The sequence below is a fragment of the Bos mutus genome, chromosome 7 (genome assembly GCF_027580195.1).
Source record: "Bos mutus isolate GX-2022 chromosome 7, NWIPB_WYAK_1.1, whole genome shotgun sequence".
NCBI classification, from domain to species: Eukaryota; Metazoa; Chordata; class Mammalia; order Artiodactyla; family Bovidae; genus Bos; species Bos mutus.
In genome coordinates this window covers 20936667-22090099 of record NC_091623.1, presented here as the reverse complement: position 1 = coordinate 22090099, position 1153433 = coordinate 20936667, and the positions used below count along the sequence as shown (strand labels likewise).

Sequence of the window (1153433 nt, the reverse complement as noted above, 5' to 3'; positions counted from 1 at the left end):
TCTTATGTGGTTGTCTGGAAAAACTTCCCATAAGAGTCTACAATCTTACAACGGAAAACTGCTTAAAGATAATACTCCATTATCAATTTATCACATATCAGTAAATATTTATTGAGTGTTTATCATGTGCCAGGCACTGTGCTAAGTGCTGGAGATATAAAAATTACTAACACTTGAGCACTAGATAAGACATGAAGTGTGCCCTTGAGAGGCCTGGAGCACTGCAGAAGAGATAATTAATGTACAAACTATATAAAAAATTGTTAAGGAATAGTGTTTTTATAAGGTGTTGTGTACAAAGAAGAGAAATACATATTCCAAGCAGGCGGAGGAGAGGATGGTGACAGGAGCCTTCTTGGAGGAGGAACGGATAAATAAGCCCGCTGACTTGCTTGCAGTACGGCCTAGTAACTAAGCATGGGTTCAAATCCTAGCATCATCTTTTACCAGCTGTATAAGTTTGGACAACTTACTTTATCATCCCAACCTTGTTTCCTTATCAAATGGATGTAATAGTATTTACCTCATCGGGCTGTTAGGAGGACCAAATAAGAGTAGAAAGCACTTAAGATGTACTTGTATTCTGGTTGTCATAATCTCTTTCTCACACCCCACTCAGCATACAGCCTGGGGGTTTCTAGACTTCTTGGCCAATGTACTCATGTCCCACACACCTATCAAAGAAAAACCTACTCCATCGTCACCCGTCTTCTGGTGTCAGCCAGGCTTTCCAGTCTCCTGAAAAGCTGGCCTGACTTGCGGTCATTACCAGACATACCTGTACCACGTTCATTCTTTGAACATGAGTCTGACCGCTGACGCATCTCTGGACTACCTGTCCACCACCACTTTCCTCTCCTTCACTGTTCCCCATATTCACCAGGGGACACATCTCGTGGCCTTCACCCCCACACTGCTCTCTGGTGGGTATTTCTTACCAGTGTTTTGGAAATTTTTATGCATTTCACTTTATCAGCTTTGCCCTCTTAACTATTAGCCACCATGTCTCCAAGCCAGTAGCCAATATTTATTTCATTTGGAGTTATCATTATTGCAGAGACAGAAAAAAAAAAATGTGATTTGAAGGCAAAATCATCAAGGTTTGTGAGGCTGAGGAATGCTAGTGCTAGAAAAAGAGTAACAGCTGGGCCTTTTGTTCTTTCCTACATTATTCTCTTTAGGATCATAACTCTTTTTTACAATCCAGGCTAATAATCTCCCACTGGCCACGCATCTATCAAGTGACTTTTTCTAAAAGATTTTCTCCTCTATTTGCAGAAAGACCTATGGGAGCAGCAGGGCTCAATTCAATTCTTCTTACACATTCACCTTTTTGAGACCTTTTACCAAATTTCACCAAAAAAAATTCAAATGATAGCAGGAAATAATAATAATAAATAACAAATTAAAGTTAAAAGACATTTTCCTATTCAAGTGATTCATGGAAGAAATAAAGTGTTCCTTATTCTAAGAGTGCAAAACATATGATGAGGTATTATAACTATTGAGCAAAAGGCTATCTGGCAGCTTCCCAAGTGGTGCAGTGGTAAAGAACCCGCCTGCCAATGCAGGAGACATGAGAGATGCGGGTTCAATCCCTGGGGTGGGAAGAGTCCCTGGAGAAAAAAATGACAACCTGCTCCAATATTCTTGTCTAGAAATTTTCACAAAAAGAGGAATCTGGTGGGCTACAGTCCATGGTATCACAAAGAGCCAGACACGACTGAGCACACACAATCACACAAAAGGGTATCCACTCTAGCTTCCCAATTTTGTTTTTAACCTATACCTTACAAAATTGTTGTGGCTTTATCAAAGCATTACTATTAGCATACTTTCTAAAGACCAAGACAGACTATATTAATTTGTAAATTAGCTAGAATTTAATTCTGTTCCTCGCTTTGGATACTTCACTCCTGGCATCTTTACAACAACGTGTATCCACCATGCCAACAAAATCCTTCATGTACGTTTCAAAGTCCAAAATATTTTTTTAATCAGATATCCTGCAGCAAAATAATCAGAAATTCTTAAATGACCACAAAATGTTACAAGTTGAGTCAGAAAATTATAGTCGCCTCATGTTTCCACTGAAATGTACTAATTTAAGAAGTTTATCCATGAACTAAAAAAGCCATTTAGGTTACAAAAACGAATATAACGCTAATTGCTGATGATCCACATATGAATTTACTAGGTCATAGATTGAATGTGTAATTTTAAGGTTTAGCTATCACCTAAACTGTTTCCTGACCCTGAAATAAAAAGTCACTTGAAATTCTTAAAATTCTGGAGACAGTGAGTGCTCAGGAAACTTCTAAACTTAAATCGCCCCTTCTCCTCACAGCTTTTCACACTGAATACGTCCTTCATCACAACTATTTCTTCAATGTGGTAGCAAGTAAAATTCCTCAACAACAGAAATGACAGTAACATGAAAACCGAGCTGATTATAGATGGGTGAGGAGCAAGAATTCTCTCTTATAGCTTTTAAATTATGATAATAATAATTAACAGTAAATAAAACAGAAGGCAAACCTTTGGAAAATGCTTCCATTAAACAGTATTGAGAAGATAGTGGCAGTAAGTAACAAGTTTGGGTTTTTTTTTTAATCGTTCATAATGATCCTCTACATTAAAAGAAAAATATATAGATAACTAGAAAGGGAAAATACTTCAAGTAAGATACTGAATATGAAATCCTAGTTGGCCCAATATGAATTTGATGTAAAAAAATGGAGAACTGGTTCCTTTCAGTTAATACTTTGCCACTAAAACTCAACATCGATCAGAAAATATTAGTTATTATAATTAGAATTCTTTTATCCTCATTACATAATGATGTGCCTGGTCAAAAATCATAAAATAGTTCAGAAAAGAAATTTACCATTTCTGATCCTTCTTCTAGGTCTGATGCCACATGAGCCTGGATGAATAAACTTTTTCAACTCATCTAATTTAGCAAGCAAGCAGACTATACTCTTGGAGCCACTAATCAAATAAATCTGTTGTCAAAATATTCTACTGGACTCAACAACAAAAATACAACCTGATTTAAAAAATGGGCAGAGGATCTAAATAGATATTTTTCCAAAGAAGACATACAGATGGCCAACAGTCAGATGAAAAGATGTTCAACAACACTATCAAGAAATGCAAACAAAAACCACAATGAGGTATCACCTCACACCCGTCAGTATGGCTATTATCAAAGAGACACAAAATAACAAATGTTATAGAGGACACAGAGCAAAGGGAAACCTCACACACTATGGTGGAACTCTAAACTGGTGCAGCCACAGTGGAAAACAGGAGCGAGATTCCTCAAAAAAACTAAGAATAGGACTACTGTATGACTCAGCTATTCTACTTCTGGGTAGCTACTTGAAGAACCACTAACTTGAAAACATACGTGTACCCTGATGTTCACTGCAGCATTGTTTATAATAGCCAAAATATGAATACAACCTAAGTGTCCATAGATGGATGAATGGATGAAGGTGTGTTATACATACAAAGTGTATAATTAGCTAAATGAGAATGAATTCAGCCATCTGCAATGACAGAGAATATCATGTTCCCCATCTGAACGAACCTGGAGAATATTACACTAAATGAAATGTGTGCTGAGCGTGCTCAGCCGTGTCCGACTCTTTGTGACCCCATGCACTGGAGCCCACCGGGCCCCTCTGTCCTTGGGATTCTCTAGGCAAGAATACTGGAGTGGGCTGCCATTTCTTTCTCCAGGGGATCTTCCCAACCCAAGGAGCAAACCTGCATCTCCTGCAAGTCTCCTGCATTAGCAGGAAGGTTCTTTACCACTGAGCCACCTGGGAAGTCAAGTGAAATAAGTCAAACGAAGAAAGAGAAATATCTTACAGTTTTACTCATATGTGGAGCATAAAACAAAAAAACAAGTGAACAAAAAAATTAAACAAAAATAAACTCAGACACAAAGATCAGATCTGATCTTACCAAAGGGGAAGGGAGTTGGAGGGTGGGTAAGAAAAGGGAAGGGAATGGTGATGAATGGTAACTAGACTTGTGGTGCAAATTATTTTGTAGTGTGCAAACATGTTGAATTACAATGCTGTATACCTAACACTTGGAGAAGGAAAGTGCAACCCACTCCAGTACTCTTGCCTGGAAAATCCCATGGACAGAGAAGCCTGGTAGGCTACAATCTGTGGGGTCGCAAAGAGTCGGACACAACTGAGCAACTTCACTTTCTTTCTTTATTTTCTTTCCATACCTAACACTTATGTTCCTTCTTTTTAAAGTTTAAAAATTGTGCTTGATAAGCAGCACTGTAATTGCTTAACTGGTAATGTTTTTTTTTTCGATGTACAGCTAGATGGAAATGTACCAAAATGGTAACAGTGGCATCTCTGGGTGAATAGAATACTTATGAATGATTTTACATTAAATCAAAAATAAGATTAAATGGCATTCACATAATACATATCACACTATTTCTTAATGATGGCAAACAGAAACCAAATTTGGTACTGAACTTTATCACAAAATCCACAAGACATCAAAACATTTATTAAGTAAAAAGAATGTATTAAACATACCATATAATATAAAAAGCAAGTCTTACTCATTTTGCTAATACTACGTATAGCAAATCTTACCTCTAATCTCCACATCAAAGTCAAATTTGTTGCAGCCTGAAGATGTTAAAGTTAAGCCACAGCTGCAAAATCTTGAAATGCAGAGTTAAGACTCAAAAAACAAACAAACAAAATCTCCCTTAGTTCTACAGCACTGAAGCCTGTCAGGTGTTAGTTAAAATAAGGAGTAAGCATGGAAGGAGTAAGCATGGACTTCCTATTTCTCCTTAAGAAACAGGTTCTGACGGCTGATACAGTTTTTCTTACAACCACAACACAAGACTTTCGGTTGAGATGCCTTGCTTTTAATGATACTCAGCATTTTCATATTATACATGGAAAACTCCAGACTCTGCAGTAATTTTGACATATGGCCTCAATATTATATCTTAAAAGCAACTGTCATTTGTCTATTATTGACAGAGTTGTTGAGCTTGAGTTTCAAACTTTACATAGTAAGGTGGAATAGCCAAGGAATTTAAAATCCAAGAAGGGACTTCGCTGGTGGTCCAGTGGTTAAGACTCCATGCTTCCAATGCAGGGCACATGGGTTCAATCCCTGGTCAGGGAACTAAGATCCCATATGCCATGAAGCCAGGCAAAAAAAAAAAAAAAAAAAAAAAAATCAAGAAACAAATACCATAAGAAGAGATTCCTATACAATTTCTGAAGAATCTATAAAAAGGGGAGGAGGAACTGGTTATTCTGCCTAGTCAGAATTTTATTCAGCTGTTCCGAGTGAATCTAGTAGAGGGGTTAGAGGAAGAGAAAGAAGGCAACACAGCAGTGGGATGTCTTTCTGGGCCCAGAAAAGCCGCCTGTAACTCTATTTTGGCAACAGTGAGACAAGTTAACAATGCGAACAGAAGATGTACTTGACAGGAGTATAGAGAGTTAGAAGAGTAGATGGCATATGAGATGTTGGCAGGGGTGCAGTAGGAAAGAGTCTTGATGGTAAAGATGAATAGCTTAAATGTAACACAAAATACAATTAGGGCCCAGTGCAGCAAGTCCAGAAGCCTGAGACAATGGCTACAGGACAACATTTCAAGCTGTCCAAAGGGTAGATATTGAGATAAGGGGTCTTAAAAGGGGGAGGTTATAAGTCAGGAGGCAAAACATTTAAAACTTGGTCCAAGTGTTTTCACAGAAATGAAAACACAAGCAGGGATTAAGAGGTGCCAGTGGTGTTCATTTGTTGTTTGTTCCCGATGGTTTTATAGCTTGAATACACAGGAGGAGGAAAACAAAACGCAAAAAGTAAACTCAAGCTTAGGTGGTTAAGAAATAATCACATGACTGAATCCACAGAGAAGAGTGGTTATAATTAGGGTAAGTGAGTAGGATCTTGAGTCAAAGTGATAGGAATTTCTTGGCAACTTGTCAGTTACTAAAGTGTTTAGGAAGACATTGTAAAAAGAAAACAGAGAGAAGTAGAAAAATAATGACGAGAATGATTTATAATATCCTAAAAGCTTCAGACAGAAGGAATCATGTAATATAATGACAGGATTGAATCATTTAATGGGCTAAAAAATTTTCCCAAAATACAAGTAAATCTCTTCAGAATTCTTTTTGGTTAAATGGAATTCTAGTTGTCTTAAACAGCTGACTTATTTTTTCAGAAATAAGTTATACTCCATCTTACTAAAGAGATTTTAGTAAAGAGTAAAGAGGTTTTAGTAAAGGAGAAATTTAACTAAAAAATTCTGAAGAATTCAACCATTGCTCACTGGCCCTTAATAATTTAAAATAACTTTGGTAGTAAAGGCCTCACCATAAACGTCACTTTTAAATCCATGCCCGAAGTCACCTGAACACTAGATATATAGTTTGACCTTACTGCTAAGCTAACACAAATTCACCACTTTCACCACTAGGTGGCAAGAAAAACCCAAATAGCACCAGTTATCAAGGGCAGTACAAGATCCCAAGTATTTGAACAGCTAGAAAAGCCACCAGGTGTCATCCAAGAGGGAAAAAAGACTATTCCCACTCACCACCACTGAAATACACCAATTCATAGTTTTAAGCAAAACCATCTAAGCTCCATCAGAGATAAATGTCCAGCCCATTAACTGTCAAAATAGTTTGCATATTTATATTCCATGTAAGCAATTTATATAATGCTCTTGACTCCAAAATACTGCCTTTCAACTAAAGGCAACAAATAATACTTAGTTTCTGGATTTTAAAAAAAAAACAGCAAGACTAATGAGCTCAACGGGTCATGATTTAGAATTTCATCCTATCTGAATACACTGCACAAAATAATTTAAAGCAGTTTACACACAGTCAAAAATCTTCCAAAGAATATTTGGTTATGTATACATAATTTGAGATTCATATTCTTTTCTCCCCATTTCTCTCTTACAGGTAATTTCATTGATTCCATACAATCTAGATGATTTTATGCTGTTAAACCTTGCTTCCCAGTGTGATACAGGAAAGCACTCCAATTTGTTAGCAAAACATTCTCAATAAAGAGACAAATGTACTTGTCCTTAAGATAGATGTATTATGTGAATTATTATGTTGAACTGTCCAAAGCTGAAAATCAAAATTAAACCTTCACAGAATTAAGTCCTAGTTATATAACAAATCATTCTTTTTTAAAAACCATCCTCTGGGCTTCACTAACTTCTAACAATGATTTTTCAATGCTGCTGTAAACATTATGTCAGCTAAAACACTATGTCATGCTGCTTTTATAAGGTGGTACATTTTTAGGCCAAATCCTATTCTTAACCCTCTGGACACAGGAGTTACAATCATGTCATACCCTGCAAATCTAGCTGTAGGTGGTGTCTCAAAAAAAGGATGGCTTCTTCCTTCAAGGAAGTAGTCAAACCTTTTTTCCCCTGGTGTCATCAAGCAAACATCTTGGTTGTTTTTCATTGCTATCGAATTAAGAGATGGAAGAGAAAGCAGTGGAGGAGAAAGCAAAATATAATGATTAAATTATAGATGCTTCTTTTCCTTGCTCCTTATTGCAATCTCTTAAGGTCTCGACTGGGTCATTTCCACCCTGCCTACAAGGCACTGGTCTTTAAAAAAAAAAAAAAAAACCCAAGCCAAGAATGCTCTTGTCTACTGAACATTATCTCTTCTCTGGTTTTTATTACATTTTCTTTTGAAATTCGTTAAGATTATGCTCAGCGACCAGCCCTTGCCCAACCGGTTTCTCCCCTTCCCCCATCTCTCTACACACATCACTTTTTCCTCCTCCCATCCAGGCAAGTGGGCAAAACCCTGCAGGGCCGGGAACGCACGCTTCGGGCCGGTCACTCAGCAGTTTTATCCTTACTGGCCTTGGCAAACAGCTCCCCCCCAAAACCTTGTTCCCCTGTGGCCCCCTCGGCCATCATCTTTCTACTAGAGTGTGCTCAATTAGGGACTCCGGCTAGCACATCGAGAGTTTACGGTAGCCTGCCTACCAATAGGAGGCCACAATGCAGAGAAGTCTGGTTCAGCCTCCCGGCAGCCCCAGTGTCGTCCTCCCGTGGCTTACACCTACTGTACCCGCGAGCGAGCAAACGAGCCAGGGAGCGAGCCGGGCGCGGGAGGGGGCGCGCTGGGAGGGCCGACAGCAGCCGCGGCGTGCGCATGCGCACCGGGGTTGTTTTTCACAAAGCTCCTCTTAAAGTGAGCTGGCAGCTTCCAGCCGCCCGTCTTTGTAAGGAGACCACTGAGACTCGCAGAAGCGCGGAGCAGCCAGCAGCCTCTGTGCTGCCCCGACTTTTTAAGAAATCTCAATGAACTATTTGTAAAGAAGCGCTGATCTGCCTGCAAGCTTTTTGCACGGCAAAGACATCGATCAGTGTTAAGTGAGGATCACATCATATATGTGATCTTGACTTTTTTGTCTTACATTATATTTTTTATAGATTTTGTTATAAACATGGTGCTGGGAAAGGTAAAGAGTTTGACAATAAGCTTTGACTGTCTTAATGACAGCAATGTCCCTGTGTATTCTAGTGGGGATACAGTCTCAGGAAGGGTGAATTTAGAAGTTACGGGGAAATCAGAGTAAAATCTCTTAAAATTCATGCAAGAGGACATGCGAAAGTACGCTGGACCGAATCGAGAAACGCCGGCTCCAATACTGCCTACACACAGAATTACACTGAAGAAGTAGAATATTTCAACCATAAAGACATCTTAATTGGACACGAAAGAGGTAAGTTGTTTTTTGTTTTTTTTTTTAACATTGGTAAGAAATTATTAGACCTTTCTTTGCAAAGTACCTTTTCAATTTTTCTGAGTTAATGTAATCCTGCTCCTAGCATAACATATAGCAGTTTGATAAAGGTTAGCAAAGTTAGAAGATTTGGATTCTCCTTGACATTCATCGTGTGTTAAGCCGTAACGCATGCAGGCATCTGCAAAGTGACTGCAAACTGCACTTATTCAACTACCTCTATACCCGGCTTGGTTTGTGCCATACGCATTTGGAATCCATTTCAACCTTACATATAAATTATGCTTAAAACCGATTCAGTAATTTTACTTTTATATTTTCAAATGAATTGCTAAAGGCTGCAGTCCAATATTAGATTTTTCCCTTATACGCTGCAACCTGACATCTTAAAAACTAAGCTTCAATGAATAACACTTTAAAGTGGGTTAATAGGTGTATTTCATTTTTTAATATTGACACGCAAAAGACTTTTAGAGAATTGACCGTAGTTCTTTGATAAAGGGTTTCTGTGGCTTATTTTGACATATGGTATCAACACCCCACGTGTTTTTTCCCTATTCTTTCCAATTCCTTCAGAAATTTACATCAGGCGTTCTCTATTTTAAAGGACAGCACCAATCATGACGATGTGTTAAAAATCAGTTTTAGAAGCCATTTAGGGTCAGAAATTTTCTTTTCCGAGCATCATGCCGAACTTTGGAACGTGGATTCATTGAAACCCCTGCCAGTCAAATGGAATTGAAAAGTATTCGGCTCATTGGATTTGATTTTTGGTTAGAAAAGGAAGATAAAGGGTTGTCAAAGGGAAAGGGGGTCCTGAGATTTCCAATCTATTGTTTAAATGGTTACATTGTGGAAATATAGGAGACTCTAAGCTTGTTTTTCTAAGTTTCCACCCTTTGTTAGAAGCGGTTCAATCCTGTTTCGGACCAGTTCTGGGGGGTGGTGAGGAGGGGCGCTTGTTCTGCTCTCAGCAGATTGGTTACACGCGTCAGGTGGTGGCGATGACTTAATTCCTAGCCCAAGAAGAATATAATGTGAAAACTGGTTATGTAATTTTGTGCTTCTCCTTTTTAATGCAGTATTTAGTTCGAATGTTGAAATTTTTTAAAAAATAGAGCACGTTTTTAACTTTTTTTTAATTGAAAAATACACACCCATGAGGAAGTGCTAATTGAACTAAGGCCAAGTGTGGAAACGTAGGGTGCTTTGAATTACAGCATGAATGCATTTTTAAAGTATTAAGATGAAATTAGTCTTTTAATTGCGTTTTCAGTTACACACAGATCATTTGCATCCTGAAATAATTTCTAGTTAATCTCTCCAAGCACTTACAGTCGTAAGAAATGGAACTGCCTAATGACAGTCCTGGTATTGGCTGAACAGGACGCCCAGGAGTTTGTATTTGATCCTTCCTTGACTGGTAGCTTTTTTTAAGATGGGTTAGAAGAAACAGGTTTTTAAGGAGTTGTGGTGTGCAGTGGGGTAAAAGTAGAATAATAATACGACTTACGGGGACAAACACAAATTTCAAATGCTTGCACCACGGTTTCATAGTAAAGAACACTATGTTGCACCCCTCGGGACACCCCTCAACCCCTGCAAGCATGGACGAGCTCTTCGGCTTGGAAGAGTTTCAATGACTTTAGAACTGGGACCTCTCAAACTAGCCTGGTAACTGAGGCCCCGCCCCGGGCGGCCGGCGATAGGCGGAGCCGGGTTTGTTAGCCTGTTGCTAAGGCGATGCCAGGCTCTGATTGGATTGGGCGCAGGCGGGTGGGGAGAGAAGGCTCGCCGGCTGGGGCGAGGCTTGGAACCGGCGTGCGCCGGTAAAGGTCCCTCCTGAGCAGCCGCTGCCCCCGCCCCTTCTCGAGTCCCTGCCCGGGCTTCTGGAAGCGCACGGGGCTCCTGTCACATAACGTTCTCCCCCGCTCACCTCACCCCTCTTGCAGACCTGGAAAGGGACGAATTCAGGTTTCAACAGAGAGGAGAGGCAAGCCTTCCAGGTGCCAGGTGGCCCTGGGCGCAACTTTTTAGCTGACAGTTCTCTCACGGGGGAAGTTGAGTGGGCCGGGTTAGCCAGACCCCCTTTTCCAGGTTTCTCAGGTGGATGTTGTTAGGAAGCTCCTTTGAACGCTCGTCCCCCCTCGCAGCTGAAACAAAAGCATGTTGCCTGGTCTCTGCAGTCACCAGACGGGCTACCTTGATTTGCCCTGAGGGGAGAGCGAGCCCCCAAGGCTGCGGGACGGGGAAAGTGACACGAACATCGAAGGGAGGGTTTGGTAGGAGCCTTGGCAAGTATTCCCTGTCACCACCACCCCCGCCATTGTTCCCCCCACCACCGGGCTTTTGCGTCCCTTCGCTGCCTCCGCCCCCATTTCCTTTGCCGCAAATGTAAAGGTGTCAGGGTGGCCCGAGCCAGATCGAACCGGTCACCGGCTGGGGCGTGTAAAGCGGAAGCGCTGCGGCGCGCTGGCCCCGCCCCCGTCTCCCCCGGCCGCCAGCAGGCTAGGCTGCGCGAGCGCGAGCGCGAGCGCCGCGCGACATATGCCGTATGTATAGCGGGGCGCGCGGGCAGCGGCGGCGCGCGGGCGGGCCGGCTGGGATCTGCTCGCGCCGGTTTAGGCCGGTCCTCTCCTGCTCCGGTCTAGTTCTTGATTGACAGCCCAGCACTTGTTTACCACGGCGGGGCCGCCGCCGCCGCTCGCCTCAATGAGACTGCTGAGCTGGCACAAAAAGGGAGCGAGAAGGGAAGAAAAGGAGAGACAGGGAGGCAAACTTTGGCCGTCTTCAGGAGGGAGCGGTTTTAAATGGCCCCCAACTCATCAGCCGGCTTTCAGGGCCGAAATCCCGGAGAGAGAATTTGCGGGGGGATACTGGTGACAGAAGACTGAGTCGTGATGGTTATTGAATAAAAGGTATCCACATATAGGCACCTTTTTCCCCCCCTCTGAGGGAAGCATGTTTTTTGTGTGTATTTATTACTTTTTTGAGGGAAAGTTAAATGATAATAGCCGTTTCTGATAGCCTCCTAGTTAATGATAAAGGTTTCTACACCGAGGAAACTGCGTTAATAGACATTTATGTAATTAAATTACCTAGTTAGAACGCTTCAGAAAAGCATGTTAAGAATCCAGAACCCCTCCCATATTTCCCTGTGGTGTTTTTTTTTTTTTTTTTTTTTGGTTTTGTTGTTTTTTTTTTTGAGATATTTTGAAAAAGAACCTATTTGATCAAAAGAAATTGGATATAAAATCAAAGGTCATCCTGTTTTTTTCTAGCATTTCTAGCATTTTTCTAGCATCTTCATTTTTCAAGGATGTGTGACCTGTGTTTTCCCGTGAAGCAGGCACATTTTAAGGTACATCTTATATATATGCGAATTTTTAGCTATGAGACTGAGGTCATAATTTTAGGTTCAGTAAGAATTTTTATTTTTGACTATGAAACCGACGTTAAAATCACTGTTCCTTTTTTTTTTTTTTTTTTAAACTCCCAACATCTACTTGGCAGTTTTCTAATCATTTGAGTTTTCACATTCACATTTTCCATATAAAAACACATTTTTTTTTAAAGGTTTACGTGAATAGTTTTCATTTTATATATAGGCTTATTAGGATAAATTTAAGTAAATGGTTGAAGACAAAGGTAACATCTTAGTATGAGACTTGAGGTCTGAGTCTTTTAGCCTGTAGGATGTTAGCTGTAAATGCTTTGCAGTTTAGGTTGTTTTCCATTAAAAAATCACCTATGGGGTATAAATATTAATTATCCCCATTCTACAGATGAACCAGCTGAAGACAGGAGTTTTATTTTACCCAGAGGAAGTGATGGAAGTTGGAATTAGAATTCAGATCTCTCACACTCCAAAGTTTGTGGCCTTACTTAACTATGTGAGCATCTTTAAAGTTCTGACATCATGAAGAGAGTGTGAAGGTTTATTAATAAATTTTTTGTTTTCTGTTTTAGATGATGATAATTCCGAAGAAGGCTTCAACACTATTCATTCAGGAAGGCATGAATATGCATTCAGCTTCGAGCTTCCACAGACGTAAGTATTTTGTTAACAGGCGTTTTTCATAAACATACTTTCTTTTAAAATGAAACATTGTATATTTAAATATTTTTAGTTTTAAAAAAACCCTTTTCATTACTGAAACTTGCTAGAGGAAAACAATATACTAAAAAAAAAGAAGCTATTTTTTAATCTGGAGTGGCAAAATTATAGAAAGCAAACCTCAATATTCCGTCTCAGGATTTGTATGGTGTTTAAAAGTATTTCATTTAAAGTGAATGAATTGGAAGGTGCTAGTCAAATAGTAAGCACTTAATAGTTCACCATCAGCATTAGCTGAAAAAAGAACATATCAAGTCTGTCATTTAGTAGTTTATAAAAAGTAAGTGTTCTGTCCTTTCTACTGACACTTAGCAACAGCAGTAAGCTAAGAACGTCAAAAAAATTAGGAATATCCTAACTTTAGAAGTAATGTGTGTTTATGATATGAATTCATTAGCTTCTGTGCAAGGAGCTATTGAGAATGTCACACAAGAAATATTGTGATCTAGACTTAAAAGAAAATGTCAATCAGATATCTTAATGTAAGGCCTGGAATATAGGATGAAAGGAAGAAGGAAAGTAAAATATACATAATGTAATAATAAGGTATTAGAGGAAATTATACAAAAACAGTTTTAAAATAATGCCTTAACATATTAAAGTGGTACTTGTAATGTTTGATTCTGAAAGATAAACTTGAATTACAGAAGATTTTGTCAAGTGCCAAATGTACATAATTCTGTGTGTTCTTTAATTCTAGTACTTATTATATGTGGATAGAGTTCATAAGGAGTATTTTTCAGAGTATCATATTGCTGAAGAACATTTTTAATACAATACCCTAATTACTAAGAGAAATATTTTAAGTTCGTAAATACAATAGGGCTAATACAATTGGGCCTGAATATTTTCAAAGGATGAAGGTGATTTAATATAAATATATATTTTAATTCTTTCAATAAGCCACAGTCATTTAAAATAAACTGTAGAAGTCTTGCATAGATCCTGCATTTTATTTCTCTGTGCTATATAAATTAATGCAGAAGTCTAAAATGTAAAACAAAAAGTAAACACCACTACTCCTCAAAAAAACTAGCACTCTACCTTGTAAATAAATGAAGCTTGTGCATTTGTCTGATGAAATATGAAAAGGAGACTAAATTAACTAAAATAAAATCTTCCACAAGTAATAAAATCCGAGAGTTGAGAAGAATTCTCATTCTTTTGACACAGGTCAACGGAAGAAATCCTTTTTCTTTTTAAGTCTATAATGTAGTTAGAAAACATGGCCAAAAAGAGTTAGAATATAAGTAAATTAGGAAATGGAAAGCATTTTTTTTAAGAGATCAGTGGACTTAATGAAATGTAAAAAGCTTTTGAAGCCATGATGACTATTCCAGACCTTTTCTGGATCTTAATTAGTTGCTATAATAGGAAATAGTAATTTTTAGCTAATGAAAAATGGAGCATCATAGGGAGTTTGGTCTGAATGTTTAACCAGAGTCTAGAATTTCTCAAGAGAAATAGTTAAACAATTCTTAATTTTATTTTTAAACTAAAGTCTTGACCTTTTCAAAAACTGTTCATTTCCAGACTTTGATAATTTTGCCACCAGCATTAAAAGTAGCCTCTTCTTAGTTTAAAGCAATTGTATTCTTCTGGCTTTTTTTAACCAAATTTCTGCAATATTTGACAATTATCTATTTTATTATTTGGAAGGTGCCCCCCCCCCCCAGTGACTTATCCCTTTGGAAATATAAATTACACCTTCGATACCTCACTGGTGTATAAACATATAATATATTAACACTTCTATGCTGATCTGCTGTATAATTAATTAAAAAGAGGTGTAAGATTAATATATGATCTTTATATTCTGCACAGACCACTTGCTACCTCATTCGAAGGCCGACATGGCAGTGTGCGCTATTGGGTGAAAGCCGAATTGCACAGGCCTTGGCTTCTACCAGTAAAATTAAAGAAGGAATTTACAGTCTTTGAGCATATAGATATCAACACTCCTTCATTACTGGTAAGAATTGACTGAATTCTTCATTCTCTGTTTTTGGCATATAAATACCAAAGAATAATCACCTACTCTATGTATTCTTTACAATTTATAAATAGTAACTTTATTTTTAAATTACGTAAATATTTTCCAAACTACAGTGAAGAGCAATACTAATTAATGCAGAATATGCTCATATTTTCTGATATTGTAATAACTTGAAGTAAATATTTAAAATAAGACCAATATTTGGTATGAAATATCTCTTAACTCAGAAGATAACAACAGTAACAAAAATAAATCTGTTCCCTGGATACTTTTAGTGGAAAAGGAACAGTAATATCAATTATTACTACAACAATATCACTTAACTTGAAAATATTATAATGTAAAATTTGTACTGCATTGCATTACTCCAATATAGGGATAGTTGTCAAATCATGGGGAGATTATTATTTTCATGAAAAAATTTAAATTCTGTTTTAAAGAAAATCTTTTTTAATTGCATTTTTTCACAAGTTTCAAATTCGAATTCAAAAACTTTACTTGGTTTAAACAAATAATAACATCTTTACACAAATAAGAATCAGTCTTAAAAATGAATTTTCTTTTTTTTACATTCTGGGTTTTACATTTCTCAAAGAAAGATGTTATCATTTGAGATTATAACCAAGTTGCTTTCCAAACTGCCTTTTTTTTTTTAAGGCAGTTTAAATAGAATGTGGAAAGGGTTTTTTTGTTTTTTTTTTTAAGTTGGCTTTTAATTACTGTATGTAGTGTGTGCTAAAACTGTTTATGAAATATGTTAAGCCCTTTTTTCTTTAATTGAATGGAAACTTGTATAAAGACAGAAATACCAGTATAAATCAAAAGCTGTCAGTTGGTGGAAAAGTATATTTGCTACAGAACAGCAACACTGCTTTTAATGTAAAATTATTTAGGAATTGAGGATTATATTTTAAAAATTTTATTCCTGTCTCAATTCATACCTTGATTTTTTTCTCTAAATTTATATCTTACAGTCACCCCAAGCAGGCACAAAAGAAAAGACTCTCTGTTGCTGGTTCTGTACCTCAGGCCCCATATCCTTAAGTGCCAAGATCGAAAGGAAGGGCTATACGCCAGGTACGTATGAGGTGGACTCCCACCAAGACTGATCTTTCTTCATTTAACTTCTGTGCATGAATTTACATTTTTTTCTACTAAATGCAAAGATGGTACAGTATTCTTTGGTAAACTGTCGTAAATTGTGCTTATCCAGTTTTCTTTTGTGAATTGGAATGTAGTCTTGTTTTTTAAATAGCTACTGTCAGTGTGTAGTTGATTTTTAAAAGTTACTTGCTGCTCTTAGGGTGGCTTCTTAATCCGTATGATTCATTGAACTTTCAAACTTTAGTCCAAGAATCTACATTTGTTTGGGGGTTGGTTGGTTGTTTTTTAACAGTAGATATATATATATATATATTTTTTTTTTTTTTTTTCCTGTAGGTGAATCAATTCAGATATTTGCTGAGATTGAGAACTGCTCTTCCCGAATGGTGGTGCCAAAGGCAGCCATTTACCAAACACAGGCCTTCTATGCCAAAGGGAAAATGAAGGAAGTCAAACAGCTTGTGGCTAACTTGCGTGGGGAATCCTTATCATCTGGAAAGACAGAGACGTGGAATGGCAAGTTGCTGAAAATTCCACCAGTCTCTCCCTCCATCCTTGACTGTAGTATAATCCGTGTGGAATATTCACTAATGGTACGTACAGATTTAAGGGTTTCGAGTGGATGTTTTCTGAAGTTTTAATGTCATAAGGGTATCATTTTTGTCTTGTATCTAGAATATTATTTTTTTTCCATATATGATAGATATAGTTACATGTAATTCTTTATATAACTTGGACTATAGTTACTCGTTTTACCTGAGGTCAGTGTACCATATAACAGTGTACATAATGGAGAAATTTTTCAAGTATATCATTAAAAAATGAAGTAGATGAGGACCTCAGACAATAGATTGGGTTATTTCTTCTTAAAAAAGAAATAGTGCTTGGGATTCTAAACCTAACATTTCTTTTTATTGTCTAGGTATATGTGGATATTCCTGGAGCTATGGATTTATTTCTTAATTTGCCACTTGTCATTGGTACCATTCCTCTACATCCATTTGGAAGCAGAACCTCAAGTGTAAGCAGTCAGTGTAGCATGAACATGAACTGGCTTGGTTTATCCCTACCTGAAAGACCTGAAGGTAATAATTTGATAATGCGTATCTAAGCTTAATCTGGTATTTGCAAGAAAATAATTTTGCTTCTGATATTTTATGATTAGATAAAATTTGTCTGTATTGAAGAATGGGGTGTGCCCCTAATGTTAGATTTAAAATGTATATTTCCCTAGTTTTAATCACAAGACAGATTATTATTATTTTACTTTGACATTCATTTTTAATACCTTCTATTCTGTGTATTTTGACATGCATAAGAACATGCTGTTCGAATTGCGTGTATCTTTTTCCTTCAGCACCACCCAGCTATGCAGAAGTGGTAACAGAGGAACAAAGACGGAACAATCTTGCACCAGGGAGTGCTTGTGATGACTTTGAGAGAGCACTTCAAGGACCACTGTTTGCATATATTCAAGAGTTTCGTTTCTTGCCTCCACCCCTTTATTCAGAGGTAAGCATCACACCCTCAAGTACAAAATGGGCTGACTCTTACTAAGCAATATTGCAGAGTTTCTGAAAATACAGTTAGGTTTTGATTATCATGGTAAGAGAGAAATAAATAATTTTGAACAACAGATTAAAAGTTAGATTGTCAATACTTAATACAAAGTCTGACCCAGCATTGGACTGGTCTCTTATATTATTGGCTAAATAAAGATAATGATCTAACCTAATGCTTGTAACATGCCAGTTAAAGGAATAAATATTTTAAAGCATCTGTAGAACTGGCATTTGCAACCATTGATTAGATAGCTAGAATTTATCTTACTCGTCATCCTTTTTAATTTTTGTATTTCCGCATTCTCAGTGATAGGGGAAAATAACATTTGCAGTAACGTACTTAAACAGCATTCCTACACGGTTAGATTATTTTTATTCGTCTCAAGTAACTAAGCACTTATATGAATAAAACATGGCCCTTATTTGGGAGAAGTGTACAGACTGGTGAGGAAAAAAACTAAGAAGCAAAATATTACATAACAACGTGATAGGAATGCACAGTTCATTTGAGGAGCAGCTTATTGGGTCTTGAGGCTTCCCTAAGAAGGTGATTGTTAAGCTGATTCTTAAAGAGTAAATTTTCTCAAAATATAGAATATTCCAGGCGGGAAGAAAAATAGGAGTTGGGGAGAAATCCAGCAATTTCAGGATACTTCAGAATGTATACATATGCATATATGTAATATGCATTGTAAGAGATTTTAGAATTGGCCTTGATAACTATATTACCAGATAACTTTTTAAATCACTGGAATCAGCTTTTGTTTTTTTGTTGCTATAGTTTAGACAGCTATTTTGCAGTGAAATACTACTCCCAAGAAAGATACAAGAGGATTGTTTCACTCTTCTACAAGTTGTTTTTATTTTTTTCCCCTTAATTCCGTGACTAGAATAGTCAATTTTCATTTGGATGTGATTAATATGAAATCCACTGTATTCATTGATTATAGGATGTTCCAAAATCTGTTCTGTTCTCTGCAAATTCTTTTTTGCACATAGTTTTTTTGTCTCACTATTTCAGTTCATGAAATTTTTCATTAGATGCTAAAAGTATCCTCCCACTTGTTAGAAATACTTTCACTACATTTTTATTTTGACATTTCTGTCTTGGTTATTAAGTTCCTCATTTGTGATTTGATCTGAGGCATCTTAGTTGTACAACAGGCATTTTTAAAGAATGGCAATCTTAAGTATCCACTTTTAAGCAATTTGTCATAAAATTCTACCTTCTTTTAAAATGAAGTAAAGCTAATTAAAAGAATATAAAACTTTTAAAAGGCTAAATTGGTTCAGGATGTGATTTAATTGTTTAACATCTAGTCATATTGGGGATGGGGGGATTCTTGATTGTATTAAAGCTATTTTGAATTTTTTTTTTCTTTAAAGGATAGTCATTAAAAAGAAAGAAAAGTTGTTAAGTGCATATGAATGTCACTACAGAAAGAGGCAAAATCGGCTATCTATGGAGCATTTGAGTTCATCATTCTTATTTCTTGATACACACTATATTTATTCCTAGGCTCTCTCTGGGGCTTTAGGCTCATGAGCTATCACCTCAAGTAAACACCAAGAACATTGTTTACACAACTACATTCTTCCCAAAGCCTAGGGAAAACATCAGTTGACTTTTTGGTAATAGGATGAAATGGAAACTGTAGGAGAAAATCATCTCTATGAAAATGTTGGCCATTATATATTTAAGTCTTAAGTTCTATTAAGTGCTGAATAAAGCTCCTGTTATCTGATAAAATATTACCCTTAGCTTTTGTTAAATAAAACTATCCTGGCATACCTCTACAAATATAATTGTTAATCTAGTAATTGAATAGCAAGTCCTTCATAAATGATACTAATCCTTTCTTCCCCATACAAGGCCTTTATGTTCATTCTGATTACAGCATTCAAAATATTAGCCTGTTTGCTACATTCTTACTAAATGCTATCAGTTAACTTTGGTTTTGAGGTTTTTGTTTCTGTTTTTTTCCCTTTCTAGATTGATCCAAATCCTGATCAGCCAGCTGATGATAGACCATCTTGCCCCTCTCGCTGAAGGAATACTTGGTTAAATCAAGTTGACGTGGGTTCTGAACTGTATCTCTTCCCTTCCCGGCTGAGGACAGAGAAGTATCTTGGAAACATGTTTTCAGAGGAAGTGGAATAGCTTTTGCCCAGAAAAATGGCAAACATGAAACAACCAGTGATCACGCTTTAGAAGCCTACAGCAACATTCTGGGACTGCTCCAACATGCTTGAAGATCTAAGCTTTTCTCCTTTAAAACTGGCACATACTAAGAGCAGTCTTCTTAGCCTATGGTCATACGTGTCAAGACACCACGTTGTAAAGAGGGATGATTTCCTTCTTTTGATTTGAAAATTTGCACATGCTCAATGCTTACATTGTGCGGTTCAATGTCACTACAGCTTTTTTTTTTTCCATTTATGCCAGACTCTTGATACTCTTTTAAAACTTGTTTGTGGTGAGCACAACAAGGAACAAAAGAAAGCTTTGAAAGAAACTTTAACATGAAAAAAAATGCACTGACATTTTTTTTTTTATTTAATATAGCCTGGACTTTACCTGCGTATGCACATGCTCAGAATTGTCCTACTAGGCTGACCATGTATCACCTCTTCAGCTTGGATCCTATTGTGGATTTATTTACAAACATCAAATGCCTTCAAGCCAATCCTTCTTGCTGTATGTTTGCAGCCTACTGTGGTAGATAAGCAACAGATATGTGGGAAAAGAGATAAGAGGAGGAAGCTAATAGACTTTGTCAAGATTGTATACCTTCTTGGTTTCTTTTAAGAATTTGTTGCCTTTCTACTATTACAGCAAAGCAGCATTTTGTTATTGACTGCCTAAAATCACTTAATCTCAGGTGAACGCATCACTTGCCAAACTGTTGGAATGCTATTTGTGTTTTGTTGCACTGTTGAGTTATTTTTTGTTTGTTTGGTTGGCTTTTTGGAGAGGGAAATTTGGAAAAGGGACATACACAAAAGTGATAACCCACCCGCATTCCCTTTTTATCATTACATATAAGAAGAAGCTAGCAGAGCTGAGAATGGAGTCAAGAAAGGCAGTATGGCAGGCACCAGCAAAGAGTTAAGGGCTGTTGCTCTTACAAATTATTGTTATTTTTTATTATTATTTTAAAAGTATGGAAGTTTTCCGGTCACTGGAAAGGAGGAGAAAGTGCATTTATTTTTATACAGAGTTACTTAATTACCTCCAAAACACATATGTTGGAAATCATTTTTGCTGGTGCAGGGTATTTTCATGAGCAGGAATATGGATGTTCAGATTATGAGAGAGCTCATTTTATACATTTCCTGTCCTGCTCAAGCTTCACAGCTTGAAAGCCCCAGTATATTATAAAAGTATAGAATGTAAAAATTAGAAATACTAGAATATTTGTTGGAATCGTTATTTTTTTTGTTTTTGTTTTTTTAAACAAAAGTATGTTTTTCCATAACCTAAAGAAGATTTTGCTAAATGAGAGAAATCATTCACTTTGAGTATATATAGTTATGAAGAATGATCACATCACTAAATTACAACTTGTGTGAAAGATAATTTACAGTTGGCTCATAAATATACCAGCATTCATTAAGACCCTTAAAACTGCATTTTCCAAGGTACCAAGTGTACTGAATGTCTTTATTTTAGAAGGATTTCAGCTCTGATTTTTTTTTTTTTTTTTTTTTAATGAAAATCAGCATCTCTGATGTTGCAGCATATGTGTGAAATGGGTCTTATATCTATCCTGCCATTTAATCCCACAGTTAATAAAGTGGCTGAAAATAATAGTAACTCTGGCTTGGTGCTTGACCTGGTTAAATACTGTCTTAAAGCTTCATACAAAACAAATAGGCTTTTCCATAAGTGGCCTTTAAGAAAACATGGAAGACAATTCATGTTTGAAAAATGCTGACAGGGTGAAGAAAGCCCATGTAAAAATGAATCGCGTTTTAAGTGATTCGGTTAAAGGGTTTGGGCTCCCGTAGCAAACTAATACTAGATAATAAGGAAATGGGGGTGAATATTTTTTTATTGTTGTTAAATCATTTTGTGAATGTCCCCCTCAAAAGAAGCTAATGGAATATTTGGCATAAAGGGCATTTGGTGGTTTTTGTTGGGGGGGGGGTTGTCAGAAAATCCCTTTTCTTTTCTCTCTTCTTATGTCTAACTGACTAGGGAACAATTGTTGATATGCATAGCATTGGAATACTTATCACCATATACTCTTATAAATAACACTTGAGGAAGGAATGACCAATATTCTAATAATTGGCACTGGGTCACAAAATGTGATACAATTTTAAATATATAAAACTTTATCAAATAAAGTTTTATTTTCCCCATTATTCCTTTACTTTCTTACTTAGAGGCATTACTCTTTTCTAAATATTGGTCAATTCTTGATATAAGATATGAGCTTCACAGGTGTATTCCAGTATTCAAAGATAGATTCCTGATTTTTCAATTAGGAAAAGTAAAATCCAAAATGTTAGCAAAACGAAGTGCAATATTAAATGTTTGCTTTATAGATTATATTCTATGGCTGTTTGTAATTCCCTTTTTTTCTTCTCTTTTATTTGGTGCTGAATATGTCCTTGTAGGCTGTTTTAAGAAAACAACATGTGGGAAATGATTTAATTTTTCCTATTGCTCTTCCTTGTGGAAAATAAAAGTGTTTCTTTTTTTTTTTTTTTTCTTTTTTATAAAATTGTTTGGAGATTTATTTGAATTTTAATCATTTCAGTAACTCATCATACATGCAAACACTATTAAGACTACAATTAGGGAGTTCCCTGGTGGTCTAGTGGTTAGAATCAGGCCCTTTCAGTGCCGTGGCGCAGGTTCAACCCTAGTTGAAGAACTGAGACCCTGCAAGCCCCAAAAAGTAAAAAAAAAAACAAAACTTATTTTAAGCCTTGCTGGATAAGAATTGTTTCTAGATCTCTACTAGTGGAGAGGAATTTTTTAATATAAATTATCATTGTTTTACTTAATTCATTAAGTGATAGATGCTTTTTTTTTTTTTTTTTTTTAGTTTAGAAGTTCAGTATGTTTCCATGTTATAATATGAACCAGACTGAACCAGGTATGTTTTCACTTCTCAGGTACTAACTCTGATGGGTCCCAAGTTTCTAGTATTTCAAGAGCACATAAATTTAGAAATTGTATTAATCTAAAAATAATTTTTCTAAATTTTAAAACCTTTTTTTCCTCAAAGAATGTCTGGATTTTATAGTGGTTTGTAACATTAAGTAACATTTGGAATCACACTTAGAAGTTACCTTCTTACAGTGTTTATATACTCATGGATGAGCTGTCAAGTTGTACATTACTATATGATTCTCCCCTATTCTCAAATGTATATACACATGGAAGAAGTGTGCTACAAAGTGACATTAAGAGACAGACATTTGTAATCGATTTTATAGCAATACACTATCCTTGTTAAGTAAAACCAATCTGCACAATATCTTAATACAATAAGGAAGTAAAAATGACTAGGAGAGGAATCATGAGAAGGGAACATCTATGTTCTGGGTTCTTTGACTTTAGATAAAACTGAACAAGATGTGTGAATTTTGATTTCTTCATCTACAGTGGAACAGTATGCAGTTATAATACAACTTTAGATAAATGATGCTCTGTCAGTTGCTGAAATGTTGGAAATTAACCTTGTTACTTCTAAATTTGCATTTGAGTACTTCTAGTTCAGTACATGTCTCAAGTTATATAAAAGTGAGTTACTTGGGTCTGATTTTTCCTTGTATCACCTCAGTTCAGTTCAGTTCAGTTGCTCAGTTGTGTCCAACTCTCTGCAACCCCATGGACTACAGCACGCCAGGCCTCCCTTTCCATCACCAACTCCGGAGTTTACTCAAACTCAGATCCATTGAGTTGGTGATACCATCCAACCATCTCATCCTCTGTCGTCCTCTTCTCCCACCTTCAATCTTTCCCAACATTAGGGTCTTTTCCGATGAGTCAGTTCTTTGCATCAGGTGGCCAAAGTATTAAGAGTTTCAGCTTACTTAGCAAATTCCCTGTGTCGTTAATTTATTGAATAGTCAACATTGGTATACTTATCAGGACTTTTGATTGTAACAGGGAAAACTCAGCTTTTTTTTTTACTTAAGTAAAATATGTTAAATAGTAATTCCAGGGATAAACTGTATTAAGCACATTTGGATCCAGAAATCCAAATACTATAAGGATACACTTATCTCCGTTCACTCCCTTTTTTTGTATTAGCATTAGTCTTTCTTACCAGACTAGTTGTCTCATGTTAGATGGGTCAGGAAAGATGACCTCAGCTTTTATAGCTCACAGAAGAAATGTTACCTTAAGCCCCCAAGACATTTGTTAGAGAAAATCCTAGTTGGCCAGTACCTTGGTCGTGTTTCATGCTACTTAGAATGGATTTCCCAATAGAATTTGGTTTCCAGAAGAGAGAAAAGTGAAAGTCGTTCAGTCGTGTCCGACTCTTTGCAACCCCGAAGACAATACAGTCCATGGAATTCTCCAGGCCAGAATACAGGAGTGAGTAGCCATTCCCTTCTCCAGGGGATCTTCCCAACCCAGGGATCGAACCCAGGTCTCTACCGCATTGCAGGCGGATTCTTAACCAGCTGAGCCACAGGGGAAGATCACTATATTTTTACTGTTCAAGTGTTGTCCAAACCAGCAGTAATGGCATCATCTGAGAAGAGGACGATATCAAGATCTATCTCAGAATATTGACCCAAAACACCTGTTGACATGATTCCCAGGTGATTTGTAAGTACAACAAAGTTTGAGAAACTGCAGCACACCAAACAAAAGTATAAAATGGAAGCAATAGGCAAATTTGTTCTCATGAATACCAAGGTGTAATTGAGTTGAGGGTTTGGGGCACTTAGTGAAAAATAAACTTGCCATTTCAAATCTCACAAGAGTATTCATGGCTTGATATTTTTGAAAGATCTTTGTCACTACTGAGATGCTAGCAGTTACTATAGCTTCAGAACCCTCAGGTCTACAATCAGCAATTTTCAAAACTTCCATGACTGATTTTGCCTTTTCATGATATCAAATCAATACAGAGGGGAAATAACATTTTTCATGTCATGAGAAAAAAAAAACTATTGATAAATTTGACTTTGACTTTTGAGGATTGTAAGTCTGCAATCGGAGAAGGCAATGACACCCCATTCCAGTACTCTTGCCTGGAAAATCCCATGGGTGGAGCAGCCTGATAGGCTGCAGTCCATGGGGTTGCTAAGAGTCAGACATGACTGAGAGACTTCACTTTTCACTTTTTACTTTCCTGCATTGGAGAAGGAAATGGCAACCCACTCCAGTGTTCTTGCCTGGAGAATCCCAGGGACAGGGGATCCTGGTGGGCTGCCGTCTATGGGGTCACACAGAGTCAGGCACGACTGAATTGACTTAGCAGCAGCAGCAGCAGTCTCTGATCTTAACAATAAAAAAAACATTTTTAGGAAAACAACCAGAAGATGTTAAGCCCATGCACCACAACTATTGAGCCTGGGTTCTAGAGCCCACAAGCCACAGCTCCTGAAGCCTGCACACTCTAGAGCCCATGCACTGCAACAAGAGAAGCCACTGCAAGAGAGCAGCCACTGCTCGCCGCAACTAGAGAAAAGCCCGCACAGCGATGAAGGCCCCCTACAGCCAAAATAAATTTTTTAAAAATAAGAAAATGTGTTGCCTAATCAAGAAAATTATTTGAAAAAATAACTGATAAATCATAGCTATCAACGGGAAATGGATTTTTGCTAGTTCTGAAATAAAACAATGAGAACATCATTTTGTATAACTTAGAGGTCTGTTTCCCAGTTACATATGAGTCTTACCAGTGAACAGAAGAATGTGAAAGATTAAAATATACTCTCCTAATTTTTAACCCTATAAGATGGTGTTAATTTTGCCAACTCATAGATCCAACGGTAATGATACAGATCAGATCAGATCAGTCGCTCAGTCGTGTCCAACTCTTTGCGAAATAGTGAAAGTCAAAGTTATTACTCTGTTACTGTTTTAGATGATATGAATTTTTGCCAAAAGCTATCTGATCCTTATTGAATATAGGAATTCGGATTTATTAAGTCATTTTTGTTAAATGAGTTAATAGCTTACACAATAATATAAATGCAAAGAAACAAATGTTAGAATGAGCCAGTTTCTGCTCTTTTTCTTTTTTTTTTTTTAGAAAATCAGCATCTCCATCTTCTAGTGCAAGGCCCACTTTGATAATCTAGACATTTTGACAGGTCTGAATCCCACAAAGTGTACCCAAGATGTTTAGACTAATTAGGAAAATAATAGGAAACTCAAATTCAGCACGTGGATCATGCAAACAAACAGTATGCTGGCAGCCTATAAAAGCATACCCAGAACCTACAACAATAAAATCACACAGGCTGTTCTCCAAATCGTCAATTCCAAAATTACAATAGCAGCGTTGGTGGTGTAGTGGTACACATAGCTGCCTTCCAAAATTACAAAAAGCAGAGAAGAAAATGTTCCCTCCCCTTCACTGTTTTTCCTTCCCTTTGGAAAAACCAATTCTACAAAACCCTAGAGAAGAAATAGCCATGGGAGTACATGCTGTGTAGGGAAGCCGTAGACAAATGCCTCAGACTGCTGAGCTTTTATGAGTCCTTGGGCAGACTGATCCGGAAAAGCCAAATAAATTGCCGTGTTACACTGCCAAGTGTATTCATTTCCTATAGCTGCCTTAACAAAGTACCACAAACCAGGAGGCTTAAAACAACCAAAATTTATTCACTCACAGTTCTGGAGGCTAGAAGTAAAAATGATGGCAGGGCCATGTTTCATCTGAAGCCCGAAGAAGAAATTCTTTTCTCTCTTCTTCTTGCTTCTGATAGTAGGAGGCAGTCTTCGCACTTCATTGGCTTTCAGATGCCTCACTGGAGTGTCTGCCACTGTTATCTCATGGCCATCATCTTCCTGTGTGTCTCTCTGCCTTCGTATGGCATTCTCTCTGACTCTCTCTTCTCGTTAGGACACAGTCATATCAGATTAAGGACCCACCCTACCCCAGTTTCTGTTGGTCACTCAGTCGTGTCTGACTCTGTGAGCCCATGGACTGTAGCCTGCCAGATTCCTCTGTCCATGGAATATTCCAGGTCAATATTCCAAGAATATTGGAGCAGGGTGCCATTTCCTTCTCCAGGGGATCTTGCCAACCCAGGGATCGAACCTGGGTCTCCCTCATCGCAGGCATATTCTTTACCATCTGAGCCGCCCGGGAAGCCTTGCCAACAAAGGTCCGTATAGTCAAAGCTATGATTTTTCTAGTAGTCATATACAGATGTGAGAGTTGGACCGTAAAGAAGGCTGAGCACCCAGGAATTGATGCTTTCTAATTGTGGTGCTGAAGAAAACACTTCAGAGCCCCTTGGACTGCAAGGAGATCAAACCAATTAATCCTAAAGGAAATCAACCCTGAATATTCACTGGAAGGACTGATGCTGAAGCTAAAGCTCCAATACGTTGGTCACCTAATGCGAAGAGCAGACTCATTGGAAAAGACCCTGATGCTGAGAAAGATTGAGGGTAAGAGAATGGGGCAACAGAGGACGAGATGGTTGGATGGCGGCACCAACTCAATGGACATGAGTTTGAGCAAACTCTGGGAGATAGGAAGGACAGGGAAGCTAGTCCATGGGGTCGAAAACAGTTGGACACGACTTAGGGACTGAAGAACGACAACTACTCCAGTTTGCCCTTATTATACTATTACATCTATAATAACCCTTTTCCAAATAAGCTCACTTTCTGAGATGTTGGGGATCAGGTCTTTAGCATATCTTTTTAGGAGACAAAATTCAACCCATAACACCTTCCTTCATGCCAAAAATGAAACCATCATAACAATACAGCATTTATAAAGGAAAAGCTCCCACTTTGAGGGGGGCCTGTTGAGAGGCTGTGGTAGGCAAGAACTCATCTGGGAGGTAAGAAACCTAAATTCTGGTCCACAGACACTAAGAAGGCGAATGAACTTGGACAAGTCATTTGAGTTTTCTGGCACCCCCATTTTCTGTTTCCTCATTTAAGAAACAGAAGTCTTTGGGGACACTTCCAACAATACCTTTCTACTTGGGTTACCTGATATAATGGAGTGAAAATACCTTGTGTTCAGACTCTAGGGTTTCTAAGATTTCATATTATTACAAAAATTATAATTTCCCTACACTTACACCAATACTGTAGCTTTTAAAACTTATACAATTGAATTTCACCCTCAAAACCAGTTTGTAGTAGTATGTGGCTCATTGTGTGTGCACGTTCAGTTATTCGGTCACGTCTGACTCTTTGCTACCCTATGGACCGTATTTCACCAGGCTCTTCTGTTCATGGGATTCTCCAGGCAAGAACACTGGAGTGGATTGTCACGCCCTCCAGGGGATCTTCCCTGGAGCAATGAAGAGTGGCAGAAGAAGCTTTGGTACTTTGAAGCCTTGCTCATCTGCCACTCACCTCCTGCACCCCACTTTCTGATAGGCCACAGACTGGAACCTCAGCTTCTTCATTCTTCAACAGTAAAAGTGAAACTTCCAGGACTTTTGCAGTTTCTTGTAGACAAACCTCTTTCTTACCCAGTGGGTAGGAACTCAGGTGTGACCTTGCTCTCAGAGTACCACATACTGAAACTATGTGATTTGACATGAGTTTGACTATTAATGGATTAGCCTTTCTTAAAGTAACTAGAATCTTCTCAATTCTAGCACAAAAATTGGTGTTTTTACCTACTATTGAGCAATTTTAATACATTTTCCTAATGCTCTGAGGTATCATTTTTAAAATTTTAGTATATGACTATTAAATGAGAAATATATTCGGTTTCGTAAGATTTATGAGAGCAAACATTAATTTATAGAAAGAGCCACTGAATCTGAGTTGGTATAAGAGTCAGAATAGAGTAAAACTTCTTCTGGAGATTTGGCTAGTACTCAGGAGCAGCTGCTTCTGAGCCATGGTAAAGATGGTAAAGAATCTGCTTGCAATGCAGGAAACCAGGCTTCGATGCCTGGGTCAGGAAGATTCCCATGGAGAAGGGAATGGAAACCCACTCTGGTATTCTTGACTGGAGAATTCCATGCACAGAGGCAGGCTACAGTCCATAAGGTTACAAAGAGCTGGACATGACTGAAGTGACTTAGCATGCACACACACGGGAGCAGCTGCAAGGTCACCTGCCTGCTTATTTAGGGTGAAGACACTGGTGACCCTGGCTTCCATCAAAGGAGGGATGGAGATAGATGATAAGTCAAAACATCCCTTCAAAGGGAAACTGAGTATGTCTCTGTTCATCATAAGGTAGTTTACTTCAAAGATAATCTTCAATTTAGTGCTAACACTAGATTCTTTCAAGAGGAAAAAGTACACCTGGGATACTTCCATCTGGGGCAATGCTGCTACGGCACAAAGTAGAAAAACCTGGAAAAATGCAGGATAAAGTTTGAGCTACAATTCCCCCTTATTACACAGTGAAATTTCCTTCTAAAATACCCTTCGCTCGGTGCTAATGTAACACAACATAATAGAGTTTTGTTACCTTAGGGCATTATCTACGCCACTCTATGCCTCTTTGACAGTTAGCTTTCCTGATTCAATAAAGAAGAAGAAAATTGCTCCAATTTGAGGAAAATCTATTAACTCGTTTCGTTCTCTAAGGTACTATTCTTCCGTATGCTGAAGAACTAGCTTACAAAATAACATTACAGAAATTGAAATGCTCTGACCAGGTAGAACCCGGAATATACATTCCTAAACTAAGGGAAAGATTGTGTGTCCGTCTGCCTTCATCTTTGTCCTAAGCCCATGTGGAATGATTTGTGAAGCGTAGAAATGGTACACGTGTGCTTTTCTTTGGCCTGTCTTTTGAATACCAACCTCTGAAGCTCCTACAATGTGTCAGGCACCCTGCAAGGTCTCTTTATGTGCATTATCTTATTCATCCTTATAGCCACTTTCAAAGATAGTTATTACATGTCGTCGTTTTTAGTTGGGGAAACTGTTTTCAAGAAAGTTTGATCAAGGGCCTCCCTGGTGGCTCAGTGGTAAAGAATCCACCTGCCCAATGCAGGAGACATGATCCGATTCCTGGTCCAAGAAGATTCCACGGAGCTACTAGGCCTGTGCACTAGAGCCCAGTATTTTAGATACTGAGTATTTCAACTACTGAGCCGGTGCCGTAGAGCCCAGGAGTCGCAACTAGTGAGCCCATGTGCCCTGGAGCCTGTGCTCTGCATCAAGAGAAGCCACCACACTGAGAAGCCGTGCACCGCAAATAGAGAGTAGCACCCCCTCACCACAACTAGAGAACGCCAACGCATAGCAACAAAGACCCGGCACAGCCAAAAATAGAGAAATAAAAATTATTTTTAAAAGAAAGAGAGCCAGGAAGAAAATTTTGAGCAACTGTCTCAAACCACACACCTATCCCATTAAAGATCTGTGACTCACCTCCAGGATTGTATATATTTAAAGCCCTGGCATTTTGCTGTAATGCTGCACATATTATTAATGAACCCTTTATCTGAATCGAGGCTTTGTCTTCAGAAAGCCCCTAGTTAGCATAAAATTCATTCATCCTCACTAGGACCCCTCAAGAACTAGACACTATGGTGCTAAACATTGCAAGTGGAAGGCGGAAACGCTTGGGTGCAGTTGTAGGCAGCCCTGAGCTCCGAGGTGACAAGCAGGAAGTTTCAGGGCAGACTACTCCATGTTGCCTTCACCGAGGGAGTCAGAGCCCAGCTGTCAGCAGCAGCTGCTGGTACAGGAGAAAGGTCAGTGAGAGCGGAACTGCCACGGGGAGAGGCCACGGCGGGCCCAGGAGACGGGACCTGATTCCAAGGGGAAAACTAGGTCATAGCACAGCGCCTCTGTGCTCTTCTCTCCCAGGCTCCCTGCCTGCTGGGAATGTCTCAGTGAATGTACCTGGACTAGTCTGATAGTCAGATGACTCCTTTGAAAACTGAACTAATTAATCCCTTCATGTGATGGGAGAACCATTTTAGCTAATCATTTCTTCAGTGTGTGCATGTGTGCGTGTGTGTGTGTGTGAGTCGCTCAGTCGTGTCCAACTCTTTGCGACCCCACAAACTGTAGCCCTCCAGGCTTCTCTGTCCATCGAGCTCTCCAGGCAAGAATATTGGAGTGCATTGTCATTCCCTTCTTCAGAGGATCTTCACGACCCAGGGATCGAACCCTGGTCTTCATCACAGGCAGATCCTTTACCGTCTGAGCCACAGGATTGAGTAATAAATAATGCTCACAGCACTCAGTTCAGTGGAGGTGGGAAAGCTCATTGACTTCAAAATCTTCCCTGATGCCCACGAGGCATTTTGGATTTGAAACTTCTAAAATTTACTCATTCAGTCTTTGTCAAACAACAAATATTCATTATATGTGGCACTAAGTACTGTGTGTGCCCTGAGAAAAATCAGAACTAAACCCATTAAAATTTCAATAGCCTTATACCACTAGGCCATTTGCTGTTGCTAGATCCTTCAGAGAGTGAGTAATGGCTAATAGTCCTTTGCTTTCCATACATCTCTCTACATATTTTTGCAAAGAAATCTTTCATTTCTCTAGCTTCAGTTATCAATTCTATGATAGTGATTCAAATAGCCATTATCTTTGATCCTACTTTTCCCCATCTCTTTGTTCTTATTCCCAAGATGTTATGTATATTTTACTCAGTAAAATCTTCAGTTCCTAAAAATCTGTATTTCTAAAATGAACTCATCTTTCCTCATGTACCTAACCCGCCCCCACCCTCAATATGCTATGCTAAGTCACTTCAGTCGTGTCCGACTCTCCATAGACCGTCTAGGCAGCCCACCAGGCTCCCCCGTCCCTGGGATTCTCCAGGCAAGAACACTGGAGTGGGTTGCCATTTCCTTCTCAATGTATGAAAGTGAGAAGTGAAAGTGAAGTCGCTCAGTCGTATCCGACTCTTAGCGACCCCATGGATTGCAGCCTAACAGGCTCCTCCGTCCATGGGATTTTCCAGGCAAGAGCACTGGAGTGGGGTGCCATTGCCCTTTATCTGGAAGTTCTGGTCTCTGTTAAAAAGAATTGCTCTCCTCACCCATTGACTCCATGCCTCAGTTACTGAGGTTTTCTCCATGTGAGTAAGGTATGAAGTTTCCTCGGTCTTCTCGTAAGATCTCCAGGGTCCCTGTCCCTGTTCTTCCACTCCGGTTGCTACCCTCCTCGTCTAGGTTTTCATCCTCTCACCCAATGCTTACTTCTTTCCACCCATTTTAAAATCCCATTTTCCCCCATTTTCATTTCTTGATCATTCCAAGCCCTCATGGGTCCCTGATACTCTGGAGTACCCTCAGCATTTATTCTAGTTTATGATATCCTGGTCTTACCTCCCCAGTGAGTATTTTATCCCACCCAACCCTACTCTCAACCTTCATAATGCCTGATCCAGCCTGTTCCAGGACAGATGCTCAAAAAATACTAGGCAATAGTTAACATTTAGACACTGCTATGTACTGAATGCGCCCTGCCCTCTCCAATTCTTATGTTGAAGCAGTAATACCCAAGTCATTTATCTGAAGACAGGGTCTTCAGAAGGGAATTAAAGGTAAACAAGGTCTTAAGGGTAGGGCCCTGTTCTGATAGGACTAAGGCCTTATTAGGATGAGAGATCTCTTCCTGTGTCTCTCCCTTTCTCTCTCTTCCCCCTACCTCCTTCTCTCTCTGTGCCAATGTGAAGAAACAGCAAAAAGGCAGTCTTCTGCAAACCCAGAAGAAAGCTCTCACCAGAAGCCAGCCATGCTAGTACCCTGATCTTGGACTTCCCAACATCTAGAACTGTGAGAAAATTAAATTCTGTTGCTTAAGTCAGCCAGTCTATCTTATTTTGTTACTCCACACCTCTTAGCCATGAGGTATGAAGTGGTGCTAGTGGTAATGAGCCCACCTGTCAAGGCAGGAGACACAAGAGATACAGCTTCAATCCCTGGGTTGGGAAGATCCCCTGGAGAAGGGCATGGCAACCCAATCCAGTATTCTTGCCTGGAAAATCCCAAGGATAGAGGAGCTTGGCAGGTTACAGTCCATAGGATCTCAATAAGTCAGACACGAATGAGGCAACTTAGCAAGCACATGAATGGGCTTAATAAAGACAAAGCCTTGGTTAGCTTGGTCTTGTTTCCTTGACCACAGCGAATCCTTCAAGGATACATAAATGATTCGATGCTGACCAGATGGATATAAGAAGAATTTTGTGGGAATTTCTGGGGAAATTCCTTGCTCTCAACAAAGAGTTGTCAAGACAGATATTCTCTCAACATTAATTTGTTGTGTGTGGAATTGCTTCAGCTGTTTATTTGCTGTGTAGAAAGGCAGGCTAAAAAGGAAGCAGACTCATAGAGGGGCAGAGCTGAGAGAGAGAGGCGAAATAGAGAGGGAACTTTGATCAGATGACACCTGAAGCCTGACCGCTTGAACTTTTTGGTTTTATGAGTTGGTAAATTTCCTTCATAGGCAGTGTGAGCCTGGCCTTCAAATACTTGCAACCAGAAACATCTTTCTTACAGAAAGGAGAGCTAAGCCCATTACAATGAAGAAACTGTTATTCACAGGAGAAAATTCAGACCTTCTCCTTTTGTATTTTATGAATTGTTATATGACCCAATTCATCCCCCAAATGCTTTGTAGGAACATCTGTCCCCAACCCTCCAACACTGTTTCTCTGTAAGTGCTGGCCCATCCCACAGCCTGAGGCATTTCACTCTGAGTACATTAAATAGAAATTACATAAATTTGTCCTCAAAGAACAAACTAAAGTCTCTGATCAAATAAACAGAACTGAATGAACAATTGAAGAAGCAAAGCAAGGGCATGTATTAGAAGTGATCTTAGGTGGCCTTCAGCAACCTGAAGCAGGATTTCTATTCCCAGCCAGAGAGACTGAGGTCAGGCTGCAGTGGTGAGTGCGCTGAATCCTGGCCACTTGACCACCAGGGACCAGTATCCAGCAACAAGGCCCTCGTGTGTCAGCTGTGTGGAAATGAATTTCTACATAGAGATGGAAAGTAGTGAAGTAAGTAAAGCGTTTATTAGGAAGAAAAAGAGCACAGTAGGTGTGGGTAGACACACGGGCTCAGAGAGCGGCGCCCTTGCGGTAGTCTGAATTACTTTTATGGAGCATTTCTTCTGATAATTTCTTCACCAATTATCCTGCTTTGTTGATTCTGAGTCCATGTTTGGTTTGTCTCAGGATCCTCCCTGTGTACACACACATCTCTTAGCCAAGATGGATTCTAGTGAAAAGGACTATGGGTAGGATGACATCACCTACTATGAGGTGACAGCCCTTCTCATTTGACCTCCAAGAAACCCTTCTGCGCACCTGTAGTCAGGAAGGTCTTCTTGACCTCAAGAATGAGGAATATGTAGTCTTTTATCTCTTATCTGGGCAGGGCTGCACTCTTCTCCTTCTTGCTATTTTTGGAGTATTTGTCCACAGGGAAGAAACTTCAGCTGTTCAGCCTGGGGCCCATCTACCTCCTGCCTCAGGAGGACCAAAATTCCAATGAGAAGAATTAAGGAAATAATTGTAAAAACCACCGAAAAAAGCCGGGGTCTCATTTTCTTAGCAGTCGAATGAGAGTCAACAGCATAAAAACAACTGCAAACACAGGAGATCCAGAATCGTGTCTTTCTGTCATGGTTGTGATAATACACTCTTAACTAAACTCTCTTGCTGATTCAGGGGTCAGAAGCCTAATTTTTAAAAAGTCATTTTCAGTGGGCAACTCCACAGAACATCTAATGACTGCAGATTAAGATCTATGAAGGAAAGCTTAAAGCCGGAATAATGCAGTGCAGATAATACAAAATCAAAGGCCACCAGTGTCCAGGCAGGTACCACACATGAGTCAGTTGTGAATGGCGGGGCATGGAGAGGACTGAGGATTAGTCTGCTCTGTTCAAAGTGCACAGGGGCTACTCAGTTTCACAGATGTGTTGCTCTTAGAAATATCATCCTTGTGCTGTCAGATTGTCAAAAATTTTTCAAGAGAACCTGAAAATGTATGTATATGGAGTGTGGGCATGTGTGTGTGTAAAATGAACCAGTCAAAAAAAAAAAAAAAAAAATCAGTGTTCAGTCCAAAAGAAGGAAAGAAGGGTGAGGGAAGGAAAAAAGAAAGTCAGTGAGCCATTTTTCCCACTCATCCTTTAGACAAGTCATCTTCAAGGAGCCTGAGGAGCAGACCATCTGAATCATCATTTTCAAACTACACTCATGTCTCCTCTCCCCCATCTGCGAGACTAGCCCTCACAGATGTTATTAGGCAGAAAATGGGCAGTGCCAGAACAGGGCTCCTTTTTTAAAAAATTTATTTATTTGGCTGCATGTGGCTCAGCTGCTAAAGAATCCGCCCGCCTGCAATGCTGGAGACCTACGTTCAATTCCTGGGTTGGGAAGATCCCCTGGAGAAGGGAAAGTCTACCCACTCCAGGATTCTGTTCTGGCCTGGAGAATTCCATGGACTGTATAGTCCATGGGGTCACAAAGAGTCAGACAGGACTGAGCAACTTTCACTTTCATGGGTCTCAGTGGCAGTTCATGGGGTCTTGTTATGGTGTGTGATCTTTGCTCCAGCTGTGGTGCCTGGGCTCCATGTGTGTGAGCTCCGTTGTTGCAGCCTGCAGCATGTGGGATCTTAGTTTCCTGACCAGGGATCAAACTTGTGTCCATTGGAAGTTTGAATCCATTGGAAGGTAGATTCCTAACCACCAAACTTGACCAAACTTGAATCCACTGGAAGGTGGATTCTTAACCACCGGACCACAAGGGAAGTCCCTAGAACAAAGTTTCTTGACCTCCAAACAGTAAATGAGAGTCACCTGGGGGTCCTGTGAAATTGCAGAGACTGACTCTAAGGTCTAGATGGGTCTAGGGTTCAGCCTGAGATTCACATTTCTAAGGAGATCTCGGATGTTGCAAAACGACTGGTTTTGAGTAGCAAGATTTTATAGAGTAGGTTTTTCAATTTTTTTTTGACAGCAAGTTAAAATAAGAAATACATATAACTTGGCAACCTAGAACATATGCAGAGCAGACATATAATTGAAACACAGACAAAAGTTATTTTATGGCGTGTACCCTAACATTTTTATTCGATTCCACTGTTTTATTCTATCCTTCTGTGTGTGTGTGTGTTTTAAAATATTGGTCATCACTTATCAAAGAATTTTTTTGACCCCCTAATAGGTAATGTTATAAAGCTTGAAAAACACTTCCATTAAATTTATGTTCAAATCCCTTCTATTACATTTTTAAAAATGTATCTCTCCATCTCTTCAAAGGACAGAACAAGACAAGAAAATGCTATAAAGGTTGCTGGAGTAACCTAGATCCAAGGAGAAGACAGAAATAGTTAACAGGGGTTGAACTCTTCTTTTTTTTAAGACTATGGCTAAGCACATGCACTGCCGGACCAGACTGCAGGATTCTAAACCTGGTGAAGCCACTTACAACCTGTGAAACCTGGGCAAATTATTCAACCTCTTTGTGCCCAGTTTCCACATCTGTAAAACAGAGATAACAATAATACAAATGCCTCGTGGGCTTTTGTAAGAATTGCTATATATAAAAAGCTGTATATGTATGTGCTTTATAGATGCATATATATGTGTGTGCGTGTGCTTAGCTGCTCAGTCGTGTCCAACTCTTTGTGACCCCATGTATTGTAGCTCACCAGGCTCCTTTGTCCATGGGGATTCTCCAGGCAAGAATACTGGAGTGGATTGCCATGTCCTTCTTCATATATATGTGCCACACACACCAAGCATCACAGAAGTGTTCATCATTGCCATCATCATTACTAAGTACTTTACAGGAGTCATATCATTTAGCTTTCTAAAAATCCCATGGGATAATACAGCATTACTGTTGAGTGGTCCAGTTTACAGGCATTCCCACTTACTTCTGTGTCGACAGAATTCCTATCTACTCAGGGCATCCATCCCTTACAAGTGATTCCAGAATGAATTCTAGTTGGGAAGGTGATCACAAGAAACCTCTTCTCTTGCCAGTGATGGGTTAAGAAAGAGAACATGATTCAGCTCTCACCAATGAGCCGTGAGGCATCTGGGAAATGTTTCCTTTCCCTTAAAGTAAAACAGAAGAAAGAAACATCCTATCTTCTTGTCTTCAGTGTTACTGTGTCTAGATGTGACACCAGAAACAGCAGCATTCATTTGACACCCACGAGGGAAGCCACAGAGAACAAAGTGAAAGGCGAGCACATGGACCCGTGTACATATGTTTATCATCACCACTGTGGATGGGGAGGGTGAGAGATGCAGCAAGTGTAGGAAATTTCCAAAAGTCATACTAGGAAGCCACCTATTCTTTATCCACTATGCCACTGTAGCCTCATTTTTTTTTCTTACATAATTATTTTCTTTAAACATCCTGAAAATATGAATTGATACGTATGGAAAAGATTTCCGGAATCAGTTGTCCATCTCAAAATCATTAAGATTTATTACTTTCCAATTATTCCCTTCCTATTACATGTCTATGGATTAGTTCCTCTCTAACTGGGCTGTCGATTTCATAATTATTCTGATAAACAACCTTAACCCAAGGTGTTATTGACTACTCATAGATTAACATATCCCTGTTTTCAGGCTGCTTATGTTTTTAACACACGTCTTCCCTAAAAGACTGTAAATACTTTGGAATTTCTGATGCTCTAGCAGGGGAAAGGTGACCACTTTGATCCCTAAAAATAACACTCTCAAAGAGCTACCTTGAAATCTGAGTCTGATATTTCTCTTCCAAAACCTAGCAGGCATAATATTCTTCATGGCTACCTCTCTTATTATTGCAAGTGGACATGGAAATACCTAAATAAAAAAGCATTACAGAGGCATGATGTTTAAAATTTACCAAGTCATTTTACAAATTCAGAACCACCTCATTTGTTTTTTTAAAATCAGTATTTTAAGAAACTCACTTTTATTTCACATTTTAGCAGCTTTGAAATTAGATAGTATTTTGCAATTTTTGTTAGTCAAGCAGGGAACAGGATGCAGTTGTACAGACTTTTACTTATTTCTGATGGCAAGACTGGAAAATTCCAAACCCATGTCATTTCAGACCCACTCGAGTTGTGCTTATCGTACGGAAACTTCCTGTTGATACCTTTTGGTAAGATGAAAAAAGCTACAGCATAAAATCTTGTAAATAGATGTCAGAAGCTTGAGGGGAAGTTCATAATAACCATAACATATTCTTTTTAAAAATGCTGCTTCCACATCCACAGGCACTGATAAATCTGATTCAAAAGTGAATCCAAAAACCTGATACCAAAGAAATGTTAGGAATATCTTACCTAATTATCTCCATTTCCCTTTTTCTGTATACATGAGTAACATTTGACAAAAGTTTATATTTAAATCAAAAAGAACTCTTTCAACTACAAAAATAATTAATAATTCTAAACGATAAAAGGATTTGTTGGTTTACTTGGCATCATTTTTTTTTCTTTTTTAATGTTACCTGAAATTATGATGCATCTTCCCATCAATGACATCTTGAATTCTAAGAATATGATTTTATTCATAGAAGAGCAAACAGAATCAGAAAGGCTAAATGATTTACACATGCATACATACATATACACACATGCACACAGTTCCCACAGGACTAGAGGACAGGTCTTTTCTCTGCACTGCAATATTTTGCCTCTGCTTTGGTGAGCATCTTCTCATGAACCAGAGTTTTTAAGGCTTCCTGTAATCCCAGGATTCAATTTCGAGACAGTATTTGACACCTGTGGAATGTTCTATGTATTTTTTCTCTAAGACCCAGTGCCTATGAAATGTAAAATGACATAGCAAAGACCTTGCTTCCTTTTAATGAGCATCACTATGAAGGAAGAACTTGATTGTCCCGGTTGTAGGCAGGGACTGCAGTCGTGTGAGACACAGATGGTATGTGTTAAGGGGAAAGTCACATTGTACACAGGTTCTGCGGCTATCACGTGTATGGTACTTCAGAGCATATCAGCCCCTGGAGAAAGTGACAAGCTTTTGCTAGGTTGATGCACAAAACACATAATGCAAAGTATTCTGATGATCTCTAGGTTAAGTTTCAGAGTTTAGCTTCAAGGGTCAAGGGTGTCAAAGAGTGATCAAAATCTTCCCAAATTTTAGGAACTTCCCTGGTGGTCCAGTGGGTAAGACTCCAAGCTCCCAGTGCAGGAGCCTGGGTTTAATCCCTGGTCCAGGAACTAGAATGCACATGCCTCTGCTAAGAGTTCACTTGAAAGTGTAAGTTTCACAGTCGTGTCCGACTCTGTGATCCCATGGACTGTAGCCTGCCCGGCTCCTCTATCCATGGAATTCTCCAGGCAAGAGTACTGCAGTGGGTTGCCATTTCCTTCTCCAGGGGATCTTCCCGACCCAGGGATCGAACCTGGGTCTCCTGCATTGATTGCAGGCAGACTCTTTACCAACTTGGCCACTAGGGAAACCCAGGAGTTCACATGCTGCAACTCAAAATTCCACATGCCGAAATGAAGACTGGAGATCTCACATGCCATAACTAAGACTTGGCACAACTGATTAAGTAAATACTTTAAAACAATAAGTGTTGCTTAGCTGCTAAGTCGTGTCCAATTCTTTTTTTTGAGACCAATGGACTGTAGCCTGCTAGGCTTCCCTGTCCATGGGATTTCCCAGGCAAGAATACTGGAGTGGGTTGCCATTTCCTTCACCAGGGGATCTTCTGGCCCAGGGATCAAACCTGTCTCCTGCGTCTCCTACACTGCAGGTGGATTCTTTACTGCTAAGCCACCAGGGAAGCCCCAACATATTAAAAAAAAAAATTCCAAATTTTAAAATCTGAAAGTGCCTACAGGGAATTCTAGCTTGATTCCACAGCTTTTGTAAGCTTAGATTCAAATAAGCCCCTGCTGGACTGAAAGTAAATATTTCTTTGAAAGAAAAATATACCCTGAAGAGAAGCTAAAAACCATAAAGGAGCTCCTGGACTGTTTGATGGTGCTGAAGCGCGTGGGGTTTAAGAAAGAGCTCTATCTATGATTACACTTTGTAATCTATATTCAGAATGCGATGTTTTAAATTAAAAACAATAAATCTTTCTAAACTCCAGTTAGCTGCCAATAATGATTTGGAAACTGAAACACAAATCAATCATTTGAATAGATCTATGGAAGGGAAAGGACAAAATCCAAAAGAGTTTTTCCTGCCAGGAGGCCTTTAAGAGTGGTCTGCCACATGGACAGTTTTTTGGCTGTGCTGACTTGGGGGGAGGATGAGGTAGGGGACAGGGAGAAAGGAGAACTTTTTGTACTATAAAAATCCTGGCAGATCAACTCTCAGTCAGGCCAGTGATATTAAAATCCTTACACTAATTGAATGTTACCATTGTTAAAGCAAGTTATGAGCTGTTTTAAAAAACAAATTTCGGGCTAGATTTTTTTTTTCCCCCAATGCAATCTCAACAGCTAATCAAATTTAGAGATTTTCAGATAGCAAGTAATCTATTCAATACAACTTTTTGCCAGTCCTCAATTAGAAAGTGTTAGGTGGAATCTCCAATGCCCTTACGCCTGAATTGTTTTTCATGTGAACCTGAAATATCTAGACCCTGTGTTCAAGAAGAGGAAATCATCATCAGCGAAAATTCTTCTAAACTACTCCTACGCCTGTGTTTGCAAAGTTCCTGCTTCCTCTTAAGGAAATGTTACGTAATCAGGAGCACGACTCAGTCATTCCTGGACATTACCTCAGAGGTGAAAGAAGAAGACCTAGAGAACTACTTTCCTAAAAAATTCAGGCAAAATTTTTTGTTGTTGATTTTTCTCCTACAGTAATAGAATGCATATAGAAATGTTAGTTTGAAAAACAAAGCATAAAATATAATAATGAACAAAACTCCCCTTCTAAACCACTTTCTTTTTTTTCTTATTACTTGCACACAAACTGAAATTTTGTTGTGGAATACTTCCAAAAGCATTCAGTCTTGCTGTGACTTCATCTCAATTATTTTCAGAGAAGCCAGTTTGGAAATTTGTAGCATTTCTGGGATAATTTCCAATAAATACATGTCTACGTTCATACATATGGACCAGTGATTTGCAACAGGGACAATTATGGCTCCTCCTACCCCCAACCCTTACCCAACCCCAGGGGAAATTTGGCGAAGTCGAGATTCATTTTTGGTTGTCCTAACTGGGCGAGAGGAAAGGATGCTACCAGAAACTAGTGGGCAGAGGTCAAAGAAGTTCCTAAACATCCTATGATGCAGAGAATTGTACCCACCCCCCACAGAATCAGTCCATCCCAAATATTGAGAGTGCTAAGACTGAGTAACTTTGATATAAATGCATTTTTGTCCCCCTCTATTTGAAATGTGCAATGTGACACAGGGCTCTTGGAACAGAATTTAGTGCACAGGGCTAAAAATAACTTAACACTTACCATTTCTGCCATAGGCAATGCCTGCACCTTAGACCATTGTAAAACAGGAGGGAAGAGGGCAGGGTGCAACCTTTTTTCAATTGGAGGATAATTGCTTTACAATGTTGTGTTGGTTTCTACCATACAACAATGCAAATCAGTCATACATATATATATATCCCTTCTCTCTTTTGCCTCCCTCCCCAAACCATCCCATCCCTCTAGGTCATAACAAGGGCACAACCTTTAAAAGAATAATACAGCCCAACAACACCACATGAACTGATTAGAACCAGATAGGTCCAAGATGGCAGAGAGCTGACATCCACTAGACCTTGAGAGTGCATCATGAGAAACACTGGGATGGATGAAGCACAAGCTGGAATCAAGATTGCCAGGAGAAATATCAATAACTTCAGATATGCAGATGACACCACCCTTATGGCAGAAAGTGAAGGAGAGCTAAAGAGCCTCTTGATGAAAGTAAAGAGGAGAGTGAAAAAGTTGGCTTAAAGCTCAACATTCAGAAAACTAAGATCATGGCATCCAGTCCCATCACTTCGTGGCAAATAGATGGGGAAACAACAGAAACTGTGAGAGACTTTATCTTTTGGGGCTCCAAAATCACTGTAGATGGTGACCACAGCCATGAAATTAAAAGACACTTACTCCTTGGAAGGAAGGTTATGACCAACCTAGACAGCATATTAAAAAACAAAGACATTACTTTGCCAACAAAGGTCCGTCTAGTCAAGACTATGGTTTTTCCAGTAGTCATGTATGGATGTGAGAGTTGGAGTATAAAGAAAGCTGAGCGCTGAAGAATTGATGCTTTTGAACTGTGGTGTTGGAGAAGGCTCTTGAGAGTCCTTGGACTGCAAAGTGATCCAACCAGTCCATCCTAAAGGAGATCAGTCCTGAGTGTTCATTGAAAGGAATGATGCTGAAGCTGAAACTCCAATACTTTGGCCACCTGATGCAGAGAGCTGACTCATTTGAAAAGACCCTGATGCTGGGAACGATTGAGGGCAGGAGGAGAAGGGGGTGACAGAGGATGAGATGATTGGATGGCATCACCGACTCAGAGGACATGAGTTTGGGTGGACTCCAGGAGTTGGTGATGGACAGGGAGGCCTGGTGTGCTGCAGTCCATGGGGTTGCAAAGAGTCAGACACGACTGAGTGACTGAACTGAACTGAACTGAGACCTTGAGCCTCAGTATACACTCATTGTAACACATCAGCAAGCTAAATGACACACCCATGGGCACCATGACTGTTCCAAGGCCAATCATAAAGGTCAAAAAGTGGACAGTGGCCCAATTCTGGGAAATCCCCATTCCTTCCTCAAAATAGCTGGAATATTCCTCCCACTCATTAGACTATAAAATTACCCACCCCTATAAAAACTAACAACCCTGAACCCTGGGGCCTCTCTCACCTCTGAGCTGGCCCACACTCTGACTGTGGAGTGTGTTTCTCTCTAACTAAACCTACTTCTTACCTATCGCTGTCTCTCATTGAATCCTTGCTGCAATGAGACACCAAGAGCCTGAGCTTCATTAATTCCTGAGACCAGGTGTGATCTCAGTTAAAAGACCATGGGTTCAAGTCCAGATCTGAGTTACACAGTTACAATTCCACCATACAGTCTTGTGTGGACTACTCCCATAGCCTCCCCTCAGGTCTCCCTTTTTCTACTTCTGTTCCTCTATTCCAGACTTCTCTGGAGCAGCCAGAATGGCCTAAATGATGGCAGGTTCCCTTGTTGTGGACCCCACTAAGGTCAATGTCCTTTGAGACCTGTGGGAGCTCCCCTCCCCGCTTCAAGCCACTTTGGGCTATATCACCAGTTCATTCCTGTCACTTTGATCCCTTGCACCTCAGAGCCTTCCAATTTTGCACCCACCCCTCCTTCTTCATTCCTTATCTTTCAGATCTAATCTCAGTTTCAGGAAGTCCTCCCCCGTTCATCTTCACTAGATAAATACACTCTCATGTACATGAGTACTAAGTTGCTTTAATCACGATCAACTCTTTTCAAGTTGCCAGAGCCCACCAGGCTCCTCTGTCCATGGGATTCTTCAGGCAAGAATACGGCAGTGAGTTGCCATGCCCTCCTCCAGGGAATCTTCCCGACCCAGGGATCAAACCTGCATCTCTCATGGCTCCTGCCTTGGCAGGTGGATTCTTCACCACTAACGCCGCCTGATCCTATAGGTTTTTTTTTTTTTTCTTAATACTCTGCATAATTTGCATAATGTGCTGTGCTTAGTCGCTCAATCTTGTCTGACTCTCTGCAACCCCATGGACTGTAGCCCACCAGGCTCCTCTGTCTATGGGGATTCTCTAGACAAGAATACTAGAGTGGGTTGCAATTCCCTCCTCCAGGGGATCTTCCCAACCCAGGGATTGAACCCAGGTCTCCCACATTGCAGGCAGATTCTTTACCATCTGAGCCACCAGGGAAGCCCAGATTGCATTATACACTCATGTAAATTAGCTCTCCTAGTTGACCATAAGTTTGTGAATGCACTGTTAGTTGTTCAGTTGTGTCCAATTCTTTACAACCCCATGGACTGTAGCCCTCTAAGTTCCTCTGTCCATGGGATTCTCTAGGCAAGAATACTGGAATGGACTACCATTTCCTTTTCCCAGGGATCTTCCAAATCCAGGGATCAAGCCCAGGTCTTCTGCATCGCAGGTGGACTCTTCACCATCTGAGCCACCAGGGAAGCCCCTGTGAATGTAGAGCCACTAGCTAATTTGCCCACTGTTTCTTCTCCAAGGTCCAGCATGATGTCTGATATAGTAGCTCAATTATGTTACTGAATGAGTGAATCCCAGGTTTTGCCTTCTAGGAGTTAACACAACTGATGGTGATTGGAAGAAATGTCTGTTTAACAACATACTCTCATGCCTTGCTGTGGAAGGGGAAACACTGACAAGCATAGCTTAAATGGGAAAAAAATAGAAGAGAAGAGACTTAGGGCCTCCAAAATATGTTCAGGAGACACAGAAATTCTCTATGACAGGGAATAACTGCCAGCTTTTCAGAGAGTTCTAGGAATGATTTTGAAGTTGTTTCTCTTCTGTACCAATCTGCAACCATTAATCAATATGAATTCCAGTAAAAACTTTGTACTCCCAACTTTTTAAGAGTAGTTCTCTGTGAAATGGGAGTAATCCAAGTTCCCAAACGTTGGAAACACAATGAAAAAAAAGACATCAGAGAGGGGAGAAGCCTGAGATCTCAACAGATAACAGTCAGTTGAGTAGAGTGATGAGAAAGCTGCACCCCTTGAGGACTCCTGAAGATATGGAGATAGATGCTGGGGTTTCCCCATATTTATATAAAAGGCTTGAGTCCATCTTACTTTAAAATTAGAGGTCTAGTTGCTTCCAAGCAGGTGTCACTGGACACTGGCATCTGTGTTACAAAACAATGTGGAATGAATAAAGGAAGGGTTAAGCTAGATAATATCTAAGATTTCTTTTTCAAACATTTCCTCTCTTTATTCTTTGTAATGTGAAAGCTGAAGCACGAATCTGAGAATAACTGCTTTTGATTTTAGGATTTGAATGTGTGTACATTTTCTCTGGCGTGTCCAAGTATTATTTCTTTTGTTCCCTGACTTTTCATCTCACAAACTGGCAAATGGAAATCATACTTACCCTTTATTCTGAAGTTCCCAGAAAGGTTTACAACTTCCTAACTAAAAGTCACCAAGTGACTCATTATGGAAAGAAATGGGAAAAACCAACTCTAATGAAGTGTGGGAAAAAGAGATGCAATGTCTTCACAGCTAGTATTTAATTCTGCTTTAAAGTGTTTTCATATATTAATTCACTGAATCGCATCAACTCTTTCAGGAAGGTACTATCATTATCCTTATTTCACAGAAAAAATATTTGAGGCCCTAGAAATTAAGTAACTTGCTTCTGGTCACATAGCTAGTAAGTGATGAGCCAAGATTAGAACCTAGGCAGTCAGCCTCCAGAGGTTACACACTCAACCCAGTGTGCATTCACGCCTCAGTGTGAAGAAGTGCACACTGATAGGTGGGCTTTTGAATATGGTACATAGCTAGGCGAAACACAAGATAACATCTCAGTTAATCCCACCCCTGCCCTTCGGACTTCCCTGGTGGCTCAGACAGTAAAGCGTCTGCCTACAATGCGGGAGACCCAGGTTCGATCCCTGGGTCGGGAAGATCCCCCGGAGAAGGAAATGGCACCCCACTCCAGTATTCTTGCCTGGAAAATCCCATAGACAGGGGAGCCTGGTGGGCTACAGTCCATGGGGTCCCAAAGAGTTGGACACGACTGAGTGACTTCCCTTTCTTTCTTTCTGTCCTTCGTTTGCTCAATCCAGAGAAACATCCTTGAATTCTGTCTTTCTCTTATATCCCACATTTGATTTTCCAGGAAACTTCAAAATATACCAGGACTGCAACTGTTTTCCATCATCTTCACTACTACCATCCTGGTCTAAATCACCATCATCTCCCCATTGGATTATTGCACCAATTTTCCAAATATTTCCTAGGCCTGCCCTCCAACAGGGACTTCCCAGGTGGCTCAGTGGTAAAGAATCCACCTGCCTATGCAGGGGACAATGTAGGAGATGCCAGTTCAGTCCCTGGGTCAGGAAGATCCCCCAGAGAAGGAAATGCAACACACTCCAGTATTCTTGCCTGGAGAATCCCATGGACAGAGGAGCCTGGGGACTATATTCTACAGGGTCGCGAAGAATCAGACATGACTGAGCACCCAAGGAATATTAGAACTCTATTGCTGATTTTTGGCTCTACTAGCCCTTGTAGCCAGCAATACGAGAGTCTTTCAGGAAAATCATAGAAGCTCTCTCACTGTGCCCTGTACTGAGAACTTAAAACTATTAGCTTGTTATTTGTGCTCACACAGAACGCATACATGCCCTCTAACAAGTTACTCTGGATGCAGTAGTCAAGAGTGTGATCCTTTAATACCAAAAGTCAGATCAAGTCACTTTTCTGTTCGTGACCATTCAGTGGCTTCCTATTTTATTCAGAGTGAAAGCCAAGATTGTGACAATGACCAGTAAGGCCCCTCCTTCCTCTTTATGATGACCTCATTCCCACCCACGCACGCATGCAGCCAGCCACACCGGACTACCTGCATTTCTTGTCCTCAAATACCCCCACACCAGCTCTCTGCCTTAGGGCTGCAGCACTGGCCAGTCCCTCTGCCTGAAATTCTGCATGGTCATCTTCCCCAGTTCCTGCAAGTCTTTATTCAAGTGACAGGCCTATCCTGAAAGCTCTGTTTAGAATTACACACTGCTAGGGTATCCCGTGGATGTCCAGTGGTTAGGACTCACCATTTTCACTGCTGGGGCCTGGGTTCAATCACTGGTTGGGGAACTAAGATCCCACAAACTGTATGGCAAAAAAAAAAAAATATATATATATATATATACACACACACACACATAAGTGAACCCCACTGCTTTCTCCCCTTCGCCCCTCTTACCCATGGCACTTACCATGTACTACTTATTCATTGTTTGTCTTTATCAGAGTTTAAACTTGTCAACCCTAATATATCATAAATACCACACAGGTTTGGTGAATGAGAGAATGAAAGAGTAAGTGGTCACAGTGACCCTAAGGAATGAGTACAGCTGGTTTTTAAAGTCAAGAAATTGTCTATAGACACACGTGAAACGTGTTACTATTGGGTGCATCAGGGTTTTGGTATGCAGACCTAAGTGTTTGAAATTCTCGGGGCCTAAATTTTTTTGCACGAATCAGCAACCTTAAAATATAAATTTAGAAGCAATGAATATTATGGCATTAAACATGTAATTCCACATTCCAACAATATATCTGAATACCTTCTTTTCATTCATCATGTAGGCTCCTAAAAGGAATGTGAACAGTTGTAAAAAACAACTATATGCAAGAAAAAAAAGTTTTTTTCCGAACCTTTCACCCTCCCTGTCTCTCCAGCACATCCTTGTCAGTTTCCCTCTCCCAGAGAATCTCTCCGTTCACACATTATATCCCTGGGATGGTCCACAGGAACATATACAGGTGAGTGGCGACAGCTCGGACAGCAGGTGTCACAGCTCTTCCGACTGGACACCCCTCCCATCAGCACCCAGCCCGATCCAGGATGTCTGCATCTGGATTCCTGGGACTCCTGCTATTCCTACTAATTTACATTCCCGAGAGATGGGCCTGGGCATTTGCATTTTAGCTTGATTCTAGGGTGATTCGTAAATCCCATGGATGTTTAAGAACCATTGTTCTGGTCCAGACTTTTCCTGATCTTTCTCCCAGGTACAAACTTGCCCTCCCTTAGTCTCACTTCCTTGTGCCCGAGTCTCTGTCAAGACTAATCTTCTAAGAGATGATTAGGCAATAATCATGCCCACGATTTTAGTGTGTTAGTTCCCAAGCTCTCCTTTCCATAATTGCATTCAACAACACCTTGACGCAAACTAGTAACCAATGCCAGGGACTATGCATACTCAAAAGCTCAGAAAGGGAGAGAATTTATGACATCTCTCCAATTCAATGCAATTCTTGCTTTCTAATGTTCTGTCCTGGTGTGAGTTTGAAGGGTGTGAGTTTGGTGAGAGTTTGAGTTTCCAGAATGTCTTTCCACTTAAGTCATATATTTGGAAATAAAAACTATTTTCTTATACACCATGCTTATGTTTTATTTATCCAGCTACCAGACTGACCTAGACAAAACCAGGAGGATCCTATTTAGAATGACATAAATTAAATTTAGCCTTGATCCTTAAAATTTGCTGGTTACTGATATTTTAAGAGTAAAATTATTCTGAGAATCCAAAAGTCTTGTTTGTGTAAAAGTCCACTAAATAGCAGATACTTTTAAAGCCACACTCCAATAGATTTATGCCACCAGACTTCCCTGGTGGCTCAGATGGTAAAGAATCTGCCTGCAATGAGGAAGACCTGGGTCCCCTGTCAATGGGATTTTCCAGGCAAGACTACTGGAGCGGGTTGCTGATTTCTTCTCCAGGGGATCTTCGAAACCCAGGAATCAAGACTGTGTCTCCTGTATTGCAGGCGGCTTCTTTCCCACTGAACCACCGGGGAAACCCAAATAGTGTAATAGAGAAAAAGAAAGATAGAGAGATAGAAAAGATAGTGAGATAGAAAAAAAGAAAACAAAACAGGGTCACGTGGGCAGAATGACTGAGCTAGAAGTGAGGGACTCGCTGAGTGGGTGATATTTGAACCAAAACCTGAATGATGATGGGAATGATGATGTAAAAATCAGAGGACCCTCTGCCTCTGCCGACCCTCTACCCAGAAGTGATTCATTTTCCTTTCACATGGCCTCCACAGACTTCAAGTGGGCTGAGAAGCAAAATGAAAGTGAAGTCGCTCAGTCGTGTCCAACTCCTTGTGACCCCGTGGACCAAAGCCCACCAGGCTCCTCTGTCCATGGGATTCTCCAGGCTAGAGTACTGGAGTGGGGGGCCATTTCCTTCTCCAATGCATGAAAGTACTGAGGGTGGCTTAAAATATCAGAAGGACCATTGTTCCAGGCAGAGGGAGAAGCAAGTGGTCGGCACATTAAAGGAACAGGGAAGAGGCCAGAGTGTAGCTGGGAGCAGTCGGGGAGAAACAGTGCAGTGGACGTGAGGGTGCAGCCAGGGCAGGCCAAGCAGGGGCTCTGGCTGCGTGCTCTAAGTGCAGCGGGATGCGTTCGGTTTTCAGAAGAGTCAGGTAACCCGACTTAAATTTGTAAATTATCTCTTTGGCTGTTGGGTGCAGAATAGATTAAGATCAGGAAGGATGTGGAGTATAAAGGTGGGCAGACAGGCTGTAGTAGTCTGGGTGAGAGAGGATGGTTAACTAGTCCTGGAGGAAAGGAAAATGAAAGGTGGATCTTTCATGTAGAATAGGGCTTCGTGGGAGATTGGATGTGAGGACGTGGAACATACAGAACTCCCCTCCCGGTAAATAGAACTGGGTATTTGTTTTCCTTTCCTTCCTCACTTTCATCCATAAACGTGAGGATGCTAGGATATAAGCTATACTGTGTTCTGCACTGCAGAAGTTTTATGAACTGTATAAAATAACGTATACGAGACCAATTTTTAAAAGAACTTATTATTACTGAAAGATGAGATTGATTTTTTTACTTGAAAATTGACTTACTAGACCTGGTCAAGCCAATATTCATCTTTTAAAAAATAGTCATCTACTAAAAAAAAAATAGAGGCTATTCTTGAGTTTGCATTTTAAAACAGATCTTATAATTCAGGGTGCACAACTACAGAATCTGAACTTGTATTGAAAGTTTTCTAGAAGTTAGTTTAGGACTGCCTGATGTGGTTCCAGTATGAGTACAGCATTTGAATTTTATACACCTCTGTGCATGCTCACTCAGTTGTGTCCGACTCTTTGCAAATTCATAGACTGTAGCCATCTAGGCTCCTCCATCCATGGGATTCTTCAGGCAAGAATAATGGAGAGGGTTGCCATTTCCTCCTCCAAGGGATCCTCCCAACCCAGGGATCAAATGTGCGCCTTCTGCATCTCCTGCATTTGTAGGCAGATTCCTTGCCACTGAGCCACCTGGGAAACCTCTTCATTTGTTGTCAATGCTAATCACATGCTACAAATGCAGATTCCTAATCACTATAACCATTGGTGACTTTGTCAGTTCAGTTCAGTTCAGTCGCTCAGTCGTGTCCGACTCTTTGCAACCCCATGAACTGCAGCACGCCAGGCCTCCCTGTCCATCACCAACTCCCGGAGTTCACTCAGACTCATGTCCATCGAGTCGGTGATGCCATCCAGCCATCTCATCCTCTGTTGTCCCCTTCTCCTCCTGCCCCCAATCCCTCCCAGCATCAGAGTCTTTTCCAGTGAGTCAACTCTTCACATCAGGTGGCCAAAGTACTGGAGTTTCAGCTTTAGCATCATTCCTTCCAAAAAAATCCCAGGGCTGATCTCCTTCAGAATGGACTGGTTGGATCTCCTTGCAGTCCAAGGGACTCTCAAGAGTCTTCTCCAACACCACACTTCAAAAGCATCAATTCTTTGGCACTCAGCCTTCTTCACAGTCCAACTCTCACATCCATACATGACCACAGGAAAAGCCATAGCCTTGACTAGATGAACCTTTGTTGGCAAAGTAATGTCTCTGCTTTTGAATATGCTATCTAGGTTGGTCATAACTTTCCTTCCAAGGAGTAAGCGTCTTTTAATTTCATGACTGCAGTCACCATCTGCAGTGATTTTGGAGCCCAGAAAAATAAAGTCTGACACTGTTTCCCCATCTATTTCCCATGAAGTAATGGGACTGGATGCCATGATCTTCGTTTCTGAATGTTGAGCTTTAAGCCAACTTTTTCACTCTCCACTTTCACTTTCATCAAGAGGCTTTTGAGTTCCTCTTCACTTTCTGCCATAAGGGTGGTGTCATCTGCATATCTGAAGTTATTGATATTTCTCCTGGCAATCTTGATTCCAGCTTGTGTTTCTTCCAGTCCAGCATTTCTCATGATGTACTCTGCATAGAAGTTAAATAAACAGGGTGACATTATACAGCCTTGACGAACTCCTTTTCCTATTTGGAACCAGTCTGTTGTTCCATGTCCAGTTCTAACTGTTGCTTCCTGACCTGCATATAGGTTTCTCAAGAAGCAGGTCAGGTGCTCTGGTATTCCCATCTCTTTCAGAATTTTCCACAGTTTATTGTGATCCACACAGTCAAAGGCTTTGGCATAGTCAATAAAGCAGAAATAGATGCTTTTCTGGAACTCTCTTGCTTTTTCCATGATCCAGTGGATGCTGGCAATTTGATCTCTGGTTCCTCTGCCTTTTCTAAAACCAGCTTGAACATCTGGAAGTTCACGGTTCACGTATTGCTGAAGCCTGGCTTGGAGAATTTTGAGCATTATTTTACTGGTGTGTGAGATGAATGCAATTGTGCAGTAGTTTGAACATTCTTTGGCATTGCCTTTCTTGGGATTGGAATGAAAACTGACCTTTTCCAGTCCTGTGGCCACTGCTGAGTTTTCCAAATTTGCTGGCATATTGAGTGCAGCATTTTCACGGCATCATCTTTCAGGATTTGGAATAGCTCAACTGAAATTCCATCACCTCCACTAGCTTTGTTCATAGTGATGCTCTCTAAGGCCCACTTGACTTCACATTCCAGGATGTCTGGCTCTAGGTCAGTGATCACACCATCGTGATTATCTTGGTTGTGAAGATCTTTTTTGTATGGTTCTTCTGTGTATTCTTGCCACCTCTTCTTAATATCTTCTGCTTCTGTTAGGTCCATACCATTTCTGTCTTTTATTGAGCCCATCTTTTTGCATGAAATGTTCCCTTGGTATCTCTAATTTTCTTGAAAAGATCTCTAGTCTTTCCCATTCTGTTGTTTTCCTGTATTTCTTTGCATTGATTGCTGAGGAAAGCTTTCTTATCTCTTCTTGCTGTTCTTTGCAACTCTGCATTCAGATGCTTATATCTTTCCTTTTCTCCTTTGCTTTTCGCTTCTCTTCTTTTCACAGCTATTTGTAAGGCCTCCTCAGACAGCCATTTTGCTTTTTTGCATTTCTTTTCCATGGGGATGGTCTTGATCCCTGTCTCCTGTACAATGTCACAAACCTCCGTCCATAGTTCATCAGGCACTCTATCTATCAGATCTAGTCCCTTAAATCTATTTCTCACTTCCACTGTATAATCATAAGGGATTTGTAGTTGCACTTAAAGAGCAACATTCCTAACCTTTTAATAGAAATTCTAACTCCAGTCTCCTAACATTTTACATTCTCTATTCCTAAAGGGCATTTTTAAAGCACTCACATCTTTTCATGAATGGAGATGTAGGCAAAAATGAAATTTAAGCATTAGCTCTTCAGATATATTAAGGTTTACATTTGTGTTATGTTCCAGACACGGTTGAGGTGCCAGAGTGGGTTGTTTGTTGTGTGAGCCACCAATATGTGAGACTAGACTGAAGTAGAGACATGGAACTGTCTGTTGATTTTGTTCTGTAATGTGAGCAGATGTGCTTAAAATGCAACAGATGCTGAGTCACATCTTCCATGAGGCTGAACACCAGGGTGAAGCAGCTGTGTGGTGTGGTCAGAAGACAAGGCTCAAGATAAGTGGCTGCTTGCAAAATTTTTATCTCTTTTTCCATATTTTAAAAGAATCTGCCTGCAATGCAGGAGACCCAGTTTCGATCCCTGAGTCAGGAAGATCCCCTGGAGAAGGAAATAGCAATCCACTCCAGTACTGTTGCCTGAAGAATTCCATGGACAGAGGAGCCTAGAGGGCTATAGTCCACAGGGTTGTAGCCCAGAGAAGTTGGACACAAGCAACACTTTCACTAAAACGGAATTCTCAGTCCCAGCTCTATCTGGTACACGTGCATTTTTCTGAAGCACATTATACACAACTTTTGTAGATGTGGAAACCCTCCCAGAAAGCTTGAGCAGCCTCAGTCTGCTCTGGAGACTTGCAAACCTGTCTTAACCTTTGCTTGCGAAAGCTGAGAGAGCCTGTCTGGTTCTGTGTGTGAGCAGGAGTCATTCAGCTGGAGTGACAGGTGACTCCCACCTGCGGTTGCCTAGCCGGTACAGAGGAAACTATATTACTTTCAATAAGGGCGCCCGGGGGAGAAACTTTTTTTAATTTAATATAGTGAGGATCTAAGGGGATTTACCAAGATGAAAGATACAGTGGAGAGAAGAGAAATGGAACGCCAACATCAGTGAGGACAGGAACATTAGGGAAAGGGGACATTCCAAGTTTTGAGGGTTTTGTTTTGGTTTGAGAAGTGATTTTGTAACTTTTGGCTGCGGGCAGCGTGGGGATTTTGTATCTTCCTCTTTTTTGGATTTGGAATGTGTCTTTCCATGAGGTAAGGAAGAGTTACTGTAAATGTGTACGTCTATTTCTCCTCTTTCTGCTAAGAGAATTGCTGTTAAACATGCTGCTGCTGCTCCCTTATTTTGCACCAAGTAAATGTTTAAATATTTTAAAATAAACATGTTTCAGCTGACTGCTGGGTGAGATTCATTACAGCCAGGAGGAACTCAGGGGAACTGTTCAAGGAGATCTGGTTAATATCACCATGATTTATGCCTGTGGTGGAAATTACACTAATATTTACACGAAGGGCATGGTTTGGAGGCAATGGCAAGGCCGGATTGAAGTGGGAATTTGCACAGTCAATGTCCACTAATGAAAATAGCTACAGTTCAGTGCTCTTTGCAAAAGCATAATTAGGCCCTTCAAATGACTTGTTATTTTCACATTTTTACTCTTAAGCTGCAAAACTTTTTCTTGCCATCCTGTGTCTGCACTGAGATTATTCCTTTGCAAAAATAATTAAGCAAGATAATATTAGGCTATAAGATAACTTCTAAAAAATGTATTTTGGCTATTCTTTGATAAGCTTTACCAATGGAAAAAAAAATCATGATTTCCTTGATTAATTATATACATTTTTAAATGACCTTTGAGTTTTCTTTATAGTGTCTGAGTAGCATTGTAGAACTGCATGTCTTGGCACTCTGAACACCTGAATGAGTTCCACATAGGTGGAGAAGAAACTTCAGGCCAAAAATTACACTGAAAATACAGTTCTGCTAAAGTCCTTGTGGGTTTCCTCATTTAAGTGATGAGTGAGCCAGTGGGAAATCTCTGACACTGAGTTTGCCAGGTTTCAGACTTTTTCTTTATTCTTGCTTTCCAAGTTCAATGGTTTTCTAATTTGTTCCAAAAGTAGAACGTTCTGTAAGTCAAGGTGCTCTTTATGTCATGTGATAAAATACAGATATAGTTATTCTGATTCAGTACAATAAGTCTGACCTATCTGTGTCTATCTAGAGACAGATTTCTATATAGGTACATAAAAGTTATGCATTTATTTTACTCATCTTTCAAGGTTATTCAATGTTGGTGTAGTCTTAAACAGCATTCTCTCGATCATATATTTATAGATAAAACATGGCTGGATCTTGGTTTCCAGTTAGGGCCGCTTCCACCTTTTCCTGTTAGTCCTTGTTTGTTACTTGTTCACTCACTTTTGTACCTAGCAAATAAGATGCAATAGCTGATGTTTTAAAGAAAAATTTATGAGAGAAAAATCAAAAATTTTAAAGATTGTATTCACTTATTTGAGATTTTTTTCTGAGGTGGGAAAATATCATTATTTGATTTTAGCACTGAAGACATTAATCCAGCTCATAGTCCAGCAATAATAGATGTGAGCATAGCTTGAGAATTGTTCCTCTAATTTTATGTTGAGAATGGGTTACATCTAATTGCTGCTGAGAAGAGAGAGACTATTATTAATATGAGTCAAAGTTAACTGAAAGGTAGCTGTGGGTAACTTCTTCTTTTTTTTTAATCTTTAACTACCCACTATGTGCCAGGCACTGATTTAAACTCTTTATGTGTATGAATATTTTTAATCTTCAAAACTCTAAGAAACCTATAATATTCTCTTATTTATTAATACATTTTACTAAGTGCCTGGCACTATTCTATGTCTCAGGGGTAAGACATGAACAAAACAAAGTCCCTACTCTACTACAACTTATAATTTTCATCAAGGGTACAACTCTGTGTTTAAATCTCTGCTTCACCTCTCATAATCTCTGTGCCTGAACTGCTTTATCTGTAAAATGCAGGTGATAATAGTTCCTACCTTAGAGGCTGATATGAAATGATATGGTATGATATTAATCAGTTAATAGTTGCCAAGCCTTTGACTGTCTGGATCACAACAAACTGTGGAAAATTCTTGAAGAGATGGGAATACCAGACAACCTGACCTGCCTCTTGAGAAATGTGTATGCAGGTCAGGAAGCAACAGTTAGAACTGGACATGGAACAACAGACTGGTTCCAAATAGGGAAAGGAACATGTCAAAGCTGTATATTGTCACCCTGCTTATTTAACTTATATGCAGAGTACATCATGGGAAATGCTGGGCTGGATGAAGCACAAGTTGGAATCAAGTTTGCTAGGAGAAATATCAATAACCTCAGATATGCAGATGACACCACCCTTATGGCAGAAAGCAAATAAGAACTAAAGAGCCTCTTGATGAAAGTGAAAGAGGAGAGTGAAAAAGTTGGCTTAAAGCTCAACATTCAGAAAACTATGATTGTGGTATCCAGTCCCATCACTTCATGGGAAATAGATGGGGAAACAAAGGAAACAGTGAGAGATTTTATCTTTTGGGGGGCTCCAAAATCACTGCAGATGGTGACTGCAGCCATGAAATTAAAAGACTCTTAACTCCTTGGAAGAAAATCTATGACCAACCTAGACAGCATATTAAAAAGCAGAGACGTTACTTTGCCAACAAAGGTCCATCTAGTCAAACTATGGTTTCTCTAGTAGTCATGTATGGATGTGAGAGTTGGACTATAAAGAAAGCTGAACGCTGAAGAATGGATGCTTTTGAACTGAGGTGTTGGATAAGACTATTGAGAGTCCCTTGGACTGCAAGGAGATCCAACCAGTCCATCCTAAAGGAGATCAGTCCTGAATATTCATTAGAAAGACTGATGTTGAAGCTGAAACTCCAATACTTTGGCCACCTGATGTTAAGAACTGACTCATTTGAAAAGACCCTGATGCTGGGAAAGATTGAAGGTGGAGGAAAATAGGACAAGTTGGTGATGGACAGGGAGGCCTGGCGTGCTGCAGTCCATGGGGTGGCAAAGAGTCAGACGTGACTCGGCACACAAGTACGTACGCGGGCACAAAGTAGCAGCCTGCCTATCGTGGCAGATAGAGAAAGACTAGAAGTAGATGTGGGTGGTTCATTTTATACAAGTGGGTGGGAAAAGATTCAGTGTGACAGGGACGTTTGAACAGATACCTGATAGAAGTGAGAGCCTGGATCACATAGCCATCTAGGGAAGGGTCTGGGTGGAAGGAACAGCAGAGGACAGAGGAGGGGCTGTGCATGGTTTTACAGCCATGTTCAAAGAACAGCAAGGAAGCCCACACAACCAAGAAAGGGAGCATGGTGGTGAAACCATGTAACTCCGATGGGGACTTGAACCTACAGTCTTAGAACTGAGATCACACACGTGGTCTCAGGACTTAATGAGGCTCAGGTTCTTGATGTCCCATCGCAGAAAGAATTTAGTGAGAAACAAAGTGATAGGAAAGAAGTGGATTTATTTAAAGAGAAATTCACTCTACAGACAGAGTGCAGTCCAGCTTAGAAGGTAAGGCTAGCCTCAAAATACAGCATGCTTAGTTTTCATGGGCAGGGTAATTTCATAGGCTCATGAGTTGGAGGCTTACTCCAACTATTTTGGGGGAAGGGGTGGGGATTTCCAGCAATCAGGCCACCACAGCCCCATTTGGTCTTTGATGGTTGGCCTCAGAACTACCGTGGTGCTTGCTGATGTGCTACAATGAGAGCACACTGAGGCTCAAGGTCTAGTGGAAGTTGACTTGTCCGCAACCTTGGACCTATTTGGTTCTAGTCAGTTTATGTCATATCCTTGGGCTGAGTCATTCTTTTAAAGTCTGTGCCCTATCCCCTCCCTTCTGTTTTAGTAGGAGATGAGGACAGAAGGAAGCAAGGATTCCAAGTGAGGAAGAGCTTTTAGACTATGATGAGAACCTTCTGTCTTAATTAGAACTTGATTCTGAATAAAGAGAAAGGCCCAATAACCTACACCCCTCTTCTCCACCAGGTTTTAAATAATTGATGAAATAAAGCAAAGGATTTTTTTTTTAAATCTGATTCTTTTTCTTCCCCTTTCCAATGTATCCCAAGGAGCAGAACAGTATCTGGCGTCCCCGGTGGCTCAGATGATAAAGCATCTCCTACAATGCAGGAGACCCAGGTTCAATCCCTGGGTCAGAAAGATCTCTTGGAGAATGAAATGGCACCCCACTCCAGTATTCTTGCCTGGAAAATCCCATGGACGGAGAAGCCTGATAGGCTACAGTCCATGGGGTCGCAAAGGGTCGGACATGACTGAGTGACTTCACTTTTTAAACTTTTAAGGGTCTCAAAAAACATTTGATGAGTGAATAAAGGAAAAAAATCTATGTTTAGATAAAGACAGAAACCAACACATCAGCTTTATTACTGATAGAGGTACAGCTGTTAGATGCTGCCTTGGGTTAGTTGGCCAAGCTGACTTGCCAATATTGAATCCCAGAGTTAGGCAGAAAGAACCAGTGATCAGTACATCAAATGGGGAGGAAGCAACCTAAGGAAGAGACACGTGATGACAGAGCAGAGCAGAGCACCTGACCGGATCAAGTACCATGCCTGGTCTACCATTCCACTCTTAGCAGATAAGTCAATCTATCTTCCCAGGAGCTGAGTGTCTACCGATAGAAGCTAGGAATGTACTTAGTAATAGTTCTTCCTAATGGAAATCAGGAGAGGGAAAAAAGTAGATCCCTCTAATGACTGAGATAAATACACATTCAAGGATCTGGAACAGGGACAGACATTTTCTGATTTATATTTTTGAATGTTCCTTCTGTTTGCCACTCCAATCTGAAACAGGAGGGCAGGTGGAAGGGTTCAGCTCAGTTCAGTCAATCAGTGGTATCAGACTCTTTTCAACCCCATGAATTGCAGCACGCCAGGCCTCCCTGTCCATCACCAACTCCCGGAGTTCACTCAGACTCATGTCCATCGAGTCGGTGATGCCATCCAGCCATCCTCATCCTCTGACATCCCCTTCTCCTCCTGCCCCCAATCCCTCCCAGCATCAGAGTCTTTTCCAATGAGTCAACTCTTCGCATCAGGTGGCCAAAGTATTGGAGTTTCAGCTTTAGCATCAGTCCTTCCAAAGAACACCCAGGACTGATGTCCTTTAGAATGGACTGGTTGGATCTCCTTGCAGTCCAAGGGACTCTCAAGAGTCTTCTCCAACACCACAATTCAAAACCATCAGTTCTTCAGCAATCAGCTTTCTTCCAACTCTCACATCCATACATGACCACAGGAAAAACCATAGCCTTGACTAGACAGACCTTTGTTGGCAAAGTAATGCCTCTGCTTTTGAATATGCTATCTAGGTTGGTCATAACTTTCCTTCCAAAGACTAAGCGTCTTTTAATTTCATGGCTGCAGTCACCTTCTGCAGTGATTTTGGAGCCCCCAAAAAATAAAGTCTGACACTGTTTCCCCTGTTTCCCCATCTATTTCCCATGAAGTGATGGGAACGGATGCCATGATCTTCGTTTTCTGAATGTTGAGCTGTAAGCCAACTTTTTCACTCTCCTCTTTCACCTTCATCAAGAGGCTTTTTAGTTCCTCTTCACTTTCTGCCATAAAGGTGGTGTCATCTGCATATCTGAAGTTATTGATATTTCTCCTGGAAATCTTGATTCCAGCTTGTGCTTCTTCCAGCCCAGCGTTTCTCATCATGTACTCTGCATAGAAGTTAAATAAACAGGGTGACAATATACAGCCTTGACGAACTCCTTTTCCTATTTGGAACCAGTCCGTTGTTCCACGTCCAGTTCTAACTGTTGCTTCCTGACCTGCATATAGGTTTCTCAAGAAGCAGGTCAGGTGCTCTGGTATTCCCATCTCTTTCAGAATTTTCCACAGTTTATTGTGATCCACACAGTCAAAGGCTTTGGCATAGTCAATAAAGCAGAAATAGATGCTTTTCTGGAACTCTCTTGCTTTTTCCATAATCCAGTGGATGCTGGCAATTTGATCTCTGGTTCCTCTGCCTTTTCTAAAACCAGCTTGAACATCTGGAAGTTTATGGTTCACGTATTGCTGAAGCCTGGCTTGGAGAATTTTAAGCATTACTTTACTAGCGTGTGAGATGAATGCAATTGTGTGGTAGTTTGAGCCTTCTTTGGCAATGCCTTTCTTTGGGATTGGAATGAAAACTGACCTTTTCCAGTCCTGTGGCCACTGCTGAGTTTTCCAAATTTGCTGGCATTTTGAGTGCCCCACTTCCACAGCATCATCTTTCAGGATTTGAAATAGCTCCACTGGAATTCTATCACCTCCACTAGCTTTGTTCGTAGTGATGCTTTCTAAGGCCCACTTGACTTCACATTCCAGGATGTCTGGCTCTAGGTGAGTGATCACACCATCATGATTATCTTGGTTGTGAAGATCTTTTTTGTACAGTTCTTCTGTGTATTCTTGCCACCTCTTCTTGATATCTTCTGCTTCTGTTAGGTCCATACCATTTCTGTCCTTTATCGAGCCCATCTTTGCATGAAATGTTCCCTTGGTATCTCTGATTTTCTTGAAGAGATCTCTAGTCTTTCCCATTCTGTTGTTTTCCTCTATTTCTTTGCATTGATCGCTGAGGAAGGCTTTCTTATCTCTCCTTGCTATTCTTTGCAACTCTGCATTCAGATGCTTATATCTTTCCTTTTCTCCTCTGCTTTTCGCTTCTCTTCTTTTCACAGCTATTTGTAAGGCCTCCCCAGACAGCCTTTTTTGCTTTTTTTTTTTTTTTTTTTTTTTTTTTTTTGCATTTCTTTTTCTTGGGGATGGTCTTGATGCCTGTCTCCTGTACAATGTCATTAAGCTCCATCCATAGTTCACCATGCACTCTGTCCATCAGATCTAGTCCCTTAAATCTATTTCTCACTTCCACTGTATAGTCATAAAGTATTTCATTTAGGTCATACCTAAATGGTCTAGTGGTTTTCTCCATTTTCTTCAATTTCAGTCTGAATTTGGCAATAAAGAGTTCATGATCCTAGCTACAGTCAGCTCCTGTTCTTTTTTTGCTGACTATATAGAGCTTCTCCATTTTGGCTGCAAAGAATATAATCAATCTGATTTCGGTGTCTACCATCTGGTGATGTCCATGTGTAGAGCCTTCTCTTGTGTTGTTGAAAGAGAGTGTTTGCTATGACCAGTACGTTCTCTTCGCAGGACTCTATTAACATTTGCCCTGCTTTATTCTGTACTCCAAGGCCAAATTTGCCTGTTACCCCAGGTGTTTCTTGACTTCCTACTTTTGCATTCCAGTCCCCTATAATGAAAAGGACACATACTTTGGGTGTTAGTTCTAAAAGGTCTTGTAGGTCTTCATAGAACTGTTCAACTTTAGCTTCTTCAGCATTACTGGTTGGGGCATAGACTTGGATTACTGTGATATTGAATGGTTTGCCTTGGAAACGAACAGAGATCATTCTGTCGTTTTTGAGATTGCATCCAAGTACTGCATTTTGGACTCTTTTGTTGACCATGATGGCTACTCCATTTCTTCTGAGGGATTCCTGCCCACAGTAGTAGATATAATGGTCATTTGAGTTAAATTTATCCATTCCAGTCCATTTTAGTTTGCTGCTTCCTAGAATGTTGACGTTCACTCTTGTCATCTCCTGTTTGACCACTTCCAATTTGCCTTGATTCATGGACTAACATTCCAGGTTCCTATGCAATATTTCTCTTTGCAGCATCAGACCTTGCTTCTATCACCAGTCACGTCCACAACTGTGTATCGTTTTTGCCATTGCTCCATCCCTTCATCCTTTCTGGAGTTATTTCTCCACTGATCTCCAGTAGCATATTGGGCATCTACCGACCTGGGCATTACTGACTCAATGGATGTGAGTCTGAGTGAACTCCGGGAGTTGGTGATGGACAGGGAGCCCTGGCGTGCTGCAATTCATGGGGTTGCAAAGAGTCAGACACGACTGAGTGACTGAACTGAACTGAACTGACCAACCTGGGAGTTCCTCTTTCAGTATCATATCATTTTGCTTTTTCATACTGTTCATGGGGTTCTCAAGGCAAGAATACTGAAGTGGTTTGCCATTCCCTTCTCCAGTGGACCACATTCTGTCAGACCTCTCCACCATGACCCGTCCATCTTGGGTGGCCCCACACGGCATGCCTTAGTTTCATTGAGTTAGACAAGGCTGTTGTCGGTGTGATTAGATTGACTAGGCAGAAGGGTACAACCTTTAAAAGAATGACATGGCCTGAGGACATGACATGAACTGATTAGAACCAAATAGGTCCAAGATATCAGACGGTTGACTTCCACTAGAACCTAAGCCTCAGTTCAGTTCAGTTCAGTCGCTCAGTCGTGTCTGACTCTTTGGGATCCCATGAACTGCATCACGCCAGGCCTCCCTGTCCATCACCAACTCCTGGAGTCCACCCAAACCCAAAACTGTAATTCCTAGGACCATCCTGGGGCCTTCTACGGTTTCTTCAATTATCTCTAGACTGTTGCAGATATTTCCACACAAGAGAATGACTTTTAAGCCACTTTAATTAATAGAGCAAACTTATATACACATCATATAGACTTTTTATGAAAAAGAAGGAAAAGGAATATTTTAAGTCAAATCACCAAGCGTGGTTGCAATCGCAAAATTTTTGGTAACTACTAACCCACAGAATAAAACCCTACATTTCTGAGCACTCTGAATCTTCTCACTTTGAACTACTGGCTGTATAAACCTCTGATTGCTACTGCCTACGTATGCTGAACAAAAGTGCATAGTATTTTCAGTAATTTCAATAATATACAGATGCATGTGTATGTATGATGAAGCAAAAACTGAAAAAATAAAACCCAAATTGCTAAGATTATAGGTAATTTTTAATTTTCCATTTATACTTGTACACATTCAAAGTTTTCTGAATTAATCAAGAGTTAGTTTTAGAAACAATTTCTATTTTGATTCTCATCCTTAGACTGGGCTTACTCAGCCATCTATCTATAATAGTGATTCCCTCCACCCCCATCCCACCCTACTTTCACACAAATGCATACACAGAATGCTTTACTCTTCTTCATAGCATATAGCACAGTTTGAAGTTATATTATTTGTTTCTTGTTCAATCCCATCAATAAAATTTAAGCTCTCTGAGACAAGGTCCTTGTCTGCCTTGTTTATTCTTCCAGTGCCTAGAATCAAGACTGGCCACGAGGAGGAGGTTCAATAAATTCTATTAATTCACACACACACACACACACACACACTTATTTTAAAGGTATTTGTCATCAGTTCAGTTCAGTTCAGTCACTCAAGTCATGCCCGACTCTTTGTGACCCCATGGACTGCAGCATACCAGGCCTCCCTTTCGATCACCAAATCCTGGAGTTTACCCAAGCTCACGTCCATTGAGTCGGTGATGCCATCCAATCATCTCATCCTCTGTCATCCCCTTCTCCTCCTGCCCCCAATCCCTCCCAGCATCAGGGTCTTTTCCAATGAGTCAGCTCTTCGCATCAGGTGGCCAAACTATTGGAGTTTCAGCCTCAGCATCAGTCCTTCCAGTGAGCACTCAAGACTGATCTTCTTTAGGATTGACTGGTTGGATCTCCTTGCAGTCCAAGGACTCTCAAGAGTCTTCTCCAATACCACAGTTCAAAAGCATCCATTCTTTGGTGCTCAGCTTTCTGTATAATCCAACTCTCACATCCATACATGACCACTGGAAAAACCATTGCCTTGACTAGACGGCCCTTTGTTGACAAAGTAATGTCTCTGCTTTTTAATATGCTGTCTAGGTTGGTCATAACTTTCCTTCCAAAGAGTAAGGGTCTTTTAATTTCATGGCTACAGACACCATCTTCAGTGATTTTGGAGTCCCCCAAGATAAAGTCAGCCAGTTTCCACTGTTTCCCCATCTATTTGCCATGAAGTGATGGGACTGGGTGTCGTGATCTTAGTTTTCTGAATGTTGAGCTTTATGCCAACTTTTTCACTCTCCTCGTTCACCTTCATCAAGATGCTCTTTGGTTCCTCTTCACTTTCTGCCATAAGGGTGGTGTCATCTGCATATCTGAGGTTATTGAGATTTCTCCCGACAATCTTGATTCCAGCTTGTGCTTCTTCCAGCCCAGTGCTTCTCATGATGTACTCTGCATATAAGTTAAATAATCAGGGTGACAATATACAGCCTTGACGTATTCCTTTTCTATTTGGAACCAGTCTATTGTTCCATGCCCATGGTGATTCCAAAAAAATCTACACCACTTGTCAAAGTATGTGAAAAATGGAAGTGAAAGTGACAGCCACTCGGTTGTATCCAGCTCTTTGCCACCCCATGCACTATACAGACCATGGAATTCTCCAGGCCAGAATACTGGAGTATAACCTTTCCCTGTCGAAGGATACATTGACTCAAATTTTCTAAGGGGAAATTTTACCATATATTAAAGAATAAACTTAAGAAAAATCATGACTCTTGATCCAGAAACTCCACTTGTAGGGGTTAATAGAAGATTCATATATTTACAAAAGTGTCTTTGCACCATTCCTGTAATAGGATGAAACATAAGGAGGTTTGGTTAAATATATTATGAAAAAGTCATGGAATAATAAATCATTATAGCAATTAAATTGCTATAGAAAGAGATGTATTATATATTATTAAATTTTAAAAGTAGATAACAGACTAGCATATTCAACCTAATCCCTTATATATGGAAAAACTTCTGAGGACTCCAGAATACTAACTGTGGTTATTTCTAGGCTGTGAGATTATAGATGTCTCAGAGTTTCTTCTATATGCTTATCTACACATTTTTAAATGTCTACAATAAAATTTTGAAACAAAGTATTGCTTTATTTTCTTTCATTTTTCAATACTGTTGAAAAATTATTATAAGGAATTCAAAATGGATTTCCTAAGGGCTTGTACCTACAACATATCTCAAACTAGAAAAATGAAATTTTCAAGTGAATTAAAATCAGAAAAATGTCTGAATGTATTTTCTTTCTCAATTTTTGTTATCCAGTATTTATTTCAAGTGGAAAAACATTTCTCTCTGGGTTCCAAAAAGGATATTTGTAGAATCACCACCATCTGCCAACAGAAATTATAATTGCAAACAATAACTAGGCTGACGCTGAAAACCCTAGAGGGTAAATACTAAAGCCACAATTCACCATGATCCTTGAGCGCAGTCTGTGGAGGTTAGTGGAGATGGCCTCTGTCAAATTCAAGTCAAATAAATGGTAGCAGGCACATAGGGCTTCCCTGGTGGCTCAGATGGTAAAGAATCTGCCTGCAATGCAGGAGACCCGGGTTTGATCCCTGGGTTAGGAAGATCCCCTGGAGAAGGAAATAACTACCCACTGCAGTATTCTTGCCTGGAGAATCCTCATGGACAGAGGAGCCTGGTGGGCTGCCGTTCATGGGGTTGCAAAGAGTCGGACACGACTGAGGAAATGTCACAACAGTAAGCACGCTGCCTACGCTGAACCCACAGAACTAAGCCCCGAGAATCAGAGCGTGTGATGCAAAGTGCTTGCTGACCAGTGACTGTACTGATGTAGCCAAGACCATTCTCGCCAGGAAGGCTGTTTTGTGAGTGCTGGAAGGATGGTGTTTTAGAAGTGAAGAGTGGGTCTGTGGATAGTGTGTTACTTCTTTAATCTAAGCCAGGGGCTGCAAAAATGTGATTTGAAAGTTGACTCAGTACTGCAGGTATTTGAAACACTTAGCCGGCTTTAAAAAAAAAAGTTTGAAATCTTATTTAGCTGTTTTCAGGGATAGCACTTTGCAGCTAGCCCAACTCACGAGTTTAATTTATGGGCTCCTATAGGTATAGTTTTTGATCCTTATATCTGAGCTATTCTTGGATCCCTACTGGAAAGGCGACCAGCATTTGTCAAACAAAAAATCCAGAGAAACTGCTCTTTAATTGCCAATATGCAAGTGTCATGCTCTTACATTTTATTTATTTATTTTAGATGTTTTAGGACTTTAATGTCCTTCATATGTTCAACATAAAAAACTGACAATGGGTGAATAACAGGGGAAAAGAGTCTTCAGCAAAGATCTTCCCAAACTCACAGCATCACTGGCCAAACACCATAAAGAAATAGTCATGTGAACAAAGGAAAGAAGAGTTTAACAGAGATTTTTAGTTTAACAGCATAACTGAAAAACAAGGAAACAACCAACCAACCTTTCTTCTACCCACTGAGAGGAATGGAAAAGTGAACCAGGGAGCTTCCAACCCTTGTGAAGTAGCTTTAAAAAGGAAGGGGTAGGGGAGGAACACAGCCGTTGAAATCGTAACACTTCAATGGTTACGGATCCTATCAAATTCTCAAAGTCTGAACATACACCCACATGGACTGTATTATTAGAAAACATAAGTGCATGGAGATATAAACTATTTAGTGTTAAAAACAGACCTTGTTAGATAAACATACAGTATGTCACTTTCATCTCTTTATGAGAATAAGGAAAGATTTCCAGTTTGCCTTTTAGTCTGAACTCCTGAACACTCACCGCATGGATGGTGGTGACCTGAATTAATAGCTGCAGAACCCCAGGAGACCCCTTCACTGCTGTCATCTTGCAAAGGATCAAAATTCAGCACCCAGAGGACCCCACCCCACTCTCCATGCTGTTTGTTTCTAAAAATAATAACCTGCCAATTTGCATAATTAAAGCCACAGGCAGCTTTGAATATGAGATCTAAGCAGAAAGAGTAGCAGTAAAGACAGTATTAGTATGAGTTTTCAGAAAAAAGAGAGGGAAGATTTTTTTAAAGGCTTCCAGTTAAAGTCAGAATTAAGTCCCAACAGTTTGGCAGAGCTGCGGATGTGTCGCTGTTTTTCTCTAAAAAAGAAGAATCTACCATATCACTCGAGAAAATGCCATATTTGTTAATATTTTTGTAACCATTCCCAAGTGACTTTCAGCTTCGTTCATTGTTCAAGGGCAGAGTATATACTGGTCAGGATGCGCTCATAGCTGGTGCATCTCCAAAAAATTGGAGATTAAAATGCTCTTACATTTTAATAATGCTAACTTCCACAATTCTCAGGAAATAACTACTAGGTAGGACTTTGCTGGTGGCTCAGGCAGTAAAGAATCTGCCTGCAATGCAGGATACCAGGGTTCAGTCTCTGGGTCAGGAAGATTCCCTGGAGAAGAGAATGGCAACCCCCTCCAGTATTCTTGCCTAGAGAATTCCATGGACAGAGGAGCCTGGCGGGCTACAGTCCATGGGGTCACAAAGAGTCAGACACGACTAAGCGACTAACACTAGGATTTCCTCCCAGGCCTCTTTCTTAAAGCTTTGTCCTGCTCCTGTTTACCGGCCAGGGACAAAAACAAAGCTAAAAAAGTAGCAAGCCAGTGTAAAAGGAGGTGGGTCTAGGGGGTTGGGAATCAGGAGGAGACCAGGTTCTGCAGGACCCTAATTGCCAGGAGATGGAATTTTGTCTTTATCCTGAAGATAATCAGTGGTTTTTGATAAGGAGATAGAATAAAAATTTGAAAGCAGCCTCTAAATTTCAGAAATGGAATCCGTTCTTGAGAGTTGATTTCAAATAAGAATCTCCACACTTGGAGCACGAGGTCTGGCCTGTCAAGCAATTTCTGTCAGTTTCCAGATTAGTGACGGGTGACTTGGCACCGGGGCTGCTGGGCTGGCAAGAAAGGAGCTCTCGTGTGTCATATCAGGGACCGCCACAGGCACCCGGGGCCACGTGACTTGTCACTTACAGGAGGACACAGCCCGAGACTGTTCCATCCGCCGGCTGCTGAGTCATCCTACTCTGGGAGCTATTTAAACAGAAGTCTCCAGGAGACACACAGTCAACACTGCACTCAGACAATGCCCAGACCTGCGGAAACCATGTCCAGCTTGGACTGCCCACGACACGTGCAAAAACGGTTTCCATCCTCTTCCCAATTTTAGCACTCTAGGGGGTTAAGACTTCTGCCTCCTTTCCTCCAAATGGGTCTCTTCAGCCAATAATCCAGGGGCCCCTTGGCCCCAGAGGCCACCAATTCCTGTTTCAAAGTTTCCTCACGGCCTTTCTAGTACAGTATTTCTGTCAAATCAGCAAACATGGGTTGAGCGCTGGTGATGGGTGAGGCACTGACCTCCAGGTAATGTTGTTGGTTAAAGGATAAATGAGACACGTTCCTTGCCTTTAGAGGCTAAGAGTCTAGTGGGAGAGACTCTTCCAGGCAACTACAATTTACAAAGTGACGGCTCCAAGACAGGTAAGTACAAGGTGATGTTTTGAACCTTAATTTGGGGTGGGGAGGATGTGTGTGCCTGCTCAGTCACTAAGTCGTGTTCTGACTCTTTGGGACCCCATGGACGGCAGCCTGCCAGGCTCCCCCGTCCATGGGAAGTGGTAACTACTCTTCTCTAAAAGCTGTCACCCTCAGTGTGTGGCCGTCTGGGAGGAACTGAAGGGATGTGGGAGGCATCAAAGGGATTTGGGAGGATGGGCGTTTCAGAAGGGCTTTGCAAATCAGACAGTACGCTTGCATTTCCACCTGTCTGCCAGCCGTCGCCCGGTTTGACCTGGCCCCGCCGGCTGCTCTGTCTGGCTGTGAGTTCTGTTGATGGTTCTTCTCCCTGCCCACTCTCTAGGTGCTCCCTCCAGCGTGTCAGATGAGGACTCTCTTCACATTTGGCTGTCATCTATCAGCCACGGCTGTCCTGGCCAGAAGCGCTGGATTTGGCTTTCAAGCCCGCTTCCTGGCTTGTCTATCTCCACCACTCCATTAAGGATACCATTTGATATCACATGTGCTGCGAGCGCTGTTGATGAGAGTACTAAAGTTGCTGGACCTGAGTGACGTCTTTGGGAAGGATGAGACAATGTGCCCATCTGGTTGTTGTGTCCAAATGCCGTACTTACCTTCCAACGGAAAGGTACAGTAAATAAAGGGAAAGGGCAGGACCTTATTTGAAACATTAGATATGAGCTAGGAGCTATCCGAGACGCTATGCAAAAGCTTTTTTTAGTTCTCACAGTAATAGTGTCTGTATATTAGAACCCTATTTTACAGTTTGAGGAAGCTATGGCCCAGAGAGGTTAAGGGATGTATCCAAGGTTACACAGCTCTACAATTTTTTTGTTGAGCATGAATCTGAACACAAGTCTATGTGACTTTGACTCTTATATTCTTTAACCTCCTGGAATAATTCACAGAAAGATCCGTGGAATATTAATACGGTAATAAGATTTCTGATTCCAGTCTGATGATCAGTCTTCTCCGAGTGATATAGGTACATGATGTATAGTACAAGTATCTGAATCTTTGCAACATGAAACCTGTCAGAACAACTTGGAGTAGAAGGAAGCAAGGAACACATAGTAAACTCTAATTCATCAGGTGAAAATATGGATCAATAAATTCCGTTTACAGAACTATTGAAGAACGAAAGACCCACGGGGAAAAAGATGAGGGGGGAAATCTGTTTTTACGACTTGTTGATATCTACTGCGTTTTTCCTTAAGCCCCAGAACAATTTACAGCATTGCCAGCAGCATTCAGTACATTCAGAACAGGATCACTTCACCCGCAGCTGAACGAGGGCCATGCTTGGGACAGCTCTGAGACGAGCCTTCCAGCAGACATGCCAGGGAGTAAGCCAGGGTCAGTGAGCGAAGAGAAGAGTAGGGCCATTTAAAGCAACACAGTTTATGTAAGTGTGATCTAATTGCTTCCACTGGAAATGGGTCAGATTTGAGTCAAGAGGACCATAGGCCTTAATGACCCCAGTGAAATCACATTATGGCTTTTCTTTCCATCTCCTCAGAGAATACAGCCCTCTGATGAAATCGAGATGCTTGGACTCATTATAATCTACCGGGTTTCCCACTCCCTTCTTGCTTTTTCTTAGTTGACTTGCTTTTTATCTTTTTCATTTCAGTTAAACCCATTAAACTCAACAGGATATATCAGACGACAGACAAGAATAAATGGACTATGGGGAATAGGGGAAAGTATGGGATAAAGAAATAGGTCTTTTTCTCCTGTCAGAGCCATGATTCAGTTCTGACTCAAAAGGAAGTGTGCCACCTACTGAATCACGGAAACCACTTCCTGTAGCTGTTTGGTTTATTCTGGAAGGGCAGCAGGCCAAGAACTACCCTGCCCTGACCCTGACTGACTCTCCGGAGCCAAGGCGTTCACAGCTTGAGGTGGTTTGGCCTCAGACTCTGAGAACATATTAAATGACAAGTGTTTCGTATCCTAGCAAGGAGTCTTCAGCAACATGAAAACGAGCATGGGCTATTTGCAAACCAAGTGTATCATTACTCAACCTCCATATCCTTACTGTTTCACAAGTTAAGTGCTCTGGATGACCACTCTCAGGATCTGAATGCAGACTGGTTCTGTGTTTCCTAAGGGCAACTTGGGCAGCCTGTAGCGTGGCATTTCCCCAGATGAAGTGGCAAGAGTACCCTTCCATCAGTGCAGCAACACTAGATTTGTACTCATTCATTCAATGTGTTCTGGAGCACGTGTTCAGGGCTACAGACCGTGCTGGGGTAGGAGTAGAGGATACAGGGGCAAACAAGACCTTCCAGCTCCTGACCTTATGACACTGACATTTTATGCTTTATGGAAATTATACTCTCCCTCTAGAGGCAGGGGCTGTGCTTTGTAAACCATGAAAAGGAACATCAACTAAAGGAAAACTGTATTCCTCTCTACCCACAGAACGTTTCTGACACCAAGATGTGTGGGTTTTTCCACACCAAGAAATTCTCCAGTTCTTGGCAAACACTGAGTATCCTACAGTTCAACTCAATTCTGTCTGGAGTTACAGTCCAGAACCCTCAGATTAAGGGCTCAGTCCCATAAGAGGAGCCCCAACTTCAGACACCAAGTACTAGTTGTCACCTGTATGTCTGACTAACTGGCTGTACGGAGCATTTCCATGATCCCCTCCTCAGGTTTGATAATTTGCCAGAATGGCTTACAGAACTCAGAAAGAACACTTACGCTTACTGGTTTATTATAAAGGGTACCACTCAGGAATAGCCAGATGGGAGAGTGACATGGGGCAAGGTTTGGGGATGGAGGGGTGAGCAATGGAGCTTCCATATCCTCTCTGGACACATCCCTTCCTTAGTACCCTGATTTGTTCACAACCTAGTAGCTTTCCACAGTTTAGGATATTTATGGAGATTCCATTATGTAGTTATGATTGACTAAATCATTGATGTATGGTGACTGAGTCCATTTCCAGTCCCTTGACCCTCTCTAGACGTCAGGGAATGGGGTTAAAAGTTCCAACCCTCTAATCATATGGTTGTATCCACTGGTAATCAGCCCCCACCCTGCAAGAGTTACCTGTGTCTCAACTCAAGTATGGTTGAAAGGAGCTTACTGTGAATCGCAAAAGATGTTCCTAGCACCACTATCACTTAGGAAACTCCAAGAGTTTTAAGTGCTCTGGGCCAGAAACTAGGCAGGAAAACCAAAATAAATATTTCTTCTTCTTTTTTGGGGGGGTCAGGGGGACTGTACCACGTGGCACTCAGAAACTTAGTTCCTCAACCAGGGATGGAACCCCTAACCCCTGCTGTAGAAACAAGAAATCTTAACCATTGGACTATAGGGAAGTTCCTATATTTCTTATTATATCACAACATCTAGCATTGGGCCTTGCATGAAGCAGGGCCCTCAATACTTGTTTGTTGAGAACATATTTGAAAGAAGGAAGAATGAATAAAAGAAAGAAGGAGGGGAGGAGGGGGAAAATCTATTACTTTTTGTTGTATTTGGAAGTAAAGATGAAAGCATTAATTTTTTTTTCTTCTATAATGAGAATTTCAAATAGACTACAGATTCCTGATCCACTATAGGTGGATCTGGAAAGTCTCCTGTGACTGAAGACACTTGTGGGCTCTTAACCAGGAAAGTTCTGGAATCAAGAAGGCCCATTCTGAGATCAGGTCAACACTGTAAGCCCTGAGAACCCCCTCCGAGACTGAAAGGCTCTTTGTTCTCCTCCTTGGAATGGGCCATAATCCCTAAAGACAGAGAATCTATTATTCCTGTGATGGTCCATGCCCAACAGGTGTATCAAAGAACGGTTGCAAATCTGTGTTACATTAAGCAAACAATTTACCCACTTCATAAAAGAGTTGTGAGAATTCAGTGCAATTATGTCTAGAATGGTGCCTGACCCACAGAAGGCTCCTCGTAAATAGAAGGCATCACAACTGCAACTTTTCTTACTATCATTGCCATCAATTTTCCCACGACTATTACTTGTGCTGTGTGCTCTAACGCTCAGTCGTGTCTGACTCTTTTGCAACCCCATGGACTGTAGCCTGCCAGGCTCCTCTGTCCATGGGATTTCCCAGGCCAGAATATTGGAGTGGGTTACCATTTCTCCTCCAGGGGCTCTTACTGACCTAGGGATCAAATCCGTGTCTCTTGCCTTTCCTGCATTGGCAGGTGGATTCTTTACCACTAAGCCACCTGGGAAGCCCACTACTATTACTTAGGTTGCCTGTATAAAGCCAACAATTTTTCCAAGTATGACCAGTAGTCTTCTGTTTAATCATAGAAGTCTATGGTTCAGAGTGTCTCATCTTTTCTAGACCCATATTCTTTTCTGAAAAATCTAAAAACCCAATATTGACCTCCCAGTTGAAAATCCTAGTCAAGAAGATGTTGTCTAGGTTACTTAGAATGCTTAATTTATGAGAGCAATATTTTTTCCCAAACATAAAGTTATATCACTGAATGTTTTTTTAAATGATATGTAACTCAAATATAAGTAGTGTTCAGAGATAAACAGGCATATTAAAAATTTTAAGAATTTATTTGAACAAGTGACATTCACTCAGTCATGTCCGACTCTTTGTTGACCCCATGTACTGCACAGTCCATGAAATTCTCCAGGCCAGAATAACGGAGTGGGTAGCCTTTGCCTTCTCCAGGGGATCTTCCCAACCCAGGAATCAAGCCAGGGTCTCCTGCATTGCAGGTGGATTCTTCACCAACTGAGCTACCAGGGAAGCCCTAAAGATGAGACTAAACGGAGCAGCATCAAACCAGAAGTGGTTAGGAGTACTCCGCCAATAAGGAGGCAGGGAAAGACTTCTACAGAAAAGAGGTGCAAGACAGCAAGGAAATTATTGGCTATAGATTAAGTTTTTGCATTATTTGAAAAAGCCTGGTTGGCTGTTTGTGACTGGGTGTCCTTAGGTTTTGATTTCTTAACCTTGAGGCATTTACAGGCTTATGTTTTTGTTTACTTACTAAGATGCTAAGGCATTAGAACCACCTCAGATTAATGGCCTCCTGATTTAATTAAGCAAGTTGTTTTGCCCCTGCCCCAAGGTCTACTTCCTACACAGTTAGCTCAGATGGTGAAGAATCTGGTTGCAATGCAGGTGACCTGGGTTCGATCTCTGGGTCGGGAAGATCCCTTGGAGAGGGGCATGACTACCCACTTCATTATTCTTGCCTGGAGAATCTCATGGACAGAGGAGCCTGGCAGACTACCATCCATGTGGTTGCAAAGAGTTGGACACAACTGATCAACTAATTAAAAAAAAAAAGAAAAGGACATTTTTTTTTAAGAAGCAAAAGAGGAGAAGGAAAGATACAAGTGGGGATAAAAGACCCCCACCAAAAATACTGAAGAGCAATGAAAGTTTTATCAGAGTTTTCTTAAGGACTGCTGAGGCATTTGTACTGTACCTCACACCACAAAGATAACAAACGTCTTGTTGAAACCTTGACCATTTTCACTCAGGGTTTCTCTTTCTGTAGAAATCCCAACATCTCCCTTCATGCAGATTCTTCCTTACCTAGGTGACACTTTTCCTCCCCTGTTTCCTCCACAGCACCTCAGAGAGTGCCCCCCCCCCCCCGCTTTCACAAAGATCAATTTAACCTCTCTGCCCCCCTATCACGTCATCTGGGTCAACAAAGGTCAGGAAATTAGATCCTGGTTCGTTGTTCAGTCGCTCAGTCATGTCCGACTCTTTGCGGCCCCATGAACTGCAGCAAGCTTTCCCCAAATGAGACATTATAGTCGCCAACAATATTAAAGCAATTACAGCAAGCAAATAAATTACTTCACAAAAGAGTCTCAGAAGCCCAGCAACAATTTAAGCCCTCTTTTGCATGTACAGTTTTGATACTGGTTTTGTTCGCTCACTGATGTATCCCAAGTGCCTATAAGAATAACTGGCATAAATATGTATTGAATAAATTAGTTTGAGACCTAACATTTCAAGTGAAACAAAATACCATTAGATTATCTTTTCTATTTTTTTCTCTTTAATAGTGTGTGTGAGACAAGTTGTCACACATGTATCCATAGGAAAGAATACAAGTTTCTGTCACTAATATTTTATTATGTCACTTTAGGTCAAATATTACAAAAGATTATATTGAACTTTTGACCAACCTATCTACTTTTTCCCATTGGAATATTGGCCCAACTAAGAAATAACATCAAGGAAAAATTATTTTTTGGCAGAAAAATGTCCTCTCTAAATTCTTATGTGTTTTGTTTTGATTTTTCCTTAGTGACTGGAGGTCAGTTTCAATCCACTAAAGCACAGATTCCAAATTTTCAATCTGGTTTTCTTGAGTACAGACCATGTGCCAAGAATGAGGCAATGACACAACATTACTACCAAGACAGACACATAGACCCCGAGTCCAAGGCATGTTCCAGTGACTTGTAAGCTTCTCCCTACTCAAGTTTACTCCCCAAATCACACTTTTTAGTTTCAAATGGATCTATTCTCCCTCTCTGTAGCCAATTCTTGTGAAATGTTTTGTCTAATGCACTGGTCAGGGTGTTCCAGACCCTAAAAGATATCATAATGGGGGACTTCCCTGGTGGGCCAGTGGTTAAGACTTTGTGCTTCAGATGCAAGGGGTGGAGGTTCAGTCCCTGGGTTGGGGAACTAAGACCCCACGTGCTGCCTGGAATGGCCAAAACCATAAAAATATTTAAAAAAGAGATAGACCATGTGTCCTCTATGGATCCTTTCTTGCTTCCTTTGAAAACTTGGATTTTAATATGCTTGTAAGTGAATCAGTGACTATAAGTGTAATTATCAAAGAAATAATACTTTTGTTTTAGCCCAGTAAAAAAAGGAGCTAAGTATTTTTGGCAACCCCCGAAGAATCCCATGTTATTACATATGTGATGTTGAAGAAAAGCAGTGCCCCAAAGGAACGGTGGCATGCCCGACAACCAAAGGGACAGACATCCACCACAGTAATATAAGCACCAGGCTTGGATGAGACCCATCTCTGCTATAAGACCGGGGACAATTCACTTAATATGAACCTTCACTTCTGTTATGACTCAAGTATTGCTATACTTATGCGCTTATTTTGTAACTCTACTTAGTAAAGTTAACTGTGTCTGTTTTTCCATGAGTCTTCAATACTCAGAATAATCTTTTCCTATTATAGCCACATTTTCTATCATTGACAGAGATATTCACCTGGTTATTTTGGTTTCTCTAATCCTGCTGTTGAGAACACCTCCAAGGGAGCTTTCGGTCAGGAGCTGACTATGGCATTTAAGGTCACGTGCTCTTGGTAGAGAGGGAGAATTTGAAAGGAAACCAACATCAAACCACCTATAATATATATTTTAAAAAATTTGGACCTAGTTACTTCCCTGATAATGATATTTAATTCATATTTGGTATATCCTTAATACTGCAAGCTTTTTTCTTTTTTTAATGCATCACCTCATTTAATTCTTATAGTAATCCATTGAAATCAGGTATCAGGGTGTTTGGGGCTTCCCTGGTGGCTCACTGACAAAGAATCCAACTGCCAATAAGGGAGACCCAGGTTCAATCCCTGGGTTGGAAATCCCCTGGAGAATGAAACAGCAACCCACTCCAGTATTCTTGCCTGGGAAATCCCATGGAAAGAGGAGCTTGGAGGGCTACAGTCCATGGCATCACAAAAGAGTTGGGCCTGACTTAGCAACTAAATAACAACAATCAGGGTGTTTGACTATAAGTGATAGGGAAAAAACAAAAAATGAACTTTGACTGACAAACAATAAGGGCATTTGTTGGCTCACGTGGCTGGTAGTCTAGAGAGAGGGTAGCTTCAGGTTTGGTTTATGGATCCAGTGGCTTTACGTCGTCACCAGATCCGAGGTTCTGTCTCTGTCCTGACATCCAGGGGTGGATCCCTCCAAACACCAATTCCCCTCTGTAGGATGGCCATCAACAGGAAATCTGCTTCCATATTTATATCTAGCAGAGGGGAGTGAGTGTCCCCACATGCAATGAAAAAAATGAAAAAACTGCCCTCTCCTCTTCACGATCTGCCCAACTTGTCAGCTGCTTAGCTCTGAAACAGAAAGTGTTGGGAATAACAGTCAGGGGAAGGAGGAATATTATGGCATAATTGACTCAGCTTCCTGAATCTATCCTGGTCAACCTGGATGAATTAGAATATATTCCTGGAGCTGGGGCAGTTTTCTGAACCACGCTGCCTATTACACAGTGAAAGAGGAATGGAGCAAATCTGGGGTGGGGGGCAGGGCAACTACAACGTGCATTACAGGTAAAATACTGCTGTTTCCTAATTTACAGATGAGAAAACAGGCATAGAAGAGGAAAGAGAAGCAATGCCCAAGATCATAATTGAATCTTAAAAGTCTATCTCTACCGTAACAAATTATCTTTCATGTATATTTCTTGGAAGATTATGATATATAGGAAGAATTAAGGGAAAAACAGGGCTTCCCAGGTGGCACTAGTGTTAAAGAACCTGCGTGCTAATGCATGAGATGTAAGAGACGTAAGTTTGACCCCTGGGTTGGGAAGATTCCTCTGGAGGAGGGCATGGCAACCCACTCCAGTAGTCTTGCCTGGAGAATCCCATGGACAAAGGAGCCTGGTGGGCTACAGTCCATAGTGTTGACAGAGTCGGACACGACTGAAGCCACTTAGCACACATGCAAGGGAAAGCCCAAAGCACTAGGCGTCAAAAGATGAGATTACAGTATTTCCCCTGCCCAATTACTTGCTGTATAACTTCTGTGAAAATGAGAATTATAAAACCTCCTTACTGAAGTAGGAGCAAATATTCAAATAGAAACCTTTCAGAAGAGTGGCATTACTTGGGAACTTGTTTGAAGCACAAATCCTCTGCCCTACCCCAGAACCACTTAATCAGAAGTTCTGAGGCTGGAGTCCAGCGATAAATACTTCATTAATAACAAGCCCTCCAGGTGATTTTGATGGTTGCTAAAATTTGAGAACTGCTGGTCACACACCTTGCTTGGTGCCTAAGTTTTATTTGTTGTTAACTGTTCTAAAGACATTGAGTATATTGACTTCTATCTCTAAGAGTTTACAATTTAGGGAAAGACAGAGTTCTTTATCAGGTTCTTTAATATAGGACTGTACTGTTTGATAAATGCTCCAATACAGGTGTAATTTGCTTTGAAAGCTTATAAAGGGTTGAATCTATTTCTAACAAGATGAATCGCAAAAGGCTTTATAGAACAGGCAAAAAACAGATAGGGGAGCATAGCTAGGAACTAAAAGCAGCAGGGATATTTAAATTTTCAGTGGTTACAACAAAGTTATATCTAAAAAGTTAAAATACAGTTGACCCTTGAACGATGTGACGGTTGGCAATGCTGGCCCTCTGCACAAAAATTCGAGTATAACTTACACCTATGCCCCTAGAAACTAGGCCCCACGTCCTCAGATTCAACCAGCCCAGAACTGTCTAGTAGTATAGTATTTACTATTGGAAAAATTTACATATAAGTGATTCCTCACATTTCAAACCTGTGCTGTTCAAGGGTCGACTGTGTAACAATACGAACTAATATATTAGAGGCTTCACATATATAGAAATAAAAACCTATCGGAAGTCAGAAGATGAGGATTTTAGTCCTGAGGTTATTACACTTACCAGCTGGCCCTTAACATTGTTACTTAGTTGCTAAGTCATGTCTGACTCTTTGTGGCCCCATGGGCTATATACCCATCCAAGTTCCTCCATCCATGGGATTTCCCAGGCAAGAATACTGGAGTGGGTTGCCATTCCCTTCTCCAGGGGATCTTCCCAACTCAGTCATTGAACCCACATCTCCTGCATTAGCAGGCAGATTCTTTATCACTGAGCCACCAGGGAAGCCTGGCTGTCAATGTGCTGTTTCATAAAATAGAAAAGAGGTTGGACCCCCACCCCTATCCCGTTCTTAACCGGGAAGTTAAAGTAGAGATAGGGCATGTGTAGATTTAAAGATTCCACAAGGAAGTGTAGACACACTCTGGTTAAGAAGCCCCAGACTCAGTGGTCTCTAATTGGTGACCATGTAAAGAATTCTTAAAGAAAAACTAAATATATTAAGAAAGAAGCATGTAAATATCATTAAAAATCTATAAGCCAGATTCTTCTTTTTGTGGTTGTTGTTCCTTAACATCTCTGTAAGTCCTTAGGACCTAAACACTCAATCGATCAAAGGGATACATCTGTATTATGTACAACTAAAGAGTCTCCTTCCCTGCATGGATCACAAAGTCCTTGGCAACCACTTCCATACCAGACTAGTGAGAATTGTTGTTTTCATTTTCCAGATGGATAAACAGAGGATAAAAGCCTTGTTATGTGTCACACATTTCAGTCACCAAATGAAACACAATGGATGTCAGTCTTCTCGTCCCTTCAACAATAAAGAGCTTTTAAGCTTTTGCAGTCAACAAGAACTTCTGGAAAGATTACACTGGCTGGAAAGTCATATATATGGATGATATCCCCAAATAGGAGAAAAATGAAATTAAAGCTGAGTGTCTAAGCTCACTGACTCTCAGCAGGAAAGACAGAAGAAGGGCAAAGTTTTAGCAAAGAAAGGTTTGAAAGAAAATAAATATAGCTGATTATCAAGTGCTGTTTTTACTCAGTAAAACAAGGGCAAAATTACTCTTCTTTAAGTAGTAATTCTTATCTCTTGATTGAGTCACTCATCCATTCAGTAAATACCTGTTGATTGCCTTTTATGTACCAAGTACTCATCTCTGTATTAGAAATGCAACAATGACCAAAAGCAGATACTAATAATGTATAATGCAGTACGTACTAATACTATATTAATGAATAGTAATAGCTTGCTGAATAAAATGTTGCAACCCAGTATGAACTAACATTCTCTCTGGGGGCTTCCCAGGTGGGCACAATGGTAAAGAATCTGCCTGCCAATGCAAGAGACCTGGGTTCAATCCCTGAATTGCACAGGTGCCCTAGGGGAGGAAATGGCAACCCACTCCAGTATTCTTGTCTGGAAAATTTCATGGACAAAGGAGCCTGGCACACTACAGTTCATGGGGTCACAAGAAACTGGAGATGACTGAGTGGCTGAACACCTACACACTCACCCAACTCTTCTAACTGTACTTCTTTATTTCCTACTCAAATACTGGAAGAGATGTGTAAAACAAAAGAAAAGCTGCCTGGATATTGTTTAAACACAAAACAACAGTGTTCTTTCAACTGTGCTTGAGATGGAATAAAACACAAGCACATCTGACATTAACTTTCAATGGCAAATTCATTCTATATATGTTTTTTAAGAGTAAATGCTTTGGGGGCTTTAAAAAACATCTCTTCATCTTTTCAAATGTCAATTTACTCACACTGATGATGCTCTCAGAGGTTAGCAAATCTTTTGAGATAGAAAGTAGGAATAAAGTGATGCAATATTTCTGAGTGTCATGTGATTTCACAATTCCTTTTTCCGTGTGTTTGGATTTCCAAAAAGGAACATGTCAACAAGCTCATGAACTGAAGCTTACAATGACAGAAACAAAACCGTAGAGTTTCCAATATATGAATATAGGTAATCATGTTCTTTGATGGGATGCTGGCTGGCATTAATGTTTGATCTCCTAAGAAACATTAATTTTTCTCTGACAAATTTGCTAGCTTGCTTCATCTGAACACATGAACTGTAAACAATGCCTAATAAGAAAACTTTCTGTTTTCTCCAAGGTCAAAGTTGAAGCAAGTAGAGAGAATTGTTTTTCTTCAGTTCAGTTCAGTTCAGTCACTCAGTCGTGTCTGATTCTTTGCGACCCCATGTATCGCAGCACACCAGGCCTCCCTGTTCATCACCAACTCCCGGAGTTCACTCAAACTCGTGTCTATCGTGTCGGTGATGCCATCCAGCCATCTCATCCTCTGTCGTCCCCTTCTCCTCCTGCCCCCAATCCCTCCCAGCATCAGAATCTTTTCCAATGAGTCAACTCTTTGCATGAGGTGGCAGAAGTATTTGAGTTTCAGCTTTAGCATCATTCCTTCCACAGAACACCTAGGACAGATCTCCTTTAGAATGGACTGGTTGGATCTCCTTGCAGTCCAAGGGACTCTCAAGAGTCTTCTCCAACACCACAGTTCAAAAGCATCAATTCTTCGGCCTTATTTGACATTATTCATTATTCTTGTAGTCAGTATTCTCATAAAGATTTCAAACCTCTTACTGTTAGCACAAAAATGCAGTAAATTTCCAGAGCTAAAATGTAAACTGATGAAATTGGAAATGTATAAAAAGATGGTTATTAACATCTTCCATTCCCAGATATAAAGTGTGAACTTTGTGCTCTCATTGTTAAGACAAAGTCAATGTAACTGTAAACAAGAAAACATATTCTTGTTGCCTCATATTCTACTACTCTAAGCACCTATGAGAATTTTTTCTGGTACTTAAGCCATTAACCTACTTATGCTTTCAAAGTTTCTGTGTGTTTTTTTCAATATTTGTTGAGCATTTCTGGTATGATATAGATGGCTCAGAGGAGCCTGGCACGCTCCAGTCCACGGGGTGGCAAAGAGTTAGACGTGACTGAGTGACTCTCTCTCATAGATGGCCCAGTGATAATAGAGAAATGAGGAAGAAAGAAAAAAAATTAAAGTTTTGCAATGGCATTAAGAATAGCAGCAATAAAACATAATTGCTTGGAAATCACAGCCTTGGAGGCAGGTTGGTTAAATAAAATGCGTCATATTTGGTTTGGAGTCAAGAGATGATTGGAATTTATCTCTATTGAACATTTATTTGGCAAAATTTAGCCAAAGTTTCATGACTCAATATTCAAAATAAAGCGAAAAGAACGTGAAGATGTGAATTAATTTTTAAAAGTAAAATTGTCAATTAAATATAAAGTGGCACAAAAAGATTATATGGAAATGAAATGCAAATTAAGTGTTTTATTGCCAGATTCAGAAGCAAGGCTTTGAGAAACTGTCATTATTATAATTGCAGAATTCTTCACTGCATATTCTTTCAATATTTTTAGATGTTCTCATCTTTACTACACCACATTGTGCTAATGGGTACCACAACCTGTTGGTTTAGTTTATTCACATCACGGTCCACTTTCCCAAGGAGATTAAGAATTATCCTCCCATACGGTTGTGACCTGATCACAGCAGTTTAAGTCCCGTGCATTTAACACTTCTGCATAAAAAGAAACACCACCATACTAGAATTGCGATGATGATACAATGAATCACATCAGTAGCAAGTTACATGAAGTTTTAAACTTGTTAGAGCAGATATGGTAGTAAAAATAAAATTTCACCTCCCCTAAAACTCTTCTAGTCCCCAAGGCCATGACTTTAAAATAAATGCTGCATGAATTCCTTCCACATCTTGCTAGTGTAAAGAGTATTAATACACCTCGCAAAATGTGTAACTCATTAGCAGGTAGTAAGTCAAGCAAAGGAAGCACTCTGGCTGGATGAGTGATTGGTCAGCAAGGCCTGAATCATGGGAGGTTGGTCTCTGGTATATCCTCTTGGTCAAGAAAGTGGGAGGCAGTGGTCCAGTGAGCCAGGAATTGCCTGGCAGCATCAACATCCTGGCTATTGCTCAGAGTAGGTTGCATTTTTTGGCTTTTGCTCTTGAACCAAAAGTTCAAGTATGAAAAGCAGGACTGAAGCCTCTTCTCAGCTAGAGCCAGGATACCCCCAGTTCAGCCAGAAGTTAGTTTAAGGGTGGAGTGGCCCAGCATTCCAGGAGTGGCACATGTCAGCCGGAGGTGTGCCAGGGCTGTGTCCCAACTGCAGAGCTGGGCTTGCCACACATCCTTCACTTGGTTAAAATACTGAATTTCTGGGCAACTGGGCAGAGATGCTGTTGATTCAGAGTCAAGATGCACGCTGAGTCTATGTCTCACCCTTGGGAGGCATGTATGAGAGAAGAGTCAGGCTGTAGCCTGTAGATTTCAGCCCACCTCTCCATCATGTACCTGAAAGCTGCTCCTGGACCCTTTTGTTTTCTCATTCTTCAGAGTAAAGCACTCATGTTCCCCGCCTTGCTCCTTTTGTAAAACCAAAGGCTTCTACAACAGTGGTTCCTGGAGCTGACTCTGCAGCTGAAGGAAGGAAACACCTCTCCACCACTCCTTCTGGCATGACTTGTTCCCTTTCAATGCTGGCATTGATGTTCTTGTTCATAAAATGTAAATATATATATATATATATATATATTTTAAAACTACAATGTAGACTGTACTTGCTATGCTAAGTCGCTTCAGTCGTGTCCGACTCTGTGTGACCCCATAGACGGCAGCCCATCAGGCTCCCCCATCCCTGGGATTCTCCAGGCAAGAACACTGGAGTGGGTTGCCATTTCCTTCTCCAATGCATGACAGTGAAAAGTGAAAGTGAAGTTGCTCAGTCATGTCCAACCCTCAGCGACCCCATGGACTGCAGTCTACCAGGCTCCTCTGTCCATGGGATTTTCCAGGCAAGAGTACTGGAGTGGGGTGCCATTGCCTTCTCCAGGAAAAAAATCAGAATAGCATAGAGTTGTATAAATCGAAGGTAGAAGTCCATATTATTACCCTCTGTACCCACCCCACCCCCGCCTTGGTGCTTTTCTGGAGAAAATGTGTGTGTGTGTGTGTGTGTGTGTGTGCATGCATGTGCTAAGTCGCTTCAGTCGGGTCCAACTCTTTGCGACCCTATGGACCATATCCAGCCAGGCTCCTTTGTCCATGGGATTCTCCAGGGAAGAATATTAGAGTGGGTTGCCATGCCCTCCTCCAGGGGTCTTCCTGAACCAGGGATCAAATCCACCTCTCTCGTGTCTCTTGCATTGGCAGGTGAGTTCCTTACCACTAGCACCACCTAGGAAGCCCAAATATATATACACACACACATTTACACGTCTCTATGAGTTTGTGCTTTTGGGGGGTTTATTTTTACAAAAAGGGGCTCTCAGTGTTCTCTTCATCTGCCCCAGGTTCTGGGGCAGCAGGTGGAGGAGATGCTGGGGCAGTGTGCCTCCCTCCTCTCCTTCTCGGCTCGCCCCTGCATGATTCTGTGACCTCATGACAGAGGACAGCCCTCTGGTGTGGCATCCAGGATGCATCATGCAGCGGAGGCGTGGCCTCTGGCACAAAGAGCATCTGGTTTTCAAAGACGAGTCATGAAGCCAAGAGTCGGGTACTTGGGTTTCAGGGCCCAGCTTAGGCCAGCACCAGACTGACTTTAACCAGCCAGGAGGGGCCATGCTAATGAATTCATGATATGTGATTCAGCTGAAAATATCAACGATATGAATGCAATGAAATTGGAATGAACCTTCCCAGTGGCTAAAATTTTATGGCTCACTTTTGCACAGCTCTTAGCACAAAAGGCAATTAGAATATATGTGCAAAGTGGCAGCCTGATTAGTTCACAGGCACAGACACACACACACAAATATAGTGCTTTTCACACATCTTAATTGCTTTTCTGCTAAGGAAAGAGAAACTGCAAATCATGAAACTGTGGCATCCTTCATTTTATTAGCAGGTAATATATCCTGAAGACTATTGAAAAATGACAAAAAGATACACATTTACAGGGCAAGTTGAGGTTAAGACACTGCTGATGTTAAGACACTTAACCTAGAAGACAATTATAAAGTATGACTGTTCACACACACAATATACATATTTCTGTACAGAAATTTTATGAGTTACTATTAGAGATAATGTTTAAGGTTCTTATTTTTTGCATTTCTCTTGCTTTCCCACATCAACCTGTAGGTTAGGGGGAAAATATTGCCTCAGAAAGATCAAAGATAGAAAAAAAAAGAGAAGAGTACCAAAGTAAATTACTCAGTAGCTTTGCTGAATGCTCAGATAGAAAGAATTATCTTGAAAGCCCATATTTACAAAAGAATAAAGGATGTTTTAAGTTCCATAAGACTTGGAGCCCGAGGGAGCCAGAGCCCCAGGGAGCTTCAGTGTAAGGCAGGAAGTGGATAAAATGGCTAGTGTCCTTATCATTAAGATAGGAGATACACGCTTCTCCAGCTTGAAGTGGTGAGAAATTCAAAGGGAGACCTGGTTAGCACCTGAGTCCCTGAGAGGGCGCAGTAGAAGCCCCATAAAGACTTAGGAAGACTAGAGATGGAAAATGTGGGAAATCTTGCCTGTTTGTTGAGTATGCCCAGAGGAAGCTCCAGACATTTCAGAGAAATGTCATGTCCAGCAGGACAACAGAGCATAGTGGATGAGAGAGGATCTGAGCAGTCAGAACGGAGGGGAGTCTCATCCCACACAGGGCACGAGGGGACCCACCAGACTCCCCAGTTCTCAAGAGTACAGGGGTGGCTGACAATAGCCAGGGGGCCCAAAGGAGCCTGGGTTCTGATGAAGAGGATATAGAATTCTGGTCATGACACCTGCAGTACATGGATTGTGAGCATCAGCAGTGGAGACTGGAGGGACAGAGCAGATTGGGTTCTATGCCCACCAAGGCTGCAGGGACGGAGGACGATGGAAGACCAAGGACCACATTCTTACCAGATGTCAAGGTGATATACATGCTTTACTCTCCTCTTTTCAATATCTCACCTCCAGAAAAGGAGAGGGGAAAGAGAGAAAGAGTAATCCTGAGTTAAGTGAGAATTACTCAAAAGAAAATGAGTTTTGAACTACCAAAATGCAGTTTTTCACTGGCAGTGGAAGTAGGGCTAGGCTAAGATTAGTAATAGAGAAACAAAACTGCATGCTGTCATCATGACTGTTAGCCTCCAGCTCTAAGCCTCCCTCTTCTTCAAGGGAACCAGGTAGGCTGTACAGAAGCATTATCTTTGTCTTACAGGAAACCACCAGAAACGAAAAACAAGAATCCACCAGAAGCGGTTGAATCAAGAAGGCTCAAGATGGCAGAAGCTTTGACCTCCAGTGGACCTTGGCTTTATAATAGACTCATTGTAATGCGTTAGCATGCCACAAAACACACCCAGTAGTGCCATGACAGTTAACAATTGTCTTGGCAACAGACGAAAGAACCCTGCAAGGACTGATGGAGTCGTGAATATTTCTCTCTCTCTTTACTCAATTCCCTCCCTTTTACCTTGACCTTCTTGTATATATGGTGTCTTGGCCCGAGTGGGTTTGAAAGTTGACTTGCAAACTAAGTTCTTCTTTCTCCATTCTCTGGCCATTGAATAAAGCTTGTACTGTTTCAGTCTCAGCAACAGTTTCCTTATTGGCTGTATGTATCCAAACAGAAAAAGAATCGTCCTTGCCAAGACATGAGGCTCTTGTTGGGCTAGGGCCCAAGTGGGGGTCTATATAACCAATTTTGTAACAATGCTATACCGGAGTCTTTGTCTGGAATTACATGCCCAATGGAATACATAAGCTCAGTCATAATATCATAGATTCTAGTGGCAAAAAATAGCTGGATAACCTTGGGCAAATTTTTTTTATACAAGATTCTGCTTCAGTTAAACTAAGAATAAAAGTATCTTGTAGCCTTATTGTGAGGATTAAATGAGATACAGGTGTTACCCTAAGACCTGGCATATGGTAAGCCCTTACTAACTAACCCACACCAGTACTCTTGCCTGAAAAATCCCACGGATAGAGGTGGCAGGCTACAGTCCAGGGGGTCACAAAGAGTTGAACGTGACTGAGTGCACGTGCACACACACACACACGCCTTTAGTAAACGTTACTTATCATGATTGTGACAATAATTATCATTGTGCATTTGTTCATTCTGAGTCTGAACTTTTAATTCAGTTCAGTTCAGAAGCTCAGTTGTGTCTGACTCTTTGCCACCCCATGGACTGCAGAACTTTTAATTGGTAGGATTTAATTACCTATTGTACACATAGCATTGCACATCCAGCTACCAAGATTGTAAATGCTAATGAAACAGAAGGGAAGGGGAAAGAACACAATCTTTAAAAGAATGACATAGCCCAAGGACATGACATGATCGGATCAGAACCAGATAGGTCAAAGACAGCAGACAGTCAACTTCCACTTGACTCTGAGCCTCAGTATCTGCTTATTGCAACACATCAGCAAGCTAAATGACATCCCCACAGGCACTAAGACAGTTCCAAGGTCAACCATAAAGGTCAAAAAGTGGGCAGTGGCCCAATTCCTAGAAATCCCCACCCCATCCCCCAAACGGCTGGAATTCTCCTCTCACTCATGAGCTCATGAAATTACCCATCCTTACAAAAACTGACAAATCTCTACGGTGGGGCCACTTTCTCCTTTTGAGATGGCCCACAATGGCGTGGAGCATGTTTCCCCCAGTGCCTCTCACCTTCTGAGATGGCCCATACTCTGTGGAGTGTGTATCTCTCGAAATAAATCCATTTCTTACCTATCACTTTGTCTCACACTGAATTCTCTCTGCAACGAGACATCAAGACCCTGAGCTGCATGAAGTCCTGAGGCTAGACACGATCTCAATTAAAAGACTGGGGGGTGAAGTCCCAATCTGGGTTACCTGGTTTTACTAAGAGCTGAAGGGGACATTCGTGCACAGGTCCTTAGAGACGGTATTTAAGGTGTACCCCCTCTTACATGTTTGTTTATGTTTATTTTTAATTCTGAGAGCTTGTTCTGAGGGAGAGATACGTACCTCTAGATTTGGCAAAATTTGAGGTAAGATTCCTTTGGATAAAGGAATAAAAGTAAGACAGAAATCTAAATTTTAAATGAGGAAAGTTTGTTTCCAGTTTCCCACCCCACCCCCACCCCCTATCTCTTAGGTGGAAGTATGGCGGGTGGCCCAAAGTTTCCACATTTGGTTTCCTCTCTGCCTAACTCATCAGAGGCACAGTGTCCTTGAGCTAATCCTGGCACACACTCTAGAACACCGCTTTATGCTTGGCATCCTGAAAACTCCTTTAGGAGATTCAGTCATGGACTGGTTTTATTAATGTATTGCCCTCATATAGTAACCAGTATTTACAACATTTTTGATATGGCAGCCATATCCATGTCTCTAGGGGCCTCCTTGTGATTTGAGAAATTTCACCAGACAAAGCATTCAAGATGTCTCTTTTTCAAGAGTGGGTGGGCAATCCCAGTTCCAACCCCTAAGGCTATCAAAATACAAAGGCTGTGGAAACTGCTGTGTCCCCAGATTTGATTCCTGGGTCCGGAAGATCCCCTGGAGAAGGGCAGGGCAACCCACTCCAGTATTCTTGTCTGGAGAATTCCATGGACAGAGGAGCTGGCAGGCTACAGTCCATGGGGTCACAAAGAGTCAGACACGACTGAGCCACTAACACACACACACACACACACACACACACCCCCACGCACACAGGTAATAAAACAATAGCCACAGGGGCTAATAGTCAGTATCTGGCAGAAAAGGCACCATAAAGTCTTTGCTTGATCTCTGGGTGGCCTCAAGGCTTTCAATCTCTTGACTCAGTTAGTTTATTTACAAAAGGGGGATAATGATTCTGTGGCAGTTTGCCTCAAAGGGGTATTATGTAAAACAAAAGATTGTACTTTTGAAGGACAAAGCACTATGCAAATGCTGTGATTATCATTAACCAGCATTGGTTAATGGTGAGTCAGTTTGTTTACTACAGCCATTCCCTGAATTAATGTAAAGTGTGGCATTTTCACTGTGGGCCTCTAGATTTCATTCAAGATAGAGAACTCAATTGAGCCTCTGAGTATCTCTCCTAGCTTCTGAAACAAAGCAAAACTGACTTATTCCATTAGATGGAAGGTTCTGTCCTACAAAGTGTGAAGTTTAGAGGCAAAGACTTGGCCATATGAAAGCAGGCCATATGAAATGCAAGTGGCCAAATGTCAGTTGAATTAGGCCTGCCCTCCACTCACAGATCTTTTTTCATCTGATTATACTGTTGAAAAGAAAAATTATACAGATCAACATTTGGCCAGCCCTTTAAAAAGCAAAGCTATGCTTTCTTACAATCATTAATAAGAATAAATGTTCCTTGGCATCTACATATGTTATTCAAGCTACCCTGAAGTCCCTGCCTTCTTTAGACCTCATCTAGAAATACTGGTGAATCATTCTTTAGTCATACAAATACATATGTTGTGTACAATTGTGGGAAAAACACACACGAAGTTGCAAATGATCATTCTTAACCCTAAGGGCAACTCTCTGATGTTTGAAGACACAAAAGAGCCTGTTTTTTTCACTATTACTCAAGTTTCCTCAGGGTCTGTCAAATTGCTGAGGAGACTCAAAACAAGCCCTGATCTACTGGGACAAACGCCAGCTTTATGCTTTGGTCTGGCTGTGGAAAATCCCAGGGTTTTCTCTAGGAATATTTGGGTTGGGACATGTGATTAGATCACCACCATCATCATCTTTCTAGTGTAGGTCCGTCCCTTCAAAATTGTTTCTTTCTCACACTGGGCTCTCCGAAAGGCCTTCATCACCATTTCATTGCTGTTCTAACTGAATTCAGATCTGAGAGACCAGAAGGTCTAAGATGCTGAGTGGTTTCCAGGCCTGCCTGTCTTCACAGAACACCCAGCAAGGTCATTTCAGGGGCCTTACTCAAGGGACAGAAGTGGTCAAGGATAGATCTGCTAGGCCCTAGACTTCCTCTCTTGACTTTGTTTCCTAAAGTAGATTACAAACTCCTGCAGTTGGGGGTCCATGCTATTCTTTTGTATATTTCATGAGCTACACCCTGAGAGACCCTCCTGAGAAAAAGTGGGTTCTGGGGTGAGTCACATCAAAATTTGATCTCAGGGCAAAAAACCACATTTATTATTCCTTGAAGATAGAGATGACATGCTCTATGTCATTCCTAGACAATGTGATTAAGAAAGAACACACTTTACTTTTCTCAATAAACTGCACACAGAGGCTGGTTCCTACACTTTAGTGACAGCTGCTACCTCTCACACTCCAGGTTCCCACAGTTACTTACTAGAATCTACCAGGTACCTGCTTTTTCATCGATTTTGACTTAGAACTTGTGAACATAGAGGTATTTTGTAAACTAGAGGAGAAACTCATTTATTCCACAAATACAATCAACTAAGTTCATTGTTGAATTATATTCAATGGCATTGACTATAATACCAGTAATAGGCTAAAACAACCCCCATTCTGAATATTTGTTGATAAAATTGATACTTTAAGTATGTTATAAAGGAAAGAGAGCTGGTGCTGGAATTCAGGGCTGCTTCTACCAATCTCTAGATGTGAAGAAGTTCTGAGTGAAATATCTAACTTTTCTCAGACCCTGTAAAAATGTAGAGTGTAGAAAAGAGGCAGAATAGCATTAGGATGATGACCTCAGCCTTTGCAGCTGGACAGGCCTGGATTCCAATTCAATTCTATTCTACCGCTTATTAGCTAAGTACTCTTGGGCAAGTTACCTAAACTTTCTATTTCTTTGCTTTCTGATCGGTGAAAATGCAAATAGTGCCACCTCACCTCACAAAATTGCTTTTACAAGAATTAAATAAAAGCAAGTCTATAGTGATTACTTGGGCTTTTCTGGTGACACAGATGGTAAAGAATCTGCCTGTAATGCAGGAGACTCAAGTTCAATCCCTGGGTTGGGAAGATCCCCTGGAGAATACAATGGCTATCCACTCCAGTATTCTTGCCTGGAGAATTCCATGGACAGGGGAGCCTGGTGGGCTACAGTCTGTGGGGTCGCAAAGAGTTGGACCTGACTAAGCAACTCTTAGAGTGCCTACTTCAGTATCTGGCTCATAAAAATAGATAGTAAACTGTGGTTAAAAAAAAAAAAAATCCTGAAAGAACTTTTGAGATCTCAAGGTGTAAACTCCTACAGTTTTTAAATGAGAATTAGAGGTCCAGAAGTAAAAGATCCCACTTAAGGTGACTGAGATCACGTTTGTGAAATAAATTCCCAAATGTTCTATGAGCTCTATGATCTGGAAGAGTACTATCACTTTGTGAACTAATCTATTTACTAAATAAGTGGACTATTAGACTTGGTGGTCACCAAGTTTTCATCCACATAAAAATGCCAGTGATTCATTGCTATTGAGCCCCGCCTATGTTCGGAACACATTGCTGATATTGTGGGTGCTATAACAGGCATATGAGAATCTGTCTCTGATCTTAAGAGGGTTAAAGTTTAGTTGGAGAGACATTTATATAGCATTTATGAGACACTGGTACAGCCACTTGACAAGGCCAAATTTCAAGGGTCAAGCAGATTGGACACAGACAGTGAGATCCCTTTGATTTGGGTGTCATAGAGAAAATAGACCTTTACCTGTGCATAAATACTGAGCTGGATTTGAGTACACAAATTCAAAGAGGAGAGGAGAGGAGAGGGGAGGGTAGTATGCACCTTGCACTTCTGTGCCTGGATAAAAGTACAGAGGAAGAGATAAATGCCATTAAGCATGCGGCATTCGTTTAAGCACTTTTTAGTCATCCCTTAAGCAGAACTGACTTCTCTCAGTGTGAACTCTTATTTTCATAAGTGGCAGTAGGGGTGTTCACAAGTGTGTATGTGTGTACATGTGAGCACACATGTCAGAACTCTTGACTTTAAATTTTAGCAGGAAAACAACACCAAGACCTGGTGAATCCCCAAAGGCTCTGCACCCAGAAAAGAGCTCATCTATGATTCCTCTTACTCTTGATTCGCTCCAGTCCATCAGCTCCTTCTGGCTCTTCTTCCTCTAGCATATATCTCAGTTTCCTCCCCTTTTATTTCCACTGCCCCAATATTAGCGTTCATTATCCACTGTTGCACAGATGCTAAAGGCACCCTCTTTCATTCCTGACCCTACAATGCATTTGCCACAGGGTAGTCTTCTGACCATGTAAATCACACCATGGAACCCTCTGCTGAAAACCTTTCAACAGTTGTCAATCATACTGAGCATATAATCCAGATGGTTTACTCTGGCCTTCAAGTCTATGCAGAATCTGGCGTCTCAAAACTAATGTTGTGTTACTCATCCCCTCAATTGCTGTTCTTTGAACAAAGTGCTTCCAGACTCAAGGTCTTCATGTTCCCCGTGCTCTCTGCCTGAGCTTTACTCCTCCTGTTTTACGTAAACTTCTTACCCTTCAAGTGAAGTGAAAGTGAAAATCGCTCAGTTGTGTCTGACTCTTTGAGACCCCGTGGACTATAGAATTCTCCAGGCCAGAATACTGGAATGGGTAGCCTCCCCCTTCTCCAGGGGATCTTCCCAACCCAGGGATCAAACCCAAGTCTCCCACATTGCACATGGATTCTTTACCAGCTAAGCCACCAGGGAAGCCCAAGAATACTGGAGTGGGCAGCCTATCCCTTCTCTAGCAGATCTTCCTGACCCAGGAATCAAACTGGGGTCTCCTGCATTGCAGGTGGATTCTTTACCAACTGAGCTATCAGGGAAGCCCTTACTTTAGGGGCTCCAGCTTAAATATCACCTCCTCTGAGAGGTCTTTTTAATTTAACTATATAAACAATTTCTTTCTGGGATTCTAAATGGCAGCCTATGAATTGTCCTTATTTTTTTTTTTTTGACAACTTTTGATACTTTCTCAATTAGTTAGTTTCTTAGCTTTTAAAATGTTTGTTCTTCTTACCAGAATATAACTTCTACAATTAGGTCTTGTCTGTCAGGTTCATTTTTCAGTCTCCAGGATCTAATGCTGAAGACTGCAGAGAATATTGAATAGATAAGCAAAAGGAAGTAAATGGAAAGCCATTATAACAAGTAACTATCATTAAATGTAATTGCTTTCATGCCCATGTTCACCTCCTGATTTGGTAAATGTAGGACTGCAATCATGTACAAAGCAGTTGCTTTATTTGAGGGTAATTCTAAAAGAAATATTTATTTTATTATTTCAAGAGAATGACTGTTACATCTTATGAGTAGGGGGCTCAGAACTGTTTGGAGTGGTTGATGGGAGACTGGCTGTTAACCTTCATTAATAGCTAAGCTCATTACTTTACACTTGGAAAGAACCAAGTTTCTGTCTCTGTAAAATAATGAATTATCTTATATCATGGGGGTTGATCTATAGTTTAAAGGGAAAATTTTATATTCTCTTTGCCTAGTGACTGCCATACTATTCTGCCAAGCTGTTCTCTCTGAGGACAGAAGAAAAGGGCTCTTGCTTGGCTATTTTGCATCACCTTTGCGGCCAACTGATGATTGTAGTCATTCTCTTTTAGCTTTCCTCTCATAACCAAAGAACACTAAACACTCACCCAGCTGTTTTACAATCTTACCCAAATATCTTGCGAAAGATCACTGAGTCAATGCGTTTGTGATGTATATTTCAAAGATTTATTAGTCCAATGAGCTGGACAAAATACTGCCTCTTTGTGATCTAATCCACAGGTTAATCAAGTTCAATAATAATGACAATAGGATACAAACATTCATCTACAGGAGTTTTTTTTTTTTTTTTTGTGTCTTTTAAATGTGGCTAGCAATGTGCAAAACCATTTTTAAGCATCATCTCTTTCAATCTTGTCTAACAAGCCTATGAAATAGTAATTTTAACTTCCATTTCACAGAGGACGGAACTAAGATATAGTGAAGCTAAGTATGTAGCCCAAGTTCACGCTGTTAAAAAGTGAACTTGGGTTTCAAACAATTCCATAAATGCCAAGGCAGTATCAATGTTGACAAGATAATAAGAAAGAATCAGAATAATATACATGTTTTTAAACATCAAATGATATACAGATGATCCCTTAACCTACAATGGTTTGAATTGATCATTTTTTGACTTTACAGTGATGGGAAAGTGATACACATTCAGTAGAAATGGTACTCTGAATTTTGATCTTTTTCCAAGCACATGAGCTATGAGGTGTACACTCCAGAGGCAGTGAGCAGCAGCCCCCCCATTAGCCACATGAGCACAAGGGTGATACAACTTACACAACTTACACAGTGTATTTACACTCTCTTGTTCTTTGCCATCCATATTCAATACATTACATGAGAGAGTCAATATTTTATTATACAGTAGACTTTGTGTTAGATGATTTTGCCCAACTATAGGCTAATCTAAGTGTTCTGAGCATGTTTAAGACAGGTTGCTCAGTCACTTCAGTCGTGTCCAACTCTTGACTCTTCAGTCGTGACTCTGTGGACTGTAGCCTGCCAGGGCTCCTCTGTCAGTGGGATGCTCCAGGCAAGAATACTAGAGTGGGTTGCCATGACCTCCAGGGGATCTCCCCGAGCCAGGGATTGAACCCACATCTCTTTACATTTCCAGCATTGGCAGGTGGGTTCTTTACCACCAGCACCACTTGGGAAATCTGTAAGGTAGGTTAGGCTGAGCTATGATGTTCAGTAGGTTAGAAAGAGTAAATGCATTTTTGATTTATATATTATACTTACAATAGGTGTTTTGGGACACAAACTCATTATAAGTTGAAGGAGACCTATATAAACTTAGTTAAGTTTTTAGATATTTTATATGAGAATAATTTAACTTTTTTTTTTTTTACGTCTAGCATATATCTCTGGCTCTGAATAGTTTATTAGATTCCATTTCTGGTCCATACGACCCATTTTGCTTTTCTGGGCTCTTATCATTTCTCATATTTTCATATTTCCTTATTTTTTTTTCAGTTTGGTAGCTTTTTCCTACTTTTAAAAAACTGAACAGTCATGCTTCTCTGTAAACTTGGTGAGTCAGTTCAACCTCTAATTACTTCAGTCTCCTTCCTTGCAGGAAAGGCTGTCAAAATACAAGAACACTCGAATGTTTTGCATCATCTCACACGCACATAGGGGATAAGGAGGGATATAATTCTCCTGAAGAAGCAAAACAACTGGCAACAGCTGGCACAACAACTTCTAAAGACCCAGTCTGACCCTGTTTGGAAATCATCAGCCTCAAACAGCCCCTAAATAATAATTACCCCATCTGCACCAGGACCATCTCCTTGACTAGCTACACTTAATGACGTAATACCTGCTATCTACTTTCAGCACTGATGCCATCATGGCCATATTTTCTAAGACCAACAAAATATCATCCATACGGACAGGGGAATATCCTACGTCACACACAGACATGCTTCCCCCATTCTCTGGTAACACCGTATCAAATCACTAACAAACACGTCTCCAGTCTTCAAAATAATTTAGTTATTAGAAAGGTGATTGGACAAACCGGTAAAGATTTTTTTTTCCCCACCAACAAAAAAGCAAATCAGAACAGAGTTAGTCTTTTTCTCCAGTTTACCCAGCCTTCAGAGCTCTAACTGCAGTCCCATCATAATTTTAGACTCCAAAGCAGTGTGAGCATCGGATGCATAATTTTCAACACATGTTTTATTAATCCATTCTTCCTGTGCTTCATTTAAAATACTGGAAACTATAAAAAGATAAGCGTGTTACTCCCCTGCCAGGAAAAAGAAAAAAAAAACTAACCAGAAAATACGAAAAAAAAAAAAAAAAACCCAGAGCAACTGGAATCTCGGTCTTGAGGAAACACATGGGATTGAAGCATCCGCCGGAGCTCTGTCACCGACTGTCATCTGTGACTCCAGCGCTGAAGCCTCCAGGCCGGAGCGAGGAGGCTGTGCGTGCAAGCTGGTGAGTATGTGACCGCGGGGGTCCAGGGCGGGAACGGGGTGGGGCGGGGGGGCCAGCGGCGCGGGGAGGGTCTTCCAGGAAGATCCGAGCGCACCGGGGCCCACGCCTGCGCATTCGGCCGGGACGCCCGGCCCGCACGTAGCGCCTGGCGTGACTCAGCGCTGACTCACCGCGGCCGCTGCCGGGTGGCTTTCCCGGTCCGCGCGCTCCGCCCGCACGGCTTCCCTCCCCGCCCCCCCGCCCCCCGACGCCTGCTCCCCAGTCCCTTCCTGCGCAGATCAGGCTCGGCGCTTGCAACAGAGCAGGGCGGATTTTATAGCTTTTGAATCCCGAACAAGCAGGGAATTAACTGGCTTTGTTTTCTTTGACTTTGAAGGGCTCCATAAGTCCACTGGTGAAATTCTTCCAAAAGCTTGTTGGAACAAATCCCGAACGGCGTCCGTCCACGGTGACTTAGAGATGACCTCCACTCAGATTTTTGCTTCGGTCGTACCGAGCTCGCATCTTCTTTTGGCCCATGTGTGGGCAGGTTATCATTTCAGTGTGTGAGACCTTGGCACACACCCATAACTGGGGTGACGCAGATCAGGTTGGGACTTGGCAGTTTGGACCTTGAGTGGCTTTACTGTAAAAGCCAGAGAACGCTTCATAAAGACGTCCGTATCTGCCATCTCGCTTCCTGATTAGATGCCACGTTCATTTTCAGTCTGTCAGTACCCTTTGGGAGGTCCTGGGATCCATTTACGTTGCTAATAGCCGGATTCTTGAGCGGTCATGCTGGTTTCCTCCTCTCTGAGGTTCAGCGCAGAGAGGAATACCGACACAGTATTTCTTCAGGTGTAGCCCACAGGCCATCTGCATGGAGGGTGCCTGGCGATATTTGGTCAAAAGGCAGATTCTTAGACCTCACTCTAGACTGCAAACTCAGAGTGTCCTGGGTTAGGGTCTGGAAATCAGCCCGTAAAGGATTCTGATGTACTCTTAGATTTGTAAACTGCTATGGAGTCGCACAGAGTCGGACACGACTGAAGCGACTTAGCAGCAGCAGGTAGAGGATGAGGCTATGAGATATTATTCTGTCAAGACCAGGAGAAATCTTTCTACTCAAGAACACACTGCTCTAAAGTCGATATTGAAGTTCTAATGCCAGGCAATCCTATATCTAAAATTAGTTTTATATATAGTGTTATGTTTGTTTTAACAGATTTTTTTTTCTTTTTAATTGGAAATTCGGGTTTAGAATAAAACGAAGTACCTATTGAGTGCTGCTGCTGCTGCTAAGTCGCTTCAGTCGTGTCCGACTCTGTGTGACCCCAGAGACGGCTGCCCACCAGGCTCCCCAGTCCCTGGAATTCTCCAGGCAAGAACACTGGAGTGGGTTGCCATTTCCTTCTCCAATGCATGAAAGTGAAAAGTCAAAGTGAAGTCGCTCAGTCGTGTCTGACTCTTAGCGACCCCATGGACTGCAGCCTACCAGGCTCCTCCACCCATGGGATTTTCCAGGCAAGAGTACTGGAGTGGGGTGCCATCGCCTTCTCCGACCTATTGAGTACATTTTGTTATTTCAGACCAGTATTTCCCAAACCTGACTTTGCATCAGAATTACCCATAAGGCATTAGAAGATTCTAATCCCTGGGCCAGACCCTAGGCCTAAAGAACCATTATCGGAAGGACAGTGCAGTTTCAAGAACAGGCAATTGGCAAAGCTCTGCAAGTTAGTCTCTGTACCTTTGCAAAAGGGCACTCTTCCCCAATACAATAAGTAGTTAAGTGTTAGTCTCTCAGTCATGTCCAACTCTGTAACCTGAAGACTGTAGCCTGCCAGGCTTGTCTGTCCATGGAATTCTCCAGGCAAGAATACTGGAATGGGTTGCCATTCCCTTCTCCAGGGGATCTTCCCAACCCAGGGATCGAACCCATGTCTCCCACATTGCAGGCCGATTCTACCTTCTGAGCCACCAGAAGTGAAGTGAAATGAAGTCCATCAGTCGTGTCTGACTCATTCAGACCCCATGGACTGTAGCCAATCAGTCTCCTCCATCCATGAGATTTTCCAGGCGAGGGTACTGGAGTAGGTTGCCATTTCCTTCTCCACTAAGCCACCAGAGCAGCCCCCAAATACAATAAAAATGTCATTAACTGCAGGGTGGTTGGCCTGTGTTCACTGTGGTGCTTACTCATCTCTCAGGCTGTACTGTTTGCTTTTGAAATCACCATTAAAAAAATAAAGTTAAAAGTGACCACATAAAATATCAGCTTCTTATTGTATTGATAAATTCACTTATTCAGAAAGCAAGTTTGAAATCTTTGTATTCCAGATCTTTTGAGGGGAGTGGATGGGGAGGATGGCAGATGATTGAAGAATAATCTGGAAGTTTATTTTGAAATTTTTCTTACTTTCTTTCTTTGAATATTTTATTTACTCATTTTATTTTTGTCTCACTGAATAAGTTTTTTCATTTCATCCCTGTTAGTATTGTGTCCAAAAGCCTAGATCTGACCCACACCCGAAAGAAACATCTCCTTGGTGACTGTACACATATAGCCTTACTTCTTCAAGCGTGGTCTCTGGACTAGCAGCATGCATATCACCTGGAAACTTGTAAGAAATGCAGATTCTCAGGTCCCATCCAGAACTCTGAATCAAAATCAATACTTTAGTAAGATCCCCAAGTGATTTGTTTGTATATTAAAATTTGGGCAGTGCTATCTTATATTAATGGGAAGAGTTATACTCTGGGGTTGCTGGAGGAAAAGAGAAGAAATTCAGTAGGGTAAATTTGTTTCTTTGGGCTGCTGTAACAAAGTACCACAAACTAAGTGGTTTATAACAAATTTATTCTTCCACAGTTCTGGAGGCAAGAAGTCAAAATCAAGGTGTCAGCAAGGCCATGTTTTCCCTGAGACTAAGTAGAACTCTTTTCAGCTTCTTGTGATAGACATGGATCTTTGGTGTTTGTTAGTTATAGCTGCATCATTCCTATCTTTGCCCCTATCATCACATGGCCTTCTTCCTGTGTGTCTCTTGTTTTTACAGGTCTTCTTATAAGGGCTTCCCTGGTAGCTCAGCTGGTAAAGAATCCGCCTGCAATGCAGGAGACCCCAGTTCAATTCCTGAGTTGGGAAGATCCACTGGAGAAGGGATAGGCTACCCACTCCGGTATTCTTGGGCTTCCCTGGTGGCTCAGCTGGTAATGAATCTGCCTGCAGTACAGGAGACCTGGGTTCGATCCCTGGGTTGGGAAGATCCCCTGAAGAAGGGAAAGGCTACTCACTCCAATATTCTGGCCTGGAGAATTCCATGGACTGTATAGTCCCTGTGGTCTTGTCTCTGCATTTCTTCTTTTTTAGTATATGTGCTGCCGAAGCGAGCACTACATTTCTTCTTATAAGGACATCAGTGATTATTGGATGATGGCCCATCCTAATGAACTCAGGCTAAATTGATTACATCTACAGGATTTTCCAAACAAGATCATATAGACAGATACCAGGGGTTATAGCTTCATCATCTCTCTTTGGGGGGCACAATTCAATCCATAATAGGTAGATATGGAAATCCCATTTTCAATATGTCTTTAATGCTAGAGACATGGGTTTGATCCCTAGGTTGGGAAGATCCCCTGGAGAAGGGAGTGGTTTCAATATATAGAAATGTATTATGTGAAAAATAACATTAAACATAAGTATTATAAAATAATCTGATCATATTTTATAAAATAATTATAAACTATTCTCTCCTATTGGCTATTATTTCACCCTTTTGTCTTGTATTCTCTTAGCTGGATAATGAACTCTTTCCAAAACCAGATTTCTTTGCAACCCTTTTTTACACGATGCTGAGTTCATAGTAAGAGCTTAGTAGTTATTAAGTATGACAATTAAGTTATAATATACTATTAGACAAATGTAGAAAATCTCACATGTTTTAATCAACTGGTGGTACAGGGTCAGAGAAAATTCTACCACAAAGATGAGCTTGACCATAAAAATTAAGCCCTAAAATAAAGGAAAAAAGTACTTACAACTGAAACCATCTTAGGACCAGGGCAAGAAAGTGAAGGGAATCCTTATAACCTCAAGAAAGGATAAGAATAGGATCAGAGAGCCAGCTCCAACACAGTAATGTCTTTTTAAAAACCTTTGACAGTTTGTAGTGGGCGGCTGATTTTGTTTGCTCAGCATGCATTTTCCCCCATTCCTCTGAGCAAGTTCTCATTCTCTCCAGCACTTCTGTGCAGGACTGCCAACCACAGGGTTTCCCTTCCCCCCTCCTCCCAAGGCTAAAACACGTGACTGTTTACTTTTTGTCCTCACATGTAAATCTGGGTGAGTCTCAAAAATGCAGAAAGCGGTGGAAGGTGAGTCATGTCAGTGGTCATTTCAGACACCAACCAGGTGTTTCTGTTTGTTCGTTTCACCGTTGAGAATTCCAGAGTAACCCCAGTTACAGTCTTCTCAAGTCCCAATTATTTAACTCTTCTTTTTTTCCTAAGAGCTACCCAGTATCCTTCCAAATTTTAATTTATTTAAAAATGTAAGAGTTCAATGTTTATTTTTAACTTATTCTTTTTAGATCATTATTTTCTACTATCTTCTTATAATTTATCGTTAATTATTTTTTATGGGGCCATGAGTTAGGCCCAGTTGGTTTCTATTGCTTCCAGCCAAAGGAACGAAACTACTAGGAAAATATTGATGGGGAGGACGCATATTGCCTACAGCCACCCTACAAGGACAACCTGAAATAGTAGTTTGCATTCACAGTGAACAAAATACGTACTCTTGAGGACTTCCCCGGTGTACAGTGGACAGGAATCCACCTGCCAGAGCAGGGGGATATGTGTTTAATCCCTGGTCTGGGAAGATTCCACATGCCACAGAGCAACTAAGCCCACGCACCACAACTCCTGAGCCCACACTCTAGAACCTGTGCTCCACAACAGAAGAAGCCCTTACGCAGCAATGAAAAGGAGCCCCCTGCTCACCGCAACTAGACAAAGTCCACACACAGTAACAAAATCCCAGCACAGCCAAAAATAAATAAGTAAAATAAAGAGTAAAACTCTTAAAAAAAAAAAAAAAGAAGTATGGGTAATAGCAACTATGTGACTAAAGATAAAAGACGAGCTTAAAAAAGTATGTACTCTTGAAATGTAGTGAAGTTCTTTTCAGCTTTCTTCAATTGATTTTTTTCAGCTATCATTATTGCCCTGTGTTTCAAGCTGAGTCATTCTTCCCTTCGGAACCATCCAAATTGCCAAGGGGTACAAAAGAGAGAATCACTCTTGTCATACTCCTAGACACCAATAATCTTCTTTATGTTGCCTCCAATGGCTCATTGTGGTTTTCATGATACTTGCAGTATTAAAGGGATTAAAGAAGAGTACTCCAAAGTTTCTAATTAGAGCTGTTTACCAGCGGGCTGATCAACAAAATAGAAACAGTGTCTCTGTTATGCCAGATTAAATGTGATCTTTTCTTTGCAAGCAAAGATTAGCCTAAAGCCTTCATATTGGTCAACACTAAGTGTGTGTCTTTTTGAGTTCTACTGATAAAATTTAATTTAAATGAGGTACACAGCTTCTCAGAATCCTTATTTTCTACTCTCAACCGTCTCTCTCCATCACATGCTTGTATTAGTTGTTGCATAGTGGATATGGAGGCTGCAGAACTAGTATTTATATGCACAAAAAGCACAATCTACTCACTTTAAACAATTCAACAAAGGTAAATTTAAAACATATATAGAGCATTCTAAAACTAAATGTGAGTGATCTGGTAGAAAGTTCCCGGTTCCCTTTTAATCAAGTGTCCCGATTTCACAAAATACAAAAGAGCAAAATTCAAACATATAGTACTTCTTATACTTACTACATCTGAACACAGATGTAAAGGGGGAGGAAAAAAAAAAGCAACTACAACCCGCAACAGTATCCACAGCTCTTTATAAGTCGTATATCCTTACTAAAATATTGCTATTCACACAGTTCAATTTCTATTAATAGGACAGCCTGATGACTCATTTTGTACACTGAAAATCTAATGAGGATTTTTAGATTTGTAACACCCTGTGATGACCATTAGTAGCTCCTTCATATTAAAACACATTTTGGGGGAAAATAGTTCTATGAAAATATTAATTTTTTTCTCTTTTTAAATATTAAGGTATAATTTACATGCAGTAATTTTTAGCCTTTTTAGTGCATTTTTCTGTGAGATTTGATGAATGCATACAGACACACAGCCACCATCACAATCAAAACAGAACAATTCCATTATTCCTCAAAGTCCCTTCAAGCTCATTTATAAAGTCAAGTCCTACCTTCCCCCTAGCCTCTGGTAATCACTGATCTGTTTTCTCTACACACAGTTTTTCCTCTTCCCGAATGCCATATAAATATCATCAAACAGTATGTAGCCTTTTGAACTTGGCCTCTTTCATTTAGTATAATGTATTTAAGATTTACCATTTTCTTGCATGTATCATTAGTTTGTTCCTTTTTATTGCAATAATATTCCATTGTATGGATGTACCATAGTTGGTTTATCCAATTATTAATATTTAACTGATCATTAATTATTTTGTAAAAGAGGATGGCTTCATGACTATGAAATTATGCATTTATCAAGAAGAGGAAAAAATAAGGTATATTCCATTTGTGCCTTGAATTGTGTAATTACTTTAGATTTATTTGACTATATACTAGGTGTATCTATTTTAAAAAATACATTTTTCACGTAACTGAAAAAAGTATACATATTTGTTCAACCCTGTGGATGTACATTTGAAGCGTGTGCTATGATTTGAAAGGTTTTCTCTACCTAGAATGGGAATAGATCACATCTGATTATTATTGCTGATAACATTAGATAACATTTTGCTTAACCTTCTGAGGGTAAGTGCTCTATGAAGACCCTATTCAACCCAGACCTCTGAAATGGCTCCCTTCCCATTGAAACCCTGTTAATCTTTTACCACGTGGAAGCAACAGGTGGGTTAGTAAATAGCCAATAGAAAGACAATTCTTGTCCTTCAGGATTGGTGCCAGTGGAAAGCAGTGACCTGAAATACAGATCTCAGGCCTGACATGATGAAAGTCTAATGCCACAGCTGTCGTCTCTCACAACTGTCACTCATCATGTTTTAATTTCACAGTTTTGATTTAATCTTTTCTAAATATGGCAGGCACTAGATAAATACAGAACAAGATAACAAGAGTTCTCAGCAAAGGAGCTAGGTTGGTATTAGCACTATCCCCCTTTCACCACCTGCCCAACCTTTTGGATTTTATTCTTCGTGACATTGCATCTCCAGGACACTGCTTTTCATGTTCTTAAGGACCAGAGCTTCAGTACTAGCTCAGAAGCTTAACAGGAATCATAGCTTTGATTTCGTGGTGACTTCTTCACCTTTCTTATCATGCTAACCAGATGCTTTTACCAGCCATTTTAAGTTGTAACACATAGTGGAACTGTATTTGAAAAAATGAATCAAAACTTTCAATGATGTACCCTCAGATTCTCCTCTCTTCTAAGCTATATAATTAAAAACACTGTTTTCAGCCATAGATACAATTCTTTTTCTTATAAAGCCTCCTTTAAAAAATAAATCCTGTATTGAGTTAGAGTTTACATACAATAAAATGCACCCATTCTAACTGTACAATCTTGACAAATATATATATATACTTGAGTAAGCCATCACTGGGCTTCCCGGATGATTCAGTGATCAAGAATCTGCCTGCAGTGCTGGAGACACAGGAGTCATGGGTTTGATCCCTGGGTCAGAAAGATCCCCTGGAGGAGGAAATGGACTCCAGTATTCTTGCCTGGAGAATTCCATGGACAGAGGAGCCTAATGGGCTACAGTCCATGGGGTCGCAAAGAGCTGGACAGTACTGAGCACATAGGCACTCAAACCATAGCTACAAGATAAAAGCATCTCCCCACTCAAAGTCTTGCTAACACACTTTTCAGTCAGTCCTATGTCTACGCCCAATCTCAGGCAATTGTTCTGCATTCTAACATGATGGATTAGTCTTACTTTTGGCATAATTTCCTACAAACAGCATGTATTCATTTGGGTCTGGTTTTTCACTTAGCATAAACTTAGTGGGGATCCGTCAATGTTGTTGCATGTGTCTGCAACGTGTTCTTTCGTTTCCCCTCGGAGTAGTATTCCATTTTATGGATATACCACCATTTGTTTATGCACTCGCCTGCTGAGGGACATTTGGGTTGTATCCATTTGAGAGATGTCGTGAGTAAAGCCGCTATAGACATTTGTGTATAAAGAAATACATGGTTATTTGTAGAAGATGGTCAGAAAATGCTTGCTAGGCATTTGAGCAAAGACCTGAAGGAAGTGAAGGAGAATACCATGAAAATATCTCAGGGAACAGTATTCAGAAGGCAAAGAGAACATCATGTGCAAAAGAACTTGATGTGTTTGAGGAATATCAAGGAAACCAAGGGGGCTGCAATGCGATGAGAGAGGAAAATAGGAAATGAGGTCAGAAAAGTATAAAGTCCAGCTCACGTAGAGTTTTTAGGCTAATGAACTTTGGAAAGAATGAAATCGGAAATTATTAGAGGATTTTGAACATTAAAAGGAGACAGTGTGTCATATTTTAGAAGAAATCACTCTAATATTGGACATAAATTATAGGAGGCAAGCCTTGATGTAGGTATATCAGTTAGGTGTGCTTAGTCGCTCAGTCGTGTCCGACTCTTGTGACCCCATAGACTGTAGCACTGCTAGGCTCCTCCACCCAATGGATTCTCCAGGCAAGAATACTGCAGTGGGTTGCCATTTCCTTCTCCAGGGGATCTTCCCGACCCAGGAAGTGAACCTGGGTCTCCTGCATTGCAGGCAGACTCTTTACTGATTGGACTATGAGGGAAGCCCACATTGGTTAGGAGGTTACTACAATTGCCCAGATGGGAGACTGGACCAGAATGTTAACAGTGAAGCTGAAGAGAAGTGGTGGGATTCTGGACGTGTTCTGAAGGCAGAGCTGACAGTGTAACCAATGGATTGAAAGTATTCTGTAAAGAGGAGTCAAACTTATTGATTTAATTCCAAGCTTACACTTCCTCTAAGTATAGGGGGAAATCCGTTTCAAGAAGAAAAAGGGAGAAAACAATCACACAGTTTTTATCCTTAAAAACTCAGAAACTAAGTTGAAAGTCATTGTCACTGGCAAATCCAGACTATGTTAATCACCCCAAATATTTTCAATCTAAATAGCTCATGGTGTCTACCTACAGTAAAATTCAGTGTTATGAAAAAATGTAATATATAGATTACATGTTGATTTGTCAATGCTTTAGAATCCTGAGTATATAAAAATACTTCACTCAAAGTTTGGAAAATAACTAATGAGAGAGTAAAATGAAAATCATAGCAATCCTATAAAATGAGCAACAATTAGTCTTACTACTCTATAGGTTATAAGTTAAAAGTCAAGATAAATATATGACCCTTTGGATCAAATCTAATGAATCAGAGACTAGGATCAGTCTACTGATTCAAATTGTAGTGCAGATAATACTTTTGATCATTGCTGACTCCTCCTCAGGGCTATTTTTTCTGTCTGCTTTAATGATGGATATTAAATATCAATACCTTTAATACCTATGACATATATCCAGAAACCTCAATAGATAATTATAAGAAGATCCTATATGATGTTACCATATTTAGTAAGATCCAACAGTGGACTGGTTGTTCAAAATTGGGAAAGGAATATGTCAAGGCTGCATATCGTCACCCTGCTTATTTAACTTATATGCAGAGTACATCATGCAAAATGCTGGGCTGGTTTAAGCACAAGCTGGAATCAAGATTGCTGGGAGAAATGTCAATAACCTCAGATATGCAGATGACACCACCCTAATGGCAGAAAGTGAAGAGGAACTAAAGAGCCTCTTGATGAAGGTGAAAGAGGAGAGTGAAAAAATTGGCTTAAAACTTAACATTCAAAAAACAAAGATAATAGCATATAGTCCCATCACTTCATGGCAAATAGATGGGGGAAAAAATGGAAACAGTGACAGATTTCTCTTCTTGGTCTCCAAAATCACTGTGGACGATGACTACAGCCATGAAATTAGAAGATGCTTCTTGGAATAAAAGCTATGACAAACTTAGACAGCCAGAGACATCAGCTTGCCGACAAAGGTTCCTATAGTCAAAACTATGGCTTTTCCAGTAGTCATGTGAGATTTGAACCATAAAAAAGGCTGAGCACCGAAGAATTGATGCTTTTGAACTCTGGTGCTGGAGAACACTCTTAAGAGTCCCTTGGACAGCATGGAGATCAAACCAGTCAATTCTAAAGAAAATCAACCCTGGATAGTCATTGGAAGGACTGCTGCTGAAGCTCCAATATTTTGGCCACCTGATGCGAAGAACTGACTCATTAGAAAAGACCTTGATGGTTGGAAAGTTTGAGGGCAGGAGGAGAAGTGGGTGACAGAGGATGAGATGGTTGGATGGCATCACTGACTCAATGGACATGAGTTTGAGCAAGCTCTGGGAGTTGGTGATGGACAGGGAAGCCTGGTGTGCTGCAGTCCATGAGGTCACAAAGAATCAGACACGACTGAGCGACTGAACAACAACAAACCAAATGATAGATCAGTAAAGTATAAAAACTTTGTACAAACCAATTTCTAAGAAAACTATGATCTGTATCAGTTCCCCTAAGTATTTTGAAACATCTAGTGCTACTATAATTGTGTAGATTTATTTTGCAATGGCAAAATCTGTCCAAATGTGTGTGTGTTGCAGGGGAATGAAGGGGATGTTTAGAAATCCACACAGAAGGAATATTTGCAAACACATTTAAACAAAGCAGAGTTAGAAACTGTAATTTTTACTTCTCTGATGCTGAGCATACATTTCTCCTAAAATAAAAAATAAAGATTTAAAAAGAGAGGGCTGTAGAATTTATCTGTACCAAGGCAATTTTATTCTGTTATAAATAATTTGCATATGTCTAGAGCTGGCACCAGTAATTAGGCCATAATGGTAACTTGTCACTCTTAAACACAACAGCTGTGTGTATTTGGAAAGATTAAGTATAAGTAGATTGTTCAGTAATTCTGGAAGCCTTGTTTACCAAAGCAAAGATGGCTGACAAGATTCTTACTGTTGACTTAATATGATGTAAACATATTTTATTAAATAGTTAAGACTAAATAGCTTAAAATTTTATAAAGAAAGCTTTTTACCTAATTTTGGGAAAAATTAAAGGAGCATATTTCTTTCTAAGGCTGAATTTCAACCTTCTTTATAATATCTAATAATTTGCCACATAAGTTTGATACCTGATCATTTTTTTTTCTTTAATCAACCATGACTCCTTACATCTATACACACAGATGTACTTTAGTATTAAAATGCATTTTCTTTATTATTCCTTGAAACTATTCATGAGGTGGTATTTCCATTTCACAGACAGAGGTATAATTATTTAAATGTGGTGCAATCATCTAAAAGTTACATGAACAGTAGAATGAGTACCAGAACATGATTAATTAATTTTAGATTTGAAGATCAGTGAGGCCCTGAATCAGATATCCCTGATTCTGAGCTGTTCTTTTGGCAAAGAAGTTTGCTGTTTGCTGATGGAGAGAGTACAAATGCACATTTTATACCGGTATATATTGAAAGTGTAGTAAGTTGTTAATGGAAAGGATCTTCTTTTCCAAATAAAATGCAGGCCTCTAAATACAAGCAAAATTGGGGTTCATTTAATTTTGGAACATCAGAATAGGCAGAATAAGTAAAATAATAAATGAAATAATAAACAAAGACTCTTACTGACTTTTCTAACTTTTGAGCTGATTGAACTCCAAGTTCATTTTGCTAAACAACTTTGGAAGACTTAGCCAACCAGTAGAAATGTGAATTATAGCTCTTCCTCAATGAAGTAACAAATTGACATTGCCCAGGCAGTAAATTTCAATAGAGTTCATTTAAAATTGGAAAAGATAAGCCCATTCGGAAACTGCTGTTAATTAGTCAGCCAACAAGGGCATTGAACATCTATTTTATGTCCATCAGTGGTTTAGGGTGATGAAGAAATATGAGAGATAAAATGAATAGTCTTTACCTTGTAAGGATTTATAATCTAGTTCTTAGTGACAAATTTTGCTTCAGATTAGATAAAAACTTTATGTATTTCTTGATATCCTTCTTGGAGTCCATGGGGTCGCAGAGTGGGACATGACTGAGTAAGTGAACTGACTGATACCCTTCTTTAGAGAACCAAATTTTGTCAGAATCACAGGACTCTTTTGGACAATACCATGGAGTAAATAAACAGTTTTGAAAATGTTTCCTTTAAATGAGGTCCTTATTTTACGAAGAAGTCCTGACCAGCCAGGTGACCTCTGGGCTTCTTCACTCTCAGAAAGGAAAAAATAATACTGGTTCTGCTTCCTGGTGCGGACAAGGAACACATGAGATAATGTGCAATGTACACCAAGCACTCCAGTGTCCTTTATAAACAGATTCTGAAAGCATCAAAGAGGCAAGCATTTAAACTAAGCAATTAAATTTTAGAAAAACAGCTTAAAAATAAAATTTGACTAATTATACAATCTTGTTGGACATTCTGCTCAGTCATCTCACCTAATCACTACATAGTCCAAACTGTTTCCTCTTGGTGTTCTTTAGAAAGAAAAAAATAATCATCATCATTTTTGGTACTAAATTTTTGGTAAAAATTACCTAGAGACTGCTGAGGTTTTGATTTTTCATATGTAATCCTGACTCATGGTCACTATACTGAATATCAGTTGCACTTCAATGATCATTTATTGTGCAAGTTTGAGGTACAATTCACTGTGCTAGACATGGAAAGAAACACAAAAACATTCATCTGTATTTGATATCCAGATGCTTAACATCCACCAGAGATAATCCCATAAGTTCTGTGAAGTTGAATGTATACTAAGATGTACCTGGTAGCTGTGCTTTACAATATGCTACTGTCAAAATAAATGATTAATGTTATTTTTGTTTTTATCATTAAAAATAGAATGGGGAATGAAGGGAAAATACAGTTTTAAGAGCTTGCTTATTGTTTATATGCCATAAGAAATATAGATGTATATGTAAATATATATACATACAAGTATTTTGATGAAAATAGATTTGAAAATATTATCTTCTGTTAGTGAAACAATCTCCTATCGAATTCAAAATATAGAGGAAATTATGTACAGAATAAATCAGTTTTAGGATCTAGAAAATTAGAGGGGAACTTTTTCTGAGTCAATTTAAGAAATGCATGAACTGTTGTAAAAGCCAAAAAATTTGTGAGACCAAATAAGAGTGTCCATGATTTGCTTAAATCTAAACCACTTAAATGCTATCTACCTTTGGATATTTTATATAAACCTAATACCTATAGCTTTAGGGTGCTTGCTGTAATAGTTAAAATAATGAAAAATTGAGTTTAGACCTCTAGATAAAGGATCAAATATATGTACTTGTGTTTGCTTCCTTTTATAATATCATCAAAATGACAGTGATTTAAAAAGAAGAACTAATCCATAACGACAAAGAGGATAGAAGAGGAGTTAACACAAAAAAATTCTAGAAACTGAGAAGCAGACTGAAAGTGGTAACTGCCTATTAAGACTTTAGAAAGGAACTTTAGGCAAAGTCAAGAAGCAATTAATTTACATTTCAGAATTCCCCAGGGCTCAAAATTGTTGACATTAGGTGCTTTTGAAATGTGTTAATTGCGAGGCTATAAACAAGAGAATGAGTTGAGTGTCTATGGGATGCATTTGGACACTTCTCTGTCACAGAGCTTCCTCCCTACTCTCTAGAATGGGCAACCTGTGCCTCCCCAACCAGTACAGAAGATCGCAAGTTTATTCTACAGAGGATTTTTGAAAAGGAGAACACCAGGCAAAATCGAAGCTACTGGTACCTTGCTTAAAACAGTAGAATTAAGTGAATGTTAAGATATGAAATTCTAAGAACAACCATCTTATCTTCTCACCCTTGGTTCCTAGAACACTAGCTTCCAAACCTCTACCTCCCAGGCCTAGGAATGGAAAAATCATCTTTGGGGAATCTGACCAGCTTCGAGATCCTGACAAGCAGGGTTCCTTCAATGACATGGGCTACCCAAACCACCCACCCAGAGGTGCTCAGAGCCTGCCCTCAGCCTTCTAGTCCCTGCACTCTTAGAAAACCAAAATTCATTCAGTATCTAAGGGGAGCCTCTGTGTGAAAGACAAAGATGGAAACAATCAGACAAAAGCAGCATTGAAGAGATGAACGCAGGCAAGGGAAGGAAATAAAAACACTGTCTTTGTATCCCAGATCGACAAGACAGAGTGCAGTAGCCATAAAGTTAGAACAGGGTGACTGTCTGTCTATCATCTATAAGGAGAACAAAAAAGAGCTCATAAAAATTCAAATTATAAGAGTATAATTTTAAAAAAAGTAAAGGATCAAAAGATAAAGAGATAAGTTGAGAACATCTTTCTGAAAGCAGAGCAAAAAGACAATGAGAGGGTAAGAAGGAAGGAAAGGTTTTGGAATCAGAGGACTGTGGACCATCTAGGAAGTCCATCATCAGAATAACAGGAATTTAAGAAATAGAGATAACAGAAAATGAATGGAAGAAAATAATCAAATAGGGAAATCATGAACATTTTGCAGAACTGAAAGATGTGAATACTCCCATTAAAATGGACTACTGAGACTGCCCTGGGGGTCCAGTGTTTAAGAATCCACCCTGCAATGCAGGAGACACGGGTTGATCCCTGGTCAGTGAAGTAAGATCCCACATGCCATGGACAGATAACCCTCCTTGCTGTAACTACTGAAGCCTGCTTGATTTAGAGCCTATACTCGGCAACTGTTCAGTCTGCACACCACAACTAGAGAATCGGTGTGCCTCAATCAAAGATCCCGCATGACACAGTGAAGATTCTGGGAGCGGCAACTAAGACCCAATGCAGCCAAATAAATAAATACTTAAAAAAAAAAAAAAAAAGACTACCAAGTACACACAAGAAGGATTTCTAAATCTTCCACTCTCTCTGTTTTTTTTGCCATATTTCAGAATCATGTGTTTATATTGCTGCTTTTTAATTTGGCAGCTTTAAGTATTATCAATTGACTTCCTTATGTGGTAGGTTTAGTATTGTTTCACCATTATCTGGTTCGTCTCTCTTTCTTCTCATCCTCGCATCCAACTAATATAATTATATTGCAATATTCATTATTTACATTATCATGAGTATGTTAAAGTCATTCACAGCAGATCCCTGTAGCATTTTATAATTTTTTTCTTCTTTCCTTCATAATCTTTTGTTTCCCTTAGAGTTGGTCTTTGTCTTGTTTCTTCATTTGTGAAATTAGAAGTTTGTGATTTGATCTGTTTCAGATACAGAGATTCAAATGTTGGGAGATTGGAATTGACACTTATACACTATTGATACACTATCGACAGGTATACACTATTGATAACTAATGAGAACTTACTGTATAGGATGGGAAAGTCTATGCAGTGCTTTGTGGTGACCTAAATGGAAAGGAAATCCAAAAAACAGGAGTTGTATCTATACATATATGTACACTTTGCTGTACAGTAGAAACTAATGTAAAGCAACTATATTCCAATAAAAAAATTACATTACTCCTTTGATCTGCTCTGTTTTATTCAGAGTTACTTTCATTCTAAGGCAGGCAATCCCAGGAGGCAGCTCTGAGGTTTTCCCAGGTGGTACAGTGGTAAAGAATCCTCCTGCCAAAGTAGGAGATGAGAGAGACGCAGGTTTGATCCCTAGGTCAGGAAGATTACCTGGAGTAGGAAAGGGTAACCCTCTCCAGTATTCTTGCCTGGAAAATTCCTTGGAGAGAGGAGCCTGGCAGGCCATACAGTCCATGGAGGTGCAAAGAGTCAGACTCGGCTGAGCGCACGCGTCGCACACACACACACACACACACACACAAGCAGCTCTGAACTTACATCCTCATGGTTTAGAAACTTCAGCAGATAAAGAGAATCTTTTTCTCAATAGCTCCAGCGAGGGAACCAATCTCTTGCCCAAGAGGATGGGCTATTCTTTTTGTTCTCTTGAGTCATGACTTAGGCCTGGGTGGTGTCAGTTTTATCTGAGTCTTATAGATTGAGAATGAGTGAAGTCTGGGCAGACAAAAAAATGATAATAGGCTTCGAAAAATTTTTAATGCATTTTGTGTTTGCATCTTTAACTACAGTATAGCTCAAACTCAAATAAGTCCTATGATTGCACAGGTTAGAAAGGACAAGAGTTCATTTAATCTTGTCCTCTGATGTAATCAGGATCATAACCAAATTATTCCAGATTTAGCACCAAAATTCACTAATGTTGAACTCTATAATTGATGCCTTCAGGTTGATATACTATATACGTTTTCAAGTTTAAACAACATTATAATTTTAGAGTTAATTCGGGAATGCTTTACTGACAGTCAAAGGGCAGAAATTATAAGTTAAAATTAAGACAACATGAACTCATGACAAATTTTAATACTACCAATGTGTTTATATGAAGTTTACTTGATCTTTTAAATGCTGCATTTAATATTATTTTTGATCAGTCTTGTGATCTTTTCAACCTGTTATGAGCAACCACTGGCTAGGAAATTTAGTATTTAAGCTACCCTACTTTTTTAAGACTTCAGCCAAACCATACTTGTTTGGTAGAAATAATTATGATTTTGGTTTGGACTGCAAGGAAATCAAACCAGTCAATCCTAAAGTAAATCAATCCTGAATATTCATTGGAAGGACTGATGCTGAAGCTGAAGCTACAATACTTTGGCCATCTGATGAAGAATTGACTCATTGAAAAAGACCTGACTCATTGTCAGAAAAAGACCTGATTCACTGAAAAAGAACAAACTCATTGAAAAAGACCCTGATCCTGGGAAAGATTAAAGGCGGGAGGAGAAGGGGATGACAGTGGATGAGATGGTAGGATGGAATCACCAACTCAATGGACATGAGTTTGAGCAAACTCCAGGAGCTGGTGATGGACAGGAAAGCCTGGTGTGCTGCAGTCCATGGGATCGCAAAGAGTCGGACACAACTGAGCAACTGAACTGAACTGAACTGGTTTCCAAGGAGACAAGGCCATCTTCATTCATTTTGTCCTTTTTGGTAATATATTTTTTAGCAAACCAAAAGTTCTTAGCTGTCCTTCAACTACCTTGCACTGTAAGAAGGGTTGAGAGTATTCATTGGGGGAAAAACTCAAAACTCCATGCCAACAAAATTCTTTCAAAACTAATGAACAGCTCTGTATTTCTGACACCCTTTTAGTACTGTTGTACACTGATCTTTAGTGTTGTCATATTTATATTCATTTTAGGATAACTTTATTGTCTCTCTGCAATGTGACTATGTTTACATCTAGCCTTGAAGTAAAAATGTTCATTATGCATTTATGTAACAGTATTAGAGAACTATGATGACCACTTTTTTTAAATGACAATACAACTCTGCCATTTGTAAATAATGATAATAAATAATAGCTAACATGAATCCTCAGAAAACCTCTATAAACCAGACGCTATTATCAATATACTAATGAGGATACTGGAAAAGAAGATAGAAACTTACTAAGAAACTTACTACCAAGTGGTTAGAGCCCAGCTCATCCATACAAGGTAGTCAACTCTAAGAACATAATGACAGCACTGGATGGATCATGACAGCCTTCCTGTTTCTAGTGTAGAATATCAGAAGAAGAAAGGCATCAACATGCAGTTTGAATTAGCATATGTAAAAAGCCAAGAGATCTTTAAGTTGACAGATAGGATTATGTTGTGGTTTGTACGTGGAATAGACTATTCACTGAGTCCATTTGCTTGGGATTCATAAGGTCCTCAGCAGATAAAATAAAAATGACAAAGATAAGGTAATAAAGATCAGAGCCTACCATGAGGAAGTCTTTTTATAATCTTGGACAGAGAGAATGTTCTTTTAGTGAGCTATTACTCATTCTCTCTTTTTCCATATTATCTCCATTCCAAACCTTTATTCTTTAAATAAATTAAAAAATCTATTTTATCATAATATATATTAAATATACAAGAAAGTACAGAGAATAACATAACCAACATCCATGTACCCAGCATTTGACTCCATCGAATTCTAACATTTTGTTCTAATATTAACATTAGTTGCTAATTTTTAAAAATTATTCCTTTTGACAATGTGCTAGATTAGTTTAAATAGTATATAGAACTCACCTGTATGACTTAAAGTGTAATGTGTACTCTCCAGCAAGCCTAAAAGAAAAACATTACTCCTGTCTTAGAAACTCCTGTGTTTCCCTTCCCAATGTTGCTAGTTTGACAGAGTATAGAATTCTAGGTTGGAAAAAATTTTACCTCAGGATTTTGAAGGCACTATTTCACTACCGTCTGGCTTCCAGTGTTGCTTTTCAGACACCTGATGCCACTCTGATTCTTTATCCTTTGTAACCTGCTTTTCACCCTCTGTGGAAGCTCTTTGTCTGCAGAAATTTCACAACCGTGTCTCGGTGTGGGTTTATTTTTATCCATGTGCTGAGCACTCAGTGAGCCCTTTCATTCTGAAAATTCATGAGCTCCTGCTCTATAAAATGTTATTGGATTAATTTTTTGATGATTATCTATTCTTAATTTGAACTTTGAATGTGATGGGCTGGTGTTCGAACTTTTAACAATTTTCTCTCATTTTTAAATAAATCACTTTGCCTTTTTGCTGTACTTTCTGGGACATTCATTGTCTTAATTCTGTCTTTAAGTCCTTCTAATTTCTATCATGTCTATAATTTCCAGTGGCTTCTATGAGATAAAAGAAATGTATATATATTAGTCTTTGCCCCTTGTTCCTGGCACAGAACTCCTAGAACCCTTGTAATTTTCTAAATGATTAAAGCATGTTTTGTTCTATGTGGTGACACTGGGAAAGACAAAGCCACGGTTGGAAGCTTAGAGCTTTCAGCCCTGTCCCCTTACTTCTCTAGAGAGGGCAAAGAGGCTGAAAATGGAGTTAATTGATCATGCCTATGTAAAGAAGAGCTTCCCTTGTGGCTCAGATGGTGAAGAGTCTGCCTGCAATGCAGGAGACCTGGGTTCGATCCCTGGGTTGGGAATATCCCCTGGAGAAGGAAATGGCAATCCACTCCAGTATTCTTGCCTGGAAAATCCCATGGATGGAAGAGCCTGGAAGGTACAGTCCGTGGGGTCACAAAGAGTCGGATACGACTGAGTGACTTCACTTACACTTTCATGTAAAGAAGCCTCCATAGAAATCCCAGTAGTATGGGTTCAGAGAACTTCCAAGTTGGTGAACAAATCCACACCGGGAGGGTAGTGTACCCCGACTCCTATGGGGACAGATGGTTCCACTCTCAGACACTCCAAGCCCTCCCGCTGTGTACGTCTTCATATGGCTGTTCATCTGCATCCTTTATCATATCCTTTCATATATGGTAAACAGAAGTAAGTGTTCCCCTGAGTTCTGTGAGCTGCTCTAGTGAAATAATCAAGCCTGAAAAGGGGATCACGGGAACTTCTATTTTGTAGCCAAACTGGACAGAAGTAACCTAGGGACCTACTACTTGTGATTGACAGATGAAGAGGGGTGGGGCAATCTTGTGGAACTGAGTTTTTAACCTGTGGCATCTGACACTATCTCCAGGCAGTATGAAGTTAAACTATAGGACACCCAGTTGAAGTCATGGAGAGTTGCCTGATGTAGAGGAAAACCTCCACATGTTTGGTGATCAGAATATCAAAAGTGAGTATTCTCTGTGAGTAGTAAAGGAGAGACACAGGAGAGAAAAAAACAGGGTGGTTTTTCTTATACAGTTCCTTTTCCTCATCTGTTCTTTTACTAAAGACTCAGATTCTTTTATGGCTACACCATCTTATTTATCTATCTTTTTAACAACTGTAAAATATTTTCCTCCTCTTTGTGTGATCTCTGTTTTCTTGGAAATGCTCTTTTCTGTTTTGTTGGCTTGGGTGACTCTCATATTCTTCAGTATCTCATAGTGATCCTTGGCCTCTCACTCTCATTTAAGGATGGGGCATTAACAATATGTTCTGAGTTCCGTTTTCATGTCTGGGGCTTATTGACTGCGAGCTTATTTTAAAATGTTTTGTCTAAACCATTTTATTAGGGAATCCCTGTCATCTTGCCTATTGTTTTTTTTTTTTTTTTTTTTTAATGAGACCTGGAAGATTCCCCAGAAGAGATTCTTCCTTTCTCCTTCCTTGCCTTTGAAACCTGACTGCTAATGTTTCAGAGTCAGGAGGCTGGTGGGGGTTGATGGTATCTCAGCAGCCAGTTTGTAAACATTTCATTTAATCCTTCTGTTTTCAGGGTGGTAGCCAGTTCTGCCCTCAGCTGTGCCCTGAGCCCTCCAGTCAAGAAAAACACTGTTCTAGTCTCTCTAGGGAATAAACCTCCAGAGTTCTGCTAGAGCAAGAAGAGCAGTCCTCTGGCTGTAAGGCTCTGGGTGACTAGGTCCTTCTTTTTTAGGCCCAACTTGACTCCCACTTCCAAAATGATGAGATCTTAGCAATGTTGAGAATACTAGTAACTTTGAGGGATATATACTCGGTTGCTCTTTTTGCTTTCTCTACTGTCGTTTTGGGGGATTCCCTTGTAGCTCAGACAGTAAAGAAATCACCTGCCAATGCAAGAGACCCTGGTTCTATCCCTGAGTCGGAAAGATTCCCTGGAGAAGGGAATGGCAACACACTCCAGTATTCTTGCCTGGAAAATTCCATGGGCAGCAGACCCTGGCAGGCTACAGTCCATGGGGTTGCAAGAGCTGGACACAACTGAGCATGTATAGATGACAATGGCTGTCATTTTAGAGTAGGAAGCTTCTTGAGTTCTGCTAAATGCATCTGGTTTTCAGAGTCCTATTTAGACTTCCCATTCTCTTTTGTTCTTGGTGCAATTGTTCTTTTCTGCAGTTTAACTATGAGTTTAGATCATGGCATCCGGTCCCATCACTTCGTGGGAAATAGATGGGGAAACAGTGGAAACAGTGTCAGACTTTATTTTTCTGGGCTCCAAAATCACTACAGATGGTGACTGAAGCCATGAAATTAAAAGACGCTTACTCCTTGGAAGCAAAGTTATGACCAACCTAGAGAGCATATTCAAAAGCAGAGACATTACTTTGCCAACAAAGGTTCGTCTAGTCAAGGCTATGGTTTTTCCTGTGGTCATGTATGGATGTGAGAGTTGGACTGTGAAGAAGGCTGAGCGCCTAAGAATTGATGCTTTTGAACTGTGGTGTTGGAGAAGACTCTTGAGAGTCCCTTGGACTGCAAGGAGATCCAACGAGTCCATTCTAAAGGAGATCAGCCCTGGGATTTCTTTGGAAGGAATGATGCTAAAGCTGAAACTCCGGTACTTTGGCCACCTCATGCGAAGAGTTAACTCACTGGAAAAGACTCTGATGCTGGGAAAGATTGGGGGCAGGAGGAGAAGGGGACGACAGAGGATGAGATGGCTGGATGGCATCACTGACTCGATGGACATGAGTCTGAGTGAACTCTGGGAGTTGGTGATGGACAGGGAGGCCTGGTGTGCTGCGATTCACAGGGTCGCAAAGAGTAGGACACGACTGAGCGACTGATCTGATCTGATTTGATCTTAGGTGTGGATTTCATTCATCTTGCTTGGGGTTCCTTATGTTCCTGAATGTAAAGATTTGTATCTTTTCTCAATCCTAGAGTATTCTCCTTTACATTTTAAAAACTTATTTTCTACTAGCAATTGTACACACAGCTGTGCACAATTCTGGACATTTTTTTTCCTTTTGGACAATTTCTTAAGTAATCATCTTGCACACTAATTCACCTTTCAGCTATGTGTATAAACACTTTCAACTGAATGCAGAATTTCAAACTTTAATTATTATATATTTTATTTTTAGAATCTATTAGTTCTTTTAAAAATAATTATCTTAAATGCTTTAAACAAGCTTATTATCTTATATTCTGTAGCTATAATTTTAGCATCTTTGCAATTTTGGTGTGGTGATATCTCCTGTGGTGATATCATTTTGTTTTCTTCTTGTTTCTTCTGTTCAGAGTGGCCTTTTGTGTTATATGTTTTGAGATTTTTCATGTTGTGTTCCTGTTCCTTGGAAATGTATCTGTGAGAACTCTTTGAAACCTGGATTTAAGAACCATACACTTTGTTCTATCACTGCTTCCTGGGAACATTGCCGACCTAGGATTGCTTTGATGTAATTTTTTTTTTAAGTATCATGGTATTTTAAATTTTTAATGTGGACCATTTTTAAAGTCTTTATTGAATTTTTTACAATATTTCTTCTGTTTTATGCTTTGTTTTTTTGGCCATGAGGCATGTGGGATCTTAGCTCCCTGATCAGGAATCAAACCCTCACCCCCTGCATTGGAATGTGGAGTCTTAACCACTGGACCACCGGGGAAGTCCCTGATGTAAAATTTTAAGCTGGGCACTTTGAGCAACACTGAGTAGCAATTCTGACCTGAATTCAGATTGGGGGCTAGCTTGAGGTTAAATACTGTCAAGAAAGAATTCCCACCCTCATCCAGAGTTAAGATCAAGAGAAGCAAGTTTCTTTACTATTTCCCTTTTTCTTAATTGTCCTACTGAGGGGAAAAAAATGAACTTTGTTGGCCCTGGGCGAGGGTCTCAGATAAGAATTTCTGTATGAATGTTTCCTATCACTTGTAATAAGTCATTAAATCTGAAGCTCTAGGCTCCTTAGAATCAGTAATGCACTGCCCTCCCCGCCCCAACCCCCACCACTCCTGCCGAGAGCTGAGGAAATCAGCAAGCTTTTTGTTCTGTGTCATAGCCCTGTTCCATGGTTCATATTATTTCAAATCGGATCACATGAGTTATAAGGGAAGAAGAGATGATCTCTAACCTTAACAAGCTTTATCTCAAAAAGAGATTAAAAAAAAACCCCACACATCTAAATGCATTCACAAATATACAAAGAACTTACATTTAAATTTAAATATATGAGTGTTATTAAGCATAAAGGAGGGAAAGATAGAGCTGACTTGCAGGGAAGGAAACCTGTGACGTGAACTGAACATACAGAGGCAACTGTGGCTGTGCACGCAGCCGGGCTGTCCTCATTTACCCCTCTGTTGCATGCTGACAAAACATTCAACTTCCTCTGTTTGGCAGCTGGAACAATTTTAGCAGTCTTGGAGTCCAGACATGCACACATTTAGATCCTCAATTCTGCTTCTGATTGACAGTCCCTAAAATGGCAGTCTCTGGAAGTCTGGTCATTTATGAGTCTAATGTCTCATCAGAAAGAATTGAAAAGCAAAGCATATATTGGTCCTTCTTTCCAGCCAGTGTTATTTAACTGCATTCTTCCACCACAGAGCCTTGAGATTTATGGTGCTAAGCACGGACTTTGCTGTTAACTCTAACGTTGATTTCTTTTTCAGTGACCTCAAATGGTGAGGAACATCATCCCCATCTTTGGAGGCCTCGTGCTGGAGTTAGCTACTTGTAGTGAAACAGTTTTGTCTATTAAGAGCTGAATTATTAGAGGAAAGAAGGCATCTATTTTTTTTGTTTGTTTTTTTTCCTTCTTTTGTCTGATACAACTTAGTAGAGTAGACCAAGTTTGTAGGGGTGGATCTCTCGACCACTGTACTCGACATGCCCCGTAAAACCACTCAATATCTCTCCTTATTCTTCTTTCCAGCACACTTTTCCACCTCTCATTCCAATTCTAGTGTGTGTATATAACGTGATAAGCGGGGTCCATAATTTTCATGAAAATGCAAAAAAACCAAGTGTAACTAAGACATATATGGAGAACAAGGTAGGAAGAATTCTACTAGACATCACACACACAAAAATGCAGTGTAAGAAGGGAAACTTTGAATCATCAACAATTAAGAAAGTAAAAGGAAAAAAGCATTCAAAGGAAATTTCATGTCTCCATAAAATTTGGGGGAAGACTCCAGTAATAGGTTCAAAAATAAATGTTGTTTCCAACAAGTGTCATAAAATGCTTTGAATTTTTAGTTAAAAACAATCTACACTTGAGTTCTAACTCATCACACATCACCAGTGTGTACATGTGTAAAATGGGGATACAAATTCTAGAATCACAGGAGCAGACATTTTTTAAATGAAAAGTATTATTATTAAGTTCAGTTTCCTTTGAGATAAGATCAATAAGAGTTTTAAACTGGTGATTTTGATGCAAAAATTTTAGGGAAACATTTAAATTTTGGAGGGGTGATAGGCCAATAAAATTAAATTTTAAAATGTTTCCATTTTCAGAATATTTTTACATGTGTAGATGGAAATTATCAAATGAATTAATGGGTCTAAAAATATAATGTAAAGCAAAAATACTATGTTTTGGTCCATTTCCAATTCATAGTTCAAGTAATTAACAGTTGAAATAAAAATATCGCATATATTTCTAATAAGTGTGATATTGCCTAACAAATATTTTCTGAACAGTTTCTTCAGTGCCAGCTCACTACTTGAAACATTCTAGATACATATTTTGCTTGTGTTTTCATGCTACCTATCAATGATGCTTGTTCAAAGGTCATTGTCAACTATCTACTCTCTCTCAGGCATGTAGAAAGAAAGTGAAAGTGAAAGTGAAGTCGCTCAGTCGCTCAGTCGTGTCCAACTCTTAGCGACCCCATGGACTGCAGCCCACCAGGCTCCTCCGTGCATGGGATTTTCCAGGCAAGAGGACTGGAGTGGGTGCTAGAAAGAAACTGCAAGTGGAAGATCATGCATATCTGTGCAGTGACAAAACATTTGTTTGTTTGTATGATATCATGTGTAATTTCAAGCATGAAGTGGAACTTAATGTACTGTGTAATATTTTGTAAGTTTAAAATATTGCTATTTCTCAACTCAGCTTTCAAAATTTTAAAATACTTTTAATTGGGGACTTCGTATAATATTTCAAAACAGCTCATTTTGAGTTATCTTCAAGAAAAACACACTCTTCTCCTTCAACAATGAAAGTAACCAACCATCATTATAATTAAATATTCCTATGTTTATAATACTTCTGATGTTAATCATGCACTGGCCAGCTGATGGTGAACTGGCTAGTATTTCTATGTGAGGATGCCAAGGACAAAATTTCATAAAGTCTTTACCTCTCAGTGAAAAATAATAGTTCTTTTAATCAATTAAGAATGTATAGGGGGATAGAATATTATTTTTAACCAATTAAGAATGTATTATAGGATAGGAATTTGTAATTTAAATAAACCTATAGTTCTTTCTTTGGAGGTATAAAATTTTCATTAATAATAATTATTATTGATATGAAACAAGACTGTACCTGGGGCAGTTGTCTATAAACTAGATTCCAGATCCAAATATCTTATGCCCAGTCTTCTCAACTACAATCCCCAAAACTGCCTGAAACAGTTAAAGTTTTCACAGGTCAAATTCTGTGTACCTTTCAGTGGAATGTAAAGAGGTAAGTCATGTCAATGGTGCGCCAGAACTGGTGCAAACTGACTCTTGAGAACCAATGTGTGTTTTCCAACCCCACATTCAGCGACATCATACTGATAGTTCAAGATCAGCCCTGGTAGAAGAATTATGGGCTTCCCAGGTGACTCAGTGGTAAAGAACCCACCTGCCAATGCAGGAGACATGGGTTTGACCCCTGGATTGAGAAGATTCCCTAAAGAAGCAAGTGGCCACCCACTCCAGTATTCTTGCCTGGAGAATCCCATGGACAGAGGAGCCTGGTGGGCTACAGTCCATGGGGTTGTGAGGGCCACAAAGAATCGGACATAGCTGAGCAACTAAACACCACCACCAACTGGAAGAGTTATACCACAGAAATGGAAAACACTGTAAATTTGTTCTTCTTACCTTGGAAAGTCAGCTGTTAAACACTGATCAGCATATCACTATTTAGGAGGAAAACAAGAGAAGGAAACATGGATGTGGTTTCAGTTGTAGGAAGGCAATGAAATTTGTAAGTTGGGTTTAGAATGACTAGTCAGATTTAGAATTGGAAAATATTATTCAAAATGTCGTGTCCTTGAAGAGTATTTTCAGTGTTTGTGAGATCAATGAGTTTGGAAAATTAGGAAACAGCTACTGGGAATTTTAAATTATGGGAAGTTCTGAGCAATCTAGTATGTTTGTAAAAGAGATGTGTAATGTAATTAAATGAATATCTTATCAAGCACCTTGGCTCTGGTCTGCTCCAGGTTATCCTGATGTCAAGCAAGAATTGCCTTCCCTAGAACCTCAGCCAAACCTGATATAGAAGACCAAAGTTCCTCAAATGTAGGGTTCAGGTTGGTGTATACTGGAAAGCAAATGAATACACATTGGCAGGGGCCAGGTAATTATATTCTTCACTTGGTAGAGCCAACAAAAGTCAGCTTTCACTTCAGAGCAATGAAAACAAAGTTCTAAGATGTTATAATTTGACCACAGTCGAGTGTCACAGTGGAAATTTACAAAGAAAACCTCATTCTTACTGTTATCATAGCACAATTTCAGTATGTAATTTGATTGATTATATGTAAAAGATAGAACCAGTTGTTTTGAATATAATATGAACCCATAGGATATCCTAGCTATTATAGACATTTATAAGTAATAAACAAGTATATATTCAAGTCTGTGAAACCACTGTGATAACGAGATAGGTAGGCTTATTCTTATAATAATCACCTTTCTATTATTCTTGTAATAATTGCCATTCTATTATTAATCAACATGCCATTATCTCCTTTCTTGGATTATTTTTTCTCCATGCACTTATCACACTACATATTTTTTTGACTGTTCTTATCCTATCTATTTCCAGCCACTACAATGTGCAAGCCTATGTAGGTAAGGATTTTTTCAGCTTGCTTATTACTTTATTGCCACCACTATGTTCTTTCACCACCTGGCACATGATAAAGAATGAATATATGCTGAATAAGTAGATGAATTAACACAAAGATTAGTGAGGAAGTTCCAATGACTAAAAACTTTCAGGATTCTATTCTATTTGAGATTTCACAGTAACCATAAAAATCAGAAACAGAGAAGATACACAGACAAACCCAGCATAAAAATGTTGCTCACTTGTACCTAGGCTACTAAACACTGAAAGTATGTTTCAGCTATCATGTCTTAGCTTAGTATAAATAGCTAAGAAAATATCTTGCAAGCATTTTAGCTGATAAGACCATTTTCCAGAGAGAACAAACTCAAGTCATCCTTAAAACCCCAGAGATCAGATACTTTTCAACAATGAAATAAAATAGGGTGATTTTCCTTCCTTATGATGGAGAGCTATATTCTCATTGAGAGCTTTTTTAAAAATAATATTTCAAGGTGTTCTCAGGGAAATTTATTCCCACATAGATATGCTGTCATGCTGTCATCTTCAACAACGTTTCCTATTATGGTATTAGGGTGTTGGAGAAGACTCTTGAGAGTAACTTCGACTGCAAGGAGATCAAACCAGTCAATCTTAAAGGAAATAAACCCTGAATATTCATTGGAAGGACTGATGCTGAAGCTGGAACTCCAATACTTTGGCTACTGATGTGAGAACTGAATCATTAGAAAACACCTTGATGAGGGGAAAGTTTGACAGCAGGAGGAGAAGGAGGCGACAGAGGTTGAGATGGTTAAATAGCATCACCAACTCAATGGACATAAATTTGAGCAAAATCCAGGAGATGTGAACAGGGAAGCCTGGAGTGCTACAGTCCATGGGGTCACGAACAGTCGGATATGACTGAGACTGAACAACAACAACTATTGTATTTTAAAAGAAATGTGAAAAATCTTTTTAGATCCATTGTAGAAACAGATTAAGAAAAAACTGATAACTAATTAGCAGACATAGGGATAGTGGGAAGATAGCCAATCCAGATGAATTTAGACTATTCAAATTTGCAAGATATGTAAATCCATTAGAAAATAGCCTATTTTTTCATTTCCCTTTGATTATATAAAGCTGGTAGTCAAAAAAGCCATACTTCTATTTTTTATGTGATATTTAAAAAATTATCTGTGTTTGTAGGATGGAAATTGATGTATTGTTGACAAAAAGTGTCCATCTGTTGGCTGATAATGGGTTCCTTTCTGGGCAATTACTTTGTCATCCCTAACATCTAGCATGGGTCTGAGACCATAATCAGTTCTCAATAAATATTTATGGAATGAACATTGTATAACTGATTTAATAATGAAGTATCTTTGCAACTGGGTCTATAGCTTTGAATTCAGAGCTAGCCCAGATACTTTTGTCCTTGAAACCCATTTTATGCACTCATCTCCCTTTATTCTTTGCTTGCCCTATGACAGAAGTGTAGAATCTGGAGCCAACAAAGGGAACAGAAATGTACAAAATAGCATTTTTCATACAAGAGTCCGTGTGACCTTTAAGAAGAGTCCAAGCTCCATTGGCTGAAAAGTTTTCTGTGGGCAAAGCATTTTCCCAAGGTCACGAGAGTTCAAAGAACACAGCAAACTTTGAGGAACATGCCAATGAATTTTGTAAAAGTTGTTTGTGTGTGTGTGCGAAGACACAGGGCTTGGCTGGTCATTCTGATCTCCAGATGGTCACAGGATGCAGCCAGTAATGACCATAAAACATCCTGAAACATTATTAGTTTAATCAAGCAACATAGTCTCATTTGTTTGCTTGTAAAAGAGAATCTGTCAGAAACGTTGACTCTCTTCTCCATCATTCCCACCACCACCCCTGCCTAAGTGACCATTGTTTTTCCTCTGGATTACTGTAATGACTTACTGATTACCTCTTTAATAATCTTGCTTCCTTGAAATCTATTCACACCCTAGCTGTGGAGATCATTTTAAAACCTAATTTTTGGATCCTGTCACTTCTAGCCTTAGAAAATGTTTTGCTTCCCATTGTAGTCAGGATAGAATGCAGGTCTTTACCATAACCTATGAGACCCTGCTTGATTAGGACCCTAAGTTCTTCAGTTGTTTCTCCTGCCACGATCCCTTTAACTCCAGCCACACAGAATTCTTGTGGTTCTTCCTTGTCTTAAGGCTTTCCCCTGTGCTGGAATCTGCTTCTCATTCACAGTTAAGTGCTGCAGGTACTATTCTCGACATCTCTTTAAGGATTAGGAGGCAGTAGTTACTTTTACTGCACCAGGTTGGTAATGCTTCATGACAGGGGTGATGTTCAAACTTGAAGATGAGTAAGCTCTCCTAGTCAGACATGTGGGACAAAAGTGTAATTTCAGCAGAGGTAACAGAATAAATACAAATAGAGATGGCAAGGAACCATTTGACATAGAACTAGCACTGGCATTTGTTAAAATAAGGAAAACGGACACAGGATGAAATTTTGTTAGCTAGGGGATCTCTACTTTGGATGTGTTGAGCCTGATTTGTCTGGGACTACAGGATAGATAAGAGACTAAGCAACTGGATGGGCTGCCCAGGTGGCGCTAGTGGTAAAGAACCTGCCTGCCGATGCAGAATGAGAGACATGGGTTTGATCCCTGGGTCAGGAAGACCCCTTGGAGGAGGGCATGGCAACCCACTCCAGCATTCTTGCTTGGAGAATACCATGGACAGAGGAGACTGGAGGGCTACAGTTTATAGTGTCTCAAAGAGTCAGATACCACTGACATCACTGACTTAGCATGCTCAAAGGCAACTGGATATATGGGGAGAATATAGAATGGATACATAAAAGGCAGGGAGGGGGTATGTAGATCTATGAGGTATCAGCACATACAATTTCCTAGGAGAATTTGTGGAGAAATATAGAAAAGAAATGCCAACATTTAAATAGTAGATACCAGTAAGGAAGATAAAGAAGAAGTGGTCAGAGAAATTGTCTCTGGACACAAGAGATGTGAGGGTTTCCAGAAGGAAGTGGTCCAACTTCTACCACAGAAACATAGAAGATAATTTTATTAAGATGAGGACTGAAAGGACCCAGGGGTTTCAAAATAGGTAAGTCTTTGATGAGTTTCACCAAGGCGGTGTTAGAAACTGAGCCACAAGGAAAATAGCCAGAGATGGTGACTGAAGCCATGAAATTAAAAGACACTTACTCCTTGGAAGAAAAGTTATGACCAACCCAGATAGCATATTGAAAAGCAGAGACATTACTTTGCCAACAAAGGTCCATCTAGTTAAGGCTATGGTTTTTTCAGTGGTCATGTATGGATGTGACAGTTGGACTGTGAAGAAGGCTGAGCACTGAAGAATTGATGCTTTTGAACTGTGGTGTTGGAGAAGACTCTTGAGAGTCCCTTGGACTGCAAGGAGATCCAACCAGTCCATTCTGAAGGAGATCAGCCCTGGGATTTCTTTGAAAGGAATGATGCTAAAGCTGAAACTCCAGTACTTTGGCCACCTCATGCGAAGAGTTGACTCATTGGAAAAGACTCTGATGCTGGGAGGGATTGGGGGCAGGAGGAGAAGGGGATGACAGAGGATGAGATGGCTGGATGGCATCACTGACTCGATGGACGTGAGTTTGAGTGAACTCCGGGAGTTGGTAATGGACAGGGAGGCCTGGCGTGCTGCGATTCATGGGGTCGCAAAGAGTCGGACACGACTGAGCGACTGAACTGAACTGAAGGAAGAATTGGGATATACTGAGGTGGAGACAAAGCAGAGACAGACTCACAGACATAGAAAACAACTTAACGGTTATCAGAAAGGAAATGGGTGAGTGCAGGGGTAAATTAGGAGTTTGGGGTTAACAGATACACTACTAAATATAAAAGAAATAAACAAGGGCCTACTGTATACCACAGGAAACTACTATATTCAGTATCTTGTAAAACCCTATAATGGAGAAGAATCTGAAAAAGAATATATGTTTATATGTATATATAGATAACTGAATTATATATATTATATATAACTGAATTATATAATGTAATTATGTATGTAATATATATAATTCAATTAAAATTATATAATGTATATAATTCAGTTATATATAAATATAATTCAGTTGTGTATTTATATATATATATATAACTGAATCACTTTACTGAACACATGAAACTAACACAACATTGTAAATCAACTATGAAAAGTGAAAGTGTTAATTGCTCAGTCGTGTCTGACTCTTTGCAACCCAATGGACTGTAGCCCACCAGGCTCCTCTGTCCATGAAATTCTCCAGGCAAGAACACTGGAGCAGGTTGCCATTCCCTTCTCCAGGGGATCTTCCTGACCCAGGGATCAAATCTGGGTCTCCTGTCTTGCAGGCAGATTCTTTACCATCTCAACCACTAGGGAAGCCAACTGTACTTCAACTTAGAAAAAGAGAGAAATGTAGGCAGAGACTGAAGACCATTCTTTTGCAGAGCTAGGCTGTGAAGGGTAGAGGAACAGGGTGGCCAACTGTGAGTAGATGTAAAGTTGAGGAAAGTGTTTCAATTATACATTTTATAATAGTAGGATTAAGTTTGTTTAACAGGGGAAAGGAGGATAATATTAAAATAAGTTTTTGAGGATATAAGGGCTTCCCTGGTAGCTCAGCTGCCTGCAATGCAAGAGACCCCAGTTCAATTTCTGGGTTGGGAAGATCCCCTGGAGAAGGGATAGGCTACCCACTCCACTGTTCTTGGGCTTCCCTGGTGGCTCAGGTGGTAAAGAATCCACCTGCAGTGTGGGAGACCTGGGTTCAATCCCTGGGTTAGGAAGATCCTCTGGAGAAGGGAAAGACTACCCACTCCAATATTCTGGCCTGGAGAATTCCATGGACTGTCACAAAGAGTCAGACACGGTTGAGCAACTTTCACTTTTGAGGAAATAATTTATGAAACAAAATATTGCAAGAGAGAGTAGGGGATCTACTTTTGAATTAAGAAGAATTACCTTTTAGTGCAGGAGCAAACTCTTGAGATGGGGAAAAAAATGTGTCATGGGCCCCTTACACATCTGTTTGTTGCTGTTCTCAGTGGGGTAAGAGATGTGGCCTCTGCTAAGGGGATGTGAAAGTAGCAACTTGATCTCATTAACTTTGTGGATATATCTGATGGTGCTAAACCATAATGGTTTTCTATGCTCATGGCTCTAAGGACTTGACCCACACATAAAATAACATATTCAAGGCTGAGACATTGCTGCAAATTTGTGCATATGGCCTCGTCTAGTCTCTCTTGAACCAGAGACAGGGATGCAAGACCAGAGGAGGAGGTTCCAAGACCAAGGATGTGAAAATAGCTGAGACAGTAGGAGAGATCCTCTCTGAATGTGAACATCAGACTGTTAACAGCAATGGATTCTTCTTTGGTGCGGGCTTGACACCACCTTCTTCTTGCCATTAGAGTGCATTTAGGAATCACTACAATTCCAGGCTTTGTCTCACAGTGCTTGATTGTACTCAAATTTGAGCTTTTAAATGTTTTCAACAATTGCTTAATTTTGAGAAAAATGAGAAGTTGAGGGGTGATGTATGGAATTTTCTTTCATCAAAATAAATATGCATTCTCATTAGGAAATAAAAAGCAAAACACTTTAATATATATATTTATCCAGTGGCATCACCAACTTAATGAACATCAGTTTGAGCCAACTCTGGGAGATAGTGAAGGACAGGGAAGCCTGGCATGACCCCCTGCAGTCCATGGGGTCACAAAGAGTTGAACACGATTTAGCGACTGAACAACAACAAATCCAGTGTTTTCAGCATATGTCGGACAGTTACATTTGGTTTAAATCAATAGATTACAGCTGTGAATGATTCTTTCCTTCATGTAATTGTGAACACAGTGATCTAGTTTTTACTGGTACTAAAGTTTTCTCCAGTGTAATATGATTTTCTATGCTCAGGGTTTGTGCTTTTGCCTTTTGGTTTTCTTGCCTCTAACTTTTACATTTGCCAGCGTTACGCAGCTGAGGTAACAGCATCTGGACACCAAGTAAGCACTGAATAAAGACCTACTGATTCACTGACCCACATCCTGTGAAGATGCTTCATTCACAGGGTCAAATCAGGAAACTGATGTTGCCAACTTAAACCTGTCTTCCTGGTTGCTTCAAGCCACCCTTCTTGCCTAAGCAGGGAATGTGAGCAAACTGCCCTGCCGCCTGCTCATAGAGTCAGCGCTGCTGCCGCAGGGAGCAGAGGCAGGAGAATTTACAAAAGTACAGAAATGTCTAACTGGGATTTTCTTTGTCTCCAGTGGCTAATCTTTATTACATTGTCAACCTAAAGGTATCACAGATACATGCCATTTGGGTTTTTCCCTTTTTCTTTCTTCTTCTTTTTTTTTTCTTTTTTACTATAGCTTCATCCTCAAAAAAAAAAAAAAAAAAAATTCTTAGGATGAGATGAGTGGGTTAAAGCATTTCATGCAAAGATGGACACAATAAAGGACAGAAACGATATGGACTTAACAGAAGTAGAAGATATTAAGAGGAGGTGGCAAAAATGCACAGAAGAACTGTACAAAAAACATCTTCATGACCCAGGTCACCATGATGATTATGGCTCTAGGTGATTATTCGCCTAGAGCCAGGCATCCTGGAGTGTGAAGTCAAGTGGGCCTTTGAAAGCATCACTATGAACAAAGCTAGTGGAAGTGATGGAATTCCAGCTGAGCTATTTCAAATCCTAAAAGATGATGCTTTGAAAGTGCTGCACGCAATATGCTAGCAAATTTGGAAAACTTAGCAGTGGCCACAGGACTGGAAAAGGTCAGATTTCATTCCAATCTCAAAAAAGGGCAATACCAAAGAATGTTCAAACTACCACACAACTGCAGTCATTTCAGATGCTAGAAAGGTAATGTTCAAAATTCTCCAAGTCAGGCTTTAACAGTATGTGAACCATGAACTTCCAGATGTTCAAGCTGGTTTCAGAAAAGGCAGAGGAACCAGAGATAAAATTGCCAACATCTGTTGGATCATAGGAAAAGCAAGAGAGCTCCAGAAAAACATATACTTCTGCTTCATTGACTAAACTAAAGTTTTTGACTGTGTTCAGTTCAGTTCAGTCACTCAGTCATGTCCAACTCTGTGACCCCATGGACTGCAGCACACCAGGCCTCCCTGTCCATCACCAAGCTCGGAGCTTACTCAAACCCATGTCCATCGAGTCAGTGATTCCATCCAACCACCTCATCCTCTGTCGTCCCCTTCTCCTCCTGCCCTCAATCTTTCCCAGCATCAGGGTGTTTTTCAAGTGAGTCAGTTCTTCACATCAGGTGGCCTAAGTATTGGAGTTTCAGCATCAACATCAGTCCTCCCAATGAATATTCAGGACTGATTTCCTTTAGGATAGACTGGTTGGATCTCCTTGAAGTCCAAGGGACTCTCAAGAGTCTTCTCCAACACCACAGTCCAAAAGCATCAATTCTTCAGCACTCAGCTGTCTTTATAGCCTAACTCTCACATCCATACATGACTACTAGAAAACCAAAGCTTTAACTAGATGGACTTTTATTGGCAAAGTAATGTCTCTGATTTTTAATATACTGTCTAGGTTGGCCATAGCTTTTCTTCCAAGGAGTAAGCGTCTTTTAATTTCATGGCTGCAGTCACCATCTGCCATGATTTTGGACTCCCCTGCCCCAATAAAGTCTCTCACTGTTTCCATTGTTTCCCCATCTATTTGCCATTAAGTGATGGGACTGGATGCCATGATCTTAGTTTTCTGAATGTTGAGTTTTAAGCCAACTCTTTCACTCTCTTTCACCTTCATCAAGAAGCTCTTTACTTCTTCTTCACTTTCTGCCATAAGGGTGGTGTCATCTGCATATCTGAGGTTATTGATATTTCTTCCGGCAATCTTGATACCAGCTTGTGCTTCATCCAGCCTGGCATTTCACATGATGTACTCTGCATAGAAGTTAAATAAGCAGGGTGACAATATACAGGCTTTGTTGTGACTCTGTGGGTCACAAAAAACTTTGGAAAATTCTTCAAGAGATGGGAATACCAGACCACCTGACCTGCCTCCTGAGATATCTGTATGCAGGTCAAGAAGCAAAAGTTAGAAACAGACATGGGAAAAGGGACTGGCTCAAAATTGAGAAAGGAGTGTGTCAAGGCTATATATTGTCACTCTGTCCCATCACTTCATGCAAATAGATGGGAAAATAATGGAAACAGTAAGAGACTTTATTTTCTTGGGCTCCAAAATCACTGCAGATGGTGACTGCAGCCATAAAATTAAAAGACGCAACCTAGACAGCATATTAAAAGCAGAGACATTACTTTGCTCACAAAGTACGTATAGTCAAAGCTATGGTTTTTCCAGTAGTCATGTATGGATGTGAGAGTTGGACCATAAAGAAGGCTGAACGCTGAAGAATTGATGCTTTTGAGCTGTGTTGTTGGAAAAGACTCTTGAGAGGTCCTTGAACTTCAAGGAGATCCAACCAGTCCATCCTAAAGGAAATCAATCCTGAATATTCACTGGAAGGACTGATGCTGAAGATGAAACTCCAGTACTTTGATCACCTAATGTGAAGAGCTGACTCATTAGAAAAGACCTTGATTGAATGATTGAAGGCAGGAGGGGAAGGGGACGACAGAGGACAAAATGGTTGGACAGCATCACTAATTCAATGGACACGAGTTTGAGCAAGCTCCGGGAGATGGGAAGCCGCGCATACTACAGTCTATGGGGTCGCAAAGAGTTGGACATGACTGAACAACAAGAACAACAAAAGGATATTCATTGTAGCAATGTTTGATTTCTAAAGTGTGGGAGCAACAAAATTAATGTCAGCTGGAGAACTTGTATTCTAAAATATGGGATGTAATATGTATTAAGAGTTACAGACCACATTTCTGAAATATATATACATTCTTTTTTATATTCTTTTCTATTATGGCTTACCATAGGCTATTGAATATAGTTCCCTGTGCTATATAGTAGGACCCTGTCGCTTATCCATTCTATATATGAGAGTTTGCATCGGCTAATCCAAAGCTCCCAATCCACCCCGTCCTGACCTCCCCTTCACTGGCAACCATGAGTCTGTTCTCTACGTCTGTGAGTCTGTTTCCGTTTCATAACTAAGTTAATTCACTGAACAGCGATTTTAATTGTCCCTTAAGAAGCATTTCTAAGGTGTTTCTATCATAAGTCGTACGCTGAGGGCTTTTCCTTCCTATGTATTTCTGGTGAAGTCATGCTGTGCATTACTCTGCAGTGTTATATTTTTAGCACAATTCTTGACTTAAAATGTTATTGATTTTTCCTAGAAAGCTTTTACTACTCAGTTTAATATGTAGTTTTAAAAACTTTGTCTGCTGTTTCAGACAAAGAAACTTTGTCTGTTCTTTGTTTTAAAACTTTGTGCAAAAGTTGTTTTTGAATCATGCATGGCTTTTTAAAACCAATATCTGGAAGGCTAGAATTTTCAACAGGAATATGCACATTCCTATAATATAATAGTATACAAGACAGGCTAGACTCTTGCCCTGATGGAGTTTATCTTCCAGTGGGAAAGATACTTTAGAAAAACAAGTAAAATGATGAACATACAATTTTAGGTGGAGATTAGCATTATTAAGAAGAATAGAAGAGTGAGAGGATAAAGTGATAGGGCAATATTAATTCTTCTAATCCACTAACATGGGGTATCTTTCCATTTGTGTCTTCTTCAATTTCTTTGGAGAAGGCAATGGCACCCCACTCCAGTACTCTTGCCTGGAAAACCCCATGGACGGAAGAGCCTGGTAGGCTGCAGTCCATGGTGTCGCTAAGAGTCGGACACGACTGAGCGACCATCAGAATCTTATAGTTTTTAGTGTACAGATTTTTTTCCCTCCTTGGTTAAACTTATTCATAATTATTTATTTGTTTATTTTTTGGTAAATGCTATCATAAATGGGATTGTTTGATTTCATTTTTGGATACTTAATTGTTAGTGATATGTCTTTTTATAAAGACACTAAGCACATTAGAATAGGGCCTCCATCCTTCTGACTTCATTTAAATTTAATTATTTTTTAGAGGTTCTGAGCGTCTGTCTGCAATGCAGGAGACCCAGGTTCAATCCCTGGGTCAGGAAGATCCCCTGGAGAAGGAAATGGCAACCCACTCCAGTACTCTTGCCTGGAAAATTCCATGGAGGGAGGAGCCTGGTAGGCTACAGTCCATGGGGTAGCAAAGAGTCGGACACGACTGAGCGACTTCACCTTATTGACCGTGTAAGGTTTTAGCATATGAACATGGAGGCGGGGATACAAATATTCAGTCCATAACAGGAATGATATGATCCGACTTAACTTTTTAAAATATATTGGCTGCTGTGTGCTGAATGACCACTTGGGGAAAAGAGTGAAAACAGAGGGCCTAGTTGTAAATCTAATACAGTGGTTCAGGTAAGAAATGGTAAAGGCTTTGAATAGAATGACAGTGGTAGAAACTGAGACAATATGTAGATTCAGATTATACTTTGAAAGCAAAACTATGGAAACTTGTTGGATGTGGGTGGATAAAAGAATGACAAGAAACAAGGGGAAAAAAGACTATGGTTGGGGCCTGAGCATGAGGGAGCATGGTGGCATCGTACTCTAAGATAAAGAGGACTAGGAGAGGAAAGGCAGAAAAAACGAGTTATATTTTAAACACATTAAGATTAAGGTGCCTATTGGACAGTCATTTGGTGACTTGGAATAAACAGATGAAGACTCAATTTGTGTCATGTTGACTCATAACCAACTTGCATAAACGTATCTATTTTAGGAAGGTTACTTATTACTTAGTTATAAGCTCTTGACATTAACTGTTGTTGAATTAAGCAGTTATAATAACATATTGCAGAGAAGGCAATGGCACCCCACTCCAGTCCTCTTGCCTGGAAAATCCCATGGATGGAGGAGCCTGGTAGGCTGCAGTCCATGGGGTCTCGAAGAGTCGAACATGACTGAGCGACTTCACTTTCACTTTTCACTTTCATGCATTGGAGACAGAAATGGCAGCCCACTCCAGTGTTCTTGCCTGGAGAATCCCAGGGATGGGGGAGCCTGGTGGGCTGCCGTCTATGGGGTTGCACAGAGTCGGACACAACTGAAATGACTTAGCAGTAGCAGTTAGCAGTAATAACATATTGAGTACCTCATAGGATTATTGGGAGAGCTGAAGAACCAGAATTTGGCATAATTACTCAAGGAAATCTCCCCCCAAAACCCCAAACCAGAACTGGCCCTGGGAAGAAAACTGCTAAATATATTTCAGGATGATAATGCCCCCAGCTGGGCTTGAGCTACTCTCTGGAGACTAACCAGCCTCCTGGTGGCCTGTTTTTATTGAACTCCTTCCAAAATGAAGTACACATCTGGGAATAAATGATTAGATGATTATTTTATGCTTGTATTTGTTTTTCCTGTCCTTTCTGCCAGAATCCCCATTCACAGATTTATTATGTGTATTCTCCACCATGAAACACCATACGACAGAACTCCCAATCAAGAAATTTATGGTGAAAGGAGAAAGTGGACTAGAGCTTATGGAATTATTTTATCGTGTATTCCCATTATAACGCAGCAGCTGATCTTACAGAATTTTGGAACAATACCTGAAATAGTTCTTACACTAGCTTGGAAGTTGGGGTGCTAGTATGTTACATTTGGTATGTGCTCTGAACCAGTAAACATTTATGGTACTGATGCTTCCACAGCCAGAATACAGGGACTCTGGTAAGTAAGGGGCACCCTCCCACATATTCACCTAACGGCTCCCTCACCAAAGTTTTATATCCTATTCCAAGCCCTTTAGGCTCCCTGGGTTTAGGAGTCTTAGTATGCTGGGGGTGGGTGATGTTGCTGCCTTGGAATCAAGTAAAGATTGACTAGATTAATGGAATTGGAGGCTGAGAGTGCCACTTTTCTGATTCTGATTCTGAAACCACAGGATGAGTAGTTACAAAGAGGATTATGGAGTGACAGAAATGATTGATTGCAGCTGTAATGGGGAAAGAGTGCTGCTCTCCCACAATGGGGTCAACAAGGGGTTGATGGAAACCCAGTGATCTTCCGAGGTGCTTTTCAAGACTGCCGTTTGCAGAGTAAAAGTTAAAGGCAATCCACGACAACCCAATATAGGAAAGATAGTCAAGGGGTCCCTTTTCTCAGGGATGAACTCATAGGTAAATTTTTGGCTAAGGGCAAAAGAACCATGAAATTGTTAACAGAGGAGGCAAGTCAATAACACAAATACAGGCTTCCCAGGTGGCTCACTGGTAAAGAGTCTGCCTGCCACTGCAGGGGACACAGGTTCAAATCCCTGGTCTGGGAAGATCCCACGTACTGTGCAGCAACAAGCCCACGCATCACAACCCTAGAGCCTGTGCTTTAGAGCCTGGGAGCCACAACTACTGAAGCCCACATGCCCCAGAGCCAGCGCTCCCCAAAGGAGCAGCCTCCCCAATGAGAAGCCCACAACTGGAGAGTGGCCTCCACTTACTGCAACTAGAGAAAAGCCCATGCAGCAACAAAGACCCAGCACAGCCAAAAGGAACAAAATTACTTTTTGAAAAAAAAAGACTGTTATTTAAAACAACAACAATTCAAATATAGCACCAAAAGTAAGTTGCAGAAATAAGGATTGTATCTACTCATATAGTCTTTCGGGTGTGTTTATATATTTTATCAAGTTTTCCTACATTTTCCTCCATTTCTCCAGTGATTTATGTAGTGTATTTTTCTGGTGGTTAACTTAAATATTAGTAGATAATTTATAGAATATTGAGACAAGACCATGGCACAACTCCAGAAGAACTGGACATCTTCCAGAAAGCCTGGATTTCAATCTGGATAAGACTTCAGCTCATTCCCTTTATATGGGGAAAAATAGTTACTTTAGGATAAATGCAAGAGAAGTGTGTAAATTGATGCTGGGCTGTCAAAGGTTTGACTTATACAGGAAATTTATGATTCATTTTGGCTACATAGCAACCAAGCCCCTTTCTATATTTGGGGAATTCTCTGCTTTGGTGTAGTAGAGTGGGCAAAGAGATTCTATTGTTTTAGAAGCTGATAATGCTAGGTGCTTAGTGTGCCTGTGTGCTCAGTTGCTAAGTCGTGTCAGACTTTTTGTGACCCTATGGACTGTAGCCCGCCAGGTTCCTCTGTCCATGGGGTTCTCCAGGCAAAAATACTGGATTGGGTGGCCACTTCTTTCTCTAGGGGATCTTTCCAACCCAGGGATCAAAACCATGTCTCCTGTGTCTCTGGCATTGGCTGGCAGACTTTTTTTTTTTTTAATTGAAGAATAATTGCTTTACAGAATTTTGTTGTTTTCTGCCGAACATCACCATAAATCAGCCACAGGTATACATATGTCCCCTCCCTCTTGAACCTCCCTCCCATCTCCCTTCCCCACCCCATCAATCTAGATGGTTACAGAGCCCCTGTTTGAGTTCCCTGAGCCATACAGCAAATTCCCATTGGCTAGCTATTCTACATATGGTAATGTAAGTTTTTCCATGTTACTCTCTCTATACATCTCACCCTCTCCTTTCCCTTCCGCCTCCCCCACCACGTCCATTAAGTCTGTTCTTTACTATTGAGCCACCTGCGAAGCTCAGACACTTAACACTTTCCCTTAAAGATGGAACAGTTTCTTGAGACTTAAAGTCATAGCTGGACTTTGACCAAGTACTTAGTGATGCAAGAAACTTTTTTTCTGTGTATTTGTGATCATGACAATGACAGCAATTATTTCCTTATAAAAACAAGACAGAGACTTAGTTTAGAGCTTTCCTTTGGCTTCTTAACCTGAAATTGGGCTCCCTCACCCTCCCAGCGTGCCTGTAAACTAGTCATTTCAATAAATTCCTTTTCTACTTAACTCTAGCTGGAATTGTTAGAAATCAAGAATCCCAACTAATACAGCATCTGTTGAGGTGGTTTCCAACAATTTTGTCAACCTTATGAATCACTTTTTAAAAATACCTTCAAAATGATCCCTTTAAAAAAATCTGTTTTTAAAAGAAACAGACCTCTTATTTTGAAGTATTTTAATATTAAGCAAAATGTATTTGTTAAGTCTGTGCAACTTTAGCTCAGATAAAATTATACCATTCATCAATTTAAGAATTCTAAAAATAAGATATATGCTTCAGCACTACTTTTAGATTGAGGATCACTAGGTTGAGATAATGTGCACACTGCAATAAAACCTCATTAATTCAAATTACACAGGAGGAAGGACTTTCTAGGTCAATGTAAAAATACCAATTTTTAAAAGCAATGAAGTTTTATAATTTCTAAGTACTTACAGTAAGTAATGACATCTAAATACCAACAAAGCATTACTAGAGATGTTAGAAAGCTACAAGAAATTATGAAAAATCTGCCAAGCTAGATTTATAGAATACATAATCATACAATCAAGTTTTGTTGAGTGGTACCTGTATTTTTCAGGATTCTTTCTGATTCAAATAATAAAAATGCAATTCAACTGGCTAAAATTTAAAAAAGGAATGTGTTTGGCAAACAGAACTGAAAGATCCAGTTAGTCTGGCTTCAGGAATTGCTGGCTACAGGGGCTAAAAATCATCAGGACTCAGTCTGATGCAGACTGAGTGCAGTCTGCACTCAGTTGGGCAACAACTGAGTGGGCAACACTTTCCTTTGTATTCGTTTCATTCCTGGGCAAGCCCTCTCCTACTGCTTGAAAGACGGCTGTCAGAAGTTCTGGGCCTACATCTTTTTCTCTCGGCAAAAAATAATTCTTTTTACCCAACAGTTTCTTAAAAAGTCCTAGGACTATCACAGACTTACCCAGCATATGATCCATGTGCCATTCTTGGCCAAGAGTCTGAAGGACGCTGAATGCCTGTATCAGGAGGACATTCCCATCGCTAGAACCCGAAAATGACTGTGGCTCTGTCAAATCTAAAACCTCGCAGAAGTGAACAAGTGGTTCAACACAGAATGCTACTACCAGAAGAAGAGTGGGATGCTGGCCAGGCGGAGGACCATTTCACAACTGTTTCACTAGGGGACCTTGGATTCTAAGCATCACCAGGAGCATCAGGCTCCTCTCTAACGTCACTGATTGTGACTCACCTTCCACTTGTACACGCCTTCTGTTGACACATTTTTTCTCTCACTTGGCAATCTATTTTGCTGCCAGTAAGTGATAAAGTTCTTCCTTATATTGAATTAAGGTTTGCTTCCTTGGATTTTAAAAACACCAATCTCTCTACGCTCTGCTCTTTGGAGTATAGCATTTGCCCCTTCCTACTTTAAAATGATGTCCTTGCAATTGAAAGATGTCAGATATGATGCAAACCATGCTTGCCACCCAGCGTTGTTTCCTCAGCCATTCCTCACATGACACATTTTCTACAACCTTCATTGCCTTGGACACTTTTCCTCAAGACGTTTCCTCATTTGTCAACGTTTCTTTCACTAGGGTATCATAAAAATGTGCTTCTATAAAAGAATACATGGGGGTGGATAAATAAAACAAGAGCACAAGTGTACACCATGAAATACAGATTTTTTGTTCACTGTGGCCCATCTATCTGCAAACAGTCCAAAAGGGTGAAGATACCAATCCTTGCATTTAGACGTAAAGTGGAGGCAAGAGGCCACTTTATGCTTCATCCTGAATCGGGTGACCACAGTCTACACTCCCTATGCCCCCTGCACTAGTGTAATTCTGAACCACTACCTATTACTGAAAGTGAAAGTGAAGTCGCTCAGTCGCGTCCGACTCTTTGAGACCTCATGGACTGTAGCCTGCCAGGCTCCTCCATCCATGGGATTTCCCAGGCAAGAGTACCAGAGTGGGTTGCCATTTCCTTCTCCAGGGGATCTTCCCAACCCAGGGATCGAACCCAGGTCTCCCGCATTGCAGGCAGACTCTTTACCCTCTGAGCCACCAGGGAAGCCCATCTGTTAGTGATGTGACTGGTTATTCCACAGGTGCACTAGGCTGTGAACTACCTGAGGGACTAGGATTTATCTGCCCTTGTATTCTCAGAGCTTATCTCCATTCCAGGATATAGTGGATATTTAAATACACGCTTATTGAACAAAGGGATGGGTAATTCTAATCATATTGTTTTTAGCTTAAACACAAAACTTTGCATTTGTCCTTAAAAATACACATATAACTGGCAGATGCATGCTTTAAAACAAGTGATCTGTTTAAGTCTTAAAAATAATCCTTTATGTATTTTTCAAAATAGCCCAAATATCTCATAGACAAGGGCCTCCCTGGTGCCTCAGACAGTAAAGAAACTGCTTGCAATGCAGGAGACCTGGGTTCGATCCCTGGGTTGGGAAGATCCCCTGGAGAAGGAAATGGCCACCCCCTCCAATATTCTTGCCTGGAGAATTCTATGGACAGAGAAGCCTGGTGGGCTACAGACAGTGAACAATGGCCAAATAAATGAAATTTAATTAGTAAAAACTTAACTAGTAGATGATCCATGTGCCCAGGACAGAGTTTCACAGATAGTAAATATTACATAAATATTGCTGGAATCAAGACTAACTTAAAGGATACTTAATTATCACACGTATAGATTATGATGGTTAAGTAAAAATTGCAAAAGTGAATTCGGTAGATTTGGTCTTAGATATCTATGAGCTTAGTTTCAAACAGACAGTGCAGAAGGATAGAAGTGGCAAAGCACTGGTTAAGTAAAATGCCTAGAGAAAGTAGCAATATAGACTTTCAGAATTGTTATTCAAAAAGATGAGAGAGACCACTTACTCTAATCTACTCTTTTGCAAAGGAGAAAAACCTGATCACAAAAAACCAAATGTCTTGTTCAAGGCCACATTGTTAGTTTCTAGCAGAAACAGATAAAGAATGCAGGTTTTAAGCTGGAAAAGTACAGGGTTTTTACTTTTGTTTAATGGGGCCTCTGTGTTGATGGAGTTAAACAGAAATACTTTAGAAATCTCTATTATTTTGTTTTTAAGGAAGGGATGTTGATCAGCTGGTTGATATTTCAATACACTTACTTTCGTGTGTAGCTGTGGGAGCATTCTAAATATAAAGTGACCACACTCCAATCGTGAGGTTTCCCTATAGTACTTGCAGAGGGAATGCTGATTGAGTGAGCTATATGTAAGGCGCCCAGATAATTTATCACCCAGATGGAAACATTTCGAAGAGAGGGTGCTATTAATAATTATGCTTAAACAATAGGCATAAACCCAGACTGTCAGGGTAAACCAGGATGTATTGTCACCACAGACAAATGTGTACTTGTTTCATAGTTCATTGCTTTCTATTAGGGAGCTGTGGACAAGAATTCGGATAATGGAAGTTGGGAGTAGGGGCCTGTATTTGCTTTTTATTAAGAATATACGTTAAATAAAAAATGAGTTTCCAGATTTGGGTTTAGTCCAAGCACATTACACATTTGCAATATCATCTGGAAGTATCAAGGTTACTAAACTGTAGATGAATCAGGTCTTGAATAGGTTGGGAAAAGTACAAGCTGTTTTGAGACACCTTAACCTCTCTCTAATATCATTACTAATCATGAAAGCAATGCAACTGTTTTTATTTTGTCTTTGACTTGGGTCACATTCCATTGCAGGATGATGTAAGTTTTAACCAAGCATGGAATAGTAATGAGCAATTTGGGAGATCCAGTTCTAAAACCTTGCCTTTGGTCACACACAGCTAGCGCTTAGAATCTAAAATCACGGAACCTTTTGATTTGCAAGGTTAATCGTACACCTGTTTACTTCTGGCATATTTTCTAAGAGGTTAAACTGTAAAAGCAAATGGTTGACTTGTCCAAAAAAAAAAAAAAAAGCCTATGAGTCTTCTAGTATTTTTCCTAGCTCGTTGAAATGTACAAGCTTGGCCTGCATATCTCTCCTCTACAAACAGCTGAGGGCTCTTGACTTTTGCTTGTAGCCAGTAGTTTCCAGCTTGGCTAAACATTAGAATCATTTGGAAGGCTTTTTAGAAATCCTGAGACAAAGGCCACACCTCAGACCAATTAAATGATCAACTCTGGTAACAGAACCCAGATATCAGTATTTTTAAAACCCTAGATAATTCCAGTGTGCAGGCAAAGTTGAGAAACACTACTGCACACCCAGCTCCATCTTCAGCTCTGGAATCATCTCAGGGATTGTTAGAAAAGTGCTGGTCCAGTGCTCTGAGGAGTCTGGAGAAGTCAACTCAGGTTAAAAAGCTAGGACTTGTTATAGTAACTGATCTCCTAGAGCTGCAGGTGGAAGTAAGAAAAAGAGGGATAACTAGCGTTAGACTTTGGTGGGCTTTATTTTTAAACCTGGGATTAGATACTTAAATCAGCTGTAAGGCTTTGGACATGTTAGTCTCACTGAGCCTCAGTTTCCTCATCTGTAAAATGGACCAATAACACCTATTGCTGACCTGCTGTGATCACTTGCCTTGCTAATGAAACCAAACTTCCTCTCTTGTTTACCCTAGCTTTGGAAGCTTCTATTCCTAAAATATCTAGAGTCCTGTCTTGATCATCTGATATTCTAGGACTTAGCCTCTGCCTTCTTTGTCTGGATGCCTTCTCAATGGCTATCTCTCCTGGATATCAGCTTGATGTTGGGAGTTTGCTTACTGCTGACAGATCATCCTGATCTTATTTTTTCTTGCATCTGTACATTTGTGTGCTGCCCTTTCTAGATTTATTGTTTCTGGGCTCCTGTCACTCAACCACTGGCATATTCCAGAACTTCTTTCTGGATATCACTGACATTTGTTACCTCCAAGTACACACGTGTCGGGCATCAAGATCTACCAGTCTGACTAGACTTCTTAGTACCTCTAATTAGGCTGTCACCCCTATATTTGCAGAGCATTTATCAAATCAAATCACTTTGGCTCTGTGCTCATAACTTACAGAATAGTGGCGGAAGATGGACCACAGAAGGTGTAGTACAGCGGCAGGGACACGTGTCGGCCTTCATCACCCTATATCCTCTTTTCTCATCAAAGCTTAACACGTTTACATTTGCCTATATCACAAAATAAGATCATTGTTTAAAAATTATTTTAATTTTGGGGGAAGGAGAATGGCAAGGAAAATGGTTACTGGCTGTGTTATGTTGGTTTCTCGTGCTTTGCACTATACAATTGGGATGATTTAAATTAACTTTGACAAGTTTTGATAATTTTTCAAAGTTCATTTCCCACTCCTTGGCATGTTCAAGCACACGCTCAGTTCTATTTCAGGATCATCTTTGTGAATCTAAAGTGAACTCCATACTTTTCCTTAGAAACCATTTAGTGTGCTGTGTGGATGAGGTATCCTTTGTCTCTGTAAAAACCAATCTGGCTTAGTCTGTCAATTTCTATAAAGACTGTACAGGTGTGTGCGTGCAAACAGGTTTCGAAGAGAAAAGGAATTTGATGGCCTTTCCAGCAATCTACATTGTGGAGCAATCAGTGAGAATGTTACCCAGGCTACCCTTTGACTCTTCCCTTGACTATGCTTATCAGTCCTAACTCCCCTCTGTGTCTTCCTAACTGTATTTCTTTGTGTTTCCTGTGGCTGTCTGCAACTTTATATCATCTACCAGAGGAATGAAACTGACTGATTCTACCAGAAGCAACGGAGAAGTGATACATGGCTCACAGGAGTGATGGTGAAAACCATGATGATGACTGCTGTTTTTATCTTAAAGCATTTCACCAGGCCTTCCCTGTGGCTCAGACAGTAAAGAAACTGCTTGCAATGCAGGAGACCTGGGTTCAATCCCTGGATTGGGAAGATCCCCTGCAGAAGGAAACAGCAAACCCCTCCAGTATTATTGCCTGGAGAATTCTATGGACAGAGGAGCCTGGTAGGCTACAGTCCTTGGGGTCCCAAAGAGTCGGACACAACTGAAGGACTAACACTTTCACTTTAGCATTTTAGAGAATTCAGAAGTTATTGGCTGCCCCCAGATCACTCTACTCACTACCACTCAACCAGTTTATTTTGTAGTGATCAGGGCTGGTTTAGCAAAAATTAAAACGGAGGAAATGGTTAGGTTCAGTGAATCTGTCTCCACTACTGTGTCTAGGCTCGTCCTGCTGGTTTCCTGGGGTGCCCTCTGCTGGGCTCCAACCAGAGTTCTAATGCATGGCAATAGCCCATGAAACTCATGCCTCAACCTTCACTAGAAACTTGCCATTTTATATCATATGTCATCAGAATCCTAATATTTGTTTTCCAAGCTGACAATTAATGCAGGTAAATCAACCCATGTCAGTGAGTAATGTATTTTAATGTATAAATGGGAAAAAACCCCAACACCTCTCCCAGCTTATTTAATTAGACATTTTCACAGTGACCTCGTGGAGATAACACTTCTACTTAGAGTCTAATTCATTGGTGATTAATGGTGGGAATGGAGGCCAGGAATATGAAGAAGGCTATATTCTGAGAAATCAAAGGGGAAACTATTTTCCAACAGGTCAGACCTTATGGCTCCTCTCAAAGACTGTGTGGGCAGCTGTGTACTCTAGCTATCTGTATGGTGGTACAGATTACCCCACGGGGGTAATTTTCACTTTGCTAGCTGGAAAAGAATGAACAACATCGTTTACCTCTATATTTTTACGAAGAGTACCTTGAACTCTTTTAGAGGGTATTATCTAAATCCTAATGATAGGTAAGTGCATGGCATTGTGGGGTGGATCAGTTTGTCCATAAAGATGTGTGTAGGGCGTGTGTTCATTGGCATGACCTCTGCTGGCCTGTGTTCTTTCTTGTCTACTGAGATCAGTTGGGCAATCCTTGTCTGTAAGCACATTTCCCAAGAACTGGTTAGAGCCAGTCTTCATAAGAGGAACCTATTATGAAACCAGCTCCAGAGGATATTTACTCTGTTGAAGATCAGCTGAAAGATACACTTGCTTGAAAATGAAATTGCTTTCTCCTGGGTCCCTCCTAGCCCCTTGAAAATCAGAGACCCTTGGGGCTCAGATAGCATTAGAGAAGGGAGATGACAGCTAGACCTGATCTGCTTTTTAAAACTTTCTCACTACTTAAGCTGTTATTTTCATAGCTGTTGAATGCATGTTTCATGAAGATCAGCTAAATCCATAAAATACTATCAAGTTAATAATGTGCCTGAGGTTGGGAACTTGGAAAACATAGCTCACATTTTTTGAAGGCTCACCTTTTTTCTTAAAGTTTAATGTGAAATGTGTATCCTTGTCTTTAACTTGGGTTCGATCCCTGGATTGGGAAGATCCCCTAGAGAAGGGAAAGTCCACCCACTCCAGTATTATGGCCTAGAGAATTCCATGGACTCTGTAGTCCATGGGTTTGCAAAGAGTAATCTATCCATGTTTAAGACAAAAATAACATGAAGGTTGCGTTCTAGATAAGTTATTAAATCTTTAGCTAAATATTCCAGTAAGAAGCATCATCCTTAACTTGTGGCTTCTGATCTGAAACTGTGTATCCCCAGGGTTATATGTATTCAAATCTGAGAAGCATAAACTCAGAAGAATCTTGAGGGAGAGGATCTTATCAGGGAAGAATGGGTATTAATGACCAATCTGCTGGTAAGGAGGGTTAGCCTGAGTTCTGCTGTGGATGACATTCACAGGGGAACAGTGGCTTTTGATGATAAGATATGGTGCACAGTTGTAATGAGACAGGGATGTTAAAAGTATCTAGATTATCTAGTATCTAGAAGAGACCATAAACTCAAAATAGAGAGTCATAAAGATGGATGGGGAAGAGGCAGGAAAGTGATTAAACCAGTGTGCATTTCCTAGGTTCCTTATAGATTTATACTGATTGCAGATGCATGAAGTGAACAAAATGGTAAAGATGAAAATTCTCCATATTAATTTTTGCATGATAGCATCTGAAATATTACAGTATTAAGTTTTCATATTTAAAGTATTAAAGGATTTTACTTTTAAAATACCATATGCTTTGGTATATGGCACTGATATATTTAAAACACATATTTTTAATATTTAAATATTAAACACATATTTTTAATATTTAAAACACATATCACTAGTCTTTTCCATTTATTATGTGTAATATATTTATTCTAGAAGCTAATTTCCCTGAATATTCACTGGAAGAACTGATGCTGAAGCTGAAGCTCCAATACTTTGGCCACCTGATGTGAAGAGTTGATTCACTGGAAAGACCCTGATGCTGGGAAAGACTGAAGGCAGGAGGAGAAGGGAACCACAGAGGATTAGATGGTTGGAAGGCATCACCAACTCAGTGTCCATGATTTTGAGCAAATGCTGGGAGATAGTGAAGGACAGGGAAGCTTGGAGGGCCGCAGTCCGTGGGGTCACAGAGAGTTGGACACGACTTAGAGACTGAACAATTCAACAGAAATTTTGTCTATAGGTTATTTGAAACTCAGCATGATTTCCAATACAAATAATCTTATCAACAGTGAGCTTTTCATGCCAGTTCCCGAAGTGTATTTAGCAATAGGGTATCTGGAATAGGTAAGGACCTGACTGTCTGCATTATTTTTTTTAAACACACTTTGATGCAAGTGATCTGAACAAACTGATACAAGTATGAGAAACACTATTATAAGAGGTTGAAGACCCCTGTGATAAGGGCAGGAGATTTAGGACAATCTTGTCCTGAAAGAGCCCAGGACAAGATTGAAAAGGAGTGTAGAAATAAAAGGACTGCTTTCTCTGCTGTCACATCCAACATGAGTAGTTACTTTTGCAATTAAGGGAAAACTGATGGGACCATGGGTAGATACTTGATCTAAGGTAGGTAAACCAGATACTTGAGAGTTTGCATATGGGGACAGTTGTACAAGTTAATGCCTGTTGGTTACTTGAAATGGAGAGATTTCCAGGGGCTACAGGGAGTCAGTCATATCAAGGGAATGGACCAGCAGTGAGCCAGCATACACAGAATGAGAAACACCCACAGAGAAAGGGAAGAAGAGACGAGGAACCATACATTATAGTGGGGAAGGAGAGGAGAAAAAGTAGATGAGATAGAGAGAAAGAGCAAAAATAAAAACAGAGGGAAGGTTTTCCCTGGAGCCTGTCAATTTGTTCTGTCAATTAGATGCCAGTCCCTCCCAGTGGTCTATGTTTTCTGTGAAATGTCTTTTTTGTCCTTCCAATCAATTCCTCTTTTTCCCTTAAGCTAATTTAAATGTACTCCTGATGACAGGACAACGAAGCATTTGAGAGAAGAGAAGCTACGATGAGATGTATCTTTTTCTCTCTGCTGCCTCCTCTGTCCCATCTTCTTTTCTCCTTTCCTCTTTCTCCAACTCCTTGATGCTTCTGAGGCTCTTTCTTTTCTACTATTAATATCCTTCTCTTCTCCCATTTAAAGAGGAAGAGGGCCTTCTTTCCTTTGACCACTTCTGTTCTCCAAGTCTTGACCGTTTCTGCCCTGAGTAGAAACAGCCGGGATGCAAAGGAAAAGAACAGAGGGCCATTCCTAGGACCACTTGGGCACAGAAAAGAATGTAACTACTTATACTAAAATAAAATATGTGGAGTATATTTATTTAAAATAACCCCTTTGTTAAGTACACTGAACTTAAGAAGCAGCTTCAGGCTGGCTTTATAGTATTTACATGCAGCAAGTAAAAATGCTTATTACTGTCTTTGAAATTTAAACTTTTGTGATGTTTTACTTGATGAAATACTTCTATGGCTCAGTCAGCTTCAGCCACACTAAGTGGCCTTTAAAAATTAGACAATCTTCATTGAACTGAGAGAAAAAGAATTGCAGATGAGGAATAAAGGTCTAGATTTGTTATTAACTTGAAATATAATAGGTCATACATAAGATTTATGATTTTACATCCTAAAAAATCCTCACTATGCTGCGAGGGAGGGCTGAGTTAAAAATGCTCCAATTTTGGCTTGGGTTATTTTTATGAACCTTTAGGCTGAGTTGTAAACTCACCTGATCAAGGCAGACAACATATTTGCCTTAAAAGGGCCTTTGGCGGGTCTCCCTCCCTGCTTTTGTGTGAGAAGGGGAGAAACGTAGCTTAATGTGAGCTGACAAAAAGACAACTTCAATTCTATCTCAGTTCTGCGGCTCACTGGTTAGAGGAGTGAGAATAAGTCACAGCTTCTCCGGGTCTTAGTTTTCTCATTTTATAAAGTGTGAAATCCTTTCTGCAAACAAAGCTACAATAGGTGCTTTATGAAGATGATGAAAGTAGACTGCCCCAGGTCCGGTTGGGATGGGGTTGGGTTGACAAGGCTAGAATCACTTCCTCCTGACTCCCTACCTAATGCCCCACCACTCTACCCAAGCCCCCCCCAGTCTATGCCACCCTCAAGCCCCACCCCCCAGCTGCCTCCACACCTTGGAATGCCCATGAACTTTGAGGGTTTTGCTGAGAAACCCTGGAAATTCCTCAGACCTGATAATCTCACAATTGCTTCAAGTTCATTAATTCTACAATTCTATAAAGTCTTTAAGAAACACTCTACTGAAGAAGAGAAAAATATATCTTTTGCTCCACTTTGTGCTTGCCCAGAGAATGTAGGAAATCAGATTTTTATTGAAGCTGCCATTTTAATTGGTAGACATCACTTCATATATGTGTTTGTTGAAAAGATCCCTCATGTACTTGCATTTAGATGGAACTTTAGGGGAATAGAATGTATTCATAAAAAAACAATTGACATTGACTTTCCAGTCAAAGCAAAGTACCCTACCTTGGTTTACAATATGTCTCTTCTAAGAACTCAGTATCAGTTGTTGGGAAGGTAAAAAAAAAACTTATTTTTGGCCATAGAATTATTTTATTTGTACTTTATTTGTAAAAATTTTCTGTGATAATTCAAAATTATAAAATTTGAATAAGGGCTAAACTCATATTTTCCTACACTGACTAGAACTTTTCTTCTGATATATGTGAATTAAATACAAGCTACTCATCCATTATCAGAAATAATTCATGGTACTACATGAAAAAAGGAGTGTTTTATATCAGTTCTTCAGTCTGTTTTACACCTCTTTGACCAGTTTGAAATTTGTATCAGGCTTGCAATGGACATTTAGAGGTGTGATTAGTTCTGTTTCAAAGGAAGAATGTGATTTGGGAAGGTTAATTCTTAATGTTGTTGCTGTAATTCTTAATATTGTTGCTAATTTTTTAATATCGCTGTGGTGCACGTGGTGTCAGATTTGCTTCCTATCTCATCATCCCTCTTCAGCTAGTAAGGTCTTTGGGAATCTGAATTTGCTCTTTAACAGAAAAGAGTCTAATCCAGGTTAGGAGATTCTTCTTAAGTGTTATGTCAAGGTAAAGATAAACTGGGAGGCTAACCCATCTGAACTTCAGAAATACTACTGGTATTGGTTGGACTATGTCCTTCAAAAATTCATAGGCTGAAGTCCTAACCCCTAGTATCTCAGAGTGTGACTTTATTGGGAAATAGGTCTTTGTTTGCAGATGTAGTTAGTTAAGATGAGGTGATACGGCAGTAGGGTGGGTCCTAATCCAATATGACCGGTGTCCCTATTAAAAGGGGAAATGTGGACAAAAGCACGCAGGGAGAATGTGTGCTAAGATGCAGGCAGAGATCAGGGAGCTGTAGCGGAGGCCAAAGAATGCCCAAGAATGCCAGCAGATCTCCAGAACCGGAGAAGAGGCACGGAAGAGATTCTCTCCCAGCCTTCAGAAAGAACTGTAACCAGACTATTGCCCCAGAATCAGACTCCTGGCCCTCCTGAATAAAGACCAATTACTCTTATCTTAGTTTCAAGAGGAAGCTGCAAAGAGAAGAACAAGACTTGGTTAGAACTAACTAGGCCCAAGATGGAGGAAGATTTGACTTCCAGAAGAACTTGAGCCTCATTAGACGCTCATTGTATTATATTAGCACACTGAATGACACACCCACCAATGCCGTGCCAGCTAATGGTTGCCAAGACAACAACTAGAAAAGCTCAGACAAGGACTGAAAAGGAGAGCTGCATCAGTTCCAGGTCCACACCACATCACTGATGTCATGAATATTCCTCCCACTCTTTCCAATTCTTTTACTTAGACCCTCCTATGTATTTGGTATCTCCACCTGAACTGGATTGAGAAGTTGATTTGCAGTGAGCTGGGATCCCGATTCTTGGTTATTGAATAAAGCTTTGTGCTCTTTATTAGAATAAAGACCAAACTCTTCTCATAGATGCTGCCTACCCCCTCTAGCATAGCAGATTCCAGTTCTGGTTTTCTCTGGGTCTCCGAGCAAAGAGATTTTTTTGCTTGAAATATACCCTACTCTGCACTCTCCTGCCTCACCTTTATTGGTTAATTCCAGGTCATGCCTCAGAGTTTTGCTCAGTGAACCTTCACTTCATTTAAAGCCTTTCTCTGATCCTCCCAAACCAAGACAGTCTCTGTGATTTTATTCTATCAATTTTCTGTACTCTTTGCCAGCATGTCACGATTTCAATTAAACAAATGATTAAGGATTTCATTGTTTCATATGTCTCTCCTGCTTTAACTTAAACTCCACGACAGGAGGGCCTGCTTCTATGTTGTTCTCTATAATATGACCTAAACCAAGCATGGTGTCTTCCATAGGTGATTAAAACTAGGTTACATGAATGATCTAGATTTTCGTGACAGTAGAGTTCATACTAATTTCTCTCCACTTCATTCCTTACATTCCACCCCCTAAACATTTTAAGAGTAATATCAGCCTGTTACAAGTTTCCTTTTAGCCTTTCTTACGAATCCCAGGGACGGGAAGCCTGGTGGGCTGCCATCTATGGGTCGCACAGCGTCGGACACGACTGAAGCGACCTAGCAGCAGCAGCAGCATAATGACTATACAAAATCCTGGCATGTTTCAATCCATGGGGTTGCAAAGAGGAGCACACGACTTAGTGACTGAACAACAAAACCAACCTAATGCCTATATAAAGAAGGTTGAGTCCACATTTGCTGAAAAAAATGTTATCACTTCTGTAATTTGAAAGAAATATTTAGAGCAATATACTCCACATACTTCTAATTGTTGGAGGGACCTATTTGATTATTGGGGTATAATTACTTTACGGTGTTGTCTAAGTTTCTTCTGTACAGCTAAGTGAATTAGCCGAATGTACACATATATCCCCTCCTCCTTGAGCCTCTCTCTCAGCCTTCCCCATCCCTCTAGGGCATCACAGAGCACTGAGCTGAGCCCCCGTGCTATACAGCAGCTTGCCACTAGCTAGCTATTTCACACATCAGGGACCTACTATTTTAAACTCTTGTTTAAAATTATGAGCGAATATCAGTTGAAATACACGAGTAAAGTTAATTATTTAGGTTTCTCTCTGGCTAGTGGTTGATACAACTGATTTTACTTTTATCTGAAGCAAGTGTAGCAACAGAAATTTAATTTCTGGCTGTAACAGAAATATTAATTTTTGCACTATAAGCAAATTAGGTGTGTGTGTGACTAGCTTCGCAATCTAGCACAGCTAATTTACTAAGGAGTTCCCTTGCCTATATAGTCCTTATTTTATCAATTCAGACATAAGGTTTGAAGTCTTTAAAACTATAGACAATGGAAGCAAGACTTCTATAGGAGCAAAAGCTAAATGACTGAAAAGTTAGCTTTGGATTTAAATAAATCATTCTCAGTGTTTAACAATAACAATGCAGAAGACATTCTTCAGCATATAAATAACCCATTTTCTCATTGTAATTGCTTTTTCCTTGTGAAAGCAAAATCAAGTAACCTCTGTCATGTGAGACTATTTGCTATTCAGCATTCTTGGGGATTGTTTCATGCTAAATCATTGGCCCACAAATCAGCATCAGCAGTCAGATTAGTACAGCATTTTTTAATACACATGATCGTCAGTGAATAAGATGGTCAACAAAGATCCAGGCCCTGAATTTAAAACTTTATATCCATCATCTAACTTTAATCTCAAACCAACTGTTAGCAACGCAGTAGGTTATTTCATTGTTGTTGAGTCGCTTGCTGCTGCTAAGTCGCTTCAGTCCTGTCTGACTCTGTGCGACCCCATAGACGGCAGCCCACCAGGCTCCCCCATTCCTGGGATTCTCCAGGCAAAAACACTGCAGTGGGTTGCCATTTCCTTCTCCAATGCATGGAAGTGAAAAGTGAAAGTGAAGTCGCTTAGTCGTGTCCGACTCTTAGCGACTCCATGGACTGTAGCCCACCAGGCTCCTCTGTCCATGGGATTTCCCAGGCAAGAATACTGGAGTGGGTTGCCACGTCCTTCTCCAGGGGATCTTCCTGACCCAGGGATTGAACCCACATCTCCTGCATTGGCAGGTGGATTCTTTTACCACTGAGCCATCAGGGAAGCCAGGGTTATTTTATTATACACTCATTATTCCCATTTCCTGAAGCTTGGAGAGATTAAGCAACTTTCCCAGTGTCACACATTTATGTTAGAGTCAGGAAGCAAACTCAGTTTATTATATTTGATTCCAAAGCCCCAATTTTTAACCATTATGTTCTAGTGCTTATATTTTAAAAAGCCCTATATCACCTAGTGTTCAAATACATAGGACTTATATCCATTATACTGATGAATTCAATTTTACACTTATTCAGGTTCATCTCAGGTGCCCTTGGCCTGCAGCAGCTTAAAGCAGGGTTTTGGTTTCCTGCCAGAGACTGAGATCCGGCTGCGGCATTGAGGGCACTGAATCCTGGCCACGAAACTACCTGGGACCAGTGGCCAGTGACAAGGCCCTGGACGGTCAGCTGTGTGGAAAGGCATTTCCACATAGAGATGGAAAGCAGTGAAGCAAGTGTAGTGTTTATTAGGAGGAAAACAGTACCTGTGGCTAGACACACAGGTGGGCCCAGAGGGTCGTGTCCTTGTGGTAGTTTGAATCATTTTTATGCGGCATTTCTTCCGGGTTTCCTGCAGCCAATCATCTTGCTTTGCCCAGTTCTGAGTCCATATCTGATATTTCTCAGGGTACCCCCCGATGTGTGCATGCTCATCTCTTAGCCAAGATGGATTCTAGCAAAGAGGTCTGTCTCTGAGTAGGCTGACATCATTTACCATGAGGTGACAGCCCCTCTCTTTGGACCTCCAAGGAACCTTTCTGTGCATGCGTAGTCAGGAAGTTCTCCTTGATCTCGAGAATGAGGAATATGTGGTCTTTTATCTCTTATCTGGGCAGGGCCCAGCCTCCTCTATCATCCTGCTTTTATGGAGTTTCTGTCCACAGGGGAGAAACTGTTCAGCCTGGGGCCCACTGATCTGTCTCAGGATTACGCTGTTTGTTCCAGATCTGGGAGAAGAACTCAGATGTCCTGATTTCCATCCCAATTATTCCCCAGTTATATTATGATACTTCCAGTTATAGAGCTTATTCACATACATTTTAGTTGTGACATAGACTAAAGCAATATTACGGGCTCCATGATTAAAGAGGTTGTTGTTTAGTCGCTAAGTTGTGCCCAACTCTTGCAGCCCCATGAACTGTAACCCGCCAGGCTCCTCTGTCCATTGGATTTCCCAGGCAAGAAAACTAGAGTAAGTTGCCATTTCCTTCTCCAGGGGATCTTCCCAACCCAGGGATCTAAGCCAGGTCTCTTGCATTGGCAGGTGGATTCTTTACCATTGAGCCACCAGGGAAGCTCCAAAGAGGTTACATACAACAGAAATTAAAAAAAAAAAAAAATCCTTAATTAGTTGGACATCTTTGTCTTATATGTTTAACTGTCATTCACATGGTTAACACCCTGACCATGATCTTAAAAAAGACATCTTCTTGGACTAAGATCTAATCCTCCAAACTTTAAATCAACTAAAATATCAGCACTCTCTTCATTCCCCGTGCTCCCATCTCTCATGCCAGAGACAGAACTGCTAGTGAGAAGAAAATCACACAAAAATTCTACCCTAGTTCATTACGCCTAACTTTTTTGCTATTTATTGCACACAGTAGAAGCAAGGAGAAAAAATAATTATTATATAGCAACAAAAGAGTGAATTCCTATTGCAGATTTCATTCATCTGAAGAGTTATTTTTTTCCTACAATTAAAAAAAAAAAAAAGATGAGTATGTCCCTGCCTGGCATTTCCAAAGATCCATAGGTCATGAAGGTCATGATGTATACCTGAGATTTATGATTTTCCTTTTAGCAAATCTTACATCACATGAACATTTTAAAAAAATTACCAATGATATTACTTCTTATTAGAAATCCTAATTATACCTCCCGAAAGCCTTCAACAACCAACAAACAAAGCTTGGTGGTATAGAATGATTAATTATAATATTTGAACTACTGTTATTAGACTTTGATAACTTTTAGGAACATGATGAATTTTTTTCTTGGGCTATTTTATTCCATGAAGAACAGTCCAGAACTCTTCCTTTTTTTCACAGATATCTATTTTCTGATTACTTTAGTAATCTCTCCTGGTTCTTCTCTGAATCTTTCCAGACTCTCCATGAGCTTCTACTTATGGATTACTGTACTAGTGAGCTCAGGGCTGAGAACTGGAAGCTCTATTACCTTCCATTCACTCATCCAACTCCTATTGTCAGGCTTATGCTAGGCACTGACAAGAGACATGGAAAGCGGTGTCTAACTCAAGCAGAGCCTGGATGACTGTTACCCAAGTCACCCAGTCCTTCTAATTAGGTGTGGCTGTGTGCGGGAGCCCCGTGGCCTGTGGGTGCTAGTCATGTGTGACACTAGCGGGCCTGACCCATAACACTTCCTTCCCCTTTCTCAAAGTAAACAGGTATTGAAACTGGCCGAGCCACAAGATAGAACTTAAGACCCCGACTTCTGCTTGGAGTAGAGCCACCCTTGACAATTAGCAACATCTGTTTTGGACTTCTTATGAGCAAGAAATAAATGTCTATTGCATTAAACTACTTAGATGTAGGTGTTTATCTCCTACAACAGCTTTCTGTTGTTCGGTCACTAAGTTGTGTCCAGCTCTTTGCGACCCCATGGATTGCAGTACACCAGGCTTTTCTGTCCTTCTCTGTCTCCCGGAGTTTGTTCAAACTCATGTCCATTGAGTTGGTGATGCCAACTAACCATCTCATCCTCTGTGGTCCCCTTCTCCTCCTGCCCTCAATCATTCCCAGCATCAGGGGCTTTTCCACGGAGTCAGGTCTTTGCATCAGGTGGCCAAAGTACTGGAGCTTCAGCTTTAGCATCAGTCCTTCCGATGAACATTTAGGATTGTTTTCCTTAGGATTGACTGGTTTGATCTCCTTGCTACAATATTTCTACAATAGCTAGCAGTTCCCTAATTAATACATGGCATCCCAAACCAAACAGGATGGTAGATTTAAAAACCACCATATTTATGACAACAGTAATACATGAGGATAGATCAAATAATTTGCTTGATATGTGTGAGGGTTGATACTGGCATCGACTGTCAAAAGATAAGGTCTAGAACAGACCTCCTGCAGTGTCATCTCCAGTTGTTTAGATGCAGATTATTTTTTCTCACTTAAGCATGAAATAAAGCAAGGGAGATTGTCCAGCATGAGCTGAAAGAAAGGAGGGCCAAGTGTAGAGGTTTAGGAGCCACTTACATTTCAATTCCCAACTAAATCAAAGGAGAAACTAAGGGAGGAAGAGGAAGGCAACTCTGATGCAAGCCTCTACGTGCCACGTAGTGCTCATGGCAAACACTTGAAATGCTACAAGAAGGACCAGAGGCTTCCATACCTAAGACAAAAGCCCTTGGAGACCTTTAGGGGGAAAGTGTAGTAGAATGGAAGAAAGTCAGATTACAGTGACTGAGAGGGAAATAAAGATGTGGAAGCATGAAATGTTAGTGTTCTGTCTGGAAATTTTGCAAAATGCCTGCAGACTGAAAGAAATGTATAACCGAGGAAAGATTCTCTTAGGAAGAAGAAACATTTGAAAACATCTGTATGAATGAGGGGTGGTTGCCACAAAGGCAACAACACTGAAGATGAAAAAGTCTGGGGATAAGGGGCAAACTCTTAAATGAGCCGGGAGATAATGTGAGGCCTCTCTTTCCATTGCTCAGAATCATTTTGGTAGCTCCTAGCACTTTGGCTCTGAGACGAAACCATTTCTCATGGAGGATTCCATAGAGACAGTCCCTTCTGCACTAACCATTCTGTAATCTTCAGAGCCAGTGGGACCACCGGCATAAAACTGAGAGGAGACATCACCAAAGAGAGAGCCGTAAACTCAATGTACACATTAAACATTGATTTACTGGATATACCTGTCTCATCTGAAAAGAAACACTATATCAGAAGTTTGAAGCTAAGGGAGTTTAGTGAAGAGAAATTAATTTTGAAAGGATAGTTTTAGAGGCCAAATAGCACAGTGATGTTTTTTCTGTTGATGTTTTATTGTTTCAGTTTTCTTTAATTCTCTCAAATCCCAAAGGATGGGTATATGAGGTACAAACCAAGTGCCCTGGATTTGCCTTTTTATCTTGTGAATTAATGGTGGAGAAAAGAAGCCATTTCTCATGGGAAAAACAATTAGATTTTAGATAATCTATGGATACATATTGCCTCGTTCCTACTTTTCAACTGTTTTTCAAAGAATTTTTTACTCTAGTCCATCATTTAAAGAAAATAAAATATTTTATATTTCAATGCCACTAATTTTGTGTCATTTCAGTCAAATCAATAAAAAATTTTTCCTTTTTGTTTCTACTTCTCTATGCTTCTAATAAGTTACTGCTTTTTATCTGCTTTACTAACGTAGACAATAAGATAGTTTCATTCTAGTTTTGAGTGCTTCATAGAACAAGAACTGACAAGGGATCAAGAGTCAGAAAAGTCAAGTTGGAGACCTAGCTCTATCTTACACTAAATGTGCAGAGCTTCCCTGTCTGTACCATAGGAAGAATAAATGTCCTTACTGGACAATTGTGAGATATCTGTGAAAAGGGTCCATACAAATACAAGCTAACTTGGACTTCTAAGAGACCAGTGGGATAATGCCCTTAACCAACATGAAATAACCTCATTTCTACAGATAATGTCTATTTCATTAGGTAAACAGCAAAAATCACCCAGCAAAGTGAAGTGAGCTTTAAGAAAACTTCCTTTGAAGTTCATCACAGGGATTGTTGCTATCTGGGCAAATAAAAGGAAAGTGAGATTTGAACAGTCTCTATCTTTCGGAGTGAAATGTTGATACCAGTGAGCTAGTCACATGATCCAGATACCATCAGGGACCCTGGGGAATGCAGAAAGCATGTGGATATTTATGAGCCCTATAATCTCTAGCCCAAACATCGATTTTTTTTTAAATCTAAGCTGAGAAAAATCTTAGCAATTTTCTCAGTGTAGCAGTTTCATCTTCATAGGTTTCTTGAGCAAAAGCTGTGGAGATTGCTTCCTTGCTTTGAGTACTGTAAATAGTCAAATGGACTATTTGACTGCAATGAACACTGAGGTGAGTGTATCTTTTTAAATTATAGTTTTCTCCAGATATATACCTAGGCATGGGATTGCTGGGTCATATATTAGCTCTTTAGTTTATAAGGACTCTCCATACCATTCCTTATAGTGGCTATTCCAATTTATATTCCCACCAGCAGTGTAGGAAACCTAGATGTCCACTGATAGATGACTGCATGAAGAAGATGTGGTACACCATATGTACACAACAGAATATCACTGAGCCATAAAAAAGAATGAAATAATGCCATTTGTAGTAACAGGGATGGACCTAGAGATTATCATACTAAGTGAAATAAGCCAAAGACAAATATCATATGATATCACTTATATGTGGAATTTAAACAAAACAGAAACAGACCCACACACATAGAAAGCAAATTTATGCTTACCAAAGGGGAAAGGGTGGAGGAGGGATAAATCAGAAGTTTGGGATTAATATTTATATACTACTATATGCAAAATAACCAACAGGACCTACTACATAGCACAGAGGACTATACTTAGTGCTTTGTAATAACCTAGAAGGGAAAGCATCTGAAAAAGAATACCTGTATTTAGCTGGATCACTGTGCTACGCACCTGAAGCTAATACACCTTTGTAAATTAACCATGCTGCTGCTCCTAAGTCGCTTCAGTCGTGTCCGACTCTTTGCGACCCCATAGACGGCAGCCCACCAGGCTCCCCCGTCCCTGGGATTCTCCAGGCAAAAACACTGGAGTGGGTTGCCATTGCCTTCTCCGAAATTAACATACTTCAGTTTAAAAACCACCACTCAAAAATAAAAGCTACAGGAAATAATAGACACAGTAGGGTGGGGTACAGTCATGGGTGATGACTGTGTGAATCACATCTGGAGCTCTGCATTTTAGGGTTCCTTGGGGTTCTGTGGAGATGGCACTAAGAGAGCAAAGGCTGGGGTAGAACCCTAGATTTGGTGCCAGGATTGGCTTCTCAGCTCTCCTGAACCCATGATCAATTAGCCCATGAATCTAAGCTGCAGGTTTGACAGTCCCTCATTCTGAAGGTCAAAGGATTGTTTGATGAAGCCCTGGGAAAGTGACTAGATATCAGTTGTCATTCATTTCATAATTGTAGGGGTAGGACAATTTTCTTCATTAATCTGAATTGAGAAAGAATTTTTTCTCAGATAATTCTTTCTCTGAACTGAGAAAGAACTGGACAGATTCAAATATTTGACCAAAAATGAGATCCTTTTTTCAGGCCTCTCTGCTCCTCAGAAGGAAAAACAGATATGGAATGACCTACTGTGAAACAGGTATCCGAGGAAGAGTCTAGAATAATAACATATCTAGGCCTCACTCCAAAATCACTGCAGGTGGTGACTGCAGCCATGAAATTAAAAGATGCTTGCTCCTTGGAAGAAAAGCTATGACAAACCTAGACAGCATATTAAAAAGCAGAGACATTACTTTGCCAACAAAAGTTTGTCTAGTTAAAGCTATGGTTTTTCCTGTAGTGATGAATGGATGTGAGAGCTGGACTGTAAAGAAAGCTGAGCACTGAATAATTGTTGCTTTTGAACTCTGGTGTTGGAGAAGACTCTTGAGAGTCCCTTGGACTACAAGGAGATCCAAGCAGTCCATCCTAAAGGAAATCAGTCCTGAATATTTATTGGAAGGACTGATACTGAAGCTAAAACTCCAATATTTTGGCCACCTGATGGCAAGAACTGACTCATTTGAAAAGACCCTGAAGCTGAGAAAGATTGAAGGCGGGAAGAGAAGGGGATGACAGAGGATGAGATGGTTGGATGGCATCACCGACTCAATGGACATGAATTTGGGTAAACTCCAGGAGTTGGTGATGGACAGGAGGCCTCGCGTGCTACAGTCCATGGGGTCACAAAGAGTCAGACATGACTGAGCGACTGAACTGATGCTTCATGGAAGCCTCACTACAGCCTGTTGCCAAAGTAGGGCCACAAAATTAGACAGGAGAAATCAGCCTACCTGCAATTTTGCTTTATTGGGAGATTTAAATACTTTGATTTGATTTTCAGTTGGATTTAAATCACTCTGTTACACAGTCCGGCACTGGGACAGGCAGCTGGCACATATCTGTCCAATCACTCTCCAGGCAGAAATAATCTTCACGATATTACCTCTCACTCACAGCAGGTGTCTCTGAGGAGTTCCAGCACTGAATTCCATTTAGCAGGTAGAAACACAACCCTTTCATGCACTCAGTGCATTGAGAAACAATTCAAATGTAACCATGATGATAGTAATCGTTTTATGACATGGCTATTACATTATCTCCATTGTTGCAATGGCGTTTCATTGGCTACCACTCATCAATAGACTTGTGCGGTTCACAGGGATCTAATAAATTGTGGCAGATGGAGTTCTGAGTCTCCTCTGGAGAGCTGATTAATCCTACAACCTGTAGAACTGTTCTCTTTACATTTAAAGGTTTGGCCTTTTTCAGAGACAGAAAATGAATGTGACAAGGAGATGGATAGAAGGCGAACAGTTGCCAGAGCTGAGACGCTCCTCTTTTGTCCATACTCTTCGGGAGATGGATCTTATTCCAAACCATAGTAATTTCTTTCCCATGCTAGGCACACCCACTGCTTTTGTTTACACTGGAAATGAGAACTCTGCACAGTACACTGATGAGCTAACGTCAGTAAGTGGACATTCCTGGACCCTCCCTCTCATCCAAACTTAATTACCCTCATCAGATCATTTCTCCCTTTCTGGTTAGTCCTATCAGACTACCCAGGCTGCCATAACAAATACCATAGACTGGTTGGCTTAAACAACAGGAGTTTCTTTTCTCACAGCTCTAGAGGCTGAAGTCTGAGGTCAGAGTACCAGCATGACCAGGGTTGCACGCGAGGGCCCTCGCCCTGCCTTGTGAATGGTTGCCTTCTGGCTGTGTCTTCACAGGACAGAGGGAGAGACACAAAGCAAGCTCTCTGGTGTCTATTCTTCTGAGGCATCTAATTCCTAATTCTCTTAAGAGCCCCACCCTCATGATCTCATCCAAACCTAGTTCAGTTCAGTTGCCCAGTTGTGTCCGACTCTTTGCGACCCCATGAATCACAGCACGCCAGGCCTCCTTGTCCATCACCAACTCCCGGAGTTCACTCAAACTCACATCCATCGAGTCGGTGATGCCATCCAGCCATCTCATCCTCTGTCGTCCCCTTCTCTTCCTGCCCCCAATCTTTCCCAGCATCAGGGTCTTTTCCAATGAGTCAACTCTTAGCATGAGATGGCCAAAGTACTGGAGTTTTAGCTTCAGCATCAGTCCTTCCAATGAATACCCAGGACTGATGTCCTTTAGAATGGACTGGTTGGATCTTCTTGCAGTCCAAGGTACTCTCAAGAGTCTTCTCCAACACCACAGGTCAAAAGCATCAATTCTTCAGTGCTCAGCTTTCTTTATAGACCAACTCTCACATCCATACATGACCACAGGAAAAACCATAGCCTTGACTAGATGGACCTTTGTTGGCAAAGTAATGTCTCTGCTTTTCAATATGCTATCTAGGTTGGTCATAACTTTCCTTCCAAGGAGTAAGCGTCTTTTAATTTCATGGCTGCAATCACCATCTGCAGTGATTTTGGAGCCCCCCAAAAATAAAATCTGACACTGTTTCCACTGTTTCCCCATCTATTTGCCATGAAGTGATGGGACCAGATGCCATGATCTTAGTTTTCTGAATGTTGAGCTTTAACCCAACTTTTTCACTCTCCTCTTTCACTTTCATCAAGAGGCTTTTTAGTTCCTCTTCACTTTCTGCCATAAGGATGGTGTCATCTGCATATCTGAGGTTATTGATATTTCTCCTGGCAATCTTGATTCCAGCCTGTGCTTCTTCCAGCCCAGCGTTTCTCATGATGTACTCTGCATAGAAGTTAAATAAGCAGGGTGACAATATATAGTCTTGACGTACTCCTTTTCCTATTTGGAACCAGTCTGTTGTTCCTTGTCCAGTTCTAACTGTTGCTTCCTGATCTGCATATAGGTTTCTCAAGAGGCAGGTCAGATGGTCTGGTATTCCCATCTCTTTCAGAATTTTCCACAGTCTATTGTGATCCACACAGTCAAAGGCTTTGGCATAGTCAATAAAGCAGAAATAGATGTTTTTCTGGAACTCTCTTGCTTTTTCCATGATCCAGCGGATGTTGGCAATTTGATCTCTGGTTCCTCTGCCTTTTCTAAAACCAGCTTGAACATCTGGAAGTTCACGGTTCACATATTGCTGAAGCCTGGCTTGGAGAATTTTGAGCATTACTTTACTAGCGTGTGAGATGAGTGCAATTGTGTGGTAGTTTGGGCCTTCTTTGGCGTTGCCTTTCTTGGGATTGGAATGAAAATTGACCTTTTCCAGTCCTGTGGTCACTGCTGAGTTTTCCAAATTTGCTGGCATATTGAGTGCAGCACTTTCACAGCATCATCTTCCAGGATTTGAAATAGATCCACTGGAATTCCATCACCTCCACTAGCTTTGTTTGTCATGATGCTTTCTAAGGCCCACTTGACTTCACATTCCAGGATGTCTGGCTCTAGGTGAGTGATCACACCATCATGATTATCTTGGTTGTAAAGATCTTTTTTGTACAGTTCTTCTGTGTATCCTTGCCACCTCTCCTTAATATCTTCTGCTTCTGTTAGGTCCATACCTAATTACCACCCAAAGGTCCATCACCAAATACCATCAGACTCGGGGTTAGGGCTTCAACATACTGATTCTGGGCAAGACACAACTCAACTCAAATCACTAATATAATACACGAGTAGGAGGGCTCTACCTGTTTTCTAATGAATCTCCCAGTTCCTTACCAGACCCTATAATCTATCCTCAGAGATCTATTTTTGAAAAATACAAATTGGATAACATCACTCCACCGTTCAAAAATCCTCCAGTGACATCCAACCATGTTTAGAAACCAATGTTCCATGGACTACAAATTTCCGTAGATTCAGACCCTCTTCCTTCTTGCATTTCCTTGTTGTTCAGCTCACAGGCCACACCAAGTCTTTTATCACTCCTCTGCTGCTGCTAAGTCGCTTCAGTCGTGTCCGACTCTGTGCAACCCCATAGACGGCAGCCCACCAGGCTCCCCGTCCCTGGGATTCTCCAGGCAAGAGTTCTGGAGTGGGTTGCCATTTCCTTCTCCAATGCATGAAAGGGAAAAGTGAAAGTGAAGTCGCTCAGTCGTGCCCGACTCTTAGCGACCCCATGGACTGGAGCCCACCAGGCTCCTCTGTCCATGGGATTTTCCAGGCAAGAGTACTGGAGTGGGGTGCCATTGCCTTCTCCATATCACTCCTCATACCCATGCAAAGAGCTGACTCATTGGTAAAGACCCTGATGCTGGGAAAGATTGAAGGCAGGAGGAGAAGGGGATGACAGAGGATGAGATGGTTGGATGGCATCACTGACTCAATGGACATGAGTCTGAGTGAACTCCAGGAGTTTCTAATGGACAGGGAGGCCTGGCGTGCTGCAGTTCATGGGGTCGCAAAGCGTCAGACACAACTGAGCGACTGAACTGAACTGAACCGATGCACATTGACTCGCTTCTCCTTCAGGGATCCACAATTGCTGACTACCTGGTCTGGAGCCCACTTTTCTAGCTCTTTGCATGGCTTGTTTCCTATCTTCATCTTTCCCTTCTTAATTGTCACCTTGAGGCACTCCTCTTGCTCTAATTCTCTCTGACTGTATATTCTGGTTAATGTAAGCACTGTGCCTTGAGAGGACTTCGTATATGAAACTTTGTTTTTGTTTTGTTTCTCTTTATAGTCTCAGTGACTAGAATAGTGCCTGGCATGTGGTAGGTACTAAGCATTTACGACAAAACCTAAGTTAAATACGATGTACATGCCAATAGCTTGCACATACACTGTCCCACTTGACTATTTCATAGACATCTCAGATTACAAGTTTCCAAATTGATTAATCTATCCCGTGAAACCTAAGTCTTCACCCATGTTCCCTGAATAGAAAGGCTCAAGCAACATCTGGAAGTCACCTTTCATTTCCCTTCTCCCTCTGCTCCTTACATCCAGTCGATAAGCAATCATCTTATTTGAGCTCTAAAATGTATCATGAATGTATCCTCTTTGCTCCATTTCTACCACTGTTATTCTTGTCCAAGGTTTTCCCTAGTGGCTCAGATGGTAAAGAATCCACCTGCAATGCGGGAGACCTGGGTTCTATCCCTGGGTTGGGAAGATGCCCTGGAGAAGGGAACAGCTACCCACTCCAGTACTCTTGCCTGGAGAATTCCATGGACAGAGGAGCCTGGCAGGCTATAGTCTGTGGGGTCACAGAGTCAGACATGACTGAGTGACTAAGCACAGCACATATCCTTGTCCAAAAATGCCATCACCTCTGGCCTGGAACACAGCATCTGACAACAGATCTTCCACTTTCATTCTCGGCACATCTTTCCAATTATATTCTAAGCAGTAGCCTGAGTGATGCTGGGTATTTCATAGCAGCAGTGAATGGGTATTTGGTTCAATTACGTGCTACTCTGTTGGCCTTGAAGATGAATAAACTCAACATGAGTTTTGTCTCCCTTGGAGATTAAAAATGAAAATCTGTTCATGTAACCACCTTATAAAAGTGTTTAAAGATTTGTTCCCATTTGCCCTTTGAATAAAGGGCAATATCCTTACCCAGCCACCAGGCCCTCTGTGGTCTGGCTCTGCTACTTTGACAGTTTCAGCTTGTATAACTCTCCTCCAGCCTCTCTGGGTTCTGGTTGCAACAGTCTCACAGCCCTTTGAAACTGCCACTGGCCTCTCCCTTCAGAGTTTTCACATAGGATCTTCTCTGCCTAGGAAAAATTCACTCTCATCTTCGAGGAACCACTGCTTCTTTTAGGCCTTGACTAAATGGCACTCTTCAAAGATGCCTCCCATGAAACAGCTCATCACAACTGATTCTCCCTAATGTACTCTCTTCGCAGCACTTACATTTAGCTTTATCATGGTTGATAATACAGATTTATTTGTAGCTGCCCAAGAGCTGCTTCTGCCATGAGATAGATGGTAAGCTCTATGAATTCAGAAGTCATGGAAACATGTTAAAAATAACAGACCTCATCTGCTGTATCCTCAAGGGTTGAGCTGAATATTAGGTATACAGTGGGCATTCATTATTTATTGTTATAGCCAAAATAAGTGAAACACTCTCCCCAACCCCAAAAAGTACCCAATGGACTTTTACCTCTGGTCTCTTGGATGGCTTAAAATAAAGTTCAATAACAGATTACTACAAATATACAATATACCAAGTAACAGAGAAGGGAGGGGTGTTTCAATCATGACTTATATTGAAATTGCTTCCTTTTCTATTCAAGAACAAAAGTTTCCTGTAAACAGTATGAAAGAATCATGTTTTCTGTTAAGGAACTTACTTGCATTGAGTAATTATTTGTCATCAATTGTTAATTTGCAAAGCACACCTTTCAGATCTATTCCTTATAGTGATAAACTGCCAATTTATTAAGGGAGGCATTGGGATTTCACTATCGGAGTGAAATGATGCTACAAAAGTATGAACACATGTGTCTTCTACCCAGTGATTCAGTTCTTCGCCAGCACTACTTTGCCATATGTAACAGGGCTTTGACATAGACTTTTAAAGTCCAAAATACAATTTTGTTTTAACAACAACAATTATTATTACTACAACCACAAAAGCCCGCACGTCTAAATGCAGGTGTTTTTAATCAAAACAATATGAAGTAGCCAACCATAATAGGAGATATTCTGGGACCAAGTTTCAAGCGATTGGTTAGGACAGATTGCATCAAGTTGAGAGTCAGAACCAAGAGGATATCTCAATCTGGGTAGACAATGTACACAGGGATCATGGGCTAATAATGATTTTATATACTTAAATGATTAAAAAACACACTAGAAAATAATTTGTGATATGTAAAATTAGTATGAAATACAAATTTCACACAATGATGTCCATTCATTTGCATGTTATCAATGTCTTTCACACTATAAAAGCAAGGTTAAATAGTTGCAACATAAATTTTTAGAACTGAGCAGAACATAGTAGATCACGTTATAATTAGACAGTATTTCTAACATTATTTCTGATTGTGACCCACTTAGGATTGCTACCCATAGTTTGAGAAATATTTGTTTGAATTTGTTTTCGCTATCCTGGTTGCATAATAAAGCACCTAGGAAGTTCTTTAAAACTACTTGCTCCCCACCTCCAGACTAATCAAATCAAAATCTCTGGGCATCCGGCTATTGGTCTCAAAAACAAGAGCAGACACCCAGCCCTCTCAGGGTGATAGAATTAAGAAGCCCAAGTTGAGAAAGAATCCCCTTGCTACTACAAGCTTGCTCTTCAGAACAGCAGGCTCAGCTCTTGGGAGTTTGTCGGAAAGGCAGACGCTCAGGCCCCGACCTGGACCTACTGAATCAGATTCTACTTTTTTTTTACAAGATGCTCAGATAATTTACATGCACACTAAAGTGTCAGAGGCACTGATCCAAACCCAGGGAAAGTCTGATTAAGTGCTGCAGCATTAGGTTGTATTCTCCTCATTGTTATGGAAAGGAAAATGAACATATCTGTTTCCGGCTAGTATTGGATTTGGACGAGCAAGGGCAAAATGTACAACGGCAAAGAGTAAGATGGTATCCAGAAAGAAAAGTTACTTCATGGCTGGGAGCTTCTACCTGTAGGCAGCCATCCAACTTCAAAACAGGGGAACTGGGAGCTGGATTCCAAGAACATAACAGGAGTAACTCTGATGTATCAAACCGACCAGACATCTCAACGGGGCCCAAGTGTGTCTAACCTGCCCTGCTCTCTCCTGCAGCTGCAAGGGGGCCCATGACACAGCTTTCTCTGATCTCAACCTCTGCACCTGGGCCAGAACCAGACTGATTTCTAGGAACCAGAGTATCAGCTATTTGATCAGAAACATCCATGTTTTAGAAGCCAAGTTCCCTGGTGCATTTCATCCCAGTGAGATCAAAGGCCCAGTTTGAATTCTCTCCGGTTGCTGAATCTGAGGCTTCCCAGGGACACAGTGAGTCACAGAGGAGCCACGGAGGGGTGAGGTCTCCAGCAACCTACACAAACTCCTTGGCAACTGGAACCTTGGACGGAAAGTTTTCCCTCTGTAATTTCCTTGGGCCTCTTCTACAGTTTAAACTATTTGTGTTCTCACAGCATTTCCAAATGCTGGTTTTACCCTCCACTGACCTGAGCGATTCTGCTTGGTGCTGTTGTTAACTTTTTAAGTGCTGATAGGAGACAACATTCAGTTTGGATTTTTGCTTTGTTTTTTTTGTTGTTGTTGTTCTGGATGGACGGAGAAGGTGTGAGGGGAGCTGTTGGATTTAGAAGCAGGCATTGATAGACACTCAGTCAAATAATACTAGATCTAGACATGAGTATTAGAAGCCATCTTTTTCCCCCTTAATAACTCCCTTCCAAAACAATATACAAAAGATAAGAAAACAAATAAAAACCAGATCTAATTTAAAATGACCACATCTGAACCTCTCTGGAGAAGTTTACACAACTTCCCTCGGATGTTTTCGCTCTCAGTCCCACTGGTCAGAGTGTACAATTCCCAGGGCAGTGGTTCTCAAAGTGCCAGGAGAACCCACTTCGCCTCAGAACTTCACAGAAATATCCGGTCTTGGTCTTCATCCCAGACCTGCTGCCTCCAAAGTTCTGGGGCCCCGGGCCAGCCCTCCAGGCGATTCGAGACATCCTAAAGTTGGGGGATCTCTGTTCTAAGGAACAACTGAATTCACATCAGCTATCATTTAAACTGGTCTCAAATATAGGTTGAACTTTCTGGAAACACGATTTACTAATCCCCACTGCCTTTGGAGAAAAAGTTGAACTTATGGAAGGCAATTCTGATTCTAAGCGTACACAGATTAAGATCAACATTTTATGGTCCCCAAAGCACTTTTCCAATAAGAGCTTAAAAAGTTATATAAACATGGCCAAACCTTGTTAATCCTCAGAGTCACCTCCTGCGTCGGTCATATTTGTTGAAGATGATGTACTCCAACGGACATGAATCTGTCGCAAGGAAGAGAACAATCTGCTCTCATTTTGCAGTTGAATTTTAACTCCAGTCAATCAACTAGGTAAATTAATTTGGCAAGGATTAAAATACTTCCAAACAAGGAGGAGTTCATCTGTCAAGATTCAGTTAGCAGAAAGAAACCTGTTCCCCCAAATAGTGCTTTAAAAGTCAAAAGGCAAGAAGCGAGCCTGCAAACACATGCAGAGATACAGTCAGTGCCCAAGTTATGTTTGCCCAGTGAACCACAAAATATGGCCTAGCACGAACTTCTGAAAAAGGAAAGACTGAAAGTTGCTGCCCAGTCCTTTGGGACAGCAGTATTTCCTAAAGGACAGTAAGCCCAACATCGATATAGGCTCTAAGCAGAAATATCTTGAGATTACACTTAGGTGTACAAAGGGCTGCTGAACAACAGCAAAGGGATTAGAGGCAAATGATTTCCCATTTAGAAAGCTTTAAGAAATGAAGGCTAAATTTTGAGTAATATTTTAAAGAAAACAAACTGCAGGGGTTAGTGGAAAAGCAGGAAAAGTAAATTCCAAGTGGAGAGCATTTATTTCTTCTTAAATTTGCATACCAAGCATTCATTCACCAGTCTGTCATTTGTTCATTCCTTCTTGCACCCTCTTCACACTTTGAGCTCTCCTGGGACTGAAAAATCGTCACCAGTGGTAAGTATTCTAACTTATTATTGATCATCAAAGAAACACAAAAGGTTTGGTTGATTTTACAAGTTATTTAAGTTCTTAAGAGCCTGATATTTCAGCAACAAAGTTATAATATGTCCTTTATATGGTCCCTTTTCTTTTTATTGGAGGATAATTGTTGGTTTCTATCATACAATAACACGAACCAGTCATAACTAGGTATATATCTCCTTCTCTCTTGAGCTTCCCTTCTATGACTCTTGTTAGACATCCTGTATGTCCTACCAAAATATTTCTTTTCTTAGTGAGGTGGAACACTGTAGAGAAATCCAGCAAACATTCATTTGGGTATTTTGTTTGCCTTTGCAAACCATATCAATGTATCACATTTGTTGATTCTAGATATCCTTTAATTCAAAAATGTTCAAAGAGGAGCTATTCCCTCACCCAACAAAACCTCTATTCTTTTGCCAGTGTTGACCAGTTTATCAGTGTTGATGAATCACTATTAATCAAGAGAGTCATATCTAGTGCCTTCTTTACAACCTGGCAAACCCACAAAAGCATCACAATCCTATTGTTTCTCCCTTTGTAACATCTTCCTGACCTCCCAACCCCTTCCCTTTGCTTCATCCTCTTGTGTCTGGACTACTGCAGGAGTTAGTTACATCCTTTTCCTGCTTTCAGTGTTTTATTCTAGTCAATCTAGTCTGTATTGGAGAAGGCAATGGCACCCCACTCCAGTACCTTTGCCTGGAAAATCCCATGGACAGAGGAGCCTGGTGGGCTGCAGTCCATTTGGTCACTAAGAGTCGGACATGACTGAGCGACTTCACTTTTTCACTTTCATGCATTGGAGAAGGAAATGGCAACCCACTCCAGTGTTCCTGCCTGGAGGATCCCAGGGACAGGGGAGCCTGGTGGGCTGCCTTCTATGGGGTCATACAGAGTTGGGCACGACTGAAGCGACTTAGTAGCAGCAGCAGCAGCAGACATTTGGCTCATCTCCACCTTTTTATAGTTAGATGAACTTGCACAAGTTATTTCAATACAAATAGATCTTGTTTTTTTCACCTGGAAAGTGGGCATTATAAAAGTATCTACTTTACATAAATTGCTTGGAAAATTCAGTGATATAATCAACATGAACTACTTGGCGCTCAGTTCAAAGCAAGCACTGTGTAAATGTTATCTTACTCATCGCCCAATCTTTCTAAAGCATATTTTATCACTCAAATAATCCAGAATAGCTTCCCAATGCCAACACATTAAATTTTAGAATGTTCATAAATACCTGATCATTTTATTGGAAACAGGTATTTTGGAAATCCCTTAGAATAGTGTCCTTACCTTGAGTGACTATATCAGCTACTGCAAAAGTGGCAACTAATATTTGGATGCTAATACAGGGGAGAAAATGGGTAAATTAAAAATGCCTTGGGACTTTCCTGGTGGCCCAGTGGCTATGACTCTCTGCTGCCAATGAAGGGGGGCCTGGTTTGATCCCTGGTCAGAGAACTAGATCCCACATGCTACAACAAAGGACTCTCAATGCTGCAACTAAGATCTGGATCAGTCATGTTAAATAAATAGATTAAAAAAACCCCTCATAATCCAAACTGGAGGATCCAAGCGCAGGAATCCTCTTCATTCCTTGCAGATGCCATTTGATTTTTGTCCCTAACTAGCCGTTGGTTAACCCCCCAGCCCACCCTAGCTTTCACATCCTTCACCACAACCTTGTGATTGTTCTTTGGTGCTTTTTTTGATTCCAAAGAATTTGAGAAAGCTTACACAAATGTGTACAGCAGGAGAAAAATACATAGCACCCTGTTAAATAAAATTAAAATTTGAAAATGTAGCCAAAGGAGCCCTCTTAAAATCTAGAATATTCGAACTGATATTCCCCGTGTGTTTGTCCGACCTAGGCCTAAAAGAACACATGTATCTATCTGTCTACCAATTAACCTTCATTTTTGTCTCTGTATTTCTATATCTATGTCAATATATAAATTAGGCAGGCAAGTGACTGCTGGGGTACAGGCTGGACAATTAGTCCATATCATTTGATATTGGCCAGTAAATTGCTGATATAGTCAGGTACTCAAAGTTCTTCCCAAAGGTGAGTCCATTGCTCTACTAAAACCTGGAGAATTTTAGGGGAAAACTGACACTTTCCTTCCAAAATAAACTTTGAAGTTGTTCAAAACTAAAAGTCTTTGAAGAAATGTTGAAATCGTGGGAAAGACTGTAGGTATTTTAAAATAATCTTCTGAAGGGTTCACAGAAACTTAGATATGTGGGAAATCTACAGCTCGGTTTCAGAGAAGCAGATTATACAATGAAGTTCAGAACAGATTAGCTGAGATTTAGCCTATAAGATTAGTTTTCAGGAAAGTAGAACAAATCCACTTCTCAGTATAAATAAGAAAGTGAAGATCCTTGCCACGCTCTAATGTAATAAAAACATTATGAGAAACAGAGAAAAGCTGTTTTAAATATTCACTGATGGTTGGGTTGACCACATGTCCTATTTTAAAGCCCAGGACATTCCAGGTTTATATGTGGTGTCCTGCTGTGACTGTTAGTAGCAGTCCCTCTTGATCTTAAGTGTCATCCTTTATTTAATATTTATTTTTATTTATTTACTTTTAAAATCTATTTGGCTGTGCCAGGCCTTCCCTGTGGCCTGTGAACTCAGTTCTCTGACCAGGGATCGAACCCAGGCCCCCTGCATTGGGAGCACGGAGTCTTAGCCACTGGACCACAGGGAAGTCCCTGAAGTGTCTTGCTTCAAATGATAAATTTTACATTCACTCCATAAAAGTAAATGTTTTATATTACTTATATTATTATACATTTTATATGTTTACTTATTTGCCTGATTAGCAGAGTTCAGATTGAAGTATCTCCATGGGCTGGAAACAAACCAGTTTACCTTTCAAAATGGGTGTTGCTTCTAGGAGTTGTGGGAGCTTCCCAACCTTGTTTAAATATAATGATATTTCTGTGTGGATCTGGAAATTGCAGAGACCCAGTAGGAATTCACATTTTGTTCTTTCATTGATAAAACACTTCTAAATGACCTCTGGGAAGGGCTAGGATTGCTGGCAGAAGTGTAGGGCTGCTGGGAACAGAAAGCTAAGTAGCAGGAAGGATTAAGGGGAGTGCAATAATCTCATACCAATGCCCTTCACAGATCCTTGAGACATCAGTATATTGAAAGGTCACAAGCTCACTGTGAAGATTAATTAAACCCTTGGTTAATTCTCTAAATCCAGTTTCCCAGTTTTCCATAAAAAGTCTTTCCGAGTCCTTGTCACCCGAGGACCTCTCCCATTCATGAGCTATCTAGAAAATCAGTAGAGACTTCTGCAAGGCTACAGGGAGAGGCCTCACACCCAGCCAGTGGAGTCCAATATTTCAGTGGAATACTGCTGACTTGCATATATGCAGGAACTACCCATAGCTCTTTACACAAATGTCTTCAGAGAGAGTTCTAGTTTGTGCCACCAAGTCCTGTCTGTGTTTCATGAACCTGCATCAGAAAACTATTAACGTGGACCATAAAGGTAGGATTTGTTTAAAATCAAAGTCTCAAGCTATTTTGAGGGAATAGCATCCTTGCTTTAATCTCAAGCTTCATACACTTCAACGAATAAAATGTGTAAGTGATTACATGAGATGACATGTGAGAATACTCCTTGTAAAGAGGTTACACAAGTGGAAGACGTTATGGCTCAGATATCACAGGTCTGAGGCTCCCCAGTGCCTTGGGATGCTTGGCCCCCAGCGTTGAGAGCTAAACTGCAGCCACACCCGGGGAGGTGATGTTTAGCCTCCTGCTCTCTGAGTAAGTGGGTGGGAGGTGGGGCAGATTTTGCTGCAGGCTCTTGTCTTCACTTCGACCTCCTCGGCAAGCTTGTTTCATCAGTTAGGTGAGTGAGCAGACCACTTCTGAGGACAGGGATGGGGGAGGGCATGAGTAAATCCTTGCTCTGTTGACCTGGCTTCACCTCAACTTGGCTTGTATTTGTTTTCTCTTATGTGAGTTCAACATTTATGCTTCTAAAATTGAACTCTTGCTCCTGAAGCCCAGAGAAGCAAGTGACAGAGAAAAGAAAGAAGAAAAAAAAAAAAACACCCATGCCCACTACTCCCCACCCCCGCAAAAAAAAAAGAAAAGGCAGAAAAATTAAGGTGGAACAGAAAGAAAGCTAGAAGAGGCTGGGAAGAAGGCTGAGGTGGAAATCATTCTTGATTAAAGATTTCAATTATTCTGGGTTTGTTTCCTCTTCTGTAACACAGGAATAATCAAGCAATGGGCTTTTAGAAAAGTTGGGAGGATTCAGCAAGATTAAGTATAGGAAGCCCATGAAGTAGTGTCCAGAACATTCCTAGCAATCAATAATTATTATATTAAATGGTTATAAGAAGGGAATTGGAACATAAGGAATAATTTTTAAAAATCGCCTATGTACCAATCTATCTTTAGCTAAAAATAGCTCCCTAAAAAAAAGCAAATCATAATCCCTACTCTTGCTGAAATGTGTGGTAGAGAAGATGTGCCTTCTGGCCACAATTCCTGGTGCCCAGAACCCAAATATAAAGTGAGTATGTACAGATTTTCTTCCTCTGGATCCCAGTTATGAACCTATGGTTCTTGTGTGTGTGGCCATAGGTCTTTTACCACCCTTGGTTTACGTTTCAATAAAAATGACATGATTCATCGAATAACTCAGGGCCTTTTGCAATGGAAATAATTAGAAAGTAGCCAGAGATGCCTCATGGGTTACATCTGATCTCACTGAAGAGTCACGCCCTGAGTCCCAAGGGCTTTGGGGTGCCAAGCCTGAACAGCTGCCACCTGGGTTCTGGATTCAGCTGGTTTGATTTTGGATGGTGTAAGAGGCCACAGAAAAAAGATAGATCATAAAAGGCCTTAACAAATCCTTTTCAATTATAGGTGTGGTGTTTTCAAAATAACTCTGCTTTCAGTGAGCTCAGCTCCACCCAGAGGAGGGAGGTCTGTAGCCAGTCAAAGAGAAATGACTTTGTAAAAGCTCTGCATATAGAAACACGGAAGAAGGAAGCTGATGCCTCTATCTTTACCCTCAGGTGCAGTCTTCATATGAAGCAGGCAATTATATGTTGAGCCAGCAAACCCCAAGAAATGTATCCTAGGCATACTAGGTCCTCCCTTAGGATGGATCTCTGAGGGGGTCCTCTCTGGTCTCTTGAATCCTGTTCCTACTCCAGTGAAGGGAAATGCTGTGTATTTAGTTATAATCTTAGTTACAATCTAGCAACAGAAGCAGATGCAAGTGGTATCCCAGGCATCCTCTTAATTAAAGAAAGAGTTACCAAATGGGAATATGTTTTTCATATGTCTAAATAGCTAAAGACACACCATGTGGCAGGAAGTGGTGAAATACCTATTCTCTTGCCCTGTACTGTCTCTTGAACCTCCTTCGTTACTACATGCATACCCTTGTATAGGTCGTTTGGGAGGGACCTGCTATCAAGTCAGAGGATCATTATGGAAGGGAATAAATCATGGAAAATTGGAGCTGAAAAAGACTTCCAAAATTACTACCGGGTTGAGTGGTTCTCATTGCCACCTGTGTATTAGAATCATCAGAGGAATTATACAAAACTGCCAATACCAAGCCCTTCTCCAAGAGACTCTGATTTAATTGTTCTGGGTTAGAGTCTGAGCTCAATAATGAATTTAAAAGGAAAGGATAAATATATTACCAAGTGTATAAGTAATCAATACATTTGATTAAATAGCATACATAGAAACTAAACAACTTTTCTAGAAAGTTGAAACAGAAGCAAGTATTTTGAGCTATGATTTTGGTTTACTCCTTTTGGTCTTCTGAGAACTCAATTTATAATGGGCGTGGGGGGAGGGTTGCTCCTCGCCACCACCAATTCTCTGGGGATGTGAGCAGTGTCCTACAAATCAACTCAATTTTGACATTTTATCTACCCAGAGATAGTACCAAATTCCACACAGTCAGTCCCACAAGACTGTGTCCCACCCGACCCAACCCTAGGCTCCATTCAGACACTACAGCAACGCCAGGCTGTCGCCTATGGTTCAGACCAGCTGGCTACCCACTGGAGGTTCCAGTGATCCCCTCTTTCCTTGGGTAAAAAAACTTGATAGAGTGGCTCACAGAATGCAGAGAAACATTTTACTTACTGGATCACAGGTTTACTGTTAAAGGATATAACACAGGAACAGCCAAATGGGGAGACTCCCAGTGCTGGCCTGGGAGAGGGAGCAGAGCTCTGCACTCTCCCCCTGACTACTCCCTGTGTCCAGCAACCGGGAGCTCTGCGAATCTTCTCCTTTTGGTTTTTTAAGGAAGCTTAATTACAAGGCAAGATTGACTAAGTCATTGGCCATTAGCGAATGACTCAACCTATAGGCTCCCTCCCTTCCCTGTCTTAGGTAGGGGATGGGGATGGGCAGGGGGCTCGTCACCCAATTAACTTAACAGAAACCACCTTTGTTACTCTCGCCACTAAAGGAACTCTATGCCAGAAACGGGAGGAAGACCCAAAACATATTTCTTATTGTAAATCATAATACCTCCTCCACCTCACTTTGGTGAATTGTACAATGCAATCAATCAAAAAATAAAAATTGAGTACTGGCTCAAACAAAGGCAATGGCACCCCACCTCAGTACTCTTGCCTGGGAAATCCCAGGGGCAGAGGAGCCTGATAGGCTGCTGTCCATGGGGTTGTGAAGAGTCGGACACGACTGAGCAACTTCACTCTTACTCTTCACTTTCATGTATTGGAGAAGGAAATGGCAACCCACTCCAGTGTTCTTGCCTGGAGAATCCCAGGGACGGGGGAGCCTGGTGGGCTGCCGTCTATGGGGTCGCACAGAGTTGGACACGACTGAAGCGACTTCGCAGCAGCAGCAGCAGCACTGGCTCAAAGGTTAACTCAGAAGATGTCACTGAAAAATCAATGGCAGCTTTAAAAACACGTTCACAAGCTCTATGATAGTCCTTCTGAAACAGGAGGGAAGCGGGTAGGGCACGACTTTTAAAAGAATGACATAGTCACTGGACACAACATAAGCGGATTAGAACCAAATGGGTCCAAGATGGCAGACGAGTTGACTTCCACTTGACCCTCATTGTAGCACATCTATGTTAACTGCTCAGTTGTGTCTGACTCTTTGTGACCCCATGAGTTGTAACTGGCCATGGAACTCTCCAGGCAAGAAAACTGGAGTGGGTAGCGTTCCTTCCTCCAGGAAATTTTCCTGGCAGGTATTGAACCTTGGTCTCCTGCGTTGCAGACAGATTCTTTACCGTCTGAGCCAGATGGGCACCATTGTAACACATCAGTAAGCTAAATGACACATCCACAAGCTCCATGACAGTTCCAGGGCCAACATAAAGGTGAAAAAGGAGGCAGTGGCCCAACTCCTGGAAGGAAATCACTTCCCCTTCCCCCAAATAGCTGGAATCCTCCCACTCACTAGCTTATGATACTACCAATCCCTATAAGAACTGACACCACCATACCCTGGGGCTTCTTTCCTTCTGCGCTGGCCCACACTCAGTCTGTGGAGTGTGTTTCTCTCTAAATAAATCCACTTCTTACCTACCACTTTCTCACTGAATTCTTTCTATGATGAGACTTCATGAACCTGAACCTCATTAGGTCCTGAGACCAGGTGTAATCTCAGTTAAAAGGCTGCGTTGGGTTCATAGCCTGATCTGAGTTACAGGGTTTCATTTCCTTTGTGAGGTGGAGCCTAATTTCCCTCTCCTTGAGGATGGATTTAATAAATTGCTTCTAACCAAAAGTATAAAGCAGAAGTTGTGGTGTGTGACTTTGGAGATGAAAGTCATAAAAAGGCCCCGTGGTGCTCTCTCCCTCTCGTGAGAGCACATCTTTCACTGTAGGGAGAACAGTTGAAATGGGTCAGGACACTCGGCACCCCTGAGAAGCCCACATGTTGATGAACTGAGGCCTCTGCCCGCAGTCATCTGAGGAAGCCATTTTGGAAGTGGAGCCTCTAATGGTGGTCAGCCTATCAGCTGACTCCTCATGAAGGTGCAGCCCTGGCTGACAGCTTGACTGAAACCCCTTGAGATCTCTTGAGCCAGAAGCTCCTAGCTAAGCTGTTCCCGGATTGCTGACAGAAATTGTGTGAGATAATAAATACGTTTTGTTTCAAGATGCTAAGTTTTTTTGTGTGTGTAATTTGTCATGCTTCAGTTGATAAAATAACTGAAGGGGCTTCAAATACAGATTCAGGAAACTTAACCTGAATCTGCCAGAAATGCAGGAGATGTGGGTTTGATCCCTGGGTTGGGAAGATTCCAGTGTTCTTTCCTGGGAAATCCCATGGACAGAAGAGCCTGGTGGGCTACAGTCCATGGGGTCGAGCGAGTCCATGGCTGAGCGAGTTTCACTTTCAAGCTTACTTTTCCAGGCTTTAACACTTACAGTGTTCTTGCTGTTGTTTATTACCGTATATCGTGTTTTCCTTGAACTGTACCAGCAGTGGACTTTAAATCCCCATTTGTATGAAATGACCCAGCCCCTACCAAAGCTGACTGAATCAGAGGTCCAACCTTGATTCAAACTAGAATAACCTGAGATTCATTTGTAAGAATTAAGAATTGGGACCGGATTGAAGTATTCTCTTAAATGGAGGATAGGTTGGTACATGATGTCAGCCACATTTTCTTCCATATCTACCTGCCAAGCACAGAAATCTCACCTAAAGGGAGGGAGAGAAGTAGAGAAGACAGCTTCATACCATGACCTGTAATTTTGTAATAAATTGTCAATTTCCTCATATCATGGAAGCTGGTTACACGTGGATCTTTCTGCAACCAAAAGGACCTGTCACACTATTCATGTCACAATTTTATAATTTAGATAAACATTAAAAATGATGCAAACTTTGTCTATTGCTATTATAATAAGGTTTTCATAGCAAAGCATCTATTCTCTTGCACTTTAAATGATTTTCTTTTTCCTAAATTGAATAACTTCCCAGAGAAATGGCACAAGTGAAAGAATTTATAAACAACATCTGTCTAGCTCATGTTATTGGTTATTTGTGTAAAAATTTGTCTTATTACTCACACAAGATTATTTTTTTACCCTTTAGAAAAGAATAATCTATGATTTCCTGTAAGTAAAAGAGCCAGGGAAATTTTTTTATTTTGATCTAAGTTGTTTCTTCACTTTTAATTATAGCTACTATTATCTCATTCAGTCAAGAAAAGCCTGACTTTGTAAAGATTTAGAATAATTTAGATTAAAAAAAAGTTTCAACAGCAACAATTTGTTGTTGTTTAGTTGCTAAATTGTGTCTCTCTCTGTGAATCCAGGGACTGCAGCTTACCAGGCTTCCTTGCCCTTCACTATCTCCTGGAGTTTGCTCAAACTCATGTTCATTGAGTAGGTGATGCCATCCAACCATCTTATCCTCTTTCACCCTCTTCTCCTACTGCCCTCAATCTTTCCCAGCATCAGGGTCTTTTCCAATGAGTCAGCTGTTCACATCAGGTGGCCAAATTATTGGAGCTTCAGCTTCAGCATCAGTCCTACCAATGACTATTCCAGGTTGATTTCCTTTAGGATTGACTGGGTTGATGCCCTTGCTGTCCAAGGGACTCTCAAGAGTCTTCTCCAGCACCAACAGAAAGTCAATTTAAATCAGAAGAATTGTTATACTCCCGTAAGTCACTGAAGACATACAGATGAAGAAATTAATAAGATAAACCTGAACAAAGTTTGAAAAACTGTAACATGCTCTAGAAAGAAAATGTAACATTATTATAATTAAGTCAAATAGGAACTTTTAAATTTTACTGTATATGATTAATTTGACGGCTACAGGCAAAAGGCTAAGAAATCTCACAGTATTGCCCTCTATTTATTTTCCTGGCAGTGTTTGGATGGTTTTGAATTCCAGAATTGCTGTGAGGTCTTTTCATTATTATTTTTTTTTCTTTTGTTTCCGGCGAAGAAAAATATCTGGTTTTGTAGTGACGTCTGCTGTAAGAGATTGTTTTTCAGAATATTTCGACTCATCTTTGGGTCACTGACCTCAGGTCTGAAAACTGCAAGATATTTCCTCATGCAGCTTGTTCTTTGGAGCACTTGTCTTTCATAACTCTAGTTTCTACCCCCAGGCATTCTATTCTGGCACTAAGGATTTACCTTTTCATCTCAGGGGATTTTGAAAGCGTGTAAACTTGTATCACAGTATCAAGCATTATTGTGTGCGTCTTTTATGAAAACCTCCAAGTTCTTATTTCAGCTCCTTTCTTTTCTAGAATTTTCATCATAGCCATTTTTATTGCTTCTTACTCTTATTAATAGTTTCCTATGGTGGCTGGTGATTCTATTGACTTATTTCTCCTTTATTTTTTCATTGCTTGCAAACATTGAAGGGATCAACACAACTGAGGCAAGGATATCAGCTTTGAAAATGTTTGCTTCTTCCCTGGAACTTGAAATACAGTGGGAAGGGTTGGCAGGGAGTAACTTACTGGAACTGTGCAAAGAAAAGCTCTGGGTGAGTCAAAATTATACTGCCGGAGAGTGAAGACAGAGAGGGCAACATGGTGGCTGGGATGGTAAGAGGAGGGTGTACATAAAACACATGCCTGAAATAAGGGTTGGTCACCTAAGATGTTCAGTTCAGTTCAGTCGCTCAGTCGTGTCCAATTCTTTGCGACCCCATGAACCGCAGCATGCCAGGTCTCCTTGTCCATCACCAACTCCTGGAGTTTCCCCAAACCCATGTCCATCGAGTCGGTGATGCCATCCAACCGTCTCATCCTCTGTCGTCCCCTTCTCCTCCTGCCCCCAATCTTTCCCAGCATCAGGGTCTTTTCAAATGAGTCAGCTCTTCGCATCCAGTGGCCAAAGTATTGGAGTTTCAGCTTCAACATCAGTCCTTCCAATGAACACCCAGGACCAATCTGTACATGGAAAAAATGGAGAGGCTCTCTGTGTGGTACAGGCTCTTGGTACTTACCTACATGTGCTCCTTCACAGTGCTCCAGTTCAAGTATTTCCTGGCCCCTCTTGTATCAGTCATGTGACTGAGCTCTGGCCAATGAACTTCTAGTGCTGACCATGGTATATTTCAAGTAGATTTCCACTCTCTTTTTTCCCAGGCCACTCTGCTAAAAATGAAGGATTCCAAGGGTCTGAAATATGCAACCACAGGAGAGAAGGAACTGGAACTCCTGAGTCATTGTTTGGAGGGGAGGTATATTAGATTTTGCAAAACAAGAAATAAAGTACGTCACTGGAAGTTGCTATTTGTTTTTTACAGCAGCTAGCATCAGTTATCCCGACTAACATAGTATCTCTTTGGTTATGATATTGTCTTTGATATTGGTACAGTAAGAGAATAAAAGAAGGAATAAAGAAGCAGGAAAAATATTACCCAGAGAGAGAAGACTCAGAGTATTCTCTGCAGAGAGTACGGAGAGACTCCTCTGAGAGAATACCCAACTCAAGGAGGTGGGTGGGATGAAGGGCAGAAAACAGATGGCATTTGGGCATGGAGGGCCTCTAGAGATAGAAAACATTCTGTGGATGTATTGATCTAACTTCAGAACTGAGCAGGACACCTCTCAATGGACCTTAATTTGTGTCAAAGTAGACTGATATATTTTTAATAACTGTAATTAAAGGAATATCTATTTCATACAACTGTAAATGAAGCACAATACATTAAGTGTGTTTAAAAATACAAGACAGGAAAAAAAATCAAAGTGCTATAAAGTTCTTAAATACAAAAATTTTTCAAAAATGCTGAGGTTTGCTACATGAATTTCAAAATAGGAGAGGCCAGAAGCTCTGAGCTTGCTGGGTGGAAGGTGCTGGAGGATGAGAACTGTATGTAGAGAATGTTTGGATTGTGTGCAATTAAATATGAAGCATGCTGAGCCTGGGAGCCCAGAGAATGTGGCTGGAGAGGACCAGCTTTTCCTTTTGCTTTTTAGTAAATACAGTGACTTAAAAGTCAGTTTCTATGCAACAAAAGAAATATTTAGTGATCAGATTTGGAACAGTTATTTGAAGTTTCCAAACGTCTGAAGTGTAAAAAATTAGAACTAACATTTCCTTTGAAATATAGCAGTTTTTTTTTTTTTTTTTTCTGAAACAGAGAAGAAATCCAAACATCTGAAATAACACCCCAAATGTTCACTCTTTGGTGATTAACTACCAAATATATGTCATTACCTTTAAAGTATGCTGACATTGTGGCACCCACTGATTGTGATAAAAGCACTCCTTTGTTCTGTCACAGACCTCTCCTGCAGCTTGGGGCTTTCCTTTTCTTTTCCCCCTTCTTTTCCACACCAGAATTCGAGATTTCCTTAGCCTGAGTGGGCAGTCTAAGAGTTTCTTTTTGTTGTTGTTGTCCTTTTTTAAAAACTTTAAAATTTTGTTTTGGAGTATAACCAATTAACAAATAATGTTGTGATAGTTTGAGGTGAACAGAGAAGGGACTCAGCCATGCATACACTTGTATTCATTCTCCCCAAACTCCCCTCCCATCCAGGCTGCCACATAACATTGAGCAGAGTTCCTGTGCTATATAGTGGGATCTTGTTGGTTATTCGCTTTGAATAAAGCAGTCTGTACATGTCCATCCCAAACTCCCTAACTATCCCTTCCTTCCTGAGTCTCTTTCTGTTTTGTTAGTAAGTTCATTTGTATCATTTCAAGATTCCACATATAAGGGATGTCATATGATATTTCTCTTTCTCTGTCTGACTTAGGAAGTCTGAGAGTTTCTGATTAGAGATCCCCAAGGCTCTAGTGCCCATGGCTCCAGTGGTCTGCGGCTCATGGAGGTCTCTGTGAGTCAATTACTGTGATCATCTAATAACATCTATGGTGGTTTAGTCGCTAAGTCGTGTCCAACCCTTTGCAACCCCATAGACTGTAGCCTGCCAGGCTTCTCTATCCATGGGATTTTCCAGGCAAGAATAGAGAATGGAATACCATTTCCTTCTCCAGGGGATCTTCTTGACCCAGGAATTGAACCCAGGTCTTCTGCATTGCAAGCAGATTCTTTACCAACTGAGCTATGAGAGAAGAATCTATGAGGCAGATTATAAAAGCATGTCATTTCCCCCAAGGAACAGGGTGTTTGGGGCCCTTAAACTCTAAAAATCTCACCACCCAGAGGTAGCGGTGGGTGTGGAAGAGAGAAGGAGGTACAGCACGGGAGAGTTTTAGGGCAGTGAAAATACTGTGTATGATTTAATAGTGATGTATTACATCATTACCTATTTATCCAAACCCAGAGAATTACAACATCAAGAGTGAACCCTAAGGTAAATTCTGGATATTGGATGATTATGATGTGTCAGTGTAGGTTCATCAGTCTTAACAAATGTACCATTTTGGGGGATGTTGATAATGGTGGAGGCGATGCAAGCGTCAGGGCAGATGGTATATGGGAAATCTCTGTTCTTGCCTCTCAATTTTACTGTGAACCTAAAACTGCTCTTAAAGTTGTCTTTAAAAAGATCTCACTAGCTATAATTGTTTCACTAGAAATTGAGCAAAAAAAAAAAATTAAAAAAATGTGGCATCTTTTTAAACACCACCTGTGCTAAATTCAGGGCTGAAATAATTTCCAAAAAGCTATATATTTTTTTTTTGATTTCAAAGATGTTCTTTGTAGAAAACTTGAAAAATTCACAAAAACCAAAGAATATCTCTGAATACTATTAACTTGTTATATACATATATGTGTGCATTTATGTGTCTGTGAAGAGGTGTGTAAAAATATACTACTATTGTAAATGTAATATGTCAATGTATATGTTATATATTTACATACATATAATATATAAATATAATTTCATATTTATATATTTTCCTATTGAGGAATTTTATTGTATATAACTTTGTCAGCTATACACTTTAGAACAGTTTTCTTAAAAACATTAATGAATGTTTTTAAGACACTCTAAAAATAATCTCTTAAGTGACTTCACAAGAGTTTTCTTGCAATACTTATGTCATTCTCCCCAAAATTTGTACCATAGAAGGGCATGTATACTGTGTAAATTTCTTTTATTTTTTATTTATTAAAAAAATTTTATTATTATTATTTTTTACTTTACAATATTGTATTGGTTTTCCCATACATCAACATGCTTCTGCCACGGGTGTACATGTGTTCCCCATCCTGAACCCTCCTGTAAATTTCTAATCTTACCACTGTTAACACTTTTCTTTAAAACAAATGATAGTCCCTGCTATGAAACGAAGTTTTAGAGTTATTAGGGAAGACTGTGAACTACAAGTCACCAACATCACCAAAAGGAAGCTTATAAACCTTTCTTTACGTGGACTTCTTCACATGCTGTGAGCATACGTACTGCCATGGTGGTCACTGCAGAGGCCGGATTTTTGAAAGTTGACCTATTGGGAAATGAATAGTTTGTGCCATTGTCTATGATTCTTTTACAGTCCTTGAAGGGTCAGTTATTGCCTGAGGGGAGTCAGGGGTCTCTGTTTTTTCCCGTAATGAAAGTGATAAACGATAAACCATTTTAGTGGCTTCTTATTTCACTGGAAACCTTGGCAGTGTCAAAATCTATTTATAAAGAATGCTCACATAAGTCACTTGTAAGTATGTGATGACACGCTGAGCTTAATTTTTACTTTGCCTTGAAGCAGGCAGAGTGTGAGCAATTCCCCACGATGCTTCTCATGACAGCTTAGTCCTAAAAGAGAAAGCAACTGTTGTGGATTCCAAGAGCCATATAGGGCCTTGGTTTCTACAGATTGTACCACATGACAACTGGAATTGAGCTGATGAAATGTATGAAATTTATTATATGTCTGACGGGCATTTTTCCAGTCACAGGTCTTGGTCTTCAGAAACTTTGCTCCAGAGAAGGTGTGGACGCAGAGAGCAGTACAAATCACTGAAGTTAAAAGGCTTGTCATCTTTAGAGAGTTTCTAGTTTGTGGTCTCAGTTATTTATTGTGATCTAAATCCTGCAAAGACTGGTTGTCCTCCAAGGAGAGCAAATATCAAATAGTTTAAATGCCTGAAAGTGAAGGAATCTTTTCATTCCAAATGGACAACCTTGTATTGAATAGTATTTGAGCAAAATACAAAATCCTCTGAATTTTGCCTGTAAACCTCTATTGGTTGGATGAGATAGGAGTATATAATCTCAGGTATGGAACCATGAAAGCAAGAAAAGTATGCAGTTGTTATGTTTTAATAGAGAATATAAACTACTCTCTGTTGAAATAAAGCAGCATCTGAGTTTACTTACATGGATCACGGCATGCTAAATTCAGTATTTTCAGAAAATGTTCAGTTCAGTTCAGTTCAGTCACTCAGTCGTGTCTGACTCTTTGCCACCCCATGAATCGCAGCACACCGGGCCTCCCTGTCTATCACCAACTCCCAGAGTTCACTCAGACTCACGTCCATCGAGTTGGTGATGCCATCCAGCCATCTCATCCTCTGTAGTCCCCTTCTCCTCCTGCCCCCAATCCCTCCCAGCATCAGGGTCTTTTCCAATGAGTCAACTCTTCACATGAGGTGGCCAAAGTACTAGAGTTTTAGCTTTAGCATCATTCCTTCCAAAGAAATCCCAGGGCTGATCTCCTTCAGAATGGACTGGTTGGATCTCCTTGCAGTCCTAAGGACTCTCAAGAGTCTTCTCCAACACCACAGTTCAAAAGCATCAATTCTTTGGCGCTCAGCTTTCTTCATAGTCCAACTCTCACATCCATACATGACCACTGGAAAAACCATAGCCTTGACCAGATGGACCTTTGTTGGCAAAGTAATGTCTCTGCTTTTGAATATGCTATCTAGGTTGGTCATAACTTTCCTTCCAAGGAGTAAGCATCTTTTAATTTCATGGCTGCAGTCACCATCTGCAGTGATTTTGTTGGGTGTTTGCAAAGAAAACTTTTCAGAATAATCATTTAGTGAATAATTCTGTTTCTTAGTAAGACCACCTTTAAGTAAAATAGGCAAACATTAGTTTAGAGTTGTACCATTTTCCAACTTTTTAGTAAATCTTTTGTGCTCCAAGTTTGTCCAGTATTTTACAATGCTTGAATTTGTATTGCAAAAGAAATAAAATCTATCTCACCTTTAAAGCATGTTCAGTTCTTGATTTATTTCTAATAACTGCATCCACTTGTGACACGTGAAAAAACACAGTCCTCCACCTGACTGAGTTTCATTCCTTTTGTTGTTTGGTCTTAAAGTTTTCATCCATTCCTTTTACGGTTTGCTTCATTATGAAATTCCAGTATATTGTTATATACATTTTTCTTTAGTTGTATAGAATTGGTTGTATTAGACATCAAATTGCCAACATCCGCTGGATCATGGAAAAAGCAAGAGAGTTCCAGAAAAACATCTATTTCTGCTTTATTGACTATGCCAAAGCCTTTGACTGTGTGGATCACAATAAACTGTGGAAAATTCTGAAAGAGATGGGAATACCAGACCACCTGACCTGCCTCTTGAGAAATTTGTATGCAGGTCAGGAAGCAATAGTTAGAACTGGACATGGAACAACAGACTGGTTCCAAATAGGAAAAGGAGTACGTCAAGGCTGTATATTGTCACTCTGTTTATTTAACTTATATGCAGAGTACATCATGAGAAACATTGGACTGGAAGAAACACAAGCTGGAATCAAGATTGTGGGAGAAATATCAATAACCTCAGATATGCAGATGACACTACCCTTATGGCAGAAAGTGAAGAGGAACTAAAAAGCGTCTTGATGAAAGTGAAAGTGGAGAGTGAAAAAGTTGGCTTAAAGCTCAACATTCAGAAAACGAAGATCATGGCATCCGGTCCCATCACTTCATGGGAAATAGATGGGGAAACAGTGGAAACAGTGTCAGACTTTATTTTTCTGGGCTCCAAAATCACTGCAGATGGTGACTGCAGCCATGAAATTAAAAGACGCTTACTCCTTGGAAGGAAAGTTATGACCAACCTAGATGGCATATTGAAAAGCAGAGACATTACTTTGCCAACAAAGGTCCGTCTAGTCAAGGCTATGGTTTTTCCTGTGGTCAAGTATGGATTTGAGAGTTGGACTGTGAAGAAGGCTGAGTGCCAAAGAATTGATGCTTTTGAACTGTGGTGTTGGAGAAGACTCTTGAGAGTCCCTTGGACTGCAAGGAGATCCAACCAGTCCATTCTGAAAGAGATCAGCCCTGGGATTTCTTTGGAAGGAATGATGCTAAAGCTGAAGCTCCAGTACTTTGGCCATCTCATGCGAAGAGTTGACTCATTGGAAAAGACTCTGATGCTGGGAGGGATTGGGGGCAAGAGGAGAAGGGGACGACAGAGGATGAGATGGCTGGATGGCATCACTGACTTGATGGATGTGAGTCTGAGTGAACTCCGGGAGTTGGTGATGGACAGGGAGGCCTGGCGTGCTGCGATTCATGGGGTCGCAAAGAGTTGGACATGACTGAGTGACTGATCTGATCTGATTTGTATAAGTTCCTTTCATATCCAGGGAAGTAATTTTCTTAAAGGATTTCCTAGTCCTTGACAAGCAGAGAGTCTTCTAGTGTGAATGTCATAAGGGAACTGATCATTGTGTAAATAAAGTATTCTTAAACTTTAAACTATTAAACTCTTAAACTATTCTTAAACCATTAGCAATTTTTTATATTTGGTAACTCAACCCTTAACAACTACATCTTACTAAGTTTTTTACGTTTTGTACATATATGTGTGCGTGTGTGAGAGAGAGAAAGGAGAAGCCAAAGATGAAGAAGAGGAAGGAGGAGAAAGGGAGGGGAGGGCAGTGTCACAAAACCTCCTCCTTTGCTGAGGAGAGAGCCAAAAGGTTCATCCCATCTTCCCTCTTATCTATACCTGTGTTTGTAGTTATTGGTGTTTAGTTGCTCAGTTTTGTCTGGCTCTTCTGATCCCATGGACTGCAGCCCACCAGGCTCCTCTGTCCATGGGATTTTCTAGGCAAGGTTACAGGGGTGGGTTGCCATTTCCTTCTCCAGGGCATCTTTCAACCCAGGGATCAAACCCACATGTCTGCATTTCAAGCAGATTCTTTACCACTGAGCCACCAGGAAAGCCCCTGTCTACATCTTATACCAAAATAATTCACCCACAAACAGAGAGGAAAAAAAAAAAACAACTTTCCTGTCTTTGCCAAAACCACAAATTGCAAGGAGAACACTTGCAGTTGAGTGTCTTTCTACCTTATCTACGTTGAAACCACGCTTACTTGGTTGATGATAATACCAGAAGGGAGAAAATATCAACTGCTTCCCGTTTCCCTGAAGACAGTAGCGGAGCAGGTATTTGTTAAATAGAAGTTTTTAAAAATCCAGTGTTGATTATATAACCTGTGTTTCAACACTCATTGGGGAGGAGATAGATGGGAATTGTGTGAGGAAAAAAAATTATCTGGTATTTCCAGCTACAAAGCGGAAGTGACGTGAGTGAGAAGAATATGCTGACCATGTGGGTCTGTTACTTGTTGGGGATCAGCATTCAGAAACCTTTCTGGCTCTGAACATCCCCAACCGCAGGAGGCCCAAATGCAGGTGCTGGCCTGGGGGCGGTGGAGGTGAGAGATTCTCACTGTGGACTGCGGAGCTCCAACCTCAATCTGTTCTCTGTGGACAGAGGACTTGCCGTGAAGTGAGGGTTACTACGACTGAATATTCTAACAGGGCTTCTAATTCAGCGGCTATTCCAATCTCAGGGTCAACATCTCTGTGTTAGGCAGCAACTGCAACAGTTTAGAGCTGCTATCAGCCTTAAACAAACCCTGATGATAAGATAAAAACACCAAGAGAAACCTACTGTTTACTGCTCCGTCCTCCCTGTCTGGCCCTGTCTAGTCTCTGATCCATGCCTTGTCACCTGAGCCCTTTAGACCACCTCCAGCAGCTGAATTATTATCATCTGGGGACTGAGGCCCTAGGAGAACTGACTGAACATCACACATCTCCACTTTTTGCCTGTTTCTCTTGTAATGAATGAGCAGGTAGATGCGCTTCATCTTAATACAAGCCAAACTTTGATCAGAATCCTTATTTCTATTTTGCTTTTTTAAATTGAAGTATAGTTGATTTACAATGTTGTGCCAACCTCTGCTGTGCAGCAAAGTGACTCAGTTATATACATTTACACATTCTTTTTTATATTATTTTCCACTGAATATAGTTCCCTGCGCTATACATTGGGACTTAATCCTTCAGAATCCTTATTTATAATCAAACTTTCTCACAGTGTGAAAAATGTGATATACTTTATGTACCTTATTTTAATATAAATTTTTAGAGATTCTTTCTCATATAAAATAAGCATGCCTGTATGAGGAAAAGGGGAAATGGTCAATAGGAAGACAAAGGGTAAAGATCCAAAACCTTCCCTACTATGTGAGCAGTCTTACATGGTAAGACAGAAAGGGAGATTTTGTAGAATTAAACAAATGTGTTTTCTCTCTTTCAAAATGGTTTAGGGAGATGGGAGGGAGTTTCAAACAGGAGGGAATATATGTATACCTATGGCTGATTCATGTTGAGGTTTGACTGAAAGCAGCAAAATTCTGTAAAGCAATTATCCTTCAATAAAAAATAAACTAATTTAAGAAATAGTTTTATACTGTTCTAGTTGATAGAGTTTTAAAATACTTGGACTGATCTGTTCCTCTTTCTGTTCATCCTTCCAATCTGGCAATCCTGCTGTATATTCTATAGCATCTACACAGGCAAACTGTGATTTTTGAGCAATTTATCAATTATTTTTGGCTGACTCTAAAATGTTTATTTAAAAAATTTGTTGCTTTTTCAAACATATTTTTGGTCCTTTGCCAGAAAGAAAGTCTCTTCTCCACAGTTCAGTCTTTATCTTGGAGAATAACAGGAAACAATGACTTTTGATCCATAATCTTTTGGGTTGTCTTGAGAAATCACAAAACGGTTGGATATGGGAGGTCTTGACTCTTGTCCGTAATTAGTTCCTAACAGCACGGAGTAGAGACATCACTCAGGTATGAAGATGATAGTGTGTTCGGAGCTTGAACACTAACAATTAATCTAATAGACAATGACTTCTTAGCTTCAGAGTACAATTAGTCTTATTCCCTTGGCTCACTAAGATTAGAAATTATACGTTATCTAGGTTTGAGTGTTACAATGAAGACTGTTATTTCAAATATATTTAGTATCGGCATAATGAATCAGCCATGAAATGACACATACATACTTCTTTGACTTCCTACTGTGGAACCAGATAAGCATGAGAAAGACTGCAGATTATAACCCTTTGGTTACAAAATATTCATGCATATGCAATTTCCCACACAAAGCCCTTATGACGAGCAGGTCATGGAATAATAATGAGATGTGAGGAGTAAATATCACCTCTTGTTGTCTATTTACCTTTGGCTTGGCCTCCTTCTTGCCCAGTAATCCTTAAAAAAAACACAACTATCTAGTTTGAAACTTATATAGACTACTGCCAAAATGAAAATAACAAGTTTTTCACAGGTCTTCGGTGGTTTTCAAGACTCCATAGATGACTAGGAAGCAGAATGAATTACATATATATAATTCAACGAATTATAGCTTTGGAAATGAAAGCTGCTGCTAATGTGGAGATGATACGGCATCTGGTTTGTGCAATAATTGCCATTGATTTGGATTCTTAAAGGCAAAACATCTGTAACTAAAATCATAAAAGATCAACAAAGATTATGCTCTAATTAGCTATCCTAGTAGGATAGAGATATTTTTTTGGGGGGTGGACAAATACTTATTGGTCATCAATTTTGTTCCAGACATTGTGCTAGGTGCTCAGGAAACCAAAACAAAAGACATAGTTCTTACTCTTCAGGAGCTTATGGTCACATGTGGGTTTCTTTTTGGGGGTTCTGCAGATGTCATTAGGGGCTCTGTGAGAGGTGAACTAGGAGTTCCAGAAGAGACTGGAAAACATTAAGAAAATTGTTTGAACTTCCTTCTCCATGCAATGCTAACATTTGTAGTGGAGAACAGGGACCAAACAATCTTGTTAACAATTTAAAATATTGTTTTATTTTATTGGGGTAAGGACACTGAACATGTGTTCTACCCTTCTGACAAAATTTTAAATGTATATGACAGTGTTGTTGCCTGTAAATACAATACTGAAGAGTAGATCTCTAGAACTTACTCATCTTGTTAACTGAAGCTTTATGTCCACGGACGAGAAACTCCCCACTTCTCCCTGCCTTCAGCCCCAGGCAACCACCATTCCACATTTTGATTCTATGAATATGACTATTTTAGATACCTTATAAGTGGAATCATGCAGAATTTGTTTTTCTGTCACTGGATTATTTTCACCTATCAAGAAAGTGAAAAGGCAACCAGTGGAATGGGAGAAAATATCTATAAACCACAAATCTGGTAAGAAATTAATCTTTATATGAAACTTCTATAACTCAACAGGAAAATAACTAATTACCTAATTTAAAAATGGGCCAAGGACTTAAAAATACATTTCTCTAAAGAAGATACACAAACGGCCAACAGGTATATGCAAAACGCTCAATGTCACTAGTCGTCAGGAAAATGCAAATCAAGACCACAATGAAATATTACCTGTAAGGATGGCTAACATGAAAAACACAAAAAACAACAATGCTGGTGACTGTTGGTGGGAATGCAGAGTAGCACAGCTGCTGTGGAAAAAAGTATGGAGGCTCCTCAAAAAACTTAAAAATAATCCAGCAATCTCACTGCTGGGTATTTATGAAAAAGGACTGAAATCAGTGTCTTGAAGATACCACCCTCTCATGTTCATTGCAGCATTATCCATAATAGCCAAGACATGGAAACAACCCAAATGTCCATCAAGAGATGAACAGATAAAGAACATGTGGTGTACACAAACAATGACATACCATTCAGCCTTAAAAGAAGAAGGAAATTCTGCAATACATGACCACATGGATGAACCCTTAGGATACAGATGATCGTTTAAAAGAAGAAACCACTCATTTACTACATACTACCAGTGTGCTTTGTTCGTAGTGATGCTTCCTAAGGCCCACTTGACTTCACATTCCAGGATGTCTGGCTCTAGGTGAGTGATCACACCATCGTGAATATCTTGGTCGTGAAGATCTTATTTTGTACAGTTCTTCTGTGTATTCTTGTCACCTCTTCTTAATATCTTCTGCTTCTGTTAGGTCCATACCATTTCTGTCCTTTATCGAGTCCATCTTTGCATGAAATGTTCCCTTGGTATCTCTCATTTTCTTGAAGAGATCTCTAGTCTTTCCCATTCTGTTGTTTTCCTCTATTTCTTTGCATTGATCACTGAGGAAGGCTTTCTTATCTCTTCTTGCTATTCTTTGGAATTCTGCATTCAGATGCTTATATCTTTCCTTTTCTCCTTTGCTTTTCACTTCTCTTCTTTTCACAGCTATTTGTAAGGCTATGGTTTTTCCAGTGGTCACGTATGGATGTGAGAATTGGACTGTGAAGAAAGCTGAGCGACGAAGAATTGATGCTTTTGAACTGTGGTGTTGGAAAAGACTCTTGAGAGTCCCTTGGACTGCAAGGAAATCCAACCAGTCCATTCTGAAGGAGATCAGTCCTGGGTGTTCTTTGGAGGGAATGATGCTAAAGCTGAAGCTCCAGTACTTTGGCCACCTCATGCGAAGAGTTGACTCACTGGAAAAGACTCTGATGCTGGGAGGGATTGGGGGCAGGAAGAAAAGGGGACGACAGAGGATGAGATGGCTGGATGGCATCACCGACTCGATGGACGTGAGTTTGAGTGAACTCTGGGAGTTGGTGATGGACAGGGAGGCCTGGCGTGCTGCGATTCATGGGGTCGCAAAGAGTCGGACACGACTGAGCGACTGAACTGAACTGAACTGAACCAGTGTGCTATTAGATAGGATAGAACTTTAGGGAAACGTAAAGTCCCTGGTGGTTCTTGAGTACCTTTCTACTTTGTTTTTGTGTTCTAACCTCATGCATGTTTTTTATTACATGATTACTACTTCCCTCCTGTAACGTGGCAAAAGTTTTCAAAATGACTTTGCTGAGTGAACAGACTATGGGTATATACTCTGGGGCAGGATGATCAACATTGTCACATGCTTCATGAATCAGCTTTTAAAAGTATCTCTTTATCGTGTATTGTAAAGTGTAATAAAAACTGTTATTATCAAGATTTTCCTTGCTTTTTTCTCAGTTCAGTTCAGTTGCTCAGTTGTGTTCGACTCTTTGCAACCCCATGGCCTGTAGCACACCAGGCCTCCCTGTCCATCACCAACACCCAGAGTTTACCCAAACTCATGTCTATCGACTTGGTGATGCCATCCAGCCATCTCATCCTCTGTCGTCCCCTTCTCCCACCTTCAATCTCTCCCAGCATCAGGGTCTTTTCCAATGAGTCAGTTCTTCAAATCAGGTGGCCAAAGTATTGGAGTTTCAGCTTCAGCATCAGTCCTTCCAATGAATATTCAGGACTGATTTCCTTTAGGATGGACTGGTTGGATCGCCAAGAGACTTTCAAGAGTCTTTTCCAACACTCCGGTTCAAAAGCAGCAATTCTTCATGCTCAGAAGCTTTGACTTCTCAGAACTCTTTTACTCTTTTTTTCAATCTCTCTTTCACTTCCTTCCTTTCTCTGTTTTTCTTTCTTGTGAGTATGTATACACCCTTACCTTTGAAATTATTGTTTTTGTCACTAAGTCGTGTCTCTTTTGTGACCTCATGGACTGTAGCCCACTAGGCTCCTCTGTCCATGGGATTTCCCAGGCAAGAATACTGGAGTGGATTGCCATTTCCTTCTCCAGGGGATCTTCTTGACCCAGGGATTAGAACCACTTCTCCTGCATTTCAGGCAGATTCTTTACCACTGAGTCACCAGGGAAGACTTACCTTTGAAATAAATATAATCAAATAAGGTAATGTTGAAATTATTTGCATTGTCTTTCCCCTTCATTCTTGTTATAAAACATTCCTGAATTTAAAAAACATATTAAGTTTATGACTTTGTTCATAAGACTTCTAAAACTCATCACAGTAAAAAGCATAGCTTACTTTGTTGGATCCCTGGGTTGGGAAGATCCCCTGGAGGAGGGAAAAGCTACCCATTCCAGTATTCTGGCTTGGAGAATTCCAGGGACTATATAGTCCATGGGGTCTCAGAGTCGGACATGACTGAATGACTTTCACTTCACTCACCTTGTTGGAATCGTTTTATCTGTTAGAAAACAATGAGTACTTATCTTTCTCATTTCATGCTCTGAAACTGCTAGCGATTTCCTTGAGCTGAGTCTCTTCTAGGGGTTGAGCTCTAACCTCGGGGCTCATGGCACAGCCTAAGTTGTTGGGTCCCAATGCTGAGACTCTGGAGGGGTAGGCTGGGAACTGAAATGAAGCATCCCATAGTACTCCTGCTGACTTACTTAAAAAAGCAAAAAGCACAACATGAGCCTTCTGAGTATCTTACCTGGGGCAAAGGGAGGACTGTAGCCCAGGAGACAGCATTTCAGATAGCTCTGAGAAACTGCTCCAAAGATGCAGGGAGGGAGCATAATGTGATTTTGGTGAAGGGAGAACACATGCAATCAAGTACATATTTTCTGCAGAAAGTTTCTGCTAGTCACTTGGAGCAGCTGTCACCAGGAAGGATTTTAGTACTTTTCTAGATATGAGGAGATATAAGAATTGGGCTCATAAAATCAGCTCCTGAAAATATCTTATCTGAGGACCTGCTTTGCCAGTTTTTCCTGGAGCACAGAGTGCCTCATTTCTGCTCTCCACCCTGAACTCCTTTCAAGGGGTGTGAAAATCAGCAGCTACAGCAGCATATGATTTAATCCTTGTAGAGGGAGATGGCAAGTGCCCATGGAAAGTGCCAATTTGTAGCTGACACTCCCAAGGACCATGACAACAGTGTTTGATAACTGCATCCCACTGTTATAGATGATGGGAAACAAGGTTAATCTCTATTTGCTTCTTTTCCTGAAACCATGTAAGTTTCTTAAGTAAAAGATTTAAATTTAGGCAGTTGCTAAACTTTTCAGGTTGATGTGAACACAGACCACAATAGAAATAATGTTTCCCCCAGCTCAGGACTATTATTTCTTAAACATACTGCACATGTATTCATCATATGAGCTAGGCAGTATGGATTACAGTTTAATTAAGCATCTGGGGTATTCTAAATTTTTGCAAAGTTGAGTTTGGTTTTCTATTATAGTGTTGAAATTATTTTAATAAGAGAAAAGTTTGGGTAGGTGAGATGTATTGAATAATAACATCAAAGTACCAACTAAGTCTTATAAAAATCACTCACCTTTATTTTACTAATTGGGCAATGAAACTAGAAGTGATTCAAGGTTATGGAAGAGTTCTGAGCCTCTGTCGCTTGGTCCATTCTTTAAAGGTTACAGGCAATGTGGTCCTCTGACTTACATCCTCCTAGAGAAGTCCTGGTGGAGAAGGAAATGGCAACCCACTCCAGCGTTCTTGCCTGGAGAATCCCAGGGACAGCAGAGCCTGTTGGGCTGCCGTCTATGGGGTCGCACAAGTCGGACACGACTGAAGCGACTTAGCAGCAGCAGCAGAGCAGTCCTGGAGAGCTGGGTCTTGCCATTAACAAAAAACACATGAAGCACAGGATTTCCCTCGTTGCTTTCTCTGTTCCCAATTAAGGTCAGGCTGCCTAGAGGTGATCCATTCTGCCACCCAGCTGCTTTGAAAATTCAACATTCTCTTCTCTGATTGAGATCTACCCTCAAACAGATCTACCCGGGGCATTTAAGGCTAAATTCAGAGTGGATTTTAAGTGCTGGTAAACACAAGACCAAGTGTTTGGGAGCTAGGTTCCTGAATGGCATTTTTTTTTTCCAGTCACAGCCCCATTACATGTTTAAACTTCTCTGGTCAGATTTAGGAACCATGGAAAGTACTAATTAAACCCTAAAACACCTCAAGAGACCAAAAACCAACTCGAAGATCCAGTTCCAGGGTGAAATGCTTTCTGTGTTTTGCTTACTAAGATTCTCATTTGCCTGTTCTCCCCTCTCAGTTGAATTCTGCTGGCTCTATTGCTACTCCATATCTCAAGTGCATACCTGTTGGCTGCTGCTGCGGCTGTTTGGTCATTAAGTTGTGTCCAACTCTGTGTAACCCCATGAACTGTAGCCTGCCAGGCTTCTCCATCCATGGGATTTCCCAGGCAAGAACACTGGAGTGGGTTGTCATTTCTTTCTCCAGGGGATCTTCCTGACCCAGGGACTGAGCCTGTGTCTTCTGCTTGGCGGGTGGATTCCTTACCCACTAAGCCCCCTGGGAAGCCCCATACCTGTTTGCACTTGCATCCAAATTAGGAAAATCCTATTTAAAAAAAAAATTCTAAAAAAACTTGAGAAAGAACTAAAGCAACAAGAAACACAAATTTTAAATAATCACAAAAATGCAGAAGCAGAGACATTTCCCAAAGAAATTAAATTGGATGTCTACTGACAGAGGGAAGAAATATCAAGGCGATGGGGTGAATACAGAGTTTCTGAGGGTGATAAAAATGTTTTGTAAGTAAAGGTAATGAATATTCAACATTGTGAGGATAATTAATATCACTGAATTTAAAAATGGCTAAAATGGCAAATTTTGGTGTTACACATATTTTACAACAATTAAAAGAAAAACACCAATGAGAACTGTGTAACACTGGGAACTCTATTCAATGCTCTGTCATGACCTAAATGGGAAAGAAATCTAAAGAAGGGGGAATACATGTATACATATAACTGATTCTCTCTGTTGTACAGCAGAAATTAACATGGTAAAGGAACTATACTCCAACAAAAATGAAAAACCCCAACAATATCATATAGTCAAATACCACTGAATTGTACATTTTAAATGGGTGAGTTGTACTGAATGTGAATATCTTAATAATTATAATAATCTATCTTAATAATTATGTTTTTAAAATGTCATGGAGGAGTAACAAACCTGGAAAAGAAAGATCACAAAGTGTTACACTTCTAGTTTTTGAATTTTCAAGATTATGATTTGATTTGCTTCCTCCTATGTCCTTCCCTGGCTGATGTCCCATTTTATTCTACATTGAGAGGAAACTGAATGGCAAAACATTGCCGTTGTTGGAATACGAAGCTTATTTGTTTTAGCACTGTAGCTTCTCAAAATCATGCCTTTCCTTTTAATATTTAAAGAATCATGCTGATCAGTGGCAGGAGGTTCTGCTGATTCTTTAGTGAGATGGCATTTTGGATAACAATAGAAACTCAGCGAGCTGAAGTAAGAAAGCTGTCCCTGATTGATAGTGGTTTTGGCCAGATTTTTCCAAATTCTGACAAGTAGAAATGAAAACAGATATTGACAGTTGCCTTTGTTATTCATCATGGTGGAGTTATAATCCTTTTAGGAGCTTTAAAAATGCTGACAATAAGCTAACTTCACCTTAAGTGACAAATAAGAATCGAATTATCTGCCAAAAAATGTTACAGTAATTATGACTCATGGATTCTACACCATGAAATCTCACATTTCTACAATCATCATCTAAGCGTTAAATTCATTAAAGCCTTAACATTTTTAAAATGGTTATTACCCATTTCAAAATTTTCATGCTAAATTTTTACTTTATAACCAATTTCATCAACTGCTTCTACCCTATTTTGGAAGACACTACAGTGCAATGCTGTAGATTGAGAGAGACAACAAATTCATTTGTCTTTTAATGTATATTTCAATTGTATTACCACCATTTCTAAACTTCCTAAAAAGGATTGTGACTCTGCCAATAATGTTTTTGTTCTTTACGCTGTTTGATTTTGTTCAAAACAATATAATATGAGATGGAAGTAGGGGAGTACCAACAGGGAGAAGAAAGGAGAGTCATTTTATAATTCATCAAGATCAATACCGCCACCTCAGGCTTTATAAAAAATAAAGCCATTTTTTCACGGTGATAATAGAACAGTTGAGTGATTTAATTATGGTTTTAAGGGAAATTATTAACAACAAAATTTCCCTTAGGTGGGTTTTTTTTTTCTCAATTTTTTCTTAAAATGACTACTGATTTTTCCCCAAATACTTGAGAATTCAAAAATAAAAGGCCAAAAAGTCTTTCTTAGAACAAACTTGTTCTGTCCTTAAAGGATTCTTCTGGAACTATAGTCAATGAAATCATCTTGAACACAATAGTGTTTGTTCTAGGACAGACTTTCTGATTTCTCATTCCAAGACAAAGACTGAAAAATCCAAACCAAGAAATAACTTCTCCCAAACAACTCTGCACTGTTTGGATGATCCTCTTCTTAGCTGTGTTAAAATGCTTGGGGAAGTTATTTTTAACTGGGAACAGAACATTCATTCTGGAAGATGTTCAGTTCCCTAATTTTATAATGAGCAGAAATAAATACTTTTGATGAAAGACTATGTAAACTACAGTAGTCCATCAATACTCGGGTGCAAAATCAGCAGACAATGCATTTTACGGTTTTTAGGAATGAAGGTGAAGCCTTAAATCTGGATCACTTGTATCAGTGTGGGAAGAAACAGGGTGGTGGACACTGCTAGACAGAATATGCTTCTCTGCTTGGGCACAATATTTTCTCATAAACAACAAGCTTGGGTGATGCCAAATGGATTCTATGGTTTTTATTGATTGTTATTACTTTTATTAAACAATGTTAGCATTATTAAAAAACAACAAATACTCTTGGAATATGTACATTCTATTAACGGATATAAATCAATCCTATTAACTGATAGAAATCGATCCAGGCTTTCACTGTAAGCAGTTAATTTTCAGGGTGCACAAAGGTAAGTAATTTATATTCCGAACACAACAATCACTTCTGGCTTCATCATCCAGTACAATTCACAGAATCCTATTATAGAACATTTTAGCACAGAGCCAATACAAATATGAAAGTACCCTCGTTCTAATGATTACTGAGGTGCTAGAGGTGGGTGTCGGCGATGGGGATCCTTCTGAGTTCCACGATCTGGGAGTCAGTCAAGGTGCCTCCCTCCTGGCTGCCTTGTCCGGATTCATTATCACTGACACTGAGACCAGCACCTGCAGCAGAAAAAGAATAAACACGAAACTCCTACCTATTAGTCCAGCAAATTAACAGTCAAGTTCCATTAAGTCATCACACGTCTATTTCCACTCTCTTAGTAAAGAGCTATACACTTAGAATACATATTATTGACACCTAACAACTATTAAACTGTATTTTAAATTCCTTTTGGTAGTTTCTGTTAAGTATAGATTAATTTCTAAAGACATGGATTTGTGTTCTCAATCTTTTTTTCCTGTTTCTACATGGTTGACAGGCATAACTTACTCCGAAGAACACCATTTCTTAATTGGGGGTTTATTAAAGTACAAAAGAAATCAGGCAAGTTAATTAGAACTTTTCAGTGCGGGGGGGGGGGTAGGATTTGCTGTTAGAAAACATATATCCTCCAACCCTACATCTACTGAACCTGGTAGGTCCCTCAGCCGACCCTCGGTGAGGGCAGGGACCTGAGAAAACCGTGCATTAACACATGGTATAGTATCAGCGCCCAGAAGACACTGGCTCTGAATGACTCAGATCTGATCCCAAGATAAGAATAATTATGTAACACAGTGCCAAAATCAGATCTGCACAGGAATCCCACAAAGCTAGCTGTTGATTGCAGATAGCACCCAGAATCTTTGTATTGAGGAAGTGCCACTATTTACTACTTTTTTCCCAACTCGGAATGATTCAGAAAACCTGACACAAGCCTAGACTAACACCTTGCTGTTTTCTTCTGAAATGTGTAAACACACAAACTCTCTCTCTCTCTTACACACACACACACACACACACACACACAGACACAATAGGGATATGGTCACAGGGTGTGCTGTTGGCTGAATCATCAGAGATTACAGCTCCCAGCCCCACCCCCTCTGCTGGGCACAAGACTGCCAACAAGAAAGAAAGTGAAAAGCCAGCTGCCCGGGCAGCTCATACTTCCCTTTCTACCTGGGGGGTAGGAAAGGCAGTTTTGCAGGGCTGGTAGCTATGGGAAGACAGTGGATTAGCTTCTTCTCAACCTATTTGGAGATGGAAGCAGGAGCCTGCTAAGGTTCTCCTTCTAGCCAAACCCTCCCTTTTTGGGTCTCTGTCCTTCCCACCCTCTCTCTCTTAAAGGCTGCTGTTGAAACCCCACTGCCTGGCTTTGGTTCTGTGACACCACACTGGCCCATCTTATCCTGTGGACCCTTTTCAAAGCTCTTCTGCTTTCTTTCGCATCTCCTCCTGCTGTCTGACCTCTGGAGGGCTTGTCTTCAGCCCAGCTTCAAGGCTGATCCATCTGACTCTGGCCTAAATGTCTCACTAGAGCCACTGGTCACTTCCTTTCCGCACCATGTCATTAATCAGCACTTCTGCCTAGAAGGCTCTTTCCCCGCCCCTCAACCCTTCTGCTTGGGTGCTTTCACTCTTCCTATAAGTGTCAACTCAGGGGGCATCTCCTGTGCTACCCGTGACAGCATGTTGATTCTCTTTAAAAATTCCTAGCTCTTCCATTGGAATATGTCCCCCAGGTCACAGGACAGCGCCCAGCCACTGCGCGTAATCAGTAAATGTTTGTTGAGTATAGTAATAAATTGTGCTCTGCATCTTAGTTCTTGAAAATGCCTCTTTAATTTTTATCACCAGTTCATCAGAATGTCCTGCTGATCCATTCTGCATTCCACTGCCTTCTCAAGAACAAACATTAGTTCCTATTGTAAACTGCAAGCCTGGAACTTGCTGCATTGTCTTTCAAGATACTAACCCGGCTGGACTTTACCAAATAGACATATTCTAGTCTTTTGCTGCTGTTGTTATCAGCCTTCTTGAATCCCTTATGGTGTTTGGCCCTACGTTTTAAGTAATATTTGAATTTGCCACACTGTCTTTGAAGGACAAAGGGCCCATGTTTCTCTGCCAGGGAAGCAGAGGAACTGCCCAACTTATAACAGAAGAACCTCCCACTGGATCAGTGACACACTGGCATTTTATAAAGTGGTGACTGAGGCCCTGAGGCCTATAGCAGCTTGATCTGAGTAACTCAAGGGTTCAGTTGCCCAATATGGGATTAACTCCAGAGAAACAGAAAGGACCTCAGCATTAGTACCAGGGGAAAGTGGGGCTTAATGTAACAATCGAGCACCAGCTCCCTCTGATTTCAAAGGTGGCCTGCTCTAAATGTCATTGTGTCTGCTCAGTCACATTCAGCTCTTTGTGACTCCATGGACTGCAGTTCACCAGGCTCGAATCCAGCTCTTTGCGACCCCATGGACTGCAGTTCACCAGGCTCCTCTGTCCGTTGGATTTTTCCAGCAAGAACACTGGAGTGGGTTGCCATTTTCTGCCCAGGGGATCTTCCCGACCCAGGGATCGAACCTGCGTCTCCCCACTGCAGGTGGATTCTTCACCGCCGAGTCACCTAGGAAGCCCCTCTAAATGACACTAGGAATGTATAAGCATCTGCCCAGCATGGCGACAAAGCATGCTAGAAAGAAGTTTGTGAACTGAGACCCTGCTGAGCAGACTGTGAGGGTGGGGGTACACAGGGCTGAGAGGCTGAACGTGGCTGGAGCTATACAAGTGACTGGCTGTTGCCTCCTTGTCCAGTAGCGTGGAGCCCTGAACCATGTCAGCAAGTTCTCGATGCAGCCTTCCCTGAGTCACCACATCTGTGTGAGCCACCTCATCTTTCAGGTTCCTCTCAGCTGACGTAAATGCACAATACCCAAATCCTGATCCCTCGCCGAGACTCAAGACAGAACACATTCTCCACACGAGTATAACATGGCAGAACTGGGAACACAGCCCAGGTTTCTTGTCTCTGTAATTCATTCAGTGGTCTAGGAAGGTATTTGGCAATAGGCATCCTGATATTCTGAAAAGCATTTTCGTGCTTAAATTTTAAGCTAAAAATTTATGAAAAATCCAGTAAGTGTGATGATAGTTAACTCTCCCTCTTGGTAGACTGAACAGGAGATGTCAAAGGAACTACAAGGAACAAGTCAAATTTATCCAGAGTCCCTGCTCGACATTTCAACATACTTTAGAAAGCATGACAGTAGTCCTGTTTTATAGACACAGAGATTGAGTGGGGATCAGAGCTGTTCACTGAGTGGCCCACGTTACATAGCAGGGAAATTCTAGAATGAAGATATACAACTGGACTTATTTTGTAAAATTTTACTTTGTTTTTGGCCATATCATGCTGCTTGTGGGATCTTAGTTCTCTGACAAGGGACTGAATCCAGGTCCATGGCAGTGAAAACCCCTGACCACTGGACTGCCAGGGAATTCTCTATTAAAAAAAAAAAAAATTATCCATTTATTTGGCTATGCTGGATCTGAGTTGTGTCATGTGAGATTTTCAATCTTTGTTGCAGTATGTGGGATCTAGTCCCCTGACCAGGGATTGAAGGTGGGCTCCCTGCATGAGAAGTACAGAGTCTTAAGTCAGTGGGCCAGCAGGGAAGTCCCTCCACCTGGACTTCTGACACCAAACGTAGGGTGTTGTCTTTTAATACATCCTATGGTCTCTCATACTGAAAAGCAGAGACATTACTTTGTCAACAAAGGTCCGTCTAGTCAAGGCTATGGTTTTTCCAGTGGTCATGTGTGGATGTGAGAGTTGGACTATAAAGAAAGCTGAGCACCGAAGAATTGACGCTTTTGAACTGTGGTGTTGGAGAAGACTCTTGAGAGTCCCTTGGACTGCAAGGAGATCCAACCAGTCCATCCTAAAGGAGATCAGTCCTGGGTGTTCATTGGAAGGACTGATGTTGAAACTGAAATTCCAATACTCTGGCCACCTCATGCGAAGAGCTGACTCATTGGAAAAGACTCTGATGCTGGGAGGGATTGGGGGCAGGAGGAGAAGGGGACGACAGAGGATGAGATGGCTGGATGGCATCACCGACTTGATGGACATGAGTTTGGGTGAACTCCAGGAGTTGGTGATGGACAAGGAGGCCTGGTGTGCTGTGGTTCATGGGGGTCTCAAAGAGTCAGACATGACTGAGGGGCTGAACTGAACTAATGGTCTCTTATGGGGTCAGCTCTAACTGTGTGACTTCTTTGTCCCCCAGGTTTCACGTGTTCACACATCTGTTTATAGAATACATTTCAAACTACTTGGCAGATATTCAGGCACCAACCTACCTCACTGTTTTCAAGAGTTATGAGTCAGCAAACACTCAGGTGTTACAGAACACATTATAAACATTTAAAACTGTTTTTAAGCATAATAACAAATAATTTATACCACATACTGAATTTCAATTCTGCCAGACACTACAGTAGACTCTTCTCATAGACAATTTCTAAACTTCATGAAAACTAACAATGAGAACCCTTATGTGATAAACGAGGATATTTGGCAAAACTAATAACAATTTGTAAAGTTTAAAAATAAAATAAAATTAAAAATAATTAAAAAAAATAATAAACAAGGAAACTGAAAGGTTGAGCTCCCTACTGAAAGCCATACAGACAGAAGACTGAAGAGCTAGGATCTCAACACAAACGTCTCTGAACTCAAAGCCCATTCTTATTTTCTATGACCTTTTGAAATGTGGCAGTGATACAAAGGTCGCACTCCTTCGATTGGCTTCTGAAGCAAAGAAATCAAAATCTTTTCAAATTCTACTTTTCCACTTTGATCTCCATCTAACTTTGCTCAGTACACTGGAGTGCCTAAGTTCTTGGAGTTAAATAAGTCATTGTAGTTTTATGTGATGCCTCTGAAAGAGAAATTTATTAATGGGTTCTTTGAGGAGTTCATGAATTTGGACCTTGATTCTGAATGTTTTCATTTGTGTTCAAGGACTTGGTATTTATTTTCTTCTGACTGAAAAAGAAATCATTTAAAGGTTTCCAGTAAGGAAACGTCTACCTGACATTAGTGTCACTGGTCTGAGGTAAAAGAAGGAAGTTAATGGACTAAGGAAGATGGGGAGTCAGATTAGTCCCTCTGGGAGAAACCCCAGTGAAAAAACACCCTGTTTCAAAGCCGAACACACTCGTGTCTCATTTGCTTGTGAAGAGCCTGATGGATTTCTTTTTCCTTCTTCTTTATTTTGGTTGTGCAGTGTGGCATGCTGGGACCTTAGTTCCCCAAGCAGGGATCAAACGTGTACCCACTACAGTGGAAACTTGGCGTCTTATCCACTAGCCTGCCAGGCCCGAGGCTGATGTATTTAGAGAACAACTAATTGAAAGATGCTATGTCCTCTTTCTAGAGTGAAATGTGAATTTCTCATACAGGGACAAATAATTTATTTAAAAAATGAAAATGGTCAATTGTGTTTTCTTTTTCTTTGTGTTCTTTTTTAAAAAATAAATTCAATATGGTTAAAATTCAAATGGAAAAACAAATCCATGACTGCTTTGGGGGCCAGGGCTTGTATTTTATACCAAATGAATTTCAAACATAAAATATATTAAATTAGGATAAAATTCTGTGTTGTGAGTAGAATGGCTATACAAGTTAAAAGAGAAAAGAGAATGGTGTGAAATCTCCAGCTGTAAAGGAAAAGATTGCTTGTATATATTTGAAATAAAATGAATAACAGTGGGCATCAAATTGCTCTGGTACTTAAACCCTTAAACCCTAAAATTTATAACAATAGAAATAATATTGTTTGATACTATTTAAACTCATGATGACACCTTTAGATGCTTATTTAGATATATGCAAACAGTAACACAGTTTTTCAAAGTTGTTTAGGGGTTCTAATGAGAAAGACTTGGAAGATCCACTGTTTCCAGTTTGACTTTGAGTGGCCCACAGTTAAGGTCAAGGTTTACAAACTCAAACATCACAGTTGCAAGGGAGGCTCGCATGAATCAGTGACACAGGGCTGGTGGGCACTGGACAAACTGAAGAGCTCACGTCCTACTGAAAGAGCAGCCATTACTCAGCTCCAATCAAGCGATGATTTTAAGCACTTTATTGGTAGATTTTTTTTTTTTTAATGAAGAAATTCTGGATTTTTATGGGATATCTCTACATTTTAAAATTTTGGCTCCTAAAAATGTTAAAAGTGCAATGAGGTTCAAATAAAACTCCCGGTTAAGCCAAACCTGGCCTGTGTGTCAACTGTGAATTCCACTGTGGACTGCCCCTTTGATTTGACCACATTCTACGATGGAAAGTATCTATGGGGTAGGACCTGGTTATTATAGTACCTCGTCTAAAAACAGAGGGAGCCAGTGTGAGAGACTGCTATTTTGGTCTTTTTAAGCATTTACTTCCTAAAAGAGTTTTGTGAACTCTAAGGAATGCTAAACTCAGTCTATAAGTAAGCAAGTCATTCCATGCATTCCTCAACGGAATGCATTTAATACTTGTTATATATATAGGACCCAGATCTAATTTAATTATGTTGTAGGAATTCATTTCATGCTTCCAGTGTCATAACAGCAGCTGTCTGCATTGCAATGCCGGGGACATAATCTACCCTGAGAATTATTTGTAACCTGAACGCCCCCTTTCAGTCCTAACTCGGATGAGCATTTTACACACTTGCCCCTTCCTCCTTCATGGAACTCTCTTCTCTCTAGTTCTCGTGCTGACCTTGCTACAGTGTCCTCTGTAGGCCCCTCTTCTATTCACTCTTAAGCATAAGTATTATCTTGGATGTTCTTGTTTCCTTTCCTTTCTCCTCATGTCTTGCATTCTTCCCTCTCTGTTTCCTTCCTAACCTCTTTCCATCTCATCTCTTAGCTTCCACTCTTCCAGAGTAAACTCATTTCTCCCCATAGTTTCACATGTAACTCCGCATGATGCCATTCAAGATCATCACCTCCAACCTTGATCTCTCACCAAAGATCCCAACTTGAATATATAAGAGCCACCAGGCTGAATGATCAAATGATCCAAGTCTGAACTCACCAGGGTCCCCTTGAGAGCAAATAAACGAGCGAATTCTCTATGTAAGATTCCCCAGTCTCCTAGGTGAGAATCATGAGTCTTTGATGACTGTCATCTCCGTGTTGCCTCAGCATTCCCCTTGTCCTTTTTCTTGCCACCTCCCAGATTTGAGGTTTAAATCATGTTTCTTGGGGCCATGGGAATTACCTCTCAATTTTTCTGATTTTGCTTCTAAATTTATTCTTCAGACTTCCCTAAGAGTTACTTTGCCTCAAAACCAGTGGGAACATGTCGTTCTCCTCCTCAAAAACCTCTGTGGCTTACTGAGTTCTATAAAAACCCCACCCCTTAGCGTGGCATCTGAAGAGAATTTTCTATCATGCAGAGTGTCAGTAAGTGTTCGCTTCCCCAGATGAATCTGTCGCTAACCGTGTTCCGGAAGCCACAGGTGAATGAAGTGGGTTTCTTTAGGACTTTTTAGACCTGCTAAAATGCTCAACTGAATACTGAATCTCTGCAGTTTCCCAAGTATATCTGGTCAGGGGACCTTTTCACTGAGCATGTCTGTGAATATCCCAAACAGGGTGCCAGCTGAAACCCAGCTGAGGAACTACAGTGATTTATCAACAAAGCAGGTAAACTACTTTCCAGGCTTTTCTCCTGCTGCCTGACTTCGCTCACCCCACTGCCCATCCCCTGCAGCCCTGAGCTTTGGCTAATTCTGTTCCCTCAGCCTGTAATGCCTTTCCTCTATGCTTTACTTACATAAACTCTACATATTCTTCAAGACATAATGGATCAGATTTTTAAAAAAATTTCCTTGAATCCTCAATAATTAATAATAACTCTTTCCACTACTTATCTTACTCTTAATGTCATGTTTGTGTGAATGTCTATTCCGCCAAGCAAACTCTTAAATTTCACCTTTCTTTCTTTTCTTCCTCCCTCCCTCCCTCCTTCTCTTTCTTTTTTTCTCTCTCTCATTCATTCATTTTCCAACAACATCTACAAAAGCTTTACCAACTGCCAAGCACTGATCTGAACACAGGAATATATATAATAGAATGTACTTTCGAATAACTGTTTCAATAAATTCATCTGAGCACAGACATATCTTCTTGAATGTTTGTACATCTGGAAATGTGAAAGTTCACTGAACTTTTGGTAGCAGTGACAGATCAACATTTTTCTGAGGAAAAAAAAAAGAAAAGAAAGAAGATGCATATTTGATTGGAAAACAGCTCTCCATGGGGGTCACAGACTGGTGAAGCTGAATATATAGGAAGATCCAATGAAATACTATATATGATGGCACTTTAAAAACTGTAGAACTGTACGAGAGACACGTTATGTTGCCTTTGAAAGTTTCTGCCTCAAAGCTACTCCATAAGAAATTCTCTTTGGCAGGTCAGAGGCAGAACTCTCTCAGGCAGGTTGCTACCAGATTCTTACAGTGCTGAATTTATCTCAATTGGTGTTCTATCCAGCAAGATTTCAGTGCACAGATATTTACATCGAGTTAAAATATGCCTTTTTCTTAGAAGCAAATTGTCAATTATTTTTAGGTTGTCTCATATTTGGTGCCAAGAACAAAATATCCTAGAATTCGGCTGGGATTAGGAATGGGTCATGGGAATTGGAATGCGCTAAGGGTGACATTGTACTTCTGAAACTTCATGGGAAGAAGATATAAATCATAGCAGAGCAAGAGTGCTTCCTTCTAATGGGTCTGTGGGTTCACATACCAGTTTTTAATGCAAATATCAAGTCATCAAACTCCTGGGACTCCTCATCGGCTATTAGTGACCCCTGGCCATATCCTCCAGAGGAAGGGAACGTGGCGCCAGTTTTGTGGGCTTGGCTTTAAGTCAGGGCTGGCCTGACTGGCTTGCTGGAAGGATGCTCTCTCCCAGTCAGGTGGCACCTTTGGGATGGGAAGAAAAGGAAACCATAATATGAGTACATAGATATTTATCCTGAAATCTATCTGAGCTATTTATCTCTATACCTCATTACAAAGACCAAGAGCAGGGGAAGTTGAACTGTTTATAGACGTAAGACATTTAATTTTACCTGTTCCTCAGAAAAGTGCGTCTTTTCATGACACACTCTCGCCTGGTGACACTAAACAATTTCTCTATGAGAATTACTTGTAGATTTCTATGCTGTAATGTGTGGAGAAGGAGAAGTATCTTTTAACCCAATCCATACATTAATTGTTTTTCACAGAATATGTGCAAAAAAAAAAAAAAAAAAATGGTTAAAAGTATAAGACCTAGAAAAGAGCTCTCCTAATCTTTAAGATAAAACATAGAATTTTAAATACAGTAGCTATCTACGAGGATATACTTAATTGAAAAGAAAAGCTCTTTGATAGAATTCTAAAGTCCTCCTTTTTAAAATTTAAATGATGAAAAAGAGAGTTTTATCTTGAAGTGAGTAAATATATTTGCTTCCTTTTTGGTTACTGCTTAAAAAAAAAAAAATCCCTTAATCCTTCCTTTCCTAATGCTTTCCCTTCTCTGCCTGGCTTTTCAGAATGTGTCCGCCAGTCCCTCGCTGACAGCTGGAGCAGGGCCAATTCCAAGCTTCTGAGGAATGCAGGGCGCACTTGAGGGCACGGCTTTGTGCTACACCCGCCACGGACATTCAAGTAGCGGCCCAGGCCAGGAACTGAACCGCCACAACTGCCGCCTCCCAATACAAGGCGCTCTGAGGGACTACAGGATGCCTCGCAACTGGGGAGAGGGATCTGAGGGAGGGACAAGTCAGTCTGAGAGAAGAGGAAACCTTAAAACATTTCCTGAAGCAGCAGAACATCTGGACTAGCACTCTTCAGGACAGTGATGGTGCAGTATGGTTTGGTGGAGCCCTGTGAGGCTACAAACATTTTATACCTTTACTCTCCATTATGATGGCTACTGAGCAGTTGGACGTGGCCAGGGTGGTGGATGAATTGAATTTTTACTGTTACTTAAATTTGGCTAGTTTAAATTTAAGCAGTCACACGTGGTTAATAGCTAGTGTATTGTACAGTTCAGATCTAGACAGATCTAAACTGGGTAACCAATCAAAGAGACAAAAAAACTTGTTTTAAAGATTTACTCCTGCACTGCTGATCCTGGCAATATTTGTTTCTATGGTTATCAGCTGTGATGTGAAAATAATTCAGTTTTAAGAACTTCTGGGATATAGAAATGGTACTAGGTTGCTAAACATTTAAGGGTACTAAACATATATGCCAGTCTTTAAATATGATACTTTATTTGTGATCACTTAATTTTCACCTAACATGAATAAAATTGCTTTCAAAATTTAACATGAAAGACAACAAAACATATCACTGAACAGGCAGATTATCTATTTATCTATCCACCTATTACCTGTTTTCTTTTCAGATATATGCACTTTGATTTCTTGATTTTTTTCAGGACACAAACACAAATACTGTTTCCCTTGGCTCTTTAATATAGAGACACTGATATAAGCTCTGTGAGGAATGGTAGGCAGGCTTATCTTAGGCACTGCAGGAATTGTCAGGGTAACCCTCCTGACCGTGTCTTCCTGGACAAATAACTTCAGGTACGTTTTAAAATACGAGCAGTGGTGCCAGTGCTGTGGCTGACACTATTGATGGGTTGGTGGCAACGTGATTTAGACATAGGAACCCAAAACGACATGGTCAGGACCAGTGGGAGGTTTGTTTGTTTGCTGGGATTGAATGGTGAATTGGGATGGGCAAAGGAAGAGAGCCGTGAAAATATTTTCATGCGGGAACCGTATTTGAAACACCATTTCTGAAGCAGATTTAGTCACTGCAAGGACAGAGGAGCCCGGCGGGCTGCAGTCCATGGGGTCACAAAGAGTCGGACACAACTGAGTGACTACACACAAAGGTCAAATTAGGAAGCTTCTGGAAAAAGAAATGACAAATTACATGCTGACTTCCCAGTACAAACCACTGGTGAGCAGAGCTCACAGAGCACAGAGGAAGAAGAATTAGATAACAGACACGGTACGGCAGTAAGCACAGCAAATATCAGAGATCAGAGAATGTCAGTAGGAAAAGGATCTGAAAGTTACATGGCACCTTTTAACTCGTACTCTATAAAATGGAAAGGCTGCGTATGAGACAGACAGACAGACAGACGGAGCAGGAGAAAGGGCAAGGAGAGGCACCTCCTCCATAGCACTGATAAGATTCTGGGTGGACTTGCTGATCTCGCCCCCAGCAGCAGGCATTCCACTCCCGGGGGTGAAGAAGGCGGTGCTAGGTCCTGGGTGCCCATTCATTTCCACTGTGTAGCTGGCCTTCATGGGGCAGCACGTCTGGTTGTGTAGAATGAAATAGACCACAAAAACGTAAAGTCCCTGCAAAAGAAGAGAACACTAGCATGTTAAAGGGAAGCCTGCGACCGTAGCTAAAGAATAAACATGATTGAAGCACAGCTGCCTTTCTACAAGTATTCTCCAAATTCTCCTCAAAGCTGGGAATGACAAAACGTGTTTGAAGCAGGAGGCCGTTGCAAATTTTGAATGGCACAAAGGTTCTTCAATGTCATTTGAGAAAACTGCCTTCTCGCTAATAAGTCATTTTTTTCTTAGTTAAAACATCAGAACTCTGAAATCTAGCTCTACTAATACCTGAATACAGACCTGCAGAGAAATGTGTCTGTCTGATTCACTATGTACCTTTTGTTTTACAGGGCAATCTCTTGCCTTTGAAAAAATTACTGTTTTTTTTCTTCCCACACCTATTGCACTCTCTTCTTTAATTTTTTTCTCAGCAAAATGGTGAGTAATGCTCCAGCCACCTTAGAGACTGAGGCAAGGGCAGGACTAATTAAGCCTTCTGCTTTTGCTGATCTATCTCACCTACTTATCTCAGTTGGAAATAAAATCACTGCATAGGGATTCAGTATGGATTGCTTAATACCTAGCATGCTTCTCAGCGAACATTACATGAGGACGACAAAGCTATTTCATGCCTTCTTAAACATCTGCTGCCCCTTTAAATTCTTTTGCAATCTAGTCAAACTCGACAATTGCTCTGCTTCCGTCACAGGGAGAAACTCACATTTTGCAATTGTGTTCCAGACATTGCCTACACTGGCTTTCCTTCATGATTTCTACAAGGGGTCTACTGTATACTTCTAATCATGCTTCTATAAAGCTTGGTAATTTTGACCTTTACACTCAGCCAATAAAATATGTTAAATTGTGCCTTTTGTGTCTATTAATACTGATGTTTAAGTTTGGGAAGCAAATAAGAATCTCCTTAGTTACTAAAATTCTTATATTAATCCATAAAAATGAAAGTAAGACACACAGCCTGTTAAAGAAAAAAAGGAATTAATGTCAAAACTTCATAAAACACAAGTTAAGTATGGTCAGTTTTGAGGTCTGCATTCTCCCATGGCCCCTAATATTTCTGACAGTGTGGAAGCAGGAAAGCAAACAATATTGTGGACTTAAGGCTTGTACCTGCTGGAATAAATAGTAAAAAGTCTATTAGAAAATCCTCAAGGCACAAGAATCACAGCTAACTTTTAATGGAAAATGAAATTAGAGGACAGTCTGAAAGACAGGAATACTAACATTTGATCTCTGTTGCCATTTCTGGAATATTGTTATAAATTAGGATTTTCTCCTCTTTGTACTGAAATAACCCCATCCTGAGTTGGCATCCAGTCTATATAATTAACAACTCTGTTTTGAAATCAGTGGTTTATCTGCTAAAATATTTTAAAATGCAATTACTCTAACCATAATGCAAAATTAGTAACTGAAACATTAATTTCCTTTTGAATTGGGCTTGCTTTGGTTTTTTGGAAACAACATTAATATTCTAAATTACGTAGGGTAAGCGAATTAGCTTCACGTGCAAATGATGTCATGCACATTAGCAGAAACAAATCTTCCTGAAAACACACACGTCCAGCATTTTTCTTGTACAAGTAATTTTTCACATGGGTATGACTTAACTATATTGGCCACAGCAATAGACAAAACAGGAAAAAAATTAAACTGTCAGCCTTGAGAATTGTGAGAATGTCACTGATTTATTTCAGGATTTCTCTAAGTGTGACTAAGTGATGGGGTAAAAGCTAGATTGGAAAAAAAAATGTCCTAAAAATTCATCTCCAAGGACCCATTTGTTAAAACAGCACATTCTCTCTTGTTTGTTTTTATATCAAGCCTTTTGTGCTTCAGAGGAGGAACTATCTGCTGAAAATAACTTGCATGTGAAAACTGCATATGCTGTTTTGTTTTTTTTTTTCTTAAAAGCGTATTTACATATACAGTAAATACTCTGAACCTTTTAGATGTGTATCAGGAAATATAAACACTGTTAAAATGGAAAGAAAAGAATGTTTAAATGCAGATTGTATGACATTTGCCTGTGTCCAGTTCAGGCTGGGCAAATATAGAAAAAGGACTTTCATTATCCAAAGTACTCAGCTGTGGAGGTTTCTGACCTCAGAGTAAAAACAAGTCCCTATTTCAAAAGCTGTATGTTAAATCTCAGGTTGTCCTTTGAATGTGTGTGTGTGTGTGTGTGTGTATGCGCGCGCGCGCGTGCTCAGCCACTCAGTCATGTCTGACTCTTTGCGACCCCATGGACTGCAGCCTCCCAGGCTCCTCTGTCCATGGGATTCTCCAGGCAAGAATCCTGGAGTGGGGTGCCATTTCCTACTCCAGGGGATCTTCCCAATCCAGGGATTGAACCCACGTCTCCTGCATTCCCTGCACTGGCAGCAGATTCCTCACCCCTCTGCTGTATGGCGCTCTGTAAAAGAATTTTATAGAGCATCTAGAATCCCAGTTACTCAATCCAATGTGTTGACTTACCCCTATGTGCACTGCCAGGCAATGAGACGCAAGGATAGAACAGTTGGCTCCTACTCCAAGTTGCTAACGAAGACAATATCCTACTAAATGATAGATTAACTGTTTCTGAAGCAGGATATATATAATTCATCTGTCCTTCCTAGTCTTTATTTAGTGAAAGCTTACAGAGAAGGAGATTCTTTCTGTGTATTGCTGTTTTGATTATTTTACTGGATTTCCTACTACAATGATGAAAAAAATGCTTTCAAAAAATCTTTAGTTGGATTACATCTGGATTGGCCAGCTCGGAATTTATTTTGATGCAGGAATTTAAACTTACTAGCAAGTGCTCAGTGAGACACAAAGGAGACCATAATGATCTGAAGCAGCAGTCCCCAACCTTTCTGGCACCACGGACCAGTTTTGTGGAAGACAATTTTTCCACAGACTGGGGCCGGGGGGATGATTCAAGTGAATTACATTTAATGTGCTTTCATTCCTATTATTATTACATCAGCTCCACCTTCAATCATTAGGCATTAGATCCTGAAGGTTACCCCTGCTCTAAAGGAGTTAATAAACACTCTTAACATCATCAGGGAGCAAATAAGTACAGGAGATTTTGGCTGCTTATCTCAGCAATTTATGTCAGTTCCACACAAGATGGGAAAGAATCAACATTGCCATTTAACAAATTCACCCAAGAAGCAGTGGCAGAGAAGTGGGGAAACAGGAAGTTGACTAAGCTGCTTGTCTCTGAAGGAAGTGAAGTCTCAGGGTTTCATACTGATTTGAAAACCTCATCTAAGTGTCCCCTCTGAGGCCTAAGATGCAGCCCTCAGCTAAGAACAGTTAAGCTTTTAAAAGCTTGTAAAAAGATCTCAGAGGAGGGTTTCCCTGGTGGCTCTGCTGCTGCTGCTGCTAAGTTGCTTCAGTCGTGTCCGACTCTGTGCAACCCCATAGACAGCAGCCCACTAGGCTCCTCTGTCCCTGGGATTCTCCAGGCAAGAACACTGGAGTGGGTTGCCATTTCCTTCTCCAATGCATAAAAGTGAAAAGTGAAAGTGAAGTTGCTCAGTTGTGTCTGACTCTTCATGACCCCATGGACTGCAGCCTACCAGGCTCCTCCATCCATGGGATTTTCCAGGCAAGAGTACTGGAGTGGGGTGCCATCACCTTCTCTGCCCTGGTGGCTCAGTGGTAAAGAAAAGGCAGGAGACACAGGTTCGATCCCTGATCCAGGAAGATCCCACATGTTGCTCCCCCATGGTGCAGAGCATCTAAGTCTGTGTGCCACAACTGCTGAGACTGTGCTCCAGAGCCCAGGAGACACAACTACTGAAGCCCTAGAGCCTGTGCTCCACAAGAAGAGAAGCCACCGCGCTGGGAAGCCCATGTACCACAACTACAGAAAAGCCCGCACAGCAACAAAGACCCAGCACAGCCAAAAATAAACAAATAAATGGGGGAAAACAAAGATCTCAGGAGGGTCACACCAGGTATCAAGCCATAACTAAAGGCACACTGTCTTAGTCAGCAGTCCTTTTTGTCTCTGCCTTTCTCATCCCATAATTTCTTCAGGTTACAAAAAAAAGTGGTTAGATGGCCAAGAGGCATGTGAAAAGATGCTCAACATTGCTCATTATTGGAGAAATGCAAGTCAAACCTACAATGAGGTACCACCTAACACCGGCCACAATGGCATCATCAAAAAAAATCTATAAACAATAATTGCTGGAGAGGGTGTGGAGAAAAGGGAACCCTCTAACACTGTTGGTGAGAATGTAAATTGTGGAGACCAGTATGGAGGTTGCTTAAAAAGCTAAAAATAGAACTGCCATATGACCCAGCATCCACTACTGGGCGTGTACCCTGAGAACAGCAGAACTCAAAATAGACACATGTATCCCAGTCTTCACTGTAACACTATTTACAATAGCCAGGACATGAAAGCAGCCTAGGTGTCCGTTGACAGATGAATGGTAAGGAAGATGTGGTACGTACATACAATGGAATATTACTCAGCCATACAAAGGAACAAAATCAAGTCAGTTGAAGTGATGTGGATGAAACTAGAGCCTGTCATAGAGAGTGAAGTAAGTAAGAAAGAGAAAACCAAATGTTGTAGACTCACACATATGTGCAGAATCTAGAAAAATGGTACTGATGAGCCTATTTGCAGGGTAGGAATGGAGATGCAGGCATAGGGAACAGACTTTCGGACACAGCATTTTGGGGAAGGAGAGGGTGGGATGCATTGAGAGAGTAGCATTGAGATATACATACTGCAAAGAGTGAAATATTAATAGATGGCGGGAAGCTGCTGTGGATAGCACAGGGAGCTCAGCTCTGTTCTCTGTGATGGCCTAGAGGGGTGGAATAGGAAGGTGGGAGGGAGGATCAACAGGGAGAGTACACATGTATATATGTGACTGATGCACGATGTGATACAGCAGAAACTAACACAACATTGTAAAGCAACTGTATTCCAATAAAAAAAGCAAAGAAAATCAACTACAGTAAACGAACCAACCCACTTAACAGCTGCCCAAGCTCATGCCTTTAACTTTATTTGTCTCTAAATAATGTGACACATAAGTTCGTTATTTTGTCTGCGTTCTGAGTGCTGGCCTGCACGCACAGCCAGTTGGAGTGAGTGCGACAAACCCCATGCTATATCCTCCGCCTGTGAGAATGGACACACCCGCACAGCAAGAGCTCTCAGCAGTCCTGAGCTAAATGTGTCCAGCATCCTGACATATTGATTCCATGTGGCCTCTATTTCTAATATTTATTTTAGTTTCTGGCAAAAGGCTATTATATATGATAAAAATATACCAGTGACAGTACCTGCTGCTGCTAAGTCGCTTCAGTCGTGTCCGACTCGGTGTGACCCCATAGACGGCAGCCCACTAGGCTCCCCGTCCTGGGATTCTCCAGGCAAGAACACTGGAGTGGGTTGCCATTTCCTTCTCCAATGCATGAAAGTGAAAAGTGAAAGTCAAGTCACTCAGTCGTGTCCGACTCTAGCGACCCCATGGACTGCAGCCTACCAGGCTCCTCCATCCATAGGATTTTCCAGGCAAGAGTACTGAAGTGGGGTGCCATTGCCTTCTCTGTGACAGTACCTAGCAAGCCATTAAAACACAAAGAACTGACTCATATTAAAAAACAGGGCTTTTCTGGTTGGCTCATATGGTAAAGACTCCTCTTGCAATATTAAATTATTGTTTATATTAATTTTATAATATAAAACACATATTTTATATTAAAATGTAAATTTTATGAATATGTGTTTTATATTAAAATATAAATTTAAATTATAGCACTTAAATATTTGAGGAATAAAAAGCTGGACACCTATAGGCAATGAAAGATTGGACTTCTAGACACCACAGATCTCATGGATGCCATGAGAGCTGAACAACTGAGCTATCAGTAGCTGGAACTGATTATGGATGAGGCATATCATGACTCAGAGAATTTGAAAATACAGGAAGAGGTTTGGCTAATATAAAATTCCAGTGGATTAAGATGAAAAAAAAAACCGATTAAAGGAATAAAAGAAGCTAATCGGTAAGAAAAATACTCAAGAATTGGTAATTACTATCCATGAAAAAGGGAATTCAATGAACGTAACTGAAGATGAATGAAAATATATAATATTAACACAAGAAAAGGTTCCTGGAAAAAAACCAAAAACTTTAATCCACAGATTGAAAGTATTAACTATAATACCATATACCAGGGAAATTTTGATATAGATTCCTTGATACCACATCATAGCCTTATTAGGTGTTAAACTTTAAGAGATTCCAAAAGAAAACAAGCCAGTCTGTTAATAAATGGTAAATTTTAGGCTGCCTTCAGATGTCTTTATATCAACTTTTAGTGTTAAAAGATAATGGAGCAATATTTATTTAGTTCTGTGGGAGAAAGAATATTATATTCAGCCAATATAGCATTTGAAATTATCAAACATAAAGACAATGCTGGGAATGCAGCATTCATAAATTTTCTTGAGTAAAAAACTTAAAAACCAAACTACATGATAATAAAATATAACTAATAAAGAGAGGAACTGTCCATACCAATGAAAAAACAGAATTCAGTAATGATGATGGCAAAAGGATCATGTAAAAGGTACTACCATCTATGCATTTAGATACTGGAATTATCTTACAATTATGAGAATTAAATTTATAGATTCAAACGTAAATGTTAAGCCTAGACAAAGTAAAACATAAAATATTAACCCCGTATATATATATATATAAACCCCTATATATATGTGTGTGTATGTGTATATATATATACATATACATGCATATATACACACGTGTGTATATATACTCATACATATATATACACGTGTGTGTGTATATATATACACACACACACACCTAATGTTCGGAAGAGTGAAATGGGAGGAGACCTGAGTATTGATGATTTCATCATCTTTTATAGTATGTAGTCAAGTTGATACTATAAAATTGAAATACCTAGGTTATAAAAAACAGTGATTCCAATCCTTTACTGTATTTATAATTTCTTAAGAGACACCTTTTATATTTCTTGTGATTATTAGAATATATTTTGTGGAAGAGAAGCACTTTTTTTGATATTTAACAGTTATTTCTCTTCCATTTTAGCTTTTCTCAAGACAAATTCAAATAAATTGAAATTAAATTTTGTATATTACAGAAACTATAATATGGTCACATATTTAAAACATTTATAAGTAGGCATCCAATCATATTTAGTATGTCTAGAAAGATATCTGAAATGATGTTCACATATGAACATCACTTTTTTATTTTAAATGTGATTTTTACTTTAAAATAGTCAACAGTCTGTGACAAAATGACATATAATACATAAAGTAGGAATGATTTGTTAAATAAACCTTTATATGTAATGACTTACTTGCTCTTTCCAGTGTTCTCCATTAATTTTCATAGAATTAGATTTCTCTCCCATCATTTCCCTTTCCCTTCAGTCTGTATAACTTCTTTTTAGCATTTCCCGATGCTCAGATTTTTTGGAAATAAATTCTTTCAGCTTTTGCCTGAAAGTGTTTTTATTGTACCTTGCTATTAGAGGGATATTGTCACTGCATATAGATTTGCAGGTTAACAGGTTTTGTTTGTTTGTTACAGGACTTTAAAGGGGTCATTCCATTGTCTTCTGGTTTCCAGTTTCTGATGAGAATAGTATTAACTTCTATTATGATTTTCTTGAATACAATGTTTCCTGCACTTCCCCAAGCTGCCCTCCTGATCTGCTATTCAGATTTTCAAGAATTTGACTATGATATGCCTAAGGATACTTTTCTTTGCTTGGGGTTCTCTAAGCAATTTGGATTTGGGTTTGTGCTAATAAACTTGGAAAATTCCTGGACATCATAATAGTCACTTAATATTTATGAAGATTACTTATGGATGAAGTTTGAAGTGACTTTAAAAGTTTTTAATCTTTATATTTTTATTATTTGTTTCAATTCCTATAATAAATCTTTATAATTTTTCTAAAAATAATGATTAAAAAAATAGTCTAAGCAAATTTGTCAATATATTAGTAGTGATCAAGTTTTTTTAACAGTATCTTTTATTTTTATCTTTATGTAGATAAAGAGTATATAGACACAAGGACCATTTATTAATACTGCTTTTTTTTTTCTGTTTTTAAAACTCTGAAGCACAATAATATTAAAATAATAGGAATAATGGTTTTGGAGACCTAAGGAAAATGTACAATTTCAAAATCTCCAGGTATATGTTAATTCTGTTATGAAAAATAGTTAAGAAATAGGTGGTCTAATCAAAACCACCTATCTTTTGGATAGCCTAAGAAAGAACACAGAACAATGCAGCATAAAGAACTTAGAAGAATGAAATCTTCAATAAAATTAGGCTATATTTTTTCAACTCAAAAATTACAAATTTGGGATTATAAAAAAAGAGTATCTTTGATTCAATGGTAACCTCCTAGAAAGCAAGACATTATGTCCAGTTAGTTCACTGATGCAATTTTTAGTTCATAGGTTCTCGGCACCCAGAAGGAGCTTAAGAAATATTTGTTAAATAAGAGATTCTGGCTTTTAATTTTCATTAGTGACAGAGAGTAGGATGGGGTGGGGACAGGCAGGTGTTGGTTCGAGTCCTCTCATTTTCTCACTATAGTTAGGTAATTTGGGAGTTGCTCAATAAAAATTCACTTTGGCTCAGTCTTTGTGTTTCTCACATTACATGTGCCAAGACTCTTGCAGGAGAATGAACACCCACTGATGGCTGGTCTCTGCTCTTCTGGGTCTGTGCCCCTCTGGTGGTGGGCTTGCTTGGCCGTGAACCTCCAGGTGACTTCCTGGCTGTGTCTGGCTTCTCTGCGGGGCCTGAGTTTGCATATTGCTGCTGCCTTTTCCTGTGACTGCTTCTCCTTAGAGGGCTTCACAGCTTCTGCTTTTGCTCTCCACTTGGCAGACACCCCTGTGAAGTCTCCGTGGTTTCTTGCTTCTGGCGTCACACAGAGCTGCTGACCTACTGCTGTTTTGTATCACCACGTGACTTAGCAGCAGAGACAACGGATTTCGTACCAACGACAGAATTGAAAAGACCAATACTGTATTTATGCATCTGTACATTTTCTTCAGGTGTGAGAAAACTAGGAATTTCATCTTTCATTGATTCACATTTTTTTAACAGCTCTTTTTCGCAATTTAACTTGCTTTTGTTAATTTTCTTATTTACAATTAGATTCTTCAATCTGACGTGTGTATTAAATATACAGAGAAAAGGAAAATAAGTGAGTTATCTTGATGGCCACCAGCTCTCAGTGCAATTGAAACATTTAGATGCTTTGGGAACAACTATCACCCAAATGCTCCTAAAAATATTTGGATGGGACAGTAATTACCTAGTGTTCACCATGGGTTATATCAAGTTCTTCTAAAATTCCTTACTAATTTAAGGGCTGCTATTCAGAACAAGGAGAAGGCAATGGCACCCCACTCCAGTACTCTTGCCTGGAAAATCCCATGGACGGAAGAGCCTGGAAGGCTGCAGTCCATGGGGTCGCTGAGGGTCGGACACCACTGAGCGACTTCACTTTCACTTTTCACTTACATGCGTTGGAGAAGGAAATGGTAACCCACTCCAGTGTTCTCGCCTGGAGAATCCCAGGGACGGGGGAGCCTGGTGGGCTGCCGTCTATGAGGTCGCACAGAGTCGGACATGACTGAAGCAACTTACCAGCAGCAGCAGCATTCAGAACAAAGAGAGTCAATGGAAGTTCAGTTAGCTTAGTCTGCTGGCTTCAGAGATGTTTGTAACTATATTATCTGGGTAGCATGGCTTCACTTTCAAGGTTGAGGCTTAGACCGATGTCTATTCTAAATTTTGTAAATTCTAGGAGCAATAACTGTTTGTTTTTTTTTTTTAACCAGAAATATCCAGATTATAGATAAGATACCTTTTGTTTTATACAACTAAAGTTTCTATCTGCAATTTAAGAACCCTTTTTTCTGTATGTCACTTATGGGCAGGAGAAACATCTGGTCAGTCTTTTTTGGGATGGATACTCATGAATCAGAAGACAATTATTCAGTTATGCCTCAGCAATTTCATCTCCAGATGGCATGGTCCCTGTCCTTCAGTTTTTCCTCTTGAACCTTGTCCTACATGACTTTATCGCAGAGACTCTCAATGTTCTTTATGCTTCTGTTAAGTTTCAAAGCATGGCATGCTAATCAGTTGTGATACTACTTATCAGGAGCAGGACTATTTCTGACGAGATAGAAGGGACTGAAAATTAAAGTTGTTTTTTTCTGTAAAGTTACAATAACACAAACCCCTGACCCCACCAACACCCTGCTATGAGAGTTCCCAGATAAGAACATGTTCAGAAGGACATACTGAGTTGGGTGGCAGGACTGAGAACAGACAAGGCTGAAAGTGATTGTAAGAGAACTGAGATGGAACTAAAGAGTGGAGGAGAGGCCTAGAATCTGAGGGTAATTTTTAAAGGTTTTAATAGAAAGTGGAGAAGAGATTCCAGTTGGATTAAGCTTTGAACATGAAAAATAGTTTTAACTGAAATTACAAAAATTACCAAACTTTACCATGACTATTTAAACACTGTTATATTTACTAGAACCTTAAAACATAGTTTGAAATTATTTTTGGTTTACTTTGAGAAATCTCTGCCATAGGGAACTGGAAATACCCAGAATCTGTAGACTAAAATACTATTATTATTAATAATAATAAAAATGACAATAATAAAATAGTTAAAGTGAGTGAGTTGTTTCCTTGCCTCTGGGGTGGTTTTTCTATGCAGAACAGATTATGCAAAAGTTTACTATTATTAATAGTCTTGTCTAATAGTAAAGTCTGTAGCAAGTTCAGCAAAATCAGTACATTTGTACACTTAGAGCAAATCACACACATGGCAAATCACCAAGATGAACACTTTAAATATCTTACTATTTTATTTGTCAATTATACCTAAACAAAGCTGAAAAAAGCCTATAGTAACAAATAGGACAAATCACTGATACGTATAACAACATGAATGAATCTCAAAATCAGCACGCTGGATAAAAACGTCAGTCATAAAGAAGTGCCCACTGTATGAGTCTATTTATACAAAATTCTAGAAACCACAAATTACTATACAGTGACAGAAAGCAGATCAGTGGCTCCCTGGCTATTGGAGCAAAGGGAAGGATGGTCTGCAGAGCGGCCTGGGGAATCTTTGGGGGGAGATGGAAATGTTCTCTGTCTTGACTGTGGTTTCACAAGTGTGTAACCACCTGGTTTTTTAAAGGCTGAAGAACAAAATAGGGTTTTGATTTTGCTGTTTTAATAAAGTGAACGCTTATCTTTAAAACCAAGGGGTCAACAAACTTTTCCTGAAGGCAGTCACATAGTAAATATTTTCGACTTAGGAGGGCATATGGTCTCTGCCGAAACTACACTGAAATTTGTCTCATACAATTTTCCCAGGTCATAAAATATTATTCTCCTTTCTATTTTTCCTAACATTTATAAATGAAAAAGCCATCCTTAACACTATAAGAGGACTTCCCTGGTGGCACAGTGGATAAGAATTTGCCTGCCAATGCAGAGGATACAAATTCAATCCCTGATTTGGGGAGATTCCACATGCCATGCAGCAACTAAGTCTGTGTGCCAAAACTACTGAGCCAGCTCTGGAGCCTGGAAGCTGAACTACTGAAGCCCGAATGTTCTAGAGCCTGTGCTCTGCAACAAGAGGAACCACTTCAATGAAAAGCCTGAGCACTGCAATGAAGAGTAATCCCTATTTGCCGCAGTCATGACCAACCTAGACAGCATATTAAAAAGCAGAGACAGTACTTTGCCAACAAAGATCTGTCTAGTCAAAGCTATGGTTTTTCCAGTAGTCATGTATGGATGTGAGAGCTGGACTATAAAGAAAGCTGAGTGCCAAAGAACTGATGCTTTTGAACTGTGGTGTTGGAGAAGACTCTTGAGAGTCCCTTGGACTGCAAGGAGATCCAAGCAGTCCATCCTAAAGGAAATCAGTCCTGAATATTCATTGGAAGGACTGATGTTGAAGCTGAAACCCAATACTTTGGCCACCTTATATGAAGAACTGACTCATTGGAAAAGACCCTGATGCTGGGAAAGGTTGAAGGCGGGAGGAGAAAGGGACGACAGAGGTTGAGATGGTTGGATGGCATCACCGACTCAATGGATGAGTTTGGGTAAACTCCGGGAGTTGGTGATGGACCGGCAGGTGTGGTGTGCTGCAGTCCATGGGGTGAAAAGAGTTGGACACGACTGAGCGACTGAACTGAACTGAGAGAAAGCCCACGCGGCAATGGACAACTAGCACAGCCAAGAATTAAAAACAAACAAAAAACACGGTAAGAACTTCTCAACACAGTTTTTGGTCAGAATCCTTTAAATCGCCTTTTCAACAGTCCTCCAAAATTTAGCATTCAGGTATTTGTTAATAACTCTATGGGTTCATTTTAATTGTTTGGACAGTGATAGGTGACCAAAGAACAGGGCTGATGATGACGAAAAGGGAAAATTGACTTAGAGCCCATAAAAGTAAGAGAAAAAAGAGAAGGGATCATTCTGCTGTGGAAACTAAATGAAATATCATCCACGTTGATGTGAAAATAAGTATGATCATTGTAAGTACTAGACAGGAGGTCAGGAAAAAGTTAGAGAGAAAGAGACTTAAGTGCAGAAATAGCTGTGCACTGTTGAAAGCTGAAGCCATTATGGGTGTATGATTTTTTTAAGGAAGACACTGACTGTAGAGGAAAATGCTGAGTGCTCAGGACTCAGCACAGCTGCAGGACACGAACAAGAAGAATCATTTAAGGAACTACCAACTGGTCAGGCAGGTCAGATGAGAGGACAGCCACACGGACTACACTGGGAACCCCAAGACAAGACTCAGCTCCAGGAGGGCGAGAGGTCCACATCACTATAAGCGGATGTTAAGAAGACGTGAAAAGAGCCATTTTTTCACTGCAGATGCAACAATTATCTGGGAAAAACACAAGCAGATCACTCCCTATCCTAAGAGGACTTGTCCCTTGATAGCACTATGTATTATATATTTCAGTCTATTGTCATCCCATCTAGAGAGCAGTAAGAAGAGATTTAAATACCTAATACACAAGGTTGTCAAGAAAAAGGGTACCCTGAGGTTAGGGAATGATCTGACTCATTACATGAGATCAGCCAGTTTAACTACATGCTGACACTGGATGGGAGTTTTCTTCCCTCCACTTCACCCACTTCATTCATTATTATTCTCATTCAGAGCAAAAGACTGCAGAGCACAGAGTTTAATACCTTTAAACTATGCACTTCAGGCGTTCCATCTGAAGATACTGAATGAATGTTGACAATTTCACATTTGCTACAATGGATGTTTCTTCCTGCCAATTTTAGGTCACCTCTGATACTGAGGTCCCTTTGGGAGATGCCCAATTTTTGTACTTTTGACTTATTCCTGTCCCACAGGTTGCTGAAGGCAGCCAGCCAGCCAATGACTCATAACTACTGGGCTTCAACATCTTTTATGCTGCTTTTGAAAGGAAAAAAAAAAATCTAGTAAGCTTTGAAGAAATTATGCATTTCATCATAACATGGTTAGTCAAACAGCAAAGATGATCTAAATGGCCTTGTTTTAGAAATATTTTTGCATGAGTCAATTCCAAAATAAGGACACAGTCCATGTAGACTTTTATAGAAATGTGGAACTCAACATCTTATGATCCACTGTACTGGAAACAGGTATAAATTTTGCACTGAGGAGATAGAGATTTATCACAATTGGCAAGACTGGCAAATTCTGAGATATCTCACCAGCAGATAAAAACTCCAAGTTACTACACTTCTGGGAATCTTTACATTTACAGATTTGAGTTAATACAACATGTAAACAGAAATTAATAATTCCAGATATTAAGAACTAGCTATCATATTGTTGTTGTTTTGTTATTCAGTTGCTAAGTTGTGTCTGACTCTTTGTGACCCCATGTACTGTAGCCTGCCTGGCTCCTCTGTCCATGGGATTTTCTAGGCAAGAATACTGGAGTGGGTTGCCATTTCCTTCTCCAGGGGATCTTCCTGGACCAGGGATTGAACTCAAGGCCTCTGCATGGGCAGACGGATTTTCTACCACTGAGCCACCAGGGAAGCCCATATTACATATTATCAAAATATTGTTACTATTTTCAAATACTCTTTTCTGATGATTACTGAGCTACTTAGTAGGGAGAAATCATTTTGTACCTTTTTGTTGCGATTTTCTAGAAACAAGGATACTAAGATATCTCCAGTAATGCTCTATAGAAAAGCTAATTTACTAACAAACTTCTAAAATGTATGGATATTTTAGTTTTAAAGAGCAATAATTTAAAGCAGCCCATTCATTGTTAATATTTATTGCAGAAGGGGGAAAAGGAAATAAAACACAGAGAAGCCACTCCTCATCCCCAAATCTTAACACTCAGAAATCACCACTCTATCTTGGATATAAACTTTCTTAAAACTACAATTTCTAGAGAGGGTTTATTTTTCCCCAACCCGTTAATTATGTAAGGACATGTTTCCATATGTAAGCATTTTGTTGGGAAAAAGAGCTGAAGGTTGGATTTACAGTTGGGCAATAGTTGAAGAAACTTTAGATCTTGGTTTGCCTGGGACAGCCCTGGTTTGTTAAAAATTCCTGGTTTTGCCTGTTGTCTCAGCATTTTTATCAACATCACCCCCCTTACGTTAGGGCTCAAGAAGGATCCGGGCTTCCCTGGTGGCTCAATGACAAAGAATCTGCCTCTAGTGTGAGAGATCCCAGTTTGATCCCTGGGTCAGGAAGATCCCCTGGAGAAGGGAACGGCAACCCACTCCAGTATTCTTGCTTGGAGAATCCCATGGACAGAGGAGCCTGGTGGGCTACATACAGTCCATGGAGTCACAAAGAGTCGGACACAACTGAGTGACTAACACACACAAGGACCCAGCACTGAGAAATAAATCCTGACTGAATCAGCAGAGCTATTGAGCATATCTTAAATCTTAATAAAAATCCAGATTCTAACCAGCCCTCTTTCTGTAAGGATGGTTTTCTGCAGTTTAAATTCTCTCCTAACCACCTTTGATTCATTCATTAAGTTCATATGTCATAGCTGAATGCCCACCAAGAAGTGCACTTAGGTTCCACGCAGGCAGTGGACAGACAGGCTTGAGTGCTTCCTCCAGCATTTCAGGCCCAGTCTTGTGGTTCAATGCTTGGAGCTCCACCAGGAGTTCCTCTGCTTCCTAAATCTCAGAACATTGCTTGAAGGGGAAATAAGTGAAGTGAAAGATGGGTCCAGTGATTGGCTTTACCTAAATTGGGATAGTCTTCCAAATATTTTAACCTTTCTTCAACAATATAAGGTTGTATACTATTCTTTGAAAAGTTTTTGAGTATCTAGTACATGGAAAATTCTGTGGGTCATAAAATAAGATAAAGCTGGGGTATCTATTTCAAAGATCTTACCCTAGAGTGAAAAATATGAGGCATCTAAATAAAATTAAGTCCTGTGGCTTAAAGTACCTCCTAAGATGCAGGTCCACACTCCCAAAATCTTTCATAACAGAAATTTTCAACTCTGCAATAGTTGGTGTGTTTCACATATGGGCATATATTATCTCTTGTGATGAAAGTCAAAGGAAAGAAGATTAAATTTCACATGTTGATTCCATAGTCAAAATTTCAGAACACAATTATATATAATGGTTCAGTTCAGTTCAGTTCAGTCGCTCAGTTGTGTCTGACTCTTTGTGACCCCGTGAATTACAGCACGCCAGGCCTCCCTGTCTATCACCAACTCCCGGAGTTCACTCAGACTCACGTCCATCGAGTAAGTGATGCCATCCAGCCATCTCATCCTCTGTCGTCCCCTTCTCCTCCTGCCCTCAATCCCTCCCAGCATCAGAGTCTTTTCCAATGAGTCAACTCTTCGCATGAGGTGGCCAAAGTACTGGAATTTCAGCTTTAGCATCATTCCTTCCAAAGAGATCCCAGGGCTGATCTCCTTCAGAATGGGCTGGTTGGATCTCCTTGCAGTCAAAGGGACTCTCAAGAGTCTTCTCCAACACCACAGTTCAAAAGCATCAATTCTTTGGCGCTCAGCTTTCTTCACAGTCCAACTCTCACATCCATACATGACCACAGGAAAAACCATAGCCTTGGCTAGATGGACCTTGACTAGACGGACCTCAGCAATCAATGCAAAGAAATAGAGGAAAACAACAGAATGGGAAAGACTAGAGATTTCTTCAAGAAAATTAGAGATACCAAGGGAACATTTCATGCAAAGATGGGCTCGATAAAGGACAGAAATGGTATGGACCTAACAGAAGCAGATGATATTAAGAAGAGGTGGCAAGAATACACAGAAGAACTGTACAAAAAAGATCTTCACGACCCAGATAATCACGATGGTATGATCACTGACCTAGAGCCAGATATCCTGGAATGTGAAGTCAAGTGGGCCTTAGAAAGCATCACTACGAACAAAGCTAGTGGAGGTGATGGAATTCCAGTTAAGTTATTTCAAATCCTGAAAGATGATGCTGTGAAGGTGGGGCACTCAATATGCCAGCAAATTTGGAAAACTCAGCAGTGGCCACAGGACTGGAAAAGGTCAGTTTTCATTCCAATCCCAAAGAAAGGCAATGCCAACGAATGCTCAAACTACTGCACAATTGCACTCATCTCACATTATACTGGTAGTAACATATAAATTTTCTAGTTGGTGCCTCTTTGAATAACCATGTCGTCAAGTCAATTAATTATTTTCCTTTTCTTTTTTTTAAAGAACACTTTAAATAGAGCATTTCTTTTCCTTAGACCAAAACAAATATAAAAATCAGGAAAATGGGTATTATATTGTTTTATATTTGGAGCCTAAGAACACTTTAAAAGCAGAGATATTACTTTGCTGACAAAGGTCCATCTAGTCAAAGCTATGGCTTTTCCAGTAGTCATGTATGGATGTGAGAGTTGGACCACAAAGAAAGCTGAGTGCAGAAGAATTGATGCTTTTGAATTGTGGTGTTGGAGAAGACTCTAGAGAGTCCCTTGGACTGCAAGGAGATCCAACCAGTCCATCCTAAAGGAAATCAGCCCTGAGTATTTATTGAAAGGACTGATGCTGAAACTCCAATACTTTGGCCACCTGATGCGAAGAACTGACTCATTAGAAAATACCCTGATGCTGGGAAAGATTGAAGGCAGGAGGAGATGGGGATGACAGAGGATAAGATGGTTGGATGGCATCATTGACTTGATGGACATGAGTTTGAGTGAACTCCAGGAGTTGTTGATGGACAGGGAAGCCTGGTGTGCTGCAGTCCATGGGGTCAGAGTCAGAAATGACTGAGCGGCTGAGCTGAAGAACACTATTTATTATCTTCTGTTCTTTTAGGAACTACTCAATTCTTAAGATTGATAATTTAACAAAAAATCTACATAAGGATTTCATTCTATCCCTAAACTTAATTTTCTTGACTGGCTATAACCATTCTCTTGTAGAGAATGAAATTTACAGTCATATATCTTGGAATTGAATATGCAACTGGTAGTATTAGTATAATAAGTACATACTAATTAGTATAGTTAGTATGATAAAGTGCTTTGCTACTTGCTAAATACTGTTATATTGAGCTATATTTATATGCACCCCAGTTGCTTCATCTATAAAATGGGAACCAATACCTGTGACCTCAATGGATTATAAGGCTCTGATAAAACAAATGCAAGGTGCTTTTGCAAACTGTAAACGTGCTTCATAAATATAAGGAGACACTGTTTTTATGCTAAAAGGGTTTGCAGAAAGCTAGTCTCATCCTTAACCTGGTTGGCTTCTTTCTTTGCACAGCACATTCCTACCAGTTGAGGTAGCCTGCCACAAAGTCATGTTCCGAGAAATAATGTAACACTATTAAGCCAAGCAGGATCTTGGTGGTTGAATATTTACCATGGCTAAGAACCACTTCTTTCCCAGAATTGGTAAAGAACACAAACCAAGGTGCTGTTCTGCCTTAGTGTGATTACAAACACAAGTCTTAACCAGTTTTCTTAAGACCTGAGCATCAGTTTTTTTTTTTTTTTTTTTGCTGATATGATTTATTCTGCATCGAGTCATTTCACAAAAGGGAGGTGTCACTGCTTCAATGGTTCCCAGTACCTTCAGAAGAGAGAATACAACTTGTAACTTGGCTAATAATAAAGCTTTTTGTGGTTTGGTCCTGAATGTCACCACTCCCTGCCTCAGACTCCATGCTCCAGGCAAAATGAACCACCAGGCACTTTCAGTTCCTCCAAATGAGCTGTGCTTTTTCTCAGCTTTGCCCTGTGGACCTGCTGTTCCTTCTCCCCTAGGCTGGCTGGCCCTTCTCTTTAAGTATAAGCTTCCTCCAGGGCACTGAGATGTTTCTGCAGCTACCCTTCCGCTTCATCCTGGGTTAGGTAACCCAACACCCTGTCCCTGAGCCCTAGACTCCCCCCTTTTATAGCATTTATTATGCTCTATGCTCACGGCCAGTTTTCTAGCTGGTGTCCTATATCACACTGCAGACGGTCAACTTCTCAAAATCAAGACAACTGGATTTTTTCACTGCCATAAGCCCAGCACAGCACCCTGTGAAGACCAAGTTCTTCATAAATATTTGTTGAGTGGATGAAGGAATATATAAAGTTTTCCCCAAATCTGTATCATCTGGGGCCTTGAAAAGTAAGGGCAAGAAGAATCAGGATCCCACTATGAACAGCACTGATGTCTTAAGAGCTTACTCTTAACTAAGAAATGGGTATAGCTGTACCATCTGTGCCATTTTTTAAAATACACCTCACCAGAAATTCTAGAAGACAAAATGGGGTGCTCTCTTTGGCAGCTGCTCCTGTGACTCAGATCCCAAGTAAGTAAGGGTAGGAGGGAATGTAATCACAAATTTTTATAGGTTATTAAGTTGCAACAAAAACCACCTATAGTGGGAGGGGATGAAATGCTTGTTATGGGAAAGGCAATAAAAACTGAACCCTCTGTGTACATGTTTAAAGCCCTTGGGTATATATGTGAAAGCATGCTACATTTTTACTATTCTATTGGTTTAAAACATTTTAATTTAAGTATATGAAGCAACAACTATGTCTAAGAAGAAAATTTGCTAAAATTAAGGAATAAACTCCAAACACCAAATTTTGTACATATGCAAATCTTTCAATGCAGAAAGTAGTTTCTACTTTGACTTTAATTTCTCCATCAAATCAGAATGAGAGTCTTTCTGGGTAGAGTATTCTTGGTTGTAGACTCTTCCCTTTCATCACTTTAAATATATTATGCCATTCCTTTCTGGCTTAGAGTTTCTGTTGAAAAATCAGCTGATAGCCTGATGAGAGGTACCTTGTATGTTATCTGTCATTTTTCCCTTGTTGCTTTCAATGTTTTATCTTTGTCATTAATTTTTGTCAGTTTGATTGCTTTGTGTCTTGGTGTGTTCCTCCTTGGGTTTATCCTGCCTGGGACTATGCACTTCCTGGATTTGGTTGACTATTTTCTTTTCCACGTAAGGGAAGTTTTTAGCTATTATTTCTTCAAATATTTTCTCGGTTCCTTTCTCTCTTCTCCTTCTGGGACCCCTATAATGTGAATGTTGGCGCATTTAATGTTGTCCCAGGGGTCTCTTAGGCTGTCTTCATTCCCCACCCCCCATCTTTTTTCTATATTTCGTTTTGCAGCAGTGAGTTCCACCATTCTGTCTTCCAGGTCACTTATCTGTTCTTCCGCCTCAGTTATTCTGCTCTTCATTCCTCTAGAGTACTGTTGGTCTGTTTCTTTGTTCTTTAGTTCTTCTAGGTCTTTGGTAAACATTTCTTGCCTCTTCTCCATTCTTTTTCTGAGATCCTGGGTCATCTTCACTATCATTATTTTGAATTCTATTTTTTTCTGGAAGGTTGCCCACCTCCACTTCATTTAGTTGTTTTTCTGAGGTTTTATCTTGTCCCTTCATCTGGGACATAACCCTCTGCCTTTTCATCTTGATTAACTTTCTCTGATGCGGTTTTCATTCTGCCTATAGGATTTTCGTTCTTGCTTTTTCTGTCTGCCCTCTGGTGGATGAGGCTAAGAGGCTTGTGTAAGCTTGCTGATGGGAGGGATTGGTGGTGGGAAAAAATTGGGTCTTGCTCTGGTGCACAGGGCCAGGCTCAGTAAAACTTTAACTCAATTGTTGGCTGATGGGTGAGGCTGTGCTCCTTCCCTGTTAATTGTTGGGCCTGAGGCAACCCAGCCCTGGAGTCTATAGGCTCTATAGTAGGGCTCATGGTAACCTCCAAGAGGGTTCACACCGAGGGGGCACCTCCCAGGACTTCTGCTCCAGTGTCCCCATCTCTACAGTGAGCCACTGCCGATCCAGGCTGTCTCAGGAGACCCTCCAGCACCAGCAAGCAGGTCTCGTTCAGTCTCGCTCCTTGCCCCTGGGTCCTGGTGTGTGCAAGATTTTGTTTGTACCTTCCGAGTCTCTGTTTCTCCCAGTCCTGCAAAAGTTCTGTAATCAAATCTCATGGTCCTCAAAGTCAGATTCCCTGGGGATTCCTAGTCCTTTTGCTGGATTCCCAGGCTGGGAAGCCTGACGTGGGACTCAGAACCTTCACAACAGTGGGAGCACTTCTTTAGTATTATTGTTTCCCAGTTTGTGGGCTGCCTATCTGGCAGTTTGGAGAAGGCAATGGCACCCCACTGCAGTACTCTTGCCTAGAAAATCCATGAATGGAGGAGCCTGGTAGGCTGCAGTCTGCGGGGTCGCTAAGAGTCAGACACGACTGAGCGACTTCACTTTCACTTTTCTCTTTTATGCATTGGAGAAGGAAATGGCAACCCACTCCAGTATTCTTGCCTGGAGAATCCCAGGGACGGCAGAGCCTGGTGGGCTGCCGTCTATGGGGCCGCACAGAGTCGGACACAACTGAAGCGACTTAGCTTATCCGGCAGTTATGGGATTTGATTTATCACGATTGCGTCCCTCCTACTGTCTCGTTTGCGGCTTTTCCTTTGTCTTCGGACGTGGGGTGTCTTTCTTTGGTGGGTTCCAGCATCCTCCTGTTGGTGGCTGTTCAACAGCTACTTCCAGTTTTGGTGTTCTCACCAGAGTGCATGTCCTACTCTGCCAGTCTGTACCTTGACTTTAAATTTTACCACCCTTATAAGAGAAGGCGTATTTTACATTACTCTAAGCTAGCCTGTAATTTTCAGAACAGATGAATATGTGGGGAATTCCCTGGTGGTCCAGTGGTTAGGACTCAGAGATTCCACTGCAGCGGGCCCACGTTCAATCCCTGGTTGGGGAACTAAGATCTCACAAACCATGTGGCATGGCCAAAAAAAAATCTTATAAGCAAATGAAAATGTGTGATTTATAAGACAAATAAATGAAACCTCATATTCTCTGAAAAGAATAATCTAAAAAATATTAGAGAAAACTCTCAGTTTGTATAAGAAATGTTTGCACAGTTAATAAAAATAATCTAGAAATATTTACTTACACGTTATTGGTGAAAAATAGTGAATTTATGTATTCTATCACATGGCAAAAGGATGACTGAGATCCTTTGTTTCATTTGTCAATAATAACAAAATCTGGACCCCAAGAAACATCAGACCATTCATTGCATGTTACATGGGGTAAAACAGATTGCTTTATGCTTGCCTATTTTTTTTTCCCCCTCAGGAATTTTGGACACATATCTCTGTAGGGTACATATTATTTCCTCGTTCCTACATAATTTTTGCACAGATGTGAAATACTGGTGAATCCAATCATAGCAAGTGATGATAGAATTCACAGGAAGGGAACAGCTATTGGTGGTCTTTTCCACTTTATTAAACCTTCACTATAGAAGGCTGAAGCAGTGGCTTCCTGAGCATTTATCTTTTGTTTTTAAAAAAGTGGTAGCTACATTTTAAGGAATGGAGCAAGGACCTTCCTGGTGCTGCAAGCAGAGTTACTGCCTATGATACTGTGATTTATATTAAGAAATACATATTCAGTCTTCACTCCCATTCTGGCACAGAGTTCTTAAAACTCTTGGAGATGTGTTTAGTGAGGAAAGGAATAATAGTAAAGGTGCTTGTGGTTAGGTAAATGAGGTGACGTTTGGAAAGCACCAGGATGGGGGTGAGATACAGTGGCCCCACTTTCGGTCCCACCTCCTGACCTCCGGGGAGGGGAGAGAAGCTGCTGGCTGAATCAATTGCTAATGACCGGTGATTTCAACAACCATGCCTATGTAGTGAAGTTTCCATAAAAACCCAAAAGGACCTGGTTGGCAGACTTTCTAGGTTGGCGAACACACTGAGATTCAAGGAGAGTGATGGACCTGGAGGAGGGGTGGATCTTCTCCCCCTTTCCCATACCTTGCTCTTGCATCTCTTCCATCTGGCTACCCCTGATATCCTTTTATAATAAACCAATAATCTTGTAAGCAAATGCATCTTTGAGTTTTGCTCTGCAATTAATTGAACTGAGGAGGGGTCCTGGGAATCCCAGATTTGTAGTCAGTTAGAAGCACAGGTAACAACCTGAGCTTGCAACTGACATCTGAAGTTGGAGGCAGGTGCTGAGATGGGCAGACTTATAAGATTGAACATTTAACCTGAGGAATCTCATGTAATCTCCAGATAGACAGTGTCAGAATTGCGGTAGGATATCCACCTGGTGTCCTGAGAATTGCTAGTTGGTTCTAAGTGGAAAACACTCCCTTCCCGCCACACACATTGGAATCTGGCCTCAGAAGACCCATTACTGCCTAACTGACAACAAGTATGTATCTTTAATAAGCTGTATGGTGGAGCTGACCTCTGCCCAAGAACCTGATACAATAAGTGCTGGATTAAAAATATACTTATTTACTATATTAGCAAATCAGACAAGGTTAGTGGGATTCCCTGAAGTGCAAATACAAGAATCAGCATGCAAAAGAGGAAAGGCAATTTCTACCTCACTGCATTTCTGTATGTGCCACGGACTGTATTAGGAGCTTTGCAAACACTGTCATTAAAATCTTTGAACAACTCTATGAAGCCTTCCTTCAGACGGATTTGGGAATCTCTTCAAGTACACAGTTTTCCACCTAGCCTCAGGAACCTAGGTGTGAAGTGGCTAGAAGCAGAACAGCTTGTGCTTCCCTTACCTTGGAGCGGTGGAATAATTGGAGGTGATGGTAAAGTCCAGATGGCACCAGGTGGGCTGCAGAGCACCAAGAGCTGCCTAGGATGGATCATCTACACACACTGCGGTCCCCAGGAGGGGGACCACCTTGGATGACCTTCTCTCTCCTCCTCCTCATTCCCAGTCCAATCCGTTACCAATCCATTACCAAGTCCAGTCAATTTGACCTCCAAAATATTTCTTGAACCTTGGACTTCTTTCCAAATCCATTGCTTATACGCTAGCCAAAGTTACCACAACTTCACACCTTCATCATGGCAAGAAACTCCGTATCACCCTGCCCCTACTGTCTTCCCCTCCTGTCCTACAATAATTAATTCTTTTCAGTGGTCATGTATGGATGTGAGAGTTGGACTGTGAAGAAAGCTGAGTGACGAAGAATTGATGCTTTTGAACTGTGGTGTTAGAGAAGACTCTTGAGAGTCCCTTGCACTGCAAGGAGATTCAACCAGCCCATTCTGAAGGAGATCAGCCCTGGGATCTCTTTGGAAGGAATGATGCTAAAGCTGAAACTCCAGTACTTTGGCCACCTCATGCGAAGAGTTGACTCATTGGAAAAGACTCTGATGCTGGGAGGGATTGGGGGCAGGAGGAGAAGGGGATGACAGAGGATGAGATGGCTGGATGGCATCACCGACACGATGGACGTGAGTCTGAGTGAACTCCGGGAGTTGGTGATGGACAGGGAGGCCTGGCGTGCTGCGATTCATGGGGTCACAAAGAGTCGGACACGACTGAGCGACTGAACTGAACTGATAATACGAAGTGTCACTTCACTCCTTACAACCCTTTAAGGCTTACCACTCTTTTTAAGACAAAGGCCCCAATCCTGCTATGTTTTATAAGTATGACATGGACTATCCACTTTTCTAAGCTCACTTGTCACCACTCAGCTTGCACTTTTCAAATTCAGCTATATTAGTCTGATTTCAAGGCCTTTGCATGGTCATCTTTTCAAGGGCTTCTCTTGTAGCTCAGTTGGTAAAGAATCTGTCTACAGTGCAGAAGACCTGGGTTCGATTCCTGGGTTGGGAAGATCCCCTGGAGAAGGAAATAGCAACCCACTCCAGTATTCTTGCCTTGAGAATCCCATGGACAGAGGAGCCTGGCAGGCTACAGTCCATGGGGTCACAAGAGTCAGACACGACTTAGTGACTAAATCAATCATGAATGTATATCATAAGGTATGATGGCCAGGCCCAATTCTAATAGCCACTTACTTATACTGCTGCTCCCTCCAGAAAACTCTTCCAAAATGCATAATCCCCTCTGGGCTTACTGGTACCACTTACGCCAACATCTGACCTCTCTTCCTCAGGAATCCCCCAAATTTAGATAACTTTCTTCTGTTTATGCCCCTCCTTTTTTTTAAAATAGCACCCTGCAGTATTCTCTTGTAGAACTTATCCAATTTTTAACAAGGTCTGTGTTATTGTCTTATTAAAATATGCCTCCCACAGTAGCAGCAGCCTCTGTGATTCTTCACGTTTGGCTTGGGACCATTTTTGTCGTGCTCAGAACCTGACGCAGTGACCTACATAATAAATGTCTCTGAGTGAATAAATGATGAGGGAGGGTGCCTGTTGAAATCTTTTCACTTATAACCTAAAATATGACTTGGAAATGTGTTACTTATGAAGGTAACAAGAAGACTCAAATTTATCAGAAACTCTAGAGAATCTTTTAATTAAAGACACACTGATCTACAGTGTAGTTAAAATAAATTTAGCAGTGTGTTCTATGAAGACAAAACATTTGGAAAACCAATGACAAAGGATCATTTAGGAAGTCAGAGACAGACAAGAATCTGTCAGAGATTCTCCATCGTTAACCAGTGACCCAGGCACTTTATTTCTTGATGTCCTCTTCCATCTTTAAATTTAGAAATTGATTGGTCTCTCCAACCAAAGTGGAGACAAGGTGCTTCATCAGATGATTTCAGCTTAATGGAAATATCATTTTTGAGTATTTGTTTCCAGCTTAATTTATGGTCACTAAAGAATCTGAACCATCTCTTGGCCCAACTGCTAACTATTCATTTCACTCTAAAATCAGGGGGACAGCAGGGGCTGTGAAAAGTACACAGATCTCTACCCAGGAGACCTGGATTCCAGTCTCAGCTGCATCTCTACGTAGTGCCGAAAACCTAGGGTCCCCGTTTCTCACGTGCAAAATCAAGGTGAGCTGTAGACTGGATTTTATATGAATGTTCCTAGAATGAAAGTTTGATTTTTTTTTCTGTAGTTGCAGAGCATAACATAGTTACAGATATTTTGTGTTCTCTTAAAGCCTATCACAAAGAAGGTTAACTCTACAAATTTACTTTCTGTAGACAAGTGGTCTATCTCCCAGCCGCACACAAATCTCACTGTAAATTAATACATCATAAATACTTAATAGTGAATGAGCTTTCTGGAGCTTTGTTAAGTGTCAGTTTTTGAGCCTGCAAAGTTAAGTATCAAACTTTGATCTATAGTGCCCCCAAAGATAAAAACAGTTTTTACAATACATTCAATGGAGAAGGGCCTGAAATCCACTCCAGTATTCTTACCTGGAGAATCCCGTGGACAGAGGAGCCTAGCAGGCTATAGTCCATAGGGTCGCAAACAGTCAGACATGACTGAAGTGACTTGAGCACAATATATTCGATAGTTGAGAAAAAGCAAATAGTTCCACCTCCTACACATCATAAAGATACTACTGAATCCAACCGCAGCAAGTGATGACAGAATTCACAGGAAGGGAAGAATTATACCTTCTTTCTAAAGTGCTTTCTCATTTAGCCTGGCTCATGGCCTGCGTAAGTGAGAGTGGTAACAGGGGAAAATTAAGAAATAGATCTCTAATAGTGATTTTTGTTCTTCTTGTTACAGAGAGCTGAATTTTACGTGTCAGAGAAGACAGAACATCTCTAGTAAATGTTAACTGTATTTGTTTATAAATAAAGGAGATGAATTTTAGGGTTAGTTCTAACTCATAAATTAAATAGCAAAATATTCTATACATGCATACATCTGTCCAAATAATTGGGATCTTAAAACACCCACAACAGTTTGCATCAATTTCTTAGTCCAGAGAAAATTAAATATTTTAAACTCAGGATTTTTCTATTTTAGGCTGATTACTGTTTTTCTTCATCTATACTATAACTTTTGGTTTTCATTACAGAAGTCTCATTTTATTTTTTTAACATTAAAGAATCCTTGCCTCCTTGTTTTTATAATAATTCTCTAGGAACAGAAATTTTATTTCCCAATAAATCCTCTCAGATTTGCCCAAAGTTGATTATTCAGTTTCTAAGTCCTGGGAACACAGGATAGACCATTCTGACATCGGTGGGTTCCTTATCAATTCACTTCAAGAACAGCAGAGTGGATCTCCTTGTCTTTACTAGCTTTTTTCCCCAGAGTGTGTATGTGTGGGGGTTGTAGGGGGAGTCGTGTAGAGAGTCGTTTAAATTTAGGATACACCAGTATAAGTCAACATGTTGGAAAGGTACAGTAAACCTTTCATTATTCTAAGCATTCATTCAAGTATTCATTCATTCATGGATCCAATCATTTATTCAATATTTACTGGGCATAGGCATTGTTAAGAGTTTGGAACAAAGAGTTAAGACACGTAACACTTATTTTCAAGTGGCCACCAGGTGAGTGATAGGAAAACAAAAGTAAATGATATTATAGCAGATGAATCAGGAAAATAATCATATTGCAGGAACTCAAAGGAAAGACATCAAAAAGTGGTTGGGGGTAAGAAGATAAGATCCCTTGTAAGAGCTGACTTCTAAGTGAGTTTTTAAAAACAGGAAGCCACGTGGCAGGCAGGAGAAAGTATGAAAGGGCAGCACAAGTAGGTACCCAAGAGGACCAGACAACATGTCCACGCTCTAACAACCCACTGGTTGCTGGAGAAGGGCAGTGACGCTTCGGATATCAGAATCGAATCTTCATGCAACACATTATTTTTACTCTACAACTAAAGAGAATCACAGATGGTTACTAAATGGACCTTACTGTTCCTAATGAGAACCTCCAAAACCCCCAAATGACTCCTGTTGATTGTTCAAAATTGTAGTACCAAGAAGTGTGATTAGATTTTACATTCTTGGGTTGGTCAAAAAGTTTGCTCGTGGTTTTCCCATAAGATGTTACAGGAAAATCCAAACAAATTTCTTGGCCAACCCAAAACATTGTAGAGTTCTGCTTTAGGGGGTGGGGCTGAGGAACTCCGAACACTTTAAAGCTAATACACTTCCAGTGAGTGCAAGAATCAGAGTGACTTTAGTGAAGTGAAATGAAAGTCGTTCAGTCGTGTCCGACTTTTTGCGACCCCATGGACTATACAGTCCATGGAATTCGCCAGGCCAGAATGCTGGAGTGGGCAGCCTTTCCCTTCTCCAGGGGATCTTCCCAACCCAAGGATCGAACCCAGGTCTCCTGCATTGCAGGCGGATTCTTTACCAGCTGAGCCACAAGGGAAGCCCCTTAAAGAGTGACTTTAAGAAAGGCTTGATAAAGTTGTTCAGGTGGTGAATCAACAGCAAGACAGTCTGCTGATTTTGAAAACAATCCAGACTTGTATTACGAAAACAGAAAAAAAACTTGAAATGGTTCTGGCAAGGGCTGGAGTCAACCTATTAAGTTAGCTTCCTAATTTCTTACCCAGGATTCAAACTGTCAGTAAGTCTTGCTTTGGCTTTGTCTACTAGGCAACTACACGGACTATTTATCCAGCTGAGGACTTTTCTAAGCTATAAACTGTTAAGCAGTCCCTTTTGTAATACGTCAAATGTCTAATAAGATTATTATTAGTTAACAAAGTCTCAAATGCTTTATAGGATGCCTACAGAGTAAGTTCAAAGGGTAATAATAGCCCCGATTGGGGATGGGCTTCCCTACTGATGATGGCTGGCTCATCTCTGGCCTGAGGGAGTTTAGAAAAACAGTCAAACCATAATAGCTACAGGAAAGTGCAAAAGGGTACTCTGTCCAGGTTATTGGGAGGTCTAAGGAGGTGACCCCATGTATTACTCGGTTACTGTATTTCTGGAAATAAGTGAAAATAATCTACAAGATGGACACATGACTCTTCTGTAAGGTTGGATGACTCCCTTCACATGGTGGAAAACCAAAATCTTGGTGACATGAAAAAAAGATATAGTAATATTAGTATATTTCTTGTTGCCCTCATGAGAGACACAACTGTTCAAATACCAGGCATTTCTCCTGATGCTTCTGCGCACCTTCCCTACAAAAGTGGCCCATAAACACAGAGCCAAGTCCCATAACAAATCCTGTTTCCAGTTCAATGCTGCAAACATAGATTAAGTCACATCTTGGAATTCTTCCACCGAGAAAACTTACAAGAAGCGAAGCAACTTTTTAAAGCCTAGCAAAATAAACATTTGCTCCATGACTTACTGAATTTGGCACGTGGAAAATATGCACTTCCAGTAAACTGAGTGAGTTAGCTGAGGCGCCGACTTCACCTTCCTGGTTCCTTAAGGCCACCCGACTGCCCTGGAAAGCTATCCTTCCTTTTTCCCCTGACCCCGCCACGAAGTCGATGATTTGCAGCAAACCATGTAACCTTCAGCTATTAAAATAGCTCTTAAGTGGAACAATGCTGCTGGCTATCACACACGTCTTTGGGCCAATGCATGATAATTAAATATGTTCTTTTAATATAAACGTTTTGGTAGTACATGCTGGAAAACTATGAAGCATGTAAATAATTTGAAAAGGTCAGCTTGGGATGAGGTGCTAAAAGTTGTGAGTCATTTCAAGAGACTCCCCTAAATTGAGGAGGTCTGTGGGAGAGAAGTGGAGACATTGGAAATTTCAAATAAGAGATTTAGCTCGACAAGAATTTACCGAGGACCTTCCGCCAGCCTTGTAAGTAAGCATCCCGGCAGTTCAAAAGAAGAGTGGGTCTTCGGGGAACTGGAAGGGAAAGAGCCCCAGGTGGTGGAGGATATGCCAAGAGAGTGCGAATACAGAATACTATGTCGGGGCTGGCATCAGGAGATTACAGTAAACTCGTGAGGTACAGAAGGTTTCAGGGAAGTGGGACATTTAGTGCTGGATCCTTAAGAAAGGTAAGATTTGGGGAGAAAATTTAAAGGGGAACATGCTTACATGTGAACATAGTAGGGTGGTGGGAGGCAAGGAGATGGGAGTGAAATAAAACTCCTCTGTATTGTAAAAGCCATAACTGCTGTATTTGTTCATTCTAGCCAATATGCCCTAGCAATAGTGCTTTCCATGTTTCGGTGACCTGGTTACCAGGAAAAGCTTTAGCACAAAATGCATTTACTCAAAATAAATCTGGAGACTTATTTAAGGCCATGCAACTCTTCTCTTCCTCTCTCTCTCTTTTTTTTTTAAATAGTAAAACTACCCTTTATTGAGTGTTCACTTATGTGCCAAATGCTGGGCTAAGCACTTTATGTGCGCTATTTCATTTATGGGGACTTTGGGATGGCATTGAACCTGGAATTCAAACTTGGGCCTGATTCCAAATCCCCAACTCTTCACTGTAATTTATCAGGACTAGTGTTGCTTGACGTGGAACTCTGCTCAATGTTACGTGGCAGCCTGGATGGGAGGTGAGTTTGGGGGAGAATGGATACATATCTATGTACGGCTGAGTCCCTTAGCTGTTCACCTGAAACTAACACAACACTGAAATCGGCTGTACACCAACACAAAACAAGAAGTTTTTAAAAAACTTTTTTGAAAAAGAGTAGTGTTGCCTGACTCTCTCTGGACCTTGGGGATTTTCAATGCATTCAGGTTTCCCCATCTCCTAATGCTGTGTTGTGATGCTCCAAAATTACAGCTTCCAAGGTATCTTCTAACTACACTCCTGATCCATGTAGAGAGCATGGTAAAGCCCGCTTTGGGGGCCTACAGTGTTACATAACAGGACCTACTCAGAGTGAACGATAGGCGCTTTTAAAGGCCAGTGTTTACATATCATGTCAGCAGCCCATAGTTTAAAATGCCTGGGAAGTAACACACTCAGGGAGCATCAAGGGTCACTCCTCTCTCCTCGCATAGATTCAGGGGAGGCGTGTCTTGAGAGTGAACACCTGAACAGGAAGTACAGAGAAAAGCAGTGCTGTGACACTCCTTCCTCGACTCTGTTGGTTTTATCTACAAAGTCTTGTTCACTCTGAGGTCTGCATTGCCACAACAAAGAGGCTGAAACTCCACATCTCTGAGGGACTGTCCTGGTTGCAGACACTTGCAAACTTCCCATTCGAATAGAAAGTTAATTTTAATATAAAACAATGAAAATATCCCTTTTGATGTTCATTTATCCAAACTCATACAAACTCAAATATAAGAGAGTATTATGGAAAACTTTGGAGTCAAATTTTTTTATGTATTTCCCCTGAACTAAAACCAGTCCATCTAAAATTGTTTTTTCTCACTGACTGTCAGGAATGCTGAAGTTTGTAATGAACAGATTTTTTTTTTTTTGGAGGAAAACTCCATTTTGCTTTTGTTCCTCTGTCATCTTTTCTATCCTTAAGTTAACCTCAGGCATCTGCTGCTGCTGCTGCTGCTAAGTCGCTTCAGTCGTGTCCGACTCTGTGCGACCTCATGGACTGCAGCCCACCAGGCTCCTCCGTCCATGGGATTTTCCAGGCAAGAGTACTGGAGTGGGTTGTCATTGCCTTCTCCTTCAGGCGTCTGCACTAGAGGAGAAAACGTTTTCTAAACAGCCACGGTAAAGTCACCCCTGAAACTTCTTCAATCTCCAGATCTAGTTATTTTTGTCGTAGTTTGGCTCACAGAGCACCTACCTTGTTAAGTGATGTGAAGCAAATAAGTTTAAACTTTCTTTTGATGCAGAAGGACTAGACTGGCCTAAAGTGAAATTCAAACTTTACACTGAGAACCTAATATGAACCCCACTTACCTGGGAGAGAAAAACAAGACACACATCTTTAAAAATTAATTTTGTGGTGCTTTTCGATGGATGAACTCAAAATAAATGCACCAGAAAATAAATGTGATGGGAAATTTTAGGATAAAGGCCAAAAAAATACATCAAAAGAGCTAGTCTAAGAGACATTCAGTTTGCAATGCTAATAATATAATGGAACTCACTGATGGCTACTCAAAAAATACAGCTAAAATCTTCTACTTTTTAAATTTTAAAAAATAGACAAGGAAGTAAAAGCAAATGAAGCTTGACCTTCCTTGGTTTCCTTTTAGAGGTAGTCATCGCTTGCCTTCTCAGTGGGCTTCCATGACCACTTATTTAAAACTGCAGCCCACTGACCTGCCCCTCATTCTCCTGAACTTGCACTTATCACCTTCTATTAGGCTACAGAATTTCCTTATTATGTTTATTTGCAATACATACTCCCCCTACCCGCCATTGCCCAATGTAGGAGCCTCAGGGTTAGATCCCTGGGTTGGGGAAATCCCCTGAAGGAGGAGGATTTTCTTTTCGCATTTCTTTTCTTTTCTTGCATTTCCACCCAAACGCAAGTTTCTCAAGGGCAGGCATTTTGGTCTGTTATGTTCATTGGTTTATCTTAAGTACATATAATAGTTTCTGAAACAGCGGAAATTAATTAATCAATCAATTAACATTAAGCATCTTCCAGTGCTAACTATAGAAAGTTCACAGCTAAGGAACAGAGAAGCAATTACAGACCAATTCACAAATGAAATAAAATTTGTAAAATGGGAGTGAATAACAGTAACAAAAGATGAGCATTTATTGAATGCTTACTATGTACTACCACTCTGAAATGCTTTACATATATATTGCCTCATGCAATCCTCACAACAGCACTGTGAGATCTGTATCATTACCATGCTCACCTTACAGATGAGGAAACTGAGGCACATGGGTATGTTAAGTGCTCAGTTGCTTCAGTTGTATCCAACTCTGTGACCCCATGGACTGGAGTCTGCCAGGCTCCTCTGTCCATGGGATTCCCCAGGCAAGAATATTGGAGCAGGTTGCCATTTCCTCCTTCCAGGGATTTTCCCAACCCAGGTATCTAACCCATTTCTCCTGTGGCTCCTGCATTGGCAGGTGGATTCTTTACCACTGAGCTACTTGAGGAGCTTGGTATGTTAAGTAACTCGTCTTAAATCATAGAACTAGCAAATGGCAAGCCAGGATTAGAACCCAAGAAGTGTGGTGAAGAGCTTGTGCTTGCTATTTGCATACCCTGGAAGGTGGATAACAGAAGTGAATGGGTTTTACTATATTCACTTTCTCTCCAGAAGTAGGAGAAATGGAAGGTCTGGATGGTCCCTTTTTAAGATTTCAATATCCTGGCAAGAGGCACAGCTGAGATTAGCACCTTGAGACTGTCATGGGGGATTAAGTGACACTGCTGCTGCTAAGTCACTTCAGTCGTGTCCGACTCTATGCGACCCCATAGACGACACTGAGCCCCACTCAAAAACAATTAAGGGGTAGGGTAAGTGAGTCAAGAGAAGGAAAATGACATAGGAAGCTGAGTGGGGAGTTACTAAAGATACACTTTTACATACAAGCTGGAACCAAGATTGCCGGGAGAAATATCAATAACCTCAGACACGCACATGATACCATTCTAATGGCATAAAGTGAAGAGAAACTTAAGAGCCTCTCACTGAGGGTGAAAGAGGAGATTGAAAAAGGTGGCTTAAAACTCAACATTCAAAAAACTAAGATCATGGCATCTGGTCCCATCACTTTATGGCAAATAGGAGAAAAAATGGAAGCAGTGACAGATTTTATTTTCTTGGGCTCCAAAATCACTGCAGTTGGTGACTACAGCCACAAAATTAAAAGATGCTTGCTCCCTGGAAGGAAAGCTGTGACAAACCAAGATAGCATATTAAAAAGCGGAGACATCACTTTGCCAACAAAGGTCTGTATACTCAAAGTTATCAGTTTTCCTGTAGTCATGTGATGTCTTCATGGATGTGAGAGTTGGACCATAAAGAAAGCTGAGTGCTGAAGAGTTGATGCCTTTGAATTGTGGTGCTGGAGAAGACTCTTGAGAGACCCTTGGACTGCAAGGAGATCAAACCAGTCCATCCTAAAGGAAATCAACTCTGAACATTCGCTGGAAGGACTGATGCTGAAGCTGAAGCTTCAATACTTTGGCCACCTGATGGGAAGAACTGACTCACTGGAAAAGACCCTGATGCTGAGAAAGATTGAGGGCAAGAGAAGGGGGCGACAGAGGACAAGACGGTTGGATGGTATCACTGACTCAATGGACATGAGTTTGCGCAAACTCCTGGAGATAGTGAAGGACAGGCAAGCCTGGCATGCTGTAGTCCCTGGGGTCGCAAAGAGTTGGACGTGACTTAGCAGCTGAACAACAACGACAATCTTGAAAATGCTACTGGTAGGTGTTCTGTCACTGACAGAAATGATCATTTCCTGACCTGCATTTTGCCAGACTACTTTCAGCTGTTAGAAGAGGTAACTCAATGGAGATTCATGGTTTCTCACTGTTAAATAATGCTATTTTATTATTTTCACTTTTCTTTTTTTTCCCAAGAAGAGGTATGAGGTGGTAATGCACCATGACCAGATCAAACAGTGCTAATAAATAACAATAGTTATTTGGAACTAACCTAGAACAAACTGTGCTTTCTCCCTTTCTGGCCCTGCGTGCATATGCTCGGTTGTATATCATCAGTTATAAACAGGAGACGGCGTCTCTGCTTGAGGAGCAAGGCCCTGGTTAGCATTTGGAAAATGCCTATGAAATATTTCAGTAAAGAGAATTTTATTTCCACAACTCTATTCTGTTCAGGACCATCGAAGCGTAGAAAAACATAAGGGAACAATTATGACACCTGACCTATGCAACATAATATATATTCCACATATGTGTGCAACACGGAGTAATCATCAACAACTTTCCTTGTCAAACCAGTTTTCTCCTTGCCTTTTCACTGAAAGGCCCAGAAAGAAGAGGAAAGGCACACAAAGTCATTAACTTTATTGCAATCTAGTCTCTCTTGTTTCAGAGCCAGGAAAACATTTCTTGATTTAATTTTACTGGTAAATAAAACACTTCTGAAGTTCAATAACAAGTGAATGGTCCAAGTTTCATTCTTTCCCCGCTCTTTCAGCCATACTGACCTTTATAGAAGCAAAAGAACAACATTTGACATTTCGTGGAAAATAAAGAAACATAGTTTAGCAATTTCTAACCAATGGCCGCACGCTACAGCTTTAGAGTTGCTCAACTCTTTCCAGACACAAATGTCTCACAAGCATGCTTCATATTCTTTTCAAATAACAAGTAAATAAACACAATTTTAATTAGATGAGCCTGTCTCACATATTTGGCTGATGTCATCCTTGCCTCTCTGGGGGGGAAAGAAATCAATTTAAAAAAAAAGAAAGAAAAAACACAAGATACAGATGACATGGTCTCAAAAGCTGAGCTGCATTTTTTTGCAGTGCAATTCCATAAAGCCGAAACTGCAGGTCCTGACTCGGTTAATCAGATTGCTTGCCCAACTCACACACCATAAAGAAGAAATACAACCGTGAACCCTGGGGCGGGGGGTGGGGGGGTGCTGACATATCTTTTGCCTTGCTCCATGTCATCTGCTCACAGGCCCTATTCCTCCGCATGGAACAAAAAATCATCTCATCTCCACCCCAGCCACAGGACGAACTGGCACTGCGTCTACTTTTGGTGAAAATTTCCAAGAGCCTGGAGAATTGATGGGCATACTCAAGGAACTCGGAGAGAAGGTGCACAGAGCATTTCCCACGGGGACTGAACTTTTCTTTTGATTTTTCACAGCTTGTTTTTAGTTCCACTTGGGGAACAGGGATAAGGACCATTCCCCACGCTCCCTATCCGCTGACTGCTTTCTCTCTTCTGTCTCCCGGAGCATCTCGTTCGCTTCTGCACGAACACGCAGGTTGCCACGCGCAGCCGAGGAGGTTCTGACCTGACTTGCCAGGCATGTGCTTTCCTCCATCGAGCACAGCTAACTGGATCTCCGCCTGCTCTCAGGCTGTCGATCAGAGCAAGGCTGAAGCCCGTTTTGGAGTCATCCAGAACATCCCGAAGGGCCAGCCTCTCTCCTCCTCCCCTCTTGGACGCGCCACGGACTGGAGGTCACTTGAGGGGATGGCTCATCCTGGCGGCCACCCTGGGAGTTGGGGTTCGTTCCAGACTATGTTCAGAAAAGGGGTCCAAGAACTCTTAAAACGGCTGATTTTTTTTTTAATGTTTGGTATTAAAAAAAAAATGTGTCAGTGACAGCAAAGCTGGAAAAGATTTTCTTGCACCCAATCCACATGTACGATGACAGAAGACCCCCTTCAGGGAGGGCCCACCTGCTAGATAAGCAGGGGGCAGGGGGGTGCCCACATTGGCAGCTTGAGCACTGCCTGCCAACAGGCTGTGATTGGCCTGTGCGCTATTTAAAAGTTGTCTTTTAATGGTTGCCAACATTAACACATCAGGAGCTTTCACATAAAAATCTGCTTTCAGGCTTCTCTAGAAAAATCAGAAGACCTGGCTGACACTGGCTCTACTTCCCGTCTAGCAAATGCTGAACTGGAGCCACGCAGCTGCTGCCCCTTTAGACAAGGGCCTCCTGACCAACAGCCTGTGCTCGTAGCCCCTGGCACTCAGGGGGAGTCTGCAGCTGCTGGTGAGGGCACCCCAAGTATTGAGAAGAGAGCCTGGTAGAAGCACTAGGCTGGCAATTTGCCTGATACCTCCTCTAACCATTTCCATCTCTGTTTTTTCCTGCCTCCAGAGCTGCCCTGAAATAGAATGAATACTTACTGGTAAGAATCATCTTCCTTTGCCAAAGGGGCAGAAGTTCAAGAAAGGCCCAGATACCACCACTTGCTGATGGCCTTCTGTCTCTGAATCCAACTGCTTGAGTAGGGAGAGAACTTGGTGAGGAAGAGAGATAACTCATAATTGAGCCAACTATTTGTCACTAAAACATTGTAACGTCATGCCAAGGGAGAGAGTCCTAGCGGTGTGTATGTGTGTGTGGTTTTATGCCTTCACGCGGGCCCCAAATTAGAATGTAAAGTTGACCAATATAAGGCATGATGTCTGAAGTCAAGTTCAGAGCAACTCAAATATTTTCTTTGCTTCAACCTGAAACTATGGAGATTACACTGAGACTCTGTATTCAGGACACTTGCCAACTCTCCGCCTTAGAAAACAGCAGAGGCTGGCTTCTGGTGACGCACAGCATGCAATCCACTGCAGGGCTAGGTGAAAAGTTGGTAGCACAGAGGCAGAAGACCATTCGGGGTGATTTTCAAAGTGCTTCGGGGCCCGCAGCTGCGAGACGCCGCTGCCTGCACAGCAGTGGGGCAGCTACATTTCTCTCTTTCACGCAGCTCTAAAAACATAAGCAATCAACTCTGGGCTGGCTTCAGGAATCCAGTTCCTGCCTCAGATTCCTCACAGCACCTGCCTTTATGAACTGCGCCTAGGAATGTGCCCTGGCTTTCTGAAAATCGCACATATCTGGAGGTTTTCGTCTTTCATTTTACCCTTTCTGAACTGGGAAATTCACCGTGTCTCCTAAAACAAACCAAAAAAACACCCCGCGGGCCACAACCAGGTGGATTTCGCCAGGCAGAGGGGGGTCCTTGCGAGCAGCAGGCTTGCTGTCTCAGACGATAGCACATACAGTTATCTTGAGGACTACTGACGGAACCCTGAAGGTGTGAGAATTATCAAGACAGGCAAAAAACAACAGGGTGCAATTGACAACAGATGTTGAGAGGGAAAGAAAAACGATAACAGATTCCAGCTGATGGAACAGACAGAGATAGGAAGAGGGAAAAAAAGAACGGCCAGGGGTCTCAGACGGATACAGTGTCAGGTTCCAGGGAACCCTTCCATCAGGTTCCAGGTGACCATTCTCTGCCTTAAGGCTGTGACAGAGCTCTTTCACCGCAGGGCCCCTTCGTGCAGTGTCCGACACTGCGAGTGCTTTCTGGATTCCATTCAGCAAGTTCTCAGCACCGTAGCAGGGGCTGTGATCATCAGACGCACGGAGGACTCATAAATCATGGCCCCTGCTCTCAAGCTTACACTCTGGGTCACAATTTTATTTGATGCATTTACGATGCATTCTTTATTTATAGTAAATTCCTTTCACACTGCTCAGAGCGCACTCCGAGTCAGTGACAGTGGGAAGAACAAGAATACGTGTGATGACGGTTCTGCATTCCGGCAGAACAAACACCCCGGTGACTGTCCTTGAATCTGTCTTTTAGACGGAATGCAAAAGAACCGAATGAAATATTTACGGTGATTAAGGTATTTAACAACACCTCAAATACTGGACGTTTTTACAAGGTTTTTTTTTTTTTTTTAAAGTTCTTGAAACTGTTCTAGGATCTCATAATAATGTGGTGAAAAGACTTGGCTCATGTCACCTCCCTATCCCCACCCCAGGGCCTTTTCCATGCTTTCTTTTTCCTCTCCTACACAAGTGCCAGCCAGACGAAGATGACCATGCTCTTTCCTGTCTTTATGCCTTTGTCCCTCCCTTTCTTCATTCCAAAGAACTAGAAGAGACTTTCTCCTCTTCCAAACTCATTCGAATCTGGAATCTTGTGCAGCCCAGCCATAGGCGACATTTTTCACAAAGTCATCTCTGCCTTCTCTAGACCTTTCAATGAATTTCTCTAATTATTACTATTGTTGCTAAGAGTAACTACAAATAGGGTTATATCACAACCATCACCATCAAAGTAACAGTAACTAATATTTCTGAGCTGCTTTCTGCTCCACAGACTTGGTCATGCTTCATATTTATTATTCATATTACTCAGTCCCAAGGTGGGTACTATTATCATCCCCATTTTTCAGAGAGAGGAGGAGAGATTGGGACTTAGAGAAGTGAAGTACATTTCCCAATGACAGATAGGAAGTGATAAAGAGTATTCTGGTCAGTATCATCAGTTTAGCATCTAACTATGAATATCTTTGTCTCTTGAGTTGCTATTTACTACACAGTCATCAAACTATTTTAAAAGTACTGTTTGGGGAAGGGGCTTTAGTGAGTAGCCAAAGTAGAGTTTCAAATACAAAAAGTACTCTTCTGTTAGTCCTGGGACTGCTCTTTGGGGTTCTGGGAGACGTATGAGATATCTGTGATTCAGTGAGGAGGAGTGTGGAGGGCACCTGTGAGAGAAGAAAGAACAGTAACGGCCCACAAGAGCACCAGGATGCCATCTGGGACCAGTGGCCGTTTGCTGGAAATCCAGGTTCACGTCCCAGACCACGCCCTCACTAGTCTATTACTCTAGAGCTCATCTTTTTCTCTGAGGTCCCCATTTTCCACCTTGAAACCAAAGAATAGCAGAAAACACCTGTACTCACATAAGTTATAGAAAGGATATATGGCAAAACCAGTTGTCTCCAACTTTTCTGGCTCCTCACACAGAGCAATATTCATGTTTATAAAGTTTTGGAAAAGAATCATAAAGTTTCAGAGCTAGGCAAGATTTTGTCTGATTTTGTTTTCTAGATGAAGAAATCCCAGCCTCATGACTTCGTCAGTGTCATACAATTAGTTACTCACGTATCTGTGCTCCCTCATTCTTAGTTCAAAGCTCTTCTCGTGGGTCATCAGTACCCATAAGTGCAACCTATTTGATATGCAATTCCATATATATCTATTTGTATTTGGGCTATATAGTCATACATTTGCAATTGATTTCTTTCTATGATGGTGTTCTTCAAAGACTATTTTGGCTCCAAGTGAAAATAAAGAGGAAAATGAGAAATTTTAGAAAGTAAGTTTAGTGACTTCGCAACTCAACCTCCCCAGCCTTGGCTTCTTCATCCATGAGGTGAAGTAGTTGACTCAATATTTACTAAAGTCAATGAGATCCTGGTAGAATGAGAAATCTACTTTTGGTGCCCAAGCTGTCACAGGGAAAGGAGCAAAAAAAGGCAACATAATTGATAGGAGATAATAATTCAGAGAAGCAGAAAACAAAAGGGCAAGTGACCACCATAAACAGAAGAGAATTATAAGTAGTGTGGGTACAGTAGAGTGAAGGGCAGAATCCGTCAAAATTCTGGATGTATAGAATGAGAGGGAGAGGTCTGCAGAAGAAGAGCAATGAGTAAAAGGAAGCACAAGCTAGAATGAACCCTACAGACGTGAGGGGGTTACAGTGGCAGCCATGGAAAATACTTGGAACATTCACAGGGGCAGGCAGCGTGGGGACACAGCTAGATCTCCAGCACGGCAGAACTAGCCTTTCCCCTCAGGTCAGTAAAGCGAGGCAGGAGAAAAGAACCCACTGAGCATCAAGGTCGGGGTTGCATAGGACTTTGTTAATTCACACCGATTAAAGCAGCCCTTCGGTGATTCAAACAAAGCCAGATTTCAAACAGACTTTATATTTGGTTTCTATTCACTTCTGCATTAAAAATGTGTGTTTCAGGCTTGACAGAGAAGAGCACATGATGAAATTACGTATCAAGGACTAGCAAAATGTGGTTTTGTTTTGGTAGAGATGACCTTTCTGTTTCTCTGACTCTACTTTTCCTAATAAAATGTTTGATTTATATGGTTTAAAGGCATAAAAAAAACAAACACTGTGGACTCCGTCCAAGGACGAAAGTACTCAATTATAGTGTACTAAGAGAAACCTACCAGTTACAAAACACTGTGGCTTTGATCATTTATACATAAATAACATACTGAAGCACAGAAGAAGAAGATGAACTAAGAATTTTACAAGTACATCTTATTAAAGCAACAAGAACTGGGGCGATAAACACGGCAAGTACAGAAAATGCAGCAATGATTCAAAGGTACGAATGCTTTAAGACAACTCTTGCGTTGGGAATTCACATCTATGTCATTCTGTGTTATTAATTTTTCTGATAATTTAATTTTGAAGTGGATTTCATGGGTATACAACAGAATGGAAAAGGGTCTCTAGCATAGACTCTGTAGTCAGCTCCTGTAGTCAATAGGAACCTGGCACTCTTTGCTTGTAGAGTATTATTCCATACTGAAGAATGTACACATATAAGGTCATATCGGCACTGATGAGAGACGTCAAACACTTTATATGAAACCAGTATGTATTTAGAAACAAAAAATATATACTTGGATATTTCCTTAAAATACTGAGACTAGTTTTGTTGTTGTTCAGTCTCTAAGTCGACACTTTGTGACCCCATGGACTGCAACACGCCAGGCTTCCTTGTCCTTCACTATCTCCCAGAGTTTGCTCAAACTCATGTCCATTGAGTTGGTGATGCTATCTAACCATCTCATCCTCTGGTGGCCCCTTCTCCTACCTTCAATCTTTCCCAGCATCAGGTTCTTTTCCAATGAGTCGGCTCTTTGCATCAGGTGGCCAAAGTATTGGAGCTTCAGCTTCAGTATCAGTCCTTCCAATGAATATTCAGGGGTGATTTCCTTCAGGACTGACTGGTTTGATCTCCTTGGAGTCCAAGTGACTCTCAGTTTGGAAGCAACCAAATTTGGAAATGGACAAAATTCAAATAGATGTGAAAAACTTTTGCAGAGTTTTTCCCTACAATGCCTACTTACTTAGCTTCTTTGGAAGAAAGAAACCTTAAAATACGATGAATGAGGTTGTCTGAATAAAAGTAAAGCAAAAGGCTATGACAAAGTTAAGCTTCTCAAAAATATCTCACAGGAATGTGATATTGAAAAGCACCTACAGAGATGACTCCTTTTCTAAAATTTGTTTCAAGCATGAATATTTCTAAAAAGATCCTGGGAAATAGAACATGATTATCGATAGGAAAATTATTATGAACAAATTTTTTACTAATACATATTATTATAAGAAAATTAAAAAGAAGCAGATTCCTCACAGACTCAGAGACACCTAACTTTCACACTTGGGATGAGCAGTGTGAAGGGAGGCATCTCTGTAAACCTCCTTTTTATTTTTATAGTGATTCTTTATGAAAAGTGGATACCTTAAAGGCATATAACCTATAATTCAGTAATATTTACAACCGTGATAAAATTTATTTAATAAGACTATACCCCCTCCAACTCATTGTAATAACTCTGATTACCCTGTTAATTCTGCTAGATTATAAAAGGGAAAATATCTGCGGGTTTTCTAATTTAAAAAACAGGTAAATGTATTCAATTTTATTTTGCTTATCACTCATTAAAAAAGAAGAAAAAATTCCTTTGAAAAACTCCCTTTTAGTAAATGATCAGGTCACTAATACAGCTCTAGTAATTAGGTTATACAGATGCAGTAATCTTTTTTCCCTGCATTCTTCTATTTAAGATTCTCTAACTCTTGCTAGTGCTGGGGATGAAGGTGGGCATTCAGTGATGAAACAAGAAATCTGCAGTACAAAGAGCTATGACCACGCCAGCAGACAAAGAGGCTGCCCTTACCCTCAAAGAGAAGAGAAAGCAAATAAGCAAAAGAGAGACAATGATTTCTCAAGCACTGAATCCCTGACTTTGTTTTAAGAAGTCCCAAAGCACACCCGGGACAACTGCTCCTCAGACTGAACACAGCCAGTGAATCCAAAGTGTCCTTTCCTTTCCATCACTTCAGATGGGCTGTCTGTCCCTAGCTAGTGCTAAATTTTCTGTCTTTGTCTTCACAGCAAATATCACATAAGGGGAGAAAAACAAAGCCAGAGACTTACCACGTTTTCCTAGAAAAATGGTAACTGTACTGTGCTTTTGCTGCCATGTTTAAACTTCATCGATATTCACTGAAAAGTAATGTGTGTTAGGGATTTCAGAAAACAGTGGAGTTCAGGGATGAGAATGTTACCAGAGATTTGGGACGCCCACTTCATCTGTCCTGTTTAGTTCAATACAGCTCTTGGGTCTCCTTTGGGGCACCTTCCGAGATGCTTGGACGCTGGGCAATGCAATCCAATGCTTGATTTCTTCTAGCCCTGTCTTAGTCTCTAACTGTGTCTCATGTGTAAGTTCTTCCTACCCAGTAAGGTCTATATGGGCTTCTCAGATGGCTCAAGTGGTAAAGAATCTGCCTTCCAATGCAGAAGATGCAGCTTTGACCCCTGGGTCGGGAAGATCCCCTGGAGGAGGAAATGGCAACTCACTCCAGTATTCTTTCCTGGAAAATCGGATGGATGGAGGAGCCTGGTGGGCCACAGTTCATGGGGTCTCAAAGAGCCAGACACAGCTGAGTGACTGAGCACAGCACACATGCACCCAAGGTCTATATGACATTTAAAAATGACAGACCAGGCTACTGGTCCAGGTGGAAGGCAGTTAAATTGCAGCAGTAGTTAAGAGCAGGGGCTTTAGAGAGTGGTGGGGACAATGAGATAGGAAGAGAAAGCTAGAGAGCCACAGACATGCCACCAACTTCACATGTGATTTTAGAGTTTTTTCTGCATTTGAGGGCTGGAATCATGTATTTTATTTCTGTTTCAATTTTCTCAGTGCTTACAAACGTCTTAAGCAAGCCAGAGGAACTTGACTTGCTAACCTGACTTGATGCTCAAGGTCACTTTTATTTAGACTGGTTAAATTACACAACTAGGGCAATGAAGGATGGCAGATAACTTGTGGGCAGCATATTCACTGTGGAACCTTCTGTCTGATCTGGACTCACTCTACTGTATGGTACTGCCACCCTACAGACCCCAGTGAAGATTTTCAATTAAGCCAAAAAGAGACTGTTCTTTGGGAGACTGTGACTTTATAGTGAACGCCAATGTTAAAATAGATGAACATTTGTGGAAATGCATTAAGTTTTATAAGTGAAAGATAACAAAACAATAATTTATGTGTTAATTATGTTTACCGATTCATTTTAATTCATGCTGCGTCTTTATGCATTTTAATTTAGCAAAATTTTGAATTCAACAAGCGTTTGTTGAATAGCTGCTATAAGCACAGCCTTCTGCTAAGGTGCTGTGGAATAAGTAAATAATAAGAGGTTCCACAGTATTCCATCACATGGGGGAACTGATAAGCTACTAGGTATGTAAGAACTAAATGAAATAAATACAATTCCATATAATAAGCTTATATGATAAATAAATTATAAATAAATAATAAATGACTTAATAAATATCAGTCATATTGTTGTGATTTTCATTATATTTATTTTATATTTATATATTTATATTATATTATATATTGAGCCCAGAGGCATGGAGACATATGGCCTAACACATACATATACAAACACATTCTAGATAGATTGTTTTTTGAAGGGATGATTTAAAAATTTCAGTGTTACGATACTCGCTTAAACAATAAGGTAACATACATGTAATCCACCATATCACCACTTTATGATGAGAGTTCCTAAGACTGACAGAGTCTGAAGTGTTGTCCTAAAATGTCAGTTATGTTCAAGAGGGAGGGGATATATGTATACTTATAGCTGATTCACATTGTTGTACAGCAGAAACCAACACAACATTGTAAAGCAATTACCTTCGGATTAGAAATTTTTAAAAAATGTTAGTTATGGAACAAAGGATGGGATTTCCCAGGCAAGAGTACTGGAGTGGGGTGCCATTGCTTTCTCCGATAACTAATAGACTGTACGTTTATATCAGACTTATATAGTATCTATACACTAGGGTCTTGTAGCCAATAAGATCATTGAGATGATAACTTAGGGAATGTGGCCTGTGACATCATCAGGGTTCTGAACAGACTAATAATCAGCAATCACAGAAACACTGCTAACTGATTTCAGTGATATACTATGAGGGTCTGAAGCTCATGGTTTGCCTTTGTATGAAAATAATCTTAAATTCATATGCAATCATGGTGTCACATGAGGGAAAGGAGAAAGGCAGTTAATGTTACCAAACAACTATTGTGTACTAAAAATTACTAAAAATTGTAAAGTATATTGTTTTTGGTTGACGTCCACAGATGCCTTATAAAGTAAATCATAGTATTCCCGTTTTGGAAAATTAAATAACTTGTCTAAGCTACAGATTTGTAGGATCGTATCTGTATTTCAAAATATTTTCAGCTCACTATTTCATGCTATTTCTCAAGCTAAAGAGAATGTTATTTAAAATATTTGCAGAGGAAAACAGCAACACAGAATTGATCTATTCTGAAGGATGAAGAAAGGAGGACTTCATGGATCCATCTAAAGTATTTTTTAAAATTTTAGTTTATATTTGAATTCATGCCATTAAATCATTTTGTCAGTAGGATTTTCACAGGCATTTTTTTAAATCCCCATTCTGAGAAGGCAGACCTGTTTCCGAGAGCAGTAACCTTTTGGAACTTGAGGCTTTAGCTGCTCCTCAGTGTTTCCGTGTTGATTGTCTGTTTGTCCTATCAGTTTAATTTTGTGAAATAGGTGTAAGGTGACTCCATAGCCAGAATATCATCTCTGAATCTGTTTTCAATAGATGGATTATAAATTCTAAGATCTTAATCAGTGCTTATTTTATAAAAAATACTACATATATGTGTGTGTTTGTGTGTGTACATATACTGATGATATACAAGACAAAAAACACACCTCATCAGTTGACCTTAATGCTTATTCAGGCTTCCTCATTGATGTTCTCAGGAGCAGCAGCCCAGTGCATATGTTTTAAGAGATATCCATTAGATATGTGATGAACTGCAGTGACTTTAAATATCTTCATTTATTAATGTGAATTCTGTTTATGTTAAACATTTATTAGAAATTTGGTGAGATGAATTTGAGACTTGTTCCTGGCTCTAGTAGAATTTATATCTGATGAGCTCTCATTGAGCACAGTTCTACGAGCTGGAGAATGCACTTTCAGATACATAACCACAATAACAAAACAACAACAAATAGAGTATCAAAACAGCAGGAGGGGGGCATCCAAACAGCTAGTATTCGAGGGACCAAGATCCTAGAGAAAAGCAAAACCGACTGAGTGGGGAGCATTTCTTTTTTTTCTTCAGGGAATTTTCCAATGCAAAATGAGATGCCCAGAGGCCAAACAGAAAGTTGTAGCCTGGAACTTGCTGCCATGTGACTAGGTTGCGGAGACAAAAAATAGAGTTCAAATCTACTAAAGCACCCAGGACTTGAGGGGCCAAGACTCCCGAGAAAAAGGGAATGGGAAAGGCATTTGCCACAGCTGAAGCTGCCTGCGTGTTGGCTGAAAGGCTAAGAAACTACGTAGAAAGTAGCTGCTCAGATGCTCACAAACCAAGCAGAGAATCTAGCAGTTTCATAGTCCCAGGGAATGAAACAATGGTGTCCCGAGACTGCTGAGCAGGAGTTCCAGGAAACATGATCGGCTTTCAGCTGAGTCACTTTGGTACCCTGAACAAACTTTGAGCGTGCCCCAAGAGAGGGCGAAGACCATAAGTGGATTAACCATCGCAATGCCTGAAACCCACAGTGCCTGGACCAAAGAGGTGATTGGCCTATATTCCACTTGGCTTCCAAAAGAAAAATTAAACCCTCTTTAGAGAAGGAAATTAAATTTTGTATACAGGAGTTGCACATGACTGCCACCTATGAGAGTTTACCTGCCAAAACTTTCGTTTGGCCCACGCAATATTTGCTTTTCTCATCTGCATGCTTTGGGGAGGAGGCTGTACTGTTGGATTCTTCTACAGTCCCCACCAATCCTTGGAGTCTCACAATAAACCTGTCTGCCCACATAAGTGACTTATTTGAAACCTGAGGCGTGTCCTACATATTTAAAAGCAGACGAACGATGACAACAGATCTATGTTGTAAGCCAAGCACTGTGAGTGTGATCACAAAGGACTGCAGGAGGGGAATACCTATGAGGGGATGAGACCTTTCGTGGGGTGAGCCACTGGCTGAAGAGGGGATTTAAAGACTGAGCTGTGGCAGACACAGAGAACAGGCTTGGGGGAGTGGGAGGTGAGGGAGGAATTGAGACGGAGTTGGGGATTAGCAGACCCAAACTAGCGTATATACAAAGATAAACAACAGTCTAGCACAGAGAGCTACATTCAATATCCTGTGATAAACCACGATGGAAAAGAAGATTTAAAAAGAATACAACTGAACCCCTTTGCTGTACAGCAGAAATTAACACAACTCTGTAAATCAACTAAGCTTCAATTAACAAAAAAGACTGCGCTTACAAAACTTCCTCTCTGGCCTCTCGTTGATTTCATACAGCTTCTGAGACAAACATTTCTTTTTGTTCATTTATTCACTTGCGGGACTTTGTAAAACATCATGTAGTTTACCAATTTCACATATATATAAATTTATATAATACTTAGGACAAAACTGAGGGTGAGAATCAGCATCTCCCTTTGGAAAGTATTAGCTAACTAAAGCTCAGAGACGCCAAGTCTTTTGGCAGACACTTAATTGTATTTTCTTTCTACTATGACTTCTCTGGTGGCTCAGACGGTAAAGTGTCTGCCTACAATGAGGGAGACCCGGGTTCAACCCCTGGGTCAGGAAGATCTCCCGGAGAAGGAAATGGAAACCCACTCCAGTATTCTTGCCTGGAAAATTCCATGGACAGAGAAGTCTGGTAGGCTACAGTCCATGGGGTCACAAAGAGTTGGACCCGACTGAGAGACTTCACTTTCACTTTTTTCTTTCTACTACACCTGACAGCTTAATATGAAAGAATGTTATCATAAAATATGCATGTATTTATAAAAAGATGTATTCTCCCCACCCCAATATCTGAGTAATATGTGAGATAAAAACAGAATTTTAGACCCTGGAAAAATGATAAATTAACACCAAGGCAAAGAGTCTGAATGATTGGGGAAAAACTGGCCCGAACGTTCATTGTTTGCTCCTCAAACTCTTTTAACAAGGGGTGGTATGTATCTTGCTTACTTTAATTCCTATAGGTTTGATATTTCGGAATCAGAGCATGCTAGGTCTTTTTGCAGGTAAAGTAAAGACCCACAGAGCCCAAGAAGCCACAGTTAAAACTGCAAAAAATGTGGTCATAGAGGGCACAGGAAAAACTTAGAAATGAAAAAACCACCAAGTAAAAAACTCAGATAGGACTGGGGCAGGAGAAATAGGGGTACCTGCTTTGCAAGGATGGAACCAGTTATCAAAAGGTAGTCTATTCAATCCCATCATGTCTAAACCTGTATTTGTAGAAGACATTCACTCACAGATCAGATCCTGACACTTTTTATTTAGCGAACCCAGCACAAAAAAAGTAAAAATCCTGCAGTCTGTCTTAAGGGCCCTGCTTGGCCAATCAACAAGTTAATGAAAAGGTAATGCTGTTGTTCACTGTCAAATGGAGTAAGAAGTGTATTGCATGAAAGCCCAAGGATATTAATATTTCGCCAGCCCAGATGCTACTGAACAGAGTGGCATGACCCAGTCAGGACAATTCAAATGTATCTCCTTGTCTTAGCTTCTGTATATTTATTTGTAAAGTTATAGAAATGTTCTGGGATGTTCTGAAGAGCACACGAGGCATTCATTAGTTTCTGAATTTCACTCTCCAAAACAAGTGTAGTTAATTTTTTTCCACTGAACTTGACATGGTTCTGGGACAAATCAGTGATACAGTCCCAACCTCCCCTGGCTTCTACATGTTTATTCCAGGGCTTTCTGGGAGGACTGCTTTTCCACTCTTCATGAATAGTTCATGTGCTAGTCTCCAATGGAAACAAAGTGACATTTCTTATTACTGCTGACTGTTGGAAAGCAATCGCAAAGGGAGTGCCTTGAAACAATTAGTCCTCTGTAACTGATTATTTAACAATGTGTATTTCCCAAGAGCTGTTTATCCGCAAAAGGAAGCAGCCAAGACTAAATATGTACTGGATCTAAGCAGACACCTGCACTGAAGCTCTCTGGATGCTAAATGGGAATTGTGAGAAGAAAATTAACAGAGGATTATTAATGTTCTTTTCTATTCCATTTGCAAAGAACTCTGTACCTTTTCGTGTGAAAGGAAACATATTCCATTTCTTGTGATACCTCAAGGACTACTTTTATTGGGAAAATCTCTTCATGAAAGATGGCTTTAGTTTTTAAAGCTGAACTTCAACATAAAACAACAAGCAGTAGATAGAAAGCAAGGAAGGAAGGGGCTTCCCTGGTGGCTCAGACAGTGAAGAATTTGCCTGCAATGCAGGAGACCTGGATTCAATTCCTAGGTCAGGAAGATCCCCTGGAGAAGGGAATGGCAACCCACTCCAGCATTCTTGCCTGGAGAATCCCATGGACAGAGGAGCCAGGCAGGCTGCAGTCCATGGGGTTTCAAAGAGTCAGACACAACTGAGCAACTAACACAGAGACACACAAGAAAAGAATAGAGGAAAGAAGGCAGACAGAAAGGGAAGGAATGGAGGAGGGAGGGAAAGAAAAGGGAGAAAAAGAAAAGAAACACTATTTTTCAGTAGAAGGAAAATGTTTTATGTGTTCAAGGCACTCGAGTGGCCACCAAAGAACAATTATCTTTTCTAAAATGTATGAGAAACGGTTCCCACCTCTGAGAACTAGGCACTTATTTCCCTAGCCATTTAGCTGTTTAAGATGTGGGACTAGGAATGAAAATGATTTTAACCAGCTGACCTTAAATTTGAATACAGGCTATATATTTTTAGCTACAAATTCCATGTTGTAACTGCCTTCTCTGAAATAGGGAATGACTCAAAAACTGCCAGGGAGCATCTCGAGACCAGATGCTCGCATAAACGAACAAGTTTAAGTCAGTTACAGAGAGACAGTCAAGTAAGGCTCTGAAGAATGTGGTCTCATAACTCACATACTGAGAAGTGTCATATCCCCATGCTATGTAAAGTTCTGCTCCCTTGCCAACTTATGCATTCCAAGAAGAATGCATTTCAGCTTTTGGAAAGGTTCTTCTCCGTATATGAATCAGCTCCCAAAACTTATTTTTCACCATCTCCAAGAAGCTCATGCCTCTTTACTGCTGGCTACCCTCATTATCTTACTCAGGATTCCCTGATAAGAAGATTATCAGTCGGTGAAATTTTGACTGTGTAAATGGGAGAGCCCTAGAGAAGCCTGGAATATACGCTGTGTTTAAGTTTGAAGCTGAGTGGTTCAGGTTAAAAATAGAAATGTATTTTAGGACACAGTTATTCTAGGTGCGATGCAAACAATGTTTAGAGTGCGGCATAGGTACCAACTCCTCAGATTGTAGGACGAGCGCTGGAGCAGTTGCTGGAGGCTCTCTGTCTAGCCAAGCATGAGCCTTTCAGCTGGCAGGTCCCCTGGAACACTTGCAGGGGGTTTAGACAGTAGCTGTTTCAACAGTATAATGATTGATAGGGTTCTACTAGTGATACAGCAGAGTATCAAACTTAGTAATTACTTCCTTTAATGGTTTACACAAATGTGGATATAGCTTGGACTAAACATTTTAAGAAAGTTGTCACCTATAACTTTCAGCACAATTCTACTTAGAAATGATAAGCTCTACCAGAAAAGCTTCCCTGATAGCTCAGCTGGTTAAGAATCTGCCTACAGTGCAGGGGACCCCAGTTCAATTCCTGGGTTGGGAAGATCTGCTGGAGAAGGGAAAGGCTACCCACTCCAGTATTCTGGTCTGGAGAATTCCATGGGCTGCATAGTCCAGGGGGTCGAAAAGAGCTGGACATGACTGAGCAACTGAATGCAAATCAAAACTACAATGAAGTATCACCTCACACTGGTTTGAATGGCCATCATCAAGCAATCGACAAACAACAAGTGCTGGAGAGGGTTTGGAGAAAGGGAACCCTCTTGCACTGCTGCTGCTACTGCGCCACTTTAGTCGTGTCCGACTCTGTGCGACCCCATAGACGGCAGCCCACCAGGCTCCCTGTCCCTGGGATTCTCCAGGCAAGAACACTGGAATGGGCTGCCATTTCCCTCTCCAATGCATGAAAGTGAAAAGTGAAAGAGAAGTCACTCAGTTGTGTCAGCGACCCCATGGACTGCAGCCTACCAGGCTCCTCCGTCCATGGGATTTTCTAGGCAAAAGTACTGGAGTGGGGTGCCACTGCCCTCTCCGTCTTGCATTGCTAGTGGGAACATAACTTGATACAGCCACTATGAAGACGGTATGAAGATTCCTTAAAAAACTAGGAATAAAACTACCATCAGTTCAGTTCAGTTCAGTCACTCAGTCGTGTCCGACTCTTTGTGACCCCATGAATTGCAGCACGCCAGGCCTCCCTGTCCATCACCAACTCCCAGAGTTTACCCAAACTCATGTCCATTGAGTTGGTGATGCCATCCAACCATCTCATCCTCTGTCATCCCCTTCTCCTCCTGCCCCCAATCCCTCCCAGCATCAGGGTCTTTTCCAATGAGTCAACACTTCACATGAGGTGGCCAAAGTATTGGAGTTTCAGCTTCAGCATCAGTCCTTCCAATGAACACCCAGGACTGACCTCCTTTAGGATCACTGGATCATCCACTGATCACTGGAAAAACCGTAGCCTTGACTAGATGGACCTTTGTTGGCAAAGTAATGTCTCTGATTTTGAATATGCTATCTAGATTGGTCATAACATTCCTTCTAAGGAGTAAGCATCTTTTAATTTCATGGCTGCAGTCACCATCTGCAGTGATTTTGGAGCCCCCCAAAAATAAAGTCTGACACTGTTTCCACTGTTTCCCCATCTATTTCCCATACGATCCAGCAATACCACTTCTAGGCATATACCCCAAGGAAACCAAAACGGAAAAAGATATATGTACTCCAATGTTCATTGCATCAGTATTTACAATAGCTAGGACATGGAAGCAACCTAGATGCCCATTGACAGACGGATGTATAAAGAAGCTATGGTACATATACACAATGAAATACTACTCATCCATAAAAAGGAACACATCTGAGTCGGTTCTAATGAGGTGGATGAACCTAGAGCATATTATACAGAGTGAAGTCAGTCAGAAAGAGAAAAAGAAATATCATATAGTAACGCATATATATGGAATCTAGAAAGATGGTGCTGATGAACCTATTGCAGGGCAGCAGTGGAGATGTAGATGTAGAGAACAGACTGATGGACAAGGGCTGGGGAGAGGAAGGAGAGGGTGAGATATATGGAGAGAGCGGCACGGGAGCATACACACTAACATATGTAAAACAGCCCATGGGAATTTGCTGTACAACTCAGGGAACTCAAACTGGGCTTCTGTAACAACCTAGAGGTGGGGGAGGGTGGGAGGTGGGAGGGAGGTTCAAGAGGCTGGGGACATATGTCTACCTATGGCTAATTCAAGTTGATGTATGACAGAAAGCATACCAATATTGTAAAGCAATCACCAATCAACTAAACATAAATATAATTATATAAAAAGAAATCATAAGCTCAATTTTTAGCTTTTAAAAATATAAATTACCAAATTAATGGATAAGAGAACCAAGAAAAATATTAAATACAGTCCTTTATAACTTTCTGTGGACAATGGAGACACACTTGGTTTACAATGGATCCTAAGGATATTCGTAATATACCAGTGTCACGCTGACTACGTTTTCTAATAGTCTGACAGCAGCTGTACTTGGCCTTGTCTGAACTTACATCACTGAACAAGAAAATATAGAAATAGGCTTAGTGGACATGTGTTACTTTGGTCTCCTAGCCCTGTTACCATTCTATTGGTAAGAGACTCTTTTCTTCTGGTGGGAATTCCATTGCATGTGGTTTTCGTGAGAGCAACACATCTTTCCACCGTTAGCATCTGCTCATGACTCAGGCATGGCCAGAGGACCTGTCACCCTATGATTGATTTTCAGATAATCAGTGACCTAGGGTGAGGGTAATTTAAGTCTTTCGTAGTGTATTCCCTGCTTTATTCCCTGAAAATCAGGATGTGTTCACCTTACATTCACACATCAAGCACATCATAGGGAAGTGGAAAAAAAAACCAGATACCATAAACATTCTGACATGCTAACAAGAAACCCCAAAATTACAAAAAAAATCCTAGGGAATAAACTTAGAGGACATTTCCCCCTTCATTCTCTATGCTCTGCTCACTCTTGATACTCAACAGTTTAATTTTTTTTTTTATCAAGAAGATGTAAATAACACACACATATAAAATTTAAAAATGAATTAAAGATAAGCTCTTGGGGAAAAAATGTCTTAGAGTTTAAGGAAAAACAATAAAAATAACAGTTGACATATTTAGAATAACTTTTTTAATATGATTTTTGCATTGACATCCATCACTCTTTAGAAAGTATTTCATATACATTTTCTTAAAATGCTCAAACAGAAGTTTGGAAGTTCAACCCTGAATCTTGAGAAAGTGATCGGGAAATTTCTGATAATATTTCAAGTAATCAGGTTTTCTTTTTAAAATTGTATCCAATAACATACATCAAAAATCAGATTATAGAAATATACCTCCATCCGTCAGTTTCAGAGCACCTGAATATAATAAACCAGATAAGCTGACATAATAAACTGGATTAAGCTGACATAATACACTGGATTAAAAAGTGAGGCAGTAATAACCTCTGAGCAAAATATAAAAGCCAAGTGTAAGATACATAATATACTTCTGTGGTCACAGGTGTTGACAAAAGCCAATAAGAAAATACGAAGTTCAGTAAAAAAAAAAAAAAAAAAAATTGTTAAGTTTTCATGGAATACATTTACTACTATATAGCCATATACCATGCAAATGCCCAAGGTGAAGACATGAGATAGTTAATACATTAAATGAACCTTAATAAACCCTAGAGAAACCATGTTTTCCAGGTGTTTCTTCACAGGTGCTCATTTTAGCTCTGACTCAGCACTGGTACTAGGAATGTGCCAAAGCTCCAGATACCCAGCATCAGTGATACAAAGTCATAGCTTCAGTGGTGCCACAGAGATGGAAGGAAGCTCATTAAACAGGCGTTTGAAATATTTTTAGTTATTGCTTATACTTAGCTTGTTTTCAGTTCCTCAAAGAAAGAAACCATAACAATTCCTTTTATATCTTCTCATGAAATACAGTTCAATGCTCAACCATCCTCCTTTACTACCAAACCTCCACCCTCCATAACAGCTTAATAAACCTTTTCCTTGTGTGTGTTGCTGGAGAGGTTACAATGGCTACCATTTTCATCTCAGGGCATAATTTATGTAATTAACTGCTGAATTACAATCAGGTGTCCAACCTGAATCCCACCAAGTTCTAGACAGTCATGCCTTGACCATCTTCCAACTCACCATAGTTTGCTATTTACATCCTGCCTAGAACCTGCTCCTTACCTTTTACTATTTTTACCTCAAGCTTTTAAGCCATTCCTCTCAACAAACGTCCTTGCTGTTTGCCTTTCACAGATAAGAGAGAGCGATGGATACAAACTCCAGCTTTTCACAATTTCAGCTCCATAATAGTTTCTCGGGTACGCCTGTGCTTCCTTCTTTCCTGAGCCTCGGAGAAAGAAACCCGTCTGCGCCTCCCTCAGACAGACCATGTATCTCTTCTGTTCTCCCTGCCCTGTCCGTGATCTTGCCAAGGCAATGAGTCTTTCCTCTGGTTTTCAGTAGTTTTTTCACAAGAAAACCAAACTCCCAAATGTCCTTTGCACCAGCCAACCTTCCTTCCTAAGCTATTGCTTTCTCCATTAAACGTCTTGAATAACACAAACAAACAAAAAAACCCTGCTGCTACTGCTGCTGCTGCTAAGTTGCTTCAGTCGTGTCCGACTCTGTGGGACCCCATAGACGGCAGCCCATCAGGCTCCCCTGTCCCTGGGATTCTTCAGGCAAGAACACTGGAGTGGGTTGCCATTTCCTTCTCCAATGCATGAAAGTGAAAAGTCAAAGTGAAGTCGCTCAGTCATGTCTGACTCTTAGTGACCCCATGGACTGTAGCCCACCAGGCTCCTCCATCCATGGGATTTTCCAGGCGAGAATACTGGAGTGGGGTGCCATTGCCTTCTACGGGAGAACTAGCTAGTTTCTGCTATTTCTCCAAAGACACCTGATGCCCTTTATACTGAAATTTGGTTGAGGAGGCACTTAGAGGACAGAAGGGAGCCGCAACTAAAACCCTGTTCTTTATGTATGAGGTACTGTGTGCTTTACACACATTATGCTATTTAATTCAATCACACTGTAATCTTGAATGGTCTTTATTCTCTTTTCATAGATGAAGAAAGTAGAACTGGGTAAATACCTGTGACTCAGCTGAAGTCAACCAGATAGCAGGCTGTGGAGTTGCAGTCACACTTACTTGAACCAGTGGTTCTCAAACTGCTTTCCAGAGTAGTTTCCAGCTGCGTCCGCATTACCCAGAACTTTCAGAAATGCAGATTCTCAGGCCTCACCCTGACCTACGGTATCAGAAATGCTGGGTGTGGGGCCTACCATCTGTGTCTTAATAAGTCCTTTGTTTGCCTCTGCTGACATTCCAGTTCGGGGACCAGGGCACTGGAGCACGCTGCCCTCTTCTTATCCTATTTCACTTCTCTGCTAACTGGACAGAGTTAGGGGTCTTCTTTTGAAGCTTTCTTTTCTTCCAAAAGTTCCAAACCACTGTATCTTGATTCTATTTCATTAGCCTGCTTACTAAAACATTGGTTAGTTTTACCAAAGTCTCCCAAATCTCACCAACTCTACTGCATATTCCCCAGGACTTTCTCCTGATGTAATTTCCATGTTGACCAAAGGAGTCAGTGCCCAGCCACGTACCTGAGTGAAGATCTCTAGGAGACGTGGCTCTCTAACACCTGGTGCATGCTAAGTCACTTCAGTCGTGTCTGACTCTGTGTGACCCTATGGACTGCAGCCTGCCAGGCTCCTCTGTCCATGGGATTCTCCAGGCAAGAATACTGGAGTGGGTTGCCATGCCCTCCTCCAGAGAATCTCCCCGATCCAAGGATCGAACTTGGGTCTCTTACGTCTCCTCTGTTGGCAGGTGGGTTCTTTATCATTGGCACCACCTGGGGAGCCCCCAACTCCTACATTTAAGTGGCGAAACCAAATTGCATCAATGTTTATCTCTATAATGTTCTCAAAGCTGTCGCCTATCTCTATTCTCAGGCTCACTCCCGAACAGTATAGGCTGGAATATGACAACAGCTTTCCTGCCTGGAGCGCTCTGCTTTCCAACACCCTTCTAAACATTTCCAGCTATCCTTCTAAAGAGTAGGTATGAGCATGTCATTCCTATCCCAAATTTTTAAAAATGCCCCAAATTTAAAAAACAAAAAACTCAACTTTGACGGTTTCCCTTTACCTAAAGGCTGAAGTTTATCATCCCATTCTGAGCATGGAAACATGGCAATTAAGACAACCCAGCCTTCTGTCTCCTCTCCCACCACAACTTTTCTAGCTGCATAAACTTTCTTCCTTCCCCACATGTAGGCAAGACTAACCACGTTTCCATTCTGCAGCCTAGTCTAATACTGTACTCTCTGCCTGAAATACCCAACTATGTCTCCTTGTCACTTATGGGACTTCCCTATAGCTCAGATGGTAAAGAATCCGCCTGCAATGCAGAAGACCCAGGTTCAATCCCTGGGTTGGGAACATCCCCTGGAGAAGAAATGGCAACCCACTCCAGTATTCTTGCCTGGAGAATCCCATGGACAGAGGGGCCTCACGGGCTACAGTCCAAGGGGTTGCAAAGAGTCAGACACGATTAAGTGCCTGACACACAAAGGTGACACTAACTAGAGCGGGTAAAATGAATGAGATACATCGAGTATAATTAGATCACAGGCCTCATCCAAAGAGGGTAACGTCTACTCAGGACTTGAAAATTGCTGCCATACAAATACTGCCATTAAAGAAAAGCCAGACATTCAGGTTTTGATGTGAAATTTTAAAATTGAGAAAACATTAAAAAAAATTTTTTTTAAACCCTGTCCTGTGTACCATTGTGTGTTCACCAAACAAAACACATCTGTAGGCTGTCAGTGTAGACTTTGGTATTAGTTCTGTTAGGCCCAGGGATTCAAAGGTGACCAAGACAGGGCCTCTGACCTGAGTGGCTAATCTCTGGGGATCAGCTCAAACACTAGCCCAGGCAGGAGTAAACAAGTCCTCCACTCTGCTCTCATAACACTGTGTTTACACGGCACCTGCCACAGTATACCCTTACAGCTGATTGTTTGCTTACTCCCTGAATCATCAGACCCTAGAGGAGCAGGGCTGTCATCTTCGTCCTCGTAATGGCAGCACTGGCATCACTGTGCCAGTACTGGGTACTCGATTATAACTCTATTGAGAGTTGTCTGTATGTCAACTTGTATCAACCTGATTCCGAATGGTTAAGCTACTTTGTATTTTTCCCCTCCCTAAATTGATATTCTGATCTGATTAGGCACCGCCTTGTTAAATATGATCTCATTAATGAACCTGTCTCAGAAAAGGCAAACTTAAATATGGTTTGAGTCATACTTCAGTTGTGTGTTATAATCCTAATACTTTCTCTACAGAGGTTTTTTTATAAGATGGTGATCCAAACAAGGGCTGTTTAGAGAAATCCTTGATAAATTCGAGACTGCTTTAGTCTACAGGCAAAGCTTTTTACTTTGGAAAATAAGAAAAAAAAATGAGTTCATTTGTTCCATTTGCTAATTTCAGGGTGCAACTTTTTTTCCATTTAACAAAAGCACAAAAAAGTCAGTTTTAATTTTTGTTAGTTATATAATTCCTAGTTATGCTATCCAAACATGTTCACAAAGCTAACTTAAGCTAGGCATTGCCAGACTTGGAGGATGTCAATCATTTTCAGTGAACCAAAACACCAAGTATCAGACTTAATAGGGAACTGCTTGACCATCATTGTTATTTCACTCTCAGCTGATCTAATTTTTAGACACAAACCCAGTCCAAATATATGCATGTGCCCTAGATAGCTGCCATCTGTAAAGTTTATAAACATCAATCCCGCTGAAAAAGAAACATGTTTTTGTAGTTACTTAGGTGTTGTCAAAATGAAGGAGGGTAAAAAGATTTTATGTCTTTCTATTTGTATAACCAGCAAGTTAGACGGAGAAGGCAATGGCAACCCACTCCAGTGTTCTTTCCTGGAGAATCCCAGGGACGGGGGAGCCTGGTGGGCTGCTGTCTATGGGGTCGCACAGAGTCAGATACAACTGAAGTGACTTAGCAGCAGCAGCAAGTTAGAAGCCCGGCCATATTTAAGGTGTTAAAAAAGTTTAACACAATCTTTACCACTTTGATCTAACACTCTGCATGATGTTTTGTGCATATGAATTCACCTCTGTGTGGATGCTTGATTCCTGGATGTTGAAACTCCACGCCTTGTGTTCACTAGGACACGTGTGTGCTGTAACCCAACCGTGAGGCTTACCTGCAGGCTGTTGAAAATGACGAACAGAACCAACATCCAGAAGAGTCTGTAAGCCATGTGCAGGCCTCCCCAAAGCCATGTCATCGAAATCAGGGCAAAGAGATACAAAACCAGTGGAATTTCTAGACACCATAAAAGAAAAAGAATTTTTGAACTTGAGAATACTCCATAATCATACACATACACAAAATTATTTTTAGCTCCTTCCTGGAGATAACCCTCTGTGCCCAAGTACCTGTTTTGCAAGAACAACCTTGGAAATCCCATTCTTAGGGATTCCAGAGAAGAGGAGGGAACATTGCTGAGTCTACATTCCTTCTGTTCTCTCTCTGCCCTCCAAGGCTGGAGAAGGATGAGACCTGTTCCTCTCCTAGACTACCACCTGCTGGCCTGTTCAGGAAGCGCCGGAGACGCACTCACATTTCGATCCCGGGAAAGGCCCGGTATATAAACCTGCTCACAAGCGCTCTCCATCAGAAAATGGCAGGCAGCAGCGTGCTTCCAAAATTACAGCAGCCTAGTCTAACGTTTTGAAACATTAATGAACTTGTTTGTATGTAATGGAAACATATGTATTCATCTCTTTTTTTCTGACTGAGTGGACACCAAGCTTTATAGCTGTGGTTCAGAGCAAAGATGAAGTGACTGATTCACTACTGTCAAGAGTAAGTTTATTCTACCATTATTTTATCATGAAATTTGTTTTGACAGTTCCCCGAACAGATTTCTTACGAGCCAAAGGACTTCATTACCCTTTCTACTTTATCTCTGATATTTGGGATTTAGAATAATAATCTTAAAAGGGGAGATAATAATATGTAAATGGCAAGCCATATAAGATATGGAAAGTGAATCAGATCTTCTTCTTGTTTAGTCATTAAGTCACGTCCAACTGCTCTGTGACCCCATGGACTACAGCCCACCAGGCTCCTCTGTCCATGGGATTTTCTAGGCAAGAATGCTGGAGTGGGTTGCTACTTCCTTCTCCAGGGGATCTTCCCGACCCAGGAATCGAAACTACACCTCCTGCTTGGCAGGCAGATTCTTTACCACTGACCTTACCTGGGAAGTCTATCTTGTAGAGCATCCTTAAATTTGAATTTGATATTTTCTCATGATTTAGATTATAAACTTAGCCAGAAATCACAGAAGTGATGCTGGGTTCTTTTTACAGCATTCCATTGGTTTCCACAATAATTCAATTTGTCCCGTTATTTAGGCTGTTCGTTTTGGCCACTTGATTAAGGTAGTGCCAGCACGAGTCCTCCACTATAGAGTTAGTCCTTTTTCCTTTGTAATTAGTAGGTATCTTGTATGGCATCACTTAGGAACTAGGTACATATTCTTTCACTTATCAAACATTTGATTTATTCATTTATTTTTATCATATAGATTCATAGATTCTCAATGTAATGGGTTATGGTATACTTTGTTGCTTAATTGCTAAGTCATGTCCGACTTTTGAGACTCCTTGGATTGTAGCCCTTATACTACTACCTGTTTATTTTGATGTTCAAATTGTCCTAAGTCTGATTCATGGGAGCCCCTTCAAGATGGTTTCTGTGACTTCTGTCAGGTCATCGTTCTGGGAGCATTTCCTTGCTTCTGACCCAACAAGGCATTTCAAGTTCATCTCATACTTCCCCTGCCACAGTCCTGGTTCCTTTTAGTAGAAGGGTGTTTAGAAACCAAGGTCCGGGGCTGCGTATAGTCTTTGGTGTTGGATTGCTGCTGTTCCTAAGTCCTCTCAGAGCTAGAGCATACATGTCTGTGCGTGTGCATGCACGCGCGTGTACACACACACACATCCCTATATCTATATCTATCTCTGTATAATGAAAAACATCTTTTTATACCAATACTTTCAATTCCAATCCAGTGCCACAAGGTTAACTGTAATTTTCTCTTTCTCTGTATTTTAATTTCCTTCTCTGTTGGTAAGCAACGTACTTCTCGTTATTCCTAAAATATTTACCTATTTGATCAGCTCGAGTTGATTGCAACCAATCTCCCACTGCTGTCATCCGTCCCTGGCACAGATGGCCCCCCCAAACCCACTCAGGGTCTCATGAGCCTTGTGAGTACACCCCACTGTTCACATGGATGCCCCCTCACGATGATGGGGCTGGGACCCTCCACCCTGGGCACCTTCCAGTGGGTGCATACCTTGCTCTGTACAGACTAATGGCATTAGGACAGAATAGTTCCAGAAGAGAGAAGAAAAAGCAGGGAAGAAGGAACATGAGCATTTCTTTTTTTTTTTTTTTTTTGAGGAGACCATGATGACATCTTGTGAGATATTCTTTTCACGGAAAAAATGTCAATTGTCTATTACCACTACACAGAGCAAATAATAATATAATGCAACATAATTTACAGATGAATAGTCCTTTTGTCATTAATGCCTTACCATAGGACAGGAGTGAATATATTAAGGTTTATTTAGCCTTTTTTTAAAAAAATTTATTTTTGCTTAATGAAGTCATACAATTTGATAAAGCCCAGAAGACTCATTTGTGCTTCTGACAAGATACCCTAATATTTAGGAAACTGCCTAAGCTGTCCTTATAAAAGTTTTCAAAGGTTAGGTATTAGTCTGGCAATTGCCTGCTTTGCTCTCACTGTGCAACTACAAGATTCTATTTCTGGCTCGGTGCGCAGTACAAAAGGACGTGCATATTTTGCATGAACAGCGACAAACCAAATTGTCAAAATCTGGCCTGCATGTTTGTGTGAGGGCCGAGAGCCAGACGAGCGCTGTGTGCTGATAAAGCTCATTGCACAAGCCAAAAGAGCATACCAGGGCTGGCGAGAAACACCCAGAGCTCATGTTTTTCTGGAACTCTGCAGAAAAGTGTGGTAGCTTGGCACTCCGGATCAGAAACCGCACGGAAAGAAAGCCAGTCGTAAATAACTCAGCATACTGAACAGAAGACCCTTGCCTGCTTTTCCGGCAGTGCAACAATGATTCAGACCTGATTTCAGATGGAAGAAACATATCCAGAGGGAAATCTGGATTCTGTGGGCCTGAAGGTTATAAAACTCTGAAAAGTTTCTTTAAGAAATAAAAATTTCCAAAGCATAGTTAGATAGAAGATCTTGGAAGGGGCCAATGAAAGTTAAAAGGCCCTAAAATGTATGCTTCATTGGCTTTATGGTTAACCTAAAGGAGGTACCTTTCACCTTTCTGGGGTCAAGAGGAGTGTGTTGTGTTAGTTGCTCAGCTGTGTCTGACTCTTTGTGATCCCATGGACCACAGCCCACCAGGCTCCTCTGTCCATGGGATTCTCCACACAAGAATACTGGAGTGGATTGCCATTTCCTTCTCCAGGGGTCTTCCTGACCCGGGAATCGAACCTGTGTCTCCTGCATTAGTAGGAGGGTTCTTTACCACACGCGCCACCTGGGAAACCCATGGGGTCAAGAGTAACAGTGATCAAAAGAAGGGGTGTGAGAGTGGGAGACGGTAATGAAAGTGGGGGGACACGCTTCCTTCTGTTCAAAAGCTCCTATGAAATCCACTGGGCAAACTGAAAATGAATGCTCTTTTAATGAACAGCGTTTAGTTACATATTTCCTAAGCTGATACTTCACATTTGGTGAAAGGCTAGTAACTTTTCTGTTGGCTGTGTAAGCCCTGCTTACTGATGTAGCCATTTATAAGAGGCAATGTTAACAAGTTACATTTAGGAGTGAATTCCTTAACAGAAAACAGAATCATTCCAATGTTCTCAATAAAAGGAAACCCTTAAAACACAGTTCGGGGCCCATGGAATAATGGTATCTGGATTAAGACTGTTTAGACTCCCCTGGTGGTCCAGAGGCTTCCAATGCAGGGGGCGAGGTTCGATCCCTGGTCAGGGATCTAGCTTCCATATGCTGCAACTAAGAGATCATGCCACAACTGAAGATCCTGCATGCTGCAATTAAAGATCCTACAAGCTGCAGCGAAGACAGAAGATCCCCCATGGCACAACCGAGACCTGGCACAGCCAATAATAAACAAAGAAACAAACGTTTTTCTGTAAAAAGACAGTGCTACCCAGAACATACAAACACCCTTACAACTCAACAGAAACCAAAAAACCCAATTCCAAAATGGGCAATGGATTTAAAGAGATGTTTCTCCCCAAAAGATAAACAAATGGCCACTGAGCACAGGCAAAGATGATCAACATCACTAGTCACTAAGGAAAAGCAAATTAAACCCACAATAAGGTACTATGAATACCCACCAAGATGGCTCTTGTCAATATTATGAACACTACAAGTGTTGGCAAGGATGTGGAGCCATTGGAACCCTGGTGCCTTGGTGGTAAGAATGAAATATGGTGCAGCTGCTGTGGAAAATGGTTTGGTGGTACTTCAAAATGTTAAAAATACAATTACTATATAGCCTAGAAATTTCACTCCTAGGTATATGCTCAAAATAACTGAAAACAAGGACTCAGAGATTTGTACATCAGTATTCATGGCAGCACCACTCATACTATCCTAAAGGTGGAGACAACCCAAAAGTCCCTCAACAGGTGAACAGAAAAACAAAACGTGGTATGTACATGCAATGAAATATTGCTCAGCCTTAAAAAGGGGTGAAATTCTGATGTATGCTACAACGTGAATGAGCCATGAAAACATGTTAAGTAAAATGAGTCAGACACAAAAGTACAAATACTGTAAGATTCCACGTACACGAAGTGCCTAGAACAGGCAAATTCAGAGACAAAGCATAGAATAGAGGTTACCGGGAGCTGGGGTGGGGTGGGGGTGAGGGGATGAGGGTGTTATTGCTTAATGGGTACAGAGTTTATGTTTGGGATGATGAAAAGTTCTGAAAATAGACGGTGGTAATGGTTGCACAGCACTGTGAATGCACTTATTACTGCTGAACTGTACACTTAGAATGGTGAATTTTAAGTTATGCATATTTTACTACTATTTTTTTAAAGCTATACTATTAATAAAAAAAGACAAGCTTGTGTCAAGATAAAGTTCCACAATGAGGGAGAAAAAAAAACAAATCCTTGAAATACTTACATTAGCAAGAATCACTAATGTGAAAAACAAAGCCATCTGAAAAGATTTTAGTGAAAGAAGTTACTGGTGGAAAGTAAAAAAAACAAACAGAAAAATTCAGCCAGTGCATTTGTCATTTAGTATTACTATCATTAGAAAAGTCTACTTATGGGAGTTAGTAGCTTCCACTGAGAATACACAAAATCTCTTTATTTTTTAGTGTAAAATATGACTTCAATGAATTTCATTGCCATTTTTAAAGAAAGTATGGTGCTGAATTATCTCTTTTCTCTGTAATTGCAGCCTTGGCTTTATTGCTATGCACCAGTGGCAATTATGGCTTTATTATGGAAATCACACCTCATTTACATGAAGCTGAAAATTTATTCTGTGTTTACAATCTTCTAAAGTACTTGCTTTAATTTTACCTCACTGACCTTCTGAGTCTAACAATTTGGATGTGCTACTAAAACAAACTCATCAATGTAAAACAAGGAAGACAACTGTGAAATAATGTGGATTTAAGATATTTATGGGTCTCTTTCTAACAATAAGCACGCATCATTTTTAAATTAGAAAAAGAGGTAATTGAAAAGAAGGCATCAAAAGGTCTTATTTCTAAAAGATGGGCCTTTATTCTGAAATGAACAGATACTTGAAGGCCAAGACATTTCATTGATCTGATCCATTCCCTGGTGAGAAAATATTAAATGTGCTCTTGAGTTTTCTTAACAAGGGTTAAGACACAATGTACTGTCACCCACCAGTGTTTTTAGCAAATAAACCTAATGTCATAGAAGATAACAGGGCACATTCTTCACAAAGCTGGCAAGTCAGCATTAGGATACTGTGGGTGGAACAGACAACAACAGACTTACAGATCGGATTTGTAAACTGTTCAAAGAAACGCTCCCTACTTCATTTGGGTAGTTTGTATTCCTAATCTTTGGTCACTTAGTCCTATACTTGGTTCTATTTTAGAACTTCCTTGGTACTTCAACACATTCCCAGAAGAGCTCTTGAGAACCCACCTGGACAACAGGGAATCCACTCTAAGCCCCCTGGCCATAGTCCCCAGACACAGCGGCACAGGTTTGTTGCAGCAGGCTAGACTCTGTGTATGTCAACTCAGTGACGTGCCCGGTTCTTCACTTTTGCCATCCTGACCAAATTCATCATCTCCAGTGAAATATGAAGATCACTCAGATTGGAGGGCTGCTTTTACTGTGCACACTCACATGCAAACTATCACTCAAAAGCTTCTGATGAACCTTTATTGAAAATGAACCTTTCCATGTCTTCTATTCCCCTGTCCCCTTTGATATTTCCTAGTCTCTCCTACCCTATTCTAGTCCATTCCAATCCATCCCATCCCATCCCATCCCACTTCACTCTAAAATACTGCAAGGAGACTCACCAGTGTATTGTGACCCACAACGTGTAAATCTTTGCTCTAAAAGATAGTTCAAGAAGCTAGTAGGCTATCTTAGACATCAAGCAGGCACAGTAGACATAATTATCATGGGACGCCTACTGCTATCATGTTCTGATATGCATTTACCCTGACCTTTTCTGGGATGTGAAGGAGGCAAGCCTAATTTGGAGGGATCTGCACAGGTAATATATTGACTCTGCAGGCAGAAAGTCAATACTGGCCTACAGCATATTTCCCAGGTATAAGAGAAATGTGAGAAAATTCTCAAAGGAGTCTCAAGTTTGCTGGGAACCTAAACAGCGGTACTTTGTCAAATGGGTGACTTTGGGCTCTCCTGGACGTGAGAAGACAGTTGACTGTCAGGCCTACTTTGAAGGTGATTTATTGGGATTGAAAAAAAATGGTACAAGCCTAGAATTATGGTCTCGCCTTGCAAAAGCTATATATAATTTTCAATTTGCAGGCTATAATTTTGAATCTAAGGAGAATAATCAAGTTAGATGAGACATACCCACATGGACCTTGCATGCACTGTTATTAGAGTAATTCCATTTGAACCATGTACTTCAAAGTTGCCAGATAATATTCTACTCGGGGGGTGGGGGGCAGTTGTCAAATAGGTCTGTGATTCTTAAGGAAAAGGTGAAATGAACTGTTTTTTTCCTTGTGAGAAAAATGTCTTGCAACTATGGGAAGGAGAAATATCATTTGGTTTCACAGTCAACATAGCAACATTCTACACACTTCATAAATGTTTCATAAAATGACATTATGACCAACGTTTTTAGAAGATCAGAGTTCTAAAACAAACAAGATGTCAGCCAACCAACAATCGAAGACTGGCTTAACCTACTTTTCTAACTACATTACCAGTTACTTAGCCGTGAAGGAGTTCAAAACAGTCATCTCCAGGCATGCTCAGGCACCTAAGAGCAATTTCCAACACACTTGGCTTTCATAATACAATGAAAATGTACAATGCATCTTTCAACCTCTACATTTATATTTTAAATCTTACTAGATGGTCTCATAATTTGAGGAAATTAGGTTACTGTGTATTTGGCCATGACTAGTGAAAAAGTTGGCTTAAAGCTCAACATTCAGAAAACTAAGATCATGGCATCTGGTCCCATCACTTCATGGGAAATAGATGGGTAAACAGTGGACACAGTGTCAGATTGTATTTTGGGGGGCTCCAAAATCACTGTACATGGTGATTGCAGCCATGAAATTAAAAGACGCTTACTCCCTGGAAGGAAAGTTATGACCAACCTAGATAGCATATTCAAAAGCAGAGACATTACTTTGTCAACAAAGGTCTGTCTAGTCAAGGCTATGGTTTTTCCAGTGGTTACGTATGGATGTGAGAGTTGGACTGTAAAGAAAGCTGAGCACCGAAGAATTGATGCTTTTGAGTTGCGGTGTTGGAGAAGACTCTTGAGAGTCCCTTGGACTATAAGGAGATCCAACCAGTCCATTGTAAAGGAAATCAGTCCTAAGTGTTCATTGGAAGGACTGATGCTAAAGCTGAAACTCCAATACTTTGGCCACCTCATGCGAAGAGTTGACTCATTAGAAAAGACTCTGACGCTGGGAGGGATTGGGGGCAGGAGGAGAAGGGGACGACAGAGGATGAGACGGTTGGATGGCATCACCGACTTGATGGACATGAGTTTGAGTGAACTCTGGGAGTTGGTGACGGACAGGGAGGCCTAGGTGCTGCGATTTATGGGGTCGCAGAGAGTCGGACACGACTGAGCGACTGATCTGAACTGAGGCAGTTATGTTTAAAGATAATTTGATAGTACATCACAGGGCCATCATTACAATTTAATAGGCTCTAATTCAACACTGAAGTCTTGAGTCAATTCTGAGACAGTCTCAGAAAAATTAACACTAAAAATCAGTCTATGTGTTCAAGAAAATATTTTTACAGTGTGTTAAATATGTCAGTTCCCAGAACTGTTTCCTAGTAGAGACCCTTGATCTGAATAAATGCCAGCTGATCTCAATGCTTATATTTCCTTTCTTTAATTTGGGTCTCTAGCCCTCACACTACAAAACTGTAACATTGAGTAAAATGTTTATTCTATTTCCTTTGCCACGTCACTATTCTAAAAAGTCCACTTGAATGAAATCTTTTGGTTCCTGTCAGTGTGATTCACAGCATCTCTTCTTCCAAAAGATATTCTGGTATCAGATTATCAGGGCATAGTCTGATCTTAAAAATATAGCTATGTATTTCTCAAAAGCTTTGGGGATATTATTTACTGTCTGTTGTTAAATAACTATACCTGTAAATATAGAAAACTAATACCAAACCCACAAGGAGAGCTGTTTTCAAGAATATATGATAACAGCCCATAAAGTGGTGTAATACCTGTGTTATATAAAGGCTTATCATTGTCTATTTAAACAATGGCACAGTACCCACAGGTGTGCCAGGAATGTCTATGCAGATGAAAATGAACTAATATTGTATTGCTTATTCATACTAACAACCTTGGATCAAGCCCTTACAGGAAAAAGAAAGAGAAACCATTGTGCTTAGAAAGAAAGGCAATCTGCTGGGTGAATGGCCATGTGTATGATCTAGGGAGAAGGAGGCTGTCCCCCAAAAACCATCTACATTGACAGTATTTATATGTTGGTGGCCAAAGTAATCTTACCAATGTGACTTGGATCTAATAACAAACTTTAAAATTTTTTTTCTGTATTTGTCAATGTTATGCTGCTACTGCTGCTAAGTTGCTTCTGTCGTGTCCGACTCTGTGCGACCCCATAGACGGCAGCCCACCATGCTCCCCCATCCTTGGGATTTTCCAGGCAAGAATACTGGAGTGGGGTGCCATTGTAGATCTAAAAATGTGTAAGATTTTAATTTTAACTCTTTCTCCTCTTTCATGTGGAAATTAACATTGTTAATGGTTAGACGGTTTCAGCTATTACTATTTCAGGTGTCAGCTATTAGTAGTAAATAGAAGGTAGATATTAGAGCTTATTTTCATCTCAGGCTAACAACTATGTTTCCACTTTTTTCTTCCCTTTTTCTTTCCTTCTTTCCTCCCTCTCTCCTTCCCTTCCTTCCTTTCCAAGCCTCCGACATGGAGCTACTCACTTATTATTATTCATAGTAGTAGTATTACTGTTACTATTCAATTCCATCTTTAATAGGTTAGACAGATCCTTCTACATTTTTCATTTGTTTCTCTCTTTTTTCTTCAAATCAAGTGAAGTTTATTGTGTTACAAAGTCTGTGAGCCACATTTGAAAAAAAAAACCTTTTTTCATGGTGGCATATAACCATAGATTGTGTTTACTTGCAAAGACTCTGGCATTAGCGGGGAGAATGCTGGAGAAAGGAAAATCACCCTACTTCTTCGAAATCATCTAATTAAATGTGTAAGTATCAACAATTGCTCATTTCAATTACTTGTTGATTTACAACCACATCGATTTACACTGTCTTATGAAACTGTACAATAGAGCTTCAAATTGTTCAACATTTTTAGTGTTTCCTATGACCCAATTTCTACTTCTTTCTTGAAGCTGATGCATTCTAATTATAAATCATATCATTTTGCTTTCCTGAAGGTAATTTATACTAAATTTTATAATTTCCTTCTGTCAAATTCAATTAAAAGAAAAGATATGTTTTGAACAAGGGCCCTGAGCCAAATAAATTTTTTTAAAAAGCATGTACTGAAGTTGACTGAATGGGATTTATTCTAAAAGAGGCAGAATAGTAGAGAGGTTATGAGCATGGACTCTGGGGCCAGATTACTTGAGGTCCATTTACTAGCTGTGTGACCTTGGTGAGTTACTTGACTGCTCTGATGCACAATTTCCTCATCTGTACAAGAAAGATAACATCAGTACTTCCTAAATATGCTTTATTAAATCCAGCGAGGATTTAATGATTGAAATGCAAAATACTTAGAACAGTTTTATATAAACTTTGGCGATTGCTTATTATTCAAAAAATATAGATATACATATATATTTAAGATTCAAAAGTGTATTAGATAAAATGTGACAGGTAAAAGGATGAATTACATATGGATCTTCTTTCAAATGTGTGTATGTATATGTGTGTATATATATATATATGTGTGTATATATATATATATATATAGGCTTCCTGGTGGCTCAGATGGTAAGGAATCCACCTGCAATGCAGGAGACCCGGGTTCAACCCCTGGGTTGGGAAGATATATTGGAGAAGCAAATAGCTACCCCCTCCAGTATTCTTGTCTGGAGAACTCCATGGTTGGGGGGAATACACACACACACACACACATACACACACTATAATAAAAGGTAGAAGATAAATATTAGAAGAAAGGGATCAAGTTACATAAAAATTCAGGGAAAGCAGCAGTTACTTCCCATAGATGGTATCAGAAAGGTTTTTGTGAGGAAGAAGGAATTTCACCTGGAATTTAAAGATGAGCTATGTCTGAACATGTGGATTTTGAGCTTAAGGTAGGAAAGAAAGGCAAAAAGGCAAGTGCAGAAATTAGTGTAAAATATCCCTTCTGACTTTCATGACAGGTCCGGGAAGGGTACTAGTGAGAAGAATGAGGTCATGAGGGGATTGTTCGGACCAGCTTAAGCAACAGAAAGATTTTACAGGAAATGGAGAGGCATTTAAGATTTCTGAGAAGACGAGTGCCCAATCAGAAGAGAAATTTCCTTAATCTCACGGGAAAGTAAACAGATTGGTAGACAGAAAGCTGGAGGCAGGGATACCAGCCAGGAAATCACGGCAGTGGTCCAAGTGAGACATGATGAAGACCTGGGGCAAGAACATGGTGAAGGAGTGACTCCCACGATAGAAACAAGGAGATGGACACAAAGATATGGTAAAGAATCTAAAGGTGAAGTACCCCCAAATCAGAAAACAAGGAGGAACTTTAAAAATCATACAGCTATTGGGACTTCATCCCTGGAGACTCCAATACATTGAGGCTGTAAAGAGACTCATCAAACCATAATTAGTGAAAGAGCGATTTTGATGATCAGTTTTGACAACTACTGACCTGAAAGTCTACAGCTATCAAGTAAAACAAAAATTATACTGGCTTCAAAATTAGGAAAATGAGAAAAGGATTAAGAGGAAGAATAGAAGGAACAGGGAGAAACAATAACAGAGATCAGAGAAACTGGGGCAGGCAAGTCGTGGACAAGTTTTGTACTTCTGAGAACAATCTATTATTCCCGGGAAGAGGACAGAAAAGAAGGTGAGAAAACAAGTTGAGCTCAAGTGGATAGATTTGAAAATTACCACTGTGATGTGAAAAAGGCAGAGGCAATCCCTGAAAAACACATCTATTCCAGAGTTATGAGTCACATGAAAAATGAGTCATGGCCTGGGATTTACAGGAAAATAAAAAAGAAGAGTATTATGAAAACCAAGGGAGGGAGACTATTCAAGGAAGGGAAGTTACCAGTACAACTTATGCAGAAGAGTTTTTAAGGACAAGAACATGAGAGGTCAGCAGACGTGGTGCTCAACATTATGGGTGATGAATCAAAGAGAACAGCAAGGCAGAGAACAGAAGGTGATGAGTACAGAGAGTTTGCGTGGACTCCTCTTCAAGAAGTCAGCTGGTGAAGAAGAGAGGCAGGGAGGTAACTTGATAAAGCAGCAGGATAATGAGCATGTTCTTTTAAGCACGAACAGTGATGCAGGTTTTTAGATGGAGGGGAAAGACATAGAATAGGGAGGTATTTAAGATGCAAGGCAACTGTGGAAAATTTAATGAAAACAAGTTCCCAAAGAAGAAAATTGCATGGCAATTGTTTTGCATGGCAATAATTCATTCTTTGGTAAGAATGAATTATTTACTTCCTTACCTAAATGGGAGGAAAAGTGGCAAAGAAGGGAGAAAAACAGAAAGCAGTGTTCAGATAAAGTAAGTAAGAGAACATCAGGTTGTTTTCCTATCTTATATAGAGAGTGAGAATAGAAGGTGTTAAGCACAAGACTTATGGGCAATCTGTTTCCTAAAGATTACCTAAGAATCAAGTAAAGATAATCCAAAGGCTCACTGAGAAGCAGAGATGGCTCAGTTAAGGTTACTCAGAATAAATCAGTATCTATTGCAGAGTAGCACTAATTGGCTGGGAAAAAGAGAAGTATGTGACATAGGCTAGAATGGTGAATGCTGAAATTGCTTAAGAAGAGAGTCATGTTGGTGAGGACATCAAGGGAGCTATTGAAAATATCCTAAAGGGAGGTCGCAGTGAAGATAAAGACCAGTAGGAGTGAGAAACTGGGAGAGGCGGGCAGAGGGAGGTGTGAAGAGGGAGAAGGGGACCCAGGAAGGGAGGCCAGCTTGAGAAATGGTAATCACAGTAATATGAATAGGTTAAGGATGATGCAAGCAAAAGAACACAAAATTAAAAATAGGAAAAATCATTAAACAGGGACATAATGACTTTGAAGTTCAAGATGGACCACAAATACTTTTGATATCCTACTAGTTGGAAGGAGTAGCCTCTTGCAACTGGCTGTAGGAAAGTAATTTGTTTATGAGAGTGCCATTTTGGTTATGATCAGACAAGTCAAAAAGTAATTTTATAAAAGGTTCAGATCAAGTTTGTTACTGCCTTCCGGCCCAATGAAATTCAAACTTCACCTTTGATATGGTGAAGAAAACAACTTTTATAAAAATGTCCTTTTTCTCCATTCAACGTTTTGAGTTTTATAATGCATTAACTATTAAATATAGTGCTGTGATCATAGATATTGTGCCAGCTATACACTTCTAAAGAAATTTATGATACAACTGTAAATTCCCCAGATTGCTTGTCCCCACTCCCTATTTCCCTAGTCCCAACAACTCTATTTTCCTTTATTTCTGGATGTCCTCTTTAATACTGTACCAGTTGATTAAAGTGTGATCAAGCAACTGTTTAGTGACTATGTATTTTTTAAAGAATTGCACAGACACTGAATCATAAATTGAAAGTAGCCCAAGAATACTGGAGCGGGTAGCCTATCCTGTCTCCAGAGGATCTTCCCAATCTAGGAATCGAACTGGGGTCTCCTGCCTTGCAGGTGGATTCTTTACCAACTGAGCTATCAGGGAAGCCCTCTCTAAGTAACAAGACTGGCAAAAATGAATAAATGAAAAAAGTTTCAAATAATGAATGGAATTTACATGTTAGATGTAGATTAATAAATGTGATTTACACCTTACTTGGAGTTTCCCTGATTAGAGAGAACCATGGAATATCACAAGATTTCCATGTTGATACCAACTGAGGTGCCTCACAGACTAGGTTAGAGGGGAATAGTGTTTTCAATGGCATAGATTTTCTAAGATAAAATAGCCTTAAAAAATTCATTTTTTTTACTCTTCAGTAGAGTTTTAACATATTCTTTGGCAATAGTCTGAATACAAATTTGAGAGAGATATTTAAAAAAATCAGAAATTGTATGTTCATCAACCAAAAGTTGAATGAAAGATTTCAGTCACCCATTAAAGAAATGAATGTGCTCTTAGATCAAAGCAATAAACATGAATAACTGTTTCATGTAGCTTTCAAAAGAGTAGAAAGTAATGCTTCACTGGTAATTTCCCCAAGATAACTAAAGAAGGATTTGAGGCGGGGGGAAGTCCTTTGAAAGAGTGGAGTATGCCAGGAAAATTAAAATGCAAACTTTTAATTAACTTGGAAAAAAACTGCCAAGGAAATATATGGAAAAACTCGGCCTATATATAAAAATTACAAACAACTGGGAAAGTTTCACTGACCCTCTGGGTCAAGCTGAGGCACGGCAATGGTATGCCTATGTCAATAACAGATGAAGGGCAAAGAATGTGCAAGGCTTATGAGCAGCAATGCCACTGTGATGGTCCTAGACAACGGCTTTAAATGTGGACCATGACCATATCTTGCACTGACATTCTGCTGAAGCCTATTCATGATGGGTATCAAGAAATTATTTTCAATTGCATTCCTTCTCCTGCCCAATCACCATGAATGATGAACTCAGCAAGTGAGACTGAATCCAGTTCCACTATTTGAGTCCAGACTTGGCAGACATTATGTCCTTTTTAGACAATAGCACTAATTCAAAATGGCTGTGCCTATGGAGACTTTATGCATGAAAGCAGAATTTTCCTTTTATCCTACAGTCTCAGGACTGCTATTGAATGAATGAATGATGCCATCAATTTAACCTTTTAAAGGTTCCATGTGGAAAGGGGACAGACAAGAACCAAGAAATATCAGTCTTAAGAGAGCTGTGAGATGATATAAGCTACGTGCTATGAACTGAATTAAGTCTCTGTAAAATTCATTTGTTGAAACCCCAACCCTCAATATGATGGTATTTGGAAATAGGGACATAAAGAGTTAATTAAGTCATGAGAGTAGAGTCCTCACAATGGGATTCGTGCCCTTACAAGGAGAGACGTGAGCGAACTCTTTCCCTTTCTCTTTCCTTCTCTCCCCCAAGTAAGAACATAGCAAGAGAATGGTCATCTGCAGGCCAGGAAGAGGGCTCTAGTTAGGAACCAAATTGGCCAGCACCCAGACTGTGGGACTTCTCAACCTCTGTAACTGTGAAGTATAAATAGCTACTGTTTAAACCACCCAGTCTATGGCATTTTGTTATGACAACTCGAGTCAATTAATATACACCAGGCATAAAGATGAAGAAAGGAAGAGAGGCACATATTTGAAAGATATATAGGAATGATCCAGGACAAAATATTATGCACCAGTTACATACTGAAAGAGCTGTTATGCTGATAAAAATACCAATGCATACTGCATGCTTACTATGTTACAGAGTATACTAAAGACTTAATATGAATTAACATCTAATGCTTGAAACAGCTCTATAAAGTTAAATATTATTATTATGCCTGCACTATATATGTGAATAGTGAGGAAAACTAGGCACATTTCAGTACCTTAAAGAGACAAGGCAGTCTTTCTTGGAAATTAGAAGATGAAGAAACAATTTGCTAGCCTGAATCACTTCAAATTCTTTCTGGGGCATGGAGCCTAACAATTCCTTTTATGGAATCAGAGCTCTCTACGTCTAATTTAACATTTACGTGTCATTTTTCTCCATGAAAGATTTGACGACAAAATGGCGAACGGTGAAGCACTGGGGAAGAGAGCTCTGGAGACTTTAGGAGTCACTTGTGGTTTTAACCCCAACTGCACAATTCAACAGCTTTGCAAATCTGGACACCTCTCTAAGCCTCGCATTTGTTTCATTTTCTTGTCTCACTATAGGACTAGATATACGTGCTTCACAGGATTCTTGTGAAAACTGAGATAATATACACAAAATGCTTAGCACAGGGTGCTGGTATATCAGCAATTAGTAGCTGTTACGATGATCATGATGATACCACCAGGGCTAAAGTCCACCCATAGCTGCCACTTACATGCAGTCCAGCCTTTTATTCTCTCCCAATCCTACTACATCCATGCTCTCCCACTGTCCACCTTGAAAATAAACTGAAGCTTTAGTACTGAAATAGCCTAAACAGAGACCCACCCTTGTCCTCATCAGTTTTAAACAGAGACTAGGTAAAAGGCAGTCCCTGAGGTATAAACATTTGGGAAACTCGAGTTTTGGAAAGACCCAGCTCTGCCACAAATTACTAGTCCCTTTTCTTCTTTGGTTACATGTGGAAATCAGGAGTTCAAACAGAAATGTAAGCTTTCTCGCGACTCTTTGATTTTATTTTTTACTTTTTATCTCAATGTTCTAAGCCTTAGGAAACTAATTCCTGATGTTAAAGTTCTTGGAGATTTTAATGAGCAATATCAAGTCCCCAGTAAATAACAATAATGAAAAAAAAAAACAAATACACATTGAACAACTACATATCGTCTTTCAGGTTCAAAGATTCTGATTTGAATCTTTGAAGACTGAGGTCACAGATATAAATCTAAGCAGGGGATGAGCATCCAAAATGTTTCTTTAAATATTTTGGATTTCCCCCAGCATTACTGATAAAATGTAGGGAGACTAAACTGCTCACAAAGATTTTTTTTAAAGCTCAAGTGGAAGAGATTGTTAATTGTGCAGCGAGGAGTTCTGGGGTTTTCCTTTGGTCCCTAGGTATTGTTTTTTATTTTCTTTTCAGCAATGGAACTGGGAGTAGACTGCAAACAAGCAGTTTTCTGCCAAGGACATGTGAAACCTGTAATATTGGTCATTCTGGATCTGATTTAAGTATGTACTATTACTAGGTAAGATTACTTTTACTTTGCTTCACTGGAAACCTCAATTTTGGTTTAGGAAAAAAAGCATATTGTGTTTTTCATTTGTATTTATAAACCATGTAAAACTTAAAATGACAATGATATACTCAGAATTTTGCAATATGTGTTTGAAACGACAAGCAATAAAAATTAAAATAAAACAATGCAATAAAATAAAAATGACAATAAAATTTAAAATGACAATGACATACTTAGAATTCTGATGTGCAAAAAATCAGGACGCCAGAACCACAGTGTTTCAGCTATTGATTGCTACATAAGAAACTTGGTGGCTTAAAATATTTTACAATCTAGGCTGGGCAGTTTTCTGTTCTGTGTGGTGTCTACTTGGGCTGGATCCGACAAGAAGGCTTCTTCACTCCTATGTCTGGAATCAGAGCTGGGATGCTTGAAACAACAGCGGGCTGATGTGTTAGTTGCTCAGTCATGTCAGATTCTTTGTGACCCCATGGACTGTATCTCCCAGGTGCCTCTGTCCATGGGGATTCTCCAGGCAAGAATACTGGAGTGGGTTGCCATGCTCTTCTCCAGGGGGTCTTCCCCACCCAGGGATCGAACCCAGGTCTCCCACGTTGCAAGTGGATTCTTTACGGTTTGAGCTACCTGGGAAGCCTGGAGGCAGGTTATATATGCCTATTCATGTGGTCACTCCACACAATTAGCTTGGAGATGCTAATATCATGGTCATCTCAGAGTAATCAGACTTCTTATATTGTGGCTGGCTTCCAAAAGAACGGAAACTGATACAGTCATGCCTGTCCTCCTAAACGCTTGACCCATTATGGGGCAGTATCACTTCCATCAGATTATCTTGGTCTAAGCAAGTCTGAGACCCAGGTTTGATCCCCGGGCTTGAGAAGATCCCCGGAGAAGAAAATGGCAACCCACTCCAATATTCTTGCCTGGAGAATTCCACGGACAGAAGAGCATGGTGGGCTATAGCCCACGGGGTTGCAAAGAGTCAGGCACAACTTATCAACTGACACTTTCACTTCCTAAGCAAGTCCAAAAAGTTAAAGGGAGGGGAAACAGACTCCACCGCTTTATGTGGGGAGTAGGACACACATCAAGGGAGGGAAATAACTGATGGTGGCCATCTTTGGAGAACATGGCACAGTGCATATTGCATTTACTAAGAGCTATCTGGTTCCAAATAGGAAAAGGAGTACGTCAAGGCTGTATATTGTCACCCTGCTTATTTAACTTATATGCAGAGTACATCATGAGAAATGCTGAGCTGGATGAAGCACAAGCTGGAATCAAGATTGCCAGGAGAAATATCAATAACCTCAGATATGCAGATGACACCACCCTTACGGGAGAAAGTGAAGAACTAAAGAGCCTCTCAATGAAAGTGAAAAGAGGAGAGTGAAAATGTTGGCTTAAAGCTCAACATTCAGAAAACTAAGATCATGGCATCCGGTCCCATCACTTCATGGCAAATAGATGGGGAAACAGTGGCTGATTTTATTTTCTGGGGCTCCCAAATCACTGCAGATGGTGATTGAAGCCACGAAATTAAAAGATGCTTACTCCTTGGAAGGAAAGTTATGACCAACCTAGATAGCATATTAAAAAGCAGAGACATTACTTTGCCAATAAAGGTCCATCTAGTCAAGGCTATGGTTTTTCAAGTAGTCATGTATGGATGTGAGAATTGGACTATAAAGAAAGCTGAGCGCCGAAAAATTGATGCTTTTGAACTGTGGTGTTGGAGAAGACTCTTGAGAGTCTCTTGGACTGCAAGGAGATCCAACCAGTCCATCCTAAAGGAGATCAGTCCTGAGTGTTCCTTGGAGGGACTGATGTTGAAGCTGGATCTCCAATACTTTAGCCACCTGATGCAAAGATCTGACTCATTTGAAAAGACCCTGATGACAGAGGATGAGATGGTTGGATGGCATCACCGATTCAATGGACATGAGTTTGGGTAAGCTCCGGGAGTTGGTGATGGACAGGGAAGCCTGGCATGCTGCGGTCCATGGGGTCGCAAAGAGTCAGACACGACTGATCGGCTGAACTGAACTGATTTCCTCTTCTTTTTCCTTTGGCTTTTAATGAGTTTCCTTGGTCTCTTTTAGAAATATCTTAAGATGCTAGGAGAAGACAAGTCACTCATTCTCAGGATATAAGGGATGATACTTCATAATATTATAATTGGCTTTCGGTGATTTTTGTAATAGCAATGGAATCTTGATTTCCATTAGTATTAGTAAATATAAAGAAATGGAACCTGAGAAGAAATGGAAGCATTCATTTTCAAATATATTACCAAGCAGAGAAGTGGCCATTATTGCACCAGGAGATTCCAACTGCCTCAGATTCATGTTATACATAGCCAGCTGGATCAAGCCACCTTTACATTTTTACATATACTGAAACATATGTGTGGGATTTTTATAAGAAAGGGATTTGTAATCATCTACTTCCTCTTTTCATTCAAATTAATTTTCCTTCCTGGTCCATGAATCATAAGAACTGGCTGATGAATCAGAAAAAGTCAGTAAATTCTATTGAGCCTAAAAGGAGAGACAAGCTTATCATTGCCAGAGATCAAAACCAAAGCCTAAAATTACAGGCTTTGTTTAAAAGGCTGTTTGAGACATTGAAATTGAGTTCAGGGAACATACCTTTATCTTGACTCATTCTCACTGCGCACTTAGTTCACTGAAGGAGGGGGCGGCCAGTGAATTTCATTAGGAGCCATCGACTTTTTAAAATCTGTTACTTAGCAGTCGAGCAACCAATGGGGCACAGAAGGAAGACAGACTGACATCACTGTTCCAGCCACACTCAGAAAGGGAGGGACTGACAGAGGCCATCTCTGGAGACTATAGCAGAGACTGTATTTTATTTACAAGCAGCTCTTCCTCTGCTCTCCATTTCCTCTGGATTTCAGTGGAAATTTGAACTCTGAAATTAAGGGATGTCAGGAGCAAAATAGTCACTAAAAAAAAAAAAGAGAGTATAATGGGGTTGATACTGGGCAGACATAACCAACACACAAGTGTTGCTGAAAAATTGCTCCTATTGTCAGGCACATCCAATCTGCACAAGAGTACTTAGCTGGGAAAACAGTTCTGTGGAAATATGGAAGAGGCCAGGTCCCACAAAATACCTGATGCAAGCTCTTAAGTTATTCAAACAGGCCTGATGCTGGTATTAACTCATCGCATTTGTTTACCAAACCTAAATCTCTAAGATATATATGTAATCATAATGATCCCAGTTAGGAAAAAATGAAAAACAGCTTAGCTATAAGGAAACTATAAACTGACCTTTCCTTCTCATAATGCATTTCACTCACTGCTAAAAGTAATTTGTAAATAAGCAAAAAAAAAAAAAAACTCTTTACAAGGTTTGATCAAAAATGCTTAAAACCTAGCTTTTTGAAACATCAGGAAACTGTGCTTCTATAAGAAAAGGAGATTTACTTTCAACTCTTTTTTTTACTGTTGTTTTGGCCACACCATGCAGCATAGGTGATCATGATCTCCCAACCAGGAAGAGAACACGTTCTCCTGTAGCGGAAGCATGGAGTCTTAAACACTGGACTGCCAGGGAAGTCCCGACTTTCAACTCTTGATTTATTATTTGAGAATGTATTTCTCATAATACTATCTCATATGGTTGACACTTGAACAATGCGCAGGTTAGGATGCCACACCCCTCGGAGTCAAAAATCCCCATATAACTTTATAGTTGTGTACATAATAATATGTATACTTCCTGCTTTTGAGGATTCAACCAACAGCAGGTGGTATAGTACTGTCAAAAGTAAAACTGCAAGTCACTCAGTTGTGTCCAACTCTTTAGGCTTCCCTGGTGGCTCAGACGGTAAAGACTCTGTCTGCCATGTGCGAAGCCCAGGTTCAATCCCTGAGTCTGGAGGATCCCCTGGAGAAAGGCATGGCAACCCACTCCAGTGTTCTTGCCTGGAGAATCCTATGGACAGAGGTCGCCATGCCCTTTTCCAGGGGACCTTCTGGACTCAGGGACTGAACCTGGGTCTCCTGCATTGCAGGCAGATTCTTTACCATCTGAGCCACCAGGGAAGCCTATAGTACAGATCAGATCAGATCATAAAATTTATATAATATATATTTAATATTTAATCTTTAAATAAATTTAAATATTAGATCAGATCAGTCACTCAGTCGTGTCCGACTCTTTGTGACCCCATGAATTGCAGCACACCAGGCCTCCCTGTCCATCACCAACTCCCAGACTTCACTCAGACTCAGGTCCATTGAGTCAGTGATGCCATCCAGCCATCTCATCCTCTGTCGTCCCCTTCTCCTCCTGCCCCCAATCCCTCCCAGCATCAGAGTCTTTTCCAATGAGTCAACTCTTCACATGAGGTGGCCAAAGTACTGGAGTTTCAGCTTTAGTATCATTCCTTCCAAAGAAATCCCAGGGCTGATCTCCTTCAGGATGGACTGGTTGGATCTCCTTGCAGTCCAAGGGACTTTCAAGAGTCTTCTCCAACACCACACTTCAAAAGCATCAATTCTTCGGCACTCAGCCTTCTTCACAGTCCAACTCTCACATCCATACATGACCACAGGAAAAACCATAGCCTTGGCTAGACGGACCTTTGTTGGCAAAGTAATGTTTCTGCTTTTGAATATGCTATCTAGGTTCGTCATAACTTTCCTTCCAAGGAGTAAGCGTCTTTTAATTTCATGGCTGCAGTCACCATCTGTAGTGATTTTGGAGCCCAGAAAAATAAAGTCTGACACTGTTTCCACTGTTTCCCCATCTATTTCCCATGAAGTGGTGGGACCGGATGCCATGATCTTCGTTTTCTGAATGTTGAGCTTTAAGCCAACTTTTTCACTCTCCACTTTCACTTTCATCAAGAGGCTTTTTAGTTCCTCTTCACTTTCTGCCATAAGGGTGGTGTCATCTGCATATCTGAGGTTATTGATATTTCTCCAGGTAATCTTGATTCCAGCTTGTGTTTCTTCCAGTCCAGCGTTTCTCATGATGTACTCTACATATAAGTTAAATAAACAGGGTGACAATATACAGCCTTGACGAACTCCTTTCCCTATTTGGAACCAGTCTGTTGTTCCACGTCCAGTTCTAACTGTTGCTTCCTGACCTGCATACAAATTTCTCAAGAGGCAGATCAGGTGGTCTGGTATTCCCATCTCTTTCAGAATTTTCCACAGTTTGTTGTGATCCACACAGTCAAAGGCTTTGGCATAGTCAATAAAGCAGAAATAGATGTTTTTCTGGAACTCTCTTGCTTTTTCGATGGCCCAGCAGATGTTGGCAATTTGATCTCTGGTTCCTCTGCCTTTTCTAAAACCAGCTTGAACATCAGGAAGTTCACGGTTCACATTTTGCTGAAGCCTGGCTTGGAGAATTTTAAGCATTACTTTACTAGCGTGTGAGATGAGTGCGATTGTGTGGGAGTTGGAGCATTCTTTGGCATTGCCTTTCTTTGAGATTGGAATGAAAACTGACCTCTTCCAGTCCTGTGGCCACTGCTGAGTTTTCCAAATTTGCTGTAGTACATAGCTACTGAAAAACATTTGCGTGTAAGTGGATCTGAACAGTTCAAATTCGTGCTCTCAAGGGTTAACTGCAATATCTGAAAATGCTCATCCAATTTAAAAATGCAGGGCAAAATAAAGCTAAACCATAAACCATCTCAGCTGCATTAGGAAAAAGGGTCACTTTTGCATGCTTGGAATTGTAGAGAAATAGGCTGGACCTGCTTGAGACTACAGTCTTCCCTCTATCCATGGGGGATTAGTTCTAGAACTCTGTAGAAAATTTAAATTCAAGGATGCTCAAGTCCTTTATATAAAATGGTGTAGTATTTGCATATAACCTACACACATCCTCTGGAATACTTAAAATAATCTCTAGATTACTGATAATACGCTGTAAACACAATGTAAATGCTACGTAAATAGTTGCCAGCGTGTGACAAACTAGTTTTGCGTTTTGGGACTTTCTGAAATTTTATTTTCCCAAATATTTCCTGATCCATAGTTGGTTGAATCTTCAAATACAGAAGTCAGTGATACAGAGGGATGACTACAATCAGAACTGCCCCCCTTCTTGGGTATAAAGTGTACACAGGGTGTGCATGAATCTCATAGGGAAGAAGAGAAGAGGCTTGGGACCAGCTTGTGCTGCTTTGAAACTTCAGTTTTTGGAGAACTTGGCAGCCTCTGCATCCAGTGTGGCCTCCAAGCTCCCGAATGGGGTTTGTGCCAATTATTCTAACAGTAAGGAATATGCGAGGCAAAGAAAAGGTATTTACTATCCAGGTTTTCAAAAATACACATGAGAACTTTACTAACATACTAGACTTTTTAGCATTCTTCCACCTCCCTCTGCTTTTTTTGTAAACAATGGATATTTATGTGTAGTTGTGTTATTTTTTTCTTCAATTCTAGAAAATTTTCAACAACTACCTCTTCAAATCTTTTTCTCCATTCCCTGTATTCTTTTCTTCTGGCCATGTATTCTCCTACTTCTTAGCTCTGTTTTCCTATTTTCTCTTTTTTTGCAGGTTTCACTGATGAATTTCTCAATCTTAGTTTCAGATTCTAATTAATTCCCTCTTTTCTGTGTCTCATCTGTATCTTATCTCAAATATTAAGATATTTAAAATTTTCAACTACTAGTATTTTCATTGCCAAGATTTTTGAGACTTTTTTCATTTTCATGTTGGTCTGTATTTTTATTTTGTTTATATCTATTTTTGCTTCTTATGTTTAAGGGCTTTGAGTGGATATATCTGCCTTTATGTCAAGGATGAATGGTCAAACATTTTCTATACAGGGCCAGATATTAAATATGCTAGATTTTTCAGGTCACATGGCTTTTATTTAACTACATATACTCAACTCTGTATTGTGAAAGCAGTCAAGAATATATGTAAAAAAATGGGTGTGGATGGGTGTCAAAAAAACCCTTTATTTACAAAACAGATCACTCGAGCTATTTTGGAAAACAGTTTTGTAGTTCCTCAAAATGTTAAACATAGTTATCATATGATGCAGAGATTCCAATTCGAGGTATATATGCCCAAGAGAAATGAAAACATATATTAATAAAAAATCTTGTACATGAATGTCCATAGGAACCTTCATAATAGCGAAAAGGTGAAAACAACCCAAATGTCCGTCAACTGAGAAACAGATAAGCAAAAATGTAGTGTGTTCATCCAGTGCAATATCATTTGGCAACAAAAAGAACTAAGTACTGATACACGCTATACCACAGATAAACTAGGAAACCACTCTGCTAAGTGAAAGAAGCCAGATCTGAACGACCACCTATTCTATGATCCCCTTATAAGACATGTGCACAACAGACAAATCTCCAGAGACAAAAAGCTGATTAATGGTTACCTAGGGCCCAGGGAGGAAAAGGCAATGGCACCCCAATCCAGTACTCTTGCCTGGCAAATCCCATGGATGGAGGAGCCTGGTGGGCTGCACTCCATGAGGTCGCTAAGAGTCGGACACGACTGAGCGACTTCACTTTCACTTTTCACTTTCATGCATTGGAGAAGGAAATGGCAACCCACTCCAGTGTTCTTGCCTGGAGAATCCCAGGGACGGGGGAGCCTGGTGGGCTGCCGTCTATGGGGTCACACAGAGTTGGACATGACTGAAGCGACTTAGTAGCAGCAGCAGCAGGGCCCAGGGAAGTGGAGAATGGGGAGTGACTGCTAACACGTATGGGTTTTTTTAAGGGATGATGAAAAAATTATAAAATTAGATTATGGTGATAGTTACACAACTCTATAATAAATACCAATTAACTCTACAGTTTAAATAGATGAACTTTATGACAAGTAAACTATATCTCAATGAAGCTGTGAAAAAAGAAATAGATAAAATGAGAAAACAGGTTAGTGGTTGGTAGGGTCATAGTTTGCTGATTCCTGCTTTATCTTTTTGAAGAGTTGAACATAATTACTAAAGTTATGTATAGTTTATCTTTATATATTTTTCTGGATCATATTTATCTTTTTGATTGGTGATTTGAAGGGCTGTCTTCACCAGTTTTCCTCCAGTGTTTGGATCTTTGACGTTGCAGCCAGTCGAGTAGAAAGCATGTGCTTCTTTGCTCATTCTCTCTCTCCCCTAGTCTCTGTCTTCCTCTCTGGCTACCTCTTTCTGTCTAATAGTTTTATGGTGGCCTCCATTTAACCTTCCTGTCCAAAGAAGGCTAATTTGATATCCTGGGTCTTCTACCCCCAAAATGACATATAAATATGGCAGATAAAACTGTGAACTCTAGAGAGTCTGGCCCAGGAACCTGACAAGATTCTTCCTCTGCTTTCTCCTTGGGCTCCCAGACCCCTAAGCCAAAGCCCACACTACAGCGGCGGGCCTTTCGCAGACACCTTTCCTGCAGGCGCTGCTGCTCCAGTCTACCTGCCCTGGGTGAGACCTCTAAATCCCAGCTTACCACCACAGCAGTTGAGACACTTCTGCATTCACAGGCTTGTGGACCCAGAAAACATCAGGCCCTTGGCTGCAGCCCAGCTTATATTCTACTTTGTATTTCTGATCCCCATTTCATCTTCTTCTTAATTTTTTCTTGTTATATCTTGTCATTAACTGCGATGCATTTGGAACAGCAAAATGGGCAAAACATGAATTTACAGTCCCATCTTGACAATATTTTTCAGGTCAAGGCAATGGAATTTTAGCAAACAGATTCAAAGAGATTATCAAATGGCCCTGAGTAGACAGATTTTTTTTTTTTTTCTTGACATTTTGAATTTGAGCTAAGTGGAAATACTCAAGTGGAGGAAAATTAAAGGAGGCTTCAAATAAAATCTAAAGTATCAAGTCAGAGGTCAAGGCTGAACACATAGTTTTGAGAATCATAGAAGGAAAAAATAATAGTCCTAATAATAAATTTCAAAGGGGTATCTACAAACAGATCAATGAGATAGATTCCATAATTTCTGCTTTGGATGATATGACAGATTTCTCTTCTTCTTAATGCTATATTTGGGCTTCCTTGGTGGCTCAGATGGTAAAGCATCTGCCTGCAATGCGGGAGACCTGGGTTCGATTCCTGGGTCAGGAAGGTCCCCTGGCGAAGGAAATGGCAATCCACTCCAGCACTCTTGCCTGGAAAATCCCACGGACAGAGGAGCTTATGTTTGTAGATACCCCTTTGAATAAATTTCAAAGGGGTATCTACAAACAGATCAATGAGATAGATTCCATAATTTCTACTTTGGATGATATGACAGATTTCTCTTCTTCTTAATGCTATATTTAGCTTGTGGGTGCATTCCTATAATTATAAGATTTCATGGCACATTGATGATTATTATTCAGTCAACAAATACTAATTATGCTCCTGCTATCCACTAAGCACTCCACAAGGCTCTGGTGATGCAAAGGTGAATAATAAATGGTCCTTGCCCTTGAGGAATCCATAATTTATTAAGGAAATCAGCCACACACACCAAAACAAGTCACCATTCCATTCTGAAGTAAGTGTTAAGGGCTCTAATGGCCGTAGGGGCAAAATGCTTTAAAATCATAGAAGGATGAGTAATTCTCATTTGGTGTGGTAAAGACATTAATTTCACAGTCTTCACGGAAGAAGTAGCATACTGGGAGCTTCTACAGTTTCCAAGTGAGCAGTATCTTGGAAGGAGTCAACTTGGGATTGTTTAGCACACATTTTTTACTTAGATTATGCATTTATTGAGGATGGCTTTGGGGAGCTAAGATAGATTAAGGGAGCATAGTAAGTCCCTTACACCTTTCTCTCTTCTACATTTTCTCTCATTACTTACTAAACACGTGAGTTTTTTTTTTTTTTAATCAACCAATGATGAGGAGTTCATAGAGGGCATCTTCATGAGCAAAGATGACAGATCAGGTAACTTCAAGAATGAGGAAAACTGAATCAATGACATGGTCAGAACATAGGCTGAGTGGTAACTAACTTGAGGGTGATAAGACAGCCCGGGGTGGATGCATAGAGACTCTAGTGTTATAAAGAGCCTGGACTTTCTTTTGGGCAATAAAGATGAATGATTGTAAAGCTAGAGAGTGAGGGGAGCCACTTGACATTGTTGAAATACAGACATCTGAGAAAACGAAACGGACAAGAACTGGAACTAGTGACTAATTAGGAAAACACTGTTTAAGAGTCCAAGTGAGATAATGACTGTTAGGTTGAATGGGAACAGGGAAATCAGAACTGCCATAATTGTTTTTTTATTTGAAAAGCTATAATAAGAGCAATGCTTCTATTAATATATTTCATTGTAAGAGAGGTTTCACCAGTTGAGATACAAGTGTTCTGGGGATTTTATGTTCAATGCTTGAGAGCTGTTTTTTAGAGAATTGGACCATTGTTTATCTACTGTGTCCATGGATCATATCCAACAGGCACAGGGGTGATTCACGAATGAAAAAGACGAACTCATTAGGTTAGGCCTTTATGATGTCATCACTACTGAAACACTGGCACTTCTATATAGTATACAGAACAAAATAAATCTTGTTATTAGGGAGAAACAAACTTTGCCTTCAAAAGAGAATATGTATTTTAACAGAATTAATCTCAAGTTGAATAAAAGCACAGCTTCTGGATAAATTCTATGTCCCATGAAAAAGTACAATTTCTACATTGAACATTGCTTTTCTAATGGAAGAATCTAAATTTAATCATAACCTTAAGTGCTATTTTTGCCCACATAATAATGGCACGCTAAATCAGAGAGAAGAGGGAAGAATTGGCTAGGTACAGCTATCCTACAAACTACCCCATAAGTTAATATAAAAGAGTCCTTTCTCTTTATACTACAAGGAAAATCTTTTTGCATCGTCCCTGACATAGTTTAGGAACTAGAGGCTTTTATTATGTTAGAATGAATTTTTTTATTATCATATAAGAGACAGTATCTATTGAGCCTCTAATAATGTATTAGACACTATTCTAAGTGATTTCATGGATGGTATCTTGCTTAAACTCTGGACAGCACTTAACATGTGAAGAACTTCTCTCATTCCTTTGGCTTTAGATTTGCAAAAGCTTAGAAAAGACTTGGGCTTCCTTGGTGGCTCAGATGGTAAAGCGTCTGCCTGCAATGCTGGAGGCCTGGGTTCAATCCCTGGGTCAGGAAAATCCCCTGGAGAAGGAAATGGCAACCCACTCCAGTATTCTTGCCTGGAAAATTCCATGGACGGAGGAGCCTGGTGGGCTACAGTCCATGGGGTCGCAAAGAGTTGGACACGACTGAGCAACTGACTTATCTGTAACTGATCTTATAGAAAAGACAAGTCTTCCTCTTGGCCCAAGAGGGATTCCTCCACTCCCCAGCTCATTAGATTCTCAATATTCCAGTCACTCAAACCATTTTAGACTGAGTTTTCTTATGTAGGTATTTGGTTATCGTTCCTTAAAAACATTCCTAAGAGACTCTAATCTAACGATAGAAAAAGAATCAGATCATAAAAACCGGTGTTAAGTATGATTCAAAGGGAAAAAATGAGCTGGTAGTGAAAGCCAATTTGAGCTGGAAAGACTTGCACTCTTAAGTAACCAGACATGTGTAGCCACTTATGAAGCTGTCTGGTCACATATGTTTTTAAACATCTGTCTGCACAATCAGAACTCCACATGCAAAATACAGCACTCACAAGCATTAGGAAGGTTTGTTTGTGATAAAGTCTCAGAGTCTGCAAGAAATGAACAGATTTCACAGGTTGAACCCAGGTTGTTACTGCTTGAGTTGAAAAAATGCTTGGAGAAGCAGCTCCCAAAGGTTCTGAGTCATTTACTTGAATACTAATATCTTAGGGACAAAACTGGCACCAGCAATGAAACCTGCAGAGCCCTAAAGAGAGAGAGATTGCAAGGAAGGCCCAAGGAGCAGGAGAAATCAGAGAACTGTAACTTTTGGCTTCAGAGGTGAAAGCTGAGTCTAACCTCCTTCCTGTTCTCGATAAAGAGACCATTCAGTAACCTTTTCCCACCGTTAAAAGTGCCCAGCTCCAAAGTGCGAATATGGTTTCCTACAAACCTGCAGCATTTGTCCTTCCTCTGAAGACATCGTCGTATGCTTTCCACTGTGGCTTCACCTGGTAGGCGTGGATGAACACCACGAACACCACCACGAGGCACATTAACGGGACGAGAGCTGCAGTGAACAGAGCTGCGTAGATGTTTGGGATGAAACACCTGGAAGAGACCAGAGAAGAGATAACTCGGCTTCAACACCCACATTTCTAAATGCACGGTGCACTACAACACTTTATACTCGCTCTTTGTATCTCAGGGCTGGCAACAGCAGCTTTTTGGTTTGCCAAATTGGGGTTCTGTTTGAGTAGCGGCTACATGACTAAATCTAGCCCACTGCTTCACAAAGTGGGTTCCATGGAACATGCATAACCTGAGGTGCTCAGAAAACCTCAAAAAAGGTTATGGCCAAGTAAGTTTGAGAAATTGGGGGAGTGGAAGGGAGATTCAAGAGGGCGGGGATATATGGATACATACAGCTGATTCATGTCATTGTACAGCAGAAACTAAAACATTGTAAAGCAATATACTCCAATAATAAAATAAAAAACTATCAAAAAAGATTCTACTCCATTTATAGTTGTTATAAAATATTGGCAATATTCCCTGTAGCTTATTTTATACCTAATAGTTCCCACTTTAGTCCCCTATCCCTATATTGCCTTTCCCCCTTTCTTCTCCCCACTGGTAATCACTAGTTTGAAGAAGGTATTGTTTAAAGGCAAATTTGAGGATTCCCAGGGCTCAACTCTGTCATTTCCACAATTTTGTTTTCTGAGTGAATGACAGTTTTGTCATTCCTAAGCTGTACATTTCCCCAGAGCCATTCATTCTCTTGAAAATGATGACAATTTTCCATCTAGAAGCTATACTACATAATTGTATCTATTATTCATGGAGTTTATTTAGGTCAATGAGGTTTAAGGTAAACTTAACATTACATATTTTGGTAACACTGAAATACCATAGAAAATGGTTTTAGAGATGTAATTGGAAGTTTTTACCCATGCACCAAAAAAGTTTTGTTTATATGAAATCTGTCACACATACACACAAAAAAACAAAACTCAAAATGGAGAGTGGTTAGAAAGGTTCTCAATATCTAAAATTGTGCTTCAGAGGTATTCTTATAGAGGACACACTTCCTACAACTTATATGACAATAATACTTTACAAGGAATTTCAAGAGTAGGCAATGTCTTTTTTCAAAAAATTTCCCCAACTTCTCCATTTCTTGATACATAACACCTGCAAACCTAGATTATTATATAGTTAAAAAAAAAAAAGGATGCTGAAAACTCAAGCAATGCTGTAAAAACTCAAGGATGCTGTAAACTTTTACTTACAAGAAAACCTCAAAATCCAAAATACAGGTAATGAGAGGGAACATCCATTCTCACAACTTGGGAAATTAGCCCCTTGATTTTTATGTTTAAAAAGAGATACATTATGAAAGACTTTACCCAGATATTACTTCTAATTAACAAGATCTGCTAAATGTATTCCTTAAGTAAACAAGACACATTTCAAGAGATATTTTAACACACATTCTGCATCTGCAAAGAGATGTCAAAATGATGAATTTTCTGTCTTTTCAGAATTTAATTTGGACAGCATAAAGCCTAAAATTTTCCCTGTACACTCATTTGTATAAGACCTGCATCTTCCAGGTAAAAGGCACATGATTAAACAAAATAGGCAAACATTAATGGCTTTGATCTTGAATATATTTCTGCACTAAAAATAGTAGTCATGTGGGCTCCTCACTTTCATGTACACTGGCTTTAAATGATTTCTTATTGTTTTCATCTGAATTATGGCTTCACTGCTACAGACTGGCTTAAGGCAGCTTAGACAAATGCAGACACTGACAAAGGAAGTCACAGAGGCTTCAGTGCTTTCTTTTTATCTTGAGAAATGTCATCACAATTCACTTTCAGGCTGTAAAATGGGGATAATTGCTGAATCTACTGTGAGCTGCTTTGGGATGATAAACATCTTGTACAGAGTGCTACGGTATACAGGTTGGGCTCTCCAACACCTACCCTTTCTGGTGGCGGGCCATGTTGGCATCTCATCTGTCGGTGTGAAGGATGTTCCTGAAAACTTTCCTTTACCTTAGAGGAAAACCTTGGGAAGAAGAACTCCAGGGAAGTGCGTTACCACCCTGGCCCAAAAGTAAATTGCGCCAAGTGAACTCTGAGCGGTTAGCAGGAAGCAGGCATGCCTGTGCTGTCTCTGGGGAGAGAGGGGGAGCTTTCTAAGTGTCCTAGCTCATCACAGTCTCCCGGGCAATTCTCCCTGCTTGCACAGTGACATGGCCGTGCGGGACCATTCTCTCAGAGAAAGGGGCAGGAAAATGACCCAGTCCTGAAGCGACCCTCTTCCCCTCTGTTTCTTCAGAGCCCCACAGGTTGTGACTGCTCGTTAGTACCAGGCTCCTGAGAGGGCCCTAAGTCTGCCCTCCACACACGCAGCATGGGGCCAGGTCATGAACAAGGAGGGCTGTGGCCCCCGGTGTCTCTCAGTTGGCAACCCCTTCTGCCTGCCTCTTCACCTCAGGCCCTACAGTCCCACAGGGGTCTCCCTCACTCAATCCTGTCCACTCCTGTGACTCCAATCCCCATCTCCCTCCAACAAAATGTCTCTGCCTTGTGTAGTCTCTCTCTGAGGGATGAGGGGCTCAGACAACCCTGTTGAAACACGAACATTGGAGACAGGGCTGAAAGGGTAACCCACAGGCGGAGACAGCAGTCAGGGCACCCACTCAGGTGACTGGGGTCACGGAATGCAGGGGGAGCTGGCTACGTCATTCCACATTCTCTCTCACATACTTAACGCTTTCTTGTTTTAAATTCCCCCTCAACTTTTCCTTGAAGGCAAATATGTATTTTCATTTTCTGATCAATCTTGTCTGACTGGACTTTCAACCGATGTAGAATAAAACTTGTGACACACTCTTAAAAGTGAGTGAATGAAAGTCGCTCAGTCGTGTCCGACTCTTTGCGACCCCATAGACTCTGCAGTCCATGGAATTCTCCAGGCCAGAATACTGGAATGGGTAGCTTTTTCCCTTCTCCAGGGGATCTTCCCAACCCAGGGATGGAACCCAGGTCTCCCGCATTGCAGGCGGATTCTTTACCAGCTGGGCCACAAGGAAAGCCCCCAAACTTAAAAGTTCCCAAGATAAATGAACTATTGAAAGAAAAGTGGGAGTTAGTTGTTCGGTCGTGTCTGATTCTTAGTGACCCCACAGACTGTAACCTGCCGGGCTTCTCTGTCTATAGGATTCTCCATGCAAGAATACTGGAGTGGGTAGCCATTTCCTCCTCCAGGGGATCTTCCCAACCCAGAGATATAGCCCTGGTCTCCTGCATTGCAGGCAGATTCTTTAGCCACCAGGGAAGCCCAAGTGAACTATATCCTACTCTTAAAAGAAAAAAAAAGCCTCATTGATCAGAACTTTCTTTAGGCCAACTGAAGAAGATACGCAGTCCATCCAGGTAGTCTGAAGATTTGATCGCATGAAAGTGATGTGGGGAGTTGGGAAACTGTGACTATCACGTTCAGAATGGTTTCTGAAGTAAGGCTGGGAACACATTCTTGGAAAAACAATGGAAGAAATAAGCAGGCTGAATGCTATGCATACACAGGGCTGTGGAAGCGGCTGAGTAACGTGCTGGCAACTTACTGCTTCAAGGACAGCTCTGGCAGTTACCAGAAAATGAGACAAAGGCCATGTGGATTTGCTTTCTTAAAAAGGATGAGCAAAGTTTTTCCTTCTAATTACCAGCTCAACCGGCTTCAAAGCATTCTGGTGGCCCTGCTCTCTTCTGGTGTTAAATATTTCCTTTGGGTTCTGGTAATCCCATGACTAACTTCTCGTTGTTGTTCCCTTTTAAAGTTTCACGGGTAAATTTTTTTCTTATTATAACCCACAGACAATCCGACTTTATTTCAAAATCCTGCCAGGACTTCATCCTTTTCTCTATTTTCAGCCAGATGAAATGAGTGGATATTGTTTCATTACCTTCAGATTTTCCCCTTCAAGTCCACCCTGGAGCATTCACAACGCCTTATGTCACTTTCTCATTTACTTAAGATCATTACCTCCCGTAGGTAGCTCTTTATACTTACTTGAGTGTTTCCACTTGCATTACTCAACTTGATTTAAATAAATTATGTGGGCGGCACGAGGTATTTCAGGGTTGTTTTTTTTTTAATTCTTGTGTGAAATCAGCATGAGGAGGAGCTCAGAAGCCAAGAGTCCAGGAGAGACAAAGGCTTCACTTACAACTGCTGTAAATATTGGAAGGAATGCTGGGAACTCCCTGTACATGAGTCTGTGATTTGAGTCCATTTTAATTATATTTTCGAGAACAAGCTGACCTTGGCACACTGGAGGACTTGAAGCGATCCAGGCAGCTGACACATGGGTTACATCTGGGTTACATAGGTAATGAAAAAGGAACTAGGTAATGAAAGAATAATAAATGTATGTTCCTAGGTCTTCTTTGTAAGTGCTTCTCCTCAACAAGACAACGATAATAGTTATGATTCACAGGCTCATGTGCCAACCTTCCCCAGGAAGGGAGATTTCTTCAGTGATGGCACCTAGGTCACGGTTACATTGCCACTCCAACCAGCCTTTCCTTTTCCACATGGACAATCATGGTGATGCCCTTCTTTATAAGGGAAAAAAAAGAGATGGTCTGCCAATTTTATTCTAGAAATTTTAAAATGCATGATGAATCAAGAAATCTTCCTTTATCACCAATTGTTTTCTGCTTTGTGCAGAAAGTACAATACATCGGTTTACTGGCCCTCTGAGTTGAAAAATACAGATGTTATTCATTACGTAGATGTTTATCATTTATAACTAATATCTAAGCCAATACTTATGCGTTCAGTAGTCCTTTCCTTGCCTGCTCAATTTACTTCCTTTCCAAAAATGATATTATCAAACATACACTAGTAATTCACCTGTGAATTTATGTATGTATATATGTGTGTGTGCATATATTTTTGTGTATGTGTGTATTTTCTGTCCCATCCAAAATGGTTGGAGAGGTTTAGGGAGACCCTGTTAAGCACATTAATTTTTTCTCACGAATACATTTATGAAGACATTGGAGTGAAAAGAACAATTTAACTGGCTGCAAGGTACAAAAATAAAGTCTTCTTTCTGTCCTTCTGCTATAGTGCATACAGTTGAGTTCTAAAATTCACTTTCCTTTAACTTTAAATTCCAAACAAGGATGATATTAAGACTAAATTGTAGGTAAGCCCTACAAAGTGAAATCTCTTATTAGGATAATGTATGGACTTAGAGAAGAAGAGGAAGAACAAAGTATTTTCCTAAGCTGAGTTAGCAGGATAAAATAATCTTAAATACTACTACTACTGTTTCTACTTCTACTACCACTACTAACAGTATTAGCAGTGATCATGTACCCTGTTCCAGGCATGAAACTCAATCCTTACACGGCTCATTACACATTAACACCACAACAGTCACATTAGCCTCATTGTACACATGAAGATGACATAAAAAATATTTGAGGTCAAGTGCTAGTAGCATAAATAGGCTCATTCTGCCACCCCCGTAATTCTAAAATTATTCCACATTTCCAGCAAAGACACAGTAGAGTTAGCAGAAAAGATGCCAGTGTTTTCCATGAAGACTGGGATTGTAATTTTAAAAATATTTTTCCTAGTCCTCTGCATAATCAGACCCTTAAGAAATTTTCACCGATTTCACTGATTTTTAGCAGTGTTTGAAAACCACCCACTTAAAAAAAAGTAGGCATAGAAAGGCCTGCATTTCCTGTGTGTTCAGTTTAATCATAATCCAAGCAACTTCTGAATATCTCTCACATTCCAGGGACAGTGCTGGTCATGGAAAGACAGATAAAGATGCCTAAAACATGGTCCGTTCCATCAAGAAGATCATAGTTGAATAAATGATTCTAGTCTTTGACTCAAAGTACTGTTATTTCATCAGCATCATCCATACTACCTGGGAGTCTGTTAGAGATGCAGATTCTCACACCCCACAATATAGCTCCTGAAACTACACTTTAACAAGATCCCCGGGTGCTTCATGCGCACGCTGAAAGCTGGAGAAGCTCTCTTCTAGCACACTCCTGGGGCATAAAGTAGCTTAATGGAATTAATGAATTCACTGATCTTTACTTCTCTTTGGCCGTGAAGCCAAGGGACTATGTAACCCCAAGGAGAATCAGGCCCAGAGATTTTGCTGCACTAGGTGGTCATAGCAGCCTGAAGAACCAGAGAGAGAAAAACAGTAGGAAAAGGGACAGAGAACTGACTCAAATGCATTCTTTTCATGGCTGAGTAGTATTCCATGGTCTGTATTTACCGTAGCTTCTTTGTACAGTCATCTGTCAGTGGACATCTAGGTTGCCTCCATGTTCCAGCTATTGTAAACAGTGCTGCAACAAACATGATGCATATATATGGAATCCAGAAAGATGGTTCTGATGAATTTATGTTCAGGGCAGCAACAGAGAAACAGACATAGAGAACAGACCTATGGACATGGGGGGAGCTGAGGAGGGAGCGGGTGAGATGTATGGAGAAAGTAACATGGAAATTTACAATAGCATATGTAAAATAGCTAGCCAATGGGAATTTGCTGTGTGACTCAGGGAACTCAAACAGGAGCTCTGTGACAATCCAGAAGGGTGGGTTAGGGAGGGAGAGGGGAGGGAAGTTGCGGGGGGAGGGGACATGGGTATACCTATGGCTGATTCTTGTTGATGTTTGACAGAAAACCACAAAATTCTGTAAAGCAATTATTCTGCAATTAAAAAAAATAAAGTGGCCAAAAAAAAAAAAAAAAAAAAAAAAAAGGGATACAGAAGCAGAAATCTGTCATATTTAGAAGCCTGGGAATTAGCTTCTACCATATTTCGAAAGCTGGGATTAGCAACCCAAGCATTCTCATTACAGGAAAAGAGAGACAGACAGCAAATAAAGTGAGAGAAACACAACAGATCTGCTGTCGGTGGAAAGAAACAAGAAGGGGAGTGCTGCGTTGCGATAGGTGTTGGGGGAGGTAAACACTCAACCCTGTTGCCTCCAAACACCCTTGAAGGAATAAGGATTCTGGCAGCTGTAAGAGCAACAGACATGCTCTGTAACTGCCCACACTGCTCACGGGTTCTGAAAGAGGTGCTCCCGTGTGCCCTATGACTCCATCCTCACACCACAGCCACAGATCACTCAAGTACAGGTGAATAACTCTGAGATGGATACCTGGCCCAAAGACAGCCATTCTGGCATGCCCACGACTTGTAACTTGGTGACTCTGCTCTAACACTCAGCTAAGCCAATCAGCTTTCTCCTCTTGAGCATGTGACATGGACAACTGCCAGGTAGTAGTGGGTATTAGGGAGAAGGAAATGGCAACCCACTCCGGTGTTCTTGCCTGGAGAATCCCAGGGACAGAGGAGTTTGGTGGGCTGCCGTCTATGGGGTTGCACAGAGTCGGACACGACTGAAGCGACTTAGCAGCAGCAACAGCAGTGGGTGCTAGAGCCATTATATGTTCATGGCAAAGAGCCATGCTGGAGTAAGCACACAATGCACATACGGAATAAAGGATGAGAAATTGAGGGGTGGTGGCTGGGAGGAGCGTTGAGATGCTCGCCACAACAAGAACTGAGGGACGTGGTCCCTGAGAGATGAAGAGTGAGGTCTGTTTTTCAGCATTCTGATTCCAGGTCCTCTGAGGTCTACATAGACCTCATTTCCTGCTTTTGAATGTCTGTGAGAATGCCTGTGGGGTACACACACTTCTATAACCCCACTCCTTTTAATTAAAGTAGTATTAGTGGGGTTTTACATGCAACTATAATGGCCATAGTTAAAAAAAAAAAAGCTAGTTAGTGAAAATGAGAGAAAGTGAATGCACAGCTATTCTTTAAAACTATGTTGCTCTTGAAGACACACTAGGGTATCACTGCCACGTCTACCAGTTTTAGAGCTCAAATCTACCACGCTGTTAGCATTGTCATCTAATTCTATGCACTGACAAGGGACCAAAGAATGAGAATTAGTCTCACCTTTTAGTACCTAAAACTTGTCCTATGCTTATATTACTTGAAATGACTGAGCAAAGAAAAATGAAGACATATTGGAGCACTCCTATCTCATTTACTTCAAAAGGAACAGATATCTTGATTCACTGAGTATTAAACTGTCTTAAATTTTGAAGTAGTCAGACATATTATAAATGCAGTCTTGTACTGTACATAATTAGCTTCTGATGAATGAGACACCTGCCCCCACCCCAGCTCATTTAAAACTCAAAATATTAACAAGTTAGATTTGATGAAAAACAGTCTGAAAATCATCATACCCCCAAATGACCTGCCCCCCACCCCAAGGAAGAAACTCAAATCTGAGCAGTCTGTTCCCTGAACAACTTGGTGAAACTGTTGAAATATGTCTAGTGGTCAGTGCTTGCCAACTGTACTCCAGGTAGGTTCCAGTGAATCAAGCTCTTTCAGAATTTAATCAGAATAAGGTCAGGCTGACTTGCTCTTTTTTGCATGTACTAATAATGCTCTATGTTCTCATAAAACAAAATTGTTTGGTACTAGAAACATCATTGCCCTAGAACCTTCAAAGGTGTCCCATCTTTATTCCTTGCTAACCAAGCCTCTGAATGAATGGCTAAAAAAGTTTTTTTCCCCTTAACTAATCCTATCACTTTCCTGTATCTTAAAATAGAAAAATCATAAAGTTTTTAAGTTCATAAAAAATAAATGTACAGAGGTGACCATAGGAATACAAGATTAAAGTCCAAAAAATATTAGTCTTTTTGCACCACACCCCATCTTCATTTAGGGCTTCCAGGTGGCACCAGTGGTAAAGAACCGGCTTGCCAATAAAAGAGACATAAGAGATGCAGGTTTGATTCCTGGGTTGGGAAGATCCCCTGGAGGAGGGCATGACAACCCACTGTAGTATTCTTGCCTGGAGAATCCCATGGACAGAGGAGCCTGGCAGGCTGCCAACCATGGGATCGCAAGGGTCGGACATGACTAAGCAACTGAACACACAGACATACAACTGAACAATGGCCAAATTACATTGTCCTGAAGATTAGGTCCACAGATTTTTCTGCCTTTATGTGAAAGTCGCAAGTACTCCAAGAAAAAAATGTCCAGCACCTTCCCTATAGGAGTGAATGCTCAGTTAAAGCCCATCTTTTATTATCTATACTCTTGCTAATATTCACAGCACATTTTAATCAGTAATGTTCCTAAATGCTGACTTAAAATCACTAAGAAATTGTTAATCAAAGTTAGTCAGACCCTCTTTAAAACACACTATACACTTCCTTGTGCTTTCTGCAAAATTTTAATTCTGAAAACAACAGAGGTAACATTTAACTACTGAGTAAACAAAGATAATGTAAATAGATGAGGTGATATGTTAATTATTTCAAGGTCATGTCAAGTTGTAGATAACAAAGTTCTCTCTCAACTCCAATACTCTATTGCTGAGTCCAATTCAATTTGATGTGCTGAATTTTTATTGAAGAAATTTTTAAGGATGTTGGTCTTCAGAGTATTGCGTTAGCATATCAAAGAAGTCTTATAAGATATCTTGGTTCAGTCGCTAAGTCGTGTCCGATTCTTTGCGATCCCATGAACGGCGGTACACCAGGCTTCCCTGTCCTTCACTATCTCCCCTGAATTTGCTCTAACTCATGTCCATTGAGTCGGTGATGCGACCCAACTATCTCATCCTCTGTCACCCACTTCTCCTCTTGCCCTCAATCTTTCCCTGCATCGAGGTCTTTTCCAATGAGTTGGCTATTTGCATCAGGTGGCCAGAGTACTGGGGCTTCAGCTTCAGTGTCAGTCCTTCCGATCAATATTCAGGACTGATGTCCTTTAGGATGGACTGGTTTGATCTCCTTGCAGTCAAGGGACTCTCAAGAGTCTTCTCCAGCATCAAAGTTTGAAAGCATCAATTCTTTAGCACTCAGCCTTCTTCATGGCCCAACTCTCATATTCATACATGGCTACTGGAAAAACCGTAGATTTAACTATATGGACCTTTGTCAGCAAAGTGATATCTCTGCTTTTTAATATACTGTCTAGGTTTGTCATAGTTTCCTTCCAATGAGCAAGCATCTTTTAATTTCATGGCTGTAGTCACTGTCTGCAGCAATTTTGGAGACCAAGAGAATAAAATCTGTCGCTGTGTCCATTTTTTCCCCTTCTCTTTGCCATGAAGTGATGGACCAGATGCCGTGATCTTCATTTGTTCAATGCTGAGTTTTCAGTCAGCTTTTTTGCTGTTCTCTTTCACCTTCAAGAGGCTCTATTTCTTCTTCGCTTTCTGCCATAAGGGTGGTGTCATCTGCCTATCTGCGGTTGTTGAGATTTCTCCTGGCAATCTTGACTCCAGCTTGTGATTCATCCAGTCTGGCATTTCACATGATATATTCTGCATATAAGTTAAATAAGCAAGGTGACAATATATAGCCTTGACGTACTCCTTTCCCAATTTCCCATTTTTTCTATGTCTGGTTCTAACTGTTACTTCTTGACCTGCTTACAGGTTTCTCAGGAGGCAGGTAAGGTAGTCTGGTATTCCCATCTCTTGAAGAATTTTCCACAGTTTGTTGTGATCCACACAGTCAGAGGCTTTCATGAAGTCAATGAAGCAGATGTTTCTGGAATTCCCTTGCTTTTTCTATGATCCAACAGATGTTGGCAATTTGATCTATGGTTCCTCTGCCTTTTCTAAATCCAGCTTGTACATCTGGAAGTTCTCAGTTCGCGTACTGTTGAAGCCTAGCTCGAAGGATTTTGAGCATTACCTTACTGGCATGTGAAATAAGTGCAATTGTGTAGTAGTTTGAACATTCTTTGGCACTGCCCTTCTTTGGGATTGGAATGAAAGTGACCTTTTCCAGTCCTGTGGCCATTGCTGAGTTTTCCAAATTTGCTGGCATATTGAGTGCAGCACTTTAACAGCATCATCTTTTAGGATATGAAATGGCTCAGCTGGAATTCCATCACCTCCATTAGCTTTGTTTGTAGTTATGCTTCCTAAGGTCCACTTGACTTTGCACTCCAGGATGTCTGGCTCCAGGTGACTGACCACACCATTAACGTGACCTGGGTGATTAAGACCTTTTTTGTACAGTTCTTCTGTATATTCTTGCCACCTCTTCTTAATCTCTTGTGCTTCTGTTAGGTCCTTGCCGCTTCTGTCCTTTATTGAGCCTATCTTTGCACAAAATTGGAGAAGGAAATCGCAACCCACTCCAGTACTCTTGCCTGGAAAATCCCATGGACAGAGGAGCCTGGTAGGCCACAGTCCGGAGGTTGCAAAGTGTCGGACGAGACTGAGTGATTTCATTTCACTTTACACAAAATGTTCCCTTGGTATATCCAATGTTCTTGAAGAGATCTCTAGTCTTTCCCATTCTATTGTTTTCCTCTATTTCTTTGCATTTATCACTGAAGAAGGCTTTCTTATCTCTCCTTGCTATTCTTTGGAACTCTGCATTCAGTTGGGTATAAGATATCTAAATACCCTTAATATGTACATACTAGGCAGTTGTTAAAGCTTGTCTATGACACTACAATTAATGAGTATTTATTGAGTATTTTTATATGTTCTGCAATACTATAGTTTCACCTGGAAACTTAGCAAATGTAAAAGACATAACTTCTTCCCGGAAGAGTCTTGGAGCAAGAAAATATAATATAACAATGAGCGAATGTGATAAAATTCCATAATATACTGCCAACCTGTGAGAGATATCTAATAAATGCTTAAAGGGTTAAGAAATACAGGACAAAATACCTGGAGAAAACAAGACAGAGTTCATGCACCAATTTCAGAAAAGGAAAGTAAAACTGGAAGCAAATGGAGACTAAAGTTCCAGCCATGCTATGGGGAATCCCCAGCTTTGATGGGAAATGACACATTTCACTTGCTTTGAAGTTTTGAAACCTTCAGGATTAGCTCACATGGGTGTAGAAGCAACATTTGAAAGTCCCAAGTAGGAAAGTCCTAACCTAGATACCAGATATATAGATATAAAATGGTTTCCTTTATGATTTATGTAAATAATTTTCTCAAAAGAAACTGATCTTGCTACTGACAATTTACATGTAGGGAGATGGACAGAGTGGGTAAAAGTCTCTTTATTGGAACAGGATAATATTGCTTACAAAAAAAGAAAAAAAAAAAGACTGTACTGTTAAGAATGAAGGCATGAAGGCTCTGGAACCAGACTGTCTGAGTCAATCCTTGGTATCCCTTTTACTAACTCTGTGACCTGGGCCAGTATTGAGCTTCTCCATACTTCAGTTTCCTAAAAAATAAAATGGAGTGAACAATAGCAACTGCTTCGTAAGAGTGGAATGAGAACTGAATGTAAATCTCTTGGATCAGAGCCTGGCACAGTGTAGGTACTCAGTAAAGATATCTATGATGATTATCATCATCTATTACTAAGCCCCAAATCCTCTTATGTCTACACAAGACTTAACCTGTGTCTGAATAAAAAAATACAGGTTAGAAGGAAGGATGAACATCTAGCACCATTTTTATCTGGTAGGGAAAAGTCAAATAGTATGAATTTAAAGACAGAGAAGTCTTTAAATTGGGGTAGTGACGGAAGACTTCATGGAACAGGTGGGGTTTGATAGCAGCTTCTTTCCCTCCAGAATTCCTCGCCAATCAGCAGATACTGAGTGTGATTTAGTCATGCAAAGAAGATGATCTGCCTGTGTCCACAGAGAATCTGTGAGGGGGGGAGGAGGAGTTTCCCTTCGCAGCTTTCCCCCATGACTCATCTGTGTTTCTGCAAAACCAGTTGAGGAAACTTGGTTCCAACTTGAAAAGTCAAGGTAATTAAGGGTCATTCAAAAAGAGGTAGGTAATCCTCAAGGAGGTCCAACAAACGTTACGGCACCGCACGGGCTGACGAGCAGGCCTGGCCCAGAAGTGTCAGCAGCAGGGGAAGAGTGGGGTTCATGGCTTCTCTAGGCATTTGAGCAGATGCTTTCTTACCTGCTGTCTTCCTGTTCTCCCCTGACCCTCCTGCTGCCAAGGAAGAGGCACAAGGTGTCGGAGGGGAAAGGCCAATTAGCTGATGGGTGTTCTAGAACAGGGAGAGATTCAAGCCTCTGGAAAGTCCGCACTCTGGATGGGCTGACTGCTGGAGGGCTCCCAATATTGATTATCAGAAAGCAAGGCATTGTGAATGTCCCATCAACCCGAGCTGCCCACCAGAAAGAGAACTGTCATTTCCTCCTTTCACGAAGACATTTTTTCTTTGTAGACTCTTCAAACTAGAAAGAATAGTAAAGGTCATTCTGCCTTCCCTCTAGCTTTGTGGGTGAAGAACCCAGGACCTAAAGGCTTCTGAGGCCTGCCCAGAACCTGACTACCTGAGCTCCTAAGTCAAGTGTTCCAAATGAGGGTCTGAAGCATAAGTCAGACTCAAGAAAATAACCCAGGGGCTTCCCTGGTGGTCCAGCAGTCAAGAGTTCAACTTCCAACGTGATCCCTGGTCAGGGAGCTAAGACCCCACAGGCCTTGTGGCCAAAAAACCGAAACATAAAACAGAAGCATGATTGTGACAAATTCAATAAATACTTCAAAAAAAAAAATGATCCACATTAAAAAAAAAAAAAAAAAAACCCGAAAGTTTTCAGGGGCATATTTGGCTAATAATCTAAAAATTCCTTTTATGGAAAGGTTCCCAGTGTTTTATTTCACTTTGGATATGAATTCCTAGGAGCTAGGGGACTACTAAATAAACAACAGAATGAAACAATAAACATGCATATTTCTGAATATAATACTCAATAGTAATGACCCAAGAACATTAGACCTTACTTAGCTCTTTCATGAAAGTCTTTAATGATACCACATATTATATTTTTGCAAAATACAAAAATTCACACAGAAGAGCAAATTTCATTTAGTCAGAGAGACGACAAAGATATAAAGAAAGGGCTGTGGATCCAAGACGGCACACCATCATTCATAAACTCCCCTCCCACTGAGGTCCTTCTCACCCTTTAAAAAAAATTGGCTTCAGTTGAATTAATACTTTATCTGAAGGAATTTATTTTTGACAACAGGATGTTCCTGTTATTTTCTAGCCCTGTAATTTCAACAACAGGATTTCAGGGCAGTGAGATGAAATGGGAACCGCAGAGCAATATTCATCTCTGAGCACAATCACGAATGTGTGAGAAAAGCACAAACAGTCCAAAATCCTATCTCAAAACAGCTAAGGCTATCTTCTTCATGAATTTTCTGAGTTTCTTTTAATTAAAAAAATGTCATGATCTAACATGCAGTAATTTTTTTTTTTTGCTAAAGTTCTTAACATTTTAATTGTAGCCAAACTTCTTACATGTAGAGCTGAGCCAGCCAAAGTCTTCCAAAACTTCCCTTTCTGATGGCACACTAGTGTGCTCTTTATTTTGCTGTCTTTCTTCAAATGAAAGTTCCATGTGCTACAAAATGGAAATCATTTTAAAAACTTGCTGAAAAGGCAAGTGTGTGATATGCATGCTGACTGGGAAGGTATCACTGTACTTCTGTGACAAAATCTTACCAAGCAAGTGTCAAGACTGTTTTCATAATTCATTTGAAAGCCTATTACTCAGGTGTGTTGAGAGGAGTCAGGAGATATCATCTCTAAATCAAATACTTGCTTGAAGATTCTGCTGCCTGTTATCACCAAGAACAGAGACTAATCCAACTGGGTTTGATTTTGGGTGAAAATGCATCAGCACACACTCCCGTCTGGGACATTCTCAATGGAAGACAGGAAGAAGATGATGATTTCACAACAGGGAGTAAGAAAGTGAAGCGCTTACAGATGTGGACTCTGAATCAGATGGGCCTGGCTTTGAACCTTGACACTGCTACTCATGGCTATGTGACTATGGGCAGGGAAGTTACCTCTCTGAGCTTCAGTATCCTTGCTTATAAAATATGAATAAAAATCTTATTATTTTTCTTAAATGTGTAGTGAGAATTAGATTAACATGATTCAAGTGTTTAGCACAATGCCTAGCATGTGGTAAAGACTCAATAAAGGACAGTTGTTATTTACTTTAGCATGTGAATTGGTCTAACTACTTTGCTGAAACACTGTAATGTAAACTTGTGAATAGAAATTATATGTGGCATTTAACTGTATTCAGATTCTATTTCATATACTTGGCTAATAGCATTGATTTTTTTGTAACATCAAGCTCATCCACAAAGTCATCACCACCTCTAATCTAGTGTCCAATACCATTTCTCAGAAGAGCAAGCATTTCCTTTAACACCCACAGCAGGGACTTGAATCAAAACATTAAAAAATAGTGCTACCATGTAACCCAGCAACAATTTCACTTCTGAGTATTTATCCCAAGAAAATGAAAACAGCAATTCAAAAAGATATATGCACCCTAATGTTCACCACAGCATTATCTACAGTAGGTAAGACATGGAAGCGACCTAAGTGTCTATTGACAGATGAATGGATAAAGAAGATATGGGTGTGTGTGTATGTGTGTGTGTGTATAAGGGTTTCCCTGGTGGCTTAGACAGTAAAGAATCTATCTACAATGCATGAGACCTGGGTTTGATCCCTGAGAGGGGAAGATCCCTTGGAGAAGCGAACGACTACTCATTCTAGTATTCTTGCCTGGAGAATTCCATGGACAGAGGAGCCTGGCAGATTACGGTCTGTGGGGTTTAAAGAGTCACACATGAAGGAGCGACTAACACTCTCACTTTACACACACACACACACACACACACATACATATTCACAAAGAAATATTACTCAACTATAAAAAGAAAGAAATCTTGCCATTTATGACAACATGAATGGACTTAGAGGGTATTATGTTAAGAGAAATAAGACAGAGAAAGATAAACACCATATGATTTCACTCATACAGAGAATCTAAAAAACAAAACAAATGAACAATCATAATAAAACAGAAACAGACTCGTAGATATGAAGAACAAACTCATAGCTGGCAGGAAGAGGGAATGTGCAGGTGAAGTAAGGGAAGGGAATTAAGAGGTTAACAACTCCAGTTGTAAAATAAATAAGTCAAGGATAGGAAATGTACAGCATAGGAAATATAATCAATAGTACTGTAATAATTTTGTATGGTGGCAGATGGTTATCAGAGTTATTGTGGTGATCATTTTGTAATGTATAAAAACATCAAGTCACTATGCAGTATTCCTGAAACTCATATAATAGTGTACGTCGATTATATTTCAATAAAAAATGTTAAGGCTCTGGGTTGACATTAATCACTGAAAGCTAAGAAAGACATATAATCTTTAAAAATATATGTTTAAATCTTCATTAGGTTTTGCCAAGGTAACCTAAAAGTGTGTACACTAAATCCTAGATTTCAAGCCACAAAAAGGCGTGCTGTGATGAAGTCTTCATGTTGAGATGCCCTTTGCCTAACTGCTCTGGGATGTTTCCCTACGATTGCTGTGTTTGAAGGGTAAGGGGACGTACGGCATCACAGTGGTTTCCTTCACTCTGACTAAGCGTTATTTTCACAGCTATGTTACTTGTCCTTGGAAGACGTTTTCTTTGGCAGTTGAGGCAGCATTGTTAAAGGTTCCATCATGTTATTTCAGTACTGGGGTAATAGTAAATACCATCCTTGGGGTGCTTTTCCCCCTACTTTCCTCTTCAGCAAACAGATACTGGACTCTATTTATGCTTCTTTATTATTTCTATAAAATACTAAAGCTTAACTAATGTTCCTAAAAGGGTTTTAAGTAGTTATATGATCTATGTAAGATAAAATAAAAATGAGGTAAATAAAAAATAAATTAAGACTGCATCAGGAGTGGGGTAGCAAAGTGCTCATTGCTAAAAATAGGCTATGCATTAATTCCAGTGTGCTTTTTCTAGCAGGTGTTTCAGAGGCAGGCACACACTCCTACACACACACATATATAGTAGTTCAAGGGAAGTACAACTCTTTCTAATACAAGAGCAACACGGTTACTGTGTCATACAATGGACAATGCTCTGGATCTTACTTTCATGGGAAATTCAGTTTGACTTTTACACGGCCGCTATTCATTCATTTAACATGCATCTACCAAGTTAGAACTACGTGCGTGCTATTTGCCATTCATCAGCAATGAATAATACATGCCTCTTGACCTGGAGAAGATCAGAGTCCACAGAGGAGGTGAGGCTCGTGCCAAATCTTAGTGCAATGTGTTAAGTGTGATAGCACAGCCACCTGGAGTGTGGGGAGAGCTCAAAGGAAGCCATGGGTTATTGTGTGCAGGGGAGCTGGAGGGGGTAACCACATTTGCCAAGAAAGAAACGAGGTGAGAATCGAGAAGGACATTTGTTACTTAAGTGACCCGATAGGAAAATGATTTGGACAGTCTTGGGTGGGCCATACTCTCTTTCCTGGAAAACGGCAAAGAAAAGGCAATGCTCAAAAAATTTCTCAGCTCTGTTTCCTGTTGCTTCAGGAATCATCTGGCTCTTAAAGAGGAAGTATGGTCTGAGATTTTCAGGAAGATAACAGAATTATGATTAATCTTTGTTCCTCTGGGGCTATAAAGCTTTCAAGGCCAAGGATGTGTGTATATACCCTGATTCTGGGTATATGACTTCAGGCAAGGACCATAATCAATAACCATGTAGAATTAAAATCCAGGTTTGATTGGTCCAAAGACACACAGATTATGTATTTTGCTAATTTTAGAAAGAAGGCCCAGAGTAAAACAGAGACCTGTCATTTTAAAACCCCTCTAATATAGTCTGCACGATGGATAATTTTGGAGGAAGTTTCAAGAGAGCTGCCATATAAGAATTTTAAAAGAACAATCAGACAATCCAGTTACCACGGATGCCCTCAGAAAGGAAAGTTACTAAACCAATGCTCTCATCTCAGGACCATTCAACCCAATGAACACGACCAGATGTGATCTATAAGATCAAAACCAAGTGAAAGGCACTTGGTGAGTGGATTAAAAGTATAATTTTTAATTATACTTTTAAATACCACTCCTTGAAAAATTCTACTTTCTTTAGTTAGCTAAAGTAGCAAACTGAAGAACACTGAAGAAGCAAGATTTCTGGAAGAAGAAGAGCCTTTGAGGCTGTTTTCCGCTCATATCTTTTCAATGTAAATTTGTCCTTTCTTGATACATAAAAATTCTTCCTAAACTATAACTGGAATCTGACATAGACATTTTTAACAAGACACATGATATTTACAACACTAGGTCTAAAAGCTAGATTCTCCTGTAATCCAAGAGCTGGGTCGCCGTCAGCATGTAGCTATCTTGTAAAGAAACACAGCAGAGCTTCTCCTATTTCAATGCTTTCCACAAAAACAGAGCACAAAACACTGCAATCCATCTAATAAGTGCTATTACAGTGCCATTTTGGAAAGTTAGATTCTAAGATGCATCTTCCTGAGGAGAATGGATCAAGAAAATAAAGAGGCTATCAGGCTATCAAACACGCTAATATCAGATATCTTGTTCTTTGTAACTCCTTTCTTTAATCTTTGCAAAATCTCACTGCAGACTTCCTGATGTTCATATTTGTATTTGCTTAGAGTTCCAAGTGGAGCACTTTGATACTAACTTAAAAAGAAGGAAAAGCAAAGTCAGAAAGTTCCTTTTATAGTTTAGGTATAATCTTTATCAAATGATCAGTGCCAAGATACTAAATAGTTCTCAGTCTATGGTTTGGTAAAATGTTTAGGCTATCATTACATCTTTTATACAAGAAGCCTTATAAGCCAAACAAATAGCCAATTGCTAATGGAAATTACAATGATTTCTCAACATTCATTCATTATAAAAATAAGGATGCTGAATATAATTTTCAGAAGTCAAATTTATTTAAAACACGGATTTAGTCAGTACCTCCCAGTTAAAGGGTTGATACTCTCATATCTAAGTCAGGCTTGGCATTTATGGGTTCCATATGGGTCCTTTCAGGGCTTTTAGATTCCATCTCCTGTTCTAGGTGTTGTATTCGGTACTTTTGCAGACAATTTTTAGTTTAATCCTCAAGACAAATCCGTAAGACATTGTTTTCTCCATTCCTTCACTTAAAGAATATTTACCAAACACCTGTTAAACGCAAGAGACTGTTCAAGGCTCCAGGGCTGGAGCAGTGAAAAACTACCATCACAGAAAGGTCCTGCCCTCCTGGGGCTTACTTTCTAGTGAATACTGCTTTTTCTTAATTCTTTGTAATCTAAACTTGTCCCATACTAAATTATTAGGAAGAAATTAAAAAGTAAAAACTTCCTCTTAGACCACAATTGGAATCTGATATGGAGGCCTGAGAGAAAAGAAAATATTTTAAAAACCCACATTCAAATAAATAGATATTACATCTGATGGTGATAATTGCCATGATGGAAAATAAAACAGGATAAAGTCACTATGAAGTTCTGGGAATTGCTAATGTTATATCAAGGAGTCAGAGAGATATATCTTAACTGAGATATGAGATCTTTTGATAAACAAATAAGTGAACCAGACTAGTGATCAGTGAACTAGAACTAGTCTCTTTCAAACAACAGGAAAAGATGGTAACTGACTGACGGTGTTCTTACCAACACCTTGTTGTCCCTAACAAATTAATGCTAAGTCTTGAAATGGCAGAATATCACCCAATGAATACCTTACTCTACTGGAAAAAAAAATCCTATCACATTATTTCTAAAACATAAAGGTCCTCATTGTCACCAAATGCACACAAATAGGTATGGTGAATTATTTTTCTAATTCTTTATCAGCAGGATCTGGAGGAGGACACCTAGAATTCTCCCTGGAAGGGCAGAACGTGACCCACATTAGTAAAATAATTGCAATGAGTAGCTGATAAGTCAATGGATTTATATGAAGTATTTCTAGACCTCAGACACTGTATTGTTTCTCTCACAGTTTTTTCCTTTTCCCTAAAGCATTCTCTCTTCAAAAATGATCAAAGGACACTGGTGATTCAAACCTTAAATTTGTCTGAGGGTGACATTTTTTTCTGTCCTGTAAGAATTCAATTCATTTGATTATGGTCATCCTTAAATCCGAGTATTTGCCTGAACACAAGCTATCCAGTAAATACACTGAGTAATATTTATTACCAGTGTGCATTAATATGTAGGGTAACAAGTGTCCATGTGTGGCCATTTGATGTAGTATGCATGTATTTAATTAATTTACTTCATTTTAGAGTACTTGTGATTATTTTGTGCTTTTGGGAGTTTTGATAGAGACATCCATATATCTACAGAAATGAACTCTAATATAAATTTCCTTTCATTACAATGTCTTCATTTACTCAGTTACCAAATAGTTGCTGAGTAAGTAAAGAGGAACTAAAAAGCCTCTTGATGAAAGTGAAAGTGGAGAGTGAAAAAGTGGGCTTAAAGCTCAACATTCAGAAAACAAAGATCATGGCATCCGGTCCCATCACTTCATGGCAAATAGATGGGGAAACAGTGGAAACAGTGTCAGACTTTATTTTTGGGGGCTCCAAAATCACTGCAGATGGTGACTGCAGCCATGAAATTAAAAGATGCTTACTCCTTGGAAGGAAAGTTATGACCAACCTAGACAGCATATTCCAAAGCAGAGACATTACTTTGCCAACAAAGGTCCGTCTAGTCAAGGCTATGGCTTTTCCTGTGGTCATGTATGGATGTGAGAGTTGGACTGTGAAGAAAGCTGAGCGCCGAAGAATTGATACTTTTGAACTGTGGTGTTGGAGAAGACTCTTGAGAGTCCCTTGGATTGCAAGGAGATCCAACCAGTCCATTCTGAAGGAGATCAGCCCTGGGATTTCTTTGGAAGGAATGATGCTGAAGCTGAAACTCCAGTACTTTGGCCACCTCATGAGAAGGGTTGACTCATTGGAAAAGACTCTGATGCTGGGAGGGATTGGGGGCAGGAGGAGAAGGGGATGACAGAGGATGAGATGGCTGGATGGCATCACCGACTCAACGGACGTGAGTCTGAGTGAACTCCCAGAGTTGGGGATGGACAGGGAGGCCTGGCGTGCTGCGATTCGTGGGGTCGCAAAGAGTCTGACACGACTGAGCGACTAAACTGAACTGAACCTACTATATATTATATACCACATCCATTCCAGACTCAAGCAATATAGAATTACACAAAATCCTTCCTGAGATTATGTCATTTTTTAAAGAAACAAAGAGTCAGAAAGATGAAATAAATATAAAATATAATACTGGGTGGTGATCAGGGCTCTAATAAATAAAGCAGTAAATAAAGAGTGAAAAAGATGGTCAGGAAAGGCTTCTCTGAAGTGCGATATTTGAAGTAAAAGAGCATGCCATATGAACATCCGAAAGAAGAACATTCAGCCAGAAGGAACATCAAGCAAAGGTTTTGAGACAGGAACAGCCATAAAAATATGTAACACATAAAGTGTTATTTACTAAATGCTAGGTACTCATCTCAGTAAGAGAAGGGTAGAATGAGTGGAATAACATTTAATTCTCACAACAGTCTTAAGAGTAAGTGCTAGTATTATCATCTCCATTTACAAGATAGAGGAATCAAGGCACAGAAAAGTTAAATAACTTGTTCCAGGTTAAACACCAGGAGGAGGCAGATTCAGTGTTTCAACCCAAACAGTTTGCTTTGGCTCCAGTGGCCCTTCTCTAACCACTGCACAACACTCCCTCTCCAAACAATGGGGCTGTGGGGGATGGGTATTGAGTGAAGCCTCCTTAAACAGTTGTAGCAAGAATTTCCAGAGCTTCAAAGAGTACTGCCATCAAGATGTAAGATATTGGTTTTAATTTATAAAATTAAGATTTGTCAGCTTGAACCAACATAATACTTAATGTAACTATATCTGGAACAGAAATGCCTCTAGAAGAAGAATAACACAGATGGAATTTTGTCCAGGCTATAGACAACTCTACTGTATTAAGAATCGACAACACTCCACAGGTTTGCTTCTTTGATTACATCTGAAATAATGAAGCAGAGATGGGACTTTAGTGCTTCTTCTCAAAAGAGTTACATCTGGTTTTCCCAGATGGCAAACAGGAAATTGCAGATAAACACTGGACTCTGGATAAAGTAACCATAGAAGGCCCCAGACCTTTGCTGACTACAGATTAATAAAAATGCTTGGGGGTTACCATTGGTTCAAACTATAGCTTGTTTGTTCTCTTGGGAAGGGAAAAAAACCCAGAAATCAAGTTTTAAGGATCTCAATAAAGAGTTGGAGCAAAACAGTGAATGCTTTCAGTACTAGGAATGCCATGTAAAAGGAAAGAAACACACGTGGCCTTCTAGGGTGCTTCCCATTCATGGGTCTAGAAGCAGAAATTTAACGCCTGACATACATAACTTTAGAAATGGAAATAGGACAGAGATTGTTCGCTAATGTGTAGGGTCTTATTTTTAAAAGTCTGCTTTTCCAACACTGACATTTTATTCATATTAAATTATCCTGATTTAACAGATAGTTCTCGACAGTGTGATTGGCAAAAACCCAAAATGTATCATGCTGAAGTAGTATAACATTTGTTTTAACGTCCAAGGTGGTAGACATGTCTTACGATGTCCAAAGGCACAGCTCTGGCCCAACTGTGGATGAAATAAAACAGTTTACTTTGTGGCTGTAAGAAAGCTGTTAATTTTTTGACATACCAACTGGACTGTAATGCTTATTAGAATCCATTATCACTTACGGTAACTCCCAACACCATGATTACTGAATTGCATATTATTCAAAATAAAAGTGATTGTCTACAGCAAAAGCATGATCTTTTCATGATGCATCAACTACTCAATTGATTTTAGAAAAGGTAAGATAAGAGTTTAAGGAGATCTTCCAACTAAATGAGCAAGTCTTCCTGGGCCAATGGTGTTTGGACTGGAGTAATCAGATTGAAGGAAACCAGTAAAACTGACGAAGAACCTCAATATTGCTGCTGCTGCTAAGTCGCTTCAGTCGTGTTCGACTCCGTGCGACCCCATAGACGGCAGCCCATCAGGCTCCCCCGTCCCTGGGATTCTCCAGGCAAGAACACTGGAGTGGGTTGCCATTTCCTTCTCCAATGCATGAAAGTGAAAAGTGAAACTGAAGTCGCTCAGTTGTGTCCAACTCTTAGCGACCCCATGGACTGCAGCCCACCAGGCTCCTCCATCCATGGGATTTGCCAGGCAAGAGTACTGGAGTGGGGTGCCATTGCCTTCTCCAACCTCAAGATTAAATGCAGTTAAATAACTTCCTCTTTTCTCTATCCTTAAAACTACCTCCTAATGGATAGTTAAGTTTTTAAATACCCAATTCTCAAATCTAAGACATACCTTATACATAGAGAGAAAGGAAAACATACTGAACCTGTATTTATCTGCCTGTATGGAATTTGTTTTCAGAACATTGTGAAAAAAGGAAATTATAAATCAATGAAATCTCATGATGGTATTAAGGCAGAGATTAACCAATTGAAACAATATTTCAGCTAAGATACAGCCTGTGAAAACTTTTTTCTGGCTGTGAAAACTATCTTCTCAGCAGGTTCTAGTCCAAGTTCAACTACATTGGGAAGGTCATTTAACACAGGCTTCAATCTCATTATCGTGTAAATAATGAGATGACCAGAGAACTTTCTTCAGTTTCTTTTCAGAACCCAAATTCTACCATTCAATTTCATTTTAACCTGGGTTCAATATACAGTCTACTTATAAAGGTGCTATGAACATTTGCTTTTAATTAGTATAATTTATGATGTTAACAAACTCCATCTTTCATAATTACTGTTACAAGGAACTCTTAGTTGATGACACTAATAGAAGGAGACAATGGGCCAGATGATCCAAGATTGCAGATAACTGGAAATTATATCAGTTTTACACTGTCATTAATCTTTTACTTGGATTAATAGCATACCCAGCCTCTATTCATTGAGAACACAATAGCTAGAAAATTGGCAGGCTAGAAGTCTGCTGTGTATGATGACAACACCAGCAAAAATAAAATATTTTTTTGTGGATCCACAAAACAGATTCCATACACAGATAATTAAGAACTGAGTTTATCATACATCTGGCATTAATACACATTTATGCAGCAAATATTTTAGGGTCTACTATGTTCCAGCCCCTAAGATGCAAAATTGCACAACATGTGACTTGCCCTCATGAAGCCTGTACTCATTTACCTCTTTACTCTGATTCTGAGCAGCACAGGCGCTCCAGCAGTCAAACATACAAGAAAGAACTCTGTTTTAAAAGATTTCAAATAAATAAATAAAAGATTTCAGACAGGCTTTTAATGCATTCCAATGCGTATTAACTACCAGCTGAAGATTTCTCTATCTCAAATCCAAATATTTCATGCTTCTTCTTAAACTTCTTTTATTCAGTTTTATCTTGAGTACAGATGCAGAAAGAGTAATTTTTTTCTCAATTAGAACCACAGATATATAAAAGTATTCCATTTCTCTTTTATTATTGCAATAATTTTATACCTTTTATCTATCTCAAAAGGTTTTATATTGCATAGACAAAGCCATACTGATTGATATTTAAATTTCATTTTCTACCCATCACGCATCTTTGTAGAACTCTTCTGAATCTTTTCCAATTTGTTTTCAGTCTATTTTTTTAGTTGAAGAGTACTAGCTTGGATATAAGCATCTTGTTTAAGGGTAGTAAAATGGTAAGACTAAATCACTATTTCTATACTCTACACATAGTTTTTATTCATCTTCCTATTTTCTTGATTTTAAAACTTTGGCACCTACTGATTCACAAGCAACACAGTATAGTCTTTTCAACCTTTTATTTATATTATGAAGATATTAAGAAGAGGTGGCAAGAATATACAGAAGAACTATACAAAAAAAGATCTTCATGACCCAGATAATCACCTAGAGCCAGATATCCTGGAATGTGAAGTCAAGTGGGCCTTAGGAAGCATCACTACAAACAAAGCTAGTGGAGGTGATGGAATTCCAGTTGAGCTATTTCAAATCCTAAAAGATGATGCTGTGAAAGTGCTACACTCAATATGCCAGCAAATTTGTAAAACTCAGCAGTGGCCACAGGACTGGAAAAGGTCAGTTTTCATTCCAATCCCAAAGAAAGGCAATGCCAAAGAATGCTCAAACTACCGCACAATTGCACTCATCTCACACGCTAGTAAAGTAATGCTCAAAACTCTCCAAGTCAGGCGTCAACAGTATGTGAACTGTGAACTTCCAGATGTTCAAGCTGAATTTAGAAAAGGCAGAGGAACCAGAGACCAAATTGCCAACATCCGTTGGACCATCGAAAAAGCAAGAGAGTTCCAGAAAAACATCTATTTCTGCTTTACTGACTATGCCAAAGCCTTTCACTATGTGGATCACAACAAACTGTGGAAAATTCTGAAAGAGATGGGAATACCAGACCACTTGACCTGCCTCTTGAGAAACCTGTATGCAGGTCAGGAATCAATAGTTAGAACTGGACATGGAACAACAGACTGGTTCCAAATAGGAAAAGGAGTACGTCAAGGCTGTATATTGTCACCCTGCTTATTTAACTTCTATGAGGAGTACATCATGAAAAATGCTGGACTGGAGGAAGCACAAGCTGGAATCAAGATTGCTGGAAGAAATATCAAGAATTTCAGATATGCAGATGACACCACGCTTATGGCAGAAAGTGAAGAAGAACTGAAAAACCTCTTAATGAAAGTGAAACAGAAGAGTGAAAAAGTTGGCTTAAAACTCAACATTCAGAAAACTAAGATCATGGCATCTGGTCCCATCATTTCATGGCAAATAGATCAGAAAACAGTGGAAACAGCGACAGACTTTATTTTGGGGGGCTCCAAAATCCCTGCAGATGGTGATTGCAGCCATGAAATTAAAAGATGCTTGCTCCTTTGAAGAAAAGTTATGGCCAACCTAGACAGCATATTAAAAGCAGAGACATTACTTTGCCAACAAAGGTCCGTCTAGTCAAAGCTCTGGTTTTTCCAGTAGTCATGTATGGATGTGAGAGTTGGACTATAAAGAAAGCTGAGCACAGAAGAATTGATGCTTTTGAACTGTGGTCTTGGAGAAGACTCTTGAGAGTCCCTTGGACTGCAAAGAGATCCAACCAGTCCATCCTAAAGGAAATCACTCCTGAATATTCATTGGAAGGACTGATGCTGAAGCTGAAAGTCCAATACTTTGGCCACCTGATGCAAAGAACTGACTCACTGGAAAAGACCCTGATGCTGGGAAAGATTGAAAGTGGGAGGAGAAGGGGATGACAGAGGATGAGATAGTTCGATGGCATCACCGACTCAATGGACATGAGTTTGAGTGAACTCCGGGAATTGGTGATGGACAGGGAGGCCTGGCGTATCCATGGGGTTGCAGAGTCGGACACGACTGAGCAACTGCACTGAACTGATTTATATTTTGCACAATTACCTCTTCATCTTACATCCACTGCCTTGTTTTAATCTTTCAGGTCTGTAATTCTGCTTTTGCCTTATTGAAGTTATTCAATTCAAGCGATGTTTCTGCACTTTCCTAATTTTCCTTCCTGAAATGACATATTGTTAGTTTGCATGCCCATCCATCACCTCTATCCTGGTGTTCTGGGATCACATTCCCCTTTTCTTGTGGAGAGCAGATTACCTAAAATTGTAGTTAAACTGACTAAGGCAAACAGGTGACTTGAGTTGGACAATCACTACTTCATTCTCTGGCCACAAAGAATGGTTCAGAGACAGATATGTGATTCAGAGTGTTCCCTGTCTTCATGGTGGGAAAGCAATACACTTTTCTATTGGGAAACCAGAAGGACCACACAGGCTAGGAAGTGCCAGTGGCCTCTTTTCCTGTCTCATGGAGAAAGACTGCCAATAATGAAAGTAACAAAGGAATCCAGAGGTGAGTCAGGGAGTAAGACAGAATCCTGATGAAATCTGTATTCAGAGCTGCCTGAAGCCTACTCTGCTCCAAAGGATGTTACATACATGAGGCATATATTTTCTTAGGCAAGCTTGAGTTGGGGTCCTAAATCCTAAAAAATTATTTACACATTATGAACATCAGGCTCAATACATATTTGATATAACTGCATATCAATTATATATTCAGTCTGTGAGCTGTAAGGCAGTATGAGAAAAGGACATAAGCCTCAGAATTAACAAACTAGGAAATCAGGGAGCGTTAACGATGGCATTATACCCTAACTTAAATTGTAGAAGTTTGGAAGGGATTACTCAAACTGGTAGGAAAATGTGAGGCATAATTTTACACCAACTGATAGCATAAGGATATTCATTCTTCAATGAATCCAAGCAAACAAAAACAAAAACAAAACAAAAACGAATACTATATATTGAGGTTAGGAGGCATATGTAACATCTCAATTCCCTACAGCTCATCTTTCATCTGCACCGAAGTCAGTTCTTAGAGCCCTGGAGAGAATCAGGTTCCTTATGTATATATATCTAAAATGCTTGCTGTCATTGAAACAGAAGTGAATTTCTGAGATAAATCCTCAAGAGGCTAGTTAAGTCTTTCTAGGCACTCTGCCTGTGCAGTTGCCCATGCCAGAAATCTGAGAATCATCCATGATTTTATTTTTCTCTTTCTAAATCAAATCAATCACTTGGGTTTCACAACTGTACTTCGTAAGTATTTCTTGAATCCATTCATTTCTTTTCATCTACATTGCCACTGTCTACAGACCAGATCACTATCGCCTCCTGCCTGGCTTACAGAAATAAGCCTTCAGCTCCACTGTCTGCAGTCATCTAGTCCCCTACAACATGTTCCTTTCACAACATGGTAGGGAAGGGGAGGCTTTTTAAAAATGCAAATAATGGCACTCTCTCTTAACCCTTCAGTGATTGACTTAGTGTCACTTGGATCAAGTCCAAACTCCAATCTAGCCCCTGCTTATTTTACTGTGATTTAATAACCTTGGAGTTCTTGTGGTTCATCAAATAACCTAGGCTTCCCTCATCCAGCATGATCTTCCTTCCATCCAGAAGACTGTATTCCCTACTCTTAACCTGATGATTCTTACTACTCTGCTAGGCCTTGTTTTCATCTGTTACTTCCTCAGGGACACATTCTTTGACATCACGAACTAGACCATGTACCCCCATAGTATATAATTTCATAATTTATTTTTCTTTGGTGGAATCTATCCAAATTGCAATGAGTCAATTTATGGCCTATCTGTTTAAAACCTGGAAGCTTCCTGAAAGCATATGCTCTAGGTATCTTGTTCCCTTCAAATTCCTCCTATTACAGTGAAGAGATCACTGATTAACTATCCATATAACTTTACTCCCCTTCCCCCAGTGAACATATGATAATACCTTTCTCTCTGACTGGGAGATAGTTCTCCATGGGTCTCTCTCTGGATGGCTTGCAGAGGCACTGTCAGTTTCTGTCCTGGACTATCTTTTGAAGAATGTATGGACAGCTTTGGAAAGAAAAGATAATGCTTCCCTCAGGAGCAGAAGGCAGATTTAGTTACTGTCTTGTATAATAAATATTTGTCCTTCCTGTGCAAAGATCAGACAGGTTTGCCTGCAGCCTGTTATAAAACAATTGGGGTTTCCTAACACTGCAGCCATGAAATTAAAAGATGCTTACTCCTTGGAAGGAAAGTTATGACCAACCTAGATAGCACATTCAAAAGCAGAGACATTACTTTGACAACAAAGGTTCGTCTAGTCAAGGCTATGGTTTTTCCTGTGGTTGTGTATGGATGTGAGAGTTGGACTGTGAAGAAGGCTGAGCGCCGAAGAATTGATGCTTTTGAACTGTGGTGTTGGAGAAGACTCTTGAGAGTCCCTTGGATTGCAAGGAGATCCAACCAGTCCATTCTAAAGGAGATCAGCCCTGGGATTTCTTTGGAAGGAATGATGCTGAAGCTGAAACTCCAGTACTTTGGCCACCTCATGTGAAGAGTTGACTCATTGGAAAAGAGTCTGATGCTGGGAGGGATTGGGGGCAGGAGGAGAAGGGGACGACAGAGGATGAGATGGTTGGATGGCATCACCGACTCAATGGATGTGAGTCTGAGTGAACTCTGGGAGTTGATGATGGACAGGGAGGCCTGGCGTGCTGCGATTCATGGGGTCGCAAAGAGTCGGACATGACTGAGTGACTGAACTGAACTGAACCTTATGGATCTTCAGCTGGGATGCAAATCCATTCTGGGCACAGCATCGAGCTAGGATGCCCTGCATTGTCCCGGGCATCTAGGGGTAGCAGGCAGGGCAAGGGGACCTGATGGTATAAAGAGCTGAGCTGCTGTATGTGTCAGGAGTGTCAAAGTTGTCATGTCTTGATCCAGAATTCTCATATCTGCCAATACCCACGAACTGTGGCAGGCTATAATTTATCAGCAAGCAAGGAGGGTAAACTTTTAGATCTTGAATTTCTGACCACAGGAGATCATCTATTTTTTGTAATCCTTAACATTAAAAAAAATTTAAAAACTTTTCAGGGCATCTGATTATACTACAAACTCTTTAAGCCATAATTTTTTTTTACTGAAGTATGGCTGATTTAGAATACCATGTTGATTTCAGGTATACAGCATAGTGATTCAGTATTTTTGCAAATTATACTCCATTATAGGTTATTACAAGATAATGGGTATAATTTCCTGTGCTATACAATATATCCTCTCTTGTTGATTATCTATTTTATGTATAGTAGTTTATTAAGCCCATACCCCTAATTTGTCCTTCCCTCCCCCACATCTGTTTCTATATCTGTGAATCTGTTCCTGTTTTGCATATAAATTTATATGTACTATTCTTTAGATTCCACCTATAAGTAATATCATATAGTATTCATTTTTCTCTGCCTGACTTATTTCACTAAGCGTAATATTCCCTAGGTCCATCCACATTCTGCAAAGGGCAGTATTTCATTCTTCTTTATGCCTCAGTAACATCTGTGGTAAATGTATAGACCACATTTTCTTAATCCAATCATCTGGTGACAGGTGCTTGGGTTGCTTTCATGTCCTGGCTATTGTAAATAGTGCTGCTATGAACACTGGGGTGTATGTATCTTTTTGAATTAGTGTTTCTGTTTTTTCTAGATATATACCTAGGAGTCGGGGATACCCAGGATTCGGTGGACATGAGTTTGAGTAAACTCCGGGAGTTGGTGATGGACAGGGAGGCCTGGCGTGCTGCAGTCCATGGGGTCGCAAAGAGTCAAACACAACTGAGCTACTGAACTGAACTGATATCCAGTAGAATTGCTGGATCATACAGTAGTTCTATGTTTAGTTTTTTAAGGCGCTGCTATACTGCTTTCCATAGCGATTGGACCAAATTACATTTTTACCAACAGTGTAGGAAGGTTACCTTTTCTCTACGGCTTCTCCAGCATCTGCTGTTTATAGACTTCTTGATAACAGCCATTCTGTGAGGTGATATCTCACTGGGGTTTTGATTTGCATTCTCTAGTAATTAGCAGTGTTGAGCATCTTTTCATGTGCTTGTCAGCCATCTGTATGTTGTTTTTGGAGAGGTGTCTATTTAGAACTGCCCATTTTTCCATTGGGTTGTTTGTTTTTTTGTTGCTGAGCTGTATGGCTATCTGTATATTTTGGAAACTAAACCCTTGTCAGTTGTATCAGTTGCAGATATCTTCTCCCATTCCATAGGTTGTCTTCTCATTTTGTTGATGGCTTCCTTTGATGTGCAAAAGCTTTTAAGTTTAATTAGATTCCATTTATTTTTTGCTTTTTATTTTATTTTTTTGCCTTAGGAGACTGATCTAAGAAAATATTTAAGCCTTGAATTCTTAAGCTGAGGTACCAGGATGGGCTTCATGAGAACAGTGAATCCAATATATCAGCATTACTGTTTTAACATAGCTCTTGAAAAGAATAAATTGCTTTTGTCATATTTCCCAAAAGGCCAGAAAAATATAAAGAATCATTTAAGGGTGTATGTCTTACCTCTTTATGAATATTTTAGATTTATTTAAGTTATATTAAGGACTTCCCATGCGGCACTAGTGGTAAAGAACTCCACTGCCAATGTGGGAGACTTAAAGAGATGCAAGTTTGATCCCTAGATGGGGAAGATCCTCTGAAGAAGGAAATGGCAACCCAATCCAGTATTCTTTCCTGGAGAATCCCATGGACAGAGAGGAGCCTGGTGGGCTACAGACCATGGGGTCTCAAAGAGTCAGACATGACTGAAGCCACTTAGCATGCATGCATGATACATTAGAATAAGGTGAAAAAACAGCAATCTATTCATGAAGTATATGCATATATTTATTTTTATTTATTTACTTTTGGCTGTGCTGGGTTCATTGCTTTGTGTGGACTCTCTCTAGCTGAGGCAAGTAGGGGCTACTCTTTGCTGTGGTGCATGGGCTGCCCATTGTGGTGGCTTCTCTTGCAGCAGAGCCCAGCTAGCACTTGCAGCATGGGAGCTCACCAGTTGTGACATGTGGGCTCCAGGGTGTGCAGGCTTCAGTAGTCGTGCAATGTGGGCTAGGTAGTTGCTGCTTGTGGGCTATAGAGTGTAGGCTCAGTGTTTGTGGTGCATGAGCCCAGCTGCTCTAGCGCATGCGGAATCTTCCCGGACCAGGGATTGAACCTGTGTCTCCTGACTGGCAGGCAGGTTCTTATTCTCTAAGCCACCAGGGAAGGCCCATTAAGTATATTTTAAACATCAGATACCTGTGATACTTAATCTAATTCCCAACTGGTCAACCTCTTTCTTTACATCATATTTTTGTTCTTAACGACTTAAAATAAAGGATGTGGTGTGAATGTGTGAATCTGAGCTAATGTGGTGCCTGGCATTGTTCTAAGAGCTTTACGTGTATTAACTTGTATGTTACAGCATCCATATGAAGCAGGTCCTATTATTATTAGATGTTACAGATGAGAAAATTGAAGAGCAAGGAAGTTAAATCCCTTATCCAAAGTCACATAGCTAGAAAGTGATTGAAGATTTGAAACCAGACTGGAAAATATATGAATTAGAGACACAGATGTAAAGAAGAGACTTTTGGACTCTAGGGGAGAAGGCGAGGGTGGGATGATTTGAGAGAATAGCACTGAAACATGTATATTACCATATGTGAAATAGATCGGCAGTCTAGGTTCAGTGCCTTAGACAGGGTGCACAGGGCCGGTGCACTGGGATGACCCTGAGGGATGGGATGGGGAGGGAGGTGAAGAGGGGGGATCAGGATGGGGGACACATGTACACCCATGGCTGATTCATGTCAACGTATGGCAAAAACCACTACAATATTATAAAGTAATTAGCCTCCAATTAAAATAAATAAATTAATTTAAAGAAAAAAGAAACCCCCCCAAATAAATAAATAAATATGGCCTTACACATAAGCTATGTTGGCTTTTCAATTTGATTAAAAATTTGGGATCTTTTTGGATTCTTTTTGCTGTTACGTATTAGCCTATGTGTGCTACTTGATTTAGCTAAGTTGGGCTAGATAATTATATAACTAAAAAGATAATAGCTAACCAGTCACATTCTTCAAAAATACATTCTTATAAATTTTATTACTTGACAAAATCAAAGTTAATTGAAGCATTTCAGAAAACTGAGGCTAAACAAAAATGATTCTAAAACATATGTTGGGGAAGAAAAAAATCTGATATTAAAATCTGATAAACAGAATTTTTCTTATGGGTCTAATTTGGTGAGCAAAACTTAATAGGCCACTGGGAGGTAAATGCATGGGATTCAAGAGAAGGAAAAGGTGAGACCAAGCGAAGGTTGATTTGCTCTTCAAAGAAAGTGAGAAAAAATTGGTTCCTTTCCAGGGGGAGCCAACGAGGGAGGTAGTAAAAGCTTAGGACACAAAAGAGGGTACATGAAAGAGAAGACATGACAAGCTAAATGATGGGAGAATCAAGCTAGAAGATAGAGCCACTGAGAAAGTCTCTATGTTAGAGAAGACAGGAGAGGAACTAAAAAGAGGGATGTCAAGCCAGGTGTTCATTACACTGGTTTATCACTTTACCCTCACTTATGCTTGTAGAATTTGACAGGGTACAAAAAAGCAAGAAGTCTATGTTTCCTCTGTCTTTATTGATAAGAGAATGGGAGAAGAAAATTCACGAAAGACGCTAGATGCAGAGTAGAGTCGGGGAGTACAAGAAATGCAGGAATCCAAACCAAGCGTTCATGGAGATACAGGTGAGAACACTAGACTCCCCACGTTTCCTGTGACGGGGGATCAGACCGAGCTCTCAAAACCATAAAATGGAAGGTGACCCCGAGAGGAGGGAGTACTTGATAAATAAAAATTCTAAAAGGATCCTTTTTCTAAAACAAAACAGATCAATTGACATTAATAATGGCACCCCTCCTGAATCTCTCTTCAGATGTTCAGAAAACCCTGCTGCAGTGCTGTCATCTACGAGTTTTTGTGCTATTCTTCCATGAGTTTCATGTTAGATTTTAACCTGCTTAAAGTTTGCATCCAGGTCTTACTGGATTGAAATGTAACGTGTTTTGTATTTATTTATTTTAAAGGTTATTACTTTATTATTTATTTTTTTGGCCATAAGGCATGTGGGATCTTAGTTCCCTGACTTGGGATCGAACCCTCACCCCCTGAGGTGGAAGTGCAGAATCTTAACCACTAGACCACCAGGGAAGCCCCTGTGTTTTGTATTTAGACTGGCCTTGACTCACTTTCACAAGTCTCAGAAAACTGTGTGGGTAACCTCCTAACCTACCCTGGTCTCAGTCTTTCAGCTACAGTTTGGAAGATTTAGAAAAAGCAATCATTGTTTCCACATTCTTATAAGTACTCAACCACACCTTAACTTAAAAGTTTAAAAATTTTATATCCACATATAAGATCAAGCTGTCAAAAAATAGCAGTTGGTTGAGAATTTCTATGGAGTGAATTTCATTTCTCTTATATAAATATTAAATTATTTGGTGACCTGAAAGAAGAAAAAAATAAACTTTAAATGAACAATGTATTTGAATAAGGCAACAGAAATATGAAACAATGTCACTAATATTGTGAATATCAATATAAACCAAAAATGTGGAGGTGGACCTCAAATCAATACAGTTGAGTATACTGAATTCCCCTTTGCTCAAAATAAACTACTTAAAAAATGAACAAGAATAATAAAAATGTAAATGTACAGTCTAACTCAACATATAAAACAACAAATCCTTAAATGTCAAAAAGAAAGCCTCACATTGGCCAATGGAGGCTGCGGTCTTGTGACTCAGAGCAATTAGAACCAGGGAGATCTGAGTTTAATGCCTGTTTAGAGGTGGCAGGGCTGTGCCTGCAAGTTATAGAACTGAGTTCTATGAAGAAATCTAGGAGCCATGAATGGCTGCCAAGATCATGAAAGGGAATCAAAGAAATCATTGCTCACTGCCCTGAAGAAGTGAAAAATAGGTGCTAGCTGGAAATCTGAACTCTAACCTCTACCTTATGCAGATGTGACATCCACATTCAAACATTTGGATAATCAGGAACCTCAAGCTGAGAAATTAAAATAAAACTGGTTTGGAACCTGTTAACCATATAGGACTCAATAAAGAGCAAAAAAAATTCCTATAGAAAGCAACCTGTGTCTAGTCAAACTTAAAAAATCATAGACCATACAAGGAAATGAAGGTCCTTAATTCATTCAAGAAAATGTTAAAGACATTATTAACTTTAAAAAATGTGCTGAGTAGATATATAAAAACTACACAAACTTGGAGGCAAAAAATTGAATTGCTTAATTAAAACCAATGAAAGAATAGCAAAAAGAAAAGCTAAACAGAAAGCTCAGGTCCATAGAAAATGCAAAATTAGTAGAAATAACTCAAAGTTTACAAACAAATTGGGAAAGGAGAATTTCAAGGCTACACATTGTCACCTAGCTTATTTAACTTATATGCAAAGTACATCATGCAGAATGCCAGACTGGATAAAGCACAAGCTGGAATCAAGATTGCCAGAAATATCAACAACCTCAGACATGTAGATGATACCACCTTAATGGCAGAAAGCAAAGAGGAACTAAAGAGCCTCTTGATGAAGGTGAAAGAAGAGAGTGAAAAAGCTGGCTTAAAACTCAACATTCAAAAAACTAAGATCACAGCATCTGGTCCCATCACTTCATGACAATAGATGGGGGGAGGGGAAAGTAGAAACAGTGGCAGATTTTATTTTCTTGGGCTCCAAAATCACTGTGGATGGTGAATGAAGCCATGAAATTAAAACACACTTGCTCCTTAGGAAAAAAAAAAAAACTATGACAAACCTAGACAGCATATTAAAAAGCAGAGACATTACTTTGCCAACAGAGGTCCAGTGGTCATGTATGGATATGTGAGCTGGACCATAAAGAAGGCTGAATACAGAAGAATGATGTTTTCAAACTGTGGTACTGGAGAAGACTCTTGAGAGTCCCTTGGACAGCAAGGAGATCAAACCTGAAATCCTAAAGGAAATCAACCCTGAATATTCATTGGAAGCACAGATACTGAAGCTGAAGCTCCAATACTTTGGCCACCTGATGCAAAGAGCAGACTCACTCACTGGAAAAGACTCTGATGCTGAGAAAGATTGAGTGCAGGAGGAGAAGGGGGCAACAGAGGATGAGATGGCATCACCAACTCAATGGACATGAGTTTGAGCAAACTTAGGGACACCGTGAAGGACAGGGAAGCCTGGTGTGCTGCAGTTCATGGGGTCGCAAAGAGTCAGGCATGTCTTAATGACTGAGCAACAACAACAGCAAATGTATTAAACCCACTAGCTAATAAAGCTTAGATTTGACTTAACCAAATCCATATAATACCCATAAAGTGAAAATAGAGGTCAGGAAATGCCACAGCAAAACAGAAAGCTAGGATAGTAATACTAATACAAAACCCAATAGAAGAGAAACCCTATAAGCACTGATAGAGACAAAAAGATATCCTATTTAATGATAAAAGAACAATTCTCCCTGGAAGAGATAATAATTTGAAATCTATGTGCACTTAGCAAGACAGCCTTGAAATAACATATCACTAACACTGATATAACGGAGAAGGCAATGGCAACCCACTCCAGTACTCTTGCCTGGAAAATCCCATGGACGAAGGAGCCTGGTAGGCTGCAGTCCATGGGGTCGCTAAGAGTCGGACACGACTGAGCGACTTCACTTTCACTTTTCACTTTCATGCATTGGAGAAAGAAATGGCAACCCACTCCAGTGTTCTTGCCTGGAGAATCCTAGGGATGGTGGGGCCTGCTGGGCTTCCGTCTATGGGGTCACAGAGAGTCGGAAATGACTGAAGCGACTTAGCAGCAGCAGCAACACTGATATAAAGTCAACAAATCCACAATTTATTTGGGAAATTTCTTTTTTTTTTTTTGCAGAAACTGATAGATCAAATTGACAAAAACAGAAAATTAGAAAAACAGTGAAAGAACAAACGATATAATTAAGGGATTTGATCATATACAATGTTTAATTATAATTAGTAGGACAAAATAGTTAAGGTGGCTAGTTACTCAACTCAAGAAAGTAGAAGACTATAATAAAGATACCAGCCAAAACTGCTGAAAAAGAAATGAATAACCAAAATAGCAGAGAGATGATTCACCTCTGCATTCCCACTGCTCTGCTACCACCTTGGGCTAAGCAGCCATTACCTCTTGCCTCTATTATGGCAATAACCTCTTAACTTCACCCTGCTTCCTTCACATTTGTAATCATATCCTGCCATTCCCTCCATCACTGTCTCAACATAAACCCAGAGTGATTACACTTCCCTCTTTCCCTGATTCCTTTTCTCTTTCTCTCACTCACTCTACTTGGGCCACATGGGTTGCTCTGCAATCTCTTAATCCTGGGGATGCTCTTGCCTTAGAGCTTTTGCCCTGGCTGTTCCTCCTTCTGCCAGGAATTTCTCCCCAGATACTCGCATAGCTAACTACCCCACCCCTTTTCTTCTCAGTGACATCTCCCCTATTCACCTTCTTTAAAAGTGCAACCCACATGCCCCCTCAAACCCAGGCATGTCTGACTCTTTGTGACCCCATGAACTGCAGCACGCCAGGCCTCCCTGTCCATCACCAATTCCCGGAGTCCACCCAAACCCATGTCTATCGAGTCTGTGATGCCATCCAACCATCTCATCCTCTGTCATCCCCTTCTTCTCCTGCCCTGAATCTTTCCCAGCAGCAGGGTCTTTTATAATGAGCCAACTCTTCGCATGAGGTGGCTAAATTACTGGAGTTTCAGCTTCAACATCAGTCCTTCCAATGAACATCCAGGGCTGATCTCCTTTAGGATGGACTGGTTGGATCGCCCTACAGTCCAAGGGACTCTCAAGAGTCTTTTCTAACACCACAGTTCAAAAGCATCAATTCTTTGGTGCTCAGCTTTTTTCACAGTCCAACTCTCACATCCATATATGACCACTGGAAAAACCATAGCCTTGACTAGACGGACCTTTGTCGGCTAAGTAACATCTCTGCTTTTTAATGTGCTATCTAGGTTGGTCATAACTTTCCTTCCAAGGAGTAAGTGTCTTTTAATTTCATGGCTGCAATCACCATATAAATATTATTACAAAACAGAAACTTCTCTACCTCATTTCTTGATACTACCATAACTTGGATATCAAAAGGTCAGAAATATATGAAAAGAATCATAATAAACCAGTCCTGCTCATGGAGATAAATGCAAAAAAATCTAAATTAAATATTAATAATTTGAATCCAAGAGTGGACCAAAACAAAGTAGGGTTTATCCAAGGATTTCAAAGACAGCTTCATAAAAGGATATCCATAAATATAATCTTATCACTCACAGATTATAGGAGAAATACTATCCAGCAATGTGAAAATCATGGTCTTAGTATGCGGAGAAGGCAGTGGCACGCCACTCCAGTACTCTTGCCTGGAAAATCCCATGGATGGAGGAGCCTGGTGGACCGCAGTCCATGGGGTAAGCAAAAGGAACAGAAGAAAGAGTCTACTCACAAGTGCTGGGGAATTTTAGTATAAAAGAAATAAATGGGGGAAGAATCAATTGCCTAATAAGTGGTGTTGAGACAATTGGTGGTTATTTTTTGAAAAAAACCCTACTTGACACAACTCACAAAAATACATTCCTGATAAATACCTAAAAGTAAAAAATAAAACTTCAAATATCTTAGGAGACAATGTAAGAGATTATTCATGGTATCAGAAGACATTTTTTCTTAAATAAAGTAAAAAATATAAGTGCTAAAGGAAAACAGTGTTTAATAGACCACACCAACTTGAATATTCATTAGCTACACGGAATTAAAAAGACAAGGGACAAAAGATAAGCAGATATTTGCAACATATTTATTGGACAAGTTGCTATTATCATGAAAAAAGTCATTTAAATGCCTACAAATCAATAACTAAAGGACAAACCATCTACTGGAAGAATGGGCAATTATTTGAAAGGACCAGTTACCAAGCATCGGTAGAGCTGCGGGGATATGCTCCTAGATGTCTAGTGGGGTATAAATGGCTGCAGTCAACTTCAAGAGCAACTTGTCCCTTCCTCTTTAATATTTGAGATGTGCCTTCATGTACTTCTAGTTCTAAATCCCAGAGAAATTTTTATTTTCTGCACATGCATATTTTGCATACACATTAGATTCACTGAACCACTATTTATAACAACAAAAAATCAGGGAAACTCCACATGTCTACCTGTTGATAGCTATCAAGTTGGAAAGATAAATCACATTCTATTCACATCGTGGCATATAGGAGAACAGTTTAAATAGGTGAACCAAAGGCATATGGACCATGTTGGAAAAGCCTCTAAAACATTACATTGATTAAACAAGCAAATGGCAGAAGGATAGGTTCCTTTAAATAAATTAATATTCTATTTAGTTCATGAAGAGTATAGAAACATGGGTAGAAAGGATACACAGTAACCTTCATAATACAGAGGATAGAAAGAGAAGTTGAACTGTACCTGTGGAGTATGTCTTTTAAAAAGAAAACTAAGAAAAAGAGTCTACTGTTTTCACTTGTTGGATTTTGGTTCAGTCATGTTCAATAAGTCTGGTAAGTCTGGGACAGGCTGTATTCAAAGGGGCTGGTCCTTGATGGTAGAGATGCCTTAACACTGGGGCAGTGCAAGGCATCACCAGAAGATTAGGGTGTTTCTAGTGTGTTAGCCTCATGGGCTTCCGTCCATGAGGTCACACAGAGTCAGACACGACTGAAGCAACTTAGGAGCAGCAGTGTGTTAGGTAAGTGCAGTCATGTGTAAAAGGGTCTTATTCCTGGGAGAATCAGTTTAGGGGCAGGATGCAAGCTGGATCAGACAAACAAAGTACAAAATAAATAGGATATCAAAATCAATCTTAAGAATATCAAAGTCAGCTTAAACTCTCTTGAAAATATAGTCAAAAGTAAATAAGCAAGCAAGCAAAAAGGAATGGTGAAGCAGGCCTCAGTAAGTATAATTTTCTGGCACAAACCAGGCCTGTCACCCAGGCCAGCCTTGTCTCTGTTTAGAACTCTAGGTTCTTTGAGGTCAGGTCTATCTAGGTTTATGTAGATAACTGGGTTTGAGGGTAAAGAGGAGGTATTTTGGTAGGCATCCTTCCCTACATCATGATCCAGGCAGCCTCAAAACAGATTCAGAAGCAAGGATATATAATTCTATTCTTTGCTCATAAATCTGTCTTTCTAGTCTTTTTATAAGAAATAAAAGCAGAGAAAAGTTGAAATCCAGCCATCCATTGGTTTAAAGAATTCAAAAGAAAACAAACCATGGGCCTGAATAACAAGTGGTCTCCAGTGTTCTCTAGTACCCAAAGCCTGTTATTTAACAAATCCTGATTTAGAAAACAAATTCCACTCACAACAAAAGACAGTCTGCTCGCCTGGTAAGGCTTAGAAGCCAGCAGGCTCTTTAAAAAGTTCATTGTAAGATTCAGTATTTACACCACCACCAACATTGTCAATAAATTAGACTCACTATTGTACAACACAGGAAAAGAGCAATGTTCCTTGTTTATCTTTGGCTGCTGTTTACTTTTAGCTCTGCTGTGGGAAAGAGAACTCAAACAATGCTAAGCTTTTCCTTAATGAGATCCTGATTAGACAGTCTGGACCAAGGTATAAAGCGCAGTATATACCAAAGCAGTAGAAGGAAATGAAAATCTCAGTCACCCCCTCCCCTGCCAGCACCACCATCAAGTCAATCCAGTTTATCCTCAGCGCAGAGCTGAGCCTTCTAACTTCAGTGACCTCCCTGTTTTCACTCACTGCCTGTCCCAACTGACCCAATAATGTGCTTGATGCCCTTTCTCACGCTGTTCCTGTATCTTTCCATATTCTGGGCTGGCCTTGCCCTGTTGCCAAACAAGGAATCACACACTGTATCTCACTTCTCAGCACCACACCAACGCAGGCATTGTAAAGAATGTGAGAGTTCATCTGTATGTTTTTACCCTGGGACCTGCGATGAGATTTAGGAGCCCAGGAACACCATTGAATTTATACCTGCACATTTCTCAAGAGAGAAGAGTTCTGGGTTTTCATTAGATTACCAAGAGGCTAGCAACCATGACTTAGTCCATTAATTATTTTATGGATTGGATAATGAATAACAGAGATTGTTCCTTTCCTCCAGTTAGGCAGCTCGTTAATGGCAGAGAGAGGATTGGTTTAGAGTCCTGTGGACTTTTGGTCCTATCTTCATTACACTAGAAGAACTGAGGTTCAATTGTCTTTATGAAAGAAAACATTCATTCTTACTGATAGATGAGGCATTTGACCGAGGCTTTCGGTATTCCCATCTCTCACCTGCCAGGTCTTTTTGACATGCCTCTAAAACCCACTCACAGCACAGATGGCTATGTCACCTATGAGTTCAGGAATGTTCACGTTCAGAGTGCTATTAAATCTCCCTAAGAGCTTCAACACTGAACAAATTCCTCCTATTCACTGAAATCCAAGGAGGCAGCACTCCAAAGTCATCCCTAGTTAATGGCATAAACGTATTTTCCTACTGCTCCTCAATAGAGATTTAATCTTGACATTTTCCATTTTCAAAACTTGTGTTCCAACCTAGAGGAAGGGAATTGTACCAAGATAGAAAATATGTATTATGTAATAATTAAATTGCAGGATTCTTAAATAGTTGGGTTAATGTTTCCCAAGTGACATATTGGTGGTCAAATGATCTTTGACTGCTTTATTTTTAAATGGCATTGTTCTATGCCCTGCTCCAATGAAACAGCTTATATTTCATTTGCTGATATCATACCAATTCCACTTTAAAGCATTTGCAAACATTTAATCCTGTCTGGGAGAAGTTTATACATGAAATGGGAAAAGGTGACAAAGACGAGGTCTTAACCATGGAGGATGTCGTAGAAGCCCCAGTGAAACTGAATTCCAGGTGTCTCCATACATGGGACTTTCTAGAAGTTGCTGCATTTTTCAAAAAAACATTTTTTAAATTTCTTAAATGTTTTCTTTACTGCTTTGAATGTAGCTTTTCAAAATTGCTGTATTTTTATAGCATTCTATTTTTTTTTTGTTTGTTTTACTGGGCTTCCCTGATGGCTCAGTGGTAAAGAACCCACCTGCCAATGCAGGAGACCCAGGTTCAGCCTCTGCATCAGGAAGACGCCCTGGAGAAGGAAATGGCAACCCATTCCAGTCTTCCTGCCTGGGAAATCCCATGGACGGAGAAGCCTGGTGGGCTACAGTCCATGGGGCTGCAAAGAATTGGACACACTTGTCAACTAAATGAAAATAATCTGGTCTGTAAGTCACAGAAGTTTCCTAAAGGCTAACACAATGGCAGGCTCGGGGTTTAAAGCACTGACCTCGGAGCAAGTCTGCATCCCAGCTAACCCGCTTGAGAGCTAGGTGACTTGTACAAGTTTTACACCATTCCTTTGTGCCTCAGTTTTCTCATTTCTAAAACGGAAATGACATTAGTACATACTTCATAGCAGCACTTTACCTTAAGTACTCAGAAAGTATATTATTATTATTAGGTGGCCCTTTCTGGGTAATCATCTCATCAATATAATATGCCCAGTTCTTCAAATTTATCACCTCTGTCTTGCTGAGAATTGAGGTGCTTTCATGTGTCAAAGCTCACCCACTGAGCTTTTCTACATACTAGGCCTTATTTTCATTTATTTATTTATTTTTGACCAGTATATCCAGAGTTCCTGGGCCAACCACAGTGGAATTACAGCACTAAAACAGTGTTGTTTCCCTTCCCTGTTTGGCTGCCAGTGGAAGTACTGGCATAAACGCAATGGCCACTCATGGAAACGAAATGTAAGGGTTTGTGTGGTCTCTTCACTGCTGCCGACTGGCGACGGCCGTGGTTTACAAGCCAAACGCTGTCACAGAAGGGAGGGGGAACAGCACACCCCTGGCTTTGTCTTCTGCCTGTGGCAGTCCATTGAGAGATCAGCGGAAACAAACCATCTTATCTGAGAGCCTGTCTTTTCTCAAGGGTCTCTCACAACTGAAAAGATCCTACATATTCAAAAGTAATTATATCCATTGTTTCAGCTCTGTCCACAAAGGTAGATCATTTTTTTTCCCTAAATCAATCCCAGGTTCTTTTAAAGGCAGGTATGCATCCATTTTGATAACTGGTGTTAAAATGCTTAATCTTTAGGCTTAGGTAAGATGTGGTCTCAAAAATCTTCCTTCTGCCCTTGGGCAACTTTATTGTTTTTGCGATATACTAGCTCCTGATCTAGTTGCTGACTAATTGTGGGATTTTAAAGTAAGTTAGCTAAGTTCTACATTGGAGAGGAGGTGGGGAACTGTGAATGGGAGGAGTAAAAGCAAAAACAGAACAGAAAAGCAAGGGGATGTTACAGAGAAGAGAGGGAGAATTATGCAGAACGGGGATTCATTACTCAATGTGTAATAGGCTTCCTACTTCGATGGATTGGAATGGTCTCAAGGTTGACAGGGCTGGTCAAAGAAGGTTGTGATAGGCTTTCAACTTCCCGAGTCTAATGAGGGCTCAAGAAGCCGCAGTTTATAACTCAGAAGTAGCAATGGGAACTTTAATTTTGGCACAATTCCCATGGAGGTCTACGTGGAGACCCACTGGCTACAAACACCATTCTGTGCAATTTGACACTTTTCATTCGGTAGAATTCTGTTGCCAAGGCTATTGCATCAAGTTACTGAAATCTTAGTGGATGTAAATTGTCTCATCTGTCACTTACCCTGGAAAGAAATTTAAAGGGCATGGTTTCTCCTTAAATGAAAGATTTAACCTCTTTAGCCCATTATGCAATAAGCAGGGTTCTAAACCCCTACAGAAATGGTCATGCTTTGGTTTGTGTCTATGAGAACATACCGATTTTCTTTTTTAACCAAAAAGGAAAAGTTTTAGTAGAATCGAGTTCCCCTCATTATGAAACATTCAGAGGCATGTTTGAGGGGTTAGGAACTTAATTTTATATCTTTTAATCATTTTGTATAGTTGTTCAATTTTTTAAAATTTGTGTGTAACTGAGCACTGCCTTTAGTTTAATCCCAGGAGACAGACAAATCAGTGCTGACTTACAGAGGAAGTAAACAAACGTTTAATGCTTTCAAATCCTAAATGTTAGCAGAGCAAAAAGGGTAGACGATAAAGCATTAACTTAAAGTTTACTGATCAAAGAGTCCACCTGCAATATACGAGCTGTGGGTTTAATCCCGGACCTGCGAAGATCCCCTGGAGAAGGAAATGGCAACCCACTCTAGTACTCTTGCCTGGAGAACTGCAGGCTCCAGTCTAGGGGGTCACAAAGAGTCAGATACAACTTAGCGACTGAACAACAACAACAATAAAATAAATTCAGAGCATACAGACATTGCTTCCCATTCCAAAATAGGATATTATCAACATGAATTTCCTTTCTTCATCTAGAGTGAAAATGCTCAAACTTTTCAATTACATTGCCCTTCTTTTCTGCCTCAAAATTGTCACAGAGTAGACACGGCTAGGGACACAATGAGGGAAATGACTAAGACCATCAAGAGAATAACAGCTGAGACAAAGCGATGCTGTGTGGTCGGGCATCCAGAGATGAGGAATTCAACTCTGGCTGTACATTCAAATCAGCAGGGGAGTCTTTAGAACCTACTCACACCTGAGCCCTACGCCTTAGGTACAGAAACTGGTTTCACTCTAGTTTCAAAAAGCTTTCACGTGATTCTAACGTACAGTCAAACGAACATGGATCTATAGGATGAAAAACACCAAGGGATAAACTTTAACGTGTGAAGTTCAAGTATGGGTAATTGCTGGTTGTGTGTGCACTCAGTCATGTCCAGCTCTTTGTGACCCCTGGACAGTAGCCCACCAGGCTCCTCGGTCCCTGGGATTCTCCAGGCAAGAATACTGGAGTGGGTTGCCATTTCCTTCTCTAGCGGATCTTCCTGACCCAGGGATATAACTCACATCTCCTGCATTGGCAAGTGGATTCTTTACCACTGAGCCACCTGGGGAGCCCAGTTACTAGCTTCTATATATCATTAAATTTAGGTTCTAAAAATAAAAATAGCATTTTAAAAGCATTTAAGTAACATTCTAGTAGTCATGTATGGACGTGAGAGTTGGGACTATAAAGAAAGCTAAGCACAGAAGAATTGATGCTTTTGTACTGTGGTGTTGGAGAAGACTCTCGAGAGTCCCTTGGACTGCAAGGAGATCCAACCAGTCCATCCTAAAGGAAATCAGTCCTGGGTGTTCATTGGAAGGACTGATGTTAAAGCTGAAACTCCAATAATTTGGCCACCTGATGCGAAGAGCTGACTCATTTGAAAAGACCCTGATGTTGGGAAAGATTGAGGGCAGGAGGAGAAGGGAATGACAGAGGATGAGATGGTTGGATGGCATCACCGAGTCAATGGACATGGGTTTGGGTGGACTCCGGGGTTGGTGATGGACAAGGAGGCCTGGCGTGCTGCAGTCCATGGGGTTGCAAAAAGTCGGACACGACTAAGCAACTGAACTGAACTGAAGTAACATTCTGTGTTTTCCGTCCCATCTCTGTCAGATAAACACTTGCATTTTCTAAAAAGGAAATGTAGTTCCAACAGCCTTGCTCAGGGCTTCAGGGGAAAGCTTTGCTAGGACTCTGGGTCCCCTGTCCCCTATGTTACCCCTGGGGTTTGGGGATGGTCCAGGATCCTTTTGAAATTATGAGATAGAAACCATGGGTGGGGATATGATTTGTATTTTCGAACCAGATACTGGAAAGCATTTCCAAATATCTTTCATCCACTATTCTTAGGCAACTAAACCTGAAGCAGTTCAGGACAATTAACAACTCTAACTCAAAAACAAAAGATAGGGAGAGGAAACAATCACCTTTTAATCTGAATGCGTGCACGTGTGCTAAGTCGCTTTAGTCCTGTCTGACTTTTTGAGACGCTATGGACTGTAGCCTGCCAGGCTCTTCTATCCATGGGATTCTCCAGGTAAGAATACTGGAGTGGGTTGCTATGCCTTCCTCCAGGGGATCTTCCTGACCCAGGGATCAAACCAGTGTTTCTTAAGTCTCCTGCACTAGAATGAAGGTTCTTTACCACTAGCGCCACCTGGGAAGCTCTTCATTTGAATATGCAGCAGCAATTGTATTGCTGGTGTCAGGTCCTTATTCTCCATTCCATTCCCACTGCATCTCTAAGTAAGATCTCTATCACCTCACCTTTACCACTTCTTTAGACAATCACACGTTCCCCCTGAGCTCTGATTACCCACCCTTAATTCAGCCTATGAACATCTGCATATTAACCTTAATTCTCTGAGTACCTAGTGCTTATAGTAAAGTCAAAGTCTAACTACATGTTACAGTGTTACAGTCATAAGACTGTTATTAATTAAACACTGGCCTTATTAACTGTAAAACTGTAACATGTAAGTCTGCTTGTATGGTTTCTGTTTAAGCATCAATCCCCCTTTAAAGTCATTAGATCTTAAGTTTACCTGGAGGATCTTCAATGGGGAAAAAGAAATCACTTCTAATTTAACTCGCACAAAGGCCTGAGACAACACGGAGCTTAAAAATGTCAGAAATAATCCTAGGATCCCAAGTTTCTTTTCAAACATCCCAAGCTTTCACACCTAAATTTAGTTATGTTGGCTCTTTTGTCTTTAAATGTAACATCTTAAAACAGCAATACTGAAAGCTGTAGGCTAAGACTATGACTTGAAAACCTGTTGGAACAAATCCAGTCCTCATATTAAGGGAAACTAATCACTGTATTCATCTACCCCAAACTGTATCTTCACCAGTAATCAAGCTTATCTGTGACCCAGTTCCAGTTGCTCATAAATGGGGGCGGGGTTCCACAAACCCCACAATGGAAACACTTGAAGGATTTATGAGCCTTTAAATGGATGTTAGCCATTTCAAGAAAACACAGGCCAAGCCAACACTCTTAGCTGTCTGTATTTAGCTTTGATTACAAGGGTTATACAAATAAGAACCCAAATGTATCCAGAACTTAGAAAATTGCTTAGAGGCTTTCCTTTCCATAAATCTTAAAGTACAGGGGGTCCTCTATGTTGAGCATCTGAATCAAATCTTTCACTCAGATTTTTTTTCCTCTTGCTGCCTATTTTCATGGCAGGGGGAAATAAAAGTTCTTAGAAGCCATAGAAAATGTTCGTATTTTGTATTTTCAACTATTCAACTCTCCTTGATGGTAATTTTAGTGGTTCTTCCCACCCGAGCTCCGTGGACATTCTAAAGCAGTTGGATGTGTCTAAGCTGAAGTCTAGCTTCAGCAGAAATATGTTTACTTGCTTATAAATTCTACTCTTAAAGATCTGTTATCCAAGCCGAGGGTGCCTTGATACACACTGTAGATAGTTGAATCAGACACACAAGGTTAGAAGAAAGATAATGATTATGTTATTTTAACTAGTTCAAAATGGAATTGTTTTGAAGGTGGTGGGTGATTACTCTATGGGCTGTTCTGTTTTTATTTTTATTTCAAAATGTTTTACATTGCATGCTATACAACTGCTGGCATAATTTTAGAATCTGTCACCATATCCACCTCCTTAATTGCCATTGTGCTGACTGAAGTGGACACTAATAACAGTGCTGCCCAATGCTCATGGGTAGTTGTTGATATTGTTGTTGTTCAGTCACTATTCCGTGTCTGACTTTTTATGACCCCATGGACTGCAGCACGCCAAGCTTCCCTGTCCATCACCAACTCCCAGAACTTGCTCAAACTCATGCATCGAGTCGGTGATGCCATCCAACCATCTCGTCCTCTGTTGAACCCTTCTCCTCCTGCCCTCAATCTTTCCCAGCATCAGGGCCTTTTCCAATGAGTCAGCTCTTTGCATCAGGTGGCCAAAGTGTTGGAGCTTCAGCTTCACCATCAGTCCTTCCAATGAACACTCAGGGTTGATTTCCTTTAGGATGCACTGGTTTGATCTCCTAGCCATTTAAGGACCTCTCAAAGAGTCTTCTAGGAGTACAAGCACACTAAACCCACCTGCTGCCAGCCTTTGTCAAGTGCCAATGTGATTTACGCGCACCTCGGTTTTGCACTTCCTTGGTAAACATTCATGTAAAAGCTGATGAGACAGTACAGGATTATGCCATACAGGAAGGGTGGAAGCTAAGCAGTCTCTAACATGGCTCTCTGTGTGGGCTTAATTAGGTCTCTGATTATTTTGTGGGCACAGAAATTATCAGACTCAGCTTTGATTTCCCCACCTAATAGAAATAAAGCTGAGTTCATTAAACTATTTGATCTGCTTCCAGCCACTCAAATTGGATTTTATGTACTTAACATTGTAAATACAACATTGTGAGGAAGTCAAGAGAAAAATAATACCACCCAAGGAAAGACAGTAGCCCTCAGTTAGAATTCAAGTCAGATCTTACTTACTGATGAATGAAACTGACAACTTTATGCCGTTCTGCATTATAGCCCTTCAAAAAAATCATTTGTGACAGTGGTAATTGACATTCTTCAAACAAGATAGAAATGAGATTAGAGAAAATATTTTCTTTTTGCAATTCACTCTCCCAACAATAAATTAACTGATATAAAATAACTGCCCTTAGGGCTCCAAATCATTGATTTATGTCTCTTTCTGATATGGGAATATTTGCTTTAAATTTACAGTAAAAATGGAAAATATTTTTAAAAAGGACTTTAAAAGTTTGCTTTTTTCCCTGTTGTATATCAGTAAATGGAATAAGTTTGAAAGAATTCCAAGTTAAACATTACTTATTACAAAACAAGTGATGTTCAATAAAATATTTCTTTTATTTGAATTGTGATATAAGCAGTGCAAGAACTGACTTATACCCAAAGTTAGTATCACTTAATATTTCAGAAATTTAAATGGCAAGGAAATGGCATTCAGTAGGTTTCATGTCCTTTACAGTGTCTCCTATTGGTTCATTCTCTTCCCAATTGACAGTCTCAATTTCTGTCAAGCCCCTATGGTTTCCAGCTGAAATCCCTCAGCCTTGCAGCCTTTCTGATGGACATGCACAATGTCAGAGAGTCTTCTACACACGCTTAGCTGTCTCACAGTCTGTAGATGCCAGAAGGGATTCCTGGCAATGGCGTGATATAAAGAATACATATTCAATCCAGAGTTAAAGCCCTGACTCTGTCATTTCCTACTGACAAAAACCTGGCATGAGTTACTAAATGTGGTCAAGCTCCAGTCTACTTGAAAACTCAGGATAACGATGCCTCATATATTGTGAGACTCATGTGGGACAATGTACTTGAAAACAGTTTCTAAAATGGAAAGTCACAAAACAAATAGAAGCAGTCTGGAAAGTTCTTTTTTCTGTAATCCACTGCTTAGGTAAATGCAGTGCCAGTGTCAATACTAAGAAAGTTTAGGGGGCTGAGAGCAGAACTGGACCCATGTAGGATTCCCAGTCCCACTCCTGAGGATGAAAGGCGGCCTCCAGAAGTGCACACCCATGGCAGCCTGATAAGAATGATTACTGGGACCTGCCCAGAAAGAATATAAACCAGCAAACATTACACAGATATGTAATGTCTCATGTGCAATCTATGGGGAGGAAACCACAGTCATTCTGCTGTAACTATAAGCCATGATGAAATGAGAGTTAAAAACACTATCACATTTTCTTAAAATTTTTTTCAAACATGACCTATTTTGATCACCAAGGCTTAGACAAGCCCAATTATTTGATGAGAATTTTCAAGTTCCAGATGCTCAAATGATAATTATATGGGGAGAAAGTATGGGAAATCTGGGAGTGGGAGAGATGCAGAGAGTAGGAAACAGCTAGACAAATGCACACAGGAAATTCTCTGAGAAAGAATTGTATTTCTCTCCATATCTATTTAAATAGTCTTACAAATCGAAAGAGTTAAAATGTGAAGAACATTACGAAAAAATGTGCTTGGATGACAGTATTTTCACTAACAACCATTTTATCTGGATGACATCTACCACAAAGAGTCTAGGTATTTTATATTTAAAAAAAATAACATTTTTTTAAAGCATTTTCCTAATCATCAGACTCCTGTGAAAAAGGCAAAAATCTAATAGTATCATTTCCAGTGTTTCCTCAGAAAATGAGATAAAAACTAAGTACATTAATGAGACATAGCAATGGTCAAGCTATTACCATCTATTACCATTAGACAAGAGTACAAAGAGCAATCTTAAGGAGCTTTCATTTTACACTAAAGAGCAACATGCCTATTCAACAGTTTAAGGGAAGAAGAGGTGATTAAAAGTATTCTAGCTAAGAAAGGTCATCTACACCAGATCAAAGTAGATAGCAATCCAATCAGAAGAGTGGATATCAAAAAGCACACCGCTACTTCTCTTACATTTCCTAGTCCTATGACTAATTTCCTAAAGATTTTTACATACTATTACTTATGATGTATTGATACCTATGTAATAGACACAGTTGCTAGTTGCCTGCTCAGCATTTATTTCTTCTTCTACTGGTAACAGCACTTCAGCATTTCCTTTGAGATCCATGTGATTTGTTCATAGCTGACGTCATCTTCCTTCTCTAAGAATGGGCCTATGACCTGGCCAATTAGTGTCATCTGCTCCCCTATCCGCAGGGGTAAGTTCAGAGCTGGACACTGACTTCATGAAGCCAATAAGACTCACGTTTAGGACTTCTGCTAGAACTCTTGAAAAGAAAAAAACCTCTTTCATCTAGTCTGAAGCCACCAGCTATCACTTTGAGAGAAAGACCTTACAGAAATAAAATGACTGAAAGACTGATTGTTGTTGACATGGGTTCAGCCCCTGGATGGTGGAAGTCACAGTGCTACGATACCTTAAACCCCTGGAGTCAGCAATGCTTAAAGCCATTCAAAAACAGCACATCGATCAACATATATAATCGTTAAGGTTTATGTCCTTCCAGGCAGCGCTGAGTTTCTGCCTTTGTTATTAACATGAATTCTGAGTACTATAATCATGTTTCATATGTTGGGACTTTTATTGAATCAGTACCAGTGTACTTTAGAACACAGCTTTTGGAAATGAGTATCAATGGGAATATTACATAAAAGGACATCAGACTCACTTCTTAATTTATTTGCATGAATGTACATTTTTTTTTCTATTAGCTGATTTAAAGCAAACATGAGATGCAAGACTTAGCATGTCTGTTACCTTTTACAAGGGCAAAAGTTGACTTTCACACCTCAAAACCCAAAACAAACAGTTTGAGGTCAAGATGTTGAGTAACATGAATCTCAACTTTTCTATCAACACCTCTCTCGAAGACGCTCTGTCAAAAACTCTGTCCCACCAACTATGTAAATCTCCCATATCAAGTTTACTGATGGCATCTCGCATGAATCTCTGTCCAGGCTCTCGGACAGCAGAGGGAACTGTTTGAGAAACCCAGCTGGCTACCAGAGCTGTCTGGAGCTTCAATTAACTCCAAGCATCCTAGTTAAGGGCAGGGAGAGCTGGCAGAGTATGACACTGCAACCCAGGAAGCCCACTGGGACCTCCTGCCGGACACCAGCTCTTCAAACAGACAAGGTCAGTAGGGCATGGTGATGTTCAGAGGCTTACAGAAAACGTTTTCCTTCCTCTTTCAGGAGGAGATTCTTTATTGGGTCTCTGGCTGTTGCTTTCTTTTTGTAAATAAATATGGAAAACCTAGCATGTGCTTGATAAAAACTGGGAAGATCTGATTATGAATACTTTCAGTGAAACAGATTTGTTTTACACTGTCTTCCAGTGTTTGATGCATCAGTCTCTTCTTTTGAACAGGTAATAATTATATTTTTGTTTCTATTAACAATTTCATTATATTGATTGATAAGTGATACTATATTGTGATAAGTGATATTAATTAAATGGTTTTTCCCCTCTGGTCACATTGTCTTTTACTCCATCTTAACTTTACTCAGTCATCTACTCAAAGTGGAGTGAGAGTAATTTCTTATCCTTAATATCATTTGCCACAGGATACCTAAAATCCATCAACCTTGCCTTTGGCAAGCTTATGGGACTGATGTCTACTTCTCAACTAAAGAAGCCAAAGGACACAGAATAGTTTTTAGAGAATACTGGGCAGCATTTCCCCTTCCTTCAAAGTCCCAAGGTTTTCTCTCCTTTAATCAACAGTCAGTTTAAGGAAATTCAGATAGAAACAGAGTTCAAAAAAGAGACCTGGGTCACAAGTCTGGACCTATCTGCATTTCTGTGTGAAACTTGCAAGGGCTGAGAACTGAGACAGTGACTGGATGACATAAGGGCAACAACTCTCCAGGTTTTAATAATTTCTGAAGAAATTCCCACCACATAATGCCTGAGTCCAAACAGATAATCAGTAAATCTTTGCTGAATGAATAGAATATATTTTGTTGTTCTAAAGGCAAAGGATGGCCCAAATCAGTCAATAAAAGGCTGATTAAAATTTACAAATAGATGTATATTTGGGCCATCTCAGTGTTAAACATATTTTCATCATCTGTGAATATACTTTATCTTTAACATTTATTAGGCAAGGAGTAATGGTTTCTTGTCAGCACACGACTTGACACATAATAGGTGAGTAAATTAATAAGGAGAGAAAAAATTACATAATTGATACAAGAAGATATGTGATAAGTGCCATAAAGAGTATTTATATAAATACGAAGCTATTCACAAGAGTCTGCCTATGATGAAAATGAAGCAAGGCTTCTAGCAAGCCATGGAACTTAACCCCAAAGCATGTATTTTAACAGAGAAGTAGGAAAGGAAGACTGAAGGCGATTCACTAAAACAAATGGTATAAGCAAAGGGGTGGAGAAAGGAGTCAGTTATTCGAAGGGGAATAACAAGGATTGCAACTAGACTGGAACAAATGGAATGTCTAACAGTTACAGACCAAGCTGAAACGGTGTCCAGGGACACTGAAAGTTGGGCAAAGGGAAATCAAATTTTATTTAAGCCTAAGTAGGAAACCAGTCACGAGAAGGATGGCAGCAGGGGAAGACAGACCAACCTGACCCCCATGTAAAGAGAGACTGAGGGCTACCAGTAAGCTATTGAGGTTGATTTTACTTCAGAATTTTAGATCATGGATTTAAGTGGTAGCAGTGGGATGGAGGGTTTCCCTGGTGGTTCAGACAGTAAAGAATTTGCCTGCAATGTGGGAGACCTGGGTTTGATCCCTGGGTGGGGAAGATCCCCTGGAGGAGGGCATGGCAACCCACTCCAGTATTCTAGCTGAAGAATCCCCATGGACAGAGGAGCCTGGCAGGCTACAGTCCATGGGGTCACATAGAGTCACGGCTGAATGACTAAGCACGGTGGGTATGGAAAGAAAGGTCAGATGTGAGATGTTCTGCAAAGGAAGAATTGAAAAGAAGGGGAGATTTTATTTGCTGTGAAGAATGGAGGCGGGGAATGGAGTCAAGGTAAGTTCAGATACCTGGGAGAAGTCTCAGAATTGAAGGAAATCATGGCTCATTTCCCAAGAAGGAAAGTGCGTTAGCTTAAATGGATAGATCAGCTAATTGCTACTATTATCAATGGAATGCCATTTGAAGCTAATAAAGTAGCTTTTATTAGGTGTGAAACAATGTCTTTCTAGCACCACGTTTTTTTCTTGCCTTACTAAATCTAATCAATAAAAGCCTTTGTAAAAGGAAAACATAAACCATGTTATTAAAAGATAAATTGACAATGATAAGGAGATAGTAAGAGGAAGAATAGAGAAATTTAAAATTCATCGTATTCTGGTTTTACAGATGGGTAATGCTTTGCATGTATGTGTGCTCAGACACTTCAGTCATGTCCAGCTCTTTGCGACCCTGTGGATTGTAGCCCACGAGGCTCCTCTGTCCATGGGATTCTCCAGGCAAGAATACTGGAGTGGGTTGCCATGCCCTTCTCCAGGGGATTTTCCCGAGCCAGGGATCAAACCTGAGTCTCTTATGTCTCCTGCATTGGCAGGTAGGTTCTTTACCACTAGCACCATCTGGGAAGCCCTGAGTAATGCTGTGTATTATACAATATGCTAATATACTAATACATATAAAGAGTCCATAAAAGTAAATATTTTAAAGTTAATAGTGTTCTAAAAGAATGAGGAAAACGTAGAGTGAAATCTCCTAGGATTTAGGCTAGTGTTTTTTTTGCCACTTGCTAATGTGACGATGACTAAATGAGGAAACTGGAAGAAAAGGAAGAGGATACAGATCTATGAAAATAAGCTGAATCCAAGAAACCAGAAAGGAACTACAACAGACATGTTAATAATCTCAAATAAAAATTTTCTTCCTTTAGAAACAAAATAAATAGTAACAGAAGTTTGTGAAGATGCCAATATAAATGTAGGAGAGTTGTTAGATAGTTGTGAAGTTTTCCCTTCTACAAACCTTTTAGGTGCCATATATTCTTGGTCTTAAACATTATTAATATGAAAACAGTAGAGCAAGTCTGTGATAAACACAATCAGAATAATCCAAAGCAGAAAGTCAAGGCCTCCTGACCATTTCCCCATTTCCTTCCCTAGAGAAAACAAATATTAGTGGTTTGCTGTCCACTGTACAGACTTGTTCTATGCATGTTAACATTTGCAATATAAACTGAATTCAGTGTGTTGCTCTCTCCAAGAAATTATTCATTTATCAAATAGCTTAATTCTGCGCTATGCTGAGAACCTAAAGTCAAGTAATGTATGGATTTTATTTGCAGGGAATTTACTATCTATTGGGAAACAGAGAAGTCAATTATTATGATACAGAACTTAGTAAACTGAGAATCATTACTTTGTCTAATGCATACTGAACATTTCAAAACTTTCAGAAGTTTTTCTAGAAATTAAAATTGATATATTTCAGTTGAATGAAAAGTGATTTCTAGGAGACAAAACTAGATTTTCAGGTTTCTAATGCAAGTATTACCAAAGTTATTTAGCCAGGCATTTTCAGATAAGTTAGGCAGAGTTTCTTTATATTATGGAGTGACTATCACTTAGATGTTCATTCTCCAGGGGTTTTAATAACAAAATATCTTTGACCTAAATTTTCTCAGTTTATTTTTGCCCCATCAAAAATCCATCTGAACAACTGTGAACACTGATTTTCCTATATCCAAATATTTTAGAACTCAGAGGCAAAAAAATGACTTACTATTCGTGACTATGTCTGTACAAGGGCAAACAAGAGTCAATGGAAAGTGCCTCAGAGATTATCTGGTCTCTGAAAACAAGATCGGCGTTTTAACTCAGTCTTTGTGTTCACTCAGGCATTTCCTCCTCTTTTAGAAGATGGACAGATGTTCTCGTATTTAGGTGTTTCTTTGATCCACCCTAGGAACTTCGTATGAAAATACCGCTTCTCAGAAACACTGAATGAGATCATTATTCATTACTTAGGAAGCCCATGTGTCATGCTGAATTTAGCTTTTAAACATTCCCATTCATTGGGTACCCCTGCTAACATCTATGTCTCACCCCAGCCAGCTTTCACTAACTTGCATTTAAAGACTATTTTGTTTGTGACCTACCATAGACAAATTTTTGTGAACGAGATGCTAAGATGATGGCAGGATTACTAGAGTGGCCCTGATCCAGTTCATGTCCCTTTGTTTCTGTAACACCTTAATGGAAGTCAGAAATAAAAGCAAATGTCAGTGTTTTAGAGACACATGAAATATATACTTATAATTCATATAACTATCTTTAAATTACTGAAACATAACTTAAATATACGGCCTTAATTTTCTGATGCTTTTAGTCTCTCGTCCTCCTTCACTCCAAATACCTGAAGAGCTATGACAGAGTATTCTGAAATCCACTGAATTTAGTGCCATAGGCATTACAGCACAACTTAATACATATTAAATAACTTTAGTTTATGCCGACTGATTTGCCTCTCACCATTGCAAAGTGGAAAAAGAAAACTTAAGTGGGATTCTTTTTATTAAAATCATACTCAAAAGTTACAGCTTTAGCAAAAGAAAATTTGCAATTATTTTTCATTATTTGGTTCTAATTATCTGTCACAGACAGATATTTATTGTATGACAAAACAAACATCTGGCAATCCACTCCAGTATTCTTGCCTGGAAAATTCCATGGACAGAGGAGCCTGGCAGGCTACAGTCCATGGGGTCTCAAAGAGTCGGACACCACTGAGACTGAGCAAAGCAAACATCAGAGGTGTGAACATCTGGATGTAAAAAAAAAATCATTCTGAAATCTTCCAGGAATATCTTATTTCACGTCAAGGGAAATCAGCAGTAAGTCATTCTTGGAAGCTGCCAGGACTGTATAATTCTCCTTGTCTTGTTTCAGTTCTGTCCAAGAGAACCTAGAGGTACCTAGAATCTGAGGACACGTGGCAGGTTTACAATGCTGGGCTAGTAAAACCTTATCAGGGGAAACACTGACAGTTCTGGATACCACATCTACTCTCCCCATCATTTCCTTGATGAAAGATCATTTTCCAGAGATTCTGAGAGTGGAAGGTCATACATGCCTCCTTTCATCTCACTTCTACACAAGGGGAAAAGTTACCCTTGGAGGAAACTTAGGAAATGTAAGTCTTTACATTATTTACTCTGTGATCAGCCCCTCTGGACTACACATTTGGAAGACTTTTATGAATTGAAAAAATAGCAAGTCACATACAAACACAACAGATTATGAGGCTAAAAGGTCCATATAGGCAAAATTATGGCTTTTCCAGTAGTCATGTATGGATGTAAAAATTGGACCATAAAAAAGGTTGAGTGCTGAAAAATTGATACTTTCAAACTGTGATGCTGGAGAAGACTCTTGAGAGTCCCGTGGACAGCAAGGAGATCAAACCAGTCAATCCTAAAGGAAATCAACCCTGAATATTCTTTGTTAGGGCTGGTGCTGAAGCTGAAACTCCAATAATTTGGCCACCTGATGCAAAGAGTTGACTCACTGGAAAAGACTCTGATCTCGGGAAAGATTGAAGGCAGGAGAGGGGGGCAACAGAGGATGAGATGGTTGGATGGCATCACCGACTCAACGGACATGAGTTTGAGCAAGCTCCTGGAGATAGTGAAGGACAGGGAAGCCTGGCGAGCGGCAGTTCATGGGGTCACAGAGTCAGACACAACTTAGTGACAGAACAACAACAACATCATTATCGACTTGGGGGAAACATCAGTGTCCCTACTCCACTTTCAACATGATTTTCTACTAGAATCCTCTGAAAATGATCACTATGATTCATCAACATTTGTTTCTAAGGAGCTACAAACAGTGCTGTGCTGATGCTGCTTGTACAAGCTCATGAGAACAGACTATTAAATTGTTAAGAATTTTTGTGAACCAATTGTCAAATAGAGCTTTATTAAAAATGAAATTATACACGCTTACAGTTAACTATATTAAAAGCAAAAGCAATAAATACTTAAAACTTCAGTTCAGTTGCTCAGTCGTGTCCGACTCTTTGCGACCCCATGGACTGCAGCACACCAGGCCTCCCTGTCCATCACCAACTCAAAACTTCTAATTAGTGGGTTGGACAAAAAGTACATTTGGATTTTTCTGTAACATCGTACAGAAAAACCCGAACAAAGTTCTAGGTCAACGCAATATTTGACTACATTTTATTATTACCCATATACCTATTATATACGTGCAGGTAGAAATATTATATAATGGGATGCTATTATGCATCTCTTCCCACCTCTCGTTTCAGGGCAGTCACACTGGTAGCTTGAACCTAGCCACGGTGGGAGCAATTACAACCTAGAAACTAAGGCTGCAGATCAGTCGTGTTCTGCTCCCACGAGGCACTTTAAACATTAACCAGCCCGATCCTGGAAGGGTGGGTTCCAGTATTACAAAGAATAATAAGACCTTGTCTTCATAAAAATTATGACCTAATTGGGAGACAGGTAAATACTTAACTGTAAGACTTGTCTTGTAAGTGAGAAAACAGGAGTTAAAGATGTGACAGGAAAAGAAAGCAACACAATGAACTGTGCTTGAAGTGTTCTTAGAAGGTCTCACAGAGTAAACAACCTTTGACTAGACCTTAATCATTGAGCCAAAGTTCACTAGCAGAGAAGAAGGGAAATGCGCTTCCAAAAAAGAACAAAGGGTAAAGCATGAAATGCCTTGGCATGTTTTGGAAAGGCCAAATAATTGAATATGTCAAGGGCAATGCTTCTTAGACTTCACCACATATAATCATTAATGGCAAAGGATGAATGGGTTATTCTGGTGAACTGAAGTTGCAGTTTGAAAAGACTCACTGCCTAGAGAAATGTCTTCTTCTGTTTGGCTGCAAAAATTTATCAGAACTTTCCATTATCTGTATGTATTTTCACTTTCACTTGTCTTCATCTTCTTTGTTCCATCTCAACCTCGCCATGAGGGAGGGAAAGGTCTTTCAGTATATCAAGTATTTAAAGGCATGAAGGAAAATCAGTATTACCAAGAGAAGCAATTGTATTTCTTGTATATGCTATGCTCTGAGGGTGCAAGGAGACTAATCTCCCAGGATGGAGAGAGAAATGGGAAAAGACACAGCAGCAAGATGGAGCAGGGCCAACGAGACAAAAGGAAGTAGAGAGATCAAGGAGAGAAAGCTTCTTGGAATGTCCTAAGCTACACTGGAGGGACATGCTTTCGCATCATCCCCCGGACTCCCAATATATATATGACCAGGTATCAGTAGACTGTGGTCTTTCTTAAAATGAACTAGAGGTGGATGTACCTGGTGAATGAAGTTTGAGCTTCAGGGCCACTCACTTGAATACACCCTTTTCAGGGGTTTGGGAGTGGCCCCAGAAATATGTTCACCTGGGCATGAGTTTTTGCAAAATTTATAAAATTAAGATATTTTCATTAAAATCAATTAAGACTGCTGTCTTTTCAATCCCAACTTCTCTTCTGTCACACTGCCTCTTGCGTTAGGTGATGGTGGAATGACTGGCAGTGTGGCTAAGGGGAAATTCAGAGGGGATCAATTCTGCTGGCATCTGTGGGATATATTCACGTGGCTTAGAGTCATTTCCATTTATCATGACATATTGTTAGATATCACTAAAATCACTGCACATGGTGACTGCAGCCATGAAATTAAAAGACACTCCTTGGAAAGAAAGTTATGACCAAGCTAGACAGCATATTAAAAAGCAGAGACAATACTTTGCCGACAAAGGTCCGTCTAGTCAAGGCTATGGTTTTTCCAGTAGTCATGTATGGGTGTGAGAGTTGGACTATAAAGAAAGCTGAGAGCCGAAGAATTGATGCTTTTGAACTGTGGTGTTGGAGAAAACTCTTGAGGGTCCCTTGAACTGCAAGGAGATCCAGTCAATCCTAAAGGAGATCAGTCCTGGATGTTCATTGGAAGGACTGATGTTGAAGCTGAAACTCCAATACTTGGCCACCTGATGCAAAGAGCTGACTCATTGGAAAAGACCCTGATGCTGGGAAAGATTGAGGGCAGGAGGAGAAGGGGATGACAGAGGATGAGATGGTTGGATGGTATCACTGACTCGACGGACATGAGTTTGAGTAAGCTTCGGGAGTTGGTGATGCAGGGAGGCCCGGTGTGCTGTGGTTCATGGGGTTGCAAAGAGTCGGACACGACTGAGCAACTGAACTGAACTGAACTGATTGTTCGACATCACCCATTGTACCACCTCACTCGGCATCAGTGATGAGGACATGTAGGGTCAGGGATTATACTCAAATATGAAAACATGCAATTGAGTCCAGCCTTAGAAGAGCATGGAGGAGGAACAGGTTTAAAATGTACACTCTCGAAAGGTGGCCTGTGGAAAATGCTTCAGATTATTATCAGGCCTCTGTTTCTCTTCTGTCAGAAATATATCCAATGAATAAGATGATGCTCTATATACTTACATATATATATAAAAGTTGGTTTTGTTTTTTTTTTTTACTAAGACTTCATAGTTTTTAGAGCAGTTTTAGCTTCACAGCAAAACTGAGGGTAAGGTCCTGAGATCTCCCGCATCTCCTGCCCTTACACACACATAGCCTCCTGCATAGGAGTGGCCCACGGATTACAACTGATAAACCTACACTGACACATCATAATCACCCGAAGTCCACAGTTTACATTGCAACTCATTCTTGGTGTTGTGCATTTTACAGGTTTGGACAAATGTACAATGAAATCTCCATCACTGTAGTATAATACAGAATATTTCACTAGGCTAAACAGATCCTCTGTGCCCCTTGATGCTCCTCCCTTCCCCAGTCCCTGGCAACAACCAGTGATCTCAGTCTCTCCACAGTTGGCCTGAAATCTGGATCTGCCCCTATAAGGCCACATGCCTGTGTTCCTACTCAAATGTCACAGGGCATACTCTTACATTTAGTATAAAACTAGTATTTTATTTATCAACTAAGCTATTGTATCTTTTTAAAAACAAATTAAACTGCAGGAAGATACACCATGTCTACCCTGAGGCTCTGTCTACAACTCTGGGGCATTTTATTAGTTTTCTAGTTTGAAAAGTATAGATCCAGGGCTTAGCATACACAAGTGGGTAAGAACGGCTGAAAAACATTATAAGTTGGGGCCAATGCATTAATGGTGCTGCCTGCTGTTTACAGGAGTTTGAATTTTATTTCCAGAGAGTTGTTGAAGGGTTTTAAGCAGATCTTGTTTTAGAATGAACTCGGTGACAGTACTAGGAAAGGATTAAACTGGGGAGTAAATAATATGATAACTGACTGTGAAGCTATTGCAATAGGCTTTGTCCAGGACTACAGGGACTTGAATTAGATCTATGAAACAGAAAAGGACAGGAGGGAACAGGTCTCAAGTGTTATCAAAAGGATCGATAGCCCTGTGACTAAGAGGATGTGGAAAGTAGGTGAGAGGAAGCTGCCAAATATTCTTGCCTGAGCACCCAGAGAAATCATATGGCTGATAATTAGTTGGAGAATGCAGCATAAGCAGATTTTCACAATATAAATATTAGCGGCAAACGAGTTGGAACTGTTGCCTTAAAAAGTTTTGTATGTGTTCCTGTGTATGCATGGTTGAGTCCCTTCACTGTTCAGCTACAACTGCCAAAACGTTGTTAATCGGCTCTTCCCCAATAAAAAATAAGAAGCTTCAATAAAAGAAAGTTCTGAATGCTTTAAAAATAGACTTTTAAAAAATTACTGCTAAATTGCTCTTTTATAAGTATCTTGGCATGTCTTTTTCCCCATAGAGATGTCAATTTTGGGGTTATGAATTATATCCTGAGTGACCTTTTAGCAACAAAAAGAATCTTAAAGTAAATCAGCCAGCCAAATTTATTTACTGAGTATTAACTGAACATTTATTCTAAAACTAGCACATAGATAAGCTTTAAGTTTAAAATGAATTCTGCTTTTTAGTGTAGGGTTGAATGCAGTGTGTTATATTTAAAAGCAATTAAAGAAACCAAATCAGTATTTCAGGTTTATGAAAAAGAATCAAATTATAAACCATTGAGAACAGAAGAACTTTAGAGGTCATTTAATTAGCTTTCCATCAAAGCTTGACTCTCCTGGTCTCCCTTTTTGGTATGTCAGCTCTCCACATATTTGAAGAAAGCTCTATTGTGTCCCCTAAGACTTTTCTTTCATAACAAGGCCCTGCTTCTATTCATAACCCCCTACATAATGTCGCCTGACATCCTCCTAACCATCATGGCCATTCTTCTCCCGACAGGCTGTTTTTTGAATTTCACTTTAACTTCAGAATTCAAAGCAAATTATTAAATCAATACCCTTCAGACACATTTATTTAAGCAGGCATAAAACAACTTAACCATATCCAGTCCATATTTTACTATCAGGTCCTTACAAAATAATAGGAATATATGTCATAGTTGACAATGTTTATCGCATTCTCCTGATATATAGACACATCCTTATAAAGGCAACTGGTCTAAGAGTATAAACAGTTTATCTCCACTTTCTGTTTTCTAAGTGCTCCTAAGGAATCAGTTTAGGAAGATGTTTTGAAGAAATACTTATCTGAAGGTAAGAAATTCCTCTAGTTTTATTTCTGTCAAAAAGAAAAAAAAAATAGGATGGTGGAAAGGAGAAACCCCCTGAATTTTAGCCATGAACCCAGTTAAAATTTTAGTGCGTAATGAGTAGAGTTGAACATTCCAGTCTGATAAAGGAATGTGTATATTTATGTTTGAGTGTTTTCATTCATGTATCACCAAGCAGCAATTATGCTTAATGATGAAAATCTAGTGATATTCTCATTAAAGTGAAGAACACACAATTACTGATTACTGGCAATATGGTGCTTAAACCCTTTTCTTGAAAAGTATGATGACTGTAATCAGATAAAAATCAACTAGCTATATAGACTTTTTAAATAGGAAGCAAAATATAAGTATCTGAGGTTGATTTGTCTACCTAGACTTAAGAAATTTTATCTGTGTAAAATAATAAAAAGAGTGATTTAAAATGAAAAAAAAACCAGAAAAGATATTTTGGTAACTTTTTTCAGGACCAGGAAGATGGAGAGTGCAATTTATGAAACTGGGGGAAATACCTGCATGTTCTCCATTTGTTTTCTGTTACCTAATTGTCCTGTATCACTCAGTGTCCGCTGAGTAATTCTCTTGTATTTGAATACCATCATCAATGCAGGAAGAGAAATGTGAAGTTTTTTTAGAACACTTTGGTGCTCTTACAATCAGTTCACTTCTTTGGGGTTTCAAGTCTTTTACCAGTAGACTTCTTTTCTCCCTCTAGAGATTCTTTCTCAGAGAAGGCAATGGCACCCTACTCCAGTACTCTTGCCTAGAAAATCCCATGGACAGAGGAGCCTGGTAGGCTGTAGTCCATGGGGTTGCTTAGAGTCGGACAAGACTGAGTAACTTCACTTTCACTTTTCACTTTCATGCATTGGAGAAGGAAATGGCAACCCACTCCAGTGTTCTTGCCTGGAGAATCCCAGGGACGGGGCAGCCTGGTGGGCTGCCGTCTATGGGGTCACACAGAGTCGGACACGACTGAAGTGACTTAGCAGCAGCAGCAGAGATTCTACTTGACAGAGAAAGATAAAACCAAACCACCTTAACCATGTTTTCTTTTTATAATATTAAATGCTTTCCTATAGTAGATGTTTTCCCCACTGCTGAGTGTATCTTTAACCAGAACAATAACTGTAAATGGCCCCTCTCTCCCTCCAGTCGTCATTTTATCATTTTTTTCTCAAGTCTCATGTCATCCGAGGTTTAAGCTTCCCTTTTTCTTACACTGGCCATTCTTTTTCTATTAATGATGCTTTCCTACTTTCTTTCACTATGCCTGTCAATGTTGCATCTGAGTCCACCAGAAAGAACACACACACCCTATTGATTGTGATGACTCTCTTTCCCTTTTTCCCCTTTAAAATTATGGGAACCATTCCATTTTTAAAACTTTAATTCCTCTAATACTGTATTTCCATTCAGAGTCTGGTCATGAAATATTATCTAATTTTTGTCTGAGTGTTTCAAAATTGAGCTTCCTAAATTTTAGTGTGCACACATATCTAATTATGTTCAGGCTTTCCTTCTCTGTTTATCAAGGGCTCCATCTGGCAAAGGTTGGTATCTGCTGGATCTTATTGTTTCTGTTTCTCGAACTGAACAGAATTATGTCACGTTTGCCTTACTGCTTCCTCTACCTTCTGAGAAATTATCAGGTATTCAATATAAAATATCCTCAGTTACTCTCTTTTAAGCAGAACAGGGTTTCCAATATGAGAGAGCAGCTATGGAGTCATGGATAAGTAGACCCACTGGGCTTAATCCCAGCTGCACTATCCATAATTTTTTCAGGCTTTGCACCTTAATTTCTCTGTAACTTAAAGAAACAAGTTATCCACGCCATGAGCTATGTGGCATTAATTTAGCTAATAAGAGCCAGGGTCTCTATCACTAGCAAGCTAAGCATCTCACAGAATTTCCTCTTAAGATAGCCAGAGTTCTTTTCCTCCTGCCATCAGTCCACCAATCCAGTTGATACTAATGACCTTCAGCCATTATTTCCAAGCCTGCAGTTCATCAAATCTACAGCAGCAATAGAAATAATGGGGACTGTATTGGGTGTGGTAGTCTGAGAAGTATGATTCCTAGGAGAGATATATTTCATAGGTATAGAGACAGGAAAAACCTTCATAACAATGCCTATTGGGGGCTGACATTTTTCATGTATTCTATTCACTTAAGTGGCAGACAACTAGGCTATGTAGGTAGATGAAAATGCCATGCTATCCCATAGGCCTGCAGTGGATATATGCTACACATTATTGTTAATTGGGATGTTAGTATGTACATGGACCTTAAATCAGTCTCTATATTTAAAAAGAAAATTCTAACTAAGAACAAAGCAAGCAGAGCAAACCTTCACAGCTTCATGTATTGGACAACCCAAGGCTCCAGGGAAATCTCATTCCAGGATGAGTAAATAATTTTTGAAGCATCAATACAGGATACATAAGGAGAAACAGTGAAGCCTCTTTAAAAAGATACTGATTTTGAAAATTACTAAGAGGCCAGAAAAAAATTTTTTTTAACTTGCTTAGAACTTAAGTAGAATTAAGAAGGAAGGCAAAGCCTAAGGAAAGAAGTAAAATAAGGCCCAGAAGAATGCTGTCTGAAGGAACTGTCAAAGAAACAAAAGCAATGGGGAAAATATGTAACAACTGAAATCTGCCTTGGAAGCCGTGATGAGCAGAATGACAAAGCTGAAACTCCACTGGCTTCAGCTGACTCAACTGACAGGGCCTTCAAACGCGAGAAGCTGTGGCAGAATGCACGGGAAAAAGTCAGAGAACTGAAAACAAGGAAGAAAGTGTGGTTCTTGTGACCACAGAAGACAAGGTACAGTGATCCGTACTCATAATACTGTGGTATCTCTGATTCTAAAACAATGGGAAAATAGCAAAGAAAATACATATGATTGGACAACTCAGAGAAGCAGAGCACACTATGTCTGTGGAGTTAAGAATCCAAGTAACACATTTAAAGGAGAAAAATAGTTATAACTATATATCTATTCAGCCCCAATTTTTACATTACAGAAATAAAAATGTTAAACACCTATAAGCATCCAAGGTGAAGAATAAGTTTACCTGAATGGAAAACAGTATCAGGCTAATTTCTGTAATATAAAATGTTAGATGATAATAAATTATTTCCAGAGTTCTGGTGTGAAAAATAATATCTGGCAAAAATAATAAATTATTTAAGAGAAAAAGAAATAAAAAATATAGCAAGCAACTAAATTATCAAAAAGTGGAAAATATTTGAGACCAAAAACACAAAGGGAAAAGAAATTAGGGAGAATATAATGGATATATGGGAGATACGAGGATCCAGTAAGTTAGGTGGTATTTAGGAAATAAAGAACCTCCCTAAATGGAAAGAAACAGAGAGGCATTAGGATGCAACTGAAGAAAAATTTTCTGAAATTAAGGAAGAAATAAATATTCATGTTGAAAGAACACACAACTTTTCTAAGCATACAAGATGCATATTTCAAGAAAATAGGTTTTACTACAAATTAAAAATGTAAATCACATGACGTTGTGACAAATATTTCATCAAATACTATAGAGGATAATATCTTTAATAGGAACAAAGCTCTCACAAATCCACGAAAAAAAAAAAAAACAGAAAAACAAAGAACATGAACAATTTATAAGAGAAGTAAGAATGGTCAACTATATAAAAATGTATTCAAACTCTGGTTTCATTAAAGAACCAGCAACAGAAACAATAATAAATCACTGCATGTGATGGCTAATTTTATTCATCAACTTGACTGGGCCATGGGTTGCCCAGATATTTGGTCAAATATTATTCTGCCTGTGTTTATGAGGGTGTTTCTGGATGAGATTAGTATTTAAATTGGTAGATAAACAGAGTAAAGTAGAGTGTTTTCCCTTATGAGAATTCTTCCTACCTGACGGTCTTTGAACTGGGACACTGGCTTTTTTCCTGCCTTCAGACACCAACTGAAACACCACCTCTTCTGAGGTCTCAAGCCTGCCGGCCTCTGAAGTGGAATTACACGATGAACTCTCCTAGGTCTCCAACTTGCTGACTTTGCCAGCAGATGTTGGTAACTGCTATCCTCTGTAATGTCATGAGTCAATTCCTAGCAGTAAATTTCTTTCTTTCTTTATCTATCACCTGTCTATACCCTATTGGTTCTGTTTCTCTGGAAAAGTTTAATGAACTGCGTTTACCTATCAAAACCATAAAGCTCATCATAATCAAGACTAGCACTGTCGTTGGGAGACTGGTATTCTCCAGAAATATCATTAAGATTAAATTTTCAACCTTTCTGGAAGACTGTTTGGCAATATTTCTAAAATTTTCATATTTTTAAATCCAGTAATTTCAATTCTTTTCTTTTTATTTTATTTTAAATTTTATTTTATTTTTAAACTTTACAATATTGTATTAGTTTTGCCAAATATCGAAATGAATCCGCCACAGGTTGTGATGTAGAAATGTGACACAGCACACTTACTGCAGATCTTTTAAATATTAAAAATGAGGGAAGGAAAGAACTTAAATGCCCAGTGCTGGAGAATGGAAAATGCACTATGATAAAGTCTATCTTGAGACAAATATTGTGTGATGCCATTAAAGTGTGGAGGTATACGAATGGCTGGAGAAGGAAATGGCAACCCACTCCAGTATTCATGCCTGGAGAATCCCATGGATAGGGGAGCCTGGTGGGCTACAGTCCATGGGGTCACAAAGAGTTGGATATGACTGAGTGACTAACACTCTATACCAATGGCATGGGAAAAGCTAACGATGTAATATTAAGTGAAATAAGGAGATAAAACTGTGTGACCTCAATTTTACATTAAAAAAACAAAAATCTATAAATTAGAGAAACACACACACAACTAGAAGTGCTAATATTTGAATGACAGGAATGATCTGACTTTTTAAAATTACATTTTCTAAGTTTTCCATAATTTCTAAAACAATGATTAATTTTACAGTAAAAAAATGTTACTTTAAGGACAAAAACAGCAAGCAGATTCCTTGCTCTTGAAAAGCTAAAAGCTAGAAAATACAATCCCAAAATCAACTGTCAAAATATTCTTTTGAGCCAGGAGTAGTTTCCTTTAGTCACCAAATATCCTGTTGGACAAATTGTTTGTATTTGTGGGCATTTCCTTTTTAGAGACGTCAACAAAACTTCCTCTATAAATAATTGATTTGTTTCCTGAACTAATACAGGCTTGACCATTTGTGGTTGTATGAGCTTTTTTAGTCTTCCAAATGAGAGTTTTTAATACATTACAAGATTCCCTGTAACACAGAGCATCTGAAAATGAAAGTTGATCAACTCTTCCATTTTATATGTAATATTTTTAAAGGAAATAAGCAAGATGAAATGCAATTCACAAGCATCTCTCATTACAACTCCATCTCCTGCAGTTTTACAACTACCTCTTTCCTAATGCTTTATTCAGTTTGATATTTCCGATGCCTAAATTTCTAGCACTCTGCATTAAAAAGTAATCATTATTCTTCCTGATTCTGCCTCTAGTTAATAAATTAGGAGGAACACAGACTGAGAGTCTTGTGGCAACACGTTTTCACCATTGTGACCCTGAGTAAATCACTTTAAATGTTCCCAACATGTTAACTGTACTATTATTGTACTTGGAAAATTTAATTAGCACACAAAACACTTAAAATAATTCTCTGAAACAGTCTAATATCACACAAAAGCTTATCTCATACATTAAAATGGAAATTTTCCTTACAAACAGATAGATGTGTTAATAGAGAAATAAAAATTCAAGGGAGACAAAAGCTAATAGCCCTAATATAGTGCACCTCACCTCCAAAAAACTGAAAAAGAAAACAAGACAAAAAGAATCATCTCTTCAAATTATTGGAAAACATGAACAATCAGAAAAATTAATGGAGAGAGATGAACAAACAAGTCATAAAATAAATAAAATGGTAAATAAATATACAAATGATATATAAATGTACAAATGTACTTAGTATAACATCTGATACATAATAAATGAAGCTATTAAAGTATATGTGTGCATGTGTGTGTGTGTGTGTATATATATATATATATATATATAAATAAAACATAGGGGCTTCCCTAGTGGCTCACTTGGTTACTAATCCATGTGTAATGCAGGAGACCCAGGTTCAATGGGAAGGTCCCCTGGAGAAGGAAATGGTAACCCATTCCAGTATTCCTGTCTGAAAAATCCCATGGAGAGAGGAGCCTGCAACTCAATGAGTTGCAACAAGTCAGACACAATTGAGCAACTAAACCAAAGCACCAGAGCCTGTTGAGTGGTGAATAGATAGATAAGAACGTCTATGTGCATAAACATATAAAACATATCTATCCTTACATGTATATATAAACATATGTATCTCATGTTGGCAAGTACTGAAAAATATTTTATAATGCCCAGAGTTGTCAACAATGTGCTGTTAACAGGCTCTGTCATATTTTGTGTGTGTCACTTTTGGAAAACACTTTAGTACTATCTTTTAAAGTACAAAATTTTATGTCTTCTTTGAATGAGTCATCCCACTGTTCAAAATTCATCCTACGGCAAACAATAACACAAGCATACAAAGATACCTATATAGGGAAGTTAATTACAACAATGTTACAAAGAAAAAATGGAAATAGCTCAAAAGTCTACCAATAGAAGGTGGGTGAAATACATACAATATTGTAGTACAAAATGTGGTTGATATATGCTAATATACAAAATTGTCCCATAAATAAAAATTAGACTGCATGGGACTTCCCTGGTGGTCCAGATGTTAAGGCTGTGCTTTCAATACAGGGGGCACAGGTCTGATCCCTGGTTGGGAAACTAAGATCCCACATGCCGGGCAGCAGGGCCAGAAGATAAAAATAAATAAAATAACAGTAAGAATAATAAAAGACTTTAAAAAAAAAGAAGTACTTGAAAAAGGAGATTGCAAAATAGAACACTCCTGTTTTTGTTCCGAGTGTGCATGTATGTGTGTATGACCAAGTGCATATACAAGTATTAGAATATACACAGAAAAAAGGTAGAAAAATATGTACCAATATCTTTCATATGAAGTTATAGGTGAAGTTATCTATTATTATATTGTTATTATAATGAGTATTGAGACTTGGAAAAAGATATTATTGATACTACTGAAATAATCATAAATAAAAATATTTATTTGACACTACTCTGAGAATGGAGAAACAGTGGAAACAGTGGCTGACTTTATTTTTCTGGGCTCCAAAATCACTGCAGATGGTGACTGCAGCCATGAAACAAAAAGACGCTTACTCCTTAGAAGAAAAGTTATGACCAAGCTAGACAGCATATTAAAAAGCAGAGACATTACTTTGCCAACAAAGGTCCGTCTAGTCAAGGCTGTAGTTTTTCCTGTGGTCGTGTATGGATGTGAGAGCTGGACTATAAAGAAAGCTGAGCGCCGAAGAATTGATGTTTTTGAACTGTGGTGTTGGAGAAGACTCTTGAGAGTCCCTTGGACTGCAAGGAGATCCAACCAGTCCATCCTAAAGGAGATCAGTCCTGAATGTTCATTGGAAGGACTGATGTGGAAGCTGAAACTCCCATACTTTGGCCACCTGATGTGAAGAGATGACTCACTGGAAAAGACCCTGATGTTGGGAAAGATTGAAGGCAAGAGGAGAAGGGGATGACAGGGGATGAGATGGTTAGATGGCATCACCAACTCAATGGACATGAGTCTGGGTAAACTCCGGGAGTTGGTGATGGACAGGGAGGCCTGGCGTGCTGCAGCCCATGGGGTTGCAAAGAGTCGGACATGACTGAGCAACTGAACTGAACAGAACTGAACTCTGAGAATAATATTAGAATAAATCTAATTGCTTCTGAATATAGAAGAAAACATTTCTTCATCTTTCAACATAGATGAAGTTAATGTTCTATTATTTTTCACAACTTGTGATCTTCCCTAAAAGGAGTTCCTGGAACTAAACAGATACTTAATCTTTCACTTCAGGTTGTACTTACATTTAGATAAACTATAAAAGACCAGCTTTAGACTGAATGCTTGTGTCTCTCCTTCCCCCAAATTCGTATGTTGAAACTCTATCTCCCAATGTGATGTATTTGGAAGTGGCACCTTTGGGAAATAATTACTGTTAGATTAGGTCATAGAGTGGTGCTTTGTGATGGGATTAATGCTCTTATAAAGATAAAGAGGAAACACAGAATTTCTCTCCACATGCACTAAGGAAGGCCATGTGAGGGCAAGACCAGTGAGATGGCCCTCACCGAGAACCTGACCCTGTTGGCACTCTGATGGGGAACTGCAGCCTCCAGAACTGTGAGAAATAAATGTCTTGCTTAAGTCACCAGTGTGTGCTAAGTCACTTCAGTCATGTCCGACTCTTTGCGACCCCATGGACTTAGCCCACCAGGCTCGTCTGTCCATGGGATTCTCCAGGCAAGAATACTGGAGTGGGTTGCCATTTCCTTCTCCAAGTCACCAGTAGTCAACGGTATTCTGTTATATCAGTCTAAATTAAATGAGAGAATATCATAGAAAATTGCAAGTTTTAGAAGCATTTTTTTTCTCATTTATGACCAAAAAAAAAAGAAAGCAAAACAAACCTAATCCTACCTTAGGTTGATAGAAGTTGAATTTCATAAATATTAGAGACTGTATTATTTGCAATCCTAATGTCAAAGATGCAAAACAAAAGGATAGAAATAATTGAAATAATAGTTTCAGAATAACTGGAGGTAGTAAAATGATAAGCCGCCCACAGGAATTCATGAGGTCAACAACATTTAGCCAGCCTTGTCTGATAGATTGCATGCAATTATTACTTCATGTGTGACACATATTCACAGACACTATTACCTAAACCAAATAAAGGCGGTCCAAAGGGGGAAAAAAACAATAGATCAGCATCACTCTTGAACTGATAAAATAATACTAAATGAAAAATAAAGAGAATCCAACTCTACATTAAGAAATAATACAGTGACCAAGATGGAGGTCTTCCTTGAACAGTAGGTATGCTCCATCTAATAAATATCATACATCATGTTAGTATATGGACACACATTAATAAAGCCACACGCTTGTCTCCAAAGATGACGAAAACTGGTGAAATCTGAAGAATGTTTGCAGTGGAGTTAAGTGTGTTTTCTCATAGTTAATTTCCTGGTTTTGAACATTGTACTATGGTTATATAAGTATGTACATATATGTCCTTGGGTGAAGGGTATATGTGAACTTGATAGTTTTTTTCAACTTGTCTGTGTCTAAAATTCTTTCAAAAATAAAATGTAGAAGAAGACTAATATAGATGGATAGATAGAACAAGTATAGAGGAGAGCTACTAAGATAATGAAAAGACACACAAAAGCATGCTTTATGTGGAAATATTTGAACAAATCAGAAATGTTTAGCTTGGAAGCAAAAGAATAGGGACAAACAGGAGGATTATTGAATTGAAATGTTTAGGGGTTTTTTGGTGTGAGTCTGGCAATTAGATTTTGAGCCATAATCTAAAAGATTTCTACTCTGTATGAAAAGCCCTGAGAGGAAATACACGCCTTCTCACAGAACAGTTCAAATATAAGGTGAATGAACATTTGTCAGTGATGCTGTGAAGATTACTCAAGGATTGGATGCACACTGGATTCAAGGCTTTATCAAGTTTCCTTTTCATCAACATGCCCCTTTCTCTGTGAAGAAGAGAATCCAGGGACTTAAGCCATGAGGGATGTAAGACAAAGCACCAGTTGGAATTTTTCTCACAGAGATGCAGCAATAGTCAGAAAAGCTGAAGCTGGTGTTAGGGGAGCTAAAGCTAACATGAGCAAAGAGAATGAGGTAAGGGTGGTAGAATGAGTTGTAAAATCAGCAGCTATAAAAGGTCAGATAAACTGAGTATGTTTAGAATAAGAAGTTCAAGAAGCTAATGAGTCTTTGAACAGGAGCTTGAATCATGATATGCTTTTGAGGACATGACTGGAAGTTTATTAAGGCAAGCTGGAGATTTTCCAACCCTTTGGTTCCATGATTCTAAGACCTTGTGGGGAAGCAAATACTCAATATTTATTTTGGAGTTATGAAAAAATGAAAAATGCTAGTAGAACGCTGCTATTTCTATCCGTGCATTTCTCTCTCTGTGTGTATACACACATCCATGTGCAATAATAAACCACCCACTTGAGAAAATCCATGCAGAGATCCTGACAACACCTCTCTTCCATAGACTTACACCAATTTTCTCTAATCCTCAGATGATTTTCTCTAATTTTCTCTAAGATGATAAGTAAATAGGCTTCCCACATTCACAACTATTGTTTTCAATAAAAATAAAGACTCTCACATAATATCACATAATATCATACGCCCCATTCAGCACCATTACTTCTATTTAGTTCTAATTTAGAGTATACAGATTTGTCTTCCATGTTAACAAGGTTTCTGCTAATATAGCTAGCAAAATTAGATTGTTTTCAGAGGATTGCGTTATTTATAAAACAGGTAATTCAGTTCAGGAGCAGGATAATCAGAATAGGTTATAATTAAGATTTGCTAAGAATATTGAAAATAAAACATCATACCAAACATACTAAGAAACTAAAATACTGAAAAACTTAAAAAAGAAAAGTAATCGATTTTTAAATTGTCAGGCATTTTTTTTTATCACAAACAAATACATAGCTTAAATAGAAGAGAATTCAGTTATGCTTTAGCACATAATATTAATAGCTACTCAATAAGTAATTTGCTGATTTTTCTTTAGGTTTGAATTCATACAACTTAGCAAGAAAGAGAAAAATGCAAGTGATTGGGAAGTACAAAACAATCTATCACTGTTAAACCACTTTTACTGTTATTGACATTTATTAATCTGTCAGGGTCTTAGAGCTCAGAGGTAGGAATACTGGAATATTGAGATAAGTTAATTCACTGTCCTCCCCTCTGGCACTCATTCTCAGTCATTCTATCCTTCCACAGTCACATAACTGTGGCCCCAGATTAATAGCAGATTATGTCTTTAGGGACAATTTCTCAGGCCCATATTCCTTTGGCTTCCATCCTGGCTCCTGACTCAGTGCTATACTCTCTTTCCTCTGCACTTGGTATGATAAAGCTAGAGATTCTTCTTCAGATTTTTTCCTTTCCCTAAAGCAGCTGAGAAGCTAATCCAAGAAAAATAGGTGGCTACTTCCAAAGACACTAAATGTAAACCACTCAATAGGGACTACCTCTGGGTATTCTCAATAGACTTATGTCTGGTAACTAATGGAAATCAATCAAGGATAGATTTCATTTACTTTAGCTTTACTTTAGTTAAGCACTGTTGAATTATAAGGTTAAAAAACAACTAGAGGAGTTTCTAGCACAATTGTCAAGAAGTTATGAAAATGTCTTTTAAAAAATCTTTAAAGTATGTAAGTCTTCTTTTGTTAACTTTTAGTATAATTTTTCATAGATTCATAGGATTACCTGGTTCAGTGACAAAAGAAGCAGTAACAAGTCTATACTGGGTGTTCTACTTCATAGACAAAACTAAATTTAATATTTTATAGGCTCTTTAAAATCTTTCTCCAAATCATGTTGTGCAATTTAGGTCTAGATTGCACAGCAGCAGCAGTGGATTTTTGAATCTAGACCTAAATTGCACAACATGATTTGGAGAAAGATTTGAAAGAGCCTATAAAATATTAAATGTAGTTTTGTCTATGAAGTACAGCACCCAGTGCAGACTTGTAAATCCACTAGCCTTGGTGAATTAGAAGATTTTATCTATCATATTTGTATAAGAAAACTTTTTCCTTATAAGACACAACAAATCTCACACAGTATTTAAAATGTTGAGACATTAGTACCATTTGGTGACTTCTAGGTATTTTAGAACAGGGTTTCCCAGGAGGCTCGGATGGTAAAGAATCTGCCTGCAATGTAGGAGACTTGGGTTCGGTCTCTTGGTTGGGAAGATCCCCTGGAGAAGGGCATGGCAACCCACTCCAGTATTTTTGCCTGGAGAATTCCATGGACAGAGGAGCCCAGTGGCCTGCAGTCTATGGGGTCACAAAGAATTGGACATGACTGAGAGACTAACACACACGCAAGTATTTTAGATACATTTTGCTAATAATTTTATGGTGTAAAATTTTATTATACATACATTATTGCATAGAGAAAGCATGAAAGTTTCCTCTAAATCCACATTTGTATACACTTACCTTAGTTGTTAAGGCTTTTCTTTTTTCTGGTTCAGTTACTTCCATCAAGGGAAAAATTAAACCTTACATTCTTCATAAATTTATTGTTTTTAACATATATTCTGGCATTAATCACTGACCTCCAGGCTGAATTTCAATTTGCATAGATAACTTTATCAAATATTCATAATATAGTATGATTGGTACAATCACAGGATTTATGAAAAGTTCTGACTCTACCAAGAGTATATATGAGGTAGTGCTTTAATTTGAAAATAGATACTTCAAACAGCTGATATTTAAGCTGATGTTTAGAGGGAAAAAACAGGTATTTGGGGGGCAGACATAAGGAAAGCATTTGAGATTAATAAGATATAGGTAAAGGTGCAGGCATAAGAGACCATGGGAAATATCAAGGGACTTAGTAACAAAGGGCAACCAGAAAGGATGGCTGGGAAGGGTGCTAAGGAAGCTGGTTCAAGAGTTCAGAGTCAACTGTGGATAACCTAACATCCGTGACCTTGAGGTGATGAAAAACAACTTGAATTTTAAGCATCAGAGTTATATACTCATTTCCATATTCCAAAATTTAGTGGATGGGTTATAAAAGGAAGAAATTAGAGATAAGAACACAAGTTAAAAGGTAATCCAACAGACTAGACAAAGATGACACAGGTGACCTGAAGAGATGGTGATGCAATAAGAAATGAAAATGATTAGGAAAACATTTAAGAGGTGGGCGAGGACACAATTTGTGATTAATAGGATGTGAAATGTAAGGGGGAAAAAAGTAGAAAAACTCTCAAGTTCACAGCTTGAGAACCCGGGAAGATGGTTGACTTTTCATACAGACTGTAGGTCAAAGCACATATTTAAGAGATTAATTTTAACCTTGCTGAATATAAGATAGCTGCGTGTCATCTGGTAAAGATGTTTATTGGACTTCTGAGTAAATAATACATGGGGACAATATTATTTGGGGACAAATAATAGATGTCCCCAAACTACACTTATAGAGACCTTCTCCAAAAAAACACATAATAAAAATATCAAAAATCAAAGACAAAGAAAGAATCTTAAAAAACAGCCAGAGAGAAAAAAGCTTGTAACCTACAAGGGAATCTCCATAATGCCATCTGTGGATTTCTCAGCAGAGACCTTAGAGATATCCCAGTAGAGAGTGGAATAATATATTCAAAATGCTGAAAGAGAAACCTTCCAACCAACAACACCCTCCTACTTGGCAAAGCTGTCAGAAAAGACCAAAGACCAAAGGAATTCATCATTACTAGGCTCATTTTACAAGTAAAAGCTGAAAGGAGTTCTTCAAGCTGAAAGGAAAGGACACTAATTACTCACATGAAAATATACAACATACTGGTAAAGGTAAGCATACAGTCAAATTCAGAATATTCTGATACAGTACTTAGGCAATGTGTTGACCATGTAACTCTATTTAAAAGGTTAAAGGACAGAAATATTAAAAATAACTATACTGCATTCATTTGTTAATAAATATATAATATAAAGAGATGTAAAGTGTGACCCCAAAAAGTAAAAGGGAGAAGTAAAAGCAGTTTTTATATATAAATGAAGTTGTTATTAGTATAAAATTTAACATTATATAAGTAAGATATTTTATTGTAAGCTTCATGGTAACCATGAGGCAAAAATCTACAGTAGACTCATAAAGGATAAAGAGAAGGAAATTAAAACATATCACTATGGAAAATCACCAGTTCAAAATGGAAGATTAGCAAGAAAAGTGGAAAAGAACAAATGAACAATAAAATAGTCAGAAAACAGTAAGATGAATCAGTAAGTCCTTATCAATAATTACTCTAAATGTAAATAGATTAAATTCTCCAATATAAAGGCACAAAATGACGGATAGATTTTTTTTTTAAAAGACCCAAATATATGATGCCTACAAGAGATTCACTTCCCCTTTATGGACACACAAGGGCTTAAGTGAATGAATGAAACTGAAAGTGAATAGGAGTAGTTATATTTATATCATACAACTAGACTAACTCAAAAGGTATAGCAAGAGATAAAGACAGTCATAATACAAGGATAAAGGGTAAATTAATCAAGAGGATATAATAATCACAAATATCTGTACCCAACATCAGAGAACCCAAATATACTAAGCAAATACTAACCAATCTAAAAGGAGAAGTGGACAAAAATACAGTAATAGTAGGGGCCTTCAACATCCCACTTTCAACAATGGATATATCACCCAGCCAAATAATCAATAAGGGAATGTTGGACTTGAGCTATTCTTTAGACCAAACGGACCTAAAAGGCATACAGAACATGCCATCCAACAGCAGTAGAATATCTACTTTTCTCAAGTGCACACAGAACATTCTCCAGGATAGACCATATGTTAGGCCACAAAATCAGTCAACAGACTTAAAAATACTCAAACCATATCAAGTATGTTTGCTAACCACAATAGTATGAAACTAGAAATCAACTATAGGAATAAAATTGGAAAATTCACAGATATGTGGAAATTAAACAATATACTCCTAAGCAACCAATGAATGAAAGAAGAAATCAAAAGGGAAATTAAAAAAAAAATCTTAAAAATGGAAAAAATATACCAAACTTAAGGGGTGCTGCAAAAGCAATTCTAAGATAAAGTTTATAGTGATAAAAGCTTACATGAAGAAAAAAGAAAGATCTCAAATAAACAATCTAACTTTAAACCTCAAGGAACTAGAAACCCAAAGTTAGCAGAAGGAAGGAAATAATAAAGATCACAAACTGTTGGTGGGAATGCAAATTGTTAGAATCACTATAGAAAACAATATGGAGGTTCCTCAAAAAGTTAAAAATAGAACCATTATAAGATCCAATCCCACCTCTGGGTATACACACAGAGGGAATGAAATCAGGATTGTGAAGAGATATCTGCACCCCCATGTTCATAGCAGTGTTATTCACAGTAGCAAAGATATAGAAACAACCTAAGAATCTGTCTATGAGTGAATGGATAAATATGTGAGATATATATTGCAATATATACAATACACTACAATATTATTCAGTCACAAGAAAGGAAATCCTGCCATGTGCAACAACACGGATAGATCTTGAGGGCATTATGCTAAGTGAAATAATTTAGACACAGGAAGATAGATATTATATAACCTTATTTATATGAGGAATGTTTAAAAAGTTGAACTCATAGAAACAGAGATTAGGATGGTGGCTGCTATGACCCAAGGATGGGAAAAGTGGAGAGATGTTGGTCAAAAGGCACAAACTGCTAGTTATAAATAAGTTCTGGGGATCCAATGTATAGCATGGTGGCTATATTTAACAATAATATATTATGTACTTGCAAGTTGTTAAGAGAAGAAATCTTGAATGTTCTTACCATACACACACACACACACACACACACACACAACAATTATGTGAGGTGATGGAAGTGTTAACCAATCTTATTGTGATAATTAATTCACAACAGATGTGAGTATCAAATCATCACATTGGATACCTTAAACTTATAAAATTATATATGTGAACTATATCTCCATAAAGCTGAGGAAATTTATTTTAAATAAATAAAATAAATACACAGTACCTAGCACATAGTAAACAAAGCAAAAAAGATAAATAGAATAAATAAAAAAAAGAAAAAATTAGATGAAACCTAAAAATAAAAATAAAATAAGGAAATGAGCAATGAAATTGCAAACAAATGCACAATTGAGAATATGAAAAGTCAAAAGTTGAACTTGGGAAAAAACAACAATATTCACAGGAGACTGATCAAGAGATAAAAAGTGAGAGAAGATATTAATTATTAATATCAAGAATGAAAAAAATATCCATTCCTACAAACACTAAAAAATTTGAATAGGTAGATGAAATAGAAACATTCCTAGAAAAAAAGACAATATATCAAATTGACACAGAAAGAACTGCATACAGAAAATATTAATAGTTGTATATGTTTAAAGGAAAATGAATCTGTAATTAAAAGTCTTCCTGCAAAGAAAACATGAGGCCTAGCTGGGTTCATGTGTGACTTCTTCAAAAATAATAAAGAAGAAATAACACCAAACTTGTAAACTTTTTCAGCTAACAGGAAAAGAGAGATCACTTCCTGGTTTTATCTAATTATCATAATCTTGGTTCCAAGATTTGACAAAAGCATTGTAACAACTTGAATATATTAACGCATTAGAGATCTACTTAGGAAAAATTCTTAACTGAAGAAGTTTTATTATTACAAACAACTATTGCACAACAGATGTCCTACTATTTTACAACCACAAATCCTATCATCCCCAGAGGAAAGGCATGTTTTTAAATGATTATATAAGCATAAAATATTTTTCATAAATACTAAAAAAATAACATAGTAATTATTCTTTCTACATTGAGATTAAAGTAATATTAAAAATACACACTTTTCAAAAATCTGGAAAAATTCACATGAATATTATATGTGAATGAAGAAGCTAAATAACCTATACTAACCAAACAAAGTTTCAATAATCCTATAATATTAAGATTGGGTAAAAGGTTAATATATGTTACATTTCATTTATTATAGCTGAGTTGGTTAAAAAGAACTTTCTGCAAAAGCCTCAGAGGCAAATATTTTAAAACTCAGGTGATTTGGACCTTCTTGTATAGTTTATTTTTACTAACATCACTTGCATTGGGTCCCATTTATCCAGGCTGGGTGTATCCACATGTGATGCTAAAACTGCCACCAAATAACCCTGTTTCACCAGGGAGCTCATGAAAGAGATGGCTGAGGGCCCCCAGGACTTGTCTCATGGTTACGTTGTATCTGACAAAGAAAGATGCAGAACTTTCTGAAATTAATCCTGGCAGTCCAAGATTTAAATTAATGTCAGGAGTAGTAAAGGTCATAAGGAACTTATTTAAAACAGAAGGAGAATCACAGATGTAGAAAACAAATTTACGGTCACAAGGGGGTGGGAGAGGGGAGGGATAAACTGGGAGACTGGGACTGACATATACACAGTGCTGTATACAAAACAGATAACTATAAGAACCTGCTGTACAGAACAGGAAACTCTACTCAATACTCTGTAATGCTCCATCCAGGAAAAGAATAAAAAAAAAGAGGGGATATATATATATATATATATGCCTAACTGATTCACTTGGCTGTACACCTGAAACTAATACAACATAGCAAATCAACTATATTCCACTATATTTAATTTTATATTTTAAAGCCATTTATTTATATCTCTGGCTGTGCTGGGTCTTAGTTGTGGCCTACGGGATCTGTAGCTGCAGCATGTAAACTCTTAGTTGGGAGAGGTGGGCTCTACTTTCCTGACCAGGGATTGAACCCAGACCCTCTGCACTGGGAGCATGAAGTCTTAGCCACTGGACCACCAGGGAAGTCCCTCCAATAAAAAATTTTTAAATGTCATAATATAATTGGAAAAAGACACAACTACTCCTTTCTGGAAGATTAGGCTTTAAGAATTGTATATGGACGGAATATACTGCTGCTGCTGCTGCTGCTGCTAAGTCGCTTCAGTCGTGTCCGACTCTGTGCGACACCATAGACGGCAGCTCACCAGGCTCCCCTGTCCCTGGGACTCTCCAGGCAAGAACACTGGAGCGGGTTGCCATTTCCTTCTCCAGTGCATGAAAGTGAAAAGTGAAAGTCAAGTCGCTCAGTCGTGTCCGACTCTTAGCGACTACTATATTTTAATAAATTGTTGTAATACTACAAATTAATGAGCATGAAGGAATCTTACTGAATTTAAATAGAATGACAAAATTACTATATACGGTATCTCAATAAGTATGTGTGTATTACATAGTTAATATCCTTTGGTCAAATGGCATGCAGGATATCAGTGTGTGACTACCCATGTGTGAAGTGTATCTGCACACGTGGATAACAAGCATTGATTAAGTATATAATGAATGATTATAACTGATTGTAGGCAAAAATAACATTGAAATAACTTCTGCTTATATAGTACTTTCATTTTAAAAGATTTTTCACATCTATTACCTAATTATTTTCTTCATGATAACCTGTGAGATAGAGAGGTACTACTGTCCTCAGAAGATTGCAACTAGGCTAATTCTTTCTCATTCACAAACGTTACTTTGTCCTCTAAATCTTCATTACACCAAGGGAGTTGATTAACCTTTATTATCACAAAGGTTTTTTTGAAGGGGTTGAGTGGTCCTCAAAGTTGTGAGACACCAGATTCAGGATTAAGACATGCATACACATGCATGTATAAAGATCTGTTAGATTTCAAGGCTACAGTGAACTTTAATAAGAATCTATCAGAAGGACCTAGCTGACCATGGCTCCTTCCCATGTACTCTTGCAGCCACTCTCCATTCACTCCAAGACATAGTCTTTTTGTATTTAGGTACCTTATGGATGATGGTACCTGCCAAACTCTGCTCCCCCTCCCAAAAGCATCAGACTCCTTAGACGATGTGCCACTCTCCAAATTATCGACTGATTAAATTATTGATCAAAATGTTCATAGTACCCTGACTGCACTGGGTATTTCTGGTTTGTCACAATCTAACAAACTAGACTATGGTGAGGTATCGATATAAATGGCTATGAACTGTTTGATATACAACCCACCTGAGAAAACAGCAAGAGGCTACAGTTCTTTATTTAAAGACAGAATTAGAGGAAGGAGAGATGTAGATGGTGTGGCAGGAAGACAAAGGTCTTTCCTCATGGTGCTTCTTCAGTCAGAACCCCCAGTCAGCGGCTCCCAGCATCTATCAGTAGAGGAGGCTGAGGGGGCAGTGTGCGCTCCCTGGATGTACTTACAGGTCACCGTGGATGAGTCCATAGATCTGTGGCATGCTCTGATGATAGGCTGCTCTCAAAATAACTATGAGGACCACCACCACTAAAGCTGGGAGTCCCCAGCTCAGAAGGAGGAAGAGCAGATAGCGCCTTTCTGTGTGTTCATCATTCATCACCAGCACGTACCAGAAATTCACAGACTAGGGGAAAGAAAAGAGAACATAAGATGAGCAGGTCTGATGGCTCAGGACACACACTCACATGGCTTAGACATGAAGAGTTACTGACCAACAAAGGGCCGGGATCTACTCAACGATTAAAGTTCTGACTTGATTTTTTAATTAGTTCACACATTCATTTTTTTCCATACAAGAAATTCAGGGTATCCCCAAAGTCTGAAAACGTTAGGAAATGCTTAGTGTATTTATGTTACTTTATATTTTGCTTCATTTGTTTTGATTTACTCTCAGTCATAATCAACTGTCATTGTTCTGTAAATGTGTGCTTGAAGAAACCCACGCTGATATTCAAACCTCCTTTCCATGTGAACAGCCTCGTGAGGATGATGAAGTAAACGGTCCTTTGTTCCAGACTTTTAAACAATTTTTTACTTATTGAGAGCTGATCAGGTGGTAGAATCAGACACGGTTCCAGGGAACGGGGAAATGCGATCACAGCCCCAGGTCTCAGTCCCCAGTGGGAGACAGACAAGAAAACAAAGAATGTTTGCACAGAGAAAAATGTTCTGCGATGGGCTAGGTTTTATGGCCATTTTTCTTTCTCAATTTATACTCTTTTTCATTCATTCACTTGATAAACATTCCTGAGAGCATACTAAATTTCAAAGGCCCATCTAGGCACTGGGACTATAACAGTAGCAGAGATGACAGAGGTATTTACCTTCTTGAATCTTCCTTTCCAGACAGAAGGAAGCTGAGGCCTACAAATGTTACTCTTGGTCCCAAATCACACCTAGCCCCGTATGGAAGTCAAATCTTGAACTTATATATTCTGCCTTCTAGTGTTCTTTTTCCAAGAGAGTACTTATGTTTAATTATCATTTATTACAGAAACAACCCTGAAAGTCATATCACACATATTTCACACAATGACACTTATCCACTAGCTAAATCCCCTTCCTCAACTTCATATGGCAGAGAGTTTGTGAGTACAGATTAATCGTATATATAGATTTTTATATGTTACAGGAATAGCTTGGGCAAGTGACACCAATCCCAGTGCCTCAGTTTCTTTATGCATACAACAAAGTTATAAAGATTACATAAGACACTATATACAAAGTGCTAAGCACATAGTCATCGCTGGAAAATGTGATCGCCTCACTTAACTCTCCCATTAAGATGTCAGACGGTGTGAAAGACAAAAGATAAATAGTTAAAGACCCAAAGTACGCAGTGATACAATGGAAACTCTGCTATGTGAAAAACATCATGCCTAATGTTCCTGGGAAGGTTTTCAGATGTTTTACTGAGGCTTCCAAGTAAGAGTCTATCTGGACCAAATTAGCCTTGGGGGATTAGTATTGATTGGCCTAAAGCAGGAAAGGATAAAAATGTTTGGTTACTTGCAGATTTTTGTGTCTGAATTTTATTTCCTGTCAGCACTCCGTATCTTTGTGTACATCTGTTTGTATCTGTAAGTATGAAGCCTGTTTTGAGTTGTTGCTTATGTAAATTTGTTCTGAGTTTTTTTTTTTTTTTTTTTTAATGGTCCAAGAGGCTTTTTACCTCCTTTCTATTATTAGTTAGGTGGTGCTGGTTTACTCCCTAAGTCGTGTGTAGCCTGCTAGGCTCATCTGTCCATGGGATTCTCCAGCCAAGAACTGGCATGGGTTGCCATTTCCTTCTCCAGAGGATCTTCCCGACCCAGGAATCAAACACGGGTCTCCTGCATTACAGGCAGATTTCTTTACCAACTGAGCTATGAAGGAAGTCCTTAGTGAAGGGACATGACCCAAACAGGCGGGACTGGACCAAGTGTCTGATGCTAGAGTGGTCGATACTGTCTGTTTAAAGCAAGAAAATTCATGCCAAGTAAGGATGACTAACCCATCCCCAAAATAAAAGTATGGGCCATTTATTTTAAATAGAATTGTATATATTCTTATAACAGGGTTATTCGGTGGTACAGTTGGCAGAAGAATCAGGAGAGTACAGACTGGTAAATGACTTTTAAGTTGATTCATCATGATAAAGATTAGGGCATTTCCAAAATGTCCACTTTTACACAGATGAACATTAGTCCATCAGTTAGAATCATTGAACCTTTCAGCAGCTGTCTGACCTTTACCTCAGATAAGACTGAGACAAATGTAGTTGCGTTGTCAGATTTATACACGCAATGCTTCTGCTCCAAAGAGCTCAAGGAACAGTGTTGTTGAATTCTTGAATACTCAGTTAAGCAAATCCAGCTCCGAATGTCATGAGCTTTTGTCAATTAAAAAAAAAAAAAAGTATCTTTCTTTCTTTAAAGAATCCAATCATTAAAGTCTACTCAAAGGACAGTATTTACCATTGTATGACTTTTTATTTATTGTGGTTAAAGAGTGGAAACGTTATGTTATGAAACAACATTTAATTATTCTGGGACATAGTACATGGTCTAAATCTAAGAGTTGTTTTGACTAACTCACTCTAAGTTTTCCTTGAATTTTAAATATTTTAGTATAGTATGTATGGGAGGTACGTTCTGGAAAGTGTGCCCAGGTCATCAGCCCTCTCTCTCTGAACCCTGTCTCTCTCCTCACATCCTCCCACCGGCCGCCAACACACGCAATGTATGCTCACGACCCTGCCCTTCTGCCAAAGCTGTGGATCTGGAGAAGCCTGACCCAGGCTGGACCACTTATCTGGCATTGAAAGCCCTGAAATTTTGTGAGAGTCTAGGCTGGCTGACTTAAAAAAAAATAAAGAAAACATATGAACTTTAGTGGTGAGAGTAGCAAAAAGCACAGTGAAGAGATAAAGTGTAGAGAAGAATGGACAATGCCTTCCGTTCCTGCTCACAGCTCCCTGAGGTCCAATGATACAGAGCATGGGTTCAATGAGCTAGCCTATATGCTTACTCGCCCTTTTATGATTTGAATGTTTGCTTAAATTTAGGTTCCTTCATTGTTCTAAAAATTTGAGATACATGTCGCTCTTCTGGAGCATTTGTGTTAAAAGTTCCAGTTACTTCCATTCTCCACAATAAGGTGGGAAGGGAATGTTTGAGATATATTCCTTTCCTTGTAATCATGGCTCCTCCTTTGTATTTGAAAGAGTATCAAGAGACCATTATCTTTGCATGATATTTTTATGTTGACAGATATACAGCATATGTGCCCCAGTATCTATGTTTAACCAATGTTAGAACAAAAAAGTTATGAAAATTCAATATAAGTTAAAGGTGTTATTCTCACCAACATGCTTCATACTGACTGAGAACAGCTTACCACACATACCTATTTCCTGCTAAAGACTAACTGTGAATTGCAATGTCAGTATCTAGGTCTCCAATTACATTTCTAGCTCTAGTTTTAAATATTTTGTTAGAACCATCTTACGGACCACTTCAGGACATCTTATTTAGAGATAAGGAAGCTGAGGTGGTTAGAGAAAAGCATAACTTTTTCATATTTGCATTAGCTATAGAGCAAAGCATCTTGTGAAGACTAAGGTTAAGATGTATTTCCATAGAAAGTCATACAAATACTGATGATTTGTTATTTACACAAGGCTTACATTTTGTCTTCATTCCTCCCCGCCCAGCTGTATGTGTTAGTGGAGATGCATACTCCTTGTTCAAGCTTGGAGATAACCCACTCTCTCATTTGCCAAAACTAAATGAGAATTTACAAAGGACATTCAGAATAGAAATGGCTGAAACATACCCATGAGCCATGGAAGATTAATTGGTGTATACCTTGTAGTACCTAGTAAAATGCTTTGCATACAATTTTTATTGAGAAGCATAAAACAAATGAAGATGTACACAACTTCAATATTTAACAATTATCACTGAATTCAGTAAAAACGTCATAATTTGGTTGAGTTATTGAGTTTACTCATTTATATGCTACCTTCCCAGAAAGAACTGTAGGACTGACTTGAACTCCTAATGAGAAGGGTCAGCCTGTTGTTTAATATTTGATTAATTGTGTCACCAGAAACCTTGCACTGATATATAACCTCAAGTTTTGTCACAGATCATAGATGCTATTAATTTTGTTATTACCATAGGTTCTTAGTCATTCTTTTCAGAGGAGAATCTGAGAAATGTTATCACGTGTCCTTGTTCCAGTTATGCTTCCTTTTAACAATTTTTACAAGGCTTTGTGAAGATTGGAGAATTCAGTATTTCCTGGGTATGTCATTTTATCTTGATAATTACCAGCCTGTTGCCCTTAATACCTTTGATGTTCCCTCAAATTAAATCAATGATGAAGGAAAAACACAGCTAATATTAGCTTTTCCCTTCCTGTTGTTATGTTCTGGCACTAAGTAGTCTTTCTACCAAGGAATAAATCTATGTACATTTGGTTCTTCATAACCTGATTTTACAGAGAAATTAAAGTACAAGAGGTGAATGCTGAAGCACAACTGTGAAATGATTTCTAACTTTATTCTACTATTTAAAAATATGTTCTTCAAGTAAGCTTTAGTTTCAAAATAACACATTATATTTTTGATTAAGCTGTGTCCCTCGGCATAAATGAAGAGATTGTAAGGACAATCCAGGCGTGGATATTAACTGAAGCATTTTTTTATACAATTTAACTTGGTGATAGGAAATGATCCTAACACTGGGCCAAATGAATACACAGGCAAAATTAAGTTTCTACTTACCTATATTATATATTTATATCTCAAATAATTTACTTGTGATTTATTTCCTGCATAGATTAACTCATGGTCTGGCCACCCATCTGGTAACATGTTTCACGTAGATGTTAAGAGCAAAGACATTAGTTCTAGGAATTTATTCCATGGATATTCTATAAGTAAATAAATATTCAGAGTCCAAGGATGTTCAAGGAAACCTTGTTTATAAAGTAACTGAAAATAACCAGAACTTCATCACTAGGAGATCAGAAAAATAAATTATGGAATAACCATATTATAGTATAGAAAAGAATATATATATATATATACATATATATATATAGTATACAAACATATATAGACTATACACACAAACACACATATGTGCTTCTTTATATGTTTACAAATATTTATGTATTTGTGGAATATATCTGGAGGCATACACAAGAAACAATTAACAGTGTTTACCTTCAGGAGTAGGGTGAGGGTAGAGCAGAGGGTGGAAGGCATATGAAAGAAGGAGAAATAGACAAAACTCGGCTGGTCGAAGGACGTGGGAAAGTGTTTCAATAATTTCAGAGTGATCTTACATAAACAGCAAACAGAAGGATAACTCAATTTCCACAGGCAAAGAGGGAATTTGTGAGTTGTATACCTCTAAAAAAATAAGCAAAATAATTTGTTACTCTATTCCCATCATGCACAATATGATTTCCCTTCCAGAGAAGAGGGGAGCTTAAAGAAAAAGTCAGGAAAGGGGAAAACTAAAGAAACAGTCAAGGTCACCAGCTCTGGAGCCGGCTACACACCACGTGTGCCCTTCAGTAAAGAGGTTAGAGGTTATCAGTTTGTTCAGCTTTGCAGCTAGTGTCTGCCTCATTCTGTCAGCCTTCTCTTTCCCCTGTATCAAGCTAATTCTCTTTTGCAAAACAAAGATGTGAATTATATTGGAAAAAGAGTATTCAACATGTGCCCATGTATTTTCCTAGCCATTAATATGGTAAATCAACACATACGGAGTGAGCAGTCCATCCCAGGAACTACTGCTCCAAGCTCTCTCCAGGTATTCATTCATTCTGTTTTTCCACAGTCCTCAAAGACAGGTACCGTTACTATAAATCTACAAATCTAGTCATTCGCTAAGAAAATCTAGGCTCGGAGAAGTTACGTAACATGTTCAACTACAAAACTGTTCTTTACTCTAAAACAGAATTCGATGTTACTATAATGTACTTAAAGTATGATATAAAAGTAAAGCAACTCTCCAAGATAAATTCATTTAAATCCATTTATTCTGATTGCAGATATAATGCAGATGAAAATAAATAGTCCTTACATGCTGAGCCCAATGATTAAGTTAGTCATTAACCTTTTATCATTATAAGCTATACACACACATACATATATCAAATTCTCTATATTGCTATATGAAGTAGAATTATTAAAATGTTAACATTCTTTCAGCTATTTCAACTTTATTCAACTAATAAGACTGGATTAACAGTAGTCTAATCTTTTATGTAATTTTTTAAAAAAATTTAGCTTTAATAAGATTTTTAGCAGACAGTATTTTATAAACGGGAAAATACAGGTTAGTAAAGCGACAACCTTTGACCACAAAGTAACTCATTAGAGGTAACCTACCTAGAATGAGAAGTTACTGAATTTTTCCCTTGTGGTCATACCACAGACCATGAAAAATGTGCGGTATACCACCTAAAACACATTAAACTTCGCTGGTACTTTAAATAGTTTTCCTAAGCCATCAGGCATACAGAAATGTAATTAGCTTGTTAAATATGCATCAGCCACAATCATATTTACTCAAAACTCGAAGACATATAGAATATACTAATCTCTATTAAACTGGGTGAGAATTTATATGTGATCCTATTAACACTCCCCTAAAGCAGGAGATCCACCTAAAACATTATCTGAAAGTCGGTCATTTCCCCGTTTGAATATATTTCATCGAGCAGATGCTCTCTACTTTCAGACCCAGCTTTTTCAACTTTGAAATTTTTATTGGCTATAAAAGTTCTTGACGTGAATCAAAATTTGCTTCCCTAATTTTTGACCCATTTCTTCTGGCTCTTCCAAAGGAAGTTATATAGTCCATTCTTTTCTGTGCTATAGCAGCCCTCCCAGTAATTTGTCGACAGCCAGCCCATCTCCGTAAGTTTTTTCCAGGTTAGTTATCTCCAGCTGCCTCCAAGTTTATTATAGGACTGTCTTTCAGCTTCTCATTGGCTGGTTAATGTTCTTGCTGGAAGTAGCTACAGGGTGCCAAGCTGTTGTAGATTACAGTGTAAACATGGCTCCCTCGGCTGTCTCCATAGTGTTATTTATGTAACCCAGGCCTGTGTTTCTGTAGTTAACCCTAGTTGCTATGGTTTAAGCAATCTGATCACACATTTGATTGCTACTGAGTTTGGGTTAAATTAAAATTTCAAGGTGTTTACATTAACCCCCATCAGATTACATCTTTCACTCTCATTTTCAAGCTGTCACAGTACAGTTTCACCATATTTGTTCTACCTGTACTCTTAGCACAGGCAGCTTATATTTTAGCTAGCTTTTGAGCTCTGTATCATCTGTATACCTAATAAAACAGCTTTCTGTGTCTTCATTCAGGTCATTCATCAAAAACTGAATAGGTCAGGGACATGGACAGAGGCCTTCAGCAAACCTCTAAGGACCTCGGGATGCACATAAAAAGTTCAAATCAGATAAACGGCTAAAGAGGATCAGAGAATCTTGCAAATGCGACTTTAATTTCAGCAAGTATTTGTTTTATGCTGTACAGTTTAGCTTTGCTTTTTAATTGTTTGGTGGGAGGTTGGAGAACACCATAAACCTTCCATAATTAGGACTTCTCAAAGAGTTATAAAACAATAATTCTATGAGGTAGGAATTACTGTCCCCATAAGGCAGATTTGGAAACAAAACTTGGCGAGAGTCAATAACTTGATTAAGGTTACAAAGGTAATGACGGAGCCAGAATTCAAACCCAGATGCAGGTCTCTAATTGTTCCAACTAGTTCTATTAACCAAACAGTTCTGTTTTCTTCTCCTTCAAAAGTGAAGTGAAGTCGCTCAGTCATGTCCGACTCTTTGTGACCCCACGGCAGGCTCCTCCATCCATGGGATTTTCGAGGCAAGAAAACTGGAGTGGGTTGCCATTTCCTTCTCCATTCTCCTTCAGAACTAACTATAGTATCATACCTGGGAAAAGGTCCCTGCCTTGAGTCTGTACAGTGTTCTCTCTTAATAGTATCTCCTCACTTTCCTCCAAAATTGCCAGATGGTAGAAATCCTACATTCTCCTTATTAAACAAGAAAAAAGAATATGCAAGGGCCTGAACGCATCTGTTTACATAAAAAAGTTCACAAGCATACTCAGAAACACATAGGAGACTATTTCTCATGAAAGACTGAACGTTACGACCATGTAGAAATCATTTTCAAAGGAAGCATATTTTAGTTGACCTATTGAACTAGTGACATTAATAGTGCTTAAGTGGATCCAGTTCTCACATTAGCCTCTTTATCAAGCAAATCAGCACTGGGCAGTAGAATCTGGAGTTTGAGTCAGAAAAGGAGTATTCAAATCTCTCCTCAACACTTCCCAGTTCCTCAGGAGAGTATGCTGGGTCTCTCTTGGTCTTACTCTGTACTCTCCCAAAGTGATCTCTTCTAAAGCAATGGCTCCATTTTCCAACTCTAAGCCAAAAGTCATCTAGTGTATTTCTCTAGCATGTACCTCTGTTCTGGAATTTACCATTCCACTTCTCTCAGAGTCTCCACTGGAGAACTCACAAGAACTTTACACTCAGCTTGTCTTTAAAAAAAAAAAAAACAAAACTCACCATCTTTTGCCAATCTCCAGCAATCATTATTTCAGTTCAAGGCACCGCTATCCATCCATTCACTCACACTGGAAACTTGGGTAAGCAACCTTCTGCACTACTAATAATAAATCTCTAATCCTGAAGTCCTACTTTAAAAACCAATTTTCAGAAGCTGTTCACTCCGCTTTGTCCCTTCTATTCCTCTCTGGTTCACACCACTATGTTCTTTCCCCAGAATCCAGCTAAAGCTGCTTAAATGGTTCCTGTATCAACTCTTTCCTGAGCTCAATTCACTACAACAGGGAGTTTTTCTAAAATCCAAATCTCATCATGTCACTCTTTTGCTTAAAAATAATTCCATTGACTTCCCCTAGGAAAAAAAATTAAAGTTTCTTACTATGTCTTATAGGACCCACATCACAAGCCTCATCTCCTACCAGTCACTTACAAAACTCTACTAGATCTCTTCCCACTTCCTCAGATTCACTATGCTTTCTAATGCTGTACAGTTTGGAAGGGTTTTCTTACACTGATCTCCTGGGAATGCAGTGATGGACATATGGAATTACTTCCATTTCAGTATAAAGAATATCAGATATAAAGGCCACTCCCTCCAGACGCCCTGGAAAGTTGCATGGGGTAGAAGGAGGAAATGAGGTACCAACCTGGATGAGCATCCAGCTAAACTGGCACAGATACAGGTAATGTGTGACTGCGGCAATGGCTGAACAGCTCTCCTCTGTGAGTCGGGGACTTGCATATGCAGACGCCAGAAATACAATCTGTAAGAAACAAATACCTTTATTTTTAAATCATGTTAAAGTCAATCAAGAATATTTTTAAAAACCAATTTTCTTATTCGAATCAATGATTCAATGACTCAAAGGGAAAATAAGTTGATTTGTTGCCCAAACTGAGAAGACTAAGTCATCCTAAAACAAAAATACATGGGTTTTTGTGTGTCTAAGAAAAAAATTAATGATATGAAATTATGCTACATGCTGTTTTGGACTGTCATTGGAAATTCTCATAGAGTAAATTTTGTTCTTATCATGGATGGACAAAAATCATATGAAATATATTTACTTAAGTACAAATGAGAAAATAGAGTGGAAGTACCATTCTTTACATAAGTCAAACCTCATAGGAGAGAAAAAAAAAAGAGAGGCAAAATTTCTAAGTTTATTATCATCTGCATCATCTCATTAGGAAGTAATTCATGTAACAAAATAGACTTAAAATAAATTTTAAATTTCAAACCCTACAGTTACCCTAATTCTTGGATTTTTATTTCAACTGCCTTCAAGTCTGTTCAGAAGTATCCTTCACAATAAGATCTCTCTTGACTACACTATTGAAAATTACATCCCCTTTTCTTGTTTATTTCGCACTCACGTGATCATCTGACTTTTTTTTTTTAATAGCACTTGCCACTTTCTAACACGTTCTGTAATTTATTTCTTATGTTTCTTGGTCATTTTTAGTCTCACTTATTAGAATGTAATCCCTGTAAAGGCAGAATCACTGAATGTTTTACTCACTGTTGTACCCAACTCACATAGCCCAGTATCTGGAACATAGTAGGTAAATCTTTTATTGGAGGTACTCAATAAGTACTTGTTGAATAAATGGATAAATAAACCAAGTGAAACACTCCTGTGATTTCTATTATTTTGTATTTTCTCTATTATATGACTACTGTGTTAAATTTTATAATGGAAAGTACACACAGCAAGGGAAACTTTACAGCAATAATAACATACTGTAACATTGCAAGGAATAAATTCCCTCCCTCTTTAGTTCAGAGACCAAGTCTTCTTGACTTAATATTTTTATAAGCTACCACTATGCCTGAAACATGCCTGAAATGTTCAATAAATGATTGTTGAAAGAAAGAAAGAAAGATAGATTCCAAAATGATAGAGGGGTGTTGAAAGGAGAAAACTGACTTATGTCTCAAAATAGCACAGCTTCTAAAAAGGAAATACAAATATCACTAGTGCTTCTTGGATTAAAAAAAAAAAGAATAATTTGCTCAAAATCAAATCAGAGTATTGTTTCTATTGCCCCTCCCCATCTACTTGTCCCAAACATGTGCACATTAAATTTTCTCAAAAATTTCTGCCCTCAAGTTTTCCCAGGATGGCATCACTGCGGCGAATGACAGGATCTGGGACGAGACTTCACATGCTTCCAGCACCACTATCTCACAGGGAAAGACTAACCATAACCAGTCTCCTCAGCCAATTACAGGAGAACCAAAATGCTAATTCATAAACTTACAATCATATGTATCTCATGCCATGCTGACTCTTCCCTCTTTGGAATTATTTATTGAGTACTTCCTGTACCAAGTATAGGAGAAAAAGAATCCTGCTTTTTTTTTTCCTTTTTCAAGCTATGGACACTCAACAAGTCAGTTTACCCTTTGGGGACTAATTCCCTCATCAGTAATAAGGAGGAGGTTAGAAAAAATTAACTGTAAAGTCCGTTTCTACTTCAAAATTCCAGTATTCTTTTTCAAATGAGAAGTATTCCTATTTCATTTTTTTGTTTATTTAGTTCTAGGTTGGGAGTATACGTTGCTCACAATAAAATAAAAGCAGACACTCAGAATGAATGTAGCATTATTTCCTAACAATCTGGTATAAATGAGTTCCCTGAATAAACAAAGTCAACAAATTCCCTTTCCAGAACATATCACAAATAGCTTTTGATTTAATTAGGGCTTACCTTAAAAACATACTCAGATTTTCCTAGACTTTTAGCTTCTAAGTTCTGAGTTGTAATTTGTCATAAATTTAACCTTCCTAAATTGTACAAATGGTTTCTTTACCAGCTGAGCCACAGGGAAGGCCAAGAATACTGGAGTGGGTAGCCTATTCCTTCTTCAGCAGATCTTCTCAACCCAGGATCAAACCAGGGTCTCCTGCATTGCAGGCGGATTCTTTACCAGCTGAGCTATCAGGGAAGTCCATTCTCTTAACACTCTCATCAAAACACTAATGAACAATAAACACCAGAAACTGTGCCTCAAAAGATTCAAGAGACACAGAGCTATGAGATTCAGCCCCCCCCAAAATAATAATTTCAAAATTGTATGTTTTCCTTTTTACAGAGTGGCATCTTTTCATAAAGTCTTTATAAGAGTACTTATAAACCTCTCATTCAGATTCTATAGTATAGACTGTGTTGAATTTACTCTGTATTTTTGTTCCAATCAACCTGAATAGTTTGTTAGGTAGAACAACAAAACAAACCAGCCTAATTGAAACTGTAGGGCTTCCCTGGTGGCTCAGAAGGTAAACAATCTGCCTGTAATGCAGAAGACCTGGATTTGATCTCTGGGTCGGGAAGATTCCCTGGAGAAGAGAATGGCTACCTACTCCAGTATTCTTGCCTGGAGAATTCCACGGACAGAGGACCCCGGCGGGCTACAGTCCACGGGCTGCAAAGAGTCAGACATGACTGAGAGACTAACATTTTCACTTTTCATTTTCCAAACTATAATTGAATATGCTTAGTTTTATGCATTCTATGAAACTATTTCTAAGTGGTACACTAATTTAAATGATTCTTATTCTTCTCAATGTTTATTTCTTTGAAACAAACCAGTGCAAGTCATTGTTTAAAACTGTATTTACTTTCAAAATCCAATTTTAATTAACACCTAAAATCTCATTCTTAAGATACTTCTTCATGTTTTATTATGTTGTAATTTTTTCTAAATCATAAGACTAGTTACAAACCTATTGTGTAAACTATGAATGTTCTTCCAGAATGTTCTCTAAGAGAAATGCTTTTTCTCTTAATGGGAAAAGATTGATAGATTGATAAGCAAGAGAAGGCTGAGCTCTTAATAAACAGTACAAAAACAGGGATGAACTAAGAATACTTGGAGAACCAGCAATTACACAATACTGGGCCTATCTACAACTAAATTAAAATGAATTAAAATACAAATTAATGAAAGTAAAATAAAATCTAGCATATTTGGCTCACATATCCTTAAGACACATAACCTAAGAGACAGGAAGTTTACCACTGTTTTTTTACTCAAACACATAGAGATGTCCAGGAAAAAGGGATATTATTAATTAGTTCTCTGGATACACTAAGCTGAACACCATAGGAGGAAACAATAATTTTTTCAATGGTTCTCCATCAATCAGGTGTTGATTCATTCGGTAAGCAAGTGTTGGAGTGCCTACCATCTACAAAGCACTATACTATCTATGCAAGATGAAGAATATGATGCCAGAAAACAGTGTAAATTGAGGTGCTACATATTTTCTCTTGGTTTGCATGTGTGTGAGCACACGTGCATGCATGTCACATACTAATGCTGTGAAGTCATTATTGTTTCCATCTCAATTTAGTAAATGATGACAGAGGATCTGATAGGAGAACTAACTTGTTTAAGGGTCACTGAACAAACATTAAAGTGGGACTCAAATCCTGGTGTTCTGATTTGTAAAACCAGTGTTCTTTCTAGAACATCATGCTGCTGCTCCCCAAGCTATTCAACATCAAGCAGGAGTCCTATCTCAAAGTCCTGAAATTCTAGTTTAGTGTTTGTTTCTCAACGTTTTTTAACCCATGGGCCACCGCAGGTTCCCAATAGCAACAGAACATAATAACTATGGCAAATATAACATTACTCTGAATTCTATATTGATACAACATATGTACATCTTAACTAAAAGAAAACTGTATTCCCAAAAGAGAATATCTGATATATTTTGTTGACAACTTATTAAATTCTTTCTTCTTCTGGTTGATTAGAGATCTATTATAACAGCTAAGGGAAGACATAGGCTTCCCTGGTGGTTCGGCTGGTAAATAATCCACCTGCAATACGGGAGACCTGGGTTCGACCTCTGGGTTGGGAAGATCCCCTGGAGAAGGGAAAGGCTACCCACTCCAGTATTCTGGCCTAGAGATTTCCACAGACTGTATAGTCCATGGGGTTGCAAAGAGTCAGACACGACTGAGCGACTTTCACACACACACACACACAGGGAGGACATGGAGGGAAATAATTCTTTTTTCACTTCAAATATATAGCACGTGTCTCTTCTTCCTTGGGCTAAATAATAACAAATAATAAAAGCTGGTTTTCCTGTAGACTCCATTTCTCAGTACTCCTTTATACACACTCCTGCTACCATCCCCTCCCTTTACCACACACATTCCCTCTCCTCTCTCTATGAAACAGTCTTCTCTCTACTCTCCATCGTACCCAAACCTACTCAGTTTTTACAGAAGCAGCTCAAATTTCACCTACTCTGGTCATGACAGACTCCCAGACTTTTCTATTTTTTTGAGTGCTAACAGCACTTGCTGAGCATTTATACTGGGCCAAAAGTTGTCCTTTCGAACAGGGAAGTTCCTAGGAGGAAGCAAGACATGCACATACGATGCAATAAAATATGACAGGTGCTGAAGTAGAGGATGGTGTGAAACCTCAGGGGAATGCAAAGTCAAGGCTGAATAGTTATGCTTGTGTATGGAAGTCAGAGGAATATTCAAAGAGGAAACAATGCAGTGGCTTGGCCTTACCTTCTCTTCCTCAGGATCCTTCGTATTCCAAACCTGCTGCTCTAACCGCATTGATTGCCCTTCTCTAAAACATGTTCACATCATCTCTCAACTCTTTGCTTTTGTTCGTTGTCTTCTGTGTAGCTTGAATTTTTGTCTGAGCTTTCTCTATTCAAAATTATGTCCATTTTTCAAGGTGTAGTGGAAATGTCAACTCTATCATATGGCTATTTCCTTCAACCATAAATAACCATTTCAAGCTCTGAATTTTTAAAGACAGGATTCTGTTATAACAATGAATCCATTTTGCTATCCAATTCTCCCAATTCTTAGATTACAAATTAACTTTAATCTCCTGGAAAACTGTCACCTCCTTAAAGGCAACAATCCAGTAATATCCTCTATTATTATTATTTTGAATATATTTTTAAGAAGGAAAACATTATTAAGTATTCAGTATCCCATACAGCCTCTATCATGATTTTGAGCATAGTATTTTCTTAAACAGTGTTATTGACGTATGATTGACAGACAATAAATGGGACATATATAATCTGTATGATTCAATTAGTTTTGACCTGTGAAACCATCTTCACAATCAAGATAATTAACGTATCACGCCCCAAGCTTCCTCACGACCTTTGTAGTACCTCCTTGCACCACCACCACATTGCACATCGTCAGGCAACCTGTTTTCTGTCACTACACATTAGTTTCATTTACTAGAATTCCATGTTAATGGAAACACGTATACTCTTTTCTTTCTGGCTTATTTTACTCAGCATCATTATTGTGAAATTCATCCAAAATAATGTATCAATGGTTTACTCTCTTTTTATTGTTGAGTAATATTCTAATAACGTGTCCTATCACCTGTTGACGGATATTCGGGTTGTTTCCAGTTTTTGGCTTTTACGAAGAAAAGCTGCTATCAATGTACAAATCTTAGTATGGACATATGCTTTCATTTATCTTGAGTAAATACTTAGGAGAGAAATGGCTGGACCATATGCTGTGTATTTAATCTTTTAAAAACCTGATTAAGGGACTTACCTGGTGGTCCAGTGGTTAAGAATTCACCCAGCAATGCAGGGAACGTGTGTTCAATCCCTTGTCTAGAAAGATTCCACATGCTATATGGTGCAACTAAGCCTGCATACCACTAATACTGGAACCACGATCTACAGCCATCAAGCTACAGCTACTGAGCCCACATGTTGCAACTCATGAACTATATACTAACAACTAACTATTAGAGAAATTAAGAAAATAGTCCCCTTTACATCTGCATCAACAAGAATAAAATATCTAGGAACAAATCTAACTAAGAAGATAAAAGACCTGAAATTGAAGAAGACACAAACTGATGGAAAGATAAACCATGCTCATGAATTAGAAGAATTAATATTGTTAAAATGACCATACTACTCAAAGCCATCTACAGATTCAATGCAATGGCTATCCAAATACCCATAACATTTTTCACAAAACTAGAACAAATAGTTCTAAAATTTGTATGAAAACATATAAGACCATGAATAGCTGAAACAATCTTGAGGAAGAAGAACAAAGTTGGAGGTATCACATTCCTTGATTTCAAACTATACTACAAAGCTACAGTCATCAAAGCAGTATAACACTGGCACAAAAACAGACACATAGATTAATGGCCTAGAACAGAGAGTCCAGGAACGAATCCACACTTATATGAACAATTAATCTATGACAAATGAGGCAAAAATATACACAGGGAAAAGACAGCCTCTTTAGTAACCGGTTTTGGGAAAACCGGTCAGCTACACTCAAAAGACTCAAACTGGGTTACTCTCTCACACTATGCATAAAACTAAATTCAAAAACAGATCAAAGACTTAAATATAAAACCTGAAACCATAAAATTTCTAGAAGAAAACAGAGGCGAGCTCTTTGACAGTGGTCTCAGTAATACATTTCAGTCTCAGTATTTTTGGATGTGTCTCCTCATTTGCAGAGAACAAAAGCAAAAATAAACAGACGAGACTACATCAAACTAAAGAAGGAAACTATTGGCAAAATGAAAAGGCCATCTACTAAACAGGGGAAAATATTTACAAATGATACACTTGATAAGGAATTAACATTCAAAATATATAAAGAGCTCATACAACTCTTCTTCAAATAAAACCAAACAACCTTAAAAATTAAGGTTGTTAAAAATAGGTTGTTGATTAAAAAATAGGTGGAGGATCTGAATAGACATTTTTCCGAAGAAGAGATACAGATGGCACATGAAAAGACACTCAACATCATTAATCATGATGGGCTGTGCTTAGTCGCTCGGTCGTGTTCAACTCTTTGTGACCCCATGGACTGTAACCCGCCAGGCTCCTCTGTCCCTCTGTCTTGCCTGGGGATTCTCCAGGCAAGAATACTGGAGTGGGTTGCCATGCCCTCCTCCAGGGGATCTTCACAACCCAGGGATTGAACCCAGGTTTCCAGCGTTGCAGGCAGATTCTTTACCATCTGAGCCACCAAGGAAGCCCAAGAATACTTTACCAGCTGAGCTACTCAGGATGCCCCATTAATCGTGAGGGACATGCAAATCAAAACCACAATGGGATATCACGGCACACCTGTCAGAATGGCTGTCAAAAGGACCACAGATAACAAATGTTGGCAAAGTTGTAGAGCAAAAGGAACCCCTGTACACTGCTGATGGGAATGCAAGTTGGTGCAGTCCCTATGGAAAACAGTATGATGGTGCCTCAAAAAATTAAAAATGGAATTACCATATAACCTACCAATTCCACTAAGGAATTTGGGGCATTAACCCAGGGAAAACAAAAATACTAATTAGAAAAGATACATGCATCCCTCTGTTCACTGCAGCATTATTTACAATAGCTAATATATGGAAGAAGATATGGAAGGAACCTAAGTGCCAATCAATAGGTGTGTGTGTGTGTGTGTGTGTGTGTGAAAGAGATATTGGAATATTATTCAGCCATAGAAGAGAATGAAATCTTGCCATTTACAACAACATGAATGGACTTAGTCGGTATTATGCCAAGTAAAATAAGTCAGAGGAAGACAAGTACTATATTATTTCACTTGTGCATGGAATATAAAAAAATAAAAATGACCAAGCATAACAAAACAGAAATAGATATACAGATTCAGAGAACAAACAGGTGGTTGCCAGAGTGGAGGGAAGCGAGTGGAGCAAAGAAGTGGGTGAGGGAGATTAAAAGGCTGTTTACAAAGAATGGTTCTACATTTAAAACTTGAGAAATTTTCAGGAAAATGTTTAAAATCATACAGTCTATTTTCAAGGATTCACAGTAAGTGATGAAATTTTATTCATTCTTTCCTCAGTAAAGCAAAAGGAACAAGTATCTTCAAAATTCTGTATCACTTTAAAAAGAATTCAAAATTCTGCCTTGTTCCTGACTTGGTCTTGAAAAATTAGCGATCTCATCTTCTCTCTACAACCCAGTTCAACTAGTTACCTAGTAGGCATAGAGTATCTAGCACTGAGGCGGGCTCTATGGAAGACACTAAGGAGCGGAAGAAATGTTTCCTAGTTGGGAACAATGGATTACCTAGAAGCAGAGATGAGATGTTCTATATCAAGGCTGAGTCCCACACAAGATTCCCTCTCTCCTACTCTTTTTATGCCTTAATCACGAACTTTATAAAGTGATCATTCTTTGTTCTGCCAAGTAGGAATAAGGATATAAAAGAAGATTGAGGCTTATTTCTATCAACGGTAGTAAAATGAAATAGTCAGCATTAATGTTTAGCTCAATTAGCCATTTCATCTGCAGGAAGAGGACATTATTTATAATAGATTATTAATTTTTTGAAGATTTTCTTGATGTGGGCCGTTTTTAAAGTTTTTATTGAATTTGCCACAATATTGCTTCTGTGTTATGTTTTGGTTTTTTGGCCATGAGGCATGTGAGATCATAGCTCCCTGACCAGGGACGGAACCCACTACTAACACTTTCACTTTCATAGCTATACATACATACTGTATATCTCTCTTTCTCCTTCTCACCATATATATATTCAGTTTTATCCAGGAGATGAATACAGTTCAAAATGAAGCACCAAACTTTTATATCTACTCATTACTGTATTCTTCATTGAAATAACTACCATAATTATGAATATATGGCCAGCTCTCCTAATATTTGGAACCATTCAATAGTTAAGATACTGATAGGAATTATGGAGCAGCTGTTGTACAAAGTTCAAGTTTAACAATGCATTATTCTGGAAATGGTTAATCAAGCATGAGTGAAGTCATCCCTCCTTTGTCAAAGAAGCTCCATATTAGAACACCATGTACTTTACTGAGTCACTTCCAAACAGTGAATGGAACATGCTCTATTTTAAAAACTAAGAGGACTGGGCTGGATGCAGGCTAATGTGCCTTACCACACTGCTCTAAAATATCATGATCTGTTTTTTTTTGTTTTTTGTTTTGCTTCATTCTGACTTGTCATTTGAATGCATCTCAGAATATGTGGCTCAGACTTTAAACCAAATTCAGCCATCATGTGCACAGGTACTTTAAGATGCAGAGAACCCCTAGAGTTTACCTATATCAGAGAAAGGCAAGCACCCTCCCTTCTCTACACTCGTGCGTGCATGCTCAATAGCTCAGTGGTGTCCAACTCTTTCTTTGCAGGCAAGAATCCTAGAGGGGGTTGCATTTCCTACTCCAGGGGATCTTCCTGGCCCAGGGATTGAACTTGCATCTTCTGCATTGGCAGGCAGACTCTTTACTACTGGGCCACCTGGGAAGCCTTTCAACACCCACACTCATAACCAATTCCTTCTTCTGTGTCCTATTCTGGGATTCCACTCACCCATTTATTACCTCTACCATCTAAGCCCAATTCATTTTAAATTCAGTTTTTATAGTCATTAAAACAATTTCATGTACATGGTTTTTAAGTTTCAATTGTTTTAGAAGGTTGAGAACAGACCAGCTGTGCTCTAAGGCCTGCCGTGCACTCATTGTCCTGGGATTTCCCTTGCATTCCAGATTCTGAATTTCTATTTTCCTCCTCCTTCCTGTACTGAAGCACATCTCTAGTAGCTACATCAGTACACAGAGATCATTTTTTTTGAAGACTTGTATAACTGAGGTCTTGTTTGACTGTGTTATAAAAAACAATTTACAATCCGAATTCTAAAGTTACTCATTTTTGTCCTCTGGTGTTGCTGTTGAGACGTCTAAGACCATTCTAATCCCCAACATGTGACACTGGGCTGGGGGTGGGTGGATCCTCTGGAAATCCTTAGCTCTTTCGTTTTATTACAGTGTTCTGAAACGTCACAGTGATCTCACACCTTGTTTGGTTTTGTTTGCTAAGCATTTTAAGGGCTCTTATGAATCATATTCTTCAATTCTGGCCATTTTTATTATATATTTCTTTGATAATTTCTTCCTCTCCATTGTCTCTTTTCATACTTTCTAGATCCATTATTAACTAGGTATTGGACCTTCTGGCCTGATTTCTTCTTTCCTTCTTCTTCTAAAAATATATTCTTTTTATTTACTACCTCCTTGTTCCCCATCTATCTCATGAAGATACTCATAAGAAAAAAGTTTAACATTTTTAAACTTAAAGTCTACCATATATACAGTAGATCTCAGGAACCTTTAATTGCAATTAGACAAAATTTTACATCTCTATATACCCACTATAAAATCACCATCAAGATCAAGATATAGAACATTTCCAACATTTCATAAGGTTCACTTATTTCCCTTCCCAGTTAATACCCAGTAGCTTCAAGAAAATCACCATACACACCTGTATTACCATCAGTTAGTTCTGCCTATTAAACTTCATTCTGAATGGACTGTAGTATGTACTATTTCATATCTGGTTTATTTCTCTTAACAAACGTTTGTGAGATTCATCTATGTTGTTGTAATAATGTTTCACTCTTTTTAATTGCTGTGTAGTATTCCACTGAACGAATATACCAAAATGTATTCATTCTACTTCCTACGGACATTTGGGTTATCTACAATTTGGGAATATTATGCTTAAAACTCAACATTCAGAAAACTAACATCATGGCATACAGTCCTATCACTTCATGGCAAATAGATGGGGAAACAATGGAAACAGTGAGAGACTTTATTTGGCGGGGGGGGCGGGGGGCAGGTGGGGAGCAGCTCCAAAATCACTGCAGATGGTGACTGCAGCCATGAAATTAAAAGACACGTGTTCCTTGGAAGAAAAGCTATGACCAACCTAGACAGCATATTAAAAAGCAGAGACATTAATTTGCCAACAAATGTCCATCTAGTCAAAGCTATAGTTTTTCAGTAGTCATGTATGGATGTGAGAGCTGGACTATAAAGAAAGCTAAGCACTGCAAAATTGATGCTTTTGAACGGTGGTATTGGAGAAGACTCTTGAGAGTCCCTTGGACTGCAAGGAGATCCAACCAGTCCACCCTAAAGGAGATCAGTCCTGGGTGTTCATTGGAAGGACTGATGTTGAAGCTGAAACTCCAATACTTTGGCCACCTGATGTGAAGAGCTGACCCTTTGGAAAAGACCCTGATGCTGGGAGGGATTGAGGGCAGGAGGAGAAGGGGACGACAGAGGATAAGATGACTGGATGGCATCACTGACTCGATAGATGTGATTTTGGGTGGACTCCAGGAGTTGGTGATAGACAGGGAGGCCTGGCATGCTGGAGTCCATGGTGCTGCAAAGATTCAGACACGAGTGAGTGACTGAACTGAACTGATGAATAAAGCTGTAATAAATATCTCACAGACTACTCTTTTATGACTTATTTATCTTGGGTACATATTTAAGAAGAAAATAGACTGTAGGATAGGTGTGTGCTTGTTTAGCAGAAATTCCCATTGGCAACACCTGGTATTGTATGTTTTTTCTGAATTTTAGTCATTCTGGTTGATGAACAATTGTGTATCATTCTGGTTCACATTCATTTTTTAACCCTCTTTAACTAGGTTCCATGGTTACCAAGGAGCCACTAAGACTACTTTTTAGTATTCATGCAACTTGATCACTTTGATATTTTATGTTATTGGCATACCTTCCTTCTTTACATTTGCTTGCTTCTAAATCTCTTCCTTATACAACATAAAGATTTCATTCTTCTGAACCAAAGGGTCCTGGATTCAAATTTTAATATTACCAGTAGACAACAGTGATGTCAGGGAAGTTATTCAACTTTCTGAACTTCACTATATATATCTTTAAAATCAAGCTAACTATATTCATCTTGTGGGGTAGTTGTGAAGAATAAGTTATGTCACATGTAGCGTATCTCAAACTTCTACTGGAAAAGGATATGCATGTCTGACTCCTGGGAAGTCTGGGGCTGTATCCTTGACAAATACTTCTTTTGTGTGTGTATCATACTTAATCTTAAATACCGCATGTGTGCATACAGTATTCATGCATACACGAATTTTGCATACATGCGTGCTAAGTCACTCCAGTTGTGTGCAACTCTTTGCGACTCTATGGACTGTAGCCTGCCAAGCTCCTCTGTCCATGAGATTCTCCAGGCAAGAATACGGGAGTGGGGAAACTGTGTCTCTTACGTCTCCTGCACTGGCAGCCGAGAAGGCAATGGCACCCCACTCCAGTACTCTTGCCTGGAAAATCCCATGGATAGAGGAGCCTGATAGGCTGCAGTCCATGGGGTCGCTAAGAGGTGGACACGACTGAGCGACTTCATTTTCACTTTCCACTTTCATGCATTGGAGAAGGAAATGGCAACCCGCTCCAGTGTTCTTGCCTGGAGAATCCCAGGGACGGGGGAGCCTGGTGGGCTGCCGTCTATGGGGTTGCACAGAGTCAGACACGACTGAAGTGACTTTGCAGCAGCAGCAGTGCCACCTGGTAAGCCCATGTGAATTTTACATGTTGCTTAATATCATCATGCTTATCTAACTATATGTATATTAATTTTATTTTGCTGTAAAACAACACTGATAACTGATGATGTAGGAAGATAGGACCAACACATGGGTTCTCATTCACTCTGCAACACTGTGCTCCTTTATCCAGGGGATAAATATACCTGTGAAAAGAACAGACAATCTTGACCTTCTCCATGTTGTTTCAGAACCTGCATTCCCTTCCTTCTACCGCTCTTAAATAACAGTATTTCAGGCCTGCTTAGAATACTAAAGAAAAACAAAAAGGAGAAGAAAAATCTGTCTTTTGAATAAAAAGAAATTCAGTTCAATGGCCAGGGAAGGTCTTGCACTGTGTTGCTTAGGCATTTTGGAATTGCATTTAAAAAAATAAATAAATGGGGGCTCCTCCTAGTTTGAATAGTGGGACCTAAAAATTTATAACTACTTGGAACATTTCATTAGGAAACAGGGTCTTATAGATTCATTAGTTTAGATGAGGTCACACTGGCTTAGAGTAGGCCGTAAATCCAATGACTGACTGGTCCTGATAAGAAGACCATATGCAAACAGACTCATACACAGGAAAGAAGTCCATATGATGACAGAGGCAGCAACTAGAAGTGAAAAGCTGAAAGTCAAGAATGCTAAGGATCACTAGAAATCACCAAAAACTTTGAAGAGGCAAGGAAAGGTTCTTCCCTAGAGTCTTTAGTGGGCACAGACCTGCTGACACTGTGATCTCAGATCTCTAGCCTCCAGGACTATGAGAGAATAAATTTCTGCACCACTGCCCCAACTGTGGTGCTTTGTTACAGCAACCCTAGGAAACGAGCACAGGTTCATCTTTCGATGGACAGCTCATGGGATGCCTCTTTGAAGAACTGACGTTTTAGCTGTCATCTTAAGACAAGAATGGAGGAGGGCATGGCAACCCACTCCAGTACTCTTGCCTGGAGAATCCCATGGACAGAGGAGCCTGGCCAACTACAGACCATGGGGTCGCCAAGAGTCGGACACAACTGAGTGACTAAGCACTAAAGACAAGAAAGTGGTGGCCAGGTAAGCGTAAGAGAGGTTTTGCAAGCCAAGGAAACACAGCACGTGCCATGATTCCCAGGATGGAGAAGGGTCTATCAGGTTCAATAAGAGGAATGATTTGTCCAACATGAGAAGACCAGGAAGAGAAGAACTGAGACTTGGTTCTAAGACTTCAGATTCAAAGACCAGGGGTTACAGCTCTCACACTACCTCCCAGATCTCAGAACAGCCTCAAAACAACCAACCAACTGGCCAATTCCCTCACCCATCCACCCCTCAGTGTTCAATTTTTTTTTGGCAATTAAAAGTGAAGTATGGCTAGAGGCTGAGCAGAGATTGCTGACAAAGGACATTTTTTATGAGATAGGAGAAGGCTAGTACTAAAGAGCTATTCTACAATTTTTCCTCCTGGCCAAAGCACCCTAGAGAAACACGTGAAAACCAGCTTAATCAGTCTTCAAGTCTTAGTGATTATTTGTAGCTCCTAGTTGAAGAAGAGGCAGAAAAGGTTTCCTGGAGGCTGTAGCTCTGTGTGATTCAAAATCACCTAGAGGCAACCACTGTGAAACCTTCTTGAAATATTCATCAGGTCTCTGGCTTGATGAAAAAAGCTGAAAGGCTCATCTTTATCCTACACAAACTGTAGCTGTAGTATCATAGGCTAAAATCAGCTTTCGGGTAGGTTTTTGCTTGATCTGCTTAGTGCTTTTAAAAAATCCAAATATTTCACACAATAGTTTAGATACTCAATTTTTCTTAAAAAGTCAAAAGTCCTTGACATAGGGAATGATTAGTCAGAGTTGGGTAATGGCTTCCACTTAGAAAGGGCATACATTTACCAGTTACCATAGTCCCCAGGGCCACACTTAAATAGCTTTTCTGGTCTCCTGTAGGCATTTGGGTCTGTGAGTCTTGTTCTATAAAAATTAACTTTACAATCTCCAACCTGACCCTGCATTATCTGTCCATTTAAATCTCTCACTAGTCTCAAACGCAGAATCTACTATTAACCCTGAGAAACTCCTCATTCTTCTGTAAATATCTCATATTTATTTCTTTCTCAGCTTTCTTTTAGTCAAATCTACCCCTCCTCCAGGGAACACCATACGTTAAGCCATATATTTGACATTTAAGCCAAATATATCTGGCCCATTACTTTTCTAGAACTAACTCCTTATTATGTCTGCTAAAGTTTTCTTAATTGAATGCTGACTGGCATTGTTAATTAATTATCAAGTACATATATTTAAGCCAAAGGTTATACAGTGTTTTCATGAATGTCTTTCCTATCGTCTTAACACTTAAAATATTCATGGTTAGTTGCATAAAGTGTTTGATGAGTGAATGGTCTCAATGAGTCATCATCAAAGAAAGGTGGGCTAGTTAATAATTCTAATTATTCACACTTTTGGATTATATTCTCTAGGCTCTAGGCTTCACCCTCTTATTTTCAGACAATTCTTTACTATGAAGTAGCTAACAAAGAGTGGAGAGAATACAGAAGGGTATATAGTTTTCTTGCAAATGCTCTAACACAAGACTTTATGAGGAGAAAGACTGAAATCACTGGCTAAAATAAGGTTATCAGACTACCTTGGATTAACCAATTACATTATCAAAATTAAAAACCAATTGCATCATCATATTTTAACTTCCGTAATCATTATAACCCTATGAGTTAATCCTGGATTGCTTGTACTAAATGAGATGTCAAGTTAGCTATGGCTTTTATTTCATACGCACCTGAATTTAGACTATCCTTGTTCTGCATGAGAGTCGGCTCTGAAGTTGAATCTTTAAATTCCTAAGATAACTGTGTGGCTGAGAATGGGGGTTAGACCGTTCTCCCAATTCTGTCTCCAATCCCTGTATTTTCAGTTGGGGGACTAGATTGGCAGTGACTCCTAGAGCAGAAACCATCTAGCAGGTTTTAAATGGTTTTGGACTGTTGCCTGGTAGTAGTAAAACCACAATTAATGAGACAGAACTGATTTGAGAATGATGAGTTTGAAATATGCCAGAAGCTCCATATCCACACTCTTGCCCACTCAATTTAACTCATTCCTGAAGGTCGTTCTCATTTAAAAAAAAAAAAAAAAAAAAAGCTTTATGTATTACACATTTCCACAAGACTGATCATTTACTATCAACCAATTTCATTTCCTTTTACTTAAGAAACTTTTTTGTGACTTTAAGCCTCACAGAAGATTATAAGTGATTTCCTGTCCCTGTTCATTTGGAGCAAGTGAATGGCCCTGATGCACGTTTTACAACATTGTAATCAGCGTTCTGAAGGAAAGCTTCATTTGCTTTGGATGGTGAAGTTTGCTTCCAATATTTAAAAGAAGTGATTTCACTTGGCACAATATTCTTAGGAATTCTTTAGAAGCAGGCTTTATTTATATTTGGCTTTTTTTTTTTTTTTTAGGAAATGTTCCAAATTAAGGATTTTATTAGTATTCATTTTCTGCTCCAAACAAGAGGGGAAAACAGGAGCAAATCCCAGGGGGAAAGCATATAAAGCTTGGCTATCACACAGTTATTTCTGTGTTTCTTCCACAAAAGAGTAAGAAGTTTGCAAGAAATTATGTCCGTAACCACACATTTAAATGAGAGCTTCTAAATGGCTTTCACAGTGAACCTTGAAACAAGGCTCTGGCTGAATGTAATTTCCCTTCTGTGCACTCCTCCTCTCTGCCGGTCCCACCTCGGTTCTCCCTGTCATTACTAACTAGTGCCGGTTCAAACTGGCTGGCTCCAGTCTCTGCAGCATCCTTCCTCTGTTTCTCTGGGCTTTTGTTTGAGTTAGAATAGAGCATGGCTTTTTGCTTCCATGCAGCTTTGCAATTAACCCCTAAACTGAAAAAACATCACCGAGTAACCTGTTAAGGTCTTAATTATCTGAACAGATAGCATTAATCTAAAGCAATTATAACTCCACGTTTACTATTTATTATCATATATATTTATATTTCCTCTATTCTCCTGGTTCTGGTAGTAAATAGCTTTCAACCCTTAGCTGAGCATAAGTCATTCTGTATAACTGTTCTGTTTGTTTATGAAGTTCTACAGAAATGTGTATATAAAGAATTTGCAAAGAATCCAAGCAAAGTTCATTCAAATATTGTAACTTTTCCTGTTTCTTCCACTAAACAGACAGGAAGCATAAACAGAACAGTCCTGAGTCATCCAACAAAGAGAAACCTGGAGAATGTCACTGATACAGTGGCATTATTTTAAGCAATGCACTGGTTTTAGAATCAATCATTTGAAGCACTGCATATGTCCCTTCTGTAGCAATACCTGTGGGAAGGAAACTCTTAAAAAGCAATTCTTATTTTTAGAATTAAGTACACGCCATTATCATAATCCAAAGGAAATAAAAAAGCAATTAAAGCATATAAATATTATGTTCTGATAAAATAAAACCTTGCATTATTTACTTACATCAAACAAACTGCCACCCTATGTTAACTGCAGTTTCCCTTCTAGTGTTGTAGATTAATACACAAGCCTGTGTGAGCAGAGTTCAGGCATCAGGCTTCTGTATTTCTAAGCCTGCCGTGACTGTGTGTGTGTGTGTGTGTGTGTGTGTGTGTGTGTGTGTGTGTGTGTGTGTGTGTGTGTGTGCAGGAGGAAGAGGAGGAACAGAGGAAAGATGAAGGCGACGTGACCAGGTCAGTGACTCTCTCAGTCAAGGCTTCGGAGCCCCTCAAATGCTGACACACACTTGAGAAATCTGATGGGCTCCCCCAGACTAAACTGCTGAGACAGCTGAACTTGGCCTGACAGCAGGCGGGACACACGGGAGAGTGACCTTCAGCCTGACTGCGTGCTCTGTTTGACCAGTGCAGCGTCTTTAATAACTGGAATGTAAGCTCCCCTCAGCAGGGCCTGTGCTCCTGGTGTCCCCTCTGCCTTATATTTGTCTTCATTTGTGTGACCGGCCCCCAAAGGATGGAGAGTCTGGTACCTCACTTCAGAAACTGAGTCCAATGACCTAACATCTCCACTGACCACATCATAAGGCCCGTCTCCAAGCTCCTGACACACACTTTCCTCTCTGCTTTGGGACTTTCATCGCAGAAGCAAATTCGCTGTGACAACAGTTATGACAGTGTATACAAAATCCCAGACTGCCTGTCCCCAGTGTTCATGTTTACAATTAGACAGAGCTTTATACTGAAACTCAGTCAGTTCTCCTCAGCGTCCTCCTTTGGCCAGAAATGGATCAAACTGGAATACGAAGTAACAGCGTCAAAATCATGGATGACTCACAGATTCAGAGTAAATGCCAACTAACTGTGGCCTGTTGCCTTACTGTGAATTCTTAGAGAAAAGTAGAAAATGATACAAATAGTCTGTTTTCCCTTTTGTGAAATCGTTTGAATGCTGACTGGGCTTCTGTACATCACAGAATTAGAGTAGCTCATATTTTGGATAAGACAGGATCAGATTTACATCCCATCCCTTAAAGGACAGTCAGTGGAGGGTGGTAGATTCTTAGTCTGTTTACATTCTTCTTCTGAAATGACTGCAGTTCCTCTGCTCTTCTGCTAGTGCACGGTAAGTGCTAAGAGCCATTTACAAGAACAGTCCTGAAGAGAAAAAAGACAACAGTGGTGTTTGGAAGGTCTAAGGAAAATCAGAATATCAAGCAGTATGCTTGGAAAATATGTTATTTCTGAACTGCAGGAAAAGGTGGCGTGGCAGTGGCAGGGTCTCTGGCCTCTAGGGGGAAATTCTAAATTGACATCGGTGTTAAAGGATAAGACAAATGAGTCCAGTGACTCCTAAGCCCCACAAGAAAAGAGTTCTGTCTTTTTTTCATGAGCCAACATTCACTGGATCATGGAAAAAGCAAGAGAGTTCCAGAAAAACATCTATTTCTGCTTTATTGACTATGCCAAAGCCTTTGACTGTGTGGATCACAATAAACTGTGGACAATTCTGAAAGAGATGGGAATACCAGACCACCTGACCTGCCTCTTGAGAAATCTGTATGCAGGTCAGGAAGCAACAGTTAGAACTGGACATGGAACAACAGACTGGTTCCAAATAGGAAAAGGAGTACATCAAGGCTGTATATTGTCACCCTGCTTATTTAACTTATATGCAGAGTACATCATGAGAAACGCTAGGCTGGAAGAAGCACAAGCTGGAATCAAAACTGTTGGGAGAAATATCAATAACCTCAGATACGCAGATGACACCACCCTTATGGCAGAAAGTGAAGAGGAACTAAAAAGCCTCTTGATGAAAGTGAAAGAGGAGAGTGAAAAAGTTGGCTTAAAGCTCAACATTCAGAAAACGAAGATCATGGCATCCGGTCCCATCACTTCATGGGAAATAGATGGGGAAACAGTGGAAACAGTGTCAGGCTTTATTTTTCTGGGCTCCAAAATCACTGAAGATGGTGACTGCAGCCATGAAATTAAAAGACACTTACTCCTTGGAAGGAAAGTTATGTCCAACCTAGATAGCACATTCAAAAGCAGAGACATTACTTTGCCAACAAAGGTTCGTCTAGTCAAGGCTATGGTTTTTCCTGTGGTCATGTATGGATGTGAGAGTTGGACTGTGAAGAAGGCTGAGCGCCGAAGAATTGATGCTTTTGAACTGTGGTGTTGGAGAAGACTCTTGAGAGTCCCTTGGACTGCAAGGAGATCCAACCAGTCCATTCTAAAGGAGATCAGCCCTGGGATTTCTTTGGAAGGAATGATGCTGAAGCTGAAACTCCAGTACTTTGGCCACCTCATGCGAAGAGTTGACTCATTGGAAAAGACTCTGATGCTGGGAGGGATTGGAGACAGGAGGAGAAGGGGATGACAGAGGATGAGATGGCTGGATGGCATCACTGACTCAATGGACGTGAGTCTGAGTGAACTCCGGGAGTTGGTGATGGACAGGAGGCCTGGCGTGCTGCGATTCATGGGGTTGCAAAGAGTTGGACACGACTGAGCAACTGAACTCACTGAACTGATACATACATGGTCTATCTTACAGGGCTTTTGTAAGTGTGATATGAAGTTAGAATGAGAAAGTGCTTAAAAATTTAGAAATCACTATTCAAATGTTAAGTTTTATGATTATTCTTTAAATTTTGGAGAAGAAAGCTATTTTTCTAACTGATAGAGCATTCTATCTAAATTTCCACTGAAAAGTTGTTTATCAATTCTAAATATTATTCCAAGGTGAACAAGAAAGTTTTTTTTCTCTAAATTATGATAATTTTGCTCTGTACATATTTTCATAATACTTTATATTCTAGTCCTTTAAAGTATTTCTTTCACAATAATGTTAATCCACAATACTTCTACAAGGCAGGAGGAAATTCAAATTGCATGGAAAGTAAGCAGTGAGCCTAGAATGGAATTCACATTTCCTGACCTTCAGTTTAGTGTTCCATCTGTTAAGCCCTGGTTTTGAATAATGAACTCAAATTAACCTAATCATCATTGCTCAAAAATTCATTAATCACAGCAGCAAATCTGAACAAAACGAGTAAGTCAATGAAAACTGATACCCTAGAGTTGCTTTTAAGTGTCATTCCTCATACAGCTAACTAATTAATGAGAGAAACTCTAATCCATATCTTGTACCTCATTAAAAAGGGGACCCTTCTTTGACTATGTTTTAAAACATAATATCATGGCTTAAACTGACAACAAGTTTTTTTTCATCACCTTGGTTTAACTTTGCTTCTCAAGCTGGAAGGTTTCAATGTGGTTTTCTACAAGTGGCACATTTAATTTTTAGACAAACTTTTAATATTTAGACAAAGTATATTATCTTTTCCTGGATTTCCTTCATTTAAGTCCATAACAACAGCAATAGAATAACTGATAGTGTTCTGCCACCATAGATTTATAATAGAAAATATATAGAGAGAGACAAGCACAGGCAGACAGGGGTAGGATTTCTTGTGTCCCTGTTTCAGGCATGTGACAAGAATTATCAATTGAGTTCCTCTGGACATAACTCCCAGGTAGAAAGATAATAAAAGTGAACCTTGAAGCACCAATTGCTTTTCTCTAACCAATATTGTACATAATAACCAATTTCCTTAGAGTTTACTGATTAATGAAAATGCTGCCAAACCAAAGCTATTATTAACAATAAGCTGAAATGTAAGCTTCAAGAAGATGGAGATTTTATATGATTTGTCTGCTGTCACATGCCCATATGTTATGCATAGAACAGTGGCTTGCATATAATAGGTACTCAATAAGTATCTGTTGAGTGAAAAAAAGTGGAGAATTAAACAGAGGCTCTGGTTGAGGAAGCAGAGTAATATTATCCAGAGTAACTCACAAAAATCTTTATTAGAAGTGTTCAGTAGGGAAGCCTTTAATAAAATAATCTCTTTTGACACTGAAACATTGCCAGCCTTGCTGTTATACTTTCCATCCCAAAAGCATACTCTTCAATACTTATGGGTAGTGTATTAATTTTGGCAACAAATTATAAGTCAAAATGAAGCAGTACCAAAATTGAGGCAATCTAAATAAGAAAAGCTTCAAGGCAATCAAAGTGAAGTTTTCAGAGCAATGGGTTCCACAACTAGAATAAAAGTCAGTAAATAAAAAAGCTACTTCTGCCTTAACAGACATTAAACATTACTTAATGATAACAAATAAAATTATTTATTTCTTCCTCTTGCTCAAACAGTTCAGAACTTCCAACTTAAGACTCACAATAGCTTCACAGAGGAAAAGTCCACTCTAAATACAGCCCAATGATAAGAGTTTTTTCTAAGGGTATAGGAAGAATAAAAATTATAGCCAGCTTCAAATATAATCAAATATTTTTGTGAACTGGAAAGGAATAAAAATCAAGAGACTGGGCAGGTGCTAAAGTAGTGATCTTGTTGGATTATGGTCTGTAAGTATGCTGAGACATCAGAAATTTCAGCCTCTGTGGGATAAAGAGAAACGAGAATGTTTCACAGGAGACAGGGGACTGCAGGTGGCATGCTCTGATGTCTCCCTACCTCAACTTCCTAATAAAAGACTGAAACAGTTTCTGTCAACTGCCACCTGTGTTAGTGTTTTATGAAGTTGTAAGACTTGCTAAGTGAAAACATCAATACAGCCACCCTACCAGAAACTGAGCCAAGACATTATTTAGCTCCTAGACTAGATTGACTAGTATGTAGTTATTATCAGTCTGAGTCCCAGAATGGAGACTCTAAGTGTTGGATGGAAGCCATTGCAATACTGTTAGACATGAAAAGATGATGAAGAAAAGGAAAAAGAGGAGAAAAAAGAGAAGAAAAAAGAATCCACTACTCCAAATAAGCTTGCCAACCAATACTTTAAAACACATGAATAAACCTAATGCAAATAAAAGGCAATCAATAAAATCAACTATTTGAATATAAATGTGCTCCAGATGAAATTAATTTCATGAACAATCTGACAAAGACCTTAAAAGAGTAAGTTAATGATGACCAGAATTTAGTGTAGACAAAATTATCAATAAAAGTAACAAGAGTCCACAAAATATACACAGAAGTGAAATATGAATAGACAAATGAGAAAAATATAGGAAAAGGTGTACATCAAGGCTGTATATTATCACCCTGCTTATTTAACTTATATGCAGAGTACATCATGAGAAACGTTGGACTGGAAGAAACACAGGCTGGAATCAAGATTGCCTGGAGAAATATCAATAACCTCAGATATGCAGATGACACCACCCTTATGGCAGAAAGTGAAGAGGAACTAAAAAGCCTCTTGATGAAAGTGAAAGTGGAAAGTGAAAAAGTTGGCTTAATGTTCAACATTCAGAAAACGAAGATCATGGCATCCGGTCCCATCACTTCATGGGAAATAGATGGGGAAACAGTGGAAACAGTGTCAGACTTTATTTTTCTGGGCTCCAAAATCACTGCAGATGGTGACTGCAGCCATGAAATTAAAAGACGCTTACTCCTTGGAAGGAAAGTTATGACCAACCTAGAGAGCATATTCAAAAGCAGAGACATTACTGTGCCAACAAAGGTCCAGGTAGTCAAGGCTATGGTTTTTCCAGTGGTCATGCACGGATGTGAGAGTTGGACTGTGAAGAAGGCTGAGCGCCGAAGAATTGATGCTTTTGAACTGTGGTGTTGGAGAAGACTCTTGCAAGGAGATCCAACCAGTCCATTCAGAAGGAGATCAGCCCTGGGATTTCTTTGGAGGGAATGATGCTAAAGCTGAAACTCCAGTACTTTGGCCACCTCATGCAAAGGGTTGACTCATTGGAAAAGACTCTGATGCTGGGAGGGATTGGGGGCAGGAGGAGAAGGGGACGACAGAGGATGAGATGGCTGGATGGACTGACTCGATGGACGTGAGTCTGAGTGAACTCCAGGAGTTTGTGATGGACAGGGAGGCCTGGTGTGCTGTGATTCATGGGGTTGCAAAGAGTTGGACACGACTGAGTGACTTAACTGAGCTGATATTTAAAAGCACAGTTATTGAAATTAAAGATACAATCAGTGGGATAACTTTAGGCTGGCATCAAAGAATGAATTAATGAAAGGGTAGTAAATACTGAAAAACTCACCCAAAATGCAGCACAGAAAGACAAGGTTAAAAATTATAAAAGAAGATGTAAAATTTTGGAAAGTGCGTGCGTGTGTTAATAGCTCAGTTGTACCCAACTTTGAATCCCATGGACTGTAGCCTGACAGGCTCCTTTGTCCATGGAATTCTCCAGGCTAGAATCCTGGAGTGGGTAGCCATTCCCTTCTCCAGGGGATCTTCCCGATCCAAGGATTAAACCTGGGGTCTCCTGCATTGCAGGCAGATTCTTTACCATCTGACCTACCAGAGAAGCCCATTGGAAAGTATCCTAATATACCTTTCAGAAAAAGAGAATTGATAAAGAAATATGTGATAAGGCAACTGCTGAGAAATTTTAAAAATTAAGCCAGAACATGTCATTAGCTAACATGCAACAGACATGAGTTTGGGTAAACTCTGGGAGTTGGTGATGGACAGGGAGGCCTGGTGTACTGCAGTCCATGGGGTTGCAAAGAGTTGGACACGACTGAGCAACTGAACTGAACTGCAAGTATGTGTTATCTACATTAGAATGATGGACAGGCAACAACAGATGGCAAGAAACAATGAAGAGATATTAGAAAGGTGCCAAGGAAATAAAACTCTTAACCTAAAATTTCAAAACTACTCAAATTATTATTCAAGAATTGAGGGTAAATACATATATTTCAGACATAAAATGACTGAAATACTTGACACTAACACACTTACCAAAAGACTCATTAAAATAAATTCTTCTGGAACACGAAAAATTAAACTCAGCAGGAAGGTATAATATACAAGAAACAAAGATAAACATAGCAAGTTACTATGTGGGCCAAAATTTTTATCTATTTGTTAAACAAATGACAATTCTTGTTGAAAAAATCTATAAATAAAAATTGATGACTCATTTTAATTACAAAGAGGACAAAGACAATAACTATAGATACTGCTAAACTTCTCACAAATAATACATGTTAAAATTTATGAATAAACATTAAAACAATCCACAATTTCCAAATTATCAGAAAAAAATAAGAGGTTAAAGAAAACATTATTAATTCACCAGAACACAGGGAAGGAGAAAAAATGAAGAAGGGAAGAAAAAAGATAATAAACAGAAAACATAAAGCCATAAGTTATCAAATATATCAGTAATCACAATAAACATAAACTAAACTCATTAGAAAAGAGAACACTTGAATTCATTAAAAAAAAATCAAGCTATTTATTGCTTAACAAGAATCCCATCTAAAACAAAAACACATAAAAGGCTGAAAATAAAGTATGAAAAAGATAATATAAATATGCTAAAAACAGTAATAAAAGGCTATCTTAGCAATAAGGAAATCAGACAAATATATAATTTAAAAGAAAAAGCATTAAAAGGATATTGATAATAGAAGAACTATCAAAATATATGAAAAATATTGATGTAATCTTAAAACATATTTGGTAAAACTTGATGGAATTCAAAGGAGACAGTAAGAAATACCCAGTCAAAATAAAAGCTTTAAAACATTTTTGTCAGATACTGATAGATCAAGCAGATAAAAAAATTACAAGAATAAAAAAGAGTCTGAACAAATAAAAAGTTTGGCAAGTTAACAGAAAATATTTATAAAAACTGACTATGTACAAGATTCCTGCTAAAATCTCAATTTTTTTTCCCAAAATGATGTCATATATACTCCACTTTTGACCCAACACTACAATATAAGGACTCAGTAGGAAAAGAAAACATTTAAAAACTGTGCTCTCAAACTAAAGTTAAAATGAAAATCACAGAATGTTCAGAACTAGATGAAGTTACCGAATTTTATTGTAAAGCTGCTATAGTGACATGAAAAGTAAATTTATAGACTTAATTGTACTTATTTATAAAACTAAAAAGAGATAAATTAATTTAAAACTAACTATAGATTAAAAAGTAAATATTAAGTAGAAAAATAAATAATAAAGAAAAAACATTTACTTGAAAAAAAGCAGAGACAATAAGAAAACCATAGCTTGGTTCTTTGAAGAAATAAATAAAACAGATGAACCTACAGAAAGGCTTATCAAGAAAAGAGGCACAAATAAACAATACTGAGTATGAAAATGGAAAGAGATTTATAGATAAATTGACAGCACTTTAAAAATCATAAAAAGATTAAAAGTTCTTAAGTATAGATCTAAATCTAGATTTAGATACTGACAAAATGTTTGTATTCATGTGAGAGAGAAAGAAAAGTACAATATATGTTGGAAATACACAGATAGTAAACTAATTAATAATCCAGTACTAATTAGCTCTGTGTGATCCATAGTCCAAAATATCCTGGCCCAGAAGAAATCAAAAAGGTTATTTGGAAGAACACTGTCTTATGGCCATTGTCTTTCTCCACAAGTTACAATGATGGTTCAAAAATTTTAGGGTACAAAAGAATCACCTTAGAAATTCATTACAAATGCAGACTCTCAGTCTTCATCATGAAAGATTCCAAGTCAAAAATTCTGGAATAACCACATTTTGAACAAGTAGCCCTGATCGACTTGGCTTTCCACCCATCTTCTGAGAAACACCGCTTTAAGACACAGGACATTCGGACATCCACATATAAAAGTTCAGCACATCTTTCTGTCGTGAACACACATCACAGGTGTACAGGGGTAAAGGTGTAAATTCTGTGGTGCCCACAGAATTATTAACTAAAAACAATAACAAAAGAACGATTAGCAAATCATATGCCCATGTTTTCCTGCTGAACATACAACACTATGAACTTCCAAAAGTCTCAGAGCATAATCAATCTCTCCTCTCTCTACTAGAGAGCAAAACTTGCCCGAATAAGTTACAGCTAATCCCCCACAGTCCACTGCTGGCATTCAGGGCCCAGGGGACTGCAGAGAGATACCAAGTCTCAGAACTACTCACCCCTGAGGGAAGAGAAGGGAGGGCCTTGGTCTCTGACTCTGGAGCAGCTGAGTGGCAGACATGTGAGATGCGAGGCAGCATGTTATTGCCAAGGGATCTCCACGGAGGACCAGACTGATGTCCCTGCCTTCCTCCCCCCAGTGGCTTACAATTATAAGAGTCCCCAAGGACCTGAGTATAGCCACAGGAAAAGGCCAAGGAAGCCCAGAATTGCCAGATTACGTTTCTACACCCTAGCAGAATGGGGCTCGATCCGGCTATGATCAAATAAGAGTCATATTCCTTCCATATCTGTGTGTGAGGGGAACTGAGATTCATACCCTGGACATTCTAGGTAGAAGGACCCTAAATCAAACACAAGAAGATTAAAGAACAGGGCACTTACAGGAACTAGCAAGCAGTCTGGTGTTGCTTCAACAGTGGGTGAAGGAAACTGAATATTGAAGACTTCAAATAACTGAATTCAAAAGTTCTGAGTTTATGCTAAAGTTACTGTTGTTGTTCAGTCGCTCAGTGGTGTCTGACTCTGTGCGACCCCGTGCACTGCAGCACACCAGGCTTCCCTGTCCTTCACTATCTCCCGGAGTTTGATCAGCTTCATGTCCACTGAGTTGACGATGACAAAGCTACAGGGGATCATCACAGGTCTGGGACCTGGGAGTGTGCTGGCAAAGAAACACATACTCAGAACTTTGTTGAGAAATATAGTTAACGTGGAAAAATGTATTTGATGAAGAAGAAAGGAGACCGAGAGAACAGTAAGTAGACTGACTCCTACAATAATCAAAGACATGATTTTGACTGAGTGAAATACACATACAGGATATTACACATGGGTGTGTGCACACATGTCCATGCATATAAAACTCAAAGATCTATGCATATAAAACTCAAAGAGATGACCTTCTGAACGAATCAGTTCTACACGACCTTAGCCAAATGAAGCCAGCATGTTCTGTCATTTAATCCTCAAAACAAGTTGATACATCGGTCTCATTATCTTCTGCTGCCAGGAGGGAATAGCCTCAACAAAGTTAAGGAACTTCCTCAGGTTCATCAAAAACCCATCATCTCTTGCCTAAACAATTGCAAAACCACTTAAGCTAATTTTCTCTCTTTCATTCCAGCCCCATGTGGCCTAGATTCACCTCGGAAATTAGAGTGACCCTGTGAAAAGTTGAGTCAGATGAGTCCATTCTTCTGCACAAATCCCACCCATGATATCCCCATCTCATTGGTAGGAAAATTCTACTTGGCCGGCTCTCATCTCTCTGTCTTCCTCTGCCAACACCCTTCTCTACATTTCAGGCCCAGGTTCTCTGACTGTTCCTAGAATAAACCACAGAACTGTGCCCGCTTTTCCTTTTGTCTGAAACTTTCTCCCTTAGTCCTGCGTGTGAGCTTCTTTCTCACTTCTTTCAGATCTCTGCTCAAATGATACCTTTTCAGAGAGACCTCTCCTTGCCTCTCTGTATAAAATAGCTCAGCTTCTGCTACTTTCAATCCTCTTCTAAGAGCTTTACCCTTTTTTCTTGCAACCTGGTACACACCCTTGTCCCCTGCCACCACCACTAACCAAATATAAACACAAGTAAAGGGATTTCTGTCCTTATGTTGATTGCTCTTAACAAAGTCCGGGACAGGACCGTCTGCACTTAATGAATGAATGAATACATGGAGCCAGGTCTCTAACTCTGACACAACAAATCTGAAAATTCATGCTTTTTAAGGTAAACCAGCCAATCCCGATTTGAAATGCATTTTAAATGTTCAGTTATTCTCTTCAATAACAGAAGTTTGAAATTGTCTGAAAATTAAATAGCTGTATTAATTATTATCTCTAAGATGCAGAGTGTGATTTTTTTTCTGACACCCCTAATGACTTTAGTTAAATTTTATGTGCATCCTTATGACCAGGGACCTGCTTATAGCAGTATGGGACCAGCCACAATGAGACTGACTTTCACATGCCACTAAGAAAATGTTCTCTATGGTCTGGTAATTCTCAACGGTATTTATGTTTACGTATATATGCTACACACCATCCCTACAGTCTCTGATGATTTTAGGAAACTGAAAACTCTTCCTAACACAAATCACTGATTACTTTTTGTAACACTGCATTCTATTATGGCTTAATAGCCTCAACATTTCACAGCTGAGATAAAATTAGGGATCTATATGATTTTACTTAAGAGAAAAAAATATTGGGGAAAGAATCACTATTTTAAAGGCATTATTAGAACTTTTAATGAACATATGAAACCAAAGAGATTGCATTTTTCTAACAAATTAAACACCTCTGGCCACAAAACAATACCTAGAAAAACAGGTACCAACCAAAACGTCTGAAAGTTTTTGTTATTGTTGTTTTAACAACAATAAGAAAGGCCTGCTTTCACTAGCAAAAAAGGACTGTGTGTTAGCATCTTTAGCTTAGAAACAGAAAAAGTGAATACCCCAACAAGGTTTATTGGGTGCTTTGATAAATGAGCTTGGAAAGAGCGCCTCCTAGTGGGCGGACTTGCTCAATGTAGACGTGACAAGGTGGAAAAGTACCTTTCACGCGAAAATGAAATGGGAAATCATACTCCTAACGAAAAAAAATTCACAGCCTTGCAAACTCATTTCCGAGCAAATGACCACTTCCTTGAATTCTCTCACCTGTTAAAATGATTACAGACAGATTTATCCACAAGGAAGATAAGCTAAAATAAACGACTAACTTTTCAGGAACTGTCTAACAGTGCTTGAGAAACCCTTTCTAGCAAGTGGAAAATTTCTAATAATTTAGGTGGTGAAGGAAAATAAAACCAAGTGAGTAAAGTAAAAACATAAAGTGAGAGTTCTTTATGGTCCTTGCTATTCTAACTTTGTAGCTCAGCTCCTTTGAACCACTTATTTTCTGATCAATTTCAATTAAGGTGTTAAGATTTCAAGTGCTCAAATCTAGATTAGTGGTAAACTGTCAGTGATTTTTCTCTCGGTCGGTATATAGCAAAGATTTTCAAGTATGTGCCTATTCAGAGATAGTGATTTCATATCTGTCCACCATCAAGGAAACACACCTAATTATAAGTTAATCAAAGAAGAAGAAAGGGCAAGTTACTGAAATATTTCTCTTCAGAAATTGTGTCGTCAATTGCATGCTGCTGAATCTTCTCTACTTTCCATGCTTCAATTTAATCATTATATACAATTTAGCTCTAAAGTACTGATGAGAGCAAAAAGGTATTTATTCTTATAATCCGTGATTGTAAAAGATTTACCAATTACTAAGTAAAATTATATCACTTTTAAGCAATTAAACATTTCGCCCAGTGATATTTATCAATTTGCTGAACTAAAAATAAAAGATGTCAACTTTTCAGAAGCTCCACTGAGTCAGCTATATTCTTGGATAAATGACTAAGTTTTTCAATAACTGATTCCTTTCCTATCACCTCTCTACTCTTAAATCTTCACTGTTTCCCAATCAATGGTAAATTACAAGCTTCTTTGACACCTGGATCTTGATCACAAGCTCTTGCTTACCAGTTCAGTTTCATCTTCCACTTTGCCCCAGTTTTACTTTATACTCACTCCAGTCATCTTAAACTGAACTTTGATCTCTTTCTCCATCAACGCATGACAAATTCTATCAGAACTGCCTGTGTTTACCAAGGCTACTTGCTCTACCTGGACACACTGCAGCCAGTATCTCCTCTTCCCTTCCTCCTTCAACTGACCTATCAAAAGTCTACTGAGCTAATCTCTTTGCATGATCAGTTGGGATATCATCTGTTTGAAGTCACCTTGGGATGAATGAAGTGGTTGCTTCTCTGAGCTCTCATGGCACCTGTTCAGAAGTCATATTTTAGCACAGACACTCTGTAGTAAATCAACCTGTTTTGCTTTCCCCTTTTTAAAGTCAGGTACTGTTTATCCCTGGCCCTGTGCACCATACACTGTCCATAGTGGATGCTGTGCAAGTGTTAATTGAGTTGGGTAATCTATATTATATAGGGTCTCACACGATGAGAAATGTGTCTTTCAAATCTAGGTAAAATTATTATAATTAAACTTGAAACCACAGTATTTCCTCTTTTCCATTAAATGGAATGGTTCATAAAAGTCCAAGATCAAGCTGATTAGGATAATAAAATTATCACACGAGCAAAGGATAATTATATTGCCCACTCAGAAATTTGGACTCATGGAAATCTGAAAAAAATTCTCTAATATTTAAAAAATTAAAAGTTTAGCCAATATTGACATTTGGATACTTTCTATTTGGGTAAAAAACTTAATACACATGCAAAAAACAATATTGCACTTACATAAATTCACACATTAAATGCAAAGTTATAAAAATCCTTGGACTGATGTTGAAGCTGAAACTGCAATACTCTGCCCACATGACACGAAGAGCTGACTCACTGGAAAAGACCCTGATGCTGGGAAAGATTGAGGGCAGGAGGAGAAGGGGATGACAGAGGGTGAGATGGCTGGATGGCATCACTGACTCGATGGATGTGAGTCTGGGCGAACTCCGGGAGTTGGTGATGGACAGGGAGGCCTGGTGTGCTGCAGTTCATGGGGTTGCAAAGAGTCGGGCACAACTGAGCAACCGAACTGAAATGAACTGAAGGGACTGGATGCTATGATCTTCGTTGTTTTGAAAGTTGAGTTTTAAACCAGCTTATTGATATTTAAGCCAGGTTATTGATATTTCTCCTGGCAATCTTTATTCCATCTTGTACTTCATCCAGCCCTGCATTTTGCATGATATGGAGAAGGGCATGGCAACCCACTCCCGTATTCTTGTCTGGAGAGTCCCATGGACAGAGGAGCCTGGCAGGCTATGGGGTTGCAAAGAGTCAGACACGACAGTGATTTATCATGCACGCAAGCACGCACTATGCATAGAAATTAAATAAACTGCATGACAATATGCAGCCTTGACGTACTCCTTTCCCAATTTGGAACCTGTCTGTTGTTCCATATCCGGTTCTAATTGTTGCTTCTTGACCTGATACAGATTTCTCAGGAGGCAGGTAAGGTGGTCTGGTATTCACATCTTGAAGAATTTTCCACAGTTTCTTTGTGATCTACAGAGTCAAAGGCTTTGGCATAGTCAGTAAAGCAGAAGTAGATGTTTTTCTCGAATCCTCTTGCTTTTTCTATGATCCATTGGATGTTCACAATTTGATCTGGTTCCTCTGCCTTTCCTAAATCCAGCTTGAACATCTAGAAGTTCATAGTTCATGTACTGTTGAAGCCTGGCTTGGAGAATTTTGAGCATTACTTTGTGAGTATGTGAGATGAGTGCAATTGTGCGGAAGTTTGAACATTCTTTGGCACAGACCTTCTTTGGTATTGAAATGAAAACTGATCTTTTCCAGTCCTGTGGCCTCTCCTGAGCTTTCCAAATTTGCTGGCATATTGAGTGCAGCACTTTCACAGCATCATCTTTTAGGATTTGAAATAGCTCAAATGGAATTCCATCACCTCCACTAGCTTTGTTGGTAGTGATGCTTCTTAAGGCCCACTTAACTTCGCATTCCAGGATGTCTGGCTCTAGGTGAGTGATCACACCACCATGGATATCTGGGTCATGAAGATCTTTTTTGTATAGTTCTGTGTATTCTTGCCATCTCTTCTTGATATCTTCTGCTTCTGTTAGGTCCATACCATTTCTGCCTTTTACTGAGCCCATCTTTGCATGAAATATTCCATTGTTATCTCGAATTTTCTTGAAGAGATCTCTAGTCTTGCCCATTCTATTGTTTTCCTCTTTTACTTTGCATTGATCCCTGAGGAAGGTTTTCTTATCTCTTCTTGCTATTCTTCAAAAGTCTGCATTCAAATGGGTATTATCTTTCCTTTTCTCCTTTGCTTTCACTTCTCTTCTTTTCTCAGCTATTTGTAAGGCCTCATCAGTAATGCCTATTTGCATTTCTTTTTTCTTGGGGATTGTCTTGATCACTGACTCCTGTACAATGCATGAACCTCCGTCCATATTTCTTCAGGCACTCTGTCTATCAGATCTAATCCCTAGAATCTAATTATCACTTCCACTGTGTAGTCATAAGGGATTTGATTTAGGTCATACCTGAATGGTCTAGTGGGTTCCCCTACTTCAATTTAAGTCTGAATTTGGCGATAAGGAGAATATGGATGAACAACTGAGCTAAAATACAAACCTTCCTTAAGAATGACTTTTAATGTTTTTGTAGCCCATAGTCATCACTCTACTTTCCTTCACAATGTACAGAAAAAAAATACTCATATATCTATATATTAGTCAACAACTTAAATATACTCAGAGCAGTATAATCTATACTGGACCAACTCATGACCAAAAGCTATTTAGAGATGTGCCTGGTCATAAATAGCAAAATAAAAAGACAAATACTAGCAGTACCTTCGGAGAAGGCAATGGCACCCCACTCCAGTACTTTTACCTGGAAAATCCCATGGACGGAGGAGCCTGGTAGGCTGCAGTCCATGAGGTCGCTAGAGTTGGACACGACGGAATGACTTCACTTTCACTTTTCACTTTCATGCATTGGAGAAGGAAATGGCAACCCACTCCAGTGTTCTTGCCTGGAGAATCCCAGGGACGAGGAGCCTGGTGGGCTGCCGTCTATGGGGTCGCACAGAGTCGGACGAAGTGACTTAGCAACAGCAGTAGCAGCAGCAGTACCTTTTAACTTCCAGGTCGTGTGTGTATATATGCAATGTGTGTGTGTGTGTGTGTGTCTGTGTGTGTATTCCAGAATATATTTAATTTTAGATAATGCTTCCCTTAGTCTTTAATTTTAGGTAATGATTTCTAACGACACTATATCTCCAGAGAAGACAAGATGAAATGTAAACCTGGTCATTCGGTATAAATGTACTGAGAGCCACTATGTAACAGATGCTCTGTAGAAGTTTTTGAGGACTCTGCATTGAACAAGATACAGTTCCTGTCAATGCATCAAGAACCCGATACACACACACACACACACACACACACACACACACACACACACACACGTCACTGTTTAGGAGCTTTCCTGGTGACTCAGTGGTAAACAATCCTCTAGCAAATTAGAAGATGCAAGTTCAATCCCTGAAAGAGGAAATGGCAACCCAGTCCAGTAGTCTTGCCTGGGAAATCCCATGGATAGAGGAACCTGGTAGGCTATAGTCCATGGAGTCGCAAAAGAGTTGGACACGACTTAGCGACTAAACAACAACAACAAATATATATATATAATTTCTAAAGCCTGCACACCAGCAGATCTCATGGTTGCTAGTTACAAACACAGATGCTGATTCAGTAGGTCTGGCTGGGCCCAGCATTCCACATTTCTCGGATGTCTCCAGTGGATGCCAGGGCCACTGGTCTGCAGACCACATTCTGAGCAGTGAAGGTTTAAATTCTTGGCAACATAGGTAAAGCACTAATTAACTGTACTTCAAAGGAAGATTATCTAGGAAAGCCACTGATAGGAGGTGACAACTATACAGGATAAAGGGAGAAAGAGCTCTAGTTGCAGAAAACTTCAAAATTAAAAACATACAGTGATGAAAATGCATAATATAGTTAAATGATAATGATCTAGCAAAGGTGTTCCAAGTGTAGAATATGTGAAAAGGGTGCCAGGAGACAAGGTCACAGAAGTAACCTGAGGCTGGGTGGGCCTGTTCTATACATCTGTCATGCATCATGGAATTTATTCACTAAGCAGTACAGAGATTCCAGGGGGATATGGGACTTTTTTTTGTTAATTTTTTTATTGAAAATATCTGACATATAACATTATGTAAATTTAAGGTATACAACATGTTACTTTGGTACACTTATATACTGTAATACTATTCCTGTTGTAGCGATAATTAGCACCTACATTATTACATAATTTCTTTTTAGTGGCTGGGATAATTAAATTTTAGTCTCTTAGCAAGTTTGACGATTATAGCATATTATTGTTGTCTATATTCATTATACTATGCATTACACACCAATACTTTAGAAAGTTAATTTTGACATTAGTACGGGGAATGGACTGGAAGAGATAAACATAATCAGGGAAACAGTTATCTGAAATATTTTAAGCTAGAGATGCTGAAACTATTGGGGCTTCCCTGATAGCTCAGTTGGTAAAGAAACCGCCTGCAATGCAGGAGACCCCGGTTCAATTCCTGGGTCGGAAGATCCTCTGCAGAAGGGATAGGCTACCCACTCCAGTATTCTTTGGCTTCCCTTGTGGCTCAGCTGGTAAAGAATCCACCTGCAATGCAGGAGACCTGGGTTCAATCCCTGGCTTGGGAAGATTCCCTGAAGAGAGGAAAGGCTACCCACTCCAGTATTCTGGCCTGGAGAATTCCATAGACTGTATAGTCTATGGGGTCACAAAGAGTCAGACAGGACTGAGCAACTTTCATTTTTACTTCACTTTCAGAGATACTGAAGCCTTGGACCTCAGCAGTGGCATGTAAATAAGGTGGGGATGAGGATCCACCCCCCGCCCCAAAACATTCATGAAGCTATATGTGGCCCAGACCTGGAACCATCCACAAAGTCCATTCTCCCAGGCTTTCACGGTACAGAGTTAAACCTAGAGACTGTGTTTCATGGACATCCGCAGTCACCAGCATATGAGTGGAAGCGATGTGAACAACTTAGCCCTTAATCCATCTTTGACCCTGTGCTTCCACCAGCCCCTCTCACACTGGCTGGAATGGTGACACTGGAAGTCCCGTGTTGAAGATGGGAGAGCTGTTGTAGACTGAGTCTCTAATGAAATGTGAGGATCAGAGCTGTCCACTGACCTGAGCACTCACTTCAAACTGGGTGCATGAGAAAAACACAAAAACACAAAATAAGACAAAACTCTTACTGGCTTAAAGCGTGCTTATTATGTACTTGAATTAATATGTGTCTTGTTCAAGTAGCTTAGTTTTTACTTTCAGCCTCTAGAGGATTTGGTGATTTAAGCAGCTGTGAAAAGTAAGGAGCACTAGGGATTACAGAAGGACCCAATTAAACCGTTATGAACCACAGGGCTGATTGATGGTGTACCCTTATTCAAATCAAGAGATATTAGAAGGAATTTCAGGGCTAGGGAGAAGAGAGTAAACTCACTTTTTGAGGGTTGAAGTTGATGGTACTTGCAGGATATCCTGTTGCAGATATCCAGTAAATTTTTAGACAAACAAGGCCTGGATCTCAAGAGAATACAAGAGCTCTGCAGAAGTCACTGGAGGTAGGGGGTGCAGAGACAGGCTTTGCAGTGAAAAAGAGAAGGCTGACAGTTAGAGGACCCTGAGAACAAAACCAATTGAGGAGGACAGTCCAACCAAGGAAGATGAGTAGGGCAGTCATTGGGAGAACCAAAAACAATCTCGCAGAAGTTTAAGTAAATAAAAGAGAGGACAAAGCTCATAAAGCAACGCCAAGTGACAAATACAAAAAATGCTAAATAACACACACACACATACACACTTTGATCTCATTTACATAAAGGTTAAAACACAAAAATGTGACATATGACATACTGAGTAGGAGTACACATATTCAATAAAAGTATAAAAAAGTGCATAAGAATGGTAAATACCAAATCTTTGATAACTTCTGTCTGTGCAGGGAGGAAATTACCATCAGGAAGGAATACACAGGAACCCTGAACTCTGGTGATATTATTTTATTTATCAAACTGGAAGGCAGCACCTAAGTGCTCACATTTTTAATAGTTTACATGTTTCACAATAGAATTTTGAAAGTAATTAAAATGCTAGAAAAAGTTTCACAGAGTATAGTATGCTATAAACAGTATCAAAGATGAGAAATGGAAAAACAATTGAATTTGGCAGATAGCAGTTCGTTAATGACATTTATAAGAGGAATTTTAATAAGTACAGAAGAGCTGAGTTAGATTTTTTAAATTAACAGACAAGAATTTCATGTTTACATTTTAAACATCAACTACACTATTTCTGTTGAATTTTTCAGTTTATAGGAAATATAATTATGAGAAAAATAAATTTTACTTCTTCAATAGAAGAAAAAATACTAATGAGATCATAACTTCATCTAACAAAACAGATTTCTTAATTAGCTTAGCTTATAGGAATAAACTATAAAGTGTTACTCATTCTCTATTAGCATATTAAGAGTTAGTCCCATTTCTGATAAAATTACATACCTTCCAGGGGACAGCACAATCTAGAATAATGAAAAGTAAGAGCTGACTCTGAAGGGAAGAAATACCATTTTTATTCAAGAAGCAAACAAACAATTTTCAAGAGTATTGCAAAATAATCCTCTTTCAAAATATATTTCCTATTTATTCTAGTAGCGATGTGATCTCCAGGTATTGTATATGTCTCCTCTAATGGAGCTAAACTCAAAACTTAAACTAAACCTCACCTGAATCACAGATAAGTACATTAAATAATTGTAGTATATTTTAGCAAGATAAGAGATGACTTTCAAGGAAGAACTTCAATTTTCCAACTCTAGCTGTTTTTTTCTTACTGAAAATTATAATCTAAGATTCTGATAAAAAATTAATTTCAAATTTGAATTTATAGTAAAAGAATATATATATATATATATAGAGAGAGAGAGAGAGAGAGAAATTATGTTTCCCAACATAATTTTCTCTTATACTTCTTTTTGAAATTTCTAATTCCATCTAATCCCTGGTGGCTCAGTGGTAAAGAAACCGCCTGCAATGCAGGAGGTGTGGGTTCAACCCCTGGGTCAGGAAGATCCCCTGAAAAATGAAACGGCGACCCACTTCAGTATTCCTGCCTGGGAAATCCCATGGACAAAGGAGCCTGGTGGGCTACAATTCACAGGGTCGCAAAGAGGCGGACACAACTTAGAGACTAACAACAACAAACAACAACCACCCCTATAATCATCAAAATAAACTGCTATACGATTGGGTAAGATTTTCTATTTCACTGGTGCTTGGGAACACAGAGTCACTGTCAAGAAGTATATAAGAGATGATATAGGAAGAAGGGTGCAAGCTTGGACAGAAAGGAAATGATTGGACCAGATGAGTTTCACGGTCGTTTCTGATCCTGTCATTCTAAATATATGTGACAGGAAGAACGCTATTCGTAGCTGAAATAGAAAAGTAGAAAAAGAGGTTCTGATCTGATATTTGGGATAGTGGGTAATTTACAATGTTTTATGTGTAGTCAAAAAAATGAGGCATGATCTTTAGAAGGCAAATTAAAACAAACAGAAAAAAAGCTTTGAGAGAGACTAGCCCAAACACTATGAATGAACAATGAACTTTCTGCCAGCTTTAAAAGATGAATACGAAATTGTATGGTCCTTGAAGGCTGCTTCCTCAAAGCCCTACGCTGCTCCAGACAAAGCGCCCAAGCAAAAGTTGATGCATCACAATCCACCCAGAAAGACAAAGTTCTCATGCATGTGAAAGTTGATGTGTAATAATGTCTGGAATCAAATAAAATGCTGACAAGGATGGAAGAAGTGCTGCAGTGACTATCTGACAAATTCAATCTTTAGGACTCAAGACAAGAAGGCTAAGGGAGACAGAATGAAAGTCTGTACAATGATAAATATGGAAAGAATAAGCACAAATAGAAACTGGGATGTAGACGGCATCAGTAAAGTCTGAAAGAGTCACTTTAAAATCAATATATATTTTTTAAAGATCAAAGACAGCAAACTTTTAGAAAAGCTTGCATTATGGCACAAAAGAAAAAAAAAACAGATGTATAGAAATTAATGGAAAAAATGCAAAACTAAGGAGCAGTAACTATATTGGGAAATGTGCCTTTCTTTTCTAAGGCTGAAAAAATGGGTTGCAATTAGTACTTTTAGATAATATATATCCTGAAATCCCTATCAGAGAAAGACACACTAGGTAGATGGTCTGACCTGGGGACAGACTGATCAGGTCCCTAAACTGAGGAAAGTGAAAGTCGCTCAGTTGTGTCCAACTCTTTGTGACCCTATGGACTGTAGTCCATGGAATTCTCCAGGCCAGAATACTGGAGTGGGTAGCCTTTCCTTTCTCCATGGGATCTTCCCAACCCAGGGATTGAACCCAGGTCTCCCACATTGCAGGCGGATTCTTTACCAGCTGAGCCACCAGGGAAGCCCAAGAATACTGGAGTGGGTAGCCTATCCCTTCTGCAGAGGATCTTTCTGACCCAGGAATCGAACCAGGGTCTCCTGCATTGCAGGCAAATTCTTTACTAGCTGAGCTATCAGGGTAACACATGGTTATAAGATTATTTGAAAAGATCTTGGTAGCTGGTATAGGTATATGTTCCACTAACTAAGAAATGAAGAGAGGGAAGCCTTGGCTGTAGTAATATTAGAAGTGGAAATGTAAAATAATATCTTAAATAATCATTGTGGAGTTAAAAGCACTGGGGATAAGAGCCTACATGTATCAGAAACTATATCAAAATTTATATACAGATGTGTCAGTCTCCATAAAACCCTGCAAACCTGTTACCATTATAAACATTTTAAAGAAAAAAACCAAAGCACAGAGATATTAAATGACTTAGTTGTCTGAAGTTACAAAAATAGTCAATAGTGGGGCTGGATTTCAAAATTGGAAATAGCTACATTGAAAATCTGCAGTCTTTCCACACTAATCTTTGTACCTACCTCTCCTACTGAACTTAGTGACTCATAGACATGGAAGATGTGAGAGATAAAAATCAGACAAAATAGCCTCAAGATTCAAACCTACTGATGTGAATGTTAATAAAAGAGAACTCGTCTCTGAAAAACAGAACTTTAGATAACTTCTCTCTGAACCTGAACCTTTGTTTAGTCTAGTAAACATGGCTCATCATAAACCCACTGCAGGCTTCCTGAAAGTCAAGGAGTCAGAGGTGGGTCAAATTCTGGGAAAATTTCCTACAGGAATTAGCACCTTCTATTGGGCTTCCCTCATAGCTCAGTTGGTAAAGAATCCACCTGCAATGCAGGAGACCCTGGTTCGATTCCTGGGTCAGGAAGATCCACTGGAGAAGGGATCAGCGACCCACTCCAGTATTCTTGGACTTCCCTTGTGGCTCAGCCGGTAAAGAATCTGCCTGCAATGCGGGAGGCCTGGGTTCGATCCCTGGGTTGGGAAGATCCCCTGGAGAAGGGAAAGGCTACCCACTCCAGTATCCTGGTCTGGAGAATTCCATGGACTGTATAGTCCATGGGTTTGCAAACAGTTGGACACGACTGAGCAACTTTCACTTTCATAGCCACTAGACTGGAATGGTTTCGCACCCAAATCACAGCAACTGTGGGAGCCACTCTCAGAAAGTCTACTTAGACGTCTGATTACAGGGATCAGAAGGATCGATTCTGGGATGGCAGAGGTCTCAGTCAAATTCCAGCTTCTGTTCTTACTAGTCCTATAACCTGGAATTGGGTGTTTATTCTCTCCATGCTCAGTTTCTTCATCTGAAAAATGAAACAGTGAAATACATCTCCCTAACAGCTATGATAAAAATGAAACAAAACACGGCAGAGAAAGTATTCAGTACAGTCCTTGACAAATGCTTCTTTATTAGGCGTTCTGATGGCGATGATGATGATAAAAATGCTAGAGGATGAGGAAGGGGAAGAAGAGAAGGAGTCTAATTCAGAAGTTCAGAGATATTCCCTGAACATCTGCACCTCTATGCATTTGTTAGCCAATAGCCTCTTGATGAGAGTGAAAGAGGAGAGTGAAAAAGTTGGCTTAAAGCTCAACATTCAGAAACCAAAGATCATGGAATCTGGTCCCATCACTTCATGGGAAATAGATGGGGAAACAGTGGAAACAGTATCAGACTTTATTTTTTGGGGCTCCAAAATCACTGCAGATGGCGACTGCAGCCATGAAATTAAAAGACCCTTATTCCTTGGAAGAAGGGAGAAGGCAATGGCACCCCACTCCAGTACTCTTGCCTGGAAAATCCCATGGATGGAGGAGTCTGGTAGGCTGCAGTCCATGGGTTGCTAAGAGTCAGACATGACTGAGTGACTTCACTTTCACTTTTCACTTTCATGCATTGGAGGAGGAAACGGCAACCCACTCCAGTGTTCTTGCCTAGAGAATCCCAGGGACAGCGGGGCCTGGTGGCCTGCCGTCTATGGGGTCGCACAGAGTTGGACACGACTGAAGCGACTTAGCAGCAGCAGCAGCATTCCTTGGAAGAAAAGTTATGACCAACCTAGATAGCATATTGAAAAGCAGAGACATTACTTTGCCAACAAAGGTCCGTTTAGTCAAGGCTATGGTTTTTCCAGTGGTCATGTATGGATGTGAGAGTTGGACTGTGAAGAAAGCTGAATGTTGAAGAATTGATGCTTTTGAACTGTGGTGTTGGAGAAGACTCTTGAGAGTCCCTTGGACTGCAAGGAGATCCAACCAGTCCATTCTAATGGAGATCAGCCCTGGGATTTCTTTGGAAGGAATGATGCTAAAGCTGAAACTCCAGTACTTTGGCCACCTCATGCGAACAGTTGACTCATTGGAAAAGACTCTGATGCTGGGAGGGATTGGGGGCAGGAGGAGAAGGGGACGACAGAGGATGAGATGGCTGGATGGCATCACCGACTCGATGGACGTGAGTTTGAGTGAACTCCGGGAGATGGTGATGGACAGGGAGGCCTGGCGTGCTGTGATTCATGGGGTCGCAAAGAGTAGGACACGACTGAGCAACTGATCTGATCTGTCTGATCTGAACCTTCTTTGTGCTTGGAAGTATGCTTCCATAGTTAAGAGGTAATAAGATGAGACTCTAGGTGGTTTTTCTTGTAAGGAAAGAAATTTGTTCTCTCCAAGAGACTATCAGGTTTGAAACTAATTTCTTTAGCAGTGTGTCAGATTCAGAGCCTGATAAAAACCTAAGAATGTACAGCTGATTTCACTTGTTCATTTTGTTTTGATTTACTATGATCTTGTTTGATTATTTTGAGTAGCTCAACTGCTAACATGTGACTGTGGTTGGCATTAGCCATGGTAGCTAATTTTCATCTATTCTGGGCTGCTATAGGTAATTTTCATTTAAAAACTCTTTTTATTGGTAATGATTTAGAAAGTCATTTTCAAATTAGAATAATGTACCTCTATCAATCTGATTACAGACACAGCATGATGTACATTCCCTTACTGCCAGGGAATTGCCCATGGTTCTATTTGTAAATGTAGCTATTTACAGCACTTTCCCTCATCTTCTGATTTTTGGAGTCCCCAAAATCATGAAGATTTAACACGTGCTTAGTAGATGATAGTTCCCAGTTCCAGGAAATCCGTGGTGAAAGCACTCACTGCTGACAGTACTGGGATTGCTACATCCCTTATGAAAGCGATGTGGCAATGATGAGCGGCAAGGTTTATTACTCATCTCTCCGATTTGGCCTGGAAATGATCCAACAGAAATCAAATGATGCTGCACCACTCTTTTCTACTGACTTACACATTATAACACTGAACATTATAAGAATGATTTCCAGAAATTATGAAACACAGATATATGGACATTTTAGTGAAATATTTGCTATAACATTAAGTAAAATGGTACAGACAAATAAAATGTAAAATAACACACACACTGTAGTTAAAACTACATAAAACATCAGTTCTTTACCCCAGGCTGCATGTACCACCTGCAGAGCTTCTTAAATATTTAAATGCCAAGGATCCACCACAAAAGGATTCCAATCAATTGATGGATTGGTGACAAAAGTGTTGAGAATTTACATTTTCTCTATATTCTGTATGATGATGTTATCAATTTCAAAATACTTTCATATTTTCAAATGTTTTAAAATCACATAGATGATTTAAATATTATTAAATCACCTTAATCAGCACCACTTCAAATTTAATAACAATTGTTGTATTAAGTCTACATTGTTGTTTTTCTTAATTGCCATTGCCTTATAAAATTATAATCCTGACTTTTCATTAACTCACTGGAATGGGATTCTAGAAGCAATCCCGTAAAAATGTAATAAAGTGGCTAAACCGAAGACTCCGTGTGGAGGCCAAAAGCACCCACATTCAAATATCGGATCCATGTCTCTCCAGCTCTCCAAGCTCTGCTGTTACTCCACACCCAGAGAAAACCTCCTGGAAACGCAAGGTTAATATTCCTGGCCCATGCCCATCTAAACCATGACTCGTCAACCCCAAATACAGGCACATCAGAAACATTCGAGGGCAGGAAAACATGGACAAATGATGCTGCTAAGTATGGCCATACTTACAAAAGCCTAATCAGGAGAGTCTGAATGTATTATAAAATGCTGAACTGTCAGTTACGTGTGCATTATGACTGAAATCAACCAATCTTCTCTTTGGAAGTGATCTTGGTAATTTTTCTGCCTAAGGATGAAGCACGCCCACAGAATATACTTATAAGGGCAAAGCCTGTGATCAGGAGGCTGGGCTCCTCCTCCCCAGGCACCCTAGTGGGAGGGGGAGGGTCCTCCCAAAAGTGGGCCAGCCAACAGCCCCTGGTGGGCAGCACACTGATAACAGTGGCTAATTTTAGAATTTAAAGTGTATTTTTTTTTACTTCGTTCCCACCCCCTTTTCTATCAATCTCACAGTCAGCATTCATTTTTTGCAGAATGCTTTTGCCCTCCTAAGAGAGTTTAGCCTTCAGACACAATGAAAAAACAAGCAAACAAGGTCATGGACTTTATCATGCTCGGTTCATGTGCTCTTCCCCAGATATCTGACCAAAGGTAACAGAGATTAATAAGTAATATTAAGCTAGAGAATGAAAAAAAACACTGAATTCTCAAGCCAAACTCCACAGTCACTCAACACAAGTTTCAAAGTAATATTTTAACATGAATATCTGTTTAAACCAGAATATTGATTATTTAAAAATTGTATTTGCTGTTTAAAAATAATACCCTTTAACAAATAATTTTTACAAGTTATGCTAAGCTACAGTTGAATACATTATATTTTCTAAGTTTACTGTACTGTCCTCATAATTAGTCTTTTCTAGGGAATAATTCCCACTAATTACAGTGAATATTAAAAAGAGTTTAACCATACTTAAATTTATCAAAGTTAAAAGAAAAACAAAGAAAGCAAAAAAAAAATTACAAACATTTCAATTTATCTGGAAGCAACTTAAGTATCCATCAATAGATGAATGAATATATATGTGGTACACACACATACACGTACACACACACACACAGGAATATTACTCAGCCATAAAAAAGAATAAAATATCATCATTTGTAGCAACATCAAAGTGTTAGTAACTCAGCTGTGTGTGACTCTACAACCACGTGCCAGGCTCCTCTGTCCATGGGATTCTTCAGGCAAGAATACTGGAGTGGGTAGCCTTTCCCTTCTCCAGGGGATCTTCCTGACCCAGGGGACAAATCCGAATCTCCTCTATTGTAGACAGATTTTGTACTGTGTGAATCACCAGGGAAGCCCATGTAGCAACATGGACAGACCTGAAGATTATCACACTAAGTGCAGTGACTAAGACAGAGAAAGACAGACATACGTATCATTTACATGTGGAATCTAAAAAATAACACAAACAAACTTATTTACAAAACAGAAACAGACTAGAAAACAAACCAAAGGGGGGATAACAAATACACAACACTATATATAAAATTTAAAAAAATGATTTATTATACAGCACAGGGAACAGTATTCAATATCCCATGATAACTTATAATGGAAAAGAATCCAGAAACTATGTCTTTTAAAAAAATTCCCAAGGTATTATTTCGTTGTTATTTTGCATTGCCACTGCAAAATGAGTCTTTGGAGAAACTTTAAGCACAATATACACTGAATATTTTTACAGGAATAAACTACATGCCAGTTGTGGCCTATGGAGTCCAAGTCATTATTGTATAGTTTAGAGAAATATCAGATCGTTTTGCATTCTTCAAGATATCCACACCAGACATGTTCTGTGTTTAATAATTAGGGCTGGTGCCAGTTTGTTAAGTGGGGCAGAGAAGTGAGGAGAGAGACAAGGATTCCAGGAGTCAGCACTGGATGGTGAGTTAGGCACGCAGGAATATGTACATATACATTAATATATGTACACATATACGTGTGCATATATATATAAAACCGAAAATGTGTATGTATGTTTACATACACATAACTGAAAAAAAACACAACTTATCCAGTTTTGAGAACACACAGGCAAACACTAAATTATTTTTGTTTATAAGTATTCTAACAGTTAGTTGGAGAATTTGTCTCTTAAGAGACCTTGGAGGGTAATTAAAATATCATGATCATATGACTACTGTTAATTAGAAAAGGTTTCTTGGAAAACAGGCTGTTTTGTCTTTATTGTTGTTAATAAATAAACTTATCTGGTAGATTTAAAGGTCTGTTTAAAGATTGTTAACCACTTGACCTAAAAACTTAATGAAAAGAATCTAGCAGCTGCTGGTAAGTGAAAACCAATGAGAAATGGAAGGAAAATCTCTTTTACTAATTACTAGATAAAATAGTCACGTTTGCAAATTTTTCTCCTATATAATATTTAGTCAAACACTACAGTTATGCTTCACTATGTGCAATATACAAATTCCTTGGTCTGGAATTAAGGACCAATTAATGTATCACCAATTAGCAGCTGTGTGACTTTAGACAAGCTGAATAAACTCTCTGAGCCCCAGATTTATCATTCTTAAAATAGGGACGATAAGAGGAGCTCACTCAAAGACTTGTTGTGATTGAATGAGATGACCTCCCGGAAAGCTTTAGCACAGTAGCTGGCACAGAGTTAAACCTCAATAAGGTTATTATTCAGCTAAGCCTGGACCCATTATCATAGTTCCACACACTACATTGCACACCTAACAAAGAATTAGATCTGCACTGTCAGTGTAACTGCTACGAGGCTCTCATGAAGACTTTAAGATCCGTGTCATGTGACAAAGCATTATAGTATGATATTCACCTGCATAGATTTATCATGCTGAGGCAGGACAAAAGTATCACACATCTATGAACAACTAACTCTAAAGATTTTCACATAAAATGAACACATGAATGAAAATCACTTGAAAGCGACTCTGGGTTGCCTCGGTTTTCCCTGTGGACACTCACATGGAACTCAGTTTAAAATGAGGTTTTACAGAAAGGAAGCTCACCCTTTGTGATATATTTAGCAAACTACTCAGCAACGGAAAGAGATGCATGAATTGTGACAAATAGGGCTTACAAGGCACACAGCCAAAAAACTCTGAATGAAGGATACCTAGGTTTCCCATATCAAGTTTATATTCCTTGCAATTGAGAAAAAAAAATCTAAAGACTTAAAATTTTACTATAATGGATACTATTATAAAGTTATTTTTAATTCTATATCAGTCATTAAATCCAAAACTAATTTTTAAATGCTACCACTTTCAGAAGTAAAACTTCTATTAGACCTAATCAGATGCTGTTGTTTAGTCACTGAGTTGTGTCTGACCCTTTTGTGACCCCAGGGACTGTAGTTCACCAGGCTCCTCTGTCCATGGGATTTCCCAGGCAAGAGTACTGGAGTGGGTTGCCATTTCCTTCTCCAGGAGATCTTCCTGACCCAAAGATTGAACCCGTATCTCCTGCGTTGGCAGGTGGATTCTTTAACACTGAGCCTCCAGGGAAGCCCAATTAGTTAGATGACTTTTTACCAAACCATAAAAGTAAACATTCTCATTAAGAAAATGGCAAGTATTGATATACCAGGATAACTGCAGTGAAAAGTCTACAAATTTAGGCTTATGTTTAGGTTAAGAGTGAAATCCATGAAAGTGCTAATTTTCTGATGGCTAGGGTAAGTGCTGCTATCACGAGGGATGACACTTCATTCTAGAGGTGGACCCAGATCAATGCAGAGTGCTGCATCTACCCTGCCCTCAGTATTAACTCACTGAGAAGGCACATTTCTGCAGTCTATAATGCACATAATTTGCCTGGAGCACAAATTAACCAGCCAAGTCACCAATTCCTGGTTAAATGTGGTACATTATTTTTATGTGAGGCTTTTAAGGATCAGAAATCTATGTCTATTTTATTAATACAGAATAAGGTTAAGAGAGGTGATGGGACACAGAGGTCTGGACATGAGCTCTGGAGCAGAAACATATACTAAGGTGGTTAATGGATACTGGATTTCAGGAAAGTTAAATTTCTTGTGCCTCAATATTTTCAACTGTATAATGATAATAAGTACCTAGGATAATTGTGAGGATATATATCTGTGTGTGTGTGTGTGTGTGTGTGTGTGTGTGTATCCACATGTGTGTGCATTTGTTGTTTAGTCACTAAACTTTTGTGATCCCATAGACTGTAGCCTGCCAGCCTTCTCTGTCCATGGGATTTCCCAGGCAAGAATACTGGAGTGAGTTGTCACCTCCTTCTCCATGGAATCTTCCTGACCCAGTAATCAAACCTGTATCTCTGGCATTACAGGTAGATTCTTTACTACTGAGCCACCTGGGAAGTCATATCACTGGTCTTTTTGGGAAATAAAAGTATATAGTTCCTTAAACTCCCCTTTCAACAAAAGTCTGTCCTCTCCACAATCATAATGACAATAACAGCTTTTACTTAAGAAGTACTTACCACATGTTAGGCATCTGGTGAAGGCATTTATATACTACTACTACTATTATTATTATTTTGCATTTTGTTCTTCTACTAACTTCCTGATATTGGCTCAGTAAGTCAGCTGCCCACAGAAAAAGCTCAGAACTGGCCGAGCCAAGACATAAATCCAGGGAGCTGCACTGCAGACTCAGAGCTCTGATCACTATGGGGCTACTTCCACAGGAGACTGTGCAATCATTCTCTTATGTGTAGTGTGCCCTCAACCTGAGCTATGGGAAGATGCTTCTTTGTGGGACCTGAAACAGTTCCCATTTTAATTAACTTCCTAAGAGCATAAGCAGAAAAAAGTCCATGATACTGTTTCAGATTCAAAAACTGTATCTTCTTTTAGAGATCCAGAAAGCTAAGAAGGCAGAAGCCCTCCCCACCCCCCACCCCCCCCCCAAAAAAAACCCCATAAATAAGTGGAGGGAATATTAGATATTTAATACTTAATATTTATTGAAATTCAGCTGGAATAACATTAAAACCACTAATATAACAAATGAGAAGTTTCAAGGTCAACTTTTGTGTGATTTATATGTTTTATATTAATAAAAATTCTCACAAGCTAAAATAAACTTTATTCTCCTTCTAGGGAAGCCAGTATGTAAAACAACATTATAGATTAATTTTTTAGTTTCTATGGATATATTACAAGAACAGATCCAAATCATCCCTTTTAAGAGATTTTGAATAAACAAAGGTAACTGATCCTAGATTCAGCACATAAAGCCTGGAAGAGAATTGCTGGATCAAGAGGCAAACTGATCCTTCCTAATGTTTACAGAATGCGAAAGAGTTCAAAAAGTAAATGCTGAGTTGTCTGTCTGAAAGGGTCACGTTGTCAATACATGAAAGAACGGACTTAAGTTAAAAATAGAATTCTCATCATGCTACTTAACCCCTTTTCCTGAAGAACCTCACTTAAATACAGAGCCGCATGGATTTTACAGCTATAATTACTTTGCTTGGCAAAACCATTATCAAATTTGTTTAAGATGTTATAGTTCTCTATTAACAATCCATTTGTTTAAGATGCTATAGTCCTCTATTAACAATCCTTCCCTAGGAACCCTACTCAATGCTCTATGGTGACCTAAATTGGAAGGAAAGCCAAAAAAGAAGAGAATCCTATGGACAGAGGAGCCTGATGGGCTAGAGTCCACAGGGCCACAAAGACTGTAGCACACACCACACTCACAGTGCTTACTTTCTCAAAGTAGAATATACACTTAGGATGAAGTTCTTCTTCCAGGATATTGGTGTGTATGTACTTCTCTATAGTCCACTTGGAAATTATCTACTTTCATTGATGGGGTTTCTGTGATACCTGACTAAAATACCACTGACTTTTGCTCTAAATGCAGTTCAGGGAGGATTGGTATTAGAAGTATCAGCTTCAACATATGATCGCGTCATGAGTAGTAGCTTCAGTCTGCAGGTTCTTGGCAAGAATCTTTTTAAGGCTCTTGATCCTTTTGTGAGTGCTATTTTGGTTAAAGCTAGAAACACAATTTGTAAATCTATGCACACATAAACTGCAATATCCCCCAAAAAGCTGAAAGTGAATAAACACATAAGGTCCATACTGGCAACCCTTCTGGGTTGCTGCGTTTAGAAACCTGTTTTCACATGTGATGCCTGATGATCTAGCATACAGAGAAGCCTGGACTACTCTACGATTGAAATATTTGTATTTTTGATTTGTTGCTGTTGTTTAGTTGCTAACTCATGTCCGACTCTTTTGCAGCCTCATGGATAGTAGCTTGCCAAGCTTCTCTGTCCATGGTATTTTCTCAGCAAGGATACTGGAGTGGGTTGACATTTCCTTCTTCCTGACCCAGGGATCAAACCTATGTCTTCTACACTGGCAAGTGGATTCTTTACTGCTGGGCCACCAGGGAAGCCTCTGCCCACTTTTTAAATTATTTATTTTAAATATTTCATTTTATACTTATTTTGTATTTTAAGTAATTATAGTCATTAAAAAATTTTAAGGATAAACATGCACTGAACTAAATATATTAATAATATCTTTCCACACCCAATGGATCATCCTGTATATTTTTGAGGTAAGAACACTCCATTTTGAAGACCACTGACACAGAAGTATACAATTCAACCTGTCTTGAAAATTCCTTCACAGCGCAACTTTAACCTTTTTCTTTTAAAATTTCCACAAATATTTTTTCAGTATTCCCACAAATGAACCTTTTGTGGCAAGCAAGCTGGTTGTTACGATAGAAAAAGAAACTGGGCAGAAAACTGAGACTACAACAGTCTCTGGTTGGAAACGTAGCCTATGCAGCAGGTCAGCAACTATCAACAGACAGATAGTAAGCAAGTGATTAGATAGAGGGTAAGCTAACGATATAAACAAGTCCAGGGTCCGAAGGAGAAGAGCAAGTCGGAAACCTCGGCCAGGCAGAAATGAGAACACACGGGTCACCGGAGCTCAGAGTCTAAAGGTAGAAAAGTAACCAGACAGACGAGAACCCCGAGGCACAATGGCAATGCTTCAAGAATGGTCAAAAGGTCATGGAGTCAGGAACCAGGAGACCCACTTTAACTAGCACGGGGGTTGCTGAAAGGACAAGGAAACAGATGCGAGACCCAAGCAACAAAGCAATTTGATACTGAAGCAATTTTGGAATTGGCCAGGAAGTTTCTTACACGTTTCCTACTGGATCCTTTCCCAGAACTTGGCTAGTGTGACCCTGTGCAAATCTGAGTATCTGGAGGAAATGGTGGAATAAGGAGGAGAGATCAAGGGAATATTCTCCAGCCTGCACCTCTCCTATGATGCTCTCATCCTATGCATCCTTAAAATCACACACAAATCTTACTGCTCCCTTAGTCCTTCCTTAACTATCCCAACACCACTCTATGAATTCCTACAGCAATTATTTCATCCTCTGAGCATTATGAAACAACTACGTACAGCTTTGCATTTTTTAAATTTCATGTGTCAGTGTGCCTAACGAGATTCCGAAGACCTGGTGAGCTATGTATTCACGGTACAGTTTGACTTCTGGTAGTCAATGCTTCTTAAATGTTTCTGAGAGTTCTTAGAATATTGTGATGTGATTCTTAACCCAGACAACTGCAGAGACAGGCATGCACACACTATTTAGCATATATATCAGATTGGGTAATTCACCTAATTTACTGGAGATAATTATCACAAAATTTTACCAGTAAATTCAAAGTAAAGGTTAGCAAATAAAAGAGGCTTCTTCACCAAAATATAATAGATTTCTTCACTTATGTGAAATATGAAAACAGAATAGGAAATATTGGCCACTAGTCATTAAAGCACTGACTATTATCCATCCAGGAAGAGGTCACCATACATTCACTTATTAATTTGACAAATTTCACAAATACTTACAATACCCCTGCTACTCAATAGCATAAAGACACTAGGATATATGCTAGGTGAAAAGAGGAATATCAAAATGAATGAAGCATCATCTCAACCTTAGAAAAGACTGCTGCTACTACTGCTAAGTCGCTTCAGTCGTGTCCGCTTCTGTGCGACTCCATAGACAGCAGCCCACGAGGCTCCCCCATCCCGGAGATTCTCCAGGCAAGAACACTGGAGTGGGTTGCCATTGCCTTCTCCAATGCAGGAAAGTGAAAAGTGAAAGCGAAGTCACTGAGTCTTGTCCAACTCTTAGTGACCCCATGGACTGCGGCCCACCAGGCTCCTCCATCCATGGGATTTTCCAGGCAAGAGTACTGGAGTGGGGTGCCATTGCCTTCTCCGTAGAAAAGACTAGAGAATGCAAAATAAGCCCACATAATCAAACCGAGAAAGGCTGTCCAGCCATTTGACATTAGGGATGAAAAATGAGTAGGAGCTCACTAGGCAAAGACAGGAGAGAAGTTGCAGGTGGTAGCCTGGTCTACAGGAGCAAAGCTATGAGACCACCAGAGCATGGGTGTGGGGCAGGAGGGTATGTTAGGAAGAGAAGGGATGGAAGGTGAGACGGAAGCTCACATGATGGTAAGGAGTTTAGGCTTCATCTGGGAAGCATTGACGGAGGAGCCATGGCCAAGTTTAAAGTAGTAAATAAGTAGATTTCATCTGGGTTGGTGAAAAAAATTAACTATTTAAAAAAAATTAACTATTAAGTGGTTATTTAATTACTAAGATAATTATTAGTATGAGAATTGAAAGTGATATATAACATTCAGACTAATTCTTTTGTTTCTGAGTTAGCTAATTTTTTTTTAAAGCCAGATGACTTCCAAACTATCTTTGAGAATAATTTAAAACACACACACCATTAGACTGAAAGAAATGTCCACAATGACACCGCTTTGTGTATTAATAATGACATGCCTAATAATTTGCTAATTAACAATTAACAGACTATTTCCTAGTCGCATTTTCTAGATGCATCTTAACTTCAAAAACTTAAATCCTACCTGAACTATCATCTAGGAATCATGAATGACAGCACAGGTCACCTGCTGAGAGGTCTGGGAGGTCTGTATGAGCATCTCTACAGATGGAGATATATAGAGAGTAATTTATATACATATAAAAATATATATAATTTATTTACACATTCATATATACAGAGTAATACAAATTACTACTTGAGTTATTCATGTCTACCATTCTGCCTGTTTTATATTAAAAAATAGAAACCAAAAAGATACACAAAAAAATCCTGACCTATTTGCCTCTCAGTTTAGGGTATACTCTAATTTCTTTATAAAGCATATATGATGAATGATCCAGTCCATAGCATGTTCCAAACAAAATATCACTCTTCCAAAATGATAGTGAAAGCTACTCAAGTAAAAGAAAATACTGCTATTATCTAACTTGTAGAAAGCTAATACAATTGTTCCATTTGAAAGAGATAAACATTACTCAGTATTTTTTTTTTAAACTTTGCAGTATATTATAAAACAAACATAAGGAGTTTATCTCCACCTGAAATCGTGCACAAAATTATAATTTTGTGGAAATATTTGGGGGTAATGACTTTCAAATGGATACAGGAAGAATGTTATTAAAAAGAACAAAGATTAGGAAGTATGCTGTCCAGCATCACCCTGCAGTGGGGAAGGGAACAGCCTTTTATGACCTAATAGGATTTTTCCATTCTTAACTTGGTTAATCTTAGACAAAAGCAAATAAATCAATCTTGGTTTTTGAAAGTTCATGATGATTCTCAAAGGAAATTAATTGCCTTTGCTAAACACTGTTCATAAAAACATATTATTAAAGTCAACTCAATTTAAAAAAATCTAGATTGATGACTTAAACAAGGTGTCATTTTTTAATAAAACAAGATATTTTTCCATCCCTTTCCAAACAGTTTCTAACACAAAAGTAGCTTTCCAGGATTGGGAAATTGGTGGTGAACTTGTAGATTGGGAAAGGTAAGACACTGGCATAATGGAGAGCATGGTAAACTCTGTGTGGTGAAGAGAGGAGTCCTTCAAACCTGAAGGCACAGTGCTGCCTTAAAACCCAGGTGTATCACCACTTTAACACGGTTGGGGGGAAGGAGCCTGACTACTGGAAAAGTGTGATTAAAATTCTTAATGAAACAGTGCTACTATGACGGAGTCAAATAGTATATTTTTAAAACGTATATTTAAAATTGAATTGCACAAGTATAAGGTAGGAAGTGCCATCAAGGTATTAAAAACCAAAGATAGGCACTTCAGACAAATGTACATATGTTGCAACATGGACTTAAACTTGTAGAGCAAGTATCTGAACAGAAAACGAGGCACAAGCATTTCGCAGTTACAGGTAGTATGCACTGCAGCAAGGAGGCAACATACATCACCAGGTTGAGGACAGGAAAGTGATGGACATTCTTACTCCCAACTGAATAAACTATGTGGAAATAGTCTGGTCTTTGGTCAGTCGGAAGAGTTTGATGAAAGAGAAAGGATTTCAAAATCTGTTACAAAGTTCACAGAATAGGTACAATTGGTAAGCTTCCAGGGGAGGGTGGTGGCAGAAGTGATGGGAAGCAACTGACTCATGGAGTATGGCTCAGAGTTGATCTCTCCTAGGAAGAAATAGCTTGGATAACTGGTGTGCTGAAGAAAAATAATCACGACGATTAGATGACTCAAACCAGGGGTTTCCCCGGACTCTCTGTTTCCTCTTACCCATAACATCTCATCCAGTAGGAAATTCTATGGGTTTCACTTTCAAAGTATAGTGTAAATCTTAAACCTCTTCTCCCTGCCATGGACCCCTTAGTTCAAGCCATCACTATCTTTCACCTGGACACCTGCAAATGCTTAACTCTTCTCTTTGTCTTCACTGTTCGCCACGAGCCACTGTTCACCACAGTCTATCGTCCATGAAAAATTAAGATCATGGCACCTGGTCCAATCACTTCGTGGCAAATAGATGGAGAAACAATGGGAACAGTAACAGACTTTATTTTCTTGGACTCCAAAATCACTGCAGATGGTGATTGCAGCCATGATGTTAAAAGATGCTTATTCCTTGGAAGAAAATCTATGATAAACCTAGATAGCATATTAAAAAGTAGACATATTACTTTGCCAACAAAGGTCCATATAGTCAAAGCTATGGTTTAGTCAAAGCTATGGTTTTTACAGTAGTCATGTATACATGTGAGAGCTGCACCATAAATAAGGCTGAGCACCGAATAACTGATGCTTTTGAACTGGGGTGTTGGAGAAGACTCTTGAGAGTCCCTTGAACTACAAGGAGATCAAACCTCTCAATCCTAAAGGAAATCAATCCTGAATATTCATTGGAAGGACTGATGCTGAAGCTGAAGCTCCAATACTTTGGCCACCTGATGCAAAGAGCCAACTCATTTAAAAAGACCCTGAGCCTGGAAAAGCTTGAAGGCAGGACGAGAAGGGGACTATAGAGGAAGAGATGGTTGGATGGCATCACTGACTCAATGGAAATGAGTTTGAGCAAGCTCTGGGAGATTGTGAAGGAAGGACAGGGAAGCCTGGCGTGCTGCAGTCCATGGGGTTGCAAACAGTCAGACATGCCTGAGCGACTGAACAACAACAATCCTCCACTCAGCAGTCAAAACTTTATACTGACTTGGCATCACACACAAGCAACTGGACCTTACACTATCTGGACCCTACTTCTCCCTTAAAAAGTCATCCTCTTCCATTCTCTGCCCTGCTTTCTCCAGCCAAGCCATCCTAGACTTCCTCCCAGTATTCAATTCAAAATCTCAGTTAACTAATGTTTCATGAACACTAAACCCTGACCATGTACAGACAGTATTTAATCATGTGTCCCATCTCAGCTAGAAGAATTTGCTGTTGAACTTAATTGCAGAAATTTACATTTGGAAATAACAATAGCGGTGATTTGCCTGATTACTGAATAAATAAAGCAGTACAATAAGGCATTTTCAAATTTGTCTTTAAGATAAGAACAGTAAGTGGAAAGACACACAGAAATAACCTATGGCTATGGGCGAATACATTCCTTTGAAGCATGGGAGATGTTCACCAACACTGCATGTATGACAGCAAACAGGAGAGAAATGGTAAGAAAAGAGAGACAGGAAGAGAGGGGAAATACAGGCACCAAAATGTGCCACACATACCATGTGGAGCTGGGATAAGTGGAGGTGCTATGGTTCTAGTCTTAATCCCAAAGACCCCAAAAGACCTTAATCCTTAATCCCAAAGATCCAAAGTCACACACACTTAACCACCTTGCCCAGGGGTTGTGGCTGAATGTATGGAATCTAGAACAATGGTGCTGATGAATTTATCTGCAGGGCAGCAATGGGAAAACAGACATAGAGAATAGACTTATGGACATGGGGAGAGGGGAGGAGAGGGTGAAATGTATGGAGAGAGTAACATGGAAACTTACATTACCATATGTAAAATAGCTAGCCAATGGGAATTTGCTGTATGTCTCAGGGAACTCAAACAGTGGCTCTGTATCAACCTAGAGGGGTGGACGGGCAGGGAGATGGGAGGGAGGTTCAAGAGGGAGGGAACATAAGTACACCAATGGCTGATTCATCTTGATGTTTGACAGAAAACAACATAATTCTGTAAAGCAACTATCCAATTTAAAGAGTTTCCCAGCATCTTTGTAGCCTTTTGAACATGCTTATTACAGAATGCACTTCTCCATAGAAACCATGATAGGAGATGGTGAGGTTTCCCCAATAGACCACGGAATCTCATTTAACCCATTATATTGCTGGAAGAGTACATATTTCTAATAAGGATGACACTGACCTCAACTCAACACCAATTAAATACTACAGTGTTCAGTTCTATACTTTGTCATTGAAAAATTGGTTTTATAATCTTAATATATATGTATATATATGTATTTATATATCACAGCCATTTTATAGATTAAATTATCTTTGGGAGTAAGCAAAGGAGTTTAAACAATAACTTTTAAAAAATTATTTGCATCCTAAACATCTAAGTATAAATAAGATGAACTGCTAACATGCATAGCAACTACAATGAGAGATTGGTAAGGGTATAAGTAGTCTGAACAAAAATCAAATAGGTTCACATTCATCCCCACGGGCATGCAATGGTTTGAAGGCAATGATGTGGGGCTGGGCATGTTATATCACATGAAAGGCAGCTGACTTTCTGAGTTTTGGTTCAGATGAATACTGGATTGTATTCACTTCTTCCACTGGCCTGAAGCTGGTCACAATCTTTGAAAAATGCACCTTCCTGAACAGGTGAGGTCAGGACTAAGATGAACCCAACTGCTTTGAAATATCCCACATTTATGAATACTTATCAAGTAACCTGTGAAAAGGACTCAGGACTGTGCTGTTGTCCTATTTAAACCACTCTGGAACCAACTGTGTGCTCAGTTGCCAAGTCATATGGGACTCTTTTGCGACCCACATGGACTGTGGCCCACCAGGCTCCTCTGTCCAAGGGATTTTCCAGGCAAGAACACTGCAGTGGGTTGCCATTTCTTCCACCAGGGGATCTTCCTCACTCAGGGTTCAAACCCACGATTCCTGTGTCTCTTCCATTGGCAGATCAGATCAGATCAGATCAGTCGCTCAGTCGTGTCCGACTCTTTGCGACCCCATGAATCGCAGCACGCCAGGCCTCCCTGTCCATCACCAACTCCCGGAGTTCACTCAGACTCACATCCATTGAGTCAGTGATGCCATCCAGCCATCTCATCCTGTCGTCCCCTTCTCCTCTTGCCCCCCAATCCCTCCCAGCATCAGAGTCTTTTCCAATGAGTCAACTCTTCGCATGAGGTGGCCAAAGTACTGGAGTTTCAGCTTTAGCATCATTCCTTCCAAAGAAATCCCAGGGCTGATCTCCTTCAGAATGGACTGGTTGGATCTCCTTTCAGTCCAAGGCACTCTCAAGAGTCTTCTCCAACACCACAGTTCAAAAGCATCAATTCTTCGGCGCTCAGCCTTCTTCACAGTCCAACTCTCATGTCCATACATGACCACAGGAAAAACCATAGCCTTGACTAGACAAACCTTTGTTGGCAAAGTAATGTCTCTGCTTTTCAATATGCTATGTAGGTTGGTCATAACTTTCCTTCCAAGGAGTAAGCATCTTTTAATTTCATGGCTGCAGTCACCATCTGTAGTGATTTTGGAGCCCCAAAAATAAAGTCTGACACTGTGTCCACTGTTTCCCCATCTATTTCCCATGAAGTGATGGGACCGGATGCCATGATCTTCGTTTTCTGAATGTTGAGCTTTAAGCCAACTTTTTCACTCTCCTCTTTCACTTTCATCAAGAGGCTTTTTAGTTCCTCTTCACTTTCTGCCAGGAAGATCCTTTACCACTGAGCCACCTGGGAAGCCCTCATGAAACCAACTGACAGACACCTTTTCTACTTGTACCTACTGGCCAGAGAGAGCCCTGAATGGGAGCTATTAGAGTTCCTGATTGGCAGAACATCTAATGCCTTAATAACAAAATGAATGGATTCTGAAAACTTGATATTACTGCATCTCCTGAGGAAAAAGGTAGTTTATGGTGGGGGAATTTGTTGAAGGAGAAATTAACCCCTCTATACTATAAGGCCCAGCAGCTAATGTGAGTGAGTGAAGCCCGCAGGATGGGAATTGTGTCAAACCAGTGAGTACATCCCCATGTCAAGGGGCAGCTCTTCCTTGGTGCCAAAAACAGCTGCCACAGAGAAATGCAAAACAATGGTATTGCCAGATTTAAAAATTTTTTTGACACTGAAAATCTGGATTTTTAAAAAGTGTCCTGCTCTTTAAATGTTGGCAAATGATTTAAGCTAAAAAACAAAAATACATAACTCTCTAAAGGGCCAAAGCTTAAGGGATTTTTTGAGGGTGATTTTGCCCATTAAATACAAGACACATATTTGCTTACTTGTTCTGTATACAAATCCATATTCACTCTAAAGTCTGAGAAGCACAATTCCAGATCAAAGAAAAGAATAACAGCAGTCTGAATGTAGACTAAGAGAACCACAAAATCCCTCTGTAAATGGAAACAAGCCTATCTAATAGACATTTCTAAAGCATGACTTTCTGCTAGTAAAATCTATTCCATTCTGTTTATCATTAGTTAACAAGATCAAACAAAATAAGTAGAGTGATCTAAAGTGAGCGCTAGGTGGTAAAACTTACTAAAATAGTAAATGAAAGAAGGATGTGTGTATGCTTATTGTGCATCCAACATGAAAGTTATGGTGAGAAAAAGTGCAAGGACGAGGTGAGTCATAGAAAGGAAACCAGGGGGATCCATTAGGACAAATCCATAGTAAGAACTCCTTCTCCTAGAGAACCAGTGGCAATGGGTGTCACCCCTGGTGGACAGAAGACAGGAGGGTGAGGTGCCCTAGATGGTGGGGGAAGGTTAGCTGGCCAAAATTCTATAAGATTGAGACGGAGGAAGCTCACACTTGATTTCAGACTGTTCAGAGGTGGAAAAGATGGGGCAATGGTGGGGGAGAAGTTGGAAGAATGAAGAGTGAGAGATCAGCAGGTGGGGTGGAGAGGCACATCAGGCCAGGGGAAACCTGAAAGTCCGTTCAAAGAAAGAAGAAAATCCAAAAGTAATCTGGAGTATAAAGATTAGTGGCAGGGTACAAAAGGAAGAGAGTGAAATGAGGGAGAGAGTGTGTTAGTCACTCAGTCGTGTCCGACTCTTTGTGACACCATGGACTGTAGCCCACCAGGCTCCTCTGTTCCTGGGATTCTCCAGGCAAGAATACTGGAGTGGGCTGCCATTTCCTTATCCAAGGCAGAGAGGGCAAGTCCAAATTCATATGCTAGATGGGAGCTGAGGTCACGGCCAGGGAGGAAGCATCGTGGCCTGAAGTCGGACCCCGGGAAACAGGAAAAGGCAGATTAATAACCAGTTTCTGATTCAGCCAAGTTTTTTTCCAACTTTGTTGTTTTTGGCCAGGTAAGGGATGTTTTACCTATTAAGGGTCAGGTAGCATATGGAACATAAACACAGAGAGGTATGTGGAGTGAAGTGTCCCCCAAGTAGACTGGAGGTGAGATACACTGTCCTGCAGGACTGGGCAGTGTGATGACCCAACAGAGCCATGCGTCTTCCTCCACTGCAGGTGAATGAAGCCAGTGAGTGAGCCATCTGAGATATTTTGGTTAAAACCCAGCAGCCAGGAAGTTCAACTGTTTCATGGACTTTGAAAACAGAGTATGATCATGAAACTATTTAAAGAAAGAGTTAAAAAAAATGTTTTGCACAAGCTCAGTAATTTTTTTCAATATCATGTGATTCTTGGACTTGATGTTTGCATAACAGAGACAGGCAGCGGCAGAGTCCACTCTAATCTGTAACCATAAATGATTTCCAAGAATCAGTGACACCACCATCCCCAGTTGCTCTGATTCAGTTACTTTCCACCAGTTACCAGCATTTAAATTTATTCAAGCATGCCTGAAAATCAGGCACATTGAAAACGCTAACCTACATTTTATTGAGGAGGAAAGTACTTCAGTATAATAAATCCTATTGATGACATTTGCTATGAAAGTGAGAATACTCTAATGACTCAAGACCGACTAAGCCAACTAAGCCTTGGAACTTGTCTGTTTATCAAGCTTTAAAAATGAATTTCCACGACCAATCTGAAACAGAAGCTAAATTAAAATATATCAAGCGCTTAAGGCAATGGAATGACCACCGCGGACCCCAAAAAGGTGACTGTTGCTGGATCCCTACTTCTTGGCCAAAGAATACTGATTAAAGTCATCAGAGACCCTTCTGTTCTCTGTGAACAGAAAGTGTTACTCATTATTTTGTCTTTGTCTGCAAAGGAGCTTCAGCACTTAGGTACTTCACTGTCTATCCCTACGCTGGTGTCCTTGCCAACAAGATGGCACCATGATGAGCTGCGGGTGGACCAAGGTGATCCCCCTCTTGGGCGTTTAACTCAGCTCTATGCTGGTGCAGTAAAAAGGAGCTCAGCACAAGGCTATTTTTTAATAGTATTTTTTCCTTGAGAAATCATAGTGCTTACTTTTTCATTCACATGGAAAATGCATTTTATAATGCTAGTTTTACTTCTAATACATGTACATCGAGACCGTAAGAATAAAGCACAGCAACCAAGGACTAAACACACTGAATGGTTATCAACTGCTAGATACTTTCGCTACAATACAAACTGTTTTCTGCTCAGTTCTGAAGAATAAACCCCGATGCATATGCAATGAGTAACAAGTAATTCACTGCAATAATGAATTTGTTTTTAAATTTGATCACTTCAGGTAAATTCACAAGTTCAAGTAAATGAGAGATAAAGTTCTTTCTGTAGACTCTGATATATCTCAGAAAGAAACTGAGGATAGACTGCATTTAAACTAACTGATGACAGTTTTAAAAAAGTGTATGGTCTGACAATTTATATCTTCAGCTACAGTAAAGTTCACTTAGCTTGATCATTTGATAGTCAACTGTGTCAGAGGTTGGGTTTCAAGGAGTTTTCTGCAACTCTACAGGCATGCCTGAGCCTTGACAGATCAGAGCACACCTCATTCTAATGAATGGCACAAATCTATAGATGAAACAACTCTGTGCACAAAATGAAGAGATAAATGACTGTTTGATTAAAGCAAAATGCAAATACTATCCTTCTTTTTGATATGTCCCTCCTGCTTGCTCACAACGGTCTGTACAGATCTTGGCTACATGCTCACTCCATGTCATAGGACATCTCCCAAATTGGAGACACTGGCAAAACAAAAATTATTTCAACTATAAATAGCCAAAATAATGACATTTAAAAGCTAGTCCTCTAACCTAAAGTTTGCTGGAAAAGAGGCCGTCTACGTGTTTATTGAACTGAAGAAAAAAGAAATGCTAAGTTTTAAGACATGCTCCATATGTGGACTCTAGAAGGGAACGACACAGATGAACTTACTTACAAAACAGAAAGACTCACAGACTTAGAGAATGAGCTAACGGTCGCTGGCGGGAGGGACAGGGGAAGGAATAGTTAGGGAATTTGGGATGCACATGTACACACTGTCTATTTACAGTGGGTAACAGACAAGGACCTTTTGCACAGCACAGGGAACTCTGCTCAATGTTACATGGCAGCCTGGATGGGAGTGGAGTTAGGGGGAGAATGGACACATGTGTATGGATGGCTGAGTCCCTTCTCTGTTCACCTGAAACTACTACAACATTGTTAATCAGCTATACCCCAAAACAAACTAAAAAATTTAAAAAAAAAGATATGTTCTACCAAGGCCCCGCCCACCCCGATGACATTTGCTGCTGCTGCTGCTGCTGCTGCTAAGTCGCTTCAGTCGTGTCCGACTCTGTGCGACCCCAGAGACGGCAGCCCACCAGGCTCCCCCGTCCCTGGGATTCTCCAGGCAAGAACACTGGAGTGGGTTGCCATTTCCTTCTCCAATGCATGAAAGTGAAAAGTGAAAGTGAAGTCGCTCAGTCGTGTCCAACTCTAGCGACCCCATGGACTGCAGCCCTCCAGGCTCCTCCGTCCATGGGATTTTCTAGGCAAAAGTACTGGAGTGGGGTGCCATTGCCTTCCCCGATGACATTTTCTAAGATTTCCCATCTTGTTCACTAGGCAAGGGCCACACTGTCATTTCTATTGCTGAACTTTGCCAATCTTGTTCTAGTTTCCAGGCCTTCCTTTGCACTTGCTGTTTTCTCTTCCAAGAAGGTTCTTGCCCCAATCTTTGCATTTTTTTCTCAGTTCACATGTCACCTCTCCAGGGATACCTTCTCTGACTCTACCTCCCTCCAGCAGATTTTCACCCTAACACTTACCAGTATGTAAAGTGTGTTTATCCACCTCTTTATGTCTGTCTCAAATGCTAAGATATATACACTCAAGAAGTAGAGGCCTTACTCTTTTTTGTTTACCACAGTGAATGTGGTTGCTTGGCCCTTATTAGAAACTCCACAAATATTCATGAATGTAATGAATGATTCAGTAAAGGAGTATGTCAAGGCTCCTGCTTATTTAACTTATATGCAAAGTACATCATGTGAAATGCCAGGCTGAATAAAGCACAAGCTGGAATCAAGATTGCTGGGGGAAATATCAATAACCTCAGATATGCAGATAACACCACCCTTACAGCAGAAAAAGTGAAGAAAAACTAAAGCACTTCTTGATGAAAATGAAAGAGGAGAGAGAAAAGTTGGCTTAAAACTCAACATTCAGAAAACTAAGATGATGGCATCTGGTCCCATCACTTCATGACAAATAGATAGGGAAACAATAGAAACAGTGAGAAACTATTTTTGGGGCTCCAAAATCACTGCAGATGGTGATTGCAGCCATAAAATTAAAAGACGCTTGCTCCTTGGAAGAAAAGTTATGATCAACCTAGACAGTATATTACAAAGCAGAGACATTACTTTGCCAACAAAAGTCCATATAGTCAAAGCTGTGATTTTCCCAGTAGTCATGTTAGGATGTGAGAGTTGGACTATAAAGATAGCTGAGCACCAAAGAATGGATGCTTTTGAACTGTGGTGTTGGAGAAGAGTCTGGAGAGTCCCTTGGACTGCAAAGAGATCCAACCAGTCCATCCTAAACGAGATCAGTCCTGAATATTCATTGGAAGGACTGATGTTGAAGCTGAAACTCCAATACTTTGGCCACCTGATGCAAAGAGCTGACTCATTTGAAAAGACCCTGATGCTGGGAAAGATTAAGGGCAGGAGGAAAAGGGGATGACAGAGGATGAGATGGTTGGATGGCATCACCGACTTGATGGACATGAGTTTGAGTAAGCTCCGGGAGTTGGTGATGGACAGGGAAGCCTGGCGTGCTGCGGTCCATGGGGTTGCAAAGAGTTGGACATGACTGAGTGACTGAACTGAACTAAATGAATTATTAAAACTGATTTAATAAAAGCATCTTCAGGATTAAATTTAAAAAATAAGACAGTGTTCCTTAATACTGTCATTGAATCAAAATTTACCTTGAAGAAAGTCAAGGTAAAGAATGAATTAGGTGCCACACTCATTCTTGGAGTAGATACTCGGTGCCCTATCTCTGCCACATGCTAGGCTTGGTGCATTGATGCCAACACTCAGGGAACCTGCTGCAGTCTGAGAAACCGACCTGCCTTGTAGACTGTGACTGCTGCACTCTTAAAAAGGCATAAATAGTGATGAAATAGAGAACTGTTCTGGGAATAGAACAGTCAAAATGTATTCGGCTACTCAGTTTTGTCAGTTAGCCAACAAACACAGTCTCTCTTCTACTCTTACCCCCCGCCCCCAATAAGTGGGTCTTCAAGTTACTAAGCAAAGGAAAGCTGTTTTGCTTACTCATTTTAGATGCTGCTCTATTTTGAGGTGCAGGTGAATTACATCAAGTTGTGCAGGTGTTCCTGATCAGTAGCGGGTTTATGAAGTGATCAGTAGCGGCAATGATGAGGAACCCAAACAAGAGTATGAAGAGAAGAGTGAAATGGAATACAGAACTGGGAGTGTAAGGAGGACTGAGAGAGATGAAAACCTCTGCAAAACTGAAGCCTTGGAATGCACTGCTTCTTCCTTGGGAACTGCATGAGCTACAGGGCAGGGCAAAATGACATCACTGCTGGGTTTTTGGATGCTGTGCTCAATTTTGTTTCATTGTTTGCATTTGGGGGCCTATTTTGAATCACATCCTCTATTACTGTTAATATGTGAGAACATGTATTAATATTTTGAATCTTTATTAGAGTTTAACTATACTATAATTTAGCTTTAGGTGATCTTTTAAGAGTATGCTAAATTTCTAAGTGGAGTTTATTTTTACACTCAAATCCTCTTCTTTATTTCTCCCCATACCAATTTTCAAAGCTACACTACTAAGGAATTTTAAAACTATCTACATCTAAAATACAGGAAAAACATTGAAAAGTATAAACAACCCAATAACAATTTTCAAAATAAATGACTTTTTGCTACAGTTTGTGTTAGCCGCTCAGTCGTGTCTGACTTTTTGTGACCCTATGGACTGTAGCCCACCAGGCTCTTCCAGCCACAGGATTTTCCAGGCAAGAATACTGGAGTAGGTTGCCATTCCCTTCTTCAGGGGATCTTCCAAACCCAGGGATTGAACCCGGGTCTCCCTCATTGCAGACAGACTCTTTACTGTGTGAGCCATAATAGGGCTTGGGTAAAATTTAAAAAAAAATTTAGTTAACTTTTCTAATTCAATATTTATTATTAATCCTTCTGAATAAAACTACAACTAATAGAATCAGATTCTTTCACAACATGTTGTAGGTTTAACCAACACAAAGACATGAAATATACCAGATTTACAAAAAGTTCTTGAAATATAACGGGTATTCAAAGGAAATACATATTGTGATTTTAAATGGCTGATAATAAACTGTTAAATAAATATGTGCTTTTAAAAAGTATTATTCAAGAAGTTGTAAGACTTAGATAATCAGCTCATGTATATTAGGCATACAGATCCTGCTAAAGTAGATTTTGTGAGCTGAGTGTGAGTTTCAAGAGCCTTGAAACATGCTAAACAGACAATGAGACTAGGTGGGTTTATGTGATTTACTTCCTTATATCAGCAATAACATTTAATCTGTTTAATGATGTTGTTTAAAATGGAAGTCATTCTAAAACTAAGGGCAACAGAACTTTTATATGATATCCAAGTATAATAACTGATACAGTTAATTTTAGTAACTCATATTCAATAAACCATTTAAAACAGAATATTCTATACAATATTTTATTATTTAATCACATCACAATTATCCTTTATTGTCAAGAAGTTAAAGATTGTCCCTTATCTGATCCCATTACTTTCCAAATATATTTTCCATATTTTTAAATAAAGTGAATGGTTATCATTTTAATTTTATACTTTTATAACTAAGGTTTTACTGTAATTGGTTAGCTTCCAGTAACATGTACACACTAAGTTTCTTAATCGATGATATTTAGACTATTGCTAACACTTAACTGGGGCTTCCCAGGTGACTCAGTGGTAAAGAATCTGCCAGCAATGCAGGAGACCCGGGTTCAATCCCTGGGTCAGGAACATTCCCTGGAAAAAGAAATGTCAACACATTTCAGTATTCTGAAAAATCCCATGGACAGAGGAGCCTGCTGGACTACAGTCCACAGGGTCACAAAAGAGTTGGACATGATGTAGTAACTAAATAACAACAAACCACTTAATTGTCCTTTTTATCTATATGAAATTGATTTTATATAAAGGCTATTTTAAGATAGTATCTTTCAATTTGTGTTACACAACAGGGTATGACTACTCCTGTACACACATCTATGGCTAACTACTCTTGAGATGCTAAGAAAACCAATGACTCCCACAAAAAAGTAAGAAAAGTACAAACATATGTCCAGTCAAAAAGAGATCTGAATCACAAGCACATCATGACCAGACTTGATAATAAGAAGTATATTGATTTCTCTTTTAAAATGTATAAAATATAGAAAATGACAAATAAGGCAAACTATAACTAGCTACTCATCACCCAGCTTTAACATAAAAAATTTCCAAATTTTCTTTGAATTTTTGTTGTTTAAAAAAATAAAATGTTCAGATACATTTGTCTTATTCATTCACTCCATTCCAGCTCCTTCTTCATAGAAGTAAAAAGTGAGTTTCCGTATATTTTCATTTCATATGCTTGTATCCAGTATTATATGCCTTGTTTCCAACAAAGAATGAACAAAGAATATTAATAGGCAATTCCAAGAAAGGTCAATTAGAAAAGATTTTCAACTTCACTCTTCATCAGAAAATGCAAGTTAAAATAACAGAGAAATACTCTGTCACTTATCAGACTGAAAGTGTTGGTGAAGATGAGAGAAAACATCGCAGGTAGAAGTGCAAGTAGGTACAATGCCTTTAGAGAACAATTTTCAGAAAAAAAAAAAGCTGAAAATATTTCTGTGCTGTGGGCCAGAGATTACCCTTCTAGCTATTTACTCATGAGAAAGTATCACCCTGAGACCTCAGAAGGCATGTAAAAAGACCATGTTAATAAATGTTATGGCTAAAATTGTACAGTGACTCTTACATGCCAGATACCGTTCTAAGTCCTTTCTATGTTCTCACTGTATTATCTTCATAACACATCTTCCTCAGAGGAAACATACCACACTTCACAGATGAGTACACTGAGACACAGAGGTTTATGAACTGCCACAGCTGCGAAACTAGGAGTGGTAGAACCACAAACCCAAGTGATCTAGTTCTGGAGTCTGTTAACCACTATGTATGGGTTTCTGAAGCCTGATATGCCAGAGTGAAAGGGTAGAGGTCATCTAGGAGCAGATTAAAGAGGAAGGAACAAACAACTGGTCGTCCATTCACATGCGGCAGATGAGCACAGCCAGTAAGATGCAAAAGCCAGACTACACAGCAGCTTGCATACATTCCAACAGAAAAAAGAGAAAAGGCAAGGTGCGAAATGAAATGATTTGCATTATACGATACCTATACTGACAGACAGATAAGCACTTGCCTCGGTGTGCTCAGTTGCTCAGTCGTGTCTAACTCTTTATGACCCCATGGACTGTAGCCCACCAGGCTCCTCTGTCCATGGAATTTTTCAGGCAAGAGTACTGGAGTGGGTTGCCATTTGCTTCTCTGGGGATCTTTCCAACTCAGGGATAGAACTCGTGTCTCCTGCACTGCAGGTGGATTCTTCACCACTGAGCAACCTGGGAAGCCTGCATGACACCTAAGCCCATCTTTATTTCCAACAGTTGAAGTAGCTAAAGGCTATACATACTAATAAAGATATAAAGTCAAGAGCAAAAATGGGCTCCTTTTATTTCCCTTGAGGTTAAGAACTGATAATGTGTCAGTTCTGAGAACTGTAAGACTGATAAACCAGATTGGGTTCTGGAGTAAGCACCCAGAATAGTGAAGAATTTTTTAGCTGTTTGGAGCATGCATGCAAAGTCCTTCAAATGATTAAAAAAATCTGCTTATGTGCAAAAAAGGAAGATGTTCTCCATCATCACCCCATAGGCTTCCTATTAAACACGTGGGCCCATAATTATTGTTAAGGCTTATATTCTTGATTTATGACAATTATCTTCATATAAAAATCAAAACAATTTCACTAAACTATACATACATTAGATATGGTTTTCACAAGTATATGGAAAGGTTTTACAAACCAAATTGCACACACAAACATTCATAGAAAACCATATAATGGTATAAGAAATCTGGCTTACATTTACATGACCAAAAAAGGATGAACTAATGATGCAAAAATAAAATTTAACAGTTCTTATATGGTATAACTTGGAAGATAAGCCTGTCAAGGAATCTCCCTCCTTCTGAAATAGACTCTTAACAATAAAGTACTCGCTTTAAGAATATAAACTTAAGGGAGATTCTAGCTCTGAAAACAGTGATCTGTACAAGATCTTAGCACACAGCTCTTCCTCCTCACTCCCCAGATAAGACTTCTCTGTGTAATGAACAAGGAAGACCTATCAAGAGAGCACGATGTTGGCATCAATTCACCTTGACCATCAGCCTTTATCGAGCAAGATTACTCTTTTAGTGGTAGTCTCTCAGACATGTCTGACTCTGCAGCCCCATGGACTGTAGCCCAGCAGGCTCTTCTGTCCATGGAATTTTCTAAGCAAGAATACTGGAGTGGCTTGCCACTACCTTCTCTAGTGGATCTTCCCGACCCAGGGATTGAACCCGGGTTTCCTGCAATGCAGGCAGATTCTTTACTGTCTGAGCCACCAGGGAAGCCTACTCTTTATGGAACAACAGTAAATATTAAAATAAAAAGATTTGTATGGAGAAAAGACCAATCTAAGAAAAACATACCTTTGAAAGATCAAGAAAAGCATTGACACCCATGGCTAAAATGTTAGTTTTCATGGAAGCTTAATGACAAATAAGTGGGGGTATATTAAATATTAATTACTGTTAATCTTAGCTCTTGAAAAAAATGCTTTAGGTTTGGGTGTAGCAACTCCTTTTGAAAAACTTGTTGGCACACCAGTGGAGACCTTGCTATGATTTCTTTCCAACTCTGGACACACCTTGTTCAAAAGACAAATGACTCATAAGAGGCCACAATCCAAGATGTGATATTCAGCTTTTAACTCGCTCGTGATACCCCAGATATAACCACAGTTTCTATTGTGAGAAAAAGAGTAGACTGGGGATTAAAAACTATGGCTTCACCTGAATCAGTTGTGCAAGAATAGTAAAAATACAGCCTAGAGTGTCAGATAAGGTAACAAGGAGAAAGGCCATGGTGGGGGGTAGTCATGAAAGTGTGCCAACGTCAACAAATGTTACTCAATATTTGTACTACTAAACAAAAATAAGCCAAGCATACAAGGTGAAAATGGTTAGATAAGAAAGAAGAAAACAAAAGCTATTAATGTAAGAGTTGACTAAGCAAATGGGTACTACGATTAAAAACAAGTGACTGACACATGATATCCAATATCAAATATGTTATTATTTATGAAAAAAGGCCAAGTAGAGTCATTTCTTTCTCCAAAGCCCATAAGCACATGTATGCATGTCTTAATATATAATTCCAGGCACAAGAGTTGCAATCACATACAGGCATATCTTAGAGGTATGGCGGGTTTGGTTCTAGATGGCCACAATAAAGTGAGTCACATGACTTTTTTGGTTTCCCAGCACATATCAAAGTTATGTTTACACTACACTGTAGTCTGTTAAGTGTGCAATAGCATTATGTCTAAAACAACTGAGACTTCAGCAAATTATAATCTTTTTGCAATAGTAACCTCAAAGGTCTCTGATCACAGTAACAAATAATAATGAAAATGCTTGAAATATGACAAGAATTATCCAAACGTGACACAGAGACATGAAGTGAACAAATGCTGCTTGAAAAAAAAATGCCAACAGCCTTGCTCAGTGCAGGATCGCCATAACACTCGATTTGTAAAGAATGCAGAATCTGTGAAGAACAATAAAGTGAAGCACAGGAAAATGAGGTAAATCAAGGAAGATGCTGCATGTTTTTTGTTGTCACAAATTGAAGGATTGGAGCGGATGGTTACCATTTTTTTAGCAATAAAGTATTTCTGATTAATCTATGTATATTGGCATTTTAGACATAATGCTCTCACACGCTTCATAGACCACATAGTGTAAGCATAACATTTAATATGCACTGAGAAACAAACAAAAACATTGTGTGACTCCCTTTATTGTGATGCTCACTGTTTTATTGTGATGGTCTGGAACCAAACCGGCAATATCTTTAAGGTATACCTGTATACAGAAATCAGTTTTCTCCTAAAGTTCATTCTACAGGAAAAGAAAAAATTATTTTAATGCTATCCAGTTCCACTAGTCAAAAGTGATGCAATAGATCTCATGTATGTTAAACTTCAACAGTATAATGATCCTAATATATATATATATATATATATAATTTGAGAAGACAATATTCAAAACGATTAAAATTCAGGCATGAAAATCAAGAGTTAAAGAATACTTTTTAGTTACTTTTGCTTTTTTAACCTCCTTCAAGTCAGCATATGAAGGCAGATGGCCATTTTCTACCTGTATTTAAGATCATGCCTGTATTTGTTCAGTTTCCACACAGATGAAAAAAAAATTAGTTACTGTGTCTGGATTGCTATATAGGCAAATAAAGAACAGGAATATTACTGTAAATCATACAAATAAAGAAAGTAAGCATTGGCTAGTTAATGTTATTAAATATTTACACATAGACTATATAAAAGCAAGGTAGATGACTGATGGGATAATACTGAGTTGAATTATGGCAATGCCACATTAGATTTTAGTCTGTAGGCTTCCCCTTTTAACATAAAATCGGTAATTAAGAAAAATCTCACTCAAATTCTATTCCCCAACCAAATTTTTCTGGCCCTACATTAAACACAAACAAAACCTAAACCTTCACTAATTTAGTAAATATGCACTGATTTTTTATTATTAACCAGGCACTATTCTAGGTATCGAGTGTAGCAGTGATGTAAAGGGCCACAGTTCTTGTTCTCATGGAGAATACAGTCTCATGACGGGAGGAGAAATGAATAAATATATAACCACAACATGCTCAGTATTATAGAGGAAAGGAAAAATGAACTAAGACAACGCCGTGTGCTGAGGATGAGGGAGAATTAAAGTGAAATAAGAGTGATAAGGGCTCCCTAAAAAGGTGACATTAGACCTGAAGTGAACGAAGGAATCTGCAATGTAAGGAGCCAAGTATCAGGAAAAACAGCATTTCAGGAAGAGGCCAGTACCCCTACAAAGGTTCCAAGACAAGGGACCTTCAGGGAACCAGGAAAGGCCAGTAGCAAGAAGCGAAGTGCTGGGGTGGGCTACACTGATGAGGCAGACTGGGCTGGTCATGTACTACCAGGCACATTAAGATCTTTGAGTTGACTATGAAGACCAGTGGGGAGTCATTAAAGAGTCTGAATAAAGAATACACATGACATTTTTAAAAGATGATACTGGTTCCTAAAGAGACAACAAGTTGGAAGAGAGCTAGAGGTAAATAGGCAGACCAGTTAGAGGCCAATTTCAGTAGTCACAGAAGTCTGGGTGGTGGGTTGCACAGAAGGTACTCGACAGATCTATAAAAGAGTAGATGAAATCATGGCACCATCTGGGGGCAGAATCAATTGAACTTGCTGATAGATCAGAAACTGTGTGTAAGGCAGAGAAATCAATGAATAACGCTCTGGACAAACTCTGGAAAGATGGCCCCAGGTGCTGAGCTATGGGAGACTGTGAGAGGAACAGGTTTGAGAGAGTATTAAACATTTTTTCTGGACATTGATTAAGACACCTATGAGACATTCAAGAAGAGATTTCAAAAGGCAAGAGAGCATACAAAACCAGAGCTTCAAAGACTGGTTTGTAGTGGAGATATATTGATAAATTTGTCAGTCGTGAAACATAAAATGGTACTTAAGCTATGGCTAATGATGATATCACTGATGGAGAGTGTAGAGTAATATTTCTATCATGTTAACGTGCAAAAACATTTCCTGGGAGATTATGACTCAGCAGGTTTGAAGTGAGGACTCTGAATCTGCATTTTATTATACTCTCTAGTCTCATTCTTGTACCATTTTGGTATATACTGCTATAGAGACAGAAAATAAAAGAGCCCAGCAGTGAACTGGAAAACTCTAGCAGTTGGTAGCTGGACAAAAGAGGAGGACTCTGAGAAGTTGAAGCCATAGACGAACCAGGAGAGACTGCTTCATACAACGCACACCATCTTCAATGGGAAAATAAAATGTACCTGCTAGGTACTACTAGCAAGAATCTGCTCAGAGTTCCCTTCAGCAAGTTCCTATAAAACAGTGCCAAGAGCAGGCCTCCAGAATAATATGTCCACACAAGTGCTCAATGCTGCTCAATGAGTCTGTGCTTTGTTACTGTAAGAAGAAAATATGGACAATATCAACTGCTGATGCTTTGTAAGTATGACCATGACTATTGTGAAATCAAGAGAAGGCATTATGGGATTAGTACTGGCCATGTTAGAGTTAATGAGAACTTCAATGACCTACTGAGTAACACCATGAGTTTTTATCCTTTTCTTTCCTGGAGTATGCAACTAAATTTAAACTCCAATGTTTACTAGCTTCTTAAAACAACAAGCTAAGACCAGTAGAGCCAGACAAATTAGCAGACAGATTCATTTCTACTTCTTTCTCAACTTTATATACTAGTATTAGCTCCTTTCTCGGTATGCCTTTCTCCTGCCTGTTAAAACTAATTTTTAGAACTGGTTTACCTGCCTAGAATTGTTAGCATTTGGCCCTTACCTATGTCAGACAAACCAAGCTTTAGTGCCTTCCCTTCGATGACCTTTCAGAGCTTGTCACATTTCACCTGGGCTTGAGTAATAACCAGTTGATCCAGACAATTATTACGTGCTGATGGAATTGTTACTACTCACAAGTTTGCATTTTAACAGGAGCTTTTGTAGATACAAACTTCAATTTGAAGTCATTAAGCTAACATTGGATCATTCCTGTATTATTATGGAGACAATACATACTAAGTATATAGAAGATAACTTTAACAATCTTTAGTCAACACCACATAGATTCCTATCTATTTTACTTGTAAAGTCTTGACAGACAGTTTAAGAGTCTCTGAGGTATTCACCTGGGAGCAAAAAACCACTTAAAAAGACTGCCAAAAGATTATAAACTGCTTCAGAAAGCTGACTTCATGCTATGTGATAGCTGAAAAAATCCTGAACAACAAATATGTGTCTAGCAGTCTGTCTTGTAAAAAATCTAATAAAGCCAAAGATTTCCTTTACAAAATAATAAAACTGGAAGCAATTTTTAAATGAAGGGTTACAAACCAAAGACAACTGGGTACAAGGCAAACAACATAAATGTGTGTGGAAACCAGACACATGGTGTCGGGAGCTCTGCGGCCAAGACCGGAATTCAACTTTTGGTAAGCACCGTGAGTCGACACGTACCGATTGTGGGCCAAGAATCTCAGGGCCACTGCATTAAATTCCCCGTTCCACTGCAGAAGAGACATCAGAGGGGGACTAAATTTCTCTGATTGCCAAGGAAATAAGAGCTAACACCAAGTAGGGCTTTCAACTGTTCTGGATCCCCCAGGACTGATGAGTCTCTCAGGATGCAGAATTTTCATTTCCACACCATGACAGTCCTGGGCTAACAGGGATAGTTGCTCATCCCAAATCAAAACAATTATTGTACTGTTTTGGAGCTAGGTGAACAAAACATAATGACAATGTGTAGTCCGGTTTTCACAAAAACGTTGAAACCGGTAGCTTAGTTTAGAAAAAAAATTATAGGCTGCATATAAAGGAGAAGGCAGAGACGTCACCAAGACATTCTCCAAACAGCAGCCAGAGGAATAAGACAACTGACTGTCATAAGCACCAGGTTCACTGGCATTATCTTTTCAATATTTCACACAAAAACAACCCTGTGAAAACATATTAACAGCTCTTGAAGAGTTTATGATAGGAAACGGAAGGAATCAGAAGCAATTTAACAGCTCAGAAGTGTCGAAACTAACATTCTAAAGTCAAGTAGATTAATTTTTCTGTAACCGAATGACAACAGGATATAGAGGAGTGATCACGATGGTGGAGGAGGGAGACCTGAGTTCACTTTCTCCCACGGGTACACCAAAATTACAACTGTTGACACAGCAGCCATCAATCAGAATGTCCTGAAGACTAACAAAAAAAGATCTACAACTAAAGATATGAAGAATAAACCACAATGAGTCAGACAGGAGGGGTATACATGTGCTATAGACAAGACCCACACCTCTGGGTAGGCAACCCCAAAATGGGAGGATAATCACAACTGCAGTGGTTCTCTCCAAGGAGAAGGGAGTCCAAGCCCCAAATCAGGCTTTCCAGCCTGGGGATCTTGCACCAGGAAAAGGAGCCTCCAAAGTGTTGGGAATAAAGGCCACTGGGGCTTGCTTTCATGAGAGCCAGAGGGCAGTAGGAACAGAGACTCTGCTCTTAAATGGCACATACAAAAAATCTGAGGCCCAGAGCAGAAGTGGCAACTTGAAAAGAGCCTGGGTTTCTGATTTGGAGAACCTCCTGGAGAGGCAGGAGCAACTAGGACCCATCCTGGGACACAAAGCAGAGGAGAACAATTTTGGGGAGCCTATCCTACCAGGAGGACATTGGGACTAGGAAGCAGCAGTTTGAGTCCTCCCTTTAGCTTATTAGCACCCAGGAACTAACCACGCCCACCAGCCAGTGGTCACTAATCTTAGGACCCCAAGGGCCAGCAGCTAGTTGTGTGGGGATAAAGCCCCAACCACCAGCAGGCCAGATGCCAGAGACCCACCTAAGCCCCTCACATACTCTGAGATCCAGCCCTGCCCACTAGAGGACCGAGGACTTAGCTCTACTGACCAGCGGGTCAGCATTAGCTCCAGGAACTCCTGGGCCCTGTGGCCTGCTGAGTTGGGATCTGGCCTGCCCATCAGTAGGCTAACACCAGCTCAGGATCACCACAGACAACTACCCCATGATCCAGCCATGCCCACCAACAGGCTGTAACCAGGATTGGGACGCACCAGGCTGAGCAGCTAACTGTGCCAAGACCCAGCCCAACTCCCCAGGAGCTGACAACCTCCCCAGGAGCCAGGACTTTACTACCAACTGGACTGAGGGCCAGTCACATCCACCAGCGTGCCCAAAGTAGTGAGCCCCATCACAGCTGAAGGGGCCATTAAGCTCACATAGAGGGCATCCCTGGAGCATATAGATCTGGTGACAAGAGCTGAGTATTCTGAGCCCCATAGGACATCTCCTACATAAAGTCACTTCTCCAAGATCAGGAAATGTAGCAGACTTACCTAATACATAGAAAGGAGAACAAAGAATTAGCAAAATGAGGTGATACAGGAATGTGTTCCAGACAAAGAAACAAGATAAAATCATAGAAAAAGAACTAACTGAAATGGTGATAAGCAATCTACCTGATAAAGAATTCAGAGCAATGGACAGAAGGATGCTCAAAGAACCTGGATGAAGAATAGGTGAACACAGTAAGAAGTTTAATAAAGAGTTAGAAAATAATGGAAAAGAACCAAAAAGAGATGAAGAATATAATACCTGAAATGAAAAATATACTAGAAGGAACAGTAGATTAGATAATAGGATCAAATTATCCAACTGTGAGACAGAATAGTGGAAATCAGTCAAGCTGAACAGAAGAAGATAAAAATAAATAAATAAAAATGAGGACCATTTAAGCAGCCTCTGGGCCAACATTAAACATACTCATATTCTCATTAGAGAGGTCCCAGAAGAAAAAGAGAGAAAGAAAGTGGGTAGAGAACATGTTTGGAGACATAATAGCTGAAAATTTCTCTAACCTGGAAAAGAACCCAGATATCCAGGTCTAGAAAGCACAAAGTCTCAAACAAGGTCAACCCAAAGAGATCCACCCCAAGACACATTGTAATTAAAATGGCAAACTATAAAGATAAAGAGAGAATATTAATAGCAACAAAGGAAAAGCAATAAGTTATGTATATCCAAACAATGTTTACCCAAAAAAGTATCAGTAAACATTTCAACAGAAACTCTGCAGGTCAGAAAGAGGTAGCATGATATATTTAAAGTGATGAAAAGGGAAAATCTACAATCAAGAATACCCTATCTGGCAAGGCTTTCATTCAGATTTGATGGAGAGATCAAAAGTTTTAGAAATAGGCAAAAGCTAAAAGAGTTTTAGCACTACAAAACAGGCTTTAGGAGAAGTGTTAGAAGGATTTCTCTAAGCAGAAGACAAAGCCACAACCAGAAACACAAAAATTACAAAAGATAAAAAATCTCATTGGTAAAGACAAATATACAGTTAAATAGATCAACCATTTATAATGCTATAAAGAAAAATAAAAGACAAAATTAATAAAGGTATCTATATCCACAATAAGCACTTAAAGAATACATACAAAAATATAAAATATTATATCAAAAACAGTAAACATCATGGAGGGACGGTAAAAATATAGAATTGTTAAAAAGCACTTGAACTTAAGGAATGACCAACTTCAAATAATCATGTATACATAAACACTCTGCAATATATAAAGCTCATGCAGTTCACCATAACTACAAACCAAAAACCTACAAAAGATATACAAACAAAAAAGAGAAAGGAAGCCAAATATAACACTAAAGTAGTCAACATGTCACAAGGAAAGAGAACAAAAGAAGACGGAAGGAGCAAAAAAGAACTCTAACAACATCCCCTAAACAATTTAAAAAGGGCAGGAAGTACATACCTATCAATAATTTAAATGGAAATGGACTAAATGATCCAACCAGAAGACACGGAGTGGCTAAATGGATATGAAAACAAGACCTACATGTATATATACATACAAGACCTATATATATACTGCCTACCAAAGGACTCACTTTAGATCTAAAGACACACACAGACTGAAAGTAATAGGATGGAAAAAGATATCCCATACAAATTGAAATGAAAAGAAAGCTAAGGTAGCAGTACTTATATCAGAGAAAACAGATTTTAAACAAGGGCTGTAACAAAAGGCAAAGAAGGACATTACCTAATGATAAAGAGACTGATCCAGCAAGAAGATATGACAATTGTAAATATACATGCATGCAACATAGGAGCACTTAAATGCATAAAGCAAATATTAACAAAAGAAAGGGAGAACTTGACAGTAATACAAGAATAGAAAGGGACTTTAACACCCACTTACGTCAATGGACAGATCTTCCAGACAAAAAATCAATAAGAAAACGTTGGCCTTAAGTGTTACATTAGATTGTGTTGGTCACTCAGTCGTGTCTGACTCTTTGTGACCCCATGGACTAGAGCCCACCAGGCTCCTCCATCCATGGAATTCTCCAGGCGAGAATACTGGAGTGGGTTGCCATCTCCTCCTCTGGACAGATTAGATTAGATGGATTTAATAGACATATATAAAACATTCCATTCAAAAGTAGCAGAATACACATTCTTTTCAAGTCACGTGCAACGCCCTCTAGGATAAATCATGTGCTAGGCCACAAAACAAGCCCCAGCAAATTTAAGAAAACGAAAATCATATCAAGCATCTTTGTCAACTACAATTCTATAAGACTAGAAATCAATTATGACAAAAAGCTAAACAATATGCTACTAAACAACCAATGAGCAACTGAACTGAACTGAAACAACCAATAGGTCACTAAAGAAATCAACTAAGAAATAATGCCTACAGACAAACAAAAACAAAAACACAACAATCTAAAACCCGTGGGATGCAGCAAAAGTAGTTCTCAGAAAGTAGTTTATAGCAATATAAATCTGTCTCATGAAACAAGAAAATTAAAATAAAAAAACCTATCCATACACCTAAAGGAACTAGAAAAAGAACAAATTAATACAAAGTTAGTAGAAAAACAAAACCATAAAAATCAGAGCAAAAATAAATGAAATATAGTTCAAAAAATAGAAGAGATCAGTGAAACTAAGGGCTGCTTTTTCATAAAAGTAAGCAAATTGATAAACCTTTTGCCAGAGTCATCAGGTAAAAAAGAGAGAGGGGTCATATAAATAAAATGAGAAATGAGAAAGTTACAACTCATACCACAGAAATACAAAGGGTCATATGAAATTACTATGAACTGTTACACACTAATAAAATGGCCAACCTAGAACAAATGGACAAATACCTCAGTTCAGTTCAGGTCAGTCGCTCAGTCGTGTCTGACTCTGCGACCCCATGAACTGCAGCATGCCAGGCCTCCCTGTCCATCACCAACTCCCGGAGTTTACTCAAACTCATGTCTATCTAGAAATGTACAATTTCCTAAACTGAATTAGGAATAAATAGAAAACATGAACAGACTAACCAGGAACGGAATTGAATCAATAACTTAAAAACTGATGAATGAGAGTCCAGGACTAGACACTTCACAGATGAATTCTACCAAACATTTAAGGAAGAGTAAACATCTATCCTTCTCAAAATATTCCAAAAAACTGCAAAGGCCACTTCTTAACTCATTTTATGATGCCAGTATCACTCTAATACCAAAACCAGATGAAGATATCACAAAAAATCACAGGTCAATATAACTGATAAACACAGATGTAAAAATCTGCAACAAAATAGTAGCAAAACAAATCTAACAATACATTAAAAGAATCATACACCATAATCCAGAAGGATTCATTCCAGGGACACAGGTATGGTTCAATATCCACATATCAATCAATAAAAGTGAAGGATAAAAATCATATGATCATCTCAAAAGCAGAAAAAGCTTTTGACAAAATTCAACATTTACTCACAAAAAAAAAAAAAAATCCATAAAGTGGGTATAGACGGAACATTCCTGAACATAATAAAGGTCATATATGATAAGCTCACAGCTAATGTCACAAGCAAGCGCGAAAGCTGAAAGCACATCCTGAGATCATAAATAAGATATGAATGACCACTTTAATTCAAAATAATATTGGAAGTCCTAGCCACAGCAGTCAGACAAGAAAAAATAAAAGGATTTCAAGTTGTAAAGGAAAAAGTAAAACTGTCACTATTTGAGATGACATGAGCATATACAGACCTAAAAACACCACCAAAAAACTGATTAGAACTTATCAATGAATTCAGTAAAGTAGTAGGATACAAAATTAATATATAGAAATCTGCTGCATTTGTACACACTAAGCACAAATTAAAAGGATGAGAAATTAAAACCATCCCCTTTACAACTGTATCAAAAAGAGTAAAATAAATAGGAATAAATCTAAGGAGTTAAAAGATCTATATTCAAAAACCTGTAAGACAATGATGAAAGAAAGATGACACAAACATGTGGAAAGGCATACCAATCTCATGAACTAGAAAATTTAATATTGCTAAAATGAACATACTAATCAAAGCAATCTGAAGAGTCAATGAAATCCCTATCAAAATAGCAATGGCATTTTTCACAAAACTAGAATAAAAAATTCTGAAATTTGTATGGAAACACAAAATACCCCAAATAGCAAAACAAAATAAAACACAAAAACAAGAAAATATGAGGAAAAAAGGTGGAGAAGCCACTCATTGGCTTCAGGCTTATACTACAAAGCTACAGTCATCAAAACAGCATAGTACTGGCACAAAAGCAGATACACAGATTAATGGAACAGAATAATAAGCCCTGAACTGAATTCACACTTACATGGACAATTAACCAATGACAGAGGAGGGAAGAATATCCAATGGGGAAAAGACAGCCACTTCCACAAATGGTGGTGGTAAAACACAACAGCTACCTGCAAAAGATCAGACTACTTTTTCACATGATACACAAACAAATTCAAAACAGATTAAAGACTTAAATGTAAGATCCAAATCCATAAAATATCTGTAAGAAAACAGGCAGTATACTCTTTGCCATTAGTCTTAGAAACATTTTTTTTTTTGATCTGTCTCCTCAGACATGGAAAACAAAAGCAAAACTAAACAAATAGATCATATCCAACTAAAAACCTTCTGCACAGCAAAGGAAAACTATCAACAAATTGAAAAAGGCCGTGTACTGAATGGTAGAGGATATTTGCAAACGATACATTCAAAAAGTGGTTAATATCCAAATATACAAAGATTTCAGATAACTCAGCAACAAAAAACCAAACAATTCATTTAAAAATGGGCAAAGGACCTGCCTGAATAGACATTTTTCTAAAGACATACAGATGTCCAATAGGCACATGAAAAGATGCGCAACATTGCTAATTACTGGGGAAATGCAAATCAAAATCATAATGAGATATCATACCACACCTGTCAGAATGTCTATTATCAAAAAGACCACAGATAACATATGCTGGCGAGGATGTGGAGAAAAGGGAACCTTCACACACTGTTGGTGAGAATGCAAACTGGTGCAGATACTGTGGAAAACAGTATGGAGGTTCCAAAAGAGATTATAAATAGAACTAATGTACGATCTAGCAATTCTACTCGGGTACTTATCTGACGAAAACAAAAAACACTAATTAGAAAAGATATATGCATCCCTATGTTCACTGCAGCATTATTTACAATAGCCAAGATACGGATGCAACCGAAGTGTCCATCGACAGATGACTGGGTAAAGAACAGGAGGTGTAAATAAACAAAGGAATATTACTTAGCCATAACAGAAATGAAATCTTGCCATTTGCAACAACCTGATGGATCTAGAGGGTATTATGACAAGTGAAATATGTCAGACAAAAAGACTGTATGATTTCCCTTGTATGTGGAATATAAAAAACAAAACAAATGAACAATCAAAACAAAACATAAATAGAGTCATAGATACAGAGAACAAACAGGAGTTTGTTAGAGGGGAAAGAAGAGAGAGGAAGAAAGAAATAGGTAAGAGATATTAAGAGGAACAACCTTCCATTTACAAAATACATGAGTGACAGGTATGTAGTATATGTGTGGAGAATACAGTCCCTAATGATGCAATACCTTCATACGGTGACAGATGGTAACTAGACTTACTGCGGTGATCTTTTGGAAATATACAGAAATATCAAATCACTACACTGCACACCAGGAACTGCCACAGTGTTCTAGTCAATTATTCTTCAAAAGCCAACCAACAAAAAAACTTAGAGAAAAAGAGAGATCAGATTTGTGGTTCCCAGAGATAAGAGTAGGAGGAATTGGACAAAGGCAACTGAGAGGTGCAAACTTCCAGTTAGGAGATAAATAAGTACTAGGGATGCAACGTACAATATGATTAATAAAACTAAAACTGCTGTACATTACACATGAAAGTCATTAAGTGAGTAAATCCTAAGAGTTCTCATCACATGGAAATTTTTCCTTTTATTTGTGTCTCCATGAAATGATGGATGTTCACTAAACAACGTAGTAATCATTCCATGACGTATGTAAGTTAAATCATTTTGCTACACATTTTGCAATTATACAGTGCTGTATATCAATTATATTTCAATCAAACTGAAAGAAAACATAAAAACAGGATACATTTCATAAAGCATGTAGGTAAAATGATAAAAGGAATAGACTGACTGTCTAGAGAACGGGCTCTCCACTGCAGGCAATTTTGGTCCTCAGGAAACATCTGATAATGCCTTGAAGACATCTTTAGTTATCCCAGTTGGGTGGCAGGGTGCTGCTGGCATTTAATAGGCAGGGGCCAGGGATGGTGTTAAACATTCTACGATGCACAGGATGGTCCCTCACAACAAATTTTCTGGCCCAAAATAATGCAGAGGTTGAGAAGTCTTATTTTAGGTCAATAAAACCTTTATGAAAACCACTTAGATAATGCCAGTGAGGTTAAAGTGCATGAAAAATACTTTTATTCTAAAAATGTAATTCTGAGACTAACATGGCACGAATATTTCTCCAGTTAAATCTGGAAGCTGTGAAAGGGAAAAAAAAAAAAAAGTGAAGTTGCTCAGTCGTGTCCGACTCTTTGCGACCCCATGGACTGTAGCCAACCAGGCTCCTCCGTCCATGGGATTTTCCAGGCAACAATACTGGAGTGGCGTGCCATTGCCTTCTCCAGGAGATCTTCCCGACCCAGGGGTTGAACCTGCAGGGTCTCCCGCATTGTAGGCAGATGCTTTACCGTCTGAGCCACCAGGGAAGTCCGTGAAAGGGAACTGTGTATGATAAAAAAGGACCAGTTGGTAAGAAAACCATTAATCAAAATGAAATGTTCAAAGTACTAACTAGGGATCTGCAGACCAATGTTTTCTATACAACTCAATATTGGACTTTATAATTATTTAAATAATATGAAAAATATTATTTTTCATGTTATTTATGAAATGTCAGACAACTATTTAAGAATCAGCATGTATTTACTGTCTCTCTACTTCTAGGCCTGAGCTACTATGCAGCTATTTTAGAAGACAGAGCAACCTTCCTTCTGATTCCCAGAGATGAATATGTAATATCTCTATCACTTCAAATCTATTAGGATTCATCTGAAAATATTTTAAAAAGAAAAATGATTCTTTAAAATCATATTGTTAAACTAAATCAATTCAGAGATAATTAAGGCAAACAGTAGTTTTAAGGACATATCCAATAACTGTTCAAAGTTTGAACCTTCAAAGTAAAGATGGCATTCTTTTTTGCTGCATTGCTATTTTCATAGAAATATTACTAGAAAAAAACTCCCTAATTTACAGACTCTAATTACAAATAGAATAATATATAATATGGTCAAGACACTTTTTAAAGTAAGACTTTTTAATTCAACACAATATTAAGGACACTGATAGACTATTTTAGAATTTCGAAATACCATTTCTATTCTTGTTAAAATTACTTGTTTGCTATGTATTTATTATGTACTTATTACTTAAAAAGATCTATGTATTTTTGGATGTTGTCTCTTATCTTGTATGGACTTAATCCATATATACAAGTTTCTTTAGAAAAAGGGAAGCCCCTTAGAAAAATAAAAGGTATATATTTTCTAGCTTGAAATGCAAACGCAGTGAGCAATTTATCATGTCTGAACAGGTAAGTGGTGAGTGCATCCAAAGGCCTGTCTGGGCACAGGTGGTGTTTTCCCATCCAGAACAATAGCTTTCTTGAAGGTATTAAACAAGAAATAGAACAGAAGTTTTTAAAAGTCAGTCATGAAAAATATATAGACAGGTATATGTGTAATAGGAAAAAAAACCCACAAAACAGGTTTTGAAATGAGCCTGATACAAGTTATAGTCACAGCTTCCTCAGCTACTCAGGCAGGTGACTATGGGAGATCTGTCTCTACATCTGTAAATTGGGGATTTAAAAGAGTTTACAATATCTAGTTTTCAGGGGAGTGTTCATTATTATTTCCTATCTTCACCTCCAAAATGAAGGAGAAAGACACACGGAGAAGCAGTGAAGTTTTGAAAAACTGCTTTCAGAAATGAGAAAAGTATTTCTTTTAAAACAATTACCCTAAATCAAAATATTCAATTTTAAAACCCAGAAGTAGCTTTTTGTTTGGAGGTAAATATACTTATGGAAGAGAGAATGGCTTTACCCCTATGAGAAAATCTGGAATTTTCTCTCAAAAGTGAATTTTAGACATTCTTCCATTGACTTCATCCTTAGTAAAAGTTAACTTGCAGTCAAATGTTAATGATGAAATCTGCAAATCTTATTCTTGGTATCTCTTCTTTCCAATCACTAAGCATTTTCCAGATTTATTTTCAAACTTTTGCATTAATACTACAGGGACATCTATGAACCACTACAAATTTTGAGCATCCTTCAAACACAATACCCAATCTTTGTCCTTTACTGTGACTCACAGGCCAAAGTCCATCTCTCACGAGTTATCCAGTGATGTGACTTTTATGGAAAAATACAAAATTTAGTAACAATTTTCTAAGACTTTTAATGAAGGTTTGTGATCAAGACAAGTCTATTAAATGGTAGCACATTTAATGAGTTCTTAAATAATATTATTAGCAGCCCAATAATTGGACCCCTTTGCTACATACACACAAAATGCCAAAGTAACAGGGTCATAATTTCCGGCAACACTGCTTTTGGGTGCTCTGGTCTTAACTAATTTTTATTCTTTCTCCTCAACTTAAGCCAGAAATAATGAGCAAATGTGAACTCTTCCTGGAAGACATCATTTAATTTCTTTTAACAAATTGCACAGGTGGAATCCAGCAGTTTCTTGGCAATGCACTGAGGTAGGATCCAAGAAATGTAACGCTGCTGCTGCTGCTGCTGCTAAGTTGCTTCAGTCGTGTCCGACTCTGTGCAACCCCATAGACGGCAGCCCACCAGGCTCTGCCGTCCCTGGGATTCTATATTCCATCAATTACCAACTAGGGATGAAATGTACAATAAAATTTCTCATATTGGTATGCACCCTCAGAGTCCGAGTTGGCTACCAAGCAGCCCGGACATCATCCAGATATGACGAGAACGTCACCAAGCAGAGTTTTAACTTTCCCCAAAGAGTGACTATAAACAAAGCTGAGCACAGAAGAATTGATGCTTTTGAACTGTGGTGTTGGAGAAGACTCTTAAGAGTCCCTTGGACTGCAAGGAGATCCAATCAGTCCATCCGAAAGGAGATCAGTCCTGGGTGTTCATTGGAAGGACTGATGCTGAAGCTGAAGCTCCAGTACTTTGGCCACCTGATGCGAAGAGCTGACTCATTTGAAAAGACCCTGAAGCTGGGAAAGGTTGAGGGCAGGAGGAGAAGGGGATGACAGAGGATGAGATGGTTGGATGGCAACACTGACTCAACGGACATGAGTTTGGGTAAACTCCGGGAGTTGGTGATGGTCAGGGAGGCCCGGGGTGCTGCGGTTCATGGGGTTGCAAAGAGTCGGACATGACTGAGCGACTGGACTGAACTGAAAGAGTCATAGCAGGGATGTCAGAACTCTGCAGGGCCACACAGAAACATGGGGTTTATAAGAGCAGTCACTGATCAGAAAAGGTCACTGCTAAACTCTGTCCACTTTTCAGTGCAAACTCACTTATAAGGGTAAGATACTACAAAGGAATGGGAAACGAGATTATTACCATATCTTAACAGCAACAGTCTCCACAAAACTGACATATTGGGATGCTGCTGCTGCTGTCAACAGCTGAGGAACTGCTTAAGTTAGTAATTCCATATGCCCATACAAGCTGAGTTGAGAGATGGCTCTGGGACAGACCTTCTGATTGTGTAATTTCTCTGACCAAAACTTTCCAATGCCTGCAAAGTAAAGCCTCAGCTTCTCAAACTGAGATGTCAAGGTCTCTCCTAAACTTATCTGGATCTGACTTTCCAAGCTTTTCCCTCGACACTCTCATTCAAAAATGAGGCATGTCAGTCACAATGTCCTACTCTGGGTAGGGATTTTAAAAACACATCCTGTACTTTCCTCGGAGAAGGCAATGGCACCCCACTCCAGTACTCTTGCCTGGAGAATCCCATGGACGGAGGAGCCTGGTAGGCTGCAGTCCATGGAGTCGCTAAGAGTCGGACACAACTGAGCGACTTCACTTTCACTTTTCACTTTCATGCATTGGAGAAGGAAATGGCAACCCACTCCAGTGCTCTTGCCTGGAGAATCCCAGGGACGGGGGAGCCTAGTGGGCTGCAGTCGATGGGGTCACGCAGAGTCGGACATGACTGAAGCGACTTAGCTTAGCAGTACTTTCTTAAACCCAAGGTTTTATCCATGCTGCTTTCTTTACTCAAAAGGCTTTCTTCTCACTAAGAGTCACCTTCCAACTCTGACTGTTTCAATTTCATCTATCTGGCTAAAGCATTCAGCAATTTCACAGAAAAGGGAAAAGCGCCACTCTATCTGACACACAGTCACGTACCTGTGATATACACGTGCAGACACGCCTGTGGGTAGTTCAGTGGATGGAAGACAACCAGACACACACGGATTCAAATCTTAGTCCTGCTTTGTAGTTGCGGCATGTTGGGCAAATTTAATTACATTCTGTGAGACTCTAAGTCTTAGCTATAAAATAAAGACAACAATGCCTACCAAGTTCACTATTTTGAGAACAGAATGAAGTAGCCATCGTTAAAATTTCTGAATTATAACAGGAGCTTAAAAAGGATATTATTAACAATGTCATCACCTTTCCAGACGGTATATAAATACAATTGGAAAAAAATCCAGAAAATAGGCTCTTAAAAGGCTTTATTTATTGGAAAATACCCTGATGCTGGGAAAGATTGAAGCGAAGCGGGTGGCGGAGGATGAGATGGTCGGATGGCCATCACTGACTCAATAAACATGAATCTGAGCAAACTCCATGAGACAGTGAAGGACGGGGAAGCCTGGTGCGCTGCAGTCCATAAGGTCGCAAAGCGTCAGATCAACTGAGCGACTGAACAACAAAGCTAACAAAATACCTTAACTGTTTTACTCCCACAATATCATGCCTTATTTATTTATCTGAATGAAAACCTTTAGTTCTTTTCTTTGCAAATCTCCTTTCAAATTTATATCTCATCTTGTTCAGTGATACTTGTTTTCAAAATGTGCACTTGGACCTCACTTCCGATGTACATGTGAAGTGTGTTTACTTGTAGGCGTAAGACTCATCTTTCCTGGAGCTCTCACAATGACTTCTGGAGAGAGAGTAGGGGTGGAGAATCTTAGGTTTCACTCCTGAGTCGTGTGTGAACCCTGCAAGTGAATGTGTAGGTTTTACTCTGCTTTTGCTGCTGGGTGCTCCCTTGCCTTCCGCCTGCTTGCAGACGGGGTGAACAGAGGCAAAAGCCTCCTTTCAAACCTGTCTGGGTCTGTGACCTTGTTTCTACAACACCTTCCTCAAGCCATCCTCCCCCGGAAAGCTGAGGTAGGCTTATTCCAGGGAAAGAATTACTCACACGCAGCTGGTCAATGGTTTCTTTTCCCATTTGTTCCAGTCTTTCCGCAGAAAGAGATGCAAACAAACAAAAGTGGTTTGAGTCCTCCCCATCAAGTAAATTATCATGTGTAAGCAGGGAAAAGTGTAAAGGATGTGAGAGAGCCATACACCACGTGTAGCTGATTTCAGGCTCTCCTTACTTTCTCTGGTTCCATATCTGTACAAATGGCCCCAGCATTTCTTAGGTTATAACCTTCTTGAAGACACAATTGTGACTGCTTGGGGGTTTGTTAGCCAGTCTGATTATCTGCTAAATTTCATGCAGAATTTATAATCACTGTAAAGATAAGAGGTATTTATGAAAAGTTATGTCTTTGACTTTTTATAATTACCCTCCCAATGAAATGGTAAAAAGGTACTCTGAAGAATGAGATCTCAGGGACTTCCCTGGTGGTCCAGTGGTTAAGACTTCACCTTCCAATGCAAGGGTTATGGGTTTGATCCCTGGTCAGGGAGCTAAAGACTCCCACATGCCTGGTGGCCAAAAAGCCATAATATAAAACAGAAGCAGAACTGTAATAAATTCAATATATGGACTTTAAAAATGTGAAAGCGTGCAAGTCGCTCAGTCGTGTCCAACTCTTTGCAACCCCATGGACTCTACAGTCATGGAATTCTCCAGGCCAGAATACTGGAGTGGGTAGTCATTCCCTTCTCCGGGGGATTGTCCCAACCCAGGGATCGAACCCAAGTCTCCCGTACTGCAGGTAAGCCACAATGGGAGCCCGAGTTTAAAAATGGTCTGCATTGAAAAATCCTTAAAAAAAAGAAAAAAAGAATGAGATTCTAATTAACATTTAGGACTAGATACTAAGTAGATCTTTTAAATTTATACAAAACAGTATTCCAGGGTGTCTTAAACCACTCACTTTAATCTTCTAATTTCATGTCAAACCAAAGTGGTAAACAATCTTTTCCCCAAGTTGCTTCCTCTCTCATGACCACCCTGACGCAGACATCAACTGGGAGAGGCCTCCCAGGATTAGTCAGTGTGCATTATACGTAACTTGGCAGCTACTTGTAAACTCCAAAGAGAGTAAATCAAATATCAGGGACCGATTGGGAAGCTGAATTGCTTCCTCTTTTCCAGTTTCTCACAAAACTGTTTGAATTCAGCTTCCCCTCTCCCTAACAGCGGCCACTTCTGACGGAAGTCTATTCTCTCAGACTAGCTTCTATTTAGGAAAAATGGCTTATATTGTTGTTCCCAAGCCTATTAATAACTTAGAAAAAAGTTACACACACTGAATTTTAAACGACACCACAAATCCTTTCCTGGGGTATTTTTGCTGCCTTTCTCTGTGCTGTGAATTCTATCTTTACCCCAAGAATATGAATTCAATAGTACATTCACAAAGAGTAGTACCATGGAAAAAAACACACAGGATATATTTCCTATCATTATACAGTTAAAGTTATCATAATTCCTCTGGAGTTTTTTTTTGGGGGGGGGAGGGTGGAGAATTCTGTCCTTAGGACTTACTTAAAGGGCAAATGTAGTGCTGTATTGAAATGTTTGTGTGTGTGAGTGCTAAATCAATTCAGTCGTGTCTGACTCTTGGCAACCCCACGGACTGTAGCCCACCAGGCTCCTCTGTCTGAGGGATTCTCCAGGCAAGAATACTGGTATGAGTTGCTATGCCCTCCTCCAGGGAATCTTCCCTACCCAGGATCAAACCAGTATCTCTTAAGTCTCCTGCACTGGCATGTGGGTTCTTTAGCACTAACGCCACCTGGGAAGCCTGTATAAATATGTTTCAGTTCAGTTCAGTCGCTCAGTCGTGTCCAACTCTTTGCGACCCCATGAATTGCAGCACGCCAGGCCTCCCTGTCTATCACCAACTCCCGGAGTTCACTCAGACTCACGTCCATCGAGTCAGTGATGCCATCCAGCCATCTCATCCTCTGTCGTCCCCTTCTCCTCCTGCCCCCAATCCCTCCCAGCATCAGAGTCTTTTCCAATGAGTCAACTCTTCGCATGAGGTGGCCAAAGTACTGGAGTTTCAGCTTTAGCATCATTCCTTCCAAAGAAATCCCAGGGTTGATCTCCTTTAGAATGGACTCCTTGCAGTTGGATCTCCTTGCAGTCCAAGGGACTCTCAAGAGTCTTGTCCAACACCACAGTTCAAAAGCATCAATTCTTCGGTGCTCAGCTTTCTTCACAATCCAACTCTCACATCCATACATGACCACTGATCTGAGTTTAAATACTGTGATATATATATATGTTGACTTATGCCTTTATGGGTCTTTAACATACGATTGTAGACTATATATGAAATTACACTGAAAAATACTTTATACCTGATCAGCTTTTTCCTATTTTTTAACTAAAACTAACAACAAAGAGCTCATCAGGGTTGTTTTGAGGAATTATTCTTTAAAATATGAAGTAGCTTTCTATGTCCATGCATAATAAATGCTTCAATTTCTAGGAGGTATTACCTCATCCATTAATAAAAGAATAAAATGAACTTTTATTGATACTTTATAGAGTAGAGACTTTTGATTTTTTTTTTTTATGAGCAGTGGTATAGAATTGGATGTGTTAGCCTTTTTTTGGTTAGACTAGTCAACACATTTCTAAGAAAAACTCTCACGAGACACAGACATATATCTCTGGCATACAAACTGTATCCTAGAAAAACCTATATAAAATTCTTGTTTCCTGCTCCTTCCCCAAGTATCAGTTCTGCTCAGCTCTGGAGACTATTCTCCATGTCTTCCAGGTCTGCAGCAGAAGTCATTCTTCTTTTCTCACCATCAACCCTTAACTAGTTGATCCACCCCTAAAGCCTTGCAAAATAAATAGCATGCAATGTAGAGCAATCCTTTTTGCAATCCTGCCAGACACAGCCCATTCCTCTGCCTTTACTAATGTCTGTATTTTAATTATATGTAGATTCCGCCTGGTAAAGACTTCTATCTTTCAAAACAGCTTTAGTACTCTCATCTTATAAAGATTCTCCTGACCCCACCCCTTGCCCTGGAAAGATTTAATAACTCCCCTTTTTTGGTTTCCCACTGTATGCTGCACAGACTACAATCATACGCCTACCACACTCGACTGCATTCGTTTATTTACATGTTTATTCCCCACTGTAGAAGACTATAAATGCTCCAGTGTCTAAAGCACATCTCATTTATGTCTGCCTTTCCTAGCAAAGAGCTGAATGTTACATATGACATTAAACGCTTGCAAAATGTGAACAATGAAAGGTGGTTGATATATACACAAGGAGATAAATTTAAATTGGGTTTCCACAAAAACTTCAGGAAAGGCCCTTTTCTTTTGGCTACCTAGAGAATAAATATATTTCTTCTGCTGCTCTGACTTAGACTCAAACAAGAGGCAGGAGACAGACCCAGCTGCCCTCATTTGACTCCTCTACCTTCATACGAGAGCCTTCAATAATTAACCCTGACAAACATTTTCAAAGAGCGATTCCTAATCCTCAGAGCTGCGAGTTGCTCAAGTATGGGCTGTCTGTACAACATAAGACTGGGTTTATGGAGTGCCACAAGCACCCAGTGAGTTAGCAGAGGTCATGACCGTGACCTGAGCTGTGACTGTGACCTGAGCTGTGACTGTGACCTGAGCTGACAGTGGTACCCTTGCCACTCTGTCCTCCTGGGGTTAACCTCTTGAACGCCTCCAGCCTTTGTACTGCTGTGGAATAAAGAAACTGTGTAAGCAATACCTACACGCCTCTATTTATATAATTTAACATGCTTATATTGCCCTGGTAAAACAAATATTTATTGAACACTTCTCTAGGCAGATTCAAAGAGGCGAAGGAACTTAACCAATACTTTCACATTTTTATCTAAAGGTTTCCGAGGTACAAAACCATACTCCGTAAAGGCAAAGGCTCTAATTTTTAAAAAAATTTTTGGAGGGACAGAGTGGGTTTTTGTGATTGCTATATCAAATTAACCCACTTGTAATACCAGGCATAGAAATGAACGCTTTCTGTTACGCACAGATTCAAAGGCTTTGGGGATGTGGTATCACGTATGTGCAATAAGCTCAGAAACTAACAGTGGTTTCATAATGATTAAAAACATGACCTAAACAAGGCAGGATTGTTTGTTATATCTAGACATATCACAGTGTGTTGGGTTATTTCATCAAAGCCCTAATTTCAACACACTATCCAATGTGACAACCTTGATACTTACATCCTTATTTTCAGTGGCCCATTTTAATTACTTTGGCACTTACAGACACTTATTAGTGAACTGTTTATTAGAAGCAGCTGTTATAATTGGTTACTATCTCTCCTGAGTGTCTACGCTCAACACAAAATGTTATTCCTATGTGATACAGCGATTTTATTACAGAGTACAGAAAAACTTATTCTGTGTATTCCAGTGGTACTTCTCTCGTCTCTAACCTTGCTTCTCAATAAGAAGTTAATAAAGCTACTCTGCTTTATGAACCAAATCTCTATCTTAACACGATGCCCACAAGCTCTAGAAACCCTTCAGATTTGCTATCCAACTCATGTACAGAAGCATTTATCCAAATTCAGGAAGCGGGGTTCAAGAAATCTGCCTCTCCCCTGGGGCTCCTCTCCCCCTGAGCTCCTCTCTCCTCTCCCTACCCCATTCTGAACCCTCAGGTCAGCTTCTACGGACTTAAAAAAAATTATTTTTATTTATTTGGCTGTGCTGCATCTTATTTGCAGCACATAGGATCTTTGCTCTTCATTATTGATATGGGATCCAGTTCCCCAATCAGGAATAAAACCTGAACCCCCTGCTTTGGGAGCACAGAGTCTTAGCCACCGGATCGCCAGGGAAGTTCCTCTATGGACTTCTGAAGGACGGCAAACCAGGTACCAGAGGCTGTGGAAGCATCAAGGATTTTCTTGAAGTTCCCAGATAGAAACCAGAATGTGTTTATACATGAAGAAAAGTTACTATTAGAATCCATAATAGTCGGATGAAGAGTTAAAGGGTTTCAGTAGCTGGTTTGGGATCTTAATGTCTCGTTATAACTACTTGTGTGGAAAAACTAATCTTGAATTGAACATACTTAAATTATAAACCAAGACTTATAATGTAATTTTTTTCTAAGTTGTAGCTCACTAGAACATTACAGTTCTTCAAGAACATGAATAATCTATTTTTTAAAATTCTGGTTTTTCTTTAAGGGATTGAGAATATGGAAAGTTTATTTTCATGAGAAAATGGCAGTGGGTTACATTTAAATTGAAGATGTCCACTAGGAGCAAGACTACAATTTCCTTTCATCTCATTGCTTACCACGTTAACTAGCTTTTGTTAGAAATCTAATATGATCCCAAAAGTTTTTTTTATGGCTGCTAGAAACACAGCAACGGGCAAGACAGGGAGTCCTGGTCTAATAGAGTTTATGTTTTAGGAGGCAGGAAGTAGGGAGCAAGGAGAGGAATGAATACAGTAAATGAACAAGAGAATTCAGATACGGATATACGGCATGAAGTACACATAATGATGATGAGATATTGTGGGGTGGGAGGGCCACTCAGGGAGGCTGTTCGGAAGTGACGTGTGAGCTGATCATATGTGAACGAAGGATGGATGAATAAATATATGAATGAGCAAAGCAGTAGTGCAGAACTTTCCAGGCTTAGAGATTAACTGGAACCCAGGACCCAGGATAAGAGGGAAGTGGCACATTTAATGACCTGAGAAGAGTCCACTGTCCCTGGTGCTGGGTGAATGGGTGGAGATGGGAGCAGGCAAGAGCTATGCGGGCAGCGACGATCCTCGTGGCCTGTTGGATGCAGGTCAGAAGTTTCTTATTTCCAGTAGGAAGTCACTGAAGGACTTTAGCAGATTTAGTCTTTAACAGCACTATTCTGGCTGCTGAGAAAAAAACAGATTATAAAGAAAGGGGCCAGGGTAAAGTCGTGGGTAATAAACGTTTCATCATGAAAAAAATCTGAACGAACTTTTTGGCCAACCCAATAACTTGGATGTTACTATAAAAAAGAGATGAGCATGAAAAAGGTAAAGATTGACAGAAGAGGATACAACTGAGATATCTTCTGGAAGCAGAGAGATACAATGCATTTAAATCCCCAGATATGGTTAATACTATACATGTTTTTGAAGGGGAATATTCATACCAATAGAGCTTTAAAAAATGCAAAAATTGAGAATATCATTTCAGAAGTTGACTTTCACTCAGCTTTGATTTCTGTATCAGAGGAGTGAGGGCATATTCTGGGATGAGGTGGGGCTGAAAGGGGAGCTCTGGGATGGCAGTAGAATTTCTCTGTTTCCAGGCCACGAAAGCACTTGCACATGCTGTCTTCTGAAATGCACCTGGTTGTTGATACATGGCATGTAAATGTTTCTATTTGGCAGTAACATCCCCCCTTAGAACTAACATTCACCTTGACACCTAAAACATAGTGCCTGAAACCAAACTCCTCTTCATTCCTGTCAGAACACAGAGCCCATGTTCTTGGAAGATGCTCCCAAACGGGACTCTACCAGAAAGATGGTTCTAGACTCACATGACTCACAACCCGAAAGAAAAGGCTACTTTACTTGGATAACTGCTGGCCCTCTTATATACCTTTTGGGAATAGTATATGATGTAAAAAACAGAATAATCTCTTTGCTCAGAAACTTAAAGCTCAGTTAGGCGATAGACAATTACACATAAGACACTGTTGGCAGAGCAAGCAGCTGAAACTCAGGCACAACTTCCTGGGACTTACAGGTGTGTATGGAAATGCAGAAACCAATTCGGTGAGGGCCGCTCATTGAAAAGATCCACGAAAGGAAGCAAGATGTCAAAAGCTATAAAGATTAAAGAGATGCCTACGAACAAGATCAGTACAGGAATAAATGTTATCTATACTCAATAAAAACTACAAAAATAAAACTGCGGAAGTGGGTGAACAATTCTGTGAATATACTGAAAGCCACTGAATTATACACTTTCAATGGGTGAAATATACGGCATGTGAATTCTATCTCAACAAGGCTATTCTTTTTTTTTTTTTTTTCATGTCTGCAGGGGAACACACTATGTGCCGTGAAAGAGGAGGGAAAAGCACCGTTGATGGGTTCTGAGGTGTCCTTTGCAGATAGAGATGGGGCCATGGACCTAGGACAAGTAATGTATCTGTTTGGGGTCTCAGATTTCTCATGTGCAATGCAGAGGCAATCCTAATAAGACTGATGGTTCCAGAGAGTGTTTTAAGGACTGCATGGACCCACATAGATCAAGTGCTTATGGTAGTCCTTAGCAGTATTATTTCATTAAATAGTGTTTCTGTGTTTAAAAAAATATGCCTATTCCCAAGAGAAATAAAAACAAAAATAAGCAAATGGGAACTGATCAAACTTACAAGCTTCTGTAGAGCAAAGGAAACCATAAACAAAAGAAAAAAAAAACCTACAGACATGAAAATATCTGCAAATAATGTAACAGAGAAGGGCTTAATTTCCAAAATATACAAACAGATTCCACAACTCAGTATCAAAAAAATAAAATAAAATAAAACAATCCAACTGAAAAAATGGGCAGAAGATTTGAAGACATTTCTCCAAAGAAGACATACAGATGGCGAGAGGTACATGAAAAGATGCTCATCATTGCTAATCACTAGCAAACAAATCAAAACTACAAAGAGTACCACCTCATACCAGGCAAGAGGGCCATCATTTAAAAGTCTACAAATAAGAAATCTTGGAGAAGGTGTGAAGAAAAGGGAATCCTCTTAACTGTGGATGGGAGTGTAAACTGGTATAGCCATTATGGAAAACAGTATAGAGGTTCCACAAAAGCCTAAAACTAAAAAATAGAGTTGCCATATGACCAAGCAATCTTACTGCTGGATATACCCAGATAAAACTTCGACTGGAAAAGATACATGCATCCTATGGTCCTTGACTGAGAGATGAATGTGTAAAGAAGATATGGTGTATATATAACACAATGGAATATTACTCAGCCATAAAAAAGAATGAAATAATGACATTTGCAGATTTGCAGCATCATGAATGGATCTAGAAACTATCATACTAAGCAAAGTAAGTCAAAAAGAGGAAGACAAATATCATGTGATATCACTTACATGCAGAATCTACAATACTATACAAATGAACATAGGTATGATACAGAAACAGCCTCAGAGACACAGAACAGACGTGCTGTTGCCAAGGGGAAGTGGGGCTGGGGAAGGGAAGGATTAGGTGTTTGTGGTTAGGAGATGCAGTTAGTATATACAGGAAGAATAAATAACAAGGTCCGACTGTATAATACCACAAACGATAGTCCACATCCTGTGATAAACCATAAGGGAAAAGAAAATGAAAAAGAATATATATGTATAGCCAAGTCATTATGCTGTATAGCAGAAACTGCAAATCAACTATACTTCAAGAAAATTTTTTATAAATCCTTATTCCAAATTTCAAATGCACATCCACAAGGTCAAACCAGACACACACATAGTTTTTTTTTTTTTTCCAAATAGGTATCTATCTATTCATCTATCCATCCATCCGTCCATCTGTCTCTCTACAGTTCCTAAGGTTCTAACAAATCAATACAAGCAATAAAGACACAAACACCTAGAAAGTACTTAAGATGAGGAGAAAAAAAACTCACATTTGAACAATAAAACAAAACACAATTAATACAGTGTCTAGAGATATTGCAGACTAGCATAAAAGCCTTTCTGGGATAATACAGTGAGAGGTGTGGTAACGGGCATGATAGAGCTGATTATATAAAAAGGGTGGGGCTGAAAAAATGGTCACTGCCCCTGCTATTGATTTAAGAAAACCTTCAGCAGAGAAAAGCAGGCTCAGTTCCCCTATGAGCATTAGGAAGCACTGGACTCAGAGAAGAACCCAGTGGGAGTCTGCAGTGTGTGATAGCAGGAACTACCTTACCCTCAGACTTTGCCCCTCGTTTGTCCCCCAGACCCCGTGCTTCAAGCTTTTTGAACGTGACTGATTATCTTAACAACTCTGCAAGGCATATATTCTTATTATTTTTCCAAAGATTTTTCACTTGCAGCCCTGGGATATTACCCTATTTGTCCCTTCAATTCCAAAAATGGGACTCTTCCTCCTACACTCCATATTTGTTAAAGTTCTTTAGAGCTATCATTAAACATTCATAAAAACATTTTTTTTCTCAGACGCTGATGTTTCCCTACTTTGGGAAATCAAATGAAGTCTTGTAAAAGTCAAGGATAGTTTATGTTTTTGAGGCTGTAATACAAGATTCCAAACCGGTATTTTCTGGTAAAGTCTGGATTTGCTTCACAATTTTTCCTAGTAACAGAAGCCATGTTGCAAACATGATAATGTCACTGTAGCCTCATTCAGAATATTACTCACTCTTTCTGCAGCTTTGCAGCTTCAGCACTTGGGAAAGTTTGAATTTCCCAGTAGTGTGACCAGGATACTATTTTTGTTTCTTTAGCATCCACTTACTTTCAATTGAGTGAGTTTACAATTGAGCTGAATTTTGAAGGCCTGCTAAAAAAAAGAGAGCTAGATTTTATTATTAGAAGATTTTTAAGAAAAAAATGTGATATTTAAGGAAAATGTGTTCTTAGAAAGCAAACATAAAATATATTATTTCTTCTGCAATTCAATACTTTGATCAATATTCAAATTTTCTTCCATTTTAAAGACCAGTATCAACTTAATCCCTCAAAGCACATACCTGTGAAAAGCATAGTATTAATATTTTCATTTATACTGATAGACTGGATTATCAAATTATTTGATAATCACTAGTTACGAATTTTCTTCATGATGGATTACAAGTTCATGCAAAATTCAATAATAATAATGCCAAAAATATAAGGTCATCAAAAAAATTTGGATTCAAGAAATGGGGGCGGGGAGCTCAAACTAGACTTTCATCTTCTCCTAGATATAACGTGATTAGGAGGTTAGGCAGGAGAGGAGGGAGTCAACTTGCCTTAGGAGTAAAAAATTTCAAAGTAATCAAAAAGCAAAAATAAAAACATGGCCAGAGAGAAATTTACTAATTCCTATCACCGTTCCATCAAACTGCTATAGAAAGTTCTATCTCAGGAAAAGAAAAATACCAATGGGCCCCGGGGGGGTCAGATGGGAGAGAAGGAAACCCTCCCCTTAAAAAGCTGCAAGCTTTTTATATCAGAGGGGCCAGAGCTGTTCCACTTTCTTTGCCCCAAAAGCCCCCTTCTTTCACGGCCGCACTTCCCTCAGGTGTGGCCTGAAACACCACTTCTATTTCCTTCCATCCTACTGAACTCCCCAGCCTTGTAAGTCTTATTATTCATCATCTCTCACCAAGGTTTCCAGTGATCCCACTCTTGCCAAAATGGAGGACTAATCTCCCACTGATCCTAAATCCTCCCATTTGAAACCTTTTTTCCTCTTTGGCCTCAGAAATTTTAACTGTGCTTTTAGTTAGCTGCTTCTAACGACCCTTCTCATTCCACAGGGCACAAGGTCTTAAACACAGATGTTTTGGAGGCAGACAGACTTGAGTTTGAACTGTTCCAGCTGCCACGGTCTAGCTCTGAAGGTTGAGACAGGTGACTGATTTTCTCCTCGGCCCATTCTTTCCATTTGTAAAACAGCAATGCTCAATGTGCCCACCTCATCTGGTTGTTATAAGGAATGAATAAAGCAAAACATGTAAATCTCTTTTTGCACAGTTCGGTGCCTTAAAGGCAAGTCCCTGTGACATCAGTTATGTGTATTCTGGAATCAGGTTCTCTCTGCAACCTGTACCAAAGAACTACTTTATAGCGTTAACATTTGTCTACATAGCTAACGTTTAAGTCACTAGCTTAAATGTGCTACAGGAACTCCGAATTCCTAATGCCCCAAACTGCATGTGTCCCTCTCCATCTATTAAAACTTTCAGTCTTTTCTATCTAAGTCAAATGACTTAATAGAAAAGGCTCTCTACCTTTTTGGTGATAGAGTAAATCCCATTAATTCATGACTTGTGAGGCAGTGTACATAACGGCTAAAGGCTGCATGCATGCTGTCTTGTCCAACTCTGTGACCCCATGGATTATAGCCCATCACGTTCCTCTGTCCATGGAAGTTTCTAGGCAAGAATACTGGAGTGGGTAGCCAGTTCCTTCTCCAGGGGATCTTTCCGACCCAGGGACTGAATCCACATCTCTTGCGTCTCCTGCATTGGCAGGCGAATTATTTTACCACTGAGCCACCTGGGAAGCCCAGGGTTAAAGGCTGCTTGTGTTCCATTTCCAGTTCTTTCATGTATCACTACATGACCTAGAACAAGTAACTTAAAACTCTTCCTGCCTCAGTCTCCTCAGTTGTAAAATAGGAAGAGTATTAGTATCAAATATCAACCTCATTTAATGCTCAGGAGGTACTATATTAATGTTTATTGATACATTAAATAAGATGAAATTTACAATGTGACTTTTGTACTGATTTAAATACAAAACTGAAACAGTAACACTTTCATAGAGCAAACAAGTTTTTCTTATTGTTTTTGGGGGTAGTTTTGCCAGCAACAGCAGCATGCTGCTGCTGAGTCACTTCAGTCATGTCCGACTCTGCATAGAGGGTCTTAGTTCCCTGACCAGGGATCAAACTCATGCCCCTCTCTTTGGGAGTGCGGAGTCTTAACCCCTGGACCACCAGAGAAGTCCAAAACAGAGTGTGTGTGTTCGTTCAATTCTTTCCTTTGAATTTCCATTGCCACTGCCACTATCCAAGCTCATGACGCGTCATAACCAGATGATGGCAAAACTGCCCACCCTGCCTCTCAAAACTGATCTCCTGAATTCCATTTTCTCCTGCCTTAATCCATTTTCAATCTAATCTCTAATTGCCAGATTAATCCTTTAATGTTGTGCCCTTTTGGACTACTCCATCTGTGTCTCCCATCACTTCTTAGACAATATGCAACCACCTTACCTGTTGCTGGCTTTTCTAGCAGGCCTTTCCTAAGTGGGACTCCCAGGGTCGCTATAGCCTTCGGGTCTTTATTCCTGGTCTTTCTTTGCCTAGAATGTGCCACATCCTGTTTCTTCACATCTCATCCATCTTTTAAACAACCGAGTCTGATTCTACTCGCTCCAGGGAGACTTTTCAAGTTGGGGCCCCCACCCAGAGCTAACATACAGCTTGGTTCTTACCATAAGGGTCATTTTCAGACTGTTATTTACACGCTTCATGTATGTATATCTTGCCTGGTATTTCTGCTGCACAATCTCAACACTGTCACAGGGTAGGTGAGGTGGAAGCGGGTGAGTTCACAGATGATTGACGATGCTGATGGGGGATGTTCAAATTTTTGTTTTAATTTCACCACTGGATGGCTGGATGGGTATTCATAATCATGAATGTGGTGATATTTTGGCCACATTAATGAGTATACCTAAACTAGAAGTGAATAGTTTAATAAGCGGAACTCAAATGTGTATTCATGGCTGTGTGTGTAGAATGCTCTTTATTCATGTTCACCAAGTCAATGTCTACATAAAGGAAAGATACGGTTAAATACCTGAAAATTTTCTGTACAAAAATATAAGCCCTACATACTCAATACTATTGAAGTAGGAGTGTTTACAAGCTCTACAGAGGAAAGAAATGGGGGACGGGGCTGGTTATACTTTCCTTCTGGTGGTTTATGTCCAAAAACAACACTGAGAAGTTCTGGAAATGTGAAATGCTATGAGAAAGACCAAAATAAAAGCCTGGTCTGCGCTCTCAGGCCTACATGAGTTCCTTTGTCTGAGTATCTTAATAACCCTCCTGGGGATCTTCCCAACCCAGAGATGGAACCCAGGTCTCCCACACTGCAGGCAGATTCTTTACCAGCTGAGCCACAAGGGAAGCCCAAGAAATACTGGAGGGGGTAGTCTATCCCTTCTCCAGTGGATCTTCCCGACCCAGGAATCTTAACTGGCGTTTCCTGTACTGCAGGCGGCTTCTTTACCAACTGAGCTACCAGGGAACCCCCTTAGTAACCCAGGGGGGAAGAAAAGAAAACCAGAAGGAAACAGAAGCAGAAGTTTCTTCTTCAGGAAGGAAACATGAATGTTTGTAAATGGTTTCAAGGCAATGACACTTTAAATGATAGCAAAAATTTAATTAGTGGAATTTCTTCAACAAATAATTTTATAGTAAAGAAAACAGGTTAATACTACAGGTTAAGTAATAATAATAACAACAACAGCAACACAGCAGTAGCAGCATCAACAACCAGAATGAAATAATGAAAGTGTTAGTCAGACACACTAAGTCATGCTCGACTCTTTCCAACCCCATGGACTGCAGCCCGCCAGGCTCCTCTGTCCATGCAACTCTCCAGGGAAGAATACTGGAGTGTGGGTTGCCACTCCTTTCTCCAGAGGATCTTCCTGACTCAGGGATATAACCTGGGTCTCCAGCATTGCAGGCAGATTCTTCACTGATAGAGCTAGCCTAATCCCTCAAGAAACAGAAATCAGAAACCTACCCACACTTAATGATTAGTATTTGAATTTTAACAAGATGCCTACATCAAACTTCAGGAAACACTTTCCTAATCCATTTACATCTGCACTAATATAAGATCATAAATGTTATACTGAATAGTAATATCTGTGCTTCTCAAGCTCCCGGCCTCAAAGCAAGATTCAATTTTGATTTTTGTACTTAAATTTTTAAATTTCTTTTTCTTAAATAACAAAAGCAAAAATAACAAAGGATACTCTGCTTAACAAGCTATTGACCAAAACAGATTTAATGAAAAATCTGTTCTGAGTAATGAACATTTTACAACTGCCATCTGACCCTGCTTCAATCCACAAAAACATGCCTATCAGATACATGTTTCCAGATCCTACACACACAATGACCTTCTTGAGCTGACAGTCTCAACACAGCAATGCAAGCTGCCAGGAGAGAAACCAGACCCTGGAGTAGCCACAAGGAACCAGTATTGAAGAGGTCACAGCAAGCATCTGGCTTCTGTCATGTACAGCCAATGATCCTGAGACTCAAAGATGCAGATACTCACAGCTAAAATAAAATAAACTGCAGTTTAAAGCAGAATTTACTGGCAGGAAGATCTGAGCACGATCCCACCCAGGAAACAAAATGACATGGCAACATGACCTCTCAAAACATCACAGAATGAATGAGAAAACTGTACACATCACTGACAGTGAACTTTTGCTAAATTCCAGAGGACAGTCCTCTGAATTTTAAGGTGATTTCCTGGGCCCTTCTTAAGGAGAAGGCCTATGCAAGCTAAAACTCCTAGACATCAAGCGGCTACCAATAATTCAAATCAAATTTTCAGATATGTGGCATCATCTGAATTCAGAGAGTATTTTTATACACATTTTTTTCTAGACTAATTAGCTTTTCAGCTTCAGAAAAATGTGCTTAAGCTGTGTGTGTGTGTGTGTGTGTGTGTGTGTGTGTGTGTTTTGCACATGCGTACTCAGTCGCATCCGATTCTTTGCGACTCCCTGGACTGTAGCCTGACACAGTCCTCTGTCCATGGAAATTTCCAGGCAAGAATATTGAACTGGGTTGCCATTTCCTACTCCAGAGGATCTTCCTGATCCAGAGATCGAACCCACGTCTCTTGCATTGGCAGGCAGATTCTTTACCACCACGCCACTTGGGAAACTCCCATGCTTAGGCCATGCAAACAAACAAAAACAAATAATCAGGGGGGAAAAAAAACTCAAACATTTTGCCCCAGTTAAGTTTATTAATCACAGTAAATGCAGTTCTATCTTATCGCATGTTTTCTATGAGGAAACTTCTGTTCTTTTTTTAGATTTGGAGAACTGCTTTTCCTGACAGAACCCCCAGAACTGAGAACCCTGAACTGCAAACCTGTCCTTTGTCCTAGCTGTTTACCAGCCTTATCAGGGCACACGTGGGTTGGCAATGTGATTCTAAGATAAAAATTTCAAAGATATAATTAGATGTTTTTCCGAGAAATAGCACCCAGTGCCATGAAAATGTGTTTGCTCTCTTCTCCTTCAAGCTTAAAGATAATGGTCTCACGATTTCTCGTCCTTCTTTCAGATGAACGAGAAACATTTAACTCGGCACTGAAGGAAAAGCACATACTTTAAAAGTAAACAATAAGGAAAACTCAGACTGGATCTCAAAGCTTCCCTGACACTTCAATAAACAGTTTCCTGTAGCAACTCACTTCTCAAAGCTTATAACAACATAAATATAACGAAAATAATGTTATGCCCCTGAATTTAACTATAAATGGTAAGTGACAGAAAGATATAGTCTACTTACTGAAAAGTAAGTAGAGAAGAAAGTATTGGTTGCTCAGTCATGTCCGACTCTGTGTGACCCCATGGACTGTAGCCTGCCAGGCCCCTTCGCCATGGGATTCTCCAGGCAAGAATACTGGAGTGGGTTGCCAAGACCTTCTCCAGGGGATCTTCCTGACCCAGGGATCAAACCCGAGTCTCCTGCACTGCAGGCAGATTCTTTACCGTCTGAGCCACCAGGGAGGCCAGGGAAGTCCAAGTTAGTGATGCATAAGCTTTGTCACAGTACCTTTCAGACTCATTAGCTCAATTCTGAACAAAGGAGATAAAAGAGGAGAGCTAGAAAATTACAAATGCCTATTTTCTAAGCTGCAGTAGAATAATCTTTAGCCCAGTGAAAGAAGTGCTGAGAAAAAAAATCTCAAGTTTTCTACTGAACTCCATCTTTCAGTTCAGTTAGGTATGCTCGGTCATGTCCGACTCCTTGTGACCCCACGGACTGTAGGTAACCCACCAGGCTCCTCTGTCCATGGAATTTTCTAGTCAAGAATATCAGACTGGGTTGCCATTTCCTACTCCAAGGAGATCTTCCAGACCCAGGGATCAAACTCACATCTTCTGAATCTCCTACGCTGGCAGGCAGATTCAAATTCCATCTTTGCTAGAGACCAAAAACCAGTTTTGGGAGGAAAAGAAAAATCGTCTACTGCCACCTGCTGGTAATTTATAGTCAGTGGTTCTCAAAGATGCTTGAATGGCATAAATTCCAGATTAAAGCAGAATCTTTTGCCTTGTAAAGCAAGACTATTAGATACAATATATATTTCTAGATCTGATATTTCTAGAAGCAGAGACAGACTCACATTCTCCTCCTGCTGACTGACTCCCTCACTGACACACTGTCCTGAGAGGAAGTCAGAGGCCATGACATTTCCATTCTGCCCTTTCGCACAAAAGTCATTCAACTTAGGCCAGAAGTAAAGACTAAAACCAAACGGTCTTGGAGACCTGCCTGCAAAAGATTCACAACTCAAACTCTTGAGGCCATCTAGAGAAATTTTATTCTTTTAGCCAAAGAACCACAGGTCAAACTGTATTTTTTTAAGACTTCTCTGCTGCTGCTGCTGCTGCTAAGTCGCTTCAGTCGTGTCCGACTCTGTGCGACCCCATGGACTGTAGCCTACCAGGCTTCTCCGTCCATGGGATTCTCCAGGCAAGAACACTGGAGTGGGTTGCCATTTCCTTCTCCATTAAGACTTCTCTACAAGAATATGAACCTTAAGTTGATAGAAGATCCAAATGAGAGATCTAAGAAAGGACCTGGACCCCTCTACCCCCCTGCAACTGGCAAGATTCTATAACTACAGATATAAACATGATTTTAAAATCCATAAAAGAAAAGGCAGGCCCAAGTTCCTACCGTCAGTTCCATTTCTATTTTTGGAGAATCTAAGGAATTTTCAAAGGCTTAGCTAAAAGGTGTTAAGGGAGAAAATTATTCTCTTTATTTTAGAGAGTATATTTAAAAATCAAAGTACATGGGTAAAACATTTTGAGGAAAGAGAACTTTCTATCAAAAACCTATCAACAATCCTCCTGCCAAAAATAAACTACGGACATTATTTTTTAGTTATTCCATGTCACAAGTCAAACAGTGCAGGGTTTTCATGCCACACTGTTTTATCTCTTCTAAAAATATGGTGAAAAACATGGATTTGACTAACCACTTTCTCCAAAATTAACGTTAAGTGCAATGTGAATCAGAAGGCAACATCCCAAGATATAAATCCTGAGTCTTCTTTTTCACATCCCTAGACATGAGCAAATTTGTCTGCTAGGACACTGAAGACTTGTCTGTAATTCTATGGTTCTATAATTAAGACTTGTACAAACTCTGCTGCCAAAAAATCACCAGAGTGGGTGGTGAATACAGCCAAGTAAACGCTAATTATGGAAGGTGGGTTTTCTAAGATCTTAAATACAAGAAGCAAAAGCAAGATCAGACAGCTAAGATAGTTACCAAGGCAATATAAATAGCCTCGTCAAACTCAATGGAAGCCCCTCTTTGGTAACAGCTGTTACCTCTCATAGTTCATAGGTACTTTAAAAGCACAATCTGGGATCTTCTACTTAGAATTCAGCAGTTAATTGTCCCCTAGAAAAAGAGTGTTATGAAATTTGCTCATGTCATTTTCACTCCTGGGAGTAAAAAGGCAAGAGAAGGCCAGTGTTCCAAATAATTTTCCATTTTATGTTTCAACCCCTCTTCTAATAATATTTTCAAAAGTTCTGCCTGGAATTCAGTAGAATGCCATTAGCATCTTAAAATGCATGCAAAATCTATGCATACAGCACAATAAATTTACATAAATCGAATCATGCATACACTAGCAAAGAATCAGGAAATAGCATTTTCTGCACTCTAGAAGTGCACCCACCATCCAAAACAGAGGAAATTTTATAAAATAGCATTGCCAAGTTCTCTCAATAATAACACTATATAGTGTATTCTTACAATCTAGAACTGCAATTACAGCCTTCAAGTAGAAGGGATCATGTTTACTTATACTTACGTCTATGCCCATCTCACTGCTAATCAAGAAGCTGCAGGAACTTTTCATTTGAGCTCAGCCCAAATATCACCTCCTCTAGGAAGACTTTCTTAACCTTCACAGAAAACTTAAGTCCTCACGTATCTTCACACACAGTCTGTTTACACTTATCACACTGCATCAGAGTTATCTGTACACACATCTACTGTTTTAGACTGTGAGTACCTTATGGACAGAAAAGGCATTTAATTTCATCTCGATCTGCCTTCTGGGCTTTAAAAACTATATGGCTTAAAATGCATGCTAATGAATGACTCAGTGTTTTTCACGTTATTTCTTCTGCCATAGACAGCTTTTCAAAAAAGAAAGTTCTACCAAATTGTGTTCTATAATACTAAATAAAGCAAAATATATTATCCAGATGTCTTAAAATGTGTATCATTTTAATGACCTCCATATAAAGGATCTGTAACACAGCATATTTTATTCAGATTAAACTAAAATGTGCTAATTTTAATATAAACATTATATATACATTTACAATATATTTACATGTATAAATTGCCAACATGATGCTTCTTAATAAGCAGCAGCAATTTTCTTTGTAAGCGGTGATATTAAGGTAATTATCTGTAGAAGAGATAAAGGAGCTCAAAACTGTTACACTGCTTAGACCTGATACTCTCATTTGCTCTTACGGGTCTCCTTCCTCATCCTTCTCCACTACAAAACTAAGCAAGCTTATTTCAACTAGGGTGAGATTAAATTTTACTTATATACTCAGCTCAAGGATCACAGAAGAAATGAACATTGCATGAAAGTGGGAAATCCCACGCTCTCCTACCTGTGTACCTAAGCTGGCTGCCAGCATGTGAGTCAGAAGTTTAGCTGCAAACATGGAATACCGGGCACAGAAGATATGGGAAAGAACAGCCAGGCAGAGACCTGTAGGAACAAAAAAGCCCACGTGTGGTTTTACAATCCATGAACAAAAAGGAGCAGGCTTAAATATTCAGAGAAGGTAAGCACCGTATCTTTGTGCTTACAATACAAGGTCGCGTAGCACAATATCTCTGGGGACGTTCATGTTTCAGTTTCAACCCGCTCCACTTGACCAGACATATAAAATCCTCACACTTCTCAATTAAGCCCAAAGGGGAACTTTACATTTCAAATATCAACTTGTTTACATCCCTACTAAAAACAAAGCACAAATTAAGCTGATTAATAATTTCATTAAACTTTTGGTTTTCTGTTTCCATCAGACAAGTATTACTGCTTAAGAGAAGAATCAAATTCCAATCTAAATTTTCTAAGAATGGGTGCCTTGGCTAAATAGATATATTTGTGGAGGTGAATAGGTGAATTTTTCAGGCATAAAGTTGGGATTGATGCTACCAGAACTCAAGTTTGGTAATTACCCCTTTTATCTACTAAGAATAGTTAGGCAATTACACAAGTGGTGATTATGAATTTTAAAAGCAACCTTACACTCCTAGGTGCCAAAACCAGGAACAAAATGTGTTCTTTCCCACCAAGATGGCTTTTAACCTAAATATCTACGTTTCTAAGTGGTGTGAAAAACATTATTCTTATTTTTTTTGAATCTACTTGAACTTCACCTACCTACACTACTTCAAGGGGATAATTAGAATCTCAGGAATAACCCATACATTTTTTATCTTGCAATTTGTATAAATTTAATATTAGTTTAAGATTTTGTATGTGGACCATTTTTAAAGTCTTTATTGAATTTGTTACAATATTGCTTATGTTTTGGATTTTTGGCCACGGATACAGGATCTTAGCTCACCAGCTAGGGACTGAACCAACACCCCCTGCATTGGAAGAAGTCTAAACCACTGGACTGCCAGGGAAGTCCCCACTATTAGGTTTTAAATGTATACATATTTTAAAAGATTTCCTGACTTTAAAAAATTTAAATGTGCTGCATAAAGCAACATATTTGCTTTATCACTTAAGCCTTTTACTCTACTCTCATCCTTTGTAGGGTTATTTTGTCTAGGAAGTACTGACGCATAACAACTGGCTTGTGTATGTTGCTCTGCCCTGTATTTTGCACGCATTATCTCATTCATCAATGCCCCCCTGGCAAACGGGAGAAGCTACATTTATTTTGTTTCCTCATTATCTTTTCTGAAGCGATGGAACATACACCACATGTTGGCATAAGTTGACTGGGCAGCTGCAAAATGCCTACGTGGGGTCTGTGACTACTCGTCAGCACAGAAATGCCTCTCAGAAGTCCTTTCGGGAAAAGCTCTCAGTATGTTTAGGTTTGCAAAAGGTAGACAAAGTTTCACACAGGAAGTGAGGCTCTGCATTAGTCAAGGCTTTCGGCCTAGAAATTTGGCCAAGAGATCTGGAGTAATCCATTTTTTTGGAAGGCTGCCATGAGGCGTTCTGGGACAGGTGTGCAGGTCCTGAGGGTGCCTCCCAAATCCACCCACAAAGGTATACAGTATACCCAGAAACTGCATCTTTGCTTAGACAGCTTATAAACTATTGAAGCTGTTGCTCCAAACTCACTAATGTACATTTTGCATTTCTATGAGGATCAGAGCCACCTTAAACTCAAAGTTCAAGTTGAGTGTGTAAGAGAGAGAGAGAGAGAGAGAGTGTGTGTGTGTGTGTATGTCTGTGTGTGTAATACACTGACTTAAAAGCAGGGCCTTGCAAATTTCATTTCATGTAGGCTGCTTTTCTGCGAGCTTACCGTGGTGGATGGTAACAATATGAGGCTAGGGGATTTGTGATGGGCAAAGGAAAAATACTCCTGAATCAACTGTTTTTGCTAGTTCCCAAAAAGAGCTTATTTACAGCCTTTCCCCCTAACTTGGTAATTCTCCATTATACTCCCATTTCGTGATATAAATTTAGTACCCTTAAACTTGACCAGATCAAGAATATTTAATTAAGTCTACTAAGCTTTAATTAAAAATGCTAGCATGACGCCTGTGGCAGTCCAGGACTCAAAGCCAGGGGCAGGAAAATGGGCTGGATTTTGATAGCCTGTAACTATGTATGATGTTATCTAAGTGCTTGTTTTATTTAGGAAAAAAGGACGCAGCGAAAAAAGCCTCAAGCAGCCTGGCCTCAGCTGACCCTGGGAGAGTTACTGAATACCTTAGATGTAAAGAATTAAATACTTTGGTTACTGAGTTCCTAAAGACTAAGTATTTACCTTTTATTTTCTCGTCTGATATTGAAGAGCTATATTTAGCATACAAAATTTAAGTATACAAGCCAGATTTTTTTAAACTAACAATTATTTTTTGGTTTAAATTTCCTTAATATATAAATTACATAGTACAAAAATTATAATTCTAAAAGGAATTCTAAAAAATAAAGCATAACAATTCCAGGTATTACCTCAAAGTAATCTCTAAATAGTTTCTTAGAGATTGATTCCTTGGCAACTAGGCAGAAAAACAAACATGTAACTAATTGAATAATCTTCATTTACTTTTTTTCCCTAGTACTATGTAGGTTACAGACTTCATTGGAAAAAAAATTTATCAGTTTACTAACACAAATGACTTTTCTATATGATTAGACAGTAAGAGGGAAGATAAATTACCCTTAACAAAATAATAACATTGATAATCTTTGATTTAGATAAGAAAAACTCTAAAGAACAGCTAGATTCTTTTGTTAGTACCAAAGAGGACCAAAGCTCTTGTTATTTGTCTATATAATATTTGAATGTCCGTATGTGCATAAATACGTGCAATGTTTATATATGAACATACATATCTAGCAAACAACTCTTGTTTGGTATCCCTTAAGAATGAGATATACTTTCAAAATAACTAAAGTTTATACTCCAGAAGTCAAACATTACATTTTCCCCATGAAAATTGCTTTAAAATATTTATAAATTTTATATTGTTTTCTTATGTATCTCTGTCTCCTCTATGCGTGTGTGCTCAGTCACTTCAGTTGTGTCTGATTCTTTGTGAAAAGAAAGAACCAGGCTCCTGTGTCCAGGGGATTCTTCAGGCAAGAATGCCAGAGTGGGCTGCCATGCCCGCCTCCAGGGGATCTTTCTGACTCAGGGATCAAACCCACGTCTCCTGCACTGGCAAGCGGGTTCTTTATCACCAACGCCACCTCTATAGATAAACATAAGAAAAACCAAATGACCGCTAAATTATTAAATCAAATACTCACCTGTTACCTTAGGATTTTTCTATTCCTCCACCTAATGCTGGCTGTAACTATCACCTTTTTAACATTTCTGTTGCTCATCTCTACTAATTCCCAAATTCCTTCAACCCTCCCTTCCACACAATGCCCCTGGATTACAGCTACTAAGCTAAGGATAGGAAAACAAAACTGTCAATCCGGAAAAGTCTACTAGGTTGAACAAAAGTCCATATGCAACATTTGACAGGACACAAGTTCTGTGTATTAGAAGGAAGGATTTACTCCAGGGGGAGAGGTTACCAGGAGACCAGCCTTCGGGTAACATGTGAAGTTCAGTAGAATAGCCACACAGGGCCAGGTAGATTTTAACTAATTAGAATTAATAGAATGAAACATTCAGGTCCCAACTGTTCTAGCCACATTTCAAGGGCTCGATAACCAGATGTGGTCAGTAGCCACCACCTGAAGAGGGCACAACACTTCCATCATCGGAGAAACACTGACTGGAGACGGTGTGTCAGACTGTAAAGGGACTGTCTATAAAAGGTCACATAACACAGTTCTGGTCAGAGATGTGAGGGGAAACACTCTGGGTGGTTTTCAGCACAGTTTTCATGGCTCTTAAAACAGGATCCAAATAAGCGCTTTTCTCTTGGCAAGCCCAGACATAGCTGTGGGAAGTTCAGAGCTGCCACAGCCAGCTCAAGACCATGCAGAGGCGAGGTGGAGAAAGTAAAAGGAAAACCTTTGAGGAGAGCAAAACAGAGACATGAGGAGAGGCTGGGCCCCTGAGGATGCCACTGAGGTGCTGAACTAATCAATCCTGGAACTAAATCTGCTTATTTAGTATATTTGACTTGTCTTCGGTTATGTGCAGTGTGGGTCATGCTACACAACGCAGCTACGCGTACCTAGCAAGATAAATTCTACATTTTTCTGCCATGTCAGAGTTAGACAAAGCTCTCTGACTTCTCTGTCACCTGCAGTTACCCCTTCAAACTACTTAATTTTTTTTAAACTCTTACACATCTTTCTCTATTCTTCTTGTGAATAACTACCTATTTGATAGAATGAAACTTTTGATATACTCTCCCCATAATGAAAATGGCTAACTTAGGACAATGATTACTGTGAATATGAACTTAATATTTTGGGGTGAATGTCACACAGAAATTTAGAAAATATCTCACCTTCAAAAATAATTTGAAAAGAATGGGTGGCATCTAATAAAGTTTTTTTTTTTCTAGAAAAACTATCAAAATATCAGCTTATAAAATATAAAAGGCACAACTAGAATATTCTTACAGTATAATCAAAGTGTTAGTAGCTCAGCTGTGTCTGACTCTTTACAATCCCATGGAGTGTAGCCTGCCAGGCTCCTCTGTCCATGTGATTCTACAAGCAAGAATACTGGAGTGGGTTGCCATTCCTTTCTCCAGGGCATCTTCCCAACCTGGGGTCAAACCCAGTTCTCCCACATTGCAGCAGATACTTTACTGTCTGAGCCACCCTGGAAGCCCTTACAGTTTAATAAACCTGAACAAAATAATAAGCATGCTTCAAAGAACTCTGGATTGTGCTGATTTCAGTTCAGTTCAGTTCAGTCGCTCAGTCGTGTCCAACTCTTTGCGACCCCATGAATTGCAGCATGCCAGGCCTCCCTGTCCATCACCAACTCCCGGAGTTCACCCAGACTCACGTCCATCGAGTCAGTGATGCCATCCAGCCATCTCATCCTCTGTCGTCCCCTTCTCCTCCTGCCCCCAATCCCTCCCAGCATCAGAGTCTTTTCCAATAAGTCAACTCTTCGCATGAGGCAGCCAAAGTACTGGAGTTTCAGCTTTAGCATCATTCCCTCCAAAGAAATCCCAGGGCTGACCTCCTTCAGAATGGACTGGTTGGATCTCCTTGCAGTCCAAGGGACTCTCAAGAGTCTTCTCCAACACCACAGTTCAAAAGCATCAATTCTTTGGTGCTCAGCCTTCTTCACAGTCCAACTCTCACATCCATACATGACCACAGGAAAAACCATAGCTTTAACCAGACGAAACTTTGTTGGCAAAGTAATGTCTCTGCTTTTGAATATGCTATCTAGGTTGGTCATAACTTTCCTTCCAAGGAGTAAGCGCCTTTTAATTTCATGGCTGCAGTCACCATCTGCAGTGATTTTGGAGCCCCCCCAAAATAAAGCCTGACACTGTTTCCACTGTTTCCCCTTCTATTTCCCATGAAATGACGGGACCAGATGCCATGATCTTCGTTTTCTGAATGTTGAGCTTTAAGCCAACTTTTTCACTCTCCTCTTTCACTTTCATCAAGGGGCTTTTTAGTTCCTCTTCACTTTCTGTCATAAGGGTGGTGTCATCTGCATATCTGAGGTTATTGATATTTCTCCCGGGTGCTGATTTACTTATCCTGTATACCTAGGTATTTAGCGATTTACAGACAATTATTTCCTGTTATCTACTTTAAAAAATGACAATGTGTTGGGATTTATATACTTAGTAATCTATAGAGTAAATAAAACTATTAGTTATTTAAAAGGGATAGTTTTAGTTTGACTAATGTGTTAAAGGATTTTTCCACCACAGAGAACAAAAAGAAAAAAAAAATGAAACAAATGTGAGATCTGCAGTCTAATCTCAGTTTAAAAGCACTTCAAAATAGCAGACTCTCCTACAAGTACATCAAACATGAATGAGTTCACATACTGGTATTAATGACGAAGTGGATTTTGGAATGTAGGGGTCTCATTAAGCCCATGAGGCCATACGAATTGTACCCAGAATCAAATCAGGATGATTTTAATCAGATGTCTACCTTTGACAGGCCAGCGTCAACAGTGATGGGAAGCAGAGCAGGTTTCCTTGACATTATTCTCCAAATAGTAAGAAGCACGCTTAGGTTCCTTAGTAACTATAAGATTATGGCATTGTCACCTGAAGCTATAGGTGAGTCCCATAACGTTACACTTATGTGCACAGTCATTTACTTTTCTCTATAGTTTTTAGTTTCAATGGATAACTTCAGTTTAATTCCTTGCAATTTGATAAACTGGTTTACAGTTTTAAAAGTCACAGATATATATCCTAATCTTTCACCTTTCCAAATTGAGGATTACTCAACTTCTTGGCTTATATCCCCATTACACATACTTGGATCATTTCAACTGCTCTGCTCTAGTAGAGTAACCAGAACTGTAAACCAGAATTAGAATAGATACACTGTGACCTATCTTAATTTTTTTTTTGTTAAACAATGGTTTAATTCCTATTTGACTGCATGTTGCCACATTTCAAGAAAAGAGTTAGAGTGCTCCCAAATTCAAAGGGATATTTGGTGTGTCCTGACTTAAATGAGAGCATGTGCATGTAAAATATGGAAAAATCTCTCGCCTTGTTTCTGGGGGCCCTCTGAGGAGTGCAATATCAGCCTCCCCAGAAACTGAAATGGAGCACAAAGCCAGAAGCTCCTCATGAACCACCAATCATGCAATCCACGTTACAAAACGTCATGAACAGAGGGGGAGAACACTGATGATTTCAAATGTGACTCCAAGTCAGAAATAATAAGGTAGAGACTAATATCTGGATGTTGGTTTTCAAATACATGAGCAAATCCATTTAGCCTTTTTAAGAGTGAGTTGCAAACATATATATTTATTAACAGTTCTCTCAGAAAATATCTTAAAGTCCTGCTAGTCTTCTAAAAAAATCAAGATAACATTCTCTCTTTAGTTTGTAAAATTCTTTGCTTTGATGTTGAGTAGAACAAGCAAGGGATTTTTGTGGGTCATATTAGCACTCAGAATTAGGTCTCTCTGTTTGAGATGATTATCTAGATTTTATTTCAGCATTGTACCTTTTGGTTCTATTTCATCAGTCTATGAAATTTCTCTAAATAGATTGCATCAAAATAAAATAGGGTGTTGCCATCTGATTTTGGAAGCTAGAAGAATCTATTAAGCAAGAACCATCATTCTTATGGAAGATGTTATTAAGAATAATAAATTATTAACATCTGCTATTGAATCTAAGGTTTAGAATTAAGACACATTAAGGAAAATGTATAACTTTATAAAGTGAAACTACAGTGGAAATATTTGAACTAGGACGAAGAATATTAAATTCCAGTGGAAAGATTTTAATAACCAGGACAAAGAAGAATAATTAATTACATGCTTCTACCTCCACAAAATTTTCCGAATCAATAAAGTTTATTAGGGGATAGTTTGCACACTAAGCATTCAATGATAATCACATTTACATACCAAACATCATTAAAGCAGACTGTCTGAGCTAGTATATCTACCAGCCTGCTAACACAATTTAAAATCATGTATTTGGGGCGGGGAGACTGAGGTTTTGCCCCAGGTCTCACAACTAGCCAATGGCAGGACCAGGATTTGAATACAGGCACAGTCACCCTACACCCACTTCTCTGTGTAGCATATTGTTCATAAAAGCAGCTGTAGGGCTGTAAAAGCTGACTCAGGACACAGATTTGGTAAGGGTGGGGACAGAAATATAGTGTAAGGAATTCTCAGACTCCCAATCATAAAGTAAAAACAGCAAATGAGAATAATTCTATAGCTGTTCAAAGTTTACTTATAGGTAAATCGTTTGACAGACATTAACCCTACTCAAGTTCCTATTCTTGCCAGAAATGGGACCTAGATGTAGAAGGTGAAAGAAAATTTATCTTTTAACATAGTGGTTGAATATACTTAAAGCATCTAGACCGAAAAATACAAATCAATCCATGGGGTAGGTTTATTTTTTAATGAAAATACAAAATGCTTTATTTATATTATCTCATGCAATCCCGTTATCTATTGCAGAATCTGCCTCCTAAATCAACACTACCACTTTAACTCTTTTTTACTATCTAACTTCTATCTCACATTGTACTGTATAAACACTGCTGATGAGTTGGAGCTATATCTTGCTCTTGCTTATCCCCAGTACAAAGTTGGTCCTCCATAAATAATGGCTGTATGAATCAATGAATAGGATATGAGAGGGGACTTTCCTGGCCTAGTGGTTAAGACTATATGCTTCCAACGCAGGGGGCACAGGTTCAATCGCTGGTCAGAGAACTAAGATCCCACACAATACACAATGCAGCCAAAAAAAGAAAATTAAAAACAAAAACCAAAAAAAAGACCATGAGAAAGTTTATTTTCTCATAGTGTTGATGAATTACAGTACATTTGCATCTATATAAGGACCCTGGGAAAACTTTTATTCTCATCAATATTTTTAAATTATTTGCTCAAAAATATTATAACTCACCTGAAATACATATAAATCCAGAAGAGAAAAAAGCTTCATTGTATGAAGACAAGTTGTCAGTCTGGGCGTAGACCGCGTACACAGACATGTATGAACAGGCACATTCCACGTAGTCTGAAGTGTCCTCAACCACTTTGCAAAACTGACTGTCGGACAACCAGCTAGGGCAAAATACACAATCGTCACCACTCCTCTTTCATCAATACTTAAGGCATGGAGATAGCTTTTGAAGGAAAAATAATTTATTGATCCTAAGTGTTCTTTACTCAAGATGGAAGCGGACCACATGTTTAAAAAGAAACACTGAAAGGAACACCTTGTCCAAGACATGAAACCGCAGATCCCACAGACACCTTCAACAGCAGCCTAAATATTAACCAATCCTGCAAAAGCATTGCCAATATAGAAGAAGCTGGCCCTCTCAAACCAGCAGTACTAGCCCCCACCTCATCTGAAGCAAACAAACCCAAGGTATTCAACAGGAAGAACTCTTCCCTAGCATTCAAGAGTACCAAAAGGTCAACACAGCCAAAAATCTGCAGTGCTCACCCCTCCCCATTTACACAACTTCTGTATTTTGAACCACATAAATTACTTGCTTGTCTAAGTACTTCCTTCCCCACCTATTTGGATTTTGAGCCAGTTATATTACATACATGTTTTCTAGGCCTCTTTCAGGTGTTTCCTTCTATAAGGTTCCTTCTTAAGCACCAAAAGTTTGTCACGATTATAGCAAATACAGTGTCACATGCCACAACTTCTGAGCATCCCTCAGTGACTATTCAGGGACTACTCTGCTCAAGAGTAGTCACTTATAGTTCCTCTTGATCCCCTTATTTTTCTAAGGACATGAAACTTCTTAATCCCAACAGCGGATTCAAGCTTGAAACATTCATTAGTAATTATACATTGAGGATTGTAGAGTATCTGTGTATTAGGTTTAAAGTCTTTGCTGAGATATTAGGAATTTCAAAGAAAAATTATTTTCCCAGAAACTAGCCAGAACTTTGGTGTTTGAAAAGGACAGTTGGTTACCCAACTAAGCTGTGGAACCTTTTCAGAATTTTAGTTTGTGTGGCTGAAAGTAACAGAATCTAGTGACTGATTTGAACTCCAAACTCTCTAGGCCAGCCATGCCTGACGTTACAACCTCGGCTGAGATCCCAGAGAGAGAACTGCTCAGAAACATAAGGCCAAGGAGAGTCAAAGGAAGAGTCACTGTCTTCTTCCTCTTCTTGTGCCTGCTTTAACCCCCAAATGTGCTCCAAGTCATATATGGATTAGAATTATGAATCCGTGCTGATCCCTCCAGACATAGAGCATCAGATCCAGAACCACAAGTCCAGAGGGAAGGGGTCAAAAGAATTTCCTTCACGCTCAATAAATTAACCTGTAATCACAGGAAGGTTATCTGAATTGAGCAGAACTCATGCTAAGTCCCACGGAAGTTGTAATAATAAAGGAGTTAAGTAATGTGTTATACACACGTTTAAGTTTTTGGCTCTGTTTGCCACCTGCGCAAGGCTAGGACCACTTTCTATGCTGCTTTGGCTCACTTAGTGTAGAGGTGATTCTCCAGTCTAAAAATCTCACTCCAGACCATCTACATTCAGTACAAAAAACTGGGCTTAATGGTACCAGAATGAAGAAGGAACAAAATCTGATTTTAAAGAATTATTAACAAGTACCTCGCAGCAGCTGGATTCCAAAGGAGACACAGAGGAGTCTTAGGAACAATTCTAGGTTCGGCAGCATAAATCCTATAGAGAATCTCATTGCTGTTGGTCAGGGGTTGTGAACTCTGACCTTTCACACTCAAAGATAATACCTGTAATGCCAGAAAGAGCCGGAAATGTAATGACATCTTCCAATTAAATGTCAAGACTGGATCTCCCATTCTGAAATTTGCTTCATTTTCCTCATCACTTTTGACACTATTAATTGCCAGCTTCATTATGAATACAGGGCATCTGGTTGGTTTCCCACCGCAGACCTACCTCACTAAAGCTACTGACCAGTCTCCAAGTGACAATATTCATTTTCATTGTCAGTCTTCATCAGGAGTGGGATATAGCTTTAGTGAAAGCTATGTTTTTTTTTTTTTTCACCTACTCCTCATTTCATTCAATAAAACATGAAAGAAATATCTGCAACTATTTTTGAGCCTAAACATTCTACAAAGAGCTCATAAAGATGGGACATATTTCATCATTAGCTTACCATATGTAGCACTTACCATAAGTCGAATCAAGTACATGTATCCTAAGGAGCATGTTTGCAAAGGAAAAAGCAGATTCCAACTACGTAATTCTTTAAATGATAGATTACCTTATTTTTCAGGGCATGGAAATTGTTTCCAGTCATAAACCACTGCTGGCTGCTATATTCTGTAAACTGGACTAATTCACACGTGCTTCTCCCAGCCATTATTTCTGCATCCAGAACATCCAATAACCTCTCTGGAACTCGAATATAATCACCTTCTTTTCCTTCAAACTTGTGCCCATTGATCTGCTGAGGGTACCAGTGAAGAGCCAGTATGGACAAATACGGGCAGCTGTCAAGGATGGTTTTGCCTCTATGACAGAAAAGCGAAGGTTCTGCTAAAATGGCATGTATTTGCATATGTATATCCACTCACATTTGTTAAAAATCCATTACACTGGATCTCTGTTCTTTAGGTACAACCATGACACTGCCTACCCAGAAGCAGTAAAGAGAACGTGCTTTCAGTTCTTTTACGGTGAATTGCTAGGATTTTTCGCACAGAACTTGCTGTATCCTCTTGCCTGAACCCCCCTCTAACCTAAAACATGGGTTTCTGAAAGTTGTTTCACAGGCATCAGAATCTGTGCTATAAAATGTCTATTGCTGTGTTAGTCACATCAGCACGGGTGCAACAGGGTGAGAAAGGATGCACCATTCAACTGAAGCTCTCTGCTTTATAATCAAGAGTATCACAAACCTTACATATCTACAGCCAAATTCTCATCAAGTTCACCTCACCCTTTTCTGAGCCATCAGAGCATTTCTAATTTAACCATGTGTCTGATAAAAGAAATGGCCCTGAACAGGATCTTTATCCATTTAATAATTCTGTTTACAACAACCCCAAGGCACTAGACCCTGTGATCAGTGAAACTGCTTTTTAAACCTCAATGTGTGTTGAAATCACCTTGAAGCTTGCTTTAAAAAATACAGATTTCTAGGGACTTCCCTGGTGGTCCAGCGGTTAAGACTCTGAGCTCCCAATGCAGGGCAAATGGGTTCAATTCCTAGTCAGGAAACTAAGATCCTGTAAGCTGAGTGGCCTAGCCAAAAAACAAACAAACAAATTTCTACATTACATCCCATCCTTACTAAATAAAAATCCTTGCCTAGGGGAGGCTAGAAGTTCTGTGAGTCTGTATTTTGTAACCAGTCCTCCAAAAAATCTGATAGATGTTTTTCTGTGGATGCATCATGTCTGCAAATAATGAAAAGACACAAAGATAAATCTTAAGTGAAACCTGTCTGAAAAAATATGGAGAAGAGTAGGATAAAAGTAAGTGAGATGGCCCATAAGTGATGCTGAGTATATATAATTGCATCATGGATACAAATACCTCATCAAGGCTAAATTGGGAAATGGAGTTGAGAATTTTAAATAGAAGATTCGAGAAAAAAAAGGAAAAGGGAAAGGCTAACTTTTTCCTCTAGCTATACATTACATTAAAAAAAATTTTTTTTAAGATTTTTAAAAATTCTTTACCATATTTGAATTGGTGCTTTTGAATATTTAGCTTTAGTCCAGCCATTCATTCAGACTGCAGACCTCTGCGTCCAGGATGCATATTAAAACATCTCAATCCACACAGGCCACCCACAACAGCTTATAAAACTCGTCTCTTCACCTCTGCATCCACATCTTCACTGGTGACTCGGAGCTTAAAGCTGCCACTACTGACCTCTCCACCCACGGCCATGTGCAAACGGACTGAGACCAGCGAACCACGGCTGGTGGAAATGTAAGTTGGTGCAACCGCTATGGAAAATATTAAGGAGGTTCCTCAAAAGGCTAAAAACACAGTTGCCATATGATCCAACAATCCCACTCTGGAGCATATGTCTAGAAAAAACTATAATTTAAAAAGATACATGAACCTTTACGTTCATGATAGCATTATTCACAATAGCCAAGACATGGAAACAACTTAAATGACCATCAATAAACGAACGGATAGAGAAGATGAAGTGCATACATACCATGGAATACTACACGGCCATAAAACAGAGTGAAATTACGTCATTTGCAGCAACATGGACGGACTCAGACATCATCAAACTTAAGTGAAGCAAATCAGAACTAGAAAGACGAATACTACATAATATCACTTACATGTGGAATCGAAATGACACAAACGAACCCGTCCACAGAACAGACTCAAGACAGAGAACAGACCAGTGGTTGCCGAAGGTCAGGGGAGGGATGGGACGGGGTTTGGGGTCAGCAGATGCAACCATTCTCGCACAGAATGTGTAAACAACAAGCTCCTACTGTATAGCACGGGGACTATATTCAACATCCGTAATAAGCCACAAGAGAAAGGAACATGAAAAGAATATATACATATGTATAACTGAATCACTTTGCTTTACAGCAGAAACACAACATTGTAAATCAACTATAACAGCAATAAAAACAATTAAAAAAAAAAAAGTGAATTTCTGACACATGCTAGAGCATGGATAAAACCTGAAGAAACATTATGCTAAGCAAAGTACACCAAACACAAAGGACAAATATTACATGATTCCACTTATGAGATGGCTAGGATAAGCAAATTGAATAGAGACTGAAAAGTAGAATAGAGGTTACCAGGACAGGCGGAAGGAGGAATGGAAAGTTATTAATGGGTAGAGATTTTTAATTTGAGAAGATGATAGTTCTGGATATGCATACTGGGGCTGGTTACCCAACGACTGTGAATATACTAAGCGTCACTGAATTGTACACCTAAAAATAGTGTGAAAGTGTTAGCCACTCAGTCGTGTCCAATTCTCTGTAACCCTATGGATTTTAGCCTGCCAGGCTCCTCTGTCCATGGGATTCTCTACACAGGAAAACTAGAATGAGTTGCCATTCCTTCTCCAGGGGATCTCTCCCGCCCAGGAACTGAACCCAGGTCTGCCTGCATTGTAGACAGATTCTTTACCATCTGAACTACCAGGAAGTACAGAAAAATAGTTTAAATGGTAAAATCTGTCTTATGTTTATGTTACCACAATTTTAAAAATGGCCTAAAATACTCAAAAAGTTGGAATCATCCTTTTTTTTTCTATTCAGAATGTATCTTCTACTCATTATATAAGAAAGAGTAAATAACAAGACGTTTTATTTTTTAAAGACCCTTCAAAACAAGAATATATTACTGACAGTATAAATTAATTTTTTCTGGATGTAGTTTCTATGTTTTCTTCAAATAATTAACTTAATTTGCCCATCAGGTACAATTCATTGATTGTATAAGCCTTAGTTACATCATCTAAATGTCAATTTGCATTCTTATTACTTTGTAACCTGTAAAGGAATACATATAAGGTATGGTATTATATTAAAAGATACTTACTTTTCACCAGGAGAGCCACAGGTAACATCAGTCAGTAGAGAAAAGGCAAAATTCTCCGTCACTTCAGTGAAGTGACTGAATCCTCTAGTGTCCTTGCGCTTCGGGTTAACGAGAGCACAAAGGATCTCATAGAAAAGATTTCGGCTTTCAATGCTTAATGCTTGGTTTTTTCCTTCAACAGTTATCTGGAAAAAAATCCCAAGTATGAAACTGTATTTTAAAAAATCAACTGCTTAAATGATACATAAGGTATAATGTGTTCTTTATTAACCATTACTAACATTAACAAAAATAAACATGAACCTATAAAGAATTTAAGACAAGTTAGTGTCAAAATTATATTTGGCATTGAAATGTCAAATACATTTGAACTTTAAAAAGCATAATCATTTTATAAAGAGAAGGCATAGTCACAAGAATATTTTGTATATAATATCTAGATAAAGCTCCAAAGGGTTGCATCGGTCACTTTAATTCTAACTGCAATAATAAATATCACGAGTTAAAATTAAACTCACTTTTACATTTATCCCAATTCGTATGGCCTTATGAAAGACATATATAGCATAAAGCAGATTCTGGTTCAAAGAAGTGCGAATCTGGGAGATAATAAAACTTACAAACATGAAACAATTTCACTTAAAGTATGAGACCCAACAGAACAAAATTCTATCAGTACTTGGAAATCCTATCCTATACTTCTGAATCTGAGTACATATGAAATACATATGGGACATATGAATGTATGCCAGATAGAGCATAGGTGATTCCATTTGAATTTCAAATAATCAGCCAATAATTGCCTGACATAAGTATGTTCCAAATAGTGCTTGTAAATAAAAATATTTGTTTTTATCAGTAATACACTTATACTAAAAAATACATTGTTCATCTGAAATTCAAAGTTAATTGGCACCACATATTTTACTGTTAAAATTTCAACCTTATATTTTCAATGCTTGTTTCATTATTGTCATAGTCTAATTGTTATATGTCTAAATTGTGAAAACATGTTACATTTTATGGATATGGCTGCTAAGTGGCTTCAGTCGTGTCTGACTCTGTGCAACCCCATAGACGGCAGCCCACCAGGCTGCCCCGTCCCTGGGATTCTCCAGGCAAGAACACTGGAGTGGGTTGCCATTTCCTTCTCCAAAGCATGAAAGTGAAAAGTGAAAGTGAAGTCACTCAATCATGTCCGATTCTTAGAGACCTCATGGACTGCAGCCTTCCAGGCTCCTCCGTCCATGGGATTTTCCAGGCAAGAGTACTGGAGTGGGTTGCCATTGCCTTCTCCTATGGCAGGCCCCTTTTAATGGCTGGTTTTCCCAATTCTTGTTATTATAAGTAATGCTTAAATACTCATTATACAGGTATTTGTACAAATATTCCCCACACCTATTAGGCACTCTCTTTTTTTTTTAGTTTTTCCCTCCAGTTTTATTGGGATATAATTGACTATATATATTGCTGTTGTTATTGAGATGCTCAGACATGTCCAACTCTTTGTGACCCCTGGACTGCAGTACGCCAGGTTTCCCTTTCCTTCACCATCTCCTGGAGACTGCTCAAACTCATGTCCATTGAGTGATGCCATCCAACCATCTCATCCCCTGTCTTTCCCTTCTCCTCCCGCCTTCAATCTTTCCCAGCATCAGGGTCTCTTCCAATGAGTTGGCTCTTTGCATCAGGTGGCCAAAGCACTGAGTGTTGGAGTTTCAGCTTCAGCATCAGTCCTTCTAATGAATATTCAGGTTTGATTTCCTTTAGGATTCACTAGTTTGATCTCCATGCAGTCCACGGGACTCTCAAGAGTCTTCCCCAACACCACAATTAAAAAGTATCAATTCCTTGGCACTCAGCCTTCTTTACGGTCCAACTCTCACCTCAATACATGACTACTGGAAAAACTATAGGTTTGACAATATAATTGAGGTGCCTTTTGATTTTTCTTGTGGTATATGCAAAGAGAAATTTTGTTTAAACTTTATGTGGTCAAGTTTATCAATCATTTCCTTTATGACTTCTGCATTTTTATATTTAGAAGGAACTTCCCCACTTCCCCAATATAAACTTTTATCTTAAAAGTGATTCATCCATGTTTTCTGCTACTACTTTCCTGGTTTCAGCTTTACAGTTAGACCTCTGACCTGTCTGGGATTTATTTTGGAGTGGATTTAACATGGAGATACAGCTATTATTTTACTTTCAAATGGTTAAATCAGATGTATCAACACCATTTACAGAATAATAACTACTGCCTCTTGAGAAATCTGTATGCAGGTCGAGAAGCAACAGTTAGAACTGGACATGGAACAACAGACTGGTTCCAAATAGGGAAAGGAGTATGTCAAAGCTGTATATTGTCACCTTGCTTATTTAACTTTTATTCAGAGTACATCATGTGAAATGCCAGGCTGGATGAAGTACAAAGTGGAATCAAGATTGCCAGGAGAAATATCAATAACCTCAGATATGCAGATGACACCACCCTTATGGCAGAAAATGAAGAATTAAAGAGCCTCTTGATGAAAGTAAAAGAGAGTGAAAAAGCTGGCTTAAAACTCAACATTCAGAAAACTAAGATCATGGCATCTGGTCCCACTACTTCGTGGCAAACAGGTGGGGAAGCAATGGAAACAGTGACAGACTTTATTTTGGGGGCTCCAAAATCACTGCAGATAGTGCTTGCAGCCATGAAATTAAAAGATGCTTGCTTCTTGGAAAAGCTATGACCAATCTAGACAGCATATTAAAAAGCAGAGACATTACTTTGCCAACAAAGGTCTGTCTAGTCAAAGCTATGGTTTTTCCAGTGGTCACGTATGGATGTGAGAGTTGGACTACAAAGAAAGCTGAGTGCCAAAGAATTGATGCTTTTGAACTATGGTGTTGTAGGAGACTCTTGAGAGTCCCTTGGACTGCAAGGAGATGCAACCAGTCCGTCCTAAAGAAAATCAGTCCTGAATATTCATTGGAAGGACTGATGTTAAAGCTGAAACTCCAATACTTTGACAACCTGATGCGAAGAACTGACTAATTTGAAAAGACCCTGATGCTGGGAAAGATTGAAGGCAGGAGGAGAAGGGGACGACAGAGGATGAGACGGTTGGATGGCATCACTGACGTGATGGACATGTGTTTGAGTAAGCTCCGGGAGTTGGTGATTGCGGTCCATGGGGTCACAAAGAGTCAGACACGACTGAGCGACTGAACTGAACTGACACTGCTAAGTCGCTTCAGTCGTGTCTGACTCTGTGCGACCCCATAGACGACAGTGCACCAGGCTCCCCCGTCCCTGGGATTCTCCAGGCAAGAACACTGGAGTGGGTTGCCATTTCCTTCTCCAATGCATGAAAGTGAAAAGTGAAAGTGAAGTCACTCAGTCGTGTCCGACTCTGAGCGACCCCACGGACTGTAGCCCACCAGGCTCCTCCATCCGTGGGATTTTCCAGGCAAGAGTACTGGAGTGGGGTGCCATTGCCTTCTCCGAACTGAACTGAACTGACCCACTGACCTGAAATGTCACTTTTATCGTATATGAAATTTTATATGTAATTGAATTTATTTCTTCACTTTCCATTTTATTTTACTAATCTGAATATCTGTGACAGCACCAGTTCATCCTGTTTTAATCACTGTAACTTCATATTTTCATATTGAGAAGAATAAGGTTTATCATTTTTCATCTTTTTCATAAAATTTCTGATGTATGTTCTCCCAGGTGAACTCATCATTTTGATTAATTAAAAAAAATCCAAAATAGTTTACTGATATTTTGATAGTACTTATATTCCATTTATAAGTTAATTTATAGAAAACGATTGTCTCTATGTTATTGAGTCTTCCCACTACTGAACAAGTTATAGATTTCTATTTTTTCAAGGCTTTTCTGTTAGTAGAAATTTTCAGTTTTCTTGATATAACATATATTTTCATGTATAATATTATTGAATGATGTCAGTTACTTGAATCATCATATTTCAGTACTGACATATAAATAGCTTCAAGAAAACAATATGCCATACCATTGCAAAAATTTAGTAACAATAACATATGAAAATAATCAGAGCAAAGGCAACTTCGGTGGAAATAAAATCATTTTCTTTTTAAGAATACAAATAATGTTTTTTTACTTGAACTTATAATAGTTTAGAACACTTCAAATATATTTCATGCCTCTAATAATTGCCAAGTTACCTATTTCACATAAATTGTTTTAATATATGAGAACTTATACTGTTTATTAATGATTACTCAAAAAAAGTTAATTACATTTTTTCCATAGGATCTTCTTTCATAATTCAGTTTCATTATTCATGACAGATTCAAAAAAAAAAAAATCAAGATGTACTACCTGACAGCTCTAGTTAAATAAGTGTTGATTCTCGACCATTAATATGTAGCTTTCTTAATGTATCTTTTCTAAAATACAGTTACTGTGCTTTCTTTCCCTCTTCATAGCCTAAATCAAATTGTAATTGTACTATACTATTTCATCATTAGAAAATTTAAGTAACATCATTTCCTACAGTAAATTCTTTCCAGTGCCCAGGAGGAGCAGGGAACAAGCAAAGGGCAACAGCTTCATGGCACTTCAACTCGAAGAGCCGTATAATCTAGTCCTAGTCCTCATTTATGGACCTAGAAAAACTGCACACTATCTCAGAAGATGTCCATGTAGTTTCTAGAAGTATCAGAAAGAGCCTGGAGCTCCTGACCTCCGGAGCCTCTTTTCAGACACCAGTCTACTCTTACTGCTACAGTAGAGAACTCATCCTTCTCTGAGCTTCCAAACCAGCACCAGTCGCATCCAAGCAAAAGCACAGGGTCAGATATGGTGAATTCCACTCTGAGATTCAGCAATCTGACTCTACCATATAAATTCATTATAACTGATACGATAACCGTTATGTGGCTTTCGTCTTTTAAAAAAAGTATGAAACTGCTAACACTCGCAAGGGTTTTTTACCTTGTCTATCAAATACAGCACAGCGCTGAGCTGTTCATCGGTGTTCTCCGTGGCCACTTTCACGCTGACGCTGTGGAGCACCCTGTTGAGAATGTCGCCGTCCAGGGGCTGCTGCAGCTGATCCGCAAGCCCCCAAAAGGCCTGGGAGTTCGCATCAGAGACGAGAGTGATGTTCGCGGTCCCGTACACTTTATCAACTCTGGCACCCCCTCTCGGGTCAAAAAGCACAATCTGGAAGCGTTTAGGAAATGGATTCAAAGACCCTGTCTCTGGCGTGAGGATGACATCCAGGACAGTAGTTCTCTGGCCAGGCTCAAAGATCAATGTGCCTTCAGTTCTCACAAAGTCTTTCCCAGAAATAGCTGGAGATATGAGAGTACGACCGATGGTCTCGGCGCTCCTCAACTCCTAGAAATTAGACAACATCACTTAAGTGAAACTATAAACCTCTGATCTTGTCCAGAACCAATTTTCTCTTAATCTGATGGGCCACAACACTAGTATTAAGACAGGTGTTGCTTTAAATTTACAGTTTTTGAGTCCATACTAGATGTTCCCTCACTCTGGGACCTCACCAATCTTGTCCTCCAGTGTCAGTGTGACTCTATTTCCTCAAACTACACAAATACCAGATTTTTAGTCTTTGATAATTATGATATTACAAAGAAGTTGCTTTTTTTTCCTTTTATTGTTCAGCTCAGTCACCTTCACATACGCTTTAATCCTTACTAGTCACTTGTGTTATTTCCTTTTCTTCTTTCTTTTTCCATTTCCCTTGATCAGTCGATGTCTTTTCTACTGGTTTCTAAGAACTCATTTATGACTAAGAACGTTAATCATTTGTCATGCAATATAAATGAAACACGGTATTTTATTTTTTTATTTGGCTGTGCCAGGTCTTAGTTGCAGTACACAGGATCTTCCATCTTCATTGTGGCATGCAAGACCCTGAGTTGCAACATGCACTCTCAGTCGTGGCATGCAGAATCTAGTTCCCTGACCAGGGATCAAACCCAGGCCCTCGGCATTCGGAGCTCAGACTTGGCCACTGGCCCACCAAGGTAGTCCCGAAACATTGTATCTTACTGCTGTTAATTTACTATGGTGTTTTGTCTTTCAGTTGTGTATTAAAATATAACCATGTTGTGTTTTTAAAAATTTTTTGTAAATAAAACATGGAATTTTATAATTTTTCTAATCTCCCAAGATAAATTAGAGAGATAAATACACATCATACAGTGATGAGGTTAGGAAAGATAGATGCCTTAGAATAGACCAAGAAACAGAATTACAGAAGAAATGCCATTACTGCCTTACAGAACTTCCCCAGTGGTGAGCCAACTAACAATTTGAAGATGTATGCATCAGATCGTGTACATTCCTGATACAAAGTGTGCTAGGAAGTCACTGGAGGATTCCAGCAGGAGAGTGACACACTTTATTTCTAATTTTCGGGAGCGTTCTGGCTCTTGTGGACAGGTAGGCTGCAGCAGGGGGAGAGGATTGAAGAAGGGAGAAGAGATAGGAGATTTTTTTATTAGTTCCTGCAGAAAAAGGAAATAATGGTAGCTTTGGTTGTATGAGTAGAGAGGGTGAGAAGAGCTCAGACTGGGAATGTATTTAGAAGGTAGAGTCAGCAGGAGTTTCTGATTAATTCAGTGTTGTATGTAAATGAGGAGAAGGCAATGGCACCCCACTCCAGTACTCTTGCCTGGAAAATCCCATGGACGGAGGAGCCTGGTAGGCTGTAGTCCATGGGGTCACTAAGAGTTGGACATGACTGAGCGACTTCATTTTCACTTTTCACTTTCCTGCATTGGAGACGGAAATGGCAACCCACTCCAGTGTTCTTGCCTGGAGAATCCCAGAGACGGGCGAGCCCGGTGGGCTGCTGTCTATGGGGTCGCACAGAGTCGGACACGACTGAAGCGACTTAGCAGCAGCAGCAACAGCAGTATGTACATACTGGGAATGCTGACCTAACTGAAGGTTGGTATACTGTATGTATACTACAGTTATTGTTTTAACTACATTATTAAAATCTGTTTAACATAAAATCAAGATTAGTATTATTGTAACAGAATAGCAACTTGGTTCATAAGTATTTTCTCATACTTACTAGCTACTTGGAAAATTGAATTATATGACTTTCTCTTCTAACAATATCCCCAGCATTCAAAGACAGAAAATGCAAGAGCAATGAAGCAACAGGAAAGTAAATAAAATCAGACCAGAGAGGTAAATTTTTTCTAATTTTTAAAATTAAACCTTATATTTTGACATAATTACAGATTCACATGCACTTACAAGAAATATAAAAGAGTGGTCTCCTCTACCCTTCCCTAATGTCCTTCATAGATATCAATAACATCTTGCATAATTGTATCACAACCAGGATATGAATGTTGATATAGCCAAGATACATTTTCATCACCACAGGGCTCCTCCATGTTGATTTTTATAGTCTTATTAAAATGCTATGAGTTACACGCTAGTGACAGCATGCGTTTTACAAGGAATCATTTGTGAATCATCTAGAAAGAACATAAATGAGTATGATAGAGATATTGGCATTCAGATTCTTCTTTTGGCATTTTCAACTCCCCTTCCAACTGAGTGTATGAACTAGTTTAAAATGGGTCTCAAATCCTTTTTTTTTTTTTATCACTTCTTCCACTCTTTTGCCCTACAAAGTGAGAGCATATGATGGTATATATTTCATGGGAGAAGAAAGAACACATATTTTTTCTCATTTCTCTTACCATCTTAAATGCTTAAAAGGAAAAATGCTAAAATCTCCCAATGAATCAAAATACTTCTTTTCATGCTCATACCACCGCAGGGCTATTTAGAATGGAGTTTATTTCTAGAGTCTCATGTGAGAGAGTTGCATCTTCTGGCTTGCCAAGCTGTAGACTCTGTTACAAAGACAACTTTTCTTCCCGGCAAGCTTCCAGGACAGCTCGCTACCCGCAGCTACCATCCTCACCTCCAATCCCTGACTCACAGGATTGCTACGGCAGGCTGGTGGCACACATGCTGTCTCTTATGCACAGAACGTTCTGTGTGTGAGAGCCACGCAACAGTGACACAAGCAAGCACACGCTGAACAGCACTTGGCATAAAACCACAGCTTAGAAACCCTGAGGCCTAACGTATCCCCAGGCTTGAAATCTGGAAACAAAAGAAGTGGCAGCACTGCCCAGAATGGCAGCTTTCAAACTGTGGGGTTTGGGAGTTATACAAGTCCAGGGGAGGAAAAACAGAGGGCTACGGCAGGCAAGCTCCAGTCTCCACAACCATGCTTCAAAGGGAGCAGGCGTACAGCTTTGTTTCAATGTATTAGAGCTTTGCTCCTAAAATAAAGTTTAAAACATACTACTTCCTCCCTTTCACTTGATGTCACCTAATAGAGAGGATGTTAAAAGTAGCTGTGAGACAGTCTCCTGAACCCGTGGATTTGAAGAAACACAAAGATCACAGGAAACACACAGCTAGTATTTGAAGTCCTAAAGAAGATTTTCAACTAGTTCAGGTAAAAATCAGAACAAAGACCCATACTTTTTGTTTCTGGTCTTACCCAGTTACATCCTGAAGAAATTTTAAATCTCTACAGATTTTTTTCACTTAGGTCATGTTCTAAAATGATAGTCTTTTGTCTTTTTGTTTCTTTTGGAAAAGCTGATTATACAATGTATGTAAGACATTTTGCATTGCATAATCAACTTTTCAAAAAAAAAAAAAAAGACAATAGACTATCATTTTAGAACATGACCTAAGTGAAAAACATTGAACTGTGTCAAAGATAAAGCTTAATGTAATAAACATAATGTGAATTATGATGGTATCATCAGAAAATAGTATATCAAATCTTCTCTGCTTCATGACACACGCCATAGTTAAAGAAGAAGAGCTTCCTGTGTGTTAATACCTGCTCCCTGCTTACCTGGGTACTGAAGTTAACAGACATCATTAGTCCTGCCCCATAGTCTCTGGCCACCTGCAGGCTAATGAGAGTGGCCTTCTTATGAGCCACCGGCAGTCGAGAACCCACAGAGAAGTACACGAGACTTGGAGGTTTATCACGCTGTAATAATTTAATCTGTGCAAATCTGGCACTATTGTTTAGAGCTGCTCCAGCTGTTACTTCATACAGTTCCACAAAAAAATGTATTTCACTTTGAGGTATCTGCCAATGAGTAAAAAAAAAAGGGGGGGGGGACGATAATTACAAATAGATTTCTATTTTAAAATAATTCTGACATTAAGAAATAGCATCATTCATACACACTATTACAGAAATAAATACACATTTAGAGATACAGTCTGTATAATTACAGAATTAAATTCTTACTTAGATTACCATGAGATTTTTTTTTTTTTTCGGTCTTTCTTCAACACCTTTACTCTCTCTGGAAGAGCATCTTACTAGAAAATCAATGTCAGGAGATAATCTATGCATAAACTTCAATAAACAAAAAGGATACACAAAGTATAATTCACACAATGAAAATGTTATCCAGTAGTTAAAAAGAATGAACTATTTCAATATTTTTCAACGTGGATGGATCCAAAAACATGACAATGAGTAAAAGAAATCAAGTTCGATAATGATATACATGCCATGCTACAACAAATGGAAAGTTTTTAATTACATAAAGCTTACTACATCTTGTTACTGGATACACATTTCACTGAAGGGTAAAAAAGAAAACAACACATAAAAGAAAACAAGACACCAGGACAATAGTGATCTCAGCTGGAGGGGTGGCCCTGAGGGTAGGGCAGGGTGTGGAGCTGAAAAAACAGGACAGGGGAGAAAGCAGCTTCAATTCTGTAAGGTTTCATTGTTAAAGGTTTTATATAAATTGGCCAAATATTGATGGGTTAATTTAGTGGTCTCAGGCATTATTCAAAATTTCCCTAAATTCAGTATCAAGAAATCTAAATTTAGTCCGTTGATTATGCTTTGGTCATGTTTTCCCTCGGTTCTGTGTCAACAATCTCAGATAATTTATTTTCTAAAGCCTGCATTCAATTCTGTAACATACTGTTAATCACCTGTTTTTACTTATTTTCTCTTACATAATAATTAAGAAATCTTAGCATCATTTTTAGCTTCCTAGCATAACTCCAAGAAGCTAAGCTGATACATTTTCAACTGTGTGTTTCACTGTCTAACTTGATATAACGCATCCTTCTTTTCTATCAGCAAGGATCTTAGTAATAGTTTGTTTTGTGATCATTTTAATGAGAATCATTATGTCATGAAACAATACAACAAATTCTTCAGTATTATTCAAAATGATTTATATCTTAGTAGCACAGTAAATGAACCGAATCTCTTTTTATTGTCTGAAGAAACATATTTAGTTTTCATGTGATATAGATTTTCTTTATTTTGCTGATTAACTCTCAGTAAATGTTGAAATGAAGGTAAATATGTTTTCCCTGCTTTTGGCAACTAAATTGGTATACAATAAATGGCAGCACTTGAAAAGTATAGGTAACTATATTCAACAACTATTATTCTCTAATGGCCAATGAGCTTGAGGTCACAATAATTTCATTTCACTAAGAACTTCAGAATATTACATTTCAACAAACTCTTGCCTTTTCTTCAGTACAGTATTTCTTCTCATTGTGATGATGATTAAAACATTACTTATAACTACTCTGAGTCAAAAAATATGTTGTAATCTAAGTAGGGAACCATAGAAATTGAACAAATGTACAGATGGGTGCCAACACATAATTAGAAGAGACAAAAGGAATCTTTCAGTCTAACAACAGAATACTCTGTTCAAAGACTATGCCTGAAGTATACTGGGAAAGCAAAACTCACAGATGGTTATCTGAACCTCTCTGGACCTAAATATGACTGGAGACCTCACAAGAACTCAAGTTCCTTCCCTAGTTAGGTCAGCAGCATTCCAAGATGATCTTTTGCCCAACTAGTATAAAATAATTTTTTTGTGGGCCCAGACCTGCTCAGAAGCAAGTAAAGTAATAAATAGCAAGATCTTACTTAAATAGTTCTTAAAGAAATATGTGCAACAAATGTTTCAACAATCTGTTTAGTTTAAATGGACTTTGTGGGTTAAGAAATGCATCCTAAGTTTATTAACTATGACCTTCATACATTTTGCTAATATAGACCATATGATAGAACCATAAGATACCCAGCAGAGAAAGAGTGCATGAACTGGAATTCAAAAGATGAATTCTAATCTTTACTGAGTAATCAACCTGGGGAAAGTTACTTAAGTTCTTTATAAATTGAAAATAAAAAAACTGAATGACTATAGGAATGATAATTAGAGATACGGACACGACTGAGCGACTGAACTGAAGACTAGAAAAACATTACGTTGAGCGTCGGGAGACAGGCTGAACTTAGGAAAAACCGCCGTCAGTCAGAGGTGCGACTCCACAGATGAAAGCATGCATTGTGTTAACTGTATTGTGTTGTCACTCACCTACTACTAGTGTTGATGTGGCTACTACTCGGCTCCACTCCCATCCATTCTGAATAGCAGCAATACCAAGCCACCCTATGAAGAGCCAACTCCTTGCTGAGAACCATGTGAAATGCCTCTCATTCATTATCTCGTTTAATATAACGGCCCTGTTATTAACTCCACCAAGTCTGAGAAGCTCAGGAAACCTTAGCAACTTGTCTGATGTCACAAGCTATTTAGTGCAAGAGTCAAAATTTGAACCCAGGTCTTCTATCATCTTATGTATGCACCTAACAGAAGCAGAAGATATTAAGAAGAGGTAGCGAGAATACACAGAACTATACAAAAAAGATTTTAATGACCAAGATAACCACGATGATGTGATCACCCACCTAGAGCCAGACATCCTGGAATGCGAAGTCAAGTGGGCCTTAGGAAGCATTACTATGAATAAAGCTACTTGGAGGTGAAGGAATTCCAGCTGAGCTATTTCAAATCCTAAAAGATGATGCTGTGAAAGTGCTTCACTCAGCACGCCAGCAAATTTAAAAACTCAGCAGTACACAGGACTGGAAAAGGTCAGTTTCATTCCAATCCCAAAGAAGGGCAATGCCAAGGAATGTTCAAACTACCACACAATTGCACTCAATTCACATGCTAGCAAGGTAATGCTCAAAAGTCTCTCAAGGTAGGCTTCAACAGTATGTGAACCAAGAACTTCCAGATGTACAAGCTGGATTTAGAAAAGGCAGAGGAACCAGATTAAAACTGACAATATTTGCTGGATCATGGAGACAGCAAGAAAATCCAGAAAAACATCTACTTCTGCTTCACTGACTATGCTAAAGCCTTTGACTGTATGCATCACAACAAACTGTGGAAAATCCTTCAAGTGATGGGAATACCAGACCACCTTATCTGCCTCCTGAGAAATCTGTATTCAGGTAAAGAAGCAACAGTTAGAACCGGACATGGAACAATGGACTGGTTCCAAATTGGGAAAAGAGTACATCAAGGCTGTATATTATCACCCTGCTTATTTAACTTTTATGCAGAGTACATCATGTAAAATGCCAGGGTAGATAAAGCACAAGCTGAAATCAAGATTGCCAAGACAAATATCAATAACCTCTGGTATTCAGATGACACCACTCTCATGGCAGAAAGCAAAGAGGAACTGAAGAGCCTCTTGATGGTGGTAAAAGAGGAGAGTGAAAAAGCTGGCCTAAAACTCAACATTCAAAAAACTAAGATCATGGCATCTGGTCCCATTACTTCATGGCAAATAGATGGGGAAAAAAAATGGAAACAGTGACAGACTTTATTTTCTTGGGCTCCAAAATCACTACAGACAGTGACTGCAGTAATGAAATTAAAAGACACTTGCTCCTTGGAAGAAAAACTATGACAAACCTAGACAGCATATTTAAAAACAGAGACATTACTTTGCTGACAAAGGTCCATATAGTCAAAGCTATGGTTTTTCCTGTAGTCATATATGGTAGTGAGAATTGGACCATACAGAAGGCCGAGTGCCAAAGAATTGATGCTTTCGAACTGTGGTGTTGGAGAAAATGCTTGAGTGTCTCCTGGACAGCAAGGAGATCCAACCAGTCAATCCTAAAGGAAATAAATCCTGAATGTTCATTGGAAGGACTGATGCTGAAGCTGAAACTCCAATAGTTTGGCCACCTAATGCGAAGAACTGACTCATTGGAAAAGACCCTGAAGCTGGGAAAGATTGAAGGCAGGAGGAGAAGGGGACAACAAAGGAAGAGATGGTTGTACGGCATCACCAACTAAATGGACATGAGTTTGAGCAAATTCCAGGAGATGGTGAAGCCTGGCGTGCTGCAGTCCACGGGGTCACAAAGAGTCAGACACAACTAAGCACCTGAACAACAACAAAACTGAAGATGTGGGAGACATACTGGAGGAAGTGATATTTTTATTTGTCCTTAAGGGAGAGTTAGGAAATGTTGAGTTGTGGGGCTTGAGGAAGGCATAAGACTATTTGGACAAATGCAGAGAGGAGGACTTAAATGTTATCAAGTAGAATAACATGACCAAAAGTTTTGAATATTGAAATTTCAGTTCCTTTTCTTCAGGGCAATAGAAAGCATAGCAACTGATCAAACTCCCACTCCAGAAAAGCAAAATATAATATTTGTATAAATTAGGAGTTTGGGATTAGTACATATGCACTACTATACAGAAAACAGGTATATAGGACCTACTGTATGGCACAGAGAATTATACTTGTTACCTTGCAATACCTAAATGGAAAAGAATATGAAGGCAAATACACACACACACACACACACACGTATGTTATTGTTTAGTTGTTTATTCATGTCCAGCACTTTGTGACCCCATCAGGTGGCTCTGTCTGTGGAATTCTCCAGGCAGGAATACTGGAGTGGGTTGCCATTCTCTTCTCTAGGGCATTTTCCTGACCTAGGGATAGAACCCAGTTCTCTAGCAATGAATGTGGATTCTTTACCACCTGAGCCATCAAGGAAGCCCACATGTACATATAAACTAACACATCACTGTACATTAAGTATATTTCAATTTCAAAATTTTTAAAAATGAAATTCTTGGATAAAAAGTCAGTGGGAACCCAATATTTTAAACTTGTTTTCTAGCTCCATCACTACCAAGATGGTTCACAGCCACAGCTGTGTCAACCATCAACTCTCATGCCTATCTCCAGAACAAAGACTCAGATCTCTGAAACGCTGATGAAAGAAATCAAATCCTTGGATGTCTTAGAGCAGAAAAAGTCAAGATGGCTCTAAAACACAGGTTATTGCTATAAAGCAAATAAGTATCCAGAGATGTTAAAGCAATATGAAGAGACACAAGGGTAGCTTAGTAGATCTTTCAGTGTCTATGATATGACTATTGAAGAAGAATTGGGCATCAGAGGATGAGATGGCTGGCAGGCATCACCAATGCAATGAACATGGCCTTGGGCAAACTCTGAAAGATGGTGAGGGACAGGGAGGCCTGGTGTGCTGTAGTCCATGGGGTTGCAAAGAGTCAGACACAACTGGGCAACTGAACAATAAGAAAAGCAAAAATAAAAGTATTTAGTAAACAATTAAAATTAGATGAATTTGAATCTATAACATAATGGTACTTAAAGGTGAAAAATTTTAATGGTTAAAATGAAAAATGTGAGTGTAATAGTGTATAATTAATATTTTATTAGTTTTAATGTATAGGGTAATGTTAGCATATCAATAAAGTTATGCCTTTAATTAAGTATATATTGATTTATTAGTGAATGGTAAACATTCTCTGTGCATGTATGTAGGAAGGAGTTAATAAGAAATGCTAGTAAGACAATCATTTCTATAAAAAATACAAATTGTACCAAAAATAGGAATAAATTTTTAGGACCTGTGAAATGCATGCAAATGAAAACATGTCAGAAGTTAAAGAGTACTTCATACAGAAGGTGAAAGATGATGCAATTTTATGTTCATTCAAATACGATAGAACAGATGAACTGGAAAGATGCACTAAGGTCACAAATTTGTTATCTCATTTCTTTTCAATTTGTGCCACATTCCTTGGCATGTGGGACCTTACCTGGGATCAAACCCATGGACCGTGCATGGGAAGGCAGAGTCTTAACAACCAGACTGCTGAGGAAGTCCCTGTTATCTCATTGCTTATGAAGTAGAGCCTCCAGCTTGCCCTCACAAATATAACAAGATATTAACAAGGCAGGTCTATCTTTTTTAAATTTCAGGTCTATCTTTTCAGTGCCCCTATAGACCGGCTCAATGTTTGACGGTGACAGGGCAATGGTTAAGGTTGAAGCGGCACTGCAAGATTTAAAGAACAAATCACTCTGTGGAAAACACATGGAGCTGAAAACATTAACTTGTAAAGCATGAACTTAAAAAAACATGTTGATCTCACAAGCCACGTCATAAAGTGGATCTCAATCCACTGTCCAGCAATTCTCATTTGAAACAGCTTCAGACAAGCATTAGGATCTGTGGTCCTAACAAAGAACAAAGTGATGATAACCAAGTAACCTGAAGTGATCTGAGATGAGTGGTCTTTCTCTTCTGCAACCATCAAAATCCCTACAATTCTGGGAAGATATGAAACTATGTATTACTGTAACCTTAGAGAACATCAATACAACTGCTTCAGAAATTCTCAGAAAGTAGAAAACCAAGTAGACAAAAAAAAATGAATGAAGAGTTAAATCTACAAGATTATTATTTAGAATGGGTTTAACTACAGCTACCCATTTGGAAAAAATTTTATTTGTGCAATGCTTTTTGTGCTGTTTAAAGTTTTTGGCATGTACAAAAAAATCATGATACTTTTGAACATTCAAAATATTATGGCTAGTTTTGCATTAAATATTTGAGTTTAATACATTAAGTGGTAGACAAGGAACAAATGCTACTGAGTGATCCTTGGACATTAAAGTATCATAGAATAGTCATTTTTAAAAAGTGACACATGATTACTAAATGACTAAATCTCTGTTAGAGCCTCAGCGGCCAATACCATTTGAATAATGCAGATTCCATTAGAATGAGGAGAGGAACGCCTGGCTCCTGGGGGTCATGTGCAACATGAACCAATAGAAATTGATCCAAAGACTCAGTGAGCATGGCCTCTGTGCCCTTTGGTAGATCAGAGCTGACCTCCCTAACTAAATGGATGGTGAATGAGAGAACTTTCATGTTAAGGATGAAATCTGTGGATACAATACAATGTAACCAAATCTATAGACATGATAAAAGGAAAAGAACTAAACATTCAGAGTAATCAGAAATAATACTAATCGGGCTGAAAATGACTCAAGGAACCGTTTACCCGTGAGCAGTTGGGCCAGGAAGGATCTTAGAAATGACAAGAAATAGAATGTAAAAAACTGATGGGCTTTTTTATTACTGAGATACAAGTGACTTACAACATATATAAGTCTCAGGTGTACAACCGATGAGCTTATTTACAGAAACTCAAAGAGACTCAGACATCGCAGCTAGGCGGACACAAAGACTCTCCACGTAATGTATGCACGTATACGTGTCAACAAAGTAGCTTGAAAATGAGTAATTCTAAAGAAGTACAATCAGCATTCTACCACACCGGGCCTCATTGTTTCTTACCTTTCCAGGCTTGAGCTCAATGCTGATGAAGCACTCTGTTTGACCTGCTCTGCAGACAGTGGTCCCTGATACAGACAGAAGCTCATCCGCCAGGCTCACACCATCTTTCTGGAGCACAGCAGCTGTTTTGTTAAATGTGACTCGCCAAAAGACCTCGACATCTTCAAAGGCTCTAGGAACAAAGAAAAACCTATGCCAGTGCAGTCACAGATTGCATTATTCCTGACGCTAATGTAGAATATATTACCATTACGTCTGGAGTGAACCTCTTCATCCAATACCAGCATTATCTCTCCCACTGATAATGTTGAAAATAACCAGTTCTGCCCACTACAGTTAAGAAATTAAGGCCAGAGTTTACGTGGCATTCTTTGACCACACTCCATTCAGTAACGGTTAAGTACTTATTGAAATATAATTCTGGATACTATGTACCAGAAATATGAAAATAAAAATTATAGAGAACCATTGCCTTGAAGTAAACGTTCCTCATTTGTCTTTTAACAAGAATCTTTCTAAAGGAAAAACACTACTGCTAAAAATGGTCGTTACTATAAAAGACAAGAGATGATCTATCCTTTCTGACAATATTTAGACACAAAATGGAAAAGGTAACACTGACACACGCAACGGTGTGCATCCCAAGTGCCCGTACATCATGAACACACCGATGTGCGCTATACTGTATTAAGTTGTAAGCAAAATACTGGAACTCTAAATCTTCCTAAATAGTAAATGGTTGTATACGCAGCATGACAGAGAATAGTAAACATGATGAAGCAATGACTGACATAATCTGACATCTGTATGGTACTTCACAAAGTACTAAATGTTCAAGGCAGCCCTAATCAGGGCTCAGTCACGTCCGACTCTTTGCAACCCCATGAACTATACCCTGCCAATCTCTTCTGTCCATGGGGTTTTCCAGTCAAGAATACTGGAGTGGGTTGCCATTTCCTACTCCAGAGAAACTAGAGTATTTGAACACTGACATCAAATTCCGCATCACTTTCTTCTATCAACATTTCATCCTGCTTCTACCATTTTATAAATGCAAATTAAACACCATGTAGACACACAGGATGTTATGTCTTCTACATAGATACAAACAAAACCTGTTTGGCTGCCTTGTAACGGTAAGACGCAGACTGCTCGTCTCAGTTTCTTCACCCAGCTCCAGTCTACTCTGGGACTCCTCACTGAATCCTATGATGCCATTGTGAAGATCACTCCCTGAAAAGAAAAATAGAAGATGATGATATACCAAAGACTTTAAAAGATCTCTGTTTCCCCCATCTATCCAGCTCAGATGGTATAAAAGTGAGAAGTTCACAAGTGAACGGGGCAGGCAGGAGCTACAACTTTTAAAAGATCTTTACCCAAAACAGACTAGAATCAAAATGATCACGTCAAGGTAGTTGACACTGTGAGAGCAAAGGACCAAAAGAAAGCAAGCATCAAAGCCTGCTGCCCACACCGATACACGCTCATCTCTCTCTGATGAGGCTCTACTTTTTATTTCAGTCCTTGATACTGCTGTTTAAAGTCAGCACATCCTGATAGAATATAAGTTCTACTGAGTAGCAATTGTTTTCTTTAGTGCTGTATCCCTCATACTAAGAACAGTGTCTAATAAATATTTAGTGAATACATGACCTTCATCTGATTAGTTTACTTCCCTATAAGAAAGCTGACCAAAAGACCACTGATGTTAAACATTTGATTATTTTCCCCAGAGAAAAACGGAATTATTAAGGAACTCTTGGGAATCTCAGAGTAAAAGAAAACTCCTCCGAGCAACTCTTGAGGTTGGAGGCACCATCATACTACACAACTGTGTCAAAAACTGGAACAAACCCACAGCCCACACCATGCTGAAGTAGTCACCCCAAACCCTGGCCAACACGTAAGCTAGCTTCTCAGACAAGAGACATTATCGGTAAACAGCTCCTGCTGCTTTCTATTTCTCAAGAAGCCAGTTTTGCAAAGTGATCCTAAAAGCAATGACCCAGCGGAATCAGCCTCAAAAACCACTTGTACCCATCACCCTGAAACCTGAAACTCCAAGCAGACAGAACTTCTGCAAGGAAACAGAAAACTACGATCTGTCTCGCAAGTGTGAGTAAATGTGGAGCCTGCAGCTTAGGGACACGCAGATGATGGACCACTCTTGTCCTGGTGCCTCGTGGGTGTTTTGTCTCAGCCATTGCCCATCCTCATCCTCACTAATCACGACTACGACTGCGTCTTAGTCCTGCATTGGGACCTGACCTTAAGTCTTTTTCTTCAGCAGCAATTCTTCTCTTGTCACTTTGAGTACGAATTTGGTCTCTCAATTAATAACAAACAGATTATAACCATCTCAAAGCAGAACTTGCATTTTCTTTTTCAATGTAATAGTGACTAGCATGGTCTTAAGGAGTATAATACTTTCCTTGCAGCATCTACAATGATAAACTTCATGTCCAGTTTCTAGTAAGATGAATCAAGACTTCCAGAGTGCCAATGATCAGAAACAAAACTAAATAAACTATTTTCCCCTGATTTATCTTGAGCGTTTGTTCTAATATCTAAATGTGAAATGATTATGAAGGTTAAAGATAAGAGGAATCAGCAAAATTAATGATATAGTTAAAAGATAAATACTAATTTAAAATAAAAAGCCAGGTAAGGAGGAGAAGACAGGAACATTCACAGACAGAGTAAGGGAACTCAGGGTATTTGACATGCAGAAGTGCTGATGAATTACACCACATGACTCTAAGAGGAGTCAATCATTTGCCACGTGTGTACGATGTTTGGTGTTAGGCAGAGAAGAAAAACATTAGAGAACTTCATTGAGGCTCATCTGACTGGTAAGTTAGGTTCAGAGCTGGTTGATGGGAATTGCCTGGTGAGTTAGACTCAGAGCTGACCTATGGGTAAGCACTGGTATGCCATACTGACATAGTATTAGTGAACCATGTTGGTATGCGTCGGTATGCCAAACTGACTGAGGAGCACGTCCATTCCAGTTGGAACACAGCTACTGTCCTGAGTCCCTAAGGGACCCTAACCACAAGCCTAACCAGTACAACATCTCCCCATGATCCAGTAACTAATGGAGTAACGCTTGGGAGAGCAAAAAGCCTCCATCAACTATTGTGATTGGTCTGTGCCTCTGTCAAACTACTTGCTAAATATTTTGACTGTCAACTCTGATCTTATTCAAATAAATATAACAAAATATCTATGTCATGGAATGGGGGAAGAAACTGTTGATTTAATTTTAAAAGAAATATATAGGTGGTATCAAGCTAATGTGAATCAAACTCAGTAAATAACTTGGAGAATTGAATCCGCATTTACAATATTCAATAAACTGGATGATTAGGAATAAATGATAATTCTAATTGGTATAATTTTGCAGGGTAACATAAATGGGATGATGTTGGGTATAAGAGGAAGTTACACAATTGCAAAATTATGACTGAATTATAACTGAACAGCTAAAATGAAATTCTAGGAAACACCAAATCTTGCAAATGGAATATAAACATGTTTATTCTAAAAGTTTCCTTTTTTTTAAAAAAAAAAGAAACATAAAGCATAGACTGCTGCCGCTAGTTGCTGTTAAGTCACATCAGTCATGTCCAACTCTGTGCGACCCCTTAGACGGCAGCTCACCAGGCTCCCCCATCCCTGGGATTCTCTACGCAAGAACAGTGGAGTAGGTTGCCATTTCCTTCTCTAGTGCATGAAAGTGAAAAGTGAAAGTGAAGTCGCTCAGTCGTGTCTGACTCTTTGCAACCCCGTGGACTGCAGCCTACCAGGCCCCTCCATCCACGGGATTTTCCAGGCAAGAGTACTGGAGTGGGTCGCCAGTGCCTTCTCCAAGAGCATAGACACTAAATGATTTAATCAGGGCCTCTGAATTAATGGTTGAGCTAAGTCAAAATTATATACTTCATGATTTTTAATTTTCTTTCCACTATACTGTTCTATTATAGTGCCATCTGAAACTCTAAAACACTGTGTAAAACTCATTAATGTTTATACAAAAGGGTAGATCAGGTAAGAATCATGAGCTAGCCTTGTCAATATTCTAATTAGCATAAGTTTATTGACAGGTTGAGCTAATCCACTTAAAGAAATACAGTATGATTTCAGAGGAAAATTGCAAATCATCACTAAAAAATTTTCAAACATGCACATATATACAACACACATATTCCCAATAGTACAAACGTTATATAAACTACATTGGTTCAAAAGCAGAACAAAAGGGAATAGTTATAATCTCTTTCCCAACAGATACAAAGAATTTTCTGACAATGACATCTTAGACTTTGCAACGGATTAATAAAAGTGGTTGGGAAATTCAGAATGAGATTTCAAAACAGGACAGGCAATCATGTTGGGGTGATTAAATTAGGTATTTTCCAGAAGACATACATGAACTTAAGCATTTTTAAGGGTTTCTGTATATTGTCAAAGTACAGATGTATAGAATGTTTAGTTAGCTCTGAGCTAAGTGACATTTACAGTCCGTTAAACTCTAGCCTGGCATCTCAGAACAACGTGATGAGTTTTGTTAGGGTTTCATGCCACCAGAAAACAAAGTTTTAATGATTCACTATGAGTGATCTCCCTGGTGGCTCAGACGGTAAAGCGTCTGCCTACAATGAAGGAGACCCAGGTTCAATCCCTGGGTTGTGAAGATCCTCTGGAGAAGGAAATAGCAACCCACTCCAGTACTCTTGCCTAGGAAATCCCATGGATGGAGGATTGTGGTAGGTTACAGCCCATGGGGTCGCAAAGAGTCAGACACGACTGAGCAACTTCTATGGAATCTATGAGTGATTCAAGTAATTCACCTTCTTAAATTAAATTTAAGCTAGAATAATCTTATTACAAATTCTGTACCACAAAGGCACATGTTTAACCCCATCACTCCAAATATATACCTGTAATAATGATCATGGCAAAATCTGCAAAGCCAGCGTCATCCTCTCCCTTCACGATCTGTGCTCCCCCTTGTGGGTCTGTGAGAAACACGTAGAAGAATTCCTGTCCCTCGGGATCACCATCATCCAGAATTGCAATCGACACTTTACGTTCTCTTTCTCCATCTACAAACGCAAGGATGAGAGTCTGCGCTCTAAAATCTTCTTCTTCGGTTGCCCATGTCAGGTTGGAAATCCCACGGCTGTCAGGAAAGGGCAGTGCGTTTGGTTCCTTCTGAGCAGATCTTTCACCAAAAGTTCTGACTGTTACGCTGACATTGCCAGCAGACCCGCCAGTTCTCCGGACAAGAACCTCTGCAGCGTTCAACGTGCCATTCTCCATTTCCTCTTCGACGTAAACAACAGGGGGCCCAAGACTAAATGTCCCATGAACGGAGGTATCTGTACTTACAGTGGCCGCGTTAGGCTTCTCAGACATGGCAGAGGTCCCAGCAAGGGTGACAAGGTTCTCAGGGATGGGAGGTACGCCAGCCACCTCCGTAACCACAGCGACCACGTCGGTGGGCTGTGGAATGGCAGTAATCTCGGTTGTGTCAGGGTGTGTGGTGGCAGAGTCGGTTTCCAGAGGAAGGGCTGTGTCCACTGCTGTGGTCACAGCTGTCTTGGCGAAAGAAGTATCCGTTCCTGCCAACTCATCATTATCCAATATTGTGATCACTGCCACGCTGAAATCTTGATTCAGGCGTGGTCTCCAATTAGCATCAAATTTTGGCAATCCTTGAATTTCCACTGAAGTTAAATTAATGTAAAAAATTTCTTCTATCTCAGGAAGCTCATCATCAATAATAATTATTTCAAAATCAACTTCAACTTGGAATTTTTGGAAAAGCAGCTCCCCATTCTGAACAGGCTCAAAGTCTTCCTGGGGCTTTGCCCTCCCTGCAGCTGTCTGATAGGAAACTTTAATAAGCTCCCCGTGGAATCCAAACAGTCTTTGTACATGTAATCTGATCATCTGTGTATCCTCCGACACGATGATATTTCTTGAACTGGGCGAAAACTGAAAGACTCCCATTGGTTCAATTTCAGCAACAGTGAAACCTGACCTGGGGGTAAAAAAAATTAAACCATGAGAGAACTGATAAAAAAACAGGGCTACCACTTGCAGAGAGTCATCTTTCACACGTGGAAGATGCTGCTCATGAGGGCATCTTAAAAATGACATGCCCTTTCAAATTCCGTAAAACCCTACTAACTTATTGATGAATAGACCAGAGCACAAGAAATGAACCGACAGGAGCTGCAGTGGCAGGTGACAGGACCTAACAAGTGTTAGCAAGCTGAGGCGCTCAGAGGCCTCTGGCCTGTTTCTCCAATCACCCCACAGCAGCTCTTTGAAGGATCTGAAATGGCAGGTTCTCTCTCACGATCAGCACACCGGGGACCAAAATCAAAGTCTCACAGTCAGGATGTCGATCTACCAGGCAGGAAGAGTTGCCCCTCCTAGATGTAAAAAGCCTTGCTGGTTTCAACTGGCCAGAAATGGGACTATTCTCTCACACAAATGTTGCTAAAATCTTATACATGAATTGGAAGAGTCATCCATGATTGATACTGATCTGTTCTTAGTGCTTTCATGTGGAATCCTGTGGGCTTCCCTGGTGGCTCAGCTGCTAAAGAATCCGCCTGCAATGCGGGAGACCTGGGTTCAATCCCTGGGTTGGGAAGATCCCCTGGAGAAGGGAAAGGCTACCCTCTCCAGTATTCCGGCCTGGAGAATTCCATGGACTGTATAGTCCATGGGGTCACAAAGAGTCAGACATGACTGAGAGACTTTCACTTCACTTCATGGAATTCTGTTGTGATTTAATCAGTTATCTCAGAAGTAACACTGGTAGCCCATCAGCCTAATCCAGACTAATCCATGTTAAATCAAAAGCCATACTGAATTACACCAACCAATATCTCCCATACATAAACGTGTAAACAAATATACTTGAACACGCACTGGTTTTGCCCACACACTTTTCCCAGTTTCCACATACATAAACTAAAGAACAGGAAGATTATGTAACTTGCCCAAAGTCACACAGCAAGTAAGTGACTGAGGCAGGATTAAACCCAGGAGTCTGGCTGGCTCTAAGATCTGTTCTCTGCTGTTCTGATCAAGCCTATCCCACATGTGAGAAAAGTCAACTGCTTTTGGCTGGGACATATTTACCTGCAAATATATGGGCATAAATTTAACTCAAAAGTCACAGTATAATCCTACTATGATTTCTTATTCTTACTCTTTGTCTCTAAGGAAAATCAGGTATTTGGGCTATCCTTTCAGAAGACAGTTCCCTTTTAAAATAGATGGCTTTGCCTTATGGTTCTTACTGGAGATGGTACCCCAAGCCAACATTCTCGAGTCAGAGGTCATGATAAACTCTCTTCATGCAAGCAGTGTGTGGTGTGGCATCTTTGGCATCCAGGCCATGTGTTGCTCTGAACTAAAACTGGTTTTGCCTTTGCTTCAAGGAGAAAAATCCTTCTGTCTTTTTTGTTTGAATCAGTAAATTCCAGCTTATCCCTCGGGGACTTTCTTGGCTGAAAATCAAGGGGTCTTACCGAAGCTGGGCCCCACCGGGGACACTGCTCTGCACTCCAGAGAGGTGAACGACAAAGGCCTCCAGCCGCCCAGGGCTTGGGTGTGTCCAAAGCAAGACTCTTTTACTTTCTTCTCCATGGGAAAAGGAAAGCCTCCCTGACAGGGAACAGGAAAAAGGAAGCAGGGTTTCATTTCTCTGAGTTCTTAAATTGGGATTCAACTCTTAAACATATAGTGAAATCTTTCCTTTTCCAAAATTCTATGACGGTCTACAAAAGATAAAACATTTAAAAAGTCAGTGGTGGGGGCAGGGTGTAAATAAATTTAGAGGAAGCTCCGTAGACCACATAAACCTTGCCTTCAATCCTGTCTACTCTACAAGGTAGAAGTCAAACCATCCAACACTGGCATGTCACTGACCCTCACAGAACTAATGGTATAACTACAAAATAAAGTAGATAAATAACAGCTGCTTTACTGTCAGAAATTTCAGTTGAACACATACATAGATATAAGAGTGCGTCTTTTTTGATTATTGTATTGGGACTTCCCTATAGCTCAGATTAAATTGAAGAAAGTAGGGAAAACCACTAGACCATTCAGGTATGACCTAAGTCAAATCCCCTATGATTATGCAGTGGAAGTGAGAAATAGATTTAAGGGACTAGATCTGATAGAGTGCCTGATGAACTATGGACGGAGGTTCATGACATTGTACAGGAGACAGGGATCAAGACCACCCTCAAGAAAAAGAAATGCCAAAAAGCAAAATGGCTGTCTGAGGAGGCCTTACAAATAGCTGTGAAAAGAAGAGAAGTGAAAAGCAAAGGAGAAAAGGAAAGATATACCCATCTGAATGCAGAGTTCCAAAGAACAGCAAGGAGAGATAAGAAAGCCTTCCTCGGTGATCAATGCAAAGAAATAGAGGAAAACAACAGAAGGGGAAAGACTAGAGATCTCTTCAAGAAAATGAGAGATACCAAGGGGACATTTCATGCAAAGATGGGCACAATAAAGGACAGAAATGGTATGGACCTAAAAGAAGTATAAGATATTAAGAAGAGGTGGCAAGAATACACAGAAGAACTGTACAAAAAAGATCTTCACGACCCAAATAACCACGATGGTGTGATCACTCACCTAGAGCCAGACATCCTGGAATGTGAAGTCAAGTGGGCCTTAGAAAGCATCACTACGAACAAAACTAACGGAGGTGATGGAATTCCAGTTGAACTATTTAAAAACCTAAAAGATAATGCTGTGAAAGTGCTGCACTCAATATGCCAGCAAATTTGGAAAACTTAACAGTGGCCACAGGACTGGAAAAGGTCAGTTTCCATTCCAATCCCAAAGAAAGGCAATGCCAAAGAATGCTCAAACTACTGCACAATTGCACTCATCTCACATGCTAGTAAAGTAATGCTCAAAATTCTGCAAGCCAGGCTTCAGCAGTACGTGAACTGTGATCTTCCAGATGTTCAAGCTGGTTTCAGAAAAGGCAGAGGAGCCAGAGATTAAATTGCCAACATCCACTGGATTATCGAAAAAGCAAGAGAGTTCTAGAAAAACATCTACTTGTGCTCTACTGACTATGCGCTTTGATTGTGTGGATCACAATAAACTGTGGAAAATTCTGAAAGACATGGGAATACCAGACCACCTGACCTGCCTCTTGAGAAATCTGTATGCAGGTCAGGAAGCAACAGTTAGAACTGGACATGGAATAACAGACTGGTTCCAAATAGGAAAAGGAGGACGTCAAGGCTGTATATTTTCACCTTGCTTATTTAACTTATATGCAGAGTACATCATGAGAAACGCTGGGCTGGATGAAGCACAAGCTAGAATCAAGATTGCTGGGAGAAATATCAATAACCTCAGATATGCAGATGACACCACTCTTACGGCAGAAAGTGAAGAAGAACTAAACAGCCTCTTGATGAAAGTGAAAGAGGAGAGTGAAAATGTTGGCTTAAAGCTCAACATTCAGAAAACTAAGATCACGACATCCAGTCCCATCACTTCATGGGAAATAGATGTGTAAACAGTGGAAACAGTGTCAGACTTTATTTTGGGGGGCGTGCAGCCATGAAGTTAAAAGACGCTTACTCCTTGGAGGGAAAGTTACGACCAATCTAGACAGCATATTAAAAAGCAGAGACATTACTTTGCCAACAAAGTCAAGGCTATGGTTTTTCCAGTAGTCATGTATGGATGTGAGAGTTGGACTATAAAGAAAGCTGAGCGCCGAAGAATTGATGCTTTTGAACTGTGGTGTTGGAGAAGACTCTTGAGAGTCCCTTGGACTCAAGGAGATCCAACCAGTCCATTCTAAAGGACATCAGTCCTGGGTGTTCATTGGAAGGACTGATGTTGAAGCTGAAACTCCAATACTTTGGCCACCTGATGCGAAGAGCTGACTCATTTGAAAAGACCCTGATGCTGGCAAGATTGAGGGCAGGAGGAGACGGGGACAACAGAGGATAAGATGGTTGGATGGCATCATGGACACAATGGACATGAGTCTGAGTGAACTCCGAGAGTCGGTGATGGACAGGGAGGCCTGGCGTGCCCTGGTCGACGGGGTCGCAAAGAGTCGGACACGACTGAGTGAGTGAACTGAACTGAACTGAACGCTCAGATGGTAAAGTATGTGCCTGCAATGCAGGAGACCCAGGTTCGATCCCTGGGTCAGGAAGATCCCCTGGAGAAGGAAATGGCTACCCACTCCATTATTCTTCCCTGGAGAACCCCCTGGACAGAGGGGCCTCACGGGCTACAGTCCAAGGGGTTGCAAAGAGTCAGACGTGACTAAGCGACAGACACACATGGGCCACATCAGGTCTTTAGAGTTACTTTTCACAAACTCCTCCTGTATAAACCTGGGGTTTCCCAGGTGGCTCAGTGGTAAAGAATCTCCCTGCTATGCAGGAGATGTGGATTTAAACCCTGGATCAAGAAGATCTTCTGGAGTAGGAAATGGCAACCCATTCCAATATTCTTGCCTGGGAAATCCCATGGACACAGGAGCCTGGCAAGCTACAGTCCCTGGGGTAGCAACGAATCGGACATGACAGCGACTGAACAACAACATGTTTAAACAGAGCCGGCTACTTATGACCATCATTTTCAGGTGAGGTATGACGTTGTTAATTTCAGTGCAATTCTGATCACTTAAATATGAGAAGACTGCATTAGAAGGCAAACAGCTAGCTCATTCACTGTCCAGAGTAAAGAGGATTCAAGAAAATCAGTGGCCAATGATACATTTCCATATTCTATAGACAAAATCCTAGAAAAGACACAACTCACCTACTTTGGGGGTCATGTTGCCAACAGTAGTGAATTCAGGGATTTCTGACCCAGGAACGTATCCAGCCGCCCAGGAAACCTTGAGAGAGCCATACGTGCCTCTCCTAGAAATCACAGCTTGGCTTGTCCCGGCAGCGATGTCCGTGAGTGGAAAAGCAGTAGACTCAAACCCAACCTGAGAGAAAACATGCTTAGAATATTTTCTTTTCTCTAAAGGTTCCTGTTTTCTGAGGAGTGGGTTAAAAGTCAACTTTCTGTTTGTTTACACAATATATTTCTTTGCTCTAAAATACTTTCGATTAAGAGTAGTATTTAAGAAATGGCACCTGAAATTTGAAAATGTATCCTATTTATAATTTTGATTATAGTTATAGTTTTTTTTTTTTTATCAAAATGTGAATTCTGAATTAACAGTATCTAAAAATACAGTTGTAATTATGGTTAAATGAAAAGATTAAAAATAGCATTTTGATGACTTGCCATGGGTCTTTATATGGGACTATAAAGAAAGCTGAGCGCCGAAGAAATGATGCTTTTAAACTGTGGTGTTGGAGAAGACTCTTGAGAGTCTCTTGGACTGCAAGGAAATCCAACCAGTCCCTCCTAAAGGAGATCAGTCCTGAATATTCATTGGAAGGACTGATGCTGAAGCTGAAACTCCAATACTTTGGCCACCTGATGCAAAGAGCTGATTCTTGGGAAAAGACCCTGATGCTGGGAAAGATTGAAGGCGGGAGAAGGGGACAACAGAGGATGAGATGGTTGTATGGCATCACCGACACAATGGACATGAGTTTGAGTAAACTCCAGGAGTTTGTGATGGACAGGGAGGCCTGGCATGCTGCAGTCCATGGGATCACACGACTGAGCGACTGAACTGAACTGATGGGTCTTTATAAACTGTTTTGTTTAAAACTAAACTTTGACTTCTTACTGAAATACAACAATAAATTTATAAAGTGAGCACCATGAACTAGATTTTCTATTAAGGATTTTTTCAGACTTTGATTCAATTTAATATCTTTTTTTTGAGGATCAGACAGCTTCAAAGATTTTTTTAAATAATGGTATTTTTCATCCACATAAAGTAAGATCTGGTTTTCAGGGCCAACCTTCCCAGAGTACCCCAGGATTTATAGATAAAATAAGTTCTGGTCAGAGAATAGAAATAAAACCAGATTCCTGGCTTCACGCTATTATTTGGACAACTTAGTTTACCTCTTTTGGCCCCAATATCCATCGATTTGGGACACCATGGGATCGACAGTTCTATATTAAGACTCATTCTCCCCATTTTAAATTGGACTGGAGAGGAGCAGAAAAGCGTGAGACAGGGCCACAGGACCGCTTCTGAAGGCACAGAAAAGAAAACCAACAACTTCAACTTGACACCCATCTAGATTCCCTATTACAGCAAGCCTTCTGCTTAGCAACTGCCAAAATCTGTAGTGTATGTCAGCTCGTGCTCACTACATGGTTAAAGGCTGTTTGAAAGTATCCTAGCAACATCACATGTGTGCACACACACACACATACACACACACTCAAATACTGGTAAGGAGTATAGAAGGATACACCACGGACAGGAATACCCTATGACTGGCTGTGATCTAGCCCAGTGACACAGTGTTGTGACAACAAGCAGAGACAAGGAGCAGAAAATAATTCACTACACCAAATGAATGGTTCAGGTTGAAAGGAATCTTTGTTATAACGACCTACGAACAAAAGAAGATAAAACGGCAAAGCATTATACGCTAAAATCTCACTCCCTCTTGAACAGAGGAGCTGCAGACAAAAACCATCCCGCTCAGTTATTTTTAACGCTGTGGGTTCCACTTTAGGGGCAAAGCAGATTCATTCCCGGGGAAGCAGCAGCCCAGGAGGTAGTAACTTGAAGACCATCCCCTTTATGGCCACAGACCCTGTTAATAAGCCGTTGGCCAGGCCTTAACTCTCCTGCCTCGAGTGTCTATCTGGACAGACGTCATGCCCACTTCCTGGTCAAGCTGAAGGAGCCCCCACCCGAGGGAGTGGGATGCAGGCTGGCATCTTCTCACAGTTTATAAAACACACATGGTACCACAGCCAGAGACAGCAGCCCTGTCTTGTTCCCACACTGACAGAACTGGCCTATGCAGGAAGCAAAGCCCTCAGGGCATTCTTTGTTCTCAAGTGAATTATGAAGAGATTGGGGAACAATCTTCCCTACAATGAACTTAGGCAGAAGATTCAAATCCCTAAGGGTGCCACTAGCATTCATCTACATCAGCACAAGCTTCAGAGAAGGCGATGGCACCCCACTCCAGTACTCCTTCCTGGAAAATCCCATGGACGGAGGAGCCTGGTGGGCTGCAGTCCATGGGGTCGAGAAGAGTCGGACATGACTGAGCGACTTCACTTTCACTTTTTACTTTCACACATTGGAGAAGGAAATGGCAACCCACTCCAGTGTTCTTGCCTGGGGAATCCCAGGGACAAGGGAGCCTGGTGGGCTGCCGTCTATGGGGTCGCACAGAGTCGGACATGACTGACGCGACTTAGCAGCAGCAACACAAGCTTGCCACAGTAAAAAGAGCCCCACGGATTAAATGTTCACAATGTCAGTAAATGAGAAAGTCTGAAATATTAATTGATGCTTCATTCTAATTTTAACTTTTTAGCATAAAATGCCTCAATATTAAATACTCATTATGGGGAAAAAAACAAGTTTTGACTCCAGGTGACCGTTATTTTTAAAATTCTATACTTTACATTCTACAAGATACAGACTTTTTTAAACTCAAAAAAGGAGATATGGTTTTCCACCTACTGACAAAAATTGCCGAATTCTTTTCATATAGGGTATCCATAATGCTTAAATTTGATATTCATAGGATTACATAGATTTAAGAAATCAAACTCTAAGAATCTTAGTCCCTTCTGTAAGAGTGGCCCTCTAGTGGTTCTGGGGGAGTACCACACCCTGTGCCAAGTACCTGAGAATTGGCAGCTTTCTCTGGAACTGGAAGGACGGCGGATTTTGCTTCCTGGAGAATTTTGGGCACGCCATAGAAACTTCCACCAACAAGCATCACGGTCACCAGCTGTAAGGTGAAATTCGAGCCCAGAGGTAGGAAGACCTATAAACAGTGTAAGTGACTTTTTTATTAGCAAATAATAATTTTCAAAGAAAAATACTGACATGTGATGTGAGTCATTATTACTTGCCTCATTTTGTATCAGTTTCATCAATATATGCCCTTTCCCCCACATTATAAAACAAAGGCCCATGATGAAGACTTTTAGGCTAAGAGTGAGAGTCAAATATTATTTTTAAAAATACCCAAAATTTTCAAATTCACTGTCTATGCCTGTGCATGCTGTGCTTAGTCGCTCAGCTAAGTGTCCAACTCTTTGCAACCCCATGGACTGTAGCCCGCCAGGCTCCTCTGTCCATGGGGATTCTCCAGGCAAAATTACTGGAGTGGGTTGCCATGCCCTCCTCCAGGGGAATCTTCCCAACCCGGGGATAGAACCCAGGTCTCCTGCATTACAGACAGATTCTTTACCATCTGAGGCACCAAGGAAGCCCAAGAATACTGGAGTGGGTAGCCTGTGCCTTCTCCAGGGGATCTTCCCAACCCAGGAATCGAACCCAGGTCTCCTGCATTGTGGGCAGATTCTTTACCAGCTGAGCCACCAAGGAAGCCCAAGAATACTGCAGTGGTAGCCTATCCCTTTTCCAGGGAATCTTCTAGACCCAGAAATTGAAGCAGGGTCTCCTGCACTACAGGAGGATTCTTTACCAGCTGAGCTACCAGGGAAGCCTGGATGACCTGAAGAATGATGAGAATCCCAGGAGTCTCAGTGATAGAATCACGTGTTCCAGGAATGGAGAGAGCACAGTGGTGAAAAGTGTCAGCTTCTAAAACCAGCAAAACTCACTTTCTCCTTCTTCACTGGGTAGGAACTAAGAACTCTAATGACATTTACTCAAAACAGATAATGATTTAGGTACACTGATTATCCGAATATTTTGGACAAATAAAAACTTCTAACACCATATATTAGACTACCAATTTTCAAAGTTTTAGAATCCAACAAAATAGGGAAATCCTGAATTTGAAAACTTGTATTACTTTACAGTGGAGAAGGAGATGGTAACCTATTCCAGTATTTTTACCTGGAGAATCCCATGGACTGAAGAGCCTGGCAGGCTACGGTCCTTCCACGGGATCCCAAGAGTTGGACACGAGTTAGCAACAAAACCACCACCACCACCACTACCACCATTATTTTACAGAGATTTTTTTTAGCACTTATATTTGCCCATAGAAACCTTGCTAATGATAATGGATACGCTGCCATAACCTAGAATATTACTAATGACTCTATACATCTTTCCTGGATGTAAAAATAACCATTTCTGTGAGGTCTGTCCTTCTTTTAAGTGTAATGTACTTAAACACATATCAAACCACCCAAATATGTAAAATATGTCCTATGGTGGTTTCAAATGTGCAACATGAGGGGAACAGATGTTTTACTCATTCGATCAATCTTCATTTTTTCAAAATGACATTCACTGAACATGAAGCACAGATCAAGGGCTGAGGAAACAAGACATAAATCAGTCTCCTGGCTTCAGTCGTGTGCTTCCCTCCTCTCCTTGAAGGAATGCCCTCTCCCCATGCAGTTCACTGGGTGGGCAGCTAAGCATTTTTTATCCCCACATCCTAAAAAATGAAGGGCCAGATGTCAGCTCAAAGCACCCAGGCATCTGTGCCTTGCCACCCAGCTCCGTTCACTGGCCCATTCGGCACAAGGACCCGTGTGGCGTGGCAGGACCCCAGCCTGCGGTAATGAAACATTAAAGTTTGAACAGGAGTCAACGGGGCATTTGGGGAAATGCTGGTTTGCCTACAGAAGGAAAGCAGGGTGACTAATTTGAAAAGGAACTTAAAGGTTTTTAGGAGTCGAGCATGTTCTGTTATGCCCTCTCACGTTCTGGACCCAGGAGAGCATCACAGAACCACTCTACAGATTGCCCATCATTCTTGATGGCTTTTGGCACGAATAGAATTTACTCGCCCATAATATCCTGTGTGCATCTTGAATACTGCCTGCTGCTGCTGCTGCTGCTGCTGCTAAGTCGCTTCAGCCATGTCCGACTCTGTGTGACCCCATAGATGGCAGCCCACCAGGCTGCCCCGTCCCTGGGATTCTCCAGGCAAGAACACTGGAGTGGGTTGCCATTTCCTTCTCCAATGCATGAAAGTGAAAAGTGAAAGTGAAGTTGCTCAGTCATGTCCCACTCTTCACAACTCCATGGACCGCAGCCTACTAGGCTCCTCCGTCCATGGGATTTTCTAGGCAAGAGGACTGGAGTGGGGTGCCATTGCCTTCTCTGGAATACTGCCTACTCACTCACTTTTATAACTGGCTGTTAAAGGGCCTTCTCCTGCATCGACAGGGAGCAGTGTGACAATAGGGATTACACCCCATGATCACTGTGTCTGCGGTGCTTCTCACAAACGCTGACCCGTGCTAAGTGCCCCGTAAATACTTGAATAAATGACAACAATGGATATAATCTTATCTTGCATTCTAAGTTCTCTTAAACATAGGTTTCTTTAGTGTACCAGGGCTTCTTACCGTCACTTCATCTAAGAAGCCTGTCGTGAACCTTGTTAACCAGATGGTGAACTGTTCACTCTCTAACCCTCATGTTAAACCAACATCAAGAGTCTTCTAGTTTTCAGAACCTAATGGATACTCCCTCTGTTCCAACACCCACTTGAAGGTCCTTCTCCGTGGCTGACCCAGCTGAAATCCTAACATTTATCAGGAGGGCACAGCAGGGACAATTGTATGTAACTTGTAACTAACATCCCAAACTTCAAGAGCACCCAGGCTGTGAGGCAAGAAAGGGACCACTGGGGAAATCTTCCCCTCGCTTTAGCATGTGTCACACTTGGCCCTAAAGGGTCACCTTGGAGACTAACACACACAGCAACACCTAATCATCTAGGAGCAGCCTACACCACACATCCCGGAATGTAAGAGACAGAAGGAACCCATGAAATATGAATTTAATCATATTAATGAACGATGTTAAAGCATGCCAATAAGAGGAAGCTTTCATGTATGTGCAAGCTAGTAAACTTTTGCTACTCTTTATTGAAAATAGAAATAGTAAAAATAATTAATATAGGTTCAGAACAGATATGAAGATATCCATAGATACCTCAAAGGAAAGTTAAGGTATTAGGCAAGTTAAGATCTTTATAAACTGTACCATTAAGCATTCAAAGTGAAAGGAAAAGAGGATGATCATCCTTCAAAATGTCTCAGGTACCCCAAGAGATAATCTAAAAGCTAGGCAGACCAAGGATCTTACTCCCTGTGAGATAAACATATATGATATATATATATCATATATTTCAGCTTTCTTATGTAATTAGTCAGAGAGTAATTTGTCCATCCTAAAGGAAATCAGTCCTGGGTGTTCACTGGAAGGACTGATGTTGAAGCTGAAACTCCAATACTTTGGCCACCTGATGCAAAGAGCTGACTTATTCGAAAAGACCCTGATGTTGGGAAAGATTGAAGGCAGGAGGAGAAGGGGACGACAGAGGATAAGATGGTTAGATGGCAGCACTGACTCAATGGACATGAGTTTGGGTAAACTCCAGGAGTTGGTCATGGACAGGGAGGCCTGGCATGCTGCAGTTCATGGGGTCGTGAAGAGTTGGACACGACTGAGCGACTGAACTGAACTGAATTTGTATTATCCACATTGTAAAAGAATAGCATAACCTTCACTGTGGCATGCCTTATTGCTAAGTGAAACGTGTATAAAAAAATACACAGCTATTCCTAGAAAAGTTAAAGGAAGACCTCCTAGGGCTCAATAACAGAGATTTGAACTTGAGTGTGTTCAGAAGCTAATGTTACACAGATCGTTATGGGAAAATATTTCAAGTACATAACTAAAGCACACAGTTTTTTTTTTAAACTCTTCTAATTTGTGAATGAGACTTGATATAATAATATTCTGATTACCTTAATCCATCTCTCATTTCCCCAGCTTTGCACTGTTTATTCCAGTCTTGAGAACTGGGGGATATAGGACATGAATTCAAAAATTGATACAACAAAGCCATGTTATTGAGTCAATTTCTTAAACAACTTCAGGGATGTAGGAATAACCATGGATCCCAGGGCTCACTAAGATGCCTCCATTTTCCCAGCTGATTCAACAGCAAAAGTAAAAAACTCGAGCGCACAAAAAGATCAAAAGGCTGTATAGTAGGTACCAATTAGTATAAGATGTCAAAAGGTAGCCAATTTTCTATGGATCATAGGCTTAAATGTCATCCATTCCTGAGTGGGCTGAACTTAGTGGACTATAGACAGGAAGCTGTTTCATTTCTGTCCTCTTATCTTTGACAATGTTGTGTGTAGATCTCAAAGCCTCCTGTCATTTTTTATGAAGGTAAAGGCCAGATCCATACCAGTAAAAACTTTCATCTCACACTCCATTAAAGCTCCTCTATTTATCCCAGTTCTTGCTCAATCCACAGCTAAAGATCTAAGGTGGGAAAGGGATCAGGCATGACTTTTTAGTGCTTCTCCAGCCCTTCTTGGACCTTTCCACCAATCTTCCGGTACCTCTGGAGCAGATGGGGAGTTGCGTTGAGGAAGAATGACAAGGGTCTTGCCTCACTTCTGTAGTCCTTTCCTGAATAACACTGGCAGGCACCCAAACGTTTCACCTTTCATGGAATCCATCTGTATGTTCATCAAAGACTTCAGAATTCAGCTCATCGCCATTCCACCACAGAAACACACACTCTTCCAATGACCTTTTTTACTGTCTCCTAACTTCATAATCCACCTCATACCATTTTCGAGACAACTCCAATCTGGCTACCCTCTTGCACAGACTTTCACGGGCATGAAATAGGAATCCCCACTGCTGCATTGCATCCCATGTGTGAAATAAATGAACTGCTCTCCCGTGCATATGGAATGACATTAGGTATCCTCTTGGAAGGATTGAGACAAAGAGTCCCTCAAATCACTTTCTGTGGCTCAGAGTGAGAAAGGTTGCTGGGCACCCACTTGGTTCCTGCCACTCTCACCTGATATGTTGGCAGAATAGTTTGCTGTCCTCTCTCTTCATTAACAAAAAAACCCATAGCTGACTTCCTGGGTGGCAGATTTTTAAGGAGAGAAGAGCAGATTCCATGTAGCCCCATCAGACCCCAGGAAACATGTATCCATCTCTCACTGCACTGCTCTTCGGTAAGAGCACAAGTGTTAGTCACTCAGTCGTGTCCGACTCTTTGTGACCCCATGGACTGTAGCCCACCAGGCCCCTCCATCCATGGAATTCTCCAGGTAAGAATACGGGAGTGGGTTGCCATTTCCTTCTCCAGATAGGAGCACAAGGAAGCCTACAAATATCTCCCCCTCAATAAGCATCCAGTGTGTACATGTGTGTGTAATGTGAGTGTGTGCAGCACTTGGAACAATTCCTGGAATTCTGAAGAACTAAATAACTGCCTTCTACTATCTAGACAAATATATTTTATCTCTAGGAAGGAACAGATACTTATTTACTTATAATTTGCAAATACCAAGGCAATGGCACCCCACTCCAGTACTCTTGCCTGGAAAATCCCATGGACGGAGGAGCCTGGTAGGCTGCAGTCCATGGGGTTGCTAAGAGTCAGACACGGCTGAGCGACTTCACTTTCACTTTTCACTTCATGCGTTGGAGAAGGAAATGGCAACCCACTCCAGTGTTCTTGCCTGGAGAATCCCAGGGACAAGGGAGCCTGGTGGGCTGCCGTCTATGGGGTCGCACAGAGTCGGACATGACTGAAGCGACTTAGCAGCAGTATATGTATTACCCAAAAATTACTATGCATTTTCTAAGGCATTTTCCACGGTTCCATTTAAATATCTCAATCAGATTTTAAACTGATCATGAGATTAACAAGGGTTTTCTTGAAGGAGTCTTTCAGAATGACTGGAAAAACGAAAGAGATGCTACAAACCTGACTCTGGACTGGCACTGAGTCCACTTTATATCTGGTACCATCTCTGACCACCAACTGCCTCTCTGCATTTTCTGTAACAACAGACTGCTCCTTAGAGTCAGATGATATTCGATATCTAACAGCCACATCTCCAAATGTGCCCGCAAGCCGGGTTACATTAATTTGGATGAATCTACGAAGGTTCTGCCCAATAAGTATGGACTGATGATCTGAATACAGGGCAAAAATTCCATGCGGGTCGTCATTTGCAGAAACAGAGAACCGAATGACACATTTTTCTGTATCCAGTTTTGCTCCTCCCTTTACTAAAACAAGCTGGAGCACATACACTTCCTCTATCTCAGGAATATCATCTGGCAGCAAATGAACATCAAAGCTGGCTTCACTTTCTCCATCAGCAATGGTGAAACTTCCTTTTGTAGAAAGAAAGTCTCCAGTAATATCAAACTCACTACTTAATTCCCAATAAACCTAAAACAAAAGGAAGAAAACCAACAAAGTTATATAACACAGTGTTTTTAATCAAAATCCCTTAAATTCGTTTACCTCAATTATATATAAAAAGCTTCCCTATATAAGTGTGCATCAATATATTCAAATTTAAATTTTCCAAGTATCTCTACTTAAGTAATTCAGAAACTGTCTTAACTCTTTCAGGCTATTATATGCCATTTGCAGGACAGGATGACAAAATCTCATTTCACCTGCTTCTAAATTAATAAACATAATTTGAAAAGATAAAGAGAAACAAGTTAACTTTAAAATACCATACCAGTTCCACAAGTACATTCAACAGTGAACCAAGACCGTGTTTGAGGGTAAAACGTAAGCAGATAATCTGATATTCACATTTGAATTTGTTTCTGTTTGTTTTTTAATAAAAAGAGGATACCTAACATTTTAAAAATTAAGAATTTCTCCCAAAAAAATCTCTAAAAAATTTATTTTCCAAAAATTTTTTATATCCATAAAGTTTCAACTGAAGAAAAGTAACAATTAATCTCCAGTACAGGGGAAAAGCTAAGTTTATAGAGACATTTCACAAAACAAATTTAGCTAGCAAACAAATAACCTTGACCTGTTCAATGAATATCTTGATAATTTATAAGGACATCTCAATGATATTGAGAATAAAGAATATATTAAGCAATTTGTAAAAATCATGGATAGTCTTGTTAAGTAGAAAAAGCTTCACATTATAGCAAACAATAAATTACAAAATAGTTCAATCATATTCTTTGTGATTAAATATGAGAAAGATCTTTTTAACCTAACTGCAAATGAATATTTAAAGAGATAACCAGAGGTTGGTGCCAGCGAGCCAGCCCAAAGGGGCCTCGGTGAACCTCAGCATGTGTGAAAATTCATGTCGCTTCAGTTTATCAAAAACTCTAATTCTCCAGAACACACAGTTTCTCTGTTCTTCTCAACCACAACCATCAGGCAAACGATTACTCTGCTTAAAAATCCAAAGAAAAACGGTACCATGATCTCTCCTGAAACACCCTTGATTCTTCTGACAAAGAAGGTAATGATCAGGGGCCCTTCCAGAGTGGATGGTTCCAAATAGGTCTCCTCGGACAAAGACTCAGGAGCAAACTGAATCACTCCATTAGGATCACCAAACTTCTCTATCTAGAAAGAGAGCAGAGGGGAGACATTGTATCAACTATGGACGAAATCACAGCATCCAAGTTCAGTGCCCTGATACGTTGTGTATGTACAAGACAAACTGAGGGGATGAAAGAAACACAGTCGCGACTCTTGGGCATGATTGTATCTGGCTATGTAACTTTTAAAAACCTTCATTTCCCTGACGGTTACCTAAAGCAAGAAGGTTCTTACTCCTCAAGGATAAGGGGAATAAGTGTTCAGAAAGTGACAATTTGTAGAACCTCAAAAGGATAGAACTTCAAAGCTTGAATTAGCTTTACTCACCTCATGTTCACCTCATTTAACCAGTTAAGTTTAGCCAACCTCTTTCTACTGGTTATGATGCATTTATAGTGATAATATGGAGAGAGGTAATGGCCCCGTGATGGTTAATTTTATGTGTCAGCCTGACTAGGCTAAAGTGTCCAACTGTTTGCTCAAATGATATCCAGATGTTGCTGTAATGATATTTTAGATGTGGTTAAAACTGACAACCAGCTAACAAAGTCAATAAAACTATTCTCAGTAATGTGGATGGACCTCATCCAATAAGATGGAAGCTTTAAACACTGAGGCCTCCCAAAGAAAAAGGAATTCTGCCTCAAGACCACAATTTAGGAATCCTGCGTGCATTTCCAGCCTGCTGGCCTGCGCCACAAAATTCAGACTCAAGAAGGCAACTTCAGTTCGTTCCTGAGCTTCCTGCCTGCTTTATGGATTCTGCTTTATGGATTCCTTCTACCTGTTTTACGGATTCTGACTTGCCAGCCCCACAGTTATGGGATATAATTCCTTACAGAATGTCTTTCTTTCTTCATATCTGTCTCCCAACATTAACAGTTTCAGTTCTCCAGTTCTCTGTATCTGATTGATACAGACCCCATATAAAACAGGCTTTTCCAAACTTAGAACAAGGTGCATCTCTCTACCTTTTTTTTGGTAACTTTGGTCTCCAGGATTTTCTGCCCCAATGGACTGGGTGATTCATACCAAATAAACTGTATCTAGATCTGACTCACACCATCACTGCACTGACTGAAAAAGTACCATTCTTCCTTTCAACAGTCTGACTTGTGATTACCTGTGAACTCTGACACCCTTTAATGGCAAAGATATCCAATGTTTATGATACAACAAATGCCTCCTCTTGAAAAGTGCCAAATCTCCCCAAAGCATCAAATTTTCTCAAAAAGTGTAAAATAACTATTTCTCAGTATCTTAAAAAATTACCAATAATCAGGTTATGTAATAAACTAATATAACAACCAGAACATCTGACCCACAGGAATTACTACGACTTCATTGGGTTTTATAACTTTTAATTCATTATAAGCCCATAGAGTTTCAACAAATGTAAGCACGTTTTCTGAAAGATCCTTTAAAGCCTAAATTCTGTGGGAAAAATAAAGTCAGACTTACTGTTAATGTAACATCTTTAGCTGTGGAGTCTAATTGAGCTTCTCCTCTCACAAGTTCAAGTTTAATAATGAAAGTCTTTTCAATTTCAATGTCATCATGTGGGTAGATAACGAGAATGATGCTTCTCACTCCACCTTCCCCATCTCCAAAAGAGAAGGACCCGCTCACTGGGTCTGCGATGTCTCGATTCTGTGATGGTAAGGCTTCCTGAGAATTGGGTCCTACGATCTCCCAGTTCACCTGCAGGGTGTTTGTTTTTTAAAGAAAACAATCAGCTTTAAACAAAGAATTACTCTGCAGGATAAAAATATATACATATAGTATATATTAAAAATATACACACAGTATTAAAAATATATACATACATGTGAAAGTTATTCTAGAATATCTCCCACAAAGTCCTATGTTATCAACTCATGTTGTTTAAAATAATCTTTACAAACATAAACTATGTAATCTATAGAATACCCATTTTCATGAGCAACAACGTCTAATAAGTAATGAAAATCTGAATACCTGGTCATTTGTCACCATCACAGGATACCAAAAATACAAAAGTACATACTCTAAACATATATATATATATTTATATATGAGTAATAAAAACTTTATAGGGCTTTCCAGGTGGCTCAGTAGTAAAGAATCTGCCTGCCAAAGCAGGAGACCCAGGTTCAAACCCCAGGTCGGGAACACCCCCTACAGGAGGAAATGGCAACCCACTCCAGTACTCTTGCCTGGAGAATCCCATGGACAGAGAAGCCTGGCGGGCTGCAGTCCATGGGGCCACAGAATCAGACCTGACTAAGCAACTGAGCACACATACAAACTCTGATAAATACAAGTACAAACTGTCTTGCTAGTGCACAGGTTCTGTTCATCAAAACCTATCTGAATCAAGTGAAAAGTGTTGGGTATGCAGCAACAAGTACACTTAAATAACCTAGTATAAGAAAAACAGAAATGTTCAGAGTTAAACAGAATTTTTATGTTGCAACAAAGGCATCATTTAAAGTTTGTGTAATTTAAAATTATATACTTTTCACATCCATAAAGAATTATATACTTTTCACATCCACTTGTCTTTGCTTCTTTGATCTTTGATCGGCATGAGACACAGCTGACCACTTCTTTCTCTGGAAACACTGTGTCCCATCTTCCTTGGCTTACATGATACTTATCTGGCACAAGTCGTCCTAATTTTCCTTCTCTACATCTCAGTCTTCTTGGCTGGCTCTCCCTCCTCAAATCCATAAATGCTGGGGGCCCAGGACTTGGGTCTCTCTCTTTTCTATCCCTGTCTACACTCCTCAGGCCTCAGAGTTTCAAATGCCTCCGAGTGTGTCCCATCTTTCAGATCGGTGTTTGCAGCCCTGATCTCCCCCAACCCATACCTGCACACCCCACTGCCTTCCTGACCCTTGCACTGGGGTGTCCTGCCGCTATCCCAAATCAACAAAGCCAAAGCAGAACTCTTACTTTTCCCCAAGCTGCCACATCTTGATAAACAGCATTACAATGTAACCAGTTGCTCCTCTAAAATTTCTAGGTTATCCTTTATTCCTCTCTGTCCCTCAGGCTCCATCGGCCCTCGTGTATTTTTCCTCCAAAATACCCTCAACCTCTAGAATACGCCTGGCCATCTCGACCTCTCTCCCTGTCTGAGCCATTGTTAGTTCTGCTGTGGGCTCTAGAGGGTGACACGCTTCTCACTCCCCTCCCTGCTCCTACTCTGGCTTTTAGACAACCTACTTCCTTCTCGGCGGTTCTAAGTGAGCCGACGACCCGGTGACACTGATATCATTCCTTTCCTTAAAACTCTCCAATGGCATCCTACTGGCACTTCAACTCATCTTCAGTCTGATTGAGAAAGTTCTCTGAGGTCCAACACCTACAGGCCCCTGTGATCTAACTTGGGCTGTTATCCCTTCATTTCCAAGCCCACCCACCTCGTGGACCTCTTCGCACCGCAAGCATACCAGGTCTGTAGATCTGCACTGTCTCATTCTTCTGCCCAAACGCTCAGCCCCCTAATGGTTACATGCGCACCTCTTTCATCTTAAATATCACACCCTTACCATCTAATCAAGGGTAGCCGGCAGTAAACAATGTTACTAGACAACCAATGGATCACTGAAGAAATCAAAGAGGAAATCAAAAAAGACCGAGAAACAAACGACAGCAAAAACACAGCGATCCAAAATCTGTGGGATGCAGCAAAAGCAGTTCTAAGACGGAAGTTTATAGCAATCTGTTTGCTTATTGTTTTACAATTCTAAGAGAGCAGGGACGAACTGTGTCCTCCTAACCTGTGTGTTCTCAGGGACTGTGACAGGGTCTGGCACATGGAAAGCACTCAACAAATGTACTTGTTGACAAAATGAATTTTACCAAAATCCTTCATTTAACTGTTAACTTTCTCTCAAGAGTACCCTGAAGGCAGCTGGATACCTCATACATTTTATGTATTTCACAGGATTTGGAAACTGCTTTACATCTACTTGGTAATCAATAAATATTACTGACTGGGAATAAATGAATATATTTGAGAAATATATTTTAAAAATCATGGGGGAAAAAATAACTCTACCTGAATCTCTCCCAAGAGTCCTCCGGTCCTCTCCAGCATCAAGGGTAAAACCATTGTGGAATTGGGATTAGGAACAGAAACTCTGCTTTGATTGAGAAATCTTATTACACCGAAAGGAGAGTCACTCTTGGCAATCGTGACTCTGCACACTAGGTGGCGCCCAAGGACCGCTCCGCCAGTAGCTCCAATGAGCATGATTTCAATGGGCTCCTCAAATTCACTGCATAGCAAGAAAGAGCAATTCTGTGAGTCTAAACATAATAAAATGCTTCTAAAACCCAAATAACTAGTCATTTTCCAAATTGGTCATACATATTCAAGGCACAGTAGTCACACACCAAGCACTAAGGAGAGGGTGCTTAGCTAGAAGCGTGAAATGATCAACTCCACTATTACATAACCTGCAAGTTATTAGATTTTCTGCCCTTCTTTTTAATTGTTTAATGACTTAAGGAAATGATGTGCAGGATGTTTCCACATTCTAACTATAGACTTTTCAATCTAGAAGAACAAAAATCAGTATTTCTTCTTCTGTTTGAGAAAAAGTGACGCATAATCACTACGGTCTCTCAGTCCCTTTTGCCCTGCGCCAGTACCCTGCGCCAGTACCCTACTCCATTACCCTGCGCCCAGTACCCTACGCCAGTACCCTACGCCAGTACCCTACGCCAGAACCCTGCGCCAGTACCCTACTCCAGTATCCCACCCCCTAGAATTCCTTACTCATTTCTCCATGGGCACAACTATAATCTAAAATTCTATTTTCAGTGCAAAACATAGGTAAAGACCGAAACACAATACTCATGATTTACGAATGTGCATGTTACATACGAAACAGTATTACCTTTCATCGTCATCAATGATGGAAACATTTATAAAACTTAAGTTCTGCCCATGCTGAAAGGTGACTGAACTACCATGCAGTACATAATCGACACCACCAGGAACCGCAGAGGAGCTCTGAGAGACGAAATCAGCCGTCACACGGCCGTAAGTGCCGTGAAGCCTCTGCACGGGAATCATGATCGTCCCTATGTCTTCCTCCACTGGAACAGGAATGTGCAATGAATTGGTATGCCAGCCAAAGAAACTGACTTTACTATGGTTCACTTAAACATGACAATTAAATATAACAGGATGATGCAAGCACTCAATTTTTCTGCAGTTCATTTCTCGCTTTAAAGAACCATTAGCGAACACTTCATGACTTACTTTTTAGGAGAAATACAGTGTGTCAAAAGTTGAAAGTTATAGTGAGCAGTGTAAGCTAGAATTTAAATCATTGACTTAATCATCAGCAAGGCATTTTGCCTCTGTGTGCCACATACAAGTAAATAACCCTTCAGTTCAGTTCAGTTGCTCAGTTGTGTCCGACTCTTTGTGACCCCATGAATCGCAGCACGCCAGGCCTCCCTATCCATCACCAACTCCCGGAGTTCACTCAGACTCACGTCCATTGAGTCAGTGATGCCATCCAGCCATCTCATCCTCAGTTGTCCCCTTCTCCTCCTGCCCCCAATCCCTCCCAGAATCAGTCTTTTCCAATGAGTCTACTCTTCCCATGAGGTGGCCAAAGTATTGGAGTTTCAGCTTCAGCATCAGTCCTTCCAATGAACACCCAGGACTGATCTCCTTTAGGATGGACTGGTTGGATCTCCTTGCAGTCCAAGGGACTCTCAAGAGTCTTCTCCAACACCACAGTTCAAAAGCATCAATTCTTCAGCGCTCAGCTTTCTTCACAGTCCAACTCTCACATCCATACATGACCACTGGAAAAACCATAGCCTTGACTAGACGGACCTTTGTTGGCAAAGTAATGTCTCTGCTTTTGAATATCCTATCTAGGTTGGTCATAACTTTTCTTCCAAGGAGTAAGCATCTTTTAATTTCATGGCTGCAATCACCATCTGCAGTGATTTTGGAGCCCAGAAAAATAAAGTCAGCCACTGTTTCCACTGTTTCCCCATCTATTTCCCATGAAGTGATGGGACCGGGTGCCATGATCTTCGTTTTCTGAATGTTGAGCTTTAAGCCCACTTTTTCACTCTCCACTTTCACTTTCATCAAGAGGCTTTTAGTTCCTCTTCACTTTCTGCCATAAAGGTGGTGTCATCTGCATATCTGAGGTTATTGATATTCCTCCCGGCAATCTTGATTCCAGCTTGTGCTTCTTCCAGCCCAGTGCTTCTCATGATGTACTCTGCATATAAGTTAAATAAGCAGGGTGACAATATACAGCCTTGATGTACTCCTTTTCCTATTTGGAACCAGTCTGTTATTCCATGTCCAGTTCTAACTGTTGCTTCCTGACCTGCATATAGGTTTCTCAAGAGGCAGGTCAGGTGGTCTGGTATTCCCATCTCTTTCAGAATTTTCCACAGTTTATTGTGATCCACACAGTCAAAGGCTTGGGCATAGTCAATAAAGCAGAAATAGATGTTTTTCTGGAACTCTCTTGCTTTTTCAATGATCCAGTGGATGTTGGCAATTTGATCTCTGGTTCCACTGCCTTTTCTAAAACCAGCTTGAACATCTGGAAGTTCACGGTTCACGTACTGCTGAAGTCTGGCTTAGAGAATTTTGAGCATTGCTTTACTAGCGTGTGAGATGAGTGCAATTGTGCGGTAGTTTGAGCATTCTTTGGCATTGCCTTTCTTTGGGATGGGAATGAAAACTGACCTTTTCCAGTCCTGTGGCCAGTGCTGAGTTTTCCAAATTTGCTGGCATATTGAGTGCAGCACTTTCACAGCATCATCTTTCAGGATTTGAAATAGCTCAACTGGAATTCCATCACCTCCACTAACCCTTACTGGTAGACAAAGTGGTAGATAATGGTAGACGAACACAAAAAACACTTAAAACATGTATACTGTACTCAAAGGAAACCATTCTGGATTGTTTCTGCATATTTAATTGAAACATTGGTAACATTAAAAAATAAGGTACATGTTATTTATATCATATAAGTGTTTTAAAAGTCCAGATGTAAATATGATTCTATTACATTTTTCACCTTCTATCTACTTGTAAATCTGAACATATATCCTCAATGTTTGATTTCAACTTAAGAATTCTATTCAAAAGTTTATTTCTTCTTCAGCTATACTAATATCAGTATATTAAAATATCATTTAGTAGAGTTCATAACAGCCATGGCTAAGTAATACTGAATTTACATTGTAATTATCACTGTGCATTGCCCCAAATTTTCCCAAAGACCGTGAATCAAACGGAAATCAGAGAACAGAAAAAAGACCCCATTTTTTCCTTGGTGTAAAAAGGCAGCCTGACTTCTACTTGCTGTGGGCTGAAGTCTGCAAAATGATGATGTCTTCTATGATGCTACCCATGAAGCCAATGATAAATCACTCCTAAAGTGATTTCTGATGAACTTTAAAGTGGCAGATAACAAAAGAATTTGACAGAGGCGATGAAGGTGATAAACTGATTGCAATAATAAGATAAAATGTTTATTTTGAAAGGTATATTCATTTTCTGCCTTTGAATAAAAACAGAAAGGCAGCGAACTTCTTCTACCCTTCTATGGGATGTATAATCATATATTCCACATTCCACTTCTACATGAGGGGAGAATTGGCAACAGAAGGCAAGCTGCTATTAGGAACTGTTTGAAGAAAGCATGATTGGGATGACTGGGAGTCCAGATACTGCCTGTGCCTGCAGTTCAGTAAAATGTTTCAAAGGTGATTATTCATTAGAAAGTGAATATTCCATTCATTTTTAATTGCAAAGAAAATTAAACACTGCATAAATTAGAACTATACTCATAAAACTCTTCAAAATATAAACATTTCAATAATCCCAAAATTAATCATAATTTTTCTAAATGCCTTATTCCTAACCATTTCATTTTGCCATACACAATGAAATTCAAGACTGCCAAAAGTAACTCAAAATATGTTTTAAAAATGAATACAAATATATACACATAAAGACATAAATAAATACAAAGTATATATGTAAATACACACACACCCCCCCCAAACCAAGAAAATGCATGTAGGAATTCAAACTGACAATGTCATGCTCAGGTACTCTGATCAGAAATTGGTGCTAAATTTATAAGTAAGGTTACTGAACCTACCTTCAAAGGTGGTATACCTTGGGTCAAATTCAATGATTCCCTCTGCATTATCATTTTTCATTATGATGATTCGGACAATGGAGATGTTTCCTATTTCAGGAGGTTGGTCTATTTGAAGTCCATTTTCTTGGATGGTAAAATCATACCCTCTTGCAAAGTCATAAAAAATAAAATAAAATAAACTGAGTACATAATTGCTTAGCATGAACTGAAGAAGGGTCCTACTAGCTCCTGTAATTGAGTCTTATGAAGCTCAACACGAAAATACTTTTCTTTTCTGAAATGATGTTTGAAATAGATTTCTGCACCGCTCTCAGTTATTACTGCCTGGATAAAATAAAAACTAATATACTGTCACTAAACGTAGGCCATGGGAAGATAATAAAACTATAAGGAAATTGGGAAGAAGTTGGAAAATGAACTTCTAGGGCTAGGAAGGTACCGCTGAACACACACTAAACCACTTTAGTCCCTCCTTCAATTTCCAAATTCTACCTAGTATTTTTAACCTACCTAGCTTTGAAAGTTTGAAAGCTCATTAATATGATTATATATAAGGCAAAATTATAAAACTGGGCATTAAAATATTCAAATAAACTGTTATCAATAGTCTGAGAAGGATTATGGCTTAGCTGCTTAACATAACTTAATATCAAGGCAATACGTTTTCTAGAAACTAGGAAAATTGGGTTTATACTATCCTTTTCAGATCAAAGTAAGCCTGGAAATGCATCTGGAAGAAAAACATTACTTCCTTAGAATTAGGCTTAAGTAGGAATTGGGTTTTTTAAAGGATAGCAATGGGACAAATGCTTCAAGCCCTACTTAGTTAAAAACACAGATATAATAAATATCACACATAATGTGCTATGCTTATCAAAGTTCACTCAATTAATTAAAACTGACCAGTGCATGTTTTATACATTTACTATAAGGACAAATTCATTCCCATCATCAGACATAGACTCATTTCTGGAAATTGAAGATTTGAAGGGTTTGTCAGCTCACAGCTAATTCTTCCCAGGGGAATGATATACATCCTGCCTCCTTCAGGGAAATATTTTAGTTAGAAGAAAGCTTTAAAGATTGGCATTAATATCACCAACGCAAAAACATTTTCACTGCATGCACAAGTAAACTTCCTCTAAGAACTATCTAAATACAAACATGATTCCAGCTGAAGGTTATGCATGAGCCAGAGGTGTCGAGGTGCTCCTTATGCCACTCAAACTCTGAGCATTTCATCCATTTCATCACGGAACATGTGTTCCCCACCCTGTTAAGCAAGTCGCTCCCACTAAATCAGAGAACAGGAGAGTCTCAACAGGGCTAATTCTTGATCTTCACTGAATCCCTGGTGCACTACCCACCAACTATCTCTGACTCAAAAATTCCCCTGCTTTAAAAACAACTTTGGGCAAATATCTACCTCATTCATCCACAAAGAAGACAATACAGTCTTCAGAGATACCAAGGAAAGAAATCTCTCAGTCTAGCCTGTTTCATGGTGTACAGACAAGAGATGGAGGAACCAAAATCAGCCCCGCCAGCTGATCTTTGACCTAGAGAACAGCTCCTCTCTTTTCTCACCAATTACTACCAGCTTACGCCGTGTCCAATTCTCTTGCTATGCAGAGTGACTACACAATGGAAATGCATACATTCAACTTTCAGAAAAAAAAATTATATTTTACAACGTGGAATAATTAACAGCCTTTGCCACCATGTCCTGTTCCAGCGTCACATGAATGTTGAGAAAAAGCCGGGGTAGACCACCTTAGAGCTTAGAATTAATCCCTGCACAGCCCAGCTTTGACTCATCCTTTCTCTCTTTCTCCTATTTTTCTCTTTTACTTTACCTTCCCAGGAGTTCCACCTCTGTCATCATGAGGGAAAACTCCTCAGGACCTTCAGGAAGGCTGTCATCAAGGATTTCAATGTGCACAATTTTCATCGTCTCTTTGGCTTCAAAGAGGAGCTGCATGGGTGGAGGCAAGAAGTCTACGCCGACCTCAGCTGTCCCGCTCACAGCCTCCAAGCAGAGCCTCACGCGGCCAAAAGACCCACCCGATCGGATGACTGTGAGGTTAACCTGCGCGAGAAGCAGTGTTTTTTCATTTGGTTTGGGTGAGTACTCTACCAGGCCAGACTTAATTTTGAGTGTCTCTAATTTTACTTACCAGGATTATCTGGAAGTTCTATGCAAATTGATAAAAAAGTATATAAAGTCGACATTAAAATGACAGCAGGAGCACATGAAATCAGCTGTGAAAATCAGCTTGAGAATGTGAACATAGAAACACATTTTAAAGATCGCTCATGATACAAAAGATAAAAAGTGACATCTACGGCTTTAAGCATTTCACACGCTACCTTTTGTACTTCCTCCGTCACTCGCAGCTGCTCTTGCGAAAAGGCGAACCGGCCATAGGGAAAGTCACTGGCCACCACGGTGATGGTGGCGGTGGTGCTAGACTCGCTCAACACTCCGCCCTCGCTGACCTCAGTGAGCTGAAACTCATAGAAACGCTTTTCCTCGGGAAGGTCATCGTTCAAAGCCTAGAGACGGACAGAAAGAGCCATTCGCAGCAGAAGCTGAACATTTCAAGAAAAATATATATCACATAAGCAATGAAAACAAGCTGTGATATTAACCCTACCCCCCAACCACACACGCACACTGACAGCAAAGGGCGTGACAGCAATCAGTAACCAAGATACCTGTATCACTACAACGGCCGCAGACTGTCCATCTCGCATCGCCAGCTTTCCTGATGTTTCAGCAAATTCCTCCAAGGAAGGAGGGACTATCCTCCAGGACACTGTGACCTCCCCAGAAATCGCTGGGCCACGAATAAGGCTACAACAATGTAAAGTGTATATTTCAGTACACTTTTATTGAAAGAGCTTTTCCTAGATATTTGCTGTGTCCTTCAACAATAACAAATGTTCATTTATTCCCAGAACATTATGCATTTTTTTAAACCTGGTGTTAGAGTACAGTTCATTTATACTGCTGTATTAGTTTCAGGTGTACAGAAAAGTGAATCACTTATGTATGTTCATATATCCACTCTTTTTTAGATTCTTTTCCCACATAGGTCATTATAGAGTATGAAGCAGAGTTCCCTGTGCTATACAGTAGGTTCTTGTTAGTTATCTATTTTACATATCAAAGTAAAGTTAAAGCGTCAGTTGTTCAGTCCTGTCCTACTCTCTGCGACCCCATAGACTGTAGACCACCACGCTCTTCTGTCCAAGGGATTCTCCAGGCAAGAACACTGGAGTGGGTTGCCATTCCCTTCCCCAGGATCTTCCAGACCCAGGGATCAAACCAAGGTCTCCCATGATGCAGGCAGATTCTTTACGATCTGAGGCACTGGGGAAGCCCCATTTTACACATAGCAGTGGGTATATATCGATCCCAATCTCCCAATTCATTCCTCCCCAACCCTACCCTCTGGTAATCATAAAGGTTTGCTTTCTGCATCTGTGGGCCTATTTCCATTCTGTAGGTACGTTCATTTGCACCCTTTTTTAGATTCCACATACAGGCGATAGCATATGATATTCGCGTTTCCCTGCTTGACTTACTTCATTCAGTACCAATTCATTCCTCCCCAACCCTACCCTCTGGTGATCATTTGTTTTCTGCATCTGTGGGCCTATTTCCATTCTGTAGGTACGTTCATTTGCACCCTTTTTTAGATTCCACATACAGGCGATAGCATATGATATTTGCGTTTCCCTGCCTGACTTACTTCATTCAGTACCAATTCATTCCTCCCCAACCCTACCCTCTGGTGATCATTTGCTTTCTGCATCTGTGGGCCTATTTCCATTCTGTAGGTACGTTCATTTGCACCCTTTTTTAGATTCCACATTCAGGCGATAGCATATGATATTCGCGTTTCCCTGCCTGACTTACTTCATTCAGTACCACAGTCTCTAGGTCCATCCATGTTGTTGCAAATGGCATTATCTTAAGAACATTATTTGCATTTAAATAACCGTATCTATCAGCTATAAAGCAAATGAAAGTCAGATAATCCCAAGACAACACCCAAAATACCGAGCTTGTATAAATCTGCTTGACAAGAATACTGGCAAAAGCTGCACACTAAAAGCATAAGGTTGAAAGGAATTTAAAAAAAAAATGCATGTACAGATTCTTCACCTACTACACAAGGTACAAAGCTCAAACAGACTAAAGAACAGGAAACACTTCATACATGCAATACTACTGGAAAAACAACCAAAAAGATAAAAGTTTTAACATAAATCCAGCTATTTTATTGATAGTTGCTATTCCACCCCTCATGAGAGAATTTATTTATTTTTTTGAGAGAATTTATAATAAACAAAATTGCCTATGATCATAATGTTGTTGTTGTTTTGTTTAGTTGCTAATTTGTGTCCATATTTTTTGAGATCCCTTGGATATATAGCCCACCAGGCTCCTCTGTTCATAGGATTTTCCAGGCAAGAATACTGGAGTGGGTTGACATTTCCTTCTCCAGAGGATCTTCCCAACCCAGGGATCTAACCTGCATCTCCTGTGTCTCTTGCATTAGCAGGCAGGATTCTTTACCACTGCACCAGCTGGGAATATCTTAGTTATATAACAGGTCCTAATTTTAGAACATCTTAAAATCTTTGATTCAGATGATTTTTTAAGGAATGATTTTGTAGCTCAGATATACAAGTAGCTCCTATTTTATGGCATAAATGACAAAACAGGGCTGAGAGCTAGACGTTGCTGAGATCTCTTGACATCGCTCAATGTGCTTTCCTCGTCATGGGCTCTGCAAATCATCTAAAAACCACAAACCTCAGATTTAACATCCTGCTACCTGCTAAGTCGCTTCAGTCGTGTCTGACTCTGTGCGACCCCATGGACTGCAGCCTACCAGGCTTCTCCATCTATGGGATTCTCCAGGCAAGAACACTGGAGTGGGTTGCCATTTCCTTCTCCAGATTTAACATCAAGACAGGTCAAAACATACCTTCAGTGTTTATAAAAAATGTGCTCTTACCACAGGATTGTACCAGTTTATAAGAAGAATATGTCTGCACTGAGAGCAATGTATTCAGGGCACAAAAATGCTAATTAAATGCAACTTCAAAATTCTCACCTGGGCAATAAAAGTCATGAAGCCCTTACCTGATGATGGCAGTACCATTATATTTTGCTGAGGGTTCTCCAATGAGGATATGCCTAGATGATGGAGCTATCCCAACTTCTCCAGATGCTCCCTTATCTCCTCGAATGATTATTGATGCGCTACCTGAGTTCAAGATGATACATAATACCGCTCATGTAGAAAACACATGTATTTACTTAATACACGCCTGGCAAAGTTCTAAGGGATTTACATATACTAATCCTGTGAGTTAATCTTCATGATAAGCATATAAGTTAGGTACTAATATTATTCTCATTTTACCAATGAAGACATGTAAGCGCAGAGAGGCACTGAACACACTAAGGCAAATGACTTGCCCACAATCACATTTTAATGAAAAGGATAAAGTGGGCAGTACTTCCAATACCACTCCCATGACAAGCAAGTATGGGACTGCATTCTACCCTATGCATTAATCCACTCCTACAGTAACCATTCTGCAGTTCACTATAAGTGGCTATGTGGCTACCTCTGTTAGCTATGTAGCAAAAGCAAGAGTTCTTGGGGACCCATTTTTTTTTTAATTTTCTGACAATCATTTGCTTCTAAGTGTTTATAAAATGTGTCAAGTATTCCTACGAAAATGGAAATAAAAATCATATCAAGTACTTTGAGTATTCATGTCATAATCTGGCACTACCTTAAATGAGCTTGTTTCCAGAAGCACACATTAGAGTTTCAAGAAACAAAGGATGGGATTATTACACTATCACTTTCTGTGGCAATGGGTTAAAGCACCAACAGGGGTTTGTCAAGTGTAAGTATGTCACAGTTAGGAATACATTATGAATTTGTTTATATTAACAAATGATTTACCTTGATCCACCGGTATACTCTTGTTCTTGCATCTAATTAGTCCATAGAAACATCAACTCTGCTGAGTAACACAATGTAAATAACTGAGCTAGCTGACTTAAGATTTATGTAAGAATATAATGCAAAGATATGATTGACTCGAATGCCTGAAGGAAAGTACTCTAGATAAAATGCAAAAAGATTAACTACCCTAGGTGACACCTGGGGTGACTGCATATGATACTCTCTACAATTCTAAGAGTTTCCTTGGCCACGGAATCCTGCTTCTTTGGACACAAACCCTTGCACAGGATGAAGTTCTTAATTTCAAAAAAGGACATGCAACAGGAACTAAGCTTTCATATCAACGTTGCTGTGCCATTGTTTATGGCATTACATAATGAAACCATTTTAGCACCATTAATCCTCTTTCTCCAGATGTAAGAAACAAATTCTCACATGGACCATAGGCAAATGAGAACTATGATACCTGTTTCTGAAATGCTGAAATATCTAAGTAGTTATTTTATGATGAAAACAGGTATAGATAGGCTGAAAGAGACATAAATAACAGGCTAAGTTTTAAAACAACATTTTATTACAAAAGTAACTGTGGTCATTTTAAGTATGCATAGAAAATACAGATACTCAAAAGCCACCATCAACATTTCAAGTACATAATTCCTAATGTTTATGACATGCACATGAAAACTGGGATTACACTGAACATGTTACAAAGCCAGTTTTATGAACGTAAAAATTATCCATGTAATTAAATGTTCTTAATTTTGATGCAAGTAAGGCTTTTTCTGCCACATTTTTTGAATACCTGCAGACTTTTCTGTTAAATTTAACCAGTCCCCTGCTGTTGGGTCATTTAGGAAGCTTTCATATTTTACTTTATGAACACTACTAAAGTAAACATCTTTATGTTTTTTAAAAAATCACACAGCTAGGGAGTATGAAAACCCTGGCATGCGACCCTACCAATGCTGCACGTTATAATTTTAGCTTTAAAAAGTCCTTAGCTGTCATACAAGTAGGAAATAACATCCTCATGTTTTAACAGACAGTTTATGAATTATAAAAGCAAACAGTAACCATCATTGTAACTACTGATTATTTGGTCACATTTTTCCAAAAAAATACTTTTTAATTTCCAAAAATGTCGCACTCTCTCACCTTTTACTGGAGATATTTCTACCTCATCAACTGAGAGCAGCTGAATGGTGAAACGCCTGTCCTCCTCCAACGTGGCGTCCTGAAGTGTGTGCAGCACAATGGTCTTCTGGGACTCAGTCTACACCAAATGAGAGGAGAACACGTGTTTTCAAAGTGGCCAAACTTAAATTTTGAATGTTTTCATCAGCAGAATGACATTTAAGTTCATAAGCATTTTTTAAAGATGCCCTCTCTTTAAACCCTTTAGAATTACGGGTTTCTTCCAGAGATAATTATTACATAAAAATTAGCTCTGAGCAAAAATCCCATTAAGATTCTTAACAGGAAGAAGGGAAAAATTTTGAACACAACTTGCAAATTTACTGAAAAAATTTACTCTCAGCTCAACCACTGAGAGTTGAATCACTTGAGTTAAATGGCCACAGCATGATATAAGTAAATCACAGTGAGAGGTGTAATACTTATAAGGGTTATCTACCTACTATCCCTTTTTGCTTTTTGCTTTCTACCCACTCCTGCTTCCTTCCTATTCCTTCCGCAGGTGTTGATCTCAAGAGAGCTCATATTATTCCTTCCCTCTCTGGTCTTACACTTAGCTCAGTAATTTCTTGGAACATATGGTAAGTTTTCAGTACAGATTGGAAGAGAAAGAACAAGGAAAAGCAAATACACAGAAGACAACACGCTTAATACTTTGCGAGGTAACCATGACAGAAATCATTTTTATCTTTAAGGTCTCCTCCGATGCTGACTGAATAAAGTCCAATTTTTCCCATGCATCACTGAATAATTTTCCACAGTTTGAATTCTGCTGTTTATTTCTTCTTATCTCAGTATTGCAAGCTTCCCTGGTGGCTAAGTGGTAAAGAAGTCGCCTGCCAGTGCAGGAGATGCAGATTCGATCCCTGGGTTGTAAAGATCCCCTGGAGAAGGGAATGGCAATCCACTCCGGTATTCTTGAGTGGAAAATCCCATGGACAGAGGAGCCTGGGGGGCTACCGTCCAAGGGCTGGCAAAAGATTCAGACATGACTTAGAGACTAAACAATAAGACTCTTAGTTCTGCAATCATCTTTTCTTTGAGATTTTTATGAATTAAAAGTATTATTTTAATCGCTTCACTCTAGTTGCTCTTTCTTCAGAGTTCCTTTTTTTCTATTTTATAGTACTATACTTCTTAAAAATCTTATATAAGAGCTGCTGCTGCTGCTGCTAACTTTCTTCAGTCGTGTCCAACTCTGTGCGACCCCATAGACGGCAGCCCACCAGGCTCCCCTGTCCCTGGGATTCTCCAGGCAAGAACACTGGAGTGGGTTGCCATTTCCTTCTCCAATGCACGAAAGTGAAGTCGCTCAGTCATGTCCGACTCTTCGTGACCCCATGGACTGCAGCCTACCAGGCTCCTCCGTCCATGGAATTTTCCAGGCAAGAGTACTGGAGTGGGGTGCCATCACCTTCTCTGGTGTGCCTAGCTACACGCCATTTGTTAGAGTGGAGATATAGGTATGTCAGAGCTGAATATCCAAGAACAAAGCTGTTATGCAGAAGTAAATGAAAAGCACCAGGTTGCGGAGCAAAGAACAAGATGGAGGGAGTCATATCCAGGGTCACCCACAAGCTTATCCCTCCTGGTGTTCAGTACTCTGAACAAGGATGGCCCTATTCCCTTGGGGGAAAGATCAGACTATTTGCCACTTTGGCATGAATATCCTGCTAACATCAGAAAACCTTTCTAATCATCTGGGAAGCAGATCTAGTGATTAGAATCCAGTAACTGAAAACTGACTGTTCATTATTACTATGTGAAATCACTAAGGAAATTTCAAAGTAATCTCTAAATTATTCTCATGCCAAGTGAGGATTTTACAGAGGGCTAGGCCATGTAACTGAGAGGTCTCCTGGGCCATCACATATCAAAATCTATGACATGAGTGGTTGAAACATCTGTGACATCTGACGTGGGATCACTAATTCCATTAGAGAAACCAATACCTCAAAAAAGGCGGCAGAATGTCCCAAGTGGCAAATGGATTGCCAGAGGGCATCACTGACTCCATGGACTGTCCATGGAATTCTCCTGGCTAGAATACTGGAGTGGGTAGCCATTCCCTTCTCCCTTCCCAACCCAGGGATCAAACCCAGGTCTCCCACATTGCAGATGGATTCTTTACTAGTTGAACCACCAGGGAAGCCCAATCACCAATTAGAAAATTGAAAGAAAAAAATGTATTTGCTTCTGTGTTGCCTGGTGTTGAAAGCTCTCATAAAAGGTCACTAGACTCAAAAAAAAAAAAAAAAAAAAGACTATGTTTCATTGGAATTATCTTATCTTTAAATGTATGGTCAGTTTTCTTTTAGAAGGCCACCTTGGGGACCTTCTACTCTCTTATTTTTTATCTCGTTTACAGAAATTCATCTGCTTAGACTTTCTACATCTACTATATATCTATTAGAATCAATTTCATATAGGCGTTTACATTTGAGGCCTGGCGTGTTGCAATTCATGGGGTTGCAAAGAGTTGGACGCAACTGAGCAACTGAACTGAACCGAACTGATACAAAGTAATCTCTTACAATTTTATGCTTTTAACAGTTTTAACTGTTTAAGAGTTTTTAACTCTTTTAACTGTTTAAGAGTTTTTAACTCTTTTAACAGTTCTTTCTTACTTGGTCTTATCCTGTGAGATTATTTTTTGTGGCTTTTTAAAAAACTTATCCACCAGTTCTACAGTTTTTCTGGGTTTTAACTAATTCCCTTTTGTTTTCATTGTTATGAATTTAAGAATGATTTATGCGAACGTGAAAGTAAAAACCATGAAAGACGGATAAATCCAGACTCCCCAGTTTCTTCTCTTGTCTACTTGTCTATCCCAAAGCCAATCATACTATCGTATTTACCTCTAATACATACTATCTTAAATTCAGTTGGGGAAGGCCAGCCTCCATCCTTCTTTGTGAGTTTCTTGCTATTCTTGGTCTTTTACATCTCCATAAAGGTTTTAGAATCAGCCTGTCAATTCTCTTCCACTTTGCCATCCCTCCTTCCAGGATAAAAGACCTCAGAGTCTGGCTGATAACTACTAGTTGGCTCTAGTTAGAATGGAGTCATGGAAACCCTGTGCTTGGATTAACTGGGAGGAAGGTACAGCCAGGATTCCTTCCGAGAGGCTCTGTGTTCTATGTTTTAGAGCTGAAAGTTCTACGGGTAAGAAGACATCATGGATCATTTTAAGCAGGAAATGGCAAAACAAGATCTTCCTTTCAGAAAGGCAGGAGGAGAAAGGAATGAGACAGGACGAGATGGTTGGATGGCATCACTGACTCAAGAGACATGAGTTTGAGCAGACTCCGGGAGATGGTGAAGGACAGGGAAACCTGGTGTGCTGCTGTCCATGGGGTCACACAGAGTCGGACACGACTGACCGAAAAAAATAAATCAGAGGCACAGATGATGGACAGAAAAAAGATTTGGAGTGGGACCATCAGTTAAAAGATTACCCAAGGAGAGATGATGGAGGCATGGACTGTCACAACCATGACAGAGCAGGAGGAACAGAAAGAAAGGGTATTTAAAAGGGAACACTGACCAATCTCAGTTGTCAAATATATGCAAGAGTTACAGGACAGATGGAGATGGGGACGGCAGCTGGATGCCCGGCTTGCTTGGCCGGTTTTGCCCTCAATCAGGGGAGGTAATGTGGACAGCAGAGTAGTTTTAATGGTTGGATGTAGGCAGTGTCAAAACTAAATTTGATTTCAGACATTTAGGGGTGTGTATGTATGTGTGATTTTCCCACGGTGCATATGATTTCAAAAAATTCCAGACATAGTGAATACTATTAATATCAAATGAATTTATAAGCAATACTATGGAAAAGAACATCAAAGACAAATTAGAGAAAAACTGCAAGCATCCTGACAATGACTATACCTCATTAAAATGAAGCGTCCCACTTAAAGGACTGAGGTCATCCTTAGCCATCTCGTCTAGGGTCCACTGAAGTCGGACAGCTCCTTTACCTCCTGGGGACCGGACAACGGTCAATGTCACATATGAATCAGGGTCATCAGACAAAAGGGATTCATCTACCATTACCTGAAAAAGAGAAAATCAACCGCAATTTCTGAATCTAGAGTTCTATTCATGGAATCACGTGGCAGAAAAAAAAAAAAAGCTTCACCAAATCCCATTCTCTTTTTGTCCTAGACACTCAGCTACTTGGCATTTCCTAACTTCTTTTGCAATTAGGTGGAGATTGTTATGGAATATCTGGCATAAAAAATAGAGGCAGAGCCTGCTAATCACAGTCTGGCCAACAGTTTCCCACACAATCTCCATATTCCCTTTGTCTCCATTTGCTGGGTGATTAGAGGAGGCAGAGTCACAGATGGAGAGTCTAGTGCCTGAGATGCCAGTTGGAGAAGAGGTATTCATAAGACCCCAACTTGGAAGAACATCATAGGACTTTGGCATAAAGAAGAAATAAACTATTAAGGAACTGAGATTTAGGGATTCTTTTTATGGTAGTAAGACTCCCCACATAATACAGACCTAATATGAATTACACACATTGACTCTGTGAAGCAAAGTACAAACTGAGCCTATTCCATGCATTTGCTATGTAAATACAAAAATATGGCACAACACCTTCCATTTTCAAGAAAGACACCTATTTGCGGTTTTTTTTTTTTTTTTTAATGACATTTTGCATTGGTGCCAAGAGTAGAGATTTGGAGCCAACTGATATTTATTGGGACTTCCCCAGTGGCTCAGATGGTAAAGCATCTACCTACAATGCAGGAGACCCGGGTTCGATCCCTGGGTCAGGAAGATCCCCTGGAGAAGGAAATGGCAACCCACTCCAGTACTCTTGCCTGGAAAATCCCATGGATGGAGGAACCTTCTTACATATACTATGGGCCTCCCTAGTAGCGCAGACAGTAAAGAATCTTCCTGTAACACAGGAGACCCAGGTTCAATCCCTGAATCGGGAAGCGCCCCTGGAAAAGGGAATGGCTACCCACTCCAGTATTCGTCCTTGGAGGATTCCATGGACAGAGGAGCCTGGTGGGCTACAGTCCATGGGGTCAGACATGACTGAGCAACTAATATTTTCACCTTACCTTATTTAAGCCTCACAAAAACTAAGAAATCTGAGGGCCAAAGATATACATCTATTAGGAGAAAAGGAATCTGGGATTTAGTTATAATAATTTGATTTCACACTAACTGTTGTTCATACCACTCCTCAGAGACCAAAAATATCAAATAAGAGAGAGTTAAGTGAGAAAGAAAAAAAATCCATTATTAACAAACTGCATATATAAGTCCTTTTTGTTTCTATAAATAGTAACATTCTAGTTTCGGCTTCACAAGTGTATTTCCATAAGTCTCTGCTTTACCCAGGGCTTTGGTATATTTAGCACATTGTCCTGGGAGCAGCTTATTAATTTTGACAGATTAATACCAATAATCTTGTCTCAGGGTTTTTCAATTCTGAATCTAATCAGTATTACCAAATAATGCTACCAGAATATGCACTATGTGCACAAAATACTGTATCTTATAGATACACATTAAATTCCATGTTATCAAGAGCTTCTGGCTGAAAAAAAAGATAAGATATAAGGAAAGGAGCCACAAAGGGTGAGCAACAAGCTACTGCTATTGTTATCAACAAGTAAAATAGCAATTGACACCTACTGAGGGTAAAGCCCAATTATATATGCTTTACATTTAACAACTCACTCCTCACGACAAGAGTTTGGACACCTTAGATCTTACTTTTAGATGATTAGACAAGTTGGAAATCTGAGGCTCTTACAGTAAGACAGTAGTACCCAGATCAAGGGTACACTAAGGCTTTTGCAGTAAACTTTACAACTGCAGCTAAAATTAAATGAATAAATAGAAATTTTTTATGAATAATAGTGGAACTCTTCATTTTCTCAAAAAGTGAGAGAAACTCGTAAAGACACTCCCCAACAGCTAAGTCCAAAAGTGTGACTAAGTGAAAAGTAAAAACATTATTATAAGGTTTCATCAACTGGAGGCTGGACTACTTAAACCCTGAACATTTATAATCTAACCTCGAAGCTAATAGAGAATACATTTTTAGCACATTGCATATATTTTATAAAAATAAACTGCATATTCATATACACTATTACTCTGCATATATGCAAAGAAGGCCTGGATGGAAATATAATCAAATACTAATGTATGTACCTTAGAGCAGTAATATTATGGCTTTTTTCTTTATACCTTTTGTATTTCCCAGACTTCTTAGGCTGCCTGCAAAACACTCACGGATACTCTCGTGTGAATCTTCCACCCTTTACAAAACACTTACTTCCACTCATTCCTTTCTCAAGGAAGAGTATCATGAGACTACAGCAGCAGAAGTACTGTGTTCTTTTATAGTTTCCATTTTCTTATGAAGTTGAAATTTCAATGATCAAATAATTAGGCCGTTATTAGTGTCTATCTAAATTGTGGTGCAAGCCGTAGTTCTAGCCTTGCAGCCAAAGAAAAGTAAAGATAATAAGCATTAGAACTATTTGCTGTTATTTAAAATGATCTAAGGTGAATTACTGATTATCTATAAGTGACAAAATAAAGGGAATGGCGACACAGGAGCCAGAAAAGTTGATGTACATAAAAATTATCTAAAGATTCGTATGGCTGTTTCATCCTGAAACTTCCTTTGAAAGATAAAATCATAGAAATTATAATGTAATCATTATGTCAATAATTATGATACACTTTATTTTATATTTAAGGTGTAGAGATAATTTAGTACGAGTCAAGGTTTTTCTCTCTCAGAGGCTGAACCAATAATAATTGGGCTCACTCTTGCAGGTCTTGAAAGCAGGCAGTCAAGGAGAAGTAAGAGGGGAGAGAGAAGAAATACAAGGAAATACATGAGTCAGGGCTGATTGTAGTGTTTTGTTCAATATAAATCAAGATAGAAGACCCAAGAAGTGAGGAATATAAATCTCTCCCCAGCCAAACCATCCTGGGGTCAGGACGTAACAGAATCTGGATGGCAGTCTGGTAGCAGAGCAGGTAGAGAACAGAAAGTCCAGAAAAGTACCTCGTGGTCTGTCACAGCCAATAATGGAAATGTGTTCTCCTTTTTAACTGCCTGATGCTAAGAGCTCTCATTCCTGTGAAACTGCCTAGGTTCGAGGACTGGCCCCTAATTCAACAGTCCACTCAAAAGAGCCTTGAGAAAAGAAGCTTTAAGTAAAGAGTAATGAAATCTAGAAAAAAAGAAAATTACCTTTCTGCTATAAATGAAATGAAAAATGAGCCTAGAGGAAAGCACCCCGCACCCCCTGATATATTTCACTTACAGTCTTTTCTTCAAATCCAAATACTCCAAATGGAGAGTCATTTTGCGGAATAACAACAGTTACCACAACGTCATCGCCAAGTCTGCCACCTCCAGCCACCTTGATTAAGGAAATATTGAACATCTCCAAGAGCTCAAATTCATCATCATCAATTATGGTGATTTCTATCACTGCCGTAACCTATAAAAGAAAAGAAGGAAGAAAGGAAAGAGGGAGGGAGAGATAGAAGAAGGAGGGGGAGAGGCAGGAAGGATAGAATGTGATACTAATTTTCGATGGCAAACATTTTTAGTAGAAATTTAGAAACATAGTACCAAAGAAAAAAGCAGGCATTTTCACCTGTTATGTTCATAATATTATTTTAAAGTCATATATTTATAGTATTTCAAAGTCAAAAGGTTTCAGTTCATTGTTTCCAAAATAAAGGAAATTACATAGTAATAAAATATAGTTACAGATTCAAAAAAAAAACAATGAAGTCTTATTCTTGAACAAAAATATTTTAAATGTCATGCAGGTTCTAATAGCCATTGCCCAAACATAAATTTTAGTATATTTGGTATTAATATGACCTGATATAAAACTGTACCTCATAAATGATTACTATCTTCTGCAACTAAAGTAAATCCTTTTGGTTCCAAATTATTGTTCGTGTTATTACAAGGGAAAAAGACAAGAATGAGAAAATCCAAATTCTATTATTAGAAGTTTGTGATTAGGGGTTTATTCATCTGCCTGGCTCTATGTTAAAAGTTTTTATAACTTATAATTCGATCCAGCTTGTAATATAACTATTGGTCACAAAAATATTCCAGCTGTATGTCCATATTTAAAATCCTTTTTTGTATCCCAGAGGGAAATGCCATAGACATTTATCGAGAAATGGTTCTCCTACCTAAAACCACCTTTAATATAACAGAGAAAATGAAAAACCTGGATGCCATACTCATGGAAACAGAAACCTGAATAAAATCAAAGGCTAAAATATAAGCTTATCCAAATGCCTGCACCTCGTCAATACTGTGGAACACAGAATACTTGCCCTACAGGATGTTAAATTTAAGAACAGTGATGATTCAAAGGATGCTAAGTGATGGGACTTTAACTTTTTGAAAAGAATAAGCTACTGATAATATAAAGTTAGAAGGCCACCTCAACAAAAGTAAATTTGTTTCTACTTTTAATGTAAAATCTACATTTCCCTTCCTCTTAGTAGAAAACGTTTTATAGTCCAAAATTTGCTAAAACCTCATGATTTCAAATATGAACAGCAGACCTTTATGTGTAGGAAACTCTAGATCTGCGTGCTTATCTTTCAGCAGTACCTACTATCCCCCAAGGGCAACTAATAAGTTGATGTACACTATGCATATCTGTGCAGGCAAAATCGGACTGCGTGTAAATCGATACTGCTCTTTGAAATTATTAACAGTTTCATGATTGTTCACGTGCTTTGTCCACTTACTGATTTAAAAATTTATGAAAACATCTTATGCTTACATATTGCAAAATGCCCAATTCACAAGCTTACAAATCTTAAGGAATATTTTGTAATTTTAGCACTGGTTGACCCAAATCTAGAATACTGCTTTTCAGTTTTTTCCAGTTTTAACTACTATGCTCCTGTTCTATCACTTCAGTCTTTTTTAATTGTTAAAAAAAAAAACAAACTGTTGGATAACAATAAATGTACACAATAAATATCTTTAGTAATAAATGTACAAACTTTTGGTGCAAATCCTAAATAAATATTTATATTTATAAACATTAAAAAACAGAATAAAAAAACCTAAAATTCATAGGAATAGTCTAGTTCATCAGGCAATATTTTATACATTCTTAGGCACCTCTAAGCCAATTATTATCCTTTTATAACTTTATTTAAAATAGAATACAAAGTGGGAAAGCTCAGAAAGGGTGAGATTCTTGCTTATTTATATCCTCTCTCCATGTCCATTAATAAATTATACATTACCTAACAATATCTCTGTTAGCCTGACATGGGAATTTAGAATATTATACATTTAGCCATCACCACTGCACGTTCATTTGGTAGATGCCTATAAAATGTCTGAAGTACAACCAAAAACTGCTAATATGTCTGTGACTAACATACCTGTCTATCTGCAAATTCAAGAATCCCATGAGACGGCTTAAAGTCTTCCAGGCCAGCACTGTCCACTGTTGCTTTCCAATAAACCTTTACTGCCCCAAAGCTTCCAGCCAGCCGAACTACAGGAATTTGAAGAACGTTCAGGGGTGGAGGCACCTCATAGGCAGTAATAACTCCAACATCCTTTAAGTAAAGAATATGTAAGTTAAAATGCAAGACAAAAGTAACTCTTACAATTCATCACTATTTAAATTTATTATCTCTACTACTAGTTCTTATACTTTACTCTTCAAATTAATAGCTGGATATAAGTATGCATATTCAGTCTTCAGAACTCTTACATTTAAATGTATTATAAATAAACTTGCTTAATCCCTTGGTCTAGCTCAAAGAGAGCTTAAGAATTAGTCTATAAGAAAAACTTTGAGAGATATTTATTAATATCTACAATAAAAGTAAATTATTTTTCAGAAAATACGGGACACTGGCCCAATCAGCAGGTGCAAGCTTTTGTATTACTATAAGTATGTGAAAGTTCATCTCACTCTGGTAACGTGGAACTTAAAAATTCCTCTGGGATCATCATTTTCTTCAATCATTATCTCAGCCATTTCCAGCCCCGGCCTTCGCACACTGGGCTGTCCTGCAGAGAAGTCAGAGTTCACCAGGCGCACCTCCATGATGCTGACAATAAAGCCTTCCTCCAGCTCGGGAACATCATCCTAGGTGCCAAGAACCAAGGGAGAAGAGAGAGAGACGGGGTCTTATTTTTTAAAACACATTCAATTTGCAATGGAAATGTAATATTTTTCAGTAAAAAAATGACATCCACAGGAATAGGCTGCTCTACCACACACACACAAAAATATTCCTTTTTTATGTTTTAATACATTTCTATTGACAACCTCAGAATCTAAGGGGATATTTAAGCATATGGATGATGTTACCCAATGGAAGCCACACACTCATGAGCAAGTAAAATAAATTTAAAAAAAAATCTATCCTACAATTTTGACCACATACTATTGAATATGTTCTATATATATGACAGTCCCTCAATTTAGGAGAAGGTGGTAAATGCTTCATACATCTTAAAAATGAAAGTTCTACACTTTAAAAAATCTAATTATAATCTTATATTTTAATTAACTTTAAAAAATTGTTATCTTATTTTTCAATAGGTAATAAAAAAATTTCAAAAGCTAGAACACTTAGTGAAAATGAAAGGAAGTCTCTGTTCTATCCTCATGTCTTTCCAGAATGTCCTCTCCATAAGCCACTATTATCTAATACCATGAATACCACTATTAATAACACTATATTATACAATATTATATTCACTCAATAATATGATTACAATTAATATTATATAGTACACAATATAAAGATAATATTTAATTATATATTAGTGATAACACTATTAACCAATTTCAGTCTCCTTTCCTTCATTACAGATGTATATACGAAGTGTATACACATTCTCCTTAGACAAAGGAGAGAAAGAGAATGATCTAATCTATCTGAAGACTAATCTTAATTCAAGCAATCATATGAAACTCAAAATAACCAGATGAACTTGGGCATTTTATTCATTCAGTCATTAGTTGAAAACAACTAACAAACCAACAGAATAGAGGATCCAACCAGACATATAATCAATCCAAATTCAACACTTCAAAGTTCATTCCAGCAATATTCCAGTTCAAAAATAAATATAAAAAATGAATTCACTTGTTATTTTTATCTTTATATTATAAAATATTCATTTATTATTAAATATTAGAGGCTTCCCTGGTGGCTCAGTGGTAAAGAATCCACCTGCAAAACAGGAGATGCTGGAGACATAGCTTTAATCCCTAGGTTGGGAAGATCCCCTGGAGAAGGAAATGACAACTAACTCCAGTATTCTTGCCTGGAAAATTCCACAGACAGAGGAGCCTGGTGGACTATAGTGTTGCAAAGACCCAGACCTGACTGAGTGACTGAGCACACATATTAACTATTAGGGTGAGTGGGAGCATTAGAGTACTTACACCTTAATATTCTAAAAGTATATTTTTTAAAGATTTTACCTTTAAGAGCATCACATTTTTATCTTTTATCTTCATTTTCCTTTATTATCATATCATACTCATTGAAGCCTAGACTCACCGGCAAAATGGCAACTTTGACATAAGTTTCTTTTATGTTTTCTTTCATTATTATCATTGTTTCTTGTAGCACATAGTCTTCATTCTCAGTGGCTTGATTATTGATATGCAGTAAGAAATTGGGTTTAGCTACCAACTGAATGGCTATGTCTCCAAGTAATCCTTTATCGCGAACGATTTGTAACTGAAGAGCGGTGACGTTCTCTACGAGACAGACGTGCCTTAAGTAAGTAAACTTTTCTAACAGCTGTTGATGCTATTCTAAGCACTTAGGGTGGAGTGTTCTGACTGTCTCTTCTAGACAGGTAAAGAAAGACAGATAAACAAAGGCAATGTATACTCCCAAGGAATACTTCGTGCTTTTCCCAACCAGTCACCAGAGCTGTGCTGAAATCACCATACACTGCCCACATTAGTTCCCAGTTTTAAACCCTCACTTCTGGGTCTCCCTCACTCTCCTACGCTGCACATGGCATGCCCATTAACAGAACTGCTGAAAATACTAAGAAAGTGCGTACCTGGAGGATGAGCAGAGGGGCTAATGACAAATGCTAAGAAGATTCTTCAAAAACGAAAAATTAAACACACACAGTCATTTAATGACTCATTATTAAAAGAGCAAGTTTGTTCTTTGGCTATCACAGAGCTCAAAGTATCTCACAACACCTATTTCATTTCTTAGATTTTTAAAATTTAATTTGCTAAAAATGAAAAAAAAAAAAAAAAGCATGTCAATCTTCCCTACCAGTCTGTTAGTTTCTAATGACCGAATACCATGTCCGCTTCCAAAACATGTAGCGTGATTTTTGGTACTTACTAGGTGCTATGGTTGCTGAATGGATAACAGATCGTTTTACTTTAAGGCTACTATTTCTGTTCCCATATATACAGACATATAAAGACCTACGTGAATAATTACATGTCATTTTTCTCCATCAGTTATTTAAATGAAAGGTCCTTAAAAGATGTCTGTTTCTATTTGAAAATTTTAGAACCTTCAGATAGCATAGTCTTAATACTGGGATGGTCAAAAGATTCGTTCAGATTCTTCTGTACTGTCTCATGAAAAAACCCAAACAAACATTCTGAGCAACCCAATACATACATATTATATTTAACCTTTTATTTAAATAAGTCAAATGACCTTTATCTATAAAAATCTACTTGTTCTACAATTTATACAAATAGTCAGGCAAAGATGTCAACATGAAACTCAAAGGAAACAGGGAAATAGAAACTGATCAGTCATACTTCACAGAAAAATATTATTCTAATTATTGCTTTGGGTTTAATAATTAACATCTCAAGTACCACATGAATTTCCCTGTGCTGTTGACTGTTTTCTATAACTATTGAAAATCTATACAGGAGAAACTGAGCAAGAAAAGAGAACAGATAGATTAAAAATGAAAAAGAGAAAGTTAAAACAAAAACCAAACACTTCTACTACAATGATTTACTAAAACATTAATATTTCTATTATGACAGTAATATCTCAAAAGTATTTCATACAGCCATAATGACACGATCAGACAATTTAATAAAGACAAATAAAAAGTAAAAAGGATTACGACCTGTCGAACTGAAAAATATCATACAAAAAGAAATTTATATCCCCAGTAAATATTAGAATTAAAATATTCAATAAAACTTATGAGAACCTGAAAATATCTAACAAGATTTACCTTTAGGCTCTGCTACTTTAATGAAGAGAGACTCAGCATGCCAGCCAACCAAGCCATAAGGTGAGTCATTGGGCAGAGTGGTTATCACAGACTTGTTTCTTTTCTGATCAATAGTAGCACCTTTTGATGGGTCCTCAACCCCTTCTGTGATAATACGGATGAGTGTTACAATGACAATCTCTGACAATTCTGGTAGATCATCAGCAAGAACAGTCAGAGTAATTGTAGACAGTGCCTGGCCTTCAGAAAATGAAATCTAAAATTTTAAAGAAAGAGGATTTTATTTATATTTTAGTTATCACTGTGCAGTAAGAATATCAAAGGTTAGATTATCTTTTAATACTGACCATATCTTAAATAAGCAACAACATATGACCCTACAAATCAATCAAATGCCTTTCACATGAGAAAGAGAAGATTTTTAGGAAAAAGAAAAAGTAAACCACTACTAAAACTTAAGCTAATAAATCATGTAACCAAACTGTCCTGTCCTGGAACCTACATTCTTAATGAAACACTGATTACACACTCACTCTCTCTCTCTCTCTCTCTGAAAAGTTAAGTCCTAGGTACCATATATAAAATCTATAAACATTAAATATCTTCCTCTACAAAATTTTTGCTAGGAATGCTACTTCCCTTGCTTAAATTCTGAATGTATTATTTAACAATGATTCAGTCAAAACAGGAGTAGAAAGACAGAGATACAAATCAGAGCAGCTCTCTCCTGTGTCTCCATTATCTGAAGATTCAAAACTGAATTTGCTAAAAGGCACCTGGAGTCCTTTCTGATAGGCTTCTGTCTGTTTCTTGAATGTCATTTCCCTTTGTTCCCCACCTCAGAATTTATTCTCTAGTAATAGGACACAGGACTTCCCTGGTGGCTCAGATAGTAAAGAATCCACCTGCAAGGCAGGAGACTCAGGTTCAGTCCCCGAGTCGATAAGTTCCCCTGGAGTAGGAAATAGCATCCCACTCCAGTATTCTTGCCTGGGAAATTCCATGGACAGAGGAGCCTGGCAGGTTATAGTCCATAGGGTCACAAAGAATCAGACAAGACTGAGCAATTAACACTTACTTACTTACTTATTAATAGGGATACAAACTATTTACAACTATTTAAACTAGCATTACAAGCCTATTTTGCTGGCACTCATCTCTCCACCTAGAGAAGGCACTTCAGGATATAAACTCAAGAGCTTTATTAATAAAATCAGGAGTAAGAACACTACTGCCCTTTGGTCAAATCCATTTTTTAGAAATCAAGTTTTACTGGCAAACAGAAAAGCTCATTTGATCACATATTGTCTATTGCTGCCACGTGCTACAAGGCAAAGCTGACAGCTGGAGAAAAGACCATACAGGCCCTAATGTCTAAAGTATTTACTATCGGATCTTTTACAGAATTTACTCACCTTTGGATAAAATACTTCTCATCCAAACTACAGTCCACACTTAAAGACACTCTTAGGCATTTAAATTAGAAGTAATTTTAATTAAGCTTACATGAGAAATACTAATTGGGGAAATGTAATTCAGAACCTGAGAAATACAACTTAAAAGTTTTTGGTAGTTTGAATACATATTCACTGCAATACAATTTGCCATAATATTCTTAAGACACTTTGCTCCAATCATCTTTCCAATGATGCAGAAATCTAGAAATGATGAACCAGAATAAACACCTACCCTGTTTAGATAAAATTCCACGAGAGGTCTTTTAAAAGCACTCTTCAGAGAAACACTTGGGCAAAATACACAAGAGTAATCTATTAAACCCAAGACAAGTCAAGGAAACAACCCATCCTCCAGTTAGGAACCAAAAGCCCCTTGAACCCTCTCTTTGTGAGTCGCCTACTTCTTTGGCCCATTCTGAGTCCCTCCTCAAACTTGTGTCATGGATGTCTACTACCCTCCAACAGCACATAATGTGATACTCTCCCAGACCCCTTCCTGAGACTTATGTACCTATCCCGCAGCTATTGGGAATAACAGCTTCTGTATTTCTCATAGGAACTGTCCTCAGCCGCAGCACACTATTGTATCCAAAGTTATGCCCCAAAGGGCTTCCCAGGTGGCTCTGTGGTAAAGAATTCACCTGCTAAAGTCGGAGATGCAGGAGACACAGGTTTGAGCCCTGGGTTGGGAAAATCCCTTGGAGAAGGGAATGGCAACCCACTGCAGTGTTATTGCCTGGGAAGTCCCGTGGACAGAGGAGCCTCTCGAGCTACAGTCCAGGCGGTTGCAGGTAGTTAGATGCAGCTGAACACACACGTGTGCCCCCAAAACAGAGGTGATCTGAGACCACGGATGGGTAAATCAGGGCTGCGATATCACACCCCTCCCTCAAGCTGGAAAACAGGAAACTCCACAACTGCTGACCACACAACTCTGGTCTACTTTTCCATACACCTGGCTATTTCACATGTACTTGTTCTCTATTCATAGCTTCTATTCTACCCACATCTCAAAACCACATTTCCAGCTCCACATGCATTGGTTTTATCTTTCTGAGAGTGTAATACACCCATAATCTGGCTGACTAGTGTACTGAATTTCAGAAGGGATAGTGTTTTTACAGGTAGTTTTGATATTACAGGGGCAAAAAGGAAGAATCACTACAATAAAACTAACCTTAACATGTAGCCCTCTCTATGGTGATTAGGAGGAATCCAGTGGTGACATGGTCAAACTCAAGTACTTCACCCATGCCCACCACCCATGGGCAGGGTTTGGTCCCATGTATCAAGAGTAACCACAATTTAAAAGTGACTTTCCTATAATGTTTTAAATTACATACCACTCCTGAGGTAGGAAATATATCACTAATACTTCCGTCAGCTTCCCATGCTACGGTTATACGACCATATGTTCCTTTTAAGCGTTCCACATTCAAGGTTACTAGGCTATCTTGCTCCATTTCTTCCACTTGCTTATATAATGAATTCTGGAAAATAAACAGGAAGCTGCAGAGAGCTATTTGAAATTATCTAGGCAGACTTTTATTTCACGGTAGCATGCATTTGCAAAATTCACAGTACTAAGCAAGATATTAAGTAAAAAACAATAATTTTTAAAATGGTAATGTGGATGACCATGACTGTACTTTAAAACATGCAAGTTTGAATAAGTAAAAGACTAAGTTAAAGTAAATGAAAATGTTAATTTTATAGCTTTTTTTCCCCCAGCTCTATATTTTTCAAGTTTTCTTCAATACACGTACATCATTTTTATACTCAGAAAGCATGCTCATTTTTATAAGCAGTATACACAGCATGTAAGCAGCTTGTAGAACAGCAACGTCATAGGGAAGTCAGCAGAACAGAGAAGGCTTCTTCCTCCCCTACATTAAGCTCTGGCAATCCTTCCAGGTCTTTGCTTCCTGATTGTAAAGTAAAAGTGTTTGGTCTACGTGGTCTGCAAGGTCCCATCCAAACGTAATGACATCATGAGGACCCAGGAGCTCCTTTCTGATCATTGACAAATGTCTCCTATCCTTACACTCATATCCTCTGAAACATTTCCACAGGCTGTGACGCTCCCATGGATAATGTTCCATTAGCCCATGCTCTTTACAACTGTTTTTCCTGCCGGAACGATCCCTCTCCCTCCTGTTAAAATCCCCTACTCCTCGGCTCACCTATACTTCTGAGCCTCTTTTCTTTGTTCCAGACTGATTTTTGCATCTCTCTGACTGGAACTTTCTTTGCCCAAAGCCTGCAACTTCTAGTGCGGCCATTTAACGAACTTTTCCTCAAAATTAATACTCCAAAGAATCTCTTCTTAAATAACCCTGCTTCCTCCATAGGCAATACAGAGAGAATACAAAGACTTTAAAAAACCTTCCCAGTAAGGTTTTTCCTGTTTCTTTACTAAATCTGAAAAAAAAACTCCATTCATTTCTCAAATGAAATTAAAAAATTTCATTTAAGCTTATGAAAGCTTCTAGTTAGAATGCTAATTTGAGAAGATATCCAACCCTATGGCAATATTTTACACAGCATCTCAACACACTGTTACACAGTAATAAAATCCTGCTCAAGGCGATCAAACATTCCTACAGAAAGCGCTTTGATTTTAAAATATGCGTATAATTTCTTCACAAAAGACAATGCTTTTTAAAAAAAATAAAGAAAATGCCATTTCAAAAAAGAAGCCTTTCTCTGGTTTCACACCGTCTATTAACAAGGATTGGTAAAATGAGGATTTAATATAGCCAGAAAATATTCAAGAAATTGTCAGCATCTTCTTCAGTCCCGTCTTGGAATGAGGTTGCCCAGACACAAGAGGCCTGTACTGAGGGACTTGACTGAGTGGACTGAAGAAACCCAGGATTCTGTCTATTGGCAAGGATCACACCACAGTGATGTGATAGCTTTGAAGCAATTATGAAACAAGTTTCACAAACAGAGGTCTATGCTTAGGCAGTTGAGGAACACAATAAGACTCCCCAACTGCAGCATGACCTGGGGGGAGAGGATGAGGCTGAGCGGCAGAGCATGTGGGTTCCTGCCCCAGGAGCTACGGTTCCATCCTCTAAACTTGTATAAGACCCAGAGAAGCCCATGGGAGTCTTCTGTTTCCTCTCCTGCATAATGACAGGTTCACAGGAAGCACCGACTGTGTGGCAGGCGCTTTTCTGGTTCCGGGAAAGCTGCAAAGAAAGTGGTGTGCGCGCTCTATGCTCTTGTAGGTATGCATGCTAAATGCTTCCAGTCACGTCCAACTCTTTGCAACCCCATGGACCGTAGCCTAGCAGGCTCCTCTGTCCCTAGGATTCTCCAGGAAGAATACTGGAGCGGGTTGCCATGCCCTCCTCCAGGGGATCTTCCTGGCCCAGGGATCGAACCCGTGTCTCTTATGCCTCCTGCACTGGATGTAGGTTCTTGACCTCTAGCACCACTTGGGGAGTCCCTCATGCTCTTAAATATTAGCGGAAAAAAAAACAAAACAGACAAACTAGGCTGTTCTAAGTGCCATAAGGAAGATTAAGGTGAAATAAAAAGCAATAGACTACTGGTGGGAGTCACATTTTTCAATCACAAAAGGCCTTTCTCGTAAGATGGCATTTCAGCAGAGAGGAAATAAAGTGAGGGAACAAGTCATGTGAACACCTGGTCAGGAAGGAGGGTGTCTTCTTTCTTGCTAACCCTCCCACAGCCCATGTCTTAGGGTTACTCTGTTCTACACAGCAGCCACGTGCCACATGAAATGGCACCTTTCTTTAAGAATAAAAAATGCCCACTGGATTTGAAGACAAAATATGAAAAAAGGGATGTCAAATATTTCCTAAGTAATTCTATGTTGACTACATGTTGAAACAACAGTATTTCAAATATATTGGGTTAAATAAAACATGAAAACTGACTTCACGTATTTCTTTTTACTTTTCTAATGGGGATTCTAGAAAACTCAGAATTACCCAGGGGCTCATATTATAATTCTGTTGGGCAGAACTGCCTCAGAGGAAGCTGACCTGCCTTTGGCTTCAGAAATGGACAAGCTGGGTAACAGAGTGATCCCACAACCTGTGGAAGCATTAGTAAGTTCAAAACTCCTTATTTTATCCCCCCAAACTGCTCCTTCTACAAAGGTTGTGTCTTGGTGAAAGGCACATTCATGCTCCTTATGGCTTTACCATTTTCTGCTGAATTGCTCATTTCTGCTCTAGTCTCCTACCTTGTCTACTTCAGTCCTTGCCCACGTACAACCTAGTCTCAATTCTATGAACATAATTCCTTTAAAGTGTGAGTTAGATCACGCTCTACTTGAATGAATAAATGACTAAGTGAGTGAGCTTGTCACCCCAGCTCTGGTCAATGAGACATACAAAGAGGCATTTGGGAAACGTCTTTCTTACACCAAGAGCCACATAAAGCATCTCTCTTCTACAACTGGACATGAACAAACATGGACAAGAAAGCAGCAGCCTTAACAACAGCATCAGCTTTCAAACAACAAAACGAAAGATAAGCTTTGTGTTGGCAAAGTAGAGAAGCGAAAAGAATCTGAACCACGGTGACAGAGCAGAGCAACCAAGCAACTCCAAGCCCACCTTCTCTGTAGGCATACCCTAGGCGTTTATATCAGCTTCTGTCAGGGTTTCCTCACTTGCAGAGTATTTTAAAAAAACACACAAGATAGCTGCAGCTGTAACTCTAACTAAGAAATCAGGATACATTTTGCAAATAGGACCAAATGATGCAAAATGAAGAGGGACCTTTTCCTCACTGGCATAGGAAGCTGAAGGGCCTCCCAGGCGGCTCAGTGGTAAAGAATCTGCCTGCCAATGAAGGAGATGTAAGAGGTGCAGTTTTGATCCCTGGTTTGGGAAGACCCCTGGAGAAGGAAATGACAACCAACTCCAAGATTCTTGCCTGGAAAATCCCATGGACAGAGGAGCCTGGTGGGCTACAGTCCATGGGGTCGCAAAGAGTCGGACATGACTGAGTAACTAAGCAACAAAAGGATGTGAAGTCTGGGTGTGGAAGTCGACCTGGGAAGAACTGCACAGGTCTCTTTCCTCAGGAAAGAGCATGTCCATATGAACAACACACATGTAATTATAAACATCTCTCTCTCATAAAGAAGCAACAAAGGCATAAATGGACAGCAATGTATTTGCAGGTGATGAGTGTGACAAGACACAGCGTATAGTGTACTGGAATCTGCTTCACCATTACCCTCTGGAAACAAGGGTAACAGCAGAGCCAAACTCCTGGACTAAGGCCAGCTAGTACCATTCAAATTCAACCTTACAAAGAAGATCAGTAGCAAAACAAGGTCAAGTCAAGGTGACTCAGGGTCCACTGTGCCAGTCTATACATTTCAATCATCAGTAGAATTCACCTTTTAATGCAGAGTCGGGGTGAAGTGGGAAAGGGAGCAAAAGAGTGGCTTAAGACACTCAAAATATGAATCACTGAGTGCTGATAGCAGCTAAAAAGTAATACCGTGAATAAACCATTTGCCTTCTAAGTGTGGGATCTTTACCTGAGCAAATCCAACAACTCCATAGGCATCATCATTAGACAGAATAGTTATTTGTACATAACCATTAATACCAATCTCTGCTCCTCCTTTGGGATTTTTAAGCTGAACTCTGAAGGATTCGTCTTCCTCCGGAACTGTATCATCGAGGACATTTACCGCTATTATAGCTTCTTTGTCTCCAGGCTCAAATATCAATTCACCTGAACTAGCATAAGAAGTACATATGAAATAAGTCTATTGCAACAAATTAAAACCATATAAATGGTAGAGTAATCATAAAATTCTCATAATGTTGATTACTACTAAAAGTGCACAGAAATCATATTTCATTAGTAAAATTTTAATCCAAAACATAATTAATAGTAATTAACCTGGAAGAATAAATATTAGAAATACAGATAATAAGCAAACTTCTGGTTTATAAACAGCTTGTATATTTTGTGTATTTTTCCATCACTACATAAAGACTTAAAAATGAGTGCCATACAAAATTATGGTGAGATAAAGACATTCAACATCAAATGTTGGACCTACCTAGGAATAAAGTCAGACTGGCTTGAGACATAGGCTAGCTCATATATATGTGAGTGGGTGGCTCCTGCAAGAGCAATTAAATTTTTGCTTGAATTAAGGGACTTCACTGTAACAAAGGCTGCATCATAAGCAGATGGTGCTTCAAGAAGAAAAGAGAAGTGATTCAGCTCTGAATTCCAGCAGTAAAGCGCAGACACAGCTTGGCCAAGAAGAAGTAAGTGGACTGCAGGAAGGAAAGAAAAGGGAACCAGAATGAAAAGTGAATGTCAACTCACAGGCTCCCAACACTGGTATAGCAACAAAACTCTCCCACCTCCCAAAGCCACATTTAGATTGCTGAAGTAACTGAATACGGTACAATTTCTGAAACAACTGGATATAAACAATAATTTTAAAACACTGTGAAACAACCAAGTCAGTCTGACAATGTACCCACAACCCACTTAATTTGTTTAAAAAATCAAAAGCTAATAAAACCCAAATGGATTTTAAACTCTTGCAGTCACCTTAGTATGTATTTATTGAATAGCACTGAAAGATACTTTCTAAAGTGAACAAGATTGGTAATTCTACCACTGAATGTTTCATTTTTGCATTTTCCTTTCCAGTGAATCCATATGAATTCACAATTGACAAATTATAAATAGTCTAAATGTGAGAAAACTTAATTAAACAGCTTAATGATATATTTATAATATAGCAATCCAGATGTATAATTTTATATACAGATACTAGACTACTAATATTAAAATATATTTAATTATTCCCCTCCTTTGGATGTTTACTTTTGTTTTCTCTTTGTCAATATTAACTAGAGACAGGGGTAATCATTTTATTTTCATCTGATAAATTCTTAAAGGTGCCCTAAGGATATTAGCAACTTTATGATCTTTGATTATATTCTGTATTCAATAAATACCAATATATTCAGTATACTCTGCCAATGCTTTTTGAAATGCTGATAGGAAAGCATTCTCTTAATAGTTCAAAGCAATGGCATATAATTATATCTACAAAAGTTAGGAGCAGAAGGGGGCTCACTACACTGTATATACCATTCAGCAATCTTCAGACTTAAAACTGGGAAGAAAAGTCAGAAACATGCACAAATTCCAATACTTGGAAAAACACACTGGAATAAGAAGATATCATATAAGATTGACTATGCATTAAAATAGCACACAGAACCAAAAACATGGGTCTTTCTACAGTTGTAGCCAATAGGTTAAAATGGAAAACCCCATATCCTCATTATTAAATATCAAGAACTATTGATCATGTTTATCTATGGTAATTAAATTAACTACTATTTCAGTTTAGTATATGTTACATAGTAAAGATCAAGAAAGGTTATTAATAAACTTTCATTTTAAACTAATCAAATATTTTTCATAAAGCTTTGTAAAATGGTACACAGTCAGTAAAGAGCAATCTCCTCAGATGAATCACAACCTCTCTCAAGTTTAACTGATTTTATAGTCTAACCAGAATCATAAACTGAAGTGTTCTGAATATCACTGATTATGTAGCTTAACCCTTAGAGATACACCCTATTCAAATCCTTGCAATCTCATTAGAATGACAAGGCAGCAAATAGATAATCAGACATTCAGAGCAGGAAATATACAGGCTCAAATCTACATATATGTATGCAGGGAGTACTTTCTCAGAAAATAGACATGCATATTTGTTTAAGATTATGATATTGGACAGAGAATTTATAAAGAAAAAAATATTCTTAAATCTCTACCTACTCCAGGGAACAGAATTTTAACTAGTACTGATTACAGAATTCTCTTCCATAAGAAAGAAAAAATATCCCAAAGGAAGGCAATTGGATAAGATTATTTAAAAAGTGCATGTGGACAAAGAGAAGTTCCATGACTAAAGCCAACAGGAACTAAAGAGCCTCTTGATGAAAGTGAAAGAGGAGAGTGGAAAAACTTAAAACTCAACATTCAAAAAACAAAGATCATGGCATCCAGTCCCATCACTTCATGGCAAATAGATGGGCAAACAATGGAAACAGTGACAGACTTTATTTTCTTGAGCTCTAAAATCACTGCAGATGGTGACTGCAGCCACGAAATTAAAAGATGCTTGCTCCTTGGAAGAAAAGCTATGACCAAACTAAACAGCATATTGAAAAGCAGAGACTTTTACTTTACTTTACTTTACTTTACTTTTTACTTTACTGGCAAATGTTCGTAGAATCAAAGCTATGGTTTTTCCAGTAGTCATGTATGGATGTGAGAGCTGGACCATAAAGAAAGCTGAGTGCCAAAGAATTGATGCTTTTAAACTATGGTGTTGAGAAGACTCTAGAGAGTCCCTTGGACTGCAAGGAGATCCAACCAGTCCATCCTAAAGGAAATCAGTCCTGAATATTCACTGGAAGGACTGATGCTGAAACTTAAACTCCAATACTTTGGCCACCTGATGTGAAGAACTGACTCATTAGAAAAGACCCTGATGCTGGGAAAGATTGAAGGCAGGAGAAGGGGACGACAGAGGATGAGATGGCTGGATGGCATCACCGACTCATGGACATGAGTTTGAGCAAGCTCCGGGAGTTGGTGATGGACAGGAAAGCCTGACGTGCTGCAGCCAATGGGGTCGCCAAGAGTCGGACATGACTGAGCAAATGAACTGAGGGCTCTTTCTTGGCATTCACGCCCTTACCTACCCCCGTATGTAATCAACCGCCAGCTCCCACATCTTGTGAGACAGCTTCTGAATTAATCTACTTCTCTGACTTTGACCTGGATCACCTACCGCTTTCCAAGCTCCAACATTCAAGATCTTTATTGTGAATTGTGATAAGAGCCCCCAGCTTGTCTTCTCTTACCAGCCTCTACGCTTTCTCCCATTGGCAATCCACACTCCATTTTGAAAACACACACACACACACACACACACACTCACTCACTCTCACACACAACCTCTGCCTCATTGTCTGTCTTCCTCTTTCTCTCTCTCTGCACCCTTCTCTTTTTCATCTCCTCACCGCATTCTCAGAAAAGGCACCCTAATACTTACCAGATAGAAACAATAACCCTTTAAGTCCCTATGGCCTATCTGATTTCATCCTCAGTTACACCCTGGACCACTCTCCCCTCACTGCCACACTGCCGTCTTCCAGGTCCTTTCCCAGACACTGACCTTTTTACCCACACTGCTCCTTTTGTCTAGAGCCTGCCTTATGCTCAAATCTTTGTCTCATCAACCCCTACTCATCCTATAGTTCACAAGTAAATGTTTCTTCCTTAAGAAAGCATTCTGGGCATCCCTTAGACTAGGTCATTCATCTTTGTATTATGCAAGTTATTTTTTTAATGGTGGTTATCTGAAATGGCAACCCACTCCAGTACTCTTGCCTGGAAAATTCCATGGACAGAGGAGCCTTGTAGGCTACAGTCCATGGGGTTGCAAAGAGTCGGACACGACTGAGCGACTTCACTTCACTTCATCTGTTTGTAGCCAAAAACTTAACTTGTGTGATTATATATAATGGCCCTTCTTCCCTAATAGATGTTAAAACTTCTTCAGGGCAAGAACTATACCTGATTTTGCTTATCCCTGTCTTCTCGGGGTTTACCACTGTGCTGGGCACATAACTGGCACTAAGAAATATCTATTAAATAATGAAGGAAAACAGGGAGAAGGGGAAGTTAGGTTTATATGTCTTGGCAGTCTTTGTCATACTCATTTTTCCTTTCATTTAAAGAATTCAGTCACTAATCTCTGTCAAGTCATTAACCAGAATAAATATGTAATCCTCCGAGTCATGGCTGCAATCTAATACTTTTAATAAAATATTTGACATGTTCAAAATAAGAAAGTCCTTGTATATTATTTAATGCATAATTTTAGCTTTCAGGAGATCTATAATAAGCCATTCTAAATAATTACCTATAATCTTTTCATACTTCTGCATCCTCAAGTCACAGAAACAAAAGAAAGAAAGAGACCTCACAATGGTCCCTTAACAAGCCTCTGGCAGAATTTTTCACAAATTCTTTTAGAAAGTGTGCCTATTCTATTTTTTTAAGTCTTTAAAGGGAATTCTGTAACTTCAATTAAAGGCCCATTCAGGCAGCACTCTTCATCCTTAAACACATTCATTAGGCAACTTTTTGAATCATAATAAGTAGCTCAAGATGTAGTTAGTCCACTTGAAATCTTGAGGTCTGAGAAAAGTAAAAAAAAAAAAAATGATAAAGGCACAAAATCAAAGGACAAGCAGACAAAAACTAAACAAATATATGATGGAAGATATGGAATTTATTCAGTTAGTCGATTGTTGAGTGAGTGAGAAGAAAGTCAGAGGTGGCTGTCACAGAATAGCTTCGTAGACCGACAGGCTGTCAGAGGCTGACAGTGTAAAGGGAAGGTATTTAAGAAAAGCGTGAGCAGAGTGGAGACAGACAGGGGGGCTGGCAGCAGACACAGGACTCGTGCGGAGGCAGGAGAATGACAGAAGAGTCCAGAGCGAGGGGAGCACGCAGCGTGGACACCTGCGAGGACGCGGGGCCGAGGAGGGGGGAGCAGGACCCACGGAAGCTCAGTACTGCCAGATAAGCGTCCACCACGAAAATGAGGTAAACGGGCTCCGAGTCCTGGGCAGTGGCTGCAGTGGCTGAAGGTGACCGTGTCTAAAGGTTCTAACACCTGCCCAAGAAAGCAGCAGTCGGGCACCTAAGAGGAAAACCCACAGATTCCTGCATTTGTGCAAGATTCCCTCCTCTTCTCAACAGCATTTTCTCTGTCGATTTTTAACTCCTGTGAATTCAACGACCCCCACAGGTCAACAGGTCCTCTTACTGATGTCCTCCTGATTCAGTCCTTCACCTCTAACCGCCCACTAAGGATTCTCCATTCCTCTGGCCTGGGCGGCTGCACACAGCACAGCATGTCCTACACAGCGAAACCAGGTGGGAGTCGTAAAACACACCTTGGGTCGTCATCTGCCTTTGAAATGCGTGTGAGGATTTCTCTACCTCAGTAACGTTCAGAGTGAGTCCACGGACCCCTAAGAGTCCTTGAGACCCCTAAGAGGTTCTATGACGGCAAAACGACTTTCCTAATAATACCAAGACGCGCTCTGTCTACTTCACTCACATTCTCTCATGAGGGCCCAGTGGGATCTCCCATAGGCCAGATGACTGATACTATTGCAAAAGGCTAAATTACAGATACAGACATGAGAATCCAGCTATTAAACTAGAAAATAAAGAGATCTACAAACAAACAAAAAAAAAAAGCCAGTGCCACTCTTCTTATAAAGGTCTTGTTTTTAAAATTAAGGGGTATACTATTTATGTTGACAGGTAATGAGTTTATTGCTGTCATTTTTCAGTGAATATGGAGAAGGGAACAGACACCCACTCGGGTATCCTGGCCTGGAGAATTTCACGGACAGTACGGTCAGTCCATGGGGTCGCAAAGACTCAGACACAAATGAGAGACTTTCACTTCTCACTTTTAAATGAGTTAGTATCTTCTACATTTCTCAGTTTTAATTTCTAATATATCAATAAATACAATTCACACAAACCAAAGCTCTTCAGGGTCCTCAAATTTTTTAAGAGGGTGAGAAGTTTCTAAGAACAAAATGTTTAGGAACTGCTGGACTACCCCTGGGCACAGTTCAACCCCCGGGCCTACCATTCCAGACCTTCTTGCACAGGCTCTAGCCTGCCTGTCCTCAACCCTGCCACCACCGATTCTGAGTCCAAGCCTCTGTCCTCTGCACTCCAGCCTCTTCACTGTGCCCTCAACGTCACACACTTCTGCCTTTCTCTTTCACTCCCAACTCTGCCCCTGCCCACAGTATTCCCTAGCAATGCACCCAGGCACAGCTCCAGCTCCCCTCTCGGACCTTTTAACCACTCCAGTGCTATATCATTCACACAGCTAACGGTATCGGTACTTTATGTTGAATATTTCTCTTCATATTTTTCTTGCTTCTCCAATCAGACATTAAGCCTTTGAAGGTGAGGGATTCTTCACAACTTTGAACACTGACTTACATATGGCTATTTAACAAATGATGCTATTTAATTCACACTGCATCGCTGTGTCTCAGTTTGCAAGTGGGACCCAGATTTATTCGCCCGCTGAGTCGCTCGAGGTTGGCCTCTAAGTTCCACGGGGCACCTCACAGGAGACACACTGTCTCATGCACTCGCCTTCTGAGCTGTTCACACCTGCTCTGGGAGGCAGCCTCCAACCTCACGAGGTCAACTGTCCTTGGCTTCTTCACCTCATGGCTACTAGGTGCCTCTCAGCTCAAGTGCTTTCTTAGCGACTGAAAATAATCCTACAGCCTCAGATAGCATTAACCCCGTGGGTTCTCACTAACAGACTTGGGGAAACCACTGAAATTATAAGACTGCTTATATTTCTGATGTGGATTTAAGGTACAGAGGACCAAGAAAGGATTTTGACTGAAGGAAAAAGTTTGGAGAGTGAAGGAGGAAAGCAGAATTCTCATAATTATTTTCTGACTTTAAACAAACTCTTAAATGTGGATATTTGCTATCCCACTTATAAATATTTTCATTTTTAAAAAAGTGTGTAGAATGTTACTCTGCATTTTCTCTAGACAAAAGAAATACATTATCTTTATTTATCCTTCACTAATAATTTTCCTCTTAAAATTGATGCTTTTGAACTGTGGTGCTGGAGAAGACTCTTGAGAGTTCCTTGGACTGCAAGGAGATCCAGCCAGTCTATCCTAAAGGAAATCAGTCCTGAATATTCATTGGAAGGACTGATGCTGAAGCTGAAATTCCAATACTTTGGCCACCTGATGCGAAGAACTGACTCATTGGAAATACCCTGATGCTGGGAAAGGTTGAAGGTGGGAGGAGAAGGGGACAACAGAGGATAAGATGGTTGGATGGCATCACCGACTCTATGGACATGAGTTTGAGCAAGCTGCAAGAGTTGGTGATGGACAGGGAAGCCTGGTGTGCTGCAGACCGTGGGGTCGCAAAGAGCTGGATACGACTGACCAACTGAACTATTTTAGTCATTCTGATTCTTCTCAAGCTCAGGGTCCACTCCTTTTGAAATTCTAAGAATTCTGGAAATATTATTGAAGAGATCTTAATTTTACATCCATATGAAAGTACCTAGAGTGATACTACTTCTAATTCAGTAAGACTGAAACCATTCCAGCTTTTCACACTTCCTTTAGGATCTGTTAACATTTGAAATGCTTTACCTATTCCTGAAGCTGGTGTGAAAGAGTGGATCTTATTAACAGCTGCAAAATCCAGGGATTGAAAATATCTGAAAGAAGACTGTCCTGCCTCCCAGACGAAAATGTCAACTGAATTCTGATCTCCTACAATAACAGAATAAAAGACCAATCTGAAGGCAAAAGTTACAGAAAAAAAAAATGACAAAATTACACAATAAAACTATAGTAAAAATGTTAGATTTAATTAAAGAAACAAACAGTATGACATTTCTTCAGAATTCATTCAGTTAAACAAAAATACAACTTGGAAACACTTCAAAAGTCTTTTTGCATTCACCACAAGAAGTATAAGCATGGGTTAGCCTCTAATTATGATTTGATATCAAAAAAAGAATACTGAAGTTTTACTTTTTAGGAATGTTGAAATTTTACCTATGAAACTACCACTAAACAGAAAAAAAGCATATCTGTATTCAGAGAGTATTTTTAAATGGTCTCATCAAAAGTCACTTGGTACTATTTATTACCACCACAGGCTATCCATAGCATCCTAAGCACAGTCATATAAAAAGTTACCTGTTTGCACATAGAGTGTAAAATCTTCCTAATTCTTTCTACTTCACCCACCCAACTCCAGTTTTATTTTAGTATCTTTAATGCAGTGATTCAGAAAACCTACAGGTTATGGACATAACACTTAGAATGTTTTTCTTTGTTCCCCAAAACCATCTTTACCTGACAGTCAATAGATCCAATGAGAAATATTCTATGGATTAGCCAAAAAAATTATTACAAGAGTATTTCCATATGAACATAATATGAATGCAAAGTACTTCTGATAACGACTGTATATGGCTTGCAAACACTCTATGGTCTTACCTAGAAAGATAGCTTTGGCAAAAATTAAATAAATATCATCGCCTGACGTCAAGGCTTCCACTTGTGTCGTTCCACTGATGGGAACTTCCTGGAAGTTAGTAAACTCATTGCTGGACCACCTGAGTAAAAGGGAGTTTGACCTGGCATTAGCCTGGGCAATGGCTAAAAATACAGCGCCGCCTCTGGTGAACAAGGCCATGCTCAGCACACCTCGGACAGAGAGGGTCTGATGCCACACAAAGCTTCCTCCGTTCCATCTGAAGACCTGCAGGGAACGATCAAAGGCAAAACGCTCATGACTAGGAATTTAGCACTTGTAAGAATGGAGCCAAGATCATGTGTCACTCTCTAGGACTCTTTAATTTAGTTAGGAAGATACTTTCATAAATGAGACGATATCAAAACATGCTTTTTCATTGCTCTCTCCCTCTTTTTATCTCTGTGTGTGTCTCTGCATACACAGAGATTTGAAGAGAAGTTATTTGAAAATAAAGTTCAAATATACACCTGGGCAGGGGTGGGTGACAGCAAGAGAAGAGAAATTCAAAATCAGAAAAAGAAAATTGCTTAAATACCAAAACTTTAGAACTGGAAAAGAAACTTTGCTACACCATATTATCATAACTCACTGCTCAAGCAATAGAATATGAAGATAAAACATCTAAACTTTTTACTCCTGAAGGTGGCAATGCATACAAGGTTTCAAGTGAGTGTTCATGTACTTAAAACTAAAAGAAAACCCCGAATCCACCTGATTTCTTATTCCATCTGGTTAATTTCACAAAGATTTACATATAAGCCAAACATTATGCAAGAAGTTATAGACAGAGTTGCTTCTCCCTTTATGGATCTTATTAACTAGAAGAAAAACACAAATAATAAACACATAAATAATTATATAAATGTATGATTATTAACCTGAGACAAGTGCTGAACATAACAATTAGGAAGGTATGATAGAGAATTATGACTCTCCTAGGAAATAAAATGAGAAAGAATGGCATGACAGATTTTCTAAACTAGAAAATGTTCGTCACAACCTGAACGAAGACTGGCCCCGCTGGAATGGAGTTGACAGAACCGGGGCAGTGAAGATCAGACAGGACAGGTAAGATCATGAGGTTCCTTTTGTTGGGTGACCATACAATTTATCACAGGGTGAAAGAGACAATCATTGTAGGAAGGGTGAAAGAGATGATCTTAATCTTTGCAGGACAACAGGCATAACCCAGCACTGTGCTGGGGAAAGAAGATGATACAATTATACTATTAACTATCTGTATTAAATAATCTAGAATTTATTCCAAACATAGTTGGAAATCACTGAATAACTTTAAAATGAGGAGCAACATGAATTAGTATTTTTTAAAGATTACTCCAGCTACTTGGCACATGGATCTGAGGAGGTCAGAGAAGTTTGGAGAAACAGCTAGAAGGCTACTACCACCAGTGTGCTGAGAAGTGACGAGGACCTGGATTAGGGGAAGGAGAAGCAGAGATGAAAAGAACTGCCCATATTCAAAAAAAGTATGGGGAGATATAATCAAAAAGACTTTATAATAAATTAGATGGGAATGAATAACTAGGAAAAAATCAAGAAAGTTATAACCCAGCATTCTATCTTGAGCAATCATATTTATGAGGGTACTATCTCCCAAGACAAAAGCAAACACTTGAAACAAGTTTAATGGAGAAAATCTACAGTTTAGCTTGCGATATGTTAAATCTTAGCTACATAAAATATATCTAAGTGGACATGCCAACATGCAGTTAGACAGGAGGTCCAGAATACAGAGAAAAGGCTACTAGTAAATTTGGAAGATAGCCTATAGGCGATATTCAGAGTAATAGGACTGATAAAAATACTCAGAATGAGTGGAGAGGGAAAAAAAAAAAAAGAACTGTGAACCAAAACTGAATGTGATATCTGCAGGGCAGCAATGGAAACACGGACATAGAGAAGAGACGGGTGGACACAGCACGGGAAGGAGAGGGAGGGATGAACTGGGAGAGCAGCACTGAAACTCATACTTTACCAGATGGAAAACAGACAGCCTGTGAGAATTTGCTGTACGATGCAGGGAGCTCAACACCATGCTCTCTAATAACCTAAAGGGGTGGGACGGAGTGGGAGGTGGGAAGGGAGGTTTAAGAGGGAGGAGACATACTTATACCTACGGCTGATTCATGTTGACCTATGGCAGAAACCAACACAATATTGTAAAGCAATTGTCCTCCGATTAAAAATAAATTTAAAACAATTTTTTAAATAACAACTGAGAAAAAAAACTGAACCTGAAAAACTCCAAGATATCTATGTTCAGAAAAGGGAGAAGGAAGCAGCACTGGAGACCAAGAAAGGTGACACAGACAAACAGAACAAAAATCTGTGTGGTATCCCAAAAATCAAGGGAAGAGATGCTTTAAGTTTGAGGATGAGTGACTGTCAAATACTAATGGGAAGTAATGCAAAATAATGACCGACAAAAACATCCACTGCATTTGCAAGCCAGGTGTCATCAGTAATCATGAAGAAGTTTACAAAGCAAGTAGAGGATTCTTTCAAGGTATCTTACTACAGAGGGGAGAAAAGAAATGAAACAAGAAGTAAATGGGGGGTGAGATCAGGAGATAAATCACTTTTTAAATGTAAAGATTATTACACAGATTGGAAAAAGTTGGCTTAAGGCTCAACATTCAAAAAACTAAGATCATGGCATCCGGTCCCATCACTTCATGGCAAATAGATGGGTAAACAGTGGAAACAGTGGCTGACTTTGTTTTTCTGGGCTCCAAAATCACTGCAGATGGTGATTGCAGCCATGAAATTAAAAGACGCTTGCTCCTTGGAAGGAAAGTTATGACCAACCTAGACAGCATATTAAAAAGCAGAGACATTACTTTGTCAACAAAGGTCCGTCTAGTCAAGACTATGGTTTTTCCTGTAGTCATGTATGGATGTGAGAGTTGGACTATAAAGAAAGCTGAGTGCAGAAGAATTGATGATTTTGAACTGTGGTGTTGGAGAAGACTCTTGAGAGTCCCTTGGACTGCAAGGAGATCCAACCAGTCCATCCTAAAGGAGATCAGTCCTGGGTGTTCATTGGAAGGACTGATGTTGAAGCTGAAACTCCAATACTTGGCCACCTGATGCAGAGAGCTGACTCACTGGAAAAGACCCTGATGCTGGGATTGAGGGCAGGAGGAGAAGGGGATGACAGAGGATTAGATGGTTGGATGGCATCACCCACACAATGGACATGGGTTTGGGTAGACTCTGGGAGTTGGTGATGGACAGGGAGGCTTGGCGCGCTGCAGGTCATGGGGTCACAAAGAGTCGGACACGACTGAGCGACTGAACTGAACTGAACTGATAATAATCTGATAAAGATGCTAGTGACACAGTAGAGGGAATAACTAACCCTTATGAAGGCAAGAGGGATGCCTATGTGAGGAACCTGGTTTTTATAGAAGAAACACTTCTGCCATTGCAACAGGAGGAGGAATAAGACTGGGTATTGGGGGCTTTCTGAATCTGGGGTTGGGAAGATGAGTAATCTCCACCTTGTAGCTCTCATTTCAACAAAGTCATAAACTGAATGTGAAGAGATGAGAAGGAGGTATGGAAGTTGGAGGAGTGACAAAAATTATCAAGTAAATATTTATTAGGACACTGTGATACAGCTTATTAGACACATATGGGATTTCTGGGGTGATGGTATGTGCCCTGTTGGCAATGTTAAGATGAAGCTCTGTGAAACCAGTTGTGTGATTTTTCTCCATGTTTTCCAATGCAATTAAATTCTAATTAAATATTCATGCCTATTTTTACACTTGGTTCTTGAAGACTGTATCATTTAAAAGTTAACTGTGACTAATCAATATCTATATTCTTACTACTTTATCATAATCAAATTATGGTTTTCTTTCATACCAAACCTACAGACTAAACCTTTGATGTGTTTCAATGATTATATTAAAAAATTCAGTTTAAAAGAATCAAACCTGAGTTAACTGAGAATCATCACTTTGACTTGCAACAATCAAATAATCTTGACTGTCTGAAGTAAAATATCTTACTTGAGAACTTTCTGAAATATTGATTCTTTGTACCTGCAAAGAATACAGAATAGTGACGATAAAAATTTAAAGGAAAGTTTAAGCAGAAAATTCCTGAATACAGTAAAGCTGAGTAAAAATTTGAAGCTCAAAACTTGAAAAATCATTCTGATCCCTAGGTAAGCACATCTTTGTGTCATTTCAAGAAAGACAAAAATATCCCTGGATTAAGACAACTTGCTAAATGTGTGTTAACTTACAAAAGCCCTTTATCATGTTAACATAGAACATATACTATCTTCTATTTAGCTCAGTCTCACAAATCTGATTTTTCTTTTAAATAAAGCAATCTACAAAAAAAAGTGAAGTTTTTTTTACCAGGAATAATTTGAATCCAGATGTGAATGTATACACACTATTAACAGAAGACTTTTCTTCATTTCTTTCTTCATGAGTAATCACAAAGTAGGGGGAAAGACCAATATTAAAAGCTTCACATGTTTTAGGATTTTCTATACTTAAATCCTGGGAAACAAGGAATAATGGGAAATCAGGAGGCATCCAAAATCTACATGTACATTTTAGTCTGTGTACCATAACGTAAGTGATGCTTACCTCAAATGGAACAAAAATCCCTTGCCATCGGTAAAGAGTAGAAGATAATTTTCTTAACATTAAACCATGTACTGAGTCTTCCAAAGTAAAGAAACACCAGCCAGAAGCTGATGCTTCCAGAAAGCTTTGAAACATAGAAAACATAACATCCATTCCCCCTGAAAAACATAAACCATGGTTTCCTTGTGTAAAATCCTCTCCAGACTTCACCTAGTCAGTCACAGTTTATTTAAACAATGAAACTAGTGAGTTGTTACTAGAAATGAAAACATTTCCATGGTAAGCAAGTGCTCGCATGCATGTGTGTGTGTATATAAGAAAGAAAAGGGACAAACTAGAGAATTTCAAACCAGTAACAGTGTCAACTTACAAAAACAAGAAAAATTTTTTATATCTAAACCCACAAAGACTTTTCTGGAGTATATTTATAAATAAATATTAAATGTATACTGTAAAGAGAAATATGTTCAGTATGATTTTTATCAGCTTCCATAAAGATAATGAAAATACAACTGAGAAGTTTAAAATAAACACCTTTTATGGAAACATGCTAAATGCTAGGTTTTAAAACTTAACACTATTAATTTGAAACTACCCCTATCCAATAATTTCTAACTTCACGTGTTACATATTTTAAGAATGCCAAAGCAGACTCCCTACCAGTTGCTATCAAATTCGATCAGCCTGCATCTCCTAAAATTTTGTGCAATAATTACATTTCATACATGTCCTAAAAGTCTGTGCTACAATTAAACAAAAACAAAAAAACTCCACCTAATGGAGAATACCTTTTAAAAACCCTCCCATGTTCTATTATCACAACAGTTTCCCATAGAAGGTCAGTTCTTTACAAACTTTAGTTAATGGTGCAAACATAACATACCAAGAACAAATGTCAAGGTTGAAACCTGGACTCTCTGTAAATTACTGATCACTTTTTAGATAACTAGTTCAAGAAGTCATAATGCCAATGCCTTTTATGTACTATCCATTGGTGATTTCCTCTCCTAGAAATCCAATATTTTAGAGTCTTGCCTTGTCACTTTTGAAACACCACAGCTTCGACATTCAGAGTGTGAATATTTTGCACTGAAATCTTAACCATATGGTTAAATCCTTCCCTACCATAATTCAGGAAGAGGGTGGATGAAAAATTAAAAAATGCCTGTTGAGATTTAAGAATCTCCAACATATACTCTCACAAGTACATCCATAAAACACATGCAGAACCCAAACCTCAAAATATTATTTGTGTTGCATCCCTCTAAGCAAATAGCTCTTGCTAATGACAATGAGTATTTTTTCAGTTCTCATCTTACTTTACTTCTTAAGAGCAGCTGGCACAATTCACCATTCCTCTCTTTCAAAAGCTCTTTTGCCGCTGTCTGCAATCCTGCATTCCCCTGGGTTTCTCACCAGGCCTTCTAAGTCTCCTTCTCATCTCCCTTCTCCTTCCACTTGACTCAGTCTGGATTCTCTTCCCTTCTCTGTCTCCATTCTCACTGGCCAGTGTTTTACATCCATTTCCATGACTTTTAGCAACATGCACACTGACCGTTTCAAATTTCTCTCTCCAGCAGAGATCTTTCATTGAGTCTAAAGAAATGTCTTCTAAAATTTAACTCAAATTCAAATGTTTTACTCCCCTCACCAAAGTAACACTTTGTTTCCATTCAGTACTCCCCTTCTAACTGAAGGCATGACTCTCCAACCACTGCACAAGCTAGAAACCTAGGGGTCATAGCCAGCACCTTCTCCACATCCAGTCTATCACCTCGTCCAAGCTACCACCATCTGTTGCCCTTATGTTTGTCCCTTTATCTTCTCATTTCTCCTGTGCCAATCCATTCTTTACATGGCACCAAGAATGATGCCTTCAAAACATAAATGTGATCATACCACCCCACCTGTTATACATGGGAGCCCTCCCTCATGCCTAGATCACGAGACTTTCCATAACCCTAAAATAAAGACTAATGTATGTGATAATATCCTTCAAGTTCTTAAATGATTTGGTCTTACCTAGCTCTCCAAACTCAACACTCCCCTTATTTCTAAACCCAGTGCCCACTCTTCAGTTTTTTACTTATATGCTCTACACTTCTGCCTTGGCTTCCTGCTTTCTCTGGTATGTTCCTCTAACTCAGGTCTTTGCATAATCCCCACTCATCATCAAGTCTTACTTCAAACCCTGACACCCCTGGGAAGCACTGTCTTATGTTCTCACACTTAGAACTTCACCTTTAAAAAACATTTATTATAGTTCAAACTACAAACTGATTTTTATTTATTTCTTCCTCTCCCTAAACTCTGAGCTCCACAAGTTCAGTATCATGCTGGACACAGGACACAGTCAACAAACATTTGTGAATGCAATCAAAGAATTAAATATTTATAATCTATTTTCAATACAGCCATAAGATCCAACTCATAATGGAAAATGTAAATCTTAAACACGCAATCTTTCTTGGTTATAGAATTTTGTTCTTACAAGAAACTAAACGTACTCATGCCAAAGGCTGTTTCAGAAACTGTCTCCCACTCCACACTCACGGCTAAATCAATGCCATTAGTACGTGACACACTTAAGTATACTGTCCTGTTGGCTTCTTCAATGCTTACAGAGGTGGCTCTAAAAGAAACAAATGGTTGCAGAAAGGAGAAAAAGTATATCATTTCTACATATTAAATATCTATATCACATTGCTAATATATATTTAATACACTATTAAACTTACACAAATCAAGATGAGATCCATCCACAAATTTTACACAGCAGGGAGGCTAGAATCTACAGCTCAAAACATTCATTTATGAGGATTTTCAAAAGCACAATGATCTTATACTATGAAAGTAAGAAACTGCTAAGTGTCAGAAACTTCACACCACATATTCGAAAACAAAGCTCTGTCATTCCTAAGTTTCTTTTCATGTACATCAAAACCACTTAACAGAGAAAAAAACAAATCAGAAAATTCTTAACGTTAATAAAACTAGATCTGAAATATTTTTAAGATATTAAAAAAATATATATTTGTTAACTTCTAGATGTAATTTCTAAAGCCCAATCATGTTAATATATGATTGATTGAAAAGTCATACACAAAAACGTCATTCATTTAATTTGAGCTCCTAAACATAATTTATATTGTTCCTCATTTTTATTATTATTGAAAACACAAAATAGTGCTCTTGCCTGAGAGTGTGGATTCTGAGCAAACAAGAATTCTAACAACACCATTTAAATAGGGCATCATTACGTTTTGATGCTTCCTGTTATGACGACATGTGGCCTCTCTGGATCTATCGGCTAGAGCTCATTTTAAACATTCCCATTATAACAGAGATCAGTTTTCCTATGCATTTTCTTTATATCACATTTCCCACTTAGCTTCAGAAATGACAGTTTTCTTATGAATACACTATACCTATTTGCAACTGCAGAGATACTGAATAGCCCCAAAGGGGCCTGGTTCTGCAAAACGGTTATCAGAGTTTGAACATGTGCCCCTAGTCTAGCACCTCCCGTCGGATTAAACAAGGTGCAAACAAAATGCTCATCCATCTCTGGTTCTGTGTCCAGTATGGCAGAGATGTGGAGGGCCTGAAAACATAAGCAAAAAATTATTACTAGAATTCAGTATTTTTGCCACATACATATAGAGTAATTTGACATTTTTTGACAACAAAATAATACTTTTGGAAAATATCACCTCTTTTTTAATACCGATCCTCAAAGTGTAATAGTAACAACTGTCTCAAGTTACAGCTTTCAAGGTTATCAACACTGTGACTTAGTCCACTGAAAAGTCTAAAAATAAATATGTATAGTATTTGAAAATATCATTGAGATTTAAAAACTAAATTTAGGTCTTCATTTTTTGCTACTTCTCTATCCTGCCCTAGCTATATAACATTAGTCTCATTTCAGCCTAGGACTTGCGCTTAAAAAGCACAAATTAGAAACAACCCCATATGTTTATCAACAGGAGAATGGATAAACAAACAGCCATCTATTCAATGAAATGCTACCAGGCAATTAAAAAAAGCATTAACTACTCACGTGTGCAATCAAAAATTGTGTTGACCAAAAGAAGCTAGACACAAAAAGAATTAATACTGTATGACTCTATTTATAAGAAGTTCAAGAATCAGTAAAATGAGTCTTTGATGATAGAAACCAGAAAGCATTTTCGTCTGGGGAGGGTAAGGGACAAGAAGGAAACTTCTGCCTGATGGCAATGTTTAACACATTAATCCGAGTGGTTGTTAGGTTGATGTATACATATTTTTAAAGTCACTGACCCATGCGCCTAAAATTTTTGTATTTTACTGTTCATACCTCAGAGAATAAAAATATGTGGGGAAAAAGGTAATTACAGAGGTAAGAGAAAAACCTATTTAGTCCAATTTGTTCAAACGTTTAATTTACCTAATGAATAGAAAGGTCTTTAAATACACCATGAAAAAGTCTTTTAAGAAAAAAGTATATAACAAGTTTAAAATATACAAAAAGTTAAATAAACAAAGTTTAAAATATTTTTTAAAAAAGGAAAGCATGTGAATGTAAAGCAACAGAAAATTCATAAAATACTTCAAATTTGAATTCTTTTTATCTGTATCAAGGTGTAAGTGTCCCTGAACAAATCAATTAAATGTTCTAAATTCCCAAAAACAAAAAAAAAACTGGACATGTAAGTAAGTATGAATTCAAAAGTATGTTGAAGGTTACACAAATTGATCATAAATAAAATTATTTAATTATTAGATAGATTGCTTTCCAGTGAATATTTTAAAATATATTATTTTAGATATTATACTTTATATACTTGGCTTAAAAATAGCTTAAGCTAATACAATTAGTTGTTTTAAACCTCAACTGTGTTTTAAAAATAAAGTTTAGTAGCAGGAGCAGAAAATTACTACCATACAGAAAAAGAAGTTTCAGAAAGTGAACTTCTGCAAGCATAGTTCAATTTATGATTAATTCTAAATCCAGCATTCTTCCTCCAATAAGCTATTCTTGTTTTCATAAGATACTTACTTCTCAAACAAGCTGTCTGAAGGAAGCAGCTGTATTTTAATAACAATGTGGCAAAAAGAATTACTACCTACTGCTTATGACTGCAATGAAGGGCCTGGAGTTTCTTGTAGTTTATGATTTAAAGGCAATAACGTGAAGCATGCCATTTAAATATACTTAACATTCAAAGCACCAATATGCATATTTTGTTATTTGCACATTCCACAACTCTGTTAATGGAGCAAATTTCTCCAGCTGCATTCTATACAGACAATACAGTAGTAATCTAGTCATTATCTTCACCTATCCCCTAACCTGGATTTTTTTTTTCTTTCTAAGATCAAGGGGGCTCCTCTAAGAGAAAATTATTTCGTAAATATTAATCATTCATTCTCATTAAAGGTTCACCCTGTACCTTGAAACGAACACCTTCTTCTAAAACAACATAGCCTTTGGAAGGAGTCAGGTCTTTCGACTCCATTGAAGAATTCACTTCGGTCACAATGAACTGAACGGTCACAGTTCCAAACAGCCCTTGGGCAGGCTCCCGAATAACGTACAACACTGCCATACTCTCCTGGATGTAGACCGCTGTCGGTTCTCGTAGGAAAAAGTGCTCACTGTTGTTAAATGACAGAACTCCAGGGCCATCGTCATTAGCAAGGATGGTAACGAAGGCTGTCAGAATAAAAATATTAAAACAACAAATTAAAATAGAATGGGTTATAAGTGGTGGGAAGTATGTGGATACTTCATTGTAAACTAGTCCAATGCTTTTCTAGATCATCTTAAAAATAAATGTTAAAAGGCATTTAAGGAAATTCTACACTCACTCATGATATAAATAAAAAGACTCAGTAATCTTGAGACAAAAGGCAGCTTCTTCAATGTGATACTACAATGTGATACTTCAATGTGATACTTCAATGTGAAACTTTAGTACTTTCTGTTGGCTCTCAGAAGCCAACAGAAAGTACTAAAGTTTAATGCTGAAACATTAGAAGACAGTGATGCCTCTCATCACTGCTACTGTTCAGCACTGCCCTGGAGCTACCAGCCAAGTAACAGGTATAAAAGCAATGGAAAGGAAGCATCAGCATCCACTATTTCCAGACATCCTGATTATCTTCCTCAAGAAGGCAAGAGAAAAAATGAACTATTACAAGAGTTCAAAATATAAGCTAAGTAACCTTCAGAAATCAAGCGCTTTCTGTCTTCTACTACCACTACTAATAATGGTAATAACAGCCAAAACAACAACTGCTACTACTGAGAACTTACAAATTTCTTAACCAGCATTTTTAACTCACTGAATTCTCACAGTATCCCCATGGGGTAGATTCTATTATTACTCTCATTTTACAGAACTGATGACTGAAGCACAGACAGGCAATGCGTGGACATTCACAAGCCTGGATGTGGCAGGAATGGCTGTCAAAGCTAGGAAGTCTGCTTCAGAGCATGCATTCTAAAAGATAATGATAATACGTCTATATATCAGATATGTGCTGTGCTGTGCTTAGTTGCTCAGTCATGTCTAACTCTTAGTGACCCCGTGGACTGCAGCCTGCCAGGCTCCTCTGTCCATGGGGATTGTCCAGGCAAGAATACTAGAGTGGGTTGTCATGCCCTCCTCCAGAGGATCTTCCCAACCCAGGGATTGAATCCAGGCTTCCCACATTACAGGCGGATTCTTTACCCTCTGAGCCACCAGGAAAGCCCAAGAATACTGAAGTGGGTAGTCTATCTCTTTTCCAGGGGATTTTCCTCACCCAGGAATCGAACCAGGGTCTCCTGCATTGTAGATGGATGTATAATCACTTAACAATATAATTACAAGGGACCTAGTTCATAATAGCAACATAATGCTGCTGCTAAGTCGCTTCAGTCATGTCCAACTCTGTGCGACCCCATAGACGGCAGCCCACCAGGCTCCCCTGTCCCTGGGATTCTCCAGGCAAGAACACTGGAGTGGGTTGCCATTTCCTTCTCCAAAGCATGAAAGTGAAAAGTGAAAGGGAAGTCGCTCAGTCGTGTCCGACTCTTAGCAACCCCATGGACTGTAGCCCATCAGGCTCCTCCATCCATGGGATTTTCCAGCCAAATATCTAGGAATCAAAGTAAAAAGACTTACATGAAAAAAACTGCACAATGTTAGTGTGTGACTGTGGCACATGCTGTCAATGCCCCCCCATACCACAGGGCTCACTTAGGAGTGAAGAGAGGTGAGAGGGAGCTGTGTATAAATCATCAATTACCTATTATATTTTCCCCCAGCTCCAGTCCAGGAGAAGGATTTGTTAAAATCAGCTGAAATGCTTCATCTCCTTCTGGAATGTCATCATCAAGAATCATGATGTCAACGTTTTTATACCTTTCTCCATTAGCGAAATGAAGAATCTGGTCCAAGAGGCAGAAGTAGGCAGTATTATATTTTAATACACTGAGTCATTTTTAAATGTTTGGAGATAAATACGACATACTGCTGAATGTGAAATAAGCTATTTACAGGACTTTTCCCTTACTTTTTCATGACCTTTTTTTTTTTTCAATTAAGTTTAAAAAGCAGTAGGAAGAAAGGAAACATTTGACTAAGCAGTAAAAGGCAACAAGAGACAAGACAAAAAATATTTTCAAACACTAAAGGTGTTTCAGTAAAGTAAAACAAAGAAATGAAAGCAGTAACATTTTCAAGAGGCATAAGAAGCACTCTGGTAAGGTCATCTAATGATATAAACTCTTTAACACAATAATGTGTGCCCTCCAGTATCAAATATTGCAATTAGACAGCAAATGAATAAAAAAAAGTGAGTATCAAATATTACAATAAAATAATGAATGAAGTGAAATACAGAATAATCTTTGAAACAGTACTGAAAATTCAATCTATATAATTTACCAAAACAGTGAAGAGAGCTATTCCACCAGGTGGAACTCTTCGGCTCTAACTGACTGTGGAATACAGAGTAGTTTATTATTTCAAGGTTAACTGATGTACAGGCCCTAAATCCCTGTAACTGTCAATGAATTCACCATTGGTGTAAAGGCGTAATCCACTCCCAGCTGTGCTTCCAAATTCTGGGCATACACAAACAGGGAAACGTGGCCAAGAGCCCCTGTCCTCCTCTGGGCTACCAACGTTAGACTTCCTTGGGTTTCATTTACTTCAAACCTATGATAAAGAGAAAACATTCATTTCTACAAGCTTTTATTCACTAGATAGTAAAGAATCTGAAACTCAGTTAAGCGCTCTCACACAGCCTTGGCTTTACCTGCTCTGTCGCCACTCAATTATGCCTCGAGCACCATCATTCGCATCAATGATGATTTGGGCAGTCAAGCCCTCTGAATCTGAAAAAGCACAGAAACATATCTTTAAATAAGCATTTAAAAAGAGAACTATTTGATGCAGAATTTAAAGACCATACCTTTGGTATACAGAGGTACTGTCAACACTAATCAAAAGATGCTAAGATACAAATACTTGTATGAGTAAGCAAGCTTTTGCTAACAAGAACCACTAATGCATAGAAATCTAATCAACTGAGAACAGGATAAAATAAGCAATTGGAGACCTGGTTTTATTTCTATTATTTTAATCCATTTCAAGAGGAAAGGAAAATGGGGATAGCTGCAAGAAGTAGAAAGAAGAAGGAAAAACTGGGGCAAGAAAGAGAGGAAATGCAGAGAAAAATACAGACATCAAAGAGACAGAGAGAGACAGGGGTACAAACAGAAGTTGGGATGGGTGGGAAAGAAGGGGAAAGGTTAGGTGGAATAAAGACTAAGCTTAACGTAAATTTTCGAATCCCTTTTTATTCTGTATTACACTGTTCACCAAGCTCAGTATGTTACCAATATCTGTTATTCAGTCTTGAAATAGTAACTAAACCAGTTACTGTTTTGCTCTGTTTTTTAATATGTTTGATTTTTATCTTTTAAATTTCAGAAGCTCCACCTTACTCTCAGATCCTTATGACAGCTGTCTAGGTGAAGAAGGGTAAGGAGAGTGGCATTCTCTATGAGTCAGGAGATCAATAACGTCGAGGAAGAATACAACATCAGGACTTGTGACTAGAGGCTACAGGGCAGAGGCCCAGTCCCATCATTTCCTAGCTGCGTGACTGCAGCATGATTCCTAGCTTCTCTAAGCCTCAGCTCCCTCATCTGTAAAATGGGCAAACATAACAGACAGTAAAGAATCTGCCTGCAATGCAAGAGACCCGGGTTCGATCCCTGGGTTGGGAAGATCCCCTGAAGAAGGAAATGGCAACCCACTCCAGTGTTCTTGCCTGAAGAATCCCATGGACAGAGGAGCCTGGCGGGCTACAGTGCATGGGGTTGCAGAGTCGGACACAACTGGGTGACTAACACTACTACGAGGACTACTACTAAGGAATGAGGGTCCTAATACACACAACACTTGGGATTAAGAGCGTTAGAAAGCACTAACCCAAAGCTAAATTGTTCAAATTATCTCTGAGTACAGGGAAGATGATGTACTCCGTGAATTTTCTTAGTGTGAACAATAATAACCTTGTAGTAACTGCTTGATATAAACAGCCTAGTCATTGGACTCATGTATTTCTTTTGTGTAAAAATGGAAACTTTCCAAATAATAAATTAAAAACGGATTATTCCCTTCTGCTACTTTCAAAGTTGTCACACTGAGCAGAAGTGAGTGAGGAAGTCCCACTCCTCAGGCCACAGTTCAGGGCCATGCTTCTCCGCCTTTAACCCAGACTCATCTCCCCTCTGCCAGGAACACCGTCTAACCAAGGCACAGGGAGCAGGCGACCTCAGTGCTACTCACCACACCCCGCCCCCCCCACCAGGCCATCACATCTGAAAGTTTCCAAAAAACTTTCCAGTATCGACTGTCCAAATTGTGAGCAGGAGTTTGTGTGTTAATAGGAAGAATTTCTCTTTTTAAAGTAATCTACATAAATTTGTACCGAGGTTCAAGTTTTACCTTTCAGTCTGTAACGAATTAACTGAGTCTTTTCTAAAGCATGAAAGGAAAGAGATAAAAAGTCAAAACAGAAGCAGAGAACACAACAAACAAATGCTGTTCTTAATCTAAGAGAAAATAAAAACACCTGATAATCTGGAGATCTAATGAAAACAGCAAATTAAATTTTGAAAGGAACATGACTTCATAAGAACTAATTCTATTTTGAAGATTACAAATTTGTTTATAAAATAATTGCAATGTTTAAAGAAGCATCACACAGGAATTCTTAAACGTCTTTATGCTGTTCGATGCACACAACTACAATATATGAGGGTCTTTAAACCTAAAAGCTCACCATATTTTCACATATAGCTGAGATTAGCAAACTTCACAATGATCATTTCTGATTAAAAACTGAAGAAATTTTATTTCATTTGCAGTGAGTAAACAGAAACAAACAAACAAACAAACAAGGCCAGCATACCTAATCTAGGAGGAAATGAAGTGAAAGGAGCCATGATAAGTTCCACATGAGTTAAATTCACGAGGAAATATTCTTCTAGTTCTGGTATATCGTCCTGCAAAAATTCACCCATTAAATTCTCTACAATTATGCTCTCAAAGTAATTACCTCTTACAAGCTGCTTTTTGAAATTATCTTTTAAATATATATATTTAAATGGTATACAGAAAACATAAAAATCCAAACACAGAGTAGAAAAGATTTAAGTCAGGAAAAAAAACATGCCTTAGCAATGATTTTTTTGGATTTAACACCAAAAACAAAAGCAAAAATAAAAAGTGGAACTACATCAAACTGAAAAGCTTCCGCATAGCAGAAGAAAACACCAGCAAAACAAAAGGCAACCGATCGAATGGAAGAAAATATTTGCAAATCACAAAGATCCAAAATATATTTTAACAGTCGTATAAGTCAATAGCAAAACAACAAATAATCGGATTTAAAATGCAGAGGAATGGAATAGAAATTTTTCCAAGGAGGATATACAAATGGCCAACCTGTGCATGAAAATGCGCTCAATGTCACTAACCATCATAGAAATGCAAGTCAGAACCACAATGAGACATCACTTCACACCTGTTAGAATGGCTATTATCCAAAAGCTATCAGTGTTGGTGAGAATGTGGAGAAAGGGACCCCTTACACTGTTGGTGAGAGTGTACACTGGTGCAGTCACTGTGCAAAACGATATGAAGGCTCCTGAGAAACTTAGAAATAGAACCACCAGCAATCGTACACCTGGGTATTTATCCAAAGGAAATGAAAATAGAATAATGACGAGGTATACGCACTCCCATATTCATTACAGCATTATTCACAATGGCCAAGTTACAGAAACAGCCTAAGTGTCCATCAACAGATGAAGGGGTGAGATGTGGTACGTAAGATGGAACATTATTCAGCCACAAGAAAGAAGGAAACCATTCGTTTTGATAACAAAGATGGATCTTGAAGGCATTATGCTAAGTGAAATAAGCCAGACAAAGTTCTACCATACTGTATGGTAGAACTTATATGCGGAATATAAAAAAAAAAGAGTCATACTCATAAAACAGAGAATAGAAAACCAGTTGTCAGGGGCTAGGTGGGGAAGTTGGGGGTGGGGATAGGGAAGGAATTGGTAAAAGAGTACAAACTTAGCTAAGGATGACTAAGATCTCAGGATCTAAAGTAAAACACGGTGATTCCAGCTGACAACACCTTACTGTGTAACTGAAATTTGCTGGTAGAGTAGAACATGTATGTTCACACACACACAAAAAGATAAACACATGAGGTGATGGAGGTGTTAACTAGATATGCAGAATCCTTTCACATGTAAATATAAATCAAATCAACACAATATATGCTTTAACTACCTTCCAATTTTATATACTTTTTAAGACTTTACATAAGTTTACCATGCAGTATGGGTTAACTGTACTTCAATAAAGCTGAAATTTTTTTTAAAAAAACATAAAACTATTAAACTTTTATACCTGATGTTACATTATTATGGTGAACCACATGAAATCATTTTATATTGATTTCAGTTTTTACCTGGACTAATATGTAAACCAATTATATAACTATACAAGCTTAATATTATTTGAAATATAATAAGAGTAAAAGATTTTAAACTGCTTTCACATCCAATTAAGAGTGAAGAACAGAATAACGCGGTGGGAAAAACACAGGTTTTGTAGTCAAAGAGACCTAGTACAGCATTTCTGTAATTTCAGGTGAGTTGTTAAAACTTTCAGGCCTCAATTCTGTCATCCTTTTTTTTTTGGCCACACCGGGTGTTCGTTACTGCACGTGGGCTTTCTCTAGCTGCGGTGAGCAGCGGCCACCCTCTAGTTGCCGTGCACAGGCTTCTCATTGCAGAGGCTTCTCTTGCTGCAGAGCACAGGTTCTAGGGCTGGCGGGCTTCAGCAGCAGCGGCTCCTGGGCTCTAGAGCACAGACTCAGCCATTGTAGTGCACAGGTTTAGTTGTCCTGCAGCACATGGGATCTTCCTGGAGCAGGGATCGAACCCGTGTCCCCTGCATCAGCATGCAGATGGACCACCAGGGAAATCCAATTCCAATTTATAATGAAGGAAAAATCAGCTACTTTGGGGACTTCCCTGGTGGCTCAGATGGTAAAGCATCTGCCTACAATGCAGGAGACCCAGGTTCAATCCCTGGGTCAGGATGATGCCCTGGAGAAGGAAATGGCAACCCACTCGAGTACTCTTGCCTGGAAAATCCCACGGATGGAGGAGCGTGGTAGGCTACAATGGGGTCGCAAAGAGTTGGACAGGACTGAGCGACTTCACTTTCCCTTTCTTTTTTGGGGGATATTGATTAAAAATATGTAAAACTGGTTAAACATAATGCATAGCAGATGCTTAACCACTAGACCATTAGGGGAAGTCCAATTCCAATTTATAATGAGGGAAATAACAGCTACTTTGAGGATATTGATTAAAAATATGTAAAACTGGTTATACATAATGTATATGGAGTACCTGGCCCTAGAGCGAGTCCCTACAGAGTGATAGATACTAGTGATGGTTAATTTTCATACAATACTATGATTAATGACTAACAAGGCAGGTGCTCAAAACAGGAGGACTAGCAAAACCACATCATCAGCAACTAGACAGACAGCAATATCTACACAGAAATCCATTGTGTATACATATATATATGAATACATAATATCAGTATATATATCTCTCTCTTCATTTTATTTAATGGAGATATGTTGCCACATGAAAAATTAAGAAAATACAAGTCACTGGCTCTGTCTTCTATAATACACAGACCAATGAATTACAAAATCAGTGATGTACAGGGACTGTCTCCCATCTACCCTCACTGTACTCCATCCCCACGGAACAACTCTCCTCAGTCTGCATAGACTGTATATATCCCCCCGGCCTGGTTTATTTCTGCACATACAGACTTGTGGTCTTTTAATCTTGTGCTAATAGTCTAAGAACAGAAAGAGCTACAAAGACCTAGGGAGAAACAAAGGAAACTTTGAAATTCTGTGTTCATAGAACAAGACTCTGTAAACTAGACCTCTGAAAGGCGACTTTCTGCTTTAAAAACTAACGTATCTGAGGAATAATTTATTTTTATTGTTACATTAACAGATACTATATTTGAAAGAAGATCACCTTAAAGTTTCATTAAATCCTGTGTCGTATGTCACAGACTGAAATAATATTACCTTTCATCTTACAGCTTTAGCTTAATTTGAATTCTCAAATTATTGTATTAGGTCACAGTGTCACAGTAATGAACAAAACATTCTTTACCGACTTCAGATGGTCGATGGTTTAGTACTTATAATTTTGTAAATGTAAAAAGCTTCTGAGAAAATAAGAATTTTTAAGAAACAGAACCCCCAAAATACACAGTAATTGAAAATTCATTTTCTAAAGCAATATTCACTCTCTCCCTCCTCCACCCTCTGCCTCACAGTCATCTCCTACTCTCTCCATAGGTATTATTTTCATAAACCTCTTGGAAGTGAATTTAGGTAGTTGAAACACCAGGTCCCAAAGCAGCACAAGATTCTGCAATGTGAAAAATCATTTAAAACACAATTTCAGTCACCAATGATTACTTTAAGCTTGACCATAATCACATCTTATACCATCAGCCTCTGGTGAGTTTCCTGCTATCTCTAATTTAACCAGTCTTAACAACTAAGACCTGACCTACATGGCTTCACTGCTCCAATGAATCCTTCGGAGTAATCAAAATGCTCCTCTGGAATCTCTCAGGCCAATGCCATCTTAAAGGGGACTTCTCTAAAGAAATTTTCTTTATCAAAAGTTGTTTCTATAATAAAATACACAACAACAGATGACCCTGTCTAGACAAGAACAGAATCCCTGTGTGGTTAAAAAAAGAAATCACAGAAAGAAATAAGCTGATTTAAAGGCACCAGAGCATTTAATCGATTTCTACTTGTTACCTGGCTATTCACGTTTAGTGCAGCAACAGCAAAATAAGTGTTTTACCTCAAGGATGGTAATGTCGATGGCTCCTGCTGTTTCCCCTTCTTCTAAAATCAGAAAGCCAACGACCGGGACAAAGTCCACATCTGGCTCAGCGAGGTTTCCTTCTGTCTGGTTCTTTTGGCTCAACATTCCAGGAACTGTGGCATACGTGACATTAACTGCTCCTAAGTGAATTGGATGGGAAAAGATTTTATAATTAAAATTTTTTTAAAAAATAGGAGGTTCAAGACGGAGGGGACAAAGGTATACCAAAGGTATACCTATGGCCAAAGGTATACCTATGGCCAGTTCATGTTGATGAATGACAGAAACCAACACAATATTGTAAAGCAAACATCCTTCAATTAAAAATAAATAAATTTTTAAAAATAACACTACGAGCTTTTTGACTTTTGTAAAAGCACCTCAGTAGCTACACTGTTGGCCCCCAATTCTTCACCCCTTCCTATGTTTCTGGCCTTTACCATGTAATGGCTCAGTGATACTGCGCTGTGGGCAAGGCAGACCACCCTGTCTCTAGACTTTGGGTTGACTGTGTGACTTATTTTGGCTGCTAGCGCAAAGACAAAGTGACTGTGTGCTAGTTCTGAACCTAGACCTGATGGAGTCTGCATGTTTTTGCTCGCCCTCAGTGCCTCTACCGGTGGCAGGAGAAGAATGAGAGGCATACTGGAACAGAGTCACCCTGGGCCAAGCCCAGCTCAGTTAGTGGACCCATAGCCCACCCGCTATCATATGCTGTATGACTGTACATTGTACAGCATTTTGTGATACTAGATAGTACAATATTCATTTTTTTCCCCATTCATGGTTTATTTTAGCAATGACTTTCATCCACCCTAGTAGAATACTTAAAAAGCACCTGCCTGGAAATTCCATTCATTCTAGAGTAACACAAACCTAGAGATCCGAATTCTCTGTTGATGAAAAGCTTAACTGTTGTGTTAGCCTCCTGCAGCAAAACAAATCTTGATGAAAGAGCAAAATTTAACACTCCGTGTGGTTCATCACTGGCTTCTACGGTCAGAACAGCTGCGTATCCTTGAGCGTCGAGCAGAGCTGCGCCTGCTGGTGATACTCCTAAGAAAGTCAGGGACCACAAGAAATCTAAGGGTGATTTGGCATTAACTGCTAAACACTTAAAATATAATCTCACCCTCTGAAACACAGTGAAGTAAGAGAAAGTGGTTACTGTTACTTCTCTAACAGAAGCTGCCTTTTACCTCTCTTCTTCTTAGGCAGTAAATCCTGATTCTTTCTTGCTTGACCAGTTATTGTTATTAGTTGCTGTACTGGTCATCTGAATTACAGAAAGTGATCAGAAACTGAGGAAAATACCCAGATTACTTACACAAATTACTAAATCTAATTTATCCCATATAACTGATCCAGAATCCAAACTGGGAGATGGTGATGGACAGGGAGGCCGACGTGCTGCGGTTCATGGGGTTGCAAAGAGTCTGACACAACTGAGCGACTAAACTGAACTGAGTATAAAATTAATTTCACCAAATTCTACCTTTGGAGATGTATTTTATTCCATAGGAAATACTTAGCAAAAATTCTAGAGTTTTTAACTGAATCTATAAGTATTTTCATGCTGAGCTGATTTGTTTGGATCTAAACTGTTACAGGGCAGATGATATTTAAAGTAACATTTTTTAAATCGGTATCCACCTAATCGTTAAATATTGCTGCTGCTGCTGCTGCTGCTGCTGCTAAGTCGCTTCAGTCATGTCCGACTCTGTGCGACCCCACAGACGGCAGCCCACCAGGCTCTCCCGTCCCTGGGATTCTCCAGGCAAGAACACTGGAGTGGGTTGCCATTTCCTTCTCCAATGCATGAAAGTGAAAAATTAAAGTGAAATCGCTCAGTCGTGTCCGACTCTTAGTGACCCCATGGACTGCAGCCTACCAGGGTCCTCCATCCATGGGATTTTCCAGGCAAGAGTACTGGAGTGGGGTGCCATTGCCTTCTCCGATCGTTAAATATAGATAGCAACTATTATTTTTTCTGAAAATAACATACCAGAAAAATAACAATAAAATTCTGCATTACCTTGTGTCCTGACATCATACAGAATGACCTGGTATACTTCTTTCTCCTCAGGAATATTGTCATCCAACAAATGCACAGATATTGTTTTATTCAATGATCCCTGTATCAAACACAAAGAAATTCATCCCTCTACTGTCACTGAGCACAAACTATCTTCTACTTTTACTGTCTTTATAAACCGTGCACCCAAACATAGCTTCACGTACACTGTTCTGTGGCTTAAAAATAAATTATATATTAAAAAGGAAAACATGACTCCTAGGAAAACAGGCTTAAAGTAGATAGAGAACAAACGAGAAGATTTTGAGTGCTGAGTTAATGTATGTAGATCTTATCTAATAAGCAATGTAGCACTACTAAAAATTCCAGACAATGCAACTAACTGTCCGGAGAGATTTCTATGGCAGTGGTGAATGGGAATAACTGGAGTATGGAAAACAAGACCAGTGTTTTAGGGAACCAGTTAACAGAAGTCAAATGTAATCAAGTAATCAAGGGAGAAGGTTATAAAGGTTTGGCTTATGTTTAGGCAGTGGAAATGAAGAGAAAAAGAATTAAACACGTCAGCAAACGAGAATTCCTATCAAGTGAGGGTGGAAAAGAGAAGATGAAGAGTAACAGTGAAGTAGCACTAACTTAGTACCCAAGAGCTGCTTTTACATAGCTATCTTTCACCAATCATCTTCTTTCCAAATATCAGAAAGAATACCTAAATGCAAGCTCAAAAACACTGTGTGAACAAGAGATAAAAAGACATTTGTTTCTAGGGCTATATTAGCTGTTTCATAGCAGTGAAACATTTAAGTTCCAAGGGCAATTAACGTTCCAAGAGAGTGAGGAGTAAGCAAAGAGGGACGAGAGTGCTCATCATCTGCAGAATGACACAGCTGCCACCAACACTGGGCGGGCAGGAGGCCGAGAGGGCTTGCCCCAGATACGAAGCCAGCGTTTTCTGTTTGCTTAAAGGAGATCTAGTCATGCAAGCACATGTACAAAAACAAACCCCCTCCTGAAGTCTTAGAAATCCTTTGAGTTCCTAAGGAAGTAGCTCCCTCATCAATCTCTGTTAATCCTTCTATTATATCATCAGAATTTTCCCATTTTCCTCACAAAACACAGTTTCCTCCAAGAAGTTTAGTGCAGTTTTTCTTGGTGCTATTACCTCAGGAAAGAAGAGTTGACCAGTAGAGTTAGCAAAATTGAATTCTAGGTTTTGCCCAATAATTTTCCAGTTAACAGTAACATTTCCTCGACCAGGGGGTGTTCTTATCACATGGAACTGTAAGATTTCTCCTGCAAGTCAAATGTACAAATTGATGAATGTTTAATGTAAAATGAACTTATTCATTTGAAGTCAACAAAACCCAAATCCCACACATGCAACTGCTACAACGCCTTTTCTAAGAACATTACAAACCTGGTCTGTTTGCAATTTTCTAGAAGCTTTATACATGCTTAGTGCTTGTTAACACATTACTGCTGATTCCACTTCTAAATACTTCCATTTAGTAGAACTTCAGGAAGTTTAATGTGTAAAAGTTAAAAAGCACATGCTAAAATGGAAAACACAAACTTTTTATACACTCCAAAACATGCACCAGAACAGAAATGTTCTGAAAATTTAATAATTAAGTCCTCATGGTCAAAACTCGCAATAATATAAGTAAATTCTTTCTTCACTTCTCAAAAGGACACAAATTCCTTACACTGGTATGCAATGTGATTTTACACAATGCATGCATAAAAATGCTTGCAAATACCTGAAAATCACATTTCTTTAAATTGTAACTTACATATACCATCAATGATTTTGTTTTATAAAAAGAAATACAAAGGAAAAGTGTCAAATCTGTATATCAACCTCTGTAACTTCACCAAAGTTACAGTTATCCTTCCTGGATAATTGAGGCATTTTAGATACTTTCCATTCCTGGCTTTTATCCTCATATAATACTTTATAAAACTTAAGAAAATCAAAACAGACTTCTCTTCTAAATTACTTAAAGTGAAAAGTAAGCTCCTATGGAAACTGGTGATGGCTTGCTGAAAATATGCTGCATTCAAAATTCTGATGATGATGAACACATTATACTAAGCATAGTACTAAAATATAATAATAATTTTTAAAAGATAAGTGAATTAATGTTTAAAAAGCTTTAAAAGAACACATCCTTATTCAAATTTTATAGCACAGACATATAGTTGAAATCTATGCATATACATTTAAAAAATCACTTTTATTTAGTTATCTAAACAAGTTAAATACTTCTGACCTTTTTTAAAGGAGAATAGCAATAAAAATATGAACAGCTTTTCCAAATATATTTTAACTACCACAGCTTTTTTACTCTTGAAAATAAAAAAATTAAATAATTACTTCTAACAGGTTTCTTAAAATATCATAAATTAATTAATTTAGAGATTATCTTAATTTCAATTTGTTGTTGTTCAGTCACTAAGTCGTGTCTGACTCTTTGCAACCCCATGAACTGCAGCACACCAGGCTTCTCTGTCCATCACTATCTCCCTGAGTTTCCTCAAACTCATGTCCATTGAGTCAGTGATGCCATCCAACCATCTCATCCTCTGTCACCCCTTTCTCCTCTTACCCTCAATTTTTTAATTACTAATAAACAAAAATTTTTCATACTAAATTTGAGCACACATAACTTTAATGCAATAAATTATTTTGGGACAGCAGAAAATATAAGACAGCAAAAACATCAGATAGACTTCTAAATAAAATTTCCCAAACAATTCAATATTTAATGTATACATTTTAAAATGTTTCAATATGAAAAAAATTTTTAATTGTATCATGTTAGGAGGCTATGACTTGGATTTTTTCGAAACAGAAAGGAAACACTATTAGAATGTCCAAAGGTTAGGATATAACTGAAAGAATGGGTACAGTCAGCAATAATTGCCATACCATCCAAAACATTTATACTTGTATAACTCAGAGGAATAAAACACAGACACTGTCATGAAACCCTAGAGTAGCTCTTTTGTATACCATGCAGAATTCCACAAGGGTTTATTATTGAAAGCCATGGAGAGACCTTTGGAGTTATGAAGCTGTTTCACCTACAGTGTTGTCTGATGACACAAATAAAAAGTTATATAGAGTCATGGATTTCAAGGAAACATAGTAATATTTAAAAATGAAAATTATGTAAGTTTGAAAAACTACTAAATATGTAATAAAAATACAAATGGCAAAAAAAATGTAGATCAATGAAAACCCATGTTGAAGGGGAACCTGTACATTTCATAAGAAAAAATTACAGTTGTAAGATGGTACATAGAGATTTGGGAATAAATACATCATTAAAAGTGAAACTAAAAATGAAATGCTAAGAAGATGTAAAATCTCCTCTGAACTTATTACATGTGAAAATACTCAGTCTAATACCAATTTTAAGACCACTTTTGAAAATTTAACGATACCACGCAAGTAACTTGCAAGAAAATATGACAAGAAACACAATTTGAAGCACAACACACACTCATAAAAGGTAAATCAAACATTCCTTAAACACATAATTGTATAAAGCTACTGAAAATCATATCAATAGTATGAATGATGTGAAGATTTTCTATTAATCAAAAAACTCTGCCTCTTTAAGGAAGACTGCTAAGAATTAGGTCCATTTGAAATGCTTCCTAGGAAAAGTTAGCGGAAAGCTACCTTCTACCTAGAGAAGGAGTCAAAGAATATAGGAAAAGGAAAAAATTAGAAATAGGTGCTCAGTTTTCTAAATATAAGGGAAGGACAAAAGATAAGGCCTAGAGAGGGAAAGTCAAATTTTCAGATAACAAATGTCTCGACGCACTGCTTTTAGTTTTTTCCCAAGATGAAGCCCTAGGGAGGGCCCTCCCCTACGGAAAAGTCTAACTCCTGGAAAATCATCTTGATATGAAGTCGAGAGTCTAGCAAAAGTCAGTGATACATTTTAACTCTAAGCACATGATCTATCATATGCACCCTTGGCCTAGCCTAACACAAATGAGAATTAGGCATAAAATTTGTTTTAATAACCCAGAGTGTTTCATCTACTTGTTGCAAAACAAATCAGGATTCTTCTCACAAAGATAAACATCAACTACAATGTGTATAACAATAATGGAAAACTAAAATATGGGAAACATGTTTTAATAGATTCATGTATACATGGTACACAGGTACCATCCAGATTGACTGTGCTCTACAACAGAAAATGATTTAAAACAACTACAGAAATACAAATAGTACGAAACACATACTGTCAATACGAACAGTTAAGATAGAAAGTTGAATGCTTCTAATATAGCAGTTTGATAAATATTTTTTAAAGAATCACATCTCTTGTTCAAATATTTGCCTACAAAAGATATATGCTGTCTCTAAGAAAAGGAAATATTTTAAATCTATTGAACATGACATAATGATTCTGATGCTGCAGAGCTGTGTGAAGTGAACCATCTAACACAGATTTATAAAGAGTGCATTTATACACAGCATGCGATAAAAACCTACTCTCCCATATTTCTCAATTCTGCCCATTACATTTGAAAGAAAGTAATATTTACCACTGGGCATCTATCCAATTGCCTTAGGACAAAAATGTAGAAGTAGGACTTTACAGAATTCAATATATTGTTAAACACCAGGGCAATTCTTCCCCATGAACTGAAAATGTATCCTAAAGCCAGAAGTTCAGCACAGTCCACATTTTAAAACTAATCACATAAATGAAACTCCAACACTAGGTCAAAAGCAATGTTAACACTGCCCAAAGCACACATGGCATTTTTATAATTTCATTTCCTTAGCAGTTATCTTTGAAGAATCACCCTGAAGTTTTCATTTTTGTAAACTTCTGTGTGATATATATTTCTCTATGCAATTTTGCAGTAACATAAAGAATACACACACAAAATGCTGAATTCTTGAGGCTGAACATAATGCTTTTGAAAAAAAGAAAATTAACTTAGACTCTAAGAAAAGGTTCAGGAGGAAAGGGAAAGAAAAGTAAACTAAAAAAAAATAGAAATTTCTTTGATTTTTTATTTGGAAAATGTAAAAAGTCTAGGGAGTACTAATAAATGAAAGCAATTCATCTTTCTGCTTCCTGTACCAAACTCATGCTCACAAGTTGATATGATAAAGCGGCTATTTAACCAATAACACACGTGGACCATGTGTTTTAAGAATCAATCATTTTTCCTGTTTGCATCCTCCTGCAGATATTTAGCTGTTGGAAACTGCAGAGACCACAATCTGGCTTTCAGGCTAAGTTCAGTCAGGTGAAAGAGAACACGGGAGTCAGAACGTGCAGTTTCTCCAAGACGACTAGGAGCCCAGCAGAGAGCCTAAGTTTCTTCAGAGCCCCCAACCTACCACTACCGCCACCATCCAGATTTCCTTAAGATGAATGTTATGACACTAGCTCCTTTACAGTTCGAATCCCCTTAAAGTGATCCAGGACATCCAAATACTTTTGTACTCCTAGAAAAAAAATCCCATCATATTGCTGAAAACCCCATTCCAGTACTCTTGCCTAGAAAATCCCATGGATGGAGGAGCCTGGTAGGCTGCAGTCCATGGGGTTGCTAGAGTCAGACACGACTGAGCAACTTCACTTTCACTTTTCACTTTCATAAATTGGAGAAGGAAATGGCAACCCACTCCAGTGTTCTTGCCTGGAGAATCCCAGGGATGGCGGAGCCTGGTGGGCTGCCATCTATGGGGTCGCACAGAGTCGGACAGGACTGAAGCGACTTAGCAGTAGCAGCAGCAACAGAGCAGCTTTTAAGTCCTCCAGTAAATCTAATACTTTCTGGTTACTGAATTTATACCCTCCATGAAACTAACACTTTTATCCTCTTCTTCTACATTACCTTCTTCTCTGTATTTCTTCAACAAAATAAAAACAAGTCCAAAATACTCTATGTTTTACTATCTACAATGTAAAAAGTCTAGCGAGTACTAACTAATGAATGCAATCCATCGTCCTACTTCCTGTACCAAAGTCATGCTCACAGGTTGATACGATAAAGCAGATTTATTATATCTACTTTATCGTATCAGATATGATACGATAATCATATCAGCTTTCTCCAGTTTTTCTCCTTTCCTTGCTCTCAGAGCCAATAAGCTGAATATCCCCTAAGGCAGTGCTTCTCACCCCTAAAGCAGTGAAAGACAAGGGGTTTTTATTTTGTTTTCCTTGATCTATCATAGACTGACACTTTTGTAAAACAGAAAAAAAATAAATGAGTAGGTAAGTTAAATGTCAAAAGGACACACATACAAAGTATAAGCCCAAAGATATCACTTTTGGATTTCACAGCAAAATGAGATTATAAAAGTCTCTAGAAAAGATTATTTCAATTTTTGAATTTATCTTGTCACAAACCAGAAGCAACAAACACTCTGTGTGAAGACATCAACTTGAGGATCAGACTTTGAGGGGCTAACTGCCCCCAGGGTGTCTACATCCTGTCTTTTATCCTCAGTAATTTGCTGTCCATCCCAAGTTCTCCTCTAAAATTCCTCTGCCGTTACTACTGCTTCCTCTAGTCCATTTGGGAATCTAATCTCACTGGTTGCCCAGGTTAGTACGGCACAGACACAAGGCTTACTTTCTTCTGATAACTAATGAGAACACTCTTATCTTGGTCTCTTCCCACTCCGCTGCAGAGCGTTCTCTCCCCTCTCTCCTTTGCCTTTTGCCTTTCCTGGGCCCTCACCTGGTATTTCACACAGCTCCATCCTTGACAACTTGCCTTTCGTCCTCCGATCACCATAATCTTAGTAATTTTCCTGATTCCAACTATTATCTCTAAAAATCCAATTCGTCTAACTCGAGATAGAGTCAGCTTCTCTCACCCATTTCCTCCTCTCACATGGACACTGTTACTCAAATTCATTATTCTTTCAACTCAAATATTTACCCGACATTCCTGCATAGCCAAGTTCTGCAGTAGACATAAGTTCAAGCAAAACAAAGCTTCTTCTCCCAAGGTGCCCTACAGCACACGCTCTGGATTCAGACATCACTAGGTTTAAGCCCCACCATGAATAACTACGTGCTGGGTAGTCCCTCAAACATTCAGTTTGCTTGTCAAAACCTGATGTATATCATCATACCCACTTCATAGCCCTGTTGTTGAAATTAAGCAAAATAATGGATGTAAAATGTCTGGCAGGCAGAAAACACTCAATAAATGTTATTGTTGTTGTCATTATTATTAAGATTAACTTACCCTGCGGTGACGTTTTACTCATATTATACTACAAATAATTTTTTGAGAGTTGATGATCTGTCTTTAGACTGGATTTACAGCAATTCGTTAGTCACTTTTACTCACTGTTGCTATGACAATATGAGATTCTAAACCATTAATAAGAGGGAAGAGTGTTGGAAAATGTCTCAGATATTTGCATTAAGTTGAATAAACTTGCAAGTTGGGAATATGCTAAGGTAAAACATGATGCACACTAAAATGCCCTCAGTCTCCAGCACAGCCGCAACACTAGCTATAGGATTCTGTCCAGTCACTTAATTTGTGTGTCAGTTTTCTCATCGTAAAAACCAAAGTCCAAATGCATGATCTATATCCTTTTCATTTCTTAAATCTTTGAGATACGATTATTTTTAAACATAAATTATAGTGAAACACAATCTATAAATACCAGTTTTATCTCAAACAGAATTATTCAAAGATAAAAACATTGTCCTGATGCTTTAAACAAACAAAAAGCAGCCTATAAACATAAACCCTATATTGATGTAAACCCTAAATGAGGTAAAATATTAAGTTTCAAAGAAATTACTGTTTTTTTATGGGAAAAGGGGATACTTTATAAATTTTCTAATTTGGCACTTAGTTCATAAATATACTGCCATACAAATATAAAATCCAGGCTAAAATAGTCACTGATTAGAAACTACTATTTGTTTGGAACAGTCAATATTTCACCATTTAATATCAACATTTAATCCTTAGCATACATATGCTATGCGCCTAAAACTAGGCTAAGCACTTCGCATTTAGAGCTAATTTAATCCTCACACAGAAACCAATGAAGGAAATAGTATTTCCCGTAATTTAACAGATGAGAAAGCTGAGCATCCCAGGTTTGACCAACTTCCTTAAAATCACACTAGTGGGGAGTGGCAAGCTAGAACACAATACCAATCTGTGAGGCTCCTGAATCGAGTTAAACAGATCGAGTTATACAGCCCTCTCCCAAATAAGCTCCACATATATTAACAGACCCAGCTGTACAAAATAATGAAAGAATTTGTAAAAATGGGAAACTTTAAAAGACAAGACAAAAAATTACCTCCATGGAAAAGAGAGTGAATGTGCTCAGCAATAAAAAGAACCCACCTTCAGGACCTATGACAGATCTGGAAGTGGTTTGAAAGCCAACAACGCCCGCCACGTTGTCATTGGCCAGAATGTTCACTCTGACGGTGTCGGAACTGGGCAAAATTCTACTTCCACCTTCCGTGTACACCAAACTAACCACAATGATTTCATCATCCTCTGGCTCAGAGTCATCCAAAATGGTCAAAACGGCAACCTTTTTGGTTTCACCTGTGAAGAATTAATGGGATAAAACCTAAGTAAGAAAATCATCAACAGAGAATTCACAAAGGCTGAAAATAACTTCCTTCAAAAACTGGTAAGTTAAAATGTGTGGGTGCTTGGTTGCTCAGTCATGTCGGACTTTCTGCAACCTCACAGACTGCAGCTTGCCAAACTCCTTCCTCTGTTCATGGCACTTCCCAGGCAAGAATACTGGAGTGGGTTGCCAATTTCTCCTCCAAGGATTCTTCCCCACCCAGGGATTGAACCTGTGTCTCCTGCATTGGCAGGTGGATTCTTTACCATCGTGCCACCTGGGAAGTCCTTTAAGTAAAAATACATGAGTGAATTATAACAGTTCAATATCTTGAGCAACATTAGTGTCACTGTAAGCAAATGTACTGCAGCCATGAAATTATAAGATGCTTGCTCCTTGGAAGAAAAGTTATGACCAACCTAGACAGCATATTAAAAAGCAGAGATATTACTTTGCCAACAAAGGTCCCTCTTGTCAAAGCTATGGTTTTCCCAGCATTCATGCATGGATGTGAGAATTGGACTATAAAGAAAGCTGAGCACCGAAGAATTGATGCTTTCGAACTGTGGTGTTGGAGAAGACTCTTGAGAGTCTCTTGGACAGCAAGGAGATCCAACCAGTCAAACCTAAAGGAAATCAGTCCTGAATATTCATTGGAAGGACTTCAGCATCAGTCCTTCCAATGAATATTCAGGACTGATGCTGAAGCTGAAACTCCGATACTTTGGCCACTTGATGCAAAATTTGGAAAAGAAGAAGTAAAACTCTCACTATTTGCAGATGACATGATCCTCTACATAGAAAACTCTAAAGACTCCACTAGAAAATTACTAGAACTAATCAATGACTATAGTAAAGTTGCAGGATATAAAATCAACACACAGAAATCCCTTGCATTCCTATAGACTAATAATGAGAAAACAGAAAGAGAAATTAAGGAAACAATTCCATTCACCATTGCAACGGAAAGAATAAAATACTTAGGAATATATCTACCTAAAGAAACTAAAGACCTACATATAGAAAACTATAAAACACTGGTGAAAGAAATCAAAGAGGACACGAATAGATGGAGAAATATACCATGTTCATGGATTGGAAGAATCAATATAGTGAAAATGAGTATACTACCCAAAGCAATTTATAGATTCAATGCAATCCCTATCAAGCTACCAACAGTATTCTTCACAGAGCTAGAACAAATAACTTCACAATTTGTATGGAAATACAAAAAACCTCGAATAGCCAAAGCGATCTTGAGAAAGAAGAATGGAACTGGAGGAATCAACCTACCTGACTTCAGGCTCTACTACAAAGCCACAGTCATCAAGACAGTATGGTACTGGCACAAAGACAGAAATATAGATCAATGGAACAAAATAGAAAGCCCAGAGATAAATCCATGCACATATGGACACCTTATCTTTGACAAAGGAGGCAAGAATATACAATGGATTAAAGACAATCTCTTTAACAAGTGGTGCTGGGAAATCTGGTCAACCACTTGTAAAAGAATGAAACTAGAACACTTTCTAACACCATACACAAAAATAAACTCAAAATGGATTAAAGATCTCAACGTAAGACCAGAAACTATAAAACTCCTAGAGGAGAACATAGGCAAAACACTCTCCGACATACATCACAGCAGGATCCTCTATGACCCACCTCCCAGAATATTGGAAATAAAATCAAAATAAAACAAATGGGACTTAATTAACCTTAAAAGCTTCTGCACATCAAAGGAAACTATTAGCAAGGTGAAAAGACAGCCTTCAGAATGGGAGAAAATAATAGCAAATGAAGCAACTGACAAACAACTCATCTCAAAAATATACAAGCAACTCCTACAGCTCAACTCCAGAAAAATAAATGACCCAATCAAAAAATGGGCCAAAGAACTAAATAGACATTTCTCCAAAGAAGACATACACACGGCTAACAAACACATGAAAAGATGCTCAACATCACTCATTATCAGAGAAATGCAAATCAAAACCACTATGAGGTACCATTTCACACCAGTAAGAATGGCTGCGATCCAAAAGTCTACAAAAAATAAATGCTGGAGAGGGTGTGGAGAAAAGGGAACCCTCTTACACTGTTGGTGGGAATGCAAACTAGTACAGCCACTATGGAGAACAGTGTGGAGATTCCTTAAAAAACTGGAAATAGAACTGCCTTATGATCCAGCAATCCCACTGCTGGGCACACACACTGAGGAAACCAGAAGGGAAAGAGACATGTATACCCCAATGTTCATCGCAGCACTGTTTATAATAGCCAGGACATGGAAGCAACCTAGATGTCCATCAGCAGATGAATGGATAAGAAAGCTATGGTACATATACACAATGGAGTATTACTCAGCCATTAAAAAGAAAACATTTGAATCAGTTCTAATGAGGTGGATGAAACTGGAGCCCATTATACAGAGTGAAGTAAGCCAGAAGGAAAAACACCAATACAGTATAATAATGCATATATATGGAATTTAGAAAGATGGTAACAATAACCCTGTGTACGAGACAGCAAAAGAGACACTGATGTATAGAACAGTCTTATGGACTCTATGGGAGAGGGAGAGGGTGGGAAGATTTGGGAGAATGGCATTGAAACATGTAAAATATCATGTATGAAACGAGATGCCAGTCCAGGTTCGATGCACGATACTGGATGCTTGGGGCTAGTGCACTGGGACGACCCAGAGGGATGGTATGGAGAGGGAGGAGGGAGGAGGGTTCAGGATGGGGAACACATGTATACCTGTGGCGGATTCATTTTGATATTTAGCAAAACTAATACAATTATGTAAAGTTTAAAAATAAAATAAAATTTAAAAAAAAAAAAAGAACTGACTCATTGGAAAAGACCCTGATGCTGGGAAAGATTGCAAGCTGGGGGAGAAGGGGACGACAGAGGATGAGATGGTTGGATGGCATCACCGACTCAATGGACATGAGTTTGAGTAAGCTCATGGTAAGTAAGTTGGTGTTGGACAGGGAAGCCTGGAGTGCTGCAGTCCATGGGGTCGCAAAGAGTCAGACACAACTGAGCGACTGAACTGGTATATTAGCCTGTATATCCTTTTCACTTATAAAGCACTGTAAAATTTCATTAACATGGACAGACTGTGGAAAGGAAATTTTGAATTTGGAAAGTTAAAGGGTAGAATTATTTCAAGGAATCCTGGTTTTATTCCTGGTGTCTAGCCTAGAACTGTGACCTAGCTAGGGGAAGAGACCCTGAAGCAACTACTGTTTAGATATAGTTCCTTCCAGAAAGATGGATCTCATTCTCATCCTGGTGTTACTGTGAATGATTTTCAGATAACCAGCCCAAAACTTCCCTGAAAGACCAAGGACACTTAGGGAATAGTGGTCAAAATGAGATTCTGAGGCAAAGAAGCCACCTAAATGGATAAGTCTTAGGGGAGCCAGATGAGATGACAACATCAAATACTAGTTCTCAGGATGTGGACAATAAGGGAAGGAGGCAGAAGAGGACCTCAAAGCAATGTGTGACAGCAACAGGGCCAAGAATTTACTCTGTGATTTAGTCTAGGACCCCACTTGTAGACAGACCACTGAACACCCCCAAACCCAACACTGATTCTGCTGTTCAGCCTACAGTGGTCCCCATCTAATTCACTGTTTTGAAAGAGGCTGAAAGGGTGAGAAAAAGCAGGACAAAGGAAAAAGCAGGTGTGAATCCATGTTCTCTGTTTCATGACGCTGGCGTGCAAGTGCACACGTGTGCTCAGGCATGTCCGACTCTTTGCGGTCCCATGGACTGTAGCCCGCCAGGTGCCTCTGTCCATGGAATTTTCCAGGCAAGAATACTGGAATGGGTTGCCATTTCCTACTCTGGGGGATCTTCCCAACCCAGGGATTGAACCTGCATCTCTCTGTCTCCTGCACTGGCAGGCAGATTCCTACCACTTCCCACTTACCTGGGAATCCCCATGACCCTGTATGTTTTATCAATTCAGTGTTAAGACTGCTTCAAGAGAATATATATTATCTGAGAATACAGGTCAACTACAAAATATAGTCCATTTTGCATGATGCTAAAGTTACAACTCCAGGTTAATACTAACTGTTGTAATGGTACTACATTACATGATAAATTCTTCATAGTTACCAAAGCCACTAAAACAGCTAATCTTAAATTTTCATCTCCATTCCCTCCTCAAATTTTCATTACTTTCCTTGAAATAGGGGAAAATGTTACCAATTGCTGACCTATGCACATACATACCTCCCACATCAAGTGTATCAGTATTCCATTGTTCCCAAAATCAATTACTAGGAAATAACCATTATAGAGGGCTTCCCTGATGGCTCAGCAGGTAATGAATCCATCTACAATGTAGGAGACACGGGTTCGATTCCTGGGTCAGGAAGATATTCCCTGGAGAAGGAAATGGCAACCCACTCCAGTATCCCTGCCTGGAAAATCCCATAGAGAGAGGAGCCTGGCAAGCTACAGCCCACAGGGCTGCAGAGAGTAAGACACGACTGAGTGACTAAGCACAAGTCCAACCATTATAGACAAGTTTTAAACTATCTTAAAAAGTTACTCTAAAATGTAATGCTTATTAGATGTTTCAAAAGTATAATCTATATGCATCATAACCCCTAATTACTGTTTCCAAAAAAAGTATATGCATTAAAGGATAAAATATGCAATGAATTGCTCTAAGATATGAAATTGCGAATAACATTTACTTCCTTCATTTTATTGTATAACTTGAAGCTTTTATGAGTATAATTATTTTCAATCAGAAAAAAACCTATGTTAAAAAGCCATATGGAATTTATAAGTGCCCAAATCATGAGTTAAATAATGATTTCAGTAAAGATATCTTTCTTTCATCCAAAGAAAACTATTTTAAATATATGAACGTTCAAAATTTTCAAATACTTGGTGATTGAATCAACCCTGGAAAAGAATTGGTAAATCTGCACTAATCCTAATTATCTTCCAAGTTCTCTATAATTTCACTGTTCATGAAAATTTTAAATAGTGATCCCATTCAAGTCTAGGACCAGTATTACAAGCTCATCTCTCACTAGGTCACTACACTTAATATAACATGAATAAAGTCACCCAGTGAAGTGAAAGTCACTCAGTCGTGTGACTCTCTTCGATCCCATGGACTGTAGCCTGCCAGGCTCCTCTGTCCATGGAATGCTCCAGGCCAGAAAACTGGAGTGGTGTGGGATCAAACCCAGGTCTCCTGCTTGCAGGCAGATTCTTTACCATCCGAGCAACCAGGGAAGCCCAAGTTTATACTATTTATGCTGTTGCTGTTGTTTAGTTGCTAAGTCATATCCAACTCTTTGTGACCCCATGAACTATAGCACACCAGTTCACCCTGTCCATGGGATTTCCCAGGCAAGAATACAGGAGTGGGTTGCCATTTCCTTCTCCAGGGGATCTTCCCAACCCAGGAACCGAACCTGTGTCTCCTGCATTGGCAGGCAGATTCTTTACCACTCAGCCACTAGGGAAGCCCTTATACTTGTTATTTTCTTTGGAGGTTTAGCCTGATTTGTGAGTGCATATGAAAAAGCTTCCCATTTCTTGACTATCAATACTTTTTACTCACATGTTTAATTGTGGATACATGGCTCGTTCTTATAACTTCCTTTACAAAATTAAAACTGGCTTTAGATATGCTTCTACATTTCCTTAAAGGCTCTGCTATCACACATAAAAGGGATAAAATCCTCACATTCCCTCTTCTCTTTTTATTCAACTAAAAAGATAACACGTGTAGGGCCCCATCAGCCCTCTATATGTCAGGTCAACCATTAACAAACCAACCACGACTTTTTTCATTCACTTTTACATATTAGCAAGAATGTACATAGTAAGAATGCATATGAACACTATCCTAAAAATGGACTATAATGACTTTCCCAGGGGGAACTGAAATCCATTGAGAACCATCACTCACCTTCAGCAAAAGTCAGAATATCTCCAGCACCTATAAAATCTAAACCTTCAGTAGCTGTTCCACCAACGACACGCCATTCGACTGTCACCTGACCTAAGCTGCCCCCTGTCCTGTGGATCACCATCTCCACTGTGCTTTGAGGCTGCTCCTGAACTTCGACATATAAGCCATCTTCGGAGGTGTTGGGACTAATACTGTAGATCACAAACACTCCAAAGGCATCACCATTTAATGCTATGACAACTGTAGAAGTGTTTGGCTGTCCTATGGTTGGCTGGTTTTTAAAACTGGCTGTGATGTTCATGAGATGAACTTCGAGGAGAGAAATCAGGAAACTCTCATCCATCTCTGGGAAATCATCAGGAAGAATAGAAACGGTGAGATTTGCGAATTCATCGCCTTCCAGCATGATGGCCCACTGCCCCGTCACAGGCTCATAGTCACTGCCGGCCACAGCCTGACCGCTAAAAAGAGATGCTACTCTGGTCACGTTTTTCTTGTAGGTCCAGAAGTCGGAGTTGTTAGCGGTTGGGCTGGTCCATGAAGTCATCCAAAAACACTGGGGGCCTTCAGAAGCACTGAGAAAGGAAAAGGCTGAGCACGCGTGTTCTTTGAGGCACAAAGTGGCACAAGTGTCCTGAGGCTCCCCCATCGCAGAGACATTCACCCAAGTTCTCCAGAGTGGGTCAGGCAGCCCTTGAATTGGCGATTCATAGTAGGACAGTAAGTCTTGACCCTCCTCAACTGCAAGAGCCACTACATCAATATCAGAAGTGCCGTAGAACAACAGCAGCCGACCAAAGTGCCCTCCGCTAAAACGTGGAGTGACAAGAGACAGGTTAGGCATTCAAAGCAATCTGTGCATTACACGCAGAGGCGAGAACGCTGACTGTGGCTTCCACTTTTTTTAAGTGGATAAGGTACTAGCACAGACACAACCATGCTTCTTAATTAGCTTTCTATGTCTCACTGAGTTTTCTCATGTAAGGAAACCTGGTTCATTTTCATTCAGGTAATATTTATTTTTAACCCAGCTATGAAAATATCTTGCAAGATATGCAAATCGTATCCATTCCAGAACTTTCGAGAAGAGTTAGAAAATGAATCTTCACTACTAACTTTCACTGAAACTAACAATGAATGATACCGACATGGGTACGTTTCCAAGAAATGTAAATGTTAATTACTTGCCACAAGGTTGCAAGACCACCTATTTTTCTATTTCTGAAGGAGCTCAGTGAACGGTATGCTGCTGCTAAGTCACTTCAGTCGTGTCCGACTCTGTGCGACCCCACAGACGGCAGCCCACCAGGCTCCCCCGTCCCTGGGATTCTCCAGGCAAGAACACTGGAGTGGGTTGCCATTTCCTTCTCCAATGCAAGAAAGTGAAAAGTGAAAGTGAAGTCGCTCAGTAGTGTCTGATTCTTAGCGACCCCATGGACTGCAGCCTTCCAGGCTCCTCCATCCATGGGATTTTCCAGGCAAGAGTACTGGAGTGGGGTGCCATTGCCTTCTCCAAGTGAATGGTATGCTGCCTCACAAAAGAAAGGGAGGAGAAGATAAGAACCTGAAAATCAACTACTTCATATGGCATCTGATCCTCAATTTAGAAACCAGTTGTTTTAAGTTCTAATTCAAACAAATCACCAATTAAAGCAATAAATGTCTGCAGTTAGAAAGCCAAATGATGTATAACCCATTTCACTAATAAAAGGTATGGGAAAATAATGAGTACTTCATAGTGATATGCATAATTTAATTAACAGATTATAATAACCTGTAAAATATTTTACGTTATGTAAAAACTACCATAATTAAATTATTGGATTGTGCAAGAGATCCTTTTCCACCACCCCACAAGTCCCAAGCAGCCATCCCATATACCTTCTCCTGACAGTTATGTTAGCACAGGAACTTCTCTCCAGGGGCTCTTGAACACGAGAAACCGACTGAACAAAGGCTACTGTACCATAAGGATTATCATTGGCAGGAATAATAATATTTGCCACTCGATCTAACCCAATAGTACCTCCACCAGAGGCATCAGTTAGTTGCACTTGGATAACCTAAAAATACAGTGAAAACTTTCTTAACAGAATCCCGGTTCTGAAATTAGAATAAACATGATGCAAGAAAAAAAAAATCAAAGATATCCATACAAGAACACAATATAGTGTAACACGAATGAACATAAAGAAACTCCTCCACTACATTTACAAACCCAACATGTAACAGAACAATCCTTCACCAACTTTAACACTAGAGCATGACTGCATGTAAGAAATACAGGCTGTTTAAGTTCCTTAATATTCTGTTACACAATCGTGTGAATCAATTTTAAGATGCCTCTTTATGTTTACCACTTCAATAACATACTTGTAATCCCTACACACTTTTTTACGAAGGGAGAATATTGCATATGTGTTTTATGAATAGTTCATTTATTATGCTTTATTTCCCACATTCTCATAAGGGGAAATTCTCTGATAAAATTTGAAACAAAAATACATCATGATGTCACCTAAATTTAGAGGAAAGGAAAGAGAAATGTTTTATATGTATTAACTAATAACTAATATTTAAGAAGTGAGTAATGACACAATTAGCACTCAACTGAAATTTTATGGCCTTCCCTTCTACAAAAATTTGACACTATTAAAGAATAAATGCTGTTAAATCTAATTTTATGAGCTCCAGGTTTTAATAATACTTGAATTTCATAAAATAAAATTATCTTCAGCCAATATGTCAGTGATGAATCAACTTCCCCACTGAGACGCTATCTTTATTTGCCACTGCACTTCTTTATCATGAAAAATAAATATCAGGCAAGTAAATCTCACATGGAATTTGTCACAGAGTAAATCCTAAAGAATAAATGAATGAGAAGAAAAATCAAAATCCACATATAATTAAGATTGATTGGCTCACACTCAAGCCAAGAGAGATTATGAATACAAACAAATTTTTATGTGAAACTATATAGCAAACTTTCTGCCAGATTATATATTTTTAATCACTTAACCAAAATGTAGAAAAATATAATTGTACAAAAAAAAATCTTATACTAGTAAACTAGTATGTGAAGAAGTATGAGACCTATTTCTAAAATATTCTTGTTTTTGTTTTCTATAAGGATCACTTTCCAAAGTGATCACTACCAAACTGTGAACATTCTCACAGAAATAATTTATCGGACACCTCTATAAATGTCACAACAACAGGCATCTGTTCTAATTACTATAAGACAAGATACGGTTTACAGTGTCATTCTAGACTAGCCATTCCTCTCACCTCTTCAATCTCCGGAACGTCGTCAGCCAGGACCTCTAACAACAAGGTTTGAATGGTTTCCCCAGGGGCAAAGGTCACATTACCTGAGACAACTCGCAGGTCGCCAGTAGCAAGCTGTCCATTAATAGTGGCAACCCACTGAACAGTAACATTGCCGAGTGTCCCAGAATTTCGAATTATTGGCAGGTTTACCTTCACTGAGTTAAACTCAGGTTCCTCTACAATAAGTTTAGTAATCTGAAAACCTAAAGGGCAAAGCAGAGATAATTTCAAATACAAAGTAAAACTAAGTCAACATAGAGCAAACCAACTGCCACCCTACAGCCAATAATTCCCCCCCACCCCTGAGCAATCTAAGAGGCTAAACTCCACAAAATCAGAGAAACATGCTATGATACAAATTGCTCAGTCCTGCCTGACAAATTTTCCAAATTATTTTTCATTACGATAGAACCAGAAATCATAAACTCAGATGCCCACAGAGGTCAGACATGTATCAGTCATGAGTGAAGTGGGTCCTATGACTTCTGGGGTGAATGGCATGGTACAAGCCTGGTGGCTGGTATTTTGCTTTGAAGACTGATGCTATGCAAAAAGGGGGGCTTGATGTCACCATACTTTTTTTTACTATAAAGAAAGCTCAGAAATTCAGATTTTTGTACAAATTTCTGTAAATCAGTTCTTTTAACAATTGGTCTAAGATTCACAAAATACATCCAGGAGCCAGATCTGACCTAAAAGCCTAAAAGTGTATGATCTCTAGGTTTATGCTAAGAGGTTGATTTCTAACCACAGGTGGTGAACATACATAGATGTCCTTATATATCAGTAATAGCAGGTTTAAAGGAAACAAGATTAAATCAGTTTTGAGGCTCTAAAAATAAATGTATGAATCTATACAAATAAGTAAGAGACTTGGACTAGTCTCATTACCGAATAATCCATAGGGATCATCAGAGGCCTCAATAATAATGATCGCCTCTGTTAACGCCCCGAGCTTCGCCCCTCCTGTTGTTTCATTCAGCAGCTGCACAAGAAAAGATTCTTCCAGCTCAGGGTAGATGTCATTAATGATATATATTGGCACAGCTTTACTGGTTTCCCCTTCTAGTAAGACCACGTCCGATGAAGCTATACTATAATCTTCACCTACAAAGACAAAAAGAAAAATGCTAAAACTTCTTCTAGGACATGATAATAAACTCCCCATATACTAGGGAAATACTATGGCGTATCACAATTTATGGGCATACTTCGCAAGACGTTTCTGAGGACAGGGATTGCGTTTATTTTAAACAGAAGATTTCATCTCTCTTGCAAGAATAAAATGGGTTTGATACAACACAATAAGGAAAAACCATCCTGGCTATTCAAGCTCATGCCTTCATTTTTAGAAATACATATCCATAGTGTTCTACATGCCATATACACATATGGATGCCACAAATACACACAGACATATAGATATGGACAGGCACATGAACGTAAAGAATCATTCACTACCACGAGATGGCCCCTTATTTACAAAAATAAACAAATATGTAGGGTACATTCAAAACGAACAAAACAAGAATTCTCATCTCACTGGGGAAACCAATTACACTGCTGCCCAGAGACGGGTATGTCAATATCATCAATCTTACAGCTGGAAAACAAAAATGTTTCTACAGAGTTGGATTAAAAGCTGCTAATGTATACCCCTCTATGGCACCCCACTCCAGTGTTCTTGCCTGGAGAATCCCAGTGATGGGGGAGCCTGGTGGGCTGCCACCTATGGGGTCGCACAGAGTCGAACACGACTGAAGCGACTTAGCAGCATTCATGTATGACCTAAATCAAATTCCTTACGATTATACCATGGAAGTGACAAATAGATTCTAAGGGATTAGATCTGATAGACAGAGTGCCTGAAGAACTACGGACAGAGGTTCAACATATTATACAGGAGATGATGGCCAAACCCCAGAGAAAAAGAAATGCAAGAAGCCAAAGTGGTTGTCTGAGGAGGCTTTTCAAACAGCTGAGAAAAGAAAAGAAGTGAAAGGCAAGGGAGAAAGGAAAAGATACACCCAACTGAATGTAGAGTTCCAGAGAATAGCAAGGAGAGATAGGAAGATCATCTTAAAAAAAAAAAACAGTGCAAAGAAGTAGAGGAAAACAATAAAATGGGAAAGACTAGAGATCTCTTCAAGAAAACTGGAGAGGAGGGAGGAGGGTTCAGGATGGGGAACACATGTATACCTGTGGCGGATTCATTTTGATAGATGGCAAAACCAATACAATATTGTAAAGTTAAAAAATAAAATAAAAAGAAATTAGATAAATAAAATAAAGCATTCATGAACTCTTAAAAAAAAAAAAAAGAAAAAACTGGAGATATCAAGGGAACATTTCATGCAAGGGTGGACACAATAAAGGACTGAAACAGTAAGGACCTAACAGAACCAAATGAGATTAGGAAGAGGTGGCAATAATACAAAAAAGAACTATAGAAGAAAGGTCTTAATGACCTGGATAAGCAGGATGGTGTGGTCAATCACCTACAGCTGGATATCCTGGAGTGTAAAGTCAAGAGGGCCTTAGTAAGAATCACTATGAACAAAGCTAGTGGATGTGACAGAACTCCAGCTGAGCTATTTCAAATCCTAAAAGATGATGCTGTGAAAGTGCTATACTGAATATGGAAGCAAATTTAGAAAACAGCAGTGGTCACAGGAATGGAAAAGATCTAGTTTTCATTCCAAATCAAAAAAGAGCAAAGCAAAAGAATGTTCAGACTACCATACAATTGCCCTCATTTCACATGCTAGCAAGGTAACGCTCAAAATCCTTCAAACCAGGCTTTAGCAGTTCATGAACCAAGAATTTCCAGATGTAAAAGCTAAGTTCAAACAGGCAGAGGAAATAAGAGATCAAATTGCCAACATCCGTTGGATCACAGAAAAAGCAAGGGAAGTCCAGAAAAACATCTACTTCAGCTTCATTGACTGTGCTAAAGCCATTGACTGTGTGGATCACAACAAACTGTGGAAAATTCTTTAAGAGATGGGAATACCAGACCACCTTACCTGCTTCCTGAGAAATCTGTATGTGGGTCAAGAAGCAACAGTTAGAACAGAACAGGAACAATGGACTGGTTCAAAATTGGGAAAGGAGTATGACAAGGCTGCATGTTGTCATACTTCTTATTTAAATTCTAAGCAGAGTGCCATTAATTCATGCAAAATGCCAGGCTGGATGAATCACAAACTGGAATCAAGACTGCCAGGAGAAATATCAATAACCTCAGAAATGCAGATGATACCACTTTAATGGCAGAAAGTGAAGAGGAACTAAAGAGTCTCTTGATGAGGGTGAAAGAAGACAATGAAAAAGCTGGCTTAAAATTCAACACTCAAAAAACTAACATCATGGTATCCAGTCCTATCACTTCATGGCAAATAGATGGGCAAACAATGGAAACAGTGACAGACTTTATTTTCTTGGGCTCCAAAATCACTGCAGATAGTGACTGCAGCCATGAAATTAAAAGACACTTGCTCCTTAGAAGAAAAGGTATGACAACCCTAGACAGCATATTAAAAACTAGAGACATCACTTTGCCAACCGAAGTCCATAAAGTCAAAGCTATGGTTTTTCCAGTAGTCATGTATAGATGTGAGATTTGGACCATAAAGAAGGATGAGCACCAAAGAATTGATGCTTTTGAACTGTGGTGTTGGAGAAGACTTTTGAGAGTTCCTAGGACAGCAAGGTGATCAAACCAGTCAATCCTAAAGGAAATCAGTCCTGAACATTCACTGAATGGACGACGCTGAAGCTGAAGCTCCAATATTTTGGCCACCTGATGTGAAGAGTTGACTCACTAAAAAGGACCCTGATGCTGGAGAAGATTAAGGGCAAGAGGAGAAGGCGATGACAGAGGATGAGATGGTTGGATGGCATCAGTGACTCAATGGATATGAATTTGAGCAAACTCCTGGAGATAATAAAGGACAGGGAACCTGGCATGCTTCAGTCCATGGGGTCACAAAGGGTCAGGCAGGACTTAGCGACTGACCATCAACACCACCAGGAAACAGTGGAGGACAGAGGAGCCTGGCGTGCTACAGTTCATGGGGGTCACAGAGGTCGGACATGACTGAACAACGACGACAAAAGCGTATCACTTGGGGTGGCTTTGTCTCTGGTCAGACAGCAAATGAGGAAAAGAGAGAGGTAGAGATGCAGGTTCAGTCCCTGGGGTCAGGAAGATCCCCTAGAGGAGCATGGCAGCCCACTCCAGTATTCTTGCCTGGAGAATCCCAGGGACAGACGGGAGTCTGGCGGGCTACAGTCCGTCAGGGTCGCAAAGAGTCGGACATGACTGAAGTGACTTAGCACGCATGCGCTTATGGACTTTAGAGGCTAATTTCCCAGAACACGGATCAATCCTCACGATCTGTCAAAGTGTAAAGCCCTCTGTATATAGGCATTCCTCTGGGCTACACTCCCCCCATACACATACACACTCATTCACACACACACTCATACATACACACTCATGTCATTCACACACACAGCAGGGACTAGGTAAGCCTGCTTTATTTTCTTTTCAAGCAAGCATCACATCCAAATGATTTATTTCAAAACATCAATTGGGTTATCCTATCCATTCACACTCATGACCTTTGCTGCTGCTGCTGCTAAGTCGCTCACTCATGTCCGACTCTTCACGACCCCATGGACTGCAGCCTACCAGACTCCTCCGTCCATGGGATTTTCCAGGCAAGAGTACTGGAGTGGAGTACCATTGCCTTCTCCACATGACCTTTGAGTGCACACTAAAAAGGTTCTAACTGAATAGCTCTCAGGCAAAACTCCCTAAGAGGCCATAACTGAACTACGAGAAAGAAGACTGTCTCCTAATGTTTGCATTTGGCAATAAAATCCTTCTGCTTATACATTAAAATAGTTAATGCTAGTAACTGTCTCTACCATGTTCTTCATAAACAAACAATAGAATAAATGAGTTGAGAGACATATCTGTTGGCAATACTGCAATTATACAGCTGCACGTTTTATCCTGCATTCCTCATTATTATTTACACATGAATCCCTTTCAAAAACCTTAAAAGTACTCAGGGAGAAAGCCTAACAATGCTTTCTTTGGTTTACTTTTCATTGGTTTGTGCATATTAACCTTTTAAATCCATATACAATTTGCCAACAGCTTTTACAAATTTTGCAAAATCAGTGTCATAAATACATAAATAAAAAGTCTAGATTTGTGCCTTAAAAAGATGCAAGGGTATTACTGCTTTCTGGTTGATTTTTCTCACTACATCTTTGACTGGTTTTGTTAATCAAGGATACAACTTCCCTCAAAACAATTCACTGCTCCTTAGATGTCTTTTCTCACCAGCTACTGCAGTTATTGGCACGGCTTTAAACTTCACAGAAACATCTGCAAATGTTCCTCCTGTTCTTGTCACATTGATAATGGGTCCAACATGATTTTCTGCTACTCGAACAACTGGTGCTGAGAGCTGAAGAGTTCCGAAGGCATCATCATTGGCAATGATAATTAATTCAGCAATAGCTTCTACCTTAGGCCCCAGGCGTGGAGAGTTTGGAACTGAAAGACAGAAGAAAAACTAATATATCAAAATTCTAACAACTCGTCAAAAGTCATCAAGAGGCCTCAGCCAATTTATAGAATGGACAAACAAGAGAGTCCTACTGTATAACAGAGAGAACTATGATTAACATCCTGTGATAAACCATAATGGAAAAGAATATGAAAAAGGATGTATGTGTGGGGTGTGTGTGTGTATCATTTTGCTATACAGCAGTAATGCACAGAACACTGCAAATCCACTAAACTTCAATAAAAAAGTTTTTAAAGAAGCCGCAGCAAGATCCATGAACCAAATGGGTTATCATTTTGTGTTTTCTACTACTTATAGCAAAGATATTTATCGATTACTATGTACCAGCATGAATTTTAGATGTTGGGAATACAAAAATTAAGTTCCTACCTCTCTGTAACTTCTAGGGTGATTTTTATTATAGCAAAGGAATAATTACCCCACAAGGATTATTTTAATAGGTATTAGAAATTTCTCAAAAGAAAACATGATTAGAAGATAATTAATCATCACTTCACATAATATTATAACAGGTAATGATGAAACTTACAGAATTATGCTCTTCCAATTAGTTACCAGCATGCTATAAATTTTTTTAAAGCCACTACAGTTACAAAATTGAGCAGGAAAGTCATTTAGTTCCTTGTCCTCGAAGAGGAGCTGAATATCATCACACTCCAATTCAATTACTGCCTCTCTCCGTGCTTAACTGTCCTTCCCCACAAACCTATTCCCCCTGCACCATCTCAATTAACAGTCATGCCAAAGCTGGTATAGAAAGAGTGTCCTTACCTACGCTTTTACTTTCATACTTCTAAGCCTATCTTTAAGACTCTCGTCTTACTTGCCACTGATTTTAGGGAGCACAAAACTTATTTTGAAGGCATTTAAGACCCTCCACAAACTCTCCCTGACTTACCTTCTAGATTCAATTCTGACTTAGCACCCTCGCCAAAACAATTTTTATGAACTTCGACACAAATGAAGCATCAGCAAGCTCATATTACAAGTAAACAATTTTGAGTTCATATTTAGAACATTTCCAACTATGGTGGTATTTGAAAGCATGTGACAATGAATAAAATTGGGTATTTTCAGACAACGTAATCTAAAATAAGTAATGACACCATTTAATTTCAATGATAAACAGCTCCAGATCACACTAAATTATATAGTTAAAATCACAAACTGTAAATCTATATAATTAAATTCAACTACATTGGGTGGAGAAGGAAATGGCAACCCACTCCAGTGTTCTTGCCTGGAGAATCCCATGGACGGAGAAGCCTGGTAGGCTGCAGTCCATGGGGTCGCACAGAGTCGGACACGACTGAAGCGACCTGGCAGCAGCACATTGGGGGAAAATAGCAGTAACCCAGGGTTGCAGCAGCAGATGACATTTTACGTGTGTGCACTCCTTGACAGGCACTGTTCCAAGCACTTTCCTTGCATCCAGTAATTTAATTCCCATACCATCTCTGTGTGGTGGGTAACACTGTCCATGTCTCACAGATAAGGAATCAGAGGTGCAAAGCGGATGAGGTAGTCAGCTAAGGCATTAGACTAGAACCTGCTGGACACATTTTAGAGACATCATGTAAGGGTCTGTCCAAGCTCCAGCTCCCTATCTGCAATTCCTCAGCAAACCAGGTAGATACCCTTCCTGCACTGACTGTTCGTCCTGCCCTCTGCCAGTCGTCACCACTCCTCTCACACTGTCTCCTGAAAGTGCGTGATTCTACCTATTAAAATTGAGACCATATCACATAGGTTTGCACTGAATTATTCTTTTTCTTCATTTTAAATGACATTTACTGTTTCCTTTCTAATGCACTTAATTGTTCTTTAACTGTTTCACTTCATAGCTTATGCTGAGTCTGAATTTCCCCAAGTATGCTGCACGGTTCCAGGAACATATCCAGCATAAACAAAGACACGTTGACTGTTTCTCCCAACCCATAGCACAGTGATATCCTGCATATACCACTTAATTAATAATTGTTCACATTTATTTAATGCTTACCATATGCCAGACCCTATATTCATTTTCACATGTATTATCACATTTAATCTCCATAATAAGTCTGTACTATACATAAGGAAACTTGGGCTTTAAAAGTTTATGGGCAACAATTTATTATGATACACTTGGACCTAAGTTATCTGACACCAGCATCCACAGCTCCTAGCTAGCCACTGCTACATGCGATCCTTCTTCCCGGTTTTACTTCTAGCTCACTTAATAAACTCCAGTTCCTTGAAAAGTGGGCTATACCATATAATTCTTGTAGTCAGTGGCTCAGTCGTGTCCAACTCTCTGTGACCCCAGAGACTGTAGCCCACCAGGATCCTCTGTCCATGGAATTTTTCAGGCAAGAATACTGGAGTGGGTTGCCATTTCCTCCTCCAGGGGATCTTCCTGACCCAGGGATTCACCTGGCATCTCCTAGGTCTCCTGCATTGGCAGGTGGATTCTTTACCACTGCACCACCTAGAAAGCCCTTTTATAATTCTTACTAAGACTACTTACTGGGTTTTATTTCAATGTATTGCTATGGTAACTGATGCTAAATCACGCAAAGAAAACAAGGGATAGGTTACTGTGAAAGAATTTTAACTCTGACTGTAATCTAAAAATTTAATGATAGCAGTTATCCTTAAAAAGTAAATTTCCTTTTACAGTCCTGGACTACAATTACAATGTGGGCAAGAACGGTGCCCACTACACAACGTATCAGTAAGGTGACAAAATATACTTGTAAGAAACCTTAATCTCAGGATGGGGAACACATGTATACCTGTGGCGGATTCATTTTGGTATTTGGCAAAACTAATACAATTTTGTAAAGTTTAAAAATAAAAAAAAAAAAGAAACCTTAATCTATATGGTAGAACACAGTCAACATGCAGATCTTAACTCTTTCGACTATTTAATTCCAATTTTCTTAAGATAGTTTTATTATATTTTAAAAGATGTCTACTTAATATCATATTTACTAATGTTATCCTAAAACTGACATTACATTGATATTAAATTAAAATCACCAATCTTCCTTCCTTTTCTTACTGCCTTATTCCAGGAAATCTAGATTATTCTCTTTATATAAAAACCCCTATCTAAAGTCATAGGTCTTCAGAGAGAGATGTGACTAACGAACAAGCTACAGTGAGCCCCCAGCTCAGGTCGGCTCTGTGATAGCAGCCCCCGCTCCCTCCAAAGCTACTGAGCCATGACCCCAGGGGGAGAGGCTGTTCTGTCCAAATAGAAGCTGCAGAACCAGATCCTCTGCCCAACACAGGTCATCACTCACTCCTCATTCCTCATTCTTATCCTCAACCAGGGCCTTCATCTCAACTCTCAGGATGACCCCCAAATTTCCAGGTCTTCTCACTACTACACAGCCCTTTCCCCCTTCCCTCATGCAGTTGCCAGATCCACCATCTCTTTGTATTGCTTCCCACCGATACAAAGAGACTCTGTTGGTTAAGGAACCATCTAGGGTGGATCAAGGTGAAAGAGACTCAGGATCTTGCTACAAGGACTGTCCTTGGAACCCCAGATTGATTTCAGAAGATTTCAGAAGCTACAATATCTAGTACAAATAGTATAAGAGATCAGTCATACCAGATTCCATAAGCATTTCTAAAAATTTCATCTGGGACTGTAACAGTTTTAAAACACGACAGCACATTTTCACATGTCCTACTTCCATTTACCTTATAAACCCTTGTAAGAGGATGCTAGTAAAGTCAGAGCTTACTATTTTTACAGAATTTTTTACTATACCAAATTCTTAATTTGTTTCAGAATTCTTACCTCTAATAATAAAAACAACACACTAATGGCTACTTACTTGGGCGATTCTGCACTTTCTCTGTTAAAGTAGAGTTGAGCAGTTCAACAAACAAAGACTCGGACCTTTCTGGCTCATCATCATCCAAGACTGAAACAGTTATTGTTGCCTCGCTCTGATTGGCTCTAAAAACAGCAAATCCAGAAGCTGGTAAATAGTCTTTCCCTTGAGTTGCTCTGGCTAAATTAGGTGGAAAATGAGGCAGTTTTTCCATATCGTCCAGTGTTGCGTATGTGACTTTAACTTTTCCCAAGAGGCCTTTTAACCTTATTATTGACAACGTGATGTTCTGGGTTGCTTCCTCCACTTTAATAGGTCTATTTTTCTCAGAAAAGATGAAGACCCCATAAGGATCATCGCTAGCCAAAACTATTAGTGTGGCATTAGTATGAATGCCTAGAGAGCCACTGGAGACGCTGAGGATGGTCACAGAGAATGCTTTATCCAGTTCTGGATCTTCATCAGGCAATATTTCCACTGTGATGTTGGCGCTCTTCTGTCCAATCTCAAATGTGACATTGCCAGAGGTGAAGGCCAGATCGCCATCAGGGTCAGAGTCTATGCTCCAGAGCAAAGTCACTCGAGACAGAGCCCCATGACTTCTCATAATCTTTAAAATATTTAATATTAAAATATGTTAAAACAGGCATTAAATCCACCAACTTAGAGGTTTGGATATACAAAACAACAGGGTATTAATTTGTAATTTTATTTTATATAAGCTGTTCTGAAGAATATAAGATTCTTGAAGGCAATGCACTACCCATCTTTGAAGACCCTCAGGGAGTCCCACTTAAAACGACTATTGTATGAAATGACAGATTGAAGGAACATGCTTATATTCTAACTAAAGCACAGCTGTTTCATTTCTGCAACTACAACATATATCAGTAATAAAGCAAATGCAATTAACAGTGTATTATATTGTACATTCATGAAAATGTTTACATTTCCTGCAAAGACAGTATAAACTTTATTGTAAGGAATAGATGACAGATAATTTTTCTGAAAAGTTAGCCATAATAATCATTTTTAAAAACAGATTATATTTAATTTCAATGTACTATGGAAAACAAAAATTCACCAAAAAATATACTCAACCCAAGGGTATATATTTACATTTTTAAGAAGCAAGAAATGCTTTTGTCAGTAGTATGTTAAAAAGAATGAAAAATCTTTTTTAAAAAAATCACTTCAAGTTACTGTAGTGTTAGTCGCTCAGTCTTATCCGACTCTTTGCAATCGCATGGATTGTAGCCCACCAGGCTCCTTTGTCCATGGAATTCCCCAGGCAAGTATACTGGAGTGGGTTGCCATTTCCTTCTCCAGGAGATCTTCCCAACCCAGGGATCAAACCCGGGTCTCCTGCATTGCAGGCAGATTCTGTACTGTCTGAGCCACCAGGAAAGCCAGACTTCAAGTTAAGTCCCAACTAAAAGTAATTTTTATACTTAAAATAAGAATGCTGATTCAGAGACAGGAATTTTTATTAAAAAATTTATTTATAAACTTGATGCTTTCCCTGAATCCTTTTTCTTTTCTTTCTTGAGTAATTAGTTATCCTTTCTAAAGCTGTTTAATTTATTCTACAACAGTTTACTGCAGATCTGCCATAAGAATACAGAACAGATATATTTTGAGTGATCTTTCTTCATCCTTTGAATAAAATCTGAGGACACTGAGCAAGCTTCTGGCTCCTCTAAATTATCTAACAATAGAAGCCTTAATTCCTACTGGATGAATGTAGAGTAGAAACACATACACACAGAGACCACATGGAGATGGTATTATTATTGCTATTCACAAATGTTTTGCATTTTCTTTCCTTTTGGGAAAGATACAAGCCAGGATTACATTTCTCTACCCAATTACTTTCGTGTTGTCATGCGACATGCTTTGACCAAAGAAGTTAAATGGAAATGCTGTGAATGACCTCCAGAAAGAAGCTGAAAAGCCAGTGTGCAGTTTCCCCCAACCCACGTCTCCCTAGTCAGTGGAGACAGAAGTATCTATTGAGTTACAGCCTTTGCAACCCTTAGTCCTAAGTGATTGATGACAGCCAACTTCAGATGGGACATAAAACATGAGTGAAAAACAGATCTTTGTTGTAGTAAGTCAATTAGAATTTGGAGATGTTTGTTGCCACAGCCCATCTGAATTAAGATAGAAAACTATATTTTTATATTAATAGATATTTCTTAAAGAGTCAGGAATCCTCAGAATCACAATGCATGCAAAATGAAATACAAAGACAAAGGACAAATCACTGTTTAATTATCAATTTGAATTGTCTGTGCCACTAGATTGTCCCCTCCACTTACATAGAAAAAATTAACAAAGTATACCTTAATAATACAATAAAACAGTGTTTTTTAAAAAAAACAGAAAAGGTCTAGGACTGGAGGAAAGAATGTACTCACATTGAATATAACAGTGCTGTATCCATCTTCTGGTTCTGTTCCGCTGACAACGAGCGACTCAGGGCTAAATTCAAATACACCATGAGCATGGTCAGAGGCTGCAACTGTCACTAGAATTTGGGAAGCCACTCCTAGACCGGCTGCATGAATAAGTTCCAACAAACAGAAGAAAATGTTAATCAGTAATTTACAAACCAAAGGGAAGAGCAAGGAACAACTTTTTGAAAAGAGTTGTACCATTCACTGAGTATGTTCCAATTTGCTTCCGAAAGAAAGGCAGACACAAATGGCTGCCACAATAGTCGTGCTTTTCTGACCTTCCTCTGTTTGGGCTCTAACGTGACATACAAGTGCTGTATAAGCACTTGAAGACGAACAAGGAAAACTTGTTTTTCTTTTTCTTCTCTATGAAAGAGAACATTCTTCCACACAGAGCATAGGAGGAAAGTCTCTCACGACCTTTGCTGACCTTGGAAGAACAGGAGCCAAAATGACTCCTACCTTTATAAAACAGTAGTTTTTCTATGATTTTCACCAACCTGTCCACACAGATTCTTGGCTTCCAAATGTGCAGTAATTCTACTCCTATTTTCATCATATTACGATATAATAGATCTATCTTTCCTGGTCTCAAAGTCCAGTCCTATAACTAAAAAAATGCCAAAATCTAAACAAAGAAGTACTTTTGTCCTAGGAAGTATGTTCAGCTTTTATGTTGAACATTAAGTATGTGGACAAGACAATAAGGAATCCCAAAATTAGAACAGTAATTAAATACAGAAGTTACAGGAGACATTGGCAGAAGTCAGGAATGAGAGGGGTGGTAACAACTTCTGCAACTAAAATGTAAAACCTGACATTGTGAAAAAGGAATGTTTTGCGCATTCTTCAAAAGGAATCTTTTTGAGGGTTAGAAAGAGTCCCTCCTAAAGAAAAACAAATAGTCTATGTATTGTCTCTTTATATGAAAAAATATTTGAGGTGAAAAAGCTGAACCATATTTATATACACATCTAATTCAAAAGGCATCCTCTTTTCAATATTTCCTTCAATAATTGGCAATTTATTCTCCCATTTGCTTAATTTCTCTTTCCCATGTGTTTGATTAAACGCAGCATAAAATGACTCACTTGCTGTCGTAAAGAAAATCAGTACGACACATTTTACGTGAAAATATAAATATTCTATTTATCTCTTTTTTAGGTATTCAAAGCTATGTAAAAGCTTTTCCAATAATCACTTTTGTACATGGTACCAAGCAAAATTTCTGTTATAATTAGAATCAGGAAACTGCATTAGGTTAACAAAGAAAGGAGGAGAGTCTGAGTTTCAGAGGCAGACAGGATTTGATTCTGACTTGATCACTTTCCAGCTGACTTACAACAGCATGGAGTAAATAATACTTGATAAAGTTGTGCTGCTTAATGAGACAAACTATACAAAGGACCTGCATATAGCGGATATAGATAAATGGTTAGTACTGTTGTCTCTAAAAAGAGAAGTTAAAATGCAGGATAGTAAAGGGCCTTGGAATAGCTGCTTACCACGTCTGCGATCAGCTGGAAGGAAGACTTCCATGTCCCCATCACCACTACCACTGCCATCAACCCTAAAGAGTTCAGTCACTTCACAAGGAGAAACAGAGTCACGACCCACACAACACACATTGACACAATGAGAAAATTGAGAGTTCTTAAAACATATCCAGCAAAGAGGAAACTTCAGTAATCCTAGACATGCATTCTTTCAAATAAAACAGATTACGTGGTAATGGTATCACATTAGTCAAGCTACCAAGTTATAAAACTTTCATTCATAGCTTCAGGAAAATATTCCACGTAGGTTGCAACTGGCATTTCCCATTTCTGCCAATTTAACTAGTTTTATTTTTAAATTTTCACTTTATAGCAGTGTAAATTGTTTTCATCATTTATATAAATATTTTTAAATATTTCTGTGTATATATCAGCCTATACTTACTCCTATAAACCTGTGACAGTCACCTTCCCACTCACAACACTATGTGTATTAGTCACTCAGTCATGTCTGACTTTTTGCAATCCTACGGAGTATAGCCCGCCAGGCTCCTCTGTCCATGGGATTCTCCAGGCAACAGTACTGGAGTGGGCAGCCATTCCCTTCTCCAGGGATCAAACCTGGGTCTCCTACGTTGCAGGCGGATTCTTTACCATCTGAGCCACCAGAAAAGCCCATTTACAACAACTAATTCAAAAACTGGGGAAATGCATCTAACATTTCCCTCTAGCCACACACTTAAGTTCTCACATTTTGGCACCTAGACAAGTGGTCTAGAAACCTCGGCTTCAGCCCTGGCTGTGACAGACACCACCTTCAGCTAGTCACGAAAGCCCTTGGCACCTCACTTTTCTCACCTATAAAAGGTGCCTGCTGCCTTTTATACAGAACTGCTTTAAAAACCAAATAAATGATACCGTAGAAAATGAGGGACCTTGGCAATATGTGAAGACTGGTTCTAACTTTACTTTCACTACATGTCAGAAGCGAACCATTATTTTACCAAGTATTTGCAAACAAAGAAGGCAGGAAGGGCAGCGGTGGAAAAGGAATAAGAGGAGCAAGATGACATCCACACTATGTGCTTCTACCATATCCGTGATTGACACGTGAGGCTAAGGTCTGCCCTGCTCTTCCGGGCTTCTCCTCCCTGGGACTGGGACACACCAGACATGAGGACTGATGACACCCAAAACCTGAAACAGTCAACGGATTTCAGGGAATATCCAGTGCATGGCTCTGCTTTCGGATTAACCACAGGCTACAAGAAGAGGGGTGAAATTTAATCCCAATGTACCCTGACTAGCATAGAACACCTACTTGGGTGGCTGTCACATGTAGAATGGGTCTTACAGGCAAAACAGTGGGGAATAAGGATTTCTCCTTTGATCCCCACAAAAGCCTAGTTCTACAAGCTATTTCACGTCTTAGGCAGTCCAGCTAAGACTTGAGGAATGGAGGCCAGCATCTAGGTTCCACTACCTCCAATCCCCACTCAAGGAGGGCTGGGAGGATCAGATTCTCTGGCAATACTGCTGACTTAGGACAGTGCAAGATTGGTTTTCAAATGAGTTCAGTTCAGTTCAGTCACTCAGTCGTGTCCGCCTCTTTGCGACCCCATGAATAGCAGCACACCAGGCCTCCCTGTCCATCACCGACTCCCGGAGTTCACTCAAACTCACGTCCATCGAGTCGGTGATACCATCCAGCCATCTCATCCTCTGTCATCCCTTCTCCTCCTGCCCCCAATCCCTCCCAGCATCAGAGTCTTTTCAAATGAGTACTCGTGCCCAATAATACACAACGATATATCTTCTAGAGATATAGAAGGAAGCTCCTCTATAAAATCACAAGTAAACACTATGATCACAAATAGAATTTCTAAAGAAAATCTAATGTTCCTTATCAATCAATATTACATAAGGCTCACTAACATTTTCTCTATTACCCAAGTAGTTTTCACTGTAAGTAATACAAAGAACAACTTTTCAAATACTTTACAGTGGCTTCTGATTAACGAAGTCCTTTCATGAAAATAACGATCTGGAAACGGGAGGACTCGTCTCTTTGAGACAAGCAAAGCTGCTACTGTTACATGACACCAGCCCAGCAGGGTGTCCAGCTTACTTTTGCTGTTTTATGTAGTCCACCAAGCTGTGGTGCTATTTAATCATTTCCCTGACTTGTCCTCTCCTTTGATTTCACCTGGGCTTTGGGAGAATAGGGAAGGAAAACATGGGGAAATTCTGTCATACTTACCCCAAAGTCTCATTAATACTAAAAGACAATCTTAGTATTTCTGTCCTACCCAATTTCTCCCCCTTGGATGGCTTATTCAGTACTATGACTTTCTTCATCAAAGCATAAAAATAATAACAAGATAATAATACCAGCTTTTGTAAGGGAAGAGACTGATCTCATGAATACCAACTCTCAAATTCTCACACTTATAAAGATAATAAGGTACACATCTCATGTATTCTATAAACCCTCAGCAGCACCTGATAATCAAATACAGTGATACCTCTGCAAAGAAACATATACAGTTAATCTATCTGGGATAAATAAAGACTATAAGCAGCCTCTCTTCAATACAGAGGAGTTTTGCCACAAAATGGATTTTTCACTCCAAAAGTCTGTGATAAATCAGAGTTTTCAGCATATTAGAAATGAGAATATTGTTAACCTACTTTATTGATAATTACTTCATAACAGGTTTCCTAAAGGGATTAATTTTGACCTATTCTACAACTGGATATAGCTAAAGGAGCTACTGTGAAAACTGAAATAAGGAAGAAGGAGAGATGATTTTAGAGGCACCTACTATGAGTGATAACTATAATTTGGTGATTCAGTATAATTAAATTATTTCACTGCAAAAGCACATCTACGTTAGGAAAAGACCAAAGGATAATGAAAGAGGGAAAACCAGCACAATAGGTTAATTCAAAAGGAACTTATTTACTTAATCCACTATCTGGTGAATGGACAAGTAAACATTTGATATTTTTGAGTCACCATTCTTACCTCCTCCTTCCAAGTTTAACAACTCAACTTTAAAGGATTTCTCCAATTCAGGAATAGAATTATCAGTGATATTTACAGAAATGTACTTAAATCTTTCTCCTGGTTGAAATTCTAAGGTACCAGCAACACTCTGAAATATAAATAAAAGGTTTGTTCATTAGATTATAATTATTTTGTGTATGAATGTATAAGATGAGAATGTTTACTATGTCCCAGATTGTTATAAATACTGAAACAGATGAAGATAAATATAAAATTGAAAACATTTAAGTGGCTATGAACAGTGATTAATATAAATTCTAAATAAATACTCTCAAACTAAATAAAGTAGATGGATTTTTATTTCTCTTACTTGCCTATTCATCAAAAAACTATTAAGGCAAATAAGAAATCTGTACAGGTAACATCTACAAATTCCTAAAAAATTAATTCAATGAGATATATGAAAATCCTTTGATTAAGTATACTGAGAACTATTAAGTTTACATCACTGAATAATTTAAATACTAGGGTATAATAATAATAATGGCATTTTCATTCCAAAAATTTCCCCTAGCAATAATAAATATTGATCCACTGGGCATTAATTGTTCTTTGATTATACTCTCAAATGAAATTCATAATATAGATTTCCCATCAAAAAAATTCATAACTAAGAGAAAAATAAAGAATTACTTGAAGTCTTAAGGTCCTTTTTTCTCCCATTACCTAATATAAGCATTTTCCCCACAAGTCATGAGAATACATTTTAAAGATGTTTAAATTTTTCTGTGGTTAGGTTTTGTGGACAGTTATACTTCATCCTGTGGAACAATTAATGATCCTAAAACTAAACTGAGGAACCCAAGTACCAATCCACTTAATCATTCATTTATTAATTTTTTTACAATACCTTCAAACACATAGCATGCACATGACATCATTTAGGATGCTTAGGACTCAAAAATAGTCAAGACATATCTCTATCTCCATGAAAATATTCCAGAAAGAATGTTAAGCACAGGATAGAAAACAGTGGCTATAAAAGACATACCGTCGGCTCAAGGGAAAAAAAGGACCTTTGCCTAGCGTCCAGTTATCAGAGGAGTAACTCTACAAGTTTTAACAACAGAAATAACATCTGACTGTCTTAGGAAACCATATTATTTAACCCTAGCAATATCTTACACAATTGGCCACTCCCTCACTCTCTGGTATTCCATGATATCACACTTTCTGTTTTTCCTACCTTTTTGGCTCATTCTTGTGTTCTTTGCAATTTTAACCTTCTCCTAGGACCTGAAAAAGCTATTCTTCATCAGATTCTCTTGTCAGATATCTCTAGACAAGGTTATACCATATTCTAAGCTTGTTGGGGATAGGAGGAAAAGGGGATGACAGAGGATGAGATGGCTGGATGGCATCACCAACTCGATGGACTTGAGTTTGAGTGAACTCTGGGAGTTGGTGATGGACAGGGAGGCCTGGCGTGCTGCGATGCATGGGGTCGCAAAGAGTCGGACACGACTGAGCGACTGAATTGAACTGAATGTCATGTATACATTTCCAACTCCCAAAGTTCTACTGGCAGACCTTATTTTATTCCACTTCACTTTATTATACTTTGCAGACACTGTTTTTGGTTTTTTTTTTTTTTTTAACAAATTAACAGTGTGTGGCAACCCTGCACAGAACAAGTTTATTTGGTACCATTTTTCCAACAGTGTTTGCTCGCTTCATGTCTCTGTGTCACATTCTGGTAATTTTTGCCATAGTTCAAATTTTGTCATAATTGTTATATTTGCTACTGTGATCTGTGACCTTTGATGTTACTATTATAATTGTTTGGAGGCATAGGGAAAGACACCCATAGAAAATAGATAATTTACTACATGTCACATGTGCTCTGACTGCTCCATTGACCAGCCATACCCCCATCTTGCTCCCTCTCCTGGGGCCTCCTATTTCCTCAGACACAACAATATTGAAACTAGGCTAATAAGTAACCCTACAATGACTTCTAAGTGTTCAAGTGACAGAAAGAGTCACATGTCTCTCACTTCAACATTCAGAAAACGAAGATCATGGCATCCTGTCCCATCACTTCATGAGAAATAGATGGGGAAACAGTGGAAACAGTGTCAGACTTTATTTTTCTGGGCTCCAAAATCACTACAGATGGTGACTGCAGCCATGAAATTAAAAGACGCTTACTCCTTGGAAGGAAAATTATGACCAACCTAGATAGCATATTCAAAAGCAGAGACATTACTTTGCCAACAAAGGTTCGTCTAATCAAGGCTATGGTTTTTCTTGTGGTCATGTATGGATGTGAGAGTTGGACTGTGAAAAAGGCTGAGCGCCAAAGAATTGATGCTTTTGAACTGTGGTGTTGGAGAAGACTCTTGAGACTCCCTTGGACTGCAAGGAGATCCAACCAGTCCATTCTGAAGGAGATCAGCCCTGGGATTTCTTTGGAAGGAATGATGCTAAAGCTGAAACTCCAGTACTTTGGCCACCTGATGCGAAGAGTTGACTCATTGGAAAAGACTCTGATGCTGGGAGGGATTGGGGGCAGGAGGAGAAGGGGACGACAGAGGATGAGATGGCTGGATGGCATCGCTGACTTGATGGATGTGAGTCTCAGTGAACTCTGGGAGTTGGTGATGGACAGGGAGGCCTGGCGTGCTGCAATTCATGGGGTCGCAAAGAGTCGGACACGACTGAGCGACTGATCTGATCTGAGAGATGATTATTAAACTTAATGAGAAAGGCATGTCAAAAGCTGAGATAGGCCAAAACCCATACCCCTTCAGCCAGATAGTTAGCTAAGTTTTAAATGCAAAGGAAAAGTTCTTGAAGGAAATTAAAAGTGCTACTCCAGTGAACACATAAATGATAAGAAAACAAAACAGTCTATTGATGATATGGAGAAAGTTTTAGTGGTCTAGACAGATCAAGCGAATCACAACATTCTCTTAAACCAAACCATAATCCACAAAAGGCCCTAACTCTCTTCAATTCCATAAGGCTGAGAGAGGTGAGAAAGCTGCAGAAAAAAGGTCTGAAGCTATCAGAGGTTAGTTCATAAGGTTGACAGAAAGACGCCAACTCCACAACTCAGACCTACAAGGTGAAACTGCAAGTGCTGATGCAGAAGCTGCAGCAAGTTATCCAGGAGCTCTAGCTGAAATAATGAAGGTGGCTAAACTACAGAGTCTTTCAATGTAAATCCAACAACCTTATACTGGAAGAAAACACCATCAAGGACCTTCAGAACTAGAAAGAAGTCAATGGCAAGATTTAAAGCTTCAAAAGACAGACTAACTTTCTTATTAAGGGCTAATGCAGCTGGTAACTTTAAGTTGAAGCAAATGCCCATTTACCATTCCAAAAATCCAAGGGCTCTTAAGAATGATGCTAAATCTACTATGCTGCTGCTGCTAAGTCACTTCAGTTGTGTCTGACTCTGTGTGACCCCATAGATGGCAGCCCACCAGGCTCCCCCGTCCCTGGGATTCTCCAGGCAAGAACCTGTGCTCTATAAATGGAACGCTAAAGCCGGGATGACAGCACATCTGTTAACAACATAGTTTACTAAATATTTAAGCCTACTGTGGAGAGCTACTTCTCAGGAAAAAAAAAAATCCTTTCAAAATATCACTGCTAATTGACAAGGGACCTGATCATCCAGGAGTTCTAATGGAAATGTACAAGATTCATATTGTTTTCACGCCTGCTAACACAACATTCATTCAGCAGCTCATAGCCTGAAAATTCTCAGAAAGGTCTCCAAAGGTATTAACTTTCTGACAGTCATGGAGGACACAAACATATTTTTTCATTTTGTTTTAGTTATTAAAGAAAATGATAATCCAATTGGAGATTGAAGATGGCCATATATGTCAAATCCACAACTAACAGCATACTCAATGGAGGAAAGCAGAAAGCATTTCCTCTAAGATAAGAAACAAGACAAGCATGCCTACTCTCACCCCTTTTGTTCAACAAATAATTTCAGAATTTGTCTGAAATACAAAAGACCTCAAATAGCCAAAACAATCTTGAGAAGGACAGAGCCGAAGAAATCACACTCCCTGACTTCAGACTACACTAGAAAGCTACAGTAATCAAAACAGGATGGTACTGGCACAAAAACCAATGAAAGCAAAAGTAAACAAGTCAAAACTAATAAAACTTCCAAGCTTTTGCACAGCAAAGAAAATTATCCACAGAATGAAAATACAACCTATCAAATAAGAGAAATTTTTTCCAAATAATATGACAAATAACGGATTAATATCCAACATATATATACAATTCAGACAACTCAACATTAAAAAAATCAATTCAATTAAAAAATGGGCTAAAGAACTGAACAGATGTTTTTTCTAAAGAGGACTGTAGATGGGCAAGCACATGAAAAGATGCTCAACATCGCCAATCATCAGGGAACTGCAAATCAAAACCACAATGAGATATCACCTCATACCCGTCAGAATGGCTGACATCAAACACAGCACAAATAACACATGTTGTCCAGGATGTGGAGAAAAGGGACTCTTCATATGCTACTGGTGGGAATGCAAATTGGTACAACCACAGTGGAAAACAGTATGGAGATTTCTCAAAAAACTAAAAATAGCACTGTCATATGATCCAGCAATTACACTCCTGGATATATGTCCAGGATATATATTCACTGGATATAAATTCACTAAAGGATATAAATTTACTATTTTGAGGAGACAGCTATATTTCCATGTTCACTGAAGCATTATTCACAGCAGCCAAGATATACAACCTAAATGTCTGTCAGCAGATAAAAAAAGAAAATTATATAGATAGATAAATACACTAACAGACAGACAGAAAGAACAGAATATTATTCAGCCTTAAGAAAAGAAGGGGTCTTCCCTGGTGGTCCAGTGATTAAGAATCCACCTTCCAGGAATGGGGCGTGGGTTCCTCTCTGGTTGGGGAACTAAGATCCCACATGCCAAGTGGCACAGACAAGAAAAAGAAGTAAATTCCGCCATACACAACAACAGAGATGAACCTAGAGAACATTATTCTAGGTAAAATAAGCCAGACACAGAAAGACAAATACTTCATGATCTCACTAATACATGTAATCTAAAATAGTCAAACTCACAGACGCAGAGATCAGCCTAGAATAGTGCTTGCCAGGAACTGGGGGAAGGGGAAAATAAGGAGATGTCTACCAAAGGATACTTGCAAAGTTTCAGTAATGCAAGGTGAATAAGTTCTGGAGCAGTACTATACTGTGCACCTGAAATCTGCTAAGAAGGTAGATCTTAAACTTTCTGAAAGAAAGTGAGAAAGGAGGGAAGGAAGGAAGGGAAAGAAAACATTATCTATGTGAGGTGATGGATATGTTAATTAGCTTGACTGTGGTAATTATTTCACACAGTATACGTATATCAAAATATCACGTTGTAAATCTTAAATATATATAATTTTATTTGTCAACTATACCTCAATAAAGTTAAAAAAATAACTTTTAAAAGAACATCAGTATAAGACTAAAGTATTTCTTTAAGAGAATGCAGAGAAGACAGTACCAAGCTGAGTTGAGACGCCCCATGGAAGGTATTTCATACCAAACTAGCTAAAGATGAAATAAATGTCAGGGCAAGAGAGATATAACTTGCCCAATAAAACAAATCAGAAAATTCTCCCAACTGCAATACACCTGAAATTAATTGAATTCTCTTAGCCAAGTTTTCTGGAATTTGGGAGGAAAAGTATGCACAAATTACTGAATACTACACCCTTGTACAGCTCGTATTAGGAATAAAAGGAAAATCAAGATAATTAATATTAAATTTAAAGAAAAAGACTCTTTGGGAAAACAAATGTTGAAGGATATAAAATACTGCCTGAGAAGTACAGCCAAGAAGAAATTATGAGCATTCACTTAATATGAGAGGTGGTGATAATAAGACTATATAACGTTATTCAGGGTTACTATACATATGCCACATACAGTACATGACACTTAAAACTGCCATCAATCCTCAGGGTGACCTGCCCAACAGAAAATTTCTCTCTCTTACCAAGAAGGAAACTGAGGTCAGGAAACACTGAGTCTCCGTGAAGGGCACACATTTAGAAGCTCAGTTTAAACCCAGTTTCCAAACCGGTTTTCTTTTTTTTGCCAGTACCACCCAGGTTCTCATTTGGAGAAAAAAATCAAAATTGAAATGACATAGACATATAATTTCTTTACAATTTTGGCTGTGTTCGACAGACACAGACAAGGGTATTTTAAATGTGTACAAAACATAATTTTTAAATACATATGATTAAAACCTAGAAGACTAAATAATACAATGAAGACTACAACAGATAAAAGGGACAAGAGAAATCAATAGGATAGCTATTTAAGTGTCAGACTTGGGGGACAGAAATACTTTAAATTAACATAAATTTAAAGGCTTCACATAAATCTCAAACCATCAATGATCTTTTCCTTGTTTAATAAGTTGCGCATACAGTGCCAAGCCCCTTGCAATCCTCGAAGGGGACTGTGTCTGTTCTACAAGTGTATGTACTGCTTCAAAAGGATTAAGGGATTTACCTGGTAGTCTTCAGGACTGAATGCTGTCAGTGACACTGTTCTGTATTCTGCCATAACCCTCCCCAGGAGCCCTTGTGCACGGACGACCAGCAACCTAACTTCTCCATCTTCCTCCTGCACGGTGACGTGGGGAACACCGCTGGCAGGCAGGGTCATTGTGTCCTCAGGCTGCGGAGGCAGCCCAGTGGAGAACTGTAGCAAGCCTGGCAGATACAAAGAGAAGCAGGGCATATTTGCCCCAGTTATCTGTAGAAGAATTCCATACGCACTTGAAACAATCTTACACAATTATTTTGACCACCAGGAGAAAATTCAGAGGGCTCTCCTTTAGAAAAGACCTCAGTGACGATTTGATTAACATGCTTTTGACACAGAATATGGTAGGAACCTTTCAGGATATTAAAAACTAAAATGACAATTTTCCTTGTCTCTATCCAAAGAAAACTTTTTTAAAAGGAAATGTCAATAAAAAGAACAGTGATGGGGTTTTATAATATATATTATCGCACATTTATTCATATTTGTCTCTAGAATTCATCCTTAAACATATAGCAAAACAAAATTAATGGCACCCCAAAGGACTTGCAATTCATTTTTTTGAAAATTTAAGTATGAAAATGAGTTGAAGAACTTCCCACGTTTTCTACACAGATTTTTTATTGGATGCTTTCCTACAAAAGAAATACTACTTTTCAGTGCAGAAAACAGTCTCAACTTGTTATAAGACATCTGTTACCCAACTAAGAAAATGATCACTTTTCAGCATAAAACTAAAAGAAATTAATACAAACAGACAGTGATAACTCTACTTCTTGAAGTCTAATAAAACACAAATTACAAAGTACTTCAATCAGGTGTTAACATAGCACAGTAGGATAATTTTTAAAACTAAAACTTTCGATAGCCATGAATAAAAATATTTTGATTTTCACTTAAAATAATCCTGCATATACTTTATAAAATATATTTTTAAACTTTAGAAATTGGTTCTTGTATTTCATACACACCATCCCTCAAAATGGCAGCTTAGAAGTTCAAAAGCTTAGGTTAGAGACCCAAAGAAGGTCTACTTCAATCATTTGCAAAAGTCCCTTAAACTCTTAACAAGAGCAAGTATACCCAGAGAAGGGAAGACTGTTCTTGCACAAGGGCTTGGTTACCATATGGATGATCACTCGCTTTGACGGTGATATCTGTTGTTTCCTTTTCAGGGTCTATGCTCGCACCACTGGTGGGAGTCGAACCTATTTTCCCATCTCCGGGAATCGCAGAAACCAAGGTCACACGGAAATACTCATTAAGCTCGGGAATATCATCATCAAGGACATAAATATTCAGGACCTTTAAATACAAAAATCCAGAGGCACTAAGCAATGATGCAAGTAGAAATTATTTACCACTCAACCAGAAGAAAATAAAGCAGCCAACTGACGTTACTTTCTCACATGAGAGGTTTCTACAAAAACTTAAACATTAAAACACAGAGAGAGAGAGAGAGAAAGATCTGAGAAATTAACTCTTTAATCAATAATGGGTACTGAACAGTAATATTTTCTGTATAAAAATATCCTAGTTACATATTAGTATCATAGCATATGTGATATAGTGACATACCCATATCATATATTCTTTGTACCAAAGACAGCAGTATTACCAACCTCAGGGTATAGAATTACTACTCAAGGAACTGCACATTATCTGTTAGGATGTGGTAGGATTGTAGAAAAGGGCAACATGTCTCGATACTGCCTAAGGAAAGTCTGACATACCTACAGGTAGCATGCTAGAAAATAGATTTACAGTAGACCCTAGAAGTCTGGCATACACAAACTGCCCAAAACACATTTGGAAAAGAAATAGCAATAATTCAGCCATGCTATGCAAAATGTAAGTCAAAATTAAAAGTGAAAAAATGATTCCTCTCTCTTCTATTAACTGAACAAGCATGTTGACATCTACAATGGGCAATTTCTAGTCCAGAGACTTAGAGTCTTCAGTAGGAGAGAGACCTGCAGAAAAACATTTAAAATGCAATGTAAAAATGTCATAGAGTTATGTACAAAATAAACTGAGAACAAAACAATCCGCTCTCCCCGTGTCTCCTGCATTGCATTTCCTGTACTGCACGTGGATTCTTTTCCCCTGAGCCACCAGGGAAGCCTCTATCTAGTAAAGGTTTTACAATAGACAGGTTTGAAGCAAGTCTTAATGGATTAGTTGTAGTTGTAAGTAATTATGGGGAAGGGCAAGTAAAAGAAACAAGAGCATGAAAGAATAAGATATCTGGGGAACTACAATGAGACACTAAGGCTGGAGTGGGAGGGAAGACTGGATGGATAAACAGAGGTCAAGATTATAGAGACCTATCAGGGTATCATTAGAAAAATGAACTTCATTCCATGGAGAGTAAAGCAAAACTGAAGAATCATAAGCAGGAGACAGACAGAATGAGAACTGCGTTTTAGAATCAGTACCAAGGCAGAACGTAAAGAGAACGGACAGAGCCAGAAAGGGTGCAAAGGGCTGAGCTAGGAGGTGACGGACCAGAAATACTGAGGTTCTAAACTAGTGCAGGGACAGAGGAGATGAGAAAAAGAGACGGACTTGAGATTTGTTCTGGGGACAAAAGACCCAGATCTTAAAGACTCAGCAAAGGGAGTGAGGGACAGGAAGGAATGACCTATGATTTCCTGGTTTCTTCGAGAAAGGAAGGTGACAACCGTCTGAAAACAGACTGTAACTCCAAATGCAAGATTCAAACACTAGTCATTGGGCCTAAAATCATTTGGAGAGCCTTTTTTCTAATGTAGTTTTTCTATCACTAGGCCCAAGATAGAATCTGAATTTGGTCTCGATGTTCATTTTGATCAGAATTTTAATTAATAAAGTAATATATGGAATGGCCAATGTGCTCAGAGGAGAAGCATAAAATTGACACTTCTACTCAAATATTGTCATTGTTCTTGAGCTAGAGAAAACAAAAAGTAGACTTAAGATTTAACGCATCTCACCCCCCAGAAAGCAAGCTGAAAAATGTTACTATGAAAAGCAACACCAAAACATCAAGCTGTCCATTAACAATGAAGCAATTAATAGTTTTTCAAGTGTTGAAAGTGATACCAAAGTAACTGCTCATTTTAGTGAAATGAAGAGTTTCCCAAACGGAAGACCATATCAAGCTACAAATGTATTTCATACAGTGACTCAGTATATAAAACAGTGTTTCCCTTTATTATGCTATACCCTCTACTTTCTATTTTTTAAATCTTGATCATAACTCACTAAATTGATTTCATAACTAATAGACCATTTAAAAACACTTGAAAAACACATTTCAAGTTCTTGCATTGCGGCAAACACAAACACACACTTTTAGACTCTCTGGCAGCTAGATTTCTGGATGCAATTTAAGTATATTTAATTAAACACACTCCCTCAGATACCTAGAAAGCAACAGCAAAACTACTGCTGTCTGTGCTGGAAAGCACAGTCATAGAGCATCAGCAGACACCCCAGGATCCAGTCTCTGGCATGGTAATACTGAGAGGCTGCTGTAGATTCAGCAGGCATGGGGCTAAAAACCGACACCTTTACTCAGTGCTATTACTGCTGCTGTAAAGGTCAATTTACTTTTCAAAGAACTTTCAAAATGATTGAAGAAATTACTTTAAATAAATCTTGACAGCAGCATATATGACTATTTACCTAACCAAAATCTTATTTATTAACTCTTATCTCTTTCAAAATACATGTGAACCCAGTTTATAAAACAGTGGTTCCCAGTTACACCTTTATTTCATAGTTGGTAAATTTTCCAGTAGAAAAATGTAAGGATCAACTCTCTTTTCCAAGGAGGAACATTAAAAAATCACCACATACTGCTATTATTTGATTTGAGTATTTCAAATCCAGGAGAGAAATGAAAAAAAAATCCAATAATAGTCCTTTAAATTGAATTATTTCAGCCCCATGAAAACTTACTAGTGTCCTCATAGTCCTCATTTAAAAATATTTATCATTGTTCTCTCCTCAGACTGCTTTTGGGGAACTTTTAACATTTTTCCTTCTTTCCCCAAAGTATAAATATTTGGCCATTCTTCTTGAGCTTTAACTCTTTAAATCTTAAGAATATTTCAAGTTTGCCCTAATTTTATCTTTTTCATCCAGTCAACGCCTAAGTCCCTTAAAAATTTCTTCAAAGATTACATTTACAAGTCTTAAATATTTATGCTATTTATCACTGATGACCTATAAGCTATCTATATTTCTAGTGAAAAATTATGCTGATACAAATATTCCAACATACAAGACTAAAAGAATGTGAGAAAATTTTTGATACAGGAGAAGGTCTCACTTTGATTTCACTCATAAGAAGTGTCACTTATTTCTGAAGTATATATTCAGAAATCAGACTCTGGTTCACAGCAAGTTTTTGGTAAAACTGGTGATCTTTTACTTTCAAAACAAAGAAAAATTGCCTATTTTTCCAAATTTAAAAATAAAATGAGATTACAGTCAAAAGAATTCCTCTTGGCTGACTGACAGAATTCTTAATAGTATTGAATTTTTAAGTATTAAGAATTTTGCAGTTTCTCACTGTATTGGTAATAACAAAAAACATGTAATGATAAACCTTCATGCTATACCATTTTTATTATGTGTAGATTAAACAATAGGTAAAACCATAACTGGTGGCTCAGTGGTAAAGAGTGCCAATGCAGGAGAGGCAGGTTTGATCCTGGGTCAGGAAGATCCCCTGGAGAAGGAAATGGAGGAAACCCACTCCAGTATTCTTGCCTGCGAAATCCTTTGGACAGAGGAGTGTGTGGGCTACAGTCCACGGAATCACAAGTCAGACTCAACTTGGTGACTAAACAGTGACAAAACTATAACACACATTATTCAACATTCTTAATGTTTCTTTTGCAGAAATAAATACAAAATATTTTAGATCATGAGATATACCTAATCACCTAAATATTCTAAATTGCTTAAAAAGCAGGACGCTAAAAATAAATTACACAACAAATGGATAAGGAGAAGCTTCCCAAGAGGTTTTCAAAGAAAGAAAGAAGGTAGGGTTTACCTCTGATCTCTGCCAAGGAAGGAACGTGATACTTCCGCTAGCATTAGCAAAATCATCAACAAGGTAATTAACACCATCAGATTCGATCTGTGAGATAGTGTAAAAAACATGCACATAATCCAGGGCTCCTCTGGTCCGCTCCACTACACATGAAATGGTGGATCCCTCCTCTGCAATCTGAAATTGAACATAAACTCTTTGTAAGTATACACCGATTCAAATCAGTGATAAAATTACAAATGCGTTCATGAAACTCTTTCACCATAAACTTTGTTCTATAACTTTCTACATCTGTAAGGAGGCCTCTATATTCTTCCAGATATATCTCTGATTGCTAAAAAGTATTTACAATCATTGGTTTCTCGGTTCATTCCTTTAAAAGGATAAATAAACGCAAAACAGCAATAATTAGCTATACCACGTAATTCATTCATTGAAACCTCTCAGGTCTGGCACTGTGCTAGTTTTTTTTTTTTAAAGCACAATCCTTTTTGTAGGTAAGTCTAAAGAGGAAAACAAACTCATGATTTTATGATGAGTTCAGCACTGAAGTTATGGGTAGAGAGTGGAACATGACATCAGGGAGAACTTTTTAGGCATAAACATAAGAAATAATCAAGAGTATTTGGTGAAATCATTTGGAGGTGATACAAAGTATCCAGTGAGAACCTTGACAAATTCCTGGTGGAGAGACAACAGTCAGGTACAGGAGGGCACTGATACCATGATTAATATATTTTTGCTATTTCTGACATAAATACATATATGTGTGTTTACATACACGTGTGTGCATTTTTTTACTTCCATGGTGGCTCAGATGGTAAAGCGTCTGCCTGCAATACGGGAGACCCAGGTTCGATCCCTGGGTTGGGAAGATCTCCTGGGGAAGGAAATGGCAACCCACTCCAGTATTCCTGCCTGGAGAATCCCAGGGATGGAGGAGCCTGGTAGGCTACAGTCCATGGGGTCGCAAAGAGTCGGACATGACTGAGCAACTCCACTTCACTTCACTTTTAAGATAATGTTTAGCAATTACGTGGAGTAGGATATTGGAATATCTTATCTTCATATTCTTGTTCTCCCAATTCTATTTTTATAGTATCAAATACATAACTCATTAAAAAAAAGAACTAAAACTGAACAAAGCTCAAACTATAAATCTTAATATATAATGTCATTTAAAAATTTTTCATATCAATCTTAAGCACCTCTGATCAACATTAAATACAGCTATTTTGGTGCTAACATCAGAGCTGAAGAAAACAGACTTGAAATTTGTCTGCTAACAGGCAACAGTCAGTTATCAAGGAGCATGGAAACACCAGTTGTTGTTCCAGTAAACCCGATGAGTTTCACTGAGCATCAACAGCCCTACTGCCTCATGGGAGACAAGATTTGCCTGTTCATCCACTAGCAGAAGAAGTCCAAAATGACCATATAGTTGTTCAGAAACGGCCTGTAATCTGTTTCCTGATGGACATATTCTATCTCCAGGTGCAACCAGAACTTCTAATCCAGTGGAGCCTAAAACATGGGAGCAGGAGGTGATGGAGATTCAGTCCTACTACTACCTCTTGCTTCCTATGCTTATGTGTCTAATCTCTGGAGACACAGAAATAATTATCAGCCACTGGGTACACATACTCGATCCTGGAGGACAGCACGCAACCCTTCAAGATGTCGTCCCTGAGCTGGTACTTTGGCTGAGTTTTCAACAGGACGTTCCACTGTTACACCAGGCCCACTGCTTCAGGTGATGTTGTACATACACAGACAATGGAATATTAGCCATAAAAAAGAAGGAAATACTGCCATTTGCAACATGGACAGACCTAGAGATTACCATACTAAGTGAAGCAGGTCAGAGAAAGATAAATATCGTCTGTTATCACTCATATGTGGAATCTAAAAAATAAAACAAATAAACTTATTTATAAAATAGAAACAGGGAACTCCCTGGTGGTCCAGTGGTTAAGAATCAGGCTTTTACTACCACGGACCCAGATTCAATCCCTGGTCAAGGAACTAAGATTCCACAAGCTGTGTGGAGCTGGGAAGAAAAACAAGCCAGAAACAGACTCACAGACACAGAACACTTATGGTTACCCAAGGGGAAAGGGCGTAAGAATAAATTAGGAGTATGGGAAAACAGATACCTACACCATATATAAAATAAACAACAAGGATTTACTGTATAGCGCAGGAAACTACTTCATGCAAAGATGGGCTCAATAAAGGACAGAAAGGGTATGGACCTAACAGAAGCAGAAGATACTAAGAAGAGGTGGCAAGAATACACAGAAGAACTATACGAAAAAGAGCTTCACGATCCAGATGATCACGATGCTGTGATCACTCACCTAGAGCCAGACATCCTGGAATGTGAAGTCAAGTGGGCCTTAGGAAGCATCACTATGAACAAAGCTAGTGGAGGCAATGGGATTCCACTTGAGCTATTTCAAATCCTGAAAGATGATGTTGTGAAAGTGCTGCACCTCAATATGCAGCAAATTTGGAAAACTCAGTAGTGGCCACAGGACTGGAAAAGGTCAGTTTTCATTCCAATCCCAAAGCAAGTCAATGCCAAAGAATGCTCAAACTACCACACAATTGCACTCATCTCACACGCTAGTAAAGTAATGCTCAAAAGTCTCCAAGCCAGGCTTCACTGTATGTGAACCGTGAACTTCCAAATGCTCAAGCTGGTTTTAGAAAAGGAAGAGGAACCAGAGATCAAATTGCCAACATCTGCTGGATCATCGAAAAGGCAAGAGAGTTCCAGAAAAAACATCTATTTCTGCTTTATTGACTATGCGAAAGCCTTTGACTGTGTGGATCACAATAAACTGTGGAAAATTCTGAAAGAGATGGGAATACCAGACCACCTGACCTGCCTCTTGAGAAACCTATATGCAGGTCAGGAAGCAACAGTTAGAACTGGGCATGGAACAACAGACTGGTTCCAAATAGGAAAAGGAGTTCGTCAAGGCTGTATATTGTCACCCTGCTTATTTAACTTATATGCAGAATACATCATGAGAAACGCTAGGCTGGAAGAAGCACAAGCTGGAATCAAGATTGCCAGGAGAAATATCAATAACCTCAGATATGCAGATGACACCACCCTTATGGCAGAAAGTGAAGAGGAACTAAAAAGCCTCTTGATGAAAGTGAAAGAGGAGAGTGAAAAAGTTGGCTTAAAGTTCAACATTCAGAAAACGAAGATCATGGCATCCGGTCCCACCACTTCATGGGAAATAGATGGGGAAACAGTAGAAACAGTGTCAGACTTTATTTTTGGGGGCTCCAAAATCACTGCAGATGGTGATTGCAGCCATGAAATTAAAAGACACTTACTCCTTGGAAGGAAAGTTATGACCAACCTAGACAGCATATTAAAAAGCAGAGAGACATTACTTTGTCAACAAAGGTCCGTCTAGTCAAGGCTATGGTTTTTCCAGTAGTCACATATGGATGTGAGAGTTGGACTATAAAGAAAGCTGAGCACCGAAGAATTGATGCTTTTGAACTGTGGTGTTGGAGAAGACTCTTGAGAGTCCCTTGGACTTCAAGGCAATCCAACCAGTGCACCTAAAGATCAGTCCTGGGTGTTCATTGGAAGGACTGATGTTGAGGCTGAAACGCCAATACTTTGGCCACCTGATGCGAAGAGCTGACTCACTGGAAAAGACCCTGATGCTGGGAAAGATTGAAGGCAGGAGGAGAAGGGGACGACAGAGGATGAGATGATAGGATCATATTACCAACTCAATGGACATGAGTTCGGGTAAACTCTGGGAGTTGGTGATGGACAGGGAGGCCTGGCATGCTGTAGTTCTTGAGGTCACAAAGAGTTGGACACGACTGAACAACTGAACAGGAAACTATATTCAATATCTTTTAAGAACCCATAGTGGAAAAGAATCTGATTCATTGTAATTGAATCTCTTTGCCGTACGTCTGAAACTAACACAGTATTATCAACTACAGTTCAGTTTAAAAAGTGGTATTTCAAGGCCATATACAAATGGTATATTTTAATGTCATGACATAAATGGTGTGTAAAGACTGGATGAGACAATAGAGAAGTAAACCTAGATAGAACAGGGCCAAGTACAATCAGCTCTGCAGTAACCCTGGTTTTGAAACGAGTGTCCCAATACAAGTGACGTATCAGGAAGCATTCTAAACATAACATGGAGTCCACATTTATTTATGTAAAACTTCATCCGTTAGAAACATAGCAAACACAGAAAACTGCACCACCGGAGACAAGCTACATGGGCACGCACACCTACCTGCTGCCTCCGCTCAGCATGTGTGTTAGCAGCCACTTATCTGCATCTAATGTGACACCTTTCCCTCTGACTTCAAATAACCCTCCTTCCATCACTTAACTGCACTTTCCCCACTTTTACAAACAAACTTTTTTTGTAAGGTATACATGCCATACTTGATAAGCATATTTAAGACTTAAAAAATTATGTAAACTTATTCTTTACTAGGTTCCTACATTTCAATTTCTCTACTACTGACCAATTTGGGGGGTCGTGTTCTCCTAACCCATCTTTCCCCTAAGTTCTGTGTTTTTCATTATGTGATTTGCCATAGTGTGGTGATTTTTAGGAACCCATCAATCATGTTATGTGAGAACTAAGTATTCAGAACGTGGGGCTCTCCAAGCCTCAGAGGCTGGAGGGAAGAAACGACAGACACAGGTGTTTAACACAGTACCTAATTTAGACAGCAACATCAGCATGCTCCTCAGAGCCAAATGGTACACAAACACGTGTGTGCTGGAAAGAGCACGACTTTGCAGTCACTCAGTCCTGGTTGACTGTTTCACTCTGTCATTTACCAAGCTTCCTCAGTCTCAGTGATCTCTTCTTAGAATGAAGATCACAAAGTCTCATGGGTTTTGGTGGAAGTTAAACAAGTGCTTTACATGGTCCCAAATAATACAGTTAAATGCTAAGAAAAAAAACCCTTACATTTCTTCTCCTTACATGCAACCCCATGGATTGTACCCCAGCAGGCTCCTCTGTCCATGGGGATTTTCCAGACAAGAATATGGGAGTGGGTTGCCATGCCCTCCTCCAGGGGATCTTCCCAACCCAGGTCTCTCACATTGCAGACAGATCCTTTACCATTTGAGCCACCAGCAAAGTCCAAGACATAGATTAAATAGATCCAAAGATACACTGGGGAGTATGATGTTTCCTTATAGCTTTTTACCAAATCAATGACAAATAGCCAGGCAGAATACAGCACTAAGCTTTTCGTCTGCAAGAATCACATGGGGAAAAGTTGTCTATTTCATTAAAATCTATCACCTATTATTTTCAGTTTTAAAAAGAAAGGCAAAAAAGACTATCCATATTCAATACAGTGTGTGCAGATGTATGCTATATATCAAAATTTCATAGAAATTTTAATAACTTAATAATTTATACAATAAAGCAAATTTTAAAGTTTTAATTAAGGAAGAAGTTTCAAGTGTCAAGCACCCATAAAAAAAAAATCACATAGGATGTTTGGTAAAAAATCTACCTTACAAACTTATAAATTTACAGAGAAATTACATAATGCCTGACATTTGCTTTTAAAATTAATTCTGCCAGCTTAGAAAAAGACAAGACTGACAAAAGGCTGATAAATGTTAAAACTAGGTGAGAGGTAACTGGGGTGCCATATCATATTTTTTGTATGTGTATTTTCCACTTTAAAAGACTTTTTAAATTCAGCTTTTTACCTCCCCTCCCATCCCATGCCAGAGATTCTGACTCAGAAATGGAGTCTTGATTCAGGACGGGTGTCGAGGAAAATGCATGAGATATTTCCATCCAAGACCATCCATGCACAATGCACAGCACTTTGGGAAGTAGCAGACAAGATGATGAAATCAGTAATACCAGAAGGGGATTAAGACACAGAGAATAAGTAATTAAAAGATTTTTCTCTACTATGAAAATATTCATCTAATTGACTTTAGAATCATAAAACAAGCAAATGTTCAGGATAGTATATGAAAGGGCATAACATCAAGCAATAAACGTCAGAACCACCATCACTCAGTTTTTCACAAGAAGCAATAGCAGCCACTACTGTTTCCTCTACTGAGTCAGGAATTCGTCATATCTTCAGATCATCAGAAAAGTAATTATAAAGGTTAACAGTGAGCAGAGTTTTAGAAATACACTTTTTAGAAAAAATAATACACTGTAAGCCATGAATTGGATTTCTCTACTGAAACAGAAGAGTAAAGCTAAACAATTACACATTCAATTAATTTTTTAGTTCGTTTCATGCTTGGGTGATGATGTGTGACATCAGATTATATCAGCATCACTTTTATCTAAAGGAATCTATTCACATAACAGATGGCAGGCACGCAAAAGCGAACACAGTCCAAGTCAAATAATATTCTCTTTTTACAAAGATCCTCTCAAAATTATCTCTAACTTTATTCTTAAGCCACAAGTTTAAATATATAAAACATAACCCAGGGCCTTCCTTGGTGGTCTAGCAGTTAAGAATCTGCCTGCCAATGCAGGGGACACAGGTTTGATCCCTGATCAGGGAGGATCCTACATGCCACGGGGCAGCTAAGCCCTCACATGTGCCTAGATTCTGTGCTCTGCAACAAAGAGTAGCCCCTGCTCTACAACTGGAGAAAGCCAGAGCAAAGCCACGACAACCCAGTGCAGCCAAAAATAAATCAATAAATGAGTCTTTAAAAAAATAAATGCTTAAAGACAAACAAACCAAAAATATAAAACATAATCCAAATATTGGCTGTAAAAGTAAACCAATAAGACCTGCAATTTCTATGAATCATTAGGAAAGGAAACTTTATCATTATGGGGCATATAAGCTTTCAGGACATACAAAAATAGTGGGAAAAGAAGGTGGAGAGAAAATAACATTGAAAAGTACAAAGAATAGCAAAATACAGGAAGGGAACATGAGAACATGGTTACTAGGCAACAGTCAAACAAAAATCAGTCACCTGTTCAGTATAGGGCTCTCTTGGAATAAAAAGAACTACTTGGCATACCCCACCAGGGCACTAAACTACGTACAAGTTTGTTCATTCTTTCAATTAAATTTATTAAGTATCTGCTATTTGCCAGAACACACTGTACCTGGTTAGGAGGAAACATATCATAAAGTAATGTCATCTCTTTCAAGATGCCAACTAGCAGACTACATCATATTTTACACACTTTCACTACCTGTTTCAGATCTGATTATGTTTTCACTTTAACCTTAATATTACTTTATGTCATGTGAATCTATGAAAAATTTAAAAGCGTAACATAACTCAGACAGAAGTCTTTAAGGATCTCTATTGACTTCAGCATTTTTGAAGGGATAGGAAAAAGAAAACTTTTCAATGTCACTGCAACAACACAATGGAGAAGAATCTACAGAAATGAAAATGGTTTTTACATTTGAAAATGAAGCAAGTAACCATAAAATTTAAACTCTGTTATTATATTTGTAGCAATACACATTGACTATCTGGAAAATATTGGTTCACTTAGTTACACAGATCTTCCAAATATTGATGCATTTCATTACACAAAATAAGCAAATCACTATCAATAAAAGCTAATCACTATCAAAATAAGCTAATATCACTTTCAATCTTAACCAAAAAGTCTTTAAGTATTGGAAAACAGTCAAGCTCACTTTAGTTTGTAAGATGTTTCAACAACTCTTAATTTTTGTTTGAAAGCTCAAGTTTTTACCACTGGTAATAAATACTATCAGTTGCTTTCCTGGTAGTCACTGGCTCACTTCATTTGTCTCCATAAATGTCTGCCAGGCGCCCAAATCTGAATAATCAAACTTTACTGGTCACTTTTTCAAGGAAAAATGCTGTTCCGCAAAAAGGGCAGCTAGTTCAGCTGATGACTCTATCCACACACCTTCCACAATTACCATGTTTTGTTAACGCAGAGAAGCGCTTTATCTGTGCTTCTCATTTTGTGATTCGTGCATGTGCTAAGTCACTTCAGTCATGCCCGACTCTTTGCGACCCTATGGACAGTAGCCCACGAGGCTCCTCTGTCCACAGGATTCTCCAGGCAAGAATTCTGGAGTGGGCGCTGTGCCCTCCTCCAGGGGATCTTCCCCACCCAGGGATCAAACCTGCATCTCTTATGTCTCCAGCATTGACTGGCGGGTTCTTTACCACTAGCACCACCTATGATACACAGTGTTAAAAAGGTGAGTATTTAAGGGTTGAAATTTTATCAAATGAATGTTTTGTACTCCTTCATCAAGTATACTCAAGTGAGATTTTCACCTCTTGAACTACAGGTGTGTGGTAATAAACAGAAATGACAACTAGTACAGTCAGGTTCTGCTGCCTGGATTCATACAAAGGCACTGGCAACTAGCAGTTTTGGTAACCACTGCTTTTGCAGTGCAAATGTCAATTGTCAATAAAATGAAAAAGACATCGTAGTTTTTTATAAAATTAGATTTGATCTTTGTGGAACTCCTAAAAGAAGTCAAGAACCCATAACGGTCCTTGGACTTGGACTACACTCTGAGGCCAATTTCAGTAAGCAATCAATAAATACTGATGACAGTCATCACAACAAAAATATTTGACATCACCCTGTCTTCAAATCCCTCCAAGATGAAAGTATGAGTTCTATACTTCTTAACATTTTCAGGCATGAAAATTCTGTAATCTTCCTGACGATCAAATTGCAGAATCTGCTATTTAAGACACAACACTTTTCCTGTATTAACCATCTAAACTTTTTCCCAACACAGATGTATATGCTATTTTTCTCTCATGTGGACTTACAGGATAATCAGTCATGTTTTCCTTTTCTTTCCAGAGATTTTACAACTACAGGTGCTGTGGCTCGTGTAAGGAAGTTCTATTCTGCAATCAAAGCTTGACTGCTGCTGCTGCTGCTAAGTGGCTTCAGTCATGTCTGATTCTGTGCGACCCCATAGACAGCAGCCCACCAGGCTCCCCTGTCCCTGGGATTCTCCAGGCAAGAACACTGGAGTGGGTTGCCATTTCCTTCTCCAGTGCATGAAAGTGAAAAGTGAAAGTGAAGTCGCTCAGTCGTGTCCGACCCTTAGTGACCCAATGGACTGCAGCCTACCAGGCTCCTCTTGACTGACCCTGTTCAAATTCTGAAATATCTTGGAACAAAGGTACGTATCTAGGTGCAACTAAAACAACACCCAGACAATCTATCAGGGGAAACTGTGAGACAAGCCAACACTGAAAACTTAGTATTGAGTTTAATGGCCCAGAAAGCTAGAAGAAGTGAAGTCACTCGGTCACGTCCGACTCTTTGCGACCCCATGGACTGTAGCCTACCAGGCTCCTCCGTCCATGGGATTTTCCAGGCAAGAATACTGGAGAGGGTTGCCATTTCCTTCTCCAGGGGATCTTCCTGACCCAGGGATCAAACCTGGGTCTCAGAGATATAGTAATGAACCTTTGTCACACTCAGAGCTCTTTCCCCTTTGTGGGAAAAAGGGAAAGCCAGTGTATAAGTAGGCTTATAAATAATATAAGGAATTGAAAAGTGTGATCAGTGCTATGAAACAAGTAAAATTAGGTGAAGGGATGGAGACTGACCAGCTGGGAGAAGTGGGAGGATTACTTTAAATCAAAAAGTCTTCACTGAGATGTCTTTGGAGCTGAGACTCGAATGATTAATTCTGCGGATCTGGAATTAGAATGTTCCAGACAGAAAGGCTAGAAAGTGCTGAGACCCTGAGACTGGAACTAAAAGAAGGCAAGTCTGACTGGAACTAAAAGAAGGCAAGTCTGCCCGAAACATGTTGACCGAAGAGGAGATTAACACGAGAAGTCAGAGGCAGGTGCCAGGTCCTGAAGAGATATGAAGGTAAACTAATCTTACATGGTGCCAGAATGGTCCTCACAACCTGATGGAAGTCCCTTTGTCTTTTTAAAAATAAAGATGGTATTGAAGATACAAGGGGGAAAGACAGAAGGTTAGAATTCACAAGACATAAGTTCAAATTCCAGTTCTTCCCATTGCCTCTTAGGAGCAAAAAAAGGAGGAGAAAAATTAATATTTATTAAAATGCTAGTAACTGCCAGGCTTTGAATCTGTTATTTGATCCTATCTCATTTAATTCAACTAGGGTTAGTTATTTTCTAAGGTCTCTAACCAGCCATTTCTAACTCTACTAAATGAAGAGAGTAATATTTGTTGCAGTACATTAGGAATTGTCAGAAAGTTGAACAAAAAACTTAACATGTAAAGTTCTTTGATGACTAAGCATCTAAAAGTACTATCATTAAAGATAAATACATTTCTCTTTTAAATCATAGGAGGACATTTGTCCTCCCTGTCTAGGATATTCTATTGCTGGTGTAAAAAAGAGCACGTATTGAAGATCTCTTACGACTGTCACCAAAGAGTAGGAGGGGCAATAAAACACTCCAGGGAGCCAGTAACCCCAATCTGAGCTACAGATGAGGCCTGTGACCTAGATATTTTTTCAAGTTCTACCCTTCAAATTTTTGTCAATTGCTTCAATTTATGTATGTACCCCTGTAAACCTACAAGAAAAACTTGCAAAGGGAACGCCTCTCTTGTTCGCTGGCATTCTTTCACGGACACTGAGCTGTTGCTGTCACACACAACACCTGTGAGGCAGTTTCACGCGATCTCACGTTACTGAGCAGGAAACCAAGATGATTACGAATCTCTGAATGCTTGGAAAGGGCTGATAAGGATGGTAAAACTGCCTAATGAATTAAGCTGGCCAAGAGGGTGATAAGAAAGGCATTTACACCCAGCATGGAAGAACGTTGTAACTACCTAAGAATATTTCGCATGTGGGGGGAAAAATATTAAAATATATACTTTAATAAAATTTCAATTATTCACAGATGCTTTCAATATATATTATTTCATTTACTTACCTGGTAACCAGAAAGTAAATTCCATGTGGAGTACAATTATACATTCTGTGAAAGGCATTAACTCTAAGGATAATTGCTAAAGCTGCACTTGCTACCTTATTATTACTTCTTTCTCCTCATTAAGCTTCTGATTCAAACTGTGAACTTACAAGAGCAAAGACCTTATAATTTACATTTTCACCACTGTCTATAGCATACTTCTGGGTCTAGTGTCAACACTCAAGCCATCTTACCAAATGAAAGAGAGTCCACTCCCAAACAAATCCACATGATGAACTTTTTCACTCTGAAATTCACCAAGCTCACTACTTACCTCGGGTATACAGGCTCCTGTGAAACCAAACAAGCCATTGGCATTGTCACTTTTTTGTATTACCAATCTTGCTGTAGTATTCTCTTCGGAAAGGCGAGCTCCTCCATATACAGAAACTAGCTTAAGAATGAATAATTCTTCTCCTTCCTCTTCATTGTCATCTCTTGCAGAAATAATGAATGATTTGTTAGTTTCTCCCTGTCTGAATTCCAGATATCCAGAAACAGGATGCAAATCACTCTTGGCTGGCATGGCGTGAAGTTCATAAATTTCTTCAAGGGTCAATTTCCGCTCATAGGATCTCACATCCTGCATCAGGCCTGTAAATCTGTCGTTGCCATTCACTCCAGCCCCAATTCTCAACGTTCCTGGACCTGAAATTAGAAATGGGTTTAAATGCTACAATAACCACAATTGTACTGTCCTAAATGACAAGTGTGATTCAGAAAGTGAAATGATTTTATTAAAAGGTCTTATTAGCTAAGCAAAGCTTTTGCATAACTAGAACACAAATAAAGGCTATTTTCTGTCAATATTATAATGAAAAATGAATCAGGAATCACTGGGATTTAAGACATTTTGTACCAAAGGATATGTTGTACATGTGTATGTATGTGTATATACAAATGTATGTGCATATGTTAAGACAGACATTTCTTCCAGGAAATTTAAAAATTTCCTTGCACATCTAAGAATGGAATGATTCAACTCAGTCACAATTTTAAAACTTTAGTATTACTGTTCTTTGAGAACTTCAACTCTTGGTCTGTTAAAAAGTTATCTTGAGTTAAAGTTGTGAGAATTCAGCAAAAGAAATTCTTATGGACTAAATATAACTTTTTACCCAAACAATCAATGCAATAAATGCAGAAAAAGAAATATCCCTTTCTAGGAACTACAATTATATGAGTCTCGGGGACTTTTTCATGATAATAACAACATGCAGCTTAACTACATTACTACGTAGCAATAATAAACCCTTTCAAGAATTCAACAATTCTTATTTCTTTACTTATTCCCTCTAATAACTCAACTAAAATATTTATGGAAGATGAGAGTTTGGCAGTGATTTGGGATTGCCTCCATGCCTTCTCCAGTGGTTCTGGACTGACTGAAACAGTGAAATGTCTACAACAGACAAAAATATGGATGAACTTCACACACACCATTGAACATACCTCAGACACTCAAGTGTACACACTGCTCAATCCTATTTACATAAATTTTAAAAACTAATGTTAGGCTCTTAGAAATGGCAATAGTAGCTGCTGGGCATGGTGGTGAGTCAATGACTAGCAAAGAGAAAATGAGAGGGTTTCTGGAAAAAAATATCTTGATGTGGGGACTGGTTATATGGAGTGCTGAAACTGATTCATTTAAAAATTTTAAAAAATTCATGTATCTGTACACTTATGTGTACTTTTATATATTTTATAATAAACATATAATACCCTGCATTTCATTCATAACCTAAATATATATATACACACTTCCTCCACTTTAAGTTACAAATTACATCAACAATGTAAGTTCCTTGCAGCAAGCTACACAGAGAAAAGAAACACCAGGTCTTACTTTCCCATCTTTCCCATTCTCATTCTACCACCATGCGATCACCCAAAAAAATCAATGTTAACAAACATATGTCTATATTCACAATCAAACGACAAAATTTAATGCCACAGAGCACTGTAAGCATAGTTCTTGAGGTTGAAATCAGCAGTGTGTATATGTTTTCTTTTGCCCATCTTCTTTTCTACTAGGAAAGAAAAAATACAACCAGATAGCTAATGCAGGAGGTTTCAGAAGGAAAGATAATCTGTTAAGATATCATACAAGCTCTGTTCTATTTTCCCATTGGGAAAAAAAAAATAGAACCAAATCACAGGATAGAGGGGCTGGGAGGAAATTGTGATTATAATAGAGATAAGTGATGTTTGGGAAGAAACATGCACACAAGTGTGTTTCTCAAGGAAACAGCATACTGTGGTCCAGCTTAAAGACAACAAAGATCCTCTCTATAAAGCACACCACAGAATTTACCACTTTAAAGCCTGTTACTTGAAACCTCTGTAATTGCTAGATTGCTTAATATAAGTTTCTTTTGACTCCTCTTTAATCGTATCTCCAGCATACTCTACTTCCAGAAATACTGAGCTGGTAGCAGTTTCCCCAGATTCAATATTCTATTTCACATTTCCACACCTTTGTTCTTTTCTCTATCTGGAATATCATGCCCAACTCTCCTACGACCACAGGAGGAATAAATGTTTCTTTCTACTTGGTAATTTTTTTTCTTTCTTCTTACCACGTGTTAGAGTGATCTGTTTGCATACCTTTCTCCCAGAGCCTATTTCAGCTACCTTCAAAGGCGGAGTCTCTGCCCAATTCATTTCTACAGTACCCAGCACAAAACTTATGGTCTTGGTAGACACACAGTTTTATTTAAAGAAATTATAAACCAAACACCAAGCAGATTTTTAAATACTAGGTAGGCCTTTTTTTTTTTTTTTTAATTTAAGGAAAATCACTTTACAGAATTTTGTTGTTTTCTGTCAAACACCAACATGAATCAGCCACAGGTATACATATATTCCCTCTCTTTTGAACCTCCCTCCCCTCTCTCTCCCTACCCCACCCCTCTAGGTTGATACAGAGCCCCTGTTTGAGTTTCCTGAGACATACAGCAAATTCCCATTAGCTATCTATTTCACATACGGTAACATAAGTTTCCATGTTACTCTCTCCATACATCTCACCCTCTCCTCCCCTCTTCCCAGAAATACCTGCGAGGCTTTTAAGAAGTCAAAATTTTTCAAAACTCAAAATTCAGGGTCCTAATTGTGGAGATGACACTCACCATCAGTAATGGCCTCTCCTTTCAGACTCTTGATTCCTCTGGGCATTGCATTTCCATCAAGGTAGAATTCAATTATACCATCATCCAGGACAATTAGAAGATGCAGCCAAACATTTTCTTCCAAATATTTCATGACAGTGGTCTTGGCAACATATGTAGCATTGGAACCCAGAGTTTTGTAATGGAGGGAAAGTGTCACGTGGGATTCATTTGTGTGAATTTTTACCCCATAGTAGATGCCTCCATTACCATCATCCTTTGCTATAACAAATCCATTCGTATTGGGATTGGGCATTACCCAAGCTGAAAATGTGAAGTTGGCAATTGAGTTGTTCCTCGAAGGATGGTATTTTGGATTAACAGTTCCAAATGCACCCTCTAGTCCACTGAAGTACAATGCATCTGTCCCACTGTGGTGACGCCTCATGTGTGGCTGCGAATGCACGGAGCTGGGAAAAATTCCAGCCAGCAAAAAATCTGTCACTGGAGGCAAACCAGCAGTGAATTCACTAGACAATATTTCCCAGCCTACTCGTACATCACCAAAGGCACCCTGCTGTCTCAGAATGGTAAAGTTGGTGATATAAGACATAGCGTCTTCCGAGAGGACATCTTCTGCCACTTCTCTCTCTAGGCACTCCGGATCCAAGATGAAAACTCCAAAGGGATCATCATTGAATGGAATCATTACTGTCACCTGGAGGTTGGTTGCTGCCAGCTGGCCCCCAGGACCTGGGGACCCACCTGTAATGAAATCAGAATGAAAACTCAGAATTGAAAACACTTTCCAGTATAAAGTGAAGGCAAAAGGAATTTGTTTACCAAACTTCTCATTAAGTACTTTACTTGTTGATCAATGAACATAGTGTCACCATACAGCTTTCACCACATGTTCAAGGGTATTCACTATAATTTCATTAACAACCAGCTGAAAAGAGGATATTAAATAGAAAGACTTAATTCTCATGCTTAAAACCAAAATTGATGGGGACATTATTATTTAAATTAAGGTACAAAGGCCAAGCTTTTTAAACTACCATGAATCTGTACTTCCTATCACCTATTACTGTTTTGTTTGAGATACTCTATTTGGTGTGAGGAAAAAATTTTATTTACAAGTTTGAGAATGGAAATAAGTTTCCATCCATAAAACTTCATTAGGTGCATTTTCTACCTAGCTCTAGCTATTTCAGCATAAAATATTAAACTTTAGTGGTAAAATAAAATAGATGGGAAAACACTGCACCTGAAATGTTTACAAGCTTTAAAATATAAAACTCGTTGAATTCAGGAATTTTGTCTGGAAAAGCATGGAGAATTATTGGTTTGGCTCCTTCTCCATCCAAAAAGTTAACAGTCCCTGAAGTTTCATAGAACTCTTGTCCAGGTTGTAAAGCAGAATCATTCTGAAAGAGCTGCCAAGCCACGGAAACATTGCCGAAGTGTCCCCGGTGCCTCAAAATCCTATAAAACAAAGTACAGAAAATTATTTCTTATGAAGAATGTGGAAGTGGCAAATCCAACTCTACTGAGAACTTTCTGTATTATGTCATAAATACACTTTGTCTGTTTATCATCTTTAATATAAACCAGCCAGCAAGTTCTTACTGAGCAACCATGAAGAATCTCATGGAAAAGGACAAATGAAGTAGAACCTTAAATAATAAAGAAAAGAATGCTTAAAAATCATAACTAACAGATCCAAACTAATAGATAAATTCTAATAGATAAAATTCTATCTAGAATAGATAAATTCTTAGATAAATTCTAAGACAAATTCAATCAAAAATATTCAGATGAGAATTGACAAAAGTTCTTCAAAAGCAGAGCCCAGGGCGAGGGTAGGTACATATCACTTGAGAGAAGAAGTCCAGAAGACCATGGATAATTCAAGTCTCTGTGTTCTGATGAGGAACAAAAGTTGGGGTTAAGGAGAGTAAAAAGAATAATTTCTCTTACCATCTAAAGTGTCAAGAGTTTTTTTAACAAGTGAAAACAGCATAAAGAAGTTTATGATTTAATCAGACAACCAACTCTGAAATTATTCCATTCATAGGCATATTTTTAAATTTTGAAAGATTAACTATGTTTCAAATTTTTGCATATGTAAAGATTTTATTTTACTTTATTCAACTTTCAATTTGCCTTATGTAAACATGCTTACCAAAATGAATTAGTCTTTCCTTCTTCAACTGCTTTGTCTATGGGCTCCAAAGCAAAAATACCATTTGGGTCATCATTAGCTTCAATTATCACTGTAGCTATTGCATATGGATATACAACCGTATCACCTAAATTAAAAATGGAGGAGTCAAAATAACAAAAAAGTACTTAACTTACTATTAAATTTGTATTTTTAAACTAAGAAACATCTTGTAATAAGGTTCAAATTCCAAGAGGAATTTACTCATTGAAGGTCATAAACAAATGAGAGAAAGAGATGCCTAAATAAGTTTACTATGACTTGTCTCTGGGGAAATGTTTAATTACAGAAGAACTACTTTATTGAAAAACATACATGATATTTTTATAATAGGAATATCACTTCAATAGTTTAATTAGAAATTTAAAATATAGCTTTATCAAATTTCTAAATGTTGAGGTAGATTCATTTCGTAAAAAAATAATGAATTAAAGGATTACCCTATAAGATACATTAATTAGAATCACTGGCTTAAGTACTTCGATCTCTGCCTTCACATAGCAGAGTTTGATCTGTTCATACACAGAACAAAGCAATCTTTATGATGTTGAACATGATTTCTTTCTATTCCAATTCTTTCCACAGACTGTTAACACTGTAACAGCCAATAAATTACGTGTCTTCTCACCAGTCCCTTGAGGTTCATAGCTTTTACTCTCCACTGCAGCTGTCACCTCTGTAACCAAAGTCGTCTTCATCTTTATTCACCTTTCATCACTCCTCAAGACCCAGCTCAAGCAACAACTCTTTTTGGGAATTTTTCCTTGAATTCCCAAGTTAAGTGCATCTCTGCTGTATTCCTACACCACTTCACACTTTGTCAATCTAACATAGTGATTATCACATTATACTAACACATACATACTGACACACACACTCACACACGTACACACACAATTCATTGTAAGTCCTTGGACAAATGCTTCTTCATCAACTTCATCTCCCAGCAGGGTGGAGGCTCAGTCACCGGTATTTATGAAAGTTTACTGAACAGATACAATTAAAACTTTGAAAATTAGATGAGGACAACACCTAAAACTAAACTTAGAGAAACGGACATGTGTGGCAAACCAGCCCATTATACGTAATTTATATACATATACAGCTGTACTTAACCATACTAGATAATTAGCCAATGAAAAAAGGAGGAAATAAAAAAGACAGACAGTAAGTTATATAAAATATCCTGATGTTACAGAGTAATAGAATAACTTAAAATATATCATAAAATCTAAAACAAAAACAAGCAAGCCTAATTTTGTAGGGTTCTGCTTTCATGCACATTTGTGATACAATATGTCACAGCAAATATTGGAAATTGGTGGTATAGCAAATAATGGAAATGAAGGGAAACAGGAAGACACAAAAGAGAGAGTCAAAGGAATCAGGAGAATGACAAACAGCACAAACAAAAATTAAGCAATCTCTATTTTTTCACCATCTTCTTTCTGAGTATTTGCATGTAAGAGGCATGAGGCACACATGCACACAGAGGGTAAGGGACAGGGCACCACAGGAACCCAGCCCAAGGTTAGAGCTTGCTCAGGGGAAGAAGGACACCTCCAACAGAGAAAATCTTGGTGCTCGATGCTGGAGTCTGAGTGGAGTGGGAAGACATCCACGTGATGGAAGAGGGTTGGCCTGGAGCAGCAAGTGAGAACCCAAGTGTAGTAAGAAAGGCCATCTTGTTTTAGCAAGGAGGTAAACAAAGCAATGGAAAGTGGTTACACATAAGTACATCATGAGAAACGCTGGGCTGGAAGAAGCACAAGCTGGAATCAAGATTGCCAGGAGAAATATCAATAACCTCAGATATGTAGATGACACCACCCTTATGGCAGAAAGTGAAGAGGAACTAAAAAGCCTCTTGATGAAAGTGAAAGAGGAGAGTGAAAAAGTTGGCTTAAAGCTCAACATTCAGAAAACGAAGATCATGACATCTCGTCCCATCACTTCATGGGAAATAGATGCGGAAACAGTGGCACACTTTTATTTTGGGGGGCTCCAAAATCACTGCAGATGGTGACTGCAGCCATGAAATTAAAAGACACTTACTCCTTGGAAGGAAAGTTATGACCAACCTAGATAACATATTCAAAAGCAGAGACATTACTTTGCCAACAAAGGTCCATCTAGTCAAGGTTATGGTTTTTTCAGCGGTCATGTATGGATGTGAGAGTTGGACTGTGAAGAAAGCTGAGTGCTGAAGAATTGATGCTTTTGAAGTGTAGTGTTGGAGAAGACTCTTGAGAGTCCCTTGGACTGCAAGGAGATCCAATCAGTCCATTCTGAAGGAGACCATCCCTGGGATTTCTTTGGAAGGAATGATGCTAAAGCTGAAATTCCAGTACTATGGCCACCTCATGCGAAGAGTTGACTCCTTGGAAAAGTCTCTGATGCTGGGAGGGATTGGAGCCAGGAGGAGAAGGGGACGACAGAGGATGAGATGGCTGGATGGCATCACTGACTCAATGGACGTGAGTCTGAGTGAACTCCGGGAGTTGGTGATGGACAGGGAGGCCTGGCGTGCTGCGATTCATGGGGTCGCAAAGAGTCGGACACGACTGAGCAACTGAACTGAACTGAACTGAACAGGCCAGTATCACTGATAAACACAGATGCAAAAATCCTTAACAAAATTCTAGCAAACAGAATCCAACAACATATTAAAAAGATCATGCAATATGACCAAATGGGCTTTATCCCAGGGAGGCAAGGATTCTTCAATATTCACAAAGCAATAGTGTGATACACATTAACAAATCGAAAGATAAAAACAATATGATTATCTCAATAGATGCAGAGAAAGCCTAACAAAATTCAACACCCATTTATGATTAAAAAAAAAAATCTCCATAAAGCAGGCACAGAAGGAACACACCTCAACATAATAAAAGCCATATGTGATAAACCCACAGCAAACATTATCCTCAATGGTGAAAAATTGAAAGCATTTTCCCTAAAGTCAGGAACAAAACAAGGGTGCCCACTCTCACCACTACTATTCAACATAATTTTGGAAGTTTTAGCCACAGCAATCAGAAAAGAAAAAGAAATAAAAGGAATCCAGATTGGAAAAGAACAGGTAAAACTCTCACTGTTTGCAGATGACATGATCCTCTACATAGAAAACCCTAAAGACTCCACCAGAAAATTACTAGAGCTAATCAATGAATATAGTAAAGTTGCAGGATATTAATACACAGAAACCCCTTGCATTCCTATACACTAACAATGAGAAAACAGAAAGAGAAATTAAGAAAACAATCCCATACCATTGCAATGAAAATAAAATACTTAGGAATAAATTTACCTAAAGAAACAAAAGACCTATATGTAGAAAACTATAAAACACTGATGAAAGAAATCAAAGACGACACAAATAGATGGAGAAATATACCATGTTCATGGATAGGAAGTATCAATATAGTGAAAATATACTACCATATATAAATATATGTGAAATATATTTATACATATAAATATATATGTATATATTCATATACATATAAATATAGTGAAAGTATACTTTGAGTATACTACCCAAAGCAATCTATAGATTCAATACAATCCCTATCAAGATACCAACGGTATTTTTCACAGAACTAGAACAAATAATTTCACAATTTGTATGGAAACACAAAAAAATTCAAATAGCCAAAGCAATCTTAAGAAAGAAGAATGGAACTGGAGGAATCAACCTGCCTGACTTCAGGCTATACTACAAAGCTACAGTCATCAAGACAGTATGGTACTCGCACAAATACGGAAATATAGATCAGTAGAACAAAATAGAAAGCCCAGAGATAAACCCACACACCTATGGATACCTATCTTTGACAAAGGAGGCAAAAATATACAAGGAAGAAAAGATAATGTCTTTAACAAGTGGTGCTGGACAATCTCTTTAACAAGTGGTCAACTACCTGTAAAAAATGAAACTAGAACACTTTCTAACACCATATACAAAAATAAACTCATAATGGATTAAAGATCTAATATAAGACCAGAAACTATAAAACTCCTAGAAGAAAACACAGGCAGAACACTCTGACATTAATCACAGCAGGATCCTCTATGACCCACCTTCCAGAGTAATGGACACAAAAGCAAAAATAAACAAATGGGACCTAATTAAACTTAAAAGCTTTTCCACAATGAAGGAAACTATAAGCAAGGTGAAAAGACAGCCTTCAGAATGGGAGAAAATAATATCAAATGAAGCAACTGACAAAGAATGAATCTCAAAAATATACAAGCAGCTCATGTAGCTCAGTACCAGAAAAATAAATGACCCAATCAAAAAAATGGCTAAAGAACTAAACAGACATTTCTCCAAAGAAGACATACACACGGCTAACAAACAAATGAAAAGATGCTCAACCTCACTCATTATCAGAGAAATGCAAATCAAAACCACTATGAGGTACCACCTCACGCTGGTCAGAATGGCTGCTATCAAAAAGTCTACAAACAATAAATGCTGGAGAGGGTGTGGAGAAAAGGGAACCCTCTTACACTGTTGGAGGGAATGCAAACTAGTACAGCCACTATGGAGAACAGTGTGGAGATTCCTCAAAAAACTGGAGATAGAACTGCCATACGACCCAGCAATCCCACTGCTGGGCATACACACCGAGGAAAGCAGAATTGAAAGAGACACATGTACCCCAATGTTCATTACAGCACTGTTTACAATAGCCAGGACATGGAAGCAACCTAGATGTCCATCAGCAGATGAATGGATAAGAAAGTTGTGGTACATATACACAATGGAATATCACTCAACTATTAAAAATGCATTTGAGTCAATTCTAATGAAGTGGGTGAAACTGGAGTCTATCATACAGAGTGAAGTAAGTCAGAAAGAAAAACACCAATACAGTATATTAACGCATATATATGGAATTCAGAAAGATGGTAACAACAACTCTATATGTGAGACAGCAAAAGAGACACAGATATAAAGAACAGTCTTTTGGACTCTGTGGGAGAAGGTGAGGGTGGGATGACTTGAGAGAATAGCACTGAAACATGTATATTACCATATGTGAAAAAGATCACCAGTCCAAGCTTGATGCATGAAACAGGGCACTCAAAGCCAGTGTACTGGGCCAACTCAGAGGGATGGGATGGGGAGGGAGGTGGGAAAGGGGTTCAGGACAGGGGGACACATGTACACCAGTGGCTGAGTCATGTCAATGTATGGCAAAACCACCAAATATTGTAATTAGCCTCCAATTATAATAATTCATTAATTAAAAAAATAACGATAAAGGGAGCTGGATTTCTCATCACCAGAGGACAGAGGGATAAATAGGAAAACAGAGAAAACTAGAACAAGCCCTGTGATACTAGATACAATGGCCTTCAATATATACAGCTGGGTACAGAACTACAGATGTTAATGTGTGTGTGTATATATTGAGGGGCTTTCCTGGGGGCTCCAAGGCAAAGAATCCACCGCCAAGGCAGAAGACATGGGTTCGATCCCTGGGTCAGGAAGCTCCCCTGAAGAAGGAAGTGGCAACCCACTCCAGTATTCTTGCCTGGGAAATCTCTTGGACAGAGGAGTCTGGCAGGCTACAGTCCATGGGGTCGCAAAGAGTCAAACACAACTTAGCGACTACACAACAACGACAAATATATATATAGGGACAGTCAAAAAGTTCATTCATGTTTCTCCGTAACTTTACAGAAAAACCTAAACAAACTTGTCAGCTCACCCAGTACACAAATGCATACAGACATACATGCATTCCCTGTCTCTGAAAGTGGGCCTAGGAGGAGAACAGCCTAAGAAGCAATTCCCACACCTAGTATTGAGGTTCTGGTTTCTAAACAGCATTCTGCACTGAAAGGAGTCAGGGCTTCTTGAAACAAATGACTGATTCCAGGGTTTTGACAGGAAAAGTACCAGATGAGTATGGAACAGCTTGCTGTGCCAGGAAGTAAGAAAATGCTCAAAGAATAATAGGAACATGTCAAAAAGACAAGAAAGTCATTTTAACAGACCACCCCTAGCCAAACCTGGGATAATCTGACCTTCAAAGTAAATAATCATAGTGAAATATAACCCACTGCATTAAATAGAAACCATAAGCCCATACTGATAAATAAATGTCAATGAAAAAATTTAAAGTTTGATGAGTAACAGGACAGTTATGTAGTTCTAAAGTACTTCTCCCACAAAATTTGTATTAAAAACAAAGGAACAAAAAGTACAGTAGAGAAGCCTGGCAATCACCACCTAAATTGTGGTCAAAATAGACCTGGTAGTAAAGGGACAAAATAGAAATCTGTGCCAACAGAAGGGATGTGATGGGAACACAGAATTCTTCTACGCAATTCCTGCCAAGGATGCAAAACCCGAACCTAATAATGAGGAACATCAAACCAACCAAAATGAAGGACATTCGACTAAATAACTGCCCTGTAATTTTCCATACTATAAAGGTCACGTAAGCCACGGAAAGACGGAGTATTTCAGACTGAAGAGATTAAAGACACACAGCAATTAAACGCAATGCATGATCTGGGAAAGGATCATTTCGCTCAAAAGGACACTAAGGGAAAACTGGAGAAATCTGAATGGGGTCTGAGGCAATGATTGTATTAATCTCCTGCTTTTAATGGTTATATTGTGGTTATGTAGGAAAATGTCTTGTATATATGAAAAAACACACTTGCATAATCAGGGATGATAGAGTATCATGTCTTCAACTTATTAGAAAAGATTAAGGAAAAAATAGCTCTGTGTACTCTTAAAAGAATAAAACAATTACCAAAAGAAGCTATGGCCCCTCTAATTTACTAAAGATAGGGGCAAAACATTCTGCTTCAGTTACAGTATAGAGAAGAGGGAAAAGTCTATCTTTCCCCCTTGCAAACTGTCACACACTGTGATTATGGCTACAGAGAATTATCAGTCAGTTGGGCTCAGTCACCTGCAGAATACAGCTTCCCAACCACTATGCCCGGTGCCCTGGTAGGAGGGAAAAGTCTACAGGATAATAACGCCCTAAGTCCTTGAGTGACTAGGAAAGACTTCGGGTAGTTTCAGCTAGATTTCAATTCCTCATATAATAACATAATTTTCTGTGTGTGCTATTTGTGAAAAAAGATTAAAAATAATGACATAGCGTATACCAGGTACACAAAGTTTCAACACATGTATTCTTTTACCCCTTCCCTCAAGAAATCAGTGAAACAATTTTGCTCTTGAACATTCACAGGTGACAGTGAAGTACTTAATGCCATCTTGTAAAAGAACTGAAACAACACTCTGCCATAAATATAATTTATTTACCTGTTGAGTTAAAGAGGATTATATAAAAGGGCTCATCTGTTTCTGGGATATCATCTTCCATAATGAATACAGATATGTTCTGCTCTCTACTTCCAACTGTAAAAACGAGCATTTCTCCTTTTTCAATGGGAACAAAGTCTCCCTCTCTGGCAGTAGCCTCCCCATCCATGGTAGCATATTGGACGGTACAGGGAACATCAACAGATCCATTTCTGAGAACTTTAAAGTCAGCAGTCTCACCTTCCCGAACCCTCACTACACGAGGCTCTAAAATATTCACAAAGAAAAGAAGGAACGTGTGAGCTTTTCTGATTCCATCTACATATTATCAGATTGCACATTTCTCCCTGCCCACCACAAGAAATACCCTCCACTGAGTCTTTGCTGAAAGACAGCTGTGATTCCAATGCCTGCATGAGGTCTCCTCTAATTACTCTGAGTCAGTGGCTTTCCTCTTGCCTTGATTCCTACAAAATCCATTGTCTGCAACTCCCAATTTGTCAGTAAACTGTATACTATCCGGAATCCTCTGCTTACTGTTTCATAGAATTCATTTCTAAACTTGGACCATAAATTTTTTTTTGAAAATAGGCCCAGATACCTTCCACATCTTCTACAGGGTTAATAGAAGACTGAACACAGGACTAATTCATTAAGTACATGTTAACTGAAGGTTAAAACATAAATCGATAAAATTCAAGAGGTTTACGAGTTCTACAGTTGCAAATTGAACAGCCTGCAAAAAATGATTTAAGGAAGAATAAGATACCAATAAATTAGATACCAAATAAAACTAAAAGATGTCTCCAGTGGCAAAGACAGTTGTAAAGAAAGCATTCAAGTGGAAAAAATGGGGAAACCTTAATTTACATGTTAATTTATATGTCCATGAAATTAACAGTAATTATAGTAAGTAACCATTCATTAAGTACAATACACAAACCCTGAACTGTCTTCACTACTTCCCTGTGTACTGGGAGAGGTAACATGGAAGAGTGTTCATTTTTGCCAAAGGAAAGAAAATACCTTGAAATTTAAAAGAGGAAAACAAAGCTAACAAAATAGTACTAATTTTTCCTTTAGAATCCTTAAAAATATCTGTTAAAATGTCAAAGAGATTGAATAATGGTCAAATTATGAAATCCTATTTAAACATGTATCAATTATGCTTTATTGAAAATGTTCACTTAAAACAATTATTGAAAAAAGCATCCTTACACTGTTCAAGAAAGATAAACTCACTCAAATAAGAAAGCAATACCACCTGCAAAATAAATGGGGTCATCATTTCTTCTAATCCTCAGAGTAGCAGTAGTTATATTTCCTATTTTAGCTCCTCCAGTGGCATTAAGTAGGGTAATGGTAAATTCCTCCATTTCCTCTGGAATCTTTTGGGAAAATGTTACACATGCTTTTTAGTCAGGTGATCTGTACAAATAATTCCACTACATATACCTAAATTGTTTCATCTCTAAAAAAAAACCTTTATTAATAACAGCATTAACGTTCATTTCCACTTCTGAGCAGAACCACCCTAAATTATTCAAGTAAGAATCAGAACCCTTCAAAATTTTAACATGCATTCATCCAAACAGCCACCTTATTTTGACTCACTATAAAATGTAATGGAAATAGAGATATTTTTGCCTTACGCAAATTAAAAAGAGAAATACTACATAGCTTAAGATTTTTCTGTAAGAAAATGGGCTATATGTTGTTTTTAAGGAAAAATGGTGAAACAGAAAAATAACTTCTGGACACATTTAGAACAGAAATCATAATAGTAACAAAGGTTCAGTTAGCTTTCAAAGGCCCCTTATAAACTTTAAGTTTCACAGAAGTGCATCACAAAGACCTCATTCCACTGCCCTAACAAGGTGAGATTCCCCACACCCCTGAGCCTATATGCCTCCCCACGTGGACTCTGTTTAGCTTTCTCCTCATCCGTGTGACTCAGTCTTCTCCGCATCCTAAAATGGAAGACTGTTGGAATTTTGTCTCTGGAGGCAGGAGTGTGAGGGAAAGGAGACAGGTTTCCATACCTATTTGAAGTGCAATTCCCCTCAGAAAGGTCCATTCCATTATTACTAAGTTTTTTCTCTGCGTTACGCTGAGTCCACCATCCACCTGGACCAATGTCCTGCAAGTGCACCCTAGTGTACTCTGTAGATGGCACTCTCATTCTCAAAGGGCCTTGAGTACAAACTGAGCGCTTGACAACCTCTCTCACAGCGTGAATCTCTAATATTTGACACCTAGGCAGTGTCACCAGCGACTATCAATCAGTTCTAAAAGTTAAAAATGCCCGTAGGGGAACCAAAAATAACATTTCTACTTTGATTTGTGTGTGTGTGTGCGCTCAGTCACTCGGTCATGTCCGACTCTCTGTGACCTCACGAACTATCGCCCACCAGCCTCCTCTGCCCATGGGATTTTGCCAGCAAGAACACAGGAGAGGGTGTCATTTACCACTCCAGGGGATCTTCCCGATCCAGGAATCAAACTGGCATCTCTGGCATCTCCTGCATTGGTTGGCAGATTCTTTACCACTGAGCCACCTAGAAATCACTTTGGTTTATAGTTAAGACATTATACCTGAGCTCTTTATCACATACTCTCATGGCAAAGTATTACCAGATGTTTAATATTCAATAAAAAAATAACTATTAAACAACAGTAAGAGTTAAACATGTAACATTTACCTCATCTGGAAGGGAGTAAATGGTGATATTTTTTAAAAATTCCTGGTCTCCAAAGAAAATAGATCCTCGGACAGGAAACACATCGTGTGTAAAATCTGGACTAACAACCCATGATACATTAACATCACCAAAGGTGCCTCGATTTCTTATCACACCATAAACAGCTGTGAAATACAAATGGGTACAACACACATGATCACATATTAAACAATTTTAAAATGATGAGTAAAGAAAGTGGTCAAAGAGAAGTAAAAATAAGCCCCCTTTTTAATAAAAATCAATCATTTGCTTAGCCCAGCCTCAAGGTATATATAAATTAACCCAGTCTTTCCTCTATAGCCATACAATTGATAAAATTAACGGACTCAATCTTTGCTACCACAGTCTGAGATCTTAAAAGTCACTCAGCACAGGGAACAGAATGGTGTCTAGGTACATCTATCACAAAGTCCTATAAGGGTATTTGGTAAAGACAGTCAGAGAAAGCTGCACACTCAGAAACGATTTTCTTATCCAGACAGACATGGCTCTAAAGATAAATTACGTCTCATTTCACGCCACTGCAAGAGTTCCCCAGATGTAACTCTCAGTTTCACAGCTTTTCCTATTTGACTCAACCCATTCTTTTGAATGCTTGAGTTCTACTGCATTCGGTCAATGGAAATCAAAATATAACTGTAATGTGTGTGTTAGCCACTCAATCGTATCTGACTCTTTGTGACCCCATGAACTATAGCCCACCAGGCTCCTCTGTCCATGGAATTCTTCAGGCAAGAATAATGGAGTGGGTAGCCATTCCCTTCTCCAGAGGATCTTCCCAACCCAGGGACTGAACCAGGTCTCCTGCACTGCAGACAGATTCTTTACCATCTGAGCCACCATCATCATAATACTGCATAAGAAATAAAAATTACAATCTTAAATATGATTTTTAAAACACTAATTTCTACACCATGTGTAATTTAAAGCAGCTGGACAACTAAAAATAACTATCTACTAAAGAAATAAATTTAAAAACACCAAATTTTTTCTTCAGTAAAGAGTAATGGAATATAAGGAGTAGAATACATTACCACTATAGGTATTGTCTCCTTTACTTTCATTTATCGTAACAATTAGATCAGAAACAAATTCTATAATCCCATGAGGATCATCATTTTTTAGAATTGTTATGTTGACAACTGTAGCACTTCCCAACTTGCTTTCCCGTTCACCGTGGCTGGTGAGGACCACCCAATAACGTTCATCCAACTAAAGTGAGCATGTCAAATTAGGAAAAATAAAAAGTTGAAATTTTCAGAGCAAATAAAAATATATATTCAAAAATATTAATACCATCAATTTTTCACAACGATGCACTCACTGAAAAAAACAAAGCTGATTTTTTTAAATTTTTAACATTTTTCCATCAATTAAGAGAGATATCAGGTATAAATATACATTATTCAAAAACGGAAAAGACAAATCACGTTACTACATTAAAATAGTAAGGAGACTGGATCTTATAATGATGTTCCAGTCATTTAAACTAATAAAATTAAATTAATTTAAAAGTTACATATGCAATGATGTACATACATAACGGAACAATATCTGGTTCTCTTAATATATTTAAAACTTAAATTTATTTTCTTTAAAAGAGTAATTTTACAGAAAAATTTCTTCAGTTTGAAACCACATCCTGAAAGTTCAGTCAATACAGATTATATAAAACAATGTTTAACATATATAAAGCTAAAAGGAGACGAAAACTCATAAGTTTCAGATTGGGCTATCATTTTATGTAAGAATGGACAATTCAAATTGGTATGACTCTTACTTTGCTTTTGAAGCTTGTTTTTTAGTTTCCAAACATAAGTATACTTCTCTTTATCTTTTCTTGCCTGCTTCCTTTCCTGTATTTCCTTGCCAACATTCAAACTATTTATGTTCATAACACAGTAGATATTATCAACTTTCCACAAAGGCACAAGAAAAAAATAAAATCCCATACCTCTGGTATCCCATCCAATCTTGACAGCAAGGTGATTACAATCTCCCTTTCCCCAGGTTTAAATTCCAGTACTCCTGTGTTGCCATAGAATTCATTGCTATCTCTTGGCTCTATTCGATAGTGTAGAAACTGCTTAACCAGTGCTCCCCTATATCGGATGATGTGGAGCTCTACAGATTCTCCTTCCTTAAAAAAAAATTTCACAAAATTCAAAAAGATACATGCACCCCAATGTTCATGGAAGCATTATTTATAACTGCTAAGATAAAAGAGCAACATAAGTGTCCATCAACAGATGAATGGTAAAGATGTGATGTGTGTGTGTGTATGTGTGTGTGTGTGTGTGTGAATGAATACTACTCAGTCATCAAAAAGAAAGAAATTTTGCCATTTGCCAAATGGCTTCCCTGGTGGCTCAGATGGTAAAGAATCTGCCTGCAATGCAGGAGACCCAGGTTCGACCCCTGGGTTGAGAAGATCCCCTGGACAAGGGAATGGCAACCCACTCCAGTATTCTTGCCTGGAAAATCCCATGGACAGAGGAGCCTGGCAGGCTACAGGCCACGGGGTCACAAAGAGTGGGACACAACTGAGCAACCAACACACAACGTGAATGGGCATAGAGGGCATTATGCTAAGTGAAGTAAGTCAGACAGAAAGACAAATAATGTACGATATCACGTAAACGTGGAATCTAAAAATACAACAAACTAGCGAATATAACAAAAAAGAAGCAGGCTCATATACAGAGAACTAGCGGTTACTAGTGGAGTGAGGGCAATAGAGGGGTCGGGATAGGGGGTAAAAACTACTGGCTATAAGAGAGGCTCAAGGACAAAGTGTACAGCGTGGGGAATATAGACGAGATTGCGCAATAGTGTAAATGGAAAGTACTTTTTCAAAACTGCATTAAAAAAAAATAATCCCACACTCTGAATTCAGACTGAACAGGTTTGCATCACAACTTTAAGCAATTTGTGTAAGGCTCAGCTAGAAGTGCCAATGTGTCTCTTTCACACTGAAATATAGCACAGACTGCTTAGAACAGTGACTAGAACATAACAGATCCTAATTACATGTTATCTATATGATGATACCAATAATAATGATGATGACTATGTTCCTGCCAGTAAAGTACCATATAAAGGATAGGGAAAAAAGTCAACAGAAGTTCAAATCCTTTGAAATTTCTCTTCTGAGGTTGTGAGTACAGAACAGATTGAAATCTCTTTCATACTTACTTTTATAATATAGGGTCCTCTGGAAGCAGGAGAAAATTCAAAAACTCCCCCAGGATCATCATTTTCCAAAATAATTAGGTCACGGCTCGTATATCCAGATTTCAGCACTTGGTTTTCCACACTGACCCTGGAGAAAACAGTGAGGGGAAAGGTATCCACTAACTATAGACTTACTTCTGAATTTGAAGTCTTACTTACAATATTTATAACACTTTCAGATAATGGATATGAAGGTTATTAGAAGTTAAAACTTAAACTAAATTTAAGTATATTAAAATCACATAAGATCAAAACAGTGTCACTGATAACACTTATGGGAGAACTCCTCTTTCTGAATTCATTATATCTTTTATATTTGATTGAAAACAAACACTGCATATATATATTAAAAATACAGTAATTGAAAGTTTAAATATATTTTATAAAGTAGTATCAAATTTATAGACTTGTTTCCAGTTTTAGAGAAATTTAACTTGTAATACATAGTTTTAAAGTAATTTAAATAAAATTCCTTAAATTTTACATACACTTGAATTTGTTTTTTAAAAACTCATTACATAAGATTATACTAATTGAATACAAGTTGGATAACTGCTTGGACTAAAGCAAGACACATTGACCAAAAAATAAAGTTGTGATTAGATTTTAGAAATATTTCATGACCTTCAGTATGATTCTGTTCACCCTGACTTTAACCTTATGCTTTTTCTTTTATTATAAAAGAAATATTATAAATAATAAATATAAATAGATAATATTTCTTTTATAGTAAAAGAAAAAGTAGGACATCACGAAAAATGGAATGGAATGGATCTGAAATATATGATATGCTATAGCAATTCCTATACAAATCTCAAAAGAATATATTAAAACAAGATGCTTTTTTTATTTCTGGTTTTTATGTTCAATCTATAATTAAAATGATCAAAGGGACTAGAACTGTAAGGCTCTGAGGGTTTAAAAGCCAGCATACTCTGAGAATTCTCAGTCCCACAAGCTCTTCTAAACCTTTCCAAATGTCACGTTCTATTGAATCAAAAAGTACCCTGATCAAACCTCAAAATTACAATGCAGCCACAATTAATATGTAGAAAGAACAGCACACTTCCTGTGTAACAGAGAATCTGAATTAACATCCTTCCCCAGTTTTTGGAAATCTGCCAACCAATACCTAGCATACTAGTGGCCACAGAAGATATAATCAAAATAATAAGGCAGTTAGGCTTTTTCTATTATTATTATTATTTTCATAGTAAATTTGCCCATATTTCATTTAAATGAATATTTTTATTAATTAAAACTTCCTATGTCCATATAAGCTGAGACAAAAACAGGATCAGAATGAATATAAAAATCCATTCTGAGCATTAAACAAATGAACTTATTTTTAAGCTTTCTTAAAAAAAGCTACCCTTTTGGAAAAAAGGCAAAGTTTTGAAAAGTTCTTTACACAACAACAAAGAGAATGCAGGCAAGAAACTGCTTAAACGCACTCAAAAATCAATGGAAGAAATGAGCGCTCTGCTTCTGAATTCTTTGTGAAACAACCACAAGATTCATAAAAGATGTTAAGTAAGAATGGCACAAGCAAAGGACACTAATTGTTTTCTTGGTTATACATACACTATCAGGAAAGCTAAAATTTTTAAGTTCTTCAAAATATGTAATTACATAAATCCTCAAAATTTTTATCAGCTATCTTAATAGTATTCATAATTTAAAACTAACACACACACACACAAAACCTTCAGCTAAGCTTATCATTAGAAGATAAATGGACACACAAAGCATGTACAAGCAGGTGGACAAGCGAACTTTCCCAGGGCTGGCAGTCATGCAGAACCGAAGCCTTGTCCAAAACACTGGCATGCAAAAACAAAATGTTGAATCACCGCAAACCAGACATTCTTCGGTACACTTACCCAAAGAACACGACAAACCTTTCGGTTTCTACCCTGTCAACCAACACAGAAGACAGTGCGTGTGGGGCAGGGGAGAGGGGGAAGGGAGACAGTATTTGCCAAAACTTCACTATGCTGCTAGAAATGGGAATGGCAGGGTAAAAATAAAGCTCAAGAAAGCCTTTCTTTTCTGCCCCCGCCCCCCCTCCCCCGCACGAGCTGGTCATATTCACTTGAAGGGAACTCCGCACACTGGGTTCTTTGCTATTCACAAATGCCAGCAAGAGGTTCGGCAGTTCCCACTTAGGGAAGATGACCCCATGGCCAGCCAGCATGTCAAGACCCATTGAAGACATTCCTTTCCAGGCCCGCTCCAAGGCGCTAGAGCCTGCCAAGCACTGTGCGTGCTCACAAAACCCCAGCAGCTGAGCAAATTTCATTCAGCCTGACTTATAATTACTTAGTAGTTTTAATTAGGTTTCAAAAAAAATAATAAAAAACCCACAGCCTCAGATCTGAAGCCAGTTATTCTTGGAAAGAATAAAAAGTCTTATCAGCAGAGAAACATATACCTTTCATCGGTTGCACAGGAATATACTTAAGAAAGCAAAAGATATCACTGTATCTTCTAATTATGACAAATATTACTTAAATATAACTTTCTATCAGGAAATATAAACACTTTTTCAGATTTCCAATGTGCTGCATTTTTAAACAGCCTTGAGAAACATGTCAGAGTATATAGTCCCTAGTGTTTCACTTTTCAAGTCAAATAATACCATAAATAAGGAGTTATATATTCTACATATGTCTCAAATTTTCCTGAAATTAACTGGCATAATAAAGTTGTTTCTGATCTGGAGAGAACTTAAAAATATTTTTAATTAGTATGGTATTAAAAGCATCATAAATCATTCAGTACTAGGGCAACTTTTATCTCTATTTAACAGAAATATACCAAATTTCCATTTGAATTTTACATTAAAAGAAAATCACAAATGATATCAGAATAAAGTGTTTTCTTGCAATATTTTCTACAAAAGTTTTTTTTTTAATTGAAGTACTGCATATAAATGATAAAAAATTCAAATAGTTCAAAAGAGTATATTTCTTGCAATATTTTACTGTAACTTACTATAATCACACTAGCGTTCATTCATTCTTTTAGTTTTGTTAAAAATTTGCAAAATTGAGATGGAGGTTTTGACGAAATACCTTATTTTAATTGTGGATTTGATTGTCACGTTTATTTCAATATGTCTTAGAATACTGATTTGTAATTTGCTCACGCACATGTAGATAATACAAGTATGTGCTAGTTACTAATTGAGCTAAAAAAATTTAGTATGAATTTGAACTAATTTATTCCAGTTGAAAGAGGAATCAATAACTTCTGAAATTCTCTACCCTGTGGTTTATACTTTCTTGCGTACTACTTTAACCCACAGGAAAGAGAGAGAGAAAAAAATACTTTAAAATTATATTTAGTTAATTTCAAAGATTTATATAAGGTTAAAAATGACTATTTTGAAAGAATATGAAGAGTAGTCACTTATGAACTTGCTACACATTTAGTTCAGAGTTGAAACTCTCAAATGAATTAACAAAGTCTCTACAGATTATTGCCGCTTTGGTTTATAACTGCTGTTCATTTTTCTTTAGTTTCTTTTTAAGACAGGCCATTGATTTAATAAGCACTCAAATCTAACTTAAACAAAAAAAGGATATAAGTGAAAAAATAATAATTTTCAGTTTACATTTCATTACATTTCACTAATTTTTTATCATATGAAATATCTTTCCAAAACATTTAATGTAAAATATTTATTAAAACCATAAGTATTTAGACTCTGTGTGTGTGTGTCTGTATGTGTATGCATGCACACAGTATTTGGTTTTTGCTTTTTTGGGTTTCTTTGTTTGCCTATTTTGCTGTTGTTTTGTTTTAATTTTTATTTTAAAAAAAGAAACAACGTGGTTATGAAAGCAAACAAAATGAACAGCAGACATTCAACTGATTAGTTCCCTATATTCTGAATTTTTTCCTTTCATATAAAAATAAAAACTACTCATAAGGTTTATTAAATGTGTTTGTATTTATACAATACTATAAGAGTCTGAAAGCAAAATGTGGAGAGGATCAGGGGTTACATAAAATGATTATTACTACTTCAGTTCAGTTCAGTTCAGTTGCTCAGTCATGTCCGACTCTTTGCGACCCCATGAATCGCAGCACACCAAAGTCCTGATTAAAATAGTGCAAAATAACACCTATTGAATCACTGAATTCATCTATGAATTTTATTGTTTCTAAAATGAAAATTTTGCAAAGTCCTCAAATCACACATTAGCCTTAATATGTATCAACTTTAATTTAGAGATCTATGGTAGATAAGCTGGTTTTAATTTTAACTCAATTAAAACCACTTAAGCAAAATATTTTTTTATTTTTGGAATTTCATGAATTACTGAAAAATTCTCTTTGAGAGATCCTGATATTTCCCTGATCTAAATCACTTACTTGAGAAATGTTAAGTAAATCCTCACTATTACTTAAAAATACCCCTTAAATGTGTATTATTTTTTTATTCTTTGGAAAAAAAGTATTATTTAATATTTAAATTCCATATAAAAAAGAGAATTTCATTATATGAATATTAACACTTTCTTTTTACTCACTCAAAAGTTTTAATCCTCCTACTTGATAAAAATGAAGCCAGCAGAGGTATTTGCCTAACCTAACATTTTGCATTTATTGCTGCCTATTTTTTGAATATAGCAACATATTAGCTATGCTTAAGATGTATCTAATACCTTAAATTCTCAATGTAATGTTTCTTCACAAAAATATCAGCATAACAGTTCACTATATCATAATATTTATGATCTAACCAAAAGCCATCATAAAACAGCGGTAAAGTCAGGTCAGCAGAGCATTATCTACTTAATTTTTTCTTTTTACTTTACATGGAAAAAGAATTATTCTCCATAATTTACCTGAAGAAAAGAAATAAAATTATTTCAGAGAACATGAACATATACATGTCACTGAACGCTACCTCAATGCGCTATTACCTGTCTAGAGAAAGTGTTACTGTCTCATTCATTTCCGGTATGTCATCAGCTTTGACAGTAATGTTGATTGTTGTGTCACTCTGCCCAGATAAAAACACAACAGAGCCATTAAAGGGTCCTATATCGTCCAGGGTCACTGCTTTTGAATTAAAGCCAGAGGGCTTCAAACTCCAGTAGACAGTAGCCTGGCCGTCAGTTCCATCCCGATGTAAGGGAATGCATACCTTATAAAGAGAAAAAAACAGAACAAGTTCTTCTGAAATACATGCTCACAAACTACCTAAGCTTTTCAGTCAGTATAGACACACGCTAAATGAATGTTTAGGCACTCTGCATAGAGAAGCGAACAATTAAAATGCTATTAAAAGCACAACTGAACAAGCTTCTTTCTACACATGACAATTATAAGATTTAATTACTTCATATTAGTTTTTGCTAGTCAAATTCATCTACTAAATTTCCCCCACCCAACAATATGCCTACCCTGAGATTTGTCTTAACAAAAAGACTTCATTTTAAGAGCCAAAGAACCGTGAAAAACATAGAACAATTTAGTTAAAGAGTAAATCTCCATCAGAGAATCTCTGAAAAGAGAATTAATATCACAATACAAACTGAAAAATAAGCTTTTGCGAATAAATCTGGGAAGTACACAGTTACATCAAATGCATCCTAAAGTCATAGAGGGAAAATAAGAAAATAATAATACAAGTAAAAATAAGAAATGCTTCTAACCAAACAAATGCTGATACTCAAATCAGGGCTCTGAGTTTCCATGGGCAAGTTACTTAACCTTTCTGACCTCAATTTCCACATGTGAAATGAAGCTAGAGGTTCCCTATTTTGCAAGTTCCTGGTGAAGAGTAAAGTGTCTCTCCATAGCATGAACTAAATAAATGGAAACTATTATAATAATTCTGAAACAAATTGTATTTGGTAGTGTCATTTGAGTACAGCACACTTTCAAAATGTCTAAGAAAAGGATCATAATAAAGTTTTTTCAAGCAAAGAATATAAACAAATATTTAACAGTAGGTATGCAATTATTTTTAAGCGCCTAAAAAAGGTGTCCTCTGAGCTTTGCCCTTTAACATAGGCCATCTTGAAAAACATGGAAGATATTTTCCTCACTAACCATTCTCCTAATTTGGCTAGCAACCGTCAAGGCTGGATACTAGCAAGAAAGTAAGATTCTTAGAAAAGATTGGAAAAAAAAAGAAGCAGCAAGAAAGGGCTGGGCCCTTGAATCACCCCAAGGGAGTGGGCGTGGCCAGGCTGCAAATAGGACAAACAAAGGGAAATTCTCACTTCTTCTGCTGTTTCCCAGGAGAAGAATACAGGTTCAGGGAGACCAACACTTTCCCTAGAAGCTCATTTCCCTCCAGGGAAAAATATGGAATGGTACATGTAGAGCTTTGTAAGATAGATGAGTAAGAACAAACCATTCTTTCAGAATGCTGAATTCAAACTGAATGCTTTTGAGGTTTTAGAAGAAAACAGTGTATTACGAAAAATACAAAAAATCAAAACCATCTTGAAAAACTGAGCTTCTCTGCCAATTCACAGAATCAAATACACAAACAAAAGAAGTTGTGGTCACCGTATTTTGACATGAGGCTTTGGTAACAAAAACAACTCTATACACATTCCTAACCTGAACCACAAATCAGTTTAAATCAAATCTAAGTGTGAGGGAACTTGAGAGGGTTTTAGGGACAGACTGTGGCTCAGGGAATGGCATGGTCAAAGGTCAGAGTGGTCTCTAGACAGATGGCAGGAAAATTCAACCGGGTGGCAGGCAGGGAGAGGTGCCATATGCGTGAACATGCTAGTGTGTGTGTGTGTATCCAGAAATATTCATATATATAAATTTTATATATATATATAATTCCTAAGATTTTGTATCCCCTACTTTATCACCACGACTTTCACCACCAAACATAGGACACCACCCCAATCCTGCCCAAGGCAAGTATGAGGAGTGCTTGGAAATAGAAAAAGTCAAGGATTCTTGTGGTACATATGATTTGGCTAATTTAAAAAAAAAAATTGTGTTGGGCTATTACTTTATCAAATGTCACAAGCACTAGCTGAAAACAGCCTCATCATACCATCCTTCTTTTCCTGTAAGCAATTAATTCTAATTTTATTCTATCAAATATGGAAAAACATGAAAAAAATCACACATTCATCAATTACTTTATGTCAAATTACAAACTGAAGGCTTGCTATAAACGGTGAAGTTTTTCAAGATCTGTTAACTCTATATTAACCTGACTCCCCCTCAAAAAAAAAGTCTCTATCTCAAACTCAATATGCCCCATCAATAAGAAAAAGTCTACTTACTACTTCAGCAGCAAAATCTTCTGGCTCATGCAAAATGATTGGAAGATTGCTAATAAAGCCAATTTCTCCATTTGCAATGTCTGGAGTAACCACCAAAGAAATATTTTGGATTTCCCCAAATCTAGGACTTATAGGTGGGATTGGGGGAACTATATTCACCAACTCCACAGCTTCCAACTGTAATAAACAGACAGAAAAACACCATACAAAATGAAAAGAAAAGAAATTTTTAAGAAAAATTTTAGAGTCTCAATTGAATGAAAAGACAAACATGGGTAGAGGCCACCAATAATCTGGCAACTTCCATCTCCTTCATTCATTATCCTGACTCAACCTCCTGCACTGGCCTCTTAACCTCTTCCTGCTTCTCAATTATGATTATTCCCAGGGTTCTTCCTGAGACCTTTATCTTAAAATTCCACTCCCTAAAAACCTCTGGATCTCTCCTTCAAAATTCCAGATCTTTATAACTGCCACTGAATATGACATAAATGTTGCAGACACCTTACAGGATAGAATGTGCACAAAAGAAACCACCATCTCTGCTCCATGTTACACGGTTTTCCCCAGTACCGCCATCCACTTTTCCTCCTTGCTGCCTGTACCCACCTACCCTGATTTAAAGCCAAACATCAGCGAGTTGCCCACACCTGCCTCCTCCCTTCCACTGAACCACATCTCCAACCAAATCATTCACTCCTCCTCTCTGCCAGAGAAAACTCACTATCAGAAGACCATTCACAACTCCAATTGTGACTTAATATGTCTTTATGTTTAAAGAAATGCATCATGTGTCCCTGTGATTAATGAACTTGACCGTCACTGTAACTTTCAAAGTTTTTCCTCATGTAAAATCGCCTCTAACCATCTCAAAAATCAAAATGCGCTCGCTTTTAAAAACTAGTTAAATATCCCTCTCCCCTAGGAAAATTTCCTTGGATTCTCCAGCCCTCTTTCTTCTATCTCTTCCTCGACTTCTACTACTACCCTCACTAAACTGAGAAATTCACTTTAAATTTCACATATTGCTTGCTTATCATCATTTCCCATGTTCCAGACTTTTACTTCCCAACAGGACTACAGAACTTTTGTGGATCTGTGTCCTTCTCAATATTTTCCTGAAACATGACATAGACCTGTAAGTGCAGCAGCTACACAATAAATGTGTTGATTTACCCCTACAACACAAAATGAACTCTCTACGAATCCTGATACATCAAAATCTTCAACTTTCGAAAACCCGACTTATCAATCCTCACAGTGTTCACGTGACTGCAGGAATAGACAGTCATTATAGGACTGCAAAAAGCATAGAGATTTTAAGTTAAAAAGCAACTGTAAACTTAGTGGAGCAGTATGGATCTCTCCCTCTCCAGAGCCCTCTGTTAGGCTTTAATGTGGATACTGAAGCCACTACGTAACCAGCAGTAGACACTGGTGATTGAAATTGGTTTTCCCCTGGTGGACAAGGACTAAACTGATCCTGCACATATGCTCACATTTTCTGATGAACAGTGCTACGTTTATAAGGGCAAAAGTAAATGCTTTTTAAATGTAACACACTTTGCTTTGAAAATCATATACAGGAGAAGAATACCCAAAGTCCCATAATTGGTAAATATTCACTTCACTTGAGTAAAAGAAAAAAAAAAAAAGAAATCAAACTAATTTTGCCAAATATTGGTATGTAGACTGAATCAAGTAAAATAAAACATTCAGTTCTTCGGAATACTGCATTTACTTAATAAAATAAATGAAATGTGGAAATAAATAGTTAAAACCACATAACTGTTATTCTTCTACAGAAAAATAATATACATATATATATGTATTTATTTTTAAAGATAGCACAAAAATTTAAAAATAAAAATACATATTTGACTGGCATATAAAGTGCACACTGGTTAGAGGCAAAGACTAAAAACACAATGGTCCTGTGTGAGTCAGAACGTGTTTGTGAATGAACACTCTCATCCCTATATATTCACAGAGTCAAACTGATAACACTGTTGAAAACATCAAGGGGGAAAAAAACCAACATATTTTACTTCGAAACTTCTCAAAAAGGAGAAAATTCATATTCTACTTAAATTTATCAAAACAGTTACAGAACTAATTCTAAACATAGTATTTTTAAAAACTAGGAAGAAAGAAGATATAGAAGGCCATGAAATGAACTGATCAAAAGCAAAAATGCTAATTTTCCATGGCTTACTTCCTAGTCTCCAAGCCTTTTTTGTCTGGGTTCCTTAAGCATCTGCTAAATCAGACTACTCCATTCAGAGTTGTTCTTTGCTTTCAGACAGTTTGCAAGGGGGACAGCACATTAGTAACCCCATGCCTGCCAAAAGCTGTATCCCAGACTAATGTATTTAGCTGAGAGGGTCACTAAAGAATAAGAAGCTCATGTCTCTGATTCTCCTTTCTTCAGTTTCATTCAGATTTCCATGCAGTCTGATGCCTCCTATTCTAAAGTTGCTCATCCATTATGTACTATACAAACTACACAACCTTTTACTTCCAACCAGCCTTCCAGAGCCAACAGCTGTTCTGAACCTTAAGGAACTGTGTTAGTGACTAATAATGCCCTTTCTTCCTAAAGTGTTAAAATGACCGTCTGCACTATAAGACCTTTCTTATTCAACTGAATATAGAAATAGATAAAAATTGAGTCTGGAATTAGTACAAACAGATTTCTAACCCACAATCACCAAAATTCTGATATTCTTCAAGTTTCTCCTTACTTTTCGAGTATTATCAAAAATAAACTCTGTCATGTTCATATTTCCTCTTCGGTCACTCAGTCGTGTCTGACTCTTTGCAACCTCATGGACTGCAGCATGCCAGGCCTCCCTGTCCTTCACTATCTCCCAGAGCTTGCTCAAAATCATGTCTACTGAGTCAGTGATGCCATCTAACCATCTCGTCCTCTGTCACCTCCTTCTCCTCCTGCCCTCAATCTTTCCCAGCATCCAGGTCTTTTCTAATGAGTCAGTTCTTCACATCAGGTGGCCAAAGTACTGGAGTTTCAGCTTAAGCATCAGTCCTTCCAACAAATATTCAGGACTGATTTCCTTGAGGATTGACTGGTTTGATCTCCTTGCAGTCCAAGAGACTCTCAAGAGTCTTATCCAACACCACAGTTCAGAAGCATCAATTCTTTGGCACTCAGCCTTCTTTATGGTCCAACTCTCACATCCATACATCACTATTGGAAGAATAATAGCTTTGACCTTTGTCAACAAAGTAATGTCTCTGCTTTGTAATACACTGTCTAGGTTTGTCATAGCTTTTCTTCCAAGGCGCAAGCATCTTTTAACTTTATGGCTGCAGTCACCATCTGCAGTGATTTTGGAGCCCAAGAAAATAAAGTCTGTCACTGTTTCCATTGTTTCCCCATCTATTTGCCATGAAGTGATGGGTCCAGATGCTATGATCTTCGTTTTTTGAATGCTGAGTTTTAAGCCAGCTTTTTCACTGGTCATGTTCATATAGAAGGCTGAAATAAAATCACTAGAGTAATTCTGACCAGTTGAAGATTTTTAATAGAGTTTTGTTTACATAGGGATTCTGCAGCCACGTGGATAGAGATATTGGATGTCTTCAGAGGCTAAAAGTTCAATATAAAGGTGACTAACACTGGCATAAATATAGGGTGTCTCTTGTTCTTCAGTCGCTTAGTCACGTCCAACTCCCCATGGACTGCAACAAGCCAGGCTTCCTGTGCTTCACTATCTCCCGGAGTTTGCTCAAACTCATGTCCGTTGAGTCAGTGATGCCATCCAACCATCTCATCCTCTGTCACCCTCTTCTTCTCCTGCCCTCAACCCTTCCTAGCCACAGTAAAAACTGGTTTTGAGGCAGCGTAAGAAAACAAATCAGAAATGGAAAACAGAAAAGTTCTCTACAATTCAAAATCAATACTCTGCATCATCAATTCTCAATCTCGGGTCACGTCAATCAATTAATCAATTCTTGGGTCACGTCACTGCAACTACTATAGGAATTCCAGGGCTCCATGAAAGCAAAATCAACTGTGTAAAATCCTGCCTTCATTTCACTTGTTTTAGTAATTTCTTTCTCATATGAGTTTTGACCTAGCCAAGATTGCAAAGGGAGAACTGAATACTGAGATTCTAGGGACCAAAAAACCTTAAACATACATGCTATGAATTGAATGCTTGTATCCCCACCCCTAGAATTCATACATTGAAACCCTTATGCCCAGTATGATGGTATTTGAAGATGGGACCTTTGGGAGGCAGCCAGATTGTAAGAGTAGAACCCTCATGATGAGGTTTGTGCCCTTATAAGGAGAAACACCAAAGAATCTGGATCCTGTCTCTCTGCACCACGTGAGCACTCAGCAAAAAGAAATCATTTCTGCACACCAGGAAGGGGATTCTCCCCAAGAGTCTGATCTCACACCTCCCAGCTTCCAGAAGTGAGCAGAGTAAATGCCTGATGTTTAAGCCACGACCCAGTCTGTGGCAATCTTTACACCAGCCTGAACTGACCAAGACAATGTCTACTAATGAGAATGCTCTGAATCCAAAGGACACCAACAGCAGAGAAGGCAAAGGAGTGCCCCTGGTGGTCTAGTGGATAAAAATCCGCCTGCCAGTGCAGAGGATACGGATTCAATCCCTGGTCTGGGAAGATCTCACATGGCATGGGGCAACTAAGCCCGTGTGCCACAACTATTGAGCCTGTGCTGTAGAGCCAAGGAACCGCAACTACGGAAGCCGGTGAGCCTGTGCTCAGTAACAGGAGAAGCCACCACGAGAAGCCCGTGCACCGCAGATACAGAGTAGCCCCCGGCCACCGCAACTAAAGAAAGCCCACAGAAAGTGAAAGCAAAGTCGCTCGGTCGTGTCCGACTGTTTGCGACCCCGTAGCCTACCAAGCTCCTCCGTCCGTGGGATTTTCCAGGCAAGAGAACTGGAGTGGGTTGCCATTTCCTTCTCTAGGGGATATTCCCAACCCAGGGATCGAACCTGGGTCTCCCACATTGTAGGCAGACACTTTTACCACCTAAGCCACCAGGGAAAGCCCATGCACAGCTACAAAAACCCAGCGCAGTCATAAATAAATAAAGTTACGACATGTTTTTCAGAAGGCCAAACCTAAAGCTTTTTAAAATTTTCTAAGTATACCTCTAAATGTGCTCTGGCAGCAGTATTCTCGGAGAAGACAATGGCACCCCACGCCAGTACCCTTGCCTGGAAAATCCCATGGACGGAGGAGCCTGGTGGGTCGCTAAGAGTTGGACATGACTGAGCGACTTCACTTTCACTTTTCACTTTCACGCATTGGAGAAGGAAATGGCAACCCACTCCAGTGTTCTTGCCTGGAGAATCCCAGGGATGGGGGAGCCTGGTGGGCTGCCGTCTATGGGGTCACACAGAGACACGATTGAAGTGACTTAGCAGCAGCAGCAGCGGTATTCTAATTGCCTTAACTTCTTGCTCAACAGGGCCAGGACCATGGGCTTGACCACTTGCTCAATTTCTCTTCAGGGATTCAGATCCACCACTGTCTGGCCATTCATCTCACAAGAGCATTCCCCCAGTGGCAGGGGGAACAGAAACAACTGTGAGTGATACCATGTGCTGTTCACCCATCATCCCAAGAAGAGAAATTCAAGGGTCCTCTAAAAAGTGGGTTATCCTCATAGACAGAAGGGTGCCTCATATAATAATTTACTCATTATGAGGAGACACAACAGAATAACAGAAATAACAATAAAGATGAAATACAGATCTCCCACCACTAGGGACAAAGCCTTGGGATACTGACAAAAGGTCTCCCTGTACATATCACAAAAAGTCATCCCTACATACTGACAAATCATATACCCCTTAACAGAGCACTCACTAGACACCTCCACTGCTGCTGCTAAGTTGCTTCAGTTGTGTCCAACTCTGTGCGACCCCATAGACGGCAGCCCACCAGGCTCCCCCGTGCCTGGGATTCTCCAGGCAAGAACACTAGAGTGGGTTGCCATTTCCTTCTCCAATGCATGAAAGTGAAAACTGAAAGTGAAGTCGCTCAGTCATGTCTGACTCTTCGCGACCCCATGGACTGCAGCCTACCAGGCTCCTCTGTCCATAGGATTTTCCAGGCAAGAGTACTGGAGTGGGGTGTCATTGCCTTCTCCAAGACACCTTCACTAGGAGTCCTCAATTAATGCACAAACCATACAAGCACGAGAAGTAGACCAGCTCAAAAAAAAAAAAAAAAAAAAATCTTCAGAATAAAATGGCCCAACCCATCAACTGCTAAGCAAGTTATGACACAGCCATGAGAAATTCAAAATGCCAAGAAGATTTTTTTTTTTAGTTTTCAGAGATAAAGAGCAAGTTAATCTAAAGGCAAATGATTTCTTCTCCTCAAACTTCTCATTAGCTACTCTGGAAGCTAAAAGAGAATACCTTTCAAGTTCTTAAGAAGAAATTATTTTAATCTAGAAATTCCTATAAGCCAGGAATCAATGTATGAAGTTTCACTGAGCTCAAAGGTTCAAGAAGTTTACCTGGCACATACGTTTTCTGCTCATGTATTTGAGGATACATATGTTACAACAAAACTAAAACACAATCCAAGAAATAAGACACAAGAAATCAAGAAAATTAAGGAGTTAGTAAAACAGTCACAAGCACCACATGAAAAGCAAGTTGGAGAAAGCAGCTGGCACAGCTAAATTCAGCATTCAACACAAGTAAGACAGCTTAGAAGGACTGATACTGAAAACCCAATACTTTGGCCACGTGATGTGAAAAGCCAACTCATTCGAAAAGACCCTGATGCTGGGAAAGACTGAGGGCAGGCGGAGAAGGGGGCAACAGAGGATGAGATGGTTGGATGGCATCATCAACTCAATGGACGTGAATTTGAGCAAACTCCAGGAGATAGTGAAGGACAGGGAAGCCTGGCCTGCTGCAGTCCATGGGGTCACAAAGAACTGGATACAGTTTATCGACTGCACAAAAAAGACAGCTGGATGGAAGAACTAATTTGGTAAGAATGGCATATAAAAGGGGGCAGTCAGAAACTCCAGAGAAAGCAATAATAAACTATAAAACAAAGCTAGGGAAAAATATGAAACAAACTTAAATATCCCATGGTTCAAAGAAACTGACAAAATATGAGATTTCATTTCATATATACTTCAGTTAGCAAAATGTATGATAACAGATTATACATTCCTTCCTTATTGCTCTATTCATACTATCTGATTCTGCTTGAAATTTAGAAATTTAGTTACATAATCAAAATTTGATAAGCACCCTTTATTACTTTCTAATTTTCAAAATCAATCAATAGCAACCATATGGAAAATACAACTATAGTATTGTGAGTACAGATATATCAAACTTGGCAATAAAAACAATGCTTTGGTTTGGACTTCCCCAGCGGTCCAGCAGTTAAGACTCCACACTTCCACTGCAGGCAGCATGGATCTGATCCATGGTCAGGGAACTAAGATTCCGCATGCCAAGCCATATGGCTAAAAAACTTAAATTAAAAAAATGTTTAAATAATGCTTTGGTTAATAAAAGTTAAGAAATAAAAGAAATAAGATATAAAAATGTTATGAGAGCTTTATTCCTTATTAAGTAATAAAAGTCCAAAGACTCTACCTATGTTAACAGATTTTTTTGGTATACTGTTTAAAAGTATCTACACAATTTTCTGTCATATTGCTTTTTTCATTTCTGAACGCCTTCCCTGCTATATCCATCATGAAAAAAGTATTTATTCTACAATCCAAATTTCTATGTCACATTTTCCCAAATCAACTCAAAAGAATGACAGACCTCTCACTGGCTCTCTCCCGGCCCTCCCCTACTCACAGTTCATGAATAACTCCATTAAATTATGAATTATACTGACCTACCTTTCATGTCTGATCTGCTTTTATTATTGGATAATTAAAACACTGACCTTAGTATGTCTGATCTGCTTTTATTATCTCATAATTAAAGCACTGATCTTAGTATAACCCTTGTTTTATTCATCCTTATACACCTGAGGGGCAGACAGTTTCTCTTTAGATTCCCTACATAACTTGCAGTAAGCAACAGAATCCAAAATATAAATAAGGATAAAATAATGACTAATTAACTCTCTCACTCAGGTAAGGATACTTGTTGCTGAACCAAAGTTGAGATTATTTTAATCATTAAAGTACCTGTACTAAAAAGTGGGCCCCATTTTGAAGGAATGCATCATTTCTTATTGGCAATTTTATAGTGACTTGGGTTTTCTGTTCTGGAAAAATGAGACTGCTTCTCTTGGATATATTTAAGATGCCATCTTTCGCTCGCAAAGGGTCCACAGCTCCAGCAGGAATATAAAGTGCAGAATAAAATATCTTCACATCTCCTTTAGTTCCTCCCAGTCTTGTAAGACTCAAGGATAAACATCGTTCACCTGGGCTACTTTCAATCTTCTGGTTTTCCACAGGAAAAAATGTTATTAGGCCATAAACATCATCACTATCCTGAATGTAGAACAAAAGCTGCAGATAAAGGAATAAAACATTAAAGAGCAAAATTCTCACATCTGAGATCACCAAACTGTTTATTTTCTAGGCTATTTTGAATTTTAATGTGTAATTCTGTATCATATCTAAAAATGATTACTCATATAAGTAACAGAGTAAAAGAGGAATTGGGCTTCCCAGGTGGCTCAGTCGTAAAGAATCTGCCTGCCGATGCAGGAGATGCACGTTCGATCCCTGAGCTGGAAAGATCCCAACTGAGTTGAGAGCAGGAAATTGCAAACCACTCCAGTATTCTTGCCTGGGAAATCCCACAGACGGAGGAGACTGGCAGGCTACGGTCTATGGGGTCGCAAAAGAGTCGGACACAACTTAGCAACTGAACAACTACAAAAAGAAGATGAATTAAAAATACATTTGAAAACTTTGTGGAATTTTTTTTAAGAACAAACTTTTTATTTACAGATGGGACAAACCTTCCGCAAGGGAATTAACCACCACTTCCAAAACCCATGCTCTTCCTTTCGTATCAAACTAAACATGTATAAGATGTGTATGATCAAATTCTTTGTCTGTTCGAGAGCACAGAAGTATTTCTACAAGCAAAGCGTAGCAAGAGATCTACCTCCGCTGGTTCGCTCACTTCTGCACCTCCTCGTATCGTATGAGGTAGAATCTGAAGTAGGTAAGCTTCTGCCTCTTCTGGAAGATCATCATTAACGACAGTGAGAGGAATTGATGCCAACATCTGCCCTTGTGCAAAATGCAGAACTCCAGATCTTGGCCTGATATCTGTCGTTACTGGTGAGGGATCACTGCTATTGCGTGTCAGCACCCAGTTCACGGAAACATTTCCATGAGTGCCACCATTTCTAACCACTGTAATTTCTTCAAATCTGGAAGAAATATGATATGGTCACATAATACACTCTTTTTCCCCTGAAATGGGTATTTTCAACATCAAGTTGGCCACTAGCCACTGGTAAGCAGAATCCAAACCATAAAGAATGACTGCTTTTAATATGAAGGAGTAGGTATGAAGATAGGCCCTAGGAAACTACCGTAACATGAATTAGCTTGCATATTTAAATATGTGTTTTAAGTATCACTCCCCAAATAAGAAAGAAAACAGTGAAACCACGGTCAAGGAAATTACACATATCCTTAACAGTTCAGCACTGTGTCCAACACCACTAATATCAAATCTTGGAGTAATATACTAAATAACTGCAGCAATAGAAGGTTTAAGATAAATCCTACCTTGTTGTTGTATCTTCGTCAATTATAACTGGCCTTTCAAACAAGACACTGTTGAACGAGAGGACGCCGTAAGGTTTGTCGTTTGGCTTAATGGTGACCTGCACAACAGAAGGGCCGAACAGCACAGCATCTCCCCGTAAAGTATCTTTTAGTAACACAACTTGAAACGATTCGGCAATCTCTGGTATGGCATCATCCACTATTTGAAATTTCAGGTGTGATTCATAAATAAAAGGTGGAAAAACAATAGTTGTGTTTGGCTGGAGATCAATGAAGTCTAAATTTTGCTGGGCATGTGCTGTTGAATTCCCAGTTATGATAACATAACTGATAGAAACTTCACAGTCATCAGATCCAATCAGATTTCCACTGTCATCTTTTCCACGAACCACTGGAATTGTGAGTATGTGGTCTTCCTCAGGTACCAAATAAACATTCTGAATGAATCTCACAGGACTATCATTTTTCTTAACGATGATCTCCACTGAGCTCCTGGAGGTATTGATCTCAGCTCCTCCTTCCACACTTTTCAGTTGAATCAAAAATATTTCATCATTTTCTGGTACCTGTCAGAGAAATACAAGCAATGGCAAAACATCAATAGCTAACACACCTGCAAAACACAAGTGTAAAAAGTACTTATATTTCAATGCAATTACACAGCAATTTTAAAAAAATCTTTAACTGAAAGGAGCAGATAAGGAGGGTTGTTCACTGTCTATTTACTAAACTATTTTCCAAAGGTAAATAACATATTTTAGATAAAGCAATGATACGAATAAGAAATGAAGTATCAGCATAATGACTTTCAACCTTGATCAATCTCTAGAGAACTAAAGATCTGACAGAAAAACAAGTTCTTATTAGTTTCATCAGGTGTGCAGGATCAGAAGCAACATTCGAGGTCTCATACTATTTATGAATTTGGTAGACTACAATAAACATCACACACGAATTGTTAGTTTTTCTATCATATCAATTATTCTTGCTTCTAAGCAGCTCCTATCTCAAGATTTAACCATGATATCAATTATATGATTTTCAAAATACATATCATGTATCTCTGGAAAACAAGCTATAAGAGTCACTTTAGGCAAAATGATGACACTGTTAAAATTAAACTTTTTTTTTAACTACACAGAAATCCCAGGGATAATCTCTACTGTGCTATTTGAATTTTTACTTCACTATAAATGAATGAAAGTGAAATAATATATACTTTTGCCTCCATCAATAGAAATAGAAAAAGTAAAGCTATTTATCTCAAAAAAGAAAATGCAGTGGTTTGACTGAAGATCTTTTTCCTTCAAACTTTATTGAAGAATAAAAATATATAACTAATATATTTATGGGTACAATATGATGATTTGATATACATATACATTGTGATCACAAAGATCAAGATACTAACAAATCCATCACCTCACACAGTTAATTCTATGTATGTATGTGTGGAGAGAATGCCTAAGCCCTACTCTCAGTAACTCTGAAGTATAGAATACTATATTATTAACCATAGTCTTTCAAACTTACAATTAAAACGTGTATTAATCACTGCCCCCAAACTATAACCTGCTCAATGTTCCAGGTTCTAAAAACAAACGGGTTTTGCTAGCTTTCATAACCAGTGAGCTAGAGCTATCAGCGCTATTCAATATCTCACTTTTTCAAGAGAAATACTCTTTTCCAATAATGTCTTCTAATTCATCTTTTTTGGGATTTGTTGTGATTTCGTTTCATGATTTTTTTGTGGGAGGGTAGAGGGATAAATTCCCAGCTATCCCTTTTCTTCTGGTATTACTGCTAAGGTTATTGTATTAAAAGGCATGTTTTCTTTTGGTTAGCTCATAAGAAACATCCCTGTATATACTGTACAAATTCACTCTTTTCTAGCTATGTCATATATTTCAATCCTTGGTAGCTTCACTGTGAAATTGAAAATAACAAAAGCCTTCCTAGGAATGTGAACATTTAAAACATCCAAACAAATAAATATCAATTGCAACAGAATTTTCTTTCCTTCTATAGTAATACATTTATGCTGGGTAAGTAACACTATACCTTCTCAAAAGTGCAATGACTAGCAAAATCAATCACCAAGGTTTACAAAATGCTGAAATGCTTGTATTGAGTGTGGCTGTCAGTTACATTCAAGTTCATCGCCTTTCAGATATACAACTTAATGTGAATTAAATAAGGTAGATATTAACAAGATCTATTCCAAAATAGGCATTAACAGCTATGGCATATCTGGCTGCAGTACATGACCTTATATATGACTGTGCTCTTGAATAATTTCAAATACTGAACACAACTTAATACTTGACATAATACTCTCTAACATGACTATAATACAGAGAGCCCTTGTTCCTTTTAAGCATTTAACACATCCTACCTCATCATCAAGTACTGTCAAGTTATAAACTACTGTTGCTTTGCCTGCAGGAAAAGTGATATTTCCTTCAACTGGACTTAAATCTTCTTCAGGTGGATTTGGGCCACCCTCTACCTGCAAAAAAACATGGTGCCATCAATAAACATAAAACATTTCATTAGAGTAAGAAAGCATTACTGTGATATAAACTGGCAAACTTACTTTAAAATGTTTTGCAAGAAGAATGACACTAACCTGTATTAAGTCTGCCCTTTTAATTAATGGAGTCAAGGCCCATAATATAATTACAGATCTTGACTATAATTAAACTACAAGGGCTTCCCTGGGGGCTCAGCGAAGAAAGAATCTGCCTGCAATGTGGGAGACCCAGGTTCAATCTCACTGTTCTTGCCTGGAGAATTCATTCTATGGACACAGAAGTCTGGTGGGCTACAGTCCATAGGGTCACAGAGAGTTGAACATGATTGAAGCAACTTAGCACACACGCAGATTAAATGACATGGTTTCTAAGAGTTTTCTCTTTTCTCAACGATAATATTAAGCCTGAGGAAAAAAATTATAAAACTTTTTCTTGAGCAGAATGCATTCAAAATTATTATATTCTCTGAAGTAATGGAATCAAATACCAGTTCTACCCCTGGTGCTGTAACCTTGGATGAGGTATTTTTAACAACCCTGTGTGGCTGTTTCCCCATCTTTAAAATGAGGAAATAAGGTCCACTTACTAGGCTAGATGTAAATATTTAATAAAATCATATTCCTTTCAAAAAGTTTTATTAAGTACTCTGTGTCTGACCTCTTTTAGGTACTAAGGATATAGCAGAGAACAAAGCAAGCTTTCTACCCACCAGGACCTGACATTTAATGAAAGGGAACAAACGGAAGATAAATAAATGCGTGGCGGATGATGGTGAGGACTGTGGAAAAAAACATTTTAAATGGCATGAGGGACACTGAGTCCTGGGAAGAGCTACAGTTCACGTGCAGCAATAATCAGTGTAAAGCACTTACACCAGGGCTGAGCGATGTTAAGTGCTCCACGAACGTTAGCTGTAATCATTTCAACAGAACAAAAGGCTCACGATTCGACAAAATAACTTCAGACATTCACAGAGAGTTGAAAACACTATAACCTGATGATGCCTTATCATTTCTGCAGCCAATTTTTATCCAGTTTTTGGAATGTGACCGCTGTTACCACCATCCATTAAGTGTATTTTTTTAAATGGAGAATGTATATAGGGAAGACTACATATTAGATAATTTTATGTAAGCCTAAGGAACCCACGAGCATTTTAAAATTTTATATCCTTAAAGAGATCTGTCATAAATGTTCTATGAATTTTGTAGAATTATTGTTATTAATTTGTGGTTTATTATTATCCTGTATCTAAAATAATCTGTTGTGTTTCATGGAAGCATAGTATATTCCAAGCAGCAAGGAAAACAGTTTTATATTAAACATGAAGTTTACCAGGTGATGAAAGCATTCTATTTCATTTTCATTAAACAGCATATTTATTATACCAAGGACCTTGATTTTTTAAATTGCAGGGATCTAGTATGAGTTCTAAGCATTACCATTTAAAATGATTTCACAGTAAACTTACCTCAAAAGTCACAGTCACCATCCCATAGGTTCCTTTTTCTCTGATGAGAGTAAGAGGCACAGATTCATTTCTGCCTCTGGGTTCACTCACTGTGATTGAGAAAGGCTATTGGGAGAGCAAAGACCATCAGGTGCGGATCAACCAGAGGCAGGAGCTCGTACAAACTGTTACTACCTTAGAAATCCTAATTTTCCACAGACAAATCCATCTACTTTGTGCTCTCAAGAATGTGGGGTCTCCTCACCTTCACCAACTATAGCTAATAAGGCTTAGAAGGTTCAAATAATTGTATGAGGAGAACATAAAACTAGTCAGGCAAAGGATGGAGGTTCTTGCCCTGCTTCTGCCAACAACGAGCTGTTCTACTGAGGAATCTTAAAGGCTACCTAATTGAAAGGTGATGAATTCAAAGGCTCCCAGGGGCCCAGGAGGTCACAGGAATGAGTTGTGCCTCCAGACCCGGGCAGTTCACTGGGACTGTGGCTCAGCCTTGCTCTCAACCATGGTTTCTTCCTCATCAGTCAGCTTGCCACTGAAAACAGGTAGCTGCTAATGAGATCCAACCAGTCCATCCTAAAGGAGATCAGTCCTGGGTGTGCACTGGAAGGACTAATGCTGAAGCTGACACTCCAATACTTTGGCCACCTGCTGGGAAGAACTGACTCATTTGAAAGGACCCTGATGTTAGGAAAGATTGAGGGCAGGAGGAGAAGGAGACGACAGAGAATGAGATGGTTGGATGGCATCACCAACTCAATGGACATGGGTTTGGGTGGACTCCGGGAGTTGGTGGTGGACAGGGAGGCCTGGCGTGCTGCGGTTCATGGCGTCGCAAAGAGTCGGACACAACTGAGTGACTGAACTGAACTGAATGAATTTTTTCAAGACATGATCACTGAGGAGAAGCAAGAGCCAGGACTTCAAGTGTTGGAAAGTGTTGGCATGGCCAGTTGAAATTCAGGGTAGAAGAGGTGAGTGGCCAGGTACAGGCCAGCCAAGGCAGCAGGTGACCCCTAGGTCTCAGTATCCCCATCCATCACCAGGGGTAGGAATGCCTGTCTCAAAGGGTTCTGATGAGGTTGCAATGAGATAATTCACGCCTAAGTGCTTATCCTAGTCCGGGACACGCAGTGAGGGCCAGCAAAGGTTGGCTATAATTATTATCACCATCTCCGTTACCTTCATCATCGATACAATCATCATCCAGTCTGGAAACCAAAGTCAGACTAGATACTTTAGGAAACCAAAGTACTGACTGCAAGCTCATCAGTTACTTAGTTCAATTTTAATCACAGAGGGCAGGTACCCAGGCAGAGACTGCTGGGCAGCCATGAGACCACAACAGTTGGGAACTTGGGACAATGCTAGAGACCAGGATTCATTCTGATGTTAAACTAACCAGTATGAGGTTGGGAGTGAGTTTTGTAAAGGCAGCGGGGAGAAAAATCAAGCAATTAAGGGAGCCTGGTTCATAATTAACTAATAATTCCCTATCATTCAAAAAGAAGTGATTTGATTAATTAACTTTTGTAAATGCTATAATAAGGGAGGTTACAAAATGTCTACTACATTGGCATGACCCACATATCCTTTTTAATAAGGATACTGCAACTCTAAAGATCATGTTATCTATAGCTCACCTTGTTTCAAAGACAATTTAAGGTGCTAGGAAAATGACATACATCAATTGAAGGAGTTACCCAAATTGGAATATAGATAACAAGATGGGAGCGTCACATCATCTTTTAGTAATGATAATCAGTAGCATATTCAAAAGACTCTAAAAACCAGGAACCTTATTGTAGACTAAAATGTAGTTGCAATATATCATTCCACTTAACACAAATTCTGTTTTTATTTCAGAGCTGAATATGATTTTTATCAGGGAGGGATTCTAAAGACAAAACCCTCTGAACATAGGACTAACCAGGGGCACATGAATTTAGTGATAAGGGAGGGGAAAAAATGAACTTTTGAGCAAAACTAAGAGGGATGACATGGAGCTTTAACCTTCAAGAAATACTAATTAATAGGAAAATCTCCAAGTAGAGAATAATTATAGAATTTTTAAGAGCTATAATGTCTGCTATTCAATTTAAGCTTACTATAGGGTTTGTTTTTTTTTTTTTCAGTGATCTTTCAATGTATTTCTCTTGTCTCGAATCACTCCAAACTTTCAGAGGAGGCTAACAGACAATGCTTTTTTTAAGTGGCAGTTGGGGATATCAAGCAAAAGGAACTGAGTTACAACATCTGTTATAGACTGACTGTCCGTGCCTCCTCAAAATTCATGTTCATATCCTAACCTCCAATGTGATGTTATTGGAAGCTGGGGCCTTTGGGAGGGGAGTAGGTCATGAAGGCAGAACTGTTATGAATGAGACTAGTATTTTTATAAAAGAGACACCCAAGAGTTCTCTTGCCCCTTCTACCACATGGAAACACAGCAAAAAGAGAACTGTCTATGAACCAGAAGGGCCCACACCAAACCCCAAATCTGCTGATGCCCAGATTTTGGACTTGTCAGCCTCTGTAACTGTAAGAAATAAATTTCTGTTGTTATTAAACCACCCAGTCTATGTACTAATACTCTTTATAGCAGATTGAACTAAGACAACATCCAAGTTAGAGAACAAATGAAGCAGGCGGAATGATCAGCAGAAAGAGATTAGGGCGAGAGATGACCATGATTGTACAGGCCTCCTCACTTCTAAGTAATCTTAGATAAAACAGAAGGACAGTCTACAGAATGTGGAATATGGATGAATTGAGCAAATCTTATGTACACATACAGGATGTTTACACAGGATGATACTAGGTAACATAAAAAGCTATCCAAAAATTTAATAAACTATTATCCAGCAATCACAAGATAAATCAAATTATAACCATACCATATTAAAGGAAATAATCCCAAATGCATTGTCATTTGATAATATTGTCACAGTAACAGTCCTGGGCCATCCAAGCCTCACGTTTGCTGAAGGTTTCTAAAACAAAAGCCAAAAAATAAATTAACACATTAAACAAGAGTAAAACAATTATTTTAATAGCATTTCAGTCTTTAAGTAATCATTCAGAAAATGAATTAAAATACAAGTATGTGACTAAGATAATATATTCAAACTAAGTCAACATGGTGAAGTCCCAAAAAAGAACTCTTCAAAAGAGTTTTTAAAACCATTAATCACTGTTAAAATATAAATTTTTGTAATTCTAAATCATTACTGGCTAGTAATATATTCTAATTACTTAAATTTCATGACTAATATTGAGTTGGCCAAAAAGTTCTTTCAGGTTTTTCTGTGACACAATATAACAGAGAATTAAGTGACTATGAAATTGGGTTCAAACATGACTCTTTTCTTATACTATAGAAGGTGCTAGAACTTAAAGAATTAGTTTTTCTATCAGTTGTAGAGTCAAAATAAAGTTAAAACAGTACAACAGTTTTTCTAATAAGTAAAGAGTGTGCTACAACATTTTTGTTGATATTTAATAGCACCATAAAGGATTATGAGAAAAGTTTTTTACAAAAGCAAAACGTGATTGCTTCCAGTACCAATTTCATAAAAATTTTAATCATACCAACACAATTCTTCTAAAAAAAAAACTTTTAATCCACTGGAGAAAAATTAACTAGAGCAGTGTTAGCCATCATTGCCTCAACCTAACAGATCAGGTCATAAAGGACGATTAAACCTGAGGCTGGTCAAGCGTTTTTCCCAGGGTCACTCCAAAGTTCTTCTAAGCACAGGGCCCCCACTTCCAGGCCTGCTTTTGTAGCCCTCTCCTTGGAGCTCAGAAGTCACGGTCATTCTTTGTGCAGCTGGTAGCAGGGGAGGGACCAAAGAGAAAAGGGCCAAAGGGACGACGAGCTTTCCCTGAGCATCTGTCACGGCAATTCCTAAATAAAGCTGCATTAATCCAAAAACTGGCTGCAGAATCTTCTACACAAGATTGTCTGAGGAATAACCAGACCATGGAATTGCCAACGAGACTGTCAGTTCTGGCTTCTATGAAAACCACCACCAAGCACTTAAATTGGCTTATCTCTACAGAAACTGATTCTTAAGCATTGTAAGATTTTGATAAGTTTAAGCTTTAACAGGGGGGAAAAAAAGGACTTACCTGTAAAGTTAAGTGAAAAATGAAAGTTTCATCCGGCTCGGGAAAATCGTCATCACACACTGCTATGTACACTGTCCTACTGGTTTCTCCAAAGGGTATAAAAGTTGCAGCGTATGTGTCAAAAAAGTCCCCAGTGTCATCTCCATACAGCTATCAAACGCAAAACACAGACAGTTCTTACATAACATAGAGTTAGGACAAGCAGAATTGATGCTAAATACAGCAACCAACAGAATAAAAAAAAAAAAACATGAATCACCCAATGACACTGAAGTTTATAAATAGGATGTACAAAAACTAAACAAATATCTAACAACTGATAAAAATCACCTTTCAAAAGCATTATAAAAAGAAATGATTCTACATAAAAACATTTGTTTATTCTCTTGAAGGTAAAGGGATAATTTCATAGAAAAGTAATAATCACATAGGAAAACAATGATGTGAATTTTTTTTTCTCCACTCTTGATTGATTTGATGTGGATTACAGCAAACCTAACAAGAAGATCAACTGTAGCTAAAACTCTCCCAAAGAAGATGTGTAAGTAGCCTGCCAAAAGACATCAGGAAAAAAATTGGGTTTAATGAAACTACTCCTTCCAAAACTTTCAACTTGAAGCTTTATTTATATTCTCCCACAGCACCAATAAAGACTCGATTTTCAGTATACCAAATTTATTAGTCATTATAAACTTTTCCTCAGAACTTTTTAAGACCTCATTCTGTAATGTCAGCATTGCTAAGATTCTCAAAGGAGCAATAATTATGAAATTATAAAGCAGCAACTTCTTGTGAAAATCCAAATGAGATGTTTTTCTGCCAAAGAATACAAAAATGAGTAACTTAGCTACTAGAAAAAAATCATGATTGAGTATAAATAAAAAATGAAGGATGTATGGGGATATTATAGTCAATGTCTAGTTCTCATTTACAAAAATAAAGTTAGTTTTAAACACTTGAGAAATCCAAGTAAGTTGTTAAGGGTGTTAAAAAACTTGTATTCATACCCTAATAAAAAAGTTGGCACAGTCTTTCAAAAGTGTTAAATATCAAAAGACATGGATACAAAGAGAAAATCATGGTCCTATAACCCCCAAATCATTTAACAATCCAAAATATGCAGAAATTGCTATGTATGTGTACAGTTTCATCACAGCAATATTTACAACAGCAAAAACTGGAAGCAACCTCAATGAAAAACTGTTGAGAAATGACTGGGAAATGATGCCACCATCAAGAAAAGTTGTGAATATGACAGAGCGATCTGAAAAAGTTATCAGGATATGATCAAAATTATATGTAAAAGGCTATAAAATATAATAAACTAAAAATATATAAATATATAATCAAACTAAAAATAAATTCAAATAAATACAAACATGTCATAAATTAAAAACCAAAAGCAATGCACAAAATTATAACACTGGGGTTCTTAGCTTTTCTTGTCTCTTTTTACAGTGTTTCCCAATTTGACGATTTAACCTATCGCTTAAAAAAACTTCTAAAAAAAAAAATTCCAAGTAGTTTGGGCCTCAAATATATCAATGTCCTTAGTGTTCATATGACATGATTTTCTGGTTAAATACAAACGCAGATACGTGTACATACAACCCATCTACTAACTAAACGGTGTGCAAGATAGAGCAATATTCTATCAAATTTCTACTTCTCACTTCTACTTACTGTACTTAATTTCTCCCAAAAGAGGAGCTCTCTAACATAAAGGTTTTTTTTAATTGCCATTCCTCTACATTTAAAATTTCATATATTTTTCTCTAAGTCACCTGATTCTAAGCAATAAATCCAAGCAGAGAATAACTAGAATCCAAGTTACCCCCAAAAAAATTTATTTAGAAATACTGATATTTTTGGTTTATAGTTGTTTTAAATATATTAGCATATTATGTTAGCATATATTAAATATATTAATATACTTAATTTTAATTAATATATTTAATTTATAATAATAAATATATTAGTGTATAAATATATTAATATATGCTAATATTCACATATATTAAATATAATAAGCATATTAACATTTTTAAATAATCAGTCTATATTTTTAAAATACTGTTACTGTCAAATACACATGCTACCTTAGATCACTCTATAAACCTCCAAGACATATAAAAAGAATGAACAGTTTATCTGCAAATTATTTATCATAATGGAACTACTCAGAATCTCAAACAGTTAAAGACATTCTGATCACTACGACATTTCCTACCTATTTCTGTAAAAATAGAACTACTGTCATCTCTTACCGATACAATCGCAGTAACATTTGCTGGGTCTCCTATCCTTTCAACAACAAGACGAATAACTGTTGTACTTGTTTCATTAACTACAAATTCTGTTTGTCCGGCAAATCTGATTTCTGTTTCTCCAAACACAAAAGGGATGAATAAAGCTGAAAGAAGATTTACTAATAAAGATGCAGAGGGCATCCCTATAGAGAAAAAAAAGAAAAAGATTTTGTTTACAAAATATATCCAATATATTTTCATTAGGGTGCATTGTCTACAGATATAAACACAGAGTGAAGAGCTACTAAGCAATAAGACATAAAGATGTATCAAATATTAAGCTATCCAATTCAAATGTGTGGCCACAGAAATAAGTCAAAAATGACAATACTCTTCTGTGGTACTGTCTACTATTCATAAGTACTTTTTTTTTCTTTAACTTGCATATTAACATAATAGTAATAACTTGCCTTACACTTATTTATCGAATTTAGTTTATTAAATGTCCCTCCAATTTATTCTAAGAAAAACCTAAGCAGCAACATGTGAACTGAATTAAAGCCCATCTTCCCCCAAATCAAACTGTAAAAGACAAGCAAAAACTAAAATTATCAAAAGGACTGATAATCTTAATGTGACATTCTCTATTTGACAATTATACAAGTATCAATATGAGCAAAACTCTTGGAACGGTCACACAAGGCAGTGAGTGAGAGCCAAAGTTTATTTCTTGGTCATATCTACTTTTCCCATAGTTTTGTCTTGAGAATGCTTTTTAAAATTTTTCAGTTATTGCAAGGAAATGCTAATCCTTTGAAAGAACACCTAAGTTTCTAATGGGACTTAAATTTCTCCCATTGTACTAGCTAAAATACTAGTATCACTTCTTAGAAAATGCCCATGCTTCTTTAAAACTAAGCAAGTTTGGCAAAGCATTTACTTTCTTTCCCATAACCTTTATTGTTTTCTTCTTCGTACAATGTGTGTGTTTATGAGACGCCAATATTGTTCCTACTTTCAGCTCTGTGTGATTCAAGTGTTTTCAAAAGCACAACAGCACAGGGGCCTCTTGAAAGAGCTGATGTTTTGTGATGCAGATGTATCTCTAAAAATGTAAGCAATTTATCTCACGGATCATTAAGATTCCAAAGGATTATGTGAGCAGCCACCCGAACATAACAAGTTCATGGCTTTTAAAAAAGTTGCATTACGTACTCTATGAACCAAAATGCTTCCTATTAATCTTTACCTTGGTCAAGAAGTAATAAAATTTTCATGTAGCTGCCTTTGCCACATGGCTACACAAGGCTTCATATTTAGGAACCACCAGATACACATGTTCTTAATGTACTTTAGGGTTAAAAGGCAAACTACTCAGTGGAATATATGCAAACAAGGCAGTCTGGGATTGTCTCACATGTGTGAGGCTGCAAAATCTGTAGACAGGGATGCAGAGTTCAGATAAGAGTCCAGGAAAGAGATGTAGACCTTAGGGGAAGCACACTGATTGAAACCGCCCACCCTGGCCAGGCCCTTTAATAACCATTCACATGAGTTGTTTTATGACAGGAGATCCTGGTAAGGAATACGCAACTAATAAGCTACCACCAACCGGAAGAATTTGGGAAAGGTCAAAAGGAGACACCGTGTGTCCGTCCATTTTCCAGAATCCCTCTCGCTAGCATTCATCTTGGCTGGGCGATGCGTGTGCCACCAGGAAAGACTCTGAATTAGAATGATGGGCCAAAGACAACCCGGAAACCAATCCCATCACCATAAAACCCGAGACTGCGAGCCACACGGCAGAGCAGTTCTCCTGGGTTCCCTTACCCTGCTGCTCTCCACCCGGGTGCCCTTTCCCAATAAAATCTCTTGCTTTGTCAGCACATGTGTCTCCTCGGACAATTAATTTCCAAGTGTTAGACAAGAGCCCAGTTTCGGGCCCTGGAAGGGATCCCCCTTCCTCCAACAGACCAACGGGCACAGATATTCCGGACATTTTTAACACCTGTGCCTTCTCTCTTAGAAAGCCTGCCATGGGGCTAAGGGACTTGGGAGAAGAAATAAGATAGTAGATAGTTCTTTCTCATCAACTGCAATCTCTTCCCTGACTTCTAAGCCAGGAGTGTGCACTGGGAAAGCCTAGGTGAGGCGGGAAACTGGGCGTGCTGGGCTAAACCAGAGACAAATGAAGATCTTTTGTGGAATTCTAAAGCCAGAATAATTTTACATCTCACTTATGACAAACAGGGGGAAAGAAAGAAACTAGGGACAAGAAAGAGAATGCTGAGTGAAGGGGGTATGGAGGTAGCAACCCAGGCCCTGGATGTGGAAGAAAAAGACAACTTTGGTCTGTTGTGATTTTGAAAGAAAACGCAATTGCTTGAACCTGAGATGTGACAGAACCTTAAGCTGAAATAAGACGACACCTGCAGTTCTAAGTGAGAAAGAGTGAGACTGAGTCATAGCGTGAAAAGGATGAATAACTTGTGATCTGTCATGCGCAACAATCAATGCCTACCTGGGAAGTGTGAGGGATGTGTCTTAGAGGAGACAAAATAAACCACATTTGTAGCTTTAAGTTAATTACTAAATTTTTCAATGCAATCCACTTGAACTTACTGCAGACTTTCCATATTTTTTTTAACATTATTAAACAGAGTTTTTAAGATTTTTTTTATGTGGACCATTTTTAAAGTCTTTATTGAATTTGTTACAACATGACTTCTGTTTTATGCTTTGGTTTTTTTTTTTTTTTTTTTTTGGCTGCGAGGCACGTGGGATCTGAGCTCCACAACCAGGGATTGAACCTGCACTCCCTTCACTGGAAGACAAAGTCTTAACCACTAGACCATGAGGGAAGCCTGTGGTAAGATTCCATATATCCTGAAGAAAAAGTTTAAGACCTATAGAAAGTAATCACAACAGCAAATGCTTAGTGTTGTTCTAGGTACTTTACACACAGTAACACATTTAAATCTTTACAACATCTCTGTGAAGGCGTCAGTATTATTAACCCCATTTCATAGCTCAGGGAACTAAGGCACAGATATTAGTTAACACACGCAGTATCCCTTGGCTAAGTAAGTGGCTGGCAAGATTTGAACCCAGTTCACCTCCAGACCCCCTACCCATAACCACATGAGACTGTCTACTACCTGTTATTCCTACAAACCACACATCTCTGTCTTCAATAATATGGAGGTCATTTATGCTACACATTTCCAAGCATGCTACTATTTTAAACTTACACACAATAATCAAAACCACCATCAGTTCAATTCAGTCACTCAGTCATGTCCAACTGCAACCCCATGGACTGCAGCACGCCAGGCTTCCCTGTCCAACACCAACTCCCGGAGTTTGCTCAAACTCATGTCCATCGAGTCGGTGATGCCATCCAACCATCTCATCCTCTGTCATCCCCTTCTCCTCCTGCCTTCAATCTTCCCCAGCATCAGGGTCTTTTCTGATGAGTCGGCTCTTCGAATCAGGTGGCCAAAATATTGGAGCTTCAGCTTCAGCATCAGTCCTTCCAATGAATATTCAGGACTGATTTTCATAAAACTGTATAATTATGAGTCTCCTAAAAGTTTGCACCTTATTATTCTGATAAACAGTACATTTGCTTAACTGAAACTATGATTCTCTTGACTATTTGAAATATTTAACAACATCTTTTAATGCCAGGGCCAATGAGCTCAAATGATGCATTCTTTCAATCTCCCACGCAATTAGATGCTGTGGTTAAGTCACTAAATTCATTTTGGATTGGCGCACATCAGTGAGTTTTGAGATTATGCAAAATGAACAAACAAAGCATGATTGGAAATGCCTCAAATTCTGTGACATCACTGATAACTGAATCGCTTTTGCTTTCATCTTTTCAACTTGTAAGAAAAGTTTTTGAAGCAAAGCTGGCATTCAATGGAAGTTAAGATGATGCAGAAAAAGCTTTGAAAGTGAAGTTCCCATCAGAAGACAGGCATAATTACACAAGTGCTGAATAGCTTCTTTTTAGGGTAACTAGGTACATTTTCCTCTATCATACTAAAAGTCCTGTCTTTGGAATTCCCTTTATTAAACTCAGAAGATTAGGCATTAGCAACTGACACTACACAAAAGTCTTACATCTATTTCAGGTCACTTTTTCTCTTATTAGGTTTAAAGAATATTTTACACAACCCACCAGACCACCTATTTTAAACGTCTCTATAAAATGAATTTCAAACATACATTTAAAGATCACTATGTGCTTATTTCATATTCTGTCACAATCGTGAAAGAGTAATTTTAGTTTTACTGACTCATTCCTCTAAATTGTAATGTCATGATATTCCAAAATTCAAATCCTCTCATTTCCAACTATCATCTACATTACCCTCATGACTCCCACTCCTCAGTAGCATGATTCAAAAAAAAAAATTTTTTTTTCCTGTCAGTAGGGGATCTCTTATCTCTTAAACTCTTATTGTGTTTAAACAATACTCATATTTAGGTTACTTTCTTATGTCTATCCCAAATTATACTATGAAGTTTGGACAGAGTCCAGATAATATGCAGATATAAAATCTCATGTTCTTGGATTTTAGTAATTATATTCAGCTTATCCATGTGGCTTCCCTGATAGCTCAGTTGGTAAAGAGTCCACCTGCAATTCGGGAGACCTGGGTTCGATCCCTGGGTTGGGAAGATCCCCTGGTGAAGGGAAAGGCTACCCATGCCAGTATTCTGGCCTGGAGAATTCCCTGGACTGTATAGTCCATGAGGTTGCAAAGAGTCAGACATGACTGAGCGATTTTCACTTTTCATTCAGCCTATCCAACAAGTCACCTAATTCTACCAAAAATCCTTCAAAATTAAAATCAGGAATATATTAGAACGGCTCTAACAATGCAAACTGGTTGCTTTCAGAAGAACAGGTTACAGTTGCACCTAACACCTGCACACTGAGCACCTACTATGCGTTGTGTAACACCTGTGCTAATCACTAAGGACACAAAGACGCTGAAGAGAAGGGCCCTGCTCCTGATTCTACTCACAGGGGTGGCCACAGACTTAGACCAGGCCAGTGAAAGTCAACAAGACAATTCTGATGAAATAATGCCGTTTGCAGCAACATGGACGGACCTAGAGATTATCACACTACATGGAGTAAGTCAGACAAAGACAAATATGATATCGCTTATATGTGGAAGTTTTAAACAATGATACAATGCACTTGGTAACAAATCAGAAACAGACTCACAGACTTAGAAAACAACCTTACGATTATCCAAGAGAAAAGATGGGGGATTAACATATACACACTACTACATATACAATAGATAACCAATATGGACCTATTTCATAGCATAGTGAACTCTGCTTTATATCCTGTAATAACTTAAATGAGAAAAGAACTTGAAAAACAATAGATACATGTATAACTGAATCACTATGCTGTATTTCTGAAACAAACACAGCATTGTAAATCAACTATAGTTCCAATATAAAATTTTAAAAAACAATTTTTTTAAGACACAATTCTGAGACTTTTGCTTAAGCATAAAGATGCAGATTCCCTCTACTGTTGGATTCAGGATCATGTTGATTGGGACCAGCTTTCTCTGAAGTCTGAAAGTAAAGCAACACAGCCAAACACAGATCTAAGAGGTGGAGAAGTGCCAAGTCTTGATACTCAAGTTCAAGTTCCTGAAGCCAGTTTTACCCTTGCCTTTTCAGTGGCTGCTGCTGCTGCTAAGTCGTTTCAGTCATGTCCAACTCTGTGGGACCCCACAGACGGCAGCCCGTCAGGCTCCTCCGTCCCTGGGATTCTCCAGGCAAGAACACTGGAGTGGGTTGCCATTTCCTCCTCCAATGCATGAAAGTGAAAAGTGAAAGTGAAGCTGCTCAGTCATGTCCAACTCTTAGCAACCCCATGGACTGCAGCCTACCAGGCTCCTCCATCCATGGGATTTTCCAGGCAAGAGTGCTGGACTGGGGTGCCATTGCCTTCTCCGTTTCAGTGGCTAAGGCAATAAAATACATTTTCTACTACAGCCAGTTTGGTTTAGATACTCCGTCACTTTCAGCATAAACATTCATCCATTAAATTCAAACCTAAGACACCATAAACTCATGTTTGGATATACCAAGTGGAAGATCCCTCCTCGTCCACTCTCATACTCAACAGCCATAGAATTCATAAACATCTGTGAAAGGACACCACACCAGCAGTCTTTCCTGTTTTCATGTAATTGTTGCTGTTGTTTAGTTGGTAAGTCGTGTCCAAGTCTTGGTGACCCCATGGACTGAAGCCCACCAGGCTCCTCTGTCCAGGGGATTCCCTAAGCAAGAATACTGGAGTGGGTTTCCATTTCCTTCTCCAGGGGATTTTCCTGACCCAGGGATTGAACTCGTGTCTTCTGTACTGGCAGGCAAATTCTCCCAGGCTGAACCATCAGGCAGGCCCCCATGCAATTATTACCACCATCTATAATATTTCCCCCTCCACTCTGAAATGGACAATTACGAGTGAGGAAATTTACAACAGACAAACGAAAAATGTCTTCATAACAGAACAAAGCAAGATAGGCATACACCAAACTGATTCAATGTACTGAAAAAGATAATGCACTTCTAACTGTCCTAAGGAATCCCAAGATCATGATTCCTCAAATTCAGTTCAGTCACTCAGTCATGTCGGACTATTTGCGACCCCATGAACCACAGTATGCCAGGCCTCCCTGTCCATTACCAACTCCTGGAGTCCACCCAAACCCATGTCCATCAAGTCGGTGATGCCATCCAACCATCTCATCCTCTGTTGTCCCCTTCTCCTCCTGCCCTCAATCTTTCCCAGCATCAGGGTCTTTTCAAATGAGTCAGCTCTTCACATCAGGTGGCCAAAGTATTGGATTTTCAGCTTCAACATCAGTCCTTCCAATGAACACCCAGGACTGATGTCCTTTAGGATGGACTGGTTGGATCTCCTTGCAGTCCAAGGGACTCTCAAGAGTCTTCTCCAACACCACAGTTCAAAAGCATCAAGTCTTTGGTGCTCAGCTTTCTTTATAGTCCAACTCTCCCATCCATACATGACTACTAGACGGACCTTTGTTGACAAAGTAATCTCTCTGCTTTTTAATATGCTGTCTAGGTTGGTCATAACTTTCCTTCATTAGTCAGGCATTAATTCCTTTCTCTTCCTTTTATCCTGGATGTCTAGCTCTTTCTTCCCTTCTGAAAATCTGGTATTTGCTAATTTCATTCTTCATTTGCATTGTGCTGTGCTCAGTCACTTAAGTTATGCCCGACTCTCTGCAACCCCATGGACTGTAGCCCATGAGGATCCTCTGTCTACAGGGTATTCCAGGCAAGATTACCAAGTAGGTTGCCATTTCCTCCTCCAGGGGATCCTCCTGAACCTGGGATTGAACCGGCACTCTCTGCTTTTCCTGCACTGGCAGGCAGATTCTTTATCACTGAGCTGTCCAGGAAGCCTTTTCACTCACATTACTTAGCACATAAACAAACTAAGTTTCATTTATAAAACAATACCTGCCAACACGATATGCTCTAATAATCATGGAATTCTGAATTCTGTTATCTAGGATATTACCTTGCTCTCATCTTGCCTCTTATTAATGGGTACCATAGAAAAGGTACCAAGTATACTATATTCTAAATAAATGGGAATGGTCTACTTTAAGTTTCAATAAGTCTGTGGAAACAAATCAGAAAAAAAATACATAAACAAAAATCAGGACCCAACAGATAACAATGTAAAGAAAAACAGGAGAATTCAACTGATTTGCCGATTTTGAAGCAATCAACTCTCATACATAACCTTTCATCAATCTGAATGTTAACTTGGTCTCTTTAAGTTTCACAATAAAAACTGGACAATCTCTGTGAGTGACAGGATGAGGGAAAAAGATTACTAGTGCAGAACTGAAGGGTTACATTGATTTTTCAGCTTCAGCTGTTGTCTTGTCCACGCCATAGCAAGCATCCTTCCCACAGTGGGACCCCCCAGGTAATTCATACTGAAAATATGATCCTAATGGAGCAAGGTTTTCAAGTTTAGAATTACTTGAATTCTATTACATTTACTAAAGGGCATTCTCAAACTATAGAATTACTCCTGTGGAACAACAGAGGTTTCATCATTCACATCATCAATTATTCAGCCTCTAAGAATTCTTAATCTGTGTTATTGGTATTTGGCAACTACTACAAAAAATTGGCTGTTTCCTTCTTCCATACTAAAACAGAATTTAAATGTGCATCTTTCAAAATCAAACAATCTAATGTTATAAATTGAGGAAAGGCTAAATACTTTTAAATGATAAAAGGAATAGTCCCATAGTTTTTCAGACTATAAATGTTTCTTATCTTTATACATACATATAACTTACAACTTTAAGGAAAATGATTTTATTCACCTGTAAATGACATATATGTGATACCATATTAAAAAGGAACAAAAAAGTAAGCAATAAAACATTTACCTCACACCAACCCCCACCAGCCATATGCTTCTTCTACACATAGTCCATTATGGTTATCGACCTTATCTGTCTCTCATGAGAGAATCTGTACATATATTAATATGTATGTCTACAGGAGAAAATTTTCTGTTTTCTTCTACATAGAGACTACAGGAATCAACACATTTTTTTCAAGACATAAATAGGTAAAGACTAGGCTTTGAGGTAGACATCCATCGTGGGAAAATATTTACTGTCTCAACAACACACTGTCAGCTTTATAGATCTCACCTGTAAAATGATGGTTCCCACTGCCTTTTACTGTATCTACCAATTCAGCCTCTAGGGAAGGGTAGACACAACTATGGAAACTTGAAATTTACTAGATCTCACATTATCAAACCTACATTCCTGAAGATCTACCTTAAGCATGACCTCTATACCTGGAACACAAGAGTCATCATGAGATCCCCTTTTACTTCATCCTGGGATTGTTTTTTATTGTTCCCCATTTGATCTCCTGTTTACTGATTCCCACATTTTCCTTTTATGGTTTACTTGGTTTATCCCTTTTTTTGATGGAGAACATCCTCCAGTAACTTCCCCAAAAAGTGTATGTGAATATAAATGTTTTAGGTCTTGCATATCAGAAATTACTCTAATATTAATTTTCCATTTAACTAATATTTTCATTGGGTATAGAATTTTTGGTAAAAATAGTTTTCTTTATTTTGAAAGCTTTGTTCCACTGTTTTCAGACTTCCAATGTTGCTGTTAAGAAATTCAAAATCATTTTGATTCCAAAGTATTATATATGTTCGCTTATTTGTGTTAACCCCACACCCCACCCCCTGACGCCCCAGAATGTTCTCTCTGTCCAAAGCATAAAATTGCACAAGATTTTTCTTGGAATGTGATTATTTTTGTCTATTTGGCTAAACATTCAGTCAGTCCTTTTCACTCATATATTCATCTTTAGAGTATCAGAAATTTTTCTTATATTATTTCACAATGATTTCTTCACCTTCCATTTTCACTGTTCTTGCATCCTGAAACTCTTTAACACTGGTTTTCTCAGACTAGCCCTCTAATTTTCTAATTTTTATCTCTAATTTCTAACCTTTGATTTTTCCCCTATTTCAGAGAATTTAATTCACAATAAAATTTCAGTTCTTCTAATTTTTTTTGTTTATCCCATTGTGTTTTCAATTTCTAGGAAATAGTTGTAGCCTGTTCTTTTCCCCTTAATCCATTAAACCATCTTTTACTTCTCAGAAAATACTTATTTTTTAAATTTTCTGTTCTCTTTATGGGGACTTCCCCAGTGGCTCAGCGGTAAAAGAATCCGCCGGCAATGCAGGAGACATGAGTTCGATCCTGTGTCAGGAAGATCCCCTGGAAGAGGAAATGACAACCTACTCCAGTATCCTCACCTGGAGAATTTCATGGTGAGAGGAGCCTGGCAGGCTACAGTCCATGAAGTCACAGAAGAGTTGGACATGATTAAGTGTCTAAATACCAACAACAACAATATTCTCTTTATAGCCTTTGTTACCTCCAAGTTGCTTTGTTATTTATTCTGGAATCTATCTTCTATGTAATGTTTCTTCATTTTCCATGAGCTCATGTACTCTCATTTTTGTAAGTCACCAAATAAGTGTATCATAAAAACTGATCAAGCTGCTCATATCTGGCTTACAAATGCCCACCGAGGAAAAAGGATGAACAGTATATAGAGCTATGTGGAGTGCTACAAGATTATGGATTTCATCTGTTGTCTTTCAACTCCACTTTGGCAAAACACAAAAGGAAAGATTCACTACACTAAAGCCTCTGAGGCAAATTCAAAAGCAGTGAATTAAGTCAAGGTATGTTCCTGCAGCCACCAAATCTGAAAGGTCTTCTGTCAAGAGATAAGACACACTTGTCTTTTCGCTCCTTTGAAATACAAGGCTCCTGTATCTAAAGGTTTCTTGAACCACCATTAGATGGCACCCCTCCATCTTCCAAAATAATCAATAACAATTTCTCAAATTATGAAAAAAGGTTGTAAGAATTTTTGCCACCCATAACATTGTACAATTTTTAATTCTTCATAGAACTCAAAGGCAAAAGTCAAAAATAATCTTCTTGAAATTAAAGTCTCACTGAAACAGCTCTAATTAGTTCTAGTCTTTCCACTGAGATTCAGTATTAACCTAAAAAAAAGGTGGGGAGAGGTACTTTGTGTGATTTCTTTATATTCTGTACCTACTTAGGGAATACCATCTGTTTTTACTAAGTATCTAGGTGCTTGTATTTTCTAAATGAATTATTTGCCCTCACGGAAGGTAAGGGAGAGAGCTTCATAAACAAACTCAGAGGTTTCAATCCAGAGACATGTGTTTTTTAGTCTAAACTGTATTTACAAAATAACACGAGAATGTGTGCCAAGATCATATGTGAAGATTCTGCATTTTTAAAAAGTGGATTTCTGGACTATTTTGAAAAATCACAGAATTGGTAAATCTGAGTCCACATTTTTACACAATACTGATTGGCTGGATCTGAGTGGCAGCTGTTATTTGGACAGAGAATTTGCTCTCCAGAAACCTGCCCATGTCTCCTCAGTCTTGGGTAAAAGAGGAAAGTAAAATATTTCATATATTTATGCCATTCAAAGAGGGAAAAAGAGGCACAAATGTGCATCTGCATAGATGCACACACACACACATTCACTCATTACACGTCTTACGGACTGCCTCCCTGCAGAGTTGCAGGCATTTGATTTTATAAGACACTGGGAGGCATTTCTGGCATGTGAAGATTCTGTGATAGGTGCTATGAAGCCTCTAGCGGGATGCTGCCAGGACGTCTGGGGGTCAAGCAGGAGGTAAATACTAGAGCTGGAGTCAGACATGGGCTCCACGCTAGTCTCAACCATCTTCCCACCTGTGTGACTTTGAACAAACCAATTCACTTCTCTGGGACTCAAGTTCCCTCAAGCGTTAAAGGAAGGAAAAAAGAACAGCTGCAGCATCAGGGTAGATTCCAGGCTCTAGGCCTTCCATGTCCACGCGGTCAAGAGAAACGGATCGGGCAATCTAGACTGCCTTGTGTACAGACCATCCTCTCATCCACCCACCCGTAAAGCAGCAACATCAGAATAAAAGGAGGCTGTCTGGGGTAGATGGAAGCATTGAGAATTTAGCAAAGGAATCGTGGGATTCCTGATATTCCTGGATGACCTGCAAAACTTGAACCAGAGTATTAACTAATTCCACACCTTGTTAGGGACACAGGAAGCAAGCATCAGGGTCTTTTCCAGTGAGTCAGTTCTTCGCATCAGGTGGCCAAAGTATTGGAGTTTCAGCTTCAGCATCAATCCTTCCAATGAACACTCAGGACGGATTTCCTTTAGGATAGACTGGTTGGATCTCCTTGCAGTCCAAGGGACTCTCAAGAGTCTTCTCCAACACCACAGTTCAAAAGCATCAATTCTTCGGTGTTCAGCTTTCTTTATAGTCCAACTCTCACATCCATTCATGACTGTGGAAAAACCATAGCTTTGACTATATGGATCTTTGTTGGCAAAGTGGTATCTCTGCTTTTTAATATACTGTTTAGGTTTGTCATAGCTTTCTTCCAAGGAGCAAGTGTCTTTTAATTTCATGGCTGTAGTCCCCATCCACAGTGATTTTGGAGCCCAAGAAAATAAAATCTGTCACTGTTTCCACTTTTTCTATTTGCCATGAAGTGATGGCAACAGATGCCACGATCTTAGTTTTGTGAATGCTGAGTTTTAAGCTAGCTTTTTCACTCTCCTCTTTCACCCTTATCAACAGACTCTAGTTCCTCTTTGCTTTCATTTTGTCCGTATTAATTGGGTAAATTAATAACAATAATGCACAATTATTGAGCAGTTACTCTAGGTTAGGCAATGTGCTAAGAATAGCTAGATGGAACTGTCTAGGTAGTTGGCAAAGCTGTGACTGATGGAACATGTCAAAAGTGGTTTGTAAAGTTTTGTGTTGCAGATTTCTCTGGATGGTGCTCCATGGTCTGGCAGACCAGTTGAAGTTGACAGTGATCAAGTTGAGACATTAATGGAAAACGGTCAGCATTATACCATGCAGGAGATAGCCCGATATGCTCAAAATACCTAAATCAAGCATTGGAAATCACTTGCACCAGCTTGGTTATGTTTATTGCTTTGATGTTTGATTTCCACATAAGTTAAGCAAAAAGAATCTTGACTGTATTTCCACATCCATTTCTCTACTGAAACGTAAAAAAATGTTCCATTTTTAAAAACAAGTTGTGATGGGTGATGAAAATGGATACTGTACAGTAATGTGGAATAGAAAAGATCCTGTTCAGTTGCTCAGTCCTGTCTGACTTTTTGTGAACCCATGGACTGAAGCTCTCCAGGCTTTCCTGTCCACTATCTCCCGGAGTTTGCTCAAACTCATGTCCATTGAGTTGATGATGCTATCTAACCATCTCATCTTCTGCCACTCCCTTCTCCTCCTACCCTTAATCTTTCCTAGCATCAGGGTCATTTCCAACGAGTCAGCCCTTTACATCAGAGAGTCAAAGTATGGGAGCTTCAGCTTCAGCATCAGTCCTTCCAATGAATATTCAGGGTTGATTTCTTTTAGGATTGACTGATTTGATCCCCTTGCAGTCCAAGGGTGTCTTCTCCAACACCACAGTTTGAAAGCATCAATTCTTCAGTGCTCATTCTTCTTTCTAGTCCAACTCTCACATCAGTACATGACTTGCACATGATTGCTGGAAAAATCTGCTAATGCAGGAGACGTAAGAGATGTGAGTTCGATTCCTGGGTTGATAAGATCCCTGGAGGAGGGCACGGCAACCCATTTCAGTATTCTCACCCGGAGAATTCCATGGACAAAGGAGCCTGGTGGGCTACAGTCCATGGGGTCACAAACAGTCAGACATGACTGAGCATGCATATCCCATCTTATTACATAATTATTTAAAAGAATGAAGAATATCATATTATAAAATATTATAGTCTATCTTAAATGAATTTTATGATGCAGTATGTTAATTTAAAATAAAATATTTTACATAAAATATAAATACTAAATATACATACATGTTTATATATACAAGTGAATATCCACCTGGAAAAGTACTGAAAAAACCATGGTCAACTTTAGGCAAAAGAAATTTGAAGTGATTTTGCTGTTTCTTTGTGTTTTTCTATTTTTTTCATAGTTACTGCATTTGAAAATGTTCTACTTTGGTCATTTCTAATCCTATTTTGAAAAGCAAAATACCAAAATATAGAACTCTGAAACTGAAGATCATTTTCTAAATGAGATCTAAATCTAAAGATCATTTAACATCGCCATCCTAACACTTGAATTGTGGCTGTAAATTTCTAGGGCTTCATGTAATCCAAGAACTACAACTTTAGAATTATATGAATGTGTTATCAACACATTATAAAATAGGTAACTTCTAGATATGTTTAGTGCCCAAGTGTTTTTCTAAAACAAAAAAGGCAGAAATATCAATCAAAATAAGAATGTAGACAAATCTCTCATCATCTTTTTGTACCTTTCCTGTTTTCTTCCTTATCCTCCATCCTCCATTTTCTTCTTTCAGCTGTAATATACAACTTCAGAAAAGAATACAGTTCCCCCTACACAGGTCTATTTCACATGCTTCTATGAAATCCTTTCTACGCAAAACTTACCTTACAAGAATATTCACCAGTGAAAAAGACTTTAATAGAATTCATTGTGTGTATCAACTACACTATATTTCATCTCTTGACTTGGCCATAGGAGACCTGATATCATGAATTGAAATACAAGGAATCTTCTTCTGATAATGCAATGACTCCCTCAGACTGTTGCTCCTTTTTTATTTTGCCTTTGATCAATGTGTCCAGGGTACAAATTATCTTGAAGTTATGCCACCCACTCTGCCCTCACCTTCTAGCATGGTAATTGTCCCTTCTTTCAATCATAAAGTTTAACTGGCTTTTAAAAAAAGATGTATCATTTTTCTATCTGTATTTTTTTTCACAATTCATGAAAGACAATACTTTTTGTTACTTCTTTCAACATTAAATTTTAATTTCACCCTATTTTGAATCCAGAGTTTCATTTAAACTTACAAAATTAAATGTGAGAGTTGAGGCTCTGCGAATGTAGACTAGAAGTGAAAGTTTCACAAGAAGTGACTTACCTGAATTTCTCTTGTAGCTTGGACTTAACTTTCCCATTATCAGACCACATCTTTCCCACTCTAAATATCTCCCATTTCTCTAAGTTCAGCCACCTCCTATAACGCTTTTAAATATGCTCTTGTGGTTTAGGATGTGCTGGAAAAATCATAATACAAAATGTGACTGAGGGGCTTTCCTGGTCCAGTGGTTAAGTAAGCCAGAAGGAAAAACACCAATACAGTATAATAACGCATATATATGGAATTTAGAAAGATGATAACAATAACCGTGTGTACGAGACAGCAAAATTGACGCTGATGTATGGAACAGTCTTATGGACTCTGTGGGAGAGGGAGAGGGTGGGAAGATTTGGGAGAATGGCATTGAAACATGTAAAATATCATGTATGAAACGAGATGCCAGTCCAGGTTCAATGCACGATACTGGATGCTTGGGGCTAGTGCACTGGGACGACCCAGAGGGATGGTATGGGGAGGGAGGAGGGAGGAGGGTTCAGGATGGGGAGCACATGTATACCTGTGATGGATTCATTTTGATATTTGGCAAAACTAATACAATTATGTAAAGTTTAAAAATAAAAAAAAAAAAAAGAATCCACACTTCCAGGGATTTTTCTGATGGTCCAGTGGTTAAGACTCCATGCTTTCACTGCAGGAGTCATGGGTTCAATCCCTGGTCAGGGAGCTAAGATCCCACATGCCAAAAAAATAAAAAGAATCCACACTCCCAAAGCAGGGAATGTGGGTTCCATCCCTGGTTGGGAACTATATGCCCACAGCCAAAAAGTAAATTAAAAAAAAAAAAAAGTGACTGAAAGAGCAGGTGGTTGGTCACTTCCTGCTTCTTGAGTCACTTTCTCATGTGGCTTCCTGATGCCACATTCATCTGCTTTCCCTTCTCACTCACTAGGTACCCTTCAGTCTCTTTTGCTGGATCCCTATCTTCTGATGTCTTTGTGATAAAACAGGCATCAGTCTGGGTACAAAATACCTTGAAGTTATACCACCCTGGTCGCAGTCCAGGTACCAAGCCCAGACCTCTTCTGCATCTACACTCACTCTCACTGGGATCTCATTGACCTCACTGTTTTAAACACAGTCTTCCAAATGTACATCTCCAGCCAAACTTCACCTCTAAACTTGGAATTTATTCAGCAGACTATTTGACATCTCTCAGTTCAGTTCAATTCAGTCACTCAGTCGTGTCCGACTCTTTGTGACCCCATGAATTGCAGCACACCAGGCCTCCCTGTCCATCACCAACTCCCGGAGTCTACCCAAACTCATGTGCATTGAGTCGGTGATGCCATCCAGCCATCTCATCCTCTGTCGTCCCCTTCTCCTCCTGCCCCCAATCCCTCCCAGTATCAGGGTCTTTTCCAATGAGTCAACTCTTCGCATGAGGTGGCCAAAGTACTGGAGTTTCAGCCTCAGCATCCATCAGTCCTTTCAATGAACACCCAGGACTGGTCTCCTTTAGGATGGACTGGTTGGATCTCCTTGCAGTCGAAGGGACTCTCAAGAGTTTTCTCCAGCATCACAGTTCAAAAGCATCAATTCTTCGGTGCTCAGCTTTCTTCACAGTCCAACTCTCACATCCATACGTGACCACTGGAAAAACCATAGCCTTGACTAGATGGACCTTTGTTGGCAAAGTAATGTCTCGTGCTTTTTAATATGCTGTCCAAGTTGGTCATAACTTTCCTTCCAATGAGTAAGTGTCTTTTAATTTCATGGCTGCAATCACTATCTGCAGTGATTTTGGAGCCCCCAAAAATAGTCTGCCACTGTTTCCACTGTTTTCCCATCCATTTCCCATGAACTGATGGGACCAGATGCCATGATCTTAGTTTTCTGAATGTTGAATTTTAAGCCAACTTTTTCACTCTCCTCTTTCACTTGACATCTCTAGGTATAGGTAATTTTTTAATCTGATTTTTATTTTCAAAATATATAATGCATTTCCATGAATACAAGCTCAAACCTATAGTTTAACAAGGTATATTCAGAGAATTCTCACTTCTATCCATCTATTCCTTTCTCCCTCCACCCACAGGTAACCACTTTTACTAGCCCTGGAATTATGTTGCCAATGTTTCTTTTGCAGACAGAACTACATATGGACAAACAAACTGAAACAAGTAAGATTAACTGTATATCAAGTGGTGATATAATCACTGACAAAATAATTCTTTCTAGTGGCTTTAGAACATGGTATTTTGACCATCTGACCTAAGTAGAATAAACTCTAAGGACAAACACCCTGCTTCAACGGAAGTTTATACTTCAATCGGTATTCTTACTGTCAGTGGTAATATCAGTATTATTATATTTAAATTAAATTTGTATATTGTAGAATACACATTTCAGGACCACATTTTACACACTGTAGAATATATATATTGAAACTGTATATGTTGTAGGATAGAACAAATAATAAATAACTACATAAGAAAGAAATGAACATTAAAAAGGCTTAAAAGTAATGACAAATCCATAACAGTAAGCATTACTAGTGCCCACATTTTTGTTTCTAAACATCACTCCCCACAAAAAGGAACCAAGGGTCATTAGAGGAATAACTGATTACTTGGGGAGGAAAATATACAAAATGAACCTGAACATCTCATAACAGCAAGGAAGCTACTGAAGATTAATGAGGTCATGTCAATGGGGCACAAGAGGAACATGAGAGGGTTTCCATCGACCAAAGATTAAAATTTTGTCTATCTAAGAGGGTAAAGACTGCAACTGTTTGAAACACACAGAATATATAAACCCTTAAGTTTAAAAGGATACAAAAATCAATCACTCCGTCTGTCTGTCTCATTCAGTTCAGATCAGTTCAGTCGCTCAGTCATGTCCGACTCTTTGTGACCCCATGAATCGCAGCACGCCAGGCCTCCCTGTCCATCACCAACTCCCGGAATTTACATAAACTCATGTCCATCGAGTCGGTGATACCATCCAGCCATCTCATCCTCTGTCGTCCCCTTCTCCTCCTGCCCCCAATCCCTCCCAGCATCAGGGTCTTTTCCAATGAGTCAACTCTTCGCATGAGGTGGCCAAAGTACTGGAGTTTCAGCCTCAGCATCAGTCCTTCCAATGAACACCCAGGACTGATCTCCTTCAGTTCAGTCACTCAGTCGTGTCCGACTCTTTGCGACCCCATGAATCACAGCACGCCAGGCCTCCCTGTCCATAACCAACTCCCGGAGTTCACCCAGACTCACATCCATCGAGTCAGTGATGCCATCCAGCCATCTCATCCTCTGTCGTCCCCTTCTCCTCTTGCCCCCAATCCCTCCCAGCATCAGAGTCTTTTCCAATGAGTCAATTCTTCACATGAGGTGGCCAAAGTACTGGAGTTTCAGCTTTAACATCATTCCTTCCAAAGAAATCCCAGGGCTGATCTCCTTCAGAATGGATTGGTTGGATCTCCTTGCAGTCCAAGGGACTCCCAAGAGTCTTCTCCAACACCACAGTTCAAAACCATCAATTCTCCGGCACTCAGCTTTCTTCACAGTCCAACTCTCACATCCATACATGACCACAGGAAAAACCATAGCCTTGACTAGACGGACCTTTGTTGGCAAAGTAATGTCTCTGCTATTGAATATGCCATCTAGGTTGGACATAACTTTCCTTCCAAGGAGTAAGCGTCTTTTAATTTCGTGGCTGCAGTCACCATCTGCAGTGATTTTGGAGCCCAAAAAAATAAAGTCTGACACTGTTTCCACTGTTTCCCATGAAGTGATGGGACCGGATGACATGATCTTCGTTTTCTGAATGTTGAGCTTTAAGCCAACTTTTTCACTCTCCACTTTCACTTTCATCAAGAGGCTTTTGAGTTCCTCTTCACTTTCTGCCATAAGGGTGGTATCATCTGCATATCTGAGGTTACTGATATTTCTCCTGGCAATCTTGATTCCAGCTTGTGTTTCTTCCAGTCCAGCGTTTCTCATGATGTACTCTGCATATGAGCTAAATAAGCAGGGTGATAATATACAGCCTTGATGTAGTCCTTTTCCTATTTGGAACCAGTCTGTTGTTTCATGTCTCTTGGTCACCACTAAATGCAACCAGGGTATCAACTCCTTACTCTGAAATTAACATTTAAAGGGAAAGAATTAAATATTTATCCTATCTATCCTAGGTAAATTCCTTTTCAGAGTAACCAAATAGCCTAGTTAAGGAAAAAGTTTTCCTTAAAAAAATTCCAGTTAAGGTGGCAAGAGGGACAGAGTTAGAAAACCACCTGTTTGCTACTTCCAAAAAAATAACTAAAGAAATGACCATTCATAGGTGAAACAATTAGATAAAAATTTAAAAAAAAATAGATTAAAGATTCTAATGCAAGACCTGAAACCATAAAACTCCTAGAAGAAAACCAAGGGGGTAAGCTCCCTGACATTGGTTCTGGCAATGATTTTTAATATTTCACATAAAAAGGAAATTCAACAAAAGCAAAACTAAGCAAGTAGGACCACACTAAACTAAAAAGCTTCCACTCAGCAAAAGAAGCCATCAACAAAATGAAAAGGAAACCTGCAGAACGGAGGAAAATATTTGCAAATCATGTATCTAATAAGAAGTTACTATCCAAAAGATATAAAGAACTCATAAACTAAATACCAAAAATATCTGATTAAAATATAGGCAGACGAACTAAATAGACATTTCCCAAAGAAGACATAAAAATGAGCAACAGGTACATGAAAAGACAGTCAACATCATTAACCATCAGGGAAATGAAATCAAAACCACAATAAAATATCACCTCACACTGTTAGAATGGCTGTAATAAAAAAGACAAGAGATGTGTTGATAAGGATGTGGAGAAAAGAAGTTGGGCTCTATTGGAGGGAATGTAAATTGGTGCAGCCACTGTAGAAAACATTATAAAGGTTGCTCAAAGAAACTAAAAATACAACCACCAGAGGATCCAGCAATTCCCATTCAAGGTACATATCTGAAGGAAACAAAATCACTAACTCAAAGACATATCTGTATCACCGTGTTCACTGTAGCATTATTTACAACAGCCAAAACATAGCAACGACCTAAGTGCCCGTCAATGAATGAATGGATTGAATGGATACTGTGATAAACATGTGTACACACACACACACACACAGGAATAGTATTCAGCCATAAAAAAGGAAATCTTGCCATTTTTACAACATGGATAGACCATGAGGATTTTATGCTAAGTGAAATAAGTCATACAAAGAAAGATAAATATCGTATGATCTTACTTATATGTGGCATTTTAAAAAACAAACTCAGAAACAGATTACATTGGGGCTGCCAGAGGGAGATAGAGGTGAAAATGGGTAAAGGCGTTCAAAAACTATAAACTCCCAGTTATACGTTCTTCCCAGGATGTAATACACAGCATGACGATTACAGCTAACAAGATGGTATTATATATTCAAAAGCTGCTAAGAGAGAAAACCTTAAAAGTTCTCATTACAAGAAAAAATATTTATAGCTATGTGAGGAGAGGGATGTTATCTAAACTACTGTGGTAATCATTTTGCAATATACACATATATCAAATCATTTTGCTGTACACCTTAAAATACTACAGTGCTACATGTCAATCACATCTCAGTAAAACTGGGGGTGGGCTGGTAATGGGAAACTTCTGAATGTAGAGACTGGGCTTTCTGACTGTTGATTTAAATTCAAATCCACTGCTGACGCCTAGTGTCACTAAAGACAGAGAACCACACATGTCCAGATAAATAGCATATAAACTTTACAGCACCACCTATATTGTCCAAAAGACAGAACCTGAATCCAATGGACGTTTGACAGCTAACTCCCAGTTTCAGTTCAGTCGCTCAGTCGTGTCCGACTCTTCGAGACCCCATGAATCGCAGCACGCCAGGCCTCCCTGTCCATCACCAACTCAAAACAGGGGATAAAGAAACTCATTAAGTATTCCAAAAAGAAAGAAACAATCAAATGCAGAACACAGATACACCAGGTGATAAATTACCAAATTTATTCAACACATCAAAGGTATGGGGGGAAAGGGAGATTCAAAACAACTTTGAGATTCTGTCAGAAGGAATAGCTAAGAATTATTTACATCCTAATTAGAAGAATCAAACTCTAAAAAGACATATTTGAGACAATCAAGGAAATTTGAAAATGAACTCACTAGTGAACGAGACTATGGGATTATTGTTAATTTTGTTAGGTAAGATAACAGAATTGTGATTATGTAAGAAAATAACCGTATTTTTACAGCTTCCTTCTGTGATATGTTGATACATGAAACACACACAGAAAATCTTGAAAACTGTCAATTCTGAGCAGTAGGTGTAAAGGGGTTCATTTTACTTTTCTATTTATGTACATGTTTGAAAGCTTTCATAATAATACCTATTTACTGGCAAACTCACATTAACAATCAAAGCTCTAATTAATTTAACACTGCTGCTACTGCTAAGTCACTTCAGTCGTGTCCGACTCTGTGTGACCCCATAGAGGGCAGCCACCAGGCTCCCCCATCCCTGGGATTCTCCAGGCAAGAACACTAGAGTGGGTTGCCATTTCCCTCTCCAATGCATGAAAGTGAAAAGTGAAAGTGAAGTCGCTCAGTCATGTCCGACTCTTAGCGACCCAATGGACTGCAGCCTACCAGGCTCTTCTGTCCATGGGATTTTCCAGGCAAAGTACTGGAGTGGGGTGCCATTGCCTTCTCCTAATTTAACACTAACTTTTCTTTTACCCCAACCAGGGCCTGCCACAAGCTGTCCTCTTAGGCAAGATTCTTTGAAAATGACTTCAGGTAACATCCCTATTGTGAGTGCCATAGCTGGCTCTTGGGGCTCACTTCCCTTTGCACAGCATCACCAGGCACATCCCTCCACCCTGCTGAGTTCTCTTGGTAACATTTTTGCTTCTGTCCTCAACCACAAATCAGACTCTCCAAGCAGAGCTGAAGCCCTTCCCACCACATTCAAGAAGAGCCACAAACTCAGATGGTAAAGAATCTGCCTGCAACGTAGGAGACCCAGGTTTGATCCCTAAATTGGGAAAATCCCCTGGGGAAGGGAATGGCAACCCACTCCAGTATTCTTGCCCAGAGAATCCCATGGACAGAGAAGCCTGGCAGGCTACAGCCCATGGGTTGCAAAGAGTCAGACACAACTGATCGATTAACACACATACACACAGATACACACAAGATGGGATAGTCACAGCACTTCCACGGATTTCCAATATAAATTCTCTCCAGAAAATCCTCTCTCGGACTTAACTCTTTTACTTTATATGAAGAAATTTTAAAATTATCCAATTAGTTTCTGTTATCTTCTTTGAAATTCTGAGTCCTGATAATTTCTCGCAACTCACTTTGACATTTGATATACAACTTCTTTGGTGCCTCAGTTGAAAATTCCTACTTGTGAAAAATGCAGGGTACAACAGAAACGACCACAACACTGTAAATCAACTATACGCTAATAAAATTAATTTTAAATAAATAATTAAAATGTAAAAATGCATGAATATATTGCCATCAGGAGGTCAAATTGGCTCTAACAATGAAGTGGTTATTAAGATTACATGAATAAATTTATGTGAACATATGTTCCAAATCATAAAGTGAATGTCGCTCAGTTGTGTCCAACTCTTTGCGACCCCATAGACTATACAGTCCATGGGATTCTCCAGGCTGGAATACTGGAGGGGGTAGCCTTCCCCAGGGGATCTTCCCAACCCATGGATGGGACCCAGGTCTCCCGTATTGCAGGTGGATTCTTTACCAGCTGAGCCACAAGGGAAGCCCAAATCATGAGGCCCTAAGCAAATACATCGAGTTTTTTCAAAAGAGCTTAAAATATTTTGCCTCATCCAAAATTAGACAAATTCGTTCAAATGTCAATTTATTTCATAAAGTACATCAGACCCTTTCAGAAAATTACTTAAGGTTTCAGATAAATACACAAGTGTACACATACACAACAGAATTAGTGATATCTGACAAACTACACATTAGTGAACTGAACACGTCTTTTACTTAAAGCCCAACTTTCAATCAAATAATCTATGAACTGCCCTCCTTAACAAAATAACATTTTAAAGCTCTGTAGTTTACCTTAGAAGAATAAATAAATTTATCTCATTTTGTCAATTCAACCATATCATTTAGATGAATGCCTACCGAAAGGACAGAAGTCATCAGAAAATTGAATTCAGCGTGCATCATGTAATATACAATCACACCTTTTATTTTAGCATATCCTAGAAAGGTCACGCATTATGCCAGCCATTACCATACTTCCCATCTTAAGAAAACCTACAGCCACTAGTGAAGGAGAAGTCATTGGTCGCAAACTGTCCTTTTATTTTGTTTTATCACAGTTTGGTTGTATTAAATGAATTATAATTGGCAAAGATCTGGGCTTTGTAGGCAGCACTAGTGGTAAAGAACCCACCTGCCAAGGCAGGAGACATAAGAGAAGTGGATTCAATCCCTAAGTCAGGAAGATCCCCTGCAGGAGGGTAGGGCAACCCACTCTAGTATTCTTGCCTGGAGAATCCCCATGGACAGAGGAGCCTAGTGGGCTACAGTTCATAGGAGGAGGGTAGGGCAACCCACTCTAGTATTCTTGCCTGGAGAATCCCCATGGACAGAGGGGCCTAGTGGGCTACAGTTCATAGGGTTGCAAAGAGTCAGAAACAACTGAAACGACTTAGCACACACACAATTGGCAGAGATCTATGCAAGTAGAGTTCTAAGTGATAAAACTTCAGGTCACACCTCAATCATCTGCCTTATATGGCGACACTGAGCTTAACAGGATGTATAGAAGGGATAAAGTTCTTCTAATGCATCCTGGCTATTTTATTCACCTCTCTATTGACCCAGCAATTCCACTCCTTACCAGGAGAACTGAAAGCATTTATTCACACAAAAACTTGTACACAAACTTGTCCATAATATAATAGTTAAAAATTAGAAACAATCTCAATATCCATCAATTGATGAATGGATAAACAAAAAGCAGTATATTCACAGAATGGAATTATTCAGCCATAAAAAAGAACAAAGTACTTTACGTGTACAAACACACTACCACGTGACGAACCTTGTAAATATCAGGTAAGTGACAGAAGGCAGACACAAAAGGCCATGTACTGGATGACTCCATGTATATAACATGTCTAAAAGAGGCACATCTATAGGGACAGAAAGTAGACTGGTTGCCAAAGACTTGAGAGTGGGGAGAGAACAGGAAGTGATGGTGAATGGAAACAGGATTTCTTTTGAGGTGATGAAAATGTTCTGGAATGATAATGGTTAACAACGGCACAAATTTGTAAATATATTAAGTGACACTGAATTGTCTACTTTGAAAGGTGAATTTTTTTTTTTTTGGTAAGTGAATTATATCTCAATTAAAAAAAAATTCATACCACCATACATTCAGTCATCTTTTTCTCTTCTGTCAACAAGTTGATCTAATGTGTATCTGGAACAAGACAGCCCGATCATTCTTACCTGTGCACCTTTGATCCAAGACATTCCCCAGGCCTTTCTCTCTACCCCTCAGCACTCCCTCTCCTTTACCACTCTTCAAAGTGCAGATCAAGGGCCCCTGTTTCCAGGACACTTTCCATCCTGAGTTAACTAGTCTGCCAGAGGACAGGTAAACCTTTGATTCATTCCTAGTCATCAACACTGGTGAATGCAGTTGAACAATATACAAACCACTCTATTTATAGCTGCAGATAGGGCTTTTTCTTTATATCACAGACTGGAAATATAAGATCATGCAGTCCTTTCCTATATGTTCTCAATTATAATGATCACTTACAAGGCTTGTATCTAATACATGCCTTCTTTCAGTTAAACATTCTTTGAAAAATGAGTAATGTATTAATTTACTTCCAAATAATTACATAAGTATAACTTTGCAAAAACAGGATTGTATTAAAAGATGAGCTAAATTGAATTACTGTCCCATGACATGGATTAAAGGATAATATTATTCCAATTATCCTAACAAAAGGATTATCATAATATACAGTGGCTTTTTCAGAGGGATATCAGTATATGCATGAAATATACTAATAGCACCCCAATAATCAGAATTCATGACTAAAGAAGCTTACAAAATCTTATTTCCAACTAGCATACAAATACAAGCCCTTGAATTGTTTATACAATATGCCTCAGAGCACTTGTTTATTTGTTGTAACACTTAAGAAAAAAAATATTTTCTCTTTAAACATACTCTTCTTTCTTGCAGAAAGGGGCAAAGTCAATATAAATAATTAAGAATTGCTTCTTCTTTGTTAATTTTGAGTCACCTTCCTCAATTAATTCCAACATATTAATATATACCCTTTGTTTACTGCACATACTGCATGCAGAAATAAACTATTAAGAGCACCACACAATGCCTTTTTGAAGTTGCATCTGATTTGAAGCTATTCAGCATCTTTCAACCTGTGCCCCACTTCAATAATGACTATTTAATAATTACAATCATCCCCTTATTAGCTTGGCATTTCATTTTCCATGCCCTATGGCACCCTACAGTTGAAGGCAAGGAAAACTCTCTGTTGATTAGTTATTTAAGACCAGCAACAATAACTATGCTGGAGAGAAGGCTACTTGGGAGAGGATTACATAAGAACTGGACTCAACAGCTTCAGACAGAGAGCAGCAAATTATAAACCCAAGTACTTCGTTGCATGTAAGCAAATTGGCTAGCTGAAATGCTAATTGCCTTTCAGCAAAACTAAAGACAGACAGGGGACCTTGTGCTTCAGAGAATGAAATGCATTTTTACTCCACTTCTGCACTATTGTCTTGCTGAAATCTATTCATAAAGGTAGCTCTTTCCCTAACCTTTAAATTGTGGGAATTTTATTTAGCCCCTACCACCACCACTAATGTGCTGATGTGCCAAGACTGGAACAGATGGTTGGACTTAAGCCATGTTAAGCCCTTAATAAAGTAAAGCATGAAAGAATGCTACTCCCAAATACATAGTACAAATCAAGAAAACATGCCCAGGGAAAAGGAATTTAAATGACACATAAATTTATGAAATGCAAATAATCAAATAATCTTTAAAACTAACATTTACAATGTAAAGACATTCAAATGCATAGAGAGAGAGCTGGCATTGTCTCTCTCAAATAGAACCTCCCGCCTTCCTTTATAACTAATAATTTTGCATTAGTTCAAAACTCATGGATGGACCACTATCCCAACAGTCAGTTTGACTTCTTTAGATGAAAGGCAGTCCATTCTGAGTTTTCAGAATCCTGAATAAATGAATGAGAAATTGCCCTCTCAGCATCCTGCCCCTACTCGGAGGGATAGGCAGACTTACGCCTGACTGCACCAGAAAGGGCCCCGTGACCACCTGCCCAACAGCTGTGGGAGGGACTTGGTGTGGAACATTTTAAAGTGTATAGTGTGTCACAGTGGAGTCAGAAAACACAGCCTTTGTATTACCACAGCCTCCTGTGTCCCAGTTCCACCCTCCTCTCCTCTGCCACACCTCTTATCAGGACCACAGAGCTCTGTTGCTCTGGCTTCCTGTGTGGCCGGACATCCTGACATATCAGAGAATCCTCCATACATTCAAAGATGCCTTCTGTCCCCCAAGTCCTGCCCGCTGAAGGGAAAAAAACAGACGTGCATTATGTGGCAAAATCAACTCTCTGTACTACTTCATTCTGCATGAGAGGGCAAGAGTCCAGTTTATTAGCAACATGCTTATCTTCATTTTTCAGCAAACATCTTTGTTTATAGAACAGTTGAGTGAGAGAATACTAAGACTAAATAGAGCTTTAAACCATCAACGGTTTAAATAAATAATTCAGCTCTCACTCTGATTAGGCAGGAGTTAATAGAAGGAAGACATCTCTCCAACTGGATAGGATAGTCACCAAAACCTTTGGACAGTGGAGTTCCTGGTGATTTTTTTTTTCCCTGTACCGTTTGAATTTTCTACATGAATTTGTATTAACAACTGGAAAAAAGTTATCTGCAAGTTAGAGAGATGTGTACACTCAACTGTGTGTAATACTTAGCTGTGTGATTTTTTTTCCCCCCACGAAATCAGGGAAATGCTCATCCATCTCCATGGTAACATACTATTTACATTTGATAGTAAAATTAAATAATCATCACCCAAGCAGCTTAATATGCTTTCTGAGCATGTATCAATTGTCTAGTTGCTCTGTACACGAAGCCAAAGTGGTGATGGCACAGTGATTTCACTGTGCAAACCCTGGATCTAGTGCATCCAAACCAGATCCAAACTCTGGACCCTTGTCACAGGTAAACAGGTGACAAAGCCAGTTACTCAATGTATCACTTTGCCAAATCCTACAGATATTAGAGAAATACAAAAGATAGTCACTGTCCTCAAAGGTTCTGTGGCCTAACTGGGGCCACCTTGCAATTTTCAATAACAGTAGGTCAGCAATATTAAAAAGGGCATGAGGCAGCATTTGGTTGAGAGGCAATAAACTAAACACTTATCCGTTAACATGCTTCTCACTTATTTGTTTCTGGGAATATACAGATCTACAGTCATAAATGGGAAAACAGAATATGTGACTTTAAGTGAGTCTCTTAACTTAGAAAGTTCCAGTTTTCCCAAATATAAAATAAAAGGGATTAGTCTAGTTTGGCTGCAAGCCTCCTCCCAGTGCTTGAGGATTTCAATGCCATGTTCACAGTCTATGAATCTCTGAGCAATAAAGGATCACACACCTAATCTGAGTTAAAATGTGTTTTCTTTGTGGAGCTTTCCAGAGCATAGATCTTTCTGCTTCAGTTTCTTCATCTGCAAATCAAATAATATTTGCCAAGTAAACACAAAGTCCATATAGTGGACTTTCGAAAAATGTGGCATACTATTATCACTCATCATGGGAATATGTACAAAAGAGTTTAGTCACAGCTGATTCTTCTGTGAACACTTTTTCTTTGCGCGTGCCAAGGCCAATGATACCTCTAACTAGAAAGATATCTGAACTTTTTGTAACTTTTGTGTAACCCTGCTAAGTCACTTCAGTCGTGTCCAACTCTGTGCGACCCCATAGACGGCAGCCCACCAGGCTCCGCTGTCCCTGGGATTCTCTAGGCAAGAACACTGGAGTGGGTTGCCATTTCCTTCTCCAAAGGAGGAAGTGTAACCCTAGCCTCCCTAATATCATTTCTATCCATGATTATCACAAAAGTATTTGTGTTCCAAATATACCTTATGTTCTCATTTTCTGACAATGAATATAATTAGCACTCAATATTTGATAAGTATATATACAACACAAACTATAACTGTTATTAAAATATAATAAAGGTGTAGCTAATTCATCATTTCTATATTTGATGATATTAAAACTCCATGTGTTTCGTAATTTACCTTCACCTCCATTACGGACTTACATTCTAGTCTACAGTTATTTACATTACCTAGCCTATAATTATTGGCATTATCGTTAAACTGGGTAATACTATTTAATTTACATCTTGTTGTGAGTGTTAAATAATCTATATAAAGGGCTTCTCAGAATTCATTAGATAGCAAGCATTCAATACTGGGCAACTGCTATCGTCACTCGTCATGGAAACAGGAACATGGACCAATTTGGGTCATACTTATTTCTAGTGTATACATTTTGGTTACTCCTTTTTTAAAAGTTATAATCTTGAGATATTTCATTTCTAGCTGAATTAAGTATTTTCAAGCACCTAGTCCAATCCCTTTACTTTATAAATGAAGAAACTAAGGCACAGAAGGGTAAACGAATGTCCAAAGTCACTGTATTAATGGCAGTGCCAGGACGTTGTATCTAAACACAAATATTTAAAATGTTTTACTGCAACACAGTTCAAGGTGTATTTGGCATTTCCCTACAGACTAGGAAATAACCCCAAAAAAAACAGATTGCTGGAGTTCATTTGTATCCTTACTAGATACAGAACATCTTTTTTTCCTTTTATATTTTTTACGGTTCTATCTGGCTCTTTTGATAAATGACACATTGAGGAGGAAAAAGAACTTTAGTAATATAAGGTAATAACTTCAGCAAGTATTTACATTTAATGTTGAATGTATTAAAGCACATTTTTTGAGCTTTATTGTCAATAATTATGCATCCTTAAGATCTGATATCAGTAATCTCTAAAACAGTGTACAGCTAACATATAAACACATTACACACATTTTTAAAGGCTGTGGATTCTGTGAAACGTGAAAAGATGGTTTAAAAGAAGAGTTACGCAGAATAAGTAAACACGGCACCTTCACACCAGCTTTTCCGCTTGATAAAAACTGCCATAATTTCTTAAGTTTTGGTTTCAAGGAAAAAAAATCAATTTTGAAATAATTTAAAACATTAAAAATGGGTAAGTTTTTAATACACATTATTCTACAGTTCCAGGCGAATTCCTACTTTCCTGAAATCAATTCCCTGAAAGTTCTTCGACTGTAGCGGTTTTGGAACCTAAAGACTCTTTCAATTTATCTCAACCTTCCCGTTATTATTATCTAATGCGCGCCTTAGACAGATCTAGAGATCACTTGTTTTTCAAGCAGACTGTTTAAAACTCAAGCCAGAATTCAAGTTTCAAACAGGCAGAAAGAGAAGAAAACTTTTATTTCCCTCCGCTCGCTCGCTTCCCACCTTCCGTGAGATGAGGCGGCTTCGGCAGGGGCGGGTGGGGGAACGCCACGCCAGCTGCCCCGCCGGGACTGCAGGCGGTGTGGCCGCGGGCGGCACGCCTGGATAAGCCGCAGCGCATGGCTCGCTCGCCGCCCACACCACCAGCAACAGGTGCGGGCGACCCACCGCGCACGGCCGGGATGCTGCGGCGCTCCCGCGGGCCACCCCGAGGCTCGCAGGACCACCCCGCAGAGCCACCGCCTACCTGGCCCCGGGGACACCGACATCCGCGCGCGCCCTGAGGTCCCCGCCGAGCCTCCCTTCGCCCGATCCTCGCTCCGCCTCCCGCTCGCGTCCGCACACTTCGCCCGGTGCTGCCAAGTCTCTCTCCCGCGGTCGCATCAGGAAGGTGGCTCCATCCTCCCCCGCTCACCCTCCCCTCGGCCTCCTCCAGCTGCTCCAATCGGACACGCGGCTCCCCGGGCTGCGCTCACCTGACCAGCGGAGCGGGGGTGGCCGCCCAAGACGAAGCGCCCTCGTCTGCGCAGCGGGCCGCCAGGTCCGGCCCTCCGGCGACCGGAACACCCTGCCGTGGCCGTCCCTAATGGACTCTTCCAGCAGCTAGGCGCCCTAGCTGACCTGCCGGCGCGCAGCAACGCGCACATCCTGCAGCTGCAGCGCATCTCAGACCTCGGGAGCGAACCGTGTTTTATGGTAGTCCGCTTGGACTCAGCTTGCTAGTTTGTCCCCTTGGGCACAAGAATCACGCACACCTAGGCAGCGGGGCACTGTGCCCTGCGTACAAAACTGTGCGCAATTGCTGGTTTTCTTTCCGCAGAGAAAACTCATGTACTGAGTCTTATTTCGTTCCTAAAAGGGCATGGCTTTTAACGTTGAAGCGCTCCATGAGATGTTAACCTCTTAAGAATTTGCGTGTGAATTGGAGAAATGTTAGAAATGAGGAATCTACTCCCACATAACCCTTCTAAGCACAAACTGAGGTCAACATCTGAGTAAGTTATCTGCCTCCTTGTTTATAAAATAGGATTATTAATTCTTACCTAAGAAGGCTGTGGGAAGGATTAAATGAATGAGTTTGTGTGAGGTGCAACTCTTTACACCTGGCACTTGGTAAACCCTCAACAAATGTTGGCAATTATTCGTTCAGCCTGCAAGGTCAAACCATCTCATCAGCAACGTGCAACTCACCATCTGCATCAGAGATTTATAAAGCACATGAAGGATTATTAGAATTATAGAAATTTGAAACCAAGAGGGAGATTGAAATTAGCAATCACCTGTCTAATACCACCTCACCCCAGATTTTAGGGTCGAAAAAAATTAAAATACTAGCTGATTGAGTGGCTTAGTTAAAGGCATAATTAGGACTAGATCCCTGGTGGCTCAGAGGTTAAAGCATCTGCCCGCAATGCGGGAGATCTGGGTTTGATCCCTGGGTCAGGGAAGATCCCCTGGAGAAGGAAATGGCAACCCACTCCAGTATTCTTGCCTGTAGAATCCCATGGACAGAGGAGCCTGATAGGCTACAGTCCATGGGGTCGTAAAGAGTTGGGCACGACTGAGCGACTTCACTTTTCTAGGGTTCCTATTTCCAAATATGCGGCATGTAGGTACCCTTCCTAGCAAATGAGATGACTGCAGTTGTGTGGTAGTTTGAACATTCTTTGGCATTGCCTTTCTTTGGGATTGGAATGAAAACTGGCCTTTCCCAGTCCTGTGGCCACTGCTGAGTTTTCCAAATTTGCTGGCATATTGAGTGCAACACCTTAACAGCATCATCTTTTAGGATTTGAAATAGCTCAACTGGAATTCCATCACCTCCACTAGCTTTGTTTGTAGTGATGCTTCCTAAGGCCCATTTGACTTTGCATTCCAGAATGTCTGGCTCTAGGTGAGGGATCAAAGCATTCTTATTATCTGGGTCATGAAGATCTTTTTTGTATAGTTATTCTGTGTATTCTTGCCTCCTCTTCTCAATATCCTCTGCTTCTGTTAGGTCCATATCATTTCTGTCCTTTATTGTGCCCATCTTTGCATGAAATGTTCCCTTGGTATCTCTAATTTTCTTGAAGATATCCCTAGTCTTTCCCATTCTATTGTTTTCCTCTGTTTCTTTGCATTGATCACTGAGGAAGGCTTTCTTCTCTCTCTGTCCTACTCTTTGGAACTCTGCATTCAAATGGGTATGTCTTTCCTTGTCTCCTTTGCCTTTAGCTTCTCTTCTTTTTACAGCTATTTGTAAGGCCTCCTCAGAAAACCATTTTGCCTTTTTACATTTCTTTTTCTTGGGGATGGTCTTGATCACTGCCTCCTGTACAATGTAATGAACCTCTGTCTATAGTTCTTCAGGCACTGGGTCTATCAGATCTAATCCCTTGAACCTATTTGCCACTTCCACTGTATAATCATAGGGGATTTGATTTAGGTCATACCTGAATGGTCTAGTGGTTTTTCCTACTTTCTTCAATTTAAGTCTGAATTTGGCAATAAGGAATTCATGGTCTGAGCCACAGTCAGCTCCTGGTCTCGTTTTTGCTGACTGTATAGAGTTTCTCCATCTTTGGCTACAAAGAATATAATCAGTCTGATTTCAGTATTGACCATCTGGTGATGTCCATGTGTCGAGTCTTCTCTTGTGTTGTTGGAAGAGGATGTTTGCTATAACCAGTGGGTTCTCTTGGTAAAACTCTTGTTACCTTTGCCCTGCCTCATTTTGTACTCCAAGGCCAAATTTACCTATTATTCCAGGTATTAGGAGCTAGCAAAGTAATACTCAAAATTCTCCAAGCCAGACTTCAACAGTACATGAACTGTGAACTTCCAGATGTTCAAGCTGGATTCAAGAAAGGCAGATAAACCAGAGATTAAATTGCCAACATTCGTTGGATCATCAAAAAAACAAGAGAATTCCAGAAAAACATCTACTTCTGCCTCATTGACTACGCTAAAGCCTTTGACTGCATGGATCACACAAACTGTGGAAAAATCTTAAAGAGATGGGAATACCAGACCACCTGCCTTCCTTCTGAGAAATCTGTATGTAGGTCAAGAAGCAAGTTAGAACCAGACATGTAACAATAGACTGGTTCCAAATTGGGAAAGGAGTACATCAAGGCTGCATATTGTCACCCTGCTTATTTAACTTACATGCAGAGTACATCATGTGAAATGCTGGGCTGGATGAAGCACAAGCTGGAATCAAGATTTCCGGGAGAAATATCAATAACCTCAGAAATGCAGATGACACCATACTTATGGCAGAACACGAAGAAGAACTGAAGAACCTCTTGATGAAAGTGAAAGTGGAGAGTGAAAAAGTTGGATTAAATCTCAACATTCAAAAACTAAGATCATGGCATCCAATCCCATCACTTCATTGCAAATAGATGGGGAAACAATGGAAACAGTGAGACTTTTTGGAGGGGGCTCCAAAATCTCTGCAGATGGTGACTGCAGCCATGAAATTAAAAGACGCTTGCTCCTTGAAAGAAAAGCTATGACCAATCCAAACAGTGTATTAAAAAGCAGAGACATTACTTTGCCCACAAAGGTCTGTCAAGTCAAAGCTATGGTTTTTCCAGTAGTCATGTATGGATGTGAGAGTTGAACTATAAAGAAAGCTGAGCACCAAAGAACTGATGCTTTTGAACTGTGGTGTTGGAAAAGACTCTTGAGAGTCCCTTGGACTGCAAGGAGATCCTAAAGGAAATCAGTCCTGGGTATTCATTGGAAGGACTGATACTGAAGCTGAAACTCCAATACTTTGGCCACCTGATGCAAGAGCTGATTCTTTGAAAAAGACCCTGAAAAAGATTGAAGGCAGGAGGAGAAGGGGACGACAGGGGATGAGATGGTTGGATGGCATTACCAACTCGATGGACAGGAGTTTGAGCAAGCTCTGGGAGTTAGTGATGGACAGGGAAGCCAAGAGTCAGACACGACTGCGCGACTGAACTGATCTGAACTGAGGTACTCTTCTTAAGGAAGGGAAAAGGAATAGGAATAACTAGAATACTTCTTTGAGCTCCAAACTGCTATCCTGGAGTACTAATTTAGCATTATTATGAACTGTTGTGAAATTTATCATCTCAAAGCTGCAACAGTCAACAAATGGCATCAAAGCCAAAAGTTATTCAGGCAAGTGTTCTGCTAGAGAGACCATGTGGGAATGCAAATGAGGCACTTCAGAAGTGAAGAACAGGTGGTAAAAAGAGCGACCTAAGTGATCAAGGGGATTGAAGAGTTTCCCCGTGAGGCTCAACTACAAAGGTGGAGCTGGGTCTAGAAGCTGTAAGTTCATGAGGCATTATTAACAGAGTAAACACAGACTTGCTTACTATATCCTGCAATAGAAAACAAACTTGAAGACAAATCAGAGTGAAAATAATGTATCAGTTGTACTGATAATGTGAAACAGAAAACAATATTAGAAAAATATTTTCTTACATTAACTATTGTAAACATGCGTCTACTCTATTAATACACCCCATGGATTTACGGCTCCTAAATTATTTCAGACCTCTTGTAGCTTCTTGATTATTTAAAATATCTTACTGAAATATATATTCAACCCACAGTTTCATTGTGTTGTTAGGATGGTTAAAGGCTTTGCGTGCGTGCTAAGTCTCTTCAGTCCGACTGTGCAACCTTATGGACTGTAGCCAGCCAGGCTCCTCTGTCCATGGGGATTCTCGAGGCAAGAATACTGGAGTGGGTTGCTGTGCCCTCCTCCAGGGGATCTTTCCCACTCAGAGATTGAACCCATGTCTCTTATATTTCCTGCATTGGCAGGTAGGTTCTTTACCACTAGCACCACCCGGGAAGCCTGCTTAAAGGCTTTATTTGCAACTATATATTACTTGACCAAGACCGAACGAAGTCAGTGTTTATCAGTGAACTATTCTGTATTAATCATTGTTTCACCGGGTTCCATTCCGCACAACTGGACTTAGCATGCATTTTCACTCTGTGGGTGACATTGCCCTAGGCCTTGGGATGGGTCAAAATGAAAACTTACACCCACTCTCCTCAAAGCTTCCCCAGGGAGCTAAGTAATTAATTAACAATTATTACTAAGTGTTTAGGAAGCAGAAAATGCAGGAAGGCACTGTGGGAAAAACAGTGATCTCTAAATCACAACGCTGAGTTTGTGAGATTGTGAGTCACAATCACTCAGGTTGCATTCTCGCTAGGGTGAGAGTTTAATGAACCACAAAGCAGAATATGCCAAGCAGAAAAATGAGCATCTCAGAGAGTACTGGAAATGCTTCAACAGCAAGAGAATATATGGAAAACTGAAAGCTTCTCCCAAGAGCTGAAAAATAAACCACAGCAAACTGTATGGCTGATATTTTTAGTAGAGTCCCATGCATGTGCAGGCGTGCTAAGTTGCTACAGTCATGTCCAACTCTGTGTGACCCTTTGGGCTGTAACCCACCAGGCTCCTCTGTCCATGGGATTCTCCAGGCAAGAATACTGGAGTGGATTGCCATGCCCTCCTCCAGAGGATCTTAATGACCCAGGGATTGAACCTCCATCTCCTGCTTCTCCTGCATTGGCAGGCAGGTTCTTTACCACTAGTACCATCTGGAAAGCCTCCGCAAAGTCACATGCTGCTGCTGCATGTGGAGTGGGTTGCCATTGCCTTCTCCGGCAAAGTCACATAGATGTTATCAAATGCTGAAAGTTCTCAGTGAACGTCTGTCCCATTGCACTTAAATCCAAACTCCTCTCCTGGACTGAAAGAGCCACACCTGGTTCTGTCCAGCCTCACTTGGTCCCATTCTCCCTCTGTCACTATATTCCTATCACACTGACCTTCGTATGGCTGGCTCCTTCTATCATATCCTCCATTTCAGGGGTAGCTCAGCGGTCAACTGTCCTTTCTTTGGAGGTGTCTGCCCTGATTACTTCTGTGTGCACTATTACCTACTAGTTTGGTTTATTTTCTTCCTATTATTTATCCCTAATAAAGATCTTATTTGCTTATTTAGGTATTTTTGTCTACCTGTAAAAATGAAAGCTCCAAGAGGGGTAGGTTCCATGTCGCTCTCAGTCACTGCTCTATACCAAGCAGCTGGGATAGGCTTTGGAATATAGTAGAAAGTTAGTATGTATGGAAGGGAGGGTGGGAAGGAGGAAAGGCCTATATAATAAGATTGTGTGAAGAACCTGGTGGCAGTCCCATCAAAAAGATTCCCAGAGCCTATTTCCTTGTACTTCATGATCCAGCCTTAGAAAACATGCCTTGATCCCATATTAAAATACAAATATGCTGGAATCAGAGATATTTTTCTACTTCCATCCTTTACAGCTTAGAGAGTGGGTCTTCAAGTCAAGCTTTGACAAGGAAAACAGAAAGGAAGAGGATTACTGAACATCTGGAGGTGGGAGGTGGAGGGGCCACTGAAAGAGAAGGGCGTTGAAAGGGAAGTTGAAAGATCTGAAGGCAAGTTGGCCTCACTCCCAATTCCGCCCAAATGCAGCGCTGTTGGAATGTTAAGTCTGCTGCACTATTGGAATCTTCATGAAATCGAGTAAATCATTAAATGTCACACATTAAAGCATAAGTCATTTTCTTAAGCCTGTAAGAAAAGTATTGATGTCTTACAATTTTTCTTCCTTCTCCAGTGTAGTCCTGCATACTAATAAACCTTGTAAATCTTCTCCAAAGATCTTTTTCGTTCCTTGACAAAGGTGTTTCTCATACTTGACATTCTGAGTTTGGATATCTAAGCTTAGGTATGCATAAGGGAATTTCATGAAAGGAACAAAACCAAGCTTAGGCAGTATCTACTTATCCTTCCTTCCAAAAAAAAAAAAAAAACAGAAATAGGAGTACCCAAATCGGCCTGCCAGAGATTTCTTTCCTTTGGGCACAAACAGGAAAAAATTGAGACTTGTCAGAAGCTTGCTCCACACCCAGACCCTTCTGCCTCTAGGTTCACACCCACCTCAGTAACGAGCCAATCAACTTTCCTTCCTCACGCCCCAATATGTCATAAAGTTGTCAATAAATTGGAGTGTTTGTTTATCATCTTAGCATTTCATAATGGAAAAACAGACAGTTTAAACCCAAGCTCACAAAGGGCCTGGCATGATGTAGTAGCTCATTAAGCATTTGTTGGTGAGTGATGTAACTGGACAAATGCGTGAGAAGGAGGCCCCACTGTCGAATCCAGAATTTCATTTTGTGAGCCAAAGGAAACCATTCTCTGCCAAAATTGGCTCAGAGAATTCATTTAATTACTGAGAATGCTTTAAGCTTGAGATTCTGCGCCCAGGTCAGAAAAAGACAAATACTCTTGGGCTTTGGGGCCATAAATAGCCTCAGAACATCTGAGCAAGTCCCTGAACTTTATCAGTCAGAGCTATGCCTTGGTGTTAATCGTGCCTCGAACACTGCTCAAAACTGGTTTTGACTGAACTAATCTCTTCTTTGCGTGCATTCTCAGTCGTTCAGTCGTATCTGACTCTTTACGACCACATGGACTGTAGCCCACTGGGTTCCTCTGTCCATGGGATTTCCCAGGCAAGGATACTGGAGTGGGTTGTCATTTTCTACTCCAGAGGATCTTCCCAACCCAGGGATTGAACCTGCATCTCTTGCATCTCCTGCATCTGTAGGTGGATTCTTTACCACTATGCCGCTTGGAAAGCCCCAGTCTCTTGTTTCAGTTCAGTTCAGTTCAGTCTCTTGTTTACTAATTAAAAACCATCTGTCACTGAGCTGCCAGACTTGGCTTTTCTTCTTCTGCAGATAGCACTATAATCCTGTTAGCTAAAATTCATCTTCTAAATCAGTACCTGATTAACCAGAAGCATCGCTGGACCCTCAGGATAAAAACATGGACAAAATGCCATCTCTGCCCTCCTCTAGTCCACACTGAACTGAAGAAAGAAGACACAAATCATGATAATCAAAAGTACAGTGTGACCATCAGAGAGATACAAAGATAGTTCAGAGAAGGGAGAGACGAGGTTACTGGCCTGCATCAAGATGACTTTCTTCTTGGCTCTGACAGACCTGTCACATCCACCTCCCCATGGTTCCCTGGGCTTGGCATTGTTGGATGAAACAGCCGGCTGCTCCCACTGACCTCTGGACCTGACTTACCCATGCTGTGACTGAGTCATGTTCAACTGGAAGCATATATAAAATCAGTTTTAAACTTCTTGGCCAGGAGTCAGAAAACCTTTTCTATAAAGGGCCAGACAGCAAATATTTTAGACTTGCAGTCTCTGTCCAAACTATTCAACTCTGCCATTGTAGTGTGAAAGCAATCAAAGACGATATGTAAACAGAAGTACATGGCTGTGTTCCAATAAAACTTATTTACAGAAGCAGGCAGAAATAGCCAAAGGGCCATAGTTTGTGGCTCCCTGCTCTATGCAGAAACAAAAGTTACTTTTGTCATCAGGTTTTCTTTTACACTGGTATCCTAAATTGATTAATTCACTCAACAAACATTATTGTTGTTGTCATTCAGTTGCTAAGTCATTCCTGACTCTGCAACACCATGGACTGCAGCACGCCAGGCTTCCCTGTCCTTCACTGTCTACCTGAGTTGGCTCAGACTCATGTCCATTGTGTCAGTGATGCCATCCAACCATCTCATCCTCTACTGCCCCCTTCTCCTCGTGCCCTCATCTTTCCCAGCATCAGGGTCTTTACCACTGAGTCAACTTTTCCCATCAGGTGGCCCAAGTACTGGAGTTTTAGCTTCAGCAACAATCCTTCTAATGAATATTCAGGGTCGATTTCCTTTAGGATTGACTGGTTTGATCTCCTTGCTGTCCAAGGGACTTTCAAGAGTCTTCTCCAACACCACAGACATTTACTGAGTGCCAATTATATATGTTTCAGAAATGTAAAAATGAATAAGGATATGGTCTCAGTCTTTAAGAAGATTTCAGTACCAGAATTTGCTGTCCTATTCTACAAAGTCCCTCTATATATTCCATTTTATGTATATTCTAGTCCTGATTCTTTGAAAGAAATCTGTGCTGTCCCCTGTCCTAGGTCCTCATTTTTATAATATACTGTTTCTTTTTTCTCTGCCTAGTTTCTAATTAATGTTTTCATCTGACCCTCACGACAATTATACGTACAGATTCTGACTAGCCTCTTGCTTAGTCTGATGTAAACTTATGCCCGCTAACAAACCTGCCCTGAGTTCAACATTCTCACTCTTTAAAAAAGAGAAGAAACTTTTTAAAAAGCAGCTAACAACTTATCAACATATGCATGAACTGCATCTTCTTGTCTGCCTACTGTGTACCTTGTACAGTATTAAAATTCACTGTACTGAATGGGCCATTTTCTATTCCTGCAGAACTGGTGATTTGGTTCAAACCAGGACCAAAGAGACAAGAAACTGACTTGTAAAGATAGCTGCCAACCACTGAGACCTCCTGGGCTGAGATCATGCCTCCAGGGCTTTTTCAGAGGTGGAAAAACAAATAGGGGACAATCACCTACCTCCAGCTTCACCTCAGGGGGAAGAAGAATCAGCTCCAACTAGTTAACCTGTGGTGGCGGTTCTGGCTTTTATCTCTCCTTCAGAATTTTGGTAAATATCGGAGATTGGAGATCACAGTAGAGCAGGAGGACTGGTAATTCATTCCACTATTGTCCACTCAGGTCAGTAGATGTGTTGATCTGCCCTGACACTACCGCTGAGAGAAAAGAGAACTGGAAAAGAAAGATGGCAGGACAGAAAGAAAGCGGGCAAGGGAGCAGCCTCGCTGTCACCTTTGTACAAAAATGTGTAGATCTCTCATTGATTGTGATACCATGGAGGGTGCACCTTGGTAAAATCTTGTCAATACCTGACCCAAGAGAATAGGCCATGAGGAAGGAAGATTCCAGGAACAAGACGCTGTGTACTTCCGGGAAGTAGCTGAAGGAGGCCATTAAGGAAGAACCCACTTCACGGAAACGTGTAATGGGAAGGCCTCGCAGAACCCACCAGAATGTACCCTTGTGCCTCTGAGAACATCAGCGGGCCAGTCACACAGAGGACAGTGAGTCTGTACCATCCAGGGAAGCAGCCACAGCCCTTCCAGAGGGCACTATGCCGATAAGCGGGTAGACGAAAGGACGTTTGTCCTTCCCGTCTCCCTCTCAGCTTTCAGCATCTAAAGAGTTAGACCTTGAAAAGAAAGAGTTAGAAAAGACAGGTATTCTAGAACCAGGATCACCAGACACACATGCACACACACACACACACACACACACACACACACCACACTACAAACTTTAACAACTAATCATGTGTCCTGCCCCTGGAGCCACTGGTCTAGAACCAGAATCATCAGACACACACATACACACACACACCCCCCGCCACTACATACTTCAACAACTGATCATGTCTCCCTTCCATTTCAAGCCCCTGGAGCCATTGGTCCAGGCTGCAGTGAGGAGAAAAAACTTTGAATTCAGCTTGAGATTGGCATGTATTGAGGGCTTCCCTGATAGCTCAGTTGGTTTGGGCTTCCCTGGTGGCTCAGCTGGTAAAGAATCCGCCTGCAATGCGGGAGACATGGGTTCGATCCCTGGGTTGGGAAGATCCCCTGAAGAAGGGAAAGGCTACCCACTCCAGTATTCTGACCCAGAGAATTCCATGGACTGTATAGTCCATGGGGTGCAAATAGTTGGACACGACTGAGCGACTTTCACTTCACTTGGCATATATTGAACTTATAGGATCTTCCAAGAGATTTGCTACCCAGTAAGAAAGAATAATTTGACATAGGATACATAGAGAAGAGGGCTTCCAGGTAGGTCAGTGGTGAAGAATCCACCTGCCAATGCAGGAGATAAAAGAGACGTGGGTTCGATCCCTGGATTGGAAAGATCCCCCTGGAATAGGAAATCACAACCCACTCCAGTATTCTAACCTGGAGAATTCCATGGACAGAGGAGCCTGGTGGGCTACAGTCCATGGGGTCACAAAGAGTTGGACATGACTGAGCAATTGAGCACACATACAGAAGAGACTATGGATAACAACACTGATTCATATTTATGTTTGAAGTTCACATTTGAATTCCATCATTTTCAAAAGCATATACTGTAGATTTCAGTTCCCCTAACTGGCAAAAGTCTCCGCAATCAAACCATAAGTGTGCGAAACATTCTTAGAAAACAGTTAAGCACAATAAAATGTTAAAACATCTGAACACTATAGTAAACAAACCAGTTTAAATTTGTTTAGCTCACTATTTGATGTATTTATTTAATCATGGAAACATTTTTTTCTGTGTGATTCCTCTTCATAGCCTTCAAAATACATTGAAAATTCTACTCAAAAAAAGTATCAAGTCTGGCTATAGGTCTAAAATCAAAGTCACATGAATGCCAGTTGGGCAGTTAATGGAAAGAGACCTATTTTGGGGGGTGGAGGTTGTACTCCTTGCTGTCTGTATAATTCCTCCAGGATTGCAGGAGTTGTGCAAGTCTCAGCAATATCCTTTGCCTGGAAATCTGTGTGAGGGGTGCGTGCCCCCAGTAGTTGTTCACACCAACGATGATCACATGAGAAAACCTGTACTTTATGAGTAGGTTGAAAAACTGAAAGAGGTCTTGGAAAATTGAGAGAAGTCCTTCTGGGGAGTATAAGACTCATATCAGAAAATAAAGTTGGATGCCTGGAAGAAGTGGATGGTGATCAATGCCATAGCCCCTGAGAGGCATTTTTCATGTCTTTTCTACCCTGACTTTCATAGTCAAGCTTCTATAGGCTGTAAAAAATTAATAAACAGAACCCTCAATTAAAATGGGCTCAGGAAACCAGAAGAGAGAGCTCTTACACCCTGTGGCACCTGTTGTTGCTCAGTCACTCAGTCCTGTCCGACTCTTTGTGACCCCATGGACTGCAGTACACCAGACTCCTCTGTCCTTCCCTATCTCCCAGAGTTCGCTCAGACTCATGTCCATTGAACCAGTGATACCATCCAACCATCTCATCCTCTGCCACCTGCTTCTCCTCCCACCTTCCATCTTTCCCAGCATCAGGGGCTTTTCCAGTGAGTCAGTTCTTGGCATCAGGTGGCCAAAGTATTGGAGCTTCAGCTTCAAAATCAGTCCTTCTAATGAATATTCAGGGTTGATTGTCTTTAGGATTGACTGGTTTGATCTCCTTGCTGGCCAGGGGATTCTCAAGAGTCTTCTCCAGCTCCACAATTCGAAAGCATCAATTCTTTGGGGCTCAGCCCTCCTTATAGTCCAACTCTCACATTCATACATGGCTACTGGGAAAACCATAGTTTTGACTATAGGGACATTTGTCGGCAAAGCAATATCTCTGCTTTTTAATACGCTGTCTAGGTTTGTCATTGATTTCCTTCCAAGGAGCAAGCGTCTTTTAATTTCATGGCTGTAGTCACCATCTGCAGTGATTTTGGAACCCAAGAAAATAAAATCTGCCACTGTTTCCACTTTTCCCCTTCTATTTGCCATGAAGTGATGGGACCAGATGCCATGATCTTAATTTTCTAACAGGAAGAAGAAAGACTCCTCTTCTTTCCTGAGAAGGACTCAGCCAAAGAATAGCCTTTGTTTACTGTAGTCCTTCCAAATTCCTTTTCCTCTATATGAAAGTGCTCTCTTTTCCTTGCTGTGGGGGACTTGCATGTGGCTCACCATGGTTGCCAGCCCTGAATTGCAATTTTCTGCTGATCCCGAATAAACAATCTTTGCTGGAAAAAGTATCTGCCAGCTTATTTGTTTCAGGTCTACAAAATAAAACAAAAATGGTACCAAAGTGACATGAAAGTTGACATATGTACAGTTGTATGAGGGAAGTGCCCAGACAGAAAGTGTTCACACACAGCTTCAGCTGGAGGTGACTTCACATCTTCCCAGGAAAAGATTTGGGCATGAGGAAAGATTTAGTCTCGAGCCCTGGTTGATTCTAGTTGGACAAGTTGGGGCTGCTGAAAGTTACTGCTCAGCAGTCAACTCAGAAGAGCCAACTGGAGGAGGCTAAAGAATTAGCAGGAGCCATAGTCCCCATATTTTCCTGTCTTACCAAAGCCTTTGGTTACCCTGACTCACACCTGTTTACCAATTGTCTTAGCAGCTGTCTAGAGGTGACTAATTTGTCATGATTTATCACAATTGTTTTGAAAACTCTAATGTGCCATGTCAGAAACTTCTCTGTAAATGATTTGGTTCCTACAGAGATGAAGTATACAAAGAGTACATCCATGTATGCACAGCTGTGTCTGACTCTTTGCAACCCCATGAGAGTTGAGTCTGTAGCCGCTAGACTCCTCTGTCCATGGAATTTCCCAGGCACGAAAACTGGAGTGGGTTGCCATTTCCTACTCCAGATCTTCTCAACCCAGGGACCGAACCCACTTCTCCTGTGTCCCCTGCATTGGCAGACAGATTCTTTACCACTGAGCCACCTAGGAAACCCATACAAAGGGTAGTTACTTTTTAATTTAAGAATGAGATATTTGACAAGGTAGCAATCAATCCAGACCATTACAGATAACAGAAGCTAGGTGGCATGTTAGAATTTTAAATCAGAAATGTGATGCAGAAATAAATAAATAACAACATTAAAACTTATCTCTTGCTTTTTTCATGTGAAATTAACATTTCACTTTTTCTATACTTGGCTATATCTCCCTTTTCTAAGTTTCTCATAATCTCAGTACTTAATTTTTCTAAAATTAATGAGCAAAACATAAAGGATGAATTAACTGTGATTTTTATGTTCTACTACAAATTCTTTAAATCTTTACCTTCTTAAGTTAAAAATATTCTTCTTCAAAAAGTCCATTTACAGAACCTGATAGTTGAGATGTTGTAAGATCAGTACACAGTTTCTATCTCTAAAGGCATAGAAGGACAAAAATAAAACTGTTTCTCCTAGTTAGGTTCAGATGATGCCAAGAGATAATACAGTATAACTAGAATGAACAAACATAAATTTTATTAATCTTTGACACTTTTACTTTCCTTATCTGCAAAATGGAAGTTTTTACAATACCTACTGCACAGACTTGTACGTGGATTGAAAGAGATAGTGAAGTCTGGTATACAGTAAGATTTCAATAACTGACAGAAAAACAGGGACATAAAATAAAAACAATGATTTCCTACTTTGGCTGTGTTTTAGATACAGTTGAGAAAATTTCTCTTGTGAGTTAAACAATCTAATATTGAAAGCACTACAATGGTAATTATACATTCACAATTTTATAGTTATGTATTTAAAAGCATTTTCCCATTAAATTTTTAAAATAATTTCTTTTCATTGCTATGATGCGATAGCATCTCTTTTTAATATATCTGGGCATATTTTACACCAGTAAAAAAAATATATATATAATTGTTAAATAGCTCCATCAAATGAATATTAAGATCAAGTGTACATATCACCTTCTAACAAATAGTCTCATCTCCTTATAAATCTAAATATACACTGTAGTAGTATTTGGCTACGTATATTGTATTTTATTTTTATTATGACCATATACAATATCTATTACATTATTTAGCAAAGGATGAATTAGGTACAACTTTATGTCCTGTAGAAAATATTTTAAAACTGTATCTTGCCAAGTTAAAAATATTTCTTCCTCAAGCAACGTTTACAAAACATTTACAGGAAATGCTCTGAGACTATTTTTAGATTAATAATAGTTTCCAATTTTTAATAAGAAACATGTCTTAGGCCTTTCCCAATGGCTCAGCAGGTAAGGAATCCACCGGCAATGCAGAAGCGTGTCTCAGAACAGTTTTTCTCATATTTTGAAAGGAATTTCCCCGTGAATCAGATGTGAATGTGTATGGAATTTTTAATCCTTTAAGAACAGCTAATGAAATCTTGTTTCTTGGTTGCCTCTGGTTTAGGCACGCTGTGTGTGGTACTTCCCGTGGTTTTGTCATTTTGCTTTAATGGCAAGGGAAGAAACCAGCAAAGTTCAGGAACCACCCTGCATGTCAAAATGTCACCATGGCAGCATTTGTCCACTTGTCAGAGTCATTCTGAAGTGACTCAGCCCTTCATTTTGTTGAATCAATATTGAAGCTTTTGAGATTTATTACTTGAGGTTTGGGAGCAGACGAAGCAAACACACCCTTCATTCCGATCATCAAATTCTAGGTGGGCCAAGATTATGACTTCTGTTGACACTTTATGAGGATAGACTATCAGGTTTCCACTCTTTGCATAATTACCTTGTAATAAGCTTGCATTTGCATGACTGATAAAACAGTGACAAAGAATTTAAAGTTTCTAAAAACATTGTGTGAGCTGTGGTAAGCTTATCAAATGCTGATTTCAAATAGCTAATTTCCTGGCAGTTATGGGGGTGGAGGGCAGGAAGGAGAGATTTTCTTGTGATAGAAAAAAATCTTTAAATCTGTGATGTAAGATTCCTTAAATTCCATTTTTATATGTATCCCATCTAGAAGCATAATTAATAAGAACGAGGGTAAGCGTTTTATGTACTAAGTCTTTCTGTTTAATAATGTCCACTTTCCTTCGACAAATATAAAATTATTAAACTTATCTTTTCTATTTTCAAATACTGAGATTTCTTCAAAGACTTTTTTATAATCACATAAGCTTCTAGTTGGTGATGGACAGGGAGGCCTGGCACGCCGTGATTCATGAGATCGCAAAGAGTTGGACACGACTGAGCGACTGAACTGAACTGAAGCTTCTAGTGGTTAGGGTCACAAAATGAGTCTGAGTTCTCCCTCTAAACACTCCCTGTGTGTATTTTCAGTTATCCCTGTGCCGAATTCAGTGCAGAGCTCATCAGTACTGTCCAATGATGAAAGCATAAGACATTTTTTTAAGTGTGACTCTGCCTGGGGAAACCCTGAAGTGTCTCTGAAGCTTCGATACACATAGAGCAGGTCTTCAGTATTCCTCCTTTACATCTCTTTCCAGGGCTGAGCAGTCTCCCACGTAGCATCTTCTGATGTAGGCCAGTCCTACAAGGATACACACAGGATGCTGTGATGCAATTATCCTAACAGGATGACCCAACACCAGATAATGTGATGAAGTCATCTGTGTTGGGTCATAGAATCTGCTTTCCCAGGACCCCCAAGTTCTACTGAAGACTTCTCCAAACTGAAGTAATGTTTATTTTGCCAATGACTGCAAGGAAACAAAGCCACGGCAAACAAAGCTCCCGCTGTCTATTTCCCACATGGGTGGGAAAATCAAGCCCAGTGGGCAGAGAGGTTTGACCCATGGTATGTTTGGGGAACACGCAGGGCTTTGCAAAGTATACATATGTGTCAGCGATTGCCTACTTAAAACAGACATCATTGCCAGCAGGTTTAGACTTAAGTTTGAAGTGCTTTATCTTCCAGATATCCAGTTAGCTTTCTCAAACAATTTCATAGGAACTGAATTCCATACAGCCATACGAATTTCAACTCATACTGAAATATGTATGAATACTCTGCAACTTCTGGCTAAGGTGATTTAAAAGTTTTTAAAGTGAACCATAGAGATATCTAATATCATGAATGTTATTAATAGCATTGAACTGCATACTTAAAAATTATTAAACTGGCATATTTTATATTTATTTTACCACTATTCTTCAACCATAATAATGTTATATATCAAAACCATTGAACTGTACATTTGAAATGAATGAATTGTATGGTACATGAATTATATGTCAAGAAAATGGTTTAAAGAAAGGAAAAAAAACAAGAGTATTCCGCAGAGAGCTTCATTGCTTTGTCTGTAGCTCGTATTTTAAGTCAGGCCATATCAGAAATCTTACACTGGAATTGTCTCACTTTTCAGAAAATCTAACTTGTTTCAAGTTTTTCTCTTTGTAGGGTTCTGAACAAGATAAAAGGTTTTTAAGATTGTGCTTGAAAGAGTACTATGCAGACAAATATAGCCTTAGCATTGCATTAGAATAATCCCACATGGAATACTCCCAAACAAAATGGAATTCTCTAATACGCCTTAGTTTTTCTTTTCTTTTTCCTTTTCTTTTTTCTTCTAAAAGCAAAGAAGTGAATTGTGAATACTTCCTACAAGAAATGCTGAGCTGGTTAATTTTTGATAATTATAAAATCACGGGTGGTCACTAGTTCAAAGAAAGTCTCCCCCCCCCCAAAAAAAAAAAACCCAATTAAGAGCAGAGATTTTAACTGTGTCCCTTTATCCACTGCCAAAATGCAGTATCAATAGAACAGAATGTGAAAGCTGCAGCTTTGATATGAAAGGTACTGAAAGTATTCATCTTTTGGTAGTTGTTCTGCCACCATATGGAATAGAATAAAAGAAGAAAGAATTATGCAGCATAAACTTGAATTATGCAATTGGAGAAAAGGAAACACAAATCATAACCAGATGTGTCTAAGCATACTTTTTTATTATACAAATCTCCTTTGATATCACCAGGCACCCAACACAGTCTACTGGCATGGTAAAGTAACTGAAAACAATAGAAAAGAAAAAATTTAGATTAACATACATTATCATGCATTGACAGCAGAGAAATACTATCAGAAATGCCTTTAAAACACCAATATTAGGCTGAACCACATGAAACTGATATTTTCTTACATTAAAATGGTCAAATAATGGCAAAATTGTTGACTAATAGCCATTTTATATAACTTGAATACACAATTTTCCTCCTCATTAAAATGGCAGCCCATTGTGTTATCGATCATCATTCAATAGAATACAAAACAGTTATTCAATTTTATGCAGTTTATTTAATTTTAGACTATTTAACATTTTTAGTCCCTTTCCCTAAACACATGAATAGATTAATATTCCTTTTCCTCCCCTTGATTAATAAATATTTTATAAGTTGGATATACTTACAGTTACTTAACATTTTCCACCTTTCTACTGGGGCTACCCTCAGGCAGTCATGAGGCACTTTAATGGAGGCTTTTCTCTATTTGATATGATGGTTAGGAGGAGAAAACACTTTTCCAGATCGACTGTGCTCCCATGCTGCTGCTGCTGCTGCTGCTAAGTCGCTTCAGTCGTGTCCGGCTCTGTGCGACCCCACAGACAGCAGCCTACCAGGCTCCTCTGTCCCTGGGATTCTCCAGGCAAGAGTACTGGAGTGGGTTGCCATTTCCTTCTCCAATGCATGAAAATGAAAAGTGAAAGTGAAGTCGCTCAGTCGTGTCCGACTCCTAGCGACCCATGGACTGTAGCCCACCAGGCTCCTCCGTCCATGGGATTTTCCAGGCAAGAGTACTGGAGTGGGTTGCCATTGCCTTCTCCATGTGCTCCTATAATCCTCTACAAAATGGTGATGCAAACAGTGTGCCAGGCTTCCTCCATTTGCTACTTTGAGAGGCCCGGAAGCAGATAGTGTGGGCACATTGAGGGACTGGAGGAGCTGAGAGGGAGGTGTAGGGCTGCTGGAGGGAGACAGAGTGAAACTTAATCCTAATGGAAAGCTCAGTCATGTCCGACTCTTTGTGGTGTAGTCCATTTCTCCAGGCCAGAATACTGGAGTGGGTAGCCTTTGCCTTCTCCAGGGGATTTTCCCAACCTAGGGATCGAACCCAGGTCTCCCGAATTGCAGGCGGATTCTTTACGATGAGCCACAAGGGAAGCCCAATCCTAATGGAAAGTGAAAGTGAAGTTGCTCAGTCGTGTCCCACTCTTTGCGACCCCATGGACTGCAGCCCACCAGGCTCCTCCGTCCATGGGATTCTCCAGGCAAGAATACTGGAGTGGGTTGCCATTTCCTTCTCCAGGGGATCTTCCCGACCCAGGGATCGAACCCAGGTCTCCCACATTGCAGGCAGACGCTTTAACCTCTGAGCCACCAGGGAAGCCCCCCAGTCCTAATGGAACCAGAGAGGAAAAGCCAATCTCACTGTGGATGACCATCCTACCTCACTCAGAAATACCATGTCTCCTCAAGGTCTCAAGAGAAAGCCTAGTGCTGGAAAGTGGAAGGTAAAGCCAAAGAGGAGGAGCTGGCTCATGTTAGAAACAATGTGGAAGGGAGAGAAGAAAGGAAGCGAGAAAGGGGGCAGAATGGGACTGAGTCGAAAGAGACAAAGAACTCTGCCACTGAGTGCTGCCTGAAAGACCCAGCTGAAAGATTTAGCACCAGGGGAGGGAGGGGGGAGTGGACAGGCACTGTCCATATTCCAGGTCTCACTTCGTGTCCATATTCCAGGAACAGCAGAATGGGGTTCCCAACAAATGCCTGGCCCACGCTCAGACAGCTGCGTTTGGCTCCCACTGTAGGGGCAATATTTGGGTGGTGGTACTATTGAAAAATACCACGTTGTCTGTGATAATATCTTCCATTTGACAACTGGAAGAGTTCTGTTTGCAGTTCACACTGCTTGCAACTCACAAAACTGTGCTCAGCCCACAATTCTGGACGTTGCCCAGGAGAAGAATAACCATTAAACAACTCTTCCTAAATTAAAGTTGAAGATCAGAGGCAGTCTGGCAGTGATGGAGGAGGAAATTGTTTCCCAGAGTTTAATGTAAGACTAACCCGAGGGGAAACACTGGAAAGGAATACTTCCACACGGAAGGAGCCAGTTTACTAAATGAAGTCACTTATGCTCTTGCTCACCCATGACTCATTAAAGCTGCACTGCATTCTTTTCTGCTCCAGGATGAAATCTTGGGTGGATCCCATATTTCACACTCATTTCAACTGCTAACAAATGGTTTTATGCTCAGATAGCATAAGCAAAGTTTACTTCCCTTCCATTTACACTTTGAGAGTCAGTCTGTGCTTGCTTGAGTCTGAGCCAGACTTTAAAGCCTACAGTGGAGTAGGAAGGCATGGGCATTCTTTTTCTCGATTCCTCCCAACTTTTAAACTTATCCACTCTACTGTGCTCTTTTATGGCTTGTTCTGGGTTGAAAAACCTGGGAAAGAGGTGTGTGTGTGTGTGTGTGTGTGTGTTGCGTGGCGTGCGCACGTGTGCGTGTTAGTTGCACTGTCACGTCCGACTCCTTGCAACCCATGGACTGTAGCCTGCCAGGCTCTTCTGTCCATGGAATTCTCCAGGCAAGAACATGGAATGGATAGCCATTCCCTTCTCCAGGGTATCTCCCCGACCCAAGGAAGTGGTTAATTTTGCAGAATCTAGGACAACTGAGTTCAGAACTCTGCTCTACTATTTACTAGTTAGCTGACCTTAGACAAGACACAATCTCTCAGCGTCCTTACACACAAAGTATTGGAATCCATATGAAAGAAAAGAAACCTACAAACATAAATTGTTTTAAAAATTAAATGTATTAAGTACTGAAAAAAGTGCCAGGTCACCAATAATGAGACAAAGCTACACTGTGTGTCTTTTGATATGATGCCCTGAGAAGTATCCAACATCACCCATGTACAATTCTTGCCCCTCAACATTTAACCTGAATTTAATCATGAGAAAGTAATCAAACAAATTCAAATCAAGGTACAGGCTACAAAACAAATGCAGACTGGATATCTCAATTCCTCTATTTCTTTGCATTGTTCAATTAAGAAAATGGAATTATTTTCTAAATTTTCTTTTCAGATTGTTCATTGCAGTGTATAGAAACACTAGTAAATTTTATGCATTGATCTTGCATCCCACAATTTTACTAAAGATGTCTATTGGCACTGACAGGTAGATTCTTATATTTGCTCTGCATTCAGTCTGTTGCTATATATTGTTTTGGCTTAAGTATATGAAGAAAATCCAGCCTCTCAAAGATACTTAGTTAAGATAGGAAAAAAGAGTTCTAACAAGCTTTTTTAGATAATTATAGATATTTGTCTTTGATACTATATCAAGTCTTAATAAGTGATAGTTTCTTAAAGGTTAGTTGCAATGTGGCATGTGAAATCATATCAATAAGCATTTTTTATGTAGTCACATTAAAACCCCTTGGCCTTACACTTTAAAGGGATCTTTTATCAACACATCATTTTGTAACATTGTATATTTGGAAAATATTGGGTTTACTGAGTTATGAACATTTTCTAAGTGTTGATACTATTCATTATGTGATATTTGAAAAATCATCTTATTAATATCATCACCAATTTATCATCACAAAATTCTATCAGTTTGGGGAAGTTGCCAAAGCTATAGAGGCAATAAAAGTTTTCTAAAATAAAATTTTTGATTGATATAAAACTTGAATTTTATCAATGGTAGCAATACTCTCTTCTTTGAAGTTACTGTCTTACTCAGCTCATTTTCAAGAAAATGTACACGAATATCCGAGTCTCGTTGACCATAGTTTTTCTATCAGTCATTCTTCCTATTAAATTTGTGTTTGATGATAAAAATGACTCCAACTCAAACAAGGGCATAAGAGCTTTCCCTCCAAGCAACCACTGTACTTTGATACATATAGCAGAATATATATCTAATATATATATATATAGTGTATATATTTGTACAGCTTTACCATTTCATCACTACAGATGGTGACTGCAGCCATGAAATTAAAAGACGCTTACTCCTTGGAAGGAAAGTTATGTCCAACCTAGATAGCGTATTCAAAACCAGAGACATTACTTTGCCAACAAAGGTCCGTCTAGTCAAGGCCATGGTTTTTCCTGTGGTCATGTATGGAAGTGAGAGTTGGACTGTGAAGAAGGCTGAGCGCCGAAGAATTGATGCTTTTGAACTGTGGTATTGGAGAAGACTCTTGAGAGTCCCTTGGACTGCAAGGAGATCCAGCCAGTCCATTCTGAAGGAGATCAGCCCTGGGATTTCTTTGGAAGGAATGATGCTAAAGCTGAAACTCCAGTACTTTGGCCACCTCATGCGAAGAGTTGACTCATTGGAAAAGACTCTGATGCTGGGAGGGATTGGGGGCAGGGGGAGAAGGGGACGACAGAGGATGAGATGGCTGGATGGCATCACTGACTCGATGGACGTGAGTCTGAGTGAACTCTGGGAGTTGGTGATGGACAGGGAGGCCTGGCGTGCTGCGACTCATGGGGTCGCAAAGAGCCGGACACGACTGAGTGACTGAACTGAACTGAACTGAACCATTTCATCAGAAAGAATAATAATAACACTAAGAACTCAAGGGTTGAAATATAATAATTAAGGAACATTTTCAAAGTAAAGGTTTATTTAGAAAAAAAAAAATGAGTATGTGGAATTCCCTAGTAGTCCAGTGGTTAGTATTTTGCCCTTTTATTGCTGCATGCCTGGCCAGGTTCGATCCCTAGTTGGGGAACTAAGATCCTCCAAACTGCACAGTGAAGCAAAATAAATGAATGAAGAAATAAAATTTAAAAATGAGCATGTATCAGTGAGCATTATAATGTATTGTGCTGTGCTTAGTCACTCAGTTGTCTCCAACTCTTTGCAACCCCATGGACTGCAGCCTGCCAGGCTCCTCTGTCCATGGGATTCTCCAGGCAAGAATACCTGAGTAGGTTGCCATGTCCTCCTCCAGGGGGTCTTCCCAACCCAGGGATTGAACTCAGGTCTCCCACATTGCAGGCAGATTCTTTACCACCTGAGCCACCAGGGAAGCCCCATGTATTATCATAACTACTAATATATTATTATTAATAGTTTGATGCCACTGTCTTGATTCATTCACATGAGTATAAATGATAACACAGTGAGCCAGATAAATAACGTCTTAGTATTACTGCAAAAATAGTTTTGATCTTGAGGATTCCATGAAGGAGTCTTGGGGATTGGCAAGACTACACTTAGACAAGTTTGGCAGAACACTTTGACAAAAGCTGGTAGAGCTGTTGAAATGTCAGTTTTGCATAGACTGCCTTAACTTCACAAATATTAAAAGAAGTAGATGTTGCCATTCTTATCATAATTTCCTTGTTGAAGTTTTCCAGTCTACTATCGATGTCTTTGGGTGCTCTCATTACACACACCCAACCAACAGTAGTTGTCTCCACTTCTAAATATTATGAAATTTGAATTTTAATGAGTAAAGAATAGATATTTAGAGAAAGGTGAACATGGCTCATGGAAGGCAGGACAAGACAGGAAGAAAAAAGATTCATTATAAACACTTTCATGTATTCACATCACATTCAGCTCCAAACTATCCCTTCCAGTTGCTAAAACCAATTAAGATAGAAGAGCTAACACATCTATTTTACCAGACTAGATTATGAAATGCTTTTAATGGCCTTACCCTATGAGCAACCATAATATTTTTATACAAAGAATCATTCTTTCTCAAGCTAATGCCTGATTTTGCATCAGCATGAATTATAAAGTCTATATAAATTGTCTTTCACATAGCCAAGAGTAACACTCAAGGAATTTTCTTCTGAAGACCAGTGTAGTAAAGCAATAAGATTTAGAAATCTTTATACACCAATTATTCATTTATACTATGTTATGCCTCAGATAACCAAGTCTGTAGTATAATCTTCAGGTCAAAGTAATGAAAGGGAAGTTAATCAATTTTCTGTTAATACAAATTGATTCTCCTATAAAATAATGGATTAGATTTAGAATATTCAGAAGGAATATAAGTCCTTTGTAAAATAATAGATTAAAAAAAGATGAGTGTCAGGGTATTTTTTCTTAACAGACTGCTTACCAGTCAACATATACCATTGCCAAACACGCAATTCTGTGGAAAGGAAAGTTCTACTACTCTCATTAAATGCCCCAGTGAGTAAATCCAAGTGTGAAACACTCTTTGAAGTCAGCAGGCATTCTTTGCTTCAAACAATTCTGAAGGGATTTAGAAGCCAGATAGGATTAAAGCTTGGGGAAAAAAAAAGAAAAAAAAAATCAGCTCAACCTTAACTGTAAATAAAAGAAAACATGGTGAGAAGGGAGAAGGCAAACTTTACTTAGATCCTTCAATTGCCACAGTGGTAAATCTGGTTTATTTAGTATTAACAGGGGAAATGAAGGTATACAAGAAGGAACTGGTGAAAAGTGTCTTAAAAACCAATATGATGTAACCTCAGGAATTTGCATGATTTGAAAAAATGACTTTAAGCCAAGTATTTCTAATCCAAATCAATATGATATTTTATGTCCTCTCTGACTAAAGCCAACCTCTTTCCTGCCCCCATTATGGCCATAGCCTCCTCAGTGATCTACCTGCTTGTATCCTGACTCTACTATCCACTTACAATGTATTTAATTTAACGTCCTCCTCTGCACCAAACCCTCCCATGGTTTCCCACCTTGCTGGGAGTAGAAGCCCAAGTCCTAGGAATGGCCTACACAGTTCTGTCCTATTTGGCCCCCTCTAACCTCATGTCCTGCTGCTCTCAGACCTGGTGCAATCCACTCCGGCCATCCGACCGGGCTCTTGGCTCTTCCTTCTGCCTGGCAAGTTCTCCTCCCAGCTGCCAATGTGGCTCTCAACCAGACTCTCCTCAGGCTGGTGCCTATCTACCTTTTCAATCAGTCCCTTTCCTGGGACTTCCCTGGTGGTTCATGGCTAAAACTCCATGCTCCCAATGCAGAAGGCCCGGGGTTCAATCCCTGGTCAGGGAACGAGATCCCATGTGCCGCAACTAAGACCTGTCACAGCCAAATAAATAAATAAATACATGCGAAACAAAAGTCAGGCCTTTCCTTACCCGCTCAATCCCCAGAGCAAACTCCCCTCACCAACCCAAAACACTGTCTATGTCTGTAAAACTGAATCACTTTGCTGTACAGCAAAGATTGGCACAACATTGTAAACCAACTATACTTCAATAAAAACAACAAACAACAACAAACCACTGCAAGCTTCTCTACTCAATTTTTCTCCATGAAATTATTGCTATCTTACATACTAATGTTCCATTTATTTCTTTCTCTTCTACCACAAGAATATAAGCTCCAAGAGAACAAGGATTTGGGCTTGATTGTTTACTATAGATCCCTGGTCCTTAAAACAGAGCCTGAAACACAGTAGGTGCTTAATTAATATTTATCAAATGAATAGATGTAATTTCTGTCTATATTTTGCAGACGAGTACTACCTTCCCTTTAGGTATATGCACCTCGCTGTTCTGATTCTTTATCTGGGAATGGAATTTCTATCTTGTTTTTTGAAATACTGTTGGTTAAGCTGAGGACTGCCATGGGAGTGGTCTCTAACTATCTGGAAAGACCTAGGCTAGAACAGGGAAACACTTTCGTGTCTTTGTTTTGGAGATCTTTCCATGTACCTCTTCATTTTCTCTTCATGCTTCCCTACCTCCTGATCTTCCTAACTCCATGAGTACACTACTGAATACTTAGAAATCTAACTGGATGTCTACTCTCTGGACTTTATTTTGACTTGCTCTCCAATTTTGTATGCTCTTATCCAGTTCCATTGATGGGGTCATCTGTTGTGTTTTCCTTTGGTGAAAGTGGACTTAATTAAGTCTATTGACCATGGTAGGTCTTTGGAAGAGTAGGCAAGACAGCAAGCAGGATACATATTCTAGGGCATTCATCTGCCCCCTTTATTTATGTAGCCAGAGTAATTGTAGAGAACACAGGAAACAAGGAATTTCAAATCACAGTCTACTTAATTGTAAACATGTGACTATTCCTTTCTTTGTGTAATAACTTCCTAGCTAGAGAATTTAGGAATAGTATTTTGAGTCTAGTTTTCGTCTAATAATATCTGTAGATAGAGACATTTGAAGTCATTCAAATCATATTCAATAGTTAATACCCCCGAATTATATTTACTTGCATTTATAACCACTTATATTTGCATGTACAAATACATTAAAATTGCATTTGCAAGCAACTCTGAATTCCTGAAGTACACTTGACTCTTCTTTTATACACATTATGGCAGAGCATTACAATAAGTGAAAGTGTTAGTCACTCAGTCATGTCTTACTCTTTGTGACCCTATGGACTATAGCTCGACAGGCTCCTCTGTCCTTGGAATTCTCCAGGCAATTCTCCAGGAGTAGGTAGCCATTCCATTCTACCGGGGATCTTCTCAACCCAGGGATCAAACCTGGGTCTCCTGCATTCTTTACTGTCTGAGCCACCAGGGAGGCCCTTGATTATGATAATCATTCTGCTTTAGAAGTAGAGGAGGAACAGCAACTAGGGAGTTCATCTGGCTTACCGCTAGTGGAATGTATCTAAATCACGCAGTCTGTTTGTTTTTTTAAAGACTTCTGGAGAAGAGACACAATAATTTTTTTCTACATATAGATTGTTTGAAGATCAGAGATGAGGGGAGTTTTTTTAGGTCTCATCTCATAATCCAGTTTTAAAGTCCTTGAAGTATTTCCTTGGTGTACTAGTCTTTGCTTCTAGAAAGTAGGATGAGAAGGAACAGCTGATAAAAGGATAGAAGGAGCAGAGAGTCAAAAAGCAAGGGTGAAAGAAATCTGGCAAAGGGAAATAAGGAAGAAATATAAAAGCAATTAAATGTTCCATTACTCTTTTGTCTTTTGATTCCAAGGGACTTGATCTGGTTCTTTTTTTTATAGATACTCACTGCTGCTGCTGCTGCTGCTAAGTCGCTTCAGTCGTGTCCGACTCTGTGTGACCCCATAGATGGCAGCCCACCAGGCTCCCCTGTCCCTGGGATTCTCCAGGCAAGAACACTGGAGTGGGTTGCCATTTCCTTCTCCAATGTATGAAAGTGAAAAGTGAAAGGGAAGTCGCTCAGTCGTGTCCAACTCTTAGCCACCCCATGGACTGCAGCCTATCAGGCTCCTCCACGCATGGGATTTTCCAGGCAAGAGTACTGGAGTTGGGTGCCATCGCCTTCTCTGATAGATACTCACTACTTGGATACAAAGCACAAAGAGACTCAGGAATGATTAAGCGGTGCATGGTTGACTACTGGTTAACTGTGGATAAAACAACTCCAGTTATTCAACAATAAAAAGCAGGCTTCCCTGGTGGGTCAGTGGTAAAGAATCCACCTGCCAATGCAAGAAGATCCCACATGCCACAGAGCAATTAAGCCCTTGTGCCACAACTATTAGGCCTATTCTCTAGAGCCCAGGAAACACAACTACTGAAGCCTGCATACCCTAAGGCCCGTGCTCAGCAAGAAGAGAAGGCACCACAATGAGAAGCCCACACTGCATCTAGACGGTAGCCTCCACTCGCTGCAACCAGAGAGAATCCCACATAGCAACAAAGATCCAGCAAGCACAGCCAATTAAAAAAAAAAAGTCTTCAGCCTTAATATTTTTCAATAATAATAAAGGTACATGGTAATAAAAATTCAGTCTATGTAGAGAGGTCTAAGAAGAAAGGGCAAAGGTTTGCACCACATCTAGTCCTTTCAAAAATTTCTTTAGTTTCTAGAAAGAAAAATTAAACACATTTTCCTGTACAGATATATGAATGTGTGTGTGTGAGAGTAAGGAGGGTGAGGGGTGTGCATTTAAAATTTTATTCCAAAGCAATGACATCACACATTCTATGTGGCATCTTACTTTTTTTCTCTTTAAAATACGTTCTGGAGTACTTTCTTTCCATGTGCCTAGTTATGGAAGCCCCATGAATAAGGAAAATTTGGCTTTTTAAGCATTGTATCCCCAATGCCTAGAACAAAGGTTGCATGCATAGTTCTTCTCCAGAAAAAACATATTAGGTAATTAAATTAATAAATCAGAAAATACGAAAAACAACTTCATTGCTTTGAGCAAAGGCATAATATTGCATTATTTAAAAGTACTAGAAGTTTTCAGTCTGTTATTGATGAACATTTAACATATTTTCAGATTTTTGACTATTACTGTAATAAACATTCCTGAACATACCCATTACATCTTATACATGTTTATCTGTAAGTGAATCCAAGGTAATTACTTTGCAATGTAATAATTCAGTCAATTACATTTTTAACTTTCATATTTCCAAGTAACAGTCTTAACTGCTTGCATCAATTTACACTCTTATTAAAATACAGTTTTTATTCTGGGACATACTACAAAACCTAAATGTTTAATGAAAGAAATATACATTCCTAGAAACTACATTTTTTTTTGTCTACAGCCTTTGAATGAAAACTGTCAGAGATCTAAAAAACTGAAAATCCCTTTAGCCTTGCTCAGTACTAGGGACATCCCTTTTCTCAGACAAAGTATTTGTTCCTACTGGCCAGTTTTTTGGAACTTGGCCAAACTTCATGGCTAACTGCCTCCTTTGTATATTTTTATAATAAAATATATTTCTATTATTATCTTTTTGTACAAAGTTCAGTAACTGCACCTTTGTTAAATATAAATAATGGTTCAAGAGCATGCACATATCATTGAGAAAGTATTTATACAAAGGAAATAGGTAGCAGTCCCGTAGAAGCGCTTGAAATTCTATCTCTTGGACTTTCACATGGATTTCACTGCCTATTGACATTAAAATAAGAAAAGAAACCTATATGCAGAAAGAAGGTTGTATTCACATTAACATTCATGAAGGCTGAGCTGCTTGAGTCCTACACATCCAGTCGGGAAAATATCCTTTGTCTACTGATGAGAAAATGTCTCAGTGATAAATGGTTACAGACAGGGGTGTCAGAAGGGCAACAGCACACAGAACAGCTCCGACAAACTTAAAAAACATTTTTTTTTTTTTAGTCTTCTACTCCAGTTCTTTTTCTTGCATTGTGGAGCACAGTGCCTATCTTCAGAAATAAAAGAAAAAAGATTGCAATGCAGAATTCCTAACCTTTACTGAGGCACTTCCCAGAAAACAGAAAACATAATCTTTGAAAATAATCTAAAACAAAGCCTCGAAGACTTCATGATGCATAAATATTCAGACATTCCTCAAAGAAGTACACTGCACCCTGCCTGTTTGGGTCTAAAATTTATATTGTCATAAGAACAGCCTGATCGTCAAAGTGTAAAGTCTAACGTCAACACTGGGAGACATTACGCACATCATTAAAAACGCTTTACACTTATTCACATAAATGCAAACACGTTATCACACTCATTCAGTAAATTTCTGAGAAGCACCATGTATGATGTCATGAGTTTGTCATTTAACAAACTAAAATCTTATTGACTCCAAAACAAACGTGGTAGGCTTTCAGTTAATTTTCAAAACAAACTAAATTGCAATTTGTAAACAGCCTTGTCTCATTGAGAAAAGGAAGCCTGAAATCCCGGGGCTCGAGGGCAAACTGTTTGCCGGGGCTTAACTCTAGGTGGCTCACTTTCCTCATCTAAGAATATAAAGGCTGAAACAATTGTCCTCTGCCGCCCAAGGGTTTTTTCCCTCCAGTATTTTGTCTTTTCTGCAGGAGTCGAGAGGATTCAGTACGAAGAAGCATGGAATAATTTAAAACATGGATGTCAATGCTTAGGGGCGTCCTTCCCCACACCACACAAACCTTCAGAGGCAAAGAGGAAATGCACAGCAGCCCCGGACAAACCCTCACAAACCATCAGTACCGCCCCCCTCAGTGTTTTCCAGCCGGTCTTTGCCAACGCGGTACGAATGAAACAGACGACTACACGAGGTCCGCCCAAATAGCTGGATTAGCCTGCGGACTTGGCCCCGGAGCGTTTATGTACTGGGGAAAATGAAGGGGCGGGGCCGAAGGGGAGGAGTCAGGGGCGGGGCTGGAACCTGCACCCGACTCCCGGGCTACAGCGGAATCCCTGCGCCTGCGCGCCGGCGTCGGCCTGTGGTTAGGGAGTCCCGGGTTCTTGGGCTCGCCCTCGCGCCCCCGCCCTCCTCCTCCTCCCGGTCTCTTCCCACCTCCGCCCACTTGACGCGATGACGCACGGCAGGTTTGCGGACGTGGCGGCGGCGCACGGCACGAAAGGCGGAGACGTTGGCGGCGGCGGCGGCGACGGTGGAGGAGGACAGGGGCAGTCAGAGACTGAGGCTCGGCCATGAACTGGCCCGGGACCGCGGCGGCGGCGGCGGCGGACCTGGTGGCCGTCTCCTCGTTAAGTCCCCCCTGCTAACGGGACAGGTAAAGATGGCGGCCAGAGGTGGGTGAGGGGGTGGGAGGTGGCCGAGTCCGGCCGGCGGCGTTGGGGCCCGGACTGCCCCTTCGCTGGAGGCGGCGCGAACCCAGCGGCCGCAGATGTGGCGGGCGGGCTGTCGGGGGTTCGGACCCCGGCCCCGCTTGGAAGAGACTCCGAGGCAGCGGAGACCTTCGAGACCAGCTCCACCAAAGCCCCTTGTTACACTCTCGGGGAAACTGAGGCTCGGAGGAAAGGCTCCTCCCTGCCCGAATCCCTGAGCATCGCGTTTCCCGACTAGACACGCTACCTTTCTCCCACAACCTCGTGTTTGTGTTGAATATTCGTTGACAGCAGCTGGTCCACATCGTCCCAAGTGCGATGACAACATAGGGATCTGAGGTTTGATCATCGCTAGGTGTAACAGAAAAAAAACTAGACGTGTGGAAAGGAGGAGGAGGGAAGTTAAGTTTCTAGAAACTCGATTGGCCCTGAGAAAACACTCTCTCTGATACTGTCCCAGTGCTGAAGTAGCTTGAGACCTGTGGCCCTTTTAATTGCTACTTGCTTAAGAAACGTCAAAGTGAAAACACCCAACAGCATTTATAGAGCACGTAGGCATTGGGGAAATAATTTTCAGTTACCGAATGAGCTGATGAGTACTTTAACATGGGGTCCATTGGGTGTCTTGTAATCTACGTAGCATGCAGGCTTGTTTTAGTTTTCTGAAGGAGGCGCTTGTGCTTTCTGTCCTGCCCTAAGAGAATTGTAACAGGTGGCGCGAATTGAGCCAGATGACTTCACTACTGTGTACTTTGTAATCTTTTATATAGTTGGCTCAGATAATTATATGCCAGGGCCAGAGTCTAGCTTTTCATGTCAGTTAGGGACACAACCAACTCTTGATTATTCAGAAACAAACGATCCAGTTTGTGATATTCTACTGCCTGCGTTACTTCAGTACAAGGGGAGTGAAAAGATCGTGAGACAGATACTGTTTCGCAGTGTATCATGGAGTCGCTGCTGCTAAGTCGCTTCAGTCGTGTCCGACTCTCTGCGACCCTATGGACTGTAGCCCGCCAGGCTCCTCTGTGCCTGGGATTCTCCAGGCAAGAATACCAGAGTGGGTTGCCATGCCCTCTTCCCGGGGATCTTCCCGACCAGTGGATCAAACCTGCGTCTCTTAGGTCTTCCGCATTGGCAGAGAGGTTCTTTACCACTGGCGCCACCTGTGTAGCACATACTATGGAGAGACGTTGATAATAGTATCTAAAATGGCTGTTGTGCCTTGCTCAGTGAATTTCAGCGGTACTAAGCCACTTGGGGATTCTAAGAACAAATTATCAGGAGAAAAAGTCTAAAGTTGGCAGCATAACTGAGTTATAGTATCAGTTCAGTTCAGTCGCTCAGTCGTGTCCGACTCTTTGCGACCCTATGAATCGCAGCACGCCAAGCCTCCCTGTCCATCACCAACTCCCGGAGTTCACTCAGACTCACGTCCGTGGAGTCGGTGATGCCATCCAGCCATCTCATCCTCTGTCGTCCCCTTTTCCTCCTGCCACCAATCCCTATAACCAAGTGTAAATTGCTGTATATTAAGTGGTTCATAACTTGTAAAACTTTTTGAGAATATGAAAACAATGAATATTATCCCCAGAAAAGTGTGCATATGTATACAGTTTTGCCTAGGAATCCACAGTATTCAGATATTTCCTAGATTAAAGACAGTATTGAAAGACTGTTAAAAAAGTGGAAATAAAACTATTATCTGTTTTAGGTGAAGGTGAGATACTCTTTCAACTTCTTTGAGAACAAAATAAAAATAAAGCATCCTTAATTTATTATGATATTAAAACAAGTTTCATCTTTAACCTTGTTAGAGTTGTCACTTGTTAGAATTCCTTGAAGGAATAGATGTGATTTTAAAACTGCTTTTGAGATGTAAAATGTGGGTAGGTTTCTGTAGTTTGGTGGCTGCTGAGTCAGTTTATGGTAGTAAATAATGTAGCTGTACACGTGAAATAATCGACTTAATATGTAGCTATTAGTTACTTATTGAGTAGAAACTTGAATTTTTAAAGCATTACCATATTGCCATAAGAGCAGGGACAGAAACTGGTTTTCTGGGGTTGGATTCAATGATATGAAATAGTTATCAAAATTTTCTAAGTATGTCCCAACATAGTAGATGATTTATTGTATATATTACAAATTCAGACTTTTGGAGTTGGTCTTTTCTGATTTTTTTCTTTTCCACCTGGTGCTTGTCCATAGTATTCACAACTGCCTTTGGGGAATCATTTAGTCTTGGCTTTCATTGCACAGCATTTTCATGATTTCCTCCTCCTCTGTTTACTTATTTTCCCTCTTTGCAGGCTGATCTTCCTTCGTCTAGATACTAAATGTAGCAGTTCTCTAAGGGTCCGCATTGGACCCACTTTTCTTATTCTGCACCCTCTCTCTCCAGGTAATCTTATCTATACAGCTTCAGTTTCCACCTATGTGCAGGCGAGTCATGAATTATGTCACTCAGACCTTTCTGAATTTGACCGCATAGTCCACTTGACTGTTTGACATTCTTTTTGGTTATCCTAAAGCAATTTATAATCAAAGTCACCCACCCTCACCCCATGCTCTTCCAGTGTTCCAGATCTTAGTGAATGGCACCAGCGTTTACTCAGGGACACAAATCAGAAATCTTGGTGTGGCCTTTAACTAATTTCTTTTCTTCGTATCTGAGCCACATTGTTAAGCCCTAAGTATTTTACCTTCCAAATTCCTTTTACTACTTCTCTACTCTCTTTCACAATTATTAAAAATAATCTATCCTTCCTTATGTGAATAATTAATATGAAGCTAAAACCGTGAGTGTGGAATTGGTTTATGTTCTTGTTTTTAACACTGATAGACTTTGGTGGGGGAGGGTCTGGTTGCCACCTGGGATCCCACTCTCCTAACATAGGTGAGAAGGGATTTAGAAACCTTTGGGCAGTGTCTATATTCTGGGGCCCCAGGGTAGGAAGGGGGTAATTGCTGGGTGGCCTGGAGGTGGGGAGGCAGAGCCCTTGCCACCTGCATGCCCACATCCACCCTGAACATGATGGTGGGGTGAGATGCTCTGGGAGGGATGAGGAAGTCCCCAGGCTAGGGCCAAGTTGGCAACAGGGGTCGTGGCAGGTAGCCACAGCTTCAGCAGCACTAGGTACCATAGTTACACGGCATCTTGTTGCTGGCATCGTCAGTGGTGACTTGTAGTCATACATGAGCTCCTCACCACGCAGGAAGCAATACAGGGTAGGTAAAGATGATGATGTGCCCCTAGCCCTCCACGTGGATGACTCGAGAAAGCAGTTGGGTTCACAGGAGTGGTTGATGACGCAGACACCATTGCCATACATCGTGGCACGCCTGTGTCAAAGTCATCCATTCAGAACATGTAGCACCAAATGCCCCTCCCATTGGAGAATTTCTCCCACCTACTCTTTTTTAATGAAAATAGGTCAGCTTGATGAAGGTGAGTTGTGAGTGAGTACACTTAAGTGAGCTCTCATCTCAGTCTTAAATTGTCTTTTCTGTAGTATAAGTGAATCAGATCAGATCAGATCAGATCAGTCGCTCAGTCGTATCCGACTCTTTGCGATCCCATGAATCGCAGCACGCCAGGCCTCCCTGTCCATCACAAACTCCCAGAGTTCACTCAGACTCACGTCCATCGAGTCAGTGATGCCATCCAGCCATCTCATCCTCTGTCGTCCCCTTCTCCTCTTGCCCCCAAGCCCCCCCAGTATCAGAGTCTTTTCCAATGAGTCAGTTCTTCGCATGAGGTGGCCCAAGTACTGGAGTTTCAGCTTTAGCATCATTCCTTCCAAAGAAATCAGAATGGACTGGTTGGATCTCCTTGCAGTCCAAGGGACTCTCAAGAGTCTTCTCCAGTACCACAGTTCAAAAGCATCAATTCTCCAGCGCTCAGCCTTCTTCACAGTCCAACTCTCACATCCATACATGACCACAGGAAAAACCATAGCCTTGACTAGACAGACCTTTGTTGGCAAAGTAATGTCTCTGCTTTTGAATATGCTATCTAGGTTGGTCATAACTTTCCTTCCAAGGAGTAAGGGTCTTTTAGTTTCATGGTTGCAGTCACCATCTGCAGTGATTTTGGAGCCCAGAAAAATAAAGTCTGCCACTGTTTCCACTGTTTCCCCATCTATTTCCCATGAAGTGATGGGACCGGATGCCATGATCTTCGTTTTCTGAATGTTGAGCTTTAAGCCAACTTTTTCACTCTCCACTTTCACTTTCATTAAGAGGCTTTTTAGTTTCTCTTCACTTTCTGCCATAAAGGTGGTGTCATCTGCATATCTGAGGTTATTGATATTTCTCCTGGCAGTCTTGATTCCAGCTTGTGTTTCTTCCAGTCCAGCGTTTCTCATGATGTACTCTGCATATAAGTTAAATAAACGGGGTCTGTTCACAGTCTCTATGAACTATAAGTTTAGTTTCATGGGAGCTTTGGTAAGCTAAAAGTTTGATGAAAAGCTGCCAGGGAAGAAAAATCTCGGGAGGGAAGAAAAATCTTGGGCGGGGGGGGGGGAAGAAAAATCCCTGGTTGAGAGCAAAATCATGACCTGTATAGATGGCACATATTGTACTAAGTATAAATACTGAAATTAGCCTGATCCAGGGAAGTGGGAGGGGAGTCCAAAAGATAGTTCAGTCTCATGGAACTTAAAACTCAGGACAACTCAGAAAGTTTGGGGTTTATAAAAGTGTGTATATATGTAAAAACTATATTTTGATTCCATCAGATCTATAAATTATATATATGATCACACGTTTTTAAGATATGTGATCTTAAAATTATTTCTTATATTTTCTTCACATACTCAGCATGGGGAAACTTAATTTTTTGACCTAAAAAAATACAGCAATTTGCCCTTATTAAAATGTAAGCATCACTGTTTTGTGACATACAATCTGAAAGAATGGATTACCTCTTCCATCCCATTGTCTCCATTGCCAGATATGCTCATTGTTCTTCAACAGCTACAAAACTTGAACCTAAGTTTTTAAATAACTCAAACCATTCTTTAAAAAACAAAATATAGAGTGTCTTGAATATAAGATTCATGTAAATCAGTCAAATGGGTCAGCTACATTCCACAGTTTTCTCTGCCTTCTTTCCCCACCAGATTTGGACATGGCTGGGAGGCATCAGAATCGTAGTTTTCCTCTTCCAGGAATTCATTCAAGTGCTCAAGTACATGCATTTGGAAATTGTGCAGACAGTGATATGTTGGAGGAAGATGCTGAAGTGTATGAGCTTCGATCCCGAGGAAAAGAAAAAATCCGAAGAAGTACATCAAAAGATAGACTTGATGACATTATAGTGTTAACAAAAGATATACAGGAAGGAGACACTTTAAATGCAATAGCCCTTCAGTACTGTTGTACGGTAAGTTTTAATCTGACTTTGCATAATGCAGCCCCAAATACACCATTTGTTCATAGTACAAGTTGGAGTAAAGTCTGTACCCTTTTATCTTCGTTCCTCCACCCCCTACTTTTTTTCCTCTTTCCACAGAAATCTCTTATCCTGTTGGTGGATGTTAACTTCTTAAATTTTAAGTGAACACTTGAATTCTGTTTATTTCTAAGTCATGATTCTGTTTTCAGATTGAAAACACTGAAATGTATTTATTTTTCTCCTTATTCAAGTTGTAAGAGAATGTAGAAATATATGAGAAAAATATTTTTCCTGTCCCAATTTCCTAAGATAACACACACTGGTGTATCTCTTTCCATACCTTCTCTCAGGGGAGATGTATATGTATGTGGTGATGTTTTTAAAATTGGTTTATATTATCCATGTTACTGTGTAAGTTGCCTCTTTTTCATTTCTTAGTATATCATGGACATCCCTCATAGCCATATAGGTCTGACTATGGTATATAGCTTACGATGTTCCATAGTATGGATATACCACAGTTATTAAATTGTTCTCTTATTCATGGGTAGTCAGGATTTCCTCCATGTTTTGCATTGGGCAGTGAATGTCGTCACTAACTAATACCTTTGTTTCTGTGAAATAGATTCTCTTAAGAGGGATTTATAGAGGAAAGGTATACTTTTTATTTTACTAGGTATTAAATTCTGTTTAAATTCATTTTATATCTGTGTCATGTCCATCTTGCATCCATAACATGGAATCTGTTTTCATGTAAACATGTTTAAATCCTTTGTTATCAAAGTTTTTATTCTTAGGCTCCCAAAAGAATTTTGAAATGTACTATGTAACATCTCACACATTTTAAAGTGAACATCTTAAATACATCATGACTTAAAATTGTTTCAAAGAATTTAATTTCCAGAATGTTGTCAATATTGATATTTAAAAATAAGACTATTAGAATATTCTTTAAATGTATGCATGGAATTCTAAATACCACCAGGATTTGCTACCTAAAATCATTCATTTAAAATATATGAGCTGTCTTTTTAGTAGCATGAAATTTTATATATTCCTTTTTCTCCTTGATTAATATTTTCATTCTCCCCCTCAAAATCTTTCATAGTGTAAAATATATTTATGCTTGAGAACCTTTATTGATTACCTGTCACACATATATTGATAAATTTATATATATATTTATATATATATAAATTTATGATAAATTTATATAAATTATGGTAAATTTATATATATATTTAAATTTAATTTTATAAAGTTTCCCTACGACCATGAGGTTCTATGTGTTATTTTTTATGAATAAGTACTGCAGTTATTCACGATTGATCAAAACAAATATTACACATTTTAATTTAAACATTTAATAAAATATTTTATTGAAATGCATTTCTTGATGGAGTAAGAAAAGCTGGGTTTGGGGTTTTTTGTGATTTGTTCATGTATGGGAACATTTATTGTTAAATCAGAAAATGATTTGATTTCATTCTTTAATGCAGATAAAATTGTTAATATGTATTCTGTAGAGAAATAAGACCATGGAGAAATCAACCTTAGAAGGTTGTTAATGGAAAGTAATCAAGACTTTTAAGATTGGGACAAGGCTAAAAATATCAACATGGAGATCCAAGAGAAGAATATGGTCTAGTCGTTTTATTAGAGAAAGACAGCAGTTTTCTAGAGCCTAGAAAGTTTTCTTAGAAAAAGAGAAATCTGAAATGCCATCTGAATGATTTAAAAATAGGTCATATTTTTAATCAGGGAGGTTTTGAAAAGAACAAAGTATTTCAGACATGACAGTGAAGTAGAAAAGATAGCAAGGAGGTATAAACAGACAACAGAGGAAGTTTATTAGGTGTGTCAGAAATGAGTGACACAGACTAGGATACTGTGCTTTAAGATAACTGAGGAAAAGTGTGCTATATAGTAAGAACATCATTTTAAGGTTTTAAAGAGTGCTGCAAAATGGGGGTAGGGTGGGGCAGGGAGAACCTGCTGGTGAATTAGAGGGAATCCAAGAAAGAGGTTATTGGAATATCCAATGAGTATAAGTGCGTGGGCTAAAATACTTACAGCAAGGATAGAGAAGAAGCTGAGAGAAAATGTATTAGGGGCAATCACAAGATGTGTCTGCTGTTTCCTTAATTAAATGTAGAGTGATGAAAGGCAATTAGCTTAACAGAGAAGATGGCATTGTCCATAGTAATGGGAAAATTGATAAAGCGGAGTTAGGAGTTAAACAGTGCTCTGTTTGACAGAGCTCAACTAATAGGGGAAAAAAACGATTAATCTTACAAAAAGGATTTATCATTTAAAAATTATGGAAGTTAGTGCCATATTCTGCTTATAAATATTCAACCTTAGGAATTATTAAAATATGCCTGTTATAAAACAGTGATAAGAGGAATAAAAAGTTCAGGGTTGGAATCTTAAATGTAACCAAGGAAGTTAGCATAACAGAGAAAACATTATAGGGGTGTTTAGAGAGGTAGAGGCTAAATCTTGGAAGCAAGGTACAGAAAGATTGCTGAGTAGGTATTAGTTGGAATGTACAATACCAAACAAAAGAGCATTTAAAGAGAATAGGGTCAGGCTTTCATGTTGTCAGTGAATCCTCATTTGTTTTAAAAAAGATTCCTAAGGTAGTAAAATGACGAAGCACCCTTTAACATTACACTGTCATCTCCTCTCTCTTTTCCTTCCACACATACACGTCAAAGGAATTCACTTTTTCTCATTCTGCATCACACTGGATCAGTAATATGCAATTAATCCAGGTCACTACTGCCTCTTAAAAACCCTCTTTGACAACCTGGATTCTGCAGGTTTCTGATTTTCCTACTGTTAAAGTTTAATATGAGCTAACACTTGCATAATATATGTGTTTCAATATAGATGTTCTTTGGACATTTTAATACATTAATCTTCACAGTAACCGTATGTGGTAGGTAGTATTATTACGGTCATTTTACATATGTGAAACTGATTTGCAGAGAGGTTAAACAACCTGCCCCAAATCATAACAGCTAGAAAGTGTCAAGGTCATGCTTCAAATCCAAGTGACCTGTGCTTTTAACCACTATCATATAGTGCTTTCCTGGCTACTGTTTCTCAGTCTGTTTTGTGGCTTTCTCTTACTCAGCACGCACCTCAAATGTTGGCATTCCTCAGGGATCTTGGCATTCCTCAGGGATCTTTGCTGTGTTGCCTTCTTCTAGCAAATCTATCTACTCTTGTGACTTCAATTATCATTTCTGCTGGTAATCCACAAATCTCTCTCTTTCGCTGGATCATTCTTCTGAATTTCAGACATTGATCTCTTAACTGCCTTTTGGACATCCTCCACTTTCATATCTCAGGCACCTCAAAGTCAACACGTGTGAAATCTGTGTTCATTCTCTCTTCCGTATCTTAATGAGGGACATGATTATCCATTGTTGGCCATGTCAGAAATCTCAGTTTTATCCTAGATTTACTTTAACTTCTCTGACATCAATCAGGTGATAAATGATCAGGGCTTAGTTTACAGCTTTGATGAACTAATAATTTAAAAGTAGTTGGAGAGCCTGGCATAGTAATTGGTAGCCTGAGAAATACTCCCTTACTCTTGCCATTGTTGGCAGGTGGATAGGATATATAGACAGGTTGAGGACTATATAAAATATACAAGGAAAGCCTATAAAAATGACTGATCTTGGGAGGAGCTGAATAATGCATTTACAGCAAGAAGTTTGGGGGGAAATGGCTTCAGAAAACAAGTGAAGGAGATAAATTATCACTTTATTAATTCCAACATGTATTTTTAAATATAAAATATTTTAACATCTTTAAAATTAGAATGGTGGCATCTTCAATATTTGGTGGAGTTTTTTACCTTTATGATGCATAGAATAATGGGACATCCTAAGAGTGGATGGCATCTTAGTTTTGATAAAACATGGTACTTTTATTGGGTTAAGTTGACATTTGCCTATACTCTAACTGCTACATAAGAAGAACTTAAGTCTGTAATCCTTCCTTCACAAATTGTTTACAAGCAGCAGAGTGTGATATTTGTACAGGATGTGCAAAGAGAAATATCAAAAGATCCTAGAATCTATTTAACTAGAATTAGTGTTAACAATATATGGGTTGATGTTAGAATATAATTGGTGATTTCTTAAGACTGGTAGATCAAGAGTGGTGTAGAACTGTTATCCACAAATAAAATCTCTCTGGATGTGATAACTCAGTACTTCCAATACTAAGCTCATTTTTTCCCCTCTAAAAGTAACTGGGATGAATGAATTGTTACTACTTTTATTTTGATTCAGAATTTAGTTGAATGTTGTTTTTTTTTTCTTACAGGTAGCAGATATCAAGAGGGTTAACAATCTCATCAGTGACCAAGACTTTTTTGCCCTTAGGTCTATCAAAATTCCAGTAAAAAAGTTTAGTTCATTGACTGAAACACTTTATCCTCCAAAAGGAAGACAGGCTTCACGTCCTTCAACTGTTCAATACCTTCCAGAACAACAGGAAGTTTTGTCAGCTAATGACTCTCTTTCTTCCACCGAGTCAGCTGGTAGCTTTCTAAAAGAAGTAGACCGAGACATCGAACAAATAGTAAAATGTACAGACACCAAAAGAGAGAACCTTAATGAGGTGGTGTCTGCTTTGACAGCACAACAGGTCCGTTTTGAACCTGACAACAAAAACATTCAACGGAAGGATCCTTACTATGGAGCAGACTGGGGAATAGGGTGGTGGACAGCTGTAGTGATAATGTTGATAGTAGGCATCATAACACCAGTGTTTTATTTGCTGTATTATGAAATTTTAGCTAAGGTGGATGTCAGTCACCATTCAACGGTGGATTCTTCACATTTGCATTCAGGAGTCACACCCCCATCACAGCAGAGAGAAATGGAAAATGGAATTGCTCCAACTAAAGGAATACCCTTTGGTCCACAAGATGATCATAAACTATATAATCAAGATTCTCAGTTACCTGCTGCTCAACACAAAACATAGCAGTTAGTTCAAAATTACAGTTACCAATCACATGTGCATTTGGAACTTGGTCAATCAGTTACAGTCAGTAACCACTTCAAAGGCAGAATTTAGACTGAAGATGCTTTGTTTTTCACCTTTTGTTGTTATTTGGAGCCACTTACAAATGGGTTGAGTATAAAATCCTTACAGTTGCTAGTTGTTGATATTGAAAGCAGTGAATCTGTGTATCTGTTGTATCAATGCTTAAAGCAGAAATGAATTTGAATGTGTGTCTAGGAAGTTCTTGAAAAATGCATCTTTTTCTTAGTCAAGACTGGTTATCTTTAAATTTTATTTTTAAAGTATTTTTGTTTTGAGGTTATTAGTAATACATTTATTAAGCAAATAATGATAGCATCAGATGTCTGCAGCTGATGAAAATTTTAATACTGTGAGCCATCAAGATGTTCAGTTGCAAGAAAGTCTAATTCTAAAATTATTTGATAGCACTTAAAATTCTATTTTGAAGTTTTAAAAAAGCATTTAGTTCATACACTATGAAAGCATAAGTAGAACAGAAATGGGAAAGTTATCTATAATGTCTGTAATAGAGGGTGAGATATATTATTATTAAACCCCCCAAATAATGTGTTACTGTTGGGAAGTTGCCATTTGGTCACTAGAACACTGGATTATGTCAGGACGTAAAAGTTATCTTTATCTCTTAAAGAATGCTGCCACTGCTTCTGTTTTTTAAGTAATTTTATTTGCCTCTGATATTTGAAAGCACTTTGGTTCTTCTTTGATGAAAGTGTTACACATGTACAGGTTACCATTATTTAGCAAATATTTCCTCACATACTGTGATAAGTTGTTGCTGTATTACATGTAATAACATGCCTTAATTACATTTAATGCCTTATATAATTTTTAGAATTAAGCATTGTTTTAGATAGTCCAATAGGATTCATAACATAGGCTGTATAAAATTAGCCTCCACCTTCACTATCAAGCACAAGTTAATGGGATGGAAACATTTGCAGTCTCTCTCTGAGGTCTGTTGCAGAAAAGCAGGGGTAAAGAGACCATTAGCATTAGCAGTAACAGACATATTGCTTTATTGATCCCTTAGCCTCTAGAGTTTTTCAAAGAGAAAATGTTCAACTTAGATCCTTTTTCCCTGAATTAGAGCATCTCTGGGGAACAGAGGCCAGAGGTGTATGGTTTGGTCAGAAAGAAGGGGTTTATAGGGCCACATTTTAAGATCTACTGTGCATCAGACAGACTCTGGCTAAATTGCATTTGCATATTGATTCTATGATTTAATTTTTTAAAGTATGTGTTTTTAAAATGTTATCTAATTCATTAGAAGCAAGATTTGGTAGAGTCTGGCTTGCCTGTTTTGTGTATAATAAAGTATGTACCTTAAGATACATAATAACACCTCATTTTCTGGGCATTATTTCCTAACTTTTAATGTTTAAGCTTTTTGACCAGTTGTTTTGTATTTCAGATTTCAATCTGGATACAAAGTGAGGTGAACAATATATATATATATATATATATATATGCTTAATGAGGCTTAATGTACTTTCAGGAGCAATGTGTCAGAGAAAGATAGGACAAAGAAGTCAAACATTAAAGCCCTTCCATATATATATCAGAGGGCCTTAGATGATTACCAGAAAGCATTAATATGGAAGTCTGTAGCAAATTGATTTTTTGAGTGACTCGATTAGTTTGAGATTTAAAAAATTGTTTTAATGTGCCTTGGGCATCTTTCTAATTTATGCTCAGTGTTAACTTGGTCAGTTTACATTGTATTTATTAAGCCTGCTGAAAATCAAGTTTTAGGGAAGAAAATAAAAGATTATTTTAGGATAGAATGGGCTAGATGGCCTTTGAAGAACTTTGTTTACATCAAATTGATGAAATTTCAGATAGTCAAGGATTCCTTTCTGCTTGTGATACTTGGAAATTGACAAAGAGAAGTCTGATTTCCAGAATCATTAACATTTTAAAAAGTAGGTGTTCTGTGTTGGTTAAAAACATTTTCTGTCTTGCAGAGTGTCCTATTCCTTGAAGGAAGTATAACATATCCTCCTGACACAGTTTCCTTTGTCCTTATGTTTGAATTATATATATTATAATTAAAAAATTAAAAATATATTTTTACTTGATTGAATATAGTTTGAATTACATATAATTCTATGTATATGTTATATATAGAGAGAATTCTATATGTTATATATATAGAATTCTAGATTTTAATCCTTGTCAAAAAAAAAATTTCCTAAGCATTTAATAGATAAAATAATTTTAACTTTTAAAAAGTACTAAGTAGTACTACAAAATTTGTAGTAAATGCAGATTACTTTGTAAAACTTAATAAAACAAGAAAAGTTATCATTTGATATTGTGGCTTTTGTGTTGAAACCCTTATTTGAATTTACTGAGACTTTACATTAGAAGATACATACACACGTATGTATGTAAAAGTAACAACTGTGAATCACTGCATTAGGTTCACTTAAAATGTTGGAGTTGCAAGTGTTTAAGAAAAACCTGCTTATTTTTAAAAGGGGCAGTTCTTTCTTAAAGTTTGGGTACAAATGGTTAAGCTTGTTTCAAACAATGGATGGTATTTAATTTTTGCAATCCTATTCCTAGAAAATTATGGGCTTTGTGTCCTTAAAAGATATATTAAGATCAGTTATAGAGTCATTAGGAATTAGAAGACAGTAAAGTTAACTTCTTCGAAAACTTGTATTTCAAAGCTTGTCTTTTTCTGAGCCCTACTTGTTCAGTGGCCTGAAGAGTTCTTTCAATGAACCACTATTCAATCATTAGTTTTACTAAAATTACCTACTTGGAATATGAAGCATACAATTAATTAGGTTTTCGAAATACCATGAAACAGGATACAGTCAAAGTGTTACAGAGTAAAGGTGGAGTTTTGGGAAGTCTGTATTTAAACGGTACATTATGATGGGAATCATTCTTATTTTGAATTACGTTGCTCAGGAAATCAGTATTTTTCTTCCAAGTATGTGCATATTGCACTGTTGGATCACAGAAATCTGAATGCTTTAATTATTTTATGTATGCAAATTATATAAAACTTTTGTATAATGTATTTTATACAAATGCAGCATGGAATTGTAGAATATTATGTTAGCATGTACATCTGTAAAACTGGGTTTTAAAACTTTCTGCCCCTTATTTTTCATATTTTAAAAGATATACAAAATGTAATAAAGTTTCTATTTTATTATTCAATCAAAAAATGGAAGCTGGTTAATTTAATTGAATAAAGCAAATCTTTTCTCCTCCTCTATTTGATAAAAGAGATACTATGTAAGTTAGACTGAATTGCCAAAGATTTACCAATTCAGATTCTCCCTTATATTGAAACAAAATACACTGGATGACTTATAGTACATAAGTGAAAGGAAATGAAAACAAATTTCAGATGAACGTTATTTGCAGTGAAAAAGGCCTTACGAGGCATGGAGATTACAGATTGGTCATGTAACAATATGCTCTATTTACATCTAAATTTTATTATGAAACAAACTTTTTATCTCAAAATACTAATTGTAAGAAATACTAGTAACAAAAATCAGGTATTTGGAGTTATTTAATGGAGAATCTGTGGTGTAAACCTTGGTTTCTTCATTTTTAAAAGCATCTTAATCTTAAAATTGTATTTATAATTTTTCTTATAAAAAGTTACTAACTTCAGAACCTTTAAGCATACTAAAGAAAAGCCCTGATACTGTACATCTGAAAGTGGGGAAGGAAAGGTTAACAAGGTCCAGTGAGTGTCAGCATTCTCTCAATATCCAAATCTCTTTGTTCTTACAGCTTTTCATCACCTAGAGTTTTATTGTTGATGGTTGTTTGTTCAAGAACATCTGATACTGGCATCCTGCTCAACAAATACACAGTTATCGTACTAGTTTGTAAAATAAGTATTAACAAATTAGTTTTCTCAAACATTTTAGTAGGGTCAAAATAAAACAATATAAAACAAAAGGACACAATTTTTTTTTTTTGCAGGAATTTAATGTGTAAACATACAGAAAAATAAGCATTAGAGCAACAAAACAATTTTGCATCTTATATATAGAAATTTTAAAGACACTTCACCATCAAGTATGAGGCGAATCTCTGCACTAAAGTTTACCTTCTTACAGAATAATTTCACAGTCTTCTTAGATTTTAAGCCAAAAAAATAAGATTGCCACTGTTAAAGCAACCCGCAAATACTTCTTGCCTGTTCTCACAATTAGTCTACTTTAAACTTATAAAAAGATCTTCCCAAGGAGGAAGGCAATGCACTTAATAGACATGGCTGGGCCTCCCCAGCAAATCCTTGCCCATAGTAGGTACTTTACCATCTGCAGGACTAAAATGGTGGCAACAAACTGGAAGCCAGGAAAAAAGATTCCTGTATCTTTGGTGTATTTGCCTGATTCACATGTTATCTTCAGATTCATAAAAAAGGAAGTGTAACAGAACAATAAGATTTGTATAAATTAAATAGTATTTAGCTGTAGTACTAAGGAGTTGAGAGAATAAGAAACATGTAACTTACCAACCCTAAATGACTTGCCCATTATAACTGAAAAGTGAGACTTCTACTCTTAAGTAGATTGCTACTTTAGAGTGTTTCATTCATGTTTTCCATTTATAATCTTTAAAATTTTTCATAAACTCCTTTAAGAAATCACATAGGATCAGCACAATACTGAATAATGGCCCTCACACCCATAGTGAATGATCTGAGAAAATATTACAATTGAAAGTGGTCTTTTTTTCCTGAGAAAGCCATATTACAAAATGGCACAAGACAATACACATTTTTTCCTCTAGAAAATAAGATGGGAAAATCAGATTTCGATACATTTGTGAGGAAAATAAGTCTGTCTCTCAAAACTGTGCAATCACTTTGCCAGTTACAATTTTTTTTAGAGGGTGAGAATCAAATTTAACATGATCATTGCCACAAGGTGAGAGAATGAACACACATGGTAAACTCTGGTTGGAATTTAAGCAGTTTTTATAGAAAACTGTTTACAAGTGAAGAAACTAAGGCACAGAAAACCTAACCAAGCTCAATTTCAAGGCTGAATTTAATAGTAAAGGTAGAAACAGCATCTACGGCTCTGATTCTCAGGTCAGAGAGCAATGCGTGGTATCTTCCCAAGAGGGAAAAAATTATTTTTTTGGAGAGTAATGTTAATAAATCATTTAAAAAATACATAATAAGAATGTCCTTGAAAATCTTTGGCATATGTGAGTCATTGGAAGCTGAAGATTTTAGATATCCTCTCTCCTACCCCAATACAAAAAGGGGAGCTAGTTTTTAAATGAATCAAAAAAGATTAATCTCAATTTCAAAGTGACCTGAGTTTTATTCTGCATTGTTAAATCAACTGGACAGTTTGAGTCCTATGAAACATAACAGAGGCCACTACACCTCAAAGATTACACATATATGCATTCTGCAATGAGATTTATACAACTTGAACTTACTCCACATTTTCATCAAGTACAAAATTAAATACCTCAGTCTAATTTTTCATTAACCAGTGACTCAAAGATAACAAACTTGATACAGTGGGATGATTAATTGATCTATAGGATGGTATGAAGTTAGCCCCAAATTCAGGTATTTATTTATCCCAGGTCTTCGTATTGCTTTGAGATTAAATTATGAAATTAGCTCAGATTGGCATTTCTCCCTGTGTGTGTGTTTCCAATCACAAAACTTTTAATCTCATCAAATATGCATTTGTAAGAGCTCAGGTAGGTTTATGTAGTCATAATATAGTAGCACAGAACATGCCATGTAAAAGTAAAAAATAAAATTATTTTCAAGTTTCTTTGTTTCTAAAGTGCTCTATGTGCAGTATTAAACCAACTTTCAGATTATAGAAATCCACTATGATGACTAGTAGCAGTTTTAGAAAAGATCAACAGTTAAATAAGAATAATTTTTTAAAGTATGAATACATAGATTAAAAGATGCAAAAACTCTTTAAAAAAGATGCAGAAACTCTTTAGGCACATTCTAATCCAAAACATAAAAAAAAAATCCACATGAATACATTAGAGATGACAGGTGTTGAGAAGGAAGGTCAGTGTCAGAAATTAACTGGTAAGGTGACTAGTGTGTAAACTCAAAGTGGTTCTGAATATTTTAGCAACAAGTATTTTTCCAACAAAACAGTAACAAAATAAAGTACTTACTCATTCCTTATCAGAAATAAAATAGAAAATAAGTCTGTCCAAATGTTCAGAAGCTGTTTCATAAAAATATTTTTTGAGAAATTCCATAGCTAGTAGGTTGCTTCATCCATGTTGTCGTCACTGTCCACACCAAAATCATCTCCATCTTCAAAGTAGGAATTGATGTAGTCATTTTCCTAAGTGAAATGATACACTCCTCAGTAAACTTCAAAAGTATGAGTAGTAACATTAAAGAATATGATGTGGGCTATCCCTTTAAACATAAGTTTATAAATACCAAAGTTAGGTAACTAGAAACTAGGCCAGGCTTAAAAGAAGCCTCTGTTATTTCAATGCTTAAAACATTGACTTTCACACATCTACCTGTGCTCTTTCTTCCTCGAGACCACCATCCCCTACTAGTCTCAGGCACCAACTAGCTCAGAGAACATATACGGATGCCCATTACATGTTACCAGGATACATCTCATTCATTATACCTTAGAGGAGGGATGATACGTGGTTTAGCTAGTTTAACCACTATACACTTACTCCAAACAAATGTACAAACAATAAATGAAGCCAATTTACACTAACATTCATTTGACTACACCAGAACTAAGGTTTTCAGTTGTAATAGCTGAGCATAAGCAGAGATTTTTGCTTCCTATCAAAATAAATAAAAGACCTCAAGATACTGAATCAAACATAGAAGATGACATATTACATTCTATCTAGGGTGGCTCAGTTTCTTTTAAGAGAGATTAATCCCCTGGGAACATTCCAATTCTTCTGGGTGAGTAAGACTACTATCCATGTATATGACTCAAGATATTTCTGCTTTCTACCAAAAATTCAAAAATCCATTTTGGATATAGATTAAAAGAAATTTAAGGGAGTTATTAACCAACTGCAGTGTGTGGACTGTCACTAGATTCCAATTAGAACAAGCAAAAATTTTTCTCCCATCAAAACAATCTGAACACTGGTTTAATACTTGATGGTATTAAAGAAATATATTTTATTCTATTAGCTATGATAATGTGATAAAGAGCCCTTATTTTTGAGTACATACTGAACTAATGAAGCTGAACTTCCCAATACTTCACCCACCTGATGCAAAGAACTGACTCACCAGAAATGACCCTGATGTTGGGAAAGATTGAAAGTGGACAGAAAAGGGGATGATAGAGGATAAGATGGTTGGATGGCATCACCGACTCGATGCACATAAGTAAGCTCCAGGAGTTGGTGATGGACAGGGAGGCCTGGCATGCTGCAGTCCCTGGGGTCGCAAAGAGTCAGATACGACTGAGCGACTGAGCTGACTGAAATATTTATGGATGAAATGATACAATGCCTGGGATTTGCTTTACAATGATCCAAGGCAGCTGGGGCTTTGAAGGGGGTTGGGGGGCAGGAGCAGACTGGGTGGATGAAAGAGTGGCAGAAAGGCTGGCTATGAATTGATGATTGTTAAAGCTGAATGATGAGTCTGTAGGTGTTTTTATTACTAGTCACTAGTTTTTGAACATGATTGAAATTTGCCATAAAAAATTAACCTCCAAGATATTGTTTTGAGGGTGTTAGCCTGCTGTGGCCCTCTTTGCCTGGCAAAGCACAAGCTATTCTTTTCTACTTCACCCCCTGCCAAATTAATCTCCATATCTCTATTATCTATAGCAGGAATTATCACAGAGTAATTAAGAAATAGAGACTATTCTCAAAAGAAAGTCTCCTGGATATCATTTTTTTTAGGATTTGCATGGTGGGATACTATATATAAATTTATATAAATAATGTAAGAAAGGTAACATATTATTCAGATATGTCTTTCATTACTTTGTCCTCACTAAACACTGTAATTTCCTGTTTCTAGCTCAGACCCTTACTATATCTAGGAAGCTGTCCTGGTTTCTCTGGTGCTAAGAAACCCAACAGTCTGGAAACCCGGCTGAATCCTGGGGGTAGTGTATAGGGGAGGGGTGGCATGGTGCAGGTGAGGCCGCCTTGCTAAGGACACTGGTGTGAAAGTGTAAGCTAGTCAGTTTGTACACACAAGTGGAAATGAGAAAGGAAGAGACACTGCATTTCAAATTGAGCATATGCTACTTGGGCTTAGACATGTGCACGTCCAAGTGGGTTCAGTGACTCACATTTGGTAATTCTGTGAGATTAGTCATCTTGATACATAGACGGGTACAGAGTCAGAACCTGTTGAAACTGATGGCGTAAAGGGTTCTTGCCTTCATTTGGGCCCCTGCTCTTTAACTACAACATTCAAAAGGCTGAAGAAAAAGTCCATATTTTCTCAATTTTACATGTAGGTGTTATATAGATAATTCGCTCCATTTTACTCTTCCAAACAAAATGCTTATCACATCCTCAATATATATATATCAATGAGCTGCTGCCAAGTCACTTCAGTCATGTCCGACTCTGTGCGACCCCATAGATGGCAGACCACCAGGCTCCCCCATCCCTGGGATTCTCCAGGCAAGAACACTGGAGTGGGTTGCCATTTCCTTCTCCAATGAGTTAATTAGCAGTAATTTTTCATTAGTTAACTGCTAGAAAGAGCAAAGAGAGTAACTTTAAATATGGAAAGGCTCTGAGCTTGCTTATACCCAGACTCACCTAGCCTCACCTTTAAAATATGTATCATTTGTTTATTAAAATATAAAGTTGGGTTTTTTAAAAATGAAATACAGTTATATGAACCCATTGGTGGTGTTTAGTACTCTATATAGAATTCTGAAATTACTAGAATTCTAATGTTTGTTGTTTTTGTTAGGACAGATCTTAATTTCAAACACAGCTCAAGTCTAGACTTTATAAACAGAGCATTTCAAAAGCCAAAGAATATTCAAGAAAATTTCAAAAAAGAGTAACATGCTCTTAAAATATTAACAAATAATGAGAAGTTTCTATTAATTGGAATGTCTTAGTGATGATTCAGACATAGATCAATGGAACAGAGGCCAGAAATACATCTAAGCAGATGAAGGAATCTAAGAGCTGATAAAGGAGAATTTCAAATCAATGCAGAAAGAAAATTATTTAGTACATGAGGCAGGCAATTGGCTAGCCATTTGGAAGCAGATAAAAATGAATCAGTACGCTTCCTGCACACCAATATAAAACCAAAATTTAAGGCAATTGTAGCATATAATTAAGATTTCTTAGGTGGAGAAGTTCAGGTAAAAGAAAGATTCATCATTGTGGTGTGTGAAGCCAAAATGGAGTGAAGACAGTGGTCACTGGAATGTATCAACACATTCTTACGTGAGGCATCTACAAAGCCTTCTTACGTGAGGCATCTACAAAGCCCCAAAGAGGCCGTGACCAACACAATCACCATGCTTGATTGACTCCAGCTTACTTTGAAATGCACCTTGTTTCTGAAAGTTGGAAATCCCAAATCTAAAATACGGAGTTCTGACTCAGTCATACTTGAGGTTGAATTATGAATGTTCTCTGATAGCATCCACATGCACTTTGGGATTTAAAACCTGATGGTATTTCTGGATACCCCCTCAACATATGACTAAACCCGTAATTTATACCTCATTGCTGACTTAAAGTGATAAGTAGATAAATCTGAAACTAAACTGAACCATTTCCCTAACTTACGGACTTCCACGGTCAAAGCTGTCTAACAAGTAACTCTTACCTCCTACATTCCATTTGGTATCACTATAATTTCAATGCTATAATTCTCCTAGTGCCAAAGACTTGATGCCATGGATAATAATATACCCCTGGTTCCCATCAACTTGGTTTTTGTTTAACATTTTAATTACATACCACATATCTGATTCCTTGTTAGATCATCCTAAGTTCAGGACCTTTGCTACTCTCCCAGAATGGCCCATTACCTCTTCTTGCTCTTCTTCATCATATTCCTCTTGTTCTGCAGCATCGTCTTCCTCATCATCATCGCCTTCTTTACTTTTCTCTTTGCTTCCTTCTTTCTCTTCATTTTCCTCATCTGATTTTTCACCATCACCTTTCTTTTCCAATTCCTAGTATAAATGAACTTCATTAATTTAAATGGAAACCACCAGACTCTGACGTTCCTGCTCAACCTCAAGAGAACAGTTACCTACCACCTAATTCTAACCCTCCCTTCCCAACACCTCCAGCTCCTCACCTAGGACACTGAGGAGTACCTCCTCAAGAAAGGAGGTACTCACTGGCTCGTCATTACATTGGTACCTTCTTTGATTTTGTTATTTCATAACTCGGTCTTGGGGGAATTCACTGGTGGTCCAGTGGCTAAGACAGGGGGGCTGGGTTCAATCCCTGGTCAGAGAACTAGATCCCATGTGCCACAACTAAGAAAGACTCTATGCAGCCAAATAAATTAAAATATATAAAAAAAGAACACACAAAAAAAACTTGGTCTTGGGAAATGGTTCGATTTCAGCTCTACAGCATAGTGCTTTATTTTTATGATTACTATCCTGCTACTGCTGCTAAGTCACTTCAGTTGTGTCCGACTCTGTGCAACCCCATAGATGGCAGCCCACCAGGCTTCCCCGTCCCTGGGATTCTCCAGGCAAGAACACTGGAGTGGGTTGCCATTTCCTTCTCCAATGCATGAAAGTGAAAAGTGAAAGTGAAAAGTGAAAGTGAAGTTGCTTAGTTGTGTCTGACTCTAGCGACCCGATGGACTGCAGCCTACCAGGCTCCTCCATCCATGGGATTTTCTAGGCAAAAGTACTGGAGTGGAGTGCCATTGCCTTCTCCGGATTACTATCCTACTTCCTTCTAAAATATTTTGATTCAGCTTATGAAGAACTTTCAGAATGTTATTTTTTCTTCTCCTTCATGAAAGGAGAAAAGAGAATGTAATGGTAACATTTCAAAGTGTCTATGTTTTAGCTGCTAACTGAAACTGTTTAAAATAATATCAAGTCATCTTGGGGTGAATTACCCTATTTGCAGATTATCCATGTTTTTTAACATTTCATTATTTTTTAAAATTTATTTTTAATTGGAGGATAATTGCTTTACAATGTTGTGTTGGTTTCTGCTGTAAAACCTGATATCTGTTTTTATCTCTGTTCTCTCTCATTATTTACTTCCCATATCCAAGGATTTTTGTTTCGTAATGTATCTGGCAGGTTGAAAAAAAGAGAGATTAAAACTCAAATCTGAGTCACTATTAGTACTTATTAACACTCCTAAGAATGGAGGCAAAGAAGAGATACAGAGTTAGAAAATCTTTGATTATGTGATGGCTCCACTTACCTTGTTAAAATCACTACGCCACCTTCAGTTAGATGCCGATTTAAGATAATATCTTTATATTTCTATTATGACTACCAACATTTATTTTCCACTTGATAAAAGTGACCTGTTTTCATTACTGTTATTATCAACCCACTAATCTGTCCTATGTTTAATTTGCACAAGTGACAGAATTTCACAAGTTTTGTAAGAGGTGGGGAACAGCAATAGTTTTATACATTAATACTCATAATTGAGGCATAAGATCGGTTTAGCTAAAACATTATTATTCTTAATCAGTAATTAGAACACTAATTCATAAATCTGTAAATACTGCATCTTATTGTAAGATATTTGCTCTGTAGATTACATACAGAGAGAAAACATACTTTGTATTTGGCATAACTACAACTTTATTCCATTTGGCTCTTAAATGTTTTTTAAAATCCACTCAAATATGAATTTAAGGAAAGCAAAGGCAATGGGGGCAGGAGGAGAAGGGGACGACAGAGGATGAGATGGCTGGATGGCATCACCAACTCGATGGACGTGAGTCTGAGTGAACTCCGGGAGTTGGTGATGGACAGGGAGGCCTGGCGTGCTGTGATTCATGGGGTCACATAGAGTTGGACACGACTGAACGACTGAACTGAACTGAACTGAACTGAAAGGCAATGAAAGACTACATCAGATAGTCTCAATTTTTAAAAAAATTCAAACTCCACCTTTCTTGTCACCCTACCCCACTTAGCTAGAACAAATAAAATGACGGTAATAGATATAAGATGATTTATCTTCATCCTGGGGCTACTGACCCATGTTACCTTTTATGAGTTATTACTACAATATAATGTGTGCAATTTTTACCAACTGGAAGTCCCTTTGGAAAATTGCAAGCAAACAAAATAGTACTTACAGATATTTTGAAATGTCTATAAATACACACCTATATATAAAATGATGCTATGTTAATGTTAATTAAGATATAATATTTTTATTTTCTGTTTTAATTAAACCCTAGTAAAAAGGCCTACATCCCATAAGACTGTAGTTTAAAGTGAATTGTAGTGCTATTTTTAACTCTGTGCAAAGTATACGCTATATATGAAAAATCATGCTGTTAGCTCTTATTTCATAATTAGCAATAGAATTATTTAAACCAGTTATGTAAAAATATTTTTTAAATATAGAATTCATTCAATCTCTGTAGGGAGTGGGAGGTCTTGATTTCCAATACTGCCATCTCAATTATCTCCAAATAAATAACCTCAACTTTATTTCTATCACGTAGACCTAAACCAAACAAATAAAATACCTAAATCAGTTAACAAATATCAGATTTATAAAATTTAGAAAAATGGCCTCCTACACACTGTCTCATAACGTCATTCCCTTTGTGTTAGGCTATTAGTCTTCATCTGTCTACTTAGTAGTCTCCATTTTCTCTTCTGTGCTGCTGCTGCTGCTAAGTCACTTCAGTCGTGTCCAACTCTGTGCAACCCCATAGACGGCAGCCCACCAGGCTCCCCCGTCCCTGGGATTCTCCAGGCAAGAACACTGGAGTGGGTTGCCATTTCCTTCTCCAATGCATGAAAGTGAAAAGTGGAAGTGAAGTCGCGCAGTCGTGTATGACTCTTCGTGACCCCATGGACTGCAGCCTTCCAGGCTCCTCCGTCCATGGGATTTTCCAAGCAAGAGTACTGGAGTCGGGTGCCATTGCCTTCTGTGAGATGTAACTATTTACCCTTACTACTTTATGGATTTAAGAACAACGGGAATAACAATGTAAAACACACAATGTGAAAACATTTTGGAAACAGTTAACTTATGGACAGGAAACAGTCCTTTTTGTTTAAATACTGTAGACCACCCAACAGAGACATCCACCTATAAGCATGTCATACAGAAATAAGCTCAAATATTAGTTTACTGCTGTCTGACTATTCCCACCATAAGATGTGACTGTGGATGCCATTCCCTCTCCACAGAAGTTTTATTAAAGAAAACCTGCAACGACTTTTGCTGAAGAAATGAATAATTGAGTCATCTGGAAGCTAACTGTTCTATTAAAGTTGCTAACTTATTGGGATTTCTAGATTTAAAACTCCAGTTTTAACAATGTGTGTGATGAAAAAAGGTGTTTAAATGTAGGGCATAAGGAGATACTATTTGTTCTGATGAAAAACCACATCCAGAGGTCCAGACTAAATGTCCTTATAGCACACGTCATCTGAGCAACTTCTTTGCAGGAAGTTGCAAGAACAGTCAGAGTCTGTGCTCAATCAACACAAGGTGGCTAGTTCTGCAGCCCTGCATCCCAGTTAAACCTGACACTTGGCGCTATTCCTTCAACAATCCTCCTGGCTTGATTTTCAGACAAGTGATCTTCAGCGCCTGTACTGGTCAAAAGTAAAATTTAACCAGGATCTCCAAGATCTCCTCAGGAGGAGCCTGAGGAAGAGATCAGGGCAGCAGAGTAGTCCGGCAGACAGGCTGTGGCACCATGGCCGAGACAGGTGGTCCCGGGCAGCAGGGAACCCTTCAGACACTGACCAGAGACCACCACCTGCTGTGTTGCAGCCAACTAAGTCCTAATCCTAAACACTAAAGTAGTTCAGTTCACATCTTACCTTCTTCCTTAGACACTGAGGTTTTTAAATCAGAGATTATTCCTAAGTGCCTTCCATCAGCTGTGCTCATCCTACTCCTTGCAGGGAGTAGAAACTTAAAGCAATGCTCACTGATTATCTTTAAAGGGTGAATGAAAGATTTTTCCATACAGGAGAAATGAGAAAAAAAAAAAAAGATGAGTTTCTGTTACCATGTAGCTATGCTAACTTGGTCAGGCAAGTTTTAAAGCCTTGACTTCCTCATCGGTAAATAAGGAATAATAATACCTATTCTCTTTGATGTTATGAAGTCCTAAGGACATAACGGCTATAAATAGCTCATCAAAGAGCCCACTATCTAAAAAGTTCTCAAAAAGCAATAGCTGCTATCATAATTATACCATCATCATCATCACTATCACCATCAATGTAAGATAATTCATTGACAGTGGGAATAAGGGAATAAACTGGTATAACCTCTATGGAGAATGATCTGCCATTATTTATGCATATTATCTATATTTTCTATATTATACAGTACATATAACAATTAACCCAGCAAATCTACTTCTAGAAATCTACCTTACACAGTGAAATCACATACTTAACATGGATTCACTGTTCCACTGTTTATATATATATATATTTTTTTTTTTTTTAAAAAAATTTTTTTGGCCATGCCATATGGCATGTGGGATTTTCGTTTCCCAACCAGGGATCAAATGCATGCGCCTTCTGCAGTGAAAGCTCAGAGTCTTAACCACTGGACTGCCAGGGAAGGCCTAGCATTACTTCCAATAGTGAAACACTAAATGAAACACGTGTGTGCGCCAAGTCGCTTCAGTCCTGTACGACTCTTTGCGACTCTATGGACCGGAGCCCACCAGGCTCCTCTGTCCAGGGGATTCTCCAGGCAAGAATACTGGGGTGGGTTGCCATTCCCTTCTCCAGCGGATCTTTCTCACCCAAGGATTGAACCTGCATCTCTTTACGTCTCCTGCGTTAGCAGGCAGGTTCTTTATCACTAGAGCCACCTGGGAAGCCCTCTGGTATTTCACAGAGCTTCCTATCCTCTGTGAAATACTTTTTAACGAACAATCACAGCCAGGACAGCCATGTATGTAATGTCCATCAACAGGTTACTAGTTAAATTTATTATGGTTCATTCTTATAGTGTAGCCAAAAAAAAAAGAAAGAAAGAAAAGAATGATGGAACTCTTTTGTAGACTGATACAGAAACCAACATATTTTAAGTAATAAGATAAAAAGGCAAAGAGTGCAATATGTTACTTTTTGTTATTAAAAAGAAAAAATAGTATTTTCTATGTATAAAATGTTTCTGGAAGGATATATAAGAAACTGGTAACACTGGTTGTCTCTAATAGGGGACTTGGATGGATGGCTACGGGTAGGGATCGGAGGGCATATTTTCAATTTATTAATTTTTAGAATTTTACATCTTTTTATTTTTCAAATTTTTTTAAAAGGCAATAAAAATAAGTGCCATAAGAAAGGATTTTCCCTCAATAGAATCTTTTAGACATAAGACAGAATAAAAGCATTAAAAATACACATACACCAGTAAGAGAAAAAAATGAGGTTTTTAGAGATATACATTTATGTTTCCTTCCCATGCATAATTCAAGAGGAAAAGAGGAATAGAGTGGAAAAGAGGCAGATGATAGAAGGTGAGGCAAGCTGACAGGTGGGGAGTAGAGAGGATAGGATGGAGCCCCCATAGCTCCCAGCCAACACTGTTCAAACATTGCTAGCCACCCTGGATGCTGGGCTCGACTCTGCCAAATTCACAAGTCATTTAAAAGAGACAGAAGGTGGAAAGGCTGCAGAAGACAAAAAGAGGTATGATATTTTCTCAGTCTGTTCCTATAGTGACAAGAAAACCTTACCTCAATTTTTTTCAATACATCCGCAGGATTTGTGAGTGAAGGGCCTTTGCCTGTATCCTTTGCCTTTTTGGATTTGGGGCCTGCTGAAGTAAAACCACTGGTAACACATTTTTGTATAACAGCAATTGTGTATTAAATGTCTTTGCCTTTTAATATGCCATCTAGCAGGGTGGTATGCCACACCGGCCACATAATTTGCAGGCTGAATTAACTTAAAGAATGAACAAAATAAATCAGCACACATTAGCAATTTTCTATGATAAGGAGCAAACGATAATCACTTAATAGGATATTTTCTAAGACTGCAACTGTTACCGAAATCGCAACCCCGTGTGCCTGATGCACATTGAAGCCCATCAATACTAAACATCAGAGTTTGGAACAGAGAAAGGTTTATCACAGATTTGTACAAGGAGATGGGTGGCTCGTGCCCTAGGAACCCCAGTTACTGAAAGCTTTCAGCAAGTCCCTTTAAAAGCAAAAGGTGAGGGATGGGGTGTGGTTAGTAGCTGCAGACTGCTCAGTCGGGTCATGATCAGGTAATGATGTTCCTGAAAATCTCGACCAGATGAATGTTATTCTCTGTCCTGACAAGAAAGGGCAAAGTCCCAGGGCACAACGTTCACCCTCCAAGGTCCCAGTCCTGGCTAAGAGGAGGCAAATCTCAGTTGGTGGCTCCTTCAGGGCCAGGTTCCCACATCCTGCCCAGCTGTCATCCCTGAGGAAGTTAGGCGCCCAACTCAACTGGCCCTCAGTCTCCTCAGGCGCCCCAAAGGCGGGGACCAGGTCTTACGGACTGTGACCCAGACAGACGGCCTCTGCTATTAGGTTGCAGAGACAGGTATGGGGGAAAGGCTCACCGAAGGCCCGAGCCACGACTAGTGGAGGGCTTTAGTCAGGGCTCTGGAGCCCAGCAGGACACAGTCCCCAGTCTGTTCCCTGGGCCCTCCTGCTCACCCACTGGTCCAAGACTGGGTAAGCTGAAGGGTCTCCAGCAGAAAGCCTAAATCTGCCTCTGACCTCACTGTCCACATGATGACCACCACACCACCAATCCTTGACTGAATCACTTCCCCAGTGGTCCCTCACTGACAGCTGGCTGCTTGGGGACAGGGCCACTGAGGCAACGAGCAATAGCTGAGCAAGACCTGTTGCTTGGTAACAGGGTGCAGAGTAATGACACACAGCAACAGGTACCTGCTAAAGGCTATGCTCATCTTGGTCTGTTATACAACCAGATATTTTACTAAAAATTTGAACTGGCAATTTATGATATCAAGGCCAAAACTGCAACAATGGTAGAAGCAGAATATATTTAGAAGAGGTGGCAAAAATACACAGAAGACTACACAAAAAAGATCTTTATGGCCCGGATAACCATGATGGTGTGATCACTCAGCTAGAGCCAGACATCCTAGAGTGTGAAGTCAAGTGGGCCTTAGGAAGCATCACTATGAATAAAGCTAGTGGCTGCTGCTGCTGCTGCTAAGTTGCTTTAGTCGTGTCCGACTCTGTGCAACCCCATAAACAGAAGCCCACCAGGCTCCCCCGTCCCTGGGATTCTCCAGGCATGAACACTGGACTGGGTTGCCATTTCCTGCTCCAATGCATGAAAAGTGAAAGTGAAGTCGCTCAGTTGTGTCTGACTCTTAGTGACCCCATGGACTGCAGCCTACCAGGTGTAGTGGAGGTGATGGAATTTCACTTGAGCTATTTCAAATCCTAAAAGATGATGCTGTAAAAGTGCTGCACTCAATATGCTAGCAAATTTGGAAAACTCAGCAGTGGCCACAGAACTGGAAAAAGTCAGTTTTCATTCCAATCCCAAAGAAGGGCAATGCCAAAGAATGTTCAAACTACAGCATAATTGCACTCATTCCACATGCTAGCAAGATAATGCTCAAAGTTCTTCAAGGTAGGTTTCAACAGTACATGAACCTAGAACTTCCAGATGTACAAGTTGGATTTACAAAAGGCAGAAGAACCAGAGATCAAATTTCCAACATCCATTGGATCACAGAAAAACCAAGAGAATTCCAGAAAAACATGTGCTTCTGCCTCATTGTCTACACTAAAGCCTTTGACTATGTGGATCACAACAAACCATGGAAAATTCTGAAAGAGATGGGAATACCAGACCACCTGACCTGCCTCTTGAGAAATCTGCATGCAGGCCAAGAAGCAACAGTTAGAACCAGACTTGAAACAAAGGACTGTTTCAAAATTGGGAAAGGAGCACATCAAGGCTGTATATTGTCATCTGACTTATTTAACTTATATGCAGAGTTAAAGTGAAAATCGCTTAGGCGTGTCTGACCCTTTGTGACCCATGGACTGTAGTCCATGAAATTCTCCAGGCCAGAATACTGGAGTGGGTAGCCTTTCCCTTCTCCAGGGGATCTTCCCAACCCAGGGATCGAGCCCAGGTCTCCCGCATTGCAGGAGGATTCTTTACCAGCTGAGACACAAGGGAAGCCCTTACATCATGAGAAATGCCAGGCTGGATGAAGCACAAGTTGGAATCAGGACTGTGGGGAGAAATATCAATAAGCTCAGATATGCAGATGACACCACCCTTATGGCGGAAAGTGAAGAAAAACTAGAGCCTCTTGATGAAAGTGAAAGAGGAGAGTGAAAAAGCTGGCTTAAAACTCAACATTCAAAAAAAAAAGATCATGGCATCCGGTCCCATCACTTCATGGCAAACAGACGGTGAAACAATAGAAAGAGTGACAGACTTCATTTTCTTGGGCTCCAAAATCACTGTGGAAAGTGACTGCAGCCACGAAATTAAAAGACACTTGCTCCTTTGAAGAGAAGTTATGACAAACCTAGACAGCGCATTGAAAAAAGAGACATTACTTTGCTGACAAAGGTCCATATAGTCAAAAGGTATGGTTTTTTCCAGCAGTCATGTATGGATGTGAGAGGTGGACCATAAAAAAGGCTGAGCCATCGAAGAATTGATGCTTTTGAACTGTAGTGTTGGCAAAGACTCTTGAGAGTCCCTTGGACTACAAGGAGATCAAACCAGTCAATCCTAAAGGAAACAAACCTTGAATGTTCATTGGAAGTACTGATGCTGAAGCTGAAACTCCAGTACTTTGGCCACCTGATGCAAAGAGCCGACTCACTGAAAAAGACCCTGATGCTGGGAAAGACTGAAGGCAAGAGGAGAAGGGTGATACAGAGGATGAGATAGTTGGATGGCATCACCAATTCAATGGATATGGGTGAGCAAACTCAGGGAGATGGTGAAGGACAGGCAAGCCTGGTGTGCTGCAGTCCATGGAGTCGCAAAGAGTTAGACATGACTGAGAGACTGAAAAACAACAAAATCAAGTACACTTCAATTAAAAAACAAACAAGTGCAGAATAAACACACATTTGCCAGTGGTTGAAGAGATAAGAAAGAGGTTATATTGAGGGCAACATAGTATTATCTTTGAAATGAAAAATAAAATACTTAAACGGAACATACCAATCACATGAATCTGAAAACTCAAAGCAATAATAAATAATATGTTTTAATGGCTTTGTGTGTGTTAGTCACTCAGTCGTGTCCAACTCTTTGTGACCCCATGGACTGTAGCCGGCCAGGCTCCTCTGTCCATGGAATTCTCCAGGTAAGACCACTGGAGTGGGCTGCCATTTCCTTCTCCATGGGATCATCCTGACCTAGGGATAGAACCCAGGTCACCTGCATTTACTGTCTGAGCTACTAGGAAAGCCCTTGAATGGCTTTGGGATACATAATTTTTAAGCTATATCAAAAAAATTCCATTTTGAGGGTACTGTGAAACTGCAGGGTATAGAGAATTGTTTCACATATAGATCTTGCTAGTCAGTTACCAAAACTGACATGTTATAAAAATTATGATGTTATGTTACAAAATTGATAATGTTACAAAATTGTCCCATTGTGATCACAAAGTATTACCATCCTTTTCCCAAAATCAAGCTACATACTTAGAAATTACTTGGTAACAGGAAAATATGGCTCAGAAAGATGTAATTTTGTTAAAGATTTAACCTACAGAACAAGAGATTTTTAGACTGTGGACATGACCCATAACTAATGGAATTTACAATTTATTGTGTTATACCAAATTGCTCCTTGGGGAGTCTCTAAGTTTGAGACTCCTGAACATATATATTAGTGAGGTTTTGCTCAAACAAAAGTTATTTTAAAAAAATAGCTAGATTTAATGACGGGTAACTTTCTCTGTTTCCCTTGATGGCAAAGACTGTTTGATCTTAATTGTAGCATGTAAAATATCATATCATATATGAACAAGCTCTCAACATATATTACTGATTTCAGAAATCACTAGCTAGGAATGTAAATTACATCAAGAAGTCTTTTTGTCTAAGGAACTTTTGTCAATTATTTAAATTTCATAAAACATAAATCTGCTAAATGGATATTATAGAACATGGTCGGGTAAATAAACTTATAAAAATGATTAATCTCTTAGCCAAGAAAGTCATAGCTGCATATTCAAGTCCATTCAGCAATTTTTGCTACATCCCATTCTGGTTTTATGTAATGCCCAATTCTTTTATTTATAATTGGAAAAGAAGTATAAAATTACTAAAATCTGTTAAGACTGTTTCAACCTCAAAACATTTACATTTTTTTTTTATCTTTGGCCAAATACATGCATATATTTGAATTTTTTTATTTCTTTCAACACAACACCTGCCAATAGCTGGATCTTCAAGAAACAGACCTTTTCTGTCTTTGGCTCTTTAGGTATTATTTACTTTCTTGTAAATCAGGGGAGACCATTTTTAACAAAAGAGAGTATAGAAGCTTACCAAGAACAAAACACAAAAATTGTATAATATGCAACAAAAATATGAGAGCAGAATGGAAAAGGAAAGTTTTGCTGTTGTTTTGTTTTTCAACAAATGAAAAGCCTGACGCGCTGGAAGCTTTTACTAATCTTTAATGTGTCCATGGGCTTCTAAGGATGAGCAGTTGTGGGATGTATTTGAACATGAATTCCTCCAAATCAGATATATTCTTTTCAGCCCTTTAAAGTCTGCTAAAAATTCGTGATCCTCTAGGTCACGACTAGTATCATTCATGCTGCTGTGTGGGCTTAGTCGTGTCTGACTCTTTGCTCCCATGGCTGTAGCCTGCCAGGCTCCTCTCTCCGTGGAATTTTCCAGGCAAGAATACTAGAGAGGGTTGCCATTTCCTTCTCCAGGGGACCTTCCCAACCCAGGGATCGAACCCATGTCTCCTGCGTCACCTGCTACTGCTTTTCAACATTGTACTAGAAATCCTAGCTAATACACTAAAATAGGAAAAGGATATAAAAGGTATGAAGATTGCCATGCTATGCTATGCTAAGTCACTTCAGTCGTGTCCGACTCTGTGTGACCCCATAGACGGCAGCCACCAGGCTCCCCTGTCCCTGAGATTCTCCAGGCAAGAACACTGGAGTGGGTTGCCATTTCCTTCTCCAACGCATGAAAGTAAAAAGTGAAAGTGAAGTTGCTCAGTCGTGTCCGACTCCTAGCGACCCCATGGACTGCAGGCCACCAGGCTCCTCCATCCATGGGACTCTCCAGGCAAGAGTACTGGAGTGGGGTGCCATTGGGAAGGAAGAAATAAAACTTTCTTTGTTCATAGACAATATGTAGAAAATCTGAAAGAATGGGCTAAAAAACTGGGAACTAATAAGAAATTACAGCAGGATTACAGCATACAAAGTTAATACACAAAATTCAATAGATTTCCTATATATGAACAATGAACTAGTGGAATTTGAAATGAAAAACATAGTGTTATTTATATTAGTACTTCCCAAAATGAAATACTTAGGTATAAATCTAACAAAATATATATATACATGACCTATATGAGGAAGACTATAAAACTTTGAATAATGATATCAGAGAACTAAACAAATGGAGACATAGTGCATATTCATTGGTAAGAAGAGCTAATGTCTTCAAGATGTCTTTTATTCCCAATTCCATCTATAAGTTCAATGAAACCTCAAAATTCTAGTAAATTATTCTACAGATATCAGCAAACTGACTCTACTATATATATGGAAGGTAAAAGACTGAGAACATCCAACACAATACTGAAGAAAAATAACAAAGTTAGAGGATGGTCCTACCTGATTTTAAAAACATACTATAAAGTTATTGTAATCAAAACTATGGTATAGGTGAAATAAATACATCAATCAATGAAACAGAATAGAGAGCCCAGAAAGAGACCCACATAAATACAGAAAAATGCAACTGGACTTCCATGTGCAAAAAAATAAACTTACACAGACTTTACACCTTTCACAAAAATTAACTCACAATGGACCACAGTCCTAAATGTAAAACATAAAATTATGAAACTCTTAAAAGATAACATAAGAGAAAATTTAGGTGACCTTGAGCTTGCTGATGACTTTTGAGATGCAAAACCAAAGGCAGGATCCACGAAAAGAACGGATAACCCGGACTACATTAAAACTCAAAACTTCTGTGTAAAAGATAGTGTCAAGGGAATAAGAAGACAAGCTATGGAATGGGAGAAAATGTTTGCAAAAGACATATTTGAAAAAGGACTGTGTGAAATAGAAAGAAATATATATGGTCTCAGCATCTGGTTCCAGGCATAGAACTGCTAAAACCCTTAAAACTTCCTAAGTAATAACAGTAATTTTTTGTTGTTGTTCTAACAAGAATCTACATTCCTTGGAATTTACTGGACAATAGGAGTGTCTTTTGGAGTTTCCCTGATGGCTCAGCAGGTACAAGAATCCACCTGCCAATGCAGGAGACATGGGTTTGATCCCTGGGTTGGGAAGATCCCCTGGAGAAGGGCATGGCAACCCATTCCAGTAATCTTGCGGAGAAAATCCCATGGACAGAGGAACCACCCATGGAATCGCAAAGAGTCGGACACAACTGAAGCAACTGAGCACAGGAGTCTCTTTTATTCTAAGGAGGTGACTCTCAGTGGGGTGCTAGGTGGCTTCAGGATGGGGCTGGCTATCAGATACATCAAGCCATGATCAGAATCCTTGGAAAAGGGGAAAGGAGCTGGGGACTGAGTTAATGACTGGTCAGGCCTATGTAATGAAGCCTCCATAAAAATCCCCAAAGTATGCGGTTCCAAGAATTTCTGGATTGGTGAACATATTCGTGAACTGGAAGGTGACACATCCCAACTCCACAAGACATGCATGGGTGACCTTCCAGACTTGACCTTATGCCTCTTTTCACTTGACTGTTCATCTGCGTCTTTATCATAACCTTTATTATAGTCAACTGGTAAATATAAGTAAATATATCACCATGTCCCATGAGCTGTTCAGGTAAATCAAATCCCCCCAGGGAGGGCCATGGGAACCTCCAACTGGTAGCCAACGCAGACAGCAGTTGTGGGAAACCTGGAGACACGCTATACCTGCGACTGACATCTGTAGTGGGGAGCAGTCTCCTGGGACTGAGCCCTTAGTGAGATCAGCGCTAACTCCAATTAGTGTCAGAACTGAATTAAATGATAAGACACGCAGTTGGTGTTGCAGAGAACTGTTTGATATGCAAGAAAAAATAACTCCCTAAATCTAGTGTCAGAAGTGCTGTGAACGCAGTAGTGGTATAAGAGGAAAGGAGAAACACACAGCAGGAATATTTTTCCAACAGATTAGTATCCAAAATACATAAAGAACTCTTAAGACTCAACAAGAAAAACACATTAATAAACCCGGTTTCTCCAGCGTCACTCCCATGACCTCATCACAGCAATCTCGTACTCGTCATTCAATCTGGAGTTCAACTGCGTCTCCTCAACAAACCCTTCCCTGACCTCCCAGTGAAGACAGTGCGCTATGCTGAATGTCTTTACTCCATCTGTAAGCTCTGTGAGGGTGAGGTTTACTCCTCCTTTGCTCACTGGCTTATCCCTCTTAGCACAGGGTCTGGCAACAGTAGATGCTCAACAGCTTTTTATTTGGTGGAATTATGAAAGAACAACACAACAAAAATTTTCACTTCGGCATTTTATGTACACCATAAAGTTCTATCCTACCAGTTCCCAAATGTTACCAGTTCCAAATGTTGTAGTTAAAAACTTAAAATAAAGCCAGTATAATCATCTAAAAAATTTCAAATATACAAATGAGAATATCTACATAATTGAAAAGTCTTTCCCTAGCACATCAAAATTTCTAATTAAGGGAAAAACAAACAAAACAAAAAATCGACAGCAAAAAGCACTAACAAAATAATCAAAATATTAAAAATACTTTTGGAAAAAGCGTTTAGAACATTGAGTGTAACTTTATATTGACAATTTCATATAGATAGAAGTTAAGCAATAACCTTTTCTTATCTGGATTATTATTAATTAGTTAATGTACCTTTTATGCATTTTTTCCTTGGCATCAACTCTCTAGGGAGTCTTCTCCAATCTGTGTGTACAAAAGGAGAAATAAAAAGGGCTGTTTCCTCTGGGAATTACTGGCACTAGGTATAACTATTTAAAGAACATGAGAGTGGCTCATGCAATGGAAATAAAATTTAATATCTGTATAGATTTAGCTGGGGATTAAACTATAATAGTGATATATTTTCTCCTATAAAGAAAAAAATTCATTAAAATACCTTTGAAATACTTATAAAATTTCTATAATATTCTTTTAAGTTACATAGTATTTATATAGTTAACTCCAAGTACAGGAATTTTCATAATGAAAAAATGTAGAAAAATATTTATGGGCGTGACAAGTTATTCATGATATACTGTTAAATTTAAAAAGTTTCTAAAACAATACATATATAATTCCATTTAAAGAATAAACCTAACATGTAAATGCTTGAACAGATGTATATTTGTGCAGAGAAAGTTTTAGGTTGGAAACAAAATATTACAGGAATTTCTTGTGTTGGGATTATAGTTATTTTCCTTAAATGTAATTTATTATTCAATTACTCTGTATTTTGTACATGTTCTGTAGTTGATATGTATTTCTTACATAATGAAAAATTTTTTTCAAAGTTAAAATATGTGACCATAATCCTAATATATACAAAACTAAACAATTTAATAATTATAGGAAAACTTTAAAATTAAAAACAGAAATAGCTATGGAAAAGTAAATTCCTTCCATTGAATGATTTTGCCTGCATTAGCTAAACAATTCCTCTAATTTGTCACTTGTTTTTCTTTTTTAAGCTTAAGAGACAATCAGAAAACTGAAGCAACATGAAAACAGATTTAAAAAATGCTGCTTACTAATAAAAAACTCAGTACTGTTTGTAGAAAATACTTATATCTCAAGCTATTTTTCCTGAACTAATAAATTTTGCTTTAAATATTAGGTTGGTATAAAAGTAATTGCAGGTTCAGACTGTGAATTTTAAATCATTATAACTAGGCTTAAACACATCTTTACTAATCAAAATAGGAACCATTACAATCAACACATTTTTGCCAATGAGAAATAAGTTTGTTTATTCCTATAGCGTAAAAATCAGTGCTTCAGAATTTGAGCAACTCTCAGAAATCATTTTCTGCCTCCAGCTGCTTATGAAAGCATTTTCCCTGCAAAAACTTGTCAAGATGCTTGAAGATGTGGCAGCCAGTTAGTGAGAGGTCAGGTGAATATGGTAGATGATGCAAAATTCTGTAGCCCAATTCATTCAACTTTTGAAGCACTGGTTGCGCGACATGCGGTTGGGCACTGTTGTGCAGAAGAACTGGACCCTTTCTGTTGACCAATGCTGGCTGTGGGCATTGCAGTTTTCAGTGCATCTCGTTGATTTGCTGAGCATACTTCTCAGATCCAATGGTTTCGCCGGGATTCAGAAAGCTGGAGTGGGTCTGACAGTGGGCATCAGACCACCAAACAGTGACCATGACCTTTTTTGGTGCAAGTTTGGTTTTGGGAAGTACTTTGGAGCTTCTTCTCGGTCTACCCACTGCACTGGTCATTGCTAGTTGACATTTAAATCCACACTTCATTGCACGTCATTATCCAATCGAGAAATGGTTCACTGTTGTACAGAGTAAGAAGACACATCAAAATGACAGTTTTTTTGATTTTCGGTCAGCTCATGAGGCACCCGCTTATCAAGCCTTTCACCTTTCCAATTTGCTTCAAATGCTGAACGACCATAGAAAGGTTGATGTCGAGTTCTTTGGCAACTTCTTGTGTAGGTGTAAGAGGATCACTTTCGATGATGGCTCTCAGCTGGTCACTACACTCCTCATCCTCAAGGCTCTCGTCTCCTTTGCAAAATTTTTTGAACCATCACTGCCCTGTATGTTCATTAGCAGTTCCTGGGCCAAAGGTGTTGTTGATGTTGAGAGTTGTCTCCATTGCTTTATGACTCCTTTTGAACTCAAATAAAAAAATCACCAATACAATATTGTAAAGTTAAAATAAAATTAAAAAATAATAATAAAAATTTTTAAAAATCACTTGAATTTGCTTTTTGTCTAACATCATTTCCCTAATCTAAACAGCAAGTAATTTGTCTTTAGCCAAAAAAAGACACATAAAGCAAGAAATGAGCATTAAAATGAAGTATAATATAACCACATTTATTTAAGAATGTATTCCAGTATCAAACAACAAAGTTCAACAATACAAAAACCACAATTACTTTTACACCAACCTAATATGTTTGTTTTCATAAATGATCCATAGGTGATCACGACAAAGTACTTAAAGAGAATAATTTAGAGACAAATATTTATGTAGTAGAAGAAATGAGAGACCTAAGAGGAGTGTTTCCAGAGGGACACAACATTATCAACAATTAGCATTGAAAAGAGACGCTGCAACTCAGGAATGCAACCAATGCTGTAAATGTGACTTAGGCTTCTGCATACAGGCAGTTTCTGTAACACACCAAGGACAGAGATGTCAAAGGGAAGTGTGCTGAAGTGAGGAAACCTGGGTTTTACTACAATATTCCAAGTTGCCTTGACAGGTCACTGCGTTTCTATAGCAACTGTTAATTTTCTACAAAATGAAGTAGATGAGATCTCTGCAACCCCTTACACCTTGCCTCTACCAAGGCAATTTTGTGAATGTTGAAAAAAAAAAAAAACTCTCTTAGGTATGGTTCTGTTGAAAAGGCACATTAACAGCCAAAAAGAGTCTATGCCTGCTGGAAAGAAAGGAAGATACACAAGCTCGGCTGAAAATATTCTTAAAACTAGGCTTGTTTCCTCCTCAAAAGCTACAAAATCACTCAGGAACACAGAAGTGAGTTACTATTAGTATTAAAGATGAAAACTTTGATTGTATCAAATGAAAATGGAAAATCCAATGAGTTTGGCCAGCCCTATTTTATTAAAAGAAAAAAAAAGTATCCTAAGAACTTCTACAATATCACTTCAAATATTCCTTGTTACAATATAAAAATCTTTTCATCTTAGTTTTCAAAAGATATATGTTGCTAATTAATTACAGGAAGAGAGCCAGGCTCTATTTTCCTATAGTGAAAATAGAAAATTAGTCCTAAAAAGACATGGTAGAGAGATAGCCTTTGAAGATTAATTTTAACATTGTCAGTTTTATGGTTACCTGGTATCCACTCTTCTTTGTACACCTTCATATATCTTTTACTATATCTTTCAATATCTAGAAAAAAAAGATAGAAAAAAAAGAATTTCAAAATAATTGAAAACACCAGGTAACATCTTTTATTTCCAGTACAGGGAGTTTAATGTGTTCCTAGACATATACTGAACAGAGTAATACACATCTAGGGAAGTGGCAAGAAGCACCTGAGAATAAATGGCTGGGGGTGAGCAGAGACCGAAACCCTAATTAAAGTTCTCAGTAGCAGATAATCTGATTCATCTCTGAGAATTTTCACAAAAGCCCAAAGGCAAGTCAGGAAGCCACTTACACAAAAAGTCGGGGGGGAGGGTACAGGTGGGGAGGTCTGTGTATCTTCTCTTTTCTTCTTGTGACACTGGCCTCTAGCTCCCAATCTTTAAATCTCGTGTAACTGGGAGGTATTAAGTACCTAAGTGAGGATGGAGGGCTGTTTGCTTACCTCTAATAAAGTAAGCAAATACTTAATACACACATTCAGTCAGTCTTCTCAGGGAGACACTTTTCACAACCCATTGGGAAAGACAGTGGGGAAAAGGATAGGAGGAGGCGAGGTTGGAGATCAAACCAGTCCATCCTAAAGGAAATCAACCCTGAATATTCACTGGAAGGACTGATGCTGAACCTGAAGCTCCAGTACTTTGACCACCTGATGCAAAGAGCCAACTCACTGGAAAAGACCCTGATGCTGGGAAAGATTGAGGGCAGGAGGAGACAGAGGATGAGATGGTTGGATGGCATCACAATGAGCTACCACTTTATACCCAGTCAGATGGCAAGAACCAATAATAAGTGTTAACAAGGCTGTGGAGAAATGGGAACCCTTATACATTGTAGGTAATATAAAATGGTGCAACCACTTTGGAAAATAGTTGGCAGTTCCTCAAAATGTAAAATAAAAATTTACCATCTGACCCTAGATATACAACAAAAGTGACATGGTACACAAAAACACACACATGAATGTTTACAGCAGCATTATTCATGAAACCCCACTGCAGAAGTGACCCAAATGTCCCTCAACTGAGGAATGAACAAAATGAGGTATATACATATAATGGAATATTACTCAGCCACAAAAAGGAATGAAACACTGATACATGCTCTACTATGTATGAACCCCGAGACCATTATGCTAAGTGAAGGAAACCAGTCACAGAAGAATACACATTAAGATTCCATTTATATGAAATGCCTAAAACAGACAAAGCCGATTACAGGGTGCCAAGGGCTGAGGCAGGGAGGGGACAATAGGGATTGATACGAAAGGGTATGGGAGTCTCTTTTCAGGATGACGAACCAATTCTATAAATTAGATAATACTGTTGGCGGCACAATTTTGTGAGTACACTCAAAGGGACTGAACTGTATGCTGTAAAAAGTAAATTTTATATATCTGGATTTTTATCTCAATAAGGCTTCCCTGGTGGATCAGATGGTAAAGAATCTGCCTGCAATGTGGGAAACCCGGGTTCAGTGCCCGGGTCGGGAAGATCTCCTGAAGAGGGGGATGACAACCCACTCCAGGATATTCTTGCTTGGAGAATCCCATGGACAGAGGAGCCTGGCGGTTATGGGCTACAGTCCATGGGAGTCACAAAGAGTCAGACACGACTGAGTGATTAACACTTATTTTCACTATCTCAATAAAGCTGTTATTTAAAAAGAAAGAAAAGTAATTATTGGGAATTTTAATAAGCGTTAAGTAAACTCAAACTCATACTCCACCATTTTCTTGGTTTTGAAGGTATATTTACCCAAAATGGGCAACATCCTTTGAACACAGCTAAGTGTGCATCAACTGTGCATTGTGAGTTTGTCATGTGCAAACATTAAATGCAAGTATTTCATAATCCTGATTCTGGATTTCAAATACATCTTTAAAAAATTCTAACATATTACTTCTGGCTTTTCTCACACCTGCCCCACCCAAGTGATTCTAGATTATGAGTACATTTCTATTAACATGATCTAGCTTATCATTATGTCCAATTCTTGTATTTGCACCATCAAAAAGTAATGCTTTAAAAAACTTTTATGGCTCACACTTCTGTTGAAGAGAGGACGGCCCAGCCATTTTCATTTTCATTATTAAATATATCATTACCAATTAATATGATCAATCCAATAAACTGTTTCACTTCTACATAATCTATTTCCTTTCAGTCATCTTTGTCTTTGCCTTTGCTTTCAACAGCTGTCTAGTTACAAATATTTGGTACATAAAACCCAACAAAAAAGAAAAAAATATGGTCACATGTCATTTTAGCAAATGGAATTTTTCATGTTCCTACCACAAAATATTATGTGATGAGGTCCATTTCAAAGATTAACTGTATGAGAACACTATATTTTCCTTTTCATTCTTTGACAGACACTGTTTACTTATTGATTCATAAGTCTGAGAAAATTCATTTAGGATACTGTCATCTGAAGACTCAGTGTGAGACTCTGCTTATACCATCAATTCCACCAGCAATATTAGCATCAGGGGCTCCTTTCTATCTCTTTGCATTCCTCTTCTGATTTGTCTAGTAACTGAAACATCTTCCTCTGCCAATTTTCTTCTCTGCAGTTACAGGTAGAAAATGAAAATTTCTGAATTCTAAATTGTATTCTACGAAAGCTAAACAAAACCAAAATAACTATACAGACAGGAGTATCTCCAGAATTATTCTATATCTTCTTAAAAATTAGTAGTATACTTTGGCCAACACAATAAGAAAATTAAAGGATGATTTAACAGTGATGATTTATTTCAGTATTGCATGATGCTTCTATGCAATTTCATCATTCTTCCATTTTGTATATTTTAGTCTTTTCTAGCATGCTGCTGTTGCTAAGTCACTTCAGTCGTATCCAACTCTTGTGCGACCCCATAGATGGCAGCCCACCAGGCTCCTCTGTCCCTGGAATTCTCCAGGCAAGAATACTGGAGCGGGTTGCCATTTCCTTCTCCATTTTCTAGCATAGTAGAGGCTAATTGATGAAAAATGATGAAATAATGTCTATCATGATGAAACAGAAAAATGTTTCAAGATGCAAGAAAAGTAAGATCACTGAAATTCTAAAATGTACTTTAGATTTAGGAAAGGGTCCAATGGGCCAATACAGGTAATGCTAGGACAAAATAACTTTTCTTCTCTTTTAAAGCAAGTTCTCTCTGTTTCTTGGAAGAGCTCTATGAAAATATAAATTATGAATATCGATCATTACATATAGTAAGAAATGCTCCAAAAACGAAACTAAAAAATTAAAATGAGGTCTCGTGGACCATGACCATATAGTGAGAGTTAATAAACCAAACAAACTCCATTCATTCAAAAGAGACCTCGTGGTCATAATGGAGGTAGAGGCAGGATTTCCATTAAGTTTTTGAAGTTCTGAAAATGGCTTACAGAACCATCACCACTGTCACTCCTGTTTCTAGCTCAGAGGACCCCAGTGCTTCAGGAACCTCAGCTGGGAACCACTGGACCAGATGTTCTCTATGTAACTCTGGAGCTAAAACTCATCAAAATAATAATATTCACTAATTTTTTTCTCTTTATTATAAAAATAATACATTTCACTGTAGAGAAAATACCAATCACTTCTATTAATTCTACCTCAGAACACTATAAACAAACCTGGAATACCTAACAACATGAAAAATGTTTATTCTGGACCCTTGGTTCTTTGTGAAAAATCTCAATGCCCTGAGCCACCAGGGCAAGAGGTTATCAGCAAGAGATTTCCTGCTCTGTCTGTCCAAGTCTCTAGAGATTTAGTTTTTTACACTGTTAGTCCATAAGTCTCTCTGTCCTAAAGCACATAGGCAGTCAGTGCTGGGGAAAGGGTAGTGAGGATACGGTGATGGAATACTCCCTAGAATATGGCTTCCCGTGACAGCTGTGTACTTCCATTCAGTCTGGTCAATTCTTTCCCACTCATGGTGTGTATACATACACCCTATTTGTGCATGTACATATACATATATAATGTGTATCTACAGTATATATTATACTAATCTGTATTTACATATATATGTATATGTTGTTGTTTAGTCACTAAGTCATGTCCAACTGTTTTGCACCCCCATGGACTCTAGTCCACCAGGCTCCTCTGTCCATGAGATTTGCCAAGCAAATATACTGGAAAGGCTGCCATTTCCTTCTCCAGGAGATCTTCCCAAGCCAGGGATGGAACCCAGGTCTTCTGCATTGGCAGGCAGATTCTTTACCATTGAGCCACCAGGGAAGACCATATAGTATATACTGTATCAACCACAGTGGTTTTTTTGTGTAAAAACATTACATCAGGGAAGAGAGGTAAACATGTATATATTCAAAGAGAACATACTTGGATCAATTTGGAAAATTCTATGCAAGAGTTTTCTTCTGAAAACAGTAGCAAATGATTCCTTATACTTTTAAAACTTCATTAAGCAGTTATAAAAGGTAAAGACCCTTTTGACCCAGGTATAAGACAGCTACTCCCAGAAATCAGGGACAAAATTATGTTCCTGGTCTAAATGACTCAAATAAATGTCTTCACAGTATGATGTACTTTTAAATTAGATATGTACTTTACTAACAGTTACATTTGGTTAAGTATGTATGTTCCATAGTCTAGAGACTAATTTTTAAAAGGGTCAAGTATACCCTACACTATCATTTTTTTCAATAAAAGTGGATATTTATTAGTTTACTTAATCTTACTTAGTTAAATCTTTAAAATGAGCTTTAATTTCATTTTTAAACTCAAACAGATAAAAGCATGTGATATAATCATGAAAGTAAAAAAAATTCAGTACTTCTGAGGTAAAATGTCAAATCATTTATTATATAACTGCAAGCAGCTTTCTTTTGAAAAATTAAATAAACCCGTCTAAAATGCCTCTTACAATTATAGGCACACGTGGTATTACTATATAAGACTTCCTTTTTGATTCTTATCCAATTCTAAGTCTTTTAGAAAGAGGAAAAGGGTATGCATTTTTAATACTAATGGAATGAGATGACACTATAGGAATTTCTCATGTTTTAATGATGTTGTTTTGAGAACTCAAGGATGATATCGATCTCTCTAATTTCAACATTCAAGGGCAGAAACTGAAAATCAATATAGTTCTACTGTGCTAAATAACTACTCAGGAATGTATTCTCTTCCTATGAAACCACTTCTCACTTTCAGTCTGAGATTGCCAAGCTTTCTCCAACTACAATTTCTCCTCTCTGTCCTTGGCATAATGAATGAATACATCTTTTACATTTTATATTTGATGCAAATGGTGAGCCAAAATATAGTCAAGGCTTTCAAAATTTTTAACCAAAATACTAAATAATCAGAGACCTGCTTAAAGATTTATGCATAAGGATAAAAATCACAGCATTATACATATGAGCAAAAAAACTAAAAACAATCTTAAATCTAACAGCAGGGAACTAAAAGTGGCAAACCAAAAGTGGGAAAAAAAAAACACACGTTACAATGAATAACGTTATAGCCACACAATGGAATGCCACGCAGTCATCAAAAATCGTATTTTCTAAGAATATAAAATAGGTAACTAGTAAGAATCTACTGTATAGCATAGGGAGCTTTACTCAGGACTCTGTAATGACCTGTACGGGGACATAATCTAAGAAAGAGTGGATATACGTATAACTGATTCACTTTGCTGTACGGCAGAACCGAACACAAGACTGTACACCAACTATACTCCAATAAAGATTAATTAAAAAAAAAAGAATATGTGACAATGCTAATAATATGCTATTGAGTAAAAAAGGAAGATACAAAGTAACATGAATCCAATCTTGTAAAAGGATATACACATAGAAGAAAAATTTGGAATATACAATATCAGTAGTAGGGAGAAGGCAATGGCACCCCACTCCAGTACTCTTGCCTGGAAAATCCCATGGATGGAGGAGCCTGGTAGGCTGCAGTCCATGGGGTCGCTAAGAGTCAGACAGGACTGAGCAACTTCTCTTTGACTTTTCACTTGCATACATTGGAGAAGGAAATGGCAACCCACTCCAGTGTTCTTGCCTGGAGAATCCCAGGGACGGGGCAGCCTAGTGGGCTGCCGTCTATGGGGTCACACAGAGTCGGACACGACTGAAGCGACTTAGCAGCAGTAGTTCTCCAGACATAAGGAATAAAGGTGATTTTTTCTTTTTTTTTTTGCCATACTGCACAGCATGTGGGATCTTACTTCCCTGACCAGGGGTCAAACCCACGCCTCCTGCGTTGGAAGCTCTGAGCTTTAACCACTGGACCACCATGGGAGTCCCAGGGTGATTTTCACTTTCTTAATATTTCTGTTTTCATAAATTTCACTGAACATATAACACTTTTATTTTGAAAGGTAATCTTAAAAATATCAAAAAGTTAAAAATATATTTTCTGTTAAATCAACACACATATGCTTTTTCAGGGTGGTTGATAATTTCCCACTGAATCAAATCAATCAGCATTAAAGATCATGTACTTCATGGTGAAACACTGTTTTATCTGTAGACAGTGAACCACACAATCAGAGTCTAGTACGCACCTTGTTTTTCTTCAGGTGTTTCTACAAAATAAGGCATTCTTTTCACAGTTTCTCTCAACTCTTGTTTCAAGGCGAGCACATAATCTTCACTCTCTCCTGTTTTTAGTGGCACTGGTTTATAGTCTGTATCCTGTTTACATTAAGAGGCAATTTTTAAAAAATAAATAAAATATTTTAATATTCCTTTTGTCTATGTTCTGAAAACATGTCAGTTTTATTGAAAAACCATATTTTATAGGCATTAAGTTTTACCATCAACTTAAAATATTTTGAGCTTTTATTATCTATTAAACATTTTCACCCATCTCTTATTTTTCTCTTACTTTATAAGTAGAAAAGATAATGTTCCTACCTGCCTAATTTTTCTACTGACCACACCAACAGTCATTTACTATATAGTCTGATGACTGTGATTCTGTATTTTAAAAATTAAAGCACCCAGATCAAAGCAGTCTGGGTCTCCTATTATGGTGGTTTCCTATTAGCCATGGTGGTATTAGTAGGAGAGTAGCATTAAAAAAAAAAAAAAAAGTAGTAGCAGCTACTGTTTAACAAGTGGTTACTACAACCCGGATGTACTCAATATTCAGAATCCATGAATTCATCTAAAGTATCAATAATTCCCCTTTATAGTGAGGAAGCTGAGAAGTGAATAATCTGTAAGTCCATATAACACAAAAGTGGCAAAGCAGAAATTTGAACCTATATCTTCAATTATTAAGAACTACAAGTACACACACATATGTATTATGTACACATATATATTTATAATACAACAGGAGACACCGTGACAAACTAGTCAAACCTTTTGCCTGTGTGGAATTTACATTCTAGGGGAGAAAAGTAAGTAAACAAATGAGATAATACACAATTTTAGACAGTGATAAGTGATAGAAGGACTGAAGCCCAGAAGAGGAAAGAGTGACGGACAGAGCCCACGGAGACTGCAAATGGCTGGTCCACCCAGTAAGCACACACTTCTTGGGAGAGTCACCTTTGAGCAGAGATCGGGATAAGAATATGAAGCCATCCATACAAAGAAATGGGGAGACCGATGGCTCCAGCCAGGGAAACTAATAGGGGAAAATGCCTAAGGGAAAAAGGAGACCACCACGGCTAAGGAATGAGGACAGTGGTGGGAAAAGGATCAGAGAAACATCAGAAAGCCAGATCAGACAGAGCCTTTTAGCCAGTAATAAATTTTATTCCCTGCAGAAAACAATAGTATGTACTAATATTCCCAAGCTTTAGAAGTAATCTCACACATGAAGAAGAGCTTGTTTTAAAAGGAAATCAATATAAAGTGACATTCTGTCTATACCTGCGATATTTACCTTTGTTTTTAGGCTGCACTGAATATCAGAAAAGAAAAATATCAAGAGTAAAAAGTAGACTCTCCCCATGTGAGGCATCTAGATCCCAAGAACATCTGTTCAGGGTCTTGTACTTAGAGAAATCTTTCAACAAAGGATGTTTCCTTTTGAAAGACGGAAAAGATTCCTGGAAGGAGTATCTGGTTATTTATGACATTTTCGTATTTTGTATCACAGCACATGTGCATCTGGAAATGTAAGCTTAAGTTTTAAACTAAAGTCAAGCATTTGATTAAAAATCACACCAATTAAGTTTGCAGCATAATTAAATTTAAAAGCAATACTAAACGTAGTCGAAATGCTTCTATTTTGAAAAACAGTGACAAAATTAAAATTTACTTTAATAAAATAAGGAACTAAGCAAAAAAAAAAAAAACCTCAGTGGGGGAAAAAAGGCCCAGTGGTATACTAGGGAGCAAAATTAAATTCTATAGACGAAAGATGAGAATAAAGTCATTAAGTGGAGGTCTGGCAAAATAGGAAGTGAGGACCACTATAAAATCTAACTTTACTTTAAAAAATATTATTTTAATATTGGACTATATCAATAACAGCATTGTAAGACACAAAAATTGAAAAAAAAATTATAGGTCAGAAAATATTGACTATATTCAGGGAAAAAATATATATATAGCTTTTTGCATTTTAAGAAAGCAGTCTGAAAATTAGAAATGTTTCAGAAAAGAACAGTGGAAATATTTAAATTAAAGGTAAGTGACCATCTCTTTTACTTTCTTACAGTTTAGGATATCATGTGAATGTGAAGTCGCTCAGTCGTGTCTGACTCTTTGCGACCCCATGGACGGTAGCCTACCAGGCTCCGTGGTCCATGGGATTTTCCAGGCAAGAATATTGGAGTGGGCTGCCATTTCCTTCTCCAGGGGATCTTCCCAACCCAGAGATCGAACCCGGGTCTCCTGCATTGCAGACAGACGCATTACCGTCTGAGCCACTAGGGAAGCCCAACAATATATATTCAAGTCTTATACAGTATTTAAATTCTCTCTGAAACATGAAAAATATCCTGTGAGAATTTCGCTGTTAATGTACTTACAGGAAACAGTGGGGGTGGTTTCAATACGACATCAGGTAACTTTTCACCTCTGCTAAATCCAACTGCTTCAATGTTAAAGGTATAAGCAGCACGTCCTCTTCCTTTATTCCCAGCCATTGGAACTAGTTCTATCAGAAAAAGCAGACAAATTAAGACACTATTAATGTTTAGGTTTCATGGTATTGCAAGAAAAATGAAACCAACATTTAAAAGCAAAATATACTCCACCCCTTAGGTTGCATGGCTCATTTAGAACACTTCTGGAAAGCAAAACTTGTAAAGAAACAAATATGGGATAAACTGATTCCTAAACATGTCCTACTTAGTCATGCTTGGAAGGTATGGTGATGATGGTCTCAACGACCTCACACAGACTGGCTGGAGGGCTGACCCCGGGGCTTCTTTGCGATGCTGCCCCAACCACTGTGCAGTCAGCTGGTGCAATTCTCTCCACCTTTCTGTGGTTCTGCAACGGGATCTCAGATATGCGTTAAAGATGTGGCCCAGTAGGGGCTGTGCTGATGAACAAGGGACACTTTGTTTTCCAAATCAACTTGAAGACTATCAGCAGTCATACATACTTTAAACGCTTAAATGATTTATTTATCCCAAAATCTGAGTGTCAGAAAGAATCCTTGAGATCTATTCCAAAGTCCTCCTTTTAGAAATGGGAATGGACTCATAAGACTTTGAACAGGTCTGTCCAAGCAGAAAAAATTGTTAAAGATAAACCTGTATACTCTGTAACTTTAGGGATAAAGTTATCATTGTTAGAGAACAATATCATTCTTAAGTCCTATACTTAATTTCTGAGTCTTCTGAAACATAATTACTCTATATAGTTGATGCTTGAACAACATGGGGTTAGGGGCACTGACCACCCCACGCAGTCAAAAATCCATGTATAATTTTACAGTCAACCCTCCGAATCCATGGTTCTCCATTCTGAAATTCAACCAACCTCAGTTTGTGTACTGTTAGTTTTCACTGAAAAAAATCCACATATTAAGAGGATCCATTCAATTCAAGTTTGTGTTGTTCAATCAACCGTAGTGTGAAAACAGGATTCCTACACTAGGGCCCTTTCACTACAACTCACTGGACTGTAGTGAAGATCATAATGCACATTCTTTAAATATTTCCCCCAATGGTGATACCGAGGATCATTCAACTCCATTAAGTCCAAGAAAGCAAGACTAGGTCCTCCATACCACTTTAACAGTTACCTTCCTTTTCTCCCTAACCATTTATGTGTTGAGGAAATCAGGTCACTATCGTCTACAATGCTTCTCCAACTTCAACCCTAAGGAATGTGCAGATTATTCAGAAATCTTGCCAAAAAGGCAGAATCTGAACCAGCTGGCCAAGGATGAGGCCTGAAGATCAGCATTTCTAACAAGCTCTCTGAAGATAGCAGTGTTACTGGTTTGCAGACCACATTTTGAGAGTAGGAGGGGTGGACAATTTCCCATACTGTGGATTTCAGTGATGTGGCTGCTGCTGCTGCTGCTGCTGCTAAGTTGCTTCAGTCGTGTCCAACTCTGTGCCACCCCATAGACAGCAGCCCACCAGACTCGCCCGTCCCTGGGATTCTCCAGGCAAGAACACTGGAGTGGGGTGCCATTGCCGTCTCCAACACATTCCTCTACTCCCTGTATTTTCTATAAACAGATGGACTAGAGGCTTACTCAAATTTGGGTTTGATTTTTTACAAAAATACTCAAAACAGATGCTGTTTTTCCTACTGATCACATGATGCATATGAAGTCTCTTTCAGTGATGTTCTCTGGTCATTGGTGTCACGTGCTGTTAGTCTGTTTTGTCCAGTATAAAGTTGAAAAAAAAAAGTCCAAACATAAGTGGACCCATGTAATTCAAATTTGTGTTGTTCGGAGTCAACTGTAACATGAAATCAGTTTTCACTTAATGATTTTTAAAACTGCAGGTATTGATGATCGTATCCTAGATTTACAAGTTCACTATGGATTATAATGTGGTGATAAACAAATTTTATAATTTCTTTCTTAACTTGAATCCCACCAGTTATCAATTCCCCTCATCTACTATTTAGTTACTATGAAATACAATTCATATAGAAAAGATATTGATTTTAATAACCAAGCTCATGCCAGTTGTCCACACTGAGAGAGTGAAAATATACAAATGGCCTTGTTTCAATTGCTGAGTCCCTAAAACATATGCTGAACCTATAGAAAGCAGGTCTCCCAAGTATGAAAATTGCTGAGCACTGGAAAGATTAATGCTGAATCTGAAGCTCCAATACTTTGGCCACCGGATGCAAAGTGCCAACTCGTTGGAAAAGACCCTGATGCTGGGAAAGATTGAAGGCGGGAGGAGAAGGGATCTCATCTTCTGTCTGGGAAGACAGAAGATGGATGGTTGGATGGCATCACCCACTCAGGGGACAAGAGTTTGAGCAAACTCCAGGAGATGGTGAAGGACAGGGAAGCCTGGCAAGCTGCAGTCCATGGTGCTGCAGAGTTGGACACGACTGAGCAACTGAACAAAAAGAGCTCACACCTTCACACTGAGGAAAACCCACTTAAAAGGAGAGTATACCAGCCGTCGTTACTTGATGGAGTATCTCCTGAGAACTATTGAATTCTGCTGACTCTAAAGTTTCATATTTATTAAGAAACCTTTGGGTGTATAAACTTGATTATCATTAGTGAATGCACTGCCCTTGGCAGAAAAATCAATCCTAACTCTTGAGACACCCTTAATAATTACATGGCATTCTGGCCTAGAAATCCATTTCTTTCTATTTTGGAAATTCATTCGCTTCTCCTGCAGAACTGGGAGGCAATGGCTGGACTCTGGTAACAGTCTCTTGGCAAAACAGACTCACAAGTTGTGGCCTAAGCTTCACTGTTTGAATCCCTTGAAATCCTTTAAGTTGATTAAGCCATTTCCGTGGTCCTTTTTCATCCTGCTAAGCTTCTTGAATGAAGAGGTTTTTTTTTTAACCAGCTTTCCCCATTTTCTCATTATCCAAATCATCCTCTAATTTATGTGGGCCAATTTCATCCAATTAATATTGAGCATTCCAGGCATTCAGAGAGCACTGAACAAAACAAAGTCTCTGCCTTCAGGGCTTATATTTTGGTGGATGAACAACCATAAGTATGTAACATAATATTATGTGCTCCTGTAGTGGGTTGAATTATGTCTTCCCCCAAACCCCTTACCTGTGAATATGACCTTCCTTGTTTGTAAATAAAGTCTTTGGAGATGTAATAAAATTAACATGAGGTCATAGGAGATTGGGCTTCCCCGATAGCTCAGTTGGTAAAGAATCCTCCTGCAACGCAGGAGACCCCGGTTCGATTCCTGAGTTGGGAAGATCCACTGGAGAAGGGATGAGCTACCCACTCCAGTATTCTTGGACTTCCCTTGTGGCTCAGCTGGTAGAAAATCCACCTGCAACGGAGGAGATCTGAGTTCGATCCCTGTGTTGGGAAGATCCCCTGGAGAAGGGAAAGGCTACCCGCTCCAGTTTTCTGGCCTGGAGAATTCCATGGACTGTACAGTCCATGGGGTTGCAGAGACAACCTCGGACACAACTGAGGAACTTTCACTTCTCTTTCATACAAGAGAAGGGTGAGTCCTCTCCTAGTGACTAGTGTCCTTATAACGGGGGTGCTTGGGCAGACACAGGCACACAGGGGAAACACTACGTGAAGATGGGAGCACAGACTGGAGTGCCATAGCAGCAACCCAGAAATACCGAGGAGTGCCAGGAACCACCAGAAGCTGGAAGAGCGGTGCTGAACATTCTCCCTCAGAGCCTCCAGAGGGAACAAACTCCGCTAATACCTTGATCTCAGATTTCTGGCTCTAAAAATGAGAGAATAAATTTCTGTTGTTTTTAAGTCACATAGTTTGTGGCAGCTGTAGGAATTAATATAGCTCTGAAGAAAAATAAATCATGGTAAGGGGGTAAAGAATAATGAAGAGGTGTAGTACTGACTTTTTCACACAAATGCAGTCTTTCTGTGGACAATAAGCTAGAGTGGCATGCTGTAGAGGGACTAAGAGTTTTAAGATGGAGGAATGAGGTGAAGATGGCTATGCTGCTGCTGCTGCTGCTAAGTCGCTTCAGTGTCTGACTCTGTGCAACCCCACAGACGGCAGCCCATCAGGCTCCCCTGTCCCTGGGATTCTCCAGGAAAGAACACTGGAGTGGGTTGCCATTTCCTTCTCCAATGCATGAAAGTGAAAAGTGAAAGGGAAGTCGCTCAGTCTTGTCTGACTCTTAGTGAGCCCATGGACTGCAGCCTACCAGGCTCCTCCGTCCATGGGATTTTCCAGGCAAGAGTACAGGAGTGGGCTGCCATTGCCTTCTCTAGAAGATGGCTATGCACCGAAGGCAAAACAAAGGCAGGAGAGGAAGCCATAAGATGCAGTGTCTGAGGAGCAAGAAGCTCATGCAGGTGAGAAGCAAGGAGAGGCTGATTAAGACCAGATCTTGTGGAGCCCTGTGTGAGCTATGGTAAAAGGTTTGGCTTTTGTCTTATTGTGATGTGAATGATACTCAGGCAGATGCTGAAATGCAAAGGTCCCTAACGGTCCTCAGTGGCAAAATCCACTGGACTATTCCTCTTGTTCATGCTTTTGGACTTCAAAAGCATGCTGTTGTTGTTCAGTCGTTCAATTGTGTCCAACTCTGTGTGACCCCATGCACTGCAGCATGCCAGGCTTCCCTGTCCTTCACTATCTCCTGGAGTTTGCTCAAACTCATGTCCATTGAGTCAGTGATGCCATCCAACCATCTCATCCTCTGTCATCCCCTTCTCCTTCTTCCTTCAATCTTTCCCAGCATTAGGGTCTTTTCCAATGAGTCAGCTCTTCACATCAGGTGGCCAAAGTATTGAAGCTTTGTTAGCATTAGCCCTTCCAATGAATATTCAGGGTTGATTTCCTTTAGGACTGACTGGTTTGATCTCCTTGGCATCCAAGGGACTCTCAAGAGTCTTTTCTCCAGCACTACAGTTTGAAAGCATCAATTCTTTGGTGCTCAGCCTTCTTTATGGTCCTACTCTCACATCTGCACATGACTAATGGAAAAACTATAGCTTTAACTATACGAACTTTTGTTGGCAAAATGATGCGAATGTGCTGCCTATATTGTCATAGTTTTCCTTCCAAGGAGCAAGCGTCTTTTAATTTCATGGCTGCAGTCACCGTCCACAGTGATTTCGGAATCCAAGAAAATAAAATCTGCCACTGTTTCCATTGTTTCCCCATCTGTTTGCCAAGAAGTGATAGGACTGGTATATCCAAGGCATACCACTCATTATTGCCTCCATCCTTACTGCTGCTGCTGCTGCTACTGCTAAGTCGCTTCAGTTGTGTCCGACTCTGTGTGACCCCATAAACAGCAGCCCACTAGGCTCCTCTGTCCCTGGGATTCTCCAGGTAAGAATACTGGAGTGGGTTGCCATTTCCTTCTCCAATGTATGAAAGTGAAAAGTGAAAGTGAAGTCGCTCAGTCGTGTCCAACTCTGTGCGACCCCATAAATGGCAGCCCACTAGGCTCCTCCATCCATGGGATTTTCCAGGCAAGAGTACTGGAGTGGGTTGCCATTGCCTTCTCGGATGAAACTGTCTATTCTCCAGGCTTTAGTCTGATTGCTGGTTCTTCTAACTCGTGACCAGTTTTTGTCTACTTCTGTTCTTAAAACTTATTAAATATGGATTTCCTTAAGGGTCAATCTATAGGTTCTGCTCCTTATCTTTGGAAAAAGCACCCCCTGTCAGGGTTTGATAACGTCCTCCAATTACCTCTACCACTAACCTTTGTTCTGAGTTTCATCCCATTTTCTTACTACCAAAAGAATATTTGGACGTACCTTAAACTCAGGGCTTCCCTGGCAGCTCAATGGTAAAGAATCTACCTGCCAATGCAGGAGACGGGGGTTTGATCTCTGGGTTGGGAAGATTCCTCTAGAGAAAGAAATGGCAATCCACTCCGGGATTCTTGCTTGGGAAATCCCAAAGACAGAAGAGCCTGGCAGGCTATCGTCCAAAGGGTTGGAAAACAACTGGACACAACTTAGAGACTAAACAACAACAATCTTTGCTTAAAATACTGAGATCATCTCTCTATAGTAACTAGCTCACTTTCATATAGAATGTCCCTATTTCTATCCACAGTATGCTATTTCCCCAGTCACCAATATTTGAAGATTTGGAGTGACTTAGGATTGATTTATCATTCTGTTTCACCCCTCTATCAGAATCAATCATCTAACTGTTTTCAAAATGTCCCTTCCTTTCCATTTTCACTACCATAATTCAGTTCGGCTCCTTTCCACCTCACTTTTGACGGCTGCCAGATTTTGTAGTATCCCCTGTTCTTCCTGTTTATTTTATTCTCTCACACTATTCATTCTAAAGCAGAGTTCTGATTAAACGCTTCTCTTCTCTTCCCTCTTGGCTAGATAATTAAGTCCAAACTCACTATTCCAAGTATTGAGAGCCCTTTTATGCTGCTTGCACTGATCCTCCCAACTCACTGGCCTGTAATCATTTCTTGACTAGCACTCTCTCCACTGGAAACCACTTCCTCCTTGTCTGGCTGCATCCCTTTCACGTTAAGATCCAGTTTAACTTGCTCAACATCACAACTGTCAGTTCATCCCAACTTGCTTTTGGAAACTTTCTTCTGTTAAAATACATGGATTTTTAAAAACTGAGGTGATATATTTTGCCATTTTCTTCAATTCTGGAAGAAATACAGACAATGCCTCTTCTGGGAAAAGCATCTTTTCCAAAGGAGATTCACTTCTATTTTTTTGTTTCTTCAAAAGTATTAACACTAGAAATCTTATATTCCCCACTGTTTAGCAGAATACTCTTTATGTAGCAACAGTTTCATAATCAATGTTGTTTCCTTATTTATTGACTTATGGTTGATTTGGAATGGGATGCAAAAGTAGGAAGTCAAGAGATAATTGGAGTAACACGCAAATTTGGCCTTGGAGTACAAAATGAAATGGGGCAAAGGCTAACAGAGTTTTTTCAAGAGAAGGCACTGGTCATAGCAAACACCCTCTTCCAACAACTCAAGAGAATACTCTACACATAGACATCACCAGATGGTCAACACTGAAATCAGATTGATTATATTCTTTGCAGCCAAAGATGGAGAAACTCTATACAGTCAGCAAAAACAAGACCAGGAACTGAGTGTGGCTCATATCATGAATTCCTTATTGCAAAATTCAGCCTTCAACTGAAGAAAGTAGGGAAAACCACTAGACCATTCAGGTATGACCTAAATCAAATCCTAAATCAAATCCCTTATGATTATACAGTGGAAGTGACAAATAGATTCAAATAGATCTGCTAGAGTGCCTGAAGAACTATGGGCAGAGGTTTGAAGAACTACGGACAGAGGTTTGAAGAACTATGGACAAAGGTTTGGGACAATGTACAGGAAGCAGTGATCAAGACCATCCCCAAGAAAAAGAAACGCAAAAAGGCAAAATGGTTGTCTGAGGAGGCCTTACAAATAGCTGAGAAAAGACGAGGAGTCAAAGGCAAGGAGAAAAGGAAAGATAGACACATTTGAATGAAGAGTTCCAAAGGATAGCAAGGAGAGATAAGAAAGCCTTCCTCAGTGATCAATGTAAAGAACAGAGGAAAATAATAGAATGGGAAAGACTAGAGATCTCATCAAGAAAATTAGAGATATCAAGGGAACATTTCATGCAAAGATGGGCTCAATAAAGGACAGAAATGGTAGGGACCCAACAGAAGCAGAAGAGATTAAAAAAAGGTGGCAAGAATACACAGAAGAACTATACAATCTTCAGGACCCAGATTACCATGATGGTGTGATCACTCACCTAGAGCCAGACATCCTGGAATGTGAAGTCAAGTGGGCCTTAGGAAGTATCACTATGAACAAAGCTAGTGGAAGTGATGGAATTCCAGTGGAGCTATTCCAAATCCTGAAAGATAATGCTGTCAAAGTGCTGCACTCAATATGCAACAAATTTGGAAAACTAGCAGTGGCCACAGGACTGGAAGAGGTCAGTTTTCATTCCAATCCCAAATAAAGGCAATGCCAAAGAATGCTCAAACTACCACACAATTGCACTCATCTCACACGCTAGTAAAGTAATGCTCAAAAGTCTCCAAGCTATGCTTTAACAGTACATAAACCAGAACTTCCAGATGTTCAAGCTGGATTTAGAAAAGCCAGAGGAACCAGAGATCAAATTGCCAACATCTGCTGGATCATCGAAAAAGCAAGAGAGTTCCAGAAAAACATCTATTTCTGCTTTATTGACTACGCCAAAGCCTTTGACTGTGTGGATCACAACAAACTGTGGAAAATTCTTCAAGACATGGGAATACCAGACCACATGACCTGCCTCTTGAGAAATCTTATGCAAGTCAGGAAGCAACAGTTAGAACTGGACATGGAACAACAGACTGGTTCCAAATAGGAAACGCAGTACATCAAGTCTATATATTGTCACCCTGCTTATTTAACTTATGTTCAGAGTACATCATGAGAAATGCTGGGCTGGATGAAGCACAAGCTGGAATCAAGATTGCCAGGAAAAATATCAATAACCTCAGATATGCAGATGACACCACCCTTATGGCAGAAAGTGAAGAGGAACTCAAAAGCCTCTTGATGAAAGTGAAAGTGGAGAGTGAAAAAGTTGGCTTAAAGCTCAACATTCAGAAAACGAAGATCATGGCATCTGGTCCCATCACTTCATGGGAAATAGATGGAGAAACAGAGGAAACAGTGGCAGACTTTATTTTTTGGGGCTCCAAAATCACTGCACGTGGTGACTGCAGCCATGAAATTAAAAGATGCTTGCTCCTTGGAAGAAAAGCTATTACAAACCTAGACAGCATATTAAAAAGCAGAGACATTACTTTGCCAACAAAGGTCCGTCTAGTCAAGGCTATGGTGTTTGCAGAAGTTATGTATGGATGTGAGAGTTGGAGTATGAAGAAAGCTGAGCACCAAAGAATTGATGCTTTTGAACTGTGGTGTTGAAGAAGACTCTTGAGAGTCCTTTGGATTGCAAGGATCAAACCAGCCAATCCTAAAGGAAATCAGTCCTGAATATTCATTGGAAGGACTGATGCTGAAACTGAAACTCCAGTACTTTGGCCACCTGATGCGAAGAAATGATTCATTGGAAAAGACTTCGATGCTGGGAAAGATTGAAGGCGTGGAAGGGGATGACAGAGGATGAGATGGACATGAGTTTTAGCAAACTCTGGGAGTTGGTAAAGGACAGGGAAGCCTGGTGTGCTGCAGTCCATGGGGTTACAAAGAGTCAGTCAGACACAACTAAGCCACTGATCTGAACTCACGGTGATTTGATGAACAAATTTACCCACAGAAATACAAATTATTCAGCCAACTATTAAGAATTTTTGTTTTTGTTTGTTATCTTCTAGAACTAAGTTTGGGACCTGGTTGTACACTGGAATCATCAGGAGAGTTAAAAAAAAAAAAAACAACAGCATAAAGGGAAAAAAAATAAAGAAACCCTCCAACATCACCCCAGAACAAGGAAATCAGAATCTGCAGAGGTAGGATTTAGGCAGTAGGACTTTTTAAATCACCCCAGGAGACTCCAGTGTGTAACCTAAATTACGAACCATGGCTCCAGACTGAACTTCCCATTATGTAGGAAAGTGAGGCACTGAAAGATCAATGGAGCGCCTAAAGACAGAGCGAATTCCTAACAAAGTCAGGACTGAGTTAAATGTTCAGGTTACCTTTCCATTGTCCTTATATTTATATCATGCTGCCTGTAGCACACTTTGAGATTAGCTGAAGACCTTTCAATCCCGGCAAAATCTTTAATCTTTACAATGAACTGAAATAGTAATGGCAAAATAAACTGGATTGAAAGATGTAAAATCTGATGTACTACCCTTCCTTTTTGGGATGCCTCCTGAAAATTCGTATTCAACATTGTTCTGAGAGAGTTTCATGGGTGCAGTTCAAGCACCCAGGAGCTGACCTGCGAAAGCCTATTCTAATTAATAACAAACAACCCTGAGGCAGAGATTGAGCTCATCTCAGAAACACCTTCTCACTCTAATGTTTTATGAGTTATAATTGTGGCTTAACTGTGCTGTCCTCCACGTCTCACACAGTTAAGTTTCTTGCACATATTCCCTAGGTGAATAATACACAGATAGAAGCAGACATGGAAGCTAGGAGAGGCACTGAAAGCCAGGTCAGTGTCTTTCCTGATGAATGACACTTCAATTGCCCTAATTAGAAACTAATAGTCATGCTGACCTTGTCTCCATCTCCCTTGATCCCCTCATCTAACCACAGAAGACAATCAGCTCTGTGTCCCTTCTTACAAGTTTGCCTTTCTTTACTTCTGCCTTAGTTCAGGGCTTCAACATCTCTTGCTTGGATCTCTAATACAGAACAAGTAAACTTCTCATGGCCGCCTGTGCATGCTCAATTGCTTAGTTGTGTCTGACTCTTCACAACCTCATGGACTGTAGCCCTCCAGGCTCCTCTGTCCATGGAATTTCCCAGGCAAGAATACTGGAGTGGGTTACCATTTCCTCCTCCAGGGGATATTCCTGGCCCAGGGATTGAAGTCACGTCTCTCTGCATTGGCAGGCAGATTTTTTACCACTTATCCACCTGGGAAGCCCCTCTAATGGCTAGACTCATCCTTTCAATCCATTCTCCAGTCATCACTCTTGAACACAAACCTTAATGTATCACTCTTCTTAACTAACAGAACTTTGGGGTCTAACTTTCCGCCTCTTGCATCCTGCACTACCCTCTCACCCCAACTCTAACCAGTCCCAACTCTGCTATTCCCGCTGTCACATTGCGTTCCTTCTGCCTGGAATGCCACGTCCACCTGCCCAAGCCCCATCATCACTGAAAAGTCTATGCAAATACTACTTCTCTTCTACCATTTCTTCCACCCTAAGTGGAGGCAGTCCTATCTCTTTCCTGTTTCCCAAGTGCTACACTGCTTTGGAGGCTTCCCAGGTGGCGCTAGTGGCCAAGAACCTGCCTGCCAATGAGGGAGACATAAGAGATGAGGGTTCAATCCCTGGGCCGGGAAGATCCCCTAGAGGAGGGCATGGCAACCCACTCCAGTATTCTTGCCTGGAGAATCCCATGGACAGAGGAGCCTGTGTCCATAGGATCTATGGTCCATAGGGTCGAAGAGTTTGTCATGGCTGAAGGGACATAGCACACACACTGCCTTTATTGCCCTTTAAAAAATCATATCGTAATTGTCAGTTCTTGTCTATCTCCTCAGTAATTTCTTCAATTATCCACTCTTCAAGTATTTATTAAGTACCCTCTGTGTCAGATCATCTTCTATATAATTGGAATATAATAGTGAACCAAACAAAATCCCTGCTTTCATAGTGCTCACAGTCTATTATGGGAAATGGAAAAAAAAAATGTACTTTATAGAAAGTGTCAGATAGTGATCAGTGCTATGAAAAAAAAAAAGCAGGAAACATGGGTGCTATTACAGAAAAGACTAGATAAAGAAGTTCTCTTGTATCTTGTAATATTTGAACACAAACCTGACACAGTGAAGGAAAAAGTCATGCTGAGAACTAGGAAAGGATATATAGAGGAAAGTGTACAAGCAGAAGGATCCGTAAGTGTGAAGGCCTCTTTGAAGACTCATTGACCTTTTCCCGTCCTATTACTAACCAGAGCCTGGCAAAAGTCCAATAAAAATTGGGAGAATTATTGCTGAGCTCATAGCCTGGTAAGGATATCACTGCAATTCACCTCCCTTTGACTAGAGGAAAAATAAAATGACAGAGAGGTCTGTATGTCCCTGCTGAGATCATGCTAACAGTGGTCTTTTAAGGCCAGCTCAAATTGCTACTAAGTTCCTTCCATGCATATTCTCATTGAACCTAGTTTTTACTTACTCTGGGGACATATCTCATTTGCTTTATATTGCCAACATTTGTGTGCAAATATTATCTTCCTTCAAATTCCTTGAGAACCCAGATTGTGATCTTTAAAAAAAAAAAAAAATTCTGTACTTTTACACATCACTTAGCTTGCAGAACTGAATGTCTGGATAAATTCTAACCAGGTTAGGCAAATATTCAGAAAGGCTACATCCTCATCCAAGACTTAACTGTAGGGGAGGAGAATACACCTCTCCCTCTATGAAGGCTTATTAGTAGCGGCCACAGTAAGTGTTTTCATAATTATCTTTCATAATGCTGTCTCATGAGTCTTCATAATTTCTCCTGGCTGAGAAGGGAGGTTAGTCAAGTTCTCAAGGGAATTTTTGAAGCCTAATTGGGTGTTTCAACAGCGAGAAGATTCGGGATGGGGACAGGAGGAACCTGGTGTTATTAGTGGGGGTGATCTCTGCGGCTGGTCGGGCCACACCCATGTCATTATCCACTTTTCCCGTCTCCTCAAGGTGCGGCTGCTTCCCCCTCTCTTTAGTTTAGTCTTTCTCTACCAACTTTTTTTGCTCTCTTCCAAGAGCGGACAAACTCACCAAAAACAAGGGAAGGCAGGGGAACGAATATATAATTCTTTTAGAAGAGAAGAAAAACCTTATCAACAACATCCCTCCCTGCATGGGATATAGGATAAAGTGCTAACAGTTAAGAAAACATACTGAATATCCTGCCCTTAGCTGCAAGTCTGCAGCAATGACTCGCGTTTGAGCCCATCACAGCGTCAGTAAGAGCATCAATTCCCTTTTAACTCACCGCAGTCCTAAGTGTAGACTAGGTAAAGTGTGGAAACTACGATTTTTTAAGAGTGTGATGGGATTAGGAGAAGGAACCAAAAGCTTAATCTTCCAACGCCCCTCAACCCAGAGGCGCTTTAATTAATCTCCACGGCTGACTTCCTCCCACCTTCTCCACGTGCCCCTTTAACTACCCCCACACACAACCCCAACTCCTCCCAAGCCCTCGATTGCCTCCTCAGTTACCTGCTCGCTAAGTCTCGAGGCTCGGGGAAAGCGTGCAGCTGAAGTGCCGGCCGGCAACCAAGGGGTGCAGACCGAAGGTTCCTGCGCTCCAGGGCCGGCCGGTTCCACCTCTGGAGAAGGCGCGCTCCTCCCTCCACGCGGCCTCCCAGCGGCGTTCGGATCCCAACCAGTTATCCCCGCCCACTCCCGGGCGAGGCCCCGCCCTCCGGGCCCAGAGCTTTTTTAGCCCTCGGCAGGCGCCGTAGTCCTCCAGCCCCGCCCCCCGCCCGAGCCTTGGCCCGACTCTTTCCGCGCCGGCTGGAAATGCGCGTAGTGGCGCGCGGCGGGTGGGCGGCCTGGTTTCCTCGCACTCCCACCCCCCGCCTCGCTCTAAGGGCTCTGCGGTCCGACCCCCCTGAGGTTAGGAAGCGTGTCACTTTCTGGATCTCCCGACGACTGCATTGGCCCGTGCGTTAACGTTCCTGTTGCTGCGTCCAGTTACGGCTGCAATTGTTCCGGCGCCCCGGCGCGGGGACAGCGGCGTCTGCTCTCCGCGGACCCGGCGTGAGGGTGCGGGCGGACGCGCCAGGCAGCGCCTCTCCCCGAGTCCTTCCTCCTCGCCTAGTTCTCCACACACACACACACCCACCGCAGCCGCATCCCCCGCCCGCCCCCTCCCGGCTCTGCGCCTCGTCCCCGGCTGCGGGCAGACGGCTCTACACCGCCGCAGCGCCCGAGTCCAGACCGCCCGCGGGAAGGCACACATACACACACGCGCGCGCGCGCCCACAAACCCCCTCTCGGCTTGGGCCGCCATACCCCGCGCAGCATGTCGGCGCTCGAGTGGTACGCCCACAAGTCCCTGGGCGACGGCATTTTCTGGATTCAGGAACGCTTCTACGAGTCGGGCAACCGCGCCAACATCTGGCTGGTGCGGGGCTCCGAGCAGGACGTGGTGATCGACACCGGCCTGGGGCTGCGTAGCCTCCCTGAGTACCTGTACTCCTCCGGCCTCCTGCGGGACCGCGCGGCCAGAGACGACGCGGCGTGCCGGCCGCTGCTGGCCGTGGCTACCCACGTGCACTTCGACCACTCGGGCGGCCTCTACCAGTTCGACCGGGTGGCGGTGCACCACGCCGAGGCCGAGGCGCTGGCCCGCGGGGACAACTTCGAGACCGTGACCTGGCTGTCCGACAGCGAGGTGGTGCGGGCGCCGAGCCCGGGCTGGAGGGCCAGGCAGTTCCGAGTGCAGGCGGTGCAGCCCACCCTCGTCCTGCAGGACGGTAATGCTCACCCCCCGCCCCCTTCTCGGGCGCTTGCTGTCTCATTTAAGGGAAGGGATTGGGGGAGAGACGGTTCCGAGGGATGCTTGATGCAGAATTGCTTGGCTGTGAGGTTGAGGGAATGAGGTGGGGAGGTTGGTTTGTTTTGTCATATCGCAGAAACACTTGCTTCAGTTTCTCCCTCCCCCTCTCCCTGGGGGCCAAAAAGCCCACTCACTCCACCATCGAGTCGCTGGAAGGCCATTGCAACCTTTCCTGCAGGAGACCAGCTCTGACGCCGCGTACTCGACTGAAAGCCAGCCCCACCCCCTAGTCAGTTTTCTCTGGAAGGTCTACGGTGTGCAGTAACACCACTAGAGACTGGTCACTAGGATTCCCATTCTTTCCCCCTCAGACATGTCCGTCATTTGCAAGCACTTTTCTAGCGAAAAGACTTCTAAGGAATGACACTTGGTGGAGAGAGTGCGTGTCGTTGGCTCTGTGCTTTTTGAGAACAGCTCACTCCATTGGCTCAGTACGGACGGTGCCCACCTGTAGGCTTAGAAGGCCATTGCAGAACAGCGATTCTAATCTGCTCACGCATCTTTAGCTTCCAGATAGGTTTCTGCTCCTGATGCTGCCTCACAAGAGAAAAAGCTTGATAGTGAACGTACGAAGTAGAATGTGCCTGAGTCTTAACGTTATGACAGCTCTCTGTTCTGGCTGAAAGCCAGGCCTGAGAAAGATTAATAAGGAAGCTGTTCCCATAATGGTGAAGTATGTGGACTAATGCATAGATAACCTTGGGCCTCTTTGGCTCTGCGAAAAACAGAATGGGATTCAGAAAGAAATTAATAGAATAAAATAGTGTAGGGTTCCAACCCTTCCAACCCCACACAGGCACTTAAATGATTGAGCCAAACCATTGAGTCAGTTGGTCACAGCAGTGATATTTGTGTATTAGTTTCTTTGTTCTTTTTATTTTTTCTTTTCAAGGTATTTTTAAATTTAATTTAATTTTATTTTTTAACTTTACAATATTGTATTGGTTTTGCCATATATCAAAATGAATCCGCCACAGGTATACACGTGTTCCCCATCCTGAACCCTCCTCTCTCCTCCCTCCTATCTGGGTCGTCCATCCCTCTGGGTGGTACCATCCCTCTGGGTGCACCAGCCCCAAGCATCCAGTATCGTGCATCGAACCTGGACTGGCGACTCGTTTCATATATGATATAGAATGCTACTGTTGATACCATTTTATCCTCCAACATGTTTAAAGTGAGGCTACTTAAATGGCTTCAATTAAATGGCTTGCCTAGGGGCCACAGAGCAAGCTTTAGACAAAAGCTAGGATTCCAACCCAGGCACAGTAGATCAAAGCGTGTAGATCACACGTTAATCCTACCCCCAAAATAAATTTTTATGGTAATTCTGAATAGGATATGAAACCCCCTTTCCTTTCTATCTTGAAACTATTTTATTTGCCAGTTTAATTTATTGAACTGTTCTGAAGCAAAAAAAAAAAATCCAGTTGCTGCAGTACAGTAAGGCTCACTTTGTGACCAACCAATATGACAAATAATGAAGTACTTTCCGAAAATGAGTTTATCTTAACAGATGAGATCTTGATCACTTGACATATAAAAAATAGCAATATTCTGTACCTTACCACTTTAAAAAGTCTGTTCATTAAAATTTTAAATCTGAAGATTAAAAAAAAGTGGTTTAGATGGAAGCCTTACATTACCTGACATTTTGAGGTGAAAGAAAACTAAATTTAAATTTACATTAAATGTGCTTTTAATTACTATATTTCTTTGAAATTAATACTTTAGAAGTAGGATTTCCATACAATTTATGGATATTAAGACTAAATTAACTCAGACCCCCCCCCCAAAAAAGAGAAGTTTTGCATCAGTATTTAAAGTATGTTTAAGTTGTTTAAAAGAATAAATGACCTTTGATTTATTTACTTTGGCTCCTGTGTCAGGAAATCAATGATGAAACAATGATAAGAAATATTTTATAGATGAAAAGTCCACACAGGCTTGAATATTATGCCTGAAATCACATAGCCTGTTAGGGAAAGAGCCTGGACTAGAAATCAGATTTCTTAAATCCCAGTCAGTGCTAGAATTATAGGCTTTTGGAGTTGCAGGGGACATGCAACCTACCTGTGTGGTGCTTTAAGCCTTTGAAAGTGTGAAAAGAAAGCTTAATATTTACTAAACACTTGGAAGGTGATACTACTGTGTTAAATTAAAAGTTGTTTTTCATTAGGAGCTGGATGTCTCACCCTCTCAAGTAGAATCCAATATCCTCTTCTCTCAGGAATATTAATTTCCTGTCTCTTCTGAATGGTGTGGCCTGCTAATTTAATATTATCATAATCCAGATGCCTGGAAAGAGATATAAAATATTTATATAAAAAATCATATACAAAAAAAATTCATATACAGTTACGCACACATGTGAACAGCACATACCTAACAGCATAGTCTTCATTGTTTCAGTTAGAAAATGAGGAGGCTGGATTCACTAGCTTACTACATACGTTTCATTTAGTGTATTGGTGATCACCCATCATGGAGAAGCATGAGTCTGTGCACTGTATCACTAACCCAAAAGCTGACTTGCATATGCGGGATGAGGAGGACAAGGTGAGGTCATCATCCACTGCATCATTTTTGATGAAAAAACCTACTCACCCTACTAATAGTGAAACCATATCTTCGTATAAGAAGACAGCAATAAACCCTAGATAGACACAGCACGTTCTTCATGAATGGGCACACATCATTCTGTCTGTTTTTCACAAGAGGCAGGCATTTTGGCTCCTGTTATACGTGTTTAAATGATTTTCCCAGAGTCATCAAGACAGTACAAGAGTAGTTTTAGGTAAACTTAGATCGTTTGGGGAGATTAAAAACAAAGATTACAGCGAGGCAGCAGGTTGAACGAACACATTTAATTTGACTCCCTCTCAAAATCTCACTAAGACTGCAGCAAATGGACCGTGGTTTGTCTGTTTTATGTATAAATCCACATTGACTGAGGTTCTGTTTTGCATTGTTGTTGTTGTTTAGTTGCAAAGTCGTGTCCAACTCTTTGCAACCCCATGGACCATAGCCCGCCAGGCTCCTCTGTCCGTGGGATTTCCCAGGCAGGAATACTGGAGCGGGTTGCCATTTCCTTCTCCAGGGGATCTTGCCAATCCTGTAGTGACTGACTTAGCAGTTTTATCCTATGCCAGCAATAGAAAATTGAGAGCCAGTCCACTTTGTTCTACAGGAGATTAATAGGCTCAAGAATTAGCAGTAGCCAGTACCTTAGCAGGGGCAAAAGGAAGAAAACTAAAATAAGTAGAATTGATGGAAAGTCACTTAAGAAGCTGTTAAAACTCTGGAATTCTTCTCCCTAAGTGAATGCACCTCTCTCCAGAGTTAGTTGGTTCTCTGGGGAGAATGAAGCCAAAGGGTTTCTTGATTGAGGGATGCCAAGTACTAATGAGCTCAAGGCTTCAGATGGAAAAGAGGAGGGATAAGTGTATGGGAATGTATATAAAAATACAGAAAAATAATAGATAGATAATATATATGTTCTTTACTAGTTTCCCAAAAGAATAAGAGCCAGGCCTTTAGCCGCCATGCCTCCAGGTAGGAAATTGGAAGAATCTTATCTGGAAATCTGCCCAGCCCTGGGGTAAAGATTAAGATGCTGATTCGTAGGTAATTCTTGGCTTGGACTTTCTACAGTGAAGTCTGCATCACCAGGTGTCATGCATGTGCTTCAAACAGCTTTTTCACTATCCTCCAACTCTTAAACAGGTAATCAAGCATTATGAAAAAAAATCTGAGAAAATCATCTCACATGAAGTAAAATACTAAAAGAACATAAAGTGACTTGAGAAGAGCAGACAATCATTAATATCATCAGGGGATAACAGAAACTATTGCATTCAAGATACCTGAGAGACAATAGGATGCCATAAAAATAAGCAACAGGCAGAACCATATTTACACTCCTAAAAGAACCATTGGAATTTAAAATGTCAGAAATTATTTAGTGCAAGGTCTGGAAGATGAAGTTGAAAACTTAGAAAAGCAGCAGATAGGCAAAATGAAAAACTAGGAGAAAACTAGTAAAGAATGAGTGTGAAAAATCTGACATTAGAATAATAAGAGCACAGATAGAGCAAATAGAGAAAGTAGAGAAAAAGAATAGTAGAGAAAATATCCCATGATTAAGGGATGTACATTTCCAGATTGAAAGAGCCCATAGATGAAAACATATTCAACCCATGGCCCGTTATTATAAAATTTCAGAATGCTGGGATCAAAGAGTCTACAGACTTCCAAATTTAAACAAAAAAGGTCATCTATACCAATCATAATGGCTTTAGAGCTAGAAAAGAAGAGCTGGGACTTATTTGAATAAAACCAATTTCCAACTTAGAATTCTGACATCCATTCCAGTATCAGTCAAGCTTTCAAAAAATTATTTCCCACATGCTGTTACTTAGGAAGCCACTAAGATACAAAGGATGACACTGACAACTATAGAACCTCAAGCATAGAGGATTCCAGATCTAAGCAGTTGAATCATTATTCTTTCGAGGGGTGGGTGGATGAGAAATGTATACATGTGTCATGATGGTGGTAGAGAGGAGTAAAAAGAGCTACTAAAAATCCTTATGTTTCATAGTGGAAGTCAGTGGATAACATCTAAAATTAAAAGCCAAGAAATGATAATACATGAATGAAATCAGTAGAGTATGAGCTATAAACATTATTTACAGATGATTATACCCAGTAGTCATCTGTAAATAATACTTTGGCTCCAATACTTTGACCACCTGATGTGAAGAGCCGATTCATGGCAAAAGACCCTGATCCTGGGAAAGATTGAAGGCAGGAGGAGAAGCGGACGACAGAGGACGAGATGGTTGGATGCATCACTGACTGAATGGACATGAATTTGAGCAAACTCTGGGAGAAAGTGAAGGACAGAAAAGCCTGGCGTGCTGTAGTTCATGGAGTCGAAAAGAGTTGGATACGACTGAGAGGTTGAACAACAAACAACATATCTAGTAGAGGCAACTACCAGAAGAAGTTGCTAAAATTGTTAACAGTGGTTGCCTATTGGGAGCAGAATTAGAGATAGAGCCAGAATGGGGCAAAGAATGTTTTCTGGCATTTTAAGCCCTCCTGAAATGTTTTATTTGAAATATGTAATTTAGTTCTTTAATTAAAAGTGAAATGAAAATTAAAAATGGGGAATGCCAAGATGGGAAAGGATATTTGAGAAGCCAAGAAAAGTCTAGTGTAGTTGGAATGTGGTGACAACTGGGTTAGGGTGCAGGCTTGAAAGGATAGATAGTATGTGATATATATATATTTTTTTTACATAAATTTATATATGATATTTATATATTTCATAGACAATTGTGGTTCTTGTAAGAGAGGTCTTGATGAAATTATATGTGTTAGCATTATAAGCATAGGGGAGGTATTTATAAAGCCATATGGTAATGGCAGACCTAATATTAATAATATTCCATCACTGTGGCCTTATCAATTGTTTACAATTGGTGTCCATTTTGATACGTGGGTGCTTATGTCTTATCTACTGCTAAGTATTTTGAATATCACCTGGCCTTGAATATCAAAAATCCATAAGACTCTATCCCTCCATTGGTAATTCTCTACAACTTCATTTTTAGCATCAAACTTCCCTCATTCTTCTTCATTCTGTACATTTCTTAAACTGTCTGCAACAGTTCTATTATTAAATCAACTTACCTATAATATCCTTTACCTTACTTATCAATCATACAGGAAATGGCAGTGGTTTTTGATCCCCAGAAGCACCTTAAATCTGAAACAATTATCCTGTGAAGGAGTCTGGCTCCTTATGACTGGAACGTGGGGAAATTTGAGAGTACCTAATTAAGTTGGAATCAAGATTGCTGGGAGAAATATCAATAACCTCAGATATGCAGATGACACCACCCTTGTGGCAGAAAGTGAAGAGGAACTAAAAAGCCTCTTGATGAAAGTGAAAGTGGAGAGTGAAAAAGTTGGCTTAAAGCTCAACATTCAGAAAACGAAGATCATGGCATCCGGTCCCATCACTTCATGGGAAATAGATGGGGAAACAGTAGAAACAGTGTCAGACTTTATTTTTCTGGGCTCCAAAATCACTACAGATGGTGACTGCAGCCATGAAATTAAAAGACGCTGACTCCTTGGAAGGAAAGTTATGACCAACCTAGATAGCATATTCAAAAGCAGAGACATTACTTTGCCAACAAAGGTCCATCTAGTCAAGGCTATGGTTTTTCCTGTGGTCATGTATGGATGTGAGAGTTGGACTATGAAGAAGGCTGAGCACCGAAGAATTGATGCTTTTGAAGTGTGGTGTTGGAGAAGACTCTTGAGAGTCCCTTGGACTGCAAGGAGATGCAACCAGTCCATTCTGAAGGAGATCAGCCCTGGGATTTCTTTGGAAGGAATGATGCTAAAGCTGAAACTCCAGTACTTTGACCACCTCATGTGAAGAGTTGACTCATTGGAAAAGACTCTGATGCTGGGAGGGATTTGGGGCAGGAGGAGAAGGGGACGACAGAGGATGAGATGGCTGGATGGCATCACTGACTCGATGGACATGAGTCTGAGTGAACTCCGGGAGTTGGTGATGGACAGGGAGGCCTGGCATGCTGGGATTCATGGGGTCGAAAAGAGTCGGACACGACTGAGTGACTGAACTGAACTGAACTGAACTGAATTCCATCTTACTGTATTAATAATTACTGGGATTCGAGACAAGACCAGAGCAACCTCTGTTCCCACCCAGGCCCCACTGACCTGTTTTTGCCATTATAGTTTTCTTTTTCTGAAAACTTAATACAAAACATAATCACATGCAATCTTTTGTGTCTTCTTTCCTTTGGCATGCTGTTTTTGGAGATTCATCCATGTTGTTTTATCTATGAATAATTCCCTTCTGTTGCTGAGAAACTACTCATTTATCAATAGAACACATTTTACATATTCACCTGTTGAAGGAGATTTGAACTTTCTAGTTTGGAATTGTTATGAATAATGCAGCATGAAAGTTTACATGTAAGTTTTTATGTTGATGCATGCTTTTATTTCGTAGGTAGATAGCTAGAAATGAATTTCTGGGTTGTGTGGTAAATGTGGCATACAGCATACGCACACGTGGTAAACGTGTGTTAAATGTTTAAGAAGGTGCCAAGCTGTTTTCCAAAGTGCTTTGCCGTTTTACATTCCCAAGTGCAGTGTATAAGTTGCAGTTTCTCCACATCACTGTCAGCACTCGATTTTGTCAGTCCTTTTGATTTTAGGCATTCTAGTGAGTACGTAGTGGTATTTCATTGAGGTTTTAATTTGCATTTGGGCTTCCTTGGTGGCTCAGAGGTTAAAGCATCTGCCTCCAATGTGGGAGACCCGGGTTTGATCCCTGGGTCGCGAAGATGCCCTGGAAAAGGAAATGGTAACCCAGTCCAGTATTCTTGCCTGGAAAATCCCATGGGTGGAGAAGCCTGGTAGGCTACAGTCCATGGGGTCGCAAAGAGTTGGACACAACTGAGCAACTTCACTTTCACTTTCACTTCAATGACTGATTATGTTGAACATCTTTTCAGGCACTTATTTGCTATTCAGATATCTTCTTTGTCAAAAGATCTTATCAGAATCTTTTCTCTTTTTTAAAAATTGAAATTTTGTCTTCTCCTAGTTGAGCTGTAAGTGTTCTTTATATATTCTTAATTCAAGTCCTTTATCAGATATACATTTTGCAAGTGTTTACTCCCAGTGTATGTCATGTCTTTTCATTTTCTTAATAGTATCCTCTTTTTTTTAAGTAAGCAAATTTTTTTGTCTTTGTTTTTTTGGTTGCACTAGGCCTTCATTGCTGTGCACGAGCTTTCTCTACTTGCGATGAGCAAGGGCTGCTCTCTGTTGTGGTGCGCGGGCTTCCTATTGTGCTGCCTTGTTGTGGAGGACTAGCCTGCATAGGTGAGCAGGCTTCAGCAGTTGCAGTCTGTGGCTCCAGGCCACATGGACTTCCACAGTTTTGGCACACAGGCTCAGTAGTTGCGGCTAGCAGGCCCTGAAGTAGTTTTGGTGCACAGGCTTAGTTGCTGTGCAAACTGTGACATCTTCCCAGACCAGGAATTGAATTACTCAGATGGTCGACAATCCGCCTGCAATACAGGAGACCCAGATTCAATCCCTGGGTTGAGAAGATCCCCTGTAGAAGGGAAAGGCTACCTACTCCAGTATTCTTGCCTGGAGAATCCCATGGACAGAGGAGGCCGGCAGGCTATAGTCCATGGGATCACAAAGAGCTGGACAGGACTGAGCTACTAACACTTCTCTTCCCTGCCTTGGCAGGCAGATTCTTGTCCATTGCACAACCAGGGAAGTCCTTAATGTTTTGGGCAAGAAAGTTTTTAACTTGGATGAAGTCCAATTAATCGTTTTTCCTTATGTTTTATGCTTTTTGTGTTATTCTAAGAGCTCTATGACAAGCCCAAAATCACAAAGATTTTCTTTTTTTTGGAAGCTCTCACATTTAGGGTTATGATCCATTTTGAGTTAATTTTTGTTACTGTTGTGGAAGGTTCAGTTCAGTTGCTCAGTCATGTCCAACTCTGCAACACCATGGACTGCAGCACGCCAGGCTTCCCTGTCCATCACCAACTCCCAGAGCTTACTGAAACTTATGTCCATAGAGTCGGTGATGCCATCCAACCATCTCATTCTCTGTCAGCCCCTTCTCCGGCCTTCAGTCTTTCCTAGCATCAGGGTCTTTTCCAGTGAGTCAGTTCTTTGCATCAGGTGGCCAAATTATTGGAGTTTCAGCTTCAACATCAGTCCTTCCAATGAATATTCAGAACTGATTTTCTTTAGGATTGACTGGTTGGATCTCCTTGCAGTCCAAGGGACTCTCAAGAGACTGCTCCAACACCACAAGATGATCAAGACCATCCCCAAGAAAAATAAATGCATAAAGGCAAAATGGTCATCTGAGAAGTCCTTACGAATAGCTGAGAAAAGAAGTGAAGTGAAAGGCAAAGGAGAAAAGGAAAGATAGACCCATTTGAATGCAGAGTTCCAAAGAATGGCAAGGAGAGATAAGAAAGCCTTCCTCAGTGATCAATGCACAGAACAGAGGAAAGTAATACAATGGGAAAGACTAGAGACCTCAGTAAGAAAACTAGAGATATCAAGGGAACATTTCATGCAAAGATTGTGAAAGGTTATGAGGTGCTTTATTGTTTATTTGCATATAGATTTCCAAAGTAGTCCAGGCCAATTAGTTGAAGAGACTGTCCTTTTACTCAGTGGATTATCTTTGTTGATAACCTTTGTCAAAAATCCACTGACCATACATGTGAATGTTTTCTTCTGGACTCTAGTCTCTTTCATCGATTATGTCTGTCGTATAGCCAGCACAACACTCTCCTGATTATTTAAACTTCATTCTAATTCTTGAAATTGGATTGTTTAAGTCTTCCAGCTTTGGCTGTTCCAGGTCATTTGCATTTCATATAAACTTTAGAGCCAGATTTTGTTTTTATAAAAAAACATGTCAAGGTTTTGATTGAGATTCTTGAATCTATACATCTACCATTGTGTCACTAGCCACATGTAGCTCAGTTCAATTCAGTCGCTCAGTCAGGTCCAACTCTTTGCGACCCCATGGACTGCAGCATGCCAGTCTTCCCTGTCCATCACCAACTTCTGGAGCTTACGTAAACTCATGTTCATTGAGTCAGTGATGACATCCAACCATCTTATTTTCTGTCATCCCCTTCGCCTCCCTTCAGTCTTTTTCAGCATCAGGGTCTTTTCCAATGAGTCCGTTCTTGGCACCAGGTGACCAAAGTATTGGAGTATCACCTTCACATCAGTCCTTCCAATGAACACCCAGGACTGATCTCCTTTAGGATGGACTGGTTGGATCTTCTTGCAGTCCAAGGAACTCTCAAGAATCTTCTCCAACACCACATTCAAAAGCATCAATTCTTCGGCACTCAGCTTTCTTTAGTCCAACTGTCATGTCCATACATGACCACTGGAAAAACCATAGCTTTGACTAGACAGACCTTTTTTGGCAAAGTAATGTCTCTGCTTTTTAATGTGCTGTCTAGGTTGGTCATAGCTTTTCTTCCAAGGAGCAAGCATCTTTTAATTTCATGGCTGCAATCACCATCTGCAGTGATTTTGGAGCACCCCTCCCCCAACACACACACACACAAATAAAGTAAGCCACTGTTTCCACTGTTCCCCATCTATTTGCTATGAAGTGATGGGACCAGATGCCATGATCTTCATTTTCTGAATGTCGAGCTTTAAGCCAACTTTTTCACTCTCCTCTTTCACTTTCAAGAGATTCTTTAGTTCTTCTTCGCTTTCTGCCATGAGGGTGGTGTCATCTGCATGTCTGAGGTTATTGATATTTCTTTCTGAAATCTTGATTCCAGCTTGTGCTTCATCCAACCCAGCATTCTGCATGATGTGCTCTGCATATAAGTTAAATAAGCAGGGTGACAATATACAGCCTTGACGTACTCCTTTCCCAACTTGGAACCAGTTTGTTGTTGCACGTCCGGTTCTAACTGTTGCTTCTTGACCTGCATACAGCTTTCCCTGGAGGTAGGTCAGGTGGTCTGGTATTCCCATCTCTTTCAGAATTTTCCACAATTTGTTGTGATCCACACAGTCAAAGGCTTTGGCATAGTCAGTAAAGCAGGAGTAGACGTTTTTCTGGAACTCTGTTGCTTTTTCAATGATCCAACGAGTGTTGGCAATTTGATCTCTGGTTCCTCTGCCTTTTCTAAATCCAGCTTGAACATCAGGAAGTTCTTGATTCACATATTGTTGAAGCCTGACTTGGAGAATTTTGAGCATTATTTTGCTAGCATGTGAGATGAGTGCAATTGTGCAGTAGTTTGAGCATTCTTTGGCATTGCCTTTCTTTGGGATTGGAATGAAAACTAATCTTTTCCAGTCCTGTGCACGCTGCTGAGTTTTCCAAATTTGCTGGCATTTTGAGCGCAGCAGTTTCACTGCATCATCTTTTAGGATTTGAAGTAGCTCAGCTAGAATTCCATCACCTCCACTAGCTTTGTTTGTAGTGATGCTTCCTCTGGCCCACTTGACTTTGCATTCCAGGATGTCTGGCTCCATGTGAGTGATCACATTATCATGGTTATCTGGGTCATGAAGATCTTCTTTGTATAGTTCTTCTCTGAATGTAGCTATTAATACATGTAGCTATCTAATGCAAATTTAAATTAGTTAAGATTGATTAAAATGAAAGTTTTAGCTTCTTAGTTACACTAGCTTTATTTCTCATGGCATTAGCCACATATAGCTAGTGGCTACCATATTGCGGAGGGCCTAGAGGAGCTATCCCACATTGAAGGTCAGGAAGGGTGGCGGTGAGGAAATACCCCTCGTCCAAGGTAAGGAGCAATGGCTGCGCTTTGCTGGAGCCAGCCATGAAGAGATACCCCACGCCCAAGGTAAGAGAAACCCAAGTAAGATGGTAGGTGTTGCAAGAGGGCATCAGAGGGCAAACACACTGAAGCCATACTCACAGAAAACTAGTCAATCTAATCATACTAGGACCACAGCCTTGTCTAACTCAATGAAACTAAGCCATGCCCATGGGGAAACCCAAGATGGGCGAGTCATGGTGGAGAGATCTGAGAGAATGTGGCCCACTGGAGAAGGGAATGGCAAACCACTTCAGTATCTTGCCTTGAGAACCCCATGAACAGTATGAAAAGGCAAAATGATAGGATACTGAAAGAGGAACTCCACAGGTCAGTACGTGCCCAATATGCTACTGGAGATCAGTGGAGAAATAACTCCAAAAAGAATGAAGGGATAAAGCCAAAACAAAAAGAATACCCAGCTGTGGATGTGACTGGTGATGGAAGCAAGGTCTGATGCTGTAAAGAGCAGTATTGCATAGGAACCTGGAATGTCAGGTCCATGAATGAAGGCAAATTGGAAGTGATCAAACAAGAGATGGCAAGAGTGAATGTCGACATTCTAGGAATCAGCGAACTGAAATGGACTGGAATGGGTGAATTTAACTCAGATGACCATTATATCTACTACTGCGGGCAGGAATCCCTCAGAAGAAATGGAGTAGCCATCATGGTCAACAAAAGAGTCCGAAATGCAGTACTTGGATACAATCCCAAAAATAATGGAATGATCTCTCTTCGTTTCCAAGGCAAACCATTCAATATCACATTAATCCAAGTCTATACCCCAACCAAAAACACTGAAGAAGCTGAAGTTGAACGGTTCTATGAAGACCTACAAGACCTTTTAGAACTAACACCCAAAAAAGATGTCCTTTTCACTATAGGGGCCTGGAATGCAAAAGTAGGAAGTCAAGAAACACCTGGAGTAACAGGCAAACTTGGCCTTGGCATACGGAATGAAGCAGGGCAAAGACTAATAGAGTTTTGCCAAGAAAATGCACTGGTCATAACAAACACCCTCTTCCAACAACACAAGAGAAGACTCTATACATGGACATCACCAGATGGTCAACACCGAAATCAGACTGATTATATTCTTTGCAGCCAAAGATGGAGAAGCTCTATACAGTCAGCAAAAACAAGACCAGGAGCTGACTGTGGCTCAGATCATGAACTCCTTATTGCCAAATTCAGACTTAAGTTGAAGAAAGTAGGGAAAACCACTAGACCATTCAGGTATGACCTAAATCAAATCCCTTATGATTATACAGTGGAAGTGAGAAATAGATTTAAGGGCCTAGATCTGATAGAGTGCCTGATGAACTATGGAATGAGGTTCGTCACATTGTACAGGAGACAGGGATGAAGACCATCCCCATAGAAAAGAAACGCAAAAAAGCAAAATGGCTGTCTGGGAGGCCTTACAAATAGCTGTGAAAAGAAGAGAAGTGAAAAGCAAAGGAGAAAAGGAAAGATATAAGCATCTGAATTCAGAGTTCCAAAGAATAGCAAGAAGAGATAAGAAAGCCTTCTTCAGCGATCAATGCAAAGAAATAGAGGAAAACAACAGAATGGGAAAGACTAGGGATCTCTTCAAGAAAATCAGAGATACCAAGGGAACATTTCATGCAAAGATGGGCTCAATAAAGGACAGAAATTGTATGGACCTAACAGAAGCAGAAGATATTAAGAAGAGATGGCAAGAATACACAGAAGAACTGTACAAAAAAGATCTTCACGACCCAGATAATCACGATGGTGTGATCACTGACCTAGAGCCAGACATCCTGGAATGTAAGTCAAGTGGGCCTTAGAAAGCATCACTACGAACAAAGCTAGTGGAGGCGATGGAATTCCAATTGAGCTCTTTCAAATCCTGAAGATGATGCTGTGAAAGTGGTACACTCAATATGCCAGCAAATTTGGAAACCTCAGCAGTGGCCACAGGACTGGAAAAGGTCAGTTTTAATTCCAGTCCTAAAGAAAGGCAATGCCAAAAAATGCTCAAACTACCACACAATTGCACTCATCTCACACGCTAGTAAAGTAATGCTCAAAATTCTCCAAGCCAGGCTTCAGCAATATATCAACCGTGAACTTCATGATGTTCAAGCTGGTTTTAGAAAAGGCAGAGGAACCAGAGATCAAATTACCAACATCCTCTGGATCATGGAAAGAGTGAGAGAGTTCCAGAAAAGCATCTATTTCTGCTTTATTGACTATGCCAAAGCCTTTGATTGTGTGAATCACAAGAAACTGTGGAAAATTCTGAAAGAGATGGGAATACCAGACCACCTGACCTGCCTCTTGAGAAATTTGTATGCAGGTCAGGAAGCAACAGTTAGAACTGGACATGGAACAACAGACTGGTTCCAAATGGGAAAAGGAGGACGTCAAGGCTGTATATTGTCACCCTGTTTATTTAACTTCTATGCAGAGTACATCATGAGAAACGCTGTACTGGAAGAAACACAAGCTGGAATCAAGATTGCCGGGAGAAATATCAATACCCTCAGATATGCAGATGACATCACCCTTATGGCAGAAAGTGAAGAGTAACTAAAAAGCCTCTTGATGAAAGTGAAAGTGGAGAGTGAAAAAGTGGGCTTAAAGCTCAACATTCAGAAAACGAAGATCATGGCATCCGGTCCCATCACTTCATGTGAAATAGATGGGGAAACAGTAGAAACAGTGTCAGACTTTATTTTTGTGGGCTCCAAAATCACTGCAGATGGTGACTGCAGCCATGAAATTAAAAGACGCTGACTCCTTGGAAGGAAAGTTATGACCAACCTAGATAGCATATTCAAAAGCAGAGACATTACTTTGCCAACAAAGGTCCGTCTAGTCAAGGCTGTGGTTTTTCCTGTGGTCATGTATGGATGTGAGAGTTGGACTGTGAAGAAGGCTGAGCGCTGAAGAATTGATGCTTTTGAAGTGTGGTGTTGGAGAAGACTCTTGAGAGTCCCTTGGACCACAAGGAGATGCAACCAGTCCATTCTGAAGGAGATCAGCCCTGGGATTTCTTTGGAAGGAATGATGCTAAAGCTGAAACTCCAGTACTTTGGCCACCTCATGTGAAGAGTTGACTCATTGGAAAAGACTCTGATGCTGGGAGGGATTGGGGGCAGGAGGAGAAGGGGACGACAGAGGATGAGATGGCTGGATGGCATCACTGACTCGATGGACATGAGTCTGAGTGAACTCTGGGAGTTGGTGATGGACAGGGAGGCCTGGCGTGCTGCAGTTCATGGGGTCGCAAAGAGTCAGACACGACTGAGCGACTGATCTGATCTGACCATATTGCCTAGTGTTGATAGAGAACATTTGTATTATCTGATAAATTACATATTACAGAGTGCAGCTGTAGGAAAAACTGAATTTAATTACCATCTTAACAGTTTCAAGTCTTCCAGTCAATGGATATGGCATATTTCTCCTTTTGCTCACATTCTCTTTAATTTCTCTTTAAAGTGTTACTGTAGTTTTCAGTGTGCAGACATAACAAAGCATCTCTTTCATGTGAAAGGAATGTGTACTTTGCTCTTTTGGCATGAATTATTTTATATATGTCGGCTAGATCAAGTTGGCTGGTGGTTTTGTTCAAGTCTTCTGCATCCGTAGTGTTTCTATCTGCTTATATTATGAATTATTCAAACTACTCAAATATCTAAGCATAGTTGTTCAACTGTTTATTCTTATTTTAATTCTGTTTTTATTTTATGAATTTTTAAGGTACATATACATTTAGACTTTTTTTCATTAGGTATTGACCTAATTTTGTCCTCATAAAATGTACCTCTTTTCTCTAGTAATCAAATCAGATCAGTTGCTCAGTCGTGTCCGACTCTTTTCGACCCCATGAATCCCAGCATGCCAGGCCTCCCTGTCCATCACCAACTCCCGGAGTTCACTCAGACTCACGTCCATCGAGTCAGTGATGCCATCCAGCCATCTCATCCTCTGTCGTCCCCTTCTCCTCCTGCCCCCAATTCCTCCCAGCATCAGAGTCTTTTCCAATGAGAACTCTTCACATGAGGTGGCCAAAGTACTGGAGTTTCAGCTTTAGCATGATTCCTTCCAAAGAAATCCCAGGGCTGATCTCCTTCAGAATGGACTGGTTGCATCTCCTTGCAGTCCAAGAGACTCTCAAGAGTCTTCTCCAACACCACAGTTCAAAAGCATCAATTCTTCGGCGCTCAGCCTTCTTCACAGTCCAACTCTCACATCCATACATGACCACAGGAAAAACCGCAGCCTTGACTAGACGAACCTTTGTTGGCAAAGTAATGTCTCTGCTTTTGAATATGCTATCTAGGTTGGTCATAACTTTCCTTCCAAGGAGTCAGCGTCTTTTAATTTCATGGCTGCAGTCACCATCTGCAGTGATTTTGGAGCCCACAAAAATAAAGTCTGACACTGTTTCTACTGTTTCCCCATCTATTTCACATGAAGTGATGGGACCAGATGCCATGATCTTCATTTTCTGAATGTTGAGCTTTAAGCCCACTTTTTCACTCTCCACTTTTACTTTCATCAAGAGGCTTTTTAGTTCCTCTTCACTTTCTGCCATAAGGGTGGTGTCATCTGCATATCTGAGGGTATTGATATTTCTCCCGGCAATCTTGATTCCAGCTTGTGCTTCTTCCAGTCTAGCGTTTCTCATGATGTACTCTGCATAGAAGTTAAATAAACAGGGTGACAATATACAGCCTTGACGTCCTCCTTTTCCCATTTGGAACCAGTCTGTTGTTCCATGTCCAGTTCTAACTGTTGCTTCCTGACCTGCGTACAAATTTCTCAAGAGGCAGGTCAGGTGGTCTGGTATTCCCATCTCTTTCAGAATTTCCCACAGTTTCTTGTGATCCACACAGTCAAAGGCTTTGGCATAGTCAATAAAGCAGAAATAGATGCTTTTCTGGAACTCTCTTGCTCCAATATTCTTTATATAAAAATCCATTTTGTCTGACAATATAACTACTCTAGTTCTTGTCATTCATATTTATTAGGTATGACTTATCATCCTATTTTTCGCTTTGATTTTATAGTTCCTCTCTTGTAGACTGAGTACATATCTTGCTTTTTAAATCAGTCTGACAATCTTTGCTTTTGATTAGGGTGTTTATCCCTTTCATATTTAATATGACTGACACAGTTGTATTTAGCTCTGCCATTTTGTCATTTGTTTTGTATGTCTCATTTCCTGTTTATGCCTTTATTTTTCTTCTGTTGTCTCTTATATTTAGTGATTCCTGATTCAGTTCAGTTCAGTTGCTCAGTCGTGTCCGACTCTTTGCGACCCCATGAATCGCAGCACGCTAGGCCTCCTTGTCCATCACCAACTCCCGGAGTTCACTCAAACTCGTCCATCGAGTCGATGATGCCATCCAGCCATCTCATCCTCTATCATCCCCTTTTCCTCCTGCCCCAATCCCTCCCAGCATCAGAGTCTTTTCCAATGAGTCAACTCTTCGAATCGGGTGGCCAAAGTACTGGAGTTTCAGATTTAGCATCATTCCTTTCAAAGAACACCCAGGACTGATCTCCTTTAGAATGGACTGGTTGGATCTCCTTGCAGTCCAAGGGACTCTTTTTTTTTTCAGTGTTACAGCTGTATTTGATTTAGAAGATCTCAGGAGAATCCATCCTTGAAGCGTGAGGGCATGCCAACCCAAAGACTCGAAGAGAAGAGAATGGAGGAGTGTGTGGGAGAGGGAGAGAGAGAGAGAAAGTGCTTTGGCTCCTCTTTATATATGTTTTTTCCTCCACCTGCGCCTGCCCTATGCAAATTGGGCTTAGCCAGGAATGCTGTTTATTCTACCTGAAGTCTTCACTCTGGTCCTCGGACCTTCCTTTGACCTTCCTTTGTTCTCTTTTCGCGGGCTTTTCCCTTCCTTGTCTTTTAGCCACCGCCATTTTGGACTCCTTTACCCTATTCTACATAACATTCCCCCCTCAAGAGATGGGAGGCCCAATTCTTTGGGAATAGAGGCGTCGAGGTCTTTCTGGTTACTTCCTGCTGAACTGGGATGGCGAGGGGTATTGCGCCTCCCCCTCTTGCTAGTTTCAAGCCTCAGAGTCCTTATAGCGGTGTCCATCTAAGAGTGTGTGATATTTTCCGTGGTCGGCTGTAGTTTTTTATCTTTGTTGAACTGGCACTGCATATTGTAGCTTGTTGATCTGGCGGCAGAGGCTTAGACTCTATGGTCTTAAAATTGGAGACTACTGCATACCCAGCTCTTCTTTTTTCATCCAAGACAAAGCTGCTTCCATCAGTGTACCAGATTTCCTCAGGATTGGTCAGAGGATCTTCTGACAATCCTTCTCGGGTTTTTTTTCCAGTGGTCCAAGGTTTCTTAACCGGATGTCTTCTGGAATCTGAGACTGGGCCACGTGAACTTTCTGCTGAGTTCGTTTTTCCCTGTCCCAGTTTCTAGCACGATGGGCCTTCCCCTGCGCTGGTTTTCTTCGCCTTCCGCTTCTAGCGCGGGAGCTTCGCTGAGTTGGGCTCCTGCTGTGCTTGGCCTCTTCCGCACAGAGATTGTTTCAGCCAGGTTAAATCCAAGTCACGGCACCACAGATGTCACACGAGTGTATGTTCCTCAGTTCTTTGTCTCATCACAACAAAGATTTGGAGCAATGGACATTAAAGCCCTCGGCACGTCACAGCTCTCAGGTCTTGGACAAACCGTGTTATAGCTTTTAGACAAATCAGTGTTACAGCTCAGTGTTACAGCTCTATTTTATTTAGAAGATAGCAGGAAAATCCATCTTTGAGGCGTGAGGGTCGATCCAAAGACACGAGGAGAAGAGCGCCCCAGCGCGAGGGAGAGAGAGCCAAGGGACTCTTAAGAGTCTTCTCCAACACCACAGTTCAAAAGCATCAGTTCTTCGGCGTTCAGCTTTCTTCACAGTCCAACTGTCACATCCATACATGACCACTGGAAAAACCATAGCCTTGACTAGACGGACCTTTGTTGGCAAAGTAATGTCCCTGCTTTTGAATATGCTATCTAGGTTGGTCATAACTTTCCTTCCAAGGAGTCAGCGTCTTTTAATTTCATGCCTGCAGTCACCATCTGCAGTGATTTTGGAGCCCCAAAAGATAAAGTCTGACACTGTTTCCACTGTTTCCCCATCTATTTCCCATGAAGTGATGGGACTGGATGCCATGATCTTCGTTTTCTGAATGTTGAGCTTTAAGCCCACTTTTTCACTCTCCACTTTCACTTTCATCAAGAGGCTTTTTAGTTCCTCTTCACTTTCTGCCATAAGGGTGGTGTCATCTGCGTATCTGAGGTTATTGATATTTCTCCCGGCAGTCTTGATTCCAGCTTGTGCTTCTTCCAGCCCAGCGTTTCTCATAATGTACTCTGCATATAAGTTAAAGAAACAGGGTAACAATTTACAGCCTTGACGTATTCCTGATTATTATGCCATTTTAATTTCACTATTAGTTTTAGCTATTTTTCTTTGATTTTTTTCTGTATATGTTTATGTTTTCACTAGAGATAGCAATATGAATCTTTTATTATGATTTACCTAAGTTTGTACTGGTTTAAATCCAGTGAAAGAGCAATTTTGTATTCATATAGCTCAGTTTCGTCCCCACTGTCAAATAACTGGGGGGAGTTTGAGATTTTACCCTATTTGTAGGTTAGTAAGTTAGGTGCGACGATTTAGTGGATTCTGATGGAAGAGTTGAAGTTCCTGGGTCCGAGACTAAGAAGTTTATTACAGCAATAGCAGTAGCCAGAGCATCATCATTTGTACTGATTCCTCAGACCTTAATTTCCACAGAGTGATAAAACAAAGGGTAAAAATACCATACCCTTCACTAGAGCATCATTATTGAATTGTGTCACCAAGATATTAGTATAATGGATGTTTTGAAAATGAATTTTTTTGTCAAATAAATTTGTGAAACTATACAGCCATATTTCACTTGTGTATATCCACAATGTACATTAGCATATTAAATGTACATTAGCATAACTTGCAGAAAAGAAAGCTGCTTAATTTTCACTGAAGGAAGAGTTTTCCAAATTATTTGACCACTGAATCTTTTCTTTTATGTATTGTAACAACCAGCAGAAATTGTGTTCCACTGTTTACTTTGGCAAACACTGGTCTAATAAACAACAGAAATGAAATGTAGGCAACTTATTTTAAATTATCTTTTATTACTAGCCTACTTTTACAATAAAAGTAGAATAAATATCATCTTCCCAACATCTTTGAAACTGTTGTGTTCTGCTGTTCTTGAAGTGATTGAAGTCAAATATCTAACATGTTTATCTGTAAATTCTGTTTTCATTTTTAGGGGATGTGATCAACCTTGGTGACAGACAGCTCACTGTTATGCACATGCCGGGTCATTCTAGGGGCAGTATTTGCTTGCATGACAAAGACCGAAAGATTCTCTTCAGTGGAGACGTCGTGTATGATGGATCACTAATTGATTGGCTCCCATACAGCAGGATAAGTGACTATGTTGGAACCTGTGAACGTCTGATAGAATTAGTCGACAGAGGTCTGGTAGAGAAAGTACTTCCTGGGCACTTCAATACCTTTGGTGCTGAAAGGCTTTTTCGATTGGCTTCTAACTATATTTCAAAAGCTGGGATATGCCATAAAGTCTCTACTTTTGCCATGCGATCTCTTGCAAGTTTAGCCCTACGTGTAACAAATTCTAGGACCTCACCCTAGTATCTACTTCGATTAATTCTATAAATTATTCCAGTTCATTTTGTGTTGTTTAAACAGTAAGCATTTTAAGAAGTGCTTTTATAGTACTGTTATATATTAGAGAAAAAAAAGATTGAGAATGAATAAGCCAAAAAAGGAACTTCTTAGTTTTTCTTTTTTCCAAATAAGAAACCACTTAAATGAGCTTATAATTTGCCAAAGTTGTAATCTGCCATTTTCCTGTATCATTTGCTCTAGAAATGATATAGAGGTATATGCGGAAGCAAGGAGGCATTTTGCAGTAATAGAATTATCTCTGTGTCTCATTTCTCTTATTTCCTAGATGATCTAGAAAAAAAGAGCATAAGAGAGTTTTAAACTCCAGACTTGATATTTTTAGTATATTATTTCAAAATAAAGGTTCTTGGGTTTAAGATTAAAAACTCAAAACATAACAAATAAGCTAACATTTAGAATGACAGCTAAAACAATCCATTGTTATGGTACAGAATTTTTATGCTTCATTTTATTTGTTCTTAATGTAAGTATAGTGTACATTATGTGTTGTGTAATTTTACTTACAAAAAGTACAGTGAATTTTATTTTATGGAAAAGCTTTAAATATTAATTGCAGAGTGCTTCAGTAAAAAAGCTATAATATATTATTTTTTGTTATTATGTAAGTGTAATATTTTGAATTGTAGAAACAAAGTTCAAATGTCTGTAATCTAACTACAAATTGTCAGATTTTTCAAAAGGACACTGTCAGGCAAATTTGAAAATATACACATTAAGAATAATTTTTAAAATATATCCTATTTTAATAGTAACAGCTATTATAAACAAAAATTTCCTTGTTAAATAGCAGCTTCAGTATATGTATCTTATTTTATAGTACCAGACAACATCCTAAAATAAACCATTCTTTTTCTTAACAAAGCATACATATGTACCACAGAAGGCTTTTCAGATTAATTGCAAAATGTGTGTTAGATACTGACTTAGAATGAATTGCCTTTTTTATCCTGATTCACAACACCTATTCCTGTTCAGTATTCTTTGTCTTGAATGAAAAGAAATTTCCATTTATAAAATTATAGGAAAGATTATCCCACTATTTAGTAAGATGTTTTGGTTTGGTGCTTTTAGTAACTTATTAAAAAACCTTTGGAATATTTCATAAAGGTTTTTTTAAACATTTTTTTTCACTGCCTTTTTATTATTGACATATAAAACCAAACTCAGATAGCTTTGGAAATCAGAAATTTTAGTATTAGGAAGGTCCAGCAATTTTGATTTCTGAAAAATTATGAAACTTTTCCTACCCTGCACCCCACTCAGGTTCTTAGTCTTTTATTCATTCAGCACACACATACACATACACACCCCACGTACATACACACAGTCACATACATACATGCATTCATTGTGCTAAACACTGTGGAAGCTTACAAAGTCAGAGACTGTATCCTAGCTGGAAGTAGAAGACAAAACATGAATAGAAGTATATGCAGGTTGAAGTTTATACAAATTACACACGAGTGTCAGGGACATAAATGGAGGAGTGTGAAGTTTGGTTAGGGAAAGTGTCCTGGAGGAGGAGATTTTCAGTCAGCTTTGGAAAGATGATTTATTAGGTGGTGAGGATAGAAAATAAGAATAGGGTTGTTTCTGCATCTTCGGTGCTAAGAATAGGGATGGAAGCGTTGCTGTCCAGAGTAGGCTATTCCCTTGTGACGATTTAGTTTTCAGGAGCCTTAGATCTTCTAAGCACCAGACATTTAGCATGAAAAAGTGATTATGTGTATAAGAATCATCTTTAAGACAGACAAGGTATATGGCCACATGCCACCAAATGATCCCTTACTTAAAATCAGTAAGGAGGACATGGTTGTTGAAATGAAGAATATTATGGGAATTTCTCTGTGATAGTCATTCAAGGCAGTAGGTCTGTTTTAATAGTGCAACTTCAAGACTACAGATTTGGTTCAGGGCAACTACAGACTATCACTTAATGAGCCTTAAATATAGCCATTATTTTTATATCAATAGCACAAAAGAAAACCAAAAGTCCTTAATCATTGATCATTTTATCATATTTTAGGACTTTTTTTTTTTTTAAATCAGGGTATAGTAGGCACTGTTTTATTGGGAAATATTTAAACCTGATGAAAGCTTTCCTTATTTCTTAAAAGTGCAATTTTTCAAAATACACTGATTTTATTTTTAAATTTCCCATTTTTTTCCTAGATTTTTCAAATTGTACCAGAACATACAACTGTGATATTTTGCTTTTGCTTCAATGTGAGTAAATTAGGGAAAGGAGGTATCATTCATTCAGTGCCCATGCTATGCATTTTAAAATAGGCATCATTTAATTTAATCCTGGCCCCAGTGCCAAGAAGTAATTGACCAGCCTAACAACACAACTTGGGAACAAAGCTGGTAACTGAACACAGGTCTCTCTGCCTCCCAAACTGTGCTCTTTCTCTTATACCTGCACAATAATGTAAAATTGGCAAAGTGTATTTTTACTTTTCAAAATGCCACATGTGCCAAGAATAAATCAAGTCATGTTAAAGCTTAATAGCGTATTTTAAAAAAACTTTAAAAATATGTATTTTCACCCTGACAGTGACCCTTGTTGTAATTTTTGGTTTGGAGAAATAATAGTATGTAAGTATAATTCAAAGTTGTCAAAATATAAGACATTTAGAAATAATTTTTATTATTTATTTTGTTAATAACTTAATTTTTGGAAATTCAGTTTCCTTATTTGGTGTTTCTTTTTAACTGAGAAGTCTAGAGCAAACAAAACCTTGTGTGTTATCCTGATGTAGTTGAATAAATGATTATGTGTAGTTCTTATATGGATAGTAACATGAATGTGACATGCACAAATTGTTCTCTTATAATTTTCAGATAACTGTAACTAAACATTTGTGTGATAACGATTAAAGTGAACATTTTATTTCAATCTATGGTTGGTATTTTTTATAAATGTTAGCAAATTTCAATTTAATGTCTTGCAAGGTTATTTTCTGTATGAAGCATTTTGAAAAACTTGAAATAAAGAAGATGTCAAATCCCTGGGCAAGAATATTAGAACCTAGAAACTGAATAATACCTATTTAACCTTGTTGTTGTTCAGTCACCCAGTCATGTCTGACTCTTTGTGACCCATGGACTGCAGCACCCCAGGCCTCCCTGCCCTTCACTATCTCCAAAAGTTTGCCCAAGTTCATGTTCATTGCATCCATGATGCCATACAGCCATCTTATCCTCTGATGCCTTCTTCTCCTTTTACCCTCAATCTTTCCCAGCTGCCTTGTCATGATGAAGGGGCCTGTGTAACTCAGTGAAGCTATGAGCCGTGCCGTGAAGGGCCACCAGAGACGGATGGGTCACAGCAGAGAGTTCTGACAAAACGTGATCCACTGGAGGAGGGAATGGCAAACCACAGTATACTTGCCATGAGAACCTCATGAACTGTATAAAAGATGAAAAAGATGTGACACCAAAAGATGAGTCCTCCAGGTCTGAAGGTGTCCGACATGCTACTGAGGAATAGCGAAGGAGAATTACCAATAGCCCCAGAACAAATGAAGCACCTGGGTCAAAGCAGATAGAAGCCTTACCAGTTCATAAATATGGCCTTTCAAATAAATGGATAAAAGATGCACTATTAAATATATATTTCAGTTGATGTGGGAAAAAAATCAACATCATCATAAAAATGTTGATCATAAAGATAAATTCATCATCATAAATTCCAGGTGGATTTAACATCTAAAGCAGAATCATATATGCATTGAAAGAAAATTAATTGTGTTTAAGCCATTAGAATAGGGAAGATCTTCTCTTTATATAAACACAAGATAAAACTATATTAGAATTTAAAATGTCTTATAACTCAGATATAACTCAGATATATATAAAAAGAGAAATTTTAAAATATTCATTAACTTGTGTAACAGAAAAAAATTTAAGGCAAATATAAAGAATGCCTGCAAGTCAACAAGAAAAAGATAAACTAACATATGGCAGGAAAGACCTTTTCTATACAGAAATATAGAAAGACTTTTTCTATATTTCTGGGCCTGAGAATTAAACATACAAGAGAGTAATAGGAGCAAAGCATACAAATTCTATTTGATGTTGATATTTTTATGTGTACATGGAGGTCTTTATATGTAAGTAAAAACCCAGAGGAGTGGATAGGCTTGAGGGCATATATACCATTTTAACAGAGAATGACAGTCTCTAGGTCCATCCACATCTCTACAAATGACCCAATTTTGTTCCTTTTTATGGTTGAGTAGCATTTCATGTGTGTATGTACCACATCGTCTTTATCCATTCCTCTGTTGACAGACATTTAGGTTGTCTCCATGCCCTGGCCATTGTAAGTAGTGCTGCAATGTGTCTTTTTAAATTAGTTTTCTCTGGGTGTATTTAGTTTTTCTCTGTAGTGGGACTGCTGGGTCATGTGGTAGTTCTATTTTAGTTTTTTAAGGAACCTCCATACTGTTCTCCACAGTGGCTGTACCAATTTACATTCCCCCTAAAAAGGCTTAGAAATTGATAGTAGCAGGTACCTCTAGGACTATGAGTGAAAACCTTTTTGCTCCAATTTTAGTTTGCGACTTTGACCATCAAATTCCCCCTAATTCTATACTACTAAGCACTTTCTTGAAATAGCTGAACTGATATTCCATCACCTCCACTAGCTTTGTTCGTAGTGATGCTTTCTAAGGCCCACTTGACTTCACATTCCAGGATGTCTGGCTCTAGGTGAGTGATCACACCATTGTGATTATCTGGGTCAGGAAGATCTTTTTTGTACAGTTCTTCTGTGTATTCTTGCCACCTCTTCTTAATATCTTCTGCTTCTGTTAGGTCCATACGATTTCTGTCCTTTATTGAGCCCATCTTTGCATGAAATGCTCCCTTGGTATCTCTAATTTTCTTGAAGAGATCTCTAGTCTTTCCCATTCTGTTTTTTTCTTCTATTTCTTTGCATTGATCACTGAGGAAGGCTTTCTTATCTCTCCTTGCTATTCTTGGGAACTCTGCATTCAGATGCTTATATCTTTCCTTTTCTCCTTTGCTTTTCGCTTCTCTTCTTTTCACAGCTATTTGTAAGGCCTCCCCAGACAGGCAGTTTGCTTTTTTGCATTTCTTTTCCATGGGGATGGTCTTGATCCCTGTCTCCTGTACAATGTCACGAACCTCATTCCATAGTTCATCAGGCACTCTGTCTATCAGATCTAGTCCCTTAAATCTATTTCTCACTTCCACTGTATAATCATAAGGGATTTGATTTAGGTCATACCTGAATGGTCTAGTGGTTTTCCCTACTTTCTTCAATTTAAGTCTGAATTTGGCAATAAGGAGTTCATGATCTGAGCCACAGTCAGCTCCTGGTCTTGTTTTTGCTGACTGTATAGAGCTTCTCCATCTTTGGCTGCAAAGAATATAATCAATATGATTTCAGTGTTCATTCCAATCCCAAAGAAAAGCAATGCCAAAGAATGCTCAAACTACTGCACAATTGCACTCATCTCACACGCTAGTAAAGTAATGCTCAAAATTCTCCAAGCCAGGCTTTAGCAATATGTGAATCGTGAACTTCCAGATGTTCAAGCTGGTTTTAGAAAAGGCAGAGGAACCAGAGATCAAATTGCCAACATCATGGAAAATGAAAGAGAGTTCCAGAAAAACATCTATGCTTTATTGACTATGCCAAAGCCTTTAACTGTGTGGATCACAAGAAACTGTGGAAAATTCTGAAAGAGATGGAAATACCAGACCACATGACCTGCCTCTTGAGAAACCTATATGCAGGTCAGGAAGCAACAGTTAGAACTGGACATGGAACAACAGACTGGTTCCAAATAGCAAAAGGAGTACATCAAGGCTGTATATTGTCACCCTGCTTATTTAACTTCTATGCAGAACACATCATGAGAAACACTGGGCTGGAAGAAGCAGAAGCTGGAATCAAGATTGCTGGGAGAAATATCAATAACCTCAGATATGCAGATGACACCACCCCTATGGCAGAAAGTGAAGAGGAACTAAAAAGCCTCTTGATGAAAGTGAAAGAGGAGAGTGAAAAAGTTGGCTTAAAGCTCAACATTCAGAAAACGAAGATCATGGCATCTGGTCCCATCACTTCATGGGAAATAGATGGGGAAACAGTGGAAACAGTGTCAGACTTTATTTTTGGGGGCTCCAAAATCACTGCAGATGGTGACTGCAGGCATGAAATCAAAAGACGCTGACTCCTTGGAAGGAAAGTTATGTCCAACCTAGATAGCATATTCAAAAGCAGAGACATTACTTTGCCAACAAAGGTTCGTCTAGTCAAGGCTATGGTTTTTCCAGTGGTCATATGTGGATGCAAGAGTTGGACTGTGAAGAAAGCTGAGCGCTGAAGAATTGATGCTTTTGAAGTGTGGTGTTGGAGAAGACTCTTGAGAGTCCCTTGGACTGCAAGGAGATCCAACCAGTCCATTCTAAAGGAGATCAGTCCTGGGTGTTCTTTGGAAGGACTGATGCTAAAGCTGAAACTCCAATACTTTGGCCACCTGATGCGAAGAGTTGGCTCATTGGAAAAGACTCTGATGCTGGGAAGGATTAGGAGCAGGAGGAGAAGGGGAGGACAGAGGATGAGATGGATGGATGACATCACCGACTCAATGGACATGAGTCTGAATGAACTCCCCGAGATGGTGATGGACAGGGAGGCCCAGTGTACTGCAATTCATGGAGTCGCAAAGAGTCAGACATGACTGAGCAACTGAACTGAATTGAACTGAAGCACTTTCTTCTCCCTCACTACAAGGAAGATTGGAGGCTAATTTAGATTTATCATTAAATTAAGTAATCTTTAGCTTCATGGTGTAGGACTGGAATGGGTCCCTTCAAAGACCCTGGGAGGGGCTGAAGAAACGTGTTCAAACGGCCATTTTTTTGTTTGTTTTACTTTGTAAAACTAAGCTATTTTTTATTCTCTGTTTCAAAGCCTCCAAATTTCATAATTTTCAGGTCCTGAAAAATGGATCTGCTCCTGGCTAGAGGATTATTCTGTGAGGAGGATAAAATAGGATCTCTACTCGAAATAAACTAGACATTGTTAAGTCAGGGTCCTATACTAAAAAAAATAAATAAATAAAGAGGGATTTAGCAAAGCTCTGCATACAGTGAAATTTGTTAACTGAAAGTTCACATTCCCAGACTTCTCTAACCTAGCTTAAAGAATGCTGGCAATCAAGATTATACTTTCTAGGAGTAGATTTTTAAGGCCTTAAAAATTTGACTCCCCATTTGTTAAAGAGATTGTCTTTAATCCACTGTATATTCTTGCCTCCTTTGTCAAAGATAAGGTGTCCATATGTGCATGGATTTATCTCTGGGCTTTCTATTTTGTTCCATTGATCTATATTTCTGTCTTTGTGCCAGTACCATACTGTCTTGATAACTGTGGCTTTGTAGTAGAGCCTGAAGTCAGGTAGGTTGATTCCTCCAGTTCCATTTTTTCTTTCTCAAGATCGCTTTGGCTATTCGAGGTTTTTTGTATTTCCATACAAATTGTGAAATTATTTGTTCTAGCTCTGTGAAGAATACTGTTGGTAGCTTGATAGGGATTGCATTGAATCTATAAATTGCTTTGGGTAGTATACTCATTTTCACTATATTGATTCTTCCAATCCATGAACATGGTATATTTCTCCATCTATTAGTGTCCTCTTTGATTTCTTTCACCAGTGTTTTATAGTTTTCTATATATAGGTCTTTAGTTTCTTTAGGTAGATATATTCCTAAGTATTTTATTCTCTTCGTTGCAATGGTGAATGGAATTGTTTCCTTAATTTCTCTTTCTGTTTTCTCATTATTAGTGTATAGGAATGCAAGGGATTTCTGTGTGTTGATTTTATATCCTGCAACTTTACTATAATCATTGATTAGTTCTAGTAATTTTCTGGTGGAGTCTTTAGGGTTTTCTATGTAGAGGATCATGTCATCTGCAAATAGTGAGAGTTTTACTTCTTCTTTTCCAATTTGGATTCCTTTTATTTCTTTTTCTGCTCTGATTGCTGTAGCCAAAACTTCCAAAATCTGGTCAACCACTTGTAAAAGAATGAAACTAGAACACTTTCTAACACCATATACAAAAATAAACTCAAAATGGATTAAAGATCTCAATATAAGACCAGAAACTATAAAACTCCTAGAGGAGAACATAGGCAAAACACTCTCTGACATATATCACAGCAGGATCCTCTATGACCCACCTCCCAGAATATTGGAAATAAAAGCAAAAATAAACAAATGGGACCTAATTAAACTTAAAAGCTTCTGCACATCAAAGGAAACTATTAGCAAGGTGAAAAGACAGCCTTCAGAATGGGAGAAAATAATAGCAAATGAAGCAACCGACAAACAACTAATCTCAAAAATATACAAGCAACTCCTACAGCTCAACTCCAGAAAAATAAATGACCCAATCAAAAAATGGGCCAAAGATCTAAATAGACATTTCTCCAAAGAAGACATACAGATGGCTAACAAACACTTGAAAAGATGTTCAACATCACTCTTTATCAGAGAAATGCAAATCAAAACCACTATGAGGTACCATTTCACACCAGTCAGAATGGCTGCGATCCAAAAGTCTACAAATAATAAATGCTGGAGAGGGTGTGGAGAAAAGGGAACCCTCTTGCACTGTTGGTGGGAATGCAAACTAGTACAGCCACTATGGAGAACAGTGTGGAGATTCCTTAAAAACTGGAAATAGAACTGCCTTATGATCCAGCAATCCCACTGCTGGGCATACACACTGAGGAAACCAGAAGGAAAGAGACACGTGTACCCCAATGTTCATCGCAGCACTGTTTATAATAGCTAGGACATGGAAGCAACCTAGATGTCCATCAGCAGATGAATGGATAAGAAAGCTGTGGTACATATACACAAGGGAGTATTACTCAGCCATTAAAAAGAATACATTTGAATCAGTTCTAATGAGGTGGATGAAACTGGAGACTATTATACAGAGTGAAGTAAGCCAGAAGGAAAAACATAAATACAGTATACTAACGCATGTATATGGAATTTAGAAAGATGGTAACGATAACCCTGTGTACGAGACAGCAAAAGAGACACTGATGTATAGAACAGTCTTATGGACTCTGTGGGAGAGGGTGGGAAGATTTGGGAGAATGTCATTGAAACATGTGAAATGTCATGTATGAAACGAGATGCCAGTCCAGGTTCAGTGCACGATGCTGGATGCTTGGGGCTGGTGCGCTGGGAAGGCCCAGGGGGATGGTATGGGGAGGTTGGGAGGGAGGAGGGTTCAGGATGGGGAGCATGTGATTTTTTTTTAAAAATAAAATTAAAAAAAAAAAAAAATTGACTCCCCAAACAAAAGACCTAATGATACTGAATCTGGAGTCTGCAAAGAAAGGTTCCTGGGAGATTATCCTGCAATGCAGTGTACAATTTATGAGTCTCCCTTCCTTAGCACTTTCCTACATGGAATTGTAGTCTTTTACTTGAATTTAAATATAATACATCAGGAGCCAGCATGTTGTGGAAAACTAAAAGAATAAATGGAAATAAATAGGAAAAAAAAAACCCCACTTAAAGCAGTAAGAGAATTTAACAAAGTAGCAGCATATAAAATTAACATAGAAAATATATGGTCTTCACCAAAGAAGATATACAGATGGTAAATAAGCATATGAAAAGATGCTCCATATCATCATGACATCATATATGTCATCAGGGAAACGTAGACAAAAATAAGATATCACTAAAGACCTATTAGAGTGGCCAAAATCCAGGATACTGACAACACCAGATGGTAATAAGAATGTGGAACAACAGGGACTCATTCATTGATGGTGAAAACACAAAATGATACAGCCACTTTGGAAGAACGTTGGCACGTTTTACAAGATATAGTCTTACTAAATGATCTAATTGTGCTCTGCCATATTTACCCAACTGAAATAAAGACTTACGGCCACACAAAATCTGCACGTGTTTGTTTATAGCAGCTTTATTCATAATTGCCAAGCCTTGGGACCAAACAAGATGTCCTTCTGCAGGTGATAAACTGTGGTTCAGTTCAGTTCAGTTCAGTCGCTCAGTCGTGTCTGACTCTTTGCGACCCCATGAATTGCAGCACGCCAGGCCTCCCTGTCCATCGCCAACTCCCAGAGTTCACTCAGACTCACGTCCATCGAGTCAGTGATGCCATCCAGCCATCTCATCCTCTGTCGTCCCCTTCTCCTCCTGCCCCCAATCCCTCCCAGCATCAGAGTCTTTTCCAATGAGTCAACTCTTCGCATGAGGTGGCCACAGTACTGGGGTTTCAGCTTTAGCATCATTCCTTCCAAAGAAATCCCAGGGCTGATCTCCTTTAGAATGGACTGGTTGGATCTCCTTGCAGTCCAAGGGACTCTCAAGAGTCTTCTCCAACACCACACTTCAAAAGCATCAATTCTTCGGCGCTCAGCTTTCTTGACAGTCCAACTCTCACATCCATACACGACCCCTGGAAAAACCATAGCCTTGACTAGATGGACCTTTGTTGGCAAAGTAATGTCTCTGCTTTTGAATATGCTATCTAGGTTGGTCATATCTTTCCTTCCAAGGAGTCAGCGTCTTTTAATTTCATGGCTGTAGTCACCATCTGCAGTGATTTTGGAGCCCCAAAAAATAAAGTCTGACACTGTTTCCCCATCTATTTCCCATGAAGTGATGGAACTGGATGCCATGATCTTCGTTTTCTGAATATTGAGCTTTAAGCCCACTTTTTCACTCTCCACTTTCACCTTCATCAAGAGGCTTTTTAGTTCCTCTTCACTTTCTGCCATAAGGGTGGTGTCATCTGCAAATCTGAGGTTATTGATATTTCTCCCGGAAATCTTGATTCCAGCTTGTGCTTCTTCCAGTCCAGCGTTTCTCATGATGTACTCTGCATAGAAGTTAAATAAGCAGGGTGACAATATACGGCCTTGACGTACTCCTTTTGCTATTTGGAACCAGTCTGTTGTTCCATGTCCAGTTCTAACTGTTGCTTCTTGACCTGCGTACAAATTTCTCAAGAGGCAGGTCATGTGGTCTGGTATTTCCATCTCTTTCAGAATTTCCCACAGTTTCTTGTGATCCACACAGTCAAAGGCTTTGGCATAGTCAATAAAGCAGAAATAGATGTTTTTCTGGAACTCTCTTGCTTTTTCGATGATCCAGTGGATGTTGGCAATTTGATCTCTGGTTCCTCTGCCTTTTCTAAAACCAGCTTGAACATCAGGAAGTTCACGGTTCACATATTGCTGAAGCCTGGCTTGGAGAATTTTGAGCATTACTTTACTAGCATGTGAGATGAGTGCAATTGTGCGGTCGTTTGAGCATTCATTGGCATTGCTTTTCTTTGGGATTGGAATGAAAACTGACCTTTTCCAGTCCTGTGGCCACTGCTGAGTTTGCCAAATTTGCTGGCATATTGAGTGCAGCACTTTCACAGCATCATCTTTCAGGATTTGAAAGAGCTCAACTGGAATGCCATCACCTCCACTAGCTTTGTTCGTAGTGATGCTTTCTAAGGCCCACTTGACCTCACAGTCCAGGATGTCTGGCTCTAGGTCAGTGATCACACCATTATGATTATCTGGGTCGTGAAGATCTTTTTTGTACAGTTCTTCTGTGTATTCTTGCCACCTCTTCTTAATATCTTCTGCTTCTGTTAGGTCTATACCCTTTCTGTCCTTTATAGAGCCCATCTTTGCATGAAATGTTCCCTTGGTATCTCTAATTTTCTTGAATACATCTAGACGATGGCATATTATTCAGTGCTAAAAAGCAGAAATGAGCTTTCAGGGAATGGCCATATCAGATTAGGTAGACTTTGAGCCCCCTTCCCATGGGCGCACCAAAATTGCAACTAGATTATCTAAAGAACAACTGTTGATGAGAAGCACCAGTAGAGTAACATAAATGATCTTCTACAACTAAATATATAAAGAAGGAGCCACAGTGAGACAGGTAAGAGGGCCAGATATGTGGTACAATTCATACCTATGCCCACCAGTGGGCTATTCTATAACAAGAGAATAATTACAATTGCAGAATAAAGAATAAGGAATCTGAGCCCTACACTGGACTCCTCAGCCCAGGGCTCTTGCACCAGGAAGACAAGCCCTCAGAATGTTTGGCTTTGAAGGCCAGGATGGCTTGCTTTTGGGAGACCCAGAGGGCTATGGGAAATAAACTCCACTCCTAGAGAGTGCATACAAGATCTCACATGCTTCAGGACCCAATGCAGAAGCAGTCATTTGAAAAGGATCCTAACTCAGACCTACATGCCAATCTTGGACAGCCTCCTGGAGAGGCTGGAGGCAATCGGAGATCATGTTGGGACAGACACTGACTGCAGCCATTTTGGGGAACTCATTCTACCATGATCACATACGTGTTGGCAAGAAGAACTTAGTAGATGTTATAGAACATTCCACCCAAAAGCAGCAGCACAGATTCTTTTCAAGTGTACATGGAACATGCTCCAGGATAGATCATCTGCCAGGCCTACAAAACAAGTCAGAGTAAATTTAAGAAAACTGAAATGTCAAGCACCCTTTTCCAACCTCAATTCTGTGAGACTAGAAATCAGCTATAAGAAAAAGAAACTGCAAAAAAAAAAAAAAGAAAAAATACACATGTGGAGACTAAATAATATGCTACTAAACAACCAGTGGATTACTGAGGAAATCAAACAATACCTGGAGACAAATGAAAAAGCAGTTCCAAGAGGGAAATTTATGGCCATGCAAACCTACCTTAGAAAATAGGAAAAATCTCAAATGACCTAACATTATACCTAAAGGAACTAAAAGAAGGAGAATAAACAAAATTCAAAGTTATTAGATGGAAATAAATTGTAAAGGACACAGAAAATAAATGAAATAAAGACTAAAAAAATAGGGAAGATCAAACAAAGATCTAGTTTTTTGAAAAGGTAAACAAAATTGATCAATCTTCAGTCAGACTCATCCAGAAGAAAAGGGAGAGGGCCCAAATCAATAAAATCACAAATGAAGAAAGAGAAGTTATATAAGTGGTAGTATAGAAACATAAAGGATCATGAGAGATAGCTATGGACAGCTATACCGCAACAAAATGCAAAACCTAGAAGAAATGTACAATCTCCCCATACTGAACCAAGAAGAAAGAGAAAATAGGAACAGACCCACTATCAGCAATGAAATTGAGTCAGTAACAAAACCTCCCCCAAAACGAAAGTCCAGAACCGGACGGCATAACAAGTGAATTCTACCACATATTTAGAGAAAAGTGAACATTTTTCCTTCACAAATGAAAGTGCAAGACAGTCTCAAGAAAGTGCAGAGAAACGCGTCAACTCAATCTCCAAGGCCAGCATCACCCTGCTATCAACACCAGATAGACAAATTTTTCAATGATGTTTCTATAGCAAACAGCTTTGAAAAATGACATGGTATCTCCTCTACAGCAAAGGGAAGGTCTTCTTACTGGCCAGTATGAAAACTTTGGATCCCTAAGCTGTTTCTTTCCTGTGAAACCATTCACTGTGTGTACCGGTGTTACCTGGCTCTTTTCACAACTGGTGCTTAGGAAACCAGTGTAAGAAAATTATTATATTGTAGCCACTGCCATTGCAGTGAGTAATGAAAACTTTTGTCTCTGATTCAGAAGTTTCATATCTTCTGCCAGCATACATAAATTGGTAATAGGCTAACTTGCCAGCTTGTGAATGTGGCAAAATTTCATACCCTTCCTGGTTTTTGACAAGCAAGACTCCATATCATAAAGACTTCTATACTTGCTATTTACAAATTTAATGTCATCCTAATATACATTAATACCAAAAGAACTCAAAATCAAAGAAATGGAAAGTTGGTGCCTATGGAGTCCTTTTAGGAAAGCTGGCCTGTCCCTGACTTACAGGGTCACTGATACACGCGGAATGTCTGCGTCCCCACCCTAAAATTCATGTTGAAATTGAATGTGCTGGTATTTGGAGGTGGTGCCTTTGGGAGAGGGCGATGGCACCCTACTCCAGTACTCTTGCCTGGAAAATGCCATGGACATAGGAGCCTGGTAGGCTGCAGTCCATGGGGTCGCAAAGAGTCGGACACGACTGAGCGACTTCACTTTCACACATTGGAGAAGGAAATGGCAACCCACTCCAGTGTTCTTGCCTGGAGAATCCCAGGGACGGGGGAGCCTGGTGGGCTGCCGTCTATGGGGTCGCACAGAGTCGGACACGACTAAAGTGAGTTAGCAGCAGCAGCAGCCTTTGGGAGATGATTAGGCCATGAGCAGCCTGCAATGAATGGAGTTAGTGCCCATATAAAAGAGGTTTAAGAGAGTTCCCTTACCCCTCTGCCATGTAAGGAAACAATGAATAGGTAACCATTGTTGTCTATAAGCCACCTAATCTATGGTATTTTTGCTACAGAAGGTTAAAGGGGCCAGGACAGTTTCAGACTGACAAGTGGTAAGGAAACTTTCCTTCTCAGCAATCCAAGAATATTCTAATATTTTGGAGACTTCAAGAATGAGGAATTTCCCCAAATTTATAGGTACTGTCTATAAAACTTGGCTCAGAGGGTTGCTTGGGTGTGATATCCTAACCTTGGAAGTCAAGAGCAATGCATAAAATTCTTATCTAGAGATGCACATAAATTTTTTTCTGGTGGAAGGACAATAGGGACCCTCTCAGTCCCAAAAGCAAGCTTTTGGTCCCTCTGCAAATTTGTTTCATATTTCTGATTTATAAATATCTCCATTCTTTAACTTTGCCTTTGAATCAGTTATGACATTTTCCTGGTTCTCTCATTGAGAACAAGTTAAATAGAATCTTCAGTTGTTGTTCAGTCACTATGTCATGTCTGACTCTGCAACTGGAGATCAAACCAGTCAATCCTAAAAGAAATCAGTCCTGAATACTCATTGGAAGGGCTGATGCTGAAGCTGAACTTCTAATACTTTGGCTACTTGATATGAAGAGCTGACTTATTGGAAAATATCTTGTTGCTGGAAAGGATTGAAGGCAGGTGGAAAAGCGGGCAACAGAAGATAAGATGGTTGGATGGCATCAGCAACTCAATGGACATGAGTTTGAGGAAACTCTGGGAGATAGTGAAGGACAGGGAAGCCTGGCATGCTGCAGTCCATGGGGTCACAAAGTGTTGGACATGACTTAGCGACTGAACAATAACGATCTTCAACTGTAGAAAATATAAACAATCTGATTTCCTTATTGATCATCTGGTGATGTCCATGTGTAGTCTTCTCTTGTGTTGTTGGAACAGGATGTTTGCTATGCCCAATGTGTTCTCTTGACAAAACTCTTTTAGCCCTTCCCCTGCTTCATTTTGTACTCCAAGGCCAAACTTGCCTGTTACTCCAAGTATCTCTTGACTTCCTGATTTTGCATTCCATCCCCTATAATGAAAAGGACATCGTTTTTTGGTGTTAGTTCTAGAGGGTCTTGTGGTCTTCATAGAACTCTTCAACTTCAGCTGCTTCAGCGTTAGTGGTTGGGGCATAGACTTGGATTACTGTGATATTGAATGATTTGCCTTGGAAATGAACTGAAATTATTCTGTCATTTTGAGAGCACCCAGGTACTGCATTTTGGACTCTTTTGTTGACTATGAGGGCTACTCCATTTCTTCTAAGGGATTCTTGCTCGCAGTAATAGATATAATGGTCATCTGAATAAAATTCACCCCTTCCTGTCCATTTTAGTTCATTGATTCCTAAAATATCAATGTTCACTCTTGCCATCTCATTCTTGATCACCCCCAATTTACCTTGATTCATGGACCTAACATTCCAGGTTCCTATGCAATATTGTTCTTTACAGCATTGGACTTCACTTTCACCAGACACATCAACAATTGAGTATTGTTTCTGCTTTGGCCCAGCCTCTTCATTCTTTCTGGAGCTATTTTTCCACTTTTCCCCAGTAGTATATTGGACATCTACTGACCTGGGAGTGGGGGCCTCATCTTTCTGTGTCATATATTTTTGCCTTTTCATACTGTTCATGGGGTTCTCAAGGCAGGAGTTCTGGAGTGGTTTTGCCATTCCCTTCTCCAGTGGACCACCTTTGTCAAGAGCCTCTACCACATCCAGCCCATCTTGGGTGGCCCTGCATGGCATGGTTCTTAGCTTCACTGAGGTCCTTTCACCATGACAAGGCTGTGATCTTTGTGAGGCCTGGGTCAAGCAGTGTAGGAGAAGAATGTGTGCCCATGTTCTCCTTGAGAACACCAAAATCTCAATTAGCTGTTGAGCTACCATCAACAGGAGGAGGTTGAATCCACCAAAAACAGATATCCCTTGTCCAAGGACAAAGGAGGAGTCACAACAAGATGGTAGGAGGGATGTAATCATGTTAAAACCAAATCCCATACCTGCCGGGTGGACGACCCACAAACTGGAGAGCAATAATACCATCAGTTCGGTTCAGTCGCTGTCAAGTCCGACTCTTTGTGACCCCATGAATTGCAGCACGCCAGGCCTCCCTGTCCATCACAAACTCCCAGAGTTCACTCAAACTCATGTCCATCGAGTCAGTGATGCCATCCATCCATCTCATCCTCTGTCGTCCCCTTCTCCTCCTGCCCCAAATCCCTCCCAGCATCAGAGTCTTTTCCAATGAGTCAACCCTTCGCATGAGGTGGCCAAAGTACTGGAGTTTCAGCTTTAGCATCATTCCTCCCAAGGAAATCCCAGGGCTGATCTCCTTCAGAATGGACTGATTGGATCTCCTTGTAGTCCAAGGGACTCTCAAGAGTCTTCTCCAACACCACACTTCAAAAGCATCAATCCTTCGGCACTCAGCTTTCTTCACAGTCCAACTCTCACATCCATACATGACCACAGGAAAAACCATAGCCTTGACTAGACGAACCTTTGTTGGCAAAGTAATGTCTCTGCTTTTGAATATACTATCTAGGTTGGACATAACTTTCCTTCCAAGGAGTAAGCGTCTTTTAATTTCATGGCTGCAGTCACCATCTGTAGTGATTTTGGAGCCCAGAAAAATAAAGTCTGACACTGTTTCCACTGTTTCCCCATCTATTTCCCATGAAGTGATGGGACTGGATGCCATGATCTTCGTTTTCTGAATGTTGAGCTTTAAGCCCACTTTTTCACTCTCCTCTTTCACTTTCATCAAGAGGCTTTTTAGTTCCTCTTCACTTTCTGCCATAAGGGTGGTGTCATCTGCAAATCTGAGGTTATTGATATTTCTCCCAGCAATCTTGATTCCAGCTTGTGTTTCTTGCAGTCCAGCGTTTCTCGTGATGTACTCTGCATAGAAGTTAAATAAACAAGGTGACAATATACAGCCTTGACGAACTCCTTTTCCTATTTGGAGCCAGTCTGTTGTTCCATGTCCAGTTCTAACTGTTGCTTCCTGACCTGCATACAAATTTCTCAAGAGGCAGATCAGGTGGTCTGGTATTCCCATCTCTTTCAGAATTTTCCACAGTTTGTTGTGATCCACACAATCAAAGGCTTTGGCATAATCAATAAAGCAGAAATAGATGTTTTTCTGGAACTCTCTTGCTTTTTCCATGATCCAGCAGATGTTAGCAATTTGATCTCTGGTTCCTCTGCCTTTTCTAAAACCAACTTGAAAATCAGGAAGTTCACGGTTCACATATTGCTGAAGCCTGGCTTGGAGAATTTTGAGCATTACTTTACTAGCATGTGAGATGACTGCAATATAACTGAAGGGCTGCAATTTAAAAAAATCTGGTTATCTGAGTGCTGAAAACTTCCCAAGTTGATTCTGATGCTCAGAGGATGGGTTAAGAACCATTGGTATGAACATTATTATACTGATAATGTGAATGTCAGTTTAGGTAACTTTAAGCAATAGATTTGCTAATTCCTGTTTTCTTTCCACCATTTCTAAGGTATCCGGGATCTTTTGAATTGGAATAGTCAACATATTTTTAAATTAAAAAAAAAATCTGGTTGTAACAAACAATGATTTGGTCAGTCTCCTTTTCTTTCTTTTAAAAAAAAATAATTTATTTATTTTCATTGGAGGCTAATTAATTTACAATATTGTGGTGGTTTTTGCCATACACTGACATGAATCAGCCATGGGTGTACATGTGTTCCGTATCCCGAACCCCGCTCTCACATCCCTCCCCATCCCATCCCTCAGGATCATCCCAGTGTACCAGCCCTGGGTGCCCTGTCTCATGCATCAAACCTGGACAGGCGATCTGTTTCACATATGATAGTATACATGTTTCAATGCTATTCTCTCAAATCATCTCACCCTCACTTTCTCCAACAGAGTCCAATTATACAGAGTGAAGTAAGTTAGAAAGAAAAACACCAATACAGTATATTAGCTCATATATATGGAATTTAGAAAGATGGTAACAATGATCCTCTCTTTTCTTAAATTAGGCGAAATGCCCACAACAGTTATCCGAGATATGCTACGCTATGCTATGCTAAGTCGTTTCAGTCGTGTCTGACTCTGTGCGACCCCATAGACGGCAGCCCACCAGGCTTCTGTGTCCCTGGGATTCTCCAGGCAAGAACACTGGAGTGGGTTGCCATTTAGTTCTCCAATGCATGAAAGTGAAAAGTGAAAGGGAAGTCGCTCAGTCGTGCCGGACTCTCAGTGACCCCATGGACTGCAGCCCACCAGGCTCTTCTGTCCATGGGATTTTCCAGGCAAGAGTACTGGAGTGGCCTGCCATTGCCTTCTCCAGCTGGTTTCCTTTATACTGGGGGCTGATAGTGACAGTCACCTTGGCTGGTTAGCAGATGGCCTATGCTTGAGTGAGAAAAGTGTAGCTGGGGAATGCAGACTAGAACCAGCTGCATTTCTGATGATACAGTAGCTCAAGAAATTTTTTTTCACCTTATCTGCCACCAGCCTCTTTTTCTTACTGCCAAGTGTTTTGTTTTTTTTTTTAACTTTATTTTTTGGTATCATCCATTAAAGATTGAATAGTCTCAAGACTTGGAATTCCACTTAAGAGGCTTTTCTGACAAGCAAGGAAGTTGAATTCATTTGTCCTGTGTTATGGCTTATAAATATAGTAAAGCAGTATTAATCTATATTCAAACAAGTCACTATACGTGTTTATTCAGGTATGTATTTGGCTATGTTGACTAATTCTATATGTGTGTCTTAGCACAGGTGTTATTTGCTGGAAACTAAAATTTTATGTGGGAGTTGAAACTTGTGATTCACTGTTTATGGACGAATGCAAATAGGCCCATTTGCCCAAGATTTCTCATGGTTTTATTTTCTCCAGCAGACAAAGTACAATCCGAACTGAGGTTTTGAATCACCAGAGCAAAAAGTCTGTTCACAGGATCAGTTACTTAATTTGTGGGGCCCCAGTGCAAAATAAAAATGAATTTCATTCAGAAATTATGAAGAATTTCAAGATGGCCCTGCTGCTGCTGCTGCTAAGTCGCTTCAGTGATGTCCGACTCTGTGTGACCCCATACACGGCAGGCAGCCCATCAGGCTCCCCCGTCCCTGGGATTCTCAAGGCAAGAACACTGGAGTGGGTTGCCATTTCCTTCTCCAATGCATGAAGGTGAAAAGAGAAAGTGAAGTAGCTCAGTCATGTCTGACTCTTCGAGACCCCATGGACTGCAGCCCACCAGGCTCTTCTGTCCATTGGATTTTCCAGGCAAGAGTACTGGAGTGGGGTGCCATAGCAGAACATTAAACTGAGTGTAGAGGCCTTCTAAATGCAGGCCCTCCTACATCTGTGTGTGTGTGTTGTATGTGAATGTGTATGTACACACACATAAACTTTTATATAAAAATTAGATTTTTAAAGAAAAATCTCAAATATATATGCTTTTATACATACGTATACGTGTGTATACATGCACACACATACATAACTTTTTTTTTTTCCTTAAAAATCTTACCTCCTCTTAAAACTTGAGCTGTTACTTCTGGGATGATGACTACAATATTTGTGCCTCTATTGTGTATTCATTCAACAAATATTTATTCTTTGCCAGAATTCTGTTCTAGGCATTTAGAATGGATATAATGATTCAAGTCCAAAAGCCGTCTTGGACCATAGAGGAAACTTAGGAATGGAAAAGCACACGGTGGAGCAACAAGATGAAATGATCCTGGGTTATTGACATGTGGGGCCATCATGCCAACTCTGGACTGCCTTTCTCAGACTTTCATGTGCTTTTGTTATGTAAGCCATGCTGCTAAGTCGCTTCAGTCATGTCCAACTCTGTGCGACCCCGTAGATGGCAGCCCACCAGGCTCCCCCATCCCTGGGATTCTCCAGGCAAGAACACTGGAATGGGTTGCCATTTCCTTCTCCAATGCATGAGAGTGAAAAGTGAAAGTGAAGTCGCTCAGTCATGTCTGACTCTTAGCGACCCCATGGACTGCAGTCCACCAGGCTCCTCTGTCCATTGGGTTTTCCAGGCAAGAGTATTGGAGTGGGTTGCCATTGCCTTCTCCAATATAAGCCATGGATAGTTAGAATTTTTCTATTATTTTAACTGAATCTAATCTTAACAGTAAAATAGACATCTCAAATTTAATGTGTCCAAAAATGGACTTTGGATTTCTTTTCTCTCAATCCTTAGTAACAGCATCTCATATCCTTTCAGTTGCATAGGCTGAAATCTTGGGTTCATGAAGGTTCAAGGGGTGACAGACTCTATCAACTCGGATGGGGAAAAATTCACACCTATCACACCATGAAGCTATACCTGAAATGTAACATTTCCTACTTTTATGATCACAGGCAATCAACCACATTAGTGTTAGTAGTATCTGTGACAATCTCACGAATAATGGTAACAGACATTTTTATATCATAGTACAGTTGTTGCAGAGATTTCAAAATATCTTTAACACTTCTCATTACTTTGAATTTTATAGGAGCAATTATGAAGGAGCACACATATCACATATTTTCTAATATTTTGATAGTAATATTTTAATAGAATTAGCTTCCCGTGTAATCTTATGTATCTCATTTCATACACTTAAAATGCTGTTCTCAGAGGGTGGTTCATAGGCTTCCCTAAAGGCTAAAGGGCCCATGCCATATGAGGGGTAAAAGCACTTTCCTTCTGGTCCTCCTTGACCTCTTAGTTTATCTCATCCATGTCCAAAGATGCTAGTTATGACCAGTATCCATTCTTCTTATTTCCGTAGTATCAGAACCCCAGGGGTTTTTTGGCAGGGAGCAACAATAATGTCATCTGGGAGATCTCATTTCCCAGACGTGCCTTGTAATTAAGCATAGCTTTGTGACTAAGCTCTGCCTTAGGAGTTATAAGTAAAAATGTTTTATAAGACTTCTGGAAAGGTTGTATAAAATGTCCAGGTTATACCATGGATAGCCTACTTCTAGAATTACTTTACATTAAAAAAAAAAAAAAAACACTCTAGGTAGATTTCTGTTCCTAATTGCTTAATACAGTTCCTAAATTCCTAACTGATATATTCCACTTTTGATAAATGCTACCAATTCTACCTAATGATGCTAAAGCTGAAACTCCAGTACTTTGGCCACCTCATGCGAAGAATTGATTCATTGGAAAAGACTCTGAGGCTGGGAGGGGTTGAGGGCAGGAGGAGAAGGGGACGACAGAGGATGAGATGGCTGGATGGCATCACTGACTCAATGGACATGAGTCTGAGTGAACTCCGAGAGTTGGTGATGGACAGGGAGGCCTGGCGTGCTGCGATTCATGGGGTCGCAGAGAGTCGGACTCGACTGAATGGCTGAACTAACTGACTGACCAATTCTACCTTCAAAATCTAATTCAAATTCAGAGTTTGAGTACTTTTCATCCTCTCCACCACTGTCACCTGTCTCAGCTCCCATCAAAATCTCATGTGAATTATTGCAATAACAAATTATTATTATTTTTTCTTTGCAAGAACAAATCCCAACTGGTCTCTCTTCTCCTGCGTGTCTCCGCATGGTGTTTTCTCACCAAGTGTCCAAAGTGACATTTTAAAATTCTTAAGGTGAATCTTATCACTCCTCTGCCCCAAGCCGTTCATGATTCTTTTTCTCATTTCAAATGAAAATTAAGTCCTAGTGATGGCTTGTGTACTTTTATAAGATGCTACCAAGCTACTCCCTTACCCCTTTGAATTCTTCCCACTCTCCCTCTACTCACATAATTCCTGTCCCTTTGTCGTTTTTTTAAATAGCACAAATGTGCTCAGGGTATTATGTGCTCAATAATATATTTATCTAATGAATAACTAAGGGGAAAAAAAAACACACAAGATGTCTACTTCAGGCCAATTTTTACTCTAGGTTGGGATTAGTCAATGTGGGCAAACCTGATTGTTCTAAATGACTGGGTTCTTAGGTATAATATTGATAAAGTAACATTTATGGTGCCAATAAGAGAGAATAACAAAGTTCTCATTGATCATGAGAAGAAGAATTGTTGTATCATCGCTCTAACAGGATATCTTGCCACAAAGCCATCTCTCTTGATTTCCCCATTTCTCTCATAGGTACTCAGAATCAAACATTCAGTTATCCTGATTCTTTCCTATCAAAAGTACCATCATCTTCATGATGTTTTTCAAGCTGGTTTCTTACTTTTCATCCCTTCAGCTTTCCATCTATTTCAAGGCTCTATCATCTAACACACAGATTACTGCAGGAACCTCCTATGTAGTTCCCATCATCTCCCTCTCTTACTTTGAGTGTTACCAATAGAATAATTTCCCGAAAAGACTGGTTTTAATAGATCCTCTCTATTACAGTGTCATTTAATATTTACTTACTGATGGTAAAAACTAATGTATGATGAAGCTTATTACTAGAGATAAAGAAGCTACAGAGTCTATTTATTCTTATTGCTATACTAAGTTCATAGCAAAATAATAATAATGAAATTTAATTATCTACAACATTATTGTCCACATAGTAGGTATAATTAGATATGATTACAAAGCTACCTGCCAGTAAAAGACTTGAAAAAAGATTTTAAAAAATAAAAATCTATGTTTTGGGGGCTTCCCTGGTAGTCCAGTAGTTAAGAACCTGCCTTGAGATGCAGGGGTCATGGGTCCAGTCCCTATTTGGAGAACTGAGATCCCACATTCCCTGGAGCAACTAAGCCCATGTCGCAGCGAGAGAACCCATACACTGTAACTGCTGAGCCTCCACGGTTTGTGGCCTGTGCTCCACAACAAGAAAAAGCGCACACACCACAGTGAAGACCCAGCTCGGCCCAAACAAAACAAATCCTACGTTTATAAGTCGTTTCAATATTAGATTTCTAATATAAAAATAAATGCAAATATAATCATAAATATTGCTTTATAATTCATTTCTATAATTTAATTCATTTCTACAATTCAATTCTTACATTTTACATTATAAGATACACAGTACTGAACTAAATGCTATGGGAACTGACAAATGAATACACAAATAGAGACTATGAGTAGTACGTTCTATATTATCAAGCTACCTAGAGATTCTGGTAAGGTATTGGGGAAAATGAGACATAACAGGAAAAGGGGACAAAAAGTAATTGAATCACTGATCTATGAATTAAGGAGAAAACATTTTTTAGTTTGTTTCCAATGAACTATTTAGGTTATTCAAGCTTTTAAAAATATCTGGCCATTAAGTAGACAATCAAATGAACTAACTTTTAAATATCTAAATGCTATTTCTTATGGCAAAAACTGCAAAAATTACAGTCTTTAAATGTAAGCCCAGCAGTCATCGTGATATTTTTAATAGAAACATATGATGTTGAAAGAATTATAGAGGAAATGCCAAGGAAGATTCAGTTTGACCCTGAGGTTCTATTTCATGTCTTTTAGCAGCACTTTAACCCTCAGAGTCAAAACGATAAAAAGTACTTGAGAATCAACTGCAAGAATCACCATGGAGACCACGCCATGTTGTCAGGTCACATTAATGAGGTCTCTCCGTTCTGCCAAGGACGAGTTCCCTGCATCTGACACTGCCGCAGCTAGTAGACAGAGTTGTGTGGTTGCAAGTTGCAAACACACACTCAAAACAGCATCAATAAAGAGGATTTATCAAAGCGATGATACTGGCCATTTCAAAAACATTTGAAGAATAAAATACAATTAGGTAATGAAGAATAAAATACACCTGGAAAATGGAAAAGAGGCTGTTATAAACCCAACAACTTCCTCTCATATCCCTCTGAGTGTTACGGACTCTGTTTTTCCCTGTGCTTTGGGGTTTATTTGTGGCATCTTGGCTCCCCCATAAATTATCTTGTAGTGGACTGATTTGTTGTCCTTTGTCGCGTCTTGCCTTGACCTTTCAGTTGGAGCATTTAGCATCTTCTGACTCATTGACTCAGCACCTGTATTCAGAAGTCCTGAGAAAAAGAATCTGATTTTTTCAGTTTAGGTCAGATGTCTCCAGGTGGAGCAACAGGCTGTGGTGGGCGTGGTGGCCTTTGTATATGTCCTTACAGGGGCTGTGACCAGTTAAAATACACATCATCCACAGTTTCATGAAATCCTTAAGAGGTAAAGAGGGCTGTGCTGACAATACAGTCCCAGCTCCATTTTGGAATCTTACCATTTATTCTTTCACACCTTTTCTTCCCCACTGATTTTAAGAAATTAAGAATACTCACAGACACATACACACGGTGTCTAAATTATAAAAGAGCTGACAAAAAATTAAGGTTGTTATTTTGATCCTTCTGCTTGTTATTTGAATGAAAACTCAGTGAGGTAATATTTATTGATTCCCTTCAGTGAGCTCAGCACTGGACAACTTGGGGTGGAAAGGGTAAGAAGGACAATAAATAATAAAAGTGGTCTTTGGTGTTCTAGACTTTTCTAAGGCACATAAAGTCTAACTCCCCAAAAGATCCTCCATTTCCAGTAATTCCCAAGGGGCTCCTGAGTGTGTAGTCTACGTATACTTATTGTTGACCTGCTCATCTCTGCTGCTCAATTCCTCCATTACTTCTCAATCACACTCTCACTTCTCAGAACTTGCTCCTTCAACAGGCTTCATCTGAGATAAGGATTCTAGAAAATTCCCTTAGGCAAGTTTTAGGAAAGGAAGGGAAGACATATTTTATTTATTTTTTGGTTAAGTAGCCAGCATTAAAAAAAAAAAAAAAAACAGGAGAATCCAAATAACAATACGTTGTTCTTATTTCTCTTGAAAAATCTGAAAACCCGGGGTTTGGTTATCTGTATTTTCATACATGCATGTGTGCTAAGTCACTTCAGTTGTGTCTGACTCTGTGCGATCCCATGGACTGTAGCCCGCCAGGCTCCTTTGTCCATGGGATTCTCCAGGACAAGAATACTGGAGTGAATTGCCGTGACCTCCTCTGGAGTGTCCTCCTGAGCAGGGGATCGAACCCGCGTCTCCTGTGTCTCCTGTATTGGCCGGTGTTTTTTTTTTTTTTTTTTTAACCACTAGTGCCACCTGGAAAGCCCCTATTTTCATGCAGTTGGACCCAAATAGCGATCTCCCTCTTTAGATGGGTCATGAGCTTCCCAATTTGTCACAGTTCCCCTGCTATGTGCTGTACGCACTCAGCCTGCTTTTCTCATTTTACTTAAATGCCTTGCCCTTGTGGGCATTCGTGCTTGCAAATCTTGATCTTTTTAGTTTATAAAATGCACTGTGTTCTTTTTCTTTTCTTTTTTTTTTTTTCCAGATCTAACCTCTAGAGAAACTGTGACCCATCTCCAGATTTTGAGACTATGATGTGGCACCACATTACACTCAAAACAGTGAGCCAAGTCAGAGACAAATAATTTCTATTCTCTTTTACTTTAGGGACAATTCTTTGCTTACCTCCTCTGACATCTGCTTTCAGAGCTAAGGAAATTCAGTGTCAGTTTAATTTATTACAAAACTTCCTTACAGCGGGGCTTTCCTTGTGGCTCAGCTGGTAAAGAATCCGCCTGCCATGCAGGAGACCTGGGTTCAATCCCTGGGTTGGGAAGATCCCCTGGAGAAGGGAAAGGCTATCCACTCCAGTTTTCTAGGCCTGGAGAATTCCATGGACTGTATAGTCCATGGGGTCGCAAAGAGTCGGACACGACCGAGTGACTTTACTATCACTTTTTTCATGACAGTGTCCTTGATTTAATCATTGGTCCTGGTCACCACCTGTGCAGTAAGTGAGTGAAGTCGCTCAGTCGTGTCCGACTCTTTGCGAGACTGTAGCCTACCAGGCTCTGTGGAGCCTCTCAGTCCATGGAGTTTTCCAGGCAAGAGTACTGGAGTGAGTGGCCGTTTCCTTCTTCAGGGGATCTTCCCAACCCAGGAATCGAACCCCCGTCTCCCGCACTGCGAGCAGACGCTTTACCGTCTGAGCCCAGGGCAGTACAGTAAATCTAGTACAGAAAGTGCCTCCTTGTGGTTTGCCCTAATATTACAGCACATGGAATAAGGCTCTTACTGGAACAATTACATCGCTCATCCCAACATCATTATTTTAAAAAATTGTCATGTGAGGAAAAATTGTCCACGACTTGGAAGTGGGCAAAAGAGATCACTGAGTTCAGTAGACTTCCTGGGGATTATCTGATTACATAACATTATGTATCTTTGACTGACTTTCTACTGAAGAGGCTGTTTTACATCTCAATATTGTAGAAATTAACTTGTACAAAACTACTAGTAAAACAATAATTCTTGTACATAGCAATGCAAATTAATTGATTTTGTGTTACAGCTATAAAACTGACTTCTGCCTTATAGGAAAGATTACCACAAACATTAAATTTTATTGCCCTATTGGTTATTAACCAGTTTTGCATCTATTAGCGGATTCTCTTCAGCATTCCTTACTATGTGCGTGTGTATGTATGTTTTGGAAATTTTCTTTTAAATTGATTCTCTCATTACTAATGAACTGAATAAAATCTTTCACTTGTGTTTATTTTATATTATGTATACATAAAAGTGAAAACTATTTTTTTTCTTTTTGGACATAATACTTTAGTAATTAAATACCTGATGTTTTGGTCATTGCATTTCAGGAGTTCCAGCTGAAAAAGAAACTCAGGTTACTAAATATGTAAACCTAAATTGCACAAAAATTAGTTGTAGTGATCTTCAGGTAAAAAGAACATTTTGGGTAGAGTGATTATAGTTTTTCCATGCAGCATGTAAACTTTTCTGTGGTAAAGGAATCTCCTTCACAAAGGTGGTTTGCTCTCAAACCCTTCCTTCCACCCTTGTCTGTATTTTTTAATGCATAAAGGGGAAAGAGAAGTGTTAGAAACAGTGGAATTAGATGAGAAAGCAAAAAAAAGAAAAAGCAGTTGCAAGAAAAGAAAACAGATTCAAGAACACTGTTTCAGCTGTGTCTTTCTGTATAGAGTATCCTTACAGGCACAAAATCTCAGAAATTTGTGTGCTTCAAAGTGAATTTTCACCTCAGTGACCCAGTGACACCTCTGGTTACTGAAGAAGGATGTTAGTTTATTACCAGAAATACAATACAGCCTCTTTAACTGGACTTCAGTTTTTTCCTCTGTAGTTTTCTTTCTTTACAACTGAGGAACTGCAATTTGGTAGCTGAGGTTTGAGCTTTAGAAAATATGATAACTGAGTGCTTTTTTCAAGAGCCAGTCTAGTTGATTCATAAAGACACAAAGATATTGCCATCTAGTGGTTTAATTGAAGAAATTCAGTGAAACAGTTTTTCTTCTGAAAGTTCACATAATACTCTCTTTATATGAAGTGTAATTTAAAAAGAAACAAAAAAAAACCTTGACTTTTAAATTTTCATTTATTTATTTTTAATTGAAGCATAATTGCTTTACAATATTGTGTTGGTTTCTGCCATACATCAACATAAATCAGCCATAAGTATACATATGTCTCCTCCCTCTTGAATTTCCCTCCCAAACCCTGATTTTAGAAAGAAATTATTAATATATTTTTAATTGATTTTTTAGATTAGTCACTCTTTTCAGGTTATATTCCCTAACTATTAAGCTCTGTAAAGTATTAATCAGAACAAGCAAAAACATTTTCATAATTTGAAGAAAATAGTAATAAAAGACAATGTTCCACTGGTTAAGCAAGCCACAAACCAAATGTTAAACCAAATCATAAAATAAAAAAAAAAACAAATTAATGATCAAATGAATAATTCATACCAAATTTTAGAAAGGAACTATATGTAATAAATAGGTACAAGTTACATACAATTATAATAGCTGCTGCTGCTAAATTGCTTCAGCTGTGTCCGACTCTGTGCGACCCCATAGATGGCAGCCCACCAGGCTCCCCATCCCTGGGATTCTCCAGGCAAGAACACTGGAGTGGGTTGCCATTTCCTTCTCCAATGCATGAAAGTGGAAAGTGAAAGTGAAGTCACTCAGTCGTGTCCGACTCTTAGCGACCCCATGGACTGCAGCCTACCAGGCTCCTCCATCCATGGGATTTTCCAGGCAAGAATACTGGAGTGGGGTGCCACTGTCTTCTCCGAATTATTATAGCAGTATCCTCTAAAGTATGGTTTAAAGCTAGGCTCTTATACCAGGATCCTTTGCTTGTATTAAATAGCTCCATTATAGCAAATTCTCTACAAAAGAATATTCCATTAAGTAAAATATCATTCCATCATTTGTTTTGATCATAAAAGAAGAAATGTATTTCTATAAAAGTCTCCAACCCCCAAACTTTGACACTTAAACATAAAAATTATATGTAAAAGACCAGCAAAATTTTATTTAGAGGTAAACAGAAAATTCACAGATATTATCATTCATTTCTGCATTGGTGTGAATTTTTATAGTATTATATAAAGGAGAATTACTCTGTTGTACTGTAGAAACATTTCATTTCTAATAGCAGCATGAGAGACAATAGCTCCCGAAGATACTCTGACTCCATCTAGCTGTGATAGGGATTTTCCAGGTTCCTCTTGTATTTTCAGACCATCATGTATCCAGGTTTCTTCAAACGGGAATTTTTAAATAAAAATTTCTGAGTATTCTGATTCCACTTTTAAAGCAGACTTTACACTCTGGGAACCATATGCTTACTTTGAACTTGGTAGAGCCTTCTCATCCTTGGTCATGAAAGTGTCATGATGCAATCCATCCAGCTGGGGACAAACAAGAGAAAGGATATCTTTTCATGGCATCTTCTGGGGTAGATGTAAAAATCTAAAGGAGAGACACAGAAACTAGACCGAGGGACATTTATGATCAAAGGCTCCATTTATGATCCTGATGTGAAATGATGAAACCTTCTACTCCAAAAATGGTTCAGGGGCACAGACTGTCATATGACCCCTGGGCAGTGTTTGAAGTAAGGAGAAGTTTAATACATATAAATGGATAAACAACAAGTTCCTACCATATAGCACAGGGAACTTTATTCAATATCTTTATTCATATTCTTTCCATGTGATGGAAAGAATATGAAAAAGAATATATGTATGTATATGTGTGTAATAAGTCGTGACCCTATGGACTGTAGGCTCCTCTGTCCATGGGATTCTCCAGGCAAGAATACTGGAGTGGGTTGCCATGCTCTCCTCTAGGGGGTCTTCCGGACCCAGGGATCAAACTTGCATCTCTGTCGTCTCCTGCATTAGCAGGGGAGTTCTTTACCACTAGTGCCACCCAACTGAATCACTTTGTTGAGCAGCAGAAATTAACACAACGTTGTAAATCAACTATCTATCAATAATATATATGTATACATACATATAATGATGATTGATGGTAATGGAAAAAAACAAACAAAGAGAAGGAAGGAGTATTACTGCACATACTCATTCTCATTCTGCCTCCCCAACCCTCCCCTGTCCCACGTGCACACACAATTATTGTCAGAGTTCAGGTAACTACAGATCCTGTTGTGGTTTTTGTGGAAAATAAGCCAGACTCAAGGTTTAGAGTAAGATTTGATTCATGTGTCTAGTAAGAGGCTGCATATAGGAAGGAAGCATGGGAGCACACACAAGCCAAAACTAGATGACCACATTCCTAGTCCTTGGCTGCGTTTCCAATTTTGCTGACAAGAAGCTGTTTAATAAAAGCAAAGGATCCTGGTAGATTAAGTATGTAATCTACATTTATATATGTCAAAAGTGAAAGAAAAAATTTAGACATGTGTTTTCTTTAAGTGCATTAAGTTACCAGGCAAGTCAATCAAGGCAAAATATTGTAGCACTGCTAATTCAAGACCTGTTTGCAAAGTGTGTTAATGACCTCTGTTGAAGCAGGTCACACTATTCAACTAGAAGAAATAAAACTTAAGTATAAATCAGTTTGTAGAAATGTCAGTCTTTTCTCTGTCTATGTAATATGTAAATCTATTTATTATAGGAAGATTCCCTGGAGAAGAGATAGGCTCCCTACTCCAGTATGTCCTGGGCTTCCCTTGTGGCTCAGCTGGTAAAGAATCGTCTGCAATGAGGGAGACCCGGGTTCGATCTCTAGGTTGGGAAGATCCCATGGAGAAGGGAAAGGCTACCCACTCCAGTATTCTGGCCTAGAGAATGCCATAGACTGTATAGTCCATGGGGTCACAAAGAGTCGGACATGACAGCAACTTTCACTTTCATTTACTATAGGGGATAATTTCTTCATCAAGACCTTATTAAAAATAGAGAAGTTTGCCCCTCCTCTCTCAAATATTACTGAGCTAGAATCTATGAGATTGAGGCCACACCTATTTTTAACAAGCTCTCCAGGTCTTTATAATATATATTAGTTTGAGAACTATTCTAGATGTCATTAAAAAAAAAACCAGTAAGACTAAATAATTTCAATAGAAAAAGTTAAAGTCTACCAAGCGTGAAAGAGTGGAACAACTGGTCAAGTTTAATAGCCACTTAGCTGGAGGACTGGCAGATCACCAATAAGAATCCCAATTTATAACATCATTGGTACAAGAAATAATGAATTTAATGTTTAATTAATGAGTCATATTACCATAGGTGGCAACCTGATAAAATCTCTTTGAGAGTAGAAATACTCAAGATGTAAACAGTAGTATTTATTAATCCAACAGTTACTTATTGAATATCAGCTACATGTCAGATGCTATAACATGCACTAAAATGATAGAGAAACAAGTTTTCGGCTTAGAATGCTCTTGGTACAATAAAATGATTCTTAGACTTCAGTAGGAATAAAAATAACCCTGGATACCTATTAAGAATGCAGATGCTCAGTATCTGATTATGAGGAAATTGGTCTCATTAGTAAGTTAGAAAGTAAACAGACATTTGTAATACAAGTGGCAAGTTTTAAGAGATATATAGATGCTGTTTGATCACTGATCTATACTAAGAAGGACGGGAAAAATATCAGGGATAGTTTTTCACAAAAAGTGGTATCAACTTGAATTCCTGAATAAAAACTAGTTGTTTTCTAGATGAACAAAGGTGGTGAAGAGCATGAAAAATGGCCCTGAACTATGAGATAGTGTGGCATATATGAGGAACTAAGGAAAATTTCTTATACCTGGAATTTAAGAGTTAAGAGTGAGGTACAAGGGAAATGGGATTGGAGAAATAAGCAAGACTAGACTATGAACAGTCTAGTATCCTAAGCTTTAGGGTGTATTTTCACCCCCAAATAAGTGGTGAACCACTGAATTATTTGAAGTAATGAATAGAGGGTAATTCCATCTGAGTTGAATTTTAGAAAAAGCATTCTGATAGTCCTGAGTGAATGGGTTGAGTGAGGGTTGGGGTGGGGCAAGAAAGTGAAATTAGCAGGAAGCCCAATTAGAAGATCATCTGATAATTCAAGCGAGAAATGTGAAAAGCCTACTTTAAGAAGTGTTGATAGAAGAGAGAGGAAACTGTTCAAGTGATTCGATTGGTGGGATGAGAAGAAGATAGTGTGAAGGATGACTTCTAGGTTTTGTTTTGAGTCCATTCATCTCATCTCCTCAGTAATAGTGTCTCTTCTTTTTAATTGGGAAGACTTTCCCTCTGCCATCTTAGTATTTTGTATTTTAAGTAGCTAATTTCATTTGTTAATGCTGGCTATGTTCCAGATGCTACCATGACAAACACAGTATCTCACTATAGAAGATGCTGTCAGTGCTCTGCTCATATCCTCTCAGCCCCCTCCAGGTCACCTGTAACTTTAGTTGATAATTCCTGGAAAAACTCAAAGCTTCTTACTTCAAGCCTTGAACCTTTCCTGTGGGGGGTTTGTCTGCCCCTGGAGTAGACCTGTGCTCAGGGTCAGCCAGAAGTGCCGGACAGTTAATATCCCAGGGGCAACCCTCATCCAATAGGGAATACAGATTGTGGATAATTACCCTTCTGAGCTTCCTAGCCTTTGCTGGAGGATCCCCAGGAAGATTTCCTTCCCTGTTTCACTTCATCACCCTCACATGTTTCCTGGGATCATCTCCCAAATAAACTATATGAAATCCTTGTCTCAGAGTTTGCTCTGGGGGAAACCCAAACAAAGGTACTCAATTCTCATACCAACTCAGAGAGAGAGGTAGAAACTATTCCCATAATTATTTTATATATGTGCAATTTAATGCTTGGAGAGGTTAAATAATTGTCCTTATCACTTAGCTGATAAATGCTAGAGCCCGGATTCAAACCCAACACTATATTATATTGCCAGTCTCAAATTCCAAGACGCAAACCAGGTATCACCAACTCACAGTAAAAATCAGAGGCAGCCTATCAGCCCCTTTTGAGCAATATTGAGGCTGATTGCTATTTTCAGATTCTGACCCTTATTTTTATAAACACTAAGCCTGAGATTGCAGGCCAGAACATGTGACTGTCCACTCTGTTGTTGTTGTTCAGTCGCTAAGTCGTGTCTGACTGTTTGCGACCGCATGGACTGCAGCATGCCAGGCCTGCCTGTCCCTCACCATCTCCTGGCATTCGACCAAGTTCATGTCCATTGAAATAGTGATGCCATCCAACCATCTCATCCTCTGCCACCTTCTTCCACCCTTTTGAAAGAAAGTGATAGCTGCTCAGTCATGTCTGACTCTTTGTGACCCCACGGACTGAAGCCTGTCAGATTCCTCTGTACATGGAATTATACAGGCAAGAATATTGGAGTGGGTTGCCATTCCTGTATCCAGGGGATCTTCCAGACCCAGGGATCGAACCCGGGTCTTCAGGATTGTGGGTAGATTTTTCACCATCTGTGCCACCAGGCAAGCTCCCGAATGTCAGCTTCCCTGATCTGGGAAGAACCCACATGCCTCAGAGCTACTAAACCATTGAGCCACAACTATTGAGTTTCTGTGCAGCAGCTCCTGAAGCCCATATGCCCTAGAGCCCATACTCTGCAACAAGAGAAGCCAGCGCAATGAGAAACCCATGCACCTCCAGCTAGAGAGGGGTCCCAATCACTGCAACTAGAGAAAGCCCAAGTGCAAGAACAAAGGCTCAGTGCAACCAATAATAATAATAATAAATAAAAAAGAATTTGAAGTGGAAATGAATGATGAAAGGAAAAGGGCAGTTGCTACTTGCAGTTATTAAAAACAATATATCCAGAACTCAGCTCATAGTTTCTTCTCCTTGGATATAATGTAAACAAGCCATATTGAAGGGAAGTTATGGAGGAAGACTATGAGAAATTGGAAATTCTAATTTTAATTCCTTCACCAATTAGTTATGTGACTTTAAGCAAATCACATTTTGTTTGTTATCTGTGGGAAGAAGGCTTTTGAGTATAGATGAGCTGTAAGTCCCTTTCTGTGATTCCATCTGATCCTGATGGAATAATAGAGTTACCAGGATCAAGGAGTCTCAGCTCTATACTAGTCTACTTTCCTAGTCCTTCCACATATTTTGTACTTTCCTAAATTCATGCATTTTTCCTTTGATTTTACTTCCATCTGAAATGTTTTTGCTTCTCATAAAATTTCAGCACAACTTTAGAATTCTTTGCCTTGATGATTACAGAAATAATTGTGCCCTCCTCTGAATTCTCAAGCATTTATTATTATACCATTCATTCACCTGGCAATTAACATTTATAGCACAAAAAAACTCTGCAAGAGACACTACAATAGGCACAGAGTGTGGGATTGATTGCTAGGAGTGGTTTGGACTTTAGTTCTCAACATGTGGTGGAAAAATCATATTGCGTTTCGATGCCTCTGTTCCTTTCTCACTGATCAGAGCCACCCTAGTGTGTCATAACACTCCAGGTTGAATATAATTAGTATAAAATGAACTCAAATACTTATATAGGCCATAATGCACAAAGTGAAGCAGTTCGTTCACAATAAAACAAATGAAAGGGACTCTGGCAAAAAGGAGAAAGCTCAAGTCCCACACAAAGAGGGCAGCAGTGCCTTGACTGTGAGTGGGGTGCAACATCTGTAATGCTGAATCTTCCGTTCTTTAAGACAAATCGGAAATTGAAAGTTTTTGTTCTTCATTTTCTGGTTCCTGGTTTAAATGTTAGGAGCAAAGTCAAACATTTTAAACGTACCTTCTGTAGGTCTTATTTGGCTAGTAGGTGGTCTCTGGCCATCTCTCCCTTAGCCCATTACTTTTTCACTCTGGCTTTTCCAGTGAGATTACTAAACCAAGAGTTACCAGCTTTGTGACTCAAGAAAAATAACACGTCCTAGCATTTTTTTGTGTGCGTATGTATGACGTCATAGGATGTATGATCAGTAAATGAGAAAACACCTGTAAGACATAGCACCACAGAAATAAACATTCCATGAATATTCCTACTATACCCAAATCACGCTACAGTCTGGCTTCCTTCAAACACCCACGGGCCATCCCTCCCTGTCGGTGCACTCTCCTCCCTTCACCTTCCCGAGTTTTAACTCTTTTGAATAAGACCTTTCTTAAGTTGCGTGTAAGGTCATTTTTTTTTTTTTTTTTAATGTTCTGCAGCATGTAGGGTCTTAGTTCCCTGACCAGGAATTCAAGGCGTGCCTCATTTGCTTTGGAAGTGTGGAATCTTAACTACTGGATCATCAGGGAAGTCCTAAGTCGTGTGCAAGTTTTTTTAATGGTAAAGACTATCCAGTTCTTCCCCGATACTTAAAAAATCTTTTTATTTTGGAAAATCTCAATCATATACAGATGTAGAAAAACAGTAGCATAATCAAACCCTGAGCTGACTATCCTCAAGAATTTTCAACATCTGGCCAATTTTGTTTCCTCCATACCCTCATCAAATCCCTACTCTCCTACCCTACACACATACTGGATTATTTTGAAGCCAACTGTAGACATCACATCATCTCATTTGTAAATACTTCAATATTTATACAGTTTTCTAAGGGATGACTGAGAAACAGTAGTCTCGTGGGAAGATTCTTAGTGACGATGGGGAGGGGAAGCACGAGAAAGAAGGGATGGTTTCCTAATAGAGTTAAAGGAAGAAATTCTTTCTGCAATTATCAGGTAAACCTAACATTTAAGTAGTTTTCTAACTTATAGTTGGAGAAGGAAATGGCAACCCACTCCAGTATTCTTGCCTGGAGAATCCCAGGGACGGGGGAGCCTGCTGGGCTGCTGTCCATGGGGTTGCAGAGTGGGACACAGCTGAAGTGACATAGCATGCATGCACGCATTGGAGAGGGCAATGGCACCCCACTCCAGTATTCTTGCCTGGAAAATCCCATGGACGGAGGAGCCTGGTAGGCTGCACTCCATGGGGTCACTAAGAGTCAAACACGACTGAGCGACTTCACTTTCACTTTTCACTTTTCACTTTCATGCATTGGAGAAGGAAATGGCAACCCACACCAGTGTTCTTGCCTGGAGAATCTCAGGGACGGGGGAGCCTGGTGGGCTGCTGTCTATGGTGTCGCACAGAGTCGGACACGACTGAAGTGACTTAGCAGCAGCAGCTATGTTATAGTTCTCTAACTTAGAAGAAAATTTCAAAATACATTTTGCATAAATCTTGATCAACAATAGAAATGCTATGCCTGTTTTAAATTAATTCAATCTGGCTTCCAGCAACAACCTTGCACTAATGTGCTCCTGCTGAAGTCACCAATATTGCCAAGTTCAACTGAGCTGATCACTTACTCCTATTTGGTTTCCAGTTTCTCCTGGTTTTCTTTATATTGACCATTCCATTCACATGCTTAGGATTTCATCTTGAACGTGATTATTTTTTTTTAAACACACTGGTTTTTCTAGTTGATTTATCTAGTTATACAACTTTAACTTCAATTTAAATACTGATGACTCAAATTTATTCCTATCCTTCACTTTTTTTTCTGAGTCATCATACACCTACACATGTGTTTATATGAAGATTCATACATTTTAGAATAAATTTTAATGATATAAGGAATATGTTGCACAATAAAGACAATATTCTTTATTAAAAATTCCATATAGCTTATTAGTTTTTGCAACATTCTCTCATTGATTTTTGCCAAATCCTTGTATCTGTATTCAAACTATGGTTGCAACTGATAAACAAATGTAGTTCCAATATGAATGGTCATTAATTGTTTTCATTATGTCAATAAGTCAGAGAAGGCAATGGCACCCCAATCCAGTACTCTTGCCTGGAAAATTCCATGGATGGAGAAGTCTGGTGGGCTGCAGTCCATGGGGTCGCTAAGAGTCGGACAAGACTGAGCGACTTCCCTTTCACTTTTCACTTTCATGCATTGGAGAAGGAAATGGCAACCCACTCCAATGTTCTTGCCTGGAGAATCCCAGGGATGGCAGAGCCTGGTGGGCTGCCATCTCTGGGGTCGCACAGAGTTGGACATGACTGAAGCGACTTAGCAGCAGCAGCAGCATGTCAATAAGTAAGACAATACTAGCCAGCTCTAGCACTCCACTTACATTAGAATTCTCTCTATTCCTGGATTATGCCAAGCTTATTCCTACTTCAGTACTTTTGCATTTACCCTTCCCATTTTCTTTTTCAGCTCTTCACTAGGCTGGCTTTTGATCCCAGCTCAAGTGCTGTGGAGAGGCTTTCCTTGACCACTCTACCAACACAGCTTTACATACTTCATCTACTTTTTGTCCTACTGTTCTCCATTATTTTGTTCAAAGATATTTAGCAATTGTTATTGTTTAGTCACTCAGTCGTGTCTGACTCTTTGCAACCCTATGAACTGCAGGCCTCCCTATCCTTCATTATCTCCCGGAATTTGCTCAAACTCATGTCCACTGAGTTGGTGATGCCATCCAACCATCTCATCCTCTGTCATCCCCTTGTCCTCCTGCCTTCAGTCTTTCTCAGCGTGAGGGTCTTTTCCAATGAGTTGGCTCTTCGAAACAGGTGGCCAAAGAATTGGAGCTTCAGCTTTAGCATCAGTTCTTCCAATGAACATTCAAGGTTAATCTCCTTTAGGACTGACTGGTTGGATCTCCTTTCAGTCCAAGGGACCCTCAAGAGTCTTCTCCAACACCGCCATACAAAGGCATCAATTATTTGGTGTTCAGCCTTCTTTATGGTCCAACTCTCATATCCGTACATGACTACTGGAAAAACCATAGCTTTGACTATATGGAACTTTGTTGGCCAAGTGATGTCTCTGTTTTATAATATGCTGTCTAGGTTTGTCATAGCTTTTCTTCCAAGGAGCAAGCATCTTTTAATTTCATGGCTGTAGTCACCATTATCAGTTCTAAAAAAGCAAGGCATGTACCTATGTAGGTATTTATTCATTTGAATGGATGATTCATGCTTTGAGTGAAACAATTCAAACAGTGCAAAAATATACCCAGGAGACTTCCACTTCCAGGAAGATGCAGTAGCTGTACTTTTCAAGTTGCAAAAACAAAAACAAAAAACAACTCTGGGCATAACATGTAACACAAACATATGAAGATTCTGGTGGATAAAAATAGATCAGAACAGCTAAGGACTTCAGGATCCAGTGAGCAAACCACATGGTGAGTTCCTTGGATTTCTTTTTTTAAGGCATATCATCCTAGAATGAATACTGGAGAAGCAGACAACTTGCAAATGACAATGGGCACTGACAAAGGTCCAACCAATGCCTTATCCCTGAACCAAAGGACCAGAAAAGGGTGGCCTAGCAAGACAGAAAGCTTTTTGAAAGCAACTAATTTTCCACAGAAAAAACTGTGGCTTCATCCCCACCCATGCCAGCAAAGGCCAAGTGGGAAACTGAGACTGCTCGATTGTTTCCTTATCCTCCCATCGGCTGTCCTCGCTATAGATGAAAGTCATTCAGACACCCACTCCTATAGTTGACCCTGCTTCCTTGGACCCCCTCAAATTACCCAATCAGAGACAAGTCTTTTCTTACACTCTTTTTTCTGAGATACGTCACAATTCTCTCACTGCACTTGCAGCAAATGTAAATAAATAAACTCACTTGTTCAACTACAGTTATCTCTGGTAGTCTTTGGCTGAAGAGCATTGACATTGTGAAGTGGCCTTAATCTCTCTTTATTCTTATTGTTAATATTATTTTAACTCAAATGATAGTTTATTATATAACTAGTTTGTACTTATATTTTGCTTAAGGATATATTTCAAGCATATTACATATTAGTATGTACAGATCTGCCTTATCTTTTTTAACAGGAGCATAATAACTCCATGCTACAGATGTAAATAAATATATTTAACTACCTTATGAACATTGAGTGTCTTCCCAATCTTTTTTCTAAATGGCAGTGAATAGTTATACACATATTTTACACCGTTGCTGCTGTTTAGTCACTCAGTTGTGTCCGACTCTTTTGTTACTCCATGGACTGTAGCCCTCCAGGCTCCTCTGTCCATGGGATTTCCCAGGCAAGAATACTGGAATAGCCATTTCTTTCTCCACGGTATCTTCCTGACCCAGGGGTGGAACCCAGGTCTCCTGCATTGATAGGCGGGTTCTTTACCACTGAGCCACCTGGGAAGCTCCACTTTTTGCAACTATATTTACAACATAATTTCTGAGAAGTATAAATCTTAGTTTAAATTGTATGTACATTTATAATTTTGATACATATGATCTCCAACGCTTTCCAAAGAGTTTGTTTCAAATTACCTAACAACGCTTAAGGAAGGTTTTTCCTGCTCATTCTCCATAGTTAAGTTTGTAATACCAAATTTGGGCTTCCCATGTGGCTCTGGGGTAAAGAATCTGCCTGCTGCTGCAGAGGACATGGGTTCAATCCCTGGGTCAAAAAAGTCCCCTGGAGAAGGAAATGGCAACTTGCTCCAATATTCTTGCCTGGGAAATCCTACAGACAGAGGAACCTAGTGGGCTACATTTCATGGGGTCACAAAACAGTCAGACACGACTTAGCGTCTAAACAACAACAAAAACAATACCAAGCTTAGACATTTCTAGTAGGTGAAAATTTGTATCTCAGTGTAATTTATTTGTGCATTTACTTATTTTTAGAGAAGCTGAGCAAGTTGTATGTTTGAAAGATATTTATAGTTCTTTTTATGCAAGCTGTCTTCTATATATTTTAGGTTCTAATATAAAAACATATCAAATGTTGGGCTTCCCTGGGAGCTCAGCTGGTAAAGAATCTGCCTGCGATGCAGGAGACCCTAGTTTGATTCCTGGGTCGGGAAGATCTACTGGAGAAGGGATTGGCTACCCACTCCAGTACTCTTGGGCTTCCCTTGTGGCTCAGCTGGTAAAGAATCCACCTGCAGTGAGGGAGACCTGGGTTCGATCCCTGGGTTGGGAAGATCCTCTGGAGAAGGGAATAGCTACCCACCTCAGTATTCTGGACTGGAGAATATAATATAAAAGCATATTAAATGTTATATTTAATAATACATAATATACTATATAACATATAAATTTTGATCTTATTTCTTATGGTATTTTACATTCTCTCGAATGTGACTTGCAGGGTTTGTTCGGAGATATAAATATATTGCAATTTCCTCACCTAAGCTACTATTGTGGTTCTTTTATCTACAGTCAGAAAATTTGTCTTTACTTTGATATTCAGCTATTGACTGTTCAAACCTAAACATAGATATTTCAGTGTTTCATTTCTCTTCTAGTTATCACAGTTTACTTTTCAGTCAAAATACTTTTTTCTTTTAATCATTCTTCTGTTTAATAGCCTAATCCCCCCCACCACATCCTCCTCTTTTCCCTCTCTTTCTCTTTTTTCTTTCTCTAAATATCTTAACTGTTGCCACAGTAATCACTTTATATAATTAGATGCCCCAATTGTGGAGGAAAGAGACGAATTTTGCAGGAACATTATGATTTATTAAACTAAAAGAACCATTATTTCCCTCCTGCTCTTGATGCTGTCTGCCTATAGTATGTAGGTGGTAGCTAAAAATAACTCTATTAATCTTCTCTATATTGTATTCAGTAGCATGTTTAGTGCCTCATTACTAACGAGAATTCATCCAAAAAAAATGCAAAATCCTTTTTTCTGACTGCTGTGATAAGAACACCATTTGGGTTCAAAGACATCCTATGAATCTACAAGCATGGGTATCTAAATACAACTTATCTGGTTTTAAGAAATGTAAAGCCAGACAAAGAAGCCATGAAATTTCCTTTTCTTTAGCTAAAGCTCCCCAAAGCTGGTTACCAGACCACTGCTGCCGACTAAATATTCGGATTTGAAGAGTAGCTCTGAGATTAATAAATCATTTTCAGTTTTATACAAGGCTTCATCGGGAAACTTTCAATCCAGCAAAATAAGTCAAAAAGCTAGATGACTTACTTTTCAAGTAGAAAGTATATGTTCTAGTCGATTCTTATTAAAAATTTCAGCATATTTTAATCTTGAGGTTTTTTTGTTCTTTCTAGTTAATGTGAGTAGAGATATTACGTGTATTGAGTGCTGGAAGCATGAAGTGTGGATAATCCTAGACTTCAATATGACTAGCTATACTGCCCTTAGCTCTGGGTATAAGAGGTCCCTGCTCAGGGTCCCACACTTTGGAACTCACTCTGGCCCTTCTTCAGCTGTACTTCATATGTGGTGAGGCATCTCAGGGGCCTAAGATATACCCATCTGAGGAGCAGCAGAATGCATTACTTTAAAACATGCCTCTGACAAAAATTTTTTGAGCCAAAGCAATTAAGAAGCAGCAGATGGAGGAAAAGCTCCCTTGACCCACCTCTTAAAAGGACATGAACCCTCCCTTTGTTAGAGATAGACCCTTATTAACCCAGAGATGGCACCAGAGGAATCTGCAAACCTTATTCTATTAGTTTCCTCTCATAGACTAATCCTCCCAGTTTTCTGCCCTTGAAAGCCTAAAATTGTTTTCCTTTATCCTGTAACTCCTCTCTACAAATGTCCTGTTCTTTGTTGAATATTTTATATAAGCTGGAGTTCTAAGCCACTTTTTAGAATTACTCATTTTTTACTGGATATCTCCCAGGTATATAGGGGGTAAATATGTTAATAAACTTCTGTTTGTTTTTCTCTTGTTAATCAGCCTTTTATTACAGGGCTGTCAGGCAAGAACTCAAAGGGAATGATGGGAAATTATTTTCCTCCCCTATACACCCAAAGCCCACATACCCACTTTGTGTACAAGTTCCAGATACTTGGGACCCCAGAATTCCTTGTCCAAATGGCTCTGAGTCTGCGTCTAAGATTTTTGCATGGCAAGAACCATGCCATTGGAGTGCACAACCCTAAGCTCATGGGTGGCCAAATTTGCCAAGGGTGAGAATGAAGCTTGGGCTCACAGGCTGTAGTATCTACACATGTGCACTAGAGGCCCTCCACAGTGTGCAGTGGAGTTGGAAGAAAGAAGAAAAGGCTGAGTCTGTCTGGATCTTCCCCCATTACCAGGATTCAGTATGAAAAACTAAAGAATCAGAATTCCAACTTTGAACCTGGACTTCAGGTCACCATGAAGCCATGTTTGTTAAAGCAGGATGATAGAACATATTTTATTTAACCGCTTGCCAGTCTGATTTATGAGCTTCCCTGATGGGCTCAATAAAGGACAGAAATGGTATGGACCTAACAGAAGCAGAAAATATTAAGAAGAGATGGCAAGAATACACAGAAGAACTGTACAAAAAAGATCTTCATGACCCAGATAATCACGATGGTGTGATCACTGACCTAGAGCCAGACATCCTGGAATGTGAAGTCAAGTGGGCCTTAGAAAGCATCACTACGAACAAAGCTAGTGGAGGTGATGGAATTCCAGTTGAGCTATTCCAAATCCTGAAAGATGATGCTGTGAAAGTGCTGCACTCAATATGCCAGCAAATTTGGAAAACTCAGCAGTGGCCACAGGACTGGAAAAGGTCAGTTTTCATTCCAATCCCAAAGAAAGGCAATGTCAAAGAATGTTCAAACTACTACACAATTGCACTCATCTCACACGCTAGTAAAGTAATGCTCAAAATTCTCCAAGCCAGGCTTCAGCAATATGTGAACCGTGAACTTCCTGATGTTCAAGCTGGTTTTAGAAAAGGCAGAGGAACCAGAGATCAAATTGCCAACATCTGCTGGATCATAGAAAAAGCAAGAGAATTCCAGAAAAACATCTATTTCTGCTTTATTGACTATGCCAAAGCCTTTGACTGTATGGATCACAAGAAACTGTGGAAAATTCTGAAAGAGATGGGAATACCAGACCACCTGATCTGCCTCTTGAGAAATCTGTATGCAGGTCAGGAAGCAACAGTTAGAACTGGACATGGAACAACAGACTGGTTCCAAATAGCAAAAGGAGTATGTCAAGGCTGTATATTGTCAAGCTGCTTATTTAACTTCTATGCAGAGTACATCATGAGAAACGCTGGACTGGAAGAAACACAAGCTGGAATCAAGATTGCCGGGAGAAATATCAATCACCTCAGATATGCAGATGACACCACCCTTACGGCAGAAAGTGAAGAGGAACTAAAAAGCCTCTTGATGAAGGTGAAAGTGGAGAGTGAAAAAGTTGGCTTAAAGCTCAACATTCAGAAAACGAAGATCATGGCATCCGGTCCCATCACTTCATGGGAAATAGATGGGGAAACAGTGGAAACAGTGTCAGACTTTATTTTTCTGGGCTCCAAAATCACTGCAGATGGTGACTGCAGCCATGAAATTAAAAGACGCTTACTCCTTGGAAGGAAAGTTATGACCAACCTAGATAGCATATTCAAAAGCAGAGACATTACTTTGCCAACAAAGGTTCGTCTAGTCAAGGCTATGGTTTTTCCTGTGGTCATGTATGGATGTGAGAGTTGGACTGTGAAGAAAGCTTAGAGCCAAAGAATTGATGCTTTTGAAGTGTGGTGTTGGAGAAGACTCTTGAGAGTCCCTTGGACTGCAAGGAGATCCAACCAGTCCATTCTGAAGGAGATCAGCCCTGGGATTTCTTTGGAAGGAATGATGCTAAAGCTAAAACTCCAGTACTTTGGCCACCTCATGCTAAGAGTTGACTCATTGGAAAAGACTCTGATGCTGGAAGGGATTGGGGGCAGGAGGAGAAGGGGACGCCAGAGGATGAGATGGCTAGATGGCATCACTGACTCGATGGACGTTGAGTCTGAGTGAACTCCGGGAGTTGGTGATAGACAGGGAGGCCTGGCGTGCTGCGATTCATGGGGTCGCAAAGAGTTAGACATGACTGAGCGACTGATCTGATCTGATGCCTCAGAAGTTAAAGAATCTGTCTATCTGCAATGCAGGAGACCTGGGTTCAGTCCCTGGGTTGGGAAGATCCCCGGGAGGAGGAAATGGCAGTATTCTTGCCTGGAGAATTCCATGGACAGAGGAACCCGGTAGGCTACAAAGTCCATGGGATCACAAAGAGTTGGATACAACTGAGTGACTAACACACATACACAACTTGATTTGTAACTTGGAAATATTTGTACATTTGCACCAGCCTTCACAATGCTAAGGAACTGCTGGGGACTAGGTTCCTTGTTCTCTGCTACACCTTTTGTCCTGACACCAGGTTGTTCAATTTGTTTGTCAAACTACTCATGAATAATAATTTTCTGCAGCTCTGGTCCTTTTTTTAAAGGAGAAACAAACATTTACTGATTGTCTTAATGGATACTTTAGACTCATTAATTTATTTACTCTTCAAAGCAACTTTGTGAAGTAAGTGTGATCCCCATCACAGGGATGAGGAAACTTGAAAAGTAAAAAACTAGCCCCTCACAGCTAATAAAAGAGCTAACTGGCTTCATCAAACCTTTCAGTCTACTTCCTGTCAACTTTTCATCCCATATCCTGACTTTTAGTGGATATCCCAACTTCCTATTGTACTTACAAGTTTGAGAACAAGTACAGTGAAAGTTCTCAAATTATCTTCTACCTCACAGTCTCTGAGCATCTTCACCTACCTCTCTTTTTTTTAACTCTAACTTCCTTCTCTTTATGTAGATAATCCTTCACTTTCGACTCTAAGAGATCTAAATCTTATCAACTTCCTCTTCTCCTGCTTTACTCCCATCTTTAACCTGTACCTCTCAATTGGCTTCTCCTCTGATAAAGTGTTCCCTGTTCTAAAGGAATTTTTAAAACTTGCTGATATCTTTATTAATTCCTCAATCTTCTCTTCATAGCTGAATTTCTTCAAAGTGAGGTTCATCACTATCTCATCATTCTTTAACTCTCTACAATCTGTATTCCCTAATTCTACAAACATTGCATCCAAAGGCCCTGTGAAAAACTAATATTTTTAAATAGATACCATACCTAGTAAAATGCATAAAGCATAGTAATCTTAAGTAGGCAGGTAGAAGATTTTTGTACATGCATACACTCCTGCAGCCACCATGTAGATTAAGATATAGAATACTTCCTTTACTCTATAAGGTTCCTTTGTGCTTCTTTTCAGTACGTACCAGCAGCTACTATCCCATCCCCACCTACCCAAAAGTAATGCTGTTATGATTTGGATAAACATTGCTTAGTTCTGCCTGTTGTTGAACTTTATACAAAGGGAATCGTGCTTCAAATTTACTCGCACATACTTTTTGTGTCTTATTTCACTTAAAATAGTATCCATGAAAAAAAAAATAGTATCCATGAGTATCCATCTTTTTGTTGACTCTATGAATAGTTCTTTATTTTTTTCAGTTGTTTATAATTTTTTTCTTTTATCCCTGGTAATATTCCATTGTATGAATATACCTCAATTTGTTTGTTCTTTAACCTGTTAGTGGAAATCTGGTTTGTTTCCAGCTTGGAGTTATTATGAATAAAGTTGCGATAAACTCTCTTTCAAAAATTGTTCTAGGGAGACATACTACTTTTCCTGGGTATATACCTAGAAATGAAATTGCTGTGTCATAAGTTGGGTGAGCTTGACATTAGTTGAGACAGACAATATTACAAGTGGTTGTTTTACTTCACTGTCACAGGAGCAATGTTTAAGAGTTGGCCCACATCCTTCCCAGCATTGGATATTGTTAGTCTTTCAAGAAACTTTAATATTTTAAAATTTTAGTCATTTTGGTGCACGAGTGGTGATATTCATTGTGGTTTTAACTTGTATTTTCCTAAGAACTAATACTGTTGAACACTTCTTTATATGCTTATTGGTCATTTAGATATGTACTTTTGCAAAATGCCTATTCAAATATTTTGTGCAATGTTTCTATTTGATTTTCAGCATTTTTATAGTTGATTTCTAATGCTTTCTCAGATATATGTACTGTAAATGTCTTCTCCCAGTTTGTGGATTGCCTCTTCACTTTCCTAATGGTGTCTTTGATGAGAGAAATGTGAACTTCTGATGCTATCTAATTTGTCAATTTTTAATTTTATGATTAATAATTTTTAAGTCCTGTTTAAGAAATCATATCTGCCCTAAAGTCATGGAGACAGTCTCCTATATTTTCTTTTAGAAGCTTTAAAACATTTTCTTTTACTTGTAAGTCTAAGACTCATTTCAAATCAATTCTTGTCTATGCCAAGAGATAGGAATCAGGTTAATTTCTCTTTTGTGTGACATTTGGTCACTGCAGTACTATTCATTGAAGATCTTCTTTTTCTCATTAAATGATATTGGTGCCTTTGTAGTGAATTAATTGACTGTATGAGCAGGCTTCCCAGGTGGCGCTAGTGGCAAAGAACTTGCCTGCCAATGCAGGAGACGTAAGAGATGCTAGTTCGACCCCTGTGTCAGAAAGATCCCCTGGAGAAGGGCATGGCAACCCACTGCAGTATTCTTGTCTGGAGAATCCCTTGGACAAAGGAGCCTGGCCAGCTACACTCAATTCATACTGTCTCAAAGAGTCGGACATGACTGAAGCGACTTAGCACATGTACACACAGGGCTAAAATGGAGCAAAATGTTAACTCATAGATTTTTGCAAGTGATTTTTGTCTGGTAAAGAATATAAATCAAAAGGCTACAGTTTATTTTGACCTGTAAAGACATTAACCAGCAGGACATCATAACTGAGCAAATTTATTTCAGCACACCTTTTGTGACTATCTATGTACACTCAGTTTCTATAATTTTTCTGTGAACCAGCTTTATCATCTTGCTGGTTTCCTGGTTAAAGAATTAAATAGAGCTTGGAAACATATTGACTTTACATTTGTACAATAGTCATGTCTTTAAGTTTTGAATATTATACTTTGACAATAGTGAGGAGTTAAATTTATTCCACTGAGTTACATGAACTAGGTGACTGGTGAGGCCGTTATGCAAGGTAGAGTGTACATAAGAAGTCTTTTAGGAGAAAATGACCGTTGTTTTGGCACATTATTTTCCATTAAGATGGACACGCTAGCACAGAAATGGAAATCTAGGTTTGAAAACTGAGAGTAGAGGGCTAGAGGAACATTTCTGAGAAATTTTAGGTGATTGTTGGAATTTAGGAGATGAGAGGGCCTAGGATAGCATGGAAAAAATAAGGATATAATTCCGCCAAAAAAAAACAAACAAACAACATTTAGACAGTGGGTGAAGAAAAGTCATCAAAGAAGGAGTAGTAGAAAAAAAGCAGCCATGAGAGCAATTTTAAGGAGTGGTCAGTGTGCAGACACGACCCAGGGGACAACTAGAATGGGAATTGAAAAGAAGCAATTGAACCTAGCAATTAAGAAGTCTTTGGTGACCTAGTAAAAGCTCTTCAAGTAGTGAGGTGAGGATGTAAGCTAGATTTGCTGTGGGCTGGGAGAAAATGAGATATGAGGAAATGGATGCTGTAAATATAGATTGTTTCAGGAAGTTTGGCTCTAAGACCTAAATCAGATCATAATAATTCACTGCTTAAAACATGCTGATGGGTTTCCATTACACTTGAAATAAAATTCATCTCCTTATCATAGTCTATTAGGTTCCTATGTGATTAGGACTCTATTTATCAATCTGCCTTCCTGTACAACTCTGCCACTCTCATCATGCTTCAAACTTATTGAATTCTATTTTTTCCCCCTTGAATATGCCAACCTTGTTCCTATCTTAGGACCTTTGCCAGTTCCTCTTTTTGATATCCTCTCCCTCCAGACCTTTGCAACTCTTGTATGACAGTAATGAAGGCATCCTTTAAAAGAACTTTTAAAAGAAAGTTAAAAAAATTCGTTTTTAAAAAATTTTTAATTATTTTTAAATAAATTTATTTATTTTAATTGGAGGTTAATTACTTTACAATATTGTATTGGTTTTGCCATACGTCAACATGAATCCACCACAGGTATACCCATGTTCCCCATCCTGAATCCCCCTCCCACCTCCCTCCCCGTACCATCCCTCTGGGTCGTCCCAGTGCACCAGCCCCAAGCATCCAGTATCGTGCATCGAACCTGGACTGGTGACTCGTTTCATATATGATATTATACATGTTTCAATGCCATTCTCCCAAATCATCCCACCCTCTCCCTCTCCCACAGAGTCCAAAAGACTGTTCTATACATCTGTGTCTCTTTTGCTGTCTCGCTTACAGGGTTATCGTTATCATCTTTCTAAAAAAAAAAAAAAATCCTGCTGTGAGGAGCACAGTAACACCTTCCAGCTGTCATACCTTCAGATCCACTCACACTGAGACCACACTTAACCTGAGCTGCACCTAGCTAGTGAGTACAGCATGGATATCAGAGCTAGCTGCTGCTGCTGCTGCTGCTGCTGCCTCGTCACTTCAGTCGTGTCCGACTCTGTGAGACCCCATAGACGGCAGCCCACCAGGCTCCCCCGTCCCTGGGATTCTCCAGGCAAGAACACTGGAGTGGGTTGCCATTTCCTTCTCCAATGCATGAAAGTAAAAAGTGAAAGCGAAGTCGCTCTGTCGTGTCCGACTCTTCGCGATCCCATGGACTGCAGCCTGTCAGGCTCCTCTGTCCATGGGATTTTCCGGGCAAGAGTACTGGAGTGGTGTGCTATCGCCTTCTCCGATCAGAGCTACCTAGTTTAGGCTATTTCTGCCTACCATCAGTTCAGTTCAGTTCAGTCACTCAGTCATGTCTGACTCTTTGCGACCCCATGAATCGCAGCACGCCAGGCCTCCCTGTCCATCACCATCTCCTGGAGTTCACTCAGACTCACGTCCATCAAGTCAGGTGATGCCATCCAGCCATCTCATCCTCTGTCATCCCCTTCTCCTCCTGCCCCCAATCCCTCCCAGCATCAGAGTCTTTTCCAATGAGTCAACTCTTAGCATGAGGTGGCCAAAGTCCTGCAGTTTCAGCTTTAGCATCATTCCTTCCAAAGAAATCCCAGGGCCGATCTCCTTCAGAATGGATTGGTTGGATCTCCTTGCAGTACAAGGGACTCTCAAGAGTCTTCTCCAATACCACAGTTCAAAAGCATCAATTCTTTGGCGCTAAGCTTTCTTCACAGTCCAACTCTCACATCCATACATGACCACTGGAAAAAACATAGCCTTGACTAGATGGACCTTTGTTGGCAAAGTAATGTCTCTGCTTTTGAATATGCTATCTAGGTTGGTCATAACATTCCTTCCAAGGAGTCAGCGTCTTTTAATTTCATGGCTGCCTACCATAGGACTCCTCAAAAGAGCAGTTCTTGCTTTGGGGTTCTTCACTGGCCCCAGATTTTCTTACATTTCACTCTAAAGCTCTTCCAACCTAATTTTCCTTCCTTCCTGCTCTCCCTTCCCAGGTGTCACAACTAGATTGTGGTTTGAAGACTCTCTTGATTCCTCTTGCCACACCTTCACCCTCACAGATGTTTCCTAGTCTCTGTCACACCTAATCCTATCTTCTCTTCTGCACTTGGAGGATCTGTAACACAGCTGGCAATCATTTCATATGTCAGATCGAAAATCACTTTCTCAGAGCCTTCCCAGATCTGTGGTACTCAACCTCTGAGCAGTAAACTCACCTCTTATCTCATTCTCCTGTCTTAGTTTCTTCATAGAATTTATCACTGTATTTAAAAAAGATTTAAAACAGACTTTGGTGTGCTATTTTAAAGTAAACTATAAACATTTTAAACATTTTACCTCTAAATACTTTAGTTTGTATCTCTAAATAAGAGAACATTTTCATAGATGGACAGAATATTATTAGATGGACAAAATAATAATTTGTTTATATCATTTAATTCCCTGTCCATATTCAAATTTCCTCGGTTGTCTACATAATGCCTTTTATAACTGCTTGGTCCAAATCAATATTTAATTGAGGACAAGGCATTCTATCTGATTGTAATATCTTTTAAGACCCTTTGAACTAGGTCAGCCCCTTTTTTCATGCACTAACTTATTGAAGAGAATGGCCAATTACCCTGCTGCTGCTGCTAAGTCGCTTCAGTTGAGTCCGACTCTGTGCAACCCCAGAGATGGCAGCCCACCAGGCTCCGCCGTCCCTGGGATTCTCCAGGCAAGAACACTGGATTGGGTTGCTATTTCCTTCTCCAATGCATGAAAGTGAAAAGTGAAAGTGAAGTCGCTCAGGCATGTCTGACCCTCAGCTACCCCATGGACTGCAGCCTACCAGGCTCCTCCATCCATGGGATTTTCCAGGCAAGAGTACTGGACTGGGGTGCCATTGCCTTCTCCGCAATTACCCTATAGAATGCTTTTTCTGGACTAGCCTCCCCCACCTCCTTTTTTAAAAAGAGGTTTCTTTATCTCTTATATTTCCTATAGAATGGAAAATCAGATATTACAATGTAATAAAATTCAACTTAGACATTCTAGGCTAAAAGATGTAAGAGGTTGGGTTGGCTACTTCATGTTAATTACATTAGCAGATATTTGACATCTGGTAATATTGCAATTGGTGTTGTTAATTTAGACCATTATATCAGACTGGTGATGCATGCGTGTGTGCTAAGTTGCTTCAGTGGTGTTGGACTCTTTGCAACCCTATGGACCGTAGCCCACCTGGTTCCTCTGTCCATGGGATTCTCCAGGCAAGAATACTGGAGTGGATTGCTGTGCTCTTCTCCAGGGGATCTTCTGACCCAGGGATCAAACTTGCATTTCTTATGTCTTCTGCACCGGCAGGCAGGTTCAAGAGCAGACTCATGGTACCTTGTGGTAAAATGACATTTCCCTCCTTGGGACAAGAAAATCATCTATGTGGTGTTACTTTGGAAATGTATGAAGATGTATTCATAGTTCTCCATCATAAACCAATGAACCAAGGTGGTATGAACCTACCTTTATCTCTTCTACAAGGCTACTCAGTTGTTCCAAAACAACTTATCTAACTACTAGGGAAAAGTAATGGACTAGATACAGTTTTGCCCCAGATTTGACTTTTTAATACCAGAAAGGAAATCATAATCATAGGGCCTTAGTCTTAAAATGAACAATGAAAAGCAAGCTATAAGAGATGCCCTAGACAGAGAGCAACAGGAAGGAGAGATTGGGTAAAATATACTTGAAAGCAGTACTTGGAGAACAAGAAAACAAACTTCTGGTTTGGAACAGGTCACGGTCAGATTATAAACAGTTTTCAGTTATATTATGAAAAATAATAGCCCCTTGTCCTTCATGTATTTGCAAATATTTTTTCTACTTCATTATTTGCCTTAGTTCCCTGATCAGGATCTTAGTTCTCTGATTAGGGATTGAACCCAAGCCACCTGCAGTGGACTTGTGAAGTCTTAACCACTGGACTGCCCTGGAAGTCTGCTGTTTAATTTTTTAATCTTTATATTTTTATATCTTTATTGGTTTTAATATCACACTTGTCTTTTACACACACACACATTCTGTCTATTGCTTGCAATCCATTCAGTTTTTCTTGTTGAAAACATTCTAGGTGTCTATTTTAGGTTAATTGCTTTCTAAGCCTTTTGTGTCTTACCTTTTCTCTTTTCATTGAATTATGCAATGTATTAGTTTTCTTTTACTGTCATAAAAGATTACTACAAAGTCAATGACTTAAAACAACCACCACTCATTTTGTCTCAAATTTATGGGTCAAAAGTCTAGCACAGTGTGGTTCAACTGAATTATCTGCTTAGGGTCTCACAAGGCCTAAATCAGGGTGTTAGAAGTGACATGCTTCTTTCTGGAGGCTCAGAGGATGAATCTGGTTGATGAGGTCATTGCCAGGATTTAGTTCGCGCTTTTGTAGGACTGAATCCCTGTTTCCTTGCTGGTTGATGGCTGGAGGCTGTCTCAGCTTCTAGAAACTGCTCACATTCCCTAATTCATGACATCATTTCTTCATTTTAAAGCCAGCAATGGTGGATCTAGTCCTTTTCATTTTGCACATCACTCTGATCTCTTCTCCTTCAACAGGGAGAAAGTTCCCTAATTAACTGCCATATCTTAAGGTTGGTAGTATGAATTATACCTGCAAAGTTCCTTTTGCCATGTAATATGACATATTCACAAATTTCAGGAATTAGGGCACAGACATTTTTGGCTAGCCATTCTATTTCCCACACTAAGTTATAAATTTTGTCTTTTACATCTATCTTATTTTTTAATTTCACTCATTTTTATGGAGTACACCTCTCAGCATAGATGATGATTGAGTTTACTGATATCCTTATTATGTTCTCGCATTTGATTTTTATCTTGACAAGGGATAGAACTCTAAATTCAAAATAATTTCCCCTTAAAATTTTGATGGCATTGTGGTCTGTCTAATGCTTCTGATAAAAAATCTAATGCTAATTCAATTATTATTCTTTTATAGAAGATCAGATTCTTGTCTCTGAAAGCTTTTAGGCCTATATCTTTTCTTTTTGATGTTATGAAATATCTTGTTGATGTGGTGAGATGTGGTTTCTTTTACCATTTATTTCGTTCAGCACTAGGAATATCTATCAATCTGAAGACCTGTGCTACTCTTCAGTTTCTTGAAATTTTTCTTCAATTATTTATTCAGTTCAGTTCAGTTCAGTCGGTCAGTCGTGTATGACTCTGCCTCTTCTCCAGTTGTTACTGTCTCTTTCTGGAATTCCTATTAGTCATATGATGGACCTACTGAATTAGTCCTCCACGTTTTTTTTTCCTTTCAATTTTTCCATGTTTTTGTCTGAATGCTCTGTGTTCTGAAATATTTCAATTAAATCATCTCACTAATGTATTAAAATTTTAATTTCTGTGATCATATTTAAGTCTTTTCTTACTGTCAGGATGTTTCTTTTTCAAAATATCTCATTCTCCAATACAATATTTTCTTGACTCTTAGAAAGCTTAATATTATTAATTTATCATGAATTTCTTTTGGTTCCTAAGCTCAGTCTTTGTAGATAGCTGTTTCCTTAGTTTCATCCTTCATACCATTGATTTTCTTCGTATCTCTAATGGTTTTTTATTTTTTCATTCACTTTTTAAGAGTGGGGTTCTAAACAGAGGTGAAGAGAGAATAATGAGGAGGGGAACTTGGAGAAACTGAAGTGCAGTGGTTACCTAGAGTTTTTAAACTTACATTTTATGTAGCCCTCTTCTCATTTCCACCCTCTACTTTGTAACTCTAAACCTAGCGTCTTGGACTCTGCCAGGCAGATCAACTCTCTCTGAACTATTAGTCACCTCTTGCAAATTCTGAGATGCCACTTTGATGATCTGTGTCATTTGTTAACAGGTTTCCATACCTCTTTTGATATTTCAGATATCTTTTTGAAATATCTTATCTGTAGATGGTGCTTCTCCAAGTCACTTCTGAATTAGAAATTAATTTCTCAACGATTGTTTAAGGTTTCAGGAGGAAGGCTAAACAAATAACTAATGCTACTAATCTTCCTAAACCATTTTATTTACTTTTGGCTCTGCTCTGGCTCATCATGGGCCTCCCTGGTGGCTCAGAAGGTAAAGTGTCTGCCTGCAACGTGGGAGACCTGGGTTTGATTCCCTGGAGAAGGAAATGGCAACCCACTTCAGTACTCTTGCCTGGAAAATTCCCTGGACGGAGGAGCCTGGTAAGCTACAGTCCATGGAATCGCAGAGTTGCACACGACTGAGCAACTTTCTCTTCTGGCTCATCATGGAGCATGCATTCACTGACTGTAAACACCTTTAAGATGTTAAGGGTTGTGCTCTCTTCAAAAATTAAGCTAAGAAGCTCTCCATCATACTTTGAATTTAAAGCACAAGAATAAGCTCTTCAAGAATTTTTAAAACTCACCATAAATCTGAGTAGGCTGGATGCCTTTTTGTTTTGTGATACAGAGCTTTGCATAATTTTAAAGTCTTATCTATAGCTTCAGTTTTCTACTTTTTTTGAGTCCTTATTTTTTTTCCCTGAAAAGTGACTATTTCATTTTAGTGTTAATATTTATTGGCAGAATGAAGTTGTATAAAGTATTTTAATAATTTTTGAAATTCTCTTTTAAACTGTCAACTTTATTAGTGGCAATATTCCCTTTCTTGTTACAATTCCCTAATTCTGTCCATTTTATTGCTATTGCCAAAAACCAGTTTATTATTAGATTATGAGACTATTTATCATTTATAACTTTCACAATTTTCTTCTAAAAACCTATTTTCTTTTGTTGTTGTTTTATCTTTAGTAATTTCTTCTTCCTAATTTCAATTAGTTAATTTTGTTCATTTCTAAAATATTCAAATCAATGTTGGTTTACTTTTATTCTTGTTTAATAGTAAAATAACTTTGTTCTATAGCTTGGTCTGTATCTTACCATTTTAATATAGTTTTCCATTGTCATTACTGTCTAGTATGTAATTGCAATTTTACTGTCCTTTTAGACTCAAAGGTGGTTTATACTTTAAAATTTAGAGGTTTTTAGCTCTGTTATTTTTTGAAGGGCTATCCTGTAGCTATTAATTCTTAGCTTTACTTCATTATACCATCTCTGCGTGTGTGTTAGTCGCTCAGTCGTGTCTGACTTTTTGCGACACCCATAGACTGTGACCCGCCAGGCTCCTCTGTCCATGGAAATCTCCAGGCAAGAATACTGGAATGGGTTGCCATTTCCTACTCCAGGGGATCTTCTCCGCCAAGGGATCCAACTCAGGTCTCCTGCATTACAGGAGGATGCTTTACTGTCTGAGCTACTATACCATCTTTCAGTTCAGTTGCTCAGTCATGTCTGATTCTTTGCAACCTCATGGACTGCAGCACACCAGGCCTTCCTGTCCATCACCAACTCCTGGAGTTTACTCAAACTCATGTCCATTGAGTCGGTGATGCCATCCAACCATCTCATCCTCTGTCATCCCCTTCTCCTCCTGCCTTCAATCTTTCCCAGCATCAGGGTCTTTTCAAACGAGTCAGTTCTTTGCATCAGGTGCCAAAATATTGGAGTTTCAGCTTCAGCATCAGTCCTTCCAATGAATATTCAGGACTGATCTCCTTTAGGATGGACTGGTTAGATCTCCTTGTTGTCCAAGGGACTCTCAAGAGTCTTCTCCAACACCACAGTTCAAAAGCACCAATTCTTTGGCTCTCAGCTTTCTTTATAGTCCAACTCTCACATCCATTCATGACTACTGGAAAAACCATAGCTTTGTCTAGACAGAACTTTGTTGGCAAAGTAATGTCTCTGCTTCTTGATATGCTTTCTAGGTTGGTCATAACTTTCCTTCCAAGGAGCAAGCGTCTTTTAATTTTATGGCTGCAGTCACCATCTGCAGTAATTTTGGAGCCCCCAGAAATAAAGTCTGTCACTGTTTCCATTGTTTCCCCATCTATTTGCCACAAAGTGATGGAACCAGATGCCATGATCATAGTTTTCTGAATGCTGAGTTTTAAGCCAACTTTTTCGCTCTCCTCTTTCACTTTCGGCAATCTTGATTCCAGCTTGTGTTTCATCCATCCCAGCGTTTCTCATGATGTACTCTGCATATAAGTTAAATAAGTCAGGTGACAATATATAGCCTTGACGTACTCCTTTCCTGATTTGGTACCAGTCTGTTGTTTCATGTCCAGTTCTAACTGTTGCTTCTTGACCTGTATACAGATTTCTCAGGAGGCAGGTGAGGTGGTCTGGTATTTCCATCTCTTTCAGAATTTTCCACAGTTTGTTGTGATCCACACAGTCAAAGGCTTTGGCAGTCAATAAAGCGGAATTGAATGTTTTTACCATCTTTACTTACCCAAATTTAGCTCATCTTTCTAGGCTTAACATATATGCCATCTCCTTCAAGAAGTCTTTCTTATACCTTCTGTGTTCTCTCTCTTCTCTAAACGTGTACATGTATCTCTTTATATTTATGTCACAGTTTTATATATTAATACCTTCCCTCTTCCGTTACTGGACACCTAGTCTCTGGCTATTTCATTCCTTTTTGAGATTTGCAGTTTAGCTCAGTAGTTTGTGATTTTTCACAGCAAGATTCCATTCAATGCGACAAATCTTTACTGAGCAGAGGCATCAGACATTTACAACGCATCAGACATTGTTTTAGGCACTAGGAATAGTGTTAAATGAAGGATATAAGCCTTTTAAGATTAGTAGGAGAGATGAACAGGTAAAGATACTAAATGTCCAAGTGAGCTTTAAGAGACTTCGTTTGGTGGTGAAGATAACATCATGAGTATAAGCAGCTTACAGCACTCGAAAATAAAGGACAAAAACGAACAAACCCGTTCAAAGGAAGAACAGGGGAGCAAATGGCCCTTTAGGTACAGCTTCAACCGTAAATAGCCTAATAATCCAACCCAGTGATTATCAAAATATAATCCACAGTATCTGCTTCAGAATCATTTGAAGTTTGTATAAAAAAATGCAGATTCACACCTACTAGAAATCAGAATGAGTGATATTTAAATCTGCGTTTTAAATACACTCCCCCAGGTACTCAAACCATCCAAAAATGTACAATACAGTAGAGTCAAGTTTCGCAGACACCGTTCGAAAGCCGCTCCCTCCTTCTAGCCGGAGGACAGCCTGCGGCATATCTCATCCCTTCCCTTTCCGCCGGGTCTCCGGACCCTGGGCCACACGCCACAGGCTTTCCGGTCAGAGGCATAGCTCAGCTACCTCCCACCTGAGTGCAGCGAACACTCAGCTTCTCAAAGGATTGGGGGTGGGCGGAAAGCAACAGGCCAATCTAAAGGGTGAGAGGCGTAGCAAGGGATGCCGGCAGGGAGATCTATTTGATTGACGTGAAATGTGCCCAATGAGAGCAGAGGACAAGTGACGCTTTCGCCTCAATGGGCAGGACGTTAGCGATTTCAACCAATCCAGATCAGGAGTGTCTTGCTTTGTGGGAGGTTTTTGAGACCGCTGAGAGTCGTTGGCGTCTGTCGAACGGCCTGTGGAAGTCTTGCTGCTTTGGGTAGGGGGTTAAAATCGTTCTCGAGAGGAACGTCTCAGTCCGAAGACAAAATGAGTTTAGCTTTGAGGTCGGTAATGAGGAGGCGGCAAATGCACTCTACACCTCGCAGCGGGCCCCAGGGCGGTTGTGTGTGGAAGGGAAGCAGCTGGAGGCCGAAGCGAGAAAGGGAATGCAGTTTGGGACAAGGGACGGGATCCTTGGTCAAAGTTCCCGGGCCCAGACCTCCTCCCCTTGGGGGCCCTGGTGAGCTCCGCACTTTAGCTGAGGCGGTCGTTTCTGTCAGGGCACTGGCTTTAGACCGCCAAAAAGCCGGGCTGTGGTAGTCTTGAGGAGGCAGGGAAATATCGCGAGGTTTCAATGCGCGGTGTTTATGCGAGAAACCGGGAAACCAGGCCTTGTAGCATCCCTTAATTCAGTGCCTTGTCCACGGCTCCCACCTCAGCCGACCTCCTGCTAACGTGCGTGCTCAGTCGTTTCAGTCGTGTCAGACTCTGCGACCCTATGGGCTGTAGCCCGCCAGGCTCCTCTGGGTGTGGGTTTCTCCAGGCAAGAGTACTGGAGAGGATTGCCCTGCTTTCCTCCAGGGGATCTTCCACACCTGCGTCTTCTGCATTGCAGGCATATTCTTTACCCACTGAGCCACCTGGGAAGCCCCCTACTAACATATTTACCCGTAAATTTTGGAAATAACGCAAAACCTCTGCTCTTTCTCCTGGGGCCCTGCAAAAGGGTATAATCAGAGGCTCCTTTTAGTGATTTTAGTTGGTAATCTCTTAGATTTCCTAAATTTTCTCATTTTACCTTTCATTCGTTTCCAGCCTCTAACTCACTGTTTGTTGCTCCCTCTCCCAACCACAGCTAGAAGTTTTACCGTAAAAGTGTTTATGTAGTTAAGCTTCAGTAAAAAGGAAGCGAGTTCTGAAGAGGGATAATCGTGGTAACCTTGAATGAGATCTACTGTCGGTGGGTTGTGAACTTTTGTCCGGTCAGAATCTTGGGAAGAGAATAACCCCCGGAGTTTCCAAGCTTGTGTGAATTCAGGTCTCTTGTGAAAGAAAGAGCTTTATCATAACCTCATTTGGTCATTTCCTAGTCATCTCTTGCCTTTTTAGAGTAGATTTCAGAGAATAAAAGTCAACTGGTTTTTACATTTTTAAAGTTTATAGAATTCTTGTTTCAAAACTTGTACAAGTGTTGTAAGCCCCATTTGAAAATTTGGAACGCTTATATTGGCACCTCTTAAGGAATACATTTCTAGATTTTAAAGTAAATTACTTTTTTTACTTTAAGTTTTTTCAGAATTTGTGAGAAACTGTCTAAATGTATATGCTGAGATTTACAAGACAATTGACTCTTCACCTTATGTATAAATAAAATACCACAAATATTAAGTACTTTTTTGGTGTTTGATATTCGTGGTATGCTTACGTTCATTATTTTGGCTGGTTTGTTAATATCAATGGGAGAAATTACAAAAAAGTGCCAGTTTAAAATGTGTAGTTTAACAGTGCCAAAATAGCTTGTAAATTAATTGATGAATTAGACTTTTTTTGCAATACTATTGATAATTCTAAGCACTATAAAAGTAAACCTAATATATAGAGATCAATTGTGAATTGAATTCTTTTTTTTAAACAGTCTATATTGTAGAATGATGAGAATAAGTATGGGTGTTATGTTTTTTGTTGGGGTTTCTGACAGAACTTTCTTTTTCACACTTCTTGTTTCTTCCACAGTAATATTAGTGGGAATAAATACAAAGCTAGGAAGGAGGAAAAGCTAGGTCCTCATTTCTTTTAATAACCTTTTAAAACTGTAAAACTTTTCAGTTTTAGGGAGGTATAAATTTAAAGCAGCTTAGTGGAATGAGCAGGGCTTTGACTCATGTTAGGAAATTTCTTTATGTTTTTACAAAATACTTTTTAGAAATTTAAAACATTATTCATTGGCTAATTTTTTGGTTGCATTTTTGGAATTTTATCATTTAGAAGCATATGACAATAGGATTAAGGTGGACTAAACAGACTTTCTTCTTATCATTTCATAGAAATGACCTTGTAGTAGACAAAACAAAGAGGAAAAAAAGAAGAGAACTCTCTGAAGAACAGAAACAAGAAATTAAAGATGCTTTTGAACTATTTGACACAGACAAAGATGAAGCAATAGATTATCATGAATTAAAGGTAATACACTTAAAATATATCTTTTCTATTAAAATGTTTTGCATTTTTGTCTGCTGATTAAAAATGCATTTCTAAATATTTTAATTGAACTGGTTTTGGAAATGTAAACCATTTTAAACATTTACTGTTAAGTGCTATAATATAGTTGAGTAGTACTTGTATCTTTTTAGAAACTCCCTTTCACATGGTAAAATGAATAATATTTTAAATGTAAAAATATATTCCTGTAGAGGGGCTTATTTTTCATTCACATAGTTAAAATATTTGAAACTGTAGGATTTAAACAGTTCTAACCATATTCCTCTTCCCATTGTGTGTTTTTTTCCTTTTTTTGTGACTCATTCATTTCTCAGATTGAGGCAGTGTTATTTGTTTTTTAATTTAAACATGTTAGTAACAGTCTCAACCTATTTTCTCTTATTCAAATGATATAAGTGGTGTCTGGTGTTGATGCAGTGCTAGTGGGGAAAAATATCAGTTTTAAGTTTTAGAATTTTTTATAAAGAATCAAGGGGAAATTGATGTTTAAGATAGTTTGGATCTTAAACTCAGCACAATGAGAGAGGTAGTATCCTTGTGGCTCTTTAGCTTACTTTTCCCTCTGTTTTAGTTACCTAGCTTTGATCAGTTCTTCCTTTATAATGGGCTTCCCTTGTGGCTCAGCTGGTAAAGAATCCGCCTGCAGTGCTGGAGATCTGGGTTTGATCCCTGTGTTGGAAATATCCCCCTGGAGAAGGAAAGGCTACTCACTCCAGTATTCTGGCCTAGAGAATGCCATGGACTGTATAGTCCATGGGATCGAAAAGAGTCGGACACGACTGAGCGACTTTGACTTCACTTCACTTTACTTCCTTTATAATGTCTCTTCTATTTGTGGCCATTCTTATTATCTTGGTTTGTGGTTTTTTGTATCTGGAACTTCCTACATGGTTTCTCCATTTCCTGTACACTATCATTAGATTCATCTTTCTAAAATTCTTTCATCATGTTATTCATTGCTCATAAATGCTTAGTGGCTCCTCATTGTACACTAGATTGAGTTCAGATTTTTTTCATTTGCATTGAATGCCTCCTACACTTTTACTACCACATACTTTTCTCATTTGCTAACTGCTTTTTTTCCACCTGCTCTTTCCCCATTCAGGTAAGGTAAAGTGCTCTGTTCACTGTGTTCAAGCCTGTTGTGTATTTCTTTGTGTGTTTTAGTACTAGTCATTCTTTTCTAAATGCCCTTCTACTCCACTTCATCCAACTTGTATCTCTCCAGTAAGACTTCTTTAATAATAACATCTCTTCTTCTTTGTTACTATTAACTAGATCTTTTCTTTCTCTAAGTTTGGGATTGTGACTACTTACTTGATAGCAGTAAGTAGTTGATAACTTACTTGATAACTAATCATGTTGAGTAATTCTTATTTTAATTTTTTAATCTCTTCTGTTGTATAACTTTTAATATTTATGCTATGCCTTTTTTAAAAATTTGGTTGTTAATCCTTTGAGAAAAAAATAACTTGTTAAAATTATCTGTGCAGTAAAGTCAATACATTGTACAATGTATTCTATAAACACTCATTGATTAGTTTGTCATATTAAAAAAGGAATACATAAAAATGAAAAGAAATGCCATTTAATTTTATTAATGAAGAAAAACTATCACTGTTATTTTAGAGACAAAACATGTGAAAGAATATGCTTTACTGATATGTTGTCATCTTTTAAGTTTTAAGAACTGAAGAATTGGAATTCACTTATTTTGTAAAAATTTTTTATAATTTGCTTTTCCCTTTTAATCCAAAAGGTGGCAATGAGAGCCTTGGGGTTTGATGTAAAAAAAGCTGATGTACTGAAGATTCTTAAAGATTATGACAGAGAAGCCACTGGGAAAATAACCTTTGAGGATTTCAATGAAGTTGGTGTGTATTTTTACAGTTTTGTAAACACTGTTTTACAAAAGTCTTTGTAATCAACAGTTGTTAGGAAATTATCTGGATACTATCAGTATTTCTAAAATTCTCTGGGTTATGGAATTTTGTCATTGAACATTGCTATATAATGTACATCTTATTTTTGGTGTTCTTTTTGGGGTGCTCTTTCTTTTTTGCTAATTTTCAAAGAAAAGATTTGTAGCTTCACTGTAAATGAGATTTATCATTTTGTCTTTTGCTTTGTTCTGAAGATTTTAACCAAGCAACTGTTGTGTTGCTTGTTACGGGAAGATGTCTTTCTACGTAATGGGTACCTATATTATGTGATAAAACTAAGAATGGTCGAGAAATTATTTTCTTATAGGAAAAGATAAGATTTGGTGTATTTTTGTTTAGAAAATATTTCCCAAGACTATCCAAATATGTGATTTTCATTGGCACGGTGGGAGAAGAAGAAATTGGTAGCAGTATCTACCAAACTACTATATCTAAAGATATGGTATCTTTAGCCATGTATGAAGTACATGCCTTCAGGTTGACAAAGCATATGAGCGGGGCTGCATACTGTAGATGACCTTGAGCTCAATGAATAAAGTCATCTCTTTAAAGTCACTGGTGGGGAGAAGATTGTAGTAAGGGTGGCAGTTGCTAGACTGGGAGCAGAAGAAAACATTTTAGAACGACCAGCTGGGTCATAATCTAAGCATATTATTATTATTTTTAATGTCTATTCAAATCCTTTGTTCATTTTAAAAAATATTTAATTTATTTATTTGGTTGTGTTGGATCTTAGTTGTGGCATATGGATTTTTCATTGTAGTACATAGACACTCTTATTGTGTCACTTGGGCTGAGTAGTTGCAGTGTGTGGGCTTTATGCTCTGCAGCCTATGGGATCTTAGTTCCTGGATCGAACGCATGTCCTCAGCATTGCAAGGAAGATTCTTAACCATGGGATCACCAGGGAAATCCTTCTAATATCCTAATATTTAGTTAGTAATAATATCCTAATAATCCTAAATTATAATATCCTAAATAATATCCTAAATAATAATAGTATCCTAATCCTAAATATTTAGTTAGTTTTTGATATTCTAAGAATCTAGGAAAATTCAGCTACACACAGACATATACAAAGAAACCTTTAAGTATTCAACAAGAAGTAATATGAGAAAGAAAAGGAATAGCAATTAGTACGTGTGGAAAAAAATAGATTTGTATCGTTAGTAATTTTTTTCAAATCTGAAAATTTGAACCCAAAGCGAGGAAGAGGGAAATTAAAGGAAAAAATCTAGAAGACAAAAAAAGCACCACAGAGAAGATCTCCAATTAATAGATGATTATTTGGAAAGGAGCCTGTCCCTTTGGAGAGCATCTTCTTTTTTTTCTCTAATTTGTAGAATTTACTTGAGAAGAGGAATAGTGCCATTTCATTTTCCCAGTATTGAAGCTTTTGGGGTTTATGATTTTAGCAAAAGTTTTAACTGCTGCTACTGCTAAGTCATGTCAGTGGTGTCCAACTCTGTGTGACCCCATAGACGGCAGCCCACTGGTCTCCGTCCGTCCCTGGGATTCTCCAGGCAAGAACACTGGAGTGGGTTGCCATTTCCTTCTCCAATGCATGAAAGTGAAAAGTGAAAGGGAAGTCGCTCAGTCATGTCCAACTCTTAGTGACCCCATGGACTGCAGCCTACCAGGCTCCTCCGTCCATGGGATTTCCAGGCAAGAGTACTGGAGTGGGGTGCCATTGCCTTCTCCGAAAGTTTCAACTAGATTGTTTATAGAAACAAGGTTCAGGATACAATAGGAATGATACTACTAGGAAAGAGCTATACTTCAAATAAATTTGGTCCAGTGTAGTGGTTTAGCATGGACATTTTGGAATCAGATTGCCTGGGTTTAGATCCTGGTTTTGCCACCTGCTAGCTGTGTAACTTGGTCATTTTACTTCTCTCTGCCTCATTTTCAGCTATAAAATGGGAATGGTTGTACTATCTCATAGGGTTCTTAGGAATAAATAAGTTAAAAATATGTGAAGTGTTTAACAAAAGAGCCTTAGTATATAGTAAGTTCAATTGAAAGTGAAAGTTGGTAAGTTGTGTCTGACTCTTTGAGACCCCGTGGACTATCTAGTCCATGGAATTCTCCAGGCCAGGAGAGAACTAAGGAGGAGATAGCCTTTTCCTTCTCTAGGGGATCTTCCCAACCCAGGGATCAAGCCCAGGTCTCCCGGGCACTGCCGACAGATTCTTTACCAGCTGAGCCAATTAAGTGTTTGTTATTACTTAAAAAATTAGTCTTTGTTTTAATGGCTTGAAAATGTGATATATGTGTATTGTTGAAGCATAAAAAGTATTCTACTCCATGTATTTGTATTTTTCTCATTACCTTTTCCTGTGTATGTTGACGCTCAGTTGTGTCTTACTCTTTGTGACCCCATGTACTGTAGCCCGCTAGACTCCTCTGTCCAAGGGCTTCTCTTGGCAAGAATAGTGTAGTGGGGTGCCGTTTCCTCCTTCAGGGGATCTTCCTAACCCAGGGATTGAACTGGCGTCTCTTGTGTCTCCTGCATTGGCAGGCAAATTCTTTACCACTAGTGCCACCTGGTTGTAGGTTATTTTAAGCACTATATGAGTGAGAGTGAGTGAAGTCGCTCAGTCGTGTCCGACTCTGCGACCCCATGGACTGTAGCCCACCAGGCTCCTCCGTCCATGGGATTCTCCAGGCAAGAATACTGGACTGGGTTGCCATTTCCTTCTCCAGGGGATCTTCCTGACCCAGGGATCGAACCCAGGTCTCCCAGATTGCAGGCAGACGCTTTAACCTCTGAGCCACCAGGGAAGCCCTAAGCACTATATAATTGCCTCTAATAATTTTATAAAACACATTATTTCATCTTAAGTGGATACAGTTTTAAAATTTTGATTTTATTAGCAGCTGAAGCCAGAGTCCTATGTCATCTCTACCTTTCCTGATCCTCCATCTCTTCTGTGTTTCTAATAGAGCAGAAATACTGGGTTCCTTCTAGAATAAATGTTCATGAATAAACTTCACCCTGACTTTCAAAGATCAACCTTTTCACAGGCTCAGCACATACTTTAGCTATCCTCAGGCCACTTATTATCAACTGTCAGATAAAATTTTATTACTGTTTGGGAATAGTTAAGAACCATGTTTTCTCTTCATTTTTTGATTATTTTAAAATAATGACTGACCACAGATGAATATATGTTTTACATGCTGTGCTGTGCTTGGTTGCTCAGTCGTATCTGACTCTTTATGACACCATGGAGTATAGCCCGCCAGGCTCCTCTGTCTATGGGGATTCTCCAGGCAACCCACATGCCCTCCTCCAGGGGATCTTCCCACCCCAGGGATCGAACCCAGTTTGGGACAAATTACTCTGAATCAGAATAGACCCAGGAATTGAATCCTGCAATGATTCCTGGGTTGAGAAGATCCGCTGGAGAAGGGATAAGCTACCCACTCCAATATTCTTGGGCTTCCCTTGTGGCTCAGCTGGTAAAGCATCTGCCTGCAATGTGGGAGATCTGGGTTCCATCCCTGGGCTGGAAAGATCCCCTGGAGAAGGGAAAGGCTACCCACTCCAGTCTTCTGGCCTGGAGAATTCCATGGTCTGTATAGCCCATGGGGTCTAAAAGAGTCGGATGCGACTTTCACTTCACTACGTCGTATTTACAACTATTTACATAGCATTTACATTGTATTAGATATTGTAAGTAGTCCAGAGATGTTTTAAAGTATACAGGGGTATGTGCATAGGTTATATGCAAATACTACCCATTCCAGATGTTGAAATCTGAGGAAAGTCCTGGAACCAGTCTCCCATGGATACCATAGAAACTGAGGGACAACTGTAATAGATTTTCTGTGCTGAGGGTGGTGAAAGTGAAAAGAAAAGGGATGTAGTTAAGAGTAAAAAAGTTAGTAACCTCAGTAATCTAGGATATGACTGCTTGGGTTTAAAGTTTTAATGTGATGTTTTCTAATTTGCTGTATTAAGTGATTTTTTAAAACATATTCAGTGTTTTTACTTAATTTTTTTAGCAGACGATTTATATACCTCCCCAGCCCTTCCTTTAAGTTAGTCTTGACAATTTTCCATAATAAACTACTTAAAGAGAAACTTTGGTCAAGAATGGAATGAAGTCACAAAACAAAAAAACCCATGAAACAAAACTCAATCTCTGCTGCTTTTAAAAAGCCAACGCTTTCACTAGTTATACTCACACAAAACACAGAACAAGGTTTGCGCCGTGTGTGTCTTCAGTGTTTCCTGGCAGTGGCTCTCCTCCGATGCAAATGGTGGAGCTGCCCCACGCATCCTGCGTGGAAGTCTGCTCATCTTCATATTATCTGAAGGGTCCGGCTGGAAGATTCTAAGGTCTTAAAATCCCAAATGGTCATGCCTCTGTCAATGCCATTAGTGCAAAATTTGCAACAATCTTGGTTGTCCACCTCATAAATAGAGACTTGAGTGATGCTGTTCTGGTGCAGTGTCTCCAGGGCCGTGTTGAGGTCCTCAGTCATGGCCTGCTTGTCCATATTGTGTTGGATGCTCTGTTTGGGGATGTCCAGCTTGGTGACGAAGGTCAAGCAGCTGTGATTGTTCTTGTTAAAGAGCATGGGGCAGCAGTCATGGCCAGCAGCCACGATGCTGTTCTCTGAGACAAACGACACACTCAGGAGGGGCAGGAACTCCACCTTTAGGGTTGAGACTTGCATGCTTTTTGAGGCGTTGGCAGTGGACACAGTGCTGTTGTGGCTGACCCAAGCCAGGCGGCTGCCGCTGGCGGAGAAGCTGAGCCCGTGTGCCCTGCCTCCATACTCTGACATCAGCTGACTGAAAAGCATTTTGCCACCCCAGGGCGTACTGGCTGGCTTCTCATCCACTTCTTTAATGTAGGTAGAAAGCACTCTTCATTGAAGTCACAGGATCCCACTGCCAGCAAAACGTTGTTGGGATGCCAGTCCAAGCTGAGGACCGTGGAGCGGGTGGGCTTTTTAACGTGCTTGCTCACATACCAGTCGTTTTCAGACTCGAAGTACCAAACAAAGATGAGTCATGCCCTGCTGCCCATGGCAAATCTGTTCTCACTTGATGAAAGTGGCTGCATGGTTAGTTCTCAGGATCACCAGGGTTAGCTTCCAGACACCATCTTTCTGACTCCAGATGTAGGTATTGCAGTGGGCCCCGAAAGTGATGGTATGGTCACCCTTGGGAGCCCAGTCGGGACCTGTGATGTGTCCATTGTGCTCCTTGAGTTCCTGAACTTTCACCCAGTGGCCCCCGTCCTTCTTATAGATGTGGACTTTGTGATTATTTGGGCTAAAGGCGCTTTGGGTATGATCCGTGTTCTAGGCATGAAAGGTGATTGGCTATAGTAAAAACTGATGCAGGGGTATTGTTCTTAGTGTTTTTGAAGCATAGAAAGCTGGGATCGGGGACATCTGGACGGGTTTGGAGTATTGAATTCGTGGACTCTGGTCAGTGCATGCTCATAGACTCTGGTGGGCACGAGTAGAGGACCCTTAAGTGATTTTTACAATGTATAAGATCTAACTATTTTGAGTGAGTACATTTCTGATAGTATAATTAAGTCATTTGAAAATAGAGTTACATGGACAGAAATTTGTGAAATAGATTCAACCCACCTTTACTGCCTTTCTGTTGATTTATTTTCATTGAAAAAAATATATGTTATAATTCTACTTTGTAGAGCAAGAATAGAACATGAAGGCATGGAGGGGAGTCATCATGAAGTTAAAATGTGTTAGCTGTCCAGAATGATGGGTATTTATACTTCCAAAGAAAAGTTGCATTCTAAGGCAAAGTATTGATAAAAGATTCTATAGACACACAAGTCTGAAGTAACTAACACAATTAAAGCACCATTGGGATAGGAATTTATACATCTTGGAACCCCATCTGTTCCCCAGATCACCCTGTTGCTTCTTTAAGTACATTAATATTTTCAGCAAGCTGCTTTTTTGGTTCACCTGTCATGTAAATTATTTAATTGGTGAAGAAAATTTCTTAACACTTTTTTTTTTTCCTTGTCCTGCTTTTTTGTTGGGACTAAATTCAAAATAAGTTGAGTATGAGCCATAAAGTTAAGTGTGGTATTTTATTTTGGTGTTATGGCTGTATATATGCCAACTCCTTTTTAACTGAATATTTATGAGCTTTGATGATTTGCATACTTAGAGTAATATACTTCAATTAGTTACTTGGAAGACTTTTGTATAAAATTAATGGATAAAAGAAAATTATTGTAGAGGAAAAAAAGAAAATTATTGAATATATGTGTAGATGATTTAACATTATCTTGAATAGGTGCTTATTCTAAAGCTCATTCAACCAGATACGATGCAGACAGCAGCATAGCAACAGTTTGTGGGGGACTTGAATTGTATTTTTCTTTTGGGTGCATTAAATATTCCAGTGTTTTCCGTCTGTAAGCCTTTGCAAATTTTTAATGATTCTGTAAACCTGACAGGATGGAGTTATTTTTAATGGCACAGTGAAAATCATAAATGGCTCTTGTTGTAGTGGTAGATTAACATGTAGAATTACTTCAAAGATTTTTACTTTGATATTTTCAGAATTTTATCTAGTAACTTAAAAAGTTTTATACCACAGATTAAAAAGTTTTGTTGTTGTGGCTATTGATTAAAGACTGTGGTTTTATGAAAATATTAAGCTCACTCTTATTATATATTGTTAAATTTAATATATTAAATAATTGTTACTATTGAGGCCTGAAATTGCTCACATTTAATTTTAATTTAGCTGTCTGATAGTTACTATCTTGCTGAACAGAATGGATTTGACTTTAGAGAGATCTCCTTTCCAGACTTTTTTATTCTTACTACAATCAGATTCTATCCTTTTAGGAACTTCTTTTGAGAAACCAAGGGGTTCTTCTAAGTTATGAAGATACGAGCAGAATTTTCATATACTATCTGAAATTGTGTCTTTATTAATGGTGACAGTTAATTTTGTAAATTTGTTAGGGAAATTTGTTTTTAAGTTGTGTTAAATTTGGAGAACAATCAGTATTACTATTAAGTTTAGCCAGCAAACAATTTTTAGTTGGTTTTGATTGTTCTGTTGGTATGTCATCTCTACAACTAGGTTACAAACTCCCAGACTTGTGTGCTTGATATCAGTGGAACCTAGTACAGTTCTTAATAGTAGACCTTAAATAAATATGGTATAAATATAGTTTTCAAAAATTTGCTTCTGTGTAATATAATTATGCTTACTCTTAAAATAGAATATTATTGTTTAGTCACAAGTTGTGTTTGACTCTTTTGCGACCCCATGGACTGTAATGTACCAGGCTCCATTGTCTACAGGATTTCCCAGGCAAGAATACTGTAGTGGGTTGCCATTTCCTTCACTGAGGATCTTCCTGGCCCAGGCTTCGAACCCATGTCTTCTGCTTGTCAGGCAGATCCTTTACCATTGAGCCACGTGGGAAGCCATATAATAGGATAAATTGTAGATAATGTGAAGGTTAAATTCTAAAATATGGATTTGGCTTTTCTGATTTTAGGTTTTATCTCAGGGATTTTGTACTTTGGTTTGGCGTTTTTATTGCCAAACTACTTTCACAGTTTTAATTCTCATCTAATAATTAGTTGATTTTACAAATGAATGCCTTTGTGACTGTGAAGGTTTACTTTTCATCTCTCTTTAACTATAGTGACAGACTGGATATTGGAAAGAGATCCACATGAAGAAATACTGAAGGCATTTAAACTATTTGATGATGATGATTCTGGTAAAATAAGCTTGAGGAATTTGCGACGTGTTGCCAGAGAATTGGGTGAAAACATGAGTGATGAAGAACTTCGGGCTATGATAGAAGAATTTGATAAAGATGGTGATGGAGAAAGTAAGTTTTGAGTAAAACATATATTCCAAATATTCCTACTTGTACACATAAGTAATTTTTTTTTAAACCAAATGATTTTCAAGACCCTTTGCAAACTGTCCCTTTATTTAGTGTAAATGTTGTTCATTCTGTAATGGGCTTTTTGCATAAGTATCACACATACTTGGCTTGAAATGAAGCAGACCTTTAAAACTAACTGTACAGGTTATAATATGAGGTTCCACACTTCAAGAAAGTATTGAAGTGTGGAACCTCATATTATATTTCTTTGAGGGTGAAATATCTCCAAAATTTCAGCCTCTCAGTAAATTTCATCCTTTAATGCTTTCTTTCTCAACCTTTATGCATGTCTTAAGTTTGAGTCTTCCCTTCAAATATTTTGAAGTTTTATTTCTTTATTTACTGCTGCTGTCCTAATTCAGGCCCTAATTTCTTTGTTGGAATTTTATAATATCATAGCTTCGTTCATTATTTCCTTGAATGCCTGCTGGTACACAGTTCTGTGTGCTGACCAGTGCTGCCCAATAAGAGGCTGATGTTGTCCCTGCTCTTGCTGACTTAGAGTCTCTTGTAGCCTCCTAATTGCCTCCTCTATGCCTCTAAGCCTCTGTTTTCATCCTAATATCATTCTTTTCCTAAAATGCAAGTTTGGTGATGTCATTTTCATATTCAGACACTTATGATTCTTTAGTGCCTATATGAGATCTGTCCTACAACAGCTATCTCGTTTTATTTTCCACTGTATTCTTCCTCTTTTTACTCTAACCCTCACTACTTATATAGTATACATACTTTGACAGAATATATTCCATCCTGTCCTTTTATGCTGTGCCTTTCATCATGCTGTTCTTTAATCTAATTGCCAGGTTCTGTCTGCGAAAATGTTAGTCGTTATCTCAGGTTCATCTTAAACTCCCCAAAGCCTCCCTCATTGATCTCTATTTGTAAATGATGAGATTTCCATTGAGGGCCCATTTAGCGAAACAATCTTTTTTGACCTTTTATACATTGCCTTCTGTTAGTTATATACATATGTGTCTTTTCAATTATATTGTGAGCCACTGAAGAGCAGTATGGAATCATACAGTGCAAAAAGCCTGAGGCTTTGGAATCATACAGGCCTGGATTTGAATTGAATCTCTACCACTTACTTAGTAGCTCTGTAATTTTGTGCAGGTTGTTACATTTCTGAGTCTCAGTTTTCCTATTTACAAAAATCAACTTTAATACCTTTCAAGGTGGTTATGATTATGAAATGGAGATAATTGAACATGCCTAGCATTAAGTGTAAACTTGTTTTCCTTTTTTTTTTCTTTTTCATGTTTATATTCTCCTGCGTTTTCTTGAACGTGATGAGTACTGTGATGTTTATAGACTTAAGTAGTGAGCAGGAGTGTGTGTTACAGTAGATATATGTTGCTATAGTACCAACTATTCATTTTTACATGAATATATATATTTATATGTATATACGTATATTTATATAACCTTGGAAATACTGGGATGCTTCAATAAGGAGGTAAGATAGTAGCAACTGGTTATCAATACAGATTTGTAGATTGTTAGAATTGTGCATTATTATGCTTTCCCATTATATTTATGTGACTGTTACTGAGCATTATACAACTTTTCTGGGGCTTTCCGGTTAGCTCAGCGGTAAAGAATCTGCCTGCAATGCAGGAGGCTTGGGTTTGATCCTTGGGTCGGAAAGATCTTCTGGAGGAGGGGATGGCAACTCACTTCAGTATTCTTGCCTGGAGAATCCCATGGTCAGAGAAGCCTGGTGGGCTACAGTCTATAGGGTCGCAAAGAGTTGGACACTACTGAAGTGACTTAGCATACATGCATACAACTTTTCTATTTTTAGTACTAGCTCTTTGAAGAGAATCAACATAATTAATTATATTTTAAAACAGAGATGATTGAAACTTTAGAAAATTTAAATGACTTCTTAAGCTCTAACTCTAATATTTGGATTTATAATCCACTGCCTTCATAGTTAAAAAATGTTTGTGTCTTCCCTAGCTGTTGATTATTACTCTGAGTTAGCTTTAAATGCGGAGAAGGCAATGGCACCCCACTCCAGTACTCTTGCCTGGAAAATCCCATGGATGGAGGAGCCTGGTAGGCTGAAGTCCATGGGGTCGCTAAGAGTCGGACATGACTGAGCGACTTCACTTTCCCTTTTCAGTTTCATGCATTGGAGAAGGAAATGGCAACCCACTCCAGTGTTCTTGCCTGGAGAATCCCAGGGACGGGGGAGCCTGGTGGGCTGCCGTCTCTGGGGTCGAGCAGAGTCGGACACGACTGAAGCGACTTAGCAGCAGCAGCAGCAGCTTTAAATGAGTTCCTTTATGTAACATACTCTCTTCAGTGGTAGAGAGAATCTTGGTATATCTGTTTCATACTCCTGCTACTAATGTGTCAAAAGACCAGAGGTATTATACAGTATTATACGGGTAAAACAGTTTGTTTTACCTGTACTAGGTACAGGATTGCTTCTCTAAATAAAGCTCTGGTAATGATATAGAAAGACTCCTTCCCAAGATATATAAACTAAAACACAATAAATCTTTTTGAAAAACAGTAGCAACATTAAAAAACTCCAAGTGGACCATCTTCTAAATAATTATGAATGTTAACATTTGAAGTGAAGTGAAGTTGGTCAGTCATGTCTGACTCTTTACGACCTTATAGACTGTAGCCCGCCAGGCTCCTCCATCAATGGGATTTTTCCAGGCAAGAATACTGGAGTGGGTTGCCATTTTTTTCTCCAGGGGATCTTCCCAACCCAGGGATCAAACCTGGGTCTCCTACATTGCAGACAGACTCTTTACCATCTGAGCCATCAGGAAATCCCTTTAACATTTATTTAGTACTTAATATATTTTATATTCTGTGCTTATAATGTTACCTTGTGGATTATGTCACTTAATTTTCATAATAGCTTTTGTGAAGTAAATACATTGTTTTACATATTTATGCTTAGGATAGATGAATATATAGATGGGGAAACTAAAGCTCTGAGAGTTTAATAACCTATTCAAGGTTATCACAACACAGCAGAGTGAGATTTAAACTCAAATCTCCATAATGACAAAGAATATGCTTTTAACCATAATACTGTATTGCCTCTTATGCTATAAAGTAAAATATTAGTTTTCTATGTTTATAGAGTTTTTTAAGTTACATATTATTATAGGAAGCAATGTGTTAGTAAAGTATTCAACTGGCACTTCAGATGTTAAAATTTGTTATTTCCCCTCTGAAGCCAGATAGTCTCTAAGGTAATTAATCTACTTAATTTCCCTGAAATTTTTTAATTTTAATAAAATGTAATAAGATTTACCCTATAAAATGACTGATGAAAATTTTGTTTGAAAAGGTAGTGTACAAAAAAATGAAGTGGCATATTTGTTTGATTCAATATATAGTTTATCAAATGCTTATTTTAAGGTAGGCATTATGTTAGAATTATTAAATAAAGGAACTTGATATAAGATACGATTGATAGAGAAGGTTATAAAACCAAATGTATGAAGGCATCATCGATCCTCCTAATTGTCTGAAAGTCTTACTGATAACAAAGTGAAGTGAAATGAAGTTGCTCAGTGTGTGAAGTGAAGTGAAGTCGCTCAGTTGTGTCCAATTCTTTGTGACCCCATGGACTGTAGCCTGCCAGGTTCCTCTGTCCATGGAACTCAACAGGCAAGAATACTAGAGTGGGTTGCCATGTCCTTTTCCAGGGGATCTTCCCAACTCAGGAATGGAACCCAGGTTTGTCCTGCAGACAGATTCTTTACTGTCTGAGCCAGCTTTTAAGTTTACTTTTTTGGACTTAAACATTTTGTTTTTAGATATGGAATTATGGAATAGTTTAAAATACTTTTGAAATGCTCCAGTGTTTTGTTTTAGAACTCCATGATGCTTGATTTGAAATTTGAGTATTGAGATTTTACAAATTGAGAGAAAAAGTTTGAGGTTAAGTTTTCTTTCTTAAAGTAAGAAAACATAAGTACTTTTCAGATTTTGAATATTTTAATTATGGCTCTGTTATGCTGTTAAAATGATGTTAGTCAAATCATTCTAAGGCCACTTTCCTTGTGTTGTTTTCCTTAAAAATATACTCTTGTTTGCTGTTTTGGTCTAGATGCCTGATTCTAGATTTTTCTAAATCAGGGGTTCTTAAAAGAAGGTGCATATCGATGAAATTGTTCAAAGTTTTAATATATTTTGATTATGTTTTATAACTAGAGAGGGAAAGGGGTAATAGCTGTCATAAGATACTGAAGCGTATTCCTTTAACTGCAAAGGTGAAAAATCAATACTGCAGTTTATAAAATCATTGAAAGTATTTTGAGTTTTGTATTATAGGTTTTGTATTCTGTTCCACTGTCTGTCATACTGTGTTGTAGATGTTTAATATTGAATGCATGAATTGGTTGTTCTTTCTCAGGTTCTGAGCAACTCATTCTTCTTAATTCCTTATAGCTTTTTGTTGCACTGTTTTTTCTTTAACTATGTTTCAGTTTTGTTTTCTTTTAAACAGAGGCTTTTATGTCTGTAAAAGTTCCAAAAACAAGTTGACATTTTTTCTATTTTCATCCTTCATAATTCTAATTTACATGTATGATATATTTAAGCTTATTTATTCAGAAAGTGTTTGTTAAATGAACTAGTGGAATAAAGATTATCAAGAGAGCTTAACCATCTAAGAAATTTAAAATAACAAGCTTTTAAAACTATTTTATTGTGTGTGTAAATGATTATGATGGGTTTTTTTTGTAACTTGGATACTTTAGTTAATATTATAGAATATTTATGTTTATTATATTTTATATATTTTTGTATTCATGAAATTCAATTTAATGTATTCAATTTGCTACAAAGAAGTAAAAGCAAAATAATATGTCTTGGTTTATTAAGAATTTTGTATAATATAAAATTTAAAAATACTTAGTGTAAAATAGTAAAAGTGTTCTCTGAAAAAAATTTGTATTTCTGACTTACATTTTCTTTCTTATCACAGTAAATCAAGAGGAATTCATTGCTATTATGACTGGTGACATTTAAAGAATTACAAGGATAAACACTAAGAATGTTGCAGTTGTCATCTTATATTCTATTTTTGTGCCTGGAGCTGTGTTAAAAAAAAAAAAAAATCTTAGTTTGTTTTTCCGAAAGGACCAAAAATAAGCATCTTATGTATTCATATTTTACTACTGTTAAGTTTCTTTATATGAATAGTATTGTTAGTACTCTAATAGTTTAGCTTTGTATTTTATAGTATAGCTTTTATATATAAAGTTAAAACGTTGAATCACGTGGTACACATTTTTTGAAGGTTTTTTATTTAGCATTCGTAGTCACTTTTGTTTTGGTGCATATGTTTTTCAGACTTTCTTTAATAAAATGTTTATTTTTTAGTGTATTAAAATTTGGTACATTTTGTTTTATTTTGATTCCAAATGTCTGTTAATTCTCAAGAGTATCTTTCTTAAATCTTTTCTCTTTACACTATTGGTTTCAGAAACAAAAATTGACATACAGATTTTAATATAATAGTACATTTTTCATTACAAGTTTGATATTTGATGTTTCGGTACAAAATGATGACTCAATATAGGCATAATTCCTTTTTCATGAGTCTTTCAGTTTGGAGGGAAAAAGTATTGTGCATATAGATTCATTTATCCTCATGTATTATGTTCCATAATACTTTTGGTGTCAACGTAAGTTATGACAGTTAAATCTGGATATTTCCATCTTAAACTAATTGAATACAGTTTGAATCATCTAACTTCTTGACAAAGTGAAAGATGTAAATTTTGGAATTTTGATCTCTTAAGATAATTATCACTCAATTAAACGTCACAGTGGTGAAAATAGGAAACTGTGAGTCACAGAAATCATGTAAGGCTCTGTTTTACTGCATAAAGGAACATTCAGTGATTTGCCAAGAAGCAGTGGTGGCAGATTTTCCAGGTATTGGTGGGTTCTTCTTCCTTATAGAAGGGTATGTTGGGGGAAGACACCTGGTAATGGGAGATAGGTCATAGACAAATGGAATTTATACCCATCTTTCACTAATTACCTGTTCCTGGTGGTAGGAAGAAAGTTTGGTTCAGTGGTGTTTAGGTTCTTGTTTTAAATTTAAAGGAAAGTAATAATTTGAGGCACTCTAAATGTGAGCCTCTTAGAATACTACAGAAAGAATTATCCACTAGGAACTTAGCAAAAAAAATCGGTAAAGAATAATAGTGGTGATATTTCAGGTAATTATCTAGAAAGCAAGTTAATTGTTCACCATATTAAAATTTAATTTTGAATTTGAAATCAATTGTTCATAGTAGTATAGTGTAGGGATCACAAAGAGCTGGACATGACTGAGTGTCCAGTATCTAGGGCAACAAATAGACTGTGAAATTAAAAAAATTGTATCATAGTGATGAATATGCCTTCCTTGTCTCAATCACAAAATATGTTGATTTCCAGGAAGTTGAAGAATAAAGAAAATGCAGAGTAGAGCACGAACATACAGCAAGGCTTGCTAGTCTTCTACCACTGTATTGGAATAGATAACCCAAGGTACTTTTTGTCATGTACAGAGATTCTTCTTTAGTCTTAATATAAATACTTTCTCCTTGGGATGCCAGCATTTTCTTTTGAAACTGTGGCTTGAGGGGAAGAGTGCTCACCTCAGTTCTTTGTTTGTGAAAGCTTTCTCTTACAGTTCGGAAAAGGCAATGGCATCCCACTCCAGTACTCTTGCCTGGGAAATCCCATGGACGGAGGAGCCTGGTAGGCTCCAGTCCTTGGTGTCGCTAAGAGTCGGGGACGACTGAGAGACTTCATTTTCACTTTTCACTTTCATGCATTGGAGAAGGAAATGGCAACCCACTCCAGTATTCTTGCCTGGAGAATCCCAGGGACAGAGGGTAAAGTTTTTTCCAGTGTCAATAACTGTAGAGTCCAAAGGCTTATAAAATTAACTAGTAGAGGGGGCAATAAGAAGACAGGAGTGAATTTGCTTTACAAAAGGAAGTGGAGGTGAGTATTAGTCATTTATTATTATAGTTATATTGATTATGCAATGACATTTCATGATGTAAGAAAATAACTTTCTTGTTAAACTTAAGCTGGTGCGTTTGCTGCTCTGGTGTCCTGGTAAGCTTTGATAGTTTGCAATTTTTCAGCTAAGATCTTTTTTTTTATATGTAAGCCAACAAAGCCTACTTTCTTAAGAAGTTATGTGCCTCTCAACAGTTCCTAGATTAGGGTCTGGTGGTAGGTAGTTGCGATGGGGAGGAAATCAGAAATATATTTATTATGCACTTAATATGTGATGCATAATGCTTATTTAATAGTTTATTGCAGGAAATTCATATAGCATTTCTAATGGAACACTTTAAAATTTAGTTGATGTGCCAGTGTTAATGGCCTTGCATTAGCAAACACTATGATGAGTGGACTATCCAGTTGGGTTGCTTATTTCCTCAACTCCCTAAGCCATCTATCTGACGATAATCGCTGAATGTAAATCCTCTTGGGAATTGCTAGTGACGTGTTTTACCCTGAAGATGATTTTTAATGTTCTGAAGACCAACGTGAAGATGGCAAAATAGTTTTAAAAAATCATTTAAAATATATAATTAAATTTAACTTATGTAGGTATTATATAAAGATAATATAGAAAGTAACAGCAAAAATTCTTTTTTTGTGTTAAAATTGCCAGTTCCATTCCCATTCCTCTCAATAGTATCAGTATCAGTTAGACTTCAGACATCAAGAAGAGCACAACTGGATATTTTAACAGAGTGTAGTATAGAGTGGACTCCCCTGGTGGCTCAGTACCACTGAGAATCGGCCTGCAATGCAGGAGACGCAGGTTTGATCCCTGGGTCGTGAAAGATCCCCTGCAGAAGGAAATGGAACCCACAGCAGTATTCTTGCCTGGCAAATCCCATGGACAGAAGAGCGTGGCGGGCTGCAGTCCTAGGGTCATGAGAGAGTCCCACCAGGACTTATCGACTAAAACCGGCAAATACCGGAAATAAGTTAAATTGGTGCTGCTGCTGCTGCTGTGAAGTCGCTTCAGTCGTGTCCGACTCTGTGCGACCCCAGAGACGGAAGCCCACCAGGCTGTCCCATCCCTGGGATTCTCCAGGCAAGAACACTGGAGTGGGTTGCCACTGGTGCTAGAGAACCGAAAAAAATCAGAAAAGGAACACTGAGATAGCTGAGGGTAAAGGTGGTGGTTCCTGGAAACTAGAAGTTTGGAGGAGAGGTCCTGCAGAGCAGGGACTCAGAGCTGCCTGAGGAGGAGGGCACTGGTAGGGGATTGATGAGGCTGGTTTGGGAAATCTCCAGAAAAAGCTGGCGAGTGGAACCAGGTGATGCTCCTGAAATGAAGACCTGTTGCCTTGGAGATGTTGACAGGAACTCCAGGCAAACAGGAAATGTTAAGAGCCTTTCCTCCTCCTGTCTTCCTTTATTCTTCTAGTTCTCTTTTTGCATGCATGTGTGCCAAGTCACTTCAGTTGTATCTGACTCTTTGCGACCCCCTGGACTGTAGCCCTCCAGGGCCTCTATCCATGGGGATTCTCCAGGCAAGAATTCTGGAGTGGATTGCCATGCCCTCCTTCAGGAATTGTCCTGACCCAGGGATTGAACCCCCATCTCTTACATATCCTGCATTGGCAGTAGGGTTCTTTACTACTAGTGCCATCTGGGAAGCCCCAGTTCAGTTTTTAGTGGAGCTTAAAAAAATTCAGCTGGCAAAGGGAAAATGTCATTTACACAGACCTAACCTCCAGTATTATACATTTGAGTATAGAATATGACTTGGGGGTGTGTGGGGAAAAAGTTTAGTAACAAACACAATTGACCATCTATTTTATGATCTGAACCAGGTTACTTGAGAGTGAAGGGGCTTAGGGGGAGATTATTATTTATATCGGGACAACAGGTGTAACTCAGAACTAGTCTAGGCAAATTAGGACATACTGTCACCTTTTATCTGGGACTAGTATCCATTGTTATTTTGGAGAAGATTCTTTCATCCTGTTTCGTTTGCACTTACATGAGATTATAGAAATAGTTTTTTTTTTTTTTTTTTCCCACATGAATATTCTATCCATTGTGCAGCTAAGTTTTATAAAGGAAATGTCTTTAAAAATTTAGTAACTTGGACTTCCCTGTGGTCCAGTGGTTAAGACCGTGCTGCCAATACTGGGCATGGGTTGATGCCTACTCGGGGAGCTAAAATCCCACATACCTTGAGGTGTAGCCAAAAGATTAAAAAGAAAACAGTAAAAATTAGTAAATTAAGTGCTATTGTGTTCCAGGCACACAGAGGTATTTATATAGATTATGTATTTTAATCTTAATAACTTGGGATAGATACTGTTGAGTGGCTTTTGTTTTACATACACAAAACTCAAAGCTTAGAGGGCTTAAGTAACTTGTTCAAGGTAATGCTTTAGTTTTAGTTGCTAAGTTGTGTCCGACTCTTTGCAGCCCCAAAGAGGCTCCTGCCAGGCTCCTCTGTCTGTGGGATTTTCCAGGCAAGAATACTGGAGTGGCTTGCCATTTCCTTCTCCATAGGATCTCCCTGACCCAGGGATCAAACCCCAGTCTCCTGCATTGCAGGCAGATTCTTTACCAATTGAGATACCAGTGAAGCCCTTCAAGGTAATAAGAATTGGAATTTGCTCCTAAGCGTTCTGACTCCAGAGTCTGCTCATAGCCACTAGATTATCCGCCTACAATGATGTTTATAAACTATCTCAAGGTACAAATGATCAAACTTTTAAACCCTTCTCCAGGGGATCTATCATGGATGACCTCCTTAATTGTAACAGCTGGTTAATGATTTGTGTTTCATTAGAGAAGCTATCTTTCCTTAGAGAACATGTATTTTGCTTGTGTTGAAAACTGAGGCATTTAAAGTCCTTGCCAACCTGGTAAACTTAACCATACTTTAAGCAAAATCAACATTTTTCTTTTTCATTTCCTATTAAGGTAAACATGTTCAATTAAATCTGAAATAGCTGGCCAAAACTAAACTTTCCAGGAGACTTTCTCTATGTCAGTCCTGCTGAGAGATAATTATTGCTAATCTAACTCCTACGAGATGATGTGATGTTTTTCAGCATTAGCAATAAAAACAAAATAACTCCCTCAAAGGGGGAAAAAGAAAAAAAAAAAAGGGAAGATTTAGATTGTAAGGATGTTTTTTATGAGAGAAAACTTTGTTCAAATCTAATTGGCTAGTTTCACTGCTTAGCAAAGATTAAAAGAAATAAAATAGGAAAGATTTTTTAAAAACTAGAAAACATATGTTGTAAATACCTTTTTTGGTTTGGGGAAAAATTAAATCAGATTATACTTGTGAAGATGTTTTGTGAATTGCAAGTTTTATTAAAATATAAATTGCTATAGAACTAGACAGGTACTACAGTTAGAATTGCTGATCTGTGGGGCCAAGTGACTTGTAGTTCTATAGTCTGGTCCTAGAACATCTGGGATCTCCAAGTCCCCTAAAGGACTCTCAGGTGTACCCAGACCCATGTAGCTAGAAGATTGGTAGGGGGAAAATTTTTAAACCTGCATTTGTTTCTTTGACATGTTTATAAGCAGATGAGTAAGCCCAGTGTTTAGTCCATTTGAAGGAAGTATGTTCTTAGGGAACTTGGTATATAAAAGTAGAGAATTATATAAATAATATACTGTTTATGTTTGGTCAAAATAGTAATTATGTTAAAATGTTTCCGTTTGGTTGAAATAAGCTTAAAATTGTAACAATTTCTATTTCTACTCTTGGAGAAGGAAATGGCAATCTACTCCAGTGTTCTTACCTGGAGAATCCCAGGGACAGGGGAGCCTGGTGGGCTTCCGTCTATGGGATCACACAGAGTCAGACATGACTGAAATGACTTAGCAGCAGCAGCAGCATATTTCTACTCAAGTTATTATTGTCAAAAGATTTTTTTAAAAAATTGTTGTAAAAAGCTAATCTTAATTTCCTGGCAGCTATGAGGGTCTTCATTTCTAAAGGATTAATTCATGAGAAAAAAAGATAGGCAAATTTTTTTCTTAGAGAGTTCTTTGTTTCTATTTTATTGATAATTTATATCTCATCTTTTTCCAAAGAGAGATTTATAGCAAATGTCTCCAGCACAAATACAATAAGATTATTAAATTAGAAATAATAGATTACAAACCAGATGAAATGAAGAAGACACAAATCAAAGTCAACTTTAGTTATTCAGTATTAATTTGAAAGAGTTTTAAAATTAACTGGCTAGCAGAGACCGGGGACAAGGCTGATCTTCCCATCACAAATAGCTGCTTTTTACCGCTGTACTCTCCTTCCTTTTGCCTCCTTGGGATTAGAGAAGTGCTGAGTTAACTGAGAACCATCTCTGGTTAAAGTGGGGGTGAGACCTACAGCAGCCCCTCATTCTCCAGTGTGTGCACGCTAAGTCGCTTCAGTCGTGTCCGACTCTGTGCCACCCTATGGGCTGTAGGCCGCCAGGCTCTTCTGTCCATGGGGATTCCCCAGGCAAGGATACTGGCGTGGGTTGCCATGCCCTTCTCCAGGGAATCTTCCTAATCCAGGGCTTGAACCTCATCTCTTGTGTCTCCTGTATTGGCAGGCAGGTTCTTTACCACTAGCGCCACCTGGGAAGCCCATTCTCCAGTACATGTCCCCAACTCCTGGCACTATAGGGAAGGGAAAATACTGGACTCCTGCTGTGCCTTCGTGTGGTGAATCTACAGCCTAGTTAAGCTGGGCCTACATAACCAAGATACTTGTCCCAGGAATCCAGACGAAGGTAAAAGGTGAGGGCCAATATTTTTTTTTTTTTAAGCTGGATTTGGAATATGAGTTACTGTGTCAAAATAGAAGTTTCAGAAGTGCGAATTAATGCACAGACTCGTTACTGAATGACATATCCCGTATACTACTTTCTACAGTATAGAAACATGAAATTAAATGTATGGCCCAATATCTTAAAACATGGCTCAGGATTCTGATTAATTGGGCATTGAGGAATACAGTAACCACTTCAATTGATGCTTAGCCTCAAGGAAACCAGAGGTTTAGGAGTGGTATGGGAGAAGTTTGCAAGAGTTGTAGGGAAAGGATGGGTGGCTGAGAGACACTGATGGCAAAGGACTGCTCAATAGTTATTGGCCTGTGCATTTACTGTCAGATCTTGAATGTTCCAGGACCTCTAGGGTATGGAAAACAATCTCATCTACGATTCTGTTTTTGTCCTGGGACTGATTCTGTTTGACCTCAGTTTTCAAAAGAGCGTAGAATGGAATCTAAATTCCATACTGTTCTAAGGTGACTGTGGCTGGGCATCCACTGATGGAATTGAATGGGAACACGTGGTTCTGGTTCCTTCCATTTCATTCATTCATAGAAGTCAACACACTTCTCCCATTTTGTATCACTTAGGGTATCATCCCATTCATCTAAAAATTAAAAGTATAAAAAATTAAAAGCACTTCAATTTGGTAATATTCTTGTGATTTTTCAATGAACAGTGATTGTGCTTTTGTGTCTAAGGAGCTGTTTGCCTTGTATACATTAATAGATATAGACCAATAAAAGGAGTCATTAGCTTGGTTCTTGTAATCTATGAGTCTAGCTTTTTAAAGCTTCATCTTGTTACATATTCAGCTTTGTTAATCTCTATTAATGAAATCTTATGTTTTGAGATTGTTCTTTTTAGGGAGTGGGTTTGGATTCTTCTAATTTTGAATGTGTTTAGAACAAATTTACATGTAGTGTAACTGACAGTAAATTCACAGGCCTTCTGACTTCTTAATCAGCCAATTCTTCTCTTAAACTAACTGTCCCTATGCATTTCTTCAAGTTCAGTTCAGTTCAGTCACTCAGTCGTGTCTGACTCTTTGTGACCTCATGAACCTCAGCATGCCAGGCCCCCCTGTGCATCACCAACTCCTGGAGTCCACCCAAACCCATGTCCATTGAGTCAGTGATGCCACCCAACCATCTCATCCCCTGTCGTCCCCTTCTCCTCCTGCCCTCAATCTTTCCCAGCATCAGGGTCTTTTCAAATGAATCAGCTCTTTGCATCACGTGGCCAAAGTACTGGAGTTTCACCTTCAACATCAGTCCTTCCAATGAACACCCAGGACTGATCTTTAGGATGGACTGGTTGGATCTCCTTGCATTCCAAGGGACTCTCAAGAGTCTTCTTCAACACCAGAATTCAAAAGCATCAATTCTTCTGTGCTCAGCTTTCTTTATAGTCCAACTCTCACATCCATACGTGACCACTGGAAAAAACATAGCCTGACTAGACCGACCTTTGTTGACAAAGTAATGTCTCTGCTTTTTAATATGCTATTCTAAGTTGGTCATAACTTTACTTCCAAGGAGTAAGCGTCTTTTAATTTCATGGCTGCAGTCACCATCTGCAGTGATTTTGGAGCCCAGAAAAATAAAGTCAGCCACTGTTTCCCCATCTATTTGCCATGAAGTGATGGGACTGGATTCCATGATCTTAGTTTTCTGAATGTTGAGTTTTAAGCCAACTTTTTCACTCTCCATTTTCACCTTCATCAAGAAGCTCTTTAGTTTTTCACTTCCGGCCATAAGGGTGGTGTTATGTCATCTGCATATCTGAGGTTATTGATATTTCTCCCGGTAATCTTGATTCCAGCTTGTGCTTCCTCCAGCCCAGTGTTTCTCATGATTTCTTCAAGGAAGAATATCAATGTACTTAATCTAACTGTTCAAATTAGAATAGCATTTGGAGAGAAAAATAGGATAAAATATACTTCCAGCCTCCACTAGGGGGACCTATTGCTGCAACTAAAAAATCATCTGAGAAAACATGAATTTCACATGACAGTTACATGATAATAGTTTTTATTTTTTGAAGCATACACACATTTGAAATAGTGCTTTTATATTCCTCATAAATATTTCTTGTGTTATAGTTTTATTTTTACATTTTATCTAAAAATTAAAATATAAAAATGGAGAAATAAGATGAGGTGTGTTTGATTTAACAAACTTTTTTTAGAAAATAATCATAAAATGAAAAATATAAGTTCAGTCTTGTGAATAACTTGTATTTGAAGACTGCAGTCCATGGGATCGCTGAGGGTCGGACATGACTGAGCGACTTCACTTTCACTTTTCACTTTAATGCACTGGGGAAGGAAATGGCAACCCACTCCAGTGTTCTTGCCTGGAGAATCCCAGGGACGGGGGAGTCTGGTGGGCTGCCGTCTATGGGGTCGCACAGAGTCGGACACGACTGAAGTGACTTAGCAGCAACAGCAGCGGCAGCAGCAGACCTACATAAAACAGAAGAACCTTTTTCACAAAACATGTTTTTAAATATTGCCAATTCAGTATATATTTTTGCTACTCTGCTGGCTTTTGTCTGTGATGTAAAGGCTTATAATTCTTATGAAACATTTTAGCTTATACTATAATATTAGGTTGGTACAAAAGTAATAGCAGTTTCAGCATTTGGATTTTAAATCATTATAACTAGGCTGATTTTTACATTTTTATTAATCAAAATAGGAACCATTACAATCAACACATTTTGCTAATGAGAAATAAGTTTGTTTACTTCTGTGGTGTAAAAATCAGTGCTTTGCAATTCAGTGAATGCTTGGAAAGTATTTTCTGCCTCCTGCTGGTTGTGGAAGCGTTATCACTGCAAAAAGTTGTTGAGATGCTTGAAGAAGTGGTAGTTGGTTGGCGAGAGGTCAGTGGATATGGTGGATGAGGCAAAACTCTGTAGCCAGATTTGTTCAACTTTTGAAGTGCTGGTTGGTTTGAAGTGCAGGTGTTGTAGAGAAGAATTGGGGTTATTCTGTTGGCTGATGCCGGGTGCAGGCATTGCAGTTTTTGCTTTGCTGAGCATACTTCTCAGATGTAATGGTTTCACCTGGATTCAGAAAGCTGTAGTGGACTAGATGGGTAGTAGGCCACCAAACAGTGACCAGGACCTTTTTTGGTGCAAATTTAGCTTTGGGAAGTGCATTAGAGCTTCTTCTCAGTCCAACCACTGTGTATGTTGTCACTGGTTATTATATAAAATCCACTTTTTGTTACAATCCGATCGAGAAATGATTCATTGTTGTGTAAATAAGAAGATGGATGACACTTCAAAAATGACAGTTTTTTTGATTTGTGGTCAGCTTATGAATCACCCACTTTTTCACTTTTCCAATTTGCTGCAAATGCTGGATGATCATAGAATGGTCGATGTTGAGTTCTTCGGCAGTTTCTCGTGTAGTTGTAAGAAGGTCAGCTTTGATGATTGCTCTCAGTTTGTTGTTGTCAACTTGCAGTGGCTGACCACTATGCTTCTTATCTTCAAGGCTCTCATCTTTGCAAAACTGCTTGAAACACCACTGCACTATACATTTGTTAGCAGTTCCTGGGCCAAATGCGTTGTTGATGTTGTGAGTTGTCTCTGCTGCTTTACAACCCATTTTGAGCTTGAATTAAAAAAAATCACTCAGATTTGCTTTTTGTCTAATGTAATTTCTATAGTCTAAAATAAATATAAAATAAACAGCAAGTAATGTCATTAGCATGGAGAAGGCAATGGCACCCCACTCCAGTACTCTTGCCTGGAAAATCCCAAGGATGGAGGAGCCTGGAAGGCTGCAGTCCATGGGGTTGCTGAGGGTTGGACACGACTGAGTGACTTCACTTTGACTTTTCACTTTCATGCATTGGAGAAGGAAATGGCAACCCACTCCAGTGTTCTTGCCTGGAGAATCCCAGGGACAGGGGAGCCTGGTGGGCTGCCGTCTATGGGGTCGCACAGAGTCAGACACAACTGAAGTGACTTAGCAGCAGCAGCAGCAGCAATGTTATTAGCAAGAAAACATAAAGCAAGAAATGTGCATTAAAATCATATATAACATAACCACATTTAAGAATGTATTCCAATATCAAATGGCAAAGTTCAAGAATGCAAAACTGAAATTACTTTTGCACCAAGCTAATATTTATAATCATGAAGTGAGTAAGTGATATAATCACCAAATTGGTAAATCTTTTGTCTCACTTCTAGTTGTGAGGACATTCTCTTTTGTGCCTTCTGATTATACATGCTTTCTTAGCATCAGGTACTGTTTGTTTATGCTCATATTTCTTAATATGCCTTACTTTTTTATGGTTCAAATAATTGTTTTTATATTCAAGGTGTTTTTACCTGATTTGCATTGCTCCTCCTTCCTGAATTTATTGATTAGAAGTAATTTACATTAATGGTTTTCAGTGGTGAACAGTTTACAAATTCTGTGGGGCAAGGCATTACTGTCTCCATTTTTCAGATTAGGAAATTGAGGCTGAGAATGATTACCTGACCTGACTAATGTAATGTACTCTGCCTTCTTATTCTAAGCCCAGCATTTTCTCTGCAATACCACAGTTGATTTTAAGGTAGTCCAGATATGGACCAACCATCTTTCCAAGCATATTTCTTGACCAAAACAAGTGAACTCATAATTTGAGTTAGTGTGTCTTCTGACTAGACATGTTCTTCTGTATGAGGAATGCCTCGCTCTAGATAAAGTATTTGGATAATTTCCCTTGTCCTTAGAAAATGTGAATACATGGTATTGTAGATGTGGCAAGAGATATTTTTTGTTGATATCATAATAATCCATTTGGCTCAACAGTGTTTTAATGATGCCTTTGAATTTCTGTTTACACACTCACACACAATTTTTCTCCCCAAAGAAAAGTTTTGACTCTATGAAGGACTGAATGTAACTCAAGCAAAATGAGATGAAAATGGGACTCAGATATAGGAAAAGTTCTACCCATACTGAAAGAAATGCCAAGTTAAAGTACTCTGAGATACCAGTTTCACCTAGTTATTTTTGTAATATACTTTGTTAGACACTAAAAAGTGTGTATGTTGGGGGGATAAATAAATAAACCAGACATTCTTCCACTGCTGGGATTAAAAATTGGTGCAACCACCTGTGGACAATATCTATCAGCACTGTAAATGATAGACACTACTTGACTCAGCAACAAGTTGCTTAGAATTTAGCCTGTGGATATACTTGTGCACATGCAACATTATTTATGTTTGAGGTTATTTATAGGTTTGTTATAGCAAAAAATGGAAATAAATGCCGTCTGATAGGTGGTTGGTTGGTTAAATAGATTATTATACAGCTGTTGAAAAGAATGAGCAAGCTCTACACTGATAGGCAAAGAACTTTAAGCAATATTAAATGAAAACTGCAAGGTGCAGAACAGTCTTAAGCCATCTTTTGTCTAAAAAGGAAAGAGAATATGCATATTTCCTTTTATACTAATAAAGGCTACAAAGAGGACTGATACAAGTGATTTCCTGCTTGGAATTGTAGGCAAAAGAGGTAACTGGGTAGCTCAGAGATGGGTAAAAAAGACATTTTCTTTAGAGCCAGGAGAATATACGACCTATTTTTAAAATGCGTATCTGAGAAAGAGAGAAAATATGTAAGAGATTAAGTAGACACATATACTTTCGCTTCCTAAAATGACAGTAAAGGGATATTTTTAAAAAGGCATATATCCACAAGGACAGACTGGAAGAGGAAGAAATAGCAAATTTCTGGAAGCTGGAAAACAGATGAATGAATGGTACTGACTCAGCAGACCCAGAGAGCCAGATTCTTTGCTGACAGCGGGAAAAACAGAAGCTTTCATGTTGCAGAATATCCTGAAGGACCAGGAATTGGCTTCTCCAGTTACCTCTGGAAATGAGACGGAAGGTGGGGCTAAAAATAGGAAGAATAGTTGAAAGCTTCTTAAAGCAGTTCCCAGTTGCACAGCCAGGCAAATTCCCTTCCCCAATCTTAAGGTTTAGTTTCTGAACTGGGTTAAAAAAAAAAAAATCCCACAAAACTCTTTGGATTAAGATGTACCAGGAGGAGGTAGGGGTACGGGGAGGGTTGTAAGTAACTTGCTGAAAACAAAGTGATTATTAAGCATTTGCAAACTGAATACCAAGACCTTCTATTTCACTTTGCCTAGGGTTATATCCTTTCCTCAGAGCAGCCCACATGCAGTCTGTTTGAGATGGAGGGTGTCACAAAGATGTGGTTCCCTTGCCCCAGTTGGGGACAAAAATGGGAAACAACTCTAAAGAGCCATTCCAGCTTCAAAACTCCCTGTGAGATTGGCTGTGGTGACTGCATCACGGGTCATCTTCTTTGTCAGTCCAGTCCTGCCTTCCTCACTTCCTTGAAGGTATTGTTCCTGAAGGTGGTCCCCAATTGACCACCTGCCCCTAAATCTCAGCCTTGGGAAACCCTACTTAGAATCTAAATGGGAAAAATGGAAAAATGGATAACCTTAGATAAATTAGAGAAGATACTACATCCATGATGCAAAAGCAAGACACCACAAGAGGAAAAATCGAAAGAATATAAAAGCTTCTAAAAGTTAAAAATATAATGGTAGAAATGAAAATAAAAACTGAATAAATATGTTGAAAGATAAAGTTTAAGAAATCTCAGAAAGTAGAGCAAAAGGACAAAGAGGAAAAAAAAGGTGTTCTTAAGATCAGTCTAAATATGTGGCATCTGAATAAAAAAAGCTTCAGAAAGACACCACAGAGGAAATGATTGTCATGAGGGAAAATAAGGGGGAAGTAATCACCACCAACAAAATAATAACATTTCTCAAAATTTAAGGATATGAATTTTCAGGTTGAGATCCAAGCAGCCCACTTGTGAATTAGGGCACCTCACAGCAAAATTTCAGGATACTGGGATGCAAAAAGAAGATTCTGTAACTTTCTGGAGAGAATAGATAGTCATAAAATATTAAGAATCAGAATGATTTCTTAGCACACTGGAAGCTTGAAGACTGTGTATCATTAGATTCAAAATGGAGAAGAAAAATGACTTCGATGCAGATATTCCATGAAAATGTAAGTTGCTCAGTCATATCCAACTGCCTGCAACTATAGCCTCTGTCCATGGAATTCTCCAGGCAAGAATACTAGAGCGGGTAAGTCATTTGCTTCTCCAGGGGATCTTCCTGACCCAGGGATCAAACTTGGGTCTCCTGCATTGCAGGTGAATTCTTTAGTGTCTGAGCCACCAGGGAAGCCTAGATATTCCATAGTGAGTCAAACTCTTATGAGATAGGATTGACATTTGGAGACCTCCAAGTTCTCAAAAATTTTACCTCCCCATTTGTTTTCTTTGGAAGCTCCTGAAAGATAAAATCCTCTGAAATGAGGACATATAGTAAGAAACTTTAAGATGTAGCTATGAAAGAAGCAAAGCAAAATCTCTGTGATGTGGGTTAAGCAAATACCAAGATGTTAATTGTGCCCTAGGCTTTAGAGAGTGACCAATCCAGATTCAAGCAAGTCTGAACGCTCTGGCAGAAATTATTCAAGATGAGATCACTGGAATACCTACTGTGAATAAAAAATTGAGGAGAGATTTAATAATTTTCAGAGAATTTGGGGTTAAATTAGTGATAACTGCACATGTGTGTGCATGGTAAGTCGCTTCAGTTGTGTCTGACTCTTTGTGACCCTATAGACCATAGCCCACCAGGCTCCTATGTCCAATGGGTTCTCCAGGCAAGAATACTGGAGTGGGTTGCCTGCCCTCCTCCAAGGGATCTTTCCCACCCAGGGATTAAATGTGTGTCTTTCTATGTCTCCTGCATTGGCAGGCAGGTTCTTTACCACTAGTGCCACCTGGGAAATCCCTGATAATTACACATCAGTTCAGCCACTCAGTCGTGTCTGACTCTTTGGGACCCCATGGACTACACCACACCAGGCCTCCCTGTCCATCACCAACTCCCGGAGTTTACTCAAACTCATGTCCATTGAGTTGGTAATGCCATCCAACCATCTCATCCTCTGTCATCCCCTTCTCCTCCTGCCTTCAATCTTTCCCAGCATCAGGGTCTTTTCAAATGAGTCAGTTCTTCAAATCAGGTGGCCAAAGTATTGGAGTTTCAGCTTCAACATCAGTCTTTTCAATGAATATTCAGGACTGATTTCCTTTAGGATGGATTGGTTGGATCTACTTGCTGTTTAAGGGACTCTCAAGAGTGTTCTCCAACACCACAGTTCAAAAGCATCAATTCTTCGGTGCTCAGCTTTCTTTATAGTCCAACTCTCCCATCCATACATGACTACTGGAAAAACCATAGCCTTGACTAGACGGACCTTTGTTGGCAAAGTAATGTCTTTGTTTTTTAATATGCTGTCTAGGTTGGTCATAACCTTCCTTCCAAGGAGCAAGCATCTTTTAATTTCATGGCTGCAGTCACTATCTGCAGTGATTTTGGAGCCCCCCCCAAAATAAAGTCTGTCACTGTTTCCACTGTTTCTCCATCTATTTACCATGAAGTGATGGGACCAGATGCCACGGTTTTAGTTTTCTGAGTTTCCTGAATGTTGAGTCATCACGTTTTCTGCAGGGAACTTTGCTCATGTTGGGTCTGCAGGCCAGCGCCCATCCCTGTCCCTGCCACCATCATCCCACTGTGCACCCGATAACTACACATAAAACTAAGCAAATGTAAAAACAAGATCGCTATTAATATTAACTCCAGGGAAATGAAATTTTATGCAAGAAAGAAAAATAACATCTTTATTGCCTAACTATAAAATCACATGCTGCTGCTACTGCTAAGTCGCTTCATTTGTGTCTGACTCTGTGTGACCCCATAGACAGCAGCCCACCAGGCTCCCCCATCCCTGGGATTCTCCAGGCAAGAACACTGGAGTGGGTTGCCATTTCCTTCTCCAATGCATGAAAGTGAAAAATTAAAGTGAAATCGCTCAATCATGTCCGACTCTTAGTGACCCCAAGGACTGCATCCTACCAGGCTCCTCCATCCATGGGATTTTCCAGGCAAGAGTACTGGAGTGGGGTGCCATTGTCTTCTCCGATAAAATCACATACATACTCACAAAAGGTAAATGCTGAATATTGATCTAACCAAAATTAATGAAATAATAATTTGAAAGGGTGAGGGAAGACTGTTCACGTGTCTGTATTTGATAGGATTAGAGAACTAAATGCTCATTTTCTATAGAGAGAAATAGCACTATAAGAATGGAGCCTACTTGAGTATTAAAACATAAACTTTGGATTGAAACTGTCTAGGTTTGAATGATAGCTACTTTCCAGCAGTATGACCTTAAACAAGTTACTTGATTTGTCTGTACATTAGTAGTCATCTTTAAAAAGGAGATAATGGTAATACACATCACACATAGTTACTGTGAGGATAATGAATAGGTAAGATTAGACCACCACTGTACTGCTCTACAGTAGCTGTGATGTAAATATTTTCAATTTATGTTACCTGAATTGTGCCCTTCTCCACCACCAAATTCATATGTGGGAGCCTTAATTTCTAGTACTTTAGAATGAATATTTGGAGCTGGGGCCTTTAAAGAGGTAATTAAATTAAAGCAAGGGCTTCAGGGTAGGCCTCAGTCTAATCTGATTGGTGTCTTTATAAGAAAACACTAGGGCATGCACGGAGAGACACCAGGCATGCATGGACACAGAGAAAAGGATATGTGAGGACAAGTGTGTCTTCCTCACAGATGGCACACAGAAAGGGCAAGTCAAGGAGAGATGCCTTAGGAGAAACCAAACCTGCAGACACTTTGATCTCTTAAGACTTGTAGCCTCTAGAACTGTGAGAAAGTAAATTTCTTTTATTTAAGGCACAACCTATGGTATTTTGTTATGGCAGCCCTAGCAAATTAATTATTACATTCCAAAGGTTCACCTCAAAGAGCTAAGCGTGGTTGCCTCTGGGAAGCAGGATATGATAGTAGGGAAGAGAGATTGCTTTTTGTTTCCTCTAATGAAATAGATGGGGTAACAGTGGAAACAGTGGCTGACTTTATTTTTTTGGGCTCCAAAATCACTGCAGATGGTGATTACAGCCATGAAATTAAAAGACACTTACTCCTTGGAAGGAAAGTTATGACCAACCTAGACAGCATATTAAAAAGCAGAGACATTACTTTGTCAACAAAGGTCCATCTAGTCAAGGCTATCGTTTTTCCAGTAGTCATGTATGGATGTGAGAGTTGGACTATAAAGAAAGCTGAGCACCAAAGAATTGATGCTTTTGAACTGTGGTGAGAAGACTCTTGAGAGTCCCTTGGACTGCAAGGAGATCCACGCAGTCCATCCTAAGGAAGATCAGTCCTGAATATTCATTGGAAGGACTGATGTTGAAGCTGAAACTCCAAAACTTTGGCCACCCGATGTGAAGAGCTGACTCATTTGAAAAAACCTTGATGTTGGGAAAGATTGAGGGCAGGAGGAGAAGTGGACAACAGAGGATGAGATGGTTGGATGGCATCACTGACTTAATGGACATGAGTTTGGGTGAACTCTGGGAGTTGGTGATGGACAGGGAGGCCTGGCATGCTGTGGTCCATGGGGTCCCAAAGAGTTGGACATGACTGAGCGACTGAGCTGAACTGAACTGAACTGAGTGAAAACTTTGTGGAACTCGTTGATTCCATAAACTATGTGTATTTATAAGTTTGAAAAAAAGCACAAACAACAAAAAAATGGAAGGCAGCATCTGATAAATCAGTTATCTCTTGTCTATTTTTTTTTTTTTTTAATCTGTGTCATTAAGAACTGTCTTGAGTTCCCTTTCAAGCACTGTAGACATCTGGGTCTCTATCAAAGATGCCACCAAATAGGGGATGTTAACACTTTGGGCACTCTTTTTAAATTCAGAGTAGATTAAATCTAGCCTCAGTAGTGTCCAGGTAGCTAATTGGAACTCATTACTCCTGGGTGGAAACCTGAATTCACCAATAACTCTTGTAGCTGAGCCCACTCAGAATTGTGAAGTGATACTACATATTTGTATCACTTTACATCACCTCATTTGACAGCCTGTACTTGTTATGGGTGTAATATTTTTTTATACTATATTTCCTTATAATATTCCTTGTCTAGTCTCTGATTTCTCACCCTGTGGCCCTTCTGATATTTTTATCCCAGGGAAGATATAATCCAATAGTATGCTTTTGGCTAAGTAATAGCCAACAAAAAGTGTTTAACCATAAGGAAATATTCTCTCACATAAAAAGAAATCTTCAGGTTCTAGGTAGAGTGTTTAATGGCTCAATGATATTACGAGGGACCAGATTTTTTTTTGTGCTTACCCTGTGTGCCATTCTTAGCATGGTGGCTACTCTTGTCTTAGGTGCAAGGTAACCAGCTGCAGCAGTTCAAGGCCTTATGTCTTCATAAGCAATGTCTAAGAGCTACATGGAAGAAGAAGACATTCACATTTGAACATTTTGCCAGAAGCACCAGCCTGTGTCTACTCACATTTCTTGATCATAATTGTGTCACATGTCGTTCCTCAGGTTGCCAGTGTAATGAATTACCATGGTTGCTTCATCCAAAGAATGCTCTTTGAAGTTGGGAAGGGGCTTAGTCTCCCCTGAAACACATCTCATACCTGAGTAAAGTCAGGATTATGTTAGCAAGGAACAAGGGAAGAGAAGGGCAAATGCCATGGAATTGGAAAGAAGAAACCTACATTTTAGCCACAGTTCTGGTGTGATAGGAAGGGAAGGTAGAAAATTCTTTCACTGAGAGAATGAGAGAGAGAAAGGCAGTGAAAGGTCAGTGATGGAAGTTCTGGCTCCCCACCTTGGGGTTTAAACTTAGGGAGGGGCCTTGCAGGCAGAGGTTAAGGATGATGGAAGCACATAGGTTCCTAGTAAAAAGGACCCTTAGTCTTGGTTTCTTAAGACTTGGTTTAGGACATTGCAAGTCTCTTAGATGACCCACAACCTTCAGAACAATTATGCCACAGAAATTCACTGTTAAGAAAGTTCTAGGGTCCACAACAGATTTCCCAACCTGGGGATTTGGCAAAGGGACTGAGAACTGGCCAGTGGGACTTGATTACAGAACTTCCACAGGACTAGGGGATCAGACTCTTGGAGGGCACGAACAAAACACTGTGTGTCCCAGGACCCTGGAGAGAAGAGCAGCGACCTCACAAGAGACGGAACCAGACTTGCCTGTGCATGTCCAGGAGTCTCTGGCAGAAGGGTGGGCCTACAATGGCCTGCATGGGGTCAGGGAACTGAATACAACAGCCTTGGCATAAGTCCTTTTGAAGGACTTACCCCTACCATGGTTTGGCCTGAGGGAGGGAACACAGCCCCACCCATCAACAGAAAATTGGATTAAAGATTTACCCTCCCTGCCCATCAGAGCAAGACCGATTCCCCCACAGCCAGTCCCTCCCATCAGGAAGCTTCCCCAAGCCTCTTATCCTTATCCATCAGAGCACAAACAGGATGGAAACCACAATTACAGAAAACTAACCAAACTGACCATTTGAATCACAGCCTTGTCTAACTCAGTGAGACTATGAGCCATGCCATGTAGGGCTACCCAAGACGGATGGGTCATGGTGGAGAGTTCTGACAAAAAGTGGTCCACTGTCAAAGGGAGTGGCAAATCACTTCAGTATTCCTGCCTTGAGAACCCCATGAACAGTATGAAAAGGCAAAAAGATAGGACACTGAAAGATGAACTCCCTGGGTTGGTAGGTTCTTGAAATGCTACAGGAGAAGAGTGGAGAAATAGCTCCAGAAACCATGAAAAGACTGAGTCAAAATGAAAACAATGCCCAGTTGTGGATGTGGCTGGTGATGGAAGCAAAGTCCAATGCTCAAAGAACAATATTGCATAGGAACCTGGAATGTTAGGTCCATGAATCAAGGCAAATTGGAAGTGGTTAAACAGGAGATGGCAAGAGTGAACATCGACATTTTAGGAATCAGTGAACTAAAATGGACCAGATAGGCGAATTTAATTCAGATGACCACTATATCTACTACTGTAGGCTAGAATCCCTTAGAAGAAATGGAGAAGCCCTCATGGTCAACAAGAGTCTGAAATGCAATACTTAGGTGCAGTCTCAAAAAGGACAGAATAATCAGTGTTCATTTCCAAGGCAAACCATTCAATATCAGAGTAATCCAAGTCTATGCCCCAAGCACTAATGCCAAAAAAGCTGAACAGTTCTGTGATGACCTACAAGACCTTCTAGAACTAACACCCCCAAAAGATGTCCTTTTCATCATAGGGGACTGGAATGCAAAAGTGAAGTCAAGAGATACCTGGACTAACAGGCAGTTTGGCCTTGGAGTACAGAATGAAGCAGGGCAAAGGCTAACAGAATTTTGCCAAGAGAACACACTGGTCATTGCAAACACCCTCTTCTAACAACACAAGAAAAGACTCTACACATGGACATCACCAGATGGTCAATATTGAAATCAGATTGATTATATTCTTTGCAGCTGAAGCTGCAGAAGCTCTATACAGTCAGCAAAAAGCAAGACCGGGAGCTGACTGTGGCTCAGATCATAAACTCCTTATTGCAAAATTCAGACTGAAATTCAAGAAAGTAGGGAAAACCACTAAAGCATTGAGGTATGACCTAAATCACATCCCTTATGATTATACAGTAGAAATGACAAATAGATTCAAGGGATTAGATCTGATAGACAGAGTGCCTGGAGAATTATGGATGGAGGTTTGTGACATTACAGGAGACAAGGATCAAGACCATCCCCAAGAAAAAGAAATACAAAAAGGCAAAATGGTTTTCTGAGGAGGCCTTACATATAGCTGTGAAAAGAAGAGAAGCTAAAAGCAAAGGAGAAAAGGAAAGATATACCTATTTGAAGGCAGAGTTCCAAAGAATAGCAAGGAGAGATAAGAAGCCTTCCTCGGTGATCAGTGCAAAGAATAGAGGGAAACAATAGAATGGAAAAGACTAGAAATCTCTTCAAGAAAATTAGAGATACCAAGGGAACATTTTCATGCAAAGATGGGCTCAATAAAGGACAGAAATGGATGGACCTAACAGAAGCAGAAGATATTAAGAGGAGGTGGCAAGAATACACAGAAGAACTGTACAAAAAAATTCTTCATGACCCAGATAATCACGATGGTGTGATCACTCACCTAGAGCCAGACATCTTGGAATGTGAAGTCAAGTGGACCTTGGAAAGCATCACTATGAACAAAGCTAGTGGAGGTGATGGAATTCCGGCTGAGCTATTTCAAATTCTGAAAGATGATGCTGTGAAAGTGCTGCACTCAATATGCCAGTAAATTTGGAAACCTCAGCAATGGCCACAGGACTGGAAAAGGTCAGTTTTCATTCCAATCTCAAAGAAAGGCAATGCCAAAGATTGTTCAAACTACTGCACAATTGTGTTCATCTCACACTCTAGCAAAGTATTGCTCAAAATGGTCCAAGTTAGGCTTCAACAGTACATGAACTGAGAACTTCAAAGCTGGGTTTTGAAAAGACAGAAGAACCAGAAATCAAATTGCCAACATATGTTGGATCATAGAAAAAGCAAGGGAATTCCAGAAAAATTCTTCTGTCTCATTGGCTGCCCTAAATCCTTTGACTGTGTGAATCACAACAAACTGTGGAAAATTCTTCAAGCAATGGGAATACCTCATCACCTTACCTGCAGGTCAAGAAACAACAGTTAGAACCAGACATGGAACAATGGAGTGGTTCCAAGCTGGGAAAGGAGTATGTCAAGGATGTATATTGTCACCCTGCTAATTTAACTTCTGTGCAGAGTACATCATGGGAAATGCTGGACTGGATGAAGCACTAGCTGGAATCAAGATTGCCGGAAGAAATATCAATAACCTCATATATGCAGATAACAGCATCCTATGGCAGAAAGCGAAGAGGAATTAAAGAGCCTTTTGATGACAGTGAAAGAGGAGACTAAAAAAGCTGGCTTAAAACTCAGCATTCAAAAAATGAAGATCATGGCATTCGGTTGCATCACTTCATGTCAGATAGATGGGGAAACAATGGAAACAGTGACAGACTTTATTTTCCTGGGCTCCAAAATCACTGCAGATGGTGACTGCAGCCATGAAATGAAAAGACGCTCGCTCCTTGGAAGAAAATCTATGACAGCATATTAAAACCTAGACAGCATATTAAAAAGCAGAGACATTACTTTGCTGACAAAGCTCTGTCTAGTCAAAGCTATGGTTTTTCCAGTAGTCATGTGTGGATGTGAGAGTTGGACTCTAAAGAAAACTGAACACCGAAGAATTGATGCTTTTGAACTGTGGGGTTGGAGAGGACTCTTGAGAGTCTGTTGGACTGCAAGGAGATCCAACCAGTCCATCCTAAAGGAAATCAATCCCGAATATTCATTGCAAGGACTGATGCTGAAGCTGAAACTCCAATACTTTGGCTACCTGATTTGAAGAACTGACTCATTTGAAAAGACCCTGATGCTGGGAAAGATTGAAGAGGGGAGGAGAAGGGGACGACAAAGGATGAGATGGTTGGATGGTATTACTGACTCTGGAGATGAGTTTGAGCAAGCTCCAGGAGTTGGTGATGAACAGGGAAGCCTGACCTGGTGCAGTCAATTGGGTTGCAAAGGGTCGGACATGACGGAGCGACTGAAGTGAACTGAACTGAAGGTTTTTAGAGAAATGCTGAAATTGGAGTTTAGCCGCATTCAACATGCCTCTTTTTAAGAGATTAAATGCCTGAAGGATGGGGTAAGTTAAGTGTCTGAGACGGCATGTGAGTACCATATAATTTGAAATTCCTCCAGAAGGTAGATTTGATGCCTGAAGACCGGTTGAAGCCAATGACTGTTTAGGCAGTTACCAAAAGAATTGATAAAACTGCATGGATCACGAGAGCTTTCCTACATCATCTAGGCATGTGAAGCCTTCATACTCCCTCTACTGTTTCTGGAAAGGAAAGGGAAAGTTGGAGGAAAAACAGATCTGACAGAGATTTTGAACTTTGCACTGACTGAATATTCACATTCGAAAATGCAAATAGACTGGATTACGTTTAAATTGGGAACATTTTTCCTACTAGTATAAGACTTCAGAATAAGAAAAGATCAAATTGTAGAGAAATTTTACCATTTTTCTTCACTTCAAATTATATAAATTTTGACTATGCTATGTTTTACATATTTCAGGATCATCTTTTTTTAACCTTTTGGGGCAACATCATAAAAAGTGGAAAAGTAAAGAAAAAAATGTAAATACGGAGATGCATAGGGCTCTGTTGAGAAATGGCTATGTGGTTTTACAGAACATCAATTAAGATTATGTAAAAATAATGCAAAATTATTTAGCTAGCCACTTTGTTCAAAAAGTATGGTTAATAATTTTGGTATTTTTAGTAAACTTAATATAATATCTTTTAACTAGGTTTTAAATGCATGGGTTAATTTTTTTTTAAATTATGTAAGGATAACCATGATTCAGTACAGAAACAAGCAACCAGGTTACTTATATTTATTTTGTTTGCATTATGTTTTCTCTTTACTACATATGTTTAACCAGGTGGAAAACAACAGAAAATTTCCATTTTTTTAAAACAAATATAACCTGGTCAGGAATTGAATTTACATTCTAATTATATTATAATAAATCAGGACTGTTTACAGTTGCATCTAGCACCCAGTTAAAACTCAACACATGTATAATAATAATAAGAAAATTTGTTGGCCAAAATATTGTAATAGCTACTAAAAATACATGAATAAATTTTAATATCCAGACAGGAAACAACAGACATACAGTGTGTATTTGAGGCACATGTATCATTTGAACAGGCGCCAGAATTGTAGCTAAAGATTAAAGTGTGATTTAGAGATATATTCCACTCCGTATGCATGTGCGTTGCCTCCATTAGCATTAATAGAATTTACATGCACACAGAGGGGAGAAATGAAATTTGTTGAAAGGCAAAGAAAGAATAATTTTTAACTTTATAATTCCAGGAGTGTGGAACTGTATTATTAAAAGCTCCATCAAAGGTCTTAATTTAGAAATTGAGATATAGAAGCCCTATATCGAACTACTCCATGTATACTTTGTATTATTAGAGAAAGGTGAGTCAGGCAAGCTAAAGAATTTGTCAAAGACTGATCTTATCATAGTACTGTTTAGAAATGGAAAGCAATATATGCATTTTGGATGTGGATTAATTTGAAAAATATGAACAGTTTTTTAAAACAATTTTTAATCTGGGTCAAAATGTAATTTGTATTATTGTACCCATTAGTGGGCACACATGCACACATGCACACACACACTGCAGTAATTTATAGCACTTATATTCATTTACCTATGAGCATCTATGACCTATCTGGGGTTTAGAAAAATATAAGTATTTTCAGCCTATGGGGGGGTTTTCTCTTTTTTGCTGCAAAATTATCAAGAAATTGTTGAATCCTAAGGTCCCTGATAAATGTAGGGGAGGGAATTAGAGGTAAAAGTAAATTTGTATCCTTCTCTTTTTTACTACTTCCTAGAAAATGGCTCTCATGAAATGTACATTTTCCTTTAGTGAGTATCAGGAAAGAAATAATGAGCTAAATAATGAATCAGACCAGGATGGTAACAGTGATGGACTTAACTTTCTGAGGGAAGAATTATATTTGAAAGTACAGTTTACTTTGGAAAGTTTCTTTGCAATATATTCATTCATTCATTTAGCACATTCTTAGTGAAGGTCTCCTATGTTCCAGTCACTTTTCTACTGATCCAGGAGAGGCAAATAGCTTTCCAAATGTCACTAGTGATAAAGAACTCACCTGCTAATGCTGGAGACATAAGAGATACTGGTTGATTCCTGGGTCACGAGATCCCCTGGAGGAGGACATGTCAACCCACTCTAGTATTCTTGCCTGAAGAATCCCATGGACAGAGGAGCCTGGTGGGCTACAGTCCATGGGGTTGCAAGAGTCAGACACAACTGAAGCAACTTAGCATACACAAATAGAGGAGCAAATATGACAAAGTTCCTGACCTCATGGATTTTACAGTTCAGCAATATGCGTTAAGAACTTAAAGAAAGCCCACACTTCTAAATTTAATTTTTATGTTTTTATTAACCTAATCTGATACTTAGAGACTTGCACAAAGATTGATGAATACAAATTCCTATTGCATCATTATTTATAGTGCAGAAAAACTATAAGATCAGATCAGATCAGTCGCTTAGTCATGTCCGACTCTTTGTGACCCCATGAATCGCAGCACGCCAGGCCTCCCTGTCCATCACCAACTCCCGGAGTTCACTCAGACTCACGTCCATCGAGTCAGTGATGCCATCCAGCCATCTTATCCTCTGTCGTCCCCTTCTCCTCCTGCCCCCAATCCCTCCCAGCATGAGTCTTTTCCAATGAGTCAACTCTTCGCATGAGGTGGCCAAAGTACTGAAGTTTCAGCTTTAGCATCATTCCTTCCAAAGAAATCCCAGGGCTGATCTCCTTTAGAATGGACTGGTTGGATCTCCTTGCAGTCCAAGGGACTCTCAAGAGTCTTCTCCAACATCACAGTTCAAAAGCATCAATTCATCAGCGCTCAGCCTTCTTCACAGTCCAACTCTCACATCCATACATGACCACAGGAAAAACCATAGCCTTGACTAGACGAACCTTTTTTGGCAAAGTAATGTCTCTGCTTTTGAATGTGCTATCTAGGTTGGTCGTAACTTTCCTTCCAAGGAGTAAGCGTCTTTTAATTTCATGGCTGCAGTCACCATCTGTAGTGATTTTGGAGCCCAGAAAAATAAAGTCTGCCACTGTTTCCCCATCTATTTCCCATGAAGTGATGGGACCAGATGCCATGATCTTCGTTTTCTGAATGTTGAGCTTTAAGCCAACTTTTTCACTCTCCACTTTCACTTTGATCAAGAGGCTTTTGAGTTCCTCTTCACTTTCTGCCATAAGGGTGGTGTCATCTGCATATCTGAGGTGATTGATATTTCTCCCAGCAATCTTGATTCCAGCTTGTGTTTCTTCCAGCCCAGCGTTTCTCATGATGTACTCTGCATATAAGTTAAATAAACAGGGTGACAATATACAGCCTTGATGAACTCCTTTTCCTATTTGGAAACCAAATCAGAGATACCAAAGGAACATTTCATGCAAAGATGAGCTCGATAAAGGACAGAAATGGTATGGACCTAACCTAAAAGAAGCAGAAGATATTAAGAAGAGATGGTAAGAATACACAGAAGAACTGTACAAAAAAGATCTTCATGACCAGATAATCACGATGGTGTGATCACTCACCTAGAGCTAGACATCCTGGAATGTGAAGTCAAGTGGGCCTTAGAAAGCATCACTATGAACAAAGCTAGTGGAGGTGATGGAATTCCAGTTGATCTATTTCAAATCCTGAAAGATGAGGCTGTGAAAGTGCTGCACTCAATATGCCAGCAAATTTGGAAAACTCAGCAGTGGCCACACGACTGCAAAAGGTCAGTTTTCATTCCAATCCCAAAGAAAGGCAATGCCAATGAATGCTCAAACTACCGCACAATTGCACTCATCTGACACACTAGTAAAGTAATGCTCAAAATTCTCCAAGCTAGGCTTCAGCAATATGTGAACCATGAATTTCCAGATATTCAAGCTGGTTTTAGAAAAGGCAGAGGAACCAGAGATCAAATTGCCAACATCTGCTGGATCATTGAAAAAGCAAGAGAGTCCCAGAAAAGCATCTATTTCTGCTTTATTGACTATGCCAAAGCCTTTGACTGTGTGGATCACAATAAACTGTGGAAAATTCTGAAAGAGATGGAAATACCAGACCACCTGACCTGCCTCTTGAGAAACCTATATGCAGGTCAGGAAGCAACAGTTAGAACTGGACATGGAGCAACAGACTGGTTCCAAATAGGAAAAGGATTACGTCAAGGCTGTATATTGTTACTCTGCTTATTTAACTTCTATGCAGAGTACATCATGAGAAACGCTGGGCTGGAAGAAACACAAGCTGGAATCAAGATTGCTGGGAGAAATATCAATACCCTCAGATATGCAGATGACACCACCCTTATGGCAGAAAGTGAAGAGGAACTCAAAAGCCTCTTGATGAAAGTGAAAGAGGAGAGTGAAAAAGTTGGCTTAAAGCTCAACATTCAGAAAACGAAGATCATGGCATCCAGTCCCATCACTTCATGGGAAATAGATGGGGAAACAGTGTCAGACTTTATTTTTCTGGGCTCCCAAATCACTGCAGATGGTGACTGCAGCCATGAAATTAAAAGACGCTTACTCCTTGGAAGGAATGTTATGACCAACCTAGATAGCATATTCAAAAGCAGAGACATTACTTTGCCAACAAAGGTTCATCTAGTCAAGGCTATGGTTTTTCCTGTGGTCATGTATGGATGTGAGAGTTGGACTGTGAAGAAGGCTGAGTGCCAAAGAATTGATGCTTTTGAACTGTGATGTTGGAGAAGACTCTTGAGAGTCCCTTGGACTGCAAGGAGATCCAACCAGTCCATTCTGAAGGAGATCAGCCCTGGGATTTCTTTGGAAGGAATGATGCTAAAGCTGAAACTCCAGTACTTTGGCCATCTCATGCGAAGGGTTGACTCATTGGAAAAGACTCTGATGCTGGGAGGGATTGGGGGCAGGAGGAGAAGGGGACGACAGAGGATGAGATGGCTGGATGGCATCACCGACTCCATGAACGTGAGTCTGAGTAAACTCCGGGAGTTGGTGATGGGACAGGGAGGCCTGGTGTGCTGCAATTCATGGGATGGCAAAGAGTTGGACATGACTGAGTGGCTGAACTGAACTAAACTGAACTGAACCTGAGATCCTTGGAATTGCCTTGAAATACCTGAGTGATAGGAATGTGTTTTGTTCTAATGGGATGTCTCTAAGTGGACTCCTGGTTGGGAGTCAATCACTAGAAAGACTAAGGCATAATTAAAAGCTTGAAACTTTGGCCCTAATCTCCATTCTCCAGAAACAAGATAGAATTAATATTCCATTGTGCCTACTTGGTGAAATTCCAATAAAATCCCCACAGTACAGGATTTAGGGAGATTCTTGGTTGGCAAATACATCTAAGTACCTGGAATTGGTACATCTCAACTCCTTGGAGACTGATGTTCCTGTGTGAAGATCCTTTCAGATCTTGCTTCATGTATCACTTCATCTGACTCTTCCTATATATCCTTTATCCTATCCTTTATAACAATCTGATAGATGTAAGGAAACATTACCCTGAGTTCTGTGAGCTGTTTCAGCAAACGATCAAACCCAAGGAAGGGGGTTGTAGGAACTTCCAATTTATACTATGTTGGACAGAAGTTGTGTGTAATGAAAGGTCCTACTGCTTATAATTGACATCTAAAGTTGGGGACAGAATTGTAGCACTAAGTCTTTACTAATTCTGGTTAGTGTCATAACTGACTTGCAGGACGCCTGGCTGGTGTCACAAAGAATTGTTTGGTGTGAGACAAAGCCCCATGCATCTGGTGTCAGAAATGCTGTGAGTGTGGTAGTAGTGTGAGAGCAAAGGAGAAACACAGAGAGGTAAGTTTTTCCTTACAAGGCCCCATTACCTATAATGGAATCTGCCCATAGAGAAATAGAGCAGCCTGAGTTCTTATGTGGCTCAGCCACAAAAGCCATTTGTACAAGTAGGGCTACTGCTTTGGATGTGGATAAAGGATCTTTGAAAGCTTGACCTTGGAGAATGGAGAATTCTTAGTGTTTTTGTTTCCTTATTTTTTTATTTTTGTTAAACCAGAAGTTTCTAAGTATGATTTTGCAGCTCACAACTTACCTACTTCTTTATAACCATTTCAGGTAAGCAGTGACAAACTGAAGGGACTTCTCTGCTAAATGTGTAATAAAGCATCCATTATAAACACATACCATGCTTTTACAAATAGATACTTATGAAGTACGTTTCTAAGGTCATATACACTTTCCTTGTTGTGTATGTTTTATTGGTTTTCTTTGCAGAATGATTTTTCTTTTCTATCTATAGAGTCATTCCCAAAGTTCCCAAATTTATATGGACTCAGTTTTTTGACCCTAGTAGAGGCAAACTAGAATTTCTTATTCCTAAATATAATTTCCTGGAAAGAGAATATGACTGGACATATTAGTCTAGTATCCAAATCTGGCCCAATTAATTCTGATCTATGGCACCAGAATACATGGGTACTGGAGCCCATTTCTGAATGGGGTGGAATATTTGTTCTCAGAGAATGAGGATGACAATCTAGAATGTATATGCTACAGATAACAGTTGGAACACACTGTAGTTGGAAATCATTGCCTTAAGAGTATTATCAGTACAATTATATAGATGATTATTATACTCTTAAAAGGTTTGACTATTACAGTTTATAAACTTGTTCCCTTGAGCTGTTATAACTGTTAAAATATTTCTATATGGTTTTTATTTAAATTAATAACCAGGGGAAAATATTGATATGATTTTGGGTATGTCATTTTAACAACTAAGTTGTACTTTATACTAAAAAGAATTACTTTGTATATAATAATAATATCAATGAATATATAATAATATTTTTGGAGATAGGAATGGGATGGAGTTAAGTATATAGGACATATGGGAAGTAATAATTTAAATGATTTAAATATCACTAGGGGCTTCCCTGGTGGCTCAGACAGTAAGGTGTCCGCCTGGAATGCAGAAGACCTGGGTTCTATTGCTGGGTTGGGAAGATCCTCTGGCAAAGGGAATGGCTACTCAACAGTATTCTTGCCTGGAGAATTCCAGGGACAGGAGAGCTTGGTGGGCTACAGTTCACGGGATAGCAAAGGGTTGGACACGACTGAGCGATTAACACACATACACACATACACACACACAAAGAAGAGATACAGTTTATAAATCAAACAATTTACTTAAAAGTTAAAATTACAAATTGAAAGTAAAGAAGTTGTTGAAGGTTTGCAATAGGGTGGTGTTTACTAAAGTGTTAGCTTTATAAGCTGCTCCTTTAAAAGTGTCCATGTTTTCACATTAGTGTATGTCAAAGGCTCTGATGTGTCCACTAGGAAAAACAGTTGTTCCACCTTGTAACTCCAAATTATATGGATAGAGATTTTTTTCATTTGATTAATTAAAGATGTTACAGAATTAGTGTTATGAACTCAGCAAGTTGGCTGATTTGGAGGACTTCATATCACTACCTGTTAGTTTTTAAACACTCCTATAGTCAGTTGGAGTTGTATTCTAATAATACATGTTTTAGAAAGGAATGATAAGAACAAATGTCAGGCAGTTGTTAGCATTTGCCAGGTTCCTCAAGCTCTGTTTTGGTGTTCAAACATCTAATAAGATCCCTAACAAGGACTGGGGCGACATATTGTGCATTACTGATAATTGATGAATTTCATTTTGTTTTTGACAACTCCACAAGCCACCAAAGTGAGTGTCTGTTGTGAAGTCAGGCTTAGTCATTTTAATCTCTACTTTAATATACTTTAGTATACTAGGAACATCTTATTTCCATGGATACCATAACAAACATGATCTTGGCTGAAGTCAATTTAAAAGAGTTCAAGTGATGATAGATGGAAAAGAAAAAAAAGAAAGACTTCATTTTAATCTTCACAAAACAATAGTTGTGTATTCAGTTATTCATGTCAAGTAATATTTATTTAACATTGATTGTGTGCCAGGCACAATGTGGAGATAGGAGGATTCTCTGCCCTTTCCAAGCTGACATTTTGTCATGAGAATGAAGCTTGTTTGCAATCTGATGCTGAAAGATTATACCATATTCCAAGAATAAATACAAGTGTCTCTGGAGGTGGAGAGTGAGGTCTGTTATTAAGGAGATTTGAGGTTTGTTCACTGTTAGCTGAATTATTGAGGGCTTAGCATAGTGCTTCCCAAATTTTACTGTATGTTAGAACCACCTCGTATGTGTGTGCATGCTAAGTGGCTCGTCGTGTCTGACTCTGTGCAACCCTATGGACTGTAGTCCGCCAGGCTCCTCTGTCCATGGGGATTCTCCAGGCAAGAATAGTGGAGTGGGTTGTGACGGCACCCACCTCCCCTGAGGAGATTTTCCCCACCCGGGGATTGAACCCACGTCTCCTATGTCATCTGCATTGGCAGTCAGGGTCTTTAACACTTGTACCACCTGGGAAGCCCAGAATCACACAGGGGGCTTGTTCAAACACAAATTGCTGCCCAGCATCCTGAGAGTTCCTGATTCAGTACATCTCGGGTAGAGCCTGAGAATCTGCGCTTCTATCACGTACCCAGAAGAGGCTGATCCTGCTGGTCTTGGAACCACACTTTGGGAATTACTGACACAGTAAGTGTATTAGTTAACTATTGCTAGTACAACAAATCATTCCAAACTTAGATGACTTAAAGGTTTATTATTGTACACAGTTTCTGTGGGCCCAGGTCTTGGGAGTTGGTTCAAGCTGGTTCTTGCTTGGGGTCTCTCATAGGGTTGCACTCAAGACATCAGTCAGGGCTGCTGTCCTCCAAAGGCTCTACGGGTACAGGAGGGTCCACTTCTTATGTGGCTCATTCACTTAACTGTTGATAGGGGCCTCCATTCCTCACTGGCTGTTGGCAGGAGGACTCAGTTCCTTGGTACCTGCATCTCATCTTAGGGCTGCTTGAGTGTCCTTGTGTCATGGTAGCAGGTTTTCCCCAGAGCAAGTGATCCAAGTTGGAGAGCAACGAGGAAGTTAGAGACTTTAATGACCTAGTCGCTTCCATCACTTTTGCCACATAGTATTTATTAAAAGTGAGTCACTGAGTCCAGCCCACACTTAAGGTAAGGGGATTTAGGATCCACTTTGTAGAGGGAAGAGTGTCAGAAAAAATCTGGGTATATTTTAAAATCACTGTACAGGTTCAGTTCAGTTCAGTCGCTTAGTTGTGTCCGACCCTTTTGCGACCCCATGAACCGCAGCACGCCAGGCCTCCCTGTCCATCACCAACTCCCGGAGTTCACTCAGACTCACGTCCATCGAGTCAGTGATGCCATCCAGCCATCTCATCCTCTGTCGTCCCCTTCTCCTCCTGCCCTCAATCTTTCCCAGCATCAGGGTCTTTTCAAATGAGTCAGCTCTTCGCATCAGGTGGCCAAAGTATTGGAGTTTCAGCTTCAACATCAGTCCTTCCAATGGACATCCAGGACTGATCTCCTTTAGAATGTTCTGGTTGGATCTCCTTGCAGTCCAAGGGACTCTCAAGAGTCTTCTCCAACACCACAGTTCAAAAGCATCAATTCTTCAGCGCTCAGCTTTCTTCACAGTCCAACTCTCACATCCATACGTGACCACTGGAAAAACCATAGCCTTGACTAGATGGACCTTTGTTGGCAAAGTGACGTCTCTGCTTTTTAATATGCTGTACAGATTATACTCTATAATTAGTATTTAACTAAGTAGTTATTTGTTATTAATTATTAAATATTAGCAAATATTTAATTAGTGATTAACTTTTCAAAGATGATTATATGATAAAAGAGTAAAGTAGAAATGCTGAATAGTCAGAATTCAATAGCTGGAATTTGTATACTTTAACTTTTAGTGATTTTGAAAAAAATAGTAATATAGCATTATTGCTAATATTTTGAATATTACTCGTATTTTGAATATTCCTATTTTATAAAAATGTATTTAGCTTAAATGTGGATACCAGGATATCTTTTTATCTAATGTGTGTATATATGTGTATATGTATATATGTATCTGTTTGTTGTTGCTGTTTAGTCACTAAGTCGTGTCCAACTATTTGTGACCCCATAGACTGTAGTCCACCAGGCTCCTCTGTCCATGGGATTTCCTAGGCAAGAATACTGGAGTGGGTTGCTATTTCTTTTTCCAAGGGATCTTCCTGACCCAGGGACTGAACCCATGTCTCCTGCTTGGCAGGTGCATTCTTTACCACTGGGCTATGTGGGAAACCCTATGTACCTATTTAGCTGTGAACTTAAGTTTGATCTAGTAAAGGTTTGAATTCCAGTTCATCTAGTAACTTCATGATCTTGAGTAAGTTGTTTAGCCTTTTAGAACTCAGCTTTCTCATCCATAAAATGGATTTAATGATAGTACCTACTCTATAGAATTGGTCTGGAGATTAAATGAAATAGCAAAGAGCTTAGTATGTTAATATTATTTCATTTTATGAATATATATATATATATACACATTAAAAATAGAACAATTCAGAAGGGATTGAAATGAAAAATATGTTTAGAGGGTAGCAAACGTCAGTGAATGTTTGGAGAGAGAGAAAAAGTTTATATCTTAGCCAAACAGATAATTTTAAATTTTATTGAACATTTCTGGCTTAAAGAAAACGACAAACTTTAGCTATTTCTCATAACTTGTACTCTAGGCTCCTGCCATACCGCTTACCTTTATTTTTCTCCATTCTTCCTCCACTCTCAAGGAAGACCTCCTTCCCCAAATGCCTTACATTTTTCATCCACAGCAGTTTAATCCTCCCTTTGCTCTTTTTTTTTTTTTCCCCTGATCTATATTTTCCAATCCAAGTGACTCATCAAGACATTTCCCTAAACAAAGATTGTTCTTTCTTTCTTTAAGAAGAATTCTGGTACCAGCTGTTTAACTTATATTTTAAATTCTGCTGCTTATAAACTAATTACTAATATGTCCATTAGCAACCCATAGCTATTGACTATGCACTTTGTGTGGTGACCATGAATATACTAAGACTATGACCTACTGAAACAGGAAGTTGTGAAGTGGTAGGTCTGGTGCACACCATTTGTATGACATTGGCATATTCTTAATTCCTTAGGTATGTTACAGAGAAGGCAATGGCACCCCACTCCAGTACTCTTGCCTGGAAAATCCCATAGACGGAGGAGCCTGGTAGGCTGCAGTCCATGGGGTAGCACAGAGTCAGACATGACTGAGTGACTTCACTTTCACTTTTCACTTTCATGCATTGGAGAAGGAAATAGCAACCCACTCCAGTGTTCTTGCCTGGAGAATCCCAGGGACGGGGAAGCCTGGTGGGCTGCTGTCTATGGGGTCGCACAGAGTTGGACACGACTGAAGTGACTTAGCAGCATGACATGTTATGAACATTGTTTTTAATAATCCTAAACATCATTTTGTATTCCATGTCACATAAATCTAATAAAATTTGATGATAGTACCTAAAAGGCCTTTTAGAATTAAAAGGCGTAAAAGTGAGAAAAAGATCTAGAACCTAAGTCTCTTTCTAGTCTAGGGCTATTTGAGTTGATTTTTATCTAAGATTGTTTTTGTTCTGTTTAGTTTTAAGAAACTTCAATTTAGTTTTAGAAACTTCAATTTACTAGATGGCAATTAACCTCAGTTTTAAGTTTTTAAATATAGTTTCCTTAGAAGACAAAGGTAAAAGCCCAGATTTTGGGCTTCTAGGTTCTTGTTCATGACTCTGTGCCTTTAACATCTATTTTGAGATTTGGGAAAAATGATGAGTGGTCAGAATGATGGTTGAGGTACTGGTGAGCCTTGCAATTCAAAAAGGTTTTATTATGTTTTATATCCTTTACTTAATGTTTCTTAGTTTCATCTTAAGATCTTAATAAGAATCACTCCAGACAGACATACCAAATAAGACTCTCTTGTGGGGGAACGTAGGGATCTGCATTGTAGCAAGTTCTCCAGTGCTGCTTCTATTCAATAAAATTTGCTTTGCTTAGCAAAACAGATTTGGAATGGTTTCCAATGGCAACCTTTAATCTGCAAAAAGGTTTTTCTCATTCGTTGTTAGTTAGCTAAAGGTTATTTAAAAATGAACAAGCTCCTAATTGTTCTGGTTAATTGAAATTTTATTATAATGTAGTTTAGTGATTGATTTTAAGTGTTCTATTTGTATCTTTTAGTCAGTGGGTGAGGCAATGAATATTTAAAGACTAGTTTTGTTGAGCTAGGTGTTAGAATTAAAAGGTGTAAAGTGAGAAAAAGATCTAGAACCTAGGTCTCCTTCTAGTCTAGTGCTATTTGAGTTGATTTTTTATCTAAGATTGTTTTTGCCTCTTATGTTCTGTTTTAGTTTTAATATAATTAAAACTTCATTTGACTATTTTGATTTTATCCTTTTTAGGTTTTATTAGAGATGTTTCTTATTGTGGCATAGTAGATTATTTACTTTGATATCAAAGTGAATTGTGAATTCTAGTTCTGCCAATTACTAGTTGTATGATTGTGTGTGAATTGCTCAGAGCAAATGACTCTGAGACTCCATTTCCTCACCTGTCAAATGGGAGTAATAATTCCTACATTATAAGATTATTGTACAGATGAAACAAGTAGACGCTTATGTTCCTACTTCCTATACGTTTTTCCTAAAAGAACTTTTGGCCATTTAAAAAGTTGTTTAGTTTAATTTAACTTGACTAAAGATATTTATCACTTTCAAATTCTCATTTGTCTTTACATTTTTCTAACGGACAGTTTGAAGATGATTAAAGGTATTTTTTCTGATTAATTGGTGTCCTTTCTAGTCATAGTATGTAATGTTGATCTAACTTCTGTAAAGAAAGCATGTATCAAAACTGCACTGTCTTCCTCAAACCTTGTCTCCTTCTTTAGGCAAATACTGTGATACATGCCATAGGAGGCATAAGGAAGAGAGCTGTAAGATAAATAACGTGTCCTCAGGTCTCTTGGATTCACCAGTGGACAGACATCAAAAACAAGTGGAAAGTAAATAAAAATAGAAGATCTAAATAGCATTCAAAGCAACTTTAAAGAGCTGCCCCAGGTAGCACCTGAGTTATTGTCAGAACACTCACCATTAGCATAAATATGTGCTAACGCAACTCTCTGAAGAATGGTCAACTTTCATGTGAAGTAAAAGCATTCCTCTGAAGTTGATATTGGCAACCAGAATTACATTTTTCCCTTTTCTGTTTCCAGGATAACCCATGGAGGGCAAAAAAATATTGTCTATAGCTGTTTACCAACCGCTATTATAAGGTCATGAGACATAAAAGTGAATCTTCCTTCTTAGTGTTGGAAATTATTCTTGAGAATAGCATTGAAGTAGTACCTGATAGCTCAACTGGTAAAGAATCTGCCTGCAATGCAGGAGACCCTGGTTCGATTCCTGGACTGGGACGATCTCTTAAGAGGAGGACATGGCAACCCACTCCAGTATTCTCAGGCTTCCCTGGTGGCTCAGACAGTAAAGAATCCACCTGCAATGTGGGAAACCTGGGTTCAATCTGTGGGTTGAGAAGATCCCCTTGAGGAGGGCATGGCAACCCACTCCAGTATTCTTGCCTGGAGAATCCCCACGGACAAGAGGAACCTGGCGGGCTACACTCCATGGGGTCGCAGAGTCCAACATGACTGAGTGACTAAACATGAGGTATTTAATCTTTATTTGTAACAGCAATAATAGGCAAAGAGAAGTTGTATTTAAATAATTAAGCAAATAAAGTGTTTTCTTTTTCCCACTTAGGTATTAGAGCACATGATATGAAATAATTGTTTATCCTGTGTTTCTAAATACTCTTCAAAAGTGAGTGAGGAAATTGGATACCTAGGCAAAGTAAAATAAAAAAATAAACAAGAGTTAAATGAATTAATTAATTTTAGGTACCTATTTTTAATATTTCAGGTTCATTTTTTCTTCACACTCTTTTGCTACCAGTGGTTTTAATTTTTTTTAATTTCATGTATTTTCTGCCTTTTTTATTTCATTTGGGTTTTGTGACATTTGTGTATTTGTGTAGGGACTAATATATCAACATTACCTATTTGAATACTTCCATACTTTCTGGTTCTATGAGATATTCCAGACCCATGTTGAACTTTCTCTGCTCCAGCCCTTGACTCAGTTATTTCTCCAAGGAGTCCTGGTTCATTTAATTAATATGTTTGTAAATCAAGATCTGGGTACTAAGTGCCTTCATTAGTTCTGTGATGTTATTCCTCTAAGTGGACAGAGCAAGGAAACATTCTCTCTGTTTCTCTGAATAGATTAAAAATCACAATTCCATATTGATATCTTCAATTCCAGTCCAACAGTACAGGACTCATTCTAGCCTTCCCTCTTTCATTATTTGTAAATCCTTTCTCCAACAGTAAAATAGATACCTGAATTTTGTTATCTACAATGTATTTATTTACTGAGTCCTAGAATATGTTTCAGTTCAGTTTAGTCGCTCAGTCGTATCCAACTCTTTGCGACCCCATGAATCGCAGCACGCCAGGCCTCCCTGTCCATCACCAACTCCCGGAGTTCACTCAAACTCATGTCCATCGAGTCAGTGATGCCATCCAGCCATCTCATCCTCTGTCGTCCCCTTCTCTACCTGCCCCCAATCCCTCCCAGCATCAGAGTCTTTTCTAATGAGTCAACTCTTCGCATGAGGTGGCCAAAGTACTGGAGTTTCAGCTTCAGCATCATTCCTTCCAAAGAACACCCAGGGCTGATCTCCTTCAGCCCTGGTTGGATCTCCTTGCAGTCCAAGGGACTCTCAAGAGTCTTCTCCAACACCACACTTCAAAAGCATCAATTCTTTGGCACTCAGCTTTCTTCACAGTCCAACTCTCACATCCATATATGACCACAGGAAAAACCATAGCCTTGACTAGACGGACCTTTGTTGGCAAAGTAATGTCTCTGCTTTTTAATATACTATCTAGGTTGATCATAACTTTTCTTCCAAGGAGTAAGCATCTTTTAATTTCATGGCTGCAGTCACCATCTGCAGTGATTTTGGAGCCCAAAAAGATAAACCCTGACACTGTTTCCACTGTTTCCCCATCTATTTCAGAATAATTTATTAATTGGGGAATAGTACTTATGTAGTTTTCTTTATTGTCTTTAGACTTAAAATATATATTAAAAAAATCTCCCACAAAGTTGCTTAAGCTAGTTCTTTTCTTCTTTGTCCTCTTAAATAGGGTTATGTTATTCCTTGCTAGGGCAGTAAGGCTCATTTGTTGCTGTTTATATTTTCTTTTGGGTTTTCTCCAAATCCTGAATTATATTTTAAAACAATGTCCTTGTTCTAAAAATCAGAATTATACAAGAAGATGTACTTCAATTTCCCTTTACCCATTTTATTATGTTGTTTTTCTTCCTTCCTTCCATTCTGTTTCCACCCCTTGTAGGTGGACAGTTTTATTAGTTTTTGGTTTATCCTTTAGATGTGTATCTTCTTATATTTCCCTTTTCCTTTTCTAACACAAATAGTAAAATCCCATGGTGCTCTTTTGCATTTTGCTGTTTTCTCTTAACCAAATATCCTGGAAATCACTCCATATCAGTTCATAATCTTCCTTATTCTTATTTTTTTAGCTGTAATAATTCTCCCTTTGTGAATGTAGTATGATTTGTTAATTATTATTCTACTTATGGGCATTTAGGTTGTTTCTAGTATTTTGCCATTATAAACAGTGTTGCAATGAAAAACTTGGTGTATATGTATTTTTCTATTGTAAATGAAACTTTAGGCTCAATTTTAGAAGTGGAATTGCTGGGATGAGATGTACATGCACATGTGGTTTTATTAGGTATTGTCAATGTCAGATTCCCCTCTGAAAGGGTATACTGGTGAGATATGAAAGTGCCTGCCTTCCCACAGCCTCACCAACAGAATGCCTTCCCATGTTTTAAAAGTTTTATTAATTTGGTATGTACAAATTTTAGTTTTCTTAAATTCCACTGTTGATTTGTAATTATCACTTTGAGGATTAATCCCTTTTTACTTTTTAGGATCTATCAGATGATTTTTTTTTTTTTTGAATCCTATCCATCTTTATAATTTTTTGGTCACAGTCATAAGGTTTTATCTATCTATTCACTCATTGCCTATTAAAAAAATATCTTGAGTGACCTCTGTTTCCCAGACAATGCAGTAAGATGTGGTATTTGCCCTCAAGTTGCTTACTGACAGGGAGGACAGGGTAAGCAAATAAATGGACCATTACAATACAGTGTACTAAGAACCATATTATTGAGAATGGAGTGGGATGATGGAAATAAGCACATAGTCTTAAGGCAGCATTAATGGGGAGACTTTCCCTTATATTTTCAAGAGTCATCCTTTCTCAGCTGAGTGAATCTTTAACATGAGTAGAAATTAACCAGTAGAAAGAGAAGTGAAGGAGTGTTGGTGAGTTTTCCAGAAAGCCACAGCTCTGCACCAAAGAGAACTTTCAGTGAGGGAAGACAGAGCCAAACATGTTCTGGAATTGCAGGTATTAAGAGTTTAATGTGATTGGCATATAAAATTCATGTATGCACACATGCGTGTGGAAAAGTGAGAGAGGAGCAGGGGATAATACAGTTCAAGAGGCACTTTGAGAAGTTTAGACTTCATCCAGAGGACAGAGCAGACTTACTAAAAAGCTTTAAGCAGAGTAGAGATATGATTAGGATTTTTATTGTGGAAATGATGATGAAGTGTTTCCAAAGAACTTGAGGTTAGTCTTCGAAGTGTTGAATTATGTTATATATATTGAGATATGTTAAGTCACATAAAGAAATGATCCCTAGACCAAAAACTGACTGATCTTAAAGAAGCAGTAACTTCTTTAAGAAGTAATGAGCCAGTCTGAATTTGGTCAGCAATGAAAGCAAGGGTGAAGGCAGGTGGCATCTGAGAGGAGACCATTGTCTGTTTTGGTGACTTCTTTTCTGTTTTGGTGACTCACTTCTGAGAAAAGTGAATTCTTTTCTCAAAACAGGAGCTGCTCTTGGTGTGCTGGGCTTTTCCAGATAAATAATAGTGAAAAAAGTGAAAGGTGAAAGTGAAGTCGCTCAGTCGTGTCCAACTCTTTGCGATCCCATGACCATGGGATTCTCCAGGCAAGAATACTGGAGTGGGTTGCCATTTCCTTCTCCAGAGGATCTTCTGGACACAGGGATCGAACCCAGGTCTCCCGCACTGCAGGCAGACTCTTTACTGTCTGAGCCACCAGGGACTCCATAATAATACTAGTAATTATATGTAGTGATCTCTACCCATAACAGCCTATATTTTGCATTGACATGATTTTACTTATTATGAGAAAATTCTTGTTCAGAAGAATAAAATTGACTATAACTTTATTGTTCATTTCAGAAAATTCATGGGAATCCATTTAAACCAATATTAGACAAATCAAATTAAAGTAGCATTGTACAACATTTTTACTCTTCAAGATGTGCTTTGAAACCCTTTTAATTTAAAAAAAAAAATCTTTCCTCTCGCTTAGTCTGTCAGTCCCAAACTGTCAGATCACAAGTTTGCCTAATCATAATCAAACCCTTCAAAATATCCGTCTTAAACTAGATCCCCTAAGTCTTATATGTATCCCATCTTTGCCTTTCCTCTGAAACACCATCATGATTCTTGTCAGGATCTTTGGCCTCTTGTACTGTGGTAAGCAATAAACTCAGGTTTGCTTTATTAACAGGTTATTTTGATGGTTTTATCAGGCAGTAAGGTATATACAAGATTTATTTCTTATTCCATCTACAAATGCTTTTTTGTGTAAGTGGTGACTTATAATTTGGAACCATAAAGCCTAAATTAACAGTTCAAGAATATCTGTTACCTTTCTAGTTGTGTTTTCTTTCTTTTGTCACATGACATTCACAGTCAGAGAGGCCTCGGGGAATATCACTTGTGGTTCAGTTATAATGATTGTTTTTCATATTAGTGAATCTGAAAATGTATTATGGATTCAAGAATAAATAAGTGAACTATGTGTTCTATCCAGTCAGCCCACATCAACCAAGGAAGACGTTTGAAAAGAAGCTATATAGATTTTATGTTAATTTGGTATTTATGAGCACCAAACTTTTAGCACTGACATCTGCCTGAGAAGAAACTTCATTTACAGCAGTGGCAGAAATGAAGTTCACTGTGAACTAGTTTTGGATACCATATGCTTTAACATGCTGAAGAGGAGGGGGGAAAAGAGACATTTTAAAAACAGATTTTTCTTGCTCTCACTGTGGATGATGTTGCGTGACAACATTGTGACATCATAACTTACGTTATTTTATTTGCTGTTGCACCAATATAACATAAAGGCGTATAACAGCACCTTGGATGTAAGTAGTGCTTCCCTTCCGTGGAACTTAAAGCACTTCACAGGCATTTTCTTTCTAAACCTCACAACATCTCTCTAAGGTATTGCCAAACTGGAGACAAATTTCACAGTTTAATCATGTGGAACACATTGGTAAATATAGATGTGCCTTTTAGAAAGTTGCTTCAAAGTGTATTTTGCAGCTCACGCGACGTTTCTCAGGGTGTAAACCAGTGGTGTAATGTAAAGCTTTTGGCCTTCCCCCACACGAGCTGGGAGGGGAGACGTGCTTGGCAGCGCACAGAGGCACAGGAGGAAAGGAGGGTCTTGGGGAAAGGCCGGCTGAGTGTTTTGTTACACGTCCTCCCCTTTTTTCCATATCTCCACCCAGGGGTGCCTCCTTTTCTTCCTTCTAATTCTTTTCTTTTCAGCATCAGAAAAGAAAACCCAGTTAGAAAATTTGGCTGTGTTTAAGAGTCTGGTTAGATTTTTCAGGGCAGAGCACAAAAGTCCATTTAACTCACGAGGCCTGCTACTTATAATCCTGGTAATTGAACAAGTGCTTATGGTTTTAATGGAAAATGAGGGATTCTTATGACATGAGACTGTGGCAACATTGCAGACCACTGTGCTGTTTCTTGCGCTGACCTTCAAATGCACCATGGAAAGGAATGGGCTCTTTCTCAGAATGCTTCTGCCTCCCACACCCCACCCTTCTCCTTCCCAGACCTCCCACACCTCCCAATTCCCTAGGAAAGATCTCTTGATAGGGAACAGAGACTGGATGTGAATTCTAGTTGTGCTCTGGAACAGCTGTGTGAACCCTGGGTTGTTAACCTCCTGGAGCCTTTCCTCCCATTTGTAATTTATATGTACTTCTTAGGTCACAGGTTTGCTGTGAAGATGAAATAAGATAGTTTGTAGGGAAGAACTGAAGAGCTACCCAGCAGATATGAATAAGGCCTATCAGAAACATTTGACAGTCCAGTTTCCTGAGGGTGTCCAGTTTTCCACTTTTTTGGGTATCATCCAAACCAGAATCTTCTTTGAGAATGAGAGGGAGCTCTAGTACAACAGTCAGCAACTGGCAGTGTCCCAAGCAAACCAGGATGCCTGATCAGCCCATGTCGTTGTTCTGTTGCTCAGTCATGTCTGACTCTTTGTGACCCTATGGACTTAGGGAAATTTCAGATGGGAAGAGCCTAGGGCTTCCCTGGTGGCTCAGACGGTAAAGAATCTGCCGGCAGTGCAGGAAATGAGAGTTCAGTTCCTGAGTTGGGAAGATCCTCTGGAGAAGGGAATGACAACCCACTCCAGTGTTCTTGCCTGGAGAATCCCATGGGCAGAGGAGCCTAGGGGGCTATAGTCCATGGGGTCGCCAAAGAGCCGGACACAACCAACACTTTCACTTTTACTTCTTTCACTATGCCTAATTGTATATGTTATTGTGGACACAGATGCTGGCGTTTTATGAATAAGAATACATTTACTGCCCACATACAAGTTGAACCTGTACCACTTATTGTTTATTTTCACAGCTCTTTGTATAATTTATAATCCCCAGCGTGTGCTACATGGACAACAGGTGGCACCCGAGACCATTTCAAGAGTTACAGAGCAAACACTGAATTTTTTTAAACTAGCACGTCAAATCTGTATTTTTGAAAGTAAAATTTCTATACTAAAATACTTTTATTTAGACCAAATTTAGAATTCATTTAAAGAAAACAAGTGAATCATATTATAATTGGATTACAGAATGACTGATAAGTAGGAAGCCCTGCTTGACAGGGTAGAGCCAGGAGACTGAAAGAATAAACTAGTCAGTATTTGAATAAACAATATTATAATGTATCACCTTTCATTCCAGGAAAAGTGCTTTGCAAGAGTTGGAGAAAAGACAAATACTGAACCCAGTCATGCCTCAGGTGAGGGGAATAGAAATGGAGTATTTGCATCTGACAATTGGCTTTGGTTACTTTTTCTGGTAAGTTCTGGGCCTTACTACTACTTTTGTAGTCAGTATTGGAAACTACTTATGAACAGGGCTTCCCTGGTGGCTCAGTGGTCAAGAATCTGCCTGCCAGTGCAGGGGACGTGGGTTTGATCTCTGGGCTGAGAAAATCCCTAGAGAAGGAATGGCTACCCACTCCAGCATTCTTGCCTGGAGAATCCCATGGACAGAGGAGCATGGTGGACTATAGTCTGTGGGCTGCAAAGATTTGGACATGACTTAGCAACCAAACAACAACAACAAATGTATGAAGAATTGACAAAACTTGGTAAAATTTAATACAGATCCTGGTTTAAACTTTGTGGGAACATTTTATTCATGTTTATTCTTTGAGATACATGATTTAGGATGGAGACAGTTGATCTTGTCTTGAAGATTTCAGGAATGAGTACTCTTCAAACTCTGAGTAGTTCATTTAATTCTCTGGTAATCGAAAAGGTTTTTCTGATATCTAGTCTCAATCCCTTCTATTTCAGTTGAAGTTTCAGAAAAAGTAGGAAGGTGTTGCCATTCTGTCTTTCAATATTTGTTACCTAGATGCTGACAGCAGTGGATTTCCTAATGTTCACCTTGCTTTGTTTGCACTCAGTTTTCTTTTTGTTTGTGAGAGTGGAAAGCATAAATGCTTCTTATTCTTTTGTTTGTTTGCTTCAAATGGAGACAATTTAGATAATATATCAAGACTCTTTTGTATGAATTATAAGAAGTCAGCCATTAGCAATTACACTCTGTCCTAAAACACATCAAAATATTTGAAAGATGGTCATTCACAGATATCTATGTGCACTCGAGCTTAGGGTTTGTAAAGGTTTACAAGTATTTATGTATGGTTTTATGTCTATTTTCAGAGTTTTTTTTTTTTTGTGGAACTTTGAAAAATGAAGAGAATTAAGTTGTTTCTAAAAAGCCAAAGCAGCCTGCCATCTCTTTTTCTTTTCTGGGCTACAGTCCAATTTGCACAGCAGTTGCAAAGAAAAAGCAAACGCATCACTAGATTCAGCGAGAAATATTGTAACAGTATGTAATCTCTGTCAAGATAAAATTGCTTTGTGATTTACATTACAATAAATCCTGACCTTTAAGTGCTGCAGACTAAGCTAATCTGTGAAGTACTTTATTCCAACACTGAATCAGCGAGTGAGGCTCAACCAAATGACTGCATTAGTCCCACTGTGGTGTGGGTAAAGAGCCTATATATATCGAAGCAGATTACAGAGCATTGTTCTATGTGTACTATAATAAGTAGAATAATTGAAATATTCAATCTGTTTCATCATTGTGAAATAATAGAATTATTTTAACCTCCCTTCTATTTGCCTATTATGGGAATTACAAGTAACTTCGTTTAAATATCATTAGGGCCTAATTTAGATAGATGAGAACAAGAAAATTCAGAATTAAGGTTAAAATACCACATGGCATTTTAACCTTAATTCACGGCCTATGACTGTTATTTATTTTCTTTTTCTTTCTCTCTCTCTCTTGATACAAGAGCTAAGGTTAATTATGTTGAATTTCTCAGTACTAGCTTTGAATTTTTGTCTTCCCAAGTTAAGTATTAGACTTATCAATCACTGGAGAATGGAATTTTCTCTGAGATATTACAAATTTAAAAAATAACTAGAATTTACCAAATTTGGGAGTTTTTAAACTGTTATTTCTTCGTGGATTTTTCTCTCCTCCTCTCTCTTGGCTTTCCTGTGGATTTTGAGTATACATATATTAGACAACTTTATATTATGCCAGAGATCAGTGATACTTTCTTGTCCCAATCTTTTCTTTCTATGCTTCAATTCCTGTAGTTTCTATTACAGGTCTTCAAATCCACCCCTTCCCCTCCTTAATCCGCCCCCCCCCCCGCCCCCGTAGTGCCTAATTTGCTAATTATGTCAAGGATATTTATATATTTAATTTCAGCTCCTAAATTTTTCATCTCTAAAAGTTTCATGGATAAAATCTTCCCTTTCTCACCTCATCACTTTGTGTGTGCTAATTCTATTATCTCTGTCATTTTTGCCTGTTTTCCTGTGTGGTGAATACTGATTGAATAATGGATATTGTGCTTTTGTTTTTGGGGGTGAATTTTTTGGTATTCCTTCAAGTACCTTTAAAAATGGGGCTTTTGTCCTGGCATGCAATTGCATTCTTAGGAATAAATTTCTTTGAGGCTGAGTTTTAAGCTTTGTTGGGCAGATCCAGAACAGCCTTTAGTCTAGGGCTCATTTGGCCCTGTGGCTAAGGCACTACCGTCTGAAGACTCTTCCTCATGCTTAGCATATTTTACATCTTCCTGCTCTGCCTGGTGGGAACATGGATTGTTTTCATCCATATAGGAGATAAATTGAGAATTGATCTACTTACTGCTTTCTCTTGCTTCTGTAGCTCCCTGCTCTCTGGTACTCTGCCCCAGAAAGTCTCCCTGTCTTGGTGTTTCTGAATTCCAACTTCTGTCTCTTCAGCTCAGCAAGACCATAGGGCTCAGTTTGGGTTCCCTTCTATTCCCTGAGGACTGTTAACTGTCTTCAGGTAGAATGTTGGAGGTGGCAGAGCTCACAGTGTCTTCCTCTCCTTAGGAGCCACACTCTTGTGTCACCTATTATTCAATGTCTAAAAACAATTGTTTCCTGGATTTCAGTCAAATTTTCTAATTGTTTAAGGTGGAAGGCTCACTTTTACTTCTATCACGGTCAGAAGCAGATTTGCAAATAATTAAAGTTTAAAAGGTAGTTTAAGATTTGTATTTAGCTAATGTTTAGCAGTTCTTGCCAGAATACATTTCTGGAGACATCAAAGTAAGAAGGTTATTAAAACAAATTCTGGATTTGTTACAATGAACTCTTAACAATAGTTAATGCTCATTGTCTACCCACAAAACAATATAATGTTTGCAGAGCAGGGAAGACACTGTTATCACCTCAGCAACTTAAAATCAGATTTTTAAAAACTTCTTTCAGAGTTATATACAAGTGTTTTTGGAAGTGCTAGAGGCTTCCTCCATTGTTTCCTTTGGCACTTGTTGCTCTGCTCTATTTTCAAATTATATTTAGTTCAGGGGAACAGTTTTCATTTTATTAATGCAAACTTTTAGGGGTTTTGTGTATTTTTTATTTTAGGTTTTTATAATAAATTTATAGGGTGCCTTGAGGGCAGCCCAATTTACATTATAGGGGGCTACCTAAGAAACTCACCTGGGACCGATCACTGTGTTCTGCCTTGGAGCACTGTGGCCTAGAACCAGAATTGTTCATGAGATACCCCACATTATAAATAGAGACATCCTCAGGGCACCATATCAATGTACACTGGAGGGTCTTCTCATGCATTTTGAGGGGAAAATAGCAGACTTGTTATCCCCAAGATAAGAGCAGCTAAATGCTAAAAGGATATTTGAGCATTTAGCTAAAACATTAGTATTTTTAAAGGTCAATTTCATAGTTTCAAACAATTTTAAAGTGAAAATATAGTGATTTTCTAGTGTACTCATTTTAGTGCCCCAAATAGTACAGGACAAATAACTTGAAGGGGAGATTATATAAAAATATTGATAGATTGATATTGGTAAGGTCACACACACATACATGAATAGTCTTTCAAATTGCTTTTTATTTTCTAACCAATTTTTAAAAATTGCCAACTAATGGGACTGTTACAACTTGATGAATTTCCAATATTCAAATTTTCTGTGACCTAATCTGCAGATTAGATGCCAAAGCCTTTGACTGTGTGAATCACAACAAACTGTGGAAAATTCTTCAAGAGTTGGGAATACCAGACCACCTTACCTGCATCCTGAGAGATCTGTATGCAGGTCAATAAGCAGCAGTTAGAACTGGACATGGAACAACGGACTAGTTCCAAATTGGGAAAGGAGTACATCAAGGCTGTATATTGTCACCGTGCTTATTTAACTACTATGCAGAGTACGTCATGCGAAATGCTGGGCTGGATGAAGCACAGGCTGGAATCAAGATTGCTAGGAGAAATGTTAATGACCTCAGATATGCAGATGACACCACCCTTATGGCAGAAAGTGAAGAGGAACTAAAGAGCCTCTTGATGAAAGTGAAAGAGGAGAGTGAAAAAGTTGGCTTAAAACTCAAGATTTCAAAAACAAAAATCACGGCATCCAGTCCCATCACTTCATGGTAAATAGATGGGGAAACAATGGAAGCAGTGAGAAACCTTGTTTTTTTGGGCTCCAAAATCACTGCAGATGGTGACTGCACCCATGAAATTGGAAGAAAAGCTATGACAAACCTAGACAGCATGTTAAGAAGCAAAGACATTACTTTGCTAACAAAGATCCATCTAGTCAAAGCTTTGGTTTTTCTAGTAGTCATGTATGGATGTGAGAATTGAACGATAAAGAAAGCTGAGTGCCAAAGACCTGATGCTTTTGAACTGTGGTGTTGGAGAAGACTCTTGAGAGTCCCTTAGACAGCAAGGAGATTCAACCAGTCAGTCCTAAAGGAGAACAGTCCTGAATATTCATTGGAAGGATTGATGCTGAAGCTGAAGCTTCAGTATTTGGCCACCTAATGGAAAAACTGACTCATTGGAAAAGACCCTGATGCTGGGAAAGATTGAAGGCAGGAGGAGAAGGGGATGTCAGAGGATAAGGTGGTTGGATGGCATCACTGACTCAATGGACATGGGTTTGGGTAGACTCCGGGAGTTGGTGATGGACAGGGAAGCCTGGTGTGCTGCATTCCATGGGGTCGCAAAGAGTCAGACATGACTGAGCAACTGAACTGCCTGAATCTGCAAAGTGGGCTTCCCAGGTGACTCAGTGGTTAAGAATCTCTCTGCTGATGTAGGAGATAGGGGTTGAGATCCCTGGGTTGAGAATATTCTCTGGATTACGAAATGGCAACACACTCCAGTATTCTTGCCTGGAAAATATCATGGACAGAGAATCCTGGTGGGCTACAGTCCCCAAGGTCACAAAGAGTTGGATACAACTTAGCGACTGAGCACAGTCTGCAGACGAGGGCATCAGAATAGCTCACCGATCATTTGTGATGTCAGTTACATCAATGTTTACTTCTAAAAGAATGATTTTATTTTTATTAGAAAGAAGCCTTGAGTCTTAGCCTGCAACACTTTCCACTTTCCAATGTCATCCTCAGCTCAGTAATATACTTCTCCACCTTCTTATACAAAAATGCCAATTCCACACAGGTCATGAGCTGTTGATATTTTGTCCCTATCTGCTTGATTTGGGGGTTCAACAGGACACCTTATCACCTATTTTATTATTAGATGTTGGTCTGTGGGTTTTGGTTTTGCTGTTACAATTGTTTTCTGTTTTTATGACAGAATTTGGGGAGATTCAAAACTGCTCTACTGTCATCAGTGTCTTCCCAGAGTTTCTTCCTACCTTGAATTCTTGAAGATTTGGTTTCTTCATCTGTTAGAAATAAGAGAACAAAACCATCTCCTAATATTTTTTTCCAATTCTGAGGTCTGTGACTGTATAAGGTAACTCAAAATTGTGAAAGAAGGAACGTATGAGGTATAGCCTCACTCTCATATTATCAGATTCTGCATGTCTAAGATTAGCTTGTGCTACAATTATATTTCTTTCTCTGAGTCAAAACTTAGCCTCATATCCATCTAACTATACATCCATCCTAATAACAAATACTGAGCCTCTTACTACAGACTAGCTTTGTTTCTCTAGGTACTTATCGGGTTTGCTGTGCTATTTGAGGCTGTAAATATCCACACTATTAATACCATTTCTCAGATATATGATCACCTAAGCAGATCTGATTGTTACTTGGAGGTGAAATGTGAGTGTTACAATTTTGTTTGTTTGTTTTTGTTTTATTTTTGGGTAAGTGGGGTGGATAGTGATACAGTATTCCAACTTTTTGACATTGAGGATTTCTTGTCTACCACCACAATCTGGAGCACTTAGCATGATCAAACCAGCGCTTGAAGTTTCTTCATGATTTGCCAATCAGCTGAAGAAAGCCAGCTGACCTCACCATTGGATCAGTAGCTAGACTCTATGAGCTTGGAAGACTTGAATAAATCTGAGCCTGTGAAAAGGCACTGGGAAGTATTACCTATAGTCATGTGATGATTTAGTGTTATCAAATAGACCATGTAGGGAGCTGCCCACTCTGCTCTGAGAAGGGATAGTCCTGCTGAGTAGTTGTTGGGAGAGACTTTGGCAAATGGGGCAGAAACCACACTCAGAATATGCAGGAATTCAATTGCAGGCAGTGCTTCACTTCTCCAGAAGATCTTGAACTCAACAAATGTAGATTACTTACTTTTCACCATATTCCCTGAGGTCATACAATTTGTATAACAAACATTTATGGAGTATCTTCCATGTATCAGTCATTTTGTTAGGTTCTTTATCTTTTTATCTTAATGTAATTTTTTCTTATTACAGTTATATTGACAAATGCTTAGAAAATCAAACAGTACTTCAAGACTCATAAGAAATGGCTAATCCCTATTTTATTTTTCTCCTCTTCTAATTCCTTCTCTCCAGAGGCAACTACTCTATTTTTAACTATTTAGTCTTATATTTGCTACCATACATAAAAATAGCTTTTATTGCTATTTCTTGATTTGTCTCTTTGAATATTATTTATTGACTTCCTTCTCTAGAAGATTATGGTTTAGGTCTCTTATATCCCCACCTCTTCAAGATAGATACATGTCTCCTTTCTTATTCTTTCAGTAAAATTATATAATCATTTTTATTTGTCAATGTTTATTTACATTGTGGTGACCATGTAAATATTGTATACAGATAGTGAACCATGTATTATACTCTATTTCATTTCCTTTAAAATATAACTTATATTTTCTTTGAAATTAAAAAAAAATCTGTTTTTGTTTCTTTTCTATGTAAATATCATTAATTCATCCCCAGTTCTCTGATGGAACTGAAATCCTAACTCACTGGGTAACTGTCATGTTCATTATGTGTGAGAGGTATCTCTTTAAAGATCTCTTTTCTTCTGCTCTAATCTGCCCTGGTTGTTCGTCAGGCCTGCCACATAGCTAGCATCCTGAGAGTTCCATTTATAAGTCTGTTGGGCTTTCCTGGTGGCTCAGATGGTAAAGAATCTGCCCTCAATGCCAGGAGACCCAGGTTCGATCCCTGGGTTGAGAAGATTCCCTGGAGAAGGGCATGACAACCCACTCTAGCATTCTTGCCTGGAGAATTCCATGGACAGAGGAGCGTGGTGGGCTACAGCCATGGAATCAAAAAAGAGTCGGACATGATGAGGGACTAACACTTTCACTTTTACACTACATCTTTTTGCTGTGTTCCATTTCACGCTAATGCTATTTCTGATTTTTCCATTCTTTTAGTCTCCTTAAGATCTTTTTTCTAATGAAATATTTTCTAATTCATTAATCCTTTCTTTCTTTTGCTTATCTAAATCTTTTGCTATACTCATTGATTTCTTAAACTGTTATTTTTCAGTTTTAGAATTTTCCCTGAATTCTTTTTAATACAGACTGCAGTTTTGATGAAATTCTTCATCTTGCCATTTATTTTCTTGACTGTGTTATTATAGTTATTTTGAAATTCTTATTGATAACTCCAATACCTGGGATGTGTTTCTATTTTCTCTTTGTTTTCAGTCATTTTTGTCTTCCTGGCATGCATAATTTTTGACTTAATGCCAGACATTGTAAATTAAAAATGATTGATTTTATCTTTTTTTCCCAGAGAGAATTCCCCCCCGCATCCCCTCCCCCCCACCCCGGCTCTGGCAGGCAATTAGAGGAGGGATGGATCACCTTGATATATTTGTACATAGTTATTTCAGTCTGTTCTCACAGTATTTATGTTTGTAAATTTCAGCTCAAAGTCTGGAGGTGTCTACCAAGACCTCTTATCTTTGACAGACTTTGAACCCCCATTTTTGTCTTCTTGACACTGTGGTCAGTTGAACACTGCTTCATTTTCAGCTTCTAACCTGCAGATTCCTGCTTGGTTTCTTGGCTTCTAATCTTGGACATCTTAAGAATCTGCAAATACCTTAAGCAAAGAAAGTTACAAGGAATGTCAGGTTTATTTCTTCCTGTGGTCCCCTTTTCTTTAGGATATTGGATCCTCAAATTTTGGAAGCCTAGGTATCACTGAACTTAAATTTAGGTCTCCATAAACCATGGAAACTGACACACACACAAAAGCCAACCCTTTTTGTCCAACTTCTGTGCCCCACAGTGCAAATCAACAAATATTCTGGGGGAAAAGCATCAGTGAATGTAAGCTCATCTCAATGAGTTTCCCCTTCCTCTGTGATTTTGGCTCTTGAAGTCCAAGTTGCCTTTGTTGCTATCAGTACTTTAAAAAAGTCTATTTTTATCCAGCTTTCAGTTTGGAACTTGTGACATTTAGGATTTGAGGTTTTTTTTCTTGTGTTAGTTCTAGAACAATTTATGTCCTTCCATTTTTCTTTTTCTCTCTGGAAAACCCTGGTATTTTGATATTGGACTTGCTGGATGGATCCCTTAACTTTTAACTTCTCTCCATCTTATTTTCATATCTATGTCTTTTCCCTTGGGCCAGCTAATTTAGAGAAGAATCTTTGATATTATGGGTTATGGGGTCAGAATGCCTGCTGGTGTTCTAAGAGACAAGTAGAGGTTGAGGAGCGGTGTTATTCTAAATGTAACCTTGCACTCTGTGCCCCTGTTTTGAACTTGGTATCTTGCTCATGCCCTAGCTCTAACTTCTATCCCTAGTTTCAGAACTTCCCTGGTTCACCCTCCCCAGATAGTAAACTTTAGTCTTCAGCACAGATTGAGGAGAGAGATTTGTCTATAATTTTGTTTTTGGTCCCACTCTACATGTAGCTTCAGAAATACTTGGTGCTGTGAGTTCTTGAGACTTCCAGGCTCTTTGGCACAAGTAGATGATAGCCAGGTTTCAGCTTTCTCTGATATGTTGACACTTAGCCTTTTGCTTGTTTGCTTCCAGCTATTAAACTTATCTTGTCAACTCTTGTCCCTTTCATTCTTCTCTTATTTTTGTTGTCCTTGTAGATTCATATTTAATGTGTATGGATTGTTTTTTTTTTTTTTTCCTTCTCTTGTTCTTTTTTTAATCTAGAGCTCTAGAGCTTTGGGGAAGGACCAGAGACAGGTGTGTTTAATCCACCATACTTAACAGGAAGTTTTAGTTGCTTTATATACATCACAATGTATTTCCACAGTACATATTAGTATATAGAAAGAAAATGCTGAAGGAACATAGTGAATGACAAGTTGGAATTAAAACTCAGTCTGTTACTGAAACCCTTATTTTAGAATGAGGTTGGTTTTTTTTTTTTTTTTTTTTTCTATTTTGAAATTCAGGTTTTACTCACAAGTATGAAGAAATCCAATCTTTTGAAATCAAGTGATTCATGAAGTAAGAGGTTTTTTTTACAACATATGTTCACCTTCTCTATTTAGCATTAAATTCTTAAGTTCTTATCACATTATAATGAATTATAAATTTTCAAAATCCAATGTAATTTTGCTAATATATTTCTTTCTTATTGTAGTTTTTATTTTGTGTTTGAAATTAATTACTAAAACTAAACTCTAGAGAAATTATACTCTAATTGAGACTTTTCTCTAAGTCAAGATTATTCTCCTTGATAGACTATATCCATTTTCTTTCATAGAAAATAAAGTTTATTTTTTAACTCCTGTGTTTGTCTTAAAATTTCTAGGAAGTTTCTTATTTTGTTTCCTTTTGGGCTATTCCAGAATTCCCTTTTGCTTCTTCTCACATGGTATAAATTTTCCCTTATACTCACCATATGATTAATGGTTTGTTCTTATGGGAAACAACTAAGATCTCTGTGAAACAAGACTTTTTTCAAAAAACAATTATCAAACAAATAGAACATTTAACGTATGGAGAGTTTCTATAAGAAATCACCATCTAGAAGTGTGCCAGCCTCACTTTTATTTCTGCTAAGGAATGGAGAAGGTCCTGGTTATGGGACAATGTCATATGAAAGTGAAAAAGTGAGAGTGTTAGTTGTTCAGTGGTGTCTGACTCTTTGTGACCCCATGGATGTAGCCCACCAGGCTCCTCTGTCCATGGAATTCTCCAGGCAAGAATACTGGAGTGTGCTGCCATTCCCTTCTCCAGGGGATCTTTCCGACCCAGGAATCGAATCCGGGCTCCCGCACTACAGGCACATTCTTTTCTGTCTGAACCACCAGGGGAAGTGGGATTACGACGGGCTGTTGTCACCTTCAAATGTTTTTGTTCCACGGGAATTTAAAGGGACATAGAGATGACCTGTGAATGACTGGGTCCACGAGTAGGCAGGCTTTTAAAATTGTAAATACTATAGTATCATATGGTCTGCAGTTGTTTGGATTCCAATGCAGAACTGCAGCCATGAAGGAATCATATATTGGAAGAACTGTGAATACAGAGGCCCACTGTAAGTTATACACAGATTTTTTTTTAAATGTTATTTTATTTTTAAACTTTACATAATTGTATTAGTTTTGCCAAATATCAAAATGAATCCATCACAGGTATACATGTGCTCCCCATCCTGAACCCTCCTCCCTCCTCCCTCCCCATACCATCCCTCTGGGTCATCCTAGTGCACTAGCCCCAAGCATCCACTATTGTGCATTGAACCTGGACTAGCATCTCGTTTCATACACGATATTTTACATGTTTCAGTGCCATTCTCCCAAATCTTCCCACCCTCCCCCTCTCCCACAGAGTCCATAAGACTGTTCCATACATCAGTGTCTCTTTTGTTGTCTCGTACACCGGGTTATCGTTATCATCTTTCTAAATTCCATATATATGCGTTAGTATACTGTATTGGTGTTTTTCCTTCTGGCTTACTTCACTATGTATAATAGGCTCCAGTTTCATCCACCTCATTAGAACTGATTCAAATGAATTCTTTTTAATGGCTGAGTAATACTCCATTGTGTATATGTACCACAGCTTTCTTATCCATTCATCTGCTGATGGACATCTAGGTTGCTTCCATGTCCTGGCTATTATAAACAGTGCTGCAATGAACATTGGGGTACACGTGTCTCTTTCCCTTCTGGTTTCCTCAGTGTGTATGCCCAGCAGTGGGATTGCTGGATCATAAGGCAGTTCTATTTCCAGTTTTTTTTTTTACTTCTCCTCAAACCCCTGTGTTGTTCAAAGGTCAACTGTATTTCAGTTTTGAAGTTATCACTTACCTTAAGGCAAAAACCTGTTTGTCTGCCCTTCCTTCCCTATTTTCTAGAGGTAGGGCAATTCTAGCTACTAAATATTTATAGGAAAAATATCCAGATAATCAAAGAACTGAAACCAATGTGGAAACATCTGATATATAATATTGTTTGAACTGAGAATAGATTGGGTCTCAAACTATTACCAGGTGGCTCAGTCAGTAGAGAGTCTGCCTGCAATGCGGGAGACCCAAGTTCAATCCCTGGGTCAGGAAGATCCCCTGGAAAAGGAAATGGCAACCCACTCCAGTATTCTTTCCTGGAGAATTCCGTGGACAGAGGAGCCTGGTGGGTTAGAGTCCATGGAGTCACAAAAAGTTAGACATGACTGAGTGACTAACACTTTCACTTTCTTTCAAACTATTGCATTGGTCTCTAAATCTCTTGGCACCCTGAAATCTCCATGTTATTACTTACTTTGAAAGAAACAAGATTACTTTATTTTGTTAAATAGCTAAAAAAATTTATATTCCCTAGGAACTTGCTTTTGAGGGCTTCCCAGGTGGGGCTAGTGGTAAAAAACCTGCCTGCCAATGCAGGAGACATAAGAGAAGTAGGTTAGATTCCTGGGTTGGGATGATCCCCTGGACAAGGGCATGGCAACTCACTCTGGTATTCTTGCCTGGAGAATTCCATGGACAGAGGAGCCTAGTGGGCTATAGTCCATAGGGTCACAAAGAGTTGGACACGACTGAGTGACTAACACTTTCACTTCTCTGAACCATTCCACGGTGTTCTGTCTCTCCCAACTAGATTGCAAGCTCTTAAACAGCTAACAAAGGAATGACATGTTGATATTACATAAAAATATGCTCATAAATGTTGTTCCTCTAAATACAGAAAATTGTGTTTGTGTTTTAATTCTATAGTGTGTGTTCTTCAGTGAAGAAACCGATGAAAGGTCTCTATTTCCACATGGGATCCTAGGTGGTTTGCCATGAGCAAAGAGTCAACAGATGGCTCTGAATGGGAATCTTTTAAAACTAGGATAGTGGTATCTAGGATATTCTCCCTGATATTCTACTGGCATACCCAGACCAGAAGAGGATAAAAATGAAATAATTACAAGGAAACATTTTCAGTTAAAGTAGTAAAATCCTAGCTGAGGAAGTGATCAATTAACAGACAGAAGCAGACTGAAGAATTTTCCAAAACAAGTAAGCAAAGGGAAATTTAGAAACCACAAAAGAATACATATCTCGATCTATTATAAATCACAGTGACCTCTTCTATAACAAGGTCAGTTTCCAACAGGCAACTCTGGGTAAGAACTTTAAAATCAGTGCTAAAGTCAAGTGGAGAAAAATAAAATTGTAAGGGAGACTAGCTTCAAAATGACTTTGTGACAAAGCCTTTTAATGATAAAATAGTAACAAAGAGGAATAAATCCCTAAAGAAAGAAAGGTACCAGTAAGGATTAAAATTACAAATGTTAGAGAAAGAGAATCACAAATGAATCGTGGTGCAATTTTTGCAAGTGTAGCAGGAAAAGAGATTTAAATCGTTTTGAGAAATTGACTCTCTCTGATGTAAAAATCATTTTTCTTTTTTAATACATACGTTCTGCAAAAATGTAAGTTTTGGGTTCAAACTTGGATCCTCTTTCTTGCCTCATGTCTGTCTTCCTCACGTCCTTTTATTTGTCCTCTTAGGAAGAAAGCTTGCGTGACTCTGTGCTGACATGCGTGTGAGTCTTTGCTGATATTTCAACCCAGATTGGAGGTGAGATGTCAAAGGCTATAGGGAACACAGGAAAAATTGAGGAATAGCAGCTAGTAACTCAGATGATTAGAATAAGAGATGGAGAGATGTGGTAGAAGCAGATGGGTACCAGTACATCCCACATAGCAGGGTCCAATAAATATTTGATATAAGAATAAAAAAGATGAATACAATTATGAACATTTGAAGAGATTATCCCACACCAGAACATATAATAAAAATAGCTGCAATTTATCAATTGCTTTTCACATGCCAAGTGCTGTTCTGATTATTTTTGTGTCTTGCTTAATTTGAAAAATACCTTTAAAAGCTAAACGTCATCCTCAGTGTACCGATGAGGAAATCAGGCTCAGAGATACAAAGTGTCTTGCCCAAGTTCTCCCAGTCTGTTGCTATTGGAGTTCAAGTCCATCTAACTACTGTGACCAATGATACCACTTTTCTCTGAAAAAAAATAAGTAAGGCCTTGACAGTCACCCTGTTCCTTCTAGTATGTATGAGGTTCCAATACTGGGGCTTCCCAGCTGGTGCCAGTGGTAAAGAACCTACCTGCCAATGCAGGAGATGTAAAAGACTCAAGTTAGACCTCTGAGTTGGGATGATCCCCTGGAGGAGGAAATGGCAACCCACTCCAGTATTCTTGCCTGGAGAATGCCATGGACAGAGTATCCTGGTGGCTATGGTCCATGGGGTCACAAAAAGTCAGATATGACTGCAGTACTTAGCACAGATTCCAATACAGCGTAGTGTAGAGTTGTTGTTGTTGTTAGCACTCTGTAAAATTGCTAGGGAGACATTTTCAGTTGGATGTTCCGTAGGCCATCAGTTCAGTTAAGTTGCTCAGTTGTGTCCGACTCTTTACGACCCCATGAATTGCAGCATGCCAGGCCTCCCTGTCCATCACCAACTCCTGGAATTCATTCAAACTCACGTCCATTGAGTCAGTGATGCCATCCAGCCATCCTCATCCTTGTTCTCCTCCTGCCTCCAATCCCGCCCAGCATCAGAGTCTTTTCCAATGAGTCAACTCTTCTCATGAGGTGGCCAAAGTACTGGAGTTTCAGCTTTAGCATTATTCCTTCCAAAGAACACCCAGGACTGATCTCCTTTAGAATGGACTGGTTGGATCTCCTTGCAGTCCAAGGGACTCTCAAGAGTCTTCTCCAACACCACAGTTCAAAAGGATCAATTCTTTGGCACTCAGTTTTCTTCACAGTCCAACTCTCACATCCATACATGCCATAGTCAGCAATTAAAAGGGCCTAAAACTGATTTCATTGTCTTCCCTGGAAACCCTGTCTCCATCTCCTCCTTCTTTTCTTCATTATAGTTAATGGCACCACAGTCTACCCAGGAACCTATAAATAATTCTACTTTCACAGCCTCTGCAGTCAATTTTGTCACTGAGTCCTTAGCTTTCACCTCTACAATATCTGTAGGGTCTGAACACTCTTTCTGTTTCATGACTGATGCCTTTGTCAGGCTCTCATTTGTTCTCACTGGTACTACTCCAAGAAGCTTTTGATTTGTTTCACTGCCTGCCATTGTGGCCATCTCCACCTTAACCTGCAGCTGGAGTGATTGCCCTTGATTAAAAAGTGCTACCCAAGGGAAAAAGAAATCTCTTTTGCTCCCATGACTTCATTTACTATCTGTATGCTGATAAGCCACAAATGCATATCCCTAGCCCAGATTTCTCTTCAGAGTTTCCATAGTAATGATCTGAACTCAGTAAATAGTACCACAATCCACCCAGTGCCTCAGACATTCTCACTCTGATATTCATCAGTTGCAAGTTCCTGCAGTTCTACTTGCTGAATAGCTTTCTTTTCTGTTCACTTTCCTCCTATAGGCCACTTTTATGCTTCCATTTTATCTGTCTGCAATAGCCTGAGTCACTGGAGCAGCCATGAAAATACCTTCTAACTAGTCATCCTGTGTCCTTGGTTTCCCACTTAAAATTCACATGTATTATATTAACTGTAATATCCACTTCTTTTTTTTTTTTTTTTTTACATTTTAACTCCTCTGAAATCAGGATATATCTTATGATTGATTTGGTATATATAGTTCCATTAGCAGCATTTTTTTTAATGTCATATGTAAAAGGATGGTGCATTTTATATTTAGTGATGTCTTAAGAGTCGATGAAATGTAATAAGAAATGGTATGGACCTAACAGAAGCAGAAGATATTAAGAAGAGATGGCAAGAATACACAGAAGAACTATGCCAAAAAGATCTTAATGATCCAGATAACCACGAGGTTCAATTAGTCACCTAGAGCCTGACATCCTTGAGTGCGAAGTCAAGTGGGCCCTAGGAAGCATCACTACGAACAAAGCTAGAATAGATGATGGAATCCCAGCTGAGCTATTTAAAATCCTAAAAGATGATGCTGTGAAAGTGCTGCAGCAATATGCCAGCAAATTTGGAAAACTCAGCAGTGGCCACAGGACTAGAAAAGGACAGTTTTCATTCCAATCCCAAAGAAAGGCAATGCCAAAGAATGCTCAAACTACCGCACAATTGCACTCATCTCACATGCTAGTAAAGTAATGTTCAAAGTTCTCCAAGCCAGGCTTCAACAATATGTGAACCATGAACTTCCAGATGTTCAAGCTGGTTTTAGAAAAGGCAGAGGAACCAGAGACCAAATTGCCAACATCCGCTGGATCATCAAAAAAGCAAGAGAGTTCCAGAAAAACATCTATTTCTGCTTCATTGACTATGCTAAAACCTTTGACTGTGTGGGTCACAACAAACTGTGAAAAATTCTGAAAGAGATGGGAATACCAGACCACCTTTACCTGTCTCCTGAGAAATCTGTATGCAGATCAAGAAGCAACAGCTAGAACCCGACATGGAACAATAGACTTGTTCCAAATTGAGAAAGGAGTACATCAAGACTGTATATTGTCACCCTGCTTATTTAACTTATATGCAGAGTACATCATGTGAAATACCAGAATGGATGAAGCACAAGCTGGAATCAAGATTGCCAGGAGAAATAGCAATAATCTCAGATATGCAGATATGCAGAAAGCAAAGAGGAACTAAAGGGCCTCTTGATGAAAGTGAAAGAGGAGAGTGAAAAAACTGGCTTAAAACTCAGCATTCAAAAAATGAAGATCTTGGCATCCAGTCCCATCACTTCATGGCAAATAGATGGGGAAACAATGGAAGCAGTGACAGACTTTATTTTCTTGGGCTCCAATATCACTGCAGATGGTGACTTTCACCATGAAATTAGAAGACACTTGCTCCTTGGAGGAAAAGCTATGACAAAACTAGACAGCATATTAAAAAGCAGAGACATTACTTTGCCAACAAAGGTCCATCTAGTCAAAGCTATGGTTTGTCCAGTAGTCATGTATGGATGTGAGAGTTGGACTATAAAGAAAGCTGAGCACCGAAGAATTGATGCTTTTGAACTGTGATGTTAGAGAAGACTCTTGAGAGTCCCTTGGACTACAAGGAGATCCAACCAGTCCATCCTAAAGGAAATCGGTCCTGAATTCATTGGAAGGACTGATGCTGAAGCTGAAGCTCCAATACTTTGGCCACCTGATGCTAAGAACTGACTCACTGGAAAAAACCCTGATGATGGGAAAGATTGAAGGCAGGAGGAGAAGGGGATGACTGAGGATGAGAGGGTTGGATGGCATCACTGACTCAATGGACACAAATTTGAGTAGGCTCTGGGAGTTGGTGATGGACAGGGAAGCCTGGCATGGTGCAGTCCATGGGATCGCAACAGGTCGGATGTGACTGAGCAACTGAACTGAACTGAATAATAGGAAAAATCATCTTTCTGAATATGCTACTATCCTGCATAGAACCTTCATTGATTTTCCATTGTCCTTTAAGATATTATTCACTATTTTAAAAAATACTTTGCAAAAACTACCCTTAATATATGTAACAATAAATCCAATAGATGCCTGTATATATTGATCACGTGATTAGTATTCATTGAACTTCAGTTCAGTTCAGTTCAGTCGCTCAGTCGTGTCCGACTCTTTGCGACCCCATGAATCACAGCATGCCAGGCCTCCCTGTCCATCACCAACTCCCGGAGTTCACTCAAACTCATGTCCATCAAGTCTGTGATGCCATCCAGCCATCTCATCCCTCTGTCGCCCCCTTCTCCTACTCCTCCCAATCCCTCCCAGCATCAGGGTCTTTTCCAATGAGTCAACTCTTTGCATGAAGTGGCCAAAGTATTGGAGTTTCAGCTTCAGCATCAGTCCTTCCAATGAACACCCAGGACTGATCTCCCTTAGGATGGACTGGTTGGATGTCCTTGCAGTCCAAGGGACTCTCAAGAGTCTTCTCCAGCATCACAGTTCAAAAGCATCAATTCTTCAGCATTCAGCTTTCTTCACTGTCCAACTCTCACATCCATACATGACCACTGTAAAAACCATAGCCTTGACTAGATGGACCTTTGTTGGCAAAGTAATATCTCTGCTTTCAATATGCTATCTAGGTTGGTCATAACTTTCCTTCCAAGGAGTAAGCGTCTTTTAATTTCATGTCTGCAATCACCATCTGCAGTGATTTTGGAGTCCCAAAAAATAAAATCTGACACTGTTTCCACCTTTCCCATCCATTTCCCATGAAGTGATGGGACCAGATGCCATGATTTTCGTTTTCTGAATGTTGAGCTTTAAGCCAACTTTTTCACTCTCCACTTTCACTTTCATCAAGAGGCTTTTTAGTTCCTCTTCACTTCTGCCCTAAGGGTGGTGTCATCTGCATATCTGAGGTGATTGACACTTCTCCCGGCAATCTTGATTCCAGCTTGTGCTTCATCCAGCCCAGCGTTTCTCATGATGTACTCTGCATATAAGTTAAATAAGCAGGGTGACAATATACAGCCTTGACGAACTCCTTTTCCTATTTGGAACCAGTCTGTTGTTCCATGTCCAGTTCTAAGTGTTGCTTCCTGACCTGCATATAGGTTTCTCAAGAGGCAGGTCAGGTGGTCTGGTATTCCCATCTCTTTCAGAATTTTCCACAGTTTCTTGTGATCCACACAGTCAAAGGCTTTGGCATAGTCACTCAAGCAGAAATAGATGTTTTTCTGGAACTCTCTTGCTTTTTCAATGATCCAGCGGATGTTGGCAATTTGATCTCTGTTTCCTCTGCCTTTTCCAAAACCAGCTTGAACATCTGAAAGTTCACGGTTCATGTACTACTGAAGCATGGCTTGGAGAATTTTGAGCATTACTTTACTAGCGTGTGAGATGAGTGCAGTTGTGCGGTAGTTTGAGCATTCTTTGGCATTGCCTTTCTTTGGTATTGGAATGAAGTGGACCTGTAACTGGAGCTCTTCCCTGTTGGACACCAGTCATAGAATTCACCATTTTTGACTTCCCTGTGAGGCCCTGCATGCCTGACCCTTGTTTACCACTGTAGCATCATTTTTCCTAATATTCTTCTAGTTATCTATCTTCAACACATTCATCCAAGAAATATTTACTGGGTGACTACTATGTGTTGGGCACAATGATGATATTCAGTGAACCAACAAATAATAGATATGGCTGTTGCCTCATGGTGCCAACTGTGCATTTGAAACCTCCCAGCCTGTCTTGAATTTTCCATGTTGTATTTTGTCTCAGGACCTTTAAATATGCTAGTCCTTCTCTTAGCAATGGCCTTCTTCTTCCTTCCCTGCTTTGCCCTTCTACCTAGCCATATCTCCTAGTCATCCTTCAAGGCTTATTTTATAGAACACTCCCTCACAGTCATCCTGTTCCATACTCCCCATGTTCCTGCATTTCTGTTCACGGCACTTTCTGGACTTACCTTCTTAGGATCTGTCTTACCCTTTGGACTGTCAGGTCCATGAAGACAGAGTCTGTATGTATGTATCCAACTCATGAGTTTCTCTCAAGCCCTTAATCCAGTGCCTGACTCATATTTGGGCCTCTTTAAATATTTACTGAATAATTAATTAATGGAATTGGAAACATGAATTCAATTTTTAAAAGATATTTTTTTAAAAGTTCTATTTATTTTTGGTTGTGCTGGGTCTTCATTGCTGAGCGGGTTTTCTCTAGTTGCATCGAGCGGGGGCGACTCTTGTTGTGGTACACAGGCTTCTCACTGCAGTGGCTCCTCTTGTTGAAGATTGCAAGCTCTAGGGTGCTTGTGCTTCGGTAGTTGCAACATGTGGGCTCAGCAGTTGCAGCTCCTGGGCTCTAGAGCACAGGCTCTGTAGCTGTGGCACCTGGGCTTAGCTGTTTCGCAGCATGTGGGATCTTCCCGACCAGGGATCGAACCTGTGTCTCCTACATTGTTGGCAGATTCTTCAACACTGAGCCATCAGGGAAGCCCATCAATTCAATTTTGAACCACCTTGAGGCTGCTTGAATATGTATTTAAAACAATCAAAATAGAACCATCAACATAGGCGGTTGCATGATAAGTTTTAGTTTGACAGGTGAGAAGAGGAAAAAAATATATTATCAGTTTCAAGCTGAGATGCATGGAAGTTGATATTTATTATTATAAATATTTTCTTCTTTGAAATAAGTGGTATATTTCTCTAACATCATTATTTTCATTACAAATTAATATACTGACCAACACTTGTACAGTAGTTTTTGTACCTTGACAGAGTAGAACATACTCTTCCTCTGTTGATTTTAAAGTCTTCTTTTCCTTTGGTCTACCCTTTGTATTAAAGGTGGGCTGCCTTTGTATATCATGGATTAGCTCAGAGAATTATATTTAAGAACTAGTTGTAGATTCCATTCCAAGTGGTGAACTCGCCTGGCACACTAGGCAGAGTCTACTGTTTTGCAAATATGGGTCCAATTATAATCCCAAGAAAGAAGCTTACTAATGTCATTTTATTTTTAAATATAGCACATTTTTTATCAACATTCAAGGCAGTCTTTAACTGCTGTCCTTTCTTTGCTCTAGATACAATTTTTCTTCAATTATGTATACTCTAATTCATTATGCAATTGTATATTTTTTGTAATTGCCTCTGCATTTATACCAGCATAATCTTCTTCTATGTAATCACAGAAAAGTGTGAGAAATAGCCAAAAAAGAAATCTTACCTTTGAAATACTCCACAATAGATAAAGAACCACAATTTTAGGTTTTCTAGTTGTTGAATTTTACCTTTCCTATTTTTAGTAACTTGTCTCCAAATTGTTGGATGAAAGGGCTATAAAATGTGAAGTATTATTACCACAACCTATAGCAACAAACTACCTCAACACAGGTATAATCAAAAGGGAAATTTTTATAAGCACATTCATATTCAAAGATCTTGTGATATAAGCCAACCCCTGTGGGGGTATTATTTTCAAACATAACAGGTTGACATTATATAATTACACACTGCTGGATATTGAAATATCAAAAAAGGAAAAAGTGCTTATAGTAGTACTCACAGCACACTATTATGAGTATTCACATTTATCCACACGTCTTTAGAGAATTATTTCTGGTTACATATTACAGACTTTTGCAAAGATTTACTGATTTATTTAATATCAATATTAGGTTTTGACATTAATGTCTTAGCAAGCAAAGGGAGGTGTGGTCCCAAGACTCACTTCCACTCAACAATGGGGCTCCAAGGTGAACCTCTTCTCCATTGTTCTGCATTCAGTTTGTTAAACAGACATTTCACATATGTATATGTATATAAATATCAAAATCCTGTTCAATTATCTTTATAATTTGTACTCCCAAGACTATTTAACTTTTCCCTTTATTGTTGTTTCTACTTTTGATGATGACATTTTTATTTTCTAAGGTAGTTTATTTTTTTCAAATGTTCCACTTTGCCATCCACTTCTCCTTTATGCTTCTTCTATAGAAATGGTATTGAAATAGAAATTTCTGTAGAAATAATAGGAATTAATCAGCATTTCTGATTTCTTTCTATTTTCTACTATTTTCAGTGCTACCTTCCTTTCAGTTCATCTCTGGATTGTAACCCATTTTTACCTTTCTCCTTTCAAATGTCAGGTTTCTAAGCTTTCCATTGTCTTCTCTTAACATGAGGTTTTTAGTGTGTATGGTGCGCTGTGAGATTTCACAGTAGAGATTCACAGCTTAGCCCCAGATGCTGTCATTCTTGGAACATTGTTACGGTGTCTCTCTTCAATTTGGTCAGCTTGGTAATCTTACATCTCTTCTTCCTACTAGGTTATGTAGGTACAATCTATTGGGTGTTCTTAAATATCTCTTCTTTCTAGACTTCTTTTCTAAAATGGGATACATATAGTTATAGGGTGTATCATTTCATATTTAATATTCTTAGCAGTTTTTTCCTAAAAAAACTTACCTATGGGAGAGTGGGATTGAGGTAAAGAGGAAAAACAGAGAACTAGATCATGAAACATAAACATAAATATATTTTTGGAGGAGCATTAAGATAACATAGGGGAACAGTCATAATTTAAGAGTAAATACTAGTAAAGCAACAAACTGTAGTATATGTAGTATTTTAGGTAATAGTAGTATGGGGAACTACTTCCTCCATTGTTGACAAAAATCACTCAGTCAACCAACGAACCATGCAATAATAGAATAGGCTGTCCCAATTAACACACTTGGATTTAAGTGGGTACGTACTCAATAAAGAGAGTTCCAGATAAACATTTACTTTTGCTTTATTGACTATGCCAAAACCTTTGACTGTGTGGGTCACAACAAACTGTGGAAAATTCTGAAAGAGATGGGAATACCAGACCACCTTACTTGCCTCCTGAGAAATCTGTATGCAGGTCAAGAAGCAACAGTTAGAACTAGATATGGAACAATAGACTGGTTCCAAATTGAGAAAGAAGTACGTCAAGGCTGTATATCATCACCCTGCTTATTTAGCTTCTATGCAGAGTACATCATGCAAAACGCTGGGCTGGAGGAAGCACAAGCTGGAATCAAGATTTCCAGGAGAAATATCAATAACCTCAGATATGCAGATGACACCACCCTTATGGCAGAAAGCCAAGAACTAAAGAGACTTTTGGTGAAAGTGAAAGAGGAGAGTGAAAAGTTTGCTAAAACTCAACCTTCAGAAAATGAAGATCATGGCATCCGGTCCCATCACTTCATGGCAAATAGATGGGGAAACAATGGAAGCAGTGACAGAGTTTATTTTCTTGGGCTCCAAAATCACTGCAGATGGTGACTGCTGCCATGAAATTAGAAGATGCTTGCCCCTTGGAAGAAAAGTTATGACCAACCTAGACAGCATATTAAAAAACAGAGACATTACTTTGCCGACAAAAGTCCATCTAGTCAAGGCTATGGTTTGTTCAGTAGTCATGTATGGATGTGAGAGTTGGACCATAAAGAAAGCTGAGCACTGAAGAATTGATGCTTTGAATTGATGATTTGAGAGAATAGCATTGAAACATGTATATTATCATATGTGAAACAGATCGCCAGTCCAGGTTTGATGCCTGAGACTGGGTGCTCAGGGCTGGTGCACTGAGATGACCTGAGGGATGGGATGGGGAGGGAGATGAGGGGGGTGTTCAGGATGGGGAACACATGTTCCATGTTCCATGGCTGATTCATGTGAATGTATGGCAAAACCCACCACAATATTGTAAACTAATTAGCCTCCAATTAAAATAAATAAATTAATAATAATAATAAAAAAGACTCGAGAGCACAAGGAGTCCAAGGGAATCCTAATGGAAATCAGTCCTTAATATTCATTGGAAGGACTGATGCTGAAGCTGAAGCTCAGATACTTTGGAACCTGATGCGAAGGAGCTGACTCACTGGAAAAGACCCTGATGCTGGGAAAGATTGAAGGCGGGAGGAGAAGGGGATGACAGAGGATGAGATGGTTGGATGGCATCAACTCGATGGACATGAGTTTGAATAAACTCTAGGAGTTGGTGATGGACAGGGAGGCCTGGCATGCTGCAGTCCATGAGGTCTCAAAGAGTTGGACATGATTGAATGGCTAAACTGAATTGAACTTATACTCAATAAAAGAGTTGCAAAGAGTCAGACATGACTGAGCAACTAATACACACACACACATACCCAATAAAGTGTACTAAGACTCTTCATGGTGGTTATAAGAGGCTCAAAGAGTTTACTAAGCTAACTTTGTTGCCAACTCTGTCATCTCTCTTAGATCTCTTGCTTTTTCTTTCTATTCTGTTCTTTCTTGCTCTTTCTTTCACAAGCCAAAGATGCAGATACTAGAATAATGCAAGATGAAAGTCTTTATAGCTCTTCAACCTCCTACCCCTAACTCATACAGAGACTGACTTATAACCACAATGGGCTTTCAGTAAACATTTCTATATATGAACTGTAATTTGCAAAAGTAGTTCAGTTTACCTAGTTTGTTTTGCTGCTTGCTTTTAATAAATTTTACTTTGAGAACTCTTATTAGGGTCATCTTTGCTGGCCTTTAAAACTTCTGTAGGTGTTGTCTTGAGATATGCAGCTAAAATCATTATCTTTCAACAGAAGTAAAATTGGAAAATCTTATTATCATCAGAAAACTAGAAATAAGTGAAAATAAGCATCAAATAAAAACTAAATGAAAATACTCTGGAGATATAGTGTAACTATTCTGCCCTTTCTTCCAGTAAATCATCTCTTCACACCCTTTACGACCTCTTTGGGTGTTGGTGTTCATGAATAAAAAGTATTACTTTGAAAAAACAAAATAAATTCCTTTGATCTAATTAGGCAAAATGAAAGCCTTCTGTTACAATTTATATTATTAAAATTTTGACATTTTTCTAATGTCATCAAACAAGTTCTATTTTTAACAAAGTCCTATATTAGAAAAGTACTTAAGGAGATTTCCAAGTTCTAATGAAGTTTGGGCTTTTGTAATTGTTTGATACCAAAAATTGTGGTATAACAAAACAGTTTTGCTGTATTTTCTTCCCTTTTAAATAGTAATTGACCTATAGAATTATATGTACTCATAATAATATTAATGATTAAAATTTTAAAAAGATAATTATTAAAAGTTTCATACATAACAGAAATCATCATCTGGGCAACAGAAGCTGTAGGGTAAAATAGTCAAGTAGGGTTTACTCATGTCAGAAACAGTTGAAAGGATTTTTTAATACGGACCTTTATGAACACTACAAAATTGTTGAGAATGACTGAACTGAATAGCTATATTTAAGAACAATAAATGTGAGAGGACACAGAATTCTGAGCCCCACGTTCATTTATTTATCTTTAAGGAGTTGATGGTAACTCTAGACAATGTAGTTAAAGGTACTGTCTCTGCTTTTAGCCCCAACTTTTTTCTTCTCCAATTTACATATTTTAAAAATATTAATATATGTATATATATGCATGTATTTAAATATACATATATTTATGTCATAGCAGAACATATATCTCCTTTTGCAGCAGTTCAGTTCGGTTCAGTCGCTCAGTTGTGTCCGACTCTTTGCGACCCCATGAATCACAGCACACCAGACCTCCCTGTCCATCACCAACTCCTGGAGTCCACCTAAACTCATGTCCATAGAGTTGGTGATGCCATCCAGCCATCTCATCCTCTGTCGTCCCCTTCTCCTCCTGCCCCCAATCTTTCCCAGCATTGGGGTCTTTTCCAATGAGTCAACTCTTCGCATGAGGTGGGCAAAGTATTGGAGTTTCAGCTTCAGCATCAGTCCTTCCAATGAACACCCAGGACTGATCTCCTTTAAGATGGACAGGTTGGCTCTCTTTGCAGTCCAAGGGACTCTCAAGAGTCTTCTCCAACACCACACTTCCAAAGCATCAATTCTTCGGCGCTCAGTCTTCTTCACAGTCCAACTCTCACATCCACACGTGACCACTGTAAAAACCATAGCCTTGACTAGACGGACCTTTGTTGGCAAAGTAATATCTCTGCTTTTCAATGTGCTATCTAGATTGGTCATAACTTGCCTTCCAAGGAGTAAGCGTCTTTTAATTTCATGTCTGCAGTCACCATCTGCAGTGATTTGGGAGCCCCCCAAAATAAAGTCTGACTGTTTCCACTGTTTCCCATCCATTTCCCATGAAGTGATGGGACCAGATGCCATGATCTTCGTTTTCTGAATGTTGAGCTTTAAGCCAACTTTTTCACTCTCCTCTTTCACCTTCATCAAGAGGCTTTTTAGTTCCTCTTCACTTTCTGCCCTAAGGGTGGTGTCATCTGCATATCTGAAGTTAATGATATTTCTCCCAGCAATCTTGATTCCAGCTTGTGCTTCATCCAGCCCAGGGTTTCTCATAATTTACCCTGCATATAAGTTAAATAAGCAGGGTGACAATATACAGCCTTGACGTCCTCCTTTTCCTATTTGGAACCAGTCTGTTGTTCCATGTCCAGTTCTAACTGTTGCTTCCTGATCTGCATATAGGTTTCTCAAGAGGCAGGTCAGGTGGTCTGGTATTCCCATCTCTTTCAGAATTTTCCACAGTTTATTGTGATGCACACAGTCAAAGGCTTTGGCATAGTCAATAAAGCAGAAATAGATGCTTTTCTGGAACTCTCTTGCTTTTTCCATGATCCAGCGGATGTTGGCAATTTGATCTCTGGTTCCTCTGCCTTTTCCAAAACCAGATCGAACATTTGGAAGTTCACGGTTCATGTATTGCTGAAGCCTGGCTTGGAGAATTTTTTTTGTGTGTGTATGTGTGTAATAAAGTTTTATTAAAGTATAAAGGAGATAGAGAAAGCTTCTGACATAGGCATCAGAAGGGGGCAGAAAGAGTACCCCCTTGCTAGTGTTAGCAATGAGGTTATATAATCCAAAGAATGTCTGGAGGTTGTAAAGACCTCCTCCGACCTACTCCCATAAGAATTTTGAGCATTACTTTACTAGCGTGTGAGATGAGTGCAATTGTGCAGTAGTTTGAGCATTCTTTGGCATTGCCTTTCTTTGGGATCGGAATGAAAACTGACCTTTTGCAGTCCTGTGGCCACTGCTGAGTTGTCCAAATTTGCTGGCATACTGAGTCCAGCACTTTCACGGCATCATCTTTCAGGATTTGAAATAGCTCCACTGGAATTCCATCACCTCCACTAGCTTTGTTCATAGTGATGCTTCCTAAGGCCCACTTGACTTCACATTCCAGGATGTCTGGCTCTAGGTGAGTGATCATACCATCGTGATTATCTGGGTTATGAAGATCTTTCTTGTACAGTTCTTCTGTGTATTCTTACCACCTCTTCTTAATATCTTCTGCTTCTGTTAGGTCCATACCATTTCTGTCCTTTATCGAGCCCATCTTTGCATGAAATGTCCCCTTGGTATCTCTAATTTTCTTGAAGAGATCTCTAGTCTTTCCCATTCTGTGGTTTTCCTCTATTTCTTTGCATTGATCACTGAGGAAGGCTTTCTTATCTCTCCTTGCTATTCTTTGGAACTCTGCATTCAGATGCTTATATCTTTCCTTTTCTCCTTTGCTTTTCACTTCTCTTCTTTTCACAGCTATTTGTAAGGCCTCCTCAGAGAGCCATTTTGCTTTTTTGCATTTCTTTTCCATGGGGATTGTCTTGATCCCTGTCTCCTGTACAATGTCACAAACCTCCGTCCATAGTTCATCAGGCACTCTGTCTGTCAGATCTAGTCCCTTAAATCTATTTCTCACTTCCACTGTATAATCATAAGGGATTTGACCATTTAGGTCATACCTGAATGGTCTAGTGATTTTCCCTACTCTCAGTTTAAGTCTGAATTTGGCAATAAGTAGCTCATGATCTGAGCCACAGTCAGCTCCCAGTCTTGTTTCTGCTGACTGTATAGAGCTTCTCCATTTTTGGCTGCAGAGAATATAATCAATCTGATTTCAGTGTTGACCATCTGGTGATGTTCATGTGTAGAGTCTTCTCTTGTGTTGTTGGAAGAGGGTGTTTGCTATGACACCTCTTTGAAGAGGTGTTTTGCATCAGAGCCTTTATTAAATTTTTTAAAACATGCAATTACAAATACTCAAAGTTCACCTCAGAGAAAGTCTTATTTTGGAAATTTTGCTTTTTCCAAAATATTTCCTATTCAGTTTTCTAAAAGGGATGGCTATTTTATGTTGCAATTCTAGGTCTTATTCTATTCAAAGCATTCTGGGTCTGTGTTCATTCGCTCATATTTATTGTGTACCTATGATGAACAGACGTTGTGTTAGATGCTGTGTATGCAGTAGTGAATTGGACATTATCCCAGCCCCAGGGGAATTTACATGCTAGGGGCAAGTACAAACCCACGTAAAGGAAGCTGCCCTATATTAGAGGCTGGGATTGGGGTAAAGGGAGAATGCTGTGGAAACATGAACAGCATCCAGTCTAGTCTTCATGGGTCAAAAAGGGCTTCCCAAGAGAAGAGGCCATGATATTGAACCCTGAAGAGTAACATTCAAGCTAGATCAGGTAGAGAGAAAGAGTAGGAAGACTGCTCCAGGAAGATAAAATAGCATGCATGCTTTTAAATTGACGAAATTTTCTCTTCATGAATAATTTTTATACACTGTGGTGATGAGGATGTTGTTTTTAACAAGTCCTTTTAGGGAAGAGTCACTCTATTAGTGCTAAAATGGACACCTCTATATGGAGATGCATGCAGCATTTTTCCTGTTGACTCCTTCCCCTCCCCACCTCAGTAGCAGCAATTAGCTGGACTAATCACTTGCATATATTACAGTGAATGCAAATGTACATGTATGACCTTGACTGAAACTACCTAACCAGTCTACTCCTTAAAAAGCTGCACAAAATAAAAGAACACTTGGAAGGAATATATCTGTTAACAGTTATGATGTGTTTGGCTGCAAGTAACAACAACAAAAATCCAACCTAAATTGGTTAAACAATTATGAAGTTTATTTTATATAGCTGATTAAGTCAGGAGTAAGACAGATTTCTTGTCATCAGTTGTCTGGTGTGAAGTCATCGAGGATCCAGGTTTTTTCTGCCTCTGTGCGCTAGCATACACAGCATCAGCTTCATCCTATTCCTGTTTCTTTCCCTTGTGGTTACTATCAGGGCTAAATGATTTCTTGTTCACATCCAACAAAGAGAGAGTGAGACCCCTGACCTCAAGTATGGAATCAAGCTGTTGCCGCCAGTCTAATCTGTGTACATTAGGATTCCTCCTATCTTAGACCAAAAACAGCCTTGAGAGGTACACAATTTTCTGTTTACTGGAGAAGTGGAGAAGTACACTTAGAGAGGGTGAGAAGTCAGGGGATCCTTTCCTGAGTCAGGGAAGGGAGACATAGATACCTAAGGAAAACCATCCTTCTGTTAGGAAGATCAAAGGGAGACTACATGTGGGATAGACAAGCGACAGTGTGTTCACAAATTGTGTGCTGCTTCTTCATATTGGCTTAATTTAAGTTCATTTTCCTGACTGGAGAGAAAAACATTTCTATATCACTGGGGAAAAAAGGGTATGATTCTAATGGACTCTAACTCTTTGAACTATGCTTGGATTGGTACTTAGGCAGAGATGAAGTAAATGCTGAGTTGTGGAGACTGCTATTTTGTCTTTCCTTTCCTTCACTTCCTGAATTGTACTTTTGAATTTCTACATTGGTTTTTGTGGTCCACATTTACCATAGAGTAGAAAGAAATTGCAGGCATTTATTTTGCTGTAAAAGTATTTTTAGATGTTTTGTGGGCTGTGTATCAATTACTGTATAACATAGAGTTAGGAAGGAATGTGCAAAATATATTTAGCAACCTTTTATAATATTTTAAGAGCATTTGATTCTGACACATGCTATATAATTTATAGAGATGCAGGTTACATCATTATAAGGTTACATATTGGGAAATCTACAAAAAAATCCTTAACAAAAATACCTTCTTGAAACACAGACTGAGGAATGTTCCCTCAAAGGAAAAATATGTGATGATTGCTCAGGTTTTTCTTCCCCCATTCTTTATTTTGTTTTTGTACTTCCTATGCAAGTATAGTTTTGTGGTTTCTCATCATGACAAATAGATGACTGAAACAGAAGGAGTGTATGTCTGTTGAATGATTGAACCTTATTTTTTATTCAGGACTATTCTTTCCCTTTGGCTACACGGGGTGGAGTGATATGCTTGCCAGAGGCTGGGTAAAGATAAACATATTCTCCTATGGAAGTGGCAGAGTGCAACGATTACTACATAAGCAAATGTGAAAGGTTTGTTTTTTTTTTTTTGCACATTCATTCAGGGTAATCTGTGATGGACAGAAGGAACAATAAACTTAATAGATTAAAACTAAAAAAATAATAATGATTTTCATCTAATATTTGAATAGTGACGTATTTCTCAGTATTTTTGTATATATTATCTCACATGATAGAGTACCCTGTGAAAAGAGAAGGGTGGCAATGCTATTACCTTTTTACAGATTACAAAATCAATATATATGAGGGTTAAATGAAATGTCAACAATCTCAAGTTTAAGACTGAGGTACAGGAACTTAAACTTTTTGTTTATTTTCCATGTGTGTGTATATGTTTTCTAGTAAAATATTTTACTCTTCTCTCTCTTTTTTAAGAAAGAGAAAAAAACACAAAGAAAACAGAAGAGTCAAACATGTTAATCACACATGATCAATTTTTAAAGGATTATGAACTCTTATAAGGTATCAATTGTCAATTTCTAGAAATGGAATGATTTCAAATACTTTAAAAATACCCTTTAAATACAATATTTTCATTTTTGTTCATTTTTCTATAAGGCAGCGGTCTCACACACTCAGTTTAATCTCCTTCGAGTGTGTTTCTTACGCTTATTCTCTCATCCTCTTATTTCCGACTCTCCCAAACCTAAATTCCCCTCTCTTATGAGGGTGTTTGTAGCTCAAAATACCTGTGAAGCCTCCACGCAGGGCCTGGAGACCATTAATGGGTCCTCTCATGTTGTTTAGAGGCATCTGTCTGGGCTTCCCTGATAGCTCAGTTGGTAAAGAATCCGCCTGCAATGCAGGAGACCCCGATTCAATCCCTGGGTCAGGAAGATCTGCTGGAGAAGGGTTAGGCTACCCACTCCAATATTCTTGGGCTTCCCTGGTGGCTCAGCTGGTAAAGAATCTGCCAGCAATATGGGAGACCTGGGTTCGATACTTGCGTTTGGAAGATCCCTGGAGAAGGGAAAGGCTACCCACTCCGGTATTCTGGCCTGGAGAATTCCATGGACTGTATAGTCTATAGGATCACAAACAGTCGGATACGACTCAACGACTTTCACTTTCACTTTCATTTAGGAAAATACATTCAGGAGAATGTAATGAAAACGCAATCAGATTACTACTGTTGGGCATCTTTGAAATCATATATGTCACATGGTGGTTTACCCATTCCTGGGAATTCTCCCAGATACAGTCTTAAGAATTTGATGATTGACTCATAGTTGCCTCTCAATAAACAGCTATAGATAACTATTGAGTTTGCTGCTGGAGTGAATGTGTTGCATGATTTTGTGCTTTCTGAATCCAAAATAAGTCTTTGAGTAAGGTATGCTTTTTGACAGCTGCTGATAACATCTGAGAGACAATTTAATTCGTCTTCAACTAGAGCAGAAGAAAATAAAAAAAGCAAACAGGCTACATCACTACTCCTGCTTATTTGATGACTATCAATAAATATGGATGAAACACCTGAAGGAGCACACGAATGCCTAGTTAGCAATTTTGCCAAGTATGCAGACAATGGGTGTACTGCATGATTATGTTTGTTGAAAATAAAAAAGAGAGACACATAAATAGGGCTAGTGAGAATGAAGATTCAGTGTAAGCATCACATAATGCTCATAAAGTATCTTTCATCTTGGGTAGTTGAAAGCATTTTAAAAGTGTCCTCATGACATCCTTCTGGTGCTAGTAGACGGTAAAGAAATATCGTCTCCATTTAAATTAAAAAGGATGCTGAAATGGGAGTTGAAAAGTGAAGTGAACTGCTTAATGTCTCCGTCTCAGAAACGGAGGCTGTGTCTGTGGCAAGTGTATTGTGTCATTTGCCCCCAAGCAAGCTTTTTCTAGCTCTGTATAAATTATCTACCTGGCAAAAAGAAGACTGAAGCTGGGAGCAAAAATATACTTCTGTGGGTGTAATTGTATTCGTGGCCAAATAGAATTTGGACTTCTTCCATTAGCAGGAATGCCTGGTGGTAGTACTAACTTTAAAACCCTGAGTTGTCAACAAACAGAAGGAGCCTCGCTGAACAGGATTAGAGCGGAAGAAAGGGAGAGATGGGATAAATACTCAGGCACATCCAAGGATTTAACCTCAAATTTCCTTGAGGAAGATTAATTTTGGGGAGGGATCTTTTCCTTATGGCTAGGCTCACTTCTGTCTGTTCCCTTCCCCAGATACTTTTCTCATCCCCCTTTGCTTCTTGATTTCTCCGAAGTACTGAAGTCAGAACTGGGAGCAGTTAGCATCCAGGGCAGGTCTCTTCCTGGTAAGGAGCAGCGGTGCTGTTGATATTCCTTTCTCCTGCTGAGGACACTGAGCTTTTTCCTGAAGCACCTCACTCGGTCATATTTTCATCTGACCGTAGGGCTAGTGGTCAATTTTTCTGGTCATTTTTCATTTCTCTCACATTTTGCTCACACCAGCTCCCACCACACTGGTCCTTACTTTTGCTTAAATAAGTGAGGCATGTTCCCGCCTCAGTCTTTGCACTTGCTGTTTCCTCTATCTGGAATATTCTTTTTACTCAAATATTTGCATAGTATACTTCTTCTAGCTACTCACTCTAGACTTAGAGTGACATGTTTTCCCTGAACATGTTTCAGAGGTGGGACTTCTAGTTTTAATACGTCCTCAGTCCCAGTCACAGAGAAGGCAACGGCAACCCACTCCAGTACTCTTGCCTGGAAAATCCCATGGGCGGGGGAGCCTGGTGGGCTGCAGTCCATGGGGTCGCGAAGAGTTGTACACGACTGCACAACTTCACTTCCACTTTTCACTTTCATGCATTGGAGAAGGAAATGGCAACCCACTCCAGTGTTCTTGCCTGCAGAATCCCAGGGAAGGGGAGCCTGGTGGGCTGCCGTCTATGGGGTCGCACAGAGTCGGACATGACTGAAGCAACTTGGCGGCAGCAGCAGCAGCAGTCCCAGTCAAGCCAGGATGCCTTTGTCACCCTTTTTAAACTGCAGGTTCCTCTCCCTGGCTTCCCCCCTTCACTATTTTTCTTAGAATTTATCACCATCTATTATAATATACATTTTACCTTCTTGCATTTGATTGGTTGCTTTGCTTCCTCTCCCAATGCTATCTCCACGAGGGCAAATATTTTTAAAATTTGCTTGTTTTTTACTGTTGTATCTCTTGTGTCCAGAATGGTTCATACTAGGCACTTAGTAACTGTTTTTGAGTAAATAAATAAATTAATGAATGAGAATTTTAGAAAGTTTAATCATATATAAAGAAACTATGTTAGGGGTATATTTCTATATATCTTAAAGTAAATTATTAAATCCATAAGCTTTGGTCAAATGTAATTTGACTTAAAAAATAAATGCATTATCTCCTAAAAAGTAATATGTTTCTTGAGAAATTTAAATGTGTTTGTTCATAATTTAAAATAAAAGAGTTATTTAATACATTTTAAAAATAAGTTTTTCTACAAATAGACTATTAATAGAATCACATTTAAGATCACATTGGTGAATTATTTGTGTGGGTCTAGGTCATCTTATTTTAATCTACTGAAATGTATTTGTAATGGAAATTCAGCTAGTTTTAACCCATATAAGCCTCTTTTTTGCCCCGATGAAAACTTAGGCATATGTTTGGTTAACAAACATGGCACTCCCTCTCCTAATGCCAGTTGTTACTGACTGAATGGATGACTTCAAAAGCAAATATGCAGAAAACAAAATGAATTTATAATAGCTCTACTGAACAAGAAATCGGAAGTCATGAGCTGCTATATACTTAGCTGGCATTCCTGGATATCTGACTGCTGATCTTAGACCTAACCAGGAAAGCCTGTTCAAGTTATTTGTTTCATTGCTCTATTATTTGAAAGTATTTGGATGGTCTCTCACATGTCTGTGTTGGTGAGGTGCTATGAGAACGTGAATCTTGGTACAGAAACTCTGGTCCCGTCTACCTTTTCATGTGACCTTGCTGCTGCTAAGTCGCCTCGGTCGTGTCCGACTCTGTGTGACCCCATAGATGGCAGCCCACTAGGCTCCTCTGTCCCTGGGATTCTCCAGGTAAGAAAACTGGAGTGGGTTGCCATTGCCTTCTCCAATGTACCTTACATGATTGCTTAATGGCTTGGAAGTTAAGCCTCATAACCTGTGAAATGAGGATGGTAAAGGCCTACCTCCCTGACCAGGTTGCTGTAAGCTCACAATAGGAGTGAAGCTGTTTTGAGAATCACTGCTGTTGTTTAGTTGCTCAGTTGTGCCCAACTATTTTGCATCGTCATGGACTGTAGCCCGCCAGGCTCCTCTGTCCATGAAATTTCCCAGGCAAGAATACTGGAGTGGGTTGCCATTTCCTTCTCCAGGGGTTCTTCCCAACCTAGGGATCAAACCTGTGTCTGCTGCTAGGCAGACAGATTATCACTGAGCCACCGGGGAAACCCTTGAAAATCATTAGGTGCTGTTAAACAGTGTAAGGTGAGGTAAGATGAGAGGCAGGTTTTCTCCTGGATGCATGGGCATGTGGTTGAGGGGCCACTGCTGCATGGTTCTGAGCTTGGTTCTTGGTTTATACTTATCCTACGCCTCATGGGTGAAGGGTCTCCCTCTCAATGATATCCAGTTAGTTCCAAGAATGTCCTGCACTTTCCCCTTTATATCTAGAGCATCACTTAAGGACTACTAAGGGACTCTCATTACTTCATTGAGGAGCTACGTTAGTGCTTCTTACCAGGTTTAAACAAGTCACTGTTAATAGAAGCAGGTCACCCACTGGGAGTAGGGTTTCTTCCTTTAAAATAGACATCAGTCCTCCATTTTCAAACTTCGTTCTATCTTGGTAAGTTGGTGAATAGCCACAAGAGGCCAAATAATGTTGTGGTTAAAAGGGACTCTAGAGCTGCTTAGGATCAGCCTCTGCCATTTTGGAGATATTTAGCGATTGAACAAGTGAAAGTGACTTATTCCATATGTATTTTTGTCTCCTCTAAGAATTAAGAGTTAATAACACAAACTGCTTAGAAGAGCTCCTGGTGTGTAGGGAATGCCATATAATTGTTATTATGTTACTATTATTATGTAAATTCAACCAACTCCTCCTTGGAGAAGACTCTTAAGAGTCATGTATGGATGTGAGAGATGGACCATAAAGAAAGCTGAACACTGAAGAATTGCTGCTTTTGAACTCTGGTGTTGAAGAAGACTCTTGAGAGTCCCTTGGACTGCAAGAAGATCCAACCAGTCAATCCTAAAGGAAATCAGTCCTGAATGTTCACTGGAAGACTGATGCTGAAGCTGGTACTCTAATACCTTGGCCACCTGATGGGAAAAACTGATTCATTGGAAAAGACCCTGATGCTGGGAAAGACTGAAGGCAGGAAGTGAAGTGGATGACAGAAGATGAGATGGTTGGATGGCATCACCGACTTGATGGACCTGAGTTTGAGCAAGCTCCAGGAGTTGGTGATGGATAGGGAAGCCTGGCGTGCTGCAGTCCCTGGGGTCACAAAGAGTTTTTGGACATGACTGAGTGACTGAACTGAACTGACTCCTCATATAAGTGGGGTGACTTAGGCCTCACTCCAGACTTAGTTTCTGGTATTCTTTTTATAAGGATAGTCAGTACAAATGTGAGAGTTGGACCATAAGTAAGACTGAGAGCTGAAGAACTGATGATTTCAAACTGTGGTACTGGAGAAGACTCTTGAGAGTCCCTTGGACTTCAGATCAAACCAGGAAGTAAACCCTGAATATTCATTAGAATGAGTGATGCTGAAGCTGTAATACTTTGGCCACCTGATGTGATGAGCAGATTCATTGGAAAAGACCCTGATGCTGAGAAAGATTGAGGGCATAAGTCCAAATTTTAAACGAAATATGTAATTATACTAACTTTACTCAAGAAATGTCTTTGAATAAATAAGTGAAAAATGACCGTTGTTATTTTTCCCTTTGATTTATTGAGTGTATTTCTCATACAATGGGCTGCCCAGGTGGTGCACGTGTGGGAAAGAACCCACCTGCAAATGCAGGAGACGTAAGAGATGTGGGTGCGATGCCTTGGTCGGGAAGATCCCCTGGAGAACGGTAACCCACTCCAGTATTCTTGCCTGGAGAATCCCATGGTCAGAGGAGCCGGGTGGGCTACAGTCCATAAGGTTGCACAGAGTCAGACATGACTGAAGTGACTTACCATGCACACACGTTTCTCACACATAAAATACACATATTTTAACTGTTCAGTTTGATGAGTTTGATATATAGGTTCATGTGTATAAGCACCACCATAATCAAAAAGTTTTCTATGCTCCTTTTTAGTCACTCCCAGCCCTTAAGATGGGCTTGATAAAGGACAGAAATGGTATGGACCTAACAGAAGCAGAAGATATTAAGAAGAGATGGCAAGAATACACAGAAGAACTGTACAAAAAAGATCTTCAAGACCAAGATAATCATGATGGTGTGATCACTCACCTAGAGCCAGACATCCTGGAATGTGAAGTCAAGTGGGCCTTAGAAAGCATCACTATGAACAGAGCTAGTGGAGGTGATGGAATTCCAGTTGAGATATTTCAAATCCTGAAAGATGATGCCGTGAAAGTGCTGGACTCAGTATGCTAGCAAATTTGGAAAACTCATCAGTGGCCACAGGACTGCAAAAGGTCAGTTTTCATTGCAATCCCAAAGAAGGGCAATGCCAAAGAATGCTCAAACTACTGCACAATTGCACTCATCTCACATGCTAGTAAAGTAATGCTCAAAATTCTCCAAGCCAGGCTTCAGCAATATGTGAACTGTGAACTTCCAGATGTTCAAGCTGGTTTTGGAAAAGGCAGAGGAACCAGAGATCAAATTGCCAGCCTCTGCTGGATCATGGAAAAAGCAAGAGAGTTCCAGAAAAACATCTATTTCTGCTTTATTGACTATGCCAAAGCCTTTGACTGTGTGGATCACAAGAAACTGTGGAAAATTCTGAAAGAGATGGGAATACCAGACCACCTGACCTGCCTCTTGAGAAACCTATATGCAGGTCAGGAAGCAACAGTTAGAACTGGACATGGAATAACAGACTGGTTCCAAATAGGAAAAGGAGGACGTCAAGGCTGTATATTGTCACTCTGCTTATTTAACTTCTATGTAGAGTACATCATGAGAAGCGCTGGGCTGGAAGAAGCACAAGCTGGAATCAAGATTGCCGGGAGAAATATCAATAACCTCAGATATGCAGATGACACCACCCCTATGGCAGAAAGTGAAGAGGAACTAAAAAGCTTCTTGATGAAAGTGAAAGAGGAGAGTGAAAAAGTTGTCTTAAAGCTCAACATTCAGAAAACGAAGATCATGGCATCTGTCCCATCACTTCATGGGAAATAGATGGGGAAACAGTGGAAATTCTGTCAGACTTTATTTTTCTGGTCTCCAAAATCACTGCAGATGGTGATTGCAGCCATGATATTAAAAGACGCTTACTCCTTGGAAGGAAAGTTATGACCAACTTAGACAGCATATTGAAAAGCAGAGATATTACTTTGCCAACAAAGGTCCGTCTAGTCAAGGCTATGGTTTTTCCTGTGGTCATGTATGGATGTGAGAGTTGGACTGTGAAGAAGGCTGAGCACCGAAGAATTGATGCTTTTGAACTGTGGTGTTGGAGAAGACTCTTGAGAGTCCCTTGGACTGCAAGGAGATCCAACCAGTCCATTCTAAAGGAGATCAGTCCTGGGTGTTCTTTGGAAGGAATGATGCTAAAGCTGAAACTCCAGTACTTTGGCCACCTGATGAGAAGAGTTGACTCATTTGAAAAGACTCTGATGCTGGGAGGGATTGGGGGCAGGAGGAGGAGAAGGGGACGACAGAGGATGAGATGGCTGGATGGCATCACCGACTTGATGGCCGTGAGTTTGAGTGAACTCCGGGAGTTGGTGATGGACAGGGAGGCCTGGCGTGTTCTGATTCATGGGGTCGCAAAGAGTCGGACATGACTGAGTGACTGAACTGAACTGAACTGAACCCTTAAGAAGGGATCACTTTCTGATGTCTATTAGATAGATATCACCTGTTAGATAGATATCACCTAACCATATATCACCTATTCTTAGACTTCAGATAAAAGAAATCATACAGTAATATTCTTATGCATTTTGTTTCATTTTCTCAATGTAATGTTTTTAAGATTCATCCATGTTGTGTGTTTCAGAAATCATTCCTTTTTTGTTGCTATATTAGTGTTTCATTGTATAAATACAACATCAGATCAGATCAGTCGCTCAGTCGTGTCCGACTCTTTGCCACCCCGTGAATCGCAGCACGCCAGGCATCCCTGTCCATCACCAACTCCCGGAGTTCACTCAGACTCACGTCCATCGAGTCAGTGATGCCATCCAGCCATCTCATCCTGTGTCATCCCCTTCTCCTCCTGCCCTCAATCCCTCCAAGCATCAGAGTCTTTTCCAATGAGTCAACTCTTCTCATGAGGTGGCCAAAGTACTGGAGTTTCAGCTTTAGCATCATTCCTTCCAAAGAAATCCCAGGGCTGATCTCCTTCAGAATGGACTGGTTGGATCTCCTTGTAGTCCAAGGGACTCTCAAGAGTCTTCTCCAACACCACAGTTCAAAAGCATCAATTCTTCGGTGCTCAGCCTTCTTCACAGTCCAACTCTCACATCCATACATGACCACAGGAAAAACCATAGCCTTGACTAGACGGACCTTTGTTGGCAAAGTAATATCTCTGCTTTTCAATATGCTATCTAGGTTGGTCATAACTTTCCTTCCAAGGAGTAAGCGTCTTTTAATTTCACGGCTGCAGTCACCATCTGTAGTGATTTTGGAGCCCAGAAAAATAAAGTCTGCCACTGTTTCCACTGTTTGCCCATCTATTTCCCATGAAGTGATGGGACCGGATGACATGATCTTAGTTTTCTGAATGTTGAGCTTTAAGACAACTTTTTCACTCTCCACTTTCACTTTCATCAAGAGGCTTTTGAGTTCCTCTTCACTTTCTGCCATAAGGGTGGTGTCATCTGCATATCTGAGATTATTGATATTTCTCCTGGCAATCTTGATTCCAGCTTGTGTTTCTTCCAGCCCAGCGTTTCTCATGATGTACTCTGCATAGAAGTTAAATAAACAGGGTCACAATATACAGGCTTGACGAACTCCTTTTCCTATTTGGAACCAGTCTGTTGCTCCATGTCCAGTTCTAACTGTTGCTTCCTGACCTGCATATAGGTTTCTCAAGAGGCAGATCAGGTGGTCTGGTATTCCCATCTCTTTCAGAATTTTCCACAGTTTCTTGTGATCCACACAGTCAAAGGCTTTGGCATAGTCAATAAAGCAGAAATAGATGTTTTTCTGGAACTCTCTTGCTTTTTTGATGATCCAGCGGATGTTGGCAATTTGATCTCTGGTTCCTCTGCCTTTTCTAAAACCAGCTTGAACATCAGGAAGTTCACGGTTCACGTATTGCTGAAGCCTGGCTTGGAGAATTTTGATCATTACTTTACTAGTGTGTGAGATAAGTGCAATTGTGTGGTAGTTTGAGCATTCTTTGGCATTGCCTTTCTTTTGGATTGGAATGAAAACTGACTGTTTGCAGTCGTGTGGCCACTGCTGAGTTTTCCAAGTTTGCTGGCATATTGAGTGTAGCACTTTCACAGCATCATCTTTCAGTATTTGGAATAGCTCAACTGGAATTCTATCACCTCCACTAGCTTTGTTCGTAGTGATGCTTTCCAAGGCCCACTTGACTTCACATTCCAGGATGTCTGGCTCTAGGTCACCAGAAAGGAACATTATCCATTTTGCATTGCCTTTAAAAAAAACTGACATAAAATTAGAATGTAATGTTATATGTTTCAGGTGTACAGCATTATATTTGATCACCACCAAAGGTCTAATTACCATCCATCACCATGCAAATGACCTCTTCTCTCATTCTGTCTACCCCCAACCCTTTCCTTTCTGGTGACCACCAATCTGCTCTCTGTATCTATGGGTTTCATTTCTTTTGTTTGCTTGTTTGTATTGTCTTTTTAAAAATTCCACCTATGAATGAAAGCATATGCTATTTGTCTCTCTCTAACTCATTTAACTTAACAAAATACCCTCAAGGTGTACCTATTTTGTCCCAAAGGGCAGGATTTTATACTTTTTCCCTAAAAATTCATAATGTTGTGCACTTACAAAAACTATTTTAGTGACCCATTGCACATTTTCTTCTGTGAAGTGTTTAAAATCTTTTGCACATTTTTTATTATAATAGATTACTTATCTTTTTATTGTTTATTTATGAGTTTTTATATAACCCAAGTCCTTTGCAGATATATGTATTATAAATATTTTTGTTCCTAGTCATTGGTTTGCTTATTCATTTTCTTAATAATTTTTTGAAAACCATTAAGAAAACCATTTCAACAAAATTTGGAGATTGTGAGCGTTCTTCAAAAAATGTTTTGAACAGTTTATTATATGAATCAGAATAATCATTTTTAGGCATCTCTGAGAAACATATTTCAGGGAAATCAGTTTTCTTGAAAATATACATTTTTTTAAATTCAGAAAGACAGACTTTAATTTGGGATTAAGAACACAGATTGTCTATGTATTGTCTATATTCTCCAATAATCGTGACACTAATACTGATGGTTGTTTAAAAATTCTGTTTTTTTAGTCGTAGGACCATTATCAAGCAAGCAAGATTATATGCCACACACAGAACACAAAGAAAAGTTATCATTTTAGCAAACAGAGCAGGTACGGTTTTTAATTTGAAGCTTTATTTTAACCTTAACTTGATTTTAAAATGAAATAAAATTAATTGCATTTTCTTTTTAAAGTGCGGAGCACATCAAATCATTGCCTCTTGAAGTAAACCGTTTTTCTAACTTAAATGACTATTTTCCAGATGTGAAATTTTACCCACTGGTTTCTAAAGTACCAATGTAGTATTTGTTCTTAACATATATGTGGAAAGCAGAATTTCCTTGACCTGTTTACCATCTTCTGGCTTATATGTAGTAATGTTAAACATTACTGTTCAAATTATGGTGGCTGATGTTCAAGCTAGTTTTAGAAAAGGCAGAGGAACCAGAGATCAAATTGCCAACATCCGCTGGATCATGGAAAAAGCAAGAGAGTTCCAGAAAAGCATCTATTTCTGCTTTATTGACTATGCCAAAGCCTTTGACTGTGTGGATCACAAGAAACTGTGGAAAATTCTGAAAGAGATGGGAATACCAGACCACCTGATCTGCCTCTTGAGAAATTTGTATGCAGGTCAGGAAGCAACAGTTAGAACTGGACATGGAACAACAGACTGGTTCCAAATAGGAAAAGGAGTTCGTCAAGCCTGTATATTGTCACTCTGCTTATTTAACTTCTATGCAGAGTACATCATGAGAAACGCTGGGCTGGAAGAAACACAAGCTGGAATCAAGATTGCCAGGAGAAATATCAATCACCTCAGATATGCAGATGATACCACCCTTATGGCAGAAAGTGAAGAGGAACTCAAAGCCTCTTGATGAAAGTGAAAGTGGAGAGTGAAAAAGTGGGCTTAAAGCTCAACATTCAGAAAACGAAGATCATGGCATCCGGTCCCATCACTTCATGGGGGAAGTGGAAACAGTAGATGGGGAAACAGTGGAAGCAGTGGCAGACTTTATTTTTCTGGGCTCCAAAATCACTACAGATGGTGACTGCAGCCATGAAATTAAAAGACGCTTACTCCTTGGAAGGAAAGTTATGACCAACCTAGACAGTATATTGAAAAGCAGAGACATTACTTTGCCAACAAAGGTTCATCTAGTCAAGGCTATGGTTTTTCCTGTGGTCATGTATGGATGTGAGAGTTGGACTGTGACAAAGGCTGAGCGCTGAAGAATTGATGCTTTTGAACTGTGGTGTTGGAGAAGACTCTTGAGAGTCCCTTGGACTGCAAGGAGATCCAACCAGTCCATTCTGAAGGAGATCAGCCCTGGGATTTCTTTGGAAGGAATGATGCTAAAGCTGAAACTCCAGTACTTTGGCCACCTCATGAGAAGAGTTGACTCATTGGAAAAGACTCTGATGCTGGAAGGGATTGGGGGCAGGAGGAGAAGGGGACGACAGAGGATGAGATGGCTGGATGGCATCACTGACTCGATGGACGTGAGTCTGAGTGAACTCCGGGAGTTGATGATGGACAGGGAGGCCTGGCGTGCTGTGATTCATGGAGTCACAAAGAGTCGGACACGACTGAGCGACTGATCTGATCTGATCTTGGGCATATGTCCTAAGAAACTGAAGGAAGTAGAGTCCTATATTTAAGACCCCCCCGCCCCAAAATCAGCTTTTCTGAAGGTGTCTTTTTTATTTTTATTTTTTCAAAAAGATTGACAGATATATATCACATGCTAATCAAGAGCATGGCATTGGAGCAGAATGAGTTTGAATTTCAGCTCCATCTTTCACTAGCTGTGTGACCTTTGGTGAATTGCTCATATGTTCTGTGCCTCAGTGTTCTTATCTGTAAAACATGGTAAGAGCAGTAACCATCTCACAGTGCTGTGCTAGATAAATGAGTTGATGCATGATAACTGCTGCTTAGAATAGTGGCACAAGAAAGCACTCTATGTTAGGTGTTATTGCTTCTATTATTATTATTCTCCTCCACAAGAACTTGTCGGGTTTCCTGAATGTGCCCACTAGTTTCATAAATAGCATATCATATGTTATTTTGGCTGTTTCCACACTGCATCTATACTCTGACTTTAGCCTTCCTCCACTCAGAATGCTTTCTCTAGTCTGGGATGGCTGACCATCCTTAGATTGATTGGAAAACCTGCTCTGAACCTTCTGTTTGATGTTGTACATGAGCATAGATGCTTCTTAGTTTTCCATATTTTTCCAGAGTCCTGGATGTTAGTTTTATCAAAATTTACTAAAGGCTCCTGGATAACACAAGGTAAGAGCAGCAGAGATAACAACTTCAGGAATTTTTACTAGAGGAATTCTGGTTTCCCGTTGAAACAGCAAGTGATTACAACAAAAAATACACCTCCCCACAGCCCACTCCACAAACTTGAGATAAAATATATGTTGAGGAAAGAACGTATGAAACCAGAATAGGATGGGACACCAAAAGGTGCTGCAGAATGGTAGGAACTGTGGGGAAGAACTTGGAGTAAGATTTTTCTAGCAGAAGCAGAACACACACAAAATATCAGCAAATATTCACCCTTCAGAAGAAGGGGACCACTATGAATGAAAACTGCTGAGGCTAGGCCTGAAAACAAGTAGGACCAGGCATCAGGGGTGGGGGAAGCAGTGAGAACAATTGTGGAAAGATGCAGTGGAAGATAATAAAGGAAACACCGTCTTTCTTTAAGATCGAGGCACATTCTTTTATCTAAGAAACTGGGAAGCATTCTTACCTCTCCCATATTCTTAGCTCTCCGTTATTCTCCCATCGACCAGGTTTTCCTGATAATAGGTAAGCCAAGAAAAAGAAACTCATTCAATGATGAATAAAAAAAGTAAAAATGCTACATCCACATACATAAGGAAAGAGAGAAGTGAGCTTGGCAACAGAAGAAAACTCACAAGGAACACACCACCAAAATCAGAAGAAAAGTGCAAATAATGTTCTTAGAAAGGAAAGATATATGCATATATATACACACACACACATAATGCAACTGTTCAAAAATCATGAAATAGAAATAAAGGAACTCAGAGAAAAGACGGTCAGACAATAGGAAATGAAAATGGGATTTAATAGCCTTCAGGAAAGAAACTGAAGAAAAAGAATACATTTATTTCAGAAATGCAGACTAAATTATGAGAAGCACAAGAGACACTATGGAAACATGGTAAAAGTATGGCAGAGAAAATGAGAAAAAAGAAAACATAAATGAAAAATGAAAGACAGACTAGAGGGGAAAATGATAAGTATTGAAGATGAGGGAGATCCATAAACATCTAATTCTTGAAGAAGGAAAAGAAATTAATGTAACATAGCAAATGTTTAAAATTATAATTCAAGGAAACATCCTTATATCATGTAAGATTTGAATTTATGTATTGAGACTGCATGTTATATACCTCAGAAAATTAATCCAGAATGGTTAATATTAAGACTTAAAGAAATAGAATAATAAAATTACTAGACTTTTGGGAATATAAAAGAATCCTCTGCTTAACTAGACAAGAAGTCTGAGTTATTTATGAGAGGAAAAATCAGGTTGTACCAGACTTATCAATAGTTATCGTCAACAGCTACAGAACATTGCAGAGCTCAATACTCAAGAAAGTGTGAGCTAAGGAATATATGCTGCTGCTGCCACTGCTAAGTCGCTTCAGTCGTGTCCGACTCTGTGCGACCCCATAGACAGCAGCCCGCCAAGCTCCCCCGTCCCCGGGATTCTCCAGGCAAGAACACTGGAGTGGGTTGCCATTTCCTTCTCCAATGCATGAAAGTGAAAAGTGAAAGTGAAGTCGCTCAGCCGTGTCTGGCTCTTCGAGACCCCATGGACTGCAGCCTACCAGGCTCCTCTGTCCATGGGGTTTTCCAGGCAAGAGTACTGGAGTGGGGTGCCATTGCCTTCTCCCAAGGAATATATGAGAGTGATATATATCTATATCTCTCTATATATCTCACATGTTGAAGTTTCAGATAAAAAGTGTAGAATGACTAAGAACTTGAAGATGCACTTTTAACCATCAGGAAGCAGGGGCAGAAGGACCAGTAGTAAGCAACACATAGATATAAATATAGTACCAAGAAAATTTTAAAACACACAAAATGATAGGGATGATATAATAGTATATGTTATATGCTTTGATAATGCAAGAATAGAATACGTGAGAAAAAATTGGGAGAAAGAAGAGGTCAGATGGTAGAAAGTAGTGTAACTTCAACAGCGTTTCCTTAGTAATAACTAGAAGTAAAGTAATATCTAGTGCTTAGATATTAGAGTAAAGTAATTACTAGTGCTTCCTTAGTAATAAATAGAAGTGAAGAGTAGAGTGAAAAAGTTGGCTTAAAGCTCAACATTCAAAAAACTAACATATGGAATCCAGTCCCATCACTTCATGGGAAATAGATGGGGAAACGGTGGAAAGAGTGGCAGACTTAATTTTTTAGGGCTCTAATATCACTGCAGATGGTGACTGCAGCCATGAAATTAAAAGACGTTTACTCCTTGGAAGGAAAGTTATGACCAGCCTAGACATAATATTAAAAAGCAGAGACATTACTTTATCAACAAAGGTCCATCTAGTCAAGGCTATGGTTTTTCCAGTGCTCATGTGTGAATGTGAGAGTTGGACTGTGAAGAAAGCTGAGCGCTGAAGAATTGATGCTTTTGAACTGTGGTGTTGGAGAAGACTCTTGAGAGTCCCTTGGACTGCAAGGAGATCCAACCAGTCCATTCCGAAGGAGATCAGCCCTGAGATTTCTTTGGAAGGAATGATGCTAAAGCTGAAACTCCAGTACTTTGGCCACCTCATGTGAAGAGTTGACTCATTGGAAAAGACTCTGATGCTGGGAGGGATTGGGGGCAGGAGGAGAAGGGGACAACAGAGGATGAGATGGCTGGATGGCATCACTGACTCAATGGACGTGAGTCTGGGTGAACTCCAGGAGTTGATGATGGACAGGGAGGCCTGGCGTGCTGCGATTCATGGGGTCTCAAAGAGTCAGACACGACTGAGCGACTGAACAGAACAGAACAGATAGGTGCTAAAAGGCATTTGACTAAATTCAGCCTCCATTTCTGATTTAATAGAAAAAACCCTTAAGATGGTTCTGGTAGATTAGCTATATCTATCTATCTATCTAAATGTAGAAATATGTATATGCACCTATGTGCATAATTGTGTCATCCTCCTCCAACATTTTACACAGCAAAGGAAGAGTCAGAGGCTTTTTCAGTGAAGTCAGGAATAAGACAATGATACTTGTTTTTAGCACTGATGTTTAAAATTGTATTGGCAGTGTTAGCTAGCACAATTAAATAAGAGAAGAAATTAAAATGATAAAAATAGGAAAGAAAAAGGCAGTCTATAAACAGATAACTGGAAAATTCCAAGAAAATCTGTTAAAATTGACTACAAACAAAGATCAGAAGGGTAACAAGATAAGAAGTTAAAATATACAAAAATTTCTTTAATAGACACAAAAATGAGTTAGAAAATATAATCGAAGCCAAGACCTCATTTACAATAGTAACACAAAGATAAAATATGGTACCTAGATAAAAGTTAACAAGAAATATTCAAATCTTCTAAGTTGTTCTATATATATATAAAGCAAACCCAAGTTGTTTCTCAAGTTTTTAGAGAAAAATAAACAAGCAAGAAGCATCCAAAAACCCACAACCTAGCACTTCTTGTCTATTTCAGAAAAAAAAAAAAACTGTTGGCATTTTTTTCTTGGACTTATATTAAGTCTATAAGCTAATTTAAGGAGTTTCTCAAATCTTAGGAATTTAGAAGAAAAATACTAGAACTCAAAAGAAAAGTGAGCAAAAGATATAAACATATACAACACAGAAAAGTAAAGTGTACGTGATCCCTGGACTCATGAGAAGATACTCAACCTCGCTCATATCAAGTGAAAGTTAGGCCAGAATTTCACCAAGGTGTGTTTCTCATCTATCACATTATCATCACCCAAAAGTTTGGTAATATACTCTTGTTGGCAAGTTTGTGGAAGCAGGCATGTTCTTACATTTCTGGGGGAAGAGGCTGTAAAAACGTACAACTCCTTTGGAAGGAATTTGGCAATAAGATTAACAGGTGACTTTTCCCTTTTTATCCAGTAATAGGAATCTTATATATAAATCTGTATGAAATGTTAGAATCTTCCTGTAGCCATGGGAAAGTTCCCTGTATCAGCACATTCAGCAATGAGATCTTTCAGCCAAAAAAAAAGAGTCCAAAAGTCCTTGTGCATTATACGGCACTGCTGCTGCTAAGTCATTTCAGTTGTGTCCGACTCTGTGAGACCCCATAGACGGCAGCCCACCAGGCTCCCCTGTCCCTGGGATTCTGCAGGCAAGAACACTGGAGTGGGTTGCCATTTCCTTCTTCAATGCATGAAAGTGAAAAGTGAAAGTGAAGTCGCTCAGTCGTATCCAACTCTTAGTGATCCCATGGACTGCAGCCTACCAGGCTCCTCCGCCCATGGGATTTTCCAGGCAAGAGTACTGGAGTGGGGTGCCATTGCCTTCTCCAATTATATGGCACAAAAGTCATTAAATATTGTAAATCCTGTGCATATTTCATTGCAGCATGGTAGTTTTCTGAGTTTCATACAGAAACTCATATTATTCTGAAACTCATACAGTCATTCATATTATGATGACACACTTTTCACTTACATGAAATACAGCCTCATCACTGACTGTGAGGCAACCTGCAAAGTCCCATCTATTATCCATGTGAATCTGAACATGGTAGTAGCAATTGTTGTTGCTACGTGTTTGTCTCTGTCAGGGCCTAGAGCATGTGCTAACATTTAGATGTCATCTTGAGCTGCTGAGGGATAAGAAGTTAGATGTCAAGAATGCCAGATGATAAAACCTTTCTGCTCTGTTTATCCCAGAGGCAGAGGATGTTTTGAACTAGTGACGAATTGTGGTATCTTAAATGGAGTGATCTTTGTACTTCAGTACAAATTTAGCAAACTTCAACAACACACACACAAAATAAGAAATAGATGGAAAAGTCAGAGTCTTTGTGCAATTTTGTGCATAATTCATGCACAAATAACCTAGTTCCTGAGTGTAGGTGAAGCTGTCAGGGCTCTGCCTGTATTTCCTTGGCACCTGCCATTCCCTTGTGCTTTATGATCTGACTTCTGGTCTGTTTCCATGAGTGAAGTTGAGCTTATCCCAGGAGAACAATCTAGTATGACTTGATGTTCCTGTACTCTGAACTAAGAGGCCCAATGTGAGCTGAGAAATTTTTACCATCCCAGTCTCACACGTGCTCTTTCAAGTCTTGTCCTTGGATCTTCTCACTTCCACTTCTTTTTAGAAAACCTTCAGTCTTAGAACATTCCCGTATGTCTTTGTTTCAGTCACATCAGAGCATAAAAGCCCAATAGCAGATTATTTTCAAAATCTGGGTTTTTTAACGGTAGATTAGACCATGAGAGGGTTACCTGCAATCCATTGTAGAAGGCTTTTCTGTGCTTCAGAAGATGCATGGAGCTTTCTAAAATATACATGTGCAGGCTCCATCTTCAGAGATTCTGACCCTAGTTTACTTTTCTATCCTTGAAACTAGTATAATGTCAGATATCTTTTCGGTAGTTCTAAATCTTAGTTCCTGTTATTCTGTGAGCAATAATTAGATTTATCACACATCCTCACCCACAAGGAAAGCAACAGTTTGGAAGTATGCTGCAATGAAAACAGATATGAAAAAGGAGTTTTTCTTTATAAGAAAAAGCCTGCAGAAGTTGAACTCAGCCTTTTCCATGATTTCAATGAACAATTTAGCTCTTAGGAGTCACAGCTTCTTAAACATAGGTGTTTTATGTCTATGTAACAAAGGGACTCATTGTGGTATTTTTCTAAGGACAAAGGAAAAAGTGGCACGTGATTTCACATCTTGGAGGACATCAAGTTGCTCATAGCATCGAAAAGGCAGTTTTTCCAGCTTCAAGGATCCGAAGAACTTAGTCAGTGTGGCTCAATGTACCAATGCATCTCTCCTCTCCCCAGTCATGCTTGAACCAACAAAATCTCATGCTAAGATGATGTCAGGAGAAAGGTAAGCCAAGAAGAATCACCCTTTATCTGTTACACAAATAACATCTTACATACTTTATCCAAGGTGGCACAAAGCATAAATAGGAATTTTTAATGCTTGTAATCTTTAATAAGCGAGAGGAAGAACAAATAATATTATATTTCAAATTTGTAGTTGGCAAAACAGTACAAGTTAAAAAAAAGCAAGTGATTTTCTTAATGTCAAGGGAAAAGATCCAAGAAAAGAATATACATTAATGAAAAATCTTATAGAACAAACTACTTTCCAAAAATTAAGAATATTCTTTAAAACTTTTGGATTGCCCTATTTAACCTGAAATTTTAATAATGACCAGAGTTGCTTTGTGAAACCAAGTTCATCTTCACCTATACAAGGTATAGCATTTTAGATCAGTTAATCTTTACATAATCTACTTGTATTATAATTAATGTTTTCTTATAAGGTTATATCAACTCAGTTTTTTCTAGAAATCTATTCATCTCAATAGATGAATTTTCTTCCCTTAGGGGAAAAAGTGTTTTACATTAGACTCATCTGTTATGAAAAGAGTATTTTTAAAATAATTGAAGAAATGATTTATATCATCCTTACAACTTTGATTAAACCTTCCAAAATGTTGGATGTAGACAGAACATGGTCTCTTAACCGGCTTATGTTTCTGGATTAGTCCACAGACTGGATTTCGAGGGGATTATCTTTCCCTACTAAAGATTAAAAAATCATTTGGAATAAGTTAGTCAAGTCTATCCAAAAATTTGTGTGAAAGATTTGGGTGGTATGTCTCAAGTCTTTAGTCTACCTCTTTCCCACTGCTTCTGTGCCCTTCTTGGTGAATTTGCTTTCCCACCATAAGTCACTTAAGGAAAGCATTTATACCTTAACAAGATCAATGTGTTAGTAGACAAAATTCTCACTCCTTTCTCCCTTTCTCTCCATTTCTCTTCCTATTTTTTAAATTCATTAGTTCATTCATTTGCTCATCCTAGATACTATCATAACCAAGGAGTATCTTGTTTCTAGATTCTTCTCTATTTGTCAAGAAGCTAACAAATGCTGACAGAAGAGAAGCCATTTTAAAACAAATACCACACATGACTTTGGATAATATTAATAAGATAATGTTTAAAAGGCTGTTTTCTCTAGTCTATTTTATGTTATTACTACATTGGAGATGAAATTGGATAGAATTCATCTCTCTAAGAAAACATCCAGATTCAACTGGAAGCGGATAATCGTACTGTTGACCACCATTTATTTCCCCTTGACCACTCTTAGTAATTTCAGTAGTGTTTTTAAAATTTAACACTCCATAATAGTTGAATTCCAAATTCTAAGGCTATCTGTGTGGATGAGGAAGTTTTTTTGATGAGAAAATAAATTTGTACATGATATATAGAAATGTGAAATGTAATCTCTGGGTGGCAGCACAAATTCACCAGCAAAAAGTCCTTCTTAAGTAATGCCATTTCCTTTTGTTTTTTGAAAAAAATGGATTGTGGAATTGATGGTTCAACAATGTTCCATGGTTTAGGGTAGCCTGGTCATTTGGCAGCCCTTCTTCATGTACTTTTAGAACAGGTTATAAATGCAGAATTGGTGATAACAATTAATTTGAATTAATTGTATGACTGTGAACTAAATGCAAAAAAATTTGGTTAATTAATGCACTTATGTCAATTTTTAAGACTTTCTCTAGTGAAGTTTCATAATGCACTAGTCTTCCTATTAAACATTCTTTTTAATGTCTTGGAAACAGTACCCAAGTTTATAAAAATCACAATTAATATCAACTTTGAGGTATAATGGATACACTAGATAACAGAATCAATATTCATTGGAAAGATGAAATCAGATAAAATTTTGCCAATATTAATATATAATCATAAGATTATTAAAATAATATAAAAGACATCAGAAAGTATAATATTATGATGGCGTTAGCATCGTGGATAATTCTAAGTGCTGCTGCTGCTGCTAAGTCGCTACAGTCATGTCCGACTCTATGCGACCCCATAGATGGCAGCTCACCAAGCTCCGCCGTCCCTGGGATTCTCCAGGCAAGAACACTGGAGTGGGTTGCCATTTCCTTCTCCAGTGCATGAAAGTGAAAAGTGAAAGTGAAGTCGCTCAGTCGTGTCCAACTCTGTGCGACCCCATAGACGGCAGCTCACCAAGCTCCGCCATCCCTGGGATTCTCCAGGCAAGAACCCTGGAGTGGGTTGCCATTTCCTTCTCCAAATTCTAAGTTTAATAAAAGACAAAAAAGTTGTATGACTGTTAAGGCATACAATTACAGGTTGCATTAGTTGAAGCTTGGCATTGTTCAGATCCAGAGACTTCCTGGGGTGCTGCCTGCTGGTTAGACTAAACTTATGCCCAGTTCTAGGTGTTACACTCTAAAAGGGACACCACTATATAAGAGTATCAAAGAGAATCAGGGAAAGTAAAAGGTGGAGAGTCTGGAAAGTATGTTATGAGAAAACACTTGAATGGCTTCCAAGTATTTGGTTTGGAACCACAAAGAACATGGCAACAGTATTTGAATATTTGAAAGGCTGCCGTGTTGGGGAAAGAGACTTTTTTTTTTTGGAATAATTACTATAAGGAATGGGGGCTAGTTGCTGGAATAAGGAAAATGTTTCAGTAAAAACCAGTGCTAGTCAACAAGAAACTGCTCATTGTTAATTCCACATCTCTGGTAGTGCTCACTCAGTTATCCAGTGCGAATGATCATCTGTCAAGGGGTGTTGTAAAAATGTCCCCTCCCCTCTGCTGCTAAAAGCCCCTCAGAACCTTCCAGTCCTGAAGAGTTTTTAAATTTCTCCTTTCTGATGCTTAGTGACTTAGGCAAATTGTCAAAATGAGTGACTGTACTTTTGCTTTTACGTTTGGATTGATTTGATTGATTGATTGATTTTTGGTCACAGTATGGCATACCCAAATTATTAAACAGGGCTTTTTATAATTTTTTAAAAGTTGCAACTCCTGATAACTGCTTGGGTATAAATTTTAATGATGTTAGACAAATGAAATAGTCATGTATGATATACTGTGGTCCAGAGTTTTAGGAAAGATAATTGATTTAAAACAAACCTAAAAACCATGTATATATAACGATAATTTGCTGAGACATGTTTCCCCTCCTTTTTTTTACCATAGTCTTTCATACATCTGATACTTCACAAACATAGAGTCGAAATGATACTATGATTATTAACTCATGTTTGTGCTTCCGTGAGTTATTTGGAGAGACTCCAATCTTGCCAAGTGCATCTTCCCTGACTTCATTTTCAAATGAAAGATTTTTATGTGACTAACAAGTGTGAAATTGTTTATTTCTATCAGGGAACATTATGCCTATATTATATTGATTTATATTAATAATTAAATTTCTAAATCAAATAGCAAATATAAATAATGTTAGCTGGTTTATCATTTATGTTCATTGCATTTTTTAGTGTAATTCTGAATTAATTCTCATTTAATCAACATTGAAAAGCAATGTCATTTAAAAAAAAAACTCTTTTAATAAGAAAAAAGAATAAAATGTAGGCAACAATAGTACTTGAATTTTTTGTTTTGTGCTATTATTGAGGGAGAAGGGCCCATATTGCCTTGGCAGAGAACCTAATATAGCATTTATTTCCCCTACTACCATAGGTGCTTATTTTCAAAACAACTGAGAAATAACAGAAAATAAATATACAGCAAAAGGTTTTAGGAATTAAATGAAAACTTTTAACAGATGCCTTTAGGCATTCATTCTTTGACTAGATAGTATCCGCAACAATTTATTTTCACCAGGGGCAATGGGCAGAGTGCCCTTTATCCACACTTTTATTTTCTGTGGTAATAGGGCCTTTGGGTGAGGCTGGCTATACATTCCATAAATATAACTGTTATTGACGTAAATGGAGTGGAGAATATAAACCAGCATTCATTGTTGAAGATCTTATAATGTTTGTCACTCACCTAGACTTCTTGTTTGCAGTCTCTGAGGACGAAATTGAGGTTTTAGCATTAGTCTGACTCTACGTATTTTTCTTTCTCTAAATTGTAGTCATTCCCTTGTGCATTCAGTTCTACCCCTGAGGTTACATCTTTCATTTGACATTAGCAACTCACCATTTCAAATATTTATATATTCAGGTTAACAGCTGTCTAGGGAAAAATAGTGTGTTGTATGCTTACATCCTTTTTACCTGCTCCAATTTTTTTTGTTAATTTTTTATTTTTAAAGGCAATCAGGGAAGGCTGGGCATGGCTTTCTTTTGTAATATTTGGAACAATGCATTTTAAAAAGTCATCCTAAAGAAGAAATTTGTCCTGTTTACTTGATTTTAAGTTTCAGTGTAGGTAGAAAAGGAAGTTAATTTAAAATGGTTTAAATAGTCAAATGACTCAAAATGAGAATCTATGGAAACCTACACAGTATAAAGCATCCCTTTAATTATTTTCTCACACGTGACCAGTTTCTACTTTCCCCAGGTAGCTACTGTGAAAGTCCTGTGCCCTTACAGAGTTTTGTTTATGCAGGTACTTGCCACTAATATAGATATGTCTTTCATTTATACTAAAACAACATTTTATTATTCATACTGTCCTGTATTTTTTACATTCAAATCTTCCCATTACTATGTAGAGCACTTTTTCATTCTTTTTTACAGCTACATAGTTTTCCATTGTATTGAAGTGCCATAAATGACTCAACTTGTTCCACGTTGATGGATGTTTATATTGTTTCCCAGTCTTTCACTATTACAGCGCACAATGACTCACTTTAATTCCACACTGAGCAATGATATTTTTAGGCTAAATTCCAAATAGTATGTAAAAATTTTTAATTTTCATTTCAAGAAAGAGTTCATTATTATTTCTTAAAAATTCTACAAGATTGACACTAGCCCCTCCCCTCTTTTGCAACTTCAGCGCTTGGAATCAAAACATTTTCTGCCTGGTCTAATCTTGCACAATTTTCTTCCACATCTGCTCAAGAGACTGGGCCTCCTAAAGCAGAACCCCTGGCTGGGTCCATTTGAGCTTCTACAACCTTAAGCTATCTTTGTGGTTCAGAGAAATACTGCTTTTACAAACTGATCCTCTGATACATGTCTTCTTGAATTACCATTTCATTGTTTAAGAACAGGTCTCTTCTAAGCTTGAGAGGAAGAGTTCTTTATTCTTTTACTAAATTGGTCAGCCAAAGAACAGCTTTTGGTGAATAAAAGATATTCTCATTTTAGCAAATGAAGGGGAAGTTCTATTCCCTCCAGTCCAATGCAAAATGTTGTTATTCCTTAAAAATGTTCTAAGTGCTCAAAGTGCTGGAAACTGTTCAGAACATACCACAGAACCCAGTTCCTCCCTACATTCAAAATGTTTACATTCTAAAAATGACAAGAGAGGGAAGGTTGGGAAGGTAGCTAGATCCGGAACAGATGGGCACATATGCCCTCTCTCCTTACCAAATGCAGTCCTATGGATGGCTCAACAGTTAATGTAGATTTCTCTTTCCTAAGTTTTATAAGTAACTCTGCTGTGCACAGCCAAATGACTTGAAATGTGAGGATGTAATGCCTCTTTGCTGTGCCCTGCTGTTCAAATGTTCTCAGCTTTGACAATTTATCTTGCTGGAAAATGTCTTCAGAATGTCAGTCACTTCAGTTTCCACGCTTGCCATTTGCATGTGGCACACCTGCCGGTGTCTTCGCTTGTGATCTATTGTTGTTTTCTGCGGGGGTGTGGGGAAGGTACAGTATTGCATTTGCAGACTTGGAGTTCAGTTTGCGTGCAGTTTGGAAATGATTCTTGTGAGCCCAGCTAGTCTTTTTTTAACATCATTATCACCTACAAACAAATGTTTACTGAGTGCCTGGTGAAATTTTAGTGCTACATTAGCCACTTAGGGAGATAATCATAGCTAAATGAAAAGACAAGTTCTTTGTCCCAGAAGGATTAAGGCCCATATGAGAATACACATAGACATATAGGCACACAGATTCACAAAGGAGTACTCACAAACAATATCATCTGGCGAACATAGGTGCAGATATTCCAGTTAAGGAAAAATGTGTTTATAGTAGATGCATCTGCTAAGGAGTGGGAGATAGCGTGGGGGGAAACATGAAGAGAAATAACTTTGTGCCCTATATGCTTCTTTATTGTTTGTTTGTTTTTTCAATGAGCAGGTAATCCTTGTCTAATTAAAGATAATAATTTAAAAAACAGCAATGAAATAATTTTATATAACTTCATATCAATTAGGATAATTTTGGCTGCAAGTACTAGAAAACCCATCTTAAAATTAGTTGAAATAATAAAGCATTTATTACTTGACCTAGTAAAATCACAGGGTCGGATAGTGTCAGGGCTGGTTAATCCAGTGGCTCAACGATGTCATCAGTGACTGAATTTCTTTCCCCGTCTCTGCTCTGCCTTAGAAGAGGTGCCCCATCAGGGTCATAGTAATACTCAGAAGCTGGAAATGGAAAGATGGTGTGTCCTTCTGTGTCACGTCTCCCCCATGTCTCTAAAATCTTTCAGTTTTGAAAACTTCAAGCCTATGTCCTTCCCAGCTTTGATGATTATCAACATTTTGCCAATCTGTTTCATTTATTCCTTTCCTCAACTTTCCACTTTTTTTTTTTTAACTGGACTATGTTAGAACAAACATCACATATTTTACCCATAAACAGTTCAGCATGCATTTAGCGAATACAAACTTTTTAACATAATCATGTGCATTTATCACACATAAAAGTAATAATTCCTTAAAATCATTTACTACTATGTTCAATTTTCCCCAACTGTCTAAAGAAAAAAAAAAGAATCCATATAAGATCCATACACTGCTTGCTGATTGTTATATTTGTCTAAGTCTCTTTTTGGGTTTCCCTGGTAGCTCAGCTGGTAAAGAACCTGCCTGCAATGCAGGAAACCCCAGTTCAATTCCTGGATCAGGAAGATCCCCTGGAGAAGGCATAGGCATGGGCTTCCCTGGTGGTTCAGACAGTAAAGAATCCGCCTGCAATGCAGGAGACCTGGGTTTAATCCCTGGGTTGGGAAGATCCCCTGGAGGAGGGCATGGCAACCCACTCCAGTATTCTTGCCTGGAGAATTCTCATGGGCAGAGAAGGCTGGTGGGCTATAGTCCATGGGGCCACAAAGAGTCAACATTGAGTAATATTTATTCTGTAGACCAACCACATACTAGATTTGGCTGATTGCTTCCTTGTGATGCATTAAACTTGATCCTCTTCCTCATATTTAACTATTTAAATATCAAGACTTAAACAGATTCAGATTCATTTTTGTTTTATTTTGTAAGAATGAGTAGGAATAATTTCATAAGTGATACTGTGTACTTCCTAAAAGTCCAAATCAGAAGACAGGTAATAACTGGTTGTTACACTGTTAGTGATATTATGATTCATCAATGGATTCAGAAGTTGTCAATAAGATCCATTCTTTATAAAGTTCTGCATCAGCTTTTGCATAATGTTTTGTCATCTATTGATGGTTGTTGCTTAGATTAATTATTCTCTTAAGGGCTGCATTTGTTAGTTGCAATTCTTGAATAAATAAGAATTTTTCCTTATAAACTATTTTGTTGCTGAAAATATAGGAAAGAGAGAATAAATGCATGATACTTCTTTTTCCTGGCCTTTAAAAAAAAGTGATAAAACTTGTCCATCAATCCATCTTCAGAATTTTCCCTTTACTTCCTTTTTAAAAATTTTTGGCTGTACCCTGAAGTATGTGGGACTTTAGTTCCCCTACCAGGAATTGAACCTCCTCACCCTGCATTGGAAGCTGGAGTCTTAACCACTGAACCATCAGGGAAGTCCCTCCTTTTCTTTCTTTTTGGTCATTTTTAGGTAGTACATGTCTATTCCTAAAGTAATCATTTGCAAGGAAAGTGAAATTAGCACAATTGAATCAGGCAAGCTTATCTTCTTGGGATTGACTAGAAGCCCAGATTTTTGAGAAGAAGATACTGACTTGTATTTGAATAAATTGAGTGCTGTTAGTAATGAAAAGGCAGAGAACTCGCTAGTGGGTAGGACACTACAATGCATGGTAGAACATAACTGTCTGTACGCATGTGACTGTCACTTCCTTATTCTTTGCTCAGTAACAAGCTACCTGAATTTACTAAAATAAACCTCATCCTTTACCTGTGTATTCTGAGTACTCTTTAGTTTCCTTGAACCTTTACTTTTACATGTTAATAAAATCCACTACAGCTTTTAATGAGTAATCTACTTTCTTCCCTCTCCAATGGCTTGCCTTTGGTTTATGATCCCATGGTCTGACTCCTTCCCCGGGATGAATCTGAGCACCACTGAACTCTTGTTGTCCAAGCCACCTTGTTTGAAGTATTTGAAACATTTATGTGAAATCTAGTCATAAAAGAACACTATAAAGATAATTTTTAGCGTAGATGTCAGATTTCCAGAGTATAGTATTTTATCCCGTCAGCTATATTTTAGCTAACTTGAATGGTAGTTTCACTACCAAACTGATGTCCTCCTAATTACTGTGATCTTCTTTGTTTCACAACATGAGGGTGATGTTTTGAATACCTCTGGACAGATTGTTCATTGGTTTGCCGATATATTTGAATCATAAGAGATCAGACCAAGAGACTGATTAAGGGGGCAACAAGTGGATTGGAAAAATTAGGTCAGCCCAAAGAAGTATTCTATGTTGGTTTTCTGAGAGATGAGACAAAGGAAAATAGTTTGGGGGGAAAGCCAGGATCATATTCCAGGGAGACTGGTATAAATACAAGCTGAAATTGTGAGGGGTGACTGTAATGGTAGACTTAATAACAGTTGTATGCCAGGACTGTTGGGAGGATAATATCCAACTAATTTTTTTGAGACTTATGATGTCCCAAGCCATATTCTAAGCACTCTTATATTAACTTTAAAGAGTTTTATTACCACTGTGGGCTTCCCTTGTAGCTCAGTCAGTAAAGAATTTTCCTGCAGTGCAGGAGACCTGGGTTCGATCCCTGGGTCAGGAGGATCTCCTGGAGAAGGAAATAGCAATCCACTCCAGTATCCTTGCCTGGAAAATCTCATGGTCAGAGGAGCCTGGTGGGCTGCAGTCCATGGGGTTGCAAAGAGTCAGGCATGACCAAGCAGACTAACACTTACTTATCACCACTTGTTTTTCAGATAAGTTTTAGGACAAATACTGTTGATTCCAACTATATGGATTTCTGAAAAAGGCAAAACTGTGGCAATAGTTAAAAAAAAAAATCAATGGTTGCTAGGGATTGTGTGGAGTTAGAGATAAATAGGTGGAGCACAGAGGATTTTTAAGGCAATGAGACTACTCTGTATGATACTATAATGGTGGACACATGTACATCTTTCAAAATCCATAGAATATACAACACCAAGAGTGAACTGTAATGTAAACTATAAGCTTTGGGTGGCAATGGGGGAGTCCATGCATACATAGGGACGGGGGTATATGGAAAAACTCTTTACTGTCTGCTCAATTTTGCCAGGTACTTCAAATTGTCCTAAAAAAATAAAATCAATTATGTTTTTTAAAATGGAACTTCTTTGGGAGTTTCTTGAAGTTTCTGAGCATTAATTCTTGCTCTTGAGAGCTCATGGCTGGCCTTCTTCCACTTTTCACAAGACCTGATGGTTCAGATTTTTAAAAATTCTATGAATTATCTTTTATTGTTACTTTTCACGCTTAAGTTAGCCAGAGTGGGCTTCTGTTGTTTATAACCAAAGAACCCTAACTGCATACCCCCACACACTGATCCATGTTCTATGGGTCATTATTTGAAAAAGCATTTGACTTATAACTTGTAGTCACATCTTGGCCAAATGGAAAGAAGTTTTAAGGTTATTCAAAACCAATTAAAATTTCAATACACTTTGAACATGACCTTTCAATGTTACCAAAGTGATTTTATCTTCATTTTTTACAAACTCAGGACAGTAAGAGCATTAGAAGATATTTGTAATATTTGTAGGTAGACATACTGTCATATTTCTTCCCTGGAGTCTCAGTTGGTAAAGAATCTGCCTGCAATGCAGGAGACCCAGGTTTGATCCCTGGATTGGGAAGATCCCACGGAGAAGGAAATGGAACCCACTTGAGGATTCTTGCCTGGGAAATCCCATGAACAGAAGACCCTGGCAGGCTACAGTCCATGGGGTCATAAGAGTCAGACATGACTTAGCGACTAAACCACCATAGTTACATACTGTATATTTTTGTGTCTATAAATTTTACCTACAAAACAACAATTTCATGTGGCTCAACTTACTATATACATGAAAGAGAGTCAATACTTTTCTCTTTCTTTTCATTTTTGAAATTTCTGTGTTCTCAGGAGTTAATACGTATAGGCAGCAGGATGGGTGAAAGGAAACTCATGAAAATATAGGAAAAGAAGAAAGGGTGAAAGTAAGATTTAGTTAGGAAGCGGTCAAGAATACTTGAAGAATGGGAAGTGAAGTGAAGAGAAGTTGCTCAGTCGTGTCCAACTCTTTGCGACCCCATGCACTGTAATTTACCAGAGGAACCTGGTATGGGGTTTTCCAGGCAAGAGTACTGGAGTGGGTTGCCATTTCCTTCTCCAAAAGAATGGGAAGGGTGAAGTGCAAAATGGAGAGAAAAGACAAGTGCAAAGTTTAGGGTCTGGCAGGCTCACCTGGCCTCTCTCTGTACCACCACCATGCTGTTTAGTCTCTGTGTAGTGATCCTCTTACAGGGTCCAGTTCGTAAAATTTGCTTATAGATATGCTAATTTCTGGACTTCCCAGGTGGCACTGGTGGTAAAGAACTTGCCTGCCAATGCAGGAGACATAAGACATAAGACATGGGTTCTGTCTCTGGGTTGGGAAGATTCCCCTGGAGAAGAGCATGGCAACCCACTCCGGTATTGTTGCCTGGAGAATCCCAAGGACAGAGGAGCCTGGTGGGCTACAGTCCGACATGTTGGACATGACTGAAGTGCTAATTTCTAAGAGGAGTGTATTTTCAAATAGGAATAAATGATACTTTTTTCCTTCTAAGTAATTATCAGTAAAACTTTTAAACCCTGTTATGGGTAACAACATGATTACATTTACTCCATTTACTGAGAGTCAACTGTAAACTAAGAACTTACTCGATCCGCCCAACAACCCAGTGTGCTAGGTTTTATTACACTGATTTTTACAGATACGAAATCTCTAATTTAAAGAGTTTAAATAACTTTCCCAAATCTTTCTGCTGTTTGGTATGTGAGTAAAACTGGAACCCTGGCCTGGTCTGTATATTCATGCCTACCTCAGTCACCAGTAGCTGCCTCAACAGTTTTTCTTTTTATCCTCTCTTTAAATTGAGGGGGATGCTCAAGAAGCAATGCTGGAATTTTTCAGAATAGGGCAAAGAGGCTATGAATCTTTTTACATTAATGTTTGTTCCTGTTATGTTTCTTATGGATTTTTTCCATGTTTCTGATCTTTACTGTTTTAAACTAATGACTTAATCAAACATTTACAACTTTATTACTTGTACCCCGGTGTCCTTGTTTTCTATATAATTTGACAATGTTTCATTTTTTACTTTAAAGTGGTGAATAAATGTATTCTATATTTCTCAACTTTTTTTTAAAAGAACTGTTTCCCTACCAGTCCAACCTCAGTTCAGTTCAGTTCAGTCGCTCAGTCGTGTCCGACTCTTTGAGACCCCATGGACTGCAGCATGCCAAGCCTCCCTGTCCATCACCAACTCCTGGAGTTTACTCAAACTCATGTCCATTGAATTGGTGATACCATCCAACCATCTCATTCTCTGTTGTCCCCTTCTCCTCCTGCCTTCAATCTTTCTTAGCATCAGGGTCTTTTCAAATGAGTCAGTTCTTCACACCAGTCCAACCTAGAACAAATCAAATTGTCTAGTATTTATTAAGTGCAAATAACAATATGCTCACTCCTCTGTAAGTGTTGTGGGGAGGCAGAAGTTATGGAAGATTTGGGTCCTACCCTCAGGAAGCTTCCAAGCTAGCTAGGATTATAAAACTAACCAAGAGGAAACAATAACACGTGGTATAGAACAATGTTTGTTGAAGTATGAGGTGGAGATTAAAAAAGTGTAAGAATTTACAGAAGTGAGAGGTGGTTGGGGTTTGGAGTTGCCATGAGAAATGTGGTATTTCTGTAGGGTCTTTATGAAGAGTATCCCGTGAATGCATGAATGCATGGAGGAGATGCAATACTCCAGACCAGGGGAACACGAGTAAAGGTAAGAAGCAGAAATGTTTAATACCAGGGAATAAGATTGACGTGATAGATAATCTGCTTGGAGGCTTGCTGGTCTTATATTCGATGTGTGCCAACAACTGTCTTTCTATGCCATATACATTTTGGTATCTGTCAGCCATAGTCCTCTTGCTTTTCAATATGATTTCGATTATATCTCACTTTTATTACTGTAAAGGCTACATACTTTGGACTTTATTATTTACTTTGTGGTCATGAAATAAATAGTATTTTGGGTTTATAAATGGTTTCATGTGTATATCCCAGTATGTAGCACCTTACCAGGCATATGACTGGTGCCCAGTTAATGTCAGTAGTGGGATGAGTGACTGCATGTGGTATATAAACCTGAGCTTAATCAGGTTTTACAAAAACTATTCTTCTAAAGTCACCTCTTTTATATAGTCAGAGTGATATAAGAAGGGAAGGACTCAGACAGATGTCACCATCCCAATGACTGTAAGACTGGGTTGAAACGTTTTATTTTCTCTTGTATATGAGGAGAAAAGCGAAGGTGAGGGCAAGGAAACATCCTGTCTTTTTAGAAAAGACACCTTAAGCCTCTAGGTGTGAGAGGTTTTCTAAGTGATAGGAGGGTGCATGGCTTTGCTTCCAGTTTGCTAACACTGCCCTGTGGTGACAAGATCGTACATACCATGGCAGACCTGTGGGTGGCCTCACTTGCAAGCACCTCAGAGATGTGCTCCCCTGGTAACCAAGCCATGAAATCAAATTTTGTTTGCAGACTGACTGGGTTATATGTCTCTTTGAAAGTAGGCATGTCTCAGGTATGTATTTCCAGCACAACAGCTTCGTCGGCTATAGCTAATAAATTCTTTACTGAGACCAACTTTACCGAGCACTGGCATGAAAAGGAAGTGCTCCTGGGGTGAAGACATTTCAAAGACATTTTAATACAGTGGCCCCGTGTGGAGGGCATTAATCTTTCTCCTGATTTCCTCTTATTGTAACAATGGAAAAGGCTTCTAATGAATGAACCTCGTTAAATCAATCATCTTGGGAATTTAGATGTGCAGTGTGATAAAAGCAACAACTTTCTTCACCTTAGGGCAATTTTCCATATGTTTTGGAAGTTAGGATTTAGGGAAAATAAGCTCTTTAATGGATTTATCATTCAGTTTCAAACGTATTATTTGAATTGTTCACTCTATTAGCCAAAAGAAAGTCCTAAAAAGCTAATAAAGGATGTTTCATTTTTAGATAATATTTATTTGTTTATACGACTGCTTTGGACATTCCTTTTGTATCTTTTAAGCTGTAACTATACTGACAAAATATAATAGGAAATGTATTCATTTGGAGCAGGGAGCTGTTTATTCTGGTCTTTATTTACAGTTCTTCGCTATTTTTGTTTAAGAATTTAACCGCTATTATCTGACAAAGCAGTATTGTGAAGAAGATTAAAAATGGTGAGGAAAATGCTCATGACAAAATATCCTAAGAGACACAGATTTTGTCTAGACGTAACTTCTTCCTGTTTGTATATAGAAAAGTACACTGAAAAGGAACACCAACTTCCAGAATATTTTAAATTTGGGCCTAAATGCACATGGGTTATGCCTACACAACTACAACATTAGTACTGGCAGGTGGGAGTGACAAATTTGTAGGAGGCACTGTTTTAACGCTATACTGAGATTGGCCAGAAGAAATTCACAATTAAAGCATTTGCTTTAAATCTCTGCTGCTATATTAGGGAAGGAAATTGACTCAAATGTTAGCTTTGATTAAATGCCATCCATTATTTACCTGCTGGCTGGAGTATATTTGGGCATTTCACAGCAAGATGGAAAATATGCCAAGTCCAAGGGTTCTCAGGAGCACATTTGTAGACCTATGGCTAAACCATGTTGGAATTAATTTGGTCAAAGGTTATTTATATTGCTAGATCTCTCTTGAGCTCTCTGCCTGGATTATGGATATTGGTTCCAGGAATACCTAGATGGGATCTATAGACCAAGTGGGGAACTTATGCTCTGAACTCAAGAATTCCAAAAATCGATATCATATTGAACTGGTTTTCTCACTGCTTTTTCATAGTCCCTGGTTTGGTATTTTTGGAAGTTATATTAACTCTTTCAGAGACACTGATGCTGTATGTATATAAGAAGTGTTTTCTAATTATATCATAGTCCATCATCTAGTTTTTTTCCAGTTTGAATTGTGCTTGTTAAATGGCAGTCAGGTATTAAAATCAGAGACAAAACATTTACTGGAACAAAACTGTTTCATTTCAAATTAATCCATGCTTAGTATTAGGAAATTTTAAATATGCAATTATATCTCAAAACTTATATAATATACATACATATACTACAAACATTTTCAGAACTGAGATTATATTTTGTTGCCTCAGAGACGTGTAGAGCCATTTAAAAAATATTAATTGTATTACTTCCCATCCTGAAGATCACTGACTCTATAATTTTTTATTGTTTGCTAAACACTGATTTTCTTTGGAAAAACAGAGTTTAATTAAGCACTAGATTATTGAAAGAGAAGTACAACATTGTAAATATTTCTACATGGCTAAAGGCTTACATGACATCTAGGTAAACTTACACCATCTATTAACTGACATCTTAGATCTCCATGGCTCAGAGAAAAGTGACAAGCATGGGAATGAGGTAAACCATCAGGACAAGTGGTTTTATCTAGGGTCTAACTGAGCAGTGGTCATTTCCCAAATAAACTTGTCTTGTAAAAGTGGTGGTATCTCATGTGTTTTCAAATAAGAATACCATTTTCTTCTTCCTTCTCTTCCCCTTTGCCCCTTTCTATCCCCCACCACCTTCTCCATCTCCATACTTGTCTTCTTCCACAGAGTTTGATCCTAGTATGTTACCCGCAGTGGGCTATTCTGTGGTCTTTGCCTGCCATCAACTCTTTAACAGTATTTCCTTCCATAATGATCTATCTGCTGCTGCTGCTGCTAAGTTGTTTCAGTCGTGTCCAACTCTATGCGACCCCATAGACAGCAGCCCACCAGGCTCCCCCGTCCCTGGGATTCTCCAGGCGAGAGCACTGGAGTGGGTTGCCATTTCCTTCTCCAATGCATGAAAGTGAAAAGTGAAAGTGAAGTCGCTCATTCGTGTCTGACTCTTAGCGACCCCATGGACTGTAGCCTACCAGGCTCCTCCGTCCATGGGATTTTCCAGGCAAGAGTACTGGAGTGGAGTGCCATTGGCTTCTCCAATGATCTACCTACTAGGTACAAAATGAAGTGGCTTAGGACACAGCCTGTGTTTTTGCTGTAGTTCTCTGGGGGAGCTGGAGTGGGCAAGTCTCTGGTCTTTATTTATTTGGCTTTTGCATAATTTTTGATATGTGAGAATGTGAACTGATGCTTACATGGTTAGAGTCGCAGGGAATTCTGAAATAGAAGTTTTAGTTCTGTTAGAAAAGCTTTGTGAGAAGGAGAGATAAATGAGAAGAATACGCCCTGAACATTGATGCTTAGATAATAATGGTGTTGGAGAAGGGAAAGGGGAGCAGGACTCTCAGAGGCTGCAGGACTGGCTTCTTTTCTGGGCAATGCAAAGTGCAGCCACAAAGCAAGACCTTTGCTGAATGGAGGGGAAGTCCTTTTAAATCCAATCATAGACAAGAAGGAGTGTGAGCAATTTAGGAGCTAGCCAGAAGAGGAGAGAAGTTGGTGCTTCGGTGGAAGGCTTGGAGACAAATACCACTTTATAGTATTGACTATTATATTGTACTGTAAATGTTATACTATATGAGCTTTCCTGGTGGCTCAGTGATAAAGAATCTGCCTGCAGTGCAGGAGATGCAGGAGACATGGGTTTGATCCTTGGGTCAGGAAGATGCCTTGGAGGAACACATGGTAACACACTCCAGTACCTGGAAAATCCCATGGGCAGAGGAGCCTAGTGGGCTACAGTCCATGGGGTTACAAAGATTCAGACATGACTAAAGCGACTGAGCACACACACATTATATGATGTTGTTTTTCAGTCACTAAGTCGTGTCCCACTTTTTGCTACCCAGTGGACTGCAGCATGCCAGGCTCCTCTGTCCTCCAATACCTCCTGGAATTTGCTCCAATTCATGCCCATTAAGTTGGTGTGCTACCTAATCATTGCATCTTTCTCATCTTTGGCTGTCCCCTTCTCACTAGAATTTCCTTGGTGCCTCAGTGGTAAAGAATCTGCCTGCCAATGCAGGAGACATGGATTTGATCCCTGGGTCAGGAAGATACCCTGGAGAAGGAAATGGCAACCCACTCCAGTATTCTTGCCTGGGAAATCCCATGGACAGAGGAGCCTGGTAGGCTACAATCCATAGGGTCACAAAGAGTTGGACACAACTTAGTGACTAAACAACAACAAATATATATGATTCACTATCATAAAACTGAGTATATTGTCCAAAAGCATTATGATGAAATGCTAAATAGATATAATGGTGGTATTACTACTATACTCATATGCTTTATCCCTGGTGCCAAATATGCCCAGGAAACTTTCATATAGAACATGGAGTATACTTGCTCCATGCATGTACTTCTGATTTAAAATAGGGTAATAACAAATTGGGTAAGAGTGTATGCCAATCTATACAAGGAAATTCTGAACTTGTTTTAGAAGAGAAGCGTCTTTTGTTAATGTGGTGTTGTGTGCTCTCTCCCCCTCTTCTGTGAGGCCTTGGCTCTGGTTCTCAGCCTGGTGAGTCCCCCATTCTACCCTTGTCATCACGCTGTGTTGCTGTCATCCACAGCTCAGCTCCATCTCTGGAGAGATGGGCCTTTGCTCCCATCCTGTTTTATTTGCCCAGCCATCCTAGTATATGCATTCTGCTTTGCTGCTAATTGTTTTCTATGATGCTTTTCCTAGTAACTGATGCTGGCTTTCACACCTTCAGACATGAGCATTTAAAACATTTTCCAGGCTCCTCAATTTACTGTCAGTAACCCCTTTTTATCTGTTGTGCCTTTGATATTTTACACCGTTTCCTCTTTCAAATAAAACCAATTTAGCCAGCAGATCTCCAGATGGCAGGGCTAAAGTTTGGAGTCCACTGTGTTTCTGCTCTATTTGCAAGGATCCTGCCAGTGGCAGCGACTCAAGTGTTAAGGCTATAGATGGACATTCCAAACTCAAGGCATTTCCCAACTCAGCTCTTGAGAAACTGGCACTTGCCCCTGGGATGTTAAGAAGTCAAGAGCCTTAATGTTGTTGCATGACTTTGGAGTTACTGATAGGGTAGAATGTTTACTGAAAATGAGGGGTGGGGTGTTTGGCAGGTTTCTAGGGTTAGGGTTAAGAGCTGAGAAGAACACAAAAGGAAACATGATAAAAATTAGACCGGGAGTTGGATAAAAGATGATCAAACAGTGAAAGTGAAAGTCGCTCAGTCATGTCCGACTCTTTGCAACCCTGTGGACTATAGTCCATGGAATTCTCCAGGCCAGAATACTGGAGTGGGTAGCCTTTCCTTTTCCAGGCAGTGTTGAAGCCTAAATCAGTTTGAAAAGTGTTCAAAATTGACCCCCATCTGGAAGGAGCCAAGAAGGAGCACCTGTCTAGGTCGTAATTTTTGGATAGGTGATGGGAACAGATGACCTCAGCGGCTACTACTGTATTCTTGTATGTGAAAACCACAGGTGTCTAGACCTATCCTCAAAGAGTAGTGTTGTATTTTACGCTGAATGACCTTTACTGAAAAGCAAGGCCAAGTGTAAGTAATAACAGTTCAAAACACAATTCAAATCCTTGTGGTCAGGCAAGAGAAGGAATCTATATAAGGAGTCAAAGTTATTAAACACAAATTATCATGTAGAAGGCAGGGAGAGGAGTTGTCAAAAGACAGGGCAGGAGTGACTCCAGGGCTGACAAGTGGACAGCTGTTGTTTATTCACTGAGGGCAATCTTGTAAGTTAAAAACAATTGGGGAAAAAAAACGTATGGTGAGAGTTTGCATAAGCCAGTCCACATGGCTATCTGACTTCTTCTAGAAATAGTCTACAGTCTCAGGGCAGAAGAAGCAGAAGAGAGAAGTGAAGAGTTTCAGGCTTTGAAATTGTCCTGGCAGATAATTGGAAGGGTTTGGGGTAAAGTGATTAAAGAGATTAGTGGACTAGAAAACTCATGGTTGATAAAATGAGGTTCTGACTTTCTAAGAGAGACTAATTGCTAGGAAATAATTCTTATGGTGGGGGGGAGTAAATGATGGTATAAATTCTTAAATAAGTTCTAATAAGATACCACCAAGAAATAAAATAAGATTTCTCTCATTTGGAATCTACCATCCAAAAATCACAAAGTAATTTGACCCTCCTCTCTGTTATATTTCAACTTTTCATATCTTCTTTTATACTGTAAAGGAAGTTTGCAGATTAACTTTTCATTTACTTTTATAATGGAATGTAGCTCTGTGAGAGGTTTAAAGATATGGTACATGTGAGAAATATACCCTCTACATTATTCATGGAACAGTCATGAGCTAGAAGAAGTTTTATATTCTTGACACAGAGAGCTGTATGAATATAGCAAAAATGACTGGTCAGTCCAACTTGATGCCTGCTTGGCAACATCCCTGGGGTCATGCATGAGTGAGAACTTGGAGCCCTAAATTTATCAGCATTTTGGTATTAACATGAATCATAGCAAGTCATATTTTATGGTTTCATGTTTAATTCAATCACAGGATATAGACAGGGATTATTTTAAATATAGATAAAGAAAATACATGGAAAATTTCTAGTTTCTGTGCTCTTTGTAACTAGCTCCTCTATACAGTTCAGAAGCATGATTTTGGGCTGAACTTTCTAGAAGTTGACTTGTATCAGCTGAGTAACTTCCTGATCCCTTCTTCACTTGTTTCTCATATTCTAAACATGGCACCCCACTCCAGTACTCTTGCCTGGAAAATCCCATGGACGGAGGAGCGTGGTAGGCTTCAGTCCCTGGGGTCGCTAGAGTCGGACAAGACTGAGTGACTTCACTTTCACTTTTCGCTTTCATGCATTGGAGAAGGAAATGGCAACCCACTCCAGTGTTCTTGCCTGGAGAATCCCAGGGACAGGGAAGCCTGGTGGGCTGCTGTCTATGGGGTCGTATAGAGTCGGACATGACTGAAACAACTTAGCAAACCACCAGTCTACACAAGTATCACAATAATACTTGGATTAGAAAGCATGATATTCTTTGTCACAAACTTTTACAGTGAAATTTGGGGCTATGGCACGGCCCTTTTTTGTTGTCCAAACAAGTGTGAGCCATAGATAAATGAACAAACTGCATATCTAAAATGCTACTTCATGAACAAGTTTTAAAATTTACTGCCTGCAGCCTATATCTGAAGGACAAGTATTGCTTGTGAAAATAATAATTGATCTTTGGAAGTCGTTTTCAGTCTCTACCCATAGTTAATAAAGTATTATCCCTTAAGCTAGAAAATAGTGAAGATGTTAAAAATTTAAGGTGTTCTGAAATGGTAAAGGACAAATTTGAACTAGTGCCTGTTTGACACTATTGAAAAAAAACCTTAAATTTTATCCATGACCCACACGGCACACAATTAGTGCCGCTTCGCTAAGAAGGACTCCTCTTGCGTAACCAGCTAAATTACTTTGGCTACCAGGCCTCTATTTTCTGCTTGATATCTGGCCGTTCTTTCCCAGGTGCCTGCTCTTTGTGTTTTCTACAGACTTTTCATCCTCAGTGGCCACCTGGTTCGTATTTCTTTTGTTTGAGTCTAGCTCCCATCTCCCACTGTTCTGAATAGTTTTGCAGAGATCAGCATATTCTATTTCTTGCTGAATGCCTCCCTTTCTCTGAGTTACATTTTGTTGTTTTTGTACTCTCATTTAATCTTTTTTTCTTGCCTCTTTTCTAATTAACTCCATCGTTGCCTCCTTCATTATGCTTGTAATGAGGTCACCGAGGTGTTCCTGAAATTTCTGCTTTTCCCATCTGCGTCAGGGTTCCAATTTGTTTTCTTTGGAATTCTAAAGTTTTTCTTTTGTTTAGTAGAAGCTTCCAATAAGGCTAAGTCTTGGGGTGCCCTCTTTTCCTTCATCAGTTCACATGAAAACTTTCAAGATTATTCAGGCTCTCAATGGTGTAAAAGGCATCATTTTCTCTAGCATAGAAATGGAGTTAGAAACAACAACAGTTGAGCTACACAGAAAATTTAAATATCTTTTGAAAGAGTGTGAAGTCTGTTCTTCCAGATTGCAAGTAGATGCAGGTGAGAAATTTCAGAAAGACACTTTTATCCACACTTGGACGTGAAGGGTATGTAGCTAACACAACAAAATGAATTTTAAAGGAAATTTGCAAATAATATATTTTAGGGAAAAAGTTTCTTAACTTTTTTTTTTCTTTTTTTGCTCCTGGAGCATTATTTTCATGTAGAATTTTTCAGTAGACTACTGTTTAGCTTTTGCTGTGGACTGCATTCTGTATCCCACTTTCCCCAAATTCCTATGTTGAAGTCCCCCCCGTAATGTGGCTGTATTTTTAGACAGGGCCTGTAAGAATGCAATGAAGGCTGAATGAGATCATCAGGGTGGGGCCCTGAACTGATAGGACTGATCTACTTATAAAGAGGAAGAAGCCAGACCTTTCTTTCTCTTTGTGCTCCGAGGAAAGGCCACGTGAGGACAAAGTGAAAAGGTGGTCATTTGTGAGCCAGGATGAAAGTTTTTATCAGAAACTCTGGTTGAACCCAGCCAGAACCTTAGTCTGAACTTTTCAGCTTCCAGAATAGTGAGAAAATAATTTTTTTGTTGTTTAAGCTACCCAGGCTATGGTATTTTGTTATGACACCTAAACAGACTTAATGCCGTCATTAGAAGTAATTCTTTAAAGAGAGAACCACTCATGTAGTTTGTAAAGCACGATGCTAAACTAAATACACTAAGATTTTAATTCAAAGAGTATAGGAGAAATTGGAACCCTCATACGTTGCTGGTGGGAATATGAAATGGTATAGCCACTTTGAAAGCAGTTCAGCAGTTGTTCAAAATGTTAATTGTTGAGTTACCGTATATCTCAGCAGTTCTACTCCGCTGTATATACCCAAGAGAAATGGAAACGTACATCTACACAAAACTTGTACTTGAATGCTTATGGCAGCATTATTTCTAATAGCCAAGAGGTGGAAACAACTGAAATATCCATCCATTGATGAATGGATAAATAAAATACAGTATATCCATAAAATAAGATACTATTCAGCGATAAAAAGGAATGAAGTACTGACACATGCTACAACATGGGTGAGCTTTGCAAATATTATACTGAGAAGCAAGTCACAAACACTACATATTGTATGATTCTATTTATACGAAATGCCTGGAATAGGCAAATCCATAAAGCAGAAAGTTCATTAGTGGTTGCCTGGGACTGGGGGCTGGGTCACTGGAGAAAATAGGGAGTGGTTGCTAATTAAATGAAGATGTTTGGGAGAGGGGAGAGTGGAAACTGGGGGAGGATGAAAATGCTATAAGATTAGATGTGGTGATGGTTGCACTACCCTGTGGACATACTAAAAAACAAATGAATTGTGCATTTGAAATTGGTGAATTATATGATGTACGAATTATATCTCAATAAAGCTGTTAAAAAGTGTACACAATTCAGAATGAGTAGCACTGACATATATACACTACCATGTGTGAAATAGTTAGCTAGTGGGAAGCTGTTGTATAGCACAGGGAGCTCAGCTCGGTGCTCTGTTGAGCTAGAAGGGTAGAATGGGGCTGTGGGAGAGAGGCTCCGTAGGGAGAGGATCTATGTATACTTAGAGCTGATTCACATTGCAGTACAGCAGAAATCAACACAACATTATAAAACAATTATCCTCCAATTATAAAGCAAAGTTTTTAAAAAATTAAAAAAAATTACACATTCGTGCATAAGCACATACAGAGAAGCGCATTGTAAGGAAATACATCACAATATTAATAAAACTCTTTTTTAAGATAATTTTACTTATTTATTTATTTTTGGCTGAGCTGGGTTTTAGCTGCTGAACGGGCCTCTTATTGATGTGGCTTCTCTTGTTGCAGAGCACGGCTCTAGGTAGCAAGGACTTCGGATGTTACATCATGTTGGCCCAGTAGCTGTGGTTCCTGGGCTCTAGAGTAACAGTAGCTATGGCTTTCAGGAGTTGTGGTGCTCAGGCTTAGTTGCTTTGTGGCCTGTGGGATCCTCCTGGATCGGGGATTGAACCCATGACTTCTGCATTGGCAAGTGGATTCTTTACCACTAAGCCACCAGAGAAACTCCTTAATAAAATGTTTATGTATGTTTTTGGTAGATTTTCTACTTCCTTCTTCATGCTTTTTAATTTTTTTCAACTTTTCTATATTGAATATACATTTTAACAACCAGGAAATAAATAAATATTTTTAACAATCATGCCCAGTTAGTGAAGAATTTAGAGTCTGGACTTGGGGTAGTAAATTAAAGGAGTAACAAGTTGTGTTTATAGAGGCTTCTTGGGCCCAAATTCCCTATCTTTAGTGATGAGTGTCTTTCTCCCTTCAGATATGATCTGTTCACATGATAGTAATGTTTCCTGATTTCAGGGAGACAGAAAAGCGAGTCATTGTGTCCCTCTTACGTTGGCTGTGTATTGAGTAACCTTAGTTCAAAATAATTAATATTCCATTGAGGCATATTTTGGGATGACCTACCCTGGGCCCGAACAATTGGCCTTAGACATAGAAATACCAAATGATGTTAATGCCAACTCAACAATGTCAAGAGGCAGTAATCAAGCAAAAGCATTTATTTAGGGTCAAAGAATTACAATTTGTGTTACACAGATTTGGGTAGCAACTGAAATAGTGTCACCCTGGGGAGACAAATCATGGGCTTTAAAAACAAAAAAAAAAAAAAAAAATGTCTATGAATTGCTCATAAAGAATTTTGATTGGTATTGGTAGCAGAAAGCTGTCTTGGCTAAACATGATCTTTTGCTAAGGCTATCACTAAGCTAAAGTCTGTTACTGGAACCAGTTGCACTTATTCTTCCCTTGGAATATTTGCAGTTTGACCCAGTTCTAAGGTTCATGTTTTACCCAGTGAGGACAGGCATAAGGTCCACTTCCTTAATGGCTCTGGGCTCCATTAAAAAAAAAAAAAACCTGACACAAGTGAGTCTATTTTATTTAATATTTTCCATTAATAATATTAGAAAACACAAACTGCTTTATTTTGTGTCAGGCACTGTACTATGTGTTTTATCAGAATTATCTCATTTAATTTTTTAAATCTTGAAAACAGATTTCTGTGAGTTAGAACTCCATCACTGATTCAGGTACATATGATCTTGACTTCCAGAGTGCTCCTGCTCACCTTCTGAGCTGATGTGGTTATCATCATATTGGCGTTCCTTCAGTTCCATCAACATGCCAGTTCTTCCTGACTCAGGGCCTTTGTGTATGCTATTCTCACTGTCTGGAATGTTCCACTTACCCACTACCTTCTACCTCCAACTCAAAAACAATTTTCTAGTTAACATTTACTTTTAAATTTTAGTTTCAATGCCCTCTTCTCAGGCCTTCCTTATCACCCAATCCAGGTGAGATCCAATTATTTCATGATGTTATTAACACTATGTACCTTTGTTTCCAAAACAATCTCAGTTATACATATATGGTATTTGTGTGTTTATTTGGGTCAGGTGATTTCCTACATGAGGTTGTACATTTATGGCCATAGGAACCATGCTTAGGTTTCAATTTTATGTATTTATTTAATTTTGATCATTATTATCTTCCTAGCACTTAGCACATTATATAGCGTATAGTAGCCATTCAATTGATATTGTTTGGATAGATTGTTCACTTTCCCTGTTTTCTTTTGAGAGTTCATCAGTTTGCAGTGCTTCTCTCACCACATCTGTGTCATCTGTTCCTGGTACTTAGAGTGACCATGGGCATCCAATAATTTATGTACTTGGGGTTTTTCTGGAACAATAACAGTTATCATGCTACTGTGACTTCCAGCTTCTATCAGCTTCCAGGATTCACTCCTTTCCCTGTTACTAGCATTTCTCCAATGAGAACAAAGGCTTTTAATTTTGTAGATTCATGATCAAACAGAGAGACAGAGAGATGTGTGCCTTTGAGTTGACCACTATTCAAGTCAAAACCCGAAACAGTTATTTTTGAGACAAAAAGATGAGAAATGATCAAAGGCTAGGAATTTTTAGTGCAAATAAGGATTGGTTCATGCATTTTAAAAGCATGACATTCATAATATCAGAGTGCAAGATGAAATTGCTAATGTAGAGATTACAGTTCAAGAAGGTAGTAAAACTTTCAGCTTCAAAGGCAGGAGAGACCAGCAACTTGATCACTTCTCTCTGTCTGCTTGAGGAAAATTTAAAAAGGAAACAGAAAAAGAGACATCTCTGAATTGGGTTTTCAAAAAGTCAAAGTTACAAAATTGAATCTACTTTAGGTTTTTCGTTATGTAAAAATATTCTATGTATATAAAAGGGAAATGACAAGATGAAATTTTTTTTTTTAGGTAACAAGATTATAGGTGAATGTTTTCCTTTATTTAATTTTGACTTACATTCACATTGTTATAATCAATATACAACATATTTTTTAAGGGACTCCAAATCTTCTGTAGTTCCAAGTTATAATTACTGTGTATTTACAATGTGCTGAGTTCCATATTATATCATTTTAGTTGTTCCCAATGACTACGCTAAGAGGACTATGTTGAATAGGTTACAAAACAAAAGATAGAAATTTGCTCCTGGTCTTGTACCTTGGGGGAGGTAGCACTGCAATTTGAACCTTGCTGGATCTGACTCCAAGCTTAGTTTTGATCCATTGTTCTATCCCTTACTTTTGATCCCTCGACCTTCTTTTTGAGTTGCTTGACACAATTTCCTCAAAGACTTTACAAATTCCTTGACACTGACAAAAGTATTTCTTCCTCTGCTGTTTTATTACAATTAATTATTTCAATAAATATTTGTTAAACATTTGTTATATGCCAGTGATTGTTTTGGTTGCTGGATGAACACGGTGAACCCATTGGACAAAGTCTTTACTGTTTAGGCTATTAGAGTAGAAGAAAGACAATAAACTCTCAAAATAGCAAATACGAAACTATAAGGTCACATTGATATGTAGAGAATGAATGTTGGTTAGCTAATAGTGACTAGTTATTGGATCCAAGAAGCTGTTTACTAAATAACATTAATGTGGAGCCCACTGTGAGGAGGAAACATCGGAACTGAGACTCGAATGACAAGAATGCTTTCAGTTGAGGAGTAGCGTTTTCCTAAGGCCCTGTGGCAGAAACCAGCATGGTATGTTCAAGCGGTAGAAAGAGAAGACCAGTGTTGTGAGAGCATGAAAGATGGAGAGAGAAGTAGGGAGTAGCAAGATCATGTAGGGATTTGTAAGCCAGAGTAAGGGAAAACGAATCTTAGTTTAATAGACATTGGAAGTCATTGGAGGATTTCACATAAAAAAATATTTTCTGGCTGCTGTGTGGAAAATGGATGTAAGAGTAGAAGCAAGATGATGAGTCGGAAGGTTGTTAAGATAGTCCCACACGCTGACACTGAGAGACGATGGTGCTTTTGGTGGGAGCAGTGGTTCTCAGACTGAAGTATTCAACGGAATCACCAGGAGGGCCTGTTAAACCATAGGCAGAGGCCCTTTCCCTTCCCATTTCCATCAAGCATCTGACTAAGTACATTTGGGATGGGGCCTGAGAATGATCCAGACGTGATGCTGATGTTGACCCTCCAGTGGGCAAAAGTAGTAGTAATACAGACAAAAGGGGAAAGATTCAAAATGTATTTTAAAATTGGAGTGATAGAACTTGCTGATGGGTTCAATTTTGGAAGTGGAAAAAGAGAAAAATCAACATCTAGAATTTCGGAGAAGTAGGGGAGGGCTTTTCAGTGAGAGGAGAAGGAGTAATTTTTAGTGGAATAGGAGTCAGGGAAGAATCAAGATTCAATTAAATTAAGGGAAAATCATGAGGACTTTATATTTTATACCTTCATAGTGGATTGTGTTAAATAAACAGTGATTATGGTGATTTGAATCCTTTCATTGAACTGATGCGGATGAGTGGTTGGTGCAGGGGAAATAGCTGGGCAGATCCCAACTAAATGTTGGGGAGCAGAATAGGGACTGGAGCTAAAGAGAGCATGGTGTAGCTGTTGGGAACTGGACATATGGTTCAAGCTAGGAGAAGTGACTGAACTAAAACCATGTCAGAAATAACCATGGAGGATCCTATATGACAGGCTTGGTTGGCATTTTCATCTAGGACATGTGAGTTGCAAAGTGCTTTGATGAACCAGGCCAATTTATAGGATGAGTGGCAAAACAGGAAACTGTTTATTAATAATACATGAGATAATGATAACAACTAACCTTTACTGAGTGCATAATGTTTGATAGGCATTGCTAAGTGCTTTATATAGATTATCTAGTTTAACTCTTTCAGTACCCTATGCCTTACATGTCTCCTGAGAAATCTGTATGAGGGTCAAGAAGCAGCAGTTAGAACTGGACATGAGACAACTGACTGGATCCAAACTGGGAAAGGCGTACATCAAGGTTGTATGTTGTCACCCTGCTTATTTAACTTCTATGCAGAGTATATCATGAGAAATGCTGGACTAGATGAATCATAAGCTGGAATCAAGATTGCCAGGAGAGATATCAACAACCTCAGATATGTAGATGATATCACACTAATGGCAGAAAGTGAAGAGGAATTAAAGAGCCTCTTGATGAGGGTGAAAGAGGAGAGTGAAAAAGCTGGCTTAAAACTCAACATTAAAAACAAAGATGATGGCATCTGGTCCCATCACTTCATAGCAAATAGAAGGGGAAAAAGTGGAAACAGTAACAGACTTTATTTTCTTGGGCTTCAAAATCACTGCGGACAGTGACTGCAGCCATGAAATTAAAAGACGCTTGCTCCTTGGAAGAAAAACTATAAAAAAAACCTAGACAGTGTTTTAAAAAGCAGAGGTATCACTTTGATGGCAAAAATCCATATAGCCAAAGCTGTGGTTTTTCTAGTAGTCATGTATGGGTGTGAGAGTTGGACCATAAGAAGGCTGAGTGCTGAAGAATGGATGCTTTTGAATTGTGGTTTTGGAGAAGACTCTTGAGAGAGTCTTGATCTGCAAGGAGATCCAACCAGTCAATCATAAAGGAAATCAACCCAGAATATTCATTGGAAGGACTGATGCTGAAGCTGAAGCTCCAATTCTTTGGCTACCTGATGCAAAGACCAACTCAGTGGAAAAGACCCTGATGCTGGGAAAGATTGAAGGCAAAATGAGAACAGGGTGGCAGAGATTGAGATGGTTAGATATTAATAGCATCACTGACTCAATAAACATGAAATTGAGCAAACTCTGGGAGACGGTGGAGGACAGGGAAGTGTTGCAGTCCATGGGGTTGCAAAGAGATGGACATGACTTAGCAACTGAATAACAGTAACAGATACCAGAAAAACTTTCTCTACTCTCATAACACTTCTGACATAAAATGTGTGGGTTTTCTGTAGCAAGTATTAATAATTTTCCATTTCTTGATGGATGCCAAGTGGGTGGATGCCCTACAATTGTGTGTGTGCGTGCTAAGTTGCTTCAGTCATGTCCGATTCTTTGGGACCCTATGTACTGTAGCCCACAAGGCTCCTTCTGTCTATGGGATTCTCCTGGCAAGAATACTGGAGTGGGTTGCCATGACCTCCTCCAGGGGGTCTTCCCAACCCAGGGATTGAACCCGAGTTTCTTATGCCTCCTGCATTGGCAGGCAAGTTCTCTACTACTAGTGCCACCGGGGAATCCTGCTCTACAATTAACTTAACCCAGGTCTGACACTATTATCTGACTAGAGTTAGTGAAGACTTCACAGGTTAAGGGCTAAGTCCCCAGAAGACCTCCTCCCCGCCCCCCCCAATTCAGACACCAATCAAAAGTCCCAGGTTGTCACCAGCAGTTTGGACTGACATACTATAAATTGCAGATTCCTGAAGTCCCCTTTTCAGGTTTGATCACTTGCTAAAATGGCTCACAGAACTCAGGAAACTGCTTTACTTACTATTAAATGTTTTATTATAAAAGATATATGTATGGTCAGGCCACTCCAGTTAGCTGTTCTTTTGCCCTCTGTACATTCCCTGCCCAACATGTGCCTGCTTCACCTATTCATAGGACTGAAAGGGGTGATGAGGGACAACCCCTCTGTTGGTTTCCTGGGTAACTGATGAGCCAATCTGATGTCAAATCCCCTATAAGTGGTAACCTCCCCCATCCCCTGGGAGTGGAGACTGCTACCTTGTCCTTCTGGCCATCTGCCACACACAATGGAGTGTGGCTCCAGAACCTTGCTTCAGATGTGAAAGGTCCCTCATCCATTAAACCACTGATGGCTCAGTTGCTGCCTCCCAGCTCTTTCTTTGGTCTTGAAGCTGGGTGAGTACAGGGCTTATAGGCTTGCAGAATGCAGCCCAACAATACAACTCAGGAAGAGCCAAATGGAAACGATGCATTAAGATTAGATATGTGGGGAAGGGTGGGGTGTTTCCATGCCTTACCTGGATACGTCACACTTCCAATAACTTGTCTTCACAAACACCGCCAGACCACTTTGGTTAGTAGAGCTTTTATGGAGGATTCATTAGGTAGGTGGGACTTCCCCAGTGGTCCAGGGGCTAAGACTCCTCACTGCCAAGGCAGGGGGCCCGGGTTCGATCCTTGGTGAGGGAAGTAGATCCCGTTGACTATGCCAAAGCTTTTGACTGTGTGGATCACAAGAAACTGTGGAAAATTCTGAAAGAGATGGGAATACCAGACCACCTGACCTGCCTCTTGAGAAACCTATATGCAGGTCAGGAAGCAACAGTTAAAACTGGACATGGAACAACAGACTGGTTCCAAATAGGAAAAGGAGGACGTCAAGGCTGTATATTGTCACCCTGCTTATTTAACTTATATGCAGAGTACATCATGAGAAACGCTGGGCTGGAAGAAGCACAAGCTGGAATCAAGATTGCCAGGAGAAATATCAATCACCTCAGATATGCAGATGACACCACCCTTATGGCAGAAATTGAAGAAGTAAAGAGCCTCTTGATGAAAGTGAAAGAGGAGAGTGAAAAGGTTGGCTTAAAGCTCAACATTCAGAAAACTAAGATCATGGCATCCAGTCCCATCACTTCATGGGAAATAGATGGGGAAACAATGGAAACAGTGTCAGACTTTATTTTTTGGGGCTCCAATATCACTGCAGATGGTGACTGCAGCCATGAAACTAAAAGACGCTTACTCCTTGGAAGGAAAGTTATGACCAACCTAGATAGCACATTGCAAAGCAGAGACATTACTTTGCCAACAAAGGTCCGTCTAGTCAAGGCTATGGTTTTTCCAGTAGTCATGTATGGATGTAAGAGTTGGACTGTGAAGAAGGCTGAGTGCCAAAGAATTGATGTTTTTGAACTGTGGTGTTGGAGAAGACTCTTGAGAGTCCCTTGGACTGCAAGGAGATCCAACCAGTCCATTCTAAAGGAGATCAGTCCTGGGTGTTCTTTGGAAGGAATGATGCTAAAGCTGAAACTCCAGTACTTTGGCCACCTGATTCAAAGAGTTGACTCAATGGAAAAAACTCTGATGCTGGGAGGGATTGGGGGCAGGAGGAGAAGGGGACGACAGAGGATGAGATGGCTGGATGGCATCACCGACTTGATGGACGTGAGTTTGAGTGAACTCCGGGAGTTGATGATGGACAGGGACACCTGGCGTGTTCTGATTCATGGGGTCACAAAGAGTCGGACACGAGCGACTGAAGTGAACTGAACTGATTAGGTAGGTACAACTGATTAAATCATTGCACAGTAGTGGTTAACTCAGCTTCCATCCTCTTCCCACCCTGAGGTTCGGATATGGGCTATAAGTTCCAAATCTCTGATCACATTGTTGGTTCTCCTGGCAACTAGTCCTCCCATCATTAGGGGCTAACCAAAAGTCACTTCATTAGCATAAACTCAGATGTGGTTGCAAGGGGTTTGTTATTTAGCAGTAAAAGACACTGCTTTCACATTTACCACTCTTCAGCTACTTCAGGAGCCAGGGACAAAAACCAAATATAACAAAACACACTCCATTTACCTTCATCATTTAGGAAATTACAAGGATTTTAAGAGTTCTGGCCAGGAATCAGGGAAGAAGAGCAAAATGCAGATCACTTATTATATCACAATTTCATACCCTATGAGATTGGTATCATTATTAATATCTCAGTTTTATAGATGAGGAAACTTACATGAAGTCAGGTAGCTCTAGAGTGGGGATACATACTCGGGTTCTGTTGAATTTCTATGTATTTTAGATTTTTATCTGTACAAGTTTAAAACTAACATTTTATTGGGGGATTAAATAGCTTTATGTTTCCTAGTCTGTAAAGTGTTTAATATCAGCATCAGTTGGAGACATACCTCCCCCATCCTGTTCTTCTTATGGCATTACTTCTGTTGAAAAATCTAGATCCAGTTATATCATTGATAGCTCCTCTTCCAGGAATGTAATTCATTATATGCTTGAGGACTGTTTGCATGGTCTGGGCCTGAAAACAGTATCTTCAGTATAGAATTAGCTAAAGTGGATATCACCATGTTTTTAAAGTGTCAATACATTAATTGTATATATGAAAGTGTTAAATTTCCTTGAGAAGACTTTTCTTTTTAAATGTTTTTCTTCCTGGTAAAGGGAAATCCACACATTCTGAGATGCCAGGCTGTTTATCTACATCCCCTCCTGTTCCTTTGTCTAATGTCTTTCATCTTGTCTCCTGTTTCTCATACCCTCACCTTCCAGAACGATATTTCCAGGAAACACAGGAAGAGAACAAAAGATAGTTAAAACACATGACCCTTGAAAGATTAAGTGTGCCTTTATCTTCTGTGCTGCTCCGGATGCCACCCTCTGCTTATGACACATCACTCTCCTGAACCTTTCTGCTAGTACAGTCCCTGATTGTCCCTATGCAGACAGATAGGAGAGTTTGACAGGCTTCCTTGGGGGGCCAGAGAAACAAGAAAGATATTTTCTTAACACATTAAATTTCATGGCTTTTTTTTTTTTTTTTTTTTTTTGCTCAGAGAAACTTTTCAGGATTGTTCATTTGTTATTTTCCCCAAGTCAATGAATGAGTTATTCATTTTAAAACTTGAGAAACTGAGCAAGTTTGGGAACACTGAGGAACTCATGAGCCGAATATAGGCTCTCTGAGGGCAGGGAGATATAATAGCTTTATTAAAGAAGTAGATTATTTTACAGTACTATGTTATGCTAGATAGTCATTTAATAAATATTATTCAGTTATCTCAACTTCATAGAAACTGCTTTGCAGACTGCAGCAAAGACCACAGATAATACAAGATGTTTTATCACCTGCTGTCTGGGCTTTATTTCTATAGAAGGGATTTTCAAATACACCATATGTCTACAATTCTAAAAAATACTTTAAAAAATCTGACTCTCTTTATTCTATGTATTTTGTACTTAAAGACAGTGTTATGGAAATGTCTAGTGAAACATGTTTTGTTTGGGTATTGATTTGGATTAAATGGAAAAGCAAGAAAATCCCAAGTTAGTCAAGTAAATAGACAGAAATATGATTGGGGGCTGGGAGGTGCTTGGCAGAAATTCTTGTTTCTAAATATTTCTCCAATAGTACAGGTAGGTTTCCAATATGTCTCCATTAACTGTGAGGAGTCACTAATTTAAATGTAGTCTCCTGGAAGTAGCATCAAATTGTCATTAGCAATTAATGCTGGAGAGATTTGATATCTAATTAAGAGTAGGAGGTAATGAGAATGAAGACCAGGGGAGTTTGGAGCAGGAATGGAGATAAAGCATGTTCATGGTGCTAGCTTTTCATGGAGATGTACTGAAAAGACTAAGATAAATACAAAAAAATCTTACAAGTGGGCATTCTGAATCTCCCATTCTGAAAGAGTCTCTAGCTTAAAATCCCTGCGGACAGGGAGGTGGTATGCATTTTAACTATACTACCTGTTCCAGTGTTTCTTTTCTGACCAAAGCAATTTCTTTTGTTTAGGGGAGGGGGCGAGGGGATGAACCTGACACAAGGGCGGCTAAGCTATTCAATAGGTGAGTCAATGACCTGTGACAAGGCCTAATACAAAATGAGCTCGCCCAATTGGATTCTCCCTTTCAGTTATTTGAGCAGTTATTTCTCTGTTAGTAATTGGACAGCTAGGAGCTGGAACTCGAAGTATGCTGTGGTGTGAAGTTGGCACCATGGTAGGCCATAAGGAAACTGAAGATTTTATGGAGCTTACATTTTGAATAATTAAAGGAAGGCAGTAATTAAGACAACCTAGTTCAGGGAAGATTGATGCAGACAGTAACTGGTTAATAACTGTGCATAATCTCACAATAAACGTCCCTTATTCTTAAAATGGCCTCTGTGAGCCCCAGTTCAGTTAAGATCAGGTGATCAATCATGTCCAGCTCTTGCAACCCCATGGACTACAGCATGCCAAGCTTCCTTGTCCATCACCAACTCCTGGAGTGTGCTCAAATTCATGTCCATCAGGTCGGTGATGCCATCCAACCATCTCATCAGTGTTGTCCCCTTCTCCTCCTGCCTTCAATTTTTCCCAGCATCAGGGTTTTTTTTTCCAGCAAGTCAGTTCTTTGCCTCAGGTGGCCAAAGTATTGGAGTTTCAGTTTCAGCATCAGTCCTTCCAATGAATATTCAGGACTGATTTCCTTTAGGGTTGACTGGTTGGGTCTCCTTGCAGTCCAAAGGACTCTCAAGAGTCTTCTCTAACACCACAGTTCAAAAGCATCAATTCTTCAATGTTCAGCTTTCTTTATGGTCCATCTTTCACATCCATACATGACTACAGGAAAAACCATAGCTTTGACTAGATGGACCTTTGTCAGTAAAGTAATGTTTCTGCTTTTTCATATGCTGTCTAGATTTGTCATAGCTTTTCTTCCAAGGAGCAAGTGTCTTTTAACTTCATGGCTACAGTCACCATCTGCAGTGGTTACAGAGCCCCCCAAAATAAAGTCTATCACTGTTTCCATTGTTTCCCCATCTATTTGCCATGAAGTGATGGGACCAGATGCCATGATCTTTCATTTTTGAATGCTGAGTTTTAAGCCAACTTTTTCACTCTCCTCTATCAATTTCATTAAGAGGCACTTTAGTTTCTCTTTGCTTTTTGCCATAAGGGTGGTGATATATGCATATCTGAGGTTATTGATATTTCTCCTGGCAATCTTGATTCCAACTTGTGCTTCATCAAGCCTGACATTTGCATGATGTACTCTGCATAGGAGTTAAATAAGTAAGGTGATAATATATAGCCTTGACGTGCTCCTTTCCTAACTTGCAAACAGTCTGTTGTTCCATGTCCAGTTCTAACTGTTGCTTTTTGAACTGCATACAGATTTCTCAGCAGGCAGATATGGTAGTCTGGTATTTCCATCTCTGGAAGAATTTTCCACAGTTTGTTGTGATCCACCCAGTCAAAGGCTTTAGCATAGTCAGTGAAGCAGAAGCAGATGTTTTTCTGGAATTATTTTTCTTTTTCTATGATCCAATGGATGTTGGCAATCTGATCTCTTGTTTCTCTGCCTTTTCTAATTCCAATTTGAACATCTGGAAGTTCACAGTTCATGTACTGTTGAAGCCTGACTTGGAGAATTTTGAGCATTACTTTGCTAGCGTGTAAGATGAGTGCAATTGTGTGGTAATTTGAACATTCTTTGGCATTGCCTTTCTTTGGGATTGAAATGAAAACTGACCTTTTCCAGTCCTGTGGCCTCTACTGAATCTTCCAAATTTGCTGGCATATTGAGTGAAGCACTTTCACAGCATCATCGTTTAGGATTCGAAATAGCTCAACTGGAATTCTATCGCCTCCACTAGCTTGACTTCGCATTCTAGGATGTCTGGTTCTAGGTGAGTGATCACACCATCGTGGTTATCTGGGTCATGAAGATCTTCTTTGTATAGTTCTTCTGTGTATTCTTGCCACCTCTTCTCAATATCTTCTGCTTCTGTTAGGTCCATATCGTTTCTGTCCTTATTGTACCCATCTTTGCATGAAATGTTCCTTTGGTATCTCTTATTTTCTTGAAGAGATCTCTAGTCTTTCCTATTCTATTGTTTTCCTCTATTTCTTTGCATTGATCACTGAGGAAGGCTTTGTTATCTCTGCTTCCTATTTTTTGGAACTCTGCATTCAAATGTGTATATCTTTCCTTTTCTCCTTTGCCTTTCGCTTTTCTTCTTTTCTCAGCTAATTGTAAGGCCTCCTCAGACAACCATTTTGCCTTTTTGCATTTCTTTTTCTTGGGGATGGTCTTGATCATCAGGTGACCAAAACACTGGAGCCTCAGCTTCAGCATCAGTCTAATGTGTATTCAGAGTTAATTTCCCTTAAAATTGACAGGTTTGATCTCCTTGCTGTACAAGGGAGTTTCAGGAGTCTACTTAGGTTTATGACCATTATTCCACTAAATTCCTAGAAGTAAGAACTTTTAGATGTGAGAAGCAGACATTTAAGGATATGCATTAAATCTGATAAGCTTACAAGCAATCTAATATGAAAACCTTTCACACATTTAAGATTTCTCAGTCCCCTTACTTTTCTGATATAATCTTGTATGAAGATAAGTTCTAAAATGATGAACAAATGAAAAGAATAAAGAAGTATGACAAGTTTTTTTACTTAGAGGGATATTAGTAATCTTTGGGAGACAACCACAAAATTATCTGTAGCACTTGATCCCACTGGATATATGTAAGCGTAATTTCTTCCAGATTTAGCTCAATACTACTATTGAGTAACACCAGGGTCTACCCAAACTAAGTATATTAAGACATTTTCTTTTTGGATTAACCTACTTTTGAAAGTATATCCTATAGAAAAGTCTGCTGTTGGCATCATTCCTACATTTTGGTTTTCACAAATGATTAGCTGTACTATAGGATATGAAGAATAAATAAGAGCAAAAGATCATAAAATGAGACCATATTGTCCAAACATGCTATGTATGCCTTGGCAAACAGAATGCATATATTAAGACAAATCATATTTAACTTGCGAGGGAACTGGATCATACTGGCACAGAAATGACTTCTGTTGGACAAATCAGGAAGGGAAGCTTTACAGTGGTCCCCTTGAAGTAGGGAGACCATATAATTTATCATCTGGACTGGGACACTTTTGAAAGTGGTAGAGACACTACTAATAATTCAGTTCAGTCCAGTTCAGTTCAGTCACTCAGTCATGTCTGACTCTTTGCGACCCCATGGAATGCACCACACCAGGCCTCCCTATCCATCACCAACTCCTGGAGTTTACCCAAACTCATGTCCATCGAGTCGGTGATGCCATCCAGCCATCTCATCCTCTGTCGTCCCCTTCTCCTCCCACCTTCAATCTTTCCCAGCATCAAGGTCTTTTCTAATGAGTCAGTTCTTCACATCAGGTGTCCAGAGTATTGGAATTTCTGCTTCAACATCAGTCCTTCCAATGAACACTCTGGACTGATCTCCTTTAGGATGGACTGGTTGGATTTCTGTGAAGTCCAAGGGACTCTCAAAGGTCTTCTCCAACACCACAGTTCAAAAGCATCAATTCTTTGGTGCTCAGCTTTCGTTATAGTCCAGGTCTCACATCCATACATGACTACTGGAAAAACCATACCCTTGACTAGATGGACCTTTGTTGGCAAAATAGTGTCTGCTTTTTAATATGCTGTCTAGGTTGGTCATAACTTTCCTTCCAAGGAATAAGCGTCTTTTAATTTCATGGCAGCAGTCACCATCTGCAGTGATTTTGGAGCCCCAAAAAATTAAGTCTGACACTGTTTCCACTGTTTCCCTGTCTATTCCCCATGAAGTGATGGGACCAGATGCCATGATCTTAGTTTTCTGAATGTTGAGCTTTAAGCCAACTTTTTCACTCTCCTCTTTCACTCTCATTAAGAGGCTCTTTAGTTCTTCACTTTCTGCCATAAGGGTGATGTCATCTGCAAATGTGAGGTTATTGATATTTCTCCCAGAAACCTTGATCCCAGCTTATGCTTCATCCAGCCCAGCATTTCTCATGAGGTACTCTGCATATAAGTTAAATAAGCACAGTGACAATATGTAGCCTTGATGTACTCCTTTTCCTGTTTGGAACCAGTCTGTTGTTCCATGTCCAGTTGTAACTGTTGCTTCCTGACCTGCATATAGGTTTCTCAAAGGACATGTCAGGTGGTCTGGCATTCCCATCTCTTTCAGAATTTTCCACAGTTTGTTGTGATCCACACAGTCAAAGGCTTTGGCAAAATCAATAAAGCAGAAGTAGATGTTTTTCTGGAACTCTCTTGCTTTTTTGATGATCCAGTGGATGTTGGCAATTTGATCTCTGGTTCCTCTGCCTTTTCTAAAATGAGCTTGAACATCTGGAAGTTCATGGTTCATGTACCATTGAAGCCTGACTTGGAGAATTTTAAACATTATTTTACTAACGTGTGAGATGAGTTCAATTGTGCAGTAATCATTACACTAGGTCAATCGATGTAAACTTTAAGTTTTCCAGGAAATTGAATGAATGTTTACCCTATAAAGAAGCTAGTTCACTGTTTCCTCTGTAAAGTATCTTTTACCTAATGGCCAAAGAGCTAAAAGGTGGAAAGTCCTAAACTTGGAAAGAAGGATGTGATGTTCTAAAATCCAGATCTCTTGAAAATGCATACTATTAAAATGAGTAATAAAAGTCAACATATCAAGGATTTTTAATCTTTAGGGCCACAACTGCCACGTTTTAAAAGAGTTCATTTAGACATTGAGATCTTGCTGTGGAAATTTTACGCAACTTAAAAACAGTGCTTGGGGAATTCCTTGGTGGTCCAGTAGTTAGGTCTCCATGCTTTCACTGCCAAGAGCCTGGCTTCTATCTCTGGTCAGGGAACTAAAATCCTAAAGACTGTGCAGTGTGGCTGAAAAAACAAAAATGGTGCTTGGCTGCCAGGGTCTCCAGCTCACTTGCACCATACACATCAAACCTGAAGACTTTGTGGGCCAGGCCATGTGCACCAAAATTATTATTATTTAAAATGAAGTAAAATTCATAAAATATAAAATTCACCATTTTAATCACTTATGATTTATTGGCTTTTTGTACATAGTGTGTAAATTATCACCATTATCTAGTTACAGAACATTTTCATTACCCCCAAAGGAAGCCTCATACCCATTAAGGAGTCAATCCTCATTCCCCATTCTTCTCAGCCTCTTGCAACTGCGGAGCTATTTTCTGTCTCTACACGTTTGCCTTTTCTGTTTATTTCATGTAAGTGAAATTATGTAATAAATGGCATTCTGTGTCTGACTTCTTTCACTTAGTGTAATGTAAGGTTTATTAATATAGCATGTATTATTACTTCATGTAGCAACACTTTTCATGGGTGAGTAATATTCCACCATGTATGTATCTGATATTTTGTTTATCCATTCATCTGTTGATAGAAATCTGGGTTGTTTCCACCTTCTGGTTATTTTGAATAGTGTTTCTATGAATATTTATATCAAAGTTCTTGTTTGAACAACTGTTTTCAGGGTTTTTTTTTTTTTTTTGAATGTTTACTTAGGAGGCGAATTTGAGTGTATACACTAGAATATCAAGTGTATACATAGACTGGTAATTCTATGTTAATCTTTTTGACAAATTCAGCAATTAGTTTTATAGGCAGGACAGCTGTAAGAGTATTCTCAGGACTGGACAACTGTAAGAGGTCATGCAAGAGAGACAGTTGGGGGTGGCCATCTAACTATGGGACCATTTCCTCCAAAGACTGAGACCCAAAGATGTACATTACTTTCTAACATTTAGAGGGAGTATATTTGTTTGGTTATTTGTAAGGTAAGCAGACTCAAGAAGGAAGCCTTAACACTTAATTACTTCCTCTACCAATGGGTTTCACCAAAGTGCAAGAGGAGAGTGAAAAAGTTGGCTTAAAGCTCAACATTCAGAAAACTAAGATCATGGCATCTGGCCCCATCACTTCATGGCAAATAGATGGGGAAACAGTGGCTGACTTTGTTTTTTGGGGCTCCAAAATCACTGCAGATGGTGATTGCAGCCATGAAATTAAAAGACCCTTACTTCTTGGAAGGAAAGTTATGACCAACCTAGATAGCATATTAAAAAGCAGAGACATTACTTTGTCAACAAAGGTCCATCTAGTCAAGGCTATGGTTTTTCCAGTAGTCTTGTATGGATGTGAGAGTTGGACTGTAAAGAAAGCTGAGTGCAGAAGAATTGATGCTTTTGGACTGTGGTGTTGGAGAAGACTCTTGAGCATCCCTTGGACTGCAAGGAGATCCAACCAGTCCATCCTAAAGGAGATCAGACCTGAGTGTTCTTTGGAAGGACTGATGCTAAAGCTGAAACTCCAGTACTTTGGCCACCTCATGAGAAGAGTTGACTCATTGGAAAAGACTCTGATGCTTGGAGGGATTGGGGGCAGGAGGAGAAGGGGACGACAGAGGATGAGATGGCTGGATGGCATCACTGACTTGATGGACGTGAGTCTGAGTGCACTCCAGGAGTTGGTGATGGACAGGGAGACCTGGCGTGCTGCAATTCATGGGGTCGCAAAGAGTCGGACACGACTGAGCTGAACTGAACTGAACCAATGGGTTTATTTATTCAGTAAAACTAAGTAGAAAAGTAGGCAGGAGTTTTTGGTTAAGGATTTTCACTAGGTCCTATGTTTTTCTTGGTGCTACTGAGTCTCTCTTATTTCTGAGGTTTATTTTGAGTTTAGCAATCCTCAAAATTTACAAAAGGAGAGATCACTATGTTTTTTATTTTACATTTGTCAAACATCAATATCTTTCAGTGGCTGTTCTTTCAGTATCTTAAGAACAGTTTATTTCCTTATTTTGATAGGAAATTGCTAATATAAAAAGAAAGTATCTTAAAATAGACAGTATAAGCACATTGCCACTTTTCTCCCCTTAGAAGTATTATTTTATCCTTATAAAATCATTTTTATTGTTTCCTGCCCATGAAATGTTTTATTTACTAGAAATAAACTTTTTCTTTGCATAGGAACAGAGGAACCACATGTTTTTGGAAAGCTAGCACATAGGAATCTGTGATTCTATTTTACCAATATTTCAGGAGTTTAAACAGAGGGTTGACTAGCTTCCAAAGTTAAATTGGAAATTTGGTGATTTACTTTGTTTCTTTTTGGAAGGAGAGTCTATGAAATTAATTTTATTTTGGATTTTCTTGTTTTTCACCTAATGAACTGATACAGAACACCTACATGAGTTACCCATTCAATCACTACCTCTTATGATTAGATGGTGGTTTTAAATTGCTTCCTAGCTTCACAAAAGTTTTAACTCTGCATTTCTGAATGTTCATACAACAGATTGATTATAGGTGAATCCTTTTGAGCTCATGTGTGATAATTTCTTTGCTTTTAAAATAGCCTTTTTGGGTAAGTGAATATAAAAGAAATGTTTATAATCATGATTATACATTGGTCAACTGATTATATTTCAATATTCCTTTATTCCACGATAACAAATGAAAATGTTCTTCATGATGCTTTTTATTAACAGAATTTTGAATCATTTTGTCTTTCCTCTATTGTGGCATTTATTTCACAAAATAAATTAACGTCCCATTTATACTTCCAATCAACACATTTTTATTGATTAAATAAGACAATTATGATTTTGCTTTATTAGATTTCGAATGTTTCCTGTGTTATAAAACTATCACAATCTATAAATAATAATAAAAAATTCAAGATCATGATTAATAGAATGATTAGGGCAATGACAACGAGAGGAATGAACTAATGAGCAAAACTAGCACAGGTAATGTTTCATATAGACAGAACGTGTGTATTACACACGGGAAACCTTGCAAAGAAGTTGGAGGTTGGCACTTTGGTCAGATAATATTTTTATCATTTTGGAGACCCAGGCTGTCATGTTCTGTGTCTGTGTGTTTCTGTATGTCTCTCTTTGTGTATTTATGTGTAATTAAAAAAAATTCTATGGGATCAACAATGAGGTGCAGATTGTAATTTGTTCAAGTTCTTTTTTCCCCCTGCAGTTTTGTTCAAACACTGTCATTGTAAACCTTGAGGCCTGAACATAATACTTTGGTGTTCAAGGTTGGGAAGAAGATGATTAGCAAAGAAAAATCACCCTGAAGTACCAGACTCTTTTGACTGAGGAAGAAATAAAAATAACCAGGAAGAGGGAACAGCAGCAAAAGGGCAGCATCTGTTTCATTTTTTAAGGAACCACATCTCATGGACTCATTCATTAAAATTCCAAGGTCCCTATGCTTGATTCTGTGAAGCTGCATTTTAACCCTATTAGATTGGAGTAGAGAAAGAGAGAGAGGGAGAGACAGGGAGAGTAAGAGGAAAGGACTGAGGGAATGTCCCCATTTGAAGTGCTTCACATCTACTACGTTGGGTAATAACTACTATGGGGATTGTAAACTTTCAGGCACAGTGATGTATTTTTGAACATCTGAGACACTTGCTACATGCTGAAAACACCACGAAATAAAAATAATCTCTTCACACTTCCCAACTGGCTGTTTATCAACCTTTTCCCTTCCCACATTTATGCATGAAGTGTCCCTTCACAATCAGAAGCCCTGTGGTGTTTTTGGCTCTGATTTGGACGGTAACTTGCTTATTTTCAGAGTTAATGGCAGAAAGCAAGGAAAAATGCAGTCCATTAGTGTGTTACATTTTGTAAAGAAAACAAGATTGCTAAATACCGCCATCCAGTATACTTTCCAAGCATTTATTTAAACCTTTGAATTAAAAATCAAACATCAAATCGAACAACTCCCCAATAAGAAGAGTTGAAAAAAGTTGTCCCTGTATGTCTTATAGCAATTGACCCCCTTGTTTAAACTTTCTGTAAACCCATCCTCTATCAAGCAACCTCCAAGGTGAAATACACACATATGTATGCTTAAATAACCACAGCAAGTATTGAATATTGATTTTCCTGTTTTTCTTCTCCCCTAAGAGAAGAACAGTGTAGGATTTCTTTCCATGGCTATGCATATGAGTGTGTGTGTGTGTTGCAGATTTAACAAGCCTGACAATAAGAGATGAACAAAGTCAGTTACTGGACTAGGAGGAGTGTGGTCTAGAAACTTGCTTTCAGGTTCATCAGGTACAAGTTTTTATAATGGATGCTGAGGGTGAATAACATTGCTAGTTTGTACATGAGCCTCAAGCTAAATATATGCTATCTATCAGAGAGCTGTAAAGGACATGGTGTGGCTACTAAAGCAGACTTTTATTCCTCAGGCAGGGAATGCTGCTGCTTGTATGGGTTTTCAGGAGCAAAATTAGTGGTGGCTTGTAGGCCAGTAGTTTCAAGGAGATTTTTATTTTGCTCAGAACAGTTAATCAAATTGTGCCATCCTAGAATTTAAAGTTATCTGCTCTCTGTTCATGTGCTGCTGCTAAGTCACTTCAGTCGTGTCTGACTCTGTGCGACCCCATAGACGGCAGCCCACCAGGCTCCACCGTCCCTGGGATTCTCCAGGCAAGAACACTGGAGTGGGTTGCCATTTCCTTCTCCAATGTATGAAAGTGAAAAGTGAAAGTGAAGTTGCTCAGTCGTGTCCGACTCTTCGAGACCCCTTGGACTGCAGCCTACCAAGCTCCTCCGTCCATGGGATTTTCCAGGCAAGAATACTAGAGTGGGTTGCCATTGCCTTCTCCTCTCTGTTCATGTAAAACCAAGCAAATAATATATCCTGATGCTCTCTCTCTCTAAATATAAATATAAAATGTGTATACATATATATAATATATATAAAATATTTAAAAAAATGAAAGTGTTGCTCAGTTGTGTCTGACCCTTTGTGACCCCATGGACTGCCGCTGTCCATGGAATTCTGTAAGCAAGAATATTGGAGTGGGTAGCCATTCCCTTCTCCAGAGGATCTTTCCGACCTAGGGATTGAACCCAGGTTGCAGATTCTTTACCGTCTGAGCCACCATGGAAGCCCCCTTCTATATATAGGCAATTGTGCATTTATTCTATATATCTTTGTAAATGCATAAGAAAGAGTTTAGAAGAGGACATTTCTAACTGGTCACAGTGCTTACCTCTTGGAAGCTGATTTGAATTAGAGTGATAATCAAGTGGAACTTTACAGTTCTTTGTAATGTTTACAGTTTAGTACAAATGTATAACTTAAGGAATTAAAAATTAAAATAATTTACGAAATTATCTTTTCTAGGTGCTTGCCCTTAGACAGAATATTTAAACTATTTAAGATACCCTGTTTTTTTTTTTTTAACGGAAAGAAACTTTTTTTTTGATGGAGAGCTTCATTTCTAGTTAAGTTCAGTTGCTCAGTCAGGTCTGACTGTTTGTGACCCCATGGACTGCAGCACACCAGGCCTCCCTGTCCATCACCAATTCCTAGAGCTTGCTTAAACTCATGTCCATGTAGTTGGTGATGCCATCCAAGCATCTTGTCCTCTGTTGTCCCCTTCTCCTGCCTTCAATCTTTCCCAGCATCAGGGTCTTTTCAAACGAGTCAGTTCCTTGCATCAGGTGGCCAAAATATTGGAGCTTTAGCATCATACCTTCCAGTGAATATTCAGGACTAATTTCCTTTAGCATTGACTGATTTGATCTCCTTGCAGTCCAAGGGACTCTCAAGAGTCCTCCAACACCACATTTCAAAAACATCAATTCTTTGGCGCTCAGCTTTCTTTATGGTCCAACTCTCATATCCGTACATAACTACCAGAAAAACCATAACTTTGACTAGACAGACCTTTGTTGGCAAAGTATAGTCTCTGCTTTTTAATATGCTGTCTAAGTTTGTTATAGCTGTTCTTCCAAGGAGCACGTGTCTTTTAATTTCATGACTGTAGTTATTATCTGCAGTGATTTTAGAACCCAAGAAAATTAAGTTTGTCACTGTTTCCATTGTTTTCCCATCTATTTGCCATGAAGTGATGGGACCAGATGACATGATCTTCGTTTTTTGAATGTTGAGTTTTAAGTCAGCTTTTTCCTCTCCTCTTTCACTTTCATCAAGAGGCTCTTCATTTCTAGTTATGTCAGTGTTTTTTAAGCTCCAGAGTTGAAACTTTTCTTCATCTCTAGGCTAAATCAAGAGAACATAAACATAGTGAAGTGTTTCTTTTAGTTCTATTTTCTTTGTAAGGTAGATATAAATGAAGAATGCCAAGCAAAATATAATGAAACAAAAAGGAAGTGCTAAAAATTTCTAAGAATGAATGGCAGCATTTAGGACAATTGGACAAGAAGTGTTCCTCATAAATAGATTTATTTATGCAATAATGAATAACAGCAAGAGTAGAAACAATACTAGATTTTGTGTATAAAGCCTGTACTTGTAGATATCATAATCCGAAAAACTAGGTTTGCAGGTGGAAAATGCAAAATAGATCAAGAGTTGTGCAGTGGGTTTTCACTTTCATCTGCACATGTAGCAGCTACTTTCAGTGGTGATATTTTTAAAATAGAAGAGACATCAGCACAATGCACTATTATGTACTTGGGATAAACCATTCCCCAGGCTCCTCATGCAAGGACAGTCACATAGCTTTTGCCCTGCGGGATTTTTTTTTTTTTTTTTTAATTTTATTTTATTTTTAAACTTTACATAATTGTATTAGTTTTGCCAAATATCAAAATGAATCCACCACAGGCATACATGTGTTCCCCATCCTGAACCCTCCTCCCTCCTCCCTCCCCACACCATCCCTCTGGGTTGTCCCAGTGCACCAGCCCCAAGCATCCAGTATCGCGCATCGAACCTGGACTGGCAACTCGTTTCTTACATGATATTCTACATGTTTCAATGTCACTCTCCCAAATCTTCCCACCCTCTCCCTCTCCCACAGAGTCCATAAGACTGTTCTATACATCAGTGTCTCTTTTGCTGTCTCGTACACCAGGTTATTGTTACCATCTTTCTAAATTCCATATATATGCGTTAGTATACTGTATTTCTGTTTTTCCTTCTGGCTTACTTCACTCTGTATAATAGGCTCCAGTTTCATCCACCTCATTAGAACTGATTCAAATGTTGGGATGGGCTCAAGCCTCCACGTGCCTGACTGGCTCAAAGTTCAGTACTGAATGCTTGGAGGACCAAGCAGTTTACTTACCTGCCTCCTTAACTTGCTGTCAGGCTCCATGACCATCACGGCCCTTTGTCCAGTATGACACAGAAAGATCTTTCTACATATCAACTAACTGTTTAACAAGATGAACATCTTGAAATTTTAGTAATTGAGAATTCCAGAAATTGTATCCCATGAAACAAATAATCACTAAGAAGATGAGATCATGTATTATTTAAGTTGGATAACCAAATTTATGAAGAGTTGATTCACATTGAAAAGGGTTTATGTATAAAAGAATACTGACTTATACCATGAGTATCACTAGCCATGATACTAATGTGGCTACATCATAGTATGAGCGGACCACACCTCCTTGTTTTTTTTTTTTTTTAATATACAGTTAAAAATATATTGGAATACCAAAGGCCATATTTTTGGTTTACACAATCTAAAGATTTAACACTCACATGTCCATAGCATCTTAGGAACTCTCATGTAACTTCATAATAATTGAACATTATCAAGGAGAAACATCTCTCTCTCTCTCTCTTTTTATATATATATATATTTTTATATATATATAAATGACTTCTTCCAAGAGACACCAATAGAACCTTAGGAGATGCTAACATCAACTTAGACTTGATAGCATTGTTACCCCTTTGGCTTTAGCTCTGCTTAGCTGGTTGGAGTCTCCCTGGGTAGCAATTAAGGCTCACAGTTCAGAAAGTCTGATATGGTTTCCACCATCCCAATGGCTATATTGTTGAGCTACTGCTTTTATCTATACGATGTAGTAATCCTTTCGTAAGTTTTAAAGATTATTCTAGTCTTTCTTATGTGTAGTTTGTAGATCATTTTATTAATAGCTTGAATTTGTGCACATAATGCTCTATCCATGTCACAATATCCCATGATCCTAATCTCTCTTGAAAAACTGCTAAAACCAAGAAACAGGGGAAAATGGCAATTATGAGTTGGCCATGGCACATACTTCCCTTTTCAGACCTTTGAATCGTGCTTTTATGGCAGATCTGTGATAAAGCAGGGCAGTGAGGCTTGCACTGCCATGGTTTAACCTCAAGTGCTTTTGTCAAATTTTGTTTTTTTATGAAATGTATTTCACTTCTGGCATTTAGAAAATTGCAGCTTTGAAGGATTCATGTGGACCTTCTGCAAGCATTTTATTTTGCTAATGAACTGAAATTGATCTCTGTAATTGAAAGATAATGATACTATTTGACTGTAATGACTAAACACCAAGTGAAGTTCTACACAATCCTGGATATAATATGACTGCTTTATCTTAATTGTAAAATCAGATTGTGTAGCTCCTTGAAATTGTTTAATTATTAAAGAAAAATTGGACGAAAAGAGCAGTGGGAAAAATGCTGGACTGGGTGTCTGCAGACTTGAGTTTTATGCTGGACTTTCTGCAAAACCTCGGACAAGTCACTTAAATTTCTTGGGACTGTTTTTCACCTATAGAACCTGGTAGAACAAGGTTATTTAAGGTCTCTTCCAGCACTTCTCTCTCTAGAATCTGAAACCCACCAAATTGATTTTTCATAGTAAAAAAATCTGAACAAAGCTTAACTGTGAAATATTTGACAAGCATTAACAGGATTGAACATGTTTTAGATGTTCAGTGTTCTGTTGGAGAAAAGAACAGTTAAGAACGACTCCTACCCCTACTCCACCCCCTCATAACGTGTATTTCTTTAAATTTGAAATACTGTGCAATTGCCAGCTACTCTAAACTGGTTTTATACTTCTTGTGGTAGGGATGGAGAGAGAATGGTTCAGCCTATAATTTCACAGGGCATGTTGTGCTTTATAAACTCAGTAATGAACAGTGGGTTGAGTTGGAGATCTGGGTCAGCTTAGGTGGTGTATAGTCCAGACTATACTTTACTAGATTTATCTTAGATAAACAGGGTCATGAGATTTTTTTTTTTTTCCTTTGGGGGTAGGAAAAAGAGAGATGGAAAAGCAAAACTACCTGCAATACCAAAGTACCTGCTTTATTAAACCCCAGGGAGGTTCTGAAATATAATATTCAGATATTATATTATTAAGCTCTGAAATATAAGCTCTTGCTATAAATGACAGATAGAAACCTGTATTCTCTTCATTTTTAATATGCATATTTTACTGATTTCTTATTAAAATCAAGTTTACCAGTTGGCTCACACACAAAAATATACTTCTTCATAGAATTTTATGAGTGGTTACAGCATATTAAATTGTAGAAAGAATGTTCACATATTCATTAAAAAAGATCCCTCTATGAGACGAAATACATTCATTTTTATTGCCTTTGCATTTCTAAAATCTGTGTAAGATAACTGTCTTAATATTAGAGGGAAATTTTAGAAATAGGTAAAACAGTTGCTTAATATACTAGAAAATATCTAGTTTCATTTTTACTGAAGGATTAAAACTAGTATATGCACATTTATTTTGAAATGAAAAGGTATAAATAAAAATGCAGTTATAGAGTGGATAACCTGAATTAATATAGTACTATTTATCTGCTTTAGTATTCACATGTGGCTAGCTTTTCGCCATTTACATTAATAAACTTTTTGCTAAATAACCTCTGAGTTACAATACTTGCACTCTAATACATTAAAAAAAAAGAACTTTTTGAAGGAGTATGTATTCTGTTTTCTTGTAAAGAGGAATTACATTTTCATTGTCTTTTGTTCTGAACAAACAAATTTTGCCACTCGTGGTGTTTTTTAAATAATGATGATAGAAACGCTAAATGATTCAGTTTAATTTAGAAAAAAACAAAACTTTTGCTACAATTCAGAAATTCAAAACATTCAAGGATTGTGGTAAACAGGTCAAGAAAGGAACCACCTAGAGTAATAAAGATTTTGGGATTTGGAGTCTATTAAAGGAAGGCCAAGGTGAAATGGCGGTGAATATAAAGTGCAGGTTTAGGCAGAGGGTAAGCCCAGAAACATCTGGGATGCATCTGCAATCATGACAAACCTATATTAATGTTTCTGTGATTGGGTGGCTTATCTGAAAAATGGGGACAATAGTAGAAAAGTGAATATTCGGCAAAGTGAAATCTGTTTAGAAACCATTTATTTTGAAAATTATTCTGAAATGGAAACATTATTTTCTATAGACATTCAAGTAACATATCAAAGCAGATTTTAATGTAATAGCCTACCAAAGAACTTTGGAAATAGGGGTGTTATTTTGTGGGGGGAGGTTTCTCAACATTCAGAACAGTGCTAGCTTATTCATGGTATGAATTGGAATCAAACCTATTCCATGAAATCAATTCTTTAAGAAAATTGATAAAAGATAATTTAATTAAAACTCTTATTAAAAAAAAAGTAAGTAAACCCCAATAAAAATGGGAGAGAGAGCACAAAAACATCAAGGTTTATATATATATATATATATATATAGTTAAAACCTTTTCCCACCATCAGTCAAATTCATTTTCCAAATTGAAACTATTTTTAAAACTTTTTTTTTTTTGGTGGTGGTAGTATTCTGGTGATTACCTTCATCACAGACATTCCCCAAACCAGGAAAAAAAAAAAGGCAGTGATATCACAACTGTGAGACCAGAGTGCTGAACAGGTTTGCTGACTTCTGTACAGGAGACTAAAGAACAGGCAGATGAGTGAAATTCCTCTTGAATAGGCTCCTATTCTTCTGAGCCAGTGCTTCGAGCACGGCAGTTTCAAGTTCCCTTGTGCAGAGGCTTTTTCTTTCTGGTTCTTGTGACAGAAATTTGCTCAGACCTTCTAGGCAATGATGAACTGCACTTTGATTCATCAGGTCTATAGCTGCTATTCTATTTAGAGGCGGAAAAGAAGGTAAACGTCAGTGTTGGTCTAAATACTGCTAGTGGGGGAAGGCAGCAGAGAACAAGGTCGTCTTCCCTGTGTTTGGCTTCGGACGAGATTCTGTTATGATATAAGAAAACTGCAGCTCAGAGATTATTTTGTACTCACAAAATAGACATGTGATCAGACAGGTAAAGAGGCAACGAAAAAGGACAGCTTGGAAATCACAGAAGCAGAGCTACCTTTAGTATGACTTGACAAATGCAGTAGGAAATTCTTAGGATATAAATGACATAGGGACTTCTGAGGATGGAGGGAAAGAGAGGAACATTTTAGGGCGTTGCTCGGCTCTTTTACACTGGGTGTGGTTTAATATTAACTTGAGATTTTAGATAGGCTGGTTGGGATAATGATTCACCTCAATGGGCATAAGCTTTTTAGTATTTAGTGCCCTTACATTCCCTAATCTTGCTTTATTTTTTTTCCAGGTTTTTCACACTGTAGGTATTATCCTAATCCTCTATTAGAGAGATTACAGCCAAGTAATGTGGTATTAACCTGAGTTTGCTTTGCTCATTACGATGAGAAAAGTTATTGAAAATAAGATAACAGCTGTTTATGAAAACTGGTGGAGAGACCAGTAGTTCTCAAAGTGTGGTTCCTAGATCATCAAGAGCAGTATCACCTGGAATTCCCCCTCCTGCTCCAGCCACCTGATACCTGAATCAGAAACTCTGGGTGTGGGCCTTCAATCTGTTGCAACAGACCCTCCAAGTGATTCTGATGTGTGTGATCAAGTTTGAAAGGAATGTCTAGAGACCAGCGTTTCTTTTTTTCAGTTCTACCACTTTTTAGCCATTAGTTCTTGGTAAATTTGCAGAACTTTTCTGAGTCTCTGATTCTTGTGTTTGTAAAATGATGATCAACAATGGCCTTTCCAGCCCTAACATTCTGTGAGCCTTGTATTCTGAATGTGGTAGAGAAAAGCACTGCCTGTATATGCAGGTATAGTGATAAATCTGATAATGCTCGGTTATATGCTCCTTCCACATGTTTAATATATAGCGATCCTTTTCAGTCCTCATGACCTCTGTATTTTTCTTGTAGCAGTGACTATAAAATAAAATGAGCCTGCTAAATTACTGAAGACAATTCAAGTGCAAGTAAGTAGGAGAGATGACAATGATCTTACTTTTAATTGTTGAAGATGACACAAAACATCTATGATATGATAAAATGTAATTTAACAGTACACAGCTTTTAGTGGAATGGCTTTCCCCAAATTCATCATAAACTGAGTACTCAGAAAGTACATAATTAAGTTTAGAAGCAATCATTGTGTGACATAACCCTCTTTTTACATTATATAATTTATTCAAAGTTTAGAAAGTGATAGACATAGTTTTACATAAAGTGAAAAGTGAAAGTGAAGTCGCTCAGTCGTGTCTGACCCCATGGACTGTAGCCCACCAGGCTCCTCCATCCATGGGATTCTCCAGGAAAGAATACTGGAGTGGGTTGCCATTTCCTTCTCCAGGGGATCTTTCCAACCCAGGGATCAAACCCAGGTCTCCTGCATTGCAGGCAGATGCTTTAACCTCTGAGCCACCAGGGAAGTACTAGTTTTACATAAGGATCTGCTAAAGCACACTTCTGGTAGCCAGGTGGAGATTAGTTACTTCAAATGGCCGAAGGTTGAACTTTTACTTGTGGATTTTATATTCTCTTAAAAGCAAGTTAAATGGTAACCTGCATTTCAGTTTATTCAAAGGTATGTTACATGGTTTGGAAGCTATACTTTGTACTGCAAAATGCTAAATCTATGTCTTTATAAGTATTAGATATGAACGTGAGTATTTATATCATATAAACTAGAATCTAGATCTCCTTTAAGAGACTATGAACCCTGGATACTAAGAAGTGCAGGTGTTGCCATTTTCTCTGGTTGGGTTGTGTCAGTACTGCAGACAAAGTTAACAACCCTTTTATTCCATTGTTGTAACAATCTGAATCATTTTATATATATATATATATATATATATATATATATATAGTGTGCCTATTTTGAAAAGACTCACCAGTGATAAATCTACTTTGACTAATTTGAAATAATTTGGTAGAAGATTCTTTATATTAAAACAAAATTAGCCCACCAGATACACTTGGCACAGGTCTGATCTGACTTTTCTTGTCTATGTATGTTCATAATCTCATTCAGCCGAGTTGAATACAATATACACTTGGTTGCTTTGTTTAAAAGGCTCTGTCTCTCTATATGCGTGCTTTTTTCTTTATTCAATTTAATGCTAATAACTGTACGCTTGTTTATGGCATCATGAAAGCATATGAATACGAAAATTTTTCATTATTGTCTTGTATTTTGCTTCTATTCTTGGTATATATAAGTCAGACAATGATTTTTTAAAAAGATACTTTTAAATGAGGTCTTGGAGTAGCTTCATATAAAATTACGTAAGACGACTTCAATTGAGGGTGGCTTTTCTGCGTTTTGTTAGAAGGTGTTAATATACTTTCATTTACAATAGATGATGCCAAATCACTTTCTTCTGGCTTTAGGTTACTGAAGATTTTTGCCTCAGAACCTGTTGTTAAAAGCATAAAAAGAAGACAATAAATAGTCCGGCTTTCTTTTAGAGTGGCAGTGTCATTTGTCCAGAAGGGGGAGCTCTCAGTCCACATGCAACAGAGCAGAGCAGACAGTCTAGTATCTTATCTGCAGCTTGGAAATTGTCTGACAGGAAAATATCAACATAAACCATGCGATTTGCCGCTGGAGCACGCTGGACCTCATCTGCTTAAAAAGATGCACGGATATAGTCATCACAGTTCATAATTTAATAAACTGCTAAAAAACCCACACATTTTCATTTTAGCGACTTTGGTCTCACAACTAAATTCACATTGCTACAAAGACATTTGAATTTTGCACTAATATGTCATGAGCACTGCGCCCATTGCAAATTAATGAGTCTCTGAATAGCACTGTGCATTTGTCGTTTGAATTTATGCTAATGCAATGAGGTCTCCTGGTGATGCTGATAGTCCATAGCAGCTGCTCGAACCATAGAATGTACCGGCACTTCCCTTCTACTTTATATTGCTACCTCTTTTCTTAGCTTTTCTGGCCTGTCACTTAGGCGGCAGTTGTGTAGCTGGTTATTGATAGGTCTGCTAATTATCTTTGACTTTGCAGTATTGGCCTGACCCCCAACACGGAACAGAACTAATGGATCAGTGTTGAGAGAATTACGTACATCGCACAGTGACAGCCTCCGACCAGAAGGTCAGAAGGAGTTCATTGAGAACCACTGGTATTTACAAAGAATGTTGGCATGGAAATTGGAAATATTTTTCAGGGCTATTGTGTAATTAATATCAATAGATCAATCTAAGAAAGTGACTGTAATTTTTATAATCATAATGAATAGCATTTCTGTGTGTGTACAAGAAGAGAGAATGGTCCTTTCAGTTTTTCCCTTTTTTATTCCATCTATTCTATTGCAATCTAAGAAAATGGTCATGGCAATGCTGCTGGGTTATCAGGGTGTCTGAATCTTTATCAACAGTTGTACAAATTGCCAGTGGGTCAAAGAGATGTGGTGACACAGTTGGATCTAGCGGAGGGATTGTTGACACCAGGCCATATGTATGAGAGGGAGACATACAAGTAACTATTTTCATGGGACGCAAGTCCTGAAAAAAGATTTGCAGTGTCTGTTGTTATTTTCTTTCCCCAAGTCTTAATTGTAAAAATTTTTTAGATTAGTGTTTCTATTTGACTAGCTTCTAAGAACAAAGAATGCAAGTATGTAGAGTTTATTCTAATAGATTCAGGAAATTAGATACGGTGTTTAGAAATGTCATGAAAAAATTAAGCAGAAAATTAAAAGCTAGAAGCAAAAGTATACATTAGATTATAGACCTTTGGAAAATTGTTACTGACCTTAAGAAATGTTCTTTTTTCCTTAGGCCCAAGAAACACTTGCAAACTTTTTCTCTCATCCAAACAAACAAATAAAAACCTCATTCTTTAAAAGGGACACATAAATACACAACACCCTGGTTAAATGTAGCATTGTTAGTATTCATTTTTTAGATTGTTAAAGAAGCTAAGTAAGAGCTTGAATTCAATTCTTGAATTATCTCCAGGGGTAAAAAGCATTCCAAGGCAGATATGTATAATTATTTGTTAAGTGATGGGAGGAAGTACTGAATATAGAAGTAAAAGTGACCTGTTAATCTCAAATAGTACCCAAGAGCAAGCAGGTGCTTCTCTTACAAAACTTGTAACAGGAAGAGGATTTTTTATCCTGACTCCACAGCCTAGCAAGCTGCTCAGAGCACCTGCCCCAGGAGATGAAAACACTTCTGCTGTCTCTACCTGTTGGCACTAACCTAAGGGTTAAAGGACCACTGGAGAGAAAGGAACTTGACTTAGAAGGCAGCACATAGAACCTTCACTACAGCGCCTCCGTTTTCCATCAAGGCGGGGAGACGTTTTCACTCTTCTTGGAAAAACTTTGAAATGTAAACTGTTTCGATTGATGGCTCCTTCTGGCCCTGGCAACTCTTTTTGGTAGCTGGTGCTCTTTCTGTAATACTTGTTAAAAACGTCTCCGTAGCAAAGATGTTGTTTTTTATGTGATTTTTTTTTTTTTTTAAGTCAGCGCATGTGTGAGCACAGACAGGCTCTCATCTCGTTCTGCGGAGACTGGCAGGTGAACACCTACTCCTGTTGCCCTTATTCATTTGCAATACTTTATAAGATTAGTCTCTTTGAAAGCTGTTTTCAGTCTAAACTGTCAATCCTCTTCGAATGTGGTCCCTCTCACTAGGGATGACTTCTTAGAACTTGTGAGAATGCTGTGGTCTGAAAGTCCCTTTCTTAGCCCAGAGCTGCTTCGGTTAGTCTCTGATAACCTGCCCCTAAACCTTCTACAGCAAGGCTGCCTGGGGGCAGTTATAAAAAACTGGGCATACATCTAAGGTATCATATGTTTTAGAGCAGTCTTTTAACTACAAATACAACTTCCACCACCATTCATGTAATTGTATTCGTTTTATCTTGTGTTGGAAATTCCATTTTTGGTCAATCACCTATGAGATGACTGCATGCATGCGATTTTTTTTATTCTCGTAACATTCTTAAACTGCATCCATGTGGAAAGAATTTAGGTGGTGAAATTGATCAATCTGCTTAAACAGATTGATTTAGAGAGTGAAATTGGCCAAACTGCATAAATCAGTGTGAAAAATACCCATTTTAGTCTAAATGTTGACTGCTTATTTTGATCTGATGGATTTATAATTGTTACATTATTTCTTTGAGTGTGTGCTCAGTCGCTCAGTTGTGTCTGACTCTTTGAGACCCCACAGATTATAGCCCATGAGGCTTCTCTGTCCATGGGATTTTCCCAGCAAGAATGCAATAGTGGGTTGCTATTTCCTTTATTCTGTGCTATATAGAGTCAGGTTCTTGAGTTACATATTATTATTTATTGGGGTTATTGTTCTTTGTCTGATCATATTGAATGTATTACACTAGTCTTCTTTGTTTTGCTGCAGTTGCTTTTCTGAAAGATTGTCCTCTTTTGAGTGTACCAGAAGAGGAAAGCCCTGTGACCTCTTTCCCAGTAGAGCCAACCTCTCCTCCAGTGTTTTGCATTAGGAATTCTCCCACTTTCCAGACACTCTGCCTACAAAAGCACATTCTGAGGCAGTGAGACTGCAAATCAATAAAGATTTGATTTGCAAGTGTTGAGGCAGGTGCTGATTAAGTGTATAGACTAGGACAGGAAGCCATGCTGGTTGTAGTCTTCTTCAGTCAAGTGGCTGCTCAGGCGCTCAGAGATGCTTCTTTCCTTTCATTTCTTATTCACATACACACACACACACACACACGTACAGATTCTCTCATACACACACACACACACATACACATTCCCTCATACATACACACATACTTTCCCTCATACATATATATACATCCCCTTGTACATACATATACATTCCTTCAAATACACACCCCCCACACACACATACACATCCCCCCCACACACATACACACACCACATATTCATTCCCCCCCACACACATACACATTCCTTCATACACACACATACACATTCCCTTATCAGTTCAGTTCAGTTCAGTCGTTCGGTCATGTCCGACTCTTTGCGACCCCATGAATCGCAGCACGCCAGGCCTCCCTGTCCATCACCAACTCCCGGAGTTCACTCAGACTCACGTCCATCAAGTCAGTGATGCCATCCAGCCATCTCAGCCTCTGTCGTCCCCTTCTCCTCCTGCCCCCAATCCCTCCCAGCATCAGAGTCTTTTCCAATGAGTCAACTCCTCACACACATACACACACATATTCACACATATACATTCCTTCATACACACACATATACATTCCCTCATACACACACACATATACATTACCTCACACACATACACACACATATTCACACATACACATACCTTCCCTCATACAAACACACAAATACACATTCTATCACACACACATATACATTCCGTCATACACATTCATACACATATTTCCTCATATATACACACACATACGTTCCCTCATACACACACATATACATTCCTTCATACACACAAACACACATATACATTTCTTCTTACACAGATATTCTCTCATATACACACACATGTACATTCCTTTATACACACACATACACATTCCCTCATATACAGATACACCCACACATATATTCCCTCATACACACACACACACACACATTCCCTCCTATACACGTGCACACATATATACATATAAGATATATTAATACATATACACACATAATCTCACACATATATAAAGACTGGAATTATCATATTCTATTGTTTTTAATTTTTAAAATTACAGGTAAATAAACATTTCTGTGAAGTTATAAATATTTTCTGAAACACATTTTAAAATTATTTACTAGAATATAGATAAATTTAATTCCTTTTAAATCAATATGAAACATTTAAGTTGTTTCTTACAGCACTAAAAATTTAAGTAATGATAGATTCTGTTTCATCTCAGCACATTCAAGTATGTATGTACTGGGTGCATTATGATTCCTGAGTGGTGTGTACAAGCCTTACTTCAAGATCCCTGTCTTCAAGAAACTTATAATATAGGATGAAAACAAATATTAACATATAAATAACTATGAGTTTGGGTAAACTCTGGGAGTTGATGATGGACAGGGAGGCCTGGCATGCTGTGGTTCATGGGGTTGCAAAGAAAGAGTTGGACACGACTGAGCAACTGAAGTGAACTGAAATAACTATAAAAGGTATGAACAATATAATATTTGTATTAAAATTAAAAGTGTTAGGTAGTATTTACTTTTTTCAGAGCAATGTTCTTAATTTCTTACATTTAATTTTCACATTTGTATTTCAGAATATGTGAAAAACTGCAAATCAGAAACTAAATGACATTATAGTTTGCCAGGTCAGTGCTTGACTTGCTTTTCCCTCCCCCATTCTCTCTTTTTTCTCCTCCTTTATCCTGTTAGGTACCTTAGGGCTATGCTGAGACCCTCTCCCCATTGCCATGGCTAATATTAGAGGTAATTACAAACCGGACATAGACTGAGACCTCTCTACAGACCCAAGTGCAAGTCCTGGGATTATTGGCCTTCTTCAGCAAGGATTCAACTTTTAGTAAATTTCTGCCCTTTTAAGCTTTCTTTCTTTATTATAATGGCTTAAATTTACTGGAGAGAATTATGGCACGTTGCTTCCAAGGAAGCCTTGATATTCTAATTTCTTAAGTGAAGATAAATTTATAAAAATTGTAAACAATTAGATGATATCTGGGAAATCTAAGGGCTTCCCTGGTGGAGACACAGGAGATGGAGTGTTCATCCCTCGGTCAGGAAGATCCCCTAAAGAAGGAAATGGCAACCTACTCCAGTATTCTTGCTTGGGAAATCCCATGGACAGAGGAACCTTGTGGGCTACAGTCCATGGGGTCACAAAAGAGACGGACATAACTTAGCAACTTAGCAACAGCAACAGAGAAACCTAAAGAAAAAATTCTCTTTTCTATACTTCCAAATGATAGTGTCATGGAGTTTCCTTTTTGATTACTTAAGGATTATGGAGACTTAATGCATAGTGAAACAAACAAACAAAACAAAATACAAAACCTGAAAGTATTTAAATCGAAATATGTTTTAAATTTGACTAAAGGGTAGTGGAAAGAGGAAAATCAATTCAACCTGGTAAGGCTTTTATTTTAGGAATAGAAAATGTAGGTAAGATAAAAAGAGTGAGAGAGAGTAAAGAGGGGAGAGGTGGTAGGGGAGAGAGAGAGGGCGAGTGAGAAATTTAAAGACAGTATTATTATAGTAAGAGAATTTATGGTATGTACCCACTTCACAAATTTTAAGTGTACAGTATAATAATGTTAACAATAGGCACTAGAGTGTATAGCACATCCCTAGAAACTATTCATCTTGAATAAGTGAAACTACATTACCAGTTGAATACTGCTTCCCCATTTTCCCTTCCTCGCAGACCCTAGTCAGTACCATTCTGCTTTCTGCTTTTATGATCCAGCCTTAGAAAAGAAGTACCCCCTGCCTTATGTGACAACATGAATGAACCTGGAGGACAGGATGCTACATGAAATAAACCAGTCATAGAAGGACAAATACTGTGTGATTCCACTTACATGTGTATGTAAGTGTATGTATAACAGTCACACTCACAGAAACAGAGAGTGAGAAATATTTTGGGAGAAAAGAGTGAAAATGGGAAGAGAATTTGTGTGTAAGTCACTTCTCTTAAGTGCCTCAATGAATCTCTGGTATCGTCCTCTAAGTTCTTTAGGTTGGTTTGTTTTACTGATTCATTCACCTTTCTGCTTCTTTTTACCACAGACATCAGGAGGTAAAATGTAAAAGTCTCTTGAATGCCAAAGGTTTGGAACAAGTATGCACCACCCCAGTTTATACTATGATACTACACAGGGGAAGGAGCAAAGGTATTTTGAAACTTACAAGTGCACTGATAAGAGAGAAATTATTGAAGAGAAGAAATTTGAGACTCTTATCTAGCATTTATTTAAGGTCACTTGAGAGTTCTTTAAATCATAAATGAGAAAGAGAAATTAAAATGCAGAAAATATTATTTGAACAGTATCTGCAAAATGTAATGTTAGGATATTTGCGGGGTCTCGTCCAATTCATGTAGGGACATTAAATTTTGACGCTTTTTTAAAAAAAACTAGAGAAGAGAGTATTACATGTGAACTAAGGCCCTATAAGGCGATGCAGCTGATCCTGAAAATAGGATCCATGGCCCTTAATTTTTGGTTAGGTGACTAGAAAACTTCAAATTTTCAAGCCTGTAAAGGTCATGTCACATCCTTTGGCCTCTTTCTGTTCCTTTAGGGCCCAATTTAAGGGTATGGTCTCTGCAGGGCAGGACAGGCATGTAGAAAGTGCTTGCCAAGCGATTTATTTTGCTAAAATATGGTAATCGGCTTAGGAGGACTTGGTAGCTTAAAAAAATCATAAATGGTATTAAAAAGATGTCTACATTTCTGCATCTTTCAAAAAAGAAAAGAGCCTTCAGAAATCTTATCTGGCACTATGAAAATAGACTCCACAGAAGATTCTTTCCCTTCCACCTCCCACTCCCCAGTTTAAATCAACTAATTAAGAAAGACTGTAACTAGAAGGGAATGATTAACTCATTACCTTAATCATTGTCATACTTGTGAATATGGACTTGTACCAGAGTTAAGAGGTTAATGATTTCAAATACATTGTCAAAACTGTCTATGGTTTTCAAAGAGGAGGATTTTATGTTCTGTAGTTTATATGCTTAGAGTTAGAATTCAACTGTGATAAAGTTTGACATTAAAATAAGTTACTGAAATTATGAAGAAAATGCTGGGTCAATAAAAATAAAAATTTATCTTTGTCATTGTTGCCAACATGAAGGCTACCTTCAGTGTAGTTGCCCCCAGTGCTACCATCATCTTCATGTAAATATTTCTTTCTCATCTTGGCAGCTGGGAATTAACTTGCTTGGGCACCAGCTATCCATACATAGGGATGACTGAATTTCAGTCTTCGGTCATCTTATCTTCTTACTAAGAATGTTTTGTAGCACTTTTATGTCTAATATGTGCTAAAATGTCTATCAGCAGAGTGGCACAGCAGGAGCGTGCTGGGCCCATAACACAGAGGTTGATGGGTCAAAACCATCCTCTGCTAAGCTTTATTTTTTTGGGCTTCCCTTGTGGCTCAGCTGGTAAAGAATCCACCTGCAATGTGGGAATCCTGGGTTCGATCCCTGGATTGGGAAGATACCCTGGAGAAAGGAAAGGCTACTTATTCCAGTATTCTGGCCTAGAGAATTCCATGGACTGTATAGTCCATGGGGTTGCAAAGAATTGGACATGACTGAGCAACTTTCACTTTCATACGCTAACAATTTCTAAAATCATATATCCAGTCCTGCTCTTGCTGAGTCCATTACCCACCTTGATATTCATCAATCTTGGCAGGCACTGAGCTAGGTACAGTGGATCCACCTGTCTTGGCAGGACTTACAACCTAGGTAGATGCGTTGAACAAATGATATAAATAAATATCTAATTATGAATTGTGATTAGTGCTCAGTAAAGCAGGCTTCCATGGTAGCTCAGTGGTAAATAATCTGTCTGCCATGTAAGAGACACGGGAGATGTGGGTTTGATTCCTGGCTTGTGAAGATCTCCTGGAAAAGCAAATGGCAACCCACTCCAGTATTCTTGCCTGGAAAATCCCATGAACAGAGGAGGCTGGTGGGCTACAGTCCATGGGGTCGCTAAAGAGTCTTAGCAACTAAACAGCATCAATTCAGTTTTAAAGCACAGAAGATGATGAGAGATTATTACCTCTCATGGCAGGAACTGGTTTAGATTATGAAGCTTCTCTAGGAAGATGCAATTATGTTGGAGCCTGAAGAGTGATCTGGAATGACCAAGTGAAATGTTGGGAGGATGAGAATTCTAGGGAAAGGTAACAGCACATCCAAATGTCCGGGGGTAGGAAAGCACTTGGCACTTTGACAAAACTGAAAGAAGGCATATACGCCTGCAGGATAATAAGAGAGCATGGGTGATGTAAGATGAGACTAGAGAGGAAGACAGGAGAAGACTGTGCGGACATTTTCCTGACCATGGGATTTAGGATTTTAAGATAAATAGAAAACCACTGACAAGTTTTAAGAAGTACTGACACGATTAGAGTTACGTTTCAAGAAGTTGTGTTGTGTGTGCGTTTAGTCGCTTAGTTGTTGTCCGACTCTTTATGACCCTTTGGACTGTAGCCCACCAGGTTCCTCTGCCCATGGAATTTTTTCAACAAGAATACTGGAATATGTTGTCATTTCCTTCTTCAGGGGATCTTACTGATTCAGGGATTGAACTCGCATCTCCTGTGTCTGCTGCATTGCAGGTGGATTCTTTACCCCCTGAGCCATCAGGGAAGCCCCTCAAGAAGATGACTGGTAATATTTGTGGGAAATGCACTGGAGGAGGAACATAGTGGAAACGTGAGAACAGTGGTCTAGTTAAGGGAAGATGGTGCCTCAGAAAAGAGGGTGGAGATGGACTCAAGATATAATTGATTGGGAGATTTTGGATATTGGCTAGATATTGAATTGATTGGCTAGATAATGAGTTGATAGATCAGATGCTTACTGAACAATGTGTAGTTGGGAAGGGTTTGGCAGAAGGTCTCACTTGTCTGAAATCTCCCACCCTGCTAACTATGTACAAACTTGCATGCTAATTCCATTCTTGGGAAAGTGCTATGCAGGGGAGCCTTGTGGCACAGCTCCAAGGGGACCATCTCGATGTTCCAATGTGCTTGATGTTCTCTAGAGTTTTGCAGGGCAATGCCCCTAGGGATGCGGGATATTTGAATGCTCTCTGTTGCTTGTAAAGACTATAAAATAGGATGTTATTTGTGTTGCGTTGAGGGCTCCCATGTATGATAAGGGAGGACTGGAAGGTTCAACCTGGCATGGAATTGTGAAATTCCTCAGGAAGGGGGCATTGTTTTAAGCAAGGGGATATTTAATAATTCATTGTCCAAAGGGTTGCTGTTGTGCAATTTGTATGCCTAAAAGAGCAATCTTCTTTTAATCATGTACAGTATCCATGTTTCCATTAGTCAGATATTATATGTGTTCCACAAATTCACCTCTTCAAACCACACAAGATGGTAATTCACTTCTTCAGATAAATTGAATGCTCTTTTAAAAAGTTGGTTACTCTGCCATACAATTTACTGCTTTAGCAAAGTAGCTGCTCAAAGTGATGGGTATCTTTTTTTCTATGGTGGGCCAATAATCATTAGTCAAAACAAGAAAGAAAATTCCCAACCCCTCAAACCAAAGCAATTTAATCTGTTTTCTAGTAAGTTGACAGAAATACAAATTTCACAAGTCACACAAAAATACAATTTTATATCAAGACCTGTTAAGGAATGAGAGACACTGAAGGGAGAGAGAAAGGGGAAGAGTGTAAGAACAGAATCTTTTTATTCATTGTGCTTTGAGTTCTTATATTTCTTTGTTCTACTGCCTAGGCCCCAAATTTCATTTCCAAAGGCTTGGAAAAGCATCTTTCTCCTCCAAACAATTACTGAAAACCATGGCTGCCGTCTGGCCCCCACTATCTGTTGGCCATTCTACTATTGCTGAAACCCATGCCTGTTTCTGTCTCAGCTCGGCTTTATCTGCAGGCCAAGGTTCTCCCAGCGCCCATGGTGGAAACACTGGATTCGGGACCTCCTTAGATGATCTGTCTCTTGGTGATTCAAGTCCTCTTGCTTTTGCAGTGTTCGTGTTTCCTTCTCATACTCAATCTTCAATGCTACAACCAATGACTTGGGACACACCTGCTGCTTTTCTGAGAATCTCAGAATGAAGCGTTGTTTGTGATGTGGGGACTCCAACCATACGCTTAGAATTCTATTTTGGACATTTGCATAACTGGATGAGCTTATCAGTCAAGAAAGGGACATTGGGTAGGCAATTAATAAGGAAGCTTGCCAGGGGCTTAATGAAATGAGGTTCATGACTGGTTTCAGTTTATTGTCTGGTTCTCCCTCACCAGCCTAATTAAAGTACAGATTTGAGAGCTAGCAGGGAGAATTGAATCCTGATTAATTTTCATGCTGGTAAGACCTTAAACTGATTTCTTACCTTCTCTGGGCTTTAAAGTCTATGGTAATTTCGCATGAACAGAACCCCTGCCTGAATGCTGAGTCATTTTCCCAAGAGAACAAAGCTTCTAGAAAGCTTGGTGGATGGTTTTTCATTTCCTGTAACCTGGAGTGAACTTCAGATGCTGCCGCCAAATTGGAGGGCTTACAGTGTCTTAGTTGGGCCAAAAGCCCAATGAATGCCAAGGGCCAAGGCCGTGTCTGCTTAGTGACTGTTGCCGACTGCCTCACCGGGGCTGCTGGTATTGAAGCAAATTCTATTTGGAAAGAGGCCAGATTCTTCTGTCTCCTAGTGGGGGCGGGGAGGGTGCCTAGAATTTTATAATGTGTGCTTATATTTGTGTAATCAGCAAAATTTCTAATTAAGTGAGAATTAGTGTGTTTTACTTAGTTAAAATTATTGCCTTTAAAGACTGAACTAAACTGTAAAGTATAACTTCTGAAATTGTGTGTAGTAATAATAATATATAGTGTTCACTGTGTGTAAACACTGTTTTAATTGCTTAATTTGTATTAGTTCATTTTATTCTCGCAACTCTGAGATTAGTTTTCTCTTATTAACCTCAGTTAACATATCAAGATATTAAGGCAAGTAGAGGTTAAGTGATTTGCCTAAATTATACAAAAACTCAAGGTTATACAAAAGCTCCCACTTTTTTTTTTTTTTCTGGATGAGTCTGGCATAACAAAATTCAACAGAACTTTACATGGCCTGCTATTTACAGGTATTTTTTGTAGGAGGAGGCAAAATAATCAGGAGATGTGTACCTGCTTTAGAGACTTACTGAGTTAAGATTTAGTGATCAGGAAAGAAGACTGAAAGACTCAGAGGATTGCGTTGAGAGGAGTGTAGAAAGTGTAAGTGTCAGAAAATTCATGATACAAGGAATATATTGCTTAGAATTTTATAGGGATAATTGATAATAAAGCCGTTAGTAAAGATGGAAAATGAAATAAGGAAAAGCAAGACAAGTTTATTCAGGGAACTTAAGTGCACAGAGTATAGTCCTGATGCTGATCCATGTCTGAATTCAAAGAAGACAATTTTGATGTTCCATGGAAGAATCAATTGAAACCATGGTGGAGTAAGACTGGGATGCAGTAGTGACTAGAGATATCTTATACAAGTGATTCTGACCTTGGTTTGGGGGTGAAATAGGGCCAAACTGTTGAGAAAGTTACTCAAGCTATGAAACATATGCATGGCACTCAGTAACTGTATGCATTATGATTGCCTGCAAACATTAGACATTCTAGATCAATCCAAAGGAGTTGTCTATTGGATGCAAAGGTATCATCTTCTTTTAAAATGGCAACATTTTAAAATGCTTACAAGAATTTGATGGGCTACAGTGGATATGTTTTTCTTTCCAAGCTCGACTGTCTCCAAGTCAAAGTTCTCTTTTTATAATGTATTTGATAATGTCACCTCTACTTTCCTGAAATAAGCTCCACAGTTAATATAAAATCAATAATGCTACCACTTGTATATAAAGTAAACATAAATAAAAAGATGAATATTAAAACAGTATGTATTCCCATCTGTAAATGTTCTGGCAAAGTGACAGTGGAAGATATAATGAGGTCGTCAGATGTGTGCCCTGTTTGAAGAATCCCTGTGGATTTGATGGCACAAATGCGAACTGACAGAGTTGTGTTACACCAGCCGCCCAGATACCATGAGTGGTGTTGCTGTCAGTGATGTGATGTTTCCAGAATGATAAACAACTGCAGGTACACTTTCAAACAAAATAAAATGCAATCTTCTCTCACTCTCCATAGTAGTTACATCCCTCAAATATCACTGAGATCAAAACACTGTAAAGCATACTTTGTGTTTATATGTAAAAGGAACTTAAGTTGCAGGCTCAGATTTTCCCCCCGATTGAATGTCTGGCATGATATTCTGAAGTCAAAAGAGTTGCTGAATAATTTCACATCATGCAAGGTTCATAGCATCCCTGTGCCCCGTTCACTAAATGCTGATAGCACCCTCCATTACTGTAGCAATGAAATAATTAAGTGCAGGGTCCAATCATGGACCCTTATAGTTTTTAGTCTGAAAAAGTGTAGAAAATCAGGCTTTGATGTCAGTAATGTGTCAGGATGATTGGAAGGCCATTTTTAGCTCATCAGCCCCTTGACTAGGCCATGTGAAAGCAAAACAACAAAATACCCCAAAACTGAATGGCTTAAAACAATGATGGGTTATTTGTCACAATTTGGTCAGTGGGTGGTTAATTCCTGTGAATGCCAGTCGAACCTCTCCAGTCATGGTGATAGCCTAAAAAAATCCCACACATTTTCAAATCTCTACCTGGCAAACTTCTGCTCACTCTCTAGATCTCAGCTGAGATGTCACTTTGTCAAGGACACCTCTCCTGACTCCACATATTAGATTGAATTCCCATTGTAGTACTCTCATAGCATTTATTTCCTAACACTCACCACATTTTTTATTGTTGGATATTTTCAGTGTCACACTGAGTTCTGTGAAGGCAAGTCCTATGTTTTCTTCATTATTGTATCCTTGTTACCTTATTCCAGATAGTTTTTTAAAAATTATTTTTGTATTGCATTGCATTGACTTGGAATATAATTTGTAGATAAGTTGCTCCCAAAAGTATGACCTAATAGTTTTAGAAACTATTGTTTAGTTATTTAAAATGTCATTGTTTCAACTTAAATAAAAATCTGCCCTTGGATATTAAATGAAATAAGATTTTTGACCAGGAGAAAAATAGCCGTACAACATAACATGCATTCACTCTTCAATGAAGTACTGAATCATTGCATTCTTCACTGTTTTGCTTAATAGGAGATTAGGATCTTCTATGGATTTGTGCAACGTTACTCACCTGGATTTCTAACCACTTACTGTCCTTTACTTCTTTGGTACATACTTTGACTCTTGAACTTGGTTTGAGTCTTTAGCTATTTGTACTAAAATAGCTAATAGCTAAAATGGACATCTTTTCCTCCTAGGGATTTAGGCTCAGTTATGAATCAGCATCAGTCTCATTACAGCATGCTCATCCATTAAGGGTTGATCCTTGTCCTGACTCTCATCTTGTCCCTCACAGTCTATACATGATTCGATACAGATGTGAGTCTCAATTTCACCCATGCATTTCACCCTATATTTTGTCTTGAATCCTGGTAGAACCTATGGCACCCACAAAGTTGCTTGAAGGAATGAATCTAGATTGTGACTCTTCATATTTCCACTTCCCCAGTGAGGGCTTTCCAAATGATTTTGGTTTACTCGTATTAATAATCCTTTAAAATATCTTCTTATCACCCTTTCTGAGCCCTTTCATGGTTCTTGAATTATGACTTTGGTAAAAATCTGACTCTAGTTAATATAAATTCAATTTCTTCTCAGTGTCCTGGGAGTCAAATCACAGTGATTTTATTGTATTTTTTTGTTAGCTTAGCCAGCGCAGGATACTTGAACTAAGACTGGAGGTCTCTCTCTGAAAAATAGGGGCTGGGTTAGATTATTTCTAGAGCCATCCACAAATACAATACCAGAAATACTGATTGCTTCCCTGTATGTAGCCCTGAACTGCTGGTTTCTCTCTGCCCCTTACTTGGTGCAATATCATTCTTAGATAAGGAACTGGAAGCTGGGAGAGTAAGGTGGGACTTGAATAGGTAATTTTTTATTTGCATGCCTGCACTACGCATATGCTTAATCAGCCTTGTAGTCTGAATAAGTAGTAGAAGCAATGCTATGTATTTGAGCTATTTTGAGACATTGAAAACATTGTGTCTCTTTCAAAATTGGCCACGTCTTTTTTGATTTTCTTCCCACTCTGAACATAAAGCAGGTGCATCCGCAATAGTTGGCTCAAAGGAAAAAAGTTTTTGCATTGAATACTGATCATTTCTCGTAGTTCACTTTATCTTAGTCATCAGTGTTGATTCTGAGATATTAAGTATGGTAATAACTTGAAGCCAAATTAGTCAAGATTTGGCCAGCACTAACCAGGATTTGCTTTAACTGTGGGAGGAACTTGCAAAAGGCAATATTGATTATGTCTGGGATATGCCAATTATAATTTGACATTCTGATTTCTGCTTTTTGTTTAACTTAGGAGCAGATTCTGCTTTGCTCTGTTTGTGAAAGACAACTGGATGAGTGAAGATTACTACTTGCAATAACACTAGCAATTTGTCTGGAATTAAAATTAAAAGAGGGAAAGCAATATCTACTTTTTGTTTATTCTGACTCAAAATGGTTGGAAGTGAGGAATATTACTGAACAATATTTCCTAGGTAAAAAGAGAAAAATGAAAAGAAGGAAAAAGCCAAGAGTGACACTTGAGATGGAAATTTAAAAAATACATAATTTAGTACTTGGTAGATTCTGAAACAGAGAAGGAAATGGCAACCCACTCCAGTACTCTTGCCTGGAAAATCCCATGGGCAGAGGAGCCTGGTAGGCTACAGTCCATAGGGTCATGAAGAGTCAGACACGACTGAGCGACTTCACTTTTCACTTTCATGCATTGGAGAAAGAAATGGCAACCCACTCCAGTGTTCTTGCCTGGAGAATCCCAGGGACGGGGGAGCCTGGTGGGCTGCTGTCTATGGGGTCGCACAGAGTCGGACACGACTGAAGCGACTTAGCAGCAGCAGCAGATTCTGAAAGTGATGAGTGATGAGAAAACTGAAGAAATGATGTCATCGTGGAAAAAAATTAATTGGAAACTGAAAGGATGCAGAGTTAGTAAGTATATAGAAAAGGGATATTTTAGAGCAAAACTGGTCACTTTGTGATCAGTATAATCTATCACCCAGGGCAGAGATTATATTCCAAGTTAATAGTCCTTTAATAAGCACAATAAGATGCTGAAATGGGACTCTTCCTCTTTTAGTTGGCTGAGGCATAAAGAAATTGGGGCTACATTCAAGAACGAACTATGATTTTGATGCCCTATCCGAGAACCAGGGAGATGACTCTGAAATCCATGTTGAGAAACCAAGAAAGTGGGGACAGAGAAGGATTTTGTTAATAAAGTTTTTGGAGAGAACTCTGAGTGCTATGAGTATCATTCGCCCTTGACATGGGAGTGGTTTGGAAACTTGTTGAGAGAGGCTCAGCTCAGAGAACTAGATATGTATGTTCCTTACAACTGGGAACTGAGTGGACAAATGTCTGATTAATGTCCAAGTAAGTTAAAGCAGGCTTTAAGGGAAAAAGACCATATTTGCAAAGTTTCTGTATGTGCCTCAGATAGACGGTCAAAGTACATGCATAGCAGCCATGGGGAAAATTAAGTAGGAATATAGCCTGAAGTCAGTTAAACAGGGAATCAGCCAAAGAAGATGATGTATCAGGGTGAGGGGACCTAGAGTAAGAGGCTAAGAGGTACACCACTAAGTTCAGAGGCTACACAATGATTAGGAGCAGCCAGCACTGGCACAGTCAGGGGAATTGCATTTGCAGGTGCCCAGCATGAAAGTTGCCGAAGAATCTGCAAAAACACCCATGAAAGAAAGAGTCTGCCAGGCCTAGAGAACATTTCATGGTACCTTTTCATGATAATTCAGTGAGGGAAGAACTTTCTTATTTCATTTACCTCTCCTTCCTCTCACCCCATGTTTGATCCTGGAAAGTCAAGAGACAGCAGCTATTGAGTAAGGGAGGGAAAAAAAAAGGTAAGGGAAAGAGAGAATAAATAGACCACATCTCAGTCTTGAAGGCAGGTGGCCTATCTGCCACCAGGCTTTGCTGGAGAGCAGTGGGGAGAGTCTTACTTGTGAATGAAGTTTGAACGGTTAATTAATGTATTGGATTAAATATTGTAATTTCTGAATGAAGGGCTAAAGTGACTGTGTGTGTGTGTCCTCAATCTGATTTTTTGTGACTCCATCGACTGTAGCCCACCAGGGTCCTCTGTCCATGGAACTTTCCAGACAAGAATACTAGAATGGGTTGCCATTTCCTAGCCTAGGGGACCTCCCCAATCTAGGGATCAAACCCATGTCTCTTGCGTCTCTTGCACAGGCAGGCGGATTCTTTACCGCTGTGTCATCTGCCACTTGGGACTGTCAAAAGGAATTTCTTTTAACCAACAAGAGATTAGACAGCCCTGAGGCTGCCTAACTTTCAATCCAATGAGAAGGGTAAAACTTGTGATCGCGTTTTAAAGGACAGAAGAAGATAGAAATCACAGAGGTAACTTTTAATTATGTACCATGAGAACTTCAAACTACAGGCTCTGAAGGAGATAGCATATGTCCTTTCTTGAAGGAGTTATGTCATTGAGCTATACAGATCATGAACTTTTGATATTGCTTTGTTTTAAAATCTCTGATTTTCTATTTCTTAGCTTTAACCTTGACCAATTTACTTAGCTTCTCTGAATCTCATCTGTAAAATGAATCTAATAAAACTTAATCTTGAAGGTTGTGAAGACCCAGATTTATGCTCAAGAAATACTGTTTTCTCTACCTTTTAGCACCCTTTTCTAGATAAAATCTGAATCTATTATTTCATAAGCTATACTTCATGAAAGATGTGAGCAAAACGGCATAGGATATATAAAAAAACTCACAGATCTTGGCTCCTGTTTGTGGATATATAATTCTCTCTAGAAAGTGAATTTTAAACTCCTTAAAGGTAAGTAACAGTAGTTATGATGAATGTTGTAAAATACGATAGTCAATGCGCTCTATCAGAGTTATAGAGGAGAGAGCACTAACATGGATTATTAGACAGTTGTGAGGCAGTCAGATTCAACTATAAGGATGAAATGAGCCTTAAACTGGATATGATAAGATTATGCATAACATTTAAGTGTGGGGAATAAAATCTTGAGCAAAAGTGGAAACCGGCAAAGCATAGCTAGGGAATAATGAGCTGGTATTTGTGATGGAACAGAGGACTTGTATAGTTTTGGGAATCCCTTTGTAGGAGAAGGGATGAAGCCAGTTGGTGGAAGAGCCTTTGGAACAAAAAAACACTATTTATGGCAAGTATACTATAGTCAGGGCTCCATGGTGTTTCAGTGGCAAAGAATCCACCTGCCAATGCATAAGATGAGGGTTCGATCCCTGGGTCAGGAAGATCCCCTGAAGAAGGGAATGGCTACACATTCCAGTGTTCTTGCCTGGGAAATCCTGTGCACGGAGGAACCTGACAGGCTACAGTTCATGGAGTTGCAAAGAGCTGGACACGACTTAGTAACTAAACAACAACAATACTATAGTCAATGTGAAGATTCTGAAGTTTTTGGATGAGGAAAAAGCCACTACTTTGGAAAAATTAATCAAGTTTGTGTTACAGGATGGATTAGCTGGGGAAAAGCCTAGAAACAGTGAGACTATTTATAGATTATTATAAAAGCTAAATCATGAGAATCCTGAACTTGGAAGGTGATAAATAGTTGTAAGCATGGAGAGAAAGGAATGAAATATAATGAGAGAAGAATTGACAGGATTCAGAAAATATTTGCATTTTTAAACATTACACAAGGAAATGTATCTAGACCAGTGCTAACTGATTTTTTTCTGTGATGTTGGAAATATTCTCTACATCGTCCAGTGTTGTAGCCATTAGCCACACGTAGCTATTGATAACTTGAAGTATGGCTAGTGAGACTGAAGAATTGAACTTAAAATTTATTTATGTTGATAATCTTAAATTAAATTTTAAATAACCCCATGTGGCTAATGACTACTATATTAGTACAGCATCTCTCCCACGAGAAATAGCATCATGCACACTTGTTGACAATTGGATAGTTTGAGATTTGAATTCGGCACTATTGCTGTCCTTAGCAATTAGTGCAACGGTTTGAATATTTTATTTTATTTTCTCTGACCACTTTGCGGAAGTAGAAAATGAAAGGGTTATTACTATTCTTAATAAATGTGGGTCTCATAAATTAGGTGTAATTAAGGCAGAGATGAAAACCATTAAGTGTCCTGAAAGTGATAAAACTTCCATCTCAACTTGTAAAGTCGATTGAGGAGAAAATAAAGACTACATTTAAAATGACAGAAATATATTGCAAAAAAATAATTCAGGATTTAAATAATTTTCTTATTATTGTTAAATTTGTTACTATCATTATTATTATTCAGAAGTAATTTTTGTAGATGCAATGACATAGAACATTATCATTTACTTTTCTCACATTACACTTATGTTTATAATTTAACAGTGTATTCTATATGAATGTAGGCATTTTTTTGCATATTGCTTCTGACAATATTGTAAATTATTGCTATATTTTGCTTTTAAAAAGTGTCTAATTTTTCTGCAGTTACACATCTAATAAATTACAGACTTAGATTTTGAACAGATCCAGCTGATTCCTAAATTTCTATTATTGAAAGTAGATAATCATGGAACATAAAATTATCATGTGCAGTAGTTCATATTTTAGCGTTTTTAGTTGTTCAGATTTATTCTCTCACCATTAAAGTTAGACTTAATCAATAGTTAAACTGTTAGAGATTTGATGATTAACTCAATATAAAACATAATGCATTATTATATTAGTAAATAGTAGTATTTATTAATGAAGTAAAAATTATTCCTTAAGACAATATGTATTTTCTCATAAAATGTACTAGGAAGGTATCATCTTTCTACACTTGACTGTATCACCATTCCTGATATTTTTCTTTTATTCTTCAAATTTGTCAAAGGAAGTGAAAGAATGAGTTTTTTGGGGGTCTTAGTCCCAAGTTTTTGACGAAGTACTACAAAACTAGTTCTAAATTCTTCCCAAATATTCAGTAGCATTCTTGCCCTGGTACCTACACTTTTGAAAACCAGCCAGTCACTAAACTCCACACTGAGAATCAGTCAGTACTTATACACTCCATTTCTAAAATTCAGCCAATCCTTGAACTCCATGTTTCCTCCAAACCCAACGCAAGATCAAGGTTTTGCTTTGTTCAAAAGACTATGTTTTGCCCTTTCTTAGCCTGGGCAATAAATTAATCATTATTTCATATATAGTTGAGTGGTAGTCTCTTCCTTCATTATTTCCTTCCTGTTATACTAAATGAATGATGCGCTCCTACCATAACTGGTTGTATTTGGTAGGGAGCAAATGGCCAAGAGGTTATCTAAAAACCATGCAAAAACACCTTTCTCTTCTTACCTCCCAGTTTTTCTACCCCTCTTGGGAAAACTCAGAAAAGTACATTGAAAGATCAGTAGAGTGACTAATTACAACTAAACCTCATAAACTAATAAATATTAAATGTTCCTCTTTTTTCATTTTCTCCATTTCTTGGGGTTCCTCAATTACTGAGAATGGGCTGAACCTGCAGAAGATCCAGAGAGTTCTTTCCTGACTTCCAAAACAATTTATTTAAAATGTGGTTTATTTTAGCATATAAATACATAATATTTATATAGATAAATATTTAGTTATAGATTAACATTAAATATAATTTATCTGTATTGTAATTTCTGTTACAGAATATCCTTCTGTCATTTGTAATTCCTAATGAGAAATTCTGAAATGACATTCCAGTACTTTCTACCATGAGAGTAGCACTACCTTTTGTTGATGGAGAGTACCTTGTTCATTAATGGTGCTCTGTAAATGTATATATTTCAAAACCTAAAAGATGATGCTGTGAAAGTGCTGCACTCAATATGTCAGCAAATTTGGAGAACTCAGCAGTGACCATAGGACTGGAAAAAGTCAGTTTTCACTCCAATCCCAAAGAAAGGCAATGTCAAAGAATGTTCAAACTACCACACAGTTGCTATCATCTCACACACTAGCAAAGTAATGCTCAAAATTCTCCAACCCAGCTTCAATAGGACATGAACCAAGAGCTTCCAGATGTTCAAGCAGGATTTAGAAAAAGCAGAGGAACCTGAGATCGAATTACCAACATCCATGGACTCATAGAAAAAGGAAGAGAATTTGACAAAAACATCTACTTCTGCTTCATTGACTACACTAAAGTCTTCGACTGTGTGGATAACAACAAATTGTGGAAAATTCATAAAAAGATGGGAATACCAGATCACCTTACCTGCCTCCTGAGAAACCTGTATGCAGGTCAAGAAGGAACAGTTAGAACCAGACATAGAACAACAGCCTGGTTCCAAATTGGGAAAGGAGTACATCAAGGCTGAATATTGTCACCCTGCTTATTTAACTTATACACAGAGTACATCAAGTGAAACACTGGGCTGAATGAAACACAAGCTGGAATCAAGATTGCCAGGAGAAATATCAATAACCCCAGATATGCAGATGACACCACCCTTATGGCAGAAAGTGAAGAGGAACTAAAGAGCCTCTTGATAAAAGTGAAAGAGGAGAGTGAAAAAGCTGGCTTAAAGCTCAACATTCAAAAAACAAAGATCATGGCATCCAGTCTCATCATCTCATGGCAAATAGATGGGGAAACAATGGAAACAGTGACAGACTTTTATTTTCTTGAGCTTCACAATCACTGCAGATGGTGACTGCAGCCATAAAATTAAAAGACACACTTGCTCCTTGGGAAAAAAGCTATGGCCAACCTAGACAGCATATTAAAAAGCAGAAACATTACTTTGCTGACAAAGGTCTGTATATTCAAAGCTACAGTTTTTCTAGTCCTCATGTATTGACATGAGAGTTGGATCATATAGAAAGCTGAGCACCAAAGAATTGATGGTTTTGAACTGTATTGTTGGAGAAGACTCTTGAGAGTCCCTTGGACTGCAAGGAGATCAAACCAGTCAATCCTAAGGAAATCAGTCCGAATATTCATTGGAAGGACTGATGCTGAAGCTGAAGCTCAAATACTTTAGCCACCTGATGCATAGAACTGACTTATCAGAAAATACCTTGATGCTGAGAAAGATCGAAAGCAGGAGGATAAGGGGATGACAGAGGATGAGATGGTTGGATGGCATCACTGACTTGATGGATATGAGTTTGAGCAAGCTCCAGGAGTTGGTGATGGATAGGGAAGCCTTGCATGCTGCAGTCCATGGGGGTCACAAAGAGTCAGATACACTGACTGACTGAATTGAACTCTAAATGTATACATGGGGCTTTGTGGTTGTTCCCTCAGGGCTACAAAATTCTTGGTGCTGCAGAGGTAGGACTAGAAATCTAAGAATTTTTGGTACAATATAATACAGTAAGTCCCCTATATACAAGCAAGGTCTGTTCCAAGAGTGCCTTCATAAGTCCAATTTGTTCATAAGTCCAACAAAGTTAGCCTAGGTACCCAACTAACAGAAGTGGATATATACTGTAATAACTTTTTAATACTTTTTGTACAAATAATACATAAAAAACGAAGAAACTAGTTTTACTATTACAGTACAGTAAAGTAGGCAAAAGCGCAACCTCTTGTAGAGGATGGACACGTGACGACGTACACCAGATATGTGAACTAACTTATGTAACTGGACATGTGAATGCATGTTTGCATCTTTGAAAGCTTGAAACATGAAGGTTCATACGTGGGGGACTTACTGTACCAGAAAACCATGCCTAAATTGAACCTGTGAAGTTAAATTTATCTTAAGAGTAAAGGAATCATATTGCTGATCTGATTCCTGTGAGGGACTAGAAATGGGGCAAATGGCATAAAATAAAGGGTATAAATTTTGACTGGAGAATTTTCCCAGGTCATATCTCCTGTAAAATGTAATCTCAGTATGTTCTAACGCTTGTGAGGAGATAATGGTTACTTCTATGGGATCAAGTTTTTAACACCAATACAACAGGAAATAGGTAAAATAAATAGACATTCTAGGCCCTGGTGTGCTGAAGTCCACATGTATCAACTCACCAGAGCCAACTGTTACATTTTCAGGAATTTTGCTAGCTGGTTGACATCACATTGCAGCTTGCACTCTGCCTTGATGAGAGTATTTTCAAGTTGGAAATTGACAAATACGCAAAATTAAGGCTTCTTCTCAGCACCCCTCATTGTGCTCATCTATTTAATTATAGTAATCTTTGTCTGAAGATAGATTTTGACCCTAGCTTATCTTTGTGAGTCACACGGATCCCACTTTGAAGGGCAGTATTCTTATTTCTGTCTGGAAAAGGAACAACAGTGGACAACGTATTTTCTGGCTAACTTGAAGAAAAATTATTTATAAATTCTAAAATTAGGTATAAAAAAGAAATTTGGATCCAGTCAACTTTTTCTTTTCTTTTCTTTTTGTGATCACATAAACTATAGGCTTTTTATCAGAAGTGAAGGTCTGTTCTCCATAGAAGCTGCACCATTTTATTACACGTTCCCACTGACAGTGTACAAGAGCTCCAATTTCTCAAATCCCTCCATCTCATCAACACTCACCTATTTTTCCTTTCTTTTTTTAAAAATAATAGTCATCCTGATGTGTGGTGATTTTTCATTTTGATTTGCATTTCCCTCATAATTGTTTCATATGCCCATTGGCCATTTGTATGTCTTCTTTTGAAAGTGCCTATCCAGGCCTTTTGATCTTTAATCAGGTTATTGTTATTATTAAAGCCAAATCTGGCCTCCGTACCCTGACACTGAATTCAATCTCAGAGACAGTTTTGGGTGAAGTAGAAAATAATACCTTTACTGCTTCGCCAGACAAAGGGAGGTACAGAGATCTAATGCCCTCAAAATTGTGTGTCCCAACCTGGAGGTAGTAGTGAGAAGTTTTATAGTAAGGGTTCTGAAACCGCTTCCCTCAGATTGGGATTTGAACCCACGTGGCTGGGACTCAAACCCAGGCAAAGTCCATGGTCTTCCAACTGAAATCACAGACCTGGTTTCCGGACCTAAAGAAGCTCAAGTTCCTGATGCCTCATTGCAGAAAGAATTTAGTGAGAGACAAGGTGATAGGTAAGAAGTGGATTTATTCAGAGAGAAACACACTCCACACATGGAGTGTGGGCCACTGCAGAGGCTAAGTGCCGCCTTGAAATAAGGTGTGGTTAGCTTTTATTGGCTGGGTAATTTCAGAGGCTAATCAATGGGAGGATTATTCCAACTATTTTGGGGAAGGGGTGGAGATTTCCAGGAATTGGGCCACCACTCACTTTTTGGTCTTTCGACAGTTAGCTTTGGAAGAAATCAATCCTGAATATTCACTGGAAGGACTGATGCTGAAGCTGAAGCTCCAATACTTTGGCCACCCGATGCAAAGAGCTGACTCTTTGGAAAAGACCCTGATGTTGGGAAAGATTGAGGGCAGAAGGAGAAGGGAGCAACAGAGGATGAGATGGTTGGATGGCATCACGGATTCAATGGACATGAGTTTGAGCAAGCTCTGGGAGATAGTGGAGGACAGGGAAGCCTGGCGTGCTGCAGTCCACGGGGCTGCAAGGGGTCCGATACGCCTTAGCAGGTGAACAACAACAAAAATGAGAAATTCTGGATCTTTGAGCAAGCAAAGGGTTCTGTCATCTCAAGTAATTGTAAAATCTTAAATTTTCATTAGGGATGAGTGTTCCTTTTTGCGGGCTAATCTTTTAGGAAGTGCTTCTAGGCTTGTACGAATATCATCATGATAAATGAGCAGTTAATGATTATCTCCTCTGTGTCTTGTGTGATCTCCAGATTTTGAAGCCAGAGTCAGTCTAGCTAGAACAGCAACGAATGAGAGAAAAAAGTTCTTTAGTACTCTGTGAAAGGGGGTTTATGAGATTGTGGTGCGTTGGAAGGTACTGGCCATGCTTTGGAAGATTCATCTCTACAGAAACATGGTTGGTTGCTGATCAGTGTTAAATGGCAATTTGGATGAACACAGATTTTAAAGACACTTTTAATCTTTTTTTTTCGTTTTTGGTTTGTTGCTATATTCTGAGAAATAATTTGGACTTAGATTTAATATTCCATTTTAGTTTTTCTTATTAAAGTAATACACTGATCCCCATTTCTGGATGCACGTTAGAATCACCTATGGAGCTTAAAAAAAATTCCTGATGCCTGGCCCCAATCCCAGAATAATTAACTTTGAGTGCAATTGAGAACCACTGCTCTGGAATGTAAACTTTTAATAGGGTCAAGGTAACCTAATTTTTTTGTTTGTTTCATCATTTAAGGAGTTAATTAATTTCTAAATTGATTGTTTTCCTATGATCACATTTTCATATGGTCTCTTAACTTTCTTTTTTTGTGTATATGAAATATTTTTGATAAGATGACACCTACTGGATAAGCTGCTGTTTTGTCCAGGACATCAGTTTTACAAGCCGGAAATCTGATAAGCAGTTGTACGTGCTTTGTTTTCCTTGATTTAAAAAGGAACCTATTGAGACATCAGCACATCTGGGGGAAAACATGCTTTTAATATTTAGATTGTTATTATTCACTTTGAATAAAAGCTATCAAACTTGACATGTATCTTGAAAAAATAGAAATGTCTTTGCCGGTAATAATGAATCTGAGAAAAAAGCCAAACTCGGCAGAGAGGCTTAAGGAGTTTTCCTTATTGCCACTTTATCACAGGAAAGGACCTTTGAGGATACTGAAATTTGACTCTTGTCTATTGATCTCATAAGAGATACAGCTCCTGCTAACATGGTTGCTTTGGTTTTTGCTTTTGTTCTGCAGGCTTATGCGGCGATATGTTGATTTTTTTAAAAAAGGCCTCAAGACATGAAGTAGAATGAATGCCATGTTCTGGTGACTGGTATACACCAAACTGGAGGCAAATTCACATGAGAAAAGAGCTCGACAAAAATATTTCATCTAAGATATTTTCCAGCTGAGTTGCCTTCACATTCTGTTCCCACCACATTCTCTGAATTGCACGGTGGAAAAGCTGAGACTTTTAACTTATGCTCTGCGAAGTACTGGGAACTTGGGCACAGAAAACCAGGTCATTTTTTTATTGCTGTCTTTCTGTGAGGGTTTCATTCTTTTTTATATTGTTTATGTAAGACAAGAACCAATTTAGGAAGAATTCTCTCTATTTAAGAACTGTCAACTGCTCCAGTTATATGTTCCCATGCTGTACACCAGTGTACCTTGCTATTATCGATAAATTAATATAGATCAAATGATGATAGCCTTTAAAATCCTAATTTGGGTTTATATGTGTTGCAAGTACAACAATATAGGAAACCCAATATTGTACTTAAGAATATGTTTATTAATGGCAATTAATCAACAGAGACCAATGTATCTAATTGAGAGCACATTGCCTAAATTTTGGCTGTTATCAATATTGATTATTTATTTCATGCCAACAATATGTTCAGATATCCACAGTAAACATAAAGTTTCTTTCTTTAGAGCTTATGTCAAAATTACATATTATTCAGTAGGACTATCCAGGCATGAAATGAGCATATTACCAGATTTCTCTATGTTTATACTCTGTCTCCCTTTCTAATTTAGACCAGGAACCATTTGGCAAGAACCATGCTTAATCCTATCTGCACTTATAAAATAGTATGTGAAGGAGATCCCTGCAAATTTATTGAAGAATTTCATTCAATTCCGTTCAGTCACTCAGTCGTGTCTGACTCTTTGTGACCCCATGAATCGCAGCACGCCAGGCCTCCCTGTTCATCACCAACTCCCAGAGTTCACTCAAACTCATGTCCATCGAGTCGGTGATGCCATCCAGCCATCTCATCCTCTGTCATCCCCTTCTCCTCCTGCCCTCAATCCCTCCCAGCATCAGGGTCTTTTCCAATGAGTCAACTCTTCGTATGAGGTGGTCAAAGTATTGGAGTTTCGGCTTCAACATCAGTCCTTCCAATGAACACCCAGGACTGATCTCCTTTAGAATGGACTGGTGGATCTCCTTGCAGTCCAGGGGACTCTCAAGAGTCTTCTCCAACACCACAGTTCAAAAGCATCAATTCTTCAGCGCTCAGCTTTCTTCACAGTCCAACTCTCATACCTATACATGACCATTGGAAAAACCATAGCCTTGACTAGACGGACCTTTGTTGGCAAAGTAATGTCTCTGCTTTTGAATATGCTATCCAGGTTGGTCAAAACTTTCCTTTCAAGGAGTAAGTGTCTTTTAATTTCATGGCTGCAATCACCATCTGCAGTGATTTTGGAGCCCCCCAAAATAAAGTCAGCCACTGTTTCCACTGTTTCCCCATCTATTTCCCATAAAGTGACGGGAATTTCATTAGGGGAGACAAAACAACTTTGCCAAAGAGATTTGTATAGTATTTGAAGAAATCTGGGGAGTTTTGAAAAATGACTGACCTAGAAGAGTTATTATTGTTCACTAGTTTTATAACCCTCCCCATTATATATGCATGTGTGTATATATATATTGTTGTTGTTCAGTTGTTCAGTTGTGTCTGACTCTTTGCAACCCCATGGACTGCAGCATGCCAGGCTTCCCTGTCCTTCACCATTTCCCAGAGCTTGTTCAAACTCATGTCAATCGAGTTGGTAATGCCATCCAACCATCTCATCCTCTCTTGTCCTCTTCTCTTCCTGTCTTCAATCTTTCCTAGCATCAGGGTCATTTCCAATGAGGCAGCTTTTCGCATCAGATGGCCAAAGTTTTGGAGCTTCAGCTTCAGCATCAGTCCTTCCAATGAATATTCAGGACTGATTTCCTTTAGGATTGGCTGGTTTGATCTCCTAGCTGTCCAAGGGACTCTCTAGAGTCTTCTCCAACAACACAATTCAAAAGCATCAATTCTTCGGTGCTCAGCTTTCTTTATAGTCCAACTCTCACATCCATGCATGACTACAGGAAAAACCATAGCTTTGACTAGACGGACCTTTGTTGGCAAAGTAATGTCTCTGCTTTTTAATATGTTTTCTAGTTTTGTCATAGCTTTTCTTCCAAGGACTAAGTGTCTTTTAATTTCATGGCTGCAGTCACTATCTGCAGTGATTTTGGAGCCCAAGAAAATAAAGTGTCTCACTGTTTCTATTGTATTTTCTTTTATAAATGTACTCTCTTTTAATAATATTTATTTAAGGGCTGGAAAGGCTCTTGGAGATAAAGCTGGTTCTACTATTAACTATCTATGTGACAGCAGGAAAATCATGTAGCCTTTCTAGGACTTAGTTTCCACATCTGTAAAATAAGATGTTTTGGAGATGTTTATCTCCAAAAACTTTTCTGGCCCTTAAATAAATATTATTAAAAGAGAGCAAATTCATATAGTCTTTCTTTAGCAAGAAATTATCATTGAAAGTTGATAAAATTGACTGCATCAGTAATGCTAAAGAAGGCTGGTACGTGGATCAGAAGATGTGAGGAATCAAGATAAAATTCCTACCTCGGTATTCTTCTTTCCTTCTTGTGAAATGATCTTCCCCCAGACTCATGCCTGGCTCTCTCCTCGTCATCCCCCAGGCCTTTACAAACAGGTTATCTCTGCTGAGAAGCCTTCCATGATTAACCTATTCACAAAAGTCTCCTTACCCACATTTCTCTACCTCACACCTTGCTTATTTTTCTCATATCTCTTATTACTACCTACCATTACAGTATATTTTAGTTTATATAGTTAATTAATTACCTGCCTCTCTCTGTTATGAGAGAAATTTTTTTTTTTAATGGAGTTCACTGTCATTTCACCAGTGTTTAGAACAGTGCGTGGCACATTGAAGGCACTATAAATATTTATTGATAAAGAAAGTAAATTTCCTTACAGTGACTCCAATTTTTGAACAAGAGCCTTTCCTCTTTTTCTATAATACCTGTGCTAAACAGCTTACTAATTTGTGTTGCTGCTGCTGCTAAGTCGCTTCAGTCGTGTCCAGCTCTGTGCGACCCCATAGATGACAGCCCACCAGGCTCCGCCTTTTCTAAAAAGAAATATTATTTATTTATTTATCTACTTTCGGTGCGCAGGGTCTTGGCTGCTTTGTTCAGGCTTTGTGTAGTTTTGGTGAGCAGTCTTCTCATTGTGGTGGCTTCTCTTGCTGCAGAGCACAGGCTCTAGGTGCGCAGGCTTCAGTAGTCATGGCATGTGGGCTCAGTAGTTGGGGTGCATGGGCTTTGTTGCTCCATGGAATCTACCCAGCCTAGGGATCAAACCCATGCCCCTTGCATTGTCAGGCAGATTCTTGCCACCTGGGAAGTCCTGTGCTAGTGTTTGTGGATAAAATTGTTTTACTTCCTCCTTCCCTCCCCTTCTCACGCTCTCCCTCTTTTCCTTCCCTACTCCCTCCCTTCCTTTCGTCTTTCCCTTTGTTTTGAAATGTGGGATGGAATTTCCAGAATTATGTTATGTAGCAAAAAATGTGGAGCCTTTACTTTCCTTTTTCCTAAATATTAAATTAGAAACTTTATGAGATTGAACTTTTTCATGAGTTTCCTGTTATTTCCAAGCTTTAGCAAAACAGATCTTCAAGCTGGATTTAGAAAAGGGAGAGGAACCAAAGATCAAATTGCCAGCATCCTTTGGATCATTGAAAAGCAAGAGAATTCCAGAAAAGCATCTACTTCTGCCTCATTGACTATGCTAAAGCCTTTGACTATGTGGATCACAACAAACTGTGGAACATTCTTAAAAAGATGGGACTACCAGACCACCTTACCTGTGTCCTGAGAAATCTGCATGCAGGTCAAGAAACAACAGTTAGAACCGGACGTATTACAACAGACTGGTTCCAAATTGGGAAAGGAGTACCTCAAGGTTTTATATTGTCTCCTTGTTTATTTAACTTATATGCAGAATCAAGATGCAAAGTGCTGGACTGGATGAAGCATAAGCTGGGATCAAGACTGCAAGGAGAAATATCAATAACCTCAGGTATGCAGATGACACCATCCTTATGGCAGAAAGTGAAGAGAAATTGAAGAGCCTCTTGATGAAAGTGAAAGAGAGTGAAAAAGCTGGCTTAAAACTCAGCATTCAAAAAACGAAGATCATGGCATCCAGTGCCATTACTTCTTGGCAAATAGATGGGGAAACAATGGAAACAGTGACAGACTTTATTTTCTTGGGCTCCAAAATCACTGCAGATGGTGACTGCGGCCATGAAATTAAAAGATGCTTGCTCCTTGGAAGAAAAGCCATGACAAACCTAGACAGCATGTTAAAAAGCAGAGACATTACTTTACCATTTAGTCAAAGCTATAGATTTTCCTGTAGTAATGTATGGATGTGAGAGTTGGACCATAAAGAAAGCTGAGCACCAAAGAATTGATGCGTTTGAATTGTGTTTTTGGAGAAGACTCTTGAGAGTCCCTTGGACTGCAAGGAGATCAAACCAGTCCATCCTAAAGGAAATCAGTCCTGAATATTCACTGGAAGGACTGATGCTGAAGCTGAAGCTCCAATACTTTGGCCACCTGATGTGAAGAACTGATTCATTGGAAAAGACCTTGCTGCTGGGTAAGAATGAGGGCAGGAGGAGAAGGGGATGGCAGAGGATGAGATGGTTGGATGGCATCACCAACTCAATGGACATGAGTTTGAGCAGCTCTGGGAGTTGGTGATGGACAGGGAAGCCTGGTGTGCTACAGTCCATGGGGTCACAAAAAGTTGGACAAGACTGAGCAAGCGAACTGATCTGAGCATAACAGATATAAGAAATAATTCTTGCAGATTTTCTATTTTATTTTTTAGGATAACCTGAATGTACATGAATACTAAATATATATTTATATTTATTTTTAGTATTAAAATTAGCTTTTTGAGCTTTGTAAATTATTTGTGTCTCTTTGGTCAGAACAACAGATTGTACTTTTATTTTTGATTAATTCAAAATAAAGTGTTAGTACAGTGAAAAGCTGAACTGCAGCTAAATTTGGTTCCCATCATGATTCATTAGAATACTTAGACAGTTACATTGTCACTAGCTGCAAAGTAGATGGGAGCAGTTGCATAGGATGAGATAACTCTATAAGGAGAATCTCCTTGGGATTTTGTAGGTGAAAAATGTTATTTTGGGAAAAAATGGAATTAAATTGCTTACATCAAATTTCTTCTCCCTCTAAACAAAGACTGTAGAACTCCAAATAAAATAAAAGAAATTGATTGTTTTTTTACATGAATCTAAATGATAAATGTATTGCAAAAACAAATTAAATAAGGAAAAAAGCTGTCATAGTTATTGAATAACCTATTGTTGCAGAGTAACTGACATTGACTTAAGGTTTATATTTTGTATTACATCTAATCATATTTACAAGTTCTTACTTTTTATCAATTATCACTAGTATACCAAATGTACTTCCAACAACATAAATATAGTTTTATACATAAATTTGGGTGTTTACCTTTTGACCTCATGAGTTAATGTAACTATGGAAAAAAATACTTTAAACAAATTGGAATATCAGTTTTTGTCTTTGGATATAGTCTTTTTCTGGGCTTCCCTGTTAGCTCAGCTGGTAAAGAAACCACCTGCAATGCAGGAGACCCTGGTTCAATTCCTGGGTTGGGAAGATCTCCTGGAGAAGGGAGATCTTCCACCCACTCCAGTATTCTTGGGCTTCCTTTGTGGCTCAGATGGTAAAGAATCTGCCTGCAATGTGGGAGACCTGGGTTTGATCCATGGGTTGGGAAGATCCCCTGGAGGAGGGCATGAAAAATACTCCAGTATTTTTACTGGAGAATCCCCACGGACAGAGGATCCTGGCAGGCTACAATCTATGGGGTCGCAAAGAGTCAGACATGACTGAGCGACTAAGCACAGCACAGCACACAGTCTTCTTTTAAACCTTTGATACATCGCATATATATTGCTGGTCTCTGCTCAAGAAAATGCCGGGGACAAAGGCATTCTGTGTAATTTGGTGCTATTTGCTGCTTGACCCACTATTGTTTTACTGTGGCTCCTGGTCACAGAAGGCTTTGATGGACTGTGTTCATGTGACAACTGTCTGCTATTAACGTGAGAGAAGATGAAGGACTCCAGTTTCAAATAATATGAGCTCCTTAATCTTCACAAGCACAGAAAAGTCCATCAAAATATAATACTTGTTCACCGTCAGTATTAAGCTTGGATTTCTGTTCTTTCTGAAGCTGAGCAAATTGGATATAAATCTAGGTGGTTAGGTTTATACAACCAAAGCAATTGTGTTTGTGCTGGGCAGTGATTACATTGGTAACTCAGTTCATTTTAAAACTGACTCATGGCTGAATTACGAATGGGACATTGACTGAGAGATTACAAAAGAAAAGTTTTGTGCCAGTGCCTCCTGGTCTCAGCAAAGGTAGATTTTATCTGTTTTTGGATTGTTGGTAAGAACAAGAGGACAAGACCATTAAACTGTTCATTTTACTAGTTAACAATATTGAGAATTTGTACATGATATGACTGAGACCAGGATAGCTAGATTTTGCCAGATATAAGTTGAATTTCAGTTACTATCTGACATGGTTACAGATTCCTCTGTACCCATCTGGGCAAGATTCATCAACAAAACTTCTCAAGACAAAATGGTAACCATTGCCACACATACCCTCTTGAGTTCCAAAACATCTTATTTTTCAAAAGTAATGTACACAGTAGTTATTTGATACAAACCTAAATTAGGCAAACCCATGCTTGGGACTTGTTGTTCAGTCACTAAGTCGTGTCCGACTCTTTGTGACCTCAGGGACTGCAGTGCGCCAGGCTTTCCTGTCCTTCACTGTCTTCTGTCATTCACTCAAACTCATGCTCATTGAGTTGGTGATGCCATCTAACCATCTCATCCTCTGTTTTCTCCTTCTCCTCCTGCCCTCAATCTTTCCCAACATCAGGGTCTTTTCCAAAGAGTCAGCTCTTCACATCAAGTGGCCAAAGAATTGGAGCTTCAGCTTCAGCCTCAGTCCTTCCAATGAATATTCAGGGTTGATTTCCTTTGAGATTGACTGGTTTGCTCTCCTTGCTCTTCAAGTGATGCTCAAAAGTCTTCTCCAGCACCACAATTTGAAAGCATCAATTTTTTGGTGCTCAGCCTTCTTTATGCTCTAACTCTCACATCTGTATGTGACTTCTGGAAAAATCACATCTCTGATTATACAGACCTTTGTCAGCAAAGTGATGTCTCTGCTTTTTAATATGCTGTCTATGTTTGTCATAGCTTTTCTTCCAAGGAGTAAAGTGAAGTCACTCAGTCGTGTCCAACTCTTTGCGACCCCACGGCTGGTAGCCTACCAGGCTCCGCGGCCCATGGGATTTTTCAGGCAAGAATACTGGAGTGGGATGCCATTTCCTTCTCCAGGGGATCTTCCCAACCTAGGGATTGAACCCAGGTCTCCTGCATTGCAGACAGACGCTTTACCGTCTGAGCCACTAGGGAAGCCCTCCAAGGAGTAAGCATTTTTTAATTTCATGGCTGCAGTCACCATCCACAGTGATTTTGGAGCCCAAGAAAATAATGTCTGTCATTGTTTCCACTTTTTCCCCATATATTTGCCATGATGGGACCAGATGCCATGATCTTTGGTTTTTGAATGTTGAGTTTTAAGCCAGCTTTTGTACTCTCCTCTTTTAGTTCTTCGTTTTCTGCCATCAGAGTGGTATCATTTGCATACTGAAATTGTTAATATTTCTCCTGGCAATCTTGATTCCAGTTTGGATTCGTCCAACCCCTCCTTTTGCATGATGTACTCTTTACTAGCTGAGCCACCAGGGAAGCCTGATGTACTCTGCCTATAATTTAAATAAGCAGGGTGACAATATACAGCCCTGAGGTACCCCTTTCCCAAATTCGAGCTAGTTTGTTGTTCCATGTCTGGTTCTAACTGTTACTTCTTGACCTGCATACAGGTCTCTCAGGAGACAGGTAGGGTGGTCTGGTATTCCCATCTCTTGAATTTTAAACAGTTTGTTGTGATCCACAGAGTCAAAGGCTTTCTTTCAGTAAATGAAGTAGAAGTAGATATTTTTCTGGAATTCCCTTGCTTTCTCCATGATCCAACTAATGTTGGCACTTTGATATCTGGTTCCTCTGCTTTTTCTAAATCCAGCTTGTACATCTGGAAGTTCTCATTCGCATACTATTGATGCCCAGCTTGAAGGATTTTGAGCATTACCTTGCTAGAATGTAAAACAAGCACAACCGTAATGTAGTTTGAAATATATTTGATTTATTGAAGAGTTTCAACCATGTAGATTATTACATTAAAATATCTGCCTTCAAGTGTACTGTTAAGGCTATTTTTGTCTAGGTTGTCAAGCCCCTGGACACATACTCGGTAAATTATATAATTTTCTGGGCTGATTCAAACATGTCTTCAATTCCTTAACTGATTTGACTTGCACCACCCTGCCTGCTTCCAGAGCAGGGTTGACCCCCAGAAGTGAGAAAGGCCATGAGATCTCTTCTTTTGTTCTTTCCACTCTCGCATGTTGAAAGGGAGGGTCTCATACTGTGTGTTTTCAATGTCTTATCTTCCTCCTTATTGGGTCTAGCATTGTGAGATGGAGAGTAGAAGGATTAGGAGGAAGGAGAAGCTTCCTTAGTCAGTTTTCATTTACTTATTACTTCTTCTTTGACTTAAATTTTAGTGGTCCTGGCATGGCAGATATCTAAAAGCTGGCTTTTTTTAAAATTAGTTTTTAGTGGGGTGTAGTTGCTTTACAATGTCATGTTAGTTTCTACTACACAACAAAATGAATCAGCCATACATATACATATATCCCTGCTCTTTTGGACTTTCTTACCATTCGGGCTACCACGGTGCATTAAATAGTGTTCCCTGAGCTATATAGTATGTTCTCATTAGTTATGTATTTTATACACAGTATAAACGATGTGTATGTATCAACCACAACCTCCCAACTCCTCCCCTGACTTCCCCCTTTTATATGTATACAATGGCATATTACCAAACCATAAAAAGAAATGAAATTGGGTCATTTGTAGAGACATGGATGGACCTACAGAGTGTCCTACAGAGTGAAGTATGTCAGAAAGAGAACAAATATTGCATACTAACACATATATGTGGAATCTAGAAAAATGGTACAGATGATCTTATTTGCAAAGCCTGGCTCTTTTGAGGGCATGTGTCAAAGTTCTTCCCAAAGCTCTGGGGGAGAAGGGCTGCCTTACTCTGTCTTCCCTGTTTTGGGGTTCATGTTTGAATGATGGTCTCCCTCTTGGGAGCTGAGGCCCAGCTACTCCTTATAGTGTTTACCTAGTGTGAACCTGTCAGCTGTTCCTCCCCTGCTGTCTCTCTCTCCAGGCTTCCTTTTAGGCACTAAAGCAGACGAGCGTGTGTATTGCCTCAGAAATGCAACCAGTGAGGAGTGATGTTCTGGTCTCCTCCAAGTAGCCTCTTCTGAACTTCACAGGTGATCGTCTTAGATTCTTCCTCTTTTTGTCTAGTAAGGGGAAGGTAACCCTTTACCATACCTGTGGGGAAGCAAGAGAATCTTTTTTCATGATGAAATCTGAATTTTTCATAAACCTGATGACTCCAGGAACTCTCTCTTCCCCCTTTGTCCCTGGCCGTGGCTAATGCAGATGACAGATGCATAGTAAGACCGCACTAGTTAACTGGACAGAGTCCTCTCAGCTGCCATTGAGCCTTGCGGAGGGGGTCTCTTTCCAATCATCAGTAAATCTCTTCAAAATTTAAGTGTTAAGCCTGTCCTTTTCCTTACCTTTGAGCCCTAGATGTTCATTTCCGGATTACAGAAAACCCAGCATCTGTTAAATATCAATAATGTCTCACTTTAGCTTCAAAATCTGAAACAACTACTCTTTCTGAATTTAAAAAAAAATGTTAACAATTCAAATCTGGTAGGTCATGTGGATCAAGTGAGGAACCTGTGTTTTTCTTATTTCCTCCTGGAGGCAACATTTAAACAGTAATATTCCTATCCTTTGTAATATATGAATTGTGTTACTGCTGAATTAGGCAGAGTTTTCATTCATCCTGTATATAAAATGTGACCAAACTATATTTTTTTAAGCATCATAAAGATTAGGGTACAATAGAAACACATTCCTTGCATTGTTTTATATAACTAGATTCTGAGGAAATGAGTGTTTCAAATAAAGTAATTCCCAATCTGTATGGCCCTAACAATCCTCTGACTCTAGCTTCAAAATTAATACTGTTACTGCTATTCATGGCAATTATTCTTGACAAATTTATTCAAATATGAATTTAATAGAGAATTTATAATTGCTTATATTTAGTCCTTGTCCAGGTCATTTTAGGACCCTGCACAAAAACAGAGAAGTAATTTGACAAAGAAAATTCAATGTATTTGAACAGGATTTATTTGTTTATTTATTTTTATAAATTTATTCATTGTAATTGGAGGCTAAAGTGGGCCTTAGAAAGCATCACTATGAACAAAGCTAGTGGAGGTAATGAGCTATTTCAGTTGAGCTATTTCAAATCCTGAAAGATGATGTTGTGAAAGTGCTGCACTCAATATGCCAGCAAAATTGGACAACTCAGCAGTGGCCACAGGACTGGAAAAGATCAGTTTTCATCCCAATCCCAAAGAAAGGCAATGCCAAAGAATACTCAAACTACCGCACAATTGCACTCATCTCACACACTAGTAAAGTAATGCTCAAAATTCTCCAAGCCAGGCTTCAGCAATACATGAACTGGGAACTCCCAGATGTTCAAGCTGGTTTTAGAAAAGGCAGAGGAACCAGAGATCAAATTGCCAACATCCGCTGGATCATGGAAAAAGCAAGAGAATTCCAGAAAAACATCTATTTCTGCTTGAGTGACTATGCCAAAGCCTTTGACCGTGTGGATCACAATAAACTGTGGAAAATTCTGAAACAGATGGGAATACCAGACCACCTGACCTGCCTCTTGAGAAACCTATATGCAGGTCAGGAAGCAAGAGTTAGAACTGGACATGGAACAACAGCCTGGTTCCAAATAGGAAAAGGAGGACGTCAAGGCTGCATATTGTCACCCTGTTTATTTAACTTCTATGCAGAGTACATCATGAGAAACGCTGGGCTGGAAGAAGCACAAACTGAAATCAAAATTTCCAGGAGAAATATCAATAATCATATGCAGATGATACCACCCTTATGGCAGAAAGTGAAGAGGAACTAAAAAGCCTCTTGATGAAAGTGAAAGAGGAGAGTGAAAAAGTTGGCTTAAAGGTCAACATTCAGAAAACAAAGATCATGGCATCTGGTCCCATCACTTCATGGGAAATAGATGGGGAAACAGTGGAAACAGTGTCAGACTTTATTTTTAGGGGCTCCAAAATCACTGCAGATGGTGATTGCAGCCATGAAATTAAAAGACACTTACTCCTTGGAAGAAAAGTTATGACCAACCTAGATAGCATATTGAAAAGCAGAGACATTACTTTGCCAACAAAGGTCCATCTAGTCAAGGCTATGGCTTTTTCAGTAGTCATGTATGGATGTGAGAGTTGGACTGTGAAGAAAGCTGAGCGCCAAAGAACTGATGCTTTTGAACTGTGGTGTTGGAGAAGACTCTTGAGAGTCCCTTGGACTGCAAGGAGATCCAACCAGTCCATTCTAAAGGAGATCAGTCCTGGGTGTTCTTTGGAAGGAATGATGCTGAAGCTGAAACTCCAGTACTTTGGCCACCTCATGTGAAGAGTTGACTCATTGGAAAAGACTCTGATGCTGGGATTGAGGGCAGGAGGAGAAGGGGATGACAGAGGATGAGATGGCTGGATGGCATCACCGACTCGATGGACGTGAGTCTGCGTGAACTCTGGGAGTTGGTGATGAACAGGGAGGCCTGGCGTGCTGCAGTTCATGGGGTCGCAAAGAGTCAGACGCAACTGAGCGACTGAACTGAACTGAATTACTTTACAATATTGTAGCGGTTTTGCCATATATTGACATGAATCAGCCACAGGTGTACATGTGTTCCCCATCCTGAAGCCTCCTCCTCCCTCCCTCCCCATCCCATCGCTCTGGGTCATCCCAGTGCACCATCCCTGAGCACCCTGTCTCATGCATTGAACCTGGACTGGCGATCCATTTCACATATGATAATATATGTTGAATGGGATTTATAAGGACAAAATTACATGGGGATTACATTTTACCCATGAGTAGAATATGTAAAGTGTGTTAATTGCTCAGTTGTGTTCGACTCTTTGTAACCCATGGACTGGACCCCGCCAGGTTTCTCTGTCCATGGAATTCTCCAGGCAAGAATACTGGAGTGGGTTGCTATTCCCTTCTCCAGGGGATCTTCCCAATCCAGGGATTGAATCTGGGTCTCCTGCATTGCAGGCAGATTCTTTAATGTCTGAGCCACCAGGGAAGCCCAGAATATGTAAAGAAGGTGGTAAAATATTGGTATGTAAGGAGGCTAGAAAACTGGTTTAAGAAGGAGAAAGGTGAATCAGTGATGCATTGGCCAGTGATGGAAGGAAAAGTGCAGGCGAGAGAACACAGTCAAAATCTGTATTCTTGGTGTATGTGGGCGGGGCAGGTGAGACAGTAACAGAAAGCATGTAAATGAAAAGTGTTGTCAGGGAATATATAGATGTGCTCTTGAGAGGTGGAGAACATGAGAATGTCTTCACTGAGGAGACAGGTTCTCGTGGGTACTGTGATAAATCTAATGCATTATTATATATATATATATGATATATACATACATATAGATGCATATATTATATATATGTGTATTTCTGTATTTTATATTGATGACTGTATTATGTTCATATTAAACGAATGGAATAACAAATATGTATGGTTTAAAACACAAAGAGTGTAGATTATATTCAAGAAAATATCCTCTATCAGTGTGGGAATGTGGCTCCTCATCTTACACTCTGTTAGAGAGAGGCGACTTAGAGCTTCACTTGTTGCCTGTTAACCAGGTCCTTTCCCATTTCTGTCTCCCAAGCAGTTCTTGTTCCTCCATCCTAGCTCCATGTGATGCTAAAATGGAGTTGATTTGGTGATCAGTAGGGTATCCCGGCGGAGAAGGCGATGGCATCCCACTCCAGTACTCTTGTCTGGAAAATCCCATGGACGGAGGAGCCTGGTGAGCTGCAGTCCATGGGGTCGCTAAGAGTCAGACACGACTGAGCGACTTCACTTTCATTTTTCACTTTCATGCATTGGAGGAGGAAATGGCAACCCACTCCGGTGTTCTTGCTGGAGAATTCCAGGGACAGGGGAGCCTGGTGTATGGGGTCGCACAGAGTCGGACACGACTGAAGCGACTTAGCAGCAGCAGCAGCAGCAGCAGCAGGGTATCCCGGGTGGCTCAGTTGGTCAGGAATCCACCTGCAATTCAGGAGGCTGCCTGCAGCACAGAAGACTGGGGTTCGATCCCTGGGTCAGGAAGATCCACTGGAGAAGGAAACGTCAACCCACTCCAGTAATCTTGCCTGGAAAGTGCTATGGAAAACCCCATAGCACTTCAGTGGCCTCAGGAAACCATAGATACCCTAGCAATGAGAAAGAAAGGGGATATGGTTAGTGCTGACGGGCTGTAGTTCAAAAGACATGTGAGGGTTCTGCACCCCTCCCAGGAACGTTTCACACCCAATTTAGGCCAGAATAACTAGTGTTTCTAGATTCGACTTCCTGGATGAGGAAGTGAAGCCCAAAATGCTGCCAAAGTTTGCTGAAATGGTTAACCTGTAGGAGCTGAAGGTCATCAGTACATTGCTGGGCATGCCTAGGGATGGCAGGAACCCTTTATTTTTGTTCACACTTGGGCCAGAGACATCTTCAGAGGGCACAGTCTAGTTGTTTGTGTTTTCTCATTCTTCACATCTAACTGAAAAGCAAACGTTTTAAAGTTTATATGTGGGTTTTCTAACAACACACACAGCATTTCCAAGAAGGAGGGTGGGATATGTGGGGGAAAGTAATCTATGGCACAGAATCTACAAAGATAGGAGATTTTACTTCTTTAAAATTGGAACATAGTATCTTTAAACAAAAAGTGGGAGTGGATTCAGAAGCATCCTCTGATGGTTTCTTTTTTCTTAGGTTGGTTTTCCTTGCCTGAGGGAAAAAAAAAAGTTCAGAGGTTTGGATCTGTATTTTATTTATAGACGATATCTACACTTTTACTCTGAAATGTTTGGAGTTTGGAAGGAGGAGGAATTGCAATAAAAAAATGTACAAAAGTGAAAGCTATAAAGAAAACTCATGACAAAGGCACAAGTATTTGCATTTCATGTTTGTAAATGATACCCTTTATGGTGTTTTCCCACATGAATCTGAAATCAAAATCTTCTAACAGGTCTGTCCTTAATTGCATCCTCCAAAAGTTTTGTAAGGAATTTTTTGTTTTCCCTAAAAGAGAGATGGAAGTACCCATTTGGATCAATTGTAATGGTAGGGAAAAATTAGTTAATTCTCTCTATATTGGGTGAAATTGAAGGTTGCTGTAAGGACAAACGCAGGCGAGTGGCATGCCAGGACTGCTTGCAGGGAAACTCATATGCTTGGGTTCCGTGTTTGGCCTCAGGCCAAAGGCTGCAACTAACAGGAAAGTGTCAGCATCTCAATATAATTGCATGTCCCAGAGCCTATTATTGCACTAATAAAAATGCTTTTCAATAAATCTGAGAAAGGAAGAGAAAAAAAAACATGAAGAATTGCCTGAAATATTTTATTATATTCAATAAAATTCTCATTAATGGAAAGAGTAGCTTTCTGCTAAATAAATGCGCTTTAATTTTATTTTCTGATTAATTTGATTTGGGGGAAAAATACAAGTTGTATGTTTTTTTCCACTGTACTTTCTTGGCTAAAAGGCAAGTAGGCATCACTGTAGGCAAATATTTTTTCAAGGAGAGGGAAGAGGCAGGAGGACTAGGGCATAGGAAACTAAGAGTTTAGCTAGTAACTATGTCACGGATGTACTAAGTGACCTTGGGCAAATGATTCAACCTCTCCATACCCATACGTAAAATGTTAATGTTTCATGCTTACAAAAATCTTTGAAATAAAAAAAATGTCAAAGGTATTTGCCATGTGTACTATTATTTATAAATGGGTGAAATAGAAAGCATGTGTGCCCACTAACAATGATCTTAATCACACATAGCAGCTTCTCTGAGATACTTTTCTGTGTTGGCAAATTTCATACCAATAATGAATATTCCAAATACCTTTATAAAAAAAGCCTCCCGAGTATCCTTATAGGAATGAGTCCTAAAAATGCTAGTATATGGATGTAATTTATAAAGATTTTTCTTTTGTGTTTCCTATGTGACAAAGAAATACAAATAAACAGAACAGTGATAAGTAAATTTCGTTGCTCACTTACTGTGGGCAATGTTCACAATCATAAAGGGAAAGAAGAGGAAAGGAAACTCTTTTATATTAAGCTTCAGTCACGAACCAGATGTTTGCATACGTTACCTTTTGGTGTTTAGGAAAATGTCTGGCACGTAGCTGTGCTCAATAAATATTTGTTGGGTGAACAAATGCATCTTGTTTTCATAATTCTTAAAATAACCTTACAAAACAAAACATCTCCAATTTACAGAAGAGTAAGGTTAAAAATCTCTATATGAAGAACACACAATCGGCAGATGCCGGAGCCAGAGTTTTAGCACTGGTTTGTCTAACTCCAAAACGAATGTTCTCCATAACAGGACTTTGGCAGCGTTTTCATCACTTGAGGTCACTATTCCAAAGTCCATCAATTATTTTGATGACTTTATTGAATGAGAAAGAAGTTGACAGGATGAGACTGTTAACTGAACCAGACTTGTTTTCCTAACGCGCAGCAAGCCAAACGCTGAGACAGAGAGGTTTGCAGCAGAGAAGGTTTCTTCACAAGGCAGCCAGGTGAGGAGCTGAGAGACCTCAGATCCACCTTCCTGCAGGCTCAGGACATTTAGGCGATAAAGTTGAGGTGTGGGGAACTTGGAGAAAGGTAATTGGAGATAGGAAAAAGGTGAGACAGTCATCCTGCACAGGTGCAACTTGCCTACAGATGCCTGGCTCCAGCATATTCCGAGCATGGCATTTCTCAGTCCTCTGACGTCAAAAGGTCGAGGAGCAGACACTTGCTTATGCCCTGTAGTTGGAGGGTCCATGGTCCTCACCCGTCTTAACTGGCGGGCGCTGGAACTGGATGCTGCTGACTCCAAGGCTCTGAAAAGTAGCTCAGGGAAACATAACGTTAGTGCTGCTAGGAGGACGGGTAGCTTTCTGTGAAAACAATTCAAGTGAGCTTGGACAGAGAAGGCTGGTTACAGGTGTTGTGGGCTTGTTGATTACTGTCAGTTTCAAGACCGCCTAGGTGTTTTGGGCTCAGAGAATCTGGGTAACACCTTACGTGAAGAGTTCGTTCTAAGTGAAGGTGGGAGACAAAGGGAGATGTTGGATGCCTGTGTCTGGTGGAGAAGCTCATCTGCTGGCCCGGCCTGTGAGTGGCAGATGCGAGTCCTGCAAGCAAGGAAGGCTGGAAGCTGGGAAGATAGAAGAAAAGAGGATCTGGTTTGGGTGGATACCGGAAGGAAACAGGCCCAGGCCTGAGCCTCTCTGTCCTGCCGGTTTTGGTAAATTCCCTGGGGGGAAGAACGAGGTTTGCCCTTTGTTAGTAGATTGGGCCTTTGCCTTGTGCTGCTTAACCACTTACGGCCTTGCTTCTTTTCAGCCCACCACCGTTGCCCTGCCTCGTACAGCTGGAGTGGGAACCTGCAGACATTTTCCTTGGTCAGTTGGTGCGACGTGAAGCTTTGTTGGGAAAAAGGTGCTTTTGGGTGAGTTTGACTATACCCTGACTTTCTGGCCAGTTTAGCCAGCAGCAGCGGTGCTTCCTGGAGGGTCTCTCCAGAACCCCCCAGGCACAGCTTCACAGAGTCTTCCTGGCGTCTCAGAGCCCCCAGCAGGGCTGGCCTGTGGGAAGCTGCCTGTAGGAAGCGGCGCTCTGGCTGACTCCTCAGCCGTCCAGGGCTCATGGCCTCGCTCTTGTTAATGAGGTTTGACTCTCAGCCTGGGAGAGAGACATCTTCCAAATTTCTTCCTCCTTTAGACACTTTGTCTTAGCTCTCGAAGTTGCCGGCTGCTTCCTGTATCTGATGTACTCATGGTTTTTACCTTTACCTCTTTCTCCTTTGTAGTTAATCCTCTGTTAAAAAGCTAAACTTTCTTTGTTACATTTTCTCTCTTCAGATTTTTAGCCTGGTTTCTGTTTCCCTTTAGGACCCTGATCAATTCATTGGCTTGCCCTCAAATGCCTTTGTGAGACTTGTTTGTTTGGGATTGTTTATTGGGGCTTAGGGAGCCAAAGACAAGGACAGAGGAGTGAAATAGGAAGAAGGGAGAACCGATATAGTTATGAGTTATCCAGTTGGTCATGCCAGCAGGCAATGGGTTTTCAATGTATAGGTCCTTCTAAGAAACCGATGAAATCTATCTCAGAGCCGATAGGGGGAGGAATGGAGGAGACATTTAACCACTGGCTTTCCTTTCCCATGCTTACGGTGGAAACTTCCCAGGTTGCATCAGTGCCGATGTGGTTGAAGCCTGCCTAGAGCCAGTTGCTGTTGAAGTTGTTGGAATAAGAGGTGAAGGCAATAGAAGGTGTAAATTGGTGCATAAGATGTGTTTGGTGTAATTACTAAAATAAGAAATGGATATTTAAATGTTTTATAAAAATTTAGCTAAAAATTCAGGATGTGAAAATTGTTAATAATTAAAAAATGTGAGCTGCAACTTGGTTCCTCCATTTAAAGTGTCTAGGTCTAATGGGGTGAGGGTGAGTTGGAGATGGGCCCTGTAAACAAACAAACAAAAAACAAGTACTGAGCAGGGCAGTATGCAATGAGGTTGAGTAATGGCGTGTTCCTATGGAAATTTCCGAGGGGACATTGCATTTACTGGAGCAAAAGGCCCGCTAGTCCAAGAAATGGACTTAGCTCTGCCAAAGCCCTGGTGCCTCAGCAGTAAAGAATCTAATGCCGGAGGGGAGGGTTTGATCCCTGGGTCAGGAGGATCCCCTGGAGTAGGAAATGGCAACCCACTCCAGTATGCTTGCCTGGGAAATCCCATGAACAGAGGAGCCTGGAGGGCTATAGTTCATGGGGTTGCAAAGAGTTGGACATGATTTAGTGACAAAAGAAAAACAGCAACAAACTGCCAAAGCTGGGAGATCATAGCAAGGAAGAGGAGATGTTGTTAGAAATTCCAAAAATGTCAGGAGATAGGTTAAGTAGCAGAGGCTGGAAATGGAGTGTCCCCTTATTTTGTTATTCCTTGGGCTGTGGATGTGACTGGAGAAAACTGGGACTGCAGGTGAATTCTGAAATTAAATGGCGCAAGTTAATGGAGAAACAGTGAAACCCTGTTTTCTGTTGCCCTTCCTAACAGACATCTTCTGTGTCCACCCATCCACTTCCTACCTTTTACATCAACTCAATGGGAGAGAGGAGTAAAGTCAGTGTCTTCCTTACTCTCCCTTCAGGCCACTTCCTGACCTTCCTTCTTCCATCCCCAGCATCTGAGGACCGTGCTATTGTTTTTCCCTACGGCTGGTCTTGTTTCCATTTTCTAATCTGTGAGCCAAAATTACAAGGCTTGACAGTTATTTTGAAAAATATTTACACTTTTGACTTAGAAATCTTCAAAAATGTTTCTGAATTTTTATTTAGAGAAATATTTTTATAAGATTTGGCACTTTTGAATTCTAGGAAGCTAGAAGTTTGTGTGAATCATGGCAAAAAGAAATCGTTTTCTGTTAAATGGTTAATTTTTTTTTTCAAATAATGTAAAAGTTAAAGGTGGAAACAAATCGGAAATTATGGGAGATGGCAAAAAGAACTAATATTGTTTGAGAAGTCAATTTTTGTGTATGTGCCTTCCTTTGATCTGTGACATACTACCAGACAGGTATCATCTTCGATTTGTAGCAGAAAAAAATTGAGCATAGAGGGTTGTAATTAACCTACCTTAAGTCATATAGGTCATCCTTTCCTGGACTCTTATGTCCACAATCATTTCTTCCCCCTCTGAAATTCGGTTGCATGCTTTAGATGTAGGGTGCTTTTGGCTCTTTTGATATTCCAGACTTATGCTGTCAGAGTATTTTTAAGCTCAGCCTCATAGGCTAAAGACAAGGGATATTTCTTTACTGTCACTAGTGCCTAGTGATGCTAAAAGGATGATGAGCTCTGAGCGGTGTAGGGAGAAGAGGATATATTTGGTGGATTAATACCAGTTCTGCCTCTTTCAGCTGGTGACTATAGGAAAGTCACTTAAAGTTTGTGATTTCAGCTTCTTTATCTTATAAAATGGTCACAATACAACCCATCTGTCAGGCTTTTTAGGATGATTAAACTAGATGCTGTAACTTACAGTTCCCAAAAGTGTGTTCTTTGGAATTCAGTTCAGTTCAATCGCTGAGTCATGTCCGACTCTTTGCAACCCCATGGACTGCAGCAAGCCAGGCCTCCCTGTCCATCACTGACTCCTGGAGTTTACTCGAACTCATGTCCATTGAGTCGGTGATGCCATCCAGCCATCTCATCCTCTGTCGTCCCCTTCTTCTCCTGCCTTCAATCTTTCCCAGCATCAGGGTCTTTTCAAACAAGTCAGCTCTTTGCATCACGTGGCCAAAGTATTGGAGTTTCAGCTTCAACATCAGTCCTTCCAAAGAACATTCAGGATTGATTTCCTTTAGGATGGACTGGTTGGATCTCCTTGCAGTCCAAGGGACTCTCAAGAGTCTTCTCCAACATCACAATTCAAAAGCAATTCTTTGGTGCTCAGCTTTCTTTATAATCCAACTCTCACATGGTTTTTCCTGTAGTCATGTATGGATGTGAGAGTTCTTTGGAATACCAACCTTAAAAGGTGCTCCTCTGCAAGAAAACTTCTTGCCTAAATAACTTCATAAAATGTGTGTGTGTGTGTGCATGCATGTGTGTGTGCTGAGTTGTTTGTGTGACTCTTTGCAACCCCATGGACTGTAGCTGTCAGGCTCCTGTGCCCATGGAATTTCCCAGGCAAGAATACTGGTGTAGGTTGCCATTTCCTCCTCCAGGGGATCTTCCCAACTCAGGGATCGAATCCGCATCTCCTGCCTTAGCAAGTGGATTATTCATATTTACCACTGCACCTCCTGGTGAAATGTACAGCATAAGCCTTGTAATGAATCTCTGACTAAATTAGCACATTCAGGAGTCTGGGAGGTTCAGCAAGAAAGAAGGCTTAGTTCAGTTCAGTAGCTTAGTTGTGTCCGACTCTCTGTGAACCCATGAACCACAGCACACCAGGCCTCCCTGTCCATCACCAACTCCCGGAGTCCACCCAAACCCATGTCCATTGAGTCGGTGATGCCATCCAACCATCTCATCCTCTGTCGTCCCCTTCTCCTCTTGCCCTCAATCTTTCGCAGCATCAGGGTCTTTTCTAACGAGTCAGCTCTTTGCATCAGGTGGCCAAAGTATTGGAATTTCAGCTTCAACATCAGTCCTTCCAATGAACACCCAGGACTGATATCCTTTAAGATGGACTGGTTGGATCTCCTTGCAGTCCAAGGGACTCTCAAGAGTCTTCTCCAACACCACAGTTCAAAAGCATCAATTCTTCTGTGCTCAGCTTTCTTTATAATCCAACTCTCACATCCATACATGACCACTGGAAAAACCATAGCCTTGACTAGACGGACTTTTGTTGGCAGAGTAATGTCTCTCCTTTTTAATATGCTATCTAGGTTGGTCATAACTTTCCTTCCAAGGAGTAAGTGTCTTTTAATTTCATGGCTGCAATCACCATTTGCAGTGATTTTGGAGCCCAGAAAAATAAAGTCAGCCACTGTTTCTAGAAAGAAGGCTATTTACCTTTTTAACCAAGTGTTTCTCATACCTGTTTGACCAACTACTTTTTTTGTTTTTACTTAATGTACGTTGAGTAGGTAGAAGATGCACTAGGAATAACACTTTGTGTAGTATTATGGAATTCAGATTTTACGATTTAAACATTAGATTGTAAAGCTTGGACAGCCACTAGGATTAGATGGGAATTTAATCCAAAAATATTATGAAGTGAATAAAGTAAAGAAGATGCTACCATTTGTGTTTTGAAAAAGAATATATATTCCTATATTGTATGAAATTTTGGGAAGGATGCAATAAACTATGTGGTAATATGTAGTTTCCTCTGTGACTGTGTCTGTCATGGAAGGGAGTCACATACACACACATGTATATGTGTACATATATGTGTCTGTATATATATTTACCCTGGTGCACTGTTTCAGTTCTTTAAGCAGATATTATTTGGCTAAAAAATATTAAATGTAATTAAAAGTACAGACTAAGAAAGCAGCTTAGTTTTTTATTATTTTTAGTGGATTAAAATTTTTAGAAAGCTTTCATAGTATTAAGTCATTTGTTAAGCATTATCTTTGTGCATTGGTGTCTTATGATCAGCAGGTCAGTCTCTGCGATGTGAGCTTGCCAGTTTGGTAATGTAAGTTAAGTGCGTAAAAGTTTTTTACCTTTTTTTGTATGCTTCCCCCAAAATTCTCATCTCTCAGTTTGGAGTATTACTACACTGACATCTTGACACTACAGAAACCAATACTAGAGATCCTGAGTAATACTGATCTGTAGAATTATGTTTACAGTTGATTCATTAATCTATAATATAATGCTATCTTTTGAGAATCTCAGACTAATTTGTGAAAATTTTAGTAGTTGTATGAGATTTCATATTTCCTGGCTTAAGTTGAACCTGCATTTAGGCTAATAGACTCATTCAGAAAGGCCACATGTGGCATTTTACAGTTTCAAATCCAAAAGGTACAAAGTGTTATAAACTACATCCTATACGTCAGTTTCTCACAAGGCAGAAGAGGTGGATTTGAATATGCAGTGATCGATAATATAAACAGGAAAGAAAGAAAAGCTTCTGTTCCTATTCACAACATAAGGAAGATAATTTGCAGTGTATTTCCAGTCCATGAGGTACTTAAAGCACATTTGGCAACACTTAGCAGTAAGTCAATGGCACCCCACTCCAGTACTCTTGCCTGGAAAATCCCATGGACGGAGGAGCCTGGTAGGCTGCAGTCCATGGGGTCTCGAAGAGTCGGACACGATTGAGTGACTTCACTTTCACTTTCATGCACTGGAGAAGGAAATGGCAACCCACTCCAGTGTTCTTGCCTGGAGAATCCCAGGGACGGGGAAGCCTGGTGGGCTGCCGTCTATAGGGTTGCACAGAGTCGGACACGACTGAAGCGACTTAGCAGCAGCAGCAGCAGCAGTAAGTGGCAAATCATTGTTATGTCTCTTCGTACCTACAAACTCTCATCCATCCGGTGTTGGGGCATTAGAACAGTTCTGTGGCTATATCTGCTCACTAGTCTTGCCAGTCTGTTGATTTTTGAATGTTGCCTGAAATCGACTGATCTAGTTTTTAAAAGTTATTCCTTAGGGATAAACGGAAGCTACTGGTTTCACTCCTAGTAGGGGAAAGAAAATAGAAATGGCCTCTTGTTTTACCCTTGTCCATTCACCCTTCCCCTCCCCAACTCCCTGGTTCATTCTTCATTACTGATTTCCCATTGGGTCCCACCCTCCAGTCTTAGCTAGAAAATTCACCATTTCTTAGTGGAGTGGAATTTCCTGTTTGATATCTATCTAAAAATAAAGTTAGAGAAAAAGAGGAAGTTTAGAAGGGTCAAAAGCAATGCTCTAGGGGATATTTCTTGTTCTTTAGTAGTGACAGATTATCATTTAAACCAATAAAGGAGAAAACAGAGTAATAATTCCTTTGGATACCTTTTAGTCTTGTTTCTTTCCGAGTGCCCACAGTTTGAGAACTGATAGGCAAAGAAGAATGTTTTTATTGGGTTGACCAAAAAAACCATTAGGGTTTTTCTGTAAGATGTAACAGAAAAACTCAAATGTTGAACATTTTGGCCAACCCAACACCAATCCTGAACCATTACTATTTAAGAACAGTGTGCTAAAAGCCTAAGTGAGTATTTCAGTGATCAGGTAGATGAAATTTATAGTATTGGCAGCAATCTGACCTTTCCCTACAGTTGTGAGCATTTTTGAATGATTATACATCTCTACCAACATCAGAATGAGTCTGGATTGATACTTAAACATTTTAGAAAATTGTAAATCAGAGATATGATAACTTTATTAATTTGTTTACCATGTGTTAGGCACTAATTTGAAGTACTTTACATTTACTCATTTAACCATCTTGTTAAGCCAGGTACTATGAATAATTACTCTGTACTTAGGAAAATGAGGTTCAGTTCAGTTTAGTCACTTAGTCATGTCCGACTCTTTGTGACCCCATGAACTGCAGCACGCCAGGCCTTCCTGTCCATCACCAACTCCCGGAGTCCACCCAAACCCATGTCCATTGAGTCAGTGGTGCCATCCAACCATCTCATCCTCTGTCGTCCCCTTCTCCTGCCCTCAATCTTTCCCAGCATCAGGGTCTTTTCAAATAAGTCAGCTCTTCATATCAGGTGGCCAAAGTGCTGGAGTTTCAGCTTTAACATCAGTCCTTCCAATGAACACCCAGGACTGATCTCCTTTAGAAAAAAGAGGTATAAAAGGTTAAACAGCTTGTCTACAGTCTCACAGCTAGTGAGTGATAAGGATTGGGTCCCAAGCAAACTAGTTCTAGAACTAGTGTTTTTAACTATTAACAATGCAACATAATATCTTGATGAATATAGAGAATTTACCCTCAAAGGTCCATCTGGTCAAAGTTATGGTTTTTCCAGTAGTCCTATATGGATGTAAGAGTTCAACTATAAAGAAAGCTATAGTTGGACTATAAAGAGAGCTGAAGAATTGATGCTTTTGAACTGTGGTGTTGGAGAAGACTCTTGAGAGTCCCTTGGACTGCAAGGAGATCAAACCAGTCAATCCTAAAGGGAAATCAGTCCAGAATGTTCATTGGAAAGACTGACGCTGAAACTGAAACTCCAATACTTTGGCCACCTGATGTGAAGAACTGAGTCATTGGAGAAGACCCTGATGCTGGGAAAGATTGAAGGCAGGAGGAGAAGGGGTTGACAGAGGATAAGATGGTTGGATGGCATCACCGACTCGATGGACATGAGTTTGAGCACTCTCTGGGAATTGGTGATGGACAGGGAGGCCTGGCATGCTTCAGTCCATGGGGTTGCAAAGAGTTGGACATGACTGAATGACTGAATGGAACTGATAGGTGTAAAAATATGATATTATGTAATATTTGCATACTTCTTTTGGTAGTTTTATGTATTGTATCACAGTCTTGGGGAAGGTAAAATTTAGGAGAGTGGTAGTGAGAACTAACAGTAATTGAATATCTGCTAAGGGCCAGGCCATTTACATGCATGAACAAGTGAAGGGAACATTTGGATGCTTTGTTTGGCTTAGGGATCAGGTAACTTTTAATGTAAAGGGCTAAATAGTAAATGTTTTAGGTTTTGTGGACCATATATGTCTGTTTCCTACCTATCCTCCCTTGCTCCCTCCTCTTTCTCTACCCCTTTCTCCTCTCCCCACTCATCTGTCCCTCTCCCCCTTCCTCTGTCCCTCTCCCCTCCCCCCGCTTCCCTCCTCCCCTACCTCTCTTCTCCCCTCCTCTCTCCCCCCACCCCCTTCTCACTTCCTCTTTCTTCTTTTCTTCCTATGTCTTTTTAAAATGTAAAAATTGTTCTTAGTTTGGAGCAGTACAAACCAGATTTGGGTTTTAGGTCATGGGTTTTCATCCAGCCTAAAAAGTCATTTAACTTGTTGGCTTACATGTTGAAAAGGTAGGATACATTTCAGAAGGCAGTTCCTCAGAGTTCTGGTTTCACTCTGCTGAAACTCACTGAGACCCTCTTTGTATTGGATTTGTTTTCAACATTGCAAGATGGCTGTGCAGAACAACTAGGGTGAGAAGGCGATGGCACCCCACTCCAGTGCTCTTGCCTGGAAAATCCCATGGATGGAGGAGCCTGGTGGGCTGCAGTCCATGGGGTCGCGAAGAGTCGGACACGACTGAGGGACTTCACTTTCACTTTTCACTTTCATGCATTGGAGAAGGAAATGGCAACCCACTCCAGTGTTCTTGCCTGGAGAATCCCAGGGACGGGGGAGCCTGGTGGGCTACCGTCTATGGGGTCGCACAGAGTCAGACACGACTGAAGTGACTTAGCAGCAGCAGCAGCAGCAGTTCATATTTGAGGGATGGTATGATGTGAAGGAGAGGGCATCTGCTGATCAGAACAAAGCACCAATACTGAGCACTGCTCTGATTGGACAATCTTTGCATTGTCCACACCCTAAACTGATTCCTGAAACTGACTCCTAAAACTAAGAATTTATGGCACTAAGTGGCTTAGGCATGAATTGGAAGAATTCTCAAGCATTGTGCAGCCAGAGAAATGGGGTTATCTACAACTCCAACTCATGAGTCAGGAATGGGTCCTGAGATTTTACATTTTTTACAATTTGCCAGGTGATGTTAACAGTTTCTGGTCAATAGACCAGAAACTTGTTACACTTTGAGTGACAAGATTTTTCTAAACCTAAACAGACTATTAAATGAGTGGCTGATAGAATAAATTTGGGGGAGATAATCACAGTGTCTAAAATTTTATAGAATTATATTTTGTGTAACTGTTGAAAATAATGCATGAACAATGTGTGGACTAGAATCAGGATATGAGTAATAGCTATTGCCAAGATTTTCCAGCATGAGATGTTTTTTATAATAGAGAAAAATTTGAAGCTCCCATACCAGTTCTGGAGGGAGACATGGAAAGGTAGAAATAGATGTGGGAGAGGGAGTGAGGAAGAGAGAAAAAAATGGGAACCACCTTATGTGGTCACACTTTTACTTATAAATGCTTGTGAAAACTGAAGTAAGTGTACTGATTTTCCTGTGGACTGAGGCATCAGTAAAATTTGCGGAAGCCAGAGCCTAAAAGACAGAGAGCATCGATGTGTATAATTGCCTCGGGGATTATTTGAAGTCTTAGAGGTGCTACTTCAGAGGACTGGGGATTCTTACAATCCAGGGAAAGCCACCCAGTTTTAACATTCCAGTTCCATGAGGTATTTTATTAATCACTGCAGCACTTGGGAGGGTGGGATATTGATTTTGAAATGGGGCTGATTTGAAAATCTGAGATGTTAAAAGAACTTACCTAAGAAGAAGGCAATGGCACCCCACTCCAGTAGTCTTGCCTGGAAAATCCCATGGATGGAGGAGCCTGGTGGGCTGCAGTCCATGGGGTCGAGAAGAGTCAGACACGACTGAGCGACTTCACTTTCACTTTTCACTTTCATGCATTGGAGAAGGAAATGGCAACCCACTCCAGTGTTCTTGCCTGGAGAATCCCAGGGACGGGGGAGCCTGGTGGGCTGCCATCTATGGGGTCGCGCAGAGTTGGACACGACTGAAGCGACTTAGTAGCAGCAGCAGTAGCAGTAAGGTATCACAGCAGATTAGGAATTTGAGTCCCAAGTGAACTAACTAGAAAACCCAAAGCTCACTTGATTACACTAGTCCTTTTCCTCCCAAATTGAACAAAACCCCTCAAGAACCTTTTATAAAATGAAATAGGAAGTGGGTCCTGCTATGGCTTAAGAATGTCTATGTACAAGAATTGAAGGGTGACAACCTGTTTGCAGATATATTGAGGCTGGTTGTGTCTTTTTTACTTAGGTTATACATTTGCTTGAGATAGTTTTTGGGAAGTCAGATAAATCCCCTCTGATCTACTTTTTCATGACATACTGTGTGGGGTCTCAGTGCATAACAGAGATAAGACTAAGCTTCTCTCTTGCTGTCTCTGAAACATCTCTAAGGAATCTTAGAGTGAAAACCACTATAATACATACTTTGTTACTCATAATTTTACAAGTGAAAAAACCTGAAATCCAGAGATTTTAAAATGAACTGTTCAGGGTAACACAGCAAGTTAGCAGCAGAGTGACTCCAAAGATGATTAAATCCCAGTGCTTAGTAGAGATTATTTGTGTTCAAAGTACAAATAAAAATTAATACAATTGCCTCAAGTGTGGAAGTATATTGAGATTTGTGGAAAGTAAACTATTTTAGATTTAGAATTTGCATCAGATGAGGCATCAAGGGATGTACTTTTAGATTTATTTTTGTTTTCTACTGTTTCTTGAAATTCTGAAGGTTTGGTTAATATTTTATTAAAACAATATTACTTTAAAATATTTTATTCTGTACAAGCAACCACATTCTTAGTTATAAGTCCTACCACATACAGGGGCTATTTTTATTTTTTGGCCAGCAGAATGTGCATCTGAATTTAGATTAAAATCAATGACAGTTTAAAGGAAATTCACTTTACATAAGAATGTTTTTTAAAGCATTGCTTAAATGACACTTGATTATATGTATTTTGATTTTATAACTGTCAATTATACTACTATTAATTGCCAATAGGGCCTTGTTCTAAAAGTATCTTTCAAAAAATATTGAACAAATTCATCTGAATTCAGTATTGACTCTGCCTTCTATTAGGCTTTTAGCCAAAATGTGACTCAGTAGGGTGAATACAGTAGCTGGAGCAATATAATAGCTTCACCCTTGGAAATCCTTTGGAGTAAAATGGTAACTGTGAGGGCAAAGGGGCATGTCTTGACAACAGTGCCTTTCATTGGTGCAGACGGTCAACCAAAGGCCAACACACAATGGTACAGGCTAGATGTATAATTCTAATGGCTCAACTATTTGGCAGAAAGCATAATGTACATAAAAACTCATGATCCCCCCCCCAAAAAATTCACGTTCCCCCAAATCTTGTTTCCCTAGATAGAAAAAAGGGACAAAAGACAGATTACAAGAAGAGAGAGACAGACAAAACATAGAGAAAAGAGAAGGAAGGGGAGGAGGTCAGAGGCTACTATAGTTGGTTTGGGCTTCTGTAAGAAAGAAACAAAGTAAAGTCACACAGTTGTGTCAGACTCTTTGTGACCCTATAGACTGTAGGCCGCTGGGCTCCTCTGTCCTTGGGATTCTCTAGGCAAGAATTACTGGAGTGGTTTGGCATTTCCTTCTCCAGGGGGAATCTTCCCAACCCAGGGATTGAACCTGGGTCTCCCTCATTGCAGGCAGACTCTACCCTCTGAGCCACCATTCAAAATTATCTATCTTTGTGATAGTTTAATTTGTATCCTTGAGTTCTATTGTTCCTCACTTCTCCACTCGTCACCAGGATGAAGAGAGTACTCTTTTTACTGGCATTAAGTGAAAAATCAGGTAAGCTCTCCTCTGATACTTCCTTTGGAAAACATTCTTTTTTTCATTATTGAATTAGGCATTTCTTATTTTTCACCAGGCTTCCCTGGTGGCTCAGACAGTAAAGAGTCTGCTTGCAATTCAGGAGATCTAGGTTTGACCCCTGGGTCAGGAAGATCCCCTGGAGAAAGAAATGGCAACCTGTTCCAGTATTCTTGCCTGGAGAATTCCATGGACAAAGGAGCCTGGTGGACTACAGTCCATGGGGTCGCAAAGAGTCGGACGTGACTAACACATATTTCATAATTAGGAAAGTGTTACTCATTCTTTCTTTTTTTTCAGGTATATTAGCAGCTATAATAAATGAGAAGACTGCCTTGCCAGTATTTGCTGATAGAGCACAAGCCCTTTTTGTTTGAAGGTTTCAGGTCCCAACTATTCATTTGTATAACTACCTAGTGAGGAAGATAAAAGTAGTAAATCATCCAGGTATGTGATTCATAAGGAATTTAAGGATTATTTGTGTTTTTTGATCTCTTGATGCACAGTTTCAAGTCTTATTTTCTGTAGAATTAAATATGATGCATATGATATGAATCAAATATCAACTCACACAAAGTGAAATAAGGAGCCGTCAGTTTAAAAAGTCTTTCCCCCTAGATCCAAGGCTGGATATCTTCACATTCCCTCAGTTCCTAGTACACATGGCCTTTCTCCTCATTTTGTTCTGTGCCAAAGGGATTCAGAATATGCTACCTCAGAAGGTGCCTCTTTGGTGGAAGGATCATTTTGAACTGAAGGCAGTTAAGAGCAGATACAGGAGAAATTATCTGTCCTCCCCATTTCTGCCTAAAAGCAGGGCATAAATTTCCTGTGTGAAGGTATGCCCACTTCTCTCTCCAGTAACGAGAGCAGGAAAATAATCCTTCTCACTGGAGGCAGAGCGTAGGCATCGAGATGAATCTGTACAAACAAGTCTTTCTGATGTAATTCCCATCTTCTATTAGTTTTCCCTTGTACATTTATCAAATCAGTTTACCACCAGTTTACCACCTCTACAAGCACAAATCCTTTTGCCTTTGTTTTATCATTTCTCCACAATTTATTGCCCTTTGTTAAGATGGTATATAAACCTCAAATTCTAATCACTCCTTTTGAATTCACTTGTATGCTCATTATATGTGTAAATAAACTTTTTTTCTCCTGTTAGTCTGTATTTTGTTAGTTTGCTAGGCCTGACCAAACCTAAAGAGGGTATTAAAAAGTTTTTTTTCCCCTCTATTACAGTGCCTTTCTGGAAAACTCAGGTTTCTATTACACAAGAAAGTTTGTTGTTTATTTGTACTGAATAACTTTGTGATTAGCCTGTGCAATGTAAAACTTAAGTTATGATAAATTGGTCACTAATCATATAGTTTTTAATTAAAAACTAAAATGAAAGCTTAGTGATGTATTTGGTTATTTGGAAGACTATATATAGGGATTTTTTTATGCTATGTTAAGGTTTTTTTCATGCCACCCACCCCTCAAACCCCAACTAGTAACTTGCTACCTTGATTCTTCTTTTCAATAAGATAAATAAGAACATTTACTGAAAAGACAGTGAGTCAGTGAAAACAATGATGGGTGGATTACTAGTTTGGAGATCTGAGTTCTGTTTGCCTCTTTCTAATGGATCCAGGGGACTAGACAGTGTGTGGATCTGGAGATCAGGGACAGGGGTTATATCCAAGAACTAGGGTGGAGGGGATATGGCTGAAGTTCCGTGGGAGAAGCAGTCTACAACCAGGGCATGTCTTTAAGACAATGAGATAGGTAGAGGACAGGGGAGTGGATTAAGAAGTCAGGAGTTCTAGAATTACAGAATGGTGGAGTGGATGAGTGGGAGGCAGGTTTGGAGAATGATGGGGAGAGAAAGTAGGACTGGGGCCTGGTCTTATGTCCTGTGTGATTTTGGCCACATTTCCTCTTTCATAAACATTATTTCAATTCAGTTTTCATCTCTGTCAAGACCGGATCACCACACCTCTTGACAGTTTCATTCAGTGATCCAAGTTGGATTCTTCTTTGTAAATTCAAGTTGAGTCATTAAGATACACTAGAAAGATACAGGGAACTCTGAGCAGGAAGAAATCAGGCAAATGGATCACAATAAACTGTGGAAAATTCTGAAAGAGATGGGAATACCAGACCACCTGACCTGCCTCTTGAGAACTTTGTGTGCAAGTCAGGAAGCAACAGTTAGAACTGGACATGGAAAAACAGACTGGTTCCAAATAGGAAAAGGAGTACATCAAGGCTGTATATTGTCACACTGCTTATTTAACTTTTATGCGGAGTACATCATGAGAAACGGTGGACTGGGAGAAGCACAAGCTGGAATCAAGATTGCTGGGAGAAATATCAATCACCTCAGATATGCAGATGACACCACCCTTATGGCAGAAAGTGAAGAGGAACTCAAAAGCCTCTTGATGAAAGTGAAAGTGGAGAGTGAAAAAGTTGGCTTAAAGCTCAACATTCAGAAAACGAAGATCATGGCATCTGGTCCCATCGCTTCATGAGAAATAGATGGAGAAACAGTGGAAACAGTGTCAGACTTTATTTTTCTGGGCTCCAAAATCAATGCAGATGGTGACTGCAGCCATGAAATTGAAAGACGCTTACTCCTTGGAAGGAAAGTTATGACCACCCTAGATAGCATATTGAAAAGCAGAGACATTACTTTGCCAACAAAGGTCCGTCTAGTCAAGGCTGTGGTTTTTCCTGTGGTCATGTATGGATGTGAGAGTTGGACTGTGAAGAAGGCTGAGTGCCAAAGAATGGATGCTTTTGAACTGTGGTGTTGGAGAAGACTCTTGAGAGTCCCTTGCACTGCAAGAAGATCCAACCAGTCCATTCTGAAGGAGATCAGCCCTGGGATTTCTTTGGAAGGAATAATGCTAAAGCTGAAACTCCAGTACTTTGGCCACCTCATGTGAAGAGTTGACTCATTGGAAAAGACTCTGATGCTGGGAGGGATTGGGGGCAGGAGGAGAAGGGGACAGAGAGGATGAGATGGCTGGATGGCATCACTGACTCGATGGACGTGAGTCTGAATGAACTCCGGGAGTTGGTGATGGACAGGGTGGCCTGGCGTGCTGCGATTCATGGGGTTGCAAAGAGTCGGACACGACTGAGCGACTGAACTGAACTGAACTGAAAGGAAGATTCAAGTCATTTTCGATTGCTTAGAGCAGCATTTCCCAAAGTATATCCCGAGGAACACCTGTATACAATAAAAAGTAGTCACTGAGAATATATACAGTTCTTTAATTCAGGACTCCTCAGATATTGAGTAATGTTATCTCCAGTATTGAAACAATTTATTTCTTGAGGTCATTTCCATTTTGAAGTTTAACAGAACTAGTAGGGTCATGCTAACCCAGTGTGGGATCAAGACAGGCTGAGAAGTTAATTTTCAAATGTTTGTTCCTCCTTTCCCCAAAAAATTACTTCCAGGAGAAAGAATCAAGAGGATAATTCCAAATGTTCAGTTGCAAATTACCATGGCTTCTGTTGAGGTAAGTAAGTCAGATCATTATGTGGGGAAGAGGTTATTCCATTCTGATCCGACATCTGTAGAGCTTTAAAGGCTGTTGTAGCCAGAAACCTCTTGGGAATTCTGACTCCTACGGTTTCCAAGGTCCCACCTCCTTCAGTCACTGGAGATACTGGAAATTAGCACCTTTCCTCAGTTTCAGATTTCCTTTTCTATTCTACTTCAGAAAGGGTCTTTGGTTTTCATCCTGATGGATAAATGGGTTTCTAACCCAGTAAAAGGCTGACAGTAAGCAGGAATGAAAAAGAAATCACTTTCTCTCCAAACTCCCAGGGCTCATTGACTGACAGATGGTCCTCTGCTTGGGCATTTCCTTTAGAAAGGCCAACCATGTGAATTCCAAATAAATTTTGGTCTGTGAAGTAGCACTGTTAACAAGAAACTCTTGAAGGGTTTGGTTTTTCTTCTTTGCCCCTGAGAACAACAGGGCAACACCTACTGACTGAATACAATTGGACAATTTCGAATTTAAAATTGATAAAATAAGTTCCACTTTTTGCCTTATTTGGTGGAGGTCTAAATACTGTTTATTGGTAAACAGTTAATCTACAAATTATACATATGTGTTTGTTGACATGTCCAAGAAAACATAATCACACACTGCTGTGAAAAATCATATTTATTAATAGGGAAAAAAGGAATCTTCCATTATTCCTTATTCCTTCAGAAAGTAAAGAATACTTAAAAAACCCTCTAGCAGCCTTTCTTTTGTTACTAGCTGAAAGAAAGCTCAGGGAGAGGTGGATACTTTAAAAATACAAAGAACATGAAAAGATGCTCATCTTTCTGAAACCTCTATTGTTCAGTAATGCGTAATGTTAGACATTAAAGGTTTACGTGTTCATCATCATATTTTATTGAAGTTGGTAATAATTTACTTATTATCTGCATTGGGTTTCTGAAAAATATTTCTCTTTCCATTAAGGATTTCATTTTCAGCATTTGCTTGTCAGTTAAATCCTCACATCATTAATGTAACTTCTCATCATAGGCAAAATTGAATATTCATGCCTAGCTCAAATCACTGTTATTTTGGCCTCTTACTTTTTTTTTTTTTCCCTCCTGAAAGTGTAGATTGTTAACCCATCACTTTACAGTTAAGATTCTTAAATTTCCTGAGATTGCTTTGATTTGTTAATGTAACTTGAAGTTTACATTTAGTCATTTTTCCATGGGCAGTAATTTCTGCTTTTAACCTTGATCAGATCCAGGCATGTCGTTTAGCCTTTTGCTCTTTGCTAGCTACTTGATTAACTCTTTGGTTGTGTTCCAGGTCCTGAAGCCATGCTAACTCAATCCTTCATACAGCACCTTGCCTGCTTGTACACATAGCAAATAAAACCCTTTAATGATGATCATCCTCTCAAAAGTGTGACATTCAAGCTAGGAATTAATTTCCTTGTCTGAAAGACTCTTGAAAGCATTTTTAGAGGGTCAGCCTTCAACTAGGTGATTTCTTAAGCTTCCTCCAACCCAGGATTCTATCTATCTATTGATTTATCTCACTTTAGGTGAACCAACATTTACAAGGCTCAACTTCAAATATATTTTTTGTGATCAAGGACCACAATTTCCTTAATCTGTGTTATGGCAGGATAGAACTTTTCCTCCACTCCCACCCCATCTGTTCCTTACACATGCCCTTCTGCCTTCTGAAGTCAGGTTGAGATTCAGCTAGGATAATAGTAAAAGGTCTTTAGTAATGTACCTCAAGTGAAAAGGAGAGACAAGAACTTTTATTGCATAATAGCTCGTAGGAATCATGATATTCTGCCAACTAATATCTCTTGGCATTTTAAAAGATGTCTGATTGTCTTGGGGCTCAGTTCAGTTCAGTCGCTCAGTCGTGTCCGACTCTGCGACCCTGTGAACCACAGCATGCCAGGCCTCCCTGTCCATCACCAACTCCTGGAGTTTCACTCAAACCCATGTCCATTGAGTTGGTGAGGCCATCCAACCATCTCATCCTCTATCGTCCCCTTCTCCTCCTGCCTTTAATCTTTCCCAGCATCAGGGGCTTTTCAAATGAATCAGCTCTTTGCATCAGTGGTTAAAGTATTGGAGTTTCAGCTTCAACATCAGTCCTTCCAATGAACACCCAGGACTGATCTCCTTTAGGATGGACTGGTTGGATCTCCTTGCAGTCCAAGGGACTCTCAACAGTCTTCTCCAACACCAGAGTTCAAAAGCATCAAATCTTCTGTGCCCAGCTGTCTTTATAGTCCAACTCTCACATCCATACATGCTTACTGGAAAAACCATAGCCTTGACTAGATGGACCTATGTTGACAAAGTAATGTCTCTGCTTTTCAATATGCTATCTAGGTTAGTCATAACTTTCCTTCCAAGGAGTAAGTGTCTTTTAATTTCATGGCTACAATCACCATCTGCAGTGATTTTGGAGCCCAGAAAAATAAAGTCAGCCACTGTTTCCACTGTTTCCCCATCTATTTCCCATGAAGTGATGGGACCAGATGCCATGATCTTCGTTTTCTGAATGTTGAGCTTTAAGCCCACTTTTTCATTGTCCTCTTTCACTTTGATCAAGAGGCTCTTTAGTTCTTCACTTTCTGCCATAAGGGTGGCATCATCTGCATATCTGAGGTTATTGATATTTCTCCCAGCAATCTTGATTCCAGCTTGTGCTTCTTCCAGCCCAGCATTTCTCATGATGTACTCTGCATATAAGTTAAATAAGCAGGGTGACAATATGCAGCCTTGACGTACTCCTTTTCCTATTTGGAACCAGCCTTTTGTTCCATGTCCAGTTCTAACTGTTGCTTCCTGACCTGCATACAGCTTTCTCAAAAGGCAGGTCAGGTGGTCTGGTATTCCCACCTCTTTCAGAATTTTCCAGTTTATTGTGATCCACACAGTCAAAGGCTTTGGCATAGTCAATAAAACAGAAATAGATATTTTCTGGAACTCTCTTGCTTTTTCAATGATCCAGTGGATGTTGGCAATTTGATTTCTGGTTCCTCTGCCTCTTCTAAAACCAGCATGAACATCTGGAAGTTCACAATTCACATATTGCTGAAGCCTGGCTTGGAGAATTTAAAGCATCACTTTACTAGCATGTGAGATGAGTGCAATTGTGTGATAGTTCGAGCATTCTTTGACATTGTCTTTCTTTGGGATTGGAATGAAAACTGACCTTTTCCAGTCCTGTGGCCACTGCTGAGTTTTCCAAACTTGCTGGCATATTGAGTGTAGCACTTTCACAACATCATCTTTTAGGATTTGAAATAGCTCAACTGGAATTCCATCACCTCCACTAGCTTTGTTTGTAATGATGCTTCCTAAGGCCCACTGACTTCACATTCCAGTTTTGGGGCTGCTTGATTCTAAATCATAATCATTGATAGAAGCTTACCTTCAGAAGGGAAAAAACTCAATTTAAGGGACTCAGCTGGAAAAGAATCCACTTGCAATGCAGCAGACCTGGGTTCAATCCCTGGGTTGGGAAGATCCCCTGAAGAAGGGAAAGACTACCCACTCCAGTATTCTGGCCTGGAGAATTCCATGGACTGTATTGTCCATGGGGTCGCAAAGGGTCAGACATGACTGTGAGAATTTCACTTTCACTTTTCAAGGGAATAACCCAAACTTCCTTTAACTGGATGAAACATTGACCACTAGTCCAAAATTGAGTAGAGGAGGATATGAAGGTAGGCTGAGAGGTAGGGGGCTGTTGATGAGAAGTGATGAGTTTGAAGGAACTATAGGACCTGTCATGGAGAAGAGAGGAGAGAGGTTCTGGGGAAATAAGAGGGCTGGGAAGATGCAAGCCTGCTGTACCTGTGGAAGAGGGGGTGTGGCTGGAATGAACTAAACATGATGTAGAAGCTGTGTGGATTAGTATGTGACTTGAGCCTGAATACGCGTAGGGATTTTATGTTTGTTCTTTGTCAGTTAACAACGAGATACTATTTTAATAATGGATTGTACAGTTATAGTTTTCTATGTGGGCAAAAAATAGGGCTTGTATTGTTAATATGCAATTTATTCATTTAGGAGGTGTCTATACTAAAACATATATAGTATCAGTGATAAATGCCAGGCTTCAGAATGGAAGCGTCTAGAACGTAAACACCCTATAGGATATGTTGCTTATAAGACTCAGTTAATCGTTTTATGTGACTCCCTGATGACACGCATGTTGTTTCAGGGCATACTTAGCCATTTAAGGGTTGCCTTACTATCAGAGAATTATTTGGAGAAGTCACAGGGCAAGAGAGAACCTAATTAATATTAAGCATCAACAATAATTTGGGCTTGTTTTCACAGTTTGCATAGTAGAGGAAAATGCCAGCCCTGGATTATCAGTGTGAATTACTGGTGGTTTCTTCGGCTGCTGGTCAGAATCACTATAAACTGTTTAGCATACAAATTAATATGGATATTATTTTTTTTTGTAGTAGCACTTGACTCATTCATTTCACTAATATGCAGATCCAGTAATTCTCAAACCAACCTCACCTTTCTCTATGTATGCTAAGCAAAGTTTATTAATAGCAAAGAGCTGTCATAAAAATCTCATATTACAAAGAATTCATTACTTCTGCAAAAAAAGTGCTGAGTAAATTTGTTGATCTATTACTAAATAATCTAATAAAAACTCAAAATGCAAGTCCATTTATCAGGTAAAAAGAGCAATCCCCCACCCGCTTTTTTTTTTTTTTTTGAGATTTGAAATCATGGCAGTTTGTCCTATCCATATGCATACAAAGTACTTACATTGGTTAATTTGCTTTGGACTTTTAATAAGCTTATTCATTAATATGATATGAAAACTTTAAAAGAAGATTTAACTAGAAGAATTCTGTTACTAGGAACATTCAGCAAAAAGGAGAAGGAATGCTAAGTGTCTTAATGGCTGGAACAAACATACATTATTAGTTATGTGTCTAACTTTTCTGTCCCCATCCTCCATAATAATCCAATACAATTTCTTACCACATTTACCTTTCATAGAACAGGATGAAAGAGAGCCTGTAAATGGCAAACTGTAATAAATTTTCCATACAAATGATGGGTTAACTATCTGGGGAGAAAAAAAGCAACAGGCCAGAATAACAGTGATTTGAGCTAGGCATGAATATTCAATTCTGCCTGTGATGAGAAGTTACATTAGTGATGTGAGGATTTTACTGACAAGCAAATGCTGAAAATGAAATCCTAATGGAAAGAGAAATTTTTTTCAGAAACCCCATTGCAGATAATAAGTAAATTATCACCAATTTCAATAACACATTATGACATGCCAGCTAATTCATTATATGCTACTTGAGCTTTGGTTGAATAATAGTATTCTCTACTATTGACTATAACTCAATTCAGTAATTCACAATTTGAGTGCCTACTATGTGTATCCTGTGTATGGATATCTTAGTTAAGATTGAGAAAAAAATCCAGTTCCATTCTAAGATCCTTCCATTTTGCTTTAATCAATTGAGGGGAGTGCTAAATAAATGCAGTAATACCGCATTCATTCAGCAAATATTTACAGAGCACCTGCTGAATTCGCTCTTATTGTAACTTGTGTCATAAGATGTTAAATGGGAAAATTTCACTCAAGTACCAAGATACGATAATCCAAGCCAGGGAGAGAGATACTGTGATGCCTACTTTCTTTTATGCATAGTAATGATTTTTTGAAGGTGTGGTTACTATACTCAGCAGATTAAAAATTGCCATAGTTAGACTTAAAATTAAGCTTTTAAAATTAATTTTTTGCTGGAGTATAGTTGCTTTACAATGTTGTGTTAGTTTCTGCTGTACAGCAAGGTGTATCAGCTTACATTTGTCATAGTCAAAAACTGGAAACAACTAGAATGGCTCTCAAATAGGTGAATGACTAAACAAACTTGTACTTGCATATTGCGGACTACTGCTCAGTAATAAAAAGGCATAAACTATGCATGTCACTATTTCAGTGGATCTCAAGGACGTGATAGTGAAGTGAAGCTGCTCAGTTGTGTCTGACTGTTTGTGACCTCAGGGACTGTAGCCCCCCAGACTCCTCCATCCATGGAATTTTCCAGGCAAGAGTACTGGAGTGGGGTGCCATTTCCTTCTCCAGAGGATCTTCCCAACCAAGGGGTCGAACCCGGGTCTTCCACAAAGCAGGCAGATGCTTTATGGTCTGAGCCACCAGCTATGGTGTCCAGTGAAAGGACATGATGCCTAGTGAAAAAAAGGCCAATCTCGAAAGTTTACATTAAATACATTCTTGGATTTACAAAATGATGGAAAGAAAAGTAGTGGTTGCCAGGGGTTAGGGGTGGTGGTGGAAGGGCACTGTTGTGACAATTAAGGGGTAACTTAAGGGAGATCTTTGCGGTAATAAAATAGTTTGATGGTGTGATTGAAGTGGTGGTTACACAAATCTACACATGATAAAATGATGCAGGACTATACACACAGACTATATCAATGTCAGTTTCCTGGTTTTGATACCATGTTATAGTTATATAAGATGTAACCATTGTGGGGAACTAGGTGAAGGGTACCTGGGGCCTCTCTGCAACTTTCTGTGAATACATAATTATTTTAAAATGGAAGTAAAAAAGGTCTTGCGACTTAAGGTGATCATAGTTCTTTACCTGAAAATAAGTAGAAAAGCCATAGAATTTACAAATTTTTACCAAGAGGGGAAGAATTGCAAGGTTCACTGGGCCAATCAAGAAACAAGATCAAGTTATTTGTATGATTGCATTCCATGATGTCTGCTTGCTCAATATGTGCCCAATTACTTATAATACTCTCTTTTTCTTAAAATGCTTTCTTCCCTTGTTTTTTAAATTTATTTGGCTGTGCCACGTCTTCATTGCTGCTTGGGCTATGAGCATGCTTCTCATTGCTGTGGATTCTCTGGTTGCTGAGCGTGGCTTTAGGGCATGCGGGTTTCAGTGGTTACAGTTCCCAGGCTCTAGAGCACAGGCTCAATGCTTGTGGTGCATGGGTTTAGTTGTTCTGTGACATGTGGGATCTTTCCAGACCAGGGATTGAACCTGTGTCTCCTGCATTGGCAGGCAGACTCTTTATCACTGAGCCACCAGGGAAGCGCTCCCTTGGTTTTGATGACATGATACTCTCCTCATGTTTCTTCTCATAAAATCTGCTCTCTTTAATATTTTCTTTTTTGTTTGATGGAGATAGCCAGTTGGTCACCCAAGTCATAAACCTTTGACTTTGTTTCTTTCCCATCTTCACCACTCCAATTTGCCTTCACTTCCTAACATTGTTCTTACTACTACTTCCTTTGTTTTTGCCTTCATTTTGTCTCACTTGAGTGACTGACATCTGCAACACCCACTTACATACCTTCAGGCTTGTTCTTCATAACACAGTCCTCCAACAACCAGCCAGAGTGATCTAAAATGCAAATGGCCCCATCATCTCTAGCCTGAAGCCTTTCAATCGTTATCCATTGCTTACAGGAAAATTTGCACACCCTCTTGATCTAACAACCAAGGTTCCTGATTGTCGAGTGTCCCCCAGCCTCTCTAGACTAATTCTTCTCCAGAGCTTGACTCATGTTTGTTACACAGATTCATGCTCTGTGTATGCATTGTTTATGCTCTGTCTTCTGGCTTGAATATTATCTTTGAGGATTACTTGTACACACCTCTTATAATTTTAAAGACTCATTTCAAGATCCAAAGCTTTCAGGAAATCTTCTCTGTCCCTTAGGCAAGGTCAAGTTTCTATCTCTGTGCTCCCCAAATTGCTTTACTACTTAGATTGTGTCTATTGGCATAATTATAATCTTACTTTTCTTCCCAGGTGGCTCAATGGTAAAGAATCCACCTGCCAATGCAGGAGATGCAGGTTTGATCTCTGGGTTGGAAGATCCCCTGGATGAGGAAGTGGCAGCCCACTCCAGTATTCTTGCCTGGAAAATTCCATGGACAGAGGAGCCTGGTGGACTACAGTCCATGGGGTCACAAAGAGTCCGACATGACTTAGTGACTGAACGCTGATGCATGGTCTTACTTTGTGAGTTGAGAACTGGCTTACCTTTCTCAGGGTCTTTCATGGTTTGTTTTCTATGAACTCATATGGTTTCTTGTGTCATCTGGCCTCTCTCGTTCATTATTCATGGAAGTTTAGTAAACATTAATTGCTTCTGTGTAGGAATTATTGATATGTTAGGGATAGGAGATAGAAAAATAAGTGAGATGTGGCTCTTGCCCTTACTTACCTCAAAGTACACAATATGCATTTTATATTTGTGGACAGTTGGGGAAACCAGGGTAAGAGTCTCCTGAGCAAATTAGCAACCTGATGGCACTGTGTTAGCACCCAGATGAGCCTTGGAGAAGTGCTCTGTAGTGAAGTCATGCCGCGAAAGGCCGGTGCAGAGGTTCCTTGTGGCCAGTACATCCATGCCACTTGCGAACGAAGGGAGCCACAGACTCTTAGTCAGTTTGTTCCAGTTAAGTAATCCTGAGCATTTCAACAGTAAGATCAGTTACAAGATGAAGCATTGGAAAGTCTGATATTTCTCAATAGCACTACCCATAGCATAATAAAAGACCTTTATGAAGAGTGAAAGGATTTATGGCAGTCGTCAGTTGATAAAGTCAGAACTGAAAATATTTTTGCTCATCAGAAACTCAGACTGCTTGCTTTCAACCATCATTTCCCCATTCTCTCATCTTGATTCTAAATATTACTCTGTTTTTTATTGTTATTTTGGTTGTGAAGGATTAGGAAATGTTATAGTAAAATGTTGTAGGAACTTAGAAGACTGAAAGTGCTTGGTATGATGCCTGGTCCTTTGTAATATTAAACAATCAGTGTAGAGAAACAAAAACGGGTGTCTTGGCAATTTTGCTAGATATCCAAAAAAACCCTTACAAGACAAATTAGAGAAGCAATGCTGCCTCTCTTTTTATCCTGTGACAGAGAGCTAATTCAGCTTCTTTAACAGAAACTCAAATAAACCCAGCCCTTTCAAAAAGCCTTTATGCTCAATGTAAAGGAAAATGTGTCTTCAAATCCTAAGAGTTCAGCTTCCACTGGTTTCAATGGGAGCTGTACATTCAGAGCCAAGGGCTAATTTTGGTCTGTGTGCTTCCCCAATAAGTTCTCTTGGGTGATCATTTTAGCTTCAGCAAAGTGTTTCCTCTAGCTATAAGAGCCAGTGTTTAAAAGTTTAAAGCAATGTGAATAGGCCAAAATCTAAATCAATATTCTGTAGAACAAATAAAGAGAAAAGAGAACTAGGCGGCAGGCACATGGAATGTGCTTCAATTCCCTGGTAGGCAGATCAAGGAGTTTTCAACAAGAACTTAAAAATAAAAGACCTAAAAAACAGATGTTAACACAACTGTTCTCTCCCCACTCAGTGAGAAATGACTGTTTAGGTTTTCAGATCAAGACCCAGGGGTCACAAAGGGAAATGCCATGGTGTAGTGTCAAGTGAGAACCAACAGGCAAAAGGGATTCAGATCAATAGGCAGCAGCGTCCTTATCTTCCTCAACGCCAGTTATTTTTACAGCATTTGTAGTGACTTTGTTTCACTTTTAGCTATATTACTTTGGTTCATGTATGAATTCATATGGAAATTACATGGTATGAGGGGTTGTGTTTCTCCTTTTCCCCTACCTACCCTTCCTCCTTCAACTTAGAGGTTTCTTACTAATATCATTTATGAGGAGGACAGCTTTTCTGTCAGTCTCTAGGGCTCTGAAGATGACTCATTATCTTTTGCCCTTTGAGGACTTTGAGGGATAATAGCTTCAAACTGGAAGGAGACACTACATTGAAAGAGCATCTCAAAGCAAGTTCATCACAGTTTAACACAACATTTGACTTCACTGTAACAGCAACTTGAGATGTGATAGTAGGAAGGGAAAGAACCTGGGGCTGTATCGGACCTTTCATATTCTTTAAAAGAGGGTTTAGTATAAGATGGTTTAATTGCTGAGATGCAAAATGCATTTTATTATGAGGAAAATTAACCTTTTAAGAATATACTGTAGCAATAATAAAAATAAATGGAATTTGTAGAGTGGTTTATATTTGAAGAGCATATTTTTACATCTATTGTCCCTTGAGCCTCTAAAGCAGTTTATAAAAGGATTCTCCCATTTTTCCCCCCAACATATGTTCCTAATAGGTAAATACAAAAGTCCAAAGAAATATTCAGTGAGGAAAAACTAGGGAGGTCTGAATTATAAAGTAACCATGCTTAAAATATGCAGTGATATATTTAACCACAATTAAAAACAAAGAAAAGGCAGTGTTTTAACTTAAGTTACAGAAAACACATCAGGGCAGTAAATGCATCAGGGCAGTATCTCAGGAGGTGGATCCTCCTTGAATCAAGTGTTACTAAATCACTGAAAAGGTATTACAGGTACCCTACCTTCCAATTCCACTGGCCTTTCTATTTTCTTATCCTGTGGAAACTGAGAGTTTTCTGAATTTTCTGGCTCTATTTTGAGATAATGATAAATATTTTGAGTAAAGTACAGAGGAATTCTTCATGTGGGGCTGGAATAAAAATTGAGGTCTATATAGAGGTTTCTGAAAGATTTTGAAAGAGTGAATGGAGAAAGCCCTGGTGCAGGGGTGGGTGAGGGGACAGAGTGATGGTAAGGGAAAGTGGGAGGCCAGCACCGCCATTTGAGACACAGAGGCAGTCCTAGCGACCACACACATGAGCAAAGAGTGGGTTAACCTGTTAGCTTGACAGGAGAGAAGGGTTTGTGTTAAGGGGTTGGGGAGAACCCTGGTGGAAAAGAAGGTTGGGGCCCGTGTCTGGAAAACAGAACATTAAGCTAAGGAGTTTGAAAATTCCCTGGCAAGATGAGCAACCAAGGTTTCTGAGAAGGGACATGACTCAGTGAAAGAGATATTTTAGACAAATAAATCTGGCAGGAATGTTGAGATAGGGAGTAAGACTAGTATTCAAGGGAGCAATTAGGAGGTGACCCCAGGAAGCCCCAGGCATCAGGTGATAAAAGTCTAGACTTAGTCCAGCTATGTACAAATCTCCCACGTTTGGGGAACACAACATTTTCTAGTGTCCTCTAGAGTCTGTCAGTCTTGGTAGCTTCAGATCAAATAGGACACTTAAAAATTTGCTGCAGGGGTGTGGACATATCTACACTGTTAACTAGAGAAATAAAACTGCTACGGAGTCCATCTGAACTGAAAGGTGGGACTGCACAGACTGGGAATAGCAGACAGTCAATTTATACAATCCTTGGAGACTGTAAGCAGAAATTACTGCCTTATCTAGGAGGGAAAGGGTTTTTATTTCAGAGTTTTGGAGACTGACCAAAGTTGCCAGTGTTCCGAAACTTTAGCCCTCAGGCCTTGGCTTTCCTTGGATTAGTTCCTATCGCCCACCTCATGAACTCCTTGAGGGGCTCACTCATTGGCGAGCAAAGACTAACTATTGCCAAGGCTCTCTCTGTGTGTGTGTGTGTGTGTGTGTGTATTCTTGTGCATGCACACTTGCATCTGTACTCAGTCATCTCTGACTCTTTGGGGCCTGTAGCCCGCCAGCCTGTACAGGCTACAGGCTACAGCTCCTCTGTCCATGGGGATTCTCCAGGCAAGAATTCTGGAGTGGGCTGCCATTTCCTTCTCCAGAGGATCTTCCTGACCCAGGGATTGAACCTGCGCCTCTTTTGTCTTCTGTGTTAACAGGTGGGGTCTCTACCACTAGCGCCACATGGGAAGCCCTTTGGAGTCACGTCCTTAGCCAGCCAGTGTCCAGACCTATAGCTTGGTTAACTGGCAGCAGATGATTTCTTGCTTACTTTCCTGGGGCTGTTTTTTCAGGAATTATTACAGAGCAGAGAGGTTTAAAACAGGAGCTCTGGCATTGCTAAATATTGGCAAGGTCAAATTCTACTGAACTTTGGGATTAGTAGTGATCTGACTGTATTTTCCTTTGGATACTTCTGCTCTCCGCAGCTCTATTTTTTATGATCCTTGTTCCTGAATGTCTCTTTAAGTTAAGATGTTGTTCAGGAGTTGGTAGAGCTGGCAGACTACAACGTTGCATGCTGTATTATTCATTGTTTGGTGACTAGACTTCATATCGGTGGTAAAAATAAACACGATGCCTCTCAGCTTACTTCAGTCCTTTCAGTCCTCTTGTGAATGGTTTCCTGGAACTGTGCGACTCCCTTGAAACAAAGCATGAAGAAGGAGAAGATGGGGGAGGGATTAGGGGAGGAGGGGGAAGGGAGAGGGTCAGGATCAGTCTCAACCGTGGCATAATTTTTAGAAGCAGGCTGGATGACACATTCAGTTTACAGAGAAGTGTAACAATTGCCCCAGTGGCGCTCTAAACATAAAGTTAGTGTTTCCTGCCACAACTGTGGCTTTCCTTTCCATTCTTTGGTTTGGAAGCAGTCATTTTAATATATAGACACCTCTCTATATAAATTAAGTTGCAATTTTTCTCATTAAGATGGAGGAACCGATTTCTGGCCATGATGGTTTCAACTTTACTTCATAAATGAACCAGTAGGTGTTGCTATGCTAGCACTAATGTGGACTCCATAAAAACTAACTGGTCACTTTGTGGTGAGTGGGTCCCCAAATAATTCTTATTTGTGTGTTCCTTCTCAAAGCTCAAAACACTGCTCCCCAATACTGAAGTTCTAATGGGTTTATTTTGACTGCAGAGGATTTTAAATGAAGATCCCCTATTCTGCTGTGTCTGTTCACAATATTGAAAAATAATTTCATTGACTTTCTAGTAGTTAAGTTGTTTTGGTCTTTGGAGGAAAAATTGATAACCAATTTGTATAACTGGAAAAATATTTTTTTCTCCTTCACTCTTCCTAATTTCTGCACTTCTTTTGTAATGTATATTATCATCACCCCTGTGTCCCAAAGGTACATTAAAAAAAGAAAAAATAATCTTTCTGGTATAAGCCTACAGGCATAGATAACCTTTGAAACGTGCTCTTGTTTGTCAAACAAACAAGTGTATTTACACAAGACCTAACTCTTCACAACATACCTCAGCATCTCAAGTATGTTTACATTAAAAAGTGTTTTTCTATTCCTGTGTGTATGAAGAAACAAATGATTTCCTTGTGTTATCCCTTGTAAGGCTGCTGCTGTATCATTTATTAGGCAGAAACAGACATTGCTACTTCTGTTTTTGCCTTAAAGTTGATAAGCAAAAACTAAAAACTTAGAAAAATATTTTCAGTTTTTATATTGAAAGCTGAAGTTCTTAGAATTAAAAAAGTTTGATAATTGATTTTTAGGCAATCCACCAACTATTTCAATGTGTGATTTGATGAGGAAAAATGCAGTTTGTGTACATTCTACTGCTTTTGCATATGAAGTTTCCTCAGTTGTACCTTATAAGTGAAATTGCATGGTGAAAATATGAACCTGTCAAAGCTGCTTTTCTCTTTTTAAATTGCTAAACGCAGCAGAAACCTATACACTTCAGATGAAAACTCATGCGTTGATCTTAAAACACTGTTTAAAGAGTGTGAATGTATATTCTGATACAGAGCGAAAGCAAAGGCACTGGGTGAAGGAAATAAAGAACAAAGCTTTAGAAAGAAAAGAGAGAGATGGCTGGGGGAAATCTCAAGAATGAATGGAAAAGTGAAACTGTTATATTTTTGTTTTCATAGTTGCAAAACTATTTAATAATATGAAGCAATAACAGTTTATCAAGCCTGTCACAGGTAGGGCTGAATCACATGAGCCAAAGCGGACATAGATTTTTCTATAAATTGCTCAGTGCTCATTTAAAAATGATCTTTAATAAAACAGTGAAATACTTCAGTTGTATAAATCTCTCAGAACTTTCTAAATAGGAAAACAATAACACACCTTAAAGAGTGGGGTTTGGAGCAAAGTAAATAAAACTAAACATTTTTCTGCATTATTTTATAATGAATTTTCATTGATTTTCTTGGTTATATGATTTGTGGCCTGTGGTCTTTCCTCTGCCTCCTTCCCCCACTCTCTCTCCTTTTCCTTCATGATCCCTTTTCTCATCTTTCTGAGTGGTGTCATCTGGGGGCAACTTCAAAATAGTTAGCTGAGTGAGATTGCACAAGGTGAAGGAAAAACACTCAGTTTTTCTCCCTGTTGAGTTTCATTAGTGAAATGCTCTGAAGTCATGGGTGGTGAGTGTGAAAATACAGAGCTGTAGATTGGGTGGTAATCAACTTGATGTTTGTAGTAACCAGAGATGTAGGATTCTAATCATTCCCTTGTACCAGCACATGGAAGCTGAGTTTAATTCAGCTAAATGGCCCATGATACAGACTCCCCTTCAATTTGATTTCTCCCCTCTGGTGAATTCTTAATCAGAATTTCCTACTATTTAGTAACTAAATTAAAATCTGTAAATTGTAGGCAACTGCATATAATGCGATGATGTATCCATAAGCATTGAAATTGCTTAGAGCATTTCATGTAATGAGCATTCTAACATAATGCATTTAAGCTTTGTGATGGGAAAATAATCTGGTTAGATATCGCAATAAAGTATAAAGGATCACTTATCTTTACTTGTGAAGAAAAGATGTAAAATGTGGATGCTTTTTCTCAACAAAGTAGTAATTTAAAAGTAGTTATGAACTTTTCACTTAAATAATAAAGGTATTTATAAACTGATTGCTTAATATATATGTATATATCAGATGTTTAGATAAACATTTTATGTACTTTCATTTGATCATTACAACAATTTAATGAGGTAGCTACTTCTATTACTCATTTTCTACATATCAGAAAACTAGGACTCAGAAAAGTTAATAATTTGCCCAAGACCACACAACTACTGGTGTTGGGGCTAGGATTCAAATTAAGGTATGTCTGATTCTAGAGTCTGGGCTCTTTATGCTATGGAAATATAATCAGAAAAGTTTTGTATATTTAGTTTTTATTATTTTCATTTATTTTGTATGAAGTATTCAACTTAAAATGTGATCAAACCAAAGAAGCAATTGTGAGTGGCATATTTATTTAGTGGAATATTTATTTATCAGACTCCCTGCCCTGCTGGCCTTTGGAGTGGAAAGCTGATATGTGACTCTGAAATAGTAAGTCAGTAAAATATGAGACTATGGAAGACTACAGCAGATGAGAGTAGTGGGGGAAGACTTCCTGAAGGAGGCAAAACTTCTAAGTGAATCCTGTACAAATACATCAGTGCCTGAAAATCACCAAAATAGATAGGTAGGACAATCTGAGAATATTATTAAAGGTAAATGAGTTTGCTGCTAGCAAAAAGTGAGGTAAATACAAAAGCTTAGCATTTCTTAACCATGGTTGCATATTAGAATCTAGAGTGCTTTTTAAAAACACAGACACCTAGGCCCCACGCTTGACCAATCTTAAAATTCTGTGTTGGAGATATTTGGGCAATGGTATTTCTGAAAAGTTTTAAGGAATTCTAGTGTACACCTGTTGCTGAGAATCACTGATAACAGCTGTATTGATGTATTTGTGTTGGGGTCAAGTGGAAAATGAAATAGAATAGGCTTATACAGCTACGAAAGATGGAAAGACTTTGATGTTAGACTTGATGGTATAGACACATGACTATAACTATAGTCTTGATCAAGAGAGGTCAGTTCAATTCAGCTGACAAAACTGAAATCTTATATGTACAAGGTACTGTGGAGGGACCTGACAAGTTGAACCAAATCTGACCTTTGCTCTTTAATGTTTCATAAATGTAGTAGGAGGTACACTGATAGCTTCTATCACCAGTCACATCCACAACTGGGTATTGTTTTTGCTTTGGCCCCATCCTTTCATTCTTTCTGCGGTTATTTCTCCATTGATCTCCAGTAGCATATTGGGCACCTACCAACCTGGGGAGTTCCTCTTTCAGTATCCTATCATTTTGCCTTTTCATACTGTTCATGGGGTTCTCAAGGCAAGAATACTGAAGTGGTTTGCCATTCCCTTCTGCAGTGGACCACATTCTGTCAGACCTCTCCACGATGATCCGCCCATCTTAGGTGGCCCCACATGGCATGGCTTAGTTTCATTGAGTTAGACAAGGTTGTGGTCCATGTGATCAGATTGACTAATTTTCTGTGATTATGGTTTCAGTGTGTCTGCCCTCTGATGCCCTCTCGCAACACGTACTGTCTTACTTGGGTTTCTCTTACCTTGGACGTGGGGTATCTCTTCATGGCTGCTCCAGCAAAGAGCAGCCGCTGCTCCTTACCTTGGAAAAGCTGTGGATGTGACTGGTGATAGAAGCAAGGTCCGATGCTATAACGAGCAATATTGCATAGGAACCTGGAATGTCAGGTCCATGAATCAAGGCCAATTGGAAGTGGTCAAATGGGAGATGGCAAGAGTGAACGTCAACATTCTAGGAATCAGCAAACTAAAATGGACTGGAATGGGTGAATTTAACTCAGATGACCGTTATCTACTACTGTGGGCAGGAATCCCTTAGAAGAAATGGAGTAGCCATCATAGTCAACAAAAGAGTCCAAAATACAGTACTTGGATGCAATCTCGAAAAGAACAGAATGATCTCTGTTCATTTCCAAGGAAAACCATTCAATATCACAGTAATCCAAGCCTATGCCCCAACCAGTAACACTGAGGAAGCTGAACAGTTCAATGAAGACCTAAAAGACCTTTTAGAGCTAACACCACAAAAAGATGTCCTTTTCATTATAGGGGACTAGAATGCAAAAGTAGGAAGTCAAGAAACACTTGGAGTAACAGGCAAATTTGGCCTTGGAGTACAGAATGAAGCAGGGCAAAGGCTAACAGAGTTTTGCCAAGAGAACGCACTGGTCATAGCAAACACCCTCTTCCAACAACACAAGAGATGACTCTACACATGGACATCACCAGATGGTCAACACCAAAATCAGATTGATTATATTCTTTGCAGCCAAAGATGGAGAATCTCTATACAGTCAGCAACAATAAGACTGGGAGCTGACTGTGGCTCAGATCATGAACTCCTTATTGCCAAATTCGACTTAAATTGAAGAAAGTAGGGAAAACCACTAGACCATTCAGGTAAGACCTAAACCAAATCCCTTATGATTATACAGTGGAAGTGAGAAATAGATTTAAGGGACTAGATCTGGTAGATAGTGCCTGATGAACTATGGAATGAGGTTTGGGACATTGTAGAGGAGACAGGGATCAAGACCATCCCCATGGAAAAGAAATGCAAAAAAGCAAAATGGCTGTCTGAGGAGGTCTTACAAATAGCTGTGAAAAGAAGAGAAGCAAAAAGCAAAGGAGAAAAGGAAAGGTATAAGCATCTGAATGCAAAGTTCCAAAGAATAGCAAGGAGAGATAAGAAAGCCTTCCTCAGCGATCAGTGCAAAGAAATAGAGGAAAACAACAGAATGGGAAAGACTAGAGATCTCTTTAAGAAAATTAGAGATGCCAAGGGAATATTTCATGCAAAGATGGCCTCGATAAAGGACAGAAATGGTATGGACCTAACAGAAGAAGAAGATATTAAGAAGAGGTGGCAAGAATACACAGACGAACTGTACAAAAAAGATCTTCAAGACCAAGATAATCACGATGGTGTGATCGCTCACCTAGAGCCAGACATCCTGGAATGTGAAGTCAAGTGGGCCTTAGGAAGCATCACTATGAACAAAGCTAGTGGAGGTGATGGAATTCCAGTTGAGATATTCCAAATCCTGAAAGATGATGCTGTGAAAGTGCTGGACTCAATATGCCAACAAATTTGGAAAACTCAGCAGTGGCCACAGGACTGGAAAAGGTCAGTTTTCATTCCAGTCCCAAAGAAAGGCAATGTCAAAGAATGCTTAAACTACTGCACAATTGCACTTATCTCACATACTAGTAAAGTAATGCTCAAAATTCCAAGCCAGGCTTCAGCAATATGTGAATTGTGAACTTCCAGATTTTCAAGCTGGTTTTAGAAAAGGCAGAGGAACCAGAGATCAAATTGCCAACATCCGCTGGATCATTGAAAAAGCAAGAGAGTTCCAGAAAACATCTATTTCTGCTTTATTGACTATGCCAAAGCCTTTAACTGTGTGGATCACAATAAATTGTGGAAAATTCTGAAAGAGATGGGAATACCAGACCACCTGACCTGCCTCTTGAGAAACCTATATGCAGGTCAGGAAGCAACAGTTAGAACTGGACATGGAACAACGCCTGGTTCCAAATAGGAAAAGGAGTACGTCAAGGCTGCATATTGTCACCCTGCTTATTTAACTTATATGCAGAGTACATCATGAGAAATGCTGGGCTGGAAGAAGCACAAGTTGAAATCAAGATTGCTGGGAGAAATATCAGTAACCTCAGATATGCAGATGACACCAGCCTTATGGCAGAAAGTGAAGAGGAACTAAAAGGCCTCTTGATGAAAGTAAAAGAGGAGAGTGAAAAAGTTGGCTTAAAGCTCAACATTCAGAAAACGAAGATCATGGCATCTGGTCCCATCACTTCATGGGAAATAGATGGGGAAACAGTGGAAACAGTGTCAGACTTTATTTTTGGGGGCTCCAAAATCACTGCAGATGGTGACTGCAGCCATGAAATTAAAAGACGCTTACTCCTTGGAAGAAAAGTTATGACCAACCTAAATATCATATTAAAGCAGAGACATTACTTCGCCAACAAAGGTCCATCTAGTCAAGGCTATCGTTTTTCCAGTGGTCATGTATGGATGTGAGAGTTGGATTGTGAAGAAAGCTGAGCACTGAAGAATTGATGATTTTGAACTGTGGTGTTGAAGAAGACTCTTGAGAGTCCCTTGGACTGCAAGGAGATCCATCCAGTCCATCCTCAAGGAGATTAGTCCTGGGTGTTCATTGGAAGGACTGATGCTGAAGCTGAAACTCCAGTACTTTGGCCACCTCATGCAAAAAGTTAACCTACTGGAAAAGACTCTGATGCTGGGAGGGATTGGGGGCAGGAGGAGAAGGGGATGACAGAGGATGAGATGGCTGGATGGCATCACTGACTCAATGGACATGAGTCTGAGTAAACTCCAGGAGTTGGTGATGGACAGGGAGGCCTGGCGTGCTGTGGTTCATGGGGTCGCAAAGAGTCAGACAGAACTGAGTGACTGAACTGAACCGAACTGATACTGATAGCTGTTAAAGTATGTGCATGTCAAGGACTATAACAGAAATTCAGACATGCTCTGGCATAGAAATATTCTACTTCTGGTTGTAAATGTCTAAAGATTACCAAAAGAAGATAACTCTCATTGGAATTTTGACCCAAAAGTAAGCCTGAATTTTTGAGAGACATGAAGCAAAGAGCATTCTTGGTACAGAAATTAATGGCATTCAGAGGCTCAGAACTTATTTGTGGATGAGGGCAGGAATCACATTGAAAAGGAGCTGATGAGAAGGAGAGAGACCTCAAAGAAAAAGACAGGCTGTGAGTCCAGCATGCCGACATGCCCATCTGAAGGCTGAAGTGTGGCCCCTGACTCTTGACGTAATAAATTCCATGTTTCTCCTCAGAAAGTCTGCATGTGCTACTCATAAAGTGCAGCTCAAGGTTGTCTGGGGGAGAAAATAGTAAGAGAAGGAAGGACAGGCCTGCTGTTGCACAATGTTAAAAATGCTGAAAGATTATGTTTAATTCTTATGACTATTTTAAAAATGTTTTTTCTTGGTGTCTTCATTACTCAGCCTTCATTGTTTTGTTTCTATGTGGGATGGTTATCACCAAGCCTATTCAGTTCAGATCAGTCACTCAGTCGTATCTGACTCTTTGCGGCCCCATGAATTGCAGCACGCCAGGCCTCCCTGTCCATCACCAACTCCCGGAGTTCACTCAGGCTCACATCCATCGAGTCAGTGATGCCATCCAGCCATCTCATCCTCTGTCGTCCCCTTCTCCTCCTGCCCCCAACCCCTCCCAGCATCAGAGTCTTCCAATGAGTCAACTCTTCGCATGAGGTGGCCAAAGTACTGGAGTTTCAGCTTTAGCATCATTCCTTCCAAAGAAATCCCAGGGCTGATCTCCTTCAGAATGGACTGGTTGGATCTCCTTGCAGTTGAAGGGACTCTCAAGAGCCTTCTGCAGCACCACAGTTCAAAAGCATCAATTCTTCGGCAGTCAGCCTTCTTCACAGTTCAACTCTCACATCCATACATGACCACAGGAAGTAATTGTAGTGAAAGTGAAAGTTGCTCAGTCATGTCCAACTCTTTGTGACCCCGTGAATTCTCCAGGCCAGAATTCTGGAGTGGGTAGCCATTCCCTTTTCCAGGGTATCTTTCTTTCCTTTTGAGGTCTCTCCCCTTCTCAATCAGAGACTTCCCTTAATGCCTTCCTGTTTGAGTCAACTCTTTCTTTTTTGGTTTACTCTTTTGGCTCATGTCTTTTGGGTTGCTCCCTTCCTTTTGTGAAGTTGCTCAGTTGTATCTGACCCTTTACAACCCCATGGACTGTAGCTCGCCAGGCTCCTCCATCCATGGGATTCTCCAGGCAAGAGTACCTGAGTAGGTTGCCATTTCCTTCTCCAGAGGATCTTCCTGACCCAGGGATTGAACCAGGGTCTCCTGCATTATAGGCAGATGCTTTACCATCTGAGCCACCAGGGAAGCTCCTTTTACTGGAGCACATTCCCCAAAACTTTCTAATAAAGGGTGTGAGAAAAACCGTATGTGTTCTTGTATGTCTGATAATGTCTTTATTCTTGACATTTTTCTTCTTGCAGGAAAATTTTAGTATTTCCTCTTTTTCATAGTGTTTTGAAATATTGTGAGGGCATCTCCTAATATGACTATTTTCATTTGTTAATATTTCTGTTCTTTAAAAAAATATTTCTCTTCTTTTAGTGGGTTACTCGAAGCTGGAAACCAACCTTACAAACTTTGGAATTTTATTTTGTACTTTTCTTTGATAATTTTCTTCTCTCCATATGTCAGATGTTGAACTTCCTAGCACAAAACCTGTATTTTATATCATTTGTTTCAGACTTTCCATCTTTTTTTCTGTTGTTTTTTAAATTATTTTGCTTAATATTTTGAGAGTTTTTATTTTGTTTTCCAAACCATTATCATTTATTTGATTAATATTTTTAATTTGAAAAAGCCCTTTCTTGTTCAACTATTTCTTTTTTTAATGCACCTTGTTTGATGTGTAATAATAATTAAGGGCTTTTAAAAATTGTTTATTTTTTTGCTTGTGCTGGGTCTTAGTTGCTGCACGGGTTACTCTCGAGTTGTGGTTCACGGGCGTCTCACTGTGGCGGCCTCTCGCTGCTGAGCGTGGGCTGAAGGGCGTGTGGGCTTCAGCAGTTGTAGCATGAGACTCAGTAGTTGTGTTTCCTGGGCTCTAGAGCACAGGCTTAATAGTTGTGGCTCCCGGGTTTAGTTGCTCCAAGCATGTGGGATCTTTCTGGACCAGGGATTGAACCTGTGTCTCCTGCATTGGCAGGGGGATTCTTTACCACTGAGTCACCAGGTAAGCCCCAACTAAAGGCTTTGTGTGTGTGTGTGTGTGCTTCAGTATTTGTTTTTTCTGGAATTATGCATTCTGATTGATTTTTACCTCTGTCTTGTATCTTGAACATTTTTCTCAAGTCCGGTCTTGTCCGTATTTAAAAGTAAGATCTCAAAAACTGAATGGGAAACCTGTGTTTTTAGATGTGGCTCATGAACTGGAAGGGATTATTTTGCTGTTACTATTTGGGAGGCTGATGCTTAATGCGAGAGAAGTGCTGTGTGTCAGAATGTAGTGGTCTTTCTCTAGGCTTATTCAGTTTTTCCAGAGGAAAGACGTTCATTCTTCTTCCAAGGGTATAAAGAAGCTAGTTACTGGTGTTTACTGCTGTGTTCTGTAATATGTGGCTCTTGAGTCCAGAATTTGTTGGAAGCTAATTGACATCTTTATTAACTTCATCCTTCTGTGAAAGCATTCTAATCTGTGTTTTTGCTCATATCATTTATTATTCCTATATCTGCCTAACATTCTCCATAATTTTGTTGTGACTTTTTACCTGCCCCTTTCTGGATTCCATGCGAGGTCCCCTAGGCAGTGTAGTTAGGATCTTTGCTGGGCATTCCCTCCGTGTGTTTTGGACTTTGTTCTTGAGTAAGTAGTAATTGTTATAGGTTCATGACTTCTCTTCTTTGGTATTTTTTTTAAGTGAGGTTTTGGGATAAGCACAGGTAAATTTGTATGTATAATCTACATCTTTAGGTCAAACTTAAGGCCTGATTGGATATTAAATTCTTCTATAAAACCTTCCTTTCTTGACTTCTTGATCCATGCCAATAGGTCTCTCCTCAAAATTCCTACTGTAATAAAATCGGTGTTTTCATTTGGCACTAATAATCATCTGACACTTTCTATATATTAATTGCAGATTTTTGGTCAGATCATGGCTTATATTTCTTTTGAATTCTCCCAGTACCATTACTTATACTGGACGAGTAGTAGATGACTTGCAAACAATTGTTGATTAATTGGATTTAGGAAATGAAGGATTAAAAAAGTTGCATGCATGACTAGTAGTAGAAGTCTTGGTGGTAAAGTGATAGAAATACTGGCAAAGACAGAGAAATTGGAGAGGGAAGTTAATGAATGCAAGTGGACATTTGTCAGACATACTGTTTGCTCAGAATCCTTAAATATACTTTCTAACTTGATGTTGCTTACCTTAATCTCTCCAAAGCTGAGGGCAATAATTCACTCTTCCAGCTGCCTCTGCAGATATGATGTATGTGTTCATTCACTCATGTCTGGCTCTTTGTGGCCCCATAGACTGTAGCCCATCAGGCCCCCCTTTCCATGGAATTTTCCAGGCAAGAATATTGGAGTGGGTTGCCCTTTCCTACTCCAGGGGATTTTCCCAACCCAAGGATTGAACCCGTGTCTCTTATGTCTTCTGCATTGGCAAGCGGATTCTTTACCACTGGCACCACCTGGGAAAGCCAGACTGTTTTGCAGATATGATGCAGTTATGTAATTGATGACCCTCACTGAGACTTCAGAAGTGGGCAATGAAAAAAGCATATGAATAACTCATTTCAGATGAAGATGGTGGCAGAGGTACTCGACCTTCCAGGTTAGCAGTAGAAGAGGCTCGGTGTCCTGAGCTAGGTCCCTTGGGCAGTGCAGGAGGGGTCTTTGCTGGTAGTCCTTCAGTTGGTTTAGGTACTGTTCCTGACCACATATTCTCTAAGCCTGACCTGTAGGTGATCTTGGACACTCTGTATTCATTCGTTAAGAATCCATTGTGTTTGTTTGCATCTAAGAACTCTGAATGCTAAAGCAAATAATAAAAAGTATGTATGTGTGAAATAAGGTATAAAATGAAGCAGAAGTAGGTCTCAAGGTTTTGTTTATTTTTGTAAACATGTAAACATTTGTATCAAGTCAAGATATGCAGATCTCTACCCAAAAAGTGGAACTCAAAACAAGAGGACAAAAGACAGGTAAATTTAACATCAGTCATAGTACAGGAAGGCAAAAGACATGTAGCTTCCCATTTTATAATGATATAAAAATGGAGGAACCAGGGGTACTCATCTAATTTGGTTCTGGAGTAAAATTCCTTTAAAAATACATTCATCTAAGTCTGAATATTTGAGAACTCTTTGGTACTTCTCCCTCTAACTCTTGTCAGGTAAATGTTGGTATTAAATTTTGTAACTGCTTATTGGCATTGCTTCATTTGCTCTCCCACCTACTTGGCACTACGAGGAAGAAACCATGCTCTGAGAAAAGGTAAATGCATGCTCTTCTGTTACCATGAGTGAATTGGCCTGGATTAAGGCAGTCAGCATATTAAAAAGCAGAGACATTACTTTGCCAATAAAGGTCCATTTAGTCAAGGCTATGGTTTTTCCAGTAGTCACATATGGATGTGAGAGTTGGACTATAAAGAAAGCTGAGCACCAAAGAACTTATGCTTTTGAACTGTATTGTTGGAGAAGACTCTTGAGAGTCCCTTGGACTGCAAGGAGATCCAACCAGTCCATCCTAAAGGAGATCAGTCCTGAGTGTTCATTGCAAGGACTGATGCTGAAGCTGAAACTCCAATACTTGGCCACCTGATATGAAAAGCTGACTCATTTGAAAAGAACCTGATGCTGGGAAAGATTGAAGGCAGGAGGAGAAGGGGACAACAGAGGATGAGATGGTTGGATGGCATCACTGACTCAATGGACATGAGTTTGGGTAAGTAAATCCCGGGAGTTGGTGATGGACAGGGAGGCCTGGTGTGCTGTGGTCCATGGGGTTGCAAAGAGTCAGACACGACTGAGTGACTGAACTGAACTGAACTGAAGGCAATCAAGGAAATAATGTTGGCTTTGATTGGAATTTCTGTTCCTACTATTATCTAGGAAGGCTTGGCTAGCCTGTATAGCAAGGAAGATGAGGCAGTTAATGTACATGTATGTAGGGAAATGTTAGGGTGTGGAAATGGGAGTATGTGTAAAGAAAATAAACTTAGTTTAGGAGAAGGCAATGGCACCCCACTCCATTACTCTTGCCTGGAAAATCCCATGGGCGGAGGAGCCTGGTAGGCTGCAGTCCATGGGGTCGCTAAGAGTTGGACACGACTGACCGACTTCACTTTCACTTTTCACTTTCATGCATTGGAGAGGGAAATGGCAACCCACTCCTGTGTTCTTGCCTCGAGAATCCTGGGGACGGGGGAGCCTGGTGGGCTGCCATCTATGGGGTCGCACAGAGTCAGACACGACTGAAGCGAGTTAGCAGCGGCAGTTCTAGACATGTTGGGATTTCAGGGCTTCCCTGGTGGCTCAGATAGTGAAGAATCTGCTTGTAATGCAGGAGACCTAGGTTCCATCCCTGGGTCAGGAAGATCCCCTGGAGAAGGGAATGGTAACCCACTCCAGTATTCTTGCCTGGAGAATTCCATGGACAAAGGAGCCTAGCAGGCTACAGTCCATGGGCTCACAAAGAGTTGGACATGACTGAGTGACTAACTCTTTCACTTTCATATTGGGATTTCAAGGGTAGTGTGAGGTGTAGCTGGGAGTATGAAACTGAAGCTTGGGTGGGAATTTATGCCAAGAGACAGACAGCAAACCTTACAATCGAAGCCAGGAAAACTGATGCTATTTCCAAAGAGAAAGTAGAGAGACAGAACAGAGGGCCTGGTACTGAGCGTGGAAGGAAGCGCCTGTTAAGGGGTGTTGGAAGACGAACAGCCAAGAAAGAGAATGGAATAATCCGAGTAGTAGGATGAGAAACAGAAGAACGGTATTTTCATGCAAATCAAAGCAAGTTTAATAAGACTCTTTAAAACAGCTCAGTGGTATGAAACTGAGATGTTTAGGCTCTGTGCTTTGTATCTTAACCCCCTTTATTTCATGATACATGAAAGAGTTAATAAATATTTGTACATATAAAGAAATAGCCCAGGAACACAAGTATTAGGAAAAATAGAGTATGTAGATATCTTTTGAAATTTTAGTATATTTGGAAGAGGCAAGCATAGGTTTTAGGGATTTCAGGAGAGAATGAGAATATAATAAGCGCAGATGACATAGATCACATGTTTGATGAATTTGGATGGAGAGAGTAATATATGAAATAAGATACTTATCAGATACAGCAGAATCCAATGAAAGGATTTAAAATATTGGAATAGATCTTAGTGTGACTAATGGTTAAAGGAAGAAGACAGTAGGAAGAGAGGAATTACAGCAAAAGTATTAACTGTAAGAAATGCATGTCTTGAACGTTTTCTTATCTAGGGAATTTAGAAACAGTATTTATAGATGTATCTATTTTGATATAGTACTATGAAAAATAATTCAAATCTAATCTGCTTCAATCTACTTTATTGTACAGTATAGAACCTTAGATCATGGGATTTTGGAATTCCAACAACCCTCATCCTTCTTATTTTATGAAACAGAGCCCAGGAACTAAGTCAGATCTTAAAGACTGGTATAGATTCAAGGATTAGCCAGAATGAGGATTAGCCTAAAGTCACTTTCTCTTGGTATACTGATTAATCGAACAATCCAAAAAATCTACCCTTAATCAAAAGCACAAAAAATGGATACAACTTCTTGAGCCCCCCTTTGTTTGTGTCAGCTGGGGTGCAGGCTACACTACTCTAGCACAGTGGACCTGATCCCCTGATCTGGTGTATCTCAAGAGTGATAGAAGTTTCTCTCTCTCTCACGGAAAAGTATATAAATGAATGGTATAGGCAGGGAAGCCTGGCATGCTGCAGCCCACGGGGTCACAGAGTCGGACACGAGTGAGTGACTGAACTGAACAGGGCTGTTGGAGAAGCCCTGTCACCATTTCATAACCAGCAGCAGGGAGACAGAATTCAAGGCTGATAGTCTATACAAAGGTGACTCAGAAATTGTATGCGTGCCTTTTATACATCTCCTATCGGCCTAAATTTAGTCATATGACCTCACTTAGCTACAAAAGAAGCTAGGAAATATAATCCGTAGTGGGACACCCTTGCTGTTGCTGCTTTTTAAATTCTTCACACTCTTGTATAAACATTCCTCCTCATAGCATTAGGTGTTTCAGATGGGAGAACTGAGGCAATGAAACAGACAAGTGAAATGAATACTTAATGAAACATCACAGCATATTGAATAAATATGAGAGAGATTAACTACAAATTTACAGAGGCATCTATTTAAAACGACAATGCTATTTGGGTGCCTGCTCGAGTTTCTACCATGCAGCATTTTCAGCCAGTGTGTGTCTGTTGTCTCTGGGCAATTACAATTATTCAGCATCAAAATCTTAGCTCTGGGACCAGAAAAAAGAATCTAAAAAGCATTCACTGATAGTCTGATTCAGAACAACTGCTTTTCCCTTTGGTCTATTCATGCATTTTTCAATCGGCATTAATGTAAAGTACTTCGTGGACTCTCTTCTACATGAAATCCTTGTTCTCTGCTTGGCAGCCATCCTGGCATGAGGTTCTAAATGGTCATTCTGGGATGGTAAATCAGCAATCCTCAGCTGATGGGTCTAACAATGAGGAGATTGCTGGAGGCAGGTGGTGTTGTGAGGCTTAAATCTGTTGGCATTAAGTGACAATTCATATTTGCTACAGGAGCAGTAAATTGCACTGTTTTAAAACAGGAAGTCTGAGTTAAAAGCTGTGTAAAACCATTATACTGTAGCCAGCACTCCAGGCTTTTCTAATTAGGTCATTTGGAAAAAGATGACCTTTTAGTTTTCTGTGCCTCTTTGCTGGGGACACATGTTTCTAATTATCATTTGTATGTTACTACGCCAAAGCTGTTGACAAGCTGAGCTTTTTTGTGTAGTGTGCATGAGCGTATGTGTATGTATGTGTGTGCCTGTGTGCGCACTCTATGAAGTTAATAATATTTTTGTGTTCTAGCCCTGGCCAAACAGAAGAAGATGGAAACAATGTGTGCTGTAATTTTAACATCAGATCAACCAAAAATCATATGGATTTGAGTGAAGAACACACGAAGGGATATTTTTGACATCCCCAGTGTTTTAGGCCAAGTTTGACTGTACCTTTGCCTGAAATCAATATATCAAATATTTCTTCGGTTTTGGGCTGGCAAGTGTGAACACACTACATAAGTTACAAGGGGGAAAATGAATGTCAGTCCACACTGTTACTAGAAATATACGTGCTGGTCATGCTTGAAATTCTGTCCAAGACCAAAAATCTTTTATCTTCTAAGGCTCACGTGTCCTTCTGTATGCTATTTTTAGAATGTTCACAGATGCAAACAAACACTGTCTTCTAATGACCACTTATTCCAAAAGAGGTTCTGGATAAAGGCACAACATGAGTGTGATTCAAAAATATATTCCATGTATGTGGAGCTAGCCCAAGAAGCAAGGCATTCCCTAAGGCTGGTTTTTCCGCTGACTTCCTTTTCTGTTGCGGGAAAAGTTTCTCAACTATCACTGATAGCACATTTTCTTCATCTGATATCACAAAATCATAAACTCACATTGCTGGCAGGCCTTTGAGAAGTCTTCTAGCTCATGGTCTGCCTTGAGGCCTTTCTGAACTTAAACTCTCCTGGAATGTAATGGTCTACTCTTTACTTAACAATCTCTCACAAGGGAGACTTGACAAGGAAGGATGGTACTATCTAAATGTTTAATATATAAATTACCCTGGCAGTTTGAGGAAAATGTATGGAAGATGAGTTGAAGTTTATTATGAAATTGCTAATAATTTATTCAACTCAATTTTCTCTTAGAAGTTCTATAGTGGGTAATGATGGTTCTCTAATGGAGCAGTTTCAAGTCTGGAAAGGGAGCTGCCAGTCATAGTATGACAGAGGTAGGTGAGTTACTAAGGCACCTTGAGCTGGAGTTCTGAGCTGCATAGCCATCAGTCAGACCTAGGTGAATCTATCACACAGGTGAAGGGTTTCCAGTGATATGGAAGCTTTGGCCTTTCCTTTTCTTTTTTCTTACTCTTGGTTGTTGGAAACTATTTACTGTTGAGATGTTTATCAATAATTAAAGCATCAGTTGCAAGTGGCTGAAAGGAACCTTTTGAATAGATGATAGGATGGAGGGTACGTGTCCAGGAGACAGTTACTCTGACCAGTCCGACAGCTGGTTAGGGTCGCATTCGTGAGATTGCCGTGAGAATGCACAGAGTAGATCTCCAGGTACAAGCACTGTAATGGACCAGACTTGCCCAGATGTTGCAGGCTGACATCTACCCCCACATTTGCACTCAAGCCACACTTCCCAGACAGGAACCAAGCCAGGCAAGGTTACTAAGGCAGATTCATCCTGGGTGACATGCAACTCCTCTGACAGCACTCTTTGATTCCTGGACTTGCCCACTGCCTTGCGGAGCCTCACTCAGGCTGCTGAATGGTCCAGGAGGCTTCAACATGACCTTATTTCTCATTTTGCTTCACTCAAGGTTTGGCTTGTGTATGAATCTCACTATTCTTCTAGTTTCCCCTGGCTTCCTTCTCAAGTCCACCTGCACTTGCCCTAATTAAATCCTTGACCGGGTAGTCATTATGCCCTGAACACCACAAACACTAGGATGAGATACTTGGAAAATTTTATTTTGAAGGCTCAAGGGTTTGATAAGAGAATAACAAAGTGAAAAAAGGAGAGCTTACCACTGGTTCAAGTCTCATCAATCCTAGATGCCATCTGTCCTGCTCATTACAGGGAGCATCCTTTTCACTGATTTTTCTTAGTGTCTTTCCTCCTGTAACATTTTAGGGAGTCATTTTATCTCCCTTGGAAGGGAATCCCCTTGAATCAGATCTTCCTGGAAATCTGGGCAATTTGTCCCTATCTCCTTCCTCTTTTCATTACTGAATGAAACTTGAATCTGCTTGCCTATGCCCAGTGAAGGCAGTCTACTGACACCTGGCTGTAAAGTGCCAGCATTTATGTAAGACACCAGACAAGGAGTCTAGGCAGCTAGTGCTGAAAAATGCAAACTCCCAGCTGGGTTTCAGGAGAGTGTTTTCAAGGCCAGGTGAGGGAGAGGGATCTTAGGATTTGTGATCAACTCATGCAGGAGAAGGGGCTGACAGAGGATGAGATGGTTGGATGTCCTCACTAACTTGATGGACATGCGTTTGGGTGGACTCTGGGAGTTGGTGATGGACAGGGAGGCCTGACATACTGCGGTTCATGGGGTCACAAGGAGTTGGACACAACTGAGCAACTGAACTGAACATGAACAATTTTCTGATTGGTGGATGGTGAAGTAACAGGGCCATATCAGAGGGATTAACATGATCAGTCCTTGGGCTCCAGTAGGCCTGGTGTCTTGTGTGCTCATGGTCATCAAATAGTTAACCTCTTCCCTTTGGTAGGGGTTTTCCTATCTGTAAAACAACTCAGGAAATGTGCATCAGATGCTGTTATCTAGGTATTCCAGAGAGGAGCTAAAGTAGAAGATAATGGAGGAGGGATCTGTCCCAGGAAGGCCCCATGGGGTCCTAGGCAGTTAAAATTTCTCACCTTGGCCAAGAAATTTAAAAGGAGGTTAGCACCATACTGGTACCCACAGAAATGCTGCTCGCAAAGCCGTCATTAGGCCTTAGAGTCTGAAATCCCCTATTTCAGAATAAGACTTGGCCTTTTCTTTTGCACAGAACAAAGGATCATTAAAGTAATTCCCCCCTACTCCAAAAAAAAAAAAAAAAGAAGAAGAAGGACTCTTTACATAAGATTATATATTGCTTTTACTCCCAGAACAGAAATGTCTTTACCTTGACGCTGTTGACACTTTGGACCTAGTAAGTCTTTGTTGTGGGAGACTGTCCTGTACATTGTAGGATGTTTAGCAGCATGCCTGGAGCACCACCACCCAGTCATAACACCCCAGAGTGTCTCCACACTTTGCCAAATGCCCCCTGTGGGCTGCATCACTGCTGGTTGAGAACTGCTGCCCTGGAACAACAGGGACAAACTGAAGGCATCTTTTAAGATAGCATTTTACTTCTATATGGAGGGACACCTGCAGTGCACATTAACTAATGCTAACCTAGAAAGTCAAGTTCAAGGAAGACGGTGTATGAGTGTGTGTGTGTATGTGCGCGTGTGTACACGTGCATGCATGCAGCCATCTATCTCTGTTTTGCTGTGAAAAGTGACTTGATTTACCATCAACAGGATCACTGGCTGGTGCAGGAAAAAACACTGAAAATTTCCCATTCTCTGCTAAACCAACCACACAGCCAAAGCATTGAAATATGTATAGAACTATATCTTGTTACTTCCAAAAGTAACAGAGATCTGCTTCTGTCTTTACTTTTATTTACAGTGAGAAACTTGCTTATATGACATAGGGGCATGCCTTTTCAAGTTTGGATCTCTTGACTGAGTCACGGACGCCTGTGCTCTGGGGCCACTTTTGTGATGCAGGCTGTTCCGGAGGTGGAGTGTCCCTGGAGGGAATGAGGGCAGTGCCTGCAGCTGACAGTGGCCAGCTGCTGATTTCTTCTGGTTATGTCTGACACATCTCTGTTGTCTGCTGCATTGTCAAATTTCTACCACCTGGATTTATCCGATGTTTTCACCTCACTGGTGAAAGCAGGTCTGTTTGCTAGAATGACCCATTGAGGTCATCTGAATTTTGGCCTTCGTTTTAGGATGACTCTGAAGGGCAAACAACTTTTGGCAGAGACTATTGTGGTACGTAGGCAGAGGTGAAGTTTTGTTTACCTATTTGGATCATTGAGGATTAGACCTAGAACATTGATAAGGCCCAGTGATCTAGGAATTGGGATGTATATGAAGATCTTACTCACCATTTAGGCTTTTCCTGATATATAACATTTTCTGGCTTGCACATATTTCCTCCTCTCCACCTTTGGATCAAATCATAGAACCAAGACATATGCAATGTAGCGGCTATATGATGTTGCAGAACAGAATATGCCTGAACTTCAGAATGTATGGAAAGCACAGCTATTGCTGTCAGAATTCACAGAACTGGGATTATTGTTGAAGGTAAATCTCACATAGAAAGAGCTGTGGGAGGCTTTGGAATGTGGATTAGGCTTCTAAGGTTGAGCAGGAATTTTGATTGGCAGAGAGAAAAGTTTGTGCAGCATAGATGTGGGATACGTGTCTACATATCGAAACAGTCTGAGTGAAAGCTTTGAAGTGAAATGCTGCTGGGAGGTGGTCCTGGCAGAGAAAATTTTGGCAAGATTTTGACAATTTGGACAGGTAGGATGGAGTCCATCCTGTGGCATTTAGAAACTTGGTAATTTTTTAACTACTTCTGCAGCTGTAATGACAATAGAACCACTAAAATATGACTTGGGGGTGGTACCCACTGTTCAAGAAACAAGTCTCATCTATAAAGCATCACAGAAAAAAATCCATTTACTGAGAATATAACAGGACAACAAAAGTTCATTTGTGAGAGTTTTGCTGTCCAGAAGTAAGCAGGGAGTTGTGAAAAATCAAAAGAAATTCCTTTTTTGGTGAGTGATGTGCATAAAAATGAGTAAGCATTACTGTGCTTCAGTGCTCATGGACATTGCATGGCATGGAGTTTACATGGTGAAGAGCATCTCTCGATGCTAAGCACGCAGTAAGGTCTGTAGTAGGAATGCGCCACAACTTGAATATTGATTTCCAAGCTATTGATCTTAAATCGTCATAGGCTGATTTTATAGATACAAAGCATGTCGGCTAGGTTGCTTCTAGAGTTTCAGATCAGATCATTTTACACATATACTGTTAGCTCGGAAAGATTGGGACTAAGGGTGGATGGTGATTTTTAAGTCTTTTTCTTCTTCTATTTATTGAGGCTATTCCTCTTCCACTTGGGTTCATAGAATTCCAAAAGAGTCTGAAGAAAAACAACTTAAGTTTCAACTCAAAAAAGAAAACATAAATGTTACTTCCAAACATTACCATTATTTAAACTCTGCATTGTTCCAAAGACATCTATTAAAAGAGATTGTTTACCACTGAAGAACCTTCTCTGAGGCATATTAAAAATTAAAAAAAAAGCTCAGTATATTTCATGAGTCCAAAGTGGAGATAACTGATTAAATTATAAAAATCAAAAGCTGGAAAATTGTGGCTGCATGTAGAGGCAGGGGAAGACAAATCTTTATTTTTTTTTAATCTTTCCACCTGGATAAGAGGAGGAGTTGGGATAGGAAGGCAAGCCGAGTGTTTGGTAGACATCTCTTGCAGTGAACGTTTGATGGTTTGATCTTGGGGTCAGCCACTGCACTGCTGCCAACCTAAGGAATAACCCTCAAACGTTGGTAGTGAAGATGTCTGGTTCTGACATGAGGAGCTGTCTCTCCCCTTGTGTGGTGGAGAACACCAGGAGAACCATTTTTCTACACACTCAAGGTGGCAAAAGAGTTTTGGAATTAGAATAAGTGAACTTGGACCACACTAAACGCTGTTGGGTGGGTCACATAGACTCTCTGCCCCTCTGTTTCCTCTTCTGTTCGTTGGGGCTGCTCCTCTCAAAGGTCCCTCTCCTGCTCTAATTAATTTGTTTCATCTTCTAAATCTATGCCTCCAAAATTCATTGTTTTCTATTTTATGTTAAAAATTTATGGCATTTTTGATCTCATTTATGTTTTTATCTTAATGAAAAATAACATTTTACTTTTTCCCAGGAGATCACTTTAGTTTTTAGCTTTATTGGAATATAATTGACATAAAACAGTCAGCTTAAGATAAACAATGTGTTGATTTGATACACTTATATTGAAAAATGATTACCACCTTAGCGTTAGTTAACACCTCTGTCATGTCACATAATTACCATTTCTTTTTCATGGTGAGAATATGTAAGAGCTACTCTCTTAGCAATTTTCAAGTATTAAAAAAAAAACACTTAAAATTAATGAGTCCAGTGGACGCTGTTATAATATGGATCTTTATTATCCTGTGGCTTCTACAATCTCTGGGAATATAACAATGTAACCCCAAAGGTACTTCAGTTAAGGGGGTAGGAGATTAAGCATTGTGAACTAATATCTGCTCTTATTAGTCAGAATAGGGTCACTTATACCATGCCAACAAATTATCGCAAGGTTTTAATGGCTTAAAATAATAAAGGCTTAGTTTTCCTCGTGGCATATAGCCCCCACCAGTCAGCTGGGGAGTTCTGCTTGTTCTTAGTTCAGGGCCTAGGGAGAAGGCAGCTCCATCTCTGTGCTTTTGTGATCCAGGCTGTCAAGGCAGGACAGTAGACATGCAGTGAATCATTTCTTGGCTCTTAAATCAATCACATTTCCCCAGCCCCAAGTTACAGGGGCATACCCAACTGCAAAGAAGAATGAGGCAATGCCATTCCACAGAGTTCCAGAAAGCAGCAAAAAAATATGGTGGACAGGGCTAATGATGACCACATGAGCTAAAATCAAGAATGGGGCTGAAGGAGGTGCCTGGGAGATAAGGACAGTTTTGGAGGTGTCACCACAAGGTGGCCAGCTGCCCTGGAGCCTCTTAGCGAACTCACACAATATATTCAGGACTAAGTAGTATTTCACTTTACTGTTCACACACTCTGCTTCACAATATCTTTCTCCAAAGAGTATATGGGACTTTTGATGACAGTACCGTCACATGCTAGCCCTGCTTT

General features: G+C 39.2%; 6 protein-coding genes, 1 long non-coding RNA gene, 1 other non-coding gene and 1 pseudogene across 13 annotated transcripts; 5 read left to right on the top strand and 4 right to left on the bottom strand.

Moving 5' to 3' along the window:
• Window positions 1–8270: 8270 nt before the first annotated feature.
• Window positions 8271–22323, top strand: ARRDC3 (arrestin domain containing 3). Its single transcript, XM_005907536.2, is given in 9 exon segments — window positions 8271–8629; window positions 8632–8796; window positions 12787–12868; window positions 14759–14906; window positions 15905–16007; window positions 16371–16627; window positions 16957–17119; window positions 17392–17546; window positions 19590–22323. Coding segments are annotated over 9 exon segments (1242 nt in total). The 5' UTR covers window positions 8271–8517; the 3' UTR covers window positions 19647–22323.
• A 43953-nt stretch (window positions 22324–66276) lies between these two features.
• On the top strand, window positions 66277–84503 carry LOC138988478 (uncharacterized). Its single transcript, XR_011464689.1, has 3 exons — window positions 66277–67102; window positions 67482–67766; window positions 83978–84503. It is a non-coding gene; the product is annotated as an uncharacterized lncRNA (long non-coding RNA).
• A 108855-nt stretch (window positions 84504–193358) lies between these two features.
• Window positions 193359–735847, bottom strand: ADGRV1 (adhesion G protein-coupled receptor V1). Its single transcript, XM_070373127.1, is given in 91 exon segments — window positions 193359–193923; window positions 202511–202610; window positions 202612–202689; window positions 204945–205136; window positions 262625–262746; window positions 291382–291539; window positions 371991–372169; window positions 381309–381425; window positions 485274–485374; window positions 493894–494054; window positions 495582–495721; window positions 496222–496471; window positions 499503–499687; window positions 504475–504882; window positions 508421–508663; window positions 516086–516257; window positions 517201–517318; window positions 521032–522137; window positions 523645–523780; window positions 526937–527111; window positions 529915–530058; window positions 535987–536460; window positions 537475–537624; window positions 539062–539301; window positions 541649–541868; window positions 542493–542694; window positions 545754–545902; window positions 547613–547845; window positions 548127–548312; window positions 548475–548613; window positions 550918–551041; window positions 552917–553034; window positions 556847–557011; window positions 560275–560454; window positions 562391–562570; window positions 562933–563109; window positions 564539–564741; window positions 566223–566478; window positions 569023–569169; window positions 573216–573420; window positions 573750–573972; window positions 580981–581103; window positions 581839–582103; window positions 585844–585951; window positions 586276–586422; window positions 586513–586670; window positions 589020–589144; window positions 589941–590116; window positions 591951–592213; window positions 593794–593935; window positions 594569–594707; window positions 594808–594886; window positions 596974–597067; window positions 601013–601176; window positions 601913–602092; window positions 603072–603171; window positions 604234–604364; window positions 611454–611663; window positions 617657–618468; window positions 619541–619722; window positions 620951–621195; window positions 621884–622099; window positions 626352–626567; window positions 630435–631044; window positions 632855–632994; window positions 634399–634479; window positions 637418–637547; window positions 644001–644203; window positions 645161–645341; window positions 649087–649263; window positions 660342–660715; window positions 663202–663945; window positions 664448–664665; window positions 665366–665492; window positions 672714–672980; window positions 673978–674101; window positions 675416–675579; window positions 676489–676666; window positions 677409–677594; window positions 678650–678776; window positions 683626–683849; window positions 685972–686148; window positions 694166–694495; window positions 695103–695373; window positions 695738–696303; window positions 698133–698246; window positions 699743–699847; window positions 702637–702732; window positions 703874–704023; window positions 706141–706325; window positions 735727–735847. Coding segments are annotated over 91 exon segments (18921 nt in total). The 5' UTR covers window positions 735749–735847; the 3' UTR covers window positions 193359–193804.
• A 29305-nt stretch (window positions 735848–765152) lies between these two features.
• Window positions 765153–779124, top strand: LYSMD3 (LysM domain containing 3). Its single transcript, XM_070373121.1, has 3 exons — window positions 765153–765346; window positions 770531–770793; window positions 775153–779124. Exons 2-3 carry the CDS (start codon window positions 770539–770541, stop codon window positions 775816–775818), a joined length of 921 nt encoding a protein of 306 aa, XP_070229222.1. The 5' UTR covers window positions 765153–765346; window positions 770531–770538; the 3' UTR covers window positions 775819–779124.
• Window positions 779125–779822: 698 nt separating this feature from the next.
• Window positions 779823–826412, bottom strand: POLR3G (RNA polymerase III subunit G). Of its 6 annotated transcripts, none has more exons than XM_070373122.1 (9): window positions 825322–825484; window positions 815545–815776; window positions 812336–812457; window positions 809909–810038; window positions 803332–803388; window positions 800155–800205; window positions 791768–791850; window positions 785895–786041; window positions 779823–782213 (listed from the first exon to the last, which is right to left on the bottom strand). In XM_070373122.1, the coding sequence occupies exons 2-9, from the start codon at window positions 815603–815605 to the stop codon at window positions 782127–782129; spliced, it is 738 nt and encodes a 245-aa protein (XP_070229223.1). In that variant the 5' UTR covers window positions 815606–815776; window positions 825322–825484; the 3' UTR covers window positions 779823–782126. The 6 variants fall into 6 exon arrangements, with proteins under 6 accessions (XP_070229223.1, XP_070229224.1, XP_070229227.1 ...); XM_070373123.1 differs by having other exon boundaries at window positions 791768–791847; XM_070373126.1 differs by lacking the exons at window positions 815545–815776; window positions 825322–825484 and adding an exon at window positions 826120–826412.
• On the top strand, window positions 826130–849783 carry MBLAC2 (metallo-beta-lactamase domain containing 2). The gene is made up of 2 exons (XM_005907533.3): window positions 826130–826583; window positions 846425–849783. The coding sequence occupies exons 1-2, from the start codon at window positions 826130–826132 to the stop codon at window positions 846808–846810; spliced, it is 840 nt and encodes a 279-aa protein (XP_005907595.1). The 3' UTR covers window positions 846811–849783.
• A 53522-nt stretch (window positions 849784–903305) lies between these two features.
• CETN3 (centrin 3) lies at window positions 903306–920833 on the top strand. Its single transcript, XM_005907532.3, has 5 exons — window positions 903306–903453; window positions 905434–905569; window positions 907368–907482; window positions 915228–915419; window positions 920449–920833. Exons 1-5 carry the CDS (start codon window positions 903437–903439, stop codon window positions 920490–920492), a joined length of 504 nt encoding a protein of 167 aa, XP_005907594.1. The 5' UTR covers window positions 903306–903436; the 3' UTR covers window positions 920493–920833.
• On the bottom strand, window positions 911863–915211 carry LOC102275380 (actin-related protein 2/3 complex subunit 1A pseudogene; annotated as a pseudogene).
• Window positions 920834–1139882: 219049 nt separating the features above from the next.
• On the bottom strand, window positions 1139883–1139955 carry TRNAY-AUA (transfer RNA tyrosine (anticodon AUA)). Its single transcript has one exon. It is a non-coding gene; the product is annotated as a tRNA-Tyr (tRNA).
• Window positions 1139956–1153433: the final 13478 nt, after the last annotated feature.

Bases quoted from the DNA above. Each gene is read 5' to 3' on its own strand.
- CETN3 (XM_005907532.3), top strand. The intron at 905,570-907,367 runs GTAATACACTTA...TTAATCCAAAAG, and splicing joins TAGATTATCATGAATTAAAG to GTGGCAATGAGAGCCTTGGG. The intron at 915,420-920,448 runs GTAAGTTTTGAG...TTCTTATCACAG, and splicing joins TAAAGATGGTGATGGAGAAA to TAAATCAAGAGGAATTCATT.
- POLR3G (XM_070373122.1), bottom strand. From the start codon at position 815,605: ATGTTAATTTTATTACATCTCCAAAGACTTTATTTACAAACAAGGAAG. The intron at 810,039-812,335 runs GTAAGTACATTA...TAATGTAAACAG, and splicing joins AACCACCCCCACTGTTTCCT to GATACAGACTATAAACCAGT. The intron at 782,214-785,894 runs GTAATGGGCCAT...CATTTCACTTAG, and splicing joins ATGAAGAAGAGCAAGAAGAG to GAAAATGACTACATCAATTC.
- LYSMD3 (XM_070373121.1), top strand. From the start codon at position 770,539: ATGGCTGGGAGGCATCAGAATCGTAGTTTTCCTCTTCCAGGAATTCAT. The intron at 770,794-775,152 runs GTAAGTTTTAAT...TTTTTCTTACAG, and splicing joins CCCTTCAGTACTGTTGTACG to GTAGCAGATATCAAGAGGGT.
- MBLAC2 (XM_005907533.3), top strand. From the start codon at position 826,130: ATGTCGGCGCTCGAGTGGTACGCCCACAAGTCCCTGGGCGACGGCATT. The intron at 826,584-846,424 runs GTAATGCTCACC...TTTCATTTTTAG, and splicing joins CACCCTCGTCCTGCAGGACG to GGGATGTGATCAACCTTGGT.